This window comes from Falco biarmicus, chromosome 8 (genome assembly GCF_023638135.1).
Source record: "Falco biarmicus isolate bFalBia1 chromosome 8, bFalBia1.pri, whole genome shotgun sequence".
Lineage (NCBI taxonomy): Eukaryota > Metazoa > Chordata > Aves > Falconiformes > Falconidae > Falco > Falco biarmicus.
This window is the reverse complement of record NC_079295.1, coordinates 34,920,202-35,784,965: the sequence shown is the minus strand read 5'-3', so window position 1 is coordinate 35,784,965 and position 864,764 is coordinate 34,920,202. Positions and strand designations below refer to the sequence as shown.

At 38.9% G+C, this 864,764-nt stretch overlaps 3 protein-coding genes across 11 annotated transcripts; 2 read left to right on the top strand and 1 right to left on the bottom strand.

Annotated features, from left to right (window-relative positions):
• Nucleotides 1-28,749: 28,749 nt before the first annotated feature.
• SLC35F5 (solute carrier family 35 member F5) lies at nt 28,750-68,126 on the bottom strand. Of its 7 annotated transcripts, none has more exons than XM_056349033.1 (18): nt 67,631-68,126; nt 64,027-64,094; nt 61,728-61,807; nt 59,791-59,854; nt 57,894-58,035; nt 56,613-56,756; nt 54,273-54,335; nt 52,673-52,754; nt 51,156-51,346; nt 49,403-49,484; nt 48,519-48,606; nt 47,906-47,970; nt 47,427-47,531; nt 46,789-46,948; nt 43,210-43,300; nt 37,992-38,146; nt 37,460-37,548; nt 28,750-36,511 (listed from the first exon to the last, which is right to left on the bottom strand). In XM_056349033.1, exons 5-17 carry the CDS (start codon nt 58,026-58,028, stop codon nt 37,467-37,469), a joined length of 1,443 nt encoding a protein of 480 aa, XP_056205008.1. In that variant the 5' UTR covers nt 58,029-58,035; nt 59,791-59,854; nt 61,728-61,807; nt 64,027-64,094; nt 67,631-68,126; the 3' UTR covers nt 28,750-36,511; nt 37,460-37,466. The 7 variants fall into 7 exon arrangements, with proteins under 7 accessions (XP_056205008.1, XP_056205005.1, XP_056205010.1 ...); XM_056349030.1 differs by lacking the exon at nt 67,631-68,126 and adding an exon at nt 66,859-66,924; XM_056349035.1 differs by lacking the exon at nt 67,631-68,126 and adding an exon at nt 66,032-66,782.
• A 12,056-nt stretch (nt 68,127-80,182) lies between these two features.
• Nucleotides 80,183-112,987, top strand: ACTR3 (actin related protein 3). Its single transcript, XM_056348859.1, has 12 exons — nt 80,183-80,390; nt 97,584-97,639; nt 101,866-101,990; nt 102,527-102,637; nt 104,198-104,293; nt 104,888-104,995; nt 107,109-107,252; nt 107,990-108,163; nt 108,924-109,016; nt 109,488-109,613; nt 111,575-111,658; nt 112,072-112,987. Exons 1-12 carry the CDS (start codon nt 80,347-80,349, stop codon nt 112,165-112,167), a joined length of 1,257 nt encoding a protein of 418 aa, XP_056204834.1. The 5' UTR covers nt 80,183-80,346; the 3' UTR covers nt 112,168-112,987.
• A 131,556-nt stretch (nt 112,988-244,543) lies between these two features.
• DPP10 (dipeptidyl peptidase like 10) lies at nt 244,544-793,012 on the top strand. Of its 3 annotated transcripts, none has more exons than XM_056350156.1 (26): nt 244,544-244,750; nt 557,943-558,057; nt 567,232-567,327; nt 640,183-640,277; nt 651,572-651,646; nt 715,187-715,239; nt 715,339-715,420; nt 737,463-737,583; nt 742,618-742,772; nt 745,989-746,086; nt 754,052-754,175; nt 756,325-756,363; nt 757,691-757,798; nt 761,790-761,881; nt 763,467-763,514; nt 764,234-764,355; nt 768,252-768,299; nt 770,292-770,390; nt 770,499-770,568; nt 779,886-780,080; nt 781,619-781,673; nt 785,909-786,008; nt 786,724-786,782; nt 786,871-786,943; nt 788,584-788,657; nt 790,146-793,012. In XM_056350156.1, exons 1-26 carry the CDS (start codon nt 244,691-244,693, stop codon nt 790,281-790,283), a joined length of 2,394 nt encoding a protein of 797 aa, XP_056206131.1. In that variant the 5' UTR covers nt 244,544-244,690; the 3' UTR covers nt 790,284-793,012. The 3 variants fall into 3 exon arrangements, with proteins under 3 accessions (XP_056206131.1, XP_056206132.1, XP_056206130.1); XM_056350155.1 differs by lacking the exon at nt 244,544-244,750 and adding an exon at nt 498,709-499,048; XM_056350157.1 differs by lacking the exons at nt 244,544-244,750; nt 786,724-786,782; nt 786,871-786,943; nt 788,584-788,657; nt 790,146-793,012 and adding an exon at nt 498,707-499,048 and having other exon boundaries at nt 779,886-780,084.
• The last annotated feature ends 71,752 nt before the right edge of the window (nt 793,013-864,764 follow it).

The window sequence follows — 864,764 nt, the reverse complement described above, 5'->3', positions numbered from 1 at the left end:
AGGAAACCTTTAAATTACAATGCAAAACGGCAGAACAGTTTTTGCAGCTATAATCAAGAGAGAGGCCCAGTACAGTGATCTGCTCCAATACCAAATCTAAGAACAGTGGGTTCACAAAGTGATTTTTATTAACTAGACAAGCTCATGTGACACTTTCAGTTCATGATAAAAGAGAAACATTAGAAAGCTGTTATTAAGCAGTCTCCTCGCATTCAGTGGTTATCACTGTACCTCAGCAGCCCAAGTATATAATGAACAAAAGATGCCCAAAACAGGATAATCAGCACCTGTTTCTATGCATTATTTATGCATTCCTGTTTCAGAAAAATCACCTCAAACCTTGCAAAACTTCAAGCCCTGTAGTCCCAGTCATCTTTCCTTACGTTTGATAATTCACATTTGTTCTGCTCAGACAAGCTTTCTATTATTACCCAATTTCTTTCACTTAATTTTACTTTATAAAAGTGTGAACAAAGATTACATATGCATGACTGAATTGTGGAAATGAAGCTAATTAAAATTTGCTGCTTACCATCAAAAGGGAAAAAGGGAGAGAGAGCAAAAGAGAGAGAAGGCCCAATAGGATTAGATCTCCCCTTTTTTCCACACCAATTATAAAATGCAGAACACAATTTTGCAGTCTTCAATATTATCTTTAGAACATACACAAAGTTTATTAACTTTCTAATAAAGAGCTGGTGCCACAAAGGGGATAGGAAGGAAAGAGACAATTGTAGATACTCATAGACTAAGAACGTTTAAAAAAAAAAAAATCTTACATAGGTTACTGGGCAGATAAACCAGCAGTGAGTATTCCAGAGATAGGTATAAAATCTCTGTCATGGATGATTATAAAAAAAATTGTCTTCCCGGAGGGAGACTTTTCTCCCCAACTAAATGTGCTTAATGCCTCTTTGTGGCATGGAGGCTGAGAGGCTCACAGGCTTTACCCTGGTGGATATGCTAGTTTATAAACTTATGATTTGTGTAATGGTCTAATTTTAGGGATTTGAAGTTTGCCTCAATATCTTGTAGCAGTGAGTACCACAAGTTTTTCACCCTATTTCTTTCTAAAATCAGCATACAACAGATGCTGCACACTGCCAATCGTCCCTTGGTAAGAAAACGGAGCATCCTGAAGATGCACATTACATGGGCACAGGGCGGCAGCTGACTCCGTGTGTCACTCACTCAGCCACAGTCATGCTCACCTGAATGCTTGCGGTGATGCAGTTGTTGGTAAGAGATTACAAGTACTGGGAGCCAGAGAAACACTGAGATGAAGCATGGATCATTATCGTTGTAGTATACAAGGTGATTTTTCACAGATACAGTAAGGCTGGTGTGCTTTGTCCACCCCAGTTTGTTACGCAACAGAGACTACAACGTTTCCTGAAGGGCTGTTTGCTTTCTTGCCTGGTCCTTGGATAACACCCTTGTGAAAGGCCTTTTGGGGAAGAAGAAAGCAGAACTTTATCATCCATCCTTTAGGCCGTTGCATAAAGCTCACTTTCTGTACCTTGTGTAGTGTACCAGCTAGCACCCTGCCATGCTCATGGACCCCTGGCTGAGCTGAAGGGCAGGAGAGGGTGCAAGGCACTCAGCCCCTGGCCAGCTGCCATCTCATTAAAAGCCAAGTGCCCCAAGCTCCTGATGAGGTTGGGCCCCCAAAACTGGCAGTTAGTAGGAGTTGTAGCTGGAATTAATTTTGGAAGAACAAACTAATTTGACAGATGCTGTCGCATTTTAGGTAAATGGATTGCATATTAACCTTTTCCAATGTGCAGGGGTATCGTATTGCTGCTGCCTTACAAATGCACTTCTTCCCAAGCTGCACAGTACCAGCATATGGATTGGCTCAGGGTGCCCAATCTGCTGATTCACTCTATGGTTATTTCTCAATTACCATATAGCACGGATGCCAGGGTGCTCCAATTGGCAGACAGGCATTGCCACACATGTGTTATCTCTGCAGAATTATTTCTTGATAGCCGTGTTGTGAATATGCAAATCCACCCTAATTGGCTACGCTAATCACACTGCTCTGACTGGTTTCTCTTCTCAAACCGTTCAAGCTACTTGACAGGAACAAAGAAAATACTTTGGTTTCTTACTTCCTTTAGCTGAAAAACTCTAAAACTTAAATGAAAAAGGAGAGCTATCTCAAAAGCGAAGAAAATGAGGCTGTGAAAAGGATTAACTTTTTTTTCAGATAAAACCACATTGACTTTTTTTTCTTGCTAGTCTTTACCTTCTCCATCTCAACAAACCTCTTGTCCCTAGAATAGCTGTGATACCTTTGTCTTGCCAGTATTTGTTTAGAGAAAGCGAATCCTAGGCTTGTTCAATTCTCTTTGAAACACAAGGTAAACAAAATGAGATTGCTGTTCTGCAGAAGGCAGCTACTCTGATCTGCACAGGCAGAGGGGAAAGTGCTATGGGAATCAAAGGAAGAAACAACACAGACGAAAGTGTAGTGTCCAAATGATTTTAAATGTTTTAAGAAATCAATTTGCGTGAGACAGCTCATGTTGGCTTTTAAAATTATTTTTCATTAAAAATATAAATAATTAAGGACTGCATTCAGATAGCTTAAGGTTTCTTTCTGTTTTCTGAAATCTAGCAAGCCTCTTCTTTACTGTTAAGATCCCTTTGTATATTTCTGGTGAGTTAATTCTTGAGCTATATTCTTCTTCTTTGGAAGATTATCATGATAGTTAATAATATAAATAAGTACAAGCCATTTGTGAAGTTTATTTCTTAATTTCCTTAAGAGTTTTGTCTTGGGCAACACAGTCTAACAACCGCTGTGCTATTAACTGCTTGGCTCCTTCTCTTCTGGCAAGATGAGAGACTGCTTTATGCAATCTGGGCAATGGATGTGCTGTGTAACGTGTGTATCCATAACGAATTCTAATCTAATTAGATTACCTCTAGAAAGGTGACATATGTAAAGCTGCCATCTTTTATTCACTGATGTGCAATGTTATCTGTTGTAACACCATCCTCTTGGAATATCGTATTGTGTTTGCTTATCTGGAGGATAGAGAAGGGGGTTTCAGATGTGTTTCCAGGATACACAGTAGAAAGTGAACTGTGCTCCAAATCATTCCATCTAAATAAATAGATCAAAGCACTTCACTACTTCCGGGGTATTTTACAAATAGGCAAGGAACATGAGAAGAAACTGTGGACAGTGAGACTAAATGGTTTATCCAAGATACAGAAAATCTGTGCAACACCTGAGCCTCCTCACTAATACCCTGAATTTCAGCTAACTACCTCACATGACCTGCAGCATACAGACTACAGAGCAAGAAATGCGTTTACACAGCTCTTCACTAATTGCTCTGGTGGCTTTAACTGATGTTAATCCATAATAATTAAAACACATTTGCAGCACGAAAACACATAGTTACTGTACTTAGTCATATCTGGAATTCTTGAACAATACACTACCTGCTTTCTGATCACCTTGTAAATTAAAGACATTAAAGCTGTTCCAAAGCCTTCACTCAATTACAACGTTGTCTGAAGTAAACCAAATACACTAGGAAGTCTGTGGTTTGCTGTGATTAGGTGGGAGTGCACTTTGCCTTGCAAGAAAGTGAAAGGGTTAATTTTCCACTCCTGGAGTAAGGAAAGAGATGCACTTCTCTCTGTCCCTTGACACAGCAGTAGCTGTTAAGAGGCCAAAAAAAGGCCGCCAGCTGTGGCCCCAAATGGAGAGAAGCTGATTAGACAGGCTGGGAAAAGCAAGTAAAGCAAATCTCCTGAAATGAGTTGGTCCTTTTTGTATCCTTTGGGAATAAGGCACCAAAGGTAATTAGTTTATTTATATCCCAGGTCTGACAAGCTGTAACTTAAAACCAAAATGAATACATATGCTAAGCCCAAGTCTCAATAACCATGAATTGACCGTACTGAACGCATTTCCTGAAATATCCATTCAGACTCCCTTTTGCCTGAAGCACAGTGGCACCAAAGCACAGCATCTGGTTCAAGAAATCATCACTGTGAGCCTTTGGGCACAACCCCAGCACACTGAATCAAATCTCATTTTTCCCTGGGTAACCTCTAAACTGTCTTGTCCAGATAGATGTTAATGGCTTCAAAATACAATTCAAAGCTCCTGTTTAAGACCATACTTGGTTCCTTATGCCATATTTTTAAGTTATCAAGTAAAACTCTTCTATGCAGCGTATTTTTCCAACCCACCTTTTAACAGAGGTTCATACTTTTGAATGTGATGCTTGTGTTCTAGAAAAAACTTCAGATTTCTTTCTCTGAATGTAGCTAGTTGCTTCAGGTTACAAGACAGAAAGAATTTCTCTAAAAATGCATCTTCTCACAACCTGAATCCTCCATAATTTTTGTTATGAATCTGCAAGGTCAATAATCTATGGAAACGGCTGTCACATGCAGGTACCAAAACACTGCAGTTCAGAGTACATGCTCTTTTTTTTGCTAACAAACCAAATGGGAATCTTCTAAAACATGTTGATGGTTCACTTTTGGTCTCCTGAAAAATCTCTTTATGGCAGTATTAAGCTTTACTATTGTAAGGAGAAGTAAAAATAATCTCCTTGCTTTCTTCTTGTGCTTGCCATCTCACCACCATCAGGACTTGCACTCATGTGCCCAGCTGAACTATTACAGAATCATTTTGCCTTTCTCAAAATTCAGCTGATGGGGTTTAGCCTGAAGTAAGCTAATGACAGATTTTTGACCTGATTCTAAGGAGTTCTAGCAGCATGTCACCACAGCAAGGGCACTTCTGTCACCCTGTTCTTTTTCACTTACAACACATACATGACGCCAGAACTCAAAATATTGAACTTCTCACTTTAAGGAACTTGTATTTTACAATTACACAGTTTCTTCCCTTGCAGGAACTTCAAAAAACTCAGTTTTAATTAGCTTGTAAAACAAGCCAGAGGCCTTCACCTATTGCTGCAATGGTACAGCTACCTCTGGGTGGAGCAGGACAAATAACATTGTGTAGTAATTTGTGGGTACAGGGGATGCCACACCTGGGTTTCTAAGTAGAACACTGTCAGAGCTGCAATTTGGCCAGAATGCAGGGCTTCAGTTCTTGTTCTCAGGGACAGCACTAGGTGAATTTCAGGGGGTTTGGCTGCAGGATATGTCATCACCACAGGCTCCGTAAAGCACTGAACCTTCAGTCACTGTCCAGAAGAACCACCAGTCTCCAATTACTTGCCTGAGTTGTTCTCCTTCCTGCAGTCCTCATGCTGCTGCATATCACCAGGGCTTCTTGGGCAGGTGTTCTGTACAGCTGCATCCTGGGCTTTTCCTCTATGACCGCATGCAGTAGCTGGGAAAATCTGAGAAAGCTTTGGAAGACAATCCGTGCTTGAATGATTTCGGCTGCAGCCTCATTCCAGGTCAGCAGCCTGCCTTCTTGAGCTAGCAGCAGTGCACTGGGTCTGATGGAAAGTCCCAGGCACACCAGTCACAGCAAAAGCATTGCCGTGCAGGCAACTGGGGATGCCAGTCTGGAGAGCCTTGAATCACAGCCTGAGGACAGGGGTGATGCTGTGGAGAACCAGAGCAGCCCTGGAAGGAAACCCTGGCTGGGGAGTGACAAGCAGTAAAGGCTCAGCAAGGCTCACTGCTTCATGTCAGGGCCCTGTGGCACAGTGAAACTGCTCCCCACTAGTCCGCAGCAGCTCTGTCTCCTGCCTTCCAGTTACACTGGGCATGAATTAACTCTGTGGCAGCAGCGTACTTCCCAACGAGCTTGGTATTGACTCATAGGAACATTGCATTTTTTCTTCACTGCATTTGAGCTGTCGTTGAAATGCAGAGGCAAATATTAACAGTGTAATGGGACTATTTGGGAATTTAGTACTATATTGGTAAACGTAAGTCAAGCAAGGAATATATAAAACAAACAAATGTGGAAGTGAGCTGATCTAAATATAGAGCACATGCTCTACCTAGGACTTAATGCCTGTATTGCTTGTGATGCTTATTTCTGGTGTCCCTGGGCAGTGGCAGTATGTGTTGGGGGTTCCTCATTTGCTTTGGGCATGTAGTTAGGCTTACTTTATCTGTATAACTTCCTTCACTACCACAGCTGTTCTACTAAACATTGACATAGGAAGTGGCTGGTCACTGTCCTACAGATCCATATCCTAAAACTGAACATGAAAATAAATAGGAAATGGGATCCCAAACTGGTTTTTTGGATAGCATTTTCATCTGTGTTTATGTGGTACCATATTATGTCCAAGTGGTTGTTAAAGTACAAACAGATCTAGCTATCAGTAAATATTTATGATCAATGCTATGATTTCCCATACCAGGCAAGTAGAGCTCTTCTGTTTTGGAAAAATACAGAAACTCCTTTGTCTGGAACAAACCAACCGCTGTTATATAATTTTTTAAAGCATGACTTATATAAAGTTAATATGAAAATATTTTAGCTATCACTTTTTTCTTTTTGCTCTCTAAATCTCTAATTTTCTCCCCCTCATTCCCTCCCCTCTTGACAATAGTTCCTATCTATGTTCCATGGCATACTATTCCTACTAAGAAAATAGGTGTTTTAAACAGCTGTAAATGCCAACCTGCTGCCACAAAGCCTGCTCTGACATCTGACACTGTCACCCCAGGATTGCCTGATGTCAGTCAAGATCTTCCTCAGTGGAACCAAGACCTGATTGATGCCATCTTAGAGAAGACGCGTTAAATATGCCTGCAGCCCCAAGCATCCCTATTTTTCTCTGTTGACAAAAAGGGCTCCTAGCACAAGTAACAGCTGTAATATCTACAGTGTAGAGACAGCATGTAAAGGGAAAGTGAGACAAATCCAATCTTTGTATATATATCAGCTGATATATCCCACATGTTTTGTGAATGTTACTTTGATTGCCCAACTGTTGGGTGACTTTTCTTTGTTATTGTAGCTTCTAGTCTTAACTTCTCTTTGACTTAAGAGCTATCAGGAAGAATCACTGCACACAGAAAAGAGCTAGCAATAGAGACTGCTCAAGAGTCAATAGTTTCACAGGACATCCAATCAAATAGATAAAGGACTTGGCTTTAGGCCAAAGGAAATAATTCTTCCAGGATGGACTTTGCCTGGTTTGCTCCTAAATAAACATTTGATAAGGAACAGAAGTTATCTGTAGACACTGTCCTAGAAAGATGATCTCTCCAGATATTATTTCCAGATACTAACCAGAAAGAAGGAAATGGAATTAGTAAAAATATGAAGCTTTACCTCAGACTTGTGTACTACCTACAGGAAGAAAAGACTGTCTAGGAGGAAAGAAATCTGAAACTGCAAAATATCGATCAAAATCCTAAAGGGATGCTAAGTCAGGAAGGTCTCCTAGGAAATGTTTTCTGTGCAGGCAGTTGCAAGTTTTAGAGTTGGTCTTGGGTTTTGTCTACATGTAAGTTAGGTTTAAAAGCACATTTGCAAAATCTGTGTGAGGCTTATACAGGAGTCTCCAAGTGAATGACTGACTCAGGGACTCTGCAGCTGTAGTGCAGCTCTGGAAACTGTGCAGGACTGACAACAAACCACACTCCAATTTCCAGCGCTCATCTCCAAAAGAAATGTGTGGTAGAGGATCCCTACCCAAAACTATGCTTAGAGAGACAAAGACCACTTTTTCACACAGAAAACCTGAATTGGGTAAATAGTGCAGTTTCATGAACATCCTCCTCTCCTAGGTGAGGTATATGTACACACAGTTTGGTAAAGAAAGTAAGAAACAAGCAAATCAAGACATGGGCTTGAGGCTTGGTGGGTGCCAGAGAATAATTGCTACCTACCATTTAGACTAGGCTCAACAGACTTGCAGTAAGAGACTCCTACATGCTGAGGTTTCTCTCCTATTTTGGTCCTGAAATGGCAGTCTCTTATTACCACCACTGAGGTCAAGCCTGATGGCAAGTGTTGTAGCAAGCCCCAGACTAGGGGCTGCTGCTCCAAAAGTTATGTAGCACTGCAGTAAAAACCAATGTTAATATTAAATATAAGTATTTTATGTCTTTAACACCACTATGCGATGAATCCAGTGAGAAGGAGCTGAGGAAGCACTAAATGTGGTCAAAACAGCCATTTCCTTTTGTTAAGTGAAAATACAAGCTCTTTTATTTGCTCACTTTGCTGTTATTGACTGAGATAATTTGCCTCCCACACTGAAACATTTCGGAATATAGTATCACGCCTGTACCCTTTCTGTGACTGTGCTGTGTAAAGCACCATTGCTTCATTTCCACTTTGATTGCAGCATCGCTCATGGAGACTGCTGTTTCCAAGGCACTGCATCTCTTACTTCCAAGCTGTGAGAAATGACAGATCCAGCTTCTCAAACTGAGGGGAGGCACGTCTTTCCTAGGGGACTTGGAATGTTTCCCTGAGAAATGCTCCTCTCCAAAATGCCTATGAGAAACATTAGAAGCAACTTCCATGTGCAGAGGAATTCCTCTCTCTCCAAGCAGGTGGCCATGAAGCTCTTCGCCCTTTCTCCTGGGATATGTAACAGGGTGGACGGAGGGGTCAGCTCTGTTTTTAAATGCTGAGAGGAAGAGGGGGAAAAAAGCCCTGCCTCTGCAGTGCCATACTGACATGGCTGTATTAATTTTCACGGTTGACGTGGCTCAGCGCAAACTCAAGGGTTTCTGTTAAGAGCACTCCTATCTAATACAGCGATGAGCTGACCAAGACTAACATCTCCATTTGATACCAGTCTGAGCAGCTGAAGATACTACTGTCTTTGCAAGGCTTTCTGTCTGAGGAAGGTTGCACCTGCTCCACAGCAAAGAGGTGACCGCTGCACAAGACGGCAATGCTTATCTCGGTAGAGAGGTTATAAAAAATCCAGAGGGATAATTTCCAAATATTTTAACCTCCCAAACTATTTTCAAGTATTCTAACCTTCAGGAAACAAGTTATGGATTTCTACAAATATAGTAAGTCACTGCTCTTTTTTTCTAGTTATAAGTTTTTTGACACCATTTATGTCTCTACTATGTTACAAATTGCTTAATAATTGTTTTTGACAGGTTAAACTGCTAGTGAGTATAAAAGAAAATAATCCCAAGACAGTGAGCTGAACAGTTCAGTGATTCTCTAACACATTACAGTACTGGAAAGCATTACGGAACAAAAAAAGATGGGAATTCCATAGACCAAGGCTAGAAACAACACAGGTTAAAAATGAAAATTACTCCCTAACCCTATAGCACCCATGGGAAACCAAAACTCTTCCGCAGAATTTTAGATTTGCAATATTAAAAAAATAACTGCATTAGAATGCCATGATTTGTGTTACTAGTCTATGGAAACACTGTAATTCCTTTTTATCTCCTACAAGATCCTTCCCATAAGGGTTTCTTTAAATTATACCTCCTGTCCTTCAGTGTTGTGGATTAATAATGCTTCACTAATGAGGATTAAATAGCTCAAGAATTCTGTGATGTGTGCAAACAGCAACACTGTAAGGCAGGATTTGTATTCAGAACCAAGAAATTCCCTCAATTTTCAAAAACCTGGAATTATGATGCAGTACTTCTCTAGGCAAAATTTAACTGTCTTCAATGAAACCTCTGCTTTTTCATTTGTAGGTTCATTACATTTAAGATCAGAAGTGAACAGGCTAGTTGGATCCCATGACAATCACTCAGTCCCCCTGCAGTGAGTACATTAGCTTCTGTTCGGCTACAATACCTATACCCTTCTTAACCTGAAGACCTCAAGAGATGAAGGCAACCAACATTTCTTTTTGTAGTTCCTTAAAAATGTGAGTACAATTCCTCATTTATACTTGTTTGATTTTTGCCTCCAGATATTAGTTCTTATTATGACTCCAAGATAAGTTAAACAGCCCTTGAAAAAGTACTTTCAGTTTATTCCAGTCATCTTTGTATTGTCACCTGTGTGTGGTCTTTCTTGTTACTTCTTCCCTGTATCAAGGTGCTACCTCTGGCCCTCTAGTCATATTTATTTTTTACATGGAATCCAGCCTTTTACATCTTTTTAAACAGAATTTCACATCAAAAAGCATTATTGCATTTAGTTTCACCAGGAAGGTACACCTAGGAGATACCTTCTTGGTCTTACCAGCTGTTCCTCAGCTTGTGCTTCTTTCTCTCCTCCTTTCCACTACAGTATCCCATTGGTAAGTTGCACTGCATTTCACTTGATCTCCTAAAACATCTTTAAACTTGCTTTTTTTCAGGAAATGGTCTCTTCTGCAGATATGTCCCTTATAGCTTGTCTTTTATGCATTCGTTGCATTTTGTGTGTGGGCTCAGATTATCAAACAACCTATAAAACAAACTGCGATACCCTGCCCTCATCCTGCAACACCACCCCAGGCTTTAATTCATGTATTTGCAACTGGATCATTGATGAAAACGTCCAGTAATTTCAGATGTTGTTTGAAATACATCCAAGTTTTTCTGATTACCAGGGAGGGTGCCTGGCTCCAGCCCCTTGTTTCCTGAATCAACCTCCTTAGAGCACTTTACGAGTTCTGTAATAATGGCCAATGAGATCTCACTTTTGAGACCTATCCATTAGCTCTTTTTTAATGCATGTTGCACTGAAGTTGTAGAAGGCAAAAATTTTCATCAGAATATAAGGAAAACATTACCAAAATCTACACAACCACCATTAACAACACCTTTATAATCTCATTCAAAATCAGGTTTGGTGCATAAGCTATATTTTTCAGAAAAGCTGTGCTGATTAGCATTTATTATATTTCTGTCCTTTGAATTTCTATCATTTAAATCCCTTATTAATTTTTCCATTATTTTGCCCAGGACTGACATAAGGCTAAGAGTATAGCTTCTTAGTCAAGTTTTTTAAGCCTTTGGAATATGTTATTGCATTAGCTATTTTACCCCATTTTGTGATTTTTAAAAAGCATCACAAGGCCAGAAATGCCCTTTTAAAAATCTTCTTTCCAGTTTTGTAGAGTACAAGACATCCAAGTCTCTGATTTAAACTTGTTTGTCTTCCTTCTGTGATGTAGACCAAAAAACTTCATTGAACATTTCTGAATCATTACAAATAATTTTGCTGTCTTCACATGAAAATAGCTTAACACTTGAGTAGGGTCTGAAGGATTTGGCTGTGATTTGACTAGAATATGTCATTGCATCACATGGTCGTACTTTGTTCCTAAGCTCTTCTGTTCTCTGCCTGTGTAGTAAAGGGCTGGATACTACAAATCTACCGCAATCAACTACAATAATTCTTTGACAGGTTTGGGTCTGACCCTAACTGAATTATGAACGAAAAAAGCTGTTGAAATGAGCTTTCCAGCTCCCCCACGTCTCCTTACTATTCCTGAACTAATAGTATGAAGCCAGTATCTGGAAGGGATGAATCACTTCCATTTGCAGTTTTAGCAAGTTGATATATTAACTTTGATGTAGGCATTTTGGTACTTTGGTATCTGTGGTTTTTTACTGGGTTTGGGTAGGAATGCAAGCAGAGAAATGTAGGCCATGAACGCAAACTTCTACTTTATATTACCAAACCACTCCTTGTTTGACACATATAAATAAGCATTTACTGAGGTACAAATAGGTAACCTATTACGCAAGAAATCCAGTGACTGTGCGCAAGGATTCTTCTCTGTGTTCTGTTGTTCTGGTTTAGGCTGCTTAGAAGGACATATTGCTTTTGCAGCAGTAAAGAATTAAGACTTTGGGTTCTGCTGAAATAAACCTGCTGACTTTATGCTGTCATTTCAGAGCACTTCATCAGAAGGACAGATGTAGCAAAACGCATACTAAAAGTGTTATCAGGTTTACCTTATCTGAATAGCTAACATAAGCACACTGCTAGGAAAACACTGGCTGTTTTTAATGGTACACAGGCTGTGTCTTCTGTACCAGTTTTGATCCTGAGGTACTCATATTGGACTGGAATGTCCAAAGGGTGGCATGTAAGTGTCTCTCATTTATGATAAAGAAGTTAGTGTAAATTCTGAAGCAAAAATTGCAAAGCTGGATTTCATGTCCAACAGTAGATTTCCAAACCATATACTTTGTACTATGGTCATGTTTCAGTGCTGAGCTGTATAGCTTATCCTACAGACGTCATTGCACACTCTCAGATTACTGAACTTCAGACACTGACATAAACATTTTATTAAGATATTCTAATACATTCTTGCCATGATGAAGCTCTGGAAATAAAATTGATTTGGCTTGAATGTTTGAGTAAAGGTATTTCACAATGACCTCAGAAGTATCTTCACAGTAAAAATACTGTGAAAAAGAAAACTTTCAAAACCCAGACTTTAAAGGGCAAGGAAAGGTGTTGTTGCATGGAGAGCTTAAACTCAAAGCTAGTTAAGTAAGAACTGAAATTCATTGCCACACTGGGACCAGGGAACTGTATGACACAAGATACTGGTCTCAAGGCAGCTCTCTGCCAACAGGGCTGCACCACACACTACTCCTGCTCTATTGATAAAGATTAGAGAGAGGCAAAAACTACAGGCAATCACTCTCAGGCAGGAGAACTGGCCCTTGGACTCACCACAGCAAGATGCAAACCAAAAGCTGCTCTTGTGCAAGATTAACCACAAAGCCAGCTAGGGCATGAAGAGTCTTCAAGCAATCCTATTTCAGAAGCTTTTTGCTGCTAAGGCTAGCTCCACTCTGTCACAACTTTAACTGCTGTGAAAATTGATTCCACCTTTGGCCACACCAACAACTTCTGAGATCCATAAAGATCCTGTTCCCCAGGCTCTGGTCCCAGCCTGGCCTCTCCTGCCCTTACCCACAGTCAGGACTGGGATGCTTTAGTTACACAGGATTACAACCAAAATTAACTGCATCCTTTCACTGATGCCAGTTAGTATAGGGCAGTAATAAACACGTTTAACTTTGGCTTATATTGGATTAGGTCCTTATAATAAGGTAGCTACCTAAATGGTAACGGAGCCATAGCCTTGCAGATGGCTGAAACACTGGCAGATCCATGACTGAGCTCTTTCTAGGGCACTCCGCATTTCTTCCAGCTCCATGAGAGAAACTGGGTAACCACAGCACTGGGCTGCTTCTTCTAAGATGAAGGTAGAAGGAAGAAGAAGGAAGAGCTGACGCTGTCCTCTAGGGCATTTGGCTTGTCATGTTGATGCCAACAATTTTAATTACCCTCATCTTTTTTATTCATTTTTCCATAATGCAGAAACCCTAGCCAACTTGGTGGAGAAGCAAAAGCAGACTGGGAGCAGCACACAACTGGTTTTCCTGGAGGAGATGAAGAATATGATTTACCTATTGAACAGCAATATGACCTTAGGTAAGAATATGCAGATTGAATTTAATAACCAACCAGGAAAATAGACGCTGCCTGTGCTTGAAATTGGATCCATACGGCCACTGAAGAGTTTAGCAAATTGCTCCTTTCACGTTTGTGTATGTGCCTATCAGTGGTCAGCTCCTTAGGCATTTGCTAAACTACTGTTCATTTCAGATAGTTCTTGCCATTTCAGCTCTGGAAAAATCTCACTTTTTGTACCTGTATGAAGTATTATTTAAAAGTCAAAGACTTCTGGTTACCTGGCAACCTGTAAATGAAGTCTTTGGAAAAGGAACCTGAAAGGAGGGACCTATTGAATTTCAGTCTTCTTTCTACATTGTAAATGAAGCTATCTCACAAAAGACGTCAAATATAAATGGGTCTTTCCACTCTGGGACTAGTTTATAGTTAGAAGTATTAGCAAAATACAAAAACATAAATACATTTATATGAATAAATAAAGACTGTAAACCTTTTCACCCAGCCTATAACTTCACCAGAGCTGCAAAAAAGCTTCAGCTGTCTTTGAAAGGCTGCAATTGTTTAATTAATTTAACTGTACTGACTAAGAACAGTTAGAGGAGTATGTCTGAGTAACTGGTGCAGCCAGACCATTGCAATTTTCTCCATTTTAGGTTTCAAACCTGCATGGAAAGACTGTCCTGACCCATCCAACCAAGACCTCAGTGCTGGCACCTGTCCAGTTAACAATATGTTGAGAAAACATATTTATTTTAACTGCTCTTGTAATTATGAAACATAACCTGACTCTAGATGTGAGCCAGAGAACATTATGAGTGTTAGAGAAAGCAGGATGAAAACTAAAGAGTGAAATGCCAAACAGACCTTTCTGAACTGTGTGGTGAGCCCAGGCACGAGGGCTGCTCTTTCTTCCTGCAATTCTTTGCTAAGCACAGGAGGTAGCTCAGGCTGTTCTCTGCAGGTGCAGCAGCAGCAGCAGCAGCTCACTCCCAAGCAGCTGAACACTCCTAGCACACAGATGTCTGAGTTGGTTTTAATATTATTTCAGATGTACATTAGAGGGGCAGATGTATAATCTGGGACTACATCCAAATTGTCTTCTAAGGCAATAAGATAATCAGTAAGAACTTCTTCCTTTTTATTGTTGCTCATTCCTTCTCCTGTCCTTTAAAAACTAAAACAAGGGAAAAGGGAAAAAAAACCAAACACCCCAAACCAACCATTTTTAAAACAAAACAAACAAAAAAAGACTAAAGCATCACAGTTGATGCAGTTCTATTGCACATCATCAAAGACTTTATTATCTCTGGAAGTGCAATGGCTTCTAAAGTAAATAAACACTTAAACCTGCCATATTGTAAAATGACCTTATTTAAGAGAGGATCAGACCCCGCTTAAGAACTAGTACCTATAAAGAAGATAAATGTCTTAAAATGTTTTTATATGTTTTCCTTTCACAGTTCCTATCAACAGTTACCCCTCACTCTCCCACAGATGTGTGTTCTCTCCGCACTCTCGGCTGAGAGCACCATAGGAAGGAGTCATCAGACAGGACTTTTGTGTTTGTACAGTTACTTCCCATTGATATAAGTAGTGAAGCAAAGTGATAAAAGCTAGAGGCACTGCTCACCTCCCTGGTAAAATTCAGCAATTCAGAGTAGGGTGGGATGCCAGTGATCCCACATTGCTCCCGAATGCTCACACATTCTTACAGAAAGAACTGTAAAGCCATTAGAGAAATGTTCATGTGTTCCTTTTGAATTATATAGATCACCAGGTATAAGTGTAGGAAAACAATGCCTGGCTTAACCCCACCTGTAGCAATATTCTTCAGAATGTCTCGGAATAATACAGAATAGAGGATGAAAAAAAAAGAAGGTTCTTCCTGCTACTTCATTTTTACTATACAAACAGGAAGAACAAAAAAAGCTTTGCAGTGATGCAATCAAAATTCATTCTTCCTGGAGTTTGTTCTTTGAGGCCAGCTACAGAAGTTGCTATGCTGGAAGATGCTAACAAAAAAGCAGACTATTGTAAAGTTTGTTATTTACATTATAGCAACGGCAAGTTCATCAATACCAATAGGAAAAAGATCTGCTAGAGCTACTGTTTGTTATACAGTACTTTTATCCCTGGGGGAAAGAGAACTGCAGAATCTTGTGGTAGAGTAATTACAATAATATCAGACTATTTTTTTTCATCTCCCTGAAAAGCTCAAGCCCCAAACGCAAAGCTGTTTTTCCACAGAAATGTCACATCCCAGAAACATCATAAAGGCTTTTTGATGACTGAGAGCTGTGATACTGAATTCATGAGAGCCACAGAGTGCTGGCCTGGGTTCCATTATTGGTGAAAAGATGGGAAACAATCAGATCACTCCTGACAACTTGAAAGCTTAGCAGGAGAAAAAACAAAGTACAACAGGATTTCACAAATCACTAGGTCCACAGTGATAAAAACGTTTTGCTTACTTATAGAGAAGGAAATAAAATTTTCCTAATCCTTAATCACAGGCTGTGTTCTAGCTGGATGCACAGACCAGATCCAGCAGACATAAAATACTGAGGAAAGGAAAATAATCAATTTGGAAACAGCTACAGATTACTGAAGTAACAGCATGAAAGTCCACCAAGTATTACTCAGCTTTAAGAATGCACAGATCAATGTAAAAAAACCTGAACCCTGTATTATTGAAAGTTACACTTCTAAACCCAAAGACTTTTCATAATATCCTTGCAGCTGAAATAAGACTCCAGTTAATTTTAGCAGATGCCCATAGATCGCCCATACAGTATAATTGTCATTTAGAAACTGGGGGGAGGTACTCTATAATAACAATTTTCATTTTCCTAAGACAAAAAAGCATGAGCAGATTAAACAAGCATATATCAAACACCATTAGGTATACTTCTTCACAGAGTTCAATAAAAAATATTAACAGAATGCAGCTGAATGCCTAGAATATAGTACTCTGCACCATGCAGTGCAGTAATTATGCACAATTAAAGCCTACTGTGCAATTTTGTTACCATAAAAGCTCACTGACTCACACCAATTGAAAAATCTAAAACAAACTGCTACAGAATCACTTTCCACAATTAAATGCCAATTCACAGTTTCATCTCTATGGCCAAAATACATTTCTCAGTTTGGTCTGATCTTTTCACAGTTGTGATGTTTAAAGCTCAAGCTCTGAAAAAGTGAACAAGAATTAGCATTAAAATAGCTTTGAGAACACTTCCATGTTTCATTTCTAGGAAATGCACTTCTTGTTCCACTCTTGGAGGCTCATAATAGGTACTGAATAATTAAGACCATCATGAAGCTTTGTAAAAAAATCTTAGAAATATAGGAAATCTGTGTTCACACTGTTTAAGAATGAATAGTGCATACTCATTTATTTGTATGAAATCCACAGTGCTTAAGTGCATGCTTATGTTTGTTATTTGATGCCTGACAATTCATTTAGCCCGCACATTTACTTGGAGTAATGGTACTACGGAGGCCAGCTGAATATGGTTCCTTTGCAGAATATATTACAAACAGTGAGAAATTTAAGACTTCTAAGTATTAAATTAAAAGTACTTCTAAGGTCAGAAATTTACAAAGATTCTAAAAATTACTAAAAGGGACTGTGATAGGAGCTGGGAAGGGAGAAGTCCATAAGAACGTAACAGGTATTGTAGCCTCTTTGAATAGATAGCATCTTAGATCTCAAGAGGAGATATAAAAAGAGGTGTAATATATGCTCTTATATTTACAGATGTCCGCATTTCCTAAAGTAGTGTTCTTTTATCCCAGTCTTTGAAGAAGGTGTTTTATCACTGGCTTCAGTAAGGTTATAATTTCATTCTTCGTACGTCTTCACAACCAGGGCTCAAGGGATCCTGAACATCACTGCTCTTGCACAGATAAAAGCTCATAAAGGGTCAGGTACCAGTGGTGATGAATGTTGTCAAATTTTTCATACGAAAAGATTTATTAGGTCTTAATTTATCCTAATAAATGTTGCTAATATTACCAAGAACCATGTTCTGATTATGAGTATAAAGCAAAAGGAGAATGAACTAGAAAATCTGTGGAACAAAGATATGCTAAGATTAAAAACAGATTCTTGAAAAAATATAGTGGTAGTAGTTACTTACCAATCCCTCTGAGGTAGCTTTAAAAGATTTTTATTAGGGGCCCATATAAAGATGAACTCAAAACAATTTGTTGCTTCTCCTGACTTACCATCTTCAAGAGCTCCTGAGATAGTATGACACTATCCAGCTCTCATCGACCTGATATTTGAAGAAATCCTGACCAGACACGGATGATAACATAGTCTGAAATATTATCTCCATCAGCTTGAGCAACCCACATACCACCAGGTAAATGGATTTTTAATTCCTGATATTGTCCTCTCCCTGATGTGTATGCTTTTCCTTCTGTAAGTTATTCTTCCTACTGTTATCCCTTTCCTCTAATGAGGATCTGGCTTGGGCTGCTAAGCCTGTGTCTTTGGCAGTTGCAGGCCAAGAGAGAAACTTTGAAAAGGAACAGTTTAAAGCAGCCTGGCTCTCATGCAGACTTGCAGTCTCTGTAATTCTGCAGCTGTGAGGCTGCAAGTGAGAAATACGTCTAGACAAGAAATTTTTATTTTACTGTTCTGTGTGCTTGTTGTATTTAGTTTTCAAGAAGGGTAATTTCAGAGCAACAGCAACTCTGGCCATTTGAATTCACTTCCTTTTTTGTGTAGGAGAGCAGTTTGTACTACTACTAATACCATCTGAAAGACTATCATATATGATGGGCATGTTCTTTCTTGGTAAAAAAAGACTACACAAAGCTGTATGTTATTGCCAAATTATCTTGAATTTACTGCTTTACATTGCAGGTCGTTCAGCTCCCCGCTTTGTATCTTCAAAAATTTTTACTACAGTAAGAAGTTGCTGTGTTTGGACAAAGAAGGCAAGGTGTCTTCCTCAGAAAATCATGATCTATGGATCATGGACTCCTTCCACTGGAGTCATTAGATTTGTTTCACTTTCAGAGTCTACTTATTTAATCAAAAATTACAAAATGCTATCATGTTCAGTCACCTCAAGCCCAGATTACAAGACAATACAATGTCCTGCAAGAAAGCATGAGAAAGAGGGCTTGAATTTTAAACTTCAGTATGCATTTGTAGATTGAATTTCAAGTCGGAGAACACAGCAGACGAAAATACATTGTTTGCTGTTATAAAAAGGCACGCTTTGGGACACTGAGCTCTACCCAGGCAGGCAGAGAACATGAGTAGGACCAACTGAACAAAAGGACAGTGAGAGATCTGTCATCTAATTGTCTCTGCTTTTTGAACCTCAGGCTGGATTGCTAGCAAGGGAGTGGACAAGGCATACCTTGTCCAGGGAATGCTTTTCCTCTTACAGCCCTGCGCAGGAGCTTAACCCAGTGAGCTGCTATTGACCAAAACCAGGGACTGAGGCAATCTCTCTACCCGCAACTTTCAGCCTGAGCCTTAAAATCTTTCTAGCACAGGGCCACGTTCAAATCTGCCAGAAACCTGCTGCCCACCAAACAGCCCACCAAGCCAAGCAAAGACCTGCTGCTGTCATCGGAGTAATAGGTGCTGGGTGTAAATTCTTAGACTTCGCAAAGAAAGCACGTGCCAGCAAACTCCACAGTGCAACGAAACTACACCAAGCCAAAGGCACCACAGGACATGTGGGAGGAATATAACTCCCACTCTGTGAAAGCACACACAATACAGGCAAGCTAGTGATTTCTGTAGTGTTTTTCTGAGCTTATTTCCACAACCACGTTGACAAGCACAGTATGTCGGCTGTTGTGGGATAGCATCCTGCTAAAGCCAATAGTAAAATAAATTTAGCCGGCATTTATGTAGGCTACACTGTAATGTCCAGATGAAAGAAAGGCAATGTTAAAGCAAGTCTGTAGAGACCACATAAGTAGATCAAAATGAAACAGCACCAGTATGAGCTTATGTTAATAAGATTACAATTTCAAGGCCATATTTTGGCAGGTCTTTGAGAACCACTTCATGTCTTTTATGCAACAGCAAAACATTTCGTCCACGAGAACCCCTGGGTGTGTGATCATGACTATAAAGCCACCGAAGGACAAGGTTATGGAAAGACACAGGGAAAGATGTTTCCTCATGAGGAAAGAATAAACTAACAGAGCCAGCTACTGATTAGATGGCTTTACTAGCATCTCAACTTCAAACTGCGCTGTAAACCCCTCACACCCACACGTGTGGGTCCCTGACAGGACCCTCTGGATTTTACCTGGCCCTGCTGGCATCAGGAAGCTGAAGCGCAGCCGCTGGGGCTCTCTCTCTACAGCCATTGACACCAAAATCTTCCAGAAATGTTCCAAACTCAAGACCACAACGCAGAAATGCTGCTGCACTGGGTGTTCGTGGCCGGAGCCGGCTGCGCAGCTCCCCTGTGAGGAGAGGCCGGGGCTGCCGCGCGCCGGTTCCCGCCGGTTCTGCCCGCCTCTGCCGCGGCCCCACCACACAGCCCAGCCCGGCCCCTCGGCGGCACCAGTGGCACCTCTGGGAAACGGCATTTACGAGCGGGCAAAGCGCCTGGGAGGCCGTGAGGAGCGAGGGAGAAGGTGCGGGAAAGCGCCCCGCGAGCACCCGGCTCTGGGCGGGGGGGTGGGGAGCGCTCCCGGCGCCTGAGCAATACATTAAATTTCCACAAGTTGAGTCTGTTTTGTCCTTGAGGGTGATTGATAAGTGATCTCCCCGACTTTGCCTTGACTCGTGAGCTTTCTCCTCTTATTTTGCCCCACAGTCCTGTTGAGGAGGGGTGTTGAGAGGGTGTTGAGGAGGAGCCTTGCGCTGCGCAGAGGCACCTCTGGCTTTACCTATAGGCAATGGATTTTCCCTCCACCGAGCAGAACTCAGAACAGTGGGTATGAACGCCCAGAAGCCTCTCCACCCCCACAAGTCACTAGCAATGAGCTGCCACTTCTCACTGCCTCGTCTCCCTCTGGCGTTTGAACCCGGGTGGCCGAGCGCAGCCGCTGGGATCCCGCTGCCTCCTGCACCTCGAGTGCCGCGGGCGGCACCCCTGCGGCCCCTGCCTGCGCGCCGCCGGCCTCCAGGAACACTAGATAAAAATCAGCCAGGATATGGAAATGGGATGGAGATACAAGCATACGTTTATGTAAACTTAGCAAAACAGTCCTCCAAACCGAGTGCCTGAAGGGATTAGAAAGGATAGCAGGGTCAACAGCTAGGGCTTTTCTTCTCACTTCTGGGTGGAGGCAACATTTGGTGGCACTACTTAAAACGGCATCACAGCGATTGACAAGAATACAGTGTTGTTACTACTCCTGCCTGGGTGAGCCCTCTTTGTGACAGACTCCATGACACCGACACAAAATCAGCAGGCTGAAAACTGTGAGGGCTGTATGGAATATACTCACTTTGGTCTGTCTTTGTCGTATTGTTGTAGCGGTTTTGTTTAATTGCTATTACATCCCATAGAATGGCAAATTCTGTGCATTTAAGCCCTTCAGCATCAGTCAATATGACACGTGATTACTTTGTTGTGGCATGTTACCTACCTGGACCTGTTTCCTAAAGTGAATTTGAATAAGACACTTCAGTCTGATGATCCATTACTGCAACATATGCATCTTCTCCCTCTCACTGGCCATGTCTTGCTACCTGTAAGGCCAAGGAGGAATTGTGACTTGAACATTAGGTATTGTGTCAGCTATCAGGCTAGGCTTCCTGCATTTATCTTGTAATTGTCTGAATGTTTTAATAATTGTGCATAATATGATATTACTATTTAGATAAATCAATTCATACAGCATATATTTGATAACGTAATCTCTGGTTGATAACCAAACACCTGAAGAGTCAATTAATCAGCTTCCAAATTCTTGAAGCCTACTTCAATACAAGGTGTCTTCACCTTTCTTTCACTTGGGACAAATAATAATAAAATTGAATGAATAAAGCTAAACTCTGAATACCAGACCAGCCTGCTAGCCTGGAAAGATCTGTACTGCTGTTTGAGCAAGATGGACATTTACAGGCCATCAAGTAGAGCCAAGGGCTTCAATTAGTTGTACACCTTTCTCTCAAGCAACTGCAGGCAAAGAAATTTTGCCATCCCTGGATTTAAAATAAAAGAACAGACAACCAGGAAAGGTTCGTCAATAGCCATTAGCCACGAATAAAATTAGCATGCTAACTAAGAGTAAATAATTATTCCAGCATACATAACTGATTCTTGAAAGGATGTTCTGCAGACAGAAAAGTTAAAACAGTAGCAAGTACCTACTTACTTTACTAAAGGATCAAAACTAATGACGTGAGAACAAGTCCCTACAGGAAAAATAGCATCAATATGAATAAGGGTGAAGGGCAGTCTGCCCTTCTGCTCTCCTGTCATCTTTTTCTTAACCACATGCAGAAATTTGTAACAAGCACATAACCATGAAATTACTAAAACCAAGAAGCTATGCACTTTAGTTACTAAATAATTATCAATTGTATCATTATTGTTAACATGAATATCGTTCATAAAACAAGCTATTTTTTGAAGTAATATTAAAAAAACACCATTTCAAGTACAGTGCAGAGAAAAACTGAGAAAGTAATTCAGATAGAAATGGAAGGATAAAATTTAAAACTCTGTGTTACTTTTGGGGCGGTGGGCAACAAAGAAGCCATGCTAAATATAATGAATCAATTCACGTGATCCACATTGCCTCATGCCATCAAAAAGAAAAAATAAACAAATCTCTGCTGCTCCTGTTCTCTCACTTCTATTGTAATAATGAGCCCCAGGTATTTCTCCCCCTTCCAGTCATAAATTTTGATTTGCTACAAAAAAATCTACAGAAAAGTTACAAAATCAAATTAGTAGAAAGTAAGTACAATAAGGGCCACATTTAGAGACAGTTACTCACTGTAGGGATTAACTGTGGATTATCCTTTAAAATAAGATTTTTAAATTTACGTACATTAGCACAGATCCACTCAAATAAATTGGGCCATGCCTTTTTGTCCCAGTTTATGATCCAGCCTGTAACATTCTTGGGAAAAGTGAGATTTTGTTCACCTGAACAGAGGCTCAATAGGATGCCTCTGAGCTCAAAGTTGTAAGTCAGTGTTCACACCAAGCAGAGTTTCACACCACACCTGCTGAGATGTTTCAACTATCCTGAATTCACCAAAAGTCCACTTTGTCTGCGAAAGAAGTAAAAACCCCTCACAATACAGCAGCAAATTAAGAAGGGGAAGAGGGACACCCTATTTTTGAAGCCCATAAAATGCAGAGAAATCTCAGCTCAGTGGGAAGGTGAATATGTGGGCGAGGGGTAATTTTTTTTGATATATCTTCAGAGAACTATAATTTACAGATAAGTAATTATCCCTTCTATAAAAGACATACATTTCAGACTCCCAACTTTTGGAAGCTAGACTATCTCTAAGGAGTAAGCTTGTGCATTCAAAGATGGGGAGAATAAAAACACGGTAGCTTTGTGGGACTACCATGTGATTAAAAACCAACAAAAACCACACCAGGGTACCACTATAATCAGTCCATTTACCAGTGAAGGAATTTTTCCTACCTAAGCTGAGCTTGGTGATTTGCAGAGTGCAACAAAAGCATTTTTAGAGGCACATGATTAGGTTTAGAGGCAGTGAGATGGCTCAGAGGAAGCAAACATTCAGTCTCAATAGATTGTGGGTGGAGAGTGAGTAATTATTATTGCTACCAGGATGTTTTGAAAAAGTTTTTTTTTACTATATGGAAATTTTCCTAACACAGAAATATAAACGTGCAGGCACCTCTTGGGTGTTTGGATGCTACAAAGTGTGTCTGGGCTAAGGGGACACTGAACATAAAAATTATTTCAGTGCTTTAAAAAACAATAGCTGTATCTAGAGTGGGCCTGGATTTGCCACGTTCTCTGTGAGTTATCTCCTGGCTATGAAAGCAGCTAAGTAGGTGGACTCATACTAGGATACATCTGTTGTCACAGGTCCTACATTGCGGCATTAAAGGCATAGCTGTGCAGAAAGGGATGCTGAGGTGACTCATGAACGAGGTATCTCTCTGCACCATAGATAAACCTAAAATCAAGAGCACTGTGTTCAACATGGTCCAAACGGCTATTACTGTGTTTGCCTAGCTCCTGAACTTGAAGGTCAGGCTCTGCACTTTGATGGGGACTGCGGCTCAGCACATCTCGTGTGTGAGTGCCTTGACTTGATCTAAACATTGCAATGTGACCTGTTAGGTTCCTGTAAATTTGATGCAAATGTCCTCTTCATATATTGGTATCTCCAGGGATCACCTCATCAAAGTCAAGTTAATCTACAGAGATGCCCTGTATGAAGGAGCTTTCAGACTTGGGCTTGATCTGATCCATCCCTTCCAGCTTCCCTAATTTCCTACAGATATGGGGTTTTTGGGAGGCTAGGTCAGTTCCTCAAGTACTGTGATTCTTAGCCGTAGTTTCTAACTTTTCTACATCTCCATTACAGTTTCTTTGCTATACTGGCCCCTTTGATAAAGGCACAGCTCCTGTAGCAGCAGCAATCGACATAAACTGACATTTGTTACACTGAAGAAGTAAGTGTTTTAGCTGTTGGGAGTATCCCTACTCTCTTTTTAAACAGCTAAAAGACTTCCTTTAAAAAATCTAACAAATGGTAGTTAATCTTCATTGGTGCCTCTCTAGTAGCATCTGTATTAAAGGTCCTGGCTCAGCACTGGTAATAGCACTGATCTGTTAGTGTTGGCATCTCTAGTGAGGACTGATGAAGGACATGGGGAAGTAGACTGAGTGCCCACGTAGCACAGGTCAGGCAGCACAGGAGGAATTAAGGAGATTTAATGGAATACAAGAGAAAAGATGGCAATGTTGCTGTGGGGCTTGGGGCTGAAAGCTGTAGTTGTTACTTCCCTAAGAAACGAGACATCCTTAAGTATGAACTACAGCTTTCTGCCCAAGGCCCACAGCAACCTTGCCAACAATTTGTTCTCACATTTTTACCTCAAACTAATAAAATTCTAATGGCTACCATAATTTATGAAGGGGAAAACCTAAGCCACTGAAAGGCGAAGGGACTTTCCCAAGTATAATCATTAATGAAAAGGAGGGGGAAGAGGTAGTACTGTGTCCACTCTCAACATTCAAGACATCACATAAAAGATCTGGTAGTTTATACAGGTCAAATTCAGAAGGAACATTATAGATGTGACAGTAAGACTGCAGTCTTTAGAGTCAATTTTTTGTTGACTTTACACACAACAACCTTTACTTTGAAACTATTACCTCTACTGAAAACAAAAGTAAAATGTTCTCTAAACGTAGAATAGCAAGCTCCCAAATACTGTTATGCAGAACAAGAAGCTTTGATAAAAGCTTTCTTGCAGATACATCTCAAGGCCAATGTACACTTTCAGATACAGTCTGGTATGTGAGGAGAAACATGCAAAGCCAGTATTCTCAAATATTCTCAAATCCTCTGTACTTGTGTCTTTTCATCATAATGCTAGGATGCCAGTTTGCCAATTTTGCAAACAATTTAGAATTGAACAGTTTTTTTAAACCTGGGGGGGGGGGGGGGGGAAGATGAAGAATTTACGAAGAAAAACATAAATGTGTCAGTTTTAGAAATAATCTGCAAAAGGAGGAGGTAGATTGGCAGGTATAATGACAGACCAGGGCTAGAAAGCAGAGACACATCATTAAAAGCATTAACTAGGTGATTTGAGGAATTACTTTGGCAGAAAGCCAATGCAACATTGGTATTATTTCATGACAGACTCTATATGTTTCACCAAACCTTTATATTAGTTAGACCTCTAAAAAACAAATTTGTGAAATAATTAAACATTTCTACCTTTTGAGTTTTAGGAGTTTTCAAACTTTTAATCCATGAGAATTTGAACTTTATTCACCCACTCCTTACAGAACAGTTGAGATTCTCACAAAATTGTTCTGTCTTGAAGCTTTATCGAGAGCTCCACCTCTTGCCCTAGTCTCCAGTACAAAAGGATAGAAATAATTTCAAACTCAGGCTGACTCCTTTTGCAGGCACTCAGGTATACCTCATTTACTGGAAATCCATTATGCATCTCCTCCTAGTTCTGAAGGGCTGTTCATTCCTTTACCATGGCTCTCCATCAGCTCCTGGTGGATCATCAGTTCGTTCTTTTTCTTGTCTAGGTTAGGCTGGTCCTGATTGCCCCTTTGCATCTGAGAAAGGACACTGCCTCAGGCCATAACGATTTCCTTGAGAAAAATAAATTGGTGGGGCTCTCTTTTACCCTGTTCCACAAGCACATTATTCAGAAGCTTCTCTTCCTACACCTGAAATTCAGTAAGGCAAGCATGCTCCTGTAGGAAGAGTAATGAATCCAACTTCATTTTTAAGCACTTCTTGCTTACAAGAATGAACCATTTCAATTAAACAGCACCAGCTACTGAAGTCAAGACACATTTCCATTCACTGGTGGCTGGGGAAAGTCACATGCAGAAGAGTGACAGAGACATATAAACTTTTACCTAATAGTGAAGAAAGGAGGTAGAAGTCAGTGTCACCACTTTAGTCAAAACATGTTTTTCACAAAAGACATTTGATGAATTACTGATACACTTCCACAGTATTTTCAAATATTTATACTATGAACTAATTATGTCCTCTCAATCTGTGAAGAGAGTCTTCTGTACAATCCTTTGTAAGTAAGGAAATACATAAAAAGGCAAGGAGGGCTTGGGGAAAGGTACACATAAGACCAAACTCCATTAATCTATGGTTCTTGCATCATATCTCCTCATCTCCCATTCCTCTCACACATCACCCCATGGTCAGAAACCTCTCTTGGGGAATTGCTTGCCAGTTTGCCTGCACCACCACAGCCACAAAAGCCATCTGCTTATAGCTTGAATTTTTAAAAAGTATTATTTTTCTTTTCCTTCCAACAGGATTTAAAAAAAAAATAAAAAAATAGATCTACTGGCAGATGAGCTTCTTTCTAAATGGGAACACTGTTACAGAGACAGAATGTTCCTTTATGTTTCTGAAGCTTCCTTCACATTGTGTAAATGCACACTTGCAGAGTAATCATGAGGTTTCCATCATCATTAGCAGCATGACACTGGAAGGTTCCCACAAAGAAAAGCCCATTTAAATAATTAAGGAATCTTTATGGTATGAACATCTTCATGTAGCAAATTGTAACACAGTAGATAATGCTACCAAAAAATGTCCTGAAAGCTTGCACACCCACAAATTAGAACTGGGTTTTCTTTCACGTAAGCTTGCAGTAGGGGTTGGGATCAGAGGGTGGAAAATGAGGGGAAGAAAGGAAGAAGTTCACGCTGAGGTAATAAACTATTGTTTCTTTGGAAACCTTAAGCTTTATCCAAGTTTTTTAAAATCAATATAAATGGGATATACTTGGGTTGCAGATATAAATAAAAACCAAGAACGTCTCCCACATACATACTATTGATAGAAGAAGTAGTTTGAAAATAGGGTTTAAATCATCTTTCTCAGCAGCTTTAAACCTCACCTTCTAGCTAGTGACATTGAGCTTCTGGCAAGAAGCAGTTTCATGTATGAAATGTGTCTCCTAAAACTGAGAGGTATACAGAGTAGAGTAAGATAATACGTCAACAAATTATGTCCTAGAGATTGAAAGCAATCTAGCTAGCCTGCACTAGCTTATCCACTGTATACAGAAAAGTACTAGGTGTCAAGATATCACAGACAACAGTTTAAATCTTACTAGCCTAACAGAATAAAAATACATTGATTCATGTTTTGGATAAAGGGGGAAATAAAAATAACAACCAGCCAGACCTAAAACAACCCCACAAACCACTTACCTCAGTCATTTACCCAGTAGCTCCCCTGCTCTGGGGGCTATTGAACGATGGCAAACACTGCAACTCCCAGCCAACTTGCTTCAAATTCTTGAGTTCCAGAGTTCCTGTTGCTTGTCAGGGAACATGATGATGAACTCCATGTTAAAGGTTAAAACTTCCCCCCCAAACTGTAAGTACTGAAGTGCACTACAGCTTTGACCAAAAAATTGCTACATTAAATGTCTCTCAAAGTTCTTTGCCAAGTAAGACAGAACAAAGATCTTTCCACATTGCAAAAGAAGGGGTGCATATGATACTTGTCTATTTTGTGTGAAAATTAAATTGTTGCATAAGGGACAACTTCAGTGGATTTTTATACACCTTTTTAAGAGTACAAATGTTTTTGAAAGCAGTTAAGCAAGCAAGTTTCTTACCACAATATATTACTCTACTGAAAAAAAAGTCACAGGCTTGTTATTTTTTGATTTAAAAATTTTTTCCTGGTCCCAGAACATTCATAAGACAGTGCAGTCATTGTAAGAACAGCTTCCAGGAAATAACTGTTTCAATTACATCACCCTTGCTCATTACAAGTTTTTGGTTTAGACATTAGGCCATAGCAGTGCCAGGTAAACTCAAGGCTCTTCCCAGTGGATTTCTGAAGGTGAAGATGGCTCAGACATTAGCTAAACTGCCATTTGTTTCATGCTCACTCTTGCTTCTCCACATTGTGATTTATATTTGGCATGATGCCTTTATACCTGTGCTTATAATTTTTTCCTAGGAAACTCTGATCTAAAACTTTAAGGTTCATGTACTTGGTACATGCATTGTCAGTAACACCATTTTGCACTTTTGCATATTTTAGATATGGCACAGCAAGTATCCGCATGTTTTAGTGTAAAAATCTGCTTCTTGCTACAGCTGTGCAACAACATTGATTTTATCAGTAAACAATTCAGCTGTAGGTAATCCAGAAAACTCAGAAAAGCCAATGCTAGGAAAACACTTTTTCTAATTTTTCTATTAAGTATTTAGGTAAACGCCTATCATCCCTAGGAGATTTTACATTATTAAAGACACGGAGCATGAAGGAAGGTTAATATCTAGTCCTGGTGAACTCCAAGAATTAAGGATGATAAACAGGTAAATTAATTGTGTCTTTACCGCTTATGTAAGCTCTTGCGCTGGAGCTGAGGGCTGCAGCGCGATGGATGCTGCAGTAGCTCCCCCTGCTGATAACACGTGGGACACGACCGCTTCATAATTCACGTACTAGCAAGCAAAAGCCACCTGCAGCCAGGAAAATGGATTAAAAATTGCTATTTTACTACTTAAATTACCAGACCCATCTAAGACCAAATTATAACCTTTTGCCATCCTAGCTGGTTTCATGTAAAACGAGACATCCCGGGCCTCACTTTTAAGGGTGGAAGAGGGGAAATAAGTGTGTGAATTCAAGACCTTTTTACCACTACATTATTCTCCCAAGGCTGCCCACCCTTTGTGACCATTCACTTTTTCTTAACTGATGAAGTAAAACAAATTAAGCATTAAGCCCAACCAAATACCAATTCCTGTTAAGAAAATAAGATTTATAATCTTTATTGTTTACTTACATATAATAAATATAATACAGAACAAAACCATCACACCCATTGATTGTATTACACAGGCTGTTCATCAGAATACATTACATTTTCTTTTCATCAGCCCTTTTATAGGGTTTTGGTATTGGATATTAAGAATCAATTTATAAACCTATCAACACAAGAACAATCTTCCAATTTTCACCTTTATGCATTTCAAATATCCATATATATACTGATTTTGTTAAAAATATATAGGTACTGTTCAATATTTGCAATATAGGCCTTTAATTTCCATTCATTAGATCTCTTTTAATATAGACCATTTCAAAATAATAGCTTAAATCTGATTTTAATTAAAAATACTTTATTCTGTATTTCTCATTTAAGTGACACACCCCACCCAGAAAACAAACAGACAGGACAAAGACGCTCCAGGCAAAAGCCAATGTTTGCTTTTAAAAAACAAAGGGTAAAAGTTCTGGTCCTTGCTTCACCTTTACAATCCTGCAATAATGGAGCCAACAATTTGGTACAAAGAGGGAAGGAAGAAACCAGAAGCCAGAGTTTCTGAGGAGACATGCGTCTTCATTTCAGATTTACTACTGCCATCCTGCGGTTTTCTTGGCTTAAAATCACTGCATCAAGCCATAATTATATGTTTTTTTCTGCAAGAACATATTTACCATTAAATGCAATTAGATAAAAATGCTACATTTCTTTTTTATCAAAAATAGATCAAGGTTTAACACACTTTAAATTTGGGTATTTAAGTGCAAATTCAATACACATCAGCAATTCATGTTCTGGTCTCACTAAAGAAAATGGTTAAAAGATTATGCATAAAGATGTTTCATAGAGGATATATACCTGGAACTAGTGTGCTCTCAGAACATCTGAATTATCAGTAAATCATACGGACTTCACGCAAACACAAGTTTTCTTCAGTTTAAGAAGCCTCCGCTTGAAAAGTGTTATTCAGAAGTCACTGAAACTTAGTACAAAATGTAATGTCAAAAAGACCATACAAACTACTATTGGTTTTGTGCATCTTTTAACACACCCAAGCTTTAGACATTTCACAAATCAATCTGTATAAGCAACTAAGAAAAAGGTTCATCAGCTATTTTGTTTTACTAATACCCACTCCAAAAAGAACTTACACAGATTTTAAATCGTTACAAGGACCCTTCAGATGTACAATCCTGAAGTTGTATCGCATACTCAATACATTTCTCTAATTCCATTCAGGGAATGTCAACTTGAGCAACTGGCTAAGCTTTCACTATAGCTTTGTGTAAACAGCCCCTCATTATTTTCAATTAATAGAGCATCCATTTGTAACTGGACTGTATGTGGGACTCTTAACACTTAAAAAACCCCCAAAAACCCAAAACCAAAACATCACAAAAACTAAAACCCCCAAAATACAGAGAAGAAACTCCTTAGTATGTACACTCTCCAAACATAATTTTTCCCATTTTTTTAAAACAATCACAGGCCTTAATTTCAGCATTCATCTTCAACGTGAAATGATTAATTAAAACACTTATTTTCTGTATTAAATCAAGATCAACTAGAAATTTATCCAATACACCATTGCCTAAGCACCTCTTAGACGTAGTTGGGCTACATAAGAAATTACCCCTATGATTTTACAGCTAATCCCCCATACAATGCCCAATAAGATTATTTTCAATTAAGATTAAAAATTATTTCTCAAGTTCTAAAGTTGGTTTTTTTTATTTCTTCAATAGGAAAGGGATACTGTTTGACTGGAAAGCCCCTGCTGTTCCCCTAGCTGGAGAAAAAAGGAGAGGCTAAAAATATTTTAGAAATTACTCATCCTGGTAGAGGAACTTGTTTAATTGGCATGCAAAAGGCCAGATTTAGGTAGGAGTATCACCTGTAACACAGACAAGGAAGAAAAGACTTGTGGGCTGGCAACAGCAGTAATATATTGAAGGATATCTCTAATGAAAGCAGAGTAATTTGCATATTATAAAATTAGTTCTATTCTAAATGGCTAATCCCTCTCAGCTTGATAAGTGTGGTTTTCTGTTTGGTTTTGTTTGGGTTTTTTTAAACTATGGGAAAACTTCACAGATGTATGTGAACAGCTATAGAAAAATCCCTGAACTATTGTTTCTGAGGCCACTCCAGTATCCAGTCATATTTCTTCTGTGAAACTTCTACAAGATTTGTGCACTTTCCCTAACAAAACAGTCAAAAGCTCATTAAAAAAAGAATGTTGGATACAACTTTAGATGCAGTTGAAGAACTCTGCACTTGCAGAACTAAAACAGCAGCCTTCTACAAAAATGCTCGGAGGAAAGCCTTTTATACTTTTTAAAAGAAAGAAGTGAAAACCAGATGAAATCCTGGATCCGTTCCACATCATGGTAGGCATTCCAGAAATAGTCTGGTTACCTTCTAATACCAAGATGTAATACTTTACCTCAGAGGAGAGAACACAGATAACTAAGCAGAGTCACATTTATATGTTAGATTTATGTTTTATATTAGATTTCTAACAATACAGAGAATTAGGGTAGTCAAAACACAATCACAGCAGCCTTTCCTAGAGAGGAAACGCCCTGTTGCATTCTTTGCAAAGTGAATGGAAATGGAAATGGAAATGTCAAATCAGAAATCATTAAGAGGAAGCTGATCTTCAAGGCTGATGGCTATGATCACATATTCTCACTATTGAGAAAGAATTCTCCCCAAGTATACAACTAAGTGGAGTGGTTAACATTTCTCATACTGCTGATTTTAAAGAAAAGTCAAGTAGCAAGACAAATTCACCTTCTAAATAATAAAGCTGCATGCTGGCTATAGGAAAGTATTTTTTGCGACCCGTTACAGTAGTACCTTTACCACTTTTACCAGCACTAAAATCCCTCAAATTTTTATTACTGAAGTCTTAAAGCAAACCACTCCAAATATATGCTGCAGACAGAAATACTGCAAAGACATAAACATCAACCTGACTGCGGAGTTTCTTTTCCATAAAGTTTTACTTCATTAATGCTGTCTATGACTCTCATGGGCTTTGGATCAAATCCCAGTCTAGCCAAAGCAACTTTACTGGAAAAACAAACAAAAATCCCCAAGGTGAACAGACTTTTTAGAAATTTAATGATATAAATTAATATAGTTAAGTTAGAAGATTTATACTAGTACTCTACCCCAGAATCAGATTACGTATTACTACAGCATTGCCTAACCCTGAAAGTTAATGTCACTGTCACGCCATAAGTGCGCCCTCCAAATCAGCAGTGTAACTATTAATTTATATGGCGCATGATACAATAAAGTAGAAAACCATACAAAAATAGTAGCATCAGCTTAGAATGGATGCTTGTCCAAAAAGTAACAAAGCGTTGGGCAGAGTGTATTTTATTGACACCTTTAAATGCTCTTAACATTCTCAACATGATTTACCTAATAAGCCTAAGGAGGTTCAACATGAAATTACATGATATGAAATGTCTGAACAAAACCTGAAAATGTTTGTAATGATTTTAAAAGCTGGAATTAGTTATCAGCTCTCACAATGCATGGTATCATCCGTATTTCCCTGAGAAATCATGCCCTGCAATAACCATGTAAAACAAAATACAGCATTAATGCAATCCTGGATTAGATAGAAAAAAAGAAAACAAAAACTCCAACAAAACCACATGCATAACAATTGTTTTTGAGCCAACACTTACATGCTACTGCAGTTACAACTTCAATTGCAGACACTATATATGACAGCCATAGCAGAAATGGTAATTGATTGAAAACTTAGGCCAAATAAAACTGGTTAAAAGTACCATGCTACAGTTAGCCATATAACTCAACACTGTGATAATTAACATTAGTTCCCGTTTCTTGATTTTTGAGTATGCTACTTCTGAACTTCATTTACAAACATACAAACACACTGCCTTACTGAGGCCTATTTTCATGTGTAATTTGAAAGTGTGTCCATAAACGCACCCTGTGTCTAAAATTTAACTGGATTTCCCCCTCCTCTGATAGCTTAGCTCAGTAACTTAATTCCCCTAAGTAGGGAAATCTCCCTTTTAGTAGGGAATAGGAATGATAACATTCAACACAAAGAGAGATGGAACCAAGAATTACAAAAGAACCGTTTTACCATCTTATTTAAAGCAATCATAGTTGTGAATAGCAGTACCTAGGCACAATGAGTATTGTGGAAGAGCATGAGGATTACAACAGCTCACACCAAGAAAAGTAATTTGCAGGCTCTCTTATTTTTGCTAGTACGTTACAAGGAGGTATGCAACGCATATACCCGCATACCCCGTCAAGTATCACATGCAGCACCATGGTTTGTCATTCGAAGAATACCCCTGCTTAACACCATATTTCTGCAAAATACTTAAAATACTTTAGCATTTGCCACACCACAGTGAAATAACCAGGCAGTGCCTTAGTCTCCCCACTTCTGAATTCCAGGGTGCAGTCCACTCAAGTCCAACTCCACGACAAGCCAGACCAGTCACATATTACAGCCCCCACCATCTTACATAGATTTCCACAGGCAAAAAGCCAACAAGCAAGAGACAGTGCACACTAGGCAACAGAAACATCGGGCCCTCATTGTCTTCAGTCATATTTATGTGCCCCATACTTTGAAAGTAACGTTGAGTACTGATGTCAGTCCTTTCCTGAATTAGTATCACATCTACAGCAGCCCCTCTTAGCGAACACATTTTCAACATGACTGAAACCGAACACAAAGCCACCAGAAAAACTGAACTCCTTTTCTCCCCTTGTTCTGGAATGTAGTACACAGTACATCAAACTGTGCAAGACTCACCAAGGCCCTAGAAGCAAAGGCATGCTATGTGGCATTTGGCAAATTAACATCATTTCTTCCATATACAAAAACCCAAACAGCTCCAAAACCTCAATCACACACACAGAAGAAATTGTTGGTTGTCTCATTGGATTATAGGAATTAGTTCAACTGTGACAGAGCAACACATGTAGTATTCATTTGCCATTTTGCAGGCATGGGAAATCACTGTTACTTAAACATCTAATGACATTCAAAGAAATGCTTGAGATAAAAATTCATTATTTTTTTTAAAGTGTATGTGCTTCCTACAAGAAATAAGTCAGAATAAAGACATTCCCAAATTGAAACAGTAAGAGCAATTTATGCTAGCACACAGAGGTAAAGCATTTATGAGAGAGCTCCTTCACATTCCAGTTGTGTCATGAGGAAGAAAAACCCAGCATGTCTCCATTACGTCAGAGGTACCTGAGAATCAAAGCTAAATCTCTTGTGCATTTACCAAGCACCCATTAGAGCTAAGCAATTTACATTTCAAATTAGATGTTATATTTATAAAATATTATTGTACTAAAAATCACAAGATTTTATAGAAAACAAACTCATCACTCTATTAAATGCAGGAACAATGTTACATGGTATAGCTTCCGTAATTAAAACACATTTCTTGTAACTACAGGGCACCACTGTTTAAAAATCTTTTCAGGAAGGACAGTTTGCTGTTTCTTACTCTTTAAAGAACTATAACGTAATGCAGAAAGACTGCTCAAGCTACCTAGTATCATCAGATTAAAGTATTTAATATCTTTTAAAAGAAAAATAACATATTTTTGTTAAAGACAAAAACAGTGGGAAGACCCTAACTTTGAGTAACATCTTCAGCACTCCTGAGGTCAGAGACAGAACAATATTCTGTTAGTACTTATCTTGTTAACCTCTCAAACTGATGAGTAATGCAGGTTATCAGTAGCCACATACATGGGAGACTACGATCATCTTTCACTTCAAGCTGTGAACATAAGGACAAAAATGAATAGCAATTGCCCATTATTCATTACAGCTCCAATTCTATTAGTATGACCAAATTCAAAAGACAGTATTATTTTGCTAAAAATACTGTAATTGCCCATCCAAAAGCAAACTCAGTTTTCCCAAGCTTAGACTGCTGATGCCACAAGTCCCAACTGATTCAAATGTGTAGTTAATCTCTGGTACTATATATTCAGTATGATGTCATTGAAACACATCATTCATTGAAAACAGATTTTTCAATCTGTCAAACTGTATTAGCTAATCAATTAGCTTTTTATTGTGAGTAGGTCTTTACTTCTTGGAAAAAAGTTGAAGCTAAGATCCTCTAATTTGTTGTAATTTAGAAGGAGAAACAATCCTTTAAAAAAAAAAAAAAGTAAAAACAAAAAAAAAAAACCCACAGCAACTAAGAAAATTTCATTCACCAAAAATCCTTGAAAATTCTACCAAAGTCAAACGTAAAGTTAGTTCTACACCCTGCATCTTCAACCCCTCTGCTTGAGGGGTTTGGGAACCGAAATGTGAAGTTTCTCAAAATGCCTACATAAGCATAGTAATTGTTTGGTTTGGGCTTGTGTTTTTGTAGTGTTGTGCAGTTTTTTTAATTCCTATTTCAGGTATCCAAAGAAGGGACTTACTATCTCATCTTAAAGAGATGCCTCGGATCACTGAAACTTGTAGTGTAGTCCAATATTAAAAACTGGAAGGAAAATTCTGCAAAATTTTGCAAAAAAAGGTGCAATATTTGACCAGAATAGCCCCCAGATTAATTTTTTTCTTCCTTCTCCACTTAGAGATTTTTACATTCAATTCTAGCTGCTGGCTAATCAATTCTTCTGAATGTATAGCTCAGCATGTTGCTTTCCAGCATTCCCTCTCATCTAGTCGTATCACCAAACACCAAAATTTCTTTTGGAAGGATCATTACTTATGTCAAAACATCAAAAGGCATCTGTAGTATGTCATCCTTCTGTATTTGTGTGGAAGGACAGTAGAAGTACCTTACATTATTAATAATCTTGTTATGTGGAAGAGAATACTGTTAGCTGAAAATCCATCCCACATTCATTGTAAAAAAAAAAAAAAAATCCATCAAAACCCAAAATTAACTTTAATGTAAGTGTCTTACAAGCCAGAAGTTGGAAAATGGCACTGACTATGGGTTACAGAATCAGTCTGTTTAAAATGAATACTGATTTTGAGAATGTACACCCAAATGTACTGTAATTAGCAATATTTTATCATTCACTAAAATTTTAAACATCCCAGATTGTTAGGTAACAAAAGATTTTTAAACAATGGCACCCATTGCTATTACAAGGCTTCTCAAAATGGTATAAGACAATATGTATGTGGTGTTCCAGGACCATACAAAGATCCTGCCTCAATAATTACAAGTATGTACTTAATAAATTATTTTTCTATTTTCTTCTATTAATATGCAAATAGTTTATACAACATAAAAAAGTTAATTTGTACCTACTACAGGTAACATACCTATTTAAGTTTTCATCTGAAAGCCTGTGAGACTTGACGACCTGCAAACTTATTTACATAACTCATTTGAAAGTATTTTTTAAAAATAATATTGTCCAGCATTTAACAAAATCGTGAGTTACAAAAAGAAAGAAATCACTTAACAGCATTTGTTTTCTTGATTTTGTCAAGTAACTTCACCAGCTCAGTGTTATAAGGCAGGGTGGTTGCTCAGATGGACTAAGACTCCCTATGGTGATAGGCATGTAGCAAATTTGTTCATTTATAAAACCAGATGAAATCAAGAAAGAGGAAAAGTTTAGAGTTTCAAAAGAACTGAAACTTCTTATTTTTACTACAAATTCAGAATAGGCACATGATTCCTTAGGGACTTTTCCACAAGATTGTCTCTTCGCTGGGCATCATTCCATTGTTAAACTAAGAAGAAGAAAAAAAAATAAATTATCAGGGCTACATAATTAAGGATTACAAAAAAGAAATCAACACATGTATTTGTTCCCATCTTACCAATAAAGGAAATAACATGTGTGTCTTAAGCTTAAGACATCACAATTATTGTTTTGGTTATAATATTTTAAATTTCATTTAGATTTAAGCAACACTAGAAAATAAAAATATACTTCTCATCATGTAAATCTGCACGTGTTATTTGAAAACTAAAGCCCTGAAGCATAGGACTAAGAGTCCTCAACTATGTCTGTCCTCATGCTCCAAGACGGTATCAACAAAACATGTAATGCTCCTGTTGAGATATTTGCATAACCTCTTAGAGAAGGATATTTTGCAAACTCCCTACTTATTCTAGTCTCATTTCCCTATACTTATCATGAGAAATATTTTCCCTAATATTTAACACAATTTAACAACCTAATTCCTGTCAACCACAAACACAAGGACTCCTTTCCATTTTCTAGACCCACAATGATAAAGTCTGGTGATGTCCTCTAAAACTCCTTAAGCAGCCAATGTTCTTCATGAACTGCAACAGCCCAAATGAGACCTCAACAGCATTAAAAAGAGTGCAATAATTACTTCAGATCCCTTCCACCCACATCATCCACATGAAGAAGTTGTATGCCTCTTCGGGTTTATCAACTCATGTCCAGTTTCTGATGAATGTTGTTAGTGCTATTAAGTAAAAAACTACTTCACATTTCAAAACCATTGACCAAGAACTGTATCAAGGTGAGAATAATGCTTGGACACAAGTAACAGTCATTTTGAAGATACCCTTCAAAACTCCATCCATCAACACAGAACAAGATTAACTGCGTGCTCTGTAGAAATGTGTGCTTATGTAACACAACTGCCATCATGAAAACCAATTCTCTCCTTTCTCTGCAGTTTGAAGCTTATTAAGCATACCTTCTGTCTATGAACAGCAACTGTCTCCATCTTGTGAAACACTATGCATAGGAATGAGACTTTCACACTGCTCACTTTCTTCCGGCATTCTTAAAAGAAACAAAATTTATTTATTTAAATTTATACAGAAATATTAAAATGGTTGTTATGAAGCCAACATAAGTACTGAGTATGCTAGGTTTTTTGCAGCCATTAGAAGCACACAAAGACCCCTTAAATTCATAAAGTATACTCGAGTTTCCACAATTTTCACTGCATGCTCTGGGTACAGCAACTATCGTAGAAGCATTAAGGGGAAGAAAAAAAACCTGGCAGCCACTAGTTAAAACGTAAACAGAATTCACATCTTTCCATTTTCTGAGCATTAAGTAGGTTAATAAATGGATTAGCAACTACTACTATTAAGAAATTAGCACACTTGTATATAAAATTAGATGAAAATAAATACAGTATGAGCATTGTGACTTATAAAAGTGTATAGGTATCGAAAAGGCTAAAGAAGCAACAGGGTTATACTTTGTGACCACCCTACCTCTGAATTCGATGTTTTCTACAAATAAAGGCAAAAACTCTTCTGATTCCCACCATCACTGGATCCCAGTTGTTATAGTGACATAAAAGAGTTGCAATGAAAAAAGAAAAAAATACAGGTACTGCCCCTGCAAAAAATAGCCAAGAAAACTGCACCTGGAATTAAAACACAAACATCATTCATTCAATGGTTAAAAAAAAAATTTGGCATACTGTATATTTGGAAAAATCATTATTGTACGTTTGAGATGCCATTTCAGTTCTTTTAAATCAGGTGAAATATTACAAATATTTTTCTAAGTTATTTGGCACAATTTTTGTAGCCACTGCTAATCCTAATAAGTGAATAACCCTTCTTCACTCATCTGTTCTTTACAATGGAACATACTGTTTGCACTGTGATGTGGATGAAGACTGCTATTTCCAAGTAGTCTCACTTGTAGGATTTAGCTGTCCACTTGTAGGTTTTAGCTGTCTGACTGGTACCAATGAGAAAGTCCCCTAGACACTTAAAAAATTCTAAATAAGAGATCTCACCTGAAAGGTATGTGCACCTGTTTATTCACTATGTATACCACCACTGAACGGTAATTGCTGAAATCAACGCACATACACTATGCCACTGGAAATTTACAACAATTCTCTTTATTTAAAAAAAATGGCAGGGTGCGTTATTTGCCTAATTTATACTAAGTTCTACTTGTATACTACTACTTGCATCTATCTACTGCTACACTCAGAAGTGAACATCTGAGACTGGTGTAAAATTCTAGAAGGTTAGAGGGAAGTAAGGCACTGGGCCAGGCTGCCCAGAGCAGCTGTGGGTGCCCCATCCCTGGAAGGTTCAAGGCCAGGCTGGATGGGGCTTGGAGCAACCTGGGCTGGTGCAAAGTGTCCCTGCCCATGGCAAGGGGGGTTGGCAACAGATGTTCTCTAAGGTCCCTTCCAACCCAAACTCTTCCATGATTCTATGATTCTAGATGACGGTGGAGCCCAAAGCCCACCTGACGAAAAGCCCACCTGGCAAACAGCGCGGGCCCGGCAGCACAGCTCCACCTCACGGAGAAAATTTCCAAAGCTGAAGACTCTGGAAAAGCCAGGGACATTTTCGATACCTACCACTCACGTTCACTTTCAAAAATCTAATAACGGCAATTGCTAGAGCCTTATGTTATCCTTACTGATTTCTAATGGAAATTCATAAACACCCAAGTTACCAAAAGGAATATTTAAACAGTTGTTAAAAGTTTGGTTCTAATTTTTTAAGGTTCAGATTTATGTCATGTTACAGAATAATAAAAGACTCAGAAAGTTAGTAATTATACATATTGTATAATTACCATTCCATTTGACAGTCATATGAAGACTGCATATATTCATACTTCAATCTTTACATTATGAGCCATGCCAGTGCCATTCTTATGTAGGTTCCTTTTCAGAAAACTGAAATGTGGTGTAAAAAGACAAGGCTGGCCAGAAGCACAGACTGGAAAACCTGAAGTCTGCAGCTTAGATTTCCATCAGCCTAACTTGGACACCTGAGACTTCGGTGAGCACAGGGCTTGGCTTAGGATATTTTGATGTTTGTATGACAGACACATACTTGCACAAATACACTTGTACACCCTCAAAAGTCTACATGAATTTGCCTTTAATTAGGGTCACTCATTTGTGCTTCTAATACTAGCAATTTCTTGATCTTTTCTTTCTGTTTTTTCGAGTTAAGAGACAAAGGATTTACCTCCAACAGCAAGAGAAGATACAGTAGGAAATTTACTCTGTTGTCAAAGACAAGTCTTAATGCCCCCCCAATGACCTCATGCTGAACAGTTCAGTATCAGGAAATGATAAGAGTTTACACACCCTCAAACATACAAGAAGCATCCACAAGCTAAAAGCACCAGGTAAGAAAATAGAAACTTGGCCAGGAAGTACGTAACAGCCAGGGGAAGAAGGAAGAACAACAGTAACATAGGATACATATATGAATCAGAAAAGGAACAAAAAAACCCCCCAAAAAGATAATTAACCCCAACCCCTCCCCCAGTAAGAGGCATCACCTGCTGACCAGCTACCTAAAGCCAGTCAGGCCCTGTATTTGGAAGACAAAGCAGCCTTTTCAGTCAGTCAGTGAAAAACAATAAGGAACAGAAGGTATCACAAACTCCAGAAAGAACCAAGTGGTGGCAAATGAAAAGGACAGTGGGTGAAAAGGAAGAGCTATGAAGATTCAGATCATGAAAGATGTTGCCAGAACATAAACTGAGACAATACACAGGAAGGTGAAGATGTAAGACAAGAAATAGGCAAAGGGCAAATATGAGGTGTACAGGGCTTTTTTGTTTGTTTATAAATACCAAATACATACAAATAGGTTAAATTCTAACAGTGATAAAACTATAAAAATGAGTTAAAAATGTAACTCGCCCTTGTGTTACCAACACCAACAGAAAGTCATCCAACAGAGCCTTAAAGATGTTTCTGCTGTTTCAGATGTGTTGATATTGCATGAGTACATGAAGAATTAATTAGTTTTAAAAGATCTGAGCTCTGTGTTTACTCATATTGAATAGCCTAGAGCTTAAGTTGTTCACTGAGAATTAAAAAAGCATATTCCATTTTTCACTGTATTCCAGAAAAAAGTTTAGATGAACCACTTCAGAAGGCAACCTAAGTTTTTCATATATTGATACATGTAACTATACATAAACACAAACACAACCCTAAAAATGTATTTTATATATACATGTGTGCATCCAAATATGTATTAATGCACACATATATATACAAAGTTCTTACTTTTTACTACAAGCATTATCTCATATATAAACCTAACTCCACCTCACTGAAGTGAATTTTGAGTGAAGGAATCTACAGATTTTTTTCCCTTGTTTCCTGAACAGCTATCACTAGTTATTTACTTTCCTATTACAATTTATGTCCCACGTGTATATTTCAGATATTTTAACAACGACACAAATACAGTTATTTTACCAGCAAATGCTTTATGACTATTGGAATTACCGCAAGATTCTGCTGTATTTCCATGTTTGAATATTCAGCTACTACTCATATTAAAAACATACTATATCTCACATGTTCATTACATAAGTGTTCAGGTCTGACTCTGCTTTAATTTTATAATTTTACTGTTTTTATTTTTAGTTTATTTTTTTAATTTATTTTCTAAAATCCACAATGACATTATGTAAAAGTGAAATACAAGTTTTGGGGGATGCCCATTTTTACACACTTGACAGAAAATTTCAGAAGTCAAAAGGTTCTCATTAGAATTTACACTTTGCTTGTGAAAATATCGAGTAGTAAAGCTTCCTTATGGCAGGAAACATTCTAACTACAAGACTTTACTAATTCCTTGTACATAAGTCGGTGTTGTACAAACAAGTACAAGCCTCAAAACTCAAATGTAATGACTGAAAACTAGTCATAAATTGAACCAACACAGATAATGCACAAACCCCACTTGCTTCAGGGAAGCCACGACTTGGAGAATGCTCAATTTAAACTATGCTCCAGGCATAGCCAGAATTTTTCTTTTCTCATACTTTCGCACTCCTATTACACAGAGATTACAAACTAAGCATAGCTGTATTTGCTACAAGACTCAAAAGAACATCAAAGCAGTGTAAGTGAGCAGCAGCTGGTGGTGCAAGACCACCAGCGTATTGAAAAATTCAGGAGCAGTACTGTATAGTTAGTTCTAAGCTCGGTCAGTTTTGCCCATTTTTGATACCATTTCCAGCTGAACTGTTACATGACTAAACTGCTTCCTAACTCACAAAGATTTATCATCTCAGTAAAGAACTTCTTGTATTTCAGCAACAGACTTTATTTAGGCCAAGGTGCTCAAATACTGACTAATTCACTATTTTCAACCCAGAGAACACATTACCTGGTACATAATTTAACTCCCTCCTTTCTAAAAAAACTCCTGCAGCCTCTACATACCACATGACTATATGCACATTTAACATCACCAAAATACAGGGAACACCAATGGTCAAAGCACACACAAACATGTGATGGGAAATGCTTACAATTTAGCCAAGTGCCAAATACACCTGTATCTACACAGAGAGGTGTCAAAAGGCATAGCCATAATGGACTATGTGGGGATGCCCTGCCAAAAAAGAAGGGCATTATCACTGTAAGAAGAATTAAGTTTGCTTTAATAACAGATGCATTATAGCATCAGGTTGAAAGCTATTTCAAAGAGCTGAACAGGTGGCTTAACTTGCAAATTAACATTTTAGCAGTAGGGATTACTTAAATCCAAAATCAAGAGCAGAAACAAGGGATCCTGCTTTCAGGAAACAGAAAGAGTTACATGACCTCTATTTAATGGGAAAAAAACAAACAAAAAAACCCCCCAAAAGTGCAACAAAACAAAACCCCAATAATTGCATGCTTGCAATTTACGCTAAATAATCATTATTCATGTGAAATTAAGAATTTTATATTCCTTGCAGCTGATTAAATATTAAATTCAAATATTCAATGTTAAATTTCATACATAATTAAATACTTAAAACTAAGAATTCTGCCCCACCAGCATGAAAAGTATCTATACACCTTGAAAAGTAATATAAACTAACTTCATATAGATTATATTTTAAACTTTATTACCAGATTCTTTTCTTTCTTTACATGCAAGGTTTTTCCACAGCTATTACCTCAAGACCAGTAAGACTAAAGTAACTTAAAGGAGGACAGTTAATTGGAACCCTAATGTCCACATAAATCTAATAATGTGCAATTAAGCCTTGTGGCTGCTACATTCCTTTGTAGTAAACCTGCAGGTTTTTGGTTCTGTCACTGAGTGTTTTCAGTATAGGCAGTCTATAACAATTCTATAATTGTAAAGGTATTAATTTAAGGTGTGCTGTACTTGCAGTTGTTCTTTAATTCTGAGAAGTGCCTGTTCAAGATAAAGCATATGGCCAGGTGTTGCTGATGACTTTGGGTACTTTCATACAAGCTGCATCTTTATCAAATATATAATATGCAAGTGCACACCTGCAATTGCCAAATTACTGTAACTCTCACTATCAAGATAATATTAATTACAACACAGTTCAAAAAATATTAACAAGCAACAGAAATAAAATACTATTCATTGTATACATCATTAAAGATAACATTGCCATTTAATTCAAAGAAATTCTGTTAATAATGCTCAAAACTTAGTGATACGTTACCTTTTGCATGCACATGTCAGCTATTATGGACAGAGGTATTGTAAGGCTTAGCGCAAGTGTGCCTATCAGTGATGAGGTAAGAAAGCAGCCCCTAAAAGATAATTAAAAATAGTATCAATAACTATAGTCAATAACAATAAAAAGATGTCTTATTTAAAAGACAACTAAATATATCAAACTGCAGAAGATATTTGATCAAGCTTAACTGTTAGCCATTGTTTAAATCATCAAAATTTGAGATACCCACAGTCCATGATAAATCTGTAAAACTGCACAGAAATCTTAAGACTATTGATGTCTTCTGGAATGAGGTTTAATTCCCATACAAACCTTCTGACATGATGGAAAATTCACTACTTCACATGTAGTGACTTCACCTACAAAAATCTGCAGTTTGTTTCCATTTTGAAATACTTGAATACCAGCTTATAGCAATTAAAAGTGGTTTGCCTCAGTCTGGTTAATTAAAAAAGAAAGGTTACTGATGTCTAGAAATCCTACCCAAAAAGCAAAATATTTTTTACACATAGACAAATTCTTAAATTAACAGACTGTGCTTTTTGAATCTCACTCTAAAATGCACCCTTGAAATCATTCTTCAGAGTCTCAATAAGACTTCTTTGCATTCTACAAGTGGTCTCATCATATTTCCTAAGCAGAAACAAAGTTGTTAGACTTCTCTACATCAGTCGCAAAAAGCCATTACAATTTATTTAAATGACAGAACAACAACACTACATGCATACAAAGCAGTACTCAAAAAGCCACAGAAAACTGATCCTTTTTCCCAAATTCTTTGCAAGTCATATTTAATTTGCAAATTACTCATTTACTGAATGAAGTTCTATTATAATAGTAGTAAAAAAAAAACCAAACACAAAACACAAAACTTGACATATACGTAGGACAGACCTAAAAGAACAAGTGAGCTCTTCAGATCTTAGGCATTTCAATATAAACCTAAGGCTCTATAAATAAAACATTACTAGCCTGAACCATTTTGATGCCAAGTGAAGAGCAAAACACCCTATATAAAAAACTGCAATTCCCATTTTACGATCAATCAAGTCAAAAGTTACCAAGCATAGTGTAGGTAAATACTCCTCTATGAAGTAGACTATTCTACCATATGAAGAAAATAAATACAAAGCAGTATCTACTCAATTCAAATCAGTAATATCCCCTACTGAGTTACCCTCGTATTTTAAAGGCATCCAGAATTTATTAAGATAAAGGCAATTTTCATCCTTGGCAAGTACCAAGAACAGTACCAGCAATGTTTTTTTTGGGGAACTGCGATCATTTCCACACAGAACTGATTTTAAAGAAGGAAAAATCTTGTAGTTGCAATTTTTATTAGAATTCTGAACTTTGTTTTTTTACCTACTCGATCTTTATTCTGTAAAAATTAAACAGATGCAGCATCACTGAAATAATATTCATGAAATCTGATTCACTGAAGAAAATGCTATTTTAGTTCACCTCACATAAGCTTGTTAACAGCTTTTAAACACAAAGATTTGAACACACATTTGGAAAACATTTTCTGGAACATGACTTCATGCAGGTATTTCTCTAATTAAACTAGAAGAGCATTCCCAAACTAAGCCATTAGGTCCTCCCATAAGACTGACTTTCAGCCAAGCAAAACCAACAGTTCACATATTTGTAATCCCTTTGCATTGCTCTGTGTCTTTAAAACACAGAAAAATGTACAGAGATGAGAAAGGAACAAAAAGGAAACAAAGCATTTTACATACTCTGCATTTTCGCAAACTTCCTCCCAATATTCTAAGTCCCCTTCTATAGCATAAGAGAATACTTCTGTACCTCTGCACTGCCTGCTTCTGAATTAAGAACCAACCTGGCCACCAGAACACCATTAAGTGAAAAAACAGTACAGAATCAAATAAAAACTTATCAGCAAGTTAAAAAAAAAAAAAAGAAAGATTTAATTAAGAATCACATCTATACTATATTATTTAGTTGGCAGTATATTGTTGGTTAAATGGTATTATTTACTTCCCGAGGAAATGTAGAGGACCATACTAGTTATACACTGGACAGGTAAAAGAATGATGTCAGCACAAACTCTGAAAATAGTCCTACTCCAAAATTCTAGGGGAAAGGAACCTGAAATAAAAATAGCTCTTTAATTGACTGAATTATCATTCAGAGTAATTATACAAAGAGTATGTGTATAAAAAAAGTTTGTGCACACCCACGTACTTAACCCGATGCTAGTACTTGATTTTGGGACAAGAGCCAAGTTTGGGGATTTTGTTTTTTGTTTGGTTGGGGGTTTTTTTTTGGCCTATTTGTTTCTTACTTTGCCTATGTTGAAATTGCATTTACCAACTGATACTGTAGTTTAATCTTACAGGATGGCATTAACATCACAAAAATATTCCATCGATAAACAAATTAAATTACAAAGGAACACATGCTGCAATGCATTTATAACTAGGACCGGTATGAGTTTGCCAATAAACAAAAAACGTCATGATTAAATTTCCTAAATAACTTTTAAACTTGATCTGAAAACTAATCACACACAAAAAACGTTTTCATAGAACTCCACCTAGCTCATTTGCTGTAGTATTATTGCAGAATTTAGGATCCTAGATTACCGATGCCTTGTTTCCTCCTGTGAGGTCTTCCAGTCTTTCTACCACAGAGTGGGGAGCCTGAATGCCAAGGGTTTGCAGGAAAAGCTGGCAAAAGCTGACAAACTGCCACACCTATTCCAAATGTACCACTGAAACTGGCATCGTTCAGAGCAACTGTATGGCATTAGATGCATGTCTCTCTTTGGAAACTCTTCCTCAGTGTTTCCAAAATAAAATAGGAGGTTTTAACTTGTAGAATTTTCTGTTACACTCCTATTTTAACCTAATGCTGGCCCAGAATTCTCTCAAGCTGAGAACCCTGACTTACTAGCAGTTCTCTTAGAACACTGTTCTAACAGCCACACAAAGGTTTAAGTCTGCTACAGCTTTTGAGCTGTTGTCTAGAAGTCCTGTGTTCAATCCTCTGTTGCTGATTTATCCAGACTCTCCTATAATTAAGTCACTAAACAAAAGCAGGCTAATTTGCCGACTGCCATATCTTCATGATTAATGCATTCTATTGAGATTTACCTCATTAAGTCTTTGAGGATTTAAACAAAGATGTTATATGGAATACCAGAATCTGACTCATATATATCCAACATACCCAAGGCCTTGGAAACACAAGAACTGTTAAAACTGAAATTCATGCTCTCCTATTACTACTGCAACTCTGTACCACAAAGTGTTTTCATCTCAAAATGTTAGTTCTAGAATGAGCTAAGCACGCAGCACCTTAATAAATACCGTGAGACCACATCACCTGCTTTTTAAAGTTAGCTGTTGCTCTTAAATGGGACATTGTGACACGTTATATGATATCCTCTTAACTCAAACTGCACATAGGTATAGGGAAAAAAAAAAAGGAAAAAAAAAAAAGAAAAAGGCAAAACCCCCTACCTTGACAGTTCAACATCTGAACATTTGAGAACACAGGTAAGACAGTTTATGTAAAGTATGTAGTACATACCACAGCCAGAGGAACTCTGACAGAACTGTTCCAATAAGGCCATTAATGACAATGCACATCCATATCAGTTTATTGGGAAACTCAAATGCTTCAAACCCGGTATAGTGAAGCAGGAAAAACCCTGGCCACAGCAGCAACAGATTAAACAGCCCTACAAAACCTGTATATAAAAACAGTTTTAAGTAAATCACAATAAATACCCTTCAAGATAACTAAAATCTCAGCTAAAGTCTGCTACTTTCAACATGCATACATAAAAGCAACAACAAAGCAGTATTTTAAATCTTTCAAAGGAAAGGAATGTAAGAAACTACCTGAAATTCACAAACAACAATTATATCAGGTATTTACCAGTTTGAAATTGGTGGGGGAAAAAAAAAAGAAAAGAAAAAAATTTCCACTGAGTCACAGGGCTATCTGCATTCCTACAGGTAGTGTTATCTTTCATTGTTAAGATTGCCGACAAGAAACAATTCACACAATCAGTCTCTAAAGTACCCATAACCACGGGAACAATAGGCTTTCTCCTTGGCTTTTCTGAGCCCCTTTACCACTCATATACAGTTCAGTGTCTGAAAGCAAACAATTCAAATCACACACTGAATTAAAACTTTCAATGGAGTTATTTTTAGTCTTACCAAAGAACATTGGTATGTCAAGTTTATCTTCTCTATCTACTTTCCTTTTTATCATTACTATGTACACAGCATACAGCATTGCTCCTACAAGAGACCAAAGGGAACCTGCAAAGATGAAAAAATCCACTCACTTAAAGACATACTAAACATGTTACACTAGGATGAACCTTTCTCAGCATACACCTATTATGAAACTGTCAGAGATAAATTGTTTATTACAGAATCCACTACTATACGAAACGCATGGAAAAATGCAGAAAGCTCAAAAATGTAAATACTTTCCCAATTAAGTTATAACCATAGGTGAAAAAAAAAAAATAATCATACTGTCCAGTTTCTGAAGTTGCAACTAAAAAGCCAGATTATGAAATGATACACAAGTAAGAAATATATAGCTTCCTATATGACCTGCTGAGTGTTGTCAAAAGATGGTACTCATCACTGCATATTCTAGGATTAAAAAAAAAATAAGTAAATACCTATTGTATCTTTTCCAGAAGATTTCTCAGATCCGGAAAGGTTAACAAGTACCACACCACCAATGCTAGCAAAAAAGAAGAGATGCAAAACGCTACTTAATCTTTTTTTACAAAGACAGAACAAAAAGGGGGAGAAAAATAAAAATACAGTTCTATCTTTAGGTATTTTTAGTTAATCTAAACCTACCTCTGAAAAAGTCAAAAGGAATTATCTATTGCTAAGGCCTCATCTTAAGCTAAAAAAACCCCAACCAATCAACCCCACTTAACTTCCCTGAACAACGCACCAGGCATTAATGAAACAGGCTGACAACACTGAATGTCAAGCCTCTTCCTTATTCCCCATCTACACAAAAATAAAGAAACAAAAGGAAAACATATTTCCAACAGAAACCTCATTAATCTAATTTCCTACAGGAACATGAGATTTGGTAGTTGTTCATGATACGAAGTATTTTAAAAGACTTAATTCACTTGTTCAATTTATTGTGAAAATAGGATTTTTTAATAACTGTATCATATACTGTCACAGATACTATAGGTATAATAGGTAAAGTTGTTCTCTCATTGTGTCAGGGAGTTTTTGACGAAATGTTCCATCCCATTATCTTACCTTAAAATAACAGCTAGTAATTTCGACAGGGTAAACCTATCTCCACTGTTACTGGGAAAGACTGCAGCTAAGATTAAAGTAAAAAGCCCTGCAATAGAAATTAAGAGTTTACACAATCAAGTTTTGCTACTCGTTTGTTCAGAAAACTGCACAGACATTTTCTTCTTTACATTACACATACTTGTTCTAACTACTTGATCTTAGCACCCCTAATTTTAATCGGAGCTATTGCGAAACTAACACCTTGTGATGTGAATCCTCAGATGAGCAAATACATGCTCAACTGACAAAGGCTAGCCATACTAACAAAATAAACTGTAATAATCCTGAAAAAGTCAGTGAAAAAAATCACATAACCGTGCCTTTAAAATTTTTACAAAACAGTAAGTTACTCCTCAAAACATGGGACTGTCACAGAATTTAAATACTTCAAAGCTTAGTTAGAGCCTTGCATAAAACCTCTAAAGCAAGTGATATTCATACTATCTAGGTGGTTTAAGTTCTTTACCCTAAAAACTTTTTTTTAAAAAAAAAACAATAATTAGCAAGAAGACTTTACTCTGAATTGAATCTATTTTGATAAAAATTTATATGATCCCTCCTTCAACCCTATTACACTCCCAATACATCCCTTCAGTACACAGACATAACTGCAGAAGTACACACACACAAACTTGAAAAGCAAAAAGCAGGGGAATGATGAAGATAGCCTAAATCCCTGCAATTACATCATAAAATTTTAAAATGCACATATTCAATGGCTTTAAGCCTTACTATTCCCCCAAAACCACAAGTATATCAATTACACAGTCCACTGCAACCAAAAAAGATTTTTGTTATAAACACCCTTAAAATGCACATCTGGTTGTATAAATAAAACTTACCCGAGGTTGATGACAAGATATTAACTATAGCAACTTGAGTATCTGACAGAGCTTCTTGGTAAGAGAAATTTGCCAAGAACCACTGGGGGAAAAGAAAAATATTTTTGTCATTATATGGATAGCAACAACAGAGTTTAAGTTTCTCAGTGCAATAAAACCCTACTTAAAAGAAAAAAACACAAACCAAAACAACTATTGATCACAAAAAAAAAAAAAAAATAATCAGAACAAGACTTCTACCTCAAATGATTTCTAACTTACATTAAAGTGGCAGGTACATTAAAAGACAGGCAAAATTAGAACTGGCCCAAAACAACCACATGCAACTACACTGAATGCATTTAATACATGTTTAATAATGAAATAACATACTTCAGAACTTTAATTAAATAATTAAAATGACATTATAACAGCTATTCCATAGTAACTAAGAGTACTTATAAATTGTTTTGCAACTGCTTCAAGATGATAACTAGACAAGGGCCACAAAGTAATTTCAGAGATGCATGGGGCATTAGTCAGCCTAATGCATTTGATTTTTTTTTAGGAGTACTTAAACCTGGCACACGTATCCACCTTCAAAAACAAGCATCACATACATTCAGTACCTCAAAAATATTTTGGAAGGACTCATGTCTGTTAATTCCTCCACAAAGGAATAAAATGGCAAGCATTTTATCATCTCTTGGTTGATATCTCATTAATAAGATCTCAGATATATCCTCGGGGAAGTTACCACTTTTTAAAGTCTTAGGTGGAAATATTTATATGGCCCAGGGAGAAATAGATATACATGCCAGTAGTATCAGCATCCATGAATAGCATAACAAGGACATGAGGACACTAGCCTAGAAAATCTGCATGTGTATATATACAGAAATATACCCAGACACACAAAATTGTAAATTATTTTTTAAAAAGCAACTTCATCCATCCAAAATCACTAGTGAGCAGTTTATTATTCTCTTGCTGCTGTGCGCACATTCTTTATGTATACACACAGAAAAGTACATCACCATTTTCTGTTCCATGCATCAACTGACTAATAATATTATTATTGTTGTTGTTTTAAATGTTTGAAGACCACTACTTGAGGAAAAGCAGTGGTGGGTCCACATTACATATAAGCTATTCAGCAGTACCAGTGAAGCTACTTCTGGAAAATCTATTACTGATCTGCTCTCTACATTTTTAGTGTCTCTCAAAAATCATGCCACCATCATCTCCCTCTCCCTCTAGAACTGAGGCATCATGCAGAAACATCAGCAACCAACAGATTCATAAGTAAATCTCGCAGCCCTCAATGGAGCTGAACGACAATTAATATCTTCTCTTCATACTACTGGAGGGCACAATGTGCCAGAGTGAGGCATGAGATGGTATTCTTTCTGTGATGGCCCAAGAAGTAGTCACAGTGACATTTACCCATTTCGTGCAGTCTCACTGCAGCCATCAACAGCCTGTATACATTTTTCAGTACCAAATGTACCCAACACTGGACAACATGGCACAAAAGCACAGCATATCTTACAACTGACCTTACAGTTAACTACACACTGAGGACCTCTTTTTATTAACCTCCCTTTAAGAAGATGCACCTTCATGTCCAGCACATGACGAAAGTTTTACTTTTTACAGTATATTTGTAAAACGAGGCATAAAGAATACAAGACATCTCAATACTGTTTCACCATGACTATACAAGTTTTAATTGCATCTATACTTAAGTTTTCTGAAAGAATGGGGCACATACCACAAAGCAAAAGAAAAAGCTAATTTTTGCTACTTGAGTTGCAGTGAGTTTTCCTACAGTTTTTAATATTGATTCCTGCTCCTTAACCGTTGGATATGACATGCGAGACAACTTTGCTTCTAACGCATGGCTCGATGGGAGTTGTCGAATCTCCATAATATTACTGAACCTTACACGAGGCTTTTTGGGAGCTTAAGAAGAGAAGAAAAGAGAAAAAAAAAAAGAAAAAAAAAGCTGCATATTATTATTAAACTTTTCAAGTCAACACAATATGCAAATAAAACTATGTCTTCCCAATACAGGATTGATTACAGCACTTCACAAATGACAGGTTTTTATTGAAATAGAAGACATGCCATTATTTTTATAAACTAGTATTTTGCTATTTGATAGGCCACTAATAAGAAAAATACAATTACTGTTTTCAATCAGTCCATTTGAAAACCCACAAAAACCTCACTGAAAAGCACCATCCCTCTTCCCTGTCAAAAAAATCCACACAAGGTAACACACCAAATTTTTAGGTAGGACTTATTCTGTATTGATGAATATTACAGATAAGATTTTCTTTCATTTTTTAATAGTCAAAACAGCCAAAAACTGCACACAATTATACGTAACTACAAGGACAGTGTTTCACTCAGAGGATGACAGTGTCCAACAGACCTCAAAGCTTAGCAGAGATCGTAAGGTCACTTGCTCATTTGAAATCCACCCTCTGACTAATCTTGCAAACCAGGATCAGATTTTAAGGGTATTCTAAATATCATTAGTTTCCTATGTAAAGAAAACATTACACACTACATATAAATATTAGCCTAATTCAAGATGAAACAATACCCAATTTCCTAAAAAAAGTAAGGGGAAAAAGCTGCAGCTCAAACAACCCTAAAGTGACTGATGCACTTTATCACAGGACAGCAGAGCCTACCAAAGCAGTTCCTAACACATTATCTAGAAATTAACAAAAAGACTTTGCCTTTTATAAGCAGGGACTCTTTTGCTGAGGATCAGATAATTGGATTCTTTGACAGCCAACTTTCCTGTAATTGCCTGGGACAGTTAGGCCTGTTTCAGCTACTATCACAAGATAGTGAGGCTTAAATAAAATCAGAATGCACATAGACTATTAAAATTCTTACTTTGACTGCTTTGCTCCTGCTCTAAAAAGGACAATAGCTTGTTTTTCCAGAGGCTGACTCACTGCTGCTGGTCATACAAGCCCAGAAGGAAAGAATCACAAGTACTGAACCCAGTTGGTCCCTTGAGATAAACATAGGCTGGATCTGTAGTGACCAAGAAAGGTAAACTGAACGATAGGCCTATGTTTTCTCTACCTGAAAGTAAATATATCAGACTGCAATTCATGCAATGAGAGATTTAAGGAAGAAAAAAAGAAAAAAAAAACGGGGGCGGGGTGTAAGTCCTGCAGCATGACAGCAGTTATACCAACAAAGAGGGAAGTAATTCTTTCACCAAAGAACTACCATTTCAGCATTCCAAAAGTCTTTACTCACTTTTCTCTGCATCACTATTATTACTGCCATTTTTTTCAGTTGGCAAATCATGAAACTTTACAGGAACATATAAAGGTTCACTCTGAAATGAATCAGTATAAGTAAAGATACAGTTAAGCAGGATATTTAAATTATAAGCAGTAGAATTAATTTAGCAAATTAGAAAACTAAAAAAAGAAAAGCTTGGTGAATATTATGAGAATCAAATTTAACAAAGTGGTTTTGCACACAGTGGATCAGCTTGTCAAAAATATTCATACATAATCTATATTTTATGTTAAACATATTGATAAAGTGCAGTACTCAAAAGTAACTGCACTTTGTGTACATCACCACAAACACAAAACTCATCCCCAGAAAATTCAAACCTACCGATTCAAAATTTTAAAATAACTCATCAAAATCCAAGATGTGTCATTAGATCTAGATTCTGTGCAAATGATAAACTAGAAATACAAAATACAGAATACATATACCAAAACGAATACAGTCATTTTCCTCCCAAGACCCTAAAAGCTCATGAACTAGAACCAAAAGTCAAAAACCTGGGTAAGGCACTCCAATACATAAGCCACTTCACAGAAGTTTTGTGTAGAACAAATCTAACAGAAGTTTTAAGCTGGTCGTTTAAATTAAATTAATAAACTGTAAGAACAAAGTAATAAAAAAGATCTGCTAGCTGCATTTTATTAGTGTCCTTGTTTAGGACCAGAACTTTTGTGGACGTTTAAAATAATGCAAAATTGTCCATCGTTAACAATGAATCCTGCTTCTAGAGTCAGATGATCTTAATGAATAGAGCAGACTAAGATTTTATACTTTAATGTAGGTAAATAAAGTTTGGGGGTTGGGGGGTGCGTGGAGGATGAAATTATGAGTACTTCTGAAAAAAAAAAAAAATCTCACTTCAACTCCCCATTCAGTATAAAACACCCATATGACAGTTTGTCAATCCTCAGTTGCCTCCCCCTATTCTATTACAAATATGGTGCAAACTTAAAATGTTCCATATTTTGGATACATTTCTGCATGTAGCTTCTGATTTAGGTATGCAGATTACATAGCCATCTCTGATCAACAAGGGCATAACAGTCACTTATGGATGATGAAAACCACCACAGAAATGTCATTTGGCAATGCAACTTAGCAGTTGATTCAGTAAACAGTAGTCACTCCATCCACTGGAAGGAAGAAGGCAGTCCATTTGTCTTTCAAAATGCAGGATCACAGTATACAACATACTCAACTAACTGAATGATTCCGTTGTGGGTATTAGTCTTGAAAACTGTTTGGCTTTACCACTAGCTCTCCACATTTTGCTTTGGCAGCTACTGAGCTGAATTTGTAACTGTTTCCTTTGCACAACATAAATATTTCTTTCACAAACTACCACAGAAACACTCCAGTGTTTTACTGAGCTGAGAACCTGCATTTCTCATAATAAGCAACATCATTATTTGCAGCACTTATTAGTAATGTGTAAGTTAGCAATCCCCTCTGCAAAAAAACATTAAAGACCACCATATTTTTACAACAGTAAGTCAGGATAATGGTGTCATGTTACTGTAAAGCATTGACCTTCACAAATTAAGGCACTTACCAGAGAACAGTTTACAGTGTTATCTGTTGTACAAGCAGCAAAATAACCTTCAGCATCTGCAAACTAATTACAGAATTTTAAATGTAATAATCTATCAAGGTAGAGTTATTAATAACTGATTTTTTTAAGAAAATAAGTTGTTTAATGCTTTCTTCCATAATTCTATCATAACGCCCTCTCTCCTGCCAGCCCTCCTCCTGAATAAACAAGAGAGCTTACAAGTTCAGTAAATTATTTCAATAATTCCTTGTACCTCTTGGAGAACCCCACTGAATTCAACTACCCAGGTATCAATGCAGGACCAGGCTGTTAAAATGCCAAAACTTGTTAAGTTCAGTCTGAGTGAGACTTTCTTCGCTAAATTATTGTGCATACATTATTAACAACAATCTTCTTGGTTCTTCGTTTTATTGAGGCAAAGTCCCTTTGCATAAATGCCTGGACCTCTGCCTTAGTTTCAACAAGGCTTAAGTTAGGGTGAGGTCAAGTATCATTTTTCCTCTTCCTTTCTGCATCTTAACAAGCACTACTACCTGACCTGCAGCTTGCTCCTCTACCACGCTGGTAAGAAATCTACTAAACAAAGCCTCTAATGTGGAAGAGGGATGAAAAGTAATGTTTACCTAAGCAATGATTATTGAAATAAAAATATACAAATATGAAAATTTTGTTCCAGATTAACAAACACAAACACAAGACATTTTGAAGGCACTTGTAATAATTATACAGTTTAATATTTAACTAAACTCCTTAGGGGAAAATAAATAAAGAATCTAACCGCACAGTACTTTTTTCTGTGCTGTTCTTCTGAAATATCCTATTATCAGAAGTAATGGCTACTTCCTACAAATAATTTAAAAAATTACTTTTCATAGGAAAAGAAAGAAAAAATAATGAGGTTCCAGTAGTGGTGTCATGAGTGCCACCCACAAAATGTATCAGATGGAGCACTCTTATTCATTGCTGTCCAGTTAATACAAGTTCATATTATATCTTTTTTTGACATAGCACTGCACAAGATTCAGTTGGTCAATATAAACACTACAATTCACGCTAGCCAACAGCCCTTTATTCTTACTAATGGAGTAATTTGGGCTGTATAATTGCTCTGTAGAACTAATCACCCTTTAGTGCTTTCATCATCCTTCTTTGCCATTATTGCCAGTAAAGGATCTGTAAAATTGTTTATTTCCCCATTATCTTATGAAGATCCTCAACAACATGAAGTCTAACACATGCTGTAGTATGCACAGACATTTGCTATTAAAAGCTGACTCCAATAAAAATTTTTTGAAGATATCAGCCGGCTCTAGATGTTCTACATGTTTAACATGATTCTTTTTTTAAAACCAAAAGGTTTCGGTTTTGGGGGTTGTGGGTTTTTGTTCTTTGTGGTATACTTTTTTAAAATAAAAATCATTTGGCTTAACGTCATGTAACACTTAAATTGAAGTATGTTACGCCTACAGCTGTCACTATCAGTGAAGTCTAATATACCCACAAGATCTGAAGTCAGTTCCCTTCAATGCAAGCTATCTTCTATAATGACATGTTGATTAACAGCATGTTCTTGGACCACATTTTTTGTTATTTTAATGCAAGATTAATATCAGACCAAATGGTTTACTGCTTCCCGAGTCCTGCTGTTCAGCATTCTGAAACACTGGCACAGAACAAGTGCTCTTCCCAGAATCTCTTAATTTCCTTGGAAAAAAGTATTTCTGTATTATGACAATGATTTTAGACTCTTAACAGAAACTGCTCAGCTCTTGAATGGGCAACTGAAGGTCACTTATGCATAAAGGCTATAAAAATACAATATTAACAACAAAACCATAATTCTACCACCTTTCCTAAATGTAACTTTAAAACCCACAAAACCTCTTAACAAACTGGTCATAGTTCTGCCAGAGACAAAAAGAGTCCATAATAAAAATCAACTACAAAGTTTAAATACCAATTCCATTGGTTACAGATGCTGGGGAAGTAAAAGGGAACCAACAGCCAATAGTGACAAGTCTCACAAGCTCTTCTTAAAAAGATTTATCCTCTGCAACTGTCCAAGATAACAGTACCAGGCTAGATGGTCCAATGGTCTGGCCCAGTAGCACATTTCTTATGATTCTTGACACATTTCATAGTGCGTTTTCCTTTCTTTTCTTCCGCTCACAAGACTATTACGATTGCCGTGTCTTCCCATGCAGTGATTCAGTTTATAATTGCTTTTCTGAAAGCAGTTTCACAACTATGTAAACTCTGCTTTTCTCTAGTCCCTGTTTTAAGTTTTTTCTGTAGAAATTTCAACAAATATAAAAACATTTACAGAGTTAAAATACTTACAAAAGCTGCATGCCTTCCACGAAACCCACGAGTACACTGTTGCCTCCATGGTTTCCAAACAATAAATCCCAAGAGGTATAGAACAAACATGGATGTTTTTGCAAACGTACTGAAAAAAGGTTTGTTGTACTTTGTAAAAACATACTGTGGAAAGAAAATAATTGCAGTGTCCAAAATTACCAGTTAGGTGAGAATTCACAAAATGAATGAACAGGTTAAAATACATAGTCCGGAACAGTCTGGTTCTCAAAATGGCAGAGCTGTGAGTATTGGCATGTATGACCAAAAGACACAAGTGGCCCTACCCATTCTGGGCTAAGTGGCTAAGCTACCCTAAACACCTACAAGAAGGCACTGAGTCATTTTGTGAGATACAATGCCATGGGAGAAAATATACTTATTACTTGTATCTAATCAAGCAACATACTGATATGCCACTGAACTCAAACTGGACTGAAAATACATTTACATACAAATATTTTCTAAATGAAAGACCACTTTTATATGCAATAGCATAGTAATCACAAATTAGATTACTTTAAGCAACATTTCAGTAGCAATAGTGATTCCACCAGCTCATTGGAAAAAACATTTTATTAATGTAATAGCATGTTAAGCACAAACATTTTTAATTGCTTAGTTTCAAAACTGATACAGAACATAACTTAATGGCAGTTCAGACACCTGAATTTTACAAGAATGCATTAAAAAAAAATCCATTTCTGTTGCTAAAGCTCTGTTTTAAGTCCTAAAACTTAACACCAAGTAAATGCCAGATCAGTTTTCAAGACAGTGATTACATGAACTAAATTATTACAAACATGTCTGCAATTACAGGGCTTAAACTCCATGACCAAAGTTCTTTGGTCCTAGACTTCTAGATATTCTGAACAATATTCTACCATACCACCTAGCCTGCAATGTTACAGCTCATTTGCTACTTCTTGGGAAACATATGGGCATCATTTTAATCAAGATGGCAGTAAAAGAATGAATTCCCTAATTACAGTACATAGTTACGAGCTTATGTTGTTTAATTTTAAAGTCATCAATAACACCTTCTGTCTTGAAAGCAAAAGCTGCTCAGTCGAGCTTGTTTGTAACTTTTAGAGGATACAGGTTAGTTCACCAACCTAAAGGATATAGTCTTCCCCGTACTGAAGAGGTAGTTAAATACTACACTAGAACACTCACTGAATGTTTGAGTGACCATGTTTTCTGCTGCATCTTTCTCTTAAATAGGGTTTTATCTTCCTTTAAGATGCATGGAACAATACTTACAGAAGTGAGTTCTGAAGAGGCAACCCATATCACGTCAACAAGGAGAAGAATGACAATTCCTAGAGCCATTCGCCTACGCTGAGTGGATGAACTGCTCTGGGAGCTCATTCGATTCATGATAAAAACCCACACCATTTGTAACCTATTCAAGATTAATAAAGGAATAAAACCCAAAAGATCACATTAGATGGTGACACACACAAAAAAAACCCCAAACAAACAAAAAAAAAACCCAAACCACCAAACAGTGGGGGCAATGAAAGGAACCCAATATGCCAGGAAACACATGCTTATGTTTGTTAAAAAGCTGATCTTTGACAGGTCTGGCATGAGATTTTCACAGACATTAGGAGCAATCAGAAAGTAAATCTCAACTTTTCAAGAATTTATCAACTGTTCTACCACCAAAGTAAGCAAAAGTAGGTAAAACATACAATGCCTTTTTGGAATTTCTAAGCTACTAATTCTGCAAAATTTGAAACCACTATGTTTTGGTAAATTCAGATACTCTAAGCTGACAATAGAAATTGGTTTGACGCGTTGTGTCAAATACAATTCTACTACACGTAGTGAGAAACATGTTTAAACTTCAGCATTCAACAAACATTTCCAAAGACACAGCAACACATTTGGGTAAGTTATGATCCCTCAAAGCACAAAGTTATTCAAGGAAGAAAAAACCAAACCTCTAAATAATACAGGCATGTACCAATTCTAGTGAAAACCTATCAAACTGAGAGTAAGCATACAATATACACAACAGGAAGCTTTGCCTATTAAAAAACCCACAAAACACTGACAATTATTTTGACCATGCCCCAGTATGTTACATATAGGAGTAATTAATTAAGGACACCTCATATTCTGAGAGTCAAAACTATAGCAGTAAACTAGCTTTAAGCCTGTCATCTAGAACAAAAGTCATGCAGACTTGCCAGAAATTTTGACACACACAAACCTATTTTCTTTTTCCTGTACATACCTCACAGCTCCTAGAAGTCTTTGTTCAAGACAGTAATAGAAAGGTGTCAATTTAAGCAATTCTAGTGAATTACTAGAATAGCACAGCTGGGTTTAAATGCTTACAGCCAACTACTTTTACATAATGGAAGAGTCAGAGTATACTGCTCAGCAGAAAATTCTGAATATATGGCTTGAGCTGCAAAAATTTATATTAGGAAGACGACTATTTGCAGTTAAAACATTAACATTTATGTGGGAGATGAGCACTACAGCAGTAGGTAAACAGATCATAACCAGCTGTTCCTTTACTCTCAGTAGGCAGAGTATTTCTGCTTTATTCAATGCACAGAGTAAACACAAGAGAATAGAACTGATACTGTTTAGGTTGGCCAATAAAGTGGTACATTGTGACTTTAGAGGGCTTCACTTTGCACAGCTTGCACTGAAAATAAGTATTAACATTACTGAAAACACTAAAGCTATGTTAAGAGATCACTAAAATACTTTGCAAAAAATAAGAAAGGCATGGCAAAAAAGCTTTTTAAAATGTTGCTTGTGTTTTAACTCAAAAAAATTACAAGATCCACTGGATCTACTCCAAACAAGTGCTAATCACGAGCATACCAGACCTACATGTGTACTTCTATCCACTAATGCTACTTAGAAGGGGATTCAAATTTGTGATACAGCTTTCTGACTGTCCATTAGGAGACCTATATTTAGGAAAACCTTCAATTTTATGATTAAATTCAAATACAACTGAGACTGACATCTCAATTATCAGTCTACATATAGTAGACCCATTTACACACTCTCTAACAAACCACAGTAAAATATGTATATGGTAGTTCTATGATTAATGTTAATTTATTTATGTATGTATTTTAAGAACCAATTTATTAAGAAATAATTTGTTACAGATTACATAACATACCTTGCTAGAGAACTTCTCAAGGAGTCAGAATCTCATTCAACTCTACGGAGCAGCTCCTGACTCTCTAGTAAACAGAGGTGATATGCTTCACTAGTACAGTTTGGTGAATTTAAACTATACTTTGTTTTTTCCACACATGTGAACATACAAACATTTACTGTCTTTTCATTATTTACAAATCATTTATGAAAGACAGTGCTATGAAGTCTTCAGTGAGGAAGCTGTATTTCTTTTTCCAGACTAGCCTGTTCCTCAAACTACTGATTTACATGCCTAGATACACACCAAGTGCATTTGAGATCACTGCACCATTTCCTGCCTTTGACTCCTGCCTCTCCTTTGCAATACAGTCTCTGCCATGTTTATATCTTGACATTTTTTCCTCCATTTCTCAAAGGGCTTCCTTCCAAAGAAAAATCAACAGGCAAAGATCCTGAAGTAAAATTAAACCACTAGATCTATGCTGATATATTCCACGTGTGGGCATCAGTTCTGGATAATTATTCTGCTTTTCTGATAAAATGGTGAGACTGACAAAAGAAAGCACAAATCTGTAAGCAGGGAAGGGCAAAGTTATGAAAGACTCTGCACTGAATTGCAGTTTTTATTCGATACGGAATGAAGGGGAAAACATTTGCTCTTGAAGAGAGAATAAATAGGGATATTACCTTAAACCTGTGTAAGCTAACAGAAAAGCTTTCATGCTTGAAACCTTGTAAGGGTTTTTTTTGTTTGTTTTTATGAATTGATCTTATAGATACCACATATTATACTCTACAAACTTTGCCTTCATTTTATTATGACTAATAACCTACAAGCCATTACATTAAGCTATATTACACGTAGCCTGCAAATTGCTCATGTGTTTGCATAATATGCAGTAAAAAATGGAAGCTAGGCATAAAAGAGTTCCAAAGGAGCTAGAAGGAAGAAATCTCATTCCTTGTCAGGCTACAGTGCAACAAACGAACAGTGCTAAGGTATTCCAGAAATGGAAACCACTCCAGCATTTCACCAGTTATATGCTGCAGGTAGGAGGGGGAGAGGTAGCTGGAGACAGGAAGGAATCACAGCAGCCTGATCAGTTTGACATCTCTACATCAAATGCTCCCACTCCTAACTCCTCTGTTCTCATAACAAACTACTTCAAAGCATATACCACGTATACACTGTGAATAGATCGTGCACAGGTATTGTGCATATTCTGTAGTTGCTTAATATTATACTCAAGTAACCTAGATTAGGCTTGTACAAATCTCTTGCTTTAAGATCCCTCAGCAGGAGGGAAGTAAAGGATGAGTATCTAGTACATCTTAGCTAAGAGGCTACATATGAAGTTACTCAGACTGTAAGTACATGTTGCACCATTTCTTTTTTACCTGTGATAAGTTGATTTTAAAATTCTAATTAAACAGCCCATACTTACATCTTCAAGTTGAAGATTTTTACATGTTACAGTAATAGCAGCTATTACTTTCTCATCTGACTACAAAGTGTCTATTTAACATTTCTGTGTGCCTAATATACCCCTTTGCTTGGTTCTTCCATAACAAGAAAAAAAGCTTAACAAAGAAGGGTGACTACAAAGTCTTCATCATGCAGCACGATGCACCTTCAAGCTAGTAGCTGACTAAAAAATTACAAAGCAGCAATACCAAAATGCCTGTAATGTTCAGCAGAAAAACAAAACCCTGTTGAAACCCACACTGTAAGTCTTAAGACAGAATTAAAACCTGTAAAACTTCACACAGAATGCAAAGATATAAACTATCTAAACACTTACTGACAAATAAAACACTTATTAACAAAACACCCGTATTCATGAACTTGTAATGAAACACAATTTCACATATTTCTTTGCATTTGGTTTCTGTACATTGATGGTAATATGCTCTGATAAAAATGAACACAAAGAACAAGATTTTTCTTATACATACCTTTCACAATAACTGTAAAAAACAAACAAAAAATGCTGACTAACAAACTTCACACATCATGTCAAAGTGAAGATAGTCTCCTAAAAAGAAAAAAAACACAAACAAAACCAACCAAAGTTTAAAAAACTCTGTGTGTGTATATATTATGCACTTATCTTTGCAAAACATCTTCTAAAATCTTGAGTTCCACAAGTATCTGCCACAGCCCAAGTTCTAAATGTTAGGGGCATACAGATAACAGAATCTGAAGAATCAGTCCACATAACAAATACTAGCAGGACAGCACTGAATTACAGGGCAACAGGATCATTCACTATTTTTGTTATTTCAAAGAACATGATCCCTTTCTTATTAAATGGATATAAGAGGTTCACATGAGGAAGAAGAACCCGATGATGTTAAGTTCTCATTTTTTGAGCTAGGCAGAGAAAGGCCCTATTTCTTAAGCCTACGTTCTTAGGCAAAGAATTTAAGTATTAGAATTAGGAAGGTAGTGGAAGAGCATATAGGCTTCTTGTCCTTAAAATAATCTAGAAAGGTAAGACATCGCCATGTTACTTCTTGTGGAAGCCCAGTATCTTTACTTAATTTGATCCATGTATTATTACTGTATATAAAAAAAAAACACAACACCCACCAAACCAACAAAAAACTTACATAAAACTTTTTTTAATTTTAAACTCAGATCCTATAAAGGCATTCAATAAAACCCACTTTAAAATTGTAACATAAGGAAAGAAACATTATACATAAGGGCCTTTGGAAAAAATATTATACTAAACCAACCGGAGGCGCATCTAATCTGCAACTATTTGCGAATCCAGATGTTGGCAAGTATGCGGCACTCCAAAGGAAGGCACAACAAAACTGGAACTGACAACCAAGAATAATAAAGCTTTAAGTTTTATTGTTTGGAAGAACTGGATTTTTTTTCTTTTCTTATTCATACGAAACCTTGTTAAGCTCTGCTTTAGGGATATCCTGTATCAACAGGAGTCGTACCCTGTATTAACAAGTCACGTATTTGTGGGCAGAACAGAGGTAGCGGTAAGGGCAAAATGAAATGTTTACCCTAAATGTTGCCTTTGATTACCTGTCAACCATGACTGAATGTTTATAAACTGTGACTAGGAGGCAAAACTTAAACTGATGCTTTTCAACTACTGCAAATTAGATTAAGAGGTAGACTATAAAGAGGGACCACAGAAGCCTATGATTCAGCCCCCACTGAACTCGTCAAGATTTACACACTGCTTAGCATCCAGCAAGTTCAAGCTCTTTACCACAGTTTACCAAATGACTGCAGCTGGTTAAAAAAAATAATAATTTGAAGATGTAGTTTTAAGACACATGCATGTGGTTATCCATCTTCTATACAAAGCCTATGCTCACTGTTGATCCTGAACTCCTACTTAGTTCAGCGCCCTCACATAAAAACAATATCTGCTGGTCGTATTTTTCTTACACTACCAACTTAATTAAGATCAGTATCTCAGATAACCAAGACTTAAACCAGAAGGCTTCTATCCATACAAAGCTCAGTTTGTGTGTGCCTAATTTATGCACCCAAAAGAATTGAGAATATAGCAATAAAAAAAATACATAGAAAGCAAAAGAGATTCTTAAAAATTCTTCTCTTCGTGCACAGTAAACCAAGTATCATTAAGGGAAAGATACTATTTAGTTGCTTGCTTTCAGCTCCTACTTAATCCATATAATTATATTCAAGTAACCAGCTACAGAACTTGTACCTAAATTCAGGTATTACGCAGGGCATATAACCTACCCTCTATCAGCATGCAAGATCTGCTGTGGGCTGTAGTCCTGACTGGAGCTGATTACACAGAACCCTGTTCAATGCTTATTACCAATAATCAACCCATTTTAGGACAAAGATAAAAGTTTAGCATATTAATATAGCATCTGACACCTAAAATGAAAACTGTACAGACACTTCTGAGAACATGGCTTTATCCTTACAAAATGTTTCATTCATCATATGCACAGAATTAGGATAAATTTAAGCCACCAGAAGATGTTTAGGCTGAAATAGAAATGATGGTTTAGAAGTAAATACCGTATTCTACTCTATTAAATACAATAGAAACTTCAGCATATGTTTGCCTTTTGTTTCATTATTAGGAAATAAATATGCTTTCCACATGGTGTAACTTTAAGTATACCAGTTGAAATTTGACATTTGAATGAATATTCTTTAAAAGGCATTTCTTAATATCATTATAATTTTCAGCAAATAGCATGGAGATAATATTAAGTCTTTTTCTTTTATTTCATTTACCATTTTAACAGTGTTAGAGTTGATGCTGTCATCTTGTGGAACCATCTTTCAGCCAGTTACATGAAAATCTGCAAAAAAACATGAAAAAATATACTTAACTTTCCTTGTCGTAACATTATTTTGGTTTTAAAATGTTACAGTATCCTCGGTCACTTAAGCTGAGTCAATACTTTATTACACACAAAAAAGGTAAGAAATGGTCTTACTGTGTAGTCTACAATCTAAGTCCACATAGTTACTACACTAAAGCCAAAAGGCTCAATAGCCTGTCCAGCTCTACTGTTCTGAACACGCAGTAAGTAACTTCTAAGAACAGGATGTATAACTCCATCATGGATACTTGACGCACAATCTTATTCCTACATCACTATATGTTTCTCTGTGCAGATCATCGCTTCTTTCGTATTAAAAGTCCCACCCTAAAAGAGAAACTCATACGAAGTTCACAAAACATGAAAGAGCTTTGTACTATATTGACAGTCAGGGAAGAGAACATTATAAGTAAAAGAACTGCCAGATCATTACAAAATAGGAGCATCACTTCTAGCTGATCTAAAAGAAAACATCATCCCATCCCACCCCACCCCACTCAAAAAAAAAAGTACATAATAACAAGAACAAGAGATCCAGAACAGCAGCTCAGTCACAAACCATCATGCAAGGAAAGCAACTTGAAATTCTTCCTTGTATTTACTTAAGATTATTTCACATACAATTTGAAAGACAACATACCAAGATAAGGTTTGCACACAGAAGAAATGGGTTTAGTTTTTCCAGTTATACCAGCTGTTCCAATAATACAAGTTCTGGGATGCAACCCCCTCCCTTTAACATGTACTGTCATCAGGTGATTTTCATGTCTTATTTGATTACTTTCAAGATAAGATAAACAGAGACACTACTTTGACTCAACTAGAGAAAAGGTGAAACTGACAGACATTTTACACCCATTCTTCTAAATCTGGAAATGTACATGAAAGCAACATTAGTTTAAAGACAACTCTAACCTCTACTCAACTTCTAAGGGGTATCACATACAAAAGCAAAAGCAAGAATCTTCAGAAGAGATGGAAAGGTGAGTGTTATGCAATTACATGACAAGCAGACTCACTACAGCCCTGTAATTTTTACTCAAGGAAAGTTTCCTGTAGAATCTAGTGAAGCAAACGACCCCAAAAAAGAAACAAAAGCCAAGTTTTTCATTTCAGTACCGAGTACTGCAAGTAGAGATCACTGCTCCTAGAAAATAAAAAGTTATAAAAGATCTAAATTTGCATAGAAAACACATTAATTTTAGCACCAAAATAAGATAATTTAGCTTAACATAAAGAGATGTTTAGGAATGTGGCAGTGTACAATGTAACAGTATCAAACCGTCAGGGCACAGCTGGATCTCCGTAAGGCACACTTCAAAGTTTCCTATTCAGCACTTACTCAGAATTCATGAAACAAAGTTTCAGACAAGTTTTCTTATATAAAAGTAGTAATGCAGAATATTAATCTATTGCATACTTCAGAGTCTTTACCAGCTACCAGAGTATTTAACCACATACTTCTGTTCCATTCGTACAGCATCTCAGCGTGACTACGGCTCCGTTGGACATAAACTTCTGTGACCACATCGCGTCAGAAACAGAGTTTTAGGTTAGCAGAGTGAAAGTTGAGAAGTGGAAATGGCACCACCCTCCTCCTTATGGTCTTCCAATAACATTAGAAGAAAAAACTTCATGCTAGTCTGTGAAGGCCTCTTTAAGTGTCACCATGTACGGAGCAATTTCTTAGTCACCAGTAGCTATATATTTAATATTAGCTAAGAACTACAAACGACATCCATTTGACATGCTACCCATCTAATCTCATCTAGTGCAAGATCTAAACATATCACGCTTTGTCACAGGGTGGAACTGCCACAGATCTCTGATAAGAACAAGCACAGCAGCCTTCAAAACTACTCTTGCATCTGAAAGCTAAGCCTTCCAGGCATGCTAGAAATCGGCAAAATCACCTCACTCAGAAACTTGCTTTCAGAGTGAATGGGGTCTCCTTCCTTCCTGCGACGGGTATCTTTGGGGAAATGTAGAAGGAACAAAACAAAAACAAACAAACAAAAAAAAAAAAAAAAAGAAGGAAAGGAGGAAATCTCCTTAACACACTCAGGAAAACGTGGCTGCCCGAGGAGAAAGAAACACGGCTGAAGCTCTGGGGATCACAGAGGAGGAAGGATGAGTATCCGTCCTGCGCTCGCACCTAACCAAACACTGGGGAGCGCAGGGGGAGCGCGAACCCCTCGCACCTCGGGCGAGGCACGGCAGAGCGCTGTCACCCGCCAGCTCGGCCCGGGGAGCCCAACCCCTCCACACACGCCCCCCTTCCCGGGCAGGGCGGGCACCCGCGGCTGAATGCGGCGGGGGAAGGAAAGCGCTTTCTCCAGGACCGCGGGCACAGCCGTGCGTGGGATGGGGCCGAGGTCCGGCGGGCGGCGGGGAAGGGGCGACACCCGCTGCCTCCGACCACCGCCGGACGCCGGCGGCACACGGGCGGCACACACGGGCGCGCCGCTACAGCACGGCACGGCGCGGCGCGGCCCACCCGCCCACGCGCGACGTGAGGGGACTCAGCTCCCCGCCCGACGCGAGGCGGGGCCCGGTGTCGCACCCCTCAGCCCCGCGGGCCGGGGCCGGGGCGGGCGAGGCCTCTTCCCCGCGACACGCCCGGCGACAACTGTCAGGCACGGCGGGGCTGAGGGGGCAGCAGCCGCCGCGGAGCCCGCCTCCCGCCTCGCACGGCCGCTGGGGGCTCGCCGCAGCCCCGTCCCCGCGACAGCGGCGGTACCTGAGGCCGCGAAGGGGCCCGGAGCTCCGTCCGGCGGCAGCACCGCCCGCTTCCCTCCCCTCCCTCCCGCCCGCCCTCTAAGATGGTGGTGTGCGCGAGCGGCGGCAGCGACGCCGCGCGCCGAGAATCCATCCCCGAGGTTGCGAACGAGCGAGCGCCGGCCCCGCCCCGCCCGCAGGCCGGCCCCATCGAGCCGCTCGGCCAGCCGCTCGCCACCCCTGCCGGCCCCAGCCCCCGGGCGGGGGTTCCCGCGGCGCGGCCTGGCGCGGTGGGCGGCTGAAGGGGCAGGTGGGGGGGGGGGGGCGCCCTGCCCCCGCCCCCTCCCCACCCCGCCTGGCGGTTGGGACGCGGAGCCCAAAGGTCTCGGCGCGTAAGGGGCCTGCGGTGCTGGTGCCCGTGTCGCGGTGTTGCCGGCCGCCGCCAGCGCCGGGGAGGCGGGCCCCTAGCCTTACTGCACGGCTTGCTTGGAGGCACAGGGCGGTGCGGTGCTGGGCTGGAGGCCGCGGTCCCGCCCAGAGCTGGTGGGGGGCGGCCGGTGCCTTCCTGACCGGCGAGCCCGAGGAACGCGGTATCCCGGCGCCTTACGAAGGCGAAAAGCCACCACTGGGCTGGGTAAAAGTGTATTAACCCGGCGTTGTGCTCGCTTCACCCCCTGCGGCTGGGCGGTTGTGCCGCGGCCCCCGCGCAGCGCTGCCGGCCGCCCCCCCTAGGCTGACCACCTGGCTCGGACGGAGAGCTCCTTCGCACAGCCCAGCCAGGACGCAACACTTACACAGGCTTTTTCGAAGCAGGGAGATAAGCAGGTCAAAACCAGAAAGAAACCAAAAGGTGGAGGAGCAGAGAAGGCAGAGGAAGAGAGCACGAACTGGGGAACTAGAGATGGAGAAGTGGGATGGAGCTTGCGGCTAGTCTGTCAAAAAGAGGGAACAAAGAACAAACCAAGTGAGCAAGACCCTTCAGAAATGACCCGAAGTGTCCTGAGATGGTGGAAACTTTGTTTCATAGTTCCCCTCATCTTCACACTGCCGCACAAAATCTCACACGACCAGGAAGGAAGTGGTGGCAGCTAATTATATTCTCAACATAGGTGTTTGTTTCACTATCAACACACTTCTAATATAATTACAAAAGTGAAATTGTGTAAGCTACATTAAAGCACAGTTACCTTAAATTTAATTTTGAGATGCATAAGTTTCAGACTAACCAAGCTGTAAAAGGAAATACTAGGAAAACTTAAAATCTACCCAAAAAATAGTGATTAAAATAAATTCATCTAGGCTTAGATGAAATTGCAGAATCAGGTTCTGGTCTTGTTTGTGTTGGTTTTGTAGTCCACATTACTTCTTTGTAGTCAATGTTGATTTGTATTTAAGAATTGAGCTCACAATGCCAACCTAAAGATAACCAATGGTGTATGTAATGTGTTGCAGATTATTCAGTATTCACCTGCTAACACAAATGCATCATTTTGCAGAATTCAACTATGATGTATTTTGGGAATTTTAGAGTGAAACCTGCTAGGAAATAATAGAAAGCAATGTATATAGATGAGTGAAAAGATAAATGATATTTAATTGTAATTTGGTGATACATATGATAGAGCTGTGAAATTAATTTGTGTTATTCACACATACAAACTCTTGAAATAAAACAAGATATTTCACCCTTCCTAAAAGTTATTGAAGAGATCCGTTATCTCTCATAAAAAAATCTCTTGCTATCACCTGTCTGGGTAAGTGTTACTGTTGGACTTGAATTATTTCCTGTATAGAAATAAAACAAACTTCTTAAGAAGAAAAACCTTTTAAAAACTTTTAGCCTGAAACTAGTTTGGTGGGGGTTTTTGTGAGCCTTCCTTTCTTAATATAGCTGTATTTTTGTTTGCATATAGTAGCACTAAGAGACATGCAACAAGCTCGATTCTTCATAAAACTGGTTGTGAGAAGTAGTAAGATACCATCCCTGCCCTGAAGCATTTATAGTCAAAATGGCACAAGAAAATTCAGTGAATTATGCTCTTGGTTCAAACTGTCTTTTTTTGATGTATTCTGTATATAAACTATACTGTATAGATCTACTATGCTTCTGTCCTCACTACCTTCTGCCTTGAAGCCAAATTTGCCAAAACATGCAATACAGTGCTTTTACATGAAACTTTGACTTTACAGTTTTGGAAAGAGATTCTGGGTAAAATGTATTTCTTAGACATAACTGCAGGAAAATAGCAGTCTTCTTGAAATGGCATTTCCTGTGGAATTTGGAGGAGCTGAAAATTATATAAAATGTAAATACAAAAATGTATATGCATCTGACAGCATCTAATTTTCTTTGGTCTTGCACATCTTTGCTCCTAAGTATTTATACTGGGACTCAGTAAACATGCATGGCTTATCCAAGGTCAGTTATTAATAAGCAGCAAAACCCAAGAAGATAACTAAAGAGTTATGACTACAGTACTCTTGACAGAGAAACTACACATAACATTTTTTATAGCTAATAGTGCTTTTACTAAATGGTATCTTGGAAAATATGCATAATTTATATTAAAATGGGCTGAATGTTTTATATTAAAAAAAGCTGTGTGTCTTCTAGTGAACAGCGAGTATAAGACAAAAGGGAAGGAGCAGATTCGCAGCCTCTTCTGCCTTACGTGATCACACAGTGATAGAAAAGCTCTGGAAAAGGGGAATTAACCTTTGAAAGCTAGCACAATAAAGCTCAGCTTGGTTTGCTGCCCCTGGCAAGTGCTGTCCCACAGTGAGTGGCAGTAGCTGGTGCTAGGGATGGCAAAATATCTGGAGATGCACAGATTTTGTATCTTTTTTCCTTTAATCTCCTTTGACAGTGGAAAGCATATGAAATCCCAACTGTGAATTGAAACCTTGAAACCGTCTTTCTGAGTGTAGCTCCACATGTCTTCTCTTGTATGTGAATTTTCTTCTCTATCTTTTATGAGGCTAGGTAGTTTGCATCTCAATGTGGCAACACAGCTAAATCCAACTCGTTAATGTTTTGATTTCAAATGTTTTGACAGAGGCAGGCAAACAGGAGAAAACTGCAGTTCTTAAGGGGGAGTGCCAGGCTTCTCTTCATCACAGGATGAAGCACTTAGGTTGTAGTTCCTGAGGCATTTGAAGAAAAATGGGTCAGCATTGTCAGAAGCCCAGAAGTTTGTACTTTTTACACTTAGAAGTATCATAGGACTTCTGTATTTTTAGCTCTTGACTAAGTAATTTGTTTCCTATTGTAGAAGTTCATGATGTTTTTGTGTCTTCTCTGAAAGAAACTATTATAAGAACAATTTCCCTTTTTTTTCCTTTTTTTACTGTTCCTTTTTTAGGAATTAGCGTTTCAGCAATCACATATAATAAAACTATGTATCTTGCAAATATACACATATTGCATATTTATTTTTCTTGCTGTGAATATTTTCATTACATAAATAGCTATTTTATAGGGAAAGCAAAATTGTATTTATTTCCCAGCAGCACTGTAATATTTTCATAAGAGAAAACATCCTCAATTTTATTTTACAGACCTGCTAAATTGTACTTATAAAGAAAATGTGAATTTGGTTTCTGCTCATGTATGTTTTACTTATGAGAACATAATAGCTGAGTTGGATGAAATAGATCAGATCCCAAGAAGGAAATTCAATACTCTGTAGGTCTCATAACAGATCTTTACAAAGGACTTGAATCTACTTATTTTAGACACATGCTTCCTTCAGAAGCATTTGGATCAGATATTTGATGAACAAGATCTTCATGTTGATAAGCAAGACAAAGCAGCAGAAGAAAATGTATTAAAATTTAAACTGACAAAGTCAGTTTTGATCGGCTTCTTTCCTCCTTAGGGGAAGGATACATCCTTCTGAAGTGTTCAGGACTAGACTTGGCATAGGATGCATGGCAGCAGTGTTTCCCCCTCTTCCTCTGGCTTAGACCAGAAGTCTATCTAGCTCAGAATTGTGTCTGCCTGATGACTTGTAATGGATGCCTGGGAAAAGGGTACTGGAAAAAAGGCACTTACAGAGTAGTTGTTTCCATGGCACATCCTTGTAGTTTTTAGAAATAAATGGCTTACAGCATCCTTATCTGGAAGCCTGTAATTCAGCCAATATATTTAATAGGTCTTGATGGACCTGTGAGCTTGGCTGATCCCTTCTGTGAGCCCAGTTATACTGTAAAACATTAGCTGTTAAGGATTTATTTAGGAATTTACTTGTTTAGGTAAAAGAAAATGTTTTGTTTTGCTTGGGTTTAGGCCAATGGTTAATAATCTTATCACATAACTTGTATTTGTTGTTCCACTTCACCTTCTTTGCACTATTTGAGATTTAACGTGTATTACAGTTGTCCTAAACTGCCCTTGAAGTGTCCTCCCATCCTAAGTCCCACTTTGCATGAAGCCAGTGGTGACTGAGGGAATGGTTTTATTGCTCGACTATCCTCATCGCTTTCTCCTGCTTCTGAGCCAATTCTTGAGATGATGAAGTGAAAACATCAAAATTTGGATATATTATGAATTAGACTGCGATAGTTACAATTTTGATTTTGTTCTCACTCCTCTTTTGTGTATTTACAAACATTTCCTATTCTTTATCCTTGCTGAGCTGTTGTGCAGCTGTTTTCTTAACTGTTTTACCTTATGACAAGGCTCTAAGAAACTTCAGAGCTTTAAAAGGTAGTATTTTGAATAGAATTTATGCTGATTACTATGAAAACTACCAGTACTTACAGGAAAAATGTTACACTGCAGATGTATTAGAAGCAAAACCCGCAAAACCCGCAAATATTTTTGCAATGTAGCTTTTAATAGCTGTAGAAAATGAACTAGAATTGAGAGCTTTTTCTGCTTCCTACTGAACATTACTTGCAAATATTAGCTAGTAATAAGATTACAGACTAGTAAAACAACTCATTTAGGGAACTTGTCATTACTTATTTCAGTCTCTTTACTCTGATGATTTATAACAGTGAAGAAAACAGGAATCTTAATTGGCAATGGGATTTCTCAGACTGAAATTTACTGAATTGCTATCACAATTATTTTCAGTAGATGAATAATAGTGATCATAATTGTTTAAAAAAGACAATTTAAAAAAACATTTGGAAGCCTATCCAAGCAAAACAAAAAGTAAATGGAAAGTAAACCTTTCAAAGGTGTTCTGAATTACAGAATTACTGCCACTGAGAAAAATCATATGTTGGGGGGGACTGCATGTGTAACCTGCATGCATGTTGACAAGTAGAGAGTCATTTGAATACCATAGCTAGCAGAAATGCATGTGTGAGCATGAGTACCTGTTCTGTCTGGAGATGTAATCCAAAAATCCAAACAGGCCTTAACAGAGTTTTATGTGATTTTTACTTACACTGACTATTCTCATAAAAGCAACTTTCTAAAGGTCAAGTCAGGCAGTTTTCCCAGCACAAGGCTAAACAGTTGGAATTACATGTATTCTGACACTGTATGTTCAGGAGAACACGGAACAGATTTTTATATTTGTGCTTTTGCACATTCCTGTATGAATAATCACAATGATTCATTGAGGCTCATTGCAACATAAGGTACTATTCAAAGTGAATTGCAGAATTGCCCAATATGGTAATAGTTAACTGATCTCTCGCTGGGCATGCATAATAGTCAAGCTAAGTCAGGTATTCTCATAAGAGAAAGGCTTAAAGCAAAGGAACAAATGTCCCACATTGATTCTTACAGTATTAGCATGGGAGACATACAATGTATTTATAGGTTCTATATATAGAATATGCAAATGGCTTAAATTGGAAGTTATTCTGCAGGGAAATACAGGAGGGAAAGTTTCTGTTTTTCACATTTTGTAACGTTAAGAAGTACCTATTCTGTCTTCAGTGCAGATGCTCTTAAACTGCACCAAAAATGAAAGTTTATCAGATGAGAAATTGCACTGAGAGCAGTACTGATTTTGGGCTTTGCCCGTGCATTTTCAAACAGTAAGGTTTCAAAATAATGTTGTCCTTAAAGGCCAAGTTGGTTGGCTTGTTAGGATGGCACAACAACTTGAAAAGGCATGCAGCGCTCTAAATAGGTAGTTTAACGCCCCTATTCTTACAATGAGGGCTAAGGTAATTCATGTAATATGTTTGTCTATAAGATTTTGCTCAACTTAGATATTCATTAGCATAATTTGCCAGTGTTTGCTTTTAGTACAGCTTTCTAAGTGGTAGAGTGAGTGAAACACTTGGATACGCTATTTCTATTAATTTTGATATATTTCTGGTACTAGACATGTGAAGAGCACGTTCTTACAAATTGACTGTGGTCTTCTTCAAAGACACCTATATAATCCTTACAGTGGCTGACGCAGCACTGTAGAGTTGCAAATCAGCTTTTATACTTTTTGATGAACCATTATGGTATTATCTCAGGAAAATTTCCTACAGTCCTTCAGCATGACAAGCAAAACCCCTCAACTTTACAGAAACGAGTTAACAGTTTCTTTCTCTGTATGTTACCAAACAGACTGAATAAACCCAATATGGAGGTACCCAGCATTCAGAAATAGTGCTGTGAATTTTTTTTGCGTTTTTTATACATGCAGCAGTGTCACTAAAAATAGATTTATTTTTTTATTTATTTATTAAGGAACACAGTATTTTTTAAGTGATTCCACTGTTGACTATCTTGACTATTACTTTTCATTGTTTCTAAATAAATCACACATCTTAACAAGAAACTTGGGCTCCAGATAGCTGTGATAATTGAAAAAGGCACTGCACGAGCTGTACATTGCTATCTCCCTGCTCTGCTGGAGAGAGCATTCCTTATTCTGCTGGAGGGAACATTCCTTATCCTGCTAGAAAGAAGGCAGCCAAATTATTTAAACCATCAGAGAGGATATTTTTAGTTATGTCTCATTTTATCTAGAGACAATTAGGGAGCGCTTATACATGATTCTGCCATATAATATCCAGCTGACTGGAAAGACTGGTACCATTTTCAAGCAGTACACTGCTGCATCCAGAGGACATCTGTCTGTTTGAGTTCCAATTCTAGTTCTCCTCTCCTCCCTGCATTATCTTCAAGCACAGTAAGAGTAAGAACGCACAATGACCACAGCTGTGATACAGTAGCTTTTAACATACATTGCCTTCTAAAAGCTAATCTGAGGAGTCAACTGTTTGGATCAACTGAAGAGAATATATTTTTTTAAAAAGTCACAGAACAAGGAAAACCCCAAAAAGGTACAATACAAGTGTTTCTAAACAACCCTCTTATGAAAAGCCATTTAGAATGATGGTTCAAATATTTGCAGCAAAACCCTCTCATAAGTTGGTAACAACAACAAGTGTCTCAGAACAGAAATGAATTTGTTTACCTGTCATGAATTCAATTGCTCACAGTTTCAAATGTTTGAATAGCTCAAAAATCCGTGGTGCCACTGCTTGCTCTACAACTCTTCATGCTACTACTTTTGTGAAATGACCCTCTTGGATCATCTTGATCCTCTGTTCTAAACATTGGCACTTACCTTGCTCTTATACTTGCCACTTTTTTAAGGCTTGGTTTTATCCCAGTGAGCTTCTTGTGCTCTGCTGGAAGCCTCATCGGTTACAGATACTACCTGCAATGGCTGCTAAACTGCAAACCAGTGACATACTGATTTGATTTAGCACAGGGATGACATCTCTGAATAAAAAATAAAAGATCACTAAATTAGAAAAGGTGGTTTTACATATGTTTGCAAGTTATCACAGGTTTTACTCAAATTAATGTTTTATGACATGGTGAACATGAAAGTTGATGCCTAAAGTACAACCACTAAGGCAGGTCAGATACGGCTGTGATTGATTTAGGTTCTCAGTTCTGTTGAAGTGTATAGTAAGTCATACAAAAAAGGTAGCAATACACATTTGTTCCAGCCAAGGAAGTAACTAGGTACAACTGAGAACACATAATAATGTTTCTATTACACGAGAAAGCACAGATTTTCGGACTATGGCCAAGCTATGTATTATGATTACTTGGCTCCCAGGTGTGATGACATAGAGCCTGTGCAGTATAGATACAACATGAAGGCAGAGGTTTGTATCCTGCTTTGCTCTTGTAGGAATCCTGCTGCCATCATGCTGTTAATTCACTTACAGAAGCTTTATAAAGGAACAAGATGTATTTGCTATGAGAAAGCACAGAATAGCAGCATAAAGATAAATGCTTCTGAATGGTAAAGCAAGCTGTAACTACCAATGCAGTGTTTCTCCGGACAGCATGACTTTTGCAGATTTTTGCCTCTGCCCAGAACATCCAGTTCCTACTTAAGTCATCACATTCTCAGTCAAATTCTTCCTTTATGTTTTTTCTAGATTTATCTTTTGATACAAATTTTGCTGTTAGTCCTAGCAAATATAATGGGCAATAGTGGTGTTATCATTGTAATAGTCCAAGGATATAAGCAAGCCCCAGTTCATAAGCTTCTCTCTCTCCTTACATATTTGTTTCAGTGTACAAAGAATCACGGTTTGTTTTTTTCCATTTGTTATTTTTAAAAAAATAAAAGGTTGGACTAATTGTATTTTGAATGTTAATGGTTTTAGTTGATCTAAGTCAGAACTCTGGGAGAGCAGCCACATCAAATGAGATCCTGGTAATTTGCCATGACTTCACCATGTGCAGTTCCATGAAATTACATGCCTCCCATATGGCTGTTGCTATAGCTATGCCAAAATCAACCAGTAACACTATAATTTGGCTTGTGGCCCTTCCTGGAAGAAAGCTACATACATCTTATATCAGGGCAGATAAAACATTTTCTTTATTAGCTCTCTGTAGTATTCCACCAACCATTGGAAAAACTTATTTATATTAAAATACTCAGAACATGATGGATAAATGATTCAGCAATGCACTTTGTAATGAATACTTACAATAAAGTGAATATTGTCTAATGAATAACGTAGACCTGATTTTCCTTAGCTGATTCTCTAGCTTTTATTGTCAGCTTTCCTTGGGCTTAAGGGATGTTTACTGTGATGTACTGGATATTAACCTGTCTTTTAAATTCAGTTTATACCAATCTACATTGCCATATGCTGACCTGGGCAAGATCAAATTGATTCTCAGCCCTCCTGAGCATTTCCAAAATTCCTTCATCCCTGCAACTTTTACTTCCTTTTGTTTTTTCTTGTTCCTCACACTTTACTGTGCTTCCCAGGCCTCGATCTATATATGGATTCACAGAGTTGTTCTTTCTGCGTGCTCAAGGGCAGGCCATTAACTGCATGAAAACAATCCAGAATGAGCAGGATGTTGAAAAGCTTCCCACATAGCTTAGGAGTGATTTGTAATGCTTTTATCTAGGTACGCACTTCTCCAGGCTGAAGGACTTATGACATTTCAATATGTGTTGCTGGAGCTAGTAAATCATACCTGCATCATGGAAAATTTTGGAGCCCCAAGACTTATATATAGATTGCGGAAAGTTGTCTTAAAATTCTCTCCATCTGAATCAAACTGTTAGATTGCTCCTGTGCTTACTTGTTGACTAGTAGAAATACTTTCCTGAACTTTTATCTTCTCCTTCCTTACGCATGCATTTGTATTCCCCTGCATTCTCTTGTCTTATATTTACATTGTAAACTGCCTGGAGGCAGACAGCAACAGAAGTAGGGTTCTCTGCAATGGTAATTACTTCTGTTATCATGGATATTCAGGAAAAGATCACCTGTCTCCCACCTGTGCTTATAAAAGCTGGACTGTGATGCATCATAGAATGTTGATACTGCTAGATTATGTGTGCTGTACAAGATGGTACCAGAATAACGCAATTTAGGGTTTTATTCCCTCCCATTCAATTGGTAAGATTGAAAACATACTAAGACATTGTCTCCACACATTAAAAATTTGATTATCTGGTACACCCTGAAACAGTGAAAAGCTTTGCGTAAGTTTGAAACCGACTTCTGGCCAAATAAGGATGAAAAGATTCAGAAAATTACACCACAAAAACAGACAGTAGGCTTTTCCTATTGCTGCTGTACTGAAGAAGTAAGCAAGCCTTGGCAAGAAAATTTTAAAATATGTCAGCACCACAATCCTGCTGAATCTAGCTGAATTTTAGCTTTATAACCTCAGTTTTGTAATTTGAACACACAGCTTTGATGCTAAACAACCCACCAAGATAATCTAAGATGCTAATGCATGAAAGTACAAAGGGTCTATAGAGGAAGGAAGCAGTATTGAAATTTGGATCGATCTATTTTAATTTTGATGAGTAATATGCCAAACTTGCATTTATAGTACAACAATGTGAGATAACATTGCTTAAATAGAAATCTTGCAACTTTATTTTATTAGACTGGCGCCTGGGTCCACAGCCACCTGAAGAACTCCATCTGGCAAGACTAATAAAACGAAACATGAGATCTCATGGCCAGGGAGTTCAGTCTTTTAAGTCCTTCCCTTGCAAAACTGTGATTGACTTGGCACTTTGATATTGAGAGAAACCCTATGCTTTTTGGTCCTCAAATGTAAATTCTACTGTAATTCAGTAAAATAAAATGCACCAGCACTGCTCTTTTTCAATGTCATTCTTAATGCAGACTCAGGAAGAACACGAACTGATAGCAAGAGATCACAGTAGAGTTACTTAACAGATTTGTTTCACTTTCCATATGAACTGCAGTAATTATTTTCTTTCCTGCTCAGTGTCCTACCATTTCACAGGAAACACTTGTACTCACAGGGAGGAAAAAAATAAATCCAGCTACTGGATATTTTCTGTAGAGTGCATTAAAGTAAGTGCTTGTGTGTGTGATTTAATGTTTCATAGTGAAACAATGCTTCTGTTAGCAAAAAGTCATCAGCATACTCTCACAGCAGTTCTGCTATCTGTCTTTTAACTTTGCTATTGAAGCTTAGCTAGACTAATTAGGAGCATTATTTGGAAATACTAGGTAATAATTTGTGGTACCTATGGTACACTGACAATTATGCTGTTCAAAACTCACTACAGCTGGGCACACTAACTTGGTAGTGCTGATCCCCTCTGTGGCAGCTCTGTGAGCTGTAGAACCAGGACATGACCTGGCAGCTCCACACCTTCCGCATGCCAGTTTTTTGGCCCTTGTAGCTCCTCTGGGGGGTTACTTGAACTTCTGCAATTGGAGTGCTAAGCCGCTTTCTCATTCCAGGTCTCCAGCTACCAGATGCAGCAGTTGAACCTGCTGCATATATAACCCTGAATACCAGGTAATAAAACCAAGAGGAAAGGGAAAAGTCCACATGGTACTTTATGTGATAACTGTATTATTTCTTTTTTATAAATATGTACCTATGCTCACACAGAGGCAGGTACATTAAAAAAAAAGAAAGAAAAAAAAAAAAGACTATTTGCACTGTCTTTGAAAAGCTTTCAGACATACTCATCTTTCATTTTCTAGCACAGCATAGCTGCCAGGCTACACAATATCCTGCAGAAATACCTTTCATTATCTGTAAACTGCCTCATAATGTTCTATTCACAATTTGCTTTGACATTAAAATAAAAATGTTAATATTCTGAATATCTCCTTTCCTTGCTTATGTTCCTCAGGAATATCTGGCAGCCCACAGAAGCCAGATGGTGGCTTGAACTTCACAACTGAACTGTCTATCTGCTGCTAAAAAAAGGGATGGTTTTGATCCTTCCTATCTCCTCCTGAAGGGCATGTACCCAGCCCTTCCTTTGTGCTGGCACTAACACTTGTCTAACCCTACAGTGAACTCAGCGAACGAGCCTGTTAAATAGAGATAGCTTAAACTAAGCGGCTCTTGAAGAAGGAAGCAAGACCACTGTGAGGCTACCTTGAGGGCTAGTGGCTCCTCAAGGCATGTGGGGGCAACTGCAGTAACAGAGCCAGCAGGACTGGGGACTCACTGGCCTGGGCACGTTCTACAGTACGTGGTCGAGGTGAGGTGGGCAGACAGAAAGATAGTGGCAAAAAGAGTCCAGATCATCAGACAAGTTTGTGGTGGTGAAACAGGTCCGAGGTACAGCCAGAATGCTGCCTGCAGACCAGGCCTGGGGCCAGTGACAGTAGCCAGGGAGGCCCACAGGGACAAGGTAAGTTTAATACCAAACCAGAAAGCAAAGATAGAACAACATACACGGACAGCACAGCCCAGACAAAAACTGAGGGCCCAGAGCTGAGCTTTAAATGGGCCTCCTGTGCCCTTGGGCAGGGAGTGTGGAGTAGAAGCCCCAAGTGAGGCTGATGAGGCCCGTTGGTACACACTGAGCCCTGACAATTACTCCTTTTGATGAGCTACCGGTTCATCATGATTGTCCTCAGCCTGACATGGGATTATACCACACAGCTCACATCCTTACATTGCCAAGGCATAGCAGCAAGCAAAGGACTAAAAATACCTGCAAGACCCAATACTAGAACTGTTAAACCATTAAAATGATTTGAAACAAACAAACAAAAAGCATGTAGCTACAGTACACCATGGAGCTGGGGAGACCTGGGGACACAGCAGCCTATCCTTCAAGGCCTGAAGGGCTGTGAAAGGTGGAAATAGCAAACACTTAAGCAGATCTTTTGTATTTCTCCCACCTGAACACCGGAGTCCCTGCTGCACACGCTTTAGCCCAAAAATCCCTCAAGATGAGGGTGGGGGCCTATGTCTACTCCAAGGAAGCGCCGGCCGCCTCCGAGCCCGCCAGCGGGCGGTGGGGCCGGGCCGGGCCGGGCAGGGCCCGCTCGCTGCCGTGACAGGGAGCGGCGGCCCGGGGTCAGCGGGGCCAGCGCAGGGGGGGGGGAGAGCTGCCGGCCCAGCTGCACCCCGCCTCCGGCTGCGGGATTTTCAGGGATGTGGAGCGTGAAGTGTGGGGTCAGTGCTCCCGTGGGGAGGTCTCTGGGCAGAAGGTACTTGAGGGTTTTCTCTGAAAACAGCTGAGGTGAACCCGGTTCTCGGGGAAGCTGGCCTGCCCAGGGCTGGTGCTGCGGGGCATCTGATACCTTCCCCAAAGGCTGTTTAATTTGCCGGCCCAGCCAGTGTCTGGCACTGCCAGCGAGTCCCGGGAGGAGCGTGGCCTCCCGCACTTGCCCTTCGGCGACACTTTTTGAGGAAAGTTTTTCAGCACCATCCTCACACCCTCTAACCCCCTCTCCTCTCAGGTTTTCAGCATTAACATACTACTCCAGCAGTCCTCGCCCGCACGCCGCCCCCGAGGAGGAGGAGGCCGGGGCGGGCACTGGGTAAGAACCCGCCCGCCCGCTCCGCCTCGCAGGGGCGAGGCTGCGAGATCAGACGTCAGCGCGGGCTGGGGCTGTCCGCCCGCCCTCGCCGCCGCGCGCAGGGAGGGGCGGGTCAGCCATCTTGGGCTCGCCGGGCCGTGCCTGCGAGCGGGCGGGGGAGGGAGCGCCCGCCTTGCGGAAGTGCCCTCACTCCCGCCGCCGAGCCCCGCCGGAGCGCGCCCAGGGCTGCCCGCCGTCCCCAGCACCGCCGCTACCGAGGAGCATGGCAGGGCGGCTTCCGGCCTGTGTGGTGGACTGCGGCACCGGGTGAGCGACGGCCGGGGCGGCCGCTGACAGCTCGGTGCCGCCCGGGGCGGGGCCGGGCGGGTTCCGCCGCTGCAGATGGCGGCGGGGGTAGCGCTGCCTGCGGCGGGGCCGGGGAGCCGCGCCCGAGCGGCCGCGGTGCCGGCAGCGGGAGGGCCGGGCCGGGCCGGCGCAGCAGCTGGCTGCCTTCGCGTCCCCTCCCCTCCCCTCGCTCTGTCCGGCGGGCCCGCCGCGGCCGCCCGGCGGGGAGGGGTGTCCCGGCGCGGCCCCGCTCCTCCCGCGCCGGCAGCCGGGTCGTGCCGGCTGCTCGCCCTCGGGCCGCCCCGCTGGCAGCAGCCGCCTGCGGACCCGGTGCCGGCCGGGGCGCGGGGTCCCTGCGCGGCTGAGGAGCCGGGGTGGCGAGCGGGGAAAGGACGGTGCGGCTGCCCGCCGGCTCCCGGAGCGCCCCGCTGCTGGGGGTCTCTGCGCTGGCGGGTGCCGCCCGGGGGGCTTTCTCGTGCTGACTTTTTTTCATCTGTGGGTAATGTCATTTATTCTGTTACTTCTCTCTGTGGAAGAAAAAAACCCCTCCCCCTCCACGGAGCAAGCGCAGAGGAACTTCCTTAGTTTTGTCAAAGCCTCTTCCTGCTTTCGGGCTTTTATACCTTATAAGGCAGTTTTCAGTGTCAAACGTGAACCAAATGCGTTGTAGAAACTCTTCTTTTTACTTAGCAGCTGCCAGCTGGTGAAGAAAACGCGGTGCCGGCGGTGTATGGCACCGAAAGCGCTGCGGGAGGGAGGCCCTGGGGGCTCCTGCTCCCCGCTCCGCCGCGGCGGGGGCGGCGGGCCGGGCGGCGGGGCCGGGCGGGGGTCGCACCGTGCCGCCGGCAGGAGCGCGCTGGGGGGTGACACCGCGCCATGCCCCGCCGGCTGCACCTGCACTGGGGTCTCTGCAGATGAAGTTATTTCATTTTAGGCATAATCCATCAGCCTTTCCCTGGAAAGGGAAGTACTTGTATATTTTCAAGGCTTTCCCTCTTTAGGTACCGCCGATAGCGTGCTGATTCTTTAACTCATCTTTTTGTTTCGCTTGTCCATCCTACTAAAAATAACTCAGTTTTCTCCATTAACGTGCTGTAGGTACAGATGTATATGGTACCCTTCAGAAAGGGCATGTTCTTTTGAAATCCATGCACTTGTTTTTTGAAGGCACGTGCTTGCCTTCCCTTCAGGAGAATGTATTTGGTGTAGGATGTTAATAAATAGGTCTGTAATAAGTGCAGGTATATATGTGTCTATAACATCTGCATGTTTAGCAGTTGTATGAAGAAGTCACGCCTGTAGTTAGACTAAGGACTAACCCCTTGAATTTTACGGAATGAACGAAGCATAGCAGGAATGAGAGTGGGTGGCTGAGTGTAATGGAAGTATGTGTGAGTTTATCATGATACGTACATGCACTGTTTATCTTTCAAAACAAGATCTGTAACGTACTGTGCTGCATGCTGCTAGAGGTTTTTTCTTATCCCACACGTTTGTGCGTTGCAGGTAGTCCCATTAAAGTCAGCAATTACATCTCTATAGGTTTGCAAAATACAGGTGGTGATCACTGGTGTAGAGAGACTCACTTTGCGCTCGCTTTCAGTGATGCCCAGCAGGAACAGCATGCTAGCGTACAGCTGCTGAAGAAATGACTTTGTCTTTTTTTAACGTGAGGGATATACTGAGGGAAATGAGTGTTAAAGCAAGTGTTCCTGGAGAAGATCTGTGTGTAAGTTCTCCATTAATCAACGTCAGTGCACAGAGCATATTCTGTAATTTTCTTGAAGATGATGTTGACCGATTTCCTGTTTTATTTATTTATTTTCCCCTCAGTCTTCAAAGATTTCTCTAAGATACTTTTATCTTTTGCACCTTTATTTTTGTGTTTTAGTGCAGCTAGACCTGCTCTGCTATCCAGGCTTTTCCTTTCTGGGCACTTTGTAGTCCAAGGTTGTTCTTCCCCGAAGTTCTGTTTCAGGAAACTGGGGGCAAAGGTTTTTAACATTGGAAATGTTACAGAGCATTGGGGTTATTGGAATTAATGGATTTCAGTAGGCAAAGGTATAAAGTGGTGAATATACATAGGAAAAAAAGTGTAGTACTTGAGATAAATAAGGAGCAGGTGGGTAGTAGTGCGGTGGGATGTGACAGCATAATCATGCTTGTACTTTTTTATTTTTCAATTGTGCAGCCCTCCCCGCCCATCTCATTTTGTGTGTGTAAGTGAGAACATGACGCACAAATTATGTCAGCCTTGTGTTCTGTGCGAATCAGTTGAGGTCTCATCTTTCACCAAAATGAAAGAAAGCAGACTAAGATAGCCCCTGAAAACAGGAAAAGAAAGAGGTTTCGAAAATACCACCAAAGCAGAAATGTTGAAAGGAACTGCCTTGTTTGGAACAGGGAAGGCTTTAGAAGTGCACAAAAATTCCAGTCAGTAGGTTGTTGTTTTTTTTTAAGAGGGAAGGGATGATAATTAATTTACAGTCCAAGGAGAATTTACTTTAATCAGCAAAAGGGCACATGTAGGAGAGGTAATAAGGGTGTCTTCCTACGTGTCATATGCCTATAGCCACAGGTTTGGTTTGTTGATCTGAGTGTTTTTCTTGTGTGTGTATGTGTTCATTTTTTCCAGCTAAGATTGAGGTGAAGGAGATGGGTGAGAAAGGTGGCAGAGTTGTGCTTTTCAACATCAGCCGGCACAGATTAGACAAATTTTAAAAACATTTTTCAAAGCATGAAGAGACCAAAGCACAGAGGGGTTGGGGAGAACATGTGACATGTGCCTCTTGAGGTTTTAGCTGGTTAGTCAAACTTTATAGTGATCATCCAACTACATGTCAAACAGCTGGAGCTGGCAGGTGGGTGAAGTCAGTGACATAGCGGTCAGATTATGGGTGCAGCAGAAATTCTTCCAGTGTTATGTCTGTTACTGTGAAATTTGCATTCTTTGCTTAAGCAAACCTGATATCTAGAAAATAAGGTAATGGCTATCTAGTAAGAGCAGGTAAATACTTAATTGTGGTTTTAGGAAGCTACTTGTCTGAAGCAGCATCTTAACAGTACAGTTACAGACGTGGAAATGAAAAAGTTGAAGAGCTCAGTTAAACGCAATTGTTAAACCCAAGATTATTTCTTTCTATAATTGTTAGCATTGTCTAGTTTAGTTTTAAGTATATTGTCATAATGTTTGGAAATCTATAAAAGAATATCATGGGCCTTATTGTCAGGGAGGTCTTTGTCCATGTTAGTATTTAATTCAATTTTACTTGGCTGCTGTGAGCTCCTTCATTTCCCTTCTTTCCACAAAATGTTGGCACCATATCCCTCAACAACGAGCTATGAAGTAGCGCACCTATGTGGTGGTCTCTTCATATCCTTCAAGTACTGGCAGATGTTTATGATGCTCACTAACTCAGTATGTATGCTGTGAGTGAGACTTCCTTACATACACCACAGTCTGAAGTATTACATGCTTTTTAAAATAGAAGTATAGGAAAGTATACGAAAAGCACACCAAAGAAAGAAAAAGACTTTTTTCTTTTTTTTTTTTTTTTTTTTTTAATCTCTGTAAGCTTCAGTCTTTTGCTGTGTGCCTTTTGGGTATTTGAATAGTTCTTGCCGCTTGTTCTACAGGCGAACACAGTGCAGCCTGCGAGCCATGATTAAAAGCTCTTCCTACGCCACTTCAGAATTTAGCTTGATTAGGTTGACAAGCTGGTTTTAGCTGTGTCTTTCTGTATGAATGCATTCCCCCCCCTTGTTATAAACTTGTGTAGCATTGAATTAGCTCATTTGGGATGACAGCCAATTGCAAGTGTTCAAATTAACAGCTCTTTAGCTGAGCTGAAGTAAGTGGCTGTATAACCTACTACAGTTCCAAAATGAGAACTTAATTTTAGCAATGAAAGTGATTTAAAGAAAATTATGTGTATTTACTACACCTAAACTGTTTTCTGTAGACTTGTGTGCCATTTTTCTGGGGCTATGAGGGGGATCCATTCAATACTCGACTGTCACTGGTGACCAGCTTTTGGTAGTGTACCTGAGAGTCTTTTGTTGGTAGGGTCATGTATGTTGGTTAGCCTTCTCTTGAGTAAATTGGTTATGTGATTGTGTTGGAAAAAAAATCTGTTGTGTGGTAATCTTCTCTCATATGCTGCTAGACCCCTTTTTCACTTCCCTTACACAGTTTACAAAAATGTGTGTTTTGTTTTTTTCTTTTTCTTTTCTGAATACTAGGGGAGAAAAAGGTTTTTGGGTTAACTGGAGAAAGACTCGCTGTTCATGATGGGAGCACAAGAGTCCCTTGATGCCCTGGGTTCCCTCCAAGCTGAGAGCCTGGAAAATTGAGCCTGCTCAGGGTTTCCAAGCTTTTTCAACATGAAGTTGCAAGCTGTTGTTTGAAATGAGTCACATATATCTCTTGAGTTTCTTGGCTGTTCTGTTTCTGTAACCAGGTTTGCTGTGAATGAAGGGAGGACAAACATGGGTACGTGACAGCTTAAGTTGGCTGGTGCTCAGGTGGTACGCATGGTGGAATGAGGTTTGCATTGGGGGACATCTCTACAAACTGCATTTCTCTAATGTTCGTGTCACACCTGTATAGCTTCATGCTGTTAAGTAGAGCAAAGTATGTATAGGTTGAGTGTCTTATGATAGGAAAAGTTATGACAGGATTATGTTGTTCTGTTTCTCCTCGGGGTTTTGACCTGGTAGTGTAATGTGTACAAGATCCATGAAAAGCTAATCATCTTCAATAAACAGCAAAGATAGGTGAGATGAGAAATCCAGTGTATGAAAACAAGGTAAGGGGAAGTAACAGCCTGTATTTTATTTGCTCTGCAACTTTTTTACTATCTTATACTGGACCTTGAAATAAGTTTCCTTTTCTAACCCATTCTGGAATGTTATTTCCACAGGTTTTCAAATTGTAACTTCTGTTTAATATAAGTATTTCAGCACTGTGATGTTCTTGCAGTTAATATTTCAACCGGATATCTTGTCATGACCTTTCGGGGGTTCCAGTCTTTATGAAAACATTCTCTTTTGGGATGAATTCGCTCTATGTTGTGTCATCCCACAAGTAATTTCTCAGTATGGAAAGCATGAACAATTTCTTAATGGAATATGGAAAAAATACTCTTCCAGGATTTTAGGAGTATCTTTTGCTTGCCAGTAGCTGAAGCGGTTAGAAAGGGAAGGGAAAATGCTTCATCCTTAACGTGGAAAAACGAGTTGTGCCAGATTGAGAATTGTGGTTTAATACATTTTTCTAAAAATAATTGCAAAGAGGTTCTAAAGACCCCTGATGACCTGTGGTGTCTCTTAAATAGTACGTCACAGTCCACATTGCAATGCTGAATGCACAGAACATACAGTATAACTAGGGATAACAGGAATTCAGTTAGGAATATATATATTCCTATACACACACACACTCTTTTTTTAAAATTCCATTATAGGAATCAGTTTTTTATCTCGTTTGAATGTGTGTCAGAAGCTATCCAAGATGCATGGCAACTTCCAGTCCTTCTGTTTCTGCTTTTCTTTTTCCCATGTCCCATTTAAGCTTTATTTTTGTGTGTGTGTATGTATATATGTAAGCGGGGGGGAGGGTTGGCAGCACACGGTTTTTCTGAGTAGAGGGCAAACCCACTTGCATCCATGGGCTGCGTCTGTAAAGTTAATGATACATGAGTCAACTTTATGTACAGCATTGCTGCTACCTGTGCGTGCATGGGAAGGTTGTGCAGTCGCTGAGCGCAGAGTCCAGCCCTGGCTGGGGGGAGAGGGCTGCGGGAGATGAGGGTTGTAGGTGTGCGTGGGTGGGACAGGGCAGGTTCCCTTCTTGTTTCTTGGGTTGTTGTTTAGTATCAGGCTTGGAACGTTCTGCCCAGAAAGCATGTTGATTGCATGAATCTCATGGACATTTTCATGTCTAAATCAATTTAAAATACAGTTTCTAGGAGTTCAGAAGTACTGTACAAGTTTCTGAGTAGTAATCTGTCCTCTACGTTGTTTTATAGGCACATATAAGAAAGTTTGAAGTTGGTCTTTTAGTTCATGCAATTTAAGAGTTTCAACATAATGTTTCAAAATTTAGTTTCATCATTGCAGACTTTCTTTGGGAAATGCAAAAAGGCTTTGACCATTTCAAACTGGTTTTAACTTTAATTTTGGATAAACATTCTTCATTTAAAGATTTTCCAAGGTAAAATAACTAAAACCATTTCAGTTTGTCCCCAGTGTAATTCATGAGTTCTTTATGGCTTTGTGTAGGAAAAGGACTCTCCATTGCTTTAATTCTTAATTTTTGGGTTGTTTTAGTCACTGAACTAAAATATATTTAAGTGTACCAATCTAACAAAACCTGTCCTTGGGTAGATGCTTAAAAATAGCAAACTGACTGCAAACTTGTTAAGTGTCCATAGCAGGATTATTTTAACCATCAAAACTAAGCATCTGTTCATTCCAACTGCTAGTGCTGATGTATTGGGTGCCCCCCCCCCCCTTTTTTTTTTTTTAAAACACTTGTCAACTAGGATTATATCCAAAATTGAAAAAGTCCTCATTTCATCTGCTGACTTAGTGTAGGGTATAACAGAATTTTTTTCCTTTTTGTTCTAATCATGATTTTGCATTGTTAAGACTAGACATGGAAAAACTCTAGATAAATGTAGATTGTTTTTTTTGTTTTTTTTTTTCTTCTGGGGTTTCCTTTTTCTCTTTATTATTCTCTTGTGGTCATTGTGAAAGTTTGCAGCTGTGCACAGGATGTGTTTTGGCATGCTCAGTCTGTAGAGAGCAAGATGCAGACAGGAGGTTGTCTGGTGGTACTTTGATTGTACCCGGCTATCAATGGATGAATCCAAATCTTAATTCTTTAGTTGGTGCAGTATCACTTATCTATTTTTTTTTCAGTATTAGCACTTTATTTGCCATGACTTGCCTTAGATTTATCATGCTGGTTATCATCTGCAAGAGCTTTCACAATATGATTGCATATTTGCAGTCAGACTTCAGAATCTCTTTTTAAATGATCTTATTAAATGAGACCTGTTTTTTATATTAAATAAAATGGTTTTGCCCACAGCTTAGTGGGGCATTTTTTTCCTGTGAGACAACTGTTTCTAATGGGAAGCCGACTTTTATTAGAAGCATGGGCTAACAACAATATGTAAACTGATGTTTTAATGCAGGCATGTGCTTGATGGAGAACACTCGGTTGCCTGCTGAAATGCTGAAGTGGTGACCAGTGTACCGGCCAGATTGGGATTGTGCTGAGGCAGGCTGCTGCAGTGCTTGCTGTGTGCTCCTTCTCTGCTGTCCTTGCTCTGTCTGTTTGGTTTCATTTTGCCCGCTGCTCAGATTGCTGTGATTGGGGCGATAGCGTAGTAGCTATTGGTTCAAAGCTGGAGCTCTCAAGTGCTGAAATTGTGCAAATAGCAAGCACAAATGCTCAGCTTTTTTTAAATGTGGAATAACTTTACAATTTTAGCCCCTCTGTTGCATTTGTTTGGAAAAACTTTCAAGTCAAGTTTATATGAGCTGTGGCTCTTTATACATCGTATGACTTATATTTTACCTATTTAATTTCTTAAGGTGCAAGATTTTGTCTACTTGGAAATTACATATTTGGTGATTGAATTGATCCCTTGTTTTATTTGTTGAAAAGTATGTGTAGTTTATCTAGTCTTTTGGGTTTTTTCTTCCTTATAGCTTTCTGTGCCATGTTCAGCTTAATTTGGGCAAATGATGTAGAAAATCGCCAAATTAATCTCCCCCTCATAAGAAGTAATATATACAACTAGGTAATCAGCCATGCAAACTTCCAGAGTTCTGGGGCATTCTTTCCTCATTATTTGGAAATATCACATGGAGTAGTCAGGCTGTGGAAAATGTTCAGAAAACTTGTGTAAAGATGAAATAGAAATTTATTAAAGAAACTAGCAGCATAGGTTAGTATTGTGTGGGTGTGGTGTAACACAGAGGCACTGTTAAGATAGATACTTGTTAAAATGAATTTGTCTAAAAGTGTCAAAGGAAGCAGTAAGTAGAAAGAGAGCATTCTGCTTTTGCCAACACAAACTGCTTTCATGGTACAAAGATGATATCTAAAGCCGTTTCCTCTTCTTACTTTGAGGAAAGTGTAGTCAAAGGAAACGTAATTTTTTTCTGTGTGAAAGTACATGTCAGCATTAAATATTTGAAATGGATTTTACAACATAAATAAATCTGTTTAGGAGTGCAGATTTAGATGGTATCATCATCATAATGCCTGAACTTGGATTTTGTTAGTCTTAAACACTTTACACATGGGGTGGTTTTCAAGTACATTTTTTATGTCTCAGCAATAAGCTAGAGTCTTTTGGTCATAAATGCATATCTTCTGTTTAATGTTAGGAGAAGATAACTTTTTCAGTGTCAAGTTATCGATGTTTGTTTTTTTTAAAGTTTTGATGCAGGTAAACAGAGCAAATTTGAAAGTTGATTCTCCTTTTTTCAGACATCAGTAAAATTAGCAGATGCACAATGTGGTAGCTTCCTCTGTTTCCAGACTGGTGTAAAAACTGTCACCTGGAGACTCTTACTACAATGCATGCGGATTTGTTCAGAATGCTGCTTTTACCTCTGTGTTCCTGTTAAGTCATGCACCTGGAGGGTTCTGGTCTGGCTATTTGTGACTGTGGCTTTGCTGGTTTTACTGTCCATTTTAGCTAAATTTTACTAGCAAGCATTAGTCATGTCTGTGCTTTGGGTTGTATATGTAGCTGCTGATTAAAAAGCAGCGCTGTATAAATGTTCTAGACAGAAATATAGATACTTTTCAAGATAACCTTTTTCAGAGGTAGGATTTTTTCCTATTTAGGAAATAAATGTTTGTTAGAAGCATTTCTCTTCTAAACTGCTTTTGAGCCTACTTTGTCAGTTTTGCATGCTACCTTAATCTGCTCATGACTTGTTTTACTGTAACAGTTACAGTATGTGGTGAGGAAGTATTTGCTGCCAAGGTGAATTGAGTGGACTGATATTTTTCAGGGGTAATACTGTAAAAAAATAGTTTCAGATACACAGTAATGCAGTTAATTCCAAGGCCAAGGTTACAGACTGCCAGATTTGTGACATCCCTGGTGTTTAGACGTTCCATATGTCATTGAATTATTGCCTTTTACCATCCCTTCATGTGTCTTGTCTGCAGTTTAACAAGATTCTTCATCTGAGAGCTCTTCTAATTTTATGTGCTTTTTCCATTTATAGAGCTAATTCTTTGGCTTTCGCTTTCGATTACTTAAAATGTTTTTGATCAACAAGTGTGTTTTTTTTTTAAAACTTGACAGAAGCGGTTGCTATTTAAAAATGCAAAGTAGTGACGTGTGAAAGGTAATATTAGCTAAAGGCGTAAAAATATGAAAAGTCTTTTGCTATCTTGTGTTTTATCAAGGACATCTGAAAAGAGATAGTCAACTAATTTATGAATACAAGTCCCATTTTCCTAATATAATAGCTCCTTCAGGGACTTCTGATCTGCTGCTGCTTAACCAGTTCGTGCCTGATGCTGGAGCTGGGCCTTTTCTAAAGGGGCAAGATGGCTTTCCTGTTTCAGCATCATTTTCTCATTATTTCTCTTTACGAGGATTTGAAAAGTAAGTACTTCCTAGACTTTTCATCCTCATCTGGTGTACAATAAGGATGATAGAAGTAAAGCAACAAATAAAAACATAAATGCTTGTTCAGGCTTTTCAGTCACATGAGACTGTATATGAAGACTAGGGGCTCATCCATGTTTCAGAAGTTTTCCACTTCTTTTTAAAGCGGCTTTGTTATCAAAAGACATCAGGCAGTAAAAACACTGTATCATAAATTCTGTGTACATAGAACTTATCCAGTTAAACAGGAAAGAATATTAAGCCTGTTTTGATGAAGTCTTTGATGGACATACCATCTGTAAGGATCTGGGGACCAAAAAGCAGAATCCCTTTCCATTCTGTTTAAAAACTTGGCAGTTTTGCAGTTTGTTTCATGCTCTTTTGACCATGTTGCCACGTCTGTGACCTCTTTAGAATCTCCCCACTTTCTGAGCTTTTGTTTAGTGCCTTCTACAACCTGCTCACTTAATTAGAATTTTCCTAGAGTGAGGGTAACATAGCTTGCAGTGTATTTTGCTGCTGTATGCACACCTGCCACAAACAGTTTACATGCTTCAGTGAACTGTAGTTGCATCTGAACTATCTTGCATGCTGTAACACCAGTGGCCTGCTGTGAAACTATGAAATTGTGAGATGGTAAAATAACCTTTCTTGCTTTTGTATCTTTTATCTTGAGCCATTCATAATGATGCTGTTTACTTAATAATAATTTAAAGATTCAAGCAATGATTGAAATTTCATGAATTGAAATATTAAAGAAAAATACTCTTTTTTGTGCAATCATTTTAACTGTTTCTTTGTAAAACTTGTTATGCAGCAAGCTATGATGGAGGACATCTGCATAAACAAAGTTTACTTTAGCAAGCAGAATCATGTACAAATGATATAATGGTCCTTACTGCTGTTCAAGTCATACATGTGGAGAATTTACTGCTGTGGTGAAGTGAGGTTATGAGATTGGATTTAAATGGCCAGATGGTTTGCAGACCATGCTAATGAAGGCAATTCACGTGCAAAGGCAACAGACTTAAGAAGATTCTTCACTGTACCTTGTTTTGCATAATTGAGGCTTCTTGTCTGTTTTTGGAGTTTCTCTCCACTCTTGGTTGATCCAAAGAAATGGCCCCATGCAGCCATGTTCTCTGTTAAATTCTTTGGGTTGTCGACCCACGAGGGAGCTTCAGAAAGCTGTGGAATGAAATCCAGGTTGGTGCACTGGCTACTTAGCGCGAGGTTTGGAGATGCTAGCATGTAAATGGGAATTGTCTAAGCAGGACAACAGAAATGCCAGGGTGTATTTAGAATTTCCAGATCCTGGGCATCTGATTTCAGACTGTAGGAAAACAGTTTAATTGTATAATGATTCCCAGGTCTGAAACTCCTGGGCTCTGGTATTGGTATTGTGTTCAGAAATTAACAGGGACTCCTTCTTTTAAACCACTCATCTGTCACTGTTTCTTTAAAATGGCCAATATCCTGTTGTGTGCAGCTGTTAAGTGTGTGGTGATAATTTGTGAGTCCCACTGGCACAATGGAAATGACACTTGAAAACTCAAAAATTTCTGCTAGGAAGCAATATGTAGCATGTCTGTGAGGTATCTATATCCATGTCTCTATGGTCATGGAAGAAAATAATTCAGCAGTCTTTGGAGTAGGGATCAAAACTGTGATCATACTTCTAAGATGTGTGCTGTGGTTACTGGGCTTTCTGTCTCTGTCCCACGTCTTGGAGTCTTTTCCACGTGGCTTCAGGAGAAAAATGCAAAGCACTCTTGCCTCAGAGAGTGTTTATAAGCAAATGAAGAAATGAGAGATTGGCTTGAAACCCATTTGGATGAAAGAGAATATGGACTACAGATCTCCTGCTGCCTGAGCAAGTGTGACATCTTGCAAAAAAGCCGTATCAGCTTGCTTTTATGAATCAATCTAGTATGACTTCGTGTAAAGGCTAACCCTGTCACTGAATGCAAGACTTGCTTGGAGTATGGCCTCTTGGACAGGTTCTGCATTGGACTTCACAGAGGTGCACTTGTTTCGAGAAACCTTGCAGTGCTTGGTGCACAGGCTGTGGCATACACCAAAGCAGAACGTTAGGACTTACGCACAAGCTACCTTGTGTGCTGTAAAGGTTACTTACTCTTCTTGGGAAGCCCGTTGCATCTGCAAGGTAAGACACAAGTCAATGAATGTGTTGCATTTTGAGTGAGAGCTTGCACAGAAGGGTTCCTGTGGCTCAGATGGTGGACAGTAATTCAGAACCATGGTGAACAGGCAGCAGTTTGATGAATAAAACAAGACAAGCCTGCTGAAAAAAATGTCCTTTTATATATATATATTTGGTTGCCTAACTTTATGCATCTTGAAGATAAACTGGAAAGAGACCATTTTGATTTCAGCCTAGTACTGACTTCCTTTCCAGAGAGTTTCAAGTTTGTTACTCCCACTCCTGTTATTCTTCCTTCCCCACAGAAACTTTTATTTTTTGTTTGTTTTCATTGCATCTTTCCAGAGGGGCCAGTGTTGGAGGTACATCTTGTTACTGTTTGGGGGTGCATTAAAAAAAAAAAAGACACCCATACATGAAATTTCTTTTGGTCCAGGTCATTAGGAGTGGCTTAGGGGTAGGCTGTAACCCAGTTGTGCTCTACAGAAGTTGGAGATCAGGTGACGTGTCCTCTAGTGCTTTTCTGTGTTTGTGCTTGGCTAACTTGTGTCTTTGCTAGGAGCTATCAGCAATTCTGAGCAGCTAAAGAAATGCATTGCCCGTGAAGCAGCTGTCCCCTGATTCCTCGCCCTTTTGTTAAAATTTCAGTTGTGCTAGAACTAGGGTGTGTAACTTGGGAGAATATATGCAGTGACATTTGGTGTGAACAGGAAAGAAGTGGAGCAAAGGCGCCTGGTCATGGTTTGTAGTTTGCAGACGGAGGTTCTGTTAATGACGTTCTCATTAGAAGTTCTTACCCTAAGTGCTGTTTCCTTTTGGCTTTAAAATCGCCTGCATGACTAATACGTAATAACCTTCTGGTGACATTGCTTTCATGTCATAGCCTCAGAAACATCTATTCCAGGTTAGAGAGCACATATATAAGAAATCACATTAGTGCTGTTGAGAGCGCTGTGGAGAGCCTTTTGGCTGTCCTTCCAGAGATCTCTCGAGCAGGTCAGTACAGAGCTACTTCACAGTTTCAGGGTGTGAGTCCGAGGTGGATGTGACTCTGGAGATACTTCTCCACCAATATTTGAGATGTGGATTCATAGAGTTAACTTAGAAAGAGCTTTGTAAATTGCTAGCCCCACCCCATTTGTGGTACCAACATCTCCTACAAAAAAATGTGGTGGTGTTTTTTTTTTTTTTTGTCACGTCATTACATCTCCATAGGCCAGAGGATGGTGTGTGAGACCTGCTGCCTTTTGAAGAAGGCATTGCAGGGAAGTCACTGGGGAATATCAGCACCGCATATATGCATATTGATAGGTAGTATGGGGTGGTGTATGTATATGGTTCTCTGTATAGCTACCTACACATATGTATTGAGATTTCATGGACTGTGTTTGGATAGTTAGTAGCTTATCTTCTAAGGTAAATCTGAAGGTCATGATTATCCAACAAAAATTTTTGCTGTGCTTGTTTTTTGTTTTTTCTCTTCTTTTCTACTTAAATGAGCTCATAGGCCTACAGAAACCACTTCAGGTAGCTGAATGTGGAGAAATAAAGGAAAACATCTGAATGATCAAAGTTGAATTCAGGTTTTCACCTTTGGGATTTGGTGAATCAGTTCTGCGTTACATATTTTAATAGAAGTCTGCTTATACCATTCTACTCATCTGAGCAGTGCCTTGCTCTCTTACTGCTGAGTGCCCCAAATTCAGTGTGGGAAAGCCCGGTCCGTGTCTCTTTAAATGACACGTGCTTGCCTGTCTCCATGAAAGTCCCTCCTGCCACTCCTCAGTGCTATGTAGCAAGCAAGACAAGCAGTGTTTTAGTGGAAAACTGTGATCCAGTATTGATATTGCCTTATGATATCTTTAATATCAGGATTTTTTTCTGTAGCGGTTGTGATTGCTCTTCTGGGGAAGACAGGGTGTGCCTCATTCCCCAGTGAATCATACATTAGTCAGGCATGTTCTGCTCTGTATGAACTGCTGGTGGAAACTGTATACTTGCAAAATTTAGGTTGCCCGTGGCATCTTCTTTTCACGTGATTTAGGTATTTACTTCAAGTGACAGTGGTGGAATAGATCTGATCAGTCTGAATAAAGCCTCATCTTTGAAAAAGTTAGTTTTTTAAAAAACCCTGCTGTTAGATTGTGCCTTTGGAAAACTGAAGGCTTTTATTAACTCTTATTATTTTTTTTAACTTACCTTTTTTGTTTCATCTGTAACACTTTTAAACTCTGTTTTAACTCAAGAATGTATCTCTCTATATAATGTTTAGTTATGAAAATCCAGCTTGCTGTTTATGGTGTAGTCCCTGGCAGCCCTAGCTACTGTACCAGTCACCATATGAATGCTGCAAAAGGCAGGCAGTGCTGGAGGAGCAGGTCCCAGGTGCAGGAGGTGGCAGCGGGTCCCTTCCCTGACTGATGGGCGAGCGGTGGTGGCATTCCCAATGTGGAAGGGAGAGTGTGGCAAGGAAGCCTTGGCACACCAGAGATGGGAAGCATTGCATTGGAGACTACGCTGGAGACTTGCTGATACAATGCTTTAGTATTCAGACTGAAAGCCATGTGGGTTTTTTTCCTCCCCTGCCCCCCTGCTTTTTTTGAAGCCTGAAAATGTGACTTTTCTTTTATGAGTCAGGAGACTTCTTGCTGAGTAGGCCATAGTATTTTTAGATGTGCTGATTTTATGTCTGAATATGGTCTTTTTATGTAAAATGCATCTTTCATTTGACTGTTTTTCTTTCAGTCTGCTGGCTGTGCGTGTGTGCTGGACAGGCTCCCACACCACAAGCAGCTAAACAGCATGTTACCTGCAACAGTTTAGCTTTTGTTTTCTTTGAAATACTGATTGAATAATAAATTGACTAACTTTTTTGCTTGTGAAGGCACTTCTGATCTAGTTGTAGGTTTATGTAGCCTTCAGGCACCAAAGCTCCTGTGTAGATCTAGCTTTAAAATTTACATGCCGCAGTTCCTGATTTGCAGGAAAGGTAGACGGAGTAAGGCAGTATTTGGTGTTTTACTAACTTTCTTGTGGCAGTAAAAGCCAATTAAAACATGAGAGAGAGTGAGTAATTTTATTCTGCATGACAGGTAATAGAAGCATCAGTTTGTCGAATCCTTGATATTTCTTCTAGGAACCAGACGTTTTGGAAGAAAATGAAAAATACACTTGTAACTTAAGTGCAAAATCTTGAGTTGCACAGGTCCTTAGTTCAGGCACATACAGTGCATAATGCTGATCACTTCATGAGGTGTGAATTTCTTTCTGGTATTTAGTTTTGTTTTCCCATTATTTATCTATTTTGCCTGCAAAGTTTTCTTCTTCGGTAAACGTTCCTATGATCAATGTGAAGTCAATGTTTTTTTGCGTGGTTATGCCCAGCTAGTATAGTGTGTTACAGACAAGATCAGGTTTACAGCTTTAAAAATGCTTGTCTTGCAAAGCATTTTTGGTGTTAGATGAGGTCCTGTGCTAATCACATTGTTATTTAAAGAGCAATATACCTTCCTTTTGAGGTTAGGTTTCTCTTGGCCCAGCGCTAATGTGCACAATTAATGTCAGTGATAGAAATTGTGTAGGCATTAGCAGGCATGTGAGCAAGCTGCAAACCGCTGCATCAGTAGCATCACAGCAAAACCTACTGCGGCAGCACTCCTCTTCTAGCCTGTAAAAACCAACCCCGTACTGTATTTGTTGCCAGGCGTTTTGCTGTGTTATTGACATAGATTTATAGATTGTTAAAAGTTAGTACTGCCTTATGCAGCCTAAGATCTTCCAGGTTTATGTCAGAGTGCTGAAATTTGTAGAGGTGCTACTACAGTGTTTCATGCTTTTGCTGGTGGTGCTAATTTAGTTAGTGCAGCCGTCTGACTATATAAAGAAAATGAGAACTTTGTCATGTCTCTGTGTGTGTTAAAAATTCGCACGTAGGCTGTAACTCTTGACTGCAGTGTGCATTTTGGTCTGCGTGTTTTAGAATTTGCCTATCCAGCTGTTAAGTCTTTTGTAACAACATTTCTAGCAGCTGAATAGTTTTGGTACTGTGAGTTTTGTAGTTACTTTTCATGAATACGTTGGTAATTTCTTCAGTTTTCTTACATTGTGACAATGAAAACAATGTATATCCATATCATGTTCTGGAAATTGGGTGGGTGGGTAAAGGTGTTTTGCCTCTTGCTTTCCTTGGTCTTATTAAACACATTTTCAAGACTGTTTTCAATTTGTTAAATGGAATTTCTTTTGCTACCACTGTCATTATCAGTAGTCAGTACTTGCCACCGATGATAGTACATCTTGTGAAATACTTGTGATGATGGCCGGCCCTGCCGCATGCGCAGCTGGCAGTCCATGGGCAAGGGAGTTGTTTTCCCTTACAAACAAGGGAGTTGTTTTTTCAGTTACAGAACCACTTCTACCGCTAATTCTTACTATATGAAAATATTTCTATAGAAATGCTAATTGCTGAGCAGGAAGAACTACTCTGACTCTAAATTATACTCCTAAGCATTGATAAATTGAATTATGTACTTTTCTAACTTCTACTGTAGTAAAATTTTACTGGAGAATGCAATGATGCTTGATTTGTGGTAGGGAGCATTGTTTTATCTTTTTTAAAAAAGAAGTTCCTTGGGGTTTTTTTGTGTGTGTGTGGTTTTTGGTTTTTTTAAATGGAAAGTCAGAGGGTCTTTTTGATATGGGAAGAGGTATTGTAGGTGGGTTTGTCACTGAGCGTGCAGTGCCAGTTCACACACAGAGTTTAGGTATTTCTATTCCTCTGTTTTAGTTTGCACAAAGTAGGGAGCTAGGTGGTAACCCACAAATGCCTAACTCCCCAGTTGTCAAAACTGTGCACTATTGATAGTGATAGTGCAGCATACAAAGACATCAGCCTTCATTCGTGACGTTACCCAATTCCTTCATTACTTTGTACTCAGTTTCTCATTTGTCAAATAATTGTTAGTATGCTCAGTCTCTGGGTGTGGAGCATTTCTTGAGTCGGTGGTCACAATCTCCCCCTGCCAGGATTAACGTTCCCCTAGTTTTTGCTGAGCTCATTCCTCATGGTGAACTTCCAGTCAGCTCATCTACTTCGGTGTTACTTTAGAAGTTACTCTTTTGGACAAAGGATTTATAGGAGCTTAACGAAGCATTAGCAGAACATACAAAAATACTTATATCTTGAATTAACCATTAACAACTAATTTGTTTCAGTTGTCTTAACATCAAACTTCTAACAATACATCTGATTTTATTAATAATTCCCTTAATTGTTTGATGTCAGTTCGTTCATTAAAAAGGGAGGTATCTTTGGTTTTTGTGCTATTAGATATTATAACCTAACCTTTTTTGCCTTAATAGGTATACAAAGCTTGGATATGCTGGTAATACTGAACCCCAGTTCATTATTCCTTCATGTAAGTATTTTGTTACTTGTGTATGAATGCTGAAGTTACACTTAAGAGTTTCTATAACATGCTATGTAAAAAAAAAAAACAACAAGACCTCTGAGAGATGATACAGTGATAGTATGGCTCTGTTCAGGTTTGTTATGGATGCTCAGTTTAGAAAGATACATTCATTAAAATACTATGCTAATACTTGATGTGAAGTTAATTTGTTGGAAATTGAAATCATATTAAAATACAGTACCATGGCTACGTTTACTTTTTATAAAGTTTTTCCCGTATTAGTGATTTAATGGGTAAAACTTCAGTTGATTATAACTAGAAAAAAATTTAGAAATTGAATAGTTTAATATCTTTAGGGTTTAAAATGTTACACATGCGAGGTATTTTTCAGTATTACTGTGGTTATGATAATTCACTGTGTTTTGCAAAGAGAACACAAAAACATGTCACTTCTGTTTTTCCCCATGTAAAATTGCTTATTTATGTGCTCCCTGTTTTCTGAACTTTCTCCCACTTGAAGTGATAGGGCTCTGCTCTGGAGAGTGGAACTCGATTGGCTTCCTTTAGAAATGTTTCACCTTTTGACCTCCTATTTGTCATTGTTTTTATCTGTGCCAAAGTAATCACTTAATACATCCTGGTAAAAAGGCATAATTAGTACACCCAGTTTTCCTTGTAAATGGAACAGGAAAAGAGGTAGAACTAATGCTACCTAAGCATAGTTACTGTAAACTAGAACTTGGTAGTTCCAGTTCTCTGCTAATTTTCTAGAAAATATGCTTCAAAAAGCAATCTTCCTGGAAAGCTGAGGTTAATTCACTTAATGCATTCTCCTGTTTCCATACAAGTGAGAGAATTCTTTCAGTCTCTTCTATATTGTCTTCTAATACGTAGTTCTTAATTTGGTTTTCCAAATGAACTTTGTTTTGTTTGTCTCAGTGGCATATAAAATTTACTCTGCAGTCTTGTGTTTGACACAAAAACTAGTTTTAACATTAGATTTTAAAAGTTACCAAACCATTGCAGGAAACCTTGTATCGCTCTTTAAACTTTATAGCAGTCTTTAAAAGTGGATAAATGGTTATTTTATTTAATTTCAGATAAATGGAGCTTACATACTTTTTCTGAATCTTCAGATTTGGTTTATTTAATTGTAAAATCACTTTCCTGTTCCAAAAAAAAAGAGAAGAGATAATCATGACACTTTAAGCAAAATCTGGGAATGAAATGACCTGTCAGACCATTAAGCAGAGAAATTTATATAACAGGGATGCTTGTTTAAGTACAAGAGAAAGTGGAGAAATGAGACTTTTTCACAGCTTTTTGATAGTATGGTGTATTTTTTTGTTTAAAAAAAAAAAAAAGCACTCTAGATGCTCTGAGAGCTGAAATGGTCTTTGACTGCAATTCTCTTAATGAAACAGGTATTTTTCTTATTTGTACTGTAATCCAAGTTAGGTAGTTGCACTAACTGCATGAGTTTACATTTATTATCTGCCTCGAAATAAAATAGCACTGGTGTTATCCACATTAAGAGAAATGAAAACAGAGTATAGCAGTACCTAGTTTCAAAGTAAAATGTTACAAAAACCTGTGGATCTTTTCAGTGCACTTTGGTGGCTTTAAATTCCTTAAGACTGTCTTCAGTGGAAAAATGGTTTGGTTTCTCCTTTGACTTCCAGCGATGGTGGTTGTATTTTATCAATGTGATTGTGTGAAAAACATTTGCTGTCAAACAGGTTTGAGCAGCATTCCTTCTGCCTTTTTCATTTGCTGCTTATCTTACTCACTCCTGCTCTTAACAAATTTTTATCTCCTTATGTGTGTTCTTGATTTAATTCTGAATATGCTTCTGTAGAGATGATAAATACTTGCTTGAAAAATGAAATAAATGAGAATATATTGGGCCAGGTTTTTTTAAGAGACTTGGGGTCACCGCTTTCTTCCCAGGCTGCCTTTTAGATCTTAGCGGATTGTTAATTTTGCTTGATTTTTATTCATTTAATCCTTTTTTTCCTGCTATATGTTAAAATAGGAGTCAACTTCTTTCCATTATGCAGTATTTATCTTGGTTTACATGTTAGGTGGCCCTTTCTTTACTTTACTAGGTGGCCTTTTGTTTTTAAAAGAAAAAAAGAAAAAGCCTGAGTCGTGGTTAAGCACAAAAATGGATTTGATGCAAGTATGTCCTCTTTTTTTCTTAAGGCTCTTAATTCTTGTGCCAAGCAAACCAAAGGCAAATGCTGTGAGATACCGCTGGAGTGCTGCCCATCTTCAGACACTGCGGTAGCTTAGCTCTGGTTTCAGTAATATTTATTTCCCTATTGTATTTTCAGGATATAATCCTTGATTCAGGTTGTTTCCTTCTCATTTCTGATTTTCAAACCCATGACTGAACAGGTTAGTCCCAAGGCCAGCAAAATATTGAGAGTGTGCATCTTGTTTTAGGCTCGTAACAGTGTGAAACCGCTTTGACGTGAAAGTTTCTATAATCCAGTGGCAAGCGATGGTATTTTACTTGAAAATTCTTGAAGATAATGTGCATCTGGACAGAAAAAATTTCCCTAAATGTGTGAGCTCTGTAATGATGACCTGAAAAATACTTGGCAAGGTTCTTCTTGTCACTTGGCAGCAAATGCTGGCCTTGCGACATCTCCTTCCCTGCGATTTGAGCTTCTGCTTCTTATCGACCCCCCCATGCTATTCGACTTCCTCTCTGCTCTCCTGTAAGCTGCTACAGAAGTTGCAGGATGATTCAGTTTTCTTCCTGAGGAGCCCAAAATAATGCCTTCTGTTTTATCCTGTTCAGTCTTTCATAACGTTTAACTTTTTAGTTTCTCTGGCCACACAGCTCTGCTTTTGTTGTCCTTTATGGGAAGAGGAAGGAGAAGGATGGGGAGCATCAGTGAACTAACAGCGCTTTGCCCTAGTGTGCTATTGATTTCCAGTTCCTCTGACTCTGCTGCCCTGTGTCCGATGGGCTTGGGGCTGCAGCAGCTGGTTTTGTAGCTTTTTTTTTTTAATCTTAGTCGTGAGCAAACGGAACTTCTTCCTGAGGGTGAGAATTAGAAAAATAAATCTGCCTTTGACAGCTTTTAGATCGTGATCTTTGAATAATTGAGGCTGATGTTAATGCTGCTTATAGATATGAATTTACTCATTTAAGTAAAAGATTGCATTTAAAGGCAATTAGTAAGACCTGAAGGAAAAAAAACCAAACAACCAGCCGGTATTGCCGGGACAGCAATTGCCTGGTAGCCAGGGGGCTGATGCAAAAGATGAGGGAAAGGAACATCTGTGTTCCTGTGAAAACTAATTGACGGTCCACCTTTCCAGGGTCTTGTGTTTAGCCTTAGCCAGTTTTTTTCTGATAAAACTTTTTGCTTTATTTATGATGAGTAATTATCTTGGAAGGAATAAATTGCCAAGATACAAGGTCTTAATTTTTGCTAGTTATTTCTTAAAGTGAAGGGGAGATTTATAGTCTTTCTTAAATGATATTCCTCATCCTATTCTTAATGATAGATAGGAGTAGGTTTTAAAGGGAGAAATTAAATGTAGACTTTGTGAAAATCAGTTTTAAAGAATCTAAAGGTGCATCATGTGGCCACAAGAACTTCTGTCCTTTAAAAAACACTCCTTTTGTATCTGTCTGCTTTTTCTGTATGCCTTACCTTTTCTCCTACTCCTTCCTTCCTGCCTTTTGTACATGTTTTTTGCTTCTTCAATTGCTCTTCAGTCCCTTTTGTGTACCATATCACTTTCACAAGCCAAGAAATCAAACTGGTGCAAGTGAAGTAAAACATCCATTTATATAATGGCAACAAGATTTCTTTCTTGCTCTTTATACAACTTCTACAACTACATTCTTATTTTATTATTATTATTATTATTATTATTATTATTATTAGCTGAGTGTGCAGAAAATTAGCGTACTTGTTGAATAAAATTAAATCTGTAGGGATGCCCTATCTTTTTATTCTTTCTACATTTTATCTCCCTGATTGCATGTTGAATGTCTTAACAATTACATCTATATTTAGGTGTGTGTTGTGTTGCTTTATAAATCCTAATGATGTTTACCTACAGTTGGAATTCAAAATATCTGTGTTTTATTTAGCTTTTCTGTGCTTATGCCTGAAACAAAGAATGAATAATACAATGTGTTCCTGTTTTTGAATGTTTTTTTCAGTGTGGAATATATAATCTACAATATTTGTGTTCTGTTAAAGGTATTGCTATCAAAGAATCGGCAAAAGTGGTCGATCAAGCACAGAGGAGGGTTTTGAAAGGTGTTGATGATTTAGACTTCTTTATCGGGGATGAAGCAATAGAAAAACCAACTTATGCAACCAAGGTATTAAGAGAAACATTTAAAACAACTTTCCAGTACTCTTTAGAAAGCATCAGCTATACAGTAAACAGCTACTTAAGAATGCTTTTGAATTAACGTTAATCTTGTTTTCTTGTTAACTCTGTTTTAATGGAAAATAAGGTTTGTTGTTAGTTTTGTTGACTTTCAGGAGCCTGTGGGAATTTGGAAAATGGTAGGTGAAAACATATATATTCCTTTTGAAGTGAAGGGAGGCTGGGAGAGTGTTAAGCAGAAATACCACATTCTTTCATAGTCCATGGCATCTTCTATCAGCAACATCAGTCAGGATACTGGGATTGGGGAAACTGGTTTATTACAACCATTCTGTTGTACTGAGAAAAGTGCAATGTATTGTCTTTGCTATTTAAGGTTGGAATCTGAATTTTGAATAGGTGTCAGATCAGAACAAGGAAAACCTAATGCAAGGTTTCTTGCATACGTAGATAATTTGAAAACACAAATATATTATTTTTTTTTTCTTTTGGTTCCAATTATATTTTGATACTCCTCTGCAACAGTGGCCCATCCGCCATGGTATAGTTGAAGACTGGGACTTGATGGAGAGGTTTATGGAGCAAGTAATCTTTAAGTATCTAAGGGCAGAACCCGAGGATCATTATTTTCTTTTGGTAGGTAAAATTATGTCCTACTTAAGAAATCGCATATGACTAGTAAGAATGTTTGTGCTGATTTGTGTAATAATTCTTGAATGTGAATATGCTTAGCTTGAAAACTAAAGTAAATATAAATTACCCGGAACTTTCCTGACCTGGCTTATCCCATCCAGGTTCTTTAACTTTCTAAAGATGTCAGTGTCTGGGCTGCAAACTTCTTTCTATTCTCTTCTCTTCTCATTTTCCTGCAAATTGTGTCATCTTCATCACTTCTTTTCTATTATTTATCCACTGAATTCAATGATCTGCTTTACATTTTTGAGGCAAAAAGGTATGTGTGTATTTTGACTCTCCATAATTGCAATTATTTTTTTCTTTTGCAGTGCTGCCACCTGGATAATGTGTCTAGACAGTGAATTTTGTCTTTCATTTTCTGTGAAATCAAAAGGATTGATTGTCATATTTGGGCAGATTAGATCTGAATTAATATCAGTGTTGTTCTCAAGCATCTGCTATTCCTTAGTATTTATTTTAAATGTTGAAATAAGCAATTTGTTTTAGTGTGACATTTATATAACAAGTTTGGAATTAGAGGTGTTGGCCATACTTGTTAAAGAACATCTAATGTAACCGTTTTCTTGAGGCAGGTCTAATTAGGTCCAGTTGCTCAAGGCTGTGTGCAGCCAGGCTGTGAATATCTCCAAGGGTTAAGGTGCCATAACAGCTCTGGGTCTCTTTTCCACGATTTGACCACCCTCATGTTACCTTTTTTCCCTTCTTAATACTTCCTTAGGATTTCCCATGTTTCACTTTGTCTCTATAGCCCTTAGTCAGTCACCTTTGTGAAGAGTCTGGCTCCTCCTTTTTACCCTTCTATTACGTAGTTGACGCAATGGAAGAGTGATAATTTTTTCTCAAATACTCTGTAGCACTATCTAAAATGTTGTTTCAGAGGAGAGACTTAATATTAAGTATATTTGTTATTTTAATGAAAATGATAGCATACTATCATTGTGTATTGTATGTTGTTGTTAATCTTCTCTGTTGAGTACGTTTCTACAGCTGATCATATCAATTTGTTTTATAGTTGATTGCCTTCTGAGGAAAACCAGTTTTTTTTCTTTAATGAATCTCTGAGAAAATTTAAAAATAATTGTCATTTTTTAAAATGTGCTAAACTGCATCCTTTGACATGTTTACATTGATAGTCCTTGGTTCTTTCAAGTGTAATCAAAAGTTTTAAGCAGCTAACCAACCCACAAAAGGGGCCTTGGATGTAAATTCTTAAGTGGTAATTACTATAACATTTTTATTGCATTTCTGTTTTCACTCAAATAATCACGTTTTTGCAATGCAGTCTGCATAAGTTCTACTATTATCAGAGGCATTTCTAGATTTTCTTAATTGCACCATTTGCCTTTAAAAGCACCCTTTGCACATAGCTATTTTTATACGCTATTCTTGTTGAATGACTCATCTTTCAAAACTTAGGATTTAATGGTATTTTTTGTTTTGTTTAAAAGTCAAGTGTTTGATTTTAATGTAAGTAAAACTTGGGGTTTTTTTGTCTCGCAGACTGAGCCTCCATTAAATACTCCCGAAAATAGAGAATATACTGCTGAAATCATGTTCGAGTCTTTCAATGTTCCAGGGCTATATATTGCTGTTCAGGTAAGGCAGTTCTGTTGAAAGTTAGAGCTACAGTATTTCTCCTTGAGCTAAAATTAGTTTCACTATGAGAACTGTATGAGTGGTGCTTGGAGTACTTTTAGGTGCTTCTCGTTAGCAGTTTCACCACTGTGTGTTTTTGATACACATTGATTCTGTGGCCTGTTAGGTAGGGACTGTTCCTCTGTTACCCCTATAGAAGGCAGCCTATAAGGAGTAGAATATAATAGTTGTTGCATCATAAATAATAAAAAAACAAACTGAAAATAAAAAAAAACCAAAACAAACCAACACACCACATCATAGTAAGGGTATTAGGCCAAGAATTGCATCCCTCTCAATATGAAGTAGCAAAAAAGATGTTTGATCATGGCTAAACAAGTGTTGGGCGGGAGTCAAAAACTACATTTATGGACTCTCCTTTTCATAAACTGTTGTGTACACCTATATAAATATTACTAAATCAGTTCTCATGCTGTAAATTATCATGAGGGTGTCATTCTGGGTGCTGTTGGGAGAGGCAATGGAAGGTGGGATCTGCAATGCAGTGCTGCTATTAAGATTTGGTTTTCACATATGTTTTTTTTTTTTTACAAGGCTGTCCTTGCCTTAGCTGCATCTTGGACGTCAAGACAAGTAGGAGAACGAACACTGACTGGCACAGTTATAGACAGTGGTGATGGTGTCACTCATGTTATTCCTGTGGTAAGTATACATCAAAAATACAGAAACAATTTCACTGGGGAACAGCTTGTCCTGTAACTTTTCTGAAATTTACACCTACACAGGCTGAACTATAGCTAGGAATCTTCAGAGATGTCAGATAATTTCCAGGGTTGTGGGTATGGGTTTCTGTTTATTTCGTAGTGCAGTAACTCTCAAAGAACTTCTGTGCACCCTGAATTTATCAGGGCATATTGCCTTTCAGTGACTTACCTTAAAAGGTGGCTTGTCAAGGCCACACTAAGTGATCAATGAAACTGTATTGCTTTAGCGTATTTCCAGTTTATTTTGCTGGTGAAAGCGAGTATGCTCTTCACAATAGTCCAAAAAGTTGGGAGTTTTTTTGTTCAGTTCATATATAAAATAAATAATAAAGAATATTTGAGGGCAGATGTAGTATGTTTACAGTTTTTCTCCACCTGTTGACCAACGTTTAGTAATATCCAATTGTGCATCAGTGATACAAGAAAAATGTTCTGACCTGACCTGGAAAAAAATTAACCCTGAGGTTAATTAATGTTGAAAATCTCTTCTGATGTATCAAGTTGCTTGCTAAAAATATGATCATACGATGTTTTATTAAATAATTAACATTTACAGCTGCAGTTTCTTAACTGTCAAATTACTGATTTTGCTGTAGGTGTGTATTTCCTTTCACAAAGTTACATATTTGAAATTCTGTAATTGGAATACTTCATAGTATTATTATTACCAGCCACTTGAAATAGATAACTCTCTGGCTGTCTTCCCTTGGGAAGTTAAATGAATATCTACACACCAGATACATTTTTCTTTTCAAAATGATGTTAGATTGTAATTTTAAAGTTTAAAATCTATACAAAGCTTTATCATGCCACAGTAACCTCAGTTTTTAAAATTGAGTTGTTATACCAAATAGTAGCATTGGTGGTGGTCAAACATATGCTGTGATGTAGCGATTTCTTACTAATCTTGGTGGAATACAGCGGCTAAATCTTTATTCAGTCCGTTCATCCAAGATGGCATATTTTTAATAAGATGAAGGAAACAATTGACATTTCAAACCTTCTATAGGTAAACTTATTTTAATTGTACTTAGTAGTTCAAATTGTCATTAAAACAGTTGAACATTGCCCGATTTGCAGGTTTGGTTTCTTTACCTGAAATAAAAGTAGAGTTATTCTATATTGCTTGAAGCATTAAGCTCTTTTCCAGAATGACATTTGCTTGATTTCTGGAATTTTTAAAGAAGTTGAACAAATTGACAGCAATAGTGTTCTGCTTTTGTAATAAAACAGATAAATAACAAACACTTACCTCTGTAGTGAAGCTAAGAATAGTGGTACGTTTTTTATGACTTTATTATTTTTTGTGTTAGAAAGAACTTTTTGTATGAACATAAGGCCCATATAGGAAACTTTGAGGATTTCATATTAGTGCAATATTTTGATTTATCTTTTTGGATGTAGCAGGTCTGGTGGGGTTGAAGGACAGTCTTGAACATTTTCGGTTTCTGCATTTAGACCAGATATTTTTAATGCCCTAATACTGGCTCCCAGGACAAGTGTGATTTAGAAGGGTAGACTGATGGATGAGTGTGGGCGAGTCTGATGTTCTAAGCACTCTCAATTAATGTGCTGAAATGATGCATTTTCTCCCTGCTTTCAGAAAATTAATTTTGGTTCATGTGGATTGTTAACGTCTTACATCAGTGGCTGTGACTGCAGAGCCACATCATTTATTCTAAAATAATATTTCACGATACAAGGTTCCTTGACCTTTTTGGTAAGAGTAACCTCATTTTGAAGAGAAAATAAAGGCCAAGGAATAGTGAGTATAGCTATTTGTCTGCCTTATGTACTAGTGACCTCTCTGTTCCTCCTAACCTTGTAAGAGTTATAAACCAATGCAAAGTGAAACACTTTTAACAGGTGAAATAAGGCTACTGAAGAATTGGGTTTCTGGTAATTAAATGAACCAGTCTTTAAAGGACTTAAGTCTCATAATCATAGGTAGCAAATAGGAGTTTAGACTCCATGTCTTTTTCTCTCCCTTCGTAGGCTTTGGTGAAAGAAGTTCTTATCAGTATCTTTCTCCCAATTAATTTTATTTACAGGCTGAAGGATACGTGATTGGCAGCTGTATCAAACACATTCCAATTGCTGGGCGAGATATAACATACTTCATTCAGCAGTTGCTGAGGGAGCGAGAAGTAGGAATTCCTCCTGAACAATCCTTGGAAACAGCTAAAGCAGTGAAGGTAATGTGAACATTGCAGATGTTAATGTTATGGTAGGTCAGAGCTTGATACCTATTTTTAAAAGATAACAATCTCTTAAAATCATTGCTCTTCCAAGTAAAGGCGCTGTGTTTCTAAATTATATAAAAATGTCTAAATAGTATAATAACATGAAATGTCTTAAACTTAAGGTACACTGTTGGGTCGTACTCGTTTTGGCCTAGAATTTCACCCTTTACTTGTAGTCTCCCCTTTCTCATCCTCTCCCTTATTATTACTGTTATTATTATTGTAATATTCAGTAGGAAATGTTCTTGGTGGGATGTGTAATGTAAAGAGCTGTAATTATGCTTTTATTCTTTCTGAATGTTGGTATGTTCTTTTTTGTAGTACGAAGCTATTCTGAAAGACATTCAGCTGAAAGTACTCTTAAACCTTGTTTCTATGGCAATTCTTCAATATACTTTAGAACTCATTTCTCTCCATCTTAGAAGTTTAGAGGAAAAATAGAAGAGAAGTAATTTAGCTCAGCAAGATATGCTGCTTTCAGTGCTGCACAAGAATGATTTGTAGTAGCAGAGCCATTATCTAACTGTATACAGTAAATGTCAGTTCAGCCATTTTTGAGCCCTATTCTGTATCTGCCAATTTAAAACTCTTATTCTTAGAAGTTTAAATTACTACACTTTTTGTTAAAGTTCGTACCATCTTCTCTGCTATACTTAAGATACTTCTAACTGTACATATTCAATTTTCAGGAACGCTTTAGTTATGTTTGCCCTGACTTAGTAAAAGAATTTAACAAGTATGACACAGATGGTACAAAGTGGATTAAACAGTATACTGGAATTAATGCTATCTCAAAGAAAGAATTTACTATTGATGTTGGCTATGAGAGATTCCTGGGGCCAGAGATCTTCTTCCATCCTGAGGTAAGTGGGTTTGAATTGCCTACACTTTCTGGCATAGGTGCGTTTTAGATGGTAGCATGTAAATAGTATTTGCAAACTTGTAAAGAAGTAGTTATCCCAACTTCATTTATCCTTATTTCTAAACAGGTACCAACTATTGTAGTAAGTCAGCGTAGTTTTGATTCTTGACTGCTAGTGATCTTTGTACAAATACAGGTTGATACCTAAACAAAAGTACTATATTTGAATTTTTTTAAGCAAATGAATTACTGACCCCAGATCTTTTTCTTGCAATTCTTAAAAGAATTTCCAGGTCTCACCATGTTGTACCCTGTTCTCTTAGCTGTCTGTTGAAAAGTCAGCTTTCTAAATAAGCTGCCATTTTGCCTTTATATCCTCTGTCTTCTACTGTTGGGAAAAAATAAAAGGGAATAAAGCCTTCCCCCCTGCCCCCACTCCCTCTACATTCTGCTGTTGCAGGCTTTGTCGTGTTACACTGGTTTGCTGTAGTGCTCAGCATCTTGGAAGGGCAGGTATTCTTTGACCTGTTAACAGTTAACAAAAACTATCTAAGAGAATAGCTGGCAAAATAGATACTTTAGGTTTATTAGTCTTTCACACCTTTTATAAATGGCAGTAAAAACAGCTAACATAACTATTATGTTAGTTTTCATGATATCTCTAGTATAATAGGATGGATCTCCCCATTTTCTTTGTTCCCTTTCCTTTGCAATATGTGATCCTACATGTTGACTTATGTTGATTTTATTCTTGATTGTAGTTTGCTAATCCAGACTTTACGCAACCAATCTCAGAAGTAGTAGATGAAGTTATTCAGAATTGTCCTATTGATGTTAGACGTCCTCTGTATAAGGTCAGTTGCTATAATAAATTTTTTTAATACTTGTCTTAGAAGGATTGTACTTCATACTGAAATATGTATTTGAAACTATTTAAAAAACAACTAACAACAAAATCATTTTTCCAGAAGTGAGTCCATTGTGTAGATTGGTTTATGTTGTTCGCTTACACTTTTTCAGAATATGATGTTTCATTACTCAAACTCCTATGTAAAACAAAAATAAATAAGGGAAACATAAATCTGAGTGAAGGAAGTGTACAAAGATACAAATGGATCTTAAAGCACAGCCAATTTTCATGTCACATGGTCTTTGTGAATTCATATTCTGTCATGCTTAAGTGTTAGATAATTTAAAACTTAAAGTAAAAGCCTACCTGCTAACTGTAGTTTTTAAAACTACATTTAATATTTAGAATTTAAGAAATGGATAAAGCTGAGCACTTATTTTCAGACGTGGCTAATAATTTTTGTTACTCAAAACAGAATATTGTCCTCTCTGGAGGCTCAACCATGTTCAGGGACTTTGGTCGCCGTTTACAGCGAGACTTGAAAAGGACTGTTGACGCCAGACTGAAACTTAGCGAAGAACTTAGTGGTGGCAGACTGAAGGTTAGTTCTTGCAGCTAATGCGTTTAACAAGCATCTTTCTGTCCCTTGTTACCTGGAAAATGTGAAAATAACGTATTGCAATGATGATTTTGTTTGTTGAAATGTCTTTATTTTCATGTAGAGTTCTTATAGAAGCTTTTCAGAAATTCATATGTTGCAGAGGATTGTAGACTGGTATTGGAAAATATTTATATAATCTCTTCATTGTAGGAAGCTAGAGTGCTGTTTCCCCAGGTATGCACTTGTGCTGCCTGTCCCTTAGTATTCAGCTAAATCAGTCGCATCTAATGGAAGGATGGGACTCGTGCCTGTTACGTAAAAGCAGCTGGCCATTCCCCAGCTGCTCTTGTGCAAATCATCATCCTCAGTCTTTTGAACTTGAAAGATAATAAAAGAGATGGAGCAAGCTCATTGTTGAGCCACCTTGGGTAGTCATAGGACTGGAGCACTTGTCTTATGAGGAAAGGCTGAGGGAACTGGCTTGTTGAGAGAAGAGAAGGCTTTGGGAGTCCTAATAGCAGCCCCTCAGTATATGTGGGAAGGTTGAGAAAGTGGGACTATGCCCTTGACAGTACTCAAGGGGTGGGCATGTGAGAGACAGCAGATACAAATTGAGACAAAAGACATTCAGCTTGGATGAATGGAATGGAAAGGAAAAACTTTTTCGTTTTGAGGATGATTGGGCATTGGAACAGGCTGCATGGAGAGGTTGTGCGGTCTCCATTCCTGAACGTTTTTGAGATTTGGGTGATAAAACTTCCCCCGACCTCATAGCTGACTTCCTGCTTTGAGCAGGAGGCTGAATTAGAGACATGCTGGGGTCCTTTCCCACCTATATTACCCTATAATCCTATGAAGTGACTGTACTTCACTAAGCTGCATGATGCTTAATTTATGTTCTTTCCACTTTTGACCTCTGATCGAACGTCTGCATTTTTTATGTTGAGTCTGCATACATAAAAGATACCATCAGAGACAAAAATTACTTTGTGGTTTTTTTCCTTTTTAGGCAAGATTGAAGTGATTTTCCTCATTTATTTTTTAGTAGTTATCTAGCTAGATGAGCTCAAACAATCCTTAAAAAAAACCCCGTGTAGAGCTTCTTAATATGCTGTGTACACAACTCTGAAATTTCAGCTGTATGTGGTTCTCTGATTCAAGTAACCTAGTTTATTCTCAGTTCTGCTTACTAGACTTCCATCACTTACTAAGGAAGCAGGATATGAATAAGGAAATCTGCTGCAATTCTTCCTCCTTCAGAGTACTAGGCATTGCAAGTAATCACTGGCTTGAATTTTGCAAATGATATTACAAATTATTTCAAATTGTTCAGTTTTCAGCAGGTTCTATTGGAATAAACAAATTACTCTTTTTTTGAAACTGTTATGTACGCTGACATTTTTGATAAGCACAAGTAAGGAATGAAGGTTTGTGTGGATATGGAGGGAAATGGGCTAACTGGAACAAAGGTAGTTTTAAAAAGCATGACTGTGACTGTATTGGTCCTAGATAAACTTTCAATCTGCCACAGATGCTTTGTTAAAATAATGGCATGAAACTTGGCTTTCTAAAGTGTGTGTTTTTTAAAGGGCTTAAGTAGTATGTGTCTGTTCTTGCAACTGCATAAATAGTCCCTCAAGAAATTCAGCAGAAAATAGAATGTGGATAACTGGAGAGGAACACTGTACCAGAGCTCTTGGGAGAAAATTGGTGTGAATGCAAGTATCTCTTAATGTCTGATAAAGTAGGTAACCGGCAATTTATAAGCACGAGCTATTTCTTAGTCTGGATTGTACAGGAGAAAATCTGATGCTGTAATTGCAAATTTACATACCCAGCATTTAAGAAAATAATTTGTGAAAAGTAAGCTTGGAGTATACACTCTTCTTAAAGACCTAATTTTTACCAGCAAAAGTGATTTTTAATGTATTCCTTTTGGATTTTTTTCCCCTCTTTTATAGCCTAAGCCCATTGATGTACAAGTCATTACACACCATATGCAAAGATACGCTGTTTGGTTTGGAGGATCAATGCTGGCTTCCACGGTAAGTTAGCTATAAAGCTGAGCATGCTTTAGTCATTCTGGCGATGCTTTTGGAGTTGTCATCTCTCCTTCACTTCATATTAACTGCGGTTGGGGGATTTGTGATAGGTCTCAGGTAGGAAATACGCCCTCCCCATCCCCTTTGAAGTTTTTGCATTAGACTTTAAAGATTTGAAAGAGCAAATGACTGCTGAATTACAGCTTTGTGTGGCTTGTTAAATAGTGCATTTTAGTTCTGTGGTGAAATACATTGTTTGCATTGGTGTTCACCCATGCATGATGTAATAGTAATTTCAGGACCTTCAAGTATTTGGTTTTCTTTTTCCATTTGCTACATAACTGTTGCTATTGTTCAAATAAGGTGTACGTACCATTGACAAATCTTTTTTTTTTTTTTTCCCCTTCCCTTTACAGCCTGAATTCTACCAAGTATGCCATACCAAAAAAGATTATGAAGAGATTGGTCCTAGCATCTGTCGTCACAACCCTGTGTTTGGAGTCATGTCTTAAAGCTGACCTCAGAGGGGTCAGGGATAGGGAGGTGGGGAGGAGGAAGAAGAGTCTTTCTGATAACTTGTTTGTCTGATGGCTGGTATTAAGATAACAAACATGACTTGACAATAAGTAAAAGACCAAACACAATTAAGCAGGATTATTTTAATAAGTGTCTCAACATGCGGATGTAGTGGAAAGCCAAAATGATCACATTTTTTCTTTAGATTGATTATTTGAACCTGTGTGTAACAAAACAAATAAGTGGATTTTAGTTCTTTCTGTGCCCTGATATTTTGTATATTAATGAATTATCCAAGATTTGACGGGATTTGATGGTGTGTAGATAGTCAGCTCTCTAATGCTTCCATTGTACCCTTTCATGGGTGCAATGCAGGAGCTTGTTTATATTTCATACTTTTTTATACTTTGAGGAAAAATATGAATTAAAGAAGCTGTATTATTTGAGGAAAAAAAAATTACCAGTGACCAACTTGAAAGTAAATTTAAAAAACAAAAAAAGTCATGAGTCATGCAACTAGTTCTTGCAAATCATGACCAGTCTAAATCCTGGGTTCCATGCAGCGCGAGTGCTTTTGGAACTAAGAAGCTAGTATCTTGGATTAACTGATGCCTGCTAGTGCTTTCTGATTACTTGGTGCATTTTCATACTATCTCTTGCTTAAAAAAAGAAAAAAAAAAAAGTAAAGACAAGACTGTTGGACCAGTATTGCAGTTCTGTAGTGTCATTTCTAATTAAACCAAATAATCAGGTTATCAAAATTTGGTGTATTTAAAGCCTAACACCATTCCAATAAAGGCACAAAATTTCTTTTTATGTTTGTGTCAGACTTGTTAATCTTATTACATGGGAAGTTGTGAGCATGGGTTCCTACATATCCGCTGTGGCTTTTGAAGAGTAAGATTGATCTGTAAGGTAGAGATCATTATGTGCATTGTGTAAACTGAAGTGTGAGCGTTTTAGAACTGCAGTTTATATGTTCATCTAGATAGCACTTACCTATATAAACCTAACATCTCCTCCATTGTTAGGTTTGTTAATCTACTTTGTTCTGTAACTTTTTTCCCACCACTTTCTTTTGAGTCGTGGCATACAAGAGACAGCACTGCATTTTAAATCTCTGTGGTTTTTCTGAGAGAAAATACCATGTAGATAAAAATAAAGTGAAAACAATCTCTTTCTCATTCTTTCTAGGAAGAACGCTTCATATATTGAATGGAATTACTTAAAATTTCTGTTAATATTTGATGAAAGAAACCTCTTCTTCAGACACTTCTGAACTCACGAATGTAGTTAAGGTTGTTTACACAGAAGACCACAAGAGGGAGATCTCTTTGTTTCTTCTGAGTTGTAAAGGTGCTGCAGAGTTGTTTTTTTTTCCAGAGAAACTTACCAAGTGTCAGAGCTTCTAGTTGCTTCAAAGCATGATAGATGAGATTCCAAAACAAAGATAAATATGGGAAACTATTTTTACAGCAGGCATTATAAAACTTCACATGCTGGAATTGAATAGAACTTTGGTACAAACAAGAAAATGTTAAATAATGGTATTACAAAACTATTATTATCGACATCTCCCTATCAGTGAAAAAAAGTTTTTTTAGAGCTTTTCAAATAGTGACTTTTTTGAGTCAGAGCTGCTCACTGATTCATATGTAAGAAAGACCAGTAGGCAAATATGTGTAAAATGAAGAAGCTAATGTAAGCTGTGCTTTTCCAACGATCCTCTAGTTTGCAACTGTCATACCCTAGCGACTGGATTTCTTGATGCACTGCAATGACCTGAAGATAAGACAAGTTTTTTCCCCTCTAGAAACTAGAACCTTAGAAATTCACTTGAAAAAACTCAAAAAGTCTTGATAAACGGAGTGTAGTGAGGAAATGTAAAGAAAAGGAGTGAATACTGGTTCTTGTCACACACAGCTGTATGTAGATCTCTAGGATTATGTGCGGAGATGCACAGAATGTATAGGTGTGGAGGGCACGCCTCTTAGCTGAAGGACAGGCCTGGTCTGTATTCACTGAAAGCTGTACTGCAGCTGGCCCTAGATGTAATCGTAACTCTGGTTTGTGGATCTGCTGGAACCCAGATTGGGTGTGTGTTTCCCCCATTTCCTTTTGTTGTTGCATTCAGGCCTCTGTTGTTGCATCTTGGAGGAGCTGAGGCAGTCGGTGAAAAGGCACCAGCAGAATGCAGTTGATGTGCAAGGAGCCCAGGGGCTGGGGGCTGGGGTGCAGGAGCCGAGTGAGTGGTCACGGGTGATTTGGGGAGGAGCTGAGAGACACTTGGGGCTGAGACTCCCTTTAAGCAAATCTGCTTTCCTACAGATCCTTTACAGGCTGTAATTTGTTGAGATGCCCTGGGCTTGGGTGCTGGGTGGGTGTGCTCTGCAAGCTGTCTGAATTAGAGTGGTGGCATCCAAATATCACAGAATGGTTTGGGTTGGAAGGGACCTTAAAGACCACCAAGTTCCAACCCCCTGCCATGGGCCGGGACACCTTCTACCAGACCAGGTTGCTCAGAGCCCCGTCCAGCCTGGTCTTGAGCACTGCCAGGGATGGGGCACCCACAGCTTCTCTGGGCAGGCTGTAAATATTCAGAATTTAGCTGTCCTTGGGTATGGTGTGTAAAAGAGGCAATTCTCATGTACTGTGTTTTGACAGCTGGGCTCTTGCAGGAGAGGGGAGGGAGAATAGAAAAAAACAGGCTGCATTGCGAGGGAACCATGTCCAACAGACTTGCTGCTTCAGGCAGCTGTGTTGGGTTGGTGTTTTACAGGAGTATGCACTGCCTCGTGGTGGGGAGCACTCCAGAGCTGGGCTGTATCTGGTGCAGTTGTAACTGGGTTAGCAGATCGTTGTGGTAAGTCAAGGAAACAAGCCAGCTCATATATGAGCTCTTCAATGGGAGGATGAGTTGACATTTGAGCAAGAAAGCTGTTGGTATGAGTGGGAGTTGCTGCCACTTGTGATACAAGATGGGTTTTGCATTCCAGCTGTATTCAATGCAGGAAGCTCAGGTGCCACCAGGGTTTTCATCATGAATTTGGTATGTTCAGGAGTAAGGCCAGGAGGTTGGTGGTTGTATTTTTCCTAGATTGGGGGATCCCTGCTGCCAAAACTGAATAAAAACAGCTAAGCAGCCCAGAACAGTGTAGTTTTAGGCACCTTCTGCGTAAAACTCTATTATCCTGTGTACAGAACTAGAAGTCTTATGCTCCAAAGAGAAGCTGTGTTTGTTGCAGTGTTGTCTCAGCGATGGACCTCAGCGCTTGGAAGAGTTGGTATGTGTGACCTAAGTGCTGCTGAGCAGCCCATATGTTGTCTGACTTGCTTAGGTGAGACAGGTACAGTTTTATCCAGCTACGTGCATGTTAATCACAAGATCAGGGATGTCAGAGGTTAGTCTTTTGTTATACTTGTTTGTTCCAATATGTGTTCATCTTCCCATGGCTCCAAGAAAGTTGCTTCTATTAGTTATTTATGTAGAAGAGGAAGAAGGGGAAAGTACCCTTGTAGCTGTAATTTAAAGTGGTGTTAAGCTTCTCATAGGATGAAATAAGGGGGAGTCTTTGCAATGTGGTGGGTTTTGGTTTTGGTTGGGTTTTTTTGGTTGGTTTTTTTTTTTTAATACTGTAGATACCATTTCAGAGAAGGTGTACAGCCATGGCTGATTTCTGGTGTGTTAGGGTACTATATGAGCAGCTCCTATTAATCACTTGGACTGAATGGAGTGGTCAGCACTTAAACACACAGATATGATACTCGGGCTTGCATGCTGGGAATAACTCTTTGGGAATGGTTCACATCAGTGTTCTGCACCTGTAACACCAGGTCTGACTTTGAGCTGCCATTGCTGGTGAGGTGGTGGAAGGGCTGAGCATCCCGTGGGTAGGTCATCCCAGGGATTGTGTAAAGCAGACATCGTACAGTGTGAATGAAAGGCAATTTCAGAAGAACCCTCTGCTCTCATTGAGTTTGTGCCTGCCATTGTTGCTCTGTGCTGGATTGGGTTTAAAGCATCCAAGAGGTTAATTGCAAAAGCAAGTGTTTAAATAAAAAATAAACGAACAAAAGGTTAGAATTAAATGATACTTTTTTTTCTCCTAAGGCTCGTTATTGGGCAGATTACATAAAGAAGGCAATTACAATTTGTACCTGTGTACAAATTTAGCTTCTTTTTTCTCTGTTTAAAAAATCCCAGCATCCCAAGAATACTTAAAATCCTTTACCTGATCTCTCCATGTTTCTTTGAAACAAGTGAAATGGATAACCTGGCTGGGGATGGATGCAGCACACAGCTGTAAGTCCCTCCTCTCCCAGTGCCCAGCCAGGGCAGAGCTGTGGCGGTGGGACAGGGTGGCTGACTGAGCTGGAAGCATCCAAAACACATGTAAAAATGTGAAGTGGCAAAATGGCTGTGTTGGTGTCCTTATTAATCACTAAATGAGCCACACAGTCACTGTGCTTATTCTGTAATGGAGGATTTAACAGGACTGATGGTAGGAAGCTACGTTTGGCCTGTCTAGGAGCCTGGCTGACAGAGTCCCCTGGGAGGCTGCCCTGAAGGGCAAAGGAGTCCAGGAAGGCTGGATGTTCTTCAGGAAGGAAATCTTAATGGTGCAGGAGCAAGGCCATCCCATGTGCCAGAAGATGAGCCGGTGGGGAAGACCACTGGCCTGCCTGAACAGAGCTTTGGCTGGAACTGGGGGGAGAAGGAGAGTTTATGGTCTTTGGAAGAAGGGGCAGCTGGAACTTGGGGGAGAAGGAGAGTTTATGGTCTTTGGAAGAAGGGGTAAGCAACGCTGGAGGGCTACAGGGATGTCGTGAGGTTGCACAGGGAGAAAATTAGAAGAGCCAAAGCCCAACTAAAACTTAATCTGGCTACTGCTGTAAAAGAAGGGGTTTTTAATTTTTTCTATAAAAACATTAGCAACAGGGCTAAGAAGAATCTCCATCCTGTACTGGATGCAGGGGGAAACATAGTGACAAAGGATGAGGAAAAGGCGGAGGTACCTAATGCCGCCTTTGCCTCAGTCTTTGATAGCGAGACCAGTTGTTCTCCAGGTACCAGCCCCTGCGCTGGAAGGCAGGGACGGGGAGCAGGATGAAGCCCCCGTAACCCCAGGGGAAATGGCCAGCGACCAGCTGCACCCCTCAGACACACACAGGTCTGTGGGGCCGGATGGGACCCACCCGAGGGTGCTGAGGGAGCTGGGTGAGCGCTCACCCCGCCGCTGCCAGCCACTTACCAGCAGCCCTGGCTCACCGGGGGGTCCCGGCAGGCTGGGGGTCAGCCAGGGTGACCCCACCGGCGGGAGGGGGGATCCGGGGAGCTGCAGGCCTGTCAGCCTGACCTCGGTGCCGGGGCAGGTGCCGGGGCAGAGCCCCCCGAGTGCCATCCCGCGGCACGTGCGGGACAGCCGGGGGATCCGGCCCAGCCGGCGCGGGGTTATGGAAGGCAGGTCCTGCCGGGGACCCCGATCTCCTCCTGTGACAGGGAGAGTCCCTCAGCGGGCGCGGGAGGGGCTGGGGGCTGTGCCTGGGCCTTCGTAAAGCCTTTGCCAGGGTCTCCCGCAGCATCTCCCGGAGGAACCGGCTGCCGTGGCTGGGGCGGGTGCATTCTGTGTCGGGTACGAGACCGGCCGGACGGCTGAGCCCAAGGAGCGGCGCCGAGTGCAGCGGAGTATGGCCCCGGCGCTGGGCCCCGGCGCGGCCGCCCCTCGGCCCCTGTGCCAGGTGCGGGCCCCTCAGCGCGGGGGGGACGTGGGGGGCTGGAGCGTGCCCAGAGCCGGGCAGGGGGCTGGGGAAGGGGCTGGGGCACGAGGCTGGTGAGGAGCGGCTGGGGGAGCCGGGGGGGTTTGGCCCGGAGAGGGGGAGGCTGAGGGGAGACCTTATCGCCCCCTCGACTGCCCGGCAGGGGCTGTGGGCAGGGGGGGTCGGGCTCTTCTCCCAGGGAACGAGCCACAGGGCAGGGGGGACCGGCCTCGGGTTGCCCCAGGGGAGGCTGAGGTTGGAGACTGGGGAAAGTTTCTTCCCCGAAAGGGTGGTCAAGCCCGGGGACAGGCTGCCCGGGGAGGCGGTGGAATCCCATCCCTGGAAGTGTTTAAAAGCCGTGTAGGTGTGGCACTTAATGACATGGTTTAGTGGTGGGATTGGCAGTCCTGGGTTAACAGTTGGATTTAATGATCTTAAAGATCTTTTCCAGCCTAAACTATTCTATAAATGAGGCTCATACTTTCATTGTCCTGGTGACTGCTGGGTGACCTGATGCAGTGCTATTTCTGCACAGAAGATGGCAAGGAACACTTAAAGGTGTCTCGCTGCCCTGCCTGAACTTGGCTCACTTTTCCAATCTCCAGGAGTTTAATTTTACTCCGCTAGACAAAGTAGGACTCCAGATTTAATTGGCTCTGTGTGGTTAAAAACTTGTATTTTCATGCAGCTGCACTGACAATACATCTAAGGTCACTGCCAAGTCAGTTTAGGCTCATCTCTTCATTTTGTGAGTGTGGCCCTGCTGCCAGCTGGCAGGATAGTACTGTTTAAGTTTACTGCCTGATAATCATGTCATTTTCCACATAGGATGAACATTTTGGCACATTTTTGCAGCAGTGAAATCAAGATAAATATATTTGTTGTTGTAATCACTTAGTTTATTTTTTATTATTTTCCTCTGCAGAAGCAAGTGCTGGAACGATCGGCTCACAGAGTGCTGGGCGCCCTCCCTGGTATAGTATAAGCCTTCAAGTTTTCTATTTTAAACAGTACAGAGCTGCCCAGCTCCTGTGTGGATACTGCAGATGTCTCTTTCATCTCTTAAAAGTTTTATTACAAAACATGATTACCAAATGGAAGGCACAGCCTGACCTGTGCTAGCTGTAGGTGTGGCTCTCCTGCACAAGAAGCAATGCCCTGTGTGTTTGGGTGTACTGCTCCTTGTGAATCGCCGTACCAGTGGGTAGATGGCAATTTCAGGAATTCCTTTCTCCCTACACCAGCTGCTTTTTCTGTATTATATAGATTGTATAAATTTTCTGCTAATTGTAGTGTGCGTTACTCATAGATATCATCCAGAAGTGGTGTTACTCCAACTGTCAAATACCTTTCTGCATCTTTCCTGAAGCTGGACTGGAGAGAGACCTGTGAATAATGTTTCGGATGGAGGTTCAAGATGTTTCCTAGGTTTTCTGTTTTACCACAGTGGTTTGGAAAGCCACCAGATAATCTGCTCTGATTCACAGTAACGTGCAGCGTGGCTGTAGTTTTTTCCCCAGACTTGCAAAGCTTTTAGTGTAAATGCATTTAATGCTGGAGAGAGACCCAGAGAATAACAACAGTAATGAGTTTATAGGAGCTGAAGATGTAATGCTTGATATAGAATGTGTAACAATGGTGTGGTTGAGAAAAGTTGTGGGGTTTTTCTTCTTCTTTTCATGAATTAAAAGAAAGATCAAGAAATTTGTATCATTTGAAAGACAGACTAGCACAAAGGAAGCTGTTTTCACTTCTCCAAAGCCCAGAAGAGGCCCTGCTTCAAGGGCATCCAGGACAAATCTTTTCTAACGCTCTGTTGAAGTTGTTCTGGTTTTTATAAATGAATGTTAACTGGAGCAGGGGCTTAAATGCATTTCTCCTTCCCAGCTAAATGCTCTCTGGCTGCTAAGCTGTATGGCAAATTTTCTCCCTCGTTCTATTGTTTGGGTGACTAATCCTGGGAGAAAGCTTTCACCTCATGATTTGGAGCCCAGGCTTGCATCTCCTTTGGTCTTGAATTGATAAATCTAATCTGTTTTTATCAGTGAACTGAGGGACTGGCTGTTCCTTCTGCCCTTCCCCAGCTGTCTGGGGTGAGTGGCTCCCTGTTCTGCTTGCTGCCTTCTGGGGCCTCAGCTTGGTACTGCCCGTGGGGATGGATGAACCTGGGCAGATTCTCGGGGACCCAAATTCCCACACAGGGCTGAATCTAAAAACTCAGGAGTGCAAGAGCAGTAACAACCCACAGCTACTGCATTCACTGCTACTGTCATTCCTCTGCTTGAGGAGTAAAATACATTGGTGGTGGGAGCAGCTTTGCAGTGCTGCCTCCATCTGCTGCTGGTACCCTGGCCTTACCTCCCATCCCTGAGCTGCAGAGCCCCGTGTAAACCTCCTCCTGTTCACACAGCTGGACCCTGTCCCTCCTGTGCCCTTCCAGCTAATCTCCATCCCCTTTTGGTAGCATACGCTGGATGCTGGTGCTCTCTGCTCTAAATCATTGCTGGAAGTTTAATGGTTTAGTGAGTCCTGGTAGCCTCAGATGGGGGCTTTGCCAAACCCTTGGCAGGTCTGCACTGTTCATTGTTAGGGCAGTTTAGTGTGTTTTACTTGTTGAAATGTTCCAAGTGAAGGCACGTTCACTCATTAAATAAATGTGAAGTTCAGAATAAAATAAGATGTCCTCTTGATGTCCTTTCAGAAGGAATCTTGTAGACATGGGCTCAGTACTCTGCACAGCATAGAGTTATCATCTTTATGAGAGCTATTCTTGATGTATGGGTGTCTAAAATATAGTGATTGAAGGTGATGACAGTCTGGCTCTTCTGAAGTTGCTGTATTTCCTGAGCTGTGCTTGGTGTCCAGGGAAGGAGACATTTCTAAATTGGCTTGAGTTGGGAAAGCAAAAATGTCCAGTTGTCCAGCTTTGCGTATCGGAGCAGGTGTACCAAGAAATCTCTCCAGCCCTCCCTTGAGGCACAGCCCTAAGACTGGGCGCTGCTGCCCACGGCACAGCATGGGGTCTGTCAGCAGCAGCTCTGGTCTGAGATGAAGCCCTGAAACCCTCCATTCTTCAAGGTGGTGTTTAGTTTTGGTTTGTTTTTATTGTTTTCTACAACTTCCAAATCCTGGGATTTAGCCAGACTCTGTTAATGGTGAAAAGTAACAAAAGTTGTGCTCCAAAGAATAATAACTAACAAATAACAAATATGAAGCATCTGGTAGAACTCCAAGGAAGGCAGAAAATAAGGAAGATGCAAGAGTGTTATAATGCAGATTTACTGCTGAAACATCATGGGGATGGGAGATGGACAAATGGCCTTATTGCGGCATGACTGCGCTTACATATATATGTTTACTAGTTACAGTTGTCTGAGAAGGCTTTGCCTGGCGTGAATTTGCAGGCATGATACAGTCAAGGTTTCACACTTAGCCACAGGATGGCACTTTCCCACAAGAAATCCTGCATAGCTGCAGTCTGGAAAAACCTTTGGCACAACCTGCCTGGAAAAAAAGCATCTAACTGAGAGCATGTGATGGCAAACCTTCATGGAAAGGCTGATGCCTTCTAGTCATAACAAAGTGAGGAAGGTTAGAGCCTTGTCTTCCTATTTTGGAGCCACTAAATCTGTCTCCCTGCAGATGCCGGTGCTCAGACACCTGCACAATGCTCAAGCCAACAGAAGCGGTGTGAGATTACCTATGGACTCTAAGCTGGACCAAGTCCCTCAGAGCAGGGGGCGTCACAGATGCATTGGAGGGGAATCAGTGTAGGGGGAAATGGGAAATGTCACATGCAATATGTGAAGCCACTTCAGGCAATAACTATGAGGAGGTTTTTGTACTTTCATCGCAATTCACTTCTGAATTAATTCAGCCTTTCCTTGCACCTGGTCATAGGGAGTGCACAGGAGACAGCCTGGGGATGCTGTGGGCAATGCCAATGTCTTCTAAGACCTGATAAAGCCAGGCAGAGCTCTGCTCTATCAGAGTCTTGATAGAGATTTGTGGTAAGTAGATGCCATTAGTGTGTCATCCACGAAGTGTAGATAATGGTAATATTACCCTAATATGATGATACTTGCCAGGGATGTCACAGCAATGTTGTCAGTATAGCCTGTCAGGCTTTTCTGAGCAAAATGTGCTTTTACCTGAGAGCTGGTTTGTAAAAGAGTAATGTTTTTGCAGAAGTTTACCATCAGCATGATATTTTCATCAGGAATGCTTTTCTGGTACTTGATGAAATTTCCTGCCAGCATCTGTCCTCAGCACAGCCCCTGGCCTGAGGGTGGGTTAGGGCACTCCTGTGCCCAGATCCTGACCCCATGCTTCTTAATTCAGGCTGAGGAGCAACGGTGGGGAACCTGTCATTTCTGCTTTGATTCTGTTTCTGCCTAAATATCTTCTCTGAATGCCTGAGAAGTTTTGTGGGGCAGCTGTGAGGCTTCCCAGGTTTGCACAGGCTGCAGAGAGTCTCCTTGTCTTGCAGGCAGGGTGGGCTGCTCAGACCCTGGGGCAGGTGGGCAGCGGGAACAGGGCTGAGCCTCCCCCGGCATGGTGTGGTGTAAGTGCATCCAAATTGTGCTTGCCTAGGCCAGCTTAGTTATTTTTGCTGGTGTAGTCACAGTGCTCAGCCTGAGCAGATGCCCTGGAAGTGGTCCTGGGCTGGGCAGCAGCTGTGTGTGCCTCTCACCTTTAATGGACCTCTCGGTATTTTTAGAACTCCTCTAATTATTGCCTAATGCACTCTGATTTTATCGAAGTTATGCCCTGACAACCTTCTGCTCCTCTCTCACCTCCATTAACTCATCTGACTCACAGAATGTCAAACATGGTTTATTTGCCAAACTGTGCAAGCTGACAGCAAGGTCCAAAACCAGAATACACCTTTCCTCAGCTATGAAGCATCCTGAGATTCAGGGGATGATTTTGCTACGTCTGTGGAATCACATCCAGTTCATGGTCTTTGGGCATTACTTTCCCATGCTCACCCTGTGGATCCTGCTGCAGGACCACAGCTTGCCACAGCACCCTTGAAGCTGCTGAAATCTGTCAAAGTCAGAGGAATGGGGACCTGTCTCTAAGGTAAAGGTAAGACAGTGCCTGGTGCCTCTGGGCCGAATGCGGGTTATAAAGCAGGTGAACAGGAGCTGCAGGGACGTGGTGCCAACAAAGCTGCATCCCACAGCACAGCCCGTGTGTTTCCCCAGGTCATGCTGGGGATCCTGGGGCACTCGCAGGGGTTTCTCCAGTGGACTGGGTCAACTTGGTACTTCAGCTCCTTGCTGCACAGATCTGCTGCACCAACAAAGGCAACTGAGACTCTGTGTTGGGAAACTGCAGTGATGACAGCTTTCTGCTGGGACAAATACTGCCTGTTAAATACCTGCAGTCCCTCATTCCCTCTCCTCCTGTTGTACCTAGGGAAAGGGTTTATCATTCATCATTTTTGCCTTACAGAGCTAAACAGATCAAAACTAATGATCTAAGGGACGATAGGGGATGATGCTCCACAACCTGTGGGGTCAATGTTTCATTTTGCAATGCTCTGCAGATGCCGCCTTCTGTGTTTTACTTTGTGGGTTTTTTTTCTTTTTCCTGTGTGCCCATCAATCCCTTAATGAGTGGGGTGGGTTTGCTTGTGGCAGTGGCACCAGAGCTGAGCACCTGGCTGAGAAACAGTGCTGGGGACTGCGGGGCTCTGTGCCATTTGTGGGGAGGTCCAGGCCATGGTCACCAGTCAGATGTGCTGGCTGTGTGCAGCCTTCCCTTCATGCCTGCTCCCCACCTCCTGTCCCAGATGCAAAACCTACTGGATGGCAGGGCTATTTAAATACTTTCTCCAGGTAATGGCTGTCAGAAACCCAGTCTGATCCTAATGAGAAATGCAGCAGAGGCTTTTCCAGCCTCTAAAAGATAGAAACCAAGCAACACACTATTTTCCAATGCCCTGAAAGCTTAAACACTTTGTAAACGGGTGCGTTAGAAACACAGATAAAATATACCTGGAACCTGTGCTGACAGAGAAGTTGATATGCAGTAAAGCGGGATGTGAATCGACAGCCCCGCAGCTGCATGGCTGCAGCACTCCCTGTTTTGGTGTGGCAGCTGGGGTTTCCACAGTTTTCCCAGCTTCAGCCCCTGTGTGCAGCCTGGACCCCTGGCTTTCACTTGATGGGTTAATTTTGCTTTAAATGAGGAATCTGTTTTGCCCCAGTGGTCAGAGCAAGGTTAAGAATTTGCACAGAGTGATAGCATGGGGCTGAATCCTGCAGATCAATGCAGGTGGGTGCCCAGGGCCAGCCAGGGAAGAAGGGGCAGCTTTACTCACTGCTCAGCCCATTTGAGCATCTTGCCTACCAGCTTTTGTGACCAAATACATGCTTTCTGATAAGTAGGTAGGCTGTTGGTCCTTAGGAGTGGAATTTAATTTTGTGAAATAGATAGTTGAGTAACAATTTATTAACTTTCATGCAAGTGTTGGTCTTCAGGACAGGTTGGTGTTAGGCACTCGAGTTGGAGTAGCCTAAAGGAAAAAATGAGGGAATATTCACTGGAAAAAAAAATTGCTGTTAAAATTTTCTTTCAAAACATACTGGAAATCTGAAATCTTGTTACTTGCACCTGTCTGATTATATCTGCAGGATGTTTCTCTCTGATGGGCAGCACTGGCTGCTCCTGGTAGGCTCAGCCTTGATCCAGGTGGAGGACATGCTGCTGCTGCAGCAGGACCATGGGCCGTGTGGCTGCCGCAAGTGCCCTGAGTGAGCCTCCTTGTAAGCATGACCCATTCACCCCTGCCTACCTGCTAGTGTGGCTAAAGTGACAAAGTAACGAAAGTCACTTTGCTCCTCTGGTTGCTCTCTTTTCCCCAAGGAAAAATTATTTTATTGTTTCTGTAGTTGGAAAACTTCAGGGGAATTAATGAAAATGAAGGATTTTTTTTCCTCCATTTTGAAAACATTTTTTTAGGGATACATAATGTTTGAAATCAGTTTCCTTCTCTGGGAGCAAGGCTTGTACATGTGCATGTATCTGCCATGTGGCTTTCAAAAGGTGGTGTCTGTGCAAACTGCGGGGGACACTTAAAAGGATTTTAAAGATGCCAGCTGAGCAGTCAGCTTGGGTTTGGTTGGGGGACAGCAGCACACATGGGGAGCTGGAGACTCTGTAGGTGACTTGCCCCCTGATCTGGGGCAGAGGCAGCCCCTCGCTCCTCTGGCAGAGTGGATGGGAGCCCCCTGGACTGTCTCTCTTCACCTTTAAGCTCTGATTCACATCGAGTACTGGTTATTTTTTATTTTTCTTCCTCAGCTCAGGGGTTAATACACATATTTTGTTTTGGGTGTGTTTGAGCAGTGAAGGAGAAAAGAGAGCCTCTGGGAATTCCCAGAGACTGTCCTCAGGCAGGGGTGGGAAAATGCCTAGGCATAAAGAGGAAGGTGATAATGGTACAGAGGCTGATTGGGATGGTGGATCAAGAAAGGCACATTTCCAATACCTGACGAACGATCAATACCTGCTGAGGAAGCAGAAGGCAGAGGCTGCACAGCTGGGAGAAGCCTTGCTTCAAACCACATGCCTCGAGCTTTTGGACAGCACACCGGTATGGCACCACCAGCCCAGCCCGGTGGCTTTTATCACCTTCCACCTTCTCACCCAGTGCTTTGCTAGCAAGATCCAGACGCATCTTCTTGCAGCTTTTGCCTTTTCTGCTGCAGTGAGGTTATAACTGGAAGTGTCAGTATTTCAGTAGAGGAATGGTGCTCGACACTTCACACAGGGAATAAAAAAGGAGCGGGAGAGTATAAAATAAGAGGTGACTGCAAAGATATAAAAACTGAATTAGGTTTTTCTGTAGTACTTGTATGTGTCTTAGTAACAGCTTTGGATTGCATCTGAAATAGTGTGCTGGCTTAAGTGAGCATATAAAATATGCATGTTAACTAGGTAAACAAAACCGACTTTTCAATATTGTCTTTAAATTGATAATAAAACTATGTACAGGCAGTATTGAAGTGAAAGGATCTTTCACTCATTCATGGCTGGATCACACACCATGAAGATAATCATGTATATTAGACTTTAGGTAGTAATGACTCATAACTCGATATCTGACCTTCTAATTTAAAATTTTAGGATGTGATGCAAAAGACCATTTAACAGCCAGGTCTTTACATGATGAGTGTAAGACTTCTGTGACTTGCTGCATAATGTTTATTTATATGGTGCCCCTCTACCATGATTTTTTAGGTATTGCATAGATGTGAGGTGACAATTAAAATCCAGTCATGCAATTGAGGACTGGATTACCCATGGCACTAACATGCCCAAGCTCTTTATACGTGAGTGGGGATGCTAAACTTGCAGTGTGGATGGCTTGTAGCCCCAGGGGTTACAACCTGAGTGCCTGGGGGCTTTCCTCACAGGTGGCTGCATGCCTCCTTCCTCCGTCCCTCACCCAGCCAGTGGCTCCAGCAGGATCTGCCCAAGGACCTGCTGTTTTGCTGCCCTTCATAGTGACCTGTGGTTGGAAATGATCAGAGGGTCAACAGCAGTTTCATCCTGCACAAATGACGGCGGAGACCTGCTCCCTGCTCTGGTGCATACCCTGGTCCTGGCATTGAACAGTACCTTGAGGTCTTTTGGGAGGAAATGCTGAGAAAAGCCAACATTTTGGGAAAAGCCCAAACCAAGTCATCAGTTTTCTGAGGCTTTTCACTAGGATTTTTGGTTGACTTCTTTAGTTGTAGTTCAATGCAGAAGCTGGGTAGTGGCGCTGCATATCTTCAGGGGTCCCAAGAAATTAATATTTCTCCAATAATAGCAGTACTTTTTTCCTTGTCCCAGCAACACTGCTGGAAATTTCTGTAATATCTCTTATACTACATGACAGCCAGGTTTTAGATTTTTACAAAGCAGATCTGTCCAAGGAGAATGCATCGCTGGCACCAGCAGTTAATCTGTTTTCATGTTGTTGCTTTTGACAGAATTTTTAACTAAAAAACTAGGGAACAGTGCCAATGACATGTGCTAGTGATAAAGGAGAGCTCCCCTGGGTCCCCTGTGCTTGCTGCTCTTCTTTCCCACCAGCGGGTAAAGCGCAGCTTCCAGACACAAAGCAGATGGGTAACTCACCTGAGGTACCCAAACAGCCCAAAGTACTCCTGGGTCAGCTGAATTCGAGATGGAGTTTGAGATAAGCAGCTCCACAGCGAAACTGTGAAGGCAATCAGGAGAAAAGGAGAGGAAGATGCTAGCTGTTGTTCTTAGCAGCTATATAATAGTAACAGCAAACTAAGAGTGCTCCTCAAGATTGCTACATAATAAGTGGTCAAGGAGCCACTTAACTTACAGAAATCTGTTTTTTTGTATTTTGTGTCTATACAATGTCTATTGGTGTATCTTCTCTCTACTTTTATCTTGCAGGAGCACAGACTATTTTGTCTGTTAAGTCCTATGTCAGATACAAATACTAGTACGACTTAGGTCATTTGTCTGTATGCATTCGCTGCACAGCACTGTTTTGGGGAGGACCACAAAGCCTTCAAGATACGATGTGCTGCAGCAGCAAAACCTGCTCATCCCTTCCTTGGCTCACCTGAGTTTAAAGTACAATCTTCTCTTAAAACAACCCTGTAGACAGTTGGGTATAATTCAGCCCACAGCTTTTACTGCCATAATTCATAAAGATCAATTCCCAGAGCCGAAACCTACAGCTATTTCAGGTGGTGGCTTCCTGAGTTGGGGTGGGTGACGAATACAAGTGGCCTGAAACAAATCAAAGGGTGATGCTGTGCCGCAGAACAATGTTGGATGCCTTCTGTCTGCTGGTATCAAATACAGCTACTAAGCAGTTAACATAACTGCCTGATTTGGCAGAAATTATTACCTGATGAATAACTTAATAGATTTCTAGTCCCTATGTGTATAATTTCTGCTGTCCCCAAAGGCAAGCTATAGAATGTTTGCCATAGTTGTTTGTTGAATTGTGATGCACCACAGGTATACTTTGAACTTTATAAACTGCACTAGGTTACATCCCATTATGCCTCTTGTGGGGCTGTAATTACTGTGAGATCTTCTGGGGCAGAAGCTGCTACTTGCGATGTGATTTTCCAAAGCAGGACCTTAACCTGGCTGGCCTTTCTTTGTCACTGTATTATTTGTGTTGATTAGCTGTAATGCATGGACATTGCTAAATCAGCCCAAATAGCTCTTGGACAGCTTTGAAGTATGTTTAATGTTTTCATTCAGAGTTTTTTATGAGGGCTATGCTTTTAAATAAAGCGGGATCTTGAAAAATCATCTTGGAAGAGATGTGGACCTTTTCCAATAGCTTTAAAAAATAACATATTTAAATAAACAACATGGTCACAGTTTTAATCATTTAGGTAGCCTACCTTATAGGAAAATAATTCACTATCTCAGACTCTAGCTCAAAAGGAAGAAATAAATTCTAGTAATGCTTAGAAATAATAAACTAGATTCTGACAAGATGCTGTATACATCTGTCTCTATATTAAAAGGGAGATGGTGTGATGTGGGTGTGAAATGAAGGACCCAGTCGTTGAACAAGGAGGGGTCCCACTCACATTCATTGATCAAAATGATTGTACCAGCCAAATATTTGATTAAAAGGATGTATAAAAATAGCCTTTGAAGAAAATAAGCTTGCACAGGTCTTTGGCTGTGGTGTCTGGGAATGCCATAACCCTGGAACTGCAGTGTGCAAAGCAAGTGAAGACTTTCTTAAATGCCCACCTAAGGGACCAGTGAAAATTAACAGCACAGCAGAAAAGCTCTTTAAAGGTCAGCCAGAATTATACACGAAGGCTTGCATCTGAAAGCAGTCGTTTAGCACAGGATAGCTTATTGCGATTTTTTTTTCAGCAAAGGGGTTTTAATTACAGTAACACTTTGTGCATCCGATAATGCTTTTTATCTGAGGAGCTTGAGGAACTCTCCACCTAACGAATCATCCCTACTCACTGCCTGCTTGAGGCTGGTGTGTTACCACTATTTACTGGTGGTTAAATTAAGTCATACTGGGACTAACTGACCCCGTGTAGCCTTGCACGCTGTGAAGGAGAGTACAGTTGCATTGAGGGGAATATAATGGGGAGGATTTGTCTGCCCCAGTGTCACCTTCTGCAGTAGGGGTGGTACCCCATGCCAGCTGGCTTTACAGCCAAGGGAGAGAAATGGGGTGTAACTCATCTGATCCTTAAGAAGCCATCCTACACCGCACCCGCAAAGTGACTGAGGATGAGGGGCTTGGTTTGTGAGGCTGCAGCCCACTGAGGGCTGATGATACCACACATGAATCCAGCATCTCACATCCAACTGCTCCATCCAGGTTGTGATCCCTGTGACCCCAGGCTGCTCTGTGGTAACACCAGGTACAACCAAAACTATACTTCTACAAAATGGATGCTGCCTGTGACCTGGGGATGTTGCTTGTGAAATGTCTCCTTAAAAATATACCAGTAGTCCTGAAAAATACTGCCTTGAAAAAACAAGCAAGCAGAACCTTTGATGCTCTAAGGGCAGAAATAAAGAAAATCAAAGAGCTGTAAAGTGTCTTTTAAAGTTCCATTTTTGTTATTATTGCTACTATCATTGCTACAGCTAGCTTAAAAAAAATACCCATATCCAATAGTTTTTGTAAATAGGAAACATAATGAAAATCCAAACAGCCATTTAATGGTGAGGACAATCACTATTTGTTGTGAAGAAAAGTATGTTTTCTTGCTGTGGACAGAACCTAGAAATGCCTAAAAAGATGTCATTTCTTAAAAGAATTTTTTGTGCTGAAGCTTTACTGAATCTGTTGAAAAGGGCAAACAGGAATGTTCTCACTTTATCTTGAGATAAGTAGGAAACTGCTGCAGCAGCGTTGCCTTTGTGGGGTGGGAGGTTACCTCTGCAGCAGCCTGGAGGAGGGGGCTGGGCCAGGGCTGTGTCTGTGGCTGTGTCTGGGAGCTCACAGAGAGATGGCCCATGCTGATCCAAAATGGGTGCATGATGCTCCCGTCTCTCCTCTTTGTAGCTGTAGGACTTCACAGACCAGTTGGTCTGACTGTCAAGGTGGTTTTCCTGCTCTTCCAGCTAGCTATTTTACATTCCCTCCACACAGCTATATTGAAACCTGCTTGCGTTTCTTTGGATACTCCCATTTTGCAAAATCTTCAAGCGTATATCTGTCCTGTCTCCTGTGTAGCTCCTCCAAGGCCATTCTTGCTGCTCTTCCACAGTCCTTGCCATCCTCCTCCCTGATCCTGCCAGCGCATCCATCCAGAGTTGATATTGCCTGCTTGTATTCCCACTGGGGCAGTGAAGCCTGCAGCTATTGCAGGGAATATCCTGAGGCATGGTCATGTTTTGGTGACATCTACCAGTTTCTGCTTATGCTTACTTTATTTATTGTCCATTCTTGTTCTTGGACTACTTCTGTGTTATTGCTTGCCAAGCTTCATTTTCTGAATAAAAATCCCACAGTTTGGATTATATTTCCTATATATACAAGTTGGCCTTTTTTCCTCTCATTTAGCTGATACCTGTTCAACTTCATTATCCTCTGTGGACTTCTCAGCCTCTGAATTAGTCTCTTCTACAAATGTCATGAGTCTGCCACTAAGTCCCCTAGCCACATGGTGAGGGAACATATTCAATAATGCTGATCCCAAGCGGTTCCTTTGGTGCCCCACTAATGCTTTAGCCAGTATTATTGCATTAAAAAGAGGCAGTGAAACAACCCAGGGATGCCTTTCTCTCTGTGGCAACTCAGCAGGGGCTGGAGATGCAATGAGAGCAGCAACTCTTTCTTGTTGGGGCTGGGGAGAGCAGGCAGTGTATGGATGTCACTCATTCTGCCAGTCCTTTTCTTAAACAGGTAACTGAGGTCTGAAACCCACATTCTCCTCAGACTACATGCACAGCATTGCTTCACAAGACCTGGTGTGCAGTGTGCTACCTTGCAGCTCTGTCCCTACTGCCAGGTGATCCTCTCTCTGAGCATTGCTGCCCTAAGGGAATGCCAGTTTTATTGCATCTTGCCCTGGTTTAACCCTAGCCAGCAACTAAGCCACACACAGCTACCTGCTCACTCCCCCTGCCATGGGATGGGAGAAAGAATCAGAAAAGTGAGAAGACTCGTGGGCTGAGATCAAGACAGTGTAATAGGTAAAGCAAAAGCCGCAGCCACAAACACAGCAAACCAAGGAATTCATTCACCGCTGCCCATGGGCAGGGAGGGCTTCAGCCACCCCCAGGAAAGCCGGGCTTCGACTGGGGAAGACAAACGTCACCACTCCGAATGTCCCCCCTTCCTCCTCCTTCCCCCAGCTGTATATGCTGACCCCGATGCCGTCTGGGATGGGGGATGGGATGTCCCTTGGGTCAGCTGGGGTCAGCTGTCCCGGCTGTGTCCCCTCCCAGCTCCCTGTGCAGCCCCAGCCCCCTCGCTGGTGGGGTGGGTGAGGGGCAGAAAAGCCCTGGGCTCTGGGTGAGCGCTGCTCAGCAGCAACGGAACAGCCCTGGCTTAGCAACAGTTTCCAGAAGAAATCCAAAACAGAGTCCTATACCAGCTACTATGAAGAAAATTAACTCTACCCCAGACCAAACCAGCACACATCTTTAACCTCTAGGCCATTGCTTCTTGCTTTTCTCTGACCATTTCTAAAGATTCTGTCATTTATCCCAGGTGAAAACAATGGGGGATCCTGAAGCCTCATTAATTCACTCAGAGGAAAATACCAAATCTGTCCTGCCAGAGAGAAAGGATGTGAAGGGGAGATTATGTCAGGATGAGGTTAAGAGACAGGATATCTGAGACTCATGGGGGGTGGACTAGTCTTCTCTGCATCTATTAATAGACTGCATTTCACCTGCAGTTGAGCTAGAGGAGAAACCTTGAGTATTAATAATAATAATAATAACAACAACAACAATGATAGTAGTAATAATAATTCAACAAGGAATACAAATCATGGGAACATGAGTGAAATGTAAAGCCTTTTTGCTAGATGGACTGCACAGCCTTAGTGTGTCCTGGAGAATTTCATAAATCTAATGAAGCTTTCACACCTTCGGGGACAGGGCTTAAGCTGCTGGGCTTCCTATCCATCTTGGGATCAATAGCACAGTTAAGTAAAAATCACCTGCGAATAAAGAACACAGAGCTTGGAGTGCAGCTCATCTCTCACAGAGGAAACATAATAATAATCCAAAAGCCCAAGCCAGCGATTTTCAAACTTGCAGCTTCATCTGCGATGGTGCATTTTCTGGGATGACCCAACAGTAAATCAGGAAAGTGATTGTGGGGGTGCAGGTAATTTCACATGTGGTAGGACCCTTTACTGACACGTGAAAAAAACGTGTGAAGATGTGTATGAAACACAAAGGCAGTTTGCTGACTCCCCTTCTCCCCTCTCACCTGCCACTCACTGCAGCCTGCCGATCCTGCAGTCCTCTGTGCAGCTGCTGGTAGGGCTGCTTTGGAAGCCGGCTCCTGGAATTGCTTAAATGAAGAGCAATGCTTGCTTTCTCATTTTGGGGAAGTGGGATTTGGAGCTCCCTGCCCCGGTGGACTTGCCCACCTGGTGACCGCCTGTTCTGGGAAACCCAGGGCTTAGCTTAGGTTTAGGGGTGGGATTTGGCTCATGTTTACCCAGTCCCAGGTGTGCTTGCAAAAAGGCACTTAGTTTGCTAAGGTGTTTGCGTGGTGGATTTGTCTGGTCCCTGTCTTTCAGGTTCAGCTGCTTTTCCTTGGGGCCGCACGCCCTGCCCACCAACCCGCTCAGGCAGAGCTGGCAGCTACAGCCCCATCCCCAGAGGAGGAGGCCATGAAGGTGTTGGATCATGGAAACCCTTTGAGATGGGACATGGCAGCCCAGGAATTGCTGGTGGGTGCTTAGGGGCAAGTTTCCTTCTGCTCACCCATCTCCATGTTGGCACCTCAATTTTGGGGGCTACGGCTTCAAGAGACTTGGTAAAGGCAAGATCTCAACCAAGTCACGAAGCCTGGCAGAGCTGGCGGGGAAGTGAGAGACATAGGCTTGTATTTGTTGTTACCTGTGTAGGTGCTAGGTGTGATTCTTAATGGTGAAGTGTCTGCAGGCATGGGCAACAAACCTGGGGTACACAAATATTCAGCTCTCACTGAGATAGAACTCATCCTTCCATTCAGCCCAAACAGAAAAATAACTCAAATTAAGTACCTAATGACTGAGGTGCCTTATAGCACAAATTATTTTATTCCCTGTGACTATGGAATTGCTTTTCTTTCTTTCACACCGTGCAGTATGGCCCTGACAGTGTGTAAGTGCTAACATAATGGAGTGGGAAGAGTCCTGCTTTAGGAAAGCAAATTAAATTTTTGCTTTTGCCTTTGCAGGGGCGGGAGAGCTATAAATTCACTCATCTCTAAGAGGTCATTGCATGGCAATGCTCTGCCTTCTGCTGAAAAGAAAAGATGAAAGTTATGTTCTAGAGGGTGAAAAGTAAAGGAGCTGACTGTAGTGGTTAAATACATCGTATATCCCTGGGTTATCTAGTTGACATGAACCTATGTGATGCCCAAAGTGAAATCAGAAGATCTTGGTAAGGGAGAAAGCAGCAGAAAAAGGAACAGCAAAGTAGAGGACAGGTCCCAGAAGGGGGACAGCTTCAGGGGGCAAGTAACCATGGGGAGGACATCAGTGAGCGTGCAGGGACCTCCCTCCAGGCCACTTTGTCCTCCAAGCATCCAGCCCTGATGAAAGGGGATGTTAAGCTTCAACTTTGCTGGTTTCAGGGAAAAGGGAGGGAGAGTTGGTTGTCAGCCCACTCACCTGGGCTTTTGGGGAAGCAGAGACGGGGTGCAGAAATGATGGTCCTGTGGCTTCTGGCCAGAGGTGAGAGCTAGCTGGGCTGAGGAGAGCACAGACAGCTCAAAAAGGAGATGGAGGTGTGAGAGAGGGCCCAGCTCAGAGACCTTGGAGGTCTTACTCTTTCCTTTGCATGCTTTATGTCTCAGAGGGAATGAGTATCCTGCTTTCTGACTGAGTAAGAATCTTGTGTTGCTTTCATCCTCTCTCAGGTCCTGAATCTCTGTAGAAAAAGGGTTGATGTGTAAAAAATTGGCCTGTTTGTATTAACGTTGGCTTTATTTCTGTTTGCTAACTGCAGAACCTGTCCTTTATGAATTATGCGTATCTGGAACTGGAGTGAAGGATGGGAAGTTAAATGTATCATTGATACAGCCTCAAATTTCGTGGACCAACAGTGTCCCTTGGTGTGTAGGGCTGCAGGTTGTCAGTGAAGTGGCTTGTCACAGAAGGAAACAGGGTTTAGCCATCACTCCTTCTGCCAAGCTGGGTCTGTCTGCAGGCAGGATTTTATCTGAAGACACACAGATTTAAAGATAACTTTTTCCCCCTCCTTTTTTTTTTTTTTTTTTTCTGTTGCTTTGGTTTTCAGTCTGGCACTGAAGCTAGAACATCTACAGCTTGACACAGCGTACAGGGAGAGCTTGCAGAAGACTAATGACCAAAAAGCACAAGATCTCCTGGTAACTGCATAGTAACAGAGTGTTTTAAAATGTTTCTCTGACACTTCAATTTTTTATTTATATGATGCAGAGTACATGCAAATAGAGTGCCTTTGGGATTGCATGCTGAGCCCTAGGGCATTCATAGATCCCAGCTATAAAGCTGGAAAAAGGCAACATATACCGACTGTGATATCATTAGTGTTGTAATAAACATGATATGTTTGCTCTTTTAGTTCTTTTTCTCATTCAAGATACTGCAGATTTCTACTGCCTGGTCCAGTACAGGCACCTTTTGAAGACATCAGGGCTCCCAAACTGGCAGGTCAGTCCTGAGCTTCTTGTTTCCCCTTAAAACTGGTGGAAATTAGGGCTCAAGATCTCAAAGGTACATAGTCACATAACCCATATTAATAGCAGGTGGTGGCAGCAAGAATTATTTGTTGAATTGACACCACAATCTTGCCAGAAAATTAAATGAAAATGTTGAAAAACGTAAGAACTGGGGAAAGCAGAAGGTGAAATGTAGTCAGTAGGATGACCATATAGTCCAGTCAGGAGAATCATGTAAAACAATAGGACTGACATAAACAGCAACTGCTTGGAAATACAAAATAAACAGTGTGAAATAAAATGAGAGGATAGTATGAGAGAGATGTATAGGACCATGTAAGGCATGATAAAGTCCTGCCCAGCAAAATTAAAGAGACAATAACATGTAACCTGATGTAGACATGACAGAGAAGAGTGACGGGGGAAGATTTAAAGTGAGGATTTCTTGGGCTGCAGTAATAATGAAAAGAGATGCTGCAACTGGCAGAATGAGATAGAAAACTTGTATTATGCAGAATTATATGGAAAGCAGTATATTATTATGCCCTTTCTCAGCTATGAAACAGACTTGAACTTCAGACCTGATCACCTCCAGAATTTGGAAAGTTATCTCTGAACTTCCCTCTTTACAGCCAGCTGAAATAACATCTAGAAAATCCCAAGAATTGACTGTAGCATTTGATACATGGCGTGGGCTGACTCAGGTGCAGGTACAAGCAATGGGCAGGGTGAGGCATTTTTAATAATTCCTGTTCTGCGTCCAGGTTTTTCTCTAAGCAGTTTGGTTGGCCTTTCCCATTTATTTGAAAAGGTGATCCGGAAAGCAACGTATGAAAAGAAATCTTTGCTCAAGGAAGACCTCAACTGGGACCACATGTCTTGGTTAAGTCCCCTGTTCTTTATTATCTGCCTCTTTCCCAGCTCTACACTGACCAAGTGCAGTGCTGGTGATTACAGACAGCTAGTGAAGGCTTTTGGCTTTTCATCACTCAGACATGTCCTCTTACAGGCATCTCCTCACCCTTACAGAAGTGAGCTGGTGCATGTTACAAAGAAGCTGCATGTATTTTATAGCAGCAGGAACAGTTGACAGGACATCTGTGCCATTTATTCATACTGAGCAAATGGATATCAGGGAAGTTAACAGTGAAATTCATTTGGACTGTAATTAACCAGGAAAAACCCCCACAATTCAACATACAGATTTTCTTAAATAGTGCAAATGATTCCAGCTCGTAAAAAATGTCAGGAGATAGAATATGCTCAGGAATCTATTTAAATTATGTGTCCAAAAACTAATGGCAATAAACTATATATCATGTTGTAGTTCTTGCTGTTTTCCTTCAGAAACAAATAGACTGCCAACAACATTTCAAAGGAAGGTTGTGCCTTTGAATGGATTACTGCTCATGCCTTCACAGGATGGCTCGGATCATCAAAGAATACCTCCGCTTAGAAAAAAGTGCTCAGAAATGTCACGTAGCAGCCAGGCCCATTGCTGAAATCCTAAAAGAAACGACTTGCAGGCAGTAACCACACCAGGCTTTAATTGGCCCAGCTGAAAGGTTTTGCCTGGGTATAGTGACAGGCAAAGTCATCACTTGGATCTATAATTTGTATTCTAACATGACTGTTGAATGATGTTAAGGTACAAAACACATTTTGGGGAACTGCCCTCCCATGTTAAAGTCCAGTGGGGCAGACATCTATAAGGAGGCTGCTCAGGTCAGCTGCTTAAACACAGATATATGGTCTCATTTGAGATGCCCCATAGGGCACGCTGCTATGCTTTCAGGTGGCAGGTATCCCTGGGTCCTGTGCCACACCTGCCTTAAGGATGTCTCAGATGCCATTGAATCATGCCTCAGATGGTACTAGCCCTTCAGGCAGCTGAAGGGAGCCCTTGATGTCACTGCTGCGCAGAGTAACCTCCTAAGATGACAAGACACTGGTGCATGGTACACTGAATCTGTTCACACCGAAACAAGAGTGGTGAATTACTGGCAGAACTGAAGAAAGCAGGTCCAAGCCTCTCTGTGCCACCTCCCCAGGATGCTCGCTGTTTGACATCTCTCTGGCTGTACCCAGCACGGGGTGTTAACCCTTTGTGCTTGGCCTCTCTCCATTGCCAAACCATCCTGCAATCAGCCAGGGAAGTGTTAAACCTGCCTCCACCCCTCACCTTGAGTGAGAAAACAGAGGAGAAGCACCATTTGAAATGGAAATGGCACACAAGGTTGCTGTCTTGCTAGCTGTAATTTGTGCATTATTAAAGGCCCAAGTCGTCTTTATCCCAGGGCTTTTGCTGGAGCTGCAACATAGATAGAGATGGGAATGAGTGCACAAGAAGCCCTTCCCTGAGGCAGCCCTGGGGCTCTGCGTCATCTCCTCAGTCAGCCTGTGCCCCAGCACTGACAGGATGTTGAATTTCAAAAGTGCTCTCCATGCATGTGTTGCAAAACCTTTATTTGAGACTCACAAACATGCCTGTGGGGGTGAGGAAGCCCCCTTCAATTTATAACGCCGTGCAACAGATGCATTGGAGGAGCAGGGAAGACAGCAGGCGCGAAACAGAGGAGCAAAGCATCATTGCTTCTGCCTGCTCACTGGGCCACCTTCAGCAGTTTTTAATGGCCAAAAACATTTCTCTATGTGGTTTCTGAATACTTTGAGAAAACCCCTTAAGTAGGAAGAAGCTGATATTTGTGTAACTGCTACGTTGGGGCCTCTCCTTTATTGTGCTCTGGCCCTTGTGGATGGGTCTGGGAGATGTAAGTGAGGAGAGAAGGGGAAGATATTTACCCTTTTTGAGTGTAGATATCTGCCCATGGCTTTAAGTTAGGCAGAGTGTCCAGGGGCTCTGGGACTTGTGGTTGGAGGCATGTTTTGGAGCCAGGACCCTCCAGGTGATCATTCAGAACCACTCATATTGTTTCAACTTGGAAGTGCTCACCTGCCTAGAAATCTATAGCAAGCTCAAGCATAAACATGTATTTAATGATAAAAGACAATTGAGACAATATGCCTTATAGCCCATCCAAAATGTTCCATCTGAGTCAATGACAATGTGGGGCTCAAGGGCAGCAAAATGGGACCATAAATGAAGAAGTTGCCATGCCCAAGCTGAGCTGTGCCTATGGTTTGTGTGCACGATCTGAGCCCACTGGAAATACCAGATAGTTGGACTTCACTCATCCTTCTGTCTTTCAGACAAAACTAAATCAATATTCTCCTGTTTGACTCATGCTAAAAGCATGGACATACACAGTTCCTGCAGCACAGCTGCTCCTTGTAAACTTTCCAAGTCAGGGTAGCTTTTTTGTGTCTGAACCCCTATTTAAAGTCCAATGTTTTCTGCTTACTTCTATTTCTCTGCATCTCAGTATGCTGTGTGAAAGGAACCAGTCTACTAATCTATCATGAGGTCTACAGAGTAAATTAAATGTGCTGTGTACTGCCTGGTGATCTTGCTGAAAGGAAAAGCAGAAAAATATAGAGAGGATAAAGAATGATCAGCCTTGGTATTTTAAACAATTAACATTTTGAGGCCTTTTAAAATGGAAAAGAACATCTGTTAATAAAGGAAGAAAATGAGAAAAACTCAATCCCTAAAAACAATTATGTGAATCAGCCGCAAAGGCTCAGATCTGTCATGCTACTTTGAATTTTCTAGTAACTTTTAAAATCCTGAGTGTGGAGCCACAAATGGATTTATTTGCATCTAAAGCAATTTCCAAAATGTGAAAGGTGGCCAGCACACACAGAGGCAGAAGAGTAAAAAGGAGCTAGACAGGAGAAAGCATGCAGCATTTGGAGAGGCAGTGCTCTGGCTACAATGAAAAACAAAAAAGTGAGAAACTCCATGTTCATCAGTTCAGTGGAACTGATGGAAAAAGGAAATTTCATTCCCAAATAGCAATCAGATTTTCATGGAAAATCTGAGCTGGACTGGATTAACAAACCAAACCAAACCAAAAAAACAAAACAAAACAAAAGTGGTGGAACTACCTGCCCAAACACATCAAAGTATTGATCTGATCATTGCATCCAAAGGGAAATCACAGCAAAATGGTGTGTCTGCAATGTAGCTGTACCGCTGTTTTCCTTTTACTACAACCATCTTCCCCTACCCCAGGGAGTTCCCTGACTTTTGGCCTGTTTAGCTACAAATAAATGGGCTGCCCCAAAACACAGCAGTGGGGCACTGGTGTACTCCCCAGGCTTTCTGCCTGGGCTTTGCTTAATGCCGCTTTTTGCTTTTCTGCTGCTCCAGATGTGCATTTCTTGTAATTGCTGCTCTTCTGAGAGCAAAGAAAGCTAATTTCTTACCTGCAAAATGAAAAATATATTCCAAACTTGAGAAGGCAGAAATGTAATGGCTGCACCTCTCAAGCTGACAGGATGACCTAGAGGTGGAGTAATTTGAATTAAAAATCAGTTCCAGTAAGTACCAGACAGAAGAGCCCTTGTCCGGGAAAAAGAATAAAACCAGAAAGAACTTTCAAAACTGTTAAAAAAATGTGTTTCGTTGGTATTTGACAGACTAAAACTGTTCAGAATTTTATTGCAAAGTAATAGGGTAAAGGAAAATATATTATCTGTCAGCCCACACATTTTAGCCGAGGACATCAAATTCACTACACAGGTATCTTACAGAAAGACTGACCTGCCTTCAGCGCTCCCCTGTGCTGTTTCACACACTCAGCACTCCAGGGGAGGTGCATTTCATGGAACATTAAAGCTGCTGCTCTTGGTTGCTTTGACTTCATTAGCAAATAAAATGGTAAAATTGTTACAGATGTGTGATTGGAGGGGGAGGGAAAGAAAGAAAGAAAGAAAGAAAGAGTTAAAATGTGTTAATACTGTATGGTACTTAAGACCATCTGCTTTACAATTGCTTGTTGCACAGAGGGCTGAGTTGGCTGTATCGTATATCCTCCCATGCCGTACCAGTGCTTTCCCTGCACAGCGGGAGCGATGGACCCCGTGCCTGCTGTGTTGTGCTGCATAGTAATCACACCGGCCAGTGAAGAGGCAATGAAGAAAACTTGGCATTTGGTGAGGGTTTCTCTGGTATTAAGTTTGCCTACAAAAAATAACTCCTGAAGTACTAACTCACTCCCTCCCAGAGGGTCAGATAAGGCTCTTCTATTATCTTTAATTATAAAAACCTAAATATTAACCCAGGTTTTGTTTCGTGTTGACCCCCAAAGGAGTGTGTGCATGGCCAGAAACCAGCCACTGCTGCTCATTTTCATGCTTGCCAGTATTTGCTTCTCTGCCAGCTGCTTGGCTCTGCGCACACACAATCCTTTATTTGCCAGATTATAGGCTATGGCAGGTCCCTGAATAATGTCTGACCTAACTTAAGACAACACGAGAAAGAAGGAGCTGTAAAGAGCTTCCTACACAGGCTGTTTCCCAGATGATTTCAGTGATGGAAAGATGCTGTCTTGCTATTTCCCCAAGGAAGCCCAGCAGGCTCTGCCTGGCACTCCCATTTACAGGAGCTGCTTTCTGCTTAGAATGGCGGTAGTGTCTTTCTGGCACTTGTTTTATTTTTATTATTTATTTTGGCTTTGGTTTCTAATTCTGCAGCTGCAGATCCCATAAAACATAGAAGCTAAATCACATTACTCACTCCTGACTCAAGGAATGCATAAAGGTGAATCCTGGGAGGGATTTCACAAGGCACATTCAGAAAACACAATCAGATCTTTCATTTTAAACCCATTTACCTTAATTCCTCCAGAGACAACCAAAATTCCATTTAATTATAAATACAAACCACAGCAGGATTGTGTCTGCAGCCTTGGAGACATCAGGGCATGGAATCCCCATTTCTGCTTTTACATAGCTGGAGGCCAGAACATCAGGCTTATACCCATGGCCAACACTTGATTTGCAAAAACCAGGGCTCCAGTCACACTGGGTGGGATTGCATGAGGTTGAGGGTGAAGAAGAGATGGCAGAGGCAGAGAGCAATGCTTTTGCTGCCACCCCCCTGCCAGCCCCCAGCTTTTTTATTCTTGGTGTCAGTCTTGTGTTGTAAATAGCAATTTTAGCTAAGCTATTAAAATTATTCAAGGAGCTATTTTTGAGCTTTATATCTGGAATGAGCTGGACACACCAACACTATGGGAAAGAAAAAAAGGTAAGGCACCTGTAGAAGTACTGTGATGAAAAAATGTGATACCTATGGTGGTTTAAAAAAGGAGATCTCTAAAATGTTGAACAGCTGAAGTTGGTCTCAGCTTTACAACTGCTTTTTTCACATCTTCTCATGGGTGAAGTAGTATTTGTATACAGCAATGGGAGCTCTGACTGAACCAAAGACAAATCAGCAAAAACCCTGTGTTGCATGTCTTGCTTGTTTTATTTATTATGCTGCCTGCATAGAAAATACCTCGATGAATGTAGAAGAGTGTAAATACCATTGTAGTACATACACCTAACGGCTCTTGCGAGACAGGAGGGATGGCTGGAGCTGATCCAGATGGGTGCAGGGGCTGCAGCTCACCTGGCCCAGCCAGCTGTGCTCTGCAGGGTCAGATACAGCCCCAGGCAGTCACTCAGCTCCCTGTCACGGGAGGGATGGGTCACAGCTTCACAGAATCAGGCTGGGAAAAGGAAAAAGGCAGATGTCACACGGGATCTTATTAAGCATGCAATACTAGAGTGCTGCACACAGAGCTGCGACCTGACCCTAGTGGCTCTGGGGCTGGCAGGGAGGAGCACCCCCCAGCACTACTGCACATCATCAAAGTAAATATAAAATGGATTGTAAACCTGTGCCTGGTGCGAAGTGAGAGCTAACATGAGGAAGGGGAAAGCTATTAAAATAATGCAGATCACTCGGGAGGTAGGGCTTATTTGGGCAAAATGCATTTTAATCTGATTTTAATGAGACAGATATTTTAAAAAGGATGTTGAAGAACACTATTTGAGATATAGAAAAAAAGCTGTACATAGAATTTCAGGCTGCAGAATTGTTTAGGCTCCACTGAAAGTGGCAGCCTTAAAGAGTTTAAATTGTTTAGATTACCAGTAAGAAGATGGAGATGTAACTTGGTCATGTTGAAATCCACAAGGAAAAAGTAATGGTTACTATACAGTTAAGTGGCTCAGGGAAATAAATGGTATAAAAAGAATGAATAGCTGAAAGCTGAAGCCAAATAAATTCAAATGAAAAATCCAGCACAGTTTTTAGCAGTGAAGATGATTAATCACTGGAACAAATTACCAAGTGAAGCAGCTGATTCACAGTCTCTCAATGCTTTCACATCACAGCTAGTTGTCTTAAGCCCAGAGTGGACATCTTTGGTTAAACAAAAAGTATTTGGGTTAATAGAGAGGTAACAGAGTGGTATTTAATTACTCACAGCATTAGCGGCCAGACTTGACCTGCAGACTTTTGTAATCAGATGTGTGGCCATTCTCGCCTCCCTCCTTCCTCCCAGCACTGAAATCTCCATGTGTCCAACCACACTGTTGACTGGGGACAACGGGACCAGGCTGCCCTCCCCATTCCTGCGGGGAGGTCCAGGGATGGGGTCTGGCACTGAGACCAACAGTGCTGGAAGCAGGTGCAGAGGCTGCCAAAACTCCCTTTAAACCTTACCTTTTGCAAGTCCCTGGCCCAGGCAGGGTGCCACGCACCTCCTGCAGCAGCCCTGCAGCTCCCCATCGCACCCCAGCCTGCCAGATGCATCCCTGGGCACAGCTCTTCAGAGCTGCCTGGCTCAGCTAGCCCAGGGCTTGTTTGGAAACAAGTCTGGTCTTTACCTTACTGTTGCATTGCTTGCCACTTTTTGCTGGGTTTGTTAAACACAATTACATTTTAAATATTACACAGAAATTTGGACTGGAGCTCACTCTGGCAGGAAACCCACACAAATGCACCGAAAAAGAGAGATTCCCACATGCAAGGCAATAACTGACAACTTCCATCCTTCCTCAGCTGCAGTGTTACATTTATAACGTTAGGTGAAGCTATGTGAGAAAATAAATGCCAGAGCCATCCTCTCACAGCCCAGCACAGAGTCCATTAAGAAATCCCGTTGGTTCTCTGGAGAACACTCAAAGCACAGGCACTAAGATGCTGCTTTTAGAAAGATAATGGATAAAGATGAAATCAGTTTTTCAGATGAGTCTTCCCTTTCCATAGGGGCCACCTTTATGGTTTCAATGATGTAGAATAAAAAGAAAGAGTATTCATTTCCTAATGAAATGAAAAATTTCATTAATTTTGGGATATTCATTCCTTTAAGAGCTTCTCTCCTTGAGTTCATTAACTCCACGGATGTGGCTTGTGCTCATGCTGCCCTGCAGTCCTTGCCAGGATTTGCTTTCTGTTCTCTGGTCTGGGCCAAGACGCAGACAGTTTGCCAACCCCGAATGTAATGCCTGTGGTTACCGAGCAGATACGCAGAGATATTTCCTACTGAATGATGAGAGAAATATCCTCTGATATTCTCAGCTGTTCAATCTGACTGACTTCTGTAGGAATTACAGAGCTCATCCTGGTCCTGCAAAAAACAAAACAAAACAAAACAAAACAAAACAAAAAACCCCAAAAACCCAGAGTTTGGTAATGTGTGAAACTTTCAAGGAAGGTGATGTAAGCTCATTTGCTATGAAGCATGCAAGATGCAGCAGCACTCCCAGCCGAGTGGCTGGGGAGGCCTGTGCACAAGTGCTCTGCAGAGCTGGGGAGCAGCTCCGTGGGACTCCTGGAGACTCTCAGTCACACAAAGCCCCTTTACCAACACTGAGCATTGGCTTTTGGGTTATCTGATGATAGTAGCCCTCAGTGTGTGTAAGGTTTCAGCAGCAGCATGAGATTTGGACAGTTTTTATGTTTACAGCATCAGGGGTGGGCCATAGAATGAGCATAAATACTTCAATTACAAAAAAATGATTTGTGAAACTGTTTTCTGTGGAAACGATGAATAAAAAACTGGTGAAGAAGGTGGTGTTACAGAGCCTTAAAAAGTGAACTTCTGATCATCACCTTTCTTTTCTGTCCCATTTCTCTTAAAACGCTTACTATTCTTGGGGCTGCATGATCCTTCCTTAACGTTAGTTAAACAGGTTTTTCTTATTTGCCTTCGAGGGATAACAAATTTTCTGTGTCCACATGTAAGTTGATTAACATGTTTGCATAGCTTTTCATTGTGCAAATCACTTCACTGTAAAATTCTGCAGAAAACAATCTCTAAATATTAAAACAAATAACATCCTGGACCGAAACCTGCTAACCTTCATTAAGTAAAAATTTAACTTCACTGAGTGGGTGTTCTACTACCGCAAGATCAGCAACATTTGGTCTTCTATATTCAAAGTAAGTTTCATGTCATATGTATGTGCAGTTTTGCAGTAATTTTTGATTTTGGTTTCTAAAACTAATGAATTATGAAAATGTGTTTCCAGGAAGCTAGACTTTGATCTTAAGTGAGACACTGGCCCAGGCTGCCCAGAGCAGCTGTGGGTGCCCCATCCCTGGCAGTGCTCCAGGCCAGGCTGGATGGGGCTGGGAGCAGCCTGGGCTGGGGGGGGTGTCCCTGCCCATGTCAGGGGGTTGGAACTAGATCTTTAAGGTCCCTTCCAGCCCAAACCATTGTATGTTTCTATGATCTATAATAAAGCCAAAGGAAAGTGCACTAGAGATAATAGATTCTGGTGATGAAGAAATTATTTTAATTATAAATTTATAACCCTGTTTACCTCTGTCTATACATACACACAAATCTCTCTATATACATGTATTCTGTTCTTGTTCCATATATGTTCAAACCCCAGGAATTATTAAAGTATGTTATTCTGGTTCCAAAACACTGTGTTATTTGTGTCTTGCTAAACAACATTTTTCTGAGAAGCTGCCCTCATCTATGAAATATCTAGAGTAGAGTGATTCAGCCTACGGAAAAAAGGTGATGTGAAAATCAAAAGATGGTCTAAAACCTAAGTGTTGGAAAGAGTATCTTTGTTGTAAAGTTGCTAACTCGTAAATGAGATTTGGGACTAATAAGCTGATCCTTGGACAAACACATGAGAGAAAAAGAGGTGGTGATGTAGATTTTTATAGTCAAGGTACAACATGGGGAAGGACAAGAAAAAAAAACAGGTTTGTTTTTACAGCCACTTCAGGTATGTACATACTACCCTGGGGGATGAAGAATGAGGAGGAATCAAGGAAGGAGCTGTATAGCTACTCTGACATCCAGAAAGGAGTAGGCAATAAAGCCATTTAAAGTCCCTGGTTAAATGTGAAAGGAATGAAGGATAAGGGTGCCAGTGGTAAGGGCCAAGGTAAACACATCAGGTGGATGGGACCTCAACAAGAACAAATAACATCATCTCAAGGGAGGACTGGGATTGATGAGGCACTTTGTGGGAGGGAACAGGCTGCTCAGGGACACAAACTGAGGTTCCAGAAGTAATCTGGACACAACTAGGGACAGAGAAGCAGAGGAAGTGGACAGAAGGACTTGTGTAGCTTTGACCTGATCAGCACAGGGGACTACTGATAACAGGATGGTGAAAGGCACTTTTTCTAATCATGATCATGAAAGTGTTCTTGGGAAGGCAAAGAGGGGGAAGATAATAAAGAGGATGAATTCAAGACAGCACACTTTGATTCCCTCCAAGAATTAGTAAGATTTCTGCATGGGAAAGAAGGCATGGATGTTCCTTAAGGTATTTGAAGGCAAAGTATCCTGCTGTGGAGAAGTGGTAGGAAGTTGAACTGTAAGCTTTTTAGTGAACTGAAATTTTAAAAGGAATTATTATAGAAAGTCGAAAGCAAGTGACAAACAATGCTTACAAAAAGGGTCTTTGAGCCACACTGAGTTATCCTCCAGCAGTTCTGCTATGTCAGGGAAATATGAATATCATACTCTTGCACCTATCCTTCCCCTGCCCCCCAGAACAGCAAATACTGTGATATGTAAGGAGGAGTGTGGCATTTTAAATGTTTGAAGTAGCACGTACACTGTGCTCTGAGGTCTCACTGGTGTAAGTGCTGCTGTCCTTAGTAATAGGAAGTGAACCTGTCCAGGGGAGTTTAGAGCTACCAAAAATGAGATGTATGAGCAAAGACTGAGGTGTGCTCTTGTAGAGAACAGAGGATCGATCGAAGATCTCAGCCCTGAAATACAGCTGAGAAAAATGTTGTAAAGAGAAAGAAACTGTTTCCAGGGATATGACAGATAAAGGAAGAAGTGCTGGACTTAAATTGCAGCAAGGGGGACCTAGGGATAAATAGGTTAAAATATAGCCCAAATCAGCACTCCTTAGACTGGCCACTGGCTAGTTTATCACTGTCTCTTGGTGAAGGGGTCATGGGCAAGGATTTTCTTCTTCTTCCATGTCTTTTTTTCATTTGAACCACAGTGAAAAAGTCTGTAGGATTTCCACTGCTGAGGTGTAAAGGACAGATTAGGTAGGGATTTGCCAGGATTTTTTCTGCTTGTGTGGGTTTGCTAAGTCGTTTCAATCCCAAGTGAAGAAAACCTGCAAACTTTCAAAATTTCCTACCAAATGGGAATTCTAGGAAAAACCCTAAACACCCAGATAATGAAGGTTCCTTCCTAGCCTCAGTCCCACCTCTGCAGCAAGAGTTTGGAAGCTGTCTCAGCCTGACTCCATTCAGCACTCCTGGGGCTTTCTAACTTGCAGATCTGGAAGGCCAATTTGCCCAAGTGTATGGCAGAAACAAAAAAGTCTTGGAAAGGCTGACATGACTCAGAGAGAACATCCCTTTTCAGAGAAAATATGCTTTGTTCCTTAGATCTAAGAATTCTGGCAAGCTCTGCTTGGAAACCAGCTGTGCTCCGGGAGCCAGGCTGAAGATTCGACAAAAGTCCACTGAGCTGAAGATGTTTAGAGAGAAATATATCAGCCTCCATGGCTGTAGCTATCTTCTGATGAATGTTTCTGATTAAATTTGACCGATTTATGGCATGAGCTGTTTCTCACCTCAGAAACGCATTATTTAGCAGCATTGAAGTCCCTAGAAATCTGGTAGAGTTTTGAGGAAAGACTCCTGCCCTCCCAAAGTGGTACAATGCATGTGCTCCTCAGAGGTCTGCCATACAAGCACGATCTGAGCTGGCTTCTGCCCATTTTTAATTGCCCCAGGACTGCAGCCTACAGGGCGGTGAATAAAGGCCCGCTGTAAAGACAGAAGGGCCAATAATCATAAAGGGCACATCTCTAATGGCAGGGAGGGGGGAGGTATGAAACAAATGGTGCTGTAAATAATTCAGTCAATGAATTGCAGTAAGGCATCCTTGATTTTGGCATGTTGAAGATGTACTTTGCCCACATACGGGGGGTAAGTGCCTCTCTGCTGCTCCTTCCCCCCACACTTTCCCCTGCTCCAGCATGGGCTCTCCATGGCCACAGCTCCTTCAGGGACTGTCCCCCTGCTCTGGTGTGGGACCCTCCATGGGCTGCAGTGTGGGTATCTGCTCCACCATGGTGCCTCTGCAGGCTGCAGGGAAATGGCCGCCCCAGCGCCGGCAGCGCCGCCTCCTCCTCCCCAGAGCTGGGTGCTTGCTGGGTGCTTTCTCACACTTTCTTCCTCATCCCTCATTGCCTCTGTGGCATCTTGCTCTTTCTTAAGGGCCACCAGCATCGCTGAGAGGCCCAGCTGTGCCCTGCGGTGGGGCCATGGCAGAGCTGGCTGGAACCGGTGGCAACCGGCGGGAACTGGCGGGAACGGATGCGGGGCAGCCCTGGCCTCTCCTCACAGGGGAGCTCAACAGCCAGCACCTGGCCGCGAACAGCCAGTACAAGGCTTGACTAAAAGCACCCAAACTTTTAGTCACAAATGTAAAAAGAAAGAGTGATAGGTGAGCGCGAGAGAGCCAACAGCCCGGCTGTTGCCAGGAGCAGCGCTCTGGCAGGTCACGGCCTCCCCATGCCCTGCTGTAAGTTGATTTTTATTTCATTTTTACTTTTCTTTCCATTTTTTTTAGGGTTTTTTTTTGTGATTCTCAGACCTCTTTTTTCTTGGGGAACTGAGCTGAGGGAAGCAACACTCATTTCGCAGCTGTGCCTGCGACTGTGACTAGCCCAGGGCTAGCCCCACCCCTCCCCCGCCGAGCTGGCCCCAGCTGGGTTGTTACCTGCCTGTGGCAGCACCTGGGCTCACGGGGTGGCACAGGTGAGGGGAGGATGGGATTTATAAGCCCCTCTCAGAGAGCTTTGTGCAGTTAGTGCTTGGGAGGTCGGTGGCAGGGGCTGTGGCCTGGAAAGGCATTGCTGCCTTAAAATGGAGGGATGAAGGTATGTGTAATTTGGGTGCTTCTCTGCCCCCTCAAAACCTGTGAACAAATGTCAAACTGTGCTGTCCCTGAGCGTTCTGTTGGCAGTGGTCAGTGGCCTTCTGGAATCAGTGAGGTTCTGGGAGAGCAAGAGACCTGCAGCCACCTGTGTAGTGAACAGCCACCAAATTCCTGATCACAGGTGCCAGTGTGGGATGGTGGTGTGGGTGCTGGAGCCAGCAGTACACTGGTGGGGCCATGTGGCATGGTGACCGGAGAGGTGTGGGCAGGCTGGAGGTGACTGGCCTCAGCAGGGCCAGCATGCCCAGTTGCTGATAGTGATCTTTCAGTTCTACCCCTTCCTTCAAGTGGATTTCTGCATTATAGCAAAGGGAAAGAGCTTGCAAGTTGTGGAAGAGATGATTACTTCAAGTTTGCTTAACTTGTTTCAAATCTGTATGTGCTGTTGTGTTTATCACTGATGCTAAAGTTGTATTCCCAACAAAAAAGGCCACAAAATGATGAGAGAATATCTTTGTGAATCAAATATCTTTGTACATAACTAAAGAAGATACCCAGGTAAAATGACTGTGGAGCAAATATGGCTGAAAGGTAGCAATTAAGAATTTTAAACATTAAATTTAGTATTAACAAATTCTCTGTGGCAAAACTTGAACCTTAATTTACTTGATTAGCTGTATGGAATCAAAACTTTCAGATATAACTTGTTTTTTTGTGAGGGAGATGGTACCATTGAATGGAAGGAGTCGACATGATGTCACAGCAAGTCTAATTAAACTCGTCATTTCTTCTAATGTTGGATGTGGTCTAGCATCCAGACTGAGTAGCATAACAATTTATCATCAGTGTGGGCATTTCCAGTAAGATAGCAAATCTAATAAACTATAATTACTTCTTGGCATTGGAACTGTTATACTGAAACTCATTACAGTAGTCATTGATTTCTGTCTTTAAAAAAACTTGCAGTATTTTTTTAAAAAATATAAACATTGGAAAAACAATTTACCTGAAAAATGTTGGATTTATTTTTTTCTGTCATAGTATGGCAACTGTGGTATAAGAATTGTGGGTCTGAGTCTTTGCAGCATGGCCTGTTCTGCATAGGCTGGGCCAGCAATTCATTTTATAAAGCTGAAAAAACAATGTTGCCATTAAAAATACTATAACTGTTAACAACTTTCAAGCTTATACATTTTTGTTTGCTTTAATTGGGTAACTATTATTACTTAAATGCTTTAATTCTCTAAGTGTTCCTGTCATTGTCTATGAAACAAATTCAGCTTTGATCAAGCATTTGCTTTAGCTTCAGTTGTGATCTTTAGTAATGGGGTGGTAAATAAGCAGTTTTAAACAAAAGCCAGTGTAGATGAACAATAATGAAGTCAAGTTTCAGAATGCATAAATCCAGACATGCAAGCTATAAATTACAATTTCATTGGTTGAAGGGATGCAGAGATTTTATATTTAGAGGTATGAGAATTATTTTCATATGTTATCCTAAAATGAATAGATAAGTCTAAGGTCTGCTACCATTTGAATGCCATTATGTTGAAGACCTCAGTTCAGCAAACGCCTCTATCTGTCACTGAGTACTGCAGGATTTAAGCATACAGGTAGGTAGCAGGTCTCTGGCACCTGCTGTGAGCCTTAACAGTCTGCAATTGCCTTTCTGTTAAGTTACCCATACCAAAATTCCCTCTTGACCATATCTTAACAGATAAATGTGTATTTTGTGCTAGTTGGGTGTGATAGCAGAAGTACTTTTCCCTGTAAGACTCTTCTTCCTTTGATGAAAATGGTATATTCATCCAAAAGTAGTTCTGGAGAGAAAAAGCTTTTGACATTTCCTCTTTGTGCTTTCAGAGACTGCTGATAAATGTAGCTGTAAATTCTTTTATTTTGTGATTTTAATAAAAGTGATGGCCTGGGTACATATATCCTCTGACAAGCTCTGTAGCTCCTTCTGGCTGGTGAAGCAGTTAGCATTTCCCTGGTGGTACAACAGTCCTGGGAAGGCGCAACGCTAATAGGATTGGAATGGGAGAAAGAGTTTACTAGATTGCTGCAGCAGCAGAACACTTTTCCTTCTGAAATTATTCACCACAAAGGTGATTGAGAGGACCCTACTTATGCAGTGGGGACATAGGCAGCAGTTGCTTTATTTTGCAGTTGGGGGGGGTGTGTATGTACGTGCACATATGGGTTGGCTTCTTAATCTGGCTGGATGCAGCAGCAAGGAGCCCTGAGTCATCTAAGAGACTTTCTTTGAGTTTCTTTAAAAATAGAAAGGGAGGGGTAGAAAAATATTGTTCCTAAGTGGTTGCTTGGAATTACTTCTGGTAGGGGCCAGATTGCAATTACAGATGTGCTGAACGCAGTGTCAGCTCTCTTGACAAATTCAGTATTTGTGCTGCTGTCCACAGTATCTATTTCAGACAGCTTGAGCCATAAAGTGTGCTGCCTGTAAGATTGAGAGCGTAAGTAGAGCCTGCAGGTGCTGACAGAGCCTCGGGTTTCTGTTCTTCACGTACATTCACAGTGATTGCTGTAATGAGGGGACCAAGTGATTTTAAAATCAGGGCACCATCAATTTGCACTTTTTTTCTGCAAGCCTTTCTGTAGACTGAGTAAAAGTTGAGGCTTAAAGCTTCACCTTTCTTTGCAGCTAGCCTGTTCAGTCTTTATATTCTGAAAGAGTAATATTGATCTGAGGACAGTATTCTAATTTCAGTATTTTCTATCACATTTTCTAGGTGTCCAATTGTTTGATTAGATCTTTTTTGACCATTGCTGTGCCTGGAGCAGAGATTTTATTGAGCTACTCTGGAAGGTGCTTTGTGAATTTAGAGTTGTGCAACATGTACAGGTAGCTCCTGCAGACTGTATCGCTTGAATTAGACAACACTGATACTTATCTGCCCTATGTGGATAAAAAGGGTAGCTAAGAATGTGAAACTTATCTTGCTAACAGTGAATGCTCTTAAATGATTTTCAGGTATGCTAGAGAGAAGGGAAGCTAATGTTTTATAGAAGCCAATTAGAGAGTTTTAACTGATCTTAATCTTGCTGACACCACTTTTTTGATGTCTCCACTGCTTATAGCTTTAAGAAAACCTTGTTTTGCACTTATGGTTGATTCATCCAAGGGGGGGGTGGTGGCTGACTTCACTGAACTTTAAATTATTTTTTTTTTCCTGAAAGCTGATTTTAAATCTTGATATGCTTGAAGAAGGAATTCTTTCTGAAAGATTCCCTCAGCATTGAGGGAGCTTTTCAGGCCTGAAGAAAATAATCCTTTAAGACCAAGTCTCTTAGCTGTGAACTGGCCTCTTATGAGGAGCTACACATTCAGACTTGGTTTGATCATTGTTTCATTTCCAAACATGAAGTAAATGACAGTCAAGATCTTCTACTATGCAATAGCACCCCTTCTGCACTCCTTTCTGTGTTACTTCTGAAATCGTTTATGCAGGCTGCATGGCTAACAGAAGAGGATAAGGCTGTATTTGGTGTCCGTCAATAGTCAATAACTCACCTGTTGTCAAGTGATGATGTTGAGTGATAAATAGCAGTTTGTACCAAATGCAACCTCAGCTGAATTGCAATTGGAAAAAAGGAATGATTGGAGTGGAAATATCCATCTGAGGTCAAATAGGCTTTCCATCAAAATACTTATGTCTGAGTGCACTTGAAACTTCTCAATAGACTGATGCTGCTTCAGATGGGAAGGGAAAGATATGAAACAGAGGAATGGTTTATGTTCTGGGATGTGGAAAAGGATGAAAAACTAATTTTTCACTGCTTTGGGTTTTGTAGGTGGAAAATGGATCTCAGGCTGGCTCAGTGCTGACTTGACATACGCTGTGTCTTGGGTGAGTGAGGGCCGGCTGCCTGAATCTGAAGATACAGATTCAAGAGATGAGGAGGTGTGATGATTCCACTCTACCAGGAAGGGCGAGTCTGGCTTCTGGTTGTGTGCTCTCCCCACCTGTCTTGTACCTGCTCTTGTCCTTGCTGCGTCGCTTTCTGCAGAAAAGCAAAACCAACACAGGGAAGCAGGTAGTGGTCTCAAATTTAACAGTTGAGTGAAGTGTGAAGCTCTGAAGCTGGCAAAGGGGAGGTAGGCAGATCTGCACAACAGTCATGAGGCAGAGGGAGGTTAGAGGGTGGAGAGCAATGTTGCTTTGCTGTATTGGAGTCATAAATAGCTAAACGAGCTCTACTGCCTGTGAAGCCTTTGCTAAGCACCTGGTATGTGAGACTCAACAGATCTGAATAACATGGAGGAGCAAGGAAAATGTTCTTATTTCCTTATTAACTCCAGTCAAACATGTAGAAATTAAATTCATACTTGATAAAGTAGTAAAAAGAGTTCTAATTTTAAGCTTCACAGACACTTATTTTTAAAATACTGAAACATTGGGTTTTTTCCACCTTTTTTGTTAAGGACCATTTGCAAGTTTCATTGCATTGTTACCTTCAGGTTAGTCGTGGTTTACAGCCTGGATTGAGTTGAAATCTGTGATATGCTGGAGCTGAAATTTCTAAGTCCTTCCTAAAGCATCTTACCTAATGAGATGTACCTTTTAAAGTATCATATATACTAACATGTAGAGCAGAAACACTTTAACTGAAAGTTGGAGCATTTTTGAGATGTTTAGAATTTAGGATGTAATTAGAAATGTGTGCTACAGTTTAATTATGTCAGTGACTAGTTATAATCATCTGTTCAGCATATGGGTGAAGTATGTGAAATATAACACGCAGACCTAAAACTCTGGTTAACAGCTGCCTTACAAATAGCAGTTAGTTATGAGCATTTTGTTAACTTCTCATTTTCTCATAAAGCTACTTCACTTTGATCTTGTCCCCTTCTGATTTTCTGTTGGTACACTTAAATGTCTTTCAGTCAAGTTGCCCTCACCTTATACCACTCAACACAGAAATGAACCACGTTACTGAATTGTGTCTACATGGATACCTCTTCTGTTCCTTTAGCCCTTGTGTGAGGTTAGCCTTAAGGAAATGCTTAGTTGACTGTACACAAAGGCTTGACCAAAGAAAAGTGTGTTGACCGCAGGCATGTGTACTGGGGACCTGAGGTATAAAATAAGAAACATACAATCCTGTTTTGTCATCAGAAAGCCAGTTTAAGTTTAATATGAGTAATTCAAAGTCGGTGAGGTGTTTTACCTTGATACCATCTTTCTCATGGCCATAAACTTGTAAGTATCTGCTAAATGCCACTAGTGAAGACACGGAATAAAATATTCATAGTAAAGCTTGTGCTAGATCTGGCTGGGATGGAGTTAACTTCCTTCATAGGAGCTTGTATGGTGCTGAGCTTTCTATTTGTGACTAAACCAGTGTTGATAACATACCAGTGTTCTAGCTATTGCTGAACAGTGCTTGCACAGCATCAAGGCCCTCTTTTTCTCAGCCCTTTTTGGTGCCTGGTGTGGAGTACAAGGGTTTTGAGATAATGATGAATTGACTGGAGTGTGCTCAGCTGAATCTGTAGTTATACATGACACATCAGGACCTGTAGGAGGCAATGAAAGGTACAGCTGGGCTCATGATCGAGAGGCAGAATTGCCCACTGACACAGTTATCTGCAAATGTGAAACATACATCATAAGCAAGCAAGTTGAGCATGTAAAGCCTCTCTGGTACAGGGGATGGTGGCTGTGATATTATTGTGGAGGGCCTTGCAGCCAAATTATGCTGCACTGCCATAAACACCACGTGCTTACCATGGGGGAGGTGATCAGCTTGGAAACTTCCCTTGTAACCTATACCATCACCTGAAACACCATCCTAGGCCTTGAAATTCAAGGGCTGTGCCAACATGGCACCTTGGAGAGAAATTAATCCAAAAGTGGAATTCGCTTCTGAAATGGCTTCAGACACCTGGGCCCAGGAAGACTGCACTGATTGTGTGCATTGCATCCTCTTTCAGGCATCAGCCTCTGCAAAGACTGAAAGATGCAATGGACTCTTAAAGACTACGCTGAGAGCAATGGACACTGGGACAGGCAAGAACTGGAATGAAAATTTAGCAGAAACCAGTTGGCTGGTTAACACTAGAGGCTGCACTAACTGACCTGATCATGCCTAAACCAATTCAATATGTAGTGTGTCAAGGTGAGGTCCCAGCATGGGCTGGGAATGACCGTGTGGGTTCCTTCTTCCTTGGGGAAAAGGCAAACCCACTCATGGGATTGCTTTTGCTCAAGGACCAAGGTAGACTTGGGTAATGCAGAATGATGGTGAAAATCTGTTGTAAACCTCAAGGGGATGTAATCTTAGGGGAAAAAAGAACCTGTGATTTGAGTGAGGCCTCAGTCAGCTGGGGCTGGTGGGGGGCTAAGTGTGGGTACAGTTGTTGAAGTTCAGGACTGGCCACAAAAGCATTTAGGTTAAGGGACTGGTCCGTCAGTCATATGGTGCTGGTAAGGGCAGCCACACGACTGCTAGGGTTGGGGTTGTACCATGAGATTATATTGGGGTTGGAGTTCTGTTAGGAGATTTTGTTGAGGTCAGGGGGAGGGATGTAATTTGTTTGGAGCAGGACCTGGCCCCACATTTTTTGGAGTTGGGGCCAGCTCCAAAGGTATTGGGATTCAGGGGGAAGGCCCCACAGCCATTTAGGGATGGAGAGGGGTGGCTCCTCAATTACCTGAGGCCAGAGGGAGTGGCTTCACAAACTCTGGGGCCAGGGATGTGTTATGACATTGTTTGGGTCAGGGGGGTAGGATCCAATCTGTTGGAGTTGTGGTGAGGGAGAGCCCCACAGCTACTGGGGTTGGCAGACAGCCCCAAAAGTAGATATATGTGTTTGGCAAATGGGCATACATGGCCTGTCCCCAAAGCCTGTCATTGGTCACCAGGGAACTCCTGGGTTGAGTGGGTGGAAGGGCTTTATTGTCCTGCGTCGCCAATGATGCCAGCTTCCTGGTTCTTGCCTGCTCTTGGTTCTCCTTATGCAATGAAGAAACAGATAGCAGATTTTCCCCAAAAGCTTTGTTAGATGTGTGTTTATGCACTTGCTTGTCTCTAAGATAAAATGAAGTTCTTCATACAGCGCCTTCTAAATGGTGGCACCTCTGTTAAGAAAACACTGAAATAGGATTGTAGGGCTCCAGAGGTGCACAGTGAACATACCAAAGCTTGGTGCAAAGTGGATGCATGTGAGGGACAAGTCATGCTGTTGGAAGTATAACATTTTAAAAAATGCTTGTTATTTCCTTGAAGAAAGAAACCTGGTATGAATCATCTTCTCGTTGATATTCTAATGGACTTATATGGTACAAATATTCTGATTAAATCAGAAAGAGCATAATGACTTCATTATCAGATACTTTTTTGTTCTATTTAAATTCATCCATCTATCAAAAATGCTCAGTGAAATACTAGAAGGGCACTCAATAGTTGCAAAGCAGATTAATTTCAAATTCTAATAGACAGGAATTGATCTAATTGTTACTCCAGGGTTCTTGGAGAATTAAAAAAGCAACCAAACCCCCCTCAGAAGTCAAATGTTTTACTTTTTGGACACTGATAGAGGTCAATAGCTACAAAATACAGAGAAAAATCTCTTCCTTTGTTCTGATTTTAAGATATTTGTCTACATATGAATTGTGGTAAGAAGTCCTTGACTTACTATAAACGCTATGTAGCAACAACTAAAAACATCAGTATGTTATCAACATTATTCTCATACTAAATCCAGTACCCAGCACTGCACCAGCTACTAGGAAGAGAATTAACTCTGTCCCAGCTGAAACTAGCACAATCGTCTACATGAAAACCCACCAACTTCTTCCTTGTAATAAAGCTGTGTTCTCCCTACTCTAACTTTTAGAATTTTTTTCTAGTTAGATAGAAAAAACAAGCATCATAGAAGCATCATAGTAACTATGTAATTCCAGCTGATGCTAGAACAAATGCGAGACTGTAGTGTGTCTTGGGTGAATGCAGAATTTCAGAGCATGAAGGCTGATTTGACTGAACCAGGGGTTCACTGGGGAACCCTTAGAATCTGGGTTTCAGTCCCTGGATCTGAGACTGTTGCTGCAGTACTCTGTGAGTGGGAAGTGCTTGGGAGATGTCTATGAAGGCAAGGCCAGAAGAAGCGTCTGGCTGTGAAGCACCTCAAAATGTGCAGTGACCCTCATGAAGGGCTGGAACTGTGGGCACAGCTCCTCTTGCTGGTGGCAGGCTGGAGGGGCAATGTACCTCTTGGGTTTCTTCTGTGTGGTTCATCGGGGAAATCCTGTCCTGTAGGTTTGGCTTTGGTGGTGTGATCTCAATGCATAGTGCTAAATTTTAATGGTCTTCAGTGGCCTCCACCCTGTTTTCAACAGGCTGGCCTGATACTATACACAGCAGGTGGAATTCTTGGAAACCTCCTTCCCTTCCTTCCCTGCCCTCTGGCCTGTCTCAGCCTCAAGGCCACTTCATGCTGTTTCCCCAACTCAAAAATATTGTGCATTCCTGTGAAGCTGGTCTTGGCTTCCTCAAACCCTTTCCTCCTGCTGACCAATTTATCTCAGGGAAATTCTTGCACCTTTTCAAATCCCTCTTTGTTGCCTACAACCCACCCTAGGCAGGGACCCCACAAATGCAGGTACCAGTAGGTCCTTTTCTCTGCTGGCAAAGTGTGCCTGACCTGCCATGTAGAGAGGATTGCTGGTGAACCTGCCTCATCCTGCAGACAGGTTTCACAGTAGCCTCTTGATAAGCCAGTTCCTCTCTTGGGAGACATCCCAAGACATTGCTGTCTACAAGCCAAGCTGGGATGGAGGGGGAGATCTCCAGCATGTGTGTGCAAGAAAGGTGGTGGAAAGGACAATGGACATCAGCAGTTGAATCAAATTTGTCTGAGGCTCCTTGAAGTTCCCTTCTTACATCTGAGAAGTCTCAAAATATCAATGAACTTGATTACCTTACACAGCAGTTAACAAAATCTGCAGTTTTCAAGGTGCTCTTTTAAATATTGTGAAGAACAGACAACTGTTGTATGGTTGGCATCGTTCATTCTGCTGCACTCTGGTGGCTCTGCTTAGGCATGGCATCGTTACAAGTCCAGTAACAACTACTAAATTCTACCTCATAAATAAATGCAGCTAGTTCACCTGTGTAGCTGCAGGCTTTTACCCTTGTTACTCTTATCTCCCACCCCTACTTCAATGCCTGTTACACTCATTTGCAATTACATTGCATAGAACTAATGTAATTACTTTGCACAACTGATTAGTATCTAACACCTGCTATGCTTCTAATTTAAATAACTACTTTAACATTATTAATGAGGACAGTATTTTGCTGATGCTTCTCTTAGGGCTAATCCTTCCTTTGGCAGTACAGGTAACAGTTGTCCAACTACCAGTCCTTTAGTGTGTCACAAGATATATTTTTCTTAGTAATGCTTCAACTGAAATTGTTGATCAGAATGAAGTTAAGGGGAAAAAAATAATCTTACTTTGTTCATGCTAAAGACATTCATATAACAATTTTCAGCAGTATTAGTAGGCTTCTTGGTCATCTGCAGGCAACTGAGCACTGAAAGAATCAACCTATTATATGAACAGATCTAACTTTGGTCAGTAGCAGGGGATATGTTGAAGTAAACCCCAGTGCAATATAAACCTTCCCAGGATTTCAGTGAATTGATTTGTCTGGTGTAGCTAAGCACTGACAGAGTCCCAGTCCATGGTACTGATCTCCTACTGCTTCTACTCCTGCCATTGCTTCTCCCCACATTTCAGGAAGGAGATTGTGGGGTGCCTGGCTTACCTTCTGCTGTCCCAGCTAGAGGATTTATCCATCAAGTTCTAAGCATGTATAAACTCACATAACAGATCCTGAAGGTTTGAATGAATAGGGATATATTTTCACTAAAATTGGAAGAAACATGCCTGTAATACTATTCTGTTCCCTTAACCAATGTTCCTCTGCTCACCTGAAAGCATAGAGACAGCACAAGTTCTCAGCTAAGCACAGAAAAATATTGAATATTACTAAGGAAGAAGTAATATTTGCTTCCAGCTGTGCTTTCAGATGAGCCAAGCTTAGCAGAGACATCAAAATAAATGCTTGCAACAAAAATTATCAATCCAAGTGTCTAATCTGGCAAAAATTATAAATGAAAAGGGTGGTGCTACCACTTACCTCCCTGACCGCCCCTCCCCCCCCCCCCCGCCCATCCAAAGGTGAACACTCATTTGAGGGAGAAGGATAGGAGGTCTGTGAAATACCACCATGGGAAGTATTACAGTAAACATATGTCAGTAAAAACAGATGGGTTGTGCACTCTTTAAACACTACAATATGTAAAATGATTTTCTAGGGGAAAATAGAACATGGACAAAGATGTTAGGGATACCTTCCAGAAAGCTTCTACAGGTATAAAAATCTTCTACAAATTTTCTTTTCATTTTAGTGGGGAATCCCTATGCGTTGATCTCTGTATGACTGCTTCTCAATAGGTCAGCTCAAATGTACCCATAATGTGTAAGGTGCTGTTTTTTCCAATGTATCCCAACCATCTATTTCTTCCAAAGATTAAATGTTTTGTTGTGTTTAAATGTCTAAATTCTACAATTAATCAAATATACTTTGCAAATATCAAAGTTTTATTAATGTATTTTACAAGGTGACAATGCACTAATCTCTTTCTATGAAACAAGTGTTAGTGAATTTTGTACAATAAGTGAATATTCAGATTTAAATAACTGGATAATCCCACTGGACATAATAACATCTATAGGAAAGGTGATTTCTTGGGGGAGACCAAGCTGTTACTTGAAAATCTTCCTATCTCTGTAACAGTTGGATTACAAAAAGGAAAAAATGATGTAACTTAGTCTATCTGAAAGGTTGCCTAAATTTTGAGAGCAGCATAGTACATTTTTTCCCTATGCCAATCTCGTTTTTTCTATTGTAAGCAAGTGTTCCAGCCACAGAGTGAACACATCAGATGCTTTTTGTCCTGTCCCTCCTAATCGAACGTGGCCTCTGTGCTGCTGAAGCTACATCTTAAACTACTCCCTTTTCCTCTTGAACCATTCCCAAAGTCTGCTTGACTTTGGTTCTGAAATCTTAAATGTTTGTACTTTGCAGATCTAGCATTACTGAAAAAGAAGAGGAAAGGCAAGATAAACCATGTTAGTGCCCCTCCTTAAGTAGACTATGATTCTAGCACTAGTGTACTTGAAGAATATATGCTTATGCTAATTAAGCCTCAGGAAAATTGTCATAGGGAGAGTTTTCATCTTTCTTCATGCTATATATGATTTTGCAACATGCATCAATCATTTCTGGATGCATTTTTGATATCGCTGTATAAGACAATTTTTCTTCTACATGTAGGAATTTGGAGTAAAGCAAAGTGCTGCCACTTAAAACTTTTCACTGCCCTTTTACTGAGCTTAGGCCATTTCAAATGACATTTCATAGGTAGCACAGGGACAAATCATCAGCAGGGCGGTCATGTTTAGCTGCTCATTAATGAAATCAGTGTTATGAAGCATGGATTGGCAGAATGAACAAAGCTAAAGCAATTACCTAACTCTGCAGAAATGTGTAGAAAATTGAGGGTCTCATTTAAATTGTTAACATCTTATCAGCATTAGATCTGAACCCAGAAACAATTAATTTGATCATCTGCCATACATATTAATTACAATGGTGCTGAAACAATTGAGAGGAGGCTTATCTTCTCATTTGGTGGGAAAAGGAGGTAGGAAAATAATGTAATATGTAGTTGGTAGAGCCTCTCTTAAACTGGGAAAAGCATATTGTATCACTTTCTCGCTTGAACATCACTTTCACCTCTTGGTGGGAGGGAGAGCACACAGTGGAGGAGCAAAAGGATGACACAGAGATGCCACTATGCTGCATACACTTTGGCGCCTGTGCCTTAAGTACTGTCACTAGTGATGATCTCTGAGCAGCAGGGCTCGCTCATCAGAGCTAGCTAATCACCAGCAAAGAGCCTTTCTTGGGTATGGGAGTTGCGTGCTCACCAGTTACTAATCCGAAGTCCCTTGCAAGAGTCCAGGGTAGGTATTTCTAATGTCTTACACCACACCAGTCAAGTCATTATATTTCTGGTTAACAGCGGTTCTTGCAAAAAAAGACTAAACTGTGTTACTCTAAACATAAATTTATTGCACTGGCACTAAATTGGGTAGGAGTGAGTGAAACGGCCCAAATGAAGCTCATACTTTGCTAACAGGCCAGTTAGATAGACAGACCATAACTTTTGAACAGCCTGGAACAAATCTGGCATATATAGTTTCCAAAATGCCTGCATTATCTATTGCTTAATCAGTAGTTCTGTAAGAAATCACTGTGGTTATCAGAGCATAGGAAGCAGCTTTACTGCTTCCATTAAGAAGTACCATTATGCTATAGCAACGCATTATCTTCATAAATCATTTGTACTGGGAATATATTTGTCAGGTTTCAAACAGATTGTGTAATTATCACATAATTTTATTTCAAGGGTTCATAACAGGGAATTAGATATGACATTTGGTAATACAAACAGTGCACTTGACTCACATAGCAGTTAGCCATAAATGTTTAAAGAACTTGGCTCTAAAGGATTTCTATAATGCTGTTTGACAGCAGGTTCTCAGAATTCATATTGTACATATAACGTATATAAAAGCAGCTTGTGAGTCATTGGATCAGCAATGATATGTGCTGAATGTTGTAAGGTGAGCACAAGTGCTTTGCAGTGTGTCAGAGCTGCCAACATGGTGTCCACAATGCTTCTGGTAGAAAAAGTTCAAAGGAAAAAAAGAAACCTAGGAAAGGTTAGAACTCTAAACCTCCCTACATTTGTTACAGAGAACCTCTTAAATGTGGAAGATTCAGAAATATGAGAGGTAATGGACCAGTAGTACAGTGGTAGTGTTAATGATATCTGTCAATGTGATAATATTGCTTTGTATGTTAGACCTGTTTTGCAGAAATATATAGACTGATATAGCAAAAGAACCAGTGATTCGTCATGTCTAGCTGTATGTCACATACTGCTGAAACTGAACAGTGTCCAGAATATTTTTTCCTGTATTAAGGTTTGCAATTTACTGCACCCTCAGTATCTTAAGGAGCTCTAATATGACATATGGTGTCCTGTAATTTCACTTACTTGCTGAAATGTCATGAAGTATCCTTTAGCAAGTTGCTGGGTTTCATTATTACTCAATTTGTTTTCCTGTAAAATGAATGTGAAATCTTTTGCCTCCTGTGGGTTCCCAAGAAGCTAAACTAAGTGAAGTCTTCAGATAACTACAGTGTAGATGCAGTCTTGTTTTCACAGTACAACAAGGCTATATTGCAAGCTGAGAAAGTTATGTCTAGAAACAGTAAGCGCTTTCCCCAGCTTCCAGGCCAACTGTAAGGCTGGACATCCACACTCATTGCCAAGCACATCCTGCTTTCTGATTATTGCATTACATTGCTAAGTTGGAATGTACGATCTTTCCAAAGTAACTGTTTCCCCATCTTATTCTCCTGGTAGCCTTTTAAATCTGTGATCCACAACCAGGGAGATGGTAGCTCTCAAACTGATGTTTTCCTGAAACATTATGATGAATTAGTTATTTATAAAATAATCCTAAAGTAGGCATTGATATCAAAATGGACATCTGTTGTTGGACTGCACCTACTGAAGTGACAGCAGGGTGCAAATAAAAATGACCATTATTAAACCTTTTTCTAGACAAGTTTTGCTTGTAAATCCTGGTCTTCAGTGCTTTTGAACTGTTTGTTTCTGCATTACATGGTGAAGGCTAGATGTTTCATATTTTTCAACATTTACAAATTAAATAGCACTGACTTCAATTACAGCTTTGGGTAACACAACTTTAACATAAAAGGCTTTACATTTGGGTAGATGTTTTAATACCTGAAGTTATGATAAAAGTGTAGCGCACTGTGTAGCTGAATATTCCAAATACAGACTTCTGGGACAGGATACCCTGACAGTGGCATTCTGGACAGCTTGCCTACCTTATCTTACCTGGTCTTAATTTGTAGGACAGGAGTGGTCCTGGCTTGATGCATCTCATGACACTGAAACATAATAGTACCATTGTGATACATATAAACAATAAACCATCTCACTTTGTTTAAAGCAGGTGCACAGATTTCCAGGTAATGTTCTTCACTGCTCATGTTGTAAGTAGACTGTAAGGGGAGGGCAGCTCTTAAAGGGGTAGTCTTGGATGGTTTCTCCAGGCTAGCCATGTGTGCAGATGCAGCCCATACTGTATATCCAGATACACACCAGAGCCATGTAGTGGCACTGAGGCTCAAGTGCAGTTTGGTATCTTAGGCCTTACCCATACAAACACAGCTGTGTTGCTTTGGGTTCAGTGGGCTGGAGGCAGTGCAGTTCCCAGGTGAGCAGTCCTGGTTTGGCCCTGGTTGCATCCAGGCTGCACCTGCTCTGATGTTTTCAGTTGTGCTCTCCTCCTGATAGCACTGAAGAGAGCTGCCCCTGTCTCTTTGCGGTTTGGATTAACTTTGGGTTAACTGGGTCCTTGCAGACACAAGCTGGCAGTGGCAAGGCTGCAGAGAGGCTGTTTGCTGCGATCACCTTGTGCCCAGCTCTGTTTTGAAGTTGATGAATTCTTGGGTGTGGGGGACCAGGTGCAGAGTTTTGGCTGACTTGGAGCTCATCTGGGTGAGTTTACTTTGTTTCTGGCTTTACCTATATTCTGAGGCTTTCAGTTTCCTGAGATATCTCACCCTGTTGCTCTAGATAAAATAACCAACGGAATTTGATGGCTCAAGAAATACTGGGAAGTGTGCACACCTCTCATTGCTGCTTACTTTCAGCATTGTTTGTGCAGCTTTTGTTACTTCAGAAATACAGATCATAGCTTGCTGCTGCTGAGGCTTTTGCTAGTTCATTGTTTACCCAAGGCAATTTGTTTTTACTTCTGTCACTGTCAATTACAGCAAAATCCATTATCTTCGTGGTTAACAAGTGGGCTTTATTTCCATTTAAAGGCTGCAGCAAGGAACTTCAGAGCTTAGCAAATTGGGTTGATTACAGGAATGACACATGGGTGATGTCCTTGACACTAACATACAGATGGTGATATGCCAGAATCTTTATGTCTGATTAATTGAGCAAAGGCCTTTTGAGAAACAGTGTATCCTGAAGACACCACAACTTGCATCTGTAATATATTGTTCCAATCACCTCTCTTGAAAGATGGTTGGTATTTTATTTTTAAAAAGACAAATAGTAGACAACTGGATGACAGAAGTTTTAAGTGAAATTGCTGCAGGCTAATGAGAAACAAGCAATGGCTGCATAACTGGTCCTTTTTATTTTTTTTCAGATTTATATTGCATTTAATTTTACATAAAATCACATAGTAGCTGGTATCCCTCTGTCTTCCAGCAATAACCGGGGGCCAAAAGCAACACAGGAACCCAAGCATTTAAAAGGAGTGAATTCAGAAAAAGTTTGAGAATCCTAATTAAGGAATACAACAAATAAAACTACTGTAACAGAAATGTGTATTAACATACTTACAAACAAGATAACAAGCAGTATCTGTTCTGGGAATCCAAAATGTGAAGAAACACTAGTGGTCGGCCAGCCTGATAAGCCTTACCCAATCTCACTGAAAATATTTATTCATTGTGCTCCAGATGAACCAGCATTTGGGGTCAGGGAAAAGGGTTGCAACTGAACCCTTCCTTCATTATCTAACCAGTGAGGTAGCACTTTGGTTCATAGAATGTTTTGGGTTGGAAGGGACCTTAAAGATCATCTAGTTCTGCTCCCCCTGCCACAGTTACACCAGTTGTACACTAAGGTGGATCCACCTAATCCTGTTCCTGTTACCAGATGTGGCAGGTCTTGTTTCAGGCTGCTCTTGCTAACTCCCAAATGCCCAAACTGATCCCACCCCTCAGATGAAACCAGCTTGGTGAGCTATGAGATGTTCACTGCATCTGAAGATGCTTGACTGTGAAAGGGGCTTTTCCCCAGCATCCTTCTGGTCTTCTGCTAAAGGCTTTAATCTACATTGACTCATGGTAAGGCCTTCTGAATGGCATACAGAAGTATTTGCATTATTCCATCCCCACTGGTCTTTCCATACACTTTCTGCTTGCTTGGGATGGTTTGGTGCTCTATTTGCACATCACTCAGCACAACGGGCCCAGACTCAGGGTCAGCCACTGCTGAAAAGTTCACAGGTCCCCTGTGCAGTGTTAGTGTGAGCAGCACCTTGCTTGTGAGGTTGAGCGAGGGTAACCAGTTTTCATGTCAGCCTCAGCTACATTAGGTCACTAATATAGATCATATATCTTCTGTCTGAGATATGCATGGGATTATAGCACCTCACATTCTGCAGCACTTGTTATCTTGCATTGCTTCCAGGTATTTGCAAACCATGGGTAGGATTTTGTGCTGTGTAGGAGGCAAAGTACAGAAGGTGCAGCCCAGAGAGAGGGATTAAAATGACTTTAACTGCTCATCTGCCCTCTGATTATTCACTGCCCTGGGGCCGCGCATCTTGGGCCACCGCTGCTCACTGATAGCAGAGCTGTGTGAAGCTGCCTGCTCCTGTTGTGGCCTTTCCAGCAGCTGCATTCCTGGCATATCCCTGAGTTATGGTTTGCAAGAGAGTGGCCTGTGAAGAGCTTTTGCAGGGCTTGTGTTAGGGCTCCTCTGTGCAACCCAGCACTTTTATGTGTTGTTCAGAGACTACTTGAGCATGGCAAAGATCTTGCCTTTTGTAAGTATGCATAGTGCATAAATAATACATGTCCCTGTGCAGCAGCAGCTGGCAAAAACATTTGTAGGACATCAGCAGCTAAAGGATGTTGTGAAAGACACAGACCTAAGCATTTAATTGCAGTGTTTTGATTTAGATTTTGCTTATTTTGATGTGCATTAAGGGTAGAGAACGTTAACTTCTGCATTATTTTGGCCTTGTCAGACAAGATCAACGTTTTATACATTTATTTGGATTATTTTTTTAAAGATCCAATACCATGCATGACCTGGAAAAATCTCTGAAATCCAATATAGGGGAGATCTTTATAAAATCTTCCCCAACCCTACCCCAAATCAAATAACCCACTATGAATGTATGCACCAAAATAATTCCCAGAACTGCTGTTCAGTTTCCCGCCACTGTAGTCTGTTTTAGGGCAGTGGTGTAAAGCTATGTTTGGCAAGAGAGCCTTGAAGGTTTATCAGTTTCTGGTTCATAGGGGAGTGGGTAGATGGGAATTTCAAAGGTTAAGGACTCTAAAGGAGAATGCTTGGCTTTTTTGATGCTGACAGTGTTCGGCTCATGAGCTCAACTACAGCCCCAGCAGTGGTGTTTCTTAGAAAGAGACGTGCGAGGGTGATTTAGGGCTTTGTCTGATAAAACCAACTTCTTGAGTCATTTTGGAACCTGCAGGAAGCAGGCTTATGCTGCTTATCATGTGGGCTACCAAGTTCTTCCAGGTCACTCCTACAGGCATTTAATATAGCCTGGTTTTAAGATTCTAAAGGCCTAGGTGTTTATTACTTGGTCTTCCTTTGTGAGCAGAGGTGCCAAGCCTTCAAGTGACCATAACTGGGAATCGGTTGCCTCAGCTGTGGTAGCTTTTTGGTCTTTCAACAGCAACTGAGAGCATATCAGAAGGCCAGGAGGCATGTCTTTAGTTAGGTCCTTAGAAATAGGCAGTGTCGATTTTTCTGTCTGGCCGTAGAAAAGCTATTAACTGGATAAGCAAGGGTGTGGGAAGCACTGGACCTCACTACAAGCTTTACAATATTCTTAATCAAACCCAGAGTATACTCAGCCTAATCTTGACTCATATTTACTTTGGTGTTTTCATTTAGGGGGATAATGAAAAAGATGTGCAGGAATATTTAGTTTTCAAAGAGGACTGACTGGCATTTTAGCAGCAGCAATGACAGAACGGTAGGATAGCAAGGGAATAAGAATGACATACTGAGTGGCAGAGGATGCTCTACAGGAACAAGGTTTTCTGGTCTCTAGGTGTGAATGCTTGCTAAATTTGCTGAGCATCCCAAGTATTTTCATCAAATACTGGAAGAAAGAAAACTTGAGGTTGCACTCTCACATTTGCAGCCTGTAGAAGACTTGCATAGCTGTGCATGTTCAGCCCGAGGCAGTTGCTGTGCACTCCCAGCCTCTTGGTAGGTGTAGTGTGCAGTTAACATTGGACAGAACTTGGCCTGGACTAGTTCTCCTCTCTCAATATGTGCAGCAAACAGCAAACCACCGCAGGATGTACAAGTTCCTGCGTTACCCATATGTAAGGCAATGGGGAATAGAGAGAAAGCTTTGGTGTCCCTGCTCCCCGGCTGCCACTCTCCCAGCAGCACAGATATAAAATCACATCTTCTCTCTCAGTCTGACTTTTAAAGTAAGTGAAGTTATTGCGGGTAAGGCTCTGTGAAGGCTCAGTCACAAACATTTGGGGAGTTAAAACAAAATCCCTTTCCTCTGGGGAAAATACAGTGCAAAATGAATGGTACTAAATAATTATTGCCAGAGATGATTTGTCCCGGGTAATTCATAAAACTAATGTTGAAGAACAGGTTTTTGTCAGATTGTACAGGGTTATACTCTCTCACTGTTTTTCAACAAGATATTTTGTACATAATTACAAACTGTTATTACCATATTACTCCCATTTGTGTTTAAAGACAAATTGGACCTGGGACTTACTCATGTACTGGGGACATGGCTTTTCTTTTAAAATGAACATTTTTGGCAATTTTTACTCTAATTTCATTGTGGTCCTGATGATGGAAGAGGTTTTTTGGAGTGAGAAATTGGAGGAATAGGTTCCCCCAGTTCCTGCTGTACCTTCACCAAAGCACATGAAACTCTGTTAGAGACCAAGGCGGATTTTACAGAAGCACCTTGTAACTCAATGAAAACTACTGTAATGCTTTCACCTGGATACCTCCCACAGGACTTGAGGCATTGAACATAAATGGTGAAACTCTGAAATGCCTATAGGCAATGCCTCTTCCACTGTAGACCAGAGGAAGGAGAGACTGGGCTTACTATGCTGGCATCATTGGGGTCTTAATTGGCTCTTTAATATTACACAAGACTCTTCCACAATGACAAGCAACTTCTCAACTGCACAGTTGTAAAAGCAGACATTGATATCAAAGCCATGTGCATTATTTTGTTAGTTTGGAAGGCAATACTGCGTTGCCGCTACCTCTGGGAAACCTAAATTATTTTATTGTAATTGCTAATTCTGAACACTGATGGATTTTTTCAACAATTTAGAGAGAAAATTGTTTCACAAACTTCCAGACTCTTTCTTTGAACTAGAGATCAATTTTTGTACAGAATCACAGAATGGTCAGAGTTGGAAGGGACCTCTGGAGATCACCTCGTCCAACCCCCTGATAAAGCAGGTTCAGCTAGAGCAAGTTGCACAGTTGTGTCTAGGTGGGTTTTGAACATCTCCAGAGAAGGAGACTACACAACTTCTCTGGGTAGTGTGTTCCAGTGCTCTGTCACCCTCAAAGTAAAAAAAGTTCTTCCTCATATTCAGATGGAACTTCCTGTGTTGTGGTTTGTGCCAGTTGCCCCTTATCCTGTTGCTGGGCTCCACTGAAAAGAGCCTGGCCCCATCCTCTTGGCACTCGCCCTTAAGATATTTGTAGACAGTGATAAGATCTTCTCTCAACCTTTCTCTTTAGGCTGAACAGGCCCAGCTCTCTCAGCCTTTCTTCATAAGGGAGATGCTTTAGTCCCTTAATCATCTTTGTAGCCCTCCACGAGACTGTCTCCAGTAGTTCCCTGTCTTTCTTGAACTGGGGAGCCCAGCCTTTTGTATGTGGATTTAAAGGCAATGAACATATGTGACTTGGTCATTCTGATTTTTGGTCTAAGTATCTTGCAAGATAGCTGGAGGCATTTTAGCTTAAATCCAGACAGCAATATTTGCTGTCACTGTAAAAACATTATTTCATGGATTTCTATATGCAAAAAGCTGAGAGAGAAGCTCATACTTCATAAGCATATTTCTGTATTCATGTACTACATGTTAAAGCAGGAAAAAAATTTTGAAGTTTCCTAATTTGCTGTTGGAGCAGTCAATGCTTGACATGTTAGAAAGCTGTTTCCAATTTTAAAATTAGGCCTTAAGTTCCCCTAGTTTGCATACCAAATATCACGTCTCAATCTTGTTTAATATACTGATGTGCTGTGTATGCAACAGCTGTTTCCAAATCCCAAATAAAAGTAAAAGCTCCGTGCAGCGTCTCAGCACCATTCCTTCTCTGAATTGAAAACCACTTCCAATATGGTCTAAAATCTGGACAGTGTGAGAGGAAGGTGCTGAGGGAGGAACAGTCATAGGAGAAACCGGTGCTGTTGGGAGATGTGCAGCTGTATGATTCCCCTTTTTTCAGTGCTCACTCACCCTACCCTTGCTGAGGCTGTGCCCTGATGCCATGGGCATGGGTGCCAGGCCTGCACCCAGTATCATGGAGGGAAGTGGGTGCTCCTGGGAAGGGGGTTACTGCCAGCTGGTGATGATGCTGAGGGATCCCCAGTACAAGGGGGAGGAACACCTTTGCTTTGTGCGACCTGACAGGGCTTTTAAAGGAGAATTTTTGCAGGAACAATCATACCATATATCCAAACAATACAATGTGAGCTGTTTGTTTGCAGGGTTTTCATTCTTTTACATAGTAATATGCATTTAGAAGCAATAGTTTTAGTGAAGGTAGGAAAATATTGTTCAAATCTGTTTACGGAAATAAACAATATAGATAAAAGTACCTCGAATATTGCTTATAACTGCATTTACTCCAAGAAAAATGCTTTTAAATTTATTTGTTTCTAAGTAGATAGCATTAAACAGACTAAAAGCCTATATTTAGCGAAGTCTACACAATGAATTGCTACCCCAAAAAATTGACTGAACAGATTACTCAGGGACATATAATACAACGGAATAATGTGTAAAATGTCTTGAAGAGAAACAGGAGCAAAGAAATAAAATTATGTGTGAAAATGAAACTTTAAATGATGGCAACTGTTTACAAGAATCAGCTTATGTTGAATTTCCATTCTTTTAATGGAATCCTGATGGATGGTAATAAACACTGTCAAGATCTATTTGTGTAGCAAAATCAACAAGTGAAGCTATTCAGAAATTTTTTGAAGGTATGTTTCTTTGTAAGAATATGCCAATTGTCATAAGTGAAACATTTCATGGAAAAGTGTTGAATTGGATTCATCTTTCAATGCAGCGTGGGCTTTGTTGGAAACCCACCTGGTGTCCTGCCAGCAGACGCACCAAACTGCTGCTCTGAGCCAGGACCTGGCAAGTGCCTGGAGCTGGCCTGGGCTTCACAGGGTGCTCTCAGGAGTGTATTGCAGTTGGAAGAATACTTGCTTACATGCTTGGGAAGATATTTTCATTCTTTGAGGAATGTAATTTTCTTTCCTGAAATGCTAAAATATCAGAGAACTGAGGGTTTGGGGTTGTATTTGTTTCATTTTTCAGACAGTTCTGATAGAGCTCCTCAGAGAAAACAGATGTGGGGATTAGTCATACTTGTTTGTCCTGACCCATGCAGCAGATGACCAGAGAGGCAGTCTCTGGATGTAGATATTCTCACATTGGATTATCTGTTTTGCACTGCCTGTACTATGGAGCAGTATTTACTATTGCTGGAAATCAAGGTCTTCCACAAACACTGCAAGAGGAAGAAACAATTATGAGATTCAGATGAATTATGCCAGAGAACTTAGGGAAATACTCATTTCATCTGGCAATGAATCAGGTTTGTCGAGGGTTGCATAACTTTAGAATTTATTTTCTGAAATCATCCATAACATTTAGTTTATTGGCAAGATAGTGTTGGACAGCAGTTCTAGGTTTCAAAGTTGTATGTTTGACTTTGGAAAAGTGGCACCAACAGTGCATGTTTGCAATTGAAGAGAAAACATTATATTAGTGTATTTATTCAGTCAAATGTTTCATCTGATTAGTGCTAATCAAGCCAGCAAGAGTGAATTAGTAAGATGTGGTTAAAAGGTTATGAAGTTTCATTTAGAATAAAATATAACCAGCAAATACATTAAAAGAAATACTCAAATTTAATTTGCAAATAGCTTGCAGCAAATAATTAATCTCTTATGGTTACATTTATTTTTCTTTCTATAACAGCATCTCAAAATGTCATTGTACAATCCTTGTCTGTCAGCTTACTGAATTAAGCTGTATTTTGACAAATAAGCATAAAGTTATTACCGCTCTCTGCTTGGTAGCTGCTCACAGACATGCCAGTGGGAGGACTGGCTCTCACCAGCCTGTGGCTGTCTGTTAGTCACTGTATATGTTGGTGACACTGTGTATCTGATGCCACTTCACACCAGCCAGCTCAGTAACACAAGAATATCAAACAATACAAAAAGCCACTCAGAGAATGACAGTTTGGCCCCAAAACAAGTTGTTAGCTTGGCTTATCCATTTAATTGTGTTTTCCTGTTTTTCAGTGCTGCAAAGAACAAGAGCGAGGCAGCTTTATAGGGGCATCCTTGTGGCACCCACCAGTGCTGCTGGAGGAGGTAGTCACTTGCTTGATCCCCACAGCACATCTCAGCCTCAGACATACTGTAACACAGCAAAATTCAGTCTTGCCTCCTCTTCCCCTTGAAACTGCTGAAACTGGAAGGTTAGCAAAAGTTAGAAACGAGAGATTCAGTCCAGGCTTTTAAAACGTATGGGGACATTTAGAAACCACTGTTTACGATTAGGTGATTTTTAGGAAGAAGCTCTCAGTAAGCAGAGCTTTGCATTCAGAAGCCTTAGAAGCTCCTTGTCTCTGCATTTCAAGTTATGCCCCTCAATTTCCCAGGTGCGACATGTGAACTATAAAACGGTGTCAACCCACCCTGTGTGTGCCTGGGATGTATCAATGTGATGTGTGTTCAGTGTGTGCACAGCTGCCATGACATTGCTTGGTGAGTGAAACTCAGGGTGGGGAAAACAGTCTCCAAAGTGATTTGTCTTCGTTTGTGGCTGACACTTGCGTTCTGCAGAAAGTGTGGGTCGTGGTCCTACACTTCAAGGTAATCATCCAGAAGTTTTCTAGGAGCATTCAGCTGAGGGTTGTGCATGAGAGCAAAGGCTTTCAGGGAACAGCTGTGTCACTGGGGCTTTTCTTCTGGCAAGGGAATGAGTTTGCTTTTTGGCTTGTTGCTTTCTGTATCCAGGAACATTGCAGCTTTGTGAAAGTTGGAGGAGCTCCTCCTACACTCCTGTGCAGATTGACTTCCCTGTGAGTAACTACATTGCTGAATGCCTCAATCTCTGAAAATGGTGGATTTTTTTGGTAAATGTTTCTTAAATTACCTGGCAAAACATGTAGACTAATAAGAGGTGAGTGAGGCATGTACTCTTTACTCCCACAGTGAAACCAGCTGGTTATAGATTTCAGAAAATGAGTTGTTGTGTTCTGTGTCTTAATCCTTGTTATTACTGTGTAAACGACTCCATCTAATTAAACTGTAATGTGTTGACTTTATTATGCGATGGCAGATTGTGCTTATGCTCTAACAACCACTGTAGCTTACTAGAAAATAGGTGTGCTCAAAGCATGGTAATGCTTTATTCAAACCAACAGTGCAAGTGAAATTGTTTTCTCACTATGCATATTATGGGGAATATCTTAAAAGCCTCTTCCCGTTGGCTTGCCTGTGCTCATACTGATGTCAGTAGGAGCTGTGCCATTGACTTTAAAGGGAGTAGGCAGAGGTCAACAGTAAACACGTCTCAAAAGTAGCGTTTTGTGTGAGACCAAAGGGCAGTTCGAGTAAGGACAGTTTTACTACCAAGGCCATGGATGTGACTTGCGAAGGAGATGGCTCAGGTCCCTGCTCTGGGGAAGATGTCCCTTCCGGACCTTGGTCGGAGGTTGAATTCTCTGTCAAGTGGAATTTTCCTCTCATTTAGTTGTCTCTGTTTAGACCATGCTCTGAAGTGGTCTTATTGTGTCTATGGGAGCTGCTTGATCTTGTTTCTCAGATGAGATGGAGACTTGGTTGCCACAAATATTGCTCTTAAGCCCAACTAATTGAAGTATCTTCAGAAATTTCTAGAGCTAAAGTTATCTAGATATTAGCCTGTGTCCCTATGGTATACATTAACATTTGAAGAGTCATGAAAGCTATTAATGCTCAGTTAATGTATGAATGTGTTGCCTCATGAATTTGACAATATGCACTGTACTTAATCAGATAATGAAGCTGCAACAGCAATTTATGAAAGTGAGTACTTGAAAGAAACTAATTTCTGCAGTTGTTTAAATACAAATTAATTTTGATCTGCTAATTTGCTTTTAAAAGTAGCTTTTGAGATAGCGTGTGAGTCCAAGGACTCACTCATTCAAATCTCTGCAACGCTCAGTAGAATCAGATCAGAAACTTCTAGATGTGTTAAGATTGTGTCAAACTACTTGAGTCATGTTGCAAATATTTCCCGAATTCACTGGATATTTACATGAAGTTGGAAGAGACTATCTTCAAAAGAACAGTTTCAAAGCTGGATTTTCCCTTTTTCTCTTGCTAATCGATACACAAGCTTGTTCTCAAATCAAAACTAAAACCCCAGCAGAAGTTCAAAAGGAATAGTTGTGGTGTGTAGAAGAAGGCTTCATCCCTGTGAGAAGCTGAGAGGCTTTGATGGGGACTGTGGGAACACTCTGTTGCAAAGTATTTCTCATGTTTGTTTTAAACTGCTCATGCTTCTTCACAAAGCAGGCCACGTCAGTGTCAGGGTGCAGGTGTTTTAACTCTCTCAGCAAGTAGTACAGTGGAATCTGAATAGGCAAAACTGGGTGATTTTAAGCCTTTCTGTTAAGATGCAGGTTGGGATCTTTGGCTGTCACTTACACTTGCTTGGGCTTCATCTCCAGTGCTTGTGGCTCTCTTGCTATGGGAAAGTCTTGTCTGAATGAATTATTTTTATGGACTGTGTAGGCCAGTAAAGACTGTGTAAATATTGCAGCAGCTGATCAGGATGCTGGTTTAGCTCAGAGGCTGAACTCCTGGTTGCTGCAGGGCTGTGCTGGGTGTGAGTTAGCCTGGAACAGGAGGGGGCCGCAGGTGACGGTGAGGCCAGTGTCATCACCCAGGACACACATGATCGATCTCTTGGTAACTCTCTGTGGCTGTTTTTCACAAAACTTTTTAGAAATCTAGGCCACTGTCTTCAAATGGGGCTGATAAATAGAAATGTTTAGCTTTCATTTGATTTTTAGACTTACTGCAGACTGATTTATGTGTGTTTTCTTATGTAGGGAAGCAAGCTTTGTAGAAACTATCTTCTCATTGGCATAAGGATAGTCACTAATCTGGACAAATCTGGAAATCTAGTTTTCAGTGCAAGTTTATGCCACTATTTCCCATAAAGTCTTGTTAATTTTTTTTTTTAAATCAAGTGTTGTATTCAAAAAAGAGCTATAAGATGTACATGATCATAACTCCAATTTAAAACCAAAGTCTGAAGTTCATTTATTATGTGTTCTGGTCCTACGTGGTTTAGTTGGGTAAAATTTAATTATTTTACCTATGGTAATATTTGAATGGGAGTTGTAAGGCATTACTTTGTTTAAAATATATGACCTGCAACTTATTAATATTTCTGAGTTCAAATGCGCTTAATCACTTTGGTTGCATTATGAATTACCCTGTTCTTTCTTGTAAGTTTCCATGGTAGAGAAGGATGCTCAGGGACTGCTACTAAGAGATGCAGAAAATCAGAGTACAGAGCAGTTCTTCAAATTTTGCACAGATTCAAATGAAATATTTCCTATTCCTTCCAGGTCATTAGTTTAAAAGTTCCTTAAGTTAGGATAACTGTGTTAGTCAAGAGAAGGTTGTATTAAGGAACTTGAAAATTGAATTTGTTATCAGTTTTATGAAGATTGCTTTAAGGGTGTGGAATTTTTAATAACTTTCTTTTATGTTGAACTGCCTGCTGCAGCCTTCTTGGGGAAATAGAAGGAGCTGAAGATGAAATGAATGCTAACGTGTCTGCTTCCTGGCTTTACCTTAGCAATTTTATAACTGGCAAGAAACACAAAATCCCTTTTCTGCTGTAAATTAGTGTCACTGAAAAAAGCCCTGGCATTGTACAATGGGTTACAGTTATTCTGTACAGTACTAATGGAAAACAGAACACTAAGTTAATTGAAAGAGCAATCACACTGTATTTCTGAAAAGTCAAGATAAAATAATTTTTCATAATGAAAGAGGAAATAAGGAATATTTCTGGCATTCAACACAGTCAAGCTTTTATGTAGGATTCTGCTGACATTAATCTTTGTGCACAGGCTACTAAGGTTGAAATGTCTATCGCAACTTACCCGCAGCCCTGCATTTCCCACAGAGGGAGGTTTCTGAGCTCGAAAGGGGCTTTGCTGGGAAGCAGTAAGGGGGAGGCAGCCAAGGAAAGCAGCAGGTTTGCCCATCAGCCTGGGCTGGTGCAGGTGCAATTGCAGGAATTGCTGAGGCTATGCTACAGTGTGCAGCGCTGGGCACAGGAAAGTGTCTGCTGCCCCAGAAGTGCCCCATAGCTAGTGCCAAAACACACTGGCTGTGTGCTTGGGATCTGATAAATACTTGTGACTGGTATGATTTGTTATATTACAGAAAAAAATGTCTTGTTTCTTCCAAAGTAATTTGTTTGGTTTCAGTTATTTTGAGTTTTCTGTTTAATTCTTCTTAATTCTGCTTTTCCTTTTTGTGGATGTTGGTTTCCTTCCATGTGACCTTAGCTTATGCAAAGTCTTAGAAATCAGTGCTCAAGGAACTACTGTTCCCCTCTGTGCTGGCTTCGTAGTGTTAGTTTGGAAACTGGCACTACAGAATCTGCAGGGGTAATATAGCACAATATTTAATGGCTGCAGACCTATTGCTGGTGCCTTTTGAAGTATTCCTGCTTTAAACCCATCATATTAAAGGCTTTGAATAACAAAGTAGGGCAGGTTTCATATACAATTTAGGAAGTGGGGATGCTGAATGTTTTCTTGGACTCAGAACAAAGCCAGTTCTCTTCGTGGTCAGCTCTCACTGATTTTTCAGTCACAGCTGATTCTTCACTGAAACAGTGTCAGATTCACTCTGAGAATGCTAAATACATCCGACTGCTTTCTATATGAAGCACTTCTGTGTAATGTACAGGCTTATGATGCTGGGCATATCTGAAGTGTGTTCAGAGTTTTCAGTTTGCTTAATTAAATGCAGTGGTATTAATGTGGAGAAAGAATCCAGGCAGAAATAAAACTAATGGTGCCTTCAAAAAAGAAAAAAAAGAAAAGAAAAAGAGATGTAACATGAGAGGAACCAAAGAACTGAAAATATTTGCTTAGTAGCTATAACTTCAAATTTTCAAGGTCATTTGTGTGATTTTAACATTTTAACCATTGTGCAAGTAGTTGCAACTGCAAATCTAAATCCTCTGTCTGGCTTTGAGAATCTCAGCCCTTTGGTTGCCACAGAGGTGTAGCTCACAGAAGGAAGGTGATTAAAAAAGGTGGGGTTTTTTCTTTTTCTGATATTTAAATAATGAAATGGTTCATTTTGCTGCTGACATCTGATAAATATCTCCTATTGGGTTTCTTAATGAAAACACGGTTTGTGGGCAAGTAGGGAAGCATCAAGAATTAATTCATGTTAACATCTGAGGAAAGTCACAGTGAAGCCCTTGATGTCATGTATAGCTTAAATTTTAAAGGTTGACGCTACTGGAATATCTGTAACAGATTGAACAGCTATCCAACAAATTCCAAACATCACTTTAACACTACCTTAACAACCATTTTCAATGTTTCCTGGTGGCTTCTGGATGAGCTTTCATTTAAGCTTATAAAAACTACTGCTTTCTTGGTATTGCTACCTGTGGAATTAACCTCTGATTTCAAAGATTTTCTTATTTTAACCCTGAGGAATTTCTCTTTCCTCCCTCAACAGGAGTTGCAAGAACAGGAACATTAGGTGTTTTCCTCAGACAAAGCAGATTCAAGCAAGAAAATAAAGCAAAAAACTGCATGTATTTAAAAGGAGTTCTCTGTCATGGTCTTACGGATGAGTGTGCGTAGCATATTTTTGTATTTAGAAAGCATATATTTATATACTAGTAATATATGTAGTAGGTGTAAAAACACTAGTAGGTGTGCAACGCTAAATTTGGGCTTTGGAAGTACAATTTTTAAAAGGATAGTTACAGAAGAATAGTCTTAACATGCAGCTATTCTGTTTCTGGTAAGGGAATCTCTCTGAAGTGCCAGAATAGCATGCAGGTTTATATTGGCCCACTTTAATGCTATGTATAATACATATACATGCATACATATGTATACGGTCATGCTGCTATATATGCAGTCTGTACTCACACCTGTACGCTAGTAGGTGACAGTCCTTCCTTGGTCTGGATTTCTACATCTGTTTCCAGGGTGCAGTTACTGAGTCAGAATTTCTTGGAAAAGTACAATAAATAAAATTGGTGACTGAAGATGAAAAATAATTTCATAGCTTCAGAACTTTCGCAGATTTTGTACCCTACTTGTTAGTGACCTTCAGTCATCTATGACAGAAATGCCTGATGTCTGTTTATTTCACAATCCACAAGACTTATTAAATGCTCTTAACGTTAAGGTTCAGACTGAAGAAAATATCCCAGTACAGAAATCTGTTACGAGACTACTGATCTATGAAGTCCATGATGCCAAAGGGCAGCATCTGATCACAGGTTTCTCCTGTTTGGTCGCTATTGGCTCACATTGAATAGATACTCTGCATGTGCAGTTTGCAGCTTGTCAGTGGATTACTGTGCAAAGCAGTGAAAATTTAACTAGGAAGGAGAATTTGATCTCTCATCCTACAAGAGAGATTCCACTGCTAGAGGTAAACGCAGCCTGGATCACTATGGTTTTAGACTTGAAAACCATTACTTCTTTCAAGGAATCTCATTTAGTTTTACCCCCTCTCCATGCCAATTTAACCAGGCTTTTCTACTGTAAGGTTGGCAAGCAGAAAAAGAGAAGTTCGAAGTCAACTGTCTAGTTACTACCAGCAGAGAAAAAGGATGGAAATACTGAAGTTCTTGCGAGAAACCTGATCTTGGAAAAAACACTTACTGTTTAAGTCCCAAGGGATTTGAATAACAACAAAAGAAACATAATTCTTAGTGAATCAAGACTTGAAACTTTAAAGTCTGTTTCATACTGTTGAGTGAGGAACACAAATGATGTTTAAGTGTTTATTGCTCAATATTAAATGCTTAGGATAGTAGCTGGGAAGAAAAGAGGTGGACAATTTTGGATTAACTGAAGAAAGATTCAATATTAACAAATCACTGAAAGCTATTATACAGCTTTCTATCCTCTCCTTGGAGAGAGGTCCTGCTACTTTTCTAATTAAAAAGCATTGAAGACATTCTTCCTATCCAAAGCTAGCTTATATTTTTAAGCTATTTGACATCAAATCGAAGATTTTCAGGACTATTGAAAATAACTTTGTTGCATACTTTGTAGTTTAGACTTTGATACCTTTTGGTAAGGCTTCTGGATTTTTCTTTTTCTTCTTGGACTTCTCAGTCAAAGAAGCAGAAAGCACTGAGAATGTGAAACGGCCTGGAAATGTTTTCTCTTCCATCAAGAAACACAACTTGTCCTTTCAAAGCTTAATTGAGCAGCACAAAGCTAATTAGCTGTCCGAAGACATGCTATTTAATTCACAATCCAGCATTAACTTGTTCTACAGGCTGAGCTTATCTCATATATAAATGCCTTTGCCCTGTGGCTTTCCAAACAGCGGCAATATACAAAAAAGACTGATAACTCTGTCATTTAAATGTTGCTTGCTTCCTTCACTTGTGCATAAAATACTGAACTGCATGTGAATTGTAACTGGGAAGTTTTCATGGTCACAATGAAAAAAATAATTTGTATTTTTATTCCCTTCTAGCTGGGAATAATGTTATCTCACTGGGATGCTAAAGCCATCATTTGAGGTTTGCGCTAGATTATAATTTAGAAGGTGCTAATCTAATGTGTAATTTTGATGGTATGTTGAATAAATAGTTTAAAAGCTTTTTGTGAGTAGTAAATAATTGCCTTATCACTTCCTCTTTATTGAAAAAAATCCTAGGTATATTTGTTAAGCTATTATAGCACAGAAGAATTGCTACAGTTAATATGAAAGAAGTTTTATGTTGCTAAACTTTGAAGCATATAGCATCATTTTCAGAGGCTATTTAACAAATTCTCTCCCTTCTCCGTCTTCGGTAAGAGAGTAATGATTTTCTTAGGATATGTAATGAGTGAGCTCATGAAGTATGACTTCTCATGCCCAAATACTAAAGCTTATAATGCTACACTGGGTGTGTTACTGAACTCATTGTTCTAACAGATGTTTGCAATTAATTTTTTCTTCTCTTGGAACCAGTTCATGCCTTTGTACATTATACTGTTTGTGTAAGTCCTGTTAGGAAATAAGTTTAGAGTTTTTTTCTCTTTGCAGAGGCTAAATGATACACTTGTTCCTTAAAATGTGTTTGCAGAAAGGATTTCTTTTTTCCCCACAACTTCTTCTTTGAACATCCACATCACAGCATTTGGAGGTGCTCGTATGGGACCCTGGGCTTTCCCCAGGGTCTGAAACATTCGCAGCAACCAGCTTCTAACAGAACTTTCCTTTTAGGATGCACCCTAAAGGCCAAAGGGACAGAGCTGCTGCTTATGTGGGCTGCCAGACAGAGACTGGAAGTAGGGAAGGACACTCTGAAAGGGGAGGGATGAGAGAAAAAAAATATTACAGAATGGGCTGGAAGAGACAATTGTTAGTAAGAGTACTTTTGCCAGTGTAAGAGAACTTTTGCCAGTGAAATGAGATGTAACTTCCCAAGCTTTAACCCTAATCCCCATATCAAGTGACTAGGGATAGGAAATAAAGATTTACCTCTTCTATTAACATTTTTTTCATGTAACCCTTTCTCACAGATAGCTTATTCTGTCTATTCTAGTTGGTGACCAAGAAGAAGTGGATATTAACCTGGTGCCTCACTGTATCCTGTGTATCCTCACTGGCACCCTCTCTGGCCCACAGATCTTTATCCTCTACTCTGTGGAGTCCTTCATCTGCATCTCCCTTGGCCTTGAGTTGGTCAGCTCTGTGAGGAAATAAAAAGTAATGAAATCACATTATTATTTGCTCATATAAATTAGTTTTCCTGTGTAGACTAATGGAGTGCCAGTGATTTATAGAGCTTATGTATCAAGAAAAGAGATAATGGAAAGGTATTTTCCATTTTAAATCTTAAGCAAAAAAAAAAAAAAGGTATCCCTATGAATTTTATTGCTGGGTCATAATGTATTTTTCCTGTAGTTAACACATTTCTGTATTCTAGAGAAACCGGTATTGAATTTCAGGATTTATAGGAAGATGTGTGCACTGTCCTCCCAACCTCAGCTTGCAGCTGCACGCCTGGATGAGGTTTCTGGTGCAGGCAGCATTCATCCAGCAGCTGCTCCTCAGCATCATCCGGTCCTGCAGTTTGCTTCCTCCATCCCCTTACCAACCTAAGTTGGAGGGGTTTCTTGTGGGATTGTGCTCCCCTCTCTGCCATTCTGCAAGTGGAGAGGAGGCTCCCCCTCTCCTGAAGGACAGAGTGATGATCCAGTTGCCAGCCAGCCATTGTGCGAATGGCAAAAAGAGTATTTATACCTAGATGAAAGACAGAGGATGAATTATCACCTTCCCAGCATAACAGGTGGGAAGACAATCAGTCCATCCGCAGATCAGTTTTCCTGGGAACATGATCTCCTGCTCATACATCTTGATATTTTTTATTGAGCTGCTGATCACCCTTTCCTGCTGCAGGGACTGAGTGCAAGGCATGGGGTGAGTAGCTGGGAAAGGGCTTTTTCTGCTGCTGGTGTTAAGAAGTGTTTTGGGGCAGTTGTACACACTGTGCACTTTGTCTTGTTTCACAAAAAGGAATGTGAGAAAATCTGAACTATTTATAGAATCCAGATATATTACAAACAAATATGACACTTGTCACTTTGAGATGTCAAAGTTTGAAAGTGGTTAAATAATGTACAAAGGTCCTTTAGCTGTGGAGAAACTCAGGGGTGGTCTATGCCAGGGCAGAGTGCCGAAAGGGGTAACCTGACTGGAGTGAAAGGTGAAACAGTGAATTTGGTAAAGACATTTCATTTTTGTTGTCCTGGCTATTCCTACAGACCGTATACATGTTTTTCTGAGTAAGCACTTGATCATCCCATCTAAATACAAACTATGTTTTGCAGAAAGGTTCATATCAAATACTTCTTGATGACCATGTTTGAAAGCCTGGCTTTTCAGACTTTTTGTTGAAGTTTTTTGGCTACTTAAGACAGTAACTTTTCATCTGGTATGTGATTTTAAATGTGGTGCATACCTGGCTGTGGTTGCAGGATCTGCAGACTTTGTGAAGTTGCAGTCTCCTTGTTGGTTGTTTACAATTGACATTTCAGCAGTAGATTGAAAAAATCTAGAAAAAAAGAACTCTGACAACAGATTGACAGTCTGAGCTAAGCAAGACAGGACTGAAAGAGAAATGCTTCTTTGGAGTTCCTCGGGGCTTCCTGAGTGAAGAGCTTATAGCTACTTTGCAGGTGAACTATTAAAGACATTCAGTCTTGATTTTGTTGGATTTTTTTTAAATTTAGTTTTGTTTCTGACGAATTTTTTGTCTTTGAAATACTTGGAGAATGAGTTAAAATTATTACTATTTGTGACTATTCATATTTCAGAAAATTTTGGATTATCTATTTTATTACAACTGAATTAGTTCCTATTTGTTGCCAGACTATGTTATCTACATAAATAACTTCACTGCACATCCTCAACTGCAGCAATCCTTTATTTTGGCACCAACTTGAATATCATTGTTTATTTTTATCTATTATGTTCCATGTGAGATTAAGGAAAGGTTTATTTTTTGATTAAATGGCAACAGTTATTGCTGATGGATGATAATTTACAACTGTGCTACCACTAAGAAAGAAACCTTTTGTTTTTATTATGCTCTTGGAATTACTAGTATAAAAGAAATAAAACAACTCATACATCCAGGAAAGCTTATTGCATTATCAGGCAATACGCTTGCCTAACTGATGAATAGGACTCAGTCTTGCAGTTAATAAAAAGCTGGAGTTATTTCAGGCTGAAATATAGTAAAATAAACCAATGCAAATACTGTTCATGACAATTTCACCATCGTAAGAGAATCGGAGGTCTTAGCTGTGAGTTGAAAGAAATCAGTGTTCCGCTCTAAGTCTAGGCTTCTGTTTTTTCAGATTAATCTTTTGTATTGTTTGTTAAATGTCAAAATGTCCCCTTTACCTTTAAAATATGTTCCATTTGAAGCTGCAAATGACTTCATATTAATGTAACTATTGCAAATATATAAAGTCCTATGAATTTTCATTTAGCTTTTTCTTAAAAAAAAAATAGTCTGCTAACAAACTCCAGTCATTCTAACAATAGTTAATTAACACTTAAAAAATTTTGCTCAGCAGTATTTACAGTCCACTATTAGACTACCATATCATGAAAATATTTATTGCAGAAGAAGCAAATTGAACCGTTCCCCTTACAGGCCTACAGCAACAGCACTGTGAAATAGGTGACACAAATTCCACAGATGGGAAGAAAGTACAGGGGAGCAGAATGAAGAGAGTTCATAAACAAGGAAAAAACCCAAACCAACTGCCTTCCCCTCCCTTAAGCTCCAAACCCTTTTTCCTCTAAAACAGAAATACTCTGACTCCTTGTGATACCTACTGACTTTAGTGATTTTTTGGCAAGACATTTTTTCCTTGGCCAGGACCTGAGTTTCACAGCTTGTCAGAGCTCCAGCACTAGCTTTCCATGCCCTCCTTGTCTTCCTCCTTGCTGACTGCTTTGCCTTGCTTTTGGGTAACTGAAGACAGGACTGGGCTCATGAGATGTGGTTTGAAATGATCCAAGTGTCTGGTCTCAGTTAAACTTTGAGGGAAGATCAGGCATGTGGCAGTGCATGTCATGCTATTAATGGGAAACACAACATGTGTTTAATAAATGACGATACTCAGCTCATAGTTTCCATAATTGTTTGAATTAAGTTTGAGGGAAAGGCTGACATTACAACTTTTAGGTCAGAGAATTTTATAAAGGCTCTTTGTCCTTGTCTGTCTAGGGCAAGATTTATTGTATGACGTTGCAAAAGATAGTTGGACTTGGCAGCTTGCAAGTTCAGTGAAAGTGTCTTGTACTTTTTTGCTTCAGATACATACACCTTCAAAATAAACCTTAAGTAATCGTTTGGGATTTCTATGCCACTTATTCTTATCTCCTGCATACATAAAACCTTAATAGTATAAAGTAACTGTTCCTTCTTTACCTCCATCTTGTTTAGTTAGATTTTATGTTAACTTTTCATGGTTCCTGTTGGACACTACATTCTGATTCCTGTCCCCTTTGAATGGGTGAAAACACATTTACTTTGTAAATAGATGCTTTTTTCATATAATGTAATTCAGGTCTTTAAGGTCAGAGCAAGTCAACTCTGTGAAAGAACTGCTAGGTGACTTCTGAACCTTTTAAAAGCAAACTAAAGAAATTATTGGGAAGTAGCTGTCAGATTCAAAGGTATTAGGCTCCATGTGGTATGTTTTCAGCCTTCCTAGAAGCTAAAACAAATTGCTGGTTATCAGAAAAAGCAAACTAGGTCTCAGCTCCCATTTTCTTTACATCATTCTAAAATGTTAAGACATAAATAATTGTGGAAAACAACCAGATTGACTATTCAATGAAACAGAAGAAGAATTATCTTCTTGAGAGGGCAAAAGCATAAAAATTACAAATCTTTTAATAATGTGTTTCCAAGACCCAGTCCCATTACTCTACCTGACACATTCTGGCTTCTCTTTCAGTCTCCCTTGATAAAGAAAACAGCCAAGAATAGCAAATACTGGTGTAATTTGGGGAGCATGGTGCCCTCACAAATCAAACACCTGAATTACTTGAAGTAGTAGTGTGGTGGGTTGACTTTGGCTGGCTGGCAGACTCCCACTCAGCTGCTCTCTTACTTTCCTTCCTCAGCTGGCTGGAGGGAGAAAATAGGATGAAAAAGCTCATGGGCAGAGATAAAGATGCAGGGATCACTCACCAATTATGACATAAGCAAACAGACTGGACTTGTGGAAAATGAATTTAACTGGGGTGGGCCTGGGGTCCTCCATGGGCTGTAGTGTGGATATCTACTCCAGTGTGGTCCTCACCACAGGCTGCAGGGAAATGCCACTTCCAGTGCCTGGAGCTCCTCCTCCTCCTCCTTCTCCTTCTCTGACCTGGGTGTTCAAAGCATTAACCTTGATGGTCCTCACTGCTATGCAGAATGTCCCTCTGTGAGAAGGGGCTACCCCTGCAACCTTCCTGCTGCCAAAACCTTGCTACCTTTACCCCATGCAACTACAAAAAAACTGTATATGTAAAGCAGTTCTTTGTTCACAGGACTTTGCTGTATGAAGACTACTATAGTGTTTCAGGGCTTGTAGGGGTCTGTAGATGGCCCTCGTGTCAGTTTGGTAGAACTTGACAACTGGATGTGTTCACAACTGAAACCCAGGCAAGTTTTAATGCTTTTGACACTAAAACATGTTTATTGAAGGTAGCATTGACTATCTTACAAGGTTTTGTAGAAAACTGCCAATTGAAAAATCTGTTAGTTTGCAACCCTGTCTTCTGGATGGCATCTAAATTGTCCTTCTGTTGAACTCCCATCGCCATCAATGAGGCAAATCAAAGGTAAGCACAAAGGGAAGTTAAGTTTGTTTTACACATTTGATGCTGTAGAGTTCAGACACAAGGCTGTATATCATTTCAACATGCAGTTCCTCTCAATTTACATTAAAGAGTTCACTGGAGAGTATTCTGTCTCTTGTCATTCTTATAACAGACACTGAGTTTTCTAAAAGGAGTCTGGCCTAATTCTCTTGGCACTTTTGATGGTATTTCTAAGGCAGTCAAAAGTGTATAAATGAATATATCGCCTCTGATCATAAAAATCAAAGCAGGCACCGCTCATTAACAGCAGACTGTGACCCCAAAGGTTCAGTAATCTAAGAACAGTGTGCATCAGCTAGGTTTTTCATGTTCAAAGCCTTCAGCCAAGCCATAAGGTCTTGAGTAGGATCTTATGTTCTTTGTGAAGAGCCGATGTTTAGATTTAAATAGGACATTGAGAATTAGAAAAGTCCAGCTTTTTCTGGTTCAATACTACAATGAGCAATCAACAAAATACTTGCCAAACCTTCAGCTGCTTTTGTGTAAGGCCTTCTCTCGTTTCCTTTTAGCTCCTCATGGTACTGCGTGTTGATATATTTATTCCTGAGAGACTGTGACATAGTTTCCTTCATAAGAGAGAGAGATTCAGCATCTTGAGATGGTTCCAAAGAAAATAAAACACCTTCTGCTAAGGCTTGGGCTGTCAAACAGAATAGAAGGGAGTGTTATTTCTCATAACACCTTCCTCCTGAGAATATCAAAGCAGATGGGTTTTTTTAATCACTAAACTTATGAGGTTTTTCTTCCCTTGTTTTAGAATTGCAAATTTTCTTTGATCAGAGGGAAAGAGATTTTCTGAAAGATGCCTGTTTTATACAATGATTAACATGTAATAACCTCATTTGTTCCTAGCATGACATTTCTTAAAATAATAGCAGCAGCTTTAATACTCACCAGTTTGAACTTTCCTTATTGCTTTACAGAATATATTTATAAAAGAACATGCTAGAAATGGTTGTGTGTGTAAAACACCACTTAGGTAAGTGCATATACAAGTTTTAAAATTGGCACTATATTGAAAATTCTGGAATTGCCATCAAGTTATTTCATAAACTTGGGGAGAATCCTAAACGTCAACCTGTACTTAAAAGCAATCCTACAGTAATAAATCATTCACATGCACATAGTAAAGCACAAGAAATACTGTAGGTTTTTTTTAAAGCTAGGGAAGCAACTAACTTCCAGAGGGTTTTAGAAATAAGACTAGGAGAAAAAGAAAATGCTTTTGAGAATGAGGAAATACATAGCACATTTACAGTGTCTTAAAACCTAACAGAAGAAGCTGACTATATGTGTTATTGCTAAGTACTTCCCGAACAACTTAGTAAATCTACTGTTTTCTCATTTCAGTAGTCAGTCTTTAGCAAGGTAAAGTGTTACAGCTTTTTTCAGATGTGATATCATTTGGTCCTAATCCTCAGTCATGAGGTCATTTTACTGTATGTAAGAGTGAATGTTCTGAGAATCAGAAAGTCAAGTAATTAAACCAGAAATCATTTCAGCCACTTAATCAGCTGAATGTTCTTTGCCAAGTACAGAAAATGGCATGTGGTAGCTTTTAATGAGATCTATTTATTTACATAATTTTTCTATGGAGTTGCATATACCCATTCTTGAGGTCTTACATCTGCAACTAGCTCTTTCTGAAGTGCTGACATACCGCACTCATCTCCAGCTAAAACTAAGCAATTGGCTACAGTTTTCTTTATGTCATGACTTATTTCTCTTCATATAATGTTTTAGATTTCCTTAAAAATTTGTAGCTGCTAAATGAGAAAATTCCTCCCAAGGAATTTCTAATGTCTTTTACCTGCATAATGAGTTAAGGTTTACCAGTCGTCTGGACTTGACTGCTTTGTCTTTGCTCACTAAGATTTTACTGTTAGCCAAAATATTGCCTGCAAAAGATCTGTGGTTTTTTGGTGGGTTTTTTTGTTTTGTGGTTTTTTGTGTGTTTTGTTTTTTGTGTTTTTGGGGGTTTTTTTGTTAGCTTGATACATTTCTGTGATGTTGTAATTCAGTCATATACTTCTTGACACAGGAGCACTCCTGGAATCTCAAGGGGCCTATACACATGCTTAAATCTTTTGTTGAACAAAATGAGGAGTGGATTTGTATTATATATATGTGCTTTTCTGTTCTAAAGATTGCTGTAAGTATTAACACCTACTCACATTCAGGACTTACTGAACTGGAGTAAGCTTTACCCAGAAGCACTAAACTCACCATCTGTGGAGGGGTTACATTTTGTTGCAGTGGCTCTTGCAGTTCAGTAATGCATAGCTCAGCAGCGAACTCAGCCTCTTTAACACCCCTACTAAACAGCAAAAAATTCTCCGTATGTGCTAGAAACATGTTTGGTTTAACCATTTTTGACTGGTTAGTTGGATTCTTCTTGCCTTTTATACAATGGTATCATTAGCTCCTCAAGTTTTAAATTGTATGTTTAAAAACTTGTTAGAAAAGATGATTGTGCAAAGGATCTTCATTTAATGCTTTTAAAGTGGGCCTGGTCTGGAACTCAGATTTTGTTGACTTTCCGTGGGATCCTAGCTATGTAATAATCTGTAGCCCATTGCAAGCGTAAAGTAAAACATATCAATGTAAAAACATGCATGAAGACACCCACTCTGTGAAGGACAAAACTCAGACTGCAACTTGCATAGTGAGACCAAAGACAGCATTAAGCATCTGACAGCAATATAACCACGGCAGCCCAGGCAGGGGTCAGAAACTCATCCAGGATTTAGTGCAAATTTTCCCAGCTGGCACCTGTGCTGTGGCAGGAGTATCAGCATCAGTACCCTGCAGAGTTATCTAGTGCAGAAATGCCTATCTGAATTACAATCATATCTTTGACTGAACCTAAGACAAGTTCTGAGCACTGAAGTCACTTTTGAAAAAAGATTTAGCAGAGTTTGAAAATTGGATTTCCCCAGTCTATTGACAGGCTTCTAAAGGACCATCCAAGTGGGACAGAAAACAGGTTTAGAAATGAAATGTTATTTAATGGTGGAACATTAAGGATGCCTCTGCTGAAGTGTTTTTAAAAAGTTTTCCACTGAGATTATTAGTGAACGGAATTCAGAAAGAAGTAATGGCTTCATTAGTTGCTATGATACAAAATAAAGCAAAAATTCTCACACTGTTATTACTGCTGGTGTTGTAAAATAAAATACTCTGCATCTTATGGATATTGCATATCCATAACCCATATTTGCAAAACTTCCCAGAATATACAAACAACTATTCTGGTTTTCCACATCAGGTGCTTGAAAAGCTTATTACAGCCTGTTTCTTGGGCTTAGCAGCTTCTCTATAGTACAGTGACTGTTGTTTGATACATAAATAGATCAGATGACACACCACAGAATATAAAAGGATCAGAAACAGAATGCTCCTCCTTACCCCTGGTATGTGGTCTCAGAGATGTAACAAATATCTGACTAGTACTGGAAATATATGCAAAATTTCATGTAGCAATAGGTTTCTGTGATTTTTCACCAGTGAAGTCTTTAAACTAAAGCAATTCTTTTGTACAAGCATATATATCCATGAAAGTGTTTGTATCGTAATCTGAAACGAGAAATTGTCACGTGATTGCAGAAAGGTCCACTGTCCTAAAAAATGACACATCTTCATGTGGAAAATGAATTTGATATTTGCATGGCAAAGCACTCAAAGCCTCATCTGAGATCAGAGGCCACATTGTGTTAAGCTGTTTATAAGCAAAAGTGCAGACATTTCCTTTTCCCACTTGTATGTGTTTTCTTCTGAAGACGCTTCCTACCTCAGCCAGAATTTCTAGACAAGGTGCAAGAGCCACTTGCTTGTCAAAGTTCTGCTTTGGGTGTTAGACCCACCTTACCTTGAGCCAGGTGAAGATGACCTGGAGGAGGAAAACAGTAAAAGTAGTTGTTAGTGGAGAAATCTTAGAAAAATATTGTGTTCCTCCTTCAGAGGAAAAAAGAATTTTTAACTACATTCATATTTGAATTTGTCATTGTTATCTCTTTCTTATTGCATTTGTCAAAGACTGAAACATCCCTACATAAAAGAAAATGGCACTGTAAAGTGTGTGTTAGTCTGTGGAATACCTTAGTGGAATTTCCTGTATTTTATCTGCGTTTAGGAAACCAAATACAATTTTTCAATGAATCTACTGAGGGAGGCTTCAGGGAACTGCAGGGGGGGGGTGGGGGTGGGAAATAGAATATTTTTAGGTATATCTTACACTATGAATAATTCTCTCCACTGAATTTCAGAGTGATAACTTTTGTTGGACTGTTTCTAAGAAGTCTGGAAACAAGTATTTAGACAACCTGAAAGGTAGAGAGTAAGCTAAACTTTCTTTAACACGGAGTGGCCAGACTTTGATATCTCTTACTCTGGCATAACTGCACAGTGTCACCATTGATATATGAAGTAAGTGATACTGTGATACCAGGTATTGTAACCTGGCTCAACATATTCAATTCGGTGCAACAAAATTGGCCTGTACTTGAAAGCAAGCAAATTTGTTAGTGCGTTCAAGACTTGAAAAACATCATATTTGAGGTGAGTTTCTCTTGAATTTTTGAAATCCTTGAAGATGTGGATGGTGGTGAGAAAACAATGGGTGCAGCCTAGATCACACCTGCTTTATAAACTCAACTTTATACTTCAGAAAATGTAATAGCACAGAGTGACTGGGGTACATGAAAAATTTTCTCTGCTCCTCCCCCTATTCCATATTTTTCAGATAGTGACTTTATACAAAAATCAAAAAGTCATCAGTTTCCAGCCGAATTTATAATTTCCCAATTTACAGGTTATTCACCTACAGGTTTTGATGTGTACTGGAGATGCAACACTTTCAAAACTGTTTCACAGACTCATGTTCCCGATGTGTCTTGGTGCTCACTACTGAAGCCAGGTTACCTAGGGGTGATTATTTGCTGGATTGTGTTTGTGTGTCTTATAACTGATGACATGAAAAATACTGAACAGGAGCATACGGAGTGCTTAGATGGATCACTCCCTTCTGAAATGGGTGAAATCATCAGCTTGGACATCCCACACCACTTCACTGAAGGTGGTTTTCTAGCCTGTTGGTCAGTAAGTGATTCAGTCTTCATTTTTCCCAGGTTTTTCTGCAGCCAAAGAGTAATTTTTGAAAACTGGTGGCATCTTGTACCAGTGGCTGCCTCATCTCTTTCTCTCCAGGTTGAGCACCACAGTACTGGGGAGTAGGCTGACTCGCACAGGCTTTCTGGAAAATGGGTGACTGGTAGCGCCAAATCTTCCTGTCCCCTGCTGAGTTCTTCCAAGGGCTCTGGGAATGGAAAACAGTGCAAAAGTCACACAAATCCTTTGTATATGAGGAGGGAAAACGTCCACTTAGTTGTCTGGGTGCTGGTGATGATCTGCACATTATTTCACTGAGATGTCTTTCTGTATCTTGAAACATGGATTTGTCTTTCTCTTATGAGTTCTTTCAGAAATTACTCTTCAAAAAAGTGTCAAGCCATGTAATAGATTTGTGTGGCTATGACAAATTACAGGAAGGAATAAAAACACTTTTTTCTTCTTACTAAAAAATAGGGCAATCTGAGACACTTTTCAATAGGAGTAGTTCTAATTTAAAGACATCTCAGTATTCAGATCTTTTCAAAGCATATTCCGTGACAAAACACGCAACCATTTGCAGTAGTCTTTCTGTCATTAAAGAAATTGAACATATTTAGTCTTCCTGATGAATGCTCCTAACATTATTTTCCACTGTTCCTGACACTGCAACAATTTTCAAAGCAGTTACCCAGGATTTCTTTTCAAAGAACACTGAAATTCTTCACTATTACTTCAATGTGCCCAAGGATTTCAGCAGTTTACAGCATTCTTCACAAATCTGTGCTCACTGAGAGATGTCCATAGAAGTGAAAGCATTATGATCTGGCTGCAGAGCGGTGTTCTAACACTTTGGATGATACCATCCAGTAGAAAATTACCTGAAACCCCATGGACCGATACCCCAGAGAACATCAGGGGAGCAGCCTGTGTGGCTGCTGGACTGGCACAATCATATCAAGTTTTGTGCTGCTCTTTGTGGGTGGTGTCAGGAGAGCATCCATGACTTCTCTAGACTTCTGAACATCTTTGGACTGGAAGGTACCTCTGATGGTAAGAAATGCCATGGCTGTTCCAGCTGCTTCTGGGGTAGTCTTGCTTATGCACCTGGGTAAATGGGATTATGTAGATGGTGTTAGCAGCCCTGTTTTCATCTGTTACATAAAGCAGCACCTACAGTTGCTTCTGTCCCTGCATGACCCACCTTCTGATTAGGATGGACAAGGGGAACCTCTTTTGGAGTTGCTGATGTCTGCACGTTTCCATCTGTGTGGCAGAGTGTTAAGTAGGGGATGCAGGAATGCTGACATTTCCCCAGGGGCATGACAGGAGCAGAGGACCCAGGTGGTGTAAGCAGAGTTTACTTGCCTGTGCTGTGTTAGCAATAAGGCAGACAACCGGGAGGCAGGAGGCTTGAAACGTAGTGGGATACCTACACGGTCACTCACAGGTTGTGATGAGGATGCCATGGGTCTCCCATGAAAGGCAACAGCAAGGAGCAAGGCCAAAACTGCCTTCACACCCCTCTTTGCTTGCAGCTCTGGGGAGAAGTGGGCTCTGGGACTATGGGTCAGTCCCTGCCCATGAGCGATGTGGAGCAGCTCCCTGCTCTGACACACGCATGAGCAGACAATTATACTTAAATGGACTTTCCAAAACTGACTTTCCTCTCCTTGCTGCCCTGTTGACCTCAGGTTCTGCAAACAGAGGGAATTGTTATTCAGCTTGTGGCCAGCACGTTGCTGATATGCTGCAGGGAATATTAATTGGGTGAGGAAGCACAATTTTTTCCTGGGGATAAATAAATTTCTTCTGGTCTTTTCCTGCTACTGCTAGTACTTGTAGGAGAGTGTTGACTAAGAGTGAAGTATTTCTGATGGAAAAACTGATAGATGGTCTGATTAACCCCTCTGGTGCAAGCATGAGCACATCTCAGGTTATGGGTTCTTTCTCTGGTCCAAGGTCTGATTGAACAGAGACTTTGACCTGACTCCAGTGAGTCTGGTTTTGTTTGTTTGTTTTTTCTGAGGAAAAGAAAGCATGTAGCAAAGCTTTGTGGTTGTGTTGAAGGAAATGGAGAGACCACAATCCAATTAAGTTAATTTAAAAATGAACAGACTTGCTGGAGAGGAAATTGTTGGTCTCAGGAGAGCAGCTCATGGAAAATCCTGAGGGTAAAACCATACTTTTGAGAATACGCACATTCACAGGCTAAGGTAGTTCTTGCCAGCTGAAGACTTCATCTTAGAAACACCTCTCTCCTACCTGCCAAAGGAAAGAATTGCTCAAATAATGATAAAATTTTCCTTCTTAGCCTGTCAAAAATTCTGTATGTATTTGTTAAGAAGTCAATATGGCCACTATCATTCCAGTTTTAAGAAATTTTATGAAGGCTGTGACTAAAACATCCAAAACGTAAACAAAGAAATATGAGATAGTACCCTTCAGTCCTTTATTCCTGAGAAAACTGAAATTATTTGATATTGTTTTCTGGTTTGGGAAAGATGAGAATAAAGGATCGGTGTATTCTGTTCCCTCTGTACTGTTTGTAAGTCTAAGCATGTCAGTTTCAAAGGATTTTGAAGCTTTTTTCCTCTTGATTTTCAGTATATTCTTGAAAAAAACAAAGCTAAAAGATCACTGAGGCAAGCTTTGACACATATGTATTCTTACCAAAATTTCTGTGTCTTAAATGCTGATTTGTTAGTACAGAGTTGCTTATAATCCTGTACTTGTCACTGAAATGTTTTGCTTATCAGAAACGTGACAGAGAAAATAAGTCTTCTCTGAAAAAACCTACAAAAATAAATTGGTAAATGTTTGCGTCATGAATTCTGAGAGCTATCTTCTTAAATTATTATTACTTTTTAACAATAAACTCAGGGTTTTTATTCATATAATTACCTTCTGAAATCTCTTTGGTAATCCTGGCTAGTTATTGGTCCTGACACTTATCAGGCCTGATTTACAAAAGCTGTCAATGCCTTCGTCTCCCTGTGACTGAAATGGGACTTGCACATGCTCAGCAGTTTCAAATATCAAGCCAATAATTTTTTCAGCAATTTATTTTATACTTCCATTTTCCTAGCTTTTTGTGAAATAGTATTTTGGCTGAAGGTCTTAATTGTTGGCTTGGATTCCCTTTCCTTCCCATGGGAAAGAACCAGCTTTGTAGCCAACTTCAGTTATCTTATCCAAAAGGTATATTTTAGTCTAAGAATAAATTAATTTAATCATCATAATAAGTATGAAATCTGTCAGTAGTTATCAGTTTGCTAATCCATGTCTGTAGTTCTTTTCTTCTTTATCTTTGCTTCTGTTTTTTTAAATCCTAATTCTTCTAGTTATTTTTTTTTCCTTTAGGGCTGTTTTTGCTGCTACACAAGAGTGTGATTGGAATGTATCTGGAAACCATACAATGTCATACTTAATGCTATATTTAGTATGTGACACTAGTTTATTTAACATCAGGGTTGCATATTTTGATATGCCTAAAAAGGCAGATGAGTCTGTAGTGGATTTTTGAACTGTAGTTATCTGCATCCCCACACCCCTAAATAGTTGTAAAATTACAACCCTTGAGTGGTAACTTTTTACCAAAAATGACTGAAGTCACTGGAATCCTTTTCATGTTACACTCTGCCAGGAGCTGCCTTGAAGTGTGGAGGTGTGCCGTCGGTTAATAGCTTTCTCAAATTTTGCTTGATAGAAACTTTCCTGTCTCAGCCTGAGCAGCAGTAGGGGCAGACTGGCTGTTTGCTGTGATTTCTTCTAGACAAGTACTGGGTGCCCCAAACTGTCTTTTCACAGGATTATAGAACAGTCAGGATTGGAAGGGACCTCTGGAGACCACTGAGTCCAACCCCCCTGCTAAATCAGGTTCACCTAGAGTAGATTGCAAAGAATCATGTCCAGGTAGGTTTTGAACATCTCCAGGGAAGGAGACTCCACAATCTCTCAGGGCAGTTCTTCCTCATATTCAGAAGGAACTTCCTGTGTTGTGGTCTGTTGCCCCTTGTCCTGTTGTTGGGCACCACTGAAAAGAGCCTGGCCCCATCCTCTTGGCACTCACACTTAAGATGTTTGTAGACAGTGATAAGATCCTCTCTCAACCTTCTCTTCTCTAGGCTGAACAGGCCCAGCTCTCTCAGCCTTTCCTCATCAGGGAGATGCTCCAGTCCCTTAATCATCTTCGCAGTCCTCTGCTGGACCCTCTCCAGTAGTTCCCTGTCTTTCTTGAACTGAGGAGCCCAGCACTGGACAAAGCACTCCAGATGTAGCCTACTAGGGCAGAGTAGAGGGGTAGGATAACCTGCCTCAACCTGCTGACCACACTTCTCCTAATGCCCCCCAGGATCCCACTGGCCTCCTTGGCCACCAGGGCACAGTGCTGGCCCATGGGCAGCTTGCTGTGCACCAGAACGCCCAGGTCCTTCTCCGCAGAGCTGCCTTCCAGCAGGTCAGCCCCAACCTGTACTGGTGCGTGGGGCTGTTCCTCCCCAGGTGCAGGACGCTACACTTGCCTTGGTTGAACTTTATCAGGTTCCTCTCCGCCCAACTCTCCAGCCTGCCCAGATGTTGCTGAAAGGCAGCGCAGCCTTCTCGGGTATCGGCCATTCCTCCCAGTTTGGTATGATCAGCAAACTTGCTGGGGGCACTCTCTGTCCCTTCATCCAGGTCACCGATGAGTAAGTTGAACAGGGCTGGAGCCAGCACTGACCCCTGAGGCACCCTGCTAGCTACAGGCCTCCAGCTCGACTCAGAGCTCTGCCGTTCAGCCAGTTCCCAATGCACCTCACTGCCCCCCCATCTGACCTGAGCCTACCTGCGAGGGTGTTATGGGAGAGTGTCAAGAGCCTTGCTGAGGTCAAGGTAGGCAATACCCACAGCTCGCCCCTCACCTACCCAGCCAGTCATTCCATCATAGAAGGCTATCGGACTGGTCAGGCATGATTTCCCCCTGGTGAATTCATGCTGACTGCTTCTGAAGACCTTTTCCTCCATGTTTTGAGATGACGTCCATGAGCTGTTCTATCAGCTTTCCAGGGATGGAGGCTGATGGATGAGGCTGATTGGCCTGTAGTTTCCTGGGTTGTCCTTCTTGCCCTTTTTGAAGGCTGGAGTGACTTTGGCTTTCCTGCAGTCTTCAGGCCCCTCTCCTGTTCTCCGTGACCTTTCAAAGATGATGGAGAGTGGCTCAGCAATAATGTCAGCCAACATCTTTTGCTACTATGGCTTACACTTTTTTGTCCTGTCCTGTGAGCAGTGCAGATATGCTAATCATTGGAAAAGTAAAACCAATGTTGCTTTTTATTTGCTTGAAATACCTGAGTTATAAAGCAAGTTTTGGGTTTTCAAGACTTGCTCTCTATATACCATTCTACAGACTAGTGTGTCCATGACACGCATGTTTCTTATATCAGGATCAGTGGGGTGAGTGAGCTCAGATCTGCATGCAATCACCATTACCAACTCACCCACAGTCAATTTGCTGTTCTTTGGATTTTATCTTTACTTGGATTTTTTTACTTTGTATGCGGATTCTTAAATTTTCCCTTCTTACTCCAAATTATTCAGCCTCACAAGTGTATTACTGAGTTTTTGCAAAATGCTTGGGGGTGCAGTTTTAATGAAAGGTATATTAAAAAGCTTTGTGGGACTGTTTAAATAATGATCTCCCTGAAGTGATATTCAATTCGTTCTGTGTCTACCTTGTTAATGATGGTATAAGATACTGGTAATTAGACCTGTGTCTGTCCATTTTTTCAGAAGAATAGGAAACCAGGAGAAACTGACCTGAGAAAAAGAAAAGGCTACACGATGGCCCTAGATTGGAGGTTTTTCAAAATGTATATAAACAAAGGTCACTCTCTTGCTGGTCTGTAATGCAGACACAAAAGTAAGAAGAAATCTTTAGAAAAACATTTAATGGGATGCAAAAAATCCTCAGTCAGAGGTCAGAAACGTCAAGCTATTAATAAACACCCAATGTTCACTGCATATGCATCCATGTCAGTAACAGATAATTTTTTGCATGTACATAGCAGAAGGAGAATGTGTGAAATGTATGCTGAAAGGCCTCAATTCAGAGATGACGGTGAAATGAAAATTTGGACATGACAGAAGCAGTGAGAGAAAGTGAAAAGAAGTCAGGATGGGTGTAAAGAGACAGAACTGGGAGTAGGAAGCTTAAAGTATAAGAAAGGTAAGCAAGGAAAATAAGACCAGACAAAATGAAAGAAAGAAAAATTGCAAAGAAAGTGGAAAGAAAATAACGGGAAAGAAGAAAGATAGGAGAAAATAGGGCATATTTGTGTTGCTGCCAAAAAGCTGTGCACTGACACACTACAAAGATTAAAAAAAAATAAATCCCTTTTTTCTTCTGCAGGGAACAGCTTTGTGAGGCTGAGGCTGAAAACCACTGTTCCAAGTATTGATTTTGGGCCCAGTGAAAATGATTATTTTGCCCTAAAAATTTAGACGTGAGCAGGAGCAATGCTGTGCATGAGGCTGGTGGTAGGCTGTGGCCCTAGTAATGCAGTTGTTGCTCTAAGTAGCTATGTTGCCTCTAAATTAATTTCATTTATTAACATATAAAACTCCAAACCCTTATTTAGTGTTACACATGGGATTGAATGATCAAACCTGCCTATGCTTTTATTTATCTGTTCAGGGTTTTGTTTTGGTTAGGCATCAGCTCCCAAACCCTCTCTAGCACTTTTGGCAGTCCCAGATGTGCTATGTGGCAGCACAGGCTTCTGGCAGGAGGCTCTTGCATAAAACAGGTTCCAGCTCCAGAGCAAAAGTACAGAAGATGTTGCTGGAGCTCATCTCTGTGGGAAGCTAACAGGAACCAGACACATTAGACTGCAAGTGCAATTTCCTATTTTTGGGCTTCCAGAAACTGCGTTTTGTGATGCATCAGCAAGCTACATTGTTTATAGGGCAATTGTTCATCAAGAGCAATTAGGGCATGGATGTGTGCCTATATTTGGCAGCTGGTTTGATATTGCGATCTTGCAAATTATTGCTTGGTTTTCCAGCTGAAGGTTTAAATCTGATCAATTTTTCTGAGGTTCAGATAGCACCATACTCTCAAATGGAACATCACCTCTGTGAAGGTGTCAAGGATTTTCTAATTTTTATCGAAACTGTATTTGCCTTGGATTTGTTTTGAAACTCAATTGTTCACGGTAGAATTTATTTTTTACTTCCTAACATGTGCTGGAATTGGACAGAACTGTTTCAGCATTATTAAGATCCGGAAATCTACCTATGATGGTTGGCATGTAAACAGTCTGCCTGGAAAAGCATGTAGAAAAGGAGCATGTGGGGAGTTAACACACTTAACAATCTCTGTGGTTGTCAGAATAATTAATGCTTCCAATAAACATGCTAATTAGTTGACATAGAGAAAAATCTTCCTGCATACATGTTGGACTTTTTCATATTATCCTGAATGCAAATACCACCTTATCATATCCTTACCTTTGAACACTACCTCTACATCATTTCCTGGGTTTAGACACTTGTTATTGACTATACAAAAAACAGCAAAAAGACTTAATAAAATCTGACAGCAGGCAGCTTTTCCTGCCTGGAAAGATTAAGTGCTTAGCACTTTGCATTTCAATTACCTAAAACTAATGGAGAAAATATTTTACATTTTAGCCCCTTATTTGGCAAATTGCTTGGAGGAAAAAATATTTCTGATCTAGAATTACTTTATTCTTTTAAAAGTGGTTTAAAAGTGGATTAATCTATTGGCTGCAATATATAACACTGCTTTTTTAATTAAGCAGATATAATACAAATTTTAATCAATACTATTGTATGTCTTCTCTTTGCTAATGCGGACACTGCCAGAATTTTAGCTCTGTCCTGATTTAAAAGTATATTTTAGAACTGCTTATATAAATTGTTTCCTATAAGTCATGAGTATTCTAATCTTCATAAATTAGCTAAAATAGTTTCTTATCCTTACCACGGCCCATAAATGAATGTAATCAGTAGAGATTTTTCGATCTGAATGGTCATTGTATGGAATAAAACACCAACTTGAATTCCAGTTCTTCATTTGTTATGTTTGAGCTCAGAGTTTTTCAAGCAGAGGATGGTTATTTAAAGCAGCACATACAAACGACTTGAATCATACTGTTTACTGAATACTCTCTCCAGAAATTGTAATTATATCCTTCTTTTTCAGTATTGCATATTTCAGTTTTAACAAGTGCAATGAATCTCTTGGCTTATGGATAAAGGGCTTGGCAATTTCAATATTTGAAGTGTTTTCTTGCAGAGCAATCATGTATTTCCCTGCAGGTACATCATAGTTTAATTATTGTTAGTAAGAGTAAAAATATCATTTTTGATCATGAAATGGATGATGCGGAATGTGGCTTGAAATTATATGAAGTATAGTGTGATTTTAAAGGCAGAGGCCTTGTTGCTTCTGAGTTACTTGCTCAGTCAAATGTTGCCACTGTAGCCGACAATGGTCTCTCTTGAGTGATATTGCCCTTTTAGCCTGGGCAGTTGCCAGTGTTACTCTGATTTGTCCTCACCCTTTGGGAGAAGAATGGATAATATGGGTCAAGGAGTTCTTTGATGGAGCCATATTTATTAACACAGATTACACAGCGTTAGATGATCTTTGAATGCAGTGGAAATGGGCTGTTTTTTGGGATGCCTCTGCAGCAAGTCCTACATGAGAAGGGACAAAATTCAGTGTGCCCCACACTTGCTGATGCCTCTTCGCTTTTGGCATGTCTCTCCTCTAGAGGTCAGGTTATCTCACAGAAGCTGAGCAAAGGCTGTGATTTTGGAAACCCACCAGACAATTACCTAAACAACAGTCAGACAGATGTTGGGGTTTAAACTGACTTTCTCAGTAGTAGGAGAAAACTGTTTTTTTTAAGAAACAGATGTTTGAGAAAATTTGATTATTTTGGAAACATTTCTGTGTAGGGCTGAAACTCCTGTACATGAAAAATGATGGAGACAAACATCCAGTCCAATGTATCAGTTATCTGTGTGGTTATGGAGCTTGCTGAGGATGTGAGAAAAGGCTCCAAATCCCCCTGGTTCCCTAGAAAGAATACTGTGTTCAGCTTGCCCTCACAAGCTTTTGTGATTCTGCAGCCCTGGGGACATCTTGAGGGTCTTCCCCATCTCTGCTTATAGTTTGCATATATCCACTTTGCATAGATATGTTGTCCACCAAGGTCTTGAGCCAAACTTTCTCTTTCAAAGATGAGCTGCTCTTCCTGTGTCCAAACACATGGTCGTGTGTAGAGTCCTCCTCTCCGAAAGGAGAGACCAGCTCTGGTACAAAAGTGAAAGTCCTGGTGAAAGGGGAAACCTGAAAGCAACTCCTTTCCCCCAACTCAGACAGTGCAGGAACACAAACCAGTTTCTTCTGCCTCCTGGTTTCCAAGTGCATGTCCAGCTGCCAGCAATTCATGCATTAAAACAAAAGAAGACATTTCCTTTAAAAACACCTGGCTAGCTCTGTTTAAAATTTTCTGTAGAAAAACTGCAGATGTATTTTTGTAGCTAAAAGCAATAAAATAGCGAAAGAAGGTAAAATAACACAGTTTTGATATGTTCTGATTCTGTACAAACATGAATTGAGGCCTCCTGTTCATGGAGCGAGGGTTTTATTAAACCTTCTTGAATCGGTTTTCAAATTAATGATATGCAGTTTAAATTATGTCTGATATCTCCACATTATTTCATGAAACAGAAAAGCAACTTCATAAGATTTTATAAATTACCTCAGAAGGATCCAAGCAGTAGTCTGTCAGATGAAGAGGCACAGTGGTTCATGAACAGCTCTGCGTTTGGGAAATGGGTGATGGATCATCCAGTCGCCAACTCCCTGAACTATGGGTTATCTGCTACTATATATATTTGAGTAATTTTCAGTCAGGGAGTATGTAATCTGATGATCATGATTATTCTGGGGAAAAAAAAAAAAATTAAAAAAAAAAATCAGCACAGCACCAAGTGAGACATCCATCCCAGAATGACGCATTTCCTCATGGCACAGTTGAATACAGGTTTTGAACAATTAATGACTAAGTAGACTTCCACTGTAGCAAGGAGTCAGTCAACATGTTGTAGCACTGGCTAAAGAGAATGATGGGAAAATTATAAAGCAATTTAGTGAGTGGGATATTTCTAATTTCTGAGTTTCTTTTCTATTTAAACTGGAGATATACACTTGTAACTCAGTGGACTGTACTTCATGCAAACATTTTATACCAATTGAATCTTTCTCTATCTCTTCTGCTTCACTGCACAGTCTAACACTGTTTCAACCCTAATGTTTTAATCGGAAAGGCAAAGACCTTTAATTAATACTTCAGTAGATACATTACTCTTCGATGGAAAGGGCTGCATGCAGATTTGTTAGGCAGTGTTTGTTATACATTTCGCACCTGCTCCGATGCATTTACTTCAGAGCCTGCATAATCAATAGTTAGCAGTCTGCAGCGTGGAAAAGAAAAGTGCTTTGGGATTGCTGTTTTTGACAGGATTCCATTCTCTTATAATTTTTAAATACCTCTACTGAGATAGGCATGATAATAGGGAAAAAGGGGTCCTCCTCAGGCAGAAGAGCTGTGGGCAGAAGCCGACTGATAATCTCTAGAATCTCATAAAATGCTCTCATTACTGACAAACAAAATGGGCAGAGTATCGAGAAAGTGAATTACAGCTGCTGTCACCTACTTGTCATGACAACATGCCAGTGTCACCTCTGAGACCACAGCCTTGAAGCAAATAGATAGTTTCAATTACCTCATTTTCACAATGAATGAGACCTGTTTATTGGAAATCTATAGGTGGCTGGCAATGGCAAATGGTAACTGTGAATATATCCAGTTCAGTGCTGGTTAATTTACAGTCTCTTTTGAACTATAAAGTAGCAATGTTATTTCTTGAAATGAACAGAGGCACTATAAGTAGCCAGGGCAGGATAAGAAAACTTTGTCTTTCTTCTTAATGGTTTTAAATTGTTTGAGTTTGTATTTATTTGCAAGTGAGCAGTGGCTGGAGACCCTTTGTGCCACAATGAATGACTGAAGATAATCACCGTTTTTCTGGAATTTTGGTCAAAGTTTAGAATTAGATGCCATATGCTAAACGCAAGCAAGTAAGGGTGACATTTGCCACAGTAACAGCTTAATAGAACCAAACAAATAAGCTGGCAGCAGCTTGTGACAGCTTTACTATGAATTGTTCTCAAATATGCAGTGACATTTCACTATTAAACATCTCATTGTTTTCTTAGGTTTTGCATGTGGTTTTATGGTATTATCCCTAAGTATCTCCCAGTTTGTTTTAGAATTATGTACACTAAAAGGATGGCCAAAACCTTATTCTTGGCCTCTATTTGATAGAGGCTTTTATACAGCGAAAGACCTTGCTCAAGTCAGCGAGGAAGTTCCGCCCCTTGCCCAGGCAGCCCTTGTGACAAGGGGTATCTCCTCATCTGCGAAACAGATTTTGACCATAACTTTAATCCTGAAACTATGGGAAATCTGAGATATGCAAAGCCATTGACAGCCTGAGGGTTAGGCTGGGGACACTTTCTGGGAAGCCACTGGAGAATGAAGAACATCCAGAATGATTCATAACAGTCTACATGGTTGTGTCCTTAACTCTCCTAGTTATTGATGGCTGCATGTCCAGATAAATTGATGCACTGTTGTACAGACAGGAAGACATCTAACAAATGGTTAGCAGATTGGTGCTAAGTCACTGTCTGATAAAGTGAAATCTTCTAGTCTACAGGGGTTTATAGAAACTACTAGTCACTGTTGCTGTCTGACAGGAATGGGCACCATTTGTTGTCTGTACTGGTCTGGGTAACCATGTTGGGCATCAACTGTGGGAGGGCCCAAGCTATGTCTGCAAATATTCTGCAATTCTTTTTCCTGCCTAGTGGTGTAACTCCCTCCTGGTGTGAATTCAGCTTTAACTGTTTGATCCTTACTGATGGATTGAACTTCTGTGGCTTCTTGCAGGACTACAGGGTATATCATCCATGTCTCATTGATAGTGAAGTTCAGGTATTGTTAAATTTTCTTTCTGTGGAGATATTGAATAGGACTCCATAAACCAAGCAAGTGTGGCATAAGCACAGTTCCCCTTTACTGCTCCTAAGAAGGCACCTTTAAGATTAGGAATCAGTTAAAGAAATTAGCCTATTTCCTTGAAATTGAGTTCAGGGAGACCAGCAGCATCTCTTGAGCAGCAGCACAGACAGGTAGCAGATACGTCTTAACATGCTGTGGTCTAACAAATGCTGTGGGTCTGGGTTGCTGCCCGCAGAAACTTAACCTGTTAACTAGCAAACAGGAGAAGTGTTTGGGACTGTGGCTTGTTGTGACACTTAAAATGGACATGGCTTTATATCTTGTGTCCCCCTGTAGACTTAGGAACTAAAAAAATCTTAGGCAAAGGGCATATTCTTATTTTCAAAGTAGTTCTTTCCTTTCTGTTAGATCTAGCCAGTATAAGTGCTGAAATCTCCCAGGATGAGTATGGGGTATTTCACTAGCATGGCTGAGCGTGCCTCCCTGAATGCCTTTTGTGGATTTGTATACTCTTTGGTCTATAAATGAACATCAAATGAGCATGGTACTCTTGTGGAAGACTCTCTACATCACTTGAGTAGTTATTATTACAGCCTGTCAAAGAACCTATTTGAGCTTTAGTAAAAAATAGAAAGACATCAAATCCTATTTATTCTTATATATTAGGCAGTCATATGAATTAAATTCTGAATAAGGTAGAAAAACTAGGGTAGGGTCTACAAAAGTGAGGAAAAGCTTTGTAGAGCCTACATGGGTACCTGCATCTTTGGGAGCAGCACATCCACACTGACCACAAACCAGCCACACACAAATTGTCTCCTGCCTTCAGCAAATGACCACCAGCACTGCCTTTGCAGAGTAGCTAGAAGACTTCTACCCTTTTTGGGGTCTTTTCTTTATGTCTTCTGCACAACTTAGATATGATGAATACATAGCTAAAGCAAGTATGTTGTTTTTTCTGTTTCCAATTATTTTTAAACTTAATGTGTACAACTCCCAGGACATTAAAAGGAATCTCATAGGTAAATCAATGCCAAAGACAGAGATTAGACATGAGTACTTCTGGTACACTGATGGCAGAGGGCAATTAGAAGAACTAGGGTTGTGTATTTTGTTGAACAATTAAAAAGAAGACCCTAAAAGCTGCATCTCCAGTTTCAGTTATGACACTCCATGTGATTTCAGATGTATTGATCTAGAACTGATCATCTGTTTTTTAATAGCAGATAATGACTGTTAAAGAACAGTGAGGAAAGTCATGTTTCTGTTAATGGCCAACGTACTAGCCCTAAAATAGGAGCTGCCTGCATTTGTGCTAAGTACAGGAAGTTTCTTATTGATATCTTCTGCCAGTTTAGATACAGAGATGATCAGTCTTTCTTTCAATAAAATGGCAGTCTAACGTCCAGATCAATAAGTGTGTCCCTCGCTGTTTGGAGGATAGAGCAGTTTCAACCTTTTGCTGATATTTTGTTTACAGATAAAGAAAATGCCATCCAAAAAGATTGCATCTGCCTGACTTTTACTGAATACTGATCAAAGAAGATCTAGCGTTTCTTAACTGTGGAAATGGGCTTGAAAAGATAGAGAAATGTAAATGTTGTGTTCAAGGCAGCAGAAGGCTTGGAAATGCCTCAGAAGTCAGCAGCAAGTGAATATCCCTGCTTTACTAGAGGCACTGGTGGCACAGGACATCTCTGCTGCATTTCCCTGGGTCGTGCTGCCTGCCCAGAGTGAGAGATGTGATGGGACATGGATCCTTTTTGCATGAACAGCAGACAATGTCCCCTGTATAGCACTCAGCATCTCCTATGGGCATTTAGATCATAGAAAACTGTGTTCCCCCCTTGTTCATGCAGCACAGAAAACAGATGCTGGGAATTATTTTTTCAAATGTAAAATATGGAGGAATCCTTCTGCTCAGCAGCAGCTTGTCCATTATAATCATCTCAGAGGGATATAATGACTAATGTATTTTCAGTAAGGATTAACCCAAACTTTAATGTAGCAGTTGAGCTGCAAACTTTGCAATGCTTGGATATGGTATTTCTTGCCTTTTTACTGCCTTATACAGGTTACAAAATTTATTAACATTTGATGTAATTACATCTTTGACCTGTGAAAATCTACATGGATGATTTTAAAGTCAAGGATGGTGCAGTCTTGAGATAAAATCTTCAAAGCCGCCTGTGAATTATATCTTCAGTTATAAATCTTCATGGGATTGATATACGATGGAAGAGTGTAGTCTGCCATAGCACAGTATGAGATTTGCCACTCTTACTCAAATTTAGTAAGTACCATTGCATTCAGAGTCTGCTCACTGAAATCAGAGACAGATGATGAAATATGGTCCTTTCCAAAGAGCATCCCAGAAAGGTGCATAAGTAAGTACAGGAATCCACTGGAAAACAGATTGGTGTAGGTAATGCTTAAAAGTTTATGCTGTGTCCTGCCGAAAAACTGGATACTTTAAGATAACAGGAGGAAAGAGTGGTCTGTGCTATTATGCATTTAATTTCATTTTTATGGCACAGTTTTTCATACTGTACATGATAACTGAATGCTGCAGCTGGATTAAAAACATTTATGTCTTGTTTCCTATGGAGGGAAATCAATCCTTTCCTTTCCTTGACGTATTTCCTATGGAAGAAAATCAATTTAATGTATTTTCTTTTTATGTGAGTTGGTTAGTGATTGTAGGAGGGGGAAAATGCTATGTTTTATGTGAGTGTAATGAAAGCAAATTCTTATGGCTGGCAATTATAATAATCAAATTTAGAATGAAAACAAATATATTTTCAAGAAGGATCAAGAAATGCAGTTTCTACACAGTCTGAAATGAACTTCACATAGTAAGCCAGGACAGTCATGTGTCAGCCACCAGAATTAATTCAAGGAGACTGCAAGAAAATAAGTTTCAGTGAAAGCCAAATTTGACAGGTGCCCAAATGCCAGTTCAGCCTCTTGAGGATGGTGCTCTGGTTCTAACTAAGGGATGACAATAAAACCCAGCCTTGCTGACAAACATCCACAAGATATTTATAAAAAAAGATGCTGCTGTCCCTGCAGTGTGATTGCCTTGTTTTCTTTTTTCCCCAAAGAATGGATGATTGAAAACAGGGAGGTAACTCATCTGGTCCAGTTCAAGGCAAGAAGAGGGGATCACGCAGCAACGAAAAAATGTAATACAAAATAAAACTAGCCTGATCAAAGCTATCTTGATCTCTGATGAAAACAGAAACACTGCATTGTGCTGAAAGAAATGAAATATGGAAATTCAAACACCCCAATTGCAACCACAGCCCCCCTCTTTTAGCCTATGCTTTCGTGCACACAAAAAACCAAGAAACTGCAGCGAGGTGCCTTCCTGTGGGGGGACACTTAGCATGGTAAACTGTTTCATTCTGCAGCAAACTGCTTAGAAGTAATACTGTTAATGGATATTACAGTAAACTGCAAACAGAAATTTCTGCCCACCATGATTTAATAAATACATGGCAGAGGCTATAGACAAACTGGATTTCTGTGAGCAACAATTTCTTTCACTGGAAACAGTTTTGAAATGCAAACTTCCTATTGAGAAACTACATTTCTTCTGGAGAAGTTTCCCTGGACAAATTTCAGCGTTCTGAAACAAGTAAACAAAAAATGGGCTTTACTAGTATATTTCTCTAAGGCAAAAGCAGACACACACTCTTTTATCTGTGTTGTTGACATCAGTGATTTTTCAGGCAACTTGCTGCTTTTTCCACTGGTAATTATTCAGTTTTAAATAGCAAAGTATTATTTATGTAGTGAGGTAATATTCTTTAAAGTAGTTCTCATAAAATGGCATTAAACTTTTCTAGGTTTTAATATCTTTTAATTTTTTTGTAGCAAATCTGCTGAGTTTATGAGTAAACATTTTAAATGGTTTTCCTTGCAAATCCACAAATCAAGATGCATTCTGCCTGACACATCTCATTTGTAAAGATGTTGTCAGTCAGATCTTGTCTTCAGCAACATCTCTATTATAAAGCTGTCATTCTGGAAAGTTTTCAGTCAAGAGGAGAAGAGGCACTAGAAATTAGAGCTTGGGATTTGCATGTAGTATGTGGCTGGGGATATAACAGTAGCCAGGAGTGCTCAGCATCCACGACTGGGGCATATGTTAGCTCCTGTTAAGATAAGGCACATTCACGGATTTCCCTTTGCTCTCTTAGAGCTGCTTTTCTTCCTCCCCCGCTGCTGGGGATGAGGTGATGGGGCCAACACTGGGTGGGCAGGGAGAGGGAAGGAGGGTGCCTGGAGGGGTCTCGCTTCTGGACTGGATGCTTTCTCCCAGTGTGTCTCCAGGAGGAAGTCTCTCCCAAGCTTATGCCCTGTAACAGTTGCCCTCTGCTTCTCAGGGTGAAGCTTCAAATAGCTCCGCTGCTGTGTTTCCCAGGGAGCTGCAAGCTGTACCAGCCTTTGAGTGCCCACTGCGTGCCACTTGCTCCAGGTGTGTTGCTGATACACTGCCCTTGTCAACTTAAATCTAAAATACCGGTGTGACAGGTCAGCAAGACTCGATAAGATTTAGCTCAAAGTTCACAGGAGAAAATCGTACTTACAGTGCTTATATACCTCAGGGCAGTATTTAGCCAGGAAATCTCTGTCTTCTGGGTCCATCCGTTCTCTCAGCTGGAAAAAAATTGCTGATGTTCATGTCTTGAAGGGCTGTAAAAGTCACCCAGCGTTTAGACAACAAGCTGTGAACAAGCTTCCAAATTGAGGTCAGGAAGCTCATGAGGGGGATTTAGCAGGTGTGATGTCCTGGGATGCCTTTTGGTCCTACTTTTGGGTGGTGTCTGCAGTGCCCCCACAACTGTGAGAGCTGGATAGGTCCCTGGGAAGGAGTCATCCTCTTCCCACCGCCAGTAGCTGGAGTTAAACCTGGTGACTGCAGTGATCTCTTCCCACCCTGCCAAGTGAGCGTATGGACAGTAAGCAAAGCCTATCTATGACTTTATTTCTGAGAAAAAGTTATTAAAAGAAAGAGTATAGAAAAGAGGATATTGCCTGATTTCCTTTATATTGTTTTCCCTGTGACTTTAACCTTGTGCCTTCTGCAGAAAACAGCCGACAGGGTGCAAAGTTCCCCAGATTTTTATGGAGAGGAGGAAGAAATAAAGAAAATACTGCACTATCCATGAATTTAGTGGCAAAATTTTACTGTTCTCCTCTCACAGACCACAGGATTTTTTTTCAGTACTCAGACACTTCTTCATTTAAGTACTGTCTTTAAATGACACTTCATTTAAATAATTACACTGGAGCAGATTTAGTCCTCAGTGTTTCCACTGGAAAGTTCTAATTTATCTGGGACTCATGCTTTGTATGGTGTGTAGAAAATAATGTTGACTTTTTCTAGCTAAATAAAAAAAAGAAGCTAGCGTTAAATAACAATGTTGGGTCATATGGAAATTTTGGTTTGTGTCAAGGTTATTGTTTCTCTGCGGTGATAATAGAAATTAAATAACCTACAGAATTCATATTTTGGGAAAAAACTCATTCACACCTAACTTCTTATTAATGACATGGTTCAGATCATTGATTTTACATCCCATATGTTTAGCTAATGATTACAGAAAGGCCTTCAAAGAATGTATATTAATGACATCAATTATCGTAAATGATAGACTTTATGGATTGCCATGAATATCAAGTGACACTTAGGATACGCACAACAACAGCATGTGACATGTGAAGTTATGTGAAGCAATTAAGGTCATGAAAACTTATCTTAGTACATCTTTTGAAAAAAGGTTACTTAATTATAATAATGGTCAATTCTCAGCAGACAAAAAAAAAATCCTTCATCTGGTTTCCTCCTGGGCGTTTAGTAATGGAGCTCCCACCTGCTGTTTAACATTTTGTCACATCATTACCAGTGAAAACAACTTGCACTGGCAGCACTAATTGAGTAGAAGCTTTCACACATTATTTTTATAGGAATAGGTACCTTGAGTTTTGCATATAACTGCTTTCTTTATCAAATTCCTCACTTGTTATAAGATTTTTTTGAAAGTCTCATTTTACTCATTTTCTAAAAGGAAGAACTGAAAGCCAGGGAAGTGCTGATAAAGGAGTATGCCATGCTGCATCATGGACCCATTGTGCCAAGCTATGTGTTCTGCTTGTGTTTGGCCCCAACGCATCACTGCTGTGGTAGCCTGGCTTCGCTTGGAGGAGCTGACCTTTCGCAGCATGTGTGTGCAACATCATTGTACAGGGACTGTCACACTGTATTTTGCAGTGGAGGTGGAGTGAGAATTAGCATTTGCGATTAATTATGCAATAAGCATTTGTGATAAACCCACAGTCAGTCAAATTTCCCAGCTCCCTGTCATCTGCCTAGGGAGCTGCCTCTTGGCGTCTCCGAATGTGATGTGACTGCCTCAGGGCTAAGGGCTGAGTGACTTGCTGCCCTCCTTGTTGGGAAATGGTGAGGTTTGGGTTGTGGGAGGGCAGTTGCAGGGGACACTGAGCTGGGCAAAACGTTGGGGGCAGACACCACCTGCGGGGGCTGCTGCAGGCTGTCTTGCAGCAGGACAAGCTTCTTTTACCAGAAGCGGAACTGTGTGGGCATAATCCATCTGCCTGCTCCTGGGTGAGCAAATGGTTTCTATGTGCCCCTGAGAAGTGGCGTAAGAGAAATAAGGCGATATGGTGTGTGAACTGGTTTGGGTTGTCCTCAGCACCGAACTGCATGTGGGAGTGACCAAGATATCAGAATTATTTTCATTGTGGCCTTTGGATAGCTCACAGATATTACAATATTTCAGTGTAAAAAAAGAAGTTAAAAATTATATTTTTTTTTAGCTGAGAAGATGAACCATGAGAGTTTTGCTCTTAGGACGTTTATAAATGCTTATGAGCGCCGTGGATCTGTTTGATGCTTCATTCCACTGCGGTTTCCCTCTGAAGTGAGAGACTTTTGATAAGGGTGTTACACTTTATGCTTGGAGCAGGATTTATATTGTGGTAAGATGTGAAATGCCTTGGCCAAGAATATGGATTTTGTTGCACAAGTTCCTGTGGACAGACGGATACAGGCTTTTTCCTCAGGAACACCCAGGCTGCACCAATTGTAATAAACCTTCTGCTCAACTGAAAAAAACCCAAACTGCATTTAAGGGCTATTACACTTCCAAAGAGCTCTTGAAAAGTGGAGTTCATCTATTCTGATGCCTTTTCTCCATGGCCTAATAAGAATCCTAACAAATACATCAAACAGGAAGTAAAGGGAACTGATGCAGTGAAAGCAGGGTTTGTTCCAGGTGGGAGAGATGGACTGAAAGCAGGTGGGTTTGGGGAGGAAAGGATTCATGCCCCCTCACATGTATGATGTTAAAATCATGTGCAGAGGTGAAGAACTGCACTGCCTTTCTGGGTATTATATCATTACCAACATTTACCTATGGTTTCTGTCTTGAACGGATCCGTTGGCTCTACATAGGCCTGTAGGGATGGTAGCCTAGAGAACATTTTGCCTGAGCTGAGGATCTACAGAACTGCACTGGGCAAGTTCCTGTGGATGGCTCTGCCATGAGGATGTTTGTTCATCTCTACAGACTTTCAAAGAGTGATTTAAAGTGTTTGCTGACTTAGTGCCTGGTGATGTTCATTGTGAGGGCACTGCCACTGTCACTGTTCAGTTTATAAAAGCACAGAAGTTAAATCACATTTTGGGCTCTGGGATGGTTTATCTGTGGTTTCAGAAAAGCGGCCTTTCTGCTGTCTGTCTTGTTACTTGAGGAATGGACGGCAGTGGTGTTTGCCAGCTTCACACAGAGTTTATGTTAATTAACATTTGAAGATGAAAAGCTACTTGATTTTGTAACAGGATTTTGGCTTACGTGTCTGTTAGTGGGAGACAAGAAGAGCAATGGATGAAATTGCACAAAGACAAGATCCAAATAGCTTCAAACAACACTGAGGTTTAAATAGAGCCACTGTAGCACATTCATTTTCCTTAGGGATATGTAATAACTTAGACAAAGTATTATAATGGACAAATACAGATTTTAAGTCTCACTCCGCACTGCAGGGCCCCCTTTCCTGTGCAATGCTGTTATGAATTTTCACTTCAGGCTGCCAACCACTGATTCATCTTCACATCATCTCTCGCCATTAAACTCTGGGTGAGTTCAGATTTAAAGTGAAACTCTGAAGCAGGGGTTATAAAGGAGATGGACCTCTTGAATTTTGTGTTTGAACTCTGGTTGTCCTACTTATCTTTTTAATGTTTATTTCAACCACAAACTCCTTTTTGTGCCCTGTGGTCCAGTGTATCTTCTTGGATCCAAATTAACAAAAGTACCCAAACTATCTCTAGCTCCCTGGCTTTGACATTTTGGCACTGCCTTGTTCCTCATCTGAACTTAGTTTGTGGCTAAAAATTGTAGTGTCATCCATAACAGTGAAAAATAATTCTGTTCAAACAGATTCCAGTTCCTGTAAAGATCAAAAATGTAATAGATGAAAACACAGTAAGTTAGAGGGTTTGAATGTTGAGACATGTTGGAGCATCTCTCCTGTGAAGACGGGCTGAAAGAGCGGATTGTTCAGCCTGGAGAAGAGAAGGCTCCAGGGAGACCTTACAGCGGCTTCCAGTGCCTAGTGCGTCCGAACAAGAAAGCTGGAGAAGGACTCTTTACAAGGGCATGGAGTGATAGGGCAAGGGGCTTCAAGATGAAAGGTGGTAGATTTAGATTAGATATTAGGAAGAAATTCTTTACCGTGAGGGTGGTGAGACACTGGACCAGGCTGCTCAGAGCAGCTGTGGGTGCCCCATCCCTGGGCCAGGCTGGATGGGGCTGGGAGCAACCTGGGCTGGTGGGAGGTGTTCCTGCCCATGGCAGGGGGCTTGCAATGAGGTGATCTTTATGATCCCTTTCAACCCAAACCATTCTGTGATTCTATGTCAGACTCAAATTACCTGCTTTTTTCTTAGAGTTAAAATAAAACACAAAACATTCATCAGGCAGAATCCAAAGCAAAATAAAGGGTCTTCCAACCATGCTGGTAGCCAATGTGTTCTCTTTCATCCCTTCCCCTGAGCTTGTGCTGACAGTTATTTAACACTTTTTTCTTTTGTGTGCATGCAGCTGATGTGAACTAGCCTGTAAGAAAATCTGAGCATTCAAAGGTGTGTGCCTTGACACAGCATGACAGTGCTCGTGCAGAAAGACATGAAGCAATTTAATGTTATTAATTGCCTGCTGGCTGATTAGATTTACAAGAAATTGTCAAACCTTAAAACCTCAAATAATCATTTCTCACAAAAAAAGAATTTATTATGCCATTAACTTTGTTCCTAGCAGGTTTTCCAAAGTGAAATCACTAACTGCTATAAAACTTTTATTGCACATTTTAATTTATTTCTCCCTCCAGTTAGGAAATGTCTCAAAGACTTATTTTGGTGTTCTCTACTGTCATTCTTTTTCATACATAAAGAAAAAAACTTTGTAGCTACTTACTCTATCCACTGTGATTTTGAAACCTGTGTCACTCTCCTTTCTGCTCCTGGAAGGTCAGAGATGAGAGATATCAATAAAGAGTTTAGTTTTTAGAGGACTGAATGGGAAGGACCAGGTGCTTTCTGCACATCTGTGGCAATACAAAGGCAGAGAATGAATGTGAAGGCAAGACAGTAGCAATTCAGGGCACTTTTAGTGCTAAGACTAAAGGGGCAAGGATTTATCTCAGCTGAGACATCCAGGTTAGGAAAGTAATTGCACTGGGATCTCTACATATTCGGTGGAGAGACAGAGGTGCTTCAAGGGGGAATGATCTTTTTCCGTGGATTACATGGGGTCATCAGCAACTACATTTCTACCTAAGTACTCCAAGTCCCCAAAGCTAAGTAAATTCTTGGTGCTGGTAGTGTTACTATGAGTGGTGTGTGCTCTGCTTCAGTGGAGCAGCTGAGGGCTTAGGTGCCTGTTCCTGAGTGCTCCCTTTCATGAACTCCATAATGTAAAGTTTCACTGGCGTAAAAATTTTCCTTCATGGTGAGAAACTATTCTGTGAGAAATACATGGTGTGAGAATAAAGTACCGGGCTTGCTCTTTATGCCAGCTGAAACCAGGACAGTGGATGACTATGCAAGGGCCCTGGGGAAAGTGATTAAATACTTTAGAGTGAAACTAACTGCTTTTTGACCTCAGCATAGGTTTAATACTCAGTAAGAGATACAGCAGCAGTGAATCAACTCCAGTACAGGGGGCTACAAGCTATTGGAAGCCTAAATTTTCAGTAAGGATGTTAAATTTCAGCATCAGAAAAGCAGGCTCCGATACTTATAGGAGTAATGTAAAAGCTTTTGATGGAGAAGAACATAAACAGAGACCTGAGAGTGGGTTTTGGTTGTATAAATAATGAATATTTCCCAGTATAAGGAGTATCTCTGTGGATAAAATATCTCAGGTTTTGTCAAGCCATTTATTGTTTGCAATATTCCTGGAAGATTTCCATCCAGTTGCAAGTAGTAGTTGATGTAAGAGAATACAAGAAGAATCAATATTAAAACCACCTTCACAGCTCAGAAAATCTGGTCTTGGAGTCAAATTAATCTGAGCTTCAGAAACATCGAAACAGTGAAATGCTACTTGCCTCTCAGTGGATTTGGCAAATGGACGTTTCCACTCTATGTTATTCAGACTGCCAAAGCCTTGAAGCTTTTCTCCCATGAATCAGAGTTTGCCAGCCCCCAGGGAACCATCCCAGGTCACTCCAGTTCCAGGCACCCAGGTATTCTGGTGAGTGTGGCTGTGGGCAGCACAGTGGCCACACGTGGGACTTGTGATCAGAGCAGTGGGGGGACCCAGTTACACAGCACTTTCTATTTCTGCTTGAAAGTTTCTGGTTTTCACTTCAGGCTCACTCATAATCCTATAACACAGGGTTGTACAGCCAGCCACATGATTGTCAGAGCTGTTATACACTCCTGTGTTCTTCTGATAAAGATATGATTTAGTGGGAACTGCTGATGGAGCTAAGGACTTCTGCAAAGAGGAAAGTATCTCCGACAGCTGGCATTGTTAGACTCCAGCCTTGCTGAGGATACTTTATGGGATTGCCTTTGAAACTTACTGCATGGGTCAAAATCAACCTGCTTTTTCTTTCATTCCTGTCAAATACTGACTAACTGTGTTTTCCCCGCAGCTCACTGTCAGTACAAGATACCAAAAGAGGAAGAGTACACTTTCATTATTTACGTGTCAGACAGAGGGATGTGTAGCAAAAGGAGATGATGGGGAGTATTAAATCCTTCAAGCAAGATGCTTAGGAAAGCATTAAGGCACTGCTAGAAGCAGCTGAGCGCTACGCCTTAGTGCACCAACTCTGCTAACACCCCCTGCACCCACACTGCAGGCAGAAGGTGTTTCCAAGAGAGAATAACACATACGCAGGCACCGTGTTAAAAAGTGACACATCCTCTAAACTGTCACGTCCTTCATCCCATAATGGATGGTATATAAAACACTGCTTTACAAAATGTGGCATTGCACTGCATTGCTGGAGTGCCCAGTCTAGGCCCATAACGCCCTGCTTCTTCTCTGCTTTGACTGCATCAGCACACATCCAACAATGTCACAGCCCAGTGTTACTGGGCTGGCAGTACTGAGTGGGACATGGGTGGAGGAGGAGGAAAGGTAGAAATTGTGGCTTTTACACATAATGATCCTTTAATACTGCATATTTTTGCCTTTATGTATGTTAGTGTGAAGTGAAATTCAAGCAAAATGATTGTTTAGGGACTGTATAATAGCCTTGTGGAGAAAAAAATTGACCAAAGCTGTCTTCTGCAAAGGCACATCTGTAGCTGCTGCACCTCTGCTTTGCATTTCAATGTCCCTTATAGGTGACAAACCCAAGTGATGCACAAACTGCACCGCAGAAGAAAATTGCAAATAGATTAAAGCCCTTAAACTGCTCTGCTTGCAGGTTTAATTTCTGTCTTGGTAAACTTCCATTCTCCTGACCAGCAGAAATGGTTTGTGTGGATGGATGGGTAGACGATGGCGTACAGTCCTCGCATGTTGCATACGTAGCACATAGGTGCACCCAGGGTTTTCTGAATGGCCCTTTGGGCTGTTGGAAATTCATCCAAATCTGGCTGTACTACAGGCTGCAGTGTGAGAGTAGTTTTCTAGCCCAAACCCAGCAGACCTCACTTTTGTACCCATGCCTGGTGGTACTGTATGCTGGGGAAGAACTGAGATGTTGGCATGTATTCACTCCTTTGCTATAACCATTTTTTAAAATTGTGTTGTTGCTATCTAGAGCTGCATTTTTTGAGGGGACAGACTCAGAGCGTGCTGTGATGCCTGTGCACAGCAGCGTGACAGGTACAGCTGTGTCCCATCCTCTGACGTGTTCTTCAGGTTGCTTTTATAAGTGGATGAATCCTGAATGGGTTTCAGTTGTGAAAAAAACCCAAGAAAAACATGACATTTAACATCATGCCACTCATGGCATCCAGAAGTTATTTGAAAATTAATGGAAGATTATTTCCCACTCAGCCCACACAGACATCCAAATCAGGGTACTGTCAGCTACTGCAATGTTTTACTTGAGAGCATGTACAGAATGGTTTTAAAATCTTTCTGGCTTTTTTTTTTTTTAAATCTTCATGCAGTTACACAATTAGCATTTTCAGCACTGAATTTGCAGTTCATAGTACCAAATGTTTAATGTGCAAACGTGCAAATAATATAAGTTCACTAAAAGCTAATATAATAACATGATAGGAGCAATATGTATACTCTTTAGCAAGAATGAACATACGTTTAATTTTCTCTCATCATAAGAGTTGGTTTTAATGTTGTTAATCCTTTTTTAAAGATGTCGACAACGCTGTTATATTACTTGCTATAAGAACAAATTAATATTGATTAATGTGGGTGACAATTTAAACTGAATTCTCATATCATGCCATTTAGATTTCTTCTGAATGATTTTAAAAGCAAGAGAAACTTCGATGTTACACAAATACATGGCTATTTATATTGATTTTAAATTCTTTATTGTATCTGTCTTCTTCAAGGCTTTCTTCATCTGTATGCATGAACCTTTAAGCCCTGGTAAAACTCTTACATACTAGCTTTTATATAACTAAACTTGTCCTTAGTGTAACACAGTAAAAGTGTGTTACATTATAAGTATTATTCCTCGCTTTCTGTATGTGTCCATATTTTAATCATTGCCTTAAACTTGGAGAGACACTACAGGGCTTTCTGGGGCTAGGGTGATAAATGTTTAGTGAAATTTTAAAACTTTTATTGTTTTGATCCATCCAAAGTATTAAAAAATTTGCACTTGCAATGCCTTCACTGAAGTTATTATAATGTGATTTCATCAATTGCTTCTTCATGTGTTTTTATGTAACTGAAAAAGTTCTTTATTTCTGTTATTTCTTGTGATTTTCCTGTCTCTTCACACATATATGAAAGAAAATAGCATGCTATGTAATTTAAAAAAAGTCTTCTAAGGTATAGAGAGTCTGAATGTGGTGTGAACCATTGGTTTGTTTGGGTTGTTTTGAATTAGTCCCTTGTGGTGTCAGGTAATACTTGAAGAGCACAAAAATGAGACTGTTTATTAGGATTTTTAGAAAACTGTTATAAATATTACCATGGGGGATAAGGTTCTGAATATTTCCAGAGTTTGATAGCAGAAAGATTAGAAGGGATGCTGTAGAAAATGTTGTATAATTTCTCAATTTCCAGGGCAAAACTGGCAAGAAGGAGAGTATTAGTTGAATAAGAAATCGTGTTGCTGTGAGATAGGCGCAGACAGTGCCATGATGCTCTGTAAATCTGCTGTGACAATGACTTTCTACTTTTTGGGTTACATTTTCCAAACCCCACATCAGCTAAGGAGTGCAATCACATGCTAAGTCTGCATTTATTCAAGATGCTCTTGAGGATGCTTATCTTTCAGAGACTTCATCAGGACCAAGCATATATTCAAGAACGAGCATATATTTAAGTGCTTTTCCAAAGTGTGATGCTTTCCTGAATCAGAGCGATGCAGCGAAACTGTTTTGGAGAAGGATAAAGTCCCTGCTATCTCTTTCCACTTGATCACATCCTTTTTGATCTGCAGCTGTCTGTACTTTTTAATGGACTGCTTTCCAAATATACCAGTGAAATGACACTTGTCACTGCTGAGGAGCAGTACGGTTTGGCATTGCAGGGAGAGCAATAGTTTGGGAAACAGGGGGCCTGGGTCCCCCTGTGTAGCTGTGCCCAGGAGGCACTGTGCTGCTCAGTGTGACCCAGTTCCCCACACCTTTGACTGCTTTCCAAGCACTGTAACACAAATAACTAATAATAACAGAGCTGTTGCTGGGGGAAAGAACCATCCTTGTATTGGTAAGTTCACATCACATTGAGTGGGGTGTCTGCAAACTTGAAAATTAGACTGGGGAGAACAAAGCAGAAACTGTAAGCAGTAACTGAATTATTAAATTCACAGAGGCAGTTTTGTATGAGTTTTCCCAGCTTCCTGTGAGAAGAAATATTTTCAAAATGGGTTTGATTGTTAATCTGATTATGGCAGCTTGGAAATTAAATTGAAACATGAAATAAATGATGGCTTTTGGAGTTATGAATTAATTAGAAAACTAAGTAGGACAGATAAAAGAAATATAAGTCGCTGAATTGTTTTTTCTTATCTTGGAGTAAGAACATTTAAATTGAAAAGATGATATTAAACAAAGACTACAAACAACTGGAAATCATGTTAGCAGAAAGATAAGTACTAATAGGGGATATTTATTTTTTTTACATGATGATACAGCTTTTCAAAAATTATTTCTGAAGAGGAAATAGCAGCCTAGAGGAGCAGATGTCTGTAGGCTCTGGGACAGCTGGAAGAGAAATGCTGAATGGAGACTGAGTAGACGAGGAGCGAGATGGGGCTGGTGAGTCTAGGCAAGTGCTCCACTGATGTCTGTTACAGGAGTGCCAGAGGGCTGGCGGTGCCCTTAGACCCCGGGATCTCAGAGCAGGAGCATTTCAGAGTGCATTGTGTGGTCCTGACCTGCCACTGGGTGCAGGGCAAGCCCTGGCCTTGGGCCACCCCTGCCTGAGTGGGGGACTGGTCCTGCACCACGGGTGGATGCAGGCACTCGGCCTCCCTCGTGCAGCAAGAGAAAGAGGGGGATGTTTTCTAAGTCACTAGGTTGGAAAAGTTGCCTTAAGACTTTTTCTCTTGGAGCAAATTGTACAGGAATGCACCATAATGGCCTGAACTGTCTGTCCATAACACCATTTGTATGAAAATGTTACTGGGCTGTTTCATATATGGTAACACTGAATATAAACCACTATGAATGATGAAATATTAGTGCACTGACTGGAGGAACCACAGATAACTTTCAGAAATCAGATGGGAAGAAACTGACTGCTCTCAAGCAGTGCAAAGCAACTAGAGGGGAACAGCCAGGATACAACAAACTGAAACTTCAGTATGATCCATGGTCACTGATTCTCCCATGCTGCTGTAGGCACTGTTAGCGCCTGTAATAAATTTTCAGGGAGGGGTGCTGGTGGTTCAGTCAGCCTCATACAGTGAGCATCACTGGATAGGGTGGCAGTGCTACAGCCCCAATGGCCACAGATGTGTTCTGGAGAGCATCCCTGGCATGGTGTGGGGGGCAGAGAGGCAGTCATGCTGTGCCACCCCACCCTGCAGGGTCCTTTGGGTGCTCACCATCTTGAAAATTCTATGAGTGCCTCACAGACCCTGAGCACCCCAAATTTATGCTGCTTTAGAGAGGTTACTAAATGCATTACTACCGCTCCCTTAAAACACAAAGACTGTCAGTGTAACACATTCTAAAATCAGAATGAGCTTTAAGCACAAATAGTTTAACTAGTAAGAAATAGTCCCTTCTCTGAAAAGCTGGAATCAGGGTGAGTATTAAGGAAATTTAAAGTGATCATTAACATTAATGTATTTTTCTTGTCATCTACATGAACATGAGAAAGACAACTACAGAGGTGATATATAATATTCATATTGCTTAATGCACTACAGGAAACTGTTCAGTCACTGCAGAGAAAAGACAGATAAAAGGACCTGTACAGGAGAGTAAAGAATATGACCCTAAAATATGTTGCAGTACTGGGCGATCACTCAGCCTGGAAGACAGAGACTGCATGGCAGCTACCTGGCTCTTATTTATTGAATTACCTGGCTAGTAGCTTGCAATTCCTTGTTGAATTATATGTTAGCAAGCAACTTTAAAAAAAAAAAAAAAAAAAGGAAGAAAAATAATTTCCTGAAGTAGTTTCTACCTAAGATCACAGGGAACAGCTTACATACATGTATTCAAGGACTTATGAATAGCCTGTAGATTATAGCTTCTAACAGGTGAAATTGTTGCAATGGTTTCTGCAAACAGATAACCTGTTTGTATGATCTATCAAGCATTTAACAATGATTTTAAGCCCAGGCCAGTAACCATGATTATGGTTGGAGATGCTTAAATAGCTTTGAGGATTGGCATGTCAGCCTTTCAGCCAACCCCAGGTATTCAGCTAACCCAGATGGTATAAGCCCTTGTGGGTTTGGGTTTTGTCTGTGTGCTCTCCAGCTTGGTGAGGTGGGTTTGTACTTACCAAAATACAAACGTGTTTCTGCTGCAGGTTCCCTATGCAGAAAGGCAAGTGCCATTTTCATTATATGGATATTGCCAGAGAAGTGACAGAAACAGTCTGTGCTAATTCTCATGAGAAAGTTTGCATTTGTTAATTATTTTTCTCAGCGTTTGCATGTACCTGCTGCCCCTTTGCCCTTGTGTGTAGAAAAAGATGCTGATTCTTTTTATTATCTCCTCTCAGCAGCGTCTGCTTTCCTGATTTCCACTGCTGACTGCTCCCTGGCTGACCTGAGCTGGTGACAGCAGCTTCTTGTCAAGGCAAGAGTCGCTGTCCTCTCTACATATTACTGATAAATAGCTTATTTTAATCAAGAAGAAAATGTTGCTTTTCAGATTGCACATAATCACTTTGTGGAACTTACTGCCTCAGGATGCCAACATTTTATTAATATATTTAAGCAGTATAGGTACACTTATCTGTTAAACACAGTGGTCTTTATGCAGGAATGTGTAGAGGGATGAAGCTGGGTTAATTAGCATTGATAATACACTGCTGTGGGCTGGCTTCAGGGGTCGGGGGTTGGCTGATGTAGATCAGGTGCAGCTGGGGCTGGTTCTGGTAAGGGGTTGGGCAGCCAAAGAAAAGAGAGAGGAGGAGGCCCTGGATGATGTGAGGAGAAGGCAGCAGAGGGACTGTATGAAGAGTATGCTGGCATGAGATGGTGAAAGACCTTGTTGCAGCTTGATAGTTTGGAGAGTGCTGTGACACAAATGGACTCAAGAATGTTTTCTCCTAAGGCTGTAAAATGGAGAAGGCCTATGTATGTACCAATCACTTGCTGCCAGCATTTATCAGGTGGCATGGCCACTGGTTACTGGTCTCACACACATCTTAGGAAAGCAATATTTAGTGATAGTTCAGGGTATGTACATGTACATACATGCATCTATACGTCCATCCACTGCCTCTGCTCTTCTCACCCTGGCTTTTTTACCTCCATCCCGAGGCTGTTACTTATCTGCCTTTCCCATGTTTTGTAGCACCTCAGAATCTCAATGCAACATGGGCAGAGTGTTTCTTGGTGTGTTAAAGGTCTTTGTTTAAAAAAAATCAAGGGTACAAGCCAGGTAGGTTTTTTTTGGATTACTGCTCAAATTAGATAGAATCATGGGAGAAGTTGGAAGCCTGAACTGTGCATATAGTAAATGTTGCAACGATAAGTGCTGTTATACAGAGATTGAGCTTCCCGAGTCCACTAAGGAACTTCAAAATGGGTCTATCCTTATGCCTTTCAGTTTTTCATGAAAATGCTACAGGTGTATAAAGGGAATATTTGTATACCAGTGTAGTACTTTTTCTTCATTATTGTTAACTCATTATTTTTTGTCAGTAGATTCATATGTCTTGAGTTATTCCAAATGTCCTGTGCATCAGTGAACTCTGGCAAATTTGAATTTAAAACCCTTCTGCATTTAGGTAATAAAAGACATCTTCAAGTTCTAGAAATTTCTGTTCTCAGGGGTTGCAGGTATATGGGCTGGTAGCAGTGGTATGACTCCCGATTTCTGGGTAAATCATGTAATGTATTTTCTATTTCATTTTCCTATGTGTGAACAGGCAACAGAACTGAGAAGCTACCAGTAGCTATTCAGACAGACAAGCCAAGCTGCCAGCAACTGGTTGCTGAACTTTTTGCTTCGCATTTGCTGGATAAGCGGTTGTACAATCAAAAGCTGCATGTGCTTCAGTTCCATCATATGCTGAAGCACCTCTTTTTGGCATTTCAAGTACTATAAATGAATTATAGACAATAATAAGAGGGTCCTAATAACTCTGAGTTAACAGTAGATTTATTTTTGAGTGTGCTCAAAATCTTATGTTAGGGGAGTAATTTCTGACATACAGCCCAAAGGGGAAGTGGAATCCCGTTCCCCAGAGCCTTATGCCTGTCCATGCCTTCAACCTGTGCTTTCTAGTGGAGTGCTTTGGGAGGCTGACTCTAGTACCAATGGCCCAGAAAGAAGACAGCCACATTATCCTGGAACAGTCTTTGCCTTGCTACAAGTGAAAGGTGGGACATGGCTGCTCGCCTTAATGGAGAGCTGCAACATCCCTCAGGGCACTTGCTTTTAGAGAGGTCTTCTGTGCTGTGCTCCCTGTGTGGCTTCCTCATTACCTATGATCGTAGGTCCTTTGGCAGCAACTGCTTCAATTGAAAATCTTAGCAGCCCCAATGAATATCTGTAAGGGAGGAATGTAGCAGGGAGTCACCAAGGAACTCAAAAGGTGCTCTGGAATAATAAATTTGTAAATGTTTTTATTATATTTTGCATGTGATGGGAAAAGTTATCTTTCCCCTGAACAGCATCATTAATAAATATAGTCTCCAATATGCCCACAAAAAATGTCTTGCCCAGCAGATTGAAGTTAATCCTTTCTTTTTGTTCCTCTCTTTTTCATCCAAAATAGTGAGTTGATAGTCAGTACCCACCATAATTTACCTAGCACCAACATGATGCTGAGTCAGTGGCATTTTGCAGGAGAGTTTCAATTTAGTTTAATTGAAAAGAGGCAAGAGGTGTAGCCAACTTTTAAGGGCAGATGCAGTCATCACTGTCACATGAAGACATCTGAGGTAGCTTCAGAAGGGCTAGGCTGGAGCACAGCTATAAAGCTCAGAGCTAATTTAACCCTCTCTTGCAGGCCAGATGATTTTAACCTTAGCTTGGATATCTCTCAATTATGCTGTAGCTGCGTGGTAGGCACAGGAAATGTTAGTGGCTTTGAAACAACAGGTTTCTATCCCCAAATAAGTAAAACACCCTCGAAGTAAGAGTTGTGGCACACCTGAGGGAACTGGCAATGCTGGCTCAGGATTGAAAAGAGGGTTTGACAAGATCATGCCAACACAGCAGTTTAAAAAATAACCCTGAAATAAGTTCTGAAGAAGCTTCTGACTGGTTAGAGAGGAGAAAAATGTAAGGACTTGATACCATGACAACATCCATCCCTTTTTCTTTGTCTCTAGTACTACTTGCAGGCACTAGCTAGTGTCTGAGTCAGGTGGTGGAGCAAAGAAATACGTAAAATGAGCCCCCTCATGACACATTGCCCTCAGAGTTGTTACATCTGGCTGCAAGGGGAAATTGTTCCACCCTGGCCCAAATTTGGGAGGATCATGTGCCCTTGTCTGCATAGTCACTTAGGCTGCCCCACCGCTGCTACCTACTACAGAGGAGAAAGAGCACCTCCAGTTGCTATACACCTCATGGATACTAATATATAATTAATAATACAGCTATAATGCCCCTGCTTGCCTCCAGGAGATGCTGAGGAGTGACCTGAACACTGCTGAACCGGTGTTGCTGGTAAGGAGGGATGTGGCACTAAATAGCACCGAGCAGTGGGAAAGCCCTCGCACAATGAAAGTTGGGAGTTCATACTGTTGGCTTGGCTGGCTGTGAGAAAAGCATGAATGGACTCGTTTTGGAAAGGAAAGGGGAAAGGGAAAGATGTCAGTCTGGGGAAAATCCCATACATCCCCAAAGTAGAAGACCATGGAGAAAGTTTTTCTTGCTGAGTTTTTATAAAATGGTGTTATTACATTACAGGGCCTTATGAAGCAGTCTACCTCTCTGATCTAGGAGTTTTACAGATACAGACAAACCTGAAGGAAAAATGCAAAAAGAATTACCATAATAAAATATACTGTAGGAAGCCTGAGAAACAGAAGCTTGGCTTAATTGACAAAAAGTGTCAGTGAATAAAGAATGCTGTTCAATAATTGATCTTCTCACATTTTAATATTTTAGTCCTAGTCAGATATTGCAGAAACTGGAGATAGTGAAATACTCCTTTTAAAATCTCTGTTTCTTTGAAGTTTATGATAGGTTGATAGTTGCTTTTCAAAACATATTTTTTCATCATTATAACCCACAGAAAATAACATAGCTTCATTTGGTATTAGGAGTTTAATGGACACAGGAAAAATTCAGATAACTATGAGAGTGATAATTTATGCATCGTGTCTAAATGAAGTAAATCCTATGAGTCTACAAAGATATTGCAGGAAAATGTGATCAGAAACTATCTAGATCAATAGGAACAGTAATGACAGTCAATGTCAACTTTTCAACAATAAAAGTTCTGTTCAAGTTAAACTCACTTATGCTTTGTGGAAGGATTCAAACACTATGCATATTAACTGGATCAAACAAAATGGGAAAAAAGAGGATTTTACTTCAGAGTTTATATTTTTAGCCCATGCAAACCATTTTTTTCTGATCATAATCTGCACAATAAATTCACCACTGCTGGAACTTCAAGCTGAAAAGTATGTAGAAGTGCAGTGTGGGGATTAGTCAGGTTTTTAAAAATCCTGACAGTTCCCAAAACTTTCTTAAATGCTAATCTCCAAAAGGGGCTTTCTAAGCTATGTTCACTTAATATTGGTTTTTACAGTTAAAATCTCGAATAACAAAAGAAAGAGCATTTTTTCTTATATTTAAAGCTATTGCCTCCAAAATAAATTTTGGTTTTGCAGTAGCTATGGGCTAGCCTATTTTATGTCTCTCTTAGAGTGTTTAGACCTGAGTTACTGAGACATGTGACTGGAGCAGCTATATGTGGTATTTTTAACAAGCATTGTCAGAAGTATTTAGAAGACTTATTTTTGGCCAAATTTATGGCCAGCAAGACTAGGTTCATTGTCTGATAAGGAGTAAAATGAGAAAGGCTCTGCCCAGAACCTCTGATTTGCCTTCATGCCCCAAACTGTAATATTTATTTCAAAGATACTTTGAATACTATTAAAGAAGCCTTAGGATACTATGCAGACTAAAGCAATAATGCTACAGCCACATATACAGTTTGGAAATAGTCTCAAGCACAACTAGAGATAAAATGAATTACCTCTCTATCCTGAGAGAGTTTATGAGTGTAGCTGGAAGAGCAGTATTGCTGTATTAGGGGAGCAGAGGCATTGCATGACCCTGTGCAAAACCACTGAGCAGCTTGAGAGTGTTCTTGAACCCAAAAAAGTGCCTTTGGTTGCCTTCTGTGAGAGTGTGAAGAGAAGCCAGGCTGTGGACATGCTACATGAGCGTTTGCCCTGCAAAAGCACTGAGTCAGAGTCACAGCTGAGAGTCCAGAGTCCTGATCTAGGGCTACCTAAATGCTAAACAAATAATTAGACAGAGCACAAGCTCCAAGGCTTGATGAGTTTGTGCTGAGCAAGGTGGACAAATCCTTGCTGCACACAGCTTCCTGCAGGCAGGGGTTAAGCTGTGCTGCAGTGGTGCCTCTCCCATGCCAGGACTAGTGTTGGGGAAAGTGCCTGCAGAACAGCACACCTGCACCTAGTGCAAGTCACGCAGCATAACGATGCTGCAAGCTCTGTTTTGTTTAAAGGACATTATTTCAATTTTTAGTTAATTTAACAATTTTTATATATAACTATTTTCTGCTTTTTTAGGATCAGCAGGGACACTTGTCACCATTTTACTGTGGAGATAGGAAAGGAGAAGGGAACTTTTTTGAACCACTAGACAATCACCTGCCATTTGCACAGGCTTACCACATGGTAAGATGCAACCTTTCGACACAATTCTGGGAAAGGTGTGCTGCATAGATGCAGGCATGCAATTTCAAATTGATTTTTTGAGACTGTAGAATTATAATACAGGAGATAGCCTTATTCCACCCTCACTTCACAGATCATTATGCCGTATGTGTATATTTATAAGTACATAGAAACACAAACTGTGTTTGAATAAACTTATGCTAGAAATCAACGCTAAATCTGCTTAGTGTCAAAATAGCCAGAGTGATATTAAACTATCAGCAATTTTCATCCATTAACTTGATTTAATGCAATAACAAAGGATAGAAACAAGCACTAATTGGATAGCAAACACATTTCAAGTATCTGTGCTAAATTGCCACAAGCAGATAACAAGCACTAGATATTAACGTTCATCTGTAAGTGTTCCTGCTTCATGCCCCAGCCTTTTAACTGAATAACTCTGGCTTCTTAGAATTTTATCAGAAATAGGTTTCTGGTTACAATGCAAGGACAAAATACAGCAGATAAACACTTTTCTGGAATTATTTGTTTGATAAGCCAGATAATCTACCTCTCGTGAAATTTCGAGAGTTCAGGATGATCTTTTTCTGAAGTGTAATTTAGCTAATCAGCACATGACATCCTGGTAAGCAATGAGTTTAATCATTTGTATTACGGACTGCACTAACAAAACCTATACTAGTTAATAAAACAGAATGGTTTGCTTAGCTTTAAAAAGAAGAATGACTGGTAGTTTACCAACTGCTTTACTGAAAGTGCTGTATAATGTTTATGAATAAAATAGGGCCGACTTGAGAAGTGATGATAGTAGAGAAACAAATTGGCTTCCATGTGTTTTGTGTCTCCAAAGTGAAGAGCATTTTGTACAGTCACATTTAATTTTCTTTCTAATAGTTCTACACAACAGAGTACTTTAATTGGTAATGATGCAGGGCCTTTTCTGTTTATGTTATGTGTGTTATGTCCATTAAGTAATTTGAGACAAGATGTCATACGACTAAGATTAAAAGAAAAGCCTGATATCTGGCTCATGCCCTTTGCAGTTTACATTAAGCAAGTAAAGGATCAGGACTATTTCTCTTATCAGCTCCAAAGTAATATCAAATCTTTCAGTGTGTGCTGTGCATGGTCTGAAGTCCAGAACCCCATTCCTGAAAATCCTTGCTCAGTGGTTGCCTTGCAATGGTGACATCTAAACCATATGCAGCCTTTCTCTTGGTTAGCTACACTGAATTCAGGAAATGTCATAAACAATATAACATATTTAAACATTTAGAAAGTTAATTAAAGATGAACGACCTCATAAAGTCTGTGTTCATTTTCCAAGTGCTTTAAAAGCTATCCAGATATGTGAGAAGGCCTTAGGTCTGAAATGCACTGGGGGAGGACGCTGTATGAGCACACTTGCCCACTGGTGCTCTGGGGTAAAATGTGCTTTTCACCAGAAATCCCGCTGGAAAGCAAAAAGTTGCCTCTAGTAAATCAAAACTGATACGTCGCAAGACAAGAACTAATTTCTACAGACAGGCATTTTTTTAGGGATAGCTGTTTCGTTGGAAACTTCATGACCAGCTGCAACAGCAATCCTTTAGCCTGTTTGAGTGAGCGGCAAGGGCACTGATGCCAAAACGGCACAGAGTAACTGCTCAGAGAGGAATTTCGTCTTTAAGCAACAAAGGTATTTATTTCGTGCAACACTGGGGAGCTAGGCGATTCACACCGGACAAACTAGCTCCGAAGTTTTCAGTGAAAGTTAGGTAATTTATACAGTTTTCGTGAGAGGTTACAACATCTTTACATACATATTTATTTGATTTTGACACCTAATCATTCTATTCATAATAGGTGGGATCTAGGTGGAGTAAACCTTTCAACTTTCTTTGTTCAACGATTTCCTGACTCACGGTCTCCTTATCGCCTTCAGGTGCCCACTTTATCTTTTCTAATTATTCAGAGCACATTCCTTTACTTTAGCTTTGTCAGTGGTACATCCCTTTAACATCATCAGTGGAACCTTTTCTTATTCAGAGTACTTTTCAGAGTACATTCCTTTAACATCATCAGTGGAACCTTTTCTGGCTATTCAGAGTACATTCTCAACACAAACAGAGCATCACCCAGAGCATAGTACCAAACTCATCCTGACTAATCTTTTTAAGACCTTGCTCTGTTTCAACACTAACCTGCATGGCACTTGGAAGGAAATAAATTGTCAAAAACACATGCCATCCCTGTAACTGCGGTGTAAGTATTGTACAGATAGTTCTGACAGCATCTTTCTAAGAGTAGGCATTCCATACTGCTGAAATGTTTAGAAATCTTTCTAATTACAGATGTTTCTGACAACAGCAGCTCTCGTAGCTGGATTCTTCACCAGAAATAAACCTGCAGCTTTAAGCAGCTGATCACTTTGCAAATCACCATATTTTTTGTCAGCTAGTTTGTGTATGATGTTTGATAATGGGGTAAGTGACTCACTTTTTGCTTTCAGAGCAGGTACTGAAGTTTGAGTCAGAACATCCCCAGTGGGACTGTGATAAAGGACCTCATTTCTGGATGTTTCACAGGCTCAGCCCAGTCCCATTGCTTGTGAGTCCTCCTTTAGGGATGCAGCCACCTAAAGGAAAATGCAATGATGAAGGGCTTGTTTCTGCTGGCTTATTTTATATCCATCTTTTTGTTGGCCTTTTGAAATGTAGCGTTATGCCAGAACTTAATTGCAGTGCTGTTAATTGTATGCAGATCCATAAACACTGAGTTAATATATTGCGTGTGTGTGTAAATGTCAGTCACAGGTTCCTTAGCTACCGTTTCAGACGTTAAATATGTGAACGTTTCTTAAGAAAGAAACCTTCAACAATACCAAGTCTTTCGAGCTACAGTGATATTTCAGCCATGTGGAGAGCTTACTTCCCCCACTGCAAACAAATTAATATTGGCATGGAAAAGTTTAACACATCAGTCACTGACAGCTCATCTCTGGGTAAGAGTCAAATATATATACCTGTCAGAATCAATAAGGAATATTTCTTACAGGTTAGCAGTAATATTTTAAGAATGCTGACAGAAATAATTTCACAGAAAAGGTGTGCTGAGCCACTCCAAATTGTGGCCATGCCTAAACATAGCACTCATAGATGTTTGCTTCTCCTGCATTTTCTACTTCTGTCATGTTTGTAATGTGCTACTGTCATTCATTCAACAAGCTCATCTAATTATTGTATTTTCAAACGTAACAGCAGTGTTGTACGTTGCACTGCCCAGAGCTGGTGGCATCTCTAGAGAGCTGGTGTTCACATCCTGGGTACCAAACTGAATCACTGTGCATGGGGCAAAGGGAAATTTGCTTCACCCTGTAGGTGTTGTAGGCGTTTTAAAATTCATTTTGACCATGTATGAAGCAGGGTTGGGTGGGCCAACTTTTTCTGCCAGAATTGTCTTCTAGTGGCAAATTAGTTTCCTAATTAAATGAAACATGAAACCGCGCGTGTGTGTGTGCGTGCGTGCGTGCGTGTGTGTGTGTGTGAAGTGTCTGCTTTCTGTCAAAACCAAGAGGGGTTTCCTTCGTTTTAAATCTAGAAATGAAATATAAAACATTGAAAATGAAAACTTTTAACCCAAACCCTGGAATATTTTTATTTAGAAATGCTTTCTTTTAGAACAGTGTACCACCAGTAACTGCCTGTTACTAGCTCTTGTTATTTTATCACAGGTTTGTCTTCGGTGGCTGCTGCTGCTCTTGTCAGCAGCTGCCTGCCTTCATGCTGGCCTCTGGCTGGTTGCCAGGCTGCCTTCCTGGATTCCCCCCAAACCCAACTGCCTTGCTGTGACAGGGGTTTGCCAGGGGTTCCCCTCCTTTTTGTACCAGAAAGGGGCCAGGTGTGTACTGGGCTTGCTGCTGAATTGTCATCTTCCAGCAACACCTTTTTTATGGAGGGGCCTTCTAAATTATACACTATACACAGCTTTAAGTACTTTTGTGCATAGAGCTCACAATCATTTATGCATCTGGCTTTTCTCAAAACAAAATGTTATCTCTTGGGATGGATTTGAATACATTCCATTTCAAGTAATTTGTCAGAGAATATCTATTTTTCATGCAAAGGAAGGATGCATTTTAATAGTCTTCTTAATGCATTCAGATCATTCCCATGGAAAAATGGAGCCAACCCAAATACAGCAAAAAACTGCTTTCAAATTTCTCAAACATTCTCAAATATTTGTTCACAATTCACTTTGATCATTTTCCTGGATCATTTAAAAGCATCCATATTTTGCCTGGGAAGTGAATTCTAAAGCTAAAATTAAGAAACAAGATTTGATATTTGTGCATGCACATATTCTTACTGTAAATCCTTATGCTAGTCTAATATGGGAATAGAAATACAGAAAGGAGGCTAAAATACACTGAATTATAAATTTATTGTTATTCATGGGAGTTGATATTGTGAAGGCTGGTCTAGAACATGTAGTGGATTTGGTAAAATACCTAAGTAAAGTGGACATAAATAGGGGGGATAGAGTTGTTTTTCTCAGGTTTGTCGTTACAAACCTAATGTATTTATCCACTTATATCTTTTGCCAGTAAAATTCAGGACTAGTAAGGCATCTTTAAGGTACCTGCTTGCTAGTATTGGCACATTCTGTACTGTCAGATATGGCCTGGACTTCAGAGAAAAGGGAAATCAGTCCTGCAATCAGGAAGCTCACAAGATGTCCATAGGTAAAGATCAATTGCAATACTTGAAAAATTAATTGATCCATGTTCCAACGTGTTTATTTGCGGTGCAGATTAGGATTAGGCACAGGCACCTGATGGGAGCCCAGCACAGTGCTCCGTCTGCAGCCAGAGCAGCAGCCACCTGAGGCTGTAAACCACACAGTAAAGGGATGGTGCAAAATGCACCTGGTGGGTCAAGCCCAGAAAGCATGATCAAGCTTTGAACATGCCATCCCTCGCATCCCTGTGGGGTGCCTTGCAAAATGTCCCACAGCAAAAACCAGCCATGCTGGGGCAGTGCCAGAGTGACAGCACAGCAGTGGTGCAGCTCTAAATGTGGGAATAATTTAGCATATAGATTAGATAATTTTGTTGAAACAGAAAGGCGTTGCTGAGAAAGCTACTGCTTCTTGGAGGGTGCTGAAAGCTTTCTTCTCTTCCGACAAAAGTCCTGTGGTATTTAGGTGCAAAAAGTTATTATGGTGCTTGGAGAAAGGGGACTTTACAATCACATCAATTATGCTTCGTTTTGTGAGCAATTTCAGGAGCATAATAGGGGTCAGAAAAGAGGACAAGTCTTGTTCCATGGTATGTTTAGTATGGTGTTGCAGAAATACTTTCCTCTTTTCAGTTAAAACAAAAATGCCTCATTAAAACCCAGTGAAAGACACTGAATTTTTTATGCACCCATAGATTTGCCTTTGCTTTCTGTTTTCCTTGTGAGAGCTCAGACATACTGTAGTGATTCAAATCTGTCCTTTCTGTAACTCTATTTTCTTCAGTTAAATTAAAACAGGGGGAAATTAGCCCCTTTGATTTTTCTCTTCCAAACTGGCTGGAAGTGTTGTACATGCGGAAAATGAGATTTTAAATGGAAGGAGAGTGACTCACACTAATTTAAACCCCAAACTAAAGAGCTAATTGCATATATTATAATTTCTGTTATAATGAGAAGATAGTCATAAGTGATTACATACATTTTAGAGTTCAAATTATTTTTCTAAAACATGTTTAGGGTTAAATCCTGTCCTTGCTGGAAGAGAAAATGCAGAGGCATGCTGCCTCTTTGGCAGACAGGCTGCTGCTGGCCAGACTAAAATTTATTGGGGTGGCCTCAGGGACTTGCTGAGGAAACATTTTGTTGTTTACCCCAGTCTGCTCACTTACCCAGCCAATCTCACTGTTTTTTGGCCAATACGGTATTTATGTCTCACTTTTTCTTGGGCTTCGTGTTCAGCTTTGCTCTCTGAAAGCCAAAAAGCTTTCCCTAGTATTTCCCCTTTTCCTCTTCTTTTTGACCAAAGGTTATCTCTTAGTTTTTTAAAATAGCAGTTCCTAATGTGGAATAGCAATATTCACTGTAAATACCTTTTCTATATGAACTGTGGAAGAGAGGCCCAGTTCTGTGGAGATCCAGTTCCTTATTCAATTAGGTTTACTGGATTGATTTGAATCACAGTGGTAGGCTTAACTAGCAATAGCTAAGGGAAAAAAATGTTGTGCTTTGTATCAGCAAGTCTATATTCCAAATGCCTTGGCAAAAAGAGATAGGTGGCTAAACCATCATATGGGAATGAATCATGCAGATGGTTGGCAAAGTCATAGCAATGATACATGCTAGTATTTATTTTGAAATGTTATATATGTTGGAGTCTCATTTCATCTTAACACAAATCAGTACTCTTGCCAGTACTGATGAACAAAGACTTTATTGAAATTTAATGGTTTTTTTAATGCTTATACTTAGACCTTATCAAATTCCAAGTTCTTAAAATAAAACAACAGAGCAACATCTCTCCCCAGCCCAAAGCCTCATGTATTGAATACAGCGGAGTAATCTTGTTTTAAAGGCAGGGCTTAGATTTGAAATGTCTAAGTAGAAGGGCAGTTTCTTTTATGGTCTTTACAAAGCTTAGTGTAACAGCAGCTCTGATATTTTCTTAGGTCTTACTGATATTATTAGAAGTATTTCAGTGCTCTTTACTAAGTTATCTTGTTTCCAGTCTTGGCTCTTTTTGTTTGTTGCAGATACCTCAGAAACCAAACAACTAAATAAATATGTTTCAGTAGCTTAGATGGGCATGTTCCCATCATTGACATTCAAACCTTCCACTGACATAAAAAATTTTTTGCTTTTAAAGAGATATCAGTGTGACAGCTCTTACAAAATAGAACTGATAGGCTGCTGCATGATTTCGTTTTTCTGTAATAGAAAGATGTAGCTCAAGTAAGTGTGTCCTGTGTGAAATCACATTGCTTAGCTGGGTGTTAGGATGAGAACTCGCTAGTTTTTATAGTCAGGGTTGTTATGGTGCCACATGTATCCTGTGTCCTTCCTCCTGTGGATACCACGATGGGTGCCTTCAGCCTCCTGGCCCACTGTGATGCTGAACTGAATGCCAGTTGCTGGCACCTGCACTCAGGAGGGTGTCCAGGACCTCAGGAGGTCATTGCTCTCTTTTTCAACCTTTTCTTGGATCTGGGGTAAATAACAAGTCTCCTCTAGTCTTGTGTTTCTGGATATTTTTTTTAGGAGGTGGAATGGAAACAGTGCCAGCCTGCTGGGGTGTTATGGGAATACCAGTTTGTTTGACTGGGCAGGGGAATTTTTTGGAACTAATGAGTTGTGTTCCCATTACCAAAACGGTGTAATACCTGAGGTCTGATAGGGATGCTCTTATACAGTTGAATAGTAAGTAGATACATATATTAATCATGGAAATTTCTGTTTTCTCTTGCAATTTGTTATACAATAAATAGATTTTTCTTGCAGATTCTCTCATTAAATTGTCTGAGAGGAGTAGCCATTAAACATTCATTCCTTTATAATTAAGTAGTTTAGATGTAGGTCTTTGAACACTTCCCTAAATAATTGTGTAAAGCTGGGTACAAAGTCAACAAGGAATGAAAGAGTATTACTCTAGGGAAGTACTTTACAATAAACTAGCAAACTATCTACCAAGTAGTGCAGAAGCTGTAAGACATCGGTGTTCTTACAGGCTAGAGGTGAAAAAGGCTCTTTCCAACAGTAGCCATGACGGGAGTGAAACCTTTTATAGTTCCATCCTGTTTGATGAGCTCTGAGTTACTCAGCGCTGATGATACCTCTGTGTCCATCACACAACTTGTGTGTCCTGTTCTGCCTTCAGCCTCCTCTTCTTCCCCTTCCCTTTTTCAGCATTTTCAACAGTTTTTGTTTGTTTTGTTTGTTTATTTGGTTGGGTTTTTTTACAAATGTGAAAAGAATCAGTCTTGGGCATTTTGGGTTCTGCTTCTCATGCAGCTAAATATTTGGTCTGCCCCTCTCTCACCTTCTCAATTGTGGATGTTGCATTTCACTGAGGATTTTCTATGACTAGTCCCTTTTTGTTGCCAGAGTGTCCAGCTATTCTATTTCTCAGCTTTTAAGAAACTTTAATGCTTAACATTTTTCAGTTTTAAAATCTGTTACTCTGCCAATTGATTTACATAATCCAGCAGTTCCCAATATTAATGACTACCTCACTAGATTTTAATGCTGCTATGAATTTTGTTAGTGATTGATTATAAATGCTTCTAAATGCAATGTACAGCAGCACAGAACTAAGAGAGATACTTAGATTTAAATTTATGCTCTAAGATCTGTAAGTTCTATAATTTTAGTCCAGTTAGCATGGAACATTGTTGTGTAGCATCATAGTGGTCTTTTCAGTTAGAGCATCTGGAAGCAAATCAAATGAGATACGAATTTTGTTCCATTAGCACAGCTACTTTTACAGCCACGTTTGTACTTTAATGGTAAGACAACTTGAATTTTGTTTGAGAAGGCCTATTTCCCATACAGCCATGTACACTGTAAATAAGTATATTCCTAAATTCTAATTCTTTATTGATTGCATGTCACTGGACGTTTTTTGATGCTGAGATGTTTGCTCTTTCCCAGCACCATGGAGATCTATGTGTTTCACTGGCTGTGATGATTCAGCATGGGAAGCACACAAACTCTGTCTCTCAAAGTGCACAGGAGAACACGCACAACCTCCCAGCCTGAGCACAGCATGCCGTGCTGCACAGATGTGTTTTGCCGGGTGAGTTTGCACCCATGCCACTCCATAGGCATCACTCACTGTTGGGCAGTAAACACACACAGCCGCTGAAGTAAAGCAGACTCCAATTATATCAGTATGTGAAAGGCTCAGATCTGTGTTAGATGTATATGAAGGATTCATTTCCCCCCCTGTTTAACTGAGGTGAGGACCTGCATAGATTTTCTGTTCTGACATGGGGCAAGGAGAAAGCGTTGCTGCTGGATTTTGAAGAATTCAGCTCCTTTTAAACAATCTTTTCTTTTAAGGGAACCTGCTATAGTAAAGTTGTGTCTGAGCTTAAAGATCCTCTTTGGCCCTCTCTCTTTTCTTCTTCTTTCCTTCCTAATGCTTTAATATCTCAGGACTGCAAAAGATACTTCCATCAAGAATATGCCTGGAACTGGCTGAATGTTTCTGTAACTAGAAATAAAACTACAGGATGTGAAATGTCTTGTGACAGAAACAGCAGTCCGTCCGTTTATAAAATGGATTTTATTATTTGATCACCTGTAATAGCAAGGGATACTTGCTACTGAATACCCCAAAATGTCTTTCCAGTCCAGTGTACTATGATTAGAAGCATGGGAAGGAGCAAACGTACTCCCTGTTATCAGGTCTCTGCAATGATTCTTTATTGAATTTCAAAGTCAGTGCAAGACTTATTGTTTGATAACAAAAACACTTGCTATTTCCAGACCAACTTCTCACAACAGCCCTCCATAAGACCAGTGAAGCCACAGATGAAGAGTCATGAGACCACTAGGGTCATCTAATACACTCCCTCGCAGTTACAAGCTTCATGGTATAAATCATTTTCATAAATATATGAACACAGAAGATAAAACTGAACTATGGAATTAAGTCTTGTCTGCAGTAGAGGCAATGACAGGGTCTGTTTTGTACAGAATTTACTGCAGAATCTCACTCCTTCAGTGCAATATTTTTTTGCCCTTGCCTCCACTTACTTTCACAAATCCAGTTTTGAAGTCTATTCTGGCTTAGATGCTCTGGAGAGAATGGGAGAGAAAAAGACAGTGTTACTGGTGACACTTGGGTAATATGTTTCCAGATCCAGGCTAGTCCCTTGGCAGTTATATGTCAAGAAATGGGGATGAATGAAACAGATTAGCACAGGGTGAGATCCCCAGGTGGTATAAACTGGCATAGCTTCTTTGGGCAGCTTTTCTACTAAATGAAATTGGTTTTCACCTCTTGAAGATGTGAACCACAAATTGAAACAGTATAAAGACTGAAGAATAAATAGACCCTATATATTTGCTGGTTTAGTTTCAAAGTTTAGCCCAAACCAGTCTCATTTTGAGGTCTTTATTTATTAACTTCTTTTTATTTGGCATCTCTCTCTTAACAGACAACAAGGAATACTTGCAATTCCTAAGGACTCTCCAATGAAAGATGTTAATTTTGTTGCCTCTTTGCCCCCTAAAAAAGTAATAATGAAAGGAAATCCAGTGTGAGGCAATGCAATCAGCCATCTCCAGCATCCCATGTTGAAAACTGCTTGAATAATTCACTTCTCTCGAGTATCTTTAGTGGATCAGCTCTCAGCCCAGGGGTCATGAGGGAAAGCAAAAAAATTCCCACCCAATCACTTCTCTCTCTGTACTTTCATAGCAAACTCCTGTCTCCCTGCTGAGAGATACTGCAGCTGCCACCCAGGAATGAAACAGAAATGTGGTGCCATGTGGGTAGCAAAAATGGTAAGATTTTCTCTGATGTTATTTTATTAAACCAAACCAAACACTACCACCCCCTAAAACACTTAACTTTTCCTCCTTCCTAACATCCCTGTTACTCCTAACACTTCCAGTAACACCGCTGATGATGAGCAGTGAGGACAATCCTTTTCACTGATCAGATCAACTGCAGATGCATTAGCCATGCAGGTCAGATGCTGCAGTCCTGTTGTATGTGCTGTTCTCATTCAATCCATTAAAAATCCTGTATTTCCCTGACAGGCCTATGTACATGTTTTAGTAGAGAATTATATTATAAAGGGCTGAGCAAGGGAAAAGAGCAAGTTTCCTATGACTGAGACTGAAATGTCCTGTGGCATTAAGGTGTTTTGATTAAATTTCCCAGTTTTAAAATGTGGTAATATACAGCTGTCCTTAAAATGCTGGGGTTTGCAATGGTCTCTTTGGATCTGAAGACTGTCAGGGAGTTTTGCTGTTGCTGTCATCTATAACTCGCATTCCAAAAGAGGTTTTGTTTTCCCCAAATCTGCCTTTTGGGATCCTACAAATTGAACAGCTATCACTTTCAAAGTTTGTGTGTCTGCACTTTGAAGACTGAGGAAAGCCAATACAAAGTCCATGTTTTATAATATAGAAAGAGCCAGCAGCCCTTTTCCACATGAAAATTGCCTTGAAAATATAAATGGATTACCAATTAAATTTTAGAAATACATACCCATTCAGGTCCCCAGGCTTCTTTCACCCAGCGCCCCAGGGGTGTGGTTTGAGGATTAGGGAATGAACAGCTATTTTACAGCTATGTTTAAAGATGAATTTGTACCTCCATGGCCTGATGTTATTGACAGTGCTGGGACTCCAGCAAGCACCCATAGACTGTCTGCTTTCATTTGCTGAGCAGCTGGTAGGTAAATGGTTATATTTCAGAGCTAGCACAGAAGAAGCAAAGCTCTGCCTGTTTATCCAGAGCCTGGATAGCTACAAAATAAATTTGATAAAGGAAGAGGAAGTAAGCATGGAAATTGAGATTCTTTTTCTCTCCAGAAGGATTTGTTAGTCCTGATAGTGCTTCAAATGAGCATCTCCTGAAGCTGGGTACGTCTGATGGGCAGTGTTGTATCAAGTCCTTTCCTTTCCTGATTTCTCAAAATCATTGATTGAAATTAAAGAAAGATTCAGAACATGTATGTCAATGCCTAGACTATTCCTAAATTTGGGACAGAAAGTTGTAATAGATTTAGTTCAAACTGCTAGCAGGATAATGAGCATATGTAAAGTTTTGGACTACAAAGATCCGCATGGTTAAGAGAATCCCTCAATTCCCAAGTAGCTTTATTGTTTTCATATCAGCTACATCTCTATTGTGTATAAATTGCTTTGGGATCCTTGGGGTGGAAGGCTTTAGATAAGTGTAAATTACAGTTGCCTGTGATTATTTTAAAGTGGTGATTGCTGGGACACATTTTTTATTTGTATTGTGGGGGGTTATGATTCTAGTATAGAGATATGGCAGCTTCAGAATTGGAGAAGAAATATGTTCTGAGACTTTGATTTATGTTTTTCTATTCTACTCTTTGAATATAAGTAAGAGGGCAAGAAGGAGAGCATGAACGTTTAGTGAATGTGCTACTGCAGTGTAATTCATCTTTGAGACTGAAACAGCACGTTTATAAACTTGGTTAAGCAAGCTCCAGTTTCTCTGCTCTCTTTTTCCTACACCTGTTGGAAGCACTTTTGACAAATCATGCACTTTAATAAAAACATTTTCAAAATTACTTGCAAAATATACTGCAATCAAAATAATGGCTAGATTATGTGTTTGGAGCTAGTGTCCTTTTGTTGGGTGTGCAGGATGGCTATGTTACATTGTCTCAGAAGTTTTAAGTAAATGTAATGAACAGCACTTGCCTACAGGTACTGTAGCTTCAGTGAACCCTGCATTTGAGGCCCTCAGCATACCAAGAAGCATAAATTGTGGTATTTTACCTAAGCCGAGAGCAGGATATTATGATTATTAGAAGACTGCACAATTTCTGGAGAAGACATAACTGCATGTGAGACTCAGTTGTTCTTGACAAATTCCTTCCAACACTGTGAGTCCCACAGGTCTTCAACAGCTCTCTGGGATTTAATAACAGGCTCACAGCCCAATAGAAAGAAGAAATCATTCTAATCTCACATCTTCTTTGGTTAGTTTAAGCATTGCGACATTGAATGTAATTTCCATTGAAACAGTCCTCGGTTCATTGCAAAAACAGGAGTGGATGATCCACACTTTTTTCCCCACACAGGGTTCTACTTTTTTTATAATCAGAATATAAAAAGGATGCTAAAGTATAAGGAAATTATTTCTATGCATGTTTAAGTGTTATTGAAATGAGCAGCTGGCAGTAGCGTTGTCTCATTAACAAGGTAGTATTTCCTAACTAGTTGGATGTGATACTTGATGTCACTAAAGCTCACTGATGTATATGTGTGAAGGTACATTGATACATGGCAATGAGATGCAAACGTCTCATAATTCTAACAAAAGGAAGTAAAAATGTTCACAATGATATTGGGCAGCCAAAACTTTCACAGCTTGTCAACTGAAGCGTGGCAGTGATCATGGTGGCTGAGTAGCGTGGGCTTGTGACTGACACACTTGTGATCGAAAAGAAAAAGATAAGGGAGATTTCAGATGTTTTCTTACTGAAAAGGCATCATGAATTTGAAGAAACTGAGAACTGTTACACATGGCAGAAGAGGACTGTCTTCCAGGAACATGCTAAAGAGCAGCATTTATGGCTGTAAGCAACAGCAGTCAGGGACATAGCATGGCCAAGTCTGGTCCTGGACTGTAACCCCACCATCATCTTCACAGACCTACAGTAGGGATTATATCTAAAATGTGAGATTTATTGCCTTTTTCATTCTTGGTGCTTTGGCCAAGTTCTTTCTTCAGATTCCTGTGGTCTGTCTTCTCCCACCTTCATTGAAGTAGTTGTTTAAGCTTTTTCCCTGGCAGCACTTTCCTTTTAACATCTTGCATTTTCATTTACTGAAGCAATGATTAGAGATTGTGCAGAATTGTGCTGAGGCTGCTGCTATTCTCAGGTTGCTCTCTCTTGCCGCAGACGGGAGACAAAGCAGTGTCCTCGCAACAGCCCCCTTGGAAATCCAAGCTGCAGTCCTCCTAACAGGATTGTTTATTATCCCATCTTTCACTCTTTAATTAAAATCATGGCTTTTGCCGTGACAAAGAAACATGTATACAAAGTATGCGCAACCAATAAATTAATACTGTGAGGAAAGAATAAGCCAGCAGATTAATCATTCATCTGCTGTTTTATACATGGCAATGAGTTAGACCCTTCTTCAGTATCCTGGGGGTCTTGTGAAAACATCTTTAAAGTGGAGAAGACGGGCATACATGTAGGGAAAAGAGACTTTGGGTTGACTTGAGGGGTAGAAAAAACATCTTTTCATTTCTGATGGCAACTGCTTCTTGCTGCTGCTTGAGCAAGCCATTCTGCAATGTGTTAGTGAAAGTGCTCATTTGATTGTAGATGATCTTTCAAATCTGCAAACACCTGGTCATGTTATGTGCTATTAGATTTACACTGAGTGAAGGAAGGGAGAGTTTTGGTCTGTTTTTCAGTAACATTGAAGCACATTGTTGGGAATAATTATGATATCAGTATTTTTGTTCTAAAGTTTTGGGTTTTTTTATGCCCACAGGTGATAGCATACCTCTAAAATTTTGCTTAGGTTTGTATTAACCCAGATAGAAGAAGGAAAAGGGTCTACAGTAGCCAATTTTCTCTCTCTCTCTTTTTTTTTTTTCTTTTTTTTTTTTTTCTGTTGTCATTGAACTTTTCTGGTTTGTTCAATCTGGAAAGGATCTTTTTTTTTTCCTGCAGCCTCTGAGATCTAACATAAAAAACCCTACTCCCCCACTTCAGTCTCCATAGCTACAAACTATTAATTAAAACTTCAAACCCTTTAAATATGTGAACTTTCCTTTTTTTTTTCATTCCAGCTTTACTGCCTGCTGATGCTACCTCTACATACAATCAGATCGGGTAAAATTTCTCAGCCTAACACAATGGCTTAGAAAGAATTTTGCTTAGATGTGATATCTAGTGCAGATAGCCCAGAAATAGGAGTCATGGAGTAGCTTCTTCATGTTGAGGGGACAAAGAATTTGATCAGTTCTGCTATAGTAAACTTGGAAAAGCCTTGACAAGTTTGCAGGGCTACCTATTGGGTACATAAATACTTGGAAAGCTGGCCTGACTTTCAGTGTGGGAATTCTTATAATGGTTCAGAAGTTTAGCTACTAGCTGGCATCTGATCTTTGAAAAAGGAGGTTGCTTCTGGGTGGCTTGTTATATATACTGAAAATAAAGGACAGGATCCTGCTTAGACAGAATACCCTCAGTCTTGCTTGACATTTAATTCAAGCTTGTTTCCTAATCTTGAACCTTCAATAATGCCCCTCTGGACTGCAGATTTTGGATATGGTCTCAATCCAGAAATATAATGTTCAGGCCAATCTCAGCGAGCAAGAGCATCCCTGGAGATTCAACACTGGACAGGACCATGATGCTCCTGCAGACCAAGTGTTCTGCATGAAGTTCAGCATTTTCCATGGCAATCAATGTTTTAAGGCTTAAAGAAGCATAAACTTTGTACAGAAAGACACTTCACACTACTTTTGGCATGTCTCCAGTATTTTGTGGCAGTTGCTGAGTGCTATGCAATGAGACTGGGATCGTGGCTATGCTCATAGGTAGGGAGACAGTATAGCTGTGTTCCTGTAAGTCTTCCTATGTGCAAAAGCATTACTCATCTTGTAGTTCTTGCATGGTAGAAATATTGAATCCTGTTAGCAGTGTGAGTAATAGTTATGCATGAAATTAAATCTACTTCTCAAATCAGTCAGGTTTGCCATTTTTGTTTTATAATGCAATAGTTTCTGCAGATAGAAGAGTAAATGAATGCACTAAGATGGAGTGTAGTGCTCCTGAGGTCTACTGTGGACTTATGTGAGATCAAAGAAAAAGTATTTGTTCTTCTTGCCTGAAGTTCCTCACAGGTAAAGTATGTGTATCTGTCAATCAACCTTTTTTTTTTTTTTTTTTTTTTTAGATTTCCTACACTTTTGGGCATTTTCCAGCCAGTTTGTAAATGCTGTGTGACTGATACATTCACACTGAGGAGAATAGGGAATTGAAACATTGCGGGTTTTGGGCAGTAGTGTCCTAAAGAAAATTAATATAGTTTGGTGGACACAAACGTTTTGTTTTGTTAAATAATATTGGCTATTACTCTGAAGCCTCATTTGAAAATGAAAAGGACTGAAGGTTGCTCTTTTCTCATTCCCTGCTTGAGTCTGGTAACAGGCATCCACAAAACAGACTGAAGGGATCCTAAAGATACTCTTTGTTTCCACCACTGCTTGCGATTCACCCAAATTCATTCAGCAGCCTGGGGACACCTACTAAGAGGTGCACTGCAAAGTGCCATGCGTAAAATCACCTACTGTGTGTGCAAGTTTTGCAGCCAACACATTCAGTTCGTTCAGGCACAGTTTTTTCTTGTCTCTGCTTACAGTTTTCTATCTCAGAAACTGCTTGCTTCTCTTCCCTGGTAACAAGGCAGTTGTATGCAGGCTGCTTTTCACGTCCGTCGCTTCTCACAACATACTCCCCATACTGAGTCAGTGATATGTGGATATTACTGATGCTACTTTCATGACATCCATGTTTGCAGGCAAAATCTAGTCAGAATAATGCATCAGTATTGTAACAGGAAGGATTTTTTTTTAAAACTTTTGGCTGTAATTTAATACTATTCACCTTCACTTTTACAGAAAAATAATCCAACCAATCACTGTGTATGTACCAGATTATTTTAGCACATTTTTGTTTCTAAAAAGAGGTACAAATATTTAATTGAAATATTTCCTATTAAAATAAATGTAATGAATAAGAACAGAAAGTTCTCATAACAACCGTCCCTGGATACTTCTGTGGATACTGGCTTGTACAAATGAGGAAGATCTATATTTGTTTCTTCATCAGTTCCATATATTGGACTGGATATTATAAGTTTTGAGCATGTCTTTCAGCAGTGCTGTGAATTCTCCTTGGTTCTGTTCAAAATATCAATTACTGAACCACACTAGGCTGTTTGGAAACCACCCCTCAAAACCTGAAGACAATAAGCTGTGAGGGAATTTTTGCACGATAAAAGGAGTAGAAATATATACAGTGAGTAAGACAGCACCTTGCACAGGTAACACAGTACTTTCCCAATGACAGAACTGTCCACTCTGAGGAATCCCTCATTCTAGTAGCTAAACATCGACATTGCAGGTTAACAGCAACAGTTTCTGGCACTGCAGCCAGAGTGAAGCCTGGCACCCCACTGATTTGTTGAGTCTGTCTGAAGTTACACTGTACTTGCGGAAATTTTCTTTCACATTCCCTTCATCAGCTGCAGCCAGATTGATGGCTGCAGGGGATATGGAGTTGTGCACGTATGTACACGTGTGTGTATGTGTGTCGAGCCACACTGCCATCCTGCAGGAATAGCTTTTCATGGGATACTTTGAGCTGCATGTGAACTTGCTGGCCACGACCAGCAGCATACAATAGCTGCTGGCCTTTCCAGTGACAGCTCTTTGGGGTAACAGGAAAGAAACAGAGGATTTTTGCACAGCTGACTAGAGGGAGGCTATGCCCTGTCTTCATTTCATGCAAGCCCAACTTCGACATAATTCTGAGGAAGCCGGCAGCCTAGCAGCGGTCCCGAGGCAGCCTCCCTTGCAGTACTAAAACTTCTTTGTCATAAACAGAGAAGTCTGTAATCTGGTTATGAACCGGTGTGGATTAGAAATTGAGTTCACTCATGCCAATAGCTGCCAATATATGCAAGCGCAGAATTAGGCCCTGGGTATGTGGGACAGTAGTAAGAGTAAATTTTATGTACTTGCATAAAACAGGGAAAAAAAAGCTATAGGAAAACATGTTGTGATGAAGTATATATAATTACCAATATACACTTTAATTTTTTTATTTCTCAGAATGCTGATTATATATACAATGTAATTCATGAAACATGACTTAAAAGATTAAGAAAGGATTGTAGGTTGTGGGGATGTTTTTAAAGAATATAAGGCTTAGAAAACAAGCAAGTAAGCAAGAGGCAGGAAAATGTGTGGCTGGGGAACTATACTGGGATTTACCAACAGCGGGTTACTGCAGGACTTGAATAGTGATCAGGAACCTTTGGGAAATGCCATCTCCAGCAGCAGTTCTGGCTGCCCATGGCCACTTGCTGCGTTTGGATAGCAGGGCAGGCAGGGTTTTCAATCAGAAACAGGGATTTGCTTTTCACTTAAACTTTCTGGATAGTTTAATCATTTTTCCTGGATGATCACATTGATTTCTTACTCTTTCTAAGTATTTCAGGAAGGAGGTTCTTTCAGTGCACTGAGGGGCTGCTCCGACACCAGCAGGTACCACCTGCTCTATTGCAATGCGTAACAGAGGCATCTGCTCACAGCTTTAATATTCTCCAGCATATTTTGGTAATAACTCAGTTATTTAATTGCACCCTAAAGGCACTGAAATTTTTGAAAACCTTTTTGCAGGGTGAACATGGATACTCGCATTAGCAGTCAACATCCAGGGTGAACTGCATTTTGCTAAGCAGCCAGCTCCAAAAGAAGATTACATACTATGGAGGATTAACGGCTGTATCGAGGAACCGGAGGGATGGCAGTGAATGACATTACCGGAGAAGTAAGCAGTGGAGTGGGGCTCTGGAGGATTTCAGTCGGCATGTTGTGGAATCCCACTCTATTGATCTAACTTGTTTCTGAGATATTTTATAATGACAAACCATGCACTTATAGAGTAATTACAACTCCTGATCACCCTTGTTAGTTTCATACTCTAATTAGGTTCCTCTTTGTGAGAGCGGGAGATTAATCAGCAAAATTTATCCTTTCTAGGAATATATAAGTTCAAATGTGTAGAAGTTCATTTAAAAACAATGCCAGCAAATTATTGATCTTATCTCTGTCTTTGGCAGCTTTTTCACCCAAGCAGCTTTTTCTTTGTTATTACGAGGAAGAGATTTCTGTCTTAGTTTAAAGCTGGTTTTGAGGCTTACATGGAATGTCAGCCACTATGAAGCATAAAATCAAACATAAAAACTTCATGCAAAGTCCTCATAGGAGCTTATAAAAATCCACACATACTTAGTCAAACTAAAAATACTGTCAATTCATTCTTTTGGCTTAAAGTAGTTCCCATCTGAGATTGTTAAACACAAATATATTTCTAGATGAAGAAGAAGAATGTCTTTGAATCTTCCAGGTTGCCTCTGCTTGCTTAAGCTCCTGGTGACAATAACTTGAAGCCATCATTTTCATTTCAGAACAAACACTTGGGCATGAGGCAGAGTATGGCGAAAGTTAGACTGTTAGCCCCTTTCCCAAACAGCCATTTACCTATCCCCTCCGTCTCAGTATCAACCAAAGAACCTTCAAGGCAAATCAGAAGTCTCATTTTTCTGTGCTTTTTCCCCTGTCTGTATCCATTAAATTTCACTCCTGCCTGCATAAAAGGGAGGGAGGCGAAAGAGCACTGCTGAGCCCCTGATATGCTTGCTAAATGTGTTTTTTATTGCTCAAAATCCAATCAATCTGATAAGGTGAAGGAGGCTAAGGTGAGCAAGTCCTGCAGGCTAGAGGCCAGCCCGGATGCTGCGCTTGTGGTGCCTGGAGGTGACTGTGTCTGGGCTGGGAGGGACCCTCTTTGCTGTGCCTTTACTCCACATTTGGCTCCCACTGGAAATGACATTTTTCTAGGTATCGCTGGAGTAAACACTGACTGCTCTCTCCTCTCTGGATGGGATGTTTGTACCCAGGGCTGCTTCCCATACAGGGCTTCCTCGGCAGCTTTCTGCAGACTGAGCAGACCAGTCTTTTCCTCACCACCTCAATCTCTTTTGCCATCTGTTTGCAGCAGTACCTACCTTTGAGTCTTAAGATGTGCAAAATTAATTTTGACTTTGGAAACAACACATTTGAAATGATTTAAAGTGGGTTTCCTTCCAAGAACTTAAAATCTTCTGAAAATGAGCCCCACTTAAAAGAGCTCAGGCAGACATCTGAAGTCATCATGAGATTTGCAAGCACAGCTTGAGGTTCTCATAGTCCACCTGGAGCACATATTGAGCTGTGAGCACAGCAAGCTCTCAGCCTTCTCCCTTTGTCTGTCCCTCCTTTGCAGAGTAAGATGGACCCTCAGCTTGCACCTCCAGGCCTGAATGTAGGTGCTTGGAGGGGATGAGCACCTGCCTGGTGTTTCTTAGTGCCACTCCAAGCACAGCCTGAAGTCTTTAGCAAAATTCTTGTTGTTTTCTCCTACTCTTTTGTATCTTTACTTTTTGGACACATGCTTTGTACAGTTTCTTCAAATTACTAAAAAATAAAAAGGGCAGCAGGATAGGGAGGAAAACTAAGACACAGAACCAGTGAATGAGCTCAACCTGGGGCCTGAATTTTTAAAAGCCATTTTTTTTTTTGAGCAATAGCTTTCTGTGCTGGGAGTGTAGCTTTTGATACAGTATCAAATAGTGCTCAACAGCCTCCCTCTTGAAAGAACAGATGCTTCAGAGATTGCCTGAAGCTGGAGTCTCATACAGTGAGACTCCAAATCAGCAGTTTGAGAGATTTGTGCCATGGCTTCTGGCGCTAGTCTGTCCTTTTTCTTCTTTGCTTCCTCCTGAACCGACCTTACCTGCCCCGGCTGCAGTTTCACGCCTCGGTGCATGGCACACTGTGCCTTGTTTTATTGGGAGGTTTCTCTAAAGCAAGAGATCATTTAGGAATGTTATGTATATACAGACATATTGCTTGCTCCTTGTCAGCCTGAGGTGTCACAATCTGCTCACGGAGCTCACCAGCTCCCATCTCCAAATCCTCCAGCTTTGATAGAGCCTGCGGGCTGGACCTGTGGCAAGAGCGTTGTGTGTGTTTCTGGCAAGTCCTGCTGACAGTCTGGAGGGGATAGCTTTTTAGATTTTTTTTAGACAAACAAACCCACAAAAAGTTACTTGGGTAAAAATCTGATCAGAGCCACGTTTCTCCTGACCTGTGGGGAAGCGTGGAGCTGTTGCAGCACTTAGCACAGCCCGGAGATTTTGGAAGTCCCCTGTGCGCTGGCGAGTGGGCGTGAGGCGGGCGCTTGTGCCGCGGCTGCGGTACACACAGCGCCTGCATCCCGGTTCCGCCGCGGGCCAGGGTCGGTTTAGAGCGGCGGAGGCAGGGGAGGGGATGGGGAAAGGAGAACGGGAAAACGTGCCGGAGAACGCGGAGGGAAGTGCAGCCAGCGTAAACTTTCTGTTGCAACCTTATTAATCTCAGCTAAGAGCGCTGCGGGGTTTGGCTGCACAGCGGGGGCTGGTCTCGCTCAGTGTCTGCGGCCCGGCCCGGGGGCGGCGGCGGCGCGCATCGCCAGGGCGGTCGCGGTCCCGGCCCCGGCGGACGGCGCGGGCGGTGCCGGCGGGCGGTGCCGGGCGGGGCGGGCAGCCCCCGCCGGGCGGAGCTCTCGCGGCTCCCGGGGGCGCGGAGCCGCCGCAGCCGGAGCCGCAGCCGGAGCCCCCCCCGGCCTCTCGGAGGCGCCGGGAGCCGCGGGCGCCCCGTGCCCGCCCGGCGCCGCAGCCCGCCGCGCCGGCAACATGAACCAGACGGCGACGGTGTCCCACCACGTCCAGTGCCAGCCCGCCCGGGCCGTCAAGGTAGGGTCCGAGCCCGGCGGGGCGGGCGGCTGCGGGGCTCCCCCGGCCCGTCGGCGGGGAGCGCGGGGCTGCCCCCTGCGCCCTCCCGCCTGCCGGCGCAGCGGGGGGACCGTGCCGGGCACGGGCAAAGTTTGCCCGAGGTCAGGGCGAGGCGCCGGGGGGCGGCGGGCGCGTCGCGGTCAAGTTTGCCCGCCGGTCTGGCGGCGAGCGGCTCGGCGGGAGCGGCATCGTGGCGGTGGCGGCGGTTTCCCCGGCTCCCTTCGCCGGGTTCGAACAAAAGTTTGTCCCGGAGGAGGTGGCAGCCGGGCGCGGGGCTGTTGGTGTCTCCCTCATCTTTACTCTCTATTGCCTGTACGGTTAATGGCTGTGGTTCAGTAACAGGGCGTGAAATCGACTTGTTAGTCGGGATTTCGCCGTTGCCCGGTCGGAACGACCCAGGAAGATGAGCGGCTGTGTGTTTGCTGTCCTCAGGTGTGAGATGTGCGTGGGTGCTGTGGCTGGGCAGCGAGGACGATGGTGGGGGAAGCCCCCCGGGGAACAGCGGGCTCTCTCCCTGACTGTCTTCTTCCCCGAGCGTCTGACACCATCCTGCTTCTGCATTGATCGAAAACTACTTTCTAGCCGAGTTGCTGCTCTCTACAGTGATAAAATGAAATCCCTAAGCAGATTTGTATTCGCTAGGAAGTACCTCTGCAGAAAAAAATGGTTTTTTTTTCTCCTGAAATAAAATAACAGTGCAATCAGTGACAATATTTGATCATTGATTCTTAGTTCTGAAAAAAAAATCAAGACATTTTATACCGGCTATTTTGTTTCATAAAATGATGTGAAAGCCTGAAAAGTTCAGTGCTTTGCTGTCTGTGACTCAGGATCGCCCGGTACAAGCCTGCATGCAGGGTCATGTAGGGGGAAGAAAACTGCTGGGGTTTTGCTCAGTGCACAGGCAGAGTTGGAGGGTTTGGGGTTGGTTTGTCCTCTCGGAATGAGCAGCTGAACTGCGCATCGTGTTAGCAAATTGTCAGCTGGGCTTTATCCAGTTAGTGCTAGGAATAAAAATCATGAGTTGGAGCTGAGGCGGGAGGGGGTTAAAGGTGTAAGTCTTCTATTAGCGCTGTCATCTTTATATAGGCTGCATTACACTTCACAGTGTGTTATCAGTAATGCAAAATGTCTGTAGGCTTGGGGACAAGGTGGGGATTGACCTGTGCTTCTAATGACCAGTTATGTAATGTGTAACTGTATCCATCACACCATAACCGGCCAGTTAGTTCGTGCTCAAATGGGCAAGGCCATGGGAAGTGATGAATTACAATTGCCCTGGCCCACTTCAAAGAGTCAGCATATATAATGTTAAATTGCTTAAAACCATTTCATCCTCTCCAGGTCTCTCTCTGAAAGTACCGGAGAACAGACAGCAGTGTGGTACTTGCTCTGGGAAGTATTCCCCTTACATTTGGGACAGCTAATGCTAATTTTTCACTGACAGCAACATTTATTAAATTCATTTGACTGGACTTCTAAGCCAAAACAACAACAACCACCAATATCAATATGCCATTAAAAAAAAAACAAAAACAAAAACAAAAGACCCAGATGAGTCAATAGTCTTCAGAAAAAGAGAACATGAATCAGAGCCTTCTAGACATGAGTCCGTTTTAAAACCAACACAGTAATGCTGATGCCATTAGAAAACTGTCTCATTTTTCTGCTCCTAATTCAATGTGTCAGGTGTAAAATGTGCTTTATAAATAGTTTCAAGTGCTTCCATGCTAGGCAAATGGATGCTCCACGATAAAGTACTTATGACCATAGATGAGCAGTAACTGCCCTATGGTAATGAGGACCTCATATTGGAAATTACTTCAAAAATATGTCATTAGTGACCAGAAGAACATAAATCGCATGTTAATCGTAAATTGTAGAGAAACGGTGTTAGTTCCAGCAATTATGAAGATTCAAGAAAAAAGTTTACAGGAAAACTTCACACCAACTAGAATGAGATCTATGAAAACCCTTCTTTTTTTTTTTTCTTTTTGTTACAGTTTTATGTTTCTCTGCAACACGTGAACCCATGACATCTCAGCTCCTCTGTGTTACAGTCTGTGTAATGTTACTTCTCAATATTTTTGGGATCAGCTACTCACTTCTCTGTAATGCAGCATAAACTTTTGAATGCATCCACATAACAAAGAATTGAATGATCCACTTGTCCAGTAAATTGAATCGTGCAAACTTTATCCATGACAGTTCCTGCTCTGAATCACCCTGGGACTGCAGGAGGGCTGGTGCCCAGACATAGGGACAACCTGTCCCTTTCTAACATCCTTCTTTGTTGAGGGAAGGGTACAACTTTTTGCATCCAAGAGCACTGAGAACTGAGTGTACTGCATCGCAAGTAGTTTTGGTGGCAGAGAAACAAGTTGACAGAGAAAATCTAATATAAAGCAAGAAAAAAAGCTCAAAGATACCAAACCCCATGGATAAAATGTAAAATCTCCTAATAAAGCTGCCTTTTACCTCTAAGCCTTTTTACAGCTTTTCTGAAATTGCAAATCTTACCACCTTGCTGACACCACTATGAATAATGATCTTTCACTCTGAGATCTGTAACAAAAACTTTAGGGTCTAGCTGGGAATACTAAATACCTGCCTTCTTTCTGTATCATTACGGCTTTGACTTCAGGAGCCCCCCTCCAGGGCAACAAACCTGGTTTTATTCTTCGCACCCTTGGCTCATCTTGTCCATACAGCAAGTAAAATAGCTCTTCCAGGGGAATCTCTCTGCATTTATGCACTTTCATGTTGAATTGGTGGCCAAATTATTCTTTTAATTCCCTGCCTCCCCCTGCCCCTGACAGAGGAGAAAGTCTGTTAAAACATTGTTTGCCTTGTTTGGAGGAAAAAAAGAAAAAAACACAACCCAGTAATAGAAAAGAATTATTGTCTTGGCTGGCTAGGGTCTGCCATTATGAATTCTTTCAAACCAAATATTTGTACTGAAATTATGGGGACCGTGGAACAGAATTACTTATGTCTTGCTTGTAATACGTTTGGGACTACAATTTGCACTGAAAAAAAAAAAAAAAAAGAGGAGTTAAGCTAATATTTCTGTGGCTTTCTACATTCTTTAATAATAAAACGTACTCTACCAGATAATGACTCTCTGCTGTTATCAACCTAATATTGATCTGTGAGCTGGATCATTGAAGGAGTTACTAATTGGCATTTCAGAAGCTCATAATTACTGTGTAATATAATATGTATGTTATACCCTTTTACTCTACTCTTCCTTCTTCCCTGCCTTCCTTTCACTTTTATTTATTCATTAGCTTTTAGAGTTGCAGATATGTCCTCAGCAAAAATTCTGCAGCAAGTTTCATCAGTATCCAGGGACAGTATCGGGAATATTTACATTTCAGGTTTATTGTAGTAGTGTTTTAACACTTGCTAATTGATGAATATTGTTTTACTGATAGTTTTCTTATTTACAGTCAGGTTGAGGAGCACATATTTAAAGGGGATTTGTTGTGTTCCCTGTGGACTTACATGTGTGTTTACAGCAACTAAGGTGTTTACACCAAACCTGCACCTTAGCAGGAAATATCTGCCTGCTCCTGCAAACTGCCATACACGCACCTCCTCCTAAAGAGAGAGAGATACAGCTCCTCCTGTTCATAAAGGCTGTTCGATAATACTTTTCAAGTTGAAACTTAAGGTAGTTAGATCTTTAAATGCCCACAGGATGTGCACAAAACAGGCTTTGTGCAGGTATGGGAATCATTCCAATCTACTAGCTGTTTAGGAAATAAATCCCTTAAAATGAGAACAGCATTTCTGAAATCCATTACATCAAAAGCAAGTCACCAACAGATAATCTCAGTGTGTGTTCAATTATGAATTATCCAGGATAATACGTAACAAAGGGCACAAGTAATACAGGGCTGTGTCATTGTTAGGAAGGCAGTCTATGGCAGCATAATAATGCAAAAAACCCAAGAAAAAGTGATATGTGTAAAACTAGTAGGTTTGCATGGTACTTTGTTTAAGGCATTAGATGATCACAGCACTGCTGTGCCGTGTAGAAACACATTTACATTGCCACGTGAGGAAATGCAGCTCTGGGGAAGCACAGCGTGGAGGTGGCAGTGGAGGCTGCAGCCAGGCTGGCGATGGGGAAGGCAGGTCGCTGTCATGTCTCTGGATACGGCCATCTCAAAATGCATGTTTAGATCAAAGTAAATATTTTTATTTTCATAAATGCTGAGCAGATGTACAACGCCCTTGTGTTTATCCTGTTCTTGAGACTCTAAAGGTGCATAGTGGCCCATCAGGGGACACCAAAGGTGATTATAACACTAATCAAAGAAATTGGCTTGGAGCATGATAGAAATACCTTGAGTCTTACTCTCTGAAAGCATCTGGGGGTCTTTTGCATTGCATCCTCATCATTTGTAGTTGCTTTATGTCCATTTTGGCAAACTGGTTTTGATCACATTTGGGTTGAGTGGAGATGCTGGTGTGTTTTATTGGTATTTTCAGACCAAAAATACAGCCATGATGATACATATGTATGTATGGGTATAACAGGCTGGAGGTCTCTAGATGGAAGTTTGAAGAACTAATCACAGCTTGTAAATCTTCACATTTCCACATATACCTTTCCATATTGTTTCAGTCTCCTTGCCAACATCTGTACTACTAGAGAATAACCAGTGCCTTTTCCTTTTAAAAGCAACCCTTCCTTCACTGTAAGAAGATGCAGTGTTACAAATAAAAAGCTGCAGGAACAAGAAAAAACAGTTTAAAATATTTATATATTATCCCCTTCCAGTCTATGAAGAAATAATTGCTCTGTGTCAAAGGTAACATCAAGATTAGTTTTATTTAGGTGACTTTCAGTTGGTACCAATTGGAACAAAGTACTATTTTTTAAAAAAAAGAGAAAGAAGGGGAAGGAGATGCAATCAAATCCCAAGTTCGTGCTGTAAGGAGTGGCATAGCATCAGCATAGGTCTGATGCTTGGGCACAGTGTACCCCAGCAGCAAGTGCCAGCACTGCTCAGCAGAGATGGAAATGACCGGGGTTGTTCCTGCGTTCCATTGCCTGCTGTGAACCTGCCAGTGGGTTACGTTTGTTGGCTCTTCCTTGCCTGTACAAATTGTTACTATGCTTTCCAAACTTTTTACTCTTAATTCCCTGCTGTTTTCGTAAAACTTAAAAGCAATTAGCAAAAAGTGTAAATGTTGGGTACTTCTATGTATTTAAATATATATACACTGATTCTGTGGTATACATTTGATGTATGTAACCATACACAGCAGTGTATTGTAATAAGTAGACAACTTATAGCTTCCAATTTAGTTGTAATGCTAGGAATTTAGAAGGCAGTCACTTTAAAACTAATATACGCAAATATGCATGAACATCGTGGTAAATTATATTTAATAATAAGTTGGTACTTTCCTGGATTGTAATCATATAAAATTTTTCCAACTGCAAATCATTACTTTAAGAAATATGGCATTAAGTTTAATTCTCTTTGAAGCCACTTAAGATATGGGTCTGTGAGTGTTAGATAACACTTACTTGAAAGGATATCACATCATGAGGAATTTAATCTTTTTCATTCTTTAATGCAAAACTGTTTTACTAAACGTGTGAAGATAATTTTGTGCCTATTTTGTTCAGTATTTCATTCTTAAACTTAGCACGATAAGACTTGCTTGCTGTCAACCACCTGAACATTGTTTTGGAATTTATTTAGGACCTTTCATGTTTAAAGATTTTTATTTGAGGTCCTCAAATTGAATTATAAATGTTAAATTATGCAACATCCAGGCCAGTGATTGTGCTGCATTAATCATTTGACATTTTTTTGGATTTGTGGCTTTGGCTTCTCAGGTGTTGACAACACCCAATGTTACTGGCATTACCTGCATTATGTGCCAGAAGCAAAGAATCATCTTAGGCACCTATAAATTAACCCCATGACTTTTAAAAATGAGGCATCTGATAGTGGCAGAATGGCTCGGGGGCTTTTTGTTCCAAAGAAAGAGAACTAGACTTGCAGGTTCATTACACTGTGAATGGAATTGAGTGATTCACAGCAATATATGCCAACCCCGGATACCTAAAGGAAGGCAACACCTAGAACCAGAGTCATCAGCTCAATTAAAGACTCGCCACAGTCCTAGGCTGTGAAATTAATGCAACTGCTGCAGACGAGGGCATGTCTTACTTCATATGAAATCTAACCAGTAAAATAATTTGAGTGCATTGTGCTTTAAAGTGCTGGTTCCTCAGTGTTGACGGCAAAGGGAGCAGCAGCTAACAAGCGGAATGGTGGGCAGGTGCTGTGAGCATCTGTCTAATGGGTCTCATCTCCACATTGAGAGTGTCAGAGAGCGCTTGTGCTGGTGCCATCCTGGGGCCTCAAGGGAAGTGGGAAAGAGTCCGAGGATATTTAAAGCTTGGTGTTAATGATGCTGGTCTTGAGCTGCTGACATATTCCCCGAGAATATATCAGGAAAATATTCTGAAGTTTTAGTTTTGAAAGAGGGAGACTGGAACTGAACTGGGTTGTGGCTCCACAACACAGAGACGGTTGTTCAGCTTGAGTTTGTGTGTGACCTTATCGAGGCAGAAGGATGTGGAGGTGAGCCCTGTGGAAATTTTACAGGAAGCTGAGAAGGAAACAGAGGTGATATCTGAAGGACATGGCGAGACAGTGGTGGCACCTTGTCAGGAGAAGGCAGAGACACAGGAGTCACAGGAAGACGGGATCTCAGAGTGCGGCTGACTATTAAAAGGCAGCTGGCAAGTGAAGAAAGATTAGAATAGAGTATTGTATTTTAGCTTCAGCTAAAAAAGACGTTAGTAGGGATATCGGCTGTTAGGTTAGATTACGTTGCTAGATCTGGCCAGTCACATTAAAATTGCTACAGAAAGTCACAGCCTTGAGGCTTTCTTTAAAGAGAAACCAAGAGACAGAGATAATGCACTTGTATTGAGAAGTGTCAGAGGTGAGGTTTGCCGTGTTATGCCGTGTTATCTCAGCGTGGCCCCCTGGAAACAAGTTAGCACACTGTCCACAGACTTTGTGCTGGGGAAAAACCTCAATTTTTTGCCTCGTTAAATAGGCTTTCTACATCTAGTTTTATTTACTCTTTATCTATCTATTTGTTTATTTATTTGAAAGAGGCAATAGGGGGAAGAAACCTAGAAAAATGTAAACACAGAATTAGTTACAATTGTGTCCCTTGATTTGCCTAGTAAGACAGAAACAGTAACAAACAAAAAAAAAAGCCAAAACCATGAGTTTGTCCTAAAAGTTAGGACAATAATTATGTAATTTTTTCCTCTTAAAAAAAATGCTGGGAGCACACAGAGATAATATTTTGGTAATCTTTGTCCAAATGTAGCTATCTGAGCAATAATAGTTTAGCACTGAGAGGCAATGACAGTACACAGGTGTTAAATCCTTAGTATTTTCAAAATTATAAGTTGTTTTAAATGTATTCTGTAATGTTTTAATTGATATAGCTTATAAAAGTGAATATTTCAATAATAACAATCCTATTGTTTTTTGCAAAACCTGAGCTGCCTTTGTAAGGAAGAGATTTCAGGTATAGTAAACCACTGACATTTCTGCTCACAAATTTCTAAGAACTTTTACATTAACACAGTTGTGGAGAAAATTAAAGCTATTTGCGTGCAAGTGTGCAGGATGCTGTGATTTACAGTAGCAAACATCAGCGTGGAAAAACTGATGGTATTATATTAAAGGACAATACTTTTTATTTTCCTATAGCTTGAGAAAGTTACAAAATATTAGCACTTAATATCAAATCAACTTTAAAGTTTGTATCATTAAAAAGATTTTGCAAAGGTGGGCCTGTTCTTTAAGGTGGTAATCCTGCTCCTTCTGCTGCTGACTCCTGGGCAGGTGCCCTGTCTGACCTCTTCAGTGATCCTAATTCTCCTTTGTGCTAATTGTGCTTTGCCCAAGGGCAAGTCCCTGGCTGGCAATGTGTCTGTCTGTTGTTGGTCAGAGAGCACTGGTTGTCATCTGTAGGTGTGGTAGGTAGTGTTCTGACCCTGTGGGTAAGTGAGATGCAGACATTTTCTGTGCAGATGACGCCGGCACCTGCTGAAGTATTTTCATGGGGGAAGGAGAAAGCAGGGGCAGACAGCTGTGCCCAGTGGTCATATTGGTGACAGTAAATGCTCCATTCATGCTTCTGCATAAGGTGGGGGAATTTCCTAGTCAGGGGAAAGTAGGGACTGGAGCTTTGCTCTGAGATCTTCAGCACCATGTGATTCAATACACCGAAGTCCATTAAACTGATCTCCAAAACCATTAGATGTCAGTGGTGAGGGCTGAATGCCCTTCCTTGTCCTCTGCCGGTGGGCAAAATGATCGGTCAGTGATCTGGCAACTCAAAGGTGTCTGGTGCTGGATTTACTCTTCAGTACAGTAATCGAGGCATGAAGAAACTTTACTAAAATAATAAAGAGTCGTTCTTTATGTTTTTAAAGCTGTGGTTTCAGCAATATAAAGGCAAGTGTCTACCCCAGGGGTCCTCAAACTTTTTAACCAGGGGGCCGGCGCGCGGATGAAGTGGCAGGCAGTCATCTGCAGCTGCTTGGTTTCCCCCCCCAACCCCGGGAGGGGGGGGGGGGGGGGGGGCAGGGGGTTCTGTAAATACCGGGGGCCGGATTGAGGACCCTGGGGGGCTGTATCCAGCCTGCAGGCTGTAGTTTGAGGACCCCTGGCACCCCTTTGCTTAGTTTTCCGTGGGTATTAGATGGATAGCAGGTTTAGATTCTGAAGTAAACTTTTTTTACTTTTGTAAAGCAATTGCTTAGGCAGGAGAATTCTTGACTTCCCAATTAAGCAATTTATCTAAAAGAAATCTTTTTTCCCCATCCCTTTAGAGCATTAAACACTTACTCAGCTCAAAAGCTGCATCAGTCTGCCAGCGCGGGATTATTGCCACAAACATTTCTCTTCATATTTGCTGCAGAGATGACCTGCAGACATGAGCATCATGTTAAAAAATAACTTTTATAATTCCTTGTGTGTGATGACCGAGAGCCAAAACCTGACTCTGTTTTCCTGTATCTCTTCCTACTGGCTAGAGGAGGGGAGCAGGCACAAGACCTGGTGACAGCTCCCTGATGGCCCATCCATCCCCTCGCCCGGCCCCACGGGCTCCTTGGGCTCAGGTGGTGGCTGGCATCGCTTTCTGGCTGCGGTGGGTCTGGCTTTGCCATGTCCCCATCTCTGCTGCACCGTGGGAGCATGGACACGCGTGGTTTTCTCTGCCTTCAGCACTATGGGCTGTTTATGGGCAGACACAACCTGGTGTCCTAAAACCTGAACCCCGGGGCTGGTCCCACTGAATTGCAGGCAAGACTTTGGGCTTACTTCAGCTTTTTGGATAAATACGGGGGAGGGAGGAGACTTTTTGGTTTTCTCTTTAACCAGTTTGCCTGTTGTCAGTATAAGTAAGTTTGGCCATGTTCTGAGATTACCATTGCAGCTCCTGAATGCTGAAAAGGAATTGACCCCCCAAAGCTTCTGAGGTTTCCCATCGCTCACATCTTACCCGTACAAACAAATCCAGTTGTGTGGTGCTGAGCAGCATGATAGCTGCTTATTCAGTCTCTGCCCTAACCTTGCTCCTCCGTGAGGTTGGAAGGAAATTGCTGTGCTTCTGCATTGGCTCCTTGTGGGACATATTAGTTTCTGCTGCTTGTAAGGATCCTTTCCCCCTGTCTCCTGCTAATCCAAACCCATAAAGGCATCTTAGCAGTGCTGGAATGATTGACTAAAGTTTCTTGCTGTAATTTATACCCTTATGAATAATTACTTAGTTGACCTTTTTTTTTTTTTTTTGTGCAGGACACAATGTCTAATGGCTGGAGCTAAAAACTGGAAAATTAGAGTCTGGGGTAGGCTCACAAGCTCTTTTACCTCGGGTGGTAACAGCGTTCATTCAGGGAGGGATCCTGCACCTGTTTGTTTATGTTGAGTTTTCCACTGAATTAAGGCAAACTCTTTCAGATAACTGTTTCTCTTTTGGAAGTAGGAGGAAATTTTCTGCTGATTTACCACACTGACTCAGCTCGCTGGAAGGTCAGAGTAACCTTAGCAGTGCAGCAAGGGGAGCCGAGACCTCCCGCTTTCTTTTCCTTTGTGCTATGGTGCAAGAGGTTTGGGGCGTTGCGTTTCCTTCCGAGTGTGCATATATTAACAAATAACTTGTGCGTTATTTGCATGGGAGAGTTGTGAGGACATGAACGACCATGGCATAACATGAGATTATACAGCTGGGGGACAGATGGGAGGGAATCGACCCTGGCTTATTCCCTGTGTTGCTCTGTTGAGCCAAGCCTGGGGCAGCAGTATTTTTTGGGGGAAAAAGAAGAAAAAAAGAAAGGATGACAAGTGACAGGAAAAAACTGAGTAATGAGAGGAAGAAAAGTTAATTCCTCAGAGCTACTCTGGTGACCTTAGGAGGCATGTCTGTTGATGGCACATCATACATAGCTAGCTTGTGTGTGCACCTGTTAGACTCGGTTTGATTTTTTTACATTCAACTCTGAGGTGATAGGATTGTGCTCTTACAAGAAATATTTTCAACTAATTTTTCACACAATATTTTCTGACTTCTGGAAGTCAGAAGGGATTTGTCTGTTTAAAGACCAAATATATGCTACCCATGACTCTCTTTCCCTATGATAATTTCTGAGCTCTGAATTCCCCATAGTTGCCTTCAGTAAAATCTCCATTTCCATCCATGAGTACTTATTTTTTGTATAGATTTAGCCTGGAGCTTGAAAAATCTCAATTTTATAATTCAACAGCTGTAATGTGTTTTCTGGGAACGTTAATGTCTCTGAAACTTGATTATGCAAATATTTACAGAGGGCAAACAAAAGCTCAGCGAAAACAAATCCATAAAATAATTAAGGAAATACCGGTTTTTCTCTACTTTTGTAGTAGTTGCTTCTCTCTAAACTTTCCGCAAGCTCTCTGGATGCTTCTTTCCCCTCAGGGATTTAGAAGTCTCTGGCAACACTAGTTGCATGCCAAGTGAGGTCACATGTACTGGAGAAACCCATCAAGCAGCTGATACGATTTTAGGATTTTTAAAGATATCTTTGGCAATATTTTATAGTTTCAAATAGCCTTACCAGCATCATCAAAATTATGACATTAAGCACTGTTCAGATTTGAGGACTCTTAAGGAATGAAGAAAAAGAATTTTAGATGGCCATTGAATTTAGCCCCCCTGGTTATTGGTGGGCAGCTATGTTTTTCAGCATCTAGTACTTAAATACCAAGTGATTGACTAGGTGGCTATGTGCTATGAAAGATATGTATTTCATGAATTATAAGTAAAGAGCTTCCTCACACCCCCACACCCCCACACCCCCCCCTTCTTTTATTTCTGTAAGAATTTTGGATTTCCCTGGAAGCATTTTGGATTTTTCACTTGTTTCTTGTCATACATGTTGGTTTGAAATTCTGTAGGGTCACTGTAGCAATCCTGAGGCAGACAAGTAAAATTTGGACTGAACTTGAATCAAGACACGTTGAATCAAGCTGTTCATGTATCCAGAGCATCAGCTGAAGCCCCAGGTAGGGCTGCAGTTGCAGTGGGGAGCTGCCAACCTGTGAAAGTCAGGTGGTAGGGAACCATGTCAGGTCATGAGACATAACATGGGAGCCCTTCTTTGTCTTATGTGGTAGTTTTGGAAGTGAGACACTCGTTCTCTATCTGGCCTTGTGTTCCTAGTGCAGCTCTGTAATTTCTATACTGGATTGGAGCTGCACAGAATAAATGTATTTATAGTCTCAGGCAGTGTTCAGAATGAGTGTTATGCGTAAAATTGCTTGCTAAAGTAACTCTCCTGATGCTGCAAGAGAGCTGGGCCAATAGAGAATTTGGGTCACCATACCTAAGAAGATTTCTTTAATTAAAACAGCTTTTATAGAGCATATTTGCATTTTTTACATGGAATAGTTGAAAAAGCTTTTAAGTTTCAACCAATCTGTCCCTTTCCTCCTGAAACATATTTTTATAGCTCCAAATCATTTAGCAACAAATTCTGATAAAGAAAAATGTCATCACTGTAGGATTTTCAAAAACTTGTTTCTCAGGATGAGAAAGGTTTATAAACTTTTTTTTTTCTGCATGTGTCACCCTCTGAGTACTCTATGTACAAAGCCCTGCAAAATAAAGCTGGCAAGGGTTACATTCCATGGAAATAAAAAAGAACGAGTTTGAATAAAAAAAAATCGAGACTGAAGATTTTTATGTTTCATTTTTAAACTGTAATCCAAAAAAGTTCTGTATACTCTTATCTGATGGATGCTGCAAACACTGCAGAAAAAAATGCACTGCAAGATTTTGGAAAAGTGCCTGCAACTGATACAGTGGGTTTTGGACAGAATTTTATTTTTTATGGTACAGTATTTTTAAAAACACTAACAACTCTCAAGCCGCCTTCTTGCTCAGCTCAATTATTTTTTTGAAGAGCAATGCAATGTGGTCATTATTTTCCAGTATTTCTTCCATGTTGTTGCTGTGGAGAAAGCAGACAGTATGTATCTGAAACTCCACAGATCCGTCTTTAATGATCTCTAGATTTAGAGCAAAGGAATGAAATTACTCACATTACAGTTCAGCACAAATATTGGCTTCTATTTAATAACTGCTTCTAGTGATGACCTGTGTGATCATGCACACCCACACAACTAGCATTTATATTTTAACTTTTTAAATTAAAATGTTGAATACCTACTGGTACAGAATATACGGAGTATGTGATAATGTAAGAGTTCTCCAGAAAGTGCTATGAATGTTTGACAAAGTCTCATAATGTCAAAGTTTAAATTATTGAATAGCTACAATTCTGCTGTGGAAAGTGCAGTGTAGATTAATAGATGTAAAAGGAAACATTTTCCAGATGAAGTAGCTGAGTATATCATCTAAGTGGTTGATAAAGTAGCTAAATTACTGTAAACAAACAATAAAACGTCTTAGAGAAAATATCTCTGAGAAGTTGCATATTGGAAGAGTAAAAACATAAATGCAAATTGTAAATATATAAAGGGAAAAGGCTGGATGGCAGTTTTTGGAAGTAGTATGTAGGTTCTGTTGGCTATCTGTCTAATAAAGTTGGTGTTCCTCAACAGTAATAACTGGTCCCTCTGACACGGAGTAATGCGTAGCAGATGACAGTCGATATAAGATGGATTCAATCTATTTCTGCCATTAAAGACTTATAATGGAAATATTTCTGGGCATTGTAATACAAAAACTTTCAGTAAAAGTAAAATGTTGGGACTGTATACATCATTAGTCAATTATAAGCCATCTTAATGCATAATGGAGTGAGAAATCAGAGGCCCTCAATATTTATTAGTGAGCTGAGTCCTGCAGAGTATCAATTCACTGTAGACCACACAAACAGCTTTGTTTGTTTTTTTTTTTTTCTTTATTATCTTTCATGGTTTTAATTTCCAAGAAAATATCTAGGCTGGAACTGATCACCCTCTACTCCTAAGGCTGAAGATGTCAAATAGATGGTTTTATGCCAAAGGCATTTGTGGAAGCATTGAAGTTCTTGTCTGCCAAACAGTGGCTAAATGCCATCAACAGCAGAGATGGCTGGGAGTTTTTGAGATGTAGCTAAGGTAGACCTGTGTTTTAAAATAGTTTTACTTACTTCACAGACCACACCTGGAGTACTGTGTCCAGCTCTGGAGCTCCCAGCACAGGAAAGACATGGATCTGTTGGAGTGAGTCCAGAGGAGGCCACGAAGATGGTCAGAGAGCTGGAGCACCTCTCCTATGAAGACAGGCTGAGAGAGTTGGGGCTGTTCAGCCTGGAGAAGAGCAGGCTCCGGGGAGGCCTTACAGTGGCCTTCCAGTATCTAGAGGGCTGACAGGAAAGATAGGGACACACTTTTTAGTAGAGCCTGTTGTGACAGGACAAGGAGTAACTGTATTAAACTAAAAGAAGATCTGTGTAGACTAGAAAAAAGGAAGGGTTTTTTTATGATGAGGGTGGTGAAACACTGGAACAGGTTGCCCTGTAAATATTCAAGGTCAGGTTGGATGGAGCTCTGAGAAACCTGATCTATGTGAAGATGTCCCTGCTTATTGCAGGGGTGATTGGACTAGATGGCCTTTAAAGGTCCCTTCAAACCCAAACTATTCTATGATTCTATGAAACAGGTTAAAAGTAAAAGTACTAGCAATGGCAGCAGAGTTGGCAATAACATCCCCTCCTGGCTAATGAGAGGCAGCGTGAAAGAGATGGAAGAATTTGTGTCTTGTGGGATTGTACCTTACTTTGTGCTAACTTATTCTCTTTTCATTTTTCATCCTACTTCCAGTGGAGAACTCTCATGTAGATCAAACGGTAGTGGTAATTAGCTGAGCTAATGAAGCTTTCAGAAGAAAAGAGAAGGAAAAGATAAAATACTTTAACTGTTTTCGGGAAGGTGGCTTGCTTGAAAATATTAAATTTGTGATTCTCAGTGGTTTCTCCAAAAGATACTTAAAAAAAATATGCTAAAAAGTTTCTAAGAAAATGAAGATAGTAAGAAGCAATGCTAAAATTACACTGATAACTCTTCTAAATTCAGTGTTATGTAACTAATTTATTTATTCTGATTTATGGAGAACATTGATGGCTAACAAAGCTAGGTAACAGACTGGTTTTACCTTTTTAATAACAGACCTAATTCCACAATCACTATTTATTCAAAAGTTCTTCTTTTCAGAGGTTTTCTTGCATGTGTTTTCCTTAGTCAGGTCTGTGATATTTAAATTTTTCTGTAGGTTTTACATTTTCAAAAATTTACATTTTAAAAAAACACATGAAGAAATGGTCAAATCCTTGCCACATGCCAACATGACAATTAGGTGCTTTCACAATGGGCAGTGAGGCAAAGGAAATGTAAATGTCTTGCACAAGGCTGCTGAGGAATTAAATGTTATAGGTGATGAGACCTTGAGGATTTCTATCTCTTTTCAATACCCAGCTAAAATACAGCAATATTCAAGAGGAAGAGTACTGACATAACCATTTGTAAGAACCCTAAGAAAAAAGAGAATCGGAGGATAAAACTCAGCCAAATGAAGGAGCGCCCCATTTCAACCCATGCTTTCCACCAAGTGACAACTCCCAGGTCAGCAGAGATTCATTAGGTGTCTCATCCAGGTGGAGAGCATTTTAATCCGTAGCATAATTGCTCATCCATCCTAGTTATCTGTTGTGTGTATTACACAATAAATAATGTCTTTTCCCTCTTACACTGTGTATATTTGACTTATAGTCTCTTCGCTCATCGTAATAGTTGCCTGAACAATGTGACCCAGAGATGGAGCATTGCACATCTTTATATGATCAGTCTCTGAATCCCCATTTTTGTTCCTGTTTAAGAGAAAGTGGCAGGAGTCCCATTGGTTTCTAAAGGATGAAGTCATTGGATAGGTGAGTTCTAAATTCTCATATTAAAATACAATAATGTTATTTAAGTAAGGCAACTGCCTCTGAGATACCTGAACATGGAAGGACCATTGGTGGGCAGAGTATATAAAAAAATACCTCCAAAGTCTGAACTGGAATGGCCTCTAAAGCTTCATCTAGAATTTAGTATTTGCTGCCAAGTTTTCAGGTATCCTATGAGCTAAGTCAGCCTTAGGCCCTCAGACAAGGTTTAGCAATAATTGTGCTGCTAATGTATTTTTTCCTGTTGCTGTTTCCCACAATATCACCAGACACGTCCATTTGCCAGTGGCGCAGCACCCATGAGGGAAGAGGCGCCTCAGGCCCAATTTTCTTCCTATTTGCATTCCTTAGCAAGAGCAGAGAGCTCTGCTGGGGCAGCAGTGGAAGAGCAGTCTGTGTGTGTGTGAGAAGCTGGAACAAACGCCCTTTGGGATCACGTACTTTTAATTTACTACTGTGTTGAGAATTGCTTATAAATGTTCCACTTTCAAATTACCACTTCCTTCTAATTTCCCCATTTTGATTTATATTTGGTCTTCATCAGTAACGGTTTTGGCAATCCAGATTATTTCACTTTATTTCCCTAGGTACTTTTTATGGCTTGCATTTTAAAAAAAATACCCCATTGAAGAATGTTTAACATTTATGCCTAGTTTTCTTGAAAATGAACATAAAAAATTACTGTGGCAGTTCTGTGTTCAAAGTACTGCCTGTTTTTTTTTTTGTATTTCAGCCAGGATTTATATTATTTGAATTCACCTTTCCTAAAGAGATAGAATGATCTAAAATTTGGAGGTAATATATTCTGTAAACAAGGAATACTAATATGAATAATTTTTAATTACCTTTGCGTTGCCAAAGTAATGAACTGATGCATTTATGATCTTCATTGCTGTGTGAAGAACAGAGCAGGGATTCAAAAAATAAGCAAGCCCTCTAATGAAAATCTTTCCTGTCCAACCACATTTGATTGATTTGCTTGTCCTTCAGTGAGAAATAGCACAAAGCTGGAAAATCCATCTGGCTCCGTCTCTGCTGAAGGAGTTTGAGTTATGTTTCTTAATAATGTAGCTTTGTATTTAGTGGTGATGTACAAAGATTTTGCCTTTCTTTACCTGAAGGCAAGATATGATCCAAGTTGTCTGATCTTATGAAAGCTGGTGGTGTTGAGTGTACTCAACATGCATCAAATGATCTTATTAGGCAACTTCATGGTACAACTTTCTTGAGGCTAACTCTAGGGCTTATTGGATACATCATTTCTCTGTAGAACAGGGAATGTGCTGGAGGAATATACAGCATGTATAACGCATGCTGTAGTAGCATGCTGATGAAATGTGGATGGAATCAAATAGTAAAACTGGAGTAATTGTTGAAATCTGCTGCAGATGATGAGTGTACTTGATAAATAACTACTAATAGCCAGAGTAAAACCAGTTTTGTTATGCATATGCTCAGAAGAAGTTTGTGTTTTAAAGGGAACTTCAAGTATGTCTGGATTTTTCTCAGGTTTCATAGCAAGCCTGCACTGCAGATGCTTTGCATTGCTGTTTTGCTCTACTGTTTTGTTGTTTTGGAGCCATGCTGGGAAGGGGAACGTGCTGCCCAGTGACTTTTTTGTGCTTTGATGAACTCAGTTAATCAGGACTGGGGAGGAACGCTGGCTTGGCTGATGTGTGGTGACTGTCAGCGGCTGGAACGGGATCACATCTGACCATGGGTTTGTACCCTTTGTTACATGATTTCAAAACTGTTTTTGGAAACGTGATTGCGCTGTTAATGACTACACTGAGAACAAGCTTATGGTCTCTCAGCTATGGCCGAAAGACTTCTCGAATGTTTAAGCACACTAAATTCACACAAAATAATGGGTGACTTTATGATTTAGTGTGATGATCAGCAACCCCCACTGATCTTCTCCTCCTTAATCCCATTTGAGTAGGTGGCTCTTGGACAATTAAGACTAGTAGCATGCCAATGATTATGTCAGTTTTAATGCCAGCTTCTAAATTTTGTTTAATTACTGTGAGATTCACTTTAGGTTTCTGATCTAATAACATTTTAGTAATTAGTGAACTAACAGACATACAATACTGCGACTGTCATTTTAATGAAGATTTTGTTGGTTAAGAGACCAGGTACTTCTGCTATAATTAAGTGTGACCGTGAAAATGGAGGACCAGTGCAGGCAGGGAAAGAGAAGATTTTGCTGCTTTAGGTGTGTGCTGGTGGGGCAGCTAGGTCTGTCAGCCAGAGGGACAGGCAGCTAGTGAGATGTCCAAGGAGAAGGAGTAATTCCCATGAGCAATCAAGACCTTTAGCCCCTTAAAGAGCAGCTGATAGGATTTACCTGTTCTCTGGCTGAGGTCTTTGGAGAGATCTCCAAGGACTGGAAGGGACCCAGGACAGGTATCTTGAGGGAGCTGGAAAGGCCATTTACACCTGCAGCTAAAACCCCAGTGCTAAAAGCAGTGTTTGTGTGGGCAGGGAGCGATAAAACTGGACTCTTCCCCATGGACTCCTGGCCCCTGAGTACATTTCTTACACAGCTGGAAAAGGTTGCCTTGAAGTCTGGGATAGTGATGGGGCAGAGCTGAAGGTGTAGCTGCAAGCTCTAGGAAGGAACCACTGGACTGAAATGTCATGTCGTGTTGCTGAACTGGAAATTTGCAGAAGCCTTTCTAAAACACATTTATAATAAATCCCCCATATCTGTGAAAATTAAGAAGTTGCTAGTTTCAATGAGTAATTTTGTTCCAAAGAAATTCTGTAGAGAATAAAATGAAGGAAATTTTCTAATTTTTTGTATTAATACTTCTGTTAAATATTTATAAACAGAAGCTTCTGTGTTTTACTTTGAAGCCAGACTGTTTCTTATATATGTGTTAGTGTCCAAATCTGTCACTATAATATCCTAAATCCTTGCACTAGATTTGCCAGTTCATAAGCAAAATAAAGTTCCTACATCAGATGCTTCTTTGAGACACAGAAGATGTTTCCTTGATGTTTTGGGTTATTTTAAATTTTCTGCAATGCAAATTCTAGATATAGTATTACAGAAGACTAAATTAGCTTGCAGAACAGAGGTCATATCAAAGCTAGTGTAGAGCTGTAGCTTGCTGGGTTTGGCTTTTTGTTGTCCTAAGCAAAAAATCTTCAGAAATGAAAACTCCTTCAGCTCAAGAGTTCGTGCAGTAGAAATTGCTGAGGCTTTTCTATTAATGTGGCGATAGACTTCTTTCCTTTTTCTCTTTCCTTGTAACATTTTTACCCAGATGATACAATATTTGCTAAAAATTAACAATATAAATATATACTTAGTTGATACATCTCTTTACATTTTCCAGAAGGAGCTGTAGCATTTTACAGCAAGACCATCTTCTCTGTGGAAGGAAAGCTTTTCAGGTTCAGGGTTGTTGGCTGTGGTACAATACAGAGTAGCTAACGCAATGAAACAGTCAGCATATGGCACGGCTTCCTTCTCCTGACAGGGCACATGCCAAAAAATATTAAAAAAAGAATGCAAGCTTTTACACTGTGTGTGAACAAATAGTATTCCACTGGGTTCTACCATGCATGTTGTTCTGAGGAGCAACATTAGAAAGAAAAAAATGCTGGTTTGGCTTATCTGAGGGTTCTGAAGGTCCAAAGAATAAGTATTTCTCAATTTGTCTAGATCTAAAGATATTTAAGGGGGGGAAGAGGGCAATTTAAGATTGATTTTAATGAAAAATATTTTCAGAGCACTTGTATAGTTTGCATTTAATCTTAACTTTAGAACCACAAGGTTTCTGTTTTTTTCTCTAAAATAGAAATGGAACTTTAAGTAGAAGTACTCATGCTTTGCACAACGACATACTGTTGTATTTTGCAACCTCTTTGTCTTGACCTGAGGTCAAATTTCACATGCTAATAATGATATAAAGATTCTGATTGTGGAGTAAAGTTGATGATCAGTAGCAGCTGATTTTGGTAACCAAGTAAAGTCTTCAGAAAATGTTATTTCAGAATAGTTCCTGGTCACATTTAAGAATAATTTAAGCAATTCTTCCCCCCCCCCCCCCAACAAATGAATAGTAATTTGGAGAAGAATTTGTTTTTAATATACAGTCTTATACATAGGAACTAAATGCAACAGAGTTTGTCTGAAGTCTAAAACCCTTTACATGATTCACTGGAAGGTTTGATACTGCCTTTTCTTCCAGTCTTTAAGCTGATACAAGCTCAGGAAAGAGTAACAAGCGTTTACTTCATTAGTGATCCCCCATGTGCTTCTCACTGCTAACTTTCAGAGTAATGTGACTCCAAAAACTTATACTTATCTGCTGACCTTGAAGAAGAAGAAAATAAAATGTGAATATATGTATGCAGGGAAAATCACATGGGAGACAAGCATGTTTTGAACATGGATTATTCTAGCAACACTTCAAGGCAAGAGTAGTCTGTAAATGTCACATTTTTGAACACTTAGAGATTAAAATGCTGCAAAAAATAAACTTTTTGCTTTGTAAGGAATAGGAAATCTCAAAGCTGGTTTTGTAAGTCACACTTAACAACCTGCCCCCCCCCCCCCCCCAGCTTAAAGCAATGGGGAATGGGGGATGTTGAGACATTTTAAGAGTAAATAACTAAATATTCATTCTTTTTCCATCTGCCTAATTTGTTACAGTTTGTAGGATTAAACAGGTGAGCAGCAGAGGGCTTACAGGCCTTTCCAGAAGAGGAGCAGAAGGCAAAACCCCCTTTGGAGCTTTGAAAATGCCAAGTACCTTTTACAGAAAAGGCAGTCTTATAAAAATTTATTTTACTGAAAATGGTGATAAAAGACCTAATGTGCAGTGTGTAAAGCAGCTAGTTTTGACATTAAAGATTCAAAACAAATTCAAAATACCATAAAATTGTAGTGCTTTATAAAATGTTAAAAGACTGACATTTTCCTTCCTCTGTCTGGGGCTGTCAGAAGTTTCTGAATCTGATTTCTAAAACTCTTGCTACTGCCTTACAGTGTTCACAAATACATTTGCTTAATGGGAGCCTCTGAGGATTTTTCTTGGAGATAAAAATGATGTTTTCTTTAGATTCAATCTTATGGCAGCCCTGTGGATATTTTTGGTTAGTTTCTCATCAGAAACTGCAGACTTAAAAAATCTGGAAACAACACTTAGAACTCCTCTTCTAAAAATGATGCAATTTCCAGTTTCCATTGAGGAATTAACACCAGTATTGGATTAATTTGGTCTGATGTTTTCGCTTCAGCTGGCCACTCAAGATGGCCCAAGTAGGTTTATGACAGGAGCAGTTGTTGGTGCTTCAGCTGTATCAGCTTCAGCCAAACCACCACATCGTGGTGCAGCCACGTGTTGTCTCTGTCTGTCGGGTGTCAATTGAAGAGCCTTGGTTTAATTTTTGGTGTATGTTAAATTAATTAGTTAATTTGAGAAGTAAATAAAGTTTAAGAAAAATTGGAAAAAACAAGTATCCATGCATTGATCTGGAGTTTGCTTTTCTGAGATAAGAAAATTCATGTAGGTTAGTCTTGGAAAAAGAGGAACCCCCTACACTTCCAAGTACTGTATCAGTATATGCAGTGAAATGCAGATGCTTGAAATATTCCATCAGAAGTAGCAAAAATTTCCAACAGCAACGGAATTTGTGTAGAAGCAGCTAATACAGCCATGGCTGTAATGGACATGTTTTTGGGCAGTCCTGTGTTACTACTGAGTAGCTGCCCAGGGAGGCAAAATTGAAGGGACATTTCTTAAGCTGATTAAGAATGACACACACATAATCTTTAATAAGCTATTAATTAGAAAGATGCCTGTGTTTAGAGCCTGAACAGACAGTACAAAACTGCGCTCTGAAATATCTGCTTATGCATGAGTAGCATAGACAGGCTGAGCTGGAGGCAGATAGAAACCACAGGCATACAAATCCCCCAGCGTCTGAATATATACAAATAATGCATTAGCTTTCCACGAGGAATTTGTGGTGAAATTAGCATCCAGGTCACCAAACTGCATTTTTTTGTACCAGGTTGATCTGCTCATGGAGAGGAGAGGTAGCTTGCCCCATTCCGCACTGTGGAAGGCTGTCATTAGTGATTACAACTTTCATGTCTTTAATACTGAGATACTTTAATTCAATCTGATACAAAATGAACTTAAGGCTTTGTGGATTCTCATTTGTGCTTTTTTAAACGCAGGGTTTCATAACAGAGCCTGAAATCTAGTTCACTGTGAACTTTCTAGAAGTTGCCAGCTGTCACTGAGTTTGGGACCAGTTTTGACAAAGACAGTTCATGACTTTCTGCAAAGCCACATGAGAATTTGAGGTTTTGGAGGAGTTCCCTCATACTCATCATTTTATGTCAGAAGGCAAAGCCCACAATATTTTTTTTTTTTAGGTAACTGTTATTTCTTTTAGCCCAAGTCAATAAGTGCTTCTGTCCACAAGGACCCTCCAAAATTGACAGTTGTTATCTACAAGCTAAACAGCAAAGAAAATGTAGGTATGGAGAGGAAAGTGATTTGTGAAGATAAGCGAATCAATTGCAAGGCCAGAAATAGTCTTGTGCTACTTTTTCTCCTCTGTCTCTTCCAGTCCAAAGCCTTTGCTTGAACTTGGCTGTCTCTTGACTCGGATAGTTTTAAGCAGTACTGATGTTTCTTATATATAAATACATGTGAAATATTACAGCACTATATTGACAGCTGTCTAATTTAAATAGAACTCACTGGTTAGTGTGCCTTACTGTAGAAACATGTACATGCTATTCAAATTAGATACAGGACTCCAGAGTAACAGGGACTGCACATGGAAAAAGAAAGACATGTTCCCTGCTCCTGAAGAGCTTGCCATCAAAGACAAGAGGGGAAGGATTGAGCTGCCTAGACATGGGTATTCAGTGTCATTTAAGATAGCCTTGGGTATCTGAAATATCCCTTACCCATGTTCTTCCGGAACATCAGCTGTAGCCAACGATGAAACCCCAAAGGATATAAAATAACCCTACAGACATGTTTAAGCATCAGATTTACTCCAGGGACGTCCTGTGTATACATTCAGAGGGAGGTATTGGCAAGAAAACGGACATCAGCCAAGTATAGAAGTAGCTTAAATAATGTCAAGTAGTAGGTGCTACTACAGGGTAAAGTTTTAAAGAACAATGTGTCCTTCAAACAGAGCTTTGTAGATGTGTATATGGACCTGTCAGGCGAGGGAGACAGTACTAATTTATGTGCAGAGTCGTAATGCATATAAGCAAAAAGGTTTTCCTAAATGCAGTTGAATGGCATTATCATGTAGGGCAACTAAATGCAAAATAGCAATCTGATTAACTTCCTTTGGTCTTGCGGCATTCAGTATTGATCTAACACAAAAGCAGGAGCCAGATAAAGAACAGCACTGAGTTAAGTGACTAGTATAACTCATCCTCTTAGTTAAGCATTTCAGGAAAGAAAAAAGTGCTTATCTGGAGCCAAAGCTGCAACTGTCTGTAAATTGCTCAAAGAAATGCCCTTGGTGCAACCCTTAAAAGCATGTACTTGATTTTACTTAAAACATGGATGCTTTGAAATGCGAAGAACATACCATAGCATAAAAGTAATTTTAGAACAACATAATTAAAGGTACCCAGATATTTATTTTGCTGTGGTTAACAATCATATTATGTTCTGCACCCCTGTTGCACCTGCCAGGCAAGATGGAGAAACAGTGATGGATGGGCTGGCTGAAAAATGTCAAGAAATGAATGTAAAAATTACTGTGTGTTTTCAGTGCTTTCCTTTGAGGGTCTTGCTTCAGGAGGGAAATGTAGGTTTCCTAAGCTACTTGAGAAGAGTGAGAAATCAAAACTGTGCTTGGAGTGAGGGACTACCTACAGCTAGCTAATGGAGCAAATTAGGATAGAAGGGTTTTCCTTGACCATCCCTGTAGAGCTGGTGGGAAGAAGCATTCCATTGCCATCCATAGACCTGAGGACCAGCCAGACCAGTGCTTTTTCTCAGTAAATGAGTTTTGAAGAGGAAACACCTACAACTTCATTTCAGCAGGGGCTGAAATCCTATTTTGTGAATGATGCACCACGCTGGGCATGCTTCATGACACGAGGACCGTTCCCTGTGGTGGGGGTCAGCAGGGCTACATCCCTGCTGAGCCCCTGTGTTGCTCCTCAAATGGGTCTGTCTCTTTGGGCTCTCGTTTCTCCCCAGTTAAGTCATTTTCTTACCTTCTGAGTGCTCCCAGAGTGGTCAAAGTTGAAGCCTGAACACAGATAATACAGACATGTAACATGTATGAAGAATCCTTTAATAATTGTCTATCACCAGAGACTACCATTTCATGATAACTAACCAGGATTATCAATATACAAGATTTTTATTCTCTGCATTTATATGTCAATACAATATAGGAATTAGTACAAATTTTTCTGAAACTAGAACCTAAGAAAACTGGCTGGTACTGCATCTTTTTGTTCCTGTCAGCAGCCACAGCAGAAAAAGCAGGAAAGCATGAAAAATGTGGTCTGTGAGCCTTTTGAGGGGAGATGAAGTAGGAGGAGAGGTGCCAAACCTCAGTTGTAAATAAGGTATTTCTACAAGGGTCACCTGACAGTCTGGCACTACAATGTATTATAAATCATTCCTGCCTATAAGTTAGCTACTGTTTTCAGCTGCTTCTGGTGAAAGTAGAAAATGTGCAAATTACCTTACCATTTGCAAATATGTAACAAGTTTTTCTGCAGAAATTGATGTTTCCATTGTTTACATCCTGCAGTGGAAGACCAATGTAGTTTTCTATTTTTAATCTTTTACTTTGCTCTGATAATATGCCAGAATCTGCTGGGAAATACAAATCTCTATGCTCTAATGTATAGTCAAATAGGATTTTTGAATATGTAAATTGTAAATCTAGGTGGAACTGGAAGTTCATTAGCTCTGTTAAAGGCTGTTTTCAAGAAACGTTTAATAGACTTTAACCACTAATCTTATCACTGGGTTACACTTGCTACATCTATCAGAGAAATTTAGGAAGCCTGAATAGGAGAATGTGTCTTGGGTTGACAAGAGCAGCGCTGCACTGAAAAAGAGAAGATGCAGTTTATAAACATCTGCTGCTTATGAGACAGAGAAGAAATAACGGTATAGTTAACCAAAATCACCTGAAACCTTCTGAGGGAAGATGTCATGTTTCCCCAGCAGGTTGGCCGGTCTCCCTGCATTACAAGACCTTTTCTATATAGCCATTTCTGTTCCTTGCTGGGACAGATTGGCACTAATGGTGCTGGGAGGCTGATCTGCTGCCTCTCTGATCTGTGGCAACTATTTTTATATTCTGAGAAGGGATAGGTAAAGCTACCCAACTTAATTTTTCTGCAATCTTTGCTATTTTATCTGTCTTCACCTTTTCAAAACCAAATATTCACATTATTCTGATTTTTCCTTATGTAGTGTCATAAATGTTATGCTTGGAAGCTCATCCAGTCCCATCTCCTGTAGACAGCGGGCTTTGAAATGTGTTCAATTACTTTTGTCTTATATCTGCTAAGTTAGGTCAGGCTGCAGCACAGAGGTTCTTCAGAGTGTAAATACTCTGATCTGTAGCAACAGTGATGCAGAGAGACTCCAACGTCCCTGCCCCTCTGACCTCACATCAGTCAACTGATATTTTGGTCTGCTTTAGCCCACATGCTTCACCCATCCAATGCCTGTCCACTCCTGGTGTGTTGGGTTGAAGTGGACAAGAGTGGGCGGTTAACTGAGAGATAAAAATAGTATCTGTACTTCATGTCATCTAAAATGAAGCTGTTGGACATCCCTGGACCAAGACGTTTAATTTTATCTTAGTTATACAGTAATCTGTGCCCTTCAAGACACGTTAATGCACCATGAAAGCTTTAATTTTAATGTCACCAGCTAGACTTCTCTACTAAGGGCTGGGTTCCTAGACTGTGCTATAAAGAAAAAGAGAGGGAGAAAGAAAGAGGTTTAAAACACTTTTTAAAAGACTGCTATCCTATCCTGTGAAACTTTAAGGGATTAGAAACCATATCAGTAGCTACTGACATCTTTAGTCACAAGTATTTTTTACAGAAAATGTCAGAAAAACATCACAGAAGGTGCTAACTGTGGCTTTCTCTTACCGCATGATCCTGAGTGTACGTGCAAGTGTTAAAAAATGAGTATTTTAAAAGAAAAATTGGCAGCAGAAATCTAGCATTTTCAGGGGAAAATATCTATTTCTTTTGATGTGGATCATGTCTTAGCAAGGAGAGATAATCAGAAAGTAACATATTCACTCAATATCATGTCATACATAGTTCTTTTATAAATAGTTTTAATCAGATATAACTAATTTAACACACTTTGGCATTACCTGTTGCTGCTATGGGATATGCTTGCAGCTATAATTTCAGATCCTTAATGTTTATTCTGTTACCCTCTGTTTTGGTATTATGAAATCTTGCCTGGTTGTTTCAAAAATTCTCCAAATTTTTTTATTCCCATATTCATACTATTCTTGTTTTTGCACAGTTTATTAAAAGCTCATATAATATTACATGATAAATCATCAAGCATGTGTGGCTTTGCTAAAAGTCATGCTAGTAATCGTGTCTGGTACTTCGAACATAGATCCCTTGTCTAGCATGAACGTGACCACACTAGGGATATAAAAGCCTACTGTCTTTGTGTTAGAAGAAAAGCATTCACAAGTCATTCGGGCAAAACACTTAGCAGGGAGTACAACCCATTGTACAGGTGAGCACTCCATAAAAGTACTCTCTATACGTAAGCTGAGACACTAAAGAACACTCAAGAAAAATTTGAATTATTTATTTCCACATGTTATCGTTTAAAAGCACTTTAAGATCACTCCAAAGCACTCCTGTCAGCACACAGTAATCTCAGGAACAGGAGGAGATGAAAGACATACTACTTGGGTGAGGCTTTGGAGAATGGAAGTGCAGATAGCTATTGCTTAAATGGGCCAGCCCTGTCTTTCTCTAGTTCTTTAGATGCTGTGATAGGACTGAGACATTTATTTTGATTTTGCAGGCAGTTTTCCCTTCAAAATCCCCAGGCCTTAGTGATCACCGCATGACACTGCCCAGCTTTAATCCATACAGAGAACTTGTCTGTTCTCAAAATGGGGCTCAGCTGCGCAGTTAGCCCCAAACTTTTCTTCCTGGTTGGATAAGCTAAGGGAGGGTGAGTGTCCATGTCCCAAAGGGATGTGCATGGATCATCTCCAGTTTCTTCCAAGAGAGACAGGATGGGTAGCATCACAGACCCTGGAATGACAGGAGTTATTTCACTGCCTAGCATAGGGCTGTGGCGCAGGCAGCCCCTTGTTCCCTTGTGCCATTTTCTGTTTGTTAAGTTACTGAGTAACTTAAAACAATTGTCCAAAAAATGTGAAAACAAACCAGCAGTTTTACTCCCCTCTAGGTGTCTGCTCGTGCCATGCAACATTCCCTCTGGATCTGGCAATCAGCTTGAAACGTAATGAAATGGTCAAAGGTGATCCCAAAGGGTCATTCTTGCAGTTTGTTGTGTTGGTGGTCGAGATTTGTGGCAGCATTTCTTGGCCTAAGTCCAGAGTCCCTTACCTTTCTTCGGTGCTACTGGTGTGCGAGGGTGTGCTCAGCCCCGTCACTGACCTGTCTTCATGGCTTCTTCGTTCCTTTTCATCTGTTTTGTAATAACTTTTGTACTAACTTATTTTCTTCCTTAAAAAGTTAAAAGGAGTAGATCAGACAATTTTTTCTTGCCATATTTTTAGATTTCTTCTGGCTGTCATTTTAAATAAAAAGGAAATGAAAAGGATGAAATTCTGGGAGATAAGTTGGGTGTAAATGTTTATTGCTAACAAGTGTGAAATTCTACAGTTCTAGTTTACAATAACACATTAACCCTAAGATGCTGTTGTTTTTTTAAAATTGGCTTTCTCATAGCGCAGAGACTGCTGTCAAAACAACTATTTGTGTGGAGTTTCAAAAATCATAGCTGTGATTTACACTCTATCAAAAACCAGTGAGATATGTCTAAAGTACCGTTGTGCTTTTTAAAACCCCACCAAGGATACGGTCTTCCAAGGATGCCAAAATACTAATTCAACTACTTGGAAGTATAACCTGTTTTTGAGGTGAACGTTTGCTTGCTCTATGGCAAAGGAAACATACAGATCTGTTTTTGACAGCCCCCACCGCAGATCTGAAGGCACAACTGAGACTGCTGGTTACACGTGTGTCTGGTGCTCAGACAGGGTCTGTGTCTGTTTTGCCTTTTCTGTCGGAGCACAGTTTTGTCTTAGGTGATATGGCCAAAGTCACGGGAGAGAATACCATAAGACTTGGATAGTTTTTCATTGCGATTGAAGCCATCGTTTTTCATAAGTGGCAAAGCCATTCCAGGCATATAATTGAACAGCTGATAACCCATTTTGACCCGCTTTTCACTGTCTGAATTTCCCATTAAAATCTATGGCATTTGGTGCTATTGAAAATCAGAGAAAATATTTGTAACAAGACTTTGTAACTAGAAAATATAGATTTCTCAAAATGGGAAAGGTTTCTTTTCAGTGTGTTGCCTTGCTCTTGAAAAGGAAAAAAACCATTGAGATTGTGAGAATATTTGTGATATTATATATAAAAAAAATCACAATTAGTATCCTCTCATAATTCAATTTGGTGATATTTCTAAAAATAAACTTAAGTCAAATAAACCATTTACAAAATATTGAAAAGAAACACTTGCCTATTTCAGAACCTTTTTTTTTTTTGTATTTTAAAAACTTTTCACTCTGGTTCAGGATGAGAAAAAGAGTCTCCCTTAACTCTCCCAGACCTCTTAAAATGAGGGTGATTCACTACATAGGTAATATATGAAAGCACTTGAGTTTGTCAGCTTACAATATGCAGAAAAATAAACCTTACCACAAAATAAAAACAGAATATGGATTTCCTAGCAATGTTGTTGAGCAAAAAAAGCAACTCTCCTCCTCCCACCAGAGAGCCCCATGCAATTCTCTTACATTGCTTTATCAACAGTGCACTATAATTTTATTTCCCCAGGTTTTCCAGTAACCTCTGCTCATAGATTAAATGAGTTTTTCTCTTCTGTAATGGAAATATCCGGAAGACAAACATGCGATATTTATTGCGCTTTACTGAACAAAATCTGTGTCTCCCTTCTGAAAAGAAGCAGTGGAAATTACAGCGTGCAGGATGGTTTACAGACTATAAAAGATAAATTGTGGAGATGTCTCTGTCCCCTTTTAGGTGAACCAATTTTCATTTGAAAGCAAAGCTATAGTAGGTAATAAACTAAAATAAAATACATTTTGCTCTAGTTAGCACTTTGTTTTCCAGATGTACCACACTTCATGTTTACAAAATTTAACATTAAACTAGGTGCAAAAATTTTAAATATGCATTCATTTTTAAAAGTTACGGTGAGTAGCTCAACAATTGTGCATTTGTCTAACATGTTAATGAACCACTGTTGTCCTTAAAACCTTTGGATGTTTTGGGAATTACTCATTGGTTGCACTCTCTCTTTTATTTTTTTTACATAGAATTTAGTCATACCTAGATTGGTATAAAAAATCGTAAAGGTCTTTGGGTATCACTATCATCTTCCCTACATGTGGGGGATTAAATTTTAACTCCTGAAATAGAAACAGCATTCAGCAAGTAGTAGAAAAAAGCTATAGAAATGGTACTGCATCTACTCTTGGTGTAAATCAGGGCTCCTGAGCTCAGTGAAGAGTTCCCTGGTTTGACCAGATGAAAATTAGATTCACTGAATTTCATGTTTTGCCTTGAATTCCACCTGTGACATTCACCAGTTTTTAAGTATGGAAAATCTATGGGTTTTATGTTTTCCTTGAGAAGCAAAGCTTTTTATTTCCCATAGCTTGGGAGAAGGTCATTCTGTCCACGTGTTTAAATCCAACGGACAGAAAATGGCCCCAGAGAAAGAAAAAACTAACAGTGAGCCCAGTCCTCATTAAACAACACTGAGTCCGCAAGGAAGAAATTTTTTTGACTGTGATGCCATGGAGGAGATCATCAGATTGGGCCTCCATTCCTTCAGATCTGGCAATACAACCACGCTCAAAAAAATCCCTGAAAACCCCTTTCATCAGTTTTGCTGTTCAGGGAACTATCTAATTACCTATAAACCCAGTCTGGTTAAAACATATGAGCACCTATAAATACAGTCACTTCATTTTGGGGCCAGAGAGGGACCTGAGTCATTCTGATAGTCTTCAAAATTACTCTCTGACAGGTCACTGTGTATTTATCTGTAATCCAAGTATTATGTTTCTGATAAGAGGTGCAAACATAGTATCTCACGATGCAGCTGTTGCCATCATCCTGTGTTGTTACTGTAAAGCTACAGGATTAACCTCTGTTCAAGACATTCATAGTTTGTACTACAGTGTGTCGTTTTCTATCTAGAAAGTTAATCTGAAATTTGAGTCATTTGCATGGATTCAAGATTGATCAAAAAAGCACTGGACGCTACCATAGGTCTTACTAGAGACACGTGATAGTCTTACCTGTGTGTCTTGTCAGGGCTTTCTATATCTGGCTCGCTTCAACTTTATGGTGGTATGTTTGGAAGCTGAATAAACTAAAATTAAGTTATACTGAAAAAAGTCACCAACTTGCCCTCAAAACTTGCTGGCAAATTAAGGATGAGGGCGTCATTAAGTATATCTCCATAAACCCAATTTAAACCTGCTCATGAATTGTAGAATAATTTAGGTTAAAAAAGACCTTTAAGATCGAGTCCAACTGTAAACCTAAGGCAAAGGAGAGCAAGGTAACAGTGGCAGTCATTATTCAGAACCACCAGTCCTGTTTTCCAATATTTTAAAACACATTTATTGATATTAGATACTATGGTACCAAATCTTCCATTGTGGTTTGCAGTGCACATTAGGAAATGCAAATTGAATTTACTTTAAAATGTACAGTTATCAGTACAGAATGAAATGGTAAGTTGGTCATTCAGTGAAAGAGATGAGGGTAGATGTATTATTGGGATCTCTGCATTTTGTTTGAAGAATGGGGTTAATGAATCAAGTAAAAATCAGGGAATTATATCTGGGCTGAAAGGGTTCCAGTTTCCAAGATAAAATTCACCTGTTATAGCAAAATTACTTTAGAATAGGCCTTTCTTGGTTTTGATTTTTTTAAATACCAACATAATGCAAAAAGGCAGAGCTGTGGATTCACTTTCTCCTGCTTTTAATATATAACATTTCATCATCGTTGAAGAAATTGCAAATGCTAATTTTTGGCTGGTTTTCCATGGTGGCTCTTTTAAGCTGGTTACAGCCATGGAGGCTCATGGCTAATGTTTGATGCTGAAAGTCTAGCATGTCAGCATGTTCTCTTGCAATTCTTGGGTTGAGACACACTCTCTGATCAGGCTAAGATTAATTGCAAAGTGATACATGGATATTTTAGTATAAATTGTCTGATTTATTAACACTTAGAATGTCCACTGGACTTAAGTTGGTAAATGACCATTTCCAGGTTGCAAATGCTGTGGAGATTTTGATTTAGCGAGATATCAGTAAAAGTAAAGTATGTATTTGTAATGATAGAAAGAGACTTGAGTGAAGTTAGGAGACAGTCGTGAAAGGCTGGGCTTTAAATCAGAGCGAGTTGAAAAGGTGAAATAGTGTGATTCACTTTCCATACTCCTTATAATAACTCCTTGACCTGTTTTACCATTATATGACTTAAAGAGGTATTCTCTATTAGGTAGAAAAGCATATCCTTTTAAAAAGCAAAAGAAGAGTTTATTATCACATGCTGTAATTATTATGTTTCTTCTTCACTATATATGAATGGGGCAAAGAAGAATGTAACGAGATTAGCCTGGCAGATGAGGGCAAAGCCTCTGCTGGGCAGAAGGAGGAGTGTGGAGGAGAAGGCTCATGCAGGTCACCCACCTTCCTGGGAGCTGCAGATAATCCTCCTCCATAAGTACCCTGACAGACCTGCACTCCTCTGCTGCATTAGGCATCTCTAGCTGAGACGTGTGACGTTGCCCATGAATTGTACAGATCGCAGGGAATTTTCTGAAATGTGTACTTTACTCTCTGAGAAATACCTGGAGGAATTTTGACTTTCCAGTCTCCTGCCAGGCTACCTGGTCCTCAGGCAGCCTGTCAGAGCAGCTAAGTGTTTCCTGGAGAAACGCCTTCATGCTGTCTCCAAACTTCATGCTACAGGGGCTCCTGTTTTCCCTGCCTTCCAAAAATTATCAGAAATCACATGGAAATTTATTTTTCATAAGAAATCCCAACATTTTCTACAAAAAGGAAAGTTTGATTGCCATGTGTCAGGCATGTTGCCTCAGGTCCCCTTACTGGCAGTTGTGGATCATTGTAGGAAACACATGGCATCTCCCTGGCCATGCAGCATCTCCTCGCTGGCTGACAGCTTCAGGGGAGGCACCGACAATGCCATTAATATGCTCAGTATTTTTTGAGAAGAGCAACAGGCTCTGCTTGAGTCTCAGCAGGCCAGAGATTGCTTAAGTGGCCTTCTCTGCAGGCAATTTTTGCCCTTCGATGAAAGTATCTAAATCTTTAATGCCAGCTATGCTCCTTTGCTTTTGCTGCCCAACTATTTTTCATGCATTTGGGCGTACCTCTTGATTCTGTGAAATGATTTACATGTATTAGTTTGGGAAACAATACTTGGAAGGATAAGCTTTTGCTCTGTTAGCTGGAGCATTTCTTTCTTCCCATGCAGGACAGCATTTGCTGTTTTATGGATGTATCTGTAATTCAATCCCCTGGAAAAAAAAAGGACAGGGAAGGCCGTTTAATAGTCTTACCACTTGCTCACCCACCTTTGAACACACATCAAAGCAGCAGTTCAAGGCAGAAAGAGTAACTATTTTATTTTTGTAGAAAAAGTTTGTAAGGGCAACTTAGTAGTATAGTAACTGTGGCCACAAGGGGATATGCTTTCGTTAGATTGAAAAAAAAGAAATAATTTCTTCTAATAAAAAATGTGGGGGGTTTCAGTTGACAAAATCATGGAAATTGTGCAAACAGATTTAGAGCTGCTAAAAATGTTTTAATGCATTGTACCACTTTGTAGCTAGTATCTTCATGCAATGTTTTCTTAAAAAATACTAGTTCTGAAATTTTATTGAAAAACTTCATGTAAATATAAATTTAAAATCTTTTTCTTTGTACTATGTAATTTAATATTTATTTTCAATGAACTACTGTATAAGGTCCTAAGTAATTTCTCCCTGGAATTTTAGAGGGATGCCCTGGTTAAATTGCACTGGAATGCTTCAACAGGTGAAAAAATAACATTGCCCTTTTATGCTATACCGTGAATAAGTATGACAGATTAAGCTCCAAACAATTAGTCTATGACTGCCAAAACAAGCATGCTAAATTTGGCTGCTTTACTCAGGTTAATTTTCAGTGCAGAGTCCAGACTTTGATTTAAGCAGTTAAAAACCAATCTGACAACCACAAATTATAGTTCATACCCATGCATGGCCAAATGATGAAAATAATACCAGTATTATTTGTCTCGTTGTTAAATTTTTAGTTAAGCCTAAAATGTTTAGTTGAACCTAATGTGTGCTTATCTTGTTTATAATTGAGTTGATGGTAAAGAATAAGCTCTGTGCAAGTGTGTTAAAAATGTCCATCATAATTGGCAGAAAAAGTGTGACTTAATGTTTAGGACACTTGACTATGTTTTGAAAAACACATTAATTTGAAAAAAGGCAGGCTAAGAAGCTACTGAAGGAGCATTTTTGATCGGCAAAGAATACCTGTGTTCTTCCTTCGTGACAACAAAATGTTTATCTTCCACCCCGTTTGGATAGCAATAAAAATAATTGTTAACTTCTGACTACAGACCATTTGCAGTATTCAGGTGCTAGCACCATGCTTCACTAGTCAGTATGTCCTTTATCTGCAACTAATCAGGGAGTGCCCATCAGATAATTGCTGGCTGCCTTGTTTCACATTATGTTTAATTAGCAAATGAGGATCACCTTGCAAGCCATGCGATATAACCTTCTAATAGCATACTGCCTTTTGGCATTCTTCTCCAGACCTGTTCACTGAGGACAGACTTTCTCCTGGTGGGCTGATTTGCTAATCCTGTCTCCACCGTTTACAGCAGTCTGCCTGGTAACAAGTGGTCAACTTGGTGTAAAAATTTAGGATCTATTACCACTCTCCCTGAACCAGAAACTTCCTTGGAAATCTACTGATACTTGCAGCTGCCTGGGTTTGACCTGCTTGTGAGTGAGCATTTGTGATCTTCTAAGGTACAGGACAAAAGTACATAGGATGTAACTTGGTTTTTGTATTATGTTATTATGAGAGTACTTGATTTATAGCATTCCACGTAGGACCAGTTCCAGACTTTTTGACTCGCAGGCTCTGCTCTACCAAAGTTATTCTACATTTATTTTTCATTTGTGTTCAAGGAAAATAATCTACAAAATGCAGCCTAGGCAATCCAGTGTTTCTTTTAAGATTTTCTTTTCCAGCTGCTTGGGTAAAATTTGTTAGTGTGAACATGCTCGAGGTAAGTGCTACTGTAGGGCAGAGCAGGCAGGAAAGGAGATTGTAGTTCTGATACTTGGAGCTTGTTTGGTGGATATTCCTTGTTTTTTGATACTGTGCTAGAAAAGGGATAAAAGTAACCAGTTTAAATGCAACTATGCAAATAATTTTTAGCATGTATGTTGTTAGAATTCTGTCAATGCAGCTTGTGGAGGCTGGGGGTTGTTTAAAAATGCTGTGATAGGTGAATATAGTTTCTGGTAGCTTAAGCCAAACTTCCATCTCTAACATTGATATATTTAAGATGCAGTGGGAAAAATCCAGTTATTCATCATATCTTATAGAGGTCTGTGGTAAGAAACTAAGGGCAACTACGAACTTGATGCTTTCAGCTCAGAAAAAAATGCTTGTAAAACCAAGTGAGATTATCTAGCTGCTGAAAAGATAGGGAGCCTGGTTTCTGGTTGTGGGTCATATAAAAAGATAACAGAATTTAACATTAGATCTACTGAAAACTCTAACTTTTGCTTTAGTTTTGAAGGTGAAACCTTCCATGTCAGTATTCTTTCTCAACAGAATGTATGTTTTAAGATATAATAGAATGTTAATTTTACTCTAAATTATGGGATAATTCAGAATGAAATGTAACGAATCTTAAAACAGGAAGATACTGTTTGAATATTTATGGTGTCTGAGTGATGTAGCTGCCTGTGAATTTATGTCTGCTTTGAAAATGAGAGGTAGTCTTCAAATTAGGATTTAAATATTATTTTTCTGGTGTGGAGTATCTTCTAAAAATCAAACATTTTTCCTTAGTTCAGAGCTCTAAAGCCAAATCAAGATGGCCTAGCTGTCAAATGCTTGGACTTTTTATTTTATTACTTTAGTTAAATATGTTCTATCTACAACTTTCAATGTAAATACACAATCCACCTTCAGAATATTACTTTCACTTTTAACCTAAAGGACAGGTAAACATCCCTGCTGCAGAGGAGGCTCCTGTTAAGCAGGCACAGGTGTTTGCTGTTTGGGCTCTTGGTATAGCCTGTGACCTGACTCTCCACAAATCCAAATACCAGTAAATTTATTTGCTGCTTTTTCTGTCTGAAGCTAAAAATCACAAGTTTCTTATGAGTGATCCTTGCCAGGAGCCAAGAAAGGACAAAGCTCCTCTGTAGCACTGCATCAATAGCTACGGTCTGCAACAATTTTGGTGTAATTCCAAAGGAAGTTCTATGCTGATATTCTGAATGTGTGCATATCTTGTTCAGAACTGAGTTGATTGTAAAGAATGAACTCTGTGAAAGTATGTTAAAAATAGTTGAATAGATTTTTTTCTAATGCCTGAAGTACTTTTTACTTTTAAGTTGAATCTAACAAATGTCAGAAAAAAATTGGAGAAAAGGTTTAATAAGGGTTAGGAAAGTTTAAAGAGTGGAATTCAGTAATGTAAGAGAAGACCATTTCTGGTGTTGATTTGTTCATGGAAAATAAGTTTAATTCCTGTAACAGACTGAGTTACAATTTCCTGAAAGATCTAACCAAAGTCAGGGTGTAAATAGTGTTGTAGCCAGCACTGATAACCTTATAGGTGCATAGTAAACCGGATCAATGAGCTAAGAAATGTTGGAAGCTGATGTGGCTAAAAGACCCGAATGCAGCACAGGAGACATCAGGAACCGTTAGCTTGTGGTAGAGCTAGGGCAGCTGGTTATGGGACAGAGCAAGTGGCAGCAGCGGGTTTTTCTGATGGAGCTTTCCATAGATTGGTTTTGGGATCAATCATGTTTAATACTTTTTATTAATGACCTTGGCACAGACCTGAGTATGCTTATACGATTTGCTGAAGATGCAAAGCTAAGAGGAATTGTCAATAAGGCTTGAGATGCACTACGGGAGGAATTGTATGACCTTGATTATAGTAATAGAAATGAAATGAAATTCAGTAGTACGGAGTGAAAGGTCCTTCCCCTGGGGGTTTGTAGGAAGAATCTAGGCACTGGCTGGGAGCTGGTTTTGCTGTGGGGCACAGGTTTTTTAATGTAGTGGGTACAGTCAAGCCTTTTTATTCTTACAGTTGTCAACTTTTAGGCTTATGAAGCAGGTTTTGTGATTATGAAAGAGCTGATACATGTTGTGTTTTTAATAGTTTTTCTCCTGACAGAGATCAGTTGTGTGGCTTGCCTGATGCGCGAGCTGCCATGTGTACGCGTACGCCAGCACCTGCACCTGTGGGGCCAGTGACACAAAGGACCCACCTCCTTGTTTTCACCTCTGAGGTAGGGAGTGGAAAGCAAGGGGGGAAAAAAGTAATTCAGCGTTCATATACTCTAAAAATCATGAGATCATTTGCATATTAGCTGGATAGCTGCTTTTCCCCCGAGGATGGAGGGCTGCTGTCAGCCCTGGAGGACGCGCTGTAACGGCTCGGCCCGGGGGCAGCGCTGAGGGGCCGCCCGTCGGTGCGGGGGTTTCACGCCCCCGCGGGGGCTCCCCACGGGCCACAGCGCCTCAGCAAACGCCCCCCGGCTGCAGGGCAATGCGCAGCCCGCCCGGCCCCGGTGCCGCAGCCTTGGGTTTCCGCGCTTTTCCCCTCACAGCAGGGCAGCGCTCTTCGCCCTTTGCCGCCTCCCGCCCCCTGAGGCGCCGCGGCGGGGCCGCTGCAGAGCCGGCCGTATCCGGCAGGGGGCAGCCCCGGCCTCGCCTCACGCAGCCCCGCCGCCGCGCCGGGCAGGCTGGCGCGCAGCGCCGGGGCTTGCGGAAAGCCGGGGAGTGGGGCGTGTGGCGGAGCGCAAGAGGAGGCAGAAAAAGGCCCGTGGCGCGGGAAACGCCGTGTTCTCCTCGGCCTTGAGGTGGGGAGTGGGCGCAGAGCGTGGGGCTGCAGGCTGCTGGGGGGCAGCAGGCCCCCTGCCCGCAGCTTGCTGTAGGGGGAAAGGCAAATGCAAGCCCAGCTGGCGTTCAGTGAGAAGGGAAACGGCATAGGCATGGGGCCGAACGGAGCGGTGTGTGTGGTGGTACCGCACGGTGCGCACTCAGGAGCCCCCCTCCACCAGCAGTAATGCTCCTCGGGCTGCTCCGTGGGCAGGCTTGGTGGGCCAGCCCAGCCCATAAATAAAACTTTTTATCGGGACAGGACAAGGGCAATGATTTTAAACTGGAAGGACATAGCTATGAAGTGGGTGCGAGGAGGACATTTTTTACGACGAGGGTGGTGAGACACTGGCCCAGGCTGCCCAGAGCAGCTGTGGGTGCCCCATCCCTGGCAGTGCTCCAGGCCAGGCTGGATGGGGCTGGGAGCAGCCTGGGCTGGTGTGTGTGTGTCCCGGCCCAGGGCAGGGGGTGGAATGTCCCTTCCAACCCAGACTATCCTGTGATAATAAATGTGTAAGGAAAAAATCAGAGTGGTTATGTTTCAGACTTGTTTAACATATTCATTAATGACCTTGACGTAAATATTATGAGTGTACTTAGAAAATTTGCTGGAAATGCAAAACCAGGAAGCTCTAGAGGAATGAAATTGCTGGCCCAGGAGGTCTTGTTCAGTTTGGGATAACCTGAAATTAATTTTTCATCTTTTTTGGTCATTGAAGTGAAACTATACTTTTCACACTGTTCTAGTAATAATAGCACTTATTTGCGATGTGTTTTCCTGCCTTTGAAATAGTGCTGCTAGCAGGAACAAAGCAGAAAGATGAACACAAATGTTTGTCTATTTCTGTAAGAAAGCATAAGACCAAAAGAAACCAAATGGGGAGAAAGCATGGTCAAGCTAGTAAAGAGTAAATACTATGGGGAAGAAAATGTTATGTATTTTGCTAAAGCATCCCCATGCTGATTTATCACAATGGAGATTTTTTTTCAGGAGGAAAAGTCAGGTTTCTTAAATTTCTATCAAGGTCTTTAAGAACACATATGGTTGTTACTGGAATAATTTCAGCTATCCATTGGAAATTTTGAAATGACTCAAATGTAAAACTATGTGGTGTTGGTGCACTTCCTCACTGACAGTGAGTGGACCTGTGACTATCCTGCTTCACCTTGGATGTTCTGACTGCCAAGGGGGATTAAAGCCAAAGTTCTGTCCTTGCTATTTGCTTAAAGGAAGTCAATGAACACGTAAATAAACCATTTTGTACCAAAAGAGATACAGGGGTGACTAATGTCTAGATGATGGGGGCTCCTGTTTGTTCTGGAGTTTGACTCCTTCAGCAGTCCAGGATCCACATGGCCACTTAGACATGGTAGATGGACAATAAAGCATGGATTTATTTTGAAAATCTTGGCATGAATGGCAGTGGCAAAAGGAAGGGTTTGCTTATGGCAGGCATTTGGACCCCTGTGTGGTGTTTTATCTTTTTGCAGTGTTTTGACCACTGCAGGTATGGCCACAGGTAGGAACCAACTAAGCGGATGTAAATCCCAAAAGGCTGGAAAGAGACATGGGAGATCAATGAGGGAAAGGGCATGGAGGTTCAGAAGTAACCTCTGTAGCAGGTTCATATTCCTGCTGAGGTGTTGACCTGTTTTGCTAAGTGTGCTTACCAGTGGCATGTCATGGAAGGTCTGGCTGGGGCTGTACCACACTTGATGGCTCTGGGTTTGGATTTCAGCATACTTCTGGTTCTGCAGTCATCTGAACTAGCAAGCAGGATCTATTTTGCTGGACTGCTCTGGGATCAGCAGAAGGTGATCCATGTTGGCTGCCATGATAAACACTACTTGGGGAGCACCCTAAAAAGTGTTATAGCCTTTACAGGACTTCCACTTGAGCCTTCCTTTGGTAAGATTTTTTTTTTTTTTTTAAAATTCAGTACTGTACAACAGATGTGCTTTTGTAAGTGTGGGAGCATATCTGGTGGCTTTCAAGGTCATTTTTCTTTATTGTACATTTTAACAGCTGTGTAACAATTCTTGAATAATGGATATCTGCTTTCTCTAGAGTATGCAGAATTGATTTTTTTGGTGAATTACTGATTGAATTGATTTTATGCTTAAGACAGTATTGGACAATTAAGTGTATAAGTTACTTTGATCTCTCATACTTTGCTTGATCTACTGTGGCAAGCTAAAGCTTTAGGCATATTTATCATGACAATTACAGAATCCAGAAATGGAAAAGGCCTATTAACTCCTCTAGTTCTCCTGACTGAACAGGAATTTTGCTACTTGTCATGGATTAACCACAGCTGGCAATTAAGCCCCACACAGCCACTTGCTTACTCCCCTCCAGTGGGGTGGGGGAGAGAATCAGAAGACTGAAAGTGAGAAAGCTCATGGGTTGGGATAAGGACAGTTTAATAAGTAATGCAAAAGCTGCACATGCAAGCAAAGCAAACCAAGGAATTCATTCTCCACTTCCCATGGGCAGGCATCTTCAGATGTGTTCAGCCATCTCCAGAAAAGCAGGGCTCTGTCATGCCTAATGGTCTTGGGAAGACAAACACCATCACTCCAAATGTCCCCCGTTCCTTCTTCCCCCAGCTGTATATGCTGAGCATGACATCATATGGTATGGGGTATTCCTTTGCTCAGCTGGGGTCAGCTGTCCCAGCTGTGTCCCCTTGCAGCTCCCTGTGCACTCTTAGCCTCCTTGCTGGTGGAGTGAGGAGAAGAAGAGGCTTTGGCTTTGTGTAAGTGCTGCTCAGCAGTAATGAAAGTATCCCTAAATTAACGCTGTTTTGAGCACAAATCCAAAATAGAGCCCCATACTAGCTACTGGGAAGAAAATTAACTCTGTCCCTGCTAAAACCAGCACTCTACTGTATGTTTATTACTAGTTTCTTCCTTTTCCCCCAGTCCTAGACTTTTCAAGGGATGTGATTTTTTTTCTTCTTTTTTCTACTCTCAGTAGATACTTTTTTTTAAACACGATACCGGTAAGTGGACTATATTAAACACTTAAGTGAAAATTTTATTGAGTTTTATCTGCTTCCCTTGTGACTAAACTTCATCTTTAGTCAGGATGGTTTTCCTGATATTCATATTCAACTCTTTGTTATAGTTTTGTTTGTTGCCTTTTATGTACCCTGGGAGGAAGAGGGAAGGTGGGGTGAGGTGGCCCTGACAGTTATTACTGTTAGTGGGGTGGAGAGCTTGTTACTAGGCTGGAAAAGAATTACACAGATGCCAAAGCAAAAGACAATAAGCTTGAGTTCATAGAAGAGATGAGAAGGGATTAACAACAGATCTGTCGCAGTGTGAAGGGTACTGAAGTATGTGTACTTTCTCTGTGTTTTCATGAAAAGGGACAGGAGGTGACCTACTAGGTGCAGAATTCTACCTTTTTGGGGTGGATTTCATATGAATAAGTAGACAGCCTTTTGTTCTGAATAAGTTGCTAAATACTTCTGCATTTACCTTCTGGACTTTTCTTTCTCTCTTGCTGGTACTTGCACAATCATGGTGTGGTATTATTCATAACACGCTAACATCCAGTCACTTTTTTGCCCTCAGTCTATCCTTCCTCCATGGTATTTGTATACCATTAGTGCAATATCCAAACACCTCACAGTCTTTATTGCTTTTTCCAGTTCCCCAGTGTATTAGGCACATGCGGTTATTCTCATTTGAGAAGTACAGGACTGAGGCACTTGAAAACTGGAGGCCATAAACTGAAAGATATTTAGGCACCTAAATGTGTAAAGCACCAAATAAGATTTTCTAAAGCATCTGAATACATTAAGCCTCTAGGCTCCTGCTGACTGCAATGGAAGTTAAGTACCTAACTCATCTGGATGTTGTCAAAAAATGTGGATGGCTGCCAGTCTGTCTCTGTTCATACTTAGTTAGATAAATATTTGAAAATACAAGTCTAGATGACTTGCTCTGTGCTACACAGGGAGACCCCCAACTGATAACCTATTACATTAACATTTTTTCTTCAGCTTTTCAGTTTTATATCAATTGGTTATTCTACTTATAAGATCATTTGTAATACTTTCTTCTGAAATATTATAAACACAGTACTTTAGCTATCAAGTTTCTTAGCAATCCAGCAACAGTACCACACTTAGATTGAATCATGTTTAGATTATATTGCTCCTAAACCAACTATTTTCTTAATGGCATTTATCAAAGCATTTTTGAAGCTGTTATCTCTAAATGCAGAGTGTACTTCTTCAGTTAGTACTAAGTAGGTAGGAAGGAGATTTTGTACTGACAGGTTTCTGGATAAAAGCTATGTTTCATATGTCTGTTTTTTAAAATCTTAATGGTATTTGATAAAATGCAGCTGTTACATTTTATCACTTTATGCTCCTGAATTAAATCACTTGAGTCTGAGACACAGCATTATTGCATCTTTATTGCAAGGTTTCTGGAAGCCTCCAGAGAGTCACAGGTGTGACATGTATCAGAAGGCTGTGTGAAGCTCCTGCCAGCGTCCCCTGTGCACTTGTGTACTGCAGCAGCTGCTCCATGTGCATTTAAAACCTCCCCCATGCAGGGCCTTTCCTTTCTTTTGTCATCATCCTCCTGCCTCAAAGCAGAACAGGAATGAGAAGCAGACCCAGACCCTGGACATATCTGTTCTCTGGTCTGTACTTGCATTTTGGAGGTTGATGTCAGAGCCCACTGGACCAGCTCACCCCAGTTCCACCTCCAAACCCCATGGCTGCAACAAATCAATGGCTGGCATGGGCCTTCTGCCATCATCTCTGTGGTGCATGGACTCTCTTTTAGACAAAGATCAGTCATGGGCCTTAAAACCTTCACCCCCATGTGTGCCCCAAGAACAGCTGGAAAAGCACCTGGCAAAGACCATCCTGGCTTCTGGCCGTGTCTGGGATGTCCTGAAATGTGGCATTTAGCTGTGCCTGAGTCACGGGTGGGCTATCTGAGCCTGGGGTGAGGGCTCTGGGCAAAAAGGGGACAGGGTCAGGAAACGGCACTGGTGCTTGCTCTCCCCGGATTACCCCGAAGAAACTGCTGGATTTGGTTTCTGCACTATTGTTTATAAAGCATTAACTGTATCAAGCATCAGAAACATTCAGCTGTAAGGGCCTTGCCTTCTTGTGGTTAAAGGGCTAAAAAGCAGCTACAGGTGTTACACCAGTACCACTTAATGTAATTTCACTTTAGACTGAAATCCAGCACTTCGTGGTTTGGAAGCAACAGCTACACCTGTCCCCTTTGCTGCCAATACTGGCCTCTGTGTGCCCAGTGGGGCTTGTTTGGTGCTGGCTTTCTGATCTACCACAAAGGTAACGTAATTAAAAATTGCCTGCATATGTTTAGTTTTGTAGCTTCCTTTTGTAAAAAAGCCAGTTCTCTCAAAATGCTTCCTGAGGGTGTGCTGATTTTTGTTGTTTCATATTCAAACATTTAAAAATTTTTTTCCTCCTCTGTATCACAGTGTGGAAAGGACTTGCACTGCAAAATTAATGATGAAGGGGCTGCAATTTACTAAAAGAAGCACCAAGTCACTTTATCATGCAATAATTTAGTTTACAAGTGGCTAAAACATGACTGAAATAAAAATAATTTATAGCAGCAAGTAACACTTCTGCCATTGAATTCAGATCTATTTATAGCCTACAGTGTTAAAATTTCAAGTAAACCCCCCACATTTTCTATTAATTGTAGAGTGGAAAGTGAGTAAGTATTTCATTAAAAGAATATTATTGTGTTTTTTTTACTAAGAAAATTTCTTTCTAAACTACTGGAAGTAGTTAGCACTGTATTTGATTTTAACCACCTATAGGACATGTAAAAAAAAAAAATCAATGTTAAAGAGTTCTGTGGGTAATCCCTTCATATTGAACTGAACTCGCACTTCAACTTGAAATAGCTAAAATCTGCTCTGGCAGTGGATTGTTTTCATAGCTTTGTGTGGATGGAATTTAGGAATTTTTTAAAATGATTGAATAACTTTTTCATGTCTTCTGCTGTTGGAACAAATCTGAATATATCTTTTAGTCACATTCTTAAGAAAGGCTGTTTCTGAAATAAAGAAATGAAGAAAATCCAAGCTGTGAAAACTGACTGTGCCTTCCAGTGGCAACACGGTGCAATTCAGCTTTCCTGTCTGCTGGAAGGCATATGATTGGAACTCAAGTGAGTAATAGATTATGGATAGGACATTTTCTGCGCAAAACTCGGATTTTTCTCAGCTCTGAAAACATCAGCACCAATTCAATAAAGAAAATCAGCATCTTTTCCTTTTTTTGCATGTGGCTTTCATATTTAATGATATTTTCATGAGTATAAAGACAACAGCTTCAATCTTTTGTCTTTTGGAATTCAACTCTAGTTTTGTTATAAAATGGGCATATAACGTGACATCATAATAGAGTACGTTAAATGTGTCTTGGCTCTGGATGTTGCTGGAAGTCAGTGCCTACGATGATGAAAGGAGATGGTAAGAAATATTTAGCTGCAGTTACACTGGCATTTTACTCTGACATAGCCCAGAAAAACCCCATACCCCTCCCAGAGGAGGGAGGGTGCCTGTGGCCATCCAGTAAAACCAGAGCATGGTTTGGCAGGAGACTGATCTGTCAAAAAAGACCAGATTTCTGCTGGGGTGGGAGAAAGAGAGGGGAGAGATGTCTCTTGGCAGCAGTGGCAGAGTTCTTTCCTGTGGTGAAAGGCTCATGCCGCTGGCTATGCCATGGACCTGGTGAGCTCCACGGTGTTGGACGTGGCCGCTGCCCTCAGGGGGTAAGACATGCTCCTCCAAAAGGCAGTTTTTAGGAATGAAATGAGGCTCTTATTTCAAAGTGCTGGTGGAACCCATCTTTTCCCATTGGCTGTAGATCAAGCTTTTTGCAGACTTGATCCAGGTTTTCAAATACCCTCCTGGAAGTTCACGGAGACTTGTAGATGCTATGGCAGATAAAAGAAGGCTGGAGCTAAGGGAGCTTCATGTGCACATAATTTTTATAATATTTTATAGAAGGAAACCTACCTTTAGCATGCACTGTGGAGGCTTTTTTCCCTGAGCACATTTCACAGTATTGTTCCGATGTCATGCTCACACAATACTGCACAAAGTACCAAAGGAGAGTGCATCTTTCTGTAGGTTGTTTGTTATCATCAGAGAATCTATGCTTAAAATAGAGGGACCAGGAGAGATTAGTTAGGTGCAGCCCCTCTGCTTTTACCTCCTCTTAGGATGAAGTCTGGTTTGAGTTATGTTTTACTGTCTTCTGATTTGCCTGAAGCATTTCTATGGCAAGTGAAAACACTAGGTTATAGCAGCTGCTTTTTAGCTTTTACCATAAACAACATCATACTGTAATATCTAAGATAATGGAAGCGTTTCTTACTATGTAATGAAGCTTGGTGTAGTGCAAGGTCTTTAACTGCTCCTGAAGCCGTCGATGCAAAGAGCTGTTTTGCTGTACTGATCTTACTGATTCCTGGCTTTTAATCCTTTTATAGTTGAATAGTCTCTAGCTCATGAAGAGATCACTTATTTAATTGTAGAATGAAAAGAATGTGCTGGGCAATAGCTGTGAGGCTCAGAGCAAATGTGGAAAAGTAGGCACCAGTAGCTTGCTTTGGAAATTACTACAAAAGTGAAATGTTAAGTTTGAAGTAAAGGTGCAAAGAGATGCAAAGGTCCATTTGGTTATTAGCGGTCCTCACCTGTCTCTTACTTTGTCTCATGTATTTGTCATATTCCAGGTGGATTTTTTTGTTGTTGTTCTCTACTTGATTTATATCAGTTAAATTATGAAACATACTGCCAGTGGAGGCAAAAATACCCCCCAGAAGTTACTGTTCTAAGTTAAATAATATATACACATTTCGTATTCTGTGACAGAAGTTATGCCATAAGCTGAACTACCCAGAGGGGGGAAAAATTGCAGGGCGGTTGCTAATGCACCTTCCTTGAAAGGCTGTTGGAATGTCCCAACCTGTTGGAGAGCCTGTCTGGTCATGTAGAGGTAAAAATAACTTGGGAAGGGAAAAAAAACCTGAAGACATTTCATGTAACTGTTTTGAAGAGTCATTGTTTTACCTACAATTGAGAGGACAACAGGTTTGTCTCAGTATTTGAGCGGATAAAAAACACCCAGCTGTTTGTATTTCTTTAGCAGATTCATTCTGCTACATTGTAAATTGCTTTTAAGCTGTGTTCATATGTGGTGTGAAAATTACTATCACTTTTGTCTTTTTTGAGGATTAGAGAGCAAAGATTAACTTTTCCAGGGCTCAGCAGAGTACTTGAAGGTCGTAGAAATCTCAGATCAGACTGGGAATTATTCTTGGCGCTCCTGGAAGGTGAGGTAGTGAGGGGCATATTCCTAAATATTCATGCTTTTCTTTTGTGGATGTGGTTCGATTGAGACAACCTGAATGCTTGCAGCTCTCTAATTGTGAGAGCATCAGACAATTAGAGAAGGAAAATTTCCATGTGTGCCAGCAGTGGGCTCTGTCATTGCAAAACTATGAATATAGGTATTGCCTTTGACATTTGATGCGATGGCTGTTGCTGTCATGACGAGTCTTTTCTTTCCAGTTATATTACTGGATTTTGGGTCAGACAGCCAGTGCTTTCTTGAGTTAAAAGTATACCTTTATTTGTGAATGATCAGAAATATTTCCAGTCTTCCACGTGTATGTAATACTATGGCAATAGTCTTGTGTAGCATGTTGGGCCTTTCCCTTTAACATCTAGTTAGATTTGTACTTCAGTGGCAATAAATAAGGCTCTGTATCCATAACCTAAGCTCATGAAGCATACGTCAAAGTTTCTTTTCTGTTTTTCAAAGCCTTTTTGCCTTTTTTAAATGTCTTTCCTGACTATATGTTTTTTGCTCCTGCTGGTTATATCTTGGTAGCTCTTAATCAGCTGTCCTCATACACTTTTTTTTTCACCTCCAAAGTCAGTTACTCATCTCCTTCCTGTAGTTGTCACAGATCACTTTCAGGTGAAGTCTTATGTATAGAAATTATAGCTTTGACTGCAGCTAAAATCTCTTGGTGCTATCAGCACCTGTATTCATGGGGAGATGCAGCAGATGAAAATGACAGATTTCTGGTGACTGGAGTCATAAAATAGCATTCCTGATGGCAAATATTTCTGAGTCGTCTTTGGGCTGTGGGATTTGTAGTCTTCCCAGGAATAGACCAGCAATTATAGAGAATGAATGAAGTTTATTGCTGTGAGAAATCCTGACAAAGAAAAAAAAAGTATCTGGGCATTTTTTTCTTGATTTTAAAATGAGATGTTGAGGGAGCTTAGTCAAAATTATGAAATACTGGACAACTGTACTACATCGCGAAGCTGATTCATGTAGTGCATCCCAAACCTGAAGGTGTTGTTTCCTGGCTTTGCCTTTCTAATTTCTTGCTGGTATGGCCCTGTGTAATTCTTTCAGGAGAGATGATGGTGCTTTTGCTTTTTTTTGTTCTTTGGGTAATCTTTGTCCCATGGAGAGTCCCACTTGTACCCCTTCTTTTCTTCTACTTCTACCTATATTTCCTCATTTAATCTTTCTAGTCCCTATTTCTCTTTTCCCCCTTATTTTCTCAGTTCCTTCCTAATACCTTCCTGTCGGTTCTGGCAAGTGGTGTCCCACAGGGTGACATCATTGTGCATGTCTCTTCTACATGGCTCAGATTTTGCCCTTTTCCCCACCTTCCCTGTGGCACATTCGGGAAGATGCAGGTTGCTGGCTGGAAATCTACTTCAGATATCCTAATAATATCTGAAAAACTTCACATCAACAAGAAAGCAGAAGGGAAAACAAGGGCATGGTCATTTAAATGGAAATGCTGAACAAGTATCAAGTTGGAGAAATGAGCTTTAAAGTGCTGCAATTAATTTGAATTCCTCCTTACCTTGATGTACAAAAATGTATTTAGAAGCAACTGTTTGAAGATGCATGTAATATTTAATGATATGCATTTAGTCCTTCTGAAAGTTAATTATCAGAGCAGCCATTATAGCCAAGAACAACATATGTTTCCTCTGGAGTGCCTTTCTGAACTTGTTTAAACGTTTTTATTCAAAGATGCTGGAAATTCTGTCTAGTGTGTGATGTCTCCAGAGAACTGTAGGCTGATTTTGCCTTTCTTGGTACCCACTGCTGTTGGGTGTGCATTGGCAGGGTTTATCACCTTCATCTGTGTGGGGACACTTTCTTCTTCCTTTCTCAATTTGGTGATTTATTAATTATCCTTGTTAGTGTGTAAAGGCAAGAAAATTATTTTTGGTGCCAGAATGGTTCCTTTCTGAGCTTTAGGTATTTTTACTTTTTGCTGATACTTTACTTTCAATCTTGATGTGCAATGTGCTATTTCAAATAAAACCACGAGAAACAGTTCATTTTTTTTTCAAGGAAAACAATCTAATGTTTGCAGTGGTCCATGCTGCATCGTTTATGGATGCCTGAAAGTAGATGCATCCCAGTCTTGAGCATCACACAGTGCTTCCTAGGCACAGAGGTGTGATGTGGAGTTTGTAGGAGTAACTTGCTGAATTCATACAACCTCCCCCCCCCCCCCCCTTTCCCCCGAAACATACCCCAAATCGAGCAATATTAGCTTGCAGTGAGGCCAGTGAATATATGCTAGGTATTTATTATCTTTGTTTCAACTTTTTCAGGGGGAGTATGTGTGCTGTTAAATATATTACAGTACCTTTTCTGTGGAGTTGTAAACATCTATGGCGATTTGGCAGGGCTACTTCTGTTAAAGTCCTTAGGTAACACAGTGTTTCCTAATAAACTATTATTTGTCTGGAGCCTCGTTGGTTTCACTCTTATTACAATCTAAGGGTTTTTTCCCCCTGAAAGTGACCCTCTGGGGTAATTATGTAGTGAAAAAGGGCTCACAAGTTTGAAATTACTGAACCACCTCAGTAGTTTTGAAGGTAAGAAATACCCAGTCTTTAATTAGCGGCTGAACTGTATATTTACTAGTAAAGGATAGGTTTCTTTAAGATTAATTTCTTTAGAAACTCTGAGATTCAGAACCTAGTACACAGACTTTTAATGGTGGCTGATTTACCTTCTGAATGAGAACCCGTTTGTAAATAAAATTTGGTTGCCAGTTTCTGGCAGCAGTACATTCCTGTTGAACTGCTTGCTGGAAAGTTGTGCTCTTTCAGCAATCTCTGCAGTTACTTCCACCAGTCCAGTGCAATGAGATGTTCGGAATTTAATTTGATCAAAAATTTGTTTTTATTATAATGTTTAGAATCAGGAAGTAAATGAAGCTTCCATAGACACACACTGTTGAAGGATGTTGTTATTTATTCAGTTTATAAATCAGCCCTGTTTTGTGCTGCTGAATGTAGTCCAAACATTGGCAAAGAAAAATAATGATAACATACATCACTGCTGCATAATTTTTAGGCATTTTATAGTCTGGAAAATGTGGTGGATTCTATAAAAGTGACAAATGACACAACAGTGTAATAAATAGCCATAGTTTCTGCATTGTGAATTGGAGTTTAGATTCAAATGGAAATTATTTTTCAGCAGATTGGATACGAATTCAACCTCACAACTTGTCTACACAAATTATTTTGATTTCCATCCATTCTTCTGTACTCTAATCAACAATGGTATGCACATTCTATTAGCTATGAATACAGCAAAACTTATATTTAAAGGTATATGAAGTGAGTTACTATGACTATAATACACACAGGTAAGATACATTTTAATGTGTCTCCAACAATAGGCCAAACTGTCTTGACTTAATTCATGACTTAGATTCATTGTTTGTTTAGAATGTTTGGCTCTTATTGAGTTTGTAAGTGAATGATCCGCGTATGTGCTGCATCTTTATCATGGTAATTAAATCCATCTTACCGGAAAAAATTCTATTTCCACTTTCACTTAACATATAAATATTTACGAGAATAAAGTTGTTTGAAATTCTTAAACTTATTAAAATACAGGATGGCTGCTCTGGTGAACAGTGTTCCAGTGGTAGTCTTATTAATATTGGATGGATGGATTACAGTTAGGGATTTTGTGGTTATTTTTTTTTTTTAAATTAACTGGAAATGCATTGGTAAGTATTTTCTTGGTTGCAAAGAATTGTTAGGCGGTAGAAAACTGTGAACCAAGGTTAGACTTGATACCTTGTGGCTAATTAAGCAATATAATAAGTAAACATAAGGCTCAAATAACATCTGTGGGTTTTGCTGAATTATTCCATGAATAGCTTGGCTTACACAGTATCAGCTAATTATAGTTTGTATGGAATATTTTCATGACTGCATAGTTCTTCCCAAATGAAAAGTAAACTTTGGCTGCAATTATGTTTCTGTTTACTAGACTAGAACAGATTCTTTTCAGCCTTGAACAAAATTAACTTCTAATGGTGCATTGTATTCAGGTTCCAAACTTCACTGCTGTGGCTGAATCAGCTTGAGTTCACGTTAGTGGCACAAAAGTCTTTCAGGTGGGCTTCATTTTAGGGGAATATGGCAAGTCCACATAATGCCAATAGGTTCCATGACAGATAGGAAAAATGGACAGTACTAAAAGAAAAAGGTTTCTAGTCGTATCAGTAAACCAGTATGGTTGGGTCACAACATCAGTCTGCAAGACTCTGCAATGTAACATACCTGAAAATGCAATACATTCTTTAGAGAATGTTTGCACAGGAATTGTCATATCTACCTGGGCTGTACCAGGTCTAATTGCGTGTTCTGCTGGTGCCTATTGTGAGCAACACTTTGGTCAAGAGAAAGGTTACAGGAGCTGTAAGCTTGCCTTTGGAAAACTGGTGCCATGTAGCAGAGGCTACCTTAAACTAGGAATCATTAGTGTTTTCAAACTTCAAAATTTTTATGAAATCCTTATTGTAATTCTAGATGTTTCAGTAAGCTTGTTACTGCTCTGAAGAAAACCAACCCTGCGTAGGCTGCTCAAATTGCATCTATGCATTGAGGGATGAAGTTGAGGAAGAGATCCAGTATCAACAAAATAATTGCTGATAGGGACTAGTGAACTAATATTTTGAAGAAAGTAGTAAAATTAACATTGAAATGGCTGAGAAAATCCATCAGAACATTTAAAAAGAGCCTTTAAATGTTTGTAAATTAAGAAGAACCTATACAACTGCAGTGATGTGTCTGATTTTTTTTTTTTGGTGTGTGGGTGTGTGTGTTTTTTTTTTTTTTTTTACTCTCTAGCATAGGTAAATATGGGGAAACTGCCAAAGGGTTAAAAATGTAAATCAGGTTACTGAAGGATATAGGGAATAAGCCACCAAAAAGAAATACAATCTGCAGAAGAATGGTACAAAAAAACTGGAGAGCACAAAATTAAAATGAAATTGTTCTGTACTAGTGCTCTGTATCTTAGGAAGTTACAAGCAGCACAGTGCTTTGCTAAGAAGGTTGCCGTAGGCTTTCTATGTAGCAGTGTTCAGAAGCCAGTAAGTGTCCTATAAAGATGTAAAGCTTGCCATGATTTGAATGCATAAATCCCTAAGGACATGCTTTCTGGCTGTTTTGGCTGACAAGTTTTGTGGCCGGTTAAGCTCCAGGTCAGTAAGTCATTTGAACTTGTGCTTCATTCAGTTTAAGAGTGTTTATTTGAATATAAGTAGAACACTTTGACTCAAGGCAGAGTATGTGCTCAAATGTTCCTTGAAATCAATGTCATTTGTTTGACTTCAAATTGCCTTAATTTAACTTGGTTTTTTTTCATTTAAAGGCAGTGCAGCCTTTTGAGCATCAGTTTCTAAGCAGAAGCATCCAACCCAAGTAATGGTGTCCAATGCTTCCCTGATCTAGGGAAATGAAAACAGTACCTAGTGCAGAATCCTTTGGACCTGAAACTCCAGGAGCTGTTAAAAGTATATTGATCACTCAGGCATATTTATGACCTATTGCACTTAACCCAGAATGCCAAATCCCCAATACTTTAATTTTTAACTGTCCATGACAACTGTGAACAAAACCTAAAAATGTGCATACATATATTGACTGTAAATGGCCAATTAAAAAAGCACCGTAGAAATGGCACATGTAAATAACGAACTTGGCAGCCTGAGCCAGCCAATAATTTGCAGTCTTCGGAGCCTGCTGCTGTGGTGTAAATCTGTGGCCTTGCACGCTGTCTCCTGGCAGTCCTGAAGCTGGATTTCAGAGCTGAGGATGGTAAAGTCCTGCTGGATCTGCAGGAGGGCTCTGGCTCTGTTGCTGTCTGCTGACACTGGTAGCCAGTGCTGCCTCATAGTTTGAGACAAAACTGCAAAAACAACCTGGGTAACAGAGCAAGTGATGTTGTTGTTGTTCAGCTTTTGTGGTAACAGTGTAGTATTCCTATAGTATATATTTAGATACTCTTTTTGCATACAGTTTTCCTCTCTAGAACAGTAGTATGTTTCTAGATAGATGCTAATACTTTTGCTTCCTGTATCCAAACCTGGAAAGATGGCCTCAGTCCAGAGGCAGCTGAGAGATTTTTTAAAGAGTATTTCATGTTGCATTTCTACAGCTAAGAGGCAAAAAGGAGCTACTTATCTTGTGTTTCTCCTCTTATTACTGGTAGAAAGTAACGTACAGCAATGCAACCTGAAAGCACAACTTTTTTGTGCTATTTGTAACTGCCATACTATAGATGCTTATATCTTCTTTTATGTTTTTGAAGATTTATCACAAAATAAATTTCTACAGGTTGAGAGTTAAAGCTACCTTTTATTCTTTTAGCTGCAAGTTGTCAGTGAAATGAAAGCTCATTCAGTGAAACCGTTCTTGAAGACTTTAATTTTTTTCCTTCTAGGAGGCTTGCTGCATGTAAAGTAAGCTGGTTTAGACTGTTATGTGCATAGTTGTTCATTAAGTATGAAAAAGAACATCTTCAAATGCTGATGTTACAGGGTTCTTTTGAAGTAAAGGGCAATTCACCCTGCTGCTCTGTTGCTTATTCGCTACTAATTTGCCTTGAATCAATGATCAAATGTATTTAAATATGTAATGAATTATTTTGCTTTAAGAAATATCTTCATGCAGTGATTAGCTGCTTTTATTTTTGCTGCTATTTTAGATTATTTTTTTTTATTTTATGAACTGGCAAAGATGTCACTCTTTCCCGATCTTGCAGCTGTGTCTCCCTTGATGGCAATTCTCATTTCTGTTTTTCAAAGCAATACTGAAAAGTAACAATGTGTGCTAGTACCTTACTTTTTCATAAGAAGCTGTTACCTAAAACGTCCATTAGTGTAAAGCTTTTCAGTTGCTTAATAAGCCCCTTAGCTGAGCATCACCAGCGACCTGATGGGGGAGGGTAAGGAGGAAGGTGGTGTTTAGATTTCAGGGTGCTGAGACCCACTGTCAGAGCAAACACAGTCACAGGGTAAGAAGTGGGGGAAACCCCACCTGATGCTTCAGGTGTAACTGATCTCCATGCTATATGTAGCCAGGACGGGGCTAGAGGAATCAGTCACCTGTCCCACCTTCACACATACTGCAAACCAGCCTTTCTCACCAGAGCACTAGTTTCATCAGCCTTGAAATAGACAAGTGAAAATTTAACACTGAGTTAAGATGGTCAAGTGGGATTTTTTCTTTTAAAAGGACAGAAAGAGCTCAAATAATTAAGAGTTGAAATTGCTGTTCTCTACCTTTGTAAATCTTGATGCTTTTGAGGGCGTAACTGCCACAGTGAAGTAGCACATGCTAAGGAACACGTGCAGTGCTGAGACTCAAAAACATCCACGTGACAGTCAATATCCTACCTTGTGTCTGAGGGATTCGTGGGTGGAGACCACTGGAAGTGGAAATTATTTAATGCATAGCAAACATGAAGGACAACCAGAGACTGAAAGAAAGGGCAGAGAGGAGGACTCAGGTTAAAAAGAAAAGGCCTATGGGAAATTGGAGGTGATTGCATGTTGAACTTCTTTGATTTAGTTGCATTCCTGGCAGTAATAGACTTAACTCCAGTGTATTCTCTGGGGGGAATAAATACAAAGCATGGATCTTGTATGGTTTTCTAAAGTGGATTTTTGTGACCGGACAGTAAATTTTACAGCAGGGTTTAGGAGAAAGTTAGAAATCATGAAGCTAAGATGCAGTTTAAGATGAGACACGTGACGGTGGAAGGGGGCAGGTCCTGGTGTAGCTAACGCTGCTGGCTCTGGCTGTGCCTTCCTGAGGAGGTGATGCAGCTGCGTAGTGGTGGGCCTATACAGTGAGAAGTGGGTAGTACTGGCATCCATACAGGATGTCTTTTGTGGGCTGTGGCTGCAGTCTGGTTGTAGGACTGAGTACCTGTCAGTAGCCTGATGTGTGCCTTTAGGTGCTCTGGGAGGGTGCCAGCTTGCTGACTTGGTGATGCAACCTGAGCTTGTTGAGCCAGGTGGGAGGCAATGGGATTCCCTCAAAAATGCATTCCCAGCCCAACCTAAAGTGTTAATCTAGGCTTACCTATTAGCTGTAACATGAAAAATTTACCTTTATGAACTCCTCTTTAGTTTTTTTTTACCCCTTCTTTGTACCCCTGTGGAGGTCGAGACTGTGGCCTTAGCAGTAGGCGTAGAAGACCAGGGTAACAAAATAATATTTTTGTTTCATCGCTTTGTGAATCCCTTTGCTTGTATGTAATCAATCAGCGGATGTACCAGTTGAGTAATGGCTTGCTGATGTATACAAACAGAATTTGTATGTGTGTCTCTGTAAGGAATATAGATATATTTGGAAAATGAATTTAAAATTTTATTGCAGCAAATATTTACTGTACCAAATTATCTCCTTTATTAAAAAGTATTAATATAATGAAATATATTATTTATCTGTGTAATCATTGCTTTTACAAGATGAACCACTATAAAATATATATTACTGAATTTTTGGAATTGTGAATTGACTAAAAAGGCCTTGGGAAAAAATAAAGATGATTGCTGGATTCTTTATTATTATAATTAATTTTTAATTGTCCAAAAAATTAGTACCTGAGCATTTTCCTTATTACGCTGGGGGATTAGAGCTGTACAACAAAGCCCTGAAAGTAAAGGAATCTGATGTCAGTTTTGTATGATGTCCTATACAGGCACTGCTAGTGCAGTTCCTATGACTAATTCTGCTTTCTTAAACTCCTTCCTATACCTCAGTAACAGGAGTTTGGAAAGAAATTCTACAGCAGGTTGCATACTGCCGTTCATGTACCACTATTTTGGGTCATTACAGGCCAGAAATATATTGTGCTGAAGGAGGGGAAGCCATGGGAAGGTGTGTGTTTTAATTGAAGTAATTAATATCAGAAAATCAGGCATGTCTATCCCAGTGTCTTTCAGGCAAGTTCGGGTGCCAGCATCCTCCCTACAGGAAAGCTGCTGCTTTGTGTAGAGTGCCTGATGGGGTACTTGGAAAGGAGCTTGCTCTCATGCTGCGCAGCTTCCCCCCCCCCCCCCCCCCCCCCCCCCGTAAAACATTTAGTAGCTTGTTTATTAAGCCAACAAAAATGTTAGATAAAGGACTGTCATTAACAGTGAATGTATACCCAAAGGGAAATAAGAGGTCAAATGCATGAGGCCTGAATTTAAGACAGTGGGCCAAGTTCAATGAAATGTCTGAAAGACCGAAAAACAGATTCCCTGCCTCTACAGTGAAGAAGAGGGCAGAGAGATTTGTCCCTGATGTTTGGGAGTGGTGGTAGCCCTCCAGTGTGGCTTGCCGTGCAGCCTGGTCATGTACCTGTGCTATTCAGGTGCACCTGTTCTTCCTCAGTAAGTTGTCTTGAAGAAGCACATAGTAGAAGTATATATGCTAAAGTATATGCATGCTAGATTTTTGCCAGGCTTGTTGATTTTTGGAATAAGTTCCTCTTCATGTGAGAATGGTATGATCACAGAAAACTGTGGAGAATTGCTTCTTACCCAGTAGTAAGAATAAAAGAATATTTACTATTTCTCAGAGGTGGCTCTTAAGATGCCTACTCTTCCACTTGGCTGCCTGCTAATCATTTCACACGCATTCTCAGAAGTAAATGGTTATCTGAAAATAATGTAAAAGCAATCTGATAACTGGGATACTTCACTATTATAAGTTCATTGGACTAAACTTGTGCTTCTGAGTTCAGTGAAGTTCAACATAGACTGAATTTGCCACTGTTTCCTCAGCTTGCTGAAAATCTGGGAAGGATTTAGGATCATGTACCTCTAATATACAGTTTTAAAATCTGTCTCTCACCTCCATTTTGTCAGAGAAAAGCAAGCTTGGGTAGTTTCTGCAGAGTGGGAAGGGTGGTGGGTGGAGGCACGTGTGTCTCTACACTCCTACCACGTTCCCAGTCCCTTTGCAGTCATGGAAAATAGTAGGATGGAGATGATGCTCACAGGTATATACGGTCAGAGGAATGAGAGTAACTTTACCAGCATGATCTCCTCCTGCTAATAGCAAAATATGTCAGAGCAGGCATGACTTAACCTCTGACTGTTTCTCCTGCACTTCCTGAAGTAGAAAAACCAGTCCTAAAAATCCCAAGCTGCTTCATAGACCTTTATTTCAGATACTGCCAGATGGCTCAGTCTTGTATTTACCCAGATAAGTTGCTTTCCTTATAAGCAACTTGGACTGGTCAGAATAATGTGTACTGTTCAGAAATTATATCTTTATGTACACTTTGGCACCTGTTGTACATCATGACAAGTGCTCTGTGGACATTGTTCCAATAGGCGACAACAGAGAATCAAGACAGTAGGAAATAAGTTTTAATTTTTTTCAGCTGGTCTAAGATGTAATTGTATGAGTCAAGTAATGTTAGGCCAGCCAGAAGTAACAAATCCACTAATGTCTTTATGTTTCCAGCTAATAGGGTCCACTTAGATGGATTTGTTTGTGGAATGCAATGTTTTCCATTTTAAATGTTACTTTAACTAAATTGCTTGTGGTAGCGTGGCAATATAAAATCTTATTTACCCACACTTAAAATTCAGATAACATTTAATAATTTTAAATTGCCAGTGAATTTACATTGGCTTCAATTGTAAGGATATGAGATTATTTTAATCTCCTATAATGACAAAAAATATTTTAACATTTTATAGGGCTTCAATCATTCTGCCATATGAGGAAAATGCATTTTATCCATTTGATTTTTTTTTTTTCTAAACCTTGATGTGATGAAGTTTGGTTGGCTGATTCATTTTGGTTCTCATGTTTCACATGAAAGAGAGAATCACCATGATAAATTGATGTATTATGGATTTGATGAATGGTTACTTCATATTCCATATAATTATCAGGTGATAGTTTCAATGAAAGATGCTGGGAAATGAAACTTTTCACTTCAGATAACCATCCGCCCTGTCTGGCAAGAAAAATGGATCTCTATTTTCCTCACATTACTGTGGATCAAGGCCAACAGAGGGAGGGCAACTGTTTGTAGGTTGTGAAGGATAGGATGGGTTTGAAAAAGTGCCTGTCTAAATGAAGTTGTGAAAGAAATTCTGATGACAAATAAATGTACATGCAATGTTGACAACCCTGATTACTTAATGCTGGTTTTAATTAATGCCTGGCAGGGAAAGGATTAACCCTTTATAAAAGGCACCCAAATGCAGTGGTAGCCATTACATTTTTGGTCCTACGGGTAAGAGGAATTTCGTCCTTTAAGAAATGGGTAGGTTCTTAGAGGGATGCAAAAGGGACACTGCATGTCTTTCAGAGGGACTCTTTACAGCCTGTGGTTCTCATGAATAAAGGCATCATCTGTGCAGTCTCACAGTGCTCACAGAAGTTGCTCTGATGCTACTTTTAGGGTTGTTTGATCCAAAATGTGCAGACAGTATGCTTGGAAGAGCACACACGTTGTTATTCCAGATTGTGAGAGGAGGCTGTGGGGAAACACGGTCTAAATGGAGTAATGTAAATGTAAAAGAGGTACCAGGACTCAGTCTGCTGTCTGTAGGTGGAACTCAGCCACTACATTTGTGCTTGTACTTGTCAGATTTGCAAGTGCATGGACAGCAATGGAAGCATTTTGGAAAACGTGACTGCTCTTGGAAACATTTTGGTCTTATTATTCTAGTGGGTTGCATGCCACTAGCAGATACAATAATAGCACATGAACTGAATCTGCTATGAATGGAGATAGGATATGAGATTGTTATATTCACATGAAGCCTACAATAACATTAAGATATTTGTTTCTAATGACTCCAAGTCTCAAGCACAGTTTCTTCTGTTAGCCAAAAGCAAAATTTGTCATCTTCAATGAGGAAAATTCGTAAGTGCTAAATATGTAGGAAATGTTAATGAGGCTTAATTCAGGAAGAATAAAATCAATATTTTTTCTTGGATTAGTTTAGAAATAGTCATCTATATATATACATTTTAGTATTTTAGCTTCCTGTTTGTAATTTTCACTTTGTTTCTAAAAGGACTTGTGTTGTAATGTCAATTGGTTATCATATTGCATTAGAAGCAGGAGAAATAGCAGACCAGGTAACAGACTTGCCAGTGTTTACTTCACCGCTTGTTATAAAACCCGTTAGAATTATGAGGAGTTTGTCTTTTGCAGTATTTCAGGGAAAGGTTCTTTTCTGCAGAATTGTGCCAAGACTTATAAGAGTTGATGTTCATCTTGCCTATGTTTAGAACCCATTACAAAAGACAGATAAAATATTTAATTTGTACAAAAGCATTTCTTTTCAAATGCTGTCTTGTGACTTAAGATGTAGCAACATTCTGTACTAAAAAACAATCTTGAGAAAAAGTGTTCACTTTTCAATTTGTGAGAATTTATCTCAGTTCTGTGTTGGGCTCCACCACTGAACTTATGGTGAATACGAATGGGCTCTCGGTGCGTTCAGTATTATCTAGTCATTTCCCCATAGATCTTAATTTTAAATTCAGTTTGTCTCTTTGTTCTTTTTAAAGCATATTTACAGCAAATCCAGCAGAACAAAAATAACTTTTCAGCTTTTCTTAGCCTTATAAGAGCAACCACATGGAGGGATGGGGAGGTAATATTTTTTCTTTTCACTTTGCCTTTTCATTCTTTTAAGGCTTGGATATAGAAGAATCTAGAAAATCATCTATCCTTGACAGTATTCTACATGCTTAAAGGACCACTTGTTCTGTGGAGCATACATAGATGTGAGCAGAGAGAGAGGAGTGGTGAAAAGTATTTAAGATTGTATGTGAAAGTTATTATAAGAAATGTTTTTCATGGTGACTAATATTTGGAAAAATAAAGAAATCTTTATGCATAAGTTCTGTTGACTTATGTGAAAGTTGTATGCATGTGAAGAAGGAAGGTTTAACACCTGGTGGCTGAGTGAAGCGTATCTGCCGGAGTGGAGTTTCTTCTGTGGTTAGGTAGAATGGAACTGGTTGCATTAATAGTTATGCTGCCATGTCGTAAATTTTTATTCAGGATTTACTTGCAAGTAAAATTTTGTGATTTAAAAATAACTAACTGTGAGAACTTAGTGATGGGTATCATGGAAGAGCTTATAGCTCATGAGCAACAAATAATCAAGAAAACCCCATAAGCAGAATAACTATTCATAAATGTATTTGCCTACCAGTCCCCAGATCTGGGCTGTAGAGATGACTGAGCGAGTATCTCCATTAGCAGTGACACCACAGGGGCCTCTTCTGGGATTTTATGGTCTGAGCATGAGTTTGTGTGTTGATTTCCTCATCTGTAGTAAAGAGTGAACTGAAGATGCGACCTTTCAGCAGGAGCGTTTCCTCTGCTCCTTTGTACAGAAGATGAGAAATTTGTTGCTAGATTTTAGACTCATATAGGTCCAAAACATGTTGCGGTAAGGACAAAATGACTGATAGATGTCACAGGTACCATGTCCATGTGCAGCACTCGGGCCTGATTTTCAGTCTGCTCCTATATTTTTATTTTCAGAATAGGTAGAACAGGAAACTCCACACTGAAATGTTGAAAAGGAATTATTACCTTATGGTGTGATGTTCCAGTAAACTGAAATTTATGATGGCTATTCTGTTACAGAAGAAAAATAAAGAACAATCAACTACAATATCTGTACTAGAATTGTAGTACTGCAGATGAAGCTTAAGGATATAATACCAACATGGAATTACAAAAAAATTTTACAGTCATGAAACAATTCTTTTAATACAAGGATTTGGTTAAACTTCAGCTTGAGTAAATTAAATAAGGCATATTGTATTTTAACCTTTATGATAGTATAAAATACATGTTAGGACAAGAGTGATTTTGTTTAAATAATTGTAACAATTACATAAAACAAAGACAATAAACCATAAGTACTCTTACCTTCTTTATAATGTAAGAACTGAGGAAAATTGCCATTGCAGAACTACTTATGATGTTTGCTTTGATGGAAGAGTATAGAAAAATTTTCTCAACTTGAATTATCTTTGTATTTCTTTTGTAATGAACAACAAATGTTTGGTAACCCAGTTTGAATGAAAACGGAGTTGAGTGACTAATTATCTGATGTTCCTGTTAGTATTAATTTATATTTTTATGGGAATTCAATTATGTAGGGTGCTTGTTTTCAGGGAACATACTGGTAGGTTATTTTACTCACATAAGTATACGTTGATCTCATGTTCTGTGGATTTTGAGGAAATTAAGCAGCAAACTGTAATGATGAAGAAAGAGAAATGGCTATACTAGCAGTATGATCAGAACTATCATGCTTGCTGTGTGCTGAGGAGCATGTATTCTGCAGTTGCAGGAGATGTAAGAAAGAAGGATTTAAAGGATGACAATTACATGTGCTTTTAATTATAAATGAATGTTCCTCTCTTTGTAGACTGATGCTGCTTTTTCAAGTCACACACTTTTTTGAACTCTGCAGACTTTGGGCCTCATTTCACATGAATGTGTTCACCACAGTTTGGATATTAAAGGTCTGATATTGCAGGTCTCCCTCGGTGGTTATTTGCTTCATTCTGTCGTTTGTATCATACTCTTAATATTCTGTTTATTAATGGACCAGCAGCTTGTTCTGCAGGGTTTCCCTGGAGCAGTGCACTGGCCACCTTTCTCCACTTGGGTGTACAAACTGCCTGTGCTATGCTGGGCGGTCGGCTAAACGTGATCTTAATTCTGCATACATTTCACAGCCCAAATTAATCATTATTCTCTAAAATAAGCAAACAGATGGAAAGATGTTGATTTCTGAAGCAGAAAATGCCCAAACAAAGTTTAGAAAACATTTCATTTCAGAGTAAATTAAAAGCATGTATTTCAGTCTGTACAGCCCCTGGAAATCTGACATGTTGTAAATGTTACCATGCATTTCAAATCTCCTGAAAGCTACCGTCTATTATGGCAAGATTAAAGGACTGAGAGCATCATTTAAGTAAATCTCATACAAATCTGTTCTGAGTGGATCCCTCAAACATGTTGAGTAGGATACTTAAAAGATAGATATCTATCTATACATATGAGTACCAATCTTTATTCCTCTACTGGAGTTAACCTGAATATTTTAATGATAAATAGGATAAGAACCATAGCTAAAATGTGTAAAAGCAAAGGCCTCACAAGCGACTGCTGATTTGATGACTTATTATTTCCCCAGCTTAAGTTACATTTAAAGGCTTATTTCCCAGAGGATCCTTCTTTTACAACTTGATTTGAACCACTATCTGCTTTAGCATATACCAGTGAAATGGTAAGCCACTGCATGCTGTGTTCTTCCATTCTTCATTCAGGGATGCTGTGCCTTCTAGTTTTGTTCCCTGTGCTCTTGCACTCACCAGCTTTACTGGGGAGCTTGTAGGCAGCCTGCTGTCGCTGGGAGAACTGATGTACTGCTTGCATTTAGTGCCCAGATCCTGGTACTTAACGTGCTGTGCCTGAAGTGCAGCTGCCTTGGGCAGGGAATTGAGACGTGTGCTGTAAGATATTCAAGAGAAAGGGGTGGAGTGGGGAATATGGGGCCTGAGCTACTGGAAAAACGATGTCCTTGAACAGGAGGAAAGGGAATGCAAGGGCAACATAATGTCAGTCAGTCTAGCCTTGTCAGGCCACTGCCTGCTTGAGTTGAGAAGATGTGTTTATGCAGAAGACTTGTGTTTTCTGTGCCGAGTGCCCAAGACTACTGTGTTTTGGTTTTTTTTCTCCTGATGTAGCATTTTATTACAGTTCTCAGTCTAGATGTATGAACTAAAGAGATGTCTTTCCTGTTGCATGGCCTAATTTAGCACATTCAAATTCAGGACCAGTGTGTGGCCCAAACACTTGAAAGCTGTTTAGAAGCAAGAATACTGAAACACAATACAGCTGCTTTTCTCTCAGAAAATTTGTAATTAGTCACCCAGAGACACTTGAACATTAGGCTCAAATCTTCAGGATTTGAGGAGGAACAAGAGTTCAGAGTGCAGTGCAATGGTTCTGGTTGCACGATTTTTGGAATTCATTATCAGCTCATTATTTTAAGCTGATAACTGATATTTCAGCTGAAAAATGAAGTTAAGCTGATGCCAAAGGCATAAATAAAATTGTGGGAAATGCCGGGTTGCACTGTTTTATTTCCCAGCTGAATGGAATAGCTTGCACTTATGTGGAGCAGTGTTGTATGCTTACTTGGAGCAGTTTGGGTGAGCAGGGATTAGTTAAAGAATGTGATGCAGAAGTCAGGAAAGAAGTGAAATACTCATTCTCAAGCTTTGAAGTTTTTCTTATCTTGGGAGGCATTTTGGGAAGGTGCTTGGAGAGGACAAGTGATGAAGTATTGTTATTTTTTTGAATCCAGGTATTACATTTTCAGAGCAGAGGTACCTTCATTAGACATACAGTTGGGGCTGTTGGGAAACTTGCATAGTGGCTAGGTTGTGCTTCTGGCCAGGCTGTTAATAATTGGAAATGGAAGGAGGACAGATGAAAGTGGACTATTGGGCTCCGTTCCAGCATCTGGCTTAGCAACTGAGATGATGCAGAATTTTAGGTATTATTGAAACAAATTTACTGTATGTTATATTTTAATAATTTTCTCCACTTCAGCATGACAACAGTTTTTCCTCAACTGAGGACGAATGTTGGGTGGGGTTATAGCCCAGGGTCAGGGTGGGCAGCACTCCTCAAGCAGTAGTGAGTATATACCTGATGGGTGAAATGAAACTTGTTAAATGTCACTCTTTCAGTGCACCCTTCTTCATTGCTCAGCCCTACCAAGACAGTAGTTCATTTTCTGGGGCAGTGCATTTGGTTGCTGTTGCAGAAAGGTGTTCACACAGATACCAACGACAGCTTAAAAAATAGCAACACGTGTGTTACTTCATGTTATATTGGACGATCAGGTGGAAAACTGAACCCATAAAGACAGGCCCACAATGTCATGAGTCCTTTCTGGCTCTCCCCATCATTGCTGTGCTGGGTAGAGCTGCCATCAGAGAGCTGGAGCTGCCCCATCTCCGTGGAAGGGCTGTCTGCTCAGCCCCTGTCAAAGGCAGGAGTAATAGCTGTTGAGCTGGAAAGCATCAAGGGTATTGCAGAGAATGGAGAACATAAGACTTGTCAGGGGAGAGATGCACAGCGCAGTTTTGTTCAGCTAAAGTGAACACTATCTTTTTTCCAAGGGAGAAATATGTAAAATTAATTATTAAATTAATTATAGATGCTCAGGGCATTAATATTCTTAGTTTATCTTTTTATCGAAAAGTTCAAATATGATGTCATGAAAATAGAGAACGTGTCAAAAAACCCCAAATCTTGAATTCTTTACACTGAAATATATAGCTGAATAGTCTGATTTCTGACATAGGTCACAGCAAATTGTTTTACACAGACATATGGAAGACATACCGGTTTTTGAGAAACAGGTAACCTGCTTGTGTGTGCATCCATGTTAGCAACTGTAAGGAGAAATAAAAGACCTGTGATACCAAGATAGTTTTCTCACCCTTTCTAATCCATCTTTATGACTTCAGGTGGTACTGTGCTTTTTCAGTGCATTATGAAATGAAACATGAAAAACAGTCTTGGCTAAATTTGAGGTAAGATCAAAGCCTCTATTTCTTATTTCAGTAATACTTTATTTTCTAAAATGTAATGTAGACAAAAATAGACTTCCATTCAATGAAAATATAAAAAAAGATCTATTCATAATAAAATATTGAAATGAAAGCTACTTTGCACTTCTTTCTCAAGATAGAGTTTTCAAATGCTAGTAACAAAAACAGTTTATTATTAAATTACAACTGAAGATTAAGGCAGCTGTCTGTAGTGCACTCTACTTGTGAATGCATGAGTCCATTTATGATGATGTAGTTTTCAGGAAGACACTAGATTTCCCACGTTCTTAATAATCAGATCATATGCCACGTTTAATGTGTTGGAGTAATGTATTTTTGATCAATACTCACCATCTATGACTATCACAGTCGTAAGAAAATGTCAGCTCTTTAGAAGTAATGCGCTTGAAGTGGAGTAGCTGTTCGTCCAGTGATGTGATGGAAGATGGCTGTGGCCGGTTGCTGCAACTCTGGAGGAATGAGGTGGAGATGGCCCAGATTCAAGTCAAAAGTCCTTTGGGTTAACTGAAAAATGAGTACCTGGGAATTCAAGCACCACTACATATAAGCAAATGACATCACCGTTTCATGTGCTAGTACCTACAGAAACTGGTGGTCCTGACTATGCTGTTCAGACATCCTGTTTGTGTTTTACCATTCTATTTCTTGCAGTAGTGGAACATAACATTACTATTTGCTTATACGCATGTGAGTTATCTGCATGAGACAGGCAGAGGGCTCATTCTTGGAGGCTGACTTTCTTGTGGCTGATGTGTACCCACAGTGTCACGTGCAAGAAACTTTCTAATATCATACAATAATGGGAATTAGACATGGGAAAAACTTTACTGGGAAATCTAGTTCATTACTCTGAAGGCTGAATCCTCATTGTCTTTTGTACCTGTACCTTAGACTGTCTTGAATTAACGTCAATCCGACTGATAAGGCAGATAAGTTTGGATGGTGATGGGATGGCTTCACTTAGGTTCTGGTCTCTACTGTTCTTGAGTAACAAGCTGAACAACTTCTTTCTGTTGTGGCCTAATTAGCTCTGACTTACTGCTGATGTCCCTTCTGCTCCTTAAGAAGTTTTACCTGTTGCAACCTTTGCTGTCAGCATAGTATGACACCACAGTGGGATGGAAGAGAAACTCCAGTTCTTAAAATTAGCCTGTATGAAAAATTAAGCTTGAGACTTGGCAATTTACAGAATGCTTTCTTTAAAATAGAAATAACTGTAAATAATGTGGAATTTTTCTGTACAGGATTAGATGAGTACTTAATACTGTATAGGCAGCTCTACCTTCATAGAAGTAGAAAATAGAAAGATAAGAATATTTATTGGAGAATTAGTTACCTACTTGACCTCAGCAGGATAACAAAAAAACTTCTTATGCCGTCAATTTCTTATCATAAAATGTCTTCCATTATTTCTACTTTTGTAATGTCTTTTCGCAGGGATAAAGAACTGCTGTCACTTACTCATTAAGTAGGGTCAGTTTGGATTAAATTGTAGGTATTTCTTGAATTAAAAGAAAATAAAATAGAAGGGTAGGTCTCAGCTTCCATCTGCATCACTGTTAAAAGGGTACAGCTCTAATGTGTAACTGGAAGCAAACTAATCCTTTTGTAATGCTGTTCTAACCAAACCTACTTTTAAATTGTGACTTGTAGGCACAAAATATATTTAAAAATATACAAAGACACATTTGAACGTGTAATAAGAGTAAAAATAAGGGTTTGTAAAATGTTTTAAAAATTTAAAATAGTACTTCTGAAAGTAAATGAACACAGCGAACAGTAGAAGTATTAATCTCTTACAACGTAAAGAATTTTTTGAAATAGTATCTTCTGAAACACATAGCACTTGCTATTTCCTGAAATTATTATGTTTGTGAGTAATAACTTTGTAGCTGTTCTACCAAAAAAATTCTTATTTATGACTTTGACTATAAATCTGCAGACATATATGGGATGCACTTAGCTTTTAAGCCCATTCATGTGAATCCATTGCCCCACTAAATGGGGAAAATTATCCAAATTATACCTTTTCAAGCAGAATCATTTTTTCCCTGATGTGTATCTCCTATACGCTGAGCAAATTTTAGTTTAGAAAACAGCACTGTTGTCTTCCTTTATGTAGTGTTACGGCATAGTGTTGTGAACAGCTTGGTGTTGAGATGGCTGTGTGCTAACAATGGAAATAAAAGCAGAGTAGGAACTGGAGAGCAGTGTTTCTGAATGATTGTAGATACGGTTTCTCCTGCATTCATTCTGCACAACTGTCCTGTCCAGTCATGCTTTGCTTCATACGGAGCTTATAAACTCTTGAGGAAAAAGAGCATCTGCCTCTTCCGTATTTGGAAAGTACTTCATACAACAGGGTCTCTGGGTAAATAATGGATACCTTCTCCCTTCTCAGGCTTTCTTGTCTTCCTTGTTTGCATGCTACGGTTCTGTTGGCCCTGTGGGAGATGTACATTAGTCAGGTGGATGAGAAGAAACTGAGCACTAGCATTTGGAGGTACATTCCAGGTTGTAGTACTGCAAGAGGCTGACTCTGGGGCTTGAAGAAAGCTTAGCCAACATCAGACACGCTGGCTGAACTTGCTTATGCACTCTATTTAGCCATCGTTACCAGTGTGAGACCAGAATTTAATTCTGATTTTGTGCTCTCTGGGAAGTATTTTTAGGTGCTTATGTGATTATTTTTTTCCTCTTATTCTTCTTGACATTTATAGGAATTTCCTAGCTAAATTTATGTACCTTATTTTAAGTGTTAACTGTGCTACTGCTCTGCTGTCGTAAGACTCTACCTGCACTACTGTGTTCAGCTCTGGAACCCCCAACATTAGGATGTGGATCTCTTGAAGCAAGTCCAGAGGAGGCCACCCAGATGATCAGAGAGCTGGAGCACCTCTCCTATGAAGACAGGCTGAGAGAGTTGGGGCTGTTCAGCCTGGAGAAGAGCAGGCTCCGGGGAGGCCTTACAGTGGCCTTCCAGTACCTAGAGGGGGCTGGAGAAGGTCTCTACAAGGGCATGCAGTGATAGGAAAAAGGATAATGGCTTTAAGTGGAAAGCGGGTAGATTTAGAATAGATATTAGGAAATTTTTTATGATGAGGGTGGTGAGGCACTGGAAGAGGTAGCCCAGAGAAGATGTGTATTCCCCATCCCTGAAAGTGTTCAAGGCCAGCCTGGTCTGGTGGAAGGTGTCCCTGCTCATGGCAGGGGTGTTGGAACTAGATGGTCTTTAAGGTGCCTTTCAACCCAAACCATTCTATAATTCTGTGATACTTATTCAGCACATAAGCTGGAAATGAAATACTGGAGAACTTTAAGAATCCACATCTTCAGTGTTGAGGGTCACCCTAGTGGGTAGATCATGAGAAGGGTCTTTGAAGGGGTAGGATGGGTTTAACAAGTCCTGTTACTTGCTGAGATCTGAGTATCACTTGAGCCACAGGATTTTATCACAGCAAACACAACAAGGATGCTGCACAATAAAGATTCTACACACTCAGAACTGATCCAGTCAGCAGAGGAAAAATTCTGTTTTCTCATCAGTCGCTTTTAGTAACCATAATAGAGATGAAACAAAGTATGGTCTGAAGGTTAAAATGCTGTCTGGTGATCTGGATTCAGTCCTCTACCTTCAGTGACACTGAAGTCAAATTTTGATCTATCTTTCTTTTCTAGGAGGCCATAGATGTGACTTGTGTACGTGAATGGTGAAGTGAAAAGCGTGAATTAGAAGTCTTAAAGATTTAGATTTAATATGCCATCTTGAAAGACCTTTTCTTTGAGTGCTGTAAGCATTGTTCATTAGACTAATGTGTCTAAACTTAAGGCAGTTACACTTCTTGGTTTTAGCATCACGGGAATTTCTTGTTTATATACTTCTAGTCATATTAGGAGCAAGTGAGAATTTTGACATATTTGTACTCTTCAAGTTTTTTCAAAGAAGTGGAAAATCCAGCACTTGTGGAGTTTGCCTAGAAATGCTTGTAAATAAGAATTATCTCTCTACTTCTGGAAAATGCCATTAATTACATATTTGTAATATTCACAAGTTCTCAAATAACCTGTAAACCTTAGTTTAAACAGCCTTTTTCTTCATCAGGAAACTTATCTGTTAGTGGAATGAGCGGTCTCAAAGGCTATGTTTACTGCCCTACTTTTCTCTTATGCCCACTCTTCTTCCCTACACAAATATTCTTGTGTCCAAATATACTACCTAGTAATGAGGATGAGGTAGTGGGCCTTAAAGAGGCTTTGTAGTATGTTTCACTTAGTTGATAAGATAATGCTAAAATATTTAACATTACAGGATACCAGAGCAATCGGGTCTCATTTTCTGATTCTCAGACGCTGGTCACCATGCAACTAATGTTTGGGTTTTTGGTTTGGTGGGTTTTTTTTCTCTGCCTAAGCTGTTATGGGCAACTTTAGGTTTGTGCTATTCTGCATATAGGTTTTTTTGACCCCTTTATAATGGCTGATTGGCCTCCTATTAGGAGACTCCTGTTTTTTTCTTTATTAAGATAGTTTCCTGATAATGCTTTCCACATGTGGCTTCCAAGCATTTATCTTTAATTGCTGTCAAGACAGGGGTGTTTTGATCATGCTTCTCAGATGTGGTTTCCTCATTGCTTTTCCTTAATCACCCAGTATGCATGCAACAGTAAGGTTGCTTGAATAGGTCATGTATACATTTTTGGTTTAATTTCTTTAGAATTCATTTTAAACTGCCATGATTCATTAACATAACAAATATATAGAAGTACTTTGTAATTGATTTATTAATATCTAGATTATCATGGCAATTATTTTTTTATCATAGCAAATTTTTTTTACTGAAGTTCATTAATTCTCTTCAGGTTAGGTCAATACCTGAACCTGTATTTTTACTGCAGCATACGCAAAGGTGTTGACAGCCTACAAAATAAGGTCATGTCATTAATTACCAGAGAAATGTCTTTATTTCCTGTCAGGTCAGAGTTGCAGGTGTTGGCTCTGGGTAACATGACCAGGGTGTATGGATAATATTAGTTTTTTAGCACATTTTTTAAAGGATGTCAGATGAAAAAACACACAGTGTGGATGAGATGAAAATGTTATATGAGAACTCCCAGAATGAGATGTCTCTCCATATAGAAACAGCTAATAAACAAGTAGCTAATGTAATGTAATGAATGTTTATTCAGAAGATGTTTTTGGTTTTTTCAGACTAGTAAAATTTATCCTTTGCAAATGTATAGTTCATCACTTCACCAAAAAGACATTATCTTTTGCTGTTTCCCTTGTGAGACAGGCAATTTGAAGCCCTAGGGGCAAGATCAGGGGAGTATCACTTTATTACTTCTTAGTTTAGTGGCAAGAGAAAAAGGCAGACTGGAGTGTGGCTTTGTGAGGCAGGGTCCTGCCTGAGGCATCAGCATGCCCTCAAGTCTTTAGCTCCATCCCCAAATTTCTGTGGTAGCAGCTAAGATCTGAGCGCGGGTCCAGCCAGATATGGTTTAAGACATAAAGCATGTTCTACTAATGTTTTGAAATGAAAAGTGTTTTGGGAGAAATGAAAAGTTGTTTGGGAGATCCCTGGTTAGGAAACTTTTTTTTATTTTTAGGTCTAGAAGCTATTGCTGAGTATCAGCACTTGCAAGTACTTACTAGTCTTAGAAGAACAGGGTTCAACCAAATAATTGAAGTTTTGGAGAGGTAGGGACTCTTTTGTATAAACAGAAAGTAGATAAAATACTTGGGAGTTCACAGGCTGGCTAGGGGGTCACAGATCTACAAAGCATCTGCGAGGACCTTACAGATTGTGAATGTAGTGAAAGACTGGGAAGAAATTAGAATCCTTGAAAACCAGTGTTTAAACACTATCACCCCCGCGCCCCCCCCCACCCTTCCCCCCGTACTAGCCCATGTCCATGGGCACAGCCCAGCCCAGATTAATCCTCCCAAATTTCAGGAAGCTATCTGGAGTGATTATGTTGCATAGCTCAGCTTTCATTCATGTTTGATACCCAGAGATCCGTGGCTGAATTTTTCTCTAAAAGTACATTGCTCTCTGTGGGAAGAAACCATAAGCAATTTGCTTCCTAATTCACTTGCTTTAGATATGAGCCTCGTGACAGGTGGGAGAAGTCTGGGGCTTGTTGTCCCATAGCAGCAAAATGCCCTTCAACACCAGCCTTTTTCCTGTGGTGCTGTCAGGAAATGACTTAGAGCTCATTGATGCTCTTTTATTATTATTATATTTTATTATTAAGGTTCCCAAAAGGCTGCCTGTGCTAATGACAGTGGTGCCTCCCTGCTTCGTTGTACTGGTTGAAATAGCCCACGTCTATCCTCCCCATCCCAGGTAGTCTTGGGAGCAGCTGTAGCTCCACTGTACAGATGGGATATACTTTCTTCCAGAAGATATTGCTATGAAAGTATTTGCTGTATAATTGTGCCTATGTTATATTATTTTGTGCTGATAATGACCACAGACTATTCTGCTCTTTTTCTTTTTTCCTCTCCTGCTTTTTTTAATTATTGTAGCAGAATTTATTGAAAAGCACCTTTTGGCTTCAGTGTCACCCCTCTTGGTGCCAACTGGATGGTCTTGTGGATTTATTTACACATTAAACACTTTGTCGTGGTGTTATTTAACTTATGCTCTGACTTGAAAGAAGAGCTGTTGAAATATAGGTCTACTTTTATATCAGCATCTGAAAGGAATATATTCTTTAATTCAGCAGTGAAAAGGCTTAATAAACTGCTGGTGATCAGAATCTAATTGAATTTGCTCAATTAAAAAAACCCATTGCATTGGTTTAAAAACTGGAAATATTATACTGAAAACTTAAGCTTTCAGAAATAAATTTTAAACCGGACATCAAAGAATGTTTTTATCATCTTTCCATTATTAAAAAGGGAATCAGATTTAAAAGGGTTACACAAACGACCTGAATGTGAAAAGCCTGCTTCTGTAGCCCTGTGGCTACAGGAGGGAAGCAGCAACAGCAGCCAACAGGTAGGTCCGGTACGTGTGTAGCTGATGTTGCACTGCAGAAGTTGCAGTTGTGCTAAAGCTGTTCTTGATCACTGTATCTTTGTACAAAGTGCCTTTTTGTTTTTTACTCTCGTGCTTTTTTCATGAATAGTAGGAACATACTGGCAGGCTTATACTGGATAGACTCTGTTATGAAGGTCTCCCTTAATATCTAGATGCAAAAAGTCAGAATATGCAGGGTTTGATTTTTGGTGGTTTTAATAACATTGCCTAATTGATATATTAATTATGTTAATGTGATGCTAATTTAATTGGAGGAAAAAGAATCTAGTAGAGCACTTCTGGATTTCTTGTCAATGTAAAATAGATGACCTAAATAGATGTCGTGCTAAGAATATTACATGACTGAAAACTAGATTTAATTTTATTAATGGAATTATTGATTTTGATGCATGATTAATGTAGTGTTTACATATAAATTTTAAGGTATGTTAACGTATTATAAAATCGAGTATGAAGAATTGCATTCTTTAGGTAAAATTGGACTTGCAATAAGTCAATCAGCTATAATAGCTCTAGTAACTTGACAGGTTAGTACAGCATAGTTAGCAGTGTTTGCAAATGGGCACACCATGTCTGTTGAATTCTACCACTGAGAATACTGACTTCGCTGATACTGTTCCTAAGCCTCTTGAGTGAGGAACAGAACGACATTAACAATATGAAAAACAACTCTGCCTCTTGGTACTTTCTGCTATCTTCTCAACAAACTCTATACACGTGCCTAGCTTTAAGAATTCAAGTGGTTCACTTGAAGACTTTTTAATGCTTTGCTAGATTAACGAATCTACATGCTGCTCCAAATATGCTTTATTTTAAAATGCTGAATCTTTTTGAAATGTGGATTGACAATTACTAGTCTTGAAAATAGCAGAAGGTGCAAACTGATAGCAGTACGGGGTAAGTTTTTGTAATACAAACTGTATGAACTAGTGCTATAAGCAGCAGTATCTGTAGTTCATAACATTTTGCTGTCATTATTGGTTGAGAATTGATTTGACCCTCTCTCGGAGGACAGCCATGTAAATCATTCAATACTGAATTCCTTGTGGATGTTGCATAATGTAATATGTAACTTGACATGTAATGGATAAGACACATGAAGAATTCATGCAATATTCTGCAGTAATGAGGCTGCACTCAGTTCTTTGCATCATGTTTCCTAAAAGTTACAGGGAAGTGGAGAAAATTCAAATGAGGCCAACTAGAAGTCTTGTAAACCATGAAAGAAGTGTAACTTGGGGGGGGGGGGGGGCAGGGGCAGGTGAGGGATGAAGCAAGAACATTTTCACTCCTGTGACATAAAATATTGAAAGAAATAAGCTACCCACACTGTGGACGAGACAGAAGGTAATGGGATTATATTTAAGTGTGGGGGACTGAGATATGGTGCTCTGAAAACCTTCCCATCAACAATGAGAATAGTGAAGCATGTATAGGTTACGTGGGAAGGCTGAGAAGTCTGCCATTATGGACTGTTAGAAATCACACAGGTATAACAGCAGGAGCTGGGCTAAGTGGCCACTATTTTTTTATTTTATTTTAAATTATTTGCAGATACGAGTTGTGAACACTGTTACATTTCTATGGGAATGCCTGTGGGCTAGAGCATGATCTCTGCATACAGCACACAGTTGGGGGCCACTGAATTTTACTGCGACTTGGTGTATCCTTTGGGTTTCCAAATTCTGTCTTTGCTGTTCAGTGCAAAGCTGCCCCAGCTGTATTTAGTGAGAAGATGCTGGGAAGAAGAGAATATAATTGTCAGAATGTGATCCTGCTGAAAGTGCTTTTGTATTTGCCAAGCAAATGATCAGTGGCTTAAAGTTATATAATGATTTACAGATGTCTGAATGCTTTGATGAAAAAACTTGCACACAAACGAGTGGGGCCTTTTAAAAGTCAGTGAATTGCCAACCCATTTAAAAGATCCAAATATTTTTTCTCTCTGCTCTGTGTTGCTTCTCACAAGTGCACTGACGCTGCTGTTTCAGAGGATGGCTGTATTTCGTGTTGAGTCCTGACATGTATTTGAGCTGTCAGGTTTTTGAGTGCTCTTATCGCCCGTGCTTTTGTGCTAGTGGCACCTTTTTCAAACCTGCTTTGTCACTAATAGCTCTAAGTCTGGATGGGTAATATGATCCCACTGCTAGTGAGTGCTTTTAATAATGATACCCGCCTGCCATAAAAGAATCTGAATAGAACAGCCAGGCAAATTTGAATTTGCTTCAGTGAAATTCTTGTTTGACCCTTCCTACAACAGCTATTTATTAACATTTAGTAAGTTTAGTCCGATGTGAATGCTGAGATTTGCTGAGGTTTCACAGAAAAGGAGACACTTCAGCTGCTCAAGATTAAACCCAAAATATGCCTGAATGCTACAATTTTAAGGGCTGCATTGGCACTGAGTTACCTGGTTGCTTGAAAGCTGGTGGTTTAGTACTGCTTTTGTCAGGTCTGTGATAAGGTTTGCATATTTATATCAATATGAGTTCTTCAAAGAATGTTTAGAGATTTTTAATTTTTTTTAAAGAGAAATGACATTTAAATCTGTAGTTGTGATATACAACTGATGAAAGCAAAATCTGTGTTTTAATCTGGCTGGAAACAAGTCCTGATTCCCATGAAATGCTCATGTTGGGTGGCTTTCAACTTGACGCATGTCTATGGCCTGAAGTTTTGGGGTCGGGGCATGGCACTGTTCTGCATTGGCTTGGCTGCTCTCCCTGAAGATGCTGGAAGCAGAAGCAGCCCAGGGCTGCTGCTTTTCAAAATCTGCCAAACTTTGGGTTGCCCATGCTGTGCTTTGGAGTGCAATGCATAGATTTCTGAGCTAGTGAGTAACCCAGCTTTGGACGTGAAATCGGTCTGAGTGAAGCTGTGACTGAGCTGCTAAGTCCTGCTGGGAGAGAAGCTAATTACCTGGTATAATACTGATAATAAAATAATATTTTTTTTTAAAAAAAGTTAATAGCTTTCACATCCTGAACTAATAACAACTCAGTACTGCATTGAGCTGTATGGTTGTACTGTAATAAGTCTGAACTCCTATTGGGATCTTTGCCCATTGCTCTATTACATCTTGTAAATTCTCCCTTTATTCCTTTTCTGTTTGAAGATGACCTAAAGTTTTAGTACTTTCTGGTTTCTAATACCCAGGGCGTTTGTCTGTCAAAAGGAAAAGTAGCATTAAATTAAAACACAATTACAGCTCCTTCACTTCTCTCTGGACTAGGAAACACTAAACATGAAACTAAAAACTAGTCCTCTTTAACAATAAGATACATATTTCTGAAAAATATATTATGTGTTAAATAACAGTAATGTTTGGAATATTCAATTTTAATGTGAACTGTAACTGTGATTTGCAATGTCATCTGGTGCAATTTTTCTTTGTTACTAGTTACTCGTTCCAGCCAGCTAGTATGTCATGTGTATTATGACACAAACTTTGAAATAAAATACACACATGAGTGTTTCAGTTGTTCTGGAGCCTCTGTATTTGCTTATCATTAGTTTCACATACTTGTAAGAGCAAAAACTTATAGCTGTATGAAAATTTTTTGAACATTGTAAAACAGACCTCCTCAGTGGATAATGCATGAATTGCAGTTCATGAATTGAGGATAACTAGTAAAACTCAGCTTATGGTGAATTTGGAGATGAACAAGTTGTTCTGGGTCACTTCCAGAGAGTATTTAACCCTTGTGAGAATCAAACAATTTAGAGATGGAAAACAACTTATTGAAAGGGAGGAATTAAGATATTAAGATTGTCTTAGGTTTTTGGCAGGTTATCATTTCCCTGGTGGTACAGTAGGTTAGGGTTGCTGCAGTAGACACAAATGGTAATTGGAGCCTTGGAATTGACTTGTGAGAGCAGTGAAGAAGGGTGGGTGTGCAAGTTTCTGTCTTTGTTCAACTACGAATACAGCTCTGGAGTTTATGAATATGTAAGCTCAACGCATGCCACTCCGCAGCTGTGAATGTGTTGACCAAAATCCTCTAACTTTTGTTCTCTTGCCAAATATCTGTATTGCTAAGGGTAGGAAAAGGAGAGAAGTTTGCACATTCTACATCTCTGTAAGTGCTGCTGGACCTTTTATTTTGTCCCGTCTGCTTTCCCCGCCAGAGCCTTGCTTTTTTCTCTTGCTCTGCAGTTGGAATCCCTATGGAGGCTGCTCCATTATTGCAGAGAAATGGTTCTTTAAGATGCTTTTACCTTCTGGTTATTTTTTCCTTGTTTTCTTTTTCTCTTTAGATCCCCATTTTCCCCTACTACCTGTAGCATAAACGCTTGTTTGCTTCTGTGGCCTGAAGCTCTGTTTACTTCCTTGTAAGGGGAGATAGTATTGTCTTTCTTTTCCTAACATGCTGTCAATCTTTATCTTCTTCCAAGGCCTTTCACTTGATCTTTTAACCTCACAGATCTTTTTCTTTCAGCTACCCGAAGTTTCTTTCCTTACTGCAGTACTCATAGGTTCCTTTAAACCCTGCTCTTCTGTCTGCCCTGAAACCTCAGGCAACCTCCTCTGCTTTCCACTGCTGCTCTGCTTTGCCTCTGTGCCCTCTGTGCAGTGCTGCTGCAAGGATCCTGAGCTGGCTACTCATCCTCTCCCTCTGCGAGTGGGTGTCTTGGAAACTCTACAATCACTTTTTCTGGATTTTGGATGAGTGTATTGTTTGATGTACTCAGGGCTTATGGCTAAGCTAGGCACAACCTGACATAAAAGTTGACACATGAAAACATGAAGATCTTGGAGCACATTTAAAAGTTTTGTGTACATAAGGGTCACAATCTGAGAATTTTTTCATGCTGTATTGTAATGAATATGTATGTGATGGTAACAATGCACAAATTTTTATTAAAACAAATTAATATCACAGTCACTAAAAAAAAGGCAATGTCTGCCACCCAATCCGTGGTAAATGTTGTAGAACATTTTTATAAGGTTTCCTAGCTAAAGCAAAAGTCTATTTTAAAGTTATTAAAGTTCTATAATGAGCTACCTTTCTAAGCTCACTGATAAAAGTATATTATTCTGTGGCTCAATATAATAATTCAGTGAAATTAACCAAGTAAGTGGTCAATGGAGCAAATGATTAAAAAGCAGAAGATTGAAAAATGAAGATTGAGAGAAAATTGCGTTTTCTATTAGTGTACATTTTGTAGGTCATAGTTAAAGTCCACTGCATAAAGAATAAAACCACCTTTTTAAAGTGTGCAAAAATATATAGGAGTGCTTACATTTTTGCCCACTGTATCAAACTATGTATGTGTTGCTAACTTCATGCAGCGTATGTAATAGAAGTTAACAACCTTACATTCATCTCTGCTTCCAGTGCTACAAAATAGATGTTCAGCTGTATTCATTCGTCTTTTATATTTCTGATAAGCACTTTTATTTTAAATTAAGTATACAAATTGTCAAAACTGAAAGTACATGAGCTAGAACACCAGCTCATTTTTCATGCTTATATGTAAAGAGAATTACAAGGTTTAAAACATTTGCAAGAGAATCTGCAAACCAGCAAAAAAAGTGATTAAATTATTGAAATGGGTCTTAAGCAGCTGTTACAGCTTTGCTGCCTTTGTACTGGTTTTTTGCTAAATACCCTTAGCTGGATTATACAGGCACTGTGGGGTGTATGAATGACCAGTAAGTATATACTTGAGGACAGAACATTTTTTTCAATTCCTTATAAGAATAGTTAGGAAGATTATTTTATTGGCTCACACTATAAGATCTCTTCCTTCATATTCAGCACTGAGGAATGATCACTGTAAAACTGCTTAGTGGTTTGGCAGAGTCGCATCACATGATTTTGTGCGGTGGGACAGTGCTTTCTTAAAATCAGGAGGCTGCCGGATAGTGACTGAGGCTGTTTCTAATATTGTCGTTGCTTATGTCAAGGGTTATTTTAGGAACGTGGCATAGCTACCTCATGGCCTTCCCCCGCCCCCAGCAGTCTGGATGAGCTCAGGGCGGCATGTACCTGGAGACTTGAAGGGTCCCACAGTTCTGGTGAACATTGTAGGCCACATTTCAGTAACAGACATCTTAAGCCTGGGTTCTTCTGAACGTACCAAAAGGTTCTTTAGTATTGGCACCTTCTGATGCAGTGCAGTCTGCAGCATGGCTTAACACCAGCTATGTTGCCTTTTCCTGATCTTATCACAACTGCATGTATTCCCAGTACTCTTGAACTTTGAGTGTGAAAATAGCATCAGTCTGTTTCTTCGAAATTCATAGAATATCTACCAAGAAACGTGGTGCTAATTTCCAGCTTCGGTGTTTGCAGCAGAAATGCTTGGAAGTTAGAGGTAATCTATCGCGTTCAGTTTTTATTTGATAGGCTCCTATCTCTAGGAGTGCTAATTCATTATCTTGTGCATTAGACAAATATTTACAGTTATGTTTGCAGACTATATTAAGGCATTTTAGGACCATCTTCAGTCAATATTTTGCACAGAAACAGGATATTTGAAGAAGCAATGGGGACACACACAAACTAATGAGAATAGTAACAATAATACCTCCACCCCCGAAAAATCCAAAAAACCAAAACCCCCTCAAACCCTCCAAAACGTCCCCAAGCGACCTCCAAACTCTTTGCAGCATTGGTTTGATACCAAGCAACGATGGGTGTTCTTGTGTGAATGGAGCAGCTACTAAAGGGAAGGAAAAGACTCGGGGTTAGAGATTCTGGTAGAGGGGATGTCAGTGCAGATATGTTTGGAAATCAGCAGGAGCTGTAACTTGATGGGCTAGGCTATTTCTTTTAAACGCTAGCTGCTCTTAAATATTATTGTTACTCAGATACTCCTTTTGACTTCATAATGCTGGTGGTGATAAGTAGCAGCTTAGAGACTCTCAGGTGTGCATTGCTGTCATTTGTTGGCTGTGCTTACAGTGTTGGCCTCATGCAAGGACAGTGGTACAGGCTTGGTTTATATCATCTTGGATATTGCTTCCTTGTATTGATACCTGTATCTGGATCTTTGCTTTCATCCTGTGGCTGGAATATTTTTAACTTTGTGTACTTGCACCCGAGAGTAATTTTTGGCTCTGTGCATAAATTAATGACTTGGATTTCATCAGTGTCAGGCTTCCTTAATTCCTACTGGTGTCAGTGGAAATCATTTGAGCTTAACACTGCTGAATTTCCAGCCATTAACTTTAAATATGTAAACAATTGTCCTCAGGCAATTGGGTGTAAATGCAATGGCTTGAGTTTTGTAACACTAGTTCTATAACCAATTAAGGGCTATTACTCAACAAATTTGGCATTATTAATTTCGTTTAACTAATATTTACCAATATTTCAACACTATAGGTAGTACATGAGACTCTTTGAAAGTCTTGGTGTATTCAGTTTTCATAATTAAGTATGATTTTTGCAGTTACCTTTAATATCCCAACTTGGGGACCTCAATTGAATCTAATTATGTTTCAACTGAAAATAAGATATTCCACAGACTGAAGCTGTAGATCAGGGCTCATTACTAAAGCAGCTCATTATTTTTAATGAGCAACTTCATTATATCTGATTCTGCAGAGAACAAGACATAATTCTGTTGATGCAGGGGAGCTTGTTAAATTTTGGTAGCCAGTAGCATATGACTAACAGCCTGAACTGGGCAACAGAGATTAGTAGGGTTAAAGAAACTACCTCGTAGAATTCTAGCCTATCCCCACAGGGACTTACAACAGTCAGTCTACAAAATAATTTTCTGTTTCTTTTCTGTTGGTGTGAACTTTATTAGACTCGAATAGTTGTATATTTTCTTTTAAGTGGTCTGTTTTAGAAAAGGAATTGCAAGGAAAATTCACAATAATGTATAATTTTCAGGGAAGTTCTACTCTAAAGAAGGTGGAAACGTCTTTCTGCCAATCTGAGTGCCTGCTGGGAGTGCTACAATATGTGTACTGTTCCCTAATGGAGTATTTTGTGTTTGGTCTCTGAATTAGCTTACAAATGTGTAAAATCAATGTACCTGACAACTGTCTGGAGAGGGTACAAATTAGCAACATATCTCGGGTAAACATACTGTTAATGCAGCATGATGCAAGTGTTCGTGTGCCTCCTGGCAGGGAGCTCCATGCTGTTCTGCCGCACTGAATCTGTTGGGGATGTGCTGTGAAGGTGCAGGAGCTTTGTCCTCTGTGCTGAGAAGAGCCTGTGGCTCTGCAGATGTGCTCCTGGATTTCCATTAATGCGTTGTTACAAAGGAACAGGTATTATTAAACAGTGGGGATATACCCAGGAAATGGACTTGCCTATAAGGCTGATCAAGGCCTTACCTGTAAGGCTTTTTGTCATCTTGGACACACAAGCTATTTGGTGAAAAATGGAAAAATTTGAACTAAATTTATCAGGGACCTTCTACCTTCATTGTAAGTGTCTAGGGTCATAAAATTGATGTTGTAGTGTCTCTGGCTTTTGTGCTGCAGCCCTGTGGCTATGGGTGGCTGTCCGTGGTGTGGAGACCTCAGTGTCAGATTGCTCCCCTTTCTGCCCAGGCGGAATGGAGCCAGCACCAGCCCAGCCCTGCTGATACTGGGTAATTGGGCTGGCTTTTGTGCTGTCATACCAGCACTGAAAGAAATCTTTGAAGACCTGCATGATAAAAGCAAACTGAGATTCTGCAGACTGAATTTTCGTCAAGTTTTTAATTTGGGTGAGTGAGTACTGGTTAATTGGAAGGAATTAAGACAGGCGGTCTCTTCCCCTTAAGCTAGGCATCTTCCCTGCCCAGAGGTGGTCATATAAAATATTTCTGCAGGAGTTATGGCTGCAGATATGTGCCGACTGCTCAGGCATGGGGACCAGGAGAGGCCAGAATCAGGGATATTTTAAAAGACAAATAACAAACACCACAATTTGTATTTCTTTATTTTGTTCGGGGAAGCAGTTGAATTATTTCTGAATGAGACTATAAACACCCTGAAGCAGACATAGTGCATACATTTCAATGCAGTCACTTTGGCAAAGTTATAAGCAACTAAAAGCCGGGTTTTATAATAGGAATTGGCTTAGTAGGTAGTCCTATCAGCCCTGTCTATAATCTTTTTAATGATTCAGGTTCTACAGAAAGGATGGCTGGGTTGTTACACACTCAGATGGGCATCTGATTTAAAACTTTTCAGTCCTCCTGTGTTTGAAAAAAATAATAAAAATATATATATATAAAAGGAATTTGGGCAGCTGCAATAACGGATGATGCAGAAATGGCCTGGTAAAACCAAAATAACTGTCTTTATGCAGTAAAAAGATTAGTTATGACCAGATCCTTTTATAATTCAATTCCAAAAAGGGGGAAGAAAATGTAGATGTGAACAGGAAAAGAAGTTAAACTCTACTTATATAAAAGAAATTTCAAATTGGTAACTTTTGATGAAAGTTTCCACAGAAGAAGGAAGGAAGCAAGCAGGAGTTTTAGAATCATAAATCATTATTTTGTTATCTACAGATTATATTGGGGGTGCAGGGAAGATAAGGGAGGTCTCTGAAGATTTAAGAAAGCAAACAATATTAATCTGAAGTGGAGAATAAAAGGACTAAGGAAATTGTGTCCAAGGTACCCCATATTCAGTCTCTAGAAAGATTCTGGAGTAATTCTAAAACTATCGGTATGTAAGCAGATGGGGAATGATAACGTAGTTCAAAAAAATAATCAGCAGCAGTGATTCAAGAAGGTGGCACATCAAACCTGTGTAACTCAGTTTGTGGTTAAGGTGGAAGGAATATTTGATACATCAACTCTAATACTTTCCTATGTGGCAGTGCCATTAGTTGACTTGGCAGATATAATCTAGATTAAATCATTTTAAGGAGATCTAAGAAAAGTATGAAGAACCATTATAATAGTGTTTGTCAACTGAGAGTTTTGGTCCATCAGGGATTTCTGGATCCAGCCCTATTCAGTGTTTTCGTAAGTTGGCTGGTGGTGTAGAGAATACACTGAGTAAATTTGTAGGTAGTATTTGAACTGAATTCATTTATGCTGGAAGAATTTCCTGATGTGTCAGAGATAATATAAAGTAGCCTTGATAAAATAGCAACACAGTCTAAAATCAGCAAGATGAGAAACACAGTACGCACAATTGTATACTATATCTGGAAAAGTGAAGTTAAGTGCACAAATAGAAGACTGGGAGAACTTGCTGGGCAGCAATACAGTGGAAACTTATTTGGGTATTAGTGAAAACCAAACTAAACATACATCAACAGTTTAATGATGATGCACAAAAATGAGACTTAGTGGTGGTCAAGCCTTTCTTAACAAATGATAAAGCTTCTCCGTGTCTAGGTAGAAGTTTTTGTGTAATTTTCAGTGAAATAAGCACAGAGATTTGTGCTTTCCACTTCTCTTGTCTGTTCTTTTTACCTGTCATCTTGTTACTGGAATCAGTAATTGAAACAAAACCAGAGAATAGGGGCTTTCCTTACTGCTGTGACTGGTCCGTTTGTAAAGCATCTGAGTCATCCCCTTCCTTATGTGTGTGATAAAGGAAAATACAAACCATTTCATGTGCAATACATTTAGTATTCTATTTCTCCCATTTTTAAAGATGTTTTTCTGTTGCAGATTTATTAATGCGGTGTGTAGGAGCATACCAAACTCAGAGTTAATCTTGCAGTACAGATAATCACAACACTGAAACCACTGTGTTACAACTTTTATAAAGGGTGGTATAACATTTGTCTGAGGTCTCGAGTGCTCCTTGGGCATTGGTGTTAACTCCCACCTAATCTAGCAAAATCCTGCTTTGATGTCACTGAAGTTGATGTAATTATCTTTGTAATTATTTTCTTCCTATCTGCAACTTTAGACATCAGTTAAGACTGTGAAGTGCTTTGGGATCTCACTGATTTTAACAACAGAATCAAACCCTAATTACGTGGGCTGCACTGGCTGTCTCAAATCAGTTTTGTGATTTGGTTTCTGTGATGGGGAATTAATAGCCCTGACCACTGGTAACTCGGTGTTTGTATTTTGCATACATGTATTTTTAATGCAGATCCCTCAAAGCAGGTAAAGACTAGCTGGAGCACTACAGGAATATGTTTTTGCATAATAAGGAATCAGATCTATTTCCTACCTCACAGGTACGCTTTAATTTCTTTGAACTTCAAGTACATTTATACTGTCTTTTAAGCTCATGATAAAACCTTCTTTCCTGTATATCAATTCTATTTATTAATTCCTGTCTTTATGGTATAACAGAACATTTCTATAACATATAATTATCTATTTAAATAATTTCTTCTCAACCTAAAGCTGAGCGAACACCATTTCATTTTGTTGGGAAGATTCTTTCAAATTTTTTTCCATATCAGAACATGTCAGAACTAGAATTGATCAGAAGTGATGCTGTCTGTTCAAGTCAGAAGCATTTATCAGTAGACTCAAAAGATAACAGTATCTGCAGAACAAAAGCAGCTGATAACAAGCCTGAAATCACTTTTAAAAGGTGTACCTCATGCACTGTTTTTATATGCTGTAAGATGCAGTGAATATACATAACTAGCTTTGTAACAACACCTGGTAATGTAAAATTTCTGATCTCCAGAATGCTTGAAAGTCAACCTATAACCTTGAAAAAGTTGGCTTTTGAAATGAACAGGCCAATACAGAAGTCTGCATAATACGAAACATATAGATGTGATAAAACAGAAGTCAGGCCTAGAAAGAGCTAGTCTTTTCTGTCTGTTTTTAGTTAGAGCTAAAAAGCTATGTATGGAAATACAATGAATCTTGAGGAGTGCTATAAAAATTGTGGAGGAGAATAGTTTGCTGCTCCAAGTCTGGAGCCTCTGCCTCCTTGATCCAGTGATAGGGTCTGTAACCAGGAGTGTCTTAGTGTTTGGTTTTGACGTATCACTTGATTGTTCCCACTTACCAGCATGCTGTGTCCTCAGATTTAAAAACTGGATTCCTTTCTAGTAAAATGGCATCAATACATGCCCTCCAGGAGTAGAGCTATGGTTCCAGCTCCTGAATGACACTCACAGCAACATTAGACCAAAATAAATCCCTGAAATGCTTATGCTGTGGATGTCTGCTTCTCAGCATGTTTTACTCTACAGAAGTGTAGATGTTGACTGTCATTCTTCAGCTCTTCTTGTCTGAGTAGATGGGTGTTACAGATGAGTGCTGTTGATACCTTCTGATTATTTTAACAACGAAAAATTCACGCCCCAGAATTTTCTTGCCTATGTCCAAACCCTTTTAGATATTGTGCAACACAGTTTTAACTTTGCAATCTTAACTCTTCCTTTGGTCACCCAAAATAATTATTCATGGCAATGAAAAGATTAAATGGCAACTTTTTGATGCATAATCGAATAACAATTCCATCTTAAATATGTATCTTTAATGTATTTTTCATGCATACTTGAATATTGCCTTGTCTTGGGCAAGAATGCTATTGACCAACAACAAAACTTCATTTGATATGTATATGTGATTATATTTCTTTACCTTGCCTCAATCTAATAGTCTTTTGGAGTAGACTATACTTACGATGTTTTATAAATGGCACCCCCCTTACCCCCCTTATTTATAAAACAGCTTTGGTAGTGCTTGTACAAAAAATATTTCTGATTTTGCTTTCACCATCCTTCCCTTTTGTGATACAAAAACCTTTTTCCTGAATTCTGTACAAGAGATGTGGGAATGTTTGGTTTATTCAGCTTGATCCTGTTACTTTAGTACTAACGGACACTCAATCACCAGTTTGATAATTAACCTTCCATTTTAATACACATTCCTATGTTAAGGTACACTATTCTGAAATATTTACAGTTAAAAATTTGAGAATTCATTCCAAGATGTATTGCTTTCCATGCAAATTTTAAGAAACAGACTAAATTAACCTGTGTACTCGAAGATAATATTGTGCTGTTAATGATGCCTAGTTCCTACTGGTATTTCCATGCTAGCCTTTAATCTCACATGGATATGCTGTAGGAAAGAGATGATAAAGTTTGGAAACTAGGGGAGTTATGTATTTGAGAGTGTGTTTGTGTAGTAATTTAGTGCAAAGAATTAGTTTATCTCATGGTCTTTGTCTGACTTAGTGAAGAGTCACAACTTTACATACATCTATGAAAATGAATGTCTCACATGAGACATGCATATAAGGAAAATACAGCTTGAGTAAGAATGATTGTGTTTTACCTCATCTCAAGGCAGGTCAGTTGAACTATAGTTGGCTCTATATCAACATTCTCATAAGCCTTCTGTTCTTTGATTAGAATGGCAATCAAAAACCTGAGGTTTCATTTACTTGCCTTCAGAATAATTTAATGAAAAAAAAACAAATAAAAAATTTCAGCCTCATTCTGATACACAACATTCTTTCCAGCTAGTCCTCAACAAATACCCACACCTACCAAACCTCTGTATTTAGAATACTGAAGTGAAACAATCACACTGTCCAGAATCAGGTATTATATGATGTATGCAGTTTAACTCAATAAGCATAGTTATCAATTCTGTTCTAACTGGGGTGAAAATAAATAAAATGGTATTAATTTTTAATGACTAATCTGCCTGAGAAACATAAAATCATACTGACATTCTGTATTTTCTGTTTTGTATAAATTGGTACCCATAAAAACAGGGAATGTAGTTGGGTTGGTAACAGTATGGGAGAAGAAAATGTTGTGGGTACTACTTTTCTGTAGTTCTCTTCTCAATCACTTCTTATGAAGGTACAGTTCTTTTGAGTAAGGAATACATATAAAACAAATTCCAATTAGTTAAATTTCCTGAAATTAATCAGAAAGGATGAGCTATGATTTAGAAAGTATGGACAAAATCTTAGAATCACGGAATCATTTAAGCTGGAAAAGAACTTTAAGGTCAATGAGTCCAACCGTTAACCCAGGGCTGCCAAGCCAACCACTAAACCATGTCCCTAAGCACCGCATCTACGCGTTGTTTTAAACACCTCCAGGGATGGCAACTCAACCGCCTCCCCGGGCAGCCTGTCCCCGGGCTTGACCACCCTTTCGGGGAAGAAACTTTCCCCAGTCTCCAACCTCAGCCTCCCCTGGGGCAACCCGAGGCCGGTCCCCCCTGCCCTGTGGCTCGTTCCCTGGGAGAAGAGCCCGACCCCCCCTGCCCACAGCCCCTGCCGGGCAGTCGAGGGGGCGATAAGGTCTCCCCTCAGCCTCCCCCTCTCCGGGCCAAACCCCCCCGGCTCCCCCAGCCGCTCCTCACAGCCTCGTGCCCCAGCCCCTTCCCCAGCCCCCTGCCCGGCTCTGGGCACGCTCCAGCCCCCCACGTCCCCCCCGCGCTGAGGGGCCCGCACCTGGCACAGGGGCCGAGGGGCGGCCGCGCCGGGGCCCAGCGCCGGGGCCATACTCCGCTGCACTCGGCGCCGCTCCTTGGGCTCAGCCGTCCGGCCGGTCTCGTACCCGACACAGAATGCACCCGCCCCAGCCACGGCAGCCGGTTCCTCCGGGAGATGCTGCGGGAGACCCTGGCAAAGGCTTTACGAAGGCCCAGGCACAGCCCCCAGCCCCTCCCGCGCCCGCTGAGGGACTCTCCCTGTCACAGGAGGAGATCGGGGTCCCCGGCAGGACCTGCCTTCCATAACCCCGCGCCGGCTGGGCCGGATCCCCCGGCTGTCCCGCACGTGCCGCGGGATGGCACTCGGGGGGCTCTGCCCCGGCACCTGCCCCGGCACCGAGGTCAGGCTGACAGGCCTGCAGCTCCCCGGATCCCCCCTCCCGCCGGTGGGGTCACCCTGGCTGACCCCCAGCCTGCTGGGACCCCCCGGTGAGCCAGGGCTGCTGGTAAATCTACAAAAATTTTAGGAGGAGGATCTTGACAGGCAATTCATAGGGTTGGAGGGAAGTTTGCTTACCAAGTTGAAACAGAAGTAATTAATAGCTATCTAACCTCAAACCCAAGCAAAAATAATAAAAAACCTCTATCTCACCCACCACCAAACCCCACAGAAATCCCCCAAAACCAATGTCCCCAATGCAAAAAATATAAAACATTCTTTTTAATGTAATATCTGGTATAGAGCAAGGTGTATAGAAAAAGCAGATACAATTAGTATAGCAAATCTTAAAGGACCGGCGCTGCACTTGTTTGCATGTCTTTGTCTGTGAGTTACTTAATGTGAGAGCTGCAAGACCAGGCCAGTGAAGTGACACCCATGGAAGGAATCAACATTATCCTTGCAAGTGTTTTTCTAATATGGCCTAAATGAATTCTGAGAATTCAGTGGGGAAGTTCTTAAAAAAATAATTATAGGATCATGTGAGCTGTGATTTATGTGATTTAGTAATACATTGTTAAAAACAACACACCCTTATTTGTCTTTTGCAGTTTTGTGGTCAGATTCATTCTCCTGGGTCAGAAAGGGATTACGGACATGGTATATTAAAACTGTATAATACATGCATTTTATTTATAATGCTAATCTTGAGAAGTGGTGCTTCTTATTTGGTGTTCTCTGTGAATATATACAGCATACATATGTGTTTGTGCAAGAACACCAACAACATTTGAACTTACCTGATTGCTAACCATTGGATGACAGATGTGTAGCACTTTGAATACTTAACCTGAATTATTTTAATGCATGGATATGTTACTAATTTTTACCATTTGTTTTCAGTTAAAGTGGGTACTTCATCAGGATTGTAATATGAACAGATACTAGTTTTTAAATGTGGCAGGAAGGGGTTTATTCAGCACAATCATGAAGTACATACATACTGAAATTTTATGAAAGACCGTTATCTACGTGGTCTATGAATACCATTCCTTTGTTTCGAATGGCCCTGGTCCAAATATTCCTATGGGTGTTTAAATCAAGGGATCATAATAAAATGAAGACTGATATGCTTAGTTGAATTTTCAGAGTTGAAGTGGGGTGGAAATATGGATTTCTGTTTAATGAAATAAATTGGTTCCCGTTGAATGATAGCAGAAGGCTCCTCTTCTAATTTGTTGCAAATAACCTGTAACATTTTCTAAACATGGACTCGATTATAAAAGAAGTGGATTGGCATTTGACTTTCAAATGCATAGTCTATCAAACTGTCAAATGAATATTAAGTAAAATTAAGCTTCTTATTTTGAAAATGCTTTTATATGCAACAATTAGAGTTATACAGTCATGGCAAAATTTAATGAGTGATTTCTGTTAAATTGAGGTATGTAAAAGATGTGGTGAGCTATCACTAGCAAACTTCATTGATAGTGTTATACGTAACACACCTGATCTACTTGAAAAAATTAATTTAAGTTTGAGAAAGGCAGGAAAAAAGTTGCTAAACTGCCTGTAAAGGTGATTTTTGAATGTGTTTATACTCTGTAACGTATAAAATGGTTATTACTTATCAGCGACATAAACGATATTGATTCATATTAGAGCAGTTTTATTTCATAGTTATGTTAAAAAAGGATAACATGTTCCCATTTTAAACGCCAAGTTCTGATTTTGTGTATGCAGCACTTCTTCTGGATGCCTCATACTTTTCATATCAACTTTTCTTGTTTTGTGCTAAGGTTCCTCTTCCTGAGAAGTTTCTTCAAATATCTTTAAAGATATCAGAAGTGTATTAAATCTAGGGGAAGTATAAATGATTCAACCTTTCAGGCTGATGCCCTTTCTTCATGTGGCTGTGATCTGTTATTGTTCAATGACAACAAAGCCACTAAACTGTATCTAAGTGAGCTCCAAGAAGACACCATTGGCCAAATACTTCTTCGATGATGGCCCCTGGCTTGTAGCTTCTTCAGGGGGCTAGAAGCCCTGAAGAGTCATTTAAACTGATTATCCCTGCAAAAGCAGGCAGATCTGGACTGACAGGCATTTCTTCCATAATTTAGAAGTTCTTAGAAACTTAAGCTTTTCTTTGAAGCAATTATACTGGAAACTTTCTCTTATATCCCATGTAAGACTGGCTCAGAATTGCTGTTGGCAGCGCTGCAGGTTTCTTGTTCGGAACAACAGGTGGTCCTTGTTATTTTGCATATAGCGACAATTTTAAGATGCTTTGGTACAGGATACTACTGTGCTCTTGTTTTGTTTTCTTCAGTTTTTCCTTCTTTGTAGCAATAATTTATTACCACAAATTGTTGATGTGGGTTGCTGGCAAAAAAGAAGACCTGGTTATTTTCTATATGTATATTAAAAATTATCAATGGAATGCTGTTTCAAATGACAGTGAAATCAATGAACCAAAGAATTCCTAACCACCTTATAGAATGTTCATGCTCAGTAAATAATAGTTTGTGTACTATTATTCTCTAAATAGAACTCAATGGGTGTTAAGTAAATGCTGTGCTGAGGTGATAAGAGAGAAGACTCAGGAAAATAAATGCACAAATGAATGATGTGCTTTTTTGAGACAGACAGATGCATCACTGTTAAGAATAAACCAGACTTTTTGACCAGGATTTTTGGAAAAAATAAGCATGCTACTTTTTCACGTGTGCTGTTTGGTATTTCTTAGAGAGAAAAAAAGAAAAAAAGAAAAAAAAAAAGCAGTTGAGTAGTACGAAAGGGATTTTTTTTTGTTAAATTTATGTGCTTTTAGAGGGAGTTTAGGTTAATAGCCAATCTAGTAAGTAATTTAAAGAAATGGAGCCTAAATGAGAAATTGAGTAAAGGCAAAAATTTTTATTAAAGCAGGTTCTGAAACTGTTACTGTACCAAATATGTTATTCTCAACTTCAGTAAGGAAGGTTGTAAGGCAAAAGCCTGAATTCCAGAGCTAGCTCATGACTGGCAGTGGGACAAACTTTATAGAAAAAAGACAAATTTTGCGGTGAAGTATAGTAGTGAACTCGTGCTATGCTGTGCCAAGTAGGATTGTGTACTGAAACGCAAGGAATGCAGGGGCTTTTGCAGACAGAAACAATTACTGAAATAGGTGCCCAAGTGGCATCTGGCCATGGAGATCCAGAGGAAAAAGGGAGGTAATCATTATCGGATTAGTGTTTGTTAATGTAGTCTATGGATTGCTGCAGCTGTAAATATTCTTTGTGAAAGAGTCATGCTGCCAGGGTCTTGGTGATGAATAGCTGCCCTTGGAGCTCTCCTCTGGGGAGGTTCTAGAAACTTTGAAGGTAGAAATAGCATAAACAGAGCACACTCCCTTTTCAATAACTTATCCTGGCTTCACATATTGAGTTTTTTATTGTTTTGTTTTTTTTCCATAGGGAAAATCTAGAGGAGTCTAAGTAACCTTGAGCCTTGCAGTATCCTATACTCACTGCTGCTTTTTGGCTCAGGTCTCACGGAGAGTCTGAAAAAGGATGACAATTCATGGAATTGTCATCATTTTGGTGGCTCCTTCACTAGATTCTCTCAGAACAATCTGGCATTTTCATTTTCTGCTTTCCTCTCCCAAAACCATAACTTTTGAGAAATGTTTGTATTCAGAATTAAATAAATGCCAGAGCTGAGATGTTTCTAGATTGTTTTAATGAACTGTATCGGGTAATATCATGCATTTAGGAACTTCCTAGATTCCTATGGACTCTTGGATAATCTCTAGGTATATACTTGAATTTAAGTAATCTCCATTTGCCCAAAGTGGTAACGTTAGTAACTTTTTTAGAGTTAGTGACAACAGGTAGCTGAAGATTTATCTTTTTCTGCAGAAACTGTGGTACCTAAAAATCAAAATTTGTTTTAAGTAAATGGAGATCAAGAAAAGAATGTATTTATATCATCTGCATGTTTCTATTTTTACTATCAACATAGCTACATTTCTTTAAACATTACTGGAAGAATAACTCACAGACAAGGGAAATATGAAATGGTTTTGCACTTACCACAATACAAGTGATTTATGCAATTAATATCAATTAACTTCTCAGAGATCATTAGTGGCTTTAAAAAGCAAAACTAAGTACTAAAACTATTCTAAAGTTTTCATATTTAGAGATTAGGAAATCATCCTGCCTTGCTCTTGGTAAAAACCTTGCTGCAGTTCTACCAGTTTTCTTGTTTTTTCTCCCTGTGATTTCAGAATTTCTGTGTTCTCAGTTGCAATGGGTTACCTTTAACCATTGTAGTTAAAGCAGTATGACTTTTTTTTGCAAACGTGGACCACATGCTAACTGTAATTCCTGTAGCAAGAGTATGCTATAGGGTTTTATAGAGATATATTATCAGGGCTTTTGACAGCCTGGATTGGACTGCAGGGCAGTGCCACTGAGTTGGCAGCTAGGGTGTTAAACCTCTGTCTACATAAGGATTTACTGCCTGTGTAGCAGTTGCATGAAGGAACAAAGTACCAATTGCAGTACTGATTGCACCTGGTCAACAAAAAGTAAGTAATGACTTTTTTTTTTTTTTTTTTTTTTTTAATGTGAAACTATTTCAGATATGTCGATTGCTATCCTTTCTTCCTCTTAATGAAATGTTCAGTTGAAACTCAGAAAGGTTCATGGTAATATTAGAGCTCTACATTACAAGGGCAGTCAAGGTTCAAGTCTTCATTCTCAGCTGAGTAGGGACTTTCTGCATAAATGTAGTCTAAGCTGGGTAGTTTGGAAAGAGTACTTTCTAGTGTACTTTCTCTGTTATTCCCGCCCCCCCCCCCCCCCCCCCCCCCCCCCCCGCCCCTTATGCTAAAACTGTCTATATCTCTTTTCCTAATTCAGGATGAAAACATGTCAAAAGCTCAGCATTTTTTGTGTGAAATAGAATTCTTGGTTTCTGCCCAGCCCTCTGCTGGTATGTGGCAATCACTTGGTGTTTATTTTCCACTTTAAGTCCTGATCCAGAGAAGCCATTAAGGATGTGTGTAATATTAACTGAGTGGTCCCATGGATTTAAATGGGGCAGTCTTACAGTGTAGACATTTGACTACTGCTTGTACTGGGAATAGTTCAGGGAATCTAAACACACCAGCAGGTATTAATGAATCTGCTGTGTGAGCAGTAATTAGTGTCTTCTCAACTGGTATGTCATGAAATAATGGAACCCCCCCCCCAATCTATTCCCATGAGGATCCCAGCATTCCTGAAACTTCCTTAGCAATTATAGAAACATCTCTTGTCTTCACATCACCCTATTTCAAGGAGCAGTTTGAAATCTGTTTGCAAGATTGTGTTGCAACGGGAATGCACATACAGCCAAAAAGATGCATAGTGTTGCACCTCTAAATGGATGTACTGTAGCCTGTCAGCCGACCTTGTACCGTTCAAGTTCTTATTTTTCTTCCTGTATACAATTGATTTATGATGTGTATGTGACTTTAAATACCTGTTCCCTTTCCACAGCATCTAATGCCTCTCTCTTTTGCTACCCTGTCCATGAAGTTTGGTGGCTGTGGTGGTTTTTCTCTTTTACATGCTTTGCTGGCTTATCATACTCGTATTTTTGTTTGCTGGCATAAATATAACTAAAGTTCTGGCTGTGTTTTCCATTTAAGATACATTTTAAAACTTTGTATCTTTTGTAAATTTTGTGCACATTGAAGTTTGATAAGGATTGCCTATGAGAAAAAAAATTTCTTAAAAATTCAAACAACCCAAAGACTCAAACTACTACATCTGTCTTGAATTTTCAAAATAGTCATACATCAGCTTCTGAAGGTCTAAACTGAGGTTCCTTCAGTTTATTAATTTTTCAAAGGGGAATGATCAACATGATCTGAGAAAGTGTTACTGTCTCTTAGCATCTGAAAGCACTGAAAATACTGGTAGAATAAAATATCACCCGTGGAAACATGAGCGGTGGAATTTGATTAGCTAATCTGCCTCTTAAATCGATTTCTGTAGCATTTTTGTTGCCATTCAATGCAAATGTTTCTCATACAACTTTCTAAATATATACCATCTTTAAAAGGGAATGACACGTTACAGTCAATATTGCCCTTCAAGCTTGGCGAGAAAAGATTATTTAACCAGTCCAGCTTATGTAGTAAACAATGGCTTTGACATTTGTAAGAAATTAGCTAGCTAATAATGATCAGGCTGGCAAATAGCTATTAGGACTTGAAAAAAAAATATACACGTGCATAACATACCTATATATTTATGCATACATATACATATTTTAAATGCATGCAACTATCGCTAAATACTAAACTGAATATGATTACTTGTCTTTTCCTTTGGGGAAAATAATTAGAATAGTTGTAGTGTTAACAAGATATGTGCCTTTGTCAGTTTTATTTATTCCTGCAGAACTCATTTTAATGAGATTTCCAGCCTGTCTAGGATGTTCCTTTCTAATAGAATACTTGGGGGGGCGGGGGGGAGCGTGAAAGGCTAAACTACGCTAATGATATGCTGTGTCCTGCTATCCATCTTCCCGTTTGGTTCCCTGGGTTGCAAATGTTTTAGGCCAGTGGCTATCATTATCTGCTTTTACAGTGCCTGAAACAATACAACATGGATCTCAAAAAGAATTATAGATAAAATAATAATCACTTTGTAACTCAAAACTGTGACTCTCTTTGTGGGTCTGTCATTGCATCTAATTGTTTTTCATCTGCATTTATGTTTTGACATTAGGACTAGTATCAGTATTTCTGCTGTGAGGGTCAAAATGAGAGTCCTAAAATCACTGAAGAGCAGCAGATTAAAAATGGGGCTTTCCCAGTACACATTACAGGTTTTGCTTTTGTCTTGGAGTAATTTATAAAACTTACTATTTGGGACCTAAGGTTAATTAGGCTTCTTGTCCGCTTTTTCTTTTCTAGCCCACCTGCCCTGTCTTACTGTAAGCCATGGTCAGTTTGGGTGGGCAAGATGCCTGTTCTTTTCCTTCCACCAGCACCAGTCTGAGCACAATAGACAGGTCTCCTTTGTTGAGATCAGGACGTTGCTTTGGAAAAAAACCCAACCAACAAAACAAAAAAAAGAGAGACTTCTTCCTCTTGGAAATGACCTTCAGCCCTCTGTTGATGCTTGAGGAGATGAAGGAGAACAAAGTTACTGACATCCACACATTTGATTGTTGATTCCTCATAAGGGATGTGAACAGTTATGAGCTGCTGCTACCCCTGAGATACTGAGCTAATTAGCAAGTGCCACTATCTTCTTCTCTGCCTCCCAAAGCAGGCCATATTTTTAGGAAATATATGGCCAGTCTTTCTGACTAAGTGCCCTTAGAAGATAGAAAAGAGACAGGTATTTCTTTCCTTCTTGGAGCTGAGCCAGCTATCAATGTGAAGGTGTGTGAGCAATAGCAGGGAAGGTTCACTCCAATTGCTGTATTTTATTTTTTATTCTCCCTTTGAGGATCTTATGGCACTCTATAACCCTCTCAAGTTTAACGTCACATTCCCTGAGGTAATATCTGTGCCCCTACGTGTAACTTAACTAGTGTGCTGTGGGATTTAGGTACATCTCAGCTGCCTTTAAGGTAGTTAGATCTGGTTGTAGCTTCAGGAGGTGAAACTTAATAAAGGTTTATATACCCTCTTTTCAACAGTCTGAGGTGTAGAGTTATGTAGGATGTCCTCTCAGCTGCTCGCTTGTGCTGGAGGTGCAGGAGTTTGCTGGACTGTTACAGGAAGAGGAAGAAAATGGCAATAGGGAGGGGACAGATTGAGAGGACTGGAAATTCAGACTTACAGCTCTTGTACCACAACCTTTCAGATACACACTGAGCTCCTCCGTGGCACCCCATGTCCCAGGAGCACCCTTCAGCCCAGCGCTCTGGCACAGAGAGTGGGAGCTGTCCTGTGCTTATTTTGCTGCCTTCAGCAATCCACAGTCCCAGGGATCTGCCCACTTTGTGCACAGAACAACGTTGAGCATAATTTAAAAACTGAAACCCCAATAACAAGATAATAATAATAAAAAAGAGGATCACAGAAAACCTAAGTTTCAGAATTTAAACTTTTTAGTTCTGACAAAATCAAAAGGAATTATCAAGACATTCTTTAATGAAGAAGCATTTTGTTCATACTTGTATGTAATATTTTGCAAACATGAGCACCAAAAAAACCCACCTAAACCCCCAAATCCTTTCTCAGACAAGAGTAGCAGTAATTAGTATTGTTGCTTTTGTAGCCTGACAGTAACATACTGGCTGTTTTATTTGCTCTGTAATATGTAGTGAGTATTCCATTTGGATTATAAAGCAACATGATGAGTGAATTGGGCTGTATCGATTGAACTTCTGTACCAGTCAGTAATCATTTTGTTTCTCAAGCTATTATGCCCTTAGAGTGGGAATTAAAAAATGGTTTAATTAGAACATGGGGAACTATCCCCTTCAGTCAGCATCTGCTAACAATAAAGATAAAGGGTTTAAAGCAGTAAGGCCCAATGGCTTGTTAAAGGAAGTGAAAAGTCATGAAAGATGGTGGTATTTTTCTTCTTCAGACTCTAAAAAAAAGTCTTAATCTGTTTTTTCTTTTTGGGTTTTTTTTCTTATTTAATTACAGTATCGTCTATTTAATCAACCTACTATTTTTCAATAATTGGCCATTTTTTTAAAGACTTGCAATTTAACTGTCAGTATTTCATTTAAACAAAAATATTTGGAACATCTAGTAATAGAGAATTCAGAAAATCAGTTCAAAACTAAAAGTCTTTTATCAGTAATCTCCATGACCAGCCTGTATCTAATGCTTCTGTTTCTTCTACGAGTTTAAAAAAGCCAAACCAAACCACAGATCAATCTTTTAGAAGTTAATGGGATGTCCATAGTGATATGTCCTTTCTAGTACTTTTTCTTACCGTTGGCTTTTCCGTAGAGCTGTTGACTAACAAAAATGTGTTTCTATCAAGCTTAATTCCAACAGAGAGTGTTTGTTATAGGACTAAACTAATGTGATAATGTTAGTTCTGTATGGCCTGGTGATTTTTTGTCCTAGTAAATGGGAAATGCCTTCTACTGTGTATGCTAATGATATGCACGTGGAGGGACACTGGATTTGTCCTGCACATGATCATCTATATCTGCAGCACCTGCAATTCAAAATCAAAAGAGATTCAAAGCTTTTATTTTGGAATCAGCATGTTTTAAAATACATTAACTTGGAGCTGATGAAAATATTGCTGGTGAAATTGTCTGCCATGGGAGACCTTGCCTTCTTTGTAGCATCATGGGTCTTTTGAAGATCTTTTGTTAGAGGTGAAAGTCACCCTAACAAAGGAAGACCTGTGAAATATAGCAGCTGAACTTTTGGGTTGGAAAACTCGCCTAGTGACAAAAATGAGTAGCAGGTTGTTCACTTTTCTCTGTAATAGATTTCAGAAATAGCTATTTGGTACCCCTATTCTGTTTTTGTTGAAATGACATTGGCTTTCTGTGCTTTGAGTTCATTCTGGTCTGTGATAGCACTGGTGATTTTTCTTTTAAAAAAAAGTCAACACAAAACCCCAACAGGAAAACCCACTCTCAAATTGGATTGGAAGTGATTTCACAAAAAACAATAAATTCAGAAGTATATGACTGAAATATGGTTTTCTCTAGGTTATAAGCTAGCTGAGGACAATAGGTCGGAATTAAGACTTAATGCAGAGCACAAGGGGAACAGAGGTTCAGCCGGTGGCAGCCAGAGGTTATTTTCGGTTGTGCATTTTGGGACCACCTCCTGCTCCTGCTCCCAGGGGCCCTCAGCACTGCTGCCACTGCAGCAAGGCTAACGGGTAGGGCTGCAGCTTGGGGTACAAGGAAGGGAGAAACCCAGCAGGGTTTTAAGAAAAATTAAATCAAGAAGATTAGGTCTGTTTTACTCCAGGATGATACTTGTTCAGCCTCAGTGCTGGATGGTTGGAAAAGAGAAGAGAGGGACATGTGCTCAAGTAATGAAATTTAAGATAAAGCAGTAGTGATTTTTGGCAGACTTTGTTGAACACCCTGGGATGGGGATGCAGGGATGGCAGAACGCGTTACCTAGCAACTGCTGGAAGGTGATTAACTCTTTGGTACCTGTCCTTTCTGCCTCTCCAATAAACTAAGTGTAGAAGCTGAATTTCTATATAGAAAAGATTGGGAAGATTTCTACTGTTTGCAGTGTAATGTTTCACAGAGGCTGTAATTAATGTTAGTAAATAAAAATAAAATAGCCCTGAAACATTGTAGTTCCTATTTAAACTACTGCAACTATTTTAGGGGTTTTAACTAGGTTGTTTATAACCATGATTGATATGTCTGTCACCAGCTGTAACACTCCTGCATTTCTGCAGCGTGAATTTCTGTAACATGTAACATGCACGTAATGTCAGTCATTTACTGACCTTCTGCAAATGTGAATTTCTTGAAGGTCAGAGATGTTTTTGCTAGAAATAAAAAGTAGGGAATACATCATCTCTATATTGTATATCAGACTCCTAGCAGGAGTCCAGATTCTCTAGTCAAGAACAGTGGTTGTTGCTCCAGTTAAATCAGTTGAATCGAAGTACCTAAACCAGCTGAGGATGCAACTGTTAACATGGCATTACTGCATAACAGAATTGTTGTTGAGATAAAACCTCCTTTTGGATGCTATGGTTTTAATACGTTGCTAAGCAAGATTCTGTGACTTGTGCTGAAAGATGGAGGGCATTTAGAAGGCAGTAGAGAATAAGACTCAATTGTGAGTGTTATGAAGTAAAATAAAGACAAGTTGAACTTAAATTACTGCTACTCTAGTTTTTGTCACTTAGCCCACATAGCAATCAACGTCTTTGTCATAGTACTTGTAGATATATGATATTTTTTAGGTATTCCAGTTGCCATATGTTTGTTTGACTCCATAGAACATACCTGCACCAGATAGGGCAGTCCATTGACTCCCGTGTCAACAACAGGGGAAGGAATTCCACAATGGGTAGATAGGTATATATTCTTGAATGTTTATATATAAAAGTGAAATAAGAGGGTGTTGTACACAAATGAACATATAAATTTTTTTTCCTAGTAGTGTTAACACGTTACTTTAACTGTATCAGCTGCAAATTTATAGCATGGAGTTTCAGGCAGTGTGTCTTAGTCATCTATTACTAGTAGGCAGTCATTAGAGCTGTTGGTTTGTGTGCCTCCATTCTTTTAAATATTCTCATGAAAACTGAGAAATATGCAGAAAGTTAAATGATTTCTCTTGGGTATTTTTGTTTTATTTTTTTTTTTTTTGCTTGCTTGTTTTTAAAAGGGATTTAATAATAGTAGATTTTATTATGCAAAAACAAAGATTGGCTGAAAACAGGGATAAAAACTCAAAAGAATAACAGGTGTATGATGTGCTAATAGCTGCATAGACAACTTTAAATTATGTCAAAGGACTGTAATGTTCTTACTGGCTATATAGCTGAGTGTTGACTTTGATTTTGCTTGTGTGAGCTAATATTTTGTTACGCTTTCTTATATGAGAAACGTAACTGAAATTCTAACTTCTGGCATGTCAAGCATTATTCATGTTTTAGGCAACATTTAGGAATCTCATAAAAAAATATTTTTTCTTTTCTTTTTTATTTCTCCCCCCCCCCCCCCCCCCCCCCCCCTTATTATTCATGATTCTGGCTGGCTCTGCACTGAAGCAGAGTAAAAGCATTCACCTGAAACCTCAATTACAGTTTACTGTGTCTGTTATGGAGGTAGTCCAGTCTTTTATCTGGCACAGGTTCTTTCAGGTGAGATGAAGGAGTTCTGAGAGGGAATAAGAGCAAAAATTATTTCGTGTTTATTTTGTGTTTGCTGCAGTTGATGATGACAAGGAAATCGTGGGATGGTCATTGAGATACTTGCTCCTGTTTTTCATTTTGATTTTTACTATAAATATAAAGCTTTGCAATATGTAATTTTCTTTGCATTGTAGTATTAACAGGGAACTATTTTCAAGAAATGCATGCCTGTGAAGGGGTGGTCATAGCAGTTCTACAGGGGTTACAAAACCTCAAACCTAGAGGACTGCAGGAGCTGCAGGAGCCTAACTGCTGCTTCGCCTTCAGTTACATTGTGCAAGACATACAGAAACATAAGCCTAACAGAGCTGGCAATGTTTTTATCTGAAGCATGGCATAATAAAAAATCTGGTCCAGATTTATGGCCATCTGTAATTCCAGTACTGGGAAAGGGGCACATCTGCACAACTGGAGCAATTGGGGTGCTGGCCATAACACATCCACTTTCAAATCCTATTTCTCCAAACATGTTAATTCCTCTGAACAATTTGACCGTGCAAAGCATACCCCTTTGAAGAGAACCACGGTGCCATCATAGGGTCCATCAGAACTGCGGATTTATCCTGCACTTTTGTGTATTCTACCTCCTACATCACTCAACTCCAGTACTGCAGTCCCAGTAGGGTATATCCAACTTTCCTGTGATTTTTCCTCTGCAACTGAGATGGGGATGGCAACTCCATTATTAGTTGTTGACATAGGCTTTTGTTGCACTCTGGTTATTAATTTTTCTGACCTCATGGAATGCATTTAATAAATTTAAAGTTGGACAGTTATTGTACATAGTTTTAGCAAACTGAAGTTTGTCTTATATGACGTTTCCCAGTTTACATGGTGAGCTGTAGTGAGTAGCATCATACTCTCCTAGTGTCTTCTACCTTTCTGTACCACACAGAATGAACTGACAGTTCTGGATTTACACCTTCCAGTTCTTAGTTTTCCCTCAAAACCCAAAGATGTCCACAGTGAAAAGAAAGCAGAATTTTGTAAGATGATAGGTGTCACACTTCATTTCTGTCCTTCCAAGACTTTTGTTTGACAGTATCCTTTCTTTGATGTATTTTTAGATAGTACATTCAGATAGTGATCTTTTTAAGTTATTGTGGTGTTGTAGCCTAATAAATCAAAGCATTGTAATTATTTCCTTTCCATCTTATTGACATGGGACTGGCATCTTCTCTGCACCATTCTTTTGTACTCACATGAACATTGTGGGACACTTTCCACTGTTATTCCCTATTCTGTGAGTGACCCAGAGTGACTACAGACTTAATCCACCAGGCAGTCATGCAAACACTGCCATTCTTTGTTTTGAATAGCTTTCACTGTAGTGTGACTGCCTTCAATAGCGAAATCCTTCTAGAAATAATTTCATCAGAAGAAGAAATAGTATAAACCCTGGAAAGAGAAAGCAAATTCCATCTTCACATCCATTGGGACAGCATCTGTGTCAGTGTGAATATAATCTTTCTAGTTCCTTTCTCTCTTATTTGAAAACTGTCTATTTTAGCACAAGTGGAAATCTGTAGATGACTTTTTAGAGGAATATGTCTCTATAGACAAATATTTTGAAATTACTCTGTTATATTGAGACTATCTACATATCTGTTTACGCCATCCTTTCTCTTTTTCAAGACCCTTTCTCAGAAAGAACTATTAAAATTGGAGATGATCCACCTCAAACTATCAGACACTATAGGAGAGTGTCACAAATGGATTTTATCGAATACTTTCTAATTTTAAATCAAAAAATATGGGATTTTGAGATTAATTGTTTTGTAAAGATCTTCTTATATTTAATGTTGTATTTTGGATATTTAGAAATAGTCAAACAGGTCCTAAAAATTTCACAAACATAAGTTTGAAAGGCATCAGTGGTTACTGAAGACAGTCACAGAGACAAATTTCAGTTTTTAGGTGACGTACACAAACTTTTTTGCTTAAATACAGTACAAGTTAGCTTTTGAAGATTTACTGGTAAGGTAGAATCAGGATGTTCTTGATATTTTTCTTCTTTCTGCTGATACACAGAGTAAAAGATACAGAAGGACAGAACAAAGCTGATATTAACTGCTCTTGTTTAGGAGCAGTTTAGGATGGCTGCCAACAAATGCAGCTATCCAGGGACATCCTTCATTCCCTAAATTGGAAGTAATCGGGAAAGATGTATCTACTAACCCAGTCTTAAGCTGCTTTGTCTTACAGTGCAGACAGTAGGACTTTAAAGACAAATTTTTGATTGCAAATCCTTGCATGAAGCAGCTGCATTCCAGGGTAGCAAGCCCTGCATTTGTGTGTTTTCTATGAATCAGTCATTCTCATCGTGGTGGAAGACTGGAGGCTAATAGAGATCAAAAACAGAGAGGAAAAAAACCAGTGTTTTATTTCTCACTCTGTTTGCTCTGCGTTGGGCTACGTTTAGACAATATAGGAATTGCCAATGAAAGTGATCAGTGGATAGAGTTGTGACTTGTTGGCTTTTGGGATGCTGTGAAGCTTCCTTGTGCTCCTGTAAGGCAAACAGTAGGAATTCCATGCTTCTCCTGTGCCTGGCAGCACTGTTGCTGTTGGCTCTGCTCCAGCTTCCTGGGCATCCACTCTTTTGATCCTGCACTAAGACTGGTGAGGTAGGACCTTTCTTCTGAGAACCAGGGCAGTGGTCCTCAAACAAGGTAATCGATCAGGTAAATACTCCTAATATTTTGCCAAAAAAGGCATTTCAAATTTGATGTCTTGCTTCCCAATTCAGTCCTGCTGGGTTCAAACCTTTATGTGTGGGGCCATACCTATGAACCCAAATCACACTGGGAACGTACCAAATGACATTTATTTCATGAAGCTAATCAATAATATAAATGACACATATATAATGAACAAAAGGGAAATATATATATATATATTGTACAGTAACTATTTGTTGGGTGGTGAATTTGAGGAAATCATAGATGTCTGTGAATTTTAGTAGTAATTTTTTCAGCTCAGGCTAAAATATTTGCTTTATATTTCATCTAACGGCTCAAATTTAATTAGAGATATGCTTTGAAGTTGATCAGGAGAAGCATGGACAGATGTGACAAAGCTATCAGCCTCTCTGTGCTGTACACTGATCTTCTATGGAAACAGATCTCTCCAGATCATTTATCTGTGGATATGCAGAGTTGAACTGTTTCTTTTTTTCCTGTGGCTTTTCAGTATCTCTTCTAGACTTCATGTTTTTGTTCATGTGAAATGTTCAAAATAAGATATAATTTTCACAACAGTAATGCAAAGAAAAAATTCCATTACTGACTGTGTAACGTAAGACTAAAGACTAGGTTTTCTTCCTGCCCCCTTAAATGATAATTACTGATGATACTGTCAACATCCTACCAAGTAACTATTGCATTTCAGAGGCACATGCCAATGTAGAATGTTAAATTGCAATAGGACAACAACAAATGTTTTTCTGTGACTATTTAAAATGCTATGCTACACAGATTTCCCTTTCCTTTCTGTTTTTTCTCATTGTCCTTTCACAGACATTAACACAACTCAGGCTGGGAATATAACATGACATGAGGCAACACCAATATAAAAGAGGTCTTTGAAGCTGTTTCTTTTTATCATGCTTTACCCTTAACAGGGTTTCTGTGGTCTAATTCCTTTGCAGTTCTAAAGAGAATTACATTTCAAGTTCCATAATTACACCAGGGAATTGAAACCTTGTTTAAAAAAAAAAAATAAATTATTCTGTCCAAGACTGATTTTATTATCAGCTAGTGTTGATGATGATGTATCACAAGAAAGTATTTTGAGTATTAAAAAAAAAAAAAAGCAGCTCTGCTTGTTATGAATGTCCACAAAAAGTACAACAGGCATTAATGTAACTACTTCGATACATACTTTTTGATCTCACTGGAATGTATTTCGGAAGTTACATGCTAGCACAAACACCACACACTTTGTAATCCTAATTTTTTAACTGAAACTAAATTATCACATTCATTGCTTATTATCTAAACTGTGATGTCTGTGATGCTGCTTTGCGTATTTTTATGGTATTTATGCACCTATTAATTTACATTTACTACTAGTTAGTTTTGTAAGTACAGATGGGTAGTATAGTCACAATTTTTGTGAACTTTGTGCTGAATTGAGTGTGACTTTGCAATAATATCTATTTCACTATATTACCTGTTTTTTTCCTAAGCAATTGACCATGAAAACTTGATAATATTTATGTGAGGGTTATTTTGGTAGTTAGGAGAAACTACTGAAACGGGCTTGTCTTATTTGGATTTCCAGAAGAGGGTATGGGTTACCCAGTTTCTCAGAATCTGTAGGTGATGCAATCTCCTCCTTTTGGTTGTTCTCACAAGAAGGCTTGGTGAGGCTCTGCTGTATTAAATCAATGTACCTGTGTATCTACTTTATTCATGTTGTAAGTTGTCTTTAACCCTCTTGGAAGTGTGCAAGTAATGATATATGTTTTTATATCATAACTGGAAAAAAAACTTGTGTAGGTCAATCCAAATATAAGTTTCTTCAGAAAATGAAAAACCCTTCCTGCAGCTGAAGCATATGATATAGAGGGACTATATTGGAAGCTTTTGTCTTTTTTAAGGGGAGAGCTTTTTTATGTCCAGTGTAACATTTGTGGAACTGAGATTTATTTATGGTACTAAAAAAGTGTTCTTCATTCTTTGCTTATTTTATCATGTAAATGGCATCAGAAAACTTATTTTTGTTAAGGAGTGAATAGAGATTATATTACAGCCTATAGTATCGGTTTTGAAAACTCAGGCTGATCTCTGACTAAAGAAAACATGACAAATTATTCTCCCCAATTTACAACTATGTTGCTTTCAACAAAAAAAATATCCAGGTATACTGCAGGTCATTTTGCTGCTACTCTAATTACAAAAAGTATCTAAAAAATCAGCGTATGATCTGTCATGTGTATCATTAAGGTCTGTGTTTATTTTGCAAGGTGTGTTTTTTTTGAGAATGCATTAATTTACATCCATACTAGAAAGTTTTGTTTATTTAAGTAGTTGGTAAATATAAACAGGTGGTAGTTTAGTAATTAGAGTTACATTTCAATGAAAAAGAAATAAATATTGGAAAACTACAGATGGTCAAGCTATTCTGGATGGCTTGTTACTTAGCATTGTAACAGAGGTACATAAAAATTTATCTTACTTAAATGAATATTACACAGAGCTGCATGAACTATGAAAGGTTAAATTTTCATGTCTTGTTACATAAGAAGTAAGCCGCGTCCCTTCCATAGAAGTATTTCCATTCATTAGTAGAAAACCCTGTGCATTTTACTTCAGCTTCAAGGGTAGAACTCTTATAGATACAATCTGAGTGGTAGACATTGTCAGAAATAGATGCTTTGTTTTAGGGATAATATGACAAACCACCAAATTTTCTAGGTAATATTTTTTTCTTTGCCTTTAAAAATAATTCCATTTCCTTGTGCTGTAAGTCAGGAAGAATACTTCAATGCAAGTAAGCACACTGCTATTTATTACCCTCTGGGTATCTAAATAGACGCAAAGCTATACAGAAGTAGCAAACTCTACAGGAACATCAAATTATTTTTAAATATTATACTGCATTTTTTTTTAAATGTTGCAATACTGTTTACAGAATTAATTGTAGAAATGCACGGCTGAATGCCATGTGAGCCTGCATTATTGTTCCAATACAGGGATACAGCAAATTACTTGGGTAAGTATTTTATGTCCTCAAATAGGGCTATTGAAGCCTGTGACATTCATTATTTGTTAGCTAAAAGCATGTATGAACTTAAAGTTTTACATGAATTAGAGCTATACAGATCGGAATTTCTGATTTTATATAACACATTTGGTCCAACATTCACTAAAGATATTACTCCTACAAAAAGTAATAATAAAGTGGTAGTTATTCTCTATGTGTATTTAAGTGTAGTCTCAGTTTACACCAAGATTGTGACTACTGGTATGTTTTTACCTGCAGAGGATAGGCCCCATTGCATTAGTTGCTAAGTCTGTAATCACAGCTTTTATGTGGTCACAGTTCCCATAATCGTGTTCATTTTGGGGAAAGACGCTTAGATGCAGCTGCATACATCCCTATCTCCTTAAACCTGCCTAGAATGATATATTTGCCAGAATTCCTCAAACAAATAGAAAATTTGATGGTTTCATACCAAAAGTGCTACATGTTGTTGCATCCTGTCTGTTACTGACTGACTTGTTCCTTTCTTCCTATATTATGAATATGTTATTCTAACCTATTTTCCTGATTTCACTGTAAATGTCTAATATCTGATGTCTCTCCTAAGTTGCTGGTTGCCTCTTTGATCAATGAAAATTATTTGTAGAAGACCTGTGCATCCAGCAGTAGAGCTCCATTTAGATTATGAGAGACATGATTGAGAACCAGCACAACTTTGTACTGCAGTAGCACCTTTTCTGCAGGTGGTGTGCCCAGCTTCCCTGCTTACACCAGGCAACTTCACCACTCTGAAGGAAACATCAGTTCCAGAACTGATAATACTGACAGCAATTCAGTGCAATGACAGAATCACCCAATTTGTGATTTGGGTGTGAAGCTAGCCTGCAGCCCTTTTAAAAATCAATTATATACAATGTATTTGAATAAAAGACTGCAGTCACAGGGCAAAAATCTGAATTGCTAATAAAGTTTTCTGTAGAACTCAATCAGAATTTTTTATTATCTTCCATGCAAATCTCTACAATTACAGTTTGGCTTTTTTTTTTTTTTTCTTCTTCCCCCAGAAGAATTAAGCTCTTGCCTGTACCAGGAACTCAGTGTCTGCAAGCAAAGCACTGAGATTCTAGAGTATCTTTATTTAACAGTGGGAAAAATCCATTGATTATTCTGAGAATCCATAAGATTATTCTGAGAAACAGTGGATGGCACTGTTGGTTTGCAGCTGTGAATCTGTGAAAATCAAGTGGGACAGGGCAACCTTAAAAAAACCAAAGAAATACGCCCCCCCCCCCCCCCAGCCAACCCCCCCAAAAACCCCACCCTATGCCACAAAAAAATCCCCAAACCAAGCTAAACCATAAAGCATTATCTTCATAAAATGGATAGCATAATTCTTGGACTATGTGTCAGTGCTCAGAAATTCTCAGATGAAAATAACATGTAAGCTTCATAAACTCTCTAAACAGAAAAAAGTACAAAATTGGGTCATTTCTGTCTGTAAGCTTGACATTGTGGTTTTGTCACAGGAGAAAAAAAAGCCCAGATGGCTGAGATAATGGGAGTAAATGGTGTTAAATTAATTTGGCAAAAGCACTGCAAGAGCAATGCCTCATTCAAGGCAGGATTGTTGGTATTTGTGGTTTTTGAGGCTTACTACAGCAAGATCACACCTATGCAGAGGAGCAAGGGGAATGTGTTCAGTCATTTGGAAGCTACTTACAGATGTTGTCTAGAAAACAGGTTGTAGTTATCAAGTTGGTTATTGGAGGTGGTGGTGTGTGTGTGGAGTGGTGTGGGCTTGGAGTTTATGAAGAAACAGGCAGCCTGGGTTTTAAGACCCCAGTCAAAACCACAATGAGACCTGTGAGATTCCTCTCATTGATTGTAGGTAGCTTTGCAGCACGAGATTAGATGTGTTTGAATGATGGGCTCTTTTTTCTTTAGAAGATCTAATGCATGTATGTTTTGTCCACTTTCGTTTTAAAATGCATGGTACATATTCGACCAGTGTGCCCTGGAGAAGTCAGATACAGGCATGGCCAGCCTCCTCATGAATGTGCAGTAATCAGTCCAAATAATATGTGCAAAAAATCTAATACTGACCAAACAACTTGCTATGTATCAGTTCGATGCCTTTATGCTTGGTTGTCAAACAGTGAAAATTAATTTAATTCCTATAACATAAGTGTCATTTAAAGAGAGAGCGAATCTGTTAAGGGGAAATATTACCAAAAGATGAATACAGCTGACGTTATCACTAATTCTTTATTTCTGATAATAGTAACATCTCCAAAGAGAGGGAGAAATTATTTGCAAAAGTTTTACTCAATTTTAAAATTATGAATTTAATGTTACAACATGTCTACAATCCACCAAATATCTAAGCCCTTGAGAATCATATAGATGCTTGGTAGCTAAAAGACATGCAGCACCGTAAGCCTTCTATGCTTTTTTAGAAAGAAGATGCCTGTTGTACTTTGTAAGAATGATGGTAAGAACCCATGTATAATTATGAGAAACTATTGGTTGACTAATTCACCCCGAAAATAAACCCAATGGCTGGAAAAAAAAGAGGTACCCTTGTGGATAATACCAAATAATTGAATTCAGCCTGGTATAAATAACACTACAGCATTTCTTGTAGAGAACGAAAGACAGGATATGAACTATGAAGTTATCATTCAGAAATGCTTTTTATAATGTGTGTTTTTAAGAGGATTAGTATCAAAGCAGATTCTATATTAACGGATTTGATACGCAACCTTTTCCTGATTTTGTCAAAGAGGAAGACCCGGTGGATTCAATGAGGCAAATTGTTTACTTCTTGCCTAAAAGAGCCATTTCAGTGAAGTGTGTATGTGTATGGCTGTTTTACTCTTCAGTTCGCTGTCCAACTTATTACAGACAGTAACAGAGACCCAATGAATGCAAAGAGAAATGAATTAACTCACTGTGAGTTCTGATTTTTTTTTTTAAACAAAAGCTCTGAATTAAACAAAATTTAAACAAAAGCCACAACATTGCACATGGTGACCATGCAGTACTCTGCGGTCAGTGCATTGCATATGGGTGTAAGAGTTGCTGCTCTTCATCCATAGCTTCATGTTGACTAGAGGTAGGAAACTTAAGATATGAAGAGTAACAGGCAGGCTCTGTTCTCATGGAAACTTCTGGTCATGATTGTATTTATTCTTGTAATTAGATCTAGCTAGTTCCACAGTAGTGGTGGAAAGACTGACTTGGCTAGTTATGGGTAAACAGTATTTTGATCAAAGGCAGCAGTTTTAACTACCAACCTGTTGATGAGAGATTCCTTCTTCCTGTATGCCCGTGCTTCTATTGAAAGCTGTACCTCAAAGGTGATAAAAACATTCATATAGGTTGATAAATTTGTATCTTAAAAGGAATTAGGTAATCATCATTAGACAAAAGTTGTTTTTTAAAAAGAAGCTACTGGTGCATCATCTGTGTTTGTGTTCTCTTTTAAGATTGCATGTGCTTTAAGAAGGAAGTTGTCCTAAATTAATACCTTTTGACACTGAAGTAGTACATAATATTGATTCCATAGTTATTTGATCTGCATCCTGTAATCATCATGAAAGACAGTTTTTATTTACCTAAACAGATTCATAGTCTAATAATACGTTGTATTTAGGAGATGCTAATGAAATTATAGCACTCTCAGTGTTAATTTTCTGTATGTGAATTCCTGGCAATATCTCTCTGGCGTTTGTGCCAGCTCCAAAAATATCACACACAACCATCATCCTAGCTGCCTCTGGAGTGTGCTTTTAATGCGGTGCTGGTTGACAAGGGTGCTTATGCTTCACCTGCCAAAAGGACAGTGCCACTTTTGCATTCTCAGACAGTGAAGTGATCGGTTGAGGTACTTTTGATCATTTGTGTAGATGCTTATTACTTGTATAAGGCTGAGATTACTAATCTATTTTAACTAGTAAAACCTTACCTTTTCCAGCCGGGTTGCAAGGGGAACAGACTTCTTTGTCTACACCAACATAATTCAGGTTTAGGTCCTAGGGGGCTTTGTAACAGCCAAAGAAATCTTATGCTGATGTTTGTTTTTCTACTTGGTTAACTGTAAGTTAAATACCTGCCTCAGGGGAAAAACAAAAAAAAAAAAAAGAGACAACATTTGGACTTTCAGTGTTGTCAGAACTTAGGCTAATATGTTACCTGTAGTTTTCCTTTTTCTGTTTTCCTAGGACACAAAACCAAGGTGGTTTCTAACTCAGAGACTAAGGATGCTTACTATATCTTATTAGTGACATGCATTAGATTAGAATCCTTTGAGATGATGAATATGGTTGCCAATTAAAAGACTATGGGAGAAAATGAAACAATTTAATCATGGAGGAGGATAAGAAAAGTGCAGCGGTGCAATTCAAAGGGGGGGGGGGGGGGGGGAAAGGTGGTGATGAAATAGCTAGCTGAAACTAGCTTCAGGATTTAAGAAGAATGCGGAGCCAATCCCTTTTCTGCTCAAATTCCCAGAGAGGAAATTGAATGCATCCCTCTGAAATGCTAGGGGAAATAGGCTGTTATAATAGGAAAACCTCAACATGGATATCAGCCAGCACTAAACTAGAAAAATATGGTTTTATGCCAAAAAAATCACAGTAGAGATATTGAGTAAAAATGCAACTTCAGTGTTGCACTTGTCCCGCTTGTAGATCCCGATACATCTTTTTTTCTAAGTATGCTTTTTTTGACACTAATTTACAAATATGCTGTGATTTAATTTGTTGTTATTTAATTTGTTAAAAGTGTTAATAGCTTCAGGAATAGCTATGATGGTGATGAAGGTAGAAAATCTAAAAAAAAGTCTGGTTAGACAGAAATGGTATTACACAACTTAGTGATTCCAGATTATTAAATATGTATTGTTATATACTACGTATGTAAGATTGCATAATATGGTCTTTCTGGGTAGATGAAATGTCTCCATTACGTGAGTGAAATCTTATTCAAAAGAAGGAGTCTGTTTAAAGCCTTGTTGTTACACCAAACCAGTACTTGGTTAATATGCTGGGTATCACTTTTAGTTAAATCCACAAAGTCTTCACTTCAGAGCTGATACAGATAAACGGGGCTTTCTGGGAGGTAATATCTACAACAAGATAAAATGGTCAAGTGGCCGTTCCAGATCTGAAACTGTTACTTGCTTTCTGCATGGCTATGTTGAAGTGTCTATTACATCTGAAGGTAACAGTGATTTTGGGGAAGAAGGGGAAAAAAAAGTCATCAATGATACAAGTAACAAACCTTGAAAAGAATGCAGTGAGTCAATGGTAAGTGTGCCCTGCCAGGAAGGTGATGAGCTAAATGTTATAATCGTTTTTCAAGTCTAATTCCTGTTTGTATATTAGCAGTCACTCTGCAGATTTCACCACACATATTTTGAGGTAAAATTGTTATAAGCAAAACCAGATCTTAAAATTTGTTTGTTAAAGCCATGTTTGGTTTGGAAATTTCTTAAGTCTGGGTTGTGGTTAGCTAGTACATAGGGCTCCATAGAGATGTGACCCTGAAGAAGACTACTATCTAGTCTGATCAGCTGAACACTTAATTGTAGTCTTAAACCAGATGAAGAATTGTTTTAAAGGCTACAGGACTAGTTATGGTATTAGATCTTTGGAACACAATGCTGAGATCTGTGTGAGCCAAGAAAGAAAGAAAGAAAGGTAAATACAGTTGCCTTCCACTGGGTCAATGCTTCCTACTGTTGATGGCTTTTTCCCTTTGTTAGATTTCTCCTCTTTCCTCCCCTCTTTTCCAAAGTGCTTTGAGTCCTGGGATGGTCTGTCCTTTACTATACTGGTTGCCAGACAGGGACATGTGGTTAAGTGGTGTGATTTTGCCCAGAACTGGGTCTCTGGGCTATGCTTTCATAGCCCAGTATTCATTTTTACTTTTCCCTGTTCAGACCTATGTGTTTATTATGAGAAGTGGTTGGAAATTTTATACTTAGATACTTGGAATATGTCTATTTGTTAAAATAAATGTGATCTTGGAAGAGCCTAGTGTGCTTTTATCAAGACAGGTTTTTTTGGCCTTGGCTAGCCCTTCTGGTTAAAATGTGAGATTCACATATATTACCCAACAAGATGACAGGTCAGATGGGTAGGAGATACAGAGCCTAATAAACCTCTCCTAGAGGAGCTCTCCTGCTTAGTGAAACTCTGTTTTTATTGAAGCACTGACCTGAATCCTGGTTATGAACATTTGCCACATTTCTAATCACTGAAAAATCTCTTTACTTTCTCTTTGTTCTCTCTGCTTTCCTGTCTATATAATGTACTTAATAAACGGGAGGAGAAACTGCAAAATAGAGACAGTGAGGTGGGACTTCAGATCTGTGATCAGAACTACCACCTGGGGAGCCCTGGTGACATTTAAGATCCCACATCTAAATGCATATGGCATGTTCTGGATAATTCCCTTTTTTAAAAAAAAAAAAATTGGGAAGTTCTATGCTTGTTACAGTGCAAAATGGAGTATTTTTAATGGTTTGAAAGTTAAGGAATACTGTTCATGTCTAGATGAGAAACATTAGTGTGATGGTTTTTAGGACCAAAAGTGTTATGTTTCAAATTGACCCCAGCCAAAGGAATGGTCTTTGTGGTAAAATGACTTCATGTGAAGATAAAACCCATTATGTCATTTGGATGACATCAGTGTCAATGATATGAGAAATAGGGGATGGGAAGGTGTTACATCGTAAGGGAAGCAAACCTTTTAGAATTACAGGAATAAAGTCAACATACTAGAGAAACAGATTTCAAAAAGCTAACAGGAAGTGGCCGAGTTGTTGAACATTAAGTTCTAGAGATCTTTAACAACAGTTCTACAAAATGTAAAGATGTATTTTGGTATCTACAGCTAAACATCAGGAGATGGCAGTAGTGCTTGCTGAATTGCAAAATAAGAACATTGGGAAGAAACCCCTAGAAATTAAAATAAGCCATTTTGTAAGTTTGCCAAAGCAGATAACAGTATTCTGATTTATTAGAACTGTACACAATCATCCTATGCTAATTGCAAGTCTTATTTGATATGCTTATTATGAAATTTATTATTTTTTATTTAAAAGCATTCGAAACTGTCATGTGTGTTTATTAGTAACTTATTAATATTAGGGTTTTTAAAGACTTTCTAGAACAAATGTCTGATTTTTTACTTGGCCAGTTTTGTCATTTATGTTTCTTGAAAGGTTAAAACATCACTTATTCAGGATAGGAGCTTTTAGCAGGTACTACATAAAATAGTAATTGCTGCTTCCTAGATGCAAAACTATACTGCTTTATATACAGTCATTTAATTTTACTGAATATGTGTGTGATTCAGAAATATGTGCTGGAACTCATTCTGTAAAATGCTGAAAAGAGAAGCTCTTCTTTTGTATACAGAATTTCCACATGTGATCTTTGCATTGTATAGTACCTTTGGTTTCCTTCAGCGTGTATCTGATACTTAAATTTTTTTTGGAGGCTAGTCACAGTTTAAATGTTTTGAAATGCTCCAAAGGGGGAAAAAAATCTTTTTATGAAGTTAAAGGAGGCAAATTTCAGAGGAAGTGGTTATGTTTTATTAGTGAAATATAATTCAACAATAAATGTTGAACAGTACCATATAATGTGTAGCTAATGAATAAATGAGGCTAAGTGGTTCTTTTTTCATTTATGGAAGAGAAAATACTGAAATGCAGAAGCTCAAACTATTCTGACTCTTTGTGGAAAAAGTATGTTCATAATGGCTCATTATTCTAAGAATACTATCTTTGTCCTTAAGACCATGAACAGCCTTGGATTTTTAAAGACAAACGTATCCACATATTAAAAAGTGAGCATTATAAAATAGAAATCCCTACAAAATACACCTTGGTATTACCGAGCAAGAGAGTAGGATACTGAAGGAAGCCTTTTGGTAAACCTTGTGCACCAGTCCAGTGCAGAGCCACCAGCAGAAGTTGTTCAAACTGCCACAGTCAGGTTAAACCTGTCTGTGCTTGATCCTGTGGCTGCATAGCAATCCAACCAGGGATATGAAACCTTGAAAATAGATTCCCCGCCCCCCCACCCCGGGTAGGACATGGTATTAAGTGTGGGACCTTCTCATTTGGAGGCAGACTGTGCTTGGGATGGTTTAAGTCCATCAACGAGGCTCACAAAGCTATGGCAGATCTTAAAACTTGTGGGCCGAGCTTGTTGCGCTGCTGTTTCATCCCAGGACTGGAGCTGGTTGCTCTTCCAGTTGTGTTGATTCATCTACTGAGAGACCATACTTGAAGCTGTATCATGGCAATTTGAGAGGCTGGAAAGGAATATCGGGAATAAATAGCACACAAAATGCAAAATGTCACACAACTTCTGGTGCGCTGCAGTGCAGGGGCTTCCTAAACCGAAGGACCTTGCATTCAGCCTATTATGTTAATGACCTCTGAATTTGTGTAATCGGTTTTTAAATTCATCTTTGTCGTTAGCTGCAGCAATTAATTCAATAATTTATTTACATGTGTGTGAAAAAGATTGTCCTTTTGTTCTAAACCTGCTGCCCGAAAAATTCATTCGGTGTCCATTAGTTCTTGTTTTATGAGAAGTAGTGACTAATCATTCCCTATACATCCTTTCTCAGCATTTTTCCTCAGCTGAGGTGTCTGACTCTATTTAAACTCTCCTGATATTGTCGCCTTTATATATCTCTGATGATCCTTGTTGCTCTTCCCTTTTATCATGTCCTTCCTGAGGTGGAACAATCAGAACTACATGCACTGTTCATGATGCAGGAACAGCATGAATTTATGAAATGGAATAATGACATTGGCTTTATCCTTTTCTCTATTTCTTTGCTAAGAATCCTGGCATTCTGGTTGTCATTTTGCTGGCTCCTGAATCGCGTGCTGATGTTTCAGGGAACTGTCCATGTGATACTCTTCCTGAGTAGTGTGAGTCAAATACTGCGTGGGTGTAGTATGGTTACTTTTTTCTCCATTTACAGTGTTTTGTATTTGTCAACACTAAATTTCACTCGGTATTTTATCACCCAGTCTCTCAATATTATGAAATCCTCTTGCAGTTCTTTGCAGTCTATTTAGGTTTTACTACGCGAATAATTTTGTATCATTATTGGGTATTATCACTCCCTATTCACCTTCTTTCCAAAGCACTTTGGCATGTCTCAAATAGCGCAGGTTCTTCTACAAAGCTGTGAATGTGACCTTCATGTTTTGAAACATCTTTTACTCCTGCTGTTCCTCTACAGCTCCATTGTTTATCCCTTTCAGCTTTTTGCGGGATAATGAAGTAGGAAAAAGGCTTTTAAAGTCACAGCTGTTAAAGTAGTTTGTTTACTCTCTGTTGTGTTTCACTTCACAGTATTTTAGTCTGTTGGCTATTTGTAATTTTCTTTTGGTGAGTTTTGACACTCTCATGCACTTTCTCTCTTTGAAATGAAACTTTTTAGTAGTTCTCTTCTTCTCTCGTTTCAGGGATGTTGAATTTGGATACCATGTAATATAGTATTAGAGTGGTTACATTGTGAGACATGTCTTGCACCATGTTTGCGTCTGAATCAAGAACTCATGGGATTTTCTGACTAGTTACTTCAGAAGAATCATTATTTATGTGTTTAAAGGTGAGGGGTTTTATGTGATCTCACTGAACGTTTTGCTCTCAGTGCATTAGTTGGTTTTATTTCAGTTGCACAATCCTTTTTTTCTTCTTTATGCAGGTAAATGAAAATCCATGCAGGTTCTGCAGTACTTGTTACACTGAATTTATTATATTTGGCTGTAGGCTTTCTTTCACAGTAAGGCATTTCTCTGGCACAACCAATTCCATCATTCGTACCAAGGCAGTTTTGGAATATTAGCATTCCAGTTGTTTTCAGAGAGAAAAAAAATTGCAGTATTTTTGTCATTAGATTATAACATAGTTACGGAAATTGTTATTAAATTTGTAGTGTGAAGACCTGACATCATGTATGTATTATGTCTTTTCATACCTGGGCATTTAGGAAGATGTATGTGGTGACTGAAAGCTGTTATATCTGTCCATTCTGGGTTTCTCTTTGTCTCTCTGTTTATTGACTTATCAGGGGAAGTGGAAATTTTTTTTTGATCTAACTTTATAACACTGGTAAATTATTTTTCTTTTCTTAGGAGAAAACATTACTACTGTGTCCAATCCTGCTATTAACTACACCAATGAAGGATTTTTTTTTTCTAGGCTTATTTCTGCCTTTTTTAGTACTTCTCTTTACATTAGCTGTATCTGGAAGAGTGGAGAACATGGAGAACAGATGATGTGTGTTGGGCTGTGTTTGACAGTGCAGCTAATGAAAGCAGCTGACAGACATGGCAGTTTGCTGTGCACACAAAGGGAGACCAAAATCTTGGCCAAGGATGCTGTACACATGTTCAGCGATGGTGGTGACAGGCTGCAGAGCACACATGCTCCCTGGCATGTCAGGGGCTCCACTGAGCCCACTGGTCTGCCCTGCCCAGGATGCAGCTCCTTAGGCTGGGCCACATGGAGTGATGGGGGCCTGTCACTGAGCCTGTGGTAGGGGGAGGTGGTGGTCTTGTGTGCTTACACGGCTGGGCAATGGAAGAGTCCTGTGAGAGTGGAGGCTGGAAGCTGGTGTTTTCTTGCACCAGGAGGAAGTCTGCTCCTCTGCCAGTAGATTGGCAACTACAGAATAGGTTCAGTGCCAGTAGGTGGGGGGCCTGGGATGTCAGTCCATCAGTGTCTAAGCTGGTTTAGCCTGAGACATGCAGAACGTGGGTGAGGAAGAGATGAATTATAATTCTGGGAGACTTTCTGTTCTGTGGGACAGAGGAATCACATCTCTGGAGCTGACCAGCTGTCTTGGAGCATTTGTGGCTTGCCCCAGGGACTTGGATCTGGGTTGTTGTGGAAGGACTATGGAGACTTTTCTGGCCCTTGGACTGTTATCCTCTGCCATTATTCCATGTGGACACCAGCAGTTCTGCCAGAGGAGACCTGGAACATGTCAGCTGTGACTGCATGGCTCTAGGGATGGTGGTCAACAGTGTAGGGGCCCATCTGGTTTTCTTCTCAGTCCTGCCCATGAAGAAGAAGGGTTTCAGAAGGAGTGGATGCATTCTGCAGGTCAACAAATGGTTGCACAGCTCAAGTCAGGGATTTAGGCCTTTATGAACATGGGACCCTCTTTGAAACTCAAGGGCTGCTAAAAAGGGACAGGATCCATCTGACAAAGTGGATACACTCCACTAAGGAGTAGAATAAAATCCTTTCATGCTCCAGGTATCTGTAAAATCATATCTTGTGTAAGAAGAGCTTTCAGGAAAGAAAGAATTTCCTACGTTTTTCATGGGATGGCCTACTCCGATTTGGGAGTGTTTGGCTGCTCACTAGAAGCAGACTTGTACAACAGCAAGAAATGTTTTCTACCAAGTTCCACTAATGATGAGTTTAGTGCTATAAGGGGATCTCAGGTAATACAAAGCTTTCATCTTTGTAGGTTGTTAAAGTACATGACAATATTGTCAATTTGTCAATGGGTAGGAATTTTTTTAAATGCCTTTTTGTAGAAATTGAGGGTTAGATTCCTTGGAATGAACAGTTGCTAGTTCTTAACTAAAAATAAAATAAAATAAAAAATTGTTACTTTGTTACTTGATGCTGACAGTAATGTCATATATTGTCTTGTCTGTGATTTTCTTTTAGGGAACACTTGAAAAAATCATGGCAGAGTGTTATACAGTAGTCTGGTTTCCTGGAATCTTTTCAGTTTTGTACTAATTTTTGATTGCAAGATTTGGGCCTGTTGCATTGTGTTGCTCAATAATCTTCTCAGGACGATGACAGATAACATTAGATATTCCTGCTGAGTAGTATTATGGGACATGTTCTCCTTCCAGTAAACATGTTGCTCTGCTAAACTAATTATAACGCTGTCTTAATGTGGAGGGCTTCTTATGCAGCAATCATTAACTAAAGGTTCTGCAGCTAGGTTGCAATCCAGTAAACTGAATATTGGAAAAATATTTTCATTAAAGTATTGGGACACTCCTAAAATCTGAATAAAAATTAAGTGTGTGCCTGACCAGAAAGTACATCTTTAGCAGGCTTTTGCTTCTTCTTTTTCAATCTCGTTTCAGAATTGCTTACCACTCAAATTTACTTAGAAAGTTCCTCTTGTTCTTTCAGTCCACAGCATTGTGTAGCTGAAGTGAGTTTTGGTACAGAAAGTTAAATGAGTTGGTTTGGTTCTCTCCTCTGTGTCAAGACTGTAAGCTCTCAACAGAGAAGATCGGTAATTGAAGGTTGCAATTTTCCTTTCTTTTCCCTATTACCGCAACAGATGACATGTTCAAAGTAGGAACTGACATAAAGATGGGTGGAGAACTACCCACCCCCCCCCACCCCCACCAATCTAGCAGGAAAAAAAGCATTAAGAAAGGAAATTGTAGCTTAAAAAAGAAAAGGAAAAATACAGAAGAATTTTTTTTTAAATATGTACTTTTCCATAAAACCTCTCAAGTGTGCTGCTTTTAATGCTGTGGTTCTTGGCAGCCGTGTCCTACCATAGAGATGTCTGCCTGCGTGCTCTCACCCTCACTGTTTAGTCTGTTACCTTCTGTCTTTGATCCATAAAGAAAGAATGAGAAGGGATAGATTAATGTGTAGACTGATACTTACTCAACTTGGTAGCAGTACTATGTTAGTAGCTCCAGACCTTGCTTACATCAGCATTAATTAATTTAAAAAACAATGCAGATACTCATGGCAAAACGTTTTCTTTATAGGTGCCGTGAGTAGTGAGGACTTAATTTATAGTTAGACAAATCAGGGCCTGCACAATCTGTTAGTGCCAAGTGCCTTTTGGAGTGGTCATTTTGTTGCCCTGACCTGATTAGGAGACTTTCTCTTGCTAGAGGTGAACCCATTTCTTTTATAGTCCATCACAAAGCTTATGTGGATACATAAAGGAACACATTCTTGGGCAGGAACAAAGATGTTTAGTTATACAAGATGCGACTATAGGCAGGTGAGAAAAATTACGTCACTGGTAATAGTTGAACAAAGATTGCTGAATGCTTTCTCATGTATCCTTTTCTGTACAAGGCCCTGAATTCATGTTCAGCCTTGACTGAGTGAAAACTTTAAAGTTCTAATGCTTTTCTCATAGCATTTCATGACTATGAAAATGTGGAATGCATTTCAAATAATGGATAATAGTGAAACTATTAGGAATAATAAATACTGCAGCTGTATTGTATGTGCAGGGACGTTGTCAAGGTGAGTAAAATCCGTTTTAGTATATTGACTTGGTTGGCAAGTAACCATGGTTTCTGCCTTCCTCCCGCTCTCCATTCACACACTTTACTGGATAAATACCCTGGACTACAGGAAAGAAATTCTTTCCACACTTTGAGGGGAGAGAATCAAAGCAAAACGTTCCCAGAGACTGAATGGCTATGTGACTCTTGAAAGAGTTGCAAAAAAATACTGTATAATTATTCTAAGGGCTTTCTGTCACAGCTGATTGGAGTGACATTATGAATGGCAAGAGTGGTAAGCACATAGACATCTGTCATTAAAACGGTGCCAGAAAGCTAAAGCTTTAAAGCTTGAACTTAAGGCTTTAGGCCAACTGTCAAAAGAGCTACATGTATGCCCCAGAGGTAGTGACTATTCAAAATTCCTTTCTGTTCTCTTGTTGAATTGTTGCTAGTGAAAAGAGAAGCTTTGCTTGCTTCTCCCCCCCCCAATAAGACCACAACAAATACAATGATCTCAGTAGTAAATCTCCAAGTCACAGGCTAAGGGCCTACTTTATGTTACATAACAAAGAATTTTTGAAAGCTTTGTATTACTAGGTGCTGGTTTTCCTTTTTTGTCTATGAATCATAGCTAAAGATCTGATGACTTTTAATTTTAGATGAAAAATAAAATAGCACAAAAAACCCCTACCCTTAACTAAAACGCTTGAAGTGTGCACAAGTCTCAGAATTCAACCCCAAAACTTTTGAAGTCTATGATAAACATCCATTTGGCTTTGATAGGATTTTATCAGGCACTTACATTTAAATTTTAACTGTGCTTTAATGAATTTCATGGCATAATACATATTGGTCAGTTACTTTTCATAGGCTGTCTACTGGTTTTCTAGTTTTTTTTTTTTTTAAACTTTGCTAGACAGTATAATTCTTGATTTCATCTGTTTCCTTTGTCATAACAAATATTAATATGGAAAAAGTGCAATAGCATTCTCAATAGCAAAGCTAGACATTTCAATCAGTAATTAAAATTGATCTGATTAACATTCATTTTAAGTCTGGATCTTCACAACAGAAATAATAGGCTGCATTTAATATTCTTTTTTAGGTATTAGCCTTTGAGATGTCAGTTGAAGTAATCTAAACATTCAGAGCTTTAAAGTTGATTCTTTCAACAAGATAAAGCAAAGATCTGGCATCTAGAAAGAATAATTTCTTTGGGGTATACCAAGCTGCGTCTATCTCAAACCTCTTGAACATGTCAGTTAGCACCAAATAAAGAACAACGAAAAATGTCTGCTGTCTTCCTTGGAGACTAAGATTTGGGACAAATAATTTTCCACGTGAGTTGAATGTGTGAGTGTAAAGAGATTTAAATATCTGATTTTAATAGGTTTCATCCCACTGGGAAAGACACATTTGATTATCTATGACCTATACCAATTATTGTGATTGTCCCTGTAGGCTAGTCATAATTTTAATAACTAATCAAACTAAGCCTGAAGGTTCTGTAAAATGGCAAATATTGTACTTGCACTCTGCTAGTTACAGAGCTCATACTTGCTACCTGACCTTGTTTCAGTTTCTTAAACTACTTACTCTCAATCCGTTGAAATATTTACCTTTTAAAGTAGGATTTCTTGGAAAGCAAAAGAAAATTATAACTAATAGTCACTTTTTTGGCTTTGGCTGCAGATGAAGTATAGTCATAAAATAGTGTTAGACTCTCAGTTTAAATTAAAGTTGGCTTGATGGATGCTGAGGCATGAAGTGTGTCAGTAGTGCAATGGTAAAAACTAAGTAAAATTCTAAAGCAGTAGCCTGTTAAAATTGCTATGCAATTGACTGTCCCAACTTCACCTTGCTTTTTGGGTCAGTAGCGTATCTTGTCTATTAGTGTATACACTAAGAGGACTTCTGCAAAGAAGGCTTTAGGAAGCTCCTTTAGAATCAGAACATTAAAAAGTGCTCTGCTGAGGTGAGAGTCAGGACTGCTCTTCTAAAAATACATTGCCTGAACTGAAACAGGAAATTTTGCATTTATCCATCGCAGTACTCAATTCAGGGGAAGTTATTGGGAAGCTTTAGGCAGTCTGTTTCTGTGTTCAGTCTCTGTGGCCCTGTGTCTTGGTAGTATGAATTAGAGATTTTAACATAGTCCTGTAAGAGACAGTGTGTTGAGCAGGTCAGTAAATGCATAGAGGTAAGGTGCAGGAAACAATTTTAGCTGTGTGTACAGTGTTGCATATGAATCCTAGTGTCAAACCCATTTCTGACAGTGAAACATTTTTAGAAAGTCCCCATTGAAATGCTGTTCACAGTGGTGTATAAGGTGAAAACTTGTCAAAGCTCTTCACAGAAGTTAGTAGAGTTATATAAAGTGAAAACTAGTATTTAAATGGAAGGAAATGTTGTCCTTCTTACTCTACTAGGCATTGTGCATATGTAAGAATACCTAAAGTAGATATATTTATAAGCATAAGTGCATGAATGAAGAAGAAAGTTCTGGGCTAACAGAAATAACAGGAAAAAAAAGACTGTTGAAGGGAAGGATGCTGAAATCAAGGAAATGAACAATGGCTGATATTATCTATCTCACGTGTGGCCTTAAATACCAATTCTGTACGTTTCAGATTGTCTCTGAGCTCCAGGCTCACCTGGTGGGTGTATCAATGTGAAGATGTATCACTATGCATCGTGTTAAAGGTGGAATTAAACCATACCTGACAATGTGTCTGTTTGGCACCTTAATTGTGTCATTGTAACTATGGAACAGAAAAATCAGGATAGACCAATTACTTGGTTTCGGTTGCTCAAGCTGCTCCTTGAATTTTTCTATTTCCTGTATCCCTTTTTACTTTTGTATCTCCTACATAAAGGGGTTCATAGCTCATGTGGTTGCTAGTGCTCTTTCCTCCAGCTTGGCTGTATGGCTGTACAACACAAAACACAGAGACCTTCTGATTTTCAGTTATCTTCGCTTCAAGTCCTAGTGTTTGGCCATGGTAGTGGCCATCTCATTCTTATTCTTTGTCCAGAAATAAAAGAGGAATCGATTTGGGTTTCTCTGGACTGCCAGAATTTCTGCAGCAGCCCCAAGGAGAGGAATTTCTAAACCTGGCAGCTTGCTTGCCTGTGCGCTTGTCTCTATCTCTCTTCTGTTGCAGGCTGTGGGGTGGTTGGCTGTGACGGGAAGAGAAAGGAGCTCTATTTTTCTGTGTCATTTCTGGACGGTCATTTTGGTTTGATTGGAGACTGTAGGAAGTTGAGTGCTGGAGAGCTGACACTAAATCTATCATCTTTTACACCCAGTACCTCGGTGTAGAAGATGATATGGGTCCACTGTAATCAGTGTCTTTCTGGGAATCTTTCCCCAATTATATTTTCTCTATGTTTACAGTTTTTCTGGGTCTTTAATCTTCTTACCTTGACTAGGTTACAAGATTTTTTTGGTATTAATTACATCACTTTTTCTCTTCCTCTTTTGCTATCACTTCTACATGCTTCTCAGCCCTTTCTGTAGTTACCAGTCCCATTTGTGTCTTCCAGTCAGCTGTCTTCTACTTCTCACACAGGAGCTTATTTTTTTCACTGTTTTGCTGCAGACTGTGCTTATGGCTGTTATGGCTAATGCTCCGTGGGTACCTCTAAACCCTTTTGTTCTCTTCTACCTGTTCTTTTCAAGCTATAGCTTTTCATGACCCATCCTGCATTCTATCCTATCCTATCAGTACCAGGCTGTGTCCTGTTGTGATACACTTGGTACCAAAAATCAGAGAATGGAAACCTTGAAAGAAGGTTTAGCTCCATAGAAATAAAAAATCAAACCTATAAAATTTGACAAATTAACAAATTTTCAAATTTACTTTCATACATGCTCCCATCCATAAAAAAGTTACACTTCTGTCTCAAACCAATGAGAGGTGTTTAGGAGTGTAGCATTTTTAAGTGTTAGTATTTCAGGCAGTAAAGTTAAGCTAGCTATTTCTGTTACTCTGTAGTAGATTTCGGCATATTGTATACTGAATTTCAAGGCTGATATAGCACTGAGATTTTTTCCCCCCCTTCCTGTACACAAAGCTGGTCAACATTTCGAAATGTAATCTAGATCCTTTTCTGTCAGATGCATGTCCTGTGTTCTGGGGCCCATGAATAAGTGCTGGTTTTTAAGACTTGATTTTGAGGAACAGTATGGACTGCCAGTGCTGAAGTGAATAATGTAACTTAACTTTGATTTTAACTTTACAGTACTCAGGGTGGGACCCTAGGTTTTGATTCAGTCTTTATCTGCCAGAAAAAAACCCAAAACAAAATGAAACAAAATGGCTTGAAAGTTGTTCCTTTTTCTTTCATTTTCCTGTTGAAATGACGTTGCTGGATTTACACGGATTCTGTGCATATATAGATGTATCTACCCATGTGGATAGCACATTGATAAAATTCAGCACAACTCAGTAAAACCAGTGAAAGACAGCGTAACAGTGGTGTTTTCAGAACAGCCACCTACAAAGTGCCCCGATGACATCCTAAGGTATTGCTGGCTTGCTACTGATAAACCTGGAGTGCAGGCAGAGGAGCTCCAACCTTTCTGCCTGTCCTTGTATATGCACCACTGTAAATTCTTTATCTACGTTCTACAGTTCAAAATATTTCCCAGGTGATGTCTTATGAAATACTGTCCTGAAATCCAGGGAGATTACATCCACTTTATGCTTTTTATCAAGCAAGTTAATTGTCCTTCAATGAAGATATCAAGTTTATCTGGCAAATTTACCTTTACATTGTCTTTTATCTCATTTTCTGTTTACTTTCTTTTTTTCAGTTGCACATTTCTTTAAAATGTTTTCTAAGCTCTATGTGTTAATGAGGTCAGACTAATAGATGTGCAGCTGGGTGATCGTCCTGCCCTCTTTTGTAAATGGAGGTACTTATTCCCTGTGTAACATTTACCTACTTTACCTGCTTGGTCAACTCCCTTTGGGGTCAGAATGCTCCAAGGTCATAAATCAGTTTCTAGCCCTTTTGCTGCTATGCCTCAAGCATTAGAATTCAGTCTCTGAGACAGACTTATGTCATAGTAAAACAAAACATTTCAATTGCTGAAAAATGTTTGGGGTTTTTTTTTTTTTTTTTAAATCCTTCCAAGAGAAGGTTAAAAACATTTATTCCTTAATACAGAACAGAACATAGTGCTTTGGGTTCTCCCTCTCGCCCCTCCCTCTCCCTGAAGGTATTCCTGATTAAGAGAAACTGCAAAGGATCTCTGACTGAGAAGGTGTGATTTTTCTCTGTTGCAGGCAACAGGATGGCTGTCGTATTTAAAATTGGTCCAGAATTTGAGTTACTGTGTCCCAGTGATGCTTGTGCACAAGTGCACTTTGAACGAAGATACTATATAGCCTGTTAGCTGAGACTCACACTCTGACTGAATTTCATGTCTCACCCTTAATGGAAATAAACGTTCCTCTAATTAGAAAAGCACATGCTTTTGGGCTGCTGCTATTTGATTTGCTTTGTGGTGTGCCAGCCAAGGCAGTACCTACAAAAATTACTTCACCTCTCCATTGATAATTTATAAATCTAAATGCACACACAGATTTTACTAACAGGATCATTGGGTTATTAAATCATTTGGACAAAGCTTGAAGTCTTCATTGCTTCCTGAATTGTGATCTCATAATTTGGCCCATTGATTGGCATATTTAATCGACCATTTAAGAAGAGGAACAGTTTGAAAACCAGTATACAGTAGAGTTTTAAATTTTCATCATCTTTGCTTACCTTTAATATACATTAGTTTTTATCTTAAGAATAATTTAAAATGCTCTTTCCAATTGTGATTGTGTTTCAACTAACAATCCTGATTTTGCATAAATTTTGTGTAGCATTTCATATTAACTTAGTTTGGTTTGATCTTAGGGCATTCAATGAGAAGTACACCTACTGAAATGGTGTTTCATAGAGCATGTATAGATAAGCTGTTTCTCAAAGAAAAAATAATATGCCATTAAAGTGCATTAAGCTTGATATAAAGATATTTAAAACTAAGAAAATGTTTCTGTGCTTTATATCAGATTGAATATAATAAACTGTAAATATTTGGTAAAGTGGAACAAAAAGAAAGGTGGTATAGAGCTATGTGGAAAAATATGTGTAAATTATATAATAGATTGTACCAGACCATCTGAGGAAATTGGAAAAGACTTGATGCCACTGACAATGGAGCTGACACTTTGAGAACAATGCACAGTGGCTTTATTGCTCAGTTACTCATTATCATGATGCTCTTTGCATATATATTTTTTTTACAGTTCTAGTTTTGACTATCATGAATAACTTACATTGTTCCAACAATTTGTATATGACTTTTAACCAACTAACCCAAGAAAGTATCTTTCTTCCTATCCTGGTTTACTTCCTTCAAAAATATAGGACAGATTTTCTCAAAAGATCTCAACAATCCAAAATATTTACACTTAAATGTGAGAGAACTAATTTAAATATAGCAGAGTGAACAAGGGAAAAGAGTAATACGTACTTTCAAACAGAAAGTTAAATGTCCAGATGAGCACTTAACTTCTGAAATGACTTCAGGTAAATATATAGATAATAGCAGTAGTAATATCACTTAATCTGGAAGGAAAACAATGTTTTTTAATGCTTATAGACTAATCTAATTTGAAAACCCAAGAAAACATACATTGTTGTTTTTTCAAACTCTTAGTAATTTCTGAGTGTTATTTGCATTACTCTAAATACTTGGTCACAGGGTGAGCATTACGTTGCCTGTATCTATATAATTAGTGCTTCAAAGTCAGCATAAAGTAGAGCTGTCTAATATCTATAAAATCCACTAAGTAGATTTTCAATAAATATAGGTGGTTATATATTTTAATCCTGCTCATAATAAATAAGAGATTGGAGTCTTAGCTCTAAAACTAACCTAATGCAACCCATAGCAATGTCATGAATATAGTAAATGTATCATGAATATAGTAAATGGAATGCACCGATGGTTATAAATTGAATAACTGAAATTGTGTAAGAGTTTTGGAACGATTTGGCTACATGTCATTTGTAATAATATTAATTTTCATGAAGCCTTGTAGCAACAAGGCACTGGGATGCCAAAGTGCTATTCCTTAGTGAGAAAGCATTGAGCAGAATATTTCTCTCTGAAACTGAGTCACCAAAACTGAACAAGAGCTGGTATCAGCTGTCACCACTCCATGAAGCCAATAGCCTCACTACTTATCTTCATTTTGCCAATTAGTCAGAAAGAAAAATGTATCCGTTCAGTTCTTCATTGCTCCTGAACAGCCCAGTTCAGTAATGTGGAATAAAATCATACGTAGAGCTGTAGCGTGGCATTGGTTTGGTATCATGTTACCCAGAACAGACAATGATGGACTCAAACATAATATTGGCAGTTTCTGTATAAAGGTCCACTCCCTTTACCAAGTCTCTTCTGCTCTCTTTTGCTCCATTTGTCCTGCTAAATGAAAGAGGACTGGTAATCGATTGCTGAAGCTAGGTAGCCTGGCCTGATCATTCCCATACTGTTTAGGGCTATCCACCTTTGGAGCAGATTTGTATTGGAAAGAGAAAGCTGGACCTGTTGAAACTGAGTTAGGGAGTAAGCGAAGAATTAAGCAGTATGGATGATCAGAAAGCCAGTGTTTTAAGTCTGTTGACAGCAACCTTTTTTATTTATCAATGTAGATGTAGCTTATGTCATCTCCCGAGTATTGAGTAAATAGTAAATATATTTAATCCAGAAATCATAGTCATATTTTCTTAATCTTGATTTGGAGACTATTATTACTGAGCTGGTTACGGTCTGGAGTCATAGGCTGCTTAGTATTTATGGCGAGGGCTTACTTTGTGTCTAATAATGAACCTTTCTCTTTGTATATGTGTGTAAATATCGTACAAGAGACGGGGCTGTCAAAGTAGCCCACCATGCTGATGACACAAACACAGCTCTCCAGCCTGGTTTAGAGCTCTTCTGTCAGTAATGCTGTCCTTTCAAGGACACCTGATCAGATACCTTAAGTTGTTCAATACACTGAATCAGACTCCTGCCAGAATTCTATAAAATGTGCAGTGCAGAGCTTATGAAATCCACTTATTTTCTCAAAAAGCTGTCTCAAGTTGAAGCTTAGGTCAGTGCTGGAATGACCAGGTGTAAAAGTGCTCTGAGTATCCCAACTTTTGCCACAGGGTGCATCATTGATACCAGACAGTACTTCAGGAAAAAAACAACTGTCTTCTCAGGAGCCAGGAACAAAGTATCACCGCTTAGGTTACTGTACCTGACATTATCAACCAGGGGTGCTTGGGACTGATGACAGATTACCATATGGTCTCCTACTCAAGAATATACTGGTATACCAACAGAGATAATCCTACAGTAAATAAAGATTGTGTATCTCAAGCAAATAGTAGCCTCATGTAAGAATAATTGATTCCCTCTGTAATTACCCAGACATCTGCAATACAGTTAGGACTGTGTTAAAGAAATGTGTGATCTGCCATTGAAAGAGTCAATACTGAGTTAGTGCTACACCTGACAAATAAGGTAAATTCCAGAGTTTTTGTATGTAGTGACCATTACAACATTGGGTACAAACAGAAGATTTTAAAACGGAATTATTTCAAGAGGGAAAGGGGAGGGGAGCAGAAATCAGTCCATGTTTCAGTACATATTGGCAAGGAACAGTGAAATTCTGTCATCATAAGTTATTTATAACTAAAATATGGTAATTGCTGATTTTAACAGGCTACCTGTTGACTGTTCCTTGTGAGTGGGGATTTAGGTTTTTCCCTAGTGAAGTAACAGAAGTTCTAATACTTGTAATGCTGATTGTAACACTAACTTGATTGGGGGGAAGGGTGTGTGTGTACAAATCAGGTATTTTCTAGAACAGAACTGTGCTTGCAATGATCACTGTAACACCTGCATACTTGAATTTTTGTTCTAATATTGACCCTGCAGAACAGGCCATGTGTGCAATTGAAGGAAGGAAGGAAGCATTCTTTCTCTTTACTGAGGCTGTTCTTGATTTGCTGCTTTATGTGAAAGGCAAAGGTCTGCTGTTTATGCAGGTTGTTTTCTTGAATGCTATTTGAAATTATTTTCTGTGAGTTAAGCTGTCTCATTAAGCCATTTTGCAGTGAAAACAGAAATTGTGAATGATACTTCATTTAACTTAGAGACTTGTATTTCTACATAATTGTCATTACAGTGCTTGAAATATCTGACTGGTTTTGGTTTTCATTTCCTAATGTGCTCTTAAATACTTGTGTCACTTAAACCTGTTGTTTTCCAATTTTAAGATGACTGTGAGTGTTGCTTTGGCCTTTTCAACCTTATCACTGTGAATCTTTCCATTGAAAAATACAGTATTTTATTTTTCACTGCTGAAAGAATGGGAATGAATCTCCCAAACACAAACTCTTGACTTGGATTTTTGCTTATCATTTGTACTTATTATTTGTAACAGGTTGAATCTATCAATGTACCAGGTAGTATGCTCCTATGTCTATGTGAATCCTGCACAAGAGGATATAACGCAAAATCCTTGACATAGTTTTGTATCTGGGAATGGTATAACAGTGTTCACTCTTGGATGTCTTTATTTGCATATCTGGGCTCAAGATTATATATTTCTCTAGCTTTCATTTATTTGGGATTGAAGTAAATGCCCAAACAGTTGACTTTTGTTGCCCCCAATTCAGTAGTTAGTCATATTAGACAACAGATAGTGAATTATACAGCAGTCAATGTTTTTACATTAGAAATAAAAGAGTAAATTTGTCCAATATACAAGCCCAAGAAGCAACTTAGTTATTCTGCCCCCAAATCAGCCAGCTTCCATTATTTCATCAGCAGTGTGAATTTAGGAATCTTGTAACTCTCAGGACAGTACCATGGGAGAACTCATGTAATAGATGTCACCAGAGGACGAGTGAGATGGGCTTCTGAAATGTCTTTCTGAGGTCTGTGTCTCATGCATAAAGAGGCTCCTAACTTACATACCTCAATCAAAAGCCCGAAGTTAAATGGGCATCTGTTTTAATCTTAAATCATTATCCATATTCTGTTTTGTTATGTATCTATTTAAATTAATACATGTATAAATAGAAATAATATACTTATAAATATTATAGAGCTGTTTATTTCTGGGATAAGAACGAGAATTTCAAGCAATTCCCTGCATTCTTGTTGTCATATGGCCTTGATATTGATGAGTTGCATTTGTTCACAGTGACAAGCTAACTCAGTGGAGGCTAGCAGTCTAGTTCTTGAAGAAGAATGAATGGTAAGTTGACTTAAATTGTTTGAAATGATAGATACCTGCCACTGTGTAGTAAATTCAATTTGAAATTACACTGCGGATAGCACATGCACATTCTGATTTTGAACTTAGTAATGCACAAAACCCCAGTGCCTCCAAATTCTTCTTGTGTCACCCGTTGTAATAAATGTAACTAGATTCTGCTCTAGTAGGATGGCATAAATCTAAAATAATTGTCCTCAATTTGGTGGACTTGCACCACACTAACTGCATTCCAGTTTTAGTGTAAACTTAGTGTTCCCCTCTGCTGCTTAAGTTAGGGTGACCATTCTTTTGTAAGTTACTCTAGTCACATAACATCATCTAGAAAAGCAGACTCCATAAACAGGTCTTTACTAGTGCTGTTGAATATAATGAAAGTTGTTTATCTTTGTGGTAATGGGCAGTGGTATAGAATTTTATGTTCAATTAAAAAAAAAAAAAATCTTCCAGTTGGACTATTCAGATCTAATTAATTCTTCTTTTTTCTTCTCCCCTGACTTACCACATAATTAATCTCTTATTAAGAAACTTCCCCCCCACCCCCACCCCCACCCCCCAATTCCAATTTAAAAAGCTGCATTATTATATTAAATGCAGATGCTGGTTCTAACTTTGATTTCTCAGCCATCCTGCTATATGAGTTAAGGTCCAGCTGCCTGATGGCTATCTTGGGCAATCAGATAATAAATCACTAATTCACCACGTTTCCCTCAAGTCACATAATGAGAAAGAAGGTGAACTACTTAGTATTCCAGTATGTGCAGTGCAATCTAGGTTGACTGGGACAAAATCCATTTCTGTGTTTTGGAACTTATTGGAGTGGAAAGTCCCAAAAGAGATGCTGCGTAAGAAACTTGTTTACGTTGTTGGCAGTTAAAACTGATGCTATGTTCCTGAATTTGTGCGGGTTTTTATATGTGGGCTTGATAACTGCTAAACTCTAGCTCTTTCAAATGACAGTATTTCACAGTGCTCAGTTTACTTTATAATACCTGGTACAGCCAGTGCACATATAGTACTATACGAAGCAAGATAGAGCTGTGAATTAGCACATGCTATTATATTGAGTCCATATAAGTAAACTTGCTACAGAGCAAGAAAGCCTGTCATTTAAGTACAGATGAATAATATATCTAAGTAATGTATATCATTATATATGTATCATATAAAAATTAAGATTTATTAAAGTTGGCTTTGGTGATTAAACAGTTACATCTCCAGCCATCTCCTGTGGTTGAGAAAGGGCTGCCATGAGTATTTATGAAGTAAGGCATGCATTTAGCTGATGTTTCAATGAAAACAATGAGCAGAAAAAGACAAAAGGGTAGGAATATTCAAAAGTGACTGTGTTTTGAAGAAAAATGTGGATTTTGGAGACACTTGGAAGACATACCTGCCTTACTGGAATGCTTTATTATAGTGGAAGTGGTTGTTAAAAATGTGCCTTTTTGCAGTAGGACTTTGCCCTCCTGTCTTCAATATGAAATGTAGAGGGTGAGCATGGTATCTCAGTAGTGCTGCACATGGCCCAGAATGTATATGCATAGTCAAAGCTTTCAATAGTATGTACATAAGTTTCCATAGCGTAACCTCATATTGAAACTGGTTGAAAAATGCTCATTTTCTACAGTCTACAGATCTCACATATTTTTACTGCAGAAGACTATATAAAGTATGCATTTTTAGGAATATTTCCTCCAAAAATTCCTTTAGTTCTCTCTGGGATTGTATAGGGACTCTGTGCATGTTCCCTTGGTAAAGTTTATTTTTTAGACCCGTTGCTGTACTTAAGGGCATTATCCTCAAAATATCAATCAGCATTTCATTGCACTACCACATTGTACTGCTGTATGAAAGAATACAAAATTCTTATTCATCTGTCCCACATGACTGCTTTCAGTAGTAATCCATGTTTACAATATAACATGAAAATACATGATTGCAGAGGAAAGTTTTTATGGCATTTCAGATACACCAAATTGTCCAGATAAGAGAAGCATAATGTGCCTTTTTGCCCAAATGCTTGCTAATACTATACATACTGTAATTATGGTTAGGAAATGTCACTCATCCACTCCTTTTGCTTAGAAGAATTCAGAAGAATTAGAAAGGCAATGAGGATTACTGAACTATTAAACTTTCATTTAAAAAAATCAACTGTATGTGCAATGAATATAACCAGTTGATCACTGGGAATTTGGAATACCTTTGTTATGTCAGTTGATGATAATAACATATGAAATAAATATGAACACTTAGGATAGGCTGTTTGATTTATGCTATATTCAGGTGTTGTTCATCAGTCACTTGTGTCATGTAGATGGAGGCTTGTCTGGGGATTTCCATGGCAGAGAAAAACGTCTGACTATAGCTCGGTGTTTTTGCTTATCAGGTCTCTCACTGCTTTCAAATTCACTTACAGGAATCCTCTCAGGATGGCCCATCCCCATAGTAACAATTGACTTGATAAAGATGACTATTTGTAGCTTCATTCTATATTGAAAGACAAGATCTAAAATTTCAAAGCTGATTCAGTAAGTGAAATAACGTTATATTGCACTGTGTGTGATGTCACCTGTATCTCAGTGCATATATGACCATATGACATAAATGAAAAAAATCTAAACTGGCTTCAATTTGATCCCACTCCCACAAAGGTAACAAAATCTCATTTGCTTTGGCAAAATGTTACAGCAACACTAATACTGAATGTCTTCAATCCCCGCCTTTTCGGTGTTATACATGGGAGATAAGTACCATGAAGTAGTTAACCCTCTCTCATTGGTCTCATGAACTACTTAAAAATCCTAAAAAAATTTTTTCATCATATTTGAGTATTCTTGGATTTAAATATAGATTATTTATGTACTACTTCAGTAGGCTAGTAGATCCCCAAGGAGGCTTGCTCGAAGACACGCTGAGCATTCAGGTGTTTTTGATCTGAGTTACCTACATTTTCAGTAAAATAGTCAAAAATAGTTAGCCTAAGAATGAGACTTGCAAAGCTCTGAATGCTTGGTAGGGAACCAAGCAAACAGCTAATCAACATAACTAATTCAATTTTCTTTTGCAATGTGGCCATTTATCTTCACTGGAGATAATTCTTTCTACTTGGGTTCACTTTCCAATTCCTTTGCATCTACAAGGAGAAGAAGCTGGAGGAAGATTGCCTTGAGCAGGGCCAGGTGAAATGTCTGCAGTCATGGTCAAATTTTGAATAAAATAGCCCAGTCTGCACCACCTTAAACAGTACAGAGATGGGATCTGTTATTCTCAGTACCACAGAGTACATAAGTTGTAATAGCAACACGTCTATTCATACTGTGGGAAATTAGTGAACTTTTCACCTTTAGTAGTAGAGATTTTTGATCATTCCTCTTCTGCTAGTGTAGTTCACCATAATTAAAATTCTAATCAATAAAATTATTCATTTATAATTACAAAAAAAAGGCAGTTTGAAAAATAGACTGATTTACAACTTTAAATGTGTTTGATGTTTTATGGATAATGTAATTTTATGGTGGTGGATAAAATTCAGCATTTTAAGACCTAGTTTCGTTGTGTTAGGCCTTAGTGCTAAACAGGAAGCCAAGAACAGTAAATACTTAATTGGCTTATCTATAGCAAATGAACACAGAGATTTTGCTGTATAGTATATTTCAGAGTTGTTATTGAATTTTCCTTTTAGTAAGAAGAGTTTATGTTGCATTTCTGAGAAGTTTCAATACTGGATTTTTAATATCTACTTTATAGGTAAAATGTTCCCTTCAGTGAAATAAACAGTAAATCAAGAAAGCTTGGTTCAACTGCTTGAGTGCACTATAAGCACAGTAATCAAAGAAATAAGAACATAGTATTTCTGGTACTAACAGTAATACTTCATTTGAAACATACAGGACTACAATACATGGCAGTATTTTTGCTTTTCAGAATTTCAAACGCTGCCTCATTAGTGTGCTTTCTTCTTCCAAGCGTGTCTTTTCAGAGCTCCTGAATGTTATGGGGAAGAAAGCATCTTTTTGCAGTGTCATTTTTGTTTCTGAATGCGGTTGTCTTAGCTAAAATTTCTCCCTACCTCTCTTGTGTTTGATCTACTGTGTAATGTTTGGGTCTGGTCATGGCGTTGAAGAAATGCAACTGCTACACTTTCCTAGGACTGTAAAGTCTTAGTTTTGCATTGCGGCTTTGTCTTCAACCTGAGATGTCTCATATACAGTAATGACAGGTATTATTAAAGATGAGGTACTGAGATAAGTCACTGCTACCCATATCAGTATTTAAACCTACCTGGGTTGTATTTTATTTCTTAATAACTGGAATGAAGAATCTCTAGCATTTAACATCTATTAAAATAGCTTATCAAAACCTAGTAGATTTTGTTGTCTGGGCAAGCATGGCTAGTGTTGGGTGGGGATGGAATTCCAGTAGCTGACTAGTCCGGTACCAATTTCCAGGGGAAGCATGAGCACTGAAAGGCTTGACTAAAGGAAAATACTGTTTGAGGGAATTGGTGAAATCATGCTGCGGGCAGCTCAGATGTCTGACTGTATTGGTTGGAATGGTTGGAACCACTGGCCATCTTTTTAATAAGCTCAGATGCCAAGGCAAGTAACTGGGGCATATTATGAATAAAATGCAAAAGGATTTAACATGATTCTGACCTCTAACTGTTAGAAAGAAAATCTTATTTCTGTTACCAATAGCAAATTTGTATGATGGGCAACTAATATCTAGTCTTTTGAAGAAAAAAAATAATGTATATAAGGAAACATCAGTTCATTGAAGATATGGGGCTAAAATTGTATGAATCTTCTCTGGGAGACATTAATTTTTTCAACCTCATGCTTTAAGGGTTGGAGGTTTTGTGATGTAAGACTCCTTTTGAGACTGTAGCTACAATAAAACAGCATGTGATAACTAATGCAAAAAGGAGATTAACTTTACAATGGAAATATTCTGTCTTCATTCTCATTCACCTAGTGGAAATAAACTCAAAGCTGTTCTTTATTTGCTGAATTCTTCAGATTCACTTCTGAAACAGTGTACATGATAAATTACAAAATTGCAGCATAAAAAGTCTTACTGTTGTGCTCTTCTGCTAAGAAGCTTGAAGGTTAGTTTAATTGCTTAAATTACAGTAACCTCAAATATTCTGAAAGTTAGAATTAATTTTTCCTACATCCCCTGGAGATCTGAGGACAATTCTTAGGTCAGTTTCACTAAAAGAAATGATATTTGATTACCATTAAATGTCATGCTAGCCATGGTGCACTAATACGTGAAATACTCTGCTATATAACATTCCTGAGGAGATAATGCAGTAAGGATCATTAACTCGCTTCAGTGCCACACTGTGCCTGATGAAGGAGCTGAACAATACAACAAAATAGGTGCACAAAATCTGTGGACCTTAGATGCTGGAGTACAATAAAGTTGCTACGTGCAAAAATTGAGTTACTAAAAACCTGAAGATACTAAATAATGGCTGTACCTTTTGTAGCTGTGCTGCATATTAATAGCTAAACATAGCTAGAACTTAATTTCCTTTTTGCATTGGTTATCAAGTTAGAACAGACAATGTTCTCTGAATTGGAAGAGACTGAATACTTTGTTTTAGATTTAGGAAGATCACAGTTTATATCCAAACAGTCATCTTGCTGTAGTCTTAGTCACTTTGTTCAGAACTCTTGACTGACCGTTTCTCTTCCAATGTTCTTAGGTTTGGTAGGTGTTGGCTAAGTTCATGTTGTTACAAAATGTCATTTTTAGTATTTTATTTTCTATAGTTATTGCTCATATTGTGATCTATAAATCAACATAGCATTTGGAAGATAAAAAATTACAAATAAAACCTCCTTAGCATAGAACTTAAGAGAGTCCTAAACAGGAGCTTAATGATGTTGAATGAATTAGGAACACCAAATGAATCAAAATTAAACTTTCTCTCATTTGTAAGACAATCAAGACTTGTTTTCATTTCACCTTGCTGCAGGCATTTACCTGAAATGTCAGTTAGGTGCCTAGACTCCTGGTAGCCCCTCTAAAATCCAAGGAGAGGTAAGCACTTATTCAACTTAGATAAGAAAGGCAAGAGGAGGATCTCCCAGCTTATCTGTCTTCACAGAACCAAAGGGGGACCAAAGGTGACTAAGACAGTGTTTGGACTGTTAGATTACACAGGACGTCCTGCGCTGTCAGACCCCGCTGGATACCTGCAGCTGTTGTGTTCTGCTCTGTGTGTTTAACTTTTTGTTTGTTTGGTGGGTTTTGTCCCCTGTGGAAATCGTAGCAAGTTGGTAAAAGGGAAGCTGTTCATGCACATCTCTTGATCCAGAGCTGGCATAAGAGGTGCAAACCTGGGAAGTATTCCCAGCTTCCAGAGATTACAATTGCCTGTTTTTTTGAACTGTTGTAGTGATGTCATTCATAGAGTGATTCTATGCCTGAAGTTTAAAATTCTTTACTTGCCTTGGTTTTTTGAGGTTGGGATAAAACTAGAGATGGGCAAATATTTTACATGAACAACCTTAGACGTGTATAATGTAATAGAAACACGATTAAAAAATTAATTCCTAAAGGTGAATGAAAAAGAATTAAAAAGATATGAATGCTAAATATTTGGATTGCTTCAAAGTATGTAAAAATGAGTTTCATAAACAGGCTTCTCATTCTGAATTCCTATATAAAAAAGAAAACCTTGGAAGCTATTTATTGTATGTGAAAAATGTATAATGACTAAAATTTGGTCATGTAAAAAGAAGTACTTCAGCTTTATGGCAAGTGCCTAAAAGATGTTGGAAATGTTTTAATAAGGGAAATGTATCTTTATTTGTGGTACCCCAATTTATACAAGTTTACAATAGATGAGATTAGCACAGAAGACTCTCCCTGGTGAACACCTCCATGTACTCTTAATGTCAGAAGCACATGCTGAACTATACAAATAGACATAATTTACTTAAATTTTGAAGTCTGTTTTTACGTAGTATCTTAGGAGCTGTTAGTATAGATATACTGCTCTTATGTTTGATTTCAGTGGATTTTCAAAAAGTTTAAATGCTTTGCTATGTAAAATCTCATTCCTTCCCACAAATTACCTTAATTTATTGCCTTCTTGCTATGCTAGTTTAATTGAGTAGGGTATAAAGTGAATTTATTTCTCTTTTGCCATCCTAATAGGTCTCTCTCTCTTTATTGAAAAAGTAATTACTGCCTTTTGATACAATAACTGGGAAATTGCGTTTTGTAATAACTCAGGTTATCATATCATCATAGTAAAAATCATTGATGCACCAAAAAGAGGGTTTTGTGACTTCAAATTAGTTTAAGATAGCTGATATTGCTATAAAAAGTTAGATTTGTATGAACACCTTTTAACCTTTTGCAACAGACTTCAGTGTTCGGTACAGAAGGTCATAGACTGGCAAAATATTGACAAGTTTACTTTTCTGATATTGCACCTACTATTTTTATGTGTTAAGGGATGTATCCAAATCTTTTAGACTACATTTCCCGTTTTCACAGAATTTATCCCTCCATCAAATATAGCTCAATGATACAAGTTAAAGAAACAAAGATTTAGTGATCTAAAAGCAGATCTCTTTTGCAATTACATAGATACATGCCATAAAAGAAGGTTTAAGTATTAAAAAAGAACAATGCAGTGTTGATAATGGCTTAAGATGATTATGTGAGGTCTATGTTAACTACTTTAAAAAATGAGAAAACTTACGTTTTTGAAATGTGTATCAGAAGAATTACTGTGTAAGCACTTACACACTGGATATAGGAGCAATTAAAGCTGATGCAAGGAGTTTTTGATTGCTCAGCTTTTGCAAATTGAGGGCACAATAAGTGGTATAGAATATAAAATTGTGACTTCTAGTCTATATAGAACATACAACTGAATTTTCCTCTTGCTCTTGCGTACTTAAGTAATTCAATGTAATGCATTTTTATTAACATGTTTGTCAGGCAAAAACCTATTAATGGGATTGTTTTCCTGCCTTTGGTTCTGTTGTCAATAATTATTTTGCCTATGATAATTAAATGTCTTCCTTTAGAGGTCTGTATGTCTCAGGGTAAGCTAGAAGGAGTCATAACACAGCCAAATGAGAAAGGGCTGTGCAGGTCAGAGAGAGTTTGACAGGCTCCAAATGTCAGACCTGAGGAACTTTGTAGCAAGGTATATTAAATGTAGGGAAATAAGTGATGATGAAACTCTATAAATAATAAAGAAAAAAAAAATAATTGATTTTTAGGACTTATTGCCTGATCTAGTATTGAGTCTTTCCATGACTTCACCAGGCCAGAATCCAGAAGACTTGAGTTTTAAGGCGTGCATGGAGTAATGTACAAGTACACATTTCTACAACTGGCATCATGTGAATGCTCTTCTCTAGAATGACAGACATGAATTTTCAAGGGAAAACTGCAGCCCAGAATCAAGGTATATTAAATGTAGGGAAATAAGTGATGATGAAACTCTATAAATAATAAAGAAAAAAAAAATAATTGATTTTTAGGACTTATTGCCTGATCTAGTATTGAGTCTTTCCATGACTTCACCAGGCCAGAATCCAGAAGACTTGAGTTTTAAGGCGTGCATGGAGTAATGTACAAGTACACATTTCTACAACTGGCATCATGTGAATGCTCTTCTCTAGAATGACAGACATGAATTTTCAAGGGAAAACTGCAGCCCAGAATCATTTCATCTGATAATTATAGATGATCAGCAAGCTTGCTTTATAAATGAATGTTACGGTCATTGGGCAGAATAAGGTCACCAGACTGATATTTAGGTACTATTCTTCTTTGTGACAGAAGTGGTCATCTTTTGATTTTTTGGGTTGTGTGGTGTTTTTTTTTTTTGTGTTGGGGTTTGGGTTTTACTTTTTGTTGGTTTTATTAATATTATTGTTGTTTGCTGGTTCCCCCCCCCCCCCAAAAAAAAAAAAAAAAGGAAATGGATTAGATTTTTCTTTGACTCTAAATTAGTTTGAGTATGAAACTTCTTCCTTTTGGGTCCAGCTCCTAACACTAGTTTTGAAGGCACTGTGCCATTGCTGTGAGTCTCTGTAAATCTCCAGCTTAGCATTTGTATCTGGAGGAACTGCTGTCTCCGTTGTTTTTGCAGTGTGTGTATAGTCTAATAGACCCAATGGACATATTGAGGAGGGAGTTTCCAAACAACGTATAGTGTATGTGTTGTCTGAGTTGTTGCAGTTCAGGTACGTGGCACGGTCCTTCATTCTGTGTGCAAACCTCAGTTCCCATGACAGCATTAGCCGCTGTTTCAGTGGTGGTCCCTCTCAGCACAGGCAGAAAATGTAGTTCTTGGTGCTTGTTGTCATCAAAGCTCTCCCTATAGCTTTCTGCTAGTGTTGCCTTGGTCTCATATCCTTTACTGCCATATATAATCTGATATTCAGCGTGACATGCGTCGGTCTTAAAACCTGGAGCTCGGTACTAAATGCGTTCTGTGCCTCTCTTGTGCACGTGTATGTGGCCTTCCTATGCAATCTGTAGCACAGAAAGGCTCAGGACAGATGCAGTGCAACAAAGGCCACGTTGTTGCTGGTCTGGCCACTGAAATCTGTAGTCTCTGTCACCCTTGACTGGCCTCAGCGTAAAGGATCCTCTGTGCTAGGAACGGAGAAGACAGGAGAAATCTTGTGACTTGGGGTTGCCCCATGCCGGTTCCAAATACCCATCTGTGGCTGCTAATGCTCAAGTCAGTAGCATGTGTCTGTTACTTATCAGAAGACCCAGTTTATTTGAGATATGACAGCACGGGGCCAGTGGGTCCAAGACTGTGTTGTGATACCAGTGTAGCCTCATGCAATTGCTGTGTTTTGTCCCAGAAGTGGGTGGATTTCAGTGGCAAGGAACTGATCTATTTAAAGCATATTAGTACTGGAAGTAATACAAACTTTCAGGATATTTTATAAAACATGAAGTTCCTTGGATGTTGCTTTGTATTGGGCACCCTAAATTAGACTCTGTCTTTGTATGTGGCAAGATTAGAACTGAACGAAAGATTGTAGAGTAGTTCTATTGTCACATGGCCACTGAAGACCTAACTTTTCTTTGTATTGTGGCCTCTTACAAAATACAAAAATGAAGTAAAATCACAGTATATCCTTTCTTTCTGACAGCATTTCATCTTTTTGGAGGCATAGACTTAGTATTATGATTTTTACTTATAGTATGGCATCTGAGGACCTAAATTGTTCATAATCAATGATTTGCACAGAATGGTGTACAATTATCCATTGCTATTTTGTGATGTAATTTTAAATATTAGTGTATGTGTATGCTTGTCCTCATCTTTTCATATTTTTACTCTTAAATTCCAGCCTTTCTACTCTCTCTGCCCTTCTTTGCAGCAGTGCACACATCAATACTAGTGGTAGAAAAGAAATTATGATGCCACCACATGCTTCCCAGGAGCCTTGGCTTAGTTAATGCTGGAAGTGTATTTCTTTTCTATTGTGCAAGGTCATTCTCTCTTCTTTTTGTGGTGAAAGACATCAAACCCTATGTGCTGCTTTTTGCCTAGCATATTGGCTGGGAAATATGACACATCTCAGCTCACAGATTTCCCAGTAATAAACTACATGTTTTCAGTACTTCCTAAGTGAACAAGATGGCAATATCTTTGAATCAAAGACACTGCAAATAGAGAGGTCTTTCCCTGAAGACATATGTATCAAACATTTGAAATGGAATGGGAAAAGACAGTAAAAAGAGACACATCTGAAATATTTTGCAACAGTTTACTTCTCTAAAGAACATTGCACTGCGTCATAGATACAAGCTGAAGCTTGTGTTGTAATGACTTCAAATTGTAAAATATCACCAGAGTAGTTTATCCGTGGCATAACTCTTTTGACTTCAATAGCCTTACGTATTTTGCACCAAAGCTCTAATTTTCCAGAAAGAAAAAAGCGCATATTGTGACAGTTATTTTATTCCTATATAGTGCCGGTTTCAAAATAAAAAGAATAATGGCAGGGATGAAAGAAAAAAAATGTTGATGTTGTTCATTACAAATAACAGGAAGATAAAACAGTTGACTGCACCGACAAGTTAGTTCATACTATGAGATTTAGCCAGTAAGAACATGTATACTTTAGTAGGCACCTTTAATAGCAAGTGAACAGAGGTGTTTGGTCTCTGCACAGTCATTTCTGAGGTGCTTCAGCACTGAGAAGAGTTTGTGTGTCGACATCCTACAAGCAGAGGTCTGAGTGGGCAGAGTTTTCAGATCTCTTGAGACCTGGAACTAGACTCCCTGGGGAGCTGCAGAAATAAAAAAGCTTAAACACCTGTTTCAAATTTGCTCATTCATTTGAATGTGTTTTGGATTAAGTCTCAGTAGCTTAATAAGATTTTTTTCCCCGGTGTTCATGTACTGCAAAATTCATGTTCTGCAGGACGTTGTTTCATAATTGTGAGGTTTTAACCAACATCATTACTTTCTTAGCAGGATGTGGGAAAATACATCAGAGAACCATGCTTGCTTTTCAGTTTGTTGATGGGATCATCTGGAGACGTACAGCTGCTTTGAAATAAAAACTCTGACTTGGTTTTTCTTCAGTCAGTGTTTATACCGCTGTTTACCTGGATGTACATGTACAATTTGATAAATCTGTTGCTTTTTAAATGTGGTGGGCTGATCTGTTTCTAGAGTGGGATTTCTGATGATGAGAGCTGTTACAGCTTTGCTTTATCAGTATTCTTAATAATGCGTAATGTAGTTGCTCTAGACATTCTAATCAAGCTCCAGCCTGGGATACATTAAACAGGAAACAGTCTCTGACCAGCATTTTTAACCAGCTAAAGTAGCTTTTGAAGTTGACTTACCATCTGACAAAATTATAAAGTTCCATAGGGCCGGAGAGAACAGGAATCTTAAGACCATAGCCTCACATTCACCTGAAAATGTGAAGTCCTGGCTACTACCCATGTGTATTTCATTCAGGTCCTCAGCAGCCGCATCAGCCTTTGAAGTTAGCCCTGCTTTGAGCAGGAGGTTGGACTAGATGACCTCTGGAGGTCCTCTCCAATCTAAATTTTCCTGTGATTCTGAGATTTTACATTTAAACAGTTTTTCAATTAAATTATTTTCTAATTCATTTCTTTGGTGCTCTGACCTGAGTTACTGGAGTATGCTATGCAGCTAATACTGTTAATAACTAGGAATGCAAGCTGGAAGAGTAGTACAAATTGATTTGCTTTTATAATAAAGGTTTCCCGTGTCTCTTGCATATTCTACATAACCAAGAAGGTTTTAAAGGCTTAAAAATTATAAAACCCTGAAAAGGTCTTTAAATCTTTAGCCTGAAAATATAACTATATGATACTGCAGTAGTACTTCCTTTTAAAGGCCAAGTTCACAGTTCAGTGTTTAGCAGAATGTATCTTTGAAGCTGCCAGCCTAAACATTTAAGCTATGGTAGGTCTCATTTGGATCTGAAGTACAAAAGAGGATGACAAAGAAATAAAGGCAAATAAATCTTAGTCATGGGCTAAGTGGAAAATCTGGAGCAAGAAATCCTGCAGCTGAGATTTGGCTGCAAAACGGATAACCATTTCACCTGCTGTGGCTCTATAGACAGGAAAAGAAATGATAAAGCTGGCACGTTACATCATACACAATATTCTTTATGGCTATATTCCTGACTTTTTTTTTCTCCCAGGGGAGGTTTTCATGATGTAAGGGCACGAACTCAGACTGCTTGGAAAGTGTACTTTCTGTATGTACAAACTGACCTTTAATCACCAAAGATAATGGGATATAAAATCTACATTTGTATTAGGATTGTCACGCTGGCAGAAGAGAGGAGTCCTTTTGTAGCTTATTTCCTTTCTGACTTAAAATTTTATAACCAGCTTTAATGCTACTGCTGTGTCAACAATGAATGTCCATGGTTTAATGTTAATGAAAAGCTGGACCTTAGGTATTCCCCAGATAACTATTCTGAGAATTTTACTTAGGCAAATTTACTGTTGAATCTCACTATTTCTGTTGGTTCTAAATTTTAAAGAAAAGAACTTATGCAAAATATTTTCCATATTTGCCTCAAAGTGGACTTGCAATATGTGCTGCTCCTGCAAATGTGTTTTGCACAGTATACTGCAGCTACTCCTTTTTTTCATCTCTAATTGTTCTACAAAACATTTTTCTGTTTTCATGTTGAATGTTCTACAAAACATTCAGTGCACAAGAAGTGTGTTGAATGGGGATGGCTAGGGTGAGCCACAGTTCAGTGTAGCTGGTATTATTAATTTATTGAGTTACAAAAATAAAACCTATAAACTATATGAAAATAATTGGCGTGATCAAAGGCTTGGTGTGATACCTATTCAAGCAGTGGGAATCTTCCTGCTGATTTCTGTCTACTTTTGAACAGGCTTCTTCCTAGCTGTGGGGACCTTGCATTTATATTGTCTTTACAGTTGTTACTGCCATCTGCTCCACTCGCTTGTCACGTCATGTTTAACGTTAAATCTGTAAACTCTTAGGGTGAAGGTGACCATCTCTTCCTTTGCTTCTGCTGTAGGAAATACGTTTGCTTAATGTTGACTAAGAAATTTAGGTCCTACAGCAATACAAATAATCATAACTTAATTAACATAACTTAATACATTCAAGTGTGCTTGTTCACATTTGCTACATATGCTTTAAACTTATATCTGTATCCGTTCAGGCTTGTATGGTATGTGCAGGGCATATTCGATTGCTTGTTGAAACAGCAGGCTGTGATACAATGAAATTGCATATATCCTTAGAAATATAACTCGTGTCATTCAACTTCATCCCCTTGCCTAATTCCATTAAATATAAGCAGAACCTGTTGACAGGAATTCAATATGTAGTATCTGAAATTAAGCCATGTAACCAGTCTTAGCAAAGACTTAACAAAGGTTGCAGTTGTACATTTTCCAGTTTAGGTACAAATGTCATGGGAACAGATTAATGTTCTGCCATTTTCTGTCCTTGTTATAATCTTTTTTTTTTTTTCCCCCCCAAAGAATGTCATATCAGAATTTTAATGTCTTGTATAATCTGTGAATTATATCATTGTGCTCTACCGCTTTGACCTTTTCTACACACTGTAATTTGATAGAGTAGCCATTCCACTGCTTTTTTTTTAAACTACTTTATTATCCCATAGGGAATGTGTAGACTGGGCAGACATTCAGAATACACTCCACCGTCATTTTGACATCAACTGTCAGCCTTTCCATTGCTTTACAAGGCTGTTACTCAGGCTTCATATTCATTAAATTGGTATCTAAAAGGGAAGTAGCCTTATCAAGGAACGTTATAAAGAGAGGAGCTTTGAAGGAGCGACGTGTACCAGAATACTGAAAAGTCAAAGTAGTGTTGCATAGGTAACATATTTCTTTAAGTAGCGTAACTGTATATGTTCCCAGATGCCAAAGAATTAATCTGTGCTATAACAAAGGTGATATCAAAGTAGAAAAAGAAATAATTTTCATCAGTTCTCATTATGATCTGGGGATAGTACACTTGTGGTCTTAATGCCATAATAATAGCAAAAGCTATGAGGAATGGGAGATAGCGCCAGGCATTACATTTTGAAAGGGTACAGGAATAATGTTACAATGTCATCAATGCATGAATGAGATCTAAGTATTAAAAGTATAAGAGCAATTATTTGATTTCACACTGATTTCATTTGAAGGTTCATCATGAGAGTGAATTATTTCAGTCTCTGATGCCTTTACAGAGTGATGTCAGTATGCTGTGCAAATGCTTGTTCTCTGACATGTGTCAAGAGTGCTTCAGGTATGTTTTGTCCTTCTATTTTTTTCAACTTACTCTGTTTACTGTACAAAGGTTTCATGAGCTCTTACTGTACACTTTGAAGAAAATAATCTAATTCACTATGACTGAAACACAGTTTGAAAAGAAGCATTAGTTATGTCGAAGGAAAAACTCGTTTTGAAAAGTAAACATAGATTATAAATGTAAGTTAACAACTTTTAAGTCATAAGAAAAAGGATATATATACTACTGAAATTGACACAAGGTGTTTAAAAATTCAGGAATGTATTTCTGACTCTTCACCTTACTTTGGAACAGCAAATATTTTTAATTGACAGCAACAAAATTGTTCATCATACAGACATCTCCCTGTCACATCTGTTGCTGAGTGACTTTAGAAAAGTCCCAGCCTCCAGGCTGTTTTTTCCCTTTTCCTATCATTCCTTTCTTACCTTGGAAGCCCTTGAGTGCAATGTTTTGTTGTGTGAAAGACGGGGCATAAAGAAACTCTCATTTAGGTGTGCCTTTAGGCTGTACCATAATACATAACAATTAATTTAGTCAAAATTTACATAGACTTCTGTGTAAAAATGACTTTATTATGGAAGTGTTTTTTGAGAACTGGTATATCACACTATATGTGGAACAGAATAGTGTTCAAATACATTGTATGTAGAAGTCATACATCCCATCATGTGCATTGTGTAAACTAGTTGCATTTCTGTAGCTAACAATACAAAAGTTGACATCTTTGCTGTTATTTAATAGTTCATGATTAAATGTATTCAATAATACCAAAACCGATTAAAACTTTAGCAGATGATGCTGTCCTTATTGTTCTAAGTAATACACTTTTTTCTTTTTTTTTTGGTGAAGACCCATTTGCTGCTTTGAAAATTTTGCAAGTTAAATACATACACAAGTAAAAATAAAAAGCAATCCTTATGAGGTTACTGAGGTTAACTTTTAGGTAATTTGTAAAAAAAAATATCTATAAATTGGAGGAAATACACTTTTGATTTTAAGGAGAATTAGAAAATAAAGTTTCTGTTTCCAGATTCAGTCTGTTTTAATAGATCTACTAGATTGTGTCCTTCCCTTCTGACCATAGTCTTCTCACACTAATGAAACTTGCCTGTAATATGTGAACCAGAAGCCAGTTAAATTCATATAAAGTTGTTAAAATCAATCTCCTGTTATATTTAAGTGAGGATCCTATGATATACAGACCATGACAAAAGTAAATCAAAATATGATATGTAATGATACAAAGAGGGATTTGAGAAGAGAAGATGACAGTAAAAATGAAAGGGAGGTTCAATAATGGAATGTAATGCAGAATGCTTACAATTAAGAAACCACCCATCTTAAATTTTCCTATCAAATCCAAAAGGTTTTCAGCTACTTTTCAATAATTATTTTGGTAGCACTCCTACAGGTAAGAAACAGTAAAAAGGGTATGATTGGCCATATATATTGACACTGTAAAAGAACTGATTTTTGTCTCTTAGGCTAGCAGCCATGGCTCTAAGCTGGAGCATCTACAAACCCTACTCTGTCTTGTTGTTTTATACTACGCCAAGGAGGCTGGAAGGCTGTGTAGGAAGCAGGCCTAAGGCTGAGCTCCCTACGTATGGTGTCCATATGGGCTGCACCATATAGTTGCTGTGACCTGGCTTTGTGAGAAATGATTATCCTTCAATTAGTCTTTGGTGCCTTCGCACTCTGAACACAGATAACAATTCCCGTGTTTCCATGGGGTTGATGGTTACAGACACAAGTTTGAAAAAGACACGACCTACTCACTGGATGCACAAGGACTTTCTTTGTAGTCACTGCGACTCTTTCCATTGATTTGACTGGGAGTTTTGTTCAGCACTACTGTTTGCAGTGACCAGATCGAAGGAGAGGGAAAGACTGGGTTTTGACTTGTAACTAGAAAACAAAAAATGTGTTACTGGGCTAAGAAGGATGTCTTACAGTTTCATTCACTTAGGATTAACGTTAAACACAAGAAACTTTAAGAGCTTCTCTATCTGACTTCAGTTTATTCTTTTTTTAATGTATTCCCTCTCTTTATTGCTATTCATTTTCCTTATCTTTTGTACACTTACTAACCAATCCACGTCTCTCTCAAAATTTCCCTAGAAGATTGTCTTTTACAATAATTTGCTATAATCACCCATCTTAGTGATAGACTGCAGAAGGCACAATAGCTCCAAAAACAGACAGACAATTGGTGCTTATTTTCAGACAATTTTCACTTACATGATTTTTCTTTTTTTTTTCTTCTTTCAAATGCCCGTAAGTAACTACGTGATTCTTTTCAAGGTCTCTTAGATGTGACTGTGCCTTATAAAGATGACTCATTGTTCTGACCTTCAGTTCTCTCTCTTCATTTTGATGAGGCAACTTTCCATTTTGTAAAACAGAAAGCTGTTTTCACTTGCAAAATAATTTTATTGTGCCAGTCAAATTGCACAAGTCATAGCAGGATGAATCTCTTTGATTTACCATGAAGGCTAAGGGAACATTTAAAGAATCTCGCTTTGTGTGCATTTGTTTTGGGTTTTTCTGTTCTGTTTTTGAAAGCCAACTCAAAACATTTGCAACACAGATCCTTTTTTTTTTTTTTTTTTTGGGGGGGGTCCTTTTCTTTTGTTGTATTTTTTCATTAACTAGTTGAGTAATTTTGGTGCAGTGAGCTCTTAGTAAGCATTTTAAAGTCCTGAATACACACAATCATTTCTCTTTGGTAAGAATCAGGTGTTCTGACAGGTAGACATGTAAGATTTTCTTGATTTAAGATTAAGGGAAATCTTAGTTAATGTCTAAAAAATGGCCCTTCTCTTGATGGACTCTACTTGAAAGCACACATATTCGATACAGGATTCTTTAAGAGTGCTAATGTTAATTTTATGTGATATTGCATTGAACTTCTAGCAGTAAAAGGAAGAAAAGTATTTATTAGAATAAACTTCAGTTAAATTTGGAGGCAAGAAATGCATCTGTCCTTGTAGTTCAAGTAGTATTTCAAGAACAGTTTCTTATAGACTTCTGTCCTTCCTAATATTTTTTTTCCCATTCAGGACCTTAGAAAAATGTATTTAAGACTCTATTGCTATTTTAAACTTTACAGAAATAAAGAATCTGGCTTACTTTAGCCTGATCCTTTTAACCTTTCTGTAATTACAGACTTACCACTGTCCCATAAAAAAAATCTGAACTATTAATTTTTTATAGTGCTTGTCACTGCCAGTACCACTGTGTTTTGCTTGTTACACTACTAGCTAACAAATTTTGTGCTCTATGGCTTATCAGAGACATGTCTTTGTCAGTGCACATAGGTAAATGTAATTGGGTTTTAGCCATCTTTAATTAGGAAACACCTGAGTTATGCTGAATTGTTGGGGCAGACTTCAGGTATTTTTATATCTGTGGAAAAGATGATAAAGAGTAAGAGCATCTAACTTGCAGGAACCAATATTAATCTGGTCAATGATGTGACTCCAAGGCAGAGTAAAAGTACTTGTAAGTCAGTTCTATTTGAGGATTTTTATAAGACTTATTCCAGTTTTGTGCAGTTTCCATGTAAAGCTGTATCAGCTGTGGGTTTGTTTGTTTTTTTTCTTTTTTTTTTTTTTTTTTTTTTTTTTTGTGACCAGTAAAGCACGGTATTAATCTGACAATGTTTAGGTGACAGAAATTTAGAATGGTTCCGAGGTGAGTTGTGACAAGGAATTAAGTTTTCCCACAGAGAATAGTACATTGTGTGTTTGTTGGGAAAGCACCGTCTACATGTGCATGTGCCCACTGTTCCCTCTGGGTTGTCTCAGCCTGGTAGACTGGGTGTGCAGAGCCCAACAGGGACATGGGTGAGGTGAGTTGCTGCAACACCAGAAATACGAAGATGTTCTGTACACATTCCCGAATGGTGATGACACAAAAACAGCACCAGGAGGTGAAAGACAGGCTTTGGGATGTCTTTTCAGGGAACGTTCACCGTGACCACTTTTTAGGATATTATCATGAGTTTTATCATATTTTGTGCTTTTCATGAAGTACTTCTTGATTGTATACACAAACTTCAAAATGTGAATCTCAGGTTTATTCCATTTAAAAGACGGTGAAAGAATTAGTGTTAAATCTGAAGAATTTTAAGTTATTTTCATGATCCTTTGAAGCCTGTTTCTTGATACTTTGAATTGTCATTTGATAAATTCTTATGTGGGTTTTGTTTCTTCTGAATTTCCTGTTCCTCTGCAGATTATTCAGCTTTCACAAGCAAGAAGCTACTTCTTTCTTCTCTTCTCTCTTCTCCCCTCTCTCCTCCTCTCCACTTTTGAAGAGGAATGCTAAGTTCTTTAAAAAGGGTGTAATACTGGAGAGAGGCACACACAATTAGCAAATTGTTTTCTATTAAATCATCGTTACTGTGGGTTCAAGACTACTGTTGAAAACCACCACCCTCATTTATTACAAAGACCTCCAATACTGACTTGTTTCATATATTATTTTCTTTCTTCACAGGGAGCTATTTATAGTGCATTTTATTAGTTGCATGATAGGTAACAAACATGATCGGTAAGAAACGCCGATACCATTATTTGTCATATACACAGTATTCCAGTTTTTCAAATTTATTAAACTGGTTTTAAACTGGCTTTTTTGTTTTCGTACTTAGATTGTCCTAACCTACAGTTCTGGCGAGACCTTGTGATAGGCACCAAGTGTGAAGAAACTGTTCATCTGAACCCTGTAGAGCATTTCACATTTTCAGAGAATGCTTCTCATATGTTTAAATTGTTGGCTCCATGTTCCTGATAGAAACAGCATTGCTGTTATTTGAGTGCATTTAATAATTTTTAAAGTTGAGGGGAAAAACTCTGGAAGAATATAAGAAACAATAAATTTATTAGTTATCCTGTGCATATGCTTCCTCCAGTAACACGAAGGCACAAGATTTCATCAAAGAACAAAATCAGAATGCTACTTAATGAAGAACAAAATTAGGTTACAGAGAAATACAAAGTCACTAAAATATTAAATAACACTTCAAATAATTTATCAGAGAAAACTCTGAAATTGAGCGAATAGTATATCTTGATAAGGTTTTTAGAATAATGTGTTAGTCATATCTTGTAGAAAACTTCAATAACAAGAGGGGTTCTGTGTCCTTTATGCCTTTCCTGTGTTGATTGCTTTACTTCTCATTGTCTGTTGCGTCTTTGGGTTTTTTAACTTTTTAAAAAGCAGCTGCATGAGAAACTTATTTTAGATGCTTTTCTAGTTTAAAATTTTTGCTTTCTTATGCTTTAATATTTGTTGGTGGTAATTTATTTGCTATTTGCACATAGACCCTCTGGATTTAGTAGTTTATGCATGGTTTTTTAAAAAATAAATAGATAAATTTTATCTTTTTTCATTATTTTAATTAGATTATATGAACTCCCTTCCTTCTGTGGACCATAATCTTCACACACGCTGGGTTTTCTTGTTTTCTCAGTTCAGGAGTATAGATCCAGATGCTACCATGCACCACATCATTAAAAACTGACTTAATGATAATTGCCTTTCAGACCCAGATGACAGGACATTAAGAGAAGATGAAGCATCTTCCTACTTCAGGTCCTTCCTTCCCCTTCAAACCCTTCAGCTGATAGCACTCCATTTGCATAACAGTCACCACATCCCAGAGGGAGATTGTAGCTCCCCTGTTTTACCTGCCAGTACATCAGTGTACCTAATCCCAGTACCAGTGAAAAATCAGACCTGTTGTACTGCCTGTCCCGATTGCTACACCAGGCTGTAGCTACTTGTTAGGGAAGGTCCTGGATTCCTACTGATGTAGGAATTCCAGTACCTTTCAGGCATAGGTTAGAAGTGAGCATGCACACTGCTGATTTCTTAAGCAATATATTGTAACGCGTGGAAACATGGTTATCTGTGTCTGAAGCTAAGACCGAGGAGACTGCTAGAGCTTGGTGTGAAAGGAGCCACATCACTAGGTCTGATAGAGAAACCGCTTTTCCCCACTGACCCGTTTATTTGGAGGGGAGGGCTTTTCTTCTGTGTTGGGAAATATCAGCTGTGCAGCCCCGCTCTCTCTCCTCTAGTATGCTTGCTAAATGGAAGAGTAATGATGTGAATTGTTAGATTGTTAAACTGGCTTGACCTGGCACAACATACCATGTTCAGTGTACTGTCTCTTGTGAGCTCTGAGGGACATTATATTCCTGCAGTGGATGTTGTTGGTTATCTCTAGAACTCTCCAATTTCAGCAGTAATCCCTAGCATGGTTTTCTAAGGAGCTAAGACACCTATGGTTGCACTCTGTGTCCTGTACTCCCAAAGCTTTTAAACCTGTTGGCTAATTCCATCTAAATTTGACAGAAGTTTTGGTGACATTCAATCCCCATATGTTCTGTGAAAAAATTGGTGGCTGGTCAGGGGGTAGAGACAGTACTGCGGTGGGAAAGGCAGGCAGAGCTTGGGTTTTGCAGGGCTTGTACCCGTGGCCCAGCAGCCAGTGTGCCCACAGCCCTGTCTGTGTGCTGTAGGGTGGCTGCTGCCCACTGTGCCTTCACCTGGTAGTAGTACCTGTGGAAACATTCATTCATTGGGAGTCTGCAAAAATCAGATGTTCACGTTTATAGAAGAATGTGTCTGCACCCCAGAGACATTCAAAACCCACCTGGACACGACTGTGCAGCCTGCTGTAGGAGAACCTGCTGTAGCAGGGGCTTGGACTAGGCAATCTCTGGAGGTCTCTCCCAACCCTGACCGTTCTGTGATTCTCTGTTTCTTTCTGAGTGTTCAGGTCTGTATTTCAATTGTGGACCTGTTGTGAGTGTGTGTAATCAAACTGTATTTTTTCAGTGCTACCTAGATCACTGGTTTTCTTCCAAATTCACCAGCCGTTCCATTAATTTTATTTTTTTCTTTGCTTCTTGGAGGCATGTATGCATGGATAGTTACATGTATCTTCGACCTGTGTGAGTACTGAAATGCTCACCCTGCATCATTATGGGGCAGTAAGAAAGTCGATAGTATCTCCCCGTGGAGGCTGTGATCCTTGCAGTAAGATTAGACTTTTCCTATTAGAGTTTCTGTCTGAACTAATAGTTATCCTGAGCTGAATTCTCATCTCTTGCTAAACGTACCCTCCCTTGAAAAGCTGTAAGGACAAAATCTATAGGAGTATGTCTTTTCTTTCTTTCATCTAAATTATCTCAGAGAAGGGGATTTCCTCAGGATTTAGGTATAGTCAAACCAAGAGTCTTAGGAGGAACTCTTGATACCTGGGTATCTCATTAGGTGATCCTTAACTGTCACAGAGGATTTGCTTCCAATGTTTCCTTTCTTCTGGAATTGATGACCATCTTTTGATTGTAATTGATTTTGGTAGAATCAAGGTCCCAATTTATAAAAAAAGTAATATAAGAAAAGTATGTAAAGTTGTGCAAAGGTAGAGAAAGACTGTTGGAAAATGGCTGGTTTTACATCCTTTTTCATGACAGCCTTTATGGAATGGAAACTACTTATTTGAAATCCAGATTTTTTTTTCCAATAGACAAAAAATTCCAGTCAAAATCTGAAAATCTGTGCCAAGTGGATGGACCTTCCCTCTGGTGTCCTGTCAGAGTGGGTTTCTGTTCCAAACTTTTTACCCAGAGCCCTAGAAACTTCCACAAGGAGTTAAGTATAGAACTCTTAAGTTTTTCTAGTAAATTGCTCTCTTTCTCCTATCCTTTTTCTTTAAAATGAATCTATATTTTTACTTCTTCCTGCTGTGAAACTAACCCCACTGAAATCTGGAGGGAAGGAAGGAAACTGTAGCAGATGGTAGATGATGTTGAAGAGAATAAAGTGCCTTTCAATTCTCCAGGATTACTTAGCCATCCATCATTAGATATCTTCTGTTTGGATTTAAGAAATACAGTTTGTGCTTTGATGAATAATTACTTCATCACAGCCCAAAGACATCATTTTAAATGTTTTATTTGGTGCAATTCCAGTTGAAAGGGAGGTAATTTCTTTTAAGTGGAAGCTAAGAGGTAAAATCCCCCAATAGTTAGAGATAGGAATTACTGAAAACTGCTCTCTTCCCATAAGTATGTTGGAAGTTACCCTGACTATGTAAAAAAGGATTTCAAAATGTGGTGCAGCTAATGCATTGCAACGTTCCTGCTTTTGGTACTGACCCATAACAAATCTGTCAGTTAGTTTGCATAGATACACCACTGATATTGCTGCTTTACCTATGATGCATTATGCAGCTAGTAAATTTGTGGAAAAAGCCACAATGGATACTTTTTTTTGTCACCTGATGACTCGTAATTTCTGGGGTTCCAAGCAGCAATGCTGGCTGCTAATGTTACATCCATTTTCTATCAAAAAGAAGTGTAAAAATAGCTATAAAATAATCCCTCCAGTTCTGGTTCAAATCACACATACTTGCTGAGGTAAGGAAGAGAACAATTTGCAAAGGCGCAAACTAGCTTCCAGTAAACTGCTTGCTGAGCTACCTCTAGCCTTTTAGAAAAGGTATTCTAAAAAAAAAGTAACTTATTGGGGAGCATCCTTATCTTCTTAAAGCGTTGTCCTGCCACTAGGAGGTCTGGGTGCAGTGTCTAACCTTGGAAAGTTTTGGGGATGTTGTAACATATTTTAGATCACAGTCTGACCTCATCTATCAAGCTTTTTCAGGAGTGAAAGGTTTCCCAAACAGCGCTATTTGTAGAATGCCCAGTGTGGGTGAAGAATACCTTACCTGGTGGGCTAATATCTACATTAACATTTGCAACTTAATAAAAGTAGTAATATAAGTCAAATAGCAAACCATAAGAAGATATGAGCTATATGGATGAAATAGTTTCCTCCTGTGTAATAGAAATTCAGGCTCTATAAAGTCAGTAGTAATGCATCCTATTTGCAGAACTGTAATGTAACCTGACTGTATTGCCATACCTATAATGTGAATTAATCATATGCTTCCCTACTTGGAGTTTAGTTCTAGCTCAGTGTGTTAGAGGGCCTTGATTTTTTTTCTTTTCTGAGCACATAACTGAAAACAATTTTGAAGGTAAAACTGAAATTTCGTTAGTTCCTTGTCCATTTGCTTCCAGTTTCTTTTGACAGTCCTTTTAGGTGTAAAAGACTGTTTCACGTGTGCCATGGGTCTAATGTAAGGAAAATGACATTTTCTATCTGGGATGATTCATTACTGCCTTGTGGAGCTGCACTGAAAAAATTCTGCTTTCTCCTTCCATGGTGTGCATCTAAAAAGGAGGTGGCTGTATTTTGAGGGAGAGGAAACCATCACTTGTTCAGATTCTTTGCTGATCGGGTCACAGATGTATATCATGGATATTTAGATAGCTTTTGGGTGTTACCGTTTATTGGAAAAATGTATCAGGAGAGATCTTGGAGGCTTGCTCTTAATGTGGCTTTTATTTCATTTGAAATCTGATGGAGGAACTGAGTGTAAATAATTAAATTCTAATGATGCCAAACTCCTCCCTCTGTAAAACAGACACAGCACTGAGATTACGTCTGGTAACAGTGATGTTTAGAAGAAATATACTTTATAGACTGTTCTGGAACCTTCGCTGTTGGCTGTGTGGAAAGAAATTAGTAACTTGAAATGCGTTAACTTCTTGAATGTTGATATGCAGAGTGCTTGATATGGAGAACTACATCTTTCTGTCCACACTGACAGAGCCTGTCAAACTGAGCTGGGTAATGTCATGATTCTGTAGAGGCATAGGACCATGTTCCCTGCAGACTACTGGGTGAGAAGGGCAGTGAAATTTATTCACAGCACTTTGCCAGAGTCTTTGTCGGAAGTCATGTTCTGATCCTACCAGTAGTGATGTTCTAATGTGGACACATACATTTAGGAAGAGCAGGTGAGTATATATTTCATATCAGAGTTGTGAAGTCTTCTTTTGGGAAATTTTGATTCTAGTTGGGGATTAAAATTTGATAAATAGAAAATACATGATCTCCATTCTCAGTTTTAAGCATTAAAATCCCATGAGGTGTTTGTGTAATGAACATTTAAAGTTAAACATGTTCTTTGTTTCCCATTTTTAATGTACTTTAGTTTGTTAGGGATCAGTATAAAAAAAAAATAAAAGGTGTGTAATGCCATGCATATAATGTGAATGTGTATTTGCCATGATGATGAGCTGGACCTCCTTCTTGAAATAATGGGGTATACATGCATTTGGTGCACAATTGAGCATGAATTTTTGATGTTCCTCTAAGCAGCAGTTTTAATTTTTACTATTTTAAACTACTGCTTAAATTAGCAACATTTGGTAGGAGTGGTCTAACAACAGTTTGAAAATGATGAAATCGGTCCTCTTGGGTATTCTTGCTGGTTTGGATACTGGCTTACTGTGTGAACTTCTAAACTGCATAATCTCTCTTAGGTATTAATTTTTCTGATTCTAAAGTGAGGGGTCCAATAATTGCCTCTGTGGAAGAGCTGTGCTTCTCTAATGAGGGTTTTCCAACAGTTATTATAGGCTTTTGGTACACACTGAATGTTTTTGTGCCCACTTGAATAGCCAACATTGATGATCTTTCTTGTTATTTTCGCAAGTTAAATCTCATTCAAAAATACCATGGATTCTCCCCCACAAAATGTATAAGCTATATGAAGAAGCAATACAGAACAAAACTGTAAAAGGAGTGTAACAGCTTTGCAATATGTAGCAATATGTCTCTTAATGGCACCGACCTACTGTTTGTGAAGTGTTCTGAGTTTTACCAGCTTCTTTCTTTGTGGTCTTAGTCTTTCAGATCGTGTGGTAACACGTGAAGAATTTGCTGAAGCATGTCAGAGCCTCATCTCCTTTTCATACCTTCCTGAAGTTCCTTAGGTCAAATTAAAAGAGAGAATTTGGGAGAACATTAGAGGCTCAGGAACAAATCTGTTGGCTCATTTAAGCCTATTGTTTTCCGCTGCTTTAAAAGCATGTTGGGTTTGGTTTTTTGGGTTTGGTTTTTTCTTTTTTTTTTTTTTCAGTAGTACAAATCCAGAGAAGAACAACTAAAAAATCCAGCAACCTGTTCATCACTTTTGGGACTAGACATTCACATGAGCTTCAAACCTTTTAATACATTCCTTGCAAATGCTAGTTAAGACAGAAGATTGCTTTGATTAAACAGGTTTTGAGACTGCTGCTGTTTGTAGGCCTGCTGGCGATAAATGATGGGACCAGTATTCGATAAAAATGTCACAAGAACTACTTTATGGATTTCTGCTAAATTCCACTGAGGTACACAAATGTGCAGACTTGGTGGAATGAATGCAGTCAGGCCTTTGTTCATAAAAGTGACTTGAAAGGCAGCCCTTGAGTACCTAGTCATACTATTCCTTGAACAACAGCTGTAGCTAAAAATGTTGCGTATATTTGTGGTAATACAATATTTTTTTTATTATTTCAGAAACCTTATTTTGGTTATTAAGATGCATAAAATCCAGAATATTGTCAGGAAACTGAGATCTTAGGATCTGGAGCCCATTTTCCTACCTAGAGAAGAGGGAAGAATTATTTTTTCTCTTGTTGGTCCAAATAAATTTTGCTGGTGCTTTCTTATGACCCCATCAGCTATACTGCACGTCCCCCAAAGTGCTGCCCTTTGGTTGTGCAACATTGCACAACCTTTAAGTCACCTTGACAGCATAAAGGAATAGAAAAACATGCCAGAAAAGTCCCAAAGCCACTTTAATGGTATATATGCCCCTACCTGGAGGGCCTGTACTATTGCCTGTTTGCAGCTGCTGCAGCAGGACTGGGTAATATCGTTCTATTCCACTTCCTAGGAACCTATGTTGTTGCTTTGTCCAGAATTAAGTCAAGGGAAGAATAAAAGTAAATTAGAAGAGGAAAGAATATATGGTCATTTTAATCCAAAACCTTTATGTCCTTGTTAAACACCTTTAATTACTGAGTGCAGGTTTACTAGCAGTCACACAACTGTGGAAGAGGCAATCTAGGTCAGGATTTTTAAGACAGCTGCTCCATGAACATTTACTTTGTTTTCTTGCATGGAACTGAAACTGCTTGATTCAGTGACAGTTGCTAGTTTTCCTCTGGGAAATTCTCTTTATTTCAAGTGGTTGATACTGGTATTTGTACGTGAGGATTTACATTCAATCATTAACACTTTGGTGAAATGAAATTCCAAGTGGCCATGGTGTGTTAATGTGAAAACTTGGGCATCCACAGCTGTTGCCCTGTATAAAACCAAATACATAACCCAAAACCTTACAATTTACTGAGCAGTTTTGGAGTGTGCAGAGATTTGGAAAGTACAGCAATTGTGCCTAAGTCAATTAAAGATGGTTCACTTCAAGTAAGTTTTACACGGATGCATTGATTCGTTATATTCACCTAAATCACAGGAAAAAAGCACGAGCCAACCACAGTTAGCATTTTATGCTTAACTGCAATAAATATATAGTCATTTTAGAACATCTGATGTTGTTCAGTGTAGAAAAAATATTCGTCTACCAAGAGACCAAATGAGGACAGAACCTCAGTGTAAGAAAATAAAGTGATACTGGAGAATATCAGGACAGTGTGAGTTTTATCCTGGATACCTTTCACTTTTTCTGGCTCTCTAGGTTTAGAGTTATCTATAAAATGATAGCTTTTTGCATTAATTAGGTTGCTGTCTAGACCTCTGTTGTAAAATTTGCAGAGCAATTGAAGTTAATCAGTTTTCTCACAAATGCAGCTGTGTCCTCTTTTACACCATCATTGGTACAGTCTGACCACAAGCAGGCACTGGGATCAGAAGCCGAGGGAATGACTGACTTTGTAGTAAATAAGTAATGGCAGGTGCTTACATAGAATATATATATATGTATATATACATGCATATATGTAATGTGTGTGTATATACATATGTGTTTACATATACACTGAAATTACTATTTTTATATATATGTATTAAAAAAACAATGTATCTATATTTTTAAGCATTTGCCAGTGTTAATTTATATATGAATATGTATACTTGCACACTGAATCAGAGAGAAGAACGTTTTATGCATTCGATAGCTGCACTCAAGTAATAAAGCAATTTTGTAGGTCAAGAACAGTATTATGTAGATACTGATTTTGCCTTCTGGCCTCATCACTATTGTCATCTTATTAAAACTACAGAACTTGTGGTTTTAGCAAAAATTGTCTTATCAAAATGTTTAGAAGATTTCGTGGTTTAATTGCAACTTTTCTAGCCACTTTTAATAGTAGTGTGTAAAATGAAGCATGTACATTTTTTTTTTAACACTACATTTTCAAGAGAAAGAAATAATATGTCATATGAGATAATACTAAAAATAAAGTTGTTCCTGTAATAAGTGATGTAAAGGACGGATATTGTATTCTAAACATTGTAAACATTCTAATAACCATGTGAAATCATTGTAATTCTGTTATTACCTTCGTGCATTCATTGGAAAACAAGTAATATATAAAAAACTAAACTCAAATCTGGTGTAAAACAAAGGACAGGAAATGTCTTTCAAAAGCTCGGAAAGGGAGATCTACTTAAACAAAGCAATTGTAATTCTAGAACATGCAATTGAAGGGAAGAACATAGGTTTAATTATGGGATTAGCTGTCTCTGGTAGCAGCTCACTTTAGAATATATCAGCATATTACAAAAGTATCTTGTAGAACTTGAAAAATGGAAAGAGTGGCAATTACATTGATACTAGATTTTAAAAAGGAAAAAGAAGATGTGTGCTAGAGAGGCTACAGAAATGTAGTCAGTTTAGGAAAGCTCAGTTAAATTATGTGGCATCTTAAATGTTATAGGTAATGTCTCTTCAAGTAAGTGTTTCCAGCCTAATGCAGATAATAGGATAACAAGGCATTTATGGAGATTATATTTTAAAAGTTACAAATGTACTACTTTCTACCCAACAAGACTGCACACAAAAACAGTGGGGTCATTCAGGAAATAGAGATATTCATAGTGTAGAAGAGAAGGAATTCAACTTTGCTGGGCTTAATGGCTTTTCCTTGTGTCTTAAAGGCTTCTTATGCCCTTTTTAAAAATAGTTCTCCCTTACATAGTGCATTTGTGCTGCGGTTCTAAAATGTGTTCTTTATCTCCTGTGTCATAGGGACCAAAATGTCACATGTTTTCAAATCTTTCTTAGTTCTGTAGTTCCTTTTGAAAGAGAGGGTTGTTTGATATGCCCAATCAGTTGCAAACAGGCAGGGACTTTTTGCCATCAGCGAGTACCTGAAGTGGTGTAACCTGGCATGAAGTCCTTCACGTGTGGGAGCCCCATCATCTGTCCCTCTCACTTGTTTACTTAGCTCTGCAAACTTACGGTGCAGTTTTAATTTCCGATCAGAAAGTTATTGCATGACTTAGAAACTTGAATTACTTTAAGAAAAACGAAGAGATCAGTTAGAAAAGTTTGTTAGTAGACTCCCTTGCTAGATTGGAGAAATAAAGTTGATGCAGAGTATAAAGGGTAAGTGTAATGATGTAATATGTCCTTATGTGTGAGTGCTGGACTTTGCATTGACTTGGTAGTTGGATCTGGTCATATGTGAAGATGTGAGATAATGGAATGTGACACAGAAGGAAAAATAGAGAAGAAATGAGGAAATTAAGAAGGGAAAGCATCAGATAAGAACAGGAAAAGCATGTATTGCAGCAAATAGAGACACATTTGAAGAGGATGCTAGGAACTGTGGGTGCCTTCTGTTGTATGACTGTCGGTGAAGGACTTAGAAAAGAATTGGACCAGACCCTAGATCATGACTGATCATGGCATGGGTTGGGTTTTGATGGGGGCAGGGGGGAATACTTACTGCACAATAGCATGGAAGTGGTCATTTTAGTATCATTAATTATTCAGTTACCTTTAAAGTAAAATAGTAACTTCAAAAATGTAACAAGGCACATGGATAGGGTGGGTTTTTTGTGTTTTAAGATTTTTTTTACTATTTCTTTTTTTTTTTTTCTCTCCTTTTTACACTAATTAGGAGTAGCTGCCTACCTCAGTGAGGTGAAAGGTATATACATATTCTCCCAGATCATTAAGATGATGTAAAGCGTACTACCTTCTCACTTGCTGTTGCTTACTGGTAGGATGGGACTTTTCAACCCTAGCATTTGCCATCAGTTCAAAGAGCTTATTTATTTTGAATCTTGCTTTTTCTTCTATGCATCTTGAAGATTTAATTTTCTTCAGTTCTCTTAATCTTATTTTCTCTCACAAATTTATTATCAAATTCCCACTATTTTCCCCAGATAGACCCTCAAAACCCATGTGTTGTTCTCTGGATCTTTTCTTTGCTCATGGCACCTTGTCTATGGCTATTCTTAGGACACTGTTTTTAACTTGGAAGAAAGTGGCTTAATGCTGCCTTCCAGGTGATTTTTTAACTCATGCTGACCTCACTTAGAGGTTAGCACTTCCAGATTTGTAGTGATGGAGTCCAAACGCTGCTCTTCAATTATCTCTCCTGATCTTCGGCATGTCACCAATCTTACATTTCACCCTATTTTAACTGAACATCATTCCCCCTTCACCCACCTAAGCATATCTTCTCAGAGGACACTCAATTCAGAGTCACAAACATCCTGGACATTTTCTTGGTCACTTGCTGTTTGGCTTTTAAAAATGTGTATTCATTTTCCAACATTAATTTATCTGAATATATCTTGCTGTTGCATTTTCTCTACAATGCATTGGTCCATTTAGCAATAGAGACATGTCCCCTTACCCCATGCACCATGGGTTTTTAAATTGGATATTAGGAAAAAATTTCTTCACCAGAAGAGTTGTCTGGCATTGGAACAGGCTGCCCAGGGAAGTGGTTGAGTCTCCATCCATGGAGGTATTTAAAAGCTGTGTAGACATGGCACTTGGGACCATGGTTTAGTGGTGGACTTGGCAGTGCTAGGTTTACAGGTGGACTCAATGATCTTAAAGGTCTTTTCCAACCTGATGATTCTATGATTCCGTTTGAAAATCTGTGAAAAACGTCTGCTCAACCTTTAGAGGTGTGGCATAACACAGTAATGGGTGTATGATCAGATAATTAAAAGATGCACTTCAAAAAACAAAACTTGCCAAAAAATATTTTCTTCTAGCTAATCCATGTTGACAGGAGAGACAGTCTTTAATTGTTATGTGGAGAAATTATTCATTCCTTACAGTCTGCAGCAAGCTATAGGAATTAAATGCAGAATTTTTCTATGTTTTTTCTTTGAAGAATAAATATGAAGACATTTAAGGAGATAGCTGCATCTTTAAAATTGTTTTCTGTGATGACTTCATTTCAAGTGTGGATTTTTACATCCTGAACCTCACAACTGATGGTTTGCTGACATTAATGTTCAGAGTATCATTAAAGACATATTGTTACAGTAATATATTAAGTTTAATATATTAGCAATATAATGTTCTTCTATCATATATCAATAAATTAAACATTACACTGAATTGTTTGATCTATCAACAAAATGCATCATTACCTTGAACCATCTGAACATTTTGCAGTGTAATACATCATTGGGAAGGTGGAACCCTAATGAAAAACTAGCATGCAACCAGGCTTCATTATGTTAAATTATCTAAACCAAGATTCTTTAGCCTGATAAATATATCATGTAAGCCATCTCATCAGCTGGGAGATTGAGAGGTAGAAAAGATCTTTGAATTAGCATATGTCTGAGTGTAACAGGAGGGCAGAATCTGATGTGTTTTGGACATAAAATATAAGCCTAACATGGCTGTGGAAATAATTGGATAAACCAACACTTACTTCAGTCATGAAACTTGTCACTCTGTAATTACCTCTGGAGGTTAGCATTATCCTGTTGGTCTGTCAAATTAGAAATGTGGAATGGTAACTGAAAATGCATACCTGAAAAAATGAGTATCTCTCTATAGAGACATGATCATTAAGGAAGGTGAAGGCTCTGAAGGTACAGTCTCCTGTATTTGCAGGAAAACATGACAGAGTCACAGGGAAAAGAGAAATTCAGTCATTTACATAAAACCAGAATGTAATTTATTTACTTCCCTCCCCAATAAGTTCCAGTAGCTGAAAGTGGCCAAGTTCCATACACATTCAAACATTATCTAATTGATATGGAAAATAAACCATGTCCATGTGCCTGTAGCTTTGCTACAATTCAAAATGATACCATGTATTCTGACATTTCTAACATCAAACCCATAACTCTATCTGTCACTGAGTTAAATAAATCTCAGGTGGTACTTTAAAGAGTAGCAAATTTAAATACTTGCTGACAGAAGACTATTCAGAGAGGGACAATCAATTACTTTTATTCATGTATTTAAAGAAAAGTGATTACTTACCTAGTTTTCCTATTAAAAATATGTTTTAGTAAAAAATGTAAGTTTTCATAGGAAAGGCGATTATAATTTTTTGGGGAAAATAATGACATTTTTATTTTCACATCAATTTTTGATGAGACAAAACAGAAGATAGTTGATTACAATCAGAACAAATTGTAAATAGTGACTTGATTTTACTTCAAAAATCTATTTTGAAGAATTAAAATTTGAATAAGAAAAAAATGCCCCAACTTCCCTTTTAATTATTTTGTAGAGTAAGGAAGCATTTTTGAGTCCTCCCTAAACAAAAGTAACCATGTTTTAGTCACATAAACCTTTTGGAGTATAATAAGTCAGGATTAGATTTAGTCAGATTGCTGATGAAATATACTCTCCTCTAAAACTGGAAATACTTTCTCTTTTCCTATTTTTTTTTCCACATAAATGTTTGTTAGATTATGTGAAACAGCAGTGTGATCTTGGAGAGGTAATCACAGTTTATTTCAGTGGGACTTACCTGCAAGAAAATGGCTCTTTTAGCAAAGGCAAAACTTCATTCTGAAGATTGAGCACCTGCTTGTTTGTAAACATTGTCTGATACTTCAAAATGCTTATTGATCTAGATAAAGCACGTGACTAATTGTTTGGAAGATCAGTAGTCAATGTCCTACTCACCATGTGAGAAGGTGAAAAATCTGGCCTTTTTGCAAGTAGCATTTCCTGAATTTTAAGTTACTAAGAATTCATGCAGTTGTGTGCTGTATGGAGCAAGAGTACAGGGATTCCTTTCTCAATTCTTTTTTTTGTTTTAAGGTGGATTGGAGAACCATCTCTCATCCACCTATGTAAGAATATCTCAAATAGCCTTTTCTGGTGTTTAGACATTTAAAAATTGGTATGTATCCTTCCAAAAATGTTGGATGGCAAGGTAGCATCAAATAAAATGCATAATTTTGAGTCAGCATCTTTATTAATTTCTTTAATTTAAATCTGAATATTAATAAGGTTTGCAGTAAGTAGTTAACTAAAAAAATGAAATTTAATTTAAAAATTCATAGGCTGTATTTAAAAGGATTTGTGGAATATAGTTAAAGATTCAAACCTAATTAAAAATACCATACTACATTAAAAATGAGGGAAATGTTTTCATGATGACTATACTGCAAATAAATTAGCTGTTCCATTAATACTATTTGTTTAATGCTAATGAAATGCTGAGACATAATTTGGAATACATAGTTTTGTGAATTTTTCTTTTTAGACTAATCCTATGTGTGTTTTATGGTTCCATACTGAATATTTTTCAGTAGGCTCTGAGGCTTATATCCAGTAAAAAGCCCCATCAAAGGTGGTCTGAATCGGCTATTTAAATATATTTGAAATTTAGCTCTGTTAAAAAAAAAAAAAAAGGCACAGGTCTCAACAATGGCTGTGGATATTTATTTATTTCCATGATATTTCTACATATACAAGCAAACAAAAGAAGTTACATTCAGAACTGATGAGCAGTGTTGTCTGTGCGTGCATGTGTTCTGTATGTACATATATATGTGTATGTATTTTTAAAAAGTGTATTTGCCATGTCCTAATGTTCCTCTTCCTCCTCAAGCTACTGCCAATGAGAACAGAAAGGTACAAGCTGATGGAAAGGATCAGATGTGAAATCTGGTTCCACAGGTGCCCGGGCAATTAAACACCTTTACAAAGCTCTTTCTTTTCTATTTCTTCTATTAAGTTTTGTTTACAATAGGACCCAGAAACTTCATGCAAAGATCAGTATTTCTTTTAGGCTCGCATAGGCAGGGTTTATTGTAAAGAAGACATATGCCGGTGCCACATCCATCTCTCACCTTTGCATCTTCTAGAGCAAAAAACACATTAGTTCAGTGGTGTCCTCGTTTCAGCTGGGATAGAGTTAATTTTCTTCTTAGTAGCTGGTGCAGTGCTGTGGTTTGGATTTGGTGTGAGAACGATGTCGATAACACCCTGGTGTTTCTGGTAGTTGCTGGGTAATTTTTATACTATAATAAATACTATATATTTATAAATTTTATATAATTTAAGTCAAGGACTTTTCCATTTCTCGGTCCCTGCCAAAAGGCTGGAGGGGCACGGGAAACTGGGAGGGGACACAGCCAGGAGAGCTGATCTGAACTAGCCAGTGTCCTGGGACACCACGCTCAGCACATGAGCTGGTGGGGGTTGGGCATCAGTCAGTGGGTGGTGAGCAATTGCATTGTGCATCCCCTGGGTTTTTTCTCCATTCCCTTTGGATTTCATTCCTCAACTCTTCTCCTTCCTTTTCATTATAATTGTTGTTGTTATTCTTATTTGTTTTCTTTTATTTCAATTATTAAATCGTTCTAGTCTCAACCCTTGAGTTTTTACATTCCTTCCTGATTCACCTCCCCATCCCTCTGTGGCGGGGGAGCGAGCAAGCGACTGCGTGGTGCTTGGTTGTTGGATGGGGTTAAACAACAAATAGTTCAGACCTCAAGAGCTAAACCCAGGATATAACTTTGACCAGTCATAATAATCTACCTTTTTTTCCTCATGAGGAAGCAGACTGTCTTAAACACAAAAAGCCCAGTACAGACAAAGAGACCACTAATGTTTTAGCTATCCCACATTAAATTAGAGTTGTAAGGCAATAGTTTAATTACAAATATGTAAGCTATTACTTGAACTACCAAGCAAATAAGCATTAGAAACATTAGACAAATTCTGTGCAATTATGGGCTATGCAAGCTGTTGGTTAGGTGGTTAACATTATGGTGAAAAAGGCAGCCAGAGAGTTTATTTAACACATTTTTACCCTTTTCCTTTTACTAATACTTTTATAAAAGTTTCCTCAAAATAAAAATAGGTGGCATCCCTCAAATAGAACCAGGACACTGTTAACCCCCCACCCCCACCCCGCAAATCCTATGAAAAACCCATGTTTCGGGTATCACAGAACACATCTAGCATTTGAAAAATGTATTGTTTGCATGGACTAGATTAGTAGTACTAAATAACTTTTTCTGAATGTCAACACTCTAAAAATCTACATAGCAAAAAATTAACAGAGCAGAAAGTTATAGCACTTGGTGTCCTGTAGCATCATCCCTCTTTGCTTTGGTAGTATCTGAAGAATGAAATGTGGGGGGTGAATGAAGAGCCACAAAGGGCTTTGTCTTTATGATACGTGTGTATGTATGTCTGTATACCCACAGATATACACAGAGAAGGAGCCAGTATGCGCTGTGGAGAAGAGCATTAGTGCTTAAATTGCATTGTTGGTTTTTTCTTTTCAATGCCATTTTGCCCCATTACTTAATTTCTTTCTTTTCTCTCTAGAATCTCATCAAGAAACTAATCGACAGCATAAAAGAGCATTGGCTTAGAGTACCTTTCATACAGCTATTTTAATCAATCTTCAGTAGCGTGTATGAATTCATATAAGACCTTCAATTAACTTGCACATTAACACTGGTAAAACAATTTTAGATCCTTAACTTATCAGGAATGCTGTATGCAAGGGATTTAAATAGCTGAGCAGAATTTGTCACCAGACACAGTTCATCACTGTGCTCGTATTATACTGGTCACCAAACAGAAAAGGAAACAAATGAACTGAGAATGTTGCTTTTCTGAGATTTTTCCATTCTTTAAGTGTCAATGTGATCTGTGAATTACTGTCTCACAAGTTTAAGCAGGTTTTCTGAAGGGAGAAGTACTTACTACTCCTGTTGACCTCATTCAGAATTGAGGATAGTCTCTATGTGAAGAAGCCCACCTCATTTGGTTTTGTAGTGGTTTATAATGTTTGATTTCCTCTTTACATTGCACATTATCATACCTCTTAGTAGTAGTTATCAGGAAACTTCAGATCAGAAATGGTGCTTAACTTTACCCATTTGCACAGCGTTACCAAAATCAATGGACAACTCATACAGAAAACCTCTACCTGTGTGGGGAGTCACCTGCTCTCTTTGGAGTAGAAGTTTTTACCTAAACATGCGCATAAAATAGCTAATGCATGTCATCTCAGTTTTTGCAGCAGTTAACTGATGAGGTTAGATGCGTTGTTCACTATTCAGCATGTAGATGTTTATTCAAAATTGTATACATCTCAAAAAATCTACTAGAAAAAATTAGCTATTTTTGTGCTTTCCTACTTGTTTTAATCAATGTATGAAAATACTTTTATGTCTTAAGCTTGTTTCTAAGGCCTCATAAGAAACAGGAGCTTACTATAAAATAGTAAAATAGCATAGACGGTAAAAATGCATAGTACCTACTAGTCCTCACCATGAAGGACCCGGATTATTTTACAAACTATTTCAGTCTTTTGATGTCAAATTCTGCTTTCAGAAACTGCAAGGTAAATCCAAATCCCATGAATGAGAAGTGTTTTACTGTACTAAATATGAGCTAATGCTTCTAATGTTTCAAATATGCCTATAGTAGTTTAGCCTGTAGTACATTAATTTGTCCAAATTATTTTGTGTCTGGTCAAAAATGATACAGTAGTCCTTCTCCTAGTCAGAAGTATAATGACTGAGTTTCATATCCAGTTATTCTGTTATCTGCTCAAAATTTCTGGTGGCTGGATGACATTATTATTATGATGCAAGTTTTCAAGGATACCTATCGGGATTGTTGTCACTGTAGCAACAGAAGAAAACTATGTTGTTTTGGAGATATGGCAAGGACCTTCATTTAATACTTGTTGGCGACCTTGTTGGTTCTGAAATGCATTCAGCTCCGAGTGGGTGTGATCAGTCCACTCCAGTGAAGTGCGTTAGACGTGGATTTGGCCTCTGAGGTCAGAGCAAATATTTTTTCCTCTAACTTACTGGAGCGATTCTGGGATACAAGAACCATATGCCTATATGGTGAAGACCAATGAACTTTAATGGAATTTATACATTTATGAGAAAACTGTACAACATCACAAAACACCTGTTGGTGGAACCTCATATGTGATTTATTTCTTGACTGTACTCTTTACAGAACTCAGGAAATACAATCCTGATAAAATCTTTGCGCTCTTTACTGATGGTTTTCAGTCAGCTTGTGTTATATACATATACATACACAGTCAACTGTGTATGAAACTGAATCCCCCTCATCCCTGTCACATATGTAACTCCAGGAAGCTTGAAAACTGTATGCAATTACCAGATACAAAAAGAAGGTAATTAAAGTAGTGCGTTCTCAACACAGAAATGTATAATGTGCTAGAGAATAATTAAAGATGTGAGAACACAGATCACTAGGAATTGCCCAATAATAGAGGTTCACTTGAAAATAAGGTAATTAAGTTAATCTTCTGATAGTGGAATTTTGCAGTAAGTACATGTATCAAATATGAAAGTAAGGAACTTAAGAGGTAATTGAAAGTAATTCAGGCATTAAATTAAGCTTCTAGCTATATGGAGTGGTAGTAATTACAGACATCAAAATTAGAACCATATTGTAATCAGAGTAACTACAGTGTAATTAATGTACCTACATCACAAACTACCTACAAAAGCAAAATACAAGGTGTTGGTTTCACAGAAAACATTATTGTTTTAAGTGGACGGTAAGTCAGTCAAAACTTGGAGCAGACAGCTGTACCCAAAATATGAATGCAGTTGTCTGGGCTGAGGATACGTACCATTTTCCGAGTGCTGAACCAAAACTCTGCCCTTGAGTTTCCAGGAGGCCCATGCAGGACTGGCCTTCCCACCTGATTTTGCTGTCTGCTGGTACACTTGTGCTGGGCACGAGCTTTGCAGGCTATCTGGCAAGTCAGGAGTTACAGCTCTGTCTCAGGCAGGCAGAGCCTTTACAGTTAGTTGCTTTTTGCAATTAGGCTTCTCAACATCTCTCAGGAAAGTACTACTGGCTCATTAAGGCTAATTGCTGGCAGGCACCTGAACCCCTTAGAGGACAAGGAGAGAAGCCAGGCTGTGGGGAGGGCTGTGGTGGGGGAGTAGGGGCGCCTACCAGGCAGGTGGATGCACCTTTAATCATTCCTACAATTGACTTACAGCTACAGGAAACTTGACCTTTTCTTTGATTAGAATCTGAGCTGATGAAATTCCCCTTCTTCTCTGCAATCAGTTGCCACATGTATTAGGCTGTTAGATATGTCTATCTACCTATCTGCCCTAGGCATGTTGTTAACGGTGCTGTGATTAAAGTAATTTTTTATAAATTATTAGGTGTGAAAAGGGATCTGATACTACAAAGTAATATTTTAAAGTAGAGGATCTAAAAGGTACAGGTGGTATCGTGCTTTGTTTTCATTTATTTTATGTGACAAACTTGATGTTTTTATCTCTGGCACGGGCAGTAAATTACCCACTGCAGGCCTTACGTTACAGGGCAACTTGTACATGATCTGTAAAGCAAATGGGGCTAAAAAAATATCCGATTACATCTCAGCCTTAGCAGAGATGGCACCATTTTCCTGTGCTGTAGAAGCAGGTTAAGCATTACAAAGTTCAATTTCTATGTTATTCTTTAATGTAGAGTTAAGCATAAGCCCTTTTGCATTTCAGAAAAGGTTTCTTACATGTTATTCCTCTCCATCTACCCCTCCTTCTTCTATGCCCTAATTTATTTCATGTTATTTGCCTGGAAAATACTCAAGTTTTATTTTAATATTGAGTCTTTAGCTACATCTATTTACATGTGAGCAAGAAGTATAGCACTCACTCCACCATCTTCATTTCAGGGATTTTTACTGTAGACTTGGCAGATTTTTGGCTTGGGGCTGTTACTGTGCAGCTAGACACACTGAAAGCACTAGGATGGTGCAGGTGTACACAAGTCTTCATAGAGTCACTCATACATCTGAAAGTTGTTTTTTTGAGCTCCAAACATTTAAAATGGTTTGGAGGTTTCTATGGATATGTTCAGGCACGTCTTTGTTCTGCTCTGTGTAGAGGGTCAAAGATGCTGTGACCCACCTTAATGCCTTTGTGTTTCTAAGAATTTACTTCACAGTTTGTTACTGACTTTAGCTGAAAAGCATGCAAATTGCTTTGTGTAATTACCTAGTTGAACTACTGGAATTTCCTGAAGGATAGATGGTATATCACATCCATGGCATTTATTACTTTTTCATCTGAGTGAAAAAAGCAACACGCTGCTGTAAAAGTCTAATCAAAATAAGCACAAACTGTACTTACCAGTAGTCATGAGTTAACACATAACATAAAAAGATTGACTGATAAGTCTGACTTTTACCTTAAAACCTGTTTCAGTACTGCATTGTGGTCTGTCAGTGAAAAAATACTGTCTTTTTTGTAATTGTGGATTAAAGCAATAGGCAAATGAACATAAGAGCAAAGAATCGGAGAAGAAAGAAAACATATCTTTAAATTAAAGTTGTGGTTAATTCAATAAAATTTGACCCTTCGATATGTTCCAAAAGCAAGCTATTTTTGTACTTTGACTGTTAGTAGCTTTGGTGAGTTGGACACCTGTCCAACAAAACTGGAAAGAAGCTATTAACTCTCCTCCTGAGAATTATTTTTCCTAATTCCTGTAAAATTCTTAGACATCTTAAAAAACTATCTATCATGGTCTTTGTTAAGGATTTAAAGTGCCATTATTTTGGTGAATGAAAATGAAAAATAATATAGGCTTATTATTATTGTTTGTATGCTTTGATCATAAAGACTGGTGATCTTTTCTGTCTCTCATCTGAAAATATATGTATATTCCTCATACATGTATATTCTATGTGAATATTTTAATGTCACCTCTCTCCAACTTTGTTGGTCAGGAGAAATGTAAGTGGTGTAAGACTTTGAAGAAGGTATAACTTTTCATAGTCAAAGGCTGTATTTTCTTAGTATTTTAATGAAAAATACAAGAAATTGATTCCTTATTGAAGAGCAGTGAGGAAAATATTTGGGTTGCAGGATTGTTGCAAGACTGGACATTACCACAATTAGTGGCACTAAAGTTCTTGCAGTGGTTGAGAGGCATGTAGCTTCTTATAGAGTTCTGGAGCTATAGGAAATACATGTGTCACTAAGTTAAGAATATCCTTACATCCTCTTTGCATCATGGTTGGTCAGAATTGTAAACAAACAGTGGAGGCAAAACCCCCAGGGGTTAGAATGTGAAATATGCATAGGTGCAACCCATCTGCTATGAATTAGAGCATGACAGAAAATGCTGTTTATTGCATGACTTGCTTGCACAGAACATTTTCCAAAAAACCTGTCTGACCATTGCAATTTTTACTTCCAAGGGCCTCAACCTGGCTTGTAGGGTTGTGGCCCAAATTTTGTGATTGTAATGAATTGCAGGCACATGAACCAGACATCAGATGTGCAGGCATCAAGAATTTACACCTGCAGTTGAGTGCTTTTGTGATATTGCAGGTACTATGTGAAAAATAGGTTGAAGACTGTGGAAAATGTGTTCCTAGCTACAGGTGTCACCGTGGAAAAGGAATTGAGGTTTGTGGGTGTTCATATTGTCTCTGTGGTGGATTAGTGCTGTGTAATGGTTCGGTAACGCCATTAGTATGTTTCAGTCTTATGCTTTAGTGTGTATATCTGGGAAGTGTCAACATTAGGGATAATTTGCTTCTTGTGCTATTTTCATTTTTTTCAGGGAGATTGTTCCAAAAACGTTGTAAGTGTAGTTCCACTTGCAGGTATTCTTGTTTACTAAGCCAGCAATTAAGGCTGTAGGTAAAAATGTCACTTTGATCTGATTTTAGGGAGTCTAATACTCTGTACAAAGTCTTCAACATGTTAACCAGAATCAGGTAACATCATTTATTTCTAAATGAGCATAAGTAGTGGCTTAGTCTTTCTCCTTTGTTTTCTACATTGTCTTATTACAACAGTAAGGAAAACCATAGTGCATCTGTATGCTGTAATTTGGAGTGATGGATACTAAATTTTTGAGAAACCTGATTTTTACATGGGAGGTAATACAACCAAACCCTCCAGGCCATGTTTTTCTAAGGAACAGCTGCTCCCACTAGGAATTAGATTATTTCCTCTATGTCCTTGGAAGCACTGGTGAGTACCTGGAAAAGCTGTGGAGCCAGGAGGCAAATTTTCTGGCAAGGGCTTTTAGGAAGGGCACTTGAGCATGTCTGTTGTTGTACCCTGTACAGCAGACGGTTCTGTTAAAAAATTTATAGTTGAATGTTGGAGCTGATTTCTGAATAATGAGAAAACAAAAGTTGTGGTTTCTTATTTTTTTAAGGTCCACAATTCAAACTTTTCTTCAAAGTTATGGTAAAACGTCTAAATTTTTTTTTTTTTTTAATTCTGGGGTTTTCAATCAGCTGATACCATAAATCAGGTTTAAATTTTCAAAATCAGAAACATTGCGTAAGGTTTTTCACATCTTTCTTAGGTTTAGCTGATGCAGGAGGAGTCAAGCTGTGGGAGCATGAGCTGTGTGGTGTAGGAATGTCTCTGAAGTCAGACACAAAGTCAAATTTGCTAATTGTCTACTCTGGCTTATTGACAGTGTCCTCATGGCTCCAGAGCAAACAAGCCAGTACTTCAGAGCTTGTCTCAAAGCACGTTTGTCTGCAGTGTGGGCAACCTCTCGTATAACCCATCTCAGTCTTGTGTTGATGGACTGTGAATGATACTGGGCAGAAGATACTACAAAGCCTGTGTGCATCCACAAGACCCTCAAAATCACCTGCCTTAAGAAAGAATGAAATTTATGTATGGTTTGATGCTCTGAGTTTAACTGCCTAGGTGGACAATGTGAATACATGGAACCAAATTTTAAGACTGCCTTGGTCTAGTGGCCACTCCAGGGGAAATGCAGATCAGTGTAGATTCTCTCCCTCTTGTGCCTGACTTGGACACCTCAGCCCTAGCTGGAACATGGTGCAATAGGGGCACTCGGTGTCTGATAGGTGAAAGTGAGTTGAATACCTTCCTTTCATACAGTAATGAATAGTAATTTCATTCCTAAATGTTATCACGTGTATGTCTGATAAGTCAGCCCCACTGATACAGATAAAGTAGCAATCACTGATCACCCCCAGTCTCTCATTTTAACCTTGTACCCTACGAATTAAAGCGTCTCTTGAGTAAGAGCTATGGATGCCACATAAGACTGCTGTTTCTTTTCTGCCTCCCATTCCAGCAAGAACGACTGGCTCTTGTACGGCATGACCTGATCACCAGGACAGGTCAGCAAGAATAGAACTTCAAATTGGGTTGGATGTATCTTGAATTTAATTAACTCCTGCTGTTTAGGCCACTTAGACCTTACTTTCTGAGCTGAATGGTTTACTCTTCCACTTTCATCTCTTCAGGATGAGAAGCTGGGTCCAAAGACCAGTGAATTGAAAGGACTTCAGGAGACTTTGTAGCCCAAAAGTACAAGAATAATGGGGGGAGGGATGGCAGAAACTGCCTTTTGAGCAGCTATGCACCAGGTGAGAGCAAACTCTCTAAAGCAGAGGGCAAGGCTACTGGAGTGTGCCATTGCTTAACTTTTGTTCCTGGAGCTGGAGATGAATAAGGCCAGCTTCTGCTCTCTGCTCCACATGCAGCCGAGACTTTCCAGTAGGGAGCAGAGGAACGGACTGAAATGAATGACAGGCGTCCAGGTTAGTTAAGGTTCTCTTGATTCATCTTTGTTTTGTTCCTTACTAGAGTCGTGACTCAACAAGCCTGTGTAACCAACGGTGCTTTTGAAGTCTCAAACAGTAGAAGGCAGACCTCCTGCCCCCGTATAAAAAGCTGTGTTGGATCTTTAGAAGGAGTATTCATATGTATTCGGAGGACAATACTTGCAGTTCACTTTATCATTGACTTGTCATTTCTGACGCTATCAGCTGCATTTGGAGGATGACCATGACTGCCCTCACAAAAAATTAGGGGCCACGCTGATGTGGAGAGAAGAGAGGGCCACATGTAGGGTACGTGCAGCTATTTTGTTCCCTGGTCTGGGCTGTTACCTTGAGATAATGTGTTATCTTTGTTAATAAGCAGAGTTAAACCCAAAGAAGGGTCTCCCCAGGTTTTAAGGAGCTATCCTGTGGTTGAGGTGATGATTCTGTGGCTCTGCGGTAACTGAGGCTTCTGATTCCTGCACAGCCATGTACCTTCATAAAATGGGTCAGACTGGAGACAGTTTGTTTCCCTTCATAATATAAGGCTACTTTGAAGAGAACATTCAAAATTTTCACCTTTCAAACCCAATTTTCAGCATCCCTGTTCTCGACCAAGAAGACGTTTAGGCATGGATAGAGCCTGAATGCTCTCACCTGCCCAGAGGGGTTAGTCCCGTGATTGACTGAGCCCTTCTAAAGCTGATAATTCACTGTAAGACATGGTGTTCCTTCCCAAGGAATGCCTACAGTATACCTTCAAACTTATGTGAGGTGTCTTCCTCTTTCATAGATCTTTTTATGTATTTTGTGTGGTTATTTTTTTTATGCCACACATTTTGTGCCATATGTCTATTTCTGCCTCAGAATAAATGTTTCAATAGTCACTTAAAAGTACAAAAAATGAGTGTCTGCAGCTGAGCTCTCAACGACAATAATCTAATAACAAATGTGTGGATGAAAGGGAAAAAGAGACTTGATTATGCATTTCTAAACCATTATGACAGACAACAACAGCGAGGAAATGTTTTTAACCTATGAAACTTAATTAAATTTTATCTTCCACTATAAAATACTCTGGCTATGATCCAAGAAGAACATGAGCACAAATGCCTCCTTCCTCAGTCCCTGGCTTCTCAAGTGGATTGCATGACCCTGTGTTAAGCAGTTTGGCTCCCTAAGCACGTCATGAGAAGGGCTTGGAAGAATCAGGCTGCAATTTGAACACTGCTTTCAAGCATTGTACTGGTTTAAGCAGCCCTGTTGATACTGTTACATCTCTCTCGATCACCTTTAATCTGCATTATCTCCTGACCAGGTCCATGATGTGGCCATATGCAATGTTGTACATGTACATCCCAGTGAGGTCATGGGGGCATGAACATAGAAGTGGCAGGGAGCAAAGGGCCACTGAAACCAGCTCTGCCTCTTGAAGCCACGTCTAAGCATGGCTTTCTCCTTGCTTTTACATGGAACTGGAGAAAGAAGACAAAGTGCCCTTCCTCATGAAAAGGGCCTCCTAGTCATCTTTTTTGTATTTTACGTAAAATACATAATTTACTTTGAACCATCGTTAAATAAAACCTGCAAGCATTCTTGAAGCAGAACCCGGACTGCCCTTCCCAGCTATCGGGGAGACCTTCCCCACTCTGTGCTCCTGCCAGGCACTGTGCCACGTGGTATCTTATCCACTGTGAGGAACAGCTTAAGGGGGACACTTAAGGATGCTGAAGCTGAAAAATAAAGTACCATGGAATTTGGGTGAAGTAGGAACTGACATTGTAGCTGTGTAATTTTTGGTGTTAAGTCCCCAAGTTTCACATGACTCCTGCTGTAGATGTGCACCTTCCTTTGTTAAAAAAAGGTCTTTATGTTTGTTGTTGTTAAAATTGCAACTCTAAACTCAGTTTCTCAGCAGTAGTTTTCTAGTCAGTGGTAGTCTTCAGGAAGAAATCAGGAATTTTAAAATTACTTAAAAGCCTGTGGTTGAAACTTTGGTTTGAGTGTCCTTTTGGTGAAACATTGATGTGATGATGGACTATTTACATGATTGGAGGCCAATTGTCCTCCTCTTTGTATCTGTAGCTTTGAAATTCTCTACTGGTAATTAACAATTTACTGAATTTCTCCATCTATGACTGTGTAATGTATATTTAGTTCTCACACTTTTCACATGTTTTGCATTTGCCTGATTGTGTCTGCTTCTAATGATTTCATAATAACATTATGGGGAATATCTGGAAAAAAATAATGGTAATATTTTTTGTAACAGAATTCCCATGCCAGAGCAGATGTGGTAGGAAACTAAAAGGATGGATGAGAAGTATTTCGGCCTTAATGGAAGGAGATTCAGACTCAACATCTAAATATGATAATATTTTGTTAAGTAGTCCTCCTGACAGCCAATGTTACATTGGAACACTGAATATAGGAAAAAGAAGCCCTTGGGAATGCTTCCTGGCATGAGACAAACATCATCTTACAGAAACAGAAGACAAGAACAGATACTCTGATATAAATTAGAGCAGATGGAAACTGACTAGGCTTAACTGTGTTCTCCCAACATTATAAACCACTGAAATTATTTTTCTAGTTGTTGTATGATCGTTAAAGCTCTTTAATGACAAGGTGCTTATGTAGGCATAGTATGTTAAATGATTAGACATAGCATCTGAAATGATTAGGCATAGTAAATTTAGCTTTTCTTTTGGTTCTACTATTTAGGCAGCGAGTGGGAAATCTGTTAAACATTCTTGTAGGATGCACAGAGAAAAATGTTTGCCGCTTGCTCTGTGTTATGTACCTCATACTGTAGCAGAAGAGCCTGAACATTGTCCATCATTAAAAAGAGGCAATCTGCAGCATACTAACCCTGCATTTTCTTGACTTTTGGGACTGTAAGCTGTGTAAAAGTGTCTTCCTATACAAAATGCCATTTCCTACAACATAATATTTCTACATTTTTTTCCTTCTGCGTGAGATACCCAGTAAAGACAGTGAAAATGTAAGTAAAATAATGATGTAGCAATTGTATCATGTGGTTTTCCAGGGACATGTAAAGGGTTACTTTTTTCATCTGAATTTAAATTAGTTTCATTGCAAAATCCATGCCAAGTACGTTGTCAGCCATAATTTTTAATATGTTCTATGGTTGTTGGGTAAGTACTGTTATCTGCAGTTTATACCTATGCCCTAAAGAGAGGAGCTGAGTTAAATCTTAGTGAGTCAGTAGCAGAGCCAGACCCAGAACACAATTTTTGTGCATTAGGTTTCTCATTTTGATACAGCTGCTGAAGCTTTTCCAAAGCTCTGAGATGCTTCTACCATAAGTGCTGTTGCAAGTGTACCACTGAGATGATTTCTCCAGTACAGAGTATTGTACTTTATAGGTAATTTAACTGCATGTTAATAGCAGTGTTTCAGTAGAGAAGGAAAAGTTTAAAGAAATTAATTAAAAATAGGACAAAAATCTACCAAATGTTGAACTTTCTGGCTAGTTCAGGAAAAGAGAGAATAATATGAAAAGTATCTTACAAAAATTTGAGGCAAATTCTGTTCTGCGTTAGAATGAAATATTGAATGGATGTTTGTAACATAAATGTATAAGTGGAAATCTAAACTACACAAGGATTTTTTGACAGATCAAGCATGGAGAGGCCCCACAATTTATGCCAGTAGGAAAAGCTTTTTCTGCAAAAACAGGATTTAAAAAAGTTACAAGAATTGTTGCTACGCAATGGGAAATCACAGCATAGAAGGACTAACAGAGCAAATGAACTCAGGGGTCTCTTTGATTTGAAAGATTAAATACACACGAGAAAAGCATTATATCTCATACAGGGGCTGAAATAGAGAGGGGTTTGTACTATGCTAAGCTTGTTTATTTAATGCTAAATACTTGTCTGTAGTAGGAGCCTCAAAAGAAATTGTCAGAGCTCTTAGAAGAAAAAGCACCTGTGGTTAGTGCATTTTTATTCCTTTGGGAAACTTCTGCCAAGTAGTACTTCGGTTGCATATAACACAGAAAGTGTCACCAAAAAGTAAAATGTGATTTTAATGATTCAAAGGTTACTAAGATTTCTATGTACGATCATTTCATCTGAGGTAGAAAAGTGTGTTTAATTAAATTCTCCATGCAGTTTTAGGAAGAGTATGTAGTGGGTAAAGCAAAACAAACAAAAAAAAAGTGCCCATGTCCGGAATCACATGTCTTGTGAAAAAGGGGGATGGGTGTGTGGGGGGTGTGTGTGTGTAGCAATTTTCTCAACCCCTAGTATTTGATCTGTCAATCAGCACCCCAGGAAAGCCAAGACCCTTGTGCCTAATCAGTCAGTCGTCGTCCCGCCATAGGGACCCTTAACTGAATGCTCATGCTGGATCGGAGGGTGATTCGACCGACTTGTTCAGGGAAATGCGCCAGCAGCATCTGGGGGACCCCTCAGTTGGTCTTCCCACTTTATTTGTGTATGTTACATGTAGCTGGTGACTGCTAGTGCCCACAAAGGGCTAACACTAACAGTTTATGGAATAACACTGTTTATTAGTATGAAATTGTGACAAACTGATCACTGGTGATAGGGACTGTCTGCAAAATAAGCTTGAAGTAATATACAACTGAACTATGTACAACCAATGACAGCTGGTGTGAGCTAGCTGTTTAGCACAGCTAAGATAAAGTTCTTACCCAGCAGGCGTCCCTGTGGGGGAGGAGACAGGCTCAGTCCGTTGACTGACCCCAGAAGTCATGGTGGAGTCTTCCCTAACTTCTGCCCTCATTAGTCCACTTTTTATACTTTACTCTCGGATGGAGCTTGAGTAACTTTAGTCATAGATTCTTTTATTACTGATTGGTGTAAAATTCTCTCGCTTCTCATTTAAAGATATAACCAATAAAAAATATAAAGTGCATGCTCGGTGAGGGGTGGTCATACCTTGGAGGTGGATGACTTTGGGATGGAGGTGCGTGTCAGTATTGTAATGAGATTACAATGACCGAGGTTCATCTCAGGAAGGTGGTTTCATGAGAGTTGTTGGCTCAACAATGGACATCTTGTATCTCCCATCTGACAGCTGCTATGTAGCTTATCAGCTGTGTGATACCATCAAGTTCCAGTCCTGCAGGGAGTACAGCAGAGCCTGGACACGGTGTCTCCACTCTGCTCCACTGCTCCTCTAGGATAGCAGGTGAGGTTGCCTAGGGAACCATGGTGGAGTGGATTCTATGCATGCCAACTGTCCTCAAAGTGGCAACTGTATTTTATCCCAAAAGGGTTTCTGTAATGCTACAATTTCTGTTAGGTCCCAGTTTTCTCCAGTTCCCCCTCCAGGCGATTTTCCCACAAGACACAAGTGCACAGTATTACAACCAGTAACTGTGCTGGCCTGTGAATTCAAATGGAGCTGGCAACTTGGAGAAGTGGTCATCCGGCTAAATGTGAAGTGAGAAATTTTTCCTTTTTTTTGTCATTTCTCTTTCCTAAGTCAATTGTTTATTGTTTATCTTGGCTGTGTTCTCCTGGAAATGCTCTCCTAAGGATGCTAGGAGGATTTTTATTCTCAGTTTACAGAGATGCAAGTTGTAACTCTGGAACAAACTCAGAAAAAACTTGATAGCAGTGGGTACATTTTAAAGGATAATTTAACTTCCCCAAAGTTTTTTTTTAGCATTAGATAGTCAGCTAAAGATGGAACAAGAACATATTATATTTAATTTAATAGCTTGGGAAAGATTAAGAAAAGGTTTTAGATGAAGCAGAGTTGTCTATTTTTTGGGTTTTGCATTCAATTCTCATCAAGACAGTACCAAATTTTATTGTTTAGAGACAGAGCAGCTAGATGTATTTCTTTTTTCAAGGAAAAGCTTGTGTTTTGCACAAACTGATGGAACTGCATAGAAAACGCAAATTATTTTTATAGGTCTGCCATTGAAACACTGAAGTTCAGTCTGTGTGAGCTAAGTTGTACTGCATAAGGCATGGCAAAAGCACAGAAAATAAATGCAACAAGCAATGGAGGAACAGCTGTTGCAGAAGATGGATGTTTTGCTGTAATGATGCTGCTAAGATTATTAATTTATTTAATAGAATTCAGAAAGGATTCATCTGTTAGCTGTCATGATTTTATCACTGGGAGTCTGCGGGTTGCCATAGGCTATGGGCATGCTGTTTGCCTGTTAACAACATCCAGGGGGGGTCGACTGACAAATAGCTTTGTTTATTACCATTTGGTTTATAGTTCAGGATTCATTTGGAATGTCCCAGCTAACATTTGGTCCCTCAGTTTCCTAATATTGCTGGCACCAGCTGTAACAGCAGCCTTTCTCTCCTGGAAAATCTTTCTTCCTTTGAAGAGCTTGTTCCCATAATTTCCTCCCTAGATATTATTAAATGTTGGTATTGCAGGGTATCTGCAGTCCAGTTAGAAAACATGACCTTGCTATTCTAGCTGCAGCCTGTGCACATCATAAAAACACGTGTTCTTTAGATGTCTTACAGTCTATGTTTAAGATGAGGCAATAGATGGATAAAATCAACAGATGCAAGGGGCGCAAGGTAACAGATGATAGCAATTAATATAGTAAGCCCTTTGCCTCTAGTCACTATCAAGCATTTTAATAAGAAGAAGTTATTATCAAACATTTTAAGAAAAAAAATGAGAATTTTTCTTAAATAGTAGGTGAAGTTTATAGGATGTGGTTTTGTTCCCTATTCCTTTGCTGTAGTAACTTTTTGTTTTGATCTTTTTGTCAGTCTCTCAGTGCCATGTAGGAAACTGAACTTTTTCCACCATAGCAACATCTGCCTTGAAGTATGCTGGTATCATCCGGAGGCAGAGGGGTGAAAGTCATGGTGATTTATCCTGGTATGTGTACTGACAGCGTCCATATCACCTCAGTCACCAGCAGTTATTGATTGTAATCTGGGTCTGTAATTCAAGTGGTCTGATTGAATACGAGGGGTGATAATGCTTGTTCTCATCATTATTGTGGAGGAAAAATATCAGCAAGTGACCATGTCGTCATGATTCACTCATCATTTGAAAACTGTGTGAACCAACACTCTGATTTGTTTTTTGAGAAGCTAATAGAAGAAACTGTGCTTATTTCTTGTTCTTCATTTCTTTATGTCTTGCTCTATATTTTTAAAAAATACAGGAGCCTTGATTGTCTATCCTTTACCTATCATATCAGAAATCTGACCTAGCTTTAGAAAATAATTTTACTTAAATTTCAAGTTATTTGTTTGTAAACTGTCTAAGGAGGAATGTAATAATGTAGCAATTTGAGCCATACCATTAGGATCAACTTCTTACTGCAACTTGGGCAGATAACCCAGTTGAATTCGCTCTGTGCTTGTTTAAATATGGCACAGTGATTCATGAAACTAGAGAAAAGCCAGAAGGAATTATACGCACTTAAACACCTGGCAAATAAGGAGGAGAATAGAACTGAAGTTTAGTAAATTAATGAAAGAAAAATAACGAAAGTGGGAGTTCTGGGAAAAACCCAAAACCAACAGCTTCGTAGTTGGAAAAAGAAACATTTTAGGCGGGGTTTCTAAATCTCATATCCACATCTTTACAAGGTTGAAACACATCACCATGAGTCCCAAGACCAGGCTGAATAATGCGAGCTCTGTAACTCCAGCTTCCATTGATGGGGCAGCTCTGCTAACGTCCTTGTCATTGCTCACCTTGTCTTCCATCTTCCCGCATTCCCTGCCAAGCAAATAGCACAACACCATGACAATGGAATGTATTACTTCTTTGACTTACATATTGCAAACAAGTGAATGGCATGTAGCAGAATTTTAAAAATACTGTGAAGCAAGAAGTACTGTGTCAGCCTAAAAAATAGCTGTACCCACAAAAATTAATCTGAACTCAAAGGAACTGTTATACTGGGCCTTGAACCGTGGAGCAGGATCTCTCAGTCTTCCCTTGAAATGCATCTAAAGTCAGACGGTGCTATCCCAGTAATTAAGATGGTACTCACCAACTTCATCTGGACAGTTATTAATTGAACGTGCAAGCAGTTTGTTATTGATCAGTGCTACTTGTCTGAGATATGAGAGGCATGAGCTTCAAGTCTTTGCTCTTTCTGCATCAGCAACGATGCTTAGCACTGGGAGACCGGGGAATGATGGTCTTTTGTCAATCCTTTCCTTATTTCAGCAAACACAAGCCTATTTTCTGGAGACCCCTGACCATGGAAAGGCAGGCTTGCAGAAAATGGCAGCTGGTTTGTCAGTAGGGTCAAAGAGCTTAATTTAGTCATTCAAAGATATCATTGCAAATACACAAAGGAGAAATAAATTAATTCAAGCAATGGTTCAATATCTTACAATATTTTTATTCTTACTGGTCTGAGTAAATGGATTTTCCTTGTATATATTGTGTAGATACTAATTGCGTAAGTAAAATACAAGCTGCATCTTTTTTCAGACCCATATACTTTTTCTCAGTGCTGCATTGGCCCTTCTTGAGCAGCTCAGTGAGGAAACATGACTGGCTAGGCTGAAACTGTTTTTTAAACTCCTTCATATCTTCTAAGGCATTTTGCATTTATTGGGTTATGAAGTAACTTAAGATGCATAAGTTTGTTTGGTTTTTTTTCTCTTAAAAAAATAAGGTTAATTTGGAAAAAAAAAAAAAATTAAAATGAATCAGTTGAAATTGTTGGGGGAAAACCCACACTGATTAACACAATAATATTTGGATGTAAATTGTATTTTAGAGGATTTTCCATAACATACTCCCTTTAAGCAGATATCTTTATATATGTATTATATGTATTATATATTTATATATGTATATATATATTTTTCTGGTGGTGCCCCTCAGGCCTGACCTGTGCCATGCTTTTGCAATATGAGTCTTTCTGAATAAGACCAATGTCTCTTATTTTGTAATGTATTTGGTACAATAAATTAAATACTTTAATTCCTACTTTGAATTTGCCAAGACGTCATGGGTGTTAGGGTCCTGTGTTTCACTTTGGGCTTGTTTCTGCTTTTGATGTTGCAAAAAGATCTGGCTAGTTTTCTGGAAGGAGGATGGGGGAGAAACATGAGGAATGTTTAATGAAAGATTAGGGATGTAGAGAGGACAAAGATATGTCATCAAATCGAGGCATCGTTAGTATCAGTCTATTTTTCAGTTCTTTTGTCTTCGAGATCTGTACCTAGATTAAGAAAATGAAAATATCTAAAGAAAGTTGTTGTGAAGGATGAGGGAAAAGGATGCATCTGCATAAATTTAATCTAGAATATAATACAGCAAAGCCTAATTTAAGTGTTAATCATGGTTTTGTCTTATTTGTAAAATTTTGTCTGAGACAAAATAAAGAATATTGTCTCATTAAGAAATTTGGCAGTATTACTGTGACAGTAATCACATTTCATTTTATTTTCTTAACCAAAGCTTCAAAGCAGCTTGAGAAATATTCATTACTGATGCAGGCTTGAACATGCAAGTGAGCAGCTGTACAAGCACTGTCATACAGAATTTCAGCAGCACTATCAAGCACAAGAGAAGTTTAGCTAACTTCAGGATAAAAAAATGGACTGCTGGATAAGATTAATGCAAATGCTTCTTTAGAAGAAAATAAGCATCTTAGAAACAACAAAACAAAGCAAATGGTAATTTTTTATTAAAATAGTAAATGCTGCTGTTTTGTTGTTTGCTATTGATAAAATCTTTCCTCAAGGAATGTAGTCTCCTGGATTTTAAAGATATGTCTTTATGTATATTTTCTCTGAGGGGAAATGGTGCAAAGAAAACAAAAAATCAGTGATGTGGTTACACCTTATATGTTTAAAATAAAATGTGGATTCTATTTTTATTTCTGTTATTACTCTAGAATTTTTTGTCATTTGTTAAAAACTCTAAACTCTGAAACCTGAGTCTACAGTAGAAGGTCCTCAGGGAGAGGCTTTTGCATTGCTGCCCTTTCCCCCTGTGCCTTTTCATGCCTAAACTTCATCCTCCACAACATTTTTTTTTCCTGGCTCTGCGCTTGCAGCTTGAGGAATGAAGAATAATCCTCTATGCTAATTTTGGATCTTGTCTGGTTTCATTTTAGTTTTTCCTCACATGCTTTTATATACTTATATGTCCAATTCTTATTCATTAATTATGTAACAAAATACAAGCTGGTTGCAAAATGTTTGCTTTAAAGTTTCCTACCCAGAAGTCTTTGATGTAAAATGAAAGCTGAGTGTGCAGTAGGCTGACGTTTCTTTATTTGTAAGGTATAGTTGGTCGCTCATAGCCTTTTGTATTATTTCTACTAAAAATGGTAAACAGATGACTTGACTAGAGAATAATTTTTTTCAGCTAAAACCAGAAATCTCCAAATACTTTCTGGTCATGCAATAGCTCAAAACATTTATAATTACTAGGACTAACACAATCTCATTGGTTCTGGGCTGTATTTCAAAGTAATCCTGATTACCTGTAAATGGAAAAGACCATTGCATGTGAGCTCTGAAAACTCAAACTTTTGTTCTGTTTCTATGGAGTCAGGTGTCAGCTTTGAGACATATATATTGTCGGTTGTTTTTTCTTCTTATGAGCTTCATTTTGAGTGCAGCAGAGCATGATCGTTACAATATTTTGTTGGTTTTGATACACAATAAGTGCTTTTACAGTAATTTATCTTCTTTTGATCCACTTCCATCTATTTAGGTGACTTTGTTCACCTTCCCCTCATCATCCCTGTTGGTCTGATAGGATCAGCAGTTAGGTGATGAGTAGTTGATTAAACAAATTACAAAGTCTACCTTTTCTTTGCGTAAATTAAAGAAAATGAGTCAGAAACTACAGCCCCAGTTGTAAAAATCCATTTTTATCCATTAGCAAAGGGCAAACACCAAAGAGGTTAGAGGTTTTGCCAACTGAGGAAAAGAAGTGTGATGCTCCAGGTTACTACACCTCCGTGGTGCACTCTGTGGCAATGATACAGAATGGCACAATACTTCAGATTTGGAAGCATAATGCAGGGGTGACTGTGGTCACATGTGAGGAGCTGGGGAAGAATGTGGCTGCCCTGGGAGGGAATTACCCAGGCACTCTGAGACAAGCTAATAGAAGTTGGTGAGATGTGGTTATGGTGAACAGCTTGATTTGGCGCAGGCAGTGGGAAAGGTCAAGGGAGACTTTGGTTTTCCTTCTTCAGGACTACCAGGGTGGGGTTTTTTTTGTTGGTTTTCCATTGCCTTGATTTATCTAGAAGCAGAAATTTGTCTACTGAATTTAGAAATACAACTTTAAAGCTATCAAGTGCTGTGGAGCAGCAAAGACAAAAGAAAACGGGAGATGAGTACCATTCTTCTAATTTACATACCCAAAGGATCCAAGGGATGGACCAGAAAGGAGGCAAAATTAATCCCCACCGTGGAGTCCTTCTGTGCCCATTCAGGATGGTGACATAAAACTATACTTTAAATCACATTTTCCTCTGAGCTTGCTTCCTGGCTTAAGTTAAAACAATTTAAATGTTGCTTTTGTAATCACCATTTGACTCCACATAGTTACAAAGGCTAGAAATGGGTAGTATCTGATAACATTTTGGCTGTGGCTCTAGTGTTCTCCCTTTCCCTGAATCTATGATGAGGAAGGTGGGAAGTAAAGTGGGAATGGCGCTACTACAGGAGCTCATTTGCACATGATGTGTACTAAAGTTGGTGCTGCTTTGGCAAATTGTTTCACCTTTTCAGGGACATTTTTCTCAAGATAGAATTTAACCTTAAGTTACAAGTTTAGAATTCTCTAAACTGCTTGAAAGGGAGAAAGCCAGTAAATTTGTTGAATTTGTTTTCTGTTGGAATTACTAAATAAAGGAGTTGGAATCTGTAGTACTGTATTTTTAAAACCTGAGGCTACTTATACCTTCGTAAAAAGTAGTACAGAAAATTTGCAGTGATTTTTAAACTAAATCCTTTTCCTGCTGTTGCTCCAAGTAAAGTTTTGCTGTCACTTCAATTGTCCACAGCGATGCAAAGCAGCGCACAACACTAGGAACATGAACAAGAAGAGGAATGTTTTCTAAATCATATTTATAGCTGTCAAACTGTAGCTATACCCATTTCTGTAAATCTGCTATGCAAGCTAAAACTACAGCTGTGATTTATGGGGTCATCCATGTTTTACTTTGGAATGCAGTCATTTTTATGAATTTTGGCTTTAAAACACAACAGTGCGGTATGTCCTGATTGCAACTTTGTCTGGCAAAAAGCAATTACAACACATTCTTGGTTTTTGTTCTGCAGTTGTCAGGATGGTCTGATGTGATGTTATGATATTAGCAGATTATTATGTAGCCTAAAGACCTGGTGGTCTTCCCACAAAGCATGCACAAATTTCCTACGACGCTCTGTTTCTCTAGTTTTTCTCTCTGGGATCTTAGTCTTCTGTGGGCTGCGGTTTCAAGGATTTTGTCTCTTTAATATTTAATGATAATTATAGCAAATGGAAGAACAAACTTGTGATATTCATACTTGTTACTGAAGAAATGGTTGGACATTTACAACTATGTATATTTAAGGGTACCTAGTACAATGGTATTTAGAACTGCTTATAAAGATTTATCTACTTTTGTCCTGTAAATCAGTTTTTCATGGTGACTGTAAATCCATTTCTGTGACAAATATTTAAAGAAGTCAAATTAAACAGGTGGAATGAGAAGCAGACATAGTAATGTGGGGTTAACAAAACCCAGCCTTGACATGCTAGAGATTTCATAAATCATATTGTATGCTTTCTGCTTAGCTGTTCACAATAGCAAAATTGCCCTCTGTCCTGGGCTAAAACAGATATTGTGAGGCTCTGTGAAGCAATGAAATATAAGAAACTGTTATAAGCAGTTTTCTCAAAGAATGACCCTGAACGAATTGCTCTATATAGGGATTGTGTTTAGAAAGGTATGATAAAATAGGGAGGAAGGGTAATGAGTCAAAATTAATTGGGGTGGGTTTTGTATGAAAAGTTTCTTTAAGTTGAATTATTTTGCTTTGGCACCAGCTTATTTTTCAGACATTTCTTTCTAATTTTTAGTAAGCACCAGACTGTGAAGCAGTAGTTTTTATGTAATGTTCTCCATGTACCAGAGATTGCTGTGATCCCACACAAACTGCCTTGTCACTTTTTACATTATTTCCCAGCTTACTACTAATAGATACAACAGGTCCTTTCCCAATATTTAAGTTTTGTGGAAGGTACTGCATATGTTGCACAGGAAAGCTATATCTCTGATATTCAAATGCTGTACGTGATTATGAGAATCAGAATAAGAAATAAATGAGAGCCTATATCCAGTTGCAGATGTACTGCAGCTTCTGGATGGGTTGCTGTGTGGTAAAAGACTTTCCACCGGTGTAGGAGATAATGGAAAATCCTTTCTTTTGGAGCAGGACTTGGAAGCGGCACATTGTGTGACTTCTGCTAAAAAAAATAATAATTGAGACCTCATTTATTCTACTGCAGCTGTGCTGAGTGTTGCTGAATGTTTTTCTTTGGATCTTCAGATATTTTTGCTTCTTTTCAAGTTCTCTGTTCAACAGTTGCCAGACCCCCCTGAGCACCCCCATAGTGCTCCTTGGGTCTCCTGCAGGGTCTGCACAGCTCGTCCTGCGCTTGCACTGGTGATGGGTGAGAAGGGCAAAGCTGAACATGCTTGTCTGTGCTGCTGCAACAGGGCTTAGTGCTTTGCTCTGCTGGCAGTGGGCACAGCCAAAATTGTTCTAATAGATGCTGTATTTTGGGTACTAGCACGTAGAGTTTCCTTGACCCAGTAACTCACATGTTACTTTCCTATTGTAGTGTTGCCTTCCCCAGACCTAAAAAACCAGCTGGCTCTGAGATTGAAAACTTTCATTTTGGTGTGTGTCCATCCCTTCCCCACCCCCCACCCCCACCCCTTTTTTTTTCCTTTTCTTTCTAAATTTAATTCACTTGTCTCTTCTCTGAGAGTCAGTGTTGAGCCATTCCCATATGCTGACTGTAGCAATGTTTCTCCATGTTTGCCGGTTACTGAGCTACTTATGTTTTGAAGCTGACATCTAGCAAGGAACAGATCCTACTTCACTCTCAACAGTATTTTAAGTATTTTATGGAAGAATGGATATTATTTTGCTTCCTGAGTCTTTTGCAAAGTCTTGCTACTGCCAGTTGCTCCCAAGTCTTCTTAATTCCTTTCTGTAAAGGCAGGCTTTCCAGAACAGTGCAGGATTCATGATGTTTCCCAGAATTACTTCTTAAGGAAGTATATATGATATGATGGCTGATTTGAACTTGCAGGGCTTCCTGGGAAAAAAGTTGTAGAGAAAAGCTTTAGCTGTTGCCAAAGAAAGCTCAGATTTGCTTGTGTTTAACCTGTGAGATTTTTAAGACTTATCTGCAAAAAATATTTACAATGGTCCCTTAAAATTTTTCTGGTCATGTGAGAAGAAGAAAGGAAACAAAACTAAGCAGGACCTTGGTAAAGACTTGAAAAGGAAAGGTTAGAACAGCAAAATCTCAAAACAAGTGCATTCTAATCTATCTGACAGTTTTAACTGCACAGGAAGACAGATGATTTGTTGGTGTGTATGTGTGCCTACTTATATATGACTTCCTAGTACATTTATCACTAGTACTGAAAAGCAAACATTGCTTAGAAGGAAGCAGACTCATTTAATAAAAGAAGAAAGATGAGACTAATGTGGCTTGCAAATGGCTGTTTGAATAGATGGCACCAAAAATACAGGAAAGAGGCATTCGTGATTCTGGAGTAATGAGAACCTTGGTAATGGTGAGAAATCTGAGAAACTGAAACGTCTTTGTTTGTGCATGGACATAACGGCAGCAGTGATGATAGCATGTCAGTGGGAGGGCCCAGCAGGAAATTATCTAACTATGCTGCTGGTTTGTCTTTTTTTTTTTGTAATTGTGTTTCTAAAATTGGGAGATATTTAAGTGCCTATACTTTTTATTAAACAAACAAAGTGGAACTAGCTGGAAAAGAAGCAATCTGTTACCTAGTAAAATTCTATGTTAAGTATTAAAGCAGTGAAAAGCATGTCAAAAAAAAGGGTCTGGAAAAATGTAGGAAAAATATACCCACGAGGAACAAACATTTTGAGTACAGTGATTTGAGCTCCCGTGTCCCATTAAGCATAACATTAAAATGGCCATACTCAACAGCTATCTTGGCTAGTTACTGGCTACACTAATGTCATTATTTCATCTGAGTCAGTGAAATGATTACTTGTGTTGCCTTCTTGCATATTCCCAGCCTCCTTTTGTCATGTAAAACTAACCTGAACAAAGCATTGAGACCCTTGTCACGTGGCGTAACACAGTTCCAGAAGTGACGGAGGATGGCCCGGGTCACCTAAATATGCCTATTGTATCTCAGACTTCTATAATTCCATTAAAAGTGGTTTTCTCTCTGTGACTGAGCAATACAGAGATGTCTCTAATCTGTGTTCCTCCATCTTGTTCTGAATGAAGGATCTATCTGGGAAGTAACTACCCTTGTGGTTTTGCTCCCTCACTATAGTTCTATTTCTGGGACCTCCAGTTAGTTTTTCCCAATATCATTTGTTCAAATATAACATTTGTCTGCTATCTCCAGAGCCCAGCTTTCACATTTACAGAGAGTTTAGCATTAGGGACTAAGCCAAGGCTCATATCATTCCGATTTTGTGCTTATCAACAAAGTCCATCCCTTTTCCATGAATGTAAACTGTTGCGGATGTCTGGCACACACTGGAACAATCTTGAAATATTACCAGGTAAAGGCACTTTTATCTACTTGCTTTATATATTTTCTGATAAACACACAGGATTTGTCACTTTATTATTTTAGCTAATTATGCTGCATTTATATGAGAAAGTACAGTCACACGTTAGAGTGACTACTGTATTGCATTAGCAAGTAATTTATGCTGTTCCTTCAGCATCAGAAAAGTTGTTTCCTCAGATTTATCAGTGAATTTATTCACCTTCTGATTTTATCTGATTATTCTGTTATGACTAATGCTTTTATCAGAACTTTACTATTAGTTAACTTTCTGTCATTCTGTTCTCTGGCTTTTCTTTTTAAATCCAGTAACTCTCCACTTCTAGTTACAGCAATAAATGCAGCACAAAATCACACTTGGTAAGTGTGCAGGTAGGCAGGGCAGAATTTTGGCCAAATTGTCCAGTTCTGTTTTAGAGTTCCATGCTTTTTCAGACTTTGTCATAACAAAACTACAAAGTTTTCTCAGTTGCTGTTGCCATGGTGGCCTTAGTGTTCATTATAGATGTAATAATTATTGACTTCTCTGAGGTGCAGGTTAAATGCTGTAAAGAGTAGAAATATGAGCCCATATTAGCATTGGCACGTGTTTATAGCATTGATTTTACATCTCCTCAGCCCAGCTTGCAATATATTTGTTTGCAGAGTAGTTAACCTGGCAAGGTGTAAGTATTTCTTTTTGTCCATGACATCGGGACAAAATGTTAGTAGGAAACATGTTGAGAAGCTTCTCTTTTTAGCTGACTTTCCTACATCTTTTTTTCTCCTTTCCTTTCTAATCTGCAGTCTGTTTCTTTTTCTGCCTACGTCTTCCCTGCTGACTGAGTACAGGCACGCTGACACAGGCTCATGGTCCATCAAGTCTATTATCCGTCTCTGGTGGTGACCTGAACCTGGGATCTTGTGTACTTTATGATATTGTTGTTTTGGTTTTGGCCTTGATGTTTGCCAGAGAATCATTCTTTTACACAAATGCATGAAGAAATCTTAGCTTTCAGTTGAAAGAAAGGGGTTTGGACCTTGCAGTTACGTAGAAATAATTTTGAATACAAACTGAAGGTGAATTGTAGCAGCTCTGTGTGCATGAGTCTGCTGGTATTGTAAAGCAACAAAAACATCTCTACGCTTCAGGGAGGTTTGACTTCAAAATCTAATGGATACATTGTAAATATTACCACTACCACAGCATCCAACTTTCTCTTTTGACTTTCAATACCTAATTTCTTCTGTTCGAGAATCTGACACCTACTGCAGTGGCAGTAGCCAAAAGAAAGGAATCACTTTATTTTTTTTATTTTTTTTTTGTTTCACCTGCAAATAATCTGTGTGGAGGTACCTTGCAAGCTCTTGCTGAACAATCCTATCTGCTTCTCTATTGTACGTGCTTGCTGTGTTGCATCTCACAGATTAAAAGGGAGCAAAACTTACAGAATTTTGTAAGTTTTATTGAGATTGCTCATTTTATGGCCACCTGTCTGTTGAGGGCAGATGCCTTAGTCACTACAAGGCCTTGCTAAAGAACATGAGCTATGGGTATGAAACGAATAAATACAAACCTGTCTCCTCCAGCCACTGATTATAAAAACCAATGTTTTTTGTTCCCGTGTGAGGAACCTCACGTAGGTACCGGGTTCCTCAATAGAATTTGGTTCTTGAGAAGCTCTGAAATACAGCTTTTTGGCTCTGTATGACACTACTGTCTGCTTGAAAGCCTGTTCTCCCTGAAAGACATGTCCCATTAAAAAAGATCATGTTGCAAGCCACAGCGTGCGGTGTTGCATGATGTAAGATGTTGCATGATCTTACCCAAAGGTGCAGAGAAGAGAGCCTGCAGCCCAGCAGCTGGCGTGAGCAGCTGGCTGTGTTGGTGTGGGCTGTGGAAAGAGTGATTTTGGACTTGGTTCTCTTCTCTAGAAGCACGAAAACCAGTTCCTGCTGCTCTCCTAAGGGAGTAAGTTGAGTGTGCATGTTTGAGACATACATATATACAAAGGGCAGAAAATAATGATTTTAATACTTCCTTACTAGCTACTTTTGTGCCAAAACAAAGGTATAATCTACTTACAGCACACAAAGTCAATCACTTTCCTGCCATTTATTGCAAGGTATTTCTTTCTGTTTAGGATGATGTATGCTGAGACCTGCATGGATTGTCCCTTTTCTTGATGAAACAAATGGAGACCGTCAATAAGTGAAGCAGAGTTAAGACAGATAGTAGCTTGTTAGTGATTTGGGAGTGAGGTGACACGGCACAATAGATTAATTCTTTGCCTTCATTTGCTGACATTTAATCTCTAGACTTTGGTTTGTATTCAGTACACAAAGTAACTGAAAACCTCTCTCATTTGATACTTGTGAAGCTGATATTAGACTCGCAACCAGTTTGCTTGCTCTTAAGTATTTCCTTTTTTTAAAATAAGCGTTTAATCTGTGCTTCTGAAAACTGCCATAATTTCACTATTTTCCCCTCAGGGGTTTCAGTAATTACAACTCTGTGGTATATCTTTTCTTTTTCATCTTCTTTCCTCCTTTCTCCCAACAATCTGGTCAGAGGCTTGTAAGTCTGCTGCACTTAGTCGCTGCACTTAGTCACTGCACTGCCTGCATTTTTCTCGTAGCTGCTTGTCCTTCCTTGCATCACTCCTGAATCTAACGAGGCAAGGACCCTCGTGCAGAGGGGGCTGTCCCATTTCTGGACATAGAATGGATGATGGTGTCAACCAACTGCATTTCCAACTGTATGGAGCAAAACTTCAAGGCATTATTTACTGTCTCAGATAATCCTGAGCCCTTAAAGAGAAGTACTCTTATTATTCATTGAAGTCTTGCTGCAGCTGTTGAGGCTGAGGACTTCCTGTTTTCCAGGTGCCCACGTGAAGGAGTGAAAATAAGTTTTAGGAAATGGATGGACTCCTTCTGTGCAAATATTACCTCCCCCCAGCTCTGAAAGATACGGGAGCGTGCATAAGAGCAAAATTGTTTCTGTGTATACAAATCTCATGATGATAAAGGATTGTACTTTTTTTCTATAATGCTATTAATAAAAGTGTGATGTTGAGCTGATCGTGAATTTTAAGTTGGGACACTTAGAACTGCACCTCTACTTAGAACTGCTGCTGGAAGCATACCTGGCAGCCTTTTCATAAAATATGACCATTACAGGTGCATTTGATAGAGAAGCCATCTTAAGATCACTGGTGATCGAAGTTGTGTTTTACTCAAAGAATCTGTGCAGTCTGGGTGGCCATAACTGTATGAGCGCAGCCTCCTCGTTCCTGTACCAACAAGCTTCATTAAGCTCTAGAGAGTTTGCATCAAATACTGAATTAGTGAGAGCAATTAACTCTGCAGGTCTGGTGAAGGGTGCCTGCCCTGTTGATGTGTTTGATGATGACCCTCCTCTTCTGGGAACTGCCCCTGCTGTTAAAGAGGTTTCATACTTGGCAGTGACTAGATGACCTATTCCCACCACAGGAGAGACTGGCTAGCAGAGAGCAAGGCTAAGAAGGGGCTCTGTGACAGCATGCAAAGAGAGAGGGGGAGCCGTACAGTGCTTCCTCTTCCCATAACATCTTCCTCGCACAAATGATGACGGTAGTCACAACTGTTCCTATCCAGCACACACTTGTCTTCACTATTGCCAAGTTTTTACAGGCATGACAGATCTCTACGAAAAGAAATGGAGTGGCAAAATCAGGAAACCGATTTTCTCTGCTGGCACAGAAGAGCATACAGAAGAGCCTTGTGCAGCATGCTGCTGTGATGTGTCTTGCTTAGAGCTAATGTTCTCACTCATTCAGAAAATATCAGTTGAGGCAAAAAGCCAGTTCATTCATATATTTGCTAGCGATGGAAACAGACCCCCAGATATTATCTCATCTAAATACAAAGTAAATGAATAAACATCACGTGCCCTGGATCATCATAAAAATACCATTTTTGCCAGGATGACCCCTTTCCTTTGGAAACAACTAGTACTTGAGTCTTTATTTTAACCAAACTTTCTGAACCGTGGCTGTACCTTCAATGGCAGATTTTTGTGTAGTTAATACGCATTACCATATTTGATTCTTAATTCATTTAGTCTCTCCTAAATCAACCTTTTGTGTGCAGAAGAAAGCTAGTAGATTTTGTTTCTAAATCTTCTAATGTGCTGTGAAAAGTCTGCTCTTAAATATTTAAATTAGTGTGCTTCTGTCTGCACAACTGATTTGCATGACCATTGTTTGGATATGTAACTACACAGCTATTGTAAATACTGCAAAATCCTATAATCACTAGAAAGAGCCTGCAGAATCTCTTTAAGAGATTGTTTTTAAAAAACATAAATCACATTCTTTGTTTATAGAAGTATATATCCACTGTATATTCAATGGCCTCAAATTTGTCTTGACCTCCCTGAGATCAAAATCTATTATAGTGCTCCAAGGCAGCCTTTCCTTTAGTTTCTAGGAAGGTCGGTTAGGATACTTGTTTCCATATATCATCCCTCAGGACTTTGTTAGGTTTTAAGTTTATCACTGTTTCCTCCATTCCCAGAACTAATTGCAATTATGATTTCCACAGAGTATCTGAAAAATTAAGCAGAGAGCATTTTTCTCCTTAAGCTGCTTGCTACTGTATGCTATATTCTCCCTTCTCCAGCCTCTTCAGGTGTTCCCACCATGCCTTAGGTGCTCACCTGTGGAGAGGTTGGGGAAGAGTGGCTCTGACATCCATCCTGTTGCCAATGGTTAATGAATATGTTTGTCATTTTGGTATGATAATATTCCCTGGTACCTGATATGACGAGGGAAAGTAGAGGGCACCACTTGGTTGCTCTTTTCCTCTGCACATCCCTGGTCCAGATTTAATCTGAGTTGATAGAATCAGTTACCTGTTTTTAGCCTCGAAACAAACCTTTTTGCCTTTGTGACACTATAGGTTGGCTTACAGTGGCTGATATACGGTATGTTAATTAATGATATCACAGGGTTTGTGTCTATCTGCTCGGATTCCCCGATAACAAAATCACCAGCTCAACCTTGGATATAGGGACCTCGAGTTGTTATGTGCTTTGGTGCCATTCCAAAAGTAGATATGAAACCTTAAGCAAATATGATTTAGTGGTATATTTAACATGCTGAAGAGGATCCTCCTTTGAGGGCTTCCTTCCTCTGTTAGCAGCAGTACAATCTGGAAAGCAGGATAAGCAATGTGGTGCTTTTCATGTACTTTGCATCATCGTTTTCATTGCTATTCTAGCTTCCAAACGCAAAAATTCTACATTAAATTACTTTTATATAGAAGTTCTGTAATTGTCTCTTTTGGGCTTTGATTTCTGAGTTCTCTGGGTTTTTGTCATGGTATTTTTACACCTTATTCCTTGAATCTTGTTTTATGTATTTTTTTCTGCAGTCCTTGACACAATGTGTTTAGATGGACTAACTTGAGTTAGATGGCCATATAGACTTTGCACCAGAGCACACAGCTATCAGAGTCTAGACACTTATAATACCATTGCATTTCTTGTAGAAGAGCCAAAATAGGAAGGAAACAGCACTCCAAAATAGATTTTCCTCTAGTGCAGATTCAGTAAACAAACTCTGCCAAAATATTTGTGATGCTGATTACAGAAAGGCTTGCAAAAATGAACAAAAAAGGTCACTTGCTGCCTTCTTGTGGTGTTCATGACTCATTAATCAGGATGCAGAGTTTGCATTTATCATTTCTCTAAACAGACAGTGAAATCTTGAAGGAGCAGAGACCATTGGAGTATATAACAGATTTAATACTAAAATGGTTAAACTCATGTCAGTTCAGTGTAAATTGGAGATTTGTGGAGGTCATGCTTTCCTCTGGCCAGGTAGAGAGGCAGTACTCCCATACACTCCCTAGCAGTTGATTTAAAGTTGAATTCCTGCTTTAGCAAAAACTGTTAGTCCTTTGACCTTTGAGGTTAATGCTGTGATGCAGCAGAATATAGATAAGGAAGAGAGGAAAAACTTAAAGGAATGCAGGCATTCTTTCGAAGTTTCAAATTATCCTTTCTGCAAAAGAAGGCAAATCCCGTGTAGATGACATTTTTTATTTAAAGATTTAGTTCAGTAATTGAGGCTTTGAAAGTCCCTTAGATGATGCCTTACTAGGTCCTTTGACATGGAGAAGTGACTGGTTACGGTGTGCTTTTTGATATGCAGAGGTTAGATCCATTAACCTAAGCTTATATCAGGGTTTGTTTTGTGGTTTTGTATTTCTCCTGTGGCTATGTTGACTGTATGGGCTTCTCAGCCTAGCAAGCTTCTGAGCAACCTTTTGAGGTTCATGCCAATCAAATTATTCTATGGTTCTGTGACAATGTTTTTATTTCACCTTGAAATTGGGGCAAGAATTTTAGGAAAAGGGGGAGGTGGTTATGAAATGTGAATTGCTTAAGGATTCATGAGCAAAAGATGTTTGCAGAGAATTAACACCATTGACCTTTTGCCATAAGCCCTTTCTGTTCCCTACAGTGAGCTGAGTGTGTACATTTAGCAGGCTATATATCCCTAATGTGGTTCAGTAATTGCATGGCTGCATGGATAAAACTGCACCGATACGAATTTAGGAGATCTTTGTGAGGACCAACTTAATATGTCTGACTGCTGCCAATTTTAATTTATATAATACTTTCTCTTATATAGATTGGCACAAATATAGACATTATTCCTGGTTATTTTGGATAGAAGATTCTCCTTGTTTTCACAGTGAGGAGAGTCCTTGAGGAACTTCTACTCTATTATGAGGTTATGGGTTGAACGACTGTGAAGATGCTGTTGTGTTGACATGGCTAGGTGTTTTCTTATCTCTGTTGGTTGTGTTCCCTTGATTTTGCTGCTTGCTGTTCTAAATATTTCCCTGACTGTTTGCACAGATTCTTTCAAAGAAATATTTAAATCCAGCTAGCTTAGATCCAACTGCGGCAGGAACCTGCTGCTGTTCCAGTGTATTTGCTTCAACAATATAGGAATAAGATAAATAATATAAAAGGTATGTTAAACTGATTTTTACGTTCACGAACATCTACGTACACAGTCTGAGTGACAGGAAAGGTATCAGTATGTCTCTCTACTTTTACTTTGCCTCCTGCCTTACACTTCATGGGTATACAGTGCACCGTGCTGGCTGTGGAGGGGAGGCTGCCCGCTCGCCAGGGAGATCTGCCTCCAGAGCTCACTGCTCGCCTGCTTCCTGCTGCTTTTTGACCTGCAGGTGATGCATCAATGTGTGCAGCTGCTGCCTTCCTCCCTTTCTGGCAGTGGGCTGAATGATGGCAACTTTTCTGAAGAAACCCGGGTGACGGCGAGTTTGCAGAGGTTGGGTCTGTGCATAGAGAAGGAGCTCCCAGTTGCAGGCCACCTTGAAGCCCAGAGCCTGGTTTCCGTGTTGCCCCCTCTAAGTGCCTGGAGTACAGTCCATGAACAGGTCCCCTCTTGCAGCAGGCAGTAATGTATGCATTTTGTAGAATTTATTTAAAATGAGGAAACTAAATCATTCCTTTGAAGCTTTTGACAGCTGGGAAGATGGTATGCAAGCTTTCCACAAACAGTTGACAAGCTATTGTTGCTGGTATATGCATCATTTTACCTAGTTTTTTATACCTAGTAGATAAAATCCAGCATTTAATTGCAGTGAATATTTAGACTATCTGCTGTAGGTGTTTTATGAAAGATTTTTTTTCTCTTTTAAGATACTGAGGAAGAATGGATAAGATTTTCAAAAGTAATTACTAAACTTGATCTTTTGTGTCAAGGAATTTATAGAAGTTCACAGAAATCAATGTAATAAAATGACATTTGGAATTCACTGTAAAAAATCGTCTTTTGCTCTGTCTTTCACTTTGATTCTGAACTCAGATTTTATCATAGCTGCATTCTCATTTCAGAAATTATTATTGTTGACTCGACTCTACACAAAACAATTATTATTGTTGACTCGAATCTACATAAAGATTTGGAATCAGGTCTGAGTTCTGTAAGCTAAAACAAAATGCCAGTCTGAAATCTAGGTCCTCGTCTCAGAACATCAGTAGAGGTAAATCTAGCTACTCAGGTAGTCTAAGCAGAATAGGAACACTTTTATGTACTTTTGAAAATGTGTGGGGTTTGCTGTATTCACCAGGGATGCCCAACCCAGTGTCTTGGTGACTATTCTGAGCAGTAGAGAAGAGAGGAATCTCTGGTGTGAGCATGGCAGGGTGCTGTGCTCCACAGCTGTGATCTGTGTGGTGAAGCACCGCTGCTGTGCAGGTTGACTTAATATCCTTCATCTTTATATAATTATTGCAAAGATTTGTGTTTCTTTAAAATTGTAACTATAATATTTGTGGATGTCTGTGTATGTTTAAGAACAGATTCTTAGTTAAGGTAATAGAAGTTATTTAGAAAAGATAGGTTGGTAAGGTTTTGACATACCTGAAACACTAGGATTTCATAGACAAAGATGCATATCTGGGGCACTTATATACACTAATTATGCAGGATGCAAGGCATCGGCAACTTCCTCCAGCTCCATCCTTCTGCAGTTTTGAGGTTTTAGCAAACCAGATTCATTTCACAAAGCTGCTTAAGTTCTCTTTGATGTGCAAACCTTTGGAAACAGTGAATATCTTGTTATGTTCTCATTGATGCACTAATCAGCTAAAGGACAGACACATGTTTTATTATAAGAACAAACAGTGCATCTGCTTGAGGGATCAGAGAGAAAGATACGAGGTTTGACAGCTGTAGACTTCTAAAACAGGCAGGACTAAAATGAAATCTTACAGAACAAGAGCCGTTACTGTTGTGATAATCAGTTTTCATCTAAATAACAACATTTGCACCAAAGACATCTCTGAAACAGTGACATTTTAATAAGATACCTGCATGTTTGCATTTGCACAATAGTATAGTAGATTTAATACTCTATCAAGACCTAAAAATTGATTTTGTGGTATGTCAGGAGAATATAAATGAGATGAAAAAGAAACTTAAAATGCCAAGGTTACATAATGAAAGACAGTAAGTGGAAGTACTGTGGTGTAGAAAGCCATCACAATATTGTATTTGCCTTACACTGACTTGGGTTAAGGTCCACAGGTTAAAATGTTACTCTTGTCCAGATGTTCTAGTAAATTTATTAAATCTATTTTTCAAGAATCATGATTTACAAAATGCATCTGTAGGCCAGTGTTTGGACAGTAATGCTATATAGCAGCTGACCATTTGAGAAAAAGAACAATAAATTTATTGTAGTCTCAAAACCTCTTTATACTGTGTGAGACTTGAGATTTCTGATGGGATCTGGCAGAACAGAGGATAAACTGCTTTTCCATGCAGTGTACTCATACAGCTTAAGCACAATATGGCATCTGGGGGGCTTTTTTTACCTCAAAAGAGTGAGTTAGACTATATTGTTCTTCAGCGTGAATTTTTTTTAAATATCCAATATATTTCTGAAATACTCTGTCAATCACTTTCGTGCACATCTAGAAATAGACCTAAGAAAAAGTGGCAGCTGAAAACTAATATCCAAACTGTCACCAACTAATTAATTTTCTCATTTGTATTCTAATTACACTCCCAACTCACATGGACTGCTGCCAGGGAGCTCAACAATAAAATGTTCATTTAAGATTCCTAACAATAAGAAAATATTGAAAGACTGGGAATAAACAGACTAGCCTTGGATGAAGCAGTCTGAAAATTCTATATTTGCAAGTATACAAGAGGCTGGCCCTCACTTTGCAATAATGGTAAAACTGTAGCAGCTGAGGTTGCCTTATATTTTAGGGCAAATGGAGTTGCCCTTCACACCATGTTAGTGTAATTTTTGACTTCCAAAATTTACTGGGCTTTTTTCCTTATGTCTTTAAGAATATCAGACAAACCAATTGTTCATCATGCTCTTAAAATTTAATATTGGTTATGTTAAATGATTTATATGGAGACTGATCTGGAAACTTGGTATCTGCCTGTGAGTCATTATTTTAATCTGCAGATACTGAATTCAATAACCAGGTTTTTTTTATGTACTGAGGTACCTAAAGGTTCAGCTAATGAGATGTATCAGAAAACATCTTAGAACCTAATTCCCTATATACTAAAGTACTTTAGAAACTCCTTGAGACATTACCAGCATCACTAAAGATCTGTAAAACTCTAGCACTACAACCTGTATAATTGTAGATTGCTGGAGCCTAGCTGTGTTCTTACTTTCCCCTGTGAAATCCCATTCATTTAATTATGCAGTATACAAAATTTAGACTCATTTATGTATAAGATACCTGGAATTATGCGCTGGTGCTCATCAGGAAACCTGTCTGTAGAGTTTCTGCATCGGTAACTTTTGCATAGTGGTTTCTTGTGTTGTTTTGCTATCTGGTTAAACCATGTGTTTGCGAGAGTAGCATTGTGCTGGGTTCATGTGTGACACCATCAAAATATACCAACAAACAATATATTGTTTGACGTAGCCAGGAAAAAAAATCACCTAACTTCTTCTAAGATGCTGCTTGGTTTGGAAATTGAAAAATTGCTTGAAACTATGCTAAGAATTGAAAGTAAATGAAATGGAAATACAATATATTATAATGAGACAGATGTGAGCTCATATTCCCTAGTGCAGGTTCATGGGCTGTGCATTCACTTGGTCCGCCTGACATTTAAATTTGAGTAAATTCAGTGGTTTATAAGAAAAGCATCTGTTGTTGGAATGACAATAGCAAGATACAATACCAAGGAAAAGGAATCTAATTGTTATTAGATATTACACCAGAATGTCAATGAAGGGGCTTTCATTGTTTTGAGATTCTGGCATCAGCCTGGGTATTAAATTGGCCAGCTCATCAGGGAATGTAGCACATTAGTGAGTGATTCAGCTGTGACTGAGTGTGTGCATTAAAATGCGTGACTTAGAAAGTTCCTAATACCATAAATCAAGAACAGACTTAATACACAACACGTTCATGAAGGGAATATAACATAAATTAGCATGCTTTACTTCTACTAAGTTTAACCTTTAATCACATTAGGCTCAACATTTAATTTTTTATAATGATTTTAATTTTATTGTCATGTTTCCTGTCCACTCTATAGCACAGGTAAAACCTTGAATTTTGCCATATATTCAACCCGAGCAAGCTGTATAGCCTGCAGATTACAGCTTTTGGTTTAAGTTCTCTGTTTGGGTATGTTCAGCAACTGAATAGCGAGGGTTGCTGTTAATGACTTTTAATTAAATCAAAAAGCTCTGAGAACATAAACCTGCTGACTTCATTTCCTTTTTCCAGTGCACTTCAAAAAAGTAATTACTGTACTGCACATACAGGCAAATCTTGCAAAATGCCCTCAAGATGCATCTCAAAATTAAGACTTCTGGTAATGAACAAAGTCAGTAATGTTTTGCAGTAAAGAAATGAACCCAAAGTTAGTGTATTCTTCAAAGCACATTTGGGAGTGATTTGATTTCTGTTATATTTTTAAATAAAAATTCACAAGACCCTGTGTTTTCAGGCTTGGAGAACATTAAATGTAAATCTAATTTCCTTTCATGATTACTTTCTGATCACTGCAGCAAATGTAGGGTCTGCAGTGTTGTTGGAGTCTTTATATTTGATATGCTTAATCTTTTATTCATCATTAAAATTAGACCAAGATCCTTGACACAAAGCCTTGAGAATGTATAGAAGATAAACAGAACTTTGGTCACAGGGAGTGTCGCAAAAGTGAAAGATCATAAAGATAAAGAACAAAAAAAGAAAACATTTTATTTTACCCCAAATATTTAAAACTAGTTTTCAGGTAATTTAATATCATCTCCACCGTCTTCTGTGTCAACCCGACCAACTTTTTTTTTTTTTTTTATCTGCATTTTTGGCCCAAAGGGGTTTTTTGAAGTAAAAGGTCTGAAAATTGAAAATATCAAACAAATTTTCTTTTTTGGGTAAAATCTTGTCCTGATTACTTTATGAATACACTGTTTCCTGAATTTGGGAAGCAGGTGCATCCATTGAAAGTCTGCATTTTTGTGCAGGGAAAGGAAGTATGTATTGAAAAAAAAATCTCAGCTTTTTATTTTCTTGTAAAATAATTCTTAGTACAAATTACTGTCTGTGCCAATGCTTTCTGTCATACTTCCAGCTTTCTCTCATACTGCAGTGGTGGGTGAATGACATGGGGCAGTGCCCTGTCAGCTTTGTTTTGCTTACATACTTCTATCTCCCATGCATAGGGTTCTTATTTTTAACTAATCTTAGAACATTTTTCAGTCCTTTATATGCTTTTTAGCAGGATTTCTTGTGCCCTTTATTCCTCTGATATAAGCAACAAGTATATGCCCAATTATTTTTTCTAATCCTGTTTTTAATAATAGACAAGCTGATACTTTACCCTCCTGCTCTCTTGCAGCAATGTTTTCACCCAAACTTACACAGAATGAAGAAACTTAACATTTTATTTCAAATGTTAAGAACCTAACAAAGTGTTTTATCCATGAACTCGAGGTACAAGGAAGTTCAGTATACTGAATATCCACTTTAATTGTATTTTGCTTTCTTCCGCTCCTTGAACATTCAATAGATAAAATTATCTTAGTAGTTACTAAAACTGTTGTTTCTATAAATTGTTTTAATCTGCTTATATACTGCTTTCTGGGTTTGTATAAAGCTAACACATCTCTAACATGAATTTGAATTGGAGGAAAAGGTTTGTGTGTGGTTGCTTTTTGAATTAACATAACACTGTTTTGGAGGCAGAGGTGTGAAATACTTTTTTAGTACATAGCAACAGAAAAGTAAAGTCTATACAAGGTCAAGAACCAGGACAGTCTTCGCTGTAAGACTAAATTTTTTTGTTTTACTTCTGTTTTTTTTAATCTTCTGAATTTTTACAAATAGCCCAGAGGAAATGTGTTAGAACCCATAAAACATACGATACTGACTGCTCCTTCCCAGATCTCCCAGTCTGTAACACTGGTGTCTTCCCGAGGCAGGGGTTGCTTTTATGTCTTTGGGAATCTGAGAGGATTTATCTTCCCTGACCTGGCCACATTCTCTGTGAATCACTATAAAGCATCAGCCACTACAGTATCCTGCAGAAAGGACCTCCATAGCCTGACTATGTCTGCGTGAAGGACAAAACCTCGTTTTATTTCTTTATAGCCTTCCCCTCTCCTGTGTATTGGAAGAGGTAGTGAACAGTGCCATTCGACCTCTCCCTCCTGCTCAAAAAGGGCTCCATGCAGTATTTCTAGGCTGTATCTACATCTGAGATACAGGCACTTAAGAGAGAGACGTGCTTGGCAGAAAAATGCATGATAGAGCAAGAATTTGCAAGGTGGGCTCGGATGAGCACTGCCCACTCATGAGGATCTGGTCAGGTGTCTTACAACAGCCAGAGACTGTCCTTTGGAAACATTACCCAAACACCTGTCTTCCATATGTACACCCTCCTGGGTGGTTTTTTTTGTAGGAATCAGGATAGCGCGTCTTGAAAGAAAACTAGTTCTTTGCAGATAGTTTCAAGGTCAGCATTATGGATCACTTCAAGATGATCATTTCATGCATAGGAAGTAGCACTGAGGAATACTCAACGGCTGTTTTTCACAGTGCAGACAGCTTTTCTAACCCCTAGACTATGCTATCTGCTCACACCAGTAAGATGTAGTATCTTTAGCTGTAAGAAATTCTGCACCGTGTAGAAGAAATTCTGTTTGCTTCATTGCAATTCCAAAATATAATTATCTGGAAAGAACAGCCACTGTGTCCCAGTATTATACCTTCCATTTGCACAGATGAATATAAATGTGAACGTCTTGTACCTTGCAGTACCCTGCTAAGTTTGGCAACCACTTAAGGTTTTATTTATTTTTGGGGTTTTTTTTCTGTGTTTTTTAAGGGAGCTGAATTAGTTATTAATCTAAAATGCAAGTGAGGAGGTAAAAGATGCAGCAATGCAGTTAATATTCATTTTACAATATCAGCCAGCTGTTAGGAGATTAATAATTTGGTTAGTATTCAAAAGACGCTATAACATCCAGAAGTACAAAGAATATTTCAAAAATAACAACATAGATGGATTGTACTGACATTATTTATGTTCTTGTTTCTTCAGTTCTTACTCTTATGCAATTGACAATGTGTATCCTCACATGGAGGAGTGATCTGTAGACTAGTGCTGTTGCCCTGCATCACAGCGTAACCTGCTAGGATGGAGGAACTTGGAAATACATTTTACTTTTAGGAAAGTAAAACGTCTTAATTTTGTTATAATATAACAGACGGAGTTAGTGTACACTTCAGCAATGCAGCCCATGAAGAGCTGGCAGAATACACTGGATCTCTCTGCCATGGGATTGCATGCTGCTTGGTGTCAGGGATGCTGGTCCATGGCTGGGGACTAGGGAAATGAGTATGATTTATTGTAATTGCTACCTGAGTAATACAGCTGACTTCTAAGACGGCCTCTTGTCTTTTCCTCAGCAATAGTCCTGATAAACACGCTTCTTTCATCTAAGTGTTGATTTATTGAAAATATTAGATGGTATTGGACTTCTGTTAGGCAATAATTACTGGAAGAATATTGATCCTATTTAAAATACATTTAATTACAGGAATTTTGTGTTAGATTACTGATCATTAACTTTTGAACTGAATAGCAAGCAAACCTGAAGACCATGAGGGGTTATCTGAAAATTTAAATATTCTATTTAGCAAAAATATATATTGTGGGTTTTTTTTTTTTAAACTGTGATGGTTTTTCATTTAATTGCTGAGACCTAAACTCTCACCTGTTCATGCTCTATGGAAATGATTTTCTTTTTTTCTGGGATTTTTGTATTTTTTATTAAATTACATTTGCATTTTACTTGAATATATGGGTTTGGTTTCCCCTTGAAAACCAAGGAATACTATTTAAGTTTTGCCACCTTCACTTTCTGTCTCAGCCCCACCCCAAGAAATTATAGAGAGCCAGGAGAGGCTGTAAAAATGACATTTACTATCTGTACAGCTTGTGGTGTGTTTTTTTTTTGTTTGTTTGTTTGTTTTTTCCTGGTAAAATAGTTCAGTAGAAATATTTTAGTGGAGATATTTGGATCCTTTTAGCTTTCTGCGTTGAACACATTTTGCTCAGCTAGACTACATTTCAAAAAAATTGAAACATGATACAAACTATATATATGATTTCTACATATAAGGACAAATCTGAGCTCTTTAGAAACGTATGCATACTACTCTAGTAGTATCTAAGGAATAGATACATCATTGTTGATTTTTAAAAATCTATAGTAATAGTAAAGATCTAGAAACATATTTGAAAGACGATGAGAGTGCCTGGGACCAGTGTTAGGAAGTGCAGTCTTAACTTTCCAATAGTAAGTGTCATAGATCAAAAGTAATTTACAAAGCAGGTACTTTGGCTACAGTTGTTTGTAGGAACTTCTGCTTTTCAGAAGGTGGTATGACTGACAACAAATCACTGCTATTGACATGATTAAAAAAAAAAGAGAGACTGTATTCTTTAGGAGGAATGCAAATGTTAAAGCTGGCTTTTGTATTTAAATGTTTTCATGGAAGTTCAGTAATAATTCTTGCCTTGTAAAATGCAAACTTCTCCACACCGGATTTGCCCAGAGTGGCGATGGTGAGGTGAGGTTCCATACGCTCCAGGTGAAACAAAGCCCATCTCTCACTAGTGTGGGCCATCTATTTTTGTCGATAAAGAAACTTACACTTCTCTTACTGCAGGGGTCCTCAAACTACGGCCCACGGGCCGGATACAGCCACCCAGGGTTCTCAGTCCGGCCCCCGGTATTTACAGACCCCCCCGCCGGGGGTTGGGTGGGGAAACCAAGCAGCCGCAGATGAATTCCTGCCACTTCATCCGCACGCCGGCCCCCTGTTTAAAAAGTTTGAGGACCCCTGTCTTACTGCATCCTTGGTCTTTCTGGGAGCCTGCCAACCAGGGAGGCATTACAGAAGAATGCACAGAGACCAGTACGTTGGTGCTTACCTCTAGCCACTGTATAGGGCTAATGCTATGCAGAAGTGAAACATCTCAAATGGGCATCATGAAAGCATCTTTTCAGAGCAGCAGTGTGTATATGGCTGGGACTTCCCAGTGCTGGCAGAATCTTGATTTTTAACATGTATTTCAATTGACTTCTGTAATAATCTACACCACAGGATTAGTCTGCTCAGTTGTACCATCAGCCTGCAACAACTGGGATCAACAGAGTAAAGAAGAATGGGGTTTGTACATGAATAGCCATTTGTGCATTTGGCATATAACCTTTGCATGTTAAGGTTTTTTACGCACTTATTCCCAAATGTATAGAATTTACTATTTCCAAGTAAATTATGCAGTGCTCAGTCTCCTTAACTACTCGCTCCCTGCTTTGCTTCCATGGTAAGCAAGCTCCATTAAACTCTTAATGGTGTTCATGGGAAGGAGAGGTAAAAACAGGCTGATAGGAGGTGATCTCTTCTTGACTGCACAGACCGTATTAGGTTCAGTGCATATAATAAAGTTGTCTAGGGTCACATTTAAAAAAAAAATAAATTCTATCTATTTACTCTTTGTTTTAAGCAATTACTTTATGGTGCTATTCTGTAAGAAATGAATATCCATAACATATCAATTAGTGGCCTGCATGTAGCTGTAAGATAAGGGGTATAATTACTAGAGAAGTTGGATCACCTGTCTATAGCATCATTTTCTAGTTTTACATGCCATGAGGGAGAAACGATATTTGTAGCTATCCTGTCTTCAAGAAAATATAACAGTAGCAAGTGAGTAGTCAGGTAAAATATTAGTTGAGATGTTAAGGAAAGAGGAGAAGGTACCATATAACATTAGTTTATATTCTTCCAAGTATTTTTAAAAGGGATTTATGAATGGGTCAAAGACTGAAACAATAAATTTCAAATTACTTTGCTAAAATGAAAAGACTGGGTTTAGCTGTGATATAGCAGCCAAGCAGTATTGCTTCATGTGTTCCAAGAGCAAGGTGGGAGAGAAGATATTTTAGGAAAGCACTCTAGGTTTCAAACAGTGGAGCATCATGGAAAATACTGTGATTTTGAAAGTGGCTAGAAAAGACAATAATAATTGCAAATAAGATTTTACTGAGTATGGGGATTGTTTTGGGGTGTTTTTTTTGAAAAGGTGAAACCTTGGATAAATAATTGACCAAATGCGAAATCTGCACCTTGAAAGTGTTTAAATGTGAATGCCACTTCAATAAAGGGAAAAAACCCCAACATCTTTAATGGCATGGTTATTTCACACAGCAGCAAGCTACTAAATCTAGCATCTTTAACCCAGCAGCGGACTGGAGCTAAAAGGAGATCTCATTGTCCTTTGCTGGAAACAGAACTGAATACAAGTGAAAATCACTGAATCAGAGAGGCTTGACTTGATTCGAAAGCTGCTAAGCAACCTGCCAAAGGACATGGCCTTTCATACTCTCTGGTCCCCTAAAGTCCCATGAAATGGGGCAGTGTTTATAACTAGTGAAATCTGAGAATAAAACAGTTATTACGGTTCCTCTCTTTTTTTCAGTAAGAGCAATAAGTGCTGCCTTCTCCAGGACAAGGCAGGAGATGATGCCAGCTGTCCCTTGACAAATGCTAATGCAGCCACATCCTAGAGTATTAAATAATATCCACCAGCACCTCAGTGCTTTTTAACGGGGCAGTGCCAGAGTGGTGACAGCATGTGTAGTCTTCAACTGACTTCTTTCAGATAGGAACGATGAAATTATTTTCTAGTTCCCTAAGATGTAAATTGCTGGAAATAGGAGCAGGGTGCTTTCAGCTGGTGAAGCCAGAGAACAGCTGGAGGTTCTTGCTAGGACTGCCCTTCTTCTCGAGTTGCTGTGTGGCTGAGGATCAGGTGAAAACAGCTGAATCCTTCTCATCCTTGTTTGTCTGGGTGAAACGGACACCTTCACCCTGTTCTGTGGCAGCACGAAGGTATGCAGCTGTGTGTGCTTATGGGCAACCAGAGCCAAGGAGAGACAAAATGTGGGGAAGCAAGTGGGAGAGCAGGACATCAGCAAGAAACTGGAGATTACACTTTTGAACATCAGGGAAAACAGCATAATTTCTAGTTGTAATGAAGGAGAAGAGAGAGAGTAAAAAAGCTTTTAGAAGAAGAGATTGGAAAATCTTGAGGTTTTCACATGCTGATGACAAGCTGGAGATGGCTGATGCTGCAACTGGAGGATATCTGGGATCAGATAAAAAGAAAAGTGCCTGTGTAGAGAGTTGGATTTGTGGGTGCGTTGCATTAAGCCAGTGCTGTAAATAAAAACCTGTGTGTGAGTAAAGTCACCAAGTGAGTGAGGAAGGATGAGGTACCCAAAGCTGAGCACGGAAAAATATTAGAACAGACTCTAGATAAGGTGGGAGATAGCATTAAAATAAAATAAACATTAAAGGACAATTGAGGTGAAAGAGAAGAGGGATAGACAATGAGGTGAAAGCCAGACCAAGGGAAGTTTCAATAGTGAGGAGTCTCAAAGAAAAAGGTCAGTTTTGGAGAGACATGGAAGAACGAGCCCAGAAAAATGCTTCATTGCACCAAATGCTCGTTATGGCCAGTAGGTTGTGTTCAGGTGATCCTGCAGGTTCTCTTTCTCGTGAATGAGGCATGATTGCCCAGCTTGCAGGAAATTATCAGTACACGCATAATACAAGTACAAAGTTCTTCAGTTATCTGACTTAGGGTCTCTGGGCACCTAACAGCTTTCAAGAAATGATAGAAAAGGAGCAGACCTTATGTCTGCTACTGTTCCTGCTTTGTGCTTTCTTCACGCAAAACTTGAACAGAGGATGAGTTTACTGCAGTATCTTTGTTGTTTGTTCTAGTATCCGACTATTTATTTCACCAAATTGTTGTTCAAATTCCCATCAGTTACTAATGCAGAAAGCATTTCATAGTCATACAAACATGTAGCTTAATTTGCATCTCACTATTTTGTCCACATAATGATTCATCTGCTAAGTGCTTTCTTACTATTTCGTAAAATCAGCAAAATAAAAATGAAATCAAAATACACTGGTCCTCCTTTTAGTTTCAGCAGTATAATCAAAGGTCAATAGATAAAGATTAATACCATATCCCAGTAGCTGAGAGGTGAATAGGTATTTTATTGCTACGATAATTTGACTTGCTTATGCCAAGAAATATGGCACTGCTTGGTAAATGTAACCTTAGTTATAACAATTACAAACAGATATATGTTCTCATTAAATTCATGGAGAAAAATCTCTGGTGTTCAGCCACTGATTTAAATGAAAGTTTTCTACTGGAAATCCTGTGAGGTCTTCTGAAAAAAAAAAGTATTTTGGAAAATAAAATCTTGCGCTGTATGGTTTCTTGTTGGGAATGTGGTTTCTATGGATGATACATGGATATTTCAGGCTGCTACTGGCACTGGTCCACTGAGGTACTCCATACATCTCAAAGCAACAAATGTATGTGAAATTATCAGGAAAAAAGAAGAAATTTTATTCTTGTTTGAATAGTATAAAATTAAACCTACTATGTGATTCCATTTCTTCTTTTGGAGGCATTTAATTAGGCCCATTTGTTGGGATCTTTGACACAGTTATTATATTCTTGGTAGTTAAGATTGCGTTACAATTAGATGTCACATCATGAAAGCTCTTCTACCATAGACCTTGACTGTTGGTATCAGAAACTAATGCTAACCAGGCTGTTGAATACTCTTAAAATTCCAAAGAGTAAACAATTCTCATGATAACACTTCTGTTGTCATAATATTCATTAATTTTTAAGCAATATACAACATGTTGCAACATAAAAAGATGATTTAGTGTTGTAAGGAACATAAATACAGGCTTGAAACACATTGCAGATAGTGTATATTTTAAGTAAATCGACTCCTTTTCAAATGGTGTATTTGGGTTATGATGCTTGTGATTGAAAGAAACTCAGATTTAGTGTGTGGACACAAGGCAATTAAAAAGAGAAAATAGATTTTTAAGTAAATGCTAGCATTCACAGGTGATTGGGAAGTTGACACTGAATCTACAAGCCCTGATCCTTATTGTGAGATCTGCTGAAGAGATACTGTATGAAGTGGCTGTCAAATGACATGCTTTAGCAGTCTTTGTAATTGAAATGGTTGCACATAATAACTGTATCATGTCTGGGTACTCTGTATCTAATGCAGTGCAGGAATGAATTTTGATTTTTTCCTGTGTATTTCTGGTTCTTTGCTTGAACGCTAGAGTAATTGCAAAGAAGTAGGATGTTGCACCTCCAATAAGTGTCAGGAAGTATTGTTGTTACTGTTGTATTTACTGTTATTTGGTTGGCTTTGGGGTTTTCTTTAGGAATTCATTTTTGTTTCAAGTCTTGAGAAATTTATTCCAAAATACCAAATGAAATATTATTGAGGTGGGTCTGGGGCAGCTGTGATGAACAGCTAAAAGAAACATTTTCTACTGGGTAGTCCTTGATCTGTACTGGGAATTGGAATGTTAGTGGTCCATAAAACTTCAGTTGAGGCTCCAGTGCTGGGTGGTTTCAGATTTTTTGGACAGAGGGAACCCTCTGACCTGCCACATGGAAGCAGATGTGAGGCAGAACAAGCAGAGGCAGAGATGGGCTTCATTCAGCTGTGTGACAATGTAGCTTTCGTCTGTCTCTTCTAAACCTGTTTATCCGTGTCTCCAGTCCTGTCTTTTATATCCTAGTTTCGTACAACATACAAGGAGAGCAGGTAAGATGCTAATCACAAGCAGGAGCAACGAGGGAAAATCTTCTTTCCCAGCTTGGTAGAGCTACAGGCTGATGCAGCAGTTTGTCATGCTGCATAATGCTTGGGTTTCCATAAACACAGCTTGTGTCAACAGGAGAGTCACCCTGCTCTGTAGGTGCTGCAGTCTAAAGAAAAGGGACTTGTGGATGGTTTTATTCTTAGCTTTGATCCTATTTTTTTATCATATTATCTCCTTATTCTGATTTTTATTGACTGTACCTTGCTGCATTACACTTCACTCGCTTTTTGTTTCTTCCCTGTGTCTGCTTTTTTTTCTATTAATATCAATGATTCTGAAACAAGCGGTTCCTGTCCTTCTGTATTGGGGCAAAATGGGATATTGCAGCAAAACAGAGAACATGTGTGGGGTTTTATTTTCACTGAATTTGTGTGCTATAGCACTAAATGGTTGGTACACACTGGGATTACAGAAGTTTCTGTTGGCTAATTTGCCTCTGTAGCTGTCAGAGAAGGCGGCGATGACACACAGTTACCAAAACCTCCCTGGGAAATTGTGTCCCAGGGACTAACAGTGAAACCTTGTATGTTTTACGTTATTTGTTGAGCTCACAATCGCAGCATGTTATCTTTTCATAAATATCACAAAGTCAGGGATCAGCATCATGATACTGAAACTGCTCAATGGTGGTGTAACTGCACATCGGCCTCTGAAGAGTCTTTTTAGTACTGCATTTCTGTCCTTCAAATATTTTTGCAATTTTCTATGAAATGAATTATTTTAGCAGGGAAAATGTCTAACCTAGTAGTGTGGATATGCATTGCCCATTAGCACATCTGGTTGTAGTGGATTATTTGCCATTTCCAGGAGAGAGTGAATGTTAGCGTGAGTGTGACAAAGGAGTACCTGTGTTTAGACACCTGCAAATCTATTGTCTCATAGGTTGGGTGGACTCTCAGTTAAGGCAAATAGAAGATCCAAGGGGTGCTTTTTTCTCCTGCACTCTAAAGTTGAAATTGTTTATCTGATCAGGTCACAATGACAGCTCTTTATTAATGAAGACCTGCAAGATCACTGTAGTGACATCACCTAGTCACCTAAACATCTCCAGCAGAGACGGGATGAGAGATATCAATTTAACTGTGATACCCCCCGTACATATCTGTGGTAGCAACATGACTGTGCTATGTTTTTTACAAATATCTTTTATATTTTTTCTGTGTCTAGAGAGGTCCTGTGAAGACAAAAGACAATGTTGTCCTGAAATTTCTTTATAAGTAAAAAGACACTGTAAAGCTTTTTGGGGTCAAGTAGCTTTCATTTTATGTTAATTCCTTTCACTTGTGGTTATTCTGTTTATATGTAAATATAAATGGAAATTGAATGGAAATTAAATTACTTGAAAGCTGAAATGGAACCTTTCTGCTTTCTTCAGTTGACAAGATCAAAATTATTCCTTTTCTACATTTCCATTCTAAGATGTTTTTGATTTGATCATACTGTATTCTTTTATGGAAAAATATTCCTTTCATTTTTTTCTAACTGTAGTCTCTTCTATGAATACTGCAAAAGTATTGAAAAACTTCAGCATATGAAATCTCTTCTGTCTCTAACACTGTTTTAATATGATGGAATATTAGAGCTGGAAAATAGTTTTGTTCTGAATGGTTGAGCAAGATTATTTAAGATATATAAAGTGACAGGTAAAGCTCTTCCAAATCAGAAATTAATACACAATTCTGTTGGAATACCATGAAGTTCAGGTTAATTTAGATTTATTGTTATGTAATGTAGTTAGGGTTATTGTGCAATGTGTGTGGTTTCTGGGTTTGTTCATTTCATGAATACACATTTTCTCAGGTTGTCCATAGAGAATGAATTTAGAAGTTCAGTACGGAGGTGTGTATTTTATTTCTTGAACAAAAAAAGCAGCTGCATAAGTCAGTAGTACTAGTTGGTGTTTATCTTCTGAGTCTAGGGTATATGGCACATATTTTTATATATTTTTAAATATTTTGTATTATTAGATCCACTGAGTTTTTTCTTATAAACAGTTCTGTGCTAAACTTTGGGGACATTCCTATATAGCACAATCCCTGACTTGATTAATGCTGGTTAGAAACTTTTTGAATAAACTCTTTCCATGGGAAAATAATGATTTGTCAGGTTGTTTCCCAGTTCCAGAGTGGAATTTGTGGTCGGAGAGAAAAGAACTCCCAAAATAACAGGCAGTCCAATCGTTACTGACAGAGAACCAGTCATCCCCCATTTGCTCAGCTGGCTAATCTCTCAGTTTTAAAAATGTATGCACCATTTCAATTTGCCTGGCTTAGCTTCCAAGCACTAGTTATTACTCTGGCTTCACAACTGGATTAAGCAGCCTTTTAATACCAACAGTTTTTCTTATTGAGCAGTACATACACGCTCTAATCAAGTCTCCTTCCAGCTATCTTTCTGACGAACTTAAAAAGCTCTGCCTTCAACTGTTAAGCATTCTTTCTTGATTGTGGTATAATCTATAGTTCCTAATATTTTTAATGAAAACCAGTAGATACTAGATCTACACCCAGTTTCACCAGAGTGAAAAATACCTCCCTATTAACATACATTTAGTAATCAACATTTTTAACCACATTATCATGGTGGTAGCTCACTCATTAACACGGTATAACTTTTGGGGACATAGTCTCTCATTTTGTGAGGATATTCAGCATATATGGCACAATTTTGCACTTGGCTATCTTAAGACACATCTTATTTAAATAGTGCTGGCATATCAAGCAGTCTGTATTTACTCCTATGGCTGCTGTGTTCTTGATTATTTTCTGGCCATTCTTTGCATCATCAGTGGATTTTATCAGCACTGACTTTATGATTGTTTATAAATCATTTAAGAAGGTCTTGGTTAGGACAAGATCTACTGTTTCTTGTTACAGAACCTCTTTTGAGTTCCCTCCAAATCAACTTCTGTTAGATAACTTCTTTTTGAGCTTCATCAGCCAGCCAGCCAGTTCTTTGTCTTTGGGTTATTTCCTAGTAAGAAGGTTTAGGTCAAAAATTTTACTGCACTATTACAAGTACACAGTTTTCCAATCTTCTGGAGCATATGTTAAGCCCCAGGATTTATTAAGCTGTGAATCTTGGGTACAAGGAGCCTTACAAGTCATCCCAAGTAGATGTTGTCTGCTATAGACTTTGATCACTAAGTGAAGGGAGAGGTATACACATCTTCTTACCAAATATAGATGGGAAACAATTACTAAACTCTTCTTCCCTGTCTTTGATATGACTAAAAGTGTTACCATCCTGCCTCATCACAGACCTTTGTTATTGCAATGTGTTTAGAAAATAAACAAAAGCAAGTCCCAGCCTCTGCCTCTCTCTCTGCCGTTCTCTCTCCACACCTTGCCACCCTTCTCTTATTGGTTTTCTGCCTTTAGAAATTTCTATTTCCTATTGATTGCTACTTCTTTTTGTTTTAACTAGCTCATCCATCCTTCAAAAATGAGCTACTTTCTGTACATCAGTCCAGTGGATTAGGAAGGTTGTGGTCCTGCTTTTCTGCATTGAGATTGAACAAATGGCATCAAGGGCATCTCAGCCCAGTACAAAATCTGATTCCCAGCCAGATTTTTTTTCAACCTTGCACAAGGATGAAAATGGAAAGGAAACTGGCTGTGCTCACTTCCTTACTTTTATACTCCTTCCTTCAGAGTTTGTCCGTGGGCTCATTAGAAAAAAGTATAAGAAAACCTCAAAAAAACCCCCGTTGTGTGGAAAGAATCTGATCTAGAGTTGCTGGCATCTTCAAAGTACTGCCAGTCAACAGTACTGCCCTTTTAATGCACGTAAGGGTACACCTACCTAATATTTAATTCCTAGGATACAAAGGTTTTTGTATAATGGATGAGGCAAATGTATTGCTTATGATATTCATATCTTCTGGAAAAAAACTCAGTTGAAACTATGCTTTGTCTTTTCATACTACAATAAAGTAATTTCTGATCTAGGATTCTGGTGTGTGTATAAACCAAGGAAAAAAATAAATAACCAACCAAATAAAAAAAAAATCAAAACAAAACAACAGAAGCCATAGTTCTAATGTAAAATTGTTCCTGCATTTGTATATTTTTGATTCTGTTATTTAATTTCCCGATGACAATGATGTGGAAGTGGTGTGGGAAAAATATTTACAAAGACAGTTTTATTAAATGGCAAAAATATGCTGTCAGCGATATGTATGAACACATTTCTTAAACTTTGCTGCTCACAGCTTCTCTCCTTCTTTACATGTGCACTCCGCAGAGTCTGCTAGAAGGGATCAGCTGTAAACTGGTGCTGGCACGTGGCTCCGTCTGAGGGTCCAGGGAGGTGCAGCCTTTGTGGAAAGGCTGTGATCATGGCTGAGGGATCTTTTCCTTTATCACTTTTTAAGTATGAGTATCAGTGGGCCAGTAAGAGAATCAATGTTTAGAACAGGTTTGTGCCAGCTGTTATGCTACACATGTATCTCATAACATGCAAATGTATTATGTAGCAGAAAGCAAAATTTTCCAGAAGTTCAGATGAAAGGCCACCTCACCAAAGCAATCAACTTAGGCAGGCCTGGTTTTTGGTCCTGCCTTGGTATTTTCACTGCAGACTTAGGTCTTGAACCATCATACCTGTCTATGTTCCCATCACACATGACACTTGGAGGCTACCTTAGGAGGTATGGTGTTATCTACACTATACCTTCACTCAGCATTCCTTTCTCAACAGGTCCTGGAAGCTGGTGGCCTGTTTCCTTGGATTGCTCTTTTATGAAATCTCACCCAGATTTTGATCCATTGTGGTTAATAAAGAAATGACATGGGATTGCCTCTGGAGCCTGCTCCTCACCCATAGCTTGATCACTTCTTTTAGGCAATGGTGTTTTAAAAACGCGGCTTCTGCAAAAGGGGGATTTCTTATTGGTGGGCATGATGACAAAGGAGCATTTTTCATCACTGTCATTTGGTCCAACCATTCTGGGAGGGGAAAAAAGGCGTTTCAAGGAGAGTAGTGGTTCAAGATGTTGACGGTGGTTTGGCTGAGAGGATGAGGATGAGTCAGAAGGGCTTGCCTTCTGAGAATGCTGCTGGAATTCCTTGTTCTGTGCATCCACGCTGTCTTGCTGCGCCAGACGGTTTTTATAGCGTGTGAGTTTGAATCTCGGTGTACCAGTCCTGCTGAGACAGAGCAGCTCCCAGAGCTAAGGTGTCGTGTAACCCAACAACCCAGCCAGGACTGTCCTGAAAGGGTTGTACTGTTATCCTCACACTTCCTTTGGCCCACGTGTACTCTGTGCTGGGCAATGGCTGTTCAGACAAAACCCATCAATAACCAGCCGTTCTGAGAGGTCATTTGACCAGGAAGTAGGCTCTGCTTGGAAATGCTTTCAGACAGCAGCGTGGACAGGCTCAGCTATGTTATAGATAGCACTAAATGCCATTTTTTTTCTTTACTTCTTTGGAGAGAAAATGGTAGGAAAAACCAATGTGTGTTAAATAATCCTGTTTTGCACCTCTGAGGAAACTGGTTCTGTATGGTAGGACCCAAGCACAGGCCAACGGCTGGAGGGGACAGAAAGACCCCACACGTTTGTGGATTTCCATGTCTCACACATGGAAGAAAGAGGATCTTTTCTTCACCTCTGTTATTTCACTCTAGCTCAAAGGAGAAAAGAGAGGGCCCTGAAGCCCTTGCTGCCCTCCCTGTGGGCAAGTTATTTCATATGCTCTGTTTTCCTAAACTTCTCTAATGGTGTCGGACGGCCGCATGGCCTCAAAGAGATGGCTGCGCACAAACTGCGCCTCGGCATCTAGTGCACTTTCTTCTGTACCTGAAATACATTCTTAATATGCTGTGTCATAATTTTGGGGTTGCTTTTTTCTTTCCTTCTTAAAACCAGAAAACAAGTGCAGTTAGCCATGAAAACAGGTACAAATGTATTCCTGTTTGTGGATAATAATGAAAAGTCGGAGAGATTAATGTGCTGTTACTGTTTATTCAGTACTGCATTGCTTGTGACTAACTACAATGGATGAGACCTTCTTTCTGCCTCATTAAATAAGTTAATCATGTAAATCAGGAGAAAAAACATTTTGAATAGTGCGAGCACAGGTTGAGCATCAGATAAGCACTTTTTGCTACCACTTATTAAAGGAGATTTGACAACATACAGGTGTCCCAGCTACAAAACATTACCATCAGTCTTCTGTTTATCTCCGAAGTAAATGAAAACAAAATTAAAAGGTCAAACTGGTGCATGTTTCAATGAGGACTACATGGCCACTGACTGGAATTTCTTTCAGAGAAAGAGGGGAACTGTAAAGTTAATGGAAGTTCTTGAAGAAGACAAATTATAATGGATATTCCAATATATTCAGGGGAAAAGAAAAAAAAAAAGCTTTTATGGCTTTTAAACTGTAAATCAAAAGTATAATTAATTTTCTATAAACTAGGATTTACTAAAACTTCTAGGTATTGCTTTCTTGGCTTACCAAAAAAACATGCACAAATTTGTACTATAGGCTTGAATTTTTTTAAAAAATACATATATATATATATGTAAATTAGGGCATAATCTTGACAACCTGGGTAGGAATAGGAATAAAACTTTTTAGATTAAACTAGCAATGCAGTGATAAAGAAATGTAGCTCTCAGAATTACAAGACAGAATCAGGAAAAAAACCCACCTTATCTGAACATTTGTCCAAAACACTTTTTAAGCCAAAGCTGAGCTGCTGAGACTCAAGAAACTTAAGGTTCTGATATGTGATTTTTAATAAGACTGTGTGCTTGCATTTTGTGATTGCAAATGGAATGGAAGAAAAGATTCCAAACATTACTTTTTTTCAACTCAGGAACTACTAGAATTCTCATTTATGTCATCACAGGATTTTTAATCCAGGGACATCAGATAAAAAAATCCGAATGGCTGGATGCTTTAACTCCAAGACAAGAATAAAGTGGCCATGTAGATAATTGGCAGAAGCTGGATTAAGGGATATAGAAGTATTGCAAAAGTATTGCCTGCCTTCCTTTGTTTTCAATTAAAAAATAAAATAAAATCCATTATCTTTTTTTTAGAGATGGTAGTGATCATGGGAAGCAAACAAAGAAGCCTGCAAAAGGATATTGAGAAAATGCCAGCATTTTACAGGTTGGAAGGAAATGAGAATGGATCTAAAGCAAAACTTACTGAAATCGATAGAAGATTACTCATTGGTTTCAGTGATATTTGGGTAAGGGGCAACGTGAGCTTGAGGTAATGTTACATAATTAGACCCCTGACTGCTATTTAACCCAACAAATTGTACTTATACTTAATTGTTGGAGCAAAATAAAGATTTAAAACAATGTATTGAGTTGAAAATTGGAATATGCCTTTGCAATACACTTCAATCTACATTTCAAATCAGAAATACCTATTTATAGGATCAAAACCTAATCCTCCACTTCTCAATGACACTGTAGCAGGTAGTGTTTGGCGCTCTTTTTTTTTAATTTAATCAAATGCTTACGCAAGTTTGATATGAAAGCCTTATATGATATTAATTGTCATTGATTTTTAACCCACATATTCAGGCATTTCAATTTCATAACAATAATAAATCTGGATGAATTGTGCCAGTGTGTAATGAGACAATTATGATTGTTTTTGAAGTTACATTCTATATTCAAGTTGATAAATCCCCGGAGGCTTTGTCCTAACTGTCTCAGTTTGGTCTGGATGTGTGGGGTTTTTTATTTTGTAGCATTCAGCTGCAATGTGGGTAAGTCAGAAATAGCAACAGAGTGCCAGCTAGGGCCAGCCAGGTATCAGCTCACCTTCCCTTGTGGCTGTGATCAGATAAAACCTTTTTTCTTAACCTAATTCTGCTGGGGTTTGGACCTGTCCTAGAAGAGGACCTGTAACTAAAATGAATATGATGTCAGCTTGTGTAAGAACTGCTGACCTGGTGACGTTTCTATTCAAGGTGATAGAAAACTTGCCAGAATGCCTCAACTTATCACATATATACTATCGTATGCAGAAATGTTTTTGGAACAGTTACTGACGTTTTGTCGTTCCTGAAACTAATCCTTAGCTTTATTTCATCCCTAGTGACATTCCTTTTACTGATAATTTAAAAACAATATATATACTGTAAGAATATATGATACTGTAAGAACAGTAAAAATAGGTGCAGGTTTGATTCCCTGCCCCACCCCCCCACCCCACCCCCTTGCTATCCTGTAGCAGTGAAGCTGTAATACATTATATGGCTTACAATGACAAAAAATTATGTTTTCAATTTGGTAAGTCATTTTCAATTGAAAATATAATGCATTCCTGCATAAGACATATTGCAGTGTGGCGGACTGTAAGTATTAGGGAAGACCTACTATATTTGAAACAACATAATTAACACTCTTTGTTCATGATAGGCAAATAAACAACCAAGGCAGGTCTTTTTCAGTGATGGATAGCATCTTTATTAAAGAATTAATCTAGATCTCAAACCAGTATCTATCTAGTACATAAATCAAGGTCTTGTGGTTCCATTTACGGTTCCTTTTACAACCTAAGCATTAAGTTTATTGCTGTATAGCCCAATAATTCATTGTTGAGGGATGCCAAGCCCTGCTTTCCCTTCTCTCTATTCTCACTGCAAATGGAGACACGCTTAGTTCACAATACAATCAATGGTTTTCTCTATCCTTAGCAAGCAGCTTAAGTTCTGGCTATCTAATGTTAATTATATAACTTTATTAAGACTATTGAAGATCTGCTGATAAGATGTATTTATATATGCTAAATATTTAGCTCCTTCAGTTCATATGCAAAGTCAATGTTGCCTTGCCAGAGAGCTCCTGTGCTGGGGAGCTCTGCACTTGTTCTCCTGAGATGGTCAAGTTTGGAATAACAGAGGGACTACGTAAAAGCTGTAGTGATTTATTACCTCGTGTTTGGACATCATGGGCCTAAATAATCTATTCCAGCTATTTGGCAGATGCCATGATGTGTAAATACTTACCTGAGCACCTGTGGTTGCCAACTTCTTTTTTTCCTTAGTCAATAGTTCCCTGTGCATATTGCAGATGCTTTGGACTCTCAAAAGCTTTTTCCTTACCTGACCTAATTGCAAGGTGAGTAGTTAGAACACAGGACATATAACATTCTAAGATGTACTTTATGAATTAATAGTAGATCAAACTAAGGGACTGTCAGATCATTGTCTGGTGACGTAGAATCAGCAGATAGCTTGCAGAATCCTTTGAGACACTCATAAAAGCTCTTAGATGCCTATTTTCTAGTTTAGAATGCTGCTTGGGGTAAATTTTGTAGGTTGTTTGGACTTTATTGTAGTTATTGTATTTGGTTGTGAGCAGACTATTAGATTAATTACTTAAGAATTTAGTGATGTTTTTATGCTTTGATGTGCAATGGATTAGCTTGTTGTTTAAAGACTCATCAGAGATATGGGAGATAGCTGCTACTGAAAGGTCACATCAACCATCATCTCAGATTTTCAGATAATGCATGTAGATACATCTGCAGGGATTACACTCCTTGGATTGGAAAGTTTCCAGGACAAACATAGCAGATTTCTAACTTCAAAAAATCATATTAGTAGTAGTATTTTAGTGAAAACAGATTTTAGAAAGCATTTGAAGAGCTTGTTTACCAGATTCTCAGGCAGATGCTTCTGCTCAGTAGGAAATGCCAGTATAGAGGTTGTGTATCGTATTGGTCTATAAACACTGCAGATGCATCAAGGAGAAGGAGATGGGTTATGTAAGCATTAACAGCAGTGGAAAACCTGCAGTCTGCGTAATCTCTTCAAAATACATACCAGCTTCCACTTCTCATTCTGTTAGGGACCTTGAAAGAAAGAAGGTCTACAAAAAAAGATAAGATCTTTTTTATGGAGAATTTTTTTGTTTATATATAGTTTTGGGAAGGCAGTGAGCTAGTGAATAGTGTACCTAATCTGGCAACTGTGAAGTAAATTGTAAGGTGTTTTTCAGCAGAGATAAGGGAATAAGAATTTGATTCTATATAGCCAACAATATATGTTACTTTCCAAGAGTATGGACGTAAGATACTGTTAACATTTTTAATTTGAAAAGGCTTATGGTTCTCAAAAATCTATATTTTTAATGATTTTATATCTTGACATCAAACAAAACAAGGCCCAGATTTCTGAAATGGATAAGTGGATTCTGGGATAATCCAAGTTAAAGGTAATTTGTGATCTGAGTAAAGATAGGATAATCCAAGTTAAAGATCATTTGTGATCTGAGTAAAGACATGCAGCAGTATGTTAATTTTTAACCACGGCTTTCTGATTTTTACACATTTTTCCAAGATAGAGCCTTGGTCAGATTTCTTGCAGCTCAGATGCTTTTCTGTGGTCCTTTTCTCATCTTCTGAATCATCCTACAACTTCTTCAGGATTTAGAAAAACACAGCGCCCCAGATCCTATGCTGCAGCCAAGGTAGCAGCAAAGGCACCTCCTGCTGCCCTGAGGTTGGGTTTGACTTTGAACAGGAGAGATCACCATCTGGGTACAACCCAGGTCTCACGGTTCAGCAGGCTGATTTTGCACCTCAGTATTACCATGGTAAAACAAAGTCATAGTCATGCATTTTTCCTTATGCACTGACATTTTTTCCAGTTGCTATGGATGAAGGGACCATCATAGGGCTTGTGCGTGTTCCTCCTAATTATTCTCGTGTCGGTTTTGTAGTCATGGGGCTGTTAATGCTGTTACATAGCACTTTACAAAGCTGTGATGGTGTAGATGTGAGGAGAATTCTTATGATGATGAAGATGGTCAAGCACTGGAAGAGATTACCTGAAGAAGCTCTGCAATATTTCTCACTAGAGATCTTTAAAGACAGATTAGGCAGGAATTATTTAGTTGATCATGCTGCAAGTATGAGGTGTCCCCTAGATCAGTGTTTTCTGCTTTTGATCTATGATTATTTTTTCCCCATCAATTTTTTCATGGGTTTACAACTGAAGTTATTACACTTTAATAATTTCCTTTAATCAACGTAATATTTTTCTAATATTTATTTAATTAGATAGATGATGATTTCAGTGTATTTTTTTAAGCATTGGGAGCTCAGAAATAAATCATTGCAGGATGGATGCTGGTGGAGTTTTAAGGGGACTGCCACTGCTGCTTGCAGATTCAGTCATTGAAGTATGCTATAGAGAAGAAAAATTATGCTCTGGAAAGGAGGAATGAGACTGGGAAACAATGTATAAAAGTAAAAAAAAAAAAAAGAAATATAATAATAACCACTAATAAGACCCCATACATGGTGTCATTAGGGCAGCATTGCAGGAAAACAGGAAAAATGAAAGTGGTGCAATAACTGCATGTTTGTAGAGATAACTCTGGGAGAAAACAGCTTCCTCCTCTGCCCTTAATCAGAGACTTTGTAACTCCGGAGGGAGAGTAAGTGAGAGATTGCACACACATGGACCTACTGAACTGGAATGCAAGAGTGGTGGCTAAATATAACATGTCCCCAACTAGCAAAAGAAAGAAAACCAAGGAACTGTGGGAAGCAGCTATGGAAATCATCCACTGCACCTCTGCTATGCAAATCTTGGTTTGCAAGGTTCTTTTGATGTAAGACCTCTTTGTAGTGACAGCTAGCTTCACTGAAGTTCGTTATGGAGCAAATAGATGTTACTTCTATAGCTCACCTCCCAACAGAATATACAAATTTTGTAATTTCCAGGAACATGCTGTGAGAGTGTGCTGAACTCCAAAGTATCAGATTTTTCTGATAGCAGTTTTAAAAATATGATTCTTTCCTTTCGTGTATATTTTTTTTCTCCTAGTTAGTTGTCACAGGACCTTCCCTTACTTGCAGCATGATGATGAAAAGCAGCAGGGAGGAGGTTAAGGGAAAATGACACCAGTTGTAACATAACACAATGTTAATAATTGAATGGCTCTGTTTTTCTCTGTTGCTACATCCTGCTTGATGCAAAGGAAGGAGACACGGCTACTTGGGGAGCTGCTGTATTTCCCTGGCTGCCATCAGTGCTCATCAGGGCTAATTGGCACGGTGGGGAGTGTGCTTGGTCATAAGCTCTTCCTCAAACTCATTCTAGAGTGAGTGTCTCTGTGGCCATGGTTCTGGAAAGTCCATCTATGCCCTATGCCTTAGCTAAAAATGTGAAAGAAACCCCTGTCAAACACAACAGTAGAGGATCTGTTAGCTCATCCACTCCTATGGAACATCTGAACTCTGGACCGCCAGGGAGTTCAGGGAGCTGCCAGGTTTGAGAGGCAGCGTCACATCTCTCACGCTGTTCCTTAGGCGTGGCACTATCTCCCAAATTGGTCGTGGTTTTCAGTGTGGTCTCACTCCTAGGGACTACGACCTGGAGCAATCCAGAGGGAAAAATTCAATGTATAGTGTAAATGATCTTTGGGAAGTAAGTAGGATGTTGTCTTATCATAAACTGATTTTTTTCCTTTGGGTGTTGTCTCCTGAAACCATCAAATCTTTTCCCGACATGCTTTCCCACTGGGTGCACAAAAATATCTTGTTCCTTTTCTTTGGAGATTATTCCTCAGAATAAGGTCCTGCTTATCATAGTCTGAGTCTTTCGCTGTCTCTTTCTACCCCTTTGCATCTTTTGTGTCATTTTTGCAAAAACATCCTTTGCTCACTGATAGTATGTGTGATGGGTAACTTTCAAGTTCATGCCTGGAATATCACAAGTCTTCTGGGTTCACATCTGCTGAATGAGCATCAAGGAGTTTCACCTTGATTTTGCAGTAGCATCGACCAAACTCAGCAGACTTCTGTTTCAAATGCGGTACCTGGATGAGGTAATGCCTTACTTAGTATTTGTATGGTGACACCTTTGCTTCCTGGTGATAAATGATTTCAGCATATTGAAATACAAATAAATTTGAAAAATAATGAACCTCCTGTTTTTTGAGAACTTGGAATTTTAATGAAAGACTGTATGGTACAAAAGTGATATGCTGTAAAACCTCACTGTATTGAAGCTAGAAAGCACTGAAGCTGGAATAAGATTACCCACATGGGTATTTTTAATGAGTTCAGTAGTGTGTTTCCCTGCCTGTTTGAGAAAATAAATCTCTTACTTTCAGAGCACCTTGCTTATATTACTTGGAATAAGGTATGTCATAGCTTAAGCAACATTACCTTCAATCAAGGAAGCAATAGCCTTTTCTAATTTTTTTTTTTTAAATTACTCATGTAAAAGCATGCCTGATTAAAACTGGTGCAGCTAAACTGAAATCAGCAAATCACAGCTGTCTAAAGTTGTTTAAAATGTTATATGCCCAAATTATGGTTCACCCAGATTATCATTCTGCAACAAGTTTTTTTCCTGAGTCAACCTGGCATGCAAGCCATGTCCCTTTTCTGTTGTGATAGGGTTTTGCAGAAGCACAGGATCCACCTGCTTGTGACTTGCTGTAGCAGCAAGGCTATACATAATGTTAGTGCAAAGTGTAAATCATAGGTTAGTATGCAATGTAACAGGCATTAACGGTGGAGCTGGACAAGCCAGGTGGTATAAGTCCAAATGAGAAAGAATACTTTAGCAGTGGTGAAGGCTACCAAATAACAGTTTCTTCCAGATTAGCATTTACAAGTAAAGCATTAGATTCTGTGGATTAAATAAAATAACTACAATTCTTTTGTAGGAAGCAGCTTTGATTGCTACTTTGTTTGCATAAGTCACTGCATAAATTATACCTTCTCGATAAATTCTCTCCATTTTTGGCTTTGCCTCCTGGGGTTTTAATTTATCAGACTTGTCATTTCTTGAATATTATCACAGATTGAAATGTACAGTGGACACCTGGAGGCTTTTACTTTTTTTCTATCCTTGGGCTTTGTAGAAATAGGACCATCTGGCCTGTAGGTCTGGAAGCATCAACATTCCCTCATTAAATGTGTCTGAAGCCCTCACTCTCAATCTGCCTCATTTAGCTACCTTAGCACTGTAGTTAGGTGGTCTGTTGTCTTCACATGTTGTTTATAAGCAGTTTAAATGTGCCTCCAAATGAAAGGCAAACATCTCCTCCACCCATCTCCACCTTCATGTTCCCTTACCACTTGGCTGTTCCTGGAATAAGAAGCTGGGGCTAGAGAATGGTGGTATTTCCAATCTTTCTGTTACTGCTTCAGAAGTGGTCATCTTCTAGGAAGCCATACAAGGAGCCTGCTTGGTTATCTAGCGGGAGCTTCTCGTAACACCGACAGTGGTGAGGTGTCTGCTTCCAGTGACAGCTGCTGGTAAAGATCCACGAGGGGATGAGCAGTGCAAACCTTTGCCGTGTCAAACAGGGCTCAGGTGCCCCTGTGTTACCTGCCAGGCTTGGAAAAAAGTTCAAAGGAGAGAGCTCAGCTCTCTGGTTGTTTCTGGGAAGGAGCAATATACTCACACTAGGAGGGAAAACGTGTTCTAGTTGTGAATTAACTGAAGACTGTCATCTTGCAGAGTATCCCTGGGAGAAGTTAGACCACAGAAAGGTGCCTTGTTTTGATTATTAGCAGTGACTTACCTGCCTGTCAGGAGACGGTGACAGGCTGTAAAACCCTCTTCTATTTTGCACGTGCTGGAAGAGTTGATAGCAGTTTATTGTAAACTCAGCAATGATGCGATTGCGCTGTCTGGCTAATCTATTTTTTTTTTCTCTCTCTTTCTTCTCTCTATAGTTAATAAATACCTTTAAAAACTTTTAAATAAAAACAGAGAGTAAAAATTCCAAATAGAATAAAAAAACAGTGAGCTATGTCATATGAATGTATGCCCTCATATGAACGACTTTCTGTTAACTGAGGCTAGTTACAAAAGCAATCATTACAGGCATGTGGGGCGATCTTACTTCTATTGAAGCTGGTAAAAATAAAGAAAAAAAAGCTTGAAAATGTGCTGGTGTGATGTAAGCATGCATAAGGATTTAGCTTGATCTGGAGAACCTCTGGTTCAATGAGGGGTTTCAGTAGGAGCTTCTCTAGAACATAGATCAGAGCACATTTACTGAGGTGAGGTTTATATTTTCAAGGCGATTAGACTGCTGAAGGTGCCAAGTGCTACATCTTAAGTCCAATGTGTATGCAAGATCCTGGCACATGAGGAGACTCACTGAACTGCATGCAGCTGAAGTTACATGTGTGTATATGTCTGTGAAGAACTGAGCTCATAATTTCTAATTAGCATTTGCAGACTTTTTTTTTAACCTTCATTTTTACTGCCTATGATTAAAAGTCACGCTCATGCTGCACAGATTGCTTTCCACAGTGACTCCAGCAATTCATTGGCTCCTTTCTATATCAATCCACCTTACTGGTGCTTTTAAAGTTTAATTTATCATAAGTAAAGCAGATTTATAAATGTAAATTTACACAAATAAGATTTGAATGCTGTGATTCACAGCCACTATAGTATTTTTAATAACTAGGAGTACTTGCAGAGTAAAATAAATATTGATGTTACCTCCCCTTCCTCATTTTGCTTGAAATCTCTACAGATCTATCATTTACTCAGAACAAAAGTAGATCTGCCAAAGCTTTGGAACATAGAAACCATTCCTGTTTGTTTGCACACTTCAGGTCTGCTTTGATACTGTTTCTCATTGATGATCCCGTTTTCAGTGTAGACAGCTCTCAAAATTAGGAGGTGGTTCCAGTAGAAGGTAAAATGCACCATGACTGTATCTAATAAGTATTATTAGTTTTATTTTTTTAAAGTTGTTCGTAAGTGTGGACATAAATCATGTACCTTTTATCGTAAAACTTGGAGGAAGTGGGGGAGATGGGTAAAGCTGGGAAGTTTTACCTCCATCTCCAGGTAACCCCTCAGCAACAGCTTGAAGTGACCTATGGGTCCGCTTTGTAGGCTCTTCCCAGGCAGATCGCACCTGTGTTCCCCAGGAGCACGTACTGCACCAGCCATTCTCAGCATGGTGCCTGGTTCTCGTTAGCTGCTGTTAAAGCATCTGTGCTCTCTGCAGAGAGCTTGGAGTTCTCCGTCCTCTGAAGAAGGCCACAGGCGAAGAGGATGCTGTGCCCCCCAGCCTCATGCAGACAGAATGACCGTGCTTCACGTGAGCAGAGAAAGTAGGAATGTGGAGTGGGCTGAGTTTGTCAGTTCTAGAAATAGCATTCAGCACTACATTGCACAGCCTGAGTCAACAGTCTCTTCCTGCTCATCCTGCCTTTTGCTGTTGCACACTTATGTTTTTCTCTGGCGTAATCCATTGCAAGGATGTGTGTCACACCTCACATGCAAGTGCTTGGAGCTCACCAGGGAATGTGTAGGGGAGGGCAGTGGTGAAAAGGTGTCACTTCTAGTGCACCAGATGTCAAAAGCCTCTGTCCTTTACTTCCAGCTTCAGTGAAGTCTTTCTTTAAGCTGCCTCCAATCTAGCAGGCCTCTTTGTACAAAGTGATACCTGTGCTGACTGCCAAATTAAAAAAAATAAATAAATAAACTTCCTGTTCTAGTAAGACATGCTATGCTCTGGGGAGGGGTGAAACAAGCACTTTGCAGCGAAAGGAGCCCTTCTGGTGCAGCAGTCATGGCAGCTCACAAAACCGGGCTCTACTCTGCCTCCCAAATTTGAGGTCAGCAATTAGAAAGGCTCAGCTGACAGGGATGTAGATCTCCTCTTCTACCATTATTAATATTCAGTTTCTGTCCATCCTTCTAAATTAAACTTCACCAGGCAGGACGGAATGGTGGTGCTTTCTTCCAGCCAGTAGGTAAGCCACTTGGTGGGACACATGCGTGACCTGCTTCCAGAGCCCACGGGAAGATCCCCAGCAGATCAGAGCAGTCGTTTAACCCCTGTGCTATCCTTGAGGGCTTCCTAGGTTCATAACATGCATTTTGGTCTCTGTTACGATGATTTAGTACCTGAATGATCTAGGCATCTCAGGCAGCAACAGTGAGGTAAAATGACTGAAGTGGACACTGGGGGCAAATACCTGCATCAGCTTAGAAGAGTCATATCTGTCTCTCCTTTCTAATTGTTCAACTGGAGTCTGAAAATGAAGGGGTAAAGGTAATTTATGGAATTCCTAATTTCTAATAGTTATAAGAAATAATTATTTGTTGAAGTAATGCACGAATGGATATTTATATGGTTCAGTCAAAAAGAAAGTTTCATAGCTCGTTAGACATAAAGCATCAGCACTGATCTCTAAACAGGAGGTTGCCCTAGGGGAATCTGTTTTATGGATGGTAAAACCGAGGTATACAATGGTACACGTGCCTCCATGCAAGCTTCCATCAGCTGTAAGCACTGTGTCTGGGAAGTACAGAGCTGCTCGGCTGGCACGGTGCAGCTGGACTGTGCAAGTGCTGCATCTGAAGTGTTCGAGGTGTGAGACTGGGCTAAACTCAGTTTTGGGTCAATTTGCCCATGAGCAGTCACATTTCCAAATACCCCAAAGCTGACAGATCACTGCTAAAATAGCAAACTTGCCGTGTTGAGACTGTGAGGTTAGGGATTGAGTTGGAAAGCTTAAAAAACATTTAACCTTTTGAATTTTGCACGTTCTTTTTCTGCATCAGACTTGAATCTACTGCCTCATAGTTACTCCAGGGAAGACTGTGCCACAATAATTGTAATTACATCCGTCTGTAACTAGTATGAGAACAGAAGTAGGATTCTAGAAAGAAAGCATTCTTTGAGCTTTAAATAAACTAAAATTTAATAGTAATACATAATCTGTCTTTTACTGCAGCTTGTTACTGTAAATGTGCATGAGTTTAATGCATGCTTTTAGCAGCTGCTTAGATTACTATATAAAAATAAATAGGGTTAAATCAGTGCAAACACTATCTGAACTTATATATTTACTATAGGAAATATCTGAAATACAGTAAACAACTGTAGTGGGCTCATTAAGTCTTCCAGCTAATAATAAAGGCTGACTGCTGAAACCATTCATTATATTGCAAACTGGTTTGTGTGTACTTCACCCTGCTTCAGCTGAGAAAAATCCCAGAACCTGGTACCCTACTTCCTGTACAAAAGAGTAAATTAGAAGTTACTGTATCAGTGCCAAGTTACACCAGCCTGAACCTGGTGAGGGTAGACAGAATAGAGCCCTCTCTGTTCACTTATGCTTTATGAATGTGAGCAAGTATCTTGCTCTGTTTTCAAACTGAGAAAGGAAAATGTACTGTTCGCTGTGAATCTGCAAAACCCTACCAAGTGAAAACTGCCCATTTCTGTTTGCCGTATCAGATGAGATAAAACTCCAGTGACCATAAGCCTGAGAATTCAAGTAATAACAACTTGCCGTTGCTATACAGGAAAAACTAAGCCAAAGTATAATGTTAATTAGCATTAATCACAGACAAATCATTCTGTCTGATACAAATGTGAGTAGCAAATGGCAAATACCAGGAACTCTCATCAGAGTGCTTTTTAACCATTAACTTTGCAGTATGTAGGTAAAGACAAGCAGGTGTCCAAAAGTTGCCCTACAGCACAGATGCAGTTTTTATGTGTTAAGTGTACTTAGTAGCATCTACTCATCCTAAAATTTCCAATTTCAGATCAAACTTTTTCATACTCTACAGAGTTGATTTAATGACCACTTTAAAATGGGACACACCTTATTGTAGTGTGTATAAATGCTGATAGCACTGATTTATATCCTATGCAATCTGAAATGTGATTAAAATTTTAAGCTAATATCCAAATCAAGTTGTTATTTTTATAACCTATCAGATGAAAATTATGAGGCTCTTAAAAAAATCCTCAACAACAGACTCATAAAGGGGATAATGGGAGAGATATTAGCTGTTTATAAAAGATAATATCTCATGCAAATTTGACATTACATGTCTTACTGCATATTAGATGTTCACTGGCTATGCAAATATTATTCACTTTCTGTAAGTGTCTGCTCCTCAGTCAGCATAAGGAAACATGAGCTTCAGTGCTATGGTTTAGCATTTTTCAGTGAAAATATAGAAGAGGTAGGCTGCACTCTTTGATCAATGCTTAGAATAAAAGGAAAATATTAATCCTTATTTCCAATGTACTTCTTTAAGGTGGCAATCAGTTGTTTAATGCCTGTTAAATTATATAAAAATGCTTTAAATGGATGATAAGGTTCATTCATAATTTCTAAAATTGTTGTCAACTCATATTTATTGTATTAATACCACAAATATATCTAAGTCTGAAAGTACCTGTAGATCATCATGAGGAAAACCTAACGCTGACATCTTCCATTTAGTGACATTCAACAAGACAATGCATTTAAGCGTAACCTTCAACAGTAGTTTTCATCTGTAGTAAATATACATATACATTTACATATTTTACATTTTATATATCTACACACACTATATACACACACACACACACGTACACTATATATTTGTAGTAAATATACATTTACTACAAAGTCCCATTCTTTTTACATGAAAACTGACATGGCTAGATAGCATAGTCTGGAAGAGAATCAGACTTGAACTTTTCAAGACTGAACAGACCTTGCTTAAAGTCCTGATTTCAAATACAGTTGCCAGTGACCAGGGGAGGCAGTAGTCCTAGAGCTTCTGGGTCATCAAAAGTGATCATCTGCTGTGGTGTACAAATATATCATGTAATCATTTTAAAAAACTCAATAAATAACATGTACAAGCTGTTCTGTTTTTTTTGCCCTAGCTACCCCACCTGGGAGGCTGTTCTAGGACCTCTCTCTTCTGATCAAAGTCATCCTTTAATGTTCTGTCTAAATATTTTCAAGGCAATTTATACCCATTTGTTCCTGTGCCAAGATTATCTTTTAGCTTTAAAAATGCCTTTTCCCTTCCTGGTACGCCCCTGAAGTGTTTCCTAAGAGCAATCATACTTCTTCCCGTCCCTTGTTTAGTTAGGCTAAACAAGCCAGTCTGTTTCAGACTTTTCTCTTAGGACTGGAGTCTTTCCCCTGATTGTGATGCCTCTCTGCTCTCTTCAGGTTTTAATTCTTTTTTATATTTATTTTAACACAGATCAACAGAATTGTTCAGAGCCTTCAAGAGAAGAACTAGTGCCTTGTACAATCCTGGTTAGTACTTGCCATATCTTTTTAGCAATATGTTTCTGCCTACACAAGAAATTACTTTTTCTCCTTTTCTCCACTTCCTCCACAGCTAACAAGTGCTCGATCCCTTACTCCTGTGCAGTTTCTAACTTTAGGATGCTTGGTGTAACTGAAATTCTTGCTAGTCACTAAATGCATGGCCTTGTACTCGGTAGTATTAAATTACCTCAAGTACCCGTTGCTTCCGTTTTGGGTCATACCGTTCTTGTGTGATATCCCCATTCACTTACATATCAACGGCATGGCAGAATTTGTCCAGGAGAACTTTTCTACCTGTGCTACCCACACACCTGCCCATGCTACCGCTGGGTTCACTGCACAGCCATGCCCAGGGCTGTGCCATCCCCAGGGCTGTGCCATCCGTGGCAGCCCTGCAGCAGCTCCAATGTGCTGTTGGAAGCTGATTTTAACAAGCGCATTGCTTTTGTGTTCATCCCAGCACTGCAGAAACTCCAGATCAGAGTTGCTTGGTCTGTTCCTGCACAGATAAAAGAACACTGCAAACACTGGCTCATACTCCTGGAGTAAATTAGTGGGATGGAGTAACATGGGACAATGTGACTGTCTTTGGTGAAGTTATGGAGCACTGGAAATCTGTGTGTGAGTTTGGGCTGGCACCTCTCCTTCTTTGTACACGCCTTGCCAGCCTGCTTCCAGGAGAGGGGCTGCTGCCTGAAACAGGGGTTTGTAAATCCAGTGATCTGGTGGTTCCAGCTTCGCTTCACCCAGGCAGTATACTTTAAACATCCCTAATCTGTGCAGTAGCTATACTGAGCAAGAGCCAAGCAACTGAAAGAAAAGCGAATGGCTTAACTAGCACCGAACATAGGCTGTGCCCAATCACCGGGCATTTCAGACCATAGCCACACAGTTCCCATTTTTTAAGAAACAGCCTTGTATGATATTTTATTCATAGAGACATTCCCTATGCCATTGCCTTGCATGATTCCTGCTGCGTACAGATGTGAATATAGTGGCTTTAAATTCACCTGACTGCTGCATATGTCCTTGAATCAGCAGCCTGCAGTGCACTTAGCAGCATTATGATAGCTATTATTTTCCTGCTTCCCAGTGGGCTACCATTCATTCTGATCCTGTCAGAGACTCTGAGTGCCAAATCCAGAAATTTAACATTCAATTAACACTCTGTTTTTGTTAAGGAAGCACTCTACAATGGCAATATGCTGCTTGTGTATCACTGTAAGATAGCAGTCTCTTCTTTGCTAACACCTTGCTGTAATCTGTGTCACAAAGGACAGCTAAAATGGAGCTATAATTATATATCTTAATAAAGTACAACCCTGTTGGTAGGTTACCTTGAATTTCAGCTTTTAATGATTTAAAGCAATCTATCTATCTATCTCTTAGAGCATACTGGTTTTCTTATACATGAAAGAATTTATTCTTTGCTTTTTTTTTTTTTTTTTTTGATAAGAGTTGCTATTATGATCTGCTCATGAGTTTGTATGGTTCATATGCCTTGGCCTTTACACCAACCACTATTTTTTCTGGCCAACTCCTTCTTCCTATGGGAGGATTTAGGATGCCTAATATATGTGTCTAAAATACAAAGGATGCCATTGTCTTTAAGTTAAAAAGTTTCAGAAAGGCTCAAAGAAAAACTTCAGCAGCTGCCTGAAGTTGAATTACAGCCTATACGAGGTCCATGTGTATTAGTAACAAGCGTGAGAAGTTCTAAGGTAAAGGATGAATTTGGGTTTACTCAGGGTGTGAGTAACTCTGAGCAGATCAAGACAAAATCTCTTTCAACTAGACAGAGTTTCATTACTTATTTTCCGATAACTGATTTGCATCTCCTCAACCTGAGCTGGTCATTTAAAAGCCTAAAAATGCCAGCTAAGTTACTTAAGGAAGACGCAGTTCTCGTCTGGGGAGCACAAACCAGGAGAGAAATCAAGGGATTAACAGGCCTACAAAAGTGTGGTGCTACCAAATTATTTTTGTGTCTAGTCTTGCATGAGAGCGTTATGTGTGGATATGCAGAACTGCTGCAGTGCTACAGGGGCTGGTGCAGACTGACGGGGGATTTATTATCTGTTCAGCACAGCCGATTGGGCTGTGGGTGTAGCAGAAAAAAAGACTTCAGAAAATGATCCCAACATTTCACCTGAGGTTTCAGATTTGCTAGAAGCTTAAATTCAGCTCTGTTAAAAACATTACCATTTTTCCACCTATTCAGTCAGAATCTGTCAGTGCCTGTGCAGGCTTTTGCTGTTCTCTGTCTTGCTAGGTAGTCAGCTAAGAAGATGACTGAAGTTTATTAGCTGGTACTGGCAAAATAAATAGGAAGAGCATGTAGTAAAGAATGTTGTAAGTATTGTGAGCTGTACAAGAGTGGGTGGTAGGAAAATGCCCTGAAAGACCATCAATTTTTCTTTGCCCACCAGTTCTCATCTGTTCCTGGATCCTAAAAGCAGATAAATGGACCCAGAACACCAAAATGCCTTTCTGAAGTCTTTGAAAAGGAGTAGGATTTACTCTATCTCTTGTAGCAGTGACGGACCAAGAATGTTCTCATTTGAAAGGTCTCTTTCTTTCTCCTCCTATTCCTATACCTTGCCTAATACTTGAATAGGGATAATATTCCTTCCCCACTGAAATACAGCACCTCAAGTGGCACGTTTGTATGAAGATACTCTGCTCGGTATTCTTGTGATTCTGTCTTTCAAATGCCACCTCCAATTTCTGGCTGAAATTGAGTAACTGAGCATTTTTATTATTGGATGTTCTTTACATCAGGTAATGGAAATCACCTGTCTTACTCAAAATGCCACTTTATTCTCAATGAGAATAGTTGGGATTCCTTACCTCCTGAGTGCATTGCCCATGAGAAGCAGTCCAAGAGTATGCTTACACAAACGCGCACTGAGAGGCTGTAGCAGGGAAAAGCATGCCAGTGCTGGGGTTTTTAACCCATTTAGAAGGTTATCAGTAATGAAGACATGCTGGTATAGATTTCAGCTCTGTCTGTGCAGGTGGCTGGAGCTTCTGGGTTTCAGCATGGATTAGCAATCTATGCCAGAAAGTCTTCACATTCGTTGGCTCTTGAGCTATTTATATCTATCAAAACTGTGTCTTCATACAGGAGCTACAAGCGCACTTACATTTCTGTGTATACAAGGTAGATGTTTATTTAGCATCTACCTGGTTTTTATTATAGTCATTTGGGGTGAAATTTATCTAGTATTGTGGGTTATTTAGAATAAGGAGAATAGACAGGAAGGAAAGGATGTGGAACAATTCTGGAAAGGAGTATTAAAGCAGAGCATAACTACAGAAATGCTGCATGGGAGCACAGAATCATGATCAGAGTGTATTTACAAACACAGGAGTCATACTTCCAAGTAACATTAAGATTCCTCTGCAAATTAAACCCTTACCATTGCCTTGCCTCTTTAAAGTATTACCTCTGTGTGCCAAAAGGCTGAACGAGACTGATGGAAAGAATCCGACTCACATTATTCTGCCCTTAAAGTCTCATTTTGAAAACAGGAGGAATCAAGGGCATCAGTATTACTTCAGTATTTCTTTTTACTTTCACAAGGCAAAGAGCAAAATGTATTCAACACAGTATTTTCCAATGCCTAACACAACATGTTAAAACTCAGAGTCAAGGAACGATGGTTTAAATAGCCAAATCATTAGTTGTATTAGGTGGAGGATATGTAAAAGTGAACAGATTATCTGAAGATCCAAAATCACCATAAACATTGTGATGGGAGAAAGATCAGGAACTTTAGAGTTTTTATCTGTTCATAGATTCTAGACTGCTTACTCAATTAAGTCTGATTTTTTCTTTATTTATTTTGAAGAACAAACAAATAAGCAAACAGGTGCACCATTAACCTATCCTTTTTTACCAGCAATTTATTCTCCCCAAGTACTGAAAAAGAATTGTTCCCAGAGGAATAAGATTCAATGTTTTATCTACACCATCATCATTTACGTACTAGAATGGATTAAATGTTAATCTCTTCATAATCCTTAACTAAGCAAGAAAGTTCTTCAGAAATTAGCACTGCTGAATTGTTAGATGCCACCTCGAAGGAAATGCTATTTGTTAGTCAGGGCAGGTCCCAGTCATTGCTGGGTTGGAAAACAGATTGTTTATTTCTCCAGGACAAAGCACTGCTGCACCAGCTGGAAACTATATGGTTTAATGCCTGCAGATAAATGGTACGAGCGGTATAAGGCTGTCTATCAGAGCCAGGTAAATCAGCAGTTTGGAAGCTGTTGATAAGTGGTCTTTCTCATTTGAAAAGTGAGGTCAAGGAAAAAAACCAACACCTGGGATTCATAAAAACAGTGAAATTAGAGTACAGGAGGAGGACTGGGTGCATAAATCACAGCCTCCGTGCTGTGGAGTCCTCAGGTATGCGGTGTGAGTAAAGGAAGGGCAGTAATGAACTTTGACTCAAGAGCAGTAAGATCTTCAAGAGCAACAGGGATTTAGCAATTAAAAACAAATCAGTAAGGAATTTTATGTTTTTCAGTGAACCATTTACTATTTCTGTTAAAATGTGGTAAACTTGAGCTGTCCAAGTTCTGAAGTTACAAAAAAAAAAAATATCTGGAAGTAATAGACTTGCCAAAATATATGATGATGCCTGAAAACTTCTTTTCAAGTAATAGGAAAAATTGTTAGAGGTACTCCTAGCAGGAGGAACAAACTTGTGACTGAGATGTCCATGGTCTCCGTTTTCCTTATCAACTATGGAGCCTTTTCCACTCAGAATAAGGAATAATAAATCTTTCACAGAAATAATTTTGAAGGAACACATCAAAAAGAGTCTGTTCTGTTTATCCTTATATTTTCTGACCCTGAACAATTTTTAAAGTCATTATCTAAAAAAAATGTGCCTGTCTTCACAGTAATCCACTTTGAAACTGAAGTGTTCGTTCTGTGTTTGCCTGACCAGAAGAAGCTGTTTCCCCAAATCTATTTTGGTAAAAATGGGCAAGAGACTTTTGTATTGATAAATGAAAAGGAATTGGGAGACCCTTGGAGTTGACTATACAACTTCATTATTTAAAAATATAAAGCAACAGCCAGAGGACTATTTAGTGAAGCATGCTTTTATTATTCCAAAGTCTGCCATCTCCTCAGCTTATAGTAGGAATACTAAAAATAATACTAGAACTTGGTGAGGATAAGAATAGTTAAAAATCTCCAAAGTGCAAATGTAAATATAATATCCATCTTTAAACACTGCATCATCTTACGCCACCTAAACAGGCATATGAAAACCAAGCACACACAGCAGGGCCAACCTGATGCTGAGCACCCCTTGTTATTGTTGTGTAACGGTACATTAATATATCACCCAGTGATATATTGTTTTCCTTCCTTGGGGCTGTGTAATGCAAATAATTAAGTCTTTAACCAAAACCTTTGTGTCATAACCACAAGTTCCAAAGACCGGACAGCAGTGGGGTGTATACAGCTGCTGCCTGTTCATCGCCTCGGGTAATATCATGGGTGACCTGGACTCCCTTTTCTCCTTCGAGCGAAAGTTCTTACAGCTGAACTTTTCATACATGCAGCTGAGTTTGACAGACAATGATATCTGTGAATAATAGCATTTGCTAACTATATTTTTAAAACTATAAGTGACGGTTGTATGACTTTTAATATTTTCATATCTGTTATTTATAAGCCTCACCTTTCTAAATAAACCATACTGGAAAATAACGTAGTTCTGGAAGTGAAGGAAAAGAAAATAATTAAGTAGTAGATAGGTCAATTCAAATTACTTATGCTGGAAAAGATAGGGGTAAGGGAGGAAAAGAAAGTGAAGCAGGAAAGTTTTTTATTAGTAATACCAATTTTTTAAAAGAAGTTCTATGGTAAATGTTATTTGTGAAGAGAAAAACAGTAATTTTTGTTTGTTCCTTATGTTACTGAAGTGAACAAAATACTATTTGTTGTCTCAGAAACGTTCCCACATTGTAGTTTAAAAAATCCATTGTAGAATGAGTTATATATTCATAAAGAGAGAGTTCATGAGCTTGTTTTGCTGCTCAGTCAGATCAGTCAGTTTTTCACCCTTCCAAGACCTAATAACATCAGGATTGTTTTTCTTCACCCGCGGTGTGTCTGTGAAGGCACAGCAGATAGAATTTAAGCCAGAAGTGTGTTTATTTCAGCGTAGGACACGTAGAGTGCCAGTGCTTTATCGTTAGATCACGCACCGTATAAAACTTGGCGTGCACCAAAGCTGGAAAGGCCTCGCAGACCTGGAGGTGTGGGAAGGGCTTTGCACCACGTGCTGCTGACTCAGGGGAACCCTTGGAGATGTAGGTGTTGGCCTCTCTCCTTTCACTAACAAGTTTAGGGGCTTTGCTTTTGCAGTAGATGTTCATAAATACAAAAGTCTTCATGTCTCAGCTTATATTACAAAGAATCTAAGTAACAGATCTTGACTGTTTTCACGGTACTCAAAATTTCAGATGCAAAGTTGACTTTTTCATTCTCATATTATGATCTGGTAGATAAATAGAATTTTATTCTGATTGAGCTGTAGGGTTTTTTTTAAAAGGTTCATCAATACGTGAGCCTTGTCTCTGCACTAAAGTAAAATTTATTGGGCAACCAACTCTATTTCAAACTTAAATGAGAAAATTAAGATTTAAAAAGTTATGACTATCTGCAGATGTAATTAATGATCAAAGATGCAATTAAACATTAAAGAACTTTTAAACTTTCTTGAATAGTTTCCTTAATGAGATCCTAATAATAAGAGATATTAAATAACTTTGAGAAATAGTTTAAGTAGGCAGTTGCTTTTGGCAAATGTCACACTTTAACACATTTTATTTTAAATCAGGCAATAAAAAGTATATACTAATGGAAGGTGTCCAAGATTGATCAATGGAATATTTTCACTATGTATTAGCTATTGCTAAGCTGCTAGAATTAAAAATATGTAGGTGGTACTGGCATGAATATCAACACTTTGTCATTATAATAAGCATGATAAATTAATTCCCTGTTTTGTTGCTTGGAATATTCCCAGGATAAACTTCCGTCAACATATAGTGCTTTAACTCAGTAAGCAGACTAAACATTTAGAAGATAGTGAAGCAGAAGCTACCCTTTTTGAACTAGGCGTGATTGCTTGAACTGTTTCCAAATGAAAGTTTGTAATCAGAAAATGCAGCTTTATTGGAACTGAATAATTTAAATACAAATATGTCCATTGCAACAACAATTCTAGGGTAAATGGTAGTTCTTTTGGATTTTTTTTTTTCCCCCAATTTAATTATTTAAGCGAAGTAAAAAAAAATGCTAATGTTTGTTATTTTGACTTCTTAGGTCCTCTTTTGGTTTTACACTTACAAAATTCAGTTATATTTCTTACTTTAAAATTTCATGGTAAGATTGCATTTTGTCGTTTTAAATTATTTTTTAAAGAGAGTACTCTATAACTTAGTTTAGTACCTTTTCTCATTTTTCTAACAAAAAACTAGCAAGGATCAACACATTTCTAGGAAGAAACATGTGTGGTAACTGTAGTTCAAAAACTAAAAGAGCTTTTGGTGAATATTTTAATGAATTTTGAAAATCATTGCAGCAAATAGGACTGTAAGACTATCAACATGGAAGATGCAGATAGGATGGTGAGCTTTATGCCTATCTCTCTTACATCATGTTATCCTGTATCTTAAAATGTTGAATATGAATTTTCATGTTATAATAGTTATTAAACTCTTATTTTGAAAATACCATCCCCCACCCCCAAAATGTGTTAGCTTGAGGGTTTATTTTGTATCGTAGGAGAGAGAAAAAAGAAGAGTGTAACAGGAAAGAAACAGGTGCAAGTCAGGATTTGGTTTTTGAAGGCAGTCTGCATGGTTTCGGGGTTGTGACATCTGTTTTGATGTCACAACTGGTTCTGAAAAACTCAGGTTTGGCTAGTATAGATTTGTTATGCTCACCTTTGCTCTAAATGTTTTCATTGAGAAGTAACATTTGTAAGATAGTTGTTCATTTTTATAGCACCACCTTGGATAAAGCATCCTATTCTGAACGCAAAAAGTGTAATCAGCTGATTGAGATTATTACATTTGAAAAGGGAATAAATTTTTTATAACAGTAATGGCTACTTCAAAATTAATTTGTGAATAAAGTGTTTCAGGCTTCTTTTTGAGTCTTTATCTTTGCCGTATGACATCAGAACTGTATCTGTAAATATAATGTGAAAGTAGTTTTATTTGTGATGCTGGGTTCATGGAGATGTTCTGTTTAACTTCTTATTAAATGATCTCTGATGTCTTCTTTCTTTTTACATTAGGATGATATAAATTACTGTGGTTTATTTATATGCTTAGCTAATCCATGTGGAGATAAATATTGAACATTATTTAATGAAACAAAACTAAAAACATTACACACACAATTAGCCATTTCCTGTAGCTTTAATAAATACATTAAATTACACTGAAGAATTGCAGTGTGTTTATGACTAACCTATGTAGTGATAATTTGGAGGAAAATCATTGCTTTCCTTTTCTGTTTAATAAATGGACCCTACAAGAGATAGTAGCCAGTGCCATGAATTCTGGAGAGGCTTACCTGGAATAAAAGAGGAAGCAAAAATCTGTGGAGTTGTCACTTTGTGTTCATGCAAAGGTCCACAGTACTTTAGCTCAGGCTCATTTACTGCTTGCATTGTTCACAGATCTGCAATGTTTAAAGCATGGGCTTTTTCTACTCGGTTTTGGTATTTTTGTACGTGATTAGCTGAGATTTCTTCTGAGGGGAGTGAAGTTTGCCATCCGTATGCATCTTACATATGAACGTGCCATTTCACTGAGAAGATGATACATTACATATGCACCACCTCTTGTTGGTTGTGTCTGAAGAAATGCAATGTGTTGTGATTTTTTTTCTCTCCCTCAGTTTAAAAAACGCTCAGAAATTATTCCTGGTATCAGTAGTTCTATTAATGGTGGGGTTTGCCCATTGCTATAAAACCTTGGAACATATCTGTTTGCTTAGCCATATAAAACACTTATTTTCTTTCATAAAAGGAAAATCTACTTGCATGTCTCTATGGTGGACATCATATATATCCAATGTGATACGCTATATCTTCAGGGTTTAGGGCGAGAAAACCAAATGCAACTTTGTATTTCTTTTCCTATGATTTAGGTCCAGTAACTTAATTCAAGAGCCACTATCAATAAATGCAGAATTCTATTATTTTGGCTATAGACAAGCTCTGTTAGCTTTTTGTGCCAACAGTGGTAGTTATAGGCTGAGTTCCTCAGTAGCTTAATCGATCCAGAAGTCCACTATTGTCATTATTTTGAAATCACATAATAGCTTATCAGTCACATTGTTTTATCTAATGTTCTAGCTTTCAATTTCTGTTTTCTCTTTTTTACCCCAGTCTGTTGAGACTTAGCATGAAAATGTGAGAATATTAACTTTTTTTCAGAACTGAAAGGAAGGTTAAAACCCACATCATTTCGGGGCCTGACATGTAACATAGCTTTGTCCATAATGATGTCCACAGAGAGTGCTGTTTCCATTAATATCAAGGAAAAAACACTGCTCACCGTATAAACCCCTAAAGGCATTTCTTCATACAATAATACTAGAACCCTGTGATTGTTTTGGCAGTTTTATTTAAAGGTTGCGATGCATAGAACTCATTTCATCTTACTGTCAACTGCCCATTTATTCTATTTTCTCTAGGAAGTTTGAATTGCTTTCAAATTAAGTATTTTGGTGCTGTCATTCTCCTTTTAGGATTTAATGGCATTGTGATGTTCTGTTGTAATGAGTGACTCAGATTGACTCATTGTTTCTTTGTTACCTCTGCTGGTGCTTTGCAAATTTTCAGGGTCTTCAGAGATCTGTGCATTCAATTTGGTAGTACCCAGTCTTGGAGGGATCGGTTCCTCTGATTTTAGGAACACTGGTCAAATTAGCTAGTAAAGACAAAACCCAGGAGCAATCGCCTTCAGAAAACACGGGCTGTGCTATGAAGGATAAAGCATGAGCAGTGAGCAGTGGCAACACAGGTTATGAAGTGCTGCTTCAGGGCTGTACACCATTTTACTCAGTATCTAAGGCTCAGTGTAAAGGGTTATGATAAGCCCTCGGTGCAAACCATATGTTGGAGGGAGGAACCAAATGCAGTGCCACAGGTTCATCACAGCATGGCTTTGAGCCCGTGAAGAGGCTCACCCACGCTTTTTGGCAGGTCGATGGAGCAGCTTTTGTTGTGCTTTAGCATCCCGTGTGCCAGCCACAGGTGGCAGGTGCCTGCCTCCGTCCTGGAGCTGGAGGAAAGCCTTGAGCTCTGCCGGTTGCGAGCGCTGCGGTGGGCTAACGTGGCTGGGGAACAGATGGATGGAACTCACCCATTAGAGGGGAAACTTGACATTGTTCAAAGAGCTAAGCAGGCAAATGCAACAGTGCCAGCTAACTCCTGCTCTCCTATTTTTACTAGGATAGCATGTCAGCAGGGATGATGCTCCTTGAATGCAAGCACACCTACACTGCAAAGCCCCAGGCTGAAGTCAGAGGTGCACAGACTTCTAGCAGGCTTTTGAGCAATAAAAAAACTGGATAAACAAGATAAAACGAAACACAAATTTTTATATAAAATATATAAAAAAATGTGGACTAGGTTATTAGTGTTAATGATAAAATATGAAGCAGATAACGGGATTAATTAAAAATAGTAAAAGGGAAAGTTACTGCAGTATAATCAGACAGCATAATCAGATTTTTGGTCTTGTTTACTGGTACTAACAAGTACCATATTTTTCTTCAGAGGGGGGGTTTCATGGCAAGCATTGGATTGTTACCGAAAGAAAAACTTCCTCTTGTGCCAGTCCATTAGAATGCCTTCTGCACCCATGGCTGGTTCTAGAATATCTTCAGTTGTTCTAAAAGTGCAATGACATTGTTTATTTTATTTACAGAAACAAAGGCACATGTGACTGTTTTGTGATTTCTCCTTTGGAAGTAAATGTCTAACATCCAAAGCTATTAGGTATACAAAACTATGGTGGTCAATGTATATACACAAAATTCATGATCTTTTAAGACTCAACAACTTTAGGGATTTCTTCTGAACTTCTTTTGAAGTTTTTATCCCATAGTCCACTTAGTTTCAGTTGGTTTAAGTGATCAGAGACTGGGTGAAGGTTAGTGCTATTATGAGATGTTAGTGCTCACTAAAATTCACGGATTTCCTTTTAAAGGATGAACATTATTTCCAGTATTACAGTTGCAACTTGGGAAATGTTTTTCTTCTTAAAGAATATGTAAGAAAATTAATTTGGAAATACTCCCAGGGCACAAAGGCTGTATCATTTATTGTAATTGTATGTTTTGGAGCATCAACACTGAGACTAGGGAGAAGGAACAGCGATTTTTTCAAGGAACTTAGATGACTATGAAGGAGGTTTGGCACATTGCTTTTCTGGTAGGTAGAAATCCATAGCATGCGTTTGTCATGGACACCCCTTCTGAATTTACTTAGACCATATTGTTAGTGCTGTATGGCCATGCATTGGGAGTGCTGTCAATCAGCAGATAAAAGATGTGTTTTACAATGATGTGGAAGGGCTTCATCCACCTGACGCTGCTTTTTTTGTTGCCTTTTGGCTTTGCTCTTGCTTAGAAAATAAATTTTTCTTGCGGTAGATACTGGTTTCTCCAAGGCAAGCATGCTTTCATAAAGCTTGAGCTATGTTAATCAGTTCATTATATGAAATAAAAAAATAAGGAAATATATATAAAAAGGAAATATAAAATTTTTAAACTTTTTTTTTTTTTTGACATGCTACTGAAAGAATGGCTTGCTTCTCTTTTTTTATCCTTTTTCAATTTGGAAATGACATTATTTACCAGCAAGCAATAATTTTCAAGAATAGAAAAAAGTTAGGAGTTAACAGAGTAATTTGGAAAGAATAATAACCATAGGTTGCGGGTTTGATTATTAACTGTTTTTCACCTTTTGTAATTTGCAGGATGAGTTAGCATAAGTGTTTGTTACTTGGTTTACAGAGATGTAAATAATTGCAAAAAATACAGAAGAAAAGCAAAGTAGGCTCAATATTTTGCATTTGTAATACTACAGAATGAGTAGAAGTATTCTGGAGTATTCCAGTGATAGCTTGCAGAATGAACATAACTTGTTTTCTTTCTTCTCTGCAAATGAGAAATAATTGAGTTTTAGCAGAAGTGGGCTACCTTCTGCTGCCACAGAGGCAAACCCAGCAGACAACTTGTCATGTTAGAACAGACCAGAACCTGAACAGTTGCTCTGAAGTCTGTATCCTCATTTTCTAATTTGATTGTTGCTCTAGTTGACAAGCTCTTAAGAAGGGTCTTAAATGTTAGTCCTCTTTCAGGAGCGCTAGAAGAAGGAAAACATGGAAATTGTAAAAATTTTTTCCCACCTTTTTTCTCCTCTTGTTATGAAGGATGGATTGTCTTATGTTAAGATTAAGAAGACAAAACAGCTTCACACCTGTTCTGTCCTTAGGTATAAAAGTAGAAGATTAGGTGCAAAGAGGTGGTTGGTATGCAACAATTTTACAAGCATAACAGTATTTTAAGGTTGTGAAATGCTATCAGTGTCCCAGAGATGCCAATGCTGCAAGAGGGCGTGAAGCCAGTTCTGTCTCCCATATGTAATGACTACTGAGCTTCACTGGAAGGCTGATCCTAAAGTCTTATTTTCTGCTTTAAGCAATCCACATATTGTACATTTGCCACGTCCTTCATTTCAAATGGTTTCAGTTTAAGCACTATAAGTTAACACTTCAGTCATGTACTTTGAAATACTGAATTGTTTAAGCTGTGGAGAGCTGGAGGCCCCTTTAATCTGAATAGTTTCGGTCAATTGACATTCACAGCCTTACAATTTCTGTTGGAATGTGGCACCCAGTTCTGCACAGGGAAGCTAGGATCAGCACTGATGTAGCAAAATACCCATCGCTGGCGGGATTCGGAGATTCTCTTTGTGTGTCATTTACCTGTTGCTTCCAGAGTTGTGCTGGCTGGGGCTGGAGCTAATGGAGACGCTCTGAAGAAATGTAGGAGTCTGGGAAAAGCTTGAACTTTGGCAAACGTTGTCCAGAGAAGGCAGTAGGAACAAAATTATTCCTAAATGTCAAAGTTTTTTTTTTTCTCTGTTAAGGGGCAAATGTTATGGAACATTGTGGCTACTGGATAAGATAGTGTAAACACTAATGAAACCGTTTCATTAACCACCTCCAAAATGTGCATCCAGGCTGTTATTTTTTAATGAAGCAGTGGATAGTTGCTTCTGTTTTCTTCAGTTAGAGCTGTGATTTTTTTTTTTTTTCAATTAAAGGGCAAGAAATGACAAACAAGGACAAGTCCTCTGTGGGAAAAAGTAATTTTGGACGCGTTATCAAACACTTATTTTTGATCGCTAAACGTCATTAATGTATTAAAAAAGACGTCAAATTATGACCTGACCCCAGTAGCTAAGTGCCATTTTAGAGTGTTTTATACATGAACATACACAGAATTTCTATCACTTAAAGCTATCTTGCCATCATTGTGATGGCCTACAGTATTATGCGAATTGCTTTGTCTTCTTTGTGGCTTTGCAGTTCTCCTTGATGACACGTCACTGATAATGCCACTTTCAACAATGACTGTATGAACACTAAGAATTACTAATAATCTTCTGACGGTCTGTTTTTTTAGATAAAGAGTTTCCTGTCCTCTTTTCTATTACTTTCTTTTTTTTCCATGAAAGTCCAATGGTGACAGATTTTCTGAGACATAGTTTTTGTGTTCAAGTACTATTTTCTTTACATGGTAGACTGTGCTTCAAGATTAGGAAGATACTGAGAAATCTCATTGTTTAAATAAAGTCAAATTGAAAGATGCGATACAGAATACCCTCATAAAGATTTCATTCTGCACCAAGTAATTAAGTACAGTTTAAGCATACCATAAAATATGCAATTAAAATAAAAGATTGTGCACCCTGACAGGTAATACAGTAAATTGCAATCCTGCCGTTTCTTTTGTTTGCTACAATATAAGAAAACATAGATATTGACTTTTGTTGAAGGTCTTTTGATCAGACAGCTAAATATTGACTAAACCAAAGTAACTGTCAATGTTTGAACCTACAGGTCAAAATAAGTATATGTTTAGTAGGGTTGAAAGAGCTAGCCAAGAAAAAAGAAAAAAAGAAGATGAAAAGCATATGGATTGTCATAGATTTCCCCCCCGCCCTCCAAATGTCATTATGAGACCAGCTATGTTTTGTAGCTTTAAGACAGCCACCTAATACTTTTTTTTAGGTTGAAAACTCTCAAATATTCAGAGGCTCCCCTTCTGGTATAAAGTTTTGTTTGAGCTTATTGCATAAAGCTGCTTTGATGAGGTGTACACAGCTTGTTCTTAAATTCATGTACGTGTACTGGAGTGCTACAGCTTGCAGACACCTATATGTTAGGTGAACGTTATTGAACCTAAAATTTGGCAACTGATTTCAGAAAATACCTGTCTTAAGAACAGGACTATGCAGAAGACAGTCATTTTCATCAGTTTGCTCTGAAAATAATGTGAACATACAAAATTAAGATTAGCAGTCTTTTGCATTCTTCTTCCCTTTTCTAGGTGTCTTTCTTATAGCAGGCAATTACATTCCTGTGTAGCAATAATTTAGACCCATGTCACCATTGTAATGACTTTGGAAAGCTATAAAGACACAGTTTGCAGAGTTTTAAAGTATGTGCTCAAAGTATATTGCTGTTGAGCAAAGCACTTAAGCATGTGCTTAATTTCAGGTATGTTGTAAAGTGTCATTGGATTTATTTATACAGCAATCTAAGGATGGATGAAAAGTTAATTCAGGACCATATTCAGCTACCATGCAGAGAGGAGTGTGGGAGGGAAGGGGATGCTGGGAATCATGGAAATTAAGGGTTTGAAGGAATTCCTCAGCTTCTTCTTGTCCATTCTGGAAGTGCCTATAAACCACCTCTGACAGTACCTAGTCCATTAAAATCTAGTCTTTAGGAGGGAAATTCCTTATCGTTAGGAACAGAATCCTGAACTATTCTTGTGTTTCCTGCACTGAAAATACTTGTCTTTCCCTGTAATAAGCTTCTGAAAAAAGAGGCATCCACTATCTTTTAACAGTTTTTCACGTACTGGGTTATATTTTACCGCACCTAGACAAATAAATCTAATCATGTTTTCTCTAGATTAAACAAATCCAATTTCTTTAACTGCTCTTCAGATCTCATTCTTCCTTTACTTGTCTTGTTGCTGCCCATCTTGTTTTTTGTAATGCAGTGACCAAAATTAACCACAGACCCACAAGATCGATATTAAGTAGATCAAATACTTTTTTTTCTTTTTTTTTTTTCTGGCATATAAATAAACCCCGCTCTTCATCTGTCCCAGGACTGATGTGTGCTTTTTGGGGAACAGCATCAGGCTGCTGAGTTGTATTTAGCTCATGGAGCATGGAACAATGCTGCTCTGCTGCTTTTGAACCACAGGTTGTCCTCTGGTTGTTTTTGTGCATCTGATTTCAGCTCTGCATGGGTAGCACTTCGCACATTTTTTGATTGGATTTCACATTTTTTATTTGGGGTCATTACTCCAGGCTGTTTTCAGTCCTGATCCTGTTTTCGGCATTTGTTGGAATCCCACCTTACTGAACATGCCCAAATCTGAGTTTTGTACTTATAAATGTCTGTAGGAATACTCTCTAATAAATGAAATAACAGTGGTAATGTCCCTGAAAGTTCCTAATTGAAAATACATACCCTTTTGGCAATTAAATGTTAAGCATTGACATTTCACGTAGTTTGTCAACCAGCTGTGCAATGCTAATTTCATCTAAATCTCATGTTCTTATCAGAAAACCATGTGGTTCTTGAAGTCTTACAGCACTTTCCCCTGATTATCCACAGTTTGTCTGTTAAAGAGCGAAACTAGATTGGCTGGATATTACCTGGTCTGGGTAAATTAATGCTGGCTGTTCTTTTTATCACCTTATCTTCTATAAACTCAAGTTCTGTATTTACATTTTTGTCTGAGAGCTAAAGTCTAAACTGCTTGTGTATACTTTATTCTTCTCTTCCTTGTTAAAGGCAAGCAGAGCATTTGCCATTCTCCAATCCACCAGAATTACCCCGACTTTTTGAATTTCTCACAGATTTCTCTTAAATGGTTCAGAGATGGCTGAAGCTTCAAATATTTCTGAGTGATTTATTGATTTGAATGTCGATTCACCTAATGATTTATTTACCCAATTTATTTATTTATTTTCATGTTCCAGCCTTTATAATTAGTGAGTACATAATTTAACTAAGTATTTGGTCTCAATTTCTTGTGTGTGAGAAAAGTATTAGAAACATCAGCCTTATTCCTTCCCTTTTTCTTCTTTTCAACTCTGCCTTTGCTTCAGTCTTCTTTTACCTTTTTTTCTCATTTTTTCTAACCATCTCATCAAAATAATTTTCCAAATTCCAGTTTCTTACATTTCTTAATTTTTTTTAGAATAATTAATATTCTTTTACATTTACATTACTTAACCAGTTTTTTACATGTCTTCTCTTTCCCTGGTGGTTTCTCCTTTCTTTGGAAAAAAAATTCTGTCCCCAGTGTATTCAGAAAGGTGACATATCATCTTTGTCAGCTTATATTGCTTTTCCATCAGACATTTGGATAATAAAAGGCCTCCTTGCTGCCTGATCCTTCCCTAGGATGTTTCTGCATATCACTCCCTTCAATACAAAGACACGAATCTAAGGAGATTTGTGAAGACTAGGGCTTGTGCTTGATTTTCAAGGTTAAATAGGAGAAGAACGACTCCTTGCAGTAGAGCACCCTTATTTGTGGACCCTTTTGTCTTTATGCAGTATCGCTCAACAAGACTGCAATTCCCTCTGACTTGTTGAACTGCAGACTTCTGAACAGGTTACGTGTTGCTGATACAGAGGCAAGGCCTCCTTTTTCTCTCACCCCGCTCTTCCTGAACAATTTATTACCCTTTTACAGCAAAATCCCAATTCCGCAATGCATCCCATTAATGCGGTAGTGCTGCTTATGCTGTTGACTGTGTGCTAAAACTTCAGCTTCTTGCAGCTGTTTTTCATTTTCATGGCATTTACATATCACTACCTTTAAATACTTAATTGGGGGCTCCATCATCTCCTTTCCTATAATTCTGTTTCAATTTCCCAACCAAATAGCTGGTCTGAGAGTTTCAGGCTTTCATAATATCCACTTTTTTGCTTATCTATGTGATTTTTTTACTGTATCAGCCTAGCTTAGGGAGCGATGTGAAGGATAGCTCTTCTCCTTAATAGTATTTTTTTCTCAAACCTACTGGATTCTCCAGGGTTAGAAGCATCAGCAATTCTTTATCTGCCTCTCCTGCCCAACAGCCTGTTGAAATCCTCAAGAGGGTTTCTGTATGTAGCTCCCAGATGAGTAATGATGCTGAGGATGGGTTTTAGATAGTTACTTAGAATCAAAGTACCGGTGTGTCAATACATGGTCCTCTTTAAGCCTCCTGAGAGGACAGTATCAACGCAGTTGGGAAGTCTGAGGTTTGTGCCCAATCCTCAAGGTTAAAAATAGTCCCAAAGTTTCTGTAACGCTTCTTAATGCATCCTCCTAAGTCTCCCACTGTATTAACTTTCCCACTGTCTGCATTTTTCTTACACATTTTGCTTCTAATTAGAGACTCTTCGTAATTATATTGGAAGGGAAAGAGCTCTCTTCTGCCTCAAATCACACTCTCTGACTTCTGCAAGTACCCTTAAGTATCTCTGCTACCTTCTTTATTGAGCAGAAGTTCTAAAATGACTGCCAAGCTGAAAACGCTGTGAAAAATCACAGAATATTACCTGATTGAAATGTCTGGTCACCGTCATTAGAACTAGGACTGAAGTGAGAGTTCAGCCATATGCAATCCACATGGCAGCGTTGAATTGTGATGCATACACTTGCTGCATAAACTTGTGCTGATACAAACTGATTAGACTATTGCTGAGTAAAGTGCTGTGTTCATTTATTTATTCCTTTCTAGATTTTCTAGATACTTCTGTTTCTGGGATAAACTGCATCAACAGAACATTTTGTTTTAAAATGCCAGTATTTTGAAACATGAAGGAAGACATATAGTAAACTAGTCTCAGAACTGCAAAAAATAAATATTAGAAAGTTTTCTAGGGAAACCATGTGAAATGATGCTGGGATAAGCCCTCTAGTATGTGTAGCTTATCTAAGCCATTAATCTGTGTTTGACTTCTCAATCATCTTGTGAACTTTACTTCCTTTGGATCCCAAAATATGCTCTGTTTTAGATGCTGTGAGGAGGCACTGGCAGGCTTCTTTCTAAGCCAGTCCTCTAGTATGAAGCTGGATGTATTGCATTGAGGTGTTTCAGTACTATTCTTATTAATTCTTAATATTGGATGTTATATATGCTTAAGATCATGCCTGTGTCATGGTTTAACACCAGCCAGCAACTGAGCCCCACGCAGCTGCTTGCTTACTCCCCCACAGTGGGATGGGGGAGAGAATCAGACGAGTAAAAGTGTGAAGACTTGTGGGCTGAGATCAAGACAGTGTAATAGGTAAAGCAAAAGCCGCAGCCACAAGCACAGCAAACCAAGGAATTCATTCACCGCTGCCCATGGGCAGGGAGGGGTTCAGCCACCCCCAGGAAAGCCGGGCTCCGTCATGTGTAACCAGTACTTGGGAAGACAAACGCCACCACTCCGAATGTCCCCCCTTCCTTCTCCTTCCCCTAGCTGTACATGCTGACCCCGATGCCGTCTGGGATGGGATGTCCCTTGGGTCAGCTGGGGTCAGCTGTCCCGGCTGTGTCCCCTCCCAGCTCCCTGTGCAGCCCCAGCCCCCTCGCTGGTGGGGTGGGTGAGGGGCAGAAAAGCCCTGGGCTCTGGGTGAGCGCTGCTCAGCAGGAACAGAACAGCCCTGGATTAGCAACACTTCCCAGCATCAAGCCAAAACAGAGCCCCATAGGAGCTGCTATGAAGAAAATGAACCCTATCTCAGTCAAAACCAGCACAACCTATCATTCTTATTACTGTACTTCATATTCTTAAGCATTTATTTCTTTCAGTTAATGTTGTGATTGCCAATTTTCAAGAGAGTTCCTACTGTATTCTATTCAAGAATCAGGATTATAAAAGCAAAGTTCTTCCTAAATCCTGTATATTTACATACTGTGTACTTACCATCTTCCTCACCATCTTGACTGGAGAGTATTTTCTTCATTTACTAAAGTTTTTTTGTGTGTATTTACATAGCTGTTCTGCTTTGCCTTGGGCTGTAGTTGTGTTTCCTTGATGGATGAACAGCTTTCTGCATGGATAATTTGTATATCAGTTTGTAAAACATTTTCAGATCCTTTGGGAAAGAAAAGGTATTATACAAATCTTGGATAACGCATGTTTGTATTATTATACAAATGTTTGATACCTTTCATTATATAACGTCTGCTATGGATGAATAGGCTCTTATCATATAGTTCAGTGACAGCTCCATTTCATACTGTAATAACATCACAGAAAAAAACTCAGTGGTCTAATTTTATACAAAATCTTTCCTCCTGCTCTTTGATGTAGGATTAAGTCTTTTGGGATGCTAAGACATACTCTATGCTGTGACTGCTAATCAGAATTAAGGGTATTGAACAGAGAACAGGCACCGCTGTTCTCCACATTTTCCTCTCAAAGTTTTAAGGCATCCTAGAATTATGGTGACCAACAGAGTTGCTATTTTTAAAACCAGACTGTGCAGTGCTATATTATTTTTATAATTTTCAGCATGTAGTCAGTGCACATAGTCATACCCCTCTGTCAAAGGAAAACATAATTCTCAGTGGAAAACTGGGTTTTAATCATTGCTAGCATCATTAGGCTTGTTGTTTTAGTTGTAGAGTGAATTGGAGCTGGATGGAAAATACTGCACTGCACAGTCATCCTGCCAAAAAGAAGTCTGATCAAAAGGGTCTGGGGGATTACACAGATTTTTACAAAATTTTAGCAAAGGGGCAAAGAATAATTTGTATTGGTATTGAAATGTTTTCTTTAACTTTCTGGCTTGAATTAATTTTGACTTTTGCAATGTAGTAAAATTAACATAATATTACTTCTATGTAATATAAATAATGAAACTAAGTTAAAAAACATAATAGGGAAAATGTGTTATTTTGCTTCAATAGTAAATAAATAGTTCAACGCTATTAAAACATGTCACTTAGTATTTTTCCCAAATTTGATTTTATTTTGATTCTATTCTGATTTTTAACTTTCTTTTTTTCTTTTCTATTCTACTCTTCCTCCTCCCCACCCCGCAAATTAGCAAATTAAATTTGGGCTTCCTAAACCATTGCTATTGATTTATGTAATGTATAAAGGCAACATTTGCAAAATTGGTCAATTAAATTAAGCATTCAATCTGGGTAATTTTAGTAATAAACAAGTGCCTCATCTATTGAGGCTTTTTTAAATATCCTGCTTTGTTGTGATTTAACCACAGCCAGCAACCACGCAGCTGCTTGCTCACCTTGCCCTGCCCCGCTGGGATGGGGAGGAGAACTGGGAAAAGGTAAAACTCATGGGTTGAGACAAAAGCAGGTTAATAATTGAAATAAAGTAAAATATAATAACAACAACAATAATAATAGTGATGAAAAGGAGAAAAAGAGAGAGAGGAATAAACCCTAAGAAAAACAGGTGATACCAATGCAGTCGCTCACCACCTGCTGACTGATACCCAGCCAGTCCCCCAGCAGCGATCAGCAGCCCCCAGCCAGCTCCCCCCCAGTTTATATACTGGGCATGATGTTCTGGGGTATGGAATATCCCTCTGGCTGGTTCGGGGCAGCTGTCCTGGCTCTGCTCCCTCCCGGCTTCTTGTGCCCCTCCTCGCTGGCAGAGCATGGGACACCGAAAAGCCCTTGACTTGGAGTAAGCACCACTTAGCAACGGCTAAACCATCAGTGTGTCACCAACATTGTTCTCACACTAAATCCAAAACACAGCACTGTACCACCTCCTAGGAAGAAAACTCTATGCAGGCTGAAACCAGGACACACTTAGTTCCTAGTTGCATCCCTTGTGGTTAAATATCTGTGAATCTGACAAGTCTTGCAAGAGTGGCAAGTAGGTCTTAGATTCCTGAATATGTCAATTTTGTTTTTGTAAACTGTGTTCTGTATCATAAAATGGGTTTAATATTAATCTGAATTCTTTATCAGTGATTTACCATTGATAGGAAATCCTCAGTGAACCATTTCGTTACTGTACTTGCTTGCTGTATGAAGTTCTTTGAAGAATAGCTATATGGCAACCACAAAGGAGAAAAAAAATCAGCCTTGCCACTTGCAGTTTTAACCATGAGGTTACACTAGAAATGTTTTTGCTTTTCTAGACATACTTCTGATTTATATCTATGTCAATATGAGACACTTGAGTTCCTGGGCCAGTCATCTCCTGACCAAATTTAACCTGATTTAATATGTAAAAAGTTGACAGATTTGTCAATACATGATTGCAATATATTTATATTTCTGGATTTATATATTTTACTACAAATATGCATGAAGAGAATTTTAAAGATCTGAACCTTAAAATTTTTTTGCTATGCAGGCTGATCCCCAATACCTATTGTATTATTTTCCCCCTCGATTTCAGGTGTCAATTCTTCAGAATTAAAAATTAAGCCAAAAGTTTTTAAATGAAAACTGCCATAAGAGATCTTCATGGGTGAGGGTTTCTGAGAATAACTTTTGCCAGGTTACAGATATGCTGCAATAGCTAGGCAAAGGGAAATACCTGTTTCTAAATCTAAAATCCAGTTTTGGCTCTTCCCCACCTAATCCGTAAATTTTATAACTGCTTTCTTGAGTAAAAATAGTTTTAGTGATGAGCACGAGTAGTGCTGTTTTGTATTAGTGAGCTGCCTGTGAAATATGTATCAGGATCTTGTGCTGTGAGCTACCATTAGGATTTAAAATCCACTGAGACATTTGTATAGAGTGACTTCATAGACTTCTGGAGTAAGGCACGCTTTCACTTTGAACAAATACTATTGTCAGAAGAAACTCATTACTTTGATTTTCACTTCATAGTTTTTTTTTTTTTGCAAATCTGCTCCTTGCAATATTGGTAAGAGGGAATATTTTATCAATATTACCAAGCTGGTTAGAATTGCAGCAACTGAAAAGCTTTCCTCTGAATGGGTGAAACCTCTCCCTGTAGCCATAAAGACATCATACAAAACCATGCCTGGCTTCTGGCTACTGCTCACAAAGAGGTGTGGGGGGGGAAGGTCCTGCAGGACCCTCTGCCATGTCGGTGCAGGTGGTTTGGATACCTCAAGGTATCTACTGTGGCACCTGGTGACTGTCACAGCCACCTGAGTCCCAGTTTCAGGCTGTGCTGTTGGACGCACATGTTTGTATGTTTTTGTTTCTCTTGGAAACTGTTGTGATTTATGACTCCATACGCTGTTAGGTAATCAGGAGAGGATGCCATAGATCTGAAACATGCACAGCTCCTGTGTTCTTCTGTTATGAACTATTCCTTCAAACACTCTTGAATGCTGGCTGTACATTTTATTGGTTAATGAGAGATATTTTTGGAAACGCAAGTCCTATTCCGTATACTTTCACTGAAATATTTGCACGTGTATTTTAATAAGTCCTGTAACTTTCCTGCTGGAATATATTTACATTTATTTGTATTAACTCAGTGCTTGCATTGATTGTTTTTCTAAAACAAGACAAGGAGAGAAAAACATGAGCACAATTTATTCACACAGAAAATAGCCTTTCACTGAAGCAGGTATTAGATTATAATGTGTTTCGGAATGCAGAAGATGCCTGGAATTTTCCCTCTATCAAAGAATTTCATAAGAAGCAAAGGTTGAATATTCTGTCATTTAAAACCATAATTTAAAAAGCACTCTGTACAAAACCACATACTGTCTGTTTTTCAGTTTTATGTGACTCAGAGCGGTTCTCCTCTGGACAAGTATTTTTAGGTTTTGCAAGCCCACAGATCCACTTAAAACACCAGCAAAGAACAATTGTCTTAACTTTTCTTGGGTTTTGGTCACATTAGTTTGATTTTTAAATTCATCTTTATAACTCCAAGGATTTTTTTAGCCCGGTTGCTAGAGCTTTAAAAGGAATGAAGAATCCATAAACAGAGTATATTTGTAAGATCTGATTTTAAAAAGCCACCAACAAGCTCTCAAGCCATGACCTTGCAGCTTTCATAAAGTCATAAGCATCGGGCTGCATAGAGGCAGTGGGTAATACGATGAGAGACTTTTTTCCTTAGGCTGTAAGAGTCTGAGCAGTAAGGTTGTGAGAGAGAGATACAAAACTGAAGTTCCAGGCTAGAGCTAATTGAGAATCTTTTGATCTCAGTTGATTTCATGACAAAAACCCCCACCTTGATGCTGTCTGTAGGAATGGGTCAACTGGACATAAAAGATGTAATGGGCTTCTTATTTTTATGGGAATGGTTATAATTGGCTATCAAGTAGTATTTGCATCTTCTCTGGGCTGTACAGTTATTAGTTACACAGTGATGAGGGCCATATAAAATATATAGAAAACAAAACTGCCTGTTGCAGTTTTGTTCTGCGAAACTCTACCAGTGGATCACCAGCAGACTTCAAACATAAAACTCACTCCTGAAGGAAGGGACAAGATATTCACAGTGCTGGTAATGGCTGCGCCTTTTCACGATGATCTGTACAGCAGTTAAATCTCTAAAAAATGACACAAGGCAGTTAAATCACTTGAAAACCAGGACTTCATTTTAAACCAGGTTTCATACCTTCAGCTCGGATGCTGCACCTCCCAGCCCACCTCCCAGGGGCGCTGGGGCGATTAATACGTGGCACATACGCAGCATTTGGCACCCAGGGCGGCTCTGTCACTGCTCTAGCCTGAAGCAGTAGCTGGCCAGGAGAGCAGTAAACCAACAGGGTTTCTTCAGAGAGAAAAGGGAGAATTCCCCTCACTTGTGGCATTCTCCACTATGTTCTTTCTGCACATGTGTCCAGCCGTTTTACTCCCCTACGAGTTTCCTGGCTTACTTGCCTCCTGTCCAAAATCAGCGCTACCTATTATTCTGCTACATCAACAAAACATACGTGTTTTTAAGTCATCATGCGGTACAAGATGTAACGATTGCATAATACTCTGACAGAGCTGATACTCAGTTTACGTGGAAGATAAAATAATCATGTTATGTCTTGGCTAACACACCCAGATCTTGTGTGTGATGAAGATGGAGGAAATTACAAGGCGCCTGTAGCAACATTTCAGTTGAAAGACAGATGAATTGATGTAATGACTCTGTGAAGAACTGATCAAGAGCATAATTCCATTTCTTTCTGCAGCTATTTCACTCAAGCCTTAAGTGCTTTCCCTGCTGATGCTATGATATGTTTTGGCGAAAATGATACAGGAAACTACCATAAATACTGTACATCTTAATTGCTTTTATCCATATGGCATCAGTTTTAGTACCAGGCTCCAGTTTCAAAGATGTGGCCTATTAAGGGCAGTAAAACAACTGTTCTTCTAAACAACCCAGTCAAATGACTTTTGAGCAGTAATTTACTAAAAACGACCCAAATAAAAGTTGGTGTGGGCAGTAGTGAAAACTGGTGAATTAGATTAGTATCCTGAAAGCATCAATACCATGAACCAATGAACCATCATTCATAAATAATGATAAAAGGTATGATCAAGTGCTATTGATAAGAGTTTTGGTATTGATTTTAAGAAGCTTTAGGTAAGAGTGTGAATAGAGCCAATCCCCAAACTCCTACCCCCGAGATACGTTTCCAGTAATTCTAGCTGATTTATGAATACCCAACAACCAGCAACCATGACCTTAATGAAACTTATGCTCTGTATCTCAGTCTGTTATAGTGATAAAACCTTATAGTGAATATATTGTAAATGAATACCAAGCTTCAGCTAAACTGACTGATAATGTCTTTTTCTTGTTGATTAATAGTGGAGCTCCACCACAATGGATCTCATCAAAAACAAGCTGAAAGTAATCTCTATTGAAACATGTCCATTCAAACCCTAAATCATTAGAATTCTTCAGCTCTGATGGGAGCTCAGTAATTAATGGAGTTGCGATAGACCTGTGCCATAAACAGCATGAATCAGAACATGTCTGATTCTGAGACTTATTATTTGTATTACTGTAGCACCTAGAGGCCACAGGAAAAAGATAGATATCTAAGTTTCCCCATGTTATGAATCGCCCAGAAAAAAGAAGACGCTGAATATCCTACAGAACGCAGCCAGGACAGAGGAAGGATTGGCAGTAAAGGCTGCTCTGCAGAAGTGAAGCAAAGCAATAGGTAGTGGTGTACAGAAGATGCCATCTTGGTTGCACTTTTTGCTTTTTCTTTGTGCAGTGCCATTATTATACAAAAAGCAACAGCAGCAGAGAGCAAGAAGGTGAAGGGACAAGGCTGGCAGCAGCGAGGGTACAGGAGTTAGGGAAATAGTGAATTATAAGAGAGAAAATAGGGATGTGAAATGGAGAGATAAGGGTAGAGATGGTGTGAAGAGAAGCACAGGAAGAGCTGATGGCTGAGCCAAGAGAAAGCAGCTGTGCAGACTGACACACAGGGTGAGCAGTGCAAGTCCCCACCACAGGCTTTTGCAGCTGGGTCTCGTGGGGGTGCTGAGGGTGGTCCTTGGTGACATCCTGCAAAGGAATCACAAAGTCAGCAACAAAAAGAGATTGAGTCAGTTAATTCAGATAGTTATCCTACCCTAGGCAGCACCAACTATACTTGTATTACTCCAGACAACAACTCTCTGGCTTCCAGGTCTGCAGGCCCTCAAGCCTCCTAAGGCACGGCTTTGCCCTCCCCCAACCTTTGGAAATAAATATGTTCTTTTCCTAATGTTTAACCTGAATCTTTCTTCCTGCATTTTAAACCTATTGCTGTTTACCTGATTCACCATGTACGAAAGACAATATTTTCATTCTTTTGTGGAACCTTTTAAGCATTTGAACATTGTTTCCACATCTGCGCCCTGTTTTTCTCTCCTTAAGACTAACTGATCCCAATGATTTCCAGTTTTCCTTCACAGCGCATGCTTGCCACACCTCTGATTCTCTTTGTCACGTGTCTGTGTTGCTACGCATCCCCTGACCTTGGCCCATGTATTCAACAGTTGCCCTTCTGGGACTGACAAGGGCTGGATTTCTCCATCCATCATGACAGCTGTAGTCTTGCTTGTCTGTCACAGTGCGCTGCTTGCCCGGTTCACCGCAGCAGGACACTGCCTTAGGTGTAGTTTTGAGATCCTGAAGGGCGAGTGCCAAGAGGATGGGGTCAGGCTCCTTCCAGTGGTGCCCGGTGATGGGACAAGGGGCAATGGGCACAAACTGCAACACAGCAAATTCCCTCTGAATATGAGGAAGAACTCTGAGGGTGACAGAGCACTGGAACAGGCTGCCCAGAGAGGCTGTGGCGTCTCCTTCTCTGGAGATGTTCAAAACCCACCTGGATAGAACTGTGCAACCTGCTCGAGGTCAACCTGCTTTATCAGGGGGTTGGACTAGGTAATCTCCAGAGGTCCCTTCCAACCCTGACCATAGTTGTGGATCATTCTGTGATGCTGTGATCTTCTGTAATGTCCCGTTCCTCTTTTGAAAATGTGATCTAATCTGTTGTTTACCCTCACACGTTCTTACTAAATGCACACATATCTTCAAGGTCTCAGCCTGTCAAGATCATGTTTAATTCTGATGGTGTCCTTCAACATTCTTGGCATCCTCCTCAGCTTGACACTGTGAATCTGATGAGCATAGTTTGCTCAGCCACCCTGGTGCTGAGGGAAACATGGGCAAAGCCCACCAGGATGGACCATCGAGGGATCCTTGTGCTGCAGCCTTGTGCTTGTGGCTGGGAGCCACTGGAAATGATGCAGTGGAGACAGTTTTGTAGATACTCATTTTAGTTTTATTCAGATTATGTTTCCCTCTATGTCACCGAAGTGTCCTGGAAGCCCTTCTGAATCAAGATAGATGACATTAACTGCTCTCCTATCCACAGGCTTGTTACCCTGTTAAAGAAATGAATTAGATTTGGTTGACATGATCTTGACAAATTAATGGTGGCTATTAGTCGTCATCTAGTTTTTGTCTAGGTGTTTGCAAAGTTCATTTGATTATTTTTTCTAGAACTTTATTGGGACTTCAGGAGTGGTGTCTTGTTGATTGGTGGAGAAGTGAACACAGCGATGGGGGATACAGGAGCGTGGAAATACTCAGCGCTCTGTAGTCTGTGGCTGGCTGGTCTGTAATTCATCAGTCCCTTGTCATCTTCCTGCTCCTTTCTAACCTGTTCCCACTGTAGGCTGAACTCTTAGATCTTTGTCACCGCTGTTAATTACACTCACCAGCCGGTCAGAACTGACCTTTCTTGTGAGGTTTGATGCAAAAAATATTAAAAAAAGATTAAACGCTTCTCTCATTATGTGCTGACAGCTTTCCTTCTACCTTGCGGTCTCTTGAGGCCCAGGCTGGCTAAGACGGTGCTGGGGCTGCTCCCGTCCGCGACGCATTCCCAGGTGCCAGCCCTGCCTTCCGAGATCCTGCTGGGAGCTGGGTCGTGAAACTGATGGCAATTAACAAAAGCCCAACCCAAGCTCAGGTGTTTCGCTTGCTTGTGTTTGAGGCTCTTTTTCCTTACAAAAGCTCACTTTCACGGTTCTTTAGCATCAGCCCTCGCATTTCCAACTCTTTCTTGCTGGCTGGTTAGAAACCAGTTTCAGATGGTCTCCTGAACCGGTCCTTAAAAAAACCCCTGAAACCAACCGATGATACGGCTTTGGGACACGTGGTAAATCGTGTCCCCAAGGCCCTCCCTAAAGTTCTCCTTCACTCTGGCTCCACATAAGGGCCTCCTGTGCCGAGTTCAGCTAAAACGGATAACAGACCCCCCGCCCCCTCCACCTTCCCCCCAGCCCTGAGCTTCCCGGGCCGGGGACGCTGCCGTAGGGCTCGGAGGGGCCCCTGCGGCCGCTCGCCGCTGAAAGGCGGTGTGGCGGCTCCTGCCCCCGGGGGCCCCCGGCACGACGGGAGAGCCTCCGGCACAGCGGTGCGCCCTTCCCCCGGTTTCTTCCCTTTCCCCCTCCCGGCGGTGTCCCTCCGCCGGCGGCGGGGCGGCAGATGCCGGGGCTCGGGGGAGGGCCGGGGCCGGGCCCCGCGGGGCGGTAGCGGCAGCGGGGGCGGGCAGCGCGGCCCCGCCGCAGCCGGCAGCGACGCCCCCGTAGCGGGGGCGCGGATGGTCTCTCCCGGGCCGGCGGGAACCGCTGTGACACCTGCTGGCGGCGGCGGGCCGGCCCACGGCGGGCGGAGCGGAGGGGAGCGGGCAGAGCGTGCCCGCCGCGGGGCGCTCCGCGGCCGGCGCCCGGCGCGGGGCACGGCGGCGGCGGGCACCGCGGGGCCGGGCGCCCCCTGAGCACCGGCGCGGCGGGGCACTGCGGTAGCGGCACTGCCGCGGCGGCGGCTCCGCGCCCCCCGCCCGTCCTCCCCTTTCTCCTCCTCCCTCCTCCTCCGCCGCACCACTTCCAGGGGAGGCTGGTGTCATGCGGCTGGCGCCGAGGGAGGGGTGCCCGGGGCCGCAGCGGCAGTGAGAGGCGGCGAGCCGAGCCGAGCCCCCTGCGATGACAGCCATGAAGGAGCAGCCGGCGCACCCGGGCGGCAGGGGGAACCCGCCGCCGCCGCAGCCCGACCAGGTGGGACCCGCGGCGGGAGGCGCCGAGGGGCCGGGGGATGAACGGGACTGGGCGGTGGCGGGGGGAGGCCGCCGTCCCGGAGAAGTTGTGCGGAGCTGGGTAAAAGTCCGGGGCGGGGGTGCGGGCGCCCTCGGGGCGGCTCGGCCGGAGAAAGACGCAGCCCCGCGGATCCGGCTGGGGGGATGCGGGGGGAGCGGTGAGGTCGCCCGGGGGGGGCCCAGCTTTGTCCGGTCCCGCCTCGGGGCTGGGGTGTCCATCAGCCCTAGCCCCCGACGGCAGCGGGTCCTGCAGGAGTTTGCGCTCCGCTTCCCCGCGAGTTGCGCCCGGAGGCGAAAACACTCGGGCAGGGGGATCTTGCCCTGCCGGCAGGCGCCAGCGGCGCCGAGACGGGGCTGCCGGCCGTGGGGGCCGGGCAGCAGCGGCGGCACCGGCGGAGCGGGCCCGGGCTGGAGGGTCGGGAGGGAGCGGGGCCGCCCGGTTCCCGCGGCGGAGCTGGCCGGGGCGCCGCGGGCCGCGCTCCGCATCGCCGCCCGGTCCGCGGCGGGGTGGGGCGGGAGCGGCGCCGGGGAGGTTTCCCGGAGGGTTTTGGCAGCGCCCGGGCGGCGGTCACGTCCCTCGGCTCGACGAGTGCCTCCCCGCGGGCTGGCGGGGGCCAGGGTGGCCGGGGTACCGGTGTCTCTCGGTACTGGCTCGCTATCGAAACAGGCGAATCTCGGGCGGTTCTCGCGTGTGAAGGCTGGGTACTGGGGGAGCAGGTGAACTTGGCTGTCACCACCATAAAATCGAAGTTTGTATTGCCAGACCGCCGTGTCTGTTGCTCGGGGCGGCAGCGCTGCCGCCCCGGGAGAGATGGGGCTGTGCGCGCTCCCACCGAGACCCCGGCGGGGACCCTCGGGCACCCCCGGCCGCTGCAGGGGCGGCGGGGCCGGCGCCGCGACCTGCCCTCGGCGCCCGGCGGGTGCGACCCCCGCGGCTCAGCTCGCCTCGCCCGCAAACACCTAGAAATGCGCCAACTCCAGCGGTACTGCGAGACTGAGTGGTGGGTGGGTGGGTTTTTTTGCACGTTGTCAGTACCGACCGCTTTCTGTTTTGAACTCCAGCATGCTGAACGGGCTGAACCGGGCTCGCAGGGCGCGGGCAGCGGCATTTCCTATTTTCATTCTCCGTTAACGTCCATCTACAGAGCTTAATTTCCCTCCAGTATGTAAACATTGGGGGGAAATCGCCACCAGTGAAAGCTGCTGCGCACAGCTGTGCTTTAGAAAGCTGGTGTCCCAGTGTCCAGCCCTGCCTGCACCCCCAGGCTGCATGTTAACCTTTGGGTAGTCCTTCCAGTCTCCGGGAACCCGTTAATTTCAATAAATTGGAAGAGGTATGCTTTTTTTTTTTTCTGAAAAGTGTACGCATTATGGCACATTTTCATGTAACATTGATAAAATAATACCTTTGAGTTTGAGGAGCCTGCTTGAATAAATTAATCGCGTAAGTTACATTATCTGGAAAAGATGGGCAACTTCCATCAGTACTTAAAATTTCATGCAAATAGCAGAATTTATGGAAAAGTCAAGATTGTTTTAAATAGTCTCAGAGGTTCACAGAGATCGTAAATTTCAGGGATACTGCTTTTAGATATAATAAAAAGTACTTGAACTTAACTGATCTTTATTTCTTTATATTCAGTTCAGACATGTTGAATTGCCAGAATGGTTTTTTGTTGGAGGAGGAAACCTTTTCAAAGCAGGCTTAATCCTATGTGCCAAAATTTACCAGTTTGACTGCTTTTTTTGGGCATAATGAGGAACAGCAGTAAGTTCTCAGTTTAAAACACACTAAATATTAGGAATTTATCCTAAATATAGAAATATTATTACCTGAGTGCTTTGGAATTCTCAGCCTCTTTTGGTGGTGGATGGGGGGGTCCACTGGTCTGTGCACTGTGCCTGGCTGCATGAAGTGTAAATGCAAACTCCTGTATGTTTGCATTGGAGTTTTCCAGGTCAAGTTTGGTTTTCTTGCTTGGAGTTGAGAGTGAATCAGCTTTGATGGTCTGTTGTCTTAGATGCTGGGGTTGTTGTGCAGTGTATAACAAAATGTTGTTTTTAATGGATGGCAAGTCTTTCTGTGGCTCTAAATGCTAATAAGAAGGCCTAAATCCTGCAGTGAGGTCCGTGCAGAGTGAGGCTGCGGCTGGTGGATCTCAATGAACCAACACCAAGGCCACTCATGCACCTTTGCACAGCTGAGATCCACGTGATTGTAGCTCAGCCCTGGCCAGAGCTTGGCCACAGGCTGTGTCTGACTCAAGGTTTGTGCTGGAAACCATTCTTAGCATAGCAGTGTGAAGTGGCTGTGATCTTAACAGAGGGATGGTAAGGGTTGGGAGCTTTTTGGTGGCTGCTGTTACAGAGCTGCTGCTGTGGTGGGCACTGTGGTTGGGCAGGTGGAGAAGAACAAATGGGCTGATGTGTTCACCCTGGTTTTCCATACCCCATAGCACTATCACAGGCTGGCCCCGTGTAGATGTAGCTTTCCTAGGGCCTTCAAAAAATCCATCTCTTTCCAGGTACCCTTGTTTAACATGGCATTTTGCTTGGTGAACTTGTATGAACCTGTAGAGTCACTACAAGTGACACCTGTAGTTTATTAACTTTTGCCAAAAAGCTACAGCTGCCCTACAAGCCACACCTGTAGCTTATTTATTTATTTTTTTTAAAAAAAGCTACATCTGCACTGAGAGGGTTTCCTGAGGTAGCCAGGAGCAGCAAATCTTTCCTGGTAGCTCAGTGTTTGGACCTGTGGGAAGTCTAAGAAGGAGCAAGGAATTACACCAAGATTTTCTAAGTGTAAGTCTCTTTCCTGATTTCAAAGTTGGGTTTTACAGATACTTCTGAGAAGTCATACTGAAGTTGATGCTTTTGTGGTAAATTTATAAGCTTGCAACTTGATCTGTAATTTCAGATTACAGTGGGATAATGCTGGAACTCTCCACTTAAAAGCTTGGATAGAGTGACTGGAGCATCCATAACCATCAGCTTATAAATAAATTGGATACAACTTCACATCCAACACTTCCCCTGATGGTGTTTTTAAACCAAGCCTCCCCTGGGCCAAGGCATCTAATAACAACTTCCATTAACAGTGCTATTGATGTTTCGGTGATCGGTTTGATGAATTAGCCAGATTTATTCTCAACTCCTTGCTAAATGATGACTCATATTTATTGCCAAAATTACAGTTTTATGTTCAGATGATCTATCTGTAGAAAGGAAAATAGCTGTAAATTACTTGTATTTCTGCTCGCTTCTGGAAAGCTCTATCAAAGTGCTCAGACTTCTGTCACTTGTGGGCTTGTGTCGGGAGTGAATGCGGCTCCCTCAGTTCGTCTTAGTAAAAAAAATAGTGTTCTTCATCTTGTAGCTTTTAAGAACTGTCCTGGGGTCTTGGACAATGGTGCTTACTGATCGTTTTTAGAAGGCACAACCATTCGGTAGTCAGTGGACACAACATATTTGAAAAATATTATGTACCTGTATGACTTGCTGGTTGATGAATGTTGCTGTCTTTGCAGATGAAAAACTAAGATAATTCCTCTAGGTATTACCTTTGTGAGGGTTCAGTCTGCTTACAAAAAAACCAGATGATCTACACCACCTGGTGCTATTTGCTGTTCTTTGTGTATATAGAAGACAGACCTTTGAAATTTATAATCATTCTCTCCTGAGCCTCTTTTACTCTTCTAACTTCAGGTCCTTTTAAAATTGATTTTTAAAATGGAAAAAAACAAACCAACCAAACCCCACATTTTTTCCCTTTACTGTATGTCATTTTAGAATGTACTACATTATTCTGCTTAAAAACAGGTAAGGAAAAACGAAATCAGACTGCATTGTGTTGCACTAAACAGGGAAATTACTTGGTAAGCATTTCAATTACGTGTTTAGTATACATACAAGGACAACTGAGTGAGTACTGTTTGCTTGACTGCCTTAAATTAAGGAGTTGAATTTCCCTGTCTCAGGACCAGTTTCTGTGGTCACCAAACAAGGGGCATATTCTAAAAGTACATCTGAATAAAACAGAACACTCTCTGCTTTGTTTTTCAGTGACTAAAGCCAAAATAGTTTCTGGTTTTATGTCTTCCTTCTTTACCTTCCTTCTTTTGCCCCAAACCAGAGTCTGATCTTGCAGTGGGAAAAATACTGGTGGATAGCTGTGTCTGTCCAGAGCAGTATTCATCTTAATGGGGTTTTACCAAGGTAAAAGGGCTCTCCCCTGCCCCACTCGGGTAATTTTAAGCTTGATGGGTCAGGGAGATACCTGAACTCTTAATTGTATATGTACAACAATTCCAGTAACTTGGATGACTTGGTTAGGTAGCCAAGTCCATGCCCCCCGCTCTTGGTCGTGTTCAGAGTTGGCTTCAGGCTGAACTAAGACGTTCTGCTTTAGTGCATAATCCAAAGTGACTTGCTTTTTTCCTTCTTACCATCCTAGCAGAAATTTTTACTTGTTTTATTGTGGCACTATATCAAACATACTGGTTTGTAAGGTTCAACATAACATCAGAAACATCAGATAAAAAAAGCCAATAACAAGTGGCAAAATACAGTCATATTACTATACCTAGAATATTTCATGAAGAGCTAACATCTGAATCTTAGCTTTAACTTTTAAATTCTATTTTTTACACTATATATATGCCATATGATATCCATGCTGGATCCAGAAAGAAGTATTACAGGCTTGCAATATGTGTTGAATATATGACCAGCAGTGCAAGAAGCTTATGAGAAAACGTATTAACTGTGGTGGTTTGGAGTATCATTCAGGATTCAAGTTCTAGGGGGAGGCATGGGACGTGTCATCTTTCAAATAGTGCATGTGGCCTTGATTCATTTTCTCTTTGCCGTATGGATGTTTTGATGTATTTTGGTCATGTACCTGATAGTGGTGATTAACACAAAAATCCTGAAGCTCTTCTGCCATCTTCATTGCATTTCTAGTCTCCTGCTCTGAGCTGATCTCCTTTTTGGTGAAATGCTTCTCCTATTAATTAAGAAGCATCATTTTATATGACAACTTGTAAATAGTCTGTGTAGGTACAGGATCCTAGGTAGCTTGAGAGAGCAGTCATACAAGTGTTTTTAAGTGGCTGCATAGCACGTAAATGTATTTCTCTGTACAGAAGTGATGAGTGTCTCATTAGAAACTCACTTTCCTAATGCAGAAAACTTTACCGAGAGCTTTCCAGTCCCTTATCCACCCTCTGCCCTGGGAGCCAGCCAGGAACACAACCATGAAGAGGTCTCTGGTGGTGGGTGCAGGGCAAGGCAATCATGCCAGTGCTCTCTTGCTCCTTGTATCCTCCCCTCATGAATTCCCATGCTTTTCACAGGTTCTCCGTGTCTTGCTTTCAAATCAGCATGTGGGAATCTATGCAGCATAACACAGCACCCGATTTTTCAGTGTTTAGAGCCCTCCACTTTGCAGGTGGATTAAAGGGATTACTTAATGCAGTAAATAAAACACTGTGAAACAGGGCAATCCTTTTGGCTCTTCTGTGTTAAAGGGAATTGCAGGCATGTGTAGGTTACATTGTAGCCTTGAATATTTGAGCATACTTCTTGTATTAGCTGTTTTAAAACATAGTTTCAGTAATTCTTTCCAGTATCTTCCAACTGAAAAGTATTGCTTCAGGCGAGCTATTTTGATAATTAACAAGAGGGAGGAACTCTTTAAGGAAACGGAGACTATGTTTGATGTTATTCTAGAATTTGAAGGCCATCATCTTGGCATTTTTTAATACTTTCAGGATATTCAGAGATTACATGCGTGTGTTATTGACAAATATGAACACAGTTTCTCCCCATAGCAGTAATAAGGATGAATGTAATATGTGAATCCTAGAGAGGTATCTTAGTTTTTGTTGCTGTTGTGTTTCATTGGGGTTTTTTTGTTTGCTTTTTTTGTGTGTGTGTGGTGCTTGTTTGTTGTTTGTTTGTTTGTTTTTAAATGAATGGGGCTTTGAAATGTGCCTGACCTATGGAAAATCTTGTAGGTGAACAAGACTGTATACTTTCTTTAACATTGCACTGGAAGATGTCAGCAGGCTCATCTGCTTCTACCGGGCCTGTGTCCTGCCAGCAGGTAGCTGTAATTTGTTGACGCTGTCTTTGTAATTCTTATAAGACCTGTGTCATATTTCAAGTCCGTGCATTAGTCACAAAATCTCAGATGTCTCAAACTCTGTCCCTTTCCACTTTAATCATACACTCCTTTTACGCTCCACTCGGCTGCATCAAATAATGTTCATGAATATATGATAGTAAAAAGAACAATGCTGATGGTGACTGATGATGATAAATTACTGTATTTATCCATTAGGAAGGACATTGGATGACCTACAGATCTGAGGCTGATGTTAAAAGACCTTTTCTAATCTTTCTTAATGCTGCTGGCAACAGCCACGTAACTTATTATGTGTTATTTATGTAAAGAATCTGTAAATAGTTTTGAAGGATGCTAAACTGAGATAAAAGCCCACTGGGGTTTGGAGGATGTTGTCTAAGAAAATCAATTAGGAAGTATTAAACAATGTGATAATGTAAGGAAAATAAAGATTCTTTAAATGCTTTTGGGGGTTATTTTAGACTGCCTGGGGCAATATTTGCAATTTACGTGCCTTCAGGGAGGAAAAAAACCCAATGCATTTCGTAGCTTTCCAGAAAATAAACTGGGCAAATGTTAGAGTTTTCTTTTAGAAAATATGGAGAGAATTCCAAATGCTAGTGGGAAAGCCATTAAACTTGTTTGAAATGCTGGGCAAGTACAAGAAACTAAATCAAACACTGCCAGTGCGACTGATCATTCGTCCTCCGTGTTTGTTCTTTCTGCTCCTGACGGCGCAGAGGCTGCTGGCTTCCTTTCCCTCTTTCCCATCCTAAGGCTTCAGAGGCTGGTGAAATCAAAGCATTTAATATATATTAGGGGGAGTCTTTCAGAGTAAGGATTTGAGCGTAAGTACACTTAATTAGGAGTAATGATGTGCTGCAGTTTTGAATCTTATGGAAGAACTGCTTAAATTGGATGGTCTAACGACAGTTCTAAATAAACACCAAATGGCTACAAAAATTGGGTGGCTTCAGTCAGAAAAAGTGCAGTTCAAGGAGATCTTCTTGGCAGTCCCTGCTGGAAATCTCCTTTTAGCAATTCCCACCTTATGTGTGAAAAATTCTTCAGTACCTTGGTGCAAACAGCAACACAGCAGAGATCCTACTGAAAAATTAGTCAAGGGCCTTCTTGTTCTGGGGCACAGATGATTGTATCGGGTAATTAGATGTTATCAAGCATAAATAGAAGTTTAAATCTTCCTTAGGTAATAAGCCCACAAAGTCAGAAGTCTTTGAAATGAGTGGGTGGTTGTAGTGCGAGGCAATTAGTTGCAAAAGGTTACTTTTTATTTTTAGTTCAAAGGTTTGTTGTATTGTGGTACATTGAAGGTATGTTATCTTTTGGAACCTGAGATGGTGGAAAATATTTCTATGTTCTGGTCCATTCCTAAAGTGCTTATTTACATGGATTTCCTCACTGAAGTCAGTGAGACTACTTATATGAATAAAGTCTGCAGGACTAATCATATAATTTGCACCGTAATAATTTTCATTATATCTTGGGGAAAAAAAAGCCCTTTGGTACACAGTGAGTTGGATCGAGCTGCAGTACTCAAGCTGTGTGAAAGGTAGTTATCAGAATGTTGTCACTGGTGTTCTCTGAGGTTTTTTGGTAGTAAATGTTCAGTGTTGTGGCCTGTTTTAAAATTCAAAAGGATAGGCCTACAGCTCTTAATATTACATGCCAGACTCTGAAAAGGTTCTTGAAGGCATCTGTCCGTTTATGCAAGCTATTTGCCCACCTGTTAGGAGAAAGACAAGGTTTATACCTATATATAGTATATATATTTTTTTGTATTTCTTTCAGGGTCTTTACATGCAATTCTGAAGAGGGGATTTGCCCCCTTTTGGGTCCTGTCACTGTAGGCAGAAATGAGCCTGATGTTAAGAGTCCCAAGCAGCAGTGTTAAGACCCAACATTTCCAATTTCTTTGTGGCATAACTGGTGACAACTGAAGGAAGGAGAGGGAAGCTGATCTGGATGTGTAGTGGAATGGAGCTGGGTTAATTAGCATTGATAATATACAGCTGTGGGTTGGCCTCAGGGGAGGTGGGTTGGCGGATGTAGGTAAGGTGCAGCTGTGGCTGGTTAAGTGGTTGAGAGACAATGAAGGGAGAGTGGCCGAGGAAGAAGTGGAAGAGAGGAAGAAGCACGAGGAGAGAGAACACATGCCCTGGAGGAGGCAAGATGAGGAGAAGGCAGCAGAGGGACTGTATGAAGAGTATGTTGGTATGGGATGGTAAAAGACCTTGTTGCAGCTTGATAGTTTGGAGAGTGCTGTGACATGGATGTACAAGTGGAAACCAAATGGGCTGTCCTTTTGGGTCCCAGTTACTTTCTTGTAAATGGTAAGCAAGCACGTAAGACTTCATAAAGGAGATTGGTGCCAAGAACGCAGGTGCAGCTCCTGCAGCCTTTTAAAAGATGCTCAGTCTAGCACATAGCACATGATGGAAACAACTATCCTGTTTGCTCACCTTGTCCTGTGCCACTAACCACAAAGAGAGTCTAGAGGAAAGGGGTGGTGGTTAGGAAAGTAGATATTTCTGGTTTTAATGATTACAGGATAATGTATTCATTCTTTCTTGAACATGACAGCACAGAAATAACATACAGGAAAGATGTGACTGCATCTTCCTTCCAGTGCTGAGAAGGACTCGGCTTTTCTTCCCCAGTCATTGGTCTCTTTGTTTCTCTTCTTTGTGAAGGCTCCAGTGAAGTCTTTTTCTGTTAGTGACGATTTGGATCGTGCCCTTGGCTATTTTCATTCTCTACACTCTCTTTCTAGAAACATTTCTGATTCTACAAAATGCTGTGTTCTGTGTGAGCGGTTTTCAGTGCTCTCTCACTTCTTTTCCTCTTCAGTTTTGTTACATCTCCATGTGATTCTCTCCTGTACCATACTTTTTTTTTTCCCCCACCTTCCCATCTTTAATCTCCTATACACAGGTTTCCTAACAATTTTCTTCCAGCAGCCCTTCTGTCTTTACCAGTGTCATATTTCTCTAAGCTAAGCGACATCTTTGTCGTCTTTGTTTCCTTACTTTTATTTCCCCATTGCTCATCACTTGAAGAATGTTGCCTCAATTAAATGTACTGCTTGCTTTCCCCAACAGTATGAGTCTCAGAATAGAGATCAGTAATGTATATATAATGAATATATGTGTTTTGATACTTCCTGTGTGATCTAGTGATTTCATTAGGTACGGGGAAACCATTCACTTTGACAGTGTGGAAAAGATTAGATTCATGGTAAGCAGGAGTGTTGTTTTGGTAATCTCAGCCACCAGAATGGTGTCTTCAGTGGAAGCAATGGAAGGCAGATGGACATTGGGTAGATTTTTATTCTGTTAGAATAACTCCACACTCTTAATTTCCTGTCTCGTAATGTTAATGATCTTAGTAAAGCCTTTGCCAGGGTCTCCCGCAGCATCTCCCGGAGGAACCGGCTGCCGTGGCTGGGGCGGGTGCATTCTGTGTCGGGTACGAGACCGGCCGGACGGCTGAGCCCAAGGAGCGGCGCCGAGTGCAGCGGAGTATGGCCCCGGCGCTGGGCCCCGGCGCGGCCGCCCCTCGGCCCCTGTGCCAGGTGCGGGCCCCTCAGCGCGGGGGGGACGTGGGGGGCTGGAGCGTGCCCAGAGCCGGGCAGGGGGCTGGGGAAGGGGCTGGGGCACGAGGCTGGTGAGGAGCGGCTGGGGGAGCCGGGGGGATTGGCCCGGAGAGGGGGAGGCTGAGGGGAGACCTTATCGCCCCTTCGACTGCCCGGCAGGGGCTGTGGGCAGGGGGGGTCGGGCTCTTCTCCCAGGGAACGAGCCACAGGGCAGGGGGGACCGGCCTCGGGTTGCCCCAGGGGAGGTTGAGGTTGGAGACTGGGGAAAGTTTCTTCCCCGAAAGGGTGGTCAAGCCCTGGGACAGGCTGCCCGGGGAGGTGGTGGAATCGCTATGCCTGGAGGTGTTAAAAAGAGGCGTAGATGCGGTGCTTAGGGACATGGTTTAGTGGTGGGCTTGGCAGCCCTGGGTTAATGGTTGGACTTGATGATCTTAAAGGCCTTTCCCAGCCTAAATGATTCTATGAAATTAATAGACAGCAAGCTTGTAATTTAAAGAATGCACTGGTCAGCAAATGCAAATGGAGTAATCCTTGTGAAATATATATTGATTTGTCAAAGGAAATCTAAAGTCTTATTTCTGGTCTCTGCTGTATTTACATTGGAAACATAAACAGACACTAGCAGAATGTTTTGGTGTTTGTGGTAGGTGGTATCATCTTTGTACATGAATCTAGGAAAAGGAGGTTCCTTGCTTGCTTCCTCATAGTATAATTAGCTTTAGCCCATAAACCCCGTGCTTATTCAAGAAAACGAAAAACTTCAACAGAAAAGGCTTTAGTGTACTAATTCTGTGAGCAGCTCAGCCTTGTGTATCAGCTCAGGGGGTATCTTTTTGCTGTATTTACATCCTACACAGCAAACCCAGGGATCTGTTACAGTTGTCTCACTCCATACAACACGTATGGAAAGTTGATATTTCTGAAAGAAGCACATGCAGGGCCGTATGTCATGTCAGCAAGGAAATATACTCAGTGTGTAAAGGAAAAGTAAGCTGCTTCACTGAAAATGTCATTTTCCTGAGGTCTGTTTATCTCCCTTATTCTGGCCACCTCTCTGCATTATTTTTTACCTGAGGCTATGGTACCCAGCCCAGCTAGGGGTCCAAATTGGGCTGGATCTTTTTATTCTAAAAATCAACCACCCAACCAAAACAACAACAAAATATATTATTTGTATCTAGGGGCCTGTCAATTATGTTCTTTGCAAGTCTTGCCTCATTTCTGGGTGGGTAAAGATTCCTTTCTAAAATGTAAGTGAAGGAAGTGCAATGCAATGTCAGCTTTTGCCTTAGTTTGTGTCAGGTTGCCGGCTGAAGTGGAGTTACTAGCACTTCTTTCCGGGGATGAAATAGTGCTTCAGTAAAGGACTTTTTCTTCTTCCTTCTAAAAAGGAAGAACAGTTTCTGCCAAAGTAATGCATTGAAAGTGTAAACTGAATAAATGTCCTTACCTGCTGCTGTTAATATCTTTTAAACTACTATTACTTACAAAGGTGTAACTCTTTTTACTCTTTAATTATCTATTCCAATTGTTTGGGGTTTTTTTTTGGCTGGGGGTCCTTTGTCCATCACCCCTGCAGTGGGGTGGGGGAGTTGCTGAATGTGTTTGCTCGTTGCTCACCTCTAGATGAGGAAATACTTCCACTGAAATAATATTCTCTGAACGTTTGCATGCAAGCTTGCCCTTTGGTATTCCTTTGATCTGCAGTAAATTTGAGTATTGCAGTGCAGTAACTTAGGTAAGCCCGTAGTAGCATTGTAGTTTTGATCAAAAATCTACCAGTGAAACAAATCCTGATCGTACTTGCTGAACTTTGGCTTGCACCCCAGAGCAGTTTGAGTGTAAATTAGACTCCTTTAGGAATTAAGCAAGCTGATGTGCTGCAGGAGCACACTTGGGGTGCTCCAGCTGCTAATGGATGTTTGATCTCCAGGATCAGACTAGAGCTGGTTCATGTAACCCCCAGAAACGCAGAAGTTGTGTGGACATCAGGTCCTTGACACGAATGGTTTCTCTCCTCATTTCTGTTGCTTTCTCTTGTTAAAGCTACATAGCTTTAAGAAACACAGAAGGTGATATATAAATGCATATATTTAAAGGCAATTGTATGATTTTTTGTTTTTCACTTGGTTGTAGGCCTTATGCAACTGCCTTGTAAGACTTTTTTTTTTTTTTTTATTGCAACACTGGATTTTTCTTATATGTTTGGAGGTAGTACTTTGCTATTTTTCAAGCATACTAGTGTTTGCCGCCTCCCTAGTTAAGGTGGGAATACACTGGCCTAAATGAATGGCTTACAGGTGGTGAAGAGGTCTTGGTTTTGCTAGAGAGATGCCTATGAGGACCCCTCAGAATCAGAGTATGGGAGAGAGAACAGACACAAGGAAAGAAAATGAGTGTAAGTCTTGCTGGAGGTGTATTGATTGTATGACCTTCTGTAATGGAGATTTCTCCATAGTGCTTCATAGGTGGATGTATCTGAAAGAATGCTGCTAATTTGGAAGAAGATGGAGATTAGGAGATTGAAGTTTAAAAGTCCTTGTTCTGTTCTTGGCTGGTTGCAGAATTTGTGTGATGTGCGTGTGTCCTTGAATTCTACAAATTCAGAAGTGTCTGCAGAGTTTGGGGTTGCTCCAGTCCAGGAAGACCTGTGCAGGGGAAGATTCTTTGTTATACCCAGAGTGAGATTAAGACACAAACAAAGTCAAATGCTGCTAATCAAGGAAACTTATTGTGCACTTATATAAACAAAACATTCACTTGTTGTAAGAAAATAGTGATAGGAAAGAAGGAAATCTAGTAAGCAGTGGGGATAGAGTTGCAGGAGATGGTCACCACCATGGATCCAGCAGCATCCTGTTGGTCTGTAGTCTTTGTTCACATCGGTGGTGGGGGTCTCTGGATTGCCACTTATTGTTTGGTTGCTGTCTTTTATAGGGTGTTCAGGAGGGTCCTTTCCCAGAGAATGGCATGGACCCCATTCTGCCGTGGGGCATGTGATTACTGCATAGACAGGGGTGATTGTCCATGTCTAGGCACATTGCTGACAGCTGTGTGGCCTTTCTTTGCCCCTGGCTGAAAACTGATGTCAGGCAGCTGTTGGCTCCTTATCCGTTAACAACATTTAAGTCTTGCAGGGGCTCCACTAACAAGCTTTGAGACAGTCAGTTTGAGGTCTCTCACAGAGGTGTGTTGTGTTTCTGGGAATTTGAAATGTCAGAATTGCCTGTGATGGACGAAAAGACCTCCAGTGCATTCAAGAGTGGTTAACATTTGGGAAAACTTGATTGCCTTTTAAAAGCGTTATCGAGGAATAAAATAGAGAAGGTATTTCATGTATGTGGAGCGGTCTGCTGGGGAGACAGTGGTTAATGTGAGTCTAAACTTGCTGATATTTGTGTACTTCTGTGAGAACAACACAAATACTTATGAGTATACTCACAATCCAGAGAAACTGCAGGGTAGTAGCGTTATTGGTGGTTGGCTATGGCTGCGTATTTCTGCTCTGAAGATGGGAACCTGAGACAGTTTGAAATGTAGTGATCACAGTGGTTATCATTTAAGGTGCAGTTACTGCTACCCAAGTGCCACACTTCCATAAGGCTGTGCTTGCAGTGCTGGTGGAGCAGCTCCATGGGTGGCTGCAATAAAGCGTGTGCTGCTCCTGCTGGGGGATTATGGCAGTTTGTTAATACCCATCCTCAAAACCATCTATGCGGGCTGATCCTGGAAATGCCATGTACAAGGTTTTCCATTCATTTCAGTACGGATTGCTTCTGTGCATGGAGTTTCACATGAGAAAACTTGTTAAGTCCTGAAAAAAGACTACATTAAAAATACAGGGATGGGAAGGAAAATTAGTTTAATCTGATTTTCTTTTACTGTCCGTTCTCCATCCACTATTATAAGAAAATTATCTTAAATTGTAAATTATGAGAATACTTTTGAATGTCGGATATGATCCAGTATATCTTTCAATGATTGGCTATAAAGCTGTTAATAGGGCTGAGTTTAAGGCAGCGTTTTATGTGAATACTACTATCGTTTTGCGTAGAATTAGTGTTCCCTGTTTGTCTAACTCCAGCAGATAAGGGCTGTAAGTTCCTGGTCTGTCCTTGCTGCCAGCACAATCTGTGTGACTGCTGAGCAGGATGGAGTCTTAACCACTCAACTGTTTTTCCAGTAATCTGTAAGACGCTGAGGACGCAGTACTAAGTGTGGATTTCATGTCAGTGTGAGTCTTTCCATCATTTGTAGGAACTTGAACTTGCACTGGTAATAAGGACAAGAGGAGCAGCACACAGAATTGTTAGCAAATTGCAAAGTACATGAGAAAACCAGCTTTTTTTGTTTGTCTGTGTTGCACTTGGACAGCGTGCTCAAGTACAGTATAGAGTAATGAGCCATAGTCACATTTACATGGAAACCATTTCCCTTAATGAGGGGAATGGTGTTATCTATTTTACTGTAGTGGATTTCCATTAAAATCGGGGGCTCCAGCACATCCACCATCTAAAATACGTGCTGGGCTGAGCATGGTGGAAACAGGGTACATAAATAGGAGGGATGGATAAGACTGAAATCCTTGACTTCAATTAAGGGAGGAAACAGATACATGGTAAGAAGATCCTTCCAGGTGTTACGTTCAGGTGCCCCATCTTGCAGAAATCATAACAAGAACCAATAGGTACATAAAATAAAAAATACACTCTATTTCACTTCACTTTTTTTTTAAGTGAGGCAATTTAACCCCTGGTATAGAAATGCTGAGGTAAGTTTTGAACTCTCTGCCTTTTGATAGATTTGTACTAAAAATGGTTTCCAGAAGGATACCCGAGCAAAAATTCTTGGCCCTCAGACAGAGGTAGTGTCCCAGTGAAATGTAATGGGTTGCAGTCTACAGGAGATGAAATGATGAGGATCCCTTTTGATCATTTGGTGAATCAGTGAATTATTAGTGGTTTTACCATTGTTGATAGGTGATATAAATTAACTCCTAAGAAAAAACTCCACCCTTTTTTACCTACCATCTTTTTTCCCCTCCTTCTGCTGCTTGACAATGATAGAAAGTTCCTCCTTCCCTTTTTATAAGGTATTGTAAATCTTCGTTGCAATAGCAAAGGAATAATAAGTTAACTTATATAGAAGTGCAAGAGAACTTTTCCTGAAGAGCTGCGGTCTGCAATACGAAATCTTGCTGTTAAGAAAGTTTCCATGCAGCCCTTGACAAAACTTAATGTATATTTACTTTTGGGTCTGAAAGCTGCAGCTGTGACTATAAAAAGGGTTTCAAAGTCTGTACTTCTTGCTTGCATGTGGTCAGTATTCATCCATGACCTGGTGTTAACTCTGGTTCTAAGACCCTGATCTGGCAAACTACTTTTTTTTTTTTTTTTTTCCTTGCTTTTTTTCTCCCTGACACCTCAAGAATTTTAATTATACTGCATCTCACTTGCTATATAGTTTTTGAGGAAAATACTTTCTTTTCTGCTTTTTATTGCACGGACTGTTGCGTTGTAAGAGACTTAATGTGTGTCTTCGTTGTGAATATGCAGTAGAGTGGTTCAGTTAAGCAGGCCCAAAAGTACGTTAACACTTGTTTTGTGGCTTTAGCAGGTACATGTTTGGCTGTGCAAATGAGTCATGTCCACCTAACTCTAGGGAGTGACTCCATCTGTTTGGTGTATCCCTTGTTCCATACCTCAGGGAGGTATTTTCTGTCCAACAAGAAAGGTCTTGTTTTACATCTGGTATACTGGCATTTGAATTTGAGACTGGGCCACACCTAAAATGTTGTTTTACCATATTGTATCTCTCTTCCTGACATTGTGCAGATATGTAGACAAAGTCTGTATTTCAACAGCTAAACACTACTTCTACAAATACTTTTAAAATGAGTTAACTGTTTCTGTGAAGGCGCTCAGATTTAGCTGATGGATTACTGGGAGGATTTTGCCCTTAAGGACTTTCTTGAGGTTCTTGGTATGGAAAAAAACTGCTTTGAGACTAAATTATTCAACAAGTGTGTTTCGAAGTAATTAAAGCTTCTAGCATTTCATGTTTTATGTATGCAGATTAAAAATAAAGGTTGATTAAATCATGACAAAGGGAAGTTTATTCACAAATGGCAGACGGTAATGTCTCTTTCGTGACCGGTGGAACACTGTTGAGCCTACTTCATTATTCTGAATATTGAACTGTTGTATTAGTGTAACTTCTTCTAAGTGATGGCAAGGTTAAAAAGTGGGCAGTAGAATTTGATGCAGTACAGCCCTGGCTTTGCAAAGTAGTGCAGAATACTTTTTTCCATCAAGTATCTGACTTACAGACAATTTTTCAGCTAGTGTTTTTGAAATGGCCAGGTGAGCTATACAAAACTCCACAAGATCAAGAGGCAGGCCAAAGTAATGATTTTCTTGTTGGAAAGTAATAGACGTGCCAGTGTAGCATGTAATAACAGCAGGTTTTACAGCGTGGTGTAGAACAGTAGGAACGTGAAACACATATGTTATGTAAATTACTGATGTATATTTTTCTGCTGAGTTCTGGGCTACAGTAACTCCTTTGTGCTTGCTCACCACCCCCCCCCCCCCCCAACCCTGTCTTTTTCCAGTCACTTAGAGTTTCAGTGCGTGAACTGCTTCAGCCTTTTAAAAATTTTGCTTGGCTCTCTCTGGACTGAGTACCTCATCCTTTGAATACATATACTTAATTCAGGAATCAGTGAATAGTCATCTTTGAAATCTAACAGCAAATCAAACCTCACTGTTGCAGGTGCCTATGTGGATGAGGCACACACTTGCATGCACACCGAGAGAGATTGACTCTCTGAGGACTGGCTTATTTTCATATGGGATGAAAATTGTTCCCAAAGTTGCAACACAAAAACATTTTTTCATCATCCTAAGGAAACAGGGTGTGTGTGATCATGCGAAAATGAAGGTAGTCATTAAAACCATCACATCAAATGAAAATGTTTATTGTACAGTAGGTTTTTTGACTCTGTGGATGTCCCGGTGGTTTCCCTGGCAGGATCTTTCTGCTATCTAGTGGGTACACCTTCTGACATAACAAAGGTGTGAGGGTTTGTCCTTTACTCAAAGAGCGACAGGTCCCACCTTCCCGTGGGGTTGGACAGGCTGCCCGTGACTGCTTGGTGCTGTTTCCTGGAGATCAGAAATGCCTTCACCGGACAGAAACCACGTATCCTTAACTTGGGTCAGCCAAACTGGTTCCCAACATCATGGCAGTAATAGCCAATGACTGAATTACCTGCATACTCTTGTGGTATGCTTAGTGGGCATTGTTTAGAGAAGATGCTTCTTACACCTGGTGTATCCATAGCTATGGCTTGAGTAGCGTGCCATATTTCTAATACTTTTGTGGGATTGTTTTATTTCCTACCATCTCATTAAGGACATAGTTTCCATTCAGTACATGGAACTTTCTGTTGATTATAATTAAATTTTCCAATAATGCTTGCTTACAGCACTGACAGTTCATCAAAACAAAAAATGAAAGTTATTTCTTCAAAAAAGATAATTTAGACCAGGTGGGTGATCAAGCTAAATCCAGTATCAAATGACAAGGCTTTAAATGACAGCTTCTGTGTGGCTTGTTCCACACACACTGCAGGCAGCTACAAATCATCTGAAATAGTTTTAGCACAAGGGTTGGTTGGACTCTAGTCCGTACAATTTATAAAACTTTTTTTTTGGGGGTGGGGGGAGAGGATTTAAGTCCTTGCATGTTAGGAACTACAATCTCAGCTCCAAATGATAAAATTGAAAAGAATTTGTAGTGGAGCAAATGCAGAGAGGAAATGTTTTTTCAGCACATGTGGTCATTTCATAGTTACTCTGAAGTTGGATCAGAGAGGACAGAAAAGACTGGCTGGGATGAGGAGTGGGCAGAAAGTGAGGTCTGGCCAGGAGAGGCACCACACTGACTGTGTTGTGAACTTCTGGAGTAGGACAGCAAGCTAGGACTGGCTCGGCTTTTCCAGCTGGAAGATCATGTGAAGTGCTTGCGCTGGACTGAGAAGCCTGTGCAGAGAGGGAGCCTGATGGCTTTGTAGAGCTGTCTGTAGTGACTGCTTGAGCATTCTCTCCCATTCATTTGGGGTTCCCTCAACACTAGTAACTTTCCCTCCTTCCCCCTCTGCTGTTACAACAGCTGTATTTTTACTGAATGAATGTCTGCAGTATCTGGAGAGACATATATGTATCTGCGTGCACACATGCGGATCATGGTGGGGTTCATCAGTGCTTCTGACGAACGATGAAAGCTTCTCAAGTTCCGGTTTCCTTTCCTTAGCCTCTTTCCTAACAGGAGAAAGACAAACAACAAAGAAAGACCCAGTACACAAGTTTAGAATATCCACTGTGTGCTCTGTGTGTGAGATATCTGTCCAAATATTTCTTAATTTTTCTGAGTCGGCTTTCATGGGTGCTTTTGTAAGGGCTACTGTCACCGTGATAGTGGGGTTTTATACTCTTCTGATAGTGTTCCTTGGCCATGGTGAAGATCTGGAGGTATACTTTGAAGTACGCCAACAGGGATGATGTGTTGCCTTCAGTTTCACTGTGAAGCCCTGCAACACTTTTCTCCCGAGACAAGTCAAACTTGTTTCAGTTCCCCTAATAACTCATAATTCTGATTTATAGTTGACCATATTTTTTGTATATTTTATATAACTACACACACGTAGTCCTGCATGTGTTGTGTTTTCATTTCTGTACTCATCAGCCTATGTAATGCATTATAACAGCTCATCCCTCTGTCTACGATTCCTGCACAGTTTACCTCTTTTCATAGTTTCCAGGGAGGTGCAGTGCATCTCCTAATAATTTTTGCTGAAAGCAAAGTCACCGGAGTGTGTTACTCACGAATTATCTGTGCAAAGCTTACAATATAGGATGTATCATTTCAGGCTGGAAGTAAGAGCCCTAATGGTTGGAGAGAGACATTGGGAAGAGGGTAAATCCTTAAAATTTCATGGGCATTTAAGGGACTTGCAAACCCTGTCAAATAAACTAGTGAACTCTGTGAAGTATCTTGAGGGACACCTTCATCAGTTTCCACCAGTCCTGTAGAAAACACAGTAGTAGCTGTTTCTTAACCAGCAAGGGTTTCGCATTTTTGTTCTGCTGAGATGGAAACTTCCAGATGATATGAAAGGATTTTTCCACATGGGAAAAGATTCTGCCTTTTTTTTTTTGATCAAGTTACCTTGGAGAAGGGAAAGATCACGATGGAGATAATTTTTTGTAAAAGGTATTTTCAATACTAGATCTCTTGCAAATCCATCTTGATGAACCAGCAGCACCACAAAATGCTTTTTTTTTTTCTTCTTCTTTTTGTTGTATGCTATATTTCATGGGTATTCCTCTCCCTGTGACTCTCTTTGCTACCAAAAAGTTCCTTACCTATTATCATCTGAGCCCCTCATACATTTACGGATTAAGTTTGTAAGTAACGCTTATGGAAAAAAAAAAATCTGCTTTCTTATCATGTTGCAGTCCTCTTCTGAGACTTAGAGGTGTCTGTATCTCACCTTGAAGTGTTTGAAAACTCCGTTATCAAGATTTAACATCACTTGGGAAAAATCAGAAGTTAGTCTTTTAAGGTATTGTCCAAAGGCAATGCATTCAGGATGCAGCCTTTTCTGATGTTGGTGAAGCATGACATTTAAGACTTTTCAGAAGTTCACCTCGAGTATAAAACTTCTAAGTAAAAACAGGATGTGGAGGCTGCCAGGAGGTTAATCTGGGTAAGGGTGAGTTGTTTTCACCAGGAAAAGCCTGTTCCTTTATGGATCTATGAACCAGGGCTTTTGGCACAGAGGCACACAGCTCTGAACCTGTCAAAATTGCTGAAATATCCCATCTTTTTTTGTGAGCAATGAATGATTTTTGGGCAAGGTTGTAGGACCTTTCCTTATTCCTCTTCAAAGCAGCTGCTGTTTGAGGGCTCCATTCTTCAGCTACGTGGCACCAAAGACTTTCTCTGTGGTTTTGTACTTCAACAGTTCCAGTTTAATTCTGAGAGAGCAGATGGTTGATCAGTGTTTCTGTAAGTTTTATTTATATTGTGACAAGGCTTCAATCCTCATCCGAGATTGGATTGCTATTTGAACATCAAGGGAAACAAAAGCATTTTCCTGAAATCTAAACAGATAGGATAAGTACCAAGTGGATGAAAGAGAATACTGTTATCCCTCTTCTTCCATTTTTCTATTTCAGTTTTTCTAAAATGTAAGTGAATTGCTATGGTCTGACAAACCTACCAGCAGCTTGAGTTGGATGTCTCTGAAATGGGGACAGTGTCTTTCCATATAAAGGGAGAGTACAGAGGGAAGAGTATTTCATCTTGAAGTGATTACATTTGTAAAAGTCACTACAGAAACAGGATGTTGGCAAACAATCCCATAAAATTGGAAAAAGAGGCAGTAAGTTTGTATATCGGGGGAAAAAAAGTACTCGCAGGGTGTCAGTGTGGCTTGGCTGGAAACCTTTAACTGGAACTTTAGGATCATTTTCATGGTGAACTTTTTTGCTCAAGGTCTTTAGGTGATTATTAATAATTTTATGCCTATAAAGAATGAATTTAATATCTTTAGCATACCATACAGTGATAACTGATATCTATTGCAATCTGCATTATAATTATTAGTATATACTGATTTGGAGAGTCCACTCTCTACCCACCGTTAGTATCTTGAACCCCAGGTTAAATTTCTGACATGTGGACCATGCCAAGTGTGGAGCTGTTGTGGTCCTGCTTTGCAAACCTTGGGGACTGGGCACCTGAGTATGAACCACTGAAGCTGGGGGCTACAAAAAGCCTCTGGAAACAGCCATTGGAAGATAAACCAGCTATTGCTTCTGAAAAGGATTGTGAGTGCATTCATCCCATTTCACAGCTGTAACGCTTCCTTTCTTCCTTTTTGTGTGTGTGCCCCTTGAGTCCTTTCAAAGAGTCTAAGCATCATTTCTGGAAGAAACAGCATGGTTTATTCTGAGGTTTATTGTTTTGCCACTGACCAGGACTAGCCTTTTTGTGACCGGATTTATGATACCTAATGTGTAAAAGCTATTGTCTTCCCTTCCCCTCCTAATTATTGTTTTTCTTTCAAAATACACTCATGTCCCTGGAAGATGTCCTAGTGCTTACAGTTGAGTTTGGAAATTTGGAGGCACCAAATCGTTTGATACTGAACCAAGCTGTAATTGGATGTAATGATACCTGCTTCCCAGGACAGTATACATTTGTGAAGCAGTTTGAAATGCTACAATGCTAGGTGCTTTGAAAATGCAAAATGTTGTTGTTGTTCCCCAAAATACAGGCTTCCCACTAGAAGTGCTCATAAACATGTAGCTGTTACTGTTGAGATTTACTTAAGTTTTCATCTTGGGATATGTGCTGTGTAAATTCAGTTGGAGATTTTATTGATATTTTTCTTAGAAATTAATGAAGCTACAAGTAGCCCTGCTGCTCAGAGAATAGCTGTATTCACAGTACTACAGCTTTGAAGAAACCAGACTTATGAAGCTTCTCCATTCTTATGAGATATTGAACTGGTAGAGCTGGATGCGAATCCGTATTAACCCTTGAATCTAAGTAATGTATTTTAGAGCAAATAACCCTTTCCTCTAAGGAACACCCCTTCTCCACATTAGCAATCAGTCTTGAGAGGAGTAACAGAACAGTGAGTAAAAGGCTTTAATCCAGCCATCCAATCCCCGAACATTAAGCTAAATCTGCAAATCCCATTTTTCTGTTCAGAAGTCTTACATAATAAACCCGCCAGTTATCTAGATGTAATCTGCCTCTTGCTCCCTGGCTGCTGACCGGTGTGAAGGGCTCCTGCAGTAACATAGGGAGTGGATCGTGATACAACTGTGATATCAAAAAAAGAGATATTGAACCAGTTAGTGGTATTTTTGTATTATCATAATTGCAGATTTCAGACAAGGTGTTGATAGTTTAAGTACCGGGAGAGGGGTGTGATATGGGTGGCTCACCCACTGTGCACCGTGGCACAGAGCAGCGCAGCCAGAAAAGTGCCTCAGGTCCTCAGTGGTACAATTGGGGTTGTACCAGCACCCAGTGGTGCTGCTCTCTTGTGGACTGTGCATTTTGAACTGTTGGTAATGGAAGAGGTTGGGGAAGGAGACAGATGCATGGCAGCAGTGTGTGCTGGCAGGCAGTGGCAACAGAAGAGTAGTGGCACAGAGTAGTGTCCCAGATGCTGCAGCATCAGTGCCTGATAATTTCGGTATCACCTGGTACAGCATGCAGTTGCGTTGCTGTGGTGGTGTCAACATGTTACCTGCCACCAGCATATTGCTGGCACAGCGATTTCTCACTCCGCCTGTTTCTGGGTATGAATAGGATGATTTGCCACTGTTTGGAACTGCAGATGCTGAAGTGTGTGGTTTCACCTCTCTCTGCCATTGTCAGACCTGAGAAGAAAGTCTGAGTGATTTGCAAACTCATTTCTCTGGAGTGGAATGTGACTGATCAATATTCAGAAATGCCAAATGCAGCATCCTGTCTGGAGTACTTGGGCTCCTGAAAACCACTCTAAGGCAGAAACAATTACAAACCAGTAGACAGTAACTAAATCTTACTCCACTGTGACAAAGCCTTTTCAAATAATTGCTTGAAAATACAACTTTGAAACGTGTATTTTCTGTATCTCTAGTGCTATTTATCAGATAAGCATTGGGTTGTTAGAATTAATCTTCATTTACAAATTTCTTTGTGTAACACTACCGCTCTGACTGTAATGTTATTAATCCCTTGAGTTTTCCAACATGTGGACATCAGAAGTGATGTTGTTTTGCTTTGATTGGGCTCTTGGGCATAGAAAACAGCACATACTCTGCCCATCTGCTTCATTAAACTGTAAAACCAATTCCATTTTTTAACATATTTTAATGCATAGGCTTTAAATATTTTGTGGACCTTAAGTAGCCATCTGGCTTTTGTATTTTTAAAGTAGACTTAATCTCCTGTTCTAAATTTCTGGTGGTTTTTTTGTTTTTGTTCTTTGGGTTTTATTTTTATTTTGTTTTAATTTGAAAGTAGCCTTGCCTGAATTTAAGCCTTTAGATGAAGTTCTTAAATCAGCAGGGAGGATGAGACATTTTAGGTGTTTCAACAGAACAATTCAAGTCACCAAATCTTTTGCTGTTAATTATAGATGGAAGCCTGGGTGACTTTGCTTTTAAATTAGATTTCACCAACGATGGCGAAATGAGCCTGGATCTTAGCATGGTGAAAGGATTTCAAATCCCAGTATAGATGGGTTAAGGCTGAAATACAAAATTATTTTTTTTATTTTTTTTTTGTTCATTGCTAATAAAAATGCATTCTTGGAGTCAATTTTTGTGAACATTTCATATGTGTAAAATATAGCGATGTCTGAGTTGGATTTCCTAAAGAATTTTCCCTGCATTTCCTTTTGAAATGGAGAGTATGCAGAAGAAACTTCAGTGCAAGGAAGAACTAGGCAAGACCGTCACAGCCAGTGAAGAATGGGGGCTTGGTCTGTGGTACCTTTGAATGGTTGCTGTGACACTGTAAGACTATTGACTAAAAATCATAGGATCTACTTCAGGACTCATGTATACCCTAACAGTGCTGGCATAATTCTAGGGATTTATTAGAGTTATGTCATGATTTCAGACTTGGCTCAAGCTGCCGGTTCCCAAGAGATATAGTGGCATTGTGTCAGTGTGTTCTGGTGTCACCAAATGTAAACCTGAAACAAAGGTGATTGACAAAGATTAATGTTTTTTAATTGTGAACAAGAAGAGGAATCTAAAGACCTTTGTACTGCACATTTTTTAAAAAAACCCAGCAAGCTGTTCAGAAGAACTATATGTGTGGATCACTGTAAAGATCCACCTTTCTGTGTAATGAGAGCCTTAGTATTGAGTAAAAATGCCACTTGTTTTGTGTTGTTTACCAGCATTGTTCATGAGTGTTTTGCTATCATGAGTGAGGAAACATACAGCCCACTGACATCTCTGAGGCTTATGCCAAGTCCCTGAATATGCTTTGAGATCCACAGTTAAATTTTGTAGTACAAATACTACATTTTTCACTACTGAGGTGTTATTCCTCCTGAAATTTAAAGGAATAGTTTGTTCCTTATGCAACATTGCCCAGCCTGTTAATAGTTTTGTTTTACGTTTTTGCTGTCACATGAAGAGAGTGGAAGCCATCATCGTAGCAACTCTGTGGCTTTAGAAAAGACAGACAAAAGTGTTACCTTTCTCCTTGAAGCGTCAGCTACAGGACGAGTGGCTTTTTCAAGTGTTTTCATCAACTTGTAGTAGAAAGCTCTTTTCCGTTAGATTTGTGTGCTTTCTGTTGGAGTTCAAAGCCAGGTCCACCCTTAGGTGCCTGAAGTCAGGAAAACTGGTCTGTATAGGTCATGGCAAAGCGTAACTCCAAGAAGGCATGAAAGAGGATTAAAATACTGTTTATCAATGAAGATACCTGACCCCATTGCCCTGAGCTCTTACACTGTCTGAATGGCTTCACTTGTTGGCATCAGGGTGCTCTGTGCTTGAGTGAACCTGTTCACATCTTTGCAGGCTTCATTTTGCTTAGTTGCCTCTGGTTTTGCATTGCAGCACAGGAAATCTGCTGCAGCCCTTAAAGGAAGGAGGTGATAGAGGTGAATTATTTTGACCTGTGATCAAATAGATGGCATTTTCAATGGAAAAGAAAAGCAAAGAGAACAGACTGTATTGCACAGTCCTCCTGCTTTCCCCTTTCCTTCCACAGTGTTTCCCTGTGTTTTGCTGTGCTGGAAAATGACTTGTGCCTTGTTCCCCTGGTGCTCTGGCACAGGCAGGCTGCTGCCTGCGCACTGTCTGCCAGCCTCGTGGGGGGCAGCCCCATATCCATGTGTGAGCACATGGTGAAAATTTGTTTGCAGAAATACAGGCAGTGTAAAGGTATTTCTGATACGTGAAGGTCCATGGGCTGAGCCGGGACGTCATGGGATAAAACCTGGCAGAGACCGTAGCTCAGATACTGTTGATGGCAGGAAAATTTCTTCCCAGCAATGTGTTTTTTTATCTTGGTTTGTGTGTGGTGTGAGTACATCTTCAAGACACGATGTCTGTAGTTTTCCCACAAAAGAAGAGCAAAAAGATTTATGTCAGATAAATGGCTGACTACTTTTCAAGATTTATAGCCTTATCACCCTTTGCACAGTGCAAGAGTCACTAATAAAAAGCAGTAATAATCATGCACAGTCTTACTTTATAATAATGTTGTTGGAACTTTTTTGGAAAATGTCTCACAGAGAACTCTGGATGTCAGCTAGTCAAACCAAAAGTCATTTCGCCAAGATAGTGCTTTCATAGTTATGTGAGGTAAAGGAGATTCTGATGGAAGATATTTACAAAAGATATGTTTCTAAAACTGTTCTCAACAGCGGAGCCTGCAGGATACGTTCAGTGGGTATGGCATGTTGTTGAACATAGCTTTGGTCTGAAGCTCAGGTTGATCTTGCTTCACCAGCCACTTTTTCTAAGGTCCTAATTATGTACTGCTCCCCACTGGTCCATCTTCTGGATTAGTGTTTTAAGAGGAGGAAAGGCTCCAGATACTATGTTTTGGAAATAAAAAGTTCTCAAGCATCTTACATTTAGTTATTTTTGGTTTGCCTCTGGAAAACTTCCATCTTTTCTGTGTACCGGTTTTGATTTCCCTGGTATCTTTTTTTTTTTTCTTCTTGAAAGTAGACAGCAACAGCTCCTTACCATAGGGCAAGCTTGGCTAGTGTGCCTTCGGGCTGTATGTAGCCATCTTCGTAAAGGTGCGAGCCCTAAGACACAGACAGTACCCCATTGAAAATCAGGACGTTTGGGAATAATTGACTGTGCTCGGCTGGGTTAGTCTTTGCTCTCACCAGTGAAGGGGACTATTTGCATGTGTGCATTTCCCTTTCCTTGCAGGTTGCTGTTTGCTGCTGCAGCCCAGCCGTGTCAGGATGGGTGCTGGTGTGATCGTCTTTTCCCATGTGTTTCAGGTTGTTGAGAGGTGTCTTCTTAAGCACATAGGAAGCTCTGGATTGTTGGATGTGGCGTAGACCACGTACCCCTCAGTGTTCTGCACAACAGACCCTTGCCAGGATGCAGTCGTGGCAGCTGTGGCACTTTGTGCACAACCGGGAACCCCAGGGCTCCAGTAAACTGCAGCATTTCCCTGCAATGTCTCAAAATTTACATGAATGTCTGAAGGCAGAATGCCCATTTATATGTGTCTGTGTGTTTCCTTGTCAAGGAGTAAATGATAAGGAGGGTAGAAGGGCCCGCTGTTTGAAAACGCTTCTGTGCACTGCTGGTAAAAAAACTGCCTGGGAGTGACTTTGCCCAGCTTACCTGCATGCAGGGTTTGCAGCAGGTCCTGCTGCTCGCTGAAACCTGCTGGCTTTATGCTGCAGCAGTCTCAGATGGCATGAGCAAGCTGTGGGGTGAGAGCCTGAGACCCTGGGCAAGCCCAGGTGCTCGGCTCTGGGGTGAGCTGTAGGCTGTATTTGCAAGTCGAGGATGGAGCTGGGTCTCTGAAGAGGAGCCTGTGATCATGTGCAAGGACAGGCAGCCCAGAAATACAGACCCTCCCTGGCTAAGCACAGCCCTCCTCAGGAGGCATGAGCAGCTGTCTAGGAAATGGCATCTTAAGAAACTGTTAAATTAGCAGTTGGAAATAATTGTATCTTGCATATTACTTTTGTCAGTGGCTCCTGGATTTGAGTTGTTCAGTTAGAAGAAGGAAAAACCCACGTAAGCCCTCCTACCTGCAAAAGTCTTGGGCAGGGTGTTGCTGCATCCACAGGATGCTTGCAGCCTGGAAGGTCCTGGTGCTGTAACACAGCAATCTGTATTCACATGCTGTGCTTTCCTCATAAAATTGCAGAAGAAATAGGATCATTACTGTATATTAAAGAATTAATTATGTTGCTTAGTTTATTGGAAAAACGATGTATTGATGGTAGAGAGCATTATATTGCAGGTAGTAGAGGTGCATGACCTAAGTCATGAAGTTCATTTCTACAGTTAATCATGCACCCTAGCAGAACATCCTTCACCTCTGAAATCCCACCTGTGCCCCTGTCGGGAGCAGTGCAGAGCTGCGACCCCCAGCAAGGGTCCCTGGGGTGCACATCGTATCCATGGGATTTTTCCAAGGGAGGAAAATGTTAATTTTCCCCAGTAATAGTGCCTTTTGGTCCTGATCTAAGATGGAAAGGGAGGAGCAGGGCTCTGTCCCTGCGTGTCTTTTTGGAGGTGTCTGCTTCAAAGCCGTAGAGTGGATCCATTCCTCCGCTTTCTTCCCAACCTGACTCCTGATCTTCAGAGAGGGCTGAGAGGTTCTCCGTGTGCTGTGCCCTCTTGTTAATATTTCTAGAAGAGGTGTGCTCCTGCACTGTGTCAGCAGTAGCAGGCTTTTTCCCCAAAGGCTTGTCAAAGCACCCTCAGTTATCTGTGCAATACTTTTATCTATTTATATATAAGCAGTATTTAAAGGGAACAAATGGCCTGTGTGATCATTCCTGTGTTCATTTTTTAATGCATTTAATTCCTAATGCTGACACTTTGTTTTTCAAAGTGCGATTAGAATTGCTGAGGTTAAACAGTGCCAGCATTTCATATAGCAGTAGTGGGGACCTGTGTAAAGCTCAGCCAGGGTTCTTATTGACAAAACCTAATTAAAAATTGGTAAAGTTAAAGATTTTTTTGTTGTTGTTAGTCAAATGTCCTGGCATGAACTGTCTCGTGCAGCTATTCTTTTTGTGGCAGCACAAGATTTAAACCGTGAGTTGGCAGAAGGCTTTGATGCCAGTATCTGTGGTCTCTGGGGGCTCAGAAGAATCGTAGGCTGGAACATGCCATTTCTATGAGCAACACTGCTAAACCCTTCAGGGCACAGCTGCCTTCTCTGTGTGTATTCTATTTAAAAGTCTTAAATTCATTTCCTGGAGCAGTTCCTCAGTGCAGCCAGATTGAGCATCAAAGGATTGCCCAAAGCCCTGGGGTAGACTTATTTATAAAGGCTGATCAACGCGATGAATGCGCTGCATATGAATTCATGCCCCCCTATAAATACTGGACCTCCAAGAGTTTGTAGCATGTCTCTGGAGAAGCTGTTTAGGAAGCAGTGCTTAGCATTTATTTTAAGGCTTTTTTTTTTTTTTTTTTTGTAGATCCTGATTACCTTGGAGTTACTTTTAAATTCTAGGTTTTATTCAGTGGTTAAATTAATATTATGTTTATAATAATATGAGGTGTACAGGATGTGTTTATGAATTAAAAGCACTTATTTTGTTTGTTTGTTTTTGGAAGAGGTGAGTAATCACTTACAAACAGCTTTGTGGTATAGTGTGTTTTGCTCTAGGTTTACTGACGAATGGTGTTTTCTTCAACCAGCAAGCTGGCAGGGAATTGCAAACAGTGACCTCATTTATCCTACTAGAGCTCACTCTTCTTGACGGTTTCATCAGCCAGTGGGAAGACGTTTACTGTTCAACTGCTGCCAGCAAAGCCTGCGGTTATTTTTATCTCAACAAAGTCAGTGAATATTCTGAACATTGTGTCAACTTAAATGGTGTTATACTCATCTTACAGGGTACCAAATTTTGTTGTTGAGATAGGAGCAGAAGCAGGCCCACAGTGACTGAAGTGGGTTAGTTCAGTGATGGTTTTTATTAGACATATGCAGCATGGGCTGCTGTAAGGCTGTATGGAAGGCTGTATATAATTTGAACCTCACTGCTTGGAAACCATTTGCAAAAATAATACAGCATACTGGTTTAGTGAAACAAAAGATGAAAGAAAATCTACACGTAGGCCTTGATTTTTAGGAAAGAAATTACTGAACCTACTGCAGATTCATCGTTTTCCTATTTTTAACTTTTAGCATGGAACTCACAAGAATGTTTTACAAAATTAAGGGTTAGTAGGCGAACCAACAGTGAAATGAAATGTATAAAAGAAAAAAATATATTCCTACTTCCCTAGAAACAGTGAAACCTCTGAACAGTTACCTGAAGGGTCTCCTACTCCAGTTTAGTTGTTTTCTTTTTGTAGAATTACATTTCTTAGACATCTTGTAGGATACACGAACTGTGTAAAGTGCAAAGTACAATGCAGCCTAACTCACTGTTATGCTGCATAGCAGAAATGGAGGCATTTCTTTTCACATTGTTACCTGGTATTAGCCATGCATACGTAATCTCTACAGTGTTTGTTGTGGTGGTGAAGGGCAAAAGTGTCCTTGCTGCAAGCTGGCAAACGCAGGCTTGTTGACTGCAGGTTGGCAGGTTCCTTTTGTACCCATCCTGGCAGTGATTTTGTTGTGTATCTTATTTAATGGAACTTCTTGGGACGTTTTGAAGAATCAATCAGTGCTGTAAGAGTTCTTATCAATAATATTCATTTAACACTGTTTAGTTTAAACAAAGGAATATCTAGAAGTAATCATAAATAATGGTTATTAGCAATAATTTCAGCAAGTTTTCAGACTTTTGAAAGTCATATTTAATATGCATAGTGCCTTTTCTGCTCCATTTTGCACTAAGTTCCAGCAGGATGTATATAGGCAGATGGGACGGTTCAGAGCTGATGGGGGTACCTGCGGCTTGTTCTGGGTTATTGAAACAGTTTGGTTTGACAGACTGAAGATGCTGTTTAAACTCCTCCGTAAGAAGAGATACTTTTAAGTTTTGTAGAAGGATGCTGGGTGTAATATTCCACTGTATATCCATTCATAGTTGAACATTTTGGATACATCACTTGTGAAAACATTTTTCTTTTTCTACTGGCTTTTTAAAGACAAAATGCCTTGATCTGTCTTTTCTTCTGCGGTTTTGGAGAAAGAAGTGTGTTCCCAGAATGAGAAGCCAGGCAGCCTGTCTGTGTGCTCAGATGCTTAGAGGGAGCTTTAATCTTGAGAGTGGGGGAAAGAAAAGGAATATTATTCCAGTTGTATGATGCCAAAGCTGCTTGATGAATAGGCAAGGCATCTTTGGAGATGTTTCGCTGGCTGGTCATATGTGCAAGAGAAAAAAGCAATAGAAAACTGAATGTAGGGGCCAAAAACTGACGGATCACCAGGTGCCAAACCTTCTGCTGGAGTCTGTGCTGGGAGGCTGTACCGCTCTGCTCAGGTGGCTTGCTGGGCTGTGCACCAGAGATGAAAGTAGTAACATGCTGCTTAAAGTGCTGAATGCACTCTGTTTCCTGGAGTCAGGTGGACAGGAAGCGGAACACCAGAAGAGATCTTCCCTGGGATACTCTTGCCATAACAGCATGTGGGAGGATGACACCCGAAAAATTGGAACAGCCTTTGGCCAGTGTCTAAAGCACTTGTTTACTGTGTCATATAGAATTAATTTGTTCTCTACGACGGAAATTTTGTTTTTGAAGCTGTTTAGGTATCTGCCAGGAACAGCTCTAGTTTAGCTGAGAAGCAATGCAGTGGATGCACTGCTGCACAAAATAAATAATTTAAAATTTATAGGATAGATTGATCAGTAATTTCATGTCATGTCTTTGGCAAATTTGAGCAGATTTTTAAAGCCTTTAAGGTTAAAGAAAGGCAGACAGCTAATAGTTTTTTTCAGTAACTGAGATATCACTGAGTTTACTAGCAAGAATTTTCTTAATCATGTATTTAATAAATAGAAAGTACTTTTGGAAACTATTGCTATTCAGATTACCTTTCCTGATTTCAGATTCTTCTGGAATAGCTTGGACTCTGATATTTGCTCTACAGCATGCAACTGAGAGCAAATACATACATCCCAAAGACAAGACTAGCTGGTTTGCTGTGGAAGCATACTGAACTCATACTGCATACTCATTTATTCAGTATCTGCTGTCCTTATCACTGTATCAGTGTTTAATTCTTAACAAAGCTGCTTGTTACTGTTCTCGTTTCCTGATTCTAAACTAAGATGCAAACAGCATGAAGTTCCTATGCTGTCATTGTGCGGGATTTACAGAATCATTTGCTTTGCTGTTCTGAATTAAAAAAAAAACAAAACACCAGCACAGTACTTTCATATGATTAAAGCTGTTTTGATGAGCTTTTTTGTCATCTGCCTCAGGAAGTGATAGTTGCATCTTTGACATATGAATTATGTCCTCTGTTACATTCCTATGAGAAAACCTACCATTATATTCTAATTTTAGCTGCTCCTTGTCCATAGTCACCACAACATGATTTTTATAAACAATGCTCTAAATATACATAGTATATATTCTGGTTTTCTTCAAGATACCTATACTTGCAGTTGTATATGTACGTGTTGGTATTTAAAATGCATGTAAATATTTTTTAGGGATAAATACAGATATTTAACAATGAAATGTAAGGCTTGCAATAACATATATGTGATGAGCATATGTCCTTTCACCATAATACTCTGGGCACGGAATAGACTGCAAAAATACTTTATTCCTGGCTTCACCCTGAGGCCCTATTCCCAGTCACCCAAACTGCCTTCATGTTGGGTTATTCCTGGCTTCTCTTTGGAGAGAGAGTAAGCTCATCCTTTCAAAGGGAAAACCCAGGTGTGTTTATGGGTTTAGTTTGGTGCAAGGGCTGCTTATTTTAGGTGCCATAGTTGAGACTGCATCAAGTATCCTTTCTTCCCCCAGCCTCCATGTATTGCTCCGATACTGCTCCAGAAAGCTTGGCGCACCCCATGGGACAGGCTTTCAGGACTGGCTGTATATCTCCTCGGTGCTGTGTACTGTTAAAACAGGCTTTTAATAAAGCATCACAGGTCTTGTTTTATTTTGGGCATTTTGAACCAGAAAAGTCCCACACAAATAAATAACTATGTCTTAAGGTAACAAAGATGCCTCATGAGGCCAAAGGAAACCTATATAAAGTGCTGTGCAGCAGTGGTACAGCTAGCGTAGCTCTGAGCAGTGTGGGCACAGCCTTTCTGTGCAATATTTTTTATGAACTGGAGAGATTGGTACGGTCAATAATTTAATATGCATTTTAAACACTTAGGATCATTTAGGTATTACATAATTGGGAGATGGAAAAGCTGTATCCATTTTTTCCAGTTTGTTGTTCATGATGATAAAAGGTATTTTATTAACTTCACAGTTGGTGCTACTCTGTCGAGGCTCTTAATTTTTACTGTGTTTCATTTTAACCTATTGTGAAAGAACAGGATTATACTGGGGTTTTTTTGTGGTTTGGATTCAACCAAGCCACCACCACCCCCCCACCACCCCCCACCCCCTTCCTGGTCTAGTGTTTCTGATAAGGAAGCTGCAATTCTTCCTAAAACTGGCAGGTACAATTTTGTGCTGAGTATTCAAACCAGAAGAGAGCATTCTGTAACAAGCATGCCCGATACCGACACTGAAGCATGCAGAAAGGAGAGTCAAAGGCTCTTCATCTGGGGCTGGAAAAACGTGTGTTCTCTGTTAGTTTGAAGTCTGAGAATGCTGTATGAACCACAATACTAAAACATTAGAGAAGGGAAAAGGTAAACATTCATTAAAGAAATTATGGACAAATATTACAGCTGAAGGAAAGAGTTCAAGAGACATCCTTGTCACTTACCTTTGCTTGTGAAGTGTTTTATGTTTACAGTGGAGTAACGCAAAGTTTTTGGTTTCCTGTGCTCAGTATGCTGTGGTGGCTGTACTGGAACAGGCACAGGCTGGTTGTGCACATTTGCTTAATCTGTAAGTCAGAGAACATAAACAAGTTTTATTTTTTACTCCTGTGCTTGTTTCTGCTCTGCAGAGTCCTTAGCAGATGACCAGCAATTCTTGAAGATCTGGAGATGTTTGTAATGTTTTATAAACACTGACAGCATGGGCAATAGAAAATCCTGCAAGTAGGTAGAAAAGGTAAAACCTGAATAAGAAACCAGAGTATATTCAAAAGTTTGGATAAATATGGAATGTTCATAGGAAAGATAACTTGATTAGGCAGTTCTTTAAGAGAGGTTTTGGGATATCAGGTGGACAACAACAGCAAGAGTTTGCCACAAAAGTGTATTAAGAAACAGGAAAAAGTAGAAAGTCAAGTAAAGGATAGGGAAAGAGCAGAGTGGGATTAAAATAAGAAAACATGTAAGGAGTGCAGGCAGACAGTACTGTTGGAGGGTTTTCTCTGCATGCTGTCTGCAGACAATTCTTTTTGGAAAGGAGAGTTCTTTGTGGTCCAAATAATAGCTATAGAAACCATTAGAGGTGACTACCAAAGCAACTTTGTAGGATGCTGTGTAACAGATAGATTATCATTTAAAATTACTGAGATGTGGTGAGTGTAAACATTGCAAGTAATAGTTCAGCTTTGTGGTACATGCATGGAAAGCATCACTGAGTGAGCATTTAACAAGAGGCTTTGGAGCTGCATTCATGCCCTAAGCGAAGTTTGAATGCAGAAGGATTCAGATGAAGCACTGAAGCTTTACCAAACTTTATTAGAAAAAAATCCCAAATTTTGAAAATAGATCATTTGTATTGAGTAATGCTTGGTTCATTATTGTGATAGACACCTAGTAATCCAAATCCATGTTTACTACACAATAACAGTTACTTGTTCAAGTAAGGATGCATCGGTTCTCAGAAGGATCACAGAAATTGTAAGGCGTTTTCTATTGTCTAAGTTCCAGGCGGGTGATTCATTTATCTTAAGAAATCCACAAAGTTTAAGAGAGCATTTCAAGGCATGTGGAGAAGTCAGTAAAAAATTGTTTGCTTCAAAAACTTTCTTTGTGCAAGTACTGTATGAAAAGAGCTTCCAGAAGTAAGGTCCTTCAGTCCTAGAAGGTTTCAGGGCTTACTCAGCCAAAGCAGTAGCAGATTTGAGGGATTGTCAAGGGCATGGCTTCAAACAATGATTTATATAGAGTCCTCTCTGAGTGAGTTGGCATGCCTTACTATGAGCAAAACCCTCGTCAAGGAGGGGGGCCTTTTGTAATGATCCCTTCAGTAGGCCCCGTTCTACCTTTTCTGTAAAATGTGCTAGTTTGTCTACAAATCCTTGATATGGTTTATGAGGCGTGCTGCCAAAGGGAAACTTGTCATTGTCTTGGAAATGTGTATTTGGGTAAATCCCATACCTTTAACTCGGTGAGATACATAGTACACCGTGGTGCTCTGTGTAAGAAAACAGTGCGCTCGTTTTGGGTTTCATCTATGCTGCAGCGATCCCCTATGATTTTGGTACTGCTGCTCCAGAGTTGTAGTTGAAATCAGAACATGGCCTACTGTGTTGTTTAAGAAGCTGTAAAAAAAATAACCCAAACCCGGTTAATATTCCTGTGAAGATGCACACTGTAACATGCAGCTTTCTGAAGCAGCGTAAAACCTAATCTTCAGCTCTGTCTTTTTGTCTTTATTTTCTGTCAAGGAGTGGCTGTTAACCCTGAAATAGGGGACTGATTTATGGTAACCTGCAAAAAGAGAATTATTTCCAGGAAATTACAAGAACATTTGCAGATGCTGAAATGGGAGGGGAAAAAAAAAAAAAAGCACCTTGCATATCTCATTTTTGTTCTGTCAGAAAATGAAAGAGGCTGTTGTGAAAACTCATGCAATTCATAATCTTTCTCAAAAGTTGTCGTCTTCTTAATGTTTGGCAATATATAAAATCTTAGGCATGTGTGTAGAATACTAATCAAGACAGTTTTTAAATTGTTACCTCAAACATTTTTTGAATCTACTTCCTGTGTCTTTAATTAATCATTACTTCTCTGGCAGTTCAAATTTACATACTTTAAGGCTGGCTCTGATCCCTCTTGGCATCTGAAACACGGACATCAGAACTCTTCTGAGTAATAGAGTGAGACACCAAACAAATACTGAAATGTGAAATGCTGTGCGAATTGTTACCTTCTGCCTAATAATAAGACAGTGTGCAGCCACTGAAAAGTATTTAACTTTAAAATGCGCTGTACGCTCTAGGAAAGGCAGCACTGTCAGGCACTGGAAGTTCGCTTTGCACTGGAAGCCATGGCCATGGAGAGCACCCAGAAAGTTTTCTTGAAACTTGCCTGTTCAAAATATGTAGAAAGCAAAACATGACCGTTCTCCTCATATTATCTTATCTCTGTCACCGATAGTCCAATAAAAAGTATCTTTTAGATAAGAACTAGTGGAGGAAAACGGTAATAAAAGTCCCTCTTCAGGATAGATATGTCATGATGGATGTGTAGTGGATTAGTAGTAGTATCTCTTGTTAAATTGAAGTTAAAAAAATATTTATAAAGAGAACTTTCTTAGTGGGAGAAAGGTTTGAGAGGTCTGCGTTTTATTACACTGTCTTCAATGATGTGCACGTGAGCGTGATGTGAGGTAGATAACTTTACTGGCTGGGTATCTTACTGGGATAGAGCCCTGGAGGGAAGAGGCACCCAGGCAAGTTGGTTAATATTCAAGGATCACCTCCTCCAAGCTCAGGAGTGATGTGTCCCAACAGAGAGGAAATCGGGCAAAAAAGCCTGGAGGTCTGCATGGATGAACAAAACGCTGCTGGACAAAACAAAACACAAAAAGGAAGCCTACGGAGGGTGGAAGCAAGGACAGGTAGCCTTGGAGGAGGACACAGAAACCATCCAAGCAGCCAGGGATCTGGTGAGGAAGGCTAAAGCCCTAATAGAATTAAGTGTGGCCAGGGACATCAAGGACAACAAGAAAAACGTCCATAGGTATGTTAGGGATAAAAGTAAGACTCGGGAAAGCGTGGGCTCTCTCTAGAAGGAAAAGTGAGACCTGGTTAGCTGGGACATGGAAAAGGCTGGGGTAATGGGTGACCTTTTTGCCTCAGTCTTCACTGGCAAGTGCTGCATCAACACTGCCCAAGTTGCAGAAGGCAAAGGGAGCAACTGGGAGAATGAAGAACCACCCGCTGTAGGAGGAGAAGACCAGGTCTGAGACCATCGAAGGAACCTGAAGGTTCCCTAAGTCCATGGGACCTGGTGAGATGCACCTGTGGTTCCCGAGGGAACTGGCGGAGGAAGTGGCTAAGCCACTATCCATTGTATCTGAGAAGTCGTGGCAGTCCAGTGAAGCTCCCACTGACTGGAAAAGGCAAAACAGAACCCCCGTTTTTAGAAAAGGGGAAAAAAGGAAGACCCAGGCAGTTATGGGCTGGTCAGTCACCAATGTGCCTGGCAGGATCATGGAGCCGATCCTCCCGGCAACTGTGGTAAGGCACATGGAAAGTAAGGAGATTATTGGTGGCAGTCAGTACGGCTTCTCTAAGGGCACCCCATGCCTGACAAATTTGGTGGCCTTCTATGATGGGCTTACAGAATTGGTATATAAGTGAAGAGTGACTTGACGTCACCGTCCTGGACTTGTGCAAAGCATTTGACGCTGTCCTGTGCGACATCCCTGTGTCTAAACTGGAGAGGCATGGATTTGAGGGACGGACCACTTGGTGGATAAGGAATTGGCTGGATGGTTGCACTGCACTCAAAGAGCCGCAGTCAACGGCTCAGTGTCCAAGTGGAGAGCCGTGACGAGTGGTGTTCCTCGGGGATCAGCATTGAGACCTTCGCTGCTTAACATCTTTATCGGCAGCATGGCCAGTGGGATCAAGTGCGCCCTCGGCAAGTTTGCCGCTGGCACCAAGCTGTGTGGTGCAGGAGACGCCTTGGCAGGAAGGGGTGCCATCCAGAGGGACCTTGACAGGCTTGAGAGGTGTGCCCAAGTGACCTCATGAAGTTCACCAAGGCCAAGTTCAAGGTCCTGCACCTGGGTCGGGGCAATCCCAAGCACAAACACAGGCTGGGAAGAGGATGGGTAGGAGAGCAGCCCTGATGAGAAGGACCTGGGGGGACGAGAAGCTCAACATAGCCTGGCAATGCGCATTTGCAGCTCAGAAAATGAACGGTATCCCGGGCAGCATCAAAAGAAGCGTGGCCAGCAGGTCAAGTGAGGTGATTGTCCCCCTCTACTCCGCTCTCATGAGACCCCACCTGGAGTACTGTGTTGAGGTCTGGGACCCCTGAGATAAGAAGGGCATGGACCAGTTGGATTGAGTCCAGATGAGTCCACGAAGATGATCAGAGGGCTGGAGCACCTCTCCTGTGAAGACAGACTGAGAGAGTTGGGGTTGTTCAGCCTGGAGAAGAGAAGGCTTTTGGTAGATTTTATAGTGGCCTTCTGGTACCTAAAGGGCTCTTATTAGAAAGATGGGGACAGAGTTTTTATTAGGGCCTCTAGGGGTAGGACAAGGGCGAATGGTTTTAAACTGAAAGAAGGTGGATTTAGACTAGATATAAGGCAAAAATTCTTTACTTTGAGGGTGGTGAGGCACTGGCACGGGTTGCCCAGAGAGGCTGTGGATGCTCCATCCCTGGTAGTGCTCAAGGCCAGGCTCGATGGGGCTTAGGAGCAACCTTGTCTGGTGTAAGGTGTCCCTGCTTATGGCAGGAGTGTTGGAGCTAGATGATTTTTAAGGTTCTTTCCAACCCAAACCATTCTCTTATTAGCTGTAGCAGAGCATTAGTAGTTATGAATTGTCTCTTCTACTGCTGTCATCAAAAGCAGGAAAACAGAAGAGACTTTCTTCCAGGAGAATGTTCCTGGGATGATGAAGGATCATTCTTCCTGGTAGACTGCTTAGCACATACACAGTTTTAGGATTGGAAGTGGCCTCATTAACTGTGAGGTAGATGGTAGAAATTGCCCCGTTTCTGGGTGAATATCAAAGGAAAATGAAGTGGTGTGCAGGTTTTCTGTGAGACTACTTAAAAGACTGAATGCATGTACATCTCAGCCTCTGATAGAAAAGGTTTTTTTCCCCTAGCTTTATCTAGCTTTTTTCCCCTTTCCCATCCAATCATCTGGCTCCACATGGTAGGAGTTCACTGACTACAACGGAGCAGAGCTTGTCTCATGTTTCTGTGTGTTTGTTCTTGCTAGATGTAGTGCTTTCTGTCAGGAGTGCAGAAATAGTGAGCTTTACAAGATGGAATTTATTGCAAAGTGTCCAGAATTGGTGAACAGGCATGTGGTCCTGTTTCATCCAAGACCGCACAGCCTTTGTTTGTGGAGAAGCCAGGCAGCTCCCTGGGTGAGGGTCGAACCTTCAAGTTTCTCCCCCTCCTGTGGTTGCAGCCCCTCTTCAGGGACTTTCCCCAGGAACAAATTTTGGTAGTAACCTAGCTGGGTCTTCTCCCAAGACAGACACTGACTTGTTATGTATCTTTGTTTTCCCCATATGTTCTTTCTGTCATATGGGTGCTTCTCCAAAACTTTTTGTTTTCATTCATAATACCATCTGTTGCTCATTATCTAACATCTCTTCCCAGCACCTCAGACAGATCAGTCTTTTGTGAAGGGTTGCTGTGACGGTTTTTACTTTGAGTCAAAAGATAAAGCCTTAGCAGATTTGCTTCCTGGCTGATCTGTATTAGCTGAAGTCTATGTAACTTTCTCTTCAAACAGCTTTGATTCCTCACTTAAATCTTTTCTGAGTAGTGTTTCATACATCTGCTCTGAGCTGGTCACAGAGTGCTCCATGGCCCTACATTTAGTATGAGGCTCCAGTTGTAACGGTAAAAACACCACCACTCTGTTTTCTGACTGTAGTCCTCCTTCCAAAAGTCATTAAAAACTGTTTCATGAATGCAACCTTCATATGTGTTAGGGTTTGTGCTGATGGAAACCGAAAGTTTTGCTTGTGCCTCTGTGCCTAAGTTCATCATAAAATGAACTGGTGTAATTGTGATATATGGTGTCCTCCACTCACTTTGCAGATAGTATTATTTTTCTCTTGAGAATGAAAGTGTCTGTTTTGGCTGCTACTTCTGTCTTTTATAGAATTTTAAGAGAATTGTATTTTCAGCATTTACAACCATTGAAATATTTTTTTTAATGATCTGTTTTAATTAAAAGGTCATATTTGAAGACTGAAATCTATTTTTATGTGTAATGGATCTGCTTCTGGAGTGCCTTTGTTCATTAAAATTAGAAAATTAAAATAGAAAAAATAGGCAAGAGACGTGAGGCATATTATACTATTACTTTCATGTTTGGTTTTGAAGGTAAAACTATGTCAAAATGATAATTGGGTTTTGTCCTTAAAATGGCCTTGCTAGAGGTACATGCATTGATGGAAGCAACTCTGCTACTTTTTACTTTCTGGGATGAGAGAAGTCCCAGCTGAGTAGGCTCCGAGTGCCTCCAACTAGTCTCTTGAAATAAAATTATCATACCTAAACCAGGATGCTTGTAAGCTGGAAATTCATGTGCAAGGAAGAGGAGTACTATTCTGAAGACACATACTCTAGAATTGATTTTGCCTTGGAAAAATGTTTACTAAGAAAAACTGCTATATGTGTTAAAACTCTGGACTCAGACTTTTTGGCAAAATGGCATCCTTTAATGCTTTTACACTCAGTTTTAAGGTTTGGCCTTTTTTTGAGGGAAATTAGGATACATATTCCTGTTTGATAGGATGTCCATTGAATCAGATTTCACTAAATAACAAAATACACTTCCTCTGGTGGAAGAAATTAATATTTGGATAACTTTCCATGGAGAGAAGGCACTTTTCATCCCTGAGGCAGGTTGCTGTTTTTCATATGAGTACACTTTCAGAACGAATCAGCATTTATTCATCACTTGGGCACACAGATCTTGCTGGCTGCTTTGGAGCCCCGTGGGCTTCCCAGTTAAGAGGTTGTCTCCCGTTGCTGTGTCCATCCTTGCATCAATTAAGTTTTCTGCTCTGTGAGTTAATTACTGATTCCCAGATATTCGAAGTAGCTGATCCTCTTTAATGCTTCTGATAAGCTTTGTAAATAAGGAGTGATGCTAGTCAGGTAGGCAGATTTCCTCTGATTACACACCGGGATAATAAAACCAGAAATTAGCATGTTGGCTCAAAACCAATTTTCAACAGATACATTTGCTTTTATGCTTTCTTTTCGGTTTTGAAGGGAGAATGTCCAGGTGGTATAAGATAGGTTTGTTTGCATGCTGCTATGTGTGAATACTGAAGTACAGGTAAATTAAAATGTAGTGCTTTTCATAGTACTTTAACTTGATCAGGACTTTAGTGGAACCGATTGTACTAAGGTATAGTAAGTCATCTCCATTGAAATAGAGTTAATTTAGGTGCTATTAAAAGTCTGACCCTGAGAAACTGCTGAGGACTTTAGATCAGGTCTGAGGTCTGTCAATGCTTCTGCATGATCCATTCATAATGAATGAACTGTTACAAAGTACATGCAATCCAAATACGAAATATACACTCAAAATTAGTAATTCACATGAGAAAAAAAAAAAGTGCTGACTGTCTATAATCATGAATTGTTTTACCTCCTCCCTTATGGTTATAAAATGAATCTCTGCAGTTTCTGTGGAGCTCTCATTTTCTGGGGACAATTTTTTTGAGTTCTTAAATCTTAACTTTTAAATCCTAGAGTATATTAATATGAGTCTTCCTTCTATCTGCCTCTCAAAAATAAAACTAAAATTTATAAAATCTTATGTTAGTGGATTAAAGCAGAGTCCGCACACAAACCTGATAGTCAAAATTAACTTAGTTTCAAATATTACTTGCATTCAGGTGTAATTTATATCTATGGCATCTGGTCTAGGTTGATCTGCTATTCATTTACATTTGTTGAAGTTCCTCACTTTCATTTCTAACATTCTGAAGTTTTGCTTTTTGCTGTGGGAAGATGGCAAAGTATCATTGTCCTTTTGTTTTGAGCTGTATTTTAGTTACACAGATGTTCATTGTATTTGCATAAGTTTTAGTACAATGTAGTATTTCCTTGTAAATACTGCAAAGGCACATGATGTGCTATCTTCATTCAAAAATATAGTGTTAGCTCAAAAGAAAGAATTGACAGAAGGTTTTGGTCTATAGCAGCATAGAATTGTGTGGATTTGATTTGATTGACAGTACTACTATTTTTGACAAAGCCTTTTTGATGTGAGCAAATAAATACTGCAGCATTAAATCCTGGAGATTACCACGTGTTTGGGGTGAATGTAAATTGTCTTTGCATTGTATGCTCAAAGCACTGCAGAAATACATGAGCTACTGAAGGCTGTGTAAGAACTCTGATTAATTCATGCAGTGAGCACTGCAGACACATCACCAGTGAACTAACTGCGGCGTTCCCTTGCGTGTGCGCTAACATTCATAGGGACTGCAGAGGTGAAAGTCAGCCTTGCCTTTCTGCTGGAGCAGTTGAAACAATCTTACCGAATTCATAGGCATTATAACTTTGAAGATCATTAATATGATGCCGAGATATGACTTCTAAAGATTTTTTGGATAAAATGTAGTTACTTGACCATGAATTAGCTTCAAAACGCTACACTGCTGATAAACAGTATTGACTTAAATCTTATTTAATATTGTTCTTCTCAAAGAAAGCCCTATGTGATTAGATGTATTAAAAAATGTTAGAAGTTATTCTTATGACCACGAACATCTGATAAAGCAGAGTGATCTGGCTTTACCTTTCATGTTCTTAATGGTCATTATAGATAACAGGACTAGTTATGCTTCTAGATAGTAAAACTCTAACGTGGAGAAAATGCAAATTGTGGAAGGGAGATAGAGTTATATGGTGGCTGTAAAATCTGGAAAGATGAGAGGGAGTGAAGAGCTTTTGAAGAAATCGAGATCATTTAAACTCTCTTCTGCCAGTGTTAGGGGTAACAAAAACAAGAGTAAGTTTAGAATAATGGGCTAAATTGGAAGGGGAATGAAATTTCAGTCACCTGCTAGAGCAACAGTTCTCTGCTTGTACTTCCAGTTTTACCAAACAGAATAAGGAAAAGTATTTTCTGAATGAATTGAATGTTAACGAGAGTTTTAGTAATTCAAAGAGAAGTCTTAAAACAGTAGTGGCAAAGTTCAAAAGGTTTGAGTAAATACACCTGAAAACTGAATTTGGCTAATGTATTGTAAAGCAGCAAGCCAGATGGTATAAATCCAATAATTATTGAAGACTACTGGAAGTAATTGCCCCTCAGGTGGTCACTTTTAATGTCTCATTTGTGAATGACTGAGTAGACCAGGGTTGTGATTTTCCCTGTCCTTCAGCCAGATGATTTCTTCTGTGGCGCAATGATAAAATGAAAAACCTTCTGAGGGCTTAAGAAGCAAGTAAAAAAAAGACTTAAAATACTGCTTAGTGAATTTTAATCTATTGGTTTTATTTTTCTGAAATCAACAAGCACTCAGTGTTCAAATAAAAAAAACTTACAGTACTCTGAAATATACTACAAGGATGTTGCTGTTCTCATTCTACTGAGAACTTCACTGTTAAGGAATTTGTATAATTTTCTTTCTAAGTTTACTAAGATTTTTCTAATTATATTCATATAACTATGCTAAATGCTGTGCTTTCATGAGGCTTTAGGCACCTAGATTTGCCAGTCTTACAAAATTTTGAATTTCTGAATTTGTGTTTTGTCTTCAGAGGGTTCTTTTCTGCAGGATATTCCGTTCTTTCAATATAACAAACCCATGATACTAGTTTGAATATAGGCCTAGATGGAAAGCTGACAACTGAGATAGACTTGTGAATAAGGAGGGGGGGAAAAAAAGTGGAAATACGCTACACAGTCACGCTTTAGGCAGCTCTTGGTGTTTCTGTAATGGAAATTATCCATACTGATTCTGAGTAATGTTTTATTTTCCTTTGACCTTGTATCATCTATGTTACCTGGTATATTAAACTGCAGGCAAGCTCAGAACCCCTTGTAACTGATAAAATACTTTTTACTCTTTTGTAGAATGTGCCCAGTACTTGAAGTTTTACCCATCCTGTAATTATCAGTCTGAACTAGGTATAAAAATTACTTTCATAATCTCAGAAGACAGTGACCCATAAAAGATGTATGATTGAAAATCAGATATATAATTGAAATTGTGACCATTGTTTCTTTAAATACACATTTGTGTGCTAGTGCTATCTGGCAATATCTAGATCTGCTCTTAATTTAGCTGTTATTAACTGGCTGATCAGGTACAAGTATCACGATAGATGTGGGTCACGAAGCTATTCTCTGAGAGCATCCTTATTGTAATTTATTTTTCTCATAAAAGCGAGTCTTTTGGAAACCAAGTCACAGAGGAGGGAATCACTGGGGATGTAGAGCCGTACATGGTTGCTTGTGCTGTTTGAGCTGAGTGAATTTTCACTTGCTTTTCCTTATGCCTATCGGTTTCTATCTGACAATGATTTTCAGAAGCTGTCTTCTACGTTTGAGCTGCAATTAGTTGTACCGATGATTTCTTCCATTCATATGCTTAATTACCTGATGGGGCCTGCAAATCAACTTGGCTGCAGTCAGAGCACAAGTAATCGTACCTTCAATTTAGAGCACAAGTGGAGGACTAGCAAAGATTTGCAGCCTCAATGCGTGGTCATGAAGGAAACTGCCAAGTATTGTTTGTGGGCACTTCCTGAAGGTGGCTGTAGTTAAAGCATTGATTCGATTCTTTTCCTTTGTCCTATAACAATAGCTTGACTTGTAATCTGAATCATACGTCTTTCTTGTCTTTGTAACCTTTGCATTTATGCAGTCATTATTGGGTGGCTGGCATATTACAGAACAAGAATAGGTCTCATTTTTTTAAACAGTTTATGCCCTTTTCTTGCTGGTATGTTTAAATATTTGAAGTTGCAGCCTTAAAATAAATTATTGATGAAAGTACCAACGGTTCCTTTCATTGCTTACTTGCAGGGTTACCTAAATATGCAACTAATAACCTCAGGGAATGCATAAAAGGCAGAAGGAATGGTCTTATTGTGGTGTCTTGCAATGTGTTGACTACTGACACAGAAATATTCAGAGAGAGGAGCTTAAGGGAAGGGGAGGTACATTTCTTGGTTGGTGCTGAGTGGTATGTAGACAGCTTTTGGGTAAACTGCAATTTTTGATTGTATATATTTTTAATAGCTTCTTGTTTCAGAAGCTGACATATGCAATTACTGTTGGTGCAGTTGTACTTTGCAAAACTTCTTGTTATTCTCTTGGATGATTTAAGAATGGAAAAATTAAAATAAAAACCTAGACATTTAAAAGAACAATGTAGTTTTCTGCTTCTAGTAAGATGTAAATACTCCTCATAACTGCACAGGATAAAAAGACTCGGGTAAAAAAAAAAAAAAAGACAAGTCAAAATATTATAGTTCAATTTTGTTGCAAAATCCTGTTTGCAGTATGTTTTCGGATTGTATTGTAACATATGGAGTATAAATAAAATAATGTATATAAACTCTTTTCTAGGGGAAATAATGGAATAATTGCCACCAACATGTTTTGCTAGGTCAGAAAAATTACTTAGAAAATCGTCACAGCTTACTACATTCCAGCTATGTTACATAAACAGCTACTTTGATGTATTTTAATAATAACATCAGCAGTGTAGACATGCAGTTGTTATACTGGGTTAGAATCTTCAAATATTTTTCCTATAGGATGTATTGCTTCATTTTCTTTTGCTGCATCATGTTGAAACATCATGCAATTAAAATACCATGTTGTTTTGCAAATGATTCTGTTGTAGACAGGTAGTCTTGATGAACTGATGAGATGAATACTTTTACTTCACTTCCAAATGTGTGATAAGCCATGCTTTTTGCGCTTAAAGACTCCTGTAGAAAACATTAAAGGAAATAGGACTTCACGTTACTGACTGATGTGATCTTAGAAGCTGAGCTTTTTTACTGATGCTAGTTTCAAGAAAAAAAATCACTTTATGTTGTCCCCATTCACCAAGAAAGTCTAGGTGAGAAGACTATGCACAGGAAAACGTCTTGGGGTGCTCCATCATGAAGAGAAATGATGTGGCTATTTGCGAGGCTTGTGATGGCCAATACAACTGAGGGCAGGAGGGAGGACATTTCAAGTTTGATACTAGCTGGTCCATCAGACTAACTTGTGTCAGAGTCAGTTTTGTCAGAGCCACTTTCAGGTTTTTTTGCCCCAGTTGTGTGGTGTTGTGTGTTTTTTGTGTTTTTTTTTGTTTTTGGGTTTTTTTTTCCATCTTCTGACTGTGGTTATGGGGAAGTTGGAAAGGATGGTTTCCATCTCTGGGCTTTGTTTTCCCAGCCGATGTCCTGCACAAAAGCTAATTTAGTGGTTGGTTTGTTTTTCCGATGGCATGTACCCAGCAGAGCGGCATGGGGATTTGGCGGTATGTCTCCCCAGTCTTTGACTTGAGTTTCTCGCTTCAAGAGGCACTGTAGCCAGAAATCATGGGTGTGGTGTGTAGCCAGCTGTTCACTTTGTCACTTAGTGTGTGTCAGGTCAGCTTCAAGGAGCTTTGGGCTTGTTTTAAGGCTATTCAAAATTTCGATCTGGTGGCAACAGCTAGAGCTGCTTAAAGTTGTAACCCCATCACTTGTAATATAGCTTCTTCCAGAAAACTTAATAAATTGTTTACACAAAGGAGACAAGAATATAAAGGATTATTTGGTTACCTAATCGGGAATAAGTAACATACGGTACTATGAGCTGTAGAAAAAAAAAAAGGAAACACCACAGGTGTAGAATCAATGGAAAAAGTGAAGGAGGAAATTTTTCTGCAAAAGTCAGATATTAACTACACCAGCACTTTTGATACCATTCTCTTTTTGAAAATTAGTTAAAAAATAATTCTTGGCAGGTTTCCACAAATTTGAGAAGGCATTTGTTAATCATTGCCACTTACCTGTGAAGAAATCCATACATATTCTGTGGGTGGTTTGGTTTTATTAGTTTGGATTTTTCCTGTCCATTCTGAAAGTGGTTTGTATTTTATGAACATTCAGGATTACCTGTGAAACCGTTTTTGCATGGCATGAATCTGGAAGAACTTTCCTTTTGTAACCTGTTTAAAAAGTTATGCAGATTAGTTGTCCGTATAGGTCTGGATTCTAACTTCTTAGTAGCTCAATGTTGAGGACAGACTGAATACATTCATTCAATCTTAGTGAAAAATAAACAACTCTTGACAAGTATTTAGAAAAGAAATCAAGGTTGATGCTTCTTTAAATATTAGTCTGGAGAATCATGGAGCAACGCAAGGATCCATTTCCTTTAAAACTTGCAGTGCATCTCTGTAAGTATATATGAGAAAGCCACAGTATTATAGTCTGTCTCACAGCCCAGCATCTACATGAGTCCAATATTGTCCTCTGCCTCCAGATATTTCGGTGGGAGTTGTTGAAGTGGATTTAAAGGAATTATTTGGCTCTCATATTAAAGCTCAAAGCCAAGGAGAGAATTTGAACTGAGTGTTGTAAGTATGGAATCTTTAGATAGCAAATGATCTTCAGTGCATTAATGGAATATTCAGTGACAAGGCTGTTTTGAACTTCCCATCCAATTTAGTGTAACAGTTCTGCCAATGGCCAGGTACCCAACTCTATGTTGCTGTTCAACTTCTTTCTCTGTTTAACCGAGTTCTAATTATAACCCTTCTAACTCTCAAAATGGCAAGAAGCCAAAAAGAAATAGATAATACGTATTTTATAGAAATCATCCTTGCCTTATTTATCATGAGAATCAGCTAGGAAGAAAACATTACTCTGAAGAAAATGAAAGTTGTCGTTCATTTCTTGCTCTAAGTCAAAGCTCCTAGTTAGTATGGTTTTCTGCCAGAATTTCTAAGATATTCAGTGATACGCTCTCACCTTTATTCATACAAATATTAAAGCATGTGTGGGGTAGATAACAGTATCTTTGCTTTTCATGGCACTATCTGTTATTCTCTTGTTAAGAGTATGACAGAACACCTAAAAATATTCTTTTTTTAGTACTGCTCAGCCTACCTTTTATTCATAGTTCTCATATTTATTTTACAAATATACACTGAACCTGATTTCTCTGATTTCTGTTGCTGCTGCTTGTCATTCCCATACTGTAACAGCTATGCAGGAATGTGTCGCAGAAATGATTTTGTTCTTGCAGTGATAGCACTTGCATGGGTCAGTACATGTAACTACATGTAATAAGAGTACATGTAACTAGTTAAAAACTGTACACTTCAGAGGAAGCTGCTACTGCTACAGCAATTACTAATTGTATGTTTATTTTGCATATTCTAATAATCTTCATTCCCCCACCCCCCAATGTTGTGAAACCCAAGGGGATTGTTACTTTCTCTTTTTGTGCAGTGCAGAGATATCCTTCTTCAGTTAACAAAAAGTATAAATTGGCCACAAGAAATAATTATTGGTATTTTATACTGCTTGAAGTAATAGTACCTAATACCCAGCCAGTAAAGGCTTTTGGGCTTTGGGCACCATTCCATAAATTGCAGTAATTGGTCTTCTGCATTCCTTATGCTGCCATTTTAAACAAAGAGCTATATATAAGGTAGGAACTCCATGTAGAGTTACAAAGTGTCTGTTTCTCATGCATTCTCTGGTTTTCCTCTCCATCCCGCTTTATCTCTATTAATTAATATTCCACAAATACCAGATCTAGGCACCTTCTGTGCTTAGTTCTGTAGGTCCCTTTCAGGGCTGGAACATTGCAGGAACAAGAGCTTTAACTGAGAGTCAGAAGGTCCCAAGGGATTAGTTAGCCCTACAATCAAAGGTGCATTTGAGTTTTTTCTCAGAATATCCAAGCTTTGCTAGAGCACGCCTTAGAGTATCTACTAATTTCTTTGACTTTCAATAAAAACAGCATCTGGAAAAGGCTGCCAATGGGAGCATCTTGACTCTTAATCCATTCTGTTATTGAGAGACTGCAGTTTCCTGCTATACTTGTGATGGCTATGATATAACCTCACTGAAAGGAAATACACGATAGTATGTGGTGCAATCATTAAATACAGATGCAAGAGAGTGTTGTGAGAAGTGCCTGTGGTGGGTTGACCTGTTCAGCAGCTGAGCATCACACAGCCGCTTGCTCATTCCCCCCTGCAGTGGAACCAGGAAGAGAATAGGAAGAGCAAAAGCAAGAAAACTCATAGGTACAGGTAAAGAGAGTTTGGTAAGTGAAGGAAATGGAAAACAAAGCAAGGGATGCAAAGGCAATCACCACCTCCCACAAGCAGGACCATGCCCAGCCAGTCTCAGAGCAATGGCCGCTTGGAAGACACCCCTGCTTCACCCTTTACCACGACTTTGATTTCTAGCAATATCCAAAATGTCAGTTATCAACACAAGTTCAGCCACAAATCCAAAACACAGCACCGTACAGGCTGCTGTGGAGACAGTCAACTCCACTGCAGCCAGGCTCAGTAGAGTACACTGGTCTGAAGGGCCCCCTCCTTGCATTAGCAAACTGACAGCAGAGGTGAACACAGCAGGATCACTGTTCAACGCTTCAAAATCTTTCAACTGAAGCAAATGAGATATGAGTCAATAGTGAGAGAAATCACATGATTCCACAGAAAATGTGTTGCTGAAGCAAATCTCAAAATCTTAACTGATGGGCTATTTTAACTTACTCCTGCTGAGCCAAAAAAAATATTTAAAGTTATTAATGTTTGGTTTTTTTTCATTTTCTTTGATGAAGTTTGCCCTAGGCTAGGTGCTGGTGGTCATGCCTTTGTGGCAGAACTGTCTTAACACCTAGAGAAGAAGAGCGTGCTCTGTCCCACCAAGAAGCATTCCCATTTTCCATAGATCAGTTAAGAGCCACTCCATTATTGGGTGGCTCACATTTCCCCATGAAACATAATGGATAAAGGGCCTTTGGAATGTTTTATGTAGATAGGGTTGGTCATTAAGAAGAGTTTGCGGGGGAAAAAAAAAAAAAGCTGGATTTTTACATTATCTAGAAGTGTGCTGTTGAAATCAATAAATCCTGTAAAACAGCCAAGAAATTCCTGATATTTTTTTTCATCCTAGTACTGTATTTGCTTTTTAATTGAGTGGAGTATATGTAAGGAGATGATTTGGTGACCCACAGTCTTTCTATAAATGCTTTTTTATAAGCTCTCAGTGTATGTGCATGTGAAAAATGTAATGTCATTACTGCTGTGAGGATTTGCTCTGTTTTTCAGTGAACTATGATCTTGGTTCTGCTGGGTTATTGTATATATGTAATCTCTATATAACGTAGTATATAGTATCCGATCCAAAAATTTCCTGATTGCTCCTCTGGTCTTTTTCCTGTAACAAAATGCAGGAGGAAACCATATCTTTATTTTTGATGAATTGTAGTATTCCTCTACTTAAACAAAATTCAATTTTTTGGAAAAGGAGGCAACTTAATCATGAAGAGGACTGTGAAAAACTAAATTATAGATTCCTAATCAGAGCCCAATGATACTGGCTAAATAATTTTGTTTGCTACAGTTTTGTTCACAAATATTTACCTAAAGAGATGCTGGTTTACCATTCTCACATGACCTTAGGAAACTCATCTAACTTTTTATTACCTTAGATCCCCCTAAATGCAGAGACTACAGTGTCCCCTTTCCTGGTACTAGACGCTCTTTGGTTTATTTACATTTTAATTTATTTATGGGAACGTTGCCTTGAATGATATTTATCTGTATACATATTCAGTGGTATGTATGTACACATATATGTACACACAGAGGTTTATAAAGACACAGTTGGATTTAAATTACTTGTTTTATTTGCAAGTAACTTTTGTGTAAATTTGAAAACAAATAGGAAAATATCAATGTAAATTTGCAAAATAACCTTTAAATCAGAAATTTTCAAAATATGGAACAAATCTGTAATGTCACTCATCTAATTAAAAAAAAAAAGAAAAAAAGAAGTATTTGTCAATTCCATTCTCCGGGACACTTAAATGGCATAAAGTTAAGTGTGTGTACCAATACCTGAAAAACGAGAAATGCCAAAAGGCGATTTTGGTTCTAATCTGACGGTGGTTTTACTTTAAAATCATTCTCCAGCGTAGATCTCACTGTATACCACTAAATACAAGGGACACCATATTCAATTTAAATTGTAAAATTATGTGGCATAAACTTGATTTTTACTTATGTGACATTACTGCAGTATAGTTACCTTTCCTGTTTTTCTAACCTTCAGGGATGTGTAATGTTACGTTGTCAAACAGATCTGCTCATTAATTCCGAAATCGACTGTGCCAGTTTTAAAAGTCATCTATTATGGGACCTTGCAAATGCATTGAGAAATTAAAATAAATTTAAAAGCTTTTTTTTTAAAAAAAAATCCCACAAACAAATCAGGCAAAGTATAATTTAGTTTCTGAGTAACAAAAAGGATACATCTTAGCAAAGAACTTTGTTATATCTGTGGAAACGTGTGTAGGTATTCAACATGTATAGGCTGTACTCATCCATTTTTTAATTTTTTTTTGAGATTTATTATTTGGGGTTTTTTTCTTCAACATAATAAGAATGGATGAAATATGTTGCTATCTTGTGGCATTTCATTAAAGTTTGGATCAATAGGAATATGTGAAAATACCTTTTTGGCCATAAATGACTGTGCTAGTATTCATATAGACTTCTTCCTTTACATCATAGTAACCTGAATAAAACCATGTTTGTGCCTGCTGCTTTGCCATCTTTTTCTGTCCTTGGTATTACTTAGTTTAGTAAAGTACATTAAGAATTTTCTTTGGTTATGGCAAATGAATTGTTGATTGCCTCTAGATACTAATGATGCATTGGCTTACTGCAAATGAGCTACTTGCTTTATTTTCATGTCATCTTGCCGGCAGTCTTTAAGATACAGAGATAGCTTTTCCTATTCAGTCAAAAATCTTATTAGGTTCAAGATGAGACTTGGGTGAGGAAGAGAAGATACAGCACAGTGTGAATATTGGAGCTTTGGCCTGATGGGGACACGGGGAACATAACCTGGAGTCACCCCAGGGCTTAGCAGTGAGCCTCAGAGCTCCAAAAGGGTGTGTGACTGTTCTTGACAACCAACTGTCTGGAGGTGAGATTCGCAGGGGAGATAGGATGAGTGTTCCAAGTAGGCGTATTTAATAAAGAACTGTTCAGTTGTTCATTACTTTAGGAACTTGCAAAAATCCCTATAGGTGGCTATATGTACCTTTCATGTACATAAGTACTTCTGAGTCTCAAGATGCTTAATCACATCTTGCCAGAACATCATTATTCTCCTTAATTCTCCAAATGTTTCTGCTGGACTGGAAAAAGAATACAGAATTTTTACTTCTGAAAATTTGTTAGAAATGAACTGTAAAAGGTTGTGAACACAGGATGAAAAGGGATAAGAACTTCAAAATACTGTCTCAAGAAGTTGCCTCTGATGCTGCAATAACACTTTGTGGCATTGTATCTCTCCGTAGAAGTGCATTACATTCAACTCCCAAAGCCAAAGGGATTCCCTTGCCTGCTGTAGCTTGTCTCTACATCATGACTGGGTTTTTTTATTTCAAATATAAACCAATATTGTTATTCATTGTTATCTTATCCAGGTCTCCCTCTGCCCCAGCTACTCAACAGTCCTTATGACAGTATTTTCCATGACCTGCATTTTACATACTTTAATATGGTGCACCATTATACTATGCTTTTTCCCCCGTGTTTTTCTGTGCTGCAAATGTGAATACTATTGTGATCGGTGGTTGGGCACAAATTTTAACTTGTGCATGTGCTGTGGTGATTTGATTGGTTGTGCTGACCCCATTTTCTCCCTGCTGTTGTATTTATCGTGTGTATCAGTAATGACCAAAATTTTAAACTCATCCAGTGTGATTAGACGTTGAACAGGGATTTTGGTAGAATGCTTTAGAAGTTAGGCTTTTACTGGTTTGTCTAGTGTAATAGCTAGCTCATTGTGTTTGAGTAAATCTTATAAGGTACACTGCAAAATGAGTTGGAAGGTGTGAAATGCGATTTAATGCTAGCCATAATACATAAATGCCATAAATGTTTCTGATCTTTTTTGTGAGTAGTTGGAACTAAGGGTGTTGACAAAGCTGTTCCAGAACACCAAAAATGACCAAAATTCAGTTTGTGAATAAGCATTTGTAGGTCTGGGAAGAAAATCTCTCTGCTTAGAACAAGAACGATCAAGGCTGAAAAAAGCACGGAAGTTTTTGCAAGGTTAGGAAAATACATAACTATTGTGGGTGATTAACATCTCTCAGAATGACTTACATGTGCACATTTATTCTTTTAGTTTATTTTTAATGAGACAGGGGTGTGGTTTGTTTTGTTTTATTTGTTTTGGATTGTGCTGTGTTTTTTTCCAGTTTGGCTCTGCAAGGGGGGGGTTTCTCTTAGCAGCACAGCCCAGAGAAATAAAATATGAAGACAGATTGTTCCCATATCCAAATCCCACACCTGTTCTAAGCAGGGTAATTGCTAACAAGCTGCTCTCTTTTTAAAATGCCTGTTATCCACAGAGCTGAAAGAGAGTCATGCATTCCTGTGAAAATGGCATTTTACGGTGACTCTGAAAAGAAGTGCCAATGTTTCGATGAATAAAGATATTGACCAGGGAAAGTAATTGTATGACCATAATCATTCAGACAAGAACAGGAGCAATAGGATCTTATAACATGGTGAACTGTAAAGGGAGCGTGAGGGATGAAAATGATAGGTACTTATGCAAATGGATTATAACTATCCTGTGCCACTTTGTGGATCTGTCTTTTAGTCTCTCTTGCTGTCTAGGCCGTGGGGTTACTCAAAAACAGCTGGGAAGGAATAGATGCAATCATTTAATCACAAATTCTAAATGCTTGCTGTGGTAATTTTCCTCCAAATAGTACGCTGCAAAATCAAGGCAGGTAGTATTTAATATCAATTGCAGGACCAGTTATATAAAGAACATTGGAAAGACTGCCATCTTTTTATTTCAAATATCCTGGGTCTGTCTTTTAAAACACCTGAGATAAAACATGAAACTGTTTGTCTTTTTATGTTTATCACCTTTTCTTCTTGTTTGGGGAATGCAAACGTTAGAGTTTAATGAAGTAGATGCAGGAGGAGTCATTAAGTGATATTGTTGTGATTACATTTAAGCTACAGAGTGAGACTCATTCCTACTGCAAAGCAAATTACAAATTACATTACACTAATGCACTTTGCCCCGAAGTTCTTGCCAAAATAAGGAAATGCTGTGATTCTTCTTAGAGCTTTCCTCTGTAGGCTTTGTCCTGTTGACAGTACAGGAACAGGTTGTTTGTTTTTTTGGGGGGGGAGGAATTAAAAAAAAGCATTTCATTCAAGGCTTCAGAAGATGCTATGCTGGCAGAATCTGCTATAGACTGTGACTCCTCTAAGATTCTTTGTCTGCCCTTAGTGCCTCAACAGAAAACAAGGCAACCACCAGACACTGTTGCAGCTCAGTGCTGATGGGTTTTCTTTTTCAAACACCCGCAATCTAGGGTTAAACACCAATGTGCATCTGCATTGTGCATTCTACCATTGAGCATGTCAGCTTGGTAAAGTTCACTCCAGACTGCAGATACAATGGCAGAACATCTGCTTTCACTTTGAGCTGTACACAGCAGAAATAATTAAAACTGGTGGAATTCTTGTTCTTAATTTTTATAGATAAATGCATATTTTCTGTATTTTTCTCATGACACAATTTATCAGCTAGGTTAATTACAGCATGGGCAGGTAGTTCTAGGAGAAAAAGTAGTTTAGTTAAATGCCAGCTCTTGGGGTTAGCCTGTCTCTAAAAGTCAGTTTTTAATTTCTTCTCCCAAAGGGGATGCTGCATTTTAACTGACCTGCCTCTTCTGGAGAAGCTTGGACTCTTCAGTCCCAAGGCTTTAGCCAGTACCCTTCAGTGTGCCTTCTTACACCAGGCAGTCTTCTATTGCTTCTGTCATTATTACCATGGTAGAAATTGTATTGTGGTTTGCAGAAATACTTTTCCAGGAAATCAGCAAAGTACTACTAAGATAATTCAAAGGCCTGACTTTTTAATGCAGGATGTTATGGCAATATATTCTGACCTTTTGTTGTCTCCTTAGCTGTACACGCTTGCTAGAAAAATTATGTCTTAAAGGCTTTTTATCCTCATTGATTAACAATAAAATTGTGCAACTTGATAAGCTTTAGGAAAGAAGCTGTGGTGTTTGGTGTGTGTGGTGTTTTTTTTTCTTTCCTCTGGTTATGCTGCTTACAGGAAAGCTTGTAAGTTTATGCAGGTAAAAATATGGAAATATTTGAGAGTGGGTTTTTTTTCCCCCCCAAACTACTAGATCTATTAATTTTAAGTAATTCTTTTTCCCAAACCAAGATGCCCAACAGTACTTAAGAGGAAGGAGCGCTCTTAAATTATAAGCACTCGCATGTCTGTGTCAAGGGATAAAAAATATTTCTATTATGAAATAAATCTAATGGAAATTAGTTTCATGTTGTTATTTCTATTGTAATAGAAACTTGGGTTATATGTTTTTATTACATATAGGTGTCACAGCCATTATGGAGGTAACTTTGTAGTTTTTTTATTTTCAAGATGAAACATCCATATCAGTCTGTATTTTGTTCAAAATGAGAGGAATCCTCGGAACTGCTGGATAAGTTTGCATGCTGTACACTGTGAAATTCAAAGCCACATCCTGCTAGTGTTTAAAAATTGTCATGCTTGTAGTGAATTAATTCATCATCAGACAGTAAAATGTATTTGAGAGGGACTATATATTTAGCAATCTGCCTAGAAAAGGAGAGAGAAAAATGTTTCAGCATATTTGAATTATATTGGCTTTGTGTATTTGCTGGACGTAGCTTTTCAGCATTTCCTTCTGAAATATTTTGTTTTACAGTGGTGAGTGGGATCCAGCATAGAGGGATGCTGAAAGGTTGAAATTGACTCATGCTCGCCTGTGACAGCCTCAACCTATCATCCCTTTCATGTCCAGGCCCTACAAATTTTTGTTTAAGCCTTTCTTGTGGTTACTACTGCAAAATTCTGCTGTGATCACTTAATTATGCTATTTGCAGCCTCTGTAATGCCATGTAATACCTGTTTTTGTAAAACCAGTCTGGCAGCAAATTATGCCTTTTCTTTTTAGGGGTCTTTTCAACAGAGATTACATGGCAACAATCACAGAGCAGAAAGTTTAGCTTTTAGGCTGGAATCTCCCTTCAGTTGAATATGTTGAGTTCACTGATTAAAAGCTCATGGTAAAATGTGGCCTTTAGCATTTGGCAGTAACAGGCCAAAAGCATTAGGTTCTATAACATTGGCGTACAGGTTTTTTGTGTATTCAGTAGAATGGATTTTTCTCTTTGTGACTGTGTTTTAGTAGGGTATTACTCAGTCACAAACTGCATTCAGAAATATGTATTACTTAAGAATTATTTTTGGCTACAATGCAATTAAATGGTTTGTGAAAAAGGTACTTTAAATAATGAGAAATCTTGCAATTGTATTATGCTTTGAGCAGCCGTTTTCTGATTCATTAGACTGTAAAATACTATAATAACATTATAGATAGTATTATATATAAACCATCATATTCAAAAGTTGATGTTTTTTCAAACCACATTAATGGAAGAGCCTATTTAGAAGATTAGATCCTTAAATCTCCATCTGTGTGTTCATTGTTGTTAGGTGCCAGTTAGCAGTTAGTTATGGGGAAACCGTATGATGTCAAAAGCTTCTCATTGTATTGTTCTCTATGATGTTTCCTCTTGAATACGTCTATCTTCTTGTCATACTCAAAAAGACAGCTTCTGTCTTGCCAATGATACACGGTCTAAAAATCTATTTAACTGCCTTTTGCTTATGATTGTTTTGAAAAGTAGTGCAAGGCTAAAAATATTATATTGTTGAAAAAGAGCAGGTTATTGTATTTCAAAACTTTGTAGGTTATAGTCCCAAGAGTTGCATTGCATAACATAAAGAAAGTTGGCTGGAGACGTCCTTGATATTTGTTGTACTATGAATTCACCTATTAGAGTAATTTTTCTAACATTTCATCAAATCTTTTTTGTTAGTGTACATTAACTTCACAAATGTGTTACCAGATTGTGGTCACCCAGTATCTAAACGTCATCATAACATTTAAATAACATCTAATCTATATAATTTGGAGCAATTCCTAAATTTTGTCCAAATACTAATATCAAGTACTTAATTTTTACTTGGTCAGAGATAAGTCCTTCTTTTTATACCAGTTGCCAAGAGTTTCAGCTAGCTCAAGCTCCCTTTTTCACTGAGGGTACCAGTAAGCTTTGTATGCTTAATACTAGATTCATCTGTTTGATATTCTCCTTGCAAAAAATTTGTAGAAGTATTTAAAATGTAGATTTATTTTTAGAAACTGAACAGTATTCATGTCTGCAGAGAGGAACCTTCTGAATAATGAGGACTTGGTACATTCATCAAGTTGTCCAGCTTCTGGGTTTTTTTAAGTCAATTCTTTGGAACAGGATTTCATGATTCTCTGAGGGTAACTACTGTTTTCTCACTGCCACTTGCTTGTATGAGCTGCTAGTTCTGTTTTAATTGGATTCTGTTAAGCATCATATGAGTAAGATTTATACTGTCTAGAATAACTTTGTTTTCTAGACTGTCCTATGAACATTGAAATAATTCTTGTACCTGAGCTTACAAGCAGGATGTAAAAGTTTTGTATTTCTGTGAAAAGGCTAGGCAACCTTGCAATGTCAGCGTGGCCAGGGCCCACCAGAGGGGCTTGTGAAGCCATCATACAGGCCTTGAAGACCAACCATCTTTTAAGGCTAGTCAGGAAGTTGCTGTGGTAATTAGTGTTTAACGAGGTGGGAATGAATCAGAAAGAGATGAGGAAAACAAGGGTAGCAGGTAGGTTTGCAAGGGCTTGGGAAATAGGAGCAACAGGATGGGGAAAGGAGGGGGATGCTAGGAGTTCCTGCTTACACCATTGTTTTCCCTCTGCCTTGCAGAAGAGGGGAATCCTGAACTTCAGTAAAACAAATATGGGCACCAAAGATGCATTGTTGGTTGTTGTAATCAGGCTTCTGCTGCATGGTGATCCCCAGGAAAGCTGTGGAGTTAAGTCTGAGAGGGACTGCCTGCTAATGCAGGGTTGCAACTGTCCTCAATTTCCCTCTATGTGCTGTAGTTGAATGTCATCCGTTATCTGCTATTCAATCAGCATCAACACCAAAGAGCAGGTTTTTGTAATAATAAAAAAGTACAATTAATCACACAGCCACCAGGAGGGAAGGACTTGAGAGCAGCCCAGGCTGGCTGGTGGCCATTTACCACTAGGCTTCAGCTGGCTTCAGCTGCGGGGAGGGGAAGGCTTAACATCTGTCAGGTGAGGGGGCTGATCCTGTGAAGACCAGCTGTGGCCTAGGATTCAGACTGAGTAGACAGGCTAGCTACATTTCCTCTGGTGAGGCTAGAAATCTGAAAAATGAGCCAGCTCAGCCAGGCCCAGGCCAGGCAGGAACATGGGGGCTGGCAGGCGGCAGCCATGTTAGAGCTGTGGCGGGCTGAGGGCTGCTGTGAGACTTCCCCTGTGGGATTGCTTAGGGTCTGCAGAGGGGAATTCCCCTTATGTTTCCTGGAAAAGAGGACTAGGGAGGGAAACTGTGTAGAAATGAGCAGCTGAGAGGTTAAAAAACCCCAACACACTGTTAGAGATGCTGTTCTGGGTGATATGTGGGGCTGAGGTGGCATACACATGCCAGGAAGGCATAAGGAAATTGTTATTAAGGAAATTGTTATTTTCTGTTGTTAAGAAATCTCCATTTTACACTCATTTATAATTGACAACCAAAATGAAATAGTCCTTATGTGAAAAGGTATTAATGTGCCTTTGGAAGCTTATAAAATGTAGGAGGAGGTGCCTTCCTGCACCTTGGTCCCCCCCATAGTACAAGATGGGTGAGGTGGCAGAGCTGCCCCAGTTCCTCTGCTCTTTTATCCAGAAGAAAGGGGAAAGATGAAAGAATATCCTTGCTGTGTACTTTGCAAGATTAACAAACCCAGGATAACAGATTAAATAGGAGACTCCAAGTAGTCTCATCTTTCGTGGCAGTTGCTCCCTATGCATTCAGTGGAGAGGCAGCCTTGCAGGGCTCTGCTGCTGTACATTATGGCGGCAGGTCCTGAGGAGGGAGAGAGGCTTTTATGTGGTGGTGTCTTCAAGGGCAAGTGTGGGCTAAAGCCTGTGGGTTTTCACCCCACCTGGAATTTAGTTGGAGCTTTGTGGAAGCATGTGTAGATTGTGGGGCACTTGTGCAACATAACGCAGCTTTGTAAGTAGGCTGAAGTGAGATCTTCTGAGAAGTCCTTCCCAGGTTTCTTTTCACAGAGAGCCTTTTCACAGAGATTTAATTTTGAGATAGTATAGACATGGGTACCTGTGGCAGAGAAACATTTATGATTGCCAGCCATAGATAGAAAAAATACTGCTTTCTGTGAGAGTTAGGATTGTATGAAACGGTTGTACTATTTTTGTCGTTTTGTTGGTAGACGTTTGCATGTCTCAAACTGTGCCACAAACACAGGCAATGCATTGCTGCTACCGACAAACCTAAATGGCGCCTGCCTGCTGGAGTTAATAGGCATGTAACAATAAGCCTGTAACCACAGAGAACTTAGGTTTAAGTGTACAAGTAGTTACAGAAGCATTCATTTAACATTTGTTACAAGCCACTGTTGCTTTTTTATAAGTAATAGGGGAGCAGTTTACAGTTAACTGCTGTATAGAGAAGAAGAGCTGTGTAGCTTCAGATTGAACACTTGGAGCCTCAGGCAGTTTTGTAAATGTTTTCTATTACAAATAAGTTTAATAGTGTACATTAAAAAGGATGTGTATTTAAACCTTTATGGTCCATACCACGTTAGGTAGAATTACCGTAAATTGCTAAATTTCATTTCTGTAATTATCTTATAAACTGCCAGTTGATATTGTCCCGAAGTTTATGTTCAGCGCATTTTAACACCAGTCATATTTTGGACAGCTTGTATAAGCTCATTTGATTGTCTCTTAAGGGTATAAAATTACATATATATATTTTTTAAAAGAGAGATATCTATTAAAAAACCATAAGAGTTACACACCTTTGGATGACTCTGTGTACTGTTGAGAGGGGAGGGATCATGATCACCTCCCATGCTGTGATTATGAGTATGCTTAAAGCAATTTTCCTGTCGCTAATAGTTCTAGAAATATATGATTATGAAACATGGTCTTTTTCCTTTTATTTTATTTTTTTCCATTCCTGTAGGAACTTGGAAGTAACAGCCCTCCGCAGAGGAACTGGAAGGGAATTGCTATTGCGCTGCTGGTGATTCTAGTTGTTTGTTCACTCATCACTATGTCTGTCATTCTTTTAACGCCAGGTAACCTACTTCTTTATTTTATCTTACTGAAGGTGTGATTCATAATGATTCATAATGCAGTTGTTAAAATGACATATAAATGTTAAAGTATCTCTTGCTCTTCAGCATTTTTAACTTCTGGCTAATATAAATTTGGTGCCTGTAGGGACTCGGGAGTTACCAGAACCCTTGTGGAGTAGAAGCATTTTGCTTTGGCAATAGGGCCTTGGGATTGTGTCAGCCTTGAGATGGCTACAAGCAATCCTCATTAGCCTCAGCAGGTGTGAGCTGACTTTAAGATTTTGTCATTTGTGTCTTGGTTTTCACAGATGAGCTAAGAGAAGGCTGTATGTCATGAAAACTAATACTGAGAATGAAACTTCTCACTGAATCAGAAGTGCGCATCTTTCATATGTACATGCACAAGCTTCTCCCTTTTTCTTTCTCTCAAAAACAAAGAGGGGAATGGTTCAGTTACAGAGGAAAAAACCCAAGCGTGAGGGCAAGCAATAGACAAGCAGTCAAACATACAAAATAATTATGCTTAGGTGTTGTCTAATTTGGTCTGGGTTATTTTTCTAAAGATTTTCTTTTTATTGCTGGGACAGCAACTGTTTAACTATGTCTAGAAACCTAAGAGCAGGAAGCACTGCACAAGTTTTGAATAAAAAATATCTTTGATATTTTTTGGTCAGGTTTAAAATTTTAATGTAAAGTACCTAACTTGGGTGGCAAGCCTAGATAGTAAGCATTGGTCTGCAAATATTCTGCCATGCAAGTGCCCAGTTTGTGTAAACCAAAAGGTTAATGAAGTACTACTTAGTTAAATAATGGTTCCAGACAATTTAGCTACTGGATGAAATCAAGGGAAGCTGGGTGGGTCTGTGCATGAGCAAGTACAGTAGTAGACTGCTGCTGCTTGAAAGGAGGGTGGTGAGACTGAATGGAAAAGGATCAAAAAGCTTTACTTGTCAAAAGGAGTGAGACAGCTGGGGAGAGTATGTAGGAATACTATGGATTATTCTGCTTCCTCTGTTTTGTATAAATATCTACTGCATATGCATGGTGCTGTCCAAGGAATGATAAAGAAATGATTGTTTGCTTATTTCCACTTTGCTTTTATTTTTCTCAAAATGTTCCAAGTTGTACTGCTGTAATCTCAGTGTACAGCACTTTCTTCAAGGAATAATAAAAAACAGATGTTGAGGGCAAATTGTGGCGTATCCTGGTACGCTTTAAGACAGAAGACTTTTTCTTTTCAAGGAGAGGTACCTTTTTTTAAAGCTTGTAAAATCTCAAAGGTGTTACGCTGGAATCCACAATAATAAACATCGGTTCTGACTCATACCTATATAGAATTATTCATGATGATAAATTGTAGTCTTTGAAGGCACTCGTGGAAAAAAAGAATAAACAACTAAGGAAAATGTTAATTTTTTTTTAATATATTAAAAAAAGCTCAGTGAATTACAATGTCTCTGAGGCTGTTTTAAAAATCCAGAGAGTTTGCTTGAAAACTTGATGTAAGCTGGGACCTACATTTCAGTTCAGGTCATGCGAGTGAAAAACTAGTTCTGTCAGATGCTCCAAGATATCCCATAGAGACTGTAGAGCTTGATATAAATAAAAACCTTTTTCCCAAAATGATCTAGGTCTGTAAAACTGGGATTTCTTGCAGGTTGCAAATGCTTACCAAAGAAAGCTTTGGAGGTACATTATAGGACAGCTACTTTCCTGGTTTTGATCCTAATTAGTGCTATTCTCCCTTTACTTTATGATTAATTAATAAGTTTTTGAAAGTAAATATTTTGATACTGTGCTGGTACTAAGCACTATACCTGAAGTTATCTGGTCCTCAGTATATGTAAGATCACTGGGATGTCTAGCATTCAGGGAGAGGAAAAACTTGGGAGACAGTTTTGGCTGCTGCAAGGTGCTCAGTTCTAAGCTGCTACCAATCTGTTATTATAAATACTTGGTTTTGCCAATTCTTTTCATAAAATATAATAGATCTGAATTAAGATGTTTTGTGCAGTAGTGAGAATTTTGTCCTTGAAATACTTGGGATAGTTCAGAGTGCATTGCTTTTAATTTCTAATGCTATTTTGAGCATTTGAGACTTCTTTCCTTTTTTAGTTCTGCCTGTACTGATGGGTGCCTTTTAGATTTCATGTAAATTCCCCTAAACACTGTGTATCATGCTGCTTCTTTTTATGGCGATGATAATAATTTCAGATGGTAGTTGCTCAGAAGCCTGACTGTTTTGTTGAAAGTTTTGTGGAGGCAGAAGTGTATTTACTGATATGCCAAATCCAACAGAAATTATCTCTTTTGCCTACAAATACTTATACATTGGCTTGTCCACAATGTAAGAAACTCTTAGGTCTCTGTACACTTTAACAGTTGTCATTGGACTTCACTCGAACTTTGAGCAACAGCTTTCATGCCCTTTTTAAATAGGCAGAATCAATGCTTCTGTATGGTAACAAACTTTTAGAACATCTGTGGAAGTTATATGCAAAAGGCTTCAAAGAGGCTTTAGCTTCCTCTAAAGATACAAGCAGTATTAAAACTAAATGGAAATTCTTTATATTATTTCTCGGTGTTTTTTGTTACATGAAATACAACTTCAATATACAACACTAAGCAGGAACTGTCTTGAAAGAAGAGATGTATTTTGACCTACTAATAACTTAGCTTCTGTTAAAATAAATATCTGTGTTGCAAAGACAGTTGTGGTTTTAATAAATTGTACCAACAATATTAGTAATATTTTGGTTCCCTATATGTTGCATTTCATCTATGCTAATACTCAGAGACTGTATAAATGTATTGGTGTTCTCAACAAAGAGTTGGAAAGATGGAAGACCAGATGTAATGTAGTGTGACCATCAGTAGTGTAAGAGATTAGTGGTAGAGTCTGAATGGACTCCCAGCCCTGTAACCAGTTGTTGGGGCTCAACAGCTCTCTGTGAACCTCTGTGGACTAAGGAGTATGTAAAAAAAATAAAATAAAAAAATTAAAAAAATGTCCGTTGCGCCCGTGAATACAAATTGCTACACTGCTCTGCATCTGGGAGTAGAAGGCTTGGAAGCAAGTATCCCTGCTAGTTTTCTTCACAATTAGATAATTGCAATGATAAGGTACATGAAGACACCAAAGAATGAGGTTACTGGTGTTAGAGTAAGGGACTGGAATGTGGAAAAACTTTGGAGTTTCAGAATAGAAACCTGTCTGTCCTTGGGGACAATTTAATTATGAATCTAGTGACTTTTGTGTGGTATTTGGAGAGGACTTCTAGAGAAGCGTTTAAGAGACAGCCAAAGAAGAAAATACCTTGGGAGTAATCCTATATTCATAATTTACTTTATATTGGGAATTAATGGCCAGGGCAGAGACAGAAAGAGCTGTTTATGAGATGCCATCATTTGGTTTGTAAGTTAGTACAAATATAAAACAGGTATCTTTCTTGTTCTGTTTTTATTTTATTTCATGTTTTTGAAGTTTTGTTACATATCTGCACATCCTGAAACGCTCATAGGTAGATTTTCTGGCATTAGTGCCTCACTCCTGCCTTTAAATCAGCATGTTTTTGTGCTTTGCATCATAACAGTATGTTCCACATTGTAGGAGTTATCTGAAGACCTATCTGATCAACTACTGTTGATCTGTATTTCAAAACTGAGAAACACTCAATTGGAAGTACTAACAGCTGAAAGCTTTTGTATGAAAAAGCATTTAAGAACAGTGTAAGATTTGTACAGTCATTGCCACCCTTCTTCAGGTCTTTTGCCACAACACTTAAGGATGTTTTTCATTCTGGGGATGACATTAGCTCTACCTTCATATTAACTTAACAGTTTCTGAAGGTGTGACAGACTCAAATGTTTTATGTGGGACTCCTTAACTGAGATAGTGATGTTTAAACAGTGCATGCTGATACAGGGTAATTACTGCTGAGCAAAGTGGCATGTGACTCTAATCATAAACTCAAAGCAAACTCCAAGTTTCCTTTGCCATCTCTTCATGGGGGGGTGGGTGGAGAAGAACAACAGCTTGCAGAAACGTTCCTTTAAGGAACATTTAGGTCAGCCAAACTGACAGAAAATGCTTTTTTTAAAATTGAGTACAGTAAAGCTCTAGGAAGAGAATCCGTTTGGATTACGTCCAATAGATAAATATTCTGTTTAGAACAGGATTGGGACCGACCCCTCCGCACCATCTCTCATGTTACTTTTAAATGAATAGAAAGCAAATTAAAAATAGTTTTTTACTGAAGGGGAGATTCATTACTAGAAGATTCAGGTATAGGCTCCCTGTAACTGCTGTAAATCAGCAAAAAAATTTGGATATCTGACTACCTGCTGGCATATTGTTTTTCCTTTTTCATGCAAATATAATACAAACTGTGCTAATTCCCTGATATAATGATATACCTGTTAGATTGCATACAGTTCACTAGTGGTGTTTTTCCACTTTTCAGATGGCATTTAACATCATGGCTTTATGCTAATTTCTAGTGTTAAAACTTAATTCAGAAGTGACAGTAAGGCATTTGAGTTAAAACTGATAATGATGTAGTGTAGTTTATTATTTGCCAAGTATAAAGGTAAATTTTATAAGGTGTTTAGACTACTTCTAATCTGCAAAAATAATATCCTATAAACTCATCACAATAACAAGGCTATTAATTTCTGCTTTTGCAGTATTCTAGTTTAGTAAGCACAAGCAGGTTTGTCATTTTCAGTAAATACATACCAGTTGTTGAACTGTAGTTTGATGTATACTTAAAAGGTAGCCATTTAGTTTTTAACATTTGATATTGTATCTTCTTTAATCGGTATTAATTTTCTATAGAAAATATGTATTATTTCAGATCGAAATACAGAAATCCATGTGAAATGGTGTGAAGACACTGAAAATACTACTCCTTCAAGTAATAAGTAAATAAAGTTGTAAATGAAAATGAATGATAGTAGGCTGTTTGGTAACATGGTAATAAACATAAATTGGAAAATTGCAGCGCCTTTAAAATAAAACAAGTACTTCACAGAATCATTTATGTTGGAAGGAACCTTAAAGATCATCTAGCTCCAACCCCCCTGCCATGGGTAGGGGCACCTTTCACTAGACCTCATTGCTAAAAGCCTTGAACACTTCCAGGGATGGAGCATCCACAGCCTCTCTGGGCAACCTGTGCTAGTGCCTCACCACCCTCAAAGTAAAGAATTTTTGCCTTATATCTAGTCTAAATTACCCTTTCTCAGTTTAAAACCATTGCCCCTTGTCTTACCACTACATACCTTTGTAAAAAGTCCCTCTCCAGCTTTCTTACAGGTCTCCTTTAGGTACTGGAAGGCTACTATAAGACCTTCCCTCTCCAGGCTGAACAACCCCAACTCTCTCAGTCTGTCTTCACAGGAGAGGTGCTCCAGCCCTCTGATCATCTTCGTGGACTCATCTGGACTCAATCCAACTGGTCCATGCCCTTCTTATCTCAGGGGTCCCAGACCTCAACACAGTACTCCAGGTGGGGTCTCATGAGAGCGGAGTAGAGGGGGACAATCACCTCACTTGACCTGCTGGCCACGCTTCTTTTGATGCTGCCCGGGATACCGTTCATTTTCTGAGCTGCAAATGCGCATTGCCAGGCTATGTTGAGCTTCTCGTCCCCCCAGGTCCTTCTCATCAGGGCTGCTCTCCTACCCATCCTCTTCCCCGCCTGTGTTTGTGCTTGGGATTGCCCCGACCCAGGTGCAGGACCTTGAACTTGGCCTTGGTGAACTTCATGAGGTCACTTGGGCACACCTCTCAAGCCTGTCAAGGTCCCTCTGGATGGCACCCCTTCCTGCCAAGGCGTCTCCTGCACCACACAGCTTGGTGCCAGCGGCAAACTTGCCGAGGGCGCACTTGATCCCACTGGCCATGCTGCCGATAAAGATGTTAAGCAGCGAAGGTCTCAATGCTGATCCCCGAGGAACACCACTCGTCACGGCTCTCCACTTGGACACTGAGCCGTTGACTGCGGCTCTTTGAGTGCAGTGCAACCATCCAGCCAATTCCTTATCCACCAAGTGGTCCGTCCCTCAAATCCATGCCTCTCCAGTTTAGACACAGGGATGTCGCACAGGACAGCGTCAAATGCTTTGCACAAGTCCAGGACAGTGACGTCAAGTCACTCTTCACTTATATACCAATTCTGTAAGCCCATCATAGAAGGCCACCAAATTTGTCAGGCATGGGTTGCCCTTAGTGAAGCCGTACTGACTGCCACCAATAATCTCCTTACTTTCCATGTGCCTTACCACAGTTGCCGGGAGGATCGGCTCCATGATCCTGCCAGGCACATTGGTGACTGACCAGCCCATAACTGCCTGGGTCTTCCTTTTTTCCCCTTTTCTAAAAACGGGGGTTCTGTTTTGCCTTTTCCAGTCAGTGGGAGCTTCACTGGACTGCCACGACTTCTCAGATACAATGGATAGTGGCTTAGCCACTTCCTCCGCCAGTTCCCTCGGGAACCACAGGTGCATCTCACCAGGTCCCATGGACTTAGGGAACCTTCAGGTTCCTTCGATGGTCTCAGACCTGGTCTTCTCCTCCTACAATACTGATAGTGGAAAGCTAGTATCCAGGATTACAAACAAGGCTCTATTTTGGTAATGACTTCAGCGTTAGAAAAAAAAATTACTTTTCAAACATCTAGTGAAGAGTCTTTAAAATGCCAGTTTCTTTCAGTTTAGCAATATTAACAGCAATTTGAAAAGTTACTTTAAAATCCAATTTGTATCAAGGTTACTTGGCAGGCATGTTAATTAGAAGACAGAGAGAAGAGCTGGTGTACCTTTCTTCTCTAATAGCTTTTCTGTACGCAGTTGATGTATTTTTTTAGAGTTTTTTTTTTATTAAAGCAGTTAATAACAAATAAAATCTGTGAAAACTAAACTGTCTTAGGTAAGACAGCTCTTGGCAACATAACAGCTTGTGTGAGCTTGATTGATAGTTCACAAACTGGCAGGATATAAAGGGTCACAATAAATAGAAACAAACTCGAGAAAGGTTGGAAGGGGAATCCTTTTGGGATCACAAAGAGCATCAGGACCAGGGTGTGTTGAATCAAAATAGGTGGTGGAAAACAGATTGTTGAGGGTAGGTAGTCAGCAAGGTTATGGAGAAAGGGGAAAACAGGTATATGAAGAACACAGTATTTGATGCTGTTAAATTAGAAGTAGCTTTTTTAAGATGGGGTATGCATTTGTGGAGCTGACTATAGCATATATAACAACTTGTGCTTACTTTGAAGATAAAAACTCTGTGTGTCAGGAGCAAGAGCTAACAAGGTCACATGATGAGTAAACAGAGGGATTAGGTATAAATCAGGAAAGATAATGTTACTATGCTCTAAAGCTCTAGTAAGACTGCAAGTGGAATATTGTGTCCCATGCTGGACTTGGAGACGGACCCCCCTCCCCAAACAGACTACTTTGATTCCTGGAAGGTAGGAAGAGGGCAAAAAGCTTATTTAAGGATTATAACATTTGTCTTATGAGAGTGGATTTGAACAACTCTGCATGCTTAGCCTTTTAAGACATGAAGTGCAAGAAGAGTTGATTACAGTGACTAAGTGCTTACTGGTGCCTTGCTAGACCTGGGAGGAAGGTGTGTGCATTATGCAGCAGTGCCATGGAGTGAGCAGCTGTGATGGCCTTGTGTCTATCAGAAACTTATGACGTGCATTAAAAAAGAGTTTCTTTTTGATACAGCAAGGATGCATAGTATAAATACTAGCTGAAGTGGCTGCAGTAGGCAGCGCTGACATTGAAAGGCAAAAAAATCATATAGTTGTTGATTCCAGTAAGCTTTCAGCTGGGCCTCTAATTGAGAAATTTGGCTGAATAAAGACCAATAACGAAACTATGATTGACTTTATTCATTGTGAAGGGGTCATATTTTAATCTGAAATGTATTACGTAATACAACCTTTACAAAGCACGTTTATGTGTTAAAATGTGCTGCTAACATATTGGGTTGACGTAAGGATAACAGGATTGCTCCTTGACTGCTGTGATTCTAGATACTCCTTTTCGAAAAGAGTCTGTCATCATCAACACTGTTTAGTATCAGCAATCTGTGAGGACAAAATCTGACTAACAAAAAGTCTGCTTGTAGAGAAGGTAGATGCCTGACATGTTGGAAGGAAAAGCTCATAGAGCACAGAGATACTGCAGTAATCTATGGCAAACGTATCCAATAATAATAATAAAGTTATTAAAAGACTTGATTGGACATCTGTCTTGTTGATTGTGTAGGAAGTGCATAGGTGCATATTTTTGCTAGTGCACAGGCAACATAATGCAGTTTTGGCAGCGGCTTTTTAAATAGCCTAAAGCAGTTAGGTGAAGTGCATAGCTGCTCTCAGTGACTATTCATTGGAAATTGTTTTGACAGCAAAACTTTTGCTTTAATAGTCCTTCTGATTTCATGTGTTGGTGTCAAGAGAAGTAGAATTTAGCAGAGCTTCTTTTTCCTTTTCTGAAGCATGGAGATTATTTTTGGAGCTGGCAACTTTTTTTTTTGCTTTGAAAGTCAACGTTGGCTAATGTTCAGAAGCACAATATTCCTGGGTTCTGTCACGTTTGTGAAAAAAACCAAGGCTGTTAGCCAAATGTTTCGCTGTGCTTATCGCTATAGAGCAACCACAGACTATAAAATGTGCATATAGAAATATTTTTTTTCTCCACATTTTAGTTTTTGGAGTAGGTGGAATTGGTTCCAAATTTATTTACCAAAGTATTTTACTTAGTTTTTGTCTGTATAGGTGGTCTATGTGGCCTACATCCTTTGGCTTTCAGAAAATTTTTTGTATTGGTTTGTAGACTTTTCTTGTGGTGTAGGGCTGGGGAAGCAGGAGCTCTGCCACTACAGTTCCAGTATAGGAAATAGCCAAGCACTACATCCTTCAGGTGTCCTGTATGTAAGGTACCAATGCTTTGTTTTCCAAAGCTTTACTAAAGAAAAAGGAAACATTTTCTTGTAGCAAAAAAAATAAAAATAAATTAAGAGCAAGGTATTGTTATTGATTTTGACAGGACCTTTGAACTATGTATTCTGGATCTGTAATTCCAATGTTTTGTGAATGACACTGAATAGATGGTATTTAATAACTATCTAAAATGGTCTTGTTACGTTTATTTTAGATGAACTTGCAAATTCATCAGAAACCAGATTGTCCTTGGAAGATCTCTTCAGAAAAGAGTTCGTAGTTCATAATCCAGAAGCCAAATGGATTAATGGTAAGTGTGTAATCTCTCATGTAATTTGAAATTAGGGAATAATTTTGGATATTGAATGATATCATTATGCAGGCACTGAGAAAGAATCAGTTAAGATTTCAAACTCTTGAAATTGGCCAGTGTCCCACTTTTCCTTGTAGTGCTGAATCATGTCTGTTTCATTAATTTTTGAAGTGGCTTTCTAATTTTAAATCTTTATCTAGTAGAAACCCACTGAAATTCTCTGTTTGTGTTACTGTCTCAGTTGGAAGCAGTGACGAAGAATTATTTTTGAGATCTGGATCTTGTTTATAGATTCACAAAAAGATCAATTCAGAAAATAAAATTTTTCTTTTAACATCTGAGCTTGGGCATTTGAGAACTGGTTCTGACTCCCCATCTGGAATGGATTCTTAAATATTTCAATGTACTTGTACAGCTCTTAGTCATTTTCTGATGTCTACAAGTTGTATTTAATGGTCTACTTTATTAAATGATTTATAAATGGTATGCAGATTTTGAAATATTATATATAGTTTTAATGTAAAAAAGAAAACAAATTCTAACTTTCTTTTTCAACTAACTGAACTCCTTTTCTCTTGATCATATGAGCTGTTCACATTCTTTCTGTTTGCAAGAAATGTACAAGTAACGCAGTAGTGACCATCTGTTTTGTGTCGTTATACTTGGATTTTTGTGTTGCTCCAGGTGTTATGATCAAGGGTGTAACAATGGGCTTTGTGCAAACAGAGTATTGTTAAGGAGTGCTTTATGGGAAGTAGGAGTTTGGAAGCCTGGTCATTGTGTATGTAAATTCACAATAACTTTGCATGGGAAATGGTTCAATTATATTAATCAACTTTGGTGTTCAGTAATAACTGAATAATTTGTAGGAAGCTCTATGATTGAATTGAATTGTTGCTTTGTTGTAGACTCTAAAGAACGAAATGGGCATGACAAGGATAAGTGCGTTTCAAAAAGAAGAATAAAAGGGGAGAAAAGTATGATTGGTATTTTTCATCCTCAGACCAGCTCTAGTGTTATTTGTTTAGGAGTTAGGAGTAGTAGTTAGTGTTAGTAGTTTAGGAGTGAGAGGGGAGGCTCAATTTAGTTCCCTGCCACTCCCTTTCCCCCAGCTACTCCAATGACCATACAGTTCCTGAGATGCCATTTGCTTCTCCTTTGGACTGGTTTCTGTCTGCCGTCAGGGCCAAAAGCTTTGGTGCTGGGTAAAGCCAGAACAGTGCTGTTGCCAAGATGACCAGTTTCTTGTGTTTGGCAGAAAACATCTTTCCAGTTAAGGCTGTTAGGCTAGTTAAAACCTAAAGCAGTTTTTGATGAATTTGTTGTTTTCTGTGAATTCACAAAGCAACTGCCTTTGACCCCACCCTACTTGAAAAATCCTTCTTCTAATTGTCAAACAACGTTATTACAGACCTGGTATTGTCAATTAAAGTGGTTGCTAAAAGCAGGTAAGTACATAATGGAAGAAGATCTTTATGCTAGTTCTATGCATTACTCTTGCTACTCAAAACCTCCATGAATTTACTCATCTAAGAACACTACCAGTCATTCATAGTGTGCATAATATTCTGTGCATGAAGGTATCACTCCTTTCAGAATGCAGGATGATAAAAATAAAGGATTATGGATTGAGTTATATTAAATATTGTTGATACTATTGAACATGTTGTTTATTGTATTTTTAAACTGTGTTCTACAGCCTGTGATAAAATAAAAGCTTCTTTTAAGAGTTTTTCACATGTGGTAAAAAGAAATTTAGAATTTGGTACTAAACACTTGCTTGGATAAAGGTTTGTTCTGTGGTGTTCAAAATCCATCTTAAGAAACTCATCCAATGGAAGGTAATTTTACTAGTATTGTGTGAAAAATAGAGGTCGTAAACAATCTAGTCTAAAAGCTGTGAGATTGTACAGTTATGAACATTTCCATCTATTGAATATTAGAAATACTGTTTAGTAAAGAAGAGCCTTGTGTTTTATTATCAGTACAGTTGTATTAATATCTAATCTTTCTGCACTGTTGGTTTTCTCAGCCAATATAAGAATTCCTAAGCTTGCAGTTAGGTGTGTTCCTGTGTTTATTTGCCAAAGAAGCAACGAAGTCCAGTGATACAAAAAAAGAGGAAGAAAGTGTGTTTGTGTGTATGGGAATTTAGGAAGAAGTGGGGATAATTACAGACTTTGAAATTTCCCAGTATGGTCAGTGAAATCAGTATCTTAGATAATAAAATAAGGAGTCTTGCAAAGCAGCATTTCTGGTTCCTGATTCTATCTTTAAAATTTAGGGTAAGATTATTTTTTTTTTCCTGGCATGGTATCATTGCAGTGGTGGCATTATATATGTGGAGAGTGAAATATATAACTTAGTATTCAGCATTCATTACTGTGGAGCTGGAGGGGAGCGTTTGGCACTTTCTTTGGATATTGACAGGGTGTGTGGACTCTGCACAGGAAGATTTTAGCAGAAAATAAGTAGCTACTTACTATTACTTTTTGCTCCTCTTGGGATAGAATAATTTGTAACCATCTGAAATTTTTATCATCTTGACCTCCTCGGAAGAGATGGGAATAGAGATTGAAAAAGTGATTCCTGCTGTAAGCATTTTCTGAAGGGTCTAGAGCATAGTTTGTAGAAAAATGTCTGATTTAAGGATTTTGAGTACTAGGTGAGTCACTGTATTCTTATGTAAGGTCTAGTATTTAACTGCTACTATTTAATGAATTTTTTTATACTGACATTTGAATTTGGCTAGCATTATTTTCCGTGTTATTTCTTCCTTGTTTGCAAGTTCCTCCACTAAAGAAATCATCCCCATGTAGTTATTTCTAGTCCACTCTTTAATAAGGAAAGCTCTTGCGTACAGAAGTTTTTACAATCCATTTCCTTTTCTGCTTGAAACTGAGTCCACAAATTTATATGCTTGACACCAAAGTTAATAATTATGCAAATGTTTAAAGCTGTGGAGAAAATGTTCTTTATCTGAGATAATCAGCTGTTGCCAAAGAAAATAAAAGAAAAAAATGGAGTTAGTTTTAGAAGTGACATAATATATTTACATTGAGTGTAATGTGAAGATGTACCTATGCAGGTATCTTTTGGATTTCTTCCTCCCTTCCTTTTTTTTTCTTCTTTTTTTTGTTTGATTTCAAAGGCAAGTTTTTTTTTTTTAAATCTGACTTCAATTTTTGTCATCTTTTGTAAGAATTTGCGAAGGAAAGAGAAAGGAAATATGGATGATGGCTAGTGTCCTTCTTGAAAATAACAACTTAGTAGGTTACTAAGCTTTTTGCATTATAGATCTGATCACTTCAACAACTGTATTTAAAAGGACATGCTGGAGAGTATACACAACCATTGATCAGTTCAGTCTGTGTTATCTGAAAGAGCTTTTGATTTCAGAAAGCCTTCCAGTTGCTTGGCATAGTTTTGAAGATGTTAAATGACAGTACATCTTCCTTTAGCGTTATTGATCTTCAGGCTTTCTAATAGGAAGTGAGAGTTTAAAATGCTGCCAGTGAATAATAAAAGTATTTAAATCTGACAGCATGTTGCTTCAGATTAAGGCTTTACATTAGGTGGCAAAACATCTTGGTTTACTTAAGTCTAATTACATAACTGTAATGTAGTTTAAAATACCCAGAGTAATTAAATTTAAGAAAGCACTGCAGTTAAACTTCTATGCTTTCCCTTGCCAAAAAAACTTGTTAAGAGACTTAATGTATCTCATATTGCTTTGTTCTTGGATTCTAACCATTTTGCAAGAGGGACCACTCTCTGCTTCAGGTGGGGCATAGCATCTCGTTTCATGACCACAGTTTGCTTAGGAGCGCGTCTTCTGGATACAGTACATTTATTGGAAGGTCATGATATGTGATGTATTAGAGCATAGTTCTAAACTAACTGTATCATTGACAACAACTGTATCATTGCTCTATTAGTTATTCATAAACCAGTGTATGAATCGTTGCTTATCTGCCAATATCAGCAGTCTGCAGCTGGATCTTTGAACCACACTGAAGCACTTTTCAGGATATTTTTTTCATTTCTATTAAGTTACTTAGCAATGTGTCTGCTGGTCTGTGAGAAATAATGAGGGCCTGAAAGGTTTGCAGTCTAATCCCTAGATCTTTGGTGATGTACTTTACAGCTCTTATTATTAGGAACTCTGGCTGTTAATGACAATAAAATTCAGAATCTTTGCCTTTAATCCTTCTGCGAATATGGAAGTTGCTTGCATTTTTGCTGTTTAGATAAGCTTTGCCAACCTTTGTGTGTTGACTCCTTGCTTGTATTCCATCAGATGGATATGTAGTCAGCACAACTGATATTTTTCATGTATCTGAAAGAAAAGTGTCAGAGAAGGACCGAAGTCTGGATGATGGCCTGCAGCAGACTGTGCCCTGGAAACCTGTCTTGTCCTGAAGCTCAGCAAATCACCTTAGTACATGTGTTTGTGCCTTACAGAGCCAGGAGGGATGTAGGCGTCTGCTTAGGGTAAAACTTCTGTAAGGTGCTTTGGTGAAATTGTGAGATGATAAATATTTCTCTCATTCTGTCTTGCTTGTTTCTGCAGCGGCTGTCTGTTATTGTATTCAGTGACCCTTGCGACGCTATCACAGGAAGGATGTAGGGTAATGTGTATGGCTGGGCAGCATCACATCTTCACAGGCAAACACAGTCGGGCTGATGCAAGAGCATTTTGGAGTAGTGAGGGAGAGGACTGTGGAGGAGGCAGATGACAGTGCAGACAGAAGGGCTTTAAGTGGTACTTCAGGGAGGGGAGTGCTCTTTGAAAGGGCAAGATATGATAAAGATTCCCTCCTCCTGTAGGACCTCACACTTTATTCAAACCAGACTCATCTCACAAGCAGCAGCAGTCTCTGTCTTTGGGAGGAGGATGGAAAATAAGGAAGTCACCATCAGTCAGAAGCAATAAGGGAAAGGAGGACTTTGACCTTCGTGTCAAGGGAAAGGACCTGAAGGGGATGAGGTGACAACTTAAGTTTCAAGGCGGGTTTTGTGCCTCATGCAGAAGCTGCATTTTTTCCACATATTAACCTTCTCCCTGCCTTATAGTCCTCATGAGCTCCTGTGCCTTATGAGATAGGAGCTGCTAACCCACACTCTGCCTCCAGCAAGCAGCTGCCAGGACAGGCTGCCATTCCCCCCGAGACTGGTGGCTGCTGCTGGAGACAGATGACCACTGCCCTGTCCCATCCTCTACAGAGGAACAGCAGCTCCCTGCTAAAGCAGGGTTCTGCATGTGTGTGGTGGGGAGGCACGCTCAGGGAGGCAGGTGTGCTCCTGTTCTCTGCTGCAAATGATACAGAAAACCCTAGAACAGTTGTAGGTAGGTTTGTCCCTTAGTGTCATCCTGGTGAATACAGTTCTTTCCTTTGACTAATCAAAGTATAAATGCAACATTTTGGTGAGAGATTTCTGGAGAAAACATATTTGTACCTCTTTCTTTTGTCATAAAACTCTGGTTTTGGAGTGAGGTTTATCAGTTTGTCCAGCAGAAAATCCTAGGTTGTGCTGTCAATCTCAGCAGGTATAAGCTATTTGGATTTAATTTCCAAAGCAAATCATTTTTCATCCACATATGTTTTCAAGGCAAAGACCCTTCAACGCTCTTTTTTTTTTTTTTTTCTTTTTCCCCTTTTACAGTTTTAATGTGCTTCTTTGGAGATGATAAAAAAACATTCTGTCCCAAGCCAGAAATATTTTCACTTTGCTTTGAGAACAGCATCAAGGCAATAGACATGTGGTTTTGTTTTAACTCAAGCTCTTTTATTTATTTGTTTTATTTTTGGTTTTATATTGTTTCCAAATTTCCTCTATGACCTGCAGCAGAGGCATGGCTTGCATTTTCTGAGTCATCTTTACTGGTTCTGATGTGGGCCTCTCTATTTAGTTTCACACATCAATTCTATCAGCATGGAGAGAAAAAGAATGGATGATGCCTACTGTTTTGAACACCACTGAAACTAAGAGACTGATTTATGGAGGAAATCCCTCTCCCCCTTCACCCTTTATTTTGCAAAAATATATTATGTTTAGTAGTCTCTTTCTTCTTCTTCTTCCTTTGTTTTTTAAACATTAAAAAGGAAATATTAAACCACTTTTGCTTTATAGTTGAACTTCACTGCAATATTTTGTAGAATTTGTGTTAAAGTTAATGTGGAAAGATATTACCTGGCTGAAGTACTGATTGTTACAATGTTTGGTTTCCTTAAAGAGCAAATGAGACAGTAGCTTCCCATAGATTTATTTGTGGTTGTCCCTGGTACCTTTCTCATGCTGTACATTGCCTTTATCACCTGCAGAGTGGAATGTGTAGATAGCAGTCTTTGCTTAAGCTGAGCTGGTGCTTTCCTTGAGACTCTGTTGGCTCTTGTCTATCCTGAAAAATTAAATAAAAAGTGAGTTTGGGAAACCTGGCATGAAGATAGTTGAAATTGCTTTTAAAATTGTGGATGATAAAAATGGTAGTGGTTTGGGAAGCACAACGCACAGATTCCACAGTAGCACTTGTGCCAATTTTGCGCGGGAAACCAGTGCACGAGGCAAATATGAACTTTATTTATCAAAGCTGAGCATGTTGTGATGTTTGCCAATAGATATGGGTCAAGTGCAAGAAATCACTCCATCACTGAGCAATAAAAGATAGATTCTGCTCCAGAAAGTTGTTGCCAAGTTGGAACCAATAAACAGACAAATATCTCTATTAGAATTACATATCTATATGTTTCTATTACTTTTGTAATTTATGATGGATACTAAGAGTGAAGTCCTATTCCCCCCTGCCCCCATGCAAATGAGATGAGAGTCTGAAGTGGCCAGGCTGGAATGCAGCCATTGTGCACAAGCGCATTTTTGGTTTAGCAGGAGCTGTGTTTGGCATTCAGATATTTAGGCTGTGATATGATGTATTAATGCTCTGTCAGGGACTTGGGCAGAAGTGAAGAGAGGTACGTGCAGTGGTGCTCTTGCCAGCTCTGTATATAGCTTTCATTATTTATCTGAACCTGTCTGTGCAGGGCCTGAAGCTGGAAGCCAGGCCAGGGAGTTGTTTTGTTGCCTGTGGTTCAGCGTGAAGGGTTTATTTCTGAAAGGCAGCAGAGGGTGGTTGGACTTTGATTCCCTGTGCAGGCAAAAGCAGCATGTAGAAGAACAGGTGAAAAAAAAATCCTAGATTTTTCAATTCAATTTTTGGATGCTTTTAGCTAAAACTCTTCTTTCTTAAAACTCTAGCAGTTGTATGAATTACACACCCAGTTTTTGCCAAGTTTTAAGACTAATTTTTGGAGAATCCCCAGAAAAGTTGAAAAGAGGCAGAGAATATCTCTAGGCTAGCTGAAGTTTCTCTTAAAAAGTGCTAAAAAGAGGAATTAAAAGTTTTGATTGATACCATTCTACTGATTTATTAAAATAACTTCTTTAATAAAAGAATTTAAACAATGCTGTTGTGAAATGGATTGAATTATTTAATTCTCTCATTAGGGAATCGAATGGAGGAGTTTGGGGCTGTATTTGTGCTGATGCTGAAGACTTATCTACAAGCCAGCTGTAGATGGGCAGTTGGCCATTCAGGCTAAGGTTGTGAGGTGACCACCCTGGTATGAGGGACAGCATACCTTGTTGTGTCCCGTGATGCAGGAATTGTGGCTTCTTAAACGATGACAATTCTTGGTATAAGAAGAATTTTGATTTTCCTGCTTGGTTTTTTTGGGAGTGATTGGTTGTGGGTTTTTTTATGTTGGTGTTTGATTTTGGGCATTTTGGGGGATTTTTTTGTGTGTGGGTTTTTTTAAAGTTTAGGTGCAGCAGTTATTTGGTTTGTTTTCTCTATGTTTATCTTGTCAGAAAATTATTTTATTCTTAAATATTACACATGAAGAATGCATGTAAAGCAGAAGATAAACAATGTGAGGTGTATAAAGCTACAAAAGTGTTAATGTGAGCAGGAAATAGAAACTGAAACAAATTATTTTATGCACTATTGTAAGTAGGATTGCAAATAAGAAAGCATGAAACAATTTGGGTTGCAGCTGTGCGTGAATGTAACATGCAACCTTAAAAAACAGGGTGGGGAAAACCCTGTATTTTTTTTTCTGCATGGAAGTGGAGATTTCATCTCATTTCTGTATGGATTTATATAGAAAAATGATCGTCTCTTTAATCCATAATCATTATCACAAAGCAAATATTAATTTTCTTCCACGAGGCAGAGATACTTTTCTGCCTCATATTCAGAGACTTGGCTTTGTGAGTGAATCTCGCCTGTTCAGATGTTGTGGCTCTGCAGCTGTGGGGCACCCACCAGGATGGCAGCAGAGCTCTCCCCTGTGGGCAGGCGGCCAGAGGATTACTCTGCCTTTCATCCTTTGATTCTGCACCCTGAGGATGAGCAGTTGTATGCCTATTGTTCAGGAAGGTGTTTTGATATCACGAAAGTTCCTTATTTCACTGCTTGTAACACAATAGAGTTTTTCCCTCAGTTATTTTTTCCTCTAGACTGTATGCAGTCTAGTCTTTAAATAATGTTACTTAGTGGCTCTTTTAACCGATCTTCCCTGCCTGCCCACATTATTAGAATCTGCTACATGCACTGTACTTCCTTCTGCTCTTGTATTAATTGATGTCTCTAAGGTGTCACATGACTTGCTTGCTTAGAGATAGATCTTGAGTAATTTCTGCTCAGATCAACTATGTTAAGCCCTATTGCTGCATCGATACTGGTGCCAGCGTTAATAATTGTTAACAAGCATTAAATAGTGCTATGTATTCAGGGCCATTAACTTGTGTCACTGTTGCGTTTTGTAAATGACTTCTTAGTGCACCTTTTTAGAAATCTCCTTTCACCAATATTCTTTGTGCACTAATGCGCCATTATATTAGCTGTGACCTCTACACTGTCTTGTTGCTCTCTTTTTTCCTGGTCATTTGTTTTCTGACTTTTGTTTTTTAGGGTTTTTTCCCCCACAAGATGTTATACTTCCTCCACAGAGTACCTGAAATTTATTTTCTTGAAGAATCTTTACTTCTTGTAACAACTTCTAGTTGTATTCATTAAGATGTAGACTGATTCCATGCTTGTTGAAATCTATGGGTATGGGACAAAATCCACAGATTGGGATATGTTAGGAAAAAATGAAATCATGTATTCCAACTCTTTTGCTACCTTTAGCCAAAAGTACAGCTAATCATTGCAGTCCTTCTTAAAATTTATGTCCCTATTGATTTTTGACTGATTCTGCAACCCAAAGCATTAAGAATGTAACAAAGAGATCAATATACTTAGAAAATATTTACACAGGCAGAGTGTATCTGTTGTATAAGGTATCGCGTTTTGAAAGAGGCGAGCAGAATGGTTTACGTTTTCCAAGCAATATATATAGATAGCAACCTCATGTTGAAGGGTTGAGTACAGTAATTTCTGCATGTGAACCCCTAGGAAGGTGGACCAGACACTTAATAAATCTTAGTTCTCCTGTTTTGTTGAAGCAAAAGTCTCCCGAGTGTAGTGCATGTATTAAGATTACTATTCCGGTTACCATAGCAATGTCCATGAAGGAGGGAGACCTTTTTTCGGTAATACATTTTTGGCTAAGGAAGCAGTTCTTAATATGATGAACAAGTATAAACTGGATGTGCTACATCATTACACTTAGGATGCTCTTCTCTAGGACAAATATTCTTACTACATGAGCAAACCTGAGCAGTGGATTGAGAGTTTTGGAATGATAACAGACAGTGGGTGCTATACAACAGCTTTGTGAGTTGACTCCCAAACGCCACACTTTTTTTCGGTTACCTGTAAAGACTTCAGACATGTATGTGCTCATGCATCAGCAGGTTCATGTATTTGTGAAGAGTGTTCTTTTCCTCCTGTGCCTCCTTGTTCTGTTTTCCCCCCTTACCACCACTGCTCCTGAGCAGAAAGGTACCTGTTGCCCAGCTGGAGCTATAATCCTTTCCCTATGGGTTGGATTCGTAGTGACCTGTTAAATTTTCCTTTGGAAGCTGCTGTTTATATTTGCAGCTGGTTTTATGGTCCTTCTTAAAGGCTCATTTAAGTCAGCTCTATTACACTCATCAGCATTTTGATTCTCTTCAGAGGAATGCTGTGCGGGATGGGGATATACCTTCAGTTGTAGCTGCATGCAGTAGTGCTGTTGGCTAATTTTGCCTTGTTTCCATTTGCCTAAAAAAAAATCCTTTAAATTTTTCTTCAGTTTTCTTACTCATTTGTCTAAGTAGAAAGTACTTTACCAAATGCTCAGCTGTACAGTGTTTAAAGTAGTTACCTTTAAAAACTAAAGTTTTACATTTCTAATCCTTATGTTTTGTTGGCTGTTTTTTCTTGAATTAAGGCAGTAGAACAGTGCTTTGTATACCATTCTATATTGCTGAAATGTTTGCCTGATGGATCCATAAAATTTGCATTTTTTAAACATACATATCTATGGGCATATATAAAAAATTATTTCACCTGTAGTCCTTTTTTTTTCTCTTTGCTCTCTTTAGTTGAATCCATTGTGTATTCTCTGATTTTTCTTTTCCTGTTTAAATGGCAGATTTCAGAGACACTGACTCATGTTTTGCTATTCATTCATCCATTTCCCTGGTCTATTTTGCTTTCTGTGCCATGCATTCTTTTTCTTAAATGTATGAACCAATCCTCTACCTCCCGCGTGGCAAGGCAGTTCAGACAGACAGAAATGGGTACGAGGCCAAGGTTATTCTTCATATGAAAATGTGGTTTGAACTTAAACAATTTTGATTCTCTCTTTCACTGTGACACAAAAGGACTTTTGGGTTTAGTACGTTTGGGAAAGTGGATATACCTAGTTATATATGTTTAAGTCATATGTTTAGGATTCTTTCAAGAGTCCATTCAGTGAATCAGTTTTGTTAAATTCTCCCTGAAGTGTTTGTGTTGAGCAGGTGTGATGGTGCAAGTGTCACACGGTTTTGAGCCAAACTGCATCCTGTTGCAGTTTGGACCTATTCCTTTTAGGTATATCAGGGTTAGAGGTGGGAAAGGCAAAGGTGGAGGAAGAAATCTACTGAGTAAAAGCATAAAACAAGTAACAAGAAAAACATAATGAGAAAAAAGGAGAACAACTGGGTACAGAGAAAGCAGAGGCAGGAGCAGGAGAGAGGTGTGAATGGACAGTACAGTGGAGGGCACAAAGGCGACAGGACGCATGTGCTTCCCATTAACATCTGCTTGTTCTGTAACTCCAGGCAGCTTCTGGGAGGACATATATAGGCAGTGAGAATTTCCACTTATTCATGGTGTTTCTGATCTTTGAGAGCCAAGAGCTGGCCCTAGTGATGAGCAGGAGACATGAGGCTGGTGCTAAAGGCATTCATGTGATGTGTCACTCATGCAGCCAGCTCCCAAACTGGACCAAAGCCATACTATTGCCCTCACTCTGGGGACAGTGCCTGAGGAGTGTCTGATGGCAGACCTGGCTGCCATTTCATCTGACCAAAAGTTGTGCTTTACAATTGTAGTTATGTCTTTATTTGGGGATGTGTGAAGTGCAGTGAGAACAGAAGTGCTATAAACTTCAAATTATTAATTTTTGACAGTCTGATTTAATTACATTTTTAACTTACTGTTGCACAAATCAAATGTGTACTGTACAAGACTGTGGAACTGAGATGAACCACAGGCAACTTGCTACTTGCTTGTTTATCCAATCTGACAAAGTTTCTAGGCAATGTGTGAGATATTTGCCAATGAGTAATCATCATAGCAACTTACATTGTTTTGCCAAATCCGTAAACATAGATCGATTTTGATCCATTAACAGGGCTATACAAACCTGTAGCCTCTCTAGTGAGATAATAAAGTTCTGGGCACTTTGTTAAAATAAAATTACTAAGACAGGGAACCAGGAGAAACATTCAGCTTTTTGACAGCATTTAGATATTGGCCTCCCATCCTGAGGGCAATTCAGCTTTAACACGTTTTGCTGAGGTTTTCCACAATTATTTTTCTCCTCAGGGAAAAAGCACATCTTCAATTTTGAGAGGTTTTTTTTATCCATAGTTGAGACCTTACTTGCTGAATGAAGACCATCTTATTTGACAAGTGCGTCAAAAGGAAATGTAGAGTGTGCTTTTTGTACTTGCAGCCTACTTTAGGCATATGACTGACAGAATTTCTTCTGCATGTGAAATATTGCTTTTTAAAATCAGCCAAAGCTACTTGGAAGCCTGAAGTTTACTGCAGATCTGTGAATTGTAATTTAAAAGTAAAAACTGAAAGTACTTGAAACTTTAAAAATGTGGCCATGAAAACCCAGGAGTCTGGAGTCCTCATTGTAAGCAATAGCAAAATAAACATCAAGCAGGTTAAGTTAATCTTACTTTATTGCAGGGCAGGCACTACATGAGAATTAGTTGTAAAGGCTTCAAAAGTAGTAGTTATTGACCCTATCTTGGAGCAGCCATCTCTAGGATAAGACGGCAGCTTCTTTTCTTTCTTTCTTAGGCCTGGAGTTTCAACCGAAGTCTTGTCTGCCAAAATACATCTGTTAATTCTGTAACTATGATTAGATATTTATGTTTTTGTTACCAGGATCTTGACAGGGACAGCGCATCTGTAAAGATCGCTAAGCAGCTGTCAGGTGATGATAACTTCTCAGGTACTACTGGCATGAGTTAAGATTCAGAGTGACAGTTATGGTTGATTGAAGATATTTTTGTCACGAAAGTTTTCTGACAATTTCTTTTCTTTTTTTAGTCTTCGTTTGCAAGTTTTGTATGAAGGAGTGTTTCTGTAGAAACTTTGTGAAAAAAGTTTAAATAGTTTTATTTAGCTTTCTTACATTTTGGATAATGTGTTTTTTTTCTGTTTAAATGTTGAAATCTGCTCTTTAGTATAATCATTTCATTTTTCATTTCTCTGTTATTTTACTGTAATCTATATTACTTTTGCAAACTAATTCATGCAAAAATGCTGTATTTTGGTATTTTCAGAGTGAACAGTTCCACATTTAAAAACAATAATGTATTTTAGTTGGAATTCTGAGAAATCTTCAGTTTATTCTGATTTGGAATAAAAATGCTTGTACTCTCCAATATTTTGTTTTCTAGCCCTTGCTATGGGCTATTTAGAGGAGGAGGCTCTAAGCCATATTATCAATTACAGCTCCAAATGACATTATAAATTACCCAAACTATGATGTCATGTTCCATTCATGGAAATCAAATGCAGAGTTAATATTATAACCTGCAGCATTTCTATCGATTTCTGATAGATTCCAGGTGTATAGAGATATGGTAATGGGCTTCTGTTATGTAGTGTTTCAAAGGTGGATGCTAGTTCTTTGCTTTCTGGGTAATAGCACATGTAATTAAATTTATGTGAGTTATGAATTTTTATCTTTTTTTCCATTTTCGTACCCAGTATTGTACCTTGTCCTCCTAGAGGCAAGGACTCACTGTTCTGTCAAGTTAGTCCTTTCTTTTTTTAGCAATGATCACATAAAGTATTACGTAAATACTCCTCTCTGTTTTAATATTCTGTTCTCTTTTCCATCTATTTTTTGAGCTCCCATTGTGGTGAAGTGTTAGTTGAAAACAATTTGGCCCCCAAACTCTATTGTAGAAGACCTTGATGAGTCCTGTAGTTCTACTGTATTATTCCAGTAGAAGTTACAAAGTTAAATTATATTTTAACTAATTATCTAATGTCTGAAGGCAAACAGTGTTGAAAAAGAGCTGTAAGTGAAGATGCACACTGCCTGCCGCCACCCTGCCCCCCATTTGGTATACAGTATATGGAGATAGAGGCAGACTATATGTCTTTCAGGGCTAAATGCTTTCAGTCTCATCACCACCTTCAGAGTGATGTCTTGCTAATTTTAACCATTTTTTTTAGTGTAGGATGTGTCTATCCTAAGAACTACAACACACAGCCATTGATTGCCTCACCACTAGATTAAAATATACTCTGAATTAACAGCAGCTTTTATCCTGTTCCTCCTTATGAAAAATGAACAAGTCTGAATGTTGAATAAATTGCATTCATTTGTGTGACTGCTTGGTGTTTTTCAGATTAGGTAAGGCTAACCTCTTGAGGAAATAAAATTACATTTGAAATACAGTTTGTTTTTATTGGAGAATAAGGCTTTCCAGAGAAGAGAACAAGAGAATAGTGTTATGAATAGCCTGACTTCTGGACAGTTTGTGGGAGTTTCTGAACACCATGTTGAAGGTAGTCCCTTTGCTGGAAAACATTAAATTTCCTAATTCACAGCACTGGTAATGTGTTGGATGAAAGTTATTTTTGGTTCTTAATAAGATTGTTTGTGGAGACTGACTTAGGTTCTGTCTTATTCTCTGCTTCCTTTTTTTTTTTTTTTTTTTTTTTAAAAAAAAAGCAAGCTTCAAAGCAAAACTTTTCTAACAATTTTATTCAATAACTGCAACTGGATACAATGGTGTATCTTAGCTACTCAGTGAAGATCTATTCTTTTAGTGCTTAGTACTGAACTTCAGTACATTATGATAATGAAATATATTTTAAAATTGTTGTGGAGATTCAAAAAAGGATATTTCATTTTAAAGGAAGTCAGAATATATGGATATTAATTTTTAATTAGAATTTCAAAAAGGCTTGTGAGTTTTTGTTATTTCTAGTAAATGTAATGCCTCTGCTGAATAACAGTTTATAATGCTTTATTTGTGGAATAGAAAAAATAAATATTTGCATAACAACATAAAACTTGATTTTTTGGGAGCGCTGAGCCTCCACAACTAACTGTGATGCTCTTTATATATACTAATTTTAACATAAGACTTTGCAAAATAGCATTTATTCTTTCTTAGGTGCAAAAGAATTTAGGGATTTCCTTTTTGGGAGTTGCCCGACTATGTGTTGGTCAGTGTTAAGAAAAGTGTGAAGAGCTCAGGGCTCCAGAAAAGAAACGTTTGGTCTTCTAGTAAATAGGGAACCTGATACACTGAGAAACTACTAACAACCACTGACTTGACAGTGCTACCAAGTGCATGACGCTGAGCTTAGGGAAATTGCTTTGATATGCCAGGCAAAGATGGTTTGTTGCAATGCCTTTTCAGGAAGGGTTTTTGTTGTGTTTTGTTGTGTTCTTTTTTTAAACAGTATTGAAGCTTGTGCCAGAATAAGAACTGGGCTCTAATCTTTTCTTGGGGTGGTTACTGTTACTGAACAAATAACATCAGAAGAGAGAGATAGGCATCTATAAGACTTGTGTTTTCCTTGAGAGTTGATCATGGCCTCCTCCTTCCCTACTCCTCAAGAAGGGATAAAGCCTGCTTTTTTGTCAGCCTATTTACTGAATAAATGAAAAAAAAATAAGTATGAACTAGTTTTTTTATTTTAGGAATTCCATCAGTTCACAGTCTTTATTGAAATATTAGTAACTGCATGTTCATAGATCATAGAATAGTTTGGGTTGTAAGGGATCTTTAAAAGTAATTTAGTCCAACCCTCCTGTAATAAGCAGGGACATCTGTCACTAGATTAGGTTGCTCAGAGCCCCATCCAGCCTGACCTTTGATGCTTGCAAGGATGGGGCATCTACCGCCTCTCTGGGCACCCTGTTCCAGTGTTTCACCACCCTCATTGTAAAAAAACCACCACCACCACCAACTAAAAACCATTACCCCTTGTTCTATCACAACAGGCCTTACTAAAAAGTATGTCCCCGAACAGATAATTTAGATATACCAAAATAGTTTGCTGGTGGACAAAATCATAATGATTCCTTTGGAGAGTGTTAAATAGAGGACCATGGACAGTTCTTTCAATAATGGGATTTTTAAAAGCATTTTACAATGACAACCTTTAATTAAAGGGTAATTATTTTTATTGCATTTTGTGATGTATTTTTTTAATGTAATAACAAACCGATCTCCTGCATTCAGTCCTTCCAGTGAAGGAAAAATCTTTTCTAAGTGCATAATTTGAATGTAAATGAATGCAAACCTTTGTACTCAGCTTGCATAGCATGTGAATGATAACTTAAGAAAAATACAGCTTTGTGACACACTGATTACTTTTGTAAAGATAAAGTATATTCTCCCTTTGATGAGTGTGTCTGACTTCCATTAGTGCTAATGGGAGTTATGCATTTGGGCTTTGAAGAGTCTGTACTCCAATTAATTATAACACTTTAAAGAAAATGTGAGATGTTACTGAAAGTAGAGTTTCTTTGGTGTTGAAATATTTTTTCTGAATTTCTATTCTGTTCCCTCTCCTTCTGTGAATGCTTTGACATTGACTGACATATTGTCATGAAATCTTGTAAATACTGGTATCATATTTAGTTGAAATTACATTGTGACATATCGATAGTTTAAGTAATCACACATCTAGTTCTTAGATATCTAGCCTACCTACCCTACCTCCTGTTGGTCTCCATCTTGTGGTTTGTTTTTTTGTTTGTTTGTTTGTTTGTTTTCTCCCTGTTTACCTTTAGCTGACAGCTGAAGAACTGTTCCATTAAGTTATCATTTCAAAATTTAGCTTCACAAGGTTTACCTGACTGAAGTTGAGATAGATGAGTGAATCGTGTTCCTTGTCCCTTTTCTTAATTTTCCTGTTTTGAGCAGAAACCAATGAGAATCAGAAAACAGATGAATTTTGCCTGGATCCTGTGCTTCAAATCTGGTTGCAAATGGGAAACAGTACTTGAGAACTCAAGGCTGAAAGAATTTGTGGAAAACAGGGATGAGTTGTTGCTAGTAGTCACTCATATTGAAGGTGATGCAGATGCAATAGGTTCATCTAGAAACTAAAAGCAGTTAAGCAATTTACTTTTTAAACAGATAGGTAAATGTAGATGATCAGCACAAAGTGAAAGAAGATGAATCGGTTTGACCAAAGAGAACTCATTATGCATTTTTCCCAAAAGTAGCTTTTTAATATTAATCTCTGTTGCATCTCTCTGATGTATGACTTTTAAAGCTGCCGAGGCATCTGACAAATCCACTGTTGGGTTGAAATTTCCCTGTGAACCACAGGGGTTATTTAGGAGTGGAGAAATAAAAACGGCATTCAAACTGATTCATGGATCTCAGAGCTTAACAAGATTGCTGAGGACATAAGAATATTTTTCGTATTTATTCTTATTCAGCCACAATGTAAAATTTGCGACTCAACTTTGCCACAAGCTGTAGCTGAGTCTTTAGAAGTCTTTTTTGCTCTTGGCCTCAGGGACTGTGGTGATGGCAAATGCTGCACCTAGAGTATCTGCCAGAAAGGAGGGTGTGGGTTTGTGGTATCTGCAAAGCAGCAGACTAACTGTTGAGTCCAGTGTGTAGAAACAGGCAGGGGATGTACAAAGAGATGCAGACAGGAAAGTAGACTTTCTGCTAGGATGAGAGAAAGAGAGAAAAGGCTTTGCTGGATAAGCTATAGCAACTTAAAATCAAACCACACTGAACCTACAATTTGAAACTGTGAATGAGAGTGGATGGGCAAAAAGAAAAAAACTAAAACACATATTTCTCATCAGGCTTTCGTATGGTGGAGAATATGCATTAGCATTTACCTTCTAGTGGAGTTGTTTGGAGGCAGCTTCCATTGAACAGAACGGAATTTATGGATCCAGACTACCCAGAGGTTCTCAGAATTTGGCTTATTTGACAGCTAGAAGGGAAGGTGGTCACTGCCTACAGTGATGTGAAAGCAGCAGAAGGAAAGACTATTCTAACAGCAGCCTTGGTGAAATAGTGCACAGCTGAGGTTAGATGGGGCAGATACTTCATGCCTTCCTGAAGCGAGCAAGTTGCCAGTTGCACAAGAGAGAGTGACTTGGTGCATAGTTTCCTACCCCACTCTTCATAATCTTTTTGAATCCGGCAGCTACAGGCAGATAAATGAGGAGTCACCAAAGACAGACTTGAGAAAGGATTATCAATCTGCTAGACTACAAAGTCAGTTTTTCCTCAGCCAGTCAAAAAGTGATTGCAAGGAGCTCACCAGAGTAATGTCCATGACAGACCAAACCTCTGGCCAAAGCAGTTAGCAGGACTGAGGTTTTTATTCGTTATCTTTAAATGCCTAGAATGACAATATTTTGCGTGTCCTACTATGAACGTTATGTATTTGTACTTTATGTTCAATGATAAGTTCTTCTACAGTACCAGAGTGGGAGTTTTAAGCTGAAATTGTGATGCTTCGTTATTAAATTCATTCCACTTGTTTATTCTGACATTAAATGAGGACTGTATTTTAGTATTAGATGTTTTGTCTTTTCCTGACAAATTGAACTCCATTTATGAATATTGCTTCTTTTTGTCTCCAGTTTCTTATTATTAGAATATGCCTCTCTAAATTTGAAAATGTCTTTAATATTTGTGTATTGAGTTTCATGAGAGAAATATTTTCGTACTGGTTCAAGTCAGGCTATTACTTGACTACAGAGTTGATGAAAATCCTGACATCCTTCACCACAGCAGTGTGAATGTGCTGATACGATACTTCAGTTTGAAAACATGTAATTATGATAATGGCAAAAGAGCAAGTCTCTATGGGGACTTAGATTTCCTTCCATAATGCAAACAAAAGACACTCTCAAAATGTAAGTTCTGTTGTTTCATCTATTATAATGGGCAATTAATAAAGACGTAGTGAGAAAACTGTGCTGATAATGGTAAAAGCTGGCACGTATCTTTCTAATTTGTATTGCAACAAATTGAGAGATGTAATCGCAACAGAGGAGCATGTTTAAATAAAATTAGACTTGTGATATGAAATGACAAAAGGGAGGAACTGAGAGTTAAGGGTGACATTTTGTCTTATTTTGAAGCAGCTATGAAATGGAAAAAGACCATCTTAGTGTCGTGAGTGCTGCTGAAACAGATGAGCTGTCAGCCCTAACTACAAATTTCTGGCGTGGTATTTGGTTATGATATATCAATTGCACTAACAGGGTATAGTTTGGTCTGTGATTTTCTTGCTGTTATTGTGCTTCAACACAACTGGAGAATGGATTTAAAATGCTTTTATTTAAAGTGGGAACAAGCTGGCAAAGCTTTTCTAACCTGCATTGAGACTGATTTATTAATATACATATAGTATATGAATTACTTTCATATAGACCTGTCTTTGCTTACAGATACTATGATTAAGTTTAAACCACTTTTTGTTTTTCTATCAGAAACCAAGATTGCTACCTATGGTTATTGGTATATTAGAACTGTAACATAAACAGAAATAACTTTTCTTTAAAAAAAATCACCTGTCATACCTGAGTTTCAGGGTAGTCCAGCCTTTTTTCCTGTGCATGTAAAGTCAAACTCTCTTGTAACAAGAATGGAGTCTTCACCTAAATCTGTTTGGTTCTTCAGGGAGTGCTATATGCTATGTAATCCCAAGTCTTTAAAGAATAGTTGGGTGTTACAATGTATATTTGTATTAAAAAAAACAACCTGTGAAACAAAGTATATGTGAACTAGTAAGCCATTACCTAGTATACTGTAGGCTGCAGTTCCTCCCTTTGCATCAGTGCAAAAAGAGCTGCTTCCTCGGAGCAGAAGTCTCTTATTTCTGGAACCATGGAAGTGATGACCTCAGTGAAGGTATGCATCGTCTTGGTAGCACATTTTCCTCCATAGATACTCAGGTGTTTTATCCATGAGAAGCACAGTCACTGTCCCTGGTCTGACATGAGGAAATTAAGACCTAGCACTGAAGAAATCTGTAGTTGAAGAGAAGAAAATTATAAACTCTTTATTTATTTCCAGGGTTGAGATGGCAAGAAATGGCTGATTTAGGCTGTGTCTGTGTTAATGAGTAGTGTGGACCTGCAGGAGAGGATTTTCAAAGTCAATCAACTGGTGCTGAGACCAGCTTCCACCCTCTATGCTAATAGGGATGATTTGTTTCAGACCAGCTGCAGTCTGGTGCCATAGATGGAAGGATAACTGCTGCTAAAGTGCATCAGGTGCCCTCCTGGAGAATAATTTCACAGTGCAGGACTCCAGTCTGTGGGCTCCAAGATTGCTCTGTGATGTGAAACAAAGCATGGTTAAAGGCAGAGAAATTGGATGATGATTTCTGCCAGGAATGGTTTTCATATAGCTGGTTCTAAGCAGGGCAGGAGAAGTTGCAGGAAAGATCAGAGGAAAAGAAGAAATTTGAGGGAGGGGAATAAATGTGATCCAAGCATCTTTTCTGGTCTGTCTTCTCTCATTTTCAAATTCAGAGGCTTTTCCTGGCATCACAGGGCAAGGGAGTGGTCCTGGGAAGTGAACTTGGCTTTCTTCACTCCCTTTCCTTTGTTTTCATTATTGTGGGGCATTCCTTCCCATCAGGAATATTGATTAGCCTATGAAATCCATCATGAACCTTGTTATGGTGATTTATCTCTATACCTCTTGCATATTATGGTGATGACTACCTTGCAATAACAAACTCTGAGAGAAATACATTCCAGGGTTGACAAACTTTTCCACAAAACAATAGAATGACTTTACTCAAAGCTCTTGGGTAGCAATTAAGGGTAAAGTTTAATTAAAAAAAAAATCTGCTGATGTAATTTACATAATATGTATATTAAATCCTAAAGGATATACTTACATTGCTGTTCTGTTTTAATTGGACTTAATTGATTACCAAGAGTAATCCACAAATGTTTGTGCTATGTGTAGGCTAACGTTTATGGTTGTGTACTTAACTCAGTGTAATGGCTATTTAATTAGAATTAAAAGGAACTTGTGCCTCTATGGCCTTTTCCCATTTCATCTCATGGTGGCTTAGAGATGCCAAGGTGTTTAATCTGAAGCCCTGCAGTTAATCATACAGTCACTAAAGGTGGATGATTTTCATGAGTTGGATGAAAAAAAATCTGTGTGGTGTAACTTCTTTAATAAAGCCCAAATATTCTGAATTGCAGTACTTTTGGCAAAACCTATTTTTCTCTGTGCTGGTTTTTTCAGGATTGGATGCAAAGAGGAGGAATACTCAATGGCCTAATGGCAATTGTATGTTTTTAGGTATTGTTTTTTAGATACTCAACACTGTATGTACTTTTTATGAATGTGCCTAGTGCTGCGCATGAAACTGATTTTTACTTAATAAAGTTACTTTAAGCTAACATTTAAGTAGAAAGTTCTCTTTTAAATTACATAGTAATTGGCAGTTATTTTTAACTTGAATTTCTTGAAAAGTGCTGGTTATTATGATGCATTTTACAAAGAAAACGCTCATTTTTCTATTGAATGAAGCTCTATAAAGATTAAATACTTGTTACTGGAAGAGAGCCACCTCTTACTCTAGCCTCAATATATAGTAATTTCTTTGTTGTGTGGCATTTTTAAGTAAGTGGCTCCTCAAAAAGCTAAAAGCAAACAATTTTATGTCAATATAAAGAAAATAAAATCATGGCATCTTTGAATAATAATAGCTTACAACACTAGATCTGAAATTCTTTATTGGTATCAAAATATCTTTTCAATGACCAATTACCTTTTTTCCCCACATATACCTGTCAGTGTCAAAATGCCGATATTTAGCACTTAATGAAAAAAAAAATGTGATTGTGTTCTAACCAATGGCAAAAACATTGAGGGAATTCAAATCAAGCTGCTTGAAGGGAGTTGCTGTAACAAATGAATTTCAGTAGCTTTATTGAGCTCCATATTTTCCCCTGCCCCAATGTGTTCCCTTATAAGTGAATGGTGAAGGTTAGATCAAATGTAAGAAATGTGCTAAAGCTGGAGAACTCAGTAAAAGCCAAGGGACTTTGGAATACTTGTGTGTTCTTCAAGAAGAGGGGGGTTCTTCCTGAAAAGCTAGATGTTTCCATGCACATCAACACCGAGTGAGGCAGAGGTGCTAAAACAAACCAAAGAATCAGTAGAATCATGTCAGAATGCTCATTGCCTGTGCCCTGCACCTTGCTGTGCCTGCCAAGGTAAGCACTATTTCCAGGAAATGTGTCAAATCTTTAAAAGACTCTGAAATAATTCCAAAAGAATTGCTCTACCGAAAATGACGCTTGCCCGCAGGGAGGTAATATGAAGCAAACCCCTTACTCTGTAGTTGCTGAGGGATCACAAATTTAGAGCGCTCTGATTTTAGAATACAGTTTGTCCACACAGAAACAACTGCAAATTTGAAACCCAGGGATAAAATATTTCAAGCTGGGGTTTCTTTTATTTTAAAACTGTGTTAAACAACTCTGTCAATAGATTTAGGGGAGAGAGAGAGAAATACATTTTGTCTTACATTGGTTTCATAGCAGCACTTCTCCAGGGATTTCAAGTGTTACTTTATTGGTTTTTGCAACAATAGACTTAGGCTGAAATATTCTTAATCTGTAAGCTCACTCTTGCCTGCTGATGGTATAACAGTGAGTCTAGCCAAGTCAGATTAACATCTTTTTAATTGCAAAACTAAGTGAAGAAGTGAAAAATTCAAGAATGTCTCCTGTGTTCCACCATGCAATTGAAAAACAAGGTATGCAGGAATTACCTTTCTCCAATAGTGTAAGTGTTAATTTAAGTTCTTAGCAACTGTGATGTTAACTTATGAATTGGGAAGAAAAGCACGATTTCAGGAATGCTGACTTCTTCAAGCAGGCTATGTTTATGGAAATGACCAAAATCCATAATGACCAAAAAAATGTTTCTGCAAAGAGAGTCCCATTTCTTTTTTTCCTGGAAGCTTGCGTCACATCTAACTGAAACCTGAGTATAAATCTGCTTTCTTAGCTTTGGCTTTTTGTAGGTTTTCTGATGGAAAAGTCTGTTCCAGTTTGTTCAGGTGTACCCAAAATGTGGCAGATGGAAATCCTTGTTCGTTGTGTAGACCTGCAGGGTAAGAACTGTATTAGTGCAAGCAGGCCAAAAAGATGAGAGAGGTCAGCCCTTACAGCTCTTACGACTCACTGCAAGAAGCTTGAGACTGTTCCTCAAAGCATAATAAGACGTGGTACACACTTGCCTGTTGAAAACTATTGCATTGACAGCCTCAGTCCATCACATTTAATGTGGCAGGGATAAGTGTGGAGAACCCTTAGGTGTGAGTATCCTGTTCAGATACAGGATTTGTGTTGTGTTTCATGGTGGGTGATTCTCCTGGAAGTTATTTGTGTTTTAGGCTTACTTTTTAAAATAGGAATCTTCAAATATTATTTTGCTGGGGAGATAACAGCGTTTTTTGACAGAAGGAAAGAAGTTGATTAAATGGCTAGAGTAAAACTGTTAGTGCTGCGGTAAATGTTTAATTCAGAAATTCGTGGGTGCTGCATGTGGCCCTGCACTGTAGAGATTTTGGATTCTGTGTGCTCAGATCATCTGTCTCATTTGTGTGTTGGTGTTGTAGGATGTTGGTCATAGCTGGAGAAGAAATGACTGTAAATCAAATGGCAGAAAATTGTGCGTATTGATTATCTTACTTTTCCCCATCACATAAAGTGGGAGAAAGTGCATGTGATCTTTGTTTCCTGACTATCGGAGAACAAAGGAGGAGTGCCTCCTTATTAAACTGGAAAATGGGTGGATTGAATGTGCATGTAATGCTTTTAGGACCAGTTACGTGGTTGAATCCAAACCAGTAGGCACCTGAACAATTAGGAGTTTCCAAAAAAAGACAATTTCTGTTTTTCTTTTCTTCCTGCAGGATAATTTTAGGTAAAATGTGTAATACAAAGAAGCATGGATTGTGGAAGAAAACGCATTTGGTAACTACCACACTTATTTTTACAGGACCTGTAATGGCCAGCACCTTGCGGGGACACCTGTAAAAATAGACCTTTCATAAAAGCTTTGCAGCCTAAATTTAGGTGAAGGTTAGAAGTGTCTGATCTCAGGAGCAGTGGTCAGTAAGACACATGGTTACATAGGCAGTTAGGGTTAGGAGGGAGAATACCAGCCTGTGCAAAGAAGGATGCCAGTAAAATAATTCTACATTTGTGAATTAGATCAGTCTGAGCATAGTTAGAAATGTGACAAGTTATGCAGCCTGATTTTCTGAACGTACTACCGAGTTTTCTGTAGAATGCAGCTTCCCTTATTAAGAACAGGGTCTTTGTGATGTGTGTGGTAACACATGCCTGATAATGTTGCTTTGCAGATTTTTTAATCAGTATTTCAGCTCTCCATGGACAGATTGTTGAAGTACTTCTGGCCAAGCATTTTCCTATTTCTTCTGAAAGTCTGATGATTATCTAATAAGGCATTTGCTAGATGCCACTCCTAAGTCAGAGTCCTACAAAACTGTTTCTAGCTATTGCCAGGATACCTCAGACTTGAAAGTTGTGTTTTTTAGTCCAGGCTAAAACCTTCAGTGCAACCTAAACAGAGCTTAGTTCTAGACCCTCAAAGCATCGTGATCATCTTGCATGAACAGTTAATACTATAAAAGCCATTGTTAAATAAATTTTATTTGTTTAATAAAATGTATATACATATTACATGGGTTTATAAGATACATGTGTGTAATGTAATAAAAAAGGTTATGTAAAATAATGTATACATGGGTTAATTAGGTCACTGAAAAATTGCATCACTGGTGCTCCAATACAATGGACTGACAGTTATAAGAAGGGAAAGGTGTGGGCTCTGTCGTTTTCCCCCTAGATACTGACTTGCTTTATTTATTCACATTAGGGTGAAGAACAGTGACAGTGAAGCTAGTGGGTGTCCTGCCTCACTTCACAGCACAGATGTGCCAGAAAGATGAGGTCTTCCAGAGACGCATAATATTTTCTTTGGAATTATGGCCTTTCCATAAGATATTTTTTAAGTGTGTCTGTGTGTGCAAAGTGCATGCCGGCTTAAAATAAAATATAAGAAATTAAATTTACAGACAACGTGAAGGTAGGCATGTACTATTATGATCTACCAGAAATCCAAAACTAGGTAAGCTCCCCTGTTTCTGGGAAATGCTGTTTCACTCTGATCCTGGGACTATTAGGCTATTACGATTGAAATTGGTAGGACTTCTGCCATTTTACTCGAGGTTATGCTTTCACCATAAATCTAACTTTGCACTGTCAAAGCTTTGCTCAGTCTAATTACCGCTTGCCTCAAGATCTCCTATGACAGCAAGATCAAAAGGTTCATTATATGTTCTGAGAAAATCTTTATTCTATTCATATTATGTCTCCATTTTAATGTAATCAAAGAAACTCTACCCTTACGGAGAAGGAATATAAATGTTGTCTGTTACTGTACTTGAGGCATTATTCTATCTTTTTTTTTTTCCCCTGAACTGTGTATATTTTCTATAAATTTTTTTAGAGGTGGGAATTTGTGTTTCTGACTATATTTTGTTTTCCATGGATTCTTTTGTGTCACAGGTATAGAAAATGAATTGAAGATGTTCCTCTATGAAATGGCTATGTTTTTAACACATCTTTTTCAGTGCATCCCTTTTCCTTAAGGCGGTTTGATTGTCACAGTCAGTTCCTATACTGCATTGAAAACACAATATAACTAGTTTTCGTTTTCTTTTCCTAAGAAATTACTGTTAATTCAGAACTTGCCCTTGTAAACAAATTCTTTAAAACATTCTTCCCAGTGTATGCTTGCTTGTGCTTGTCTCTGCTGATAGAATTTTGTTTCTAGTTTTGTGGGCCTTTGCTTTTTACTGGAAAGTAGTAGGGGTACCTTGAAATGCACTGTGAATGTTGTCATATAATCTGTTCTCTGGACAGAACTGTCAGGTGCTGGGATATAAAGTTGGTCTTCATAGCACAAACTTGGACTTGAATTTGGGGTTCTGCCTGAAGACCAACTCCAGCTCAATGGCATGTGCAGTTGCGGACTAGGTTGGCTACCTGACCCCAATGCAAAGCTTCTGGAATGGTCTCCATTTAAAATAAAAAGAGACTGTGATTTTTTTCAAAGCTGCTGCATGAATTGCAGGCAGCAGCAGTTGCGAACTGAAACTGTGTCTTTACTTACTGTCCTGTACATACTTCTTTTGACATACATTCCCTTCATTGACAGACTAGTTCCAAAATCTTTCAGAGACGGCAACACCTCTTCATTTCTCTCTGCTTTATTCTTTTTGTTGTCTGAGCTATTGAACTGTTCCTCTAGTCCACCTTGAGGAAAGAGACTTACTCTAATGTAGCCAATGAAATGATGAACTGTTCTCATCTGATGCTCTTCTGATTTTCATGATGTTTCCTTGGTGGGCCTCTTCCTGCTCTTGGGGTGATAAGGAAACTAACATTGCCTCTTTGACTCTGCTGCCACTGATGCATCTGGCAAAAGCACATTTCTTATTGATACATGCAAACTTTAGTGGTGGCATCACAGAGACTTATTGTCACCAAAGCATATGCTTTGGATTGTGTGAGAAGGAATCACACTTATGATGGAGTTTTGGGAGTGGGTTTGGGAAACTTACTCTCTTCTCTGTATCAAGTAAAGCAGAAGAAACGGTTGAGAAATGAAGGTTGAGAGAAGGATAGTAAACAGAGGAAAGTGAGGCAAGTCTTGATGTGATGATCATCTGTAGGCAACAACCTCCCCTGTGTGTAACACTTACGTGCTCTGGCACTAAGAAGGAAAACCTTTTACAGCATAACTTTTTTTCCTTTATTCTTAAAAAATACAAGCAAACTGCTGAATGTCTCACTCCCGGGTCAATTCCCAAAGTCAATGGAATTTTGAAAGCCTGCAAAGGTTTTCTTTATGTCAGACTTATTCAGATTGATATTGAATACTGCAGTGATGGGCAAAGGCACAAAACTGAAACAGCTGAATTAAGTATTAAAAAAAAAAATCACAAATTTTATCTCTGGGTTAAAAAATGAGATTCAGGAAATCTAGGCTCTGTTCTTCAGCTTAATCTTGATTTTATTTACTTAATTACTGAAAGAATCGCTTATTACAACACGGTCTTTTGTAATATTGGTGCTGATGGACCATTACATTGGTTCATCCGTCATTAGTCCTTGGAGTTTGACTTTTATGAATGAAATGTTGTCAATGGTTAAGCCTGCATAAATGTGGTGTGCTAAATTTTGTAGTTCTAAAAGATCTGCCTTAACAAATATAGGAAGGTCACTTCGCTATGGTTGTGAAGGTCAGTCTCATCTTTTTAGTTATATTAACTTTTATATCTTTCTATCTGCTACTCTATTTGCTTCATTATTTTATTTTGGCAAAGTTCTGTAACTCTTCTCACATACTTTGAATAAATAATTATGTTGCAGAATTCCAGAGAAGATCGGTCAGTCTTGAATCTTTCAGCATCCACTGTGCAAGATGAAGCAAATAATTTCCATTCGTTGTCATTAACATTAAACTTCCGAAATTCTTCCAAGGTTTCTCAGCTCTTTACTCCAGCCATTTGTCAGAAGGAAATAGCAGGAGCTTTTGATTAACATTCATATGACGACTCTTTTGTTTTATTGATAGTTTCTATGATCGTTCACCCTCATCACCTTTGCATAGGCCCAGTATCTTGCTCTTCTTTGGAAACTGTGAAATCAATTTGGTACAAAGCTGCACCTAGTGCTGTGGTGTCTGGAGGTGGAAGACTTGCTCAGCATGTAATGAACGTTTCATTCTCTAAAATTTTATATAGAGTTTTTTTGCAGACTCTGATGTGACTGTGGTAACATGGAGGTTGTAGGGCATGTGCTTGAATCATCAGATCTCCAAGGAGTCTCTCTTTCTGTTGGGATTTGAAAATTGCTTTTGTTACCTACATGTGACAAAAGTACCACCCTCTGGTATGTTCTGGAGCAGGGATTTTTCAGTGCTTTGTGCTGCAGTTGTTTCATTTTGTAGAGAATGATTAAATATTCATTAATCCCAACTGTTGCATAGATTATAATAGGCAAAGTACTTGACTAGAGTAGGGTAGTTGACTCCCTAACTGGATGGCAAAAGTCAGCAATATATTTTATGCAGCCTACTGCTGCATAGGTCAAAATTATGCAATTATACAATTTCAGCAGGGATCCTAACACCACTTATTTGATCCTCTGAAGTAACCATTCAGTAAGCAGTTTTTAAATAGATTGAGAATGATACTGAAGGTGAGCCCAAGAGCCTGTTTGTTTCCAAGTTTCAGACAAGTGACATAAAAAAATGATGCTGAGATGAAGGAGGAACAAAAGGAAAACAATTCATAAAAGCTATTGAAATAAAAGAAGTCTTCATGACTGTGGCTCTGAAAAATGCTCTTTTTTTCTAGTTTTGCTAAATTCTGGTTAGATAAGTGCCTGCATGCTGGAATAGAAAGTGGTTAGTAAAAAGCTTTTATGTAATTTAATAAAAAGGACAGCAATACAGTGCTGAAGTAGAAAAAGCTTGCAAGGTTTCTTTTTGCTGGAATGTTTGATTACAGCACTATTGTACGGTATTATCACACTGTATACAGGTACATGAAGTACACTGTATGTGATAACACAGTCTTTCCATACAATTTAATTTCTGTTCTAAAATGGTTTCTGTTTTGTAAAGCTCTTAAATACCTGTTCTCTTTCCAGACTAAAAGTTTTAAAGGTGGGCTGTCTGACTTATGGCGTAGATCCCACTAAATTTAGTTGTTTGCAAGATGAATGGTGACATCGAGTCATAAAAGCTTTAAATTTATTTTTAATGTTGCTGATAGATGAATCCTGAGGAGCTGTTGTAGTTCCTTTCAGTTAGCTATCGCTATAAATTTATGGGATGAGTGTTTGGTAAATTGATGACACGTGTGTCATCACAAGGTTCCTTCACCTAGTCAAGGTTGTGCCAGATGCCTCCAGAATAGTCTTGGGGTTTTTTTTGTTGGTGGTGGGTTTTGGTGGTTTTTTTGTTGGTTTTTTTTTTTTTGGTGTTAAAGTATCGCAGTATGGCATATCAGGGACTTGTGCAAGGGAGACAAAAAGGATCATGTTAAAGGCTAATATTGGGAGTGTTGAGAGATTAATTGCTTTAGCTTTGTGCTCTCTGTTCAAATGAAAGAAAGAGGCTTTACCAACCTGTGATCTGGGGTGCTGTGAGCTGTCTGCTGAAGGGGCTCGTTTCATTGGGTTTCACTTCAGGTGGCATCTTGGGATATAAACCCTCATATACTAAGCATACATTCTTGGAGGCCCTCCTAAATCCTTTGGTATTCCTGTAGTTCATAATCACAGATTTTAAGCTTTTAGTTTTTCCAATTTGATGCGCAGAAAAGGAAACATCACGAATCTGAGTTAGTGTGCATTGAGGGAGGCTTTGTGCCTGATTTGTGGGAAGTATGACTGGAGCTGAGAGAAACTGTGAGAGATAAGTTGAAGACAAAGATCTGCTTTCTGCTGTTCAACAGACCGCTTACAACAACGTTAATGTACCAGAATCACAAGACTGAACTCTGAGGGGAAGTTGCAACACCAAAGAAAAATTTCTGATAGCCTTTGGCAGATCTCCGCAGCTGCAGGGTTTCGAATAGCAAAGAAAGATGTGCACCCCAGTCACCCTAATCCTGGACTATCTTGCTTGGGGTATCTACTTGGGGTATGTACAGACCTGAGAATCTGTACACTTTTTTGTACCTAATTTGTTTTTTTTTTATTTTAATCCTTTATCAGCAAGATTCTTTTAATGGTTGTGTGTAAGCTCATATAAGCAGCAGTAAAATCTATAAAAATATTAGGGGAGGAAATACTCTAAAGGTGTAAACACCTCTAAAACTTGGCTTAGGGAATATGCTTCTTGATACCTGCTTATGTGGTGAAGTCCTGAAGAATCTAATATGCTCAAATGTTAACTGACTGTATGTCTTGGCGTACAGAAATTTTATAACTTTAGTTCATCAGAATTTTTATTTAAGGCTTCATGGCAGTTTCTTAATTGCTGGAAGAAGAAATAACTGTAATATGTGAGATCTATTGGAAAAAAATGATAGTCTTAAGGCATCAGTTCAGACTTTACATAGGAGCTCTGGTATTAAAATATTTATTTGTGTCTACATTAAAAACTTTATTATGTTGTGTTGTAAGCCTTTAGTTGTGGCTTATAATTCAACTCACAGAAGCCTTCTTAGATGTTTCCTAAGATTTAAAAAGATTTATTATCTTTGTATTAATCTAACACTTTAGCTAATTTATTACTTGATTCAAATACAATATTGAAGTCAGATTGCTGGTTTGACTTTTATTTGATTGCTATGCTGCTTTATTACTGATTTAATGTACAGTTATTGATAGTAGATCTTGAATTTTTGACTGACTTTTTTTTTCCACTTCCTCTACTGATTTTTTTAAAAAAAATAATATTTGTAATATTGGATTATATTTCTTCCAAAAAAAGTGGCTTTTCTGATGACCTGGTTAAAACCCTCAGCCAGTTTTGTTGGATCAGACATATGCGCTCTCATACCCGGTAACAAAACCCTGGGAAAAACTGAGGAGCGATTTTGGACACAATTCCACTGAGTAGCAAGTATGTCACAGTTTATATGTAGTAAAGAGTAAAGTAAACCCAGTGTTCACTGAGCCTGCAGACGTCAAAAATGTTGCCATTGACTTCATTGCAATGGAAACTTCACACACTCGTAAGTGAATCCATTTCTGTTTAGTTGCTTATTAACTCACACCAATTTGGTTTGGTATTTTTATCATTTTCTTTTTACTTCAGTAGAAATTTACTGTCAGTGAGAAAATGGATAATGTTACCTGTAGGATAGAAGTATACAGAAATTTGATGTCAAATATGAAGAAAAAAAATTTAACCATAGCAAAGAAATTGCATTACATCTTTAATGTAATTTTAATGTAAAAAACAATTCAATGTAAAATTAAAAAGTTCCATTTGCCCTTTGGGGGGGAAAAAAAAAAAAGTTGTGATCTAGTTGCTTCCTTTTAGGTTTGTTGGATTTTCACCTGTTATGATTTAGATAAATTATACTTCATGAGCATCCTTCCCTTCGGACCTCTTTTATTTATTAATTATTTTTCCTTGTGACAAAAGTGGAAGTGACTGAAGCAATCCACATTTTGTGATTTTAAAACATTTATTGCACTTTCAACTAACAACTTTTTGTTAGCCTTTAGTAAAAATAGTGCATTTGCACATGGTTACCAGTATAGTAACCATGTTTTCCCTGGTTTGTTTGGATTTTTTTTTTTTTTTCAAATCTAGTTTTCCTGTCAGAAAGAAAGATATAAAGGACAAACCGTTTGGGTGAAATTTTTAATTCTATTAATTGTAGTTTTATTCATGTTTAGTTCTAAAAAAACTCACTGTTTCAAATTCCACATCCCCCAAGTATTCTTCTAGCCTGAATTTAGTAGAATGTACAGAATTTCTAGTCAGTCCTCAACATACATTATCATGGCTAAAATTAAAGTGAGACTTCCCTGCCTGCCCCCCCCCCCCCCCCCCCCCGTCACTGTACATTTGCTTATTTATCAAATACTGGCATTCTATATCAGGCTATGTTTGTATATGTCTAATGGGATCCAGATAATTTCTGCATCCTGCAGGAAGTCTGAGACAGTGTAACATTGCATCACTGGCATTTTGACTAAGAAGGAGTGAATGGGAGGGAATTTACCTGTATTCAAGTGGTCTGAGCCACAGAATGGCATTGAGACTCATGAACTGCTGCAGAAATTAGGGTAATGCTTGTTTTACGCTGTTCTTGCTTACAATGTAATGGCTTGTTCATGTGTACTGAGAAGTAAAAGTAGCTCTTCATTGATGAGTGAAACTCTGCGTTTTCCAGTTATTTGCTCGGTTATTTAAGAGGAGCTATTGAAGGAATTGCAAGAAGGATAAAACAAGATAAAGATGTAAAGAAATCATGCATGTGCATTGGTATCTACAAAATAACTCCTAAATGGCCTTGTTCTTCCTAAGACTAAAACCTATGTTTTTGAGGGAATATACTAAGCAGGAAGGTTACATAAGCCTCAGTGGGCAAGACATTTAGGTTAGAGGAGGTGCTGCAATGTTTAAAAATTGAGTGCTGCTACACCTAAAAGCTTTTTGTTGGATTGTCCTTTTTTAACCATTTAGATAAGAACTAGCAGGAGATGGAGAAAGGGACAAAAATTATAGTAGAAACATTCAAGTTCTCCAAACCTGCAGATGGAAATAACTGGGGTGGCTGAAATCTTTTAGGTGATGGTTGAGGGAAACTGGGATGGGACCTGCAAGTTTGAGGAAGAGGGGGAATTAATTCCCTAGCTGTTGATCACCAGTGTTTTTGAATGTGTCTGGTTCTCTGGTTTAGGCGATATATTCAACCTAAAAGGAAAACATACATTTATTGTTCTTCCTGTTCCTGTTGAACATGTTTTTTATGAGTTGATATATATAGGAATTTGTTTACAAGGAATATTTCCAAGTGATTTTACTTATGTTTGGAATCACAAGTCATGCAATTGAAGGAGGCAATAAATGCAAACAAATTTGGGTCTTTTGACCCAACAGTGCTTGGAAAGTGCTTGGATACCTGAATTCCAAATAGTATTTTTAGTTATCTTTGAGACTCTGTTGCTGCACTGTGTCTGTTAATTCCAAAAGGGCAGGATTTTGCTCAAGAAATGCAACTGTGATTCAGTCCTGCTCGTAAAGGAAGAAAGGATTCTAATAGCCAGGAGTCTGATTCCTTACATCATTGCTGTTACCTTTCCTGAGTCTTTTGGTATTCACTGTAACACTGAAAGTGGTTGAAGAGTATTTAGGTTCAGAGGAGAAATTTTACAGCCAACTCTGTTCATAAATTCAGAAGAACCAGGCAAAAGAAATCATTCGCTGAACAGTTTTGTGCATTGAGTATTCTGTAATATAAACTTTATTCGCTCTGCCCCGCAGAGGAAGGTCTCTAGGAGTGTGATCCTAGCTGAAATGGCATTATGTCAATGTGAATTCCTTTCTGTTGCTTGTGCAGTAGCTTTCCAGAGTTATACCCTGCCCTCACCAGAATGGTCCAGAATAAATAACCACTTCACTGAAAAAAGAACATTTTACAGAGCTGAATATTTGAGTGTATGATGCTAACATCTTGGCAATGTTTCTTCTTTAAGAGACAATACTTCATTACTGCTGCTAATGACAGTGAGTTATAAATACTGGATGCTCAATAAATATTGCCAACTCAATAGTAGTCAGGGAGGGTGGATATTTTTGATGTGTTGAGAGCTTCGTGACTATTAGTTTGAAGGTCACATGTCCTAACAACAGTGGGAAAACAGACTATAAGGGCATATGGTTTGAGAGAATTTCAGAAGGCTTTGATGAAATGTTTTGCTCTCAGATTCTTCTTCAGCCTAGTAGCAATTATTTTGAGTAAAACAAGCATTTATGATTACTGTATTTTATTTGTGGCTTCATTGCAAGCAAGGCAGCCAAAAATGGAACTTTTGTTAAATTAAAGCAGAAATATCTGAAGGGTAATGAAGATTTTGTTCCCGTAAAGCTTGTCTTTTGTTTCCTAGCCATAACAGAGATCTGATGGAAGATACTCTTTCTTGGTACAGAAATTATTTCTTTTATATTTTCACTATTATGTCTACAGCTATAAGACACTGACTTCAGCAAATTAAAATTGTCAAAGAAAGCATAGTAGGTCGTCTTTGTGTGGTTAGAATATTTTAAGATACTAGTCAGTGAAATGCTAACAAATGTTTAATGCAAAAACTTGAAAGGATGCACCTCAAGAGATATAAAGAGGTCCTTCAGCTGCGGTTTGGAATTAGTTCCACACTATGAAACAATGTAGAGACAAGTGCTGTTCATCTATAAGACTTTGGGATTCAGAATCACAGCATTGCTGAGGTTGGAAGGTGCCTCTGGAGATGGTCTAGTCTAACTACCATTCTCAAAACAGTTTCATCTATGGCAGGTTTCCAGTGGCTGTTGCCAGTCAGGTTTTGAGTATCTCTGAGGATGGAGACTCTACAGCCTGTCTGTAAAGGCAACCTCTTTGAGTGTTTAGCCATTGTCACAGTAAAAAGTTGGTGATCCTTATGGGTCCCTTCCAGCTCAAGATATTTTGTGATGCTATGACGCCCTTTGTAAATCTGTGTCAACTGCTCCCAATCATCATAATCTCATTCATAGTTTTGGAAATGGTTACCAGGATTAGTTTTTCCATCACCTTCTCAGGGATCTGAGGTGAGGGTGACCGGCCCATGGTTACCTGTGTCTTCCTCCTTGCCCTTCTTGAAGATGGGAATGACGTTTGTCTTTTTTCCAGTTTTCAGGAACGTTCCATAATTGCTGTGACCTTTCACAAGAAAGTGATTTTTTTTTAAATGTGGCAAATAAACAAGCAGAAAACCCCCAAAACCTTCACTTGCTACCTTTTAGAATGTTTCCTTAAATCAGTTGTTTCTCTCCAAGGTATAGAAGCATATGGACTATGCATCTAAGAGTAAGGAGTATTAAAAAAAATTGAATAATATGGCAACTAGTTTAAAATGGGTAGGACTGCACACAATGTCTGGGATCGTCGAAGAAGAGTTTAGAAAAATAATTTTATAAAGAAAAATAATTGTATTTACCTGTTGTAAAGTAGTACTTCTGTGAGTGGTTGAGTTTTAAAATTGGTTTTATTATCTTGTTTAGCAGAAAAACTATTCTTTGCAATTGCTAACCAGTAGCTAAAGTAAAATAAGTGATTAAAATTTGTTTTCTAATTAAAGATGATAATCTTTTCTTACCTTATTACTTACTAAAGTCATATAATACACTGCCTCATAATTTGGTGCTTTAAGTGATTGGATATGTGTTTTTTCCCTCAATATTCTTCTCATATCTTTTTAGGGAAAAATATAGGATGTCAGTAAATTCCCTTGGCAAAGTTTACTTTCTTCAGAAAGAAACTTTCAATTTGGCAGTGGACAATATGGTATTTTTCAGTATTAGAGCCAGCTGAAGTAGACGTTCACCTGCATGTTTGCTACCAGAACCTTCCTGATTGCACACCCAGTCAGTTTAGCAAACAGCATTCACTGTGATTGAATTTCTGTATTACTTTTGGAGGTTTGGGCAATCTAAGCAGACAGAGGGGACTGGAAAGTTTGTAAAAGCCATCTCCAAGGAGTAATTACGTTGAGTATCATGGTCATAGCAGGGGGTTTTATCCAGGGTTGAAGGGCCATGCTTGCTGTTCTTGGGCTTTTTTGTGCTCTGTCTACAGAGCTCAGCTTGCACAGGCAGAACCATAGCAGAAGGTCTGTCAGGAATCACACTGTTCACACTGCCTGGAAAGGAGATGGCTCCTCGCTGCTGCTCTCTTGAGTTGTGCCTGTCTGGAGCGCTGGTGGTGGGGGTTAGTCCAGACGATGGAAGAATCATCTTGGGAAGTGTCAGCTTTGGTTTCATTTCTGTGAGAGGATGCCAGTTATACGTTTTCCTTCATTTCTCTTTGCTGATTCAGGGGAAACACAAGACCACAAATCATTATCTTTTTAATTTTTTTTGACCTGCCTTCTTCCAGAGTACAGGAGATTTAAACTAATTAAAGACACTCTCAAAAGACAACTCCAAGATAAATAAAGAAAAAAATATGTAAAAACACTCTTGGAGCCCATCAGTAATAATAAGAAATACAAACCCCATACAGAACAGCCCCCTAGTTTATATATCGGAACATTTTCTCTTCCTATAGTTTAAACATTGGCATGCAAGACTGACAATGCGAGAGAACAGCTTTTGAACTGGGAGAATGAGTTTTATATTACATTAGTGCATTTCACATCATTTAGTGAAATGCTGTGATAAACCCACATTATTAAATATTATGCTACATAAATGCAATGAAAAACTGTTCATGTGATTAGCATTTTTGTATTGCATACCAAGTACTACTTCAGTGAAAAATCTCTGCTATTATAGAACAATTTTCATTTTGTAAAAATACATCCATCAGAAGAAAAATGCTATAAAGGCTAGGTATGACTAAATGACTTGAAATTTAGAAACTCATTTTGTACAGAAGAGAGGACAATGGGAAATAAAAGATAGGAAAGGGCAAAGTGGTTTGTACACACAAGGACCTAAGCAAAGTGCTTCTAGGACGCTGGTCAGACTGTGAAATACTAATAAAGTTGGCATACTTGTATTTCTCCTCCTATCCATTTTAAATTTGGTGAATTCAGTAGATTTGTTGAAACAATTCCATGAATAAAATGCTGCCTTTATTCTTTTTTTCCCCAGTGAATTTTTTGGAGCATCATTATTAAAATGCTTTAGATGAGATTGTTTTAATGCTTCTAGGTGCATCATCAGAGTGTTATGCTGTGTCACAGCAAGAGTTAATGCCATATTGAAAGCACAGGTGTTGGAGGTTTTTTGGGGGGCAGGGGTGTGTGTGTGGATGACACGACACAGGCATGAGCATAACCAAGTGCCATTTTTGAAACTGATAAATGAATGTGCCAGTCAGCTTCTGATAATTTCATGTCAGGAGAGTCCTGCGGGGTTCAGCAAAAATATGCACATTTGCTTCTTGGGATGTGCTTAGAGAGCTTACAGACTGAGTCTTCTAGGAATTCTAGACTCGGATGGGAAGTAAGGAAAATAGTGGAATCAAATGCAAATTTTACAATTGTGTGGTGTTTTTTTTTTTTTGGTTTTTTTTTTTTTTTTTTTTTTCCCCTGAGTAGATGAAGAATGAGGATGGATTTCCCTTTTGCACAAATTCTCCATCTGATTGGACAATGCAGCAAACGGTAAAATTACAGCATAGGACATGGGAGCTATAGGCTGCCTGACCTTTTGTCTTCAGCTATATCTAAATGGTTAGGTATTATCACAGACCAAGTACGGTTCCTCTTCCTCTCCTACCTCCAATACTACTAGGGCTTGGAAAATATCACAGTATTTAAGGGAGGAGTGTATGCTTGCTGTGCTTGCAACTGCTGTCAGTGGTACCACTGGCATCTTTGGGCTGCCTCTGCTTTGTTTCATGCTTCTCACTGGCCATGTGCTTCTGTTCAGCCAAGGCACATCAGTAGGCTGTGTGCCTTTTGTTAATGGAGCCAGCGGCATAATCAGCTCTGGAAAAATCCACTAGCTCAAACAGTGCCCTATGATTATAATTATAAGTGTATATATATTTGTCTTTTTCCATGAGTAAAAGTAGACCAGGATGGAGAATCCGTAAGTGTGCAACACCAAATTAAACCAAAGTAGATTAAGAGGAATCATAAAATGGGGGTACAGCTCTTTATTTTTTGTTGGGAATTGCTCTTTCAAATTCAGCTTTCTGAAAGCAGTAGTGGAACAGCTACCAGGCTGAATGGTGCTCATTGTAACCCTGGAAAATGACAGCTCCAGTACAGTGGTCCTAGCTGTATGCTGCAGGAGGCCATTCATTATTAGATTATTGGCGAAATCTCGTGTAGGAAGGAATTTGGAATGACTGGAATCTGTGTGCCTATCTGTTTTAATTTTTAAATAACATTATGTTGCGTAAGCTGCATGAAATCGTTGCATGCATGGAAAGCTACTTTACTAAAAAATCCTTAAAAAAATAGGTGCTGTTAATTTGCAGTAGGCATACAAAAAATTTCACAATTTTCACTCATTTAAACTAATTTGATAAAAATAATTTGGTTACTAACTGAGAGGCTGTAGAGGGCATGTTTCAGTGACACTGGTGACTTTTAGACCCTTAAACCTAGGTTAAATTATAAAAATACTGTTCCTGGCCATTTTGGCTCATGGCTCTTGTGGCCCAGTCCCATCATACAGCAGTTCCTTTGTGCTATCTGTGCAATCAAGGGAGAGACTGGAGACCAGCTTTACCATTTAATTAGCTTTATGTTTGCATGTAAACTCCATTGTCATGTTACCAGATTGCCTTACAACTGTGAGTATATTTACCTATGGAGGAATGAAAATGCTTTTTTCCCTTTTAATAACTGAGGAAATTAGTCAGAATACAAGTGATGTATCTGCCTTCAGACAAGACCTCTACATTAGTATAAGAAACTGAGCCAAGTTTTTTTACATCCCAGACTCATATCCCTTTACCTAGGGATAATGCACCCCTTGAACTGACTCACTCTTTTAAACCATTAACAACAAAAAAGTGGTACATGTATTAATACACCCTGCTATCCCTCCTACCTCTGCTAAGGAACAAATACACTAGAAATTCCAGGTAGACTGTGTTTCTTTTATGTCCCATGTTCTTATAGGAAAAGTGCAACTAGGATAATGTTCTTGGTTTGCATGCATAGACAGCATGGCTTTACTATTTTTTTTTCTGGTCTTGTCTCAGTGACACATTGTAGCAACAATAAGGCTGTAGAGCACTGTGACTTAAGAAATATTACTGTACTCTTTATGAGGAATGCATTTATTGCAAAGCTGCTTCTGAAAAAGTCTTTATGTATGTATAGTACTAGTGGTACAAAAGTTAATACAGAGAACTGTTTGCTATAGATTTCCAAGAGCTTAAAAAAAATGGTGGAGGAGAAAGTAATCAAAGATCAGTTCCCAAAAATATTAGTGTTGGGTCTGACCACAGAGGTCACTGCACTATCTGTTTTCTTTCTTCACCATCTCTCAATCAGGTCTGTATTCACCTTTATGAGAAGAGTGAGTTGTGTAAACCACATTGTAAGATAAGTCTGAAATCTTTAAGTCTTTTTATGTAATGACAGCCTCTTTTTTTTTTTTTTTTTTTTTTTTTAGGAGACAAGGTTAAAAGGCAGTCTCAAAACTTCAATAATATCCTTTCTTTCCTGTTAACTGAAAGGCCATTATTTTATTTAGGAATCAAGTGGTTGGCCTGCAAAAGAAAGCTTATTAATAACCTCTTTGTGAACAGGAATGTGAAATATAATAACAAAACATTTTTACTAGGTATCAGAAATGCATTTGATATTAATTATGTGATTCCAAGGTCATAATAAAATCTCTTTTTTGTGTATAATTAGTATCTCTGTCTACCACTAGGGACAAGAAAAAAGATACAGCAAAGCAAGACTTCTACACCTTGATTTGTATTCACTCCTGCCAGCTCTAGCCGTCTGTCTTTGATTTTAGTGGAGTTACTCTTGATGAGTAATAGTGTATATTATACATTTCAAAGCACCTGTGAACAAATTTGTGGCCATTCTAATCCAGCACTTTGCAAACATCTGGACTAAAGGCTCAGGCTTGTAAACTCTTAAGCAGAAACATAACTTTTCATGTGAATCACCATATTGATATTTGTGAGCCAATTTAGATGAAACATTGCAGCCCTTTTGCCAGCACTCAAGATCATAATACAAGTGCTGTTAAAAAGGGCCTTTTTGTTATGCCAGCAGTCTCCAGGTATTTCTCCAATGAGGATCACTTGACAAATGTTCTTGGGGGATGTGGGTCACTGTTCAAAGATAGCCTCACTGTGTGACAGTACAGGGACAGTCTTGGGCTTCCCAGTTACAAGGATCTGTGTGAGTTTTCTCAGGCTGGTGGTCTGTCTCAGGTGCTTCTACATTCAGCTTTTTGCTTGGATGAAGTTTTGCACTGTCAAAGTGAGTTACTCTGTTGCCCTCACTTACATACTTCAGTTTGCATTGTGGGTTGGTTGCAGAGCACACGAAATGGATTCCTTTCAGGTGAAACTTGCTTAGTCAGTGGGATCCAGGAGTACCCCACATATTCTTTAGTACCTGAGGGAAGTTCAGTGCATGGGGCCACTCTGGAGTGGGTCTGACGTAAAAGCCCTGACATACAGTTAGTCTGGATGGATGTTAGATCTTCAGCATTTTTTCTATCTGCAGATCAACTCCTGCTGGGCTGTAGCACTTCCTAATATACATATAGCTTTAATTTGTTTTCTGTTCTGTAGAAGAGTAATAAGCTAGTAAGAAAGGCAGATTTGCATTTTTTTCCTCTAGAAGACCATAGTGGGTTTCATGACAAGTTCAGGCTTAGCTTGAAAACTCTTAGACCAGTGGAATTATGATCTTTTAGACTGAATTTCCTGAAGTGATTTTGTGTCATAACTCAGGACTGTAGTAGCATGCAAAGGATTACACCTCAATTTTGAGTAACTGTTATGTGAACAGTCCTTACAAAGAAACATTGAATTTTGTGGTATTACTTGCATGAGGAGGGATTCTAACAATCAAAATATCATTTGTTGATTATTTTGTGTCCTCAGTTTGAGATTCTTGGGATATCTAGGGAATATCTAGGGAGCGGCCTGATCCAAACTCCCCAGGGGTTACTTTGAACATAGTACTGTTGACTTCAGTTGGGTTTGGATCAGGGCTCTTGTCAAGATTGACAACAGTGTCTTGTTTAAAAAGCAAGCAAACAAAACAAAAATTATAGATTTCTAGAAAGGTCATACTTTTTAATATCTTTTTGGCATCTCCTGGGTTCTAGGGATTTAACTGAAAGACCTCCTCTTTTTCTTCCTTGCTATCTTTTCTGTTGGTTTTGTGATCGTGAGACTATTTTATTCATTCTGTGCCTTTGTAGAAATCCTGAAGGCCCTGAGCCGTATGGTGATGGTCCACTTGATGTTTTCTTGCCACATGAACATGGCTTCTGCATCTCACCACTTCTTTTATTGATAGTGCACTTGACTCAGTTGATGTCGCTTCAAGAGATTTGCCCTTACCCAACATTAAATGTAAATTTTAAAAGTAAAACTTTCATATAAGTCACTCTACTACATCTGATTATAATATATATTCTGGAGGCGGACATGCATAGCAAAGATTGTCCAGGGAATTAATTGAAACAGCTGACTGCTCTGTGTTTATCATTGTCATCTAGTATTTGCAAGTAGAGTTGGATTAAAAACAATACTGCGAACGAACTCTTCTGCTTCATTGCCTGAAAAAGCCACACAAACTGAAATTACATTTTTTATTTGATGAAAGACCGTTATCAGCCAAAATGGATCAATTTATCTTGGAAAAACAGTATTTTGATCCCTGTTTGATGAAAAATGTATGAAAGATTATAAAAAGCAGTGTCCTTTTTTTTTTGTTCCCTGGATATACGTTTGTCAGTGCCATATCTACAGCAGAATAGAACACAGTGAATGATATGGTGTTACAATTGTAAAAATGCTTGTTCTATGATATTGGCTCTTATAAATTTTATTGTAGTATGTTCGTTATGCCAATAAAGCTATTATAGACCATAGCATATAAACCAGATGCTAATACAGAATTCAATAGTGACTGTTAAATTAAAATCTAATCTGTAACTCCTAAAACATGTAATATTTGGGGGTTTTGTTTTGTTTTTCTCTGGAAGATCACTAGTCTGGCACTGAAGATTCCAGACTTGATAGATTTGGTGGAACAAAATGCAAAATGTGCAGACAGATGTGCACTTGCTTCATTGAAATTTAAACTAGTTATGAATTCTCAGGAATGAAATCAGCTGTTTCCATCAGGAGTGTCTTGTGGAATTTCATACAGAAATGTCGTTGAAATTGCCTGTGGTTATGTGAGTGTTTGTTTTGTGAAAGAACTGAAAGCAAGTCTTAATGCAGTCAGAATGTTTGGTATAATGTATATTTAATTGTAATCATGGAGGCCAATTTTATTTTTATGTATTTGGAGGCATATTTTATGGTTAATTTATTTCTAAGCGTACAGAAGTTCCAAGTGTTGCCTTCCCAGTCCCCACATAAAATCATTGATGAGATGGGCACAAGGAGCTCCTCAGAGGTCAGGATGAGATCAGTCTGCCTTGTCTGTGGGTAGAGTTTTTGAGTGGCCAGTATTTCATGTTCAAGGCTATTGAAGGCTCTAGGAACAGTTTCTTTCCAGCCTCTCTGTCAAGGTCATCTAATTTTGTGCAGTTGTGCAGCCACATAGTTTTTATTTGAAAGAGGTTTTCCAACCATCCTGTCTTGCTCTGTTTCACACCTTTCTGTAACCTGTACTTGGGATTGAGGATTTTGGCAGTAGTTCTTAGACTTTACTTCTAAAAGAGTAAGACACAAACTTTTGTTAGCTTTAAAGTGATGGTGTCTCCTAAGACGTGTTTTTATAAACTTAAATTCCACCTAGTTTCTGGATGCTCATCTGTTCTGTAGTAGGAATGTTAGATGCAAATGGGAGACTTGAGACCATGACTACTTTTCAATAATATACTGTTGTTTAGAACTGTGCAATTTTCACCTACCACACTAAACAGAATGGCAGTAGAGAATAGCAGTAGAGGGCATTTTAAATGAATTAAGAGTTGGCTGATTGAGAGTTCTTAAAATGTAGTTGTCAGTGAGAAGTTATAAAGTCATGAGGATGGTTTGAATGAGGTTCCCCATGGGTGAGCTGTGGGTCCCAGATTACCTGGTATATTCATTAGTAAACTCATAAAAAACTGCTGCTAAAATTTGCCGTAAATGATAAGATTGTCATGTGAGTAAAAGTAATCTGTGCTTCTGTCTTTGTTATATACAGCAACAACATGGACCTATGTGCACTCAAGGTGATTTTATATTTCTTTTAATATAGCAAAATAAAGAAAGAAACCCCCAGTACCTGTACTCCTAGGAGACAAATGATTATGGTACAGTCGTACCGCCGTTGTGATACAATTCTATTTTAGAAGGCGGTGACCCTGAGAAAGGTTTAGCTGTCATGATAAGCAAGGACATGTGAGTCCCCAGTGTGATGTTCTGGCAAAAAAAATTGGTAGCATCACACAGCTCCTGCAACTTTTAAGGCAGGAGCAGAAGCAGAGAGATGACTTTTAGCTCAGGACGTGGGATTGGCAGGGTCAATACAGGAATACTATTTCCAGTTGAGAGGTCCCCAGTTTTGAGAGCATATTGCAAAATTTTAGATGATGAGGGTAGAAGACACACACAGATTTGAAAGACTTGAGAAAATGCCTTTGGGTAGTTACAGATGTAGAGGAAGCTGTGTTTGCATTTGAAAGCTTTTGGTTAAAAAACATGAATTAACCTTTGCTTCAGTCTCCCCTCCAAGGGATCTCACATTCCCAGATGAAGGTCTGAACCACTAAGCTGCAGAACTGTGCCCCTATTAGTTTTTCTCACTTACCTAACGAATTGTCATTTATTTTATATAATTTCAGTAAAGAAGAAGTGCTTCCTAAATAAAAATAATCTAAACCCTGATGCATTGGCAGCATTTTAAAGGGGAGAGAGGTGATGGAATGTAACACCTTTTAGAAGGAGGTGGATTAAAAAAAATGTTTTCCATATCCTGGCTGAGTATTACTCAGTTATTAGCTAAAAAGTGTTTCTACCAAACTGTGAACAGAAGCTCTTGCTACTCAATTGGGAGGGATCTCAGTCCAGTTTCTGTCTGTTTTCAAATGCCTGGATTGGGACCCGCAGAGGATTTAATCTGTGAGACAGATAATTTATTGATCTGGACTGAGGCTTGAATGCAGGTAGACATCAGGATGCTCAGCTCAGGTTGTGTAATGAATGCATAAAAGCAGAAGTTAAAGCACCTGGAGAAAGGTGACATTAAAAAGTAAAGATCTTTGCCATTTAGGAGTCCCTGTGTTTAGACAGTAATTGGGGGCTTTCAGGATCACAGTTTTGGCTTTAGGCCCTCAGGAATTGAGCACATTTATTTGGGAGACTGAAGGCTCAGTGTTTCATTCTGATGGCCCAAAAAAAGTTGATTGTACTCTCCTGATTATTCATCCATATCTGCCACCAAGTGAAGCCTTTTTTTAAATGCATTATTGTGTCACATTTTGACAACTAAATAATTCTGGACACACTTTTCCCAGAGAAGTAGAAAAGAAAAAGTCTTAGAATGATTGGCACCTCTCTGTCTACTAACTGCAGAGTACCTTAAAATGATAGATGATTTTTACACAAGCTGCAGAAAGTGGAAGGTTCATTTCAGGGAATATAGCTGATAGCTCAACGTGGTGAAAGGCCAGGGTTTTATATGTACTTTATAGCTAGTCAGGCTGCTCAGGAGCATAGCCTGGTTTATGTAATCTGCTGTGGACATTGTGATCTTGGAAACAACAACAAAAAAAGCACATGTGCATTCTGTTATCCTTATTATTGTTACAATTGACATGCTAATTGTTTCTTCAAATTCACTAAAGAAGTCATAGGTTAAAGCAGGCTGTGTAAGTGCCAAGGTGTGTTTTGTGATTGTCAGAGTACACCCCATTCATTTTATGTTTACTGTGCTCACATTTATGCAAGGCTTGTGTGGTAAATGTGTCTACTCTGAAGTGTCCACCTGAACGAATGAAGGAGAACAAGGAAGAGAAACTTGTAACCTAACTTTATATTCAGGTTCTTCATATCTGCAAACTTCTTTTTTAAGACTAGGAACAATGGAGTTGTTTTTACTTCCTCTGAAACTTAGCTACTCTTAGCAGTGCTCACAGAAAATTGTAACTTTTTGGTTTTTTACTGAAAGATCTGGGTTGTTGAATAGCTGTCAGACTTGTTTTTATCCTATTACATGTTCCCAGGGAGTTGAAGGTGCAGTTTGACATTTAGGGAGAAAAAACTAAAACTTCACTCTTAAATGTTTCTTTCTATCTTTCATGTTCCCACAATGAATTTATTTTTTTTTTCCCCCTTAAATTATAATGTAGAGTGTATTTCTGTGCAGGCCCAATCTCTGTATATTTGTACATCAAAGTATGGCAGTGATAGTAAACAGCCAGTCTGAAGGTGGCTGTGGACACCAGTCAACCCACAAAAATGTGTGGTCACTGGTCAATGAACACACTAGAACTCTTATGGCTGCTTGACTGAAAGATCATGTTATTGCTTCTAATGCTGCTGAGGAAAAGCACCTTTTCATCTTGCACGTTTGCAGATGTTACGTTGTTCGTCATGGGTCTCGGTTTTCTCAATTAACCTTGAGACCCCGTGCACTGTCTGAGAGCTGGAAACACAGCATGGATTAGCGATCCTCTTTTGAAGACTGTAGGTTTCTAAACAAATCAGAAAAAAAACCCAAGAGATTCTATCTGCAATAGGCTGGTGTTGTACTGGCTTGTGAAAATCCTTCTTCGGACTAACCTTAGTGCTGGACTTCAAAGATCAAAGCAGGCATCTTAGCAGAGATCAAGAATTCCCACAGTTGGTATAATATGTTATTTAAAATTGGAATTCAGTTCTAGTATCAGCCAGGAGTGTAGAGAGACCGGAAATCTGATTATTGGAAGCCCTGGTTGCAAACTTCTCCCTCCTCTAGTGTTGCACACTGAAGAGACAGGATTATGTAGGCTTGCCGCTTGGAAGCAAGTAACTAACCGTTGTCAAAGACAAGAAGTGCCTATAAGTATGACTAAGCTGAGACATAAACATGAGAAATCCACACCACTGCTTAGAAAATATTCTGCTTTAAAGAGTGAAATTCACTTTTAGAGGAATTAGGCAGCCAACAAAAGCTCTGCTTAAACTATATTTAAAAGGTGCTTGTAAATACTGCATAGCATTTTTGCCAGCACCTAGCACATAAGTAAACATCACCTGTGTTTCAAAGGAAAGTACTGGCAATTTTTATCAGATTCTTTTTTTTAAAGTACATCTTCTAGTTTTAATAGATTGATTAAACCAAACCAAATCAAACTGCAACAATTATTCTGGCATGGTTACTGTTTCTATCTTTAAAATAAAAAGCCTATAAATAAAAGGCATATCCAGAGCTAATGTAAATTTGCATAGTGTCAATTAAGTTAATGATAGCATTATAGTGAATTATATCACTGATCTAATTCTGTAACTTATTTTTGTCTTTGCACCTTTATTTTTAAATTGGCAGAGGGAAGGATTTCTTTTTAACTATGATTAGAGAAGTTCTTAAATGTCAGTGGAACTAATAATATCAGATTGTTATTGTAGACTATCATATACATTTAAGTATGACAAAATCTAGAGCTCAAAACATGCCAGTTACAGAAATGTTTGGAAGCAAAATTGTTTACACTTCCTTTTCTAAAACCCAAAGTCAAATCAATAACTATATCGAGCTTCAACCTGAATCAGTCTTTATTGATTAATTATAGCATATATACTATAGCATTGAAACCAGTTCCAAATGCTGAAAACTCTGTTTTGTTCTTCTGTTGGTTGCTGTTACAAGTCTGTCTCAATGGCTTCTGTCAGAATCGAAGAATATCACCACTAGTGATGATAAAGTAGATTTCACTGCCAGTGGGAGACTAAGTGATTAATATTTAGTGGTGAGGCGTGCTCTGATAACTTATGCCTTTTCCCTTTTCAAGCTTGGAATATATAATTTGGGGGGGAACTGAAATAGAATGAGGCATAAAATTGTAGGAGAGTTACATATTGGGAAGAAAGGAATTTGCTGTACTTTTTTTTTTTTTTTTTTTTTTTCTCTTTTTTGGAGCCTCTGGAGCTGATACAGTAAATTATTTATTCATGACAATTCTGCAAACAAAGCTGACAGCAATAAAATATGTGATTAATAGACTGTTCTTTAAGAAGATTACCAATATGAATAAATAGATAATGCTTAGGTAGTATTCCCAGCTGCACATACGTATGAAATATTATTGAAAACGACGTTTTTCTTTGCCTCTGCCTCGATTGCAACTCAAATAATAAAACTTAGCCCTCAGCTTGAGCTCCCACTGCAAGCTTTCCTATTTCTATGTGTGCACTTGATCACTGCAATACTAATATTATTGCTTGATACTGAGCTTTGTGTATTTAATCTTAGCCCACTTATTCCTATTGATCAGAACGAACATGATTTCAATTCTGTTCAGAATTGTTGTATTCGCTCCCAGTTTGGGATTTCATTATGCCACGTTTGAGTGGCATAATAGCAGCATTATGCAAGCACACTATAGTTCTGCAAGCTTTACCATGGATGGATCATAACGGGTGTGCATCCTTGTTTTGTGACATAAAACTAGTAGGGAGAAACATAACAAGAGTAGTCATTGTGAGCAACTGCTGTGCTCTTCTGGAAACAAATAGCAAGAAACACCACAGTTCCTTGCTCTTCCATGTAACAGCACCAGTATAAATCATTGCAGTGATTGGGATAATCGCTGGAATGCGTGATGGCCCAAATCTGCTCCCATTACAAGACCCTGAGATTTCAAGTCTCCCACTGTTTTTTGGAAGGTAATTCTGCAGATAACTCAGAAAAGGTATTCTTCTTTGCTTGTTCTGGTTGCTGAACCTGTGTGTGATAATTATACTTAGAATCCATGCGTAAAACTACGTTACCTTTTTAGTGTCCTAAAATTGTCTGGTTTAATAAATATGAGTTTGTAACAGATTTTTTTTATTTATTTATTTATTTTTTACAGCTGCATCACAGCTAGTATGCTGCATGGTACAACAGTACTATATTCTCTTATATAGAAAGATCTTTTTCATGATTAAGGTAAATCTTGCTAAAATAATAATCTTTTAAAATAATTGCCTTCCCCATAGGGAGTCAGAAAGTGGCATATATAGAGATGTTTTCTGAGAAGAATGTCAGTGCTTGCAGACTTTATCCTTGCAAAACATAAGATGCAAGCATATATATCGGAGACCTTAACACAAACGCCATTTCAAGTCTTTCTGTGCTCTTCCTCATTATAGTGGGACTGTCCTCAGAAATACTAAGTGTTCGGTTCTTCCTGTCTGTCTACTCAAAGAAATATTCCATCATTTGTGGTGATTGTATGTCTAATACATGGATACCAACTTTACTTTTCCGTGTTCGTGGCCATTTTCATGTATTATAGCTGAAGCTATGCCTGAAAATCTTGGTTATTATCCATTCTTCTTTGTTCATACTGATAAAAGGGCGATGGATCACTTCTGGTAGTGGGATTAAGTGATGTACTTTCAGACAGCACAGCCTGAAAATCCAAGGAAAGAGCCCAGCATACTGTGCAGCCAGCATTTCTGAGAATGCATTATTGCTAGAAACAAAAGTGGCATGAATAATTTACCTAGAAATATTAAACTTGCTTGAGAACACTGCTGCAAATAGAGGGAATTCTGAACCTCGTGAATCATTCATGAAGCTTTATTTAACACAGACTTCTTTTTGTCTTCACAGACCAGTGAATCGTATTTTATAACTTTTAGGATGTTTCTGTGTGTTTCATTCTACTCATAAATACTGGTTTTTTTTCAATGCCTTCTGAGGAAGCACTGATCAGTAACTTTACAATTTTATGTTGACTCCTGCATACCTGTGTGCTTTTTTCACAAGTAAGGAGGCATGGAAAGAAGCAAAATGTAGTGAAGGAAAAGGAGGTGTGTTATAGTTTCTGTTTAATCAAATACTTTGTCCACATGAATACTGGAAGCTGTGGTACCCCAGTAACGTAACCCAAGAATCTTGTGGTCTTTAGCTGCTTCCAAGATTTGCTGAGCAGCTCCCACAAGTAGGCCATTGTGTTCTCTGCTTCCTTTTTACAATTCTAAAATAAAGTTACTATTTATATATAAGAATTTTATTAAGCAGCTGTTTAAAACCTATTTCATCTCCTTCAATGACAGTGAAAAGCTATTTGTGTCAACAGTCTCCTTTATCAGGCCATTCCAGAGGCTATCCTAAACAGGGGTGAGAACTATTGCACTGTCAGGAAAATAAAGTTTTAGTACTAGTGATACTCTCTTCTCTTGTAAGTAACGTGTCCTGGGCTAGCTACATACTTTCTTAGAACATGTGATGAAACATCTTATTTTAGTGATGAGGCTTGATCTGTGTCTCCAAATGAGAATAAAAAATCTTTTCATTAATTTGTACACAATCCAGATAACTTTCAGAGCCATGTTCACACCACAACTGTTGGTTATGTGTAGACATTAGAACTACTGACAGGAAAAATGTTGCAGGCTAGTCCTCAATCATTATTACAAAAAAAAAAGGAAACTAAACAAACCTAAAGCACTCTAATGTTTACTTATTTGTCAGGAGGTTTTATTAAAAATACTGCATAATGTGACCAGAAATTTGTTTTCACACTTGTGAATATTTGGAAATGGATCAGCTACTGCTGATTTGGTAAAGTTCAAATGTGAGCTTCTAATGATTTACTGGGGACTTTTAAATGTTTAATAGTTTCAAAGTCTGGAAGTTACATTATTATAAGAATAAAAGGAAAATCAATGAGTTACTTTGGAACCCCAATGCAAACACTTGGTGCTTCAGGTGGTGTAACTGGGGACAGTGCAGCTTTTCTGGTAAATCAGCGCTCCTTTCAGGAATGCTGTTTGTTCAGATCCATGCCAGCAGGTATTGAGACTTCGGCTTTCTTTGTTAGAGAGATGCAAGTGAGGGCCCATGGGAGTGGAGGAAAGCCCGCTAAGGTCTCTGGAAGTACTTCTGAAGGCTGTGCTGTGGCCCCTTGACTTCCGGAGATCCTGTCAATGCCTGTTTTTACATATGCGAGCCTATGAGGCCTACAGGCTAGGGTGATACCCTATCTAAAAATGTTTCTTTGACTGCCATTGTGAATCAAAATAAGATGCTGTTTCATTTATATGAATATTTGCCCTTTTGTCATACTCTTCTAAAGAAAATGTGGTAATATAAAGGGAAAAAAAAGAAGGAATTGTAGCTGGATTTGAGGAAAAGAGATAAACGCTAGAAATATCAAAACCTCTCAATTTTCAGTAAAAGTCTTCCTCTTCTCCCTGATCAAAGAAGAGTTATGACTGCTGTTTACCATGAGAGGCAGAGGTAGCATAGATCACAATGACATCCTGAGTCTTGCTTGTGGACCTATGGTATATATGAAAAAGAAGCACACTTAAAAAACACTTGAATCTATTTAAAGGCAGTCTAATTTCAGAACAGCTCATCCCGTGAAAGAAAGAGTCCACCAGATAAAATTACACAATGTTTCTTTATATTGCCTTTTCTTATAAAAGCTCTGGTGGTAAGATGAATTTCTCAGGAATATTGCTCTTTTTAAATATGCATTTAATAAAAAACATGTAACAACCAACAGCTAGTGGTGGTTGTCAGGTGATTTACCTATTTTTAGCGCAGGTCTGATATAATTTGTAATTCATTTGACTTCCTGGTGCTGGAAATTAACATTTGTAAAGAAAATGTTAACTAATGAATAAGGTGGATTTTTTCTACCAGGTAGGTTTTCTCTGCTTTGTGGCCAAGACTTTCCCACCCCACATCAGGGCAAGTCAATTTGATCTGTCTTTATATTTGATATATCTTTATTGGAACAGGGGAGTAGAAGTGACCTGTAGTCCCTGTGTCTCAGGGAAAGAATGGAAAAAATCTAAACAGTAATTAATTTCTACAGATATCCTTAAATTTTCTACTCCCATGAGAACCCTCAACAGCAGTGAGAAAATAGTTGCTCTTCATTGTCTGCTGCTTACACGGTTGTTCTTCCTTAGGCTTGTCAAGGCAAATGTCACTGAAACAAGAGGCTTTTAATCATCCAAATATGGAAGGGATTATAGTCACCTATGTAATTCCATCTAACAGAAATTTATTAGTATCAGGTTTACATAAAATACCATATGTATTTATGGTGCCTATGGAAATACAGTTTTTATCCTAAAGCTAGTATTACACTTCATCATAGGTTTTGTTTTAGTGCATTTCTAGAGAAGCCTATATGTTGTATTTTTGCATTCACTGTATGTATGATGTTACCATCTCTGTGAATTAATTTTTCATCTTGAACAGAACTGAGAAAATTAGGGTGAGAAGTATGGTTGCTGCAGCACCTGTATGACTGGAGCCTATCTGGAAGCCCTTTCTGTCTCTTACAGGACTGATTTGATTCAAGGCATAGTACAGTTTGCAGGTCTTTCTGAAGATATGTGTGCAGTAAAAGGAAGGTTTGGCTTTTGTGGGTGCTGAAGTGACTGTATTATGTCCTTTCTGATACTAGTACGAAGGTTGCTCATTTTCAGCTGAACAACTGACTGAGTGAATGAACGAACATTTTGCTATAGCAGCTGAAGACAGACAGAGGGACGTGTGTGTATTAAAATGCTGCTTGCGGATCAGCTCAAAAATAAGATACTTAGGGGTTTTCATTGAAGGGGAATCTATTTGAGATAAATGAGGCTTTTGGTTATTTTGAATAAATGTAAAGGTCTGCTTCACAATAGGCTTTAAGAACAATTCATGAAGCAGGAAATGAGACACAGCTTCTTTCTATCTTGTAGTGTTTGGGACACTTGATAGAGATGTGGTAAACATCTTTTAAATCTTCTCAGGTCAATCAGTCTGAAAAGTTAGGACCAACCCACTCAAAGATTAAGAAAGGGACAGAGTATCTGTAGGGTCAGTCATATCCTACTTCTTACAACTTCACTTAAAGCTGTTGCAGTTGGCAGTGAGGTTATTTGGACCTGGATTTCATGCCTACGGTGTGACCGTTCTACCTGTTGTGTCAGAAGGCATAATATTAAAATTTTCAGCTGAAGCAGCTAGCTTGAACTCTTTATTTCCAAAAAGCTAATTTAAGTGATTTCTTCCCCCTTTTTCCTGTCTGTAAAATACTTACTCTCCTAATGATCAAACTCTAAATACAGTTCACCCAGTTCCAAGGTGCCTCTAGCTTATGCCATTGAGCTAACTCTTCTTCTCTTTCCAAACTATGAAGTAATCCTTCAGGGAAATTTATGAAGCTTCTAACTCTGTAAATTTATGATATACCATATTCTTGGGGTTTTTTTTTCCTTCCACCTTGTAGTCAGTTAGTGTTGTACCATTTGCATGGCTTTTTCAGACTCCTGTCTTCAACCTCTGTTAATATTGATAGAAGTGGTTCAAGTATCTTCAGTCATCAATACCTGATATCCCCTAGAAATGTATCTCCTCTGATGAGATCCTGCTGGCCACGCTATTTCTAATACAAGCTATATCTGATATATCTGTTATATATGTCATAAAAGGTATTCTTTCCCATTGAAAGAAACTTTACAGGCTAGCATGTGAATAATATACAAATTACAGTATACAATCGGCAAAGATTGTAGCATTTTGTCTCAAAGCAAGTTTAATCTCAATCTTTTACTTGAATAATTATAGATTCTACTGCTACCTTAAATCAATACAATGCTAAGTAATACTATGTGCAGCGAAGAACTTGATGCCAAATGATAAAGACGTGTAAACCCCTCCAAATGGCCTTATTTAATGGGAAGTTTTCCTGCTGATATCATACACCATATTAAGTTGATTAGTTTTTAGCTTTTGAAGACAAAAGTAGAATGGAGATATTCTATGTTGCACTGTATAAAGTGCTGCACATAGAAAATAATGAGGTTAAAGTCATTGCAAGATTACAAAAAGCCAGTGATAAAAGTCACACAATTGATGTGTTGTTGCTTCTGCAGAAAATGCGCATTTTCATTTTCCAGCCGTAGCAGCACAGAAGTCACCATACTTCCCTTCCTGTCATTTGCCACCATAATTCTATCAAAGTGACTGTTACATGATTCAGGAGAGAACATCGCTCCCCCACCATTTATTTATGCTCCACGTACAAATGCTGTCCTTGTGCAGCTACCCACTATAATGGGTTTATGACTAAGTCCTTGATATTTGCATGCAGACTCCACCACCTTCATCTTTGCTGAAGGTTTGCTGGGATCTGTTCCAGGATCACTCCTGACAAATGTTCAGGGGAGCCACTTAGATACCTTTTCCATCTATTGAAAAATAGCAATATAAGGGAGGAAAGGTTTGTCAGCTCATTTTCTCCCCTTTAGATTTGAAGAGACTGAGATGTTTGCCTGTAAGTATGTATTTGCTTTTGAAAAAGTGAACTGCCTTCTATTTGCTGTTAGTGAATTTCCTCTAAAACTCAAACATTACCTGCATGATCATCCATGAATAGCAATAACTCTTAATGTTGGCTTAATGCAAAATGTGTTCTATTTTACAGAAATATTTTAAATTTTGTGTGTCTGTGTTACAGGAATCACCAGCTGGTGAACCGAAACAATGTCTTGTGTCTCCTGTAATGAAAGGAAAATTCTTAGTGTTAGTAGTTTCCTGTGAAGGGGGAAAGATTTATTTAAGGAATTCACTGGTGAACTTTACAACAAAATGTATGCAAGCATTTTGCCATGTTGTGTACATAAGTAAGTAAATAGCAAACTTTTATTTTTTTATTTACATCATAAATGTTCATTCTGGTTCTGTCGCAGGCAGTGCTAGTTACCTTCTGCAGCATAGTCCCCAGATCTTTTCCATCTGCATATAAATAAGAGAGTTCATCTTTTGCTTCCTGTGGAAGATGCTTCCCACCAAGATGAAGGACATTTGGAAATGGATTTTGTGTACTGAATGTCTTTCACTATAAGGGCATCTCTCCTTTTCTTCTTCTCTTGTGATTGTATGACATGACGCAGCTATGAGTTCTGTGCTTTGGATATGGAATATCTGACAGCTGGGTTGGGTTTTTTGTGTGGGTTTTTTTTTCTTTCTTTTTTTTTTTTATTTGAGTATAAAAGAAGTGATTCAAGGGTTAGACTGGCTGTAAATGCTTTAACTTTCTGCTTCATGAAACCTAGGACTATTGGAACAAGTGTATCTCACAGCAAAAATGTCTGCAGAGGGAAAACTAGAAAAATGTTTTCTTATGCATTCATCTAGACTTGACAGCAGCTTCTCTCATAAAATACGATGCAGAACCCCTCTTTAGTGTCCCTTTCCTGGGAAGGAATGACTCCTTCAGCTGCTTATCTGAGCTTGAGTATTTTGTGTAGATCAGTTCAGTCTTTATTACAGTATAGTACCAATGTAAGGATGCAAAGGCATAAGTAAACTTATCATAACTACTGAATTAGAAATATTGGTCATGTTATTTGCTGTCCAAATCAAAAATATTACTTGATTTAATCCTCCTGGCTGCCAGATTATTGCCATCTAATGAAGATGTCAGAGTGCACTTCCATCACTGCCACCAGCAACTGTACAATAAAGTACTATGTAGAGAGTTCCGTTTCTTTAACCAAGTTGTTGAGGGTATTTTTTTGTAACAAAGGATGCAAAGCTAGACAGGGTGCTTTTATAGCTGAAGTTGCTGTGGGTGATAGACAAAATACTCTGGATGTGAGTATAGTGGAGGTGATGTAGAAAGTGCTGCCCTTACCTGTGTTGTGGTTTATGCTCTCTTTTGCTTCTATGACTGATCAGTCAGAAGTTGCCCTGATGTATTAAGCTTTTAAATATTTTAACATTTCCTCTAAACCCACATAGTATTGAAATGATACATTTAACATTTACCTAAAAATCATTAAAATATAAAAGAAAAAAACATTTAAAGGGAAAAAAAAAAACCACTATTTTTGCATATTTTGAAACGCTATCCATTACATTGAGTAATTATATATTAGTTTGGCCAGCATCTCTAGTGCACAATTAAATCCATCTGAATTTGTGATCTAGATTAAGTGACTAGTGCTGTGCCAGGTGAGCACAGGTTCAGGATCTGGTGTGAGACGAGCCCTTCGTGGACATCTTTCCCTAGGCCTGTGCCTGCTTTCCTTCTCCCTCCCTGCGAGCCCATGCTTATGCCTTTGCTCAACCAACCATCTCAGCGGCTGCTTAGTCTCATTAAGCTTAATACTGCCCTGACTTTTTTTGCATGAGAATCATTATTTTAGTAGGCATTTTTAAATTGCTACTTAGAAGAGAATCATCTATATCATGTTTATGTTATGTGGACCCATTTTTAAAAAATAACGTGTATATGAAGTTGTGGAATCGATAATATTTTCTTGGTATGTGATGTCTATTCACATTATTATATGATGTGATTGATAATTGGACTTACTGAATAATTAAGTGTATGGGTAGTGTCTTATCAGGCAGACTACAAGAACTTCACAACAAGATGAGTATCCTCTCTTAAAGAGGATGAGTATTATATTACCTCATCTACAAGGATATAGGAAATTCTGATGTGGTCTACACAATGTAGCTAATATTCACCATTTGGTAATTATTCATAGGACTTTTTTATTGACTTTTTAATGGTGGATGTAAACTATCTGATCAAATATGTAAAAAATATGTTGTACAGTGTTAGATGCCACATCACTTTAACATTTAACTATGTTATGATGTGCTAGCATTGTACTGTTTGTCCCCACCTCAGGTATATATGCATAACCAGCCAACTATCTTACAAACAAAAAATAAATGCAATAGAATCTCAGATACTAATTAGAAGTAGTACCTAGAAGCTCACTACTTGCATAACTCTATAGTGAAAGACTTCAAAGTTTTTTTGTCTTAAAAATCTAGCATGATAGAAAAAACGCAGGTTATTTATTACATTACAATTTTTTCTATTGCTTTGTGGTATTTCAGAAGTGTTTATTTGTGTATAAGACTGCAGAAGCATAGATGCTAGCTTTTTGCCTTTTTTTTTTCATGGCTAAAAATAAAAATATGTTCCACAGGTACTCCTGAAAATACTGCTTATTACTGCAAATAATGAATTTGGTGGTGTGTTATTTTTTTGTTTTGTTTTTGGTTTTTTGGGGGGTTTTTTTTGCATTGTTTAGTATATACTCCCAGTATTTTTCCTACAGGTCGGAAGAGCAGTGACCAAGTCCTGCAGTGAGCCAGAGCCAAGCCGTGCCAAAATTTGTCAGTGATGAGTTTTAAATATTTTGAAAGTTACAGTTTTCTCCCAGCTGCTTTCCTTGCTGTCAGGAATAAGTAACCTGCTCTTGCCAAGAGATAGCTAATTCCACACACACACACACACACACCACCACCACAAGTGAAAATTAAGGCACTTCTCTCTCTTCTTTCATCTCCCCAAAAACATGTATGCCAAGCATGTCCTGATCACTGAGCACAGATTCATAGTGCTGATATTTCACTCCAGGGTGCTTGGAAGCTTTCTTCCTCTGCCCTTCTGCTGAGTAAGAAATGTGAAGTCTTCCTTAGTCATTGGTATCAGGCCAAGGGTTCTTGGCCCGAACTAGGCATCTGCTTGGAACAAGACATCCGTCCTCAAATGTAGTAGCTATTTAATTCCTAGGAAGTAATTTCCTTCCTAGGAAACACCATTTGGGGGTTCTTTTCTTGAAGGAAAAAAAGTGGACTATCTCTGTTGCCAGTACAGTGCTGAGCCTTTAAAGCTGATCCGATGCTTTTTGAGTCCAAGCTGATTGTTTTAGTATAGAAAACAAAGGATTCTTGAAGTCTGACCTAGAGTGGTGGAGAAACCTCTACATGGTTCCTGTAGACGGTTTTGATAGAAGACATGAGGTAATAAGGGAGTGCCAGACGTTTTTTATTTTTAAGATTCCTTTTCTTTGTAGACAATTAATGTTTTTATGCTGTCCCTTGCAACCTCCCTGGCTCTGTGCTGTCAGCAGTATCTGCTGTGCAGCTGTGAGACATAGCCCATCCCTACCGGTGGTTATAGCCCTGTTGTCTGATCCCTTTTTATTGGCACTTATGAGTCCAAAACCACCTGTCCCATGGCTCTGAGAAGGGCAACAACAGCTGAACATGTAAGTCTCCGTCATCATTGCTTGGTAGGGATTTTTAAAGAAACCTGCTTCTATAATTTTTTTAATTGTGTTTCTCTAAGCACTTTACTGTTTCGGAAAGCACAGATCCTGATGGACTTGCAAATATAACCATTTGCTTCTTCATATGTGTAATATAGAACACAAATATGTTTCCTCTGTGCAAAGTTCTAACAGTCAAGGGGCAGCATTTGAGGCTCTTCCCTACAATGGGTGAGAGGGAGATGGTTGAAGCAGTTGGGCTGTGACCTTCCATGGCAAAGTGCTGAAGCAACAGTGTAGGGCCAGTCCCCACAGGTATGTCTGCAGTATGCTGGATAAGTTTAGATACAATTTTGTATTTTTACCCTAACAGTGAATTGTTTCAGTGACACAAACTGGATTCAGACTGCAGAACTGGTATGCTCCATGGAACAGAGCAGAATAGGTCTGCATGCTTTTTACAAAATAAAATCCAACTGGAAATTATAGGCCTCGTGCCAGAATTGCAGGTCAAAATCCTGTGTTCTGAAAGAATTCAGGAAAGAAGGCCATAATGGCCCCTTTTTGGCCTCGAAATCTCTGAATTTACTGTGTATAATGAATGCAGTTTGTTCTATTTACATCAGTTCTGACTGTCCACCTTTTATGCAGTTGGCATATATAATTTAGAAGACAAAATCCACTTCGTGTTTTGCAGATGAGTCATGGAACTGCTAAGTAGCTTCCCCACAGTGACTTCAATTTCAACCTGTAAACTAGAATAAAGTTTGTATTTAGAACTGCTAAAAGCGATCTGCATTTTGAAAAAAATTGGAACATTTCTGTCTGTGTTCCAGTTTTGTGTATAAAGTTTTTTTTAATTGCATGGAAAATAATATAACAAAATATGTTTGACAAATTCAGCATCAGGCAAATGTTTAATAAAGATAGGAAAAATGAATAAATGTAAACAAATTTAAGACCTCTTATTTAACAAGGTATTTAATATTCTTCCAAAGCAAAATATTTGTTTGAAGATACAGATGTTTTGCCAAAGGCACAGTTACACCAAAACAAATTTCATTCTTGTTAATATTTGTGGATCAGCCTTTCTTACATGCCCTGTGATACATTCTTGGTGATGGAGTGGAGGAAAAAAAGCAAGGAAGTTTCTGTTCAGGGTTTTCTCATTATATAGTGGTGCTTATTTTGGATTTATTTATTTTAATAATTATAGATTATAAACTCTGTATATATATTTTTTGCCTTTAATCCTCTAGTTGATTGAATCCTTCCAGCTATTTTCCTGTTTTTTTTTGGGGGGGGGGGGGGGGGGGGGCAAAAATAAAAAAAAAATCTCTAAACAGGTATGTTAAACTTACTAGAATAATTTCCCGGTGCCTAAAGCATTACTAAGGAGGTATAGATTTACTAATAAAGTGAGCATTTCAATAAAAAAAAAAAAAATAATTACAATTTTACTTAGGGAGAATCAGAAAGTGTTAAAATCAATAACAATGTTAATCATAAAGGGGAGCATACTTCAAATGGAAAAAAAAAAAGGTGAACTGCTTGAGTTATCTGATTAGAAGCAGGTAAGCAGTGTAATACCTTGGAATAATCCATAGGATAAATTTTGATCTATAATTTGAATATTTATACTTTGAAACTAACATATAACTAAAATATGGAGAAAAGTTCTATTGTTTCACTTGCATATCACACCTGGAGCAGAACTGTCTCCTCCTTTTGTTGGTAATGTGCAGTCAAATTACCACTAGATGTTCATGCTGTTAAAGAACAGTTGTTGGCTTGCCAAGAGTGCCATTGTTCAACTTTCCTTGATTTTCTTCTTGTTGTAATAATGCCATTCAGCTACATTTTATTTTAAATTAATTGCATAGATGAGCTGCACAAAATGTCCCTAACTGACGTGTCACCTCTGTAATTTTGAGAGAAGTAACGTAAAGCACATGAAGATAATGTTAAGATAGAAACTTGGTTGCTTGTGTCTCTTTTGCTTTGGAACTAAGCCAAATAGAATCTGTTGGCAAGTTCTCCAAAATACAATCAGAATCCTTTCCAGACCAGTATGAGAAGCTTTAGTTTGATCTGCTTCTATCTGAAGAGTTTGTATGAGTTTGAGCTTACATCTGACTTTACTGTTTGCATCCTGAGGATGAGTGTTTCCTAGGGCATTTCATCCTCTAGACCAGCTTCCTGCTCTTCCCCTCCTTCCCACATCTGCCATATGGGACAGAACCCACCAGATCAAGATAAGCACTGGCACTGCCGGTCTAATTTCCTGCTTCAGCAGACCAGTGGAATTACGTGTACAGACTAGGCAATGATATCCAAAACAAATGAATGCCAATGGAAATTCTGCCAGTGTTTTAAAATACTAGTACCAAATCTGTGTTTCCATACCTGTGTTGATTAGGTGCTTACACGCTCACCATTTAATTTTCAAATTAGCATGGGTATTTCCCAAGAAGTCCAGTAGTATGGTAGGTAATGAACACATATGAAAACAAGACCACTTAAGTGCTTTCATTTCATAAGTTAATTTAGATACACAGGATTTAATACTTCTGGGCAAAAAATTTAATGTGTGACTTTTCAATATCTAATTTCTATTCAAAGTCCAGGTGACTGATCAGTAGAATTTAATACAGACTGCTGTTTTAGGTTCATAAAGAGATACAAATAGAATCACAAAACAGTGGCTTGATATGACTTTTATATTACTGGTTGCATGATAATTCTTAAGAGCTGATGATTTTCATTTAATCAACATGTGTTTCTTGTAAATAAGAATGAGACACCTGCTATTTTGGAAAGAGTAGGTTAAATAATTCTGAACAGAAAATTTCCTACCTTTGTTTATTTTTATAATAACTCAGAATATTTTGTTTATCCTCTGGTAGTATAAAATAATAAATAAATAAGAAAAGTCCTGTCAGTCATGTGGTTTATGACATTTAGCTGCACCTGCTAAATTGTGGGTTCATTGCAGAAAAACTGTCATTACCTCCAGTATAGTCAGGATTTTAACAAAGATGTCTAAATTCTAGCAAAGCTGTTGGATTCAGTGCAATGAAATTGAAGCACATGGTAAATATTGCACTGAAAAGGGCTGAGAGCAAATGCACTACTGGCTTACTGAATTTTTTGTACCTACTGCCATAAAGATGAATATTTATTAAAATAAAAAGCATTTCTATTGCATGCAGATAATTTATTATTCGGCATCATATTTTAAAAGTTCATTTAGTTTTCAGTGGCAGCAAATTGATAGCTGTGAAATATGTCTTATTGTTACCTATAAGTCAGAATTTCATAGTAGATTTAAACTACATATCTAAGACCACAAACACTTGCATTTTGCTACTCAGTAGTTAGCAGATACTCTCAGACCTATACACACAGTAATAAAAAATAGAGGGAATTGGTTTTCACAGGTAATTAGCAATCCCTTCTACTGCATGTTTGACATCTCAAATGGTGTGCATTATCACCATCCAGTTGATGATGACCTAACTATTTCTAGAGGTAGAGGCTCAGACTTTGAGCTGTGGAGGTACCTTGTTCACTAGTAGCCAAAATAGCAGCTGCGTTGACAAGTGGTTACACCAAGTGGTGGTGTATTTGCAGCACTGGAGGAGGCGGCTTGCATCTTCATGTGCAGAGCCTCAAGAAAGAGGCCATGTGTACATAAAGGAACTGTCTCTATTTTTGTTATTATTATATGTTCATATTAGTAAATAAATCCAAAGCATTTTTTGTTTTTTGAATAATTTCCTGGTTTTGATGAGGACTGAAGATTCGATAGCATTTGTGAATGGGGATGCGCTCTGTGGTGTGCTAGTCGTGGACAAGGCAGTAGAGCGCCATTCAATTCAGGCTGGATAGAATTAAGTAGTACTCCTGGTCATTGAATATCATGACATATTCCAAATAATCAATTTTATTTTCACTCTTAGATTATTCTCCCTCTGTACTGACTATGGGCCAAGGTTCAAGACAGTCAAACCATTCATTACAGAGGAAAGTTTGCTTTTGTAATGGTTAATGAGGTAATTATTTTTTGCATGTGATGCAGTCTTATAATGCCAATGCCAGATATGGTAGATTTGGTGATTGTTGTGCTCATTATAGTAGAAAGCTTATTCTGAGGAAAAAAATAGTCATTAAAAATTAAGAAAAATAGAGCACTGAATGGGAATGTTATTTGCCACTGTTATACTCTGAATATTGGTATTGATATGCATATTTTATTTTGGGACATAATATATTGTCTTCTGATTTAGTTGACTAAATAAAATTGGAGAGTTATGATACATTGTTAGAAGGTATCACCGTCCTGAATAGAACATATGGTAGAGATCTGGGTAAAACCAATTTGATAGTATACGTATATTTATTTCACCTTCCACGTGCCTGTAGATGCTTATTTTCCACAAAACAACCAGCAAGTTTTTTCAGTAGCAAATAATCTGACCGTAGACTATCCTTGCTCTCACTTCCGGTTTAAATTTTACTTTGCATAATCACGTGTTCTGTGTCCTCTATTTTGATTTTAATTTCTTCAAGATGAAGTTTACTAGAGGCTGTAATGGATTTAGCACAATTGCCACACACTACAGAAATCAGCTGGAGAGCAGTAGATAATAAGCATCAGCATTGTCAGTGTAAACTCAGAAATCCTACACCATAACCTCATTTGCCTTTGACATGTTTGCTGGGAGTGCCAGATGATTCTCGAGAGCTACATTACGCAGATTGTTAAGGACAGCCCTGAGACCGCTTGGATATTGCAGTTGTGATCTTTTTACTGCAAGCCCACAGCCTGAGCTTGATGGTAGGTGCTGACCCATCATCTCTGGCTGAATCAGCTTGCTGATGCAGAGCTTCATGTGGACAAAAGGGAGTAAGCAAACTGCAGCCCTATGGCTGCTCCAGAGACTGGTCTTTTACTGTGATGTGTATATAGCCATTGAATTTTAATTTTCTCACTTGTTGGTCTTGCCTATGAAATGACAGTTTCATCTACTGCACCGCAGAATGATGGTGAAGTCTCGGGAGCGTTTGAAAGCACAGGAATTTCACATTTCTATTGCAGGTTGAAATACCAAGTTTTATTTGAGAATTGTAATTATATATGAGTAGAGAAGCACATAAATCTGCCTTCCTTGAAATCACCATATCTTATGCAAAGTGCAGCCTTGCCAATTCAGTAATCTGTGAAATCTGGCCTGAGCCATGCTGCCCACTCCAAAGCAGAGATGTCTGTGTCCCATCTGTCTTGTCCTCTTGACAGTGTCAGTAGAAAAGTCAACTCTCAAGGCCATCAGAGAAGTGCTGCTATATTGAGAGACCTTATTATCTCTCTGGGGAAGAGCCTGGAATAGGATGTGTGACTGATAATTTGTTCCCTAATTTTCTCAGTAGTCTAGGGATATGTACGTTATTTGGGCAACAGCTGGCTGAGTCCATTGCCAATCTGGCTCAGTAATGATCCTTGGTGCAATGCAAGAGAGCAACCAGAGTTTATTTTTTTTTGTTCCTGACCAGAAGTGTTTCCATGTAGTTGGGAAAGCTGAGCAGTTCTGTGGGAAATTTGGGAAAAGGTGGAATGTTCTAGACTGGCAAAATCACATCTACAACAGTGTCTGATGTTTCACCATCAGTGCGCAATGTAGGGTGAGAAAATCAAAGTGCTGGTGTAACTTCCCCTACTCTTCCTCTTAAAAATTTTTAGCACCTTGAGTACTGTACATTTTCGAATGTGAAGTCCCTATATATATTTTTTTTTAACTTTTTTTTTTTTTTAATGGAGAGAACAGCTAAATAAAAGTGTCGGTACCAGAAGGTATCCAGGAGTAACAATCTCATGGACCTTACTGGAGCTGTGTGGCACACAAGCAGTGACAGAATCATAGAATCATTTAGGTTGGAAAAGCCCTTTAAGATCAAGTCCAGCTGTAAATGTAGCCTATTAGGAAGGCTCTCTGTGCTGTGAATACTGGCCCTTCCCCTCCTCTTGGTGCTGATTTACTGTTAATTGCACTTCAGAGGGATTGGAATGGACTATTAGACTCAAGTCTATTATCCTAGCTTTTAACACCATGAAATCATGTTTAGTGCTTTGCTCTAGGGGAGAAATGAATATCCCTAAACATTTTCCTCCCAGTAATGACAGAAATACAGATGGAGATTTCTGCATTAAAATAAGTAGAATGGGGAAAGCGTGAGGAGAAATGGCAAAAATAGTCAAATCTTGTGCTTTAGTACATCGACTGATTGCTCTTTGTGTTAGATAACTGCCTTCCATTTATGCTAATACACATTTAGATCTTTGCATTTTCATTTATTTTTATTAATTTGCTTTGTAGTGGTTTATGCAGTTGTGTTCTAAAAGTGAAGGAGACTTGTTACTTCTGATAGGAGATTAATTATGGCATAACTTCTATTTTCTTCCAACTTTTTGTAATTGTTGGCTCCTTAAAATGATGTAAGTTAACATTTTGCTGTCACATGGTGTATTGACCATTCCAGAAAGCTGGAGCTCAGTGTTATTCTGACTGTGCTCTTGAAACAGAGAAAATAAGACAGACCCTGCTAGGGCAGCCTGGATTTGGGAAGTCTGAGTGAGCAGATCTGTATAAAGGTGCTATGCTCACTGTCAAGCAGAGTCCCAGGGGAGCAGAAGAGAAATGCAGGAACATTTCCCAAATCCAGGAAGACTGGAGAAGGAACAGCTTTCACTCTATCCAACAAGACCAGAGAAGAAATAACTCCAGCAAGCTATTTCTGCTATCTGCCATGGATTGCAGGACGAAAGCTCTCAAAGGGGCTGCAGTTTACGTTACCAGTTAATAAACTGGTAAACTTTTAGCAAACCATTGGAAACTTCTAAAATTGGAACAGCTTTGTGTTATCATGGCAATAGGTAGAAGAGGAATGTATCTTTCAAAAACCTGGGTGTGGTGGTTTTGTTTTGCTGCGAAAACTAAGCTGACAGCCCACCTGGATTCTACAGCATGTCTGGGTAGAGCCCCAGTACAGTGTCTGGAACTTTATTCAGCTGCATGCTCTATGATTACATGCATTTCAGTCAGTCTAGCTATCTTTGTTGTCTGCATGAAGTAATTCAGCTCCTTCTGTTGTGCTTCCATCTTTCCAACACATACAGAAGTAACTTACCTAGGCAGCAGATGGTCATGCTCTTCCATTTGAGATCGTTACAGACATTACTGCCTGTGGCTGATTGTCATTGTCCACCTTCCTGCCTTCTACAGCTCTGCAATGAATATTTCCTCCACTGCTTCATTTCAAACTGAAGAAGGCTTGATTTAAATTTCACTATCGTATTTTTTCTTTGTAAATCGATCCCCCAATGGATTTTTTAATACTCAAGAGCTGTCTACTTCCCATGTCCCATCTGAAGTGCTGGGGTAGGAATATCAGCAATTATAATAATGAGGCATGATCCGGTGCAATTGCATGATAGGGAAGAAATCTGCACTTTTGTAAATGGATGGTGACTGTTGAGAAGAGTTGAAAAAATTCATACATTGATATAGAACAGTAATTGGGCCAACTGAAAATTGGCATGAGTTGAACATGACTTCTTATGATATCCAACAGGAAGATTAGGAAAAGAGGAAGATGCATTGATTATGAATGGAGATTTGAGTTTTCCAGGCCAATCCACCATATCTGGTCACTTTATTCTGGAGTTGAAGAAGATGGAAGGATAGGTTTTGTGCAAATGCCTTCACTCCCAGTTTGTGCTAATTAATCATTTCTGCACAAATATACAACATGCAATAAACGTAATTTTAAAAAATCCAGGTTGTTTTTTAGGCTGATTAATCCATCAAGATCAGTGTAACAGTTGAGATCTGGGCTCTTGGGCTCTATCTTCATGATAACATAGCTCTGTGTAATAACTGAGAACTCCACCTTCTCAGCAGAGCTAATTTGCTTGTGTCTGACGGGATGCTACTGTGAATGTGGTGCTTCTGTTTCTGTAGGTACTGTTCCATAAGATGGTTAGTTTGATTTTTGGTTAGTTTGTGTTTGGCATAGAAGGGGGAGGGAAGTAGAAGACCTGTAGAAGCCAGAAAGTACAGGAATTACCTCTGTCTACAACTTTGCAAGCCATTTTGAATAGAGAATCTTCTATATAATGAAAGATTGTCTGGAAGAGTCACAGTTTACATTATAAAACAAGTGCAGAATTAATGCTTTCCTGAAAGCGCTAACAAGATCTTAAACTTCTAGAAAAGAATTGGAAATCTTGCTCAGATGACATGTGACTTACCTGGCATATTGAAATTTGGTCTGTATCTGTAATATCTTTGTAAATGACTATTTTATTTAATTAGCAAACACTTAATTAGACAAAGATTTGTCTAGCACCTCCTGTTCATTAAATCAGAAAGCATTCTCAATTTTAATTAGCATGACATTTTCTATAATCAATTTAATGAAATGCCATCTGCGGTTCTAATAATACTGTGTACAGCAAAGGCTGATTGACATATGTATTGACAGCAAGTTATCAACCTTCTCTTATGGTTGTATTTTAAAAATGTAAACTGTAAGGAAAAGGAGGACTGGCTTGCTAATGCTGCTGTTTGTGCTGCAAAGGAGAATTTTATTTAAACAAGCCAAAATTTACTAAATATTTTCAATCAGAAGACAAGCCTTTACAATCTTCAGGTTAACACTATCACTAATTTCAGAAGACTGCCCTGAGGCATCCTTATTTTAGATATTGTGGAACAGATTTTCAGCATTGCCTGGTTGTCTCGCCTTCTCTTTCCTTCACCTTTTAGATGCTACTTACCCTCTCAGGATGGACAGATTGTTAATATCCAATTGTTTCTATGCACAAAACTGCCTGAGTACTGATGCTGCTGTATCCCCAGCAAACTCCTTGGGCTGTCCCCTCAAACAGGAGCCCGGGGGCTCATCAGTTGGACCTCCTCTAGCTGAGTAAAAGGCAGGCTCTGCTAGAGCGATGGGATGATGTATCTGCCCCCCTTGCTATGGTACTTACTGGATAGCGAAAAGCTCCAGATTTGGGTCCCTGTTCTGTATTAACACGACAGCAGAGAAAACAAAGTGAACAAAAGCCCATCAGATTTCTGTAATGCTCATAATTTTTAAGTGAGGGGAGATAAGGATGTGAATACTGAAAGAATGTTGGTGCTTACTGCTTCTGGGTTTTTCAGGCAATAAGCTTATCTGAAGATTTACAGTGCTATGTATAAATTAGCCAGCTATCAGCTGTCTTTGGTCTGTGTACCTTCTTTATAAATACATTTTTTCTTTAAACTAGTCAGTATCAGTATTAGTAAGTTCTAAAACACTGTTGAGCCAGGTCCTAGCAAATTGGATTTGGCATGTCCCAACAGAAATTGATGGATCTACACAAATTCATTAGGAGTTACCATGAAGAAAACCTTATTATCAACAAAACAAATTTGCAAATATTCTACCAAAGTGCTTTTGTTTGGCAACCAGAATTTACATTAACAGTACTGTGAATTTAGTAAGAATTAGGTTGTTTTTTCCCCAAAGTAGCACTATGGATTCTGTTACTCCTTGTCACTATTAGCATCTGCAGAGATTATTCAAATTAATCTTAGTGAACAAGGTGGTGATGTAGATTTACAAGCTAGACAGCTTTAGTTTTATAATAAGCTGGGGTTAGTATGATGAGTGTTAAAGGCTAGTGGAAAAACACAATGTGTATTCACAGGTCAAAATTCACAGCTTAAAAACTCTGTGAATAGAATAGAATAATACTCAATAAAACAAACCCACTCATAGCAACACAGCTCTTGCATGGCTAAGATGAAGCATGCACAGAGTATTGGAAGCTCAGTTTCAGGAATCTCCTCCCTCCTGTGGCTTTAGTAAGCTTAAGCTGGCTCTTCAAGTTTTCATAAATTCTCAGAGTCCATGCAGGGCAGGGTTCCTTCTTTTATGCTGTGTCAGAGGAGCCTCATTTGTTCCTGAAGCTGTTGGATTTTCCAAGTACAACACTGATGACTGTACTTGGTTGACTGGTCATGTTCTCATATCTCTATTGGTCTTTGATCTCTTGTACTATATCCCAGATTTAGAGACCTACGGAAATGACAAAACATTTCATATCACCTTTGTCCAGTCAGACATAGGAGGTGACTGGCTTTCTCTTGACTCTTATGGCTGAAATATGCAGTTTGTCATGTGTGTCAACAGTTTAAGGTGCACAGGGAGTGTCTTGGATTGACTCTGTGGGAGAAAAAAATTATGTGATAAGCAGACGGGAGCTTTTTGTGTCATGTAGAGGTCTGAATATGCAGATCTACCAACAAAAGAAGAAAACTTCCAACTACTGGAAAGAGAATAGGGCACTGGACTAAAAATCAAGAGGCTTAAATTCCTCAACATGCTCTTAACAGGCTGTGTGACCTGTAGCAAATCACTCCAGCTCTTTTCTGTACCTTCTTTGTCTATTACCTTTTAAATTGTCTTTTCTTTTGTATTTATTTGGAGCAAGAAGCTGATGATATGTAATAAATTTTCTAACACAACATACGTTCATCTGTAGGCAAGGAAAAGGTTGGTTTCTGAGGAAATAGTTGCCTTACTTAATACTAATTATATCCCTGTGAAGTAAGGTGCAATGGCTCTCTGTAAGTAAATCTTGCTTTTCAAGTTGGTGAAGGAACAATTAATGCTCACTTGGGGAACACTAGTGAGAGAGTAAAGAAACAGCGCAGTGGACTAACATTGCACAACTACTTTTTGAAATAATTAGACTATTTGGCAGAGCAACTGCAGTCTAGATACCAACTCTCATAGCACTGCTTACAGATAGAGTAATTTTGAGTAAAGATAATAGAGGCTGGCTCTAAACAATAAGGTTTAAGTGTTTGGAATATAGAGGTTTTGACATAATTTTGTTTTTTTAAAGTATAAGGTAACTTCCCCTTCCAGCCCAGTCTGTGTAATTTAAATTACAGAACAAGTTGCTTAACTTCAATGACATGTTAAATCAGAGTTTATACTCATCAAATAAACCACCACCATTCAGTGCCCTGCTTTCAGAAAACTAGATCAATAAAGACCATATAGATCCTGGGCCAAATTCTTAGACTAGCAGAATTCAGGGCTTGATTTGCAGTGATGGTGGTGTAATTAACCATGGGAGTTAGTCCATTTTCCCCCCAAAATAATACATAATTTTTCATTAGAATTTAAAAGGGACTGAAATTTTTTAGATCATGTGAACATATGTGGTGCCATGTGAAGCTAGTTGGAACAGCGAATGCTACAAATCAATGCCATAGCATTTAGGGCATGGCAGAGTGTTGTCAATTCAATAAATGAGGGTTTATGCAATAAATGAGGGTGAAGAGTTATTGCAGAATTTATGGGGGTCAGGCTGCTTGTCAAATATGAAGTGTTTTGCATTGATTTCTTTGCATTGTATGATATTTTGCCTGTAGTTTGACATTCCATGGAACAATATATATTACACTAGGCACAGTATAGAGCTGCATCTCCTGCCAGCAACAGTATCCTGATCTTGAGTAAAACCTTTAGCAGTGTTGAACCTAAAAGAGGGACAATAGCCTTAACAGAATTATTTATATGAAATGCTGCTTTCATTTTAAAAACACCTGAGATTATGATGATGCCATATTTATTTCACAGTTGCATCACTGAGGGCTGTATTTATGATACAGACATATACATCCAAACTATGATTTATATTGTATGGAGTAATTTCAGCAGAACATGTGTTCCACATTCTTTGCCTAGAGATAGAGCACATGATTAAAAGATTTACTTTTAAACACATACAATAGCATAAGAATTTGGACATGTAGCCTCACAATGATCAAGTAAATTACTGTTGGTTCTGTAGCTAATATAATTCTGTAAGAGGATGTAATATTTATGTTGCTGACTCAGGTGAAATTATTATGCTTTGATAATCACAGAAGAATTTTCATTTTAGAATTTGTTTTCATGTAATATTTAATTTAATATTGCATTCTTTGTGAAAGCCAAATAAGTTGTAGAGACCTGCTCAGCAGCAGGTTTGGTCTACAGAGCTGTACATTCAGTAGTCAGCCTCCGTCAGAGTCAACTTTAGAAATAAGCTCAAAATGAAGGTGCAATAAATTCTTCGCAAAGATACTTATCTATAATAACAGCAGAACCTACCATACGTTTTTTTCATGTATCTGTCTATCTGTCTATCTATCTATCTATCTATCATCAGAGTGACTGCTGAAACACCAAGTTAGTTACCTTATTCCAGGGTTGTCTTCTAACAAACCCAGTGAGTTTAATTAAACCAGACACTGCATTTCTGAAAAAGCCTTAAATATGCAACACAGAGAACAAAAAAGATCTTTATTACATTCTTTGTTGAAAACCCTGCAATCAAATAAATCAAATTGGTAAGCCACACCAGAACCATCTCGGCAGCTAAACTAAACCACCTGCTGCAGAGTAAGGCAGGTCAGGGGACAAACGGCGGTTGTCCTGTCTGCCTGGGAAAAAAATTCTGAGCTTTGTGGAATTTGCATGCTGGATTTGAGCATCATACCAGGCATACACCCACACAGATTCTCTGACCGAGGCTGCAGCACTAACCGACCCCAGTATCCCATCTGCAGCTCAGATCAATATTTGATAGTTTTTAGGAAAGTGGAGTAGAAGGCACAAACAGGAGGTGAATTATGCATCAGAAGGAAAAATAAATATCCCTTGATCCCACAGGCAGTCAACTGAAAAAAACTCAAGGTTTGAAATTTTCATTAAAATTGTCTTAGCACAGAGCTACAAACAGAAGTTATATTGTGCAGACAGTCCTGTATTCCCAAAGATTCATTGCAGAAGAGGATGAGAAAAATCAATAGAGGGAGTTAAATCCATGGATTTCAGTCCAGGAGAGATCGCAACAGGCATCCAAACTCAACTCTATATTTTCACCCGCCTTCAGACTAAGCTAATTCTTGATCTAAAGATATATTTAACATATCTATAAGAAAAGACATCTCAGGGCTGCTGATTCTGTGATCTCCTTTGCTGAGCTCTTCCACACATTCCAACCTCCATACCTGTCATCAGCTTTTCCCTAACTATATGTATGGCCTTTATATATATATGTCTTTGAGCTTTGTTTTTGTTAACCTGAATAATTTTAGCCATTCCAACTTCACATTTTTATATTTGCTTTCTGTTCCGGAGTTACACTGACAATTTCTTAGCATTCCTTGTTGCTCATTTCCCATTCTTGCAGCATACATTCCAGGAACTGGATGTTTTACAATAACATCAATCTCACCAGTGGTGTAAGCAGAGGGCGGGATCACCCTGGGACTTTTATTTGTGATCCACTTATGCTGCAGAAATGCATTAACTCTTTGTGCCGGGATGTTGCATCAAGAACATGTAGTACAGTGTTTATCTGAATAAGCCCATATATTTTTCTTTCCATCACTGCTCTTCAGTTCCGGTCTCCCATCTACAATAATGACTGGTTAACCAGGTGAGACAGATCACTTGGTAGTAGCACAGTGTCTTACTCTTTATATCTTTCTTAGTTATACTATTTTTAATCCTCCTAATGTGTGTTCCATTAATTCTGTTTCATGTAAGCTTTGGAATCAACGTTATCATAAAATCAATGAAATAACTTGAAAAAAACCCAATATACAGTTTCAGTATAGTTGGCGCTATCAAACATAACCCTGCCAAACATTGTTTAGCAAGATCTGTGTTTCATAAAATGCTATCAGGTATTAATTAAATTGATAGCCAGTATTTTGTAGGAGAATTCCTGGATTTATTGTGCCACTATCTTATTTGGGACTCATGTCGGAATAACTTATGCGCAGACCCTTGGTTGTCTGTCTTCACCTCTTAGTAGCACAGAATAAGCTTATTTGTCATCCAATGGTCTGGAGTTTCCAGGTGTTTCAGAAATTCGAAAACTATTGCAAGTGGGAAATTTTGAATGAGTTATTTTAAAGCCTTTTTTGTGTACATCATCCAGGGCTGGTGACTTTGTAATACATGTTCTTTATAGAAGGTTTCTCACGTTCTCCTTTGCTCAAGACAGAATGCTTTCTATGTTACTGGTGTCATTACATGGATAATGCGGCTCTTCAGCACTGCTATTTGTGCCCATCCAAGAGGTTTTGGCATGATACTTCTCTTTGTTTTAAATTAAAAGAGAGCTTATTGAAGTAGGAACTCTACTTCTCTGAACGGCTTTGTGAATGGTCAGGAATCCCTGAACTTCCTTGTGGTGAAGACAGCAAGATAATAAACAAAATAAATTAATCAGTTGTGTAAATAGACTATGTTAATCACTAGGTATTCTTTTCTTCTGTAGACTTTTTGACTCAAGGTAACAAAAATTTCTAAGCAAATGTATGTTTATGGCTCTTATTTACATTTGAGCTATCAATGAAAAAAATCATCATTATGTTGTGTAACCATCAACTATCACATTATCCAGCCTGACAAGCTATTGACTGGAATGAGACTTCCATATAAATTAATATGATTACTTTTGAAGACTATATTTATGCTCAATGCTTGCATGGTGTTTTGATATAATCTTGTATCCAAGAATCTCCATGCATTTTGCAAGCATTCATTTAATTTATGCACTTCAGGAGTTAACTACTGAATCCAATATAGAGATGAAAGCCCACGTTCAGTGAGAGGTGTAATTACTGTCCAGTGTGTGTGTGTGCGCCTTTTGAAGAGGTCTGACTCAATTTTCTGTTCTGATCATTTGAATAAATTTTCTTCTAACTTGAGAACAAAGGCTTTCATTTGTGCCATTCACAGTATTTGCTGTTCCAAATGCTGTTTCATACCACACATGTGACTTGCAAGATGACCCCTAGGACTATGTATTTTATTCATGGTCCTGTTAGTAATTTAAGGGAAAGTTCTTGATTTGGGTAAAAGAAGTTGCAAAACCTGTAATGTTATGTAGTAGCCAGTATCCTGAAAGCAAAATGACTTTTTACAGTCTTATTTCTTTTTATTCAAAATGAATATTTGAAATCTTTTTCATTATAAGAAGTTGCTATTAATTCCACGCTTCACAATCTAATTTTGCTTCCTAAACAACAGCTCCAATAATACTGTCCTAAACTCCATCAATCCCACCCCAGTTATCAGCCATGATCCTAAAGTAGCTTAGTAAGCTCTTCAAATGAAGCTTCATTAATTTTACAGAACATACCAGAGGACATTAGCTATTGCCGTATATCTAGAGTTTCTGTGGAGTCAATTAAAATACAGCTACATTTTTCTGAGTAAGTGTAGCATATTTTTTTATGATAGCTTAACCTTTTTCTCCAGTCATGTTTACTTCCCACTTCATAAAATTCGGGGATCTGTGATGAATTTCTCAGTCATTACTAAGGATTAGTACAGTTCTATTGTGTTTCCTTTAGGCTTAATTTAGAACTTGTGCTTTCTACAGTTTTATAACAAAATAGTTTCATTTGATTAAACGTAAATCTCTTACATGGGTTTTAAATAACATGAAAGAATTAGCATTCAATCTATTCAATCTCTTATGAGAAATAGTGGGAAATTTGGAACTTTGTTTTTTTAAATCAAGGCTTATGTAGTTATTGCGGTTTTTGTTTTTTTTTTTAGTTATTGCGTAAATGTGCAGGTATTGATACAAACAAATACAAAACCTTTTTCATAGGAGCCACAAGTACTTTGTATATTTAGTTCAGGTGTATTTGATTATTTTTCTTATGGAAACTTAAACAACAAGCAAGTGGTAGAAGGAAAAAATTATGACAGTTCATCCCAGAGTGTTTTAAATGTTCTACAAATGGACCTATTTTACTTTAACCCTCCTTTGCTAACATTCAGGTTATGTGATGATCTGGTATTATGCAGCCCAGCACCAATTACACTAATTACACAGGATATGGACTGTCTTAAGATATAGTAGGTATGTTTGTAATCCATTTACCAGAGATAGAGAATAGTACAGAAGCGCTGGTAGAATCACTTCTAAAAGGATATGTGAATATGGTGCCCAGGAAAAGCTTTTTCCTTTACAAAACTTTTCTTTGGTGTGTGGCCACTATCACAGTGAATATTGTTGGACCTTAAAATGTCAGACTGACAGTGACATGTAGGTGAACGTTCAGGATGTGACTTTGCTCACAGCAATCCCATCGGATATGTTTTTTTTCCACAGAAAATGTTTCCATTTAAGTGAAATAATATTTTTGAGGGAGGTGAGCATGATACAGGGCATTAACTGGTATTTTTGAAGCTACATGAGGCAAATCAACAAAACTAGATATTATAACTGCATTTCTTCTCTCGGTCTTGTTTGCGCACTGTAATAAAGATATTCCAATGACTTTAATATGCTGGTTTTCTCTACAGATGTTGTATTAAATACTCAATGTGTTTGCTAACTGTTAATGCCTTTGTTGTTGCAGATACAGCAGTGGTATATAAAAATAGGAATGGACATGTTGTTGAGCTGAATGTAGAAACAAATACAACTACATTATTATTGGAAAATACAACTTTTGTAAGTAATTTATATTATTTACTTATTTCTTAGTGGAAGTCTGCTAACATTTTTTCTTGCAACAGGAGTGAGAGAGTATAGTATTTAAAGGTTATGGAAAATATATTTGTAACATAGACTAGATTATGTATAAATGGGAAGTATAATCCATTCCTCTGTCAGTACACAATTTCTGGCTGAAGTTATTTGTTGTTTTAGGCAACCTATGTGTAGATTACCAAGATGTTGGAGGATATGTTGTTGGCTGTAGTCCATGCTTTCTTCAGGCCACTTAAAGGATCATGCCTGGCATCTGTGCTGGTGAATCTACCAGATTTTTGTTATAATAAGAGATATCATAAAATGGGGGAATGCTACTTAAAATGTTGTTCCTCTGTGCTTTAATGGCAAGCTAGATGATCGGTGACTATTCCTCTTGACCAGTGAATAGTATATACGTGAGCGGCTTGCATATGTTTCTGACTAGCAGTAACTGCTAAGAAATGCTTTAATGCCTTAGTCTACATTTTCTTTTGCTTTGCTTGGTGCTCTTATATTCTCAGTGATACCACTTATATCCTACCCTGTAATTCTTGTTTGTCAGGGTTTTGCAACATAAATGCGTGGCTTGTCAATCTTTCCTCAGAAATACTCCATACAGACCACTGGCTGTTATTGTTAATCCATGTATTTTTAATTTAGTAAAATCTTTTGTATCTGAATACCCAAAAGAATGAGTCATTTTAATCAGTGGACTTTGACAAAGTCTGATTTTATTCCTGGTCTGTTGCTGGCCTTTGCTGTTACAGATTCCTCCTTTCAAAGCATAAAGCCCCTGGTGACCTTTTGTTCTAACTCCTTGAACTAAAAAGATGAGAGTAGAAGTTCAGGAGAAAGAACTTGATTATAGCTTCCTAGGTCAATCTAAAGATGAAGGAGAAGGGAGGAGAGAATTGTATTTTAATGGCATGTATGTGAGCCTCCCTTTCTGTAAGCTGCACCCTTCAATATGCTGGGATGTGCCTCGGGGTACCTCTTAGTCCAAAAAATGCTGGCCGACACAATTAAAAGTGCATGAAAAGGTGAATTTCTCTAGAGTACAAACCACGAAATACTGCAGAAGCATTTTCCCTCTTATCTCTGTGTGTGTGTGTGTGTGAGCACTTGCCTGGCTAAGTAGAGGATTAACTGTGTAAGGCATATGTATTGCCTTTAGTGTATAACTTGAGTGCAAACAGCTACTTGGACATCCCTGGGTATAAAACTTGACTTTAATGATAAGACTTGAGTTTCCTCACAGATGAATTCATACACTTTTAGCTGCAAATGTTTGGCTTATGTGATGTCAAGTGTAATGCCAGCATGACAAGCTATTCAGGCCATTATGCTAAACCAGTCTTTGCCAAGTAATGATGGATCAGTATGGACAGGCTGCTTCACACTGTGAATGTTGCCTCTCTTCACAAAGTTGCTCTTCTCTGGGCTTTTTACGTAACTGCTTTATCCTTTTTTATCCTGTGTGACTTTTCCTAAATCACACAGACTGAGAGCTCTCTAGGTGCTAGATATCTGCTCTTTATTAGAAATGTGGGAAACTGATCCAAAATGGATAATATTCAAGCAATCATTTAACAATTATGTATAGAACAGAGACAAATAAAAACATGACTGTGTTTTTTCTTGCAAAACTCCTCTCTGTATACAGTCAAAAGCTGAGTGTTAGAGGGCAATAAAGTGAATTCCAGCAATGATTATTCATACGGAAGTAAAATTAAAAGCTGAAAACAGAGCAGAAGACTCAGTAAGTTTGTTGGTGTCTATTTGGCAGAGAGCAATGGGAGATGTTGCCGTGCTGAGTTGTCTGTTGACAAGGTGACCAGTGATCCTAACAGATCATAACATTACAGAGGCACACTGTACGGTTGAAATCAAAAGCTGTCCTGTTCTTCTAAGCTCCACTGTCTGCAAATTCACACTGCTAAATGTACTCTTCCCAAGTTAGGCACCTGGATCATTAATCAAAATTTTCCGTGCTCAATGTCACATCTGCCTAATCACTAGTGCATAATTAGAATGGTGCTGGTTTAATGACTCTGCAGAGATGTCTTATATTAATAAAAAATACAGCACAGATCCAACATAGGCGGTGGCAATGCAAGTTCCCTCATTCTTCCCTATCAAAGGGTTTTAGTCATGGAAGTCACCTTTTGATGGAAGTTATTAGTGTGCTTTCAGTCCGCGTTCCCTCCTCAGTTTGCCTCTCTGCTCAAGCAGCCCACAGAAGTGGCAGGTTTTTCTTAGTAATGTTGATAATTGTCCATTGAAAATTGAACTGCCACAATAAACTCATTGCATAGTGGCAAGGGGCTAGTAATGACTCTTTGTCACTACTGATTGGGCTGTGTTTGAACCAGCAGCTCAGAAGAGATTTTCTTTTTTCCTCATCTCTAATTCCCTGAAGTAGTTTTCCACTGTGTACAGATCACTGGCTCTTCTTTTGCATCTTAGAGACTACCATTTCTGTGCAAAGTACATTTCTTTTATCCTTCTTTGTGTTGCTTATTGTCTGAAAGTCGGATAGCCCTACTGAAGAGCTCCTATGCTCACTATGCATGTGTATCAGCAAAAAAGCAGGCTGTACTTTTTAATAAACATATGTTATGTGTATAAAAAGTTAAACAAAAAAACAACCAAAAAGCAACTTTTAACACTACCTATAGCAATAGTCATGCACGTGGAATGAAGAAAGGCTAGTGTTTTGAGACACCCATTTCACTTCCATATGGAAGTATCTATCCAAAGTTCCTGAATTAAAGTGTGGGGGGTTTTCCAGTTTCATTAGGTTTTATTCAGATGTAGAAGAAATTACTGCACTTCATTTATACTTTTCAAATTAAATATTTTTCTGTAATCCATCTGTTAGTAAAACAATATGGCCTTATATATAATTAAAATCAGCAAAGCAATATTATGGATAACAAATCCAGTGACATAAGTGAAAAAGAGTAACTTGTCAAGCACAAAGAGTCTATTACCATCTCTGGATATCATAATTTGAAGACATTTTCTGTTACATGTTTGTCCTCTTGAGTGTATTCATGTAGTGCATCCTGTTTAAGCTGTCTAATAAACAGTTAATATTCTGAGCCAGCGGCATATAAATGTTAACAGCTGGAGGCTGGGCAAGTCTTCTATTAAATGGAGCCAAAAAAAGCCCTAGACATTAATCATTGTGTGGCATCCTGATGTTTGCGATGCTGCCTTGATATGTGATTACAATATGGCTTCTATCATCTATCTGAGGTGCCTATCACCATTATCGTGACATGCCTACCAGTTTTTCAGCATTTAGCAATAACTTTAGTACACATTACAGTTCCAAAATAAGTACCATTATGCCACATTTATCTAACTAATTTCAGTGTTTAACAAGCATTTTATTTATTCCTTTAGCTGTCACCTATTACATAAAGTCACTATGAGCATGTTACTTGTTCACACACAACCCAGCCTTGAGCTCTGGCTAAGGTAGAGAGGAGAACATGGAGGACCACATGGGGTCTTTTGCTCAGGGGAGGTTGTCCCTCTGGTCCCTTATCACGCTTCTAGCTCAGCCTCTTTGGTCTGTTTTGCAGTCCTTAAACCCAAATGAAGATGAAAAAAGCAAACAAAGAGATGATAGAAAACACATGTAGGGACCGTGTGTTCTGTTATGGTACTTTCCAAATGCGTTGAATCCTCTGAAAGAAACATTTAGAAACTTTGCCTTCATTTCTCCCTCTTAAAAAAAAAAAAGGCTGGGATAATTATGAAAGTGGTAAGACTGTTATTTGTATGCCCTCAGTTCCCCTGCTTTTGTGGTGGATGCATGCAACATGATTCAGACACTGTGCATACACCCAAACAAGTCCAGGATCCTGGGTCAGAAATGAATCTAGTGTGACTCCTTAAGCCTTTGGAGAGTAGATGATGGGACATATTTTGAATCACCAAATAATAGGATGTTGATTTGTTTGCGATGCCTGACAATACAAGTATAATTGCTTTCAGTTTGGAAACTTTAGAATAGGGTCTTGTATTTACAGCAGATTCCCCCCAGCTGTATGCTTTGTTGTCTTCTAGAACCCAGTAATTCCTGACCTGCTCTCCCCCTTGATTTCAGCGCCTTTCCACAGCTCTTTTCAAGCTGAAAGGGAAATTGCATCCTAGTGCACAGCAAACAAGTATTACCGAGTTGCAAACCTGTTTCTAGGGGCTGGCCAGGAGTATGCCCTAGAGTATGTTGTATTGTATTACTGTGGATCATCTTCACACAAGGGTGGAGAGAAGGATTACTTCTTGCTGCCTGCTAGTTAGGGGATGGCATCAGAAGGGTGAGAAGAGCAGGAGTAGTCTTGGCTCATGAATCATGATTAGGCTGTGGCAGCTCAGCTGTGAAAACCCTGTGCAGGCCTTGCAGCCAAACACAGAGAATGAGAGTTTTAGTCCAAGCAAAGCTTTTGGCAGGGACTGTTTTGTGGTGTTCTACAGACCGTTGTTCATAAACAGTCCTTCTTGTTGATAGTTCTCTTCTTTTTGATTTTTTTTTTGTTTGTTTTGTATTCCCCATCACTACACCCCTTTCCTCTTTTTATGGGAAACTCAGTGCAGCATCTCAGTGCAACTGTAGTTCCTTTATTGATTAATGTAGATTTAATTGCAAAAGTAGTTTACATGCTTATATTTTAAAAGCCTTGAGTAAAAGATTAATGAAAGGGTGAATAATAGTAAATACATTAAACAACATTATATAACCACATAAATACTAGTAATTGTTGCAACAGTGGATATTTTAATGACCCACACATGTTGTAAATAGGTGGTTATGAACACTAACATTATCTCTGCTCTGCCATGCTCCTCTAAACATTAAATAACCCCTCAGCAAAACCTTTTCAGTAGAGGGGTTTTTAGGTGGTAGGGTTTATTGTTGCAGTGCACCACTATGCATGGAGATAGGAAAGCCTGACAGATGGAAGGGTTTGCAGTCACTGTGGTTTGGTGGTTGCCATTGGTTTTTGTCCAGGTGAAGGAGGTTTCAATATAAAAAATGCAGGAGACAGTACTGCAACCTGTCAGGTTAGGGTAGCTCTCTGTGTGGGATCTCTCTAAATAATAGTCCTGATGAGATGATTCCTTGATACAGATATAGTTGATATAGATATCAACTTGATATCTATATATATCCTTGATATAGAAAATAGTTAAGGGTTAACTATATCAAAGATGGGGAATGGGACGGAGAAAATTCTGTGATTTACTGGTTAGACATTGTTTTCTACTAGGGAGTCAATGATGTGAGGCTCCTTTGAGCTGCACAGGTCTGTTCATGTCTTTTTTTTTTTATCTTCTAAAATCACCTCCTGTCCTAGTTTCAGCTGGGATGGACTGTTACCTTCTTAGGAGCTAGTGCGGTGCTGTGTTTTGGCTTTGACATGAGACTTTTCAGTTCCTCAGGCCTTGCTAGTAAAAAGGCTGGAGGGGCACAAGGAACTGGGAGGGGACACAGCCAGGTCAGCTCACCCAAACAAGCCAGAGCAGTGTTCCATCCCATGGGACACCGTGCCTGGTATATGCCCCTGGGGGCTGGCCGGGGCAGGCAGGTCACTGCTCGGGGACTGGCTGCGCATTGGGCCGGTGAGCAGTTGCGTTGTGCACCACGTGTTCCCTTCTTCCTTTCCCTCTGGATGTTATTCTTTCCCTTCCCCTTTTCATTATAACTGTTATTGTCATCAGTGTTATTAGTTCTTTCTTTTTTATTCTATTTCAATTATTAAATTGTTCTTATCTCAACCCCCAAGTTTTACATTCCTTTCCAACTCTTCTCCCCATCCCTGTGGGTGAGGGGGGAGTGATCCAGCGGCTGCGCGGTACTTAGTTACCAGCCGGGGTTAAACCATGACACCTCCTCATGTATGTGAAAGTATCTTGGGACTGCATAAGGAGTTTCAAGTGAGTTTGGGGGAATTTGTTTTGTGTGTTTTGGGAACCACCTCTCCAGGATGGTCCCCATCCATAGGGCAGAGTTTTGCTTATATCATCTTTTAAGGCACGTTCATCTTCTGTGTTGGTTAGAAAACATGAGTGTTAACAGTTGCAACACATAGCATTGCAGCATTTTTGGATCTAGATTAAATGCTAAGGTGACACAAAAAATAGCGCATTAAGAAATGTAACCTCAGAAAGCCATTTTTTTCAACATTCTAATTATCATGCATTTTTCTAATTACAACCTGGCTTTCTTCGCAGAGGTCCCCTGTTTTTACTGCTACAAGGCTAGCTCTTCTGCTAGGCTCCAGTCTCAGCTGCTCTCTTGTCTGACCACCCTGTGGTCCATCTTCTCCTTTCATTTGCAGCAGTGGCAATGGGTGGAAAAGCTAGTTGTTCCCTTGGTTGCTGGTACCACCCTAGGAAACTGCTACATGCCAGATGCCTTCTCATTTTGCAGCTAGGGTAATTCTGTCCCATCCGATTCCTCTTATGCATTGCCATTTGATCGATGCCTGTCTGTTAAGTTGAACTGAATACCTATGAATGCTAATGAACTCGTGTACATTGATGTTCAGTTATACATTAAAATCCTGACAGAGATGTAAGTATGTGATAGAGAGATGTGTAAGTTCCTAAGCAGTAGTATTGCCACCAGGCTTTAAAGTAACATCCTAGAGGTCTTAAAATATTTTATCCTGGATGAATAACAAAAAAAAAAAAAAAAAAAGCCTAAATATGTGTAAAGTGAGCATAAAACAATAATTGGAAAAGGATAATAATGGTAGTGTGGATTATGTTAAGTGTCTGGGGAAAGTAGAAGTACAAGAAACTGAAACAGAAGGATGGGTAAGACTAAAGTAAAAAACCCAACAACAACAAAGTAAACTCCACAAAAGTGAAAATTCCCTCTAATCAGTTTTAACTGTGATATATTATTTCAATTAAAACTATCCAATTGAAACTATGAAAAAAAGAGTACTATAAGGTATTTGACATTCTTACAGCTCTGAGCTAGACTATTATAGGTAACTTCCATCTGTCTGCTCTATGGTATATTTTTGAAAGACTATATGGTGCTGATTTAAATGTTATGGTAATTAAAATCCACAAAAGTAGTAAACCCAACATTTTATAGTAGGTAAAAGAATAGAGCAAAGATGAAGGGAGTAGCCAGTACATCAATAACTCAGAAGCAGGTTTTAAGAAAACAGAAGAAATAAAAAGGAGCTGATACTGAGGGGCCCTTACTGAGGATGCAGAACCCAAACATAGCCTAAACCTTTTCTTAAACAAATCGTAACAGGCATCTCTGTTAACAGCAAAACAGATTTAAAATGGAAAATAAATAAAAAAAAGTCATCAGTGCAAAATATTGACATTGGAAATCAAACGTGAGAACATATTGTTCATCAGAATTTTGTTTTCCATTTTAATCATCCATATGGAAAGGTGGAAGAAAAGCCAACTGTGTGTAGGGAAGTGGGGGTTGTCTCCTACATGTATTTGTTGCAGAATCGCTTTTTCTTTTGCTTTCACACTTACTGCCTCAAGCTGTTCACATCTTCTTTCTTGCCATGCAAAACTATGTTTAGCAAGACATATTTGGAATATGGATGAGAGAGAAAGCTGGAAAGCTGAAGGGCAAAAGAGTATTTAAATGCAGTGTGGCCTTTTGCCTCTGTTTGGCTTTTACCCTTGCAGTTTATGGTGACAAGGAGACCAGCAGTCATTGCTTGTCCATGGCATCATCACATCATGCATCACTGTCAGGAGAAGAATTAAAACTCTTAGCACATGAGGTATTTCAAAGAATCCTAGAAATGCAATGCTTAGTATGGTTAGGCCTAATTATACAATCAGTGGAGGTTTTGGTTGCATGAGGAATGCAAGATCAGATGTAGGATCATTCTTTCATGTCTGAAAAAGTGAAATGATGTCAAGTTCAGCAATACAGGAAAAATGGATGACAGATTTGTGAATTAAGAAGGGAAGACAGTGTGCAGGTGCTTAAAAAGCTGTCTGCAACAGTGTGAAATGCAACTAATTTAGGGATTCCCACAATTTGTCTAGTCAAAGTGTTTTCTAGTTGCATACGGGTTATGGTTTTTGTAGGGATTTTAAGTCAGATGTGCCTAAGTAGAACTGACAAATACCAGGAACATGAGGACATTATCTTCCCTTTTTCCTTCTCTTCTGCCTTTCCTCCATTGTGGTTTGGGAAGGGGGTAAGAGTGTGTATGGAGTGCACAGTGCAGTACTGTGTCGAATTATGCCCAGTCTCCTGACTAGCTGATACCGTGCAGTGATGCAAAAAGAAACTAGCCCTGCTTCTGCATCCAGGGACTGTATCTAATTAGCCAGCTATATTTTCCCTGTTTCAGAGCTTATTTGTCCAGAGCTACGTTTCTTAGACATCAAGCACAGCTAAACCATAGAGGCATAGTCATAAGGGGCAGCATTTAGGTCTTTCTTCCTGAGTGAAGTCTAAATAGCTCCTGACAAGGCAAGAAGCTTGAAAAATTGCAGATAGGCAGACATGATATCAAAACAGCCATCCTCTGGATTTTTGATAACAAGAACACCAAGTTTCTTAATTCCCACTGTTTCCAATATGATATTTTCCCAACACTTTCTTTAAAAGTCAAAAATATGTTCTTCGGAGAAGAGAACAAACCCTTGGGGTCAGAGTCTTCACAAACTTATTTTTAATGAATGAATAAATATATCTAATCCCTGTAGTGAATGTCCCAATAGACAATCTCTCAAGGGCTTGACTGGCGTACATCTTGCCTCCTACAGCAGGGACTGAAACTTTCTTTTAAGTCCATCACCAGCTGATCCTATCTCCTCAGTCAGAGTCAGGCATCTGATGGTTGATGAAATACCATAGACATGTTTATGGGGAAAAACCAAAATCTTTTGTTCGTTTTAGTGAACTCACAGATTGTAAACTTATTTGCCATGTTAGGCAGGAGGAATTTGTCAGGTGATTTTTATTTTTCCCCTGTTTTTAATCTAGAAAGGCTTTTTCTGTGCATACAAGTAGACCATTTCTGAATTTATTGCCAAAATTGTGCTTATCTTCCTCAAAAAAAATGCCAAACCAGAACTCTTAAGGAAATGTAAATCCCCTAAAGTGACTTTAAATCACTTAAATCTCTCTAAAATCCTATTAGAATTAAACATATATTTCCTTAAAAGCTTGATTGTAAATCCAAGTTTAAAAAATGGGCTAATAATGTTTATATGATAATTTAAGGAAATCATGATTGCTGTCAGTTTTGACAGTGCACATGATTTCTCCTGGTCTAATTTTTATTTTCTTTTTTCTAAAGTGAAGCATTAAAAAGTAGGAAGCAGCTTTGTGCTCCTTTTAACAAGAATAATGTCATTATACCAACAAAAAGAAAACTCTTTTGCCAAAGCCATTACCTGCAATCAAGGGATTATAGCTTATTGGCATTGCGCATACACCACGTGTCTGAGGCATTTCTGGAGGCAAACAGAATTTTTCCAGGTGAGTGCAAGCTGAATGAACAAGGTCATCTTCAGTTGGATTCAAATGATTTTAAATCTCAGATCTACAAGACTCTATACTTGTATATAGAATATGCAAGTAGCTGTTGCTGATGTTGCCTCAAACTGCCAATAGTTTGTAGCTGAGCTACTCAGGTGTTTGCATTAAGTGCATCATTACTTTTGTGATGGCATAATCAGTGACTGAAGCTTCTTACTAAATGCATGAAATGGTAAGCACCTCACTCCCTGAGAATGAATTTGGAAAGCTGCCTGAGTTATATATTGCTGAAGACTGAGGTAGTGGGACAATAATTAATATACTGCTAGAAAGCAGAGAAATTTCACATCTAAGAATGTTTTCAGTGATGTGCCAAGAAAAGGGATTGTTCCTCATAAATTAACATTAACATGGTCTCTGCTTAAAGATAGTTAACTCATAAAAGCTAATTTGAGTAGAAACCTGTTCTGGATTCTTTGTAGATACAAAAAGATGCTCTTCTATTTTTTCCCTCATCTTTCTTCAAGACTGCAGATTTATCTTCTAACCAAACCAATACACAGTTTCTCTTAAAAATTGTTTTTTTCCCTTTGATTTCTTTAGATAGCTTGATTCTAATTATATTGCCTAGGAACCTGAGTTCAATCTGTATATCAAAACTTAGCAACTTTTCAGTTTATTGGAAGATTGGCTTTGGGGTTTTTTTTTGGGGGGGGGTATTTTTCCCCTCTTTCTTTCTTTGGGAATAACTCCTTAGCTACTCTGAATGTATTAGTTTGTGACTTCTGGTTTGTGTACCTTAAACCCCTGTTGAATTCATTAGTTTAGCAGTGGGATTAGGCTGAACATAACAGGGTGCTTAAGAAGTAAAATAAGGGAAAGGCTTCCTTTGAATAGTGGATAGATCTTGTTCTGCATAGCTATTTGCTTATTTTCTTTCATCTTGTACCTTTGTGATTCTGTTATTTTTTCTGTCCTACTTTTTCTATTCTTATCTGCAATTTTCACTTCTCTCTTCCTTTCATTCTGCAAATCGTTGTCTTGAGATTAATTTAAAATTATTTCCTTCAGTATCCTTTAAAGCACATTCTTATCTTCCTCATACATTAGATGTATTAAATCTTTCTGACATCAACATTACCCCTTGATTTAATTACAGCCCTGAATTCAGTTGGGTGTCATGTAGTCTTGGATAGATGTAAAGCAATATTAGTTTTACAATGCTACCTTATTTTTCACTTTGCTCTCCTGTAAGCATTTTCTTTCCTATAAGAAAGAGGGTTTTTTTAGTGCAAGTGGTCTTGCAAAATATTTATATATGAACTGCTAAAAGAAAAGTAATAGAGACATAGTGCACACCTATTCTTTTTCTTGTATGTTATCTTTAAGCCTAACCTAGTGATGAATCTCCCATATAATCATTCCTGAAGTGCACACCAACAAAAGTGTCTTCCTTCATCCTCTGTAAATGAATTGGTTATAGTTGTTATTCTTGAGCTTAGTGCTTGCAGTCATGATAAAAAACTCATCAGCTTCTTAATTGGTATTTAGTGTTGCAGCCAGATTCATCTGTTGCCATTGTACTGATACCAGCAAATTAGATGAAGAATTATTTGAGTCTTCATTTGTGAAAATTACATTGGTCCTCTAAACCAGATCTGTTTTATGAATGGGAAGTTCAGTAAGAAAAAACAGTGAGAAAGTAAGAAAATTCGGAAAAAATGATCCTTCTTATTGAAAACGCACTTTTATTGTTACTTCATTTTAGGTAACATTCAAAGCATCAAGATACTCTGTTTCACCAGACCTAAGATTTGTTCTTCTTGCATATGATGTTAAACAGGTAAGCCAACTATTTGTGATCAAAGAACTTCTAAATTAAAACCTGAATTAAAACCTTGTTTTGTATGTTTCGTCTGCGATTCCACATAATATAATCAATGTACTTGATTTCTCTACCCAAAACCTTATGATGCAATGATGGTGAAGTGTGTATTTAAGAACATACAGAAAAATTGCAAGGTTCTTAGCTAAGGTAAATGCTCATGGCTCCTTCAAAGTGTCTTGCTGGTTTTTGGTGTAGAAGAACCCTTACACTGTTCTGTTCCTAGCTGATTATGTGAAAGCCTATCTTTTTGAATTCCTTCTCTTTTAAACAGCTGTACATGTCATTTATGGACTATACTAAAAAAAAATAAATCAAGGTTGATTCATGTCATGGAAGTTTTATTGTTGGCTTCGGTAGTCTGAAAGTCTCTTGGACTATATAATGCAGTATACTCTTTGTTTCTCGTAGTATTTAGATATTTTGTGGGGTATTGTGTTGTCAAAAAGAGTTTCAATCAATACTGTCATATAGAATTTTCTGTAATAAATCTTTGACCACAAACAAAGATAGTTTTTTATTAATTTCTTCTGTGCATATTGGTGTTTGTATCGAGTGCTGTTAAAAAAAATGAACTGTTCGCCATTACAGAAAAGTTCTGGATTGATACTCAGTAGTTATTCAAGCAAGTTTGGGTTGTGGGGCTTTTAAAAATATTTATTTATTTTGGAACAGTAAAATTTACAAATACCTGTTCATACCTGTCACCTTAGTATCAGAAGTCAATGTTAATTAATGAGAAAAAATTACTATTGTTTATCACATTATACTACAGTACAGTAGTTTCCTTATTGTTTTTGTGTTGGTAATTTATAATACAATATCAGCTTATTGTGGATTGCAATTCATAGAACAATAAAATACTCATTTTCAGTCAGTATACAAACCTTTATGACCTCCTGGTAACATTGCCATATTGATCTGTATACCTGCAGCTTTAATTGTATCTGCAAAGTGGAAAATGTGCTGAAAGCTGACCTGAAATATTCTACAAGTGTTGATGTAAAATGACTCATTTACTTGGTACTAGATCCAAGTAGGGTGTTCTTCTAGCAACTCTAGTGGATTCTGGATCAAGCCTTTTTAGCAATATGCATATATCGATAAACTAGGAAAGAGCTGCAGCTGTTGTCAGCTTTTATTGTGAAGGGTTCCAGTTTCATTCCTGTCTGAAGAATCCTTGCTCCTTGATGGTTCCCTTCTTGGTTGCTGCTTATTGTGTGAAAGAGTTTAATAATCCCTCACACTTACTTAATTTCCTTATTTGACCTATTGAAAATTTCATTTTGGATGGGTTGGTCTGTTTGGGATTTTCTTAGTAATAGCACATATAGCTAATCTAGAAAAATAAGGAGAACATGAAAGTATCCATCACACTTTATTACATCTAAATGTAGTAACATCAGGGATGGATCCCTGCCCCACAATAAAGATGGTCCATTGATATGCAGATTGCTTGCAGTGCATGCTGAATATATTACTTTGCAGTAGAACTCCCTTTACATATTTCATTCTTGGTTTCGTTGCAAAAATAAACTTTTCATTCCTTTTACAGGCCAGTTGCTGGTAGGTACTTAGAGGAATGAGTTTTGCAGCATTTACATCTTCCATCTAGTGGTTTCCTTTGCTCAAGTAAATTGGTAAGAAGTAATTAAAATGAGAAATGAACAGGGCTTGGCAATCAATCTGTGATGGTAGTCCAGGATGGCATAGCATGAGGTTTGTGATTCTTACTCTCAAGTGCTCCAGCTGGGCTCATGGCTTTCAAGCCAGAAACATACCGTGATTGTTGCGTCCTCCAGAAGTGGTGGTGGCTGTGCTAAAATTGGTTATTAGCTGGATGTTGTCAGTCAGATGGAAGTAATAATAATGCCACTGAGGTCTGTTACCTTCTGAGAAGAATCTGTAGCTTAGGATGGAAGCAAAAATAGACAAAGAGTGAAAAAAGTGAATTCTGTCAGAAGTTACAGAAAATATTATTGTGAAGATGTGGTAAAAAGTCTCTTTTTCCACCAAATTTTCTGATTCTTAGGATACTTGTTAGGCTGGTGAGGCACTTCTGTATTCTCAAAACCTGTAATGCCTTGGAAAGCCTGTTGATTTCTTCATAAATAATGCTTTTGAATATTGTGAAGGTTTAAGTTAGTGTTTGGTCTTCTTCCCCTCCCCGCCTTTTTTTTTTCCCTCTTCCTTAATCATAGATACTTAGTGGGTCTGGATGAGAGGAAACCCACCTGTCTACCTTATTCCTTTGTCCAGCTGTTAACTAAATCATTAAATATATTGCCTATAAAATTAATATTAAACAGCATGACTTAATTGGAGATTTTCAAATTATTTCAGTAGAATCAGGTCAGATTCTTTCATTATATCTCATTCCAGTGTAACTTTTTACGAAACTGAGGATTTGCTTGTAGTCCTGTATTACAACACATTGTTGAGTCTTTAATAATACTCAGTTTATGGAACTACAAGTAACTTTGTGTTAGGTGTCCTCAGCATCTGTTATAAATTCCCACAGATCTCTAGGCTTTATTACCTATGTTTGCCCCTTATTTTTCCTTCTTTGTTAAGATTTAGGTTTATAATTGCACTGTAATATATTTGATGGGATTTCTGCTTTTGCAGACTGTAAAGACTTTGGGTTTTTTAGATGGTTGTTTACATACATTAATCTGTGTTCTTTGTAACATACAGTAATACAGCTGGAACACATTTATTAATCAACAGTTTTATAAATAAGCCAGTGTGTTTCAGCTGAACAGATTGGAGAAAAATAGAGACAAATGTTTCTTCAAGATATTTTGTCATGAAATTGTAATTAGAAACAAGGTTATTTTGATATTTGGATTAAAAATAAATGTTGAGTTAAATTAAATAGTTGAATATTTATTTTACTGTTGTCAGCATTTTCTTTAATCTGTTTTATGCTTGGAATGGCAAACTTTAATTAAATTTGCAGTTGTTTCAGCACAATTAAGAATGTCCTCTGCATAACGTGACATAAATCTGCATGAAAATAAGCCATCTTTGAATACAAAAGTAATAATTGAATGAATCATTTAAATCATGCTTAATAGAAGGAAGAAAACCATTTCATGTGGCTTAACAGCTGTTTTGGTGTAGCTCTCTAAAGTTCATATGGAAGAAAATTTCTTTGCTTTGGAATTTAAAGTGTTGTAAATTGATTTCTGGACATCAGGTTCTGTCCATCTAGATCATAGCAGGTCACAGAATGTAAGCCAGTATTACTGGCATAAGCACTGTGGCTTCTGGCTTTTTCTTTTGCAACAGAAGGCTGTGGCACTTTTAGAGGTACTTTCTCTGTTTTCTTTGCTGCAGTACTCCATAGTTTTCCAGACTTCTGAAATGCTTCCATCAATTCTCTGAGTTTTTTGACTTTGCCATAACTTGCATGGATTGACTGTGTGTAGTTCATATTTCTGTCACTTGTCATAATTTGGTTGGGAACACTGAAAAAGTCTCATTTTGCAAGGCAACAGATCAGGAAGTATGAGCTAATTTGAGAAATGAATGCTTACGTTCCTGCAGAGTGTCCTGCCATCCTGATTCTTCTGGGACAGTGTGAACACAGCAGCAGGGAGACCATTGTACGTATGCAGAGGGGATAGTTTAGCAGTGCTATGTCTTTTTTATTTTCCTTTGAAGATTGTCAAGGTATGAGCAAAGAACGTGATGCTCTGAGAGGCAGAGCATCCAAGCCAGTTGAGATTTCCAGAGGAAAGGTTGCTTTTAATAAAGACTGTGTTAAAATTACTTTTATTTTTTTTCTTACTCTGTTGGTGGTATTATTCACAACTACCAAAATCAGATTTGTAGATTTGATTAGAAAATGAAAGTCAAACACTGTGTTCTTGCAGTAATTTGCAATTAGCAGTGGAGTGAGCACTGGGGTCCTAAGAAATTCTTTTGCCATTGGGGAACTTCAGTGTCCCTCAGCAGGAGCTTGTACCTTGCAAGTTGTCCCTAGAGTCTGTGTGAAAGGAAAATAAGCTTTATTCTGGATATTAGTGGGTTTTTTTCTCAGACATCATAGGAATGTTCTCCCTATGCTCTTGCTAGGATATAATATGGCACAGAAGAGCAAGTGAAGAAGTAAATGAGATCAGTTGCTCTCCTTCTTTGAAAGTCCCCTTCTTTTTTCTCTAACTTGATTTAATAATCCCTTCCTTGTGATTTTGTTTTTCTTTTCTTTTGCCTGCTTTCAAATCCCTTTTGAATACCAACTTTCAGGAATTTTTCCTACTTTATTCTCTTTGCTATTACTAATGCAGCATTTTCTGTTTTCAATGCAAGATGAATTATGTACGGGTTTTTTTAGCTTTTGGTTCAGAAATGTGCTTAAAAAACAGATTAAAGTTCAATTCTAGTTTAGAAGCATAAGCAGTTATACACTCTCTAAAAAAAGGAAATGTCTTCCTGAATTAGGGCTTCAAACTTGTAATCTTTTTTAGCTAGAGAATTTTAATAAAACAATGTATTTAGCTTAAAGCACTGTGAAAATAACTTAAGAATTCTTACAGTAAGATCAGGATGAAGAATAATCCAATCTTTTTCAGGAAGGTAGGAGAAAAATATTTTTACATCTAAACATCATTCATTCAGTAAGAATGAAAAATATTTCAAAAGTGTGTCTGAATATTTGTAGTTTAATGTATTGAAGTAAAGATGAGATTCTGAAGCAATGAAACCCTCAGAGAAAGAAGTTATTTTTCTGCTGTGTGCTGATGCCTGTCATCACTTTGCTGCTATAATATCTATTTTTAGAGGATAATGATAGGGAGTACTGACCACAGTCTACAGCAAATGGAGGACAAACGGCAACAAGTGACACACAGGTCAAGCTTTTAGAGATTGCCTCTGATACTGGCTTACTCGAGTGCACTGAAAGGATCTTCAGGAGTTTGTCTGCAGATTAGAAGAATCCATGAGGGGAAAAATTCAATGAAGTCTTATATTACTATTATCTGTTCTGCATTAGGTTATTATCTTTCAATCAATTAGATGGAAAGTAAATGTTCAATTGTCAGTAGTTGTCTTGGTCAGTGAAATTAATTATTGAATTTTTTTTCTGCAAAAATCAAAGGATGAAGAAAGTATGTTGCAGTATGTCTCAATTTTAACCAAGACATTGTTTAGTGTTATGTGTGCAGCTGTTTTCAATAAGATAGTTTATACAGTGCTTATGAAAATCTGATTTTGAAGAGCATTACCTGAAGTACCAGCTAATGGTTGGAAACATACACAAGAAAGATGAAATCAAATCTGTCTTCTCAACAAGATTACTCCATGCAGAAGAATAACAAATGACTTCTTAAAACAGCAGTGATATGGACAGCAATATTTTATGTAGCACTGTCTATGAAGTAAAGAATTGATATAATATTTATATGATCAACTTTTTCCTCCAGAAATACATGCTTCTTTATCTAAGCCTGTTTTTCATGTGTTTTTACTTGGGTGCTTAGGGTGATTGTTCCTCTTTCATTTACTCATTTTGAGATGACTCCAGAAGCAAGTCATGCACGTGCATACTCCTGAACCTACAAGATCAGAAATAAGAGCGTGATCCAGACATGACTTTCCCATTCACCTTTATTTCTTATCAAGAACATGAAAGACCAATTTTTATTGGCTTTAGAGCACTGAGGGGAAGAAAAATAAGAAGTGAATTTTAAGTGAGATGCATCCTTAAAATTTGAAGTTATTTCCTGCAAATATTTTTGTCATATATTTTATTCCTCTCTAAGGTATGGCAAGATTAGGTGTTAACAAGTCAGCTATTGAGAAATTCATGAAAGCGGGCTGTTCAGATTTTTCCCTTTTAAAGGCTGTTGGTTTATGTTGAGTTGAAGTTTTAGCTGGACAGATTAGAATTTGTTAAGGTAATAGGCTGTAGGTGATCTTCGCATACTACTCATCTATTACACATTTTTTACTTTATTTTATATAGCTCCACATGTATGCAAGGTATTTTAAAGATCTAAAAAGACAAGGTCTTTGTTTATGATGATGTGCTTTGTAGCAAAATGTGGCAATATGAATTTGATGACGGTATGTTCTATCATGAACTATGCCACAGGAGTGAGTATTCATGTGAATACATAGTGTTGCACTTCTATCCAGGGTTTCATGCAAATTATGTGGCAAAACATAATAACTATCAGTCCCCATAAATAGAAGATGGAGAAAATAGAGTCTATTTTATGTTGAGAATTATGGGCATTGATGTTTACTTAGTATTTGTCTGATAAACAGCCTTTTCACATTTCATCCGTGTTGAGTTACAATCCTGTAAGTACTTGCATTCAGTTCACCAGACAGTTACTATTTACTCGAAGTAGCAGGGTTATTCCTGGAGTATCTGCATATCTTTTGTTTGCATTGGTTGTCTTTATATATGTGTTATTATGTTATTATATTATATATTATACTGGTGTATTTGTGATGGGGCGATGGTGCTGCTCTCTGCTGGGGCATTACTATGATCACCTGCAGAACAGCAGGTAAACTCTCACAGTTTCTTCCTTGTAAAAAAATCTGAATTAGAAAGACAGGGAAAGAGGGGTACTATTTGGATGCTCCCACTGTTGTTTTTTTAGTCTATTATGAAAGCTACCATGTTACATACATGTCCATATGCATCCACTTACCTTTTTTTCAGAAGGGTTTTTAAAATTTCTTCTAGAAAGTGCTTGATTTCATCAGCTGATATGTTGATTCATATATGCGAGTTCAGCCTTTTTTAATGGTTAAAAAATAATAATACATCACCCTCCATTTTTCATAAGAAACTACATGAGACAAGGTGTTGCTGCTTTTCAAATAACTTACTGGGTTTCTCTGTTCCATTTATACTTACAGGGTTGCTGTTCAAATTTATAAGTAAACAAAATAAATAATTCTAATTTAGGTAGAAGATAGGTCTTTTTCCCCCATTCAGAATTGCCAGAGTTGAAAAATGAGAATCTGTGTTTTCAACTTCTTGTTCAAAGACTGTATTGAGAAAAGAACATTGTGCTTTGCTATTGTTCAGTAAAAATGGATTCGAGGGCATTTAGGTTTTCAAACAAAATGTTTATTGACAGAAAAAGTATTTATTTTCAATAATATTGTCATTCTTATCAAGTATGAATACTGTTATTTTAGGAAGACTTAGGTACTGACCAGCTGAGTTTCCAAGATCCAGCAGTTTAGAAAGTCTTAACTCAACTCTGATTTTCACATAGTTGTATTCCTGCATCACATGGGACTGGAGTCCCTGTGTGCTAATGCTGTATAAATAGACAATATTACACTATTTGTCAGCAGCTCCCTTAACCTACGAACAATTTATTTTATATAGCCTAAGTTCAAGCTTCTGCTGTAAAACTGCCAGCTCTGTTACATCCTCCCAATTTCTCTTCTGTGCATTCATAATGCGCAGAAATGTCCCAGAAATGTCCATTGTAAGTGAAGACTTTGTCCGTAATAGCCCACAGACCAAAAAAAAAACCCCCAAAAACCAAAAAAAACCCAACAACAACCCACAGTGTTTAAAACGTGTTTTTTTTTTTTAAATTCCACTTATTTCTTACTGTAATCTGTTGTGTGTACTAACTATGTTACCAAGAAATAGTACACAATTGGAAGCTAGTTTTACAATTATATTGTAATGTATCTATTTTTTTTAGGCAATGAGATGGAAGTGATGTATTATCAAGTATCTGTGAGAATAAATCTTCCTCAGCAATGCTGAATGGAAAAATAAGGTGGTTGCTCTAGGGTTTTTTGGGGTTTGGGTTGGTTTTTGGGGTTTTTTTCCTAATAATAAAAAAAACAAAGCAAAACAAGGACAGCCTGTATAAATAACAGAGCAAGGATTGTTAGGAATCCTAATTGGAAACTGTGTTAGTAGCTGTTAGATGCTGGAAAAGCTGAACAGAGCTGTAATTTGGATTAAGATCTGCCTGAGTTTACCACAAGCAACTAGAGTCAACAGATACACCCATCTGTTTTTAAAAATTCTTTGTTCCGTGCTCCCAAGAAATATTAATTCCCTTCCTTGCTATGAAAAGAATATGGACTGAAAGAATATTTTACACATCTCTCAGTTTTGACAGGTTTTACCCTGAGCATGAATCATTGTTAGTTCAACTTCTACATTTATTGATTTCTCAAATACAAGAGTTGGCTCACATCAAATAGACTGAATAAATGACTTCTGAGGAGCAAAGTCACTTCATGGATCTGCCTAACCCATTATGTTAAAACATTTTACTGAAAACACCATGTATGTTTTTATGATGTAGATACCAGCGCGTTCTCTAATGACTCGTTTCAGATCTAACACAAAGACATACTCTTTTATATGTAGTGAAAATAAACAAGATTGAATTACTTCAAGAATAACCCTCTTAACAAATGCCTTCAGTCTGGTTCATGTGTTCAATATGCTTAGAAAATCCATTTTAAACAATGGGGTTTTTTTGCTTTTATTTCATTTTTCATAATACACTATCTGAAATTCAATAGTAATGTATCTTACTGAGAAATGTGATATGCATTATAGCTTTCTCATTAAACTTTTAAATAAGATACCATTAGTACTGATGAATGTAATCCGAAATGGTCACTTAATCTTAAAGTAGTCATTGATCACAGGTCCAGAGTTGTAGTCTTGCAGCCAAACTAGTATATGTTAGTAATCATGAATTTTATACCAAAAGGAATTAGCATTTTTGGCAGCAGTGTCATGTGTTAGATTTACAAACTAGGGATGACTTAGTGACTTTCAGTTTGATAGGGTTTTTAATGCAAAAACATTTGTTAAAAAATCTTTGCACATACATTTGATATATGAAATACAATGCTCAAGTACAGTCTAGAAGCCCAAAGTTTTCATCTTTTGAAGTATTTCCTCTTTGACTGTTGAAAATAATTTTAATATAGAAATTAAGAGGCAGAGTTGTTCTACAATATTGATTGATGTGCTAACGTGTGGTTGAAGTCATATTAATAGCAGACGTATTAGGATGAGTTTTTTAATATTTTTAGAAAAGCTATACCAAATCTCTGTTTAGAGGAGCCCAGCTGTTTTTCACATTTTATACATATATACAGATGTCTTTAAATATAGATAAATATATTAATTTATTTAAATAAATATAGATTGACATATTTAAAATATCTTAGAATTTAAATAACAGTATGGACAAAGTAGAAGCACATACAAAGTAAAAAAGCAAATACTTACCTAGTTTTGTTAGTGTTGTCATTCATCTATTGACTGAAGTCTGTCAGTGACAGTACCTTGAAATCACCCCCCCCCCCAAACATTATATGCATATCTTACTCCATTTCTTAAATGCAATCAAGCATAATTAAACTTAGCCTGGAGAGGCTGTGCACTTTCAGGATCCAACTGGACCAAGCCCTGGGCTGCCTGGTCTGAGATTCGATGTTGATCCTGCTTTGTGCAGGGAGTTGGACTAATGACTTCCTAAAATCCTCTCATCTTGGGTGAGTCTGGGAGTCAGTATTATCACATCAGTGCTATTCTCCTTTGAGATAAAGTTTCCCAAGATTAGAAAAATATTAGAAAAATAAATTTATTTTTTTTTAAAAAAAGCAGTTCCCAAGAAAGAAAACAAATGTTAAATGTCTACCCAAATGTCCAGCTTCATGGTTTAAAGGAATATTTATATATTATCAATAGTTTTATTCATGCTTTTTTTTAATGTTTACTTAAAATCTTAATCTCCAAATATTTCTATACCTTTGTGTGTATGAGAAATCTCATCCTATGCCTCTTCAAGTACATGAATGGATACAATTCTTGCTGCAGCAATCAGATTTGCTTGGAAGAAGTTCTGAAATGTTTGTGCCCTACAAAATGAGGAAAATTAGATGAAGGAAAAACCTGAGCTCTGACTGAAGGTTTACAATTACTTCTTATTATGATTAAAGAATCAAACAGGCTGGCCAGATCTGGAAACCAATTATTCTAAAATGTGAGAGGGGGAAAAAAAAAATCTGCTTTTTGAGTTATTCTACATAATTCTGTCTCTATCAGCAGCACACATGGAATAATAATTAGATTTTGCTTAAAATAGACAAGTTGGAAAAAGATTAGTGAGTGGGAAAAAAAATAAATCACAGCAGTGGATGAGACTTGCAACTGCTTTTTAATTCCAAATGGCAAGTCAGAATAATCTAATGCACAAAGTAAAAGTGTAACTGTAACATTCTTAATAAATGTTTTTCATCTTGAAGGAGAGATTTTTAGTGTTGTACATTCACTCAAATTGTTTGAGTTGGGTGATGTTGGCTTTTTTGTTTGCTTGTTTTCATAAGCAGAAAAAAACCCAAGCAGGTTGAAACCTTAAAATACTGGCACCTTTTTGGAAAAAATTGGTCACTCCAAAGAGAAGTTCAAGCGTCAGTGCCTGTGGTAAGGACAACCTGTAGCAATGGCAAATGGTCCAGAACATGAGCAAATATGTTTAAAAGCTGACCCATAGAGAATATTTGCTTTTCCCAAATGCCTATACGAAAATGATCTTGAAGATGGAGGGTTTTCTGTGCTGTGGGAGCTCCACAGCCGCTTGTTGCATTTCAGAGGACCAGTGCAAACACATTGGAATTTAATTTTCTTCCACGATCTTTCTCTGTGCAGGCAATATCATTACATTTATTTTAAAGCAGCAACCCTTATTTAGCAGGCACCTAAAGTCCTTATCACTTCTGAACTTCATGAAAATGTCATTAAAGTCAGTGGAACTTTTTCCATTGACTTTAAAATGGATTTTTGGATCAGCTCTTGTCTACCTATTACTCAAACGTAATGAAGTCATCTCTGTAGTGTGACAGCATTAGCCAGGTGGACAATGAATAAGGCACAGTATGCCACTGGGATTTTCAGCAGGATCTTGCAGAGGATAGATTTATCAATGTTTTCAGAGGCTCATCTGTACTGTAAGTGAGTCTTTAGGTCTGTAGTTGTTTGCACCTTTGTGAATATTAGTCATCTTGCTTCCCATGGTGTTCCCTTCCCTGTAGGGACAGCGATGACAGAGACTTTTGACAGCTCACTGTCATCATTGTTATGTTCTGTAGCGTTTTGGGCTCAGTTCACTTGGCCCTGATGCACTGTCAGCTTGTAGTGGTTCTAATTGCTGTCTTTGGTGTTATTATCTTAAAGATATATTAAAACTACATTTTCCTCCAGTGAAAAGCTTCCTCAATTTGACCTTCGGCTGCTTCTTGTGGATGCTGAGACAGGAATTGATCCAAGTTCTTCTCACTGTCAACTTCATCTGTCCATGGTTTCTTTTAAAGACCCTTCCTTCGTTGTTTGTGCCGATGTGTATGTGAAGAGGCTGCACCCCTCCCTGGTCTTACTGGCTGTGGTGGCCAAACTTGCAGAGTAGAGAAAATAAGTAACTGATACCCTGTGCTAAGTACATCTGAATCTCAGCGTTTCCTATGATAATTCCTTGTCTCTGTACTGTCCCCTGGGGATGTCTATGTTTGAAACTGTGAACTAACAAATTCTGCTCAACAGCTTGAACTCCCGTTCAAGTTCTGATGGAGGATTTTTGACTTGTAGTTCATTCCAGAAAATATTCATCTTTCTCCAAACTTATCTTGGAGGAGGGTTAGTTGGAAGAGGCCATACTTATTATTAGATCAGCTGAGGAAAGGTTTTCATGTGGAAGAACTCTTCTTTTCATGCTGCATCCATTAGTAACATAAGTTGTTATACACCTTGATTGTCTGTTTGTTTATACATGTAGACAACTTACAGCAGCAATGAACCTACTAGCTCTAGTCCTTACTGACACCATGTAGTCCTCGTGTGTTCTAATGATGTATCTGGGTTTTTTTCAGTTTCCTTTAACCCTTTGATTTTGTTGTGGTTTAAGCCCTGTAGGCAGCTAAGTACCACAAAGATGCTCACTCAATACCCACTGTAGGATGCAGGAGAGAATCAGAAAAAGCTAAACCTCCTGACTTGAGATAAGAATAATTTAATAAATTAAGTAAAATATAATAAAAATATAATAACAACATTTGTTATGAAAAGGAGAGAGAAAGAGAGAGGAATAAAACCCAAGGGGAAAAAAAACCAACAACCAAACAAGCAAGTGATACACAATGCACTCGCTCACCACCTGCTGACCAATGCCCAGCCAGTCCCCCAGCAGCGATCAGCAGCCCCCGGCCAACTCCTCCTAGTTTATATACTGGGCAGGATGTTCTGAGGTATGGAATATCCCTCTGGCTGGTTCGGGGCAGCTGTCCTGGCTCTGCTCCCTCCCGGCTCCTTGTGCCCCTCCTCGCTGGCAGAGCATGGGACACCGAAAAGCCCTTGACTTGGAGTAAGCACCACTTAGCAACGGCTAAACCATCAGTGTGTCACCAACATTGTTCTCACACTAAATCCAAAACACAGCACTGTACCACCTCCTAGGAAGAAAAGAAACTCTATCCCAGCCCAAATTGGGACAGAATTTAAGTCCTCTGTAAGATACAGGAGATCAAGTTGGCAGAAGTAACTTTGTGTCTCTGTAGCAGAGGATGCCAGTGCTACTGTATTTTTGTCTCAGATGTCTTCTTGAGTCAGCTACACTAACAGTAATGGAAGTTTTGGTACAGCAGTATAATGAAGATCTTAAAGGATGTGGTGTTAGATGTATGTGCCTTTAGCTGATCAAAGTGTCCTTGAAGTTAAAGGCAGATCAATGGCACTAATGTAAACTTTTTTTGGAGGCTTCTTTCAGTTAGTGGGTTGAGTAAATAGTTTAATTTACTGTATAGGCCATTACACTTTGTTGCAACGTTTATATTTGTTATGAAATTATGTCTGTGAATGTTGGTCAAAGCTGAAGAGTCTTGTCTTGAAAAATATTGTGATGTCTTAACCTGGTGTTTGTACTAGAAAGGCTCAGCTTACTGTAATGGTTGAAGAGCTTGAAACAGTGTAAATATACTGCAGTTAGACTTAAAATAGCAAATTGAGGTGGTACTTTACAATTTTAGTAGGGAGCGTATGGCTATTTCTTTGTCAGTTTTTCTGTAACCTGATTTCTTATCTTTGTAAGTTAAATAAGCCTTTTGTATGAATATTGGAGAAGTTACATCAGTCTTCTTTTTGAGGTAGTGGTTCTTTTTTCCATGTGCCTCTCTTTCAACTCATGTGTGATCACATTATTCTTAAGGTTCTAGAGTCTCAGTGATGTGGAAAAAAAGATGTTATTCTGATCTTACAAACTCTATATGGTGTAGCTTTTGGAGCGAATGGTTGGCAAGACTTCCACATAGGACGCTTAAAACCAATTAAGCCAATACATATACACATAAAATAAGAGTTTAGTGATTAAATTTAACATTTGGTTTTCAACCATGAGACACATAAAAACACAGCCTCCCCAAAAGGGGAGACTATCAAGTGTGAAAAGAAACTTTTATATTAATAGTATTTCTCATGAGCAGAATTTCACTGTGGCTCTCAGCTGTGGTATTCATTACAGCAGCCATCTGCTTTGGCAGTGCCATAATTTCTTTTTTCAGTATCTCAGATGAAGTTAAAATTATTATACAGTGATCACTACTAGGAAACTAGAAAATCTAAATATGAGCTCAGTATTAAAGTTGTTATAGCTCGTTGCAATTTGTGTTCTATTTGTATAGTATTCCAAAATAGAAGAACAACATTAACTGTTTTGAATATTTAGGGAAAGGATGTCTGTTTGGGTGGTTTTGCTTCCATTAGTGTTCCAGTAATTTTTGCAACCTTACAGTGAAATAGGATTTTAGAATTTGTTGTAAATCTGACAAGCAAACACATGGGGAGAAACACAGAATCAGCCAGGGTCACGCTGTGGAATAGATTGCTCTTCTGTCCCACTCTCTCTTCCCTATCACTGATATCCAATGATAGGTCATTCTTCTTTTTAATATGTATATTAATAGTCTTAAGATTCCAGGTATTTGCATTTATCCTAGTAATTTGTTGTCATTTTCTGCCAGGAAACATTCTCGAATTACTGTGATGTATGCTTCCATAATCAGAACCTGTTAATACCAAGCTTTCTGAGAAATCTCACCCCCCCCCTTCTTTTTTCCCTTTTCTACTTCTCTGGCTTTTCTGTTTCTGCCTGTCTTTCCTCTAACTTGTTCAGTGTTCCTGAGACTTTAACTTTCTGTTTCTTAATCCTGTCCCCTCCCAGATATAGTTATGAATTTTCTTCCTCCTTTCATTTTTGATTTTTTTATGTCTTTCCCTGAGAGAAAATTCCCTTTTCTAATATATTTCTTGATCTCAAAAAATCATCACTTAATATTCTGTCTAATTTGTTATTTTACTACTTCTGACAATTAGTAATATCTACTTTCCTTATTACTTGTCTTCTATTTTATAGTTTTATAGATAAATCAGTTATAATAATCTTAGAAAATGTGAGGTATGTTCTAGCAAAAAAATGGGAATTCAAAGCACAGTTTCTCTGCAATTTTTTACAATTTGGCTGCACTGTGAGACTAGCGTGTGCTTAGGAAGTGATTAAATGTGAGAAGATACCTGATTCCATAACTACTTTGTTCATTTTGCTGATTGTGTCCTGGGCTCTTAGATGTTATACACCCAAGACTGGATGTATCTTCTGATGAACTGGGCAGGTGGTCTTGTTCATGCCCAGTGTGGTTAGATGGTGTGAGCTGGAAGGGTAGCCCAGCTCATTCATACAGTGCTTGCCATTGTAATGGTTTATTAAAAAAGTCTGAGACTGCAAAAAGTTCCCATGTATAGAAATGAATTCAAATAATTTGCAGAGTAACAAAAAATGAATACAGTACATGACAAATGCTGGCAGCTAAATTTGGGTCTCATTTTCACTCTTTTAAATTTGATAAAGGACTCCAAATGGGTAATTATTACTAGCAGTGGCTAGCATATCTATCAATCTATACATTTACTTATCTTAAAAAATGGAAATGAAAGTCAATTCATCAGCTAAATCTCTTTCAGAAATGTTTGAGACTTTCTTTCTTTTTTTTTTTCTTTTTAACCTTGAGATGATATGTATGGTAGTATCTTAAATTAGCATAAAATGTTACGATCATTGAGAGTGATGTATGGTTATGTATTTTCTTACAATGCATAAAGAATAATGAGTGGTAAGTGGCTCAGGACATTGATTAGAGTGCTATTGAGTAAATTGGAGATGTAGTTTACTACACAAATGGCATATCAGGTTTCATCTCTGTTGTATTTGCAACTTTACTCTAAAATGAAAATATTTCATGAGAGTATGGCTGGACATGTATATATAGCACTTCATAAAGTTATTCAGTCAAACTGTGAATAAAACCCTTTATTCAGAGGGGTTATTTAAAGGGATTACTTTAACATCTTAAAGAGTTGTCTGCGGATATTTTAGTGAAAATACATCTTTAGTTGTCACAGCTTTAATTGCAGAGGATCACGGAGAGCATATCCATATCACAAAAAGCCTATGCTTAACCATACTGGCCAGAAGTCATTAGGTTTACTTGCCTATTTGTTGTTAGACATTACCATCAAAATGAGGCTAAAATAAAGGAAACCTCTTGGAAATGACACAATAATACTTTGTATGTTTTAAAATAGTTTGGAAATAATGATTTTGTTGTTGTTAGTTAAGGAAAAGATATGGGACACAGTGTACATTAATAGATTCTCAGAGATTTGTATTTCTGACATTTCTCATTTATTCACATGATTATTTTTTTCTTCTGTGTTATCCCTACAAGTTATAAATTCCAATATGCCAAAGTAAAAAACATAGTTCACTGAGAAGTTTTTATTTTGGAAGTATCATATGTTAAAAAATGGTATCCTCAGCTTAATCATTAATATTTTTGGAATAAAATGCTTTGCCAGCTAGCTTTCTGCATACATAAGAACAACACAGTTGTATTGAATAACATTTCACTTGCATTGTTTTTGAGCAGCATATTAAACAACAGTACTGTATTATAGGGTGTTTGCTCTAATAACAATCATGGTAAAAAAAGAAATTGCTCTTTATGCATACTTAATAGAAAATTACATGAAAGTATCTTAAGAAGGTGGAAAAAGAGAGATTACCCTAAATGCTTTACATGTCAATGAGGCGCAGAGATCTGCAAGTCAGTTGATGTGGCCTTGCACAGCAGGGTGCAGAAGTAGTAGTCAGGTTCCTGAAAGAAAGGGACAGTTGTGTCAATGTGCCTTTCTCCTCACAGTTAGTCTCCATTGGATATGTTACACTTTTCATGACTTTTTTTTTTTTTTTTTAATTCTCTTAGTAATTTTGTGCACCTTTGCTCAAGATGTGTAAAGGAAGACAGGGTGATTGATTTGCTATCTAATAAGTAGAGCTAAAAATGGTTGGTTTGTTTTATAAAAGGAAGGGGTAAGAAAGTTCTTTAGATGCTAAGGCCAGTGTTGCCATGAGAACAAATAAATTAATGCAAACTACAAAGTAGAATAAGTAAAAACTGTTAACCTCCCAAGCAGCCGGGTCTTGGGCCAATCTTCCAACAGAAGAGCAGAGGCAACAACCTACTCGGTTTAAGGGGATGCTTGATCAGTCTGCGCATGAGATTCTGAGAGAGTGTAGCATATGATAGCAGTGGGATATATTTGATAGAAGAGAGGTCTTTTTAAGTCTTACTACTCAGTAGTTACGGTGGAGTTTACAACCAGCAGTTCCAGTGATTTAAGAAAAAATAAATGTAGAATATTAAAAAATAGAAGCTGATCATTAAATACTTTTGGATCCAAAGTACTTCAAAGGAAAAAACCCTGTAATGGAAGTGCAACAGTTCTATAGTGTGCAGTAGGTGGACTGGGTGATGTGTAGGATTTCCATATCTAATTGCATTTGATCCCCTTGATCTTCAAACATTGGTATTTCTCCCTGATGATTTCCTGCTTTCAGCTGACTTGCATTCATTTATTTTCAGTCCCACACAAAACACTCTTGCCCACCTCTGCACCATTCATCTATTATCTATTACTTTTCCTTTTTTTCTTTTTTCTTTTTTTTTTCCCCTTAAAAAATCTACTGTAAAATATTTAACACCCAGAACCATTCGCCATCAAAGTGAGTTAACAAATGTTTGAGAGAAAACTTTTTTGATAGTGGAGTAAATTTTCTGGAGCTCTGGTCCAGTGAATTCCTGCTCTATCCTACTGTTATCACTGAAATGGAAGAGAATCTCTCACTTCCAGGGAATTTCAGACAAAAAAAATGTCTCCAGTTCTTTTTGATGTGACAGTAGTGTGAAGTCTGTACTAAGGATTTTTTCCTCCATCTCAGGTTTTGCCAGCAGATGAAAGAGACTATATGAGGGTGAGTTAAATCCAGTCACAATGCACAAAATGCACAGATACCTAAGCAGGTGAAATAAGTTTGAAATCAAAGCTGACTCGGTAACAAACTTTACTGTAGACAGTGAAATACCATATCCATAGGAAGGCACCAAAAACTGCCATCTAAATCTTATCTTGGATAAAAAGAGACATTCATCTACAGATAGGAGTAGCATTACGAGTCTTCTTTCATTCCAAATATTTAATCACTTATAAAGATTGCATTTACTATAATGTCTTCCGGTCATGAATTTCAAAGTGTTTTAAGAATATGCAGACACGTATTGATGGTCATGGTTTTGGTGTCCTGGTTTTGTTCTCTCTGAGAACTGTTCTTTTTGTCTGATACCCTTTCTCGTGCTGGTTTGTACCCAGTCTCTGCTTTGGAATAAAGTAAAAAAATCAGTTGCTGGGGAAGGGTACTCATGTGTGCAGGCTAGTGTCATGCCATGGTCCTTACATTTAGTATGGATGTGACCAGTGAAAACTTACTTGGCAGGCAGTGAATGCTGTTGTGACCCCTTTGCATTACTACTAGATACTAGCTCTCTTTGGTCAGGTTAAGGGTGACCTGTAAAATTTCTGCTTCTCTAGCAGTTACCGTTCTTCTGTTGAGGCATATGATTAGTGGCACTTCTGCCCCATGGGCCATGACTGCTGTGCAAAGGCGTGCTGAGCAGAAGCACTGTTGATTAAGCACTGGAAGCAGTAGGGAGGTTCAATGTCATGGCCAGACTGTTTCACACTATGAAGAGGCAGGGATTAACTGCTCAGGTCAGTGTGCATCTTGCATGGCTGGGCTGTCTTGAAACTGTCTCCTCAAAGGGCTGCACTGCATTGTGCTCCTGCCTCATTCTCCTGCTCTCCTCTCATTTATTATTCGGTATTATTGTAGGCTCCTTTAAGTGCTATTGCAAAGTGCTATAGGTCTTTGGGTTGATCAGGGTAATTTTTCCCCCCTCTTTTATTTCATGCCTGTTACTTAAATGTGGCACCTCTAGTTCCATAAATGGCAACCAAAACTTGCAGTGGCACAGTAATTTTAAAAATACAAGAGCTTCTTAATGCAGTGAGGCACAGTATCTGTTTTGCCTTTTGTTCACTTGCTTTGGAGTAGCAAATATAATATTCTAGAGGACAATATTGTGTATTGATTTTACTTACAAAATCAATACATAAAAAATAACTTGGCACAAGAGGGAAGTCTATTACAATCTTCATGGAAATTGTTGAAGACATAATAAAACATTAAAATGAAGTAATATGTTTAAGTAAGCAATCACTGTTGAGTACATCATTATGAATATGAAAGCATATGATATCAAGTACTTTCTTAGTACTGAAGGTCGGGTTTTATTTGTGACTCTCTTCCTATTCTCATGGGCAAGCACATAAAAATGATCTATATTGTTTAGAGAAGTGTCAGAAAGGCAGAATCTTTCAGAGAAATCCTAAAATATACTCTTCATTTCTCTTCTGCTTGTTTTCATCTTAGTCTTCTACTCATTATACTTCCCAGCTCTTACTGATTCAGTGGATGCAGTAAAAACTGTTGTACTGAACTAATTGGCAGTGGATTGTTATGTGGTATTTGGTTTGAGTGAAGCCACTATTGAATAAGTTAAAACAGCTACTGTGCATAGTACTCTGGCAAACACTAAGATCTAGAGATCTTGACTAGCATAAGTGAAGGCAGGATTAGGTAAAGAAGACTATAGCTGGAACAGCTGGCTCACTATGAAGGCATTTTGGGGCTCTCTTGGCCAATGTAGTAGACTAGAAATCAGGAAAACACCTGCAGAATTTTCATCCATTTCTAAAATTATTAATTTTTTACCTCCTCAATTATTACTTGTTACATGTTTATTATTATAACTGCTTACATAAAGAGAAGAATGCATTTCTCAGTTCCAAATTACAGATGAAGCAAAAAGGTAGCCTTTCTTTTGAGTGTTCTCTCTCTGAAGGTGTGGAGGATCAAAAAACATATGTAAAGGCTCAAAGAATTTAATGAGAACAGAATATAAAGAGTTAGGATCTCCTTTGCCTATCTGTGGAACATGCTCCCTAAATTGTTTCTATAAGATTAAATTGAATGTCTCTTATTTATTATTCTTTAAAAAAGTTGTCAGTTAATATGTTACACGAATCAGGAATTTGCATTTGATTGAAGATTGTATGGTACACTGACATTTGCAGCTTAAGATCTTTATGATTTTGCAATCAGGCTTCCCGAGAACTCCTTTATACTGAGAGAAATATTATTATCCAGTTGCAACCAAAGAAGTTCACGTAGGTAGCACCAGATTATCGTCAACCTGATTTATTTCAGATTTTCCTGAAGTTCAACATCACTCGTGGTGCATAGAGCTAAAATAAAACCCTTTCAAAACTCAAAACTGGGTTTTGAATAAGACTTGAAGATGGAAGACTACCTGCTTTTGAATGGCTCTCCCTGCTACTCCAAAGGGTCAGTACAGATTGAATCATGGAGTGAATAAGAGAGAAATCTATAAGCATAATTTTGGGGCTTATTACCATTGTTGTACTACAAAGTAGGAGAAGCTACCAAGACTTTTCCTGTACTTGACAACTTGATCTGCCTTTATTTTACCTCTAACAAACATATAAGGACCCTGATATTTGAAACATGTTTATCAGTTACATCAGGAATGTGTTTCTTTCCCCTTCCTTATTTAAGTTACTAGATGCATGCATACTTAAATAAAATGTTTTATGTAGGCTCTTATTTTATTTCTGATTAAAAAATAATTTATTGTGTCCCTGCACATAATAATCTCCCCTTTGGGAATCCACCCATTTTTTTCAGAAAGGAGAAAAGGGGGGAAAAAGGAAGAAACGGGGAAAAGTTATCTGGAGTGGGAATTTTGCAGCTTCCATCACTGGATCCAAACATCCAGTTTTACGAAGTGTTTTATTTTCTGGATCAAAAGAGCAGGGGCAGGGAGGAGGAAACAGGCAAATAGGGGATGAAAACATAAAGAACAATTAAATGATTCAGCTTTATACTTTCTGCAATATTAAGCACTGTATTACATACGCTACATATCAAACACAGTAACTAGATCCACAGAGATCTTAACCACGGATATACTGAATGTATAAAGCTGTCAGACAGCAGTCATTCAGGCACACTGCTAATGCTTATTCAGTCAGAAGATAATGCAAAATTGTGAAAAGAAATGCCAAGAATCACAATTATAAATGAAGACAAGTATGAAGCTCTCTCATGTTAAAAGCTTTCACTTAAAATCTTGTCTTAACAGTTTAAATGTACATATAATGAGATCAAGAGCATTTTGAAAAGTAACCTGTAAATAAAATATATGTTGGATTTAATATAATGGATTTTATTTTTCCTTTTCTGTGAATAAAGAAGGCAAAGAACCTAAAATCTTTAATCTATGTCTGGTCTGGAATATCAACTGATGACAGACAGTATCCTCTGAAATTTTATTTGTGATCTGAAGATTGAGGTTGTCACGGTGAGCATGTGGATTGAAAGCATCTTCCTCTTTATTTGGAAATTTTAGCATTTAGTCTTTAAAGTAGTTGCTGATTGAAAATTGTATTATGAAAAAAAAACATAGAATTCCCAAATGTACATGAAACTTAGAGCTTCTAATTATTCCTGAATAGTAATATACGGAATCGTTTGTCACAAACCCATGTCTGCGTAATGCTTCTCACTTCTTACAGAGCCTCCCACGTATGATGTTACCCTTGCATCCTATTACAGTTGTCTTCTTTCAGTTTTGACTTTAATGTATTTGTTAGGTTCTTGATATCTTACCTTTTAGTAAAAAAAAAAAAAAAAAAAAGTTATTTTGAGAATTGTACCTATTTCTTATCAAACCTTTCAAGAGTGAAATTCATGTAGAAAGGAGTCTTTAAAAGCTCTTCCCATTTGTACTGCGTAAACTAAATGTGTCTGACTGAACTATTAAAATCAATTAACCATGCTTTCAGAACCAAAGTCACAAAGTTGAAGTGAAGCACCAACATTTTTTTTATTTTATTGTTCTCTAACTAAGAAATGGATAGGTAAAAACTACCTCTAATGGATTGATATAAATCCATTTATTTGGATTAATAAATAAACAGGACAGATAAACATTTTTGTAAATTGTTAATTGTTTGGGTTAATTGCTTTCCTCTAAGTAAATTAGAGAATCTTCAGAAACGTTCAAGTTCTGGGCAGCAGATGTCGTAAAGATACGTATTTTTGTATGCATTGACATGAAATTTTAATACGGAAAACCCATGCAAATGCCTGCATAACTTGTTCTAAAAAATCTGGACAGAAAAAAGTGGTGAAATATTTATGTATTTCTAATCTACTTTTTTTTCTTTTTTTAAGGTTATCTACCATGCCAGAGAGGCTTTTGTTTAGTTTAATTACTACTGAAATCATGCTATCTCTGCTGGCTGCAGAGCTTTCAGGAGCTGTCACTCTCATTTTCCCATTTATAGATGTGCCAAGAAAGTATCTCCATTTCCCTCCTCTCTAAATTCAGAGCATTATCAGACTTTCTCGCAGAGAATACTTTGCTTTTGAACATGGCTGTTCTTCATGGTTGTGTGTTTATTTTCAGAGTGCTCTTCCACATAGCTCTGCAAGAAAATCATATTAATTAGAAGCAAACCTTAGGAGATTCAGACTTTAGTTCTAGGTACTTTTGAGCCTTCTTTTGTCTATGAAATAGGTATCAACTTTCAGATGACTGAGGTTTATTTGGCTGTTTTAAAAATATTTTCCACTGTGTTTCCCACTTTACCATTGCTTGCAGAGTTATAAGAAATTTCAAGTGTGTCCTAGTTTAACCCCAGCCAGCAACTAAGTACCACACAGCTGCTCGCTTGCTCCACTCTGGTGGGATGGGGAGGAGAACTGGAAAAAGGTAAAACCTGTATGTTTTGACCATAGTAAAATAAGAACAATAAGAAATAAGAAACAAGATCTGTTAAACTGTTCTTATTTAACAATTGAAATAAAGTAATAATAATGACAATAATAATGAAGGGGAAAGGGAGAGAGAGGAATAAAAACCAAGGAGGGTGGGGGGGGGAACCACCAAACATGCGCAGTGCAGTTGCTCACCACCCGCTGACCGGATGCCCAGCCAGTCCCCCAGCAGCGATCAGCAGCCCCTGGCCAGCTTCCCCCCAGTTTATATACTGGGCAGGATGTTCTGGGGTATGGAATATCCCTTTGGTCAGTTTGGATCAGCTGTCCTGGCTCTGCTCCCTCCCAGCTTCTTGTGCCCCTCCTTGCTGGCAGAGCATGGGACACTGAAAAGCTCTTGACTTGGGGTAAGCATGACTTAGCAACAACTAGAACATCAGTACCAACATTATTCTCATACTAAATCCAAGACCACAGCACTGTACCAGCTCCTAGGAAGAAAATTAACAGTATCCGAGCTGAAACCAGGACAATGGGTCACAAAATGCTTTTCAGTTTTCAAGACTGGGGAGGTGGTGCTTTTGTTCTGTCTCTTTTTTGTGTTCATCCAAATCATATATTTAAAAATAATCCTGGAGTCCTCTTGTGCTTGCCACAAAATGAGCTGGAATGCTGACAAGCAGAGGAGAATTAGTGGTGATGAAAACTGGAAGAATTAAGCTGCATGGAAGTGGAAAGAGGAGCCATTAGAGATGTGAGTTTTGCAGTTTTGACACCTGCAGTTATCAGATTTCTTTTCCAAAAATGAAAACATTGATTTTTTGCTAAGACATTCAAACTCCAAAGCACTCCAGCCAGGTAATACATGTATAAAGGCATATAGTCAAGCTTTTTTGGTTTTGTTGTTCTGGTAATAGACATGAGCACATATTGAAGGTGTAGAGAGGCGTTATCAAGGGGACTGATGTGGGAAGCTGGGAGCCCTGAGTGCAGTCAGCTCTCAGAGTATGCGACTGAAATGAGAAACTGTTGCGGCTCTCCAGCCTTGTTGTGTTGCACTGGTAGGCATTAAATGAAAATGTGGGTTGAAGGAATATTCAAAATAGGCATTTGGTGGCTTTCATGTTTCCTTTGACTACTGAACGGAGGAGACTGGTTGGTTAGGGAGGACCCCATTCCAGCATGTGTACCATGTAAGGATGCTGTCAGTTCATACAGGCACAGCAAATAGTTGTCTTGAATTCTCTGCTTCTCTCCCCATCCACGCCGTACCCCCCAGCTCCAGAGAAACATGTACTGCAGAGAAAGGGGTTCATAATAAAGCAGTGCTAAAAAGTGTTTGATAAACATCAGAAATAAGCATAAAAGAGTATGCAATAAAATCTATTGATTTGTTTTTAAAGCAATGTAAACCAGTATAGGCTAATTACACCCTTATATCTGTGGTACTTACACAGATACTTGTTCAATAGAATACACATGTTGCTATGGCAATCATTTTATTTGTCAAATGTTAAGTAAATTTAAAAAAAAAACAACCACAAAACAAAACACCCTTGAAATGTTTTTTTTTCTGTTGTGACTAGTATCTCCAACCCACACACAGCTGTTCTAAAATAGCTAATAGTCTCCTAGTGTACAGGATTTGTATTCTAAACTGGCAGCAGGATCGCTGCTGTCAGAGGTGACGGCTGCATTGCCAGCTGCCCATACACTTCTTTGCAAGCACAGAGCAGATGAGACACCTTCCTCCACGCACGCTGTTTTGCCATGCACCAGGCACTGCTTGCTCGTGCTGCAAGGCACTTGCCTGCCTGGTTTCCGAGGGCAGAGCCTGTCTTCCCCTAAGATCCCTGTGAAGGGCCCTGTGGGATAATTCACTTTTCCTTATGGCCCAAATCAAAAGGATGTTCTATCCTGTCATCATGCACAGCTATATGTACAGAAGTAGTATAGTTTTGTGAGTTTCTAGTTTAGGGATGAAAGTGTATTTTCTTTGGAGAAGGTCCTATTGCCTGGCTCAGCTGTTTACATGGGAGGGGGGTGTCCATGTGGATGTATTGCCTGTGTTCCCCTCCAGAAGCGGAGAAACCAAATAAGATCCATAAGTGCTGTTCACCTATAGCCATTACTGACATCATCTCTCCTCAGAGAACTACCACAGTGGGTGTCATGGTTTAACCATGACAGGAAAGAATGAAAACTAATGCTTTACGCTTTGCCTGATATTTTCTCAGAACCTGTGAATACTAGTTGTATGGATTTTTTTCCCCCTGCTATCCAGGGCAACAGTTGGCAAGCTCATACCTGACAAATGCAGTCCATAGAAGGGGCCTTCTTTTTCAAAGAAAATGTTACAACTCCATGTTTATGAGTGCTGTCTCAAATTTTCATCTGTGAGCATGCTTTTACAAGCTGTGACAATACATTGAGAGATAGACACACCTTGTCTATTTATCAGAATTTTTGGTGAATATATAATGATGACAGCAGTTAACTATTCGCCTTTTTCCAATTCATGCATTTGCATACAGTGCTGTTTCTCTGCATCACAGCTGTTTTGAAATGTGAGTGTGATAGTATTTTAAGAAGGAAGTACAAAGCTGCAGCATAAATTCCTTGTATGAATTCTGCCTGTAATGGATCATATCCAGAATCCTCCTTAATCTGAAAACACTTCAGTACTTTTGCTCCCTTTAAAATAAGAGCAACTGTGCCAGCACTTACCCCATTGCAGCACTGTTTTTGACACATCTATCTCCATGACTGTGCCCATAATTTCACAACTTGATCCTGAATTCCTTGGGAGGTGAAAGCTGTGTCTCACACAGAGGGAAGATCCTGCTAAGAAGTGAAAAGAGGATGTATCTATCTTAGGTATAACTTGGACACCTGCTTCTCTCTTCTCCTGAAGACTGCAGTTCTTTCCCCCAGACTGCCAGAACTATGCAGAGAGCAGCTGTTGCCTGGATCTTGCATCTCTGTGAAATATTAACCTTTGTCGAGGTTCCTGCAACACCTGGGAGTGCAGCCTGAAGCCAAAAGGGATGATGCCTATAGCCAGGAATAGCTGCTGAGGAAAATGAGGGTTAAGTGCAAAGGCAGATACTGGTCTTGAACTGCAGGAAGACTAAAGAGGAGGTAGATAGAAAGGCAGGAAGATAGAATAGAAGTAGAAAATTGTCCTTGTTTGACTTCTGCAAATCTAGTTTATGTTGTGACCTCACTGCATGGAGATCAATGGTGATTAAGGTGGGCCAAAACCCAGAACAAGAACAGACCAGCCAGCTTTGGCAAGAATGACGTATGCTTGGGGTGTGTGATAGGGTTGTATGGGCAAGAATTCGTATTCTGTATCTTGAAGTTTAGAGCTATTATAAGGATTGCTTTAAGATTTAATTTTAAAAGAAAGATACCTTGGGATAAGAAAGGTTGCTCTGAAGGAGACTTAATTGATGTGTTGGTTAAAAAAAATATTTTTAAATGTATTTATGTATTATGTATGAGAAGCAAACAAAATTGTATTGCCCAAAAAAGGCATGAATGATCTTTGTTTTCCTGCATCCGGCCTTAATTGAACTACTCAGGAAGCTGAATTTGAGAAAGCACATTTTGTGTTGAGCTCTAAAAAGAGGTGCAGATAGTTTGATTGGGAAAGGAAACCTTGTAGAATTTATGTATGGTGAGAACTGGCAAACTTTAAGCCTTATAATCTTTATTAAGTATTGTCTGCAAGTCAAAAAGAAAAGGGAAAAAGTGAGAACTTTTGCTTTAGTTAGGCTTAGCTAGCCTTTGGCCTATCCCTACTGAGACCTTGATCCTACTCAAGAAAAATGCCATACATTTCAGCAAGGTGATTATTTCACTTTTGAAGCCTTGACTACAAAGGCTGGTCTAAAGTGTGTCTAGATTTTCTGGAAGGGGGGAAAAAAACCCCAACAAACCAGCCACCCCTGAGTATCGGGCCCTCTCTGATTCATTTTACCGAGGAGATCATGTGGGGTGGAATTTCAGCTGAGATTGTTAGCTAGCTTTCATGGTCACACATCAGCACAGCCCGTTTCTGTTGTCAGCCTTGACCTGATGTTTGCATTTGAGAGGGAAGCAGTTGTTGACTGGTTGCTGCTCTGGACCGTAGAAGAGCCTTTGTGGTGGTTCAGTTTTAGGAGTTCTGATTCAGGTTCAGTAACATTAACAAAAAATATTCTTTTAGTACCAAAGCAGGGGTGATTCAAGGATTTGATGACGTTAGGCGGGGCATTGAAGAGATGTTTGTGGTTTTACCAGAAGGGAATTTTAAAATTTATTTGGTGATAGTAGTAGTTTTCTGTATAGTCTTTTCCAGTTTTAGACATTTCAGATGCTTGGACTTTTTCCCCTCTGACTGCTGTTACTTTGTTGCTGGTCAGACAGTTGTGGTTTTGAGACACTCTAGGTCGTCATATCACACTGTCACTTCCAATGGAAAGCACGAATAGTCAGTAGCAGATCACCCACAGCTTCTGGGCTTTGCAAAGATGAAATTAGTACTTTCCTTACTAATTTCCTATTACTCATATCAGCAGTGTTGCCCAGGGGAACTGCAGACATCCCCAGCTTGCAGGTCAAATCTCTGTGTCTGCTGCAGTTTGAAGGCGCTTGCCCTTCATCTTCCCTTCTCTCCTCTCCCCCCTGATTCCAAGAAAGTCTGCTAGGAAAACGACACGATTTGTTGGCAGTAAAGATTTGAATTAAAAGTTATTTTAGTGGTATTTCTCTGATCCATTAGTTGTTCAGTCTACTTCATAAGTATCATTTTAATGTGGGAGCCTGAAGCTCTTGTAAACAACACCTGAAATCCTCTTCTATAGGACAAGGAATAAGAAAAAAAAAATAATATATTTAATGTTGCTTAATGCTAGTATGGGTTTTTCTTTTACTGAATTTTATGTTTTTTAATGGTAGCTCTGATTTTGCTGCATGTTTAGTGAAACACATTGTTCCCAGGTTTTATATATATATAAAAAATAATCAAAAAATCAGGAGGACACTGTAATTACAAGAACTGTGCTTTTCTCCCTTCAGAGCACTCCCTCTGTCTCTAAACTCTGAGTGAACACAGTGGCTGAACTTCAAAGAGAAATACTGTTTCCCTCCATCAGGCCAACTGCTGCCTTCAGCCACTCCAGAAAATATTGGACTGACTTTCAAGTTTCATTACTTAAAATGCTGAACTGGGATTCCTTCTGATTAACTCAGAATTTACACATAACTTTTTTCTCCTTTTCCTTTCTTTTTTTTTTTTTTTTTTTTCTTCTCTTTAGAGCTTCAGTTATGCGCAAGCAAGGCAGACCTCTTGAGAAAAAAAAACCCCAAACTTATTGGGAAACATGCCTTTACAGTGTACTTCTTGCTGAAACCTCAAATATTTATGGTAAACATGTTTTCGGTACTGGAAAATGTTTTTTTCACATTTTTTAGTGATTTTTTTCATCCAACTCGTTTATGTCTATCTATGCCATTTTATATATATACATATATATATATAAAGGAAATGTGCTGATGACACATGACCTGCATTTAATCTGAACATGCAACAGCAATATGATGGCAACAGCATGTGTTTACTCAGAATTCTACAGCAGACAGCAGATACAACAGAATGACAGAGACCACATATGGGTTTTTGTCCTCCCTGTTGCATTTAAACCAACAACATTATCGCATTCACTTGGGGGGTGGTTCTCAGATTTCCTTGTTTTGTTTTTGTTTTGCACTAACATTGCAGGTTTGTTGGTACTTAATGGGTGGCATTTCAAATGTCATACAGGAGGCTTTATTATGTGAGCTATTGGCTGTGAAGTTGAAGACTTTGAAAGTGCATATGTGCACAAATAAATGGAGGCTAAGAGAAAGATATCTGTATAAAAGGGTGGGTACAGTACAGTGTGTTTCAGCTGTTTATGTGTGAACACAGCTTGCACTTGGTAAATATTTCAAGTAGGCAAAGCTTTTATTTCTTTCACCACTATTCCGAGTTACGATCACCAGCCCCAATACAGCAGTGCAGGAAAACTTTTTACGTTTATATTCTGAACTAACTGATGGACACTTACAGCCTGTTATACATAGTATCTGTTCTTAGGCAGGTATCTGCAGGTGGGTGAGTGCCTTATAACATGAAACACAACTCCATGTTGCTCAACTCTTGCTTACAGAATACCTTTGAAGAGAGACCGAGTGTAGAGTCGGGGCTGGGGAAAGTTCACGCACAACACGTTTTATATACTTTATATATTCTAGCACATAATTAGCCTACTGATCTTTTAAAGTTTGTAACTTGCTTCAAAACTCTCAATTGGAGGAAATCAGTGTGTCTGGGAAATGAGCTTGAAGACGATACAAAGAGAATCAGTTCTGCATTTCAGTGAGTTAGTTGTCAGTGGTTTGTATTTCTTTGATCATTGTCTAGTCAGTTTTTCTTTTTGACATCAAAAATTGCTATTCATCTGATGTTTCTTTTCTAAATTTATGCCTGCGCAATCTGCTGTGGATAGTGGACTCTGGCTTTCAGGCTAAAATATGATATAAATATACTTGACTTGAGCAGAGATTATTCTCAGTACGTCATCTGGTTCCACACAGTGATGATGTCCTTGAAATCTGGGATTGTTTCAGTGCTTAACTTCTTAGCTTCTAAGCTCTTAAGAAATAATGTGATTAGGAGCTGGCTCCCGATTCCATTGTCTTCATTGACTTGATTCAGTGATGATGGGTCAAGCTTTTCACATACAACATACGAGTGAAATAAAGACTTTTAAACTGTAATTTCTACTCAGTTAATGGGGATCATTCTGAGACTAAATTTTTTTGAGGGGAGGCTTGATAGACAAGTGAGAACTTGAAGAAAGTCAAACAGGGATACCTAACAGACCTGCTGATATAGCAGGTTTGAATATGTCTGTAAGGCTCCAATCTGCTATGAAAACAGGTTGTAAGCTTGCAGGTTACAAATTACTATATGAGATGAAAGTAATTTATTTTAAATGGCAAAGGCAGCATTTGTAATCTCTCTTCTCCCAGCGTATACCAAATTTTGGAGAGCTATTTGATTCCTAAATTCCAGACAGCCAACACCATCCATGCTCTTCTGCTGCATGGAAGTCCTGGCAAGAGCAGAAGCTGTAAGTGTTGCCATCTAGAGGATTTGGGAATCAAAATTTCCTATGCATTGTAGACTTGCATCATACGAGTTATTTTAAGGGCTGAACATAGAAGAGTTTGTGTACTAGAATAATGTGGGTAGAGGAAAATTTCTATTAAATGGTTTTCTTCAGAAGTTTGTTCTCAGGACAGTTGTTGCTTTCATTTCCAGGGTACTGGAATCTTATTAGAGAACAAAAATCTTAAATGGAATCTTAATTTGAAAGCCCTCCATTCATCAACCAGTAATAAGTGCAGGTCATCGGAGTTAAAATTTTAGAGCTATTTTGCAAGAACTGGAAACTAAAAAATGGTATTACATACAATTCTTTAAAGTGAATTATGCAACAGAAACAGCATATAGTGCTCAATATGTAAGAACTTTAAAGCACAATAAGGTTTTATAATTAAAATTTTGGCTTAGTGTGGTTTATCACATTCCTTGAGAGATCTGGCCTGACTCCCAAAAGCAGATGTTGACTATATGGAATAAATAAATATGATTAATCAAGATGTCTAGCTGTTATTATTAATTGTGATTAACAGTGGTCTTTGGCATAAATAAACTTTGATGATTTACTTTATATAGCTTGTAACTGAAAAAAATCAAAATCTAAGGTGGGTAAAGTATAAATTATTATAAACCTTACCAGACTGAACTTCATCCGTGGTTTTGTTAAATATGCATAAGCAGTTTAGATGAATTTGCCTTGGTGAAGGCTTATTGCTTGTCAGTATACTGAGTCCTGCTTTGTAACCTGGACAGGTCAGGCTCTGGCTGCAGGGCTGCTCTGAAGAAAAAGGTAGAAATTCATCTGCTCTGTCTTCTATCTTTCTCCCTCCCGAGAAGTCTGAAAGCTCAGTCTTCTCTTCTTTGAGTGAAGTTCTCCAGACTGTAAATTCCATGGGATTTGAGAGTTTTCATGAAGGAGGAGTGTTTTGTAGCTTATAAGGCTGAACTTCAAAAGGCAAAATAAAAAGCTGTCCCTTTTTGTCCCTGAAAATGTGCAAGGAAACAAATCACACTCATCAATGGAAATGAGCAGGACAAGAACAAGACATTTCAGTAGAGGTGTGGAAAGGATCCAAACCCATAGTTTTAGATGTGTAAATTAGGAGATTGGCATCTCTCATTCTGTGAAAAAGGAAGAACTTATCCAGGGGTGATTCAGAGCAGAAGCTTAATTTAGACCAATAGGCTAGTAAAGTTAGACTTTGTGATACTGATTTTTTTTTTTGTAATGTTTTGTATTTATAAATGCTTAAAGAGATCATTCCAGGTTTGTCAAACTTTACTAGAGAAAATTAAGAATATTGATTATTAAATGGTTATTGTGAATTAGCAGAATGCAAATGTTAAGTATGGGTTTTTACTTGGAAACTGTTTGGGGTTTTTGGGGGGTTTTTTGTTTGTCTTAATGTCATGTTAACCAGCATGATGTCACTCCTAAAGGACTGTAGAACATTTTCAGGTTTCATTCAGTTTCAAAATTAAGCAGATTTCAAGTGCTTGAAGGTCTGTATAGAACAGGAAGTGTTTGGGTTTTAAGAATTTCACCTGGATGCACATCTTGTCCTGCATTACAAGGTTTGCGGTGTTTCAGCTGTAAATGGCTCTCTGCAGTAATTAAAGCTGAATATGAATCTGGTTACCTGGGTGTTCTAACCCCCCAGGGGAGGAAGTTGCTTATCTTTTCCATGCAATGACTTAGTCATTCTGTACAACCCCATCAAAACTTGAAACAGTACACCTGAGAAATATTTATAGTTCTTATTTTCTTGGTACTGGCTTTTAATCATACAACAGTTGTCTTTTTTTTTCCTGCCATCTTTTTTTAGTATTTCCATGATACTGTGGTCTGATTGCTGGTTCTTTCTTTCCTTCTCCCCTTTTATTTTTTTGTTTGTTTTTTTTTTTTTTTTCCCTGACGTAGTGCTACTAAAAGCATTTGTAATTTTCATGAAATGTTTTATAGTCATTTTGCCTTTTCCATTTTTCCTGCTGAAATTCAAAGTGGTCAACAGTTCAGTTTTTTAGACTGGTTTCTTAAAATAATCATGTTTCTGGTTGTTGACTATTAGTTTTTCCTCCTCCTCCCCCATCTCTCATCAAAACTTTAGTACTTCTTATCCAGCCTCTATGAAATAAAAGTAGGAGGAGTAGAAGTGTTGAGGTTACAAACATTCCTCAAGTTTTCCTCTACTTGTCTTCTCATTTTTACTAAGGGATCCAAATCAATGTGTGATGGAAAATCTTTCCATAAAACATGGGGGGGGGCAGAATTCTAGGAAAGGTTAGATAAAAATTAAAAAATGGTTAGACTTTGGTATCCTCCAGAATTGAAAATCTGACCCCTTTTCTGTGTTTTACTTTCTTTGCATTCCTAATCCTCAAGGTTTTGCAGGATTCATATTTCCTGTTGTCTTTGCTTGGGACGTCCTCTCCAACCTTCCACTGTTTTCAGGATGCACTTCAGTTCTTGTATGGCACTAGCAAGCTATCAGTACTAAGTGTAATGGGTTCACAAATACTGCCATCAGACATGATGAGAGGCCATGAGATAGTTGCAGGTTATATGTTCAATGCACTTGCCAGTTCAACTACCTCTTGCAGGTAGGGTCTCTTTTCAAGCACTGTTTTATATCTGTTGTTCTTGTCTTTCTCACCAGAAATTGCCAAGTCAATTTTCCTGTTTCTGTGTATGTAATATCTCTTCTTCCTTTTACTTTAGATTCTTACTTGTGTTTTGTTCTCCTGCCATCTTGATCAACATACTTGAATTGCACTTGTGCATTTTTTAGAAACCAGTCTGCACTGAAGGCAGACGTTTCTTAGTGATGCAGAATTGATTCAGCGTAAGACAAGGGAGGTGGGGTTTTTTTAAGCAGTCTACTTAACATTGTTATCTCTGATATAAATTGCAACATTGACAAGTTACAGAACATCATGTTATCTCACAGTGGGCAGAAAAGGTTAATTTTTTCATTGCTTCTTTAGTCAACTGAAATTTTGTCTGGTTTGGCACATATCAGTCTTAGAAACCTGCAGACTGCCTCACTTTTGAAGTCCAGAATGTAAAAAAGACAAAATCTCTGTGATCGTATCACTATTAAGAAAAGTAATTTATTTGACCTAACAACCTCCACTGTATCCTGTTACGTCAGGGTACCAATTTATTTATTTATTTTTCCCAGGTTGTGGGAGGTTGTAACTGGCTGTTTGCAGTTTCCTGAATGCCTGCATTTTTTTTATGCACACATTTTAAAGTTCACTAAACCAACCCTACAAGTTCATCATCTTTGGTGCTACTATAGTGTGAATGTCCTTGTGTATTTTAAGCAGTTAGTGTTGGCTTTGATGTGAGTTAGGAATTATGTCCTATAGTAGTGATTGTGACCTGTTTTGATGTGATTAGTTCGTCTTAACAATAAATGCATCCACAAATCAATGATAAAGTTGTATTAATTTGTTAGGTTTGATTAAGATATACATACTTTATTAGGTACATACTAAGTCCCAAGAGCAAGGACCTTTGGGTTAAAATTTTAGAGGCATTGAGGACATATCATAAAACTAATTATGTTCTGGTACAGTACTAATTGTACCTTTGTGATAGGTGTAATTTGGTATAATAAACCCATGTACCTTGGTTTTCTTGAATTCAGGTTAGAGTGCCCCTGAATGAATTGACTTCCAGAGATACTCAAAGTGAATTAAAGATAAAACTCTGTGTGAATTTTAATAGTAATTTTGTACAAGTTCTGTTCTCATTATTCTTTATGAGTTGTATATACTTAGGCATTTCTACCTGGCTTTTTTTCAGTGTTTCTATATGTTCATGTATTTTTAATGTCTTCTGGTTTAAATGTTTCAAATAATCTGTTTCATCATCATCTGTTACAGGTAAAAAATATGTGCTTGATTAATTTAAATTTGGCTGAACTCTATTTCAAATTTATTTTAAGAGTCTACAACCTAGAACCATCATGTACAAAGACAGAATTTCTAATTCGTAGGAGATAACTTTGAAGTTGACATTTCTTTTCTCTAGCAGTGATTGCAGATGTAGTTTCTGCTTAAATGGTGTATTGCATAAAGTGAAAGCTTAATTATAAGGGGTAATATGATTGAATATTTCTGTTTGATTAATAATAAATAAGCAGGAACATCACATTTGATTTTAGACAACCCATGTAAAGGATGTTGAAATACTGCTGTCAGTGAATTAAACGTGGCACAATGCTAAGATGTGCTTTCCTTCACTGTGCTTCTCATAACTGAGCATGTGACCTTGCTCCTTTGACTTCTGCTTGCATGTGGTATTAACAGCATAGTCCAAGGAAGAAAAGATGTAGGTCAGAAGGTTTTTACTACAAACTCTCTTAGCTGTCGATATACTATCTTTAGTTTAGTGAACTATTGCCTAAAGGAGCAATACAACAGCTTTATTTAACTAAATGAAAACATACTGAAATGGTGAAAAGGCTGAATATAGTCCTTTCCTCAAACTACCTGGAAAAATAAGACCTAGCGATTTCAAAGTCGGTGGGTCTGATTCACATCTTACTTAAAATAATGTTAATCCAAAATCAGAATCACAGAATGATCAGGGACGTAAGGGACCTCTGGAGATCATCCAGTCCAACCCCCTGATAAAGCAGGTTCTCCTACAGCAGGTTGCACAGTTGTGTCCAGGTGGGTTTTGAACATCTCCAGAGAAGGAGACCCCACAACCGCTCTGGGCAGCCTGTTCCAGTGCTCTGTCACCCTCAGAGTTCTTCCTCATATTCAGAGGGAATTTGCTGTGTTGCAGTTTGTGCCCATTGCCCCTTGTCTTGTTGCTGGGCACTGCTGGAAAGGGCTTGGCCCCATCCTCTTGGCACTTGTCTCTGTGGTTGAAATAACCACAAAGAGCTCAGTAGTATCACCCCATGAGGAAGCACCAACAGGAAATAAGCTGATGAAGAAAATTGTGATTTCTTTTTTTTGAATAATATATCAGATTTTCAGCTCTCATTTTATTTAAAATTGAAGGCACTTAAAGCATATTTTTTTCATGTTAGTCATTACAGATTACTGAAAAGTGCCAGTGTTCTTTCAGCCACAGCGACATCTCCAATGCCTCCTTGCTGGGCTTTCTAACCAATAAATTATCAGCTTCAGTGGAAGCTTTATCTGCTGCCAGAGATGTATACTTTTCTCTGGGTAGACCATTAATGGCATGTAGTTCCCAGATGATTATCGTATCTCTCAGCAATCAGCTGTTCCTGAGTGCATGTTTAGTGTATGTGCAGGATTATTATTATTTTTTTACCAGCAAACATACTTTACCTAATAATTTGATGTACAGGAATTGAAATATAAAGTGCTACTGAAAACTCAGATGGGTGTTAGTTGACAAAATATGCCTAGTAGTTACTTCACTGAGCAAAGAAAATAAACCTCCTCCATCTAACAAAACAACGTTACTCTAACTTGTAACTAGAAGCAGTGAGTGTCAGGCTTTACACGTTATATAAGATGTGGATCTCCAAAGCGTGGTGTGTTTTACAACATTGTTATAGGATATTGTTTCAGTAATCAAGAGAAAATCCTCCTGAGAGACCAAAACCGCTTTTAAAGTGCCTTTAGTTTTCCTTAGAAGTTTCTGTCAAAAAAATTAACATTGTACCTGGGGCTAGCATCTCACACAGTTACAAATGTAGTTGTGGTATGATGGGATCATATCTTATACCCAAACCAGTCCTATGTTTTTGGGGTTTTTTTGACTCATTAAGTACAAAAAAAAAAAATAATCAGTGGGGTCTAATTTCTAACATAAAAAAGATATAAGGCACAGAAGAAAATTGGTTTTGATTTTCAGAATACTATTCAGCTTCTCAGGCTGGTGCTTGTAAATGGATACTAGTTTTCCTACAAAGTTTAAGTATTTCTGGAAGTAACTATTTAGTAGAACATTAGCACTGCTTGATATTTTGATAAATGAAACTGCCCTCATGATGATGCTTTTGAATCTGCACCTTAGGAAACTTGTACTTGCTAGTCTGTCTGCACTGTATCTAACAATTTTTTGCTGTAAAAATTGAAACAGAAGCCTCATAATTCATCTGAAATGTAAGCCAGGACTCCCGGTGCATAAGAGTAGCCTGATGGTGCTGCATGTGGAGGAGGAAACGCTTCTGAACTTTTCAGTAGGGGATTGAATGTATATTTTGGCAAACAGATAATTTTAAATCAGTGTTACATACATATAGGTTAGAGTGTATCTTTACTCATGCATACATTGCCTCTGAAAACAATTCAAAAACCCAGTCTTAGGCTTAGCAATGAACATTTCAAAAAAGTAAATTAAAATCGTCATGGGGAAGAAATATAGTTTATTATATAATTAACTACTATTGCCACTATAATTACGGCTTTGTTAGTATTTCTGTGAAAAGTAGTTTTATGAGGGGTTTTGGAAAAAACCTTTCATTAGAACATGTAGCACAGCCTGCAGCTTGGCAAGCAATGCCTGAGCCTGAGGTCTGTCCTGAGTTTAGTGCCCTAAACAGACAAGTTGGACATTTTTAGTGTGAAAGGTCACACATGAGTTGTGGCAACATTCCCAGAGATACTGACTTTACTTTTGAAGTAGCCTTTTTATCGTCTTAAACAGGGAAACATCATGCCTAGGATGCCTGTAACAGAGATCTGTTCTTACTGACGGTGTAGTGGCTGGAACCCAGGTCATCTCCATTCCTTCAGGGCTGGTGGTGGCAGAGCAGAGGCAGGACTGGCCTCCCTTCTGCTGGTGGCCTCCAGCCACACCGCCAGCAACACCTCTGCAAGTTGCTTATGTAAGAGTGACCATAAACCAGGGTCTACTTACTACAGGAGACTACATGTTTCTGTTTCCAGCAAGCACCCGGTCTTCTGTTAGGAACTTCTTATCTTTAAATCCCAGCACTTTTGAACGGAAAGCATCTCATACATATGGAGCTTTCTAGCTAGAGTTTTCATCCTTCATACGTTAAGGCACATTCTCAGATGTTTCTGTGTCCAAGAACCCTAATTTTGATAGTAGCGCGAGCATCTGCGTGGAGCAATACAGAAAAAGGGTCCTAGAAAATACTGGCTGTATACTATAAATCTGCTTCACTAACGAGGAAAATGTAGAAAGATTTTTCCATGAAAACCATTTTATGAGCTGAACGGGAGCCCCCCGTGTGCCTGGCCTGGCCAAGGAGGCCAGCAGCACCCTGGCTGGTACCCGAAGCAGCGTGGCCAGCAGGGCCAGGGCAGGGACCGTCCCCCGGCGTGGCCACCCCTTGGCCCCTGTGCCAGGTGCGGGCCCCTCAGCGCAGGGGGGACGTGGGGGGCTGGAGCGTGCCCAGAGCCGGGCAGGGGGCTGGGGAAGGGGCTGGGGCACGAGGCTGTGAGGAGCGGCTGGGGGAGCCGGGGGGGTTGGCCCGGAGAGGGGGAGGCTGAGGGGAGACCTTATCGCCCCCTCGACTGCCCGGCAGGGGCTGTGGGCAGGGGGGGTCGGGCTCTTCTCCCAGGGAACGAGCCACAGGACAGGGGGGACCGGCCTCGGGTTGCCCCAGGGGAGGCTGAGGTTGGAGACTGGGGAAAGTTTCTTCCCCCGAAAGGGTGGTCAAGCCCTGGGACAGGCTGCCCGGGGAGGTGGTTGAGTTGCCATCCCTGGAGGTGTTTGAAAGACATGTAGATGTGGCTCTGAGGGACGTGATTTGGTGGTAGACTTGGCAGTGTTATATTAAGGGTTGGACTTGATAATCTTAAAGCTCTTTTCCAACCTAAACTATTCTATGACTCTATGATTACATTGCTTTCCTTACAATAAATGAAAGATGGCACACCTGCAATTGGCTACTTACTGCTGTTGTAGCTCAAAAAATTACAAACTGTTGCTCCATCCACTGGCACAGGAAAGATACGTAATTTGGTCTAAATAGTTTCCTCAACAATAGTGCATATACATGGTAGTAAGGGTAGTAGCTGATGCTGTAAATTACAAAAATAAAATTAATTCAGTTTTCAAAATTAGTTATTAGCCCAAGAGACCTATATAAGGTTGTGAGAAAATCTGAATATATTAAGCAGATGCTTTTTGGCCACACTGACTTTCTGCTTTAAAACAGTGATTTTAATTTTCATCTTTTCTTCGGTTGGTGTTCTTGACTTCGTAGTCTGTAACTGACTTGTGGTTCCTAAGAAACTCTTCTGAAACTAATAGAATGAGAACTGGGGGGAAAAGTAAAGTTAAATAAATAAGATGGAAAACCAGACCTACTCGAAGTGAGATTACTGGAAGTATTGACAGACTCGTAGTGTGAGTGCTCTGATGTCTCACAATGTTCTTGTAATGTGAGCAAAGTTAAAGCAGGGAAATAATAATTAGAAACTTAAGAAAAAGCGTTGATCCTAACTTCTTTAATCTGCAATCAGACAAGCAAATTTTAGTGAGCCAAGAGTGTTTGTCAGGATAAAAATAGGTACAGATTAAAAATTTTATTGATTATAGGATTTGTAAAAGGAGAAAACCAATCAGAGAATTCTGAATAATCAACTAATCCAAATGTTATTTTGCTTCATTTTATAATTGCTAAACCTCCCCCTGTTGCTGGGATTTGCTTTCATTGAAGGGCCTAAGCATTATGGGGAAAATAGTGCAGAGGTATCCTTCATCGTTAATAGAGTGTTTTCATTTGTGTGGTCTTATAAGCAGGGAGGTTGATGTCTGTTTCCTGCCAGGAAACCCTGTTTTGGGGCAAAGGTCTGGGGAATTGTAATGCCGAATAGAAATTTCTCATCCTCACCCACACTACTGTGTCCTGGTTAATTTTCTCAAAATTTCTACATTAGCCAAAAACTGTGTGGGATCATCTTGGCGATAAGATGCCAAATTAAAGATACCAGGACATTTCCTTTGTTTTCCTGTGAAACTGTGCCATGGTTGCTGGAAGCAAAACAGTACCTGAGTCTGAAGCATGTTATCCACAGGCTTGTTCAGAAGGGAGGCTGAGTAAACTCAGAAACTGCTAGAATATTTTTCACTGTCGTCAGGCCTGTGTTTCAGTGCAGAAGCAACCTCCATTCTCCAGAAACTGCTAAAGAAGGGAGAAGGGAAGGGGTTAGGAGGAAGGAAAAACAAACCAACCAAAAAAAAACCCCAAAGGTGCAACAAGCATCATCTTTCTGTGGGTAGTGACTAAGAGAAAAGAGACAAAACTGAAAGAAGGAAAGGAACCTAAATATGAGAAGCCATAAGTAGAAAAATAGAAATTATGACAGAGTGGGGCATAGAAGTAATAAGAATATGGTGCAGAAGTAATTCAGACTCCAAAAAACTTAATCAATGAACCTAATTTCCACGTCATGTAATTTATAGTGGAAGTTACAATAAGGCAATCAGACTGCAGCACCTTGGAGTTATTATCATGACACATATTATGTCCTAATCGCAATGCTAAAGTGAGTGGGTATGGTGGTAGAGATGTCTGCCTTCAGTGTTTTCTCTCATGGTTTCCTGAAGACTTGGAAACAGTGGTTTGAAGAAAACAGAGCGTATTGTTTGTTGAGTCTAATCCACGATGAGATAACGTTATTGAGGAGTCTTGTCTACAATGAGACAGGCATTTCAAGCAAGATGTGTGTCCCAGTCAGTCCCTCAGGCTGCACACTGTGTGGTGCTGTGAGGGTGCAGATGGGCTGCGGGTCTTGTCCAGCAGGCTTAATCCACAAAGCTCATGGCAAAGCCTGGGTGACCAGTTGGTGGGGGGGATGCAGGATTGCAACACTTGGTGTGCACTGCGCTGGAATTGTCTCTTAGGAAGAGAAAGCTTAAATACGAAGCTTTGTTTATTTATTTCTAATTTAATTTTATTAGTACAATTGTTTTCATTAAATCCAAGAAAGGCTCCATGTTAGCGTACAGCAAGGCAGCAGAGAGGCAAGGGAAGACGCAGAGTTGCTTTGGGAGGGAACATACTCCATCCTGTCCCGGGGTCAGAGGGTTAAGGCAGAGAGAAGTGCCTCTTCTGCTTTTGTGAGCTTTGGTTCAGGGAGTGAAGAAAGGAATTAAACTTCTCCCACCCCTCCATCAGAGACCATTACATGTCAGGCATCCCAATAAAGCAGTTGTTTCTTTCCGGAGAGCTAAATGTGAAGTTACAAAGACATTCACAAGTACAATATTCCTTCTCAGCTGATAATGGCATTTGAGTGTTACCAAAAAGAATGTTAATGAGTGATTAAAAATTGGCATAATTTAGTTTTTAAAAGTCCTACTTGCTCTTCACGATTTGCAGCATGTGTTTAGAAATTAGTCAAGCTTAATCAGATTATGAGGAAAGAATTTTAACTCGGAGGAAAGGAAATCCTAGGGAGGATTTTTCAAAACAGATATCTGAACGTATTTGCTTTATTATAGTGATTGCCTAAACAAGACGGGATTCATTGATGCTGTAACTCTGGCTATAGAAAGAAGATCGGGTGACTCTAGGTTATGACAATGACTTGATGGTTTCCTTAAAGGGATGTCCAAAATGATACAGAAATTATGGGTGCGATGTGTCAGTCACAGACTAATGTCTGCCATTAGCATGAGGTTGGCAGGAGCTCAAGATACATGATTATAATGGTCACTTTTGGCCTTAAAAGTAGAAAAGTATAATACTGTTTTCTGTATTCATATCTGGCACTGAAACTCTTAATTGATGATTTTAAAGGTCTTTTCCAATCTAAATGATGCTGTGATTCTACTGTTCTACGATTTAGTCCTCTAAACCACTGGACACTAGATACCTTTTCCAGTTCTATTTATTGCTTGTGAAGGAGAGAACTATGTTTATTCTCTGATAATGCCAGCTAAATCAGCAGAATTAGTAGTTAATTAAGATGCTTTTAAATATGAGTAAGGCTTCCATAACCTCAACTTGTAACAGAATAAATGGAAGATAGAAAATGTTGGCTGAAAATGTAACGTTAAAACTTCTAGGGCTAATACTTCAGTGTTCTTGTGCTGTCGTTTGTCATAGATTAAAGACTGATACCATACCTGAATAGTAGCATTTTGTACTCATTTATATGAGGTAAAGAATTTTTAGTAATCCAACCCTAATTTACAATGTAATCGGAATACTTTATGAATACAACTTCAATTTCTACATGCTTCAATAATCTTCAAATTTATTTCAAATAATGAAGCAATGCCAGAATCCAATACAGTCTGTCATAGTAACCACAAACCAGTATAAGATATTTAAAGTGAGCATTTAAAAAGTGGAATACAGAATAACAAAAATGCAGCAATGCTTTTAAAAATGTTTTAAATATAGGAAAATTATTTTTTAATACAAAGTGAGTGATTTTAAAATTTTTGTTTTCTTTGTGTGTTCTGGCATATTTTAAAAATCAAAGTGAATCACCCAGGACTTCTGCATACATGTGAGCACAATTTTTGTAGTACTACCTAAGACAGGAAAAAAACTCCACAGTATTTTAAGGTAACATTTCCCAGCATTTTCATAATTTTCAAATTAGCTCAGATCACTGAAATCATTATGATGAGCTTGGTATTTGCAATTATGTACAGGCTATTAGTAAACATTTGAAAAAAAAGATGTTTAGGCAGCTCACAGAAGACACAGGAGGCAGAGTTTTCTCAGAGCACCCTTAACCCATGTTCCATTTTAATCCCAGGTGTGTGATTGAAAAGACTGGCACAGGCGGTTATGTCCAGCCATGGGTACGTGTAAAGGAGTGTATCTGGTAAAACATAGGATGTGTCAGGTACATGCTATGGCTTTTTCCCATTCCTGCTGCAGGGCAGAGTCAGGCCATATCTGAGACTAGATTCTTGGTAAAATTGTGTAGGTTTTTTTTTCCAGGAATTCATTATTGCATTTAAGATACTGCATTTCACAACAAAGGCAAACAAGCATCTTGGGCATGGTTATCATGGTAATACTTTAAAAAACAGTATGACATTACCTTTTTTTGCATATTGCTTTCATCTTTTGCAAAATGGGGTATATCTTATAGTACTGTGAGTACCTAAGGCAATTCAACATATTTCTCTTTAGTTTCTAAAGATTACAAGAATATGCAGAGTGTGTTTTATATAATGGTTGGTTTAGTCAGTATGGTCTCATCAAAGATGAAGCTTCAATTTCAGTTTCTCTGCAACTGCTAATGTTTCACTCTTAGAAAATGGAACATTAAAAAAATAATATATATACACAGAGACATATTCAGTTTTCCATTTTCCTTTCTGTTTTTATAACTGTTTATATCATTATTTTCAGATGTGCCCAAAATGCAATGGAAGCTTTTAAAAAGTAATTGAATCATTTCAGTAAAAATAATCTAACCACTTTGTAGCAGACTGTGTCCAGTGAAGGACTACAGAGGATCTGATGATATGAGCGCATGCACATATGTATAGGGAGCCCTCCTCTCACCACAGTGTGCTTTCCCTGAGAAGAGGATTCATAAATACAGTTCCTTCTTTCCTCTGTGGAAAAAAGGATGAGTTTCTTACTCCAGTCCAGGCAAATCTGGAGTCTTATTTTGTTAGGCTCAGAGCCACAGGCTCACAGACGTGTGCAGGCTTTTAATGGGGATTTGGCTAACCCCAAGGAACCAGTGCTGCTGCTGCTGCTTTGAGAAGGCTTTTGCTGCTCTGCCACATGCTGTTTGCTGTCCTCTTCCTCTGCTTGTTCTCAGAAAAGGCAGAACTGTTTTCCTTGAAGCCTTCATTAATAAGGAAAAGCAAATCCAGTGCATTTTGCTGGAAAACCCCTGTACTGAAAAAAAAAGTCAATGAAAAGGCTGATGTTCAAGGTCCTAAGCATGTAAAGCAATGTTTCAAGAGGTACCAGCAAACTGTAGCTACAGGCAAATATTATACAAAGCAGCTTCTACGCTTTTGTAAAATATTGAAGTATGTTTGAAATTAAGTTGTTCCTCATAATGAAGAATAAATAGCATACCTGCTTTACTTTTTTAGGTGTGAAGGGCTTTTACTTTGAAATCAGATGCAGATTGTTTCTTGTCTCAGTGTAAAGTTAAAAAAAATAAATCTGGGCAAACCCATAGACCTTATCCTATTCTTAAAATATTTTCTGCCCTTCCCATTCAGCTCTTTTTACAAAACTTCACAGTTTCAGTGGATTTAATTCTGGAAAGTTATCAACTTTATTGCCCAACTGTGGGAGATGTTTCTCTAAATGTCAGGTATTATCAGAGCACAGCACATTTAGAAGAACTTAGACTGTATAACCTCAAGGTTATATGTATTTAAATCTGACTTCATTATATTTTATACAAGACGGAATATCTCTATCTAAAAAGGTGTGTGATTATTTTTTTTTTCTCCCATTAGTTGCTATACTTTAAAATCAGTAGAAAAAAACTCAAAAGCAGAGCCACGAGGGCCAGAGCTGCACATAGCATGGACATATTGAGGTTGCATGTGTTTACTTAACTGTGAGATACAACACTGTTGTTCATTATGACAAAAAATACCCCTTAAAGAACAGAGTAATTTCTCTTCTGTTAAGGACTGACAAAATGAGATACAGTTATTTAATAATATCAAGTCTTTCTGTTTGGTATTATAAGTTGCCTGGCTTGAAACTATATTGGCACAGGAAGATGTCCCTATGAGCCCAGTTTAGAATTACTTGGATCTTTGAAATGTCCCTGCAGTGGCTCAGGAAGGTCTCCTGAGGTTGGCTTTGAAACCAGGGAGAGCTAAACTCACCATAGGCTGGAGGAGGCATATCTGATCAGCATCCGTGGTGCTCACAGTAATCAATGGATGAGCTGCTTCTGTCTGCCGCCTCCAGCAGAAGACCCTGCTGTACGCTGTCTTGCTGCAGCCCGTTGTGGACCACAACAGGAGCCCTTGAAGTCCTTGCCCTGTAGGTTGCACAAGCAGTGGTCTCTGGGGCGGTCAGGTCTCTGGTGCAGAACATATTCAGATCTCAGCAGGCAGGGAGAGAGCATCTGCTGGAGGCAGGGAGGGAACACCCCTTCCTGGACACCCTGGTGCTTGTGGTAGCTGGCAAATGTGGCACCGCAGCTGCTGCCTTCCTCAGCAGCCTTTGAAAGGGCAGCAGTGATTACTGGGGCATGGCGTGTGTAGGTGCAGTGAATCGTGGTCTGAGGATGTTCAACAGAGGAGAGCATAGAGTCAGCTGTTGTAGACATCAGCTGCATTTTATGTGTGATAGCAGAGCAATTTAGCACCTGTTTCAAAATGGTGATATCCACTCCCTCCCACCCCCGTGTGAGGAATTTGAATGTAAAAAGGACACCTCTAGGAGCAGGCAATAAATGAGTTTCTTTCAGTGATTCTTTTTCCCTCAGGGCTGCAATACTGGGTTGCAGCCTAAATTTTGCCTATGATCCACTTTACAAACCTGAGTTCTATTTTACATCTGGATCTTAAAAGATATTGAAAAAGGCACCCTGTACTCAAATAGGATTCCAGCTGAAATTAATAAAAAATGTGACCACATGATGCACTTAAATATTTAACTTCCATCTGACTCTTGATGCATGGGTGCTTAGCTGAGCCACAGCACATGAGGCACAGTTGCTTTAAGCTGCCTGACTGGTCTATAGTTGTGGAGCAATAGCTGATTCTTTTTCTCCCCTTGTTCTTTTCTTTGCAGTGTATTTGAGCAGTAACTAGAAGTCAGGCTGTTTCCTTTTATTATATGTCATCTCCTTTGTTTGTTCTTGCATGGGCTGGAAAGAAAGAAACAAATGCCTTGTGCCAAACTTTGTACGGAAATAGAATAATGCAGGCAAGTAGAAAAAAGTCAGTCAAATACTATAGCCAGGGATGTGAAAGCTGCGTATAAATTACAGTGCAGATGGTGGCCCTCCGGGCAGTGTAGAGGATGCCTAGGAGAGCAACCCACCTTCGCACCTTGCACCATGGCTGGCTTTCCCACTGTGCATCTTGGAAGCACAAGAGAGGAGGAGGTGGAGGAAAAAGGGAGTTGTCATTCACTTGGGTTTTGTATCAGTGTGTAGTTATGGCATGTCCGGGACATACAGGACCTCGCATCTGGGAGGTCCCCCTGGGGTGACTGGGTGAATGTGAAGAGTCATTAGAAATACTTTAAGAATAATGAAAGGAAAAATGAGGGAAAAGTCAATCTGTGTCTCAGAGAGAGAAGGAACTGCTAATGACTGTGAAGGCTGAAGTGTTGTCTCTTTTGCTCCAGTGTTCAAAGGCAAGGTTAGCTGGTTACCTGTTAACCTGATGGTTAACACACTTAACATCAGCGACAGATGGGTAAGTAAGATAGTGAAATAAAAGGTTAGAATTGCTCTTCTGGCCCTGATAAAAATTGCTGTAGGGAAGTAGCTGAGGTAATGTAATTGTGATTATTTGTTATCTTTGAAGACAGACGGAAGATAGACAAGATACATAAGACTGAAAAGGACAAACAGTGGTCTTTCCTCAAAAGAGACCAAACAGGAGCTTCTGGGGAATTTTAGTGAAGAAACAGAGGAAGATGGATTTTTGGGAGGAGTTAAACTGCTTGAAAGTACCTAGAAGTTAACAAGGCAGTAGGTAACTGCCAACATCCATCTGTAAAATCAAATCATAACAAATCAGTCTAATTTCACTCTGTAATTGTACAAAAAGCCTGGTGAGTAGATAAAGAGCAGCCATGGCATTGCTGTCAGGGAGCTGAGGAAACATGGTCTAAATGAGCTCACCTTAAGTAAAAGCAGGGTGCAGTGAATGCTGGCAAATAAGTAGGTCACTGTCAAAAAAGCTCCATTTATGGTTCACAGGGCTATGGCCAGAAACCAGTAATACTCAACATTTTCCATAATGATTTGAATGATAGAAAAAGGATTAAATTTATTTAAATCTGCAGATCATATCAAACTAAGTTACTGACAGCCTTGAGGACAAGGTTAGAACTGAAAGCTATATAAACTGGAGAAGTGATTTGAATATTGGGGTTATAATTCAATAACTACAAAGGCAAGCTCTTACATTTACTTGGGAATAAACATAATAAACAAGTACCCAATAGGCAGCGTATTATAGACAGTATTGCAGGGAAAGATATGGGGATATGGGGCAGGTTGCAAATTGAACTCACCAAAATGGTGTCCTGCTGTTTAGGAGAGAAAAGGAGGTATCACACTTCAGTGCTTAAGCATGTGGGTTTTGTAGGACATGTGTGAAGTCTTGAAAACATTATCTAAGTTAGGAAAATGTTGCGTTTCCTTAGCCTCAACAAGAGAAGGCTGGGGATGTAAGTTTTCAAATATGTAAAAGGTTCCTGTGAGTAGTGAGATGATAACTTTTTTTTTTTTTATATATATGCCCTTATGGTAGGAGAAGTAATAGGGTTATCTTGTAGTCAAGGAGATTTAGGTTGGAATGAAGAGAAACCTTTCTAAATCTAAACACAGTTAAACTAAAATAAATTTCTTAGAAAGCTTGTAGAGTTTCTACCCTTGAACACTTTTTGTAACCTGGTTAAACCAGTATTTTCCGTCTGCTTTAGGGACAGCTTATTCTGGTTTGAGGTGAGAGTATGGCTAATTCTGTGTCAAGATTTTTCTATCATTTTTGCATTAAGCATTGGTATTTTGGATACTTAATCTCATACTGCTTAGTATTACAGTCCCCTACTCACTCTGCTTCAGTGCAGAAGATAATGCAATAACAGAGAAAGTCTATTTACGCACATCTTTGAGACTTAACAAATTCCCTTTTCCTATTGATTGCAAAACCTGTTTAAGTTTCATGAAGTATGATCAGAATGCGGATCAGCTTTTCTGCATTAGCAGACAGGGTTGTGAGATTCCAGATTCTTTACTACACTGAGCCCTCTTCTTGAAATAGCATGTTAGAGAAATGCATATTAAGCCAAATCTGATACAGCTTAGAGAAAAACCACATCATGATTGGGAAAATTATGTCAATAGGAGAAATTAAAAAATTGCCCATAGTAGTAATTCAGAAGATCATGAAGTAAACACTGTCTGCCTTCATATATAAATGGAAAACTGAATTTAAAGCTAATATCCTGTAACAGCAGTTCTTAAATTTCTTGGGTGTATGTCCTACTGAAAAATAAGGCAGTTTGCTATGTTGATAGAACAGTTGTATTGGTGAATTATGAGAAGCTGGTTATAGTTGCCTCTTATTTTTTACTAGCAAATATGTAGTTAAAGTAAATTAGTTGCACGTGAAAAGTCCACTGAAGAATGTCAAGTTCCAGACATATATTTTTTTCCCCCCAAAAACGGTGCTTTTGTGAGTTTGCACACAGGAACTTAGTACTCAGATTAATTGCATGCTAATTAGACAAGGAAACATTGTCAGTGTTAAAAAGTTAATGATAACTTGTAACTAACTGCTAAAACGCTGTGCACAGAGCACTCTGCACTCAAATTACTTAATTTTTTAAAATGTGTTAAGGGACTATAATGCAATGCTTTAATATTTTCTCAGATATTTTTGTCACACAGCAGAGAAGTAAATATGTTGTTATTAGCATGGAATAAACTGGATAGCCTTGCTAGATAAAGTCTTGCTGTACAAAGCATTACAAAGCCCTTATCTTTGTATTTCAGAGTTAAAATCGCCAGAAGGGTAATTGGTCAAGGAGCTCTATGGTCAGATTAGCTGCAGTGGCCACAATAGGAAGACTAGAGAATTTTAGTATTACATTTTACAGCTAATGGTGATCCAATAGAGATTCATTCATGTAGGAGCTATGCCAGAAATGCAAATGGAAATTTAAAAGGGTCTGCTTGGGAATACTGGAAAATGCACGTTCTCTTAGATAAAAATAATAATAGGCTCCTGGGTATAAGTCCAGTTAGATCAGCTCTACCAGAATAATACACATGTAAAGAAAGCAGTCTTTTCTAGGAAGGTCCATCAGTTAATAACTGGAATGAATGATGAGAGAGTTAAAATTGCTTCTATCAGAGCAGATCATTAGCTTACGGACTAATTTTACCTGCTTCCCAAGTACTGATAGAGAAGTGTCTGCTAACAGAACTCAGTAGCATTTAGTTAAGTATAATCTTAGCTGTCAGGTACCACTGACCTAATTTGAACTAAAAGAAAAAAAAAAAAGTTGAGAAAAAAGCCGACATATCTAGTAAAGAACAAATTTCTTAATAGGCCCTTATAAATTCCTAAACCTCTAAATGAATATGCAATTAATCACATAGCTTGCACCCATATATAAACCAGCAGCAGCCTAAAGAGATCTGTATGTGTCCTGTATTGCATCAGTATTGCTGTGCCTGTAGCACACACTGCTCTTAGTGATTATCATTCTTAATATTGAAAGAGAGAAGGAACAATCAACTTTTTAACAAGTACTAATTCTCAGGATTACATTTAATTTCCAAAAGCATTCACATGTAAACCATGTATGTCTGTGCTCACTTGATAGTGGATGGAATGGGAATGGTATGTAGTAAGGTCACTCTGCAGACTCTTATGAAACATTTATTTGTTTAATGCCAAGGTGAGCTCTACACATTAAGCAGGTGCTGAAATGGCTCTTTATGTTTGTGAGGATAGCTGTGCTCTGTACCACTGAGGACAATGACATTTTGTTATTGAATTCAATTAGACTTTGAGAGTACTGGAGTGTTTACACCGCTTGGTCTTAGGCCACAGAACCAGATGGAGAATAAATCTGCACCTGTAAAAGGATGGATTTGCTATGAATCCTATCCCTCCTCCTTGTCCCATACAAAGCTTTCTTCTTGTATGAATTTGACACATGGTTCTTACCTTTGAAAGAAGCCTGAATCATCATACATGTTTCTCTGTATTATTTTTAATCTCAACTTCCATATTGAATGTATAGATCTTATAACTAAAATATAGTTAAAAGGACTTGAGTAGGAGTCACTCGAACTGCTGCATCATTATTAGTAAAAGAGATTCTGTAATGACTTTGCTATATTGATCATAAATTCCTATAAGAGAGGAGGGGGAACATCAGGGAACTTGATGGTCAAGACACAGATCAAGCAAAAATGGCTGTTCTCCCTCTTGAGTATGTGGCCTATTGTGTATCTCCTACAACAAATAAACCACATTTTAAAAACCAAAAGACAAAATCAAATATTTTAAAATAGGATATAGGTGTTCAAAATGGGCTTAGATCAGTAGAGTCCAGAGAGTTAGGAAACAGTACAGCAACTGAGAATCTGGACAGTGGCTTATAATAAAATAGCCACTACTTACTTGGAAATCTAAGAAGCTTAATTTGATTAAAGCCCCATTATTATTTTTAAAAGGACACAAATGTGAATTTTACTAGGTAGTTCCTCATATTAAAGGTGCTTAAACATTTTTATAACCCCCACTACTGAAATTAAAAAAAAAAGGATTGATCTGTTTTTACTCATTATGTACATAATCACTTTAGGTTTAATCATTTAATTCTGCACATTGAATTACAAGGAAGATGAATTAAATGTCAAATAAGTGGTTGTATTATGGAATTTGCTCCATGTGAGTATGTGAGAGGAATATAAGCACTTTACATAAGATATTTGATGTAAGATCGCTTAGATTTCTTTGTTTTGATTACGATGGCTTTAGCGTGCATGGAAAGGCTAAGGGTAACAATTTCAAGGGCTTATGTGTCAGATTTACAGAGGTATTTTGAATGCCTAAAGGTGCAGATAACCACCAAAGATGATCTTTAAGAACCATGCCAGAGGTATGCATCCCATTGACTTCTTGAGATCTCATTGACTTCATCTGACACCTAAATGCATCCATCTTTAGAAAGTTTAGAATTCTATTCCCCACATATGTTTTATGCTGAAGAAGCATTGAAAATAATGTCAAATATGGCCTTGAGAGAACCCTGGTGGTGGTGTCCCTGCAAGAGAGCTCCAACACAGCAGGTTATAACCTATCCACATAGATTGGTGACTATTGCCATGAACAAATAACTCTTTAGGGTTTCACTGTGCGAATAACTGAAAATCTCCAGTTGTCACTTCTTTTATATATGAGTGAACTACTGTGAGTATATATGTGAACTTAATAGTAGTGCATATTTAAATTTACTACTTACTTGTTTCTGGATACAAATCACACATTGATGAGCTAACCAAAGTTTACTGAGATCAATACAATAAAAAGATTTTCATCCAAGATATAAGTTTCCTGTAGCCATCTCTTTTCAGATACATAATGTCACAGGTGGGAGTCGTATAGAGGATCAGGCAGTAAATTATTACAATCAATACCTAGGTTGGAAAGGCCTGAAGTGAGGAAAGGCTTCCCTAACAGAGGATTTCTTCTGTTAAGAATCTTAACAGAAGTTAAAGTCCCTCTGAAGATCACATTCATAACCACATTTGACTCTGTATATACATTTGCAAAGAAGCATGCTTACCAGAAAAATATAGCAAAAAGAATGTTCCATGTAATAAATCATAGAAAGTTCTGGTTTGTTCATCAATATTTTTTTTTTTAAATTATTATTTAGCTGAAATCATTAGCTTTCTCATAAACACTTTGGGATCAGAATAGAAGCTCAGAAAATATGCAAGTGACCTGTAATAAGGTTTTGAAAATTGACTTGAAGCCCATGCAGTTGTGTTAAAAGAGCAAATCCAGCTGAGTCCTTACCTTGGTGTTGTGAAGCTACATCGTTGGAAACGTTTAATCACCTACAAGAAAATATGTAATCTTACTGATACTTGCTTAGCTGATGACTGATGTGAAAGATTTTGAGCACACTTACTGCAGCTTTTACGCAGAGATTATTAGAAAAATGTTTTTAAAGTGTAATCACTGATGTATCTTTGTACTTGAGATAGCAACCTGAGATTGCACCTCATTGTAAAAGGTACCCTACAACAGCTTGAAACCAGTAGCTGTTCACTGTTCATGTGCCTAGCAATCACCATGAAATGCAGTCAGTTCATAAGCATGATGCACTACCTTGTAAATCTTGTTTGCACAGATTATCAGAACAGGGCTTTAATGAAATACTTGGAACATTAGTCTCTAGATGGAAATAGGGAAAGTAGTGAGTTGACAGATGGGCAAATCTATAAATATGATCAACAAAATTATGAAATGTTGAAAGCCAGAGAGGAAGGGTCTATCATTACAGCAAAATTAATTCTCAGGGGAGCCATATTGATACAAGCAATGCCATCTGTACTATCAGTTAGTGACCCATATTTTGCGAAGTTCTTTACCAACCAACATAGATGAATAAAATACAGTTTTTCTATTCTACTGAATTCATTCCTGATGTTGCTTTTCTTTGCTTTGACAAGGCAGTAGGTGAAGATGATAAATGGTATAGTTGCCAGTGCCCTTTTAAATGTCTTGGCAAAAGCACAGTGTCAAACAGAAAGCAAACTGTACTGCATTTTATCAGATACGTTAACACAAGAGGAACAAAAGCAGCATTACATGGAGGTAACAGAAGGAAGATGTGCAGCAGTAATGAAGTAATTTTGCTACTAGCCACTGCTATGTCCACCATTAATGGCGATATCACTTAAGAGTACTAAAAAAATGAACAAAAAAGCTGTTTTTCTGTTCCTTAACAAGAGCTAATATATGGTGCAATTTAACAAGTTGTCTGATATGTTCTGTGACTGTACAATCAAAAAAGAAAATAGATCTCTAGGAAATATTTAAAATCAATAATAAAAGAAGTTAATTATTTTTAAAATAGAACAAAAGATGTGGTAAGAACGTTCTGCAAAGGAAAAGGATAAAACAGATTTAAACCCCAACCAAACAACAAACAAACGAAACCACCACTACTTTACCGGTCTCTTCCCCAAAGAACAAAACACCTGGAGAAACAAGACAGTAAAGTATCAAGCTGGCTCCTTTATCATTGGAATCTGGAATTTGCTACTTCCTTGCTGAGCAAGGACAAGTAACCTTCATGGAAAGCCTGTGTCTTTCTAGTAATATGAATTACTTATCCTAAAGGAAAACAGCCAGCCTGACCCAGGTCATTGCTTAAAAAATGCTAAGGCAGAGCATCCTTTCACTAGAAACACCATTGCAACAACATAATTGAATCCTCTGCGCAAGTGGATGTAAATGGGGATGGTTGGCGCTGCTTTGGCTTTTAAGAAGTAATACATAATCCTGTAACTGAAAACTGTCCCAGAGCAAATGCCCAAAGACAAGAAAGGTTTGTATGTGTTTCAAACTTTTTAACCCTCCTGTCTCACAATTCTCTTCTTGTAGCTCATTGTGTGGCAGGGGTATCTCCTGTCTACATTATGCATGAGGAACCCATCCCATCTTTCTCAGAAGAGGCATTGGCTGCATTCCTGGCTCCTTGATCAAAGAAAAATTGGCTGACTGTCTCTTCTCTGACTAGGCCAACAGGTCAGTCAGGAAAGCAGATAAATCTGCTGGCATTTGCATCTCTCAACAGTGTTGAAAGGAGGAGTGTTGAATAAGTGAATCCCTGCAAAATCAGAGTAGCAGTTACTTTGGTACAGATAGAATGAAAGGTCTTTTAAAATACATGCATAGACAGAGTTGAAATACCTTGAAGTAGATGGCAAAGACTAGACCTTTATGTAACTGTCCCAGAGAAATGTTTTAAGTGCATCTTTGCAAAGCTGTCTTTGTTGCACATCATGCTTTAAACCAGGCTTCAGTCTCATGCTCTGAGGAACACTGATAGTGTGACAGACCTAACAGATCAAATGGTTGGGTCCACTTTTTAGAGAAATATTAAGATGTGCACCTTTATTATCCAATTTTTGTGTTCTTTTTAAGTAAGGACAAGTCTTTTTGGGCATATGAGCATGAAAGGTTGTTAGCCTGGGGTCTCAGGCAATAAATTAATGTTTCAGTGAAGGCAGTCAACCACCTGCACAAATGTAACCTTTTTAATTCTATTTATTGTCTGCAAATATAGCACCAGATTAGATGTATCCTGGAGAGCTGAGTTTGGTGTGAGGTATTCATCACTTTGTTACAGGTTCTTTGAGATCACTGTGATGTAGTCCCTTGTACTAAATGAATAGCTCTCTTATCATGACCTTTTAATCGCTTCATCATGAAGAGGTCTTTTATTTGCTATGAGAGCCTACTTAATGTTACCCTCCATCAAAGGTACTGTAATATCATAAAATGGTAACAACAGAGACTAATACAGAAATATGGTACAATAAGAGAAAATTAGTGAAGGTAGGCCTAGTTGACTACAAGCAGCATCATGGCTTGCTAAGGGGAAGTGCTGGAGTGGATAACTAGCACTGAGCTCAATTGTTGGAAGCTGCTAATAGAGGTGATATTCTGCTCAGTTTTGTAACAAGGTAGTGGAACAGAAGGGGAACAATATAAGCCAGCTAGCAGGACCAGCAGCACCAAAGAAATCGCAGAGATAAGAGAGATGAATAGGGCATGACCAAAAAGGAATTTTAAAACTAAAGATGAAATTTAGCTGTAGTGATACTTGTGGGACTTACTGCTGTGGACAAGATTTTCTTTTCATGCTGTCTTAACATAGGCGTAGTTTATTGAAGTACTGGAGTTCACACTCCGTAGCAGAACTTATGTAAGAAGGGGAGAAATCTAAATTGCAGTGTTTAAATAATTTGAAGAGTTTAAACAGGGTTTCTAGAGAATAGTTTGGAGGGATGGATCCTGGTCATACTGGCTGCTTGAGTTGTAAAGGTTTGATTGCATTACAAGAGCATTTGACCACATGGGTTTCAAAACATGAAATGTGAAACGTGTTTATAGCTCAACCTACAGGGAGATAAATAATCAAAGTCAAGGAACACAAACAGTCATTTTCTCATAAAAACTATGAAAGACCAAATAAGGAATTTAATACTATTGAAAAAAAACCTGAACAACCCACCAACAGTATATAAAAATTCCCTGGACAATCTAGCATGTAGAGATACCATTAAAGGTGTGGGTATCACTGTGGGAGACTCCCAGAGAAAAGAAGATGACTTCACACATGAGAAGGAAAAGCAGGAATGCAGTGGGTCTACGTGGCATATCCACACTAAGCAATTGGTGATGATGGTAGGCAAGAGTGTGAAAGGCGGGAAGTTCGTATATTCAAGTACTGAACTGTCAGATTCCTGAGAAAACTGTTTTCACTCACGTCTTGTATCCTCCAAAAGACAAAGGGTCTAAATGCCAGTCTGCTCTGCATAATTTCCTTCATCAGTCCAAAGAGCCTGTGTTTTCTATCCACCATGCCCACACACTGCAGATCTGCTTACTGCTTTCCATCCCTGCTGCCTGTTCTCTTTTCTCTTCATTTTCAGCCCTTTAAGGGGCTCAGTTCTGTTTTGTTCTGAATGTTTGTGTTTTCTTTTGTTTTTCTTTTTTTAATTGTTTCTCCTTTTTGCTATCCTGATATTTTTAGTTTTATCTTTTTGTTTTCCTTCCTCCATCCTGCATGCTTTCTGGTTTACCCATCTACTTCTCCCAGCCCAGTTTTTCATTTTCCCTTTGCATTTCCTCAGACCCAGACGCCATTTATCTCAGTGTTTGTCCTTTCTGCAGCTCCACAGGGTCTTTTCATCTCATGTCATTTGTAACCAAACAGGAGAGGAGCTTCCAGTATCTGCTTTCTTACTGCTGCCTGAGTGAGTCAGAGTCTCTGGAGAAGAAAGAGAGATACTGAGACTGTAGTCTTTACTTCAAAATTGTCCCATTGCGTACCGTGATTTTCTGTTGTATCCTCATCATTTCAGGGCACCTTCAGTTTGGTTTTGTGCTCGGAACCTGGACATTTTATTTTATATGGAATGTGATTTTAGAAAGCATTTTCTCAACTTTTGTACCCATTTCTTTGCATATAATGTTTCACTTGAATCATCTTATACACATTTTGTAAATATTACTACATGCAAAAGTGCATCTCTTCAGAACAAGGTTGTATTTTTTCTCCATTTGGCAATTTTCTCTCTAGCAATCTGTTCGAATAAATACAATATGTGAGGAACATATTACCTTGGAAAAACTGAGAAGAAAACCAAGTCTCGGCTTGATTCTTTCTTCCACAGTATCCCAAAGAGCAAACTAAATTAAACCATCACAAAACACTCTAAGGAGATTTCTTGCAGCTCTGCCTTCAAGAAACAGTGATTTAAAACACACTTTGGTTTCAATTAACAGTTTTCAATATATGTGGAGATACTCAGTCCAAGTTTCCCATAAAGGATGCCTCTCATACGGGATTCAGGTTGTACTGGGAGGATTCTACATGTAAAGAGATAAGGCTGTTTAAAGTATCAGGCAGTATTGAAGTACTTAACTACATATTTTTCTAAGAAAGATTTAGTATCCTTAGCTGCAGTGACCGAAGCAAGCGCCTTCATCAGCCTCATATTTCTATGGAGATAAAGTTCTGGTTGTGTTGTCAGCATTGGTATCTTCTGTTTCTCCTTACACTAGTCCAGATCAAAATATGCACGCATGTTGTGAAGCTGCTTGCAAATCAGTTCAGGAAAGGACAAGTTTCTATAAATCCCAAAATATCCGTGAAGTCAAAATTTTAATCATACTTAATATGAGTGTGAGCATACACTTGAAAATGATGTGCAGGTACACGTGTATCAATATAAAAAATGCACACGTTACGCTTGAGGCTTGAGACTTACTAGTTTTGCTGTCATGTAACAATCATCTCAGTGAAATCATACCTGGTTTTTAATGCTGAAGGTGAATAAGCCAGAAAAAATTCATATAAATTTTTGTCATAAGTCATCTCATACAAGACTCAGAAACGTATTTTACGTGATAGTGTAACTAATAGAATTTCAAATGACAGTGATATATGAGGCTTTCAGAAGTAGCAATGCAGAACATTCTTTTTTGAATAATTCACTCATCTGAAGTTATTATATATTCAAAAATGATTGAGTTGCGTATCCAAATATAGGGTGGTCTATCTCAGCTCTTGATGTAGGAGAAGAAAAAGAAGTTTCTGCAGTTATTCAGAACTGTGGTTTGTATCCCATTACTGTTGGTTAGACGAACTAAGTTTAATTGATTGTGAATTAATTAACATTCTATGGTGGACGTCTTTTTCTTGAGATAATTAATCTTGCTAAAGAATTATATGTGGAACAATTGAAGCTTTAGCAGATTTTCTAGAGGTGCTTTTTTGTTTAGGCTTCCTTGACAGACTTTTCTCTTACAGATAAATTGCATGTCGAGAAATGTCTTGCCTTTATTTATTTTTGTTTGGCAGCATATAGTTGTTATGGCTGGCAATATTTCATAGCCCAAAGTATTAACACTAACCATAAATTATTACCAATGATACACAGTGTTTCTTATCAATCACGACAAGTAATTGATGTTGACTGAAACAAATAAATACAATGCTTTGCAAAGTTATAACCTTGTAATTTAACTCAAGCGCATCAAGCTATCTTAGATTAACTATTTGCAATTAGATATAGAGCTTTCAGAAATAAGGTATCCTACCTATATATATATACAAAAAATATAGAGAGATTTAGACATGAATAATGGTAAAATTTACCTCTAGTTTTTTGCTTGCAGAACTAGGCAGAAACAACAGGATTCAAAGATGTGTGGAAAATAATCATCTCATTATTATAGACTCTTTGGCTGGTTGTTTTCAGGATTACTCTGAATCCCATTGAAGAAGAGGTTGGGAATCTTTGTTTGGGTATCATACTATTTAAAATGAGAGGTCCCATAAATTTTGTTTCAGATGTAGGAGGTCAGGCACAGTGATCGTAGCAGTCCTTTCTAGCTGCATGAACTATAAATTAATATGAAATTAACTTCAATTTTACATTATGGTAAGCTGGTGCAAATCCACAGTTCATGAAGGAGTTAAATTATATCACCCAGTCATTAACTCATGTGATTAAATTCCTGCTGAATCTAGGACCAGGAAAAGGACAGCCAAACCCTGCGCCTCCCAAGAACAAAAGGTGCTGCTTTACTGAAAGACGGCGTGAACCATTTCTGGTGTATACCCCTAAGTGAGCTGAGCTTTGGTATCACTACGCAGTGTCACTCTTTTTGTTGCCATGGCATGAAACCAGCATAATTCCAATCTTTAACTGATGTTATTTTCATAAATATGCAGTGTCAGTCCCTTATGGATATAGGGTGTTTCAAACTCTTCATTTGTAGTATGAGTGTTACATGGTGCTTTCGTGTGCCTGTGGCTTGGCAGTTAATGCTGCAGAGCTCTCTAATCGCTTTTCACACACTCAGGCAGCGCGTTACATGAAACCCAAGCACAACCATGCTGTATTTAGTTCTTTAATCCCCTTTAGAAGCAGTTCCTATGCTGGAGAACACATGGAGTCTGACTGAACAGGCAAATGGGGAACATATGAAGTGAATGATAAAGAAGTTTTATAGAAAGGTGGATTTCACCTAATAATGTTATTGATTACTTTATTAATTTATTTAGCACTTAAATTGCAAAATAGATGGAGGATTCATCCAGCAGCTGTACTTTGCCTTTGGCAGTAATCATGCTGCTACTAATTTCATCTTAACTCCATCACAACTTTTACTAACAAGAGTACCACACACATAATACAAAGGGAAGGAAAGAATATATCATTTTTATTGTTTTGTGAAAGTTGTGGCTCAGCACTTTAGATACTGATTCCATTCTCTTTGCACTGCAGTCCTAGCAAAGTCACATGTGTTAATGCTCATAAAAAGAAAATGAGGAATACAAGTTTGTTATTTGAATCTTGATCTGGGTGTTTTTGAGAGCAAGAAGTTGCTGCTTGAAATCCTGATGGCATAAGGCAAAGACTAACACCCTCCCAGTGTAACTCATTTGCTTTCAGCAGACTACCACAAAGGATGAAATCTGGCCAGAAATACTTTGGTGTTCTCCAAATATGTAGCGGAATAAAGTTTGTATATGACATTAATGACCTGCTCAAAGTCTTTTTCTCATTTTCATTGCTGGGACTCTGAATTACACTAGTGTACACCGAGCAAAACTGAGAGTAAAATATCACTGGCTAGAGGACAAAGAATTTAGATAATAATTTACATAATTTATATAGCTAATATATATACTATGCAAAACAATATATTTTGATAATAATTTACATAATTTATATAGCTAATATATATACTATACAAAACAATATATTTTGATAATAATTTACATAATGTATATAGCTAATATATATAGACTATACAAAACAATATGTTGTATAATTTTGTATCATTTGTATAGGCTGCAATTTTTTATAGAGAGTGAATTTGAATATACAGTAACGACTTACTGAAAGTACATGATACAATATTTTGTTTGGCTCATTTCATGCTAGCTGAAAATTGAGTAACAAAAGTCAGATCTCTTTGATACAACGGAGTATGTTATTGAGCCATCCGGCCTCCTTTTAGTTTTAATTTGTATGTTGTCGCACTGTGTGCGGGTACTAATTGCCCTCTGAAAATGCTGTGGCTGGATCATTAGTGTTGTGCTTGAGAAGCTGTGCCAAAGCCCTGCATCGTGAGCCCATGCACAACTAGCTGAGCGTTGCACTTCATTGCACTCCCGGTTAAATGGGGTTAAGTTGTGTGGAGTTAGATGGGTTGCGTGGGTCTGTGGGATCGACTCACCCAAAGTCGTCAACATGGTCTCACATTGTCTGCTATGTCACTTGCTTCTGATGTGACTGTGTCGTAAGTGTAGTGCATTAATTTCAGTAATGCCTTCAAAAGGCCTTGGTAACGATCCTGTGCATCTGTATTTCGTTATCCTCCCCTCACATTCTCTCCGCTCTGAGTCTGGTGCTGCCTTATTATTGTAGTTCATGGCATGTTCTGCAGGCTCCATTTTTCTCCCACTATACTTTTATCCCAAAGGCAGAAGAGGAAGCAATACATGTTTGCATTTCTTTTCCTAAATTGAGTTTTTGAGTTTTTAGTGAAGGGTTATTGAAGGTTTGATCTTGGAACTGTGAATTGAGGTTCTGTGTGCCATTGTGTGGGAGCACTTCCTTGCATGAATGGTGAATAAAATATTGGTTAACATTTATCCTGGCCTTGTAATCGCTTTACCATGGCAAAGTCTTTTGGTTCAGTTTTGAGCATAAGTAGATTTTTCAGTAATTCTTCAAATCCTTAATTCCATTGTAGAAAAGAGGATGAAGGCAAAATCCTACTCATGTTGCGGTTCTTCAAACTGTGTATGCCAGGCAGTAGTTGCTCTGTCTGGCACTCACTGAGCCAGTTTGAAAACTTTCCAAACCATTTCACTAATGTATTATGAAAGATCTTAAAAAGTGAGAACAGCCATGGATGAATGAAGAAGCGAATGTCCTTGTCAAGATGTATTCCTGTTTCCTTTCCCTTGATTTCTCAGTTCCACATGCATTTTGTGATATATACTGTAAAACAGGTTATTAATTACGAAGGTTCATTTTTACTTTCAGGTAGTCCTTTTTTTCACCTGCATTCAGGAATGTTTGTTTCTCAGTAACGTTGTTTATAGATGTGATGGCCTGAAGAGATATTTGAGCCAAGATTTGTGGGAAAAGGTAGTATCTTTTATTAGAGCAACTGATGTAGCTGGGAAAAAAGCTTTCAGGCACACAAAACCTTTTCCAGGTCAGGTTCTCTTAGCTCTGAGCTGCCTAATAACTGACTTACGCCAGTGAAGCAATAAAAGCAGTTTCTTGATCTTTCTCTTTTTATGAATAATATTATTTGGGGGGGCATCCATATACTGCAGCAGTTAAAACTTCCCACATTCAGAATAGTAATCTCTTAAAATACTAGATTTTGTTTTCCATGAGATCAGAAGTGTAAATTAACCCATAAAAGTTCCGATACCTCACTGATGGATCATAAAGGTCTGTATGATCTTGAACCTGATTTGAGAAACTGCCTCTCTTTCCAAGTCAATGTGTGTGTTTTGAGATAAGTGGGATGGGCATGATGGCATATTCTGCAGTTTCAGTTATTTAGTGATGCTCTGCTCATTATCTTGTTTTAATTAATAGGAATGGCATAGCTTTTAATTTTTTTTTTTTCTTATTTGCTAGGTACAGTACGAATAAATAGATATCTACCATAGGAATATTGTGTGAGAGAGATATACCCATTTGGCTGGTATATTTTGGAATAACTGAAAGTATTACTACAGATGCTGCAATTTTCAGTGTATTTCATATACTGTCACTTTTTATCATTCTTGCTCAGACTGAGTGCTGTTATGCCCTGTGAGAAGTCTTTTTTTGAACCTGAAAGGGGAAAGTGAAAGTGAAAGAATATAATTGGTTTATAATATAGGAATATTATTATAATTGGTTTGTAATGTAGGAAATAATATAAAGGATGTGTCAAGATCTTTGGCATGCCCAAGCATTTTGTGCTTATAACACTGCAAGGTTCTAATGTCCTCAGCTTTCCTCCGTTCCCCTGGAGCTGAGAGCCCTCAATATCCTTTAGAAATACTGCTGGTGAGGTTTTCTTGGTAGCTCTTTAGCACAAACAGTGTTCTGCTGAGGGGTGTTTCACAAATTGCCCAAGGACAGCAAACTGATTATTTCCTGGAGTATAGTACAGAATTAGCTGAGTGTATTTGGCTAAGTGTATAGGGCACATTGTTTTCCTGCATCTTGTGGGCTATGCATTGAGTTCCATGACAGTACTTATTTTTAGAAACCTTAGAAAGACAAAGACATTCCTTGAAAGGTAGAAAAGAAAGGACATGCAAGACTCAAAGCAGTATGTCATCTAAAAGTTCAGATCGTGATTGATAAGTGTGGGTTTTTTATTGTTGGCTGTTGACTGAATAATAAATTGTTATTTCAATAAGTTTTGACTGGAGCAATTTGTCTTTAAATACTTTTTTCACCTTTTTCTTTTAGGTCCTTTGTAATATAGTTCTGTAATTTTATTTTCTTCATACACAAATGCAGCTAACTTTTCCAATGTTGAACAACATCACAGGGACGTCTGTCTTCAGTTTATAAATCGATGAAAGAATGAATTGAGAAGAAATAGATGATATGCAACAGTTGTTACCTATCGCATTCCATGGCAAAAGAAAAAAAATAAATAAATTATATTGAAGGGGAGGTTTGCTGTCTGCTTGATCTAAAAAGCCATTTTTTTGTGATGTCAGATGTGGTATGTTAGGGATGAGGAGATGTGTGGTCCTAGCTACTGACAAGGCTCTAGGCAAAAGGAAGCCAAACAGATTAAGCCTATATACAAAACTACAAGAGCTTCTTAGGAACTTACTATATAAGCCAGACTTGAAAGGGAAAGATTTTCTACATCCTCTTTTTTTCAGGTTTTTTTTTGGTTGTTTTTTTTTTTTTATTTATTTTGATAATGATTGTGTTTCCATATGTGGCTATTGCAAACAGGATGAATTTTAAAGGTATTAATACTTGTAACACAAAGATATTAATACCTTTACGTAAACATGTAGATAGAAATTTTACCATAAGGCAAGAGGAGAGTTTACACATGAAATATGAAGTAGTGTTCTTCTTATAACATATTTTCTGTTAAAGCTGTCAAAACGACTTATCAGTTTAGCATGTCTTATTAAAATACAGTCTGTCTAATAATATACTTTTAAAATACTTCTATTGTAAATACTTGTCAGCCCTCCACATGTTTTCTGTGATGTACTTTTCTCTTTTTCTGGAAGCGCAAGAGACCCATTCCTCTTCACTGTAAGTGCCTATATGAGACTGTCCCCTGTAACAGCTGCTGACAAGGGCCCCTCTGCATAACCTCTGACGATGGATGCCCTGTGCAGAAACCACCATGATTTAACCATTTATGGCCCTTTGAGCTGCTATCTCTTACCTCTAAACAATGTAAGATTTATAAAAGAAAGCAGGAACTTTGAAGCTAATGGTTTGTCTTATTGTCTTACCAGCAGTACTTGAATAACTCTATCTTGATAGGCCCTCAGGCATGTCATTACCAAGTTTATTTTTCCAAGAAACACCACTGAACTTGTGACATGTAAGCAAGCAGTCTCCTTCTACTATATATATAATTAGATGTATATGTATGTATAATATAGAGACATGGTAGTAGATATGTTTTTCATAGTTATTTAGAGAAAATCAATCAATTTACTTAAATATTCTTCTTCGTGCCTTTCAACCTCCTACAACAATCATAATATTATTATTTTTTTTTCTATTTCATATATGTGTGATTCTCCTTACTGAAGTGACACTTTCAATGTTAATCATCATAGACTTGGAAAATGGAAGTGTCCAGAAGGGAAATTCAAGTGTTGCACAAAGTACAAGTTCCTAATCTTACAGACCTTTGTGAGTTTCTTGCAGCATCATCCAGCAAGGATTTAGGACATGCTAAATTCTTGGGGTGTGTATGGGGAACTAATAATGGAAACAGGATCAGCAGAAAAATGTTTCAGATAGTTCTGTTACTGAATAGCCTCTAGACAAAATAACAACCTCTGAAACCATTCTGATGTGATAGTGGCAAATTCCAATGTCTCTTTTCATATGTGTTCCTCCTTTGTCTCTTCAGAGGCAATACTGAAAGTTACATGGTGCAGATAATACAAACTAAAGAGTTCCCGACACATATATCTATATCAAGGTTTCAGTTGTACAGCTGTATCTGTTTCCATCTAACTGGAACCAGCCTGACACTGTCCAGAAGTCCTTCATGTGCCAGGCAGAAATACTATCATTTTGTAGACCTGAAGCTACAGTAGGTCTAGTGGATGTCACCTTACATTTATCTCTGTCAGTAGTTTACATTAAAAAGAAGAGTTTATTTTATGAGTAATAATTAGTCACAAACATATTTTATATTCCAAGACCATCAGGTAATTTAAATTTGTAATAAAACTAATTAATACTATGGAATTATGCTATTTTCATAATGTGAGACATAGTGGTAAAGAAATGAGCTCAGTTAAAATCAATCCCCTGAGCCTGGAAGACAGTAAAATGTCAGTTATTCACATAGATGTATAGGAAAATGTTCGACTTTAGAGAAAACATGTAACAGTTTGCTTTGATTTATCAGTTTGGTGTGGTGGGACATCACATTATACACTCTGCCATGCTGTTCCCCACCATGAACCCTTTGGGTACATTAGGCCCTGATATTTTGCACCTAAATGACAATTTCATTCATTTCAGTTGACTTCAATAAAATTTTCAACGAGTAAAGACAGCAACATAAGACTGTACATTACAATTGCTTTTCTGTTCTATCCAGACAATCCTGGGGTTTCTGAGACCAGAAGTTGCTGGTAACTTCCTGATGAATTAGGAAGGCTTACTGACAAATAGCTCTTTGTTTTACCCAAAATGTTACATATGAAAAATAAACTTTCCCCAGATTTCAAAGTCAGTCAAACAAAATGAGACTGAAACATACCTAAGGAAAGCCACACCAAACAGAGCCCCAGCAAGCGCTCAGGTTTTCTATTCTGTTCCATGAGCCATAGCCCAAAAGTTGTTCAGGCTATACCTAGCAGGTGGTCAGGAGAATATAATACAACCCCGTGTCTGTCTGCACTTCAAGTAAAAAACTGTGACGCCTGTACAGTTGTTTTGACCATAACTTGATGAAGAAATATAGGTAAAAGTGATTTATTTTCCTAATGTATGTTCTTGGGGTTGGGGTTTTTGTTTGTTGTTTTTTTTTTTTTAAATACTTTTGTTAACAGGAGCACAGATTTTTCTGATTGGGACCCTTTCTGTGCAGTTGTACAGGTTAAGTGGCTGGTTAAATTAATAGCTCACTTTGTGTCCTTCATACAGCATTCAAACTCTGGCTCAAGTCTATTGGTTATAATTAATTCAGTAAAATCTTTCTTTCGGTAATAAAGATATTGGTGTTTACAGGGATTGAAAGACTGTGACTCTCATAATGGTAGTCTGTTTAATCCAGTATTTGTTTTTGTAATTCTCATGTTTTCTTTTTTTTTGTTACAGGTTTTTCATTATTCTTATACAGCTTCGTATGTGATTTATAACATACACACAAGGTAGGTCACATTGTTTTTTCAATATGATGTTATTGTTGGTGGTTCTATACATAAGGTGATGGCAGCGTGTTCAAGTAAAAATTTTTGCGTTTTTTCAAGGGAAGTTTGGGAGTTAAACCCTCCAGAAGTAGAGGATTCAGTTTTACAGTATGCAGCCTGGGGCGTCCAAGGACAGCAACTGGTAAGCACAGTCATTAAAAATGCTATAGTTTAATAATGTATTAATACTCCAGACAGACTGAAGTTTAAAAAAAAAAATAAATTAAAAGCCTGAGGATAATTTTTGTTATATATTTCTGCATGATGCTAGTATGGTCCTGCTATAGCTTTTAGAGGATCTATTTATTTATTCATTTTTATTAAAGACATGTAATCATGCCTTTCTAGTCTAATCCAAATAAGCAATTTGTACAATCATTGGAAGAAGCACATCTTTAATTGTACAGTTATTGAAAGAATCACATCTTCATGCAAATATGCACTCAGGTAATTTTCAGAATAACCATTTTTGTGGCTACTACTATGAGGGAAGGAAATCTGAAGGTGTAGAGAAGTTTTCAAGTACAAGATCAATGAAAACTGTGGGTAAAAGCTTAACACCCAAAAATGAATGTGATGGATTCAATGAAAAATAGTGTTTTCATTTCAGTATGAAAATTGCTGCCAAGGTCAGTTGTGCTATGCTGAATTCATAATAATGAAACCAGAAATGCTGTGTTTCATATATTGTTTTCTACCAAAAGTTTTACATTTTTTTATGAACATAAATCATCCATTATCATCATAACTGACCTCAATATGAGAAGAAAAAAAATTGTTTTAGAACAGCAGTGCTTTTAAACTGACTTGTGTTGCTAGTTGAAGAAGAGAGACTTATAAAAGCTCCAACTCTGAACAAGAAATTCAAATAATCCTTGTTACAATGTTCTAATAAGCTCACTAATGCCCACAAGGTATGATCCCTAAACCTCTATGAATGTCTGACTTGTTCATGCAGAGAAGCTCTAAGTTGAATGTCTGGAGAATATGCCCTGTTGCGTATAGCATTCATCAAGATGGTGGGACTGTAAAAAATGTTTCTGGTTAGAATGTATTGCATTAAGCAGGTGGAAGCAGGAAGGAAAAAGAAATTGGAACATGCTTAGTATGTTTTAATAATTAACCACATTAATTTATTTATAATGAGAGTATGGTGACAGGATTTATGTTGACAAATATGTAGGTTATTTACCAGGCAGTATTACGGAACATGGCAACCTATGTAGGTTGTAGCAGAAGGGTGATGCATTTGCAAAACTGAACAGAATTTAAAAGTATTTTAAATTAAATTTCAGTTCTTCTGATTTGTCTGTGCTATACCTCTGATTAGTAATCTCAAATACAACTAAAATCACATGTGGTGATTACTGAGAAATGATTTTTTTTTGTTTTTCTGAGATGTATCTTAAGAACAGGGGCAGACTTAGCAATTATAATCTTCAGGAAAACAGTAAATCAGAATAATGCTATCTTTTTTGCTTAGATTGCCATTCTGGAAATATGTACGAGTACTTACAGATATGGGCACAGGTGGACTGCTATTAAGTCTCAGAACTCCAAAAAAATAGGTGGTCATTTTAGATATAACCTTAATCATCCAGATTTGAAAACATGGGCATAATTCATACTTCAGTGAAGATAACATTACTCAACTTTGTTAATGTCCCTAGTAAAGTTAATGTCATGCTTTAAAAAATGTCTGCTCTACTGCAGGGCTTTATGGTGCCATATGTTCTGCAGAATTAGGAAATAATAACTTTGATTAAAACAGAAAATCTTCTGTGCACTCTGAATGATACTGAGTGTTGTCATACAGATGTACCCCTGCAATGACAGCGTGCTGAAGCCACTTCCATAAGAACTGCCAAGGAGGATGTCCTCCTGAAGCTGTTTATGTGGTAAAAGGAGGGTTTAAAGTGGCAGAAGTGCCTTGCCACATTACTGTCCCACTTCAACAGCAAGCCAGAAATGTAGAAGCAGCACAAATGAATAAAGGCTGTTGTGAATAATGGCTGTTGCTGCCCAAAGGAACAGCTGCCTCTAGCAGAAACAGGCCAGTAGAGATCATTCCAGCAGAACAGGTTAGGCAGAGGAACGACGTGCGACTGAGGATGAATTGCCGTGATTCTCAGTTATAGAATTTGTCACTGAACAAACACTTCATCGGTGAGTTTTGAATAAAGGTAGTGCAGGAAGCAGCCAGCAGTGAGGCTGGGTAGACAGCAAGTCATATAGGGAGAGGTCTAAGGTGTATGAATCTGTCAGCGGGAGCTCCGGGTAGCACCTGTCTGGGTTCAAACAAAGGTGCAGTCTCACAGATCTGTGTTACCAAACACACTAGGATTGGTTTACCAAAGTCCCCTCCTAAACAATACTTATATGTCTTCCATATAATAAGGACATAGTAATAATTCATAATAAACCAAACAATCAGTGGAAGATATACTCTAAACAAAATAATCAAGTTATGGTAACCTGAGTAATCTCCAAGAGTTATTCATTACAACTGAAGAACAAGCAGGGAACAAGTTAACTTTATCTAGATAAATTTCGTCTAGAACAACCCATGACACGTACCCTGTGGCTATCACATAAACCAGGACTGTGTAGCTCGCTAAAGGGAAGAGGACTAGCGCCCTTCCAGGTGCAGTGCAGAACAGGACAGCAATACCGTGGCCATGACTGGTCAGCAAAATTAGCACAAGATGTGAAACACAAGGCACAGGTACATCTGACTGAGCTAAAGAGCCTAACTTTATGCTATAACTGTTTGGAATGTCCTGGGTTAAATCCATTAACTTGGACAAACTATTTTCAGTAGATAGACTGGAGTGTATAAGATACTCCCCAATCCTTAGTTCTGCAGAAGACCTAAGTAGCGGTGTAGCCTACACAGGAATCTTAATTCGAGTTCCTCAGATGAGGGAGAATTGTCAAGAGTTTCAAATAGATGATATAAGAAGATGAAAAGAAAAATAATAGAAATTAAACACTTGAGCAGGACAATTTGTATGCAGCCTGGAACTTCGAGGAGGGAATGTGTCTGCAGTGAAATCAAGTATACAGTAATGCTTTACATCCTTGTGAAAATCACACATCAGTCTAAGTTGTCGACTGCTATGAATAATTTCTAGGGCTCGCTAATGGGGTGGTAGGCCACATGTGGCTAGTGAGGAACAGCAGAGTTAGGTTTATGTCAGATATCAGATGACTGGACCATAGTACCATTGCTTTGAAGCTACCATGGTGGTTGCAAGTTATTTCTGTTTCTTGTTATTTACCTAGAGTAGAGGGTTTTGTGAAGATTAAGAGAAAAGCTCAGAGAAACGTCTGCTGTTTGAGTCGTGACATTTTGGTAGTGAAATTGAAAATGTTTGCTATTGTGGAGAAGAAACTTTTATCTAATGAATTAATGTGTTTTAAGGTCACATCACTGTTATTTATGAGAACTGTTTTCAAGGTCACACTCTTTAAATTGCTATCTTTTAACTGTGTTAAAACTGTGCCAGATATAACGCACCATTCTGTGTGTCTTCATATGTTAGGGAGCTGTTTATGTATTTGCTAAATATTTCTCATATTTGATTAAAATTTTGGAAGAGATCAGTTGATTATCTCTTTGCCTCACCTCTGTAGAATCCATTACCACAGCATTAAGTATTTCCAGCTTATTTCCATAAGTATTCCAGTATAAAAAACCCACCACAACTAGATGCCTAATTGGTTTCATCAACATTTTTCTGCTTCCAGTTTACTTGATTAGAGACCTCATTCAGTATGTCTGAGAAAGAATTATCCCATACCTGGTAGGAATGGTATGGGATACTTAATCCACATTTGAAAACATTGGCATAATTCATACTTCAGTGAAGATAACATTACTCAACTTTGTTAATGTCCCTAGTAAAGTTAAATGTCATGCTTTTACTCAGGAGAAAGAATCTTTGGAGGGGTTTAAAGGGCCTCTGTTGCTGAAAAACCCAGTTTTTGTCCAGTGTTCTCTCTACTTTACCTTGTGTTTTCCAGTAGTTTATAGCAAAGGTTTGCATGTTTCTGTTCTGGACCTGGCTTGTATCTGAGACAGGAGATATCCCTTTCTGTCTGGATCTGTCTATGGAGATGTATCGTAGCAGAAGCCTGAATATAAAAGCTGACCTCTGGTCCCCAGTGTAAGCAGAGTTTGCTGTGAAAGGTGCAGTGTTACCTGCAGTGCTTCTTGTGGTATGGTTAGTTCTTCTGATTAGTTCTTGGATGGATTACTTCAGGTAGCTTCCAGTAAAGTGTGGTTACATGTTGTTCAGTTTGACATAGCTTTTTCTTATAAGTTTTACACAAAGTTTCTTCTTCCTGGGTGGTAACATGTTGTTTATTTTGTATTAAGTACTTTATTTTCACTTTGTTCTATGAACATATATCCATGCTGGTCACTTTGCCTTTGCATTTGTAATAGGTATTTTATGTTATTTCTTGCATTCACCTCATTTTTCTTTTGATATATTAAGTGGTTTTGAAGGTAGCTTGAGTTATATGTTTGGATGGATCAGCATAAATAATGATCAATTGACTTATGTGTGAATGTCTATGCATAAATAAATACATAATTTAACAAAGAAGAAATCAAGAAAATATAAAGCTATCCAGAATACTAAAAAGATGATTTTGTAGAAGCTTGATGGCTGTTTTTGTCAAAATTTGATGCTCTTCAAAAAACATAGCATTATCAAATAGTAGGACTGAAGATGAGCTTTTACTACACTTTAATGTAATTTAGGTCATCATTGTGTAGAATTACCTATTATCCTGTGTACGCAAAGAACAATTTGATGACTGTAGCTGAATTGTGGATTCTGGATGGTCTCATCTATTTGCAGAAAATATTTTAAGTATTAGAAAATAAGAAATTGCCCTCTTGTTCCAAAAAATGGAACAGGTTACTGCAGATAATAGGATTTTGAAGCTGAAGCTTTTACAAAAATAATGGGGGCGGGGGGAAATCTAGTGAAAAAGGACCTCGCCTTATATTAAAACTACCCAAAACCAAGCATACAAACAGAAACCCAGAAACAAAATGAACAAAATCTGCTGTAATTGCTATTAATAAATGTATCAGTTCAAGAACTCCCTATCCCTCTGCTTTGTGATCAGTAGCCATTATCCTGGTTGTCTTGTTTGGAGGTTCATTTTTGCCTTCCCTATTGCCCCACAAAAATGCAAATATCTATCAGACTGTTGAATTGCTGTATTAACATGACATTTCCTTAGTATTGCCTTCTTTTCAAAATTTTAGCATTTTTCTGTGGCTTTCAAATACTGTTTGAGATAATAAACATACTGCAGCAGGAAAGTTCTTTGATGTTATAACATTTGCCAAGTACCCAGATAAGCACAAGAGTAATTTTAGTAAATGAGAAATTAGCAGGACTGTGCTAGACACACACCTTACTCAACAGAGGCTTTAACAGCCATTAGTTGCTGAAAGCTTCATTTACTATTTGCTCTATCAAGGGTCAAAGTACAACTACTATAAAAACTGGTAACTATCATTTCTGTAAAATATTTGCCACGTGTTTCCTTTTTGCATAATTAATGCTGTGGATACTTGGCACCCCCTCCTGGCAAAAACACTTCCATTTGCAAATGAAGAAGAAAAGATCTTTCAGGGTTCATGAGCCAAGTAGAAGCTTAATTAATGCTAATGTAGTAAGTCCTAAATAAATATATTTAATCTGCTGTTTTGATTTTCAAAGTCTTTTGCTCTTTTGAATTGCTGTATTTTTTATGAGTAACTTAAAATCACATATGGAAATGTCAAGGCTTTATTTCATCTTTCCTTTTAATCATGATGGTAATGAGGCAAATGGCAGTAAAACTGAGAGGAAAATGTCTGCTTGAATTTATTCTGAAAACCAGAAATAAACAAGAACATTTTAATGTGACATTAACCTCAGGTATGATTTCTTATTTAAAATATATGAGGGGCTCCTTTCAGAACTTCTGTATTTCACAGCATATTTGGAGATCCTTAGTCTTGCTGAGGATGTTTCTATGAAGAAAAGGAACCTGAACAGTTGAGCATTGCTCACCTAGTTGAGTCTTTAAGGGATTTGACCATAATTCTAGCAAATGCTGAAGTCATGTCTTCCAGAAGGCAATGAGAAATTAAGGAGGGTATGTGAGCTTTTTAATTTTATCTTCCAAATATTTTTTATTACATTTCTAGATTCCAGCTGGGAAACTTACTGCATCAGAAGCTGAGGATTTGAATGAAAAAGTGAAAATATTTACAGAAAAATGCATACAAAAAGGCTCTTTTAATAGCAACTTTTGACCAACAACTAGATTGTGTATGATTTTTGCGAGGCTGTGCATTCCAGTATTTTATTCATGTTAGATGAAATGTGCTAAATTATTAGATTCTGTTATGAAGTGATATGAAACCCATTTACTAGCGTACTTCCAAAAACTTTCTGCTGTTTTATTTTTGATACAAGAACTGAGTCACTTTTATCAGAGTCACGGTGAACATGACCAATGTAATATTTTACTTCACATAAGAATTAGTTACCTAAAAGATAAAACTGTATTCCTCCTAAGCTTCTGCTACCCATTTGATTTCCTTTTGGATTTCTCCAGCTAGCATTGTAAAATGTATGGTTTTTGCCTTTCCACCTAAATAATTCAATTAAAAATTAAGTTATTAGTTTCTCTGAAGGTATTCTGCTGAACTAATTTTGATTTTCGATTATTAATTTCTAGGTGCCCACACCACTTAAATATAGATTAAGTTGGAGGAGAAGATAAGCATTAAATGTATGTTCTCTAGTTTCAAAAGTAATTCTCAATATGAAAGCAGTTTTCTCCATCTCAGAAAAGGGGAATGGAGAATGCAGCCAGAAAAAAAAAAAAAAAGTCAGTTTTGGAAAACAGGGAAAAATACGTTTCTACATATCAAGTTTGGATATATTCAATGAAAGTTTTGTGATCTCTAGAAAGCAGAAATGGTTACAAATAGAACCAAGGCTAAGTTGAGCATAGAAGTGCTTCATCATTTTGCTTAGTGAAATGCAATGAACGTGTCCTGGTATCAAAGGTAACTTAAAAATATTAGCTATTAGGGATTAGATATTTCTAGCCCTTTGTGAGAATACCTACTTGGCTGTATCAAAAAATGTGAAGAAATAATGAGAAAATCATGTTTTATAGGAGCATTATTCTTCTACTACTGCTTTTCATGTGGAACAATAAAAGGCCCAGCAGCTTTATAGTGAACAAATTGAGAGGGGAGATGAAAGATGTTTCCTTTTCCCTTTCCCTGATTCTTATTCTATTTTCACTGCCCTAGCATGCAGCTAATATTTGAACCAGTATGTAAGCTGCGCACACAGGTAGTGCACTTTTCTCTCCAGTCTCATGCCAATAACTCTATTGTAAGCAAATATACAGGAAATGTGACGTATCATTGTGCTAGACAGCAAATTATTTTTTCATGTAGATATATGTGTTTGTGTGTGTGTATTAACGTATAATAAACACAGTCCCACAAAGACACATGCAAACAAGCATAGACACCCACGTTTGATAAAAGCAATCATCACAACTTTTCTGCGCAGCAGCCTGCAGGGAGCGATCAAAATAGCAATACGTGCCTCTCATCTAGACTATCATGTTGTTCGACATGTGTATGTGTAACAAAGCATATCTGAATATTCACGCTTCTGTCTGTTAGCTAATATTAACTGAAAGTCCCATGGCTCATAAAATAGGACGGCTGTGCTTCTTGCGTGAAAATTGTGTAGCTTTAGGTAATGCAAAACCAAGAAAATTATACTTCAGAAGTCTAAAATTCTTAAGAAATAGCCACCCGTACAAACTAAATACACAGTAAATATGAAGAAAGGTCAAAATCTGATCGAACCTTTTGCAGAGTTGGGAAAGTTTAGATAACAATTTTTATTATGGACTGTGTTTTCGTATAACTCCAAAATCCTACCCAAAACCATTGCAGGCTTACCTGTGTCCATGGATCATATAATCACTTAGTCATTTAATATTTTTTATATGTATATGTGTGTGTGCATGTATGTGTGTCTGTATATATATATATATATATATATAAAGATGTGCTATACCACAGGATGAGGTGGAAAATTTATCTATATTGATCTTTTGGTAAAGCAATGTAATGTAAATATATAGTTATCTTATCTGTGAGGTAAGAAAAAGAGACACATTCTATTCTCTATTCCCTCCTTACCACGCAGGGAAAAGAACGGGGGAAATCTGCTATGGTAAGGCACCAAAATGTCAATTCTTCAAATTATTTAATTTGACATTTCTAATGCCTTTGTGGTTCAGGTTCTAAGTCAAAGGTTGTTTTAGCCAGTGGTAAACACAAATTTTATTTACCTTTTGTAAAATTTTTGCAGAAGACTTGCAAAATACTTCTGAGTCTTTGTGGTGGTACCAGTGCCTACAGAGTTCAGCTACGAACAAGCTGAAGGGATAAAACCACCTTGGCAGCAAAACCCCCTGAACTCTTGCTGTGTGGCAAGGTTCCTCTGGCTCTTCTATTCATAGGTTCTGTTTGCTCTATGGTAACATTTATTTTCTCCTTTGGCACATAGTGTTCATCAAAAATATAGACAGGTTTCTGTCTAGTGAAGTGACAGTGACTCCCCTTTTCAGCAGGGTTGGACCTCCTTTTCCCCTTATGATAGTTGACCTCGAAAGTTAGTTCCGTTGTTCCAGTGGTCAAGGTGGGATATCCTGGCTCAGTTTAGATCAATGGGCTCTTTACATCAGTCAACCAGAATGTTACTCATCCCATATGGGTAAAGGTGGAGTAGATGGTCCTTGTTATTATTTAAAAAAGAAAAAAAGAAGCTGTGTATACTTCATGAATGATGATGTCATGACTCCCTGTTGAATCTCTATCAGCAAGACAGCTGTGATGAGGAGAAAAAGTCCAAACAGAGTATGAGCACATAGCTTTGAACATGTTCAACACACCTGTACGCTCTTTCTATTTTAGCCAAGTCCTTCTTGAAAAAGAAAAATTAAATTCCATCATCACCAAGCTGTAAATGTCCTTGCATGGTTTTATCTTTCCTGCAGTGAGGTTATGGCTTCCCTGCTGTATTTGCACTGAAGGATGAGGGTAGATTAAACTCCCACCACACTGTGGTAAGTCTTAAGCTTTCACATCGACTCAGCCTGAGCCAGAATGTGACACGCAGAGGACTGCTTGCAGATGTGTAATTGTGCGGAGCATATATTCACTGAGTGTATATATTTGACTGCTTCAAGGTCAGGACAGCCCTGGAGAATAAGGCTTAAAAAGTCAGGTACACTGTTGATTTGTAAGAGAAAATAAAGCATTAATTGGCAGGGAGGAAAGAAGGCTGAAGGACCTAGCAATCGACTAGCAAACACAACTCTGTGGAAACAAACTGGTATTAGAAAGGTCTGTATTAAGCTGGTGGAAATGGCATTAATGAGGAAAGCAGAAACCTGTGTAGGTCAAAGTATTTTTCACTTTAGTTGAGTGCTAGGGTATGGTGAAGAAGTAATACACTAATTGTATTCATGTGCTCATATAAATGCGTTACATACGTGAGCAGGGCTTGATCAGTAGTAACTAATAGGTATTGGCCATATAGATAGTATTGCAGAACACTGCACATGTTTTCTTCACCGTTTATGGCAGGTGCCAGTGCATTTTCAGAAACAGAAGAGAGAAATTTTGTTTGGAAAGAAAGCAAACAGTTATTTTCAAGTGTTGCTTCACAGACTGAACTGTCCCAAACAAATGCTGTTATAAGCGTTAGTCGGAAATTTGTCATTCCTATTTGTCTCATTCCTAATGAGATATTTTAAGGCAAATGAGCTTGTTTTGAGTGCCATGTCTGTATGAAGTGGTAAATGGCTGTGGAATCTATACAGTAGATGTCATCCACTAAAATCTGGATCATTTTATCATAAGGACATCTGGCAATTTGAACACTGTGCACAGTGGGGAGATGAAGGCACACATACCAGATGACAAGATAGGCAGGGTCAGCAATAGTAGCTGAAAGGACAAAGCTTTGTGTTAAACTCTGCTTTGGTTTCTCATGTAGAAGATGCTGAGAGGCATCCTGGATTTGAATGATGTACAAAGTTCTCAGAGATTGTCTACTACTGTAAGAATAGTAGAAAATGGAAATACAACTTTAACGCACAGCATTTTCAATTCTGTCATGGTTTTACTTTGGTCCTTGCTGTCAGGATGCTACTTGGTTACATTTTGTCAAAGAAAACATAGAAAATTCTTCCTCCAGCACCCAGTCCAGACAGTTATATTTGCCCTGTTTCCCAACATTGACTTTTTTGTTCTGGAGTAACAAGGTTGCAAATGTTTCATTTTAGCTTCTGTTACAGATTGATCCATCTGGGCATAATTGAGTGCTTGATATCAGTGTGAGATGAGCCTTTGAAATACCAGAGATAATTTTAAAAGATTTTATGGTAAAGGCAGATTATGATTTTATTATAAGTCTGTAGGACCAACCGAGGCATGTAAGAGTGACATTTATGTCCACGCTGTTCCATGCTGGTTCATTAGTCAGAAGCTATCAGTAAATGCAAAGAACAAGGAGTGTGGGTTCCTGAGCATGCACTGTTTATAGATAAGTCTGTTACTTTACATCACTTACACGGATGAAAACCAAAGGGCTGAGCAGTCCAATTCCTCAGACATTTTGCACAGTGCTGCAGCCAGCATAATTCTGCAGGCAGCTCCATGGGGAGGAGGCAGTAGATCCAGACTATCAGCTTGGAGGTGAGGGAGTCTTACTGTAATCTTCTGTGCAGTAGCAAAGATTTATAAAGTAGCTTTTTGCATAGGTCATAGTTCAGATACTATATGTGATTTTGTTTATATAACATATAGCACAATGTTTGCACCCATGAGTAAGTTATCATGGGATTAGGCAGGGTATGAATTTAGTGAATGTCAAGACCCAGTGTCATTGAAAAGGCAGCATAATTATTAGCATGTGTCTAAACAAGAGGGCAATGCTTCCTCACTTTTATTTGAAATCAAGGACATAAACATGAGAGTTATCATGGAGTAGCTGATACTCTGTGAGTTCATGGCCTGGTTTATTTCTTGACATTAGTAACTAATCGTATAGCTGCATTATGAATGGGTCCTTGCTATTGTTTACAGTATATTTACAAACCATCTAAACAGTAATTAAATATGATAGCCTTGTAGACTGTTTGCAGTTGTTCAGAAACAGTTGTGCTAACACATTGCTGTGATGCAGTGGCACTAATTTAGACAGCAGGAAAGTGGTACTTCAGTGTTCTGTTGTTCATGCTATGTCTGGCAGCTTGATCACTGCAAAAGTAGAATTAACATATTGCAACTGACAAAAAAAAAAGCCAGTATATGACATTGTGATGTATGTGTTTTCAGGTCTCCATGTTTCATACTGATCAGCAGTTACTTCCTCTCTACCTTAATTACAACATAATCAAAAGGTTTGAAAGCTTCCTCTGAGAAAATTCCTGTCTAGGTCAATCACAATCTTTAGAAAATTGGTACCTTTAAGGGTGAATATAGTTATTATTGCTTACAATTATAATAATGTGGGTTTATCTATTATTTGTTTTCTGCCTCATTTGCAATGTGTCTGTTGATTTTGAAACATAGATCATGTAAGGGTAGATTTCTGTCTACTGCCATGCGCTGCTTGGGTAGCTGATGGTGCCTGCTGTGCCTAGTATCTGCATAATTTACTGGTCTGTGGTGCATGTGGAACTATGGGGTAAGAGCTGGAAAAGGTCAGAGCTGAACAGCTCTGAAAATTTGATACCAGTGTAGACTGACCAGCAAAATAAAAAAAAACTGCAGAGAGGAGATCAGAGCCATTCTGCACTATTGGAGACTTGCAAAGAAGCTGTACTGCAAACTGCGTGAGACATTTTAGCCTGCAATCACTGTTTGTGGGAGCTCACAATCTAAAGAGGCTACAGATACAGTGTAGCAGAACGGGATGTAATGTAAAGGTGCTTGGCAATAAAATTCCATAAAAATTTCCTTGAAATTGGCATCCTGTAATGTATGTGATCTAAAGAGAATATTTGGAAGATGTGGAAAAAAAAGCTTTTTGGAAAAAGTCAGTGTAATTGTAACTGACAAAGTCACTAATGAATACTCCAACCATGCAAAATTCACACTTATAAAAGCTTTATAAGCCACTTTCCTGTGGTTTATATTATTCAAAATATAGTCTTTCTCTTTGGTTCTGGAGATTGCTGCAGGACATGTGAGAAAGACATCAGCAGAATAATCAGTCACACCAGTGAAATGCATTATAGCTGTTTTGGGTAACAATTTGCTACCTTGCATTGTATTTGCCTGTCAGTGTGTGAGCATCCCAGCTCATTACCATGGGGCTTCTTCCACAGCTTATTACTGTGGGCAAAAATGACAGTGACTGACCCTTTATCTTGCTACTTTTCCAACATGTGCAAAGTACTGCCTAGAAATCTGGTTTGTCCGTGTGCTTTTGTATACAACAGATCTCACTTTCACATGTATGGAACAATAAATCAACACCTAACTTGGAAACACCCATGGACAGAGCATTCTCAAAGGAAGGTTGGTGGTGTATGCATGCAGCCTATGAGCAGTTTGAGTGATCCCTGGGCCAGCACTTTACTCAGTAGTGTTGAATATGGGTGTTGAATCTCAAGCTGTAGGTAGAAACAAACCAAATGGCATCACAACACCAGTTCATCACAGAATACAGGAAAAGCCATGTCTTTCCTGCAACCAAATAGAGACCTAGAGGATTTCTGTGGCTCGCTGCAGCGTGTGTCCTATGGCTCTTGGCCAAAGAGGGGCTTTGATATGCACCAGGAGGTTTGGATTGCCATCATGGAACTTCTAACTAGGTGTAAAACCCAACTGTTCCTATGTAACACTGTATGTCCGGTTCTTCTGGACGATGTTAGAAGGTGTTTTCTTCCCAAAATAAGCAATTTTTTTAATTATTTTTTTTTATGAATGGGAAAAAGAAAATACGCTGTTGTCACTTTGACACACAAAACACGTAATCCTAAGTACACCTTGATCTTCAGTGGGAAGCTGCTTTGACTAAATGAGATTTTGGGAAGGGAAAAGGGCAGAAAGGGGTATGCGTCTTCTGTAGCAGTGGGTATAATAATGGTCTGGCAATTTCAATTTAAGTCTGTAAGTCCCAGGGGTACAGCAAGTGAAATCATAGATGACAAGAAAATGTTTGTTCAGTTTGGACTTGAAGAAGAGAACAGACATTGTGCTGTGACTACGAATAACGTAATCAGTGGCTCTGATAGAAAAAATGTATCAGAGCTTTGGAGGACGCTGAACAGTGGTAGAGAAGGTGCCAAGCTAGGTATTTATTTGTAATGGTAATGCATTGACAAATACAGTGGATGTTTTGCAATATTTTTTAAATTGGTGAAAACTAATTGTAAGTATCTGAAGTGGAGCTACCTGTATAATTTTTCAGATCTGTGAACCAGAAAGTTGTAGCAAATACGTTAAGTACTTAAATGAAAATTAAGCTTGTTATCTTGATAGCAAGTGTTGAAAAACCACAACCAAATGGTTTCCATGTGGATGCAAAGGTTAGATTTTAATTTCTTACTGTAATAAAAAGTTAGTTCCAATACTACTTACAAATAAAAGGAAGTGCATAGTGCATTTTCCATAACTGCGGCAAAATCAGCAGTAGGAATTGAAACCGCTTTTTTTTTTTCCAAAAAATCATTCTAAAATAATTTTAAAATTATTTATTTCTTTTGAGGTACCACTGATTTGTTTATTTAAGATCACTTGTTTGTGCTGAACTTCACATAGGGAGCAGCATGTTCAAGAAACAAACATTGACTCTTTGGATATATATAATATGTACGTATACATAAGTAATATGTAGTGTAAACACTGCCAAGCAAGTTTTGATCAATCTATTTAGCATCAAACTAATTTTTCCTCATAAGATCTATGTGGGAGGGCTCTGTGCCAGTATCTTTAACTCTCCATTTGAACTGCTATTTAAACTGGCTATATGAAAGCTATTTAAACTGTGCTTACATATTGCAGTCCTTTAGCTGTGGTCTAGGTAGCATAACAAGTGACTCTCATTCTTAAGGACGTGGTTTAGTGGTGGACTTTGCAATGTAAAGTTAATGGTTGGACTCAATGATCTTAAAGGTCTTTCCCAACCTAAGTGATTCTATGATTCTGTTGTGATTCCCCCGTTGCTGTGTGTGTTATTCCAGTGCATGCTCCAGCATGAACTCAGGACTAGGAGAAGTACAGCTGCTGTGTGTGTCATGGGATCTTCTTTCTCTTCCCGGTATGAGATTAAACTGCAAAATAGTGCTGTACCAACTTGGTGTTGTACCTGAAACTGGGAAAGTCACAGTCTGATCTCCGAAGAGCAAAGTGCAAAATTTTTGGAGCAACTAAGAAAGTATTCTTTCTTTGACTTTCTTTTGTCTAATGGATAGCCAATATTGTTTGTAATAACAGTTGTTAGCAAGAAAACATACTCATCTGGAAATCTTAGTGACTGATCTAACTAAGGGAAGTTGGATTTGGCCCTTGTTAATGTGTGGTAAGACAGGAGACAGAACAAGTGGTAAGAGGCAAGCCCAGATGGAAAAACATCTTGAAGCTTTTGAAGAATTAATTATCCAACTAATTAGCTGGCAGTCTCACAAGAAGAAGGGATATAATTTTGCTGCATGCTTAGGAAATGAAGTCTGATAGATCCTGTGCTGAGATGTAGCTATCACTCATGGTGGTGGTGGAGTCACCTGGTTAGCCAGACTATCTGTGTGGGTGCGCAGGACGACGTTTGTTTCTGCATCAGTAAGAATACTTACCCCTCTGCACAGTGCATTTGAGCGGTCTGTTATGTAGAACGTTGCACTCTGAAGACACCTGTGCCAGTCCAACAAGTGGTGAACTGTGTGTCTTTGCCAAGGTCACACATAAATATAGCCAGAGATGGGCTGCCTGAAGGTGGTTTAGGTCGATGTCTTAACAGTCATTAGCAACTGACAGAGTTCTGCAGCAGAAGCTTTTCCTGCATGCCTGAAGGTCTCCTTCTGGGCATAATCAGAAATTCCTTAGTCTTGTCATAGCTGTGAAAGGTAAGGAAGACTGTCATGTTCTCTGGGGTATTAAGGGAGAGCACTGAAGTTGTTCCAAGTTGGAATAGTTATTTATATATTTGCTGGTTAGAGAGTCAGAGGAAGAATCTGATTATTTCCTCAGTTCACAGGTAGGTCACTTACCTGTGCAGGAAGACACCAGTGCTTGTAGTATGGATGTGGGGTTTTTTAACCAAAGGTGTATTGATACAGATGCTTGCCTTGTTTCCTTCCCAGCTGTATCTGCTCAGCAGCTTTAGGGTTTGGTTGGCACCTTCCTTGAAGTAGGTATTTGTCCTGATGAATCCATGTAATGACAAACTGTGCCATTAGTCACACTCCACCATTTCTTTCCTTCAGGACAGATGCTGGATACTGAGTATTGTCTTTTTATCTTGAAAAGTTAATTTCAGGAGCTGTTGAAACTTATGTAAGGGTAATTTATGGCTGCAAAAGCCCACTGACACTTGCAGTTTACATTACATATTTCTGTTATTATTGATGGCAAAATGTGTTTGTGCTGATGGTATCAATCAGGAAGTCAAACAAATCTGCTATGCTCAAACTCTGAAGGATTAATTAGAAAGATTCACTCATTAAGTTAGGAAAATAAGTCTGTGATATATTAACCATTACAGGGCAGGTGTCCAAGTTTTCTCTATGATAAATATCAAGACAATTTTAAAGGCCGTGCTAACTAATTTTCTTCCAGTTTTTTTGTTAGTTGTTAGTGACTTCTACTATCATTTCACATCAGGTTATGTGGAAATATTAGACTGGCAATCTGCAAACATGCTTTATAGGACAGCTGCACCTTCTCAGGGCTTTTAAACTGTGGCCACGCTACAGTAAGTGTGACAGAGGCCACCAAGTCCTTGGTTGTGGTACAGAGCGGGGAGATACACCTTCAGCTTGGGCGGAGCATGACATGAGTGACTAATGTTGGTTCTAGACCCCAGGTGGTTCCCTCTCCTTGCTGGGGAACAGCAGTGGCAGTACATTATACCTATACAGTTAGTGTTTGTATAGTCTATTTTAAGAACTTGTTGCATGGTAAGCTACCTTACCATACTAATATAAAAATAAGTTTATCCATGCGTAAGTAAGAGAAAGGACTAATGCTGGATTATTAAGCCTACCTTCTTAATGTAAAGTTTGGGAGAAATTTGCCTCGGTTTGGTAGCTTGTCTCTGCAAGTGAGAACAGTGACTGGCTCTGGGGAAGGAGACAGGTTTCGTCATCAAGGGTTGCAGCTGTTTCTCTTCCACCTGAAGAAAACTGGGGTTTTGGATATAAGTACAAATCTGAACTTTGGTGCCTGGATGAATTTCTAGGACACATGCAAACGTCTGGTAGTGGCTCTGTCTCAGCGCTGCTAGGGCTAACCGGCTGCTGGCAGCCTCTGGTAGAGAAGCTGCCCCTGCTTTGGTAGCAAGCTCAAAGCCCTGATTTGCCTACAGTTACTGCTTCTGTGCAGGGTAAGCAATCACATGGTGACCCCCACACAGCTCCAGGCAGTCTGCTGTGGCCACCCAGCTGGTGAGGCAGAAGCTTGTCCTGTTGCTGATACGCCACCCTGCAATCAGAAGAGTGACTGAGTGTGGATATGCCCATGCAGAAGGCTGCAGTGGAGCACCTAAAGGGAAAACGTGGAGTATTTTTTCTGTAATTTAGTGGCTTTTCTCCGCTTGTAGTGTTTGAAATGATTAAAGACACACAGGGGGCCTCTTCAGCGATTGGCACTGGGTTTGCCGTTCAGCTGTGGGATTGCATGGCTCTGTGTTTTCACAGCTGTCTGCCATCTGGAACTAACTGCTTGGACTGGGTGCTCTGCTTCAGACCTTAACCTGAAATAAAATCATGCAATTGTGAAACATGTTGCAGACAATAAATAAGTGTTTTGGAACAAATTCATTTAGAAGAAGGTTTATGAAAAAATACTTTAGTGGCTGACAGATGTGGAAGAATGAGGAGGATTAGTGCTGTAGGTAGAACAGTAGAGCAAGCCGATCCTCAGATTCTTCAGAGTCACTTGAAATAATGTGATCATTATCAAGAATTAATCTCTCAATAGTCCAAAACATTCTTGCAGATGGTTTTCATTAACTTGAAAATATTTAATAAAATAATTGAAGAAATGCTGTGGTTTTTTCTTCATTTGAAAGGCTTGATGTGATAACCTGTGAAAAATCTCAAAGACAACAAAAAGTGAAATAATTTTGAAGGCCATAGGTTTTGATATTTATCCCTATTTACAGCATTATTATCTAAGGGTCTTAACTAAAAAAAAAAATATTAAATATTTTAAAAATACTTGGAAAATAGGTGGTGAAGCGAAGAGGTTAAGAAAATTGTAATAAATAATTTTCATATAAGATAGCCTGGTTCCACTTTGTGCCTTTTTCAATTTATTTTCTTATCATCATGCCTGAAAGCTGTGAAAGCATTTTGGGCACAAAGCCACTGATGTATTATTGAGAATACCTGTCTGATACACAGTTAGCAACCCCTCTTTTAGCAATTTTGGAAGATTCAGTAGTTACAGTCAACATTTTAGTACTCATGATGTAGTAATTAGACCCAAGTGTATACTAAGAAAAGCCCTTTTACTTGCTCCCAAATACCTGAGTGGCGATAGACTAGCAACAGAAATTTTTGGTTTATGTGACATTGCCCAAAACGCAATATACAAAGTGATGAAGTATGTGAAATCCCTACCCTGGAAACATTTGGGCACATGCTCAGTTTTACTTACTGGAGTCAGGATTTTAGGCATGTGTATTTGCAAGACTCCAAGAATATTTTGTTTTGTTTTGATCAATAATTCTTGTCCCAGTGTCATGATTTGCTGTCTGCCTTGCAGTATTTGAGAGTCTACGTCTCCGTTGTAGGAAAAGTAGTAGTTTGAGTTCTTTTCCAGCCACTTGCTCTTTCTTTCAATCAATTTTAAAGACCAAATTGTGGCTCATAAATTCAGCTTCTGTGTATGGCTGTACTGCAACTAAGCAGCAGCAGCAGCCACCACGTAAAACACAAAACTTTCCATCTAGTCCTTGTGTTCTTTAAAGAAAAGCTTTCTTTCAAGAAAGAAAGAAAAGGAAATACATTTTATTGTAGCAGAAAGTGGAACCGTACAGTTTTCTACAGATGCTACTTTGACCAGAAAGCATTGGAGGCAATGTTTAGAGAAAGAAAGCGAAAATGTACAAACCAAAGAAAAGGAACTTTTTGCAGGGAGGGGAGAGTTTCACCATAATATTTCAGGACTTCCTCTGCTTCTGGGGCCTGGGGTAGGATTTTTTGCGTGTTTCAGCTGAGGAATAGTTCCATTGCTGCTTTTAGTTGGTGGGCTCATGATAATCAACATAAAATAAAACTATTCACAATCTTGTGAACAGAATAGATTTCAAGTGGTGCTCTCTTAAAATTTCCATATTTTGAGAGTAATATACAAAATAAATTTATACCACATAAACATTATACCAGGAATAAGCATTCTCAGTGAGTATGCCTTTTAGAAATGTCTGTCTTGGCTGCATTGCTGCGACGCTAATGTCAGATGAGAGATTGGTTTCTGTGGCTGCACAAAGTACTTGTGCTTAATTGAATCCATAGTCTGGATTTACAGAAAGCAAAGCACAGAACCTCTCAGGCCACTACTAGTAGCCATCACAACAATGTTGTCACTCCTATGGCAGCTCTGCTGCCTGTTTTGCTGCAGAAATCAACATTTGAACTCCCGAGTTCTTATTTCCAAGAGGTGAATGTGTTAATTACAGATGAGCACTTTGGCATGTTCAGGAATGGAAGGGAATGTAGTCCTGGCTGCGGGGTTTAGGCAGCATCACTGCAAGAAGTGTGCACGAAGCCATTCCTGTTGGCACAAACAGCAGCTTGTGGGCTTCATGTGGATAATGGCACCTCCTGAAATATAACAAATAGTCAAAATTACAGATGAGATTAAATGACTAACCATAATGGTGAATCTTTCTGAGATGTTTTTACAGGTTCAGGCATAGGGATATTGATCTTTCCAAACGCTGCAGGCAGTGCAGAGCAATAACTTGCCAGTGTGCCGACCCTAAATCATCGATGTGCATTTGCATGCTGTTTAGTTATGTGGAGGAACATGAATGCTTGTATTTCATGAATGTTTTGCAAAGGAACATAAATTCATCATTTTTAATGTTAAATTCAAGTAAGGAATGAGCTTGAGGCTGGGTAGGGAGGGAGCCACTGGGTGGCTTTGAAGTTTTAGAAGAACTTTTAAATGTTCTGATCCATATGTTCAAGAAAAAATATTGTTCTTGGGCGTAGCTTTCAAAGTTGAAAAACCATATGTCACAAGTAATGAGGAGAGAAGGGAAACTTCACATGACAGAGTAAACTAAGAGGATTGTGGGGATGTTTAGAGGGTGGCTGAGAACTGGCTGAGGATGGAGACAAAGCCAGTTTATGAAATCAATGGGGTGTAAAGCAGAGGAAGCCAGCAGTCAATCAGTGGCACAACAGTCAGTATTCCTTCTGATATATTTACTTGTCTGAAATGTGTCAAATGGAATTAGCAATGCCTGCTAACTAGTAATAACAGGATTAAAGACCTTTTCATGGTTCAGTCATAAAACAAGTAGTTCTTAATCCTGTGCTTTGACTGGCAATGATGGCTTTAAATAAAAGTTTTTCATTGCAGAGACTAGACACTACGGGTATCTTCACCATTAAAAATACAAATGGCCTGAAAAAGAGGAGAGAAGCAAAAATGATACTTCTGATCTTCAAAAATGGATTAGATTAAGCTCATTTAATTAAAGAAGCTTAAATAAAATAGAATCATTTGATCAAGTAGCCTGTTTTATTTTTTGTAATCTCCTGAAAGCAGTTGTTTATGTAAGTAGAGATCGTCAACTGTAAGAAATTGCTCCTTACTAAGCAATAGTCAGTAGAGTGGTTCCCACTACTTATGCTATCTGTAATCTAGTCTGATAGGAATATTTTTAGTTTACTTAAATAGCAAGTTCTTGGCTAAATCAATTTGTTTTTCTTGGTTAAGCAATTAACCATGCCTTGTTGTTACTTCTGTTTGTTTCTTTTACCTTTGAAAAACATGTACGTTTTCAGTGTTGAAATATACTTTGACAAGAATTGTTTGTCCATATTATTTCAAAAGCTTGATATGTCCAGCGTTCTCTAATCCTTCAGTTTTGAACCCACTGCCAAGTTTTGAATTTCTGACCATAAAGAACTCGTTCCAAATCACCCTTGTTTCCCAGTAATAGTTAAAATGATTGCATTGCTCATGGTATGAAAAAACATCAGCTTTATTGCTTTTTGCAGCAGAAATCATGAAGTGGCTACTGTTAAAAGTCAGAAATGCCGTTAGTTTGGGGACTCGTAGGGAAATCTATTTCAGATGGTAATGTAGTAGCAAAGAGAACGGCAGTAACAGTGATAATAAAACTTTGCTTTCTGGTTAGTATTTTCCCAAAAGTCGTTTATCATAGAAGTATGAGAATGACAAATGACTAGGCTTTTAAAACGTTCTTTGGTGGAAATATATTTACTTCACGTTAGCAATCCCTGAGACTCCTTGTATCAGTGTACATTGATGAAATCATATAACAAAAACTTCTCTAGTGCGGTTAGCTGTGTTTTCTTGGTGTGGATCACGATGGTGCGTAATACTGATGTTAGTTTGATTCCATTGTTAATCTATGCAAGCACATATGTCGCCATTGCAATTTAACAAAAACGTAAAGAAAAAGGCTACAACTCTGAGACGATTATAGCTGAAAGATGAGTCTAGCCACAGGCGTTGCCAACTGAGGAAAATGAGGAATGCAGGAGTACGGACAAAAAAAGGATTAAGAGCATTATTACAGGAAATACTGGTAGCTGTGGTTCTGCTTTTTATACCAGTCTACAGGTTTTGGCTTGTTAGTATCTCAGATGTTTGTTTCTTAGGAATGTGGACTGGGAAAGATAGGGCCAGTGGAGAAGTTTGGGACAACAGGTGCCTAAATTGTGTTGCAGTGAAGTGCTCAAAGGTCTCCTGGCTGATAGCAGAGAGGCAGGAATACAGCCCCTTGTGGCATATGCCTGAGTACAGAAGAATTTCCATGTCATAAACATTTCTGATCGTCACTGTGTGTGTCTCCTGCCCTTTTTGCCATCACCATACTCCTCCAAAGTCTTTTATTATTATTGTCATTGGGGGTTTGGCCTCTATCTTTCTTTTATTGCACTTCTTCATGGAGCTTGGAGCTCACTTTCACAAAATGAGTGATCTTGAAATCGTTTGCAACAAAGTGAGTGGGGAAAGAAAAGCAGACAAGGCTGAGAAGTGGCAGGAGAAAGAACTGTCACTCTAGTCTGTTACTTGCAGGAAAAAGAGGAGTAGCCTAGACTTGAAAATAAAGGGCAATTATATAGCACACTATAGGTAAAACGTTTGTGTGTCAGTCAGAAACAGGGTCAGCAAGCTGAAAAAAGTTAATGCCAGTCTGCTATTTATTTTTGCTTTACAAGTATGTTCTCACACCATGATATAAAGCTGTAGCTAACATTTATGATGTATGTACTGTGCTGTATGTACTTGCCAGAAGTGTGTCTAATTTCAGAGCTAGAAAACCAGATGATTTTATTAGATAGAATGGAATTAATGGAAAATTTCTTGATCTGTTCAACTGTTATAAAACTTGTCTCCTGTATGATTCTGAGGAATTTAGTAATACTTCATAAAGTGAATAGAAACATTTCAACTGGGAAGACAATTTCAAAGGAAGAATTTGGCTTGGTGTAAGTATTAGAAGTTTGCTTAGTTTGTCCAAATTGATAATAAAAGGAAATATGAAGCCACTGTTGGTGAAAACTCATGCTGAATTATTCTGTAGACTGTTCTGAGCCTGAGGAAATAATGTTTTCATTGCCGAACATTCATTTATATCTACCAAAATGTTCTTTTTTCTCCCCGTCTCTCTTACCTCATCCAGATTTATATTTTTGAAAATAACATCTACTATCAGCCAGATGTAAAGAGTAGCTCATTGCGCCTGACATCTTCAGGAAAAGAAGGAATTATTTTTAATGGAATTGCAGACTGGTTATATGAAGGTAAGCCGGAAAAATATATATGTTTATTAAAACAGATGAGAGGTTCTTGTACAGACCCAACAGCATGAATCTATTTATTTCAGGAAATGCCATCTAAAGTTATTTTTGCTTTGCCTTGTTATTTTCTTGCAAGATTGCCTTTGTAACTATTCATACTTTGTATTGACTTCTGTTTTGCATATAACAATATTTTCTGAGAAAGAGGAATTTATTTTCTAGCAGAATGTATCAAATGTATTGTGAACACTAGGTAGCATGTGAAAAGTGCTATGGTAGTGAAATATTGATGTGGGATTTTACTACCGACTTACCAGGTCTGGCATTTCAAATAGAGCTACTCAAATAAAACTAACCCCGCTGTATGTTTCACTTACCTAGAAAAACTCCATTCATACCTTTGGAGCTGTTCTGGGTTTACAATGCAAGTGAGGAGGGAAAGGATTCTTTTGCTTTCATGAACAGTGATGATCTGTTTACAATTAAACATGCTAATAGAAGAAGGCACAGAAGAATTGTAGCATAGAAGCAGAATTGGCTGTGTTTTCTTTTTTACTGGTGGATACATCATGAAAGGTGCTGAAAGATGGTACTGCTTAGTGCCTCACTTGATCTGTATCAGTATCTCTCCTTCAGCCTGGGTGGTGGTTGGTGTGCTGTGTGCTAGCATGACTCACGGGAGACTCCAGCCCCTCAACCCGGGCAGTAATATCACGTTTGACTTTAAGAACATGCCTGAGTCTGATCTGAGTGCTTTGACAAGATCTTAAAAGTGTCATACTGTTACCTCAACAGTGGCTGCTAGTTTTGCTTAAATCAGCCTGGCCTAGACTCCAGGAAAGCTTGCTGTTGCTAGCAAGCAGAGCCAAAATGGAGAGGAGGACAGGCCAGTCTGTGATATCCTCTGGCTTCTGAAGCTGTCTTTTCTGTATAATACCGCAGAATGTTTCTCTCTGCACCCAAAATGCTTTTAACGTGATAATAAAGAAAAACAAATGGGAGCAGATTATCCAGCTTGGTACAAGAGCTTAGAATCAATACAAATTACAGTTATGCTTTCTATGGGACTCATGAATTTTATAGATAAATATCTCAGTGTTAAATACTTGGTTACCTGTAATATATAACTTCTCACACGTAGAGTTCTGCAGGGCAGAGTGTTTTTTAGGGGTGGTGTTACACCATACAGCAAGGCACTTCAGTGTGGCCCTTAGAAATGGTCTACCCATACCTCTTGGCATTTCAATAGTTACAAGCAGATAGGTCACATTGGGATTTTTTTTAAATTTCTGCCCAAGTAAACTCTGAAATTAGAATAGTGGCTTGCATCCCGTAACCGTATAAATGCCTGTGTCTGATAGTTACCACTTTCAAAGTTTTGAGTGAAGTTTTGAAATGTTTTAATGTAGCGGCATATTTCAAAACTTAAGGGCAAAGGACATCTTTGGAATGGAATATGGTTTTATGTGCACTTCATATTCTTCAAATCTAACATGACTGCATGCAAATTGAAGAATTTAAGCATATAGAGCTCATTGAAGTTGGCATAGTATGTGGTGTATTTGCTAAAACAAAGTGAATTCAGTAAGTCACAGTCATGGATGCAACAAGGCAATTCTGGCTCCAATTCTGCAAGCATTTTGAGGACACCTGTTCAGAGGAGGGCAGCCTCTGTTTCTCTTCTCTTTGGGGTGCAGCTGGGTGCAGCATGGAGCTGCAGTGAATGACATACAGTGAATGATATACATCATTATACAGCTCTACTCCACAGAACGAAATGTAATATGCGATTCTTTAAATAAACATTCCTTCCTGGTCTGCTAGGGATCATAAGGATATCATAGGATAATTCAGGCTGGAAGGGACACAAAACGTTACTAAACCAACTGATCTGTTCTGGTATTCGCTAGGTGTTTTATTTGAGCTGTCTCGAAGGGATGGAGTAGACACCATCTAAGAATTATCCAGATAGAAGTTTAAGGACATATTTTGATGGAAGAGATGTGGGGTTTTTTTTATGATTTGGACCTCTGTATTGAAGAGATCTACATTTAAGAACTAAAGAGAATAAAACCTAATCTCTTTTTATTTGAAACATGCCAATATGCGTTTTTTGTTTGATGTTTCAGTTTACCTATGTGTCTCAGAAACAGTATCTGAAAAAGTTGATGTGGATTTTTTGTAACTTCATTTGTTCTAAAGATCAACAAAGTTGTTGCTAAAATAAATGACTATTCCTTTAAGCTGCAAATATTTCATGATGAACAGAAAAAGAGAATGGAGCAACTTGGAAAGAACAGGAGCAGCTCGCATGATAATGGCAGTGACGCTTGTCTGAGGTTGTGCTCCTGCTTCTCTGTGTGTGCCCACTGTTCCTATGGACAAGTTTTATTAAGTAACATTTAAGGACTGAAAAGCTTTAGAGCTTCATGAAATTTCTTTAGCTAACAGCAAAACACAGACCTTTTCATATGTGCTGTGGGTGATTTCTGCCTGTGAACGCACAGATACCAAGTCTCATACCTGGCTGATTTTCAAAACAGCCACAAGACTGCTTCTCATTTTTTTAAAAAGAAGCCAATTTTTTTACAAGTTGTATTCGTCCAAATGTCTTATACCTCCACATCAGTTACCACCCTAGTTTGTTCTTCTTGTTCCCTGTCTCTACAGCTATACACATACCTTTGTCATGAGAAGGAAAAGCCAAAGGTGTCTAGTCTGGGACTAGGAAGTTTCTGAAATACTGTGGGAGGTGATACACATCCCAAAGCCTTCCTCCTGATACGTGTCCTAAAGCCTTCCTTAAGTGATTTTGCCCATTCTTTTCCAAGTTTTTTAATCCCTGGCCCAAATAGCTGTTGCGTTTCTTGGTTACGGAGAACGCTTTGGCTTCCCCAGGATGCAGGCACGCAGCGGGCTCTTCACAATATGCATAATTAAAGTCAGGTAAAAGGGAATTCTGTCTATACACCCTGGAGAACCACAGTCCATGTGGCAGGAATGACTATACTGCTTCTTTGCCATTAACTGTTGTTTAACTTAAAGCGGCCCTCTACTTTCAGTAGAGTTTTTAATAGCATCCGAAACTGAGCAGGCTGACTATTGTCCAGATGAAGTTAAGAGGTTTTTAGTTGAATTGAGAACTGTTCCTCTTTTTGACATTTATTTTCCTCTATCATTTACATGAGTTTGTTATTAGCATTTTTTACATTCCAAAACGTTTGGGAATAGCTTCTCTTTGTGTGAATAACCTTGTTTAAATGCACACTAATATTTTAAAACAAACACAATTGCAATTTTTCCTATCCGTCATTCACCATCCATTCTCTGCGGTTCTCCTGTTGTCGTGGTTTAACCCCGGCTGGTAACTAAGTACCGCGCAGCCGCTGGATCACTCCCCCCTCACCCACAGGGACGGGGAGGAGAGTTGGAAAGGAATGTAAAACTCGGGGGTTGAGATAAGAACAATTTAATAATTGAAATAGAATAAAAAAGAAAGAACTAATAACACTGATGACAATAACAGTTATAATGAAAAGGGGAAGGGAAAGAATAACATCCAGAGGGAAAGGAAGAAGGGAACACGTGGTGCACAACGCAACTGCTCACCGGCCCAATGCGCAGCCAGTCCCCGAGCAGTGACCTGCCTGCCCCGGCCAGCCCCCAGGGGCATATACCAGGCACAGTGTCCCACGGGATGGAACACTGCTCTGGCTTGTTCGGGTGAGCTGACCTGGCTGTGTCCCCTCCCAGTTCCTTGTGCCCCTCCAGCCTTTTTACTAGCAAGGCCTGAGGAACTGAAAAGTCTCATGTCAAAGCCAAAACACAGCACCGCACTAGCTCCTAAGAAGATAACTAAGTCCATCCCAGCTGAAACAAGACACCTGTGTATAAGGTTTTAGCTGTCCAGCCAGGGAGAGAAGCATGACCCAGAATATAAGACTTTGAATACAGGTCCCAGCTTCATTGCACCTAACCTTAGATAATTCAACCCATTAAGCTGCTTCATAAATTTCAGAACCTGATTAGCATCCTGAAGAGTCTCTATTGACAATTTCAGTAGTTTTATAGTTGAGCTTTTAAATTCGGTGTGCATTCAGGCCTCTGTTCCCATTAGTATACTATTCTCAATTAGGGTTTCCAGCCAAATTCTTCAAATTTAAATACAAAATGCTCACCAAACAAGTCAATATTTCAAATACATAATGAAAAAAATCTAAGTATTTCTTTTCCCCACAAGTGGAAGACAGGAGACGTGTACAGGGTGAATTTGGAATTGGTCAGGAGCTGCTTTACTGGGATTCCAGGAGTTTGGGTGCTGCTTCTATGGTTGATTCTGCTTTGTTTCATTCAAATATGAAATACAATGACAGTAAACATAAGATAACATTGCATGACATTTTGGAGAAGTATTTTCATTTGGAAGTCAAATAAAATTTGGATAAAAATAATAAATTTTGATTGGATTTTCAAAGACTTACATTGCAGAAAAACTAAACTTTTAAAAAATTAAAGCTGACGTTAGACTGAGACAAGAAAGTCAAAATATTGCATCCAGAAATAATTACATAAATATCACTGTATGAGGACCTGCATGTTACCAGGTGTCACAGCTCAGAGAAATCAGGTATACTGAAGTTATATGTTAATGGAACAAGAGAAGAAAAAAAAAAAAAAAAAAGTTGACAATCCTGAAAAAAAAAGTGTCTATTAAAATGGTCCAAATCATTTAAAAATGAATTAAACACACCTAATGGAATGCAATAGAAACTAAACATATGGCAGTTGCAATAATCTTACATGTTTAGATGATTTATTGATGCCAATGAAAATATTCATTTGAGGAAAATGGTTAAGTTTGGTCTTTTGATATGCCTTGTTATCCAAACGTTCAACCCAGGATAATGTGAAATTACTGAAATTACAACAGACGCATTTCAAATAGACACAGAAAGAAAAAAAATCTGTGCCAACTGAATGAGCTGGGAATTATGTCGGAGTTATTTTTATGGACCCTAAGGACATCTGATTTTGCAGAGGAACTTCTTCATTCCCATGTTGCCCACTGGTGGTCTCCAGATGGTGAAAGACTGGCGTTCCTGACCATAAATGACTCTCTGGTACCAAACATGGTTATTCCCCGGTTTACTGGAGGTCTATATCCCAAAGGAAAGCAGTATCCATATCCTAAGGTAAGATGAGTGTGAGCACGACCCCCACTTTCTCTTCCTTGTTCAGTGGTACTATTCAACCATATGGAAGGAGTGTTTGTAGGCAGTAACAGAGGCTGATTTTGTTCATATTGCTTTTCAGGAAATGTTAAATACTTTTTTTTTTTTTTTTTTTTTCCCCAGTAGACTATAACAACTTTTGCTGGAAAGAAACTATCGAGTGAGGGAGCAGCAGGCAAACTAATTCATAGTCATTTCATCATTGATATATGGCTTGGTAAAATCAGTCCACCAGTTCTGAAAGAAGTGTAGTATGTTTGAAGGATTGCATAGAGAAAAAGATATTGTCACAACTGCACTGGAGTCACACACACTGTGTGCAGAGGTCAGGGCAAGTTCTGTTGCAGTTATGTAGATCTCAGTAAATTATGCTGTTAATGAATGTGACAGATTGGCCTTGAATAAGATAAACCACAATAGAATATTTTTCTGGCCATCAAAATGAGAGAAAAGACATATATGAAAAATTGGATGATTGCTGAGTTTCAGAAGATGTAGAGAAGTTTTTTTAGACTTGTGTTGATAAGTGAAAGAACTGCACAGACAAGGATTATGTGTGAGATCAGTCCTTGTTTTCTGGGGATTTCCTGATTCGGTGCCTCCCCAGCCCATTGCTTTTGTGCTGAGCTCCAGCACTGGTATTCCCTTCCAGCTTAATCAGTTTATCCATCCCATGCATGCAGTTTCAAAGTGTCTGAGTTCCTTTCTGACCAGATATGTAGGTCCATGTATGTGGTACTTCTTTGACATTACAAGGGAAGCTCATTGAGGGCTTTAGAAAATACTAGTTCCCCTATTCCTGATACCAATTTTTGGCGATGACTCACTATTCTTGATGGGTGGACAGTTAGACTGTACCAGGTACTATGAAACAATAATATGCATAATATAAATATAATGTATTTGTGCTATGAAATAATACTCTAAAATAATGAAATAACAGTATTTTCAGAGGTAGTTTACATACTTGCATTGGCAAAAGGCCTTGGGTGCCAAAGCAAAGGAAAAAAAAAGGAATATTTTTAAAAGTCAGCTTTGTAAACAAGAAATGAGTAATTCCATTTCATTAGCAATTCAGCATAAAAGTGATGCACAATACTACTTCAGTAATCTCGTTAATGAAAAAACATTATCTTTATTTAATGTCTTCATTTAATGCCAATTTAGCTACCCGTTAAACACCATTAATTGGTAATGAAGCTTGTGGTATGGCAACAGAGATGAAAAAAAGGTTTAGTCTTTATTATAGATTCAAACCATAGGAGAAAATTGTGTCTATGATTAAAAAATAAAATTAGACCCACATGTGTTTGTGAATACTGGACCACGCATATCTGTGTACATCATAAGCACAGAATTAAAAAGGAAGTTTAAGTTTTGATAAATAGATTGAGAACAAGTAGGATTTCGGTGTAAAGGGTTCTTGTGCTACTGAACAGACGTTTTGGGTATCATACAGGATTTACACTATTTAAATTGTCATGGGGAGACCCTGAGTGGTAGAGCAGCTGAGGCTCTCGAGGGAGAGATGTGGACATGAGAACTGCACGCTGTGTGTCTGTGGCGGGGACAGGACATCGGGGCGGTACAGCCCTGAGCAGAGGCCAGCTCAGGCTGTGCTGTGCCACAGACCCCTCTGTCCCATCTGGAGCAGGACTGGTGATGGCAGAGCTGGGGCAGTGCTGTGCTTCGTTTCAGGCACAGGGGCCAGCACAGATTTAGAGCGTCTCTCTACACCTCATACTCGTGCTGGATAGTAATTACTCATGGCAGCCCTCCCAGTGAGAGTACTTGGATACCACTGTGCAGTCAATGTCGGGTTCCAAGGATGTAAGGAGGCTGCAGTTGTGTCCTAAGGACTTGATCTTTCAGTGGTTTTGTTCCACAGTCTTACATTTCTGCAAGCTGCCTTCATGCAAAGGATGCCTTTGAAAGACCACATTTCTATTGAGGCAAATGTGAAAGTTTTTATGGAAAAAAAAGTATGAAATTCCAGGAGTCTAATTAAATCCATTTTCAAAACTTTTTTTTTTTTTTTCTTTTTTTTTAGCACTAGTGAAAATACAGAAATGCCACTTTCTTGTCTGCCATACTACTCAGAAATGAGTGGATACAGCATGCAGACTATATTGGGAGATAAGTCCAATTTCTAAAGGGAATTTGTGCGTTTATTTCAGCCAAGATATTTTGCATTTCAAAATACCCCTGTGAAGAGCCAGATATACAGCTTTTGTAGAATATTATGATTAAATCTGTAGAATCAGTGATTTTACCTTGTCCTTCCAGTATAAAACAGGAGTCAGCCCCATTGAGAGAACCACTTCTCATTCCCCATATCCCAAGGATGCTATATAGCATTGTGTGACTCCTGCGACTTCCCTGAAAAAGAAGCTTGAGTGTGATATAGCTAGGACAGGGGTGTGGGACCAGTAGCACCTCCTTGCAGTCCTGCAGAGCCTTGATTTCTATTGCCAGTCCTTTCTGTTCATCTCAGGAACATCCTTTACTAATGAGCCATGTTACTGTGAGAAGGATGAGTCTCACCTCCCTGTAGATCCTCAGGATTCATCAGATTCTTCCCAGTAGAGATATATATATCAAACTGCCATTTTATTCCCCTTTAGCAACAAAATGCATTTTGTTTCTCTTAGAGCTGGCCTGCCAAAGCAGCTGGTCCTTTACAGGGCCAAAAATAAAGATTTCCAACGCAGCAAACCAGGGAAGGAAGACTGGGGGAAATTGGTAAAGAAAGAGAAGGGATAGGAGGAAGAGGAGGAATACTATCCCAGATATAGGTCATGCAGCTTTTTGGAAGAAGGAACGATAGTGTCTGGAAGAGACTGTGCTGGAGGCTGCTCTAACTGCTGGTCTAGGAACTGTGTTTTTGCAGCTGACTTCACTGAACTGGGCCAAGCCACTTCTAGCATTGGTCACTTGCTCTGCACAGGGGGGTCTGTGGTCAGTAAAGGGCAGTGGGAGAATTACTGAACTGATGCTTCTTATTTTTGGCTGTGTAATTCATATGGCTGTGAAATTCATGTTTTAACATTTAAGATTTTTAAATTGTAATAACTTCTCATTATTGTAAAGGTACTGAATTGTGTCAGTGAGTGAGTCTATTTAGCTGTCAGTGACTCAGTGCCTCTAAAGCGCGTTTTTTGGTTTTTTTTTTCAAAGGCAGGTCAAACAAACCCAACAATAAAGCTGTTTGTGGTTAATCTGTATGGACCAGCACATACCTTGGAACTGATGCCACCTGACAGCTTTAAATCAAGGTATATAATTTCATTGTTTTGAAACTCATATTTGATTTAACCTGACTGTCTCTTAGGCTAATCATTTTTACCTGAGAACAACACTTATCTTAGACTGGAATGCACGTGCTCTCCATCCCTGTGGCTGAACATGATAAAATAAAATACAGCTGGACTGGATTGATGCTCCTCTTAGAAATCACAAGGATCTCAGATCTGGTCGTGTGTGATTTCCTGGGAAGCTCCAATGTACTTGAAATCCAGGAAATTAAGAATCCTAAGCTATGGTCAAGGGGGCTGAACGCTGCCCTGCTTCTGAGGTCATTACCGCGTTCACTCCCAGCCTCTCCTTGCTGTGTGCCAACTTGTTGCTTTCCGTTTCTGAAATTAGATTGCAGAATATGGAAGTGTCTTATAAATGCACAGAACACATCAGCAAGGTGTTTCATCATTTAGAGAGAAATATTCTGAACTTTTCAGATCTAATAGGTTATGGAAAATTTTGTGTCTCGTCACGGCTGACAGATGCAGTGAGGTGACAGGTGAGATGCAATGCCACCAGATCACAGAGACTAAGGGTGGTGTTTATCAGGAGAAACTGCTACAGAACCAGTGAGCTAATTTAACAGTCCTGTTAACTTGGGGACTGAAGTAATGAGGTCTGGCTGCAGCTGGTGACTCTTCTGCTAAAATTACTGTCTTAAGCTGAGCTCCTGATCACCTGTCCTCACCTGAGATGCCTTGAACCTTTTGTTTAAAGGCAAGAAAATTTTCATCCCTTGCCGTATGTGTATTCCAGTTTGTAAAATTGCAGTCATATTGATTAAATTCCTGCTGTGGTTTCAGTGCACATACTAATGGTTTTCTAGCCCTAAAATGTTATATAATAGAGATAATAATAATAATAATAATAATAGTACCAACAACAATAGTTACTACAGTCCACATCTGGCTCCAGTCTAAAGGCAAGGCAAGTGCCACTTTCTGTCTTTATTCAGGGCATTTTCAGATGGAGAACAGCATGAGAGGGATTGGCAATCATAAAGCTACCCCTCGCTAAAAACAAACAAACAAACACCTCTGTGTGTAGTTGTTGTTTTTGCAGTTCCTACAAAACCCAAAAGATTTTATGGTAATTGTTCCCAAAACAATCAGGATGTTAACAGTGGGCACTGATTCACAACCATTGTAGCCACTTTTCAGCTGGCATAGCTCTCTTCTACACAAATTGAGGTACCCTAATTTAGTGCAGGAATGGTTTAATGGTGAATTATGCCTTGCAATTATTTGTGTCAGCTGGAATTCTTACTGATTGTGTTAGTGAAAGGAATGATTCCAAATGAGTTGTGCTTTTTGAAGTATTTTCTTTCTGTTGATGGGCCACTACTGAAAAACGTAATAAAATCTCCTGCTGCTTGCTAACCCTTCATTAATTTAAGTAGTGCTGTAAGATCTGAAAGAGATTTCTTGCTGTCAAGATTAGCATCTTCACTCTCTCAAACAGCATTAAAATTGTCCTTTAAATGTCAGAAGGCACGAAGAAGTTAAATGAGAAAGCAATATGTAAATCTCAAGAAAAAAAAATCTTGGAAATGTTCAGATGTTATGGTTTCCCACTAGATGTTTCAGGTTCATTCTTCCTCCCCAGCAGGTTGAAAATAAAAGTAGAATCAAATGAATGGATATTGGTATCTTAAAACCTCTTCTGCATCTTGCAGCTGAAGGCTAGCAGTAGCTCAATTTGGAATTTGTTTTGTGAGCCCTAACAGGCATCTTTGCCAGATTTTTGAGTCCTTGATAAAGGTTTTGAGATATTGTTGCTGTTTAATTGAAATAATATTCATGTTTAATGTTTCTGGTTTGTTAGTGTTATCAGAAGACCAAGTAAAACTACTTAAAACTGTGAAAAAAGTTAGTTTCATCTCAATTTTAGCTGTTAAGGTATAATGTCCATGATGTAAAATTCAGAAAAATTATACAGTTGTGAGCCAAGTGTACTGTAAGTCTTGCATTCTGACTCTGGATTTGAGTAGCAGTCAGTCATCACACTGGTCATCAATCTGTATATATCTGTAGATCAATGTATATAGATATGAAGAATGATCTTTGAACAGGCCTTTCTAGAGTGTAAATCCTTGGAATTTGTAATGGTTGGGAGGGGTTTTTGAAAGTATTGGGTTTTTTACTAAAAGTAGTAGCCACTTCCAGTGGTCTCTTTTTCTCAATACCTTTCTAATCCATTCATTATGGAGTCATTGGTAAATAGGTCGTGGGAGTCTTTCAGTATTAAATGGAATGGGATGCTATCATATATAGCTGTATGGATCTTTCAGGGCAGGGACATTCTGGACTTAGTGTTGTGCAAGTTATAACCAACTGCTATTACGGGAGAGATTCCTACACAGAGAAAGCACAAATGGATAGGGAAGAGGGCTTCTGTTACTTATAACTGCAAAAAGTAACATTCACATTCTTAACTCTCCCCAGATTGTGTGCAGTGCAGGACCTCTGAATACAGAAAACTATTTCTCTGATTTTTAGGACATCTGGGAACTCAATGCAAGATTGAGTAAATTCAGTGTTCTGCCTTCATTTACTTCTTGCAGTGATTCTATAAATGTGCTTGGTAATATTTCCCAACCTTTGTTCAGGCTATTCTGATATGAAGATAGCAATATCGTTTTTAGATTTACTCCTGAAAGTTTGATTCTGTGGAAAAAAATTACCATCTACTGTGCACTGTTAATGCCACAAAAAGACTGACAGTCTCCCTTTAAGCGTGTGCTTGCATTCTGTGCAATTACTGTTTCCCCCTCGGTGTTTCCATTCCACGCGTACAATTACATTATGTTTTCTTCAGTGGCAAACACGATTTTGTACTGCAGGGTTTTTTTCTCATTAGCCCTAGAAAGCCAGTATACATGGAAGATGAAGTATATGTGCATTCGTACACTGCTAGCTCCTGAAGTTCCGGTTGGAAAGCTAATAGCTCCTGCTGCAAACCTTGAAAAAGTGTGTGCAGGTGGTCAGTGCAAACCACTGTAACTTAGGACAACTGAAGAATTCTTGTAACTGGTGCTATTTAGATCTAAGGTATTAATATGTTAGGAAGAAATTATGTAGGCTGATTTTTAAAACTCCATGCTTGAATTTAGACCTGTCAGGCAGAAAAAATTCATTTCTTCTCCAAAGTAAAAATAGCTAAGACCAAGAAAACGTGAAATAACACATGAAAGAAATTGCAGTTATTAGAGTAGAGCTGTGCTTTCATATATGATGAAAATATTTTTCTGCTAGAACTGTGTGTTGACTCTTGAAAGTCTCAGTGTTGGGGTCACCCACTGTCTTCTTTCCCCATTCTCATCCATAGTGAGCAAGCTACAGCGGCTCCCCACTACTCCCAGACATTGCTGACCAGGTAGCTTTAAAAAGCACCGTAAGAAATTCAGTCCTTTTACTTACTTTTTCCAGTAGTAGTTAAATGCCTGAAAAAAAAGCTAGATACCTACATTCTCATTTCATATGTGCCTGCTTTTCAAAGAGACTGAAGTATACAGCCAGACCCTTCAGACTTTGTAGAAAAAAAAAAATATTTTATGAACTTTAATCGTTTGTAATGAAACCAAAAACACTTAAGAAATTGAGTTTGTATTAATTCAAATAATGCTTCCTCAAATAATGACAAGCCTCACCAGTGTTTTTGTTATCCACACATATCCAAATCAACAGAATCATTTGGATATTTATATACTTCTAATTTGAAATCACCTTTTGAATCTAGAAAGCTTGATTTTATACCTCTGGCAGCCTTGCTTTGGAATGTGAAGCTTACTGGATTCTAACTGGAAATGGGAAAGGTTGGGAGGGGGGTCCAATTTGCTATTAAGAAAACTGGGGTTTACTTTTAGCTTTGCTTAGATATGCTGTGTCTAAACTTCTTTCAAGCTTTGGCCCCTCCCCTGTCTTGTAACTTGGCAATAACAATACCCATCTCACAAGGTTAATGTAAAGGATTAATTCACTCCCATACCCTATAGCAAATGGCTGTAATCTGCTCAGCCAAAGCCTACAGGATAAAAAAATATTCACATACTTTATTGAAGCCTTCCCGCACAATGCCAAAGTATTTATTGATTATACCCTTCCCTATTCAGTAGGAAGAAATGCAAGTGCTGCACATGGGCCAGGAAAAGCCCTTGGGTCAGCAGGGGCTGGGACCCAGCTGCCTGCCCAGCTGTTCTGCTGAGAGATTTGTGCTTGGGGCTGAATAGGGGACAACAGCATGTGCTTACTGTCACCAGAGCTGGACTGCTGTGGGAGTGTGGCCAGCAGACTGAGGGAGGTTGGATAACCCATAAAGGCAGAGCATCACCCACCAACTTGGGGATTCAAAGGAGATGAAGAGGGTCCATCAGCGTGCTACCAAGATGGTCATGACCAGGGTCCATGGCGCCAAGGAAGCGGGGAACAGAGCTTGTTAGCCTGACTAGGATGGTGGCCATCACCACCCATGGGAAGGGGAGCTAGAAAAAGTCCTTCCAACCAAATACTTGTGGCTTAGACTCAGAAGAAAACTGCAATACATCCAGCAATGTATGCATAGATAAAGTCATGTGTAGTATACCAAAATACTAACAAACTGTAGTTATCTTAGCGACCTTGCAGGTTGTTCTCGATTTGTGTTGTTTTGCACGTGTTTCTGAGAATGACGTTGTCTATTAGTATCTGTAAATTCTCATCCACTTTTCAATACACAGCAATATAAATAATTTTAGATTATAGTAAATATTCTAGAGCATTCTGCATGGGGCAAGTTTCTATTGTTGTTTACCTTCTTAGATAACAACTTGCCAGCAAACTAGTAGGGCATAATAGGTTGGGTTGTTGGGGTTTTTTTTGGGTGAACCCTGTTGTGTTTATTATCAAAATCCAAATCTATTAAAGCCATCAAAGTAAGGTTCCTTTTTCCATTGCTATAAATATTAAATATCTTCCAGATATTCTTATGAGCAAGTCTTTCATAATCAGCTCATTGGCTTAAAGTTAGAGCAATTTCTTCATTACATTGAATGGTATGAAGTTCCAAATTTTGACTCTTTTTTCTTCAACGCTGTCTTATTTAAGTTTAATGCTGTGAGTTACTTTCCCGTGGTGTTAGTCTATTTCAAATCTAAGTATCTAATATTCAAATTCAATTATGATTGCAACTGTGCTTCCAGTGTAATGCAGTGCAAATCCCTTCCCCTTGTTCAGCTTATTGTCTCTGTTGACTTTGCTAAGCACTTACACTTAACAGCCAGCAAGATACACAGATATATTGTTCTAGTCACAAGCATCCCAAAACTTACAAGTGAAACAAGACGTGGTGGACATTCTTAAGTGGTGATAAATGTATTAGCAAACTGTTAAACTACCTCCATAGAACTGTGTATTAGTTAAGATAAGCAAAAGAAAGGAAAACATTCTGTAAGAATGAAAGATTTTTTAAAAAATAAGGTCTTCAAGCTCGGCAAAGGATGATAAACACCTTTGATATTTAACATTTTTTGTCAGCAGTTAAAAATGAATGCAGACTTCACCAAGTTACAAGTCTTTGGAAAAAAGTTAATTGCCATATGCTCAGGAAAGACATTTGCTTTCTTAACACCTGCAGCTGGAAATTTATTTTTTCTCTGAATATCCTCCATCCCTCTCAGGCCCCAAGATCTGACCTTTCTCGGTGTGCAGCACCCCTTTGGCATACACGAGATGTTCCAGCTCCGACTGTTGAGCTGACTGTATACATGTGACGTGCCTGGTTCACAGGCCTAAGGGAATTCTTTATACTGATTAACTTATATAATTGCCTTTTGAAGGCCAATTTGAAGTCAAGCAACAGATTTAAATACCGAAGTTGGGATCAGAAGTAGTACTGTGGTCAAGGAGCTTTAAGCTCTTGTTTTTATGCATTGCCTGGTTCAGTCCAGCTTAGAATAAAGTGAGTCACGTACAAACTCCTTCAGCATGACTGGACATGGGATGCTGTGGAAGGAGCCTGCCTTTTCTGTTCTCAGTGCTTTCTGTCTGCTTTTACACAGAGTAAAGAGGAAAGCTATGTTTTTGGGATTCAGAAAGGAAAAAATGTTAGGGCAGATGAGAGGGAAGAAACTTTAAAAAGGCTGAGGTGAAAACTTGATTAGACCACAAAATGGGGACTGGCTGAAAACCAAAAAGGCAGGTCTATGAGGCAAGGTTTGAGTGAGGTTTTCTTGATGGTCAGGTTCAGTGGGAGCCATGAGAACTGGTGAGATGGTGTGGATAGAAATGAGAATCAACAAACGGGTTTTACGGTTCCCGTGATCATCTTATAGTGGCCCTGCTGTGAGAAAAGGGATCAATAAGGAAAACCCGGGAACTGGCTACACAAAGTACAGGAAAAAGAACATTAGGAGTGGAGTGAGGAGATGCAGCTTGAATAAAACAAGCCACAGCAAGAGAGAAAAGTCTGCTCTTATTAGGCCAGTTGAATGCTAAAACTGGATTCTGCCTTTGCCACGCAGCCCCTGTGTGATACAGGGAGTTTGAACTGCTGTGGTGATTGGCAATTGCGTTTGTTACTCTTTGGACATGCGGTAAATTAATCCACAGTCTGATTTAAGAAATATTCCCAAACAAAGGTGAATGTTATGCGCTGAACATTCAAACTGCTGTGAAGCACCTAACTAAGTGGGTATCAAATTGAGGACCTAAAATAAGTGTACATTTTAATGAAATACCTTGCTTCAGTCTTTTGTCCAGAGAACAGTCATAGTCTTTCCTCTTTAAAGGTTGTTGTGAGGAAACTTGAGGTACGTACAGATGCAGAAAGTCTAGTAATCCCAGGACGTTTGTGTATTTGGGTCTGGAGGAAAGAGAGTGCACTTATTCTCATTACCAGTACGTAGATTAGTTGAAAAAAAGCCTGCTAAGTTTGGCGACACAAACTGATAGCAGCTTCCTCAGAACTAAAACAGTTTTTGCCCTGCAGGCTTCTCTGGTTTTATTTAACTTTATCAGCCGATCTAATAAAACATAGGACTTCTACAAACTTTGCCTTGGTTTTATCTCTTGACCTGCAACAACACTACTACTCAGTATGCGCCTGTGCACGCTGAATGTGTGAAACAATAGATTAACTGCAAAACTGTGAATTACAAAGGAACATTACCTTGAGACAGTACTTAATTTCAGAAGGGTATGTGTTTCTACTTATATATGTATATATGCAGTATACTGCAATCCTGAGAAACAAGTCATAATGTAGTGAATTTTGAACATACTTTTATGCATAGTTGATGGAAAGAAAAATTTTAAGATGATCTTTTGCTTTCACTTCAGTGATCAGGGAGTTTATGTCAGTGATGGAAGATGATGTTACAGTTTGAATTGGACTATTAATTACTATATCAGCTGGATTCTGAATGATTTAATCTTCTGTTTCCACCCCCCACTGAAGACTTTTTCAAATGGAACAGCTCAGCCTCTGTTTTGTAGAATTTGGTTTGGGGATAATTTGGTCTTATTTTTTTGTTTGTTTGGCGGTAGGACTGGAATCTTTTGCAAAAATGTGTGTCTTCTGAATGCTTTTGGTATAGGAAATACTGGCTTCTGTTGGAGTTTAGTGTTTGTTTTTAAACTGGCCAGCAATACATGGTTCATGTGTATTTGCAAACCTATGTTTCACAAGTATATGCTTCACAGCTGATAAAATTTAGGTATTAGAAATGGCTGAGAAGGAGGTGATAATGGAGTACGGATTTCCGAGAGGAACAGCGCACTGGGACTGATCCTTTCCTCTTGTAGGAACACAGATGCTGGGCATTTAGGGTTATTTTCTCCATCCCTCGGTACTGATACTGTCATGCGGTACAAATCCAGCATTTGATGAACTGTGTATATTCTTTTTTAAAAAAAGTCTAATCTGAAATAGGAATAATCTGAACATTGTGATTTCAAATGTCTGCTTAGGGAATATTACATCACTATGGTGAAATGGGTAAGCAACACCAAGGCTGTGGTGAGATGGTTAAACAGACCTCAGAATATCTCCATCCTTACGGTTTGTGAAACCACAACTGGGGCTTGCAGCAGGGTAAGTTGGTTTTTTCCTAAACTGTCTTTTCAAGGTTTCTTCCTGCATTTTGTTTTCACATTCAGAAAAAGAAATTTGGAAATCAGTTTGCAGATGCAGTACTTGCAAGCTGAATATAATTAGTCAGCAGGGAGGAAATGGATGTGAGAAAATTCCAAATCTGGTGAAATGATTTCATGCAATTAGCAACTTTGAGTGACATTTTTGGAATTACTAAGCTTTGTTCATTCATTAACTTCAGTGGAAACTGCAGTTGCTGAACATCATGTACTTTGGATATAGCTAGTGCAGTGACAAGCTTGTCTTCCATCAGATATTTTCAGCTGCCTGGTTTCTCCTCTCTCCCCCTACAGTTTCATTTCCGATCTTCCTGTTTCTCACAGCTTACATATGTTTAAGGAAAAGGTGTAAAATTCTGATAATTCCTGCAAATTCAATAACAGAATTAAGTAACTAGAAAAAAATAAAATTGACAGGCAACGGGGATATTTCATTTTGAATGTAAGCCAAGCTGAAATGTATTTTTCTATTTGAATTCAGCCACATCCCATCCCTTGACCCAGACTTTGACTTCTGACACTCCTGCATTCCGTCTCTCCATTTTCACAGTCAATCTTGCATCTTGAATGCATCTGGCCACTTTCCCATTCTGAGTCACAATCTCTTCCCAGACCCAACTAAAAGTATAAATATTTTCTTTACATGCTAATATCAGTACCAGCAGATGCTCTAAAGTAGAGGGTAAAATTTGGCAGTTTAAATGGTTATGAGTGATTAATGTTGGTCTAAATTTGGCCTCTGAGTCAAAGGCTCCCATCAGTGTCTTCTACTGAAGTCAATCATGTTAAAGCATTAGGGATTGTTTCGGAGCTTGTCTGCTTCTTTTACTATGTAGTAAAAAAAAAAAAAAAAAAAAAAAAGCTGCTTTTCCTGACTCAGAAACTACAAATAAATCCCCAAACTGCGGATTAAGATTGTGAATATGGAGATTTGTTGATTGCATTGCTTTTTACATGGTTCCCGCAAGCCCTGTGCCCTTTTGTTAAGAAAGTCAGTCATGAACCACTGTGGGCAGTCGCTTCTGAAAGGAAGCCTGTATGTGCTCCAAGGTCAATTTGACTTATCTGAAGTAGACATCCAGGGAGCTGTAATCCAGGACATAGTACAGAAGAGAGAGATTGAGAAATCCCACTCCAGAAGAATTAAAGTGTTGCAAAGGACCTTCTTAGGTAGGTAAGGAAGGATAGTGCTGCAGTGTCACTGTAGTGCGTGCAGCTCAGACCAGGCTCATGCTTGTCACCCTGGATGTTTCCTGCACTGCATCTGCTGGGATAAAGTGATGCTCCTGAATTCAGTAATGGATGAGGAAAGGCCTTATTGTAAGATTTTAACATTGTATCACACCATTTGATTCCAACTATAAACTTTTTTTTTTCTCCCCTACCATTTTGCACATGTTCTCAATTCCAAAAAGTAGTTTAAAACCAGCTGCTGTAATAGCTACAGATATTTCATTTTTAGGCCATATATGTACAGATGTTTCTCTAGCTAATAAATTTTCATTACTTCAGTGTGACTGACAATTTACAACAGTTGACCTATATTCTGTATTTTTTTCCAACGATGTGTGCATGGTATTTGGGGGTTCTTTTGGATGGCATGATGTAAAATATGAGTGTCCCCAATAAAAAACATTCATTTGCATTTATTTATTTTTTTCTCTTCATTAATGCCACACTACAACCCATTAAAGCAGGGAATTGTGATTTGAAAAGGTCTTGCAATTCGAGCTTGATGCTGGCTGTTTGCCCAGTGTTGATGAAGGACCTAAAATATCCAGTTATCAGATGATGCCTAGAGGTAAAAAACAAATGGAACTGCCTGTGTAAAGCTTCTTGATAGCTAATCAGAAAAGACTGAAAAAGACATTCTTAGGTCCCCTGTGGTGTTATACCAAAAACTCTGAATAAAGCAGCTGACTTTGTAATTAAATTATTGTTTGTTTCAATGTAAGTGCCAATGAAGAGATGTGAAGATTGTAACACAGTAGAAGAAAACCCACAAAACAGCTAAAGACCTTTTCCTGAATGTGGGAAATATTTTTGATCTATAGCTATTCCATAAAAGCAATTTCTTTCTTTTTTTTTAGAAATATGAAATGCAGTCAGACCTGTGGCTTCCTAAACAGGTATAGTATAAATGCTATTTCTGGGTGTATAAAGTGTAATTGCTTCATTGTCATTTTTATTTAATAATATGTTATTTTTATAAGCTATGGAAATACGTTCCTTTTAAAACTGAATACCTTTTAGGAACCTAAATTAATTTAACAACTGAGGATTGTAGCAGTGCCTGTGTAAACACTCAGGTGGCAGCTTGTTTCTCTGGTAGCAGGTATCCTGTCACCTAGCATCACACAGAGGACATTTTGCAATCTAGCTGACCGTGTCAGTGGTGGAAAGAGATAACGTGCTTCCAGCCAGCGATTCGGCCCTTTGAACTGAGCCACTGCCTGGGTTTCAGAGGCAATATTCCCGTCAGTTACTGATCTCGCTGCATTCAGTTAATCAGGCACTTAAATGACCAGCTGATTAACTACCTAACTCACGGATGGTTAAAGATAGATTAGACAAATCCCATTCCAAGTCCTATATAGTGCACTAATTTTTTTCTGATTAAAAAATAACCTCACCAAATTAAACCCAAAGGAGTTCAAAGATTAAAGGTCATACGGGCTATAATTGGAATGCATGAGAATAATATTTCTAAATTCATACCCAGAACAATATGTTGAACTAATGTGTCAGCAAATTATTCCATTTTCATGGCTTCAGAAGAGCTGTCCAATAAATGGACGAAACACATTCTATTTAAAATACATTTCAGGCTTCATTTTGCAATGTGCAAATGAGAAATCATTTTGAAAAAACTATGCTTTTATAGCAAGCTGTTTTCCCTTAATATTTCTGTGTGAAGTTATGCATGGAGAGATGGTATCAGATCAGGCTACAATTTACAGTAAGACCATGATTCAGAATATCACTTCAAGGTACCTATTTTTCCTATACAACTTTATCAAATCAGTGAGTGTTAAGCACGTACTTAGTAATGTGTCGCTGAGTCCAGGCCATGGAAACATTTGTTCTCCTCATTGCTAGTAGGACTTACCTCTGTCTTTAATTGTATGTCTGTAAAGGAATGTATCCTGGAAAGTCCCACTGCGTGAGGGATGAGACTACCAGACCTTTCACTGGGAGGGAGGGTTTTGCAAGAGCTGTAATCCATGCTTTAGGACAAGGTTGCACAATGGTAACTGCTGGCATGAACTTCATTGAGCTTTAGGCACCACACTTTTGTTAATCTTACCAGAGTATATTCAAAATCTAAGGATTTTTTTCTCCGCTTGTTTCGTGAGCACAGCAGCTATCAAAACCAAGGAGACAAAAAACCTAAGCTGATGTTTTGTTAAGAAGTTTAATGAGAAGTGTGACAAACTAACAATCTTACATTTATAGAATGAAGAACCAGTTTTCTCCAAGGATGGCAGTAAGTTCTTCATGACTGTCCCAGTGAAGCAGGGGGGCCGGGGTGAATTTCACCACATCGCCATGTTTATCGTTCAGGTAAGGTTTTAGTTCAGGCTATTTTAAATACCCTACTGGTCATCTAGGACTTCTGATGAGGACACATGACCCAAGCAAAGGCTTGCACTTCAGTAGAATCTGAACACTTGTGTCATGGTCATTTTTCAGGTTGTCACTCAGTGCAGAGGGACATATTTATAACTTTTTCCAGAACACATAAAGCTTGCTCTCATTTCTTAGACCTCTGCTGTGGTGGCACATAAGGTCCATAAATGAAAGATGTTTCCAAAGTACTCTTTCTGGAAGTTTTCATCTTTTCTTTGTACCTCTATAGACAAGCAGAGATGTTTTCTTGTTAGAGCCTTCTGTCAATAATAATGTTTTATAGTCATAGAAATTCAAGAGACCTGCAGAAATGTTCATTTTGCCCTCTTTATATGCACTATGTATGCCCAAGTATAATTTTAAATGTCAATTCAGAATATTCAGAATCTGATCTTACTCACAGCAGTACAGGGAGGCAATACCCAAAACTTAAAATGTTATGAAAATTAGGACACTTTTATTACCCTTTGCAACATTTTCCAGTGGTTTCCATTTCCCAGGGTTGTTATTTTTCCAAGGAAGAATCTGAAAGAAGATGAATTTGCACTATGATTTTGAAGGTCATCAGTGTGAAGTTGTGATGAACTAATAAAAGAAATGATGCCCTGGAATGGAACACTCCAAGGCATCTATTTAAATCAGTAGAGCATTAATCCAGGTACTTTAGCAGAGCCGTATGACGTAGGAGGGATTATCAAGGTACCCAAAACATCAAAAGAGCAGACTTGGCATCAAGAAACTCTATTGTCTCCCCTTATGACAGTGTTCTGGTATGAACATTATTAAGTCTGAAATATGTTCACAGTGTACTGCAGACAGAACAAGAGCAAAAGAACTTTAATAAAAAATTAACCTTAAGAAACAAGAAAAAGATACTCATTCACTAGAGTAAACATATCAAGAAAGCATCAGAGAAGAAAAAAGGGATCAAAGGCTTGTAAAATTCTGTCTTCTAAAGAAAGCACTAACTCAGGTGACAATTTGGTAAAGGTATATTAATATAGTAACCACATACAAATTCACAATGGAGCAAAAACGTTTAGTCAATCAAGTCTTCTTTTTGTTTCTTTCCCAATATGAATAAGTATCATTAAAATACATGAAATAATAATGAAGTAGATCTAAAAAGTAACTTGCAGCTTTCCCAAGGATGTTACAGATACATTCAAATTTGCCTTAAACCTGTAGCCTCTGACATTTTTCACTTACTGAAGAGCTCAGGAAACTTGATCCTAATTCAGGAAAATATTTATGTAATAGATTAAGCCCACTCCTATTCAATAAGATATTTAAATATATACCTGCTTGTAAATGCATGTTTTAATCCCACCAGGATGATGTTTCAATTCAAGTTTATGATTAAGAGTTTAGTATTCTATCCCTTTTAGGCAGAATTAGAGCCCTCTGTACTGCTCACCTCCAAAAAAAATAAAAAAACCAAACTTCTATTTTGACCAGCATCACCATGAATAAACAAGTTTGGATGGTATCATCAAGGACAGATTTGGCTTTAAGTATACCGCTGCTCTTGAGAAGAAGAGGAGATGTGATATCCCATGTATCAACCATTATTCATCAATAAGCAACATTCTGCATGGTCACGGGGCTGACAGAGAGCAATAAAGGACAGGAAATGTGTTGATATGATGTGCTTTACACACCGCATTAATCTGATCATCCATTATTTCTAAAGCAAACATGGAGGCATAAAAATTATATTAACCGTTGCACGTAAAGTCTTTTGTCACATCAGATGTTTGTCACACCTTGTGAGAGAGCCACAGTGGCCTAACAGGTGCCCTGCAGAATTTAAAGCAGTCAGCAGGTCACCCATACCCAGATGATCACAGTTTTTTCATGATGGAGCTTGGATAACACTGGAATTTGGAATTTAGAGTCTCATTACTTCTCTGTACTACTTGGTACAGATACCAGCTCGTTAACAGAAAGCAGCCTCCAAGTGCAGGAAAGTTAAAACACAGAACCAACGTGAACATACAGTGACAAAGAAGTAAATGTTAATGGCTTGCTTTAGATTAATTTGATCACTGAGGCTTATTTGTCAGTCTTACAATAAGTACTGACAAATGATCTTTCTTGGACGGCATTTCTTTGACTGTACTTTAGAAAAGCATGTGTCAATAATACAATCAAAGCATGTTGGCAGGAGCATCTAATTAAATCTTCTTGCAAGGGGAGGTTGCTGTTTAAAAGGTTACTGTCTATCATATATTATTTACTGTCAATGTAGAGGGCTAGATGTGTGTTTTATTGTTTTCAAATGCTTTTAGTAACTTATGAAATATTTAAAAGAAACTAATCTCAAAATGGGATTGAATCATATGTTATGTATCTAGAAATTTCTTACATGGGGTTTTGCCACTCTAGAAAGTATCGTTTTTCCAACCACAAACTAAGAATTATAAAGTAACTTTAATGGATCAAGGCAAGAACTTCCTGCAAGCTTCATAAATTATGTATTATGGCTGTAACCTTGAAAAATAACCATGTTTATTAACGCTTGGCTGGGCTTTTTATTGCTGTTTCTTGTTAGATGCTGTGATCTCAATATTTAGGTATCTCTTTCAATAGTTGCAGCTTCTCTCCCTCTAGAGAAGAAATACTGACGTATAGTAAATCACTAATTTGTATTTTAATCATTTGTGGAGACAGCACTGAATATCAGAACTTCCTGAACAAGGGAACCCTCATCATAAACATACGTACAGCACCTAGCACAACATCCTGGTTTCAATTGCTACTTGCAAGGCTTGCCATGGTGTTACTGCGTCGTTCATTCCTTGTGGATCAGTTCTAAGGGTCTTGTTTCTGCCTTGCCAGTTCCAGACACGTCTCACAGGTGTCCTTGAGCATTTTCTGCTTTCTAGTTACTGCTGCTGTTGATGTAGAGCTCGGAGTTTAAAGGTTACAGTTCAGAAATCTGAGGATTTAAAACATTCTTCATGCCTTTACAAGTTTTTATAGGCCACGTAATCACTGAGGCCACTGTGACTAGGTGCTTGGTATTCGCAGGGCACAGTGCCGTTGGATCCTCCGTCTGACCTGCTCTGTAACTCCTGCTGCTCAGTGTTGCCCACTAAAGCAGAGATACAAGCTTAAGTGTCACCTCTTCTCTTGACAAAATCTGTCTTGAATTTGGAAACAAAGAATTTTTTATATCCAGGCCATGCATCATAAACCTGGTATAGAAAAAACACCTTCAACGTGTTCGTGCTGGATTATAGTGAGGGGTGAAGTTCTAATTTTCAGTGTTGTAAGCCACAGGTTTACCTTTTGCACCAAGAAGCACACTCAGATGAGCTTCTCACTCTTCAGGTTTCATGGTTTGCAGCCTGTGCCTGGTGAGGAGCCTGCCGCAGAGTCCAGCCAAGGCTTGGTTTTACCTGAGGGCAGGTGGGCGCTACCCCCTGGGGGTTCCTAAGGCAGCTCCTGCTGCGGTGGGCCAAGGAAACTGCCCTCATGTTCTTTGAGAGAGGTTTTGCATTTCCCTTTGCAGCAGGTTTTTTCCTAGGCTCACACCGGGACAGAAACAAATTCTGAGAGGAGCCAGGGGTGCTTCCTAACTTGCAAGTCTCTGGTTCAGTTGCCAAAATTGGGAGCTACACTTAGACTTCCCTTGTAGACCCTGGGTGGAGAGGCTTCTTATTGTTTGTTGGCGTATGGACAAAAATTGTGATGAAAACTGAGATGATTTTAATGACCTTGAAAAGTTTTATCTATGGGAGGGAAAGGATACTTGAAGTTCAGGCCTGTCAAAATGTGAGGTCTGTGATTTAAAGACGTTATGTTGCATATTAAAGTTTTAAAAGCTGCAATCAGTAATGACATGTGCATACAGTCCTGCTAGGCAAAGAGAAATGTAACATGTACGGTGGAAGTTAATGTTTTCCCTGTCTCTCTCCAGGCTAAAAGTGAACAAATCAGTGTGAGACACCTGACATCGGGAAACTGGGAAGTTATCAAAATCCTGGCATATGATGAAAATACTCAAAAGATGTAAGCACTGTTCTCTTTGTCTGTTTATGAAAATACCCAACTTATTAAAGTGGAATCTATTTGACTAGCAATAGCATATCTAAAATGAAGCAACAATTATTTTTTTTTCATTTTTGAGCATTACCATAAATTTGACACACCTGAGTACATAAAAGCGCAGTTGTAAGACAATTTACCTTCCTGTGTATTACTGGGTGTGTTTTTATGTAGAAGAAAAAGGAGCATACCGTGACATCAATTGACTCTCTATATTTTTTTAAAGAAAAGAAATCAACACACAGTACAGCAGTAATAACATTTTGGTGACTTCTTTCCTGGATTGTAGATAAGAAGTCATAGCAATTTTTTACTACTTGATAAAACCCCAAATCTTCAGTTTTCATGCTTCTTTGGTTACAGCATGAGGTCTCTGGACTTTGGGAATCTGATTCAACCTCATAAATTCAAATTATATAGAGAGATTATCCAAACCCCTGATCCTCACCCAGCTCACTCGGAGAGAAATCTTTCCAAAGACCGACTTAGTGCTGTACTGGGAAGGAAATGCAGCACATACTTGGTGATTCTTGGGAGCAGTACAGAAACGACACAAAACATCTGAAAGCTCTATATAATTTCACTAGATCTTGGCTGGTCTTCACTTATAGCTGCACATGGCAGGAAAAAAAAAAAAACAACCAAACAACCCACAGATGTGTCTAATTCTGATTTTCCTTAAAATACATGATATTTCAGCAGCAACATTTTTGAGGCTGCAACAGTGTCTGTCATCTCCACTGGCACTGGAGAAGCACCCTTTCTGACCAGTCCTTCCAAGGGTTTTGAAAATACATTCGTAGGTAATTTTTAGATACTTCTCCAAGGTTCAGATGAAAAAATGAGGTCTGGATGCAACTCAGCCTGCAGAGAGGTGGCAGACTGCATGTGGGTTGTCTCAGCCACTTGGGAGGACTTCCTTACTCTTCTGCCTCTAAAGCAGAAACTTTATAGGCACCTCATCTGGGACACACCAAGGAGTTGTCTTGATATTCTTGCAGCAGCTCTACTAAATAAAGCCTCTTCCCATGCATGCAACCTTTTCTGTAAACCATTGCCTAGGGTGCTAGCTTCTGTTTCTAGATAGAAGAAAAAAGTCGATTCTACAGCTCAAAAAGGCTTTCAGGTATCATAAGGCCTATTGTAATTTATGATACCATTCCATTGTGACCTTTTTCTGCTCCTTGGATTTATATTGCAAACTGTTGGAGTGAAGGAGAAACTTTCTCTTCTGTATTTGTAATATGCCGATAGAGGTCCTGGTTGCTACAGGAGCTTCTGGGCGGTACAGGAATTACATAGAAAGCATGAAATACTGTGTTCATCACTGTTTCTGTATGAAATCATATAGCATCTGAAATAATTGCTCTGTATACTGGGTCTAAGTTTAATCTTGGGGCTAAGATTTATATAAAAGTATTTGATCTCATGTATATTTTGGAATTTTTAATTTTAAAAGTTATTTATGACGTCTCACACTTCTCTAAACACCACCCAAATCAGACAGTTTACCAAAGTGAGTTTAACCTTGTTTGTCTTTTGGGCACAGTTATTTCTTAAGCACTGAAGAATCCCCAAGAGGAAGACAGCTACACAGGTAAGTAATACATGTGGCTGTGTTAACAGCTTCTTCATCCCAAGCAGGAGGTGCTATGATGATGTTCTGTGAGCTTAATTGCTACTTTGGGGTTTGGATCATCATTTATATTGTGTAAAAATTAGTACACTTGAGCTGTAACAAAGGAAGAATCACAGCTTTTCAAAATTCAAAATGCTGATATTTTACTTGTTGAAAAAAACAGGAAATATTTTAACAGAAAATGTTTTTACCGCTATGTCTTCACTAGTCCTTTATAAGCATCTAAAAAGCAAAACCTAAATATAAGCATGTAATATGACAGTGTTTAAAAGTAGTGAAAATCTTCTAAATAAAAATAATATTTGTGGGGTTTAATCATGCAATTTAAAGTGTGTGGGCAAAGTACCTTCTCCTTACATAAATCTCGGTGCTTGAATCTGAAGTTAACGAGGCTTTTCATTAGTTAGTGTCCTACTAACACTGTTACCCCCAGCACTGCTAGTTAATGGAACTCCAATCCTCCTTTGAGCAGGCTTTGGATCCTGTCCATATTGCCCAGTTTACAGAACAGTAGTCCACTGAGTCATCTGAAAACAGTTTGCATCAAGCAAAATATAAGACAGTGATATTTTGGCGAGTTTAGGGACTGAAACAAATTTTATCGCTCTGATGAGCTGATTCTTGGTTTATTGTATTTTATTACAATGGAAAATATTTCTGATCCATTTTTTCTCCAGTGTATCAACAGTGGGATCATTGAATCGTCAGTGTCTCTCGTGTAACTTCTTGAAAGACCAGTGCACGTATTTCAGCGCAAAGTTTAGCCCCATGAATAGGCATTTTTTACTGCACTGTAAAGGTAAGTCATGCACAGCGTGTAAAAGTACTGTGTTTGCTTCTGAATTAATGTATTCCCTTGGGAAGTGCATTAGGCTGGAGTCTAACATTTAGCTCAATGATGTATTACTCAAAGTTCTGTACAGGGCTTATTGCAAGACTGTAAGTAAAGATGTTCTGTGTAAAACCTAAATAACCAGTGATGTCAGAAAGCTGCTCCATTCCTAACACTTCAGCCCTAGTAAAGGACATTGACTTTTAAATTTACCCTGAATAAAAATCCTTCACCAAAAAAACCCATGGAATTTATAGTGACGCTACTGTGGTTTGTGACAGCTTCATTATATTATGTATTGGGATTGATCTTGTGCAACTACACCTGGTTAAAAAATGAGGGCCTGCTTTTGATAACACTATGTCCCTGTATGCATATATGTGTACGCGCACAGTTTATCTATGCACAGTCACCGACATATGTGTATGTCTGTGTGTATCTATCATAAAACAGGTATGGTTTAATCCACACAGACAGATCATCTTTAGCATTACAGTTGCAATAAATAACTTTTAGCTTTTTGTTGTTAGCTGCATTCCAGTAGCACTGAATAGCACCAATTGGGTTCAGAGTTTCTGTATAAACAGAAAACTAGAAACATCCCACACTGAGAAATTTATAACCCACATCCAGGAAATAAACACTGATAAATAAGATTCTAAAAACGGGTTGAGAAAAGCATAAGACAATCGATAATAAAGTGTTTAGCTAGACCTGTTGACCTTGAAACTTGCAGTATGTTACAGACAACGTTCTCCGAGTATTTTTGCTCAACTAGCATAAGATCGTGAAAAGTAGAACACAATTCATCTCAAATAGATGTGAATAGCCCATTTTATTTGCATGCATTTTTTCTATTTCTTTTGCAACTGTACATTTTTTTTGCACAAAAATAAAGTACCTGCCATCTTGAGAACTGAATCTATTCAAACAAACAAACTATGAATATATATTGGCTAAAATAAGGCTGGGTGTTTGTTTGGCGCTTTTTTTGTTGTTGTATGTGTGTGTGTGTGTAAGTGCACCTATAATACCTACCTTGTTGGAAAAATATATGTATATGTACCAACTGTATGGTTTATACATGGTTAAAGCTGTGACAGAAGTTATGGAGCTAATCCCAAGGCCCTTATCTGAGTAAAGACTGCATTAGTAATGAGCTCCTCATGGTTTAAGCGGAGGTTTCCCTTGTGCTGTACATAGTCCCTATGGGGAAAGTCTCAGATTCCTTTGAGAGAGAGGGCTGGTAAATTGGGAAGAGTGTTTTGCCCTGAATCAGCAGTGTGCTAGGGCCCCAAACCATAGCTTCTTATTATTATATTAGCAAAGTATATTCAGCCTGTTATTTTTGATGTGTTTCTTTGATATAAAAATGTGGATGCCAGTATGCACATGAAATTCCTCACAAGCTCATGACTTTCAGTGACTTTAGAGATAGTTTTCTGTTTGAGCTGGTAAGACGGTAAATCATCCTCCCAGGATTAAACCTGCACTCACTGAGTTGCAACCAGTAGACTGCCCTAAGCTGCAGGTGTTGGACAGGGATGATAAACTGTCATTAAGTTTTTCCTACCTCTAACATTAATGTATAGTTGTTCACTTGGAGTTATTCAGAGGTCTTCTCTCGTGTTTTATCAGTGCTGGACAATTACAGCAGCAGTGTGGCCCCCAGGTACTGCCACAGCTCTGCAAAATGCCTGTGGTGGGTTGGATATTTGACAGTATCGAAGTTGATGGCAACACCACCATAGAGCAGGTATTAAAACTCCTCTGCAGGGAGCTGCTTGTAAGAGTACAAGATAAACTGCTTCAAGGAGACAGATGACACCACATCTATGTGCATATACACTCATTTTCCCACAACAAAAAGCTTGACTGAATTGTTACAAAAGCAATTTGCCCAGAAAAGTCCTTGGGGGACTCTGGACTGGTTTGATCTGTACAAGTTTCAAATCTTCCACCTCCTGTTTACCCATGAGCACCTTTATTAGGATAGTTTTTCCTTCTTAGTTACCCTCAGTCAGGAGTTCTGTCTCAGTGTACCACCTGAATCCATCTCCCAAGACTCTCTCGAGTCAGGAGTTATTTCTAGCCCAGTAGATGCAGGACCAGCTCTACAGCCTCTCAGTTTTGGCAAGCACGTCCTTTACACTTTTTCCCCACTGCTTGTGGATTTTTCCTTTAGCACTTCATAAACACTAACAGATGTTAATCTCTCCACTCAAGTAAGATACTTCACAAAGGGAGTAATTGGTTTTCCCATTTTATACAGCAGGAAACAAGTTGTGGATTTGGTGTTAGTTATAGGAGGTCAATGGGAAATCCAAGTGTTGTGCTTAGTTCTGATGAGCTGCAACATAATGCCTGTAATACAAATCTGTCTTTCTCTTTTCTGATTGGCTTTTTAATCTGTTGTAATACCCCTTTTTCAAAATCTGTCATCATCCTTCCATCTTTTTAGTATGACAAATAGAGCTGGCCTGCAAAATGCCAATGCTTTCCCCTCCAAAAATGGTCTTTCTTAAATCAGAATTCAAAGCAAAATGACAAATTCAGAAGTAAAAAGAGCTGGAAAGAAACCAAAACAAAACAAAAAGGGACAGCTGAAGAAATTATTTTCTTGAAGAGCTAAGGCAGAAAGCGTTGATTTGTCAGCAACCTACCTGTAAGATTTTTGTCAGTAGTCTCCCTTGAGGCAGAGAATGAAATTGATAAAATCTTCCAGTGGAGGCTGTCAGGCTGTGAATGGCACCATGCTATTTTTTTCAGGTATTTAAGTTTCCCTAGGCTCATGCAATAATTAATTGAGAGAGACAACCTCTCAGGGTGACTCAGAACACATAAATTAAGCTCTGTCTCTGAACTGCTTTCAGAGGGAATCCTTTTTTTTTTTTTTTTCCCTTAAAAATATGAGTCTTAACTCCTAATTTCAGAGGGTCCATGCCATCATCTGCCATGGGTGTCCTCAGGGATTTCAGCATTTTTGCATCATCCTTGCTAGCCCAATAGTGACTGCCTGCATGTAATTTAAAGACCTGTCTTGCTGAGATAAAACTAAGTTTCCCATGTACAAATTCCATGTTGGGGGTAGGGAAACATTTTCTTTTGCAAGTTTACACTGGGGGATCCTCAGAACAGACACAGCAAACTCAGCTGTACTTCTAAGTGTGCTGAATGTTCGGTCACCCCAGTTTCACGTACCATCTTGTGCGTTTGCACAGTACCTATTGACATGGGGAATGATTCCTGGTGCTTTTAGTTTCTTAGTGGTAAAGTAAACATATAGTATCTGACATTACCATGAAATAAGATTTGATTACATTACACTTAGGTTTAACGGTGATGCTGTTGGTCTTGCAGAGCTGGCGTACCAAAGGAGCTGCTTAAACAGATAATTAAGCGAAATATGTGATAATTTTTCAACACTTTTCAGCTTTTCCATAGAAAATATAAGTGAATATTATCATTAGTTCACTTCCCAGTCGATCTAAAATTACTGTTTCTGAATGTCAAACTGCTGTGTTTTAGGCAGTGCCTTTAAGTGGGTGTGTAATTTTTTTTATTCTTCACTTATAGCTAAAACATGGAAATTAGAAAAAAATGCTCCTTCTGGATGCAGAGGTCTAGGCTGCTTGCTCAGGCAGAAGGCAGTCTCTGTTTCACACTTTATTGGTCCCGTAGTCTCAACTGTGTCCTTTGCAAGAGACACCAGTGGAGCTGGTGCTGTGTTTGAAGGGAAGCATGTGTACAGGGTGTCCAGGATTCGGTCTTGGGTGGTAACTGGTGCTCTCATCCTCTATTACTGAAATACTGATTATTAACTACCCTATACATCCTCTGTTTTTCTTCTCTCCTCAAAACAGGGCCAGGCATTCCAGTTGTTAGTGTGCACAGTACAAGTAATACTGCAAGTGAGTATTCCTGACGGAGTAGGTCTATCTTTTTATCATCCTTGATTGTTTTGGGGAGTGTGGGGGAGGGGAGAGGCAGTTACAAGTAAATGCAAACTAATAGATGTCTCATTCATACAAAGTTCTGTTAATTACCTTTTAGCAACATCGACATCTGCAAATAATAAGGAAGGAAGTTAATCAAATGATTAAAACTTTCCCCAGCTTTTCGGATATGTTTTATGCTAAGTGCAGATCATTCATCTTCTATTTACACTTGAGTTAATTAGATGGCAGGTTGGTCCTCATCCGTTTGGCTTTCTATGTAAATTATGCTGCTATTACGATATACCTTCGGTATTTTAGAGATGTTTTTAAAGTTACAATCCAATTATCTTGAAGTAAGGTACAGTCCTTGGATGATCAATCATAAAATCTGACCTACATATGATGAACTTAGTCCTTCTTTTATATTTCTCAAATTAGAGTGACTCCACTGACATTTTCAATAATGGCTAATCTAAGAATGAAGGTTTTTAGGATGGTATTCAATACCTCTAATTTTCAAGTTTTACTCATTGTTTTCTGTACATTGATACCAAAGCTGTTGATGTTTCCTCGCTGCCTGAGGTGCTCTGTAATGGAAGACTGTCCTTCAGCAGCTTAGATAATTCTCTGGTGCACTCCGCTGTGCCTCCACATAGCAGGAGGGTGTGAATTAGGGGAAAGGAGACATCTTTCCATTCAAAAGCACTAAACCAGTCCTTACATATCCTCATCTCATTCACTAGATTATCCCCAGGACTTTTCCCAGAATTCAGAAGTCCTGAATTGTACTTATCTGCATCCCCTCTGTCATGGGCCAGCCACTATTCAGCCATAACAGTGAACCTTGTCTTGCATGTTGAAGTAGCACTGATCACCAGCGTAACGCTATCACGTCTGCACTTTGGCTTCCTTGCCATAGCACACCAAGGGGAGGGAGTTTTATCCAGGCGTGCTATAGCCGATAAGGGGTAGCTACTGCTAAAAGTAAATTCATTGACTTCTGTACAGCTACTCAGTTCTGTGAAAGTAGACTTTTGCTCTTTATTAGTTAATACTGTTGGTAGTGAATTATTGTAAAAGAGATCTATGTACAGCAGTTAGAGGAAAACAAAGCAAGTCAGGATAGAAGGACATTGTTTGTTGTAACAAGATACCAAATAATGACGGAGATAATTTACCATTCATGTTTCGGTGCAAGATTAGATTATCCTTTTCAATTCATAAAAGAATGATTAAGGATTACTTCAGTTATTCCATCCTCAGACTATAATTATACTATTTTGGTTGACTGCCCAGAACAAACATTCTCCTTAGATTGTCTGGTTTGGCCCTAAGTGGAGGGTTTATTGTTTAATAAAATATAATAAAATAAATCTACATTTTAGAAGCAAGATCAGTAATTTGAGTAAAAAAGAAAATAAAAAAAAGAACTACTTAATCATTCTTTCATGTGTAAAAGAATTGCTTCAAATCTGTCTGCAGCTCTAAAACAAACTGAAGTCTTGCTCTTTGTTGGAAGTACAGAAGACAGAGAAAGACATGCAGTGATCAAGTAGAGCTGGGCTGGCTAAATATTGGCTTGGAATACGTAGCTTGAAAAGGATGCCTGCTTGAGGCTTGTGATATTGCCCAGCAGACTAGCCTTTCGCTGTAACAGCTGCTGTTAGTATTTGTCAAAGATACTAATATTCCTGTTGTTCATCAGCAATTTCATGGTTAGTCCTTAACAAAAACAAAACCTGTTGAAGCCAGAAAATGGAATAATGTATATGTTTTAAATTAAGCTGATTGTTCAGTTCTTGAATTGCAAAGCAGTTACATTATAAAAAAGTATTTGCAGAAGGAATTGATTTACAAGATTTATTATTGCATATTTGGCTCTTTAATTTTTTTGAATCTCCATTTATCTCTGATCTGATGATTTGCTATACCTTTCAACTTGCTTTTTCTTCCTGTTTCCTACAGAGTTTTATATTTTGGAAAATAATGCTATGTTGAAAGAAGCTGTTTTTAAGAAAAAGAATTCCAGGACTGAAATTAAAATGCTTCATATTGAGGATTACGGTAAATTTGACAAAATGTTATTTTACCAAACCAAAAGCTTTCTTACAATGTTACTGTTTTTCATCTGTGTAACTACCAGCCTTTAATGTATTGCTCTTTTCTTAAAAGAACTCCCTTTACAGTTGTCACTGCCAAAAGATTTCACGGATCGAAACCAGTATGCCCTTCTATTATTAATGTAAGTATCTGTGTAGAATCATTAAAAATAATAAAAAAGTACTTCACAGAAAACCTTGAACTCTGTAATTAGAAACTGTTTTTTTACCTTGGGTAGGAAAATTGCCTTATGGATTTGAGTTGATAAATCAAAAGGCTTGTTCTCAGGAGAATTTTGTTATAGGTGCTGTCTGGTAGAGATGCCTGGGTTTTTTTGAGCTTGTCAAACCTAGCTCAGCTTCATTGTACTTTTATGTATGCAAGGCACCGGCCCTTCTGATGGTGCAGCTGAGAGTGGTTCTGCAGTCTTTCCTGGACCCATACTGACACCTACCCACAAAGGATCTCGTTCAGACAATATGCTCCTTTTTATCCCAGATAGAAATGGGTAGAGTTTCTAAGAGGGGCTCAGTTAAGATGCATAGAGCAAAACTGCTTTTAGGAACACTGGAAAGAAGAAAAAAATATATTTTTGTGCACCAATGGCTGAAGGTGTTATAGGCATGATCCAGAGTCTGTTGTTGTTTGTAGAAAACCTCTATGGGAGGAAGGAGGTATTCCCTGGCAACCTGCACTGTTCTTTTAGAAAGAAATTGTGTATTTCAGAGACAGTCAGCCTCTTAAGTTGCATGCCTACAGAATGTATAGCAGAGGAAGAAAGCAGAGTCATAAATGTACCTTCAACCTACCTAGGAAAACTGGTGATGGCCACATCAGGGCATTTCATTGCTTTCCACCTGAGCCTAGCGTGGGTCTGGCATGGGTGTAGAGGACTTTTCTGTACCTACAGATCTTCTTCTAGTCCCATTGGGAAGGAATTGATGTGAATTTCACTAACAGGTATAGGAGTGCACTGCTAAATTCATGAAAATACCACGTTAGCTGAGCTGTGTCACCTGGAGTAGACCTGCCCTTAGTGACAGCAGAGATCCTTATTGTTGTATGTCAGGTCAAATTTACAAGCTTCAGCTGCTGAGCAATCCCAGATTCCTCTACTCACCTCAGATCTTAGATAACAAGACAGAGAAGCATTTTTCATTTTTAAGTCCAGTTTGTGTTCAGAACTCAGGTTTTTCAGTGTGGATGCTCTCTGCTATAAGTGGCTCCTGAACATGTTTTTCTTTTCTTGTGGAGAAACAGGACACATGGATTATTTTATCTTTGCAGTATTGGCTAGCCTGATCTTGGAAGCATGATTATATTTTAAGCAGCTCTCTTAAGTGTGCCGAAGGCAAACCAACTCTGAATTGACACCAGCAGCATTAGAGGGAGTTGCAAACACCTGCGCTTATTCTTTTCTTTCAAGTGCAAGGAAACACTAAAGTGTTTAGCAGTCTAATGCTTTCATTTTTAAGTGTCCTTAATAAATAAACCTGCCATATACAGTTATGGTAGAATATAAGGTTGCATGTAGAACCTAGAAAAAACAGAAGGGAAGTATCAGAAACCTGGAGGACGCCAAGGCCAAAAATGACTGGAAAACAAAGCTAGGGAAATACGATTATGGAATGGTTTTAGATACCAAGAGTTGAAATAACTGAGGACAGTATTGAAGCAAGGTCTGAATTTAAACTTGCCAAAGTTGCCAGTACCCAGTGAGTGAATAATGTGGCCAAGTCATAATGTAGGAATATGTTTTATAATTGTTTTATTTTTTTATGATGTGCATTTGAGATAAAAAGGAAATTCACCCACTTAGGAATACAGATTGTTGTATCTATATTTATAATATGGAGACTCTGCTTTGTCAAATCCTTACCTTTGCAATACTGAATTCTCGATGTTAGTTTTTACAGGAGTTATTTTTAGAAAACACTATATACACTAATGAAAACATGAAACTGAAAATTTGAAATCTATCCTGGCTCATGTAATGTTGCACGTTTTGTGTCCCTCTCTTCCCTAGAAGAGAAAGAAGTTCTATTTCTTAGCAGCTTTTTACAGACTTAAACTTCCCAGCAGTCCTTTCTTGAGTTAAAGATGTCCCCAAATGAGATATAAAACTGAAAACTGTCACTGAAGTTATGGGAGGTTCCCTTGTGGGATGATTATTTGAGCCTAATAAATTCTGCTTAGCTCTTGAGAGAGAAGGATTGGAAACCTGTGTGAGTGCAGAGGGTAATTTCTTGACCCCCACGACTCCAGGTTGACATCTTAAGGTTTATTTCATTATCAGAAGTACTACTTTCAAAAAAAAAAAAATGCATTCAAGTCCAAGAACATTCCTTTTAAAGGAAACCCTGATTAGTTGTATATATAGTATAATTTCCCAGATACTTGACTTCCCTGAGTCCCAGAGTGATATTGTTGGGACTGATTGAGAAATACCCTGTTCCTACTGCTAGAAGTGTTAGACAAGAATTGTATTAGTGGCTGATAACAAGTGCTTACTTTCATATTCGTTAGCTGCACCTACTTTCTTGCTTTCTCAGCCATGAAAGAATTACTATTGTATTCCAGTGATTGAAGTTTGAAAAAGAATACTCACCAATGTCCTTGGTAAGGATGCTGGTTTAATTTTATATCCATATTTTGGAAAGGAGATATTATATAACATATTGATCCAGGCAACATACACTTTCATGTATATAAAGACAAGATATGTATCTGGGCAAGTGGAGTATTAGCAGATATGAAGTGGCTTTTGCTTTCCATCTCAGTAGTGCTGCGATTTGACAAGGACTTCAGAAAAAGAGGAGGGAGGGAAGGAAGGAAGGAAAGTAGGTGAGGAAAAAAGAATGTGAGTTTAAACCTGAAATTCACCTACTATGCCTCTGCAGTGCAAATTAAATGCCTGGTTCAGCTTCTAAGTGCATGTGGACTTTGTCCCCTAAGCTGGAGGGTAAATATGGTATATACGGTTTAACAGGCTCTGACTGGCTGTTTGGTTGCGATCATTGCGTCATAGTCATCTTCCCTGTGTCTTACATTTTGCAGCATCAGGCTTGCCTGTGTGGTCTCGTCTCTGTCTACAGAATTTGTGTGCTGGTGGCTGGTTTTGCTGGCTCAGAATAAAGTGGTGTTTTGATGGCTGAGGTTCATAATTTGACAGTAAATTTTCACCAGCAGCGACTACTTCTGTGTGGTGTTAATGTGCTGTCTGGATCAATGGGATTACAATTACAATAACCGAACTTGGAAAAAGATAAAAGGGAGAAAGTTTAGTATTATTTATTGGAGGTTGTTTTTCAAATCACTGAAAGCTAGTAGCCATTTCAAAGGTGCACGACTATAATGAGGCTCCTGTATTCATGCACTGATGCCTACAGGTAAATTTGAACTTCCAGCATATGGCACCCAGGTGTCTTGAGTGTTAAGGCTGAATCCTGGAAGGGAGCCTGTACCAGTGAATTCTGGTCCTGGTGTGAAACCCGGGTGTGAACTCAGCACAGCTCCATGTAGACACAACTTAAGGCCTTGAATGTCCTGTAACCTTCATCACGCAGATTTTGTGAAGATTCATCCACTAGCAATTACGAAGTGTATACAAAGTGTACTGCAATGCTCAAATAAAAGATCATTCTATTGCTATGTCGAAATTTACATCCATCTGTATGGCTGGACTATCTAACAGCTAGATCTCATGTAGAAACCAGTTATGTTGGCTAGCACTATTTTTCTTTCAATAATTGTGATGCATAGGGCATTAAATGCAAGTAGATTATAACACTTTCCTTTCTTCCAGTTGTTCTTCTAAACCACTAATACATTTCACATTCAGTTTCCTTCTGATATAATACATACAGTGTAGCTATAGATTAGAGAGGTGTACAGTAATTGCCTGAAAGAATGATTATCATCTCTTTTCTATATAATTAAGATCAAAGTTTAAATTTCAGATCCTTGATTTTCTCATTATGGTTCACCTTTCTCATTAAAAAAGTTGGAAGATACACTCCTTGGTAACACATACAGGAAATGATTAAGTAAAGTCTCTGGCATTTAATCTAGGTAATAAAATGAGAGGCGATAATCATTCTTTATTTTTTCTAGAACATAATTAACCTCATTCCTTCAAAATCTGTAGATAATGTATCTTAAATGTCAGCATTTATTATTTAACGCCATTTAAAATTGTCCAATTATTGTAAAACTGAATCAGGGGAGAGATTGTTCTGATCTTTGAGGAGGAGAAAAAAAACAACACAGGTATTCTCCAAAGTTACAGTGAATTATCTCCAAGAGGTTTCTGTTTGTTTGTTTGTTTACTTGTTTTCTTATTTTTTGGTAATAAACAGGAATCATTTCACCTGTTATTGAAATGATGAAAGTCTTAGGCCTTGCAGAGGCCATCAAACCTGTTTATGCCTCCAGTTAATACACTCTGGGGACTGATAGCAAGATAAGACAGTAGGCTTGGAAGTGAAGACTTTTTTACAGCCTTGGGAATAACTCATTAAAAGACTAGAAGAAATGTAGAAAGGCATAATGCAAGTGTTGGGAAATATTTGAGATCTGAGATATGGTAACACTTTGCCTATTAATAGCTGCCTTGTACCTTTCATTAGTTATAAAGGATATTGCTTGTTTAAACTGGCAGCTGGTGCAAGTGAAGGAGCAATGCTTGGCTGCATGGTGAAGTGTAAAAATATGTGGTGGATTCCACTACTTTGATTGCAATATGCTTGCAAGGGGGGCATCCCTGAAGGCCTCTTTGTTTGGCCAGTTCTTCCCCTGTAAAACAGCTGCAAAGTTCACTTTTTAGGGGCATCCCTAAGTTGCATGAACGATCCACTAACTGCTTTGCAAAGCATCCATTTCATGCCTGTATCCAACCTGCCTCTGCCGAGTGCAGCAGTATTCCACTGCTCTCTTGGGTTTGTTACATCAAAGTAAATACCAATGCAGATGATGATTAAGAGATTGGGGTTTTTTTACTCTTTTAAATTTTTTTTCCCCATTCTTTGAGAACTTTAATATTTCACAGGGCCTAGAGGGGAACTCCTTTAGCTTAGGCTAAAAGAGAGGTAGATTGGAGGCTCGTTCCAGCTGTTTCATTTGCAGTAGTTGTCCTGGTGCTATGGGCAGCAGTGGATCTGCTCACTCCCTTTCCCTGTGGTGTTGTCCCCACAAAAGGCTTGGGGAGTCACTAAGCTAAGATCCACCTTCTTTCAGCCTCCCCTACTCCCAGTTCCCCCACAGCAGTACATATCTTCCTACGTAAATAAAACACTCATTTAATCTTCCTTAGCAACAGGCAGGAGGAGATTCAAAACTTCACCTCCTTTTCTTATGACACAGGACAGTGTTACATCTCTTGTTCTCAAAATTTCATTCTTTAAGTCTTTGGCCTCAAGGGTTTCAGAAAGATATTTTAAGAATAACAAATTTATTTTTTGTACTATGCTGTCCGCTTCAGTCCTGTCTTTCACATCATTCTACCCTAGTAATGGAATCACTTCTGGTGGTGCATTTGAATTTGTTTGGCCATATCTGCAGGGAGGAGTTGTTAACATACTGTCTGGTTTTAGTTGCAGTCCGCTATATCTAAACAGGGTATATGAACAGAGAGAAAACATTTGCATTTTTAAGGCTATTCATGTTCCCTGATATTTGACCAGTAATGATGGGTGTGCTTGTGAAAGAGATGCTCGTGAAATCTGAAAATGAAGTGGATTTTTCTATTACACAAGTTTTGCAAAATTATCTTATTTACCTGCTCATTTTCACCATAAGCAAAAGATGACTCCTGTCAGTGGTATTTCATTGCATAGATTTAATCCTCTTGAGTTGTAGTCTCTCTCGCCTATTTACTATTAAGTTTCCTTTTCCCTATACCGCATCAAATCCACTGTCTTGCAGAAATAGAAGGAAAATAAGCAGTCATGGTAGCAGTTATTTGCCATGTTTTTTTTAAAAAAAATTTCTCCCCCAGCTTGGTCAACCCTGTAACTTGTAAAATTCTTATTTAAAATCTTGCCACTTAGTTTTTAAATGGTGCAAAACCTGGAACAAATTTTGCTGCAGTCATGATCACAGAATGGCAGATGAATACTGCTCAGAGTACAGCAGCAACAGCTTCTGGTAACATGATATTATTCCCCGTAGGCTGTAACTCAAGTCATGAACAGAGACTTTAGTTTAAGGGTTTGGTTATAGAATCTGAAAGAACAGATTCTTCTCTTTTCAGCAATATATGAACTTACGATGAGCTGCCTCTCTTTCCAGACAGTCTGAGATGTCTGCAACTGCCTTGCAAAAAGCATACAAATTACCCACTAAGGTCAATGATATTGTTATATTATTGATGGCTTCTGTCTGTTTAAATGGTACCTCAGTGGTGAACTTCAGCAGTATGCCCGAGTCGTCAGCAGTTGTGCTGCCACGGTGGACTCATAATCCCAGGTGTCGTTGCTGTCAAAGGCACACGCTAGGCAGCTCCAAACCTTGAAAGTCAGGAGCAAAAATAAAAAAGGGAAAGTGCAAGTGCTGTCACTTACAGGGAAACAAAATGAATTGGGAAGAATGAGACATAGTCTTCATTTGAATTATTGTGCTTTTGTTGTTTGACTCTGGAGATGATGTGTTCTTAAGGTGAAGCACCTTAGGATGATGCATGAGTGATGCTGAAGAGCCTGTAGCTCCATGCAGCCCTTTCACTGCTGGCGTGGGCTTTGCTGTAGTGCTTTGGCTAGTCCTTGGTTCCCTTTTGGCCATCCAGAGTCAGGTGGAAACAACACATCTGTGTTTATGTGACACCCAAGCATAGATGGCACAGACTTTCTTCCAGGCTTGCTAGTGGGGTCACGAAATAATACTATGAAGAGTACCACTGCACAGTAGTTATCATAATTAGGCTGTAAGTAGTGATGAGCGTAAAACCAAACTTGACCTTTGAAACAGCTGTAATCCTGGGACAAACTTCACAAATCAAGCTATGCATCTATTCTTGCACTGTAGTAACAAACTTGCTTTGTTACAGAGTCCTCAGGGTGATGTACAAACTTGCAGAAGGGATTAACCCCCATTTAAGAGGTTAGAAGTGGGGCCTAAATGGTGCATAGAATATATGCTGTCTCTCTGTGGAGGACAGAAGCACACCTCAGATAATCAGTATCATTTTTTAGTAGCAGCAGCAGAGTAGAGACCTTTTGATGCTAATGGGAATTTTGACATGTACCTCAATGGAAATGGCTTTAAATGCCTGTCACAGACTACTTATGTGGACATTCTGGAAATAAATTAGCCACTGGAAAATTGCTTCCAAAAGCAATATGTCAAACAGCCCATCATGCAGGAGTAGAAGATGTATAGTGTTTAAAGTCTGAACCTAAAAGTAGCCTAGCTATGCCCTCCAGAGAAGGAACTTGGGGAAAACATCACTGTCAGTCCTTGCCCACTGAGAATCTCGCTGAGGTTCTGTCTGCTGTTCCTTTCTTAATAGATCTGAGGGAATCATCTTCCATCTAAATCCCATTTTGGTTTTAAGCACTTTCTGGTATAAAGAAAAGCTGTAACAGTTCTTCCCCTGTTCTCAAGTGTCTAGGTATATAATGTGTGTGTGTATAAATACATATATGTACACACACACATAGATATATAACCTGGATATATAACATGTATAAACGCTGCATTTTTTGGTTCTTATATTAGGTGGGAGCGAAGCAGGCTGACTCCTGATATTTTCACTTGTGTGGTGTGCATTAAACTGTTGGAAATATACCTCACCAAACAAGGATATTTCTGACATATTATCTTATTGTGGAAAGTTGGAAGAAGTTAAAAAAAGTAATTATAACTGCTCTGAGGCTGCTACAATTGGAAGTAATGGTCAAAGCTCTGTGAAAATATCTATGTCAATGTAGAGTGCTTCTGAAAACCTTGTTCTGTACAATAAGTAGAAATTGAAAAAAATTGTTCAGCTCCTGCTCTTATTGTAAATAATAATGATAATATACTTCTGAATTGTGTGTTTTCTGCAGACCTTACTTGACAATCAGTGTTTCAAAATTCATTGCTCTGCATTGCTAGCAGTTAACGTAATCACAACTGAATTGGTTGAGCAAACAAAAAAATGCCTTCCTTTCTTTTTATAAAGCCAAGTATAAACTTGATGCACAAGATAATGGTGAATCGAGCATAATATGTTGTGACTGAGTCTCTAACCAAATCCTGATTTCAGTGCATGATATAGCAACTACATAGGTAAGTCTGACTGAATTTGAGAACATATGTATTCGTTATGTGCTTGCTAATTGATAGAATGATTACCTTGAAGATGGTCTATATTATCCACAGCCAAAACCAGGTACTGAATCAGCATATTATTGTACATACATGACAATAGTTATTGTAGATTTTTATCTCTTTTTCCTCCTCTCAGGTTTATAGAAGTCTCTTTAGCAAAATAATAATTTCTGTCTTCATCTTTCTTTCACCTTAGACAGGTTATTCCCACAGACACTGTCCAATCTAATTTCCATACAGCCAGCACAGACATTTTTACATTTTAATTTGCATTCAACTGGCAGATGCAACCTGCATAGAAGTATTTTGCATTTTGTACAACTTCATGGTAGCCTGCTCTCTTATTCTGTGTTTATCTTGGGGGAAAAATAATGACGAGCTTCCCTTTTAAAACTGACATTTTATTTTCTTTGGAAGGAAAATAGTATATTTGGCTTCAATGGAAAATCTTATTGTTCCTCTAGAAACTGCATTCTCCCATTCTATTCCACCTTTTCTGCTGTAAACAACCTTTTTTTTTTCAGTCATAAAATAAACTTATCACTCCTGCCTGCATCCATTTATTGCTATGAATTTCGATGGAGAAAATATAATTTTCTCCAGTGTGCACTTTAGTCTTCTTTGTACCCTATTTCAAAAAATCCATTCAAGGATACAATAATGCAATTATTTTTGTTTTCTAAGGTGACATCCTTCTTAATAGTATTATATATCCTACAAAATCATAATCAGGGTATTGAATGAATTTTTCTTTTTGTCTGTTTAGTGTGACTTAAATTCTACATGAGCCTTCTCAGACCTGAGCTAGCTGTTAGTGATTATGGGTTGGGTTTTTTCCACTTTATTAACCTATAAGCAGAACTACGTGCTTTAGTTTTCTGTTTCTTTGTATAAAGTATATTCAGGTAGTGGCAACACTGCGACATAGTTATATAACATAATTAGAAAGTTAAAGAAATTGTTTTGCTTACTACTACTGCAGGGATACCAGCACTAGCTAATGTGATGGTATTGATGGAAGTGACAATAATTCAACAGAATTGCATAACTGGCTGAACTCTGCCATCTACGTTAAACAAAATATCAGAGAACGACAAAGTGCATCACATTGTCAATAGTCTTCGTTTGTGTCTGGTGTGTTGGTATTTGCAGTGATGAAGCTCCAGGCAGCCAGTTGGTTACAGATAAATTTCACATTGACTGGGACTCAGTGCTTGTCAACTCTGATAATGTCATCGTAGCTCGATTTGATGGCAGAGGGAGTGGATTTCAAGGCCTTAAGATTCTACAGGAGGTTCACCGATGCTTAGGATCAGTGGAAGTGAAGGACCAAATAGCAGCCGTAGAGTACGTATGTGCAAACTTTTCTTCTCTTTTACCCAGCTTCCACCTTGACAAATGAGCATTTTTAACTGAAACTTTGCATGGTGAATACCATTAATGTTTATTTTTAATGCAGTTGCAGATTTTGAAACAATAATATTTTTATCACAAACAGCAAATGAAAGGTCAAAGAGGTGTTTGCTTTTTGTGTTGGTGCTTCTCTTTGATAAAGCTGTCCTTCCGTGTGCAATCTAAATATGCCAGCTGAGCTAATTTGTATTTGTCTATATTCCTTGGGAAGATTCCATGCAGCGCACATGTTAATGTTTAACTGCATTTGTGTTGCAGTATTTTAGGCCTGTACAAAAGGCTACTGCTCTCATTTCCACCACAGTTCTGGAGGAATCATACGTACCAAATGGAGTTATAGTGGTGTAAATGAGAGCAAAATTTGGGCTAATGCCTGTTATTTCTCATTTGCATTATCATCCTTAGACTGATGTAAATCCACCAGCTGTAGAAAAGTCGTTTCCATCTGTGGAGCAATCACACATCATTTTGACAACACTCTTTGCTCAGGGTACACATGTCAAATGGCTAGTATCCAGGTCTGAATGGACTTTTTCTAGAGATTCTCGAGGAAAGACAGATTTTAAGCCAGATATTAGGGGGTTTTATTTCTTCTTTTGAAAGGGGTTGATGCTTCGGCCATTTCCTGAGTAGGCAACCATCTTTGGCATGACATAGCGGGGCAATAGCATTCCTAGTGTCCATGTTGGTCAGGGATGGGCTGCACTGAGCAGACCAGTTCAAGGTGACCCTTGCAAAAGGGCCATCAGAAGTAGGCCATATGCTGCGCTGTGAGAACTGAGCTCTCTGCTCAAATACTAAGATCTGTTAGGCTAGATTACAGCTGGTGCCTTTTTGGATGCACGACATGGGAAAAAGGGAGGGTGCCCTTGGCTGAGAGGAGGTACTGCGGCTGGTTTTGTCTCCTCAAAAGCACTTGGATTTTGCCCTCAGGTTATTCTGTCTTTTCTGTATAAAATGCACCATAGCTGATTAATGGCTTTGATGAGAGAATTAATTATTTGGATAATTATCTAGATTCAAGAAGTAGCATTCATCTTACCTTCCTTTAGCTGTCAAAAAACTAGCTCTAGTCAGTGGAAAATCCTGGCATTTCTGGAGGGTGGTTCTCCCCAGACTGAGAGAGGTTTCCAGCAAGGGTGGGAAAGAACAACTGCTTGGAGGGTGTCTCTCTTCTCTCCTTTAACTAAAGAGCAGATGTAAATGGACAATTTAGAAAAGATGCTGGAACTCAGATATCTAAATTAGGTTAGATGAGCGGAACACCAACTGTTTCCCATACAGAGAAAGAACTAGAGAGCAAATCACATTTCCCCGTGCAATAATACTTTTATTGGTGTAATTTATTCTTCTACCTGATTTGCATGTATGACAATTCCTTACTGTACAAATAATTTTATTTACATACTAGTTTCAACAAGTAAAATTAACCATTTTACTTACCAAAGTAAACCCCCCTTTTCTTCTTGCAGATCACTATTGAAACAGCCCTTCATTGATCCTAAGAGACTGAGTATATTTGGAAAGGTAATGTACAAAAATAACAGGATGTATCATCATGATTCTTTAAGGAAATACTATCAGTTCATAATCAAATATATTTATCTATTTTCCTAAGAATTTCAGTTATTAAAAGAGGGGGGGAAATTTATATATTTTACTGTATATTCTATATATTATTATTTTTTTCCCAGAATGGATATTTCAGAGCAATCAGATCTGTTTTGTGGTACTGCAGTGTCTGTGTTTCAGAATCTGCAGGAGAATGTATTTGTTAAAAAACATCTGCTTTCTTTAGAAATTTTTAATATGGGCTTAGGTTTTGTGAAAGCTTGTTTCTTACACTTTTATATTTGGGCTGCAATTAAATTAATAGCGTCCTTCTAATACAACTTTTATATCTGAATGTTTTACTGACCCTTGAAGTTAGCTGAGTAACAGCCCCGTGGTACTCTCACAACTTCCTTTTTGCACCATCTGGAAATCTTGCCTTTGCTATTTTGTCAGCTGGCTTCACTGTGTGGCATGCTGTTGCCTCTAACATGAGATAGACCAAGGCGAAGGCTTAACCTTTAGTAACAAGCTAAATAGCATTTTACTGATGTCTATTAAAAAAACAGCAATTAGAAACACCACATAATTGTTGCATTGCTGCTTCTGCTGTGGACTAGCATGACGACCTATTTTTTAAAAAAAAGTTTTTTCTTAGTAATGAAGATGTATTGTGCCTTTGACCTCAAAGCAACAATAAAACCATGATCAAGTACCTAGACAGCCCCCCAGTCATCAGTTATAGGAGCATCATGCATTGGACTACAAAAATCCTTAATTCCCATCCCCATTCTGCTCCTGACTTGCTGCATGGCTTTGGGCAAGGCATTTAACCCATCTGTCTGAGTGTGAGATGAGGATATTGATATTTGCCTCCTGCATGGTAGCATTTTGAGGACTAGTTAATGTTTGTGACTACTATTAGCATTTGACGTGAACATGACCTTTCTCAAAGATTTGAGCTCCTGCCACACTCCTTGAGCTAAAGAAACTGTCACTGAAAGAATTTCAGCAGTATCAAAAGCAGTATTTGGTTCATAGGGCAGCAGCCAGAGATTTTCCAGCTGGGGATGTATAAGAAGGGCTGATCCTATCCACGAGATGACACACGTTTCTGTTGAGATTTTAGTGCCTGCTACCGATATGTATACCAAAGTACACATGCATAGAAGCATCTATATTTCTTCATATCCTCTTTCCACAAACTATTGAAAGTGCTATTTTTGTAATGAAATCACTGAGCATCCAGAATTGCTTGCCTGTTTCTGAATTCAGAAATTCTTTTCATTGCTACTTGAAAATGTCCACTTGTTTTCTGTAAGAGATTCAGTAGCATCTTGTTTCCTACCAGTGATGTGATGAGACAATTACTGTACAGCATACAGGTATACATGGTTTTACATACCTGCCAAAGGCTACCCCAAAATTATTTTCTCTCACAAAATATTATTGATGATGATGTTCCTGCATTTATTTTCTCAAAGAAAGATTGAGAAATGAAAGTTGGAGATGTGAGAAAGCAAGGAGCGAAAACTGGGAAATTCTATTAGCTTCAACACTGCTTTGAATTCACCGAAATTTGCCCTTTTCAGGTTAACTTCTCAGAGTTGCTTTCTACTGTCAAACAAAATTCCCATCATTTAAAAGTTAGTTTTAGAATTAGAAAAAAAATATCTATTTAACAGCTACCTAGGGTTAATTGTATTTTCCTCCACTCTGCTTACTTTAGAGTCAATTAAAAATCTTTAAAACTCATTTCCTTTTTACTACATACAACAATGTGATAGGAAAACTATTTTCTTTTCTTTCTATGAATTAAATTTGGCTTACTGAAGGAAACAGAATATGCGTATTGCTTGAAAATAAGATGACTTTGGAATTGCCTAATGCTGATCTCACAAAGCTGGACTCATGAACATTGTCGGGGAGCTGTTTAAGAGGTTTTAGAACTACACAGAAATAAAATTCTTGTCACAATCAGTAATGTAACAAGGCAGAAGAGTAACAAGACTGTCCAGAAGGCCACAGTGTGGAAAATACCTACTTCTGACTGCCAGGAAATCTGCCAATGCCACCTTGCTTATCTCTGTGAGGGGTTACAAGCCCAAGTGATGCACAATCCCAGGGCCTTTCTGAACTGTTAGACAGCAAATTACGTTTCCACGTTGTTTGCATTTTTATTCATGGAAGCGGAAAGAGAGCTTGGAAATAAGTTGCAACTTCACAGCCATCCAGCTTCTTGAAAATACAGCAATTGGGTTGTAACCACAGAAATCCAGCCCATGAGTGAGGCACATATATCCTTGCACCAGGATGTATGAACTATTTACTGTACCGTCATTGTGAAGTGCTTCTGAAAAAGTGAGCCCACTATGTAAAGTTTTTGTCCTGGAAAGCCTGGCTGGAAGCAAGGGCACAAGCACAAAGGAAAAAAAAAATATCCCATGAGAACTAAACCAAGCTCTTAATGAATACATGGCATAAATAATAAATAACCTAGCAATAGCTATCCTAGGGATTAAAATTGTGCTGTGGAGCTACTGGGAAAGACACAAACAGAATATTGAACAAAATCAAAAGTAGAGAACCCAGAGGCAGAGGACAGTTGCTGTTCTCTTAAACTCTTTGAATTATCTAAGTTACTGGTGCCCACTCAGAAATTCTTTCTTAGGTGAAAACTGCTACTGCACATGGACAATTCTGGGTGGCTCTTGGGCTCCTCGGCTGGAATTTCTATGGGAAAGGGATAACTCGGTTCCTCACACTCACTTGATAATCCAGCTCTTACCTGTATTTCCTTTAGTGTGTCCATCTGCATTTACTATAGGTTGATTCCAAGGAACACTCATCTCTGCTTATTTTTCCTCGCTAAGATTAAAAGATTTTCAAATACTTCCATTCTTCCACAGAAATCACCTATTCATTAAATATTTAGACATGAAGAGCAGGAGGAGGCAGGATTCAAAAAAGTCTATGAGAAAACTCTGTGAGCATTTGATGCGCAATATTCTTTTTGGGGGCTGGATGGTGTTTTACATTTTTCTTTTCCCTGTCATGGGATAATATCTTCTTCCTGAAGTGCATTGTGCCAAACACAAAGCAACAACAACAAAAAGATACCTGAAAAAATCAATTTTCCAGCACTGATGAAGGGAAAACGAAGATGGCAAATAGAGAAATTTGAAGAGCCCATAATGTATGAGAAAATCATTGATCCCAGACTCCACAATTCAGAATTCCTTTTCTTTAAGTCTACAATGATGAAAGGCGTACAGGTAAGGATTGTCCATGTCATTCCAAGGAAATCTGTTGTCTCAAGTTAAAGCTTTCATTTTTTCATGCAGAGCAAAGCTTTCCTGACTGTCTTTTGTGTCACAACTCTTCCCAGGGAGGTGTGTTATAAACTTTGCAGGGGAGATGATGAAGAGATGTGCCGTAAGGACAGATAAATGTGGTGAGGCAAGGAGAGAGCTCCCTCTGTTCTGCCCCACATCTCCCACCTTCTTCATGCCATCTGTGCTGCCTGCTTCGTAACGAAGCAGCCCAGTGGCTGCTCTTGTGGCCAGAAAGTGCATCCAGAGATGAACATAATACTGAGCAATGTGGCTACGTACAGCTTTTATTTCTGCAAAACAGTGCAGGATCTGTACCTCTCTGTTGGACGCTTGGCAATGCTGTAGCAGAAACCTCTTTAATAGCAATAGGATTCAATATGTGAAAGTTCCAGTGTCGGGGAGGACATACTGCAATCAATTCACAGGTTTCCCCCATTCTCGTGCACTCTGTCCTGTCAACAAAATGCCCAGTGTAGCTTGGTAATTAGCAAATATCTACATTAAATATATAACAGAGTACAAATCTTTCTGTCTAGGCTGTGTTCTCAAAAGCCATACTGTTGGTTTTTTGTTTTGGTTTGGTTTTTTTCCATAATTTTCAAATCTTTCACTAACTACAGGCTAGTCTGCCATGATGGAATTACGGGGCTTAAAATGAAATATACTCATTATTAATTGCATAGTTTAAAGATCCTGACCAGATCAAATGAGATCTTTATTCACTCTTAACTCTAGGTTTACATTTCCTTTAAAAGCAATTCTTGCGAATACAAAATACATACTGTAAAATGGTATCATCGGATTAGCACAGTGGCCTTTATTGTTGCTAAAAAAGGAATGAATCAACAAAAATCTCAATATAATTTCCATTGTTAGGGATATGGTGGCTACATTACATCAATGATCCTGAAATCCAGTGAACGGCTCTTCAAGTGTGGAGCTGTGGTGGCACCAATTACAGATATGAAGTTGTATGGTGAGTGTTCCCTGCCCTACACCTGTGTGATAGTCTATTCAAAATATCTTTGATTCACAGAACTACTATTAGTTTTACCTAAGGGCAGGCAGTGTAACAACATCAAGTAGATTTCACCTCACTATCTCCATTCTCTCCTTTAAATGAGAGGGCAGCTAACACTGGGACAGTTTACCAAAACACGTAATATTAACACCAGTAATTTTTGCAAAGGAATTCTATTTCCCATTTCCCACTAAAATTCAGTTAGGTACCCCTTTCCTAAGAATCCTTTAGGTATATTAGTCTGAATTAAGGCTTATAATAGGAATGGATCTTAAGGGTAGTGGTAAATTCCTTATATCAACCATGGCAACATTCAGTCACAGGGTATTTGGGTATCTGAAGTTTTGGGCACAGGCTATGGACTGTGAGCTGTCACACAGGAAATCAGGCCAGGTTACTTTAACGATCTATTAGTGTTTGGGTTTTTGGGGTTGGGTTGGGTTGGGTTGTTTGGGGTTTTTTTTGTTTTGTTTTGAGGATTTTTTTTCTTAAAAAAAAAAAACACCTTTTTTAAATTGTATATTTAAATGGTACATTCTGGTTTTAAATTAACACCACTTCGTTGACTTCATGGCTTAAATAGTTTCTCCTGACTTTAGGTCAGAACTGGTGAGTTTTAAAATAGAAGTAGTTTTGATGAAGTCACAAATTTTTGTTTTTACTTTCACAGCATCAGCTTTTTCAGAAAGATACCTTGGTATTCCATCAAGAGAGGAAAACACCTATCAGGTAAGCTAGCGTAAATAAGCAACCTAAAATGACCATTTTACTCTTCAAATGCAATTCACTTATACCTTTGCATGTGTTTGACTAATAGGCATCCAGCGTATTACACAATCTTCATGGTTTAAAAGAAGCGAATTTGCTAATAGTTCATGGGACGGCTGATGGTAAGTATTTACAGATGGAATTACATTTGGAGTCAGAGGTTCTAATAGGCAGGCATTCAAAGACTGATTATGCACACACCTAGCAAGTTCGTTTTTAGTTTCATTATCCCTCTGATAGCATTTTATGTTTAATTTAATTGTCACTTCTAACTCTAAACTGATGATGCTTTGCTGAATATTTGTACCTTTTAGGTGCTGTATGTTCTAATTTGTTTAAATCTTGTGGACCACTGTCTTTCTAGTGAAAGGTATTATATGAATTATTAATAGAACAACATAAAATTTTGATGGTATTTTAAATTCATAAAGGTTCTACAATTGAAGAAGGAATTATCAGTACAGTTGGTGAAGTACAGCATGAAATGGGAAGCTAAACTTTTCAGCTAATTAATTACAAGGTAGTGCCAAAGCATCTGAAGCTGAAGCTATAGGGAACATTTTAATAGCACCAGTACTAGCAGCAGTTTAAGACAGAGAATGAGTAAAACAGAGTAAGTTCTAGCACTTTAAATAGAATCGTAAGATGTGTCAATGAAGAGGTAATTTGTAATTACAGATTTCAATTTGGCTGCAGTGTATTTTTCTGAACTTTCTTAACTGATATAAGTCTAAAGAAGGAACTTTGATGCAGGCACAAATGACAGTGCCACAATAAGCTTTTCTGTACAGGATCACATGCATACTTTTTTCCCTGGCATTTTCCTGGTGGATGTGGGATAATACAAGGTTTCTGACACCTCAGTCTGGAGGAGTAGGCACTTCACAGTGCTGAGGGAGTAGCCGCACACAGAGCTGGCACAGTGAGGTTGGCACCTGCCCTGCCAGCCTGTCACCCTGGTGTAACATGTCAAACCCATGTTACGGATCCCAAGTGCAATCACAGGGGTGCAAACGCTGTGCAGTGTTTCTTCCCAGATCAGGGGGGAGAGGGACAAAGATATATGGGGTGTCTGAGCAAGCATGAGGGTCTCAGACTTCACTGATTGTACGAGGCAGCAGCAATTTCTGCCCCTCTGAACTCAGTGCTCGAGGGAATTTGGACTCTGACAGATGTCTGAGCAATACACTGTGTTCAAGACTAGGACTCTGATTGCCTGCTGCCCTTGCTTAATGTCACATCTAGTGACACCGCCCAGCCTACTTACAGCCTAAGCTCTGCAGGGTTAGGACATGGTAATAAAGTTGCCTGGTTTTACCACAAAAAGATTAAGTTACTGATACGCTGCAGAAAGCCCATTACCTGAAGAAGTGTGGGCTGTAATAACCCTGTGCAAGCAGTAGCAAATCCGATGTGCTTTCCTTTAACCAATTATAAACTGTCATGATGTTCAAACAGAATGGTTTTACACACCTCTAAACTACGGCAGTGTGTGTAAATCAAGGGTAGAGAGAGGAGTCCTCACGGAGTGCCTGGAAAGCATGGCTTCCCTTGGGACTTCCAACTCCTCCTCCAAAACCTCCACTGTTACACCCTGCATCGCTGTTGCTGGCGGGGCTGTGCACTCCTGACCAGAAAGATAGTCAGTTTCAGATCCGGGAATTACAGAGGTTGGAAATGTTTTCAGTCAAAGCTTTAACAGATAAATATTTCATATTAGCGTAGCTTTTTCTAATAATATCGAAATGTTGTTGTCTTGCAGCAAAAGTCCACTTCCAGCATTCAGCAGAACTAATTAAACATCTAATAAAAGCTGGAGTTAATTACACTATGCAGGTATGTGCAACTGTGACATTTCCTATGAACATAGTTCAGAATTTAATCTCATGTTGCTATTTCTTCTGTGGGAAGCAACCTTCCTACCACAACGCGCCAGCATTACCTCAATTTGCAGTTAGAAGACCATTTAATCCCATTTTCATTACTGTTAACTTGGACGTCAAGAACCATATCTTCTTGTCAATCTTCTGGGCTCTTTCTTTTCTCTCTCCTCTTTTTTACCCCACTTGTTTATTCTGCAATGCTATACAAAGTGCTTTAGAGTCATATGTACCCTTTGTAATATAGAGGTAACACTACTTTAGTCCCTTTTTACCTTAAAAATATATCTGGTTGCATGAAACTAATTTCCCTTTTTTTTTTTTTTAAATAAATCTATTAAAAAGCAGCTAGAAGGTGAGAGTGCTGCTCCCTCTCTCCATAGCTGTGCAGACAAGGAGGAGGCTGTGAGAGTCAGGCTGGGGAGAGCAGGACAGGGCATGCTGCTGATGTACAGACTCATGCAGGACTCACTGTGGAGCACATGGATGTTGCTGGCCAAGGGTTCTGGTTGCATTAAATCTTCTTGAATATCTTAGATTGTGTGGTTTGGGGTCACTCCTCCAAATATCTATGATGTCACACATTGCAAACCTCAGCTTTACTGAACCTTAGGTGAACCTGTAGTTTCCACTGAAGCATCTGAGCTCACATCAAGGAGGAGGTGGCAACAAGGGGGTGAGCATCGCTTATGAAGGAAAAAGGACTTTAGGAAGGAAAGATGTGTGGGGTAGTATCTGTTCCAGCTGTCCCTGTGATCTCAGCTTAGGTGATGTGAAGGCCTGTGGAGAGAGGAAGAAGCAGAAATGACAGAGATCTCTTGGAAGAGCCCTTTGGAAACATTCTCATACAACCTTGTGATAACCTGAGTCTGAGAAAGCAACTGAAGCTTTTTGCCTCAAGCCATCACAAGTGTCTTGTCCTAAACTCTGTGGCCTGGATTTCTTTAGCCTTCAGATTTTTGTTCAGCCTCACTTGGAGAAATTTCCAGTGGAATTTGAATTAAGAGATAAAAATGCCCATATCCACCCTAGAAAGATAGTTAAAAACATGAATAAAAGGGTTTTTTGCTGAACACTTAAAAGCTGAGATATTGAGAGGTCCCTAAAAGCATGAGGTAATTAATCCTCATTGACATTAATGGGATTTGGGTGCCTAGACACTATTGAAAATGCCAGCTAAGTAAACTGTTGTAAGCACAATGACTGGGAATATAAATTTTTTCACTTCTGCAGATCCCACTGCAGGGGTTGTTTTATGTAAGTTCAAATTCCAAGAGAATGAGTTTTACTTTGAGTTTTATTAGCTTTCCTTGATGCCATAAAACTAACGTTATCATCCTGTTGTCATCTAAAACATTTTGAAGATCAGAGAAAGAAAATTAGAGCCCTAAATATTTGAAAAGCCTTTAAAAAATATTTACTTTTTTCCTTTCTCCTCTGCTAGATCTACCCAGATGAAGGTCATAACATTGCTTCTGAGAAAAGCAAATATCACCTTTACAGCACAATCCTTGGGTTCTTTAGTGCTTGTTTAAAGGAGGAGACACCAATTTTACCACAGGAACCTGAAGAGGATGAATAAGGAAGCCTATTTGTGTAGTACTGAAGGGGACTTACTTTGCGGCTCAATAAAACCTTAAATAAAAGTGACTGTAAGATTGCAGATTCTGCAGAAGCTCAAGGGCAGCTAAAGGATATCACAGTGGAACAGCACATTTACAGACAATGAGCTAATAAACTGGAATTTGACTACAAAGTCCAAACATATTACCAAGGGACAAAACCTTTACCTTTGTGGAAGGTCAACAGTTGGTTACAGTTTCCTGGAAGAACTTAGTTTTGCATAAGTGTAGGGTTAGTGCATGTTTGTTATGTTAAGCCTCACTGTTGGTTCTGTAAGTGGTTGCTCGTTTTTTAGTTTAAATACACATCTTTATTCATCTTTGCATAATACACAACTTACCGTAAGTATTATGGCCACTAATATTTTAAAAGGTGAGCTGCAATCTAACACTTTACTGTAATGTTACAATAAGTGCAATTCTTTCGCTGTCTATTACACATAAGAAACCACAGAGATAATAAAGGGCACGATATTTTCTCTAGTTTCTGCTCAAAGGGGATATATTGTCTCGTGCATCATATAACACTGATATTGAATTTTTTTTTCCCAATTTCAGCATTTACTATTATTACTGTACCTACTAGTAACCAATAAGGGACTTTTTGGTAGTGTACTCTTGGTCTTTGTGTATATACCCAGGACTCCCTAAGCAGAAAATCCTTCTGAGCTTGAAGTTTTTTTTTCAAGACATAATTAACAGCTGTGTTAAAATTTGCAACGGAAATCTTTCCCCAGTCCAAAATGTATCTATTGTTTCCTTAAAATATGTTTAAGTTGTGTTTCGGTATTGTTTATAGTAGTTCATAGGTTGCTGGTTACACTCTAATTTTAGAATATGCTACTTTGTCACATGTAAATTAGATACATAAATATTAAATTATAGTTTCAGATAAACAAAAATTATTAACAATGTATAACGCCACTGAGTAATACTTTACTCCTAAAATGAAGACATATTTTGTATAGTGCATCTTCCTTTTCTTCCATCTAGTCTCAGATGCAATTCTAATGCTCATCAAGGTGGCCACGTAGCTCGAACATGCTGTTAGTTTTTATTCCGGGGCTGCTCATTAAGTCTCTTGCAACAGGATTTAGCTTCGACGGCCGCACAAAGAAATGAAATGGTTTTCATTCAAGGCAAAGGAAGCTGCTGACAAGTTAAATTTTATTATTTATTCAGAGGGCAAGCCCCTCATACATTCATTTATTTGCCAAGGTGAATTACAGCAATAGAAATTGAAACTAGGAAATAAACAAGGCAGCCAGTTTGATTTTTCAGAGTATTAACTCTGATCACTGAAATCAAGTACAATGTTGACTTAATTTGAGATATCTTCCTGAAGGTATGTGGAAACTTTGACAGACGCTGTGCCATGAACATGAGAATAGCTGTAGGTAATGTTTTCTTTCTGGATGTATTCCAAATACTTTCCTGCTCAATTAAGGTTTCATTTCTTGCAAGATTAAAAAAGAAGTAATTTTTTGAAGGTAACTATACTATTTAAGATGAAAAGTCTGCATATTTTATGAAGAATGAGAATTGTTTTTATTGTAATCAGAAATCACCCAAAGCTTTTTAGTAATTTCTGTCTTCTGGAATATTTTCTTTCACAGTTAGCATTTTTTTTATGATGCAAATAATTAATTTGTCTGAAAGCTGTGATTTCATGGAACATTGGAAAGTTTCTGTCTGTTAATGTTTAGTATTTATCTTGTTTTATTAGCAGTGTTCGGCTATTTTTCAATTAGTTTAATACAGTTTTAATGTGCAATGATATCTTGTTTGAGTCCCAGTGTCGCCACAAAGTATGGCTTTGCTTTGTGGTACTTATAGTACATATGGAGTACATATGTATAGTATATATGTATGGAGGCTACTATGTGCACTACAGTAAGACCATGCAAAACAAAAATTTAAGAGAAGAATTCAAACAAGATTTTGCAGATCCTGTTTTCTATAGAGGAGGAACATTTTTAAGGTCTGTTGGCTGGGACTTCTAGATTGTGATTTTATAAATTACACCCATTACTTAATAAAAGCTCACCTGATGATGCTGATGCTTTTCTTAACCAAACAGGGTAAATGAAGTCCTAATCCAATTGAGTTCAACGAGACATTTTTCCTGATTTGAGCCAAATGCACATGAAGAAACAAGCTGTATGGCATGCTGAGTGTACCACGTGGACTCAGCGTGCAGGGCCTACGTGAAAAGGCTAATTCTTCTCCGTATGTGCTAGCTGTTTCTCTGCAAGACAGCCACTGTGCGCTCGTATTTACTATGTTTCATGTATATCGCCTTTAGTTACCTGCAAAAGAAAACAAACAAGGCTTGTGTCTCAGCAATAGGTTTATGTACGTGCTCAGGAAATACGTTATCCCAGATCTGTGGAACCCACACTGTCTCCTTCTTTCCCCATAACTCTCCATTTCAGGCCTCCATTCCCTACTCTTTCTACCCCAGCATCTCATGTCCAATTTTGATCAATTTACCTGAATATGGAGGTGGCATGAGGACATGGCTTCTGTCAGAATGCTTTTGCCGGGACTGGTATGTTTCAGAAGTGTGTAACCTGAAATGTGGGTTATCTATGTGGAAATGTGGTATGCTTTTCATGTTCTTAATATTTCTCACACTGTCCTACAGTAAATGCAGGTATTTTTATATAAACGTGTATATGACGATGAGCATCAGACCCAGATTAATTTGTTTTACTGAAATTGTTATGTATGCGTTAGATTCAGGTATTGCAAAAGTATTTGCAGATGCAGCTTGTGATTCTAGTTAGACTAAAGAATTTCGTGCAAGGGGTATCTCTACTGTTGCTAACCTGTTCAGATATTTCTACTACTTACAGCACAACTGAATATTGTTATCTGTCAGATTCTACATACATAACTAATGGAAATTGCTCATTAATTAGTCCATGTGATCTATAGTATTGATGAAGAATTAGTACACATTGCACAGAAATGGCATGAAAAGCATAGATTTTTCATATATTATCCATTGTTAAGCACTGCGATGAGATTTTAGGTCTGAAAAACTGCTGTTTGATTCAGCTGTCCTTAAAACGTGACACTTACTAGACTAGACCTATTAGTTTATGGAAAGCTAGGGAATCAGCATATCCATTTACTGCTTGCTGGAGCTTATCTCTGCCTTCTTGATTTCCTCTCTCCTTTTTCTGCTGTTTGGACTTGCAAAATCTGTGAAACCTGTAGGTCATATTGAAATCTCAATTATATTACAAAACTGGAAATAACTGCATGTCAATTAGAATATTTTTTCCAGGTTGTTGAGTACAAAGAAAGGCTGATTATTTTTAAATTCATTTTTTAAATCTTTTTGCAGTGAGGACAGAATTATTTATGACCCGGGTTGATCGATGTCTGCTATGATTTGCTATAACCAACTGCTCATTGTTCCCATGTTTTTGGCATATGTAGATCTACCTGTGTCTGAAAATGAAGATGATTGCCTCTGTTCTCTCAGCTCTGGCACTTACCTTGAGTGCAGAGTCAGTTAGGTTCATTCAGCTGAGAAATTGTGCCTTTTAAGACAGAAGAGCTTGTATTTGATCTGAGGCCAAAGATTCTCCGTGGAAACTTAGGAGTGTTGAGTGTTGCCGCCTTTAATAAAAGACAGAGGATACAAGGTGTAACCTAGTATCCCCTCCTTGCAGGTTTATTAGATGTTACTGAAGAAACTGAAGCAAGAGGAAGACTGGCCCAAAGAGACTGAATACCAGTTTCTTTTGCACAACCTAAAAACACACAGGCAAGGTGCAGTGGTCCTAGCATTTTATATAGCATTACTTCAAGTAACTCCTGCTGTCAAGTTGGTTGCCTCTGGGGAAGGAAGAACCTCACCGGTATTGATTACTGGTGCATCTTCTTCAAAACATCTTTCAGTATCGTTAAGATCCCTTCTCTTTTTCCTTTGAAAGATTTCAAGAGTGCTTCAGAGAATGTGGAGCTCATGGGATGTGACTAAGGAGAGTCACAACTTCCAAGGTGCCTGGAGCTTTGAAAAGAAAAGAAAAGATTTAGTTAAACTTCTATCTGTTGCATTTCATACATGAAAGCTGAGAAGGAGCCTGGCTTCAAGGAGGTAGGTGGATGACAAGTGCTGGTGATTCACTCACCAGGGAGGTAACAACATGCTTCCTGCAAACCTAGTACCAAAATGTGCAGTGGTAAGTAAAATAAATGCCTGATTTCCAATGACTGAAAATTACAGTGCTGTTAGATTAACTTGATCAGATATTTGGATAGAATTAAGGAAATTGAATCACCTGAGTGTATGCAGTCCAAAGTTTCCATTAAACCTGGGACTGGTCTTCTTGCCTCTATAATTAGTTTAGAAATCCAATATCCTATCTTTACGTAAGTCTAATTCAACAAAAACAAAATTGATTTAATAATGGCTATGCCCCATGAGGACATGAATGATATGTACAATTCTTTTTAATTCAAGTACCCTATAAAGTGCTAACAGCCCATTTTTAGATTTCATGACCAAAGAAAAAAACAACAACAGCGAAAACACCCAACAACCCCCCAAAAAACCCTTTTGAGGGATAAAACCAGCAGAGGGAATATAATTGATAGGAAGATACTCAGGAAATATTTCCCTAAGGAAAGCAATTAGAAAAATGTTTTCTGCTAAAATGTGTTTTTTATTATAAGTGAGCTCAGAATACAGCTGTCAGGGTGCTTCCAAGGGCATTTAGGTGTTGATGCACAGCTGATGTGCAGACGGCTGTGGTAGGGAGCAGATACCAGTACAGCAGGTGGTCCTGCCCCTGCCCAGGGCAGAGCCTTCGCAGCTCTCTGAAAGGGCGTTATGGTCTGTGAGTTCAGTCCGTCCAGCAGGAATCCAGAATATGGGAACAGGAACCAACTGATAGGCAAAGGCATTGAGTTGTTTCATCAGGAATAAGAAAAATATTTTTTAAAAAATGACTAAGCAATATGGTTGGCTTGCTGTTCTCCAGTTAGTCAGAGGTGGGGTGGGGAGCTTGGGCAGGGCACTGGGTGATCAGCCCAAATGCACTGCAGCTGAGGGGTCAGGTGGTGGCAATTACAGTGGCTGCAAATGCTCTGACCTCACTGGGGAAGAAAGGAAAGGGAACGTATGCATGGTCAAAATAGTTTGTCTCTGTTAATATCATGGAAGAGTTGCTTTAATAAAATGGGTAGATGGTTCTAAAATCTTAGCAAAGAGCAGCACAAGCCTGAAGAAGTGCACTCGTTTGTTCCAGCAGCAGCACCTGTCAGCCTTTTCCCAGCATCTACATTTGACGAATAAAATAATGTGCAGGATCCATTCTTGAAAAGGTTTTCAGCACCATTAGGAGAGAGGTAAGAAAGAAGGGTGTTTTGAAGAGACAAGCAAAGAGATGTTTTATTGCAATTTTTTTTTCTATTCAGAGCTTTCACACTAAAATAAAGTGGTGTAGTGTGTACCACAACAACTGGTAACCTTAGAGACAAATGTAGCCAGTGCTTGATTCAATAAACTTTCAACTAAAGCAGGACAGCCAGAACATTCAGTTGTTTTCACAAAAGAATGATTAATTACATGGTTTCTTACATATTTTAGCCCTGTGTTTAATTCATAGCCTATGTTTTGTATAGTCGTTATAAGACAGGAATTGTTGAATATAATTCCACATTCGAAATAAGCAGTTACACTGAAATCTTTTTTTTGCAAAAATGTGCAAATCGTTAATTTTAAGGCTGTTTACATTTTTCAAGTTAACTGTTCTTCCTTTTGGGTTGTACTTGACACTACATTTGTTGGGCTGATGGGTTGGCATTTTTTTTTTTAATTGGAATGGAAATTGTACTGAACTTGAACAGAGGGGCTTATCTGGTTTTGTAAGAATTGCTTGTGGAAATACAGTGAATCTGAATACCAGTGAAATATTTGAAGGAGGTTTTATAGAACATCATATGAAAAATATTCATTACCCTGACAAGCTGAGGACAACACATGAAGGAGTAAGTATGATCGTCTGGCAATGTAATCAGAATTAAGCAAGTCAAAAGAAAAGGCAGTGTGGAAAATTGATTTAGGCAGAACTTTCAGGCTTAAAAGGAGCACTGAGAGAGTATCAAATTTTGTAGCATTGCTTTCTCCTGTGTTTTGGGTTCAAGAACTGGTTTCTGAGATGTGGCTGGAAGCAAGGATGTGGCCAGATTTTTCCAACAAGGACCTGAATGGCTATCGTTATGTGTGTGTATATATATATATAGTTGTTTGTTTGTTTGTTTGTTTCGGAGGGGGGGAGAATAAAAATCAAAGCCCAGAGTGTAAGCTAAGAGCTTAGCAATAACAAATGAGAAGAGCAGGAGATTCAGCTAATTGCAATGAGCTTCATGAAGAGGCCTCACCACAGAAGAAAACTGAGCAAGGTGCTGTTTAGCCTGAGTGAAGAGATTGAAGTGTGGCTCATAGACAGCATCAGGATGAGACTATTGTTCTCTTAATACGATGTAATGAGAATAGGATGAGAGGGTTTAATTCCTTTGCTATGCTAATGAGTATTCATTAATTATAGCAGACACCAAACTTGTGAGGCTGAGTGCCAAGTACATGTAGATGCACAACACGACATCTGTCAAGAAGACTGTGTCAGAGTCTTCTCATAATGGTTGGTTTGCTTTCCTGGGCCACTAGAGAAGGAGTTAAAGAGCACCCATGGGGAGGGGGAGCAGCAGCCCAAAGGGCTCCTTGGGAAAGGGGTGAGGGGAGAAAGGGAGCTTCGTGGCTGAAAAGAGAGCCGTTGCCTCTCCCTCCTCTCCTTACCCTTCTCGGGGAACAGGGAGTCTTCTAAGGGAAGGGACTGGTGGTGATGTCTGAGGCTGGAGGAAGCTGGTTCTCCAGTCTCTCATGCCCCTGCAGGGCTGTTCTGGGGGAGGGTGGGTGATTAAATCCTGCCCTTTGCAGAAAGAAGGGAGAGAGTGGAGTTTCCTGATGTGGGCCTGGGGATGTGCTCGTGACCCTTGAAGTGTCTGGGAAGTAGATGGTGGTGCCTGACTGTAGGAGAGGGCAACACCTAATGTCCTTCACTTGCTGTGTGCTCGGCAGGGAAATAAAACTTGTGGAAACCACACAGGACCAGCACTTCTCTGCCGTGTTGTGAACCAGCTGGAAGGGGAGCTGTGAGGGAGCTACTGCTCACCTAACCGTGGCTCGGCTATGACTTTTTTCCTCATTCTTACTATTATTTTGTGTTTTCAATAATTGTATTTTTTCTCTTGTTCTTAAGATGCATAACAACTTTACATATATCAAACTGGGTTTACATTTTAACTGGATCAGTGTGTGTGTATGTGTGTCTGAAGGAAAGTTGTGGCAATTTGAAATGCAATAGGTGGGGTTGCAAAACCCTGCAATCTGTGTGAAGTAGAACAGGATGCCTGCTACCCAGTGTAGGATAGCTGACTGGAAGGAGGAAGCTTAGAATTTTACAGCAAAGAAAATTTTGAATCTTTCTTTTATTCCAAACAAGGCGGAACTGAAGGAGGGAATAAACAAACAAACTCAGGAAACCTTCAATTTTTTTTATTTCAAATCATGAAAAAATTCGAAAATTTTGATTTGAAATATCAAAAAATGGAGTTAAACTGCTCCTGGGTGGGGGTGGGGTGTGTGTTTATGGGTTGTTTCCATCTCCCACCCACTCCAGCTCTTGTTTTAAAACAGGAAGAGAGCGGCTATCTGCTGTCCAGCTGGTCTGTGACAAATCCAACCTGCTATTCTTTGACAAAGTATTAAAGAAACACTTTGGTGAGGAGAGGAGCACAGTCCTGAAATGCAGGCTGTTGTGGATGAACTAAGTAATAGTGAATTCTTAGTAAGGGACTTCCATGTGGAGTATCTGAAAAGTTCAAAACCTCAAAAACCCTACTTGGAGGGTGATAGAAGAGAACTGCAGGTGAACTGAGCCATCCCTGAACAGACAGCTTCCCCCTCCTCTCTTTTAAAAACAAAACAAAGCTTGCTTTGGGGGATTTGACAACTAAATCTCTGTTCAGACATAAGTACTTAAATTGTGAGTCAGGATTGCTCATGGACAGTATTTCCAGGTCATTACTGTGCTACAGTTAACTGTTACCATCATCATGCCCACCAGAAGTGGATAATGGGCAGAGGCAGCAGATATTTTGGCTCTCCCTATCTAACAGGGATGCGCTGAGCCTTGGGTGCCACTCCCTGTGTGGTACTGGGTCATACCCACAACTGATGGCACGTGCAGTGCCCGAGACCATGCTTAAGATCTTTGACTTGGGTTTTCCTTCTGTATAACCATTATACAAAAGCATTCTGGGTCTGGTGGTGGGAGAGAGTATGGCAGGGAAGGTCTGTGCTGTGGTCTTCTATTGAGGCGAGCAGATCACTTAGATGCTGGCTGAAGCCCCTCCTTTCTCCTTTAGAAAAGCTGCTACCAGGCTCACAAGGATATGCTGCCATAGGCAGTTCAATAATTTAAGCAGTTTTTTAAAGATGTTGATGGCAAGGCAGAGAAATGTGCAGTGCGTCTTTTACACGTGATCCTTAAGACAGCAGAACCGTCTGAGCTAAATGTGTGTTTTGGAAAAACAGTTTCTATGCTTAAATGGCATATGGTGCTTTGACTAGAAACGCTGCTGTGGAGAAGTCCCATAAATATATCGTGTTTAGAAATGTTTCAGGTTTATAAATGATAGCTTTTCTGTTAAGGCTTGGTTTCCTGTTGTATTCAAACTCTATGTACATACTGTTATAGCCAGACTCTCCATCTTCCCAAAGAAACCCTGCTGCTACTGTGCTCAAAATCTTCTGTGCAAGGAGGAAACACCTTGTATGCAAAGACAAGAACTTATTGTTAGTATACCAGTAACATACTTCTTCCTGAGCATGATGCTGACCAAGCATTTGGGACTGTGGCATCCTCACCTGTGTACGACCACAACCAGAGCCCACCATGAGCTTGTGAGATGCCTTCACTGTACATGGGCTGAATCTCTGTTGCATCCCCTGCTTCTGTAGGCACAGACACTTGAGCTATGCCTGCAGATTAGTCACTATAAGAAATGCCTTCCTGCCTATATAACACTTATCTTCCCTGCCACCGCTCATTGCAGTTGGCCTTAATTGAGTTTGTAAACCTTCTGATGCGGTTTGCACACAACCACTGGGTGCTGCTACATCTCACTTTGAATTGGGCCAAGTGTGATGCCGAGGTGCATGTTAATAATTAATGTAAACCTGCAGTAGCCCTATGGGGCAGCAATGTCTAGTGTGTGTAAAGGATGGCAAATCCTCTGCGTGTGCTCTCATTCTCCACTGTTGGACATGATGCAAATCCTTTAGCTCTTAGTTCTTTATTTTTAGTGCCTTCAGAGAATGCAAATTTCAAATTTATTTTGGGAGGACTGTAATATTGCAAATCCCCCATGAGACTGGCAGTTGACCTGCAAGCAGGGTCATTGTATATGCCTGTGTGAGGCCTTTCCAGCTGAAGTGGGACAAAGGGAAGAGTCCTTGGATCCTGCCAGTAAGGACCTGTCTTTGTCAGCTGCTTGATACTGGAGGGGATGAACCATTCCTCACATGCTTTGCCCCTGCTGAGGTGATGGATTAAGAGTATCTGCCATATCTAGCCCCTTCAGTCCATGAAAGATGGGAAATATAAAGCAAACTCAGCCTCTTCTGGTAACTCAATTTAGGATTATGGTTTTGATGAAAAAATAGTGCAGTCAACACAAGCATGTTAAAAATTAATTCAGTGGTAAGTATCCACTTTTTGGCAAAACGGTATCTTTTATAGTTGAATCCATCTGCAGAGTTAATGTTGACTGTCAATTAGCATTTTTCAGCATATCAGTCTTGGTTCCTCTGTAACAGTCATAGCGTGGGTATGGCACCCTGGAAAGGTAAGAAAGCATATCTCAGAGCTACTGATTAGCAAACTGCATTATGAAATATAGCTAGTGATCAATTTGAAAGATTTAGGAGCACTTTTCTAGAGTCCTAGCTGAAGCTTGTAATTTCTATGGATAAATAATGTTGTTGCCATAGAAGCCTTCGGTTCTTCATCAAATCCTGGTTTGGGTTTTGCTGTGTGGCAGACATTGGGGTGGAGGGAAATACATGAGTATAGCTTAACTGAAAACCAAGGAACACTGTGTAACGTGATCTGCTGATATGTCATGCTGTGGAGTGTTGCCCCTCCAATACTGCTTCTAGCTTCCATTAGTTTAGATTTTTCTTGAACCAACTATTGAATCCAAGCAAGCTATATCATTAACCTGCGCATCATCCAGCTGCTGCAATATGAGCCTGGAGCGACAAACATTTTGTTTGTAGAGGAAGAAAAAGAACTTGATGCCTCCTGAGATATCTTAGTATATTTTCATATAAATATATGAAAGCATCTTGGTACTAATTCAAGATATCTGCTTATTCTAGGCATCCCCTTTCAAACTAATATTTAGAAGGAGTGGAAGAGGGTTTTCAGTTCTTTTTCCCTTTGTATCACTGGTACAGGCTGCTTATTATGGATGCTGTACTGCATTTGTGTTTTGTCCCAATTAACCTGCCACCTTCTCTACATGAAGCTTGTACAAATGTTGCCATGCATGACCACCAAATGTCACTGCAGCTCAGCATACTCAACAGAGTTTGTTATTTTGTGTCCTTTATTGTAGCATTAAATTGATTATTTATACAGTGATTATTAGAGAAAGCTCATCAATTTAATGCTGTTATAAACACTTGGTATTGAGCATTGTTTAAGATGTGTCAAAGTATAAAAATACACATATGGCTTGACATTTCTGAGTTCCAGGAATGTGAATCACACAGAGAGCAAAACCTGAAATCTATTTGTGACTTTTAATGACCATATTAAGAGCCCTAATAGGAAATTACAAGGGTGGAATTAGGAAAATTAGGGTGGAAACAAATACCAGCAAAAGTGGTTTAAGCAATTACAGTGTCATGAAAGTAAAAAAAACACATCCAGCTTGAAGAAGGGGAATCTCGGATTGTCCAAGTAAATTGATTATTCAGGTTATCAATGTCTCATTTAAGTATCTTTAGCTGTATAATGTAGTATATGAACTGGCATGTATGACCATGTTAAGAGATGCAGAGAATTATAAACTGCACTGGGTGATGCAGAAATGTATCTACAGGTGATGCAGGTACCACAGATACAGAATAGGTTAACATGAATTGGAAAAAAAAAAAGTGGATGAGGTTTTATATGGTTGCTGCTCTGTGGGAAATCTGTGCTAGGCCCAGTCTGCTGGAGAATCTAAACCCAGACTGAAGGGGTTTGTGTATAGAGAGGAAGGTTATACATGATGTAATAATGTATTTATATAAACTATCAATTTGCAGTACAAAAGGTCAGATGATCTTGTAGCAAAGTTGATTGATAAGAAGCCAAAGATATGGAGATCTAGTTCTGCTACAGTGTTCTGAAGTCTTCAGATAAAAATACAGAGAAGCTCCCATATGCACAGTATCTGCACATACCTGCACATATCTGTATGTGCCTTCTCTTTGTCTTGATTTTCCAGTTAATTCTGGGCATAATGCATCCCCATGATGTAGATGTACAGGACATAGCATGCTCAGGTACCAGGGGCGGAACAGTAAGGCAAAGGTAGTGAAACTGGAAAGATACATTTCTTTTTGATGTAATACAACCCCTTTTGTGAAAAAGGGCAAAAATCTGCACAGTGAGGCTTCTGGAGAGTGACTGACATCAGCACTTTTCCTTCTTTCAGATCACAAGACACATCTGTGTTCAGTTCTGTGTGCTGCTAATTGTTTTTTGCAAGGGACGGAGAAGTGATAAGACCTGCCTTATACTTGCTTCCAAGGGACCAAGCCCCCAAATACACAGTTGTGGAAGGGGTTTCTTTTAGGCATCCAGCCATGATATTTCTGCCTAAAAAGGAGAAATCCTACAGCTGCACTGAGTAGAGCTGAAATGTTGGTACTAAAAATGGGTTTGAGGACCAAAGGTGCTCAAGGTGATGCAACTAATTTTGTGTGGGCTACAATGCCTTGACCATCTGAAAGAAGGATTCCAAGTCCTGTGTTCATACCTGGATGACAAAGCCAAGTGGCCAGACCTAATATACAAATGAGCCAGCTGTGGCAGCTGTTTTCAGTTGCTGTCACCTGGCTTTCAAATGACAAGCTGCTGGAAGGCTGCAAGAGGAGCAGCAAGTCAGCTGAAGTCACAGTCAGCGTTCAGTGCTGTAGGGGTTTGAAACTGCAACATGGGTGCCCAAAACATCTTAATTTCTTCATTTAAAGCTGGGACCTGAGTCAGGAGACTCAAGGCAGCAAAAACCTCAGCTAAGTCTGCAAACCAAAGAGCCTTCTTTTAAAGTGTTGCGATATTTATACACACACACACACACACCCCCCCAAAAAAAAAAATTTCCCCAAGGAACCTACATTGCTTAAAATGTGCAGCTCGAAGGTTTATTTCTGTAGTAGCGTTGGTACCACAGGGCTCACTTGGCGCTGGCATCCTGCCCTTGGCCTCCTTGAGTTCACTGGCAGGACTTGGTCCTGTGGCAGTCTCTCTGGACCAAGATGAAAGCGCTACCTCTGCCCATGGGAAACGGCCCTGTGGCAGGGACCCAAGAGCCCAGTTCCCTGCACTCCTCACAAACAGCCTGGTCCTCCAAACCACCCTCGTTCCTCTGCTCCTCGAATGTGAGAATACTCCTGTCTTGTCTTCTCTTTTTCTGCCACAGGCAGTTTTGTTTTGCAGTCCTGGAACAAGATTTTCTCTTGCTAACTAGCTGAAAAAATACTTTGGAGTTGTATATCCTACTTACCTCCCTGACACTCCCACTTCCCAGTTTTCCTTCTGTATTTCAATTACTCTGTTATTTTGCATTAGCATTTTTCCTTAACGTGCATCCTACTCCTTTTCAGACAGACAGAAGCTGAACAGTTACCTTTATGGGTGAAAGCATTTTCACAAAGTTTTTCAAAAGAACATGGCTAAACCAAACTTCTAACTCTCTCCAGGTGAATGCAATAACACTTTATTACACATCTCAAAATGCCTACAACATGAAACTAAAATTCTGCTGGAGATCATAAACAGTAAAACCCTCACTTTTATGATGAAGTACAGTGCCCAAAGGAAAATATCCAGACAACTGGCCTGTTCTGTTCTGCCTCCCTCCCTGCACACATACGCTCCTTTTGTCCTTCAAAACCAGAGGGCTCTGATGTGAGCTCCTTAGCCTGTTACAATGCAAGAAATATATAGCACAAAGGCTTTTGATGGATAATTCAGAAAAGAGATAATCTGACAAGTAAATTTGTTTCTATAGCAATTAGTTTAAAAAAAAGCACAAAACATTAAGTCTAATTTTTTCCCAATATAATTGCACTTAAAACACATTCAAGCAAAAGATTATCCTGCCTAACTGATTTTCTTGACATCTTTGCAGTTGGATTTCTGCATGTTAATAACTGTTAGATTTCCTTTCAAGTTTCTCATTCAGCATGACACTTAAATTTAGGGCAGCTAATGGCAGGGGTATGGAAATTGTCCTCTCACTCCCTCCCAGTTAACCTTAGTGCTGTGTTTGTGCTTTCTGCTGGGATGGTCAGCCTTGCCGCACCTCACCAGCGGCTCTGCAGCCCAGAGCTCTATGGTGGTATTTTAGCAAGCATAAATCCTGCTATGCTCGAGGTATGTGGCTTTGTAAGAAGTCTTGTAATAGTGTCGGTGATTCTCAAAGGGCTGCATTCAAAGCCCCGTGAAGTCAGCAGGTACCTTTCAGTTGCCTTCAATGGGTTTGGATCAGACTTGTCCTGCTCTCTCATCCTAATGTCTCTACCGTAGTCGGGTGCAGTTCATAGTGACAAGGCAGAAGGAAGCATGTTGGTCTTAATACAAAATACTGAACAAATGCTACAGAGGTCTTTTATTTCCATTGAGAGGAGAAAATCACCTATTATACTTGCTAAGGTACTTTTCTCAGCATCTGAATGTCCTAGAGGAGACTAGAGGTTCAGGATTTGTGAGCTGCACTTGAGTGAAGCCAGTACAAACTCCGATGGATATTTTGGGCATTGATGGACACAGTATTGTTCTTTCACTGAAGATACTTTATGTGAGACAATAACTTCTTATGTGGCTTATTCTGTGCTGGAACAGGGGAAATCTCTTTTGCTGTATGCTACGCACGTGCTTTATCTGCCAGAATGAAAACACAAAGCGTGGGAATCAAAGTCTTCCTTACCTATTTGAAAATAACCTCTAAAGAGGAATGATACGGGTTACTAGGGTTTGAGCCAAGTTTGTCTGACTTGTGTTAAATCTCCCTAATCCGTTTCTGGCCATAGTGAAGCACAGCTTTTCAAACCTGAAAGACCAAGCTACTGTATCCAGTGAAAAGGCAAAGATAACTCTGTTCTTCTAAGCTTAGTTTACATCATAAATTTCCAAATGTATTACAGATTTACTTCGGACATTTTACATTTCAACACATTAAGAAGGACACTTAAGACTTCTGTCTCCCCATCTGTAAAGCATAGGAATAGGGACATGATGCTGTGGGAAAAAAAAAACCCACCACCACACAAAAAGGAGGGATTTATTTACCTTAACTCTAATGTATTGGCCTATTACCTCTTTATGCTGTGACAACAGTTTTTGTGGGGCAAGGGCAAAGGGATTAAAAAAAAAGAACTGTCTGCATTATATGTATGGTTAAATAATTTTTTTTTTTTGATTCCTAGAACATTTATGTTCAGCAGAAATGCAATGCATTGCCACTGTTGATTTCACTCTGTATTATCAGAAGGTGGGAATGAAAAGCAGGTGAAACTCAACACTGCTTAATTTGGCTCCCTCTGCTATGTGTAATCAGTGACTAGTTTAAAACATTCTCAATGGAATCAAACTATCCTCCCCTTTGGCAGTGTCAGGGCTGCTGGCACCTACTTGCTGCGGAAAGTCATGGCGCGATCCAGAGGTGAAGCATCCCTGAGTGGGACGTCTCCTGTGTGATGCATTTGAAGTGTGACTGTTGTTGTGCATCAAGCTTCCAACTTTAAAAATTAATCTTGATTCTGATTTGGGGTTGATTTAGAAAGAGAAAAGTTGTTGCTGATTTGGCAGAGAAATTATCAGAGAGTTAATGTGTTTGGTCTTGGTTATGTCAAGTACCTTGCATGTTCTGTGCGGGTAGAGGCTTTAGTTGGTGTTTCTGAGGACACCTGTTCAGAATAAGTAGGAAAACATTCTCTGAGTGCTTTGGGATAACTGGTGTTTTGCCTCCAGACTCAAGAAAACCCCTCTTCTTGGTATTTATATGGACAATTCTGCCCATATAAGAGATTGAAACTCTCTCTCTTCCAGAGATCAAAGGTCTCTGACACCAGTAATCAGTGCTATAAAAAGTGAAGTATGGTTTTCAAGACCCATTCATCCTTAAGCTTCTCTCAGTGACATCCCTGCTGTCTCTTTAGGAAACATCTCTTGATGAGCACATTTTTTTTCTCCTGCTGTTGACAGCTCTTGTTTCCTGCCAGAAATTTATTTTCGGGAAACATACTTGTATAATATTTTGAGCTCTTTATCATGATGAAAACTAATGACATATGCTAATGCTCCCTTCGTGTAGAGTCCCACTAGCAATTGAAACCACGAGCCAAATTCCCTCAGAATTACGGCCGCTTCGTACTGTGCTTCTACCACAACCTTGTTGTAAAGCTTGCCTAACTTTGGTGAATCAGCTGTGCTGATTTGCCAGAGCCACAGGGGCCAAGGGTAAGCCACCTCTCTTCTCATGACACTGGTTGATCCAGGAAAGCAGAACAGCCACAATATCGGTGGGGTCACGTTGATTTTCAGCCATGCTGGGAACCCTTACGGACCTCTGTGCCCTGCTGCCTGGGAAAGATGTCCTCAGAGAGGCAGTGGAGGGAGGCCAGTAGCAGGATTTGCTCTGTCTGTAATGGCTGTGAGTAGAGATCCTTGCGTGTTAGTGTAGAATTGGCTTAGGCTGGGACAGGAGCACAGGTACTCACAGATGAGCGAGATCTTATGTGCCACAGGGATTGGTAAAAGGTGTAGTAAAAAGGATATAAAATGATGAGTCGGTAGTTATTTTAATAACAAAAGTAACGGAGGCCCTTGGGGGCAAATTTGCCCACTCTTCTTTGAATGGTCCATTTGTCAGCTTTTGAGATCTCATTCCTTCCACATCTACTGTGCACAATACAATCTTATACGCAGGTTTTTTCTGTCTCACTTTCAAAAACTTGATAGAATGGGGACAACAGACTCACTCCTGTGAAAATTAGTAACAGCCCTTCGGATTTCCTATGGATTCTCTCCTTTCAAAGGCTCATTCAGTGTTTTGTGTGGATGTGAATCAGTGCTATAGCCAGGAAAAGGAGGCAGTCACATGCACGATCCAGCTGCTTCTACACATGCTCTCCTCCACTCTGAAACAGTCCCTTCGCAGCTGGTTTACAGGGTGCAATTGCTCCACTTCTACCTGCAGATCTGTTTATAGTGTGAGCCTCAAGAAGATAGCCTGTTATTGCTGGGTAAGTAAAAAGCCTAACCATGCGTTATGCACAGTTATGCTGATTGATGATGTGACACAAATGTTGTTACTCGCAGTGAGTAGCATGGATGTGATGGCTCTGAGTTGGATTCTGTGCTTTTTTACCATCTGCTGTAGGTATTTCAGGATGTAAAATCCTGAAAGCAGAAGAAACTGCTTCACCCAAAATGTCTACAATGCTTTAGTAGTGCTGTGTTATAATCTGCAGGAATCTAAGTTAGCTTTCAGATGGAATATGTACGAAATCTTCTGGAATAAAAGCAAAATTTTTCCCAATGCCACATAATCACTGCTTTAGGGTGGATTTGTGAATTTAGGCTGCTAAACACCAATGTGTATATGTAACACTGAGTCATTACGAGTTAGCCTCACGTAATTTTTCCATTTAGTTCCCTTGTTACCCAATTTGCAAATGCGAGTCCCCCTTTGGGAAAGCAGTGGAAATAATGGAAAGATAAGCTCAGTTGAAACATGCACACCCATGGTTTTTTGTATGTGCAAAATTATTACCCTTTGTAAATTAGGTCGTGGATTTCTCGAATACTATTTTAGTCTTAGAGTATATAGATCTGCATTTCATTCCAGCATCCAGAAGCAACACAATTGATTGTACCCTGAGGTTTTGCTTTGCTGAATAAGTCTTCAAGAGCACAGCAGCATGTAAGACACTTCAGCGAGTAAGATAGATTCTCAGAGTTTAATGTAGGTGGAACCATTGATCTGGCCTTCTTTTTATTCCCATTCCTTATCTTGCATCCCTTTACCAAATAAATGGACTTTAATCCAAATAACCTGGGGTTATTTAAAAGATAAGATTGTCTAGATAATATGCTTCTGGAAAGAAACTGGTCTTGATTTGCAGGGATCACTTTTCCCTAAACAAAAAGGATAAATACCGTATAGGATTTGGTGAAGAGGTGACATTTTTAGAAATATTAATGCTTCTTTCTTGAATCAAGTAATCAGGGAAGCCAAAGGAGGAAGATCAGCTAGTGATTTAGTTGAGTTGTTCATAGAATCATAGAATGGTTTGGGTCAGAAAGAACCTTAAAGATCATCTAGTTCTGACACCTTCCACCAGCCCAGGTTGCTCAAAGCCCCATCCAGCCTGGCCTTGAGCACTGCCAGGCATGGGGCACCCACAGCTTCTTTGGGTAGCCTGGTCCAGTGTCTCACCACCCTCACGGTAAAGAATTTCTTCCTTGTATCTTATCTAATTTACCCTCTCTTAGTTCATTGAACCTTGCCTATCATTTAGCTGTAGAAGAGCCCATCTGTATCAGTGAACACGCTGCTTCTCTATTCAGCATCCTCGGAGATGAAAAAGACACATACCAGACACCCGTAACTTTTATCTTATGTAGGGGAACAACATTAAATAAAGAAAACCAATTAAAGGAGCAGCTTTCAGGAGCATAGAAGTTGTTTAAAGATGTTCTATTAGATACCTGGAGTAAATGTAAATACCTTGTTAAAAACAAAATTTATTTAGAAGGGAGGAAGAAAGAAACCCAGATAAAAAAGCAGTGTAAAGGGTGCTATTAGGAATAACAAAGACATGTTTTAAAACATGAATAATATGTAAGAATGAGAAAAGTAGAACAAAGCTGAGTTCTAGTAGCTGAAATGTATAACCAGAGCAGATGGATCAGAAAAGATTCCAAGGCACGGCTTCCCCAAGCCTGTGGGAAGCTTCACAGAACATGGTGAGGCAGAGAGCATGCGGGGTGCCTGTGGCTGGGCTGGAGGTGGAGGAAGGGGGTGTAAAGGAGCATCACGGGCAACGACTGTCTCAAAGAGAGTTTGTGGCAGGGGTGGGACCTGCACTGGGCTGAGTCCAAGGAACTGTCCCATGTTGAGACCTCAGCAGAAACATTTTTAAAGCAAATCAGTAAAACCTACAGTTATAAATTGCCAGGCTCAGATCACGTACCCTGAAGCTCTCTGAGGATCTTAAGTGTGAAACTGATGAACTATCCCTGGCAGCATGTACTGTTTTAATACATCTGAGTAGCAGAGGGGAAAGAGGCAAACACTGCCGATCTTTAAAAGCCCATAAGGAGCGGTGGCTGCATTGCAGGAAGCCCAACTTCTGCATCCAACATGGAAACAGGAGCTATGGAAAGAAATGGATGGAAAGACTCAAGGGTAGGGTTGATACAGTGGGGAATAGGTGTTATGAATTTTGGAGAAATCCCTACTGTAGTAAGAGCCACATTGCACACACAGGTCTGTTCGTGTAGTATCACATGCATGGATTTTCTAGCAAGGCCCTTCACCACGTTTTCTTACTGACTTAAAATTTTATGTCATAGAAGAGTAATAAAACTAGTTAAAAGATGGGAAGCAAAGGTGCGGATGAATTATCAGGTTTTGGTTATTCCAGCAAAAACTCTGTTGGGATCTGTTGTACTCAAGTTATTCGTAACTGATCAGAAAAAGAGACAAAAACTGAAGCCAAGAAAAAAAAATAGGCTAATGATGCAAAATTGCTTTGTTCTGACAATTCCAAAGCTGACTGCCAACATGTACAGAAGGATCCTGCAATCCTGGATGACTGGGCAATAAAATTGCAGATGAAATTCGGTGGCAATAATGCAAATTAATGCATAGAGGGGGAAAAGTGTTCTATTTCTGTGCATGCTAGGCTCTAACTGCACTATTACTATGCAAGGGAAGGATCATGAAGCTGTTCTGGATTGTTCTTTGGATACTGTGTCAAGTTCAATAGCAAGAAGGGCAAGTAAAGCACTGGGGATTATAGAGAAGGCATAAAGAATAAGAAAAACCCCATTATTATGCCGTTGTAGAAATTGGGTTTTTAGAAACCCATCCAGAAATCTTGAATACCATGTGTCTTGTTATCCTCCCTCAAAAAATCTGTGAAAGAACTAGAAACACTGGTAGTCAGAAATTTTGAATATTTATAAATGCATGATATAAATGATGTACAGAGCAAGTAAATATCTGTGTTCTCAATATCTAAATCTTGAGACCTTAGTTGGTAAAGGTTTGCTAGAAAAGTTTCCCAGAAACTATATTTATCATAATTGGCCAACGCTGTAAGTAAATAACAGTCAATTGTTAAGATTGTTACTGAACTAAGTGAAAATTTGGATAAATTTGGTCTAATGAGGTTGGTTATTGTTCCAGATAGAGTTCATGTATTTTGCGTTTATCGATTTGTGCATTTTTATCCAAAGTTTTATATCATACAGGCATGAAGGATCTGTGGTGCGAGAGGTGATACATAGTAGATAAATGGAGAGAACTGGCACAGCTGGCATTACATGAAGAATTAATAATTTATTAAGGATGAAAGGAAAGACTTGGTTTGAGAGGTAGCGTAACCTACAGACAGTGGCATTTTTGCATTACTTTCTAATGGTCTAGCAATGTTTTCCTTGCCCTGTATTTCCACAAATACTGCTTTTCAACTCCTGCTACGTCGGGCACATGCCAGGTGATACGGTGATACTGCTCCCCGGAGTGTCACTGTTAGAGGGTTTAATCCCTTGTGTTACATCACAGTAAATGTCCAACTACTTCACTGACATCCGGTGATGTTCCCAGTGCTTTATATTCTCATGTAATTTCCATACATTTCAGCACTGTACTGTGCAAAAGTCTGACTTTTATATCAAAATAAAACAGGAAGACAAAACAAGCAGCAGAGTAGTAATTTTGCTATACAATGGCAGAAAAGCTAATTAAACTTAATCGAATTTAACTTTAATTGAAGTTTGTATAAGCCAGTAAAAATTTAGGTTATGAACCATTGTTTAATACCAAGATTTGTCTGATTTCATTTTATCGATATGTATGGTAAGATTTGTAAGGAATTCCCCGTTCTGGCATGGAATCACATGATAAATCACAGCTAGCTGAGGCAAATTGGAAGTTAATACAACATTAAATAATTGGAAATGTTTTCCATTCCATAAAAATAGAGTGGAGAAATGCTAAAGCTTGCTCTAAACTGCCTCTTTCATCATGCTGTTATGCAGTGTTAATACATTATTAAAGTGGTAATGTTTCAAGTACTTTACTGAATAACACCTATCTGTTACGGAGCATAAATGAATTGAGGAAAATGAGATATAGAAGCAAAGACTTGTCAAAGGAACAATAAAAGGTCAGTTTATACTGCAAATAAAAATTAAATAGACCACGGCCTTTGGCATTTGGACAAAATATATGCACCCAGAAGTGTGAAGTGTCATTAATTTGCTAGGGCTCTTGAACTGAAGCCCTGCTGACACAGAAGAAAGAAAGAATTGCTATTAAGCATCCTCTAAGGGAAAACAGGCTACTTAAAATGCCCGATGGAAATGTCTCGGATCAGGTGGGCTTATAGCTAGATAGCTCGGGTACAACACTCATAACCTCAGCAGCTCAGCAAATCCTTGTGGCAAAGCAGTTATTTTGGTCCCGCAGTTTAGGATCTTAAATATATTTAAGAATTTACCTCTTAAAGGAGGCGCTTGAAGTTTTCTAGGCACCACAGGTGTTTCCTTCATTCCGGTTCAGTTGCCGCTTATCTGGAGTGCAGCAGTTTGGTTGTTTTTCTAGTGGCATCTCTCCGAGACATGACTTGCGGGGTCACGAGGTGATGGGGTTGCCTTGGAAGTGCCACATGGGTGAGAACGCAGTTTCTCATTAAGGAAATAGGTGACTGGGCATTACTGTCCAGCTGGCAATGTATATAATTTTAAAAGACTTGGGGTAAAAAGCACTATATTTTATGATATATTTCTTACTACTCCCAAAATAAGGGAGAGGTGCCCGGTTTACCCTTTATGTGACTCCTAAGAAAAAAAAAAAAGTTGCAAAATTACTGAAGATGAAAGACAAAAAGAAGGCAACTTAACAGTTTTATTTTTACGTATGCTTAAGAGCAATTAGCTGTTGAAAGGTCTTGCTCTTGAAACCAGATTTTTTTTTTTTTTTTTTTTTGTACCCTGTGTTTCTTCAAAGGACAAAGAGTAACAGCACATTGTTGGCTTGGATTGTTTCTTGAATACTAAAGAGATCAGGAAAAAGCTACCTGAAATGCTTTTTCAAAGGGGCTCAGCTTTGGCCTGGGTAATGGCAGTTCTGCAAAAGAAACTTTCCTAAATCGCTCTAAATAAAATAATGATGGACAAAGGCGCTCAGGAATATATATCGTTACTCACAGGTGCTTCAGAGCTGAGAAAAATTGTGGGCAGTGTATAGCAGAAATGGCTTGTGGCAGCACAAGACCATGGAACTAATTCTTATCCTGGCAAAGTGCACTTAGCCTTCCCTGGGAGCACTTTGGCCAACTCTGCCGTGGGTTTAGAGCTCCCACTTGAAACAAACAGTATATACGATGCTCTCTGAAGCAGCAGCAGGCCTAAAATAACATGTCTCAGCTATCAAATTGGTTTGTTGGGGCATTTTAAGACATAGGAAATGTGCTTACAGTTACAGTGTATGTAGCCTGTAGTCCTTTGCCTGAGCTTAAGAATAAAGAATCAGGCTCCCTTTTGCTGGAATCACCCCCATGGTTCCTTAATTAAAGAAGATGACAAGCCAAAGCCTTAGAGAAAATGCACCTTGGACTTGTGTCCTCCTCTTGATTTGTGCTCAAGGACAAGGAAGGACTGAAACCCACGTAAGAGCACAGAAACAGTCCTTTAGGTAATGGGTAACTTAAACTGCCTACACAAAAGGGATAAGACACTGTGAAGTTGTTAACTTTAGAAACATACTTATACACATCAAGAAAGAGAAATGCATTTCATGAGAGGTACTTTAACGAACATGGAGTTTGGTATTTTGTAGCCTGCAAGACAGAAACATGCCAGGTAGTGTTATTGCTACTTCGATACATGATAGTAAATCAACATTTTTCATTAACGGATCAAAAGTGAAAAATACACCTTGAATTAAGACATTTAGGAAAATCATTAAAGTCTTATTTATTTTGTAACAATGGGAGAATGGTTCTAGTTTCTTCATGTCTGTGCCATGAGAAAGTTCTGCAGTTTCTTGCAGAAATTGAAGGCATGATTGCAAAACTCTTGACTTTTGCTCTCTTCTCAGCTTCTCAGGGAAAGGCCTGGCTATAAAAGTGGTGAAAATCACTGCTTTCTATCTAATGACAGTTTGGTGGCTGAGATTAAGGCTGCCTGGTGCAAGATCTGTACAAATCATTGAAAATTGCTTCTCCCCCCCACCCTGAACACAGAGGAAGAGTCTTTGATTATGTAAAATTTTAAGGTTGATTCTTGTAGTGCAGGTTTGCAATCTGTTGTGAAATGTTTGTGCTTCAAAAATCCCCTCCCTGCTTACACGGCAGCCCAGGGAACTCTGCAAGCATGCTCTGTGCTGAACTGAGGGACATTCAGCTACATTAAACATTGCATTTTGTAAGGGTAACTCAAGGATGCAGCCAGGGGATAAATTTGGAATTGCATATCAGAACTAGAAAGTGAGATCATGCAAGGCTATCAAACCTCAAAAAGGTGACGCGGATACAATAATTTGTTCAAACCTCCGACTTTTTTGTATAGAGCCAGCCATCCTTAGAGATCTGTATCTTAACCTGCATCTAACACAAGTAACAAAATCAAACCCCAGTAAATAAGATTTTAATTTTTTTAATATTTTAGATACCCTTAGGAATCTTTGTAAGAATAAATTTTGTGTGCAGAAAACCAAATTCTGTCCTCAGCAGTGTATGTCTGCCTGCTACTGCATCCAGTTCTTGCACACTTTTTAATATACACCCTCAGGGAGATTTCTAGTGCAGGAACTGCAAACACTCGTGAATTAGGAATATTTTCTTTATTCTCCTGCTCATTTAAAATATTCTCTTTAGCAGTTAAAAATGTTTATTTGTTTTTGGTTTGATTGTTAAAGTTTATAACATTTGAATACTTTAGAGAATGGGTAGCGCTGTTTGCTCAGTGCGGTGAAGAATGGAAACATAGCGTAAATTAAATGAGATGTGGAAAGTTTATCTTTTGTTTTGTGAATCTGTTCATTTGCAATGGCTGAATTAGTTCATTTTGCATGTTGATAGAATGTCTTGTTCAATCTTTGAAGCCATGTAGAGTACATTTTTTTTCTTTATTAAAGGTGTCTTGTGCAGTACATACCATTAGTTTGAGTGGAAGACAGTGTTGTCAAAGGGAAAGGTCCAGGGACAGATTCTTATTTTGCTTTGCTTTGGATTATATATCTGTCAGTGGAATTTACTCTGGATTTTTACTGTAGTTCATGAAGTCATACTGCAGGGAATCTATTTGCTGATTTCATACAAGCTTGTGCGTACTTTACCTTACTGAATGATTCTTACATATATAAGTACTGCAGGTCACTACCTGGCCCATCATGTCTGGCTCTTCTACTTTTATTTTGCATCACATTGGACTCTTATGACTATATTTCTACTCAGGATCCTCTACGAATATACCTCTGCACATTTCCCTTAAGTTTGACTGAGTCAGTCATTCCCAATGTATATGGTATTTCTAGTTCTGGATGTTTGAAAGGTCTCTGAGAATGATGATGTGTGAAACATGCTTAGAAAGAAAAAAAACAAAATTACTTCATTAAATAAGTTACATGTTTGACCTAGCTGTGGTATTATCCTAGGGTTTTTTATATCTCTACATAAGATATGTAATATAGGAGTTATATAGATAATATATAATTATATATGTTATATATCTTAGATGGATATCTCCTATATATATATTATCTCCTAGTTGGTGTTATCTGTATCCAGTGTGGACAATTGTAGCTGAGGATGTAGCAAAGTGTTTTATAGTTTTTCTGATGTCCTTTGCCTTTGTGTTCTGCTTTATTTGTTCTTCAAAGCCAGGAACTGTGTCATCCCTTCTGGTCAGCTAGCACAAAATTTATTGACAGCTTACCCAAAGGAACGGGTGAAGGATAACAAGAAGAGGAGGAGGAGGAGGAAGTCTGTCGGATGGCTTGCATTCAAAAGTCTGATCAATGCAGCAATCCTCTTTGTCCATTATTTGTATTATTCAGAAATCACGTTGGTCCTTTCTTTTTCCTCATAACTACTAAATCAGATGCACTGGGACAAATGTGCATCCAGGTGGTGTGCTGCACAGACTGCTGGAAGGTGAGGCTGGGTCTGCAGGGCTGAGGCTGTGTCACAGAAAGGAAAAGGTCCTTGTCAGCTTTGGGTCTCCAGCCTCATGCTTCCTTCCCATTATGGCTTTTATAGTTTGCACAGGCATTAAAGATGAATCATATCCACTACTACTCTTTCTAAAGGATGGTTCTGATAGGGGTTCGTGCCAGTTTTAACAGAAATACTCATTAAACCCTTATTTATTTATTTATTTTTATTTATTTATTGTTCTAATTTGCAGGCTTAAATATCTAAAGCAGCCACTCAATAATTTGAAGAAAGCAGCATGAGCAGAACCCTCTGATGTCGGTCTTTCTGAGGGATCTCTCCTCACCGGGATGTATGGCCTCTTGCTCCTTATTTGCCTTTCTTTCCCACTGACTCTTGAATTAGCTTTTGTCTGTTGGTGTAACTTTACAGCAGTACCTGAAATTAGTTCCCATGGGTGGCCCCAGTGGCTGACCCCGCAGGGCACTGGGTGGGAGCCAGGGAGTGCAGAGGAGCATCTCTGGCTGCCCAGGGGGGTCCTAAACTGGCCGGTGGGGCTCAGGGGGTGCAACCCAGGTCCGGGGTGCAGGGTCCCTGTTTGGTCCAGCATTAGGTTTTACTGGGTAGTTTTCTTTCAGTGTCTGGTAGACACACAAGTGCTGAAAAGTTTCTTTTACCAGTATTCAGGCCAATCTGCTGTTTTATTCACTGCACTGAGGTTTACATAAGAAGAAATTTCAGGAATTGGCACATGTTAATGCAGCTGGCAGATCTGCAGTTTGTCAGTACCATTTGGACGTGGTGTAGCTTGCTTTGCACAAACACCACTGCATGCACGCTTGTGTTTTGTGGTTGGTTTTTTTTTTTTCCAAAGTGGTCACATATTTCTGAAAACTTCATAACCTTTATCCTGACAGATCTTAGAGTTATGTTGTTTAAAGCCTTATATGCAAGGGAATATTTATTTTTAAAATATTCCTAAATCATATTGGTTCACAGAGCAGAGAAGTGATTCTCACACAAGCAAGAAAAACATTCATAAAATCACTCCTTTCTTTTCAGTGCTTGCTGTAAGTTTTATAGCTGTGCATATTTTGTAACATCATCTATAATTTTAGCTGTTGGTGACTGCCAGCTGTTGAGGACTGTGTGAGTGATAAGATACAGGAACAAGTTACCCAGAGGAATATAAAGTCCCAGTTTCTTAGGAAGATCCAAGTGTAGATCACAGTCTTTTAACTGGCTTCCTTTTTCCTCCCTGAGTCGTTAATGGACATTAAAAAAAATAATCCAGGTATAGTGCTCAGCTCTGAACACTGAAATAAGTTCTCAATCACTAAGGAACATGCGAATGTTCCAGGTGAAGGGATATGGCCAAGTGCAGAAGTGGGAGATGTTGTTTGTAAGAGGCACTCTGGTGACTTGTGTGGCACCTCAGGCTATTGCGTTGATGCTGGAAACACTTCAGGGTAGGCAAATCCAGGCTTAGGACAATGATGGTGAAGAGTTGCAAGGAAACTAATATTGTACATATGAACACCAGGAGCTGGAAGGACAGGACTTCCCAGCTCTGCTGGGCTTGCTGATAGTATCCACCTACCCATCCTCTGCCCACCATGTCTAAGAGGAACCGATCAGTGGAGCACATTTGGAGCAGCCTGAAGGCAAGCCACCATGCTCACTGACGGACATGATTGGCATCATGTAACTGAGGTGCTCTGTGGGCTTTCTGCGGTGTGTGGGGGTACGAGGAGATGTCTGAGGCCGAAGGAATTCACCTGGTGATTGTGGAGGTCCCACCTACTCTGTGCTGCCCGCACCTGGTGTGGTGCACAAGGTCCCATTGCAGGTGCCTTCCTGAGCTGCGTGTTGAGCTGTCGGGGGCTTGTTAGCGATGTTTGTACAGAACACTGGGCTCTTACTTCAAAACCAAACATAGCGTTTATACTTACATTAAAGAAATAAAACTTCCTGCCTTAACTTTATTGAAATGTATTTGTGCAAAAAACGTGGGGGCATCTGTTGCCTGGGCTTGGTTCAAATCCTGGGGGCATGAGACAAATTAATATATTACTTTGTCAAAAGGCATCCAGCAAAACCAGGCTGGAAGGGGAGGGGTAGAGGTAGGGACAGGTAGCGTGCAAGTTAGAGCTCCTTCTTTGACTGAAAAACTCAGGTTCTCACCCCAGAAATCCCCTGTGTGCCTGCCTGATGCCCTGACAATTAACAGCAGGTGCTCTGTGCAGACCTGTTATTTCCTCCAACAGAAGCAACATGGAGCAAACGCAATTCCTTCTTTCATAGAAGCAGGAATTCCCCATCCGAGCACCCTGCCTCTGCACCTGAGCCTGTCCTTGCACTCAGTGACCCAAACGGTTGAGCTTGTGACACCCCTGCTGATGGGGGTCCAGGCTTAAGGAATGTGCTCCTGAAATAGCTCTCGGGCGAGCTGGGCTCTCGTACTGCCAGGAAAGTGCCAGGGGATTTGTTGTGGTCTCCAATACTGCTTACAATAAATGACAGTGATAAAAATAAGTGCCATCACTTGTATCAAGATGCTTCTGTGATAAGATCCCAATGTATTCCCTGTGGACGTAGTGTAGTACTCTCTGTGACCAAGGCCACTTGCACTTCTCTTCCTGAAATGTCCCTTGACACCGTCTGCCCGTAAGCAATGGGCCACCCTGGCTCTGTAGGGCTCATTTGCTCTCCTGCTACGGAAGCGATGCTTGATGATGGGGCCACATCACACCCCGTTATCTTCTGCCCTTGGGATGACGACAAGCCCCTCAACCACATCAAATGAAGTAACAAGAAACATGAAAAATGCTTGTTTCAATTTTTTTACCTTCCTCAGCTGCCCACACTTGTCCATGGTGTGCCCATCCTCGTCTCTGGGGAAAAGGACTAATTCAAAGGTGGTTGTGTGCGAAGCACAGTCTGGAAGGTGTGCTGAGACCAGTGTGGCCAGTCTCTGGTCACAACAATGCTGGTCACATTGGAGGAAAATAGGAGAAATCCAGGGTCAAGAGTTAAAAGATAGCTCAGAATGCTTCTTGAGGCTGGGTGGTAGAAATGTGATAGGAAAGGCAAGAACGTGCTGGACAGATGCAGCCTTTCCCTAAGCCTGCGTGAAGTCACTGCTGAATCTGGGGAGTGCTTAGAGAATTCAAAGCACCATCCATCATACGACAGCAAGAGCGGAGGGCTCTGTGCCAGGCAAAGTGCTCTGGGTGGTAGCTGAAAGTAGGCTGAAGTTTCCGTGATGTGATGTGGGTATATAGGAATTCAGACCTTTTACTGGTTTTTACTGGTATACAGCTCTTCCCCTGACACCTCCCCCCTCCCCCCCAGCTTTCATAATGCCACCTGTTTTCTCTGTTCAGACTAAAATTCTACCCCCCTCTCTCTCTATTAAAAATATAATAACAAAGTCATTGCTATTTCCATTCCTCCAAAGGCAGATAAGCAGATAATTTATGCAATAGTGAAAATATGTCCAAGTTAACAAGCTGGCTTATCCTCTGCCGATGCCCGCATTACGCTGTGCTTGGGAGCGGGGAGGGTGAGTGCTACCGTTGCTCAGTTTGCTGTGAGCCCTTCTCAAAACAAAAGTCATGTCAGGAGTTGAACTTTGGCAATCATTTTTTTTTTAGCTTCTTATTTTTGGTGGTTCAAAATGAATCACCTTCTGCCACTGTGTCATTTATGAGAATGGCACAGGATCCCAGAAAATCACTTCTGCTATAAAATTGACCCAAGAAATTTATTAGAAAAAGGGAAACAGTATTAGCCCTACTGCTACTTTCTCTTTTTTTGTTTCCTTTTTCAGAACAAAAAAAAAAAAAAATCATGGTGTTTGTCTCACCTCACCTGACTTTCTTGTACAGGTTTAAAGAAACAGCCACACTTAGAATCTAGCTTGATTAGGCTAAATGCAAAAACCACACCTGTAAGCATAAATGTTTTTTTCTGATGAGCCAGTCAAGGATTACACTTCCAAAGATACCATTTGATTTTTTTGGTCCTTCCCACATGACATATTTTTTTTTTTAAATGGAAATTTTAGAGGTCAGTAGCTGATCCCTTTCTTAACCAGCCCCACTCAATCCCCAGTATCTTAACTGACCCTCAAGCCCTAGGACGTGTTTGAAAATGGAGATGTCAAACATTAACGTAGTCATTGAAATAAACTTGCTGACAGTAAGCCAACAGTTAACCTTGACGTAAGTTTTGAACATTGTTATTCTGTTTGAATTCTTTCACTAATGGGCAAAATAGTTTAGCTGGACAATGTGGGGGAGGTATTTTTCATCACAAGCGTGGTTAGACATGGGAACAAGATGCCAAAGAGCTGATGGAGTCTCCATCCCTAGAGGTGCTTAAGGCTTGACTGAAGAAGGTCCTGAGTAACCTCCTCTGCTGGTCCTGCTTCAGGCAGGAGAACTTCCATGTGTCACTTCCAGGCAAAGTTATTCTGTGCTTTTGTCAGATCTAAGAGGCATAGGGCGAACAAGCTGTAAAAACTTTTTGTCTCCTTCATCCCTTTAGCCAGGTCTGTGTATTTCTAGAGCCAACAGATGACAAGACCAAAGCAAGACAAATCCTGTGGCAGCTCCACTGTGATTTAATGAGCTACTTCCAGCCCACTGGTGATAAGACAGTATTTCTTATTTCCAATTCCACTGTGAGGAGGAACAAAGAAAAATAGTATCACGTTTGTGACTTGGAGAGCACTGTTTTAGCAACCAAAGGGCAGCAAAAGAAGTTGTTTGTAGTCAACTTGCAAAGCTGTTCTCCACAGGTAGGCAAAAAGCTACTGTCTGAAAATGATTTAACTGCGGTAGCCACGCCATGCATATAGTTGTGTTAGTGATCAAAGCAGGTGCACGTGTGTGCTGACCACACATCTCTTCTACTGCAGCAAAGGGAAAAGGTGCCACACAACCAGTCAACACAGCTGAAGCAATAAAGCACGCGGCCACTGCACCTTTGGGGATACTGGAAGAATCAGTGCAGCCCTTAGGGGTATTCAAGCACGGAAAAAAAGACCAGCTATCAGTGTTATGATGGCACGATCATTAGTATTTGCCTATTATCTGGGATTTAAGAAGTAGGTTGTATCTTTTATAGTGTCATATTGTCAAATCTAAAACCTCAGTCACTCTCCAGTATGTTAAAGGGTGCATTGTGGTTTCTGCCATCTGCCAAGATGGTTGAGGGCTGATAAACACTGATAGGCACTGTAGGGAAGGTGTAAGTATTAAAATCTGTTGGTGTGGGATAACAGCCTTCTGATAAGTCCATAGACTGAAAGGTTTCGCATGCCAGAACCAGTTTACTGCATTCTGTATAATGCTATGACCAGTAATCACCTTTCTCATACAGTACTTGGGAAAACATTTCTGTGGGATGAAGGGCTGAGAGTGCCAAGAGGGAATCAGGGAGCTTTGCCACACATCCTGAGGAGCGGCTGGTGCCACGGCTCTTGTCTCTCCCAGGCTCTGCCAGTGGATTTGCCACATGGCTCCCTCGGCATTGGTGGTGACTTGGGTCACTTCTGCCACCTGGAGCTTAGGTTTTCAAGTGTGAAACAGGATGGATAATATCCTGTGCCCATCTGTAAAGCATGCTGGTGTCTGGAAGACAAACAAAAAGAAGAGAGTAGTCAAATAAAGAAAAAGTATGTGATCATTACAAGGTCATCAGTTGCTCTGCAGGCAAAACAAGCAATCTATGTTCTTTTGCAGAAATACTGAAATTAGTTCAAACTGCACAGGTTTTGGATGAGGCTTCCTCAGTGAGTGCTGTGTTTGACTGACGGGTGTAATTTAAAAGAAGAAAGGATGCTATAAATATTTTTAAAGCTAACATAACTCCATCTCTGAGTATCCAGATCTTTCTGCCTCGCAAACTATATATAAAGATGTATGTCCTTAGGAGACAGTAAGTAAAGTAGTAGTGAAGCTTTTATCTCTCCAAACCATAAAATATGATGACAAAAATAAGGGTTATTCACATAATATCTTGCAAATAGAAAATGGAAGACCATGTAAAATGATGCTGTGAAATATATGCACCCTGTATGCTAAGCCTATGACATTAAATTTACTACTTTTTTGATTGCTAATTTAATCAAACAGATGAAATCATTTTAATTATTGGGAATACCTGAAATGTTTTAGTGTTTTTGTTGATTAATGTGATGAATGATATTTTTCAAAGGTTGGCTCGTTAACATTAAAGATGTTCTCACCTAGCATCTTTGGTTGAACTACTTGTATTGTGCTTTATAATGGTGAGGTGGATCTGCCCCAGACAGCTTTATCACCAGTTTCCGAAGTAGGTGATAGATGCTCATGTGATGAAAAACAGCTTGCAAAGGAAAAGAGATTATAGTTTACCATATGAATGACCAAGTTCATTCGTTCTCAGAGGGTACGTGCTTATAACTGATTCTTGTAGAAAATCTTCCCAACGCTTTTGGACTATTATACAACTTGTTTGAAAGGGTTAGTCCAAGGAATGGGACACACGAATCTAAGCTTGCCTTTCATAAACAGAACTGACAGCTGTTGGGCAATATTAGGCTAGTTTGTTACGAACCCCTAAAAGCCCGCTGTGGCTAAACCCATTAGTCACCAGCAGATGGTCTGTGTGTGATACACTCCCCTCTGATAAAAGATGAAGGAAGACCAATAGATTTCTCCAACTGAAATTTAATGAGGAGTGAAAAGAATTAGAACTACAGATTTGAAAGATGCTTGCAGGATTTTTTTCCGTTTTCAAATTGACCTTGCATTTTTAATGGCTGTAGATTAACACCAGTTATGAATCTCAAGTGTCTAATGCACATATAGACTGGGTTCAGAAAACATTAAGGGATGCTAGGAAGAGTCATAGATTTTACATGGAGTATAGTCATGATCTTGCAGACAAAAAGTTAATTAAGAAAAAACAGAAATGTTCCCATTCCCAAGGTTAAGGAAAATAAATCAGAAGTGGTTGTTTTCCCCAATTGCTTGTTTTGGGATAAAAAACTTGAGATAGTTTTAATTTTAAAACACGGAAGGACGTGGGACCTGCGTCAACACTCATGAAATTCAGTGACTGCTGGCTTAGACCATAATGGCTCACAAGTACAGTGCCTTAGCTACACTTTATAGCCAACTCCTCTTGGAGAGCTTGTCTTTTAGAGAGTTAATGGGGAATATTGAATTATTAATTTGGAAGCAGAGCTATGTCTGCTGAGATGAAAGACTACTCTTCAAGCTCCACTGAACAGAATACTTTCATTACAGAGAGGAAGAGGTAGACATGGGAGAGAAGCCATCCATGGGTACGTGTGAGTACAGCTGCTTGAGGAGTTTCCCACAGCTGACAGGGAGCTGTGACTCCAGCATCTGTCTTGGGCTGTCATTTACAAAGCTGTGACAGCTGCAAAATGTTTCTTACACCTTCTCACAACAAGTGAGTGGTGCCTTGTAGACTAGAAAAGAAAATGAGCTGAAGCTTTAGAAGACCTATTTTCTTGCAGCTGCTTCTATCTTGTCCTTGTTGCCCCTTTCTAAGCTAGAGGGTGAAATTGAAAATTTTCCTACTTAGCGGCAGTCGCAAATATATGTGTCTTTCAGACCGAATCCTACAAAATGCTGAGTAACAGAGCTAGTGGAGGTTAAAAAATGCTCAGGCTTTGATGCCAACTGAAACAGACAGGAGTTGACCCATGGCTGTTCAGGAGGAGTTCCATATCCACATCCAATGTGATGATATCCAACCAAATGTGATGGAAGGATACTCATTAGAGGTGACAGCCTTAAAGGGAAACCCAGTCAAGCCAAATGAAGGCAGAGTTGGAAACTGAAAGGAAAATGGCCCAAGAGCAGCTTTAGAGACATTGAGAAGTGTGACTCAAAGAATTTTTTTTTTTTTTCAAATTCAGAGGAAAGATTCTGTAGAAGCCCCAAAAGAAGATTTTTTTGGAATAAAGAAGTTTAAAGAAAAACAAATCGTGCTGTGAAAAATCATAGGCAGATCATAAGAAAGCCAGCAAGAGTGGCAGTAATGCAACATGATTTGATCATATTTGGCCAGCAAATGCTTGGGATCCTACCTTGTAGTCTTTATTGGAATTGTTAAAAGTAAAATATTTCAGGAAATGCTATCCTTTGTAATGAAATGATAGATTGTATCTATAATTAAAAGTAAAATGCTGTCCTTTGGGCAAATTTTGAAGAATGTGAGTATGGATTGATAGGCCTGATCCTACCCCCACCTGTTGAGGACTGAGGCTCTGGTCGGTCTCTAAACCAGTAAAAGTTGCATTCCTTGGCAAGTCTGTTATGCAGAAGTTTCAAAACATTACAGCATTGAAAAGTTGTGTTGTACAAAGGCATGGAGCAGCTACAAATATTCCTTGAAGTGCCATAAACCCAGGGTGCTGTTGCACAGTCTGATGCTTTCTCCAACTTCAGTTGGAGCTGCTAGTTGGGCTGGGAGTGCTGTGAGGAGCAGCCAAGATGGGATGAAAGATGACTGAAACCAGACTCTGCTCCTAAAGGGATTTCTTCTGCTTGCCTCAAAGCCACAGTGATCTGGAATTTTTTTTCTGTGATAACTTTGGCTTACTGGTGCTGTGGGAGGGGGGATTTCCTTGGCAAGTCCCTCAGCCCTGCATGGCCTGAGAAGATGTGAGGGCACATCACAAGTGATGTCCAGGTTGTGCACCCTGGTTTCTGCCGCTCGGAGGACCTAGTCTGAGAAGGAGGGTGGCTGGGAGGAGGTGTGGAGACAGCATCCCAGAGAGGAAAGTGCATTGCCACCACCTGCAAACATCACTTCCGTGAGCTGAAGAGGGAAGAGCTGTGCTTCTACCAGGCTGTGAATTTTTAGTTATAATATGTTCAGTGTTTCCTCAAGCCTATTCATCTTCCCATCAAATGAGATACCTTTTCCCACTCTCCAGGAAATGTTGTTGTACTTTAAGTGTTGTGTTCAGAGGTTGTCTGTGATCTAGTTTAAAGCACCGCAGAGGCTCCTATGGGGCATTGCTGCAGTTTGTGTGGGGCTGATAGTGAGACCAGACAGGTACCCTGGGAGAGTGAAAATGTGATTTTTGGTTGGAAATAACTTGCATGCTGCTAGGTTCAATGGCTGGGCAGAAAAAACCCTGCATTTGTTGCCATGTGCTGCAGAGGTATAGCAAATATGATGGTAAAGCAGTCAAATATGCAATTTACTTTTTTAAAATATGAAGGACAAAGTTCAAATTCAAATTCATTGTGCAAAACTCCGAGATGCTTTTATCTAGAAAATAAGCTGCTTCAGTCTGTACAAACTCAAAATGAGAAGAAACTTTCTACCCATTCATGATGAAGCTTGGGGACAGCTAATATGAGCAAAGGAACTTGAACTAGTTTAAAACCAGGCTTTGATCAGTGTATGAAAGGGGATTACAGGGTGTGCATTTGTATGATAACTAAAGACCAGGTTTGGGGCCCAAGGACAACTTTATACTCCAGTCCTTGGGCTAAACCTCACCTGGGCAGGTGAGGAGAACTGCAGATTGATCAGAATTCAGGGGTGGCATCAGAGACCAAAGCAAGAAAGTCCATTTTGTGATAGCAGTTTCATCAAGCATGGGAAGCAAAGCACTGTGAATTGCACAGCATTAACAGCTGTACTGTGGTACACAGGTGAAATAGTTAGGCAGCTTTTCTTAATGTTTACTAAATATGTTGGAAAACTCCGATCCAGCAATGTGCTGCTGTTTGGATATTGTTTAAAGTTAACAGAAAAACTGGGAGGTGCTACTGCTCTGGCTGGTCCCTATCCTGCCGGGTAGGGAAATTGTTCAGTAACTGGGAACTTCATACCAAACAGCTTATTAAGTTTTGGCTTGCAATTGCTATTGCTATTCACCTAGCAGAAATCTTTCAGCACGCTCATCCCCTGTCCACATGGCCTGTCCTGGTACTGACTGAGTTATCAATCCATTTTCAGGCTACGGGTTTGGTACATAGGCATGGTTCTTGCTCAGACACCCTCGTGCTGTGGAAAGCCTGCAGCTTTTGCTCACCCTGGGGCTACTGCAGGCTGAGATCTGCCAGGGGCTGCAGTTGGGGGGGGGATTCTGACCCTTCTTCACCAGCCACTTCAGGGTCTGTCCGCTGCTCAAAGGTCTTTATTTTTTTTTTTTTTTTTTTTCCATCCAGGTATCAGGTTCATGCTCTTGTCCAGAAAAATCTGGAAGCTTTTTATTCAGAGCTTTGTGTCACACGGCCAATACGCTAGCTATACGTACATAATCCATACGCGTTTGAAATACAGCAAGAATCCAATCGACCTCTCAGCGCAGTGTGCCTGATGGGCTGGTGTGAAGAGCTCAGGCTAGAATTTCACTTTCTAGGTTTAACCAAGTTCTTACATATTGTTTCATATCTGTACCTGCTGATTATCATCTTTTATCACTCATTTTGGCTGGAGAATTCCTTTTTCCATATGGCTCCAGTCATTAGCAGCACCGTGTGTTCAGCCCGCACCATATATCCATTATGCTGGGTTTGCATGCTTCCCAGTCTGTGCATCCTCCTCCATACAATACAAGCCTCCATACAAGCCTCTGCATCTATAGACCTTCATAAACATTATGGCGGGCTATGATATCTTGCTCTTTAGTGTTTAAACTGTTTTTCTGCCTCTCAGTTTCCTCATTACTGCAGTTACACAGCAATAATAGTTAGGTTTGGCATTTTTCATAGCAATACTTAAGCACAAAGTGAATCTTAAGCAGTCTTGGATAGCTGGTAAACACAATTCTAATTTTTTGTGTGTACTGAAAGAATATGTGTGAAACGACAGTTCTCAGCAACAGGATACTGAACTGTGCAGCTTTCTGCTGTATCTTACGTGTCATCAACATGAAAAGGGATGTAGATACCTAGTCCCTAACTTGCATTCATGGAAACCCCATTTTAGCTATCTAGTCTGATCAAGATGGCATGAATTGTTTGAACCATCCTCGCACATGATCTTATGTCACTCAGGAAAGATGCTAAAACCTGTTTGTAGCTGGTGAAATATGTTGGACCAAAACATTTTAGTGTAGTTTTTTTATCAGCTGCAGTTTACACTTGACACATCAGTGTCATAACTGTGGAAATGTTAATTCAGATTGTATTCTCAGTGCTTGATACAGTCCTAATTCTTTCTTGTTGTCCTTTCCTTAGAGACCTGACATCATATTTTTTATGTGAGGCACTGAATTAATAATAATAAAAAATCCTAACACAGGTACAGTTAAAAGATTAAGAGGCACTAGAATTTTACATAGGCAAAAAATAAGTTATTGAGGCTGATGTATAATCATATTGAAAAGGACTCATTTTCTGCCAGTTAATGTAGTAATAGCAGATAATAATGCAGCTTAGACAGAGTTCTCAAGTAGAGCAGGAGGTTGTTTATTCTTTCGTGGCAGGCTGTGTCATACCGGAGCCTGGGTATATTGCATAAATGTTGTTGCATCAAACATATCTCAGAGAAGCAGCTAGATGATGAATCATCCAGTTGGAGAGGTCCCAAGTCACCGTTTGTCTTTATTTACCTGCATTTTTTTACAGACATTTGGTGCTTTTGCCTCTGCAGAGAAAACTTTATTATGTGTAATCTGTCTTTTTTTTTTTTTTTTTTCCTTCTTTTTTTAAAAAATATGTTAACGGGAAAAAGACTTGGCAGAGATTGAAAAAGGCATGGCAGTCATAGGGAAATAGGCATCTCCAAGACAAAAATTCTATTCTACAACCAGAGTTAGAGAAGTTGCCTTAAAAAAAAAAAAAAGTTGTAAATTTTCATATTTTAAAACATGAGGGACAATAATTTAGGATCTGTCTTTCTAGTTTATGTTATTGTTTTGTTATTGTAAACTAGTTATATGTATCTAGTTTATGTCCAGATCCAGAGAGATTTTTAGAGAATAACTGAACTTGATAACTATAGAAAGCCATATATACTTATCTAAATTTATAGCAGCATTGTCTGGACAGTTGGGTATAGGTATTGGAAAACACCCAGTGTGATAAGGCAGGGATGTGGTAAGTTGCCTAATAGCACGGGGCACCAAATCTGTTATCACTGTGCAGTTACAGGTGCAGTTACATTTGCTTCCCCTGTGAACCAGGAGGAGCCTCGTGGTCCCCAGGGACTACTGGTGAAGTGAGGTGCAATTCATTAGGAATAAAAGTATTGCCATGACTTCTGCAATGGCCTGACTGCCAGAATCCAAAATTACATCACAGCAGCATAAGTGTTCAAAAGCTGGATTATAAAATTGACTGGTTTTGAGGCAATAGCCTTCATTGGGCTGATACTATGGAGAGAAGCCTCTGATTTGTTAGTCAAGAGAGGAAATGATAGTTTAGGCTCTTCTCATAGTGCTTAATCCTAAATTTAAACAGACTGAGTCATCTGAATGATGGAAGACTTGAGACATAGCTGAGCATGACACTGTAGCCTACATTTTAGAAAGATGAAAGAAGGAAGAAAATTCAGTTTTTAAGGGTTGTCTTTCCTTCTGTGAGAGCAAAATTTCTTGAGAACACAACCGGCTACTTTCTCCTTACCATTATACCTATATTAGACTGTGATCTTGGGGTAGCTTTTACATTATTTCCTGCAACCACCTTTCTGGAAACAACTGAAGATAGGGGAGGGGGAGACATTTTCACCTGTTCAGGCATGCAAAGATGGAAGCAGTTTTAAACCAGAAAAAGTCAGTTGTGTGCCTGAGGAAAAAATACCGCCAAAACAGAACTGTTGGATCCCTTGCTCCTTATGGTATTTTTGGAATTAAAATATCTCATAGTATAGATCATGGGCTAAGCCCTTTTTTCGGTACTACCACCATGAAAGCAGAGCAATTTAGTTATTCTGAGAGCAGAATATATCCCTTTAGGACCAATTTTAATAAAATTGATATCATATTTTTTTCTGTTGTAGCTGCCAGCATTTCATTCCCTTAAGGTACTACTGAAGTTCAAGAAAGCCTCTTGTTCCTAGCCCTCAAACTCCAGAAGATTATCATTAAAATGCAGCACATCATCTTCTAATTCTGTAATTGAAAGAACTTCTGATGCACTAAAAATGAAGTTCAGGTAGATAAAGTAATCTGAAGGGAATTGGCAGTATAATCCTTTAAAATGTGGAAAGGCCGGTCTGTTTTCTGCCTGTTGCTTAAACCCAGAGTGAAGGCAGTTGGTACTAGGTGAGTGCACTAACGACGACTGATTGAGACTGGGTCCTGACCTGTGTACGGGATTGGCAATGTGCAGGTGGTGATGAGTCAAGCAACTCTGAGCAAAACCCATCCTGATGAAGTCAAGTCCAGCAACCAAGCAGCAACCACTCGCGTCACTTTTGGAGTCAAATGTTCAATGACCAAGTCCTTGTGTGCAGTGTGGTGTGCAGAGGCTCACCTGTCTTTAAATATGTGTTTTGATGCATTGAATGAAAATAAGTACTCCACAGCCTGTGTTAGTGACAGTGCTAAGCTTATTCTGTCTCAGAAATTATCTAGAAAAGAGGCTGTACTTCTACTGGCACACCTCCTAGTTTTAGAAGATGATACGCTTTCCTCTGCTCTTCTACCATTTGGTGAACCAATCAATATTCATTGATTAAGGTGACTGATTTTATGTGCAGGAAAATTTAATACTATCAGGATTTAAAGTTTGTTTTCTACTTTGCTAAATGACACGTTACTTCTATCATTGCATTTAGGTCTGTGTTCCCAACAGATTTACTTATTGATGCAGTGATTATTGCAGTATCCATTTTTTAGGTATTTATCTCTCAGAGTTGAACACAGAAAGCAGTTTTAAGTGGCTGTACGCTTTGCATAGTGCATGAGAGGAACTAAACTCTTTAGTGTGGGATCCAGAATCCAGATCCATCAGGGTGAAGTAGCCATAATGAAACAGGCAGGATGAGAGAAGTTCCTTGTCTTTCTCCTGGCCTTATGTGTTTGTAAACAATGAAACTCAGTCTCCCATGTCCTGGATGAGTGCTCAAAACATTGGGCTTCTCCTGAAGTAGTGGCTTTTCTGACTGCTGTGGTCAGAGCTGTATTTCATGTCAGGGTCGTTCTTGCTGAGCATACAGAGGGAAGGTGACAAATCAGCTCCTTAAGGAAAATAGGAAAAGAATTTCCAGATTTTTGGATCTTGAACATCTCAACCATAAGCTAAACTGTAACAACTTAACAACTTGGGGGGGGGGGGGGGGAAGTAGCAGCATTTTCAGGTTGTGTGGATTGATTTCCAGAACTGTAGGGAGGTATAAGTAATACTTTATGTCTGTGCAATGTCATGCCATGTAAGAGTGTGTCTCCAAGCTGCCCTCCTGTAGCTGGCTTTACATAGGGAAGGATGAGTACTGACATTTTTAAAGGCAGCTGGGAGACTGCAGTGAATCATAGCATCTGACAGCTGGTCTGGTCATAGCCTTTCTGTCTAAAGTGGTTCAATTTTTAGTATAAACTGCACACGTTTCTGCATACAGCACACATTTTTTAAATGCTGCTGAAAAATGAAGAGGTAGCACTGAAGAGCCACAAAGACATTATTTGCAATGTCTGGCAGCAAGAGACAAAAAAAGAACCTGATCTGTTGTACTGACTGGTAACTTGGTAGCAAAAGCTAGGAAAAGAACCTACGTTTACAGGAGAAATATAAATTAGACATTAGGCAAAGATGTAAACCCGAAATTAGTTGTAAGGGTGTTTGGGGTTGTTTTATGTTTGCAGAGGTGGAGGGAGAGGAGGCAAATAATGTTATGTGTGTAGAGGGAATTAACCATCAGAACAAGCTATTACAGGTGATGGTGGGTACCAGAGCCCTCCGTCTCTTCAGATGACAAGAGGGTATCTCCCAGGAAGATGCACGGTAACCGAGAAGAGGTTATACTTTGACCAAAAGCAAGTTATTGTGCCTGGATACACAGCTGGTATGTAATGGTTAGTCTCACAGAGATTATCTTTGGTGATTTTATGCTCCTATCAAGCCTTGAATTCCTTGGATAGATTTATCAGTGAGAAGCTCTGCCCACCCATTACTCCCCTGGCAGAAGCAGTCCCTTACTTCTGCCAGCACAGTTTCTTCTCATGGTAGAGTTTCTGCCATGAAAGCCCTGGGCCAGGATTTCTTCCAGCGAAAGCAAGCACAAAACAAAACCAAATCTATCTGAGGCTGTGCAAAGGAAAAAAACAAACTAAACAAACAAAAAAAACCCCAAAAAATCTGGAACAACCAAATCTCCCCAAAATAACAATGCATTACAGACTTATCACTATGTTTCAGTAATAGCCATTGGAGTGTCTGAGTACAGATCTTGAAATGAAAGAGTGGTACTACTTCCAAACTATCCCTGAGGAGTATAGCCTTTGTTCTGCCTGTAGAAAGAGGGCAAGTAAGTAAATCAATGTCACTGCAGCTAGGCTGCACTCGGGTCTAAAGACAGGAGAGAGACAAGCGGAAGGGAATGCATACATTTCCAACATCCACCCCCACTTTCCTCTTATTTTTGGGGTTGTAGTAGGCATAATTACCCTCCACAACAGCCTAAGAGCTTCAGGGTTTGGGCTTTTTACCATGCTTACGAAGCAGTCAGTATTTTTTCCTCTGCCCAATATAGCTCTATTGCAACACTGAATATGGGAAAACTGGTGCCAGCCAGCCCAATACCATCAAACTTTAATCACAAAGAAAACCTAGAGAGAGTCACCTTTTGCTGTACTGCAACAAAGAGATCTCTGAGCCCAATCTATGGCCGGGGAGGTCAAAAGAAATATTCCTATTGTGCCTTGGGGCTAGGAGACAATTCGGTTTTCCAGTAAGGTCAGATTCTCTGCCTTGTCAGCAGGCATAACACAAATGAAGTTGGTATCAAAGATGTTGCACAAGCCTCAAGCACAATAAATATTTTTCTTGTATGTAAGAGAGAAAATCACATCTGTCACCTAGTGTTTCTATAGAAAGCACTTTATACATTAGAATCTGTCAGCCTTTATTATGTCTCTGAGTTGGTCTGTGCAAACCCTTAAGCTAAATATTGAATTTTTACATAAAGCATATGGTGATATACCTAGAAGATGGGTCAACAGGCCAAGAAGGAATGCAGTCTGGGCAGCAAATCAATGGTGAGCTTCAGTAGTTCAGGGTATAAGATGAAGGCAGCATTTCGGTTGTGTAATTATTTGCCTTGCAGTTTAGGGATGTATGGAAATCCACTGTTTCTCCAAATACGGTCATCCCATCTGAGTGTTGTTGATTCAAATCTTTTAATACCTGTTATCCTGGAGTGCTGAAATCGATGCATTTTAATATCAAGGAAAGACAGATTAAGCCTTTAGATGAAAACTATTCCCCCAACTTTTTTTTTTTCTCTCTCTTTTATTTTTTTCCCTTTTTTTTTTTTTTTCCTTTCCCTCCTCAGTATTGCATATACTTTAAGCAGCTAAGTTTTTGGGATACCTTTCATCTCACATTCTTGGATCTTTCTTATATTCCCTTCCAGTCCACTCTGGGTATTTGGCTAATGTGCTATAACAATAGAAATAGATAGGGATAATGCATTTATAGACAGTACTGCTAAAGGCCAATTGCAGACCTTTATCATGAGAATAGCAACCCGAAGAATTTTTTCTTTGATGTGTCCTTGATTTTGACAGCACCACACAAAATGTATATTGTAAGTCTGGGAGTCAGAGCTCTTCACTAGACTCTAGCCCAGATTCTTTAATTCCTCGTTACAGCTTTCACTTTTGTCAGCCCCAAAAGCCGTGCCACTTCATGCTTTCAGGTAGTGAGGAATACAAGTGAATTTTGTCTCCATTGTCCCTTACCATTTTAGATGCTCAGATGGAAAATCACCCTTAGACATCATTTTAGTTCATCCTACTTAAAAAATCTAAGGTAATTGCAAAAGTCGATTCAATTTGTTTTCCCAAAGCACTAATGGGAGAATAATAAATGAATGGCTTTTTCAGAAGAGAGAATGTATCTTGAATAGTTTGGATTTTGTAACCTGATTTAGGTTGGTATAACGCACAGCCCTTTCCAGAGAAGATTTAAAGAGTTGCTCTCCCCGAAGCTCCAAACACCACTTTTTCCTCAGGGACCTGTGGGAAACAGAGGGACTGAAGGAGCGAAGACAAGATGTTCCCTTTGCAGGGTTTCAGACCAGCAGCAGCTGCGGTGCACAGCAACCTCTCCAATGCAGGGCACAGCCAGAGGTAGGCTCCACAGAGGAGCAACACCTCCTCTCCCAGGGACAGCAGGAAAGAGAGATACCGGATTGCTGCATAAGGTGGCTAAATGTCCATGTGGTAGCTACAGCTATCTGCACCCTTTCAAATAAATTGTTAGGTTTTCATGCTGTGGTCACACACACAACGTACAGATGAGCAAGCACCTGGCGGATGAGAACCTGCACCTTGCCACCAACCTCCCGAAGTGCAACCTCACCTGGAAGAAACTTCCCCGGTTGTGATAGTGCTGCTGATTTAGCAATACATGGAGCTGTTCCTGCCCCCTGGGCTGCTGATACCTGCCTGAGCCTGTGGCTGGCCTGGGGGTGGGTACTGGATGTGCCAGGGTGGTGGGTGAGCGGCTGCCGGGTGATTTTTCTAGCTGGGCAGGTTGGGAGAGGTGCATGTCCCATTGGGCGTCCTGGAGTCAGTGCCAGTCCTGGGTGTACCAGGGAGGGTGAGGGCATGGCCACAGGGGTGTGTGGCCCTGGTTGCTGGCCCCATAGCTGCCGAAGGAGGGCTGAGCCATTGTTACTAAGCTGGAGGCCAAGCTGCCAAGTGCTGAAGCTGGGAAGTCAGCCCGAAGCCAGGCGGTGTGTCAAAGGCAGGTATTTTGTTACCTTCCAGTCCCCAAAGACCCTCAGTATTCAGGCTTTACAAATCTATTGCTGCTTTCCACTCAGAAATGGGGAAAAGTCATTTTTACAGATATGCACAGCCCAGGGAAGTAATTAAGCACCAGCCTCGTTTTAATCAATGTGTTTAAGTAGCTTTCTCACTCAAAATCATAATAGCCATCTACGTATGCAAACTAAGCGTTACTTCCAGTTTCATGGAGTAGTTGTAAGTTCAGGAATTGTTATTACAGCCTTTTTTCATAACCATGTTTATTTTATTTTGAATCAGTTGTTGCCTTGTATCCCACTGATTTTAACTCGCCCAGCTGTATATACATGGGAATAATACTGCAATTGCAAAGTAAATTCATCATGATTATCCTTCTTATAATTAATTACACTAAAGAATTTCTTAACATGGCTTCATATTTTATAATCTTTAGGAGTGGGATTCATTATCTGTATTTTATTTAAGCTGTGATAATTTTCAGTCAGTAGTTAACCTTCCAATTATCTGATTTAGTTAAAATTATAACCATCAAAAAGCATATGTGGTATCATTACAGCCATTCTAGAGTTATTGCAGAGAGATGGTAATAAATTATTCTCCATGTCCACTTAGAATAGTGTAAGAAATAACAGAATTAATTTTCAGCAGCTGAGGGTTAGGTTAGGCTTTAAAGGAACTGTGTAATACTAAGCGTAGTCCGCAGTAAAAAAACCCAAACAGTCCTCTGGACTTTTCATCACTGGAGATGCCAGGTTAGTCAAGCATCTGTCCTTAGTTTAGGTGTAACACAGCCTTTCTTAAGGGATGGTACCTTACACCTCTAGAAATTCCTTTCACCCCATGTTCAGCCCTTCTCTATTTTTGCTTTGACATTTCGGTGTAGTTTTCATCTTTCCTATCGTTCATTTTAAAGATGGTTTAGGAAGGTTCATTGTGCTTTTACTTTATTAAGCATTTTCTCAAAGCATATATTTGTGACTAACAACAGATTCTTGAGAACAGGGCAGGTGATGTTTTTGTTTAATTTATATGGAAATTTTGAGTTTATAAATTTTCAGTCATGTTCATGCTCAGTGAAAACTGTTTCCTAGAAATGTTATTTTAATGGAGAGTTTCAGCTGATCTTTTAGTCTCTTTACCCCAGTGATGTGCAAGGAATATGGAGAGATTTTGGCCTCCGTATAATTCACATTGTGTTTACTCAGGAACTTCCTAGAGATACCTACAGCTGCAGGATGAGAGCACTTAAAGAATAAAGCAGCAACTGAAATACACACACGTTATTATTAAAGGCACTCATATGTTCAAAGCATCACTTTCCAGGTTACTTATTGTTTATTTTCCCCAGGCAGTATTTTTCACAGGTAATAGATTGTCCTATCATTTCTTTTCTGTTCTCTTAAATGGGTATTACAGTGTTAAGGACGTAATTATAGAACAGAAGCAACAGGGGAAAAAAGGAAGATGAATTTCCACTTAGGTAAATTGTGGTTCTTTGGCACTTTTCTGAAAGCTTTTCAAGTTTTGCATTACGTAAGTAATTCATAAAAAACCAGGGCTTGATAAGCTGCTTTTGTGTAGTGCTGACAATGAGTCTGTTCACTGCGGTTACCAACATGTGCCAAAACTGGTTGCAATAAATAGTTGCATTCTCATAAGACAAAATGTAAGAACAGGATTGTATTGGTATGCAAAGTGCTTTCCATTTATTCATTATACACTTTCTGAGATTTGTGCCTCTAGAGATTCTTTTGTGTTTAGGCCAGAAGAAACTGAGATACTTAAAAGATATGCAAATTCTGTATGAAGTGGCCTCAAAACACCAAATTGCTTCCAAAATATCTTGTAGTATAGTAGAAGCCTCTAAGTATGGGATTATACTGCATCTATTACAGAAAGTAATACAGACTTCAAAAAAATCTTGTGTTCTTTAAAAAAATAAAAATAAAAATAAATCAGGATTTCAAGATTAAGTTAGAATCTCCCAGGGCTTGTCATGTACCAGCCAATTAATCAAGATGGCTATAAACATGCAGAAACATTCAAAGGACGGGTTTCCATACTGCTGGCAAGCTACAAGAAAAAGAACTACAGGAAAGAAATACCCTGAGCTGTTGTAATTATGGTTAGAGCCTAACTGGATATTTAAAAATAATAATTTTATTCCAAGGTAAAAAACCCCAACCTTACAGAACTGTATGTTTTCTTGGCTAATATTTGTCTCAAGATATTGTCTCAAGAAATTACATTTTCACTGTAATTAGAACTGATTCTAATTTACAAAACAGCCTCTCATTTGTTATTAATGTGGACAGGTTGAGAAGCAGATCTTTCTCCTTGATGTGGCTGATGGAAAACACGAATGATTAAAACAATCCCACTTAAATTAGTCTGGAAAAGTCTTCTCTTCTTCAAGGCCAAACAGGATCTGAGGCACTAAGGTTCAGTGATACTCAGCAGCATCTTGTTGTATGCGTTTTGGATTCAGTGCAAAGAAACACATCCAGATCTGGCCCACTGCATCACTTGCCCTGTGTTTGTTTGCTTTTTCATTGGGTTTTGCTGTGTTTCAGCGTTCCAAGTCCTGTTTAACCTAATTGTGCTTAAATTCTTTTTGATCCTGAGAGCTTCAGCTACAAAGATACCAAAATAATGTCATTAGGGGTGTGTTCAGAAGGAAATGGGTGTAATTACATTACTTGAGTGATCTGAAATAATGTTGCTCAAAGTAATATAAATTGCATTAGAAGAAACCGATCTCCCATGATCAATCTCCCCATATATTTTATTATACTTTTTTTCTATTGTGAGTACACAGGAAGAATTAAAACATGAGAGGCCAGGAAAACAGCACCATTTGTTTGACTTTTCTGTACAAATAGTGGGGGTCTTCTCCCTTGGTCCCGTGTGAACCACCCAGGCCACCTTGGTGGCTGCAGCAGGTATATTAGTAAAGCAGTGTGCGATATGCTGACACTCTCCTGCCAAAACCCTGCTGCTTTCAGAGCAAACAACGCTCCTCTGCGGCCGGCTGAACCCTGCCCCTGGTTCTCGATCATTTCATACTGGGGAATGGGGCTCAGAAGAAGAGCACAGCTCTGTCCCAGTGTGTCCCGATGCTTACACTTCCCATGGAGATGCAGTCTTGCAGGCTTTTAGCAATCCTTCCCTTTTGTCACTTTCCAAAAGACATTTTTTTTAATTTTTTTTATTATTTTTTCCCCTCTTTGAGTATGCGATTTTGTCCTTTTCTCCTTTCACATCCATCTTGCTCGGTTCACAGCGGCACAGCTCTGTCTGTGGCTTCTTCCTTGGTGAAATTCTGCAAGAGCTATTTTTTCCGTAAATGAAACTTGACTGAATCTGGCAAACTGCTGCAGAGTGTTTCTGTTTATGAACTGACATTTGCTGCTCAGAAAATACTTCACTGTAAAATCTCCACCCGGCTCTAGATACGATAGTCCTTTAGATTTTGTTTTAAAGCTCTGATCCCGCTTCCCAAGCCTTTGAGCAGACTGGTGGAGAAGAAGAAAAATGACAAAGTTATCTTTGTTATTTATTTTTTTGTTAGTAGAGAAAAATCTAACAAAGGCAAAAGAAACCCTGTTGAGACCATTTTCACAGCCCTGTGTCACTGTAGGGTAAATAAGGTAGAAAATGGGAACGGATCTGTATGGCGTGGTGCCGATTTACAGCAAAGCAACTTCTGCAACATTAATGAAAATTATTTCTATGAATGTTTCCTTGTTTTGAAAGTTCATCCCATGCAAGGTTAGTCTTTTATAAGACCAAAATGTGCTAAACAAACAGTGAGGAGGCTTATTGCAGTCGTGTGGGATGAGCCTTTAAAGTTAGTTTACTGTCTTACCTCAAATGCTGCATAGTGTGGAAAAGTAAAACTTTGACATCAGCTGCAGTAAATTATCTTCCTTGAGATGGACTGAGTAACTTTAAAATCATGAGGATAATCTCAATTGACATGTAAGTTATGCAGCCTAAACAGGAAAAAACCTACTGCTTCATTTACTGTTGGAAAATGCCGTTTGGTCTGCCGTTTGGTGCTTTCCCAGAGATAAATTTCTCAAAATGATTAATATCTCTGGCAGAAAATTATATCAGTAATATGAGAAGAGCACAAAGGAGGTTTGGAGTAATGTAATCCTGCTCAAAATTTTTTTTTTCATAGAAGAGAAGGTAGATTGTGCCATCTAGTTAAGCTTTTACATATTCTAATATGAAGCAGTATATTCAAATTCTACACTGTTGAAAAAGGAATAAATTTGTATTTGCAGGTTTGTAAACCCTCAAGGTAGTGATTCAAATGAAACAGTGACATTTTGGAATGGGGTGATTTTTTTAAATCCTGGCAAAAAGAAGGTTCCGAGTTCTTAAAATTGTGTTTTGCCCTGGAAAACCTGCTGATGTTGCTGAAAGCCTAGAGGAAAGGTACTGATGATTCCCTTTTTTATATTTTTGAAAGGACAGAAGACTTTGCTGATCCTGAAATTTCAATACCAGTGTAAATGATTAGAGGAAATTGCAGGAATTTTATTTTCTTATATAACATGAGAAGTTCAAAACAAACTCCCCTGAAATGGTGCATAGATCTAGCTCAGCACTTTGATTCAGAGTGGAGCTTCTCCTGAATCCAGACAGATGACCTGGACCTTAGGATTTTTTTTATATGTTTTTAAATGAGTGAAAGGATTATTGCATCAGACATGCGAGGTTGAAGGTCAGGTTCCTGTGGGATACTCGCTGTTTTACCTGAGTTAATTAGCTATGGTACATATTTTTCAAAGAGAGGGTAGATACCCTTTGCCAATAATTTAACACCATTTATAAATTATGAGATAATTGGGGAGTATCACTGTCTTCCCGGTTATTGGTTTTGCTTAATAATTATAGCAATGCAAATTCAAAAGACGGTGCACACCGCATAATCATGTCTCCCATATGTAAGAAACATAAAGTAAAACTAAGCAATCCTACGTGCTCTGAAGAGATGTTTATGACTTGATTCATGTGCTGGCTGAAGAAGAGCTTTCCCATCATCCACAAACCAGGTAACCAGGAATTTTGTCTGGGACTGAAGGAGACTGTCCCGTTGCTCGTTTCATTTACTTGCTGGAATTTTTGTGCTATACATAAAATGCAAAAAAAAATAATTCAAAGTTTGTGTTGCTGTGGAGCACTTACTACCCTACTGGGACCTACAGGAACGTGATGGGAGGTGGCTTACCCACATCCCGCTCCAGAGGAGGATTTGCAGTGTTGGGTTACATCTGGCCTATCACTCCTCCTTCTGAACGCAACTGGAAATAGAGATTACAGGCTACAGCTAGTGTTACATGTGTTAGGTTTGTATTATCTTCCACTTCATGCTAAAATAACTGATTTGACTGGAAAAAGTACCAAGAAAAGATTGAGGGGTAGACAACTGGTACAAATGAATATTGCTTTTTAAGTGTACCATTTCAAAAACCACTCCTTTAAATTATAGCAGCTATTGACTCACACAAAGGTTTTCAGTTTCCTAAGCTTACACGTAAGTACATTTTTCTCTAAATGGAGCTGCCTGGTGCTGAACAGGTCTCCTGCAGCAGGAAGGCCCCCACCCCCTGTCCCGCTTTAGCTTCCCATCCCACAGAGCAGGGTTTCCCTGCGGGTCCATGCTGCAGTGGGGGGTGAGCAGTCGGTGCCTGTGGCGCCATCACTGCAATTCTTGTCACCAGGGCTCCCAGCCACTCCTGACATCTGTGCCAACAGGTGTGTCTCTGAAATCATGTAGCTGATGTGGCAAACTTTTGTAGCTTGTTTAACAGTGGGCCTGTCTTGCTTGTGGGTGATGAAAAGTTGTGGGGAAGGACTGGGAGATTCATCAGCATTGACCCCAAATTTGGGCAGGCTTATAAGAAACTGAACGTTTACCCAATTTCTTTCATGTGAAATTCTATTGGTGTTTGCTACCAGATGCATTTTTCTGAACAGTTTCCATGCATGTTTCACAAGGAATGTGTCTGTGCTGTAAGAGGAAGGAAAGCACCAGACCAGTTGCCCCCAGAGCTGCTGCTGGTCTGGTATCCCTCCAGTGGAAGGGAGCCTGGTCAAGCTCTTCGCTTTCCAAGGAGTGATCGGTGTTTATTTGCTTCCCTTCAGCAAAGTTACTCCAGGTAAAAACTGTGGAGGGTCTGTCTTCTCTCCGAGTGGAAGACTCAGAGGCTTTTGCAGGCACATACCAAAGGGAGATTGAAATGAGAACCCTGAGCCTCAACACATGTAAACGCCCAAGCATGAAACCTGGCTGTTTTCTGCAGGGTCATTCTTGGGCCGTGCAAGAAGCATTGCTGCAGAGCCACCTGAAAGCCTGATGTACTATGATTTTAAACTCACTGAAAAACAGAAAAGAAAAAAAAAATCTTCCCGTTGTCTTTTGCTATGCACATCTCCTCATTTCACTAAATCTAGTGGAAGATGTACAAATTAATATTAGATCAAAACCTTAAACTGTTTAATTTTCAAGGTGTTTTTTTTTATTCTTTCCTTGAATGATTTTTTTCCCCATTAAGTATTCTAGATGAAGCAGCTGTTACTGGGTACAGTAGTAATTATTTGAGATGTAATGTATTTGATGTGGATTTTGGAGACAATTATGTGCCTAAGCACTGCAGAAAGGTGCCTTTCACTGCTGGATGGCAGGGGAAGAAAAGGGCCCTCACGGTTTTTTTTGGCAGCACAGCAGGTCACATCCTGGACCTAGTACCAAGCTGAATGGCCACACTACTGAGGTGTTTCTGAAGGGCTGGAGATGGGAATTTGCTCACCCTGGGCTACAGCAGAGGCAGAGCTACTCTATGGGTCCTCCACCACAACACTGGAATGTGTTATCTGAACTGGTGAGGACTTGTGGAATCTGTCTCAGTTACCCCTTGGGAGGCATGATGCCTGCGATTTCATTATTTCCTTTACCTATCCACCTACTGTTATATCCTGCCTTTTTAAAAGCTAACTTTTCAGGATAAGAGCTGTATTTGTTATGAACAGTACTTGGCACAACAGGGTTTAGCTTGACTCACCACTGGCAGCAACCACAATGTCATGGTCATAAAGATATTGCTGTCCTGTAAGACATAACTTCCTAGCAGAGTTGTATAGGAGTCTGCAGACTCCTTTCCCCTTCACAGTCCCTCTACAGCCAACAGGGTGATGCTTCTTCAGGGCCATGCTGCACAGCGTGGAATTTGGCATGGTCAAGGTAAGAGTCATGAGGAATATGAATGTACTCATAATTCTGGATATGCAGAGATATGCAATGTGGCTGAGCAGATAGTATGGTAAATGCTCTCAAAGAGAAGTCTTGGAAGCTGCAAGGTTAACCCCAAAATGCATGGGATTAAATAAACAAGTGCTTTGTAACAACTTTATACATGACCAGAGAGGTGACATGCTTTTAGGGGCAGTCTCATTTCTTTCAGAGTTGATGAAGTATCTACCCCTTCAAAATGGAAATAAAACTAAGATAGGAAGACCTCTAAAAAAATGGCAGCCTCGTTACCTTGCATGCACAGTTTTTTCTGCATGCACAAAATTGCAGTGTAAATCCTTCCCCAGAGTGATTCTGATTTATACTGGTGGGTGAGCGAGGAGAGTCAGGCCTGACACTGAGCTGCATTGCTTTCACTCCTTTTAGCCAGAGAATGTTTCAAAGTGCTTATAATAAAAAAGCCAGCCTCCTATTCGTAGATCAATCCTCTGATTTACTACCTCAAGCATCCTGGAGAAACCTGGGATGACTATTGCAATGGTTGTAGTCTTTCTCTGCCATAGGCTGGTCGATCTCTCCTTTCGTCTTGTTTCCCCTCAAAGGGCTTTGAGAACTATTCTGCATCTTCCAGCAAAATTGCTTTTGTACATGTTAACATTATGGTGTCTTTAAACAATGCTTAATTACTAAAAACTAATTCCAGGGCCGATGCCAAGCAGTTGTACATGCACCTGACTGCTTAATGTCTGTTTATTCCACTCTAACAAGTTAAGGAATGGAGAAAGGACAGAAAACACTCTATCTTAATTTCTGCCTGTCTGATTGCAGCACAGTGATTTCTGCTTGCAGATATCTGCACAACAAGTTACAGTAGTTCCATTTTTAGACGAGCAAAGCCTAACAAGCTGAGTGTGAGATTTGAAAGCTGGTTGTTAAAGCCTGTAAGTAATTCACTAGATTGTTGTGCTGCTGCGGTTTGTCCCAGCTCTATCAAATTTACATCATCAGAGACATTGTGACAAAGTATTGTGGTTACACCTTCAACCACAATCAACTTACTAGAAGAAATAACCTTTGTCTGCATGGAGAAAGGGTATGTTCATATTTCCGCCTTGTTTGTGTGACCAGTTGTTAGTCAATGTATGTCATCTTTACCTGTATATTTTGCTCCCTTTTGCTTATTTCTGAAGAGCAGAATCTCCTGTAACCTCTCAGATTGAATTGCAAAGTATGGCAGTACAGTGATGTTGACTGGAGTGACCTCTGCTTTGGAAGGGAAAGAGGTAATTGGGTTTCCAAATTCAAAGCTGCATCTGACATCAATCAGTTGTCAAATTTCATTAACTCTCACACCCTGGGTTTCAGGAAGATTGACTGTACATGCATTTATGGTTGGGAAACCACTGAAACTCTGACAAGCCTTGATAACCAAAGTTGCTTTAGAAAACGTCTTTAATACATGCTGGCTCACTTTTCTGTATGGCCCAGATTTCTTGAAGTAAAGACCCAACATATAAATGTGTGTGTATATATACATGAAATAATATATACGCACATATAGTTATATATGGAGAGATATGTATCACTTTATAGATATATCTATATACACACACTCGCATATATCCATCCATTCATACATGCGTGTATATATATACATTTTAAAAAATCCCTAGATACTCAAAGTCCCCCTGAGAAGGAAGCTTCCTATAACTTCCCAGAGGATTGAACCCACCACACTGATTCCATCCTGGAGCAGCAACGTTGGGTTTCCCACAGAAGGGACCAGAGCCATGGATGTGTTAAAGACATGCTAAAAATACTCCTAGGGTTTAAAATCCTGCACAGCAGGTAGGTAGAGCTGCAAAACCAGTTATGGTCCTTCTAATGAGGAAACTCTTCCACCTTTAACTCTTTAATCCATCCCATATAAGGGATCTAATTGGAACATATGCATAAATTAGTCTGATGCATAGCATTTCCTACTTGCTATATTGTTTCATTACCAGTGACTGCTTAAAAAAAAAGTAATCCTGGAGATGTTTTACACTGGGGTGAGTAAACAGCCTTGGGTAGCTTTGTCCATAAAGAAAAAAGCCATAATGGTGACTCTAATGTGACACTTGTTACTGTGTCTTTCTAAGCTGTGCTGAAGACTGGCAGGCATCTATTACAATGAAGTGGACTGCCAGGTCTTCTCTTATGCACCAGACTTAAGGATGAGCTCTGCTCGTAATGTTGACATAGCAAGGTCTTTTACTGATAGGAAAGTTTTTATTGGGCTCCTTATTATTAACTGTTCCAATATAAATCCCATTTCCATGATAGATGCAAGGCTTTTTACATAGTGTGTGATACGAAATGTGTTTCTTAGACACACACATTGTTTCCCCTGAAATTATGCAATGAGATACCTTGGACCAGGAATAAAAATAATATTCATGAGTAAAATCATAATCTGGATTAATTACCACATTACTAACAGTGTAAGTATTCTGTTGTCATCAACCTGAAGATTTCTTTATTTTCCAAAGCAGATAATCAGAACAAAAATTTAGTAAATGGTAAATATTATCAAAGAATTACAGATTGTTTTCAGTTTCCTACTGTCTCAGTGCTGCTATCCAAATACACGTAGCTCTGTTCTTGGGGGAGTACTGGGCTCCCGAAAGAGCTGTTAACTACTGATGCTGAACATCTTTAAGTCCTCAAAGAACTGCTAAACTTCTGGGTGTGGAAATCAGATGAGCAGGAAATATGTCTTTTAGTTTTCTAAATCAAAAATTATCTAGTTAAGGAACCTTAGTCCCCATTCACTATCCTTGCATAATTTGTTGGGAAGGTAAAAATTGTGATATACATTATGGACTTGGTAGCCTACAAAAATTCACACTAGAAGGAAATACAATGACTCCCAGCTCTGTCTGATGTGATACATAAGATCACTAGATACTTGGTAAACATCTGACTGCCTCTATTTTTTATTAATGTTATGGCTTCATATTCTTATCTCAAGAACCATTATACCAACCATGGTGGTTGCTGGCTCATGCTCTTTCACCTGCTTATAGCTCCCACAAGAAGCTAAAGTCAACCAGCCTGTCACAGATCTACTTAACATAAGTAGCTGGTTGAAACAGTAGATCCATAATTTTTATGTGCTCCATTTATGTCACCAAAAATCTTAGAAACTCAGCTGTATACATTGTATACTCAGTTGTATACATGTCAGCAGCACAGAATTCATTTTAGATTATAGTTATTTATGCTTATTTATGGCAATGACTGCTTTTTTTTCCCTCCTGTCATCTATTTTTTCACCAAAAATTGTGGTTCCATTTTTTATGTCCTTGTTGTTACTTATAGAAATGTTTTGAAGGTTCATGTGAGCTAGAGTACATTTGAAACAATCAATCCACTTAAAAACACAGCAAGTAGCATTTTTCTAGTAACCGCTGTACTGCATTACCTTTCTCCTTTTAAATCCCAAGATCTTCTTACAAGAAAAAAAAGTCATAACTTGAAATAAAGTAGGTTCATGATTAAGATATTCATTATAAATTCCATACACAGTGGTTGTTTACAATGATTTTTTTTCTCCTGCTTGTTCCTCAGGCAGTAACAGTAAATTAATGTGTTTGTGACATTTCTGCGATTCTAACTTTGAATGAGACTCATACCATATATTGCATTATAAATACTGACTTACATTAAGTCCCATGTGTGCCTCTCATGTAGAAATGAAATAGACAGTGTAGTCATTATTCAACTTAATTTGCAGTATTTATTACCCTTGGCGGATACGAGTGTATTCATTATATTTGCAATAGATGACCTCTGGGTTTTAGAGATATGTATTATGTTGGGAAAAACTTGCAAGGAGTAAATAACACTCTTCCCTTTTTCTCTGTGAAGCTTCTATTTCTACGGTGCCGCTATCATGCCCTGTATCTAAATTTAATTTATGTTAAGCTGAAGATCTTGCTCACGCTACGATGTGAAACAAGGGTATTTGTGTAAATGCAACCATGTGACTTGCGCTGGTGACATTCAGAGAAAAATGCCTATGAGGACCAGCTGTAGAGTAAATGTGACATAAGCCTGGGCAGTGTAAAAGCTGACTCGTCCTTAGGATACAAAAGAAGCAACAGAGTTCATCATCCCTCAAAGTTGGGTGGTTAGCCTATGCTGTTGCCTTGTACTCAGCCCAAAGCACGCTGACAAGCAGAAGCAGCAGTAGAGCAGCAGTTACACACCTGAAAAATTCAGCAACTTTACCTAGTGTTTTCCTGGTATTGAAAGCTGTGTGCTTCTACTGATCACAGCTAAGATATTTTACCTGAAGGCTCAGACAAAAAATGTCAGGTGATTAGATTATGCATGAAACTTTGTATTCAACATTCGTAATCCATAGACTGCCAGTGATTGTTCTGAGAAACTGGTAGGTCCAGTCTGAACTTCCCTAATCTCCATCTATGGTCCTGCTCCAAAGGCCACTGATGCCCCCACGAGGATTTTGCAATGGTTTTGCTGGGCAGTGGAGAAGCTGTTCCCATCCCCCACAGCAGGTGTGCTAGGCTGGCTGTGCTCCTCTGTAGCACTTTGGGTGCAGCCCTGCCTCTTCACCAAAGAGACCTGACTCCTCTGTGTTCATGAATTCCAGCAGGATTTGGAACATTTACATCTGTTGCAACTGATAAAGGACTAGTACTAAGCATCCCCAATAAATGTCAAGAAAAATAAAATATTTTCCACCGTAAAATAAAAATAATAACAAAGTGACTCACCTGAGGTGCCGTGGGCACTCTGTTCCAGACTGAGGAAGTAGACCCAAGTCTTTGATGTGCTATCTCTAGTGCTTCCATTACTACAATAAGGTTTCCTCTTGGACTGAGTACTAGCCTGAGTGAAGTAAGACAAGAAAACTAAGGTGACGAGCAGAGGAGTTATCACCAGTGCACCAGCTGCAGATCTGGCCCTCACATTCCAACAGCCAATTCCCTGCCAGTGCACCAAACGCCAATGAAAAAGTTGTCTCCAGGCCAGAGCTGCAGCTTATCCAAAATTGCTTTGGGAAATCTTACAGTTTATAGCCCCAGGTGTCTATCAATGGCAAAGCAAATTATCTTGAGGTATCACCTTCCAGAATTGCTTTAAAACTCTTTGTGCAGGTCTTTTCAAGCAACTGACCTGCTCCAAAGTGGTAGGTAACAAATTAAGTAAGTGCTGAATACTCATCATCCTTACATAAATACTCCAGACTAAGACCAGTACTTCCTTAAAGCAATGTGAATTTTTCAAAAAAATACTAGTTTTGAACAGGACTCTGACTCAGCAGCCTTTGTTTTTAATAACTGTTTCCTTTCTTTTATTAATAAATCTAACATGGAAGCAGCTGAGCTCTCTTGTGCTGTTGATCTGTACAGCCAGAGCTGATATATGTAGAAAGACCCTCATCCTTTCCCCCCTATTTCACCTCATATGTGATTAGTACAGGAATTGATTTAATCTTCCAAATGTCACCTTTACATCACTTCTGAAAACTCCAATGCTGCAAGTACCTTTTATGGCAAACTAATCTGGATACACTACTGGAAACCTTTGATCATGTACACCGTAGTTGCAATGCACCTGCCCTTGTCATTTCTGTGTGCTAAAGTACAGTCGGGGTACTTCAAATAGCCTTTCCCCTTTCTTGAAATGCATGCCTAGATGCATATTTTCTCTGAAGCATTCATGCTAATTTTCCCCACATTTCTCTGGAGTAAGATTAATTTTTATACTTTTCCTTACCCTTTAAAACCTCTCCTTCCTCAATTGTGGTGCACTTCACTCTGGTTTTACAGTGAATTATACAATGTATCTGGCTAAAAAAAACACTTTTCTAGTATTATTCAGAAAGCTTGTGTCTAACCTGTCAAACGTGGTGATGTCCCCAGATGCTTGCTGCTGAAGACTTGGAAAAGCTCCCTTCTTGCTGGGCATTCTGCATCTGTGCAGACCTCATCTTCCTCTCTTGTTCCCTTGCTCTCAGTGGTAGCTCATAGGAGAAGTGTTGAATCCTCCTATGGAATACAGTAGTCTTCCTGGATAGGAATATGTTGTGCAAGAAAGGCACAGGAAATCATCCCCATATCTCATGGTTTTCTTAACCTCAAGTTCAAACTTTATTTTTTTGTTAGCTTGCTTTATTATGTAGCAATTTTTATTTCTTGTTCTGGAGATATTTACAGCTTCACATAATTTGGGTATTTAAAGTGTAGGAATCTATGTAATCTGGTTTTTAAAAAGGAAGTTTTCTTAAGCCAAGATGGTTTTGCCTACAGAAGTTAAAAACTGCAATATACAGTTGGATTTTTACTATCTTTAAAGAAGTTAAAATGAATTTCTTCATAACATTTTTTTCTTGTGCCAAATAAATACAACTCTCTAAGATGTCAAAAAAGACTCAGTAATGCAGGCTGAATCAATTATTTATTTATTTTCCCCTGTGGATCCTGCCAGAGCACTTGCTCAATGATCAGCCTTTCAACCAAGGTTATACATTTATATAACGATTAGTTCAATTTGTGATCAGTAATTTCCAATTAAACTACTTTAGAAGTCAACGGTGATGTCATTAAAGGTGTGTCTTTCAAATGCTATGGACTGACTGAAAAAATCCTGCATTTCAAAATACCCCTACTCGTCACAAGCTCATAGTCTTACCAGTGGCTGAATGCAATTGCTGTCCAAGAAATACAGCATGGACCATAGGTAAAAGGGATTGGTACAATAAGCACTGAATTCTCTAAAAGATCTTTTCCCTTTGCAAGAGGATGCCAGGCAGATTTCAGAGAAGTTTCAGAGATGTGGTGATGGAGAATATCTGCAATATCACACTGCTCATCAGCTTGCCAGGGCGCTAATTTCCACTCCAGTGAGTTCTGCCCATGCATCATGTTAGTCTTGGTTTATATCAACAAGGAGAAGGTAAAGACATATTAGCTTTATAAGTGACACATAAACATACTGTATAATCAGCACTGATGTTGCCTTTGCAAATATTGGACATGACTCTTAATCCCTTATTTATGGTATTATTTTCATTAAAAAAAAATATCAGAGCATGATATGATCACACCAAGGAATCTATTGGTGCATGTCAAAAAAACCCATGATTGTTCATCAATGAATTAAAACATTTTCTGGCTGCCATAATTAATTTCCATTTTGAGGTGCGGAATTTCCTGTGAAATGTGACCCTGGGAAATACACAGTCAATAATGTGAATACAAAGTGAATAATGAAGAAGAGTTTATGGTCAATGTTATCTTGGTACTTAAGTACTGTTTTATATCTTCCATCTAAATATTTCTTTAAAAAAAAATAGAAATGTTACTAGCTACATTTTAAAGACAGTAATGTTTCAAAAATTTGCCTGTGATAACAAAGGTGATCCATGTAATAAACAGGTAAGGAAATCACAGATCCTCCATTTATTTCTTATTTGTGTTTTCATAGCAATTTGGCACAATAAACTCCCTGAAGCCCATTTTATCCTGTTTTACAGGCAGTATACAAACAGGGAAAAGGTATCCTTGTTCTGATTCTAAATGAGCAAACCTCAGGAATAAAGAGATTAATAATGAAAGAGCTGTATGTTCTAACATACAGTAATTTAGACTAACATATTATTTTAGTAGATATGACAACAGATCCATATACTTACAGATTGTTGGGTTTTTTTCTTTCTGTTTTGATCAATGCTTGAAATTAAGCCAAAAGAGTTTCCAGTGAAATGTATTGAAGCTGCAAACATGAACAAATTTTGTTTGGTAGAGTGTTTTTAGACTCAGTGCATGTATGACTTGAGTAGGATCCCCAGATTCCTGTTTTGCCTCTAGCGAGATAATAACCCTCTACAAAGAATGTAAATTTTGGGATCCAAAGACCGTAAAAGGAGAGAAAAGTAATCTTTTGCTTTTGTTTGCAGGGAGCTAAAATCCAAAATTACTTCCAGTCCAGACTCTCTACAGTTTTAGATAATAAAATAGAAGTGGGCAATATAAAATAAAAGCCCCACTAAATTAAAATTATCTTTTGCTTTCAGTAGAATGGGTGCCTCTTGTGGCAATCAAAAGCTTCATCTCTGACTTTGCATCTTGCTGATCCTTTAGGAAAGGAACTGATAGGCCTGGCCCAAATGCAAAAGAAATACAACAGTCCTGACTATGACATATTTGCTTAAGCAAACGCATTGAGAGTGACCCTACAAGCAATGGCACTGATGATGTAAAAAAGACCCTGTAAGAAAGCTCAGCTTCTCCATTAGGTCTTTCCCAAAGAACTTGTGATTTCACATTCATCAGCCTGTAAAACATTTTTTATATAACTGGTCTAGTAAAACTCTCAAGTGTCTAGGTGCAGAAGAGATGTGAACAACAAGCTAGGCACAAATGTTTTGTTTTCTATTTGTTTTATCCCCTGTCGTGTGTGACCTGCCGCACGGGGAGGCTTTTCACTCTGTTGGGAAAGGAACTTCTACACAGGTAACTAAACCAGGAACACACATAAGTAAAAACTTCTTATGCCATTCATATGACTTTTGATAGAAGATATTACAAAATACTCAAATATGGTTGCTGCCGGCAGCCTAAAATTGCAGCACACATGATGTTTTACTCAAGGCTTATTGCAGAACAAAGTCTGAGTCAGAAATGCATGGCACCATATACTATTAAAGGAATAATTAATCCTATTTTGTCGTATTCTGCAATTAAAGTTAGTTATATATATTTACATTACCTAGGAAATTATGGAAAGGAAGTGTTTAGTATGGGGAAAAGTCCAGACACCTTTTATGCATTGTTGAGTCTTTACAGATACTGATAGATCCCTTGATTTCCAAGTTGGGACACCATCCACAGATGTCAGTGATGCCAGTAAGAGCTATTATGCCTTATAAAAATTAAACTCTTAGTCACTGAGACCTGACTAAACAAGATCATGACTCAGAGAGAAACTGAAAAGACCAAAAGAATCCAATGATAAAACTCTAGATTTAAATCCCACTTAAACTACTCAGAATTTTGCTGTCCATTTTAATTTGGCAATGAAAGAGTTACAACCCAAGGGTATGAAAGGGCAAGTATCACTTATGGGGACAGACATGGGAAGGTGCAGTCCCCTTTGACTATTTTGTGCTTACTAATACAGGGCAAAGAATTTTGACAAACAGGGTTACTAATTAAATGATCTACAAAGGAGGCTGGTTTGAGAACTGGATTCAAGATTTTAAGTATTTTAAACTAAACATTAATAAGTTGGATGCCAAGAGAGGATGGAAACAGGAAGTTTGTGTATTAAATACAAAATAGGAAAAAAAGTGTAATTTCTGGAAGAAAAATATTAGGATACACTTCATAACTCCTTATGTTTTCCAGCAGAAAAGAAAATTCCTGTCTCACAGGAATTCATGTGGCAGAAGGTAATTTTATTCAATTCATAAATCCCTATACCCAAGATTTTTGCTTTCCCAATTATCCAGATATTCATTTCACAGAGGATAATGAAGTATGCAGTAAATGTTTCAGCTGATCTTATTTTAACATTTCACCATCCATGTGACAAAATGCTATACATAAAATCTTATAATAAGTTTTTTATTGGTAAAAAAAAAAAGATACCTGAAAACATTATGCATGCTTATGGATAAGAGTCTAAAAATCAAAAACCATAAAATGTGTTATCGGAGGTTGTGTTTTTCATAAATGGCAGCTGGGCTTTCCTCCCATAATGTCATTGCCAAAGCAAAGTGAGACAATAAACCTCATTTTTCCTTGGCTTATTTTTCTTTATAAATTACATAAAGCCAAGTCATATATTTATTGCTTTATCTAAATGTTTTTTAACACCTGATACTTACAAAGAACTATGAAACATCCTTTCTGTTTAAGACTCACAACGGCTTACTGAAACGAATCCATAGGCTTGTCTGCTTGTCTTTGACTGTTAGACTGGATCCTTTGCTTTTAATTCAAAATATGTATATTGTAATTATCTGATTACACTGTAAAGGTGTGTAGTACATTATTGTCTAGCTCCTGCTCTGAAGCAGTTATGCAGCATAACATAAAAAGCAGCAGAGCAAAGCCCTGTAATTCTAAATAGTGCAGTCTTACTACAGTTACATTTAGACATAAAAAGCATTACTTTATCAAAAAAATCAATGTATAAAATAAAAAGGATAATGAGTGAGAAGTATCTGTTAAATCAGCTTGAGACTAGTCCAAACTAGCTTCTCTGACTCTGAACTGCCAATAGGAAGCTTTGTAGAATGTAGACAAAAATGCCTTAAGCTCTGGCTCACCTGACTGCATTTTGGAGAACATAAAATGCTGTATTTTCTATTTCTGTGCTATCACGTAAAATAGAAACTTTGCTTAAGCACTCACAAATCTTTTCTGTTTCTGATAAAATTTTATTTAGTGGGAAATGTCCTACTGAGAAGCAGCTTCCCCAGTATTTCTAACTCTTGAAATTTACGTGTTATCACTCCAGAGAAATAACCAGTTCCTTCTTCACCATGACCAAGAGCAAAAACTCAACGACCACATTGTGGAGCTCAACAGAACTCGTTGTAGAGAGGGGCATGTTCAGAGCAAGGAATCCTGCTACGTTTATATAGTAACTATAGATACAGGCATCATCTTACACTACTGTGGTTTGCCAAAGGGACTTGTTCCCAGCAGCTCTTTACTTTCTTACATTTTCAGATTTCCTGACCTGGTTTTCACTCTTTTATGGTCCCATTCTTCTCATTCCTGGAACAGAATACTACTGCAAAAAGATTGAGCACTGGATGGGAGCTGCACTAACAACAGTGACAGAATTACTGCATGGCTGTCTCTACAAATGTCTTTTGATCTTTACTAACAAACAAACTCACTTAAACTGAGTTTGTGTTAGCACTTGTAGGGGGCTGAAGCAGCCCCATATTGAAGAGCCCAACCTTGCCCTCAGATACTATCTGTGATACTTGTGATGTGCTCATGCATAATATCATAGATTCCTTTTGCTCATTTAGAAATCCACCCAAATGCCATTGCAGGACTTACACAGTTTTAAAGCAGTACCAAAGATGTTGTAAACTATGGCCACCTGGAGAAACCTGACAAAGCTGCTTCAGCCTCTAGGGTTAAGCAGAAAGTACCATCACTCTCACCACTGCATTTTGTTAAGAACAAGCTCTTTTTTCCTAATTTTCTGAAGAGGGCTTTTTTTTTTTTTTTTTATGGTCCAATTTCATTCCTAGGTTTCAAAGGTGCCTTGCAAAGAAGCTAGGAAATTCCACATCTTTCTTATACAATTCAAGAGCAAAAATGTTAGAAGTGGCAATCTTTTTCTTGTGATATCTCTATGAAAATCCTTGTGACAAAACAAATAGGGCAGATGGCTGGTCTGAAATAGCCAGTTCAGCTCTAGCTCCTGACAGTTGAAAATATTGTGCTGTCCCAAGATACACTCCTGCTGAGGCCTGACCAAGATCAAACTTTTCGAGTTTTCTGAGATATTAGTGAGAACTGTGAACTAAGACCCAGAGATTTATAAGAAACAGTAAATGCAACAGATCACTCCTTTGCTGCGACGGAGAGACGGGACACAGCTTGATGCAAGCAAATGTCCATTTATTGTACAGAAGCACGAGTTTATATATACTTTCAGAAGCTGCATGTTTTAAACAGGTTGGTTCTTGAAGCTAAGCATTGAATACTAGGCAATCCTCGATTGGTGGTTAACTACCATCAGTTAACAGCAAGGTGTTACCTTTCCTTGGTGCCATCCGCCCCTCACTCCCCTATGCTCTCTCAGCATGGCTCATCATGTTAATTGTTGTGTCTATTCACACTCCTTGTCCTCCCAGGGTTAGTGACCTACAAGCTTGAGCACATTCCCCTCAGCTGACTGCCATGCATGGTCCTAATTTCCAGCCCGCTCCTGCACTCCTTGATCCTTGACTCTGGCTGAGGTTTGCCTGTGCATCCCTCTCCCCCTGCTGCAGACATATCTTTGCAAGTTTTTTGTGGGTAAGTCAAGAAACAGGTGTGAAACAACGTATGCAGAAGGATTGGACACACAGGGCAAGGTTTAGCTTGAAAAGGTTTGAATAGCTTTTGCAGTTAGGGAGAAATGGTTCATTTGGAAATCATAGTTAGAAGTTTACAGATGCAGCATACTTAATGGAAATTAAATCCCTCCCCCCCCCCAAAAAAAAAAAAAAGTTACCTAATCACTACCATGTAGCTTTTCCACTATCTAGAATTATTTGATGTTGTCATTTGGGAAAATTCTGTACAAACATGATCAGTGGAGGTGAGTTTTGTCACGACCCTCTGTATTTCCTTCTGTTTTAAGCAACTGGAAAAGCAATCAGAAATATCTCTTTATAGTCCAGATAGTCTGCACCTCAAAAATTATTAGAAATCAGATTTTACCAGCTATGGAATAATCAAACCAAAGAACATATAAACTTACTTCTATGAGTATGGTACTTACCTTTCCTAATGTTGAAAAACATGTTCTTGCACTCTGGGGCCTTGATTTCGTGCTGGCTTGTTTTCACCACAATTTTTGGAGGCTGAAAAGAGGAGAGCTTCTTCAGTTTGCAACAAATGTCAACTTCAGGTGCTTCTTATGGAGTCTGAGAAACCAGAATTTGAGGCAATGACTTAACAACGATAAAATTTCATTTGTAACCAATCTATCAAATGCAAACCCCATTGATCAGTTCTCATTCAATTAATCAATCTATTACTTTGTTTTCTAGCAGAGGGCTTCACACAGGTTCGGAGGACTGGATTTTCTGTCATGTCCTTTTACTAAAATCCACGATGACCAATCCCTGCCCCCCCCCCAAAAAAAAATATTAATTGCTGCTTTTGCAGTCTTTGGGTTTTTCCATAATCAGTAATATGATTGTGCCTTGACAATTAGATGCACAGGACATGAATTTTGAAGATGTTGCCCTGTATAGGTAAGTTGTAAGAGTAAAATGCTTTCACGCCCTACAGGGAAATCTTAGGGGCACAAGAGTCAAGAGACCACTTGACACGATCAGCTATTACCATGCCAAGTATTCCTCTCAAAGCCCTGAGGCAGGATTTACACTGAACAAATGAATAACCTCAGTTAACTTTACTCATGTATTGTGTACATGCAGGTGTCTCACAGTTTAACCCCAGCTGGCAACTGAGCCCCACACAGCCACTCACTCCCCCACAGTGGGATGGGGAAGAAAATCAGAAGAGTAAAAGGGAGAAAACTCCTGAGCTGAGATCAAGACAGTGTAATAGGTAAAGTAAAAGCTGCGGCCGCAAGCACAGCAAACCCAGGAATTCATTCACCGCTGCCCATGGGCAGGGAGGGGTTCAGCCTGCCCAGGCTTTTTTTGAAAGCCTGGTTTTGTTAGTAATTCACCCTTCTCCACTGAGTTTTGTAACATGTACAACAGCATCAACAGTGCACCAGTTCCTGGGCATCACAGGGATTAAATTTTTTCCTCAGCCTCCAGGCCTGGGCCCTGATCAGAGCTGAACCGGTGCTTCCCATGACCCATCCTGCTCCAGCCACACTGCTGGGCCATTGTCTAGGTTTTTTTAAGAACCTTAATTTCTTTCATTAAACCTTTTCACTGTAAACTGAACTGGTTTTATAAAGCACTTGTTACTCGTGATTCTGGGTTGGATACCTTGTGTTACATCGTTCTTTATGTGGTATTGAAACAACCTTGGGTGAGACTGTAAGGCAGCACTCCTAGTGAGCCCTTCATGACAATGAGATGCTCGCCTCACCTGGGAGTTGCTGAGAACAAAAAAAAAAAAAAAAAAAGATAGACAAATTATTTTTAATGGCACCTGGAAATGCTACTTGCTAACAATAGGACACGCTCAGCAGTAACCTTGAGGTGGAGCAGGCTTTGAAGTGCAGTTGTGACAGTGTTGGCAGAAGCGATCGTCGCGGTTGCCGTTCCTTTCAGGAACGGGTAGGCTTTGTTTATTTGAGCTGCATATTGGGATTATTTGTAGAAGGTCTTAAAACTTTCTAGAGAGACCTTCCCCACCTGAACCAACCCTAACAGAGCAACTGTTAAATGGAATTTCTGCTGAAAGTGTGAGTTGCCTTTTACTTCAGTACACCGGTAAAAAGAACGCTGAACATATGTTGAAAGATCGCTGCTGGGTATGAAGGAAGGGGTTTTTTTAATCACTTGAGTGTCAAAAATTGAAAGCATCCTGCATTTGTGGATAAAGGCATTGGTTATTTTTTTCTTTCCACAGGGCTGTTAGGTGTCACATTTCTATAAACCTCAGCGCTGTAGCTTTATGTTATTGTTATACAAGTATAGAGCTATAAAATAAATACAGGCTGAGAATTTTAATGCAGGCTTCAGTACCAGGCACCACTGACAGAACATAAACTTCAGTGAGAATGAAATCAAAAGTTAATCCAGCTGCCACTAGACACCTGCTCTCCCAAAGCTGGCGTGTCAGAAACTGCACACTGCTTTCACTGCTCCTGCACCAAGAGCAGATCCCCACCAAGGCTTTGCAAAATTGTGCCGCCAAATGGCTCTGCCTGCCTGGACCTTCTCCCCAGAGACCCTGATTCCATGGTAGTTGTAGATGGTGTGTTTTAAGAACCCTTCCATTAAGAAGAAAGGCTAGTACTATAACTTATAACTGGAGTTTGGTGTAACTGGACTCCTTGCTGTCACATGAGAGAGGAGTGACTAAGGTGATCACCTATATGAAACGCCCCAAACATAACAAATGGCTGTGTGAACCGTGCAGATATTTCAAACCAAGCGGTGAAGGTGAAAATGAATTTGGAGTTGATTGATCTGAATAGTTAGTCAAGACAGAGCAGTGAAGAGGAGATAAGAAGCCAAGAGATTTAAGACTTAATCAGCCTGAAGACGCCAGGCTTTGTACCACTAAAAATGCAATAGTTGGTAATTCATTTTCAGATCTGTGCTGAATTAATAACTAAGTTAATCTATAGTCTTTGTTTGGCTGACAACAACAGAAAAATCAGCAACAAATACAAGATTTGAGAGTAGGAAAAGCTAAAATTTAAAAGAGGACCTTGATATAAAATAGTAAAAGTGGTTTTGACTGATGAGGGAAGAGTATTGGCAGATGCTGGCAGAAGAAAGAAAAAATTAAGCTGAAAGCATGATGGATTTGTTGAGGCACGCTACAATACAATTCTATACAACAAAATTAGTTATGAAAACAAACTTTCACAAAGATTTTCATTTTCAGCTTTCAAAAGATTCCTATGCAATATAGAAAACACAAAGGGAGAAAACTCACCTTTTCAGAAAGCTTTGAGATGACATAGAAAAAAAAAAAAAAAAAAAAAAAAAAGAGATCTGTATCCTTCACAAATGTTGATCCTTAGCTGAAGGGAGAAATTGGGAAGGTATTTGCCTAAAATACTCTTTGTAAAAGCTGTGGTTGGATTCAGAAATATGTTAATTTGTGTGGAAAAGAGGAAGAAAAGTTAATAAGTTTTCAGCTTCCTCCACAAAGACTTAGTATTCAAAGGTCATTTGACTATATATTTAATGGTAATTGATGTGAAATGAGAGCAATTAGTGATCCTTCATTAATGTGTCTGTTACATTAGATTAGTCAGCTTCTATTTTTGTCAGATGCTCTTTAGCATGCTTTAAGAAATACTTTTTTTTCAGACTTCAATCTTCATAAAAATTCCAACTGGGACTAGTGTGGAAATAGGAATTACAGCTTATCAAGTTTTCCCTGTCCTTTAAAGTGAAGTGTTCTTTACTGACATTGGTGAATCAGATATCTACTGAATTATTTCGATTTTAGCTATTTTCTAATGTTCAAAGACAGTGAGGTAGCCACATATCACAAAATCAATGAGCGTTCAACTCCTGCTTGTGGCTTTCAGATATTTTACTTCCATCATTAAATATCTGCTGGGAAAAGAAGTTCAAAATCCCCACTCTATTCTTATTTGTGAATATTTCTAAAATTTTTATCATTTAGGACACTTTGTGAATCGGTGTTATATGGAGTCTCTACTTGCTCATGGTGAGGAGAAGGAGTGCAAGTGAGACTTCACCAATCTGCTTGTGAACTTCATCAAGTCATTCACAATTATCTGCTCACTGTTTTCTAGCTGCTTTCTACATCCTACCTGCTACCCTGGGTGTTGTGAAGCTTAGCTACTGCTTGAGGAGATTTATTATAGTGTTTGTAAAGGACTATGCATTCCTCAGATGAAAAATGTAATACAAGTGCAAATTATAATTATTCATTATTCCAAGCCATTTAATATAAACAGCCAGATAAAACAAATTACTCAACTGACTATTTTCATGCTTTTGCTGAATCATGAAATTCAGTTACTTTTTCCATTATTGGCAGCTAAATTGGAGTAGGATCTCTTATATGAAATTTGACCCTTTCATCTCAGGTGATGCAAAAGGTCTCATTCCAAAATCAGAAAAGAGGTAATTGCATATGTATTAGTGGCAACAATTTACCAAACCAGACACTAATTTTCTTCATTAACATCTTGTTCTTCTGTGCAGTCCAGATTTCAAAATTCTGCTGTTAGCTGCCTGACTGCAAAGCAGATGCAGACTCTGGTTTTTGTTGCATAGAAAAAAACACCTGTAGGAAACTCCTGTTTCACTCAATTTTTGCTGACAATAAAGAGACAGCCTGTATATGAGGATTACTGAATCTCCCACAGTGTTTTAATCTTGATCACTTGTGGCAAAAACACGTGCATGAAGACTTTATCTCAAATAATGCTGCCATGGATGGCATTGCTGTGATGTGCCAAAAGTGTAATCTTAAGCTGTACGTCAAATAAGCATTGACATGTTTAAGCTTCACTATTCAATAAAATAGAAAAGTCTCTTTGTTTTCATTCGAGTCAATTAAGCTTAAGTACATACTCAATTGTTTTGTTAACTCGGGACTAAACAGACTCAATTCCTGCAGCAAACTGAGCAAGTGCACCCTCTATTCCCAGCAACAGAAAAAGTTGTGTGTTTATGAATAATGGGTCAATGATTAGGGGAAAACCATCCCTTTTATTGATCCAAGATTACTGTCAGATGTTGAAATAGGTAAGTTACAAAAGAGTAAGGCATTAAAGATTTGGAATTGCCAAGCTGAAGCAAAATGTCCACGGTAGTTTACTGTTGACAGGAGTGCTACTCTAAGCAAAGATGTATGTACCATCTGGTCCTGCAAGAAATGTTCTAAGGAGGTCCTTACTCATTCTGCAGTCAGACTTGGTCCAAAGAGGTGTTGAGTATAAGCAGGTAACCAGAGGAAAAGGAACAGTATCATATAATGCGAGAAACAAGTGAGCTCAAGGCTGGAAATACTAAGCCTACAAGAATTAGCCTTTGATGAAAGTACTGCTTCTATAGCTCAGGAAAATCCATGAATAAAAACAAGTCAGGTTGGAGTCTTATTTGAAGTCAACAGTTGACTATCTTTTTCTAAATGACTGTCTTATGCACTCTATCAGTCTAAATGTCAGAAGACGGTACAGAACCCTCAGAAATGTGACTATTTAATTTCCCAGAGGTTCAAGATGCATGATTTCAATATTAAATTTCCTTTTCAATGAAAGTAAATTCTTTGGGGCTGGTTATATAAGGTTCTAGGATACATTTTGTTTTTCATTCCATCTGTTGCTGTAAAATTTAACATATAATATAATGTACCAAAATGCCACATTTAAAGTGAAAATATGTCAAGTGTACTATTAGAGATTCCAGACTTAATCTGAACAGTTCATTCTGTTATAATCTACAACACTACTGCTTCAGAGATGTTACTCTTTTTATTCCTAAGCACTACCAGTTCTGACTTTTTATGTCAGTTCAAAATTGCTATGAAATCATTTGTTTTGAACTTGTGTATTTATCTTCTACAAGCAATATGAATAGGAAGTATTTATTTGAATTTGGTTATTTTTAAAATAGATGTAACTATTTATTTACTTATTTTATGATTATTTTCAGTAACGATATTTTTTAATAGCACAACTTGCTGTACAGAAGTATTTCTTGCTGGGCAGATACATTTCAACCCGCAAAATTTTAGGGAGTAGATCTTGCAATAGCAAACTTTAATGATGTGAAGATGAGTTATTTTATTGGAAAAGAATTTGATTTTTTGGTCTCTGTTGTCCCATTCCTTGAGCAACACAACCAGAACCACACACCACCAGAGTTTAGAGAGCAACTCTGCCAGAAAGTATTTGTTGATGCTTGGTGTGTGTGAAGAACAAAAAAGAACATCTGAAATAATTCTGCCCAAAATAGCAATACAGGTTATTTTAACCACTTTTCATTGGGTCAGCTAAACAACAGTAAATAACTCCTTCTTAATGGCTATATGATTATCACCAATTCTCATAGAAAGGGGCAAAATAGTGAAGAGATTAACTCAGCTCTTTGAATTCAGGATACATCAACAGGCAAGAAATAGAGTAATTCTGTTTTTTATCACCTGATATTGGAAGGTAATCACCTGCCATAGAAAAGCCTGTTCTGTTTGGGCTCCCCGGGTACTGATGCTTGGCCCTGACTCATTCCTAAGAATGACCTAACTCCTCTGTAACCAATACAACTTCTACATTTTGTAAAGCCCGTTTTACTCAAAGTGATTAAAATGTTTGATGTGTAAGAATTATTCATTCAGTTTATTTGAACAAAGCTCATAGAAACCCAAGCATGACATTTCCAAAGCACTACCCATCTAATCATGGCCCAAACAGCCGCCTCTCCGCTGTAAATTGCTTGGCAACAGTCATGTTGTGTGTATAAACAGATGTACTGTAAATTGTGTTAACCTGCAATTATAGAAATCAAAATGCAAAAATAAAGCCTATGAGCATTCCAGTTTCTCATCATCTCAGCATGCACTTATGTCTACATGGATCTTCAATTAATATTTAGTACTAATTATGACAATTAAAAACATGTGTAATGCAAGTCATGATTATATTCAGTTACTGAAATAAGTTTTCAAGTGTTTCACTCATCCCTGAAATATTTTATTATAGATAATAACTATTGATTGATTTGCCTTCTAAATCTAGTCATACATGATCAAAAAGAAAACTCCTGAAACAGCAAAAAAACTACCCCAAAAGACAACCGTGATACAAATTTTCCTTCTGTTGCAACAACGAAAAGAAAGAAAACCATTACGGGTTTGTGCCAGAAGATAACAGAATAATTCATAATTCATAGGCAAAATGTCTGTCTTTGCTTCCTTCACTCTTGCATAATTAAACAAATAATTCTTGGCATTTTCTAGATACTAGTTTGCTTTGTACTTTCCTGGGATGTTCCACATGTAGTGACATCCTTATGAAAAACCACAGTGCCATTAAATATTGGGACAAACCCAGTGGTCTGATAAACAGGTGGATTGTAGCACATCTATCTCCCAGTACTTTCTTGAGACACACAGGACTAAACATAGAATTCTTAAATCCCTAAATCCAGACAACCTCATCATATGATCCTTTTTATAAATAGCTCAAGTAGTATCTTAAAAGTAGAATTTGTTTACTTTTACTCCAAAGGGAAGACTATGACACAGTCTTGCTACTTTGATCTTTAGGTGTGATTTTTTAACGAATTTCCATATTAAATACAATAAGAAAAATACTATTAATTTCTTCATTTATGAGCATGTTGGTTTGGGGTTTTTTTCAGGTTTATATGGCTGGGGTTTTTTTCTTAACATTTATGGGTTTTTTTCTGTAGACAGTAATCATGCCCTCTTTCAGTCTGGATTTTCCTAAGCTAAACAAGTGAGAGGAGGTGTTTTGTCTTCTATTTTTGGATGAGTTTGTCATCCCTCAGGTCATTCTAATATCTTTCTGTACATTTTTCTGTGAAAACTCACATTTACCCAGCCCATGTTGCAGAAGACACACCACCCATGCTTCTCTGTCACTTTATCACGACATAGGTGACGCTTTCATGGCTGATAGAGTTAAGGTTCATAGTCATCCTATAATCTGCTAATACTGCAAACCTTCCTCGAGCTACTGCTCCCAGTTCTTTATCCCTCTTGTCATTTCCAGCTGATAAGGTCCATTTCAAGCAGAAATGGGTACTGTTGAACACCATGTGCTTGAACTTTCACTTTAATCTCCAAATCTACAATTTTCTTCCTCAAGGCTGCGCAGTCAGTGATTATTATCAGTATTGATGATGGCTCCCACCTTTGTATCATCAGCAAAGCTAGGATCTTATTTTTGTGCTGATTAAGTAAATGCAGGTTAATGAAAGGCGTAGTATGACCAGATCATCATGGAACCAGTCCTTGGCAAATTTACTTTCAGCCTTTCCTCTCATCTGATACTTTCCCTTTGATACCTTATCTTTTGCCATTCTTCACATTCCTTTGATTTTTCAGCTAGCTCCCATTTATAAATCATCACATAGAATCACATCAAATGCTCCGTGAAGTTCAGATGCAGGTGAGTTACTGTATTTCCTTCAGGCAGTTAAAGTAATGAAAAAAGATATTGGTTCATCTGGCTGTGTCTCTTTCTGTCCAGTCCTGTTGCTTTTTCTTCTGTTTGCCATTTACCTTCACGTTTTTAATTAGTCTTTCAGAGTAGTGGATCAAAGTCAGACTAATAGACCAAGTTCAGAAGTAATTTCCTGAACACTCTCCTCACTCACCCCTCTTCTTAAATACAGGTATTTTGTTTCCTGGCTTTGACTTCTACAGTGCCATGCTCATTGTCTTACTTCTGTTATAGAAACATAACAGCAGACCCATGGTCCCTCAGTCCTCCAGTCCTGCAGAAGAGCAGGAACAGGAATGTTATCCTCAGTCTGCAGATGCTGCACTGCTCCAGCATTTTATGTTTACCATGATTCCCATGTTTGCCATTCATCTGCTTTGCCACTTCCATGATTAAAGTCTCATATTAGTGAGGATTTCAGCACAAAGTCAGTATAAACCTTCAGCAGGTCTGTACAAACCTGAAGGAAAACCCGCTGATTCCAATAGTATTACTCAGGTGTGTGGCATATGAAGGCATGGACCCCAGGTGAGACACACCCCCCCCCCCATTGCATACATAAACGCTAGTTATATACAATCCCTCATCCACCCAAGCTCTGCCTCGGAACGTGCCTACCTGCAGCAAAGCACCTTTGCAGCCAGTTCACCTTCCACTAAGCTGCTTGCTTCCTCCATGCTCATCTGAGGAGGTCTCTTCTTCCCCCATCAGGATTTAAGCTGTGGGAGGCTCTGGGCAGCCCCTCGTTGCAGGCAGGTGTGCACAGAACTGATTTGCAGGTGAGCTCGGGGAGCCAGATTTAGTGCTCGGTGCTTCCTCACTACATTTTAAGGCATAATCACTCTGCAACCTGGCACCCAGACAGCGAACAAAGCCTTTTCTTTATCTTCACATCCAGGGCTTGGGAGCAAGCACAAAAAATCTGCACAGATTTCAGAAGGAGCCCTTACACAGGTGTCTACAGGTTAATGAGGCTTAAGTGCTTTTCTGGATGGGGGCCTAAGGAAGTCACAAGTTATTCTTGTGTGTCCTGACTATTGATGCCACTGTTTCTCTCCAACATGCCTCGTAAGTGCTGCTGTGTCCATGAGCACCCCATGAGTTTGGATATTTCTTTTGCCTCCAGATCTTCAGCTTCCCTGTGCAGCCCCAGCCTGTGCACTGACACCAGAACAGGCAGCGTCCTTCAGCAGTTGTAAATTCTGTAGAGGTTAGACTTTAGGACAATGTTTTTGTGCTGCGTTGTGTGAGTATGTGACTGACAGCCATACTGGCAAGGCAGAAGTGGTGAAGACCATAATTATTCTCAGTGGGTTGGCTTAAGAAGGAATTTAAACATAAACACTACTGCCTGTATTTAAGGTATATTAAGTATAGCAGCTCAAATACTTCATTACAGACCTGGTTAATTTGACATGAAGCTTAATTTTTACATGTAAAAATAAGAAAAACATTTTTTTCAGCAGTATCTATTAATCTGAAGAGTTACCATTTCCTTTATGCATTCATGGGAAGATGTTTCACAGTTTCCTTTGTGATTTATTTCTCTGGATCTTGTCTGATTAAACACTGTAAGATTTATTTCTTCAATATCATATTCCTCATAGAATTTTAATTGTAGAACAGTGGGAAAAGAGCTGGAGCAGAATAAAAACATATTGATTTAATTCACTTTTTATACCTATTTCAAGTTATTTTTCCTTTGGGGGTAAGTGTGTTTAGGGATGGTGAAGGGAATACAAGCTATAAATTCTACTTGATTGATCAGTAATATAAACAAATGATCTCATTTAAAAATTTACAATTAAGCAATGAAATGTTGAATGGCCGTATTAGTTTGACAATAGGTGCCATGGGGCATATATAACAGGGAGCAGTGACAAAGCAGCAAAAGTCTAATTTTAGTCAAAGAACATTCTCCATTATCAATAGAAAATATGGCTTTTTTGGCATACTTTTGGATGCCTCTTCTTGCAAATGGAGCTTTGAAATCAATATGTATTACCAACAGAGGGTTTTTTCTAACTGCACATTTGTAATAAGCTGAAGAAATCAGATGATTTTTCTTGTCAGAATTTGCCCATCTTGAGGTGTTTACAGTAAAAAAATTTGATACTAAAGTATTTCTTAACGGTTTAGTTTGCAAGTGTGATGAAACACTTTCATACTGGATAAGGTGCTACTCTAATGGGTAATATATCACACAAGGTAAATCATTAAAGCAAGGCATTTTGGAATCATGCAGAGATCTGGAAATCTTGGGGCTTCTTGCCTCTCCACCCGTACACTTCCACACATTTAATTTTGGATGGGTAAAATTTACTATAAATAATTCCTGGTATTTTTATTACTGAAGCATTTGGATTCCTTAGGCATGGACTAGGACCCCATGCTGCTTGCTGCTGTACAGAACAGATTAAGAAGTTGGAGCACAAGAAAAAAAAAAAAAGAAAAAAAAAAAAAAGTGCTGTGTTTTTGATCAGCTTGCCAGCTCTACCACCCCAGCAGCCCAAAGGCTTTTTCCTTGGCTTCTCAGCAAAGAAGAGTTTCAAAGAGGACCTGGTGGATGTTTGCTCCTGCTGGGGTGAGCTGTGATGCTGAAGACGCCAGGAAGATGCTCCACAGCAGTTGCAGTGACCCTCTTATCTCAAGCTGCTGCCAGGGAAAGCATCCTCCCCCAGGCAGGTATGATGGATAAAAGGAAGATAACTTGTGAAGTCTTTGAAAGTGAGTTATATCTGAAGTAATCAGCACTGGGGAGCTGGCAGGGTGACACCTGGCAAGAGGTGACATTCCAAGACTGACATGGTAACTGTCCAGGAGACTAATGGAGATGAGAAGAAAGTATTTGAAGAGGCCAAAGCCAAGTGCCGTTTCAAGCAAGACACAAAATTGCAAGTCTAGACAAGAATATTAATTTCTATTGTGAACCAAATAGTATAAATGGCAGAACAAATGAAATCTTGGTCCCTGTTGGAAAGGGAATGTTTTTGCGTGTATATCCAGCTAGTGCTTAAAGCTGGTACAAGTGACACAAAGTTTCCCAGTTCTGATGTTGTGTCTGAGCCAGACTAAGGCATTCACTCTCTTTGTTTTGAGCTGAAATAATGTCCTGAACCCAGTAAAATGTATGACACTATTTTCTACAAAGTTATATTTTTTTAAGAGGAAAGAATAGCTGTTTCACATTTTCCTTTCACTTTTCACTTAGAAAGATTTCTCTCTGGATCTGGTTTCCTTTATATTTCAAATCTTCCATCTGTTAAATGGCAAAGAAAATATTTATGTTAAGAGGCAATGAGGGTGTCTGCTAAATGGTTTGAAAATAAGCAGTGCCATGGATTTGATTTTCAGACACACCACATAGCTCCGATTCCAAATGGCATTAATAGAACTAGTAGACATTCAACACTGAACATGGAGATCTTTAAGTGTTTTTTCCTGCATTAATACCTGTGGGAAAAAAACAGATAATTTTAATTTTATAATTTCAAGTTTCTTTCTACAACTTTTAGCCATATTGCAATTTTTAGACTCCTCATCTGAGTTACAGACATATGGATGAAGATGTAGCCTGCATCCCAAGGAGTCACACTTGCTCCTGCACTTTAATATTGGGCTGTTGGAGCTCTACCTGTGACTTCACAGGTATCATGTTTCCATTCATAATTAATAAGCAAACATGTCATACATTTTTGTCAGTGGTTAACATTATCTTGTACATCATGAGTTTAAATCAAAATAGACTTACTAGTATCTTCAGAGATTTGGCAGACATCAAGCAGGATTGAAGTTATCTGAACATTATTTCTAAGGAAAGTATGAAAGTGTTTCACAGCTTATTGTTCTGTACCTGAACATGAATAATTAATATACTTTTGGTCCAGTTGCAGCTGGACTTCTTTAGG

Excerpts from the sequence above, each read along its gene's own strand:
- SLC35F5 (XM_056349033.1), bottom strand. The coding sequence starts at position 58,028 with ATGGTGTGGGTTTTTATCATGAATCGAATGAGCTCCCAGAGCAGTTCA. Across the intron at positions 49,485-51,155 it reads GCTTTTTCTTTTGCTTTGTG|TGGTTCTTGGCAAATTTCTC; the intron begins GTATGTGCCCCA and ends CTTTTCCCCCAG. Across the intron at positions 47,532-47,905 it reads TTCTGGAAAAGATACAATAG|GTTCCCTTTGGTCTCTTGTA; the intron begins GTATTTACTTAT and ends TCATCTTTGCAG.
- ACTR3 (XM_056348859.1), top strand. The coding sequence starts at position 80,347 with ATGGCAGGGCGGCTTCCGGCCTGTGTGGTGGACTGCGGCACCGG. Across the intron at positions 80,391-97,583 it reads GTGGTGGACTGCGGCACCGG|GTATACAAAGCTTGGATATG; the intron begins GTGAGCGACGGC and ends TTGCCTTAATAG. Across the intron at positions 101,991-102,526 it reads AACCAACTTATGCAACCAAG|TGGCCCATCCGCCATGGTAT; the intron begins GTATTAAGAGAA and ends CCTCTGCAACAG.
- DPP10 (XM_056350155.1), top strand. The coding sequence starts at position 498,977 with ATGACAGCCATGAAGGAGCAGCCGGCGCACCCGGGCGGCAGGGGGAAC. Across the intron at positions 757,799-761,789 it reads TCGCCATGTTTATCGTTCAG|GCTAAAAGTGAACAAATCAG; the intron begins GTAAGGTTTTAG and ends GTCTCTCTCCAG. Across the intron at positions 764,356-768,251 it reads TTTTTTACTGCACTGTAAAG|GGCCAGGCATTCCAGTTGTT; the intron begins GTAAGTCATGCA and ends TCCTCAAAACAG.